Source organism: Polypterus senegalus, chromosome 9 (genome assembly GCF_016835505.1).
Source record: "Polypterus senegalus isolate Bchr_013 chromosome 9, ASM1683550v1, whole genome shotgun sequence".
Classification (NCBI taxonomy): Eukaryota; Metazoa; Chordata; class Cladistia; order Polypteriformes; family Polypteridae; genus Polypterus; species Polypterus senegalus.
Window position 1 is genome coordinate 25,252,123 of NC_053162.1, and position 1,153,433 is coordinate 26,405,555.

General features: G+C 38.8%; 4 protein-coding genes and 1 long non-coding RNA gene across 7 annotated transcripts; 2 read left to right on the forward strand and 3 right to left on the reverse strand.

Moving 5' to 3' along the window:
• Positions 1 to 26,326: 26,326 nt before the first annotated feature.
• Positions 26,327 to 647,410, reverse strand: brinp1 (bone morphogenetic protein/retinoic acid inducible neural-specific 1). Of its 2 annotated transcripts, XM_039762747.1 has the most exons (9): positions 646,982 to 647,410; positions 484,553 to 484,818; positions 324,446 to 324,636; positions 253,419 to 253,588; positions 219,147 to 219,194; positions 197,731 to 197,836; positions 126,391 to 126,627; positions 108,050 to 108,272; positions 26,327 to 28,825 (listed from the first exon to the last, which is right to left on the reverse strand). In XM_039762747.1, exons 2-9 carry the CDS (start codon positions 484,768 to 484,770, stop codon positions 27,685 to 27,687), a joined length of 2,334 nt encoding a protein of 777 aa, XP_039618681.1. In that variant the 5' UTR covers positions 484,771 to 484,818; positions 646,982 to 647,410; the 3' UTR covers positions 26,327 to 27,684. The 2 variants fall into 2 exon arrangements, with proteins under 2 accessions (XP_039618681.1, XP_039618682.1); XM_039762748.1 differs by lacking the exon at positions 219,147 to 219,194 and having other exon boundaries at positions 646,982 to 647,408.
• A 133,024-nt stretch (positions 647,411 to 780,434) lies between these two features.
• On the forward strand, positions 780,435 to 813,747 carry LOC120535139 (cytochrome P450 2B1-like). 2 transcript variants are annotated; one of them, XM_039762750.1, is made up of 9 exons: positions 780,435 to 780,717; positions 794,913 to 795,075; positions 795,315 to 795,464; positions 799,728 to 799,888; positions 801,733 to 801,909; positions 803,349 to 803,490; positions 808,342 to 808,529; positions 808,694 to 808,835; positions 813,556 to 813,747. In XM_039762750.1, the coding sequence occupies exons 1-9, from the start codon at positions 780,538 to 780,540 to the stop codon at positions 813,585 to 813,587; spliced, it is 1,335 nt and encodes a 444-aa protein (XP_039618684.1). In that variant the 5' UTR covers positions 780,435 to 780,537; the 3' UTR covers positions 813,588 to 813,747. The 2 variants fall into 2 exon arrangements, with proteins under 2 accessions (XP_039618684.1, XP_039618683.1); XM_039762749.1 differs by lacking the exon at positions 813,556 to 813,747 and adding an exon at positions 811,179 to 811,991.
• A 7,526-nt stretch (positions 813,748 to 821,273) lies between these two features.
• sardh (sarcosine dehydrogenase) lies at positions 821,274 to 1,070,584 on the forward strand. Its single transcript, XM_039762751.1, has 21 exons — positions 821,274 to 821,385; positions 841,606 to 841,942; positions 843,186 to 843,364; positions 846,382 to 846,561; positions 850,202 to 850,325; positions 868,038 to 868,138; positions 872,522 to 872,626; positions 873,340 to 873,469; positions 889,851 to 889,937; positions 890,939 to 891,029; positions 913,831 to 913,972; positions 955,600 to 955,683; positions 961,161 to 961,274; positions 961,404 to 961,542; positions 963,289 to 963,402; positions 977,041 to 977,188; positions 1,020,798 to 1,020,891; positions 1,041,998 to 1,042,160; positions 1,062,076 to 1,062,244; positions 1,064,083 to 1,064,218; positions 1,069,812 to 1,070,584. Exons 2-21 carry the CDS (start codon positions 841,618 to 841,620, stop codon positions 1,069,935 to 1,069,937), a joined length of 2,751 nt encoding a protein of 916 aa, XP_039618685.1. The 5' UTR covers positions 821,274 to 821,385; positions 841,606 to 841,617; the 3' UTR covers positions 1,069,938 to 1,070,584.
• On the reverse strand, positions 1,005,354 to 1,012,313 carry LOC120535141. Its single transcript, XR_005634859.1, has 4 exons — positions 1,012,276 to 1,012,313; positions 1,006,749 to 1,007,207; positions 1,005,962 to 1,006,045; positions 1,005,354 to 1,005,586 (listed from the first exon to the last, which is right to left on the reverse strand). It is a non-coding gene; the product is annotated as an uncharacterized LOC120535141 (long non-coding RNA).
• Positions 1,070,585 to 1,080,889: 10,305 nt separating the features above from the next.
• Positions 1,080,890 to 1,149,786, reverse strand: dbh (dopamine beta-hydroxylase (dopamine beta-monooxygenase)). Its single transcript, XM_039763290.1, has 12 exons — positions 1,149,448 to 1,149,786; positions 1,143,509 to 1,143,655; positions 1,131,262 to 1,131,519; positions 1,128,604 to 1,128,780; positions 1,124,104 to 1,124,206; positions 1,112,006 to 1,112,172; positions 1,108,587 to 1,108,730; positions 1,102,836 to 1,102,874; positions 1,100,958 to 1,101,017; positions 1,092,283 to 1,092,410; positions 1,090,268 to 1,090,427; positions 1,080,890 to 1,081,045 (listed from the first exon to the last, which is right to left on the reverse strand). Exons 1-12 carry the CDS (start codon positions 1,149,784 to 1,149,786, stop codon positions 1,080,890 to 1,080,892), a joined length of 1,878 nt encoding a protein of 625 aa, XP_039619224.1.
• Positions 1,149,787 to 1,153,433: the final 3,647 nt, after the last annotated feature.

Consider the following 1,153,433-nt stretch of genomic DNA (forward strand, 5'->3'; position numbering starts at 1 on the left):
TACATTAAATTTCATCTGCCACAAATCTTCCCAAAACCTTTATGTTATCCATGATCCTCTGTAACAATTTAGCTGATTCTACACTGTTTGCCCTCCTACCTAGTATCATCTGCTGACTTAACCAGTTTACTGATTATATTCTTGTCCATATCACTAATGTATTTTAAGCTGAGCTTAACTATTTCCTTCATGTGTTTGAGACAATTTTGTACCCACCTACAGATGCTTCCACAATTTGTACATATTTTACTTTGATTATTAACCTTTCATGGTGTACCTTATCAAAAACCTCCTAAAAATCATATTATCATATACACTTCTCTGACTATATTAAAAGGTAGCAGATGGTAAAAGACAGAATTAGGTGTGGAATTCCATTATTTATACACACAAAATAATACACCATCGATCAATTTTCAAATACTTACTGTATATTCCAATAAGCTGCATTATTCTAGATCAGCTTTGTACAGTTTTTTTGAGAACTCTTTTATGAGAAACATTTGTCAAAAATGTCCATTGAGAAAATGTGGTACACAACTACTTTTAGTCTTAACTTCTTAGGTAAAATCTCTTTAATTCACTAAATTATTACTTTATATCTAATGATTTGAGTACAGCTACTTATATCCTATATAAAGATTACCTTTTTATTTTAAATATGATAGCAATTTTTAAATTAAATTCTCATGGTGCAAAAGATAATGGACTTATTAGCAAAGGAAGACAGAAAATTTCGCATTAGAAATATGAACATTAGCCAGCTCATTACTTGCCTAAGTACTTCCTGAGATGAGTGTTCACAGCCATGTTTTTGGGGGTGTGTGGGGGGGGGGATGAATAAATGTTTGATCTTAAAGAAAAGAAGATGGACTTTACAATTACAAAATTGATTCGATATTTCACACACTATAAACTTTCCCTCTCCATTCTTTTTTGCCATCTAATGGCAGCAACAAGAAGGGTTATTTCCTTTAGAATATTATTTTCTGTTCGATATAAACTGAGTGGCCATTTTATTTAGGTGAACCTGACTTCTCCATGTAATTGATTGTTCATTTAGTGACAACATGAGTATTACTTAAAGCAGGAGTGCAAGAAAAAGTGAGCCATGTGCAGTTCCAAGGGGGAATGTGCTAGACTAAAAAGTAGCATTGTAGTAGGCGCCTGAGACACCAATATGTGGGAAACAGATACAGGAAGACTGCTAGGTTTTAATATATGAAGGTTTATTAAGAAAAGGGTCATCCTGTAAAAAAACATTCAACCAATGGCTGTGCTTTAGTTGGAAACAGAAAACTGATGAAAGGGATTGAAGAAGATTTATTCAATTTGTGTACAGTTAAAGACAGCTGTAATAAGTCAACCAAAACCCTATACAACAGTGAGGTCAAAAGAGACTCATCAGAACTTGGTTCACCTTTTCATAGGGTGGGTTAAAGCAGCTAATGATCTCAATATGCTCTGCTCCTATAACAGAAAACAAGAACAAGAAGGTGTGGTTATGTCTGGCCAAGGAAAACAAAAGGCTATCTAGATATGAATGAAGTACCCTGTGGCCTGTGCCAGTACCTGGTTATTTTGTTCCCTAGGCCAAGCTTATTACTGCGCCAACCAACTGTCCGGTAGCTAACCCGTGTGGCTGAGTTTTCCCTCCCTTATGATCTGCATCCTAGGCAAATTCTTAATATGCCTTAATGGTGGCGCCAGCCCTGCCTGTGGCATGTAAGTCATCCTAAACATCTACTCAGTACTAACCTTACACTAAAACCATCTCACAGCACCATTATCTTTAGATTATTATGATTCACTATTTTACCGACACATTAATTTACCATCAGATTGCCACATTCCCCTGATATCCATAATAGTCACTCACTTTAATAACATTTGTCATAACTAAATAGCCAATTTCATGAAAAGTATTATGTCCAGACATTCTACAGCAAAGGAGTAATTGATTACAAAACCTTTTTGCTTCTTATGTCAATTGGTAATTGCAAACGTCCAGTGTGTGTAAATAGCATGTGTGTGTGTGTGTATGTGGGCATATTAGTGTTTGTGTGTGAATGAGAGTGAGCCCTATGGTAGACTAGCCTGTCCAGGCCTGCTTCAGCCCAGTCCCAGTGGGACAGCCTCTGGGCCCGCAACCATGAAATGGATTGATTGAGAAGTTTCTATGACTCATCTACTGTGTTTGGCCCATTGACAGCTACAGTCCCTGCACAACCTTCGAATGCACCTAAATGCTATGCCATGCATACATTTTCTAACTGTTTATCTGATATTTGTTACATTAATTGTATCCTAATATTAAAATTCAGTGATGATTGGAGAAGACACCGGCGGGAAAATTGCATTGAATATCTTTTTTTCTCTTTCTTGAAGTTAATAAAAGAAAGTAACATTCCATACAATTAAGTCAAATTTAGCAAAACTAAATTAAATTCAACCCCCACCCAAGAGAAAGAGAGGAATGCCAACAGCCAGAGAAAATCTTTGAGAGTAGTAAAGAGAGAAAGAAGTCCTTTACTCCAATTTAACACTAGAATTACCAGAGCCTACGAAAAAACTTGTAATTCCGTCCCACCTTAAATTGCTTCTTAAATCCCTTCACACCTCTCCGCCAGCATCCTTTGTCCTCTAAATGTGCTGATAAAGAGAAGCTAGGAGCAGCCGGCTATTCCATCCCCAGTTATAATAAACGGCTGTCAATGTCGCATGTTAAAGCGGCTTTTTGTTTCTGCAGTTATATTTTTGAATAAACGTGCAATTGTGTTATATTTGAAACCTTTTGTGAAAATGTTTCTTTGTTATTTGGACTTCAGGCTTCATACATTGTATAGTTTATGCCTACATTTTGTCATCTACTACTAGAATATAAAAAACGTTTCTGTTTTAACAATGTGTTGACACAGATTACTGTAGAAACGGAACAGACATGAAATGCATGTGTTCCAAATAACGATCTACTATTTCCACTCTAAAACTCCACTTCACTCCCAGATACTCAATCAAGGCATGAGCTGAGAGAAATTCATGCACGTTCTAAATTGGTGGGGGGATGGAATAGCCGGCTGCTCCTAGCTTCTCTTCATCAGCACATTTAGAGGACAAAGGACACTGGCGGAGAGGTGTGAAGGGATTTAAGAAGCAATTTAAGGTGGGACGGAATTACGAGTTTTTTCGTAGGCTCTGGTAATTCTAGTGTTAATTGCTTATTCTAAAATGTTATTGATTAGGTCCTGCCAGGTTTTCCAATTACAAATAGTATATAGCATCAGTTACCCACTGACTTAAAAAAAGATAGTTAGGATTCTTCCAGTTGAGCAAGTCAAGTCTATGTGCTAATAGTGAAGTAAAGGCGATTACAGTTTGTTTGTCCTTCTCTACTTTAAGTCCATCTGGAAGTCCACCAAACAAAGCTGTTAGTGGGTTAGGAGGGATTGTGACACCAAGGCATTTAAAGATTTTGGTCCAAAATGATGTTAATTTGGTGCAGGTCTAAAACATGTGGCCCAGTGGGGCTGGAACTCGATTGCAATGCCTGCAGGTTGGATCTTTCCCTGGAAACATTTTGTACAATTTTAAATGAGACATATGTGCTCGATAAAAGATTTTAAATTAAATAATTGTATATTTTGCACGTATGGGGCTAGAGTGATTTCTATCCATGGCTGCCTTCCACTCTTTTTCTCACTGTACTCTGGGATCTTTGAAAGGAGGGGACTTTAAAATCTTTTGATATATTATGGGAATGTTGTCTTCAAGAATGATCAATATCTCTTCTGGAAGTAGGTGGGAGGTGTAGAAAATTGGGCAGATTTCATTTAGCAAAGTTTCTAATTTGGAAACAGTGCAAAAATTGTGTTGATGGGAAGCTGAATTTGGAGTGTAATTGTTCATAGGATGCAAAGGCATTATCTATATACAAAACTCTAAATGATTTAATCCCGTATGTTTTCTAAGCAGTTTGAGAGGGTGGAAAAAGGTGGTTATCATATAAAAGTGCCACAGATAAAAGCTTCTCTATCTATTATGTGTGAATGAAGAACACTTAGGTTGTTAGTATATTGGTGATAACTTGTATTTATTGGGGTACAATGTAAGGAATATAAAGAAGTGCTGCATGATTTTATTTCTATTGTGAATCAAGCTTGTGTGTGTTCATCTATTTATGTCAATGTCCTGGTTTTCATAACTTATATATTTGCCACCCAGTAATAAAACTGAAAGTTAGGCAGAGCCATGCCACCTTCCGCTTTAGGAATTACTGAGTTCCTAGTCAGAACACCCATGCAAGTCAAATTTCCTACTCAGAAACAGGGACCTGATCTGCCAAGTCCGACTACAGATTATGACATCAATCCAAAAAGGCAACATACAACCAAAACCTTTAGTGAAAGCTGCAGTACTATACTATTTATTAGCACTTCTGCCTGTTTGTGTCTTATTAAATCAGTTGAACACACAGTACTGTCCAACTTCTATCTATGGACATGTTGCTAAAGTGTTTGGATGTGCAATACATCACGTAATGTGTTGTTATTAACTGGTATTTATTCTGAAACAGCAAACACAACAAAGTTGTTCCTGTAGGTATCCATGTGGTATTTTCAGATGTTTTACTGGAACACGGTCAACTCGGGTATGACGTCATTCAAAGCTCCAATATCTGACATCTGAGATAAATTGAACACAGCATTAATAATGAAAAGCAAAAAAAGAGACCACCCTTTCTCCAGCTAACTTGGCTCCATTTACAATAGTGAATCTGCATCGTGACGTATCTGTGTTCATAAAATGTCCAGACGTTAATGAGAGAGAAAAGGAGAGGATTGTGGAGTGCAAATCTGGTCTTGTCTACTAAACATATGGAAGGAACCTCTACAAAGTAATTAAAGTTTATCTTGGATTAGTGAAATCATTAACAAGCCACAATAGTAAATAACCAAGTATTATAATCAGCAAGGACTGTCTTTGAATTAGGAAATTGTTTGGAATCAAAACCAGGAGCTACTGCGGCCCACCAGTACTGTGAGTGACCATCCCTGGCTTAGACACAGAAAAGAGGCAGAGAATGGGAAAAGATTTAGTAACAGCCCGTCAAAGTAACAGATCTGGATTTAAAGAAAGTATGAAAACACTTAGCTACAGCTGTAACAAGTGTGTACTTGGCTAAAATAACAAGTCTTGTGTTGATGGTGTTGATTTTAAGGCTGAGTAGGTAGATCATTAAAGAGTCTGGCTGCTCCTACAGTCAAAGGCTGTTCCTTCTCCAGTACTTGCATTTACTGTATCCTCAGCAACTTAAGTGGTTGGCATTCCACACCTGCAATGAAAACCTTGAAGTATTAATACTACTAAAATCTGTAAAGTGGAGGGACAACATTACATGTCAAAAGAAGATTTTAAAAATGAACTGTAAGTCAGTGTACTGATTTAAGAACTGGAACTATACTCTAGCTATGATCCTTACCGCCTTGTTTTCAGCTGCCTGCAGAGCAGCGAGGACAAAAACGTGAACAGCCTGGCAATAAAGCGTTCTGGATAACAAGAGAATGAATTCCCCTTTCCGGATCCTGCACAGCAATTTATAAGCTGAAATCATATTTCCTTCATTAGAGAGTATGGGTGATTCTTACTATTTGTTCTTCAAGTGTTTTTTTTTTCAAGGATCAGCAAATTCTAGATTTATGCTTTTATTTTTATGAGGACTTATGGATTAATTCCAAGCAGACAAAGTGCCTTACTTTACAGCCACAAAGACAGTGTATTTTTTAGTGCCTAAATTCTCATTAATACTCTGTGTAGTGTCAGCGACAAGTGCACCCTGCATGCATCCTGCCTCGCCATGGAGTATTTATTCATTCAAAAGACCTTTATGATAAAGATTCCATGCATCTGCAATAATACTGTCACCTGATTAATCAGTGATGGTGAATGATAACTCGATCACTCAAGCAGAACTGTAACTTTCTTAGGATGAGCTAAGATTTAAGAGGAGTGTTTAAAATCCTTGAAGAAAATGAACATGGTTTATTGCTGAGGTCTTAATTTGATCCAGATGGGAAATAGAAAATTAGGGTATTATTCATGCTTCACAGCCTCTGATGAAGTTCATTAAGAGGAATAGCCTTTATTATCCTCGTAGAATTCATTCCTGCCAAGTTAGGAATGTCTAACATTTTTTTTTTGTTGTCTGTTTATGGCATGCGTGTAATTACAGCAGGTAAAGTGAAAAAGGCTTACAGGGCCAGTGACATTGTGCTTACAGTAAGACTCACATTCTGTTCTTCACTGAATTGCCCACCATTATGCTTTTTGTTGTGTTTGCACCACATTCACCACAAAAAAAGAAAAAACAATGACCCAAAGTTAGTGGCTCTGGATATCTAAAAAGCTGATTATCCTTTGTAAGAAAGTCAGCATTTAAAAATAATGCTTAAATAATAGCATAATGAATTCTTCTTCTTACGTCTGCTCTCGTTAGGGGTTGCCACAGCGGATCATCTTTTTCCATATCTTCCTGTCCTCTGCATCTTGTTTTGTCACACCCATCACCTGCATGTCTTCTCTTACCACATCCATAAACCTTCTCCTAGGCCTTCCTCTTTTTCTCTTGCCTGGCAGCTCTATCCTTAGCCTCCTTCTCCCAATATACTCAGCATCTCTCCTCTGCACATGTCCAAACCAACGCAATCTCGCCTCTCTGACTTTGTCTCCCAACCGTCCAACTTGAGCTGACCCTCTAATGTACTCATTTCTAATCCTGTCCATCCTCGTCACACCCAATGCAAATCTTAGCATCTTTAACTCTGCCACCTCCATTCATTTTAATCTTGGGCAAAATAACAAACAGTGCATGACATTAATATGTATAATATTAAAAGCCTAAAGTGAGATTGTTCCATTTGGCATTTAAAAAAACATACAGTGGATTCAGACCCCTTAACTTTCTGCACACTTAAATTGTGTACTACATTTACTTTTAAATGGATATATTTCTGTGGCCCGGTGGTACAGAGTGATTGCTGCTGCCTGGCATTAGACAACCCCAAGTTTGTGTCCTGGAGGACCTTGACTTAAAAGGGATGCACGTGGCACAGTGGTAGCGCTGCTGCCTAGCAGTAAGGAGACCAGAATTCATATTCCAGGTCCTCCCTTGCGCGGAATTTGCATGTCTGCGTGGGTTTTCTCCGGATTCTCCGGTTTCCTTCCACAGTCCAAAGACATGCAAGTTGGTGATTGGCCCTAGTATGTACTGTAGTTGGTGTGTGTATGTATGTGTTTATTCTGTGATGGACTGACACCCTGTCCAGGGTTCGTTCCTGCCATGTGTCCTGAACTGGCTAGGATAGGCTTGAGCACCACCCATGACCCTACTCAGGACAAAGCGGGTTAAACAATGACTGAATGAGTGAAGATATTTTCCCTATTTGCTGATCAGTCTACACTCAATAACTCATAAAAGTGAAAACATGTTTGAGAAAGTTTTGCAAATGTACTGAAAATGAAAAACTGAAATCTCTCATTTATAAAAGTACAAGGGGCATTCAAAAAGTTTTCACACTTTTTAAAACTCTATTTATCAAAAACATATTATATCACTTTTCTACATAGTCACCTTCATTTGCGTTGCAATTTTCCTAGCATCGTACCAACCTTTTAATGCCCAATTACTACTCCCACCTTCACCGTTTCCAACAAAAATATAAAAGTGTGGAAACTTCATATTCAGACTCTTAATTCAGCACTTTGAAGAAACTCCTTTGGCAGCAATTACAGCTCTAAGTCTTCTTGGGTAATTCCCTACCAGCTTTGCACACCTGGATTTGGGCAGTTTATCCCTTTCTCTCAAGCTCCATTAGACTGGATGAGAAGTTTCTGTAAATTGCTATTTTCAGGTCTCTCTACAGATGTTCTATGGGGTTTAAGTCTGGCCTTTGACTGAGCCACTCAAAGACACTCAGAGATTTGTCCCAAAGCCATTGAGTCATTGTTGTGCCGAAAGGTGAAACATCACCCCAGTCTGAGGTGGTGTGCACTCTTCTGAATGTTTTATTTACGGGCCTCTGTTTATTTGGCTACATTCACCCTTCCCTCATTTCTGACTAGTCCCTCTGTCCCTGCAGCTGAGAAGCACCCCCAAAGCATGATACTGCCACCACAATGCTTCAACGCAGAGATGGTATTAGGCAGACGTTACACATGCATGTTGGAGGATCTTTTCATGTGGTATCTAATAACTCTCTGGGACAAGAGGAGCTGTCGCTAACATTGTCTTCTCCTTCTCTCCCTGCAGGACTAAGAAACCACCCAGTGAGGGTACTTAGTCCAGCACCTTCCACTTCCCTGACTATAAGAACCTGGAAGGAGGCATCTTTTTGGCAAGAGTGACCTGCCCACCAGGCAGAGCTCATGAGCAAACAGACCCTAAAACCAAGGGCAAGACACTTTGGCAAGATGCCTAAGAGTATGAAGCATTTGTCTTTTGTTGGACTTTTTTGTTGAATTAAATGGGACGACTCGATTTGCATCCATAATTTTACTATGAGACGTGTGCTTCCAGCACCCGGCTACACTGGTTATGAACAGTGCCTGCACTTCGCTAGACATAGTGCTTGGAGTTCTGCCTAAAGAGTTTAAATGTAGTCTTTTCCTCCTCATGCTCTCAGAGTCCTTAAACTATCATAGGACTTTTCCCCAACACTGGCTTCTGTCTAATAATGTAACTATACTGCTGAGATGCTAGTCCTCCCAACAGGTTCTCTCATTCAGCAGAACACTTCTGAAGCTCTTTTAGATAGACCATTCTTCTTGGTCACCTTCCTGACCCATGGCCCTTCTTGCCAGGTTTATTAGTTTTATTTATTATATTATATTATATTTATTTATTGAGGTCGCTGTGCTCCAGGGAACATCTGAAGGTTTAGAAGTGGTTTTATACCCTTGCCCCAATCTATGCCTCACCACAATTTAATTATGGAGGCCCACAGAGAGTTCTTCTTATTTCATGGATGGGTTTTTCTCCTAATGTGCAATGTGAATCGTGGGACATTCTGTACACAGATGGGTGCTTTTCTAAATAATGTCCAATCAATTTAATTTGCCACAGTTGGACTCCAATCAAATTCTAGGCAAGTCTTAAGGAGAAGTACAGCAAACAGGATGCACCTGAACACAATCACAGCATCACAGCAAAGGATCGGTATACTTATATGAATGAGAGATTTCAGTTTTTGACTAAAAAAAATTCATACCTTTCTCAAAACATCTATACACTTTGTCATTATAGATTGATGGGCAAATGTATCCATTTGTGTTTATTGTGTTATGAGAAAATACAGCAGTTTTTTAACAGCTTCTTAAAATACTTTGTTTTAATGGCAAATCACCAAAAAGTTGGTCATTGTTGTAACTCTCTAACTTGCAAGAGTTTAATCAGTGTAGTAGTGAACTCAAAGCTGGAATTTTTAATATAATTCCCATTCCAAGTTGCTGTCTGTGTGTGTGTTCTCCTAGTGTCTTGGTGGATATTCCTGATTCCCCACCCAAATCCTAAAGATTTGTGTGTATAGGTTAGTGGGCGATTTGAAATGGGCCCAGCATCAATATGAGTGAGTTGACCCTGTGATGGACTGATGGCCGGTCTAGAGTTGAATTTGCCATTAAGACCAGATAAACCGGGGTGTGCAATGTCGGTCCTGGAGAGCCGCAGTGGCTGCAGGTTTCTTAATGAGAAGTCAATTATTGCTGATGAAGCATTTATTGTTCAGGTGACATTTTTAAGCTTCATTTCAGTGGTCTCGCGTGTTAGGATTCCCCATCGTTAATTGCTTATTTCAGTCTTAAATAGCAGCATTCAGTTTTTTAATGATATCCTTGGAAAGGAAAAAACCTATAATATAAGAACCTTAAATTGCAGACTAACAAGCCAGAAAATTAAACAAGGTCTACAATTGGCAAGGATTGGTTTCTAATTACTTCTCTAGCTTCTCTAACGCCTTCAACACCATCTAACCTCTGCTCCTTAGGGACAAGCTGACAGAGATGGGAGTAGATTCATACCTGGTAGCATGGATTGTGGACTATCTTACAGACAGACCTCAGTATGTGTGTCTCGGGAAATGCAGGTCTGACATTGTGGTCAGCAACACAGGAGCGCCGCAGGGGACTGTACTTTCTCCGGTCCTGTTCAGCCTATATACATTGGACTTCTAATACAACTCAGAGTCCTGTCATGTGCAAAAGTTCGCTCATGACACTGCTATCGTAGGCTGCATCAGTAGTGGGCAGGAGGAGAAGTATAGGAACCTAATCAAGGACTTTGTTAAATTGGTGCAACTCAAACTATCTACAACTGAACACCAGCAAAACCACTGAGCTGGTGGTGGATTTTAGGAGACCCAGGCCCCTCATGGACCCTGTGATCATCAGAGGTGACTGTGTGCAGAGAGTGCAGACCTATAAATATCTGGGAGTGCAGCTAGATGATAAATGAATTTCCCCTTGGGATTAATAAAGTATCTATCTATCTATCTATCTATCTATCTATCTATCTATCTATCTATCTATCTATCTATCTATCTATCTATCTATCTATCTATCTATCTATCTTTCTATCTATCTATCTATCTAAATTGGACTGGACTGCCAATACTGATGCTCTATGTAAGAAAGGACAGAGACTATACTTCCTTAGAAGACTTCAATAAGATGCTGCAGATGTTCTATCAGACATTTGTGGCGAGTGCCCTCTTCTATGTGGTGGTGTGCTGGGGAGGCAGCGTAAAGAAGAGGGACGCCTCCTGCCTGGACAAACTGGTGAGGAAGGCAGGCTCTATTGTAGGCACGGAGCTGGACAGTTTGACATCTGTGGCAGAACGATGGGCGCTGAGCAGGCTCCTGTCAATCATGGAGAATCCACTGCATCCACTAAACAGTATAATCTCCAGACAGAGGAGCAGCTTCAGCGACAGACTGCTGTCACTGTCCTGGTCCACTGACAGACTGAGGAAATCGTTCCTCCCACACACTATGAGACTCATCAATTCCACCCGGGGAGGTTAAACGTTAACACTATACAAGATTATACACTGTTATACCTTTTTTTAACTTGCACTGCTTTTTTTATTGCTCTTTAATTAATATTGTTTGTATCAGTATGCTGCTGCTGGAGTATGCAAATTTCCCCTTGGGGATTAATAAAGTATCTATCTATCTATCTATCTATCTATCTATCTATCTATCTATCTATCTATCTATCTATCTATCTATCTATCTATCTAATTAAGCAATTGGGTTGGAATGAAAACCTGTAGCCACTGCGGCCCTCTAGGCCTTACATTGCCCACCCCTGAGATAGGTTATGATCCACAATAACCCAGATAAAATAGATATCTGAAAAGATTATAGATAAAAAGATAGATATGAAAGGCAGTTTATGATAGAGATAAGCCAATAAGGATGTGAATAAAAATTAATGTAATTTAAACAAGTATGGGCACACTAAGAAATGAAGTGTCAGATTCATAACATAATATGGTGAGAATAATAGGCAATGTTTATTATCATTTCTAACAGTTGTTGATGTCAGTGAGCACTTACTGCTTTAACCAATGCAAGCATTGATGGTGTTACCTGCAGCCCTGTTGCTTTTTCTGCTTATTAGTACACAGGTACACAGATCATCAAATATTTGGTTTTCATAAAAGAAAATGATGTTAGTTTTTAAAAACCAAAAAATGCCAAACCTGAACAAAGTCTTGTATATTATTTCCTGCAGATATCTGAATCTGAAGCACTTAGTTACATATCACTGCTTTCCAACAAAGTGGTATCATTCTTTTAAAAATGTCAAATGCTTGTTAACTGTCATTTTGGAAGAAAGTTGATGTGATGTTACACTCAGTAACTCATTTGTTACATTCATTGTAATTCACTAATGAACAGAAAGGTAAGGTCAACCTGACCCGCTGTTAAGTTTGGGATCTTTTTAAACTTAAATCCTTGTACCTGATTTATTATTGACATATGTAATGATCATAATGTGTAAGAATATGCGTGTGCCTAGTGGCATAGTGAGTTGAGGACAATCAGAAGACCTTGGGGGTCTTACTCAAACTTTGGTTTTCACTGAAAAATGTCAGTATATTGTTTTTAGTAAGGTTTATTGTCTAACTTTGGATAAGGAAATGAAAGAGAATTTAAAAATCTACAAGTCAAGTCAAGTCAGGGAGCATGCACTGGTACAGTGCATTGCTGCACCCACTACATGACAAAACAACTCGGGATCCCGGTTGGCAACCCCCCAGGCAGACACGTGGTCCAATCCCACCCTCCGGAAATTACCCTCTATCTGCTGCAGCCAGGTGTTATGTGGGTGACAACTTGACCTGGTCCAGCCACTCAGGTCCCCAACAATGAGAATCTTATGAGCTGGTTCACCCTCTGGGAAATGCACCACATGGCCATAGTGCCGTAACTGACGCTCCCTCACAAGGCAGGTAATGTGCCTCATTCGGAACTCCATGAACAACCGCTCCTTTGATACAAAATTAAACCAATGGTACCCAAGGATTTTCCAGAGAGACACAATACCAAAGGAGTCCAGTCTTTGTCTCAGGTTACTGGATAGCGTCCATATAGCAAGACAGGAAGCCCCAGGACTCTAAAGACATGGACCTTCGTCCTTTTGCATAGATAGAACCACACTTCCCTTTCCAGTGACCTCATGACCCCCCCCCCATGCTCTCCCAATTCATCTACTGACTTCATAGGAAGAGTTAACAGAGACATGAATGTCACTGCCAAGGTAAGCAAACCTCTCGACAAGGTTGACACTCTCTCTGCAAACAGACAAACTGCTGATGGCTGTGCCCAAGAGGTCATTAAAGGCCCGGATCTTGGTTTTTATCCAGGACACTCACAGGCCCAGACATTCAGACTCCTTGCTCAGTCTCTTAAGTGCCCTGGTCAGAGCCTCCATTGACTCCGTAAAGATCACAGCATCGTCAGCATAGTCAAGATCCGTGAATCTTTCTTCACCAACAGATGCCCCACATCTGCTGGACCCCGCAACCTTGCCCAACACCCAGTCCATACAAGCATTGAACAGAGAAGGAGCAAGAACACACCCCTGACAAACCCCAGAATCAACTGGGAAAAACACAAAGGACCTGCCTCCACTCTGCACAGCACTCACAGTACCATTGTACAGGCCAGCCATGATATCCAGTAGCCTCAAGGGGATCCCGCGAACCATCAGGATGACCCACAGGGCAGCCCGATCAACTGAGTCAAACGCTTTACAAAAATCAACAAAGGCTGCAAAGAAACTCTGCTGAAAGTAGCGTTTGCGCTCCATGAGAACTTTCAGTGCTAGGATGCGGTCGATGGTAGACTTCTTAGGTGTAAAACCAGACTGTTCTGGTCTCTGGTAGGTGAGCAAGTGATCACAGATCCTATTAAGGATGACCCTAGCAAGGACCTTAACTGGCACTGAAAGCAGTGTTATCCCCATGTAGTTGTTGCAATCCAGGCGATCACCCTTCCTTTTCCAGATAGGGACGACAAGTCCTGTTTTCCAGTCAGTTGGGATGATGCCAGTCTCCCAAATGGAAGTAAAGATTTCTTGCAATGTCAGGAGGACAGCCTTACCACCAGCCAAGAGAAGTTCACCCTGGATACCACAGATCCCTGCAGACTTTCCTCCCCTCAGCTGGTTCACCTCCTGTGCAATCTCAGTGAGATTGGGTGGTTAACAGCTATTTGGAGAATCAGCCTCAATGAACGTGGACCCAGAAATATCCAACGTCCTAGCTAGAGGATCAGCTTTGAACAACTGCTCAAAGTAGCCAGCCCAGCAAGTCTCAACAGCAGTGTCATACGTAAGGACCTGCGACTCTCCGAGGAACAGACTGGATATGTGTAATGCTTCGATTCCTCTGTAAGCAGGATGTGGGTCGCTAGACCACAGATGGTGTGTCACTTGCTCACAGATTCCTCTAACAAACGCCTCTTTATCTGCCCTCAGAGCCTTTGCAGCCTTCCTTCTCAGTTCCTGGTACAGACCAGAGTTGCCATTGAGCTGTGCACTGTGACTCCTCTCGATGATATCCAGGGTGCCCTGCGAGATAAAACATCTCCTTCTGGGAACATCGGTAACACCAACACAACCCTCAGCAAGCTTCAGGGTCTTGTCACGGAAGGTCTCCCACATTACATTAGGATTGGCAGTCGTACCAAATCTGCAAGTTCCTCACACAAACTGCGTGCAGACTCATTAGAAACAGCCTGGTCTTGGAGTCTGGCCAAAGTTATTGCCTAACTTTGGATAAGGAAATGAAAGAGAATTTAGAAATCTACAGCCTTATTAAAATGAAGATTCGCAGGCCTGGCTTCAAATGCTGGCTCAGGTGATCGCTGTTGTAGAGTTTACAAATTTTTGAAAAATGTGTTTTGATTTTCTCACTCAGTAGTCCTTGTTTCCTTTCAGATGTTCAGGTGAGATGGATGTTCAATTCTAAAACAGCCTCATATGAGCGTGTGTGAGTGTGATGGAGTGATTGTAAACGGGCACAGAATGAGTGAGTGTGGTCTTGTGTTGTGACAGATTGCCACATGTGAATACCATATGGGATGGATTGGTGTTCTGACCCAGATGGATGATGGTTTCTTGCCAGGGAGTGATATGGTACTGGAAGTACAGAGATAGACTCCTATCACAACCAGAATGACTGTCGGTTCCTTAACTGGGGTGGGGGCATAATTAACATTTGAGGATGAAACAGTGTATTGGGATAGGTGCTGGTTCCTTACCACGATGGGATGCCTGTACGGAAGAACATAAGGTTCTGCAGACCGGAATTTTGAGTTCCCCCAGTACACATGAAGGCAGCACCCCACTGCAGAAACAACCTTTCGAATACCCACAGAGCAGGTACGAATTGTAGTCCAGGTTTTGTTCCTGCCTAGCACTTGGTGCAGCCAGGTAAGGCTGCAATGACCCTATAATACGTGAGTACTGAAAATGAACAAATAAATAAAATAGTTTTATCAGTTAATCTTTCAGAAAATAATTCCTGAAACATGCAACCCTACTTTGCCATTAACAGTGGTGTCAACACATAATGAAGGATCAAAGCCTATAAATCACAATCCACAAGGAATATTACATCACCTGAAGACTGGCTCTCACAGGACCTAATTGGGCTAAGAGGTTGGTCTTCCTGGGAAGCTTAACTGAGGGATTAATTTGGTTTAAAAATCTGACTTCATGCCTCAAGCCCAGGGGTTGGATAATTCTTGACTAGTATGGAAAATCATGATCAGATTGTTTGCCTTCTCAGGAGTTAAAATATATCTTATTTAAAAAAAGAATGTGTATACAAAAAATATACAACATTTGGGCTGTGTCTCTGATGTGCATGCAAGTGTCATGATTTAGGTAGTTTAAAAATTTTTATGCAGTTGTTTTTTTATCTCCCTTTTTAATTTTGAAGTGACATTATGTTGTTTTGCACAGATTCATATTCTGGCATTTATTGATAATCTGGATTTTGTGTTCAGTTTTCAGCAATTATTTTGTATAATTTTCCTCATCCTATTGCTTCTACCAGAGTGCCGCCATTTTGTGTTTCAGATGCGATGATGGTTGCAACGGATCGCAATCCCGGAGATTGCACAATTAACGTTATCACAGTGCCACTATAAAGATCAGCATATTAGATATGTCAACATCCGAGTTTTGTATGCTAATTGTATGCTTATTGCTATTATTAAATGTGAACAGTTAAAGTAATTATTTGTTTTGCAATAAACAAACTGATCATTTACAAGTGAGATTTATACTAAAAGGAAGATTTTTTTTTACAGGTTGAGTATCCCTAATCTAAAATGCTCCAAAATCTGAGTGCTGACATGACGACACCTATTATGTGTTTAATTTTTTTTTACTGCTGAGCAAATGAGAGCAACATATGTGCAGATGCTGCTACTCCATGAAGCTTCAATCTTCATGAAGCTACAACACAAAATTGATGACTTCGGGGTGCTTGTTCCCCATGAAGCGCCATGGAGCTAGGTCACACATCAAGGACTAGTGTTGAAGACCCCATGAAGCAGCAAGTGCCACAAAGCACCATCACATAATCGATTTGCGGGGAGGAAGGGTCCCCCTTGATGGACCACTGTATGGACAATTTCAATATGCGTGAAATAATATTTCAATATGAGTGAAATAATAATAGGATGTCACATGGGGAAAAGTCCACACCAGGGGTCTCATTTATAAAACTTTGGCTGGTGATAAAATATGGCAAAAAACAATAAAACTCGTACACCAAAAAAAAATCTAAATTATAAAATTTGTGGTACACACATTTCAAGGCAATTTATCTTTATAAATCACAATCATCTTGTAAATGTATATATGTGAACTTGCCTCAAAACTCATACGGACATCCAAGATGATTTTTGCATTAATGGAATGCCTCTGCTTACAGTTAATAAAAGCAGCTTCATTCTTGCTAAGTGCACTTATTGCAATATGAGTGCAGTAAATTCCTCCGATTACGTTAGGAAAACGAGAAGCGGCTACAAATTGCCTTTTTATGTTGGCAAAAATATGTTTTGTTTTAAATATATGCACCCACACAATAAGAAAACTAGATGTGGCGCCTCCCAGTTGGTTAATGGCTTACCGCACAGCAGGCGTAATGGAATGAAAGTTGGCTGAGATATTTATGACCAATTGATGAATAACAAAACAAGTCCTTCAGAACAAATACAGTAATCCCTCGCTATATCGCGCTTCGACTTTCGCGGCTTAACTCTATTGCGGATTTTAAATGTAAGCACATCTAAATATATATCATGGATTTTTCGCTGGTTCGCCGCTTTCTGCGGACAATGGGCCTTTTAATTTAGGTTACATGCTTCCTCAGTTTGATTGCCCAGTTGATTTCATACAAGGGACGCTATTGGCGGATGGCTTAGAAGCTACCCAATCAGAGCATGTATTACGTATTAACTAAAACTCCTCAATGATATAAGATATGCTTCCCACGCGGTGCTTGTTTGCTTCTCTCTATCTTTCTCACTCTCTCTGCCTGATGAGGGGGTGTGAGCAGAGGGGCTGTTTGCACAGAGGACACGGACGCTCCTCTACAAAATGCCGCTTTATCGCGGTGCTTCAGTATACTTAAAAGCACGTATTGATTTTTTGATTGTTTGCTTTTCTTAGCGAGCGCTCTCTCTGACATTCTCTGCTCCTGATGGCTCTTTTGAAGATAAGATATGTTTGCATTCTTTTAATTGTGAGAAAGAACTGTCATCTCTGTCTTGCCATGGAGCACAGTTTAAATGTTTGGCTAAAGGGTGTTATTTCATGTCTAGAGGGCTCTAATAATGTTAACAGGGTGGGAGAGTTTATAAGGGCTTAAAATATATAAAAATAACCATACAAACATATGGTTTCTACTTCACGGATTTTCACCTATCGCGGGGGGGTCTGGAACACAACCCCCGCGATCGAGGAGGGATTACTGTATGCAGCATTGACCTACAATAGAGTCTGTATATCATATTTATCACTTTTGAGGCTTAATATGCTTGTCAATCATAATCACGTGCATCCCCAAGTTATCTCATTATGTATATGCAAACATTCCAAAATCGGAAATACTTCTGGCCCCTGGCATATTGGATTAGGGGTACTCAACCTGCATTCTGAGCCCACTGCGCCCAAGATGGCAACAGTGAAACTATTTATTGATTGCTTTTCTTCTGAGCATTTAAATATTTCAGTGCATATCCTATCCAAGTAAATTAGATCCAATCCATTGAGCAGAAAGTTCCTTGCCAGAACGAAAGGCTCCAATGTGGATTAATGGGCATCACGACCAAGAGAGAGGAAGATTCCTTACCCAGACAGGAAGCTCCAGGTGAATGGATTTTTAACTAGCCACAGTACCTTTTAAAGACAGGTAAAAGAATAATTTAAAAATGTCTGCTATCTCTTGCCTTACATGCCCCTTCACCGCTTTTCCTTCATATTCATGTGTGTCTCAACATCTCTTAATCAGCTTTCCTTCTTTCAAGCAGATTCCTGTAAAGCCTGCTTCTCAGACTCTTTAATTATTTTTGAGGTGCCCTTCTTGTCTAATTTTTCCATATTTGAAGGCAAATCTCTCAACATGCACCTTTAGTCCTTCTTCTGTGTTTCGCACATCCTGGTTCGTTACATCACCAAAACCAAACTGACCAATCACACTAAAGCCAAACTGACCAATCAGATTGCTCATAAGGGCCGGATACCCAAACCTTAGTGTTTAATTATATAGTAGATGACATTCTGATTATACTAATTCACACTAAACATTGCTATCTTATCACAATAGAAAAAATATTTTGAATTAAACACCATAATTAAAGTTAAAGCACTGAAGGGATACATTGTGACCAATTACCTTGTGTTTTTGTATATTTAAATGAATTTCCATTTAGCCATTTGTAGTCAAATGAAATGAGCTCAGCATTCTTCATGCCAAGAAACAGCAACTGGAGGACACACATCTACATTAGATATTTACAGAATATCTGGAGAGAGAGAGATTAGATAACATCTAAACTGGCTACTGCATCTTTGTTATTTAGGTCTATTACTGCCTGGCTTCTTTCTCTTGTTTGTTAAATAATAATATAAGTATATATTTTAATAGTGCTGACAAGTTGCATCAGTCTAGGTATGACATCGCAATGAGTTACCAACAGTATGAGCTGGCATTCCATCATGCAAAGGAGAAGCTTCAGTGCCAGCTGCAGGAGAGCCTACAAAAATGACAAGCCTGCCAAAGTTGCATTAATGCCCACTAGTGTGGCAACTGTGAGCCAAACTTCTAAGTTCAGCAAGCTACCAAAAACAGTGATAAGAAGAGCAAGAACCCACTGGACTGGTGTTTCTGCGACACTAAAATATGTGCTTTGAAAAAGGGATTTCCCTATACATAAACCTCTTTAGAAACATTGATCAGTGGAATTATTTACAGTGTTAGCACAAACACATTAAACTAAATATTGAGGGCCACTCAATGAGTCAGAGGAGGGGATTACATCCTCAGGCTTGTGATTTAAAATTTGATTGTTTACCTACTACACAACATGACAGATTCATCACTTGGAAGTAATTGAATCAACAAAAAAACACCACCAAACTCTGCACCAGATCTCTAGTTTATGAATCAATAGATGATTTAAAGAATTGAATCCATTATCATGGTTCTGCTTTTATTACCCTAATATAAGTGTCTGAGATTTTAATCAAGTTGTCTTTAGAGAAACAGACTGACTACAGGTCCTGTGAAGATATTTCATTGATTCTATACTGTATTTATTTATGGATTAGCTGGTGTGATCAGCAGGGGTCACCACTGAGCCTCGAAACCTTGATACACCACTACACGGCAATGTCCTGGGTTTAAACAGATATTTTTATTGTACAGTACCGTCCACAGACCTCCAAATAATTTTCCACAACAATATAATACCAGATGTTATCTTGTTTCCTTCTACACCTCCCATGTAGTCTCATTCACTCTCCTGACTCTGACCCCTCATGCAGTAAACTCAACTTTTTATTAGGACCCAGTACCCGGTGGTACAACTCTGCACACAGGAAGCACCTCTGGGTCAGTTGGAAGCCCTTCAAAGAGGGTATAACGATCCACTGCAGTTTCCTCTGGTGGCAAAAGAGGTCCCTGACAGGGATGTTCCATGGGACTGCAATTCTTAGCCTGCCCTTGAGGTGTACATATGGAAATACCAGCAGTGGAATACTGCACAGTGTGCATGGGTAAAGACATACAACTTGAGAGCAGCCATCTTATGTCCTTCCAAGCAGACCTCCCATCCTGGCAAGGAACTGTCACCAACCCTGGTAGGGATGCAGGATCATCTTTGTCCTTCCATTACAGCTTCCCACCCTGGCAAAGAGCCTGTCTCCATCCTGTTCGGGGCGCCAGTCCATTCATCATTACACTAACAATAGTTATTCTTCTTAACAGCTTGTTACAATCTTATTTTTTATTTTATACTTTAACTGAAATGCCCAGCTGATATATAGACTAATTATTTATTATACGATATAGTAGCATTGAAAAATAATGAGTAAAACATCTCCTGCTTAATAAAAAGTAATTAAAATTAGAAAACATGAGAGGGAAGTCTGGGCATCTCTGTTCAAGCTGCTACCCTCGTGACCCGATCTCGGATAAGCAGAAGAGGATGGATGGATGGATGGATGGATGGATAGAAAACATATTTACATAGAAGTGTGTCTTTATACATGATCCTATAATATCCTAAAAGCCATGTAACTTTTGTAACTTTACATTAATTCACATTGCATGTCCCATGTAAAACAATATAGTGTAGTAAATATGTAATCAATCTATTACATACAGTGTATATATGGGGACAGGAATACAATGTTACATGATCAGATATAATATAATATAATATTCCAGATAATCTAGAATCTATTGAATCATTACAGAGGGATACATTTGTGGCAGATGCAATTTAATGTCAGTAAATATAAAGTATTACACATAGGAATTAAAAATGTTGTTTGAATACACGATAGAAGGTTTGAAAATGAAAAATACACCTTATGGTGTAGGAGTTATAGTGGACTTTGAACTATCAACTTCAAAACAGTATTCAGAAACCATTAAGAAGGCTAACAGAATGTTTGGTTATATAGTGCCCTGATGTTTAGGGTACAAGTCCAAGGAGGTTCTGCTCAAACTTTATAATGCACTGGTGAGGGCTCATCTGGAGAACTGGGTGCAGTTTTACTCTCCAGGCTACAAAAAAGGACATAGCAGTGCTGGAAAAAGTCCAGAGAAGAGCAACTAGGCTGATTCCAGGGCTACAGGGGATGAATTATGAGGAAAGATTAAAAAAGCAAACCTAGTTCATTTTAAGCAAAAGCAGATTAAGAAGAGACATGGTGGAAGTGTTTAAGACTATGAAGGGAGTACAGTGGATCAAGACCAGTAATTTTTAAATTAGTTCATTAAGAATATGGGGCACTTGTTAATGGTAAGTTTCTCAAAAACATTAGGAAGTTTTTCTTCACACAGAGAACCAGAGACAAATATAATAAGCCAATAAGCTGTGTGGTAGACAGTAGGACTTTATGGACTTTCAAAACTGAACTTGATGTTTTTTTAGATTTAAGTGGAAAAGACTGGCGAGCTTTGTTGGGCTGAATGGCCTGTTCTTGTCTAGATTGTTTAAATATAATATAATATAATATATAAACGTTTACGCGTGTAAGCGTGTGTGTCTGTCTGTCTGGCCCGGAAGTGAGAGGTGGAGTCGGGGTAAGTACTCCACCTCTGAGGAAACAGGAACTCGCATAGCCACACATCAGCAAAACGGTATCCCTTTTACTTTTCCTCCCGCCGCTAATACACAAGCGATGTGAGCACGATGGCAAAATGAAACCTGGGTGAGAGACTCCCAGAGTAATTCCTTTAAATTACCTGACATCTCTACATTTCAATTTTTTTTCTCATGATTTCAATAGTTTTTAGGGCTTTTTACAGCATGGGCTTACACAGTTAATATAATATAATATAATATAATATAATATAATATAATATAATATAATATAATATAATATAATATAATGTGTTAGACTTTATTCTGGAAATAGCAAATGCAAAGCAAATCCAGACGCACATTCACACCTGAGCAATAAGTGCATTTGGATTGTGGGAGCAAATTCATATGAACAAATGGAAGGCCCCTCAGACCACAGAATTGTAACAACCTCCAACAGTGGAAAATGCCAATACTGCAAGCATGCCATTTAATAATTTAACATGTTTATATATTGATTTGTAGGTAACTCTTAACTAGTGTACCTATTTTATATGTTATATTTTATTAGTGGTGCCATAATGATAACTCTGTTAAAAAGTATAACTGATATTTATTATATGACTGGATGACAGCTAAGCTAAGATGGAGTACCAATCTCTCGCAGGGTACTTTTACTCAAACATTTATACTGTATATCCTAATACAGAATCAGAAAAGACCTGACAAAAAGCTTGATGTTTAAATCTGTGGAATATGACCAAAATAGCATTACCTAAATGGACACAGGGAGAATGCCCAAATTCTTAGACCCTGACCAAGAAGGATTTCAAAACCTGTGTTCCCATGGAACTATGAGGGAGCTCCATGCTGCCTTCTTTTTTATCTGTTTTTCCATAATAAACAGTATCCAAAGTAGACCTGTGGTAAAAGTGCTGCCTTTAATTTTCGCAGTTGTAAAGTTAACAGGCATTTCCCATTGTAAAAATATAATAAGCACAGAGAATCTTTGATTGCTAATAACTGTGGCTTGCACAAAAATTCTCTCCTGCAAAAAAATCATTGGACTTTATAGATTTAGCTGTGCTGAACCCATTTCTGAAATTTTTATACCGCAAGACATGTCCGTGAGATATTGGATTCACTGAAAAACGAGACAAAAAAAAAGAATGATTTAAAATAAAATAAATTACTGTGTTTTTGTTTTACGTCATGGGTACTTTTTATGCTGCACAAACTAGTGTGTTTCTTCATGCTGGTCCCAAGCCTGGATAAATGGGGAGGGTTACATCAGGAAGGGCATCCGGTGTAAAATTTAGCCAGATCATAATGCGGACAACAATACAGATTTCCATGGTTGTGTCTCCAGATTGTGTCAAGGCCCAGGACAGAGCCAAGAATCTAATGGTGGAAGTTGAAAAAGGAAGACTGTAAGGTTGAGTTCAGGGAGGGGGTAAGACAGTCATTGAGTGGCATTGAAGAGATACCAGACAGCTGGGCAATTACAGCAAAATTAGTAATGGTAACAGCTAGAAGGGTGCTTTGTGTTATATTTGGATTGAGGAAAGGGGGATAAGGTAACCTGGCGGTGTATAAGGATGTACTGCAGAGTAAGCAGAGGAAAAGTTTTTTGAAGAAGAAGTGGGATAGTCAAAGAGTTGCAGAAAGTAGACTGGAAGACAAGGAGATAAGGCATAAGATGAAGAAAGAGGTGGCAAAGGCTAAAAGGAAGGCGTATGATGAGTTCTATGAGAGGTTGGACACTGAGGAGGGAGAAAAGTACCTGTACCGATTGCCTAGACAGAGGGACCGAGCTGGGAAAGATGATAAAGGATAAAGATGGAAACATACTCACAAGCAAGGAGGGTGTGTTGATCAGATGGAAAGAGTACTTTTAGAGGCTAATGAATGAAGAGAATTAGGGAAAGAGAGGGTTGGATGATGTGGAGATAGTGAATCAGGAAGTGCAACAGATTAGCAAGGAGGAAATAAGGACGGCTATGAAGAAGATGAAGAATGGTGAGGCTGTTGGTCCAGATGACATACCTGTGGGAGCATGGAGGTGTGTAGCAGAGTTGGCAGTAGAGTTTTTAACCAGATTGTTTAATGCAGTTTTGGACAGTGAGAGGAGTGAGGAGTGGAGAAGAAGTGTACTGGTACATTTTTAAGGATAAAGGGGCTGTGCAGAGCTGTAGTAACTAAAGGTGGAAAAAACTGATAAGCCATAGCATGAAGTTCTGGGAAAGAGCAGTGGAAGCTAGGTTAAGATGGGAGGTGATGATTAGTGAGTAGCAGTATGGTTTCATGTCAGGAAAGAGCACCACAGATCCAATGTTTGTTCTGAGGGTGTTGATGGAGAAGTATAGAGAAGGCCAGAAGGAGTTGGATTGTGTCTTTGTGGACCTGGAGAAAGTATATGATAGGGTGTCTAGAGAGGAGTTGGGATATTGTATGAGGAAGTCGGGAGTGGCAGAGAAGTATGTAAGAGTTGTACAGGATATGTGTGAGGGGAGTGTGACTGTGGTGAGGTCTGTGGCAGGAGTGACAGATGCATTCAAATTGGAGGTGGAATTACATCAGGGATCGGCTCTGAGCCCTTTCTTATTTGCAATAGTGATGGACAGGCTGATGAGATTAGTTTGCTCATGACATTGTGATCTGTAGCGATAGTAGGGAGCAGGTCAAGGAGACCCTGGGGAGATGGAAATATGCTCTAGGGAGGAGAGGAATGAAGGTCAATTGAAACAAGACAGAATGCATGTGTGTAAATGAGAGGGAGGTCAGTGGAATGATGAGGATGAAGGGAGTAGAGTTGGCAAAGGTGGATTACTTTTAATACTGTACCTGGGATCAACAGTACAGAATAGCAGTGAGTGTGGAAGAGAGATAAAGAGAGAGAGAGAGAGTGCAGGCAGGGTGGAATGGGTGGAGAAGAATGTCAGGAGTGATAAGTGACAGATGGGTATCAGCAAAAATGAAAGGGAAGGCCTACAAGACGGTAATGAGACCAGCTTTGTTAATTGGGTTGGAGACGGTGGCACTGACTAAAAAATAGGAGGCAGAGCTGGAGGTGGCAGTGTTAAAGATGTTAAGACTTACATTGGGTGTGACGAGGATGGATAGGATTAGAAATGAGTACATTAGAGCGTCAGTTCCGGTTGGATGATTTGGAGACAATGTCAGAGAGGTGAGATTGCATTGGTTTGGACATGTGCAGAGGACAGGTGATGGGTATATTGGGAGAAGGATGTTAAGGATAGAGCAGCCGGGCAAGGGGAAAAGAGGAAGGCCTAAGAGAAGGTTTATGGATGTGGTGAGAAAGGACATGCAGGTTGTGGGTGTAACAGGGCGAGATGTAGAAGGCAGGAAGACATGGAAAAAAATGATCCACTTTGGCGACCCCTAAAGGAGAAACTGAAAGAAGGAGAAGAATATTATTTGACATGATTTGGTATGAAAAACAGCATCTTTCCTCATTCTTAATGTTAGCTGAGGAAGAAACAGCCCATACTCAAGTAATTGATATACTTTTTTTGCTCCGAATCAGTATTTTCTCATTTCAAATTCCATAACTAGGAATTTAAAGATGCCATTTTATTGTCCAGAAGAGAGAAAGTGGTTGTTTAAATGGTATTTACAGGAATATACAAGGTCAGGTTGATCCATCCATTGTCTTGACCATTAACATTTAAGCAAGCGGTAAAAAATTACACAGCCTTCCTTTATTAAAAAGCGTGTGCCACAATTTCCTTGGGAAAGAAAGTTGGAAAGATATGAGGAACTAGTTGAGGAGCTTCTAATTTCCTACCTAGCCCTGGGGTGCAACACGTCTTTTAAAGTCCATTTCCTACACTCTTCTTTATATTTTTTACCAAGAACATGGGAGTAGTCATGGGGCGAGGTCCTACCTGGACATCACTGAAATGGGGTGACGTTATAATGGAAAGTGAAGTAAGCAATGTTAGCAGACCACTGCTGGTCATTCCACTGTGAAATGCTTTTTGAGGATTATAAAAGGAAAAAATTACCAGCTGAGTACTTTTTTTAATAATTAAATATACAAGTTGTTTTTGTAATTTATAATTTTTCAAGTATTAATAATTATTTGTCAAAAATATATTATTTTTCTCTAAAACAGTGTGTTTTTTTATTTTATGTGTTAGAAAAATTCTGTTACAAGATTCACCACCCTCAAATCTATAAAGGACACCTCACATTTTTGATGGTGGCAAAAAAAAAGTTTTTTTTTCCACAGACTTGTGTAACAGTGAGCTGAAATAAAATTAAAAAATAAATATCAGCATGAAAGCTGGAATAATATTAATATAAATAACTGTGAAATTAAACTACTAAATGCAAAACATTATTAAAAGTAAACTATTTATTTATAATCTATATAAATTTAATGAATTTTCAATAATGATAAATAGGGCTACACTTGAGTAAAAGAAAGGTAAGGTAGGATTCAAATAATCTGTAAATACCTCAAGGACTATTTACAAAACTACCTTCACTTTGGAATGCTCAGATGTGGCATCAGAGGGACGTAATACATCTCCTTTATTAATGCTTAGCAAAACCAAATAATCCCTCGTAATTGACTAGTTATTTTATTAGCACATAGTTTTCTGTTAATATAACACTTTGCAGAAAGTGATATGATAAATAACTACATTTATTATCATGGTAAAGAAGAATAAAGCCCTTGACAAGTTCATTTTACATAGCAGTAAGTGACTAACAGATGAGGTGTTCCCTATTCCACTGTTTCCAAGAAAGCACCGTCAGCGCTAGAAATGAAAAATATGAAAGTTATGTTGCAAGAAGTTAACTGATAGCTCATGGGTTTTTTACAAGAGAGTCTGCAAAGTATGAGTTGGACAGCATCAAGGAAGATAAGCAATTTGAGATAAAGAATGAGGCAGCAAATCAGTTAAGGTAGTAATCAATTACAATTTAATGACCTTATATCTCTTTAATAATTAAATTATTTTTTGACTATTAATATTAAGAAAGACAGTTAATGGCGTATGGATACAATCACATTGACTTGAAAACAAGATCGGCACTGTGCAACAGGACAAACTTAGCAAAAAGGCTTTTCTGTTTGCTAACAGTTAAATCAGAGTGCTTAGTTCATCTAAGCCAATTTTAATTACTCTGAACAATTGCATTGGGATAAAATGCAATTTTCACTGCATCAGTCCAAAAAAATCCAAATATGAAAAATTGACTGCAGGCAGTGTTAAGGCTTTCCTATTTTCAACAGGAAAATGCGTGACCACAGAAATAATTTATGCTTTCCTGCTTTAAAATCTGTAATGCTGGGCACATCTGCATGCTAGATGTGCATGCCATTTTACTATACATCTAATTACTACCCTGGCACAGGTAGCAAAACAAATTTGACTGAATTCAGTTAGTCGGTGCCCTACATTTCTGAACATACAGTCTTGCAGTCATATCTACTTTGTGCAGCTGATGTACTGTTCTCAAAATAACAAAGGTAAAGTTCAGGAGTTGGGAGAGATTTTTTTTTCTTTTTGATACCATAAATGTTTAGGTATGCACACAAATACACACACATACACATATTTTGGTGTCCAGGTTACATACAGTGGAAATAAAGCAAAGCAAACCCAAAATTTAGTGAAACGACAAAAATCTCCAAAAAAACATAAAAGAATAAAAATCAATCTCTTGCAGTCATCATGACTGCCTTTATTTAAAAGGCTACACAGAATTATAGTATTAGTGATTCTCCTTACACAGAAAGAGAAAATTGTTGGTTAGTAGAGATCTGTACGCAACAAAGACGCAAAAATTGGTCTCCATTTCTGAGTAATTGTGTGCTATGACATCCCACTAATACTACCAATCTAAATGTAGATAAAATAAGGATAAAATCTGGTCAGCAACATGTCTTAAATATATTTAATTAATCATAAATCTATGCTTCATCATTGTTTTTGCAAAACACATTGCTGAAATAAGTAGAAAAAATATCTTTCACTGCTCTGATCTGGTGCTGATTTTGGTTAGAAGATTTCAAACAGATCGAATGGCAGTAATTGATGAGTTTATTCTTTTTTTTTTCCAGGTAAATTCAAGGCCTCTTAGCAACCAGCTTTTTCATTCTTTTTATCGTTTAGTCTGTTAAAAGAAGTAACAAACATGCTCCGCCAATTATGGTACAGTCTGTTAAGCGTTTCCAACTTAGAGTTGTAAATTGTGTCATATTAATTACATTTACAAATTCAATTTTACATGAAAAAAGTGGAAAAAAAAAGTTCAACAGAGTTTAGTCGTCAGATGGTCAGACTGTTTTAAAATTTCTGTGTTGTACATATCTAAAGCGTGATTGACCCGAATGATTTCACTGTTATTCAGTTTGAGACGATGCTTCAGCATACAAGAAAAGAGGTCAAGCTGGGGCTTTCCAGGGGCCACCGGAGGAGCAAGTCGATTGATTCGGTCCCTTATATCCAACAAAAGGAGCATCACTGAGGAGGAAGAGTAGAACTGCGTCCCCTGAGTGTATGACTGATTGACCTGCTGCACGGCACTGCGTAGCAGGTCGGCATTGAAGCGTAAGCTATATCCATAAACTTGCACATCTGAGATCTTAATATATATTTGACGTTTGGCTGGGTCTGAAAGGTCTACAGGCCCTTGGCCTGTGTCATTGCGTAACATTGAAGGTAACTTGGCTCGGCTCCTTAAATAAATGTGGACAGTCTCGAAAAAGGTCTTCCACCTGTTTCCAAGCAGTAATGTCCAGTTATAACACTGAGTATTCTGTATTCTCTCCTTCTTCCAACGTGGGTAACCATGCTCTCCAAAGGGCATATTCCATCCTTCAGAGTGGCTACCACTAAAAGGATTAATGTAAACAAAAAACATAGGATCAATGCTACTATTCTTCATCTGGCAGATCTTCATGGATAGTCCGATTATCATATGAAGGTAGTCCATCCGGTTCTTGTTGCTTTTGAGAGTAAGTGACATTCTTTTCCTCCACCGTGGGTCAAAGAAAGTATCCAGCCGAATTTCATTACTGATGAAAGTTGTATGAACATAAAGCCGGGAATCCATTTTCTCCAAGAGGTACTTGAGCTCTAGGTCTTGGAAATCCAAGTCTGTCTCAAAGCTGATGAACTGCTCACTGCGCTCAGAGTCAACATTCTGTGGTTCACAGCGCCCCCGATACAACTTGTAGCCCTTGTTGCAAGAACCACAGAGGGAGATGTTAGCCAGGCTGCACATAGCACAACTGTTGTTACCACCAATGTTACAAGGAATGGGTCTTTGGCACAGACTGGCACCAGTGTGGCAGACACAGGTCCTCTGGCTTTCAAGAAAAGTTCCCCAAAACCCATTTTCATTGCAGTATAAAAGAGATTGGACTCGATTAAGCCACTGCAATATGGATCTGAAAAATAAAAGAAAAATTCATATTAATACTCAAATACTGTCAATGAAATATACTATCTATACATCAATCATTTTATCTATCTATCTATCTATTAATAATGGTGACAGGTGTAGTAGCATTGCTAGGTGTTTTGTCATCCAGCTCAGTAATCATAAGCACGATTGAGACCCCAACAGGCTCCTGGATGACTTAATGAATAAAACTCCCTACCAGAAAGTAGTACTTTAAACAATGCAGAATGTGGACATTTGGCCATGCTTGCAGCACAGTATTTCCCACTATTAATGGAGTGCTGGGACTCAGCCTGCAGCTATGCAATCATTTTATTGAGCTTTCCCCCTTAGTGAGTTCCCGAAAATGTATAGACAGTCATTTTGGTGTCACCCAGTGTGGTGCACACCCCCTTTAGGGATGCCGCTAGACTAGAGAGCCCCATCTAGTAAAAGTCTGAGAAGACAAGGGGCCACCGGTGATGCTCTGGAACTGGTTATTCTGAGTATAGCAAGGTAAGAGACAGCTTGTGGAACTAGCAGAATACATGGCAACCAGGAAATGTATGGGGGAGATCATGAATGCTGCTGTATACAATGAGTTGCCAGTTTATTAGGTGCACCTCCCACCTTCACATATATTGTATAGTTCAAAATGTCAAATGTCATATGATAGCTGTAGGTGGTATAAATCAGGCAGACCAGCATTTCCAGCATCAACTAGTGTTCAGCTTTGTGAACCGAATGCAGTGTGGGGTTTTAAAGTGTAGCATTAGTGACATGGCACATCATGCCTTCTGGGAGTAATGATCTAAGAAACAGCGTAGCACAGCTTGACAATGCAGCCATTATTCTATTCAATTTGGATTATTTTTGTATAGCGCTCTTCAGTTAGTGCAGGCACAAAGCACTGTGACAAGTCCACATGTAGATACAAATATTTTACAAATTACTAATTACATAATGAATTTAGATAAAATGGCAAATTTGTTTAAACAGACAGGAAAACAAATCAGTTTGAAACTAATTAAAATAAATGGATCCCATCACTAACTGCCCACTAAAATTGTTGAACTATGGCCAGTGGGCAGAGGATGAGAGGAAAACAAAAACTCCATTAAGATTCATCCCTGGAGAAAATAAATGCCTCGGAGGTGCATGGTCAGTTATAAAAGACAAATTACATTACATGTCAAGGCTTACAAAAGAAAAAAAACAAAAATGGCAAAATAGCTATAACAAAATTCTGTTTACTTGCAGTTAGACAATAAAATCAAAACACCTTTACACCAATACTCTCTGATGTTTAAAGCCTCCAAAAAAACAATTTGGGCAATGGATAAAAATTAGCAAGCTGGTCCAATTCATAAGAAACAGAGAATTATGTTAAGACCTTTGAAGCTCTGACTCAGGAGTTGCAACCACCCAGTTTCATTGCTGAAGTTCCATAAGATTTTATACAGTAAAAAGGTATTAATAAAACATTTATTGATTTGAAAAAAATGTATTTTTCCAATTTAGATCTATGTTAAGGGTGAAACTTATTTTGACAATACTTGGGGCAACACTTGAACTACCGTAAAATAGAGCATCTGTCCACCAGAGGGCATTCATACACACAAATAACCACACTAACTCAAACTGAGAGAGCAGAAAGTCACCAATAATGTTGATCGGCAAAATTTTTCCGGTGACCTTGTTAGCATGCAGGTTTCTTATTTTTTGTTTCCAAGCACCCCATGATGCTTTGCGAGGCCAGCGTAATATCATTGAGCTTTAACAGCCAATGTTGGATCAGATAGCCCCTCCTAAATATGCAACGCTGATCTTAGCAGTGATCTAAACATTAGTGGAAAGCTTGCAAATACATTTAAACACAAAATGCTCACACAGAAGGAAAATGGAAATGTGTCAGTATATTTATGTATTAAAGGTAATGTCTTTTTTACGGACTTGTATGCAACCTTTGGACCCATGGACCTTAAAATGTTTAATAATATTTACAGCTGTTGCCACAGGAATATCAAACTGCTTGGAGTTGGTCTTCTAGCCTTTGCCTTTAACTTGCTTATCTATAATTTTCTTTCGGATCTCCTCAGACAACTGCATTCTCTTGTCCACGTTCCATGTGGGACACATGATGATACCAAACAGCTGAGTGACTACTTTTCTCCATTTAAATAGGCTAAATGACTGATTACACGATTGGAGAATTTTGTGATATGAATTACAGAAAACAACTAGTTTGAAAAAGTCTCTGAAATCCAATTATTTATCTTTTCTACGAGTACCAATAAATGTGCCCATGCCATTTTAGAATATCTTTGTAGAATAAGCAGTACTTTTCACACTTGCTTTGCTTTACTCAATGACATATCAAAGACATGCAGGTACTCATAGGAAAATTGCTTTTCATTTAATCACTTTTCACATATCACACTTTTTCAATGAGCTGTACCAAAAAAATGTGTTCACAGATTGTGATAAGATGAATGCTTTATAAAATCTAAAAATAAAATATATTCTCTACTATACAGAATATTATTGCTGCAATTAAAATAACATAATGAGAATTACCGTTTTCTCTTGTCATATTCAGTTTATATGAGTCTCTTCTGAAACTAACTATGTTCAGTTTGCATACAAGATTTGAAGGCCCGCTGTGTCTCACAACATTTGAATACTGAGTGATTAATTGTAATTTGTTTTGGTGCTTATTACTGCAACTTTGCACTGTGCCAGTCCAAATGTTTAGTTCATTAAGGAGCCAGACAGACCTTTGATATTAAAAAGGGAAATTATTTCAGCAGTATCAAGTGAAAAGAGAAAGGTTATCTAAATGATATTTGCCTGAAACAAAATCTTTTTGAGTCAGAGTTAATCCAGTATCCACATACATTTAAATAATGCTGCTCTTTGCACTAAATATGACATTAAATTAACTTATACAAATCATGGTGTATTAACTGATTTACTTCAGTAATTTACTTTACTATTAACTGATATATATGTGTGTGTGTGTGTGTAGTCGCATACAAGGGCCTGTCTGTATATTTTTATTGTGTTCAAGCCAGGGTTATTTCCCTAGCTTGTGTCTTTATTCCCTTTTGTTGTTTTCATTGTTTTTGAAATATTTTTCATGTTTTTTTTCATATATTTACTGTAAATATTGTGATGCTTACTAATTATTTAATACCAGTAACGGCGCACTGCACAATAACGTGCAGTGAATACACTTGACCTAAGTATTCCTAGTTTCCATCCTCTTTCTCTGTACGTTTAGCATTCGTTTGCTTAGAGGTTGATGCGTTTGCTGTTTCCTAAACAGCTCTTCTTTTCTCTACTCTAGCGGCCTGCTTCTTCTCTTCTTTCTTCAGCATCTTTTTGTGTTAAAACTGATTAAGTCAGTGTTTGTGTTGCAATTACTTAGTACGTTTTCTTTAATTTTTCACTTAAGCTGGAACTTAAGTCTGCCTCAAGAATGATTTAAGATATGAAGAGGGGGTGCCGCATGGCCGACCTGCTGGCTGCTGCCGAGAGTTGATTCTACAATAAAATAAAATATAAATATAAAGGGGAATAACTTTTGAGGTCAATCATCACCTCGAAAGTGGATAGTAGAAGTCTTGCAGTATATGTGTACCAAATTTCCGGTCAATTGGTCAAATTTTTTGTGAGCTACAGGTGATTTAAAATCCTGGACAGACAAATGAACAGCCATGGTAGCCTATTATATATAAAGATCTATGTACTGTGTCAGTCTTCTGTCTTTAATGGTCTTACTTTCTTGTGTTTTGTGGGTGGAACCCCCTAAATGGGAGGGCCGCCATGACATCATTATAGAAGGACCACCCTTAGCCATCCTCAGCCTTGGTATGTAAGGCTGGGCAGTCGGCCTTTCTGTATGTCATTGTCTGTTGTTAGAGTTCTACAGTGGGTATTGTTTTCGTTTGATATTTTGTGAATTTTCAGATTTTGGATTGGAACATAGGATTGCATATTTAGGCCAAAACCATCTTTGTCCTTTTTCCCGTTTTCTGTTTTTGTGCTACTTTGGTAAGTTTTTGTCAATAAACTATCCATTTGCAAAGGTCCTTGTTTGAAAATGTCTTATCAAACCGGAGGTTTCACGGTTCCTCTTCCTGGAAAGGCATTTTAATACAGTATATACTGAAAGACATTTTAATATAGAGCATTTACTCACATATAAGTTGGGTCTTGAAACCCGAAAAATTGATCATAAAATCAGATCTTGACTTATAAACCCGTTCAAAAATACGACACTTACATTTTTTTCTTACATCTTCTTGCTTCCTCCAATCTCGAACCAGTTTTTCAGACACATCAAATTTTATTGCAGCACAACACAGTTACCAATTTCTTTCGCTACTTCAACGACTTTTAATTTTTAAACCAAGTTCATATTTTCTTCTGATTGAATGCTCCATCGTAGATAAGGAATGCCCTTACAATAAAGGTGTATGAGGGTGTGAGATACAAAAAACAAATCAGTGCAAAAGTCGCTTTGAAATAGTTTGGGTATTACTGTACGGTCTCTTAGGCACAATACATACGGAAACATGGCAGTGTGCTCTGTGATTACTCTCTCAGGTGGGCATTAGCATATCATAATCTCTTGGACCAATAGCATGAGTTTTCCGTATTCGACTTATACAACCGACATTATAAAAAACACAAAATTACTATGGTGAAATCAAGCCCCGACTTATATGCGGGAGAACTGAAATATGAGTATATATAGTATGTTTTTCAATTTCGAAAGCCAGTTTCTCCATTTTAGCAAGCTTCACACCCCTTTTGCCATTTAGTACATGGGGTTTGGTGCTGTGAGCTTACACTTGCATACCTGATATTTGGATTATGGGACAAAAATAATTTGAGGTGGTTTTATAGATGATATTTGATATTTTCTGCTGTTGTGGAAGCCAAATTAAAATTCAAGTCTATTTTTGGAAATTTGTTAACTATGTTTACCATAAACACATGCTATTAAATGTTTTCTGTTACAATACAAAACACATGAGGTAAGTAACAGTTCAAAAGTGTATAATTTCTGGGTAATTGATAAATCCAAAATGGCCCTCCGTGGGTGACTGTCAAAGTGGGTCCTGCCATTGACTCCTTGCATTAAGAGCTACTAAGATGTGTTCTAATTTCTTGGACTGAATTGGATTAAGCAGTTTGAGAATGTTATGATAAATTATAGTAATTATACTTGTACACATATAATATTTTTCATTATTTGAATCTACACTACATGGCAAGATAGCTGTACATAAAGTGATAATTAAAATCTTCTTTCATTATACTTTTATCTTTAAAATTAGTTTTGAAGGGTTTAAATACACACCCTCAAGAACTAAATAGTTTTTAAAATTGTTAATTGTTTCTTTTTTAACGTTAACTAATTGCCTATTGCATATTTGCTGAGATTCTTTCTCAGTAGGGTGTTGTCCAGTGCAGACACAGAAAAAGTGGTTATGCAATAATTATACCCCTAAGGTACGTCTGATCGCTGGAAACAGAAGGGGTTGAATTTGACTTCAATGCATTCCCACACAGGAATGATTCATCACTTAAAGAGAATAAGAGCAGGCTTCAAGTCCCACAGTCACCTGCTCCCTGAAATTGTCTCTTATTTAAAACAGCCTTTGTCTTCCTCTCCTTGTTCAGAATGTCTGCCATGTATTGTAAGTTTTTTTTTTAATTATCAGTCATAATACAATAGTTTTTTTAGAATCCAAATTTGAAAATCGTATGGCTGGTGTCTCAGAATAGAAAGGCATAAAGAGTTCCCGCTGTCCAATTATGACTTTTATTTTTATAGGTAATCTTTATGCCATCCTTTAATTTAGTAAATTTAGTAACTGATAATTTTACAAATGTACCTTAGTTTTTCCCCTTTTTCTTTTTACTAACTTTAGATAGATAGATAGATAGATAGATAGATAGATAGATAGATAGATAGATAGATAGATAGATAGATAGATAGATAGATAGATAGATAGATGAGTTTCATGCTCAGATATACCTTCAGTGCTAATTTTGAATTTGCAGCTCATTAAAAGATGGAAAATGCATAGAGAAACACTGTCCATCATAAACATGAAAGAATATACACTGCTAATACCAATCAAAATAACAATACATAGAGCTTTCAGTAAAGACAAGACAGGCTATTGGCTGCTGTCACAGGGAGTTCCAGTAAAGTCTCCAGCTCAAGACCTTAAACTGTATTAAGCAGGTTTGATATGGCTGGAATGATGGATGGCATTCACAGTGTTTTCAGTTAGATTACCATTGGCCTGGGAAGATGAGTGATGTGAATACTGGAAACTCTGGCAGTGTGCTTTGATTTTATTTGTAGAAAAAAGTGTTTTATTTTTCAGTATGGTTTGATCCCCGAAGAATCTTAAAGAATGACAGATAGCTTACCATTTTTTCTCTTACAGTATAACAGAAGAATCACAGAGTGAACCTCAAAATGACTTTAGACCAGGGGTCTAAGTCCGCAGGTTTTCATTCTAACCCTTTTCTTAATTAGTGACCTGTTTTTGCTCCTAATTAAATTCTTTTGAATTAATTTTATTTGACTTGCTCTTGAAGACTCAGCCCCCTTGTTTCTTTATTTCCTTAATTAGCAGCCAAACAACAACGAGATACAAAATGAGTCAAAACATGACCAACATTGTCAATCATACAATACCTGAAAATAAAGAAAGGCGAAGGTCTCAGGAGTTTTGATCTGCTCAGGTCCTCAAAACATTTTATTAGTGCTCTTAGAAAAGAGAAAATCAACAATTTCGGAAATTTGTGCTATTGCACAATGAGACGGGCTTAATTAACAACAAGACATGACACCTAATTAAGCAACCGGTTGGAGTGAAATTAGTTGGAGTTTGAGGCCCTGACTTAATTGGTCTCAATGTTGACACAGTCACTCTACATTTCTTTTCTGTTTGGTGCCATTTAAGAAAAGAAATGAAGCAATACAGAGGAACGATGAAGAAATTCAGGGGAAAAAATCTTAAAAAACAAGTCAAAATAAATTGAAAAGAAGTTAATGAGCAGCAAAAACAGGTCACTAATTAAGAAAACGATTAGAACGAAAACCTGAAGACACTGTGGCCCTCCAGGACTGGTATTAGGGACTCCTGCTTTAGAAGAAAGGAGGAAGTCAGAGATATATCCATACTGGAAGCATGGGGGAGGGAGCATATTCAGAGTATTACCTCCCCCAGAGCGCTGGGTGGCAGCCCCCCCTGGGTTGCAGCAGTGCCTCGGACTCCCGCAGTGTGATAGAGCCCTGTTGGATTCCATGGGCGCTGCCAGGGGGTGCTGCAGCTGCTGCTGAGTCATTACAGGCAGCTGTTCTGCCACACCCAGAAGTGCTGCCAAAAGTACAAGAAACAAGCATCTGGAGAACTTCTAGGTGCCTTATAAAAGGAGCCAGCAGCCACTACCCCGGGAGCCAATGTCGGGTGGGAGTAGACGAAGATTGTCCAGAGGAGTGGAGGAGGAAAAAGTGAAAGAGAAAATGAAAGAAGAAGAGATTGATTTGTGCTGTCATTTCCCACCGGAAAAAGAAAAAAAACAAAAAAGTGTGCCTGGAACTTGTGTCCTACACCTGTCTAGTGTTAGATTTGGGTGGCGGTGCACCCCCTGGTTGTCCACAATATATATAGAAAAGAAATAGCAATGTCACAATAAAAGTGAGAAATGAGGTGCTTGGGGTGTACCTTTTAATTTTGTCATGTGGGGCCATAGAGAGACCCCACTTCACCTATAGTATCTACAATTTAACCTCTACCCATTTATCTATTTGTCAGGCACCAGATTGCAATATCTTTGTCTGACTTCGATCACAGACCGACCAAACTATAATTGTCATTAATCATTAACTTACTCAAAAACACTAAACAGAGTGAACAGCAATAAAGCAGGGGAGTGGATACAGATTTTACTCACTTATTCTAAGTCTTAACCATAAACGTCCTTAAGTCTTAAAATGTACCTAAAGCTGAGGCAAAGCAATAGTGTTGTGGCATTTACCCCAAACACAACCTGGATGGATAGCAATACTTCTCAGCACTCAAATGTGTTTAGTGTTCAGGTAGAAGGTCTTCTTGTGTTACACAGTGAGCTGGTTAGTCTTTCTGGCTATCAGGTCATTAAGTTGTCTTGGTATTCACGTCTTTCATGTTTCCCTGCTTCATTTTTGTGCCAACGGGGCATTGAACAATAGGGGATGACACCCTTCCCATGGTGGCCTCTGACCCCTCAACTAACCCCATCGAGGTCCTACCTTTCTTTCATCAGTTAGTGTTTTACCCATGACAACAGTCTAATCGCACATGCCTAGAGATTTTACACCTTCAGCCCATGCTCAGCTCAGACCCCCTCTTTGCGAGTTCTAGTCAACTGAGCAAATCTTACAATAAAGTAACTGTTCAACAGAGTACAATTAAACCTGAACTTTATGCTTTTCTAGTGCATGCTTTCCTCACAATTGTATCATGTTTCTAATCAATACTAACATATGATTTAGGAAACACGCATCACATAATTATTCATAGTTCATCATAATTCATCCCATATCAATGCTCACCTATTCTTAGCTGATAATCATGTAGGGGGACAGGCCAAGACTGAAGCAACCCTAACTTAAATAACGTCTATAAATCAATGCATACTCAAATGAAAGAAGAAAAAAAAGTGGGAGGTACATGCTGGGATGATCCATAAATTTAAACTATCATTCTGAATATTTTATTCTTGGTGTTGCTCTGTGACAGTGTGTTTTGTCTTTCAGACAGCATCTAAACGAGCAGATCCATCCATCCTTTTATTTTACCAAACCTGCTTATCGTAATTCAGGGAGCCCAAGCCTACACCAGTCATATTATGAACAAGTCATGATCCTGTACTGGATAGTGCAGGGTACACTAACTCACACACACACACCCACACACACACACAAAATGTCTCTGTCTCAATTACACTAGGTTAGTTTAGCTACCCAAAAATCGAAAGCGAACTCCAAGGCTAAATCACAGAGCATATTCCAATTAATTGCCACAGTTGCTAAATCTCGTTGCATTGAGGATGTCAGATCACACGACTTCCTTTGCAACGGATGACGAATTACACGACTCCCTCAATTTCAGATTTCCTTTTGCAGCATGAAAGCACCACAAGGTTGACTGGAACACACTGGAATAATGATGAGACATAAAATGGACATTTGCACCGGCTCCAGAATTTCACAAGCCTTCTTGTAGATTTGATAGGACACTTCCATGTTTTTTGGAAACTGAACATATGGTAATTGAGCTCTCATTGGTTCCCAAATCTTGCACACACAAGAACTTTCCCTACAATTTAAACCTGATTAATTTTGTCATGGCTAATCACACAGCACAATGACTGAGTCACTGGAGATGTCACACTACGTACACTGGTGGTAATGAACGTGTTTGCTATGATGAAGCAACTGAAGTTAATAACTGAAAATCTTTGTCATGTAGTTTGTTGTCAGTTGAAACTCTTGTACAAATATAGCCACAGAGATTGACTAGGCAAGGTTTTGAATGAAAGTCGACTTGTGCTTTGATGTACTTGCCTTAGACAAGCAACTATGGGCTTTATAATTAAAAATCTACGTCTATTTTGGGTATGGCTGCAAAACAAAAATCTATTGTTACAGTCCTTATATTAAAAGGAGAAGACCTGCACATAGAAAATATTATCCAAATCAAGAAATGCACACAGAACATGAAAAAAGGGCAGCTCTGAATATGCCACTTAATGGCATGTGAGCTGTGCCATCTCTACACAATGGGCTTAATTAAAATCCTACTTAGGAAAAAAGCATATTTTTCATTAAGAGTAACCAATACAAGTAAGCATCCATTAGAATTGTCCACAGGGGAAGACCCCACATCATTTTGTTAGAAACAGTGAAAGTATTCAATGACAAGATTTGGAACGAGTTCCATGATGTCTACAGGCAGCAATCATAAATATAAAATCACACTTAAAGAAGAAAACTGGATAATATTTCTTGAATATATTAATGCCACAATGACAAGAGATATATACTGAATAGTAGGAATCTTCTTCGAGTGTCTGTTGGAGGCAGTTCACCACTAATGCTGGTAGCGGTTTTACAATTACTGTAAGTGACTGAAGATTGACATCATGGCTGTTTTTAAACAGCTTTACAGACATGGCACATTCAAGTTAGAGTGAGACACACAAAATTATTAAGGAAAAAAAGATGAAAACTTGTTAGCTGGAAAGAGTGGTGATAGTAGTAGGAGTAGTAGTATTGTCATGTGGGTTTCCATACTTTCCTTTTATAGCCTGCCTGTCTCAAACTGTCTCACAGATTGAGAGGTATAACTTATGAGGATCTTCAGAAGGCCACAGAGTCTACCAACTTCTTTCAAGCCACTGATGTCTTCCCCCTATAATGCCAAATTCACTTTAAATCTCTGCACAGCTTCTTCATTGCTGGGATTCTGAAAGGCCCTTATAGGTCCTCAGGTTTTCTTCAAGGACTTCTCTGTATTTGGCTACATTCATCTTTTCCACAAGTCTGACCAGTCTTCCTGTCCCTGCCTCTAAGGAGCACCCATAGCATGATGCTGCCACCACCATGCTTCACCATAGATAGGGATGGTATTAGGCAAATAATGAGCAGAGCCTGGCATAGTGCTTGGAGTTCTGCACAAAGACTTCAATTTTTGTCTCATCAGACCAGAGAATAATTTTCTTCATGCTTTCGGAGTTCTTTAAACTGTCAAATGCCTTTTATTGAAGAGTGGCTTCACTCTACCATAAATGCCTGACTGATTTAGTGCTGATGAGATGTTCATCGTTTCAACAGTCGTGCCAATCTCAGCAGTGACTTCTAAGGCTCTGTTAGAGAGACCACTGGGTTCTTAGTCAGCTTCCTGACCAGAGCTCTTCTTGCCCTAGCTGGACAGGCAACTCCAGAAATAGTCCCGGTGGATCCAAACTTCTTTCTTTTCACTTCAATTTCAATTATTGAGGCAACCATGCACCTGGAAAAACTCAAACATTTATAAATGGTTTTATATCCTTGGTCTGATCTTCATTTCTCCAGAACTTGATTATGGAAGTCTACAGAGAGTTCCTTGGATTTCATGGCTTGGTTTTTGCCCTGGTATTGTGTGAATTGTGGGACCTTCCATACACAGGTGTGTGCCTTTCTAAACGATGTTGAATCAATTCAGTTTGTGAAAGGTGGACTCCAATCTAGTTCTAGAAACATCTCAGGGGGAGTTAAAGGAAATAGGATGCACCTAACCACAATTTACAGTGCCACAGAAAAGGGTCTGAATACTCTTATGGATGAGCAATTTCAGTTTTTGATTTTATTACAGATTTTGGAGCATTTCTGAAAACATGTTTTCACTTTGTCATTATGGCTTATTGAGTGTAGACTGATGAGCAAAAATGGAAAATGTATCCAGATTTGGATCTACAAAAAATAAAGTGTGTAGGTTCTGAATGCTTTCTGAATTCACTGTATAAACTGTACAAGCTGTTTACACACACACAAACACACACATAGTGAGGTGTCTCGGACTCCCACAGGGCTCCATAGGAGTTTGGCGCTTCCCTGTTGGGTTCTGCAGGTTCTGCCAGTGGGTGCTGGAGGAATTGCTGAGCCCTTTGTTGAAGCACTTCTGCCACACCCAGAAGTGCTGCAGAAAGAAGACCACAAGACACCCGGAGCACTTCTGAGTGCCCTATAAAAGGAGTCAGCTGCCACTACTTCAGGAGCCAGAGTCAGTGGACAAAGTTTGTTGGAGGAGGAGTGGAGGTGAAGAGGAAGAAAGAGAGAGAGAGAGTGAGACAGAGAGAGAAATAGAAGAATGGAGAAGAGAAACAAAGTGCTGTGTGCTGTAGACTATGCTGTATGGGGGTTTTGTAGGGAGTGAGGGAGAAGAGCTTCCCCGCTATAAATAAAAGAGATTGTAGCTCAACTTGGGCTCTTTGTCTGATTTGTGCTTTACGCCCCTTATCTGCCTTAACAAAACTGATAATCTCATTTCTCAATGCCTAGAAGTGCCTGGATTCCAGCAGAATAAAAGTTTTTGTATTGCCCTCGCCAGCACTTGTGTACCACTTTCTTCATGTTGTCATCTGTCTTGAACCAATGACCACCCAGATTTTTTTAGCAGTCCAAAAAGGTGGAAATCACATGGTGCCAAATCTTGTAAATAAGGAGGATGTGGCAATATCTCAAACTTCAGTTTCTCCAGTCAAGCCTAGGTGTTCTTAGCCATTTCATTGTCTTGCAGCAAAAGGACTCCTTGAGACAGCAGTCCCCACCACTTGGATTGAATAGCAGGCTTCACATTGGTCTCCAGCAAGTCACAGTAACTTGCACTAGTGACTGTAGTACCCCTTGGCATGTAGTGTTCAACAATAACTCGGGTGCACGAGTGGTTGTGAGAATAAGATAAAACCTTCTATTCTGCTGGAATCCAGGCACTGCCAGGCAGGTGGTGCAAGTGCATTGAGAAGGGTGAAGACTCCATTGAGAAATGACATGATCATTTTTGTTAAGGTTTGTTCCATTTTCCAATAAATCCCTAAATTTCTAACTTTAGCATAACTCCTCCTCGTGTGTATATATATATTGTCACACACATGTGCATGGGAGGCAGCTGAAGGGCTTATCTGCCCAAGAGCGGGCGGGGTACGCTAAACTCTTTCTGAGTTCTCTAGAGGTCTTTCCCGGGAAATCCCACCAGGAGCCGCCACCTCGAAGCGTGACACATCACTTCCGGTCCCGGCCCCGAGGACGACATCACTTCCGGTTCCGGCACAGAGGATGACATCACTTCCGCCCTCCATCCTATAAAGCCTCCTGCCTTTGCTCTGGGAGGCAGTTCTGTTTTGGACTCTGTTGTGTAAACTTGACTCTGATGAGTCAATTGCTTTTGCAGCCAGGAAACCAGATTAAACGGGTGGCTGCCCCAAACCTTGCCAGGCCTCAAGTCTCTTCTTATTACAATATATATATATATATATATATATATATATATATATATATATACACACATATATATATTTATATACTGTATATACAGTACAGGCCAAAAGTTTGGACACACCTCCTCATTCAATGTGTTTTCTTTATTTTCATGACCATTTACAGCACTCCATCATTCTTCTTCTTAGTCAAATAGCCCTTACACAGCCTGGAGGTGTGTTTGGGGTCATTGTCCTGTTAAAAAATAAATGATCGTCCAACTAACCTGACTTCTGCACAACACAACTGCTGGTCCCAACCCCATTGATAAAGCAAGAAATTCCACTGAATAACCCTGATAAGACACACCTGTGAAGTGAAAACCATTTCAGGTGACTACCTGTTGAAGCTTATCGAAGAATGCCAAGAGTGTGCAAAGCAGTAATCAGAGCAAAGAGAGGCTATTTTGAAGAAACTAGAATATAAAACATGTTTTTAGTTATTTCACCTTTTTTTGTTAAGTACATAACTCCACATGTGTTCATTCAGTTTTGATGCCTTCATTGAGAATCTACCAATGTAAATGGTCATGAAAATAAAGAAAACACATTGAATGAGGAGGTGTGTCCAAACTTTTGGCCTGTACTGTATATATACATATCTACATATATATATATATATATATATACACACACACACACATATATATATATATATATATATATATATATACAGTAATCCCTCGCTATATCGCGCTTTGACTTTCGCGGTTTCACTCTATCTCGGATTTTAAATGTAAGCACATCTAAATATATATCACAGATTTTTCGCTGGTTGCGGATTTCTGCAGACAATGGGTCTTTTAATTTATGCTACACGCTTCCTCAGTTTGTTTGCCCTGTTGATTTCATACAAGGGACGCTATTGGCGGATGGCTTAGAAGCTACCCAATCAGAGCATGTATTACATATTAACTAAAACTCCTCAATGCTATAAGATATGCATCCCGCGCGGAGCTTGATTGTTTGCTTGTCTCTGCCTCTCTCTCACCCTCTCTGACATTCTCTGCGCCTGACGGAGGGGGTGTGAGCAGAGGGGCTGTTTGCTTAAAAGATACTGACGCTCCTCTAAAAAATGCCGCTTTATTGCGGTGCTCAGCATATTTAAAAGCACAAAAGCACACGTATTGATTTTTTGATTGTTGCTTTAATCTCGCTCTCTCTCTCTGACGTTCTCTGCGCCTGACGGAGGAGATGTGAGCAGAGGGGCTGTTTGCTCAGAAGATACTAACGCTCCTCTAAAAAATGCTGCGGCAAACTTAAAACCACAAGTATTGATTTTTTGATTGTTTGCTTTTCTTTGAGAGCGCTCTCTCTCTCTCCCTCTGAAATTCTCTGCTCCTGAAGAGAAGAAGATCTATTTGCATTCTTTTAATTGTGAGAAAGAACTGTCATCTCTGTCTTGTCATGGAGGACAGTTTAAACTTTTGACTAAAGGGTGTTATTTCATGTCTAGAGGGCTCTAATAATGTTAACAGTGTGGGAGAGTTTATAAGGGCTTAAAATATATAAAAATAACTACACAAACATATGGTTTCTACTTCGGATTTTCGTCTATCGCGGGGTTCTGGAACGCAACCCCCGCGATCGAGGAGAGATTACTGTATATATATATATATATATAAATTTATTGTGCCACATGATGCAGGAGTTACTTTTTGAAATTTGGATTTTCATCCCCAATGTACTTTTAAAATTGTTATCTAAACACTGATGCTTGGCATGGAGTTAAAACATTTTACTCCTACTATCTCAAAAAACAAAGTCATGTCTCTGGCACCTTTTTATGCCAGCATGACATCATATTACTTGACGCTTACAACAGTTTTCAGTCATCGCCTTCATTTCCATTATTTTTAGAATATCACAGCTTGTTTTAGACAGTTGCAGCACAAACCCAAAATCATCAATCATAGCATTTGTCTCTTGTGACAAATCCAATCTGTTTGGTTTTCTCATTACGAGTTGCAAATCTTAGGGTGAGGTCTTGTGTCTCTTGGAGTTAATAGCCAATGAGTGCTCAACTGGAAAAACAATGCACATGGTGCCCATACAAAATAAAGGACATTAGTAAATGCAAAGGCAGAAGTGATAGGGAGCATGAAGATTCAAAAATCAGCAATGAGGAGGAAGAGCACAGTCACCTAGAAGATCCATGTTGTGAGATGTCTGGGCTGCAGCAATATAATATAAAGTGACTGAATGCGAGCACACATTGGGCATGATGGCCATTGCCATTGTAAGAGCCATTTGCTAGTTATTTAAGTTATATTAAATGTTTGTCTATATATGAGTACAAAGTCTATAGGAGGTTCTTACAATCCCCACAAGCTGAATTAAATTGGTATTTTCTAACAACTCCTTGCCCCTCTGACTATAGAATAGTCTCACTAAGTGACTTGCCTTGTCATGAGTAAGGCACAGAGGTCATACGGTTTTAAACCATGCCTTGATGTGCCTAATAGTATGAAATGCAACATGCTCTATTGAATGTACGGTGCCGTATATTTAGATCATACTGAAGACAAAGTAAGGTGTCTTTAAGTATAGAAACAACTGAAATTTGAAAAGAAAGACTAAGTTTGGAGAAGAAACATTTTTTTCATTTTTTTGCCTTTTATTCTGTGTGTAACAATCCGTTTTTCTTTATTCTTGTGTGGACTGTTTGCTTTGAGTTTTCACTAAATCTTTTAAAACAGACTTCTGGACTAAGAGATTTCTTTCGGCATGCATTTGACCCGTGCTTAAGCCTACCTTACTTACCAGCACCAACACCCTTCTTTGACACTTGCTAAATCATTCAATTTGTGTGGTGTCATATCCATTTGCTTTGCTTCCACATTAAGAATGTTAAAGACTATAATGACTTAATAAAGTATCTTGTTGCTCTATCCTATCACCTGGGGTCTAGAGAATTGTGAAGAGAGTGTCACAGTACAAGTCAGCTCTGGGTAAAGTCAGACTGAAGTCCCAGGTGTAAGCTGCCTCCTTCCCAGACAGGGAAAAGAGAACAATAGTTGATATGATGGACATATTTCTGGGACTACATAACAAAGTTAAGATAGGGTCACTCTAAAACTCTTCCAAGATAAAACAAAAAGGAAGGTGAGCATTTTGGACTGAGCAAAACTTAGAGCCGAGGAGATCTCTGCTGTACATTTTGTGTTTGTAATACCAGTGAAAAACAAAACAGGATTTATTGCAGCTTATTCTGGATACAGGCTCCACTTTGAGTGACAGAATGAGGTGGCATCATGAGTAGTGTGACACCAGCCTTAAGTGTTCATACAGTATTGGCAGAAGATTTTAAAGTCCACCCATGACTAAAGACCTAGCCAACATATTAAACATGAAATAGGCCAATAACTAAAGTAATGTTCATGGATCTTAAATGCTGCCTGAAAGTATATAACCAATATATTGCTTTATTGTACAAAATATTTTCTATATACTACAGTATTACAATGGAGCACTGAAATTATTAGCTGTGACTGCTTAATTGATGATCTTCACTCATTTTTATTGGATATATTTTACTTGTAGTGAATAAGTGAAAACAGCATGCTGTGCCTGCAGTTCACTTGTGAACGTACAATAGATATGCAGCACTTGGCCACATAGAAAATACAATCTTCCTCAAAAAGCCATTTATTATGAAGGGCACTGATGCATCACCATAGATTATTAATATAGTGGAACAAAAACTAACTAATATTTCATTCAGTGAAGACTTAGTCCTTTCACAGCTGGAGATAGTTTAAACTAATACATCAGTCTGGCCTATTGGGATTTTGTCTAATGTAAATATATGGGGAATCATATGCACACCCCTGAAGTGTGTACATAATATGCCTATGGAGACTTATGTGGGCCCGGTGATCTTACAGAATTGGCGACATACCCCCACTAATCAAGGAGAACAGTCTGGCAATTCTACATTAATCAGCCATATAATGTATGCAATGAACAGCATGTAACAGTTCTACAAAAAAAAAAAACAAAAGGACAGGATCATTGGCGCACAGTGATTCAGCATGGGTGTACTGATTAGTTTCCTTTTTTTAATCTAAAGCATTTCAATGTGAACAATCACTTTGTCTGAAAACAGTTAAATATAGTTTTAGTAAAACTAAAGCTGTGTAATACAGCTATTTCCCCTCGTTAGTTACCTAAAAATCTTGTATTGTCATAATCAGAAGCAAACCTTTATTGATGGATATATATTTTCACTACAAATCTCGCATGAAATTTTCTTTCTATCATGAACTCTTCCAATTGTTCCTTTTGAGCTAATTTTAATGAATTAACACAATTTGTAATGCAATAGTCTGGTGCGCTACCCAGAGTTGGTCCCTGCCATGCAACCAACAATAAGGTGCTGCATGCTGAGATCCTGAGCTTGACTAAGTGGGTATGGCAATAGATTGTTGAAGAAACATACACTTACTGAGCAAATTCTTAGGACCACTATACTTATTCTGGGTAAGACCCACCAATTCTTCAAGGCACGGACTCAACAAGATGTTGGAAAGATGTTCTACAGGATTCAGATCTGATGAATGGGAAGGCCTATAAAGAACACTGATATCATTGTTATGCTCATGAAAACAGATTGAGATGACTTTTGTTGTGTGACAGGGTGCATTATTTTGCTGGGAGTAGCCATTAAAGGATGGATTAATTGTGATCATGATGGGATGCACATGGTAAGCAACAATACACAGGCTGTAGTTTTCAAGTGATGATTGATTAGCATTAGTGGGCTCAAAGTGTGCCAAGGAAACATTTTCCACACCAATAGACCACTACCATCAGACAGGAGTGTTGACACAAGGCAGGTTGGGTGCATGGATTCATGCTGTTGGCACAAAATTCTGACCCTACCATCTGTGTGCCTCAGCAGAAATCAAGATTCATCAGACCAGGTGACATTTTTCCTGTCTTCTACTGTTTACTTGTATTGAGCCTGTATCCATTGCAACCTCATTTTTCCATTCTTGGAAGACAGGAGTGAAACCTGACGTGGTCTTCTTCTGTTGCAGCCCATCCACCTCAAGATTTAATGTTGCAGGATCTAAGATTTTCTGCTCACCATAGTTGTACCAAGTGGTTATTTGAGTTTCTATAGCTTTAGTCATCTCCTCTGACCTCTCTTATCAGAAAGTTGTTTATGCTGATCATTGTATGTTTTTATTTTTGCACAATTCTGAGTAAACTCTAGAGACTGTTGTGTGTGAAAATCTTAACAAACCAACCTGTCTGGCACCAGCAATCATGCCACAGTCAAATGCACTGAGATCACATTTTTCCTCATTCTGGTGTTTGATGTGAACATTAACTCAGCTATATCTGCATGATATTATGCATTGTGCTGCTGCCACGTGACTGGCTGATTAGGTAATTGCAAGGATAAGGAGGTGTACAGGGGTTCCTAATAATTTGTCTAGTGACTGTATTTTACTTTTTGAATCAGCACAGTAGACTTTTAAAGACCTTTAATGGATTTCTAGTCAAACCATTGCCTACAAGGAGTTCACACCTTCTCACCATCTACATGTGAGTTTTCTCTGGGTTCTTGAATTCCTATAACATCCCAAAAACATGCACATTATGTTACTTGGTAGCACGATTTGGGGGTGTTGGCAAGGTGGCTCTACAACACAATGGCATCTTATCAGGGCTGAAAAATGTATAATATTGCTGGGATATCTTTGGCTTGGAAGTAGTGGGTTAGGACATTTTTTTTTCATTACAACAAGAGTTTTTAGGCTGACCTGTATATATTTTGATTTATTGTGTTTTTTATTTTTAATTTATTATTATTACTTTTCATATTTGTATTTCATTTCCTTTTTGTTAGTTTATTATTCAATATTTATGTACTGTGTCTTTAAATGCAACTCCATTCCCTGTGCTTTGTGGGTGGAGCCTTAGGAGAGTGGGCCACCGTGACATCACTGCTGCTGGGCCCTCCCTTTGCCATTATATTTGGTCAGAGTGTGGAAACCAGCGGTACATCATTGAGGAGATGTAGGAGATTCGTGAATAATGCATTACTGGAGGTTTTTGCTCTGTTTATTGGATTACTGCCTTTGGATTGTGTTTTGGGACTTTTCTGCATTGGGCTTTCTTCTTAGGCAAATCCTTTTTGCCCTTTGTCTCTGATTTTCTATTTTTTTTTAATTATTTTGTTTTTTGCAAAATATTTATAAACATATTTTGTTTTGGGTTGTCCCAACAAGCCAGAGTTTTACAAGGCCTTTATGTTTATTTTGTAGATGCCCCAAATTGAATTAAGTGTGTTTGAGAATATTATGTTATATAATAAGACTCTTTAATAAAGCACTCTTTTTCTTAAAAAAAATAGACTTTGTAATTCTGGTGACTTGTCAACAGTAACATTAGAAGTAAAACCTTTGTTATAAGAAACTTGACCAGCTGATTGTTTGTAATGTTTTCATTGTAGCGCTGCCAAGGTCACTAAAACTCTATTAAGGTGCTGCACTGCTTTCCAAAAAAACTTCTGCCAGTTGCCTCCTGTTACCTTCTAGACATAGATTGGCAAGAGGTTGCCTAGCAACAAAATTCCAAATTGAGGAGAAATAAATTATCATCTCTACTTAGAATTCACCATTCATTGTTCTGTTTATTATTTCAAGTTCTGAATTGTTTCAAACTATCTTTTAACAAATTATTTGAGATTGTCTCATCTAGTAATTGTGATCGTAGTCTCTTACTGATGAGTAACATCCTCAGGGAAACAAAGTAGTCATTGGATTTTTTTTCTGGTTATGTTATGCAAATTAAAAATGCAGTCCTTGAAAATGTGTGTTTTTGTAAAACTGCAAAATTCTGGTGTTAGAAGGGGGACATTACTTAATGTGTTCAAAATCTATGTATCACTATGCAGTCTAGAACATTATTTTTTATTTAGGGCTATCTATCTATCTATCTATCTATCTATCTATCTATCTATCTATCTATCTATCTATCTATCTATCTATCTATCATATATTGCCCTATCTATCTATCTATCTATCTATCTATCTATCTATCTATCTATCTATTTATTATATAGTGCCTTTCGTATTATCTATCTATCTATTATATATTGCCTTTTATATTATCTATCTATCTATCTATCTATCTATCTATCTATCTATCTATAGTGCTATCTATCTATCTATCTATCTATCTATCTATCTATCTATCTATCTATCTATCTATCTATCTATCTATCTATCTATCTATCTATCCATCTATCTATCTATTAAATCTAGTAAATAAAACAGCAATTACTTTGCTTAATTTATCTGGTCAGCTCTAACTGCCCCACTAATGCTATTGTAGGTCACAAACCCTCTTGTCACCCACATGCAATACAGGAGCTGTTAGAAACCCCAGAAGCCCCTGAAGAGAAAGCAGACATTTTCAGTACTGGACTTTCCAACTTCATGCAAGAGTTAACCTTTCAAAAGAAAACTCAATCCTTCTTAAATTAGTCCCTTGCTGTAAAGGAAATACTTTAAACTGTTTAGGTAAGAGTCCTTTTGCTTCTACTCTGAAGCCTTGCCAAGATGAATAGAAGTGCTTCAAGCACTTTGACCATTAAAAAAAAAAAAATCAGCTATATAAATGAAATGTATTATTTTAGTAAGTGCAGTGCATGCCGGGGAAGATGGAACATAGGACAGTTTTTTTTTTCATACTTTTTACTTATCTAGCTGTTAATCTAAGAGAATTAATCTTGGGATTTATGATGACAATGTCTGAAGAAATTTCCTGTGCTATTTGAAACTGCAAAAACTGATGTCGACATGCTGTGGTACCAATGTAATTCTTCCCTCATTCAGCCCCCCCATACCCCACCAAAGGCTGCTTTTATTCAGCCGAAGAGTTCTCTGTCTTTCTCTCACTATATCTTTTGTTTTGTCTGAGAACATGTAACCCGTGTGAAAAGAGGCCAAATGGGAGTGGAATAGTCATCCAGATCTTACTGCTACTGCTTGTACTGAATGGAGAGTTAAGACAACCAGGTTGTATGGTTCTTTGTTTTACTATATTTTTACTGTTAATTGTTTTGATTCAAATAAACATAATTTTCAAGTAAAAGCTTATAAGTCTGTTCCTTATCTAGCTGCAGTCCCTTCTAGGCACAAAAGGACGCTCTTGTGTAGCCCTCTATTGGTGGTAAAACTTGGTTGAAGTAAAGATCTGAAGGAAAAGACAGTCCCAGCCTGCCATTAGAGGCCCCTAGGGTTGAATATGTAGCATACGGCACAGGCAGTGAGACAGGTATGAGGCTACAGGTAACAACATTTTATCTGCTTTTAGGTGATATGATAACACGATGAATGACTTGCTATGCACAGCAAAAAGGCTTTTTCTTTAAAGAAGCTCCTGAATCTAGATAGAGGTTCATCATGAGAACAGCAAAAGCAGAACCAGAGGAGAAAACAGGATTTAAGTTTACTGCTTAATCTCCTAACATGATGGAATGTTACTGAAAAAAGTGGCTAGTTTGACATTTGCTCTGTCATTATATTACACTGTATTTGCCAAGCTAACTATTTAAGTTGTGTGGCGTACGGCCGGAGCCTCAACGCCTCCACGCTGGAAGGAACAGGGGAGGGAGCATATCCAGAGCATTACCTCCCCTGGAGCACTAGGTGGCACCCCTCTAGGTTGCAGCGATGCCTAAGATTACCGCAGGGCTCCATGGGATCTGGAGTTTGGTGCAGCCCTGTTGGGATCAATTGGTTCTGCCAGGGGGTGATACAGCTGCTGCTGAACCCCCTTATGGGCAGCTGTTTTGCCACACCCGGAATTGCTGCCTGGATGTAGAATAACGAGCACCTGGAGCACTGCTGGGTGCCTTATAAAAGGAGCCAGCAGCCACTACACCATGAGCCAGAGTCGGGTGGCAGAAGATAAAGCTTGCCAAGAGGAGTGGAAGAGAGAGAAGAGAAGGCAAAGAGAAAAAAGAAGAGTGTTGTGTGCTTTTGTTGTGCTGAACTGTGTTGTACTTGTGGGAAATGGGAATACAGCCTCGGGGCGTATCTTACATCCACTAAGCTAGCGAACAATAGAACCACTTAACGGGTTTACAGTAGATTGTGTTTTTTTCTTGAATTTGCTTGAACATTCCAGTTGATTTTATGACTTCTCTCATTGTGCTAAGAATCATAGTTCACTTGCAGGAGTGATATATTCACACTAATCTGAGATAGAGGCTGTAGGGCGTGACGCCAGGAGTGGCCCTCCTCACTCACGCGCCAGCCTCCGTTCGAATCTCTTGCCACGTTTTGGAGGGTACCTTGCCCCCGCTTAGCTAGTGATACCTGTTTGTTTATTGATTTTTAACATTTGTCCTGTTTCACTACTACGTGGGTGGAGCCGTAGGGGATGGTTAGTTTATCATATATTCAGCAGGTCTTCCAACTTGCAGGGAAAACTTGGGGATTGGTGGCAGGATTGGTACTCCAGCCACTGTAAAAAAAATACTCACACTGTTCAGTGTGGTGCTGAGGTGCCACCCGTTGCACAGCTGCGCTCAGATCTCAATCCGGGTGGTTCGCTGTATACTGGGTGCAGCAGTGTGCTGTAATTAACGCATGCTACCCCATAGACCTAACAGAGCAGTGTTCTGGTAATAAATGGTCCAACAGTCATTATGTTAAGAAGCTTGCATTTTGGTCCTGATGTCTAGATGAGAACGATACATACATTTTTCCTTCCTAGAATGAATTCTTGTCTCCATACCAACATGGCCTGGTGGACTGTGTCAGACAGTGAACATCTCACACATCTGACTGTGCAGTTACTTACCAGTGACTGATGATGCAAAGTTTTGGATTTGTAATCCTTTCAATTATTTCACCAGGGCCAATGCTCCTTATCCCCTACTAAGTCCACAAGAGATTGCCACTAATGGACACTTGAAAAGTAAATATCAACACAAACCACTAGCAGATCTTTCAAACATGGCAGTGAAGTTGCTACTATAATTACCAACCCCATACTTCAGGGAGAGTAGTTGCACTTAATTTGAAGTATAGACATAGACTTTCTAAAAGTAAAATTGTCATACACTTCACTAAACGTGCAGAACCTGTCCTTCAAGATACAAGCCCACCCATCCCATTACTGGTGGGTTGAAAAAATAAAAAATAGTACAGAATAAGTTGAAAAATAAGTCCTTCTTTTTCTTATCAAGTAAAGTCTACATACACCATGCCAGTTATTAGTACTCATATGAACGTGGCATTTTTAAAGCGGCATGCAGGGAATCTGTGGAACTGAAAAGGGGTATGAAGTTCATGAAAGATTTGAGAACCACTGTTATAGGCTGAGGCTCTTTTAAAATCTTGTAGGGGAGCCAGTGGGATCAGAAAACTGACCTATGGATGGGTGATTTATCAAATGAACTTAGAGGAAGGCCGACCTTATAATTACATTCATTTGTTTTAATACATCACTGATTAGCGTTCCTTTTTCTCTGTTATAAACATGATGTTAGAAAGTAACAATGTGAAAAAAGTATGCAAAATGAACGGCTCAATTAATTTTAGTTACTCAAGTGATATTCCAGGAATTAAGTGGGGATTAAGAGGTTAAAAAGACAAATGTATTACTCAGATTGATTTTTTTATCCAGTTAGTGATGCTGTCTCAAGAGACTGCAGTCTTAAAATAGCCATTCATCAAACACCAGCTGCTACAGGAAGCAGTGCAGGGAGCGACTCTATCCAATCATTGTCTGCCAGCATCTGGGGGAGCTACAGCGCTGCCTGCTCTCTCACTTCAAATCAAAGACCCCATTGACACTTGTGAAAGTGTCAGATTCAGGCCTTTAATTTTACATGCAAGTCATGGTGCCACTGGCTAGATTTCATCACAAACAACAAAAAGCAAATCCTAAATGTGTAACATTTAAAGTTCTGCTTCTAAACTGCATCCCTGATAATTAGTTACTCTTTTCAAGAGAGTTCCCATGTACAGTATGCGAGGAATATGCTTCCTATTAACACTAGAGTTGACAAGTACAAAGTGTCAAATATTAATGCTTTATTTATTCTGTTGTTAAATATGTCTTCGAAGTAAGGCTTCATGGTGAGTGTGATTATTTTAAACAAATTAATTGCTGATCTGGCAAATACTACTACTGCACTCACAGTTCTTATGAGAGGCAAATACTAATTAAGGAATCGCTCTTGTCCTGCTGCAAACACAAAGGGTACAATGGAGTACTTGTCGCCTGTGCAGTCCAAAGAAGTTAGAACAAAACTTCTCAAAATAGTAATAAGATCTAATGATATTGAAGAGAATCTTAAAACATTATAGATAAATAGATAAATATTAGATTAATATATGAAACTGTAACATGCCAGGAAGATACTCTGCATCCTAACTAATACCCTGGAAAGGGGCAAGATCTCTAAACATATATATTTGCTGCATGAAAAGACAGGCAATAATTGCACGCCATCTTCACTGTCATAAGGTGTAAAGCAGGGGTGTCAGAATCAGTTCCTGGAGGGCTACAGTGACTGCAGGTTTTTCGCTAAGTCTTGCTGTTAATGAGACATGTGATTTAATTAGATGGCTTGTTAGTAATCTCCATTTCCCATGGCAGACATTTATAATTTTGCAGATTTATTTATTTTTTTCTCATTAAACTATTTGTGGGCTTGAGCAGACCGGTCGTTTTTTTCTCTCTTGTTCTCATTTCTATCCCAATATCTTACAGAAGCAGATACTTTATGACAAGTTAACATGGGGCCTGGTGGCTTTCTTGTCATTCATATGACTTGACAGCTGATCAAGTAAAATATAGAAATTTCAAAACAGGGCTATGTGTATAAATCAAATTGTAATATTGTAGCTCTGTCTTTTGAAATTCTCAGCTTGGTTTGATGTTATTCATGTGTTTTGCAAAGTAGGGACCCTCAGAATGCATTTTCCATTGGTCCAACTTAAAATCCAGGTATTATGCCATTTTTTCCCAGTCTTTAATTCTTTAAGCTTGCCTTTGTGGGTTTTCAATGGCTTAATTGGTTTAATCTTGCTTTATTTTTTTAATACCATTAGGTTTTATTGTGCATGACTGTGCATTTTATTCCTGGTTTCAATTTATTATCTTGCTTTTGTGGGAGTGTCTGTGATCACATTTCGTAAAGTACTTTGCCACATTTGTTCCTAAAGTGCTGATAAATAAAATTTACTTCCTTAATTACATGTTAAAGACGCATAAATATTTACTTTCTTACCTTAACCAATAATAAAAAATAATAGCTGTGCTACTCGTCTAAGTCAGGTTGAAATCTAAATAATTAACATAAACCTCAGCGTTAACATTTGCATTGCGCCATGCAATGCATGTCTCTCTGTTTTATGCCATTTGGTATGGGATTCGTAAAAGCAGTATTAATGTTTATGATGAACCATCTGTTGGAATGAAAGATGGAATGCATTTTATTGCTAAAAATATTGGTGATGTGCCATCTTTAGGAATGACAGAGACATTGCAAACAGATGGACACACAGGCAGACACTCAGGCACTTATTCTTTTACTAACGCCGGGTTCTTCAGCAAGTTTAGGTATAAACAGTTTTGAATCTTAACAAGCATAGAGAATAAAATTAATAAATGTACCATTATTGGTACCGATTAATCGAAATGGTGGTCACTGGTGTCTGAAGCCTACTGAATCTGAAAAAACCTGGATAGGACATCGGCCCAATGCCAGGCCCACCCATTCACGTACACATCCTCACTAATTTATACACTAACTTGAGGCTCACCTTCAGGGAGGAAAAATCATACAGACACAGGGTGCAAGTGCAAACTGTAAAACAGAAAGAATGAAACAATACTTTACTTCACATTAGGAAACTGGCTGTAATGAAACCTTGCAATCACCTTCAGCTGTCCAGGAGGTTCACTAATTTGACAATATTACAAAAAACTGCAATTTGCTTTTCCTTAGGTGTTTTACTTTTAAAAAGTGTATCATTGTTAAACTGATCTGCAATAATTATTTTTTTGCATGAAAAATGTAAGACATTGCTGTGAAATGTGATATTGCTGAACTGGGAACACTTTTGTGTTTAATTTGTGAGCGTACAGTTTGTCTTTGAGACAGAGAATATTTTATCATTATCCTTTCAATGCAATTTTGTTTTCTTTTTTTGTTTTTGGATGGTCACTGCCATGTTGTTTACAGTCACGATGCCCATATTACGTCATCAAGCCCCACCTAGGAAAGATGGCATTGTGCAGCGAGTATCAGATCCTCTTAAACACAATTGTCTTTAATAGGGCTAGTTAAGGGCAATCAGCCATGGTAGTTCCTGGACTTTTAGCTTTCTTCTTTTTTCAATATGACTTTCGGCTAACATCTTTGCATTGGTCTTTTGGTTTATTTCAGCCTTTTCATGTTTTAAATGACACCAGCCTATTCCTCCCTAGACTCTGCCTGCACCCTAATTATTCACATTTCCTGGCTTCATCATTCTTAACCTTTTTTTCTGGCATTCCCTTTGACATTACAACAATAGTAAGTAGAACATTAGAACAGGTTTCATGAGAATAGGCTATTCAGCCCAAAAAAGCCCACCAATCTTATCCACCTAATGCTTCCAAAATGACAGTCGAGTTTTGAAGGTCCCTGAAGTCCTGCCCTTTATCACTCTACTTGCTATTTTATTCAATGTGTGTATAATTCTATGTGTGAAGAACAATTAAATAAAATGTGTGCAATATGTACTCTTAACAAGTTCCCACCTGCGTCCTACTGAACAGCTCATTTTAAACTAAAAACCTGGATCCACCAATCTAATTTGTTTCAGAATTTTTAAAACACCAGTCACTTGTTAAATTCTATTTACTGAAACGGTTCAACTTGATCTAAAAAAAGTTTTATGGAACCAGGCAATTCAGTCTAGCAAAGCTCAGAACTTTCTCTAGCACTGCTATGTCATTTTTCTAGATCAGAGTCAACACGGTACACAGTATTTCAGGTAAAGCCTTACTGAACATAAGAAATTGGACAAGCAAGAGGAGACCATTCATTCCATCAAGCTCATTTGCTTAACTAATAGCTACCATATATAGTTGTGTATAAGTTGGGTCTTGAAACCCGAAAAATCGACCATAAAATCAGACCCGACTTGTACGCCCGTTCAATAATACGACACTTACATTTTTTTTTTACATCTTCTTGCCTCCTCCAATCTCACATCAGTTTCTCAGACATATCGAATTTTGTTGCAGCAGCGCAGCCACAAATTTCTTTCGCCACTTCAACAACTTTTAATTTATAACCAGCTTCATATTTTCTTCTGATTGAATGCTTCATCGTAGATAAGGGATGCTTTTACAATAAAGAAAAAACATATAAAAAAAAGGCAGTGTGTTCTGTGGTTACTCTCTCAGGTGAGCGTTAGCATATCTTAATCTTTTGGACCAATATCGTGAGTTTTCTGCTTTCGACTTATATGACCAACATTATAAAATACCGGGAATTATATACGGTAAAATTAAGTCCCGACTTATCCGTGGTAGAACTTAAACACGAGTATATATAACCTGCCCCAATATCTTATTCAGACGCTTCTTAAAGGTCGTCAAGGTTTCTGCTTCAACTCCATGTCTCAATATATTGTTTCAGAGTCATGTTGTATAATTTAGATATAACCTCCTTTGACTTGTACTCTACAGCCTTGACATGTGCTTTATAACCTAACATCCTGTTAACCTTCTTAAATTACTCCTGTGCAGTCTCTTCATGTAGATGAGTCCACTATAACTTTTAGGTCTCTCTCATAAGGTGCCCTTTCAAGTCTCAGTCTTCCAAATGTGTATCCATTTTTACTTCCAATATGTATTACCCTATATTTAACATAAATTGAACCTAAAATAATAATACATTTGCATCCCATTTAATGGAGAGGATTTTAAATCAAACTCTGTGCTCTCCCCACAATCCTCTGAAAGTATCAAAACAACCCTATCCTTTATTGCTTACTAGTAACTAGAAGTTTGCACCTATTAAGATATTAACCAATTACTAATTATCTGTTATTAATAAACACACGGTTTACAAACATAATTATTTTCAATCAAAAGTTGTCATTTGTTTAAACTTCAATTATTTTCAATTTTAAATGTATGTTGTTTTCTCTAGCTGCATCGGTCAATGCCACTATTGCATTCAACAATGTAATTAAAAAATATATTTAAATTTTATATATGCCAAATGAAACAATTTAGATTTTATCAGATGCTGTTTAAGTAGCGTCCTCGCAATGCACTTTTGTAAGAATCTCATAGTGACAATACAAGTGAAAAGGTTTGTCACTTTTCTTTACTTACATACAAGGTACATCTTCCTTCAGTCCTGAAATAGTAAATACTGGTATTTGAATAAAATAATACTTGGAAAAATGCTACAGACAATAATTATTTTGTGCACAAATGATTAATGAGACAAACTATTTGAAACAGATTTTTCTTTGCTTCAACGTGTCAGTCAGGAAGCTGAGTATTCACAGTATTATCAAGTCAGGTTTTCTTATTTGTCTTTTAAAGTTTGCACGTAGCTTGAATAATTGTACTAGATCTAATAAAAAGCTGTCACACATACTGTAAGGATTGAGTGAAAGGTACCAAATATTACATCCTTCTGAAGATTTTTAAAGACACAATATATTAGTTATTCTTATCATATCTAAACTACTATTTAATAAGTTTTGACACTTTTAGAACCCAAATAACCATATTTAGTAGTTCTTTTATGAGCAGTAGCAAAAAAAAAAAATAGGTAACATGAGAGAGCATTCAAAATTACAATGTAACAGACTTTTCAAGCCCTGTCTAGGCAATAGAATTATACGTCTGATAGCAAAACTTTGAAATACATTAGGCACTTGTTATGTAGACCTTTAAATTGCTGGCTGTAGGCAGAGATTTTAAAAGTCACAGTTTCCCTGGAGAGAGAAATTGCAAGCATCTTTGGAAAGGTAATTTTAAGCAAAGAAGCATAAGTCTTCTGTCTTCTTTCCATTTATTTAATATTATATAACATTTAATGTAAATTGTCACTCTGAGCTGCATAATTATGATCTCAGTTTTACAGATAAATGTACACCTACATTTCTTACAAATGCACTCCTTAGTTCTTCAGCAGCAGCACCAGTTACAAATAATAACAAAACATAGATAGATAGATAGATAGATAGATAGATAGATAGATAGATAGATAGATAGATAGATAGATAGATAGATAGATAGATAGATAGATAGATAGCTGTCTTGACAATTGTGTTTGTTCATTATGGTGTCAGAGAGTGGAGATTTGTTGCATGGTCTGACATGCAAGTAGAAATTTCACTGTACACTGTACCCCATTACAACTAGTACCACCACTACTACTATTCTCTGCCTATTTTCCTTTTTATTCAACTTATGTATGTTGTCACACACATGTGCATGGGAGAAACTTCAAGGCTCATTTAAAGGTAATTGAACTCCGAACCAGGGGTTGACGCAGTCATCTTTTTTTCTTCCTCCCTCTGCAGACGTATAGATTGACAGTTGTACCACCAATGACGTCAGATAGGGATAAGGTTTTGGGTTAAAATCCCACTTCCGACACCATGTACCCATGAGCAGGGCACTTAACCTGGCTATGGTTGAATGAAATTTTGTTCCTTACAGTCCTTGGTGCATAGGCAAAACAACATACATTTAACATCCACGGTAACATTACCAAACGTAGTGCAACAATACACTGTAACAAAACAAAAGATGCAGGACTATGCAGCTCAAACAATGCCCAATATCTATTATAAATTGCAGAGTGTAATATGACAGTACATAACTGGAGAAATGCTATAGGGATAAAGCACTGATAGATAGATAGATAGATAGATAGATAGATAGATAGATAGATAGATAGATATGAAAGGCACTATATGATAGATAGATAGATAGATAGATAGATAGATAGATAGATAGATAGATAGATAGATAGATAGATAGATAGATAGATAGTAACCAAACATCTCAAAGAATCAATCATGCCTTCATCGCTGTCATTGCCCTTTGGAATTCCTCATAAGACAGCTAGAGCTGAAATGTTAATCTTCTAATTAGTAAAGCAGTAATGTCTTTAGATTTATCAAAGGTGTTTTCTTTTTCAGCGCTAAAAACAACAGCTTGCATTTTATTATTCGAAAAGATAAATGACTTTAACTTTTTTTTGGAGATAAAATGATTTAAATATATTATAGAATAAAGACTTTATTTTCATTGGGCATGTTTTCCATTTTTAGAAGCCAGTACTAAAAATATATTTATGTATCCTAAAATGTAGCAATTAAATTTAATGAGAACAATAATGTGAAATGAGTAAATATACAACCCATCTGAAGATGGGAGAATGACCCGTGCATAAAAATGATAACAGACGCTGCCTGAATGCCATTATTAGTGTAGAAAAAAATCTATTAAAAAACAAACATTTTACAGTTTAGTTTTATTGTCAGTATTTTCTAGCATGCCTTGAAATGCTAAACAAAATGATAATTAAGATGGTAAACTACTAATTCATATGTATTAGATATTCAATTTCTGAATATGCAACTCCAATTAGAATTAATATAAATCAAATTTTAACCTTCCAATTATTGAAAAATAAGGTCTTTAAAAAAACAAAAGTAAATGATGACAATGCTTCATCTTTCAAAACAGCTACATGGCTCTGAAGCAATATTATATAATGTTCTATAATGTAATCTGTATTAAACAAAAAAGTTTTGAAAACTGCTTTCGATGACTTCAAAACTTCCAACATTAGTCACTGTTTTACCTGAATATTACGTAAGTCGATAAAACAACAGGACTGGGCGCTTGTAGGATGCTCTCCTGGCAGTTGTTGCAATGTGTGGTACTCTAATGTACATTAATAACCTTTAGACAATGTGCAGAACTGGAGGTTGCTGTTTGGGTACTGAATGTATGCTATATATTTTTGGTGTTTTGGCTGTCAAAATAAATTCCTTTGAGTCTACCTTTAGACTCAGAAGCACTCTGTAGTCTTACATGTTTTATACAAATTTAATGTCTCCATGTCTTTCTGGTGTTCAGCCTAGTGTGAAGTACTGGGCATCAATATACATGATCTGATGCCTGGGGAATAAAACCGAAGCTAGCAATCCCCTTGCATTCTTCAATGCATGCTAATTCAGCAAGAACTGGATGCAGATTAAGTCATACCTGGAAATGCACTTGTTTCTATTTTAATATTAAAAGTTAGACACTTCATACTTGATAAAATGATTATAAGGAAAATGTATATACTGTATACCAACAGTATGTTTATCTGGGTAAATATGTCATACAATATTTTCGTCCTTTATGCTTTCTCCTGGATGCACACGTATTTATTTAATATTGCCATGTTTATTCAGTAAGCCTTCTGATTTTAGTGTTACTCTGCAAAATCAGAATGCTTTAAGTTAATTAGAACTGCTTCATCTCACCTAAAAAGAGAAAATCCTAAAAATGGTAACCGTACAAGAGGATATGAGGCTTTTTAAGGACAGGAGAAATTGGATTTGATATGCTGTGGATCTGAACAATCTATAGCGAAATCAATCCCTAGCAACACTCAGTGAGTGAATGCTAATGATTTTAAAATTTCATTACATGGCAAAACAGATTTGAAATGTGGTTGGTACACCGCCAGTGCCAAAACCTACATGTTAAGCATGAACACATTAGATAAACTATATGTATTCTCTTCATTGGATGGAAATATGCATATTAAAAGTAAATTGTGTGTTTGTGAAGGTGACTTTAATTCAGAACATAATCTCTATAGGTGCTCAAAATATGGCCCATAGGCCAATTGTAGCCCAGTACTGTTAGTGAAATGGCTGACATGTTAATTGAATTTACAGCTGTAATTTACTTTGGCTTGATATTAAGCACAAATGTGGTTCCTATTTTAAACACTAGGTTCTGCCATACATACCATTGCTGTCCAAAACTGATTTGCGAACCCACTTTTACCCCATTTCAAAGCATAAATTGTGTACATTAATGTTAGCAAGCTTATAAAAATGGTGGAACCAAAAAATGAAAAATTATCAGCAAATGCAGGTGATTCCAGCCATGCAGGTGAAATAAATAATTTTTTATTAAGTTCAGAGGTAAAGGTGTTTGTTGAATTTGCCAAGAATCAATTGCTGTCATGAAAAAATATATGAAGTGAGTCTTTCAACAGAAATACATAAAAAAATTATAAATATGAGAAGACCATTCAGTCCAACATGCTTGTTCGTTTAGCTAATAGCTAAACTGTCCCAATATCTTATCCAGATACTTGTTAAAGGTTGTCAAGGTTTCTGCTTTTAGGATTTTAGGTGAAACTATTGACTCTGACCTGAATTTGAAATCACATATTAATCAGATTACTAGGACAGCATCTTTTCATTTAAGAAATATAGCAAAAGTTGGACCAGTTATAACACTGCAAGATGCTGAGAAATTAGTTCACACTTTTGTTTTCAGTCGGCTAGATTACTGTAACACACTCCTCTCAGGACCACCCAAAAAAGAAATCAATAGATTACAACAAATGCAGAATGTAGCTGCTAGAATCTTAACTAGAAAAAGAAAATCCGAGCGCATCTCTCCAGTTTTGATGTCACTACACTGGCTACCCGTGTCATTTAGAATTGACTTTTAAATACTGCTTATAGTTTAGAAAGCCTTAAATAATCTCACTCCATCCTATATTTCAGAATGTCTTTTCACCTCACACTCAAAATTGTAACCTTAGATCTTCAAATGAGTGTCTGCTTAGAATCCCAAGAGCTGAACATAAAAGAAGTGGTGAGGCGGCCTTCTGCTGTTATGCACCTAAAATCTGGAATAGCTTACCAATAGATGTTCACCAGGCTAATACAGTGGAGCACTTTAAAAAAACTGCTAAAAACTCATTATTCTCATAGCTTCATTTTAGTTTAATCCTGATACTCTGTATATGTATTTAATTATCAATATCATTTCTGGTGGCTCCATAATCCGTACTAACCCCTACTTTCTCTGCAGTTCTTTTTCTGGTTTTCTGTGGTGGCGATCTGCGCCACCACCACCTGATCAAAGCACCGTGATGTCCCTACATTGATGGATTAAAGGCCAGAAGTCCACATGACCATCATCATCAAGTTCTTCCATGTGAACCCTGAATACCATGAGGACTGATTGAGGTCATTTATGTTAGGTAGAATGCCTAGAGGGAGCTGGGTGGTCTCATGGCCTAGGAACCCCTGCAGATTTTATTTTTTTCTCCAGCCATCTGGAGTTTTTTTGTTTTTTCTATCCTCCCTGGCCATCAGACCTTACTTTTACTCTGTGTTAATTAATGTTCCCTGATTCAATTTTATTATTTATTTTGTCCTTTTTCTCTTTCTTCATTATGTAAAGCACTTTGAGCTACATCATTTGAAAATGTGCTATATAAATAGATGTTGTTGTTGTTGTTGCTTCACCTACATGTTGCTGTATTTTTTCCCAGAGTCCCACAACTCTTTGCGTAAAGAAGATATTCCTAAGTTTCAGTCCTACATTAACCTCTCCTTAATTTCCACTGATGTCCTCAAGTACACAATTCACTGTTAAATCAATAAGTATTTCATTCTATTTGATCAATTCTCATATTATCTTTGAGAATTGACGAGATTTCGATTAGGTCCCCGTGCAGTTTCCTCGGCTCATGACTGAACAGGTTTATTTTTCTGTTAAAGTTTGTTGAAGTTTGACATGTCCTTAAATCTTTGGATGCACTTAATTGATCTCGTCTGCACAGCATCAAGTGGAGCTCTGTATGTCTTTCTTGTAGTGTGGTGACCAGAACTGCACACGATACTCCAGATGTGGTCTTACTAGTACATTGCAAAGCCTGGGTATAACGTACCCTGATTTACCATATATTGTATACTCACGTACTGTATAAGTCGGTTCTTGAAATCCGAAAAACCAATCATAAAATCAGACCCCAACTTATATTAAAAATGCGACACTTAATTTTATTTTTTTACATCTTCTTGCCTCCTCCAATCTCGCACCAGTTTCTCAGACACATCGGATTTTGTTGCAGCAGCGCAGTTACCAATTTCTTTTGCTACTTCAACATTTCATTTCAAACCAGCTTCAAATTTTCTTCTGATCGAACGCTCCATCATAGATAAGGGATGCTCTTATGATAAAGGTGTATGAGGGAGTGGGATACAAAAAACACAAACCAGTGCAAACGTTGCTTCGGAATAGTTTGGGTATTACCGTGTGGTCACGTAGGCACAATATTTAGAAAGAAAGGCAGGTGTGCTCCATGGTTACTCTCTCAGATGGGTGTTAGCATATCATAATCTCTTGGTCCAATAGCATGAGTTTTCCACATTTGACTTATATGACCGACATTATAAAATGCCAGAAATTATACAGTAAAATCAAGCCCCAAGTTATCCACGGGAGAACTTATCCGCGACTATATACAGTACAGTAAACTTAACAGTTTTTATGATATAACCAAACATTTTGTTTAACTATTTAATAGCTTTTGTGCATTGTTGAGATTATGAAACTGATGTGTCATCACAAATCTTTTTCAGAAGCACTTCCTTTCAGACAGGTCTCTCATGTTGTATTTATATTTGACGTTCCTTTTGCCCACACGTAACATTTTGCATTTTTCAATATTAAATTGCTAATGCTGAGCATGGAAGCTAACTATCTCAGAAGAATTCTATTAGCTGAAATAGCATTATCCTGTTAAGAACTAGCTATAGATAATACACATCCTATTTTGAAATTCTAGATGTGGTGAAGATTACATATTTAGTGTCTAACAGCAGTCTGCACTGTCACCTCCAAGTTTTGCATTATTTAACTCAATTTGGCCCAATACTTCTTCGGTGCTACTGACGGCAATGAGAAGGTTTAGATTGTAAAGCACAGCACTGTGTGGACTGGGGAGAACTGTGCTGTTGGTTTCTCATGACACCAGAAGTAGACAGTTGTGCCTGATAACAGGACACTGAAAGTGACGTGGGTGCAATATAGCACATGGTCTGCAGATTAATGTACTATAGTTGCACTACTCTGTGATTGGAATGCCAGTTGGCGTTCAGCAATGAGGTGGGATGTTAATAGATGAGTGGGAAGCATTGCTGACAGACAGACCAACAGACAGAGCAATTTTGATTTCTTCTGATTAATTCTCTCTGGAATGCTGGTGGTGACAAAAAGCCGAAATATGTTTGTGACTGATTTCTCTGCGTGTTGAAAGTAATAAACTGCATTCTGCATATTTGCTTGCACACAATACATACAAATACAGCAAAAGAATGTTTTTCAGGAGATGAGATGAGATGGGTACGTCCATACCTTCAATTTCCTTGGGTATCAACAATTATATAGTATGTGACTCTACATTTTGTGTGGTGGCAGAGTAGTGGCTCAGTGGCTAAGGATCTGCATTGGTATCTAGAAGGTTGCTGGTTCGAATATTGTTTTTGCCAAAAAGGATCTTGCTCCACTGAGCCGTTGAGCAATGCCCTTAACCTGAAAATTGCTCCAAGTACACCTGTAAATTGGTTGGCCCTGCACTCTGACTCCCAAATGTCACATAAAGAGACAGTTTTCTTTCAGGGGCTAACAAACTATATCCAAAACAAATTAAAAATGTTGACATTACATAAATAGAATAATTAGGATTTCGACTTCCATGTCTTTGTTCATGCAGTAACATACAGCACATAACACTCCCATGCCTTTTTTTATCCAGCTCAGGGTTGAGAGATGTTAGAGAATATCTTGGCAGCATTGGTTGCAAGGATCTCTGAGCCCCTAACCTATACAAAACCACACACAAACACACATCAGGGCTTTCAATACAAAACAAGCTGGTACACATGCAATAAGCAATGTATCCTGCTCATCTGGAAAAGTCCTAACCCACCTACCATAACTCTGGGAAAATTATGTTCTACTTGACTAAAATCAAATTCACTTTTCAAGGAGGTGTTCAAAAGTTCTTTCAAACATGGCAGATGCTTGTAAATTATGCTCTTTAATTAGTTAAGCATGACAAATCTTTGCTAACCAGTGGGCTGACTCTGTAAGTGGTGACTCCATTTCAAATCCTCTCAGATTTTTTTTGCCATCTATATGGTTGAAAGGGTATCAGATACGAGCTTAATACATCATATGTTTGAATATTCTGTAATTCAGTGACCAAAATACAATTTATAAAACCAATAAAAATATATTACATAAATTCATTAATGTACAAAGGCAAAAGGGAGGACATTTTCCAGCTTTCTCCTAGTAGTTTTCTTCAGTGTTTGCACTCTAATAATGAAAGTGACAAACCTTCCGCACAATTTTAAGATACAGAATACAATCTTGTGACCTTTCTAAAATTTGCGATTTATACTTAACTGTTTTGTCTATCGTGCTTTTGTGGAGAATGTGATAAACAGTAGAAATATACAGTAAATGCATGCTGTTATGTTTAAGCATATCAGAAGTCCAATTTTTATATAGAAATACTTTGCCAGATTTATAACATGCTGTTAATTCTGAATTTCTTTAATGCGTATTTTATTGAAGCCACATGTGTACACAGCTACAACCACAGGCTACAAACATCTATAGAAGACATTTGAATGGAGTCTTTCTAATATATGTATTTATGCATCTTCAGCACAAATACTCCTTTACTCCTTTATCTTCATCTTATAAATTACCATTCTGGCTCCTACTATTTAATATACAGTACACCTTACTTTAAAACTTCTTTGTACTTAATAGTTAATTGGTTAATGACAACCCTCGAAGCACTTTAGAAGGTCAAGACAGTGGATCAGGATTCACAAGGACAAGAATGCAATGAGAGAGACACTGCTATCTTTTCATCTCCAGGCTTAATTATAGATAAGTTAAAACCATAAAAAAGCTTTAAAGGGCTCTTAACACTGTTTGTGTTGATGGATTCCAACCCTACCACAATGAAATATGAAGGGATAATACATGAAGGCATGGTAACATTAGAATGTGTGTGCCTATTTCACTGTGTCTGTATCATTTGAGCAAATAATAATTATATACTTAAAATACATCACTTGTTGAGCATGCCAAAAAATAAGATAATTGAAAAAGCCCTCAGGTTTCATATTTCATATATAAAAAGAGAAATTCACTCCATGCCGCAAATTATGAGATCAGGTCATGTCACCAAATGTGAGATGAAATCTTTGCAAATCACACTTTGTTAAATTTTGTTTTCAATCAGAAATTGCAATTTCAATTGTAGTTTTGGTTAGATCATCACACCAGTTCAGACGCGGTTCCAAAAAAGGAAAGAAGAATGAATGTTTCTTTAACGAAGGGGCTTCAGTTGGCTGCTATTCTGACCCTTGTAACATATTTATATCACTTTCTTCTTCTCCCTTGTTACACTCACACTACTCTTCTGAATTGCTTTTACTGTTAGATTCCCTTTCGAATCGACTCCTGACCAATGCAAATCTCTGTTCTTTCTTTCAATACAGTTCTTTCAAGATAAATTACCAAAACGTTTCAATTCTCTTCAAGCTTCTCTGCTAACTGTCTTTCTTGGTGTACTCTGTCTTCATTCGGTGGTCAAGATTCTTCGATTCAAAAAATCAATCCCATGTGACTTGCACTTCCTGTTTATGTTTTGCATTGATGTTTCCAAAAGTATCTATTTAACAATATTTTAGTAACAAATGCATGTGTTTTGCTCATTTTGAACATACAATGGATAACAAACACGTGGATTGTACAATATAAATAGCGTGAAACTTTTATTTTTTATTGAATTTATTAAAATCAAACAACATTCCATACAAGCAAGTCAAATTTTACAAAACTAGGTTTAAATCAAGTCAACCCCACCCATGAGAAAGAAAGCTAGGTCAACGTACTGTAATTTTAATAGTAAATAAATACAATAGAAGGGGGAAGAGAAACTGCTTCATCAATTTAAATGCTTATTCTAAAATATTATTAATTAGATTCATCCTTTTTCCAACCCGCTGAATCCGAACACAGGGTCACGGGGGTCTGCTGGAGCCAATCCCAGCCAGCACAGGGCAGGAACCAATCCTGGGCAGGGTGCCAACCCACCGCAGGACACACAAACACACCCGGGCCAATTTAGAATCGCCAATCCACCTATCCAGCATGTCTTTGGACTGTGGGAGGAAACCCACGCAGACACGGGGAGAACATGCAAACTCCACGCAGGGAGGACCTGGGAATGTACATGTGACTGTAGGAAGTAAGTAAATAAATAAAGGTAATAAAGGTAAATGGGTAAATAACATTCGATCTGGCTTTTATGTAAGTAACATATAAATGTTAATGTTTTGGGCACATGCACCGTCTTTTGTATGTAAGAGCCAGATCGAATTGGACATTCTCTGATCTGGAGGGATAAAAGCTGACACACAAACGCTGGTGAATCTGCCTTCTTTGTATCTCACCGTCACTTTATTTTTTTTTATTCAGTTTTATTGAGTGTTCCTGCTGCACTGAATAAGCTCACGCCTTCTGCTGCACGATGTCGAAACAGCACGGAGAAAAAAAAGAAAGAGACAAATATATGGGACATTGGGTATAAAATTAATCAGAAAACATCATCGCACTAATGCAAAATTAATTGAAAACGAACAGCGTCAGACTGTGTGTGAATTTACGCTGCCGCTGTTAATTACGCCTTCTGATCCATGATGTCAAAGCTGTTCTGACAAAAAAGAGAGACTTAGGTACATATGACGTTTGAGAATTCCCTGCAAAACAGCATCAGATCGGGGGTTGGGGGGGCAGGTAGGTGTTGTAGGAGAGTGAACGTGAGTGAGTTTAAAACTAAAAAAAGATGCTAACTTTGATAAGTACTATACATTTACAGCGGCTGTTACAGATGCAAATCAAATGTATGTTTTTATTGTATATTATTAACAACCAATAAACCCCCATTCTCTAAAGAATCGCAAATCCAACAATGGCAATCAATTTCTGTTCCCTCCGATCTTTGGAGGGATGAAAAATCTACATCTACATATTTGTAGTAAAATTAACCAATATATTAATACTAAAATTGAAATTTAATTGTTATATCATTTAAGTCCAAAATGTCTTTGAGTTGTTGAATTCATAAAATGGTAAATTCAAAATAGTTAATCAAAAATTTCCTTATAAACAACATTTTTGGTAAAGATGATTTCCTGTCGTTGAATCAGTTCTCCCTGGTATGGAGTAGTTGAAACCTTCACTTTAACATCACATGAACGCCAAACTCTTGAAAAGGCAACATAAAGTTGTCCATGTCCAAATACAGGCTCAGATAGGTAAATCCCTACTTTGTCCATGGTTTGTCTTTGGGATTTGTTGATCGTCATGGCAAATGCAGCCTTAATAGGAAATTGCCATCATTTAAGTTTAAAAGGTAATTCCAGGTCAGAACTTGTAAGGTCAATTCTCGGAATCAAAACAGTATTGTCAGTATGGGATCCCGTAAGCACTTGTGCCTCAGTAACATTTTCTCTCATGCTGTTCACGACCAACCGTGTACCGTTGCATAAACCTTGTTTAGTATTAAGGTTTCTTAATAGCATGAATATTGTCCCTACTTTAAGGTTAAGGTTTGTAGAGTTTTATGTCCCCAGAAGGGGACAACGCAAGGTTAAGATTGTTTTGTGGTAATCCGGCCAGGTTAATAGTGTTTAAATATTCTAAATATATGGGAAATTAAGATGCTCAGTTTCGTGTTCAGAATCAACACTGTCAGTACTTAGAAAGACGTGGCTTTCTCCAGGAAGCAATCCAATCACTTGGTTATTTATCTGGTCAATGTCAATAGGTTGTATACTGTATGCGGTGGTATGCGCGTTCACGTTTGGGCTGCGGTTGTATTGTGCACGGCTTGCTTCTGGCCTCTGATCCCGGCTTGGAGATCTACATTACTAAACGAAGGTTGTATATGAGGTGGTGTGCGCGTTCGTGTTCAGGTGCCGGTCGTATTGTGACCGGAAGTTTAGTTTACAGGTTGTGTTGTGTTGTTTGGGCGCCACCTACTGACTCTGGGAAGTCACTGGGTTTGACTCTGGGAAGCTGCTGGGTTTGACTCTTGGGTGCTGAGGCGCTGTGTGCATGTGCTTTCGGTGCGTCTGGCTTCTGGCATCTGTGCATATATACAACCTTCATTTAGTAATATAGATAAGAGCAGCTCTCAACTCAAAACGGTAAACATGAAAAGCTACCAGCATCCATCCCAGAAGCTCTTGATTGGGAATCAGCAGTTCTTAGCATTGCACCATGGATCAGAAGGCGCATACTAATTCAGTATGACCAGGAATACTCAAGAATAAAACTGAATAAAAAAAATTCACATCTACAGTCATTCTCAGTCACGCACACCACTCTCATCTACGTCCACAATTTTCCTAGTCTCGTTCGCACACAAGACCTGACATGGTTTTCAAATAAAGAGAGGGTGTAACAAAACAAGTTTGTACCACGTCTCTATTTGAAAATGGCATTAAATCGGAAGGGGGGGGGTTGTGTGTCTGGAGGCTTGAACATGAATCAGACAATAAAACTGGGAGGCTGCACTGAATAAGGTCCATTTTTATTCTCTCAATGACGATCACGCTCTAAAAAAAAAACAAAGCTAACCTTTACAAGTATCATAAATTACACCGGCTGTTATAGACTGGAATCAAATGTATGATATGCTAAAATTATGCTAAACTGTTATGCTAAAATAGTAAAAATATGAGGAGCTCATTTCTCAAAATGTACTCGTCCAGGATCGAACCCATGAAGCTTTGATTACCAGTCAACAGTTGATACCGTTGTGCCACCGAAGCTGTCATAGCAACTGTGTGTCAATGTCACACCCTAACGCGGGTTGTTTTTCTGCAGTTATATAGTATTTTTGAATGAAAGTGCATTTGTTCTGTTATATTTGTACCTTTCGTGAAACTGTTTCTTTGATATTTGGAATTCAGGCTTCACACATTATACACTTCTTGTCTACATTTTGTCAATTATTAATAAAACATGAAAAACATTTCTGTTTTAACAATGTATTTACATAGATCGTTGTAGACACAGAACACACATAAAATGCAAGTGTTCCAAATAACGATATAGTATTTATAAAAGGTGTAATTTTGCTTGTCTTCTCAATCTATACAACTCTAAGCAAGTGACACGCAGGTAAACAGACTTAAGCTGAGAAAACTGTGTGGGGTGGGATTGTGATAGCAGGCTTCTTTCTGTTTGCTGCTTATCAACACATTTGAAGGACAAAAGACGCTGATGGAGAGGTGCGAAGCGTTTTAAGTTGGGACGGATCTACGAGTTTTTTCGTAGGCTCTGGTAATTCTAGTGTTAACAAAATTTCTAACTTTTTTTTTTAATTTTCCATCGATGTTTTCAGATTATTTGCTGTTGAACAACACTGGCAACCATTGCCTTGTGTTACATCATAAACATTTTTTACCTCCATTCTGCATAAAGACATGAAAAAAGTGTTTTCTTGGCTATCACTAGAAACTACATGGTGTGAATAACATATTAAAAAATATCCTGTTTGGGTGGTGTATTCCTCTACACATCTTGAGCTCCACTTACTCAAATTAAATGATTGCTAAACTACTTTCATAACCTGTAACATGTTGGTTGACTCTAACTATTCTCAAGCTATTTCCCCATAATAGAAAAGGTCGACACTTTATAAAATTGTATCCGTGACAAAAGTAAAGAGATGCAACCTTTAACAGAAGTAAAAATAACACAGAATTTATTTTTGACCAGGCCGTTTCAAGCATGCTGACCCCAACCAATATTAATGAACTGATTACTCTCTATGCCTTTTTCAACTCAGGATATGTTGACCTCAGCCTGCAAGCATTAGTCGATTACTAGCTAATAGCTGCCATCAATGAGTCAATAAAGAAATGTGTTTAATTTATTGTAATCTTGAATGAAGATGTAGCAAATATATACAAGATCGACAAGAATTGGTGCTTGAGCACAAAAATGAAGTCTCATATTATATGAAGACCTCCTTCTCGATTATGCCTACATTGCTGCTGAGAGTGCTGACGCATTGGCCTTCATTCTACACAGGGACACTCAAACACTGTAACTCTGCATTATTTATAACAGTGAAGAAATGACATACATTAGACACAAGTAAGAAGGGAGAAGGTTTTTACATATACTTAAGATATGCACAAATATTTTTTACTTTTTTCTTTTCTTTCTTTTTATGTTCTGGTCAATTCTTATGTGTTGTGTTCATACTGGAATGGAAAAATGCTTGTGTGTGTATAAATGTTACGCAGTGCTCATTTTGCTGGGCATTTCATTATTTTCTTTATTAAAACACGTGATACATATCCCTATGTGTATTCCCTTATATCATTCCAGGTTCCACCCTGCTAGTAAGCTGGAAATGAAATGCGGCAATGTCAGTGTTCAAGGGACTCGACTTGATGTTACTTTGGAGAAATTATGTAAATAGAATGGATGATCTTTGTTCTAAAATTAAAATTTAAATTGTTCTAATGATAAAATGTATTTCCAAAACGCTGAGACTTGCACTAGATTATTTGGTTGGGTTACATCTACAAATAGTAATTATACATGACAATAAGTAAATGAACTGCATCCAGCATTGCCTAGAACCACTCACATGACATAATTACTGATGTGGCTAAAGTGTATTGTCTATTTATGCAGTGTTTTGTTATTATTGCTTAAACCTTTTTATTTAATGGCATGATGGGATGCACAAAAAGGACTGTTGTATTTTTGCCATACAACAAATTAAATGTAATACGAAATCATTGAAAACTAAATAATATTTCAGACAGCCTTTTTCTTCTCTTAACCTTATAAAACCATAAACCTTAGACAGTAGATTTTCCCTCTATATACCTTATGCTTTCCATAAATATTTAAAATTGTACATTTTCCATGTCAAGGAGGAATACAATCTACATGTAATAAAACAGGAATAAGCTCCTCATAAAACAGAACAGTTTATGGAAAGGAAGTGGTGCAAGGGGACATTAATGTCTCCACTAAAAGTAATTTGCGAATCTCATGTTAAGAACCACTGCTCTACTGGCAACTCTGAATGTAATGTTTGGTTTTAGCAGATAATTTTAACATAATATATATTGTAACATACCAATCAAAAATGTGCTTAGTCCAAATTGTGGTTGTGGTGTCCAGAGTCTACCCTGGAAACAAAGGCTGCAAAACAAGAAACAGTCCTTTGATAGTGTGCCAGTCCATGACAAAGCCCACTCATTATATTGAACTAATATTACCTCCCAAAGTCTCAGTCTCTGTCACTTCCCAAACTCCATCTCTGTCACCTCTCAAACTCTCTCCGTCTCTGTCACCTCAAGCTCTACCCACAATATTTTACTATTCCTTTTGCTCAGTTTTAAGCTCTGTGATTAATACAAATTGTCTCTGTCAGGGACTGGCCTTTACAAAAACAACTTTGGAACTGCTTCTAGAATTAGGAACCCTCTCTGAAAGTCCTGAGGCCCACTGTACTCTTTTTGTCCCTGGCCGCAACCATTTCTTGTAACATGGAACAGGACTGCACATCTCCCATCGAATCAACCTGTTGTGCCATGCCTTCTCATTAAACCCTACAGAAATTTTCTCAACAGACAGTTAGGCATCCTTAAAGTTTGCAGAGCTACCTTCTCCTTCGCATCCTGTGGAAACACACTGCACACTTACTTCAGACTGAAAGTCCTGTGTTGTGCCCTTGCCTGATGCCCTTCTGGGATACACAACACAACCACAGGACATAGTGCGTCTGTCACCTTACACATTTACTAAACTTACTGCAGGTCCTTCCATTAGAAGAATAAAAGCCTTGCTTGGTCTGTCTCCTGTTGTCACTGCATTTCTTGTCCTTACTATCCAATGGCACCTTTTTACTAGCCTTGTTATTATGCTTGGGACGTTCAAAAAGTTTCTGCACTTTTTTAAACTTTATTTATTAAGAATTTTAAAAACAAATTACATCTTCCTTTGAGATGTAATTTTCCCAGTGTCAAACCAACTTTTTAATGCCCAATTACTACTCCTCCCGCCACCATCATTTCCAACGAAAATATAAAAGTGCGGAAACTTTTTGAACGTCCCTCATAGGTTCAAGACTGTGGCTAAGTTGTCCAGCCCCCATGGATTGAGTGTCATCATCTTATGTCGACAGGTGAGGTATTTATAGAACGATATCCTGTTAGTGAGTGATGTTGCAAATCACACAGTTCAGCAATTGGTGAAGAAGTGGTGTACTATCCTTTGAGCCGGGTATCAAAACCATTGTCGCCAACATTGTGAATCATGTGGCAAGAAAATCACATATGTGAAGACAGCAATTATCACAACAGATGGGTTTCATGAAGGTCGTGTCAGCATGTATTCCATGATTTGTGGGCTACTTTTTTTGTAAATCACCTGGCATATAGACACTCATATCTATAACCTTTTTTATATGTCTTTTAAATATATAAATACATGAGACTGAATTTTGCAGAAAAACTGAACATTTCTGTTACTTTCTGATATTTTGTACCTCCACTGTCTCGGGTTTGGGTGTGCCTGGTTGTCTGGAGAGGGTGTCTCAGAACCCCAAACCCATACACAACCACATAGACACAAGTCACGGGTTCAAATAAATACTTCTAATTAGGAAAAATACTTTCAGAAAGGTTTCTTTAACAATAAACAATTGTTTTTTTTCTTTTTCCTTCTCCTGTACTCTTCATTGTCCTATCTTCACTGGCTGTCTAAGTGCTATGCTATTGTTAAACTTGACCATACAAATCCCTCCATGTCTGCAGTGTGGGTCTTTATACATTTCTCTTAGCCTCTTCACTCAATACTGAGATCTGGTCGGCCATAAGTTCCTGCTAGTCATCTACTGATATGAACAATGAGCTCCAGGTTAAAGAGCCTTTACTGTGCTCTGGTGCCACAAAAAATTATATACAGTATATACCAGGTATGTACTATATATAAGACAGGTAAAAATTGAACATACTGATTGATACTAATAATGTCCTCTGATTAATAATTTTAAAACCTCTTGATTAAAGAAACAGAATGATTTGCATCATATAGTGTAAGAATAATATTTTCAATCAATCAATCAATCAACATTTATTTATATAGCACATATTCATACAAAAAATGTAGCTCAAAGTGCATTACAAAATGAATAGAAAAATAGAAGACACAATAAAAAATAAACATAGGTCAACATTAATTAACATAGAATAAGTAAGGTCCGATGGCCAGGGTGGACAGAAAAAACAAAAAAAAAAACTCCAAAGGCTGGAGAAAAAAATAAAATCTGTAGGGGTTCCAGACCACGAGACCACCCAGTCCCCTCTGGGCAAAATAATATTTTGAAAGTTTACAAAGCCAGAACTCAGAAACTTAGGCCACTGAAAAGAGGACTACCAAACATAAGAAAGAAAGAAAGAAAGAAAGAAAGAAAGAAAGAAAGAAAGAAAGAAAGAAAGAAAGAAAGGATTGCACACACATGCCACACAGGCAATGACCAGGTTAGGATTCAAAGCAAGTCTCCCTGATGCAGTACTGAGCTAACCATTGTGAAAATTATTATCTAAATAATGAAACATACAGTTGGAATAGAGGGAGACTGAACCAACAACCTGAAAATACCGTATACTTGGAATGTAAGTCCCATGTTGTATTCTGTACTTGTATTAAGAATTATGAATTGTGGTTTGAGAGGGCAATGTGAGTAGAGGTTTATAAAATAATGGAGAAAAGTGGTTTTAAAGATCATTTATACAATTATAGTTCAAAATTGCTCTCTTTTCTGGCGTCAGGTAAGTGAATTGAACATAGCATTAGGCATTCAATACATCCATCCATTAAAAAACCAAGCATAATCCAATTTTTTGTATGCGAGGACTATAACCTACGTTGATGAGACTGGCTTCCTTGGACTAAATGTATATATATATATATATACATACAGTATATATTGAAAGCACTGACACTGTACTGTGTAGTCAAAAGTTTGTGGACACCTGATCATCACACCTATATGATGTTTGAAGCTATAACAGCCTCCAGTCTTCTGGGAAGGCTCTCCACAATATTTTGGAGTGAGTCCAGAGGAATTTGTGCATATAGAGTGAAAAGAACTTTTATGAAGTAGATATTAATGTTGGATAAGAATACAAACCACTCACTATTAGTGTTCAAATAAATTCTAAGGTGTTCGATGAGGTTGATTTCAGGGTTCCATGCAGGCCACTCAAGTTCTTGTATGTCTTTGTGGACCTGGCTTTGTGCACAGGGGCACAGTCAACAGTCTCCAAACTGTTGCCACAAAACTGGAAGCACATAATTGTCTAAAATGTATCCTGCAGCATTAACAGAATTCTTCACTGGAACCAAGGGGCAAAGCCCAAACCCTGAAGAACAGCCCCCTCCTCCAGCACAATTCACCATAGGCACTATGTGGTCTAGAAGGTAGTGTTCTCCTGGCATCTGCCAAATTCACTTTTGTCCATGAGACTGCCGGATAGTGAAGCGTGATTCATTATTCTAGAGAATACTTTTCCATTGCTCTAGAATCCAATGCTTTAATTCACTTCAGTTGATGCTTCCCATTGTGCATAGTGTTATTGTGTGTTGCAGCTTGGTCATGGAAATCTATTTCATGAAGCTCTTGATGTTCAGTTGTTGTTGTGATGCTCTTTCCAGAGACAGTTTGAAATTCGGCTGTGAGTGATGCAACACAGGGTAGGTGATTTGTACATGTAATGCACTTCAGTACTTGCTGGTTGGTGTTTGTGTGGCCTACCACTTCAAGGCTGAGATGTTGCTGATCCTCAATGCATCCCCTTCACAATAATAGCACTTATAGTAGACTGGGGCACACCTAACAAAGTAGAAATTTCAATGGTGTCATCCTATGACAGTGCCACATTTAAAGTCACTGAGCACTTCAGTAAAACCTATTCAGTGTTTGTCAATGGAGGTTACATGGCTATGTGCTTGAGTTAACAAGTAGTGTGGCTCTCTTCAGCCATATTCTATGAGTTTGAGTGGTCTGCCACTTCATGGCTGAGCTGTTGTTGCCCCTCAGCACTTCCATTTCACAACAATAGCACTTTTAGTGTACTGTGCTATATCTAGCAGAGCAGAAATTTCCTGTACTAACTTGTGGCAGAGGTGACATCCTATGATGGTGGCATGTTGCGCTCTTCAATATGACCCATTCTACTGCAAATATTTGACAACGAAAATTGTGTGGCTGTGTGCTTGAGTTTATGCATCAGGTAATAATGAAGTATCTGAACTTGATAATTTGGAGGAGTGTCCACATACTTTTGACCATCTAGTGTAAAGCAATAGTTATATAATAGTTACAGTATATCTGTCATACTTTTCATCCATCTCTCTTCATCCATCCATCCACCCTTCCATCCATCAGAGCCATGTGGTGCCGCTGCCTTGGGCACATGTCAGGAGGCAGTTTATTTATTAATGGTAATAAATTGTAAGGCAGTCACAATATCTGCAGTGTAGTAGTAAAATAAAAATACAGAGCAGAATGCATTTTATAGTGCATATTTGATATTTTACATTGTATTTAAAAAAAACGTTTAGAAAGTCATTATTAATTTTTCATTGTGACTGTTTTCAGCTTTATCTTTAACTTGTCAAATTATCCTTTTCATTTAACAAAACAGAAAAAAAGCAAATACAGCCACCAGTGCTTTGATGACCACCTGCAGAAAAAAAATCTAATCAGTGGCTTCCTTATTGTACAAATTGTCTAGATGGAAAAACAGAACAAACAAATTAGGCACTTCTTTTAATCAGTGGACATTGTTTTTCATTGCTCTTAAAAAGAAGAGCCCTTAAGTTTCGCAGAAGAGGATTAATTATCCTTCCTAAAGGATGGACCTGTTGGCTGAGTGAATGGGAGCACAACTAATGCTGTCTGCAGGGATTAGTGGTTAATTTTCTGTTTCTATTTTAAAGGGGACAACAGCTACAATAAATCTCATTGTATTAACCAGGACAAAGCAAAGGATGGATATTTTAACTTCTAAAGAAGGTTTCTTAAACCATATTCTGACTAAACACTCCAGAATAATGTGGAACCTAAACGTTATGGACATTTGCAAATTTGTACAGTTACGTTACATAATAAAGGCTGCAGGGGATTCTAACACTATAGCTTACTGAGTTACATCCACGTTACTCTTAGCAAAGGAATATCTATTAATATTCTACTAACAGAGAACTAAATATCGGTCTTTTCAGATCATTTTTACCCATTTTAATATATATATATATATATATAAAATATTGGCTAGAAAATAAATAAATGACAGTATAAAATGCCCTCTCACACGCACACCCACAACTGCCCATTACTGCCAAATCTCTGGAGATGCAGTGTTTAGAAGTCAGAAAAAAAAAAAACATAAATTTGGACAGAATTAAAGAAAGAAAACAAATGACATGAAGTTTGATAAGTTTCCCACAAACAAACACCTACCCAAATCACACATCCATCATGGCCTGGTGGGATGAGGGTGCAGAGGAGGAGGGCACTGATGAAACGCAGCCTCTGAGACAGTCAAACACCACAAAGGGTTTATAAAAAATAAGGCTTGAATGAAGAGTGCTGTGCTTATGCAATAAATGAATAAGATGACATTTGAGAAATTGCATTTGCACATGAACAGTAACCGTTCCCACAACATGGCAACACATACCTGCAACGCAAGGTCGCAACATCATCAGTGTGTGACGCCACAAACGGTAGAAAAGAAACAAAACACTGACTAACCAGCAGTGCAAACAAATGAAAAGACTTCAAAATGATGAACATAGCATGGAAATGCACACAAAAGCTCACAAAATCCTAACAACATTGGCATTTACAGGGAACATACTGACATGTAACACTGTTAAGAACGTTTGCAGAATTTAAACAACTAGCTGAAATACCCAGCGTTGCCCGGGAGGAAAATTAAGTGTTTTTTTTTTAATTGCTTGAGAAAAATATATTTAAAAAAAACACAACTTTAAAAATAAAAATAAATTAACAAACAAAGAAGACTCACTAATGTGCTAGTCTTGTGGTCCTATATATATGATATCATCCAGTTGATGCTCAGAACCGGCCAAAGCTATTTAATTTCATAAGCAACAGGGGCGTGCAGTGATGCTCAGATATAAAGAATACTGGCAGTCACCTCCAGTTCGCACTCTGGTGGTCGTTCTGAATGTCAACTGGATAATAACATGCATTCAAGACAAGAACATCGCTGCCCAACCTACCCTGGGCTTGGGGGATTGGAGGGGTGGCTTAGAGGGGTGTGTGTTAGGGTTAATTTCACCCTGTCGACCAATGAGAAATATGTGTAACAAGTTTCATGAAAATCACTCTGGCTGTTCAGAAGTGATGCTGGAAGGCACATACATACACACACACATACATTGACTTTTTATATATATATATATATATATATATATATATATATATATATATATATATATATATATAGATAGATAGATAGATGTGGTTAGGAAAGGAAATTAAGGAAAGATATCTTTCTTTTCCAGGGCACAGATCTTACTGTTTATCCTGGCTAGAATCAGCTTGAAGTCCCTTATCATAAACTGAAGACAGACTGTAATAGAAATTACATCTATTGCTTATTTTTGAGTAATTACAGTGGATTCAGAACATATTCAGACACTTTCACTTTCTGCACACTGTATTGTGGTGTAAATTTAATTTTAAATACATTTGCATTTTTTCTCCGTCAATCTACACTCGATACATAATGACCAAGTAAAAACATATTTTCAGAAAGGTTTGCAATTGTATAAAAGACAAAAACTGAAATCTCTTATTGATATAAGTATTCAGACCCTTTGCTGTGGGACTTCAAATTGTGCCAGCTATTTAATTTCATTCTTTTTGAGATGTCTCTAGAAATTGATTGGAGTCTTCCTGTGGCAAACTGAACATCATTGGACATCATTTAGAAAGGCACAAGTTTACCAGCAGATAGAAGGTCGCCACAATTCATACTACTTGTAAGTCTAAGCATTATCCTCTGAAGAAGACACCTGGTAGGGGTTTAAAGCTCAGGAATAAAAACTACTTCATGATAAGTGATTAATTTTCTCCCTTTGTGGATCTCCAGCTGCATATATATATATATATATAATTTTTAATGTAGGTAAATCATTTCAACCTGGTCATTTTTACTTGCAAGCCGAAAAAGTGCAGGCATCCTTGGTCTAAAGCGTCAAGTTTCATCAAAGTCAATTTTTTTCACAATTCCTATATTTTCTTTATGCATGGTTTTTTTGGATTCATGTAGGCCTAAAATGTCAAGATTCATCAAAATCTTGAGATCGAATTTTTTCATGATTTCTATAGTTTCTCTATACTATGTATAAAAGATAGTTCTGGTGCAGTAGGTGTGGATGGTGCCAAGCGAAAACTCCAATACAATGGCACAACAATGTAAGATTGCAAGATAGCCAAGTGTAATACTAATTTATTAGTGTGAGTTTACATGTAAACAGTGCTGATTTCATGTAATTATTAGGCCGATGACATAACTCAGGCCACTGTCGCTGAACCCTCATTCTGCTCCTAGCACCTCAACATTTACAAATTAAGAACTGGGTGCAAGCATAAGTCTGCCTTATGAAGGACTCTTCCCACATCCAGGGTTGGTTCATGGTTTTCCATCAATGATGTCTATTATTAAGATTCAGCTCCCTCAAGCTAATCATTAATTTGGATTTTAAAAATCTAAGTATAAAGTATTGTGCAGGAAATCTGCATGTGCATATGCAGGAATGAGTGGTGAGAAATATGATAATCACATAATGCAATGTTTTTGTTAGCACAGTGATATTATAAATTAGCCACGTGTTGTAAAGCACTTTGAGCTACATTCTTTGCATGAAAAAGTACAACAGAAATAAATGTTGTTGTTGTAACTAACCATGATATATTACATCTCATATGGCCCAAGGATTTGTCATTGAGTTTCTAGCCCAGAAGAAAGCAGATGACCATGGAACCAGCCTGGTTTTAAACTCCATTACCACTTACAGTATAGTAAGCACCCTCAAATACATGAATTATATCCATTTATTGTTTTTCTATTAATGTATTCATTCAAAAAGAAGAATAAAATATAAGATACATGAAGACAAATAACAAAGCAAGCATGCAAGTACTAGCCAGTCTTTATGGCTAAGACAAAGGACAATATATATATATATATATATATATATATATATATATATATATATATATATATATATATATATATATATATATATATGTGTGAATATATGCCCCTGAGCGACTCCCTTCATCTTACAGCGTGCAAGTTACTGTATATATACAGCATATTAAACAAAAGCAAACCACTGCATGACAACTCAGTGGTGTTAACACACTCATTTGGTGCTCAAAACATAAAAAGTTGTTTGCATGTTATTCACAGTCTATCGCCTCACTAGCTGTCAGACACCTCAATTTGCCTCTGATCCCAAATAGCATCTGTGCTCCATCAACTGTTTCTTAGCCGAAACAATATTCTTTTGCATAGTTTTAGTTTAGTAAATTGGTGACTTTAGAAAAAAAATGCAAATAATGTTTGACCCAGTACTTGTAATCAAGGTACTGCAAGAGAAAAGCAAGACCAAAATTTATAGCAGGATATACATAATTAAAATTAATTTAACTTGAAGAGTGAGAGAGAAAGTAGCTTTGTCAGCCATTATGGGAAAGCCAAAGTAGAAAAGAGATATATAGATACATAGGCTTGAAATGCACTGTATAACAGACAGACAGACAGACAGACAGACAGACAGACAGACAGACAGACAGACAGACAGACAGATAGATAGATAGATAGATAGATATATGTATATAACTCTACATCACATTAGCCTTTTCAATCACTTCTGTTCACTGTCCATCTGGTCTTTCCATTAATCCATCCATTATCTAACCCGTTATACCCTAACTACAGGGTCACGGGGGTCTGCTGGAGCCAATCCTAGCCAACACAGGGCACAAGGCAGGCAACAAACCCCAGGCAGGGCACCAGCCCACCGCAGGGCCTGGTCTTTCCAATAATTCATATTTGTTAAATCCACACACCCCAGAATGTATTATCTATTATATAAAATGCTAAGGGTTGTTTCTCTACCATGCAAAAACTTGTGAAACACTGGGACCTGAACCCTGATCTTGATCTTAATCAAGAGCTTATTTCATAAAACAAATAACATGGTCCATAAATTGGACAAATGGGCTACTTCGGCCAGGAAATTCACTTTGACTGACAGAAATAGAACAGTGATGTGGCCATGCAATATTACCTTCAGGAAAGGAACCGAGACAACGTCTGCTGACAGTGAAGCAACTTGCAGAAGCTGATCACGTGATAAGAAAAAGAAGAATGAGAGCCACACCACGCTGTGCTCAACCTACTGGTACTCGTGAACTCCTAGGGCTGGGTCTGACGAACGTAAGGCAAATATCAGAAGCTGATTACATGTTAGAATGACAGCTCATCCTCCATGAAGTTATCAGGGTTGGTGTCTTTCTTACAGTAAACTGCATCAGCAAAATCCTCTTTATGGTGACATGGCTGCTAAGCACGATGCAGATTGAAGATGTCAATGTTCTAATGTTTTAAGTGTTAGGAAGGAGAAGAGAAGTACATGAGGCGTGGCAACCTGTTGGTATTCATGCACTACTGGGGTTTGAACTTTGAACTTGAAAGGACCAAAGATAAGTGTTTCTAGAATTTAATATTTTACTTACAGTGTGTACTTGCCATGTATGGCTCTCCGGCCACCGTAAAAAAAACTTCACATCGTTCAGTGTGGTGCTGAGGCTTCACTCGTTGCATGGCTGCACTAGGATCTCAATCCAGGTGGTTTGTCGTGTGGTAGGTGCGGCAATGTGCTGTAATCACTGCATGTTCCCAACCTGTCCTTATTTGTAGAACAGCAGCACAAAGGCCAGTGAGGCACATATCTTTGTTTAATTTATTTATGTCAAACTGCAGATATCATCCCAAATCTCCCAATGCCTGCTTGTCATCTCATGATGCATGGACGAACATCATCTTAAACATAACCCATCTAAGTCTGATATTCTGTCCTTGCCATTTGCATCTCCATCCACAGATCTTTACTCAAGCATTATCCTTGAAGATGTTACCCTCTGTGTGTCTCTTTTCTATTGGATATTCTCAAAAATCCTAGTGTAAGTGTGGATGATTCTGAATCAACTCAGTCTTGTCATTTCTTTCTTCATAACATTTACAAGATTTATCCCTTTCTCAATATGTTTGCTGCTCAGCATCTTGGCCTGGCTTTTGTTCTCTCCCAGCTGGACTGCTGCAAGTCCTTCATGGCCGAGCTCCCAGCAAATCCTACCCAGAATCCAGCTGCTAGGCTGGTGTTCTCTCTTTTTCATTTCACCCTCACAACTCTCTTCTTTGATTTTTCCACTTGCTTCCATCTGTTGCAAGGATCTAATTGAAAATATGGTAACACTTTAGATTAGGCAATCTATAATGTGCCTGTTAGTCATATACAGTTATGTAATAAGACCTTAACAAAGGCTTTTGGTGGGTATTTATTTCTGTGCAATGCAGCACACTAAAATAACTTTATGTTGTTGGCTTAAGTAGGTCATAAATGTCTCCAATTATTGTGTAATTCAGCGTAACGCTTGTGAGTCCTTAATTAGTGCTTAATAAGATCAGATGGATCATTCACATTCACAGGTAATATGCCATACTGCACAGAGATGAATAACCACTTTACTGGTGCTTTAAAGTGTTATTAAGACAAAATGAAGTTTGTTAAGGTCTTATTAGCTGACTGTTTGTAACTAATAGTATGTTGTATGTACTACTTAATATAAAGTGTTACAGAAATCATGTGCCTTGGGAAATAAATGAAATGCACACTCTAACCCAACATCCTATTAACCATTTCAGTCACATCTGTTTACTGTCTGGTTGAGGTGAATGAAAGTGCACCTGAGATTATCAGATGCTTCTAATCCGCCTTTTCCTTTAGCTACATACACCCCACAGTGTATTTGTATCTAATATTTGACTTGCTACATATTAAACAGGAGCATAGAGGACCATTCTATTCTATTCTGTTCTGTTGCAATCTTAGTTATCACACCAGATCTCTACAAATTCCCCTTAGTCCTTGTCACACACATGCACATGGGGAGGCAGCTAAAGGGCTTGAATAGTGACAATTCCATGTCTGACCAGGGGGTGGTGAGGTGCACTGACTTTTTCTCTCAATCCTCTGCAGACCATTCACAGGAAATTCCATCCCACCGTCCATGATGACAGCACACTGCCGAGATGACGTCACTTCTGGTTCCAGTGCCCGTGGTGTCATCACTTCCGGTCCCGCCACGCATGATGACGCCACTTCCTGTCCAGACCTTTAAAATCATCATTTTTGCCACATGTCATCAGTTCTGTTTTGGACTTTGAACCAGATACAACTCCACAAAATCCAACCCTTTTGCAGCCAGGGCATAATATAAGGATGGCTGTCCCAAACATTTTTATGTGTCCTGTCCATTCTTGTGACATCTTTCATGGCTCTGGTCTTCAATACCTCAATCTTTGGTTCCCCCACCATATATTTCTATATTCTGCTATGTCATATCTGCTACCTGTCCTTAAAATTGAACAATACTGCCAAGTTGTGGAATGATCTTACCAAAACCCTTTATTATGCTCCAAATCCTCTGGTTTACAGGTAGCTCTTAAAAATGCACCTATTTACAAATTATCTTTTAAGACATTTAAGAATCTCTGGTCTCCACTTGGATATCAACAGCTGTACTGATTAAATCAAACCTCAACATTCTTTAATTTTGCTTTACGTTCTTATTCTTTCTTGGGACCAACTATGCTCTACGTTCAATTTTGCTCTCTTGCTCTTGGTGATATGGTTTGCCTTCCAAATGTTTTTGTATGCATTTCCCTGGATTTTTTGCCTGGATGAATTTGGTTATCTATGACCTTAAGGAAATTGCCCAGCATTATTTGGGAAAGTTCCTGAGTGGTCTGATTGGTGGAAAAACTAATAACAACAAGGAAGTGAACTGTGGAAGAGGAAAAAAAGTCATAAAATAAGCAGGAAGCTGGGTAATATCTGAGAAGAATCAAAGTGGAAGAGCATTAAAAGGTGAGGAAACTAGAAGAAGAAGAAGAAGACTTCTTCTCTTTCCTTTTAAAAGAGGTACTGTACTTTTTTGGACACTTGTACAAAAGCCTACATCAGTTTCTTTGGTAGGCTAACTTTATTCTTTTGCTTGGGGACTTGTTACCGGAATGCTTCATTTAGGAGAAGGACTGAGTTTTTCATTTTCTTGTGATTACTATTAAAGTTTTTCATGTTTTAGTCTATAATGTAACTGCCAAGGGGAGGGTGCATAGTATTTTGTTGTCTTACAAGAATACTGAATTGGTCCTTTAATTCAATATTGTTTTGGTGAATGTATTATCTTAGGGTTTTATATTCGCCTGAGATCCCATATCTTTCAAAGTAAAAAAAAAATATATATCAGCTTTACTAGCCCTTTATGTGGATCAGTGATGCTTTCAATGTTAGCCAAGTGCACAGGGGCATTACAATAGTTTACTTTGTAATTTACCTTAGGGAAAAAGATTGCTAAATAAACAATAATATAGAATAATAATACTAAGAAACATAAGAAGACAATGTACAGTACATCTGAATGGGTATATTTGTATTTGTCCTCACATCATTATTATTAATACTTGGCTTCTGTGTCCATACACTTGGGTTCTCAGGGATGTTCTGAGTCAGAGTCAATACACTGTAACTTATTCCTCATCCGTTTCATAGTCCAAGCACATTTAGACTTCAAAGTTTCAAATCCAAATCAAAACTCTTCTGCTGTTGCTCTACAGCTGTGCTAACTAATCTAACAGTCTGTTTGTTGTATAGCTTTAAAAGAAGGTGAAGTGAAAAGAAACAAATCTAAAGTTACATGATGTAACTTTCCTCATATCAAAATATTTTTTTCTTTCCTTTATCGCAGAACTGCATTTTCTGTTTATAGATTCCAGAAGGAATAATATGGTGTTCAGAAAGTTGTTTCTACCTGTTGGCTTAGCCGGGGGCACTGGATTATTTTTTTCTCTCAAGGACAAACAAGCAAGATATTCAAGTGAAAGAGAGCTTGTTGTGTGTAGCTGTGCATAAGCCAATTTGTCTTACTATTTGCATGTTTTGAAATGAAAAATCTAAAATCTGAGCATCAGAATCTACAATATATGGTCAAAAATATGTAGACATCCCTCCAAATTATTGTTTTCAGGAGTTTTATTGTTAACAGGTCAAACAGATGGCCATACAATCTCCATTGACAAACATTGAATGGGTCGTGCGGAAGATCCCAGTGATTTTAAACGTGGCACTGTGTGAGATAGCGGGCATTCTGGGTGGGGCATAGGTAGCAGGGCAAAGCGGCACCCACATCTATGTGTGCTCATATGAGAATGACCTGTTTCTTCATTAGCACCCCGATGATTTATTGGAGGAGCAGGTACATTGGTGATGGAGTCCTCCTTAGGATGCCAGGACACTGTGAAGGAATACAGGAGGACAGCTAGCTCTGAGCGGTCTGGCTGATGCAGTCAGAGGCAGTCAAGATGGGGCTCAGAAGCGAGGACAGCAGCTGCTGGTGAGCTGAGGAAACAGGAGAATGGAAGCTGCACTGGGCTCTGTTGAAGGGAGAAAGAAGAGGATGGACTCGATGACTGTGTTGTTTTATTCAGGTCTCGGAATAGTTTTTTTTACATTTTAAGTTGTGGACATCACTTGGATTTTACTGAACTATTTATTTATTTATTCAAGACTAGCTGTCCCCCACAGTTTCACCCGCATAGTAGTGAAACAGGACAGTGACGAGGGCCCTGCCCAGCTCCCTACTCTTCATTCACGTTTCCCCCTCCCCTCGACCTTCAGCCTCTGTCTCAGATTAACGCGAATATATCGCTCCTGCAAGTGAACTATGATTCTCAGCATGATGAGAGAGTCTCAAAATGAACCGTAATGTTCAAGCAGATTATAGAAAAAAAGCCCAATCTAAATCCGTTATGTAGTTCTCTCGTTCGCTAGCTAAGTGGAGGTAAGGAATGTCCCGAGGCTGGAGCGAGTGAGGAGGGCCTTGCCCCCTCCCTTCAACCCGCTGCGTGTTTCTCAGAATTGCGCAAATAAATCAGTTCCACAAGTGAACTATGATACATAGCACAATGAGAGAAGTCACAAAATCAACTGGAATGTTCAAACAAATTACAGAAAAAAAAACAATCTGAATCTGTTATGTAGTTATCTCGTGAAAAGAGAACAGACACACAGACAGACAGACAAATGTTGGATTTTATCTATATTTGGACACTTCGGTTTGTTCTTTTAAATAAAAGCACTGAACACTTTGCACCAACCCCTTGTCATTTGCCTGGTACATCCTTGGGTACGTTATTTACGGTTCCAGGTTCAAGAGCCTCCCGGAATTGACCGCAGAGGGTGGAACTGACCAGGACTATCGCACACTGTCGCAGGATACCACCTGTCCTGTACATCAGTATGGGAAATTTTTGCCCTGCTAGATCAGCACAGATCAACTGTGATTGTGAAGTGGAAGTATCACACAAACTTTCAGAATGGGGGGTTGCTGAGTTCTGAAGCTTATAATGCGTTAAAATCAATTATGCTCTTGTTATATCACTCAAAACAACAGAATTCCAAACAGCATCTGGAAGCAACAACAGCATGAGAACTGTGCATCCGGAGCTTCATGACTATGCGATATTTCAGTTTTCTACTTTTAATATGTCAAATCAAGTTGGGGAGCATGCACTGGTACAGTGCGTTACCGTACCCACCACACAACGAAACAGCTCCAGATCCTGGTTGGCTACCCCGCAGGTAGACACGCAGTCCAGTCCCACCCTCTGGAAATGACCATCTATCTGCCGTAGCCAGGTGTTACATGGGCGACCCCTTGGCCTGGTCCAGCCACTCGGGTCCCCAACAATGAGGATCCTACGAGCCGGTTCACCCTCGTCACATACCCGTAGTTCAGTAATTGATACTCCCTCACAATGCAGGTAATGTGTCTCATTCTTGACTCTATGAGCAACTGCTCATTTGACACAAAGTCAAACCAACGTTACCCAAGGATTTTCCGGAGAGACACAGTACCAAAGGAGTCAAGTCTTCATCTCAGGTCACTGGATAGCGTCCATGTCTGGCAACAATATAGCAAGACAGGAAGCACCAGGACTCTAAAGACTTGGACCTTCATCCTTTTGCATTGATATTGGGAGCACCACACACCCTTTTCCAGCAGCCTCATGACCCCTCATGCTCTCCCAATCCATCTACTGACTTCATAGGAAGAGTCACCAGAGACATGAATGTCACTGCCTAGGCAAGTAAACCTCTCGACGAGGTCGACATTCTCTCTGCAGACAGACACACTGCTGATGGCTGTGACTAAGAGGCCATTAAAGGCCCGGATCTTGGTGCTTTTAATAAATTTTCAAAAATTCCTAAAATCTTGTTTTTGCTTTGTCATTCTGGGGTATGGAGTGTTGCTTATTGTGTGGAAAAAATGAATTCAAACATTTTTAGCACAAGGCTGCCTCATAACAAAATGTGTCAAAAGTGAAGGAGTCTGAATACTTTCTAAATCCACTTCTTGAAGAAGAATAGACTAATAGCACTTGGTGTTGGTATTTTACTTTTTTTTTACTACAAAATTAGAAAGTATTGATGGTCTTCTGGTAAGGAGCTTGTATCTCCATGGGACCTGAATTAGATACCCAGCCCATTTACAGCCTGGGGAGACTTTACAAAGCTTTCCTGTGTTTGTGTGGCTTTTCTCTGGACACTCACATTGACTACTGAAAGAAAAAAAAACATGCAGGTGTGGTTTCCTGGTAAACCCATGCAGCAGATTAGGTGAATTGTCCACTGTAAGGTCATGACTTAATGATGTGGACTGTAATAGCAAACATATAATTTATAACTTCTTAACTACCAGGGGAAAACAATGCATGACATAGTATGCATTAGGAAGACATGTACAGCCTGTATTTTCAATCTTAGAGGCAAATTTTCAAGAAAATACCTGAAAAAGCACAGTACAATACTATCATAGTGGTAATTTTCATAATACTAGCAGCCTGAAATAATGACAGTTAGAGTTGTAAAGAGCAAAATGACAAGCATTCTCCATTATCATTTATTTGTCAATGTATTTAATCAACTTTACCATATAACACAAGAGACATTATTACATAATCTGCTATTGTTACCAGGTATATGATTTATGAACAAATTATTAGGTACCCCTGCTTATCCATGCAATTATCTGATCAGCCAATCATGTGGCAGCAGGGCAATGTATAAATTCCTGCAGAAACAGGTTAGGAGCTTCTGTTAATGTTTACATCAAACACTAGAGCAGGAACAAAAATGTGATCTTGGTGATTTTAGTTGTGCCATGATTGATGATTTGAACATTACTGCAACTGATGATCTCCTGGGATTTTCACACACAACAGTCTGTAGAGTTTACTCAGAAAAGTGTGAAAAGCAAGAAACATCCAGTGAGCGGCAATTCTGTGGATGAGAGAAATTGGAGGAGAATGGTGGTTCAGGCTGACTGGAAGGCTACAGTAACTCAAATTACCACTCTGTACATCTGTGGTGAGCACTAAAACAACTCGGAATGGGCATGCTGAACCTTGAAGTAAATGGGCAACAACAGCAGATACCCAGATTTACTTCCACTTGTATCAGTCAAGAACAGAAAGTTAAGGCTGCACAGGCTCACCAATCCTGGACAGCTGAAGAGTTGAATCTCAATATTTGCTGAGACACACAGATAGGGTCAGAATTTGGCACCAAGAGCATGACTCCATGCATCCAACATGCCATGTGTAAACTGTCCACACTGGTAGTGTTAGTGTAATGGTGTGGAAGAATGTTTTCTTGGTACATTTTAATCATTGCTTGAATGTCACAGCCTATTCGAGTATTGTTGCTGACCATGTGCATCCATTCATAGCCACAATTTACCCATCTTCCAACATAATAATGCCCCATGTCACAAAGCAAAAGGCACGTTAAACTGGTTTTATCAGTTTTACAATGACCTCACTGTTTCTCAGTGGCCTTACCACTCACCAGATCTAAATCCAGTAGCCCAACTTTGGTAAAATGAGAAGTTCACAGCACGAATGTCTTCAGAAATTGTGTGATGCAATCATTTTAACATGGACCAGAATCACAATGTTTCCAAGAAATCAATTTCTAGATCAAGAAACGTTTCCAACACTGAGGCTGTTTCGACAGCAAAAGGTGGCCTCATTCAAGTTTTGGCATTTTGGTCCTAAGAACTTTTTTCATGTTTTTTGTTTACATTTTTTATTTCATTTGATATACTTTGTTAATTGCAAAGCATAGTGTCAGCCATTATACAGCACCCCGGATCAATTTTCAGGTTAAGGGCCTTCCTCAAGGACTCAACAGAGTAGAACCCCTACTGTCAGTAACAGGATTAAAACCGGCAACCTTCCAGATACCAGCACTGAGCCTTAGCCACAGAACCACCACTCACTGAACAGTGGGTGTATTTTGGCATTAAATTCTAAGCTTACAAAATTAACTAATTCAGAATGGCAGAGTACCGGTTCATATCCCAGAATTATTAAGAAGCACAAGGTGGAAACCAATACTGAAAATGGTATCCAAGCTCATCAGATGCCATATCCATTGTCACACACATGCACATGAGAGCCAGCCACAGGGACCAAAAGAAGGGAATTCCAAGCCCAGCCCGGGGGTGGCAGGGTGCACTCAACCCTCTTATTTTGTCTCTGCAGACCAGACACAGGAAATTGTGCCTGAGTATGAAGACGTCACTTCCACCCTGGCCCTGAGGATGACATCATTTCCAGCCCCTACCCCGAGGACGGCATCACTTCCTTAAACATCCCTATGACCTCCCTCCACTTCCTTCCTCCGTCGAGTAGTTCTGTTTTGGACTCTCTTCTGTACACTATTGTGCTGAAAAACTTTGCCTTTTTTTCGGCCAAGGCCAAATACACAGGTGCCTGCCCCAAACCTTTGTTTTGTGTCACACACAGTCAGTTCTTATATGGGTTCATACAGAATAACCAGTCAGCCTTACACATTCATACTTTTGTGATGTGGGAGGAAAGCTAAAATACCCAGTGGAAGAAAATGACACAAACATGGAGAGAACATGCAGATTCCACTCAGACAATGCTTAACTGTAGTTGACAAGAGCTCTGAAGCAGCAGAGCTATTCACTAAGTCACCATTCTGCCTGGCACAGAAAGTACCCATTTATCACAAGGCGCTCTATGTAAATTTTATTTTCAAGCAGTTCTTGGATTTGATATTACTGATAGGGTGCAGAAGCCTAAAGCGCTGCAAGCTCATTGTCAGAGTTAGAACTTTTTTACATTACTTCTGCACTTACATCATTTATTTACTTTCACTTGTTAATATTTTATAATCTTTTCAGCTTTTTTTTTTCTTTTTCACAAGTACTGCCTCTCAATTTGCTCATCACAAAACACCAAAAGCAGTAGTATCATAGAATTTACAACTCGAAATACAAAGGGCAATGAAGTGATTCTCATCATCTATTATATAAAATACATGACCCCGGCATTTACATGCTAAAAACATAATTTACTCAAAGTAAATTATGCATAAAGCAGACTCCCTTGCATAATTTGGACTAGAACTAATCCCAGAATGCACTGCTTATTAGTTAATTAATTGAAGTATGATGTATTTTCAAATTTGAGGTCAAATGTTCGTATAATAATACATTTAAAATAAATGCATAAGAACATCAGAAGGTAAACCTTAGCGTTAAGATTTTGAAATGACCCGATGTGACAGCACCCAGAAGTGGCTTATTACAGTAAGTGTTAGACCTGCAACAATATGGATATGGGTGTGAATTATGCAACTGCAAGATAAAAACGCTTTCTGTTAAAGGAATCTTTCATAGGGAATTTTAGGCACAAAATATTCATCCTAGCAATTAAAACTGCATACTGTGAGATAAATGAATGCCTTTAAAACACATTATTAATGATAACCTATTAAAACACTTAAACTGCAGCAAATTTAAGTAAACATAGAGAAAAAAGACATAAATATAATGAATATAGTAAGACTAAAAGTAATTTGTAAACATTATAGATAATAAATTGTCACCAGAGACCTTTGTGAAATACAAGTCTCTGATATTAAGGAAAGACTCTGACAATTTTTATGTGAAGAAAGCATTCCATTATTAGTGGCCATACTCACAGATAGCGATAAATCAACCTTATTTTCAGTGTTTCTCTTCATTTTTCTTAAATCATTCTCCCTCTTTAGAATTTTAGAGTGAAGTTGTTGTAGTCATCCATTTACCAAATCTGCTTAATTCCCTTCAAAGGTCATTAGCAGAGAGTTCATGTATTCGTAACATCAGACACAGGACAAACTTATTCTCATTGAGTCAAAAAGTTAACCAAACATGCAGGTGATTGGAATGTTAAAGGAACAACATCTGGAGAAAAACTCACAATTAAAAACTCACAAGTTAAGTGAATGGGCAGGAATTTGATAAATGAATCTGTGAAATGTTTGTGGGTGAATGCTGGGTGAATTTTTGAGAGACTTCCTTACTCCCATTGGCACGGGCTTCCAGATTCTGCCTTCCTTAATAGAATAAAGTGGATTCATACTTTAAAAATTAAAGGTGCATAAAAAAAGTTTTTATTATTATTTTTAAATTCTGACAAGATATTCTACTGACTGGCGCTCTGCCCGGGTTTGTTTCCTGTCTTCCACCCTGTGTTGGCTGGGATTGACTCCAGCAGACCTCCGTGACCCTGTAGTTAGGATATAGCGGGTTGGATAATGGATGGATGGATATTCTACTGATCTTCGACACTTATGTGAATACAGTGATCCCTCGCTATATTGCGCTTCGACTTTCGCGGCTTTACTCCATCACGGATTTTTTAATTTAAATCTAAATATATGTCACGGATTTTTCGCTGGTTCGTGGATTTCTGCGGACAATGGGTCTTTTAATTTATGCTACACGCTTCCTCAGTTTGTTTGCCCAGTTGATTTCATACAAGGGACGCTATTGGCGGATGGCTTAAAAGCTACCCAATCAGAGCATGTATTACATATTAACTAAAACTCCTCAATGATATACGATGTGCTTCCCACGCGGTACTTGATTGTTTGCATTTTCTCTGTCTTTCTCACTCTCTCTGCCTGAAAGAGGGGGTGTGAGCAGAGGGGCTGTTTGCACAGAGGATACGGACGCTCCTCTACAAAATGCTGCTTTATCGCGGTGCTTTGGCATACTTAAAATCCCAAAAGCACATATTGATTTTTTGATTGTTTGCTTTTCTCTTGCTCTCTCTGACATTCTCTGCTCCTGACACGCATTCTTTGAAGAGAAGATATGTTTGCATTCTTTTAATTGTGAGAAAGAACTGTCATCTCTGTCTTGTCATGGAGCACAGTTTAAACTTTTGACTAAAGGGTGTTATTTCATGCCTAGAGGGCTCTAATAATGTTAACAGTGTGGGAGAGTTTATAAGGGCTTAAAATATAAAAATAACCATACAAACATATGGTTTCTACTTTGCAGATTTTCATCTATCACGGGGGGTTCTGGAACGCAACCCCCGCAATCGAGGAGGGATTACTGTAGCTGGTTTTTAATTCTTTATTAAAATACTCACCATTAAGTCTAACTTTAGATGTCAAACTACAGATCAAAATTTGTTTAATTTGTCATCTTAACATATTTACATATCTTATATGTAAATGTCTACACGTGGAAGTATGTGTGTCTGTCCGGCCCTGGAAATGAGAGGTGAAGTTGGGCTAAGGGCTCCACCTTCGAGGAAACAGAAAACTTGCTTACCCACTAATAACACAAGTGAGAGCAGCACTTCGGCAAAATGAAACCTCAGAAGAAAGACAAAGTCGCTTAGCTGCTAACATCGGCAAAACGGTATCCCTTTTACTCTTCCTCCCGTCGCTAATGCACAAGCAATGCAAGCACATCGGCAAAATGAAACCTCCTAGGAGAGAGATGCCCAGAGTAGTTCCTGTCAATTACCTGACATCTCTACATTTCAATTTTTTTCTGACAATTTCAATAGTTTCTAGGACTAGGCTTTTTACTTCATGGGCTTACACAGTCAGTATTGTATAATTTTTTAAATATGCAAAAATTTTAAAGGCAAATTTTCAAGATATTTCAAGATTTACAAAAGCATAGTGCAATACAAATAATATTGTTTTCATCATATAGGACTTTTTTACAGTACAATAAAAATATTTTGCCTTTCTATTATTAAAAAAGACTTTACTTTTATGTTTTCACAATTTACAAAAAGGCAGCACGGTGATGCAATGGCAGCACTGCTGCCTCGCATTAAGGAGACCTGGGTTTGTTTCCCGGGTCCTCCCTGTGTGGAGTTTGCATGTTGTCCCTGTGTCTGTATGGGTTTCCTCCGGGTGCTCCGGTTTCCACCCACAGTCCAAAGACATATAGGTTAGGTGCATTGGCGATCCTAAATTGTTCCCAGTATGTGGGATGGGGTTGTATAAAATTATTTAAACACTGCTTAATACTAAAATATATAAATACAAAAGCAATTAGATGAAATAAATGAAAATTTTATCTCACTTTACTTTTTAATAATGTCTGTTTTTCACGATCGTAGATACCGTCATTCTCGGCAACGGTATGCAACAGCCATGTCCCGGATACGCATGCCACCTTCATACTTTTCAACAATCAATTCAAATTTACGTGAAAAAAACACAAAATCACGTTGTGACGATGCGGGTTTGCTGTATTCTCCCATCTGCTGGTAGGGAGCCCTTGAACCCTACACCGTCAATAATGTGCCTCACTGCTAAGCTCATCGGTAACACCAAAGCAAGGGGATGGTGAAAAAGTGCAAAGTGCTTTTATTAAAACAATCAACAAAACAAGGTGTTCAAATTAAAGTGCAGTCTCCAAAGTTCTGAAAATCAGAAAAAAAAGTTCATAAAATCAGAAGTGAAATGTGGAGGTTAAAAACAATAGAAAAAAGTCTTCTTAAAAACAATGAGGTTAAAATACAGCAGGAAGCATTATTTTAAAAAAAAAAAAAAAAAAAAAAAACAAGAAGAAGCCCGGTGCCTTTTTACCTGTTGGCCCCCGTGCTCCCCAACAGGGGAGTCGCTCTACTTGCAGCTGACCTTAACTCTGCCTACTACAACTACTTCGCGCGTGCACTCTCGCTCTCTCTCTCTCTCTCATCCTCCCGTCTGTTTTTTCTTTTTCCTCCCCTTCTAGCCGACTTGCGCTTCTATTTATCAAGATAAGCAGCCCTAGGAACAATCACGAATGCGGGTGGTCTCTCACATGTGCACTTTGGTGAGAAATGCCCACATTGTGAATCGCCCTGAGAACCTTCAGCCACACAACCACCACGCCCCCTCACCAAGGTGGTCTTTGACAGGAGCTGTGGACCCGCTATACCACACACGTGAAAATTCACAGAGAGTTATAACGCGGGTTGATCACTGAATGCTAGTAACTGGCGCACTGACGCTCAAGGGCAGTCGTGGCTTTGTCTCGAGACAGGTAAACTAGGATAGCACGCGAGTCATATTTCAAACAAAGATCGTATACCAAGCAAAATTTTTTGTGTCCAAGCAGCATGTGTACCAAGTTAGACTTATTCCAAAGCAGACGTATACCGGGGTATCATGTATTTTAAAAACAATAAATTGTCTTCTAACTTTTTTGGCCCCTAGGATTTTTTGCAACAAGACGAACTGTGACATATGTGTGCAGACAAGTGGGCCCCCTCTAGTCATTGTACTGTGCTATAATTAAAATCAGTACAGGTATACAGAGTACAATAAAAAAGTCAAATGCCATGGCAACCAACAAAATACTTTTAAAGTTTATATTGTGCATCTAAGCTTTGCATTGCCTAAAACACATGCTTCTAGAACATTAATACAATAAAATTATGTAACTTTTTTATTTAACTTATACCAAAATTGTTAGTTTGTAAATAATGTTTTACTTATTCACTATGAAACAAATAAATTATTGAAACAAATTATAAGTAGTCAACATCACTACATAAATTTGGAATGCATAGATACTTACAGGCGGCACAGTGGTGCAGTGGTAGCACTGCTGCCTCGCAGTTAGGAGACCCGGGTTCGTTTCCCGGGTCCTCCCTGCGTGGAGTTTGTATGTTCTCCCGTGTCTGCGTGGGTTTCCTCCGGGCGCTCCGGTTTCCTCCCACAGTCCAAAGACATGCAGGTTAGGTGGATTGGCGGTTCTAAATTGGCCCTAGTGTGTGCTTGGTGTGTTTGTGTGTGTCCTGCGGTGGGTTGGCACCCTGCTCAGGATTGGTTCCTGCCTTGTGCCCTGTGTTGGCTGGGATTGGCTCCAGCAGACCCCCATGACCCTGTATTCGGATTCAGCGGGTGGATAGATACTTACAGTATGTACAAGTAAAAGCCTATGAGGAAAACTATCTATATTAAGTAACCCTACAGACATTAAACTAATAAATAAATAAATGCAATGCCTAAAGCTAATTATGTCAAACAGAATTATTTTTATCTGTCTAAAATATGTATGTCTTAAACTGCTTTATTAGAAAAGTGCAAAGTTTACATGTGGGCAAAAAGAACATCAATTTGTCATAGAGGTGTACCGCTTTTCGAGACCTTTTCCCTACCCCAGGGTGGCACAATTGTAACCTGTGCTACTGATCCCTAGAATGGCAAAAAGAAATGAAAATAAATAAGTGATCCAGAATGCAAGTGACCAACACTACCTCAATACTAGCCACACAACTACAGAAGCAGAATGATCACTGAAATAAAATGATTATTGTGAAGAAATAAATCAGCTGTTTACACAAATACTGCACTGTAGAGTACCACCTACATAGATGGACTACAATACAAAACACTCCAATAATAAACCATGAATATACAAATGACAATTATCAAAAAAAATTAACCAAGAGTTTGGTAGAATTACGTTTTTTTTTTCATTTTTTTAAGTCTGCTATTGTGAGGGTGATGCTGAGCCATACCTTAATACTGTGAAACATTTGTCTCACTCTGCTTCTTCACACAGGCATGTCAGGGCACCCTTCTGTGTTTTCTATAAAAAGGTAAAAGGATCCTCTATGTTGCAAAGTCCTCTTGCCTTCCATGAATGAACCCAGGTTCTCCCAACCCCTCCTGTAGGTAGCGTAATATCAGCAACCTTCTCTCTGCCGCTGTTCCTCGCCTCTCTTTTCCCTTCTTCTTTGCTATTGCACTTTGAACTTTTTAGCTATGTTCAGTCTCTACCCTTTTAGCTTTTATTGGTTCTCCAAGGTCAGGTGCTATTGTCCAAGTAATCTATATGTTTCTAATACCTATTCAGATTCTTTACTACTGTATTTACAGTGTTGATGAAAAGGTACAACTAGACAATGACACACAACAACCCACATGACAACTGTTACAGAGTAAGCAACATCTGAAAGCGATTTGGAGATATGTAGACACAAATCTTTCTTCAACCAAGCAATGTGCAGAAGAAATGTAAAAGCCAAATACAAGGAAAGGTTATATCGTAGTAAGTGTTGAATATAAACTAAGGAATGGTAAGCTCTGACTATATAATGCACTAGTGAGACCAGTTCTACTCACAACACAGCCAGAAAGACATAGCAGCACTTGAAGCTGTGCAGAGGAGAGGAACCAACTGCATCCCAGGACTTAAGAACGTGTCCTACTGTGACAGACTAAGAGAATTAAACCTGTTTAGTCTCGAGTAGAGGAGACTTCATGGGAGCTTAACTCAGGTCTTTTAATTTTGCAGAGGCATTGATAAGAGTAGATCCGCTGAAATCTTTCATTTTAAGGGTTAATCAAATGCAAGCACACTAGTGGAAATCAAGAAGAAAAGCATTTAGGACTGAAGCCACAAAGCAGGAAGAGTTTAGGAAATCTAAAATAAACCCATGAGATATGTAGTGAAAGCAGAAACCTTGATAGCTCAAAAGAGTATCTGGATGAAATACCGGGACAACTGTTTACTAAACAAATGAGTCTGATGGACTGAATTGTCCGCTCAGCTGTCTAATTTATTATAATAATTTCTTAGTTACGTCACTAATGTCAGATTTTCACTCCTAATATTCCAGAATGGGTTGTTGAAAATGGATTCACCTGTGACAGACTCCAACCTCAGAAATGTATTATTATTTGCACATGAATGGACACGACCCGCTATCACAATGCAGTTCAGCAGTTCAGTTAGATGTTGACTTTACTTTTGCCCTGTGACGATCACTCGGATAGGTTTGTATGTTTCAGGATTTTGGGGGCCTTATTTTTTCCGGACTATTTTACTATTGGGATTGGTGAATGACAATAACTTGAAATGTATTAATTAAGTGTTTATAAACCACCATGTTGTAGTGGATTGCAAAGAGGGTAGCAATATGCCATTGCACCAATAATCGCGCTCCATCCCCCCTGTTCTGATGATTGCGCAGATTTCACTATAAGGGACATTCCACATTGGAGGGCTGTGAAGACAAAAATTGGGTCATGACACCGAAATTGTTGAAATAACACTGTATTGATGTATTAGTGCATATTGTATATGTACATATACTTTATATATGCATACAATGATTCTGAAGTGTTTTACTTTTTAGTATTATTGCCTTACATTTATACATTTGAAAGCACCCTCATTTATGCTTCCTAATGGTGTACATAGATGTAGATTCTTCACAAACTTGTCTCACCAAATACTCAGTTTCAACCCACTTTAGGTTGACTGGTCATCTCTTAATTGTCCTGTCCTGTTATGTGCATGTGAAAGACTTTGCAAAGTGCTTGGACTGATGATCAGTCGATTGTTGGTTCCTGTCTTGTGTTGGATTCTGTAATGATGGGCACTGACTGCCTATCACCCTTTAATGCAATACACAGGCCCAGAAAATAACACGTACCATGGGCCATTTTGAAACTGCTAGTCAACCTCAAACAAACATCTTTGGAGAACATTCAAGCTGCATGAAAAAACCAATAAGGAATGGGATTCAAATCCAAGATGCTGATTATGTGAGGTAGCAGCCTTAACGAGTCATCCATCCATTTAATTCATGCAGAGCCTATTCTGGAAAAGCTGAGCGCAAGGCATGGAAATGAGAATAATGGAAACATACCAGAAGCATGTCATGTATTCAATTCATTATCAACTTGAGCTTTTTTAAGAAATCGTGATTGGCTCACATACAGCTTGAAAGCATCTTTGAAGTTGTTAAAATTTCATAAATTTTGCACTACCAAAGAGAACATGGTGTTCTCCGAGCTGGATTAAGGCCAACTGTCCAAGACAGTTAACTGATAAGAAATTAAGACTCAATAATATAAAGACCTTAGTGGTCCGTTACACAAATCAGCAGATGAGTTCAATGCTAGCCAGACCTAGCCAGATGTTTTTATGCTTGGCTGAACTGAAATGTTATGTCATGAGATGACAACAAATGTGATGTCTGATGACACCTTCAAGCCAAACTTTTAAACTTCATTCACTCACCATGCCAAAAAAAACTTTTAATAATGCGGATTAAAGTAAAACATGGCAGATACTGATAAATATACAAAATTCAACTAAAGTTGAGCTTGAGGAAATCACTCTGTGGTGCTTAGTGCCAGTGCTAGGTTATGTTGCTCCCTAGGGCAAGCTTGCCAACCTACTGTTCGGTAGCTAAACCGTGCTGTTGGGTCCCCCCCTTATGATTTCTACTCAAGGCGAATGCCTAATTTGCCTTAATGGTGGCGCTGGCGCTGGCCCTGACCCTGCGCCCTTTCCCTTTGTGCCCTAACCACATGCTCGTTATATTTAATGCTTCATCCAGAGCTGGTTGTTCTTCTTTGGATAGCTTGAATTTCATTTGCTGGTTGTCCGGTGTGCAGGATTTCACAGAAAACCTTACAACTACTCTCACCTGTACCTTGTAGAATTTGTGAGGAAAGTCTATGAATGTGTGATGTATTATTTTTAAAATATAGTTTTATTTTGCACACTTCTTTAATGTCTTCTGCACTTTAAGTGTAGAATGAGAAGGCATCAATATGAACCCACATATCCTTTTTTTCTGAAATGATTTTCAGCACGTTTGTATCTCCTGTCTTGTATTTAAGATGTATGTTCTTATTGCCTGCATGTAGCATTTTGAAGTTATTTACTCTGAATTGCATTTTCCAGGTGTTTCCCCAGCTTTGAAGATTTAATTCAAAAGACAAGATAAAATGGAGCCTAGTAGCTATAGACCCATAAATTGTCCCTTTATCTTTTTGGAAAATCATAGCTACAGTCAATAAAAATTGAAATGGTATTGTAAATGACAGCCAGCATGGGTTCAAAAGGTAGATCTTCTCACATACTCAACCAGATGTTTTCAAAAATACGACAAGGGCTGTCATTAAAAGTATACAATATTATGTTTCCTTTAACATGTATCAGTCATACACAGATATAGCCCATCTGTGTATATCTGCGTCTATCTAAATGTAGTCAAAATGAAAGCAGATAGTATGGGAATAATTGATTTAAAATGGTAAACAGCAATAGTAGGTGTAAAGTGGAATACTCTTCTGGAAATAATTTGAAAACAGATGGCCATTTTGGGTTGGTACAGTACTGGATGATATGCTTTAGGTACATAGCAGTCCAGACAAAGGCAAGTAATTTCCATTTACACATAATGTACAATATATCTTATGCATTAGACTTTTTACTTCTTTTTAGAGTCAAAAATGTAGAGTGGATGAAATCATACAATTTAAAATATGTTAAATAGTAGACAAAATGGTCATATAACTCTGGAAAAATGGGGAAAAAAACTTAATTGTTCACACGTTCTAATACTGTTGAATCTGTTTTTGTTTTTTTGTTCTTGTTCCTTTCTTTTCTGTTTATTCATTTTGAAGTAGATTATTATATACACATGCACACACACACACAAACACACACATATATATATATATATATACTGTGTATATATATATATATATATATATATATATATATATATATATATATATATATATATATATATATATATATATATGTGAAAGCGTACCCCCAGACACAGACAGACCGACACCAGGATGTCCAAAACACACTTCTTTTATTTTAAACCTTTCTGCACCACAATGTCCTCAAGCACCAACTCTCTCCACTGTCGTCTTCTTCTTTCTCTTTTTCTCTCTTTTGACCTCCTCTCTCCTCCTCACAAGCTTTGTCTCCATCCTTACAACTCTGGCTCGTCTACTGGAAGGAGGCGGCCCCTTTTATCATGACCCGGATGAGCCCCAGGTGATCCCCTTGACGTCACTTCCTGGTGTGGCAGAAGTGTCAGGAAAGCACCTGGAAGCCCTCTGGGTGACCTTGGAATTACTTCCGACAGCACTTCCTGGTGTGGCGGAAGTGCTGCCATCCAGGCTTCTCTAATTGTCCGGGCGCCCCCTGGCGGTGGCCACGTCCTCTCATGCAGGGCGTCCCAGCTCCGTCCCTGTGGCCCCCAAATAGTCCTGGGCGGCTGTATTGTCCAACTCGGGGACTATCCAGGCGTCCCGGCTGTGCAGTGTCCCCGCTCATCTGTGACAATATATATATATATATTATATATATATATATATATATTTATATATATATATATATATAGGTTGAAAAAGTAACTGCATGTCACCACTGCAAAATGATGGGGCACCAAGATGGTTGTCCCCATTTAATTCCAACAAAAATATATGAAAGATTCAACGAAAATAAGCACTGCTATGCCCACCAATACAAAGAAACGTTCCAAAAATAAGACTGCTGTCAGGCTACATAAGGGTTGTAACTCCGTCCTGTGGTAATTTTGGTGAAAGGCTGAACACTTCCTTCTGACAGCAGTGGGACTGGAAGGGGCAGAGTCAGTTGCCCCCACTAGGTTTAGCTTTAGTACCCCCTATCGACCTCAGAGGAGCCCAAACAGTGTTTCACAGATGCTAATGTGTGAATATATTATATATACATTTTTTTTTACCAAGCATGTGTCTCTAAGGGATGCCTCAAGGACTCATCCCAGGTAAGTAAAAACCCTCTGGGGCGAGGGGGGGATGCTGCCACTAACATGCCACTAACTAAAAAAGTCTCTTTTTTCTCTTCTTTAGCTCAGAGGAGATGCCCCCTGAGGGTAACTGAGCTCTTCCCTTCCCAATGGGATTGGTATAAAAGGGAGATGCCCCCAAATGTTGGCATCTCATTTGGTCATAACCTTAGACAAGAACAAAACTCCCTCAGTTTTTGATGATGAAGGAAACTTCAGTTAACCTTGCCATAGACGTGATTTACATTTATTTTAGTGCTTTTGAGTGCTTACTGTATATACTTGCATTTAAGTTCTCCCTTGTATAAGTCGAGGCTTAATTTTACCACATAATTTCTGGTATTTTATAATGTCGGTCGTATAAGTCGAATGTATAAAACACACGTTATTGGTCCAAGAGATTATTATATGCTAACGCCCACCTGAGAGAGTAACTGCGGAGCACACTGTCTTTTTTTCTATGTATTGGGCCTATGTGACCATACGATAATACCGTATAATTCCAAAGCGATGTTTGCACTGTTTTGTGTTTTTTGTATCTCACACCCTTATACACCTTTATCGTAAGAGCATCCCTTATCTATGATGGAGCATTCGATCAGAAGGAAATATGAAGCTGGTTTTAAATTAAAAGTCATTGAAGTGGCAAAAGATATTGGTAACTGCACTGCTGCAACAAAATTCAATGTGTCTGAGAAACTGGTGCGAGATTGGAGGAGGCAAGAAGATGTAAAAAAAAAATGTAAGTGTCACATTTTTGAACGGGCGTATAAGTCGGGTCTGATTTTATGATCGATTTTTTGGGTTTCAAGATCCAACTTATAAGCAAGTATATATGGTATTTAATTTGCTCACAAAGAGAATAAAGGGGGCAACCAGTCCACTATTTGTATATCTTTAAAATCCTTGCATGTTTTGAAGAGAACTGAACTCTTGGATCATTGAGTTCTGCTTTTGGTGACCACATATAAAATCTCAATGTAAAAATGAGTGCAATAAAAATTTGGAGAAACAAGAAAACTAAATGAAAACCAACATGACACTGCAAAGAATGAATTACTGTAAAAGCTTTCTTTTTAATTCAATGTAATAATGTCAAGTTGGTATTTTTGAAGCTAAATGTCTCCTTGTCTTAGCTAGTTTTGTCATTTTTAATTATAATTCTTCTCACTGCATTTCTGCCATCTGTGTTTTATGATGAGTCGAAATGAAACACAGAAGGGATTCATCAGAATGATGAACATCAAGGTGCTATGTGTAAGGACAACCATAAAATGACCATATTAAAGATATTGCAAGGCATAAATAATTGATACATGAGCTGGAGGCAGAAAGCCAAACCAATGAAGAAGATATTAGCTTTTATTGAATATATCAAGACAATAAATGGTGAGAGACTTTTTCCACTTTCTTGCAGTCCAATGATAAATTTTATTAGTGCTTTATTAAAGGATCCCAGCGATTACTAATGCAGCTACACATTTTATTCAAGTGCAGTGTTTTATTTGCTTTTGCCCATGGTCCTTCCTCTAGGTGTTAATTAATTATCTTTCCAGCATTTTTTCATATTTTAATTAGCTGTTTATCACTTAAACCAGAAACACACCCAATTAAAAGTAATAGACCCTTATTTAATACTGCAGGACTGTGCTAATTAAACAAGAATGTAATCATATTCTCAAATCCTTTTAATCCAATGAAGGTCACAGTGGACTGGGGCCTGTCCTGGCAGCACTACTTTTAAAGCAATCTATGTATGTCAGGGCTAAACATGAATGAATGTATAAGAAGGAGAGTTGCATCTGGTCATTCTATGTCAAATCAACACTTAAAAAATTCTGGAAAAATTACCAGGTGAACCTTTGTTAGTCAGAAGATACCCTGTAATTTTGTTTTTCATTAAATATCAATATTTTTCAAGATACAGCCAGTTTACCGAGGAGAGGGGGTGTCGATTTTATCCGGCCTCATTCTGTCATCAAATTTCACAAGTCCATAGTTCAAGCACTAAACCACCGAACAGGCTCAGACTTCCACCTGCAGCTGAAGTCACTTCAGTACAAATGTACTGTGCCAGCATGCCCGTGTCGATCAAACAGAGGAATCTCTGCAGTCTACTTGTGACTTTACACTGTAGGAAGATACATAAATAAATCAAGGTAAATAACATTCAATCAGGCTTTTTATAAGTAAAATATAAATGTTTTTTAAATAAAGACCATCACGATATCTGATTGTAATACCTGACCTGCATGATACCTTGGCGAGCTCTGTAAGCTCTGCTTTATCTTTGAAGGACAGGTGTGGAGCAGATTGACTGGCAGAATGATGTCCAACCTGTGGCTGCATCCAAACGTTGTTCTTATATGTGAGTGGACGTTTCTTGCGGGGCGGGTTTCTGTTCTCTTTCTCTGATGTAGAACCCTTGTCCTCATCTGAGTTCACCTCTGCTATAGCATGACTTTATTTGAAAACAGCAGTGTCAGATCGGGGCAAGCGTGAACGCAACTGAGAGAACAAAACAAAATTTTAAAAAAAATGCTAACCTTTACGTGTACCATACATTTACACCGGATGTTACAGAATCAAGTCAAATGTATGTTTTTATTCTATAATAGTAAGAATAAGAGCAGCTCACTACTCAGAACGGAGGCATCCGGGATAGAACCGGGAACGTCTTGATTATGAGTCAGTAGTTCTTACCACTGCACCACCAAAGTGGCCGTATTAAAGGGGTGTTAATGTCGCACCCTAACGTGAGTTCTTTTTCTGCAGTTATTATATTCTTGAATAAAATAGCACTTGTTTTGTTATACTTGTACCTTTTGTGAAAGTGTTTATTTGATATTTGGACTTCAGGCTTCACACATTAAACACTTCATGTCTACATTTTATTACTAAAACATGAAAAACATTTTTGTTTTAACAATGTGTTTACATAGATTATTGTAGACACGGAACACACATTAAATGCATGTATTCCAAATAACGATATATTATTTACCCCATACAACTCCAGGCAACTCACACGCAACTCACACGTAGGTAAACAGACATGAGCTGGGAGAACTTTTTGTGGTGGTGGGAGGATGGGATAGTAGGCTGCTTGCAGCTTTTGCTTATCGACACATTTACAACACAAGAGACACTGACGGAGAGGTGCGAAGAGATTTAAGGTGGGCTGGGAGTACGGGTTTTTTCGTAGGCTTTGGTAATCCTAGTGTTAACTGATATAGTATGTGATAAAATTAAAACATATGGTCCAGATGATCCGGCATGATCAAAGAAGCCACTTGAAATTGACCAAAATTTATTTTGAGTTTTTGGCTTAGCTATGTTTAGGCCTCAGAAACACATATTTGTAGAAAAACACACACATTTTTCTTATTCAGAAGACTATATAGGTTTTCATAATAGCAGTAAACAGAAAAGTAACTGTATCAGGGTTTGAACAGCAGACCACTCAAATCTATAAAATCATTCTGGATTTCATTTTCAGAGCACCCTAACAGCACATAGGAATGTGCAGATAATTTTTAAATTATTTTGCATTTATTTTGCATTGTCCCTTCTTTCTCAAAACACAAGCCTTATGTTTCTAATGCAAATCATTCATGTTTATTTTCTTTCCTAAACATAGGCTGAATGCACTATGTATCAAAAATAGTAATCGAGTTTTCAATCAGTGAGTTATCAAAAATGTCAAACTTTTTTTCATATCAAATGTTGCTGTACTGAGAATATGGTTCTCCATGGCCAAAAGAGCACCTGGTACTCGAGAATACCACTGTTACATCCCTACAGAAGAGGAAAACTCAAAGTCAGCCGGGTGTCTGGTGAAGACAGTGAATTGACTGTCCGAATATTCACCACTGAGGCAGCAGCTGAGATATTGCACTCTCACGATCACACTCCTGATTAATCAGATGTGTCTCGAATTGGAGATTATATTGGGTACATGTATGATGAAAATGTTGGATTGGTGTGATTCGTGACAAAAGTGAAGTGGAATCAGACATCCTGATATGTTTTATGCATCCACACTATCCTGCACTGTCTTTCCATTGGTCACTCAGAGACAATATTTATTGAGTGCCATTACAGTGTGTCATTGCACTGCTTAGTGTACCTACAATGATCAGTGGGAGGCAGTACCATCTTGATCTCAAAGACAAAGATGCCATACAGTCTGCACTTCAATCGAAACAGAAATGAAATGGGTCACATTCCTGCTGCTGCAATGCCAACATGTTAACATTTAATTATAACTAGTGTTGTATTTAATGATAAATCAAGCAGCTGTTGTTCATGTGTTGTGCTTAATGTGCCTTTGGTGATTTATTTTTTTTTCCATTAATCATATACTCAAGTTAGAGATAAAGAACTTGATAATTATTATTACTGACAAATTGTGAATATAACCCATGTTTAGACTGGAAAATAAAAATGAAAGATTCACATAAGAAAAGTAAGACTTATTTTTTGAGAAAGAAGGGACCTTGCAGGATACAGGAAAACTAATTTTAAAAATGTCTGGACATTCCCAGAGTGCATTAAGCTGGTCAGAAAATTAGAACTAAAATGATTTTTTCAAATTTGAGAGATTTGTTGGTCAAAGCTGATGCACTTTCTCATTTGTTTAAAACCTTTTGAAAAGACCTGTGTAGGCATTGAAATATGGAAACATTTTCAGCAGGTTGTATCAGTTAGAAGTATGCTTTTTGAAAGCCTAAACATGGCATAGTATATATATATATATATATATATATATATATATATATATATATATATATATATATATATATATATATATATAATATAAATATTTCTTTTTTCCATTTTTGAAGGTCTGCTCTGACCAGGTGGTGTTATCTGGACCAAATATTTTGATTTTGTACTATGCCTATAAAGGTACCAGTTTGCAAATTTTGAGCCTTCTAGTTGGTTTAGCTCTTGAGCTATGGTCTTGTGGAATTGATGAAAAAATAAAGTTGTGTCAAATTTAACACACCTCTCCCCTCACAAAATTGGCAGCACCTTGGAAAGTATTGATCTTACATCAAAATAATTTACAGTATCTCTCCTGGTATTTCTTTTAGAATTTTTTTGAGACCAAAGTGCATTGGATTTCTGGAAAATCGGTTGATTTGACATGGAATGACCCATCTGTTTAAAAATGCTGGATGATATTTGATGTTCCAGTGTTCAGTGTCTTTGTTTTTAATACATTTTGTTTTACCAATTAGTGACTATTGAGATTTGCTTAATCGTATATTCACACTGCACAAACTGATGATAGGAAAGATTTCAACAAAGCTTGTTTGCCAATACTATGCAGAATGCATATATAAGACTCATTTTAACCTTAACATCAAGAGTATAATTAATTAAATTAAATACTTCTGGTTTCATATAATATTTCGTTATTTATTGAGCTTCTGTTAAAAGCCAACATTCCCTCGTGGCCAAGAAAAGCACTGTCTATATATCTTGGCAGCATGTTTGTCAATCATGGGAGAACAGACGCTGACATCAGAGTCAAGTTTGGAAAGGCAAGAACAGCTTTCTTTCAACTATATAACATTTGGGACACCAGAAACCAGTCTCTCGTAATTAAGATCAGGCTCTGCAATACCAACATGAAGTCAGTTACTCTACAGAAGAGAGACATGAAAAACTACTGTTACCACTACTAACAAAATACAGAGGTTTATTAACACTTGTCTGAGAAGGATTCTCTGGATATGTCGGCCCTTCACCATCAGCAACCAACAAGTGTAGCAGCAAACTGAAAAAGAGTCAGTGAAAGAAGAGATTCTTTGTTGATGATTGAGGTTGGTAGGTCATATACTCCACAAACAAGCTTCTAACATCACTTCACAAGGCATAAGGAACAGCACAGGAAAGAGCAAAAGAGGCCAGTCAAGAAACTCCTGGTGACATGACATAGAGGCAGATTGTATCAGAGTGGGGTACACCTGGCCTCATCCTGTCCAGTTGGGCTTCTTCTTAAAGGGTGCTGCTGCCATTTTGAATCAGCCTATTGTTTGACTCTAGTCTGAACAGACCATTTGTAAGTTTGATATCTTTTTGTGGTTTTATCAATCAGTTATACAGGGCTCACCTTTGAAATGTTCCACTTCATCTTGACTTGTCTTCTATTTTACACTATCTATCTATCTATCTATCTATCTATCTATCTATCTATCTATCTATCTATCTATCTATCTATCTATCTATCTATCTAAATTTAATGGAAACCATCATTGTGCCTATTGAGAAACATTTTGCTGAACTTGCTTTTTATTGAAGGATTGCAGAGAGCACGAGTCAATTCTGACATCATATCACTGAGTTTGACCTGCAGGACAAGACAGAAGGCAATCCTGGATGTAAAGCTACTTGAACAAAGGGTGTGATCAAACAAAACTTCACTCCACTTTACATGTTAAACTAATAGCTTAGGTGGTAACAGTTACCTTTGACTTCAGTATGATCATCATGTGCACACTAATATTAGAATTAATAATGATTCACTAAAAAGAAAAAAAACATGCAAAGTTAATAGTTGAACGAATTAGACTGAAAGTCGACATTACCTCTCTCTAGGCATTTGGTGGTTAGGATTGTGATGACAACGGATACTGAGTCCAAACAGTTTCCGAGCAGTACGGAGCATTTTCATTTTGTGGGTTTCCATTGAGCTTTGCAGAAGCCTATAACGGGCTTGCAAGTCCCAGTCGTTGCCCCAAAGCTGGTGAACGCTGCTTATTGGTAAGAAATGAGTAGAAGGCAGCCTCTTAAGAAATGACTTAAATTCATCTGAAATAAATAAAGAGAAAGGAAAAAAGTAATATATACAGGTTCTTTACATGTATTTCAGAATATAAATGTGCTGGCTCAGCCCTTTTGTCTCACACATTTGCGGGAAAGCGAAGACCACACAAGAAGTGTCTAAAGATGAACTGGAACTGATTTTGCTTTAAAACATAAAATTTGGGATTAGCTTCAGGGTAGCTCAGTACAGTATATGTTATTAACTTTGGACTGTAAACTGTCATCTATTTTTAATGCTTTAAATATAACGTACAAAATCCATATTACTGCTTTAGGCAATTCCTGCATTACTTTACTTTGAGGTGCTTTAAAAAAAAAATCACACCATGACACTCTGTTTATTAAAATACCCATAGCTTCAATTTGCTTTGAACTGGAGAAGAGTAAATTAGAGCTCCTCTCTGTTCACTAATAAAGAGAAGAAAAAAAAAGTATCTGTTAATTTTCAGTGCAATGAAATAACTAAGTAAGGTAATATATAATATATTAAATGAAAACAATTGAACAGGCGATTAGGGTATAGTATGGGGTGGGGGTTGATTTGATCTTAGTTTTGTTAAGCTTGACTTGCTTGTATGGAATGTCACTTGCTTTTAATAAATTCAATAAATGTTTAAGAAAAAAAAGGGACTCACATACTGTGCATGATGATAGCATAACTAAAATCGGCCTGCCTCACCCCATTAGGGATTCATGGTGGTTAACATGACTCTAAAGTGCAACTAAGTATTTAGAAAGTTAAGACCAATCCCTTAGAGTCGGCCTCAACACAAGGCACTGTATACTAGATGGGCAAAGATATTTGGAGACCCCTCCAAATGAAGGAATTCAGCTGTCTGAGCCACACTACTTGTTAACAGGAACAATAATTCAAGCACACAGCCATGCAACCTCCATTGACAAATGCTGAATGAGTTGTGCTGAAAAGCTCAGTGACATTAAACATGGCACTGTCATAGAATGACACTTTTGAAATTTCTGCTCTGTTGTCTGTGCCTCAGTCTCCTGAAAGTGATATCATGTTTAAGGGGACACATCAAGGAGATACATCAGCTCATCCACAAAGTGGTAGACCACAGAAACTCACAGGGCTGGACTGCCAAGTACTAAAGTGTATAGCGTTTAAAAATCAGGTTTCTTCTATTGCTGATGGACCAATTTGTGTTGCCTGCATTGCTACCTTCTGGACTGCTTGCTCTTAAAGTTTAATGGAGAATGGATAAGGGCTGTTTTTCAGGATTTGGGATAGGCCCCTTAATTCCAGTGAAGGACACTGTTAATGCTACAGACTTCAAAGACGCACTTCCAACTTGCTGGCAACAATCTCAGGAAGGCCATCTTCTCTCCCAGTATGGCTGTGCCCCTTTGCACAATGCCAGGTCCATAAATGTGTTTGGTGTGGAGGAATTTGACCTGCCTGCACAGAACTCTCTCAACAACCCCTACTGAACACCTTTGAAATGAATTTAAATGCTGATTGTGAGCCATGTCCTCTTTTCCAACATAAATTTCTTGGAGGAGGGATAGCGGTCTGGGGATGTTTTAGGTTTGGGCTAGATTTTTTTGGTTCCAGTGAATGGTGCTATGAATACTACAGCATACAAAAACATTTCCACCCTAATGAATACTTTTGCATTGATTTGGAATGCTGATTGGGGTGCAGGTTTTCTTGTTGACCTCTCAAATACTCTTTTAGCTGAATGGGCATAAATTCCCCCAACACACACACTAAACTTTTGTGGAAAGCCTTCCCAGATGAGTAGAGACTGTTATCGTTGCATAATGGGGCCCAACTCCATATTAATGTCCAGGGTTTTAGAATAGGATTTCCAACAATCTCATATAGTTGTGATGGTCAGGTATCTATATAATTTTGGCCGTATAGGTTCCATAATAAAGCAAACAACGAGATTACAGTAGGTGCATAAGGATTCCATTTCACATATCAGCTGGGAAACGGCCTTCATGTGGAAAACTGGACTTCACAGAAAATAGTGAGATACTTCATTGGAATCCTAGTGATAATTTAAACTTCTTTTTTACATTCTCTTAACATTTCTTTTACTCTCGCTCATTAAAGCAGGCTTTTTCTATCAATTTTTTCACAATCAGATATGTTCTGGTCATAATGTATTAAATAGGAAGCTAACGACACTGTCAAGGAACGGAGTATTTGTTAATTTTGTTATACTGTACCGTACTAATGTGGTGCTGTCTCAGTTTTTAATGAATTGTTACATCAATTTATTATTAATTATTATATGTACCGTGGTGTATATACATGGCAGCTTGTAAAGGAAGATGCATGATACTGACGGCTGGTTTGAGTATGGTGCGTTTTCTTAATAAATATTTAAAATAAAAACATTTTTTATTAATGGTAAAAAATAAAATAAAAAATAGCCTATTTTCATTTTAGACGTTTTTGGCACAAAAGATGTATTAACATCTGAGGTAAAAATGAACATAGTGATATGCATTATGCATGTAACTTAGGAGAAGTGCTCTATGATTGAAAAAATTATCAGTTCTAATGGAACATTTTGAAACATAATGAAATGTCTCACAAAACAGTCTTTCACGTTTGCAAACAAGCTACTGTATATCTTCCATAACAGCTGCTTTGTGCTTTGCAGAGTGAACATGAGCTTTAAGTCGCACGTGCCAGCTCAACAGACTGTATGATTAGCTTCCAACACATTGCATCCATGTTGGAAACTTTTTTTTTTTTTTGCAGAACTCGTCTGTCAATGTACATTTTCATCTGGGCATCTATTGTACTTATAATTTCATGTTAAACAATAAAGAGCCTTTGTCCACTCAGGGCAAAAATAGAATGTTTGGTCACTCAATCTCTTCCATTCTCTGTCCCTCTTTCTCTATTTTCCATAAACCGATTTTTTCAAAAATATCGTCAAACTCTGATTGTATTGTGAAAAAACATAAAAAGTCATAGACAGATTATCACTCACACCTGTATAATATGTTCAGTGTGGTTGAATCTGCTGGGCTATGTAGAGGTGATTGGGAGAGGGATGGGACTGTGTTTAGCCTTTTTTAGATAATGTAATAAGGGAGGTCACTGGACTGATGTCCTGGCTGGGATTGAGGGTGTGCCTGTTCCCATTCAGAGCTATAAAATGGGTGGATCAGTACTAAATGAAATAGATTAGATAAAGTCCCCTGATTCACTAGGTGGCAGTGGTGCTGTTCTGGTACACCCATGCAGGCATCCAGGAGCTAAGTTGAGAATTGTAGTCATGTTAGGCAACCCAGCTCGGTGTCATTGGTGCTGCCAGGAAGAGCTGTAGGGGAGAACTGTCCCCATTTTCAGGGGCTTCCTTCTGACATGGAAGTACTTCCACAGAGCACTGTTATAGCACTGGAAGTGCTCCCTGGTCTGGCATAAAAAGGAGAACACTTCATCTCCAACAAGAGTTGGAGTCCGGTGGTGGTAGAGAACACTTGCTGGGAGGTGTGGAAGGAGTACATAAAACTGTCAACGTCAGTTCTGTTTCACTTGTGTTGGGAGTATTTGCGGAGAAGCCTGTTAACGGTATCTGTGAACATTAAACAGTTTTATTTGAACCTGTGACTGTTGCTCATGGAGTCCTGAATGAAGCACATTACCTGCATTGTGAGGGAGCATCAGTTATGGCACTACGGCCATGTGGTGCATTTCCCCAAAGGTGATCCGGCTCGTGAGATCCTCATTGTTGGGGACCCGAGTGGCTCGACCAGGCCAAGGGGTCGCCCACGTAACACCTGGCTGCGGCAGATAGAGGGTCATTTCCGAGTGGGGTGTTGCCAACCAGGATCCCAAGTTGTTTTATTGTGTAGTGGGTGTGGCAACACACTGTACCAGTGCATGCTCCCCAACTTGACTTCACTGTGACTGTGTCAGTTAAATTGTGCCTGGAGTTTGGAGTGCTGTTACACCCCCCTAGTGGTCACAGCAGATAGATAGATAGATAGATAGATAGATAGATAGATAGATAGATAGATAGATAGATAGATAGATAGATAGATAGATAGATAGATAGATAGATAGATAGATAGATAGATAGATAGATAGATAGATAGATAGATAGATAGATAGATAGATAGCATTTTTTGTCATTTTAGAGTGAATGCCCACCAGAGCTACAGATACAAAAGCTTGTCTCAAAATGTTTATTTTTTTATTTGGTAGACAAGTTTTACCCTCCCTAAGTGTTTTTCTAAGTGAACAAATGTACTATTATCACTTAAAGGAAACAAGGAAACAGACTTAATGGCTGCCACTAGTTTTAATAAAGTAAATTCAATGTAAAATGAGGACATAGGAAAATAAATGCTTTCTCTGTATAAACATGCACTTTCTAAACTCAGTTTCTGGGTTGTAAAACACTTGATTTTTAAAAGTTAGAAAGGCAGCTACAAAGAATATATGTAATGATTTACTCAACTACTTAAAGTGGATCTCAGATTTTCTCCATAAAATGTTTTGGCACAAGCTCAGTCTTGAAATGGCAAGTATAAAGTGCTATAATCAAAGCTGATTTACAGTGCAGTTAGGATCTCCTCTATATTTATTCTAAAAAGCAACCTCTAAGACAACTGCAGAATGCTTGGTTTTATGATACTGTTAATGGCATGTGCCGGGATTGCCAGATACATGAACATGAACATCAGAATCAAAAATAACAAAGTGTAAATACTTTTTACAGCTTTGCAATATACTTTTCACATAAAAAGGTGGGTAAAAATGCAAAATTATTTTAAAGAATGGTTTCCCACTAAACCTGGAATGACTGTGTAGATTTTCTCTTGCTTTCATTTTACGTTCCAAAGGAAGGTGCCACAATGTCTCAGAACCTACAATAGCTTCTGAATCCAACCAACTACAAGTCATGTATGGCAAAAATGGAGGCTTAAAAGGCTGCAACAGATTTTCCCACTATTTTATTGCAGTTTTCAAACGTTTAAGTAGTGATTTAACAAAGCAAGCTTTCAATAAAGATATAGTCCCTGACAGCAATCACATTGTAAAACTACTTTACTCAGTATTAGGTGTATCGGTGTGCAGAATGTGTCCATTAGACACAGTAAAGATGACTTTTCCTTCTTATGGGCCCCTTTTGCAATCTACACAAAATAGAAACAGCTGATGCACGCAATGTAAGATAAAATGCTTAGATAAACATGATAAAATTAGATAAATAAAATTATGCTTATTGATAAGTAAGGGGCACCTCTGCACGAGAACCACCTTTTTCAACCGTTTTTAATGTCTAGAAAACATTTGGGATTAAATTGCTTAGAGATCTGTACATAGACAATGTCTTTGCATCCTACGAACAATTATATTCCAAATTTAACTTTCCAGCAACACATTTCTTTCACTATTTTCAAATTAGAAACTTTGTTAAACAGATCCTGCCCAATTTTCCTCACCTCCCACCTCTCTCTATGCTGGAAAAATATTGATCAGTTTCGAAGACTTAGACAGCATCTCTGCAATATATAAAACCATTTTACAGTCCCTTCCTTTGAAAAATCCAAGAGGACAAAGGGAAAAGGATCTCTCCCTCAACATATCAGAAAAGGAGTGGAAGGTAGCAATGCAGAGAATTCATTCGAGCTCCATATGCGCAAAGCATATATATATCGCTTAAAGTTGTCCAAAATGTTTCCAGGGCATGATCCAACCTGCGAACGCTGCAATCAAGTTCCAGCTTCACTGGGTCACATGTTTTGGGCCTGCACCAAATGAACATCATTCTGGACCACAATGTTTAAATGCCTTTCAGAAATCCCTTTCTTTTTGCAATTTTCTACAAGTACCCCTTATGATTCTCTTTGCCCTTTAGTACTAATATCCCCCAAAGACTGATGGAAAAATACGATGCCTTCATATTGCCTGACAGCGAAAAACCCCTCTCACGAAAAATTTGTCACATAATTATGAGTCAGTTTTGGTTTATAACGCATTATGTCTTTAGGACAACACATTTAAATGATACTTTATTGTAGAATTCGCACATACAAATGTGTACATTTACTGCAGCATATTAATGACAAAATGATTATTAAAAAATCCAAATGAGTGCACAGAGGATTCTTAGCCTTTTAGTACACCTGTATGCTTAAAACTAGCATAGGTTTGTATGCATGTGTCCACTCCCGGTGGTCTTTGAGCTCATGGCTTCTGTAAATCACACCTATGAAACTTTACACCTTTTTCTGCCAAAGCCAGGAAGAAGCCTAAAATCTTCACAGGGCTTTGTCCACCCACCATTACTGGGGACATTCAAAGCTTTAGGAATGGTTTTAACTCCTCAACCACATCTATGCCACACCACAGTTTGATGCTGGTGGTCTTCAGAGAATTCCTTGTACTTCATATTTTGGCTTTTGTCCTGACATGCAGTGTTAATTGTGGACTTTCTATACACAGCTGTGTCTGCCTTCATAAATTATCAATCCAATCAATCCAGTTTGCCACGGGTGGACTCCAATCAGGTTCTAGAAACATCTCAAGGTGAATTAAAGCACACAGGATGCACCTGACCACAATTTGGAGTGACACAGCAAAGGGTCTCAATACTTACAGAAAGGAGAGATTTCAGTCATTGATATTTGAAATTTGCAAACCTTTCTTAAAACATCTTTCCATTGCCATTATAGGTTCCTGAGTGTAGATTGATGGTTAAAAATGGCAAACTAATCAATTTAAAAAGACCTGAACAACAAAATAAAATGTGAAGAAAGTGAAGGGGTCTGAATACTTTAATGAATCCACTGTATACAGTATGGCGAAGTCACACACAATCCAGTCAAAAGTGCAAAGAAAATTTTAGCAAAGTAAAAGATTAAAACTCTATCACAATGATTCCAGTTTTCCTTCCCCTGTCTTCCAAAGATTGTATTTTATTTAAACATTATTCTTTCACAGCATTTACGGGCCTAAATCTGAAACTGAGCACAGTCAGGAAGTGACAGAAACATAACTCCGTTAATTCAAACTGGAATAGGCTTTTCTCTACGAGAATAAAAACAATCTGAGTAAAAACACATCGGGTTGTTAGTTGCCAGGGGACAATGCACAGTAAATAAATTGTCAGAATTTGACAGGCGGAAGCAGAAGTTTCACATAAACCCCATGAGTATATGGGAAGAGCCTGCAAACTGCAACAAGATCGTGACAATGATATGAAGTCCCTTGGCTGAAGATATGTTCATTACATATATATATTTAGAGAAACGAGTTTTGCACACAACGCCCAGTTTATTAACATAAATCTAGTACAGAGAGTAAGCACAGTCTCTTCTTTGCCACCAGTACTTCCGCCTCCACTCTTCCTCAGGTTTATATATATATATACTCAGCAAAAAAAGAAACGTTCCTTTTTCCAGGACTGTGTATTTCAACAATAATGTTTTAGAAATCCAAATAACTTTACAGATCTTCATTGTAAAGGGTTTAAACATTTTTTTCCATGCATGTTCAATTAACCATAATCAATTAATTAACATGCACCTGTGGAATGGTCGTTAAGACCTTAACAGCTTACAGAAAGTAGGCATTTAAGGTCACAGTTCTAAAAGCGCAGGTCACTAAAGAGACTTGTCTACCGACTGTGAAAAACACCCAAAGAAAGATGCCCAGGGTCCCTGCTCATCTGCGTGAACGTGCATTAGGCATGCTGCAGGGAGGCATGAGGACTGCTGATGTGGTTAGGGCAATAAATTGCCATGTCCGCACTGTGAGATGCCTAAGACAGCGCTACAGGGAGACAGGAAGGACAGCTGATCATCCTTGCAGTGGGAGAGCCCGGATCTCAATCCCATTGAGCACGTTTGGGACCTGTTGGATCGCAGGGTGAGGGCTAGGGCCATTCCCAGAAATGTCCAGGAACTTGCAGGTGCCTTGGTGGAAGAGTGGGGTAACATCTCACAGCAAGAACTGACAAATCTGGTCCAGTCCATGAGGAGGAGATGCACTGCAGTACTTCAAGCAGCTGGTGGCCACACCAGATACTGACTGGTACTTTTGATTTTGAGCCTCCCTTCATTCAGGGACACATTGTGAAACATTTTTAGTTTATGCCTTATGGTGTTGACTCTTTTAGTGTTCATACAAATATTTACACATTAAGTTTACTGAAAGTAAAAACAGTTGAAAGTCAGAGGACGTTTCTTTTTTGCTGAGTATATATATATATATATATATATATATATATATATATATATATATATATATATATATATATATATATATATATATATATACAGGGTGAGTCAAAATGATAACATTTGAATGCCAGAAACAATTTATTCACAAAACATACTTCTTATGTGCAAGATGATTTACAGGTATGTCTCAACCTGTTTGCCATCATGATCAACACATGTACCATATGTGGCACATAAATTGTATATAAGTATATGCATAGCAGTACTATTAGGGGTCGATTTGTTTAAAAATAGTTTTGTTAAACTTGACTTGCATGTATGGAATGTTTTTTGATTTTAATAAAATAAAACATTAATAATGAAGGAAAAAAAAAATTTTAAAATAAGCCCGGTGCATGTTAACATGTATTTGGGCAAATTTACAAAATCATATTTCCCCATTGCGGGGATAGAATTAAGTTTGTGATTGTTGTAAAAGTTAAAGTTGGCACATAGAAAGTACTGCAGTCAGCAAATTCATTTTGTGCAAAAACAATGAGTGTTATTCAAAATTGAAAATTGCAAAGAAACTTGTTAAGCAGAAAACTTTCACAGGTTTTCAAGAAAGCAAGACAGGGAAACAGCCAGTGCCCCACCTTCCCATAACATTATGTTTAATCATTCATTCATTAAACCTTAACATTACTGCATCTCTGCTATGATAACACTTTGAATTTACTCTGGAAATTTGATGGGAGAGGTTCATGGCAATCCGTATTTTACATAAATAATCAAGAGTTCCCGAGCGTGTAGGCGCACATGTGATGGTAGAGGTAAGCGCACAAAAAAACATTTTGAGGTTGATTGGGGTGCATGGCTGATTCCACATTCATGTGCAAATGTGAGCAGGTACTTCATTCACACCTCGGAGCAGGTGGAGACGAGCACCTGCACCCAATTGGGGCTTTAAAGGGGGCCTGCACAGCAAAAAGATTAAAATATTGAGATTGAAAAAAGAAAGATGAAAAGAAGCCAAGAAATAAGAAGAAGGGATGGAAGTAAAGGGTGTGAGAAGAGAGGCAGGATCGAGAGAGCCCATGTGAAGAATGAAGACCGATGGTCAGGAGTATGTCCCAGGGAAGTGAGTGGCAGGCCTGTGCTCGAGTGTGTGGCTGGAGAAGGGGTGCTCCTTAGAGCTATGCAGCAAAGTTTCCTGGGAAGACGACAACGGACTGGCTAAGGAAGATGTAAGTTGGGTTCAGAGGGGGGTCCTATGGATGTCAAGGGACTGGTAGTAGGAATCTGAACCCTGGGATTAATGGGTGACTGCACCTGTCAGCAACCGTCTCCTCATGCTGCAAGGTTCTGATGGGAGTAAGCTCAGGAAAATGCCATATTTTAGGAAGGGGCATTGAGGCTCATGACAATTTTAAAAGAAGAGAATTTGACTATTTGGAATGAACTGCACTGTTTATTTGTTGATTTTAAATTAACCACTTTGCACCAACCCCTTTCTGACTTTGTGTGTCCTCATTTGCCTGGCTCATCCTTGCGTATGTTATTGATGGTTTTGGGTTCAAGAGGCTCCTGGAAGCAATCTGGAAGTGTGGAGCTGACCTGGACCCTCACAGGACAAGGTAACCTATCATGACAACATGACAAGACCTAACCATGAATAATTAGAAAAATAAGCCACAATATTTTAATTTAAGAAAAGGAGGCCTTTTTTGGCCTTAATGCTGATCCAGAACTTTAACATTAAAGTCCTGAATACCCAATTAACCCACTGCACACTCTTTTTTTTTTTTTTACGTATGTCATAAATCAATCGTAAACTACTTAGTTTATACTAAAAAATAGTTAGGTCATGTCTGGTGACTTTCTGATGAGCCATTGTTAGCAAACATATTATCAGCTTTATTGCTTACAAAGATCATTAATTGTCTTATCAGTAACAGTCCATCTTTAAACTTCAAGATACTCCTTTAACAAAAACAGGACATGAGTCTCATTACCTTCACATAACACTAATGACTGCCTGTGGAAATATTTTATGGGTACGACATACTTAATATGGACCTATAAATATACAGATTTGGTTAGAATAAAACTATTTAGAGTACGTGAAACCCAGTTCATTACTAATTGTTAAACAACAAGATATATTTGGTTAGTTATACAATTTAAAATTAACAGAGCAGAATACAAACCCTGAGTAGAGACATATATCCCCATTAATACAATTCAAGTTGAGCATATATTCTTCTACATTAGCAGGACATCAGTGGAAACCGTCCTCCACACATCCATACTTGCTCACTAAAAGGCACCAGCTAGCATAACACATACATGTCATTGGTATTTGGGGTGCAGTTTATAAAATGGAAAACTAAAAATGTGAACAAGAGCACATTGTGTAAACTCACATTAACAGTGACCAGGTTAGAAACTGATCTCAGGTCAATTAATAGACAAGTACTGTTACATTTAAGATGGAGCTGACAGGCAGCAGGGCAGCACCATCGTTCCTTCCCTTATTATTTTACATAACAGTATTTTTTATTTCATATGAAAAAGAACATATTATTATAAATTACAGTATGTTTAATTTCATGTGAAGCAGAGGAAGGGAGACAGGAATGAAGGAAGGAAGGAGGACAGGAAAGAGGAAAGGAAGGAAGTGTAATATCAAACATGGAGAAATCACATTTCTTTCCCTGCAAATGCTGAAGTCTAAAAAAAACTTACACGTATTTGTAAAAACTCATAAACAGGCATATTTTGAGCATTTTTGTGTATTAAACAATGCAATCTCCTGAAAAACAAATGATTAATATGCATATTTATGTAAGTGGGTTTAATATGTTAACTAAAAAAAAACCTTCTATATAATTAAATATACGGTGCTGTAATAGTGATGATAACAGGGAGATAATGAGGTTAATCAAGTTGATTATGATGATGGCAGTAGAAATAGACTGGAGAGAGCAATTCCAAATAAATACGAAGTGTAATTTTATTCCATATCAAATTCTTCTCCTTTCCTTCCTGTTTTTCTAAAGCTGCAAGAGATAGCACACTTCTTGTCTGAGTGTGTTTCATTTGTTTTACAGACGTCTTGCTCATCATACATTGTACTCACACAGTCAGTACTAAAACTACTTAAATGCATATTCAATTGTCTAGCCTTTTATTGATACTCACAAATTACTGTATTACATGTTTAAATATTTTCCCACAGAAATATACTTGGCAAGATAATGAAGGGATTATACAAGTAGCATTACTTGGTAACACTTTAGCTTAGGTACTGCAGGCATGCAACTATTGCTGATTTACTATTATGAAACACGATCACATTTGGGTCTTTATAACACTTACAAGGCATCAGTGATGTGTTCATCATGTGGCATTCCCCCTGGTTTATATCGGGGACGAAGTGACTGGAGCTTAGAAGCTCAACCCTGCTGTGGCCCATTGCCACCACCAGGGGTCACCTGGACCATCCCAGAACCCTGGACTGCAGTACTTCTGCAACACCAGGAAGTGCTGCCGGGAGAGAATTTGAGTGCACCTGGAGTGCTTCCGGGTGCCCATGCAGCACTTCTGCCACACCAGGAAGTGCTGCAGGAAGTTCATCATGTGCTGAACAGAAAAGCATCTCCGAATGCTCATCACATCGAACCTTGAGGTGGATGAGCCACAACAGCAGAAGACCATGTTTGGGTCCACTCCCATCAGCCATGAACAGAAAGCTGAGGCTACAGTGGGCACAGGCTCACCAAAGCTGGACAGATAATGACTGGAAAAATGTACCCTGGTTTGATGAAACTCAATTTCTGCTGATGGTAGGATCAGAATTAATGACAAAAGCATAAATCCATACACCCAACCTGCTTTGTGTTAACAGTCCATGATGATGTGGGTTTGGGGTTAATGGTGTGGAGAATGTTTCCTGCCACATTTTTTGTCTGTTAATACCAATCAATCTTTGCTTGAATGTTTACAGCCTATTTGAGTATAGTTGCTGACCAGCACCATTTACCCATCTTCTACTAGCTCCTTCCAGCTTGATAATGCACCACGTCACAAAACAAAATTTATCTCAAGCTTGTTTCATGAATATGACAATGTTACTGGAACTGGATCCATTAAAATATTATTGGGATGTGGTTGAACAGGAGATTCGCAACATGAATGTGCAGACATTTTATGATATTACAGTGTCAACATGGGTCAGAATCTCAAAGGTATGTTTCCAACATTTTGTTGAGTCAATGCCAGGAAGAATTAAAGCTATTTTGAAAGCAAAAGACGGCCATACCCAGCATTAGTATAGTGTTTCTAATAATTTGTGAGTGTATATATTTTATTATCACAATGTTTGGGAACTTTTTGTGCCACTTTTAATGTTGGCATTTGTGTTATTTTACTTAATATATTTTGGTGATCATGGCTTTGTGCACTCAAAATGTTGCTAGGCATGCAGGAAACAGTGCTTTGCCATGCAGCTTATTGTGATTTTTCTTTATTATTCAATTTTTTGTAGTATTCCTCAACTTTTTACCCTATTGTAGGTTTTTTGGGTTGCAACTTTTTCTGAAAGGTTTAAAAATTTATTGAAAATGTATAACTGAAATCTTCCATTCATAGAAGTATTCAAACCTTTAATTTGTTCGAAGCTTCTTAAAGCTTGGGTTTTTCTTGGGTAAGTGTTGAGGAGCTTTGCACACCTAAATTCTTCCTGACAGATCATCTGAAGTGTCGTTTGATTGGATAGAAACTGCTTGTAAACTGCTATCTTTAAGTCTCTTTGTTCCATGGTCTAGACCAGGGGTCACCAACTCCAGTCCTAGAAGACCAGAGTGGCTGCAGGTTTTCATTCTAACCCGTTTTTAATGAGTGCCCTGTTTGTCTTGCTAATGAACTTCTTGTGAATTCATTTTAATTGACTTCGCTTTTAAGATTTGTTCCCTCTGAATTTCTCCATCATTCTTCTGAATTGCTTAATTTCTTTCCTTAAATGGCACCCAAACAGAAATGAAATGTGAAGTGAGTGAGCCAACAGAAGACCCACTAAGTCAGGGCCTCAGATTTCAACCAATCTCACTCCACCCAGCTGCTTAAAGAGGTGCCGATTCATGTCATTAATTAAATCTGTTCTTTAATTCCATGGCTTGATGCATTAGCAGACATTTCCGAGACTGTTGATTTTCTCTTTTCTAACAGCACTGTTAAAATATTTTGGGGACCTGAGCGGATCAGCATTCCTGAGACCTCCATCTTTCTTTATTTTCAGATACTGTACGATGAATACAGTTTTCTGGTCAGGTTTTGGCTCATTTTGTATCTTATTATTGTTTGGCTGCTAATCAAGGAAAAAGAAACAATTAAGGGGTCTGAGAATTCAAGCGCAAGTCAATTAAAGTGAATTATTAAGAAAAAGAGTTAGAATGAAAACCTGCAGCCAATGGGGCCCTCCAGGACTGGAGTTGGCGACCCCTGGTCTAATTCAGTGGTTCCCAAACTGGATCCTGGGGACCCACTGTGGCTGCATGTTTTTGTTCCAACCAGATTCACAATTGGTGATTAATAGTCGATAACAACTGATTTCATTTAATTACTCTTCTCTTATTCTGCATTCAGAAAAACACAACAGTATGTTTTTACATTTATAAGACATTTAGAAATACTTCTGCTTTTTTTTTCCAAAGCTATAAATGCTTAACTCTCTTTTCTTGTTTTCCTATTATTTTCTCCTTTTCTTGTGTAGTTTGCTCCCTTCTTTTAACCCTAATGGTGACAATTAACAACCAGCATAGCAGACCCCCAGGATGGTGAAAGCAGCAACGACTTCAGTGTCAGACTCGCTAATTAATAAATAATTAATTAAATAACCAGAACACCTGGAAAAGCAGAATGACAATTAGGTTGAAAATACTGTTTTGTTTACGACTTAAACAAAAAATGCATATTCTCCATATAACTGCTTATTACATTTTAATAAAAATCAGCCAAACCTAGTTTGTAATTTCTACATTGACTCCAAAACACAGAAACTGATAAATAATGGCTCACCTAATTAGGCTAAGAGTCCAATGAAAAACGGAAGTTGGCCGGAACAAAAAGCTGCAGCCACCGTGGGTCTCCCAGGATCGAGTTTGGGAAGCACTGATGTAGACCACTCAAGTCACAGAGACTCGTCCCAAAGCCGTTTCAGCATTTCCTATGCTGTGTGCTTTGGATCATTGTCATGCTGAAAGGTAAGCCCCAGCCAGAGGCTGCATGCACTCTGTAGAAGGTTTTCTTAAAGGACCCCTCTATATTTGGCTGCATTTAACTTTCCCTTAATTCTGACTAGCCTCCCTGTCCCTGCTGACAAGTTAACGGCAGGTCAATAAGGTTAACGTGCAACACAGGTACAATGATGGAGGCAATTGTCAAGGAAAAGATTGAGTATCACATGAGAAGAATAAGTGTATTAATAAATAGTAAGCATGATTTCAAATTGGGGAGCCTGTGTTTTCCTAGAATCCACTGTATAATGGGTTAACATTACTCCTCAGTGTGCACTAATATCTGTTTACTCACTAACCTCCTTGAGCCCTCTCTGATAAATGTTATCTAGTTGATGTGATTTGTCTGATGCCTGCCTATTTAATTTCAGCAGCACTTCTCCCTCTAACATTTCTAAGTCACTAAGTATCTCCTTGATAGTCTTTTCTGCTGTTGGGAGGTTATTGACTGTCTCAGTCAAGTAAACTCCTGAAAACTGCAAGTTTAGAATATCTGCTATTTGGCTGTCTGTATAATTTTCTTCTCCCCCTTACTGTTCCTGATGCACTTTACCTCCTCCTTAACTGTTCTTTTACTACTAAAACACAAAAGACTTATGTGTCAAATAAAGCTACGTACAGTTTTTCTTGTTCCAGTTGAATCTTCTGTTCTCAAAAATGCATTGTTCTCTATTTTTAAAATCTACTCCTGTCTGTTATTTTTCAAAACTGCATTCCTGCTCCTGCTTGTTCTTTTATTTTAATTATATTCTAGTTGTGAGGTTTCAGTTTTGATACTGCATTCTAATCTTGTTTGCTCCAAAGCACCTTGTAATAGAGTATGCTGTTAATGATACTGTATAAAATAAGAATTAAATGGTTGATAGACCCTGTATTGGAATACATGGGATTGGAAAATGAATATGTGAATGACTGATACACAGTACATTTAATTTTTAAACAATATCCATACTCAACTTGATAGGATTCCTTGGCAGTTCAATCTAAAGCAGATGGGGGTGAGTGAGCTTTTGTAATAAAATGACCAACCATAAATCCACTAGATTGGAATAATAAAAATACAGCAATTATGATAAAAAAATGTGTTTCATGTCTAGCATATTATTTTCCACACACCTTATGTTAGGGACAGTAGGACCAGAAGCCATCACTGTATACATGACAGGAACCATTCCTGTATAGGATTGGGTCTATCCCAACACAACAGAGTGGGAAAAGTCAGAATTACCAGTTACTTAACCTGTCCAACTATGGAGGAAGCCACAGTAACCTGAGAAGACCATTTGAAACTTTACATGGATTGTTTCTGGAGGGAGACTAGAGCTCATGGTGAGACGCAATTCTTAATTCAAATTTTGAGTATCATTATTTTTCCCCACTATGACAATATATACAGTGCATTCAGAAAGTATTCAGACCCCTTCACATTTTGTTACACTGCAGCCATGTTCTAAAATCACTTAAGTTCATTTTTTTCTCATATCAAGCACCACTAAGTACCCCAGAATGACAAAGCAAAAACAGGACATTAAACATTTTTTGCTTATATGTTAAAAATAACTGAAATATCTTGTTGACACAAAAATTAGACTGTTTGCTATGACACTTGAAATAGGGCTCATTTGAATCCCGTTCTGTTGCTCGTTATTGAGATGTTTATACACCTTGTTTTGAGTCCACCTGATTGCACAAGATTAGGAATGGCACATGCCTATCACACATAAGATATTAGTCTAGAGATACCCAAGCACCTGTGATCACCTGTGCAGTGCCAATCCAACGGTGGAGCATGATGGTGGCAGCATCACGTTGTACCATAGGGACTGGGACACTAGACAGGGTTGAGAGAAAGCTGATCAGAGATATCTTTAATTAAAAAAATTCTCTGAACCTGAGAATGGGCTAAAAGCTCGCATTCCCACAGTTCAATGATCCAAAGCAAAATGCAAAGTCAACACAGGAGTGGCTTGGGGACAACTCTGAAAATATCTTTGAGTTTCCCAGCCAGAGCTGAACAGTTAAACATCACTGAAGAGACTTGAAAATAGCTGTCCACTGACAGTCTCCATCCAAGATGACAGACCTTGAGAGGATCTGCAGAGAAGAATGGCAGAAAAATCCCCAAATCCAGGTGTGCAAAGCTTATCACATCAGACTGTGGTAAAGCGAGATCTGTGGCTGATTGGCGTCTTTGAAATAAATAATCGCAAGACTCGCATTTTCAGGTGAGGGCGTCGTAGCGGAGCAATGCGTGAACGGACATCCCTGCACTAAATGCACAGGGCAGGATCTCCCTTAGCCCTAATTGACTTGAGTGTGGCTGATTGCTACCGCTGTGCCACGTCACCATTTTAAAAGGGAAGTGCAAGTGCGAGGAAAGAATAGAACTGAAGTTAAAGCGAGAAAGAGATAGAAGAAAGCAGAAGAAGAGACAGAAGAAGGCAGGAGGCTGAAGGAGCCAGTGCAAAAGAATGAGTGAGCGACCAGGGACAGGCAGCAGTGTGGAGAGCCCCTGGAGAAGACCAGGTGGGCAAGGCCCAGGGGGGTGCTGTAGTGGGATTGCTCCAGCTGAGCAACTTGGAGGGGCTGGAGTGATCAGGTGACCACAGAAGCCCAGGAAGACAGCAGGAGTCAGAGGCTTGGACTGAGAGTTCCATTGTGAGTGCCATGGCCTTTGGGGACCTGAGCTTAGGTCCGGTGAGGGAGCCTTACTGTGGCCATGGGACGGCAGGGACCTGGACCTGTGGAAGGTCAGCTGTCTCTGTCGGTACGGCGTCTCCTCTGCTGCAAGGCCTGTACGGGATAAGCTGAGGATGCACCAATTAAAAGAACAATGCACTGGGCTTTAAGAAAAGAATAGTTTTCTGCCAGATGGTTTTAACTTTGTTTTAATGGATTTATTCATTCTGGTTTCAACCTCCACCTCATCTTTGTTTTATCAGTTTATTTATTTATCGGACATTTTGCACACTGCACTTTTTGATTCCTTCTTTTTCTTTTCTTGAATTGCTTTAACAAAAGCACTGGGCACTTTGCACCTCCCCCTTGCTTTGTATGGTGTTCTCATTTGCCAAACTCATCCCTCGGAAGTGTTATCGGCAGTGGTGGGCTGAAGAGGCTCCCAGTGGGATCCGTTAGCGTGGAGGCTACCTGCACCATCACACAGACCAAAGAAGACTTCAGACTGTAATCACTGACATAGAGTGCTTCAATGAATTACTGAGTAAGGGGTCTGAATACTTGTGTCAATGGGATATTTCAATTTTTTATTTTTAATAAATTTGCAAAAATTTCTAAAATCTTTTTTTGCTCTGTCATTCTGCGTTAGTGAGTGTTGCTTGATGTGGGGAAAAAAAATAGATTTTAGTGCTTGGCTGCAACATAGCAACATATGGTAAAAGTGAAGATGTCTGAATGCAGTGTATTTTGTGTATTATTGGATTACATATTTCCCCAGGTCATAACTGACCAACTAACTTTTTAATTTCACTAATGGGAGCTTTTCCTGCATACTCTTTTCTTCGAAACATTTATTTTGCTTGCTGGCACACCCTGACGCAGCTCTTTACTAACCCTGCAGCTTGTTATATGCCAGGAACATCATAAAAGCATAAGATCCCAACAGAAACTGCATGGTGTCTTTTACCTACCTGAGTTTTCAAAGTCTTTGTATGCTGAAGCCCATATTTCTGACATTCCTACTAGTGTATTTTCCATTATTTGTATGTCCGTGATCGGGCAGTTACATTGTGGAAACTCTTCAGCACATAGACATATGCATTGGCTGTTACGGCACACATAGTCACCTTCGCCGTTACACATGATGTAACTAAGTGCTGACTGGACAAATTTTTCTTGGAGGTATTCTGGAAAGATGACTTGCAGTCCTGTAAATAGAGAAAAAACAAGATTGCAATGAAAAGTACTGTAAGGCCAATGTCAAGCTATATTGTTTTAAGCTTTCAGATATTTAATGGGAATCAAAACTTAATCTCTACAATGGTAAGTATTTGTTGGGGTTTAAGTTACTGTTAAGACAAATCAAGACCAAGACAAACTCAAATTCAAGACATGACCAGACAAGTGAATATATATCATAGGCCTATACCATAATTTATAGAAATATAATTAACCTTAATTAGAAGATAAGTGTCTGTGTGTCAATCCAATTGCTATGTTTCTGTCATTCCAACAGATGGCACATCACAAACATTAACACTGCTTTTACTAGTCACATTCCAAATGACATATAAGTGAGATATATGCATTGTATTTGTCATTCCAACAGATGGCACATCACAAACATTAACACTGCTTTTATGAATCTTATACCAAAAGGTATATAAAACAGACATATCCATTGCAAGGTGCACTGCAAATGTTAATACTGAGGTGTAAATTGATTACTTAGATTTCAACCCATCTTCGACAGGTGTGTTTCTATTTCTATACAAACAAAATCTAATTTTATGGCATAAATGAAGCCTATGACAATGAGAGAATGTTCAAACTTCATAAGGAAAACGATTGGGTCAGGCTCCAAACTCAGTATTTTGTGGCTATTGTTATGGCTCAGGTGGTATGAATGTTTATTTTCATTGTGTTTTTGTTCTGCCACCACAATATTTTGATTTTTATTGTGAGCATGTTAGGTTTTCGTTGAAATGACGTATTACATGGTTGCCGGGGATAGAGTCCCAAAAGTCACACTGTGTGATGTCACCAACACAACAATGGATAAGTCAGTAACAGGTGTATAACCACATTGGAATTTGTGAATTTGGGTTACGTTCAAGCTTTACAATTAATTGGTTAGATCTCACCAGGACTTCTGTGTGCAGTTTTGGTCTCCAGACTACAAAAAGGACATAAGCAGTGCTGGAAAAAGTACAGAGAAGTGTGAGTAGGCTGATTCCAGGGCTACAGGGGAAGAGTTATGAGGAAAAAAGATGAGCATTTCCAGTTTACACAAAAGGAAATAAAGAGGAGATATGATTGAAGTGTTTAAAATTATGAAGGGAATTAGTCCAGTGCATCGAGACTGTTATTTTAAAATGACTTTATCAAGAACATGGGGAGACATTGGTAAACTTGTTAAGGGTAAATTTTGCATGAACATTAGGTAGTTTTTTTTACACAGAGAACCATAGACAATTAGTTACCAAGTAGTGTGGTAGACAGTAGGAGTTTAGGGACCTTCCAATCTACAGTAGACTTGATGTTATTTTGGAAGATTCAATTGGCTGAGACTGTGCTGTGCTAAATGTCCTGTTCTCCTCCAGATCGTTCTAATGTTCTAAATAAATGCTGCAGGTCTGGCATTCTGTTCTACCCAACTCTGAAGGGTGATAAAATGTACATGACATGTATAAAATAAATAAAATGATGGTCTGATGATACTAATAACCTTCTCATGCATTTTTAAGACATCTTTTTTAGTGTTATTTAGTATCTTATGCTTCAGAGCTTATTAAGCCTTGTGAAATTTTATTGTAAAAATATGTGTAGAGAAATTAAAATAATGGTGTAGCATAGATCAACTTGTAAAACAGTAACAATAGTTATCTTAATAGTACAGTAATAATATTGGAATGTTATACAGTGTGTGGAATTCAACATAGTCATAAATACAATACAACTCGATCGCTGAGAGATAAATGAGGGTCGATTGGTATGCACTCTCTCTTTCTCCCTGAGTAGCACTCCTGGCAGATATTTGCAAAGAAGTTCCTCTCACTCCTACTCTCTGAAATAAGTTTTATTACCCCAACTCAAGTATTGATCTCATCACAAAGGGATCATGTGCTCACTTACTATTTGCCCCCGACTTGGTTTGCCATAAATGAACATTAAGAAAAGAGATTTTTGATACGATCAGCCATGAAAGAGTTATTGAGCAGCAAATGTAAGAAATCGCATTCTTTCTCAACACACTCAAATATTTAAAAATTCTCAATAATTATTCTGCTCAACATAAACTCCTGAAATTGGTGTTGTTTTATTAAAATTGTTTTTTCAGATTCTTCTGAAGTAAAACTTATGTCAATATCATGTTGTGTTCTGGAAATATTGGCACAGAGATCCATCAAAAAAGCCAAATTCTTGCAAGAATGTCTCAGTTTTTATTTTTTCTACATATTTATACATAGAACATCGAACAATTTTTATCCTGTATTTAAACTTAGACTATACTGGAAATAACTGTAAAGTTTTGTAGTAACAGGGGTGGTGGCATTTGTTTGATGCTCAGACAGATAGAAATTCAGTTCTATATACAGTATGTTACAATAACAATAAAAGTAAGATGTAATATCAGATAGATAGATCATAAATAAAGAAACTGTCATTCCTTCTAAGCAAAGTCAGTAAGGCACACAATAACCTGCTGCTGGCACGTAGTGGATATATAGTTCTATTAATTTAGTATTATTACAGCAGATATTATCAACTTTTGTGTTTGGCTCAGCTTTTAGTTTTTTCTATATATTTATATGTAGAAAATCAAAAATTTTATTAGAACAATCTAGACAAGAACAGGCCATTCAGCCCAACAAAGCACGCCAGTCCTACATTAGCCTATATTCTAAGTTACACTATACTAGTGTAAGTTTTATAGAAATAGGTGTGGTGGCTTTTGCGCAGTACAGCAGGGGAAAATAAAGTCTGCCAAATTTTTATTTATGCAAAATTTACATTTACAGTTCTAATTTCTTTTAGCAAAGTTGTAGCAAGTGAATATTTAATAGTCTATTAATCTAATGTTTTACTTGCCTATCCCGTTCACATTCATGGGGCAGCACCCTGTTTTGTTACTATTTGGCACAAGACAGGAACCAGCCTTAGATGGCATACTGGCATCATAAAACTCACCCCCACAATTTAGAATTGCCATTTAACTCTTATACACACCTAGAAAATTGAAATACTCAAAGTCATATTGACACACAAAATATGAAAACTTCATTTTAGTATTGTCTAGGCTGGAATTTTTAACTTGGTATAGAATCATTAACCACAGTGGCCTCCATATCATCAATGACAATGTCTGCGGGCATTGCAGTGATAGTTTGACCTAGAAGAATAGGTATAGATTATCACCTATGGCACAGCATGACTCTTTAGATGGCACTTCATTTTCAGACAGACTGACTGGTTGGTGAGGTAGCCAAAAGTCTGATAACAAAATATGTACAAAACATGTGTCCATAATACATATAGCATAAAAGAAAATCAAATGGTTCTAATTAGCTACAAGGTGTCATATTGTTTAATTCTTTCTGTAATGTACTTATCTAAAGCAAACCTTCATTTAAAAAAGTAGTTTTCACCATTTCTATCTACCTCTCTCCAAATAAATGTTTTTCATAAAATCAATTAATATACGCACTTACAGGTTTTATTCATTTTAACTCATTAACTACACTAGAGATTTTTGGCTGTTAAAATATATATTTTCTAGATTTAAATAGGTGTGTGTTTCTTCAGTGTATCAGCTAGACATTCCTAATTCTTGAGATATTATTATAAATACGGATTACTATGTTTAATTATGTAGTACTTGTTTTTTTCCAAAACGTATGCTGTATGACACACAGCACCAAATAATAAACACAGTATAAATCTTCAGAAAAGCCGTATCAAATTTTCATAAGTCGTTAATCAAGACACAGGACTAACATGCTTAACAGGTTTAGAAATAAAAGATACATTTTGCTATTAAGCTAACAAGTCTATTGTTTATTAAGAACAATTTTTCTTTATCTAAATTGTTTTCCGATTAAACATGTAAACTGATGCACTTTAAACAAGCATGCAGTCCAGACTGAAACTATAAAGGTCTGAACTCATTAAAGTAACTTTTCTTGGCATTTGTCTAACTGCACAGGCAGATGACTCCTCCGATTTGTTTTTCTCAGTTTAGTTTATTACTCCACTTTCTTTAATGTAAAGGCTAATATTCTAATCGCCTCCTACTCTCTGCTCTATGGAAGAGCCCAGACTGGTAAAATAAGCCTTGCTCTTTCTTTATGGCTTAACTTCCGTAACAGCTTGCATAAAGGATCGCTGCAATTAAATTACAATAAAGCTTAGAAAAGCCTGGATCTTGATTTTTTTATCCAGGACACGCGCAAGCCCAGACACTCAGACTCCTCTCTCAGTCTCTCAAGAGCCCTGATCAGAGCCTCCATTGACTCCGTGAAGATCACAGCATCGTCGGCAAAGTCAAGTCAGTAGACGGATTGGGAGAGCCTGAGAGTTCATGAGGTCGCTGGAAAGGGGTGTGTGACTCTCCAGGTATCTTTGCTTCCTGTCTTACAATATGGTTGCAAGACATGGATGCTATCCAGTAACCTGAGACAAATACTGGACTGCTTTGATACTGTGTCTCTTTGGACCGCTGGTTTGACTTTGTTGTCGAATGAGTGGTTGGTCATGGAGTCCCAAATCAGGCACATTACTTGCATTGTGAGGCAGTGTCAGTTACAGTACATTACTATGGTCATATGGCGCAATTCCCCAAGGGTTATGCGGATCATGCAGTCCTCATTGTTCAAGACTGGAGCAGCTGGACCAGACCAAGGGGATGCCGACGTAATACCTGACTGTGGCGTATAGATAGTCATTTCTGAGGAGTGGGACTGGACTGTGTATCTGCCTGAGGGGTTGCCAACTAGGATCCTAAGTTGTACCATTGTATGGTGGGTATGGCAACATGCTGTATCAGTGCATTCTCCCTAACCTGACCTTAGAAAAGCAGGGGCTGAAATGATTGACTTTTGTGATCGGCCAATTTATCGATCACTGATCAAGTCCTTTTTAGTGAAAATCAGGTGATTTATATTGAGGGCCAATCGATCTGAGCATCCCTAGGTTACTATAGAAAAATACAGTAATACAGACTGTGGCATTAATGGCAGGGAGTAATCATACACATGGCAGAAATCTAATACATCAGAACATCAGGTATATTTTTAAGCTACATATGTGTTTCTTGCCAGCAGACACTGATTTAGAAGTAGTTGATATATTTTGTGGAATATTAAAAAAAAAACAAAAAAGGAAATTAAAAAAATAACCTGATGCTATAATGAAGAAGATATTTGCTTCCCCTAGCTGAGTAGACATAATGGAGATCTGAATGTTAGACATTGAGATAGCAAACTTTATGTAATAAATGCGCTTAATAAAGTCATTACTGCAATCTGGAAGCTAAGTAAGCACTCTGTTCCAGTTCTGATACCCTTGGAAGGCCAGTTCTAATGAGATGCATATAAGAGCCCTCATTTTCTTGTACTTGAGTGTAATTTGGAGTCCTAAGTATCTTGGTTTTTAATCAGATGTAGTGAGGCTTAAAATAAAGGTGAGATGTGTTAATATAATCCAACAATCTTTAAAACTAATGAGGAAATGCAATATCTCACCTTACAATATCTGTACTTAGCACCATTACAATACAATAATGGTACCAGTAGTGCTGATGCATTCACATATTATTTAAAAGCAGAGGGATATGGAAGTTTTACAGGTTTTAACTCTTTCTTTCACTGTCCTTTAAGCCGTATGGTACAATTTAGCTGACTGCTGCACATTGAAGAAAGACTCACTTATCAACACTTTTCATGCAATACAGACATTTCTTTACACAGAATGACTAATAATAATACTGAGCATTCATTCTGTATGTATTATTATTTTTATTATAGCTACAAATATTCACCATTACAATGTGAGACATTGGAATGTGTGAGTTAAGGAAATTATATTTGTACAAGCAATAAACTGCTGTTTACTTGTTGAAAGGGGAAACTGCTTTTATCTAAAGCAGTCAAATGTCTGCCATGTGATGGGTCATGTCACAAAAACAGAGGTTGTCAGCAAAGTTTATGGTATTTAACTTCTTATATAAAATGTTAATGGTGTACTTCCCTTAGGTTTACAAACTCATTTATCTTAACACAAAGAAGCATTCTGTTACAGATTAGTTTATATATCTAGAAATTAATGTATAAAGACAGGAATTATGTAAGCTTCAGAGTGTACAACTTCTGTACTCTGTATTTCTGTTACACTAAAAACAAGCTCATGGCTGCATAATCCACACATTATAATGATTCAATATTTCTCTGAATTTATTATATTTATTGGCAGACCTCCAGACCTGCTCTCCATTACGGTCCAAAGCAACCAAAAATCTTTACCTTGAGGTTTCAACAGAGATTTTAACTCTCCATCAGGGACTTCTTCCAATAATACTATGCTTAAGAAATGTAAACTACAATTAACTATAGATTATTCACAATTAACAATGGGACATCACTCAATGCCATTTTTACAACACTTGAATTGGTCTCTGCACTCTGAGGGTGATTGAGCCACCAAAAGCCTATTTGGGCTATTTGTTTAGCTAAATGACATTATAAAGTATTGTTATAAAACATGCATTTAACATGTATTTATTATTGCTTTTCCGTTTTGAATAAGATTCACTTTTATAAAATATTTAATGAACAAAAATGTGTTGGCTCGTACATTGAAGCAACTGGACCCGTTCACATTCTGCACAAATTATTGTAAATTTAATTTTAAATGGATACTTTTGCCATTTTTGCTAATCAATCTATACTCAATAACCTAAAATGACAAACCAGTCCTTTAAACTGTCATATGCCCTTTAGTCAAAAGTGGCTCAGAATGCTACTGAGATGGTTGTACTTTTAATGGGTTCCTCTATTTCAGCAGAGAACTTCTGAGAGAATGTCAGAGTGACCATTGGGTTCTTGGTCACCTCGCTGACTAAGGCCCTTCTTACCTCAATACATAATTTGGCTAAACTGCCAACTCTAGGGAGAGTTCTAGAGGTTCCAGACTTCTTCTGTTTTACAATTAAGGAGACCACTGTACACTTTGTCAGACTCATATCTCTAGAAATGGTTTTATACCCTTGTTCTGATCAATGCATCACCACAATTTGATTATGAAGGTCTACAGAGAGTCCCTTGGACTACACAGCTTGGTTTTTCTCCACACATGCAGTGTAAATTGTGAACCTTCTATACACAGGTGTACGCCTTTCTAAATGATGACCAATCAATTCAGTTTGCCATAGGAGAACTCTAATGAAGTTCTAGGCACATCACAGTGAGAACTGAAGCAAACAGAATGTACCTGAGCACAAATTGGAGAGCCACAACAAAGGGCCTGAATACTTGAATATGAATGAGAGGTTTCAGTTTTTGATTTTTAATAAATTTGCTTCATTTTTTTCATTTCATGGTCACGGGTAGCCAATGTCTGCCCTGGCAACGCATGCGTGACCTGCCATGTACTGGAACATTTATGCAAACATCAACACACACCCACTAATATGGGGACAATTTCACACTGATAATTAACTTTTTTAAGGTATGAGGTAGCCAAACCAAACACTCATATAAACTACTGGATAGCAAGTAAGCAATGCAGAGAATGTAATCAAACTGAGACTTGAGCACAGGTCTGTGGCTCTGTGAAGTGGGAATGCTAGCCTGTAAAAGACAGAGAGGCTAGTTTGACAAATGTTCTAGCCATGTATCCATTTACTGGAAATGTTTATGCAATTCCAGATTAATTTAGTGAAATTAAAAAGAATAAATAGATTATATTACTGTGTGATCCATCAGTTGACAACACTATCTATCTATCTATCTATCTATCTATCTATCTATCTATCTATCTATCTATCTATCTATCTATCTATCTATTTAAACCACCACAAGTTAAATATACTTTTGACAAACAGTTTTTATATATTAACTATATATATAAATATTAAATGAAATTTTGAATGTACAATAAGCAGGCTGTGTTTTTTTACTCCGGACCTTAATAATAATAATATAACACACACACACAACCAGAATGATAACCAGATCCATCAGATGTGAGAAATATAAAAGCTATTAATGTTAAGCTGAGATCATTTATCCTGTTAAAAGTACTTTTACAGGTAGCAGCACATTTGTCACTGATTCAGAACAATAATACTGGTCTAACTGTTTCAGAGCATCTCCGCAGCACATCTTCACAAAACTCATTCCCCCTGAGCAAGATTTACTACTTGAACCGAGAGCCATTAATAAACACTGAAGGCGTATAATAATAAAAATGAATGCTAAGAAAAGAAAATCAGCTATCTATAATTTATTTTACTTACCACCTCAGGTACAAAATGACTTTGTTGTAAGTTATTGTTCACTTTCTTAAATTAGCCCTACCCCCATCTTTAAATCAGGACACTCTTTGAATAAATTGCATGAATTATGCATTGGTAAAATGGAAGAAGAACTTATTAATTTGTACCTGTCATTTTTGTCCCTGCCCTACTTTGCTGTTACGTCTTCATATTTATTTATTAGTTATGAAGACTGGAATAACAATGATGCTAGTTCTGCGAAAATGATCAAAGATTTTCAGAAACTTTTATTTTTTTTTAAACTCTCATTATGTCAATGTACAAAATAAGCTGATGCTAAATTTGTTTAGTAAAGCCCATTAATGTCTTTGACAGCAACCGGAAATAATATAATAAAAAACACACAATAATGTTTCTTATATCTCTGTACTATACAAGGCACTGCAAGCCCAGTGTAGCTGCTTAAGGTACACAGGTTTTTGGATTTTAGGTGCACGTGTACCAGTTTTTTCAAGCATAGAGTAACTAACTACCACATCAGGGGCCGCACCCATGGATGTACATGAATGTTCCTTTCAAAGGAAGAGTCAGATAAGAGTTAATACTGATTTCAGTACATGTGCTGACAGTACTCTGTAATTTTACTCTGAGGTTCAATATGGTGTCCCACAGGACTCATTATTCAGACCTTTACAGATTTTACTTTACATACTCCAATTAGTAAGTATCATTGACGTGTTCGGATATAGCGGGTTGGATAATGGATGGATGGATGGATTAGAAAATATAACATTAATTTTCACTGTTCCTTTCTGCATAGAGCAACTAACTACCACATCAAGGACAGTGCCCACAGATGTACATGAGTGTTCCATTCAGAGGAAGAGTGAAACAAGACTTAAGATCGATTTCAGTACATACAGAAACATGCTGACAATGCTCTGCAATTTTACTCAGAAGGTAAATATGGTGTCCCGCAGGGCTCAGTAGTTAGACCTTTACTGGTTTTACTTTGTCATTTTCATTGGTAAGTATTATTGGAAAATATAACATTAATATCCTCCATTCTTGTATAGAAATGACACCTAGCTATACCTTTCTTTTTAAACAAATGACATTTCTTTGAAAGTGTCCTTAATTAATTCTTTCAGTGAGTTAAAGGAATGGATGGATGGTTGAGCTAAAAGCAACAGTTGAAAGAAGAATCAGGAAATGAAGAGCTGAGGCAAAGAGTATTCGAAAATATGAGCCAATATTGTCAAGAGGTTCAAATAACCAAGCCAAAAATGAGAACCAAAACTCAAAGATTAGAAAAAAATGCAAAAAACCAGGAGAAAAAAGTTTCAGAGTAAATGTGACAGAATTCTTGAACCATGACTGGGGGTGAGAGACATATCTTCAGTTTAAACACACATTTTTATCTGAATGTGCCTTTCCTGTTTATCTTTTAAGATGAGTTTTCTGAAACTAAGAATTAATAGTATTTTAGCAAAAAATGCATATATTTTGCATGTTCTTAGCATATGAATGGATAAGACACATGTGGATTAAGCAACACAAGTTATGTCATTATTTCTTTCATTTTTCACATCTTTTGCTATTTTACAGAGTTGTTCACTACTTGGTCTTGTTCATTTTGAATCTTTGTTATGTCTTTCTCCATGTAAACATGAAATAAAAAAAAATTATTGGCCACCACTACATACTAAATGGAGTAGGTAAAATAAAACACTTAAATCCATTCTCACCTCTCCGTCAACATCTTTTGTCCTGTAAATGTGTTGATAAGCAGCAAGCTGGGAAAACTGTGGATGTGGATGTGAGTGGTGTTAGTGACTGAGAATGACTGTGGATGTCAATTTGTTTTTATTCAGTTTTATTCTTGAGTGCTCCTGCTCACGCTGAATTAGTATGCACCTTCTGATCCATGATGTAAAAGCAGCGCTGCCAAAAAAGAGAGACTTAGGTATATATGACATTTGGAATAATTAATTTTATGACCTGTATTGTACATTTCGGAAAAGGTTGTTGCACTAATGCAACTATATATTCATTTGCATGCCTTCTTGCATTTGTGGTTAGTGACCGCGTTTGTTTTTTTGTTCCGATCTTGACCAGTGTCCACATGTTGCTGCATGTTGGTATTTCTTATGAACTCCAGGAGATGCTGAGAACAGCATAGTATAGAGAGTTCAGTCCTGCGCTATATACAATCATCAGATTCAAATGTTTACAGTTCCCACACACACCCAAGGACCATCTTTACGACATGTGTATAAGGTGTGAAACCTGAAGTCCAAATATCAAATGAACACATTCACAAAAAGTACAAGTATAACAAAACAAGTGTGCTTTTATTCAAGAATATAACCGAAGAAAAAAGAAAGCAGGTTATGGTAGACAGTTGACACGACAGCTTGTGTGGTGCAATGCTAAGAACTGCTGACTCCCAATCAAGAACTTCTGAGTTCGATGCTGGCAGCTTCTCAAGTTCACTGTTTTGAATAGAGAGCTGCTATTATTGTAATGTATGTAGTCATAAAATACATTGCATTTGTCATTTCAACAGATGGTGCATCACACAATTTTGTAGCAATAAAACTCATTGCATTTTTCATTCCCAAAGATGGCAGCTCACAAACATTAGCACTGCTTTTTTTACGAATTCAATACCAAATTGCATATAACAGAGACATAGTACCACATAGCACCTGGACAGACATACGAACACACAGACTTGTCCTTTTATTTAGGTGGATAGTGGCAAGAAGTGGACAAACTGCTGTAAAACATGGGATCCAGGGCAGAAGTGGAAAGTCACAATCGAGACACAATACACAATAAATTTGCCTGAGAAATCTCTGTTAACACTGCTCAGAGAAGTAGGCAGTGGGTCTACTGTATACCAAACATCTACAATTGCAGGCTTTATTTGTGCTCTGATATTCCTAACCTTTGCTTGAAAAAACTAAAGAAACCATTGCCATGTTTCACCAGAAACAACCCACAGGGCTTGTCTGGCTAGGCTTAATCAAGTGGTCAATTACAGAGAATAGATGTTTAGGATTCTCACTGTCATTATTAATACTTATAAGTGTGAAATAATACTTGGGTCTGGCTTGTCGAACTGCAATTAAATATAACTGGTGATTCTTCCTAAAAGTTTATTGATGAGAACTTGAGATACCAGTTATACCAGTGACATACAACAAAGCAAAGATGAATCCAGGATACTGCCTTATGAGGAAGAGTTGCAAAGAAAAAGCCTATTTGAAACTGTCAAATAAAAGTAAAGGTTATAATGAGCAACAGAAACATTGAACGGAAGATGGCTGGAAAAGCATACTAAGGTTGTATGTTCTGAAATGTAAAAAGTTGCTATTGTGTTTTTTATAATTAATACAGCTTGGGGTGTTTTGGACCCAGTTCTCCGTACTCTCAAGGTCTTTCTTTAAAAAGACAAGGTGCTCTTATAAGTCTCTGAGATACTTGTCATCTTGACAGCTCTTGAAATTGGGAATTTTCTGCTGCCACGTGTTGGCTTGGAGGACCACCAGTAGTTTTCTGTCATTATTTGTTGCCCCTTTCTCTGTTGCTAGAGCTTCAGAGACATTTGCTACCAAAGCATCCAAAATACAAACAAGGCTTATAACTGCCTAGCAGCCTCCATGCCTCCATCTGCCGACACTAATCACAATTAATGAAATGTAATTTAAATAACATACTGTTGGTTCTTACTTACATAACCTATAAGGCATTTTAGGAACGAAATGATATTTCAGCTCTGAATTTAAGAACATGATCTAGGCAAATAAAGTGCCACTTATAGTCTTTAAGGTAAAATAGTCTCTTTCCATTAGTAGTATAGTGAACTGCTGTTTGTTTTATGATTAGATGGAATCTCAGTTTTTCTCTGTTTCAGCAAAAGTAAAGCTTGCTTTAGGCTACATTTGCTAGGACATCCCAAGTGACTTTATTCTTCATTTCTTCTGAGATTTTCCCCTATTAGCATAGTATAACAAACTGTGCCAGCAGCAATTGTCTATTATATGCTCCAAAACACCACAGGGGAGACTTACATATCCAGAGTTTAGCTCTTCTAAATTACAGCAAATGCAAACTTCTATGATAGGATATTAAATGTAACCCATCAAGTGTGTTTCAGATTAGTAATTATTAAAAAAATCAGACTAATAAAACAGATCATGCAAAAGGTTTGGGGAAAACCAGTACATGGCATGGACTAAGAACCTCTGTAGTTAAACAGTTATGTTACACTAGAAATAAGTTATCATGTATTGAAATAGACTAAAATCTACAGCATTACATGTTATGAGATGAGATCATCTAGAACCAAAAACAATTTTGGTAAGTATTCTTGCTTTCAAATTTCTTTACTTATTTTCCCTTACAAAACTTATACAAAAAAATATGTGCCCATGCGTCATGGTTTTCATAAGGACAATCAAACTTCAAAAATATATGGTTTCAGTTTTGAAATCCAGGCTGAAGACTCACTATTTTAGTCTAGCATACCGTTATTAGAGGTAGTAATTAATTGTGCATAAAGAGCTATGCATCTTGATGCTCCCAGAAAGTCCCAGATTGCGAATTACCTGATGAACAGAAAAGAGTTTATGAGGCTCGAGGGCTTTGTGACTGAGATGGTGTGTGTCATTCAGGGACACCTCGGGAACTGTCCATTCTTCCTTTTTGTAGACCCTCTACATAGTGACCCAGTATAGTGCAAGCTCTTCCCATCTACAGAAGTTCTCAGATAATTCCTCCAAAAGAGGTTGCACTGATAATGAAGCCGAGTTGGAGGACAGGTGGCTGGTGGGAGATTTTCTCTTGTGGTGCCGCTCAACTCCAACAAGACAAAAGAATTAGTGGTGGACTTCTGGTGTGTTAAGGAGCTCTTGTGAACAATCAACATCTTGGGAAGGAAGTGGAGGCGTTGCGGAGCTATAAATCAATGTGGTCTGAGAACACAATGGCTTGAGACAAGAAGAGTCAGAGCAGACTGTACTTTCTGAGAAGAGTCGGGACATTTGATGTGTGCAGCAAGCAACACGTTTTACCTGATTGTTATAAGCCAGTATTTTGTTCTACTCAGGGTAAGTAATTTGAGTTCAAGTAATACAAAACGCCTGAACAAATTTATGCGAAAAGCCAACTTCGTCACGGCATCAACTTGGGACACTGTGGAGGATGTTGTGAAGAACATGATGGTTGGAAAATCGAATGCCATCATTGATTTATTTGACCATCCCTTCCATGGAGTACTTTTTTGGAGTACTTTTGAGGTTTGCTGTAGAACATAGTAAAAAGGAGTATGAGCGTTTTAAATAAATAATTTCACTAGTTTCATTACAAAGTGCTGTGTGGGTCCCTCTGTCAATTTATATGTCCCAGTGGGGTCTTTTTACAAGCCAAGCTGCTTCTCTGTATTCTTCAAATATTGCACAAGCCTTGCCCAAGTTGTCTCCATCTCAAGGCATGAATGTTTCAAGTCCCATTTAAGGAAACTGTGATATTCTGTTCTAGCTGCTAAGCAGAACATTTACCTTATTATCCACAATTACAGTTAATCAGTTCATCTTTTCACCAGACACCTCACACAGAAGCATGAAAATCCAATTTAAATGGCGGCACTGCCTTGATTCATTTGCCGGCTCCAGTCGCCAGACATCACAAGTGCTTCTACGTTTTTATTCTGTCCTTTTAGTAAGTTGATGAAAATTCAACCCATTTTTATTACACATACAAGTCTCTGAATAAGGCACATCCTTTTGAAATGATCTTGAATAGATATATGCTTATTAAAAATTGGATAAAGCAGTTTTATAATAGTAAAGAGCAATCCTGAATTTATATTGAGAGTTCGTAAACAAATCTGAAACTGGCCAGGAACCAACATTTTTCCTGTAATTTATTACTTATTAGATTATAATACAGATGTCGTCTCAGTTTGGCACTATGCTGTTTATTCATTTTAGATCCATTTCGCTTGCTGACAAACATTTATTAAAAATCAAACATGTATTGAGAGGAAATTTCTGAGGAGCTGAGTGTAATGACATGAGCTGACAAAACCATTCAAAATAAAACAATAAACATTTCATTGTCCTTCAATAATCCGACACCAAGGAGACACACTTTCTCCACAATGCTGTAACCACGTGTTATACAGCAGGGACACCCTCACCTCCTTCAGCTCTTTTAGAGCCTTTCCTCTGCCCTAAACATACAGTAAGACTTCTTGTTATACATTATTAGTCCATTACCTTCTTATTCTAGTAATCTGCCATGGCTTCTGAAATGCCAGCTGCTAACTGCAGTTGAAGTGTTTGATTATCCAGAGAACAAATGTGAATGCACTCTTCCAAATTAAAATTTTAAGTCAAGTATTTTTTTAAATTTTTTTACATTTACATGTCTGTTTATTTGATTAACAGATGCATTTTTGCAAAAAAGGTCAACATAGTTGCATAAACATTAGTCAAGTTTTACACAAAAGATTGCAAAATTGATTATCATAAGTGAAAAGCACACACCAGAAAATAAGCAAATTGCACTTCCTTGGTTTCAAAATGTAACAACTCAGTTAGACAGAAATTCATAGAACAAATGTTTCTTAAAAACATGGAGGGAGTAAGAATTTTAAACAGAGGTGGGCAGCTCATTCCACCAGCTAGGAGCTACACATTATATGTTTAATAATAATAATTATTATTATTATTATTTTATTATTATTATTATTATATGTTTAATGGGAGGTGGATTCTATCCGAGCAACATCAGGCAACAAAAAATTCTAAAGTGGGCAACAGTGCATCAGAGGGCTCTTACCCACACACCCATGCTCACTCACACCAGGCCGATTCAGAGCTTACACATAATCTGACAAGGGCATTTTTGGAATGTGGAAGGAAACTGGAGTACAAGCTCCAGTGCTACAGCAGCGACATGCTGTGCTTGGCACATTTTTCCATTTTCTAAACTCAAAAGGACTCAAAGCATTTTCTATCAGCATCAGGCACAAGACAAAAAAACATTGGTAGTCCACTTCGATCACTTTCATGATCATACTGCTCTTATGGAGAGTATCGATAAGGACGATTCGACAGAATTGAGGAGTCAGGTGGAGAATTTTGTTTCTTGGTGCAGAAAGAATTGTCTATTAGGTAACATCAGCAAAACCAAAGAACTGGTTATTGACTTTCACCTTACCAAACTGATTCAATTCAAGGAGTGGATGTAGAGGTGGGGCACTTCTACAAGTACTAGGGGGTCCACATCAATGAAAGGATGGACTAGTCTGGTAACAGGAACTACACGAGAAAGGACAGCGCAGACTGTTATTTCTTAGGTGACTGAGCTTCTATTAATTTGGTTAGTGACATGACAAGAGAGGCTCACTGAATTAACAAGCTGATTAAGAAGGTAATAACCTGTTCTAAATCCACTGAATATGTTACACCTATTCTCTCTCAACTTTACTGGCTCCCTGTTAACTACCGAAAACAATACAAAATACTGCTCTTAACATTTAAAGCTCTTCAGAATCTTGCTCCTCCCTGCCTATCTGGTCTCCTACAGACTTGTATTCCCTCTCCCTAACTCAGATCCTTATCTGTAGCTTTACTTTCTGTACCACACATCAAACTCTGTTCATTCTCTCATAGTGCTCCTCAACCCTAGAATTCTCTTCCCTCTCATATCCGTTGTCCGTTGTCTAGACTCAATAACACATTTTAAAACTACTCTCAAAGCTTTTCTTTTGAAACTGGCATACCAACTACATGTATGCATGTAACACTGTTACTGCCTGTTATCTTTGTATGTTTGGTGCTACCTCTGTACGTTATTGCTATTTAATTTTATTGTTCTCTTTGTTTTTATTTTATTAATGTTGTTTAATTTCATTGTAAGGTGACCTTGAGTGTTAAGAAAGGTGCCTATTAAATAAAATGTATTATTATTATTATTATTTAGGTAGGTTCACTTATTGGACACATTCTCGACCACCTGGAGGTAGTAACGAAGTAGAGGATGAAGACAAAACTGATGGCCATTTTGAACAATGCTGTATATTCTCTCAGGGACACACTAGCACTGAGGACTTTCAGACAACAAATTGTTCAGCAGAAGTGTGTCAAGAAACAATAAGGGGGCTCCTTTATATCAACAGCGATATGCCTGCATGATGCATAATAATGACTCTAACTGCAACTTTTGTTTTTAGTTGTCTTACTTTTTAGGGAATCTGGTGTGTATTTAATGACAATAATAATGATATTTATTTATTGAGTATCTATCTATCTATCTATCTATCTATCTATCTATCTATCTATCTATCTATCTATTGTCACACATGTGCGATTGGGAAACAGCTGAAGGGCCTAAATGATGGTAATTCTACACCAGACCACGGGGTAGTGGAGTGTGCTGTCTCTCTCAGTCTCTTGTAGACCATCCACGGGAAATCCCACATAGTTCTGGCACCACTGATGACGCCACTTCCGGTCACAATGACATCACTTCCAGCGCCGATGATGTAATTTCCCATTCTGCCCTTTAAAGCTCCCATCTTGCCTCAATACAAACCAGTTCTGTTTTGGACTCTGCTCTATGAACATATCTGTTCAAATTTAAATCAGTTTTGCAGCCAGGAAATAATATATGGGTGTCTGCCCCAAACCTTTATGATGCATGTGACTTGTTATCTGACATTATCTATCTATCTACTTCTTCAGGAAGACAGTCCAGTGCAGAGATCATGCCCACTTTTCTATCCTGCTGTCTGGCACATATACGACAGACAACTCGTATAATCCCAAGGTGTCAAAAATCTTTGTATTTCTTGCTAAAAGAGTTCAATTAAATAGGCGAGAAACGATTGTTGCAGCCAAGCCGTGTATTGACTTCACCACCAAGAAACCAGAGGAAAAAGAACAAGTGCTGCTACCTTGTGGCTTGAAGGGCCTGTAATCAATCCCATTTGTGTGTTCTCCCTCAGTTTTCTTTCCACATCTAAAAGGTGTGCATTAGGCCACACTAGCATCATTAAATCGGCTTGGTGTGCTCAAGAACAAGTGTTCCCTATATTGGAATTATTTCCTAGTTTTGATGGATGCTACAAGAGTGGTGTGGTAATACCCAGATTCTTTATTGCTTTAAGAAGATTAGGAAATTGAAAGGTCAGGTGGAACATGGAGAGACTGTGTAGAGAAACATGCAAAGAACACAAGTAATCAAGAAAATGATTCAAAATCTTCAAAGCAGATTTGGTTGAAAATGACTGGGCTTCAAATTCTTCTTTATTTTCAATACTGCAAAACTGACAAGGAGGATTAACATTACAGTGTTAATCTATAAATCTTTAACATATCATAAATTACTAGTATGGCATTTTCCATTTTTTCTTTTATATTTATTTATTTATTTTGTAGAATGCAATTTGGCTTAGTGTTTCCTTGGCTGAGGCTTCAGGATTGCTCTTTCCAGCCCTTAATCTTATCCCATCTGTCATTGTTTGTTACAGACAAGATATTTCCCATGCTTTTCAGCAATTTCATGCTAAAGTATTCCTTAATATTGAAGAATGTACATTTTGTCAATATATTTTTTAAATCTTACAAAAAGTTGCTTTCGTGGTATACTGTTCAAATTTATTTAAGTGTTTATCCTTCACTGTTTTACCTACCTACTGTACATAACGCTGACTCTCATTACTGACTTGATATCAGATTGCAGTTTACAATACAGAATTGTTAAAGTTTGACCAGAATCCATAGTGCTAAATCAAGTTTAACTTGTCAGTCAACTTAATTGACTGTACCTAGTCAAAACCCCAGCCAGACATAAGAGGAAAGTGCAGTTATATATATTTTATTTTAGGACTGTAAATCCACATGTGTCACTATGCTTTAATAATTTGTTCTTTCACTGTAAACTATCATAATCATACAAAATATTATACAGGAAAATGTATTACAATTTAAGAATTGGCTGAGGTTATTATTCTGGTAGCAACAAAAGCAAAAATCTGAAATAAAATGCTCACTTTGTTTTTTCTTCTGTTGTGCATGCATCTTCCTGGCTCTGTCAATGGTAGCAGTACCATCCCGCAAAGAAGAAGGGGGCACTGTCTTCTTTTCCTTTCACAATTTGACAGACAGCTCAGGATGATGCCATGCACCCGCCTTCAGCCCCAAGATGACCCCTCCCGTTCTTGTCTGGACACAATAAAAACAACCGCCCCCGGAAGATTACAGCTCATTCTGCTCAGTACCCTACCCTCACAACAGAGTAAGTTTTTCCTGCGTCCTCATACCTGAGAAGATAAGAAATTTGACAAATGAGAGGAGACCATTTAGTCCATCAAACTTATTTGTTTAGCTAATAGCTAAGCTTTCACAATATCTCATCCAAATTCTTCTTAAAGGTTGTCAAGGTTTCTGCTTCTACTACATGTCTCAGTAGTTTGCTCCAGATTTCCATAACTCCTTGATTAAAGATCTGCTTCCTGGCCTCAGTATTAAATCACTTCCCAAACATACATCAGGTGCATAGTCATTTGTTTGTTAGCCATTTGTACAGAAATATAAATATCACAACATTTATAAATTGTTACCCTCTTCTGTTCTGTTTCTCTTCTCGGTATCTGGATGTGACACTCGGTGCCACTAATCTATTGCCAGGCTAGACTTTTATGGAAAAGTCATTTCGGATAAAGGAGTGTTGGAATGATCAAATGGAACAATTCTCTCATCAGATTGGATGGCCAGCACAAACTCCAATAACGAAAACCCAGCAGCGGGTAGGCGACCGGTTGAGCGAGGTTTCCCAGAGCTGAGACTTTGTTTTTATCTTTCTCTTTTACAATTTTAATCTCCACCGTTCATCAATTAATCAATTAACTAATGAAATGATATTGTTCTCCATTGTCTATTTATGTTTAAACAGTTTCTACCTTTTCATTGTGTGTTTTAACAAATATGCATTTGTATGTGTACCAGTCCTATATTTAGTAATTAATGTAATCTGTATTTGTATTTTAACTGAGAAATGTTCACAGCACTTTGCGCCTGCACTCAGTGAAGAGTACTATTTAAAAAATAAGCTATATTGTATTGCATGCAAACAGTTTGTATTAATTTATTGTACTAGGAATGCATTTTCTATTTTCACGATGTGTTGTAGACTGGAACAATGGCATATTGATTAACTCTGCTGCCTACTAGATATTGCATTCTGATTTTATTTTTTTTCTCCGACCGTCTGGAGTTTTTTTTTATTCTGTCCCCCCGGCCATTGGACCTTACTCTTATTCTATGTTAATTAATGTTGACTTATTTTATTTTCTTACTGTGTCTCTTATTTTTCTATTCTTCATTATGTAAAGCACTTTGAGCTACATTTTATTTTGTATGAAAATGTGTTATATAACCTCTACGTGTTTGTTTCCTACCTTTTACCCAATGGGCCCCATGTCAACCCTAAATTGGATTAAATGCACACTTTGTAAATGTTATTATGTTTTGATATAACATATCATAATAGCCTATCATGTTCCGGTCACTTTTGGGTGCACCTCCACCAATGACAATTGTTTACATTATTTATATGTCTAGTGTACAGCAGGGCCTGAACATAGGCGACAGAACATCTATGGTGGCCACCATAGAATTCACTTAGTGGTTCACAGGATGTCTTCCAGGGATTCCAATCTCTTTCTAACTGATATAAGTTGAAGGATATTCCTTTACTTGTCCAATGCGAGTCAGTGTTGTTGTTCTACACCTTACGTTGAATTGGCCTCATATTCTGGGCTGGCTCCTGTTTTGTGCCTGTTGTTAGTTCCTGCCATCATGGCACAAAATAAAAGGAAAATACTATTTATGCCCTTATAATTTGTTAGAACATTAGAACAATCTAAACAAGAACAGGCCATTCAGCGCAATAAAGCTCACCAGTCCTATGTACATAATTTTTCCACAATAGCAAAAAAGTTAAGTTTTGAAAGTCTATAAAGTTCTTCTTTCTACCACACTACATCGTAACTTATTTCATGTGTCCGCAGTTGTCTGTGTCAAGAAATCACCCTAATGTTTGTGCGAAACCCTTAACAAAATATCTGACTGTGACCCGTGTTCTTGATGAACTCATTTTAAAGTTACAGTTTCGATCCACTGGACTAATTCCCTTTATAATTTTGAACACTTCAGTCATGTCTCTTCTTAAACTTCTTTTGCTTAAAGTGAAAAGGCTCAGCTGTTTTGATCTTTCCTTATAACTCATCCCCTGCAGACCTGGAATCAGCTTAGTTGCTCTTCTCTGGAATTTTTCTTGCACTGCTATAACCTTTTTAATTATCACTAGCTAAAGCAAAAGGAAAGCTAAAATAAATGAGATAAAGCCTTCCATTTTTATCCATGGATACATGAATGCAGTATTTTTGTCTTGTGCTTGAAGTTAAATGAAAAGTTGGATTACACTTAATGTTGAAATCCATAGTTACTAGTGAAGCCTTTAGACTTTCCAAATCGTTATTTTCATTTTGAAGATTTCTTTAGAAAATTAGCTTGTAAATCAATGGTAACCATTCTTATTTGCCCTATTTACCAAAATATCTACAGTATTGATAACACAGGGTGTTCTTCCATTCAAAACTAACAATAGTTGTTGGAAAGAAGACATTGCACTCACAATCAGACAGTACTTTATTATGCTACAGTAAATGTGATAAATAATTTTATTCCCCAAGTGAAAAAATCAACCTAACAGATTAGTCGATGAAATTCTGCAAATGAAACGTTTAGCTCAGTTAAACAAAAATACATTTAGGATTAGTCAACACTACAATAGGCAATTTTCTATGCCGTATCAGGTGCCGACATTCAAGCTTCAGGATAAATTGAAAAGCACTGAATATTGATGTCTTGATTTGCTTTCTTTTTACTATTGTCATCAGTTATTTTCAAAGTTGAGATCTCAATTTAGCTACACAGACTATAGCAAATACATCACTTCAATCATCCTGGGACGATGTCATTCGGCCACATGGCGACAGTGTCTACTGTATCTAATGAATAGCATTATTCAGCTGACTAGACCTCTTTGATTCTTTAGCAAATTGCTATTTTCCCCACAAGCTAAATAACCACATTGGAAATCTCATCCATTTTTTAACATCTTCTGTTCTGCTCCACCCCATCCCTGTTTTAATCACACAGATTGAATTTTCTGAGTGCAATATTGGTTCCAGGGGTATTGTTTACTGTGAGCAAGATGTTCAGATGAAATAAAACTGGAAAAAGAGGTGGACAATGATTAATTTGTAGTCCACAAGACTATTTCATAGAGAACAATGGCAGATGACTGTACGCCCTTTGTGAATAGGAACACACATTTTATAAACCTGAAAGGATGATTTGATGCTTCAGGTATAATCAGTGAGGTGGGCACCAAAGTATCACTTTATCACATCTACTGTGATGTTCATATTATCAGGATATCAGTTTCAGCCATATGATTTAATCATTTCTTTCACAGTTCCACAGTCCACCTTGAATAAACATCCTTACATTTAGATAACCTCGTATGTAGTAAATATGCCAAACTGCACAGATTGTAGAGTGCAGATTAAAAGTAGTTAATAAAAAAAAAACTTTTCAAGTTTTAATTGTAGTGTGAAAAAAATAACATATTTAGTTGGGATTTTTGCTTAAATAAAATTCACTGATGCTTCTAGATAACTGTAATAATTGTCATTTTTAGAGATCAAAATTCACATCCTTGACTTATGTCTCACTGTGAAATAAAGAATATTGTGCCATAATCCAGAGAGCACAACAAAGTGGAAAGAGAAGCACAGGTAGACACGGGGCCTCACCCAAAACTCTGACAAAAACTACAGATTTGCTAAACTCTGTATTCACTGACATTTTCACAGTTTCACCGTCCTCCTCCATATTTCTTCCTATTTTAATAAAACCAGTATAGTGCCACCAAAAGGTATGATTAGATAAATCTTTATTACCCCCATGGGGAAATTCAAATGCATGCAGCAGCCGAAACATAACAAAACCAGGATATAGACTCACAGGACAGATAATCCAACCAATCAATCAATAATAAAAAATTAAACTTAATGAATACATCGGGTGGAAGGGTTGAATTGCCTGATAGCGGAGGGGAGAAAAGACTCCCAGAGATGCTTCTTAGCACACGGTGCTGGAATGAGCCTGTGGCTAAAAGTGCTCCAAGAAAGCACCTAAAGGAGGAGATGAAGGGCAAAGGCAGTGGCTTATTTAACACTAGGCTATTATCCATACGTAAATCGGGGTTGCTAGGTTACTGAACAATTTGTAGCCCAAGGACATCTTAAAAATAGCAAATTTGTTCAAACATAGCCCAATTCCTGAGAAAGAAAAAATGACATGGCGGAAAGCAGTGCGTGGTGTCAGAGTGAGAGGGTCATGTACATACCATCAAAGCCCGTTGTGGGAGCTTGGGGTGTGATATTCAGAGTGATAGAATGGGTATATACCATCACGCAACTCATCCCCTCAGAGATTTTACAACAGTAAAGCACAAATACAAGTGTGAATAGAAGAGGAAGAGGTGCCAAGATGGATGAAGAACCACGGTAAAAAAATGTCTTGAAATTCAACCCAAAATATAGCATCGTTTCTGAAAAAAGTAGCTCATAAATCACAACCTGTTAAAGCCTAGTTTTTCTTGTGCACAACAATCCAAAATAGTCCAACTCAACAACCGCGGACAAAAATCCTTGCCATCATTAATAAGTGACGAGTTTGCACCAGTAAATAACAAATAACCTGAAAAGCCATCGCAGAGAGAACAGTTCAATTCAATTCAGAGCACTGTGACAAGCTCTCGGGTATGAGGAAAGTATAAATTGTACAAATGACTGAATATAGAGATAGTACACTGAACAGATTTGTTTAAACAGAAAGAAAAACAAAGCAGTTTGAGACTGATTAACATAAATGGAAACCAACAATACGCAAAGCAGACTCCTGTCATGACTTAAACATGAGCTGTCATGCTTTTTTGCAAGAATTTCTGTTAAAAATTAAGGGACCCTCCAAACAACAAGTGTTAGCAAGCAACATTTTTAGAATTCAGAACTAATTGTCTTTATCTTTAGTTCAGAAAATGAAACTCAACGTGAAGTATTGTACTTTCTTGAGTTTTAAATATAGGTCTGCCATAATATTGCCTTATTTAAATAGTTGGGCAGGTCACACTTATTATAGAATTCAGGTTAACCTTTTCCTTCCTTTATTCTAGTTGTTAACTCTTTGAAAAACTTAGGAATCCCCCTTACTCCTTCATTTACTGATATTGTACAGGCAAACGTCTGCACCGTGTTTAAGGAACTACGAGGGGGAGCCAAGCTAAGGTTAGAAAATGGGATTTATTAGAAAATGGAACAAACCTTAACAAAACTGATCATGTCATTTCTCAATGGAGTCTCTACCCTTCTCAATGCACTTGCGCCACCTGCCTGGAAGTGCCAGGACTCCAGCAGAATAAAAGGTTTTGTCTTGTCCTTGCAAAAACATGTTCTTCATTTTCAAGTCACAGTACAAACCTGTCTTCTGCAATTTGGCCTGCCATTTTCCATAACACTTTCAGGGGAAATCTAAATCACATCCCATCCATCTTGTAAAGTATGTGCTTGGAATGGGGTTGGGGTCTCAAGAAAACCACACAGCACTGGAAAGGCTGCATTCAAACTCCAGCTCCGAGTCTACTACATTTTGATACTAATGTTATCTGTATCTTTTGTCCATTTGTTTCTGGCAGCTGTAAGGCCTCTTGTTTTCCCATGCACCTTTATAGTTTCCATACAAGCTGTATCCGTCCTCCTGTACATCTTGTTACTTCACATCTGCTGCTGCCCTTCCTCCAATTTTATAGAATGCCATTCTTCTGAACTCTCTCTCTGCTTCCTATTAGCCCTGACTGCTAACAGTCCATGTCTTCCACCTTTAGAAATTGACATAACTAATTAGGGACTAACATGACTTTATTAAAGTGACAGTCTTTAAATGTGCATCAACAGATGATATGATGGCAAGATACAGAAACGGTCCTCAAACAGAATTTAAACAGTTTAGCTGCAAAGGATCAATATATTTTATTCAGAGATTAGCTCTTTATGGTGCAGATAAATGATCAAAACCTTTAACCATGTTATCAGTCATACTCAGGTGACTATAGATTCATTTAAAAGCAGATTAAAAATAGTTTTAACTATTGCGTCCTAAAATTAAATCCGACTGCCATTACAATAATATAATGTTGTTTTTCAGCTACATAAATGTCACTCTGCTGTTGTATACTTGTATTCTGAAAAAAACTAATACTAAATTACAGATGGCAAGGCTCAGGTGTCAGTGATTCTGCTTGGCTGCCCTGGAGTCCCAGGTTCATTCCTAACATCAGGGTTTTGCCTGGATGAAACAAGTCTATGCTGCACAGTCAGGTTTCCTTAAATATACAAATGCCTCATAGCAGGCTTAATAAGTGATACTAATGCTCTTATAGGTAGCATCTGTGCTGTCATGGAGCAGTGTATTCCAATGTTCAAGCCATTTGCCTTTTAATTGGTACTGACTGGAGGTGAAATGTCTACTGAGGTCACATTCAAATTACAATTTTATATAAAACAAACAAGGGCACCATGGTGGCAGAGTGGCTATATACAGTATATATATCTATATATATATATATCCCTAGATACGTGAACATAACATAATATTTTAATAAAATTTACTGTTGGATTATTCAGTAAGGTGTCCCATTTAAAATATATATTATATCTTTGGGCAGATGATAATACCTAAAAAAAAGAAACAAATACAGTGGAACCTCGGTTCACAACCATAATTCGTTTCAAAACTCTGGTCATAAACTGATTTGGTCGTGAATCGAAGCAATTTCCACCATAGGATTGCATGTAAATACAATTAATCTGTTCCAGATTGTACGAACTGTATGTAAATATATATTTTTTTAGGTTTTAAGCACCAATATAGTTAATTATACCATAGAATGCACAGCGTAATAGTAAACTAAATGTAAAAACATTGCATAACACTGAGAAAACCTTGAACAACAGAGAAAACTAACACTGCAATAGTTTGCGCTATAGTGCTAGGAACCGCTCGCTAAAAGCACTTTTTTTTAAATGAATTTTAAGCACAGGGAAAAAATGAACATTTGAAAAATCCGTAATTTAATAAACCATCAAAAAAAGTAACATTGCCACAATGCATGCTATGAACCGATCGCTGTAAACAGAACTGAAAACAAAAACAAACCGTTTCTACCTTATGCATTCAGCCCTCCCTCTCTCGCTTGCTCGCTCGCTCACTCTCTCTCTCTTTCGTGAGTGTGTGTGTCTCTTTCGCGAGCCTGGAGTGCCTGTGTGTGTGCTTCAGTCTCGTGCGCCTGTGTGTGTGTGTGCCTCTGTCTCGCGCACCTGTGTGGTGTGTGTGTGTGTGTGTATCTCTCGCACACCTGTGTGGTGTGTGTGTGTGTGTCTCTCTCGCACACGCCTGTATGTGTGTGTGTCGCACTTTCTCTCTCTTGCTTGCTGCACAGGAAATGCACAGGGAGAGACTGAACATGTACAAACCTAAAGGGAAACTGGCTTGTTCGTATACCGAGTGTGTGGTCGTGAACCAAGGCAAAAGTTTGGCGAACTTTTTGGTTGTAAACCGAGTTGTACATGTACCGAGATGTTCATGAACCAAGGTTCCACTGTATATATTATGCCCATACCTTCACCTTTAGGATTTTGTTAAAGATACTGTGTCCATGTGTTTAAATCAGTAGTATCTTAGCTAGCAGAGTTGTCCATTCAGATTTCAAAAATGCTTTTGGGTGAACTATTAATTAAAATTGCTTTTGGATCCTTAAGTTATAAATATCATATATATTCATGTATAAGTCGGGTCATGAAACCCGAAAAATTGATCATAAAATCAGACCCTTTTAAAAATGCGACACTTAATTATTTTTTTTTTACATCTTCTTGCCCCCTCCAATCTCACACCATTTTCTCAAACACATCAAATTTTGTTGCAGCAGCGCAGTTACCAATTTCTTTCGCCACTTCAAAGACTTTTAAATTAAAACCAGTTTCATATTATCCTCCTGTCGAACACTCCATTGTAGATAAGGGATGGTCTTAGGGTAAAGGTGTATGAGGGTGTGAGATACAAAAAACACAAAACAGTGCAAACGCCGCTTTGGAATAGTTTGGGTATTACCGTGAGGTCACGTAGCCAAAATACATTGAAAAAAAGGCAGTGTGCTCCTTGGTTACTCTCTCAGGTGGTTGTTAGCATATCATAATCTCTTCGACCAATAGTGTGAGTTTTCTGCATTCAACTTATACGACTGACAATATAAAATATCAGAAATTATGTGGTAAAATCAAGCCCCGACTTATATGTGGGAGAACTTTATATACAGTAGTTACCTAGTCCTAGTTAAGGAAACTACTGGTGTATCAGTATTACATTAGTTTCAGCGAATTTGTAAGAGTGATCAGTGATTTATTCCGTATTATTGTCTGTTTTACTTCTGATGGATCTAAGGTTTGGCATTTGATACAGTTGATCTTTTCATTTTGTATAGATGCCTAAAGTTTATGTCTAGCATCCATTGAATGACTTTGAAGTTTTTTTTACAGTACAGCATATCTAAAATAAAATAACTGCTTTTCCTCTGTTGCTTCATTGGCAGGTAAATTTCCTCAGGGATCTTCTCTGGTCCCATATTGTTATGCTTCCCTTTACTAAACACCTTGAAGAAACATAATATTATGTACCATTGTGATGCAAATTACTTTCAGTTTAACTGAGTTCTGGTTGTACTCCTTGAATTGCATTGACTGTCTTGATGAGATCAAAGCCTGGATAACAGGGAGCTTTCTTCAGCTACACAAAAGCAAAGGTTGGTTCATTGTTTTTGGCAATGCTGATAAAATTAAGACTTTGAGGCTAGGGTGTGAGACTATTACATACAACTTGATTGATAAGAGTCTGTGGATTTTTCTTGATTCTGACAATCAGATTAATTCAATTGTCAAGAGCAGTTTTTATTGTCTCAAGCTAATTTCCCGACTCATGGCTTCTCTCTTTGAAGGACCTAGAAATTCTTTCATTACTTCTTGATTAGATACTTACAGTGCACATAGAGGCCATGTCACATTAGATGACTTTTCCAGCAATTTTCAATAGTGGTCTTCACTTGACATTATATTAGTGAGTCGGAGACAATCGGTGTATGCTCCTGTGAAACCGCTAATGCAGTGTGAAATGTTCAACGACTCAGTCTATGACTTGCTTAGATTTTGTCTTTGCAGCTCTGTGTGCATGAGAGCTGATTACCAAATGAATGCTCATCCAGAAGTACAATACATATAATGCAGGGACAAGTAATGTGGAACACAAGTGTTTTGGAGCTCACAAACAGAAGAGAAGCTCATCTGACTGATGCTTTGTGTTTTACATACCACAACAGATCGTTAGTTGTTTACATGTTCTGCCGCTTGCCCTTCAGGGTCACCATATACATGGGAAAAACTGTGGGTCGCCACACCAGAAAGGTTAAGAATCACCGTTTTATTATACTGGAAAGCAAGAACCACCGCCATATTAATTTTAATCCAGTTAATTCTTGTTATAGAGTGTTTATAGAGGAAACAAAAAGTCTAGTTGTGACAGCATTCCTGGAGAAAAAAAAATCTCAGGGGGTGGGGGGTCTACGGTCGGTTAAAACAAACAAAAAAAAATAATAATTCATTAACACAGTATGCTCTCTAATAGAACTAACTAACTTTATATCTTCTGTTTCTCACTCCACAGAGATTGTAATTTATGCAATTCCCAAAAGAGCCACGATGTCTAATGGTACCAACAATCATATCATCTAAAGGCCCAGTAACATTACACTGCTTCAAGCCTGTCACTTCTTAATCTCCATTTTCTTAAAATTAAACAGTTCTCCTCCTTCAATCTCTCCTCATAACTCATACCTCTCAGTCATGGACACTGCCAAATTGCTCTCCTCTTGACCTTCTCTGATGCTGCTATGTCTTTTTTTTTTTGTAATGTGGAGACTGAACTTTACAATGTACTCCAAGTAAGAGCTGCCAACCAATGAGTGCTCACCCAGACACAAAATGCATATAACGCAGATACAATTGCAATTACAGATTAAAATGATAAGGTGTTTTGAATCTGACAATCAGGAGAGAGATTTGTCTGTCTAATGTCATATGTTTTATGTACTATCACAGAATGCAAGACAGAAACATAAGGACGGACATGGCAGCTGAATTCACTGTACCCAGGATTGCCAGACATCCCAATTTGAGCAGGACTGTCTCTAGGTCAACAGACAAATCCCAAGTCCCAAGTGGCTTTTGAAAATCTCGATTGAACAAAAATTGTTTGTAGAAAAAAAAATCTTAATTCAATTTTTATATTTAATATCTAGTTAAATAGACTTGCTAAATTTTTGTAGACAGCCTGGCATACCACCTTTTATGAATTTGTAACTGTCAGCTGAATCCAAGTATTTGAATCGTGTGTGTCTGTGTACATTGTTTGCTTATGTTGTCGTAAGTTTGCTGCAAATGATTGTTCAAAGTGTACTATTGTGATTATTCTTTGACTATTTTATATATGTTCGCTTCTATATATGTACTTATTTACATATATGTTTAGATTATACATGTTAATATATCTAGAGTTATAATTTAATTAAAATGATCTATTTTTGTTTTTCTTTGTTTATTAACATCTTTTTTCTGGTCGCATGAAATGATGGCTGTCCTGATCTGTGATTTTGGAAATTTGGCAACCCTGCTGTACCCATAAACCATTCTTACAGACACCAGTTCTGTCTGGCAGAACATTATTGGTTGTCAGAAAAAGAGATTAATTTGCAATACTTTGGAAATAGGAAAATCTCAACACAGTCATCCAGTTTGACAAACTGCGATTTCTAGCTATGTGATCTTACATACTCAGGTGATGAGATCTGCAACCTTAGTCGTCAAGTCTGATATCCCCTCTAACTAGAAGTTGTTTAATATGACATTGGCTCGGGTTGCTTGCATTACACCAGTCCATCACAGCACCCATTCATCCACATAGCCACAATGGGTTAAATTAATATTGCCAAATAACTTAACCTGCATATTTTACCTGAACTGCAAATAAACTGTAGGATCCTTTCGAAGCAGTAAACATTTTTAAAAACTCTCACACTCAAGAGATACATAATTTGAAATTCATACATTATATTGAAGATGATTGTTTGAATGTTCTGAAAGTGTTCTTGGTCAACATAATGTATGAATTTCAAATTATGTATCTCTTGAGTGACTGAATGGAATTATAGTGATGAGCCTAGAGTCACATTGTAAGGTAACATCGGCTTTTTTGCCTAGCAGTCATTTTAGTCAGCTAGTTTTATGGCAGAAAGTGGATACTTAAGAGAGTATAAGGTTAAGGAGGGTGACTTGATATTTCAGAGATATACAATTTTACATAAAAATCAAATATTCATAAAAAATCATTAAAATGATACATAGAAGAGAGTGAGTGTGGATATGTTGAAATACAGTTCAGAGTCAAAGGCAGCTGCTCAGACTGCAATTTGCTTTTCAGGAGTGCAACAACACCATGTAATTGTAATCAGTGCTGCATAAGAAACCTTTGACTTTCAAATTAATATTTTCTCATCAGTACCAAAAAGAAAATACAGCATTAGAAAAAGAAAATTGAACAGCACCATAGAATCATTTCATTTCTTTATTTCAGAAAGTCTGTGTTAATTTAAAACACTTCACAGAATCCAAATGACTTTTTTTGCGATTAGTAAGCAAACCGGGAGCAACTCTATTATTAAATAGTGTTTTTTTTTTTTTTTTTATGAACTATCTTTTTTTTACTTTAGCAATAAATAGGCAACCCTAACAAAACATTAAATTGCAGTATTTTAATTATACTCCACAACTCTTCTTTGTTCTTGCAGAGATGCTGGATATGTCACACTAATGGTTACAGAAAAGTAAAAAAATATCACCCTGTCTTCAAGCGAAGCTTACCTTAATGTAATCACGTTAGTACAAACTAGCAGATCACTTGAGTTTTCAGTCATTTTTTAATTGTGTTTAAAATGGACCATTTTATAAGTATTTACACATCTACATTTACATCTACACATGTACATCTACATCTACATTTACATCTACTACATGTACATCTACATTTTCTGAACTCACTTCATCCAACAGTAGAAGTCAGGGTGCTGGAGCCTATGCTGCCAGCCTTAGACACAGACGACAAGGCACAATGCTAGTGCACACGCCCACACTCACTTTTAAAGTGCTAATTTAGTGTCACCAATCAAGCTAACTGGCACATATTTGGCATGATCGAGGAAACTGGAGTATCAAAAGAACACTTACATGGACACAGAAAAAACATGTGAGCTATAGTGTCTGAGATTTATACCCAATGATTTTGAAGCAGGAAAGCACCAATGCTATAGGTATATAAAGTGGGATGCAAAAGTTTGGGCAACCTTGTTAATAGTCATTATTTTCCTGTATAAATCGTTGGTTGTTACGATAAAAAATGTCAGTTAAATATATCATATAGGAGACACACACAGTGATATTTGAGAAGTGAAATGAAGTTTATTGGATTTACAGAAAGTGTGCAATAATTGTTCAAACAAAATCAGGCAGGTGCATAAATTTGGGCACGATTGTCATTTTATTGATTCCAAAACTTTTAGAACTAATTATTGGAACTCAAATTGGCTTGGTAAGCTCAGTGACCCCTAATCTACATACACAGGTGAATCCTATAATGAGAAAGAGTATTTAAAGGGGTCGATTGTAAGTTTCCCTCCTACTTTAATTTTCTCTGAAGAGTAGCAACATGGGGCTCACAAAACAACTCTCAAATGACCTGAAGACAAAGATTATTCACCGTCATGGTTTAGGGGAAGGATACAGAAAGCTGTCCCAGAGATTTAAGCTGTCTGTTTCCACAGTTAGGAACATATTGAGGAAATGGAAGACCACAGGCTCAGTTCAAGTTAAGGCTCGAAGTGGCAGACCAAGAAAGATTTCGGATAGACAGAAGCGACGAATGGTGACAACAGTCAGAGTCAACCCACAGACCAGCACTAAAGACCTACAACATCATCTTGCAGCAGATGGAGTCACTGTGCATCATTCAACCATTGGCGCACTTTACACAAGGAGATGCTGTATGTGAGAGTGATGCAGAGGAAGCACAAACAGAGCCGCTTGAGGTATGCTTAAGCACATTTGGACAAGCCAGCTTCATTTTGGAATAAGGTGCTGTGGACTGATGAAACTAAAATTGAGTTATTTGGGCATAACAAGGGCCGTTATGCATGGAGGAAAAAGAACACAGCATTCCAAGAAAAACACCTGCTACCTACAGTAAAATATGGTGGTGGTTCCATCATGCTGTGGGGCTGTGTGGCCAGTGCAGGGACTGGGAAATCTTGTCAAAGTTGAGGGACGCATGGATTCCACTCAGTATCAGCAGATTCTGGAGATCAATGTCCAGGAATCAGTGACAAAGCTGAAGCTGCGCCGGGGCTGGATCTTTCAACAAGACAACGACCCGAAACACTGCTCAAAATCCACTAAGGCATTCATGCAGAGGAACAAGTACAACGTTCTGGAATGGCCATCTCAGTCCCCAGACCTGAATATAATTGAAAATCTGTGGTGTGAGTTAAAGAGAGCTGTCCATGCTCGGAAGCCATCAAACCTGAATGAACTAGAGATGTTTTGTAAAGAGGAATGGTCCAAAATACCTTCAACCACAATCCAGACTCTCATTGGAACCTACAGGAAGCGTTTAGAGGCTGTAATTTCTGCAAAAGGCAGATCTACTAAATATTGATTTCGTTTCTTTTTTGTGGTGCCCAAATTTATGCACCTGCCTGATTTTGTTTGAACAAATTGTTTGAATTGCACACTTTCTGTAAATCCAATAAACTTCATTTCACTTCTCAGATATCACTGTGTGTGTCTCCTATATGATATATTTAACTGACATTTTTTATCGTAACAACCAACGATTTATACAGGAAAATAATGACTATTAACAAGGTTGCCCGAACTTTTGCATCCCACTGTACAGTATAGTGTAGATACTTCATGCAAAGCCTAAAATGCAATCTAAGCTCCCTGTCAGAAGAAGCAAAGACTTTACCTGATATCATTCCTAAGAACTTTGCTTCATCACAAGTGCCGTGGGTAACCACCTATTTCTAAGGATGTGTTGCCTGGAAACCAACACACTGAGGCTTGTTAAAATAATAGTCAGCAGACTGAAGACCTCAGAGATATAACTTTGCTTAGTTCTTTATTTACAAAACATTAATCCAATTAAAGATGCCCACATTCCCTACTAAATACTCTCCTTTATTACAAACTGATTAATAAAATTTGCCAGCATGCAAATTACACCTCCTTGCTGACCTCATTCTTGCTTGTTGCAACTTTTTTAGAAATTTATACCTGAAGGACAGGTTTATAACTTGTCTTGGCCTTACTTCTTTCTACTTTCCAGCTGCTTCAGATGCAGCTCTTAAAATCAGGGTTCTTGGTCCATACAGGAGCATAAATACTTTTGCAAACAACGATCAGCTGCAACAGTAAAACACCTGCCTAATATCGTGCAGGTTCCTGACACACTACAAAACAGTTCTGACCCATCAAGGCATGGACTCCACAAAACCTCTGAAGGTGTCCTGTGATATCTGACACCAAGACATTAGCAGCAGGTCCTTTACGTCCTGTAAGCTGCAAGGCGGGGCCTCCATGAATCCGAATTGTTTTTCCAGGACATCCCACAGATGCTTGATTGAATTAAGATTAGGGGAATTTGGAGACAAAGTCAACACCTTGAACTCTTAGTCATGTTCCTCAAACAATTCCCAAACAATTTTTACAGTGTGGCAGTGCAGATTATCTGTTGATGGAGGCCATTTTCATCAGGGAAGAAGTGCATGTGGTGTGCAACAATCTTTTTCTAGGTGGTTAAAGTGTTAAAGTAACATGCACATGATTTCCAGGGCCCAAGGTTTCCTAGCATAACATTATCTAGACCAGCATTTCCCAAAGTCGGTCCTTGAACCCCTGAAGTTGCAGGTTTTTGTTCCAACCACATTCCTAATCAGTGACAGCACCTGATAACACTGAGCTCATTTAATTAGCTGGTATTATTTTTTCTTTCATTCGACATTCAGAAAAGCAAAGCAGCATGATTTTTACATTTATAAGACATTTATAAATATTTCTGCTTTTGCTATTGATTTAAATGTTTAACTCTCTTTTGTTAATTTGATTATACTTTGCCCTTTCTCTGTGCAGTTTTTCCCCCTTCGTTGTATCTTATTAATGATAATTTAAAACGAGCAGATCAGACACCCAGGCAAACAACACTGAATAATTAAAGGCTGCAAAAACTTTAGAGTCACACCCACTAATTAGTAAATAATGGATTAATTAAACAATTAGAGCACCTTGAAAATTAGGAAGAAAATCAAGATGAAAATACTGTTAAAAAGAAAAAAATACATTATTCCCATATAACTGCTTGGTACATTTTAATATTTTTTTTTAGCAAACTTAGTTTTCTAATTTCTATATTATTCCCTAAACATAGAACTTGGAAAACACATACGCGACACATACTACCCGGCCAACCACATGAAAAAAAACATGATTTGTCACAACAGATACACTTTCTTTTATTGCTTCTTGGTTCAGTTCTGATGCTTATGTATGCATTTCAGCAGTTGACAGTGGTTAAAGTTACCAGCATTCATTGTCAGCAGAGATAGTAAAATTTCAAAATGATGCATTGCTGAAAGGTGATGGAACCTTTTCAAGAACACTTAAATCCAGTAGCTATGCCCTACTTGAATGAGGCAGCTGCAGAAGTTTGGCGAGAGTTTATTCTGTCTCTGTGGCTGGGGTCACAAGGCCATAGAGGTACATCTGATTTGACAAGAAATGCTGAAAGGATTGCATATTACGTGGAGGTTTAAGTTAACACACCTCTTCAATGTTTTGTAGAAGGTGAGGACAGCACAGCAGTACTGGCAAAATACAATGGTGATCCTCATTTTTAAAAAGGAGAACAAATTAGTGTGTTCTAGTTAAACCTCTCTGGATGCCTGAGAATGGCTACACCCGGAGTAGTGGAACAGAAACGTTGCTTAATAACTGAATATCAGATTCAGAAGAAATGGTGTGGAGTCAGTCCTGGTCATGGATTAATGGATTAACTCTTTGTCCTTTACTTGAGTTGTCATGGGAGTTCATCAATCCACTTTACATGTACTTTGAGGACTTATGAAAAGCTTATGAACGTGTACCCTGTGGACTTGCCACTTTATGACATTTGTTCCTTATATATATCATGCAAGAATTGCTTTTTCATAGTTGGTATGAATTGGAAATTTTCAATATGTGTGTGTATATCTTTGTAGATTTAAAGGTCCCAAAATAGCTTAACAGATTAAAAATCATTGGCACATAGCTATATCTAAAGAGAAACTTCTTACAGATAAACTCTTGTAGAGAATAAAAATAAAACTTAATAATTGTCATCTCGTTATGAGGTTTGGACCCACTACTTTATGCCATTTGTTGTGTGTGTTTGCAGAGCAAGACTTGTGTTCTCATGCTTGGTATGAAATTGGATTTGAAATTTTCAATGTAGGTGTATATCCATGTATATCTATAGGTCTCAAAATAGTGACTCCATGAGTGATGTGTCTTATCTCCAGTACTGTTCATGATTTTATTGGAAAGAATTGTTGAGGTTTAGATGGTATCCAGTTTGTGGACCATGTCATTTGTTTGCAGATGATGCTCTGCTTGTGACATCATAACACTGTAAGCTCTGGTACACACTGGAATGGTTTGCAGCTGAGTGTGATGTGGTTCACAGATGTTTAAGTACTTTAGGATTTTATTCATGAATGAGGGAGGGGTGATCATGAATTTGAACAATGAATTGACATATTGGTAGTAGTTTTACAAACTTTTATACCTGACTATGGGTGTGAAATGGAAGCCAAGTGATGTAGAGTTGCTTTTATGTACTGGTGAGGGTGAGGATTTGGACAAAAGAGGTGAACCACTCATTCTCTGGATCAAGAAGATGTTTGGGCACATAGTTAAGGTCCCTCCTAGTCTGTTCTTTTGCGAGATGTACAAAGCATGGACCAGAGGCCTTAATGTGGTAGAGGGATTAAATCTCTTTACTGTCGTAGGACATTTGAATATTCCCCAAGAAGGGATGGAGTAGGTAGATGGGGATAGGGAGGCCTTGTCAGGCTAATACAGCTTGTATGTATTGTGGCCCTCCTCAGATTAAACAGAATAAAAATGTGTAGCAGAAAAATAAAATGTATACTTTGTCCTGTGCAACTAAGATATTCTCTACCTATTGTTTCACAGTGAATGATGAGATAATGACAGTTAATGTTCTCTACAATAATTTATATGTAAGAAGTTCCTATTTAGATAACGTTATGATTACTTTTAATCTGTTAAACTATTTTGGAAACTTTAGATTTTAGATATACAAGGTCATAGGGGTGCTAAAGATTATACCATTTATCTGTATGCAGATTGGTGCAAGCTGATGTGTTTCTTACTGGTGTGTTGTAAATGACCCTAAATTTCTCCTTGTTTTGCTATATTCTTCAGTCTTGTCACAGTGAACTGACCAGTGCCCACATGGAAGGCTCCCTTAGGCCTGTGATAATAAAGAATATCCATCTTGGAGGCACTGATTATATCGATCTGAACTATTTTTCAAATTGAATATTTCCGTAACAATTTGATGATTTTTTCACCCTTTTATTTCACCAATTTGTGTGACTGCTAATCATTCATCTTTAGTGCAATAGAATATTTTCCTAACCAGATGATGAGGTTTTCAAATTTTGTTTGTTGAAAGACAATGAGTTTATTTCACCCTCTTGTGTGATTGCTGATCATTTGTTTTTTAGTGTCACAATCCCTGCTTTTGGTTTGATCTGTGAAAGTAATCTACCGCAGAAAAAAAAGTGTAGCGTAACCTTTCTCTTTTTAAACTTTTTTAGTATGTATAAATATGTATATATTGTCAAGCATGCATGCTTGAGGATCACCATCCTAGGGGGCACTGCCGCAAACTGTCTTTTTGTTTTCTTCCTCCTCAGTCTCAGTAAGAGCAACTGACTCCAACCCTTCTACTCCCTAAACTTCAAAAGGACGACCACCCAGAAGAATGTGTCACTTTTCAGTGAGACGACTTGCAAATCTAATGACCCAATGATAGAACCAATTTATTAAGAAGCCAACTCTTTTCTGTGGCGATTACTTTTGTTGAGTTGTTTATGTCACACAACTGTCAGACTGTCTTTATTGGCACCCCAGAAATTCTTTAGTTGTTACAAGCGTCTCTCACTCGGATGACCATAATGTATTTTGTATATATTGTACATACAGTACATATACACTCACCTAAAGGATTATTAGGAACACCTGTTCAATTTCTCATTAATGCAATTATCTAATCAACCAATCACATGGCAGTTGCTTCAATGCATTTAGGGGTGTGGTCCTGGTCAAGACAATCTCCTGAACTCCAAACTGAATGTCAGAATGGGAAAGAAAGGTGATTTAAGCAATTTTGAGCGTGGCATGGTTGTTGGTGCCAGACAGGCCGGTCTGAGTATTTCACAATCTGCTCAGTTACTGGGATTTTCACGCACAACCTTTTCTAGGGTTAACAAAGAATAGTGTGAAAAGGGAAAAACATCCAGTATGCGGCAGTCCTGTGGGCGAAAATGCCTTGTTGATGCTAGAGGTCAGAGGAGAATGGGCCGACTGATTCAAACTGATAGAAGAGCAACTTTGACTGAAATAACCACTCGTTACAACCGAGGTATGCAGCAAAGCATTTGTGAAGCCACAACACGCACAACCTTGAGGCGGATGGGCTACAACAGCAGAAGACCCCACCGGGTACCACTCATCTCCACTACAAATAGGAAAAAGAGGCTACAATTTGCACGAGCTCACCAAAATTGGACAGTTGAAGACTGGAAAAATGTTGCCTGGTCTGATGAGTCTTGATTTCTGTTGAGACATTCAAATGGTAGAGTCAGAATTTGGAGTAAACAGAATGAGAACATGGATCCATCATGCCTTGTTACCACTGTGCAGGCTGGTGGTGGTGGTGTAATGGTGTGGGGGATGTGTTCTTGGCACACTTTAGGCCCCTTAGTGCCAATTGGGCATCGTTTAAATGCCACGGGCTACCTGAGCATTGTTTCTGACCATGTCCATCCCTTCATGACCACCATGTACCCATCCTCTGATGGCTACTTCCAGCAGGATAATGCGCCATGTCACAAAGCTCAAATCATTTCAAATTGGTTTCTTGAACATGACAATGAGTTCACTGTACTAAAATGGCCCCCACAGTCACCAGATCTCAACCCAATAGAGCATCTTTGGGATGTGGTGGAATGGGAGCTTGGTGCCCTGGATGTGCATCCCACAAATCTCCATCAACTGCAAGATGCTATCCTATCAATATGGGCCAACATTTCTAAAGAATGCTTTCAGCACCTTGTTGAATCAATGCCACGTAGAATTAAGGCAGTTCTGAAGGCGAAAGGGGGTCAAACACCGTATTAGTATGGTGTTCCTAATAATCCTTTAGGTGAGTGTACATATACTGTATATAAAAAATATGACATAATTGTATGTAAAGCAATTTAAAACACAGATAATGGCAATATATTGGTTATTGATTATTCACTTGCTACATAAATAACTATCATTCTCAATATGTTGTGTAAATTTGTTAATGCTAAGGCTCCATAGAGATTTAATGAAAGCTCCTGCTGCCTCAAAGAAGCCAGACAGAGGAGACTTCCATGCTTGTTTGACAGCTTATGCTTCAAATCTCCATTTGAAGAGCATCAAATTATACTATAAAATATCAATGGCATTAAACATTCATTTTATCCTAAAAACATGTTTAATATTCATCAAGTTTAGTTTGAATTTTTTTTTTTCAAATTCATACTTTTTTATTTATAATAAATGAGAAGAGTTTTGACATGTTACAATCTTTTAAGTATATAAAATAAAGTTGCTATTTTTGTATGCCATATGTACATTTAAATGAACATGAAGATGCCCAAGGCTATCCCATATAGTATTTTTTGAAAGCTTCTTTCTTCTCTGCTTGGGTTGATTGAATTTAGTTGCATCTATTATTGATCTTTGTTAGTTCATCGTGTGTACACAATGAACTTGGAATAAAAGACTGTATTTTCCTCCAAACTGAATACCCCTGCTGCATAACACCTCCAGGGTTTAATTCCTTCCTGGTCAGTGTGTTGCTGGCGCTCTCCCTGTCTTCACAAGGTGGCATTGGGGTCTATTGCATTTTGGCCCCATAAGACATATCTTGAGTTATTCCAGTTAAACTTAGCATAACATAACATTCTCAGATCACGTTAATCTAATTTAGGTCTGCACCATCATGCCAGTTGATGAGCAATGCATACTGACTGTTGTACGTTTACTTTCTCCCATTGCCCAATTACGTGTTTATGGTTAATTGACAGCTCTGAATTAGCTCAGTGTGACTGAGTGAGATCTGTCATGAGCTGATGGCCCATTCAAAGCTTTGTCCTACCACGGGTGCTGGGATAGGTTCCACTGCTCAACAATTCCCAGATTGGATCAAGTGACTTAAGGTAGATCAGTGTGTGTGTCTAGCAAAGATCTGGTGTCCACCATAGGGTTAGTACAGGCTCAAGGTTTCTGCAGCGCAATGTTAGGTTACAAACACATTTATAACATTGATAGTTGTGTGTACCTCTGCCATTGCACTGTGGTCAGAATTTAACCTTTTTACCTACCTATATTGTATATAGATTGTTTCCTTATACATAACTAGGGGGCTTTGCCCCCTGCTCACTTCGCTCACCAACCCCCAGGCCTGCACTACGTGCTAGCCTCTTTGTGGTTCAGCCGCTCACGTATGGGGATGCAGATGTACAATTTAAACATATTTTTATTTTCATGGGAATTGTTACATACTGTATGCATAATAAAACAAAATATTTTACATTACAGCAGGTAATTAACCATATTAAAGTAGTAAAATGTAATAATTTGAAAGTAAATTATGTTTCATGTTGCGTTAGAGTTAATTGTTGAGTAATATGATTTTTTTCTGTTTGGCTTTGAAATTAACACGCAAATACTTTTTAAACTTACACTTTTACTGTAAAACTTCAATGAAGACAGTTTTCGTCATTTGCATTAACTTTTGATTCTGTTTGGACTTTCATCGTGACAATGCAACATACAGTATAACTGCCTGTGATTGAATTTTGTTTCTTTCTCTCTCTCTAATAAATAAAATGACTTTTTCGAATGTTTGTCTGTGAGATTTGTTAATTGTCTTTGCAATAGCTATTCCAATGGGAAAGTGTTAATGTTTAATATGAATGGCATAGCAAAATCTCCTTTGTTGTCTGTTATCCACGGAAGATTTACCACATTTCTTTTCTTGGATACATCCTTTTTTCTAAAGTATTCATTGCAGTGGAAGACCGGATGGTGTTAACAATTGTAGATATTCTTCGGGATATTGTAAGTTGACGTTTTCATCTTCCGCACGATCACCACCAACTGTTTCAGCATAGTCTATTGGTATGCATTTAACCAATTCAGCATGTAACTGATCGCCATTTTGGCATTAATTAATTTGATTTCATTGTTTCTTTGTGCTCATTTTTTTCTGTTGATAACCCTTCATGATGAAATTCTTCAATAAGATTTGAACATAATACACCTTCTTTAATTGGGAACTTAAAGTGAGGAGAACGTTAAAATTTGTCTTGTCGCAGGATTTTTTTAGATAACAGAGAGACATAGCTATAAATAAAGTGTAGGCTTTTGATTATTATTCAGGAGCCACACGTAGATACCCTGGTCGATATAAAAGGATTAGAGAATGGCAAACCATTCTGATGTCTGAACAAAATGTGTGATCACAAAACTAGCAACTGGTGAAGCCTAAATATCTTTCTCTGTTGCTGCTTCTTAGACTGCTCAAGACTACAATTTGTTTGTAAGGTCATTTAAATTACACATTATGGACATTATCATTGTAACGCTGAACAACAGACAGCACCTGCGACAACGTGTCATTCCTGTTTTTCCATCGATGCTGTTGAATGCCAATGTATAATCTGATGCTACAGGAAGATTTTTCCCTTGCAACAGATTGTTTTTTTTTAAAACTTACAATGTGTTATATACACACGCAACACACATTTATATGATTATTACGGTTTTTTAGGAGACTTTTCAACTATAGATGATTCTTTGTAAACTGAAGCTTGCTGTCTGTTGGACCAGGTTAACACTAGAATTATGAGAGCCTACGAAAAATCTCGTAGATCCATCCCACCTTAAATCGCTTCTTAAATCCATTTACACCTCTCAGCCAGCGTCTTTTGTCATCTAAATGTGCTGATAAAGACAAGCTGCATGCAGTCGTTTATTCCATCCCCCCACTGACTTAGAACGTGCATGAACTTCTCCCAGCTCATGCCTTGATTGATTATCTGGGAGTGAAGTGGAGTTTTAGAGTGGAAATAATAGATTGTTATTTGGAACACACACATTTCATGTGTGTTCCCTTTCTACAGTAATCTGTGTAAACACATTCTTAAAACAGAAACCTTTTCATTTTTCAGTAATAAATGTTACAAAATGTAGGCATAAACTATAAAATGTGTGAAGCCTGAAGTCCAAACATCTAATAAACACTTTCACAAAAGGTTCAAGAATGATACAACAGCTTCCATGGCGCACTATTAAGATTTGGAGAGTCAGAGAGCAGCAGCCTTGCCGTGCCTCAGATACCTGACTTCAATTGTTCGATTCAATTGTTTGATTATTATTTTTTTTTTCTTTTTAACCTTCGTCACTCTGCCTGCCTGCTTGAACTCCCTGTCTATCTATATAGTAAGAACAGTAACTGTATTATTATATAACAGCTTCCCTGTCTGCCTATCATATAGTGCCTTTCCTTCCTATCTATCTATATATCGATCCCCTTAGCTGTTTTTAATATATCTACTAGCAGACCTGGTGCGCTTCGCTGCACGTTTAACTGGCTAGTTTCGGCAGCGGATCGTGGTTTTTCCAATCTAGACGTCCTGTCTTTTTCAGATTCTTTTAACCGCCTGGTTTTGGCAGCCAATCGTCCTTTTCCCAATCTAGAAGTCCTTTCCTCTTGAGATTCATTTAACCACCTGGTTTGGGCAGCTGTTTTTGCTTTTACCAATCTAGAAATCCTGACTTCTTTAGATTCGTTTAATCGCCTAATTTTGGCAGCGAATCATTTTTTTTCTAACGTAGAAGTCGTTTCTTGTTGAGATTTGTTTAATTGCCTGGTTTTCTCAGCCAAGCACTTTTTTTCCAACCTAGAAGACCTTTCTTCAGATCCGTTTAATTGCCTCGTTGATTGCATGTCTTCCAAGGTAGTTGCAATACCCATTTCTTGCACTTTTATGAGTGACTGTGTAAATACTGTGTGTACTAAACAGTAAATTAGTAAAGGAGAAAGGACTAAACACTAAGGAAAAAGAACGGCAAGACTGCGTCAGTTAGCTCGGAGCGAATTGAAGTGAATGAAATGAGATGAATGGGAGGGGAGATGATCACGTGACTCCCCCACCTGCCTTAACTCTCAATCCCTCTACAAACACAGTCTTTCAGATACCAACTCTCATTTATATAAATCAGTAAAGGAGAGAGGACTAAACACTAAGGAAAAAGAACGGCAAGACCGCGTCAGCTGCGGAGCTCAGCGGAGGTTAGCTCGGAGCGAAATGAAATGAATGATAATCACGTGACTCCCACACCCGCCTTAACTCTCCATCCCTCCACAAACACACAAACACAGTCTCTCGGATCCCAACTCTCCTTTATATATATAGACTAGCAAAATACCAGCGCTTTGCAGTGGAGAAGTAGTGTGTTAAAGAAGTTATGAAAAAGAAAAAGAAACATTTTAAAAATAACGTAACATGATTGTCAATGTAATTGTTTTGTCACTGTTATGAGTGTTGCTGTCATATATATATATATATATACACACACACACATCATATAAACATATACTGTATACATATACATATATACATATCTACATATAGACATATATACATATACTGTATATACATATACACATACATACAGATAAATATACATATATATATACACACAGACACATATATATACAGATCTACATACATATACATATCTACATATATATATATATATATACACATACAGTACAGGCCAAATGTTTGGACACACCTCCTCATTCAATGTGTTTTCTTTATTTTCATGACCATTTACATTGGTAGATTTTCACTGAAGGCATCAAAACTATGAATGAACACATGTGGAGTTATGTACTTAACAAAAAAATGTGAAATAACTGAAAACATGTTTTATATTCTAGTTTCTTCAAAATAGCCACCCTTTGCTCTGATTACTGCTTTGCACACTCTTGGCATTCTCTCGATGAGCTTCAACAGGTAGTTGCCTGAAATAAAACCATTTCAGGTGACTACCTGTTGAAGCTCATCGTACTGCTTTTTAATTTTTATTAAGAAGAAAAGAAAACCTTTTTAAACTGAGGGAAAATATACCAATAACTATCTGTTAAGGATCTCTTTGTATAGCACGTTGTCAGTTCAGCACTCCGGTTGTAATATGACGAAGCCGCACAAGCTCACTCTTGAGAATGCAACGTATAGTTTTCCTGAAGAAAAGCAATCTTGCCTCAAATCAATGGCAACCTTTTGTAGGGTCTGTCCCTGAGACTTATTAATTGTCATCGCGAAGCAGAGCCTTACGGGAAATTTGAGGCATTTGAATTGAAATGGGAGATCAGAGGGTATAACGGTGATGTGAGGAATACATTCAGAGTGTGCGCTCTGCTGTTTTTTTGTGTAGCTGCCTTCATACAGCTTCTCTGCTGCTTTATAAATGAAGGCCATATAAGGCTCTCATTTCTCCTTGCTTCGCGGTTCTGTACTATTTTATTGTTCGTTTATTACGACTGTTATAGTTATTGTGTAGCTATTTGAGACTTACTTTACTGTTCAGGTACCCATTTCATTTATTTAATCCGCAGCTTGTACACTATTTTTTGTTGGTTTATTACGATTCTAGTTATTTATTGATTTCCTTCTTTAGCTGACTGCCTGCTCATATAAGGCGCTCCGCTAGTTTTTTGTGAAGCAGCCTTTTCACAGCTTCTCCGCTGTTTTATAAACGAATGACATATAAGGCCATCGTTTTTCCTTGTTTCACCAAGGAAGCTGCCTTTTTATTTAATCCACGGGTTCTCCGATGTTTTTTTGTTCGTTTATTATGATTGTTATAGTTCTCTTTATATAGCACGTTGTCAGTTCAGCACTCCGTCGTAATATGACGAAGCTGCGCGAGCTCACTCTTGAGAATGCAACGTATAGTTGTCCAGGAGAAAAGCAATCTTGCCTCAAATCAATGGCAACCTTTTATAGGGTCTGTGCCTGAGACTTATTACTTGTCATCGCAAAGCAAAGACTTACTGGAAATTGGAGGCATTTGAATTGAAATGGGAGATCAGAGGGTATAACGTGGATGTGAGGAATACATTGAGTGTGGAGAAACTCTAGAGACAGCGTGTGTATTAACTTGTGGATTTTTCTGTGAGTATTTGGTGACAGTGTGACGTAGTTGCTTCCGCAAGACCGCGTTAGCTGTGGAGCTCAGCTCGGAGCATATTCTTTTCCTACCTTGTGAATTGTGTAATGCGTTTTTTGAACAGGTTTGATGCATGGAAGTGATCACTCGTACTGCGTTCAGTCAGTTCACGTGAGCTGCTCTCTTGTGTGATGTTGCGATGTCCATGGCTTTATTTAATGTTAGCTAAGACCCGGCAGTTAAAAGTTTCTCGCTACAGCAATTTTAACTCCGTTGCAAAGTGATCCAAAGTCTCGTTTATACCTCGTGTCTTCTCATTAAACTTGTACCTCGCGAATAAAGTATTCGTCGATGGCATGACAAATGTTAGTGTGAGCGTGTCTATAAAATTAATTTAAACTTACGGTTTACACCGTGCTTTGTTTCCGCACTTATGAATAAGCTTGTATGCGGTTTTTCATCAGCGCTCTTTGGAGCGTTTTTCTTCTGCACTCTTTGGAGCTCCTCCTTGTTTTCTACGTACTGCGTTCACAGTCAGTTCACGTGATTACAAGGGAGGCGTGATGGTGTAACACGCAACTCCGACCCCCACGGCCATCAAGCTGAAGTCCATTACAGTATTTGGAGAAAAATGGGTTCCAGTTATGACCATTACGTGTAGAATTTCGAAATGAAACCTGCCCAACTTTTGTAAGTAAGCTGTAAGGAATGAGCCTGCCAAATTTCAGCCTTCTACCTACACGGGAAGTTGGAGAATTAGTGATGAGTAAGTGAGTGAGTGAGTGAGTGAGTGAGTGAGTGAGTGAGTGAGTCAGTGAGGGCTTTGCCTTTTATTAGTATAGATTATACAGTGCCTATGGGGTGCCAAACAGGCAATTACAATGATTTTCTGAATATATAAAGTCATTCCTGAATATATAAAGTCAGCGTCAGAATATATAAAGTCATTACTGAATATATAAAGTCAGTGTTGGAATATATAAAGTCATTACCGAATATATAAAGTCAGTGTTGGAATATATAACCTCATTCCTGAATACAGTGGAACCTCGGTTTACAAGTAACTTGGTTTACGAGTGTTTTGCAAGACAAGCTAAATTTTTTAATAAATTTTGACTTGATAAACGAGTGATGCCTTGCAATATGAGTAGTATGGATACACTTTGTCTGCTGAGCATCATGTTATCACAACTGAGCTGATGGTTCTCGTGCGCGTGTCTTTCTCCCTCTCTCTTCTTATCTCTTTCGCTTGCACGCAGCGCGTCTCTCTCTCTCTCCTTATCTCTCTTGCTTGCGCGTCTCTCTCTCCTTATCTCGCTCGCTCACTAGCGTGCGCGCGTCTCTCTCTCTCTGTCTTCCTCTCTCTCTTCTCTTGAGGGCAATCGTCTCCTATTCTCCGTCTGAGTCTGTGTGCCTCACTCATATAGTCAACATCCGTATATTGTTTACTACAGCATTGTGACTGTGTGTGTGTGTGTGCGCATACGCGCACGTGTGTGCTGTGAAGTGCGAATCCCTGACTTGCTCCCCAAAACATGAAGCTGAGTCTCAGTACTTTAACAACACCAGCTTTATTCAGCTTGAAACAGCAACAGCGCTGGTATTTATTGTAGCGGGATCTTTATAATGTTCCTTGTATCACCCATCGACGGCAGGCACTTATAGCATGTCTGTGATTTTTTTGGATGAACTTATGCTGTGAACTGCTTCAGCGCTGGGAGACTGCGATTGCTTTGGGATGCTCTTCCGCGTGTCGTCCTGTTGGATGGAATCCCACATGAGTTTAGAAACTCACTCAGACCAGCCATGATTCTTTTTAAAGGTAAAGTGCAGGTTAATTTGTTTTATGTATTTTTACTTTATATTTTGTATTAATCATTTTTATATGAATAGTTTTGGGTTGTGGAACGAATCATCTGAGTTTCCATTATTTCTTATGGGGAAATTCACTATGATATACGAGTGCTTTAGACTGCGAGCACGTGTCCGGAACGAATTATGCTCGCAAACCGAGGTTCCACTGTATATAAATTTAAAGTCAGATTATATTGATATTGATTGAAATGACTCAGGCACATTTTTAGTAAACTCAATGAGTTCCTAATACAACGTAATGAACTAAGTTAACAAAAACATCTTCAGAAAAATATTAAAAAAAAAAACACTGTTCAGTTAATTCATTCAAAATGATGTATGTGCCCGGCATTTTGAACACTATATTTATTTATTCTTTTTGTATGGGTTCATTTTTGGACGAACCTCGCAAGCTCGATCAACTCTGAGTGGCTTCTGTCGAAGTTTACCTTTCACTAGTACAAGTAAAATGACAAGCATGGAAATTTTATATTGTGACGGACAGCCGGGTCCCATGCCCGGCCAGGACGCCTCTGCTACATACGTCCCAGGGGAGCCACCATGGACAGTGCAATGCCTCCCCTGGGGCACCTGGGGGCAGCCTCCCTGGCCGTGGGTCCTTCCTCAGTCTCCCCCGTGGCTTCATGGGACATGGAGTCCACTACAGCCCGGTTGGGAGATGGGGTGGCCGCTAGGGGGTGCTGCGGAGAGCCAGCCGCTACAATGGACGACTTACCAGCCTCACCCGGAGGTGCAATTAAGATCAGCTGGTCAGGCACCTGGAGCACTTCCGGGTGGGCTATAAAGCAGTCAACCTCCCTCCATTCTGGGCCAGAATCGGGAGGAAGAGGACGAGGTTGCCTGGGAGGAGCGGTGGTGGCAGAAAGGGTTGGTTGTAGTTTGTTTGGTGCTTTTGGGACTGTGTATTGCCTGTGGGTCACGGGGAAGATGTGCGCCCACAGGTGAAGAAAAAACAATAAAGCCTGTGTTTTGTACACGTGCCTCTGCGTGGTCTGTGCCGGGTCAGGCGCTATATAGCGCCTTTTACAATATATTCGGGAATATTTTTATATATTCCAATGCTGACTTTATATAATCAGGCTTTGACATTATATATAATCGGGAAACACTAGATATATAAATAAACAGGGTGAGGCACAAGAGTCCCTGGTTTGATCCCCACTCACTTCTATATTTGCTGTTTTCAGTAGTAAGCTGCTGTTTTTGTTAATATTATATAGTACACACATACACTTGGTTTGCGTCTGTACTTGCGCTGTTATTTTGAGCCAGATCGGGGGGAGATGGGTACATGTGTGTTGTGCAGCAGGATCAACGCACATGTTGATCTTTTTTTTTGCGCCTTCCCTGTTTATTTATATATCTAGTGACTTCTCTGACTGTCTGTCTCTCTATTACGCAGTGCTCTGTCTGTCTGTGTGTTATGGATCTTAAAAATAACAATTATAAAGACACTTGTTCATGTTAATTGCAGTATCAATTGTTAAAAAATATTTTAAAAGGAGCATCCCAAATGAAAATATAACAATCTCATTAATGAGAGCACATTTGATCTTTGCATTTCAAAATCACCCCCCTCACTTTGAGCACCACCTTCATGAAGCATGGGATTGGTTTAGAAATGTGATTCTCAGTGAGCCTTCTAATTATTCCTACCCCGTTTTAAGCACAATTCATTCATGGTTGTCTATAGGTTTGGCTAAATTGCAACACCATGCCAACAATTTCAAAAGTGTATGGCTTCGTAAGCATTTTGCCAAAGTCTCCATTTCTGGGAGGGTCAAAAACACCAGGGTGGTGTGGACAAATTAATGTCCGAGTTTTTAAACAAAATTGTAGTAGTATGGACTAAGCCTAAATTAGTCCAGTGTGGATGAGTGCGTGATACCCATGTGTGGATCAGATAGGATCCTGCCATCTGCAACTGTGAAAACTGGACTCTGTTTGATAAAAACATGAATAAATGGATTTTTAGTTAACTTCCAGGCCTTTTGAGAAAATCCATAAAACATAATGGTTGTATTATGCTATGTGTTTTACAAAAAAAAAAAGAGAAATGTGTTCATTGATAAGTGCAGTCCACTTTGTTATAACCGCACTGTTTTGTAGCACTCAAATGTCCTCTGAATATCAATCTTGTCCAAAAAAGTAAAACCTGCCAGTAATTCTTTGCGTGTTATGAAATTGTTAAGGAAAGAAAGCTGACTGGTACTGTAATTTGTCAGCTGCAGTTTACAGAGAAGTGTGAATTGCTCCTGTGATATGGAAAGGTTGCACTAACCCACGGAGCAATAGTACTGAATATCAAACCACCTCCATAAACCTGTAAGAAAGGCACATCAGAGTGGCGTTAATGTTCATGCACTGAGCTCACCGGCTGCTGCTTACATTCACAGCTTCAACCATGGCATTCCCACACATGATATGCTATATTTCATACCATACATATATAATTACTAAACATTAGCTTTAAACATTTCTGGACATTCAATGGTATAGGAAGTAATGATTAATTTTTGTGTACACACCACAATAAAATAAGCTGCGCTATGGCTTCTGTGTCTATTTAACAGATTAGAGCTAATAGAACATATTTCTGTATGTACCTGAATGATATAAGAACAAACAGATGGTTGATTGTGGATTTTAATCATTTGTAATAATGATGTTGTAGATTGAAGATCACTAGGAGGACCCACCTGTGGTGGAGCAAGTGCTACAACTAGTCCCAGAAGTGAATACAGCAGGTAAAGAACAGGTAAAGAAGTTAAACAACATAAATTAAAAAGCAATAACGCAAGTAAAGAAACATTTTATGCCATTTTGCACTACTAGTCCACTCCATCCTGAATCTAGTCTACAGCAAATTTGATCTTCGGATCAGGCTTTCAGTTATCTCTTTTCCACACAGAATGGCACACAGCTTATATTTCTATACTCATTTAATAGAGTACTTTCATAAGAACATAACAGTTCAGTCCGTCAGGCTTATTTAGTTAACTGTTACCTGAGGGTTTTCCCGATATCTAAATCAAATACATTTTAAAAGTTTTAAAGGTTTTCAGTTTTGCCTCTTCCTTTACCCAGTTATTAGATGAAGCCTTCTTTTTTATCCATAATAGAGTACTTATATAAATAGACGTGCTGTTAGAAGGTTGTATGTAATGGGAAAAATACTTGCAGTCATTTTTCTTTTGCATTTTATAGCCATATTAGCCAAACTCAAATGACAATATATTATTATTATGATATTATTCCCCGTTCTATAACTATAACACTGGGTTATTCTAGTTAGTCAGTTATTCTGGTGTGTATTCAGTGTGTTTTTGTTTGTTATAATATAATAATATTTATTTATTGAGTTTTTGTAAAAAGCCAAATTTCCCTCTGTGGACAAATAAAGTGCTATCTATCTATTTATTCTTGTTCTGCTAGTCCTCAGTCCTATTTGTTTGCGACTTCATAATTGTATTTTTCTATAGTAATACACCATCACTATGGACCCATGCTGTGTTTTCCATAGCTTTTTGGAACATCATGTTTTAGGTGCCTTCATAAAAAATGCAAAAGCACTTATTCTTGTTTTTATGTCTGTCTGTCTGCATGTAACAAATGGGCTCCCTGTGGACTAATTTGGTTGAGATTTGGTACTCTTATTCTTCAAGAAAGCTTGCCTGGAAAGTTCAGTTTTCATTGTGATATATCACTGTACTAATTTTAGAAATGTCAAAAACTCAAACTGTAAAAACCTAATTCATTTACTCATTCAAGTTTACCTTGAGAGAGGTTGTTGCAATGTGTACATTTTCATTTTTGACATGCCTGTTGTTATGATTGCTGTTAAAAATCCTGTTATTATGTTTTTTGGGTTGCTGAATTAGTTTGCAATACGTAATTTTTCTATTTGGGTTTTTTTTTCTAGTAGTTTATAAATATTGACATTTTTTTTGAAGCCATGTTGGTTTCTACTGGTGCTATCCTTTTGTGGTGTGGTTCCTAACATGCTAGAATTAGTATATTAATATGTGATGTAATTGTCATGAAGGACAAAAGGTGTCCTCTAGATGTTCTCTGTCACCTGAAATTAGACAACAGTACAATTTCTGCGAGGGATTCCAGCTGGGAAAGACCCTGCTCCCTTACTTGGCCAACTAGGCCTTGGTAGAGGAAGGTCAGCGAGGGAGCTGTGATACTCCCCTTCCAAGTCAGGACTGGGTTATGGAAGGACACTGGAACAGCAGCTACACTGGGGCTGGCCTCCCAGCATCCACAGAAGGACACACTGGATGGGCTTGGGAGTATAAACGGACAGGACAGTGGGTGACTGCGTGCTATGGGCAGAACGTCCCCCCATACTCTAGGTGACAGCATTCTGTCTGGTGAGCACCAGTATGGACAGCTGGGTCCTTTGCGGCTGCCCTATCAGGTTCTGTGGGGGCCATCAGGGGGTGCTGTTGGATATTGAAAACACAAGGATCCTTGTGGTCCTGTCTGAGACAGAAGTGCTTCACGGGGGCAATGGATTGAGCACCTGAAGTATTCTCAGGTCGAGCTTTACAAGAGAACCCTCCATTTGATCGGGGGAGTCGGAGTCAGTAGAGGAGCTGGATAAACTGGGAGGTGTGGAGGAGAAAAGCAAAGACTCGGAAATGTTATGACTGTGTTTGGCGATGGGGAAAAAAGTGTGTCAAATAATAATAATAATGCATTTTATTTATATAGCACCTTTCCCAAATGTACACCACTTGTATGGATAAACAACTGGGATACAGAAAGGTTCCTAGAACTCAGAACAATATGCTTATTTTGCCAAATTCTGTAACATTGCTGTGTTGAGAAGACAGTGCTCTTGCCATGTACAGTGGTGTGAAAAACTATTTGCCCCCTTCCTGATTTCTTATTCTTTTGCATGTTTGTCACACAAAATGTTTCTGATCATCAAACACATTTAACCATTAGTCAAATATAACACAAGTAAACACAAAATGCAGTTTTTAAATGATGGTTTTTATTATTTAGGGAGAAAAAATCCAAACCTACATGGCCCTGTGTGAAAAAGTAATTGCCCCCTTGTTAAAAAATAACCTACCTGTGGTGTATCACACCTGAATTCAATTTCCGTAGCCACCCCCAGGCCTGATTACTGCCACACCTGTTTCAATCAAGAAATCACTTAAATAGGAGCTGCCTGACACAGAGAAGTAGACCAAAAGCACCTCAAAAGCTAGACATCATGCCAAGATCCAAAGAAATTCAGAAGCAAATGAGAACAGAAGTAATTGAGATCTATCAGTCTGGTAAAGGTTATAAAGCCATTTCTAAAGCTTTGGGACTCCAGTGAACCACAGTGAGAGCCATTATCCACAAATGACAAAAACATGGAACAGTGGTGAACCTTCCCAGGAGTGGCCGGCCGACCAAAATTACCCCAAGAGCGCAGAGACGACTCATCCGAGAGGTCACGAAAGACCCCAGGACAACGTCTAAAGAACTGCAGGCCTCACTTGCCTCAATTAAGGTCAGTGTTCATGACTCCACCATAAGAAAGAGACTGGGCAAAACGGCCTGCATGGCAGATTTCCAAGACGCAAACCACTGTTAAGCAAAAAGAACATTAGGGCTCGTCTCAGTTTTGCTAAGAAACATCTCAATGATTGCCAAGACATTTGGGAAAATACCTTGTGGACTGATGAGACAAAAGTTGAATTTTTTGGAAGGCAAATGTCCCGTTACATCTGGCGTAAAAGGAACAAAGCATTTCAGAAAAAGAACATCATACCAACAGTAAAATATGGTGGTGGTAGTGTGATGGTCTGGGGTTGTTTTGCTGCTTCAGGACCTGGAAGGCTTGCTGTGATAGATGGAACCATGAATTCTACTGTCTACCAAAAAATCCTGAAGGAGAATGTCCGGCCATCTGTTCGTCAACTCAAGCTGAAGCGATCTTGGGTGCTGCAACAGGACAATGACCCAAAACACACCAGCAAATCCACCTCTGAATGGCTGAAGAAAAACAAAATGAAGACTTTGGAGTGGCCTAGTCAAAGTCCTGACCTGAATCCAATTGAGATGCTATGGCATGACCTTAAAAAGGCAGTTCATGCTAGAAAACCCTCAAATAAAGCTGAATTACAACAATTCTGCAAAGACGAGTGCGCCAAAATTCCTCCAGAGCACTGTAAAAGACTCATTGCAAGTTATTGCAAACGCTTGATTGCAGTTATTGCTGCTAAGGGTGGCCCAACCAGTTATTAGTTTCAGGGGGCAATTACTTTTTCACACAGGGCCATGTAGGTTTGGATTTTTTTTTCTCCCTAAATAATAAAAACCATCATTTAAAAACTGCATTTTGTGTCTACTTGTGTTATATTTGACTAATGGTTAAATGTGTTTGATGATCAGAAACATTTTGTGTGACAAACATGAAAAAGAATAAGATATCAGGAAGGGGGCAAATAGTTATTCACACCACTGTATGTCAAATTTAAGAAGCGGAGTGTAAGATGGAATGAAGCCAGTGGCACTTCACCCCTCACCACTGAGAAAGTGCAACTGAACCTCCCATTTACTCTCACACAAAATGGTATTTTTTATGACAAGTAATAGATATCCATAAATAATGATAAAATAATGGAAAAAGTGGTGACAATTATATTAATAAAATGAAGATGATGTCAAGTGGCAGCAATTCTGATGTTTCAACAGTTGTTCACTTGATCAGCTTGATATTGTAGATTGAAGATCACTAGGACCCACCTGTGATGGGGCCAGTGCTGCAACTATTGCCAGAAGTGAATATTACTTCTCTTTCAGCAGCTTTATATGGTGGATGGGCTAAGGAGTCAACCTCTCGCACTGAATGATTCCTCCGCCCCACATTGTAGTTTCCCAGCCTGCGTGAGCATTGTCTACACCCAAGAGATACAATGTTTTCAGTATTCCTCTCCCTCACAGGGCTGATGGCCAGAAGCATCACTGGAGAGCTAACTGATAATCATTTATTCACACACAATTTTACTTCTTGAACTGATTCAGATAAAAGAATTCTACTTTGTTGAATGATTTCTGCTATTTTTGTTTTTTGTAATGTAAGATTGACAAACAAAGCCAAATCAAACAATCAAATCACACACCTGCATACAACAAAGCAGGCACTACATAGATAGCTTCTGCATAGTGGCTCATATTTGGATTACGGCATGACGTATGTGGAAGGTGGCATGGCTGCCAATTTAAACACTTCAACAACAACAGACAGAAAGATACATGCCTAATAAGACAATGAAGTACACTACTAAAGAAAATGTAAGAAAAATGATTAATTTTGATTGAAACAATAGTGTTAAATGGTAATCGTCTATATCAGGGGTGTTGAAATCCGGTGCTGGAGGGCCGCATTGGCTGCAGGTTTTCATTCTAACCATCTTCTTAATTAGTGACCAGTTTTTGCTGCTAATTAACTTATTTAGCCTTACTTTTAATTAATGTGACTCAGGCCTCTTAGTTATTTCTTTTTCCTTAATTAGCAGCCTAACAATAATGAGACACAAAACAAGCCACAATATGAACAGCTCACCTATCATACAATAACTGAAAATAAAGAAAGGTGAAGGCCTCAGTAGGTTAGCAAAACATGTTGTTGGTAATGTTAGAAAAAACAGAAAATCAACAGTTTTGGAAATTTCGGCAATGGCAGAATGAGAGCAACAACAAGCCATGGAATTAAATAACAAGTTTAAATAACAGCAAGAATCTGCTTCTAATTAAGAAACTGGTTGAAGTGAAATTGGTTGGAGTTTGAAGCCTCAATTTAGCTGGTCATCTTTTGGCTCCTTGCACATCTCTTAATGAAGAAAAGCATCAATTCAGAGATGTGAATCCTTAAAAACAGGGCCATTAAAATGAAGGGAAAAATAATTTAATTAGCAGTGAAAACTGGTTACTGATTAGGAAAAGGGTTAGAATGAAAGCCTGCAGCCACTGTGGTCATAGAGGCTCGGAGTCTGACACCTCTGATCTTTATGGATTGAGACATATGAAAGCATATTAAAAGGCAAGCTGATAAACTAGCTTCGAGTGTGCCCCCTCAGTAGGTGTCTCACAGTTATTAGGATGAGTTTAAGTGGGGTTTGTGGACTGTATTGCATATTCATATTCTACAACAACAACATCCATCCATCCATTTCCTAACCCGCTGAATCCGAATAGGGTCACAGGGGTCTGCTGGAGCCAATCCCAGCCAACACAGGGCACAAGGCAGGAACCAATCCTGGGCAGGGTGCCAACCCACCGCAGGACACACACAAACACACCCACACACCAAGCACACACTAGGGCCAATGTAGAATCGCCAATCCACCTAACCTGCATGTCTTTGGATTGTGGGAGGAAACCGGAGTGCCCGGAGGAAACCCACGAGACACGGGAGAACATGCAAACTCCACGCAGGGAGGACCCGGGAAGTGAACCCGGGTCTCCTAACTGCGAGGCAGCAGCGCTACCACTGCGCCACCGTGCCGCCGCCACAACAACAACAACAACATTTATTTATATAGCACATTTTCATACAAAAAAATGTAGCTTTACAAAATGAAGAATAGAAAAACAGAAGACACAATAAAAAATAAAAATAAGTCAACATTAATTAACATCCAACAGATGGAACATCACAAACATTTTTAGCAACAAAATGCATTGCATAAGTCATTCCAAGAGATGGTGCATCACAAATATTTACACTGCCTTTACAAATTCCAGATCATATGATACATAACAGAGACATATGCATTGCTTGTTGCACTACCAACATTAATGCTGAGGTCTATGTTGATTATTTAGATTTCAAACCATCTTAGATGGTCTTTATAGAAAATATAATTTAAACTTGAAAAGAAGAAATATTTAACCAGTAGTTGCAGTGCTGATGGCAAAAGCATCCAAATAATTTTGTATTCAATGGTCAAAATGGGAAAAAGTATAAGAATTGTTATTTATTGCCTTATAAAATCATTACAGTTTTTGCAAAAGAGTTTAGTGTTTTTTTTCCCAATACTCTACCAGAAACACTTACTGTTTTAATGTGGTTATATTATGGTTAAAATATCTAACCATAACCAGCCCCTCCAGGGATGGTTTCTTCTCTGTGCCCAAGCCTGCTGGGTAGGGTAACCACAACCTGGATATGGATTAATGAGTTTTGTTAATGGATAGATGGATGGATAAGCACTTTATTTATAGAGATCCAATTTCATGTTTACAATATCTTCTGCAAAAACATACCATACATCCCGAGTTTTCTTTAAAATGACTCAATGCAAACATATCGTAGAGCTGTTACTCTGTGTCACATGTGCAGGCACGTATTTGCCTTGCTGTCTTTCAACTATGTTTATAAATGGGTTGTAAGATACAATAACTCTTCAGTGGTAAAGAGAAGAATTCCAGGACCTGGGCCTATTCATGTATACCAATGAGATGCTACCTTTGTTTGGAATAATGAGGGTCACTTCTTATCAAAGTACAGTGCAGGCATCTCTCGCTGATGGGCTCTGTCTGCTGTGTTTGTGACAGACCCAAGATGAAAGACTTCATGGTGAGGGGAGTCAGCTGATGGAAAGAGCATTCAGTATTACAGATCCCTGTGGGTGGGCAGAAAGAGGTCGGTTTTATATTCCCTCGGGTCCTGTTGTACTGACATTGCTCTTTTCATTATTCACACTCTGAATGTATTCCTTTTATCTGACTCAGTCTTGGCTTTCTTTTAGTCCATTAGAATTGTTTCTCTCTCTTGAAAAAAAAAAGTCTAATCTAGACACCCTCTGTGCCATCTAATTCCTATTTTCTTTTATGATGACCTTTTTCTGTATAACATGCTTGAGCACACTGTTTGCTATGTGCCTACCCAACATCTAGCTGGCAGAAATAGGTTTGATTTTTTAGTCCTATTTTATTTCAGTCTTCACTGCACTGTCCTAATATTTTTGTCAAGTTTTATGAAACGTATTAAAATCAATTTTTGTTTGAAATATAAGCTTTCAGAGAAGAATTAGAGGATGTTTTGGCTACACAATTACGCAGATCTGGATCAAAAAAATTTCCAAAAATGTCAGTCCACCACTGGCATTAACAGTTGAAGCTTGATTGAGTTACCGCTAAGGTGTTTATGGGTTATGCTGTAAGTTCTTCTTGTGTGTTAGTTTTATTCCAGTAGTTGAAAGAATGCATAATAATAATACATTTTATTTATAGAAAAGCATCCCTATCCTTAGTGCACTTCACATGTATTCAAAAGGTTCATGAATTAAATACAAAGTGTTTAAAAACAATAAACTAAAAAACATAGATTGTGATACATACTTGCATGAAAAGGAACAAGACGGAAGAGGTAAATTAAGAGGAAGGCTTAAAATGTTGGAGTACGTTGAGTGCCACCCTGAACAGATGGGTCATAAAGGATACATTTGGTATTTTTCAAGTTAAGCTTATTTCTTCACAATCATGGTATATAGAATGTCAAGCATGTGTGGCAGTGGATTGCTCCCCAGACTCATCTGAGGTATGTACTACCAACCTGGGTCAAGAGGGGGCATTGGTGCCGTATATACTCGCGTATAAGTCGGGTCTTGAAACCTGAAAAATCGATCATAAAATCAGACCCCAACTTATACGCCCATTCAAAAATTAGACACTTAATTTTTTTTTTACAACAACAACAACAACATTTATTTATATAGCACATTTTCATACAAAAAATGTAGCTCCAAGTGCTTTACATAATGAAGAATAGAAAAATAAAAGACACAGTCAGAAAATAAAATAAGTCAACATTAATTAATATAGAATAAGAGTAAGGTCTGAAGGCCAGGGAGGACAGAAAAAACAAACAAAAAAAAACTCCAGACAGCTGGAGAAAAAAATAAAATCTGCAGGGATTCCAGACCATGAGACCACCCAGTCTCCTCTGGGCATTCTACCTCACATAAATGAAAACAGTCCTCTTTACATTTTCTTGCATGCTCCAAACTCACACCAGTTTCTCAAACACATCGAATTTTGCTGCAGCAGTGCAGTTTCCAATTTCTTTCGCCACTTCAACGACTTTTAATTTAAAACCAGCTTCATATTTTTTTCTGATTGAACGCTCCATCGTAGAATAAGGATGCTCTTATGATAAAGGTTTATGAAGGTATGAGATACACAAAACACAAAACAGTGCAAACGTCGCTTCGGAATCGTTCTGTGTGCAGTGTGCTCCGTGGTTACTCTCTCAGGTGGGCGTTAGCATATCATAATCTCTTGAACCAATAGCGTGAGTTTTCCACACTCGACTTATAAGAAGTACATTATAAAATACTGGAAATTATACTGTAAAATCAAGCCCTGATTTATCCGCTGGAGAACTTAAACGCGAGTATATATGGTATGTCCTCTTCTGTTCACTCCACAGTACTGAGAAGATGCCCAGGAGAGGGAATTTGACTCCTCCCCTTTCGGTCCACCAGCTATGGCCACCAGAAGGAGGGGGCACTCTGTAAACAGAGCACACTGCAGGACGGAGCTCCTAGCTGATGACTGAAACCGTTTGATTTCTGGAAGTTTTTTGTCCTCTTACACCGCACGGTGCATATTTTGTTCATTGTTTTCCTTCTCCTTGTGGACTTGCAGCACATCATTCAACCACAAGTAATTTTCATGAGATTGTGTTCTAAAATAAAACATTTTTTAAAAATGTAAAAAAATACTAGCCTTTCATAATGGAGGTGAGGGGGGCCGGTGTCCAAATATGAAAACAAAAGAATTAAACTTTTCTGAAAGCATCCAGTTGGAAGTCGCAAAGATCTGATTTACGAAAACGTCCCGTCTCTGTTTTTGAGCCATGCTTGTGACAAGCAAAAGTTAATATTAACAATTACTATATACCACAATTTTGAGAAAAAACTTTGACTCGCAAAATACAGAACTTATCCTTTATGTTGCCTTTTAAAAGAATGAATTGAGCCAGGAGAGCTAATTATTTTAAGGAGGTCATTCTAGTGTGTCAAGTGAAGGTTTATTGACTTCAAATACAAAGGAAGACTAGCTAAATATGATAGCAGTTGTATAGTAATTAGAGCCATACTTTCCAGGAAATTCGGTTAAATTTTTGGCCCAGTCACTATCTGTTAAATTTCTCCAGCATTCCAAAGATAGGTTAACTTGTGCCTCTAAAACAACAGGATAAAAGTTACTGTAGTCGCATAAATGTTTGTGCCCTTCAATGGCCTCTCAGGTAATTCAGGGATGTCCACTGCCTTGCAGGATAGCATCTAGCTCTTGGTAGTACTGTACAACATTATGAGGGAAGTTGGATTTGCCCAAAGATTATTGTGAGCAAGGAGAAACAAGACTAGGAGGTGATAATGAGGCCACAAGTTCGTGCAGAGGCCAAAACCAGAGAATCAAAATGAAACTGATACAACAAATTCAAGGGGCAAAGCAATCATGAAAGTTAAAGTCAAAAGAAGAGTCTAAACCAAAAAAAAACTCTTGACACTAGACCTACATGTTATCAAACAAACTACCGTTAAAGACAGATGTGTAGAATGCATTCTTCTCTGAGAGATACTGACATGCGGATCACTGTCATATTTATACCGAAAGGTATACTGACATCATGATCCCTCATGGCAGTCGCTGTCATGTGGAAACCCAAAACACGTTCCAAACAGTGATACCCAAAATATCAACACAGAAAATTACAAAACAAGACAATAATAATAATTCTACCTATCCAAAATAATTGAAAATGAAAGGAAAGGATGTACAGTAAAACCTCAATTACATATCTGTCAGGGGTCATGGCCATGACGGGTAAGAGAAAAGACAGATAGCAGAACAGCTACTTAAAAAATGATATACATTAGATTTCTTTAGCGAACAGTCGTATTTATTTACAAAACAAAACTATATTAACAATATATAATATAGCATTAACAAAATTAATTAATCCATTGTAACATTGTAACAACTCAGAGGTTCTAGAGTTTTCTATGTTTTACTTGGAGTCTTCATTCCATAACAAATGGTACCCTGTCTTATCTGGGTTACAGAGTGTACCACCAAAACAATAAAATAAAGCTTTCCCTACTAGTTCATTTATCTCCTGTCAGGTAACGTTCTTTTTTTCTGTATAACACAAACACTCCAGCTTATTGTCTCCTGACTCACTACTTAAAACGTCCTTCTACTGCACCTTCCTTCTCCTTCTAACTTCTCCTGTCACTTATCTCCTCCGAGGCGTGTCCTCCCCTTACAGAGCAGAAGCCCTTCTGTCAGCCCCATCACTTACAGCATTCATTCCACTCTTTCTGCTCCCGCACAGCGCAACAAAAAACACAATATAACAAAATTTAAAAAGAAAATTACAATACGGAAAAAAATTAACATTAATCAACACGTTTTTCAATTCTGTTGGTGTCACTGTTGTTCTTCCTACTCTTTAAATTGAAGCAATATTTTAATCACTTTCGCCATTTCGTAATTGTTTAATAATTTCATTTTTTTGTGACAATTCCAACATCACACACATATGTTTATCTGCCATTATAATGTTTAGTAGATTAATTATAACAAAAGTGAAAAGCTACAAAACGCTATTATAACTGAAGGTACATAACTGGAAGTGTGATTTCAAATTGTGGCATGACACGTGGTGCTGGGGAAGAACACTATGGACTAGCACAAGGAAGAATTGATCCGATGGTCATAGCTCGCAGTGTACCACATGGCAGTAGTAGTTCAGTACTAGGTAGGCGCTGGAGTGTGTGATTTTTTTTTTAGGGGGTGGGGCCTGGTGGTTATTGAAGACTGACTGTTACTTAAGTGAAGGATAATCAAGGTTTTACTGTACAGTCAATTCTCCTTATTGACAGCGATTGAAAAAACCTATTAGAAATGGAAACTGAAGACACTGAAATGGGATTAAGTTCTGGCAGAATGCTGACTCGGAGGTAAAGACAGACAGGTGAGAACAGGATCAGGGGGATCTGCCAACCTGCCCCTTGAAGTTCAGTAATGCTCCTTCCACAAGTTCACCTATGGAAACTTTGTTATGTTGTTTACTTTCTCTATAGTTGAGATCAATGATCTTCTAGGTGCCCCACCAGTGGTCGTGAGCAACTGCAGCATGGCAGATCCAATGACCTTACTAAACCATCAAATCGGTAGTAGCAACAGGCAGTGTGAACAAAGTACAGGGACTCAATGAGTACAAGCTTCTGGGAATTCCCCATTAGTGGGGAACAGTTGCAAACCTTAGTCCAAATCATGAATGGGGTTCAATGGCTCAGCCACACCTCTTGACACCAGGTAGACACACATTGATTCATTTAGTGTAGCACGTGAGCAAGCTTAGAAAACTAAGGGGGTCACCGACCCCTTATTACTCAGTCACAGGTTTTGATACAATAGGCCATGTCCGCAAATAGGTGCAATTACACCATGGGTGTCACAAAATGGGTTAAACTTTTCTAACAGCGGGAACTGAATCTACAGATGGTGAGGATTTACTGCCTTTAGAAATTTTATATTACAAAGCCTTCAAAAGGATGGAAACAACTAGTAACAAAAATTTATTACATAAAACAACAAAAGCATGGATGCCAGTTTATAGCATACTGAAAGTCGTAGCTCAAAACAATTCATTGGATTACATTTTTTAGCATTTTTTCTTGATTAATTAGACATTCCTGAATGCCAGTAAGATCTATTCATCAGAAAGCAATTTAATGTCTTTAATTGAACTTGGTCTTGTGGGCGTATTGTGGCGCCCAGTCAATTAACATACAGTTTATGGTTACATTTCACAATAAATTAAGTAAATAGCTCTCATTTTCAACACTATTGCTTCACTGTAAATTGTTTCCCTTCGAAAAAAGAAGTCTCGACAACTGTGCATGTCTTTGCTGAAGGCAATGCTATAATATACATGAATGCACATGATCTGACTGTCAGTATTCCATAAAATAATCAAGTTCAATCTTTAGGTAAGACAGTACAAATGAAACGATAAATAACAGAAAGCCTTCACCTAATAATGACAAAACGTTGGTTAGCTGAACAGAAGGAAGAGACCCTACTATTCTTAACAGTTACCTAGCTGGCATTACAGCAATAAATCTTCAAATTGCTACCACTCAGCACTTATGTCTAACCACACCCGCTTTAAGATGGAGAACTGACTACATTCTGTAATGGCTTGTGCTGATTCTGCCTCAGGCTCACTACGTTCTTATGCTCCAGCTTCTCTTCAAGAAAATTAACTCCGGTTACTTGCAGGCACTGCATTTATTTCTGATTACAAGCTAAGCATGCACCTCTTACCTTACAGCTGGCATGGTCTGCATTTACCTACTTACAATGCACAATTATTAATCATTTATTGCCTGAGAGTGCCTATGACTAACCATGCTAGTGCAGAACAGCATATGTCGAGGAAAAACAAGAAACTTGAAAATGAAGGGCTGTTCATTAAAGGTTACAATGGTAATTCGTGCAAACACACTCAGCAAAAATGACAGCAGTAAAAGTGGTTCTAGAATTAAAACTATAAATAATAGGCAGTCATGGAATGGAATGACATGCACAACAGACCTGACAGAAGTGTTTTGGCTATGTATACTGCAACTTTGCTTGTGATTTTCTTAGGATAAATTAAGTTATTGGTCTTTTCAGTGTCCTGAGCATATTTCAGTGCAAAGCACTGTACATAACATACACAAATGCCACACATTTACAGCAAAGACGGCTACCCTCTGTGCAGTATAATTGTGTTTATAATGTTTCATATAATGTCTGGCACAGACAGACACAGAACACAAGTTCAGCACACAAGTTTTATTTTTTTTCCCCGTGGGAAACGCCTTCCCCTGTTTCCCACCTGTACAGCACAGTTAAAGCACAAGCACAGTACACAAAAGCACAATTCTCTTGTTCCTTTTTCTTTCCAATCTTCTCACTTTGTCTATCTTTGCCTTCACTCCTCTTCCAGCAAGCTTTGTCCATCTCCTCCCAATTCTGGCTCCTGGAGTAGTGGCATCTGGCTACTTCTACACCCGGAATTGCTCAATATCTTTCTTCTGGCAGCACTAATGGGTGTGGTGGAAGTGCTGCCACATAGGGCTCAACAGTACCTGCAACACCCCTTGGTGGCACCCACAGATCCCAAGAGGGCTGCATGAAACTCCAACTCCCATGGAGCCCTGTGAGTGTCTGAGGCACCACTGCAACAAAGGGGGTCTCTCATCTATCATTCCATTATTCCCCAAATATACTCTCTCACCTGGTCTTTCGATTATAGATGTCAGAGCATTATTGGTCTCCCATGAAGTTCCAATTACATTGAAGTGTGTAGCTTTTTGTAAAGAGGAGTATGAAACAGATGTTTTTCTACAACTGCAATAGCGAGTGTCGAGTGTTGGGGGTTTGTGGATTGAGAGGAAAGCTGATGTTTAGTTCAAGTACTGAAAATCCTGAAAAGCTACTACCATACCTTTTTAAAATTTCTTTTTTTTGGTACTTTTCCAGTAACAACCCTATAATGCTGTCAAATAAGTGAGACCAAATTAACTTGTAGACTAAGTCAAGTCAAGTAGAAACCAGTAAGACTTTCATGTGCTGCATTTATGTGCTATAGGGCAGATGGTAATTATGAATTTCTGAGTCGGAAGTTCAACGTGAAGGCCCTACAAACTCAGGTTGGACAATCTGAAGGCAACAAAGCTACTCAGCTTCTCAGAGTTATAAAATAATGTTGACCCTCCTCCTTAGTCAGTTGCATTAAATATAAAATATAGCTGGTTGAGCCAGAAATGCTATTTTTGTGGTTGAATAGCATTTCCTGTGAGGTGATACATATTTAATACATTTAGTTTAGTGTTTATTTCAACTAAAATGGTAAAGTTTATCTTTAATATACCTTTTTGCGAATCAAGCAAAATATCAAGAGCGACCTCATGTTTTTCCAAATAGTCCAATCAGAATCTCATATGAATGTAGTGGGAAGCTGAAACATCACAATTGGACCGATAGCACATGAACACAGAATAAGTACTAAGCAGCATGTGATTGAGGGGTCAAAAGGGTAAAAAATCAAAGAAATTAACAAAGCCACAAAATAGAACAAATTGTAAGATAGAGGGTAAGGATGCCATAATTCAATATAAACTCTAGAACCAAAAACATAACATGAGTAAAGAAGCAAAGTAAACAAAGCAGAAAATATAAAAATCAATAAAATCAAAAAATAAAAGAAAATATCCAAAATCTACAGTGCGTCTTCCTCTCTTCGACCAAATGCTATAGTTTCTGTGGCAAAACTCGATCCTTCTTACTACTTCACTTCAAAATGATGATGTTTACTTCCTTGACATTAAAGAACTGTTCTATTTTCTTTTTCTATTATTTAAAATTGCAGTGATACATTGATCATTTTACGACAGTGATTGTTTTTTTTGTTATTTTAATCCTTTCAAAAAACTGTTCTTATGTTTTGATAAAGTGCATCGCATAATGTTCTTTTACTTTCATTGTAACACTATTTCCTCTGTGAAGCACTACTGAGTCACGTGGAACATTTCTAGGGGTGCCTCCCCCTGACACCTGCTTTCGGTGGTTCCCATGTACCCCAACAGGGTGACTCATATGGACTACAATTCCCACACTGCACTGCGGGTGGCCAAATGGGACCTTGCCAAGAAGAATGCTGCCACCTAGCATACTGGGGAACACTTGGACCCAGGCAATGGATTCCCACTGTTCTTCTCCTTTAACCATCCTGGTTAGGATGCCCATCCAACCATAGTATACTTCCCTGATCAAAAAAGACAACATTAAGTATCTTGGCTGCGATACTCATCCATCCCTCCTGACTGTCCATTGTGATGGCCTCAAGGCTAATAAGGTACATGCCAGTCAGAATGACATTCCATTCATAACAAGACCTTAAAAATTGTCCAAAGAAGTGATCCATCAAAATGGTGCAAGTCATACTTGTGGACAACACCGACAATTAAAAACAACTACATTTAAGAAGAATCTGGAATAAACTATTGAGTATTATAGTTAAGGTGGACATCCTAAAAACTAAACTGAACAGAATACAACTATGGCAGACTGTATGTTACTTTATCATTAGTAATATTTTATGCTATGACCTTTTATAATGCTTATTCAGCATGAAATTGACATTAATTATGAATGGCTCTCTGTGATTTTGATTACACAGTATGTCGTGTAGCATCTGATGGTGACTGATTGCTCTTGGCTTTCACTTGCAGTGTTTCAAGTTTGAAAATTATTTTCTATTGTTATCGGTCCAATATAAATGATGCCCATCCATTCATTTTTCAGTCATTAAAACCCATTCTGGCACCAAGAAGCTCAACATGGACACCAAGTTTGATTGGAATACTAGTCCCTAGCCTGGTGCAGACATCATCTACCCTTTCATAGAATTTACCACTGCAAGCACATGCAGAACATAAAGAAATCAGAGGCAAACACAGGGAAAGTCTACAAAGGATAAAAAATCAAACAATAGTCCTTTGAAATGTGAGGGTCATAGGGGCCTGGGACCTACCCAAAAGGATTGGGTACTGAGCAGAAAGAGTACTGGACAGAGAGCCAGTCCATAACTGATGCACACACCCATGTGAAACGTAAGATGCATTACTCTGGAATCTGGGTGGTAAAACAGTAGTGTCCACAGAATAGACTTGGTGAGACAGTGGGCAGGTGCCACATCTGAAACCTAGGACTTTAAACCCATTAGTCTAACTCCTGTGGCACAATGCCACCCCACCAAACAATTGAACAATTAAACAAAGTCAATCAGAATGAATGGTTTGCCAATTTTTTTTTTCAAGCCTGCATAAAAAGTGATATAAAGGAATGATGAGTTTATATTTTATTACTATGGCAAGCTGATACTAAATCCACTAAAAAACAGCTCAAAAATATACACACAGAGAAATATCTTATGACAAGTGAATCCTGCAGTAAGCATGTTCTTAATACTGTTAACATTTTTGAGCTTCAGCCCACATTGCTGATTCATCATTTTACAGTATGGGAGAAAAAGCTCTTTGCTCTGCTCATTGAACTGTTACAGGAAACGCATTCATTATTCATAACTGAAGGTAAAACTGAAGCATGTTTGCTGCCTCTCTCTGTTTTCTTACATTTAAAGGTAACACACAACTCATCGTCTCTTTGCTGTCTTAATTAAAGCTTTTCCAACAAAATCTAAAATATGTTGCAATAAAAATCCAATGTTGTTTATTATCCCTAGACATACTGTACATTCCACCATCTTATAATAGATGTGTATTTTGTTAACATTAATTACTGGAGGATAAAGAGAAATAATTAAACAGTTATAATTAAAATGCAAATAAGCTCAAAAATTAAATGAAAAAGTATGGAAGAGTTTTGTACAATTTAAAACACATTTTACGTAACAAAGTTCAATATGAGTTTCTGGCACACTCACTGACATTCATTAAGAATTATGATGGTGGCTGGGCGTCAGTTGTCTGCACACAAAAAAAATAAATAAGCATGGAGAAAGCTTGTTTAGCTCAAAAAGATGATGAATATTTTTTTTCTCTACTCCCCATCTATTTTCTGCTAAGAAGAGAATGAATAAGAAATTCAAGTTTAAGCATTTTGTAACTGATTGAGCACGGCTATGTGCCCAGCAATGGACTAGCAATCAGTTGTTGGCCCCAACCATACATTCACTGCTACCGGAAAAGGTTCTGGCCATCCATAAATTAGTATTTGAATTCTTTTAAGAAAATGTATTAAGATTGTGTTGGTTTTGACATGTGCAGAGGATAGATGCTGGGTATATTGGGAAAAGGATGTTAAGGATAGATCTGTCAGACAAGAGGAAAAGAGGAAGGCCTAAGAGAAGGTTTATGGATATGGTGAGGGAGGAGGACATGCAGGTTATGGGTGTAACAGAGCAAGATGCAGAAGACAGCAAGATATGGAAGAAGATGTTCGGCTCTGGTAACCTCTAACAGGAGCAGCTGAAAGAAGAAGAATTTTCTGTTCATAAGAATAACTTATGAATGCTTTGTAATCACTTGTATATTTGATTTTCTTGTAAGTAAAGAAAGAAGAAAGGTGTCATTTTTGTATTTGTTTTGTTTGATTTATTTTTTGTTGCATCACTAAGTCAGCCTCCATTTTGAAGCTGGTCCAAATAAATAGGGAAGGTTGGCATCAGGAAAGGCATCCAACTGTAAAAATCACACCAAAAAAAATAAAACATAGACCCTACATAAAGAAGTAGGAAAAGATGAAGAGGAAGAAAAAGAAGGAGACGACTTTGAGTTGTTTCACTGTAAATAAAGACACACTTTTTTTTTTCACTTTTACTTTTTGTCTGTGTCTCAGTCTCACTAACACTGACTGATCTCTGTCATGACCTATTAGATGCCCAGACTTCAAGGTTGTGCTGGGGTCTTATAGGCATGTGACACCACAATGACATACTTAAACTCATCTGCATATATCAGGTCAATGTAGACTTAGCAATCAAACTAATTTGCACATGTTTGAAATCTGAGGAAACAAAAATGGAGTAGGTGGAAAAATAAGCCCCAGAAACACAGACAGAATATGCAAACGTGCAAATACCAAGACTGTAACTGGGCTGATGTTTGCTGTCACCATTTTCCAAAAGAAAACCATTAAGTCTTCTCTGTAATTACAAACAACTTAAATATTTGAGCTTTCATTTTTATAACTATAGTAAGTACAATCAAGTCAAGTTCATCTCTACTGACAAAAATGAACTCTCAAGTTTAAGAAAAAAAAACTGCTCTCATTTGGCAACAGCCATAAACTTTTTAATGCAACACTAAATGGCTTCTGATGCTTGCATGATGGCTGCTTCAGAATCAGACCATAAACAGAAATATTGGTCCCCTGAAAACTGAAGCATGATAAATGATTTTTTTCACAAACTGTATATAAGATTGAGAAAGATGTAAACCACTCCCGAGAAATAAATGAATAAATAAATTTGCATTAATTATAGACATCTGCCATTCCTGGGTCATGTTTTTGTATTTATTACAAAATATTCTGTTTTACTAGCAAAACAAACAACAGAGGGGGTTCATGTTTCATTTTATTACATTCTATGGTAGAACATTTCAAAGTTTTAAAATTCTCGTTTAGTGGCCACCCTAACAGACATCGATTTATGAGTAAAGGGTTGCAAAAAATGTAAGCAACCTCTGTGCCTCACTGTGCTTTTAAATGTTTAATAAAACACGCAGACTTTGAAATGGAAATTAAAAAACAGCATGGCATTGATGGATGTTCACTAAAAGCTGGTGGATTATGTTAGATTTATTACCCAGCTACAGTACCGAGCATACATGATTTTCATAATATTTATAAGTTTTCATACATTTGTCTTGCAGTTTAGTTTTTATTACTTTATAATTGGTATTCACTTTTTCTGTCTGTCTATTGGCAACATATGAAACCTGAGAATAGGACAGGCAATAGCAACCACATATTTAGGACTGCTACTTTAATATATCAGTAAGAAGCCAGCAAAGGTAGCTTGATCCAAGACCAGCAGCCGTGGATTGTTCAAACTCAAAAAGGGACAGAAAAGATTTTCAATGAAATGGCTCCAGACATGAGATGTAGTCAAGAAACCAAGCTGATGTCACAGTGAACTCCGATCTTGGAGGGCTGCAGTGGCTGCAGGTTTTCATTCTAACCCTTTTCTTAAATAGTGACCTATTTTTACAGGTAAACAGTTCAGATTTGCCAGTTAACCTAATACACAGGTCTTTGACATGGAGGAGAACTGGAAACATGTGAACAAAGAGAACATGCCAATTTTTCACAGGTCGTGACTTTGAACCCAGGATACCAATTCTGTGAGGCAGAAATGTGTGACTGCAGAACTCATACCTGCTTAATCCAATTTACTGTTATGGAAGGCCAAAGCTTTTTACAACGTCAATGGGATCAAGACAGGAGTCACCCTGGATGGGGTGCCAGTCTATCGCAATGCCCACACAATAGATGTCTATCTATCTATCTATCTATCTATCTATCTATCTATCTATCTATCTATCTATCTATCTATCTATCTATCTATCTATCTATTATATAGTGCCTTTCCTATCTATCTATCTATCTATCTATCTATCTATCTATCTATCTATCTATCTATCTATCTATCTATCTATCTATTATATAACACCTTTCCTATCAATCTATGTATCTACAGTTTCTTATCATGTATGTGTGCTTACAGTGAGCTCCCTTAAAAATGAATGGATGAAAAAGATAAATTGGCCACAAAACTCTGTCTTATTATGAGTGAATAAATTAATTTAGAAAATAATATTTAAAAGATTCTGGAAATTCCATTGCTCTATTTTTAAAAGTGGTTACACCTTCTGAAAGATTATTAAAATGGCTCATTATTGCTTAAAACATTTTATATAATACCATTACCTAAATTTAATTCATTGAAAGTAGGCACTTTTTAAATTAAAAATAATATGTGCGTATATATATTTAGCTCTGACTAGAAGAAATCTATTCAGCCGCATAATATTTTGGCATTCACTCATAAAATGGAGCACGACTGTACAAAAGAAAACCTTGGCTCCCATTGTTTTGTACCTCCATTTCTGTTTCCTCCCACACTGTTTCTGTCTGGGCTTTTAGGAAAAATGTGTCTTTTACTTTGTGCTGTTTCACACTAACACCTTTGATTTCAAAGGAGAGGCCATTCAAGCATTGGAAAAGTCTTTAAAAAAATTAGGGTGAGCTGTAGCATTTTTGCTGCCCTAGGTGAAGCTCTAAAAACAGACAGTGGTGATAGCATTTTTCAACATTAACAGGCTTCTTTATGAACAGTTTTTCCCTCATGGACAGAGTGTTGATCAGCAACTGCTGAAGTGTCTAAGTTAAAGTGCTAGGAAAAACATCCTGAGAAGTAGTGCCCCCAAAACTTCATTTTGCACCATCACAACACAACTGCAGACACCACATTGTCTGTGGTTGTTTCCTGCATTTATCAGATGTTGCCCCCTGTGACTTGTTTTTGTTCCTGAAATTAAAATTGAAACTGAATTGAATATTTTGTACTATAAAAACACATAAGATTCTAAAAAAAAATTTAAAAGAGGAGTACAAAAATGTTTCCAGGAATGTGAGAAGCACAGGGACAAGTGTATTGCATCTCAAGGACAGTATTGTGAAGTGACCTAAAAGGGAATCGCTGTATTTTATAATAAAAGATTTTTCTTTTATTATACTTCATACACTAATTTAAAACAAGGATAAAATGCAGTATATTAAATATGCAATTCAACAAATGCTAAGGTTTTAAAGTTCATGTTGGCCAGTTCATTAAAAAGGCAGAGCTCTGAGAGGACTGATAGAAGGCACATCTACAATCGTTCAAAAATTGCTCATAATGGCAATGCACTGTCCTTGCAAAATAAAGGAAGAAACAGAAAGAATAATTTGTGTATGTTTCCAAAAACTGCAGCAACCTAATAAAAAAATTGAAAAAATGAAGAACAAACCTGCAGAAAAGGAAACAGTACTGAAACAAAATTAAACTATGAACCTGCACCTCAAGAAGATAAAGAAATAGGCTGTTTAGTGTAAAGAGAGTTTGTGTGAAGTTGAGTATAGTGCATCTTGGGATTTGGATGACCACCAGAAAAGGGTGTGGTGTACAGCTGGGGCCTTGGCCTGGCCGGGACGCCTCCAAACTGGAATGACTGGGGGAGGGAGCATATCCAGAGCATTACCTCCCCCGGAGAGCTAGGAGGCAGCCCCCCTGGGATGCAAAGGTGCCTCAGACTTCTGCAGGGCTACATGGGAGTTGGAGTTTGATACAGCCCTGTTGGGATCTGTGGGCACTGCCAGGGAGTACTGCAGCTGCTGCTGAGCCCTTTTGGGCAGTTCTTCTGCCACACCCGGAAGGGCTGCAGAAAATGGAAAGACGAGCACCTGGAGCACTTCTAATGCCTTATAATAGGAGCCAGCAGACACTATTCCGGGAACCAGAGTCAGGTGGGTGTAGATGAAGCTTACCAGGAGGACTGGAGGAAAAGAAGAAGAGAAAGAAAGACAGAAGACGAGTTTTGTGCTGTGTTGAACTGTGTTGTGCTTGTGGGAAATGGGGGAAGGTGTTTTCTATGACGGAAACAGAAAAAAATAAAAACACGTGTGCTTGAACTTGTGTTCCACGTCTGTCTGTGTTGGGTTTGGGCGGTGGTGCACCCTCGTGGTCCACACGGGGCTCGTGTAGCTTGTCAGATTTTAAGAACAAACATCACTAGTATGAAAAACTATTTCAAAATAATACAATAGGGTTAATCAGAATTAGGCTGTTGTACTGAATCTGGGTGTTTGCAAATTAGAGTCTTTATTGTTTAGAAAATGACTGTTAACATTTAGTGAAACATGTTAAAATTTCAGATCATGTTTGAAAATTAAAAACTATAATCCATTAGCAGCGAATTGACTTTGTTGAAATCCAAATGTGACTTATGTTGGCTTTGAAAGTACAACCAAAACGACAGAGAATTAGGCAACTGCACTTTTATTAATCAGTTAATGTGATGCTTTATCACTTTTCAAGTAAGCACAAGCACTGCAACGTGAATTATAATTTTAACATAAAAAAAACACCCAATTGTGTTACATTTGCCTCTCTTTCATTTTCCGGCTACTGATATTTGAAAAATGTTTTATCAGCTATCTATAAACTGACTGAGGTTTGCCAAATGAACCAAGAAAAACTCAACTTTTTGTTTTCTACATTTTTGAAAACACCCTTTTTTGGATTACAGTTCTTCACAATGTTGGATGGATGCCATAATATCCAAAACCCAGATCAATGTTTAAAACTTCCACTTTTCCTCATTCAAAACATTTGCCTTTTTGTGTCAGAGTGAAAAATCAATTGCTTACCTTGTAGATGGAGTTTGCTTTCGGGACTCTGCAGAAGTACGGAACTCACTGAGTCAAGATTATCATAACTAGTGCAACCAAGAGGTCCGGTCCGAGTCTCAGTTACCTACAAGAAAGAAACGGGAAGAATTGATGAAACTACTTAAAGTTGTCATTTTTCACATATTAAGTATCTGTTTTATTCAAGCATATAAACCCAGATGACAAGATATACAGCACTGAAAATTATTAAGTAGTAACATATTTGCTGAAATAGGAACTTCATATTACTAAAAATGCTTATGAGTACTGATTAATACTGTATATATATATATATATATATATATATATATATATATATATATATATATATATATATATATATATATACTATACAGAAAATACATATTTATAGTATACACTGGGTGAGCTCTCCTCTCCCTTAGCCAATTGTCACCTGTGGGGGACCCTCAGAGATCTATTCTGGTGACTATTATTTTTTTTTACTGTACATGTTGCCCTTAGGATCCATTTTTAAAAAACAAAATATTTCTTTCCATTGATACGCAGGTGATACACAGATACATTTTCAACTGAAACAGATAAAAAAAAAATCTTTTAAACCTTTATTGGAATATCTGGAAGACATTAAAACATGGATGTCATTAAATTGTCTTAGTCTAAATGACAAAACAACAGAGATTGTATGTTTTGGACCTTCTGATCACACTTGCGCTACAGAAATTAATTTTGGCCCCTTGATAAGCTAGTGTAAACCCTTTGTAAAAATTTTTGATAACGCCATCAAATTTGATAAACAAATTAACTGCATTGTTAAAGCCTGTTTCTAACAGCTCAGGGTATTGGCTAAGGTCAAGTCCTTTCTTTCTATAGATGCTTTTGAAACACTAATTCACGTATTTGTCTTTTCTCAGCTTGACTACTGCAATTCATTAAACTGTAGAATTAATCAGACATCCCTAGCTTATCTTCACCTCATCTGTGCAGCACCTAAAACTACGGATACTGGAAGCCTGTGCTAGCATTTCTCCTGCGGTGTTGCTATCAGTGTGTGAAGAGTGGGAGAAGAGGGTTGCATTGACAATCCAACACAATGGGCAGCACATTGAACACATTTTATAAGTGGTCAGAAACTTGTAAATAACTCATGAAAGAATAAAGTTACGTTAAAACCAAGCACACCATTGTTTTTCTTGTGAAATTCCCAATAAGTTTGATGTGTCAAATGACCCTCTTCCTATTGAAAAAACAAAAGTTGGATCCAAAATGTCCGACTTCAAAATGGCCACCATGGTCACCACCCATCTTGAAAAGTTTCCCCCCTCACATATACTAATGTGCCACAAACAGGAAGTAATATCACCAACCATTCCCATTTTATTAAGGTGTATCCATATAAATGACCCACCCTGTAGAATTAAGCTTAGAGGGGATGATGCCTTTGTAGTAGCTGCCCCTAAGTTTTGGTAATGGTCTACTGCCAAGGACCTTATCCTGGAAGGCATAGCCAGAGGCTACAGAACTCAAAGAGAAGCCTTATACTGAACCAGAGCCAGGGGCCTATGCCCAGTAGGCCGCCAGCAACTTTGGTCACTTTTAAATCCCGCCTTGTATATGAATATTCATTTTTGATATATATTTTTTACTATATATATATATATATATATATATATATATATATATACTGTTTATAATGTATGTATTTGGTGTATTTATGGAAGCTTTACAGCAGTGTGGTTGACATCTGTTGTTTTTAAATGTGCTCAAATTGTCGTGACTTGACCTGAAATCTGTAAAAAATAATCAAAAAAGATGACTAGAGTTTCAGTGCATAATATATAAGTACCTTTGGGGCATATGTGTTGTGAAAAAAATTTAGCCCTTGTTGCTATTTGATCCTAAGGTCGCTATATGACCCATGATGTCATGTTCACATGTGATACAGTGTGGACACAGATCCCCAGGTATGACTGATTCATTTTTTTCTGCCAAACAATTTATTACCAATAATATGCCAAAATAGTTTATTATCAAAATACAAAAAATATTTTAACTTAATCATTTATTCACCTAAAATGTATTGGGACATTAGCAACCCTGAATGTTGTGAAGCATCCGTATTTTTACATGCTCATTTTAAGTGCTGCATTTGTAAACAGTGCTCAAACAAAACATGCATTTTTCAGGGTTTCTTTGTATATACATTCATTATGGATAAGAAAAGAAATGTCTCAGTGCTTATAAGCACAGCAAATCCTTTAAAGAGTCCTGTTGTCGATAGCAGATGACAATTGAGAGAGACACTCAGAGGCATGCAGCAGGGAGACAAATGATGAACAACAGAGTATGACACTGCAGGGTGATACTTATGAAGCTATCTGATCCTGAATGTCATGGGCAGGAAATTTTAGAGGGGCAGAGCTCAAATGAGGAGGGGGAGGCTTATCACTGGACTGCAAAATAGTTGATTGCTGCAGTCTGTGCCATGTTGAAACTATCTGAAAATTATCTGAAATTATCTCAATCATCCCTCAAAAGCTGGTTGTTAAACTGAGCAGGTTAGGCCTGAACACCACCCTCTGCAATTGTATCCTGGACTACTTTACGGAGAGGTCCCAGTCAGTTCGGATGGGCTGCAACACTTCCAGCATCATTACACTGAGCACTGGAGCACCGCAGGGCTGCATGCTTAGTCCACTGCTCTTCACCCTGCTGATTCACGACTGTACAGCCACACACAACACCAACCACATCATCAAGTTTGCGGATGATACGATGATGCTGGGACTGATAAGCAGGGATGATGAAACAGCATACAGAGATGAGGTGGAACGGCTGTCTGCATGGTGTGAAGACAACAATCTATTTCTCAATGTCGACAAGACAAAAGAGATAATCGTGGACTTCAGAAAATCACATCCTACCCACATCCCATTCAGCATCAATGGTTTAGATGTGGAGAGTGTTAGGAGTACCAAGTTCCTCGGTGTGCACATAACTGAGGAACTCACGTGGATGCATAATACCTCATCACTAATCAAGAAAGCCCAGCAGAGACTACATTTCCTGAGGTGGCTGAAGTGAGCAAGTCTTCCCCCTTCCATCCTCACCATGCTCTACGGAGGCATCATGGAGAGTGTCCTGACCAGCTGCATCACTGTCTGGTATGGCAACTGCAACCTATCTGACCGCAAATGCCTGCAAAGGATAGTGAAGATAGCTGAGAACATTATTGGGATGCCTCTCCCTTCACTACAGGACATATGTTACAAACGCAATGTCCGCAAGGCCTGCAGCATTGTGCAGGACCCCTTACACCCCTCACATGGACTTTTCACACTTCTGCCATCCAAGAGAAGCCAGATGTGCCAGGCTGCAAGATAGTTTTTACCCCCAAGCTGTCAAACTCCTTAACACCATGCTGCCCCCTGGGATCTTTCACACTTGCATCAACCACCACTAAAAACACTTTCCTTCAAAGACGAGTGTGCATGTAGAAAAGAACTGAAAATCTCATACTGACCTTTAAGTATTTTGACACTCTTGATATCATTCTGACCTGTCATTGTTTACACAAGTCTTAAACAGCTATTATCATACACTGATAATTTCTGTATTATCTATATCTATCATTTATTTATTATATTACATATCTATTGACTATATTTATGTATCTAGATTGCAAATACCATATATTGCATCAATGTTCATATTGCTTACTACACGTCAATATTGCTGTTACTTCTTTGTCTTGTCTTTACACAATTTCTTGTCTTGTTTGTGCTTTAATTTTAAATTTAAATTTTAATTCTATTTTTAATTTATTATTTGCACATCATGTTGTTACACTGTGGACCCGGAACTTCGCAATTTCGTCTATCTGTATACTCGTATATTGTTGAGATGACAATAAAGTTCACTTTGACTTTGAAAAATGTAACTGCGGTCTGTGATTTTTGTGCCTGTATAACGTGTTATTATTTAGGTATTGCAGGACATTCTGAAATAATAAAAATGAGGTTAAAAAGATGCATAATGTTCAGCGAAGAGGAATGTAATAAAAGTTTGCACAGTTATGGTTATTTGTGGTTTGATTTATATTAGAGGTCACAAGAGTGGAATATGCAGGTTACAATAGAGACAGTGAGTGAAGTGAGAAATTATAGCTTACATCTGTATAGCTCGTTTTGGCATCTCTTCCTGTTTCCTCTTAACAAAAGAACCTAAGGGGTTAGCTGGTGCCTTTCATTATAGGTGATCAGATAGCATGAGAAAGCATTGCCTTATGAATGACTTAATTAACAGTACTACACAGTACAGGGTCACAAACAGGGGGTATGCAGAGTATGCAATGCATAGAAGCCAAGATCCACTATGGGACCTAAAGAATGTGCATACATATAGTTTTTGACCCCTATGAATATTTGGTATTAAGAATGGAGGCTCAAAAATAAACCTTGCAAACTCCCTTAAAACAACTTGTTGCTCCCTTGGTAACAGATAACAGAATATTTTCCAAATCAGTGTAAACAACGCCACATTTACAAAGTATACAACTTTTCACTTTATCATTTATATTCTGTAACTACTACTTTTATCATTACTTTCATCTGTGCCATTGTATACAGTAACAATTTTGTAAAAACGACTTTAGGATTCGAGTTTATCACCATTGTGCCCTGGGGATCCTACAATGGATGCATGAATCCTGGGTATAAAAGAAGACTGGTGCTGTTGATGTCGATCCAGTGAGGTGTGTCTCCATCAATAATAAATCAGATCACAGCAGGGTAGAATACTAACAGGTTGGCAGCCTATAATTTTATATTTCTACTTTAAAGGATATCCCAAAGAATGCCAAGCTATAGCTATATCTGCATTGTTTTCTTTAGCCGTAGGCATGTGTGTTGATTACAAAACAAAGGAAGCCTTTAACATGTTCCATAATCTATTCCCATTAAAATTTATATAAGAATGTCCTTCTAGATAGCATATTTTCCTAGAATTTGTCAATCTAAGACTTAGTTCACAGATTGAAAAACTTTTTAATTTTGAAAATAGTTTTATTCTGACATTCTCCTACTTCAGAGTCTCTCGAAAAGAGAAAAGACTTTGGGAAGCTTCAGTATACTGCAGAAGACCCAGCACAAGTCATAATAATGGGCAATTTCTTTTCATAACTTAATAACAGATAATTGTGTAGAGAATCGGTGATTGCACTTCTTCAATTTGTTGTGCTATGAATAAAGGTACTGATTAGACCATCATTTGTTTGATATGCAGTATAATAGCTTTTTCTGCATGTTATTTTTTTAAAGGCTGGTGTTTACATTTCAGACAAGCTTCTTCTAGCACACAGGTAATGCATTTTACATTACTATGTAATTTAGCAGGCTGCCTGGAATTACTTTATATTCAGTTGTTGTACTATAAGCTCTTATTTTAATGCAAAGCATTTATTTCACTCAAAGTACACTTCACATATCTGCTTACCTTTGCCACCTTTACCAGGCATATGACTCATAAATAAATATGCTGCTACTGAGTGGATAGTACATTAAACAATCCTGTTATCTAATTTTACTGTCAGTCTTATAAAAAGTTACTTATATTATGCATGCTTGAAGATGCTTAAATGTGTCATTCAAAAGTTACAAAGCCACAGGACTGATATTCTTTCAAACGAACATAACTGTCTTTCTTGCCTTACAGATCATAAAGATGACTATGTAACATATGTCACACTTATCTAGAATGACTATATAGTTTGAATTAAATTGTTTAAAAAAGAGCTGAGAAACTGCATATTCATTTTATTAAAAATAAAATAAACATAGAGGGCTCACTGCATACCATGATGCTAACTTGTAGTCCTAATGATACTGTCTCTGTTTTTGCTTTACAGGGTATATGGATTTATCTGTTTTTAACAAAAAGAGAACCCAACAATTTCTTCTGTAACATTCCTTGAAGCTCATACAATATGTCTGAAAAATAATTAGCCACTCAGTATACTTCCACTACTGTAAAACATAAATAATGCTTGGTGCAGATTGCTGATGGCCACTGTAATAGTAGAGCAGGTATTGATCAAGGTTTTGACAACAACAACAACATTTATTTCTATAACACATTTTCATACAAATGATGTAGCTCAAAGTGCTTTACAGGATGAAGAAAGAGAAAAAAGACAAAATATATAAGAAAATAAAATTAGGCAATACTAATTAAAATAGAATAAAAGTAAGGTACAATGGCCAGGGAGAGTGAGCCATTGGAAAAGAAGAAATCAGAGGAGATGATTTGTTCTTTCTATTAAACAACATTATGTAATGTATTTGAATACTTTAGAACGTTAGAAGAAAGTGTTGACGACAACAGGCCATTCAGCACAGCAAAGCCTGCCAATCCTACCCGTCTAAATTCCTCCAAAACAAGACAGGTTTTGAATGTCCCTAGAGTCCTAATGTTCACCTCATTACTTGGTAACTTATTCCATGTGTCGATTGTTCTCTTTGTGAAGAAAAATGTATTAACGTTTCTGCAAACATTTCCCTTAAGTTTCCAACTATACCTCTGTGCTCTCATTGATCTCATTTTAAAGTAAAAGTCTGGAACCACTGTACTAATTCCTTTGATACAATTAAACACTTCAATCATGTTAACTCTTAAAGTTTTGAAAAGGTTCAACTCTCAATCTCTTCTCACAGCTTATCCCTTGTAGCCCTGGTATTAGCCTAGTCTGTCTTCTCTGGACTTTTTCTAGCACTGCTGTGTCTTTTTGGTATCCCAGAGACCAAAACTGCATACAATACTCCAGATGAGGCCTCACCAGTGTGTTATAAAACTTTAGGATAACCTCTACACATTAGGGTGCTATATAACCTAACATGCTGTTAGCCTACCTAATGGCTTCTGAACACTGTCTGGAGATTTAAAGTGACGAGTCCACTGTGACCACTAAGTCCTTCTCATACGGGGTACAATCAATATTCAGATTTCCCATTTTGTATTCATATTTAACATTTTTAATTCCAATGTGCTGCCCAACTCTGTATGCTATCCAAGTTCTTCTCTAATCATTTAACACATTCATGATCATCTCCTATCTCATCCATCTTCGTATCATCTGAAACCTTAACCAGCTTGGTATTTATATTCCTACCCAGATCATTTATGTACACTAAAAATAGCAGTGGCCTCAGGACTGCTACCTGAGGGACACCAGGTTCAATGTCACCCAGTTCTGATAAGGTTCCTCACCCTCTGCTTCCTGTGCTGTACCCAGTTTTGCACCCATCCATACAATATAACCCCAAACTCCCATGAATGCGTATGTCCTCACTCTCTACTGGTGCTAACATTTTTCAGTATCAGTGCTATACAGTGATGTATAAAATTATTCTACATATACTAGAACTTCTTCCTACTAAGGAATTACAGTTACTCTAACTGTTCATTGCTACAACATTATTACTTACTTACTCTGCAACTGATTTCTTAGCTTTCTGCCCCTTGTAGCATCCTGAAAACGCTATAGGTATGAATACAAGTATCTTTCGAAACACTCAGCTACCTCTGTTTCTTTAAAGGCAAAAAAAAAGCTACAGAATTTCCTGCATGTATCCTTCTAGGCAACATTTTTAGGAAGAAAAGTTATATTCTAATTAACTCTTACACAGCAGAAACATCAACAACGTGGGGCATCTGTTGGTGAAGAAAGATTCATGGATCTTGATTTTGCTGATGATGCTGTGATCGCGGAATCAATGGAGGCTCTGATCGGGGCACTCGAGAGACTGAGGGAGGAGTCTGAGTATCTGGGCTTGCGAGTGTCCTGGATAAAAACCAAGATCCAGGCCTTTAATGACCTCTTGGGCACAGCCATCAGCAGTGTGTCTGTTTGTGGAGAGAGCGTCGACCTTGTTGAGAGGTTTACTTACCTTGGCAATGACATTCATGTCTCTGGTGACTCTTCCTATGAAGTCAAAAGACGGATTGGAAGAGCATGGGGGGTCATGAGGTTGTTGGAAAAGGGTGTGTGGCGCTCCCGATATCTATGCAAAAGGACAAAGGTCCAAGTCTTTAGAGTCCTGGTGCTTCCTGCCTTGCTATATGGTTGCGAGACATGGACGCTATCCAGTGACCTGAGACGCAGACTGGACTCCTTTGGTACTGTGTCTCTTCAGAGAATCCTTGGGTACCATTGGTTTGACTTTGTGTCAAATGTGCGGTTCCTCATGGAGTCCCGAATGAGGCACATTTCCTGCATTTTGAGGGAGCGTCAGTTACGGCCATGTGGTGTGTTTCCACCAGGGTTATCCGGCATGTAAGATCCTCATTGTTGAGGACCTGAATGGCTGGAGGGGCCAAGGAGACACCCACATAACGCCTGGCTGCGGCAGATAGAGGGTCATTTCCAGATGGTGGGACTGGACTGCTTGTCTGCCTGGGGTGTTGCAAACCAGGATCCTGAGTTGTTTCGTCATGTAGTGGGTGCGGCAACACACTGTATCACTGCATGCTCCCCAACTTGACTTGACTTGACAGCAGAAACACAAAATACACTTGGTGCTTCTTCAACTTCACCTCACAAGGATCACATTCCTGTGTCAGTCTGTCTCCAGTCAAGAGTCAAACCCATTCTTGTCCATCCTGGCAGAAAAGAGTCATGATATGCTGCATATTGGTCATACATTTAAGTAAGGATTTCATCATACATTGTACATGTCACAATACTACTACTACTGCTACTACCCTAGCAGGCTTAACCACCCTAAACACCTCAAATTGGGTGACTAACAATGAACTACTAAAAGTCCACAGTATAATCACTTGGCTTTGTTATTTGCTTTGAATAAAGAAATATTCTAAACTAAAAAGGATTTACAAGTAAAAACTCTTCTAAACAAAGACGTAATTCTTGCCTTACTAATAGCTGGAGTGGATAGAAATAGTGCATATGACAATATGAGTTGTGTTTTTAATGTTAAGCACTGATCAGTCTGAAAGGTAAATGTTCTTCTCAATCCCAGTATCACCCAACCCAACCAGGATCTAATAAGAGCCCAGTGCAGAAAATGTGATGAATTGAAATTGTGCATTGCTTGAAACAAGAAAATATACAGTATCACATATACTTACAAAGTTACAACTATTTTAGATTGCACATGGACTTTATGGACACCCTATATATTGGGGTGCATCTGCCTCAAAGCTATGAACACAGGCTGTATAAAATTTACATAAATAGTTTTATTGTCTTCAAAACAAAGTCTCAATGTCACTGGTTTGTAAACTGATTTAGGAAATGTTGTCACTATGTGTAGATATATACAGTACATCCACACATTAGAACATTGCGACAGTTCTGATGAGAAGAACCCACACACCCCAACAATATTGCCAGTCCTATTCATCTAATTTCTCTAAGTTAACATTGAATTGAAGGTCCGTAAAGTCCTACTATTTTCCACACTACTTACTACAGTAACTCTATCCATGTGTCCTTAGCTCTTTGGGAGAAGTTAAATGTTGGGATAAAATTTACCCTTAACAACTTTCCATCCATGTCCCTGTGTTCTTGTTGAAGAACTTATTTTAAAATAACACCTTGCACCCACTGGACTACAGTAATTCCCTTTATAACTGTGAACACTTCAGAGATATCACCTCATAATCACTGTTTGCTTAAACAGAAGATTCTGTTTGTAACAAGGACTGGTGTGCCCATATCACTGGTTGTACAGCCACACAGGAAACTAAGACCACCCTGTTGTTTTGAAGAGCTTAGGCAATGTTGCAAGGAGTTGGAAGTTGTCTCGAATTTAGGGCTATGCAATGGCACTGACAAGATTTATCAGATTGGGGATAAGTCACCAACAGAATGAGCTGGCATTCTATTATGTAAATTAACAACTTCAGAGCCAGCTATAGGGGATCCTATAAAAATGGAAAGTCTGCCATAGTTGTACAGATTTCCATTTAGTGTGGCAACAGCAAGCTATTCTAAGCCATCCTTCTAAGAAGAGTGAGTTAAATAAAAGTGCGTTAAATAAAGAGCAAGAATTCATCAGCACTCAGGGCCTCTACGAACCACTGCAATATACTTAAAATCACAGCTTATATGAGCATTTACATGCTGTAAATAGATGATATTTATTAAAATTTATTTTTTCAAGCTTTTATTCATATATGAATGGTCTCTTAATAAATCCATTAATTGTGAACATTGTTTTTGTAAACAATGCTTCTGTACAGTACTGATAAATGAGGATCTGGTTTCTTTGGAAAAGCTTTTGTTAAATGATTTATTACATAATATTTGTACAGTACGTATGCAACATTTTTATTTTTGCATATGCAATACAATTTCTGGATTCATGGGTGGAACTGAGATATTCTCAATGGGATTCATAATATCATTAGCACTGTACTCCAGACCTTTACCATCTGTATTCGACTTGAAAGAGTGTGCCATCTTCACTGTGCAAGATAAAACTTGATAAGAACACGCCATTCTGCCCATATACCTCATTATTTCCAATGCAGATCTTTTTTTTTTGCAAATAATATTGTTCAAAGGGCAGCACGGTGGCACAGTGGGTAGCACTGCTGCCTCGTAGTTAGGAGACCTGGGTTCGCGTCCCGGGTCCTCCCTGCGTGGAGTTTGCATGTTCTCCCTGTGTCTGTGTGGGTTTCCTCCAGGTGCTCTGGTTTCTTCCCACAGTCCAAAGACATGCAGGTTAAGTGCAGTGGCAATTCTAAATTGTCCCTAGTGTGTGCTTGGTGTGTGTTTGTGTGCCCGGGTCTCCTAACTGTGAGGCCGCAGTGCTACCACTGCGCCACCATGCTGCCCATGTAAATTCAGGGTATATAAATGAAATGTATTTAGTTATTGAGCAAAACTCTCAAAAAAAACTCTAAAAAAAAAAAAGTATTTGAGTTACCTCACAGTTGACACATGGAATTGAAAATTCTGTGTCCATGCCTGCTGCACAATAACTTTGTTGGGTCTAACAAGTTAAATCAATTTCTTGCAATTGAATCTCACAGTTTCCATTGAAACTTCATAGTGGCGAGACACTAATTGTTGAGAGAATTTCAGGTGGTTGTGGTTCTACATATCAACATTTTTCTTATGAAAAATAAATGTTATCCAAAATATGGTATATGAGTTCCTCTAAGGTATGTGATACCACCCCAGGTTGAGAGGGGGTGCTGTTGCTAATCATGTCCTCTCCTATTCCCTCTACAGCACTGAGCAGTGAGGGCACCTGACTCCACCCCTTCCAGTCTCTTGCCTATAAGTCAATGGATGGAGACGTCACTCTATAAGCAGAGCATGACCTGGGATGGAGCTCCTGCGCAAATGATCTGAAACCCGCATTTGGTTACTTTTGTTTTCAATTGTTTCATTACCTACATTGCTTGAAGTAAACAGGGACAAACGGGTTCTTGCCCCAACATTCACTGAAAAAGACTTTTCACTCATCACTGATTTTCACTCTTATTTAAGATGCCCACTATCCTCGATATGTGTTACAAACAAATATGCTTGTATTGGTTGCAACCGGCCCAAAGACGGTTTATGAGTTAACTCATAGGTGGCACCTACGATGACTTAACTGTATTTAGTAGTTAAATTAATATATTTTGTTTTATACAGTCATATGAAAAAGTTTGGGAACCCCTCTTAATTCTTTAGATTTTTGTTTATCATTGGCTGAGCTTTCAAAGTAGCAACTTACTTTAAATATACGACATGCCTTATGAACAGTAGTATTTCAGTGGTGACATTAAATTTATTGGATTAACAGAAAATATGCAATATGCATTATAACAAAATTAGACAGGTGCATAAATATGGGCACCCCAACAGAGATATTACATCAATACTTAGTTGAGCCTCCTTTTGCAAATAAAACAGCCTCTAGACGCCTCCTATAGCTTGTGTGAGTGTCTGGATTCTGGATGGAGGTATTTTTGACCACTCTTCCATATACAATCTCTCCAGTTCAGTTAAATTTGATCCAACCCCTGTGTAACTTCAACTTTGTGACTGAAGCTTGAACATTATCCTGAAGAATTTGTTGATATTGGGTTGAATTCATCCAACCCTCAACTTTAACTAGGGCCCCAGTCCCTGAACTAGCCACACAGCCCCACAGCATGATGGAACCTCCACCAAATTTGACAGTAGGTAGCAGGTGTTTTTCTTGGAATGAGGTGTTCTCCTTCCACCATGCAAAGCGTTTTTTTGTTATGACCAAATAAGTCAATTTTTGTCTCATTAGTCCAAAGCACTTTGTTACAAAATGAATCTGGTTGTCTAAATGAGCATTTGCGTACAACAAGCGACTCTGTTTGTGGCGTGATTGCAGAAAGGGCTTCTTTCTCATCACCCTGCCATACAGATGTTCTTTGTGCAAACTGTGCTGAATTGTAGAACAATGTACAGATACACCATCTGCAGCAAGATGTTCTTGCAGGTCTTTGGAGGTGATCTGTGGGTTGTCTGTAACCATTCCCACAATCCTGCGCATATGCCGGTCCTATCTTTTTGTTGGCCTGCCAGACCTGCTGGGTTTAACAGCAACTGTGCCTGTGGCCTCCCATTTCCTAATTCCATTCCTTACATTTGAAACTGACAGTTTAAATCTCTGAGAGAGCTTTTTGTAGCCTTCCCCTAAACCATGAGACTGAACAATCGTTGTTTTCAGATCTGTTGAGAGTTGCTTTGAGGATTCGATGCTGTCACTCTTCAGAGGAGAGTCAAAGGGAAGCACAACTTGCAATTGACCACCTTAAATACCTTTTCTCATGATTGGACACACCTGTCTATGAAGTTCAAGGCTTAACGAGCTAATCCAACCAATTTGGTGTTAGAAGTAATCAGTATTGAACAGTTACAGGCATTCAAATCAGCATAATTACAAGGGTACCCAAATTTTTGCACAGCCAGTTTTTCACATTGATTTAATTTTATAGAACTAAATACTGCTTCAATAAAAATCTTTGTTCGGAAAACACCCCAGTACTCAGATGTTCCTAAGGAATGAAAGACATACCACTGTTATCTTTTCTGTTGAAAGTAAATTATTATGCAGGCTGAGAGGGGTTCCCAAACATTTTCATATGACTGTATATTCCTTTATATGACAGTTTTACAGGGTAGGTAAGTAAGAATGTTGGATACCTCGATAACAGTTGTGGTCTCCAGAGGGTGAGAGCTAGAAGCAAAAACTGGTGGTGAGGCAAAAATATGTAAAAAGAAAACTCTTTTATTCCTTTATCCAAGAGTTTTACTGGGTTCGTAAGTAAGAATGTCCATCAGCAATCAGACGTTTGCATATGTTGTAAATTGTAGCTTGGCATGCATTTTTTACGATGCATCTTGCATCATGCCTCAATGTACTGTACGTGTTCATGTAGAGCAAATGCATTATACATGTGTGGTCTGAAGCTGATCTGACAGAATGAGATCAGTGTAATCCCATGATGAAACAGATAGGATGATGTGATTTATTGAAACAAGCCCCAGAAATCCAGAAAAAAGTGAAAAGATGCAGGCAAACATCTCCAAACAACAGAAGACTAAAGGACACATTTAAATAATGCTAAACAAACCCAAAGGTCAGAAAATACTAAATTCTTATCAAGGAGTTATCTCTAGGAAATGGCTGTCATACTGTCAAAATTCCAATTGCTTGAGCCACACTATTACCCAAAACTCCCTTTTTTATGCCCCAGCCCCTCCATTACATGACTGCTGTGCAGCAACTGCCGCCATCCAACAGACCAAGAATGGTGGAGCCTAAGGCAGATGACAAGTGACAAGAAGTGCTTTGGAGTTGGATAAATGATACACGATAAATGACACAATGATGTAGAGGCACTAAATTCAGCTCATAAATCAATTTAAATGTGATAATTATTCTGCTTTTTTGGAAAGCAGAGGATATTTAATGACAATGACTGGAAGAAAAGATGTGGTCAGAATATAGTACAATTAAAAAAAACAGGGAGATTGCTTATACAGGCAACAAAACCAAAAATCAAAAAAGAGCTCAAAAGTAAAAAAAAAAACAAAAAATTGAAATCAGAAACACAAAAAAGAATACAATATAAAGCACAAATGACTCAATCAGAGAAGTGACAGTGAAGTGGGGTGACCTTTTAACCTGGTATGAATTAGGTCATTACCTCAGTAGGCCTTCCAACGAACTCACGACAGGATACAAAAATGCCAACACCCACAGCACACAAAATGGTGAGGGGTATGGTTCAAAATAAAATTACAAAATTTAAACTAGGCAATATAGTTTAAATCTGATATGAAAAGGTGATTCCTTGACCAAAAAAAGTTTTTTGTGACATATATTTGCCCAATAAAAGAAACAAACAATTATTAAAACAGTATAATTTCCAAACAAGCTAGCAAAAGATTTCTGTGATGGTCAATGTCAGACTGAAGGACAGGATATGTTGAGCATAATAAACAATGAGTATCATCTCATCAGTTCAAGAAAGCAGAGAAAAGCATTTAAAGGTATATACTGTATTTTCCTTTGAGTTTTTAATCATATGGTATAACAGTGGAAAATAGAATAGGGTAAAAACAAAGAATTTTGTTGTAGCTCTTGTGAAAGACGTACAGACGGACCCAGAATATCCACTACACACATGTTTATTATCTTCTGCTCCTTCTTTACAGCACAACACAGCCACAATAAACTCAATGTCCTCTGCCACCTGACTCCGACTCCCTGAATGGAGTGAAGCGTCCCCTTTTTATAATGCACCCAGATGTGCTCCCTGATGACCTTCCTGCAGCATTTCCACCGCACCAGGAAGTGCATGGCTCTGGAACCATCCAGGCGCCCTTTGGCATTGGCCATGGGTCCCCACAGGGTTGAGCTTCCCATCTCTGTGGTTCCTAAACAATCCCAGATGGCTACCATCTTGCGTTCCTGGGTAGGAATTGCCCCACACCAAGCCCCCTGCTTCTCCAGGTCTCCTGGAGGGGCAAGGTTCCCGGCCGTCTATCACACTCTCAATTTTACCACCATCTCCAATGGGTTTGCACTACACAAATTCAATATGAAGTACACCTAAGCTCTACTTGTGGGAAGATAACTAGGTATTAATTTATTACATGGACTATACACTGTTACATCGCAGCGAGGATTCCTCTCCTGGTGGGGTTCAAATTCACGTTTTATGTCGTCTTTGTTCATTTTTGGTTATTTTTATATATTAAGATTATTTGCATTTAGTTGTCATTGCTTGTGTCTAATTTTCAATGCCTTGACTATGTTCCATGTGTTTTGGGGTGGTCCCCCATGGAGCAGGGCCACCTGCCAATCACTGCCTTCTGCCTTATAAATTGGAGAGTCTCCCATAGTTCCTTGTGGAAGCTTTTGGAGAGTTCCTGTGTTTGTGCTTTTTTGAGAATTTCTGGATTTTTGAACTTTGTGTGCTGTTTTTTGACTTCACCTTGGGATTTCTGCATTGGGGCTGTGTTTGCCGTTGTTTTCACCATTGTGCTATAACTGTGTGATAGAGAATTTTTGTGATGGATAAAATCTTTTTATTTTTATGAAATTTATATATTTGCTGCTTAACTATCTGGGGTTTGACGGTATGTTCCCCTGTAATTGCATTATTCTGAAGCTTTTTCAAGTTTTTGGGACTTACGTGAAAGTCCTTGTCATAACATACACTGCTTTAAATTACCACAGTTGTGATACAGTAGGCATGTTATAAAATGAACATTTTAAAATAAGCCTGCAGATGGAGTTTTGGCTTGCAGACACATACCATCTCTTTGAAGTATCTCTGCTTCACCCTTTCTCTTTGGAGAGTTGATATACTGTATCTCGTGTCCTTTTGAGCACTGCGCAATTCAATTTAGATACTGTGGAAACCAGGACCACGGGAAGGCCCCCTACATTTCTTATCTCATTGGCATTTTAAGTTTTTCTTCTGCTGAGTTGAGGATATTAATTAGGTAACATATGCTAAATAAGAGACTCTGTTACCCTTGTAACAGGGGGTTTGAATAAGGCTACCATAACTCTTGGGTATCATTAAGGGTGATAAAAGTAGTTAAGCATCAGGAAAGATGTCAAGTTGTAAAAATGTCTACCCCATACTAAGTAATTCTGTATTAGTTATACCTACCTAATAGTAGCAGTAGCAGTAGTTAGGCATGAGGCAATTTTTCATTTTCTCAAAATTTGTGAGGGAGAATACTGTTAATGTCAAATGTGACTTTATACTGTGTAATGCATGACATTATCACTTAACAGAAATGGAACATAAAGCAGGGGATTTAAAAATATGATTAAAAAATATGCACGTGTACTTTTATAAAACCGATATTCACCATCTGTATAATGATTTGAAGATGAAAGTTATCAGCACACAACACAGAGATTACAATACATGAAATTGAGCTGGGAGTGTAGGTTCTGTGTTTTGTACACACTCTTAATTTAGTTAGTCGATTTGCCTGATGGGTACGGCCAATTGCTATATTGATTCATAGATGCACCATTGCATCCACCGACTCGTTTTCAAATCAATCTGAAGAGTCAAAGCACAAACTTAAGGTGTTGGAAACGCTACAGTTACTGCAGCTCTCATGTGCCACTGCTGTGAGAACAAGTGTTTGAGGCACTGACACACTTTTGACTGATGTTGGTTCAGAAATTGCAGTGGATTTCAGCAAGGAGGTATGATACAGCCACAACAGTCCTGTAGCATGACAGGGAGAGAAAGCAGCCACATTCTCAATGCTTTCTTTTCAGGTCATATGAGACGTCTGGCCTTGCTAATGCGAAACACAGTGAGTGAGTGTGTTCATTTGCAGGGGATATTAAGGAGAAGATGTCACTTCATGTAGAGTTTTGATATTCATATTTTTATAATAAGTTCATAGATCCAGTAAGGAACCACATAATGAGTCAGTAAGGCATTCAAGCAAAAAATAATAAGGGAAGCAATTGTTGGAGCAGTGTATGATGTTAACTCAGAAAACAAAAAGATAAATTTAAATTTTAATGGTTTTGAAATTGAGTAACATTATAATATAGGTCGACATGGTCTTTATTGTCACATGTACAGTTTGCAGTGGAAATCTTACTAACATGTCCTAATCAATATGCAACTATTTGAAAATAATTTATGTTGATATTTAATATTATGTTATTTTAGTAAAAAAGAAAAAGCTTATAAAAACTTATGTTAAAATGTCCACATTTTGATTTTATGGATGTCTTAAGATAAATAGCCTTGTGAAGCCAGACGTAATTCTCAAACGAAAATACTGGTCGGGGGACAACCCATTAAAGTGTGCGTAATGAATGGCGTTGAAATCTTGCGCTAATAAAGGCTCCACCCACAAGGATTCTTCCTAAAACACCAGCCCCCAGTTCCTTCAGTCTGTGCATTTTAAACCACTGCAGGAGTTTCAGGGAGAGAAAAAAACATACTGAACAAACTACTTGACGCTGAGAGAAGATAAAATATTCAACTCGCTGTTAGCTATTCTGCAGCTCAGTAGCACAAGGTAACTGAAGCTTGATAATTAAATTGCACGTTGTAATGAGTGCTGCAATAGAAAAGACAGACAGACATGTAGACCAGCTACTGGGCTCTACACATTTCAGAAGTACCTATGCCTGCCACGATATGTTTCTGTCATTTTAACTATTACATTGCTGTATGACACAACAACAGCAAACAGGGTTTAGATAAGCATTGTGGTCTATGGATATACAACTTGTAAAAATGCTGGGGCTAGTTTGTCATGGAACGTTTGCATGGCCAATTAGACAGAAATGTTTGATTACTTTAGTTATTCATTTAGATGTGCAGTCAGAAGGTGGAAGTTGTCCAGCCTCATCTGTGCATCTATTGGTGTTGTTGGGCAGATTTGTTGATTCAGGTGTTTTGAGCACTGAAATCTGCATCTCCTGTGGCTCTTCGTGATCAGCTCTCTTAGGCCGCAGTCCTTTTGATGGAGTGTAACACACCATTTATTTCAAATGCATATTTTGCTTTTCATATTTTTGTGAGTTGCCAGTTCTTTCAAGCAAAGATCAACACCTACATTATCATCATAATGCTGAACAACAGAGACCTCACCCAGCGACAACATATCATTCACGTTTATGATTTGTCCATTTATGCCATTGAATGCCAATGTATAATCTGATGCTACAGAAGGGATTTTCCCTTGCAACAGGTTATGTTTATTTTTAAAACGTGCAATGTGCTCTCTGCACACAGAACATCTGATAGGGTTTTATAAAAAACTTTTCCTGATTCCATTTGATGGCTCCCTTTTCTCTCTTCACTGCCTTCACTTTATATATACAGTAAGAAAACAAAACAGAGTCTCTCCAAAAATAAGGGTGTTCCTACCATGCAGCATGCAGGGATCTTGTTTTAATCTCTCATCCTAAAATCAAAGTATTTTCAAATGGAAGGTGTCAAAATATTCTGTATTTGTTTGAAGGCAGGGAATTTTTTTATCCATATATAGTTAAGAACATCTGTCTGTATATTTAGACACCACTTGAGAATGGCTCCGCTGATTTACATAAAATTTGTTTTATATATTTGTCCTGGTCCCAAATAGAGTTTCGGCTATTTTTGTTTTGCCCAGAGTCCACTGGGAGAGGTTTGGGGGTCTGCTTCTTTGAGAAGTCTGAGTCCCAAATCAAGGATGGACACAAAGAAATTATCATAAATGTTTGGAGATAAAGTAAAGAAAATAGCAGTGTACACAATACCTTGATACTGCCCCTGGGAGAGAACTTTCATTGAGCATACACCCTATTAGATATTGACATTCATGTTCTGAGTATGGAAGGTTGCCAGTTCAAATTTTTTACTTCCAGAAGGGATTCTTCTCCATTGGGCCCTTAAGCAAGTCCCTTAACCTGAATATTGCTCCAGGGGTGCTGGGCAATGGCTGAACCTGCACTCTGACCCCAAACGTTCATGTGAAAAGACAATTACCCCTTGACGATTAATAAAGTATATCAAGTCAAATATACGAGGGGAAGTCAAAAAGTAAAGGGATTTTTTTAATTTCCTCTTTTCAGAGTTTGGTAACACTGCTCGTATCCAGCGCTGAATGAGTGTAGTCGCCAACACTTCTATACAATGTGTAACTCTTATTCCCGCATTATTCGTTGGAGTGTAGCAGACTGTTAAACATGACAGCTCCATTGTCGATCTGCACCAAGGAGGAAATGAGGGCAGTGATTTGCTTTTTGTTTGCGGAAGGTGTTAAACCTGCGGACATTATTTGTCGAATGCAAGCACAGTATGGTGACAACTGTTTATCGCAAAGCAAGATCTACGAATGGATAGAGAGCTTCAAACAGGGAAGAACTTCTTTTTGTGATGAAGAAAGATCAGGCAGGCCATCAACGTCAACCACTGAGGACAATGTGATAGTCGTTGATTGCAAAATTGGTTGCAGATGCAAGTGAAAAACTTTTTTTCCGACAGAAATCAAAAAACTTGTGAAACGTTGGGAAAAGTGCATTGAAGTCCAGGGAGGTTATGTAGAAAAATAAGGTATGTTTCACATTTCTATCATCAGAATAAATGCCCCTTTTCTCAAATGTCCCTTTACTTTTTGACTTCCCCTCGTATATATATATATATACATAAAATGCACAGTAAAATGCCATCAAGAAAGATAACTGATTTAAGTTTAAGATCTACTGATTGCTACAAGAAAGCATTTGATGTTGAATTCTGAATGTCATGAACAGCAAAATACCCATTTAGTTGCAAACTGGAAGAATAATTCTTTAAAAGGAGAGGTACGATCACAGTGCCGAACAGCAGACAGATAACATCATATACAGAGATGAGGACCAGAAAGCTAAGACGGATGCTCAAAGCTCCTGAAAACTAATTTGGATACACGCACATAGGCAAGAGAGGCAGACAGCCTAGAGGAACACCCCCAGTGAATGGCAGAGACACATCTGAATCAAAGGGGCAAGGAAATGAAGAACAACATTCACAGCTACTGGAGTCCGATTGATGTAGAAATAAAGAGTGAAGACCGTCCCCTCACCAGCATAAAAAGCATTAGAATCTAACCACTTAAGTCATACCCTACATTTAGTTTGTGTTTGAGAAGCAGATGTCAGAAGACTACAGACAGAGTTGGGTGATAAATTCAACAGTGGCTTTAACTAGAACCCTCTACATGATTATGCTTCTGCATCCAACATGGATTCTATGGATCAAATTTGACAGACATTATTTTTCTGAGGTTACTTAACAGTATTTTTTATTATTTTAATCTAATTTCAAATTGCCTATAAATATCAATATGCACTATAAAATGGAATAAATATTCATTTATTCAAAATATAAATCAAATGCTGTTTATTCTTCTATAGTGTTGAAGTTGTAATATACCCATCATAGACAATACTAAAACAAAACCCAATAAAATAAATTCAACCATATATTCTGGACAAGTTACATGCAACTCAGCAGTCATCTGGTACCAGTTGGGAGTCAGATGGGTATACAGTAAGAAAGCCCAATCAAAGTGTTTTTTCCAAATCAAATAAAAAGGTTCAACCCAGACCTGGCAAATTTACTTTGGAATAATTCTTGATGATTTCTTTAAAATAGTCTAGACTAGATTCTAGAAATTTAAAAGAAAATAGAACATTTGTTTCCAACTAAGTTATTGAGGGTAGATTAAGATTCTTCCAGTCAAACAAAATGACTCTTTGTGCAAGCAGCCTGGTGTAGAATATCGCAAAAGATAATTCATATCAGAATATTACATCATTTGGTACTACTTCAGATATTGCTCTTAAAGCATTAAGAGTGATTTGAGATCCAAGACAATTCTAAAGAATAATGTTTGTCTGAATGGGCTTGAATGTAAAGCATTCATAAAACTAGTGATCTAGTGATGTAAGGATATGATGATATTGCTCACAGGTTAAAATCCTGCCCTGTGTATATTTTAGACAATTTAGACGCCATATATGTGAACGATGAACAATCTGTAGTTGAATTACTGCATGTTTGGTACATACTGAAATAAAGAATATTTTACAAAGGCGCCGAATTCTGATAAAAACTCTCTAATTGAAGGCTATCAAAATTGATGCTAGTTACGTCATCTCTATTAATCTACATACAGAGTATATAGTATATCACATTATCATAATACCTGTATATAGAATAAATTAGACTTCATAGACATTATAATGTAAATATAATGGAATACTTTCAAAAAAACAAGCAGATCTTTTTTAACATGAATTCTATTTAAAAAATTGTACAATAACTGCTTTGGTTTGGTTTAGTCCACAAACACACGCAAACTGTAGCTAAATTAAGAGATCACTCACAGCTACTGAAGCCAGGACGAGTAGTAATCTTGGGAGGTTGTGATCATCCTAGCAAAAACAAACAAAAAGATAACTTTCTGTTGAATCGCAATATATTCAATAACCTTACAAATTTTCCATCAACCAACAAGACTGTTTTCCCTTTACACTGCAATAGTAGAAAGGTTTAACTGCTCTAAAAAAAAAAAGTCACAATAACGATTGCCATTGTTGCATAGGTTATATATACTACAGTATCTGTTCGTGCAGATCGTTTTTCACAGCTTTTCAGCATGCGTTGAATAAAATCTCTGCCTAATGGTTAATTAAGTACAGTAGGTGCCTAATAACGATTGCAACTAAGCATATGCCACATGGCCATGAACAAAAGAAATGCAGGCAGAATACAGATAATGATGATGAGGCGACAGCTGCAGTCTGTTCCTGTTATTGTGAGTTTCAATTGATTTTTTTTTTGTATGTTTTCACTTTTTTAGCTATTCAATAGAAAAGTTTAGTAAAGAAAAGTCCTCAGGTCTTTTGAATTTCATGTCTTTCAATCAAGTTAACATTGGATATCACTAAGATCTTCAGCCAATTGCTAGCATTAAAGAAAATAAACATGCACCCATATAACAGAGTCACATTTGTCCACCATCCCTTTTACTAAATGGAATATGTTCAGTACTGGCTCCATTAGAGATTTAATTATAAACAATATACTGTAATGATGGAGAAAAGAAACTCAACACTCGTTGCTAGACTGAAATGTCAAACTTCAATGTGTAAATAAAGAAATTACAATATATAGGAAAGTAGAAATAGGGTGTTGTACCATGTTAGCTATTATGGGTGTAGTGACAAGTCAAGCAGAATGACACCTTTTATTGGTTAACTAAAAAGATTACAATATGCAAGCTTTTGAGGCAACTCAGGCCCCTTCTTCAGGCAACAAAAATTACAAAAGCAAAAATAACATGAAATCAATACCAACTGTGAACAACAGTCACCTTGCAGTCTTTTTGTACCTTGTGTTCGAGTCTCTTGCAGCTAGTACTGGCATCTTACAAAATGCCACCTGAGGCAAGGTGCATTTTTGCTGACCATTCCCATTGCCCCTCACACCATATTCTTAGTACGCATGAGACTTCTTCTTCTTCTTCTTCCTCTTTGTATATTCCCACTACTATGTGGGGTTGATGTACTTGATTAACTTTCTCCAAACAGCTCGGTCCTGACCCTCCTTGCCAGTCAGGCCCCTTTCCTTCAGATCTTCTATTACTTTATCCATCCACCTTCACTTTGTCTTCCTCACTTTCTCTTCAATTGTTCTTCCATTCTCATCACTGGTCTTTCCTCATTGCATATCCATATCATTTCAATCCAGTTTCCTGAACTTTTTTAGATACCTCTCCCACTTTCGTTGTACCTCTGATTGTCTTATTTCTTATTTTGTTCTTTTTGGTATCTCCACAAATCCATCTCAACATTCTCATTTCTGCCACATCTAACTTCTTCTCCTGTGCTACCTTTAACGCCCATGTCTCAGCTCCATACATCATTGCTGATCTTACCACTGTCTTAAAAACCTGACCTTTAACATTCACCTTAATTCATCGATTATACAATACTCCTGATACTTTCTTCCTACCGTTCCGTCCATGCTGAACTTTATGGGTTATCTGTAGGTCTAATTCTTCATCTTGGGCTACCACTGATCCTAGATATTTAAATCTATACACCCTTTTTAGTAGCTCTCTACTTCCTCATTTCTGGTGCTACAAAACACAATGTCATGAGTAAAAACTATGCACAAGGAGGATTGGTCTTCTATCCCATTACTCAATACATCCATAACCAGATCAAAGAGATAAGGAGTTAAAGAAGATCCCTGGTGCAGACCTACTCTAACTGGGATCTTGTCTGTTACCTCAACACTGATTTTAACCCGAATCATCACTCTCTCATACTTATCGTGAACAATCCTCTCATATTTCTCTGATCCTCCTTTCTCTTTCATACAGCTTCAGACCTCTTGATGTAGCACTTTATCAAAAGCCTTCTCCAAATCAATAAACACCATATGCCATCCTTTCTAGTTTGCTTCTTTATGAGCTGTCTCAATGCAAAGACTCCATCAGTTGTTCCTCTCCTTGGCATAAAACCAAACTTCTCTTCCCCCGTAGTGGTCTCTTTACTAACCCTTCTTTCTATAACCTTTTCCTAAATTTTCATTCCGTGTGACATCAGCTTTATCCCTCTATAGTTTCCTGAGTATTGCTCTTCCCCTTATAAATGGGCACAATCACATTGTTTCTTCGCTCCTCTGGTATTCTCCCCTGTTCATAGATCTTCAGCATTAGATCCCACAATACATTTATTCCCTCTTCTCCAAAACCCTCCCACTCTTCTGCTGGTATTTCATCCTTAGTAGACATGGACCAATGTGCTTGGTTCATATATATATTCCTTAAGATTAACTTTAAAACAATAAAACACAAGATAGACATTAAAAACTTTGGAACTGAATGAGAAACGGACATCTTCTTGCACACTTCTCTAAATATTTTGGGTGTTTCAAACTATCCTGCAAGCTAAAACACACCTGCCCTTTTACCTAAACACGCATGGTGTGAACCTATGAAACTTTTAACAGACATTGTGACTGACACCTTAAACAGATACCAGAAATTAATTAAAAATTTACAAAATGGCATAGTCACAATAATGTGCTTACATTTTGTTAAAACTCTACAAATGCAGTGCTTTCAGTTGCTTGATGATTATACTCTTTACATTCACTCCTGCCAAGCATTGATTGAAAGGTAATATTATGTCCTTTGCATACCCTAGGGAAGATACAGAATTGGGAATTATGGGTAAATGTTTAGAGATACTGCGGTGGACTGGCGCCCTGCCCGGGGATTTGCTCCTGCCTTGCGCCCTGTGTTGGCTAGGATTGGCTCCAGCAGACCCCCGTGACCCTGTAGTTAAGATATAGCGGGTTGGGTAATGGGTGGATGGATGTTTAGAGATAATCATTATATTTTGATTCCATTGAATTATGCAATTATATTAGGATATGTAGATTAGTTCAAAGGTATAAATATAGTTTATATTGGTTACAGTTTGTGCTCTCTGCTGAGGCAGACAAGAATAGATTGAAAAGGACAAGGAAACAGAGTGGAATTATGAGATGTGGACTAGCGATTACAGAGGACAGAGCGAGAAGATAAAAATGAGCAAGTACTGATTGTGTTATAGTGGGTCCACGGTTCTGACAGAATGGATGGTTTTTCTTAAATTTATTGGCCGTATCAGTCTCTGTGGGCACACTTGCACACCTGTAGGGAGTTGGTGATGTAATTAGGGTGAGCCACACTTACACGTGAAGGTTTGATCTTTCTCCATTGCTTCATCGGCTTCCTGTGGTGTGTGATTGAGATGCTGTGCCCACAGAGCTGTACAAATACAGACCGGCACAGGAACAGGAGAGAAAAAAAAAACAAAAGAAAGAGAAAGGCATGTAGAGCAAGAGTGTGGCAGTGGGGCAAAGAGAGAGAGAATGAGCCACCCAGTAGAGAGAGAGAGAGAGAGAGAGAGAAGGCAGTGCGGTCAGGGGCCCCGCAATGGACCAAGGGATCAGCACTTTAGGGGCAGATTGTACTCACTGATTGTGCTAAAGAGTGGGTGTGATCAAGGTGGCGTCCTCTCCAGGTATCCAAAGGATGACTACATGAGCGAAAAGGTTGACGAATCTGGCAGATGCTAATGGGGGAAGCTAAGATGGAGGTCGGGAGTGCGAGGACCGCAGCTGCTAAAGTCTCCCTAGCTGAACGAGCAATGGGTGAGCTGGAGAAGACTTGGAAAAAGCTGGGCTCAGCTCGAATGACCCAGTGGCTGGTGGTTTTTATTCTTACCTTTAGCCTTGTTTTATTCACTTGGATTTTTTTTTACTGTATTTATGGATTATTTATGGAACTATGAAGCACTGCACTTTCTTTTTGGACACAAACTGTTTTGATTTTTTTTTGTTGTTTAATAAAAGCACTGCCAGATCATCTGGACTCGCACCATCACACACGCGTACCAATACATTATCATGCACGAATAAAAGTCGGTGGCCCGTTCAAGAGGCTCCCAAAACAAAGATGGCATCATGGCAGAGACCACAGAGTCAAATATAACACAAGTAAACACAAAATGCACTACATGGCCCTGTGTGACCCCTGAACCTCACCACCCTTAGCAACTTGCAATACCTAACCAAAGAGAACTGTGCATGTAAACTCATGCACGACTTTGACTAAAAGTCATTTTGTTTTTCTTCAGCCATTTCATTAAATTGCTGATTGACAACAGATCAGTCTTTTCTTTCCAAAACTGGCATCATATAAATGAGACTTCTTGTCTGCACCCCACGCAATCCTGACACCCAAAACTCAAAATGGCGTGTCTCTTTCTTATGGTGGAGTCGTGAACACTACCTTAATTGAGGCAAGTGAGGCCTGCAGTTCTTTAGGTTGTCCTGGGTCTTTGTGACCTCATGAGTCAATTTTGGTCACTCCTGGGAAGGTACTGTATCATTGATGACAAATTGACAATTAAAAATGTGATGCATACTGTATTACCTCAATGAAGGAAAATAAACAGACAAGGTAACACAAAGTAAACAATTACTGTAAATCAACCATCACAAAAATGTATTGAATGAAAAGTGAATTTAATAAGTGCAGAGTCAACATGAGGAAAAATTCCAAAGGAAGGATGCCAAAGGTCTGACAATGTTTCATGAAATAAAAGGGGGTGGGCATGTTTCTACACTACTCTAGTGAGCTTAATTTAACTGAAAAGTATGTATACACATTTTACCGTGTTATAGATTTCATTTTAAAATAGATAAATTTGCCTTTTCTACACAACAATTTATGTTCAATAACTTACAACTAAAAAGTGAAAATGATTTTGGGAAGGTTTGCAAAATATTTGAAAAATCAAAAACTGAAATATCTTATTTTAGAGGCATAGATAAGAGTAACGGGATAAAACCTCATGTTAAATACCATCGCCATAGTGAACTATGCTATGGGGTGCTTCTCAGTGGCAGTGGTTTGGACAGAGACTTGAGGAAAGGATGAATGCAGTCAAATAGAGAGGGGTCGAACATAAAGAAAACCTACTCCAGAGTGCACACCACCTTAGGTCTGGAACAATGGACCACCTTTCATCATGACAGTGACCAAGGCATACAGCCAAGATAACACTTAAGTGGTTACGAGACAAGTCTGACTGTCCTAAAGTGGCACAGCCAAAGCTCCAACTTAAATCCCATAGACATTTGTCGAGAGTCCTGAAGATGGCAGTTTACAGATGCTTCCCATCCTGTCTAATAGAGCAAGAGAGTATCTGCCAAGAAGAGGGCCCAAATGCAGATGTGCAAAGCTTGTAAAGACTCATCCAAGATGCTTCAATGCTGTAATTATTGCCAAAGGCTTCTACAAAGTATCAAATGAAAGTTCTGAGTACTTAAAAGAATGAGAGATTTTAGTTTTGGATTTATAATTAATTTGCAAACCTTTCTTAAAAAACTTTGTTATTATGTGTTATTGATTGCTGATTGAGGGACAAAAATTTCAAATGTATTCATTTAAAATTAAATCTAGAACACAGTAAAGTGTAGAAAGTGAAGGAATCTGATCATTTTCTGTATGCATTTCAGGTTGGCTATGAAGTACATTAACATTCATAGTATGAAGCATGTTTGATGATGTAGTTTTCTCTTGAAAAACAAAGAAAATTATTTCTGTGGAAAACGTTAAAATTCTTAATGAGGATTCATGATGGCAAAACTTTAATGGAAAAAAGCAAACCATTGGTTTTTCTTGATAAGTAACTTCAAAATTGTCAGATTTATTTAGAAGAATGAGGCATAAATAACAGAGAGAAAAAAGAAAGCATTTCTATTTCGAAGAGAGCTCTTGTGCTTTCTTCTTTTTAAATAAATAAATAAATGCATGTCACATTAAAGTATTGAATTAGGGTGAAGTATGATAAACATAAAATGTATCACTGCTTAGTCAGCAAGCCATAATGGCTAAGATCTGCAAATCTACAAAAACATATCTTTATGTAATAAAGCAACCCTGACAACATTTTCGTTTGGTAGCTTAAATCTTATCACTGAACCTAAAATCTGTAATTTGTACAAGTTTGCTATGATGCCACGAGTCTTGAACCCACATACACTCAAAATAATATTATAGTAATCCCAAAAAATGTTAATATTTTTGGTTAGTAACTCATTAAAGACATTATAAAAATACAATGCAAAAATATAACAGCGAAGTGAAACATCACACTTTAGTATACGAGCCAATGCTTCATGAACGGCCGTATGATGTTGCTTCCTTTGGAGGCATTAGCTCTCCGGAACTGTGTTCTTTTGAAATTGCGGCATATTAAGTAACTAAACAATATAGTAATATGACAGAAAAGGCGATATCCCTCCCTTCGTGATTACGGCGGTATAAGCATCACATGAGAAAAATATACTTTAGTTTAAATTTACTGACGGTTTACGTGGTTACAAACGGGAAGCTGATGACAGACTTATCAAGGTGGGAGTCTTGATCTACGTGGGCTGCCATTTTTTGTTACCACGCTGGGAGGATTTTCAGACGGAGGTCCGAACAGCTTCAAAGTGTATTGGCAGTAGGTCCACCCTTATATACTGGTTGCTCCACGTGCAGGGCCCTCTCTGGTCTCCAAACAAGAGCAGGAAAGGACTGAACTCATCCTCCACAAAATACAGGAATAGCATAATGCCTACATGCCGGTTCTCATTCTCCCAACAAGGAAAGAAGATTTTGTGCTGACAGAAGACAGAAATATACTATTCTGTGTTTAGGCTGACTATACAATCCTCCAGTTGTCTTTGGCTATCTAATCCAATGCTTGGTTGGCATTTTTAAATGCTGAGCCCCTGTGTACCATACTTGGTCTGCCTGTACCGATAAATACATACCAGTGTGCATAGAGACAGTGACATTAAACTTAATCTTATAACAAATGACACAATGACGAGTATACATTTCACAATCTGGGGGTGTCTGAGCACATTTTCATGATCTTTCATGGTTTTATCTTATTTTTCTTTTTTCTATTTCTAATTTTGCTTTTTCTCTAGTTTGTTAAACTTTCCATGTTTTGAGTCGAGAAATAATTACCATGGCTAGGATTTTGTTTCATAATTTTTCCTTGGGTATTAAAAACCATCAGAAACTTGGAGGTCAAGGAAGATGTGTGTAACACATTCTTTTTAACAAAATCTCTTTTCACCTATTAGTCAAAATAGTGAATGTTTAATGTGCTATCAAATATTACAATGGCAAATCAAGTAGATATGCAGTACAATACATACAAGAAAATACAACTAATAATTGTGTCTCTGATGTTTATTATGAAATTATGTTATAAATCAAGGCAGACGCCCTTACCAGGCCAGGATGCCTTGCCTTTTGGAAGGACCGTGAAAGAGAGAGCTTATTCAGGGCATTACGTCCCCCCAGAACAATAGAAGACAGCCCCCCTGGCTTGCAGCAGGGTCACGAACTTGGAGGATGGCTGCCCAAACCTGCCAGGGCTCATGGCCTCTGCCAAAGAGTACCTGGATGTTTGCTGAACCTAGTTTGGCAGCACTTCCACCGCTGCACTACCGAAAGTAGGTCATTGGACACCTGCAAGGCATCCAGGTGTCCTATAAAAGGAGCCAGCTGCCACTACTCAGGGAGCCAGAGTCGGGAGGAGGTGGACGAAGCTTGCAAGGAGGAGTGGAGGAGGAAGTGGCCTGACAGAGAGACAAGAGAAAAGGATTGTGTATTGTGCTTGTACTGTGCTGTAGAAAACAAGACAAAAGCGTCTCCTCACTGAAATAAATGCACTTAGTGCTGGACTTGTGTCTCTGCCTGTGTGCGTCGGGGTTGGGGTGGCTGGAGTGCCCCCAATATTCCACAACATCTACTGCCTGAGATTCAAGGGGACACAATTCTGCTGGTAATATCAGTAGAATTTTGAGTGTTTTCAGAAATCCCCACACTTGTCTGGTTCTGTTGTCATTTTAAGTATTGTCGAGAGAAAAGTGTGCCAGCATCATTTTTATCAAGTGCATGTAATCATTTTTGTGAAGTAAACATGACCTTGCCCCACCGGGATGCTTGAATCAGGGAAGGACCGGGAAAGGGGCAATATCTTCCCTGGATGCAAGAAGGCAGCCCCCCTGATTTCCATCAGGGCCACGGGTATGAAGCTGGGAAGCTCAACCCTGTGGGGGTCCATGGATAGTTCCTGAGCCCTGGAGGACAGCACGTCTGCCATACCAGGAAGTGCTACCGCTCCAGGAACTGTGTACACCCGAAGTGTTTCTGGGTGCAAGGGCAGCACTTCTGCCACACCAGGAAGTGCTGCCGGAAGACCATCACCAAGCACCTGGAGCACACTTGGGGCATGATAAAAGGGGCTGCCTTACTCCCTTCGAGGAGCCGGAGTTGGGAGGAGGAAGATGGAGCTGGCGAGAGAAGAGTGGTGGCAGCCGAAGAGAGAAAAAGACTGAAGAGCAGTGTGTGAGTGGGGGAACCAACTTTCATAGTTCTGTAAATAAACCTGTGTGTTTTGGACATTGGTGTCGTGTCTGTCTGTGGCTGGGCTAGCTTTTACACACTTTATTAAATTTTCTCAAGTTTCTACTGTGACAGATAGGGGGCGCTATCGCTCCCTTGAACCCCTGTCCAAGACTCCAGACACCAGGTAAAAGTCCAAATCTAGACTATATTTATTAACAACAGTGCACAAAGCACCCTCCTCTCCACAATACTCATTGATACACACATAACAATACTCAATAATCAATCCACCACTCCCAGATGCGTTGCCTTACTACCACCCAGCTCAGCTTGCTGTCTGGGAGCTCCCACAGTCCTTTTATATTCCCTGACCTGGAAGTGTTCCCAATACCCAGTCCACGTGATTCTTTATCACTTCCGGGTCAGATACAAAGTCCTTTTCTTCACCCCGGAAGCACGTCATTCCCCTTGTCCATGTGACTCGGACGTACTTCCGGGGCATAAGGCAAATAGTCACTGCTCCTCCCTGCAGCGTCTCCTAGTGGCCCCCATGGTATCCAGACAGGGCTGTGTATAAAAACAGGTTCTGCTCAAGCTTTATAACACACTGCTGAGGCCTCATCTGGAGTACTGTGTGCAGTTTTGGTCTCCAGGCTACAAAAAGGACATAGCAGCACTAGAAACAGTCTACAGAAGAACGACTAAGCAGATTCCAGGGCCACAAGGGATGAGTTTTGAGGAATGATTAAAGCAGTTCAGGCTTTTCAGTTAAAGAATTTAAGAGTTGATTGAAATGTTTAACTTTATGAAAGGAATTAGTCCCGTGGATTCAGGCTTTAATTTTAAAATGAGTTCAATAAGAACACAAGAGTAGAGTTTGAACTTGTTAAGGGAAAATTTTACCCACTGGGCTAGAGAATTTTTCTTCACACATTGACACCTGGAGTAAGTTACCAACTAATATGGCACAGAGTAGGGCTTTAGGGACCTTCAGAAATCGACGTGATGTTATTTAGGAGGAATTTATTGGATAGGACTGGTGAGAGCTTTGCTAGGCCGAATGACACAACTGTCTAAACCTTTCTAATGTTCTAACTGAACAACGGCTTGGTGAAGTGTACTTGTTCCAGAGTTTAGAAGTGTATTTCTTATTCTAGGTGGTGTTCCTCATGGCCACTAATAGCGATCTATTCTACATGTTCTGTAATGTGTAAAAAGCCAAAGAAAGGTCAATATTATCATCACATCCTCAACATTATTTAAATACATCCCATCCTTCACACAAAGAGGTGCCTAAGCTTGTCCCAAACTATCAGTATTACTTTCCAAATAATAATGTGCAAGGTTCCTATCATAGTGTCAGATATCAGGATGAAAGCCGTGCCACTCAACCATTAAGACTGGTAATGAGCCAAAATGAAGGGGAAAGCATTGTCCAGATTTGTCACCATTAATATTGCTGACAGCTGGAAATGAACACATTTAGAAAGACTTGGTTTATCGATTGCATTATTAGAAGCAGTAAGAAAAACTTTAAATATCTTTCCATTTGTTATATAAACCCAAAATGGCATGTTTACAGTATATTGTGAAATTGCCATTGTATCCGTGTAATTTTTGCAAAGCAAAATGAGAAAGACAGAGGAAGCATCCTTTCCTTTAACAAAAGAGTAGCACTAATACCTATTGCTGTCATTTTCCACCATGAAATAAAAACTGATGAATTTTAGGAAAGAAAAATAAGTTTTTTTTCTGGCTTGTAGAGGAGACAGCATTTCTTTCAAGAATGTGTTTAAGAAGTAGATGTAATTGCAAATGCTGCACCCACCTGCTGCTTCATATTTTCGTTCACAGACACCTATTTGACATGGGTGGTACAAAAGACAGCAGTGAATAAGTAATACTGCTGAAGTTAATAGCCGACATGATTGAAAGGCTGGATACATTCTTGCCTCCCAGGAGTAGGTCTTGTAAAAATATAGCCATGCAGGGACATGTTGTTGGAAGTCACTTTGGCAAACCATTCGCTGCAGTAAAAGCCGACTGTGCCTTCATCCACCACCCGCATGCCCTGATGGGGATTTCTTTTTTAAATATAAGTGACTGCAAACTCTAAATCCCTTAAATAATCATTTTTATAATTTTATTTTGAATTGACAGGCCGAATTAGCATTAACTGGAACGTTCACATTTTCAAAATGTTTGCTGTGCTTACTTTTAAAATCTTAAATTTATTTATAATGAATCATCTGTCAGGATTATTAAAGCTTTAAGGGTCTTCATTCTCACTGTTGGGCTGGATTTATACTACAGGATGAAAATGTATTTCTGCTTTTGTCATCTGAGATCCAATCTTTGACTTGACAATAAAGTAACCGGTCTTATCAAATAATCTTACTATCATACACTAAAGAAGTAATTTATATTAATGTTTTATTTTTTTCTGAATATCATTTGCTTTTTTGATAGAAACTGTTGACTGTACAATAAAACAGTACACAAGCAGTATGGTGTGACTATCAATCATTTAAAGACTCATTTTGTACTCTGTCAAAAAAATGATGGCTATTTCTATTTGTGCAAAGGTTCTTTATTTTGGTGAATTCAAATATATCTGGAATTTTTATGTCATTTTGTTTTGCTGCTAACATTCCAATCACATGTCTACTTATCTATAGTGAGCTGAAACGAAAGGCCATCTTGGCAGCATCAGGCTCAAAGAACCTGCAGCTCTGGGCTGCGCCATCCGCTGGTCTACTGCACAGATTACTTTTTCATGAAATTCTTTGGGATATAGGAAGAAATTGCAATACATTAAAACAACAACAAGAACATCTTAAGAAAGTGTACTTGGCCTGGGTGGTGTTCAAACTCTGTTTCCCCTATTAAAGTTGTGAAAATGATCTGTAAATTCTACTCACCCCACATTATTCTGAAAACACTGCATCAACATATTACTTGATGTTTTACCTTTTGAATTTAATTGGGTTTAATTTTAGAAAATATACATTCATGCCAAATCTGATTACTGCAACACGCTCTAAAAAAGTTGCGACATTCAAGTGTTTACCACTGTGTAACATCAGCTTTTCTTTTCAGCAATTGGTTTATGCAAGTTGGCTAAGTTTAGCAAGCAGAATGTTCCCACGTTCATCCATTATACAGGTCTTCACCTGGGCAATTGTACAGGGACCTTCATTGACTTATTTCTCACATCATAATGTGCCACACATTCTTAATCAGACACAGGACAGGACTGTGAGCCTTACACTTGCACTCTCTGCTTTCGTAATTTGGACAGAATATGATTTGGCAATGTACTGTTGGAAAATGCAAGGGCATTCCTGGAAAAGATGGTGCCTAGACAGCAGCATATGTTTCGCCAAAATTTGTACATGTGTTACTGTATTAATGATGCCCTTACAGATGGGCAAGATACCTGTACCATGGGCACTGACACATCCCTTTACCTTGACAGATGCTGGCTATTGGACCTGATATTTATAACAGCTTGGATGATCCTTTTCCTCTTCGACTTGATGGGAACTCAGGCAAAATGACACTTTTAATTGGCTTTACATCTTGCCTGAAGAAGAGGTCTGAGTTGCCTCGAAAGCTTGCATATTGTAATCTTTTCAGTAAGTCAATAAAAGGTGTCATTCTGCTTGACTTCTCATTCCATCCATAATGGCTAACACTGTACAACACCCTGCTCTTTGACTCAGAAAATACAATTGCTGTTTATTCTAAAACTACTTGAAATGTTGACTCGTCAGAACAGAAAACATGGTTTTACTGTGCTACTTTACATTTCAGATGAGACTAAGCCCAGAAATGTTTGTAGCCCCTCTGGACAGTGTCGATGTATGTCATGATATCCATTAAAAATACATTATTCTTAGAATAGTTAAATTACGTATACTGTATTATACAAAATCCTACTCGAGTATGCTTCAGAAATGAGCAAACAATTGCAAAATGCAGTTAGATGAAGAAAAGTGCAAAGTGCTACTTGTTGGAAAAAGTAACAACTCAATATATAAAATCCTACATTTGTCTGTCTGTCTGTCTGTCCACTTTTCACGAGAGAACTGCTTAATGGATTTAGATCAGGCTTTTTTTCTATAATTTGCTTGAACATTCCAGTTGATTTTGCGACTTCTTTCATTGCGGCAAGTATCATAGTTCACTTGCAGGAGCGATATATTCATGCTCATCCAAGACAGAGGCTGCGGGCCGAGAGGAGGGGGAAGCATGACATCAGGAGTGGGGAGCCAGGCAGGGCCCTCCTCACTGTACTGTTTCACTACTACGCAGGTAGAGCCCTGGGGGACAGCCAGTTAGTTATAAATACAAGATGGGAGGCACTGTCCTAAAGGAACTAACCTCTGAAAGGGATTTTTGGGGTTAATTTTAACACAGCATTTTCATCATCTCAACAATGTGCTGAAGTTATTAAAAAGACAAATAAAAAGTGTTAGGTTATATCATAAAAACTATTAAATATAAATCAAGGGATGCTAAACTATACTAGGCTCACCCGCCTTTTAAGGTGACCAACTTTTAAGTTGACCACTTCTTAAGGCAATTCAATATGAGATCAATTTGATATTTTATACAAACTCATTAATTTGGTTATATTGCATTTGAGCGGTATTACTTTAATACTCATAGTTTCTGTTATTTTTGTGATGAAATTTAAACTTTTTTTCTATATTGAGGTCGCCCTTTTGAACCCCCCTGATGTTTACTACGTGGTGAGGCATTTGTACTCCATCAACATTAATTATTTCCAGAGACATCATTTTGTCTATTTTTCCAGCACATCGCATACAAAAGCAAGGGAACGATGGGAGCACCAGAACTCTGCTCAAATCATGTTTCTTCGTACTGCAAGCTGCAAGTAGTAAGTCTGTGATAAGCAGAATACCGCTACGCTTTCCACTCACGGGATGGAAGGACAATCCCGACCTCTTTAATATAGTAAGAAAGAGGAAGAAGATATCGCACAGTCTGGAGTAGAAAATCATCTTTTACCTGGAAAACAAAACTACAAATCCCATCGTGCATTGCAAAATGGACGGGGCGTGTGCTACTCACACAGTCTGGAGTAGAAAATCATCTTTTACCTTTAAAAACGAAACTACAAATCACATCGTGCACTGCAAAATAAACGGGGTGTGTGTGAAACTCCGCACCTGTGTAGCACTCACGGAACGGAAGGACAATCCCGACCGCTTTTATATAGAAGGATAATACACTAATAAGACCACATCTGGAGTATTGTGTACTGTTCTGGTCACCACAGTACACAAAAGACACAGCAGTGCTTGAAGCTGTGCAGAACATCTCAGAACTTAAGGACATGTCCTACTCTGACAAACTCAGAGAATTAAACCAGTTTGTCTTGAGAAGTGAACATTCCTTGGAGAACTAATCCAGGTCTTAAAAATTTTCAAAGGCATTGATAAAGTAGATCCAGCAAAATTCTTTTAACTTAATTTAACTAAACAGGAACTAATGTACACAAGAACACCAGCGATAGTTGAGGGGAAATGGATTTAAGACTAAAGACAGGAAGCACTTCTTCACGCAAAGATTTTGAAATAAACTACCGAGTCATGTAGCTGAAACAGAAACCTTGACAATTTTTAAAAAGGATCTAGATGAGTTATTGGGACAACAAACAAACAAGCTTGATGGACTGAATGGTCTCCTATCAAGTGTCAAATTTCTTATGCTGTTATGCTGGATTATTCATTGGCACATACGTATGTTGGCAGATTGGTAAACCTTGAGCCATTCTTTCTTTTGAAGGACTTGGCCATTTTTGGATATGCTGTGTACTACATAATCACGTTACATGATACAACATAATTGCCTTTGCATGCTTATCATCACCTTTTTATTTTAACACGTCACATTATTGTTAGTCCTAAATTAACCCGTCCCAACATTTTAGACCTCGATTTCAGAATAAATGTTCATCTTTGGAAACAATGCACTTGATTAGGTAAAACATGAAAACCTTGTAACGTGTTGTTTATGTGAATACAAATCAAAGTAAATCTACAAATCATTCCTTTCTGTTTTTATTTGTGTTTGTCACACAGTCCCAAGGTTTGTTGGAATTGGTGTCATATGTCTACATATTTGGAAATCAATGCAGTTAATATCTAAGAGTTTTTGACCACAAGCTGTTTTTTTTTTTATACAGGGTGTCGATAAAGTCCATGTGCAATTTAAAATAGTTGCAACTTTGTAAGTATACGTGATAGAAAGCATTCGTAAAAAGGATTAGAAAGCTTGATGTATCTAGTTTTTTGGTCTTTAGAAGTTTTATTTTTGCCATATTTGGGGAACTGAAAATCCACATGAGTCTGTTGAACATTAAAGAGATTCTCCCAAAGTTAATGTGTGGTGTGCTTTGGGAAAAAATCGAGTCATAGGGCCATTCTTTTTTGAATGGCGTGTTGTTAATGGTGATAGCTATTTAGAAATGCTGCAAAATTAATTTATTCATCAACTTGAACAATTAGGACTGATAGAGAATACAATGTTTCAACAAATGGTGCTCCTTGTCACTTTGGTTTGCATGTTAGACAGTTTCTACATGAGAAATTCCTTAAAAGATGGATAAGAAGAGGTGGACTATTTTCTTGGCCTCCACGTTTGCCAGATTTGACTCCATTGGATTTCTTTTTTTATGGGGACATGTGAAAACTAATGTTTATTCTAACAAACCTCGATCTTTAGAAGACATGCAAGCTAGGATAACTGATGTGATTGTTGGTATTACCAAAAATCATCTTGAAAATGAGAACTACAGAATCGTATTATCCTTTGTATTAGTAATGATGATGGACATGTTGAAAATTAACAAGTACAATAAAAATGTGTTTCTTCTTTCTAATACAGATTCTTTCTATCACATATACTTACAAAGTTACAACTATTTAAAATTGCACACGGACTTTATGGACACCCTGCATACAGCACAAAAGGCAAATGACCTCTAAGCATTCAGATCATCCCGTCCTGAATTAAAACAATGCCCTATTGTGTTTAGATTGCTTGTTTGCAAATTTGCTGACTCTCGGTTAAACTCAGCAGTAATTCCAAGCACATTTCTATTAGCATACCTCTTTGCATTTTGTGCTTTTCCTGGATATTTAGAGTAACAAGTAATTTCTTTCTCAGACAGCTGACTTACAGATCTCTCCTCTGCTGTGTCAGAACTTGTTTTCACTGTGCCACATAAGCACGTTCAACTGATGATATTTGCAGTAATTATGCATTCTGGCAGACTTCATTTAAATTTACCACTGGGGAAGTGGCGTCTGAAGTCATTTTAGTACGGAATAAATGGATAAATTGCCTCTCCTCCTGCAGCATATATTGAAACATTAAAGCGTAAAATTAAAGGCACATTTAGAAACTATTCTTATTTCATTAAATTAGATTTTCGGTAATAGTATGATTGATTCAGATGCGGTTAATGCTTTGTTTAAATCAAAGCGAGCCTGTAAGCATTTGCACACTGCAAACTGCTTGTCCGAGGCCAAGTCTGAAAGCAGGTGTCCTATCTGAGAAGACAGACTATTTCTTAGTTATTATTTTTTCGTCCAAGGAATTCTACTCCATTTCTGCCATGAAAATTAAATTAATATCACCTGCCAAAAACAGAATACATTAACAAATTTCACTGACTGCAAACTAAATATCTTATTTAATTATTACAATGATAGAAAATTCCTACAATATTTATTTTGTTTAGATAAAACATATTAAGGTAAATGCATCATTTCAGAAGTACAGTCACAAATAAATGTTTTCCTTCTATCGTAATGTACATTTGTAGGTTTTTTGCAGACGAGGTAGTCTTTTACTTGTAATTTAGTCATTGCTTTTAGGATAAACTTAGCATTGCATTTATTTTGAGAATATAACAAATCTTGGCATTGAAAGCATCTTTGAAGTTTTACAATACATAAATATAAGGAGTTCTTAACGCTGCGGTGGGAGAGATAAAATGTCAATGATATTCCACTGAGTAGGTTTCTTTGCGGTTTCTTACCCACGTATTAACCCTCACTTTCTGTCCACCCATATCTTCTGCTTCTCTCCTTAACCATTTGCGATGTGGAAAATTGTCATAGAAAAGCTAGCTGCTACCTTTGAACACATATGTTTGAGATATAGAGATACTAGACATACTATCAACTTTTACTACACAATACAATTTACAATACAATTTATTTTTGTATAGCCTAAAATCACACAAGGAGTGCCACAATGGACTTTAACAGGCCATACTTTTTGACAGCCCCCCAAGCTTGACTCTCAGAAAAACATCCAAAAAAAATTTGTAGGGAAAACAAAAATGGAAGAAACCTTGGGAAAGGCAGTTCAAGGAGAGACCCCTTTCCAGGTAAGTTGGGCATGCAGTGGGTGCCAAAAAAAAAATGAGGTAAATACAATACAATACACAGAACAGAACACAAGTGATCCTCAATACAATGCAATAGTACAATAGTAATATTAAAAGCACAGAGAAAATGCAAGAGTAGATGATATCCCATAATATGATTCAGATTTGTTCACAGTCCTCGAGACCTCGGCCGTTAAGCTGCCTTCCCCTTACTGACCATTCCACAGCTGAGCCAGTGGTGGGATGGCCATTATGATGAGAAGATACCAGTGCTACTCCGTCCGAGAGTACTGATACTATACTATAGATGAGGGCAGCACGGTGACACAGTGATAGTGCTGCTCCTTGCAATAAAGAGACCAGGGTTAGCTTCCTGGGTCCTCCCTGCAGAGAGTTCATATGTTCTCTCCTTGTCTACGTGGTTTTCTCCGGGTGCTCCGGTTTCCTCCCACAGTCCAAAGACATGCAGGTTAGGTGCATTGACGATCCTGAATTGGCCCTAGAGTGTGTGTGGGTGTATGTGTGCCCTGTGATGGACTGACACTCTGTCCACGGTTTGTTTGTGCCTTGCGCCCAATGCTAGCTGGAAAAGGCTCCGGCAGACCCCTGTGATCCTGTTCAGGACAAAGCAGGTTAGAAAATGACTGACTGGTAATTATTAATGGTAGAAATTCTTTCAATTCATCTAAATAGAATATTTAATGTTACCTGTTCTTGCTTGGAATATGCCTACTTCAATATTTAAAATATTGTCTATCCAAAATAATCTAGTATCTGAAATAAGTTAACATGTCTTCAGCCATTTAATTGGGCATGCATGAGAAATAATTTATCCACAAACCTCCAGCCTCTGCCAGTCTGTGCTTTATGAATGTTTGCATATTTTTGACTTTGAATGTTATTAGTTTGGGCAGCATTGTGGCACAATGGTTACATCTACAGACTCAATGCTTTGAAAACTTTAGTTTACTTTATTTTTACTCTGAAAATTTTAATTTTAATGCCTAAACCATTGCACACATTTAAACAATATTGTATATGTTGAAATAAAACATTACAGCATATAGCTCCAAACAATGATGCCAACATGAACACAAGAATATCATGTAATGTGCACCTAAAAATTCAGCTGTTGTTGTATTTGTTTTTACATGCCCAGAATACTTTTACAATTACAGCAGACTTACCTATGAAATATACAGTACCAGACAATGCAACATGTATAGAAACATGCAGAACAGAGTCTATAACTGTCACCTGCCTTAAATATCTAATCTAATCTTATATAATATAATATAATATAATATCTACTCTCTCTATATATAATCTTAAGCCTAAAGGTGCAATGGATGTTCAACAATGACATTTTTAATGCCATGTTTTTTGTCATGCTTTAAACCAGGCTTATTTTAAAATCTACATATATATGTTTGGTATCACTCTTCTCAGAAATTATTGAACTTTAATGTGATGTTGTTAGATTTTCAGATTCTTATTCTGTTTTTAAATTATAAACTAAAAAATATCAAGAACTCACATCTTGCGAGATGGGACTTTGTGCCAAAAGATTGAACCACGCCCGGGGCCGGAAATAAAACACAAGCAGTACAACAGCTGCTGTACAGGCTTTTAAATATTTGAAGCGCCATGCGAGATGCAGATCATGCAGCACGGCAGTAGCAGCAGCAAGTCAGCAGGGGCCTCATGTATAACGCCGTGCGTAGAACTCGCACTATAACATGGCGTAAGCACAAAAGCCGAAATGTGCTTACGCACAAAAAAAACAGATGCAGGAATCTGTGCGTACTCCAACTTCCACGTTCTTCTGCTACATAAATCCCGATCAGCGTGAAAAGTAACACTCGTGCACGCGCTTTATGTAACGCCCCAACTCCTCCCAGAATTACGCCTCTTTGAATATGCAAATCAATATAAATCGCCCTTAAGCTCATCCTTCTGTGAAAAGACAATGGGAAAAGCACGGGGGAAAATATAAGAATTTCAGCGAATACCAAGTGGAGGCAAAGGAAAACATAGTATTTGTTCAAATAAACCGTGGTATAATCAACAAAAGGAAGTTGATCGAGTGGCATAGTGTGTTGGAGAAACTTGAAAGCTCACGTTCACAAAATCACACAGTGCCGGAAATAAAAAAGAAGTCACATATCAAAGTCTCCGTGAAAAGGCGAGTTGTAGCCCACTGTCTGAGTGTCATATGAAAGTTTATTAGGGTACAGAGAAAAAAAGGCACACAGTGGGGAAAAAGCACGAAATGTCAACTTCAATCTCGACATAGTTTATTTTGTCATTAAAGTAGAACATTATAAACTTCATCTTAAAATCGTTTAATTAACCAGTTTCTCAAATCACATCATAATTAAAGTATCACGTTAAATGCTTTGTTTTGTATTTGATCTTCTATGTGCTCTATGTGTGTGAATCACTACTTGCTTCTTAAACCGGCTCTCTTCCTCCAAATGGACACAGAGTCCATTACATTCGTGATATTACAGTTCTCTGAATAACTAAAATACTGAGATGTATACATGATATCATTTTCATGATGATAGGAGCTAAAGCACATTATTAAAAATGAGTTTCATGGCGCAGTGATTATGTGCGACCTTCGATGAAATAATTTATTGCAGCAGTACTGAGGGGCGGCTCTAAGCTTGTGGTGGCACTGGGCAGAAGAACAATTGGTGGCTCCTTCGCCCGCAAATGTCAGTAAGGTAGCTTATGCACGGTGGATGGCCACGAAGAAGAAGGTGCATTGAGAGTAACAACGCTAAAGCAGTTATTGTGTTTGGAATACTATGGCTATTCCCTGAACCATTATATTGTTACAAGTTAATTACAATCAGATGTATTACACTAATAAACAATATGCAGTTAGTTTCAGTGTATTTATAAAGCTGCGTCAGGAAAATAAAGTGTAACCACACAGGAACAGTAGCATTGCTTTGACGCTGGGTGCTGCCAGTCTGCAAAATCAAGCGGAGAACTTGCGTACGACAAGGTATGAGGTACCGTGGAAAAGTGCGTGGCTTTACCCCAAGTGTAGGTTTTATACATCGCGATTTGAACGTGGAAAAGTTCTTATGCACCATTTATGTGCGTACGCACCGTTTATACATGAGGCCCCAGGTGATCGAGCAAAGATGAGGTAAAAATAAACTGTATTTTTTTCCCATTGTACCACCGTTTAAGAGGGGGTTTCGGAGGAGCGACCACGTCTCCTTGGGGTGCGTTCAGACCCCCACTTCAGAATGCGAGTGGCAGAGATGCAAAGTGGCTGGTGAGTGAAGTGAGCAGGGGGCAACCCCCTAGTAATATAATATAATATAATATAATATAATATAATATATAATATAATATAATCTTATACATAAACATCTATGCATGGAAGTGTGTGTGTCTTCTGTCTGGCCCAGGCACGTCAGCAAAACGAAACCTCAGAAGAAAGACAAAGTCGCTTAGCCGCTAACATCACAAAACGGTATCCCTTTTACTTTTCCTCCCTCCACTAATGCACAAGAGAGGCGAGTACATCAGCAAAACGAATCCTCCTAGGAGAGAGATGCCCAGAGTAGTTCCTTTCAATTACCTGACATCTCTACATTTCAGTTTTTTTTCTGACAATTTCAATAGTTTTTAGGACCATGGGCTTTTTACACCACGGGCTTACACTGCTAGTATAATATAATATAAAAAGGACTGGATGTAACAAATCATGACCAGTTAGCAATGTAAAAGAGGAAAATGCAATGTTTTCATTTTCCATACCTTTCTGTTCTATTACAGGGTAATGGAGGGCCCATAGTCTGCTTTGGTAGTAGGTATGGAAAAAAACTTCAGAGAAAATTAAATAAATAAATGAATACACAAATAAAGAAATGAATCGTAAAATGTGACAATAAAGAAGCAATATCAAAATGATATGGGAGCATAAATAATTAAATTTGTCATGAAATATGTTCTTTGTTGTATATTTTGTACACTTATTGAATTATTTCTTCTTTGATTTATTTCAATGACACTGCACGCAATTATGGAGTATTTTGGACAAAATGAAATAAATAAATAAGCAAATAAATAAAAGTATTATGAAATGTGAAAATAAATGAAAAATAACAACTTGAAATGTGAGAATAAATAATAAAATTTGTCATGAAATATGCATTTTTCTTACTCATTTCTTTATGTATTTATGGAATTATTTATTTATTTCGGTGACACTATGTGCAACATAAAATAACCGCTGAAATTAAAACTGTCACTTTCACTCGTTATTGCTGACAGGGTGAGCTTTAGGGACAACTGTTTTTTGATTACTGTTTAGGGAGGGGATCAGGATATCAGAATGTAGTTGGGAGTTTGTGTTGGATTCATAACCAAAGAATGCATGCCTTTCAAGTTAAAAACACAAGGCAAAATGGTCTAAAGAAATAACACAATTCAAATACCAGAAAGTCTTTTGACAAGAATGAAGTTTGTACATCAATACTGCGTTTATCCACTGTTCGAATATGAAAAGGTTGTGAGCGTCACTCTTTATACTCTTTATGGTGACGACATGAGCTGCACATTCCTGGGTGCTTCTGGAGTAGATCGCTCAAATGGCAATTTTCCTTTCCTTTTGTATTTCATGTTGCATATAGTGTCACTGTAGCAAAAAAAAATTATGCAAAATTGAATTATTTATGCTTGCATATTATTGTGCTTTCATTAATTTTATTGTCACATTTCACAATAGATTTATTTATTTGCTTATGTATTTTCTTTTGTCCAAAATATTCCTCTAGGCTGCACTGCTGTACTCACTCACACCAGACAAGTTTAGAGATACTGATTAGCTCAGGGGGACAACTTGCAAACTTCATGTGGACATATTGGCCGGTGCCGGATTTGAACCCAGGACTGGGTGACTTTTCCCCTTTAACATTTTTTGTGTTTCCAAACAAGCAAAATCTTAGTTTGAGACATAGGCTGTCATCACTTTTACTGCTGTTGCCTTACAAAATACTGCTGCAAATAAATCACCTGATCAATATACAAATTCAATATTTATTTGCATGCATTAAGAATGCTTATTTTCCATTCTAAATGAAATCTCTAAAAATTGTAATCAACCATCCGTGTAGAAAAAAAGTCATTGGTGTGACAGTCTTAAGGTTATCCTGACTTTCACAAAGCTGAAGCAGCATTACGGCTGATTGGTGGGCAGCTCAAGTAGCTGCACACAAAATAGCTTAAGGCAAGAAAGCCCGTCCTGTCAAATATAAATAATACTTATTCCAATAAATAAGGAAGAAAAAATTACAATTGTTTTTGCCCATTTAATTCAGCAGCACTGATGTAAGAAGGAAAAATTTAGTTCTGACAAGAAATAAAATAAACAGCCATACCATTTCTTTTGTCAAAATACTATTCCTTGTTTAATTTGACATACAGAAGGACATTAAATTTCATGCAGTAAATTTAGTATTTTTCGCAATTATGATTTGATTACAAGTAAAACGTATCTAAGTAAATACAAAAACAAGGAAGCATTGTGTGTTTTGACTTGCCCTGGTTGAGAAGGTGCTCATTTGCGATGAATAAATACATTCACTGTTAACTGCATATAAGATAATAATAATCCTATACACTGTGATAGGAAACTTCCAATTCAACATGTAATGGAATTTGGGGTTTATGGATTATGGTTCTGATTCACTGAATGTATCAATTTTAACCTTATATATATTTTTTTATCATGTTTTATTTATTTTCAATATTATTTTGTTTCCCGCAGTTGCCACCATTTTCTACTTTGGTGGCCTTTCTCTTTTTAGCAACACTTTCCATTGCTACTATGTGATACCTGCAAGGGACACTATAGATTATGTTGTCACCGGGAGAGTATTCAAGATTGTTGTGCATTAACCCCGGCGTCCAATTTTGCATTGTGCTTACAAAATCTCTTTTTTAATTTCTTATACAGTATACGAAGTATAGGGAAAGTATTATAATAGTCCAGAAATTTGAAGCTGAGATTTTGCTGAACCTCGACGTTTTTGACCTCCCTGACTTTCTTGTATACAAAGTATGGGGAAAGTGTTTGAATCCTCCAAAAATCTCATGTTGAGATTTTGATGAATCGTGACATTTTTGACCTCCCTGAGTATGGAAATACCATTTTTAGAATTATGTCTGTGTGTCTGTCTGTGTGTGTGTGTGTATGTAAACACGATAACAAGTACGTTTTCACTTCGGTCAACCAAATTTTGCATACAAGTATTAGGTACAAAACGTAGATTTCTATCAACTTTTGGGCTATTTCTACTACCTCAACACATACTCAATACATAATATTTTTTGTTTATTCATGCAGCTGAAGAGTACAATTTATTCAACTTTACTTTTATAATAATAGTTCAATATATTATTAATTTGATTTGATTTGTTGTTGATGGTTCTTTGATGTACATAATATAAAAAATATAATCATTGTCTTGAGGTTTACTCCTCAAATATCCATCCCCATATCTCAGTATACAAGAAAGTCTAGGGGAGACCACTCCTGATTTTTTTTTTTTAAGATTTAGGCTATTGAAGTTTACGTGAACGTTTCGATTTTGGTGCATCGGTATTATTTGTTGTTTTGTTTGACCACTTCCAATTTTTGAACTTGATTTTTTTGACTGTTTATTTCATGATTATTTTCTCTCCAAATGACCTTTTCTCAAAAGGAGGTATATACATATATGAGGCTGAAACTTATACAGTAAAATTAAATAAGATTTACAGATACAAGGAGCATGAATTATATGAATGTGAGCTACAGTCTAATTAATGACTGACTTAACCTGACAGTTATAATTCCTTAAATATAATCTCTAATAGGGTGCATATCCAGGGACTTAATGCATGCAGAGCCACACATTATTGATTAAAAATAAAAGTGTTTTTCAAAATGAGGCTGCTGGGATTGCTGCTGATCTTGTTTACTGAATTTATTCCCTGATAATTCATCATGCGGCAGGCTTAGACAAACTTTTTCCCAGTGTCTCATGATGATTTGCAAGGCCAGCGTGATATCACAGAACAGCAGCAACCATTTTGGATGTGGATATTTCTGCCTGATTTGTGCCATAGATATAGACACACAGATGCCTCTGCACATATCTATTCCTTGTGCTTGTATGAATAATTTACGGCATATATACGCATGCATGATGTCACTATCCAATCATATTTGTGCCCCGCATGCATTTGAAAAAAAAATAAAATAGTATTTGTATTCAAGGGGTACAATTAGTGGACCATAATTAGAATATTATAAAACTACTTTGTTGTTCTACATAAAATTACATTGTATATTGTGATTGCACCACTGGATTATGAAAGCTATACCCAGATCAATACACCGATCCCTAGGTTTACATGCTCTGTGGGTGTTAGTTAGTCGTAGTGACAGGAGCTTGAGAGATGAACAGAGAGATAAAAGAGTATAATTTTTTCTTAGGGAGGCACGATGGTGCAGTTTATTTCTTAGGTGGCTTTCTTGTGTTTATGTGGTGGGGGGTTATGGCTTTGGCTTTCCTGTTAGGGGTAAAATGCAACATCCTATCAGCCTCTGGACAATATTAAATAAATATCATCATAAGCACATTTCTATTCTAAAAATAAGAAATTGCTGACTGAGCGAAAAAAATATTTAATGTAATGTTAGCACAGTAATACCTCTATCAGTCTGTTATAAAGCAGGCTTCTTGTAAGTATATTTTCCATCAGAATGCAGGTACTTCATTCCTGCAGTACACTGAATTATTATGCATTTCTACAATGCGTAAACGGTATCCTTTGTGTCATTGTGAAGCCCCAGGGCTGTAAACAGCCATACCCAAAGTTTCAAGCTAGTGTTTTCACCATAGTTGGCATTTTAATGAAAAGCAGCAATTAAAATGTTACCGTTAATAAAATGAATAATTAACTAAAGAAAAAACAAAATGGACTCGGAAAAAATACATAATTGCACTGAATGCTAACTGTGACCAGAACCTCAAGATATTTATATAGCCAAGACATTATGTTGTTCAAAGAAGCACAAAGAAAACTACAAGTTGAATGATGAGTTGTCTCAAATATAAACTTAAACCTGAAAAGATAATAATATGTCATCTTCATGGCTACGGAGTAACGCAATACAGCAGTGCATTAAGCAAAAACTTAGTAATAGAACTTAGTAATAAACTTCTCCACAGTGTTACATTTGCTTGACTGTACCTTAATATTTTTAAAAATAAAGCACTTTACTTTTGTCAAAAAAATAAATAAAAATTTATGTATGCATATATTTTAAAGACAAGTGGGACATCTGTTCAGCACTCACATAAAGGCAGCTAGCAGTTTAAGTGCATATTTAATTATGTCTACACTTCATACACAAAGAAAAGATCAATTTATGATACTGAGATCATTTTAAGAGTGAATGCTGCTTTGCCCACGTAATATCTTCATTTTCTAAAAGATGGTTATGAAATGCGTCAATACACATGTCTGTGCTTTTTCTGATTTTACTTTGGGTAAGAATAAATTGCTAACATGTGGTGCTCCAGGTTGTACCACTTTTTCCTAATTTCAGGAAATTTGTCTTAAAATTTTGAAGTGCTTACAGCTATGGGAGTCTAATTGTTTCTTTTTTAAAGAAAGTGGTGTTTACTAAATATTCAATAGTTCATCCAACTGTAGTTATGAAATAGGTAATTAGCCAAATATATGGGTTGTATGTTGGTACTATGGTTAGACTGCCACCTCACTGCTCCAAGGTCCTGCTTTCTACTACTCGACTGGTCAGTGTAGCTTTGGAACATTCTCGGGGCTTTATTTTTATCAAAAATATTAAAAGATAGACAGACAGGAACATGTTGGTGTTTAATTATTGAATAAACAGGATAAAGTATTATATGAACATTTGCTGCAGTCAGTATGTGCTTGCCAGCATATATTATCTAGATTAAGACATAGCAGGTTGGCAACTACACAAGTGCTGGGAAGTCTGCATTAGGCACAGCTGTGAAAATTTTAAACAAACTAGCCAAATAATATGAAGAAATCCTATAGTTAGTGGATTTCTATCTATCTATCTATCTATCTATCTATCTATCTATCTATCTATCTATCTATCTATCTATCTATTATATTCTATCTATCTATCTATCTATCTATCTATCTATCCATTATATAAAAAAATCTTGGGTCGAGACGTGATCTTTTTGACATCACGTGAGACTAGACATTACAACCTTAGGAAGCAAGACCCATAAACAGTGACTTTTGTACATCACGACCTAATTAGAAACAATTTAAAATAAGTTCACAGACATCTAACCTCACAGTTGTTGGAATGCTATTGGCAGACACACTTCATGTTGTCCCAGCTCTAAACAATGTTATACGTTCTAGATGGCACGTGAACAACTACACGAAGAAGAAAGAGCAGAGCGTCGAAAAGTGACACGAAAGCATTAGAGAAAAGAAGGCAAAAAAGGATGCACAAGAGAACAATAATAATCTGTGTGCAAATTCAGAAAATAAAGAAAGTAATAATCAGCCTAGACGTCCCACAAGAGACACTTTGACATCCCGTGAGAGACATTTTGATGTCCTACAAGACAAAGCAGTGAGACCAAAGGACAGCTGCTGTACAGGCTTTTAAATGATCGACATGCAGCGCGAGAAGCAGAACACGCAGCACGGCAGGAGGAGCATTAAGCAAGCAGGTGATCTGTCCATATCTCCAAAGCGTGCGTTCAGCCACCCCACACACAACACGAGCAGCAGAGACGCAAAGTGTCTGGTGCGTGGCATGCCCCAGGGTGGGGGGGATTTTGTGGGCTCACGAAGCGATATATATCTATACATATATATATTGTCATGGATGGCCAGGGTCCTTGCCTTGACCGGGGGAGCAAGCCTGGTCATTACAGTACCTCCCCTAGAATGCAAGATGGCAGCCCCCCTGGGTTGCAGCAGGGCTTCATGGGAGTTGGAGTTTGGTGCTTCCTTGTTGGGATCCATGGGTGCCACCAAGGGGTGCTGCAGTTGCTGCTGAGCCCTGGAAAGCAGCACTCTCGCCACACCTAGAAGAGCTGCCAGAAATAAGTCATCAAACACCTGGAGCCCTTCTGGGTGGGCTATAAAAGGAGCCAGCAGCCACCACTCTGGGAGGAGTGGTGGAGAAAAAGAAGAAGAAAAAGGAAAAGAATTGTGTTTTGTTATTGTGCTTGGAATTGTTTTGCCCAGCTTGTGGGAGACGGGAAAGATGTTTCCCACAAGGGAAAAAAAAAGCCATGTGTGCTTTGAACTTGTGTCCTACACCTGTCTGTGTAAGGACTGGCCTTTGCAATATATACACACACTCACATATATACAGTATATATATATATATATATATATATATATATATATATATATATATATATATATATATATATATATATATATATATAGAGAGAGAGAGAGAGAGAGAAAATGTACTATATAATAGATAGATGGCAGGATGACATTCTGCCTACAGCATGTGGCACCATTTTCCATTTCAGCATATGACTGTAATGCATAATAATAACATAAATTTACAATATATTAAAAAATGAGTATAAACATTTCCTTATAGGACTGAGCCTTTTTGAAGTTATAAATATTTTGCCAAGAAAATTTTGTACTGAGAAAAACCTAATGTAAAGTATTCAAATGCATTTCATAGAAAACTCAATGTAATTGTGAAATATATTTTTGATTTTCTTTGTAAACAAAGTTTGAACATGATAAATTAACTACTAAATTATTTAAAAATGTAACATCCTAGTCTACTAAAAGTATTTTACCTGCTCCGATTTTTATTAACAGTTTCCATCTGTGTGTGAAAACAACACTATGTAAGCTTCTGCGATGGGCTACATTTAGATAATAAAGGTGTGAGATTTTCAATTAACATAATATAAGGGTGTCGTACTGAAATCCTGGAGGGTGCACTGGCTGCAGACTTTAATTCCAGGCACTTTTTAAAATTAGTAACCATATACTGCTACTAATGGACAGCACTAACCTAGTGTTAATTTTACATTTTTTTTTTTTTGATATGATGAACTCTTAATTGTTCCTTTCTGTGTTAACCGGCAATCAAACAATAATGAGATGCAAAATGTATTTTAACACAATGCATTTTTATACACATTAATGATTCATGTTAAATTTCTTCCAGAGTTCCAGTGCTCACTATGTAATACATTCCTGAACAATACGATGTACCACTGTTCTGAGGAAATAAGGAGCCAGAGAATGATTAATTCAACTTCCTTATGAAATCATTTGGTATCTCCCAGGCTTCAAAATGTTAAGGCTTATCCTCTTGTGAAACCCACTGAGTTAGCCTGCCTTTCATTTTTGTGTTCATTTCTGTGTTGGAGCGGAACCTATCCAAACTAATTTAAATGTGATTAATTACCTTTAGAGATTTATTAAACATTAATAAGAAGCACATATTAAAATATTAACATTTTAATCTTTATTCAATAAATATTTTATGATCACACAGAGAAATGATTACTACCAACTTATCTATTTGTGTGACCAGATAAGCTAAAGCTGTACCTTTCAGCTCTTGTGCTATAAAATCGTCTTCCTGTGGCCCTTTGAATATGGTTAGCAAGATCTATCACCTGACTTTAGTCTAAAACTTTATGTTCTTATATGCATAATTAAATTACACAGTACAACATTATATTTTAAATAACGATGGATTATTTAACTTAAAACTACAGATGGCTTGAAGGCTGGTTCTTGATATTTTCAACAAGATAAATCAAAAGAAGAAATATCAGGTATGTTTGGTTTTTCAGAGTGACTTGATGCACTGATAAGTTATGAACAGGAGGACATTAACTGGACATTAACTGCATATTGGAATGAAACCATTCATTAGTGAACAGAAGAATATTCTACAGCAGGGCCAATAAATAAGTTTGGCCCAGATCATGAAAATTAAATTGGCAATCTCACTTTAAATATCATAAATCAACAAAACAAATACACATCATTTTTTTCCACTGTTTTGCTTAGTTGTTTTAATATTGTACATTATAAACATATAATTTTAAAATGCTACAATTCATGTGATAAATACCGAAGTAGTCGTGTAAGTCAATCAAATGCAATATATTCTACCAGTTATTATGTTTGTTATGTCTGAAGTATGAATTCTATACATTTGTAAACAAATAGCCGACTTTAGATGCAATATATTCTAAATCCTTGCTTTCTGTGGATTCCATTATCACAAATTCATGTACCTGTTATTATAAGAGTATAACCCATTTCCAGATACCTGTGGTCTCATCTTGTCTATTCATGATCATGCAAACTCCTGGTCTTGACATTATTCTAAATCCAACCCTACAAGCAGGTCCTCCAACTTACAGGGAAAATTTCAGGGTTGCGAGCAGGATTGTCACGCCAGCCACTGTAAAAAACCTCACACTGTTTCAGTGTGAAGCTGAGGTGTCACCCGCTGCACGTGGGTCCCAATCCAAGTGGTGCATCATGTGGTGGGTGCAGCACCGCGCTATCAGTGCATGTTCCCAATCAGTCCAGTCAGTGATCATGCAGAGTAGAAGAAGAATAACTAGATGGTCCATCGCGCAGCAGACACTCGTGAGATTGAGTAATACAACATTAGTGATGCCCTTAGATGTATGGCGATGCACACGCACTATGTTGAATGGATGGACATGTGCCTGTCCCGCACAGTGAAGTGTGGGTATGGCTGTTCAACCCCTCTCATAGTGGGTTTGCAATTATTCCCTGCTAAAAAGGAATTCCCAATAAGTGCCGGTCATAAGCTTACACTGATTAAGTATATGCTCTTTGTACACATCACCTGTCACTACTACTGCTTGGATGGTTCAATTAGGTCCTCAGATCAGCCCCAGTACGGTCTCTTGTGGCCTCTGGTGAAGTACCAGGAAAATTATAGAATTTGACTATTTAGAGGAAGTAAGAGTTGTAGCAAGGTTTTCATCGGTGAACCTGTGGAAGGATCATTACCAAGCCTCGACAGTGTGAAAGCGGAGTGTTTATGTTCCATCCCATCCACCCTACTTCTGAGCATGAGAGTCCTGCCCACTTGTCTCATACAAGTTGGAATGATCAAGATGCAGTAACTCCCTCCATCCCACAGAGGCCTGGGATCCCACTTGTCTGTTTTGCTTATGTGGTTTAATGACTTCATTCCTGTGGCTTCTGTTGTGTTAACAAGTCTTAGTGTTCTGATAGCATTCCACACGTTCTCTGTGTTTTACACTATTTTTCAAATATTTTTGTTAAATTTCAACAAAGGCAGTGAAGTGTAGTGCTAACTAAAAGTGTTTTGCCAAGTACTCCGAAGTTATGGTAACAAGTAGTAAAAGTGACTTGTGAATAGGGTCCGCATGAACCCAGCCCCAGTTCCCCACGGAACCAATGCTTCAATATTTGCAGTGTTTTTCGGGAACATAGCCCCAGTGGATAACAGGAATTCATATGGCGAAATTATGTGTAAAGGGAATGGCTTGTGGCAAGGCCACCTTCAGCAAGATTTTGTTCATTCTGTTACTCTAAGACTTTTATCTGTAAATGAGTATGCCAGGGAAGCCAAAGAAATTGTGGTATTATTCCAATAATCAGCCACACTTGAACAAAGATATAAATTATCTCTATATATAATCTTCATTTGGATCTTGATCTTTGTTTGATCATTAATGAATTAGAAGAAGATGCACTAGATGGCAGTGAGAGACAGCTAAATCATAGGCATTGCATTAAGAATCTCCTCCAGGCTTATACTACTGAAGACTGTAGTACTCCAGTCACACCTCAAAACACAGACATTGAAACTAAACAAATTGCTGTGCTTTAAATTAACTAAAGAGATCTTCATTTAGATCTTGATCTTTGTTTGTCCGCGAATTCCACGCATCCCACCTTCCAGTTTAGTACGTTGTTGTTACTCACGGATGTCAACAATGTGCCGGAATAACGAAAGGGGTGGTGGACAGTGTTACGCTGGTTAGCTCCTGAGGCCTGGTTAGAGAAAGAGATTGCTGAAGATAAAAGGTATGTGCCTACGTAACATATGAATGAAAGAAAGACAGTGGGTAAAATGAATGACAACGTAACAGCACGTTCCGGAAATTATTATTGTTACGTTAGTAGCGGCGAGTGCTGTGCGTCTCACAGTTGTACCGTGGCTTGCTCACATGTCAGTGAAGTGATCCTTTTTTATGCTTTAAAGAGCCTGGATACCTATGTGCCCCCCTTTTATAACCATTGCTCCGTGTATATTGCCCTACTCTTTGGATTGCCACAAAGCAACCTGCGAGATTGGAGAAAGGTTGAGAAGACATCGTGAGAGGAAATGATAGCGTCGTGAAAACGAGATGGACTGTGAACGGACAGAAGCAGAAATGCTCCTACACCACCACATAATTACTGTTCGGACAGTGATTCCGAGTAGGCTGTTCCTATCGAATCAATGTCGAAGGGTTTTCTTTTGTAATTTTGTTTCCCTTATAAAAAATCATAATGCTGTGCGACGAGTCCAGTTCATGACTGTCAGCCGCGTTTAAACAGGGAGCCCTTCACAGACAACTTTAACATGCGCAATGTAGTTGGGCGCACATGGCTAGTTTTTAATTATGGGAAAAAAATTGCACTTCATGGATTATTGAAAAGGAGCAAAATTAGGCTTGTGTATAGTCATGGTAATGTGAAGACCCTTATGGGCACTAGTGAGGGAAGGACAACTGTATGTTTTTATGGTATTCACATGTATATTCATTATATATAGGAGATTATTATAGCAACAGTTATTATCAGGATAACCATAGTAAGCATTCTTAAGTGTGGAAATTTTTGTTGGTTTATTTCCTCAGTCCAAGTTTATCAAAAATCCACAGACTAGATTGCCACCCTCAGGCCATCTAATGACTGAGTGTCAATGAGTTCTTTTCTGCTGTAATTGGAAGAGGGAAGATTTAATAGAATAGAGTCAAGGACATGTGATGCAGTCAGGATAATCAAGCAAAGTGTGGCACCAGAAGACCAAAAGCCACTGTCATCAAAACAAGAAACAAAAGCCTTAATTAAAGGAAAATATTGTAACTAAAATTCTTTCACAAGGAAACACTAATAAAAGAAATTCTCACACAAAGCATTATGGAAATTATCCACAATCTCGGATACCAGAAAATACACCATACTGACTTTTTTAACCATTTGTTTCCTGAAGAGGCATTAGCTCTCTTGGAAATGTGTTCTTTTGAAATTGTGGCATATTAAGTAACTAAACAATATAGTAATATACCAGAAAAGACGATATCCCTCCCATCGTGATTACGGGGTACAAGAATCACATGAGAAAAAATACACTTTAGCTTACATTTACTGACGGTTAACGCGGTTACAGACGGGAGGCATATGGACAGACTTTATCCAGGTGGGAATCTGTATCAACACAGGCTGCCATTTCTCGTCCCCACACTGGGAGGTTTTTCGGAACATTGCCGACACGTGCCCCAAAGGGTCTGTCTGTTGTCCAAGCCTTTTATACTGTTCTTCTTCAACTTGCTGGTCCTTTCTGTCTCCAAACAAGGGCAGGAAAGGGCTGAACTCATCCTCCACAAAATATAGAAATATCATAGTGCTTACATGCCAGTTCTCATTCTCCCAACAAGGAAATAAGACTTTGTACTGACAGAGGACAGAAATACACTATTCTGTGTTTAAGCTGACTATACAATCCTCCAATTGTCTTTGGCTATCTAATCCAATGCTTGGCTAGCAATTCTAACTGTTGAGCCCCTGTGTGCCAAATTTAACATGCACATGTGAATAAATCCATACCAGTGAGCATAGAGACAGTGACATTAATATTAAAGAAAAATGTAGTATAACACCATTTCACTGATGACATTATGGGTCACAACCCATACTGAATAAAATGGCTTTGGGAAGCGAAACAAAAACAATTTGACTGTTTTGAATACAGTTCAAAACACAAAATATTATCAAAACAGAAATCTAAATGCTTCAAAGGACTAAATAGTATGAAAAAGATCAGAAAAAGATAACAACCGAGAGAAAAAAATAAAATAAAATCTATTGCATAAGAATCTAATATTGATGCATCAATCAGTGATGCTATCACCTACTTTAATTTCATTGCAACTCTCCATTAACATCAATAAAGAAAAGATATTTTGTAATTAACGTCACTTCAATGGGATCGTTATTGTCCTTTTGTCAAAGTTTGCTTTAAGTTCATCTAAAAAGCCTGTCTTCTACTCCAAGTATCTGTGCAGTTCCAGTGTTAATAAAGCTGCAGGAAGTAGTAACTAAATCATTTTGGGCAATTTTAGCAATATGATGTCTTTATGGGTAAGCTAATCTGGTGTGGTTCTTGGCACTTATTCAGAGTTGAAGAGATATCTAAGGTGGATTTCTTGAATCACAACTTCCAGAACATTAATAGTTACGATCAATTTATTTTCTTAACCCAAGTAATCCAACAGAAGGGTTGTAGAGAGCCAGGGCCTGTTACGAGACAACCCCACAAAATACGGGAAGCCAATCTATTGCAGGACCCTGTGATACACAGACAGTCACTTTGAGCTAATTTAGAGTTGCCATTTAACCAGTCATACTTGTCTTTGGCACATGAGAAGAAAGCCAGAGTACCTGGGAAAAAATCCCATTCAGACCATTAGGGCCGAATTTGAACAGTTTTGGTAGTATTATGCAGTGCTAACCACTCCACCAAAGTAGACGCTAATCTTATTTTGAAAAACTTCATCTTTATTATACAGCTTTTTCTACTAGAATATAATAATATCATTTCAATCATAACAATGAGTTTTCTCTTGTATCATTTTCCTTTACTTTCCATCATATTCAATTTATGGAATGAGCACATATTCATTTTGTTCATCACTTTGTATTGAATGTTATTTCTATAAAGAAATACAGCATTGTTGCCTCTAATTATATAATAAATTAGACTCTTACATAGTCAGAAATGTCATGTAAGGTATTCCTAAATGTTGAGCAAATGTATTGCAGAAAGTAAAATGTCTGCTTCCAAGACTCATTGTAAGATAATTATATCTCAGATTTGCATCGTTGCTTCAGCTGCAATACCACTGAAAAGAAGCTGAAAAGTACCTTAATGGCATTGGTGGAAATTTGAATTTCATGAAGTCGTCTCATTGTCCCATCTCTGTCGATGAAATATGAAGATGCCAGCTGATATAGTGCCTCCACACTCTGAGTAGCATTGACTGTTTTTCTGTCCAGTTTACTTTTGTCCATATACATAGTCAGTGCCTCTTCACCTAGACAGAAAATGATAAGTATTTTTCTGTTAAAATCTTATTAACAAAGTATACTGTACATGAAATGTGCCATCAAAAACAAACCTCATTTCAGTGTGTCTTTAATCGTTATGAACTAATAGTAAAATAATTATTTACAATGGATGTAGTTATTACATTGCTTAATTTTTCATGATAGATAGATAGATAGATAGATAGATAGATAGATAGATAGATAGATAGATAGATAGATAGATAGATAGATAGATAGATAGATAGATAGATAGATAGATATGAAAGGCACTATATATCAAATAGATAGATAGATAGATAGATAGATAGATAGATAGATAGATAGATAGATAGATAGATAGACAGAACTGACAACTTTATTTGTCAGCAGTTACGATCATACTGAGGCATTATGCAGTATTGCTGCAGGTAGAAAGGAGGCACTGTAGTTATTCTTTAGCCAATTATTCCTAACCCTAGCTGAAAGTCCTCAGTGTTAGTATGTCAGGAAGAGGATGTGCAGCATTGTTCATAATGGCAATTCTGTTTTAATTCTCTCATTTGCTACAACCTCCTGGGGGTCCTGAGTGCAGCCCATAAACTGTGCTTTTAATTAGCATGTTAATTCATTAGGCCTCTCCTGAAGTGATGTTACCAGCCCAGCACACCACAGTGTTGAATATCACACTGGCCATCATAGAGTTGTGGAAGACATGAGGGATGTCACTTTCCATATTAAAGGAATTCAATCTCCTAAGAAAAATGGTCTACTCTGTCCTTTCTTATATAGTTTCAAAGTGTTGTGAGAACAGTTCAACGTGTCATTGTGGTAGAACGTGTAAGAATGTACCACCTCTACATCCACTGCTCAAATAGTGACCAAACATGGGGCTGTTTGGTGAGGCGAAAGTCGATAACCAGTTCCTTGTTTTTACTGATGTTAAGATGCAGACAGTTCTCTTTGCATCAAGAAACAAAGTTCTTCACTTCACTCCTCTGTCTCATCCCCCTTATCAATATAAAAGTGCAGAATTGTCTGAGAATTTCTGCAAGTGACATGACCTGCTGTTATACTTGTAGTCAGAGGTGTACAGCATGAAGAGAAAAGGAGATAGGCCTGTTCCTTGTGGTGCTCCAGTGTTGCTCACATAGTCCTTAAGTCTCACAAACTGTGGTCTGCCTGAGAGATAGTCCATATTCCAGGACACCACAGGCTCAGCCCATCCACCTGCATATGTTTGAGTTTACCCCTTAACAGAGACAGCTGGATAGTATTGAAGGTATTGGAGAAATCAAAAATCAGAATCGTCACAGTGCTGCCAGCTTTGTTCAGGTGAGAATAAGCCTTGTGGAGCAGAGATAATTGCATCCTCCATTCCAAACTTTGTCCAATAGGCAAACTGCGGTCAGTCCAGGTGCTCTACCATAAGAGAGCTCATATTGTCCAGGACAAGTCTCTCAAAGTTCTTTATGATATGAGACGTAAGTAGCAATATGTTTGTGATTATTGAGAAGACAAACTACTGTATTTTGTCAGAGCAAAAAACAACTAGTACAAAGCAGTTAATTCAGTTTTGTTTGCGTAACTTTTAGTATTATTCTAAATATTCTTTAAGGATATTTTTGTAAACAGCATTTTGACCAGAAATGTTGGTCTCTATTGCTACTGGTACATTCAATCTGCCTTTTTTGCTTTAATATTTTCACTCTAACAAAACAGAGGCAAGTTTTCCTTGTGGTAACATAATAAAGTACATTTCAAGTTATCCATTTTGTGAAAATAAGGCTGTTTACTCTTTCTCTTTATTTTCCACAAGTTTTTCTTATTATTTTTGCCACACTTTCTGTTACAGATCTGAAATATTCCAGTTTTTTCTAAACATAATGATAAAAATACTATATAGAAATATTAAATTCTTCTACAATACATTTGTTAGAACAATAACAAACAAGCAAAGTAGAAAAAAATCATTCACTTGGAAAAAAGATTTCACACTTGGTAAACAAAAGAGGAAAAAAATCAGGGATGCTAAAGATTGTGCATGTTGTCCTCTGCAGTGCTGAAAAATGCTGTTTCAGCAGCCTGAGAAAATAAGTATTAAAGGATAGCCTCAAACATTCTTGCTGTATGCATTTAGACACGTGTTTAGGTGGAGATTGGATTTTTGATTTATGATCAGCCTAGTAAAAGTGAGGTGTTTGCTCTAAATCATTAGACATTCTTCTATATAAAATGTGAAAGGCTTATTTTAACCTCTTGCCCATTTTTGCAGTTTTTGCCTGTGATATAGATAAAAAAACATTAAACACATTTGGATGAGCCTATCCAATTGTAGCCAGATATGTACCTCATTCTTCTCAAAAATGCTGCACATGATGGACATATAATGATGCAGTTGTCAACAAAATGGATTTACAGTAAGCATGGTTAGGGAGCTGGACTCTACTATGAAGTGTCACAAGATCATATTGCAGAATGACAATTAAAACATCATTAATGGCACATAGCCATCTTTTTCTTCTCCATGTATCCTTATTCATATATTAATTCATCTATTTACTCATTTTTACTAGCTTTAAGTGTTATTCTACTTTACATGCTCTTTTTCTCAGGGGGGGGTTGATTTGTTTTCAATCGTATTTTTTGTAAAATGTATCTATTTGTATGGAATGTTGTGTGATTTCAATAAAAGCAATAAAATTATATCTATAAAAAATAAATAAATATAGAAAGAGCAGGGCGGCACGGTGGTGCAGTGGTAGCGCTGCTGCCTCGCAGTTAGGAGACCCGGGTTCGCTTCCTGGGTCCTCCCTGCGTGGAGTTTGCATGTTCTCCCCGTGTCTGCGTGGGTTTCCTCCGGGCGCTCCGGTTTCCTCCCACAGTCCAAAGACATGCTGGTTCTAGATTGTAAATTGGCCCTAGTGTGCGCTTGGTGTTTGTGTGTGTCCTGCGGTGGGTTGGCACCCTGCCCAGGATTGGTTCCTGCCTTGTGCCCTGTGTTGGCTGGGATTGGCTCCAGCAGACCCCCGTGACCCTGTATTTGGATTCAGCGGGTTAGAAAATGGATGGATGGATGGATAGAAAGAGCAAAACAAATGAACTCAATGAATACATTAAAAGTTCAGGCTTAAAAAACTCCAACAAGCCAACAACCCACCTCTTCTATGACACCTGTTTACTCAGAGGTAATATCTAAACCATATTCCTCACAATTATTCGGTTCTTCCACCTCATAGTACCCCAAAAGACAATTTCTTTCACTCTTATTTGTACCCAATGCCAACCATCCACTCTGTTCTGCCACTGGGAAAATTAGCAGACAGAATTAAGGGCAAACTGGGAACAGAAGTAAAAACATAGGCAAAGGATTGAAACCAGGGGCCTTGTTTATAAATCTGTGTGTGAATTCTGGCAGGAAGATATGTGCATAGCAAAAAAATTGGGAAAATGCATACAAAAAAAAATCAGATTTATAAAATCTACCGTATGCAATTTATACGCTGTTCACTATTTATAAATTACTATCACCTTGTAATTTAGCATAAATGAACACGCTTCCAACACCGCCAGGAAACTTCAATAAATGGAGCATGCTAATCAACCTCATACATATGCAATCACGATGCAGAACGTGTTTACCCTAACCCCCCCCAACCACCACCACCACCAATTACTGAGAGCATAAGATCATGTGCGGCATTATGGTGCCTCTCCTCTATGCTCTGGAGGACCGGGAAAGGCGAAAGAAAGGCACCACCGTCTGAGCGGGTAACCACTACCACCAAACACATGTAATGCCGAGATTGCTGTTACAATAAATAGCACAGGATATATGAAACACTAAGGGTTCAGCTAGTTACCTTACCAACCAGCCAGCCACCACGTACTGTGCCATCACATTGTTTTATGTTTTTTATTTTACTTCTATATTTTATTTATTTGTTATATTTATATGTTTAGTTATGCTCTCTTTCCCTTTAAAATTGAATTTCAGGGGGTGGGGCCACCATAACATACAACTGCAGGATCACACAGACAGAAGGTCCTGACCAAGCAACAGAGAGCAAGATAAAAAGAAAATGAGTAATAGGGAGTCATAATACTACCATATAATTATAGCTGTAACTAGACTAAAACGAACATCACCATCCAAAATGCTTTGTCTATACAACAGCAGCTATTCTGTACAGGAGAAGCTGAACAGTCTCAAAATATTTAATGGAAAGGTGTGTCTTCAAAAGATGCTTGAACATGAGTACATTTGGTGCAATTTGAATAGCCAAAGGAAAATCATTCCACAGCTTTCGAGCAAGAACAGAAACGTCTCTGCACATCTGGCAACAGGAGGAATGGCGACAGAAGGGAGACTTTCTGAAGGGATGTATGGAGAGACCAAAGACTGTATGTATAGAGGAGTAGAACCTGTCAGAAGACTATATGTCAAGACAAGAGTTTTGAACTGGTTCCTTGCAGTAATAGGAAACCAGTGAAGAGACCAAAAGCAGAGGAGTGGTAGGAGTGGAGTAAGGAACCAAGAACATCATTCGAGCAGCTAATACTAGACAAGCAGGAGAGGTATGATAGCAGCTAAAGAAGGTTTCCCCCAGCAGGGAGTTGCAATAGGCCAGCCGAGTGGCATCATTTTTAAGGAAGGGTTGAATGTTTTCTAAAAAATTATAAAGAAAGAAATGACATGACAGGATCACTGAAGAAATATATTCTATGAATGAAAATGAGGAGTCCAGTGTCACATAGGGATTCCTGACTGTGCCCAATGCCAATAGGGTAACATCAAGAGCAATGCTAAGAGACGAATCTGAGTGCATAGAATCAGAAGGCAAGTACAGGATATCTTACTTTGAAAGATTAATATTGAGGTGATGACATTTTATCCATAATTATACAAACAGTTGAACATCCATCTATGTATCTGCCTTCTGAACACACATCTTCCAGTATGGGATTCAGAGAAGCACAAGACTGACTCCACAGTCCATTATTGAATTTGATTTATATGTCTTTTGCTACAAACTATTGTGCAGCTAAATTATAGTGTTTCCAAAATGATAAGATAGCTTAGCAAGACTTTTGTGGCAATCACAAAATCTGAAAATCAAGGGTTAAACACTTTTGTGGAAAACCATTTGCCTGCCTGTAGGCCCCTTTCCCAGACTGTAAAAAAGTGTGGGCTTTCACAGTCTGGCTAAAGGCCCAACTCATACACGGAGAAATATGGCTGCCAAGATTGAGGAAAACTCAATAAATCTTGTTGTATACACCTGTGTGATAAATCTCTGACAGCTGCAGCTTTGATTGAGTTGTCTATACAAAATGATATACTCATCTTCTTTGTTAAAATCCCACTTCTATGAGAAGTGATTGTGATAATATGGGATGCTCATCTTGATGATAACTTTTATTCTCAGCGTATCTCTGAAAATTACTTTCATTATGATCTCAGAGTAACTTTAAGTTGTCTAGACCAAATGTTCTGAAACATTAAATTTTTTTCTTGGTAAATTTGTATAAGTAGAACATAATACTTAATGTTAATTAGCTGAACATAATGTTAATTAGTAGAACATAATACTTAATGTTAATTAACTTAATGGTGGAACTTTAGGAGAACTAGTATAATACTGAACTAAACTGAAGCTTTGAGACAAATCCTAAAATAGGCTGCATTGCAGTTGCTTTACATATCACACTATAGGATTCCAAGCAAATTGCTTAACCTTACCATGTTCTTCTTGTAAAAAAATGATATAAAAGCAGTTGTGGTGTATTCTGATCCTGAAAGTTGCCTTAGGTAAAAGCCTCTGCCAATTATAGACTAAAAAAAATAATAATAATATAGCTTTCACAATTGGAGCACTGGCAAATTGAGTGATTTTCTCAGGGGTACGCAGTGAGCTGAACTTGAGAATTGAAGTAGTAGAACACAAGTGACATCATTATGTCATTTAAAGTGCATCTTCTGACATATAAATGTTCTTTTTCAGACTAGAAAAATTGTAAGTCCTCCTCCTCTTTTATAAGAAGGGCTGTATCAATTAAAATATTTGATTTTAATGATAGATAGATAGATAGATAGATAGATAGATAGATAGATAGATAGATAGATAGATAGATAGATAGATAGATGCTGAAAAATACACATATTATAACGAACCACAACCCTCTAAAACATGTACCCAAGAACTTCAGGCTTGGAAAAAAGAGAGCTGCTGCCATCTGATAACAGGCTTGTAAGTGGTAAGAAGATGTGGTTAGACCTACCCAGTTAAATCACAGGTTTACATTAAAAGGCATTTAAGCTAATGCAGGTCCAGCTTGTTGTGTCCACAAGTGGAACATGTTTTGTCCCTTCCAAAATTTCCCTGTAGAAACTCACCAGCATTCTAGGGTCAGAATGAGTCATCAATAGACTATTTTTCTGTTGCTATGCTAATAAACGTTAACTTCCCTCCCTAGGCAGTAAACTGGACGAATTTAATCAGCATTTCGGTGTCTGGACCGTAATGTGGTTGCCTTTTTTATATTATTTTTCACATGGATGTCAAGTACCCTCCCGCTTTTTTTTTCAGATGAAACCTGTCAAGCATTAGAACAGAGTCTAAAATAAAATGTTTAAGCAGGCTCTATGCAGTACCCAAAATGCCACAGTACCTGAACTCACTATGAAATGTGACAGTTCTTCCAACTTACTTAAAAGCAATCATGCACTCCTTATTTTATGGAGGCAGAGAAGATCTGAAACCTCTTCACCTTACTTTGACCTTTGCTCTGAAACTGAGATGTGAAGCCATTTTCTTGGCTAACAACCTTCAAGATAAAGTTTAATGTCAGGCATAGGCAAACAAGTCCTAGACAGACTAGACCCCTGGCAATGGAGACTGGGTTTGGGAACATTTCCAATTGTGCCAACCTTGTGCCCTGGTCTGAACTAGAGTCACGATAATACATCAGTGGATTTCCTTCACTTTGTTCCACAGCTCTCTGTTGCCTCACTTTTTTATCTGCATCTTCCTTTTACTAATTTTTAAAAAAAAAAAACTCTAAACCTTATTATAGACACTTTATTCATAGGTTTCCTTAGACTTTACATTACTATTCTATCATTTTTAAGGCATTAAATATTTAGTTAAAATTTCTCTTCTTTTTGTAATCCGCCACAAAGAAGAGATGATCCTCAAAATTTTTTAATCTAAATTTTCAGTTGTGTTGATCTTGAGCACTGGTCTATACAAGGACCATATTGGATGAAGGACACAAACACTTGGTTGAATTCTCTTCAGTTTGTTCTGCATCTATTGCCTTTGCATATTAGCAATATCACTCTGACATCTCTATCATTCCCTTTAATATACTCGTTTTTCATGCTAATTTATTGATTACAGGTTCACTATTCATAGGTTTACTTGGGCTTTAAATTTGTATAAAGGTTTTTTCATGGAATTTAATAATTAGTTCAAATTTAATTAAAAACAAGTTGACTAGTTTTGAATTTACCATTTCTAAATATGTCAACCTTGTGCCAAGGAGCCCAATTGGACAAATGGCAATAACACTTTTAAAGTTTCGTTAGTTTGTTCTGCAGCTCTCCATTGCCTTTGCCTATTGTTTGTATTACTATGACATCTGCATCTTCTCTAACCAAAATTTCCTTCAATTCATTTGTTCCTGTGACTCCACAATTGATTGTTATTTTTCTCTTTTCGTTTTATTACATGTAATTGTATTCTTTTCATATTTTTTGTTTTCTGGAGAAAACTGTACTATTAGTTTTTTCTGTAACTATTTACCTAAGAGGGAGGACCCAAAATTTTCCTGCATTGTTAAAAAAATTATTATACAACTTACAGCTTTTCCATTTTAGTCACCATCAAAATACTTCCCTTGAGATGCAGTATCCTTGACCCAGCACTTATTTAATTTCTGATAACATTTCCTGTACGCATCTTTTGTATCCGTGTCTACAGCTTCCTGTGTTTATTTTTTTCTGCATTTTTAACAAGGTAGCAAATCGTCTTCCCTTCAGTCTCAATTTTAATTTCTGGAACAAAAAGAAATCACAGGGAGCAAGATCTGGAAGATTTGAGGGTGCAAAGGAACAACAACACTGTTTTTGCTCACAAACACTTTGACTGACAATGCGGTGTGTGCAGGTAAACTTGAACCACTACTCTGGAGAATTTTTTTCCCCATCCTTTGTCGCAGACACCCAGCAGATCAGTGTAATGTTGCTGATTAAAAGTCTTTTCAGAGGGAAACTCTTTATTAACAAGTCCTTAATATGCAAAACTGCAATCATCACTATTTTGATGTTCAATATGACCCGATGTGTTTTTTTGCCTTGGAGAAAAAGAATTGCAGCAGTCACTCACACAATTGTAGAACAAATGACTTGATTAGCACTTGATTAGCTCAGCACAATACCATTTGGCAGACTGATTAACACAACTGTGGGCAAGCAATACCTAGTGGCATATTCGATAAGTATAGCCTACTCCCAAGCTATTGGCCGATTGCGGGAATTATATGTTTTCTATTATACACAGTATTTGTTTTCCCTTTTCTACTTGTAATTGTTTTCTGTTATTTTTTATATTGTATATATATATGCGGCCACATGTCTTGGACACTTGGGTGAAGAGAGGGACGGAGCTGTCAACTGATCACCACCTGGTGGTGAGTTTGCTTCGATGGTAGGGGAGGATGCCGGTCAGGTCTGGTAGGCCCAAACGTATTGTGAAGGTCTGCTGGGAATGTCTGGCAGAGTCCCCTGTCAGAAGTAGCTTCAACTCCCACCTCCGGCAGAACTTCGACCACGTCCCGAGGGAGATGGGGGACATTGAGTCTGAATGGGCCATTTTGTTCGGTCCTTGTACAACCAGTGTCAAAGCTTGGTCCGCATTGCCGGCAGTAAGTCAAACCCATTTCCAGTGAGAGTTGGACTCCACCAGGGCTGCCCTTTGTCACCAATTCTGTTTATAACTTTTATGGATAGAATTTCTAAGCGCAGCCAGGGTGTTGAAGGGGTCCGGTTTGGTGGACTCAGGATTGGGTCACTGCTTTTTGGAGATGATGTTGTCCTGTTTGCTTCATCAGGCCGTGATCTTCAGCTCTCTCTGGATCGGTTCGCAGCTGAGTGTGAAGCGGCTGGAATGAGAATCAGCACCTCCAAATCCGAGACCATGGTCCTCAGCCGGAAAAGGGTGGAGTGCCCTCTCAGGGTTGGGGGAGAGATCCTGCCCCAAGTGGAGGAGTTCAAGTATCTCGGGGTCTTGTTCACAAGTGAGGGAAGAATGGAGCATGAGATCGACAGGTGGATCGGTGCGGCGTCTGCAGTGATGCGAGCTCTGCATCAGTCTGTCGTGGTGAAAAAGGAGTTGAGCCATAAGGCAAATTTACCAGTCGATCTACGTTCCTACCCTCACCTATGGTCATGAGCTATGGGTAGTGACCGAAAGAACAAGATCACAAATACAAGCGGCTGAAATGTGTTTCCTCCGCAGGGTGTCTGGGCTTTCCCTTAAAGATAAGGTGAAAAGCTCAGTCATCTTGGAGGAGCTTAGAGTAGAGCCACTGCTCCTCCGCATCGAGAGGAATCAGATGAGCTGGCTCGGGCATCTGATCAGGATGGCTCCTGGACACCTACTTGGTGAATCGGGAGGAGGCCCCGGGGAAGACCCAGGACACTCTGGAGGGACTATGTCTCCCGGTTGGCCTGGGAATGCCTCGGGATTCCCCCGGAAGAGCTAGAAGAAGTGGCCGATGAGAGGGAAGTCTGGGCATCTCCGTTCAAGCTGCTGCCCCCGCGACCCAATCTTGGATAAGCGGAAGAGGATGGATGGATGATTTTTACTCCGTGAAATAATAATTAATTTTTCTTTTACATATTTATAGAATTTCATGATTTTGGATGCAAGTGGGGCGGCCTACCAGGGGTTGGGTGCCGAAGGCGCTAAGGTTCCTGGCACCCCTAGTATATATATTGTGGCAAGCGGCTGGGGGTGGTACCCAGCCGGGATGCCCAAGTGGACCGGAAGAGGGACTACGCCTCTTCTGGACCATGAGAGGGCAGCCACCTTGGATGGTATGGGGACCAGCTCAACCCTATAGGGGCCTGTGGTCTTGCCAGAGGACGCCCGGATGCCTGAAGAGCCCTGGCCCTCAGCACTTCCACCACACCCAGAAGTGCTGGGGGGAAGAAGACCAGGGACACCCGGAGAGCTTCCGGGTGCACAGCCGACACATCCGCCACACCAGGGAGTGTCGGTAGTTGCTTATTGGGAGGCACCTGGAACACATCCGGGTGGATATTAAAGGGGCCGCCTCCCTCGGGTGGAATAGGTTGGAGCTTGGAGCAGAGGAGAGGAGAGAAGGCAGACCTGTGGAGAAAGAGAGGCATGGACTTTGGGGAGAAAGTGGGTTGTGTGTGCTTCATAATATTGTAAATAAACGTGTGTGGTGCATTACAACAACATCTACCTGTCTGTGTCCACTCAGTGCCCCTTTCACATACCATATGTTATGTGGAGCAAAAATAAAGTTGCTTTTGTGGCACAGCAGAGTTATTGCCATTACCTCCAAACCCACCAAAGGGTAGTTTGTGGCAATGTTGGCTAAGCTGGCTGGGGCCCAACACAATTAGAAAGGCAAGCTGTTCAAAAGCAGGCCAGAGAGATGAATCATTTCATTGAATCAACCATAAATCTTGGATGTAGTACACCTATGAGACTCCAGGAGGTACTATTCACTAAGACGCACTGATACTTTTTGCTGCACCTCTGATCCCAGACGTCACTCTACTTGGATGTTTAGAAAATGTTCCACAGGGCCGTGTCATAAGGTATTCAGCTAGGAAGTAGCAGACTGCAGCTCCAGGCAAGTCAGTAATATGATGAGACATTTAAAGGCATTTTATTGAAGAAAATGAAGCAGAGTAGAATGTGTTTTTCATACATTGCCTTTTAGATTGGCATAGCCAAATTTAGAATTTGTACATTCAGTCCTATATAATGGTAGGTTAATGAAAGTTTAGTTTTTGTGAATGTTGCTGTTTATGCAGTTTCTTTCCATTTTTTTTGTCCCTGGAATTTATATTTCATGATTGTTAAATAAATATATTTAAAATTTAAAGTTCTCTGTGCCTCTATTATTTATTGTGGGGAGTCTTATGGCTTCATGGCTGGAAGTGGTCAGATGTAATGTTTATGCAGCTTGAGAGACTAAAGACTCCATTCAAAGTCCTGAAGGTTTCGTTTACAATCCCCTTCAATGATATTACTGTATATCAGACTTTTAGACAGCATGAAGAAAAGCAAGAAAGTCAATTTGCTGAAGTGCTTTTAATGTTGTGTGGTTCAGTTTATTCCAAGGGGGAAAAAAAGTAAAAAGGTATTTTTTTGTATTAGGTCATTAGATCATTAAATGTTAACAAGTGGGTACAGGTTAGGTAACATTGCAACTCAAAGTCAGTCATGCTAAATCAGCCTAAAGCTGCAAATCCAAAAAACAAACCACAGTGTTAAAACAGGGGAAGAAACCAGGCTCACAATTAGGATATGCCAAGATCAAATGCCAAAGTATTAAGAGTGAGCTGAATTTTATTTTAACGCAGCTGAAATGGATTTTTTTTAATGTGTGATCCAGCTGTTGGAAAAAAATCTTATTGGTAGCTACTTTTCCATCTTTCAGTCCAAACCTTTTTGTTCCTGATCTTTTTGCTCTTCACAATTGTTCTTACATTTTATTTATTTGTTTGTGCTGCCACCACTACCTGATCGAGGCACTGGGCAGTCGGCTAGCCCACAAGTCCCACTGCATTGAACCACTGCACTTTTAGGCTTAGGATTTTATATATACAGTAGAGAATAGATATCAAGTCAAGTTAAACAAACACCTGTTTGGGAAAAATAAAGTGAAATACTGATAACAGACAATCTTAAATGAAAGAGAGAATGTTGAAACATTAGAGACAGCTTAACAAAGCAAAAATCTAATAGTGGCCTTACTCCTGTATTAACCATGTTTCATCAAATTTTCAGACCAGCAGGTAGCTTTGTTTTCCCACAGTAAAATTGAACAAAAGCCAGAGTGAGAAACACCAAATGCCAAATTAAAGTATTTTAATTGATGGTACTTGCAGGCTAAAATGTCTACTAATGGTTGTAAGTCACAGGTTGAAAAACAGAGTGTGCACAGAGTACAAAAAATAAAAAAAACAGGATCTCTAATAATCAGCATAAATATAGCTAATGAAAATCATAAAGGGAAACTCTGTTCAGTTATATTATCTTGCTTAATGCATTACAGGGTTACCCACAGCCAGAACTTTTCAAATGGATAAGATGTTATAATAAGGAAACTGATGAATACAAAAAAAAGGAAAATTTGTAGTTTGTTCAGTTAACCCTACTCACACCATTTCTCATCTCATAAGTACTGCCACGGTGTACTTTATGCATCAGTGTTAAAATGGCTATTTGTATGCATGCTGTGAGGTTGTAAAATATTGCAATAATTTTAAATTGTACATTTTTTTAATGTAATTTAATACCATACTACTGAATAGCATGATACAGTCTAGGACTATCTAGGACTATAAACCTGATCTACTTCTCCAGTGCTCATTCGTCAAACGTCACACTTTGATCCACTGCAGGCAAAAACTTTTGAACAAGAAAAGAACATACAGAAGCATGGTGATAATGTGTAAACTCCACATAGACAGCAGCTGAGATGGTTCATGAAGATGTAAGGAAACATCTCTGCCCACTTTGTCTCTCTTCGGCCTGTAACGTTATAGTCATGTCATTTTCTAATCTGATTAATCCAGAACAGGATCATGGGAGGTGCTGGAGCCTATCTCAGCTAGCAGAGGGTGCAAGGCAGGAAACAAACATTATAGTACAGTACCTATATTAAAATACAATTTTTATCTATCTATTTCATATCCTTATTAGAGCACAGGGTTATTAGAAAACCTTGCTCCTCTACCTCCCAGCTCAGCTCAGTGTCTGGACTGAGGCACCGTACTTTTATAGCCCCTGAGGTGTTCCTGTCCCAGCAGTCCACAGTTCCTTATTCCTTCTGGGTCAGGGCAATCAGTCTTTTACTTCACCCCGGGAACACGCCATTCCTTCCCGTCACGTGACCGTGACGTACTCCTGGGTCATAAGGCACAACAGAGCCCACAAGTCCCCCCACAGCGACTCCTGGTGGTCCCCAAGGTATCCAGCAGGGCTGTGTATAAACACTACAAAGTCCATAAGGTCCTGCTGGACCTCGGGGCACGATCCTGCTGTTGGGAGAGCTCCTCCTGGCGGCCTGGGGGTGAGGACCGGCATGGGAAGCCGGCAGTCCTCCACAACATGTACATAAGTATTCACAGCCTTTGCCATGAAACTCAAAATTCATCTCAGGTGCGTCTTGTTTCCCCTGATTATCCTTGAGATGTTTCTGCAGCTTAATTAGAGTCCACCTGTGGTAAATTCAGTTGACTGGACATGATCTGGGGAAGTTTACAGAAAACATTTCTGCTGCTTTGAAGGTTCCAATGAGCACAGTGGCCTCCATCATCCGTAAATGAAAGAAGTTCGAAACCACCAGGACCCTTCCTAGAGCTGGCTGGCCATCTAAACTGAGCGATCGGGGGAGAAGGGCCTTAGTCAGGGAGGTGACCAAGAACCCAATGGTCTCTCTGTAAGTGCTCCAGAGGTCCTCTGTGGAGAGAGGAGAACCTTCCAGAAGGACAACCATCTCTGTAGCAATCCACCAATAAGGCCTGTATGGTAGAGTGGCCAGACAGAAGCCGCTCCTTAGTAAAAGGCACATGGTAGCCCACCTGGAGTTTGCCAAAAGGCACCTAAAGGACTCTCAGACCATGAGAAACAAAATTCTCTGGTCTGTTGAGATAAAGATTGAACTCTTTGGTGTGAATCCTAGGCGTCACATTTGGAGGAAACCAGGCACCACTCCTCACCTGGCCAATACCATCCCTACAGTGAAGCATGGTGGTGGCAGTATCATGCTGTGGGGATGTTTTTCAGCAGCAGGAACTGGGAGACTAGTCAGGATAAAGGGAAAGATGACTACAGCAATGTACAGAGACATCCTGGATGAAAACCTGCTCCAGAGCGCTCTTGACCTCAGACTGGGGCGACGGTTCATCTTTCAGCAGGACAACAACCCTAAGCACACAGCCAAGATATCAAAGGAGTGGCTTCAGGACAACTCTGTGAATGTCCTTGAGTGGCCCAGCCAAAGCCCAGACTTGAATCAGATTGAACATCTCTGGAGAGATCTTAAAATGGCTGTGCACCGACGCTTCCCATCCAACCAGATAGAGCTTGAGAGGTGCTGCAAAGAGGAATGGGCGAAACTGGCCAAGGGTAGGTGTGCCAAGCTTGTGGTATCATATTCAAAAAGACTTGAGGCTGTAATTGCTGCCAAAGGTGCATCAACAAAGTATTGAGCAAAGGCTGTGAATACTTATGTACATGTGATTTCTCAGTTTTTATTTTTAATAAATTTGCAAAAACCTCAAGTAAACTTTTTTCATGATGTCAATCTTGCGCTTAATCATGAGCTTATTACGTGATATGGGTAACAAAAACTTGTGAATTGGAGGTTGGAATTTTCACAGCCTGTTTGACAGGAAAACCTCAGCAGCACTGGCATGCAGAAACAAAAATGGCAGAAACATCTGCTGACAGTAAATCTCTTTGCACAGGTTCACTGATTGTTTTCCTCCCAAACACAAGTCATGCCTTCTGAGCACTAAAGAAAATCATTCACAACCAAATAATTACAAGGGTGGACTGCCACTTCCATGTAATTAGGCTTCAGGTTCTTCTTTCAACAAGCAGGTGCCATCACACTGCATGACTGACAGAAAAAGAACCACGGCGACATCTTGCAACAGTGAAGCACATTGCAGAGACTGACATCGTTTTCATTGGCAATGCTGGTTATACACTTTGATCGTAGAGAGAGTCATACACATGAAAGAAGTGGTGGCACCCTCATCAGATTGACCTGGGGGGCTGTGTTTCGTAAGAAGCATCTGCACCATCATTCTTCCAGGACCGGATGTCCAAGTGTCTCCTAGTATATACTCTATAATGACCAGTCCAAAAACTGAACCCTGGCCATTGGAACTATGAGGTAGCAGCCACCATAGTTTACACTGCAGTTCTTGAGTATCTATTGCAAATAAAGTTTTTAAAGTATTTTTAATTTTCTGCTAATTTTTTTTAATGAAAACCAGATAATCTGTAAAAAAGGAAACGCAATACAGTTATTAAGTCAAGCTGAAATATGTAAAAACATAGTTCTCAAATAAGGAAATGTGTGAAGTTGCTTATTTATCTGTTCACCTTTTCATCTTATAATCTGCTTTTTCATTCAGAGTTGCAATGGGCTATCTTGCATGATTTTCAAATCTTCTTGTTATTCCCCTGTTATATGGATCTTCTCAAAGAATTAACAACCATGCTCAAATCATCTGAGGGTCCTACTCTTATTGTTTTTATCAATTCCCTAAACACTAAGCAGGGCCACATACTTTAAATTAGCAGTCCCTGAGTGGCCTTCTATTGCTCTAATTGCCTTTGTGCCCAGCTTTAATTTGCAGTGTTGCGTGATGAAAAACCTTACCTTGCTGAAAAGCTTGTAAGATTGATTTGTGCTGAATTGGCTTGTTGCATTGAAAAGCCTATTTTGTAATTAAATGGGGTACTTTGCTGCCATCTTTTAGATCAATGTGCCAAGTCTAAAATGCTACATTTGCCTGAAAGGACACAAGTGAAATATACAAAGAAAAGTAAATAATACTAAAAATTAAGTAGGTTTAAACAGCAAATTATAAACATAAAAACAAGTATAAGTAATATGTTGATCACTCAAATTTTCACCTGATATATTTCATAATAAATAATGCAAGTTTCCAAAATTAACATGCCCAAAACTTAAATATAACTAAATCAGATCATTCAGATAACAGTGGATCAGAATTAACCTGCTTATTTTACTTTCTGCTTTATATAGATTTCAAAGCATATTATTTAACTTGTTACATTATTTTTATTAATTGTGTTCTGTTGCAATGTTTTGATTCCAACTAAAAGAGAAACAAGTAGAATTTATCCCAGACCTGTCCATTTATTTTCAAAGAAAGCCAGGATTGTGTCAATGCAGCACACACCCACACTGACTCATAGTGGGCCAAATTACAATTGCCAATTAACCTAATGTACTGTTTTGTTGTGGAGGGGTGTCTCCTCTCTTTAGGACCCTTTTCTATGCACCTGAATACCCCAAACCATTTGTATATAAACATACCAGCATGTCACAGAGATGCAGATGTAAATTGCAGTTCCAATTGAGTGAATCGGCCTTGACTACACTGATAACTTCACTTTTTCATTTAACCTTCTGATCCCAAGGTAGTACAAATCAAACTGAAGACTGGGTTCAAATTTTTATGTATTCATAGCATTATAAAGGTTTCAATTCTAACCATCCTAGATAAAAAGCAACGTGAGATGGGCATGGCAAACACTGCATACAACTTGGATGGATAGCAGCTCTTTTAATCTCACGTTGACAGGTCTTTGATCTGGCATGGCCTTTGCATGGACTCGATGGAAGGAGAGAGAGAGACCCTGTGATGCTGGTGGACTCTATGTTTATTTTAGTCTTATACTTCCTTACTATAATAAGGCAAAACTCTGGATTTACCAGTCCATCTACATTTCTACCCTCACCTTTGGTCGTGACCTTTGAGTAATGATCAAAAGAATGAGATTGCAAATACAAGTGGCTGAAATGAGCTTTCTCTGCAGAGTGGCTGAGCTCTCCCTTAAAGACCGAGTGGGAAGCACAGCCATCCAGGACAGGCTCAGGGTATAGCGGATGACCCTCTGCATCAAGAGGAACCTATTGAGGTGGATCGGGCATCTGATCCAGATGCCTCCCTGTGGACGTTTTACAGGCACAACCAGCAAAGAGAAGAAACTGGGGAAGACCCAGGGGGATTAAATCATCGCGACGGTCAGGGTACACCTTGGGATCCCACAGTATGAGTTGGCAAGTGTGGCTGGGAAAATGAACGCATGGACCTCACAGCTAAGACTGTTCTTCCTGTGACCCGGATTTGGAGTGGTAAAAAAATGAATGAATAAATGTGTGACTTCCTTACTATATCCCTATGGACCAATGAGGTAACATAGTTTAGAAGCCAGCTCTTTTCCGATGTGCCTGCATTTTGAATTTGGGCCAATCCTAATGAAGTACAACCAACTGAATGTTCTCTAACCTTGTGGCCAAGGGTTTGGGCAACATGTTTCTTTTGGCCTTTGCAAGTTCTAACCTTGGGTAAAGTGTTAAGGTAGATAAGGGATCAGGTTCATCAACCTCATCTTCCTCTTGTGACCTGTCCTGGTCAGTTGTGGGTGACCAAAGCAGGCAATTTTAGATTATCTGTTAACTGAACATTTACAGTGGAAATTTCCTGTAGAATACAAAAAAAAAAATTTGTAATACATGCTTTATCACCGTAATGATATATGAAAATACTAAACTGCACACCAAACACTTGCTTACAGTCTGACAGTCTGTTCCTATATCACGTGTATATTTTATGTGGAAAAAAACTGGAGAGAAAAATACACACAGATGTTAATAGAAGTTCAGACCAGAACCTCCTATAGGAATTCATTTAATTGCACATTTTCCCTATTTGCTTTTGCATTAATGGTTCATGGGTAGCCAGCGCTATCCCAGAATGATCAGGGACAAGGCGGAGCATGACAGTCTTTTTCAGTGACCTAAATGCATACATGCATACACATATTGCCCGAATATAATCCTTAATTAACTTAACATACGTGTCTTTGAAATGCTAAAGAGAACCAGAATGCCAATTGAATAACAGAATGAAAATATTGGAAATGAAACGCTGGAGGTACAGCATATATACAGTAGAAGACAGCGGCACTCACCATTACACCACCATTCTACCTTTCATAAAAGTGCTCATGATGTGGCACACTTATTCTTGAAGATAACTTGTTGGGAAAGTTCAGTTTTCATGATGACATCTCAATACAGCATACTGTACAAGTGTTTGAAATTGAGAACTTCAAGTACGGATTAGTTTACTTTTTCAAATTTACCCTGAGCGTCGTCACTTCAGCTTGTATATTTTGTATTACTTTCCTTTTTCACTTGACCGATGGCTCCTCCTAAGTCCACACATTACAGTAGTTTGTACTTGATGCTCTCCATAGAAGCTGAGGCAGTGAATTCTGCAAACCTCTGTCACACCAACCTGTTTCTCCTTCTGCTTGAAATTTAATGTATAAATTGTATGATCTTCATGACATTTAAAGCAAAAATGCATGCAACATAATTCAGCTAAAATGAATGGAAGAGGAATCAAGCTAACTAAGCATGAATCTATATCTCATTATGCATGTGGTGAATAAAAATGTAGTGAAAACAACCTCATTGCTGCATTATCTGCACATTATAATCATTCAATATTTTTCTAACTCCATAATTTACTAATTTATAATCTACTATCCATCATGGTCAGTGGCTGACCAACATTTTTGGGGCCTTCAACCTTGAACTGTTAAAGAAGCCCCTTCACAACCAGCAACAATCTTTGGGTAACTAGCTAGAGTATCATCTTCATTGTGGTTGTTCTATGACAGATCAACACTTTTCTTTTTTAAATTTAACCACTGCATGTAGAGTTTTTTCCAAAAAAAAATTCTCATACTGTAGACATCCACAGTTTTTAAGGAATATGGACTAAAGTAGCATCTGGAGCCCCTCTAGGATTAGGGGTCCTGAAGCTTAAGTTTCATCAGTTTCATAGTAGATCCACCTCTGATCACGGTCCATGTCAGCCAACGATTTTAGCTTGAGACATCAACATAGATTTTACTTCAATTGGGTAACTCTTTGAAAATTTTTACACTAAAGAAATATAAACTATAATTAGCCATACACCCACCACAACAAAAACTAGCAATAACACAACATTCCGTGTAATTTTTACATCAGTTGAGTTAGAATAAAATACTGTTTATGAAAGCTATTTTAGCTGCTACAAGCCCATTTGGGTTCTGTGTTTAGAAACCCAATATTGTAAAATGCTGTTAAAAAAATATTGCATTAGCCACACTACCTGTTGAAGACAGGTAATAGAAAATATTTTCAAATTATTCTATCTCTCACCCTATGTCCACATTCAGCTACTTTCCTCAGTATTCGCACATGTGTGAACATTTCTTCACCAGCGTTTTTCTCTCTCAAGCCTGTTCCTGTAAAACCTGCTTCACAGACCCTGTCATTATTTTTGAATAATGACCGCCTGTCTGATTTCATACTCGGTAACTCTCTGCATGCCTTCATGCCGTTTCTCCTCTTTGTGTGTATCACACTTACACTTCCTCTTTGGATCACGTCACCAAAGACAAAACTGACCAATCACACCTGTTGTGATGTGCGATTTTGCACATAACTTGATAAATAATGTGTATGTCTTTATTTGTAATATAGGCAAAGCAACATAATATTTGTGTTACATTATTGATAATAACAGCAATGGTTTGATGGTTTAAGAACCCCCCATGATCCCCCACTGCCCCCCCGCCACCAGGACTGAGTCTCTTTGAATTTTACAACAGGATTTGGGGCATGTGCCTTAAACCAGTATGGCAAGTGTCTCTTTGCTAAATTCTCTCCCTTCAACCCCCTAACTGCCAAGCTTTACTGTAACATATGCTTTGGGGGCAGGTGTGAAGATGTTCTATTCCCCCATTGGTCTGAAGTATGGCTTTTTGGAACTGGCTTGTATCAGAAGCCTTTAAATGCCATGACGTCCTTTTGGCTCAAGGGGCTGGACATACCATCTATAAATTTACTTGCTTAACCTCACACTCTCAGTCTTACTAACATCTGATGAAGGAGCATCTCTTCGCTCACCAAACTGATGAACTGAAAGGACAACACAATGGAGAGAACAGCTCGGCAGCCATATTGAAACAGGTATGTTCTGAAGAAAGCTGACCACCAATGATGCCTTAACTAAAAAACATTTTAAATAACTAACAAGTCTGTGTGCCGCCTGAAACTACACATCACCATTAAATCAGGTTGTATGTTTGCCAATATTCAAATGTACTTTGCATATTGTTATTATTTATGAATATTATCAATAATACATTGTTTAAATTGTAACTTAACTCCTGCTTGTCTTTTACTACACCTAATTGCCTGAGGTTATAGATGTAGGAGGGAAGGTGAAGAGAAGTTATATACTACATTATAATACCTTCTAAACAGTGGTAAGTCAGTGAGATTTGAGGTGTTCTGACAGAGGCTACATATTAATAATACAATAGGGGAAAGTAGAGTAATATAATACTCTACCAAGACAAAACAACACCAAAGACAAACTGACCAATCAGATTGCTCAGACGGACTGCAAAAAACAGACTTTAGAGTTTTAATATATAGTAGATGTACCCTACTAACACATGTAATTGCATTCTGTCATCATTGTTATTTTTAATATGACTCAAGTTTACATAAACATTGTGTAAAACAAAGTGTGATAACTGACACTTTGATGAGGGAACTAAACAAAAATTTAAATTGCTCCAGCGTTTTGCTCTGAATACGTATATTTGCTCCTTTAGTGCTTTACTTCCATTCTTTGCCATGATAGTTTTGGAAAATTATTTTATTTTAGCAAAGCTACAGTGTTAAAAAACAACTGCAGGGAGCAAGTGCACCTGTATAGGGGGTAATATACATATGTATATTTACAAAATTTTAATAAAAAATAAGTTTCTTAAAGTTTCAAAAATTCTATTTCTAGATCACCCCACCACTTAGCCCAGCTCTGAGATCTCTGCAGTGTCTCATGACTCAGACAAAACACTGACAGGTCCAGAATAATGCCCACATATGTTACTTATGTACTCCTGAGTGAATATAAGGCTTCTACTGTAAGGTTCAAATACATTTAAATAGAAAACAAACTATACAATATAGTATTACAAATACAACTCTAGAAGATGTATGATGAAATTTCACCAATATTCTACACACAATATGAAGGTAATTGGTTTACCGGTAGGTGACAAAGAGTATAGATTAAAGGAGAATGCTCCATATGGACTGAAGTCCCTCAGGGGTCTGTCCTTGGACCCTTATATTAATGACATTAATTCGGGTAGTTAGTCAACTTGTGAAACTTTCAGATGATACTAAAATCTTAGCAATGGAAGATACTAAGGAGGCAGCAAAAACAACTCAGAAAGACTTGAATAAGCTTCAGAAATGGTAAACACTTGGAAAATGCAATTTAAGTTTGAAAAGTGCAAAGTGCTACATGTGGGCAAAAGGAATTTCAATTATAAATACAAGATGGGAGATGCTGTCCTATAGGAAGTAACCCCTGGGTACGATTTAGGGGTATATGTTGATACATTTTTTATACATTTTCATCATCTAAACAATGTGAAGAAACAGTTAAAAAGGCAACTAAAATGTTAGGTTATATTATAAAAACTGTTGAATATAAATCAAGAGATGTTAAATTTAGACTATATAATACACTAGTAAGAACACATCTGGTGTATTGTGTGCAATTCTGGTTACCATACTACATAGTGGCACTTGAAGCTGTGCAGAGAAGAGCAACCAAGTGCATCATGGGATTTAAGGACATGTTGTTCTCTGACAAACTCAGAGAATCAAACCTTTGTAGTCTCGAGGCAGAGGGGACTGTGTGGGGACCTCATCCAGGTCTTCAAAATCCTCACAGGCATCAATAAATTAGATCCAGAAGAGTTCTTTCAGCTTAAGGATGAATCACTTACTCAAGGACATCAGTGGAAATTAAGGGAAAGTACATTTAAGACTGAAGCCAGGAACCACTTCTTTACGTAAACAGTTGTGAGAATCGGAAACCAAACTACCAAGATATGGAGTGGAAGCAGAAACCTTAACAAAAGGGGATCTGGATAAGATATTGGGAAAGCTTAGCTATTAGCTAAACAAACAGGCTTGATGGACTGAATGATCTCTTCTCGCTTGTCAGATTTCTCTAGTTCTTATGAAATTGCCCTGATCTAATTTTAGATCAAACACAGCTGCATTTCTTTATGACATGATATGTGGGAAACATTGTCTGCGCTGAAAAATATGCCTCTTGAACCAACAGAAGTGATTGGACATAACAGATATGAAAATATGAATGACACTCACATCAGGACTTTTAAGGCATGTAGAACAAGTGTTTTCTGTTCATTTTTATGCAGAAATTGTCTAATATTTATTAAGATATAACTTTTTGAATTGCTTTTACCTCGTGCAGACCTTTTCTCTATTAAAAACCATTCTTCCTTTTGTTGTGAGGTTTATATTTAAAAGGCTACAAGTATCTTAGTGAGTTTTTAATGCTATTGAAATTAGGTGGGGCAATTATAACAGACACAGTGGAGGTCAAAACAATTCTGATAATTGCGTAAATATGTTTTTGCAAGACTGCCAGAATTCATTTCTATTTAATTTATAACATTCCTTAAACACCTGCTGTTTTGACAACTCATCTGTAAATAAAAACATAGAGAAAAATGACTGTAGCAGAGTGAAAGTAGAGTCGGGCAAGACAGATGTACAAGGTTAGTGAAGGACTGTGTCAGCTTGTGCATCTGCAAAAGGAAAATAATTCAATGTCTATAAAAGTTTTTACATTTTATTAATATATAAAATTGAATCGCATTGAAATTAATTTGGCTTTTTTGATGTTGATTAATCTGAAGTCATAGAGCTTTAAGACTAGATTTTTAAGAGCACAACTGCCTTCTTAATTCTTAAATAGAAGATGTTTGGAACAACCACGACTCTTCCTAGAGATGACCACCTGACCAATCACGAAAGAAGGACCATGATAAGATTGGTGTGACCAATGCTCATTCTTGCTGAGCTCCAGAGAACATATGTGAAGATGGGAGAAACTTCCAGAAAGAAAACCATCCCTGCTACACTCTACTGATCTGGACTTCATGACAGAGTGGCCAGAGTGAAGCCTCTCCTCAGTAATAGACACATGGAAACCCACTTGCTTGCAAAAAGGCACCCAAAGGACTCCCAGACTGTGAGAGACAACTCACACATTAATGTCATGAGAGGTTTCAGTGTTTGTGGACGGCTTGCTCTAATCAGATTTACAGCTCTGTCATACTCTTTCCACTACTTAACGATTTATTTAACTGGAGTCCAAGGGGTATTCACTGACTTGGATGTTTTTTTGCCTCCATCCTTGAAACCAGCTTTTCATTCACCTTCTCATGGTGTTGTTTGATGTATTCTTTTGTCTTTATTGCATAGGTTAGGCCACCATAATGACTCACCACAAATTGGGCCTTCCACATACAGGGACATTTATACTACAATCAACTCAAACCCCAGATAGCTGATCTTCATTGAACTAATTCGGTGATATGTTACACTGCAAAAAATGAAATCTAAGCAAGTGAAACATATTTATTTCATAATCTTAAATCTTCTTCTCCTTATTGCAAGAATTATTGACTTACAAAAATGTGCATTTGCAAGTATTTAGCATACTTTAAGAAATCTAGTCAAGTAATTTTTGCTGAACCCATTGACAGTTTTTTTGATGGTAAATGAAAGCAAAACAACTCCCATTTAAAGTTTTTTTTTTGGCTAGTTTTTGCATATGCATTTTGTTTTCGCTTAGACATTAAAGAGTAATTTTTTCTGCTATTCACTATGACAGAAGTCAAATAAATTAATCTGTAATTTAATGTTGTATAACAATAAATTTCATTTTATAGACACTGTAAGTAAATGTTATTTACATGGTGAAAGAAGGTTAGAAACAGAACATTTCAGCTGTACAGCATTTACGTTTTAGCTGTGTGTCACCAGTACACAATCCCCCATCTTTCCAAGACAGCTAAGAATGATGACAAGGGTCGACACAGGGGAGAGGTTCTTTTGACAGGTAATGCACTTAGTTTAAGTGACAGAGAGAGTGAGTTGGGGTTCCTGAGTTTCAGATTATGTCCACCAGCCACCCCACTATGAAGTCAAGGACACCTTATCATGAATTGACTACTCATGGAATTCCTTACTGTTTTGTCCTAAGATGGTTTTATGAGGGATGACCCAAAAATTCCCAGAATCTGTCAATGGTACAGGAGTAGGGTGTAGCCACTTGATATTGTATGCCCAGTATATAGTTATTCTGTCTGCTATGTGGCATTGCAATGAGTTGATTAAAAGACACAAATATGTACTCATTCTACAGTTGTGCATTTAACTTTATTTGATTTTGTCTCTTTAAGCCACCATTGCAGGTTTTCAAGAGACAATGATGATTGTGTTTTTCGCCATTGATGGACTTGTTCATAAGGAGTTTATTCCCTGTGGAAAGTCTATTAATCAGCGACATTACATTGAACTGCTGATGTATCTACAGAAAAGCAACAGAAAAAATTTTTCATCACAGTGGCGCAACTAAAACAGCATTTTGCACCATGATAACACACCAGCACACACTGTGTTGTTTGTCCAAGTGTTTTTCACCAAAACCAATGTGGTAGATGCTCCCTGTTAGTTTAGCTTTGCTTCTGAAGGGGAAGAAGATTTAACATTAAGGAAGAAATCCAGAAAAAGCCTCAGGAGGCTCTAGACATGGTAATAAAAGATGAGTACAGGAAATGTTTTGACGAATGGAAGAAGCGCTATGACACGTGTGTTGTACACTATATGTACAAAAGTATTGGGACGCCTGACCATTACACCAACAGGGATTTTAATGATATTGCATTCAAACACATAGACTTTAATATGGTGTTGATCTCCACTTTGCAGCTGTAACAGCTTTCACTGTTCTTGGAAGGCTTTCCACAAGATTCTGGAGTGTTTCTTTGGGAATTTGTGCCAATTCATTCTGTAGAACATTTATGGGGTCAGGCATTGATGTTGAACAAGAAGACCTGGCTTGCAATCTCGGTTCCAGTTCATCCCAAAGGTGTTCGATGGGGTTGAGGTCAGGGCTCTGTGTGGGCCAGTCAAGTTCTTCCACACCAAACTCATCCAACCATGTCTTTATGAACTATGAACAGTGCTTTGTGCACTGGTGTACAGTCATGCTGAAACAGCAATGGGCCTTTCCCAAACTGTTTCCACAAAGGTGGAAGCATAGCATTGTCCAAAATGTCTTTGTATGCTGAATGCAATGAAGCATTAAGATTGCCCTTCACTAGAGGTAACGGGCCTAGTCCAAACCCTGAAAAACAGCTCCATATTTCTATCCCTCTTCCATCAAACTTCATAGTTGGCACAATGCAGTCAGGCAGGTAACATTCTCCTAGCATCCATCAAACCCAGACTCACCCATCTGACTACCAAACAGAGAAATATGATTTGTCACACCGTAGAACATGTTTCCACTGTTCCACAGTCCAGTGGTGGTGTGCTATACACCACTCCATCTGACACTTGGCATTGGACTTGGTGATGTGAGGCTTGCATGTGACTACTCGACCATGGAAACCAGTTCCATGAAGCTCCTGCCACACAGTTTTTGTGCTTACATTAATGCCAGTGGAAGTTTGAAACTCTTCAGCTAAGGAATCAGCTTAGCAGTTGTTGACCCCACTCTGTGACTTTACGTGGACATCCGGTTCGTGGCTGAGTTGCTGGTGTTACTAAAAGCTTCCACTTTCTACAGTAGTATAACCACTGATAGCTGACCGTGGAATATCCAGCCGGGATCAAATTTCACGATCCATCTTATGGCAAAGGTGGCATCGTATCACAGTACCACTCTTGAAGTCACTGAGCTCTTCAGAATGACCCATTTTGTCTCAAAAATATTTGTAAATGGAGACTACATGGCTAGGTGCTTGATTTTACCTGGGTCCGATTGAAACACCCGAATGTAATAATTAAGGGGGTCCATATAGTGTATCTCAAGAAGAGGGGATTGAAGGTAACTAAAAAAAGAAATGTAAACTAAAAAAGGAATTGCTATAAGGTTTACAATAAACATGTTTGGGAATTCATGGGGAGGTTTTGCAGTGTAAAATTTAGGTTGATTGGTAACAGTAAATTTGCTCAATGAATGTAAGTATATAATACAATACAATACTATTTATTTTTTGTATAGCCCAAAATCACACAAGAAGTGTTGCATTGGGCTTCAACAGGCCCTGCCTTTTGACAGCCCATGGCCTCAACTCTCTAAGAAGACCAAGAAAAGGGTATGTGTCCTGCATGAACTTATCATTTTTTTGTAGAGTTGGTGCTTGCCCTGTGCAAAATAAATTTAAATATCATGGTAGTATGGTTCATTGTTTCTGCTAACTAGTGTTTGTATGTGACTTTGCAGGCTCGCTATCCTTAAAGGCTCCCCTGCAGTTGGTACCAAAGCTGTGTATTAACATGATGAGCTCATAGTGTTGGTGACTTATCTCCCAAGCTGATGCAACCTGTCAGCATCATTACAATATGTCCATTTTTTTTTATTGTTTTTGGATTGATTTCGAGAATTGTGTTTTTAATTTGCCAGTACAGAGTTTGGATGTTCCAATTTTGCACATTATGATTTTACAATGTAACACGATGAATTGGGCGACAAGGCCTGACAAGATTTTGGTTAGATTGGATACTTTAAGTTGACCTGGGGTGGGTGAGTGGGTAAGCTGAGCTATGGGCTGACACCTCTATCCAGGATTGGTCCCTGCCCAAGGACGCTACTGGAATTGTCTCCACCTCCACATTTAGAGAAAAAATTAAATAGGCTAAATGGATGAAATCAAAAATATAACAAAACTCAAGGGAGTTAAATGTTTTATAACCACCACACATGCTAAAATGATACAGACTCCTCTTTAATAACAGTACTAAGATGAAATCAATCCATTCTGTGTAATAAAGCATTTCAGTAAGTTTATGGCATGATTCAGGTATGATGAACTACTCCAGAAGGCCTTAAAGTACTTCACCAGTTTTAATAACTCTTCAAGAAAAGATAACAAGGAAATTAAGCGATCCATTCAAGGTCATACACTGACTCAGTGACTCCACCAAAAATGAAATAAAACTCTGCGTTTCAAGTCCTTATCTTCAACCACCCAGGTTAATTCTCATCGTCTCATTTTTAAATCATTCAGCTTTAGAAGTCACCATTACTGAATAGTTCGAATAAGACCCAAAAGATTTGCCTGAAATTAATTTACCTTTGAGGCACATTACTGGTGTTCCTAGTCTGTCGTTTACATTATAGTAAAAAGCCTCTGCAATAATAAAAAATACTATAGTGCAGCATTGCCAGTCATATGAAGTATAAAAATCCTATAGGCAATAACAATTTTTCATCTTTTCCTTGCCAGAAATTGAGCACATGGTAAAGTGAAAATAGAGATTAAATCTTCTCATTGACAGATACTCAAATTTTCACATTGTCTCATTTTCTTCTCTCACTTCTTTTATCAAGTGAACAGCATGTGATATTCTTGTGAAAAAGCTTATTATTTATTGTCCTACCAGTTTCTCTCAGTACCACATACCATTTCACATTGGAGAAGAAATATGCATGACTAGCATACTTAAATATTATGGAGTTAAGGAAAAAATATGCTCAGCTAATTATTGTAGGATCTATTATTGCTTCAATTACAAATGCCAGGACCCATAGATCACACTGACACAGATACAGCCATCTACACAGGGCATTGGTATTCATATTCAAATTGCATTGCAAATTGTTTTTAATTTGAAATAATTAACAAAGCCAGAAAAAAAAAACAAAAAGCTGCTTTCTTCCAAATGATCAATTTAGTTTATACTGAAGAAAAACTTTCAATGAGTTGCAATTAAAACACTGGTTGTGTAAATAGCCAACACACTCTGTTAGGAAACTTTATTAGCAACTCCCTTGAAATCAGTTAATTCTGAAGGTTGTCATAGCCGGAGGTGAAAGAGGGGATAAACTCCCACTCTGTATTAAGTATATAAGACCCCTAGCAAAGAAATACAATCACGATTCACACACAGCGGTACCTCCAGACCATCATAAGCAACATCTCCAAGGTACACAGAGAGTCTGGGCTGACCATCAGTCAGAAGAAGACCAGCATTATGGGTCAGAATGTCAACATAACACCAGCCATTACCAGTTTATGTATTGCCAACAACCTCTTCCTAGAAGTGGAAATCAGCAAGTGCATCGGGGAGGCTGTCACAATCCTTGCTTGCCTTTCTAGATGCATCCTGGAGATCCCTAAGTTCACAGTGAAGACCAAGAGCTTGTGTCATTAATACACTCGTAAGTATGATTTTTTCATAAACATTTTCATACTGTTTGCTGTTGTCACAATAGACTTACAGTGTATCACATCAGAAACTTTTTTTGTCTCCATTCTGCATGAAAGCACGAGATTACATTTAGGCCATCACTACAAAATATCATTTCTGGGTTGAATGTTCCTTAAGCCAATTTGAAATTGCATTGTTCTAAATGAAGCATACATTGGGTGTCATTTTCTCTATGCAGGTTCATTATTATCAAATGAGGTTCTCATTTAGTTTCTGTGAGTAGCTTCCAACAGATATCCTCATTATACACTGAATGATTCACTCTATTGAATGAATTACAAATAATGCTGATGATTACAAATTTTACTTGAGTTTGCTGTAGTTATTTAACAAACTTTTACTCTATTTCTTGCAAGAAAGACAAAACAATCAGCCCTGCAATGGATTGGTGCCCCATCGACATTTGGTTCTGGCTCCCGCTCATGCTGGTTATGGACTCCTGCCACTTTAACTCTCAACTGGATTAAGTCATTTTGACTGTGGATAGATGGATAGTCAAAATAACCAAATGTGTCATTTTTAAAGGACAATTAATTAGATTCATGCGGTTACATCTTAGCTGCTAATTATGACAAGGCATTTTAGTTGAATGGAATGTGAAGCTATTAAATGATTTGTATCAGGATGAAACTAATTGATTGTAATATTCTCCAGTCACAAACATTTCTTCTTCCATCATCTCCTGCACCCCAGGAATGTGATTGTTTTGCTTGTCATCTTTTTAGACGATAACTAAGCAAAAAAACAGTTCTAATGTGGATGCCTGAAATTAATGGCAAGCTGTGGTTTCTCAATTGAGTGATATTTTTGATCACAGTTATCATCTCCACTTTAAATGTGTAATCATTTTATAATCGTTAGATTAATTGTTTCAACTACTGTAAGTCAGTTATCAGTTTTAGTGAAAAAAACTGTTGAATGTTTAAGAGCTGAATTGTGTGCAGTGTTTCTTGAGGTAAAGAACTTATATGACTCTTAAGAGTTTGACAAGGCTCTACAGAAAATGTGTAATTGTTAATATAATATTTGCCAGGCACTGAGGAGAACTGGCCACTAGCAGACAGGGTATCAGGATGTCCAGTTCCGAACGTTTCTCCTGAACTTCCACATGGGTGGTAGTCTTACAACCTGAGTGGCCTGTACCGGGCGGAGCGATCATTTAAAAATCTTTTGCTATATCACGCATGTGAGCTATGCCACACACCGACACAAACAATACCTCGTTTGCAAGTGATGGGTGTCAACTTCAAGCTCCTAGTAATCAAATTGTTACAATTGTTACAAAAAAAGAAAAATCATATGCATAAATCAAAAGGCCCCAAGCAATAGATTTCAGCCAATGTGATGAACCTCACTGACTGAGCAAACATGAGCTTCAAGATGAAAACTTAAAACAGCATTACACTACTCTTCTGATTTTACATCTGCTCTTGCATATTACTTTGCAAAACAACAGCAAATAGCTACAAGCGGCACATCAGTACTTATAGTTTATCCTTCTGATCAAAACAGTCTGAGCATATTATTCATGAAATCATCAAATATCCTTCAAATAAGAGGAGGCACAACTCCACTTTTGACACATTCCACCTCCCATTTCCAGTTTATTAGCTCGGACTGGATATGTCACACACTCACAAGCCTTATACCATTGGATAGCAGTGACTTTGATGTCTCCAACGATACATAGATGTCCATATATGAACATAATAAGACACACCTGGGGGCATGAAATGAACTATATGAGTCTCTCAAAAACACATGGCTCATCAACACACAGAGTACACTGCAAAAAATCAATTCTAAACCAAATGAAATGTATTTAAATCATAACATTTTTATTGTAAAAATTATTGACTTATCTGAAAATTTGTATTTACGATTATTTAGCTTACTTTAAGAAATCTTGTCAAACTAGAGGACTCTGCCCCCTACTTGCTTTAGGGGTGGGTACCTAGGCACCCGCTATCTTGCAGCTGAGCAGCTTGAAGGGCATCAGGTGCTCCTCCATTAGAAATAGCGATTGTATTTAAATAGGTGGTATGTAGAAGAGTATGCATGGCAGGAGAGGAAGACAGTTTGGTCCTTAGTTATTATAGAGAGAAAACCAGTTACTTGAATATTTCGCTACAACTGTTTATTTCAAATACCAATGAATAATACAACATAGTATAAAGTAAAAGTAGAAGTTAAAAAGTAAAACATAATAAAAAGTAAATAAAAAATTAAATTAAATTAATGCCTCATCAAAATTTCAGGCAGGAGAAATAAGTCCAGAATGAGAGAATGGCAGTCCAAAACAAAGGCTTTATTGCTCCACTGCTTTAAGTGGACAATGCAAACTCAGAAACAAAGAAAAAAAAACAACCATGTGTCAAACACCACTCAAACTCGTTATTTTAAAAAACTAAAGGAACTTCCGCCCCCCAGCATCCCAGTGGCTGCTTTATTTAAGAGTGGCAGATGTGGCTCCTCTGTCCGCCCCTCTCCACAGAACTCTGAGCCACCCCATTTGGCTTTTTAGGACACACTGCCTTCGTAGTAATTTCTTTTCCAGACTGTTACAATGTTATGAATTACTTTATCCTCTAATTTACATTCTATAAACAATGCTTTTTTGCATTTCTGTTTTCATATTGCACAGGATATTTTTCTCATTTTCATTTATTGGATGATCTTCTTTGCTCTCGATTTCTATTATATGCAGGTCTTTTTTGTTCATTTTCTTTGTGTTTTTTTGACGTTCATTATAGGTTCTTGCTACTTTTTTCTATCTCAATCTAAAATTCAACGTTCTTGAACAGATAATTTGCTTTTCTGCCTTGCCATTATAACAGATTGAGTTGAAGGGCAATCGACCAAAACGCGCTTTGAGTGAATTTTTGGAGGCCTATCTCCGAAGACCTGGCTGATTTTGAGTCCAACACAAATAGCGGTTCAGAAGAGTTTCCTGCGTAAATAAACTTGCTAAAAAATGACTCTGTGTAGTTCTATTTTGTTTAATTTTAATCGGTGCATATTGTTATTACTCGAAATTATATATAATATGTATGTACTGTATATTACAATGCATATCTGTTCATCTCCATTTATTAGTGTTGTAAGAAATTGGCTACACAAAGGCGTTTATATTTTTTACATGAAACTGTTTTGTGTGTATATGTTGATTTGTGCAGAACTGTTTTTATATGTGCATATGTATAAGCAAATTGTTTTTTATAAATATATACGTACATATGTCTGTGTGTGTGTGTGTGTGTGTGTGTGTGTGTATAGTTGTTGTAACTGTGCTGTCTTAATGTCATTACTGGTACATGGAAATATACTTTATCACAAAACAAAAATTAAAAAAAATAACTGAGTGCCTAATTTTTTCATAGTTTAGCAGTTTCTAATGAAAAAAAAATGTAGTATTTGTGTTTTGTATCAAATTTAACCACATTAGGAAAACTATGTCACGTTCTAGTGAAAAATTGACTGTCCTTCCTTTACTTTTGGAATAATAAAGCTTTGTTTTGTGCGTTCATTCCTGCTCTAGGGTTACCCATTTGGTAAGGTTTTTGGAGAGGTTTTGGATAGTGGAGTGGGGTCCATGCTGCCCAAATGCTGTAACTGTTTATTTCTTTGTGTTATCAACATACAACTTTAGACAGGTACAGTTGACATGTCTTGGATCACCTCAGACCTGGCTTTACTTGTACATAAGATGGATGGCATCAGAAAACAAATATTTGAAAAAAATTATTGTGAGTGCCTATTTTTTTTTTCTAGTTTAGCAGCAGTTTCTAAGTAAAGGAATGTTTCAATTTGACACAAATTCTATAACATTTGAATTATCTGTCAGGTTTTAGTGAAAAATCAATTATTCTTAATAAATAGGCTTCATTTTGGGGTGCCCCCCGCATCCAGGTGGAGATTGTTGAAAAATGCCCTCAGGGTGTAAAGGAGATGACCACATCTTTGTGGATAGCAAATGCTTTGAAAACATCATGTAGAAAAATACTTGATTTATACAAAAGATGCAGGAAAGGTGCATTTAATATTATTACTAGACTGATGCCTTTATCCATGGCGACTTACAACACTTGACTTGAAGTGACTGCCTCATGGTCACACAGTGTCGCTAGCACAATTTGAACACAGCAGCCATCAGGGTTTAAAGTCTTAGGCCCAAAATAATATTAATATTTTTATGGGGCCAAACCTTAACCACTAAAATGTACAGCCTGACAATAGTATTACATCTGATTTAAAAAAAATACAAATATTGTATACATAAAAACACTTATTTGCACTAGTTACATAGTACTCTTGATCCACCTGATTAACTGACAGCGCTAAAAGTAAGGCCAATTCTTTCTAAATATATGGGATGAAGCTGGGCAACACTGATAGTGTACTGTATATATAAAATGCAAAGCTGACTGACTCACTCAGTCAATCAACAACCAAAACACCATTTTCTGTTTAATTTAAAAGCTGAAATTTGGCAGGATTGTACATCTAGGGCAGTAGGTATCCACTACGGTATCCACTAAGAATGGACATTTCTATATAGATATATACAGTATATTTCTTGGTATAAGCATCCACTACATTTGAAAAACTAAACACCACAAAATCTCAAAAATGCTTTGACTGATGTGATTGAAATTTAGTGAAGTTATAGAAAAAAGAAAATTAGCTGGCCAATGTTTTTGTTTGTCATTAAGTGTGGCAAGTAGGCTATGCTAACACACCACGTACGTAGTCACCAAGGCACTAGACGAAATGCAGACAGAAGCCAACAAATGTCTCATAAAGAAAAGTACTTCATTAGTTACAGAAACTTTTGATGCCCATTGTCTTCAGAAACTTCCCCGAGCAGCACAGCAAGTTTATTATATTTTTTTTTCAGATTTTTCCTGTCATTTAGGGCTGACGGTTTGATATGGATTTCTGTTATCTTGAAATACATCTTGAATTTAACCTTAGATGTCAAAAATGTATTTCACATGTCTCAAATGCAAGTCAGTTCCAAAATATTCCAAATGCATTTTATCCTTGAAGCCATTTCTCTGATCTTGCTTTTTCCATTAAAGTGTCAGTGGGAGACCAAGCAGGCACAAGAAAGTAAATACTAGAAGAGTCATACTCATGCATTTTAAACTGAAAAAGTAACCAAACTTGCAAAAACTACCAAAACGTTGGTAATGAAACTAGGTAATAACTAGCTATACAACTCTGTAAAGTGCTTCAAACTGTGCCTGACTTCTTAACTAAGACATTCTGCAACATTTGTACACAGGCAACAATGTGATAATCAGAATTAAATACAATTTATTTTTCAGAAATTATGCAAAAGAATCTTCTCTTTAGAGATAAAAGTGTGTTCCAAAGATCTCTAGACTTCTAATACATTAACAATTTTGGGATGTTTAGATAGTATTAAAACATAGGTTGTGTTAGAAGAAATGCTTCATGACTGCTTTATATAAATGAATCTAACTTATTTAAGAATACTGCGCTGTTAGATTAGAGGTTTTGTCACTGAGCAGTTGCGCATGGCGCGCTGCATCAGGCTTAATGTAATAAATGACATCCATGATGAATTCATTGTTAATGGTGATTCATGACAACTTTTTATTATTTTCTCTTGCAAAAAAAAGAAAGGTCATACAAACATAAGAAGTATATGCAAATGCCACACAGGAGACATGCTCGTGGTGAATGAGAAGTGCCATATACTGTGTCATTTGACGGACACAAATACATAGAGAGATTTCACAAATAAGAGAAGGCCATTCAGTCCATCAGGCTTATTAGTTTAATTAATGGCTAAGTTGTCTCAGTATCTCTTCCAGATCTTTCGTAACGGTTGTCAGGGTCTCCAGTTCAACTAAATGTATCGGTAGTTTGTTCCAGATTCCCACAGATCTTTGACTGAAGAAGTATTCCCTTGCTTCAGTCCTAAATGCACTTCTCCTTAATTTCCACTGGTGCACTGGAGTATGTGACTGACCCTTGAGGTGAAACAATCAACGTATCAGAATAACATTTTGTCCATTTTATGGTTTCTTAAAGCGAAACATTTTCTTCAGAAGACTGGCAGCACACTGGCAGTAGAGATAAGGCTGCTGCTTTATGAATCCGTCATTCAGGGTTTGAGTGTCTTGACCAGCTGAGTGGGGTTAATGTGTTCTCTCATTTTTCCTCCTATGTATCCAAAGACGAGTGTGTGAATGTAATGTGTATGCATTATGTAAGTAGTAATTTGTAAAGGTTAGGTTTAGGTTTATTTTGTAAAGTTGTTCTTGCATTTTAGCTAAGAACTTATCACAGCACTCTGAGCCTGCACTCAGTGAAGAGCGCTGTACAAAAATAGACTCAGTTGAATTAATTGGTAATTCCAAACTGACCCAGTGCAGGGGCCCATTCACACCTAAGCAATTTTCTAGCATTTTAGCGCTAGACCAGAATGCTCCTAAACCACTTAAAAAGTTACTTGCTGTAATTTCCAATGACACTATTCATACCTAAGCGTTTTAGCAACGAGCAATTAAGAAAACTGCATGCAGCAGTTTTCGAGTGTTTTTGGAGAATGTTTGCTCTGTTGACATCAATGGTTACGCTCATAAAACACTGATAAAAGAAAGCCTGTTTTTACAGGAACTCGCTGCCTCTTCCTGGATGAAGCAGCTCATTGAAACTAGAAAAAATAAAATTCCGGTGTCGTTGTGCATGTGTACTCATCGGTCTTGTAGTTACAGCTATTGAGGGACAGATTAAGTACGTAGCTTGGAGTCAAGTGACAGTAATTCAACAAAAGTTATAGGTTGTTATACATGTGTGTTGGACGACCTCCTCACAGGTTCTGTCGATGTATGGGGTGCTATCTCTGACACTGCCATCTCCTTCTTACCCCACAGTATGGGCAACTTACTCCACATCTTCCGGTTCAGTCTCCATAATAATCCAGGCCTCCCAAAAAGAGGTATCATTACTGGCATTAGCAACCCACTGAAAGGGTATCCGCCACCACAGTGACCATGGACTGATCAGCCCAATAAGCCTTATTTCTTTAAGCTGGTTAACCACATAACAAGAAGAATACATACTAAAGAGTGTTGCCTTTTGGTTTTGCATTTTGTGTCCTTAGACAATAAACAGCATGACCCGGTTGGAGCCCCAGATTTTCTTACTTTGTGGAGCTGGCATTCCTGCTCCCAGTCACAAAGTGGAAATTTAGCTTTAATTAGGTTAAAGTTCAGTATAGATGATTTAAAAATTAGACAGAGTGGTAGTATAGATGTCTTCCTCAAAGAGCTATTTGGAATTTGCAGGTGCCCGTGTATTTCTGGATTGATCGGTGTAACTGAGTGTATTAAACAAGTATTGTTACTTGTTTTAACACTGAAAACTTAAAATGTGTCAGTAATACTTCTCAACTAAGAAAATATGTTTAGTCCTTCGTGAAGTAAATAATATCCATCCCTAATCTGATACCCTATGTGAACATTAGCCACAGCTCAACTGTTACAAAATATCTTTAGCAAATAACTGGATTAAAACTAAACAGATACTTTATTAAATATGTTTCTGTTACAAGAGGACTCAGACAGCACCTCCGTAATATATAAAACTATTTTACGGTCCCTCCTTTTCAAAGATTCAAGAGTACAGTGGGAAAAGAATTTCTCACTCTACATCTCAGAAAAGGAGTGGAAAGTAGCAATGCGCAGAATTCACCTGAGCTCCATATGTGCAAAGCATATAATTATTCAGCTCAAAAATATATGTCAAGTGCATCTCATCTCATTTAACATTGTCCAAAATATTCCAAGGCAGGATCCAACCTGCGAACGCTGCAATCAAGCCCCAGCCTCACTGGGCCACATGTTTTGGGCCTGCACCAAATTAACATCATTCTGGACCAAAATCTTTGTATGCCTTTCAGACAGCCTTAGTGTCACAATCCCTCCTAACCCATTAACAACTGTGTTTGGTGGACTTCCAGATGGGCTTAAAGTGGAGAAGGACAAACAAACTGTGATTGCCTTTACTACACTATTAGCATGTAGACTTTAGATCTTGGTCAACTGTACAAAACTTTTTCAAATCCTGGCAAGATCTAATCAATAACATTTTAGAATAAGCATTTAAATTGAGGAAGCAGGTTCTCTCCCCTCTTTTATTTCATTTATCTTTATTCATTTACTAATTTATCTATTTACTTATTTTTACTAGCTCTAAGTTTACTTTAAAGCAGGGGTTGCCAACTCTGACCCTGGAGGACCACCATGGCTGCAGGTTTTCATTCTAGCCCTTTTCTTAATGAGTGACCTGTTTTTGCTGCTAATTAACTTCTTTTGAAATAATATTGACTTATTCTTGAAGACTCAGACCCCTTAATTGTTTCTTTATTCTTAATTAGCAGTCAAACAATAATGAGATATAAAATGAGCTAAAACAACTGGTGTCCATCATACAATATCTGAAAATAAAGAAAGATGAAAGTCTCAGGAATGTCAATCTGCTCAGGTCCCCAAATCATTTTAATAGTGCTCTTAGAAAAGAGAAAATCAACAATTTCGGAAATATCTGCTATTGCAGAATGACAACAGCAACAAAGCCACGAAATCAAAGAACGGGTTTAATTAACGAAAAGAATCAGCATCTCATCAAGTAGCTGGTTGGAGTGAAATTGGTTGGAGTTAGAGACCCTGATGTAGTTGGTCTTCTGTTGGCTCACATTTCATTGTTGTTTGGGTGCCATTTAAGGAAAGAAATGCAGCAATTCAGAGGAATGATGAAGAAATTCAGGGAGGCAAATTAAAAAAAAAAAAAAAACCAATTAAATTAAAATGAATTCACAAGAAGTTAATTAGCAGCACAAACAGGGCACTAGTTAAAAAAAGGGTTAGAATGAAAACCTGCAGCCATGATGGTCCTCCAGGACTGGACTTGGCGACCCCTGAACTCTGAAACAGAATAAGCATTTCTGAGAATTTTTTGTGATATTAGTTGAAAAACGGAAGCACTAGACATAACTTTGAAATGCATGTTTTGAAATTATTTTGATATTACTTTTACATGGACTTGTTTTCATTTATCTATCGTTCATTTCTGGCCATTTTAAAGGTCAAAATTGTCAGTATAAGTAGCAGGTGAACAGCAGCCGATGTGCCTTTTTGCACTAAATTGCTGTTTCACATCTAAACTTGTTTATTTAGTTACTGTAGTGCTGTGATGTTCAACTATCCATAGTATAAGATTGTTTTCATGTAATTGTTTTCTGGGTCATAAAATATAAGAGTGCTTACTTAGGGGAAAAAGAAACTATTTGCAGTAAATAAGAAATAATATAAATCATGTGAAAAGGCAGTCAATCCATATGCTGATATAGACAAGAGAGGCTATGATCATAAAGTGAAGCCAGAGAAAATGAAGACCCAGCACTAAAGACATTAAATATAACACATTTCTGTTTATAAATGCTACTGAACATTGTTTTAAATTTGGAAAATTCAACATATAGACGTGTTTCATATAAGAAGCTTTAGTAAAGAGATTTCAATAAAAATGATCTGATCTTCAATCCAAAACAAATTTTCTAACTCAGTGCATTAGAGACAATTACTTGCTTGTCAATTTATTTTCTAGGCCACATATGCCAGTTCCTTCTGCTACATGCCAAAGAATTGCAGGTTAGGTTGACTGGTAGCTTTAAATTGTTACTGAAAGCAATGGAAAAGTGATTCATTTAGGGTTGGGTGAAGTCTGGGAACTGATCCTGTCAAATCTTGTTGTGGCACTTGGTGACACTGCTCTAGTGCCAAGGGGTTCTCCTGCCCATGAAAAGTCATTAGATACTGGGAGCATTGGCATCACCACAAGTAAAGATTTTTAGACTCTGCTACAGACTCTACTGTAGAATGTCCAAGAGAAGGTAAGGCTTCTAGATGACCGAGGTCTCGATGACTGTGACAGCGTTTGACTGTGTCTGTGACTCTCCCTGTTATAAATGGCGTGCACCGCCCCCAGTGGTTTATTCTTTCCAGAGATGCTGCTGACTGGAGTTTTCGTTTTCCTCTCCTCCATTGTCAACTGGTCATAGTTCAACAATTAATTAATGGGTAGATATTGATGGTTCAATTCATATAAATTAGTTTCTATTTTGTTTTCCTGTGTGTGTAGCCTTCTTAGTCTTACATTTCTTTCTCAAAAAACATGTAAAAAGTGTTGCATTTTTTGACTTGAAAATGACATTTTATTAAACCTCATCTTTTTACTGTAAAACATGCAAAACACTCAAAGTACAAAGTCAGAAGTGTAGACAGTATAATAATGATACAAATATTAATAATAATATGAACAGCACACTGCACATGTGTGAGTGATGCTAGTATTAATTTTGAATTCCCAGAATCCCTTTCGGTTTCACTGATCATTTCAGTTTCACTGCCTGAAGACAGATTTGCTTCATCATCATTGCTGATGAGAGGTGTTTCTTATGAGATGCCATTTTGAGGCTAGGAGAAGACGCGTCTACACCATTGCCCGGGTAACTCTCAGGCCTCACGCCTACACAAGACATGCCTGTATTGCTGTCTAATGGCACTAATGCTCTTTGCACTTTTACAGCCCCAGTAATCCTTGAGTCTTACACAAGACACATATATATCATTGCCCGAGTGACACTTGGGACTAACGCTTTTAGCACTGTTTTGACAGCCCAAGTGACAATCGGGTCTAATACTAATGAGGTTAAACAAATCTGTGTCTTTATGTGGGCCTATTCTATATTTAAAAATTTGCAAAATTTATACTTTATACTATACCTATCATAGCACTCTGCCCCTGCACTCAGTGGAGAGCGCTGTACAGAAATAAATTGAATTGAATTGCAAAGTACAAAATTAACAAATAGAAAATAAAGCCTTAAAGCCTTTCTGGACCTATGTCATTGCATCTTGAGTAAATGTCCATCTGTCTGTTGGTGTGACCTGGACACTTGCCTACAAATAAGCACCACAAATAAGCACTTTCTCTCTAGTCTCACTGTCTGTGCCAACCCCTTTCCACTCTCTGGATTCACTTTCACCCATAAGTCAAACCTTTGCCTTGGTCACCTTTCAGTGCCAAGTCACTGGAGGTCTCAATGGAATAAGCTTTCAAGGCCCAGCGATTGGACACTTCTTTATGATGTATATAAAACGTGCATTTAACACTGAGGCCATTTTCACAAAAAAAAAAACAAGTTGTGTGAATCTTCTACCCACTGTGCCACCATACCAACCTAAAAACTTTTACTTAATATTAGAGGATTTATTTAGAGGTTTTATTGAATGAGATCTAACAGTTGACTTTCAACATGCCAGTAATTAGGTCAACAAAGTTATTTTTGCCGTGTTTCTCCTTATATAGATAAAATAAAATAAGAGAGAAGATAATGTATTGCATGTGGTGAAATGAAGACAGCATTGATAAAGCTTGACCTCCAAGACATCTGCCATTCACATCAAAGGACTAGGAGCCGAAACATGTCTTGTACAAGAAGAGCTTGATGTTGGAATAGCAACGCTATGAGCATGTAAATGAAGCTGTGCATGAATATAAATATTAAAACCAAAGATTTTAATGAATTTGTTTCGATGAACATAATTGTTTTACTGAAAAACAACCCAAACACCAAACTAACATGAACATTGAATACCATATCTGCAGTGCCTACAAAAAAATTGCATTCACTTTAACAGTATTGGGCTGAAAAATGGCAGAAAGTTCCAATTAAATATATCAAGATTCCACAGTGAAACTCAATGCAATGTGTAAAATTCAAATTCGGTGTAGATTAAAGTAATACAGTAGTTTAGGTTTACCTCTTTATGCCATTTTGAACTAAGGTTCTACACAAAGGACTGCACGTGACTTGAACATCACTATCAGCTTTTCTAATGAGCTGTTGTGGGCCTGATCTCTAACGACAATGAGGAGTGTACAAGCAAATCTTAGAAAGTTAAATTCATATAGTGTTTGCCTGACGACTCCTATAGAAGAATAGCTATTAGAATATGGAATAGTCTTTTACACCCAGTAAGTTAATATGAGATAGAATTTTCCTGCTATAATCGGTTATACAGAGTGTTAATTAAGTCAGTTGTTGTTTAGAATGGGCCCCATTGCTAGCAGGGACTGAAAGACTCATTTACGGCATGAAAATGAGATAAGTATACAGTTTTCTAAACATTTAGAAATGGTTAAACTGCATGAGAGAACTTAAAGAAATAAACACGATTTATCAGAACCTTCCTTAAACAAAAACCTTTCTTTGTAATACCAATTTTCTCTCTATTTTTGTGTGAACTGTTCTACTTTGAATTTTTTTAACTAAAGCTTTTAAAAATGAAGATGTTTTGTCTATGGAATCATTTCAACGTGTCAAGCTATTGCTGAATCCCATGAAGGAAACTAAAGGTGCAGAACTTTGGTAATTTTGGGTAAAACAAAGCTACAATGAGGCTTACTTGGATGAAGAGGGGAATCTGTCACACTGTGACATGGCATTCAAGGACAACAGTCTACTCCTGAATTTCAAAGGAGTTGAATGTGGACTTTGGAGGGAAATCAGTAATGATATTACCACCCACTCAGAATTAAGTGAAGATGGACATTTTCAGATACTTTGGAGTCCACCTCACGGAGGACCTGACCCGGTCCAAACATATTGACAAATCATTGAAGAAGGCATTATAATGTTTTAACCACCTCAAATCCCGCAAGAACTTTAGGCTGCCCTCCCACATATTAAACAATTTGTACATTTCCACCATCGAATGTATCCTGATAGGAAAGTTTACTGCCTCGTTTGGAAACAGCATGCAGCAGGAGTGGTGCGGTGAGCTGAACACATCATTGAGTGTACACACCCTAACTTTGGAGACATCTAAACCAAGTGATACTGGACCAGGGTAGTGATATCAGCAATGCCAACAATGGCCTTTTCTCTGTGCTGAGGTCAGGGAAACACTACCGCTGCCTGAGGACCAGTTCAGAGAGACTGAAGAGGAGCTCCTGGCCACAGTCCATCCATACCCTAAATTAGGACAGTGCCAAAATCTTTAAATGCCTTTCATCAGCCTTGGTATTACAATCCCTCCTAATCCATTAACAGCTGTGTTTGGTGGACTTCCAGATGGGCTTAAAGTGGAGAAGGACAAACAAACTGTAATCGCCCTTACTTCACTATTGGCTCAACTGGAAGAATTCTAACTCTCATATTTTAAGTCAGTAGGTAACCAATGTTATATACTATTTTAAATTGGAAAAAATCTAATTCTCACTTAGAGGATCTGTACAAAACATTTTCAAAACCTGGCAGGATCTAATCAATAACATTTTAGAATAAGCTTTTTTTTACTCTATTTATTTTTATTCATTTATTAATTTACCTATTTACTACATGCCTTGCACTCTCCACCTTGCATTTTTTAACTTGCACTGCTTTTTTATTGCTCTTTAATTAATATTGTTTTTATCAGTATGCTGCTGCTGGAGTATGTGAATTTCCCCTTGGGGATGAATAAAGTATCTATCTATCTATCTATCTATCTATCTATCTATCTATCTATCTATCTATCTATCTATCTATCTACTTATTTTTACTAGCTTAAAGTTTTACTCTGCTGGCCTAGCTCTCTCATGGGATTTGTTTTGAACTAAGTCTTGGAAAACTTGACTTATTTGTGTGGAATGTTATTTGTTATTAAAATCAATAAAATCCCCCCAAAAAAGTTTTTTATTATTTATTTTTAGAAGGCAATCACCTTATATGTTGATATTTATTGAAATTTATAGAGTTTAGTATTTATTCTTTTAATGCAAAGTTCAGCCACTAAGCGATTCACTACATGTTGTACTGTATGTATGATTATATGTGACAAAATTTGATTTGATGTGATGTGATTCCCTGAGAGAACATGTTACTGGCTGTACAAATTTCAGTTTAAAAATCAATCCAAACACTGCAAAACATTTCTGAAAAGAGAGAGGCTCTTAGTCTAGAAGTTCAAGCAAGACAGAAAAGCAGATATCATGGTGGCTCGAGGTACCCTGGCAGCATAGCAAGCAACGGGTTTAGCACTGTGGCAGCAGAAAGCACTCAACCTTTCCTGCCATTTATTTGAGACTGCATTACTTGATTTATTTATTTATTCATTTTTCAATGGCAGCAAAGTCTCGACCTGATATTGTCTTTTTTTATATCTCCAAGATACTTAATCAGCTAATAGGTTTTCTGAAAGATCAACCCATAATAGAGCCATGGACATTTTAGCTAATACATGTGTCTCTCTTTTTATTTTTTCTGTTCCATATTGTAGGCTGTCAGTCATTTTATTGTACTGAGGATCTTTTAGTCTTGGTTTTAAATTAATAAAAAAATTGATTAATTCATCCTATACTAATTAAAAAAAAACATGTTGGCATTAAGTGTCAGCTTTTAAGCCTGCTATATTTACTAGAGGCATATTATTGACTGAATATACAGCTGTGATATTTCTCCCTTTTATTCACTCATATTTGCTATAATAATTCACCTTCTCAGTGGATATCTTGCATTTAACTTTGCCATATTTCAGTCTTTTTTTTTTATCTTAATCAGATTCTGTATCTGTGTTGCTGTACTTCATGTCCTGACACCCACTTTAACTGTGGTGTTCCAGTGCAAGACTTTGTGTCCTGTTTGCATGGCAACAGAAAGTTATGATATTTTATGTAGGAGTGAATGTCAGAACTTTTCTGGCGGACTTGTGTGAAAGGTGTAGGTTACTCAGAAAAGTGGAAAGTTCAGCGCTTTTTGTGTATCCGTAACACTGCCTCTAGTTTGTGTTCATTGTGTGCGTCTTTGCTGTCTTGAATAAAACAGGCTTTTCCTTTGGGTTCTGTGATCTTTCAAGGACTTTAATACTCAAACGAATGCCTGACTTTATGCCCCTGTGCTATTGATTGCACATGTGGCCTTTTATAGTCAATCGCATCCTAAAGAATGACTCAAAATTGTTAAAGGAGCAAGATACACAAATTGAGAATGTAGGAGTGATACGGTAATGCAACAAGTGAGCAATATTTAATTTCTGTAACCTTTGCCACACTGAGTGTTACATTATCATTTTTCGCCATGTTCTCTTCATTTTCTGCTTCTGTTGTATACAGCCTCAGTAAAAAGCATTCATCCACTTGGAAATTTTCACTTTTTCTTGTTATAAAACACTGAATCACAGTAGATATTTAATTAGCTCTTTTGACACTGATAAACAGAAAATACTCTTTATTGTCAAAAAGATATCTGCCAAATGGTTTAAATTAATTACATTTATAAACCACAAAATACTCAGTCTCATCAGTATTCACCCCCCTTTAATGTGACTCACCTAAATCATCACTTGTACAGACAATTGGTTTTAGAAGTCACAAAATTAGTTCAACGGAGGTCACCTCACTGGGATTTCCATTGATTGTAGTCTAAATGCATCTGCAGGTGGAAGTGCCAGCTTGTGGCAAGTTGGTATGGTGGCCTAACTGACACAACAGACACAAAAGAACACTTCTAGCAACTCTGTGAAAAGCACCAGTCTGGGGCTGGAGACAAGAAAATATTCACGTCACTGAATATCTATTGTATCTATCTATCCAGTTCAATCAGTCGTTAAGAATTATAAAGACTGTGGCACAGCTGGAAGTCTGACATCCACAAAAACAGGGTCCTCATGTAGGAAGTGAGGGAGACAATTTAAAAGCCTTATGAGAACTTTGAAGAAGTTGCAAGCTACAGTGACTCAGATTGGAGAGACTGTGCAGATCACAACTGTTGCCCGGATGCTTTACCAGTTGTAGCTTTAGGGGAAAAGTGTCAAAGAGAAAGCAACTGTTTAAAAACAAATACACACTACGTCTCAGCAGAAGACACATGGGAGACTCTGAAGCTAGCTAGAAAAGGTTTCTATGGTCTGACGAGAGGTTTTTGTCCATGCGACCAAATGCCATCTTTAGTGTTAGCCACACTCTGCACATTATCAAGAATACACAATTCCCACTGTGAGGTATGGTGGTGGAAGCATCATGCTGTGGGGATCCTTATCTGTAGCAGGTTCTGAAAGGCTCGTGAGGGTAAAATGAATGCAGCAAAATCCTAGAGGAAGAACTGATACAGTCCGCAAGAAACCTGCACCTTGGGGGAAGATTTGTTTTTCAACAAACAGGAGTCACACAAAACCATTTGCTTCATCCACTTCTCCAATGATGAACTGTGACCCCTGGTTTACTCTCGGTACTACTTCACCCTCTACTGCTCCCTGTTCCAGAACCTTTAAAAGGACACCAACACTAACTCAACAATGTCTCAGGTGACTGGAAGATTGTGCAAGAGATACACTCTGATTTTGACTGACAACTCTACACATCTTCACACTCCAGCATTTTCAATCATATGTACTAAAAATTGTGATTACCCAAATTGGGACCCAACCACTTAGCCAATCTCACCTTGTATATACCGTATATAGTTCAATTAGCAACCATTATTTAGGTTTAATAGGATCCTACTTAAAGGGTGTATGCATTGGGGAAGTTTTTATGGATTTACTGGAGGTCATGTCTCTCTTTCTCTGTTTAATCTCCAGATCAGTGGCCAATCCTAACTGGCCCAAAAACTCTCAAGAATGATGCAAATTTGGTTCTGCTCTTAGGAGGAGGGTTAAAGTCATAGTATCAATATTCCTAATTTAGGAAACTATTCCTAACTTCACCATGGTTTAGGAGAGTTTATGAGCTGTCCTTACTCATTACGAGCTGCCAGAAGATAGCATTCAGGGAGAGATTGGCATATACATTCTAGGAAAGGCGTGATGTTTGTAACACTGGACACGAATGAACTCACAATGAACTCATAAAAATATATGGATTTGACTAAGATGGAATAATATTCTTGGATTTTACATCATTGGTCCATCTACATGGAGAAGCCATGCGATGTCAGCCAAAAGTAAAATGCTGGTAACACTAAGCTATTTGGCCACAGGGAAAAGGCATCATTGCAATAGCAATGATTTGGGTGTGTCACAACCAAGCATTTGTCCAATCTTGCATAAGCTTTGCACCTCCTTACAATACGTGAGGTAATACACAGATTATACATTTGCCCACTACACCATCTGAGGTAATGTTAAAGCAAGTTGCATTCATGCAGATCGTCACCCCGTGTAGACATGTAGCATGCATATATCAACTGCAAGTGATATCACAGAATCAACACACTGGTGCTCATGGATGCAAACTATGTTATGAAGCCAGCATATTAAGATAAGTGGGGTGGCATAACATTTTTTATGCAAGGCAACTTACAACATTTATGATACAACTGGTTAGATTACTTTTGGCTTTCCAATTGGAGCTTAGGCAGGTCACGTGACTTGCTCATAATCACACTGTGTCAGTAGTGGGATTTGAACCCACAACCTCAGGGTGTGAAGTGCAAAGCCTTAACTACTACACCACACTGCTTGCCTTAATAACAGATTATATTTCACAGGTACACTGAGCTCTGCTTTCCACGATCCCCTTCAACATTCACTGTACACCTTACAGGCCAGGATATTTCAAAAAGGCGTGCGGGGACTCCGATGGCACTGGATAAATTCAGATACGAGGGGATCACAGAATAGAGGCACAACCCATTATTAGACTCTGGAAGACAATCTGGACCAGTGCAAGAGTGAATGCAACTTCAGTAACCGCACAAGACCAGCTGTGTCTAGTTTCAGTATGACTGTTATAAGGCATTTCCTGTGGTCATAACAGTGGGAAATTGATTCTTCTGGAAGTACAGTTGGGGGTCATTCATTGTTAAATAAATGTGCCCTTTATTGGGTTTAACTCTCATTCTGTGTTTGTGTTCGTCTCTCGGTCTTTCCATCTTGGTGTCCATTACATTTTTATTCATGATGTTGTGAAGTAGCAACAATTACATACAACTTAGTACAATATCATACCTTATTATGTTTTCCTTCTTCTTTTTCCATTTTGCATATTATTATTATTTTTATCTCTGTGGTGAAGCCTCAGCGTTAGTATCAGAAAACAACTATATGTTATCATGAGTGTTTATTTTCAGCAAGGGGTTCAGTAAAGTTGTGACATCATTCATTTTCAGACTTGGCCTCCCACTCCTCACTGGGACTGAGGATGGGACATTTCATAATGCGTTCACATGTCTCACTGTGAGGTAGGACAAATTCTTATCCTAGCCTAACTTTCAGGGAAATTCCTAGGAGTAATTCTGAGACAATTGATGAATATAGACCAAAAAGTCCAGGAACCAGGAATAAAGAGCTACTGTATCTCTGCCCTTTCTCCATTCTAGCCTCTACTCCTTCCATTTCTGGGAATACTTGAGAGGTCTGATTTGGACTTGTAAGACTGAGTGTGGGTGGGAGTGCATGTGTGTGTGTTCTAGGATATCTGGTTTGGTTCTTGTCTGATACTGCCAGGGTGAGTTGGATTAATTAGTGCTCAAAGATGATGGGTTTGTTTCTTTTTTCCTCACAAAATGCCCTAATGATTTTTTTCCGGTGTATTATTCCTGTATATCCTGCATATCATTAAAAAAGTGAAAACCACAGCTACTGTTGGATTTACATTCAGTACCTTGCAAACATATTCAATGCAGGATTTGTAAAGAGACTTAGTCGCTAATATTTTGCATTATTTTGCATACATTGTCACACTGCAATGAACTGAGGCCATGTCCAGAACTCTGACCCTGAGTGGTTACACCAGTTCTCGCCATTCACTAAAACTTCTTATTGTCAGTCTGCAGTATCTAAGCTTTATTCTGTATCAGCAAATATTTCACTTTCTGGGGAAGTTCTTCATGAGCCTTTTATTTTGATTTCATGGCCTACTGTAGTGGAGAAGATTCAGAGGTAGGCTGGGCCAGGAAGAAAATAGCTGTAGACTATTGATGCCTTCCATTGAGCATTTTTTGAGATGGAAACTTACAAAAAGATAAATACCCCTTGGCTCTATTCATGTGATCCTGGAGTTTCTGTCGTGGAGGGCCTTAAAGAACTTTGACAAGTTCAGAATTTTGAACATGCTGCTCTTGAACTGTGCATGACTGCTCTCAACTTTATTAATGTCTTTGACATTATGAAGTGCCAGCAAGGCTGCTCTTTCCCTTTCTAGTAGAATCGGAAACCTTTTATTTTTCCCCCAATCCAAGTCAATCACATATCTCTCTGAAGAGGGCAGAACCTTCTTGACACCTAGCCTGCCTAGACGAGTCTTAAAGGGGATTTTGTAGCCATGCTTGATTGAATCTAAAACTTGAAAGTCGCATGCAATCAATTCACATTACACAGAGAGCACCATCGGTCTGACTTCACCGATTATAATACTCTGGATTGAAGAGCACTTGTCACATTTGCCTGATAGCTTTTGTCCTATATATGAAGTTTTGCTCTTAGCCTTTAGCAGGGCAACTTCTGGTGCAAAGATTGCCCCGAAACTAGAGACATTCTTAACTTTGTTTTTATCATGTCTTTGGAGAGTCATGCTGAGGTCTTACAGAATTGTGGGGTTATCAAACACACTTCCAGGATGACTTATTAATGAGAATCCAATTGTCATTGTTAACGGAACATGTAATTAAATTAAAATGGCTTGTTCAGGATCACATTCTGCCATCTCAGAAAATCCTTATAATGAATATTGTGTTTTAGGAACTCCCTCTCTTATTTATTTCCAAATATTTCATTCAAAAAGATATTTTATGATCATAAATACATACAAGGGGATTAATTACTGAATAACTGCTGCTTCTTTTTTTGTTCTACCTCAACATGATGGTTAGTTAATAGGAAAAAATAAAAATTTAAGAAGCAAGTGAATAAAACTTTTAAAAAGGCACTTTGACCCACAAAATGGATTCCTCATTGAAAACTAGTTATTTGAAAAGAATCTGACTCCCCTAGATTAAGATTAAGATGGTTCAGTAGGTGCATGGTAGGATGGACAAATATTCTAAGATGGTTAGTTATCTATAAAAGAAACTCAAAAGTTATACCTAACAAATTCTGTGTAAAAAACAATTAAATCATCTAGAACTGATTCCTACCTTAAACACAAGTTTGATGCTACAGACTCCGGCCCCAAGCATCCCTAGAACTGGAGCAAGTGAGTTAAGAAAATTCAATTAAAACTGCTGAAAGACATGGATCTACTGTTCAAAAGGCTAGATATAAACAACAGTTAAATCTCTCTTTATTGTATAATGTAACATACACTTGCTTAGGAATTGTGAACACATATGTACCACATCTTTGAGGATAATCAATTGATGGGCTTACAGGGACTTTATTTTAAACACAATAAACTTTACTGCCCACAAGGTTTCTACTACCTAATTTGTTTTTTTGGTTTCCAGAACATATCAGGTCATAAGCTTTCCATTAAGACCAAGATCAACGCTCTAGCCCCACTAATTCAGAAGTAATCACGTGCCAAATGGATAGATATTAGCATTTATTAAGTATACACATATACTCTTAAACATACTTGTTCTTTAATGGAAATATAAGGTTCTTTACTGGGTTGTGTGGTTCCTCTTAGAACCATTGCTTGAATAAGCACCGTTTAATTCCAGGAAGAGTTATTTGCATATGAAGTTGGTTCTTTGTGCTTTTAAAGACTTCCTTTAACTGAAATCTTTATTGCATGGTAGGCTACATAGCAGGACACTAACAGTTTACAAAAACCTGGACTTAGGCTGTGTTATTGTATGCAACTAGAATCCTTATAAAATCAAGGCCCATTGGCATTTCATAAATTGGTTACCATTTATTCAGGTTAGTTTACAGTATGGGGCCTGTTATTGACCTAACTTAATAAAAGTACTTTCTGAAACCTTCATGTGGATGGGTCTTTTGTACTTATCAATAGCACCTGATGACCCTGACTCTCTCGATTCACTAACACAATGTCTTACTTGTATTTCTGAATGGATGAATAGTAATTTTCTCAAGCTAAATAAAGAGAAAACTGAAATTTTAGTGATTGGCAATAATGGATACAATAAGGTTATCAGAAATAAACTTGATGCATTAGGATTTAAAGTCAAGACAGAAGTTAAAAAGCCTGCGCCACCACCACCTTCTCAAAGCATCATGATGCTCCAACATTGATGGACTAAAAGCCAGAAGCCTGCATGATCATCATCATCAAGTCCTTCCGTGAGAACCCTAAATCCAAAGAGGACTGTTTCATTTATGTTAGGTAGAATGCCCAGAGGGGACTGGGCGGTCTCATGGTCTGGAACCCCTGCAGATTTTATTTTTTTCTCCAGCCGTCTGGAGTTTTTTTTTTGTTTTTTCTGTCCACCCTGGCCATTGGACCTTACTCTTATTCTATGTTAATTAATGTTGACTTATTTTAATTTCTTACTGTGTCTTTTATTTTTCTATTATTCATTATGTAAAACACTTTGAGCTACATTTTTTGTATGAAAATGTGCTATATAAATAAATGTTGTTGTCTTTTGGGAACCAAAACTGATTCCCCTATGGCATCACTCTGCAAAAGCACTCTGGTACCTTTATATTTAAGAGTGTAGATGCTCCAGAAGAGTATCCAGAATTGTGATGGTACGCAGAAGAGCAGGCAGGCTAATCTACATGAGAGGACATAACCCTAATAAGACATTATTATCTGGATGGGATGTCTCATCAGTTTGTTCTCAGCCACAGCTTCATTGTAAAAGAATGGAAAGGGGCAGCAACAATAGCTCACTATGGTGTCTCAACTACAAATAGATACTCTTGGGAAGTGTAATCTTTTGCAAGAGTCTGTGAGAGAAAGGAACTAATTTAGAGATGTTTCCTGCAAACCTTTTGACTCCAAAATCAGGCAAGCTCAGATTCAGAGGAAGAGCAAAGGGAAAAAGAGGAGGAAGATGAAGAAGATGTCACTGTGTTGAAGAAGTACACACTTGGAAGGTAGGAACGCACTAGGTGCTGTAGTTTGCTTGTTAGCTTTGTTTAGCCTGCTCAAAATCTTTGTCATTTTTTCTCCATTACTATTTTGTTGTTCCTTTCATTTTTAATCTCCAGTCTCTAAACTAGACCATAATGATGTTTTTCTGATGTAAGTTCCAGAGAGGATGGCATTCTGACTGGTATTGAGGATGATTTCCTACCCAGCTGGACCACTGTAATGGCATATCACTAAAACAGATGCACAGCCCAGGTGGGATGTTCAAATGTGGAGAATGATTGGAGGTTGTAAACAGTTCATCCCAAGGCATGAACGATAGCAGTACTCCACAGACTGGGTCCCAATTGGACACCCACAGGGCTCTCAGGGACTTGTAGTTCAGAAGGGTGACCCTATTGGGGTTCTTGGGTACCGTTAGTAGACACTATAGGAAAAGAAGCTTCCTACTTCATGCAGCTTCCTTGTGATTTCAGCATACAATACTGTAGCACTGAAAGTACTCCCAGGTCCCACATTAAAAGACGAGTCAGTGTCGGGAGGAGTACAGAAACAGTCGCAAGGGAGGAGTTGAAGCAGATGGAAGGCGAATATCTGTGTGCTTATACTGTGTTGGACTACGTTAAACTTGTAAAGGTATTGTTGTCGAATGAGTATCATTTTATTCTAACCTTGGACTGTGTTCAGTTGAGTTGTTCCAGATGTTCAGGGCTCTGGATTGCCTGATTGTGGTCACACTGTGCATGGAGGCCCATTCCAGTGGGCACTGTTCTGTTACATACTAAAGCTACACTATTCTGCACTTGTAGTACCACAGGCAAGTAGCTAAGGTAAGACAGGTAAAGGACAAGTTCCATTAGAAATAGTGATTTGCTTCTAAGCAAACAATACTGGACAATGAAGATTTTTCTTTCTGAACACTGTTTGGGTTTATCTTGTTGATTTTGGCCTGTTGATCTCAAAAATCTCCTTTACATTTTCCTATAAGGTACCATTTTATTGGAAACATCTTATTGTGATTTCCTCTCATATTATAAATATATACAATACAGATACTGTATATATACAGTACAACAACTACAATTGGATACATGTGGTGATTGGAAAGTAGTAGCACTCCAACCAAGAATGCATCTCGGATACACTAATTGTTGAAAGGATCAGCCATGATAAAGAGTCTCTTTGTGGTAAATAAACCACTCGGCAACTCAACAAAAGATGTTTTTGCCTCCTATTCATTTTGTGAAAGCGATGAACAAGAAAGGGGAAGGATCTCGATATCTGAGACTGAACTTTCCATTAATATTTAATGCCAAGTCTGAGGAAGACATTTTTGGTTCACAAATCAGACATGTAGCTCAAATATCAGCTATTGGGGATGGAGGAAATTGCATGTAAAACAATCATGGATTTTTGAGACTTTTCTTGGCATCTACAGAGCACTAGTCTACAGTATGTCTAACTAGCAGTACGGGTGCTAGGTTATTTTGACCCCTAAGCCAAGCTTATTAGTGCACCAACTGACTGTTCTGTAGATAACCTGCATAGCTAGGCATTCCCCCCTTATGATCTGAGCCCTAGGAGAATGCCTAATTCACCATAATGGTGGAGTTGGCTGTTGTGGCTGGTTACCAATATGATTTAATCATATAAAACCATGAAATGCAACATTTCGCTAAAGATTTATTTTCTTCATTCATCCTTGGAGTCCATCCCTGCTAATACTGGTGCAGTCAGTGACAAACATGGGGAAAGGCTTCACCAGGACATTCTAATGATAGAAATGACATATCAGGACAAGTGGAATCCATCAATGCTGGCTGACTATTATTAGACACTGAAACCATTCATTCTAAATGTGAACAGCAGGGAAAAATGTGTAAACTCCATATTGACACTCCTGTTGACAAAGATAGGTCCATGTAGACAGGGAGATTGTGCAAACTGCCAAAAACGCACATAAACACAGGTAGAATGTGTGAAATCCATATTGACATTCACATGAACTCAAAGAAGATGTGTGCACTCCACACAGGCATTGATATGAATACAAGGAGAACTTTGTAATCTGAAATTTACACCCACATGGACAAAGGTATTATGTGTGGACTCCATATTGAGTGCTGGAAGAATATGTAAACTCCATAAAGTCACCCATACGGACAGAGCGAAATCTTGCAAAATCTATGCAGTCCCTAACTGAGCAAGTAACAGAACTCAGAGGTCTGGAGCAATGAGGCAGCAATGTTAACTCCTGTGCCATCCTGCAACGTTGTTTGATATTTCTGAACAATTTGCTCTTCTTTGAGATGATCAGCCTGCACAGTGTTCAAAATAACAGTCAAAACTACTTGAAGAAAAAGGCACACGTGCGATAAGCGGCAGCTTCCACTGAGGCTGAATAAGATAAGTGGCTATGAAAGCAGATGGCTATGTACACTGCAATATTTGCAGCCTGTGACTTTATGTAATAGTCAAGTATCCTCGCTTGTCATACTTGACAAAGTCACAAGAGCGCCCGCTGACAGCAGTGTCAGAAAATCTTTTCCAGTGGTCCTTAATATCACAGCAGTAATTCATTTTCCAGTCAATTGCCTGGGTAAATATGTGTTGTGCTGATGTAGCTGATGGCAGTAATGTTCATCTTTCATCGCCCTTAGGTATGACATGGTAACAAAGAACTCTCATAACATACAGATTATTTCAAAACCTTCCGCTTTTACTTCTCAAAAATGTGCTTATTTAAAATGGGATTTCTAATATACTTATTTTTGTTAAAAATTCATCAAATGGATTAGTGGATCTGTAGCTAAGGATCAGGGCTGGTATCTGGAAGGTTGCTGGTTTAAATCCCATTACTGCCAGTTGGTACTTTGAGCAAGACCCTTAACCTGGAAATTGTGCAATGCACAATGGGTGACCCTGTGCTCTGACCCCCCAAAGGTCACGTGAAAAGTTACACTCCCATCTGGAATTATTAAAGTATACCAAAATCAAAAACTGAAAAGTTGCTCTGCTACCTTTAGAGGACATGACCGAATTTAGTTGAATGGAAAAAAGGAGCCTGAAATGCCTTACTTTGACTACCACTTATAAAAACAAAACTTTCTTTAAGAAATTTCCATATTTTAATGCAGTGTTAACTGGTTAAAGGATGTGAAGGCAATTTCCTTGGAGGTGTGTATGCAGATTGTCCAGAGCCATCAGTAACCTTGATGATTGGTTGAAGCAAAGAATTCTTCTATTGTATACATGAAGGCACAACTGAAAGTTTGTCAAAGTCCTGGGGGCAACGAATGAACCTTTTGGCAATAATTCAATTACAACCCTCATGTCTTATGTCCAGATTTTTTTGAATCTGTGAACAGATTCGTCCATTGCTTTTTCTGAGTGAGACCAATTCAGTACAGGATTGTGGTAACCCATCCTGAAAACAACATTGATAACAAGGAACCAATCTTGGATTTGATGCCAGTCTATAATAAGACACATTCATGCATATGCCTGCAGTTGTTCACATCAAGCCACTCTTGCCATGCCTTCACCCAGCACACCGACAGCTAAGCAATGGTGAACCCCCAGCCGTTTAATTGGAACAAACAATGCAGCAGTTCGCTGCTTAGTCTTTGAGCCCTAATTTTTAGCTTAAGGTCAAGGACATGGTGAACGTGTATGATTTATTAGTGAATGAGAAATTTTTATTCATGTGTACTAAATAAGAGTTTCTGGAAAACAGGCAACAAAGTAAAGATAAAGTATAAGATGAAATAAGAATCAAATAAGTAAAGCAAGACTTAGCTTACAAAAAATCAAATGCCATTATTGTTGAGACAAGGAGACAAATAAGTATGGTGCAAAAGCCTCACAAGCTCTACCATCAGTCTAAAAGCATAGGCAGCTGCCAGCAGAACTATGCTGACCCCACAAGAGCTTACTTCATTTCCTGACACAGACTCTCGTCTACTTAACAAGACCCTAAAGGAAAATTACAGCACCACAGAACTAAAGAAAATGCAACAGCCCAGAACACAAACTGGAGCACAAAACAACAAAACATGCTCAGAATTGTAAAAGCATAGGTACAGATAGCAAACAAAAGCCAAAAGAGTCAGTTAATTAAAAATATGTATATATAAAACCTGATGGTCTAACCATGTTCCCAGGTGGAAAAATGGCCAAAAATGGCCATCAAGACCACATGACCACACACAGTGACATCACATACTCAACATGCAGCAAGTGGACTACCAGGACCGACGGCACTTTCCTAAGGGTGAGTTTTCACTTAATAGTATCATTTTTAACATTACGAAACAATATGAGGTAATACCAAAAACTAGCCTAAATTATGAACCTTAGGAATTACATATATAGCTGGTTCCTTATATATAAGTTATCTTTAAAAAATGGAGAATTACTTTTCACTTGAAAGTTTCAACTTGCACCTAATAAAGATAGCTTAGCTTCACCACACCGCAAACTTTTGAGATTCAATACAATGAACGTGCACTTGAAAGCTTCAGCCACAGGTCTGTGCTCGATACTGACATTCATTTTCCATATTTTAACAAAATTATTGTTTCAAAGCTAAGCTTCAAAGCTTCATTTTTTACAAAAATAATATATATTATTATTTTTATTATTATTATTAAATTAGTAGGGCGGTGCAGTGGTAGCGCTGCTGCCTTGCAGTTAGGAGACCCGGGTTCACTTCCCAGGTCCTCCCTGCATGGAGCTTGCATGTTCTCCCCGTGTCTGCGTGGGTTTCTTCCGGGTACTACGGTTTCCTCCTACAGTCCAAAGACATGCAGGTTAGGTGGATTGGCGATCCTAAATTGTCCCTAGTCTGTGCTTGGTGTGTGGGTGTGTGTGTTTGCCCTGTAGTGGGCTGGCGCCCTGCCCGGGGTTTGTTTCCTGCCTTGCGCCCTGTGTTGGCTGGGATTGGCTCCAGTAGACCCCCGTGACCCTGTAGTTAGGATATAGCGGGTTGGATAATGGATGGATGGATTAAATTGGTTACTTATTTCTTATTTTGTTTGTTGTAACAAGTATACAGTGTATCATGGGGTTGTTTGTCAATAGAAAACTAGCCTAAATTATGAACCTTAGGAATTACATATATAGCTGGTTCCTTATATATGTTATCTTTAAAAAATTACTTTTCACTTGAAAGTTTCAACTTGCACCTAATAAAGATAGCTTAGCTTCACCACACCGCAAACTTCTGAGATTCGATACGATGAACGTGCACTTGAAAGCTTCAGCCACAGGTCTGCGCTCGATACTGACATTCATTTTCCATATTTTAACAAATCATATTGTGTATATATTTATTATGTCACTTAGTAGAATTTTGTTAGTATCTGGAGTATCATTAAGGTGTCAATCACAATTCCATTTCTCTTAAGTTTGCAACACCTGTGTTTAGTTAAAAAGAACAGACGGCTTTCAGATTCCAGGACAGTTTCACTGTGTTAAAGAGTTTATATAAGTGAGCACGATGAGCAGTTACTTAAGCAATTACAAAATTGAATAAAAATATTTGAGCAGGGGTTAAACAGAAGCGGGGAGGAATGTATACATTTTTATTGATTTGTAATGCATAAAGTAGTGAGCGCAGCAACAGAAAGACAGGCACAGGCACACACACACACATATGACTGCCACAGATGTGAAGGGTTGAGTCCCCAGGCAGTCGGGCATATTTATTGTTTAACATCAATACATGGAGCAGGCAGATCGCTAAGTCCTTGCACAACTATGCACACTTCTACATTGTTGAGGGCTATGGGAGACAGCATGTAAAACAACAAATAAAATTGACATTAAATTGTGAAAAACTGAAACACTCTTGATTGAAAATAAGTCTCCGCAGGCTAAGATGGATCCTTTTAGTTAATGGTATCCCTGTTTAGACTTCAGGTGTAGTTAAAAGTCTGGGTGTTACATTTGCTTCCTCTCTGTCATTTGTTCAACTCATTAATGACTTCCCTTTAATCATTTAAGGAATTTAGCCTGACTTTGACCATCTTTGACCTTAGCAGATGTTGAATGTTTAGCCAATGCTTTGAATACATCTAGGCCAGACTACTGTAATGCCTTACTGCACGGTCTTTCATATTTTGCTCTTAACAAATGTCAGTATGTTCAGAACTCTGCTGTTAGGGTTCTCACTTACCCCAAGCCTTAGGAACATATTAGGTCAACTTCTGTACATTGGCTCCCAACTGAATCTCATGTTTACTTCAAAATAATTTTGTTAACTTACATCTTAAATCACCAGCATCCATCTTATCTCTCTGTATGTTCCTGCCCACTGAACTCTGATCATCTCAAATTGGTCCGCTACTTCCCATTCATAAGACTAGGAAAAGTCTAATGGGTGGCAGAGTCTTCTGTGCTTCAGCTCCAACCTTGTATCCTGCTCTTCCTCAGAATCTCAGTGAAGTTAAGTCAGTTTTTAAAAATAGACTTAAAAGGTATCTGTATCCTGATCTTTGGTATAATCTGTTTTATTACCCTTTTCTGGTATCTTTTAATGTATTTTGAACTATTTTTGACATGCTTTGTACTACATCCTTGGGCTGCGAAAGGTTTGTTAATAAAAGTTATTATTATTGCTAAATATGCTGATAAGGTCGGACTGGTTTTGGGACACAGAAGAACTAAATAAGAAAGGGCAGAACAGGCTCTTCTTCCTTAGGAGACTGAGTTCATTTAGTCTGGGAAGTGACATCTTCCACATCCTCCAGTGATGTGCTGGGCTAGTAATGTCACTTCAAGAGTGGCCCACCGAATAAATAAGGCAATTAAAAGGGCAGACTCAGTTATGGGACGCACTCTGAACTCTCTAGAGGTCAAAACGAAGGAGAGAATTATAACAAAATTGAGGGACATTTTGAACAATGCTGCACAGACACACTAATACTGAGGACAATGAGTCATCCAGCAAAAGTGTGTCAAGAAACTATGGGGGCTCCTTTATACCAACAGCAATACGCCTGCACAACCGTTCACTGGGACTATGAGAGAAGGTTTCTTGCTTTAAAGTAATTCTGGTGTGTGTTCATAAGTAAATGTGTTTGTATATTTATTTGTTTATTTATTTATCTACCTTTTTATTTGTGTATTTATTTAAAGAGATTCTGTAAAAAGCCAAATTTTCTCCTGGGGACAAATCACTCTGCACGCATACACAGCATGAACTCAGGCCATTCTTAAATGTATCCTCCATTAGGGTTTGCCTTTACTCACACATGAATCATCACTACTCTCAACTTCTGCCTCCTTGTCTGTTCCGACACACATAGTAATTTGGCTCCTCCATCCAGCGCCTGTCATGCACCCAAGGTCCTTGACAGAAAGAGGGCACTTCACAATCACAACCTGCGACTGAAAACGCTGAACTTCATGACCCAATGTGATGTCTGCCCAATCTGCAGGTCCTGGACAACACTCCCTAGAAAGCTAGGGAACAGACAAGATGCTTCCAGAGAGTTTGCTGTCAAACTTGGACAAAATATGAACAATAAATGCCTCAGTTTGATATTTTCTCCAATATTATGTATGTTTTATTGTTTCAAAGCTAATTTGTTTTCATTTTTTCCAAAAATAATATATATTATTATTTTTATTATTATTATTAAATTAGTAGGGCGGTGCAGTGGTAGCGCTGCTGCCTTGCAGTTAGGAGACCCGGGTTCACTTCCCAGGCCCTCCCTGTGTGGAGATTGCATATTCTTCCCGTGTCTGCGTGGGTTTCTTCCGGGTACTCCGGTTTCCTCCTACAGTCCAAAGACATGCAGGTTAGGTGGATTGGTGATCCTAAATTGTCCCTAGTCTGTGCTTGGTGTGTGGGTGTGTATGATTGCCCTGTAGTGGGCTGGCGCCCTGCCCGGGGTTTGTTTCCTGCCTTGCGCCCTGTGTTGGCTGGGATTGGCTCCAGTAGACCCCCGTGACCCTGTAGTTAGGATATAGCGGGTTGGATAATGGATGGATAATGGATGGATGGATTAAATTGGTTACTTATTTCTTATTTTGTTTGTTGTAACAAGGATACGGTGTATCATGGGGTTGTTTGTCAATGGAATGGACTGGGAGTCTTGTTAGGGTTGGGAGAAAGCTGAGCAGACCAAAGTACAGAGTTACTCTTGATGAAAACCTGTCCCAGAGCACTCTGGGTCTCAGATCAGGCTGATGGTTCATCTACTAAAATAACAATGACCCAATGTGCAACACAAAGACACACAGCAGTGGCTTAACGACAACTCTTGGAATGTTCTTCGAGTAGCCCATCCAGAATATGACCTTGAACCCAAATGAACATCTCTGGAGAAACCTAAAAATAGCCGTCCACCAATGGTCTCTATCCAGCCTGACAGAGCTTAAGACAATCAGCAGAGAAGAACAGCAGAAAAAAAAACAAATTCAGGTGGGCAACATGTGCTGTGTCATACCCAAGAAGACTCACTGCCAAAGTAATGAGTAAAGAAAGGGTCTCAACACTTCTGTCAACGGAATATTTCAGATTTAATAAATCTGCAAAAATTTTCTAAAATCTTGTTTTTGCTTTATCTTTCTGGGTAATAAGTGTTGCTTGATGATGAACAAAATGCATTTAAATGATTTTAGCATAAGTCTGCAAAATAACAAAATGTGTACAAAGTGGAATGTTCTAAATATTTTCTTGAAGATCTGGGATATAGTAGCTTAGACCTTCTATATTTGGATATCAGGAGGAAGATAAAAACATTTTCTAAACACAAAATTCCCAGAAGACATGCAGGATCCAAGTGCTGTAGATTAAATATTCTGAGGCTGCCATACTTGCTTCCACTCTATCATGCAACCTTTCATCAATCAGTCAATCCGTATTATTAATGGTGACCAGCTTTATATGCAATTTAATGAACTTACAGCAATATGAGGTAGTAAAAATCTTGAGACAATCGTGGGAAGCCTCTAAAGCACACTTAAATGAGTAAATCAAATATAATTAATTCAATGGCTCAGTCAGAAACGAATGCTTTTATTTTTAGAGACAAAGCTATTAGGGGTTGTAATACAAAAGGAAGATCCTTTTGTCAGAAAGACAGCAGGGATCAGCTATTATGAAACATGAGCCTGGAGGAAGCTGGACAAACGTCAACAGGATATTAGATATACAAGCTTAAATTAACAAATATGGGCAGGTTGGATGGAGGGTAAATGCACAAATGCATAGCTGCAGAAGACCACCAGCCTAACAAATGGACTGCTATATGGGCAGACAGAGAATGAGCCAGCCTCATAGCCAATTCCAAGAATTCAGAAAAGAAAAAACAGTCTTGGGTTTAGATGTCTGAAGAAAAAGCTTTAGAGTAAGGAAAGGGCAAGAGACACAACTGAAGTGCCACTGTAGAGCTGACTTTGCTATAATTGAGTCGGAACTGTAAAGATCAGTGACGATGTGTTGGATTAGTTAGCTAACTAGCTGGTTGCTTTATTGGTGTATGTTAAAAAGCAATCTATTTTTTTGAACTTGACAACAGTTTCATATTCAAATAAAAGTGTTTTATTGACACAAATACGTAATGTGTTCCATAGTTCCAGCAATATGACTCTCTCCTTCTCCACTCTACCCAGGTGAGCTTTGTCCGACTACTTTTCTGACTCTGACTCCCCCAGGTGAAGCAGAGCATTTCCGGGTCAGGTGGGACCTTCCATTCATAGAAGAGACTGCCTGCATGACGGCCCAAGAAGTGCTGCCAACTAAACCTACAACTCCCATGCAGCCCAGCAGGTGCCCAAACAGGGCACCTTGTGTACTGGGGAGGCACAGGGCCCTGGGGGGAAGTCTCCCCCATCCATCCATTAAAGTACCACTAACCAACCTAGTCAGGATATCCATCTACCCACATCCTTCCATTAAAGGACCTCACAGCCAGTTAAGGAGCCATCGGTCCTGGCTGAGATGCCAGCCAACTCATGTTGCCTTTTACAGAAGATGCCATAGGAAAAAGTAGGGTGAAATGACACTTTGACCCTACTTTCTCCTGTATCAATCTATGACTAACACGGTACAACACTCTACTGCAGTAGATGCCATAAACAATATGGTGGTACCTGTGAAAAACAACTACAAAAATCGGTGATACCTACAGGAAAAGCAGCAAAGAAAATAGTGATATGACAATGCCAACAAATGAGATTATGAAAATTAATAGCGACATACATAATAATTATATTACAAAGTTAAATAAAATAAAATCAATTGTAGGAGGCTTCTGACACAGGCAAGGTCCAGAAGCGGATGATGCACTCATGTGCCATAAGTCCCTACGGCCAGGCATACACTCTGTGATTTTGTCATGAATTTAAGCCATATTTGCAGTCACCAGCAGAGTTTCTGAGTCGGCCCCAATTTCAATTTCATTCGCTGTCATATTACGCTCAGTATGAGAGGGGTTGTGCTGCCTGATGGCATCTTACAATTGAGGTGTTGTACAATTAGAAGAATTTCTGTCTTGTCAGAAATTTTATTCAAATTTCTTATAGTGTGAGTAGTCTCACAACCTGAATTTTTCGTATTGTTATCCAGTTTTCTGAAATTCATTGTGTTCATTAAACTGCAGTACATTAAACACTGGGTATTACCATTGTCATGCTCATTTTCACCTCTTTGATTTTAAAATGCTGTCGTATAGTAATATACACATACAATGAAAAGGCCAATGACAAAAGCATCTTAGGAAATGTATGCTGGAAGAACCTGAAATAAACACACACAAACTCACCTAATCCAAGTAAGGGTGGTGGTGGGCCTATCTTGTCAGGGTAGGAACAAACTCTATATGGCATGCTAGTATTTCAAATAAGACTTGTGCTCACTAAATTACAGTTAGAAATCAAACTCGATAAACCTCTGTCATTATCAGAATTACTGGATGCTATAAAGTCACTCCAAGGTGGAAAAGCAGCAGGCCCTGATGGCTACCCTGCAGAGTTTTACAAGAAATTCTCCGCTCAGCTAGCTCCCCTCCTATTAGCAACATTTACAGAAGCCAGAGATAACCAATCTCTTCCACAAACCTTTCGCCAAGCACTAATCACTGTCTTTCCAAAACAAAATAAGGACTTATTACAATGTGCATCATACAGACCAATTTCACTTCTGAATAACGACGTTAAAATACTCTCTAAAATCATAGCTAGAAGGATGGAGAAAGTGCTCCCCTCAATAATATCACAAGACCAAACTGGATTTATTAGGGGCCGACACTTATCTTCAAATCTTCGACGCCTGTTTAATGTAATATACTCACCAACTAAATCAAACACCCCAGAAATATTATTATCATTGGATGCAGAAAAAGCATTCGACATGATTGAATGGAAATACCTTTTTACTATTTTGGAGAAGTTTGGGTTTGGCCCGAACATTTGTGCATGGATTAAATTACTGTATACTAACCCAGAAGCTTCAGTTTGCATCAATAACATTTGCTCAGACTACTTTAAACTAGAACGTGGCACAAGACAAGGATGCCCTTTGTCACCACTGCTGTTTGCAATTGCCATTGAACCACTGGCAATACATTGTCGAAATACTGATCAGATAAAGGGGATTAGCAGAGAAGGACTGGAACAGAAAATCTCATTATATGCAGATGACATGGTACTGTATATATCGGACCCAGAAAATTCTGTGCCTGCAGTCTTAGCAGCACTCACAGAATTTCAAAAGCTCTCTGGTCTCAGAATTAATCTGAATAAAAGTGTACTCTTTCCGTGAATTCGCAAGCATATAATATTAGATTAGACACCCTTCCTTTTATCATTGCAGAACAGTTTAAATACCTCGGGTAAACATCACAAGTAAACATAAAGCTCTTTATCAAAAAATTTCGTCGTCTGTATGGAAAAAATTAAACAAGACTTGCATAGATGGTCAACCCTTCATCTCACACTAGCTGGAAGAATTAACACTGTTAAGATGAATATTCTTCCTAAGCTCCTTTTTATTTCAAAACATACCAATATACATTAATAAATCGTTCTTTAAGCAATTAGATTCAACAATAACCTCATTTATTTGGAATTCTAAACATCCACGCATCAAAAGAGCGACCCTACAAAGACAAAAGGCAGAAGGCGGCATGGCTCTACCTAACTTCCAGTTTTATTACTGGGCAAATATACAGTCGATAAGAACCTGGACACAAATAGAAGAACATACACAGGCATGGACCGCAATAGAAGTAAAATCCTGCAGTACTTCTTTGTATTCCTTGCTTTGTGCTCCAATAAACACACGTTATCGGCAATACACTAATAACCCAATTGTGCTCCACTCACTTAGAATCTGGAACCAATGTAGAAAGCATTTTAAGACGGAGAAGCTTCTTTCTGTGGCACCCTGCAAAAGAACCACCTCTTTCAACCCTCACAAACATATGCAGTTTTAATATCTGGAAAAATTTGGAATTAACTTGCTTAGAGACCTTTATATAGACAACGTCTTTGCATCCTATGAACAATTACGTTCCAAATTTAACATTCCAGCTACAAATTTCTTTCACTATCTTCAAATCAGGAACTTTGTTAAACAGAACCTTCCAGATTTTCCTCATCTTGCACCCTCATCCACGCTGGAAAAATTATTGCTCAATTTCAAGGAGTTAGACTCCATCTCTACAATATATAAAATCCTTTTACAATCCCTTCCTTTCAAAGATCCAAGAGGACACTGGGAAAATGACCTCTCAATTAATATATCAGAAAAGGAGTGGAAAGTAGCAATGCAGAGAATTCACTCAAGCTCCATATGCGCAAAGCATACAATTATACAACTCAAAATTATATATCGAGCACATCTGTCTCGACTAAAACTCTCCAAAATGTTTCCAGGGCATGATCCAACCTGCGAACGTTGCAACCAAGTCCCAGCCTCACTGGGTCACATGTTCTGGGCCTGCACCAAATTAACATTATTCTGGACAAAAATTTTTAATTACCTCTCAGACAGCCTTGGACTCACAATCCCTCCTAACCCATTAACAGCTGTGTTTGGGGTTCTTCCAGAGGGTCTTAAAGTGGAGAAAGACAAACAAATTGTGATTGCATTCACTACACTGTTGGCACGCAGACTTATTCTGATAAACTGGAAGAACCCAAACTCTCCTCTTTAAGTCAGTGGGAAACTGATGTGTTATATTATTTAAAATTGGAAAAATCAAATACTCAGTTAGAGGATCTGTGCAGACTTTTTCAAAACATGGCAGGATCTAATCAGTAATATTTTGAAATGATTTTATAAAGCACAGAGAATTTGTTGATTTAGGTATTTTTAAAAGCCTTAAATTTTACACCGTTTGGCTTGCTCTCTCTCTCAAGGGTGGGGATCGATCTGTTCTTAGCATAATTCTTTTTTTTTTGTAAAAACTTGATTGCTATGTATTGATTGTAATAAAATTAATAAATAAATAAATAAAAAAAAAAAAAAGAAATCAAACTTACAATGAAGGACAGGATGTGTTGGAACAAGTGTTCTGGAAACTTAACTAACCAATCTAAATAATATGTGACTATAGTAAAGAGCAAAAGAGAGAAATGGCTATGCATTTTATAAATGTTTCTTAGATTATGCTGGAAAAATGAAAAATTTGCTTCCTGAAAACTGTTGGGTGTATCTTACAGATATAGGCCTACTGATCACGTTGCAGTATCCATACACAGTACAACTACTACAACTGAACATCTGAAGTGATGTAAATGCAGTGGCACTTCTACTAGAAATGAAGTTCATATGTACCAAGCACCAAGTGAGAATTGGCCAGCCATGCTAAAGAGTCTCATTACTTTCAAAAGAACTGGCCGCTCCACAAGATTTTGGTTCCAAGGCATGAAACTGGAGCACATAAACAAATTGTTGAGCCAATAAAGATGTTTTTGCCTCCTCTTCATGTAAAACTTGGACTGATGAAAAAATTCACGAAAACAGTGAAGAAGGATGGTGAAAGATCTTGATATTTAAAACAGACGTTTCCACAAATTACTGGTGCCAACATTAAGGAAGGTGTTTTTGTTGGTCCACACATCAGGCACATCATCAATGACAAGCAGTCTGAATATCTACTAGAGTAGCCAAAGGTAATTACAAGGATTTTGGAAGGATGTTGTTAAAAACTTTCATGGCAACTACACAGCATCAAAAATGTCCAGCAAGCTGACAACATGGTTCAAGCATGCAAAACCATCCATTCACACTGGAACTTCTTGCCTGCTAATCTTGGTGCAGTCAGTGACGAACATGTTGGAAGGGTTTCAGCAGGACATTACAATGATGGAAAAGCAATAGCTGTGTAAGTGGATTCCATCAATGCTGGACGAGTATCATTAGACACTAAAACAAGCATCAGGCTCTCAGTATAAATGAAAATCAGCAGCTAAACATTTTTAGCTCAATTGAACAAATGCAATGTCAGAATCATTAAGAGGTTAAACACACTAAATTCACAGAAAGTTAATTTCATGATTCTTCAAAATCCTCCAATAAGCAGTTCACCTAAAACTACTGTCTTCAACTGCAATCTGTCTATCATGATCACCATTTTGAGTGAGTAAAACTTGAAATAATTTTCTACCCAGTGCTATATATAGTATACTGAAAATTTGAGCAGATGTATTTGACAATTTAGTATTTCTCCTTAATGAATATTGTCAAGGCTCAGGGAGAGATTTGGAATGGAATAATTGTGTCCACTGTATTGACGGGTCTGGCAGTTGTTTATAGCCTGTAGGTCGCTTATCAGTCCTGCCATTGTTTTCAAATTTTTTTGTTATATGCCAATATTCCCAATAACCTTGCCTATTTTATATGATTTGCTAGTACTACAGTACAATAAATGTATGTAGATAAAAGAGTTCCAACTCACCACAATGAACACAGTGTTTGTTCATTTTCCAGCAAATTGAGGTTTAATTAATGTGCCATCTGGCATTGGGAGGTAAGTTTTTTCATCACTTTAACATAAAAATGGAAGCACCTTGGGTGAAGGCTAATATTTAATTTTGTGAAGTTCCCACAGGAAGCCTGTTTACCTTCAAGTTATGGCTGTTAAAGAAAATCATTTCCTTAATTATCTATGTATTAATACTCTATTTCAATAGGTGCATTTTTTATTATTATAGTCTATTATAATTTTTAATGAACTGCTGGCTTGACGTTTAATGATTCAAGTTTTATTATACACACAATCTTTTTATTCTTAAGTAAATCAAAAAGTCCTTAAAGTAATGAAAGTCTTAATCAGTTTAAAGAAACAGTGACTTGATTAATCATATTAACAACAGATGTTACACAGTGGTTAATGCTGCAGGCTCACTGCTCCAGGGGGCCAGGTTTAAAGAAAGCCCCGTCTGGTCACAGCCTTTGTGGAGTTTTAACATGTTAACATCTGAAGGATATCTATCAGTTCATTGTTTTTTAACCGACACAAAGCATCAACTGTGTCAAATGTCAGTCACTTCAAGTTAATTTATAAGCAAGTAAATCTGTTTAGCTGCTAAATAACCTTTGGATGTGGGAGGAAACCAGAGTACCCAGAGAAAAACCCTACAGGGAAATAGAAAGGAACAGTAGAGAGTAAGCAAACAACACATGATAAGTGTTCAGGGCTCAAAACCATATTCTTGGAAATGGAAGACAGCAGTACTAATTTACACTGGGCAAACATTTTTTTTGTTCAAAATTTTGGCTTCCTGAAAGGTTTTTGGTGAATATGATAGACAGTTTCACACTAAACAGAAATATAATTTCAGATGGACTGTATCATGTATGAATTTGTAGAAAAACTAAATTAATTTTATTGAATTTAGCATGTCTAGACACTTAATAAAGCTGAGTGGTGCTCTGGGTGCCAGCAGCCTTGGGTTCTTTCTCTTCCTGGGATATCAATACTTATGTATCAAGATGAACTAGGGCAATGAGGACACAAATAACACATTTCTGGTGTAAAGTGCATTGTGTCCAAAACAAATTGTGGTGCCGTTCAAAGTCTTCAATAAACAATCTGTTAAAACAGTACTTGGTAAGTTAAAATGTAATAAATAATGACAATAAATAATCTGTTAAAACCAAGGAGTCAGAATCGCACTTCGTTTTTTTCCGTAGTGCTACTCTCTTGGGTCACCCTGCTCACCCATCACTTAAGTATACTCAGCAGAGCTCAGACATCAGAAACATGGTTCCCAAATGACTGCCTTCTCAGCCACCTTACAATGGTATCCACCTTGCCTGCAGGATGCCTAAAGAACTCAACTGCACCTACTCTCAGCTGTTCGGTAGGAGCAATCCTATCCACCCGTCGAGCGGAACTCTGTGTGGTTTCCCTGATCAGCTTGCCACTCACAAACTGTTCCCTTTTCAAAGAACTTTCTTCCTTGATTTCTTTGTTTTTTTCTTCTCTTTCTATTCTATTTTTACCCTTATAAGTGTAGGTACTTTCACAAATGACCCACGGAGCATCAGTGGGGACTGAATGTGCTGATTGCAAATTCAAATAGTAATCAGCTAATTTCCACATTAAACATTTAACAGCATCTGAGCCCTTCTCTTGAAAAATGGAGCATCGCCACTGACCCTGGAGACACTTCACCACAAGCTAACGCATTGTATTAGTTCAATTGTGCTGATGCATCATTGCAATGTCCTGGTGAAACCATTCGGCATGTTTGTCACTGATTGCACCAGGATTAGCAGGGAAGTAGTCAAAAGCGTGAATGCAGAAAATGAATCTTTTGCGACATGTTGCACTGTATGGTTTTCTATATTTGAAGCATTTTGTCAACCAGTTGAATGTAGTTTGGTGCATTGTAGTTGCCAAGAAAATTATGAACAAAATTCTTGAATGCCTTTCATGCAGTTATCTCTGGCCCCACTAGCAGATCTTAAAACTGCTTATCATTGATGACGGGTCTAATTTGTGGACCAACAAAAATGCCTTCCTTAATCTTGTCATCAGTTATTTATGGAAACATCTGTCTCAGATACTGAAATCCTTCCCCTTCTTTGCTGATTACTTTCACAAAATTTCAAACAAATTTTTTTATTGTCTAAATTTTACATGAAGATGTTGACAAGTGGATTATGTGACAAACTTTTCTGCCTTGAAACTAACTGTACCTCCTTCCCTTATACAGACTGAGCACCAGCCAGCGGTGGAACTGTGACTCCAGTCACCAAGACACTAAGGCAGGTTTGCTCTGTCCGCTTTTTGCTTATTGCTAGTTTGCGTCCATTTTTTATATTTTGCATGTGATTATCATTCTGTCTGTGTCTTGTTTGAGGCAGGTTGGCACAGTGATTGGCATTGCTGCCTCACAGATCATGTCATATTTTTAGCTGTGATAATCAGGTCAGCATAGTTGGCAGATGCTTCTCTGACCCTCAGGGACACTTAAAACACCATTGCACCACTATAATCTAGTCAAAACTATTTCAGTTCTTCCTTGCCCATTGACTTCAATGCAGTTTGCCAAGTTTGGCAAAGTACCCACACATTTTCGCAATTTTGTCTAACTCACGGCAAAGTGAATTCTGTTCAATTCGCTCATCACTAATGAAAAAACATTCATGACAAAAACAGGATGTATTTATGAAGAAGGTAGCACAGGTTTTGATTTTGAGTGGGTTTTACGGGAAGAATAGCACAGGCTTATTCAAGCATATTTTTATTAAAGTTTTCAAAATAGATTAGGGATTTGAGATAGTCTCTAGTAAGTACAATATTATAAAGAATCATATTCTCTCTTTTAACCAAACATTCAAATCTTTTGGAAATACAGTAGGATGACACCAGAGAACCCACAATAAACTCATTCAGACAGCGGACAGACGTGCAAATGCCACATAGCCAGTGACAGGCTATCAAGGTTTATGGATCAAAAGAGGCCAGGAATAATAAAAAAGGAAATCAAAAATAATGATTTATTTCTTCAGTTACTATCAATCCAAAAATCTGTTTAAAATCTATATTTATTGCATTTTACAGGGCAATGCCATCTCATTTTCATTTTACATTATACTAAAAAGAGATATTGGGCGGCACAGTGTCGCAGTGGTAGCGCTGCTGCCTTGCAGTTAGGCGACCCGGGTTCGCTTCCCGGGTCCTCCCTGTGTGGAGTTTGCATGTTCTCCCTGTGTCTGCGTGGGTTTCCTCCGGGCGAGACTTATGAGTTGTGAATGCCATGGTGGACAGACAGACATCTTGGCATGACCTATTTCCAAGATGGAAGGTGCCAGGGGATAGATTAGTAGAAACCAGAGGCTAGAAGCAGTTTCATCCTCTATTCATTATGTGGCAGTGGTCCACTGGAGGCATCCCAGCTTGGACACCCAAGGGGTTAATGGGAACTGGAGTCTTGAAGTGCAACCCTGTTAGGGTCTCTGGGTGCTGCGAGTGGGCGCCGTTGGGAGAGGACTGCCCTGGTTTTCAAATAACTCAGAAGTGCTCCCCACAAGCCATGCCGGGTCACCAGAAGCCATTCCGCATCCAGTATATAAGGTCGCTCGGCTGGAGGTGGAAGGAGAAGAAAGAGTACCAATTTTCTGTATGATTATTGGCTGTGCTTCATTATATAATGTGCCTGGTTATTATTTGAACCTGTCATTGTGTTGTGTATTATTGTGTATGTGCTTTGAAGCTCGGTGACTCCCCCTACTAGTTACACAGTACAAGTAGAGGATATGTATGAAGGTTTTGGTGAATAAATACAGTGGAAAAGACAACATTGCAGCTGTCTAAAATATTTTTTATTAATCCACTTTAAGCAAGCTTGGAATTACATCATCCTGTCATCCCAATATTATGTCATGAAGTCTATAATTAAAATAGGCTACATTCATGGATCACAGAGAGCATCAACAGTTGGGGGCCTATGGAGGAAGGGTGTAAGTACTATTAGAAAGCAGTGGTATAAAATAATATAAGGATGATTCAATATTAATTTAAAATAGCTACAAATCTGTATATCAAACTGATTACTGCCTCATCATAAAATGGATTTAAATAGATGTCTACAATCAGTAAAAGTTAGTAATGCCATCTTTTGTCCTCTTCTCTTTCTACAAAATTCTGAAAGTGCTGAGTGCAATGAATTTTCTATATGCACTTTTAACCATCATGCACCAGGCTTTTACTGTCTACGTCCGTCGATCCAAATCTCATAATATAGGCTACATAAAATATGACAATGAGAAGTTTAATAGACAGCAATGTGCAATACAGCAGAGTTTTCTTTCACATACAGTTTCATGAAATTTATGCTAAAACTTTTTTCACATGTGATACCACAACTGTGTAACACACTGAGAAGAGTTTGTTGCAATTTTTAAATTTTTTTTTCAGAGGTGGAAAGAAAGGTGCATACTGCTTCTTAAGGATTTGGCAACACCATACACTCAAGTAAGTTTCTCGGAAAAGGTCCAAATGAAAATAAACCTAAGAGAAGTGCCTTTTGCAAACTAACCATGATAAACATAAACTACAATGAGGCAAAAGGGTAATGTAATCCAAATTAAATGAAAAGAAAATGCTGTAGCAATCTTTGATGAGGTCCTACTTTTGCAAGTGTTATTTAAATTTTGTATGTGACCATAAAGCATCCTCCCATCAGCCCCAGGATGTTCCTGTGACTGATGGTAATTGTAGTCCCTGGACTGGCACTACCAGTAACTTGCATATGAGATCTAAATATTGGAGGAAAAGAGTTCTTTATACACCCCATACTCAATACTTTGCTTCATGGGCCAATGGGATGAATTTCATTGGATACAAGATTGCATAGTTTTGCATTTTTTTAAATTTGTAATATGAAACTTGCAGGGTTTGTTCCAAATTCAGTATTGCTCGATCACTGGATGCTTACTAATAAGCTTAAAGTTCTGCAGTCTGTTCCTACAATCATACTTCTTCTAGGTGTAACAATTCTAAAGGAAAATTAAGTTAGCTGTGTGTTTTAAGTTAGAAGGATTTCATCAAAAATCATGTCACATCTTGTTGAGTGCAAAATTGCCTCATATTTCTGATCACAGTGAGGAAGTTAATGCAGGAATGTTTATAAAGTTACATGTTTTCAGCTTTAGTTTTGCACTAGTAAAAAAATTCAATATATATAGTTATTAAAGTTTTGTATTTTAAGACTGATGTACCGCTGCACTACAAAACTTCATTCAATTGAATTTGAATATGTGAAGTAAAATAATACATTAGTAATACTTTTAAATGTACAGATTTAACATGCTGTAATTTGTCAAGGAATAATGGGCTCCCAAGATTCTTTTTTTTATTTCTACAGTAATTGAAATAAATCTCAAGATACAGGTTTATAGTGAATAAGAAGCCACTTTGCTGTACCTCCAAGGGTAGCTGATACCAGTATGTGGGTCCCGTATTTTTTTATGATGGTATCAATGAACTGCTGTGTGGAGGGTCTTCTTCCCAGCATGCGAATACTTTTCTGGAACTCTGGCATTAAAGGGACAGGATTGCGGATTAAATCCCTCCGTTCAATGGCTGTATTCCTCACCTTCCAACGGGCAAACTCTCTAAAAGATAAAATAAAAAAAAGTGGTCAGTAAAATAGGCAATGCATTTTAATTATCTCGACAATTTTGAAGCTGACCTATGAGAAGAAATAAAGTATTTAATCCTGCATGAAAATAATTAATGTGATCAGATAAAAAATAGATGTGTAGGGCACCATAATAGATAGATAGATAGATAGATAGATAGATAGATAGATAGATAGGCTTATAGGTAGAAAAGCACTTAATATTAATAAATTGAACTAAATGGGATATTTATACCATACACTATATGATGTTATAGAGGATGTAGGATTATATAATAGATTCTGAATGCAACTGAACAAATGGGTAACTTTTATTGGTTTCCAAAAGAACTTTCCATGTGATAAATAGATAGATAGATAGACAGACAGGGTTATATGTAGAAAAGCACTTAATGTGAATAAATTGAACTAAACTGCATAGGTAATATATACACTATACGAGGTAACAGATGATGTATGATTATATAATTGATTCTGAATGGAAATGAATAAATGTCCATTTGTGAATAAACATAAAACAGACGTGAAGAATACTGCAGAGATGTTTTCCAAATTTGGGAAAAGGATACAGTCAGAAAATATAACTTGTTTTTTTTTTTCATATACTTTATGGGAAACTGGCTTTTCAAATGACCTTTCAAGGTTGTTTCCATATCTAAATTTCACTGAATAACATTAACTTTAAATATGATACAGTCAGCCTTTTTAGCTAGTATTTTAATCCGACTATATAATCCAAATATTTAATTAAATTTGGCTCAATCAGGGGAGTAAATCTGTGCAGTGGTGACCATTGTTGCCTCCTGGCATATGAGATCGTCAGTCACTGACTATGCGGAGTTTGTTTGTTCCTCCTGTGTCCGTGTGAATTTTTCCATCCATCCATCCATTCTCTTCCGCTTATCCGAGGTCGGGTCGCGGGGGCAGCAGCTTAAGCAGAGAGGCCCAGACTTCCCTCTCCCCGCCACTTCTTCCAGCTCTTCGGGAGAATCCCAAAGGCGTTCCCAGGCCAGCCGGGAGACATAGTCCCTCCAGCGTGTCCTGGGTCTTCCCCGGGGCCTCCTCCCGGTTGGACGTGCCGGAACACCTCACCAGGGAGGCGTCCAGGAGGCATCCTGATCAGATGCCGAGCCACCTCATCTGACTCCTCTCGATGCGGAGGAGCAGCGGCTCTACTCTGAGCCCCTCCCGGATGACTGAGCTTCTCACCCTATCTTTAAGGGAAAGCCCAGACACCCTGCGGAGGAAACTCATTTCAGCCGCTTGTATTCGCGATCTCGTTCTTTCGGTCACTACCCATAGCTCATGACCATAGGTGAGGGTAGGAAGGTAGATCGACTGGTAAATTGAGAGCTTTGCCTTACAGCTCAGCTCCTTTTTCACCACGACAGACCGATGCAGAGCCCGCATCACTGCGGATGCCGCACCGATCCGCCTGTCGATCTCACGCTCCATTCTTCCCTCACTCGTGAACAAGACCCCGAGATACTTGAACTCCTCCACTTGGGGCAGGATCTCTCCCCCAACCCTGAGAGGGCACTCCACCCTTTTCCGGCTGAGGACCATGCTCTCGGATTTGGAGGTGCTGATTCTCATCCCAGCCGCTTCACACTCAGCTGCGAACCGATCCAGAGAGAGCTGAAGATCACGGCCTGATGAAGCAAACAGGACAACATCATCTGCAAAAGCAGTGACCCAATCCTGAGTCCACCAAACCGACCCCTTCACCACCCTGGCTGCGCCTAGAAATTCTGTCCATAAAAGTTATGAACAGAATCGGTGACAAAGGGCAGCCCTGGCGGAGTCCAACTCTCACTGGAAGCGGGCTCGACTTACTGCGGCAATGCGGACCAAGCTCTGACACGGTTGTACAGAGACGAACAGCTCTTATCAGGGGTCCGGTACCCCATACTCCCGAGCACCCCCACAGGATTCCCGAGGGACACGGTCGAATGCCTTTTCCAAGTCCACAAAACACATGTAGACCGGTCGGGCAAACTCCCATGCACCCTCCAGGACTCTGCTAAGGGTGAAGAGCTGGTCCACTGTTCCGACCAGGACTAAAACCACACTGTTCCTCCTGAATCCGAGGTTCACTATCCGACGGACCCTCCTCTCCAGAACCCCGAATAGACTTTTCCAGGGAGGCTGAGGAGTGTGATCCCTCTATAGTTGGAACACACCCTCCGTCCCCTTTTAAAGAGGGGACCACCACCCGGTCTGCCAATCCAGAGGCACTGTCCCGATGTCCATGCGATGTTGCAGAGGCGTGTCAACCAAGACAGTCCTACAACATCCAGAGCCTTAAGGAACTCCGGGCGATCTCATCCACCCCGGGCCCTGCCACCAAGGAGTTTTTGACCACCTCGGTGACTTCAGTCCCAGAGATGGGAGAGCCCACCTCAGAGTCCCCAGGCTCTGCTTCCTCATTGGAAGGCATGTTAGTGGGATTGAGGAGGTCTTGAAGTACTCCTCCCACCACCCACAACGCCCGAAGTCGAGGTCAGCAGCGCACCATCCCCACTATATACGGTGTTGACACTGCACTGCTTCCCTCCTGAGACGCCGGACGGTGGACCAGAATCTCCTCGAAGCCGTCCAAAGTCGCTCTCCATGGCCTCTCCAAACTCCTCCCATGCCCGAAGTTTTGCCTCAGCAACAACCGCCGCGTTCGCTTGGCCTGCGGTACCTATCAGCTGCCTCCAGAGACCCACGGACAAAAAGTCCTATAGGACTCCTTCTTCAGCTTGACGGCATCCCTCACGCCGGTGTCCACCAACGGGTTCGGGATTGCCGCCACACAGGCACCACCACCTTGCGGCCACAGCTCCGTCAGCCGCCTCAACAATAGAGGCACGGAACATGGCCCATTCGACTCAATGTCCCCACCTCCCTCGGGGCGGGTTGAAGTTCTGCCGGAGGTGGGAGTTGAAGCTACTTCTGACAGGGGACTCTGCCAGCCGTTCCCAGCAGACCCTCACAACACGCTTGGGCCTACCAGGTCTGACCGCATCTTCCCCACCATCGAAGCCAACTCACCACCAGGTGGTGATCAGTTGACAGCTCGCCCCTCTCTTCACCCGAGTGTCCAAGACATATGGCGCAAGTCCACGACACGACCACAAAGTCGATCATCGACCTGAGGCCTAGGGTGTCCTGGTGCCAAGTGCACATATGAACACCCTTATGCTTGAACATGGTGTTCGTTATGGACAATCCGTGAGCACAGAAGTCCAATAACAAAACACCGCTCGGGTTCAGATCGGGGCCATTCCTCCCAATCACGCCCTTCCAGGTCTCACTGTCATTGCCCACGTGAGCATTGAAGTCTCCCAGCAAAACGAGGGAATCCCCAGAAGGTATGCCCTCTAGCAACCCTCCAGAGACTCCAAAAGGGTGGATACTCCAAACTGCTGTTCGCGCATACGCACAAACAACAGTCAGGACCCTTCCCCACCCGGCGGAGGGAGGCCACCCTCTCCACGGGTAAACCCCAATGCACAGGCTCCAGTCGGGGCAATAAGTATGCCCACACCTGCTCGGCGCCTCTCACCGGGGCAACTCCAGAGTGGTAGAGAGTCCAGCCCCTCTCAAGGAGATTGGTTCCAGAGTCCAAGCTGTGCGTCGAGGTGAGTCCACTATATCTAGCCGAACCTCTCACCTCGCGCACTAGCTCAGGCTCCTTCCCTTCAGAGAGGTGACATTCCACGTCCCAAGAGCCAGTTTCTGTAGCCGAGGATCAGACCGCCAAGGTCCCGCCTCGCCACCACCCAACTCACATTGCACCCAACCTCCATGGCCCCTCCCATAGGTGGTGAGCCTATGGGGAGGAGGACCCACGTTACCTCTTCGGCTGTGCCCGCCGAGCCCCATGGGTGCAGGCCCGGCCACCAGGCGCCGCCATCGAGCCCCACCTCCAGGCCTGGCTCCAGAGGGGCCCGTGACCAGCGTCCGGCAAGGGAAAACGTTGTCCACAGTTTTTATTTTTCATTGGAGGTTTATTGAACCGCTCTTTGTCTCATCCCTCACCCAGGACCAGTTTGCCTTGGGTGGTTCTACCAGGCATAAAGCCCCGGACAACATAGCTCCTAGGATCATTGGGACACGCAAACCCCTCCACCACGATAAGGTGACGGTTCAAGGAGGAGGTGTGAATTTTTGTCTTTCCCTATTGTCCCGTTATTGATGTGGGTGTTTAAGTGATTAAGTAAGGTGATTCTCATTCGTCCTTACGAATGAAAGTAGTGCCTGTGGTGGACAATCTATTATTGGCTTCTTCCTTACAAAATTGGTTGCTGCTGGGAACGGATTCACAAATTGAGAGGATTTAAGAATAATGTTTTAGGATTAAACAATTATCCAATTTAAGCAGATATAACCCAAAAATCTAACAATATAGGATTAATCCATCCATCTTTCCATCTCTTGAGCTCATGTATTCCTAATTATTAGCTTGCAATTCTGCCTCACACCTCTCAGGGACTGTGTTCAGTTCCCAGCCTGGCATTCTTGGGTGCCTGTGGAGTTATTTCTTGCCACACTGCAAGGGTTCATTGCCAAATCTAAATTTTGCAAGTTTTAGCAAGTGTGCCCTGTTACAGACTGTTGCTTCTTCTGTTGATTCCTGTTTACAACATGATTGGCTCACTGCCTATATATTCCTTAACTGGAATAATCAAAGAGAGGATGGATTGTAATAAATCTACAAAAGTTACAAGGAAAAACTGAGAATATCAGTCAAGATGATATCAGGAAAGTGAGGAGTCAACAACTGTGAAGTGTGTTGGCAGAAAAAAATAATAAAACTATTTTAATTTCTAAAGCTACATTTTCACATATAAATGAGAAATATCTATATACAGTATATAAAGAATATCTATATATATAAAAGTCAATGTACGTGTGTGTTGATGTATGTATATTCCAGCATCACGTCCGAACGGCTGGAGCGATTTTTTTGAAACTTGGTACACGTTTCTCATTGATCGACTAAAAATACTGAAGGTGTGAAATCACCCCCTTCTGGGTATGGTGGGGGTTTGATCTTGTGGTCTTGTATTCATGTTATCATGCAGTTAACCACCAACTGAATGACCACCAGAGGGTGAACTGGAGGTGACTGCCAGCATTCTTTATGTTTGAGGACCACTGCGCCCCTGTTGCTTTTGAAATTAAATAAAGTTGTCTGGTTCCGAGCGTCAACTGGATGATAGCATACACACAAGACCGCAAGACAAGCACATTAGTAAATCTTCATTGTTTGTTAATTTATTTTTAATTTTTTTTTTAATTATATTTTTCTCAAACGATTAAAAAAAAAAACACTTTATTTTCCTGGTATTTCAACTAGTTACATATCAAAATACATTTGAATACCATTGTGGTCCACGATATTTAGTGTTTAGGTTTATCATTTCTACAGTTTATTTTAGCTAGGGCTGCGGTGTACTTAGAGAATAAATGAAGGCAATTGTCCATGGATACTGTGCATCATACAAGATCTTCATTAAAGTGGCTGGTGCTGCTAACAAAATAAAATTTAATATGATGGTTTTTATTTGTTACTAACCACATATATTACACTTTCATAAGCAGGCACTTTAGTTTTAGCACTTGTAACACCCATATAAAGACAACTAAGGCACTCAATGCCACTTTAGATTATTGACTGCATTATTAGGCCCTCATTATATACAACTCTTACTGTATCTGAAATTGCCATTTAAAATATTGTCTATTATTAGTGAAAACTGCTTGATACTATGAAGATTATGCGCCTTCTTAAGCGCACTTCAATAATGTTCGATAAAATATACAGGAAAAGCAATATTTTGTACAAGATGTAATTTATTTACAGAGCAAATTATTAGGAACATCTGTACACCTGCTTATCCATGCAATTATCTAAGAAGCCAATCACGTGACAGCAGCTCAGTGCATAACGTCATGCTGATATAAGTGAGGAGCTTCAATTGATATTCACATCAAACACCAGAATGGGGAAGAAATATGGTTTCAATGATTTTTGCTGTGGCATGATTCTTGGTGCCAGACAGGCATTTATCATGGAAGTCAAATACAAAACAAGGTCTGGGAATAAAAATAAGAAATGTTTATTAACTATCCCGTATAACAGTTACATTGTAAGTATGCACTGATAATGCCTAGATTCTTAAAAGATTAAGAACACTATAATTAGAAAAAGTTAATGTACACGCTCAAACATCCACAGAAGTAATTAACTATGAATAAATTAAAAGTCCTTAATATATATAATTAAATTATTACTTAATTTGGTCTATGAGCATTCCCATGGAGTTACCATTGTAATAATTCTTTATTTTGTGTACATCAAGTGAGATGTATGGCATGTTTTGCTATCTGTTCTGGGAAAATAAAAATGCCATGCAGATAAATACATTTAAATTGATTCCTCTAAGACATACTGAATGGTGCGCAGGCCGAGTGAGATGTCTGTTAGAGGACACTGAAGAACCTTAAGGAACATTCGGAGGATGTGCACCAGAGGGGCGCTGATTTATTGGGGATACGTTTGTTTATGTTAGCTGAGGACTGTAGAGACTCATATACATTTAAAACAGGCCAGGTCTAAAGTGTCATATAAAGATTGAGAAAATAAGATTATGATTTGACTTTTGTTTAAAGAATTAGGTGAATAAATACTGTTATGTTGGGTTGAAGGGTGTGCTCCAGTTGAAACATTTCCTGTGTTATTAAAAACACATCTACTAAGGTGTGTTGGGTGAAGATAAACTGCTTAGATGTACAGGGTTGGGAGGGTATTTGTAAACATGACCTAAAGAATACTGGATTTCAAATGAAGTATTATGTGAAGCGTTTCAATACTTTTCTGGCCAACAGAAATGGAGTCATAAGTGAAAGAGATTAGGGATAGAATTACATATAATAGAAATTAAAATCATGGACGTTTTTATGTGAACCATGTACAGAAAAAGAATAAAAAGACTAACAAATCAGGTACAGGTAGAATTTAAAAAATATCAGCGCCTGACATACTGTTGCCCTTAACAGCTTCAGCAGGGAGATCTGTCGTAGAAGACAGCTGATGGTGCCTGGGGACACAGACCGTGACAGCATAATGTTCTTTGCCAACATCTACCTCAATGACACCCTCATTATACATGGCAGACAAAGTGTCCTTTAAACATTTGACAAGCTGCTCAATCACTTTCAGGAGCACGTGAACGCAAAAACAACAGAATAAAGCTGGACGTGTACCCACTGATGCTAAACCCAAAAAAAGTAAGTCAAGCTGCATTAGGCATCGCTCAGTACGCACAAAGCTAACAAAATTACTGCTGAAAAAAATTAATAAAAGTCAGAAGAGTAGATATATGGCTTGTAAAAATAGGAAAATGTAAAAAGACCAGTGAATTCATTCCAACCAGAACCCTAAATGAAGGAAAACCAGCAGGCATGGATACAACACATGTGATAAGTTCCAGTTAGAAAGCACACTTAGAAAGGGCTACTGGGTTTTAAGTTAAAAACTGATTTTCTGTTTACAGCTGCATGTTTCAAGGAAACTGCTTGAGCAATCAACTATGACAACTTCAACAAATAACATTATCAAACATCTCCAATGTCCTATAATAACTAGAGAGAGAGAGAGAGACATCTACTGGCTATAATAAAGGTTTAGGTCAATATAGCTACACATAGGATACACTTCTAGGAAATATGTATAGTGGAAACTCGCATATAATGAAATATACCTAGATGACCCCTTATATTACTTATGTTAAGAAGTACAGAAGCACAGGGAATCTGGAAATTTTAGAACTAGACGTTGGCAACCCTAGGGCATCAGCAGTTGTTTGGAATGAATGTGAGCTCTTTTAGAACCCCTTGCTATTAGTTATAATGGAGCAATGGAGTGGTGCGCAAGGAGCGTTTGCTGTGAAAGCCTTTTATTAGAATGGTGATAGTGTGAGTGCTGCGCAAAGGAAAATTTGGAGTTATTACCAGTTAGGATATCATGATTGTGTCCTGTCTGCTAATGAGATTAAAACATGGGGGTGTAATTTCGAAGAAAAGGGTTCAGCCTTAAAAAAGAAGTCCCCAGTTGGAGCCACTTCGCATACTGCCCGACAATTGATGGTAGCTATTCGACAATTGTTTGGAAGGGGTGACATTCCATGATCTTCAAAATCCCCAGATCTCGCTGTTTGTGATTTTTTTCAGGTGTGCCGTACACGTCCTGCAACCATTGCTGAACTAAAAAAGGAGGATCAAAAAGGAAAACGGGAGAAGTGAGAAGTGAGGTGCATGCAAGCGCCGAAAAAATGTAAAAGTGCATGCATGCGCCATCTAGTAGCTGTGGTTGAGGATGAGCAGAGCAGACTGCTCCATTCATACACAGGGCTTTCATTTATATATGTCTAATATCTTTAAATGTTCTACAAAGAACTCCAGGAGGTCTGCTTCTACGTCCTCCCTCTTTTTATTGTGGTCAGAGAGGTGGTCTCAGCAGTGGATCATTGAGTTTGTGGAGTATATGGAAAATTTTGCTTTCTTTTGCATTTTCTGGTTTATTTGATTACGGCTTCTCCTCCTGGATTTCAGATCTGACTGTGTACTGTGACTTATTTGGTTTGGATTGCCTTTTTGATCCTTCTGATTTTATTTTTGCTTTTTCCAAATTATTTGCTAATATACTCTTAATTTATAAAGATTCTCAGTGTACAGGCACTGGAAATAAAAACCTGCCATAGAGAGAGACAGGCAATGAGATGAAAAGTACAGATAAAACAAATATATATAGTCATTTTTTTTTGTAAAAGACATAGATATGCTGTTTCACAATATGTGTTCCCATGCATGCACACTTAAGTGCCTTCAATAGCTGAACAGTAGGGGCCACTGCCACTGTATCTCTGGTTTCCTCCACAGTGTAAACCCATCTCCTAGCGCTGCAAGTATTGCTTCTCTTGGGATCAGAAGAATATGCCAAACCAAGTAGGGCATCTCTTGACCCTCTGAATCGGAGTTCTTCAACTCAGTCCCGGGGACCATCTATGGCTGCAGGCTTTTTGTCCAACCATATTCACAATCTGTGACAATAATTGATCTCATTTAATTAGTTGTCTTTTTTCTCTTCTCTTATTCTACATTCAGAAAAGCACAATAGTATGATTTTTACATAAAATATTTAGATTGTCTCCCCCAGGAATGTTGAAAACACCAAGAAAGGCAAGATTGAGTCTCAAGAAAAAGGTTTAAAAAACACTTCTCTAATATCCTAAGACTGAGAGCTCAAAAAATATTTTGTGATCCGAGAACAAACATTTGTTACTCTTTGTTTTTGGATGCCCTATGGGACACTGTTCTTTGGACTGTTTTTTTTTGTTATTAAATGGGTGTGGTTAAGTTAGCACACCAAAGATTCTGAAGAATAGTGATGAGCAAAACAGGTAGTTTCCATTCACATACAGACGTGTGAAACTGACACTAAAATTTCACAACTGCATAATGTAAAACAAACTAAAGAATTTTTTGGGGGTGTGGAACACAAGGAATACTGACCCTTTAAGCCTCGTTCACGCATCTGTGTTTACCTGTGTTCTTTTCTGTGGCTGTGTAAAACATATAATCCATAACTCACTGGCAAAATCAATTCTATTTATGTTTTTGTTCACATCACTGTGAAGTACAGGGTGCACACAAAGTCCATATACCCCTATCTTTAGGAGCATTTACAGGAATAACCATGACAATCTGGTTCCTGTGGACATCAGCCCAAGTCTTCCCGGTATTTCGAGGTGTGTTTCCGACATCCTGTCTGGTGTTGCCACCTGCTGCCGCTCAAGAAATTGCAACAACGTGGCAGTCGTTCCAAGACAAAGCGATGGGTGACACAAGTGTTTTCATGATCGAGGAGCGTTTGGATGCTGACTTGGACAGACGTCAGGAAGCTTGTGATCTGATGCTGCACCAATTGCCAACAAATGCTGAAAAGGAAAAGGTTATGTTCTCTGACAAGTGCGCGATTTATCGCAGCTTCCACAAACGAAACGTATTTTTCTGGGGAAAAGAAAATCCACATTTCTTTGCAGAAATTGAGCATAACTCACGACACGTGATGATCTGGGCCGGAATGACAGCACAGCATTTGTTTGGCCCTTATTTTTTTTGATGGTTCTGTTAACCAAATCAGTTATCTGGAAATACTGAATGGCTGGCTCATCCCGCAACTGAGAAACCAGGGCGTCCTTGACAGTGTTTGGTTTCAACAAGACGGGCCACCTGCCCATTTCGCAATCACCGTGCGTGATCGCCTCAACAAAGTTTTTGGGAATCGTTGAATCGGATGAGGATCAAAAAACAATCCCGCTCCTCTTTCGTGACCTCCGAGAAGCCCCGATCTCACAACTCCAGATAATGCACTGTGGGGATTTATCAAAGAAGACGTGCGGCAGTGCAGTTATTCATCGAACGATGAACTGAAACATGCTGTTCGCGCAGCGTTCCAGAAAGTCGCCCCGCAAATGTTGCAGAACATGACCAGGAGAACCTGGCGGCGCATTCGGCTATGCAGAGATCATGGAAGGACCCATACAGATGTTTTGGATTCCTAAGAGGTAACCCTTAGCTTTCAAAATCCTCCAAAAGATAGGGGTATATGGACTTTGTGCGCACCCTGTAGTCAAGTAGTTCAGCAGAAAAAAAGAACTGATAATATTTAGCATATGTCTTGATATATATTTTGTATATTGTCTTTAGAATTTTAATTAAATTTAAAAATAAGTTTGAAATTCCAAAACGGAACTCACTGAAGAGCTAGCCTGGGGTAATACAGGTAGCCAAGGTGAAAGGAAATAAACAAGCTAACAGCTGGACTGGGGGGACTGAAAAATTTGCATCAATCTAATAGGAACCAGTATAACAGGAGTGGTTTGCTAAAATTGGGTGCGGACATGTCAGAAGCATTGTTTTAGTTTTTTTGAGCCCCAATATCAGGAACACGGACACTTATGAGTCCTTCTTCGAGGAAGAAACCCTTAAGTTTATGAGCCTGTGTAAGGGTTAGGTTTTTAGAAATCTGAGCACGTTTTTCAACATCAGGAAGACAGCATGGAATGGAATGGGGCTGAGTCATGCTGAAGCAGGACTGGAATTAACCCTTCACTTCAATATCCCATTGGTCTAGGAAATACATCAAGAAAGCTGGACTAGCGTACATTTAGGTTAAAAAATCACTCTACTGAATGGACAATTAGTCAGACACCATGCTGTCATCTCATTCAATTCATCCAGAGGTCATGCTGGAGAAGAGATGGCACCGGCCTAAAGTCTAATCAACATACTAGGACAGACACACTGACCGATACACTCATTGTATTCTGTTTTCTTGGGCAATATGAATACATAATACATGAATAAATGTGTAACTTTTTTCTCCTTTCTGTTCTGGTACTCCAACTAATTTCCTCAGGTTACAGACATAAACGAATGGGGGACTCATTGAACTACAGTAGCAGTCAACCCTGACAGTAGCCAGGCTGGTGAGAATAAACATACAAAAGTTATAGGTGGGATTTAGGGCATTCTGTTAAGTTCTACATAGTAAAGAGTTTAAAAGGGAAAATGGAATCATCCCAGGACCCTACCACAACAAAGCAAGTACTCTTTAAAATGGTGGCATGCTGCATATTTTCTGTCCAAAGACACATGAAAACAAAACATTGCACACATTATTAGGTTTTCTCCACAGGAAAAATAACTACACATAAAGTCACCAATACAGAGTGCCGTTACCTAGCAACTGCCTTCTGGTGATTTTGTTCTTTTTCACTAGAGATCTTTATTAAATACTAAATAACAGGCAAAGACTTTTATGTAAGGATAGGTATTTATGTGTATTTTATGTTTTATTTTCACTTTTGAATCATTATTTTCCATATTTTTATGTTTTTTTTGTTTTGTTCATCATAAGATATTGTTCCTATAATTATGCTACCATTACTTGTGTGCTGGAGCCCCAGGAGGCGGGGCCACCCTGACATCACTCCTTTTGAGCCCTCTCTTTGGTTATTTAAACCTTAACTACTCACACCATTTCTCATCTCATAAGTACTCGCCCAGTCTACTATATGCACTAATGTTAAAATGGCTATTTATATGCACACTGTGAGGTTGAAATATATAATATTGCAATAATTTTAAAGTGTACATGTTTTTAATGTCATTTAATGCCATATTACTGAATAGAATGACACAGTCTAGGACTATCTGAAAATAAACCTGATCCACTTCTCCAGTGCTTATTCATCACTTTCATCCTCTGCAGGTTTTGCACATGGATCACATTTCACTTCAGTTGTTGAATGTTCTTTGCAGACAAAGTCATTGCAAGAAGAACATCTCATCATTGTCCTACATACTTCCGCTGTGTACCAAATGCACCATATGGAACTTGCGATTGTGCATACACTCATAAAACCACACACTGGAGGGAAACCATTGTGACACTGTACTTGTAGTGAATTGAGCTGAGGAGAGATGGCAGATGCTGCTGGTAGGTTCAAGTAAAAGGACAAAAATAACTGAGATTGGTGTACAAAATGCACCAGCATGAGTTGTAAAGGGTTAAGGCCAAAGCCGAGTAAGCTAAAATCAGGCGAACATTCTAGTGTGAAGGAGTTTATAGTGAGTATTGTTTGTTGTATGTATTTTCTGTCTTTCCTGATTATTTCCCGATTGTTTTGTTTTTTTACTAATGGTTTATACTGTATACTGGGACCTGTTTGTTTTGAATCGTCTTTTAGGGCACATCCATTTTGCTATTTTAAGCATTTTGCTTGTATTTCTCCATTTTATGAATAAAACCGTAATTTATAAAGATTAAAATTGTATTTTCAAGCTACAGTTTTCATAGTTTCATTTCCCTTGTGAGACATTTTTGTATACCATAGTCTTTTTGAACTTTCAAAGCCAGTTCCTCATTTTAGGGCCTGCTAAGACTATAGCTTGCAGCTAGATTTCTCATTCAAGCTGGTTTGAGGTCTGCCTCTTCTAGGCTGGCCAGTGAATTTTCTGGCCTGCCTTCTGAGGATTTGTTTGGAGGCCTCACCTTATCTGCCCTGTATGGGAATCCAAATCATAATAGATACATCCTGAATTAATGCATGATGGAAACTGGGCACCTTCCTTCTTGTGTCAATGGCACAACAATCACCAAAAGCAAAATGCAGCTTATTTTGCAAATTGGCATCACTACTCAAGACCATTATTGACATGAAGAGACTGAAAACCTCAAGAACAACTGAAAATAAATAAAAAAAATGCTTTGCTCTGGAAAAGTGATGAATACAACAATTGTGAAAAATTTATTTCAACTTGAAAGCTACAGAGCTCAACCTAATAAATTGATTTAGAGATTAGTGAATTAACACATCACTCTTAATTGATTGGCATTACATTAACCTTTTGGGTTTTTAGTATTCCACATTACAAAATTGTCAGGACCTGGACAGTAAGCCACAGAAAGTAAGACCTCCATCAACACAAATAACTTAGAGATGACCAAGAATAAAGTACATTGCAGCAAAAACAGTGAGATATTCAAAAAAGCAGAATCTGCAAAAAACATCTCTTAATCCAATATCATCTGACCCTGCAAATGGAAGAATAAATCAAGAGTCCACTGGCAATTAAAAATCTTATAAACTAATCAGCCGTCTGTAATTAATCATTCACACTGCAAGCACAGAATCCACATGAAAATATTGGAATACACTTTCTCTTAATCTGTGCTGCCCACCATAAAGATATCAAATAGGAGTTTCAGATTTTAGACCAAGACAAGAACAAGAAGACACTTCAAGTAATAAAAAAACAGAAAGAATTATGCAGAAAATGATAGGGACCTCTAGTTTTATTTGACGATGGTCTATGGAATCAAAGATACAGTATACAGGAAAAATCCTTATCCCATTCTCTAAAATTGTACTGCAAAATTGCTGTGATAAAGGTTTCTGTTTTATTAGAGACGCCCATCCCGCATAAGGATGACCTCGAGTCATATTTTTTGTCACACACATGCACCTTGGGGACAGCTTAACGGCTCAGGCGGTGGCAATTCCTCACCAATCCACAGGGATGGGCTGCATTCCAACACCTCTTCTTTTCCTCCCTCTACAAACTGGATGATGTGGTTGTGGTGTGATCTCAAATCGTTATCTTTGTTTTGTCCTCTTTTACACTTTATAATGCATTGCTGACATTCACAATATCCTTGTCTTAAAGACCCCTCAAAGAGCTGCCCCTAAATCTCCACCAGTTTAGCCAAATCAGCAGAACAGAGATCCACTTCTTCTCCAAGAAATAAACCAATAAATAATATTTCAGTGCTTGGTTTCTTTGAATTTATCTTCGTAGTTAAGCAAAATAAATTCAACAGTGGCATAAAAGACAGCAAAGTATGCTATATTACAAGAGAAAACAGCAGATGATTACATAGATTTAGTTATTAATTAATTTACAAAACCAACTAACCATGGTGTCATGTTATTATCTCATCTCATTTGATCTCATGGGTGTGTGGTGGTGCAGTGCTCCCTCGTGCCTACAAAGTCATGGGTTCAAATATCAGTTTAAACACTACCGGTGTGAAGTCTGCCCATTCTCCCATTCGGTATCTGCATGAGGTTTTCTCCAGCTTGTACAACTTTCCCCCCACATTCACTAGATATACATGTTAGTTTATTTGGCTATTTTAAATTAGCTCCAAGTCAATGAGTGTGAGTGTGTCCCAGAGGAAACTTTTACTGCTGGTCTTTGACGGCTCATAAGACTCAAAAGAGATTCTAATTTAAGAATTAACTTTGCCACAGGTGTTTCTCCTAAGATTGCTTAAGAGAAATAGCTTTAGTCAAAAATGAGACATGAGATACAACTGATGTAAAATGAATCCAAATTGAGAATTTGGTTTGAAAAGCATGTTCTATTTTATGAGCGCTCTCTCTAGTCTTGTTTCAATCTCTTTTAAGACTTGATATTTTTTACTTGTTATTGGACTGATGCCTTTATCCTTTATGGTGACTTACAACATCTGAGATGCAATCAGTTACATTTCTTTTGTTTTTACAATTAGAGAACAGACAGATGAAATGATGTGCTTTTGGTAGCACAATATCAGTAGCAGGATTTGAACCCCCAACTTCAGGGTCTGAAATCCAGGGTCTTATTTACTATGGCACATTTTTCATCCAGAATAATTATGATCTAATTGGAGCACATCATCATTGTATTATTCAGAAGCAAGGAGTACAGTTTTGTAATCCTGGTACGTAGCGCTGTATTACAAAACACTCAATGCAAATATTTTTAAATTAAAAACTACTTGGAAAATCTGAGCCCATTGTTTGATTTTGCTCAGATCTTTGCCAAAACTCAAGAGGAGACACAGGTGAGAGACTATCAGGGTATTTTTCAGGGAGAAAAATCTGAGAAGCATTAACAAAAAGAACATGTATCCATTTTATTTCTTTCTGATATCATTGTTACCTAGGGGAAACCAAAAACATATTAAGGAGATGTCCTTTTTAAAATGTTCACTCCACTGGGGTTCCCTATGACAGGATGGTGCCTTGTGTGGTGTTAGTGTTCATCTTGTGCGCCCTACTACTAGGGCTAGCTAGACAGACTCTGGCCCTACAATCCTGATTATTATCAATTGGTAGGGGAATATAAAGATATTACTGTATGTAATACAGTCAGTGGGTCGCTGGTAACAGGGAAGTGGAATCATCCCTATTTTATTTACATGCCCTTGTCAGAGATGTTCCTTTCAGCTTCATTGACATTTTGCAACCTCTTGCATAATTGCTGAAAGCAGGCTTTAAAAGTATTTTAGGAAGATACATGGAGAACCTCTACTTCATCACTGCCACGTACATGTGTGAGGTGAGACAACAAAAAAAGTTGCAAGGAGAAATGGCTTGAGGGTATGCTGGGTAAAGGCAATGCCATTTCTCCAGATTTTGCAAAGGGAGAAACAGTAGGCTTGTTTTGGGCAGTAGGCTGGATTGGAAAATTGAGCTATGGCTAAACAGGATTGGTCACTGAATCAGATGAGTCAACCTGCAACACAACACCCCATTGGTCCATGAGGTGTGACAGGAAATTAATGGACTGGCATCATTTTGGTCTTTCTGTCCATCTCTCACTCTCCATTATCCCATCATCAACAGACCATGCTGAAGATGACTGACTGACTGATTTTTGAACCTGTTTTTTTGTAGTCCTGTGTAACTTACTTGTGGCCTATTTACTGATTATGCATGTTGTCTATGAATAAGTACATTCTTTAACTTTTTTATATATATTTTAACTTTTTATTAATATTTAAATGAGCAATAATACAATTTATAAATTATTATTTTTTTGTCTATTTGAATGATAGCCTTACCCAAGGTGAATCCACAGACAACGCTGAAGATGATTGACTGTTGAATCTATAAGCTGCCCAGGCCAACATCTTCTTTTGACATTGCTGCTAATCTTCAGTAAGCTTTCTAAGACATTTCCAATCAGACTTTGCTACCTGTTTATATTTTCTTTTATGTTTTCTTCTATACTGCTATCACTCTGTTTTAATAAATACCAAGTTTATTTTAAACTTCTTAAACTTCTTTGGGTTTATACTTAGAATGATTGAATAAACTGAATACAGTTCCCCAGGTGTAGGGGAAATTGCACTTTCTTTTTCTACAGGGCCAGCAGGCTAAGAGGGGATGCCCCAGTAGGATAGACATTATAGGGAGAGTAAAGTAGTGTTGGCTGGTAAGTGTTTTTAAACAGGGTATATTAGCTTCCATAGGTTATTTCTGGGAATCAAGGTGTGTCAACCTTTAAATCAAGAATATATCCAGGGAGATTTGTGTGTCTAAGTTGTTCTCGGGGACCACGGTAGCCTCAGGTCCAGGTTATGCCTGGAGACACACATTTGCTGTTCATGCCATAGTTAGTGAGTTCCTATGTGGAATATTGAGGAATGATTGACTCCAAAGATATCACTTATAATCAGGGCTTGTGTAGACAGAATCTGTGTGTGTGAAATTCAGGGTGTGAGAGAAGACCACTCCAATAATGAATTTGTTGAGTTACACTCATCCCACGATTATACAGGGTTCCAGTACTCCTGTTTGACATTCCTGTTGCCTTTTCTTGTGAAACCTTTGTGATTACAGACGTGACTGTCTCATGTCTCTTATGATGTGACCACCGGCCTAAAACATATTCATGTGCCACTGGATAATGGAGGTTGAAAAATTGAAGTTAACAGTGATGGTAGTTCACAAACAAAGATATTTATACTTAATCCTACTCAAGAACATAATGGAAAGTTTGAGGAGGGAATTTGCCAACTTGACGATACCCAGAAAGCGGTCATTAAATTGGTTATTTCTGTCAGCTAAAGTTCTTCACTATCTTGGGGCTTCTTTGTCTTCAATGTATATTTTTGAGCTCATTAGTTCAATTAATGCTAATTAGAAAAATTTATCTTTAACGAGCTTCACCACTATGAAACTCTTTCTACCTTAAATTATTTTTTTTTCTATTACTATTAGGTTTTATCTAAACAGATCTTTGAGTGGATTTCAAAGCTATAAATAAAACAGAATATCAGAAGAATTTGCACAAAAAAGGGAAATAGCAGTGTGTGCGTGTTTTTTAACATCCAAATGAATTGGAAACAGTTAATCCCAAAAGTGTATAATATATTCCATGAGTATCACTGTGTTGCTGTCTTGAATGACAGGCGGATTTGTCAACTAGGGACCTCTAAAAAGGGTTGAGTGGATCTTAATTGCTGTTCTTCAAGAAACAGGAACAAATGTATGCAAATTGCATTTTGTTCTAGTTAGTATCAACAAATCTCAGAGTAAGGCTCGGCATATAATGAGGAATTTTAAGGCTCTATGTGAAATGCATTAACAAAGACACAGTTGTAGGTGAATGATGTTACCATCAAATCATATTAATTTATCACTTTTTGCAACCAATGTTTGGCACCACAATTCCCCCAGTTCATTGTCTACTGATGAGCTTTCTGAATCACATTGGAAGCACTTTGTTCAAGGTCTTATTCAGTTAATTAAAAGCTTCCCCTCTGAATTATTGACTGTCCTACCAGCATACAGGCATTGCTAACCATGAAAGAGACCAAGAGTTCGAGTTCTCAAAGGTCCTTCATGACTAAGGAAGCAGCTATTTTGTTATTTAAGAAAAAGATTAAAAATCATGTCTTGTACAGCTACCTGACCTTACTGTGTAGTTTCATGGCGAACGTAATTATTAACCAGTCCTATGTTGAGAAGGAGTGGGTGTATTTATGAAGAGGAAACACACTGCTAGGTGCTCAGTCATTGACAGATTTTCTGCCTTGGGTGAGACCTTCATGAATTATCTTTAACTTTCTTTGTGTCACACTCCTTTCTGGATTTTTTTGAATCCTTGCTTGTTTTTCATAGTCCTGTGTATCTTACTTGAGGCCAATTTGCAGATTATATATGTGTTTACCTTTATAATATTTTGACTCTTTAATTACTATTTAAATGAGCAATAATTAAATTAATAAATTATTATTTTTATTGCCAATACGGATGACAGCCTTACTCAAGGTGAATTATAAGATTAAGGATGTTTTACAATTGTTTATTTCCATTGATATATATATATATATATATATATATATATATATATATATATATATATATATATATATATATATATATATATATATATATATATATATATATATAATTTATATATATGATTTCATAGTTTGAACATAGTTGGGCTAGGTAGATTACTGAAGGACACACAGTGAGTGAAGGATGGAAATTGAACTGGCATTTAAGGAGGCCTTTAAATCTAAACCTGTGGCACCAATGGGCAGATCTAACCACAATCTGACCAATCTTCCTCCCATCCACCTAGCAGTGTTTTGTTAGATGGCAACCTGTTACCACCAGGATAGTTGGGAAGTGGTGCCTGAGTACCAAAATGACTCTGAATGACTGCTTCCAAATGACAAACTAGGAAATAATGTGTAAGTCACATGGGGACGATATCGAGGGACTTAGCCACAGCATCATAAACAATATTAACATCTGTGTAGAAACTATTGAACTCTAAAGAACAACATGTTCTGGATTACTGAGTAGGTAAAAAGTCTCATGAAAAATAAAAAGAGAGCTTTCAAATCAGGTGACAAAGAGACTCTGAAGGTTACACAGAGAGTGCTGAAGAAAAAGTGAGTGAAGGGAAGGACACTTAACTGAACTACAACAGAAAACAAACTCTGATAGAAAAAAAATATTTGGAATGGACTGGGCATAATCATTGGACTCAAGCAATCCAGAGCTCTGGTACTAGAAGTACCAATTTTTTTTTATAGATTTCCCTTCTTCCACTAACACCTACTTCTAATGACCAATCCCCGACACCATCTCTACTGAATCAACAACTACTACCAATTCAAACTAGTTTGGACAGTGATGAGTTCACCTCTCACCATCAGTATGGCCTGTCCATATCTAATGACCAACTGAGGACATAACTGAGGAGGCTACACACAGGAAATGACATGTGATTGGACAAAGTCAGTTCCCGAGTTCTTAACGTCTGTGCTGGCCAACTTTGTGGTGTCTTCTGCTACCAGTTAAGTCTATCACTATGGCTCTAGAAAGTACCACTGCTGTGGAAAATATTCCAGTTCCAAAGAAAGTAGGCGCCTATTCACCTAATGATTACAGGCCAGTTGACCTTACACCTAATATCATGTAGACCTTCAAGATGTTTGGTCTTGAACTATATGAGTCCACTTGTGAAAGATCACTTGGATCCATTATAGTTTGCCTATCAAACAAATATTCAGTGGGAAATGCAATCATCTATGTGCTCCACAAGGACAAAGCTGGCAGTACAGTGAGGATTATTTTCTTTGATTGCTACAGTACATTTAATACCATTCAGCCGTTCCTGTTAAGCAGATGTATGAGCCTTTGGTGTCTTGGATAATGTACTATTTGTTGGGCAAACCACAGTTTGTGAGGATCAAGGACTGTGTCTCTAATGCAGATAAGAATGTGGGTGGAAGTGATACTGAAGCACCACAAGGAACAGACCTTACTCCTATTCTCTTAACTCTGTACACTTCAGACTTTATGCAGCATGTAACAGCAGGTCGTGTCACTTGTAGAAATTTTACAATGCTTCAAGTATCTAACTTCAGTGCCAATTTATAAAAAAAAAGTATCTAAGGCACTTTGGATAATAATAGCATGTACAATACAAACATATGAAAAAATAACAGTCAAAAAATATTACATAAACCAGAACAAGAAAAAAAGATATAAGATAATAAGATATTAAATCAACATAAAAATACCCAACTAACTTACTGGGAATTAGACGTTTGCTCACATTAACTCATGATTTGAACGTTTCTAACATGCTGATTTCAGAGTTTAGGAGTGTAATGGCTGAAAGCTTGAGCCCCAAAGGTTTTATATCTTTGTTTTGGAACCTCAATAAGATGAGCGTCAGTGGAGCTAAGCGCTTTTTCTGGCAAGTAACAGTTTATCAAAGTAAATAAATACTGTATGAAGGAGATTTATTGTGTAGTGCCTTGAAGGTTAACAGCAAAATTTAAAAATGAATATATTTATTGGAAGTCAATACAAATGGCATAAAACTGGGGTTATGCTGGGACAAACCTTAGTATGCCTCAGAAGACACACAACTGAATTTTGTACCATTTGCAGACTATTTATAGATCATTTTGGCGTAGCCGTAGATGAATGATTCTTAATGGGTGCACCACTCACATTTTGAACATTATAAATGTAAGGGCAGATATACCGATGTCCCCTTCCTGCTCTTAAATACAGAAAAACTGCAAGGGGAAAAAACACACACAAACACACTGAGAGAAACTCCAAGGGGGACATCCCCACAGTCTTCTTTTACTTTTGTCTCTTCTTTATTGATTTGGGAAATATATTAACTGTAGTGCCTCAAAAAGGTTCACATTATAGACATTATGGAAGTAAATACAAATACCATCTCCCAAACATTTTCATGCAGAGAAACTCCGAAGAACCTCTAGTGTTCTGATATAGAGAACAAGTTTCTTTTTTTAATTCTTTGTGTGTTTGAGGGGGTTTATTGTTGTTGTTGTTTCTTGGGTTTCTGCAAAGAGCTATATTTTTACAAATAAAGTGCTATCTATCTATCATACTGCCACAATTCTGGCAAATAACACAAAAGAACATAAGAAATTTGACATCATGAGAAACAGTCCATGTGCAACCATATCACATTCCCATATTTCTTTTGCATTGTAAATGCAGAATTAGGTCACTTGGTTTATCTTGCCATGACCAGTACATTTTCACTTAACTGCCACTGGTGTACTCAAGTATGTTATTTACTATTTACATGAATGAGGTTTGCTTAATTACTTTCTCCAATTTCATTAATAATTTTGAAGGCTTAAATTAGGTTCTCATGCACCTTTCTCTGTTAAAGAATGACATTTCTGTTGGATTAAGGCAGATCCACTAGTCCAGGGAAGCATTTAACTGTAGTTTTGTTTTTTGTTTGCACTCTTAAATGTACAAAGTAAATGAGTTGTGACCTTACTATTGCATTATAGAGTCTGAGCAAGACATCTCTTGATTTATATTTAACAATATTTGCAATACTGTCTAAGCTAAAATATCATAAATCTTTTTTATTGTTTTCTGCACACTGCCTGAATGTGCTTCCAGTGTTTGCTTCTTGTAGGTGGTAGTAAGGTGCCAGGTCAGGCATATAATGGCAGGCATCAGGGAGCTCTACAAAGAAGAGAAAAGACCCTACTAACAATTAAAGTGATCTGACTGGAACGATATATGTCTTTGGTCCAGTAAAATGGAATAGGATGAAAGTCCCATTCTTATAAATAGAGCCTTAGAAGTCATGAATTAAGGAGGACGTAAATGGCAGAATGTAGAAGTAGAAGTGTAGTTTAACTGAAGTCTCCCTTTATGTCAGGGGACAGCAGGTAAAACTGGTATGAAATCTGTGGTTCCATACACTGGCATTATGATGGGCAATCACAACAGCAGTTGGAGAGGGTGTGTCTGACTCAAGAAATGATGGCATGGATATCTCCAGAAGTGGTCCCTGACTGGGGGTTCTGGCTAGACCTTTATAAAACAAAGAGTTTAGCAGTAAATGAAGAAAAGGGTTTGAATGGCATGAGAAAGACAGACCAGGGTGGGGAGATGAAGATGAGGAAGAAGGGAGGAGTACTATTAGTTACACTTTAGGTGGACAAGTACTCGTGACATCCCGCCAGAAAGGCAGGGTACTCTTATGTCAAGGCCAATAGATCATTAACATTAGAATTCCTAAAGCCTACGAAAAAAAACCCGTAATCCTAGCCCACCTTAAATTCCTTTGTACCTCTCCAGTAGCATCTTTTGTTTTGTAAATGTGTCGATTAGCACAAGCAGCAAGCAGCCTGCTATCTCACCGACCCCTCAGCACCGCAGAACGTTCTCCCAGCTCAACTCTTGTTTATCTAGTTGTGAGGTACCTGGACTTGTATAGGGTAAATAATACATTGTAATTTGGAGCAAATCCATTTCATGTGTGTTCTGTGTCTCCAATGAACCATGTTAATGTAGGATGACATGAAATGTGAGAAATATTGAACACATAAAAAAAAGAAACATTTTTCATATTTCAGTAATAATTGACAAAATGTACACATGAAGTGTATAATGTGTGAAGACGGAAGTCCAAATATCAAATAAACACTTTCACAAAAGGTACAAGTGTAACAAAACAAGTGCACCTTTATTCAAGAATATAATTGTAGAAAAAGAACTCGGGTTAAAGCACAGCATTGACACAACCGCTCGGGTGGTAAACTGGCAAGAACTGCTGACTTGTAATCAAGATGTTCCTGGTTTGATCCCAGGCGCCTCCTCTTTGAGTAGTGAGCTGCTCTTATTCAAACTATTATAGAATAAAAATATACATTTGATTTGAGTCTGTAACAGCCAGTGTAAATTTATGGTGCTTGTAAAAGTTAAGTGTTTTCTTTTTATTTTTTATTCAGTTTTATTCTCTCAATCACGTTCATGCTCTCCCCGATATGACACTGCTTGTTTTCAAATAAAAACGTGCTATAGCAGAGGTGAACTCAGATGAGGATGAGGGTTCTACATCTGAGAAAGAGAACAGAAGCCCTCCCTGCAAGAAACGTCCACTTACATATAAGGACAGCTGCACCAGGTGTAAGAATAAGGTGCACCAGAAGTAAAGGCAAAAGATGGCACCGTCTGGATGCAGCAACAGGTTGGGTGTCATCCTGTCACTCAGTCTACCCCACATGTGTCCTTCAAAGAAAAAGCAGGGCTTACAAAGCTCACCAAGGTATCGTTGAAAGTCCTGTTTATGATTATGTTTTGTGATGGTCTTTATATAAAAGACATTTATATATTACTTATAAAAAGAGCCAGATCGAATGTTATTTACCTTGATTTATTTACTTATCTTCCTGCAGCGTAAAGTAACAAGTAGACTGCAGAGCTTCCTGTGTTTGATCAACATGGCCATGCTCACAAAGTACATGTGTGCTGAAGTGACTTCAGCTGTAGGTGGAAGCTCCTGTCACACTTTACACAACTGTGAATAAGTACTATTTTCCTAATAAAGTTCATGTGCAATGCATGTTCCATACAGATGTAATGCTGCTCCTTATTCAGGAAAAGATCCCAGTCATCCCATGGGAGAAAGACTTTCCAATACTAAGTTCATAAAGCTTATGCAACCATTTCTGGACAAAGGCAGAACTGTAACAACAGGAGCTTCCACCATACTTAAAAATTGTATTTATCTGCATAATAACCAATAGCAGCAAATATAAGCAATACAAAGAATTGTACAACCTTGGTAGGTTCATGCAGTCTTCTTTCAGTCCCTGTTCTTTACTTGGAGATTATACTTCCCTCATCAAAAAAGTAAAAAGAAAGACGTCTTGCAGGACACAGAGCTCCTTGGAAAATGTCCAGTAGCTAAGCAATTTAAATGTCTGAGGTTCCTCGCAAAGTGTCAGAAAGGCAACAAAACACCAACTGAACTAAAACTAAACTAAATACTGAACCAAGACTCTTTTTGAAAAAAAAATCTAATAAAAGGCAGACACTCTCTCCCCCTTCTCATCCAAAGTAAGTGCCAAGTCTTCTGCTAGAAGAGCAGGTAGATTCTCAAAACACAGGGATGTGACTAACATATTATCACCGCCAAGGTTACTTTCCCATGGGAATGAAAAACTAAAATTAATGGCAAACAGGCAGGTGACACAAAACATTTTAAGGTCCTGCTTTGCCTTTCAGCTTTCCCAGAATGCACTTCCCTCCTGTGCAGTTTGACAAGTCGTTCCAGCCACAGCCATTTGCCTGAAATCTGTCAGTTGAAAAGTTTAAAGTAGCCCCCATACATGCCCATGAGCTGCAAAGCACCAATGATAAGCAGTGTGCAACTCTGCCACCCACAATAAATCATAACCTACTATAACATTCCTTAATCCCACTTTACTCTAATTCTGGGTCTTGGGGGGATTGACGCTCAATGCAGTTACACTAGGTACAAAGCAAGAACTGAACCAAATGACACATTAGTCCAATGAAGCACATTTACAAATTAAAACTGCCAATCAACTAAACATGCATGTCTTTGGGATGTTGGAGAAAAAACAGAATGCCCAGAGAATAAACCCACACAGAAATGGGAAGAATGTGCAAACTGAAAAAGAAACTGAGCCCAGGATTCAAATCCAGCATCTATCCATGGTGTCGTTCTAGAATCAATAATATTATATTGAAAATTGACATAATTAAAAGTGACTTTTTTTAACCAGAACTGAGTTAGATGGTTATCTCAGACAGTGTTCAGAGGAATACACTAAATACTCTCTTATCTACAGAATACACATGATTGTAATATAAATGTCTTTAATACTATACACATTTATTTCCATGTATTTTATGGTTTTTGAGTCTAGGATTTTGTTTTTAATTTTGATGCATTTAGGTAAAGATTAATTTTGTTATTATCTTTTTTCTTTGGTTCCTGCAATGCTCTGTGAAGTGTCATGTCACGCATCTTTGGCATTACTGACATCACAGAATGAACTGCTATAAGTATGACGACGGTCACAGCACTCGATGTTCCTCAGTGGATGACTTGACGTCTTGATGTGCTAAGTATAGTTAGCTTATTTCCAGAATTGGGCTTTATTTAAGCTGAGTTGTCCTGGCTTATTTGTCTGGTTAATATCTTGTCCCTTGGTTTCAAGTTACCTGGTTTATTTCTTGATTACTCGATTTTGACCCTTAACTTCCCCAAACCATGTCTTTGACCTAAGTATAACATTTTCTGTTCTTCCCTCACAAAAATCGTAAGATGCATTTTGTGTCTTATAACAATAACCCGTGACTTAAGAAGCACATTTGAAGCAATCTTGTTTCTTAAAACTACAAAAATGGCATATCATATAACAACTTTCTCAGGACCACTTAATCCAATTAAGGCTTAAAGTCAAAACAGCAAGCCAAATATAATAATTGTCACAGTCATCCAAAAGTAAACATGATTATGAACACCCAATGATCCTGAATAGTGAGTTCCTGTACATGTAGCATAGCTTTAGCTGTTTGGCAGTTAGGTATTTGGTAGTAGTTTTCTTTGCACTTCATTATTTTGATTCTTGTCTTGCATACTGGCACAAGGTTTTGGGTTTATGCCACCTCTTCCTGATACTGTGTTCCCTGGAGTCCATGTCTAGAACTCATCCTGCTCTCTTGGCTTAAAATCTGCCAGTGTAAAATTCTGTAGGTGTGGAAATTGAATGAATGACTACCCTCCAGTTCTCTCACTCACTTATCAACACTCATACATTCTCACAATGAATGGTAACAACACTTCTTACATATTAATTCAAATACTTCTGTATTCTGCACTATGCTTGTATATCTGCCAAAGCACAGCGAGGTGATTTGGCTTCCAGGATAATTATATTTCAGCTTCATAGAGGTTAAAGATGATTAAAGATGAAGAAGATGATGTATCTGAGACACAACCAGGGATGGTGCATTAAATAATGCAGCCTGAGGCAAGGCACATTTTTGCTGAAACCCAACAGAACAGATGATGGGACTCTTGGGCAATGAATGACAGGAAAAGAGGGGGATCTTCAATTCAGTATAGGACTCTTAACCAATAAATGAAGAGGAGAAGCAGATCTTCAATTCAAAAAGCTCAAAAATCTCATGTGAATTATGTTTCCTGTTTAGTCTCGGTGCTAATTTTTACCAGATGCATGTATTTAACAATATTTTACCCAAAACGTAATGCATTTTGCATGTTCTGCACATACAACTGGATTATGTGTCATGAGTAGCTTGAGGTTTTATTATTTTTTATTCCAATTGCATTTTTGGTATTATTTGCTATGGTCCAACACTGGTCACCATCTATCACAAACTTATTTAGCTTCATTCTCTGTACAAACATGAGATTAAAACTTTTTCTCTGTCATAATTTCTTAACACAGGGGTCAAGTAACATATTAAAAAAATCAACCTTTTTGATTTTATTGGGGTCTTGTTCACGAATGAGGGAAGAATGGAGCGTGAGATTGACAGGCGGATCAGTGCGGCATCTGCAGTGATGCAGGCTCTGCATCGGTCTGTCATGGTGAAAAAGGAGCTGAGCCGTAAGGCAAAGCCCTCAATTTACCAGTCGATCTACGTTACTACCCTCACCTATGGTCATGAGCTATGGGCAGTGACCGAAAGAACGAGATCGCAAATACAAGCGGCTGAAACGAGTTTCCTCCACAGGGTGTCTGGGCTTTCCCTTAAAGATAGGGTGAGAAGCTCAGTCATCCGGGAGGGGCTTAGAGTAGAGCCACTGCTCCTCCGCATCGAGAGGAGTCAGATGAGGTGGCTTGGGCATCTGATCAGGATGCCTCCTGGACGCCTCCCTGGTGAGGTGTTCCGGGCACGTCCAATCGGGAGGAGTCCCCAGGGAAGACCCAGGACACGCTGGAGGGACTATGTCTCCCGGCTGACCTGGGAACGCCTTGGGATTCTCCCGGAAGAGCTGGAAGAAGTGGCCGGGGAGAGGGAAGTCTGGGATTCTCTGCTTAAGCTACTACCCCTGCGACCCGACCCCGGATAAGCGGAAGAGGATGGATGGATGGATGGAAACACAAACTAGTTGGACTGTGTCACTGGGTATGTCAGACTACATGGAAGTCAAGGGTATGTGTCATGACAGCCCCTGACTCAATAGACTCTAGCGCCAGACTGCCAGAGCTTCTCTCCATTGGGTTGTCACTTTATATTATACACCAGGTTACATTATGGTTAAGATTAGGATTGGGGGCAGGGTTATCTGACTCAAGTCAAGTAAACCAAGTGACAAAAGCCTGCAATCCAATTGTCTGTCCAGTGGAGTTACTCAATCATGGAGCTGTTAAGATCTGCAGCTGGACCCATCTTCTCCAACGTGCTAAGGTTATGCAAGAGCAGTCTGCAACTGAACGTTGCTGGGAAAATCGTGACATGTGAAATAGCCTATAGTTGCATGATCTCTAGCCTCTAGTCTTCATATAATCAACAGACAAATATCAATGGCTTTAATATTATGGCTGGTGCCTAAACAAAAGGTGACTTAGAGGATCATGTTACATTACAAAATTCCAACACCTTAGCCAATATGCCACACCACCTATTCTTTTTCACCACTAACACGAAAGGCCATCACTTAAATGTTTTGTAAGTCTACCATTGAAGTCTTTATTAAGTGTAAAATACAAAAACGACACCTTTCTCCTAACTCGTTAATTAAACCACCATATATTGTATAACGTGTAAGCCTCTCACCAATGAGGCCACATTAACTCAGTGTGAGGGCATCTTAGCCAGTCTCATACAATGAAAAATTGATTTATGGAGCAGTGCTCCTCACAGAACATGTAATATGCAAGTGCTGTGTGTTTGATTGTTGTACAGTACAAATAGCTGACTCGCTTGCTGTTTGATATCTATTCATACAGTGTTTAAAAGCAATTAGCAATTGCATGTATAGTTTGAACTTTGTTGTTTTGGACAAAATATAAAGATTTTCTTTCTCAGTATATAGGTGAAAAAATGATTTCACAAACAAGAAAAGCAAATAGAATCTGTGCAATGTCTTTCAATGTAGGCTGTGCTGGTGTTGTGACTCAGCAGGATGCAGTTGAATTGACTGAAGTGAATGAATTAGACAGGTAAAGCGGGAAGAAAAAAATCAACCTTTTGGTGTTTACCCTTTGAGCACCATTTACAAAAAACATCCCGACCTGTAGTTGTCCAGTCCTGCAAATTAAGAGTAGCATTTTTGGAATATTATCTTGTATTCAATCTTACTTATATGGCAGTCCTTTCCCACTGTTTTACTTTCATTTCTGCTAGTTGGGTGTTGAGCTGTGCAGCAATTCCTTGGAGAACATCTAGTTTTGCTTGAGAGTGACATTATTCAGTAGTAAAATTTATCTGAACTTTACAAAAATGGGAAGTCTAAACTTTTATGAGATTTTCAAGTTTATCATTATCAGAAAATGTAATCAATTAATCGACATTAGGACTGTGTAGATAATACATGTTTGTTTTGCTTCATAAAGTAAATTGACAGCTATTACTCAGGCCTTTTACCTTTGAGTGCTTAACCACTTGTCATGAAGACGGTGTAATAAAATAATAAAAAAAATATGTACTTTGAAAAAAATACTTTAGAAACAAATTCCTGTAATTGCTACAGATTAAAACTAGACTGGGCAGCTAGCCTGGGGAAATACAGTTGGGCTGAGATGAAAGGGCAGTCTGGCCAGAGGTGGAATGGGGCTGAGTCACATTGAAACAAGAATGGAGTCGCCCAGCACCATGATATCCCATTGGATTAGGTGGTATATCAAGGAAGCAGGACTAAGGTAAAGACCAGAGTAACAAAGACAATCTCTGTCTCTGCCATTTTCCATCCATGAAGAAGGAGAAGACCACCTCTCTTAGCAGCCATATTTAGACAGGACATGCAAGGCCAGGGTGGACCAATGACAAATCAATAAGATAGTGAGGCACCTGGTAGCCTACTATCAGGCTGTATTATTTCAACCAACATTCAGATAATCTATAATACTTAAAAAATGGGTAACTTTTTTTCCTGTCAATTCTGGTACACTGTTGTTACCTCAGATCATTGATATAAATATAACATATGAGGGCTATAGCAGGGGTATGGGGACATTGTGTTAAGGACTACATATTAAAGAGTATAACAGGGAGAACAGAATAACCTTAGGAAAATACCCTAACAAAACACCCCGGAAATAGTTCATATTGTTCATATTAATAAAAAATAACATCACTTCAGTCTGTATTAGGAGATTAAAATGTTTATAAGAGAAAGGCTGACTTCCCTAAGAATTAATATGTTTAGTAGAATAAGCTGGACGTCTCAGGTGCTGTTTCTAGGAGAAGCTTGACAGCAGACATTGAACTCAAAATACTGTACATGCCAAGAGACAATTTAGCAAAAAAAAAAACAAATAAGGGATAACACACGAACAAAGAAATAATAAACCCAATAGAAGCTACAATATTTCTCTAGAGTATAATAACAAATCACCGCTTTCCACCAAATTGACCTTTCTTTCTAGTCTGCTGAGCTCTTGCCAATTGCTATGTCCCAAGTCCAAGCTCCATGACCAAGGAGAGAGAAGGCCTTTTCAAAAAGACCCACTTCTAAGTAACCCACAACATGATTATCTTATACAATAAAACCTTGGTGCCATATCTGTAAAGATCTACCTAGCAGCACCTGTTCTGTGATGGAGCCTCAATCATGACAACAAGGTGTGAGACCTTCAAAAGAAGCTACTAAAGCAGGCCTGATGATGCTCCCCCAATCCAGCTTACTCCAAGCTACAGTAGTAGGCTTTGGGTCTAGCAGGTTCCAAAATGAAAACACTAGATAGAAGTAAATAAATAAACTTAAATTTTCAAAAAATGCCTCACAAGTAGGGAAATCATTGAAAAACTCTGGCTTGTGAACTAAAGGCAACACAAATTTGATAATGAATAAAGTATTCATTCAAACAAAAAAGAATTAAGGGAAAAGGTGCTCAAAAGAGTGTAAATGAGTTGAAAGAAAGGCAATGTTAAGGTAAACAGTTCTATAAAATGTATTACAAGAACATAGCAGAGGAAATCAAATAATCAGGAAATCCAAATACAATAAAAAACATGCTCACATAAACTTCCTCCAAATTGAAGCTTCATCCACATTATTAAATTGTCATTTAAAAGTGAATAATCGTTTACAACAGTATCTCCATCCACACTAAAACGACCAATGCAGATTAACAACTGTGTACTGGTGCAATGTGAGTTTGGCTACATGCCTTCAAATAATTTGATGTCCCATCCACAGTTTTTTTCTGTTGTTGGGATAGCCCAAAGAATAAGCATTTTAACACTGGAATACCCAAAGCTTGCAAGAATTTTTGTTCTCCCTGACACGCATACTTTCCCCAAGCCCATGCAAGGAATACTGTAAGTCATTATCAGCACAGTAACTACCTACTGATAACCACCTTTGTTTTGCAAATGCATCAATTAAAAGCCATAAACCTGCTCTCACCCATCCTTCTTTCAGCCAGCCATTTGCTCCCCCTGACTCTTAGACTGTCTGTTTAGCACTGCCAGCTCAAATCTTCTGACTTACAGCTCAAATCTGCTTTGAAGATTTTATATGGCAAAGAGTTGTAAGGATTATATAAGTAATGATATATTGTTATTTGAAATAAATACATTTCATGTGTGTCAGTGGCTACAATGATCTGTGTAAATGTACAACAAACCAAGAAGTGTTAGGTCTTCTAGGCACAAAGCCAATGTATGTGTTAATTATATCAAATATAACCGCTTCAATCTGACTTTTTACTTTTTTTGACAGTCGTGCTTCTATGATGTCTACCGGCACATAGACATAAATTGTCATTTAGCAGTTACTTTTGAAACAAACCCACACAGACTGCTACTCAAAAGACATGTATTTATTTTATCCAGTATGACTGCTTGAATGTGAAACGCACAAACACACATATGCATGGAAACGTCTTTATTTGGAAATGCTATTTGGACTTCACACACACGGTAACAAGACAAGTGTGCTTTTATCCAAGAATAAACCAGAATAAAAAGAAACCATTCAAATGACATGTTGCTGCGAGTTAGAGTTAGAACGTGACATAAGCTTGATATATACATTATAACTGTGTCACAAAAGTAAGAACAAAATAATACAAAAAGTGTCAGATCGGGGGGAGTGTGAATGTCTTTTGGGAACTTTGCAGCTGTCTATTAGCCAGCGATGAAGATGTGAAGAAGCTGTCTGTTGTTTTTCCTAAATAAGGAGTTGCATTGAACATGAATGTTTCAAGTGTGTTGGTGTCTTTATATCTGAAAATGGTCTGCATTCTACTGAAATGCCACAGAGCACTTTCATATAAACCCCTCATGTGCTACCAGTTGTCCCACGGGGGAAGGACTTTTCTAGAATGTAGTTATGAGGCTTATGAAGCCATTTCGGGACAAGGGAAGAAGCGTAACAACAGACAATTTCTTTGCATTGCTGTCTCTGGCTAACAGACTGCTGCAATGTTTACGTTACTACTACTACTACTAATAATAATTTAATAATAATAATAATGTAATCGTGGGCTGATTGAGCAAAAAATAAACTGTGACTTAACTTTTTTTCTCGAAGTGCAAATACATGCAGACAGAATGTAGTCAAGTCAGTTCTGGCTTACTGACACCATCTTTTGGCAGATAAATGTCAAGTAATTACAAAACAGTAGCAAGGGCAAGTCTGGTACTACAGATGCTATGGGCCTTTTTTACGGGCATTACTGTAATATTCCACTAATAGTCAAAATAGAAAGTCTTTACATTTAAGTTATTCCTATTTGTTCACTTGTACTGGTTGTAATTGCAAAGGGCTACTATTGGCCAGAATCTTTAGTCTACATCACCTGAGAATACTGACAGACAGCCTACGTGAGGAGTTGTATTACCAAACAGAAGGACACAGTTTGCAAAACTGGACATCACCGTATTTGTGTGTATTTTTATGAACATTTAATTCAAAATGATTTACATCAAATGCCACAGGTGAAGGCTCTGACGAAAGAGGATTAAAATCATAATGTTCTCATCACCATCTAGTGTCAGAGAAGAAATTATAACAAAAGTAACGGTAATGCATTGCTGTTATTCAGAAAGTGAATAACTTGCATATTAGACAGAATTGCCTAGATGGCTTACAGTTGTGTGCTTGCCACATTGTTCAACATTCAACAAAAATCAGACTCATTTAAAAGAAGAAAATCATGAACTATTAGAAAATCCGAGGGAAAATTAATCTTTTCAGACGGTGTGGACAAAGCCATTGGGGGAACCCTGATAGGCACTTTTATAAGGGTAATGGGAATACACAAAATAGACACCAGCTGTTCTTCAAAATAAATCCTTCATGCAGATCATTCATGAGCAGCTGGAACTTTGTGAAAAAAAAGCTTAGAATTTATTCTAGACTAGGTAGAGATATTAAATATGCACCCACTTTCAACCACATCATAAAGGCTACAATTTGTATAATATATTACAAATATTTAAATTTAATTATTTATTTATGTTTTCTGATTGAGAATATTTAATATAGTTTTTGAATGTAGCTATATGTTTTTTATAGTACGAACAAGGTAAGTGTTAAAAAAAATATACTGCTAGTTTGCATATAATTTACATTGTTCTAAGGAGGACATAATATGTCATTGTTATAATAGCTACTTGGGTGTGCTAAGTCATTTTAAACACTTTGGAAAAGCTAAAGATATTGTATGGTAGGCACTAATTCCTTTCTAGAACATCAAATCATCTATTGGTCTATTAAATGGGAAGAAAGAAGTAATATACATGGAAAATGGGTAATTCAGTATTATGGTTCTGAAAAAACATTTGGTCTTTAAATAAAATGTGCAATAATTTAACAGCTTGAAAAAGCACAGATTAAGTCAACCTGAATATATGTGTCTATCTCTGTATGAGGAAGATTTTAGAGAAATCCATTTCTTTAATGTATTTAAACGTAACATAAGCTATGTGGCTATGAATCTTTGTTAGCGTTGGACTTTCGAAAGCAATCTTTCGGGAGTATGATGGGTTCATCACTACCATATTATTAGCAGGGAAATTCCTTGCACCTTACATGAGACAGATGACAAGCAATCACACCTTCACAAATCCATGTCTTGATAGATCTTTGCAGTGTGGGCCCTTGCAACTTTCTTAGGTTTAGTAGGTGGTCCCTGCCTTCTCAGGTGTATCATTGATTTGATGACATCCCAGCATCATGGAGCAGCCATCTCAGCTCCTCTGGCCTCACATCTATTCAGCTCTCCCCTCTGCTGAGTAAGTTGTTCCAGTGTCTGTTGTGCTTCCACCACAGCTACCTCAATGCGATTTAAGCCACAAGCTTCTTTCGGGTTGAACCTCTAATCTCCAGAATGGAAAAGGCTCTTCATAAAGACTGGCCTAGAAATCCTCACCAGCCTTCTTTCACTAGGAGATTCCGTGTCTTCTATCTCCTCTGCTGGCATTGGAAAAAAAACTTACCACATTTTCTTTCCTCCATCCTCTCCTTCCAGAGCATATTTCCTTCCAAGAAGCTCCACTTGTTTTGTCTCACTTGACCACAGAACTATATCTTCCCTGAGCATTCAGCTAGAAATCTTATTGTGAATTTTAGCTGTTTCGTGAGATCCACTCTCATCTACCAGTCAGCATCTGATGCCAGAACTGAACCGAGTGCCGGTTGATGTTCTGCAAGAGCTTTCTTGGAATTTAACAGATCTGATGAAGCAAGGCCCATTGGTTTTAATGCCACTTCTCTTCTATTCCAGGCCTGCAGTAAATTCAAGCAAGATCTGGTCATGCCACCACCTGAAGTTCCCATTAGCAAGGCTCGACTGGCAGGTTGATGGTATCTGTTGAAGGCTTGCTGTTCTGTAAAGGAAACCGCTAGAACTCTCCATCAGCCCCCACCAATGTAGGTTTGTCGGTGTGGGTAGGACATTGCATTTGGAATGAGTTGTTTTTGAAAGTATTTCAATTTAGCTCAGTGTTACAGTTAGAGTATTGTAACTGTAGGTTGATACGAAACATAAATTGCTTAACTAAACTGTTGTTGTAACCTTTCTCTTTCCCTTCTTTTTGTAATGTACCAATGAATATTTTATTTGTGTAGCATTAAACTTCCAACAATAACATTTTCAATGTATTTTTTTACAAATTTGACTCAATAACCTTGATTGAATGCAACTGGGCAGAATTAAATTATTACAGGTCCTACAGGAAATCTAAAAACTATTTGAGTCTGGAAAGAAACCACACCACAGGAATAGGAAATCCATGACAAGGAACTGCAGTCAAAGTTTTAGTAAACGGAAAGAATGTCAAAGGTGTTGCAGTAAAGTATTGGGCTTTGCCATCATGCTTTTGGATGCTTCAATATCTGTTTAGTCTAATTTACTGTTGAGATAGAGTGGATCTCTGGGTGCAGAAGGAGGAACCACGCCTAGAAGAGGAGCCAGTTCATCACAGGACACCCTAACTCACAAACACACAATCAATCTATTTTCATTCCGACATTAAAGGATCTTTTTCTGTTGATCTGTGTCAAAATCCAAATTAAATCTACTGTAATTCAGTATTGTAGCAATCAAAATAGTGCTGCTGCTTTGCAGTAAGGAGACCGTGGAAAATTGCGGGTTCGCTTCCCGGTTCCTCCCTGTGTGGATAGCGCTTTGAGTACTGAGAAAAGCGCTATATAAATGTAATGAATTATTATTATTATTATTAATGGTTATTCAGTGTTCGACTGTCTCCATCACTGTTAAATCAGAACATAGAATGGTTACATGTAAAAGTCGCTAGTATGCACTTTAATACACTATTTTGGGATTTTGCGCTCATCTTTATTTAATACTATTATTTGACAATCCTCAGGCTATGTGGTCTTAAGGAGCTCTTATTAATTTAATTGATACATTGAGGTTATTGGCACACCATAACTTGGTTTTAATTTAGTGTTCTTTAAGTAAAAGTGAAGACTGTTTGCCTTAGGGATGTCAAAGAATCCTCTGCTGTTAGTAAGGCTTTAGGGTGAAGAAACTATGTTACTTGTCGAAGACAGGTAATAGAATAAATTGTAAAGTATTTGATATTTGATATCTCTGGCCTTACGTGTACCCTCAGCATTTGTTGTACGCCTCTCTTCAGTATCACCGTGTGTCTTTACCTGTCTTTGCTGACGCTTCTACTCATGATTGAGTTTTTGTAAAGACTGTTTCTCAGACTCACTTTGAGGCAATTTGCTCACCTCCTATCTGTTTTTTGGCTACCACCAATGGTTGATGGGACCCCATTATACACTGTGAAAATATAATTATTATTTTTGCAAATACTTCCCTTGTTTGAAGGTGATTCTCAGCTTCTTCCTTCCCCTTTCCTCATTATTCTCATGTGTTTCAACCAACCCTTGCCCAGCGCTTCCTGTCAAAATCACGTTTCACTGAACAGCAACAGATGAACTGAGCAATCAGATTACTCTGAGGGACTGGACAAACACCGAAACATTAGCATTTTATTAATTAGATCTCTCTTTCAGAGCATATATTTATAAGCTTTTTTTGAGATGGAAGCAGTCTAATCATATGTTTAGGTCCCAGTTTTTCTGGCCCTGTTGAAGAGGTAAGAGTCTCGAAATGCGTTAGCCTTGATGGAAAATGCGTGAATAGTAATTGATACAAGTTTCAACAACGGATACTATAGCTACGCTGATTTTGAAAATTTTGTTACTTAACACCATAAAGCTAAGGGACCTGATCTGTCTATGTATTGCAATTTCTATTAAAATATTAAAAGTCCTTGTGCTCAAGTAAAAATGTTGGGAGCCATTGTGCTCAAGTAGAGCTTGAGTAATTGTGAACCTGTAATGTTTAATATTGTGTGCTTAATATTGTGTATTTGTGTAAAATGACCTTGCTGTTCTAGGTTTTGATTCAATGTTGTGTAATAATAAAATGTGAAAATATGTGGGGGAAATTATTTTTACAGGCACTATATAATGGTGATAAAGATGATTATTTTACAATAGTAAATATGAATACCATAAATAACTGACTGTTAAAGCTGATGATATGTAATGTCATTATAGTGAATCCAAACAATATTTATTTCACTTACTCACTAATTCTTATAAGGAGCCCTATAGGATGTTTTTTTCTCCAAGATGAAAAACATTTGGTGAAAAAAATATACCACAGTAGACATATGTCACAATCAATTACAAATAGCATAAATGTGTAGAAAGCACCAGGAAGACCCTCCTGGGTATTAACTATATGCCATTCTCTGTTAACTACATTTTTTTTCCAAGACTTACAAAATACTTCATACTGTATACATACATAATGCATTTGAAATAGATATTCTGACAGCCATTCGAAACAGATATGGCAACAGCAGTGCACAGGGAGCATTGCCAATCACATGAGGTCTATGTTTCACCCCAAAGACACAAAAGTATTGTTAAAATGTAGCAAGGCATGTGAAAAAGTGTGGTTTTGTTGGGTGGTATAGTAGTAATATGCCTAAAATACAGGAAAATGTAATATCAGAAAAACAGATACTGCTGAAAACATTTCATGTTATGTAAACTGAGGATTTAAAGAACATTGGGAGCTCTGGGGTTTATAAATAACAGCTTAATAAAGTATGAGTCATCCTCCCTTTGTACACTTAGAGCATGCCCAACGTGTTCTGTTCCCAGAAGGCCAATATTAATACAAGGTGGGCAACACAAAACATATTTTTACAGTTTGAAAAGTGACATTGTGTTGAAGTGGAAGTAAATTGTTTAAATAAGAGATGCACATTTTTTAAAAAAGAAAACTTTGATAAAGCTAGCCCTGATGTATGGTAGATGGCTTTACTGAAATGTCATGTCAGGGACATATTAGAAATTTAAACAATAATTAATACTGATTTAAAAACTAAACTGATGCTTAAAAATACAGCACTCATCCAAGACGTTACATCACTTCAACCGAAAAATGGGAAATTCTCTTGCATGTACAACTTTGTGGGTTTGGATCACATAACAGTTATGTGCTAATCGTTAGACTAACATGACTGGAAGTGTGAACTGGGGTTTAAACTCTGAGGTACAGATGTTATGAAAGCATTGTTAGTACAGTAGCTAGTTGTTTATCTAACATAAGACCATTATAAGGCAATGATTATTGGGGCCTGAGTTGTCTCGAAAGCTTGCATGTTGTAATCTTTCTGGTTAGCCAATAAAAGGTGTCATTTTGCTTAATTAACTTCTTATCACATCCATAATGGCTAACACGGTACAACACCCTAGTACTACTTATATAAGGCAATATATTGGAGTCAAACTACACAATGTAATAAAGGTATTTAAAGTTGCTAATTGATGGAGTCTCAAACACCTCTCCCATCACATTCATACTTAGGCCGGAGTTATACTTCATACGATGCGACGCATGTTGCAACGGACACTCCTGCAACGCAAGCATTGTAGTGTTCATACTTGCACGCATACTTTACGTAAATCTGGAGCAATCCACCAGGTGGCAGTGCGAGATATTATCACGGTTAGAACATGTTCGGCTTCTCTGTGTTGTGAATTGCCTAGAAGACTCATTAAATTCTGATGACACCTTACCGCAATATCTCTGTAGATTATGTTTATTGATTAAATCCATCAATCCAGGGATGTGTCCATTCCAGCAAGCATTGGGCACAAGTGAGAAACAATCCCTGGAAGAGGCCTCAGCTCATTGCAAGGTGAATACAAGCACTCGCATACATTAGCGTCATTTTAACGGCACCAAATCCCCAAATCTGCATATCTTTGGAAGGAAACTAGAGCACAGTGTGGAATACACACTTTAATGCATTCCGTCATGAAAGTGGTATCAAGTACAAATCTAAAGATTCTAAATGTGCAGAGAGTTGGAATATCATACATTTAATTTGTTCTGTGTGGTGATTTATTGCTGCTTGCCGCTGCTGTCAGGTCCAAGAAGCTCATAGCGATTAAAAACTGGGATGATGTTTATGATGGTCTGCATTAATGATAAAGTAAACTACAAGGTTAAAGGGGATTTTTCGAGATTAAAGCCAAAATTTCCACTTTAATCACAAAATACACGTTTTCACCGTGTCCTTTATTTTTTTCTCAGTGGCTCAAATACAGAGATATACATTATGTTGCTGTTGTTAAAAGACGGCACAAAAGATGGTATGTGAGACTTTTAAAATGTATCGTGTCATTAGGATCGGGAATATGCGACGCTTGAATATAAAAGCACCACGAATGCATCTGTATGTCGGCATTTTGCTTCACCACATCGAAGCATTCATCCCGTAGTAGCTGCATAGAGGCTTTCTTTCACATGTAGATAGTAAACAGAGACACTGATGTCACATTCCGACTTTTAACACACTGCGCCCCCCGACTTTTTGCTGGTACTGTAACTTGTGCACGCATCGCGCTAATTTCTGAGGACCTGCTCAGAGGACGCGTGAAAGGAATGCTGGGAAGTGTGGCAGCCATGATGCGTGCGCATACACGTTCTGAGCATGAAGTATAAATCGGCCCTTACATGACCTCATTTCTGCCAATTTTAAACAAATTGTTTTCTCTCTCCATTGAGCCTTGACCTGTGCAATTAGCCCTATTATGTTGAATTATGCATTGATGGAGTGGTATAGAGTCTAATGTTCCAGCTGGACCTGGCTGATGTGTTTGTGAAAGCCTGGTCTGGGTAGCTTTTATAACTTCTCATAAATATTTACAACTCCTTGTTTGTGTGACTCAGTGATGCTTGGTACATTCTGAGCCCGATGGCTCAATATTCTAAAAACCTCCAGCTTGTATTCTGGTGGTTGTTGGGACTCATTGGTAAACATTCTTTTTAATGTATACTGCACAGACCAATTAAGTTTTTTAGTTTCGTTTTTTGTCCTGTCTGTTGTCCTTATATTATGATCTGTGATTTTATTATGCAAATTCTAGTGGAGTTTCTGGTTAATTGAATATCAATTGTAGGGTTTTGACATAAAGAGATTCCAAATCTGAGGTTTGTTTTTGTGTTTCATGCACCTTTATCAAATTTTAAAAATGGGTTATATTTTTCTGTGATGCAATTTTGTCTGTTGCTCTCATGCAACGCCATTTTGTTTGTTGAGGGCATGATCACAGAGGGTGTAACTCTGACCTTGTTAAGTGAAGACTTTAAAGTTCCCCTCAAGTAGATATGTTTGTTTGTGTTTGACAGATAAATCATTGAATTACTGTTCAAAGGATTATCTTTTCCTTATTAACAAACCTTTGCTCTTGTTTTTTGACCATGAGTTCTTGATTGCATTCTGGCTTTGATGAAAGATCTCTTTGATTCCCGGTTTTTGATTTTTGCTGACTTTGATTCCTGGCATTAGTTTTGGTCCTGGCTAAAAAAATTGTTTTGACCATTCAATAACACAATAAGCACAAATCTTGTATCACGTTCAACTCCTAGCCCTATCTCAGACATCAAGATAGTAGATCTGTGTGAACTTAACACTAGAATCCCTGAAGCCTACAAAAAAAGTCCATCAAACACAGGAAGCTCTGCAGTCTACTTGTGACATTATGCTGCAAGAAGATAAGTAAATAAATATAGGTAAACAAAATTTAATGTGACATTTATATAAGTAACATATACAGGTCACTGTCTAGGTGACTTTGATTTATGCGGGGACAATTCCAGTTTCGGCGGGAAGACGATTCTTCATGTCGTCAATTCACACACTTCTCGATGGTCCACGATTTTTGGGTGATTTTCTATGTAATAAACTTAATAAGTTATAGCGTAATGAAAATCGCATAATTAGCTCTGGACCACCCTATACATGTTTTTCATATAAAGACCATTTAAAGACATAATCATAAACAGAACTTTGCACAATACCTTGGCAAGCTCTGTATGCCCTGCTGTTTAATTGAAGGGCATGTGTGTATGTCAGATCCACTGGCAGTGTGATACCGGATTTCTTGCTGCCTCCAAACGGTGCCATCTTTCGCCTTTATGTCTGGTGCAGCTGCGTTGTTTTGATTTGTGAGTGGACATTTCTCAAGGAGAGGGCTTTTGTTCTCTTTCTTTAATGTAGAATCCCCATCCTCTTCTAAGTTCACCTCTATTATAGCATGTCTTTATTTGAAAACGAACAGTGTCAGAATGGGGCGAGCATGAACATGACTGAGAGAATAAAACTGAATAATAAAAAAAAAAATGCTAACCTTTAAAAGTACCATACATTTACACTGGCTGTTACAGACTCAAATCAAATATATGTTTTTATTCTATAATAGTAACAATAAGATCAGCTTACTGCTCAAAACGGTAAATGCAGGAAGGACCCTGAATCGTATTCGCAACCTCTTAATTATGAGACAGCGTTTCTTACCTCTGCACCAGCCAAGCGGACGTTTTAGCATTGTACCTTAACTCAATTTCTTTTTCTTCAGCTATATTCCTGGATAAAAGTGCACTTGTTTTGTTATACCGTTTGTGAAAGTGTTTATTTGATATTTGGACTTCAGTCTTCACACATTATACACTTCATGTTAGCATTTAGTTTTAGTTATGTGTTCATCATTTTTTGCCTCACATTTCCTGTCATCCTACATTTACCCAGATTGTGGTAGACACGGAACACACATGACATGTATGCAATCCAAATAACAATATATTATTTTACCTTGTACAATTCAAGGTACCTCACACCCAGAAAAACAGACTTGAGCTGGGAGAACTTCAGCTGCGTCGGTGGGGCATGGGACAGCATTCTGCTTGCTACTCGTGCTGATCAGCACATTTGCAAAACAAAAGACACTGATGGAGAGGTGTGAAGGAATTTAAGGTGGCCCGGGATTATGACTTTTTTCATAGGCTTCAGGGATTCTAGTGTTAATGTTGCTGTCTACTGAATTGATATTTTTGGAGAAGGCTTGTTCTTCAAAGACTTTGATCATCGAACAGGAAGTGAGTATACAGTATATCTGAGCAAACTGATAGGTGCTATTCCCTGGAAAGTATTATACCCTGCACAAGGAAAGATTGATTGAGCAATGAGGATGTGTGAGAGCAGAAATATTAACCAAAGCCAACACTGAAACCAGAGATCTGTGGTATAGTTTGCCGCTACAAAATCATAGTAAGAAGACAAAAACAAAATCAGGAAACGGAAGTTGAAAAGCACTCCAGCTAAACACACACACACATTGAATATTAACTTTTTAGAGATACCTGCACACTTGAATAATAATTGTGTGTGGTGTGCCACATTTTAAATCCTTGCGGTATTTCTGAAGACACACTCCATAGCAACTAACACTGCATCATAATGATGGCAACTCAACATGGACTCAGTACACAAAAAATAAAATTTTGGCAGAAACAGTGCAATTATTTTATTAATAGCTGAAATAATCTCAAAGGCATCTGGGCTTGGTGTATGAAGTTGGAGAGATTTCGCCACTATGAGAGAAATTCCTAAGCATTTTCAATGAAATCACATAACAGGTGACAGTGTATAATGTCATATTGTTCAATTAATTACATTTATATAGGGCTTTTCTAACCCACTCTTAGCACTTTATATAGATAATAGGGGAGCAACGTCAACCACCACCAATGTGCAGCATTCACTTGGATAATACAATGGCAACCATTCTTGCACTAGTACCCTCATCACACATTGGCTATTAGTTAGTGAAGGGGTGAGAGAGTTATTCATTTAGAAACATGGTACAATTAGATAGGAAAAAATAACCAGGTCATGATTGGCAATTTAGCCAGGACATCATGAAACACCCTACTCTTTTTGAAAGATACTCTAGAATCCTTTATGACCACAGAGAGTTAAGACTTCGAATTTTACATCTCATCCGAATGACGTTACCATTTTTACAGCACAGTATCCCCTTCACTGAAATGGGACATTGGGATCCACATAGACACCACAGGGCAAGCGCCCCCTGCTGGCCTCACCAACACCTCTTCCAGCAGCAACCTAAGCTATTCCTAGATGGTCTCTCATCCAAGTACAGTACTTGCCAGGCCCAAACATACCTACCTTCAGATGGATAACCTGTGCTAAAGTGCAAGTGGTATGGCTGCTGGCTATATAACATAACATAACATAACATAACATAACATAACATAACATAAAACATCTTTACTCCAGCAGTATTACCTTATTTCATCCTGAACAGGTGCCTTTGTTGAGATTGTACAGTGTAGAAGGGTGGCTTTTCTATAGACATTCTGGTTTTCATCTGACTTCTCATAAGTGTTTGAAAAATTTCAATTCTAAATTGGTCTTGTACAAATGAGTGTATGTGTACATAACTACACCTTATGACTTTATGATTGACTGGCTGCTTGGTCTAGGGTTGTTTCCTGCCTTGTGCTTAGTGCTGTTTGGATACACTCTGTACTGTTTATCCCTTAAACTGAAAGCTGCTTCTCTCTAACATAATAAGATGAAGAGGCTTTCATCTTGAGTTCTACCGCCTCATTCCTCTGATATGTTGCTGTAATGGATAGCTGCTGGGATACGCTCTGGACTCTTTGACCCTAAACAGCAGTTAAGAGGCCTGAAGTTTTTAGGGTGTTCTCAAGGGCATCAAATCCAGAAACATACAGGCATGTGGCAAATATACCTTTGTGCTTTCTATTATTATTAACAGCAGTAGGAGTATTTTTACAAACATAAAACTAAAGTGAGCTAAAAACAGTAATTGAAAAGATAGCATTTTCTCATACTGCATTTCGTCTGCTGTTTAACTTAGTGGAAGTGGCAAAGACTGAAAAAATTTAGCTCCAAAAATAAATGTAACATTTTTTAATAGCCACGGGGTAGTGAAACGTCAAGCTAGAAGTAAAGCTTAGCAGCATTATGAAACAAATGAGATGGTAATTTCTGATTTGGCAGGATGTATAGCGAATAAAACCAATGACCGACTTTAATAAGGTTATGATATTTTCGTCTGGTAGCTGATTACTTTGACAACAATAGACACAAACACGAAAGGAAACTGTTTCAGAAAACGGAAAGAGCAATTACACTGTTGTTATCTAATAAAAAAACAAATCATCCAAGCATGACAGTCTCATGATGCTGGAAAAATATATTGTGCCTGAGTAACAACAACAGCAAAAATTGAATCTTGGAGCCTGAACATCTGAAGTTACTAGGCATGTTACTTAATGGGATGCCATGATATAATGGTAATAAACCATGTTTTAAACCTTGTTGCAGAAATAAAGCGGATGTTTTTAAAGATGATAAAGCTTCAAGATTAGGAGATTGGACCCCTCTTCATCTATGTAATTAAGTGCCTCAGATGTGGTCTCTTGTTATTACATAAGCATTCATAAAGAAGATCAGCTAAATCAACTCAAATTGATTCTTGTAGTGGATTGGAGATCATCTACTTCAGTGGTGTTTTTTGGCATGAAAACTCTGGTGATGCCACACAGACCTAGGAAAGAGATGCTGTCAGAAGAATTGGAGCCATCCAGAGAAGATGTGCAGTATGTGTGTGTGTGTGAGAGAGAGTGAGACAGGGATGATCAAACACTAAACAGCGGAACTTACAAGACCTGTTCCTTGGCTTAAATACATTGGCTTGGGTATGTGGGTACCCACAAGTCTTGGGGAGGATCCTGGCTTAAAGTAGCTGATGGAGTTGGGAATGTAAGTGTAGATGGTGTTGCCTCTGACCCCAAGTAAGCTGCTGATTATGCTGCCAAGGGACACAACAGAAAAGGTTTCAAGCTTAACCTTTTAATATTGAGATTTCACTCTGCACTGTGGAGAATATGTTAACTGATGTAGCTGCTGATGTTTTCCATTGAAGTCATAAAAGTTCACAAAATGAAATCATTCTTTAAGTATTTCACATAAATCTATTATTAGCTTGTTGCATGAGAAGAGAAAATTGTAGTACAGGAACGAAAACTGGCTGTGAGAAATATGAAGAACACATACAACTCTGATGACAATGATGACAAAAGCCTTTGTCCAAGTGTATCAGCTTAATTTAAATTCAGGGTCACAGGAAGTTTTTAGCGACTATCCTGAACGTCTGGATGCAGGAATCAAAATCATTAGAGATATTTGATGGTGTCAAAGTTTAATTTATGAACAATAATAGTGGGTTACTAGCGTCACATTCACAGAGTTCAGTGAAATTCTTACTGACATGTGCTAATCAACATTATTCACGCTTTCACTCTTTGGTGCTATGATTACTAAGACAGTGGTAAGAAAAAATAAGTGGACCATTTGGAAATAGCTACATTTATGTATGAATTTGTCTTAAAATATGGTCATCTAAGTTACAGTAATAAGCAAACATAATTTGTTTAAATAATAACTAACAAATTGTTGTATTGTTCTTGTACATATTGAACACATCATTCAAAAATTCACAGTATAGGTAGGAAAAAGTATTTGAACTCCTAGGTTGATGACTTCAGTTTATACTTTTGTTCATGCGATATACTGTAGATTAACGTAAGGTTCTTAATGTGCCTATAATAGAAGCAAAGTAATGAGTGTTACAAATCATACCAAACACAACCTGGATAGATAGCAGCTTTACTGACAAGGAGTCTTGACTGTGCTTAGGTTGCAAGGTGGCTCTTCATAATAAGATGATTAAACCTCTGATCTGGCACAGTCTCCAGATGGAACTGATGGCATAACAGACAGAACGTTTCTCTATAACATTGAATTTCTAAATACTTGTGCTTCCCAACTGAGCCACTTTAAGCAATTGGGCATGATAACATAGAGTCCGACTACCCCTCTTATTCAGGACTTGTGCATTTTGACTGGTCTTGGTGAGGCACAACCTGTCCTTGAACCTTCTACCAACTCAGTGTTTCACTAGTAGCCCTTAGAGTAGCTCAAAGTTGCTTGTTGACCTTGCAGACCTGTGATTGATATACATGTACTGTAGAGGTCCTTAGTTCTTAGTTTGTACTGGTTCTAATTTGAGTAGAACAGGTTACACAAACGTTTTCCTTCTGACATTTTTAAATATATGTTACATAAATGTCTTTATGTAAGACATAAACACAAATCACCCTAAACAGCTGTTTAAAGGCCATCCTCATGTCACTGCCATATAGCAGTAATAAAGTATGCCATCAAGAGCCCACACATCTTCCATTAGTTAAGAAAGTAAACTATGAATCCTCGCAAACCACACTTGACTGGATTTTCAGTGACCTTTTTGTCCTCTACAAAAGCAACATCCAACCAAACTATTAATTCCTGAACCTTTTTATGTTATTTAAGTTCACAGGGGACATCATTATGTTGGAAGGGACAAAAGCAATACAAATATTCAATGCTGTTTCAGTTATGATAAAACAATATAAAATGTGGCAGGTCTATGTGCTGTGTATTTTACTGAATCATCACAGTTTCAGTGTTATCTTTGACACTAGCATATCATATAACACAATTTACAAACCAACCCAAGACATGTTTTTTCATCTTAATAATGTTGGAAGATTAAGACATTTTCTAAATAGGCAGGATTCTGAGAAATTAATTAATGCATTTATTTCTATTAGGATTGTCTACTGCAACCAAATATTCACTGGCTGTTCTGATCATTCTTTATACAACTTTCAAAATGATGCTAAATGAATTGTTACAAGAACTACAAAATACAAACACATAACACTAGTTCTCAAGTTGTTACACTGACTCCCAGTTAAGCTTAGCGCTGATCTCAAAATACTCCTTTTAACATATAAAGCCTTAAATGGCAAAGGCCCTGTTTACTTATTTGAAGTTATTGTTTTGTACATTGAGATCTCACATTGTCAGCCAACTGAAGATTCCAAGGATTAATAAAATTACAGTGGGAGGTCGAGCTTTTAGTTACAGAGCCCTGAATCTGTGGAATGATCTGCTTGCTAATAAAAGAAATGCTCCTTCAGTCTCAGCTTTTAAATTCCAGCTGAAGACTCACAGCTTCAGTTTAGCATACCCTGACTAGAGCTGCTGATTAGCTGTGCGTACCGCATCTGTTTGTTAGTCATGTGTACAGAACTATAAGTAATACTATTTTTTTAAACATTACTAACTCTCCTCTATTCTGTTTCTCTTTTATTTTTATCTGGATGTGGCACTTTGTGCTACTGCTCTCCTGCATTTGGAAAAGTTGCCTCAGATAAAGGAGCCTTGGAATCGTCAGATGGTAAGATTCTCTCATCAGATTGGACAGTCAGCACACACTCCACTATAGGAGCGGGTAGGTGGTCAGTTGGGCGAGGTCTCCTAGACTGTGAATTTATTTTTCACTTTTTCTTTTACAATTTCAGTCTCTACCATTTTCAACTGGGCATACACGTAGTTCATCAATTAATTATGAACAGATACTTCTGATTTCCATTTATGTTTAATCCGTTTCTACCTTGTTCTGTGAGTGTTTTAACAAATCTGTATTTATGTGTGTACCAGTTCTGCATTTAGCAATTAGTATAATCTAAACTTGTAATTAACTGAGAATTGTTCATTCTGCCCTGCTCCTGCACTCAGTGAAAAACACTCTACAAGAAGAAAGTTGTATTGTATTTTAAACACTCATTGAACTTTATGCACACAACTGTTGGAATTCTAACATGAGATACAAAGTGCACTAGTTGATGGGTACAATATACTGTTGATAATATGATTTTAGCAAAATACTAGGGCTGGACAAGTTAACGTGTTATTATCGCGTTAAAGCATTAATTAATTAACGCCAACAATTATTTTATCTCATGTTAACACAGTTTTTGTTATTGTTATTATTATTTTGAAAGCCTCAGTCTCGCTAGCAATCCATAGAGATCAGTGATCTTCTTGTTACAGGAGTTTTCGATACACTTTTGCTAGAAGGAAAGTTAGCATTGTTGATTTCACCTCAATTCCCTGCACGTGCATGAGTAGCAAAGAGCAAACAGCTTCTAAAATGGCATGCGGAGAGATACTAAAGTGAATGCTCAAAGCAAAATAATCCATGGATGACTTTTTTCGTATTATCGCTGAATCAGACTCTGAATCGGTTTCCAGTTGATCATGGTGCTGAACACGTTCATGTAGCTGATGCACCTATAGAAATGTTCGCCTGAGAGGACAGACACTTACGATGGATGACAGGAGGTGTAAACCATATTGCATCTCACTGCAACTGCCACCCCAGCGCACCTGTCTCACATAGTCAGCCAGACAGCCAGCCCACTGTGCAGTCATTTTATGTTGATTTATGTGTGAAACCATTGCATTGTGCGCTTTTCAGAAAACTGAGTTTTTTGGAAAAAATATTAGCCCTCAAAGAGTTGCTACTGAACATAAACTGTTTATGCTGCTCCCTGATAAAAGAAAATGTTTCTCCTGAAACAGATTTAGAAATATTAACTTGCTGTGCTCGAAGGTGCCTGTTATAATGTTGTGATCGTGGCTCTGGACTCTGAGGGTAACTTGTGTTTCTATAACAAACTAGATAAACGTTAATGCCCTGGCAGTGGCAAATAGCTTTGGTTTTATATTTTATTTGATTACATTAATGTTTAAGTTGAGATTTACAAGAAATATTTGAACTGCTACTATGTAAATGGAATATTATTATTTGTTTAAAGTGTTTGCAACCCAAATACACGCAATACACTACTTTTGAGTTATTGAATTTTGCACATAACAATGTGATTGTTCAGATTGTCTGCGATTAATCCCTTTATTTCGAAAGTGTGTTCAGTTAAAAACTATGCAAAGTACATGATGAAATATTGTTTTTTTCATATACTGTACTGTATATGTACTTCTAGAATACAGACATGATAATCTTTTTTTAAGTAATGTCTGTGCTGCATATTTGTACAGTTCTAACGCATTTAATACATTTTTTCAGTGTCTTTTCTAACGACAGCATGCCATAGTACTCTCTTAATGTCTGCTTCCATCTACTGCCATTTTTGGGCGTTACCCATTTGTAGTATTTTGTAGACATTTATTTTTGTGACAGTTATTTCATGTTATTGTAGTTCTTCTGTTTCACAAACCACACACACCTGAACATAAATGAATATTCAGCTTTACAAGGTCATCCTTCTTTGAACACACTTAGCGGTTAATTGTCATTCTACTGAAACTGGTCTGCTTCATCCACCTTACAGGGGATTAGGATTTCATATCACATACACACCGGTTTGACACACGCACCCTTTAACAGTTTGTAAGCACAATTCATATATAATGAATGTCTAAAGCAGGGGTGATCAGTGTCGGTTCTGGGGGGCTGCAGTGGCTGCATGTTTTTGTTCCAACTCAGTTTTTTTAATGAGGAGTAAATTATTGCTGATGAAGCACTTATTAATCAAGCAATATTTTGATACTTCAGTTTAGTTTTCTTGCTTGTTAACGATCCCCACTCTTAACTGATTATTTACTGTAAGTTTTAAATACTTGCATTTTTTGCTTTTAAATGCTCCTTATTAGCAAAAAGATGCAAATGACAAAGAAACCAGCAGTTCTCCATCTAACTTGTTTCCATTTACACCTGTGTGTATTCATCATGAACTGTCATCCATCCATTCATTACCCAACCCGCTATATCCTAACTACAGGGTCACGTGGTCTGCTGGAGCCAATAACAGCCAACACAGGGCGCTAGGCAGGAAACAAACACTGGGCAGGGCGCCAGCCCACGGCAGGCAACATTCACACACACACAGCAAACTCCATGCAAGGAGGACCCGGGAAGCGAACCCAGGTCTCCTAACTGCGAGGTAGTAGTGCTACCCACTGCGCCACCGTGCCGCCCATGAATCAGATTTAATAAAATATTTGAAAGGAAACTGAAGAGAAAAAAATGCAGTCCTGAGAATTACTCATTCGTTTTAGGCTTCAAATCATTTAGATGAAATCTTTGGAAAGGATAAAAAATCTTTGGTGTAAGAATGATCTGGCATTGCAGAATTTAAACACTACCAATCCATTAAATTAAATAAGATCTGTTATCAGCAAGGACTGGTTTCTAATTAAGCAACTGGTTTGAAGAAAAACCTGCAGCCACTACGGCCCTCCAGGACCGACGCTAATCACCCCTGATCTGAAGTGTATTAGGATTAGTTTTGTGATGTATACATTTTTAAAGTAGAAGCCGTGGCAAAAAATGTTTTTACTTATTGAATAATTGTTGTTAAAGGCATATGCTGAAATGCATTTTAAAAATATTTTGTCATGTTTCTGTGATTAAGCAAATTAAAAACTGTTATAAACTGTATATCTGAATTCTTGGCAGATTTGTATGTGTCTTTAGCACAATAAACTGCTGCTGCTCTGTGAGCCTCCCACTGACTGAGTTAATGTATTCTGAAGCTGTTGTAACACATATTTTTAATTTTACCACAGTAAATTTCTATTAAGCATAAATTTCAAGAGAATTAATATTACTTTTTCAAGCACAGCTAAAGTATTATTGAGTCGTAGGGTGCTGAAGCCAACTGCATCATCATCATCAAAGGCAAGAACAATCTCTTGATGAGGTGCCAGTTCATTGTCACCTACACCCACTCATAGAAGGGTTGATTTGAGGGTCCAAATTACCCCACATTCACACCCAAACACACACACACAAATATCTCTGGGGTGAAACCTGTGAAGCTGAAAAAAAAACACACAGCAATGAAGAGGACATGCAAACTTTGCATAGACAGTGACCTTGGAAGGACTGAACAAAGCCTTCTGAAGGTGCAAGGCAGGGGTGTTAACTACTCTGCCACCCAGACAAACTTATTACACTGCCAATGTGGCACCATCAGAACTGTTCATCATTTTCCTATCATAAGGGAAATGGCAGAAAAGTAACAAATACAAAGAGATTTGAAGAAGTCAAAAAGATAGCAGAAGAATGAGGCTCTGACTATATAAGAGGTGTCCGGCATTCTTGCCCAGCCGGGACGCCTCCAGAATGGAAGGACAGGGGAAGGTAGCATTATCAAAAGGCACTGCCTCCCCCAAACTTTTATTTTTTAACCCCCTCTGGGTTGCCACAGCTCCACGGATTCCTGCAGGGAATGCTGGGAGTTGGAGTATGTTATAGCCCTGCAGGGACTGTTGAGCCCTTGTGTATATGACTCCCACCTTACCCGGAAGTATTTATGGGTATGTCCGAGATGCTGAATATAAGGAGCAGCCTCTCCTCATTTGGTAGCCTGACTTGGGCAGAGGTGGATGAAGTTCACCTAAGAGGTGATGGAGAAGGTAGGAGTCTAAAGGAAAGGAAAGGGGCAGTGTTTATTAGAGTGCTTGTGTCTGTGGGTATCAGTCCTTGGAGACTGCTCTGAGTGCCTTTCCCTAAATAAAGGGTCTTTTCTAGGACATAACTGGTGTCTCTGCCTGTTTGGTGTCAGGTTAGGGTGGCAGATGCGCTCTGTTGGTCCACACCTATAAGAAAATGTGGTAGGGGTGCTTTCCGATTGTCAGGTTGTGCCATTTTCTAACCTGCTTAATCCAAATCATATTTGTGGGGGATGCCAGAGCCTATCCCACTTAGCATAGGGAACAGGGCAGGAACATACCCTATACAGGGTGCCAGTTCATTGCAGGGCAAAAACACACACTAGGATCAATTTAGAGTTGCCAATTCACCTAACCTGTATGTTTTTGGACAGTGGGAGGAAACCTGAGCACCTGGAGGAATCCCACGCATACACGGACAGAACATGCAAGCTACACGCAGGTAGGACCCAGGACATGAACCTTGGTCTCCTTACTTTGTGGTAGCAGCATTACCACTGTACCACCCTGCTGCCCATTTTCTCCGATTGTATTGAATATTAATGGATGGACCTTAAATTGCTTCACATTCAATTCGAGTTTATATGCTGTCATAAATATCTTACTCAGTGCTGATTTTGGTCCTATGGTCACTGGATACTTTCTTAACACACTGCAATGCCCAAGAAATTAAAAGTTGACACCAAGGGAGAGCTTGAGGCAGAACATACAACTGTGATGAGTGGAAAGGTACCTGTGTGCTTTAAAAAAGGTGAAGTATATAAAATATATTTGGCTCTCAGTAAAAGTGAGTTTAGCACCCCAGCCATAGACAATCAATTAACATTTTCAATGGGCATCCTGATTATCATTAAAGTTTTTTTTTTAGTATGTATGACAACAGGCAACATTACATGAAGAGCAGATTAGCTATTAACTAAACAAACAGGCTTGTTGGTCTGAATGCTCTCCTGTTGTTTGTCAAATTCCTTATGTTTCTTATGGATTTTGTTAAGAAATTGCTTATTTTAAAAAACACTTACTACAAGGGTTGTGTTACTTAGTGTCACCGGTCAGGCCCGTCGCGACAAGGCAGGCAAACCAAGCAATTGCTTGGGGCCCCGAGCTGGCCTGGGGCCCCAAGACAACGACTGGTTAAGAATAAAATGCAGTGACAAACTGTGTGAGCGCCCCATTGATAGTGAATGCAGTAAAGTGCAATGACACTGTTATCGGGATCCCCCTCAAGGGGACCCCCCTCGCTGACAGCAGCCAGCCAACCACGCGATCTCTGCTGCCGGCAAAATACAAAACTTCCTCGGCAGTCATGAAGCAGAATTATGCTTCAGGAAGCCAAAAAAGAAAGAAGAGAAAGGAAGAGGAGGATAAGAAAAAACAAGACAGTGGTAAGTGATAAATTACACACATAAAATAGCTACTTGTCTTGTACAAATTGTGCAATTTTGCAGCAGGTAGGCTAGCAGAAATATGTTTATGTATCATACATAAATGACATGACATTGCTATAGCTTTGTAATAGGTTTTGATGAAAGTGGCATAGCATGCTATACTAACTATTCCACTGTGATAATCTATTTAGGAAAACCACACAATAAATTCTGTGCATCAAACATTAGCTTGGGATGTTTTTAAGCATTGGTAGTCGACTCACAGCACTACTAATAATTAGTAAACATTTAATTATAATTTCATTGTTTGTTAACAGTAAAAAGTTTATTTATATAGCACATTTCATACACAATGGCAATTCAAAGTGCTTTACAAAGAAGAAATTTAAATAATAAAAAGAAATAAGAATAATTGGCCTCTGGTGAGAGGAACTTTTCAGCTTTGAAACTGATAAAAAATTACATGAGGTCCACGGTGGGCCAAGAAAGGCTCACAGGACTGGCACTTATGTCAATTGAGCGGGATGTTCGCCAGTCTTTGGACATGGAGGACATTGTGATTGCCTTTGCAGAAAACAAGGCTCGCAAAACAGCAGTTTTAGATAATTTGCACATGTTTGAGAAAACTGAAAAATGTTAATGTGAGTATGTATGTGTGTGTGTGTTTTTAAGTATGTTGGATTTAGTTATTGTGCGTTTTTTTAATGTATATTTGATTTTATGGTACAGTGGTGTTTTTTGCAAATGTTCAATTGTTGAAAATGTTCAAATTTTATGCACTTTATATGCAACAGCAGTATTTGCACTCTAAACATTTTTTTATTTATGCACAGTATATGCAACAGCAGTATTTGCACTGTAAACCTTTTTTATTTATATAAAGTGTGAGTGAATTTAAACTGTATGGCTATGCTGTGGTTCCTTTGCGTGCGTGCGTGCGTGCGTGCAGGGGGCCTCCATGTCCATTTTGCTTGGGGCCCCCAAATTCCTTCAAACGGCCCTGTCACCGGTCTGTGTGTTGCTGGACTCATGTGGCAGGTTTGTGTGTGTGCCCTCAATCGCCATCCATATCAGTGGCTTTTGGGATAGGCCTAAATACCCAATGAGCTTGTAATTCATTCTGAGCAGGTGCTCATGAATAGATGGCTTTTATGTACATTATGGCACATTTGCTGCAGCAGTAAGAAGAAGATGTGTTTTCATAATGATGACAAAATGTATTTGGTGTACTGTATGTATGTAATGTATTTTATTAGAAGAGCAGCTCATTTGTTAGTTAGAAAAATAATAGATAAAGAAGAATTTGCCCTCACTACTTAGTAAACAATAGGCTTGTTAGCTTAAAGCCAATTTGTGTGTTTTATGTGTAAACTTGTTAAGCATGTTAGCCTTTAATCATCCTGAGAAACATCTTAGGAGCATTTTATTGGAAATATGGCTTGTAATTATACCAAGCATTTTGTTTTCTTTTCTGCCACATTTACAGATAATATTTTGTGCACATGTTTTATTAGTTTTGATAGTATGTGTTTTAAGGGGATTTTATTAATTTCATTATTTATTATGGTCACTGAAAAATAAGCCTACAGAATTTCATTTTGTTAATACAAAAAAGGTGTAGTCTGCATTTTAATCGTAAAAATCACACCTAAGTCTCCTACATGGCTTGTTATGTAGAAGCGTACTGTAAAAATGTGTAAAAAAAATCAGTATCGGAATTGGTTCATTTTTGTGACGTGAAATCGGGGATCATTATTGGTCCTACAAAATCCTGATTGGAGCATCCCTAGCGGTGGATCTCCTTGTCCAAAAACAGAGGGTTAAATGGTCCAATTCTGCTCTATACATGATATATATTACCAGGGATGTCGTAACAAATCGTTTTCCAATGTGACAGACCGCAACCATCCTGGCAATAAACTCTTTGACCCTGCCATCCAGCCGCCCATATTATAGCCTAACTGTGTCTGACTTTGTTGTGTTACTGTTTTTCTTGTAAAAACATTAAAGTGTTTCTCCAGAACAGTCGTACACCTTCAGACAATCACATTTATAGTTAGTCTCTGACATTACAAAGGAGGAATTGCACAAAAAGTGTAAAAATTCCCTCTACATAAAGAAAAAACAACCCTTCCATTGTCATTCATAAAAAATCATGTAAAATCATCCAGGCATTAAAGAAAGGAAAAAAAAATCTGTCCTTGTGTAAAATGGAGTGCTTGCTTTATGATGTCAGAGGATGGCTTAAAACAGACTGGTTGAATGAAATGGACTGTCCTTGAACAACATAAATGTATGCATTTCTATCTTTATAATGCATGGTGTTTAGCTATTATCATTGTACTTCTGTGTTTTCCTGAATGTTATTTAATGTTTTGTTTTAAGTACAACATATTTGTAAAGGATGTAAATATGGTGTAGTAATTAGTGGCTTTACTTCACATATCTAGTATTCTGGGTTCAAATCTTGGTTCCAGTCATTGCTTGCATGGATTCTATTTGACATCTCTCAAGTGGCAACACGTGACTGTGTGTGTATGGGTAGGCCCTGAAAAGGACGGGCTAGTTGGTGTCTCTAATTCAGTGCTGTTCTGGTTCAAGTCTTCCCTTTATTGTTAGGAATAGTTTGTTTCTACTGGCAACTTCAGGTCTGCGTCATCTCGTTTGTTAGACGGTGTTCCCCAGAGTTCTGTATTGGGTCCACAGTTGCTTATGATTTGCATATTACCTCTTGGACAGATCATTCAGTACCATCTGAAATTTCATTTTTATGCCAATGATATTTAAATACATATGAAATATAAATCTATTTATTTATTTTTTTTTTATCTTTTATTGAATTTATTAAAAGCATATAACATTCCATACAATCAAGTCAAACTTAACAAAACTAAATTCAGTTCAGCCCCCACCCATGAGAAAGACAGGAAGGCCAACAGCCAAAGTGAAACTTCTGAGAGTAGTAAAAAGAGAAAGGACTCTTTCTCCTCAATATAAATTCTTATTCTAAAATATTATTGATTAGGTCCTGCCAGATTTCTAAAAAGTTTTGAACAGATCCTCTAAGTGGGAATTTTATTCTTCCCAATTTCAAATAGTATATAGCATCAGTTACCCACTGACTTAAGAGTGGTGGGATGGGATTCTTCCAGTTGAGCTAGACAAGTCTACGTGCTAATAGTCAAATAAAGGTGATTACAGTTTGTTTATCCTTCTCCACTTTAAGTCCATCGGGGACTCCACCAAACACAGCTGTTAGTGGGTTAAGATGGATTGTGACACCAAGGCTGTCTGATAGGCATTTAAAAAATTTTGTCCTGAATGATATTAATTTGGCGCAGGCCCAAAACATGTGGCCCAGTGAGGCTGGAGCTTGATTGCAACGTTTGCAGGTTGGATTTTGCCCTGAAAACATTTTGGACAATTTTAAACGACGTGGTGTTCCCTGTGTGAGAGCCTTGGTCACAGTGGAATTCCCAAGTCATTGTCAAGGGGGAGCTGACCGGAGCCAAGGATCAGAAAGGCGACTGACAGTAGCAGCAGTAGTAGGCAGAAGGTCAGCTGCATTGAGAGCGTCTCGCCTGTTGCAGGGCCCGTATGGGAGAAGCAGGTGAAATGCTATCGCTAACAGGAAAGAAGCACCGGGTTTGTCATGTTTTTAAAGACTGCTTCCTAAGAAACATTTTAACCTCTAGTTTTAAGGATTGTTTTTTTTCTATTTATTGTTTTTACCTCCACATTCTTTTTATGGATTATTTATTTATTTAATGAAGATTTTGAGAAGCACTGCACTTTACTTGAACACCTGTTTTTGTTTGACTATTTTAATAAAAGCACTATGCACTTTTTACCATCCCCTTGCTCAATTGTTTATTGCCTCCACTGACTAGCTCACTCGGTAACATTATCAACGGTGTTGGGTTCATGTTCTCCCAAACAGAGATGGGAGCATGGAGCTGAACCCGCATCGTCACACAAACAAACTGGCATGTAAATAACTGGGTCATGACACGACAAATATTGGGAAGCACTGTCCCAGACTATGGAGTGCCCTGCCTCAATTCCTTGCACTTTCGTTTCAAATTTTAAGAAATTATTAAAAACTAAAATCTCTTTGGAATTGCATTCTCACAGTTTTACAAGTATGTTGTTATTTAAACTTATATTTTATTAATTTTACTTATCAAAATGTTTTCTTTCATGAAGTTTTGATTGTAGAGTGACCTTGGGTGTATTAAAAGGTGCTTATAAATAAAATATATGCATAGATAAATACAAAAATTAGTCAGGCTGGGCTTGGTTCAGAGGCCTACATACAATACAAACTTACAAAGCCCCACTGTGCTTTATTTATTGGACACAGGATGTGCAGGTATGTAAAACTACTTTCATTTAATGAAATTAAAATATATTCTTTAGAACAATCAATCTATTCAGAGAAATTCTTCAGTGGAAATGCTGTGATGTCTTGTCCTTGACCGCTCTTTCATAATACATGACTGGAAGCAGCCTGCGGAATGATATTACAATGATCCTTAATTACACGCCATGTGAATGAGCTTCGCTTGCCCTAAGCCTTTTTGATGACACAAGGGGAGGGGGTGCTTGTGCTTTTCCAGAAAAAGTAAGGCTTATTTTTATTTTCCGCTATAATCCAGCCACATTACTTGCTTCCGTCTGTTAAAAATACTCAAGGGCATTATGATTGTATATCTGTGACAACAAGCTAATTAAAGAGACATTTGTTACATGTAATAGAGAAGAAGTGCAGAAGGTGTATGTTACTTACAGATTTTTACTGTACATCTGGATTTTTGCTTATAGTGGTTAACAAATAAAAAAAAGTCATCAAATTAGATTTATACAACATAAGAACTATGCTTTTTCTAAAAATGGCTCACCTGATCAGTGTATTAAAAATGTGAGGAAGTTTTGATGAGAATAGCAAATTCAGACCAAAAAATCTTACCAGTCCTATCCAACTAATTTCTCCAAATTAGCATCAAGTTAAGATGTGAAGATCCCCAAAGTCAGACTCTCCATTACACTACTTTGTAATTAAGTTCATGCATCTGTGGTTCTCTGCGTAAAGAAAAACTTTCTGACATTTGTGTAAAATTTATCTTAAACAAGTTTCCAGCTGTGTCTCCATGTTCTTGTTAACCAAATTTCAAGTAAAAACTGGGATCAATTGTACTAATTTCTTTCAGCATTTCAAAAATTTTAATCATGTCATCTCTTAATTTATGTTTGCTTAAACGGGAAATGTTTAACTCCTTTAATCTTTCCTTGTAATTCATCTTCTATAGGACTGCAATCAGCGTATTCACTCTTCTCTGGACTTTTTCCTAGCACCGCTATATCTTTATTTATAGCCCGAAGAACACAGACCTCATGTATAAACTATATGTTTGTTGCATACACCCGTTTCAATGCACACTTTCAGAAGTATAAAAATTAAATTGCTGTAAAGCAACGCAGCCTCCCTTCTTGCGTACACCAGTTTCTGCTTGGTTTTGCTAACTGGTGGCACCCAGTATCAAAGCAGTGCTACTGTTTCTGTGTGGTCTCTCTTTTTTCAGATTCACATCAATGACACAGGATTTATCAAATATATCAAAATTAATTGCATATTGTTTGCAAATTTAAGGTACTTGATTGTAATCATTCTCTAACAATATAATGGTGCATGCAGTGGCCAAACTATTCCAAATAACATAGCTGCTTTAGTTTTGTTACTCTCAGTGCACCACTCAGAGCATTTTAAACCATTGCATCTGTGTGTGGATCACAGCTGTACAGCAGCTAATTGGAAAGCACATGGTGCCTCAGGAAAGCCACCAGCATCCGCATGAATTCCACTAAGCCGTGCGCCCAGTCTATTTGAACTTCCCCCACCAGGCAAACACATCAGAGCTTTTCCTGCACAGATTTTAAGGCACAGAAACAGTTTCATCCCAAGAGCTATAAATTTACTTAATCAGTCCATCAAGCAATCTTGGTAAAACTGTTTGCACTTATCATTACCATTACCTCACTGTAAACTTGCACTACAACTGTAATATTGCACAACCTGAGACACTTCTTGAACCATTTGCACTATGTGCACTATATGTACATGCATACCATACTTATGCTTTCATACTATGTATTTTTCATTTTTTATCATATTATTATTACTTTTATTGCATAATTTTATAGGAAAATAAGTTTATGGAGGATTTGAATTTTATTGTACTATGCAATGAAAATAAAGGAATTTGATTCAATCCAATGGAAGAGAACATGTATTTACAGATGATGATGACTGGCTTCTAAGTTATTTTAGATTTCCAAGAGGAAGAGAACATGTATTTACAGATGATGATGACTGGCTTCTAAGTTATTTTAGATTTCCAAAAGCTATCCTCTTGGTGCTGTGTGCTGTTAGAATACTAGCATATATACTTGATGTCATTCTTATGATTAAATGCATTAAAGTATTTATATTACATTTTACAGATAAATTGTTAACTACACTTAATTAATGTATTCATTTAAATTACTATTACTAATTAAACATGTGGAGGCATGGTGGCGCAGCTCTAGTGATGAGCTGGAGTCCCAGCCAGGGATTGTTCCTGCCTCGTGCTGTATGCTTGCTGGAACTTGTCACAACCCTGAACAGATAGATGGATGGAACAATTAAACTACTATTATGAAGATTTTCCAATCATCCTTAAAAGTTTTGAAGAATTAGCATTCTAAGCTTAAAGCTGGTTTTACATTTGTTACAGAGCTTATATTGTAGCGAATGGTTACATGGAGAAGAAAAATGAAAGGATGGGAATTGGGGGTTGGTACGTTTGATAGATACTACTGCTGTAATAAATTATTTCATTGAGGGGTTCGTGTGGGTCCCACCAAGCATCGTGTGCGAGGCAGGAACAATTCCTGGATGGGACAGGCAAGAACAATCCCTGGATGGGGCATCAGCTCATCGCTTCACTGTGCACCCATGTTTAATATAGGGTGGTCTGGATCTAATTATGCAATTTTCATTATGCTATAACTTATTAAGTTTATTACATAGAAAATCACCGATGATCTGGATCTGGACCACCCTGTACATGTTTTAATGCATTTAACCATGAAAATGATATCAAGTACATCTTAGTATTTTAAAATGTTCAGAGAGATGTAATATTATGAATGTAATGTATTCTGTGTGGCAATCACTGCCTGCACACTTCTGTCTGCGAGAGAGAAAACCCATTTAAGAAGCATGTAGTGATTCACACACATAGAATACAAAGCATTTAACATGCTACTTTAGTTACAATTGGATTAGCGAAACTATAGTAAATTAAACATCAATTTTAAGATGAAGTTTATGATGTTCTACTTTAAAGACAAAATAAATTGCGAGATTAAACTGGAAATTTGCAGATTAAAGTCGACATTTCAACCTGTTTTTTTTTTCTTTTCTCTGTGCCCTAATACGCTTCTATATGACACTCAGACGGTGGGCTGTGACTCGCATTTTCACGTCGACTTTCACATTTTACTACTTCTTTTTTATTTTGGACACTGTTTTCTGAGCTTGAACTTTTGAGTGCCATTCCATTAAGTTCATTTTGTTGCTACCACTGCCTAAGCCACCAAAAGTAAGTTTTTTCTTGCCTCCACTTCACTGAGTAGGGCCGCCACTTCACATTTGGTGAAATTCTTCACTTTCATTGGAAGTTATAAAGGTGAAATGTGTGTAACTTGGCATATGCACAGTTTCATGCATCTGGATTTTTTTGTGCGTACACATATTTCCAGTTTTGTCTGAACACCATGTTTTAGTGTGAATTTTATGCACACCATTATACATGAGGTCCCAGAACTGTGCACAGTACTCCAGGTGAGGTCTAACTAGTGTGTTATAAAACTTGAGCATAACCTCCATTGACTTATACGCTACATGTCATGCTTTGTAACCTAACATTCTGTTAGCCTTCTTAATAGCTTCCCTACACTGTTTGGAGGTCTACTATGACTCTCGGGTTCTTTTCATAAGGTAGACATTCAATTTTCAGACCTCCCATCGTGTATTCAAATCTATCATTTCTACTTTCTATTTGTAATACCTAATATATAATTACATTAAATATATGCTGTTCAAGTCCCTCTGTAATGATTTGACTGCTTCTATATTGGTATTATCTGTATAAAAATAAGAAAACCATTCTTGGCTCTTCTGTACAGTGGTCTCTTACAGTGCACGGGAAGCAAACCTACATCCCGCAACACTTCTGTCTTCCTATTTCTGGCCACACTGCTCAGTAGCTTTTTGTGACATTGGTCATTTAGGGGCCTTGCCCTTGAAACAGTTTTGAGAGTTTTGCTGTCAAACAGCTACAGAGAACCCTGTTCTCCTTATTTTCCAAAATATTCAACGGTGCAGAAAATTGTAGAAAATTTTACCTGTCCATAAAAGACTGCCTCTTAGCTTAAATAATTAGCATTTGATTTCTGAAGATTTCTTCAGGCTTGAACAGGCCCATTTCATTACAGATTGTTTCTCTAATGAGAAAATTTCTGTGCTCAGCTCAGCTCGGTATCCATTCTTATTCCAGTCATAAATGACAAATGGCAGAAGTGGTATCCTTCAAGTACACGCTGCAATTAAGTAGAAGTCCTGTTCACATAAATGTCAGTTGAAATATTCACATAATTAGACCTCTAAGCGGTAAATTAAAATGAAGTGTGAAATAAAAACCTTTAAGTTTCTCATGTTTTGTGTGACTACAGTATATGCCAAGACAAGACAGGTCTTCTTTATACTGTGGAGGTTAGGAAATAATAACTAAGGAGTGTTCTTTGTTTCCCTATTTATTTTCTACAAGGTATGAGTACTACTCAACCTTTTTACAAATTTATCCACTTCAATTTTATGTCAAGGCTTACAGAAAGTTGTTTTACATAGTTACACAACATATATAATATAATAAAACACAGACATCTTTCATATCTTCTACAACTCTGTGATGGCCAGTCCGATTTGCTACACTGTGGTGTGCTGGGCTGGTAACATCACTTCAAGAGAGGCCAACCGAATCAACAAGCTAATTAAAAGCACTGGCTCAGGTATGGGATGCATTGTGGACTCCCTGGAGGGCATAGCAAAGGAGAGAATGAAAATAAAACTGAGTGCCGTTATGGATAATGTGGTCTGTCTCTGACACACTAACACTGAAGACTTTCAGCCAACAACCTATTCAGCAGAAGAATGTCAAGAAACACGACTGTGGGTCCACTGTACCCAAGGCAATACACCTGTATAGTACCTAACTGGGACTGTAACTGCCAAGTCAGAAATTTTCTTTCATTTTAGAAAAAAGCCAAGCAAAATGACACCTTTTATTGGCTAACTAAAAGTATTACAATATGCAAGTTTTTGAGGCAACTCGGGCCCCTTCTTCGGGCAAGATGTAATACAGAAACTGGAGTTCCCTGTGTTTATATAAACTCTAGGTCAAGAAATAACATTGGTAAATCTGTAAATGAGAAATCTTAAATGTAAAAAAATAATAGATTCATTAAGGCTAGGGTTAATTTAACAAGATAGAGAAGAACAATGTATGGTCAAGATCTTTGGATAAGACAACTGTCCAAAAAAGTCTTTTGAAGTTTGTAATGAGTTTTTCAAAACAATATAGGTCTATAGTCAGGTGGTCCGTGTCAGTCAGAGAGATGTAAACAGTCCTCATATCTGGCTATAAAACGCTTGTCTTTATTCAAGCCATGCTGTAATGTATTAAATTTTAACATGAGCTTAACTTCCAATTCTTTTCTCTCTTGCTGTGTTTTGAAGTTGCCCATAAGCACTGTGATTTTAAAGTCCCTCTCACAGTGTCCATGGCTATTGAAGTGGGCCGCTACAGGAACATCTGTGTTGCCATGTTTAATGTGGAACCTGTGGAAATTCATTCTCTGGCGGAGTGTTTGTCCAGTTTCTCCCACATACAGTGCAGTGTCAGGACATTTCATGCAGAGAAATTCATTTCATTTTAAATATTCTTCCATTTTAGTCATTCTGGTGTGTGTTCAGACCATAGTGTGTGTGTATATATTTATTCATCTATCCATATGTTTATGTATTTATCTAAAGAGCTTCTGTAAAAAGCCCAGTTTCACCCATTGGACAAATATTTATCTATCTATCTATCTATCTATCTATCTATCTATCTATCTATCTATCTATCTATCTATCTATTACCATCATCTCTGTGGTAAAGCCTTAGCGTTAAAATCAGAACATTTAAAAACATTGCCATGATTTCCAAGGAAACTAGAAAACACTTTAATGATTGTCATTTTTAAATCCTGATGTTCATTCTCAAATATGAACTCCTTTCTTGTCACTGGGATCTTGTAGGACACTTCATAACTACTTCTTATGCTCTACTCTTGAGTAGGTCAAATTCTTGTCCTTTATCAGACTTTTAGTGCAATTCCTGGAAGTAATTCCGAGATGTTTGATAAATTTGGGCACAAAATGCCACAGAACTTATGTATGATGAATGGAAATAATGTGCCCAAGGAAGCACACAAATCTAACTGATTTACACCATACACCAAATTCGTACCACATACAGTAATTGTGAGAAGCTTTTGAAAGGCTCTGCTAAGCAGTTGATTCCACTTAAGCAATTAAAAGACAATCTCACCAAATGCTAACAAATTGTATGGAAATCTTTAAACCACTGAAAATCTGATATGGTAAATAAAGGCTGAAATAAATTTGTATCTTAGTTATTGTTTTGACATTGCCACTGTTGTAAATAAAACAGAAGCCCTAATTGACTTAACACGGGGAATGCACATAACGTGTGCAGTTGTGAAACATAAAAGTTTGAAAGTCTTTAGCCGAAGTGCGTGGAAAGGAAAGTTTTGACTTTAACTGTGTTTGCAGTGCAATGAAATTGCAACAAATATCGAACACATTGAGACTGACATCAGTGGAGCCCCTGTGCCTCATAATTATTCTGTTTTTGAGTTTAAGCCCTGATGAATTAATTTTAATGCCACATGGGAGAATACTGGACTTGACGTAAATAGGCCTAATAAACTGGTCACTTAGTGTACTAGACTACTGCTTTCTAATTGTTTAAAAATTAAAATGTGCATTTCTCTCTCTTTATTGCCGGAATATTTTACACCTTTTTGTTTGCTTAATTGTATTTAATACGCACAGCAAATAACAAATATACCCAGCGTTAGATCATTATGAGACTTGCATAGGCATTCATTAACATTGCTTCCTGAGGGCATTACAATTTTGCCCTGCAGAGTTTCACAAATGAATGAATTCTACCCTTTAATTGGCTTCACTAATTGATCTGATATTCAAAAAATGCAAAAAATAGTTAATGTTTCCATGTAATTAGATACACATTTACCTTGCAACAGTGAGGATTTTCAAAACTACCGTGTTAGACATTAACAATGTATTTTGCCTTTAATGAAATAATTGACACAATTCTTAACAGCATCCTTTGAAAAATGCACCACCATTTTATGCCCCCAACTGGTTAATTCAATTGCTTAAAATTCAGGAGTTCAGAGATTCTTTTAGAAATCATTTAAAGCCATCACTTCCACCACATATATTAAATATAAAGTGATTAAAAAACTGCACAGCAAGTTATCTGTTTGCTTCAGTGTTACTAGATCATGGGGAGAAAAATCCAAAATTTAATACACATTGAGAGACTATAAAAAGGACCAAATGTAAAAGCTCCATGCGTTAGAGATTTACAGTAAAATATTTAGAAAATTGGTTTTGAACATGAGAAAGGCGCTATATAAATACATTTTTTATTATTAAAATCTCTGTATATATAAAATCCAGTGTCTGCCTGTCTGTTCGCTTTTCACGAGAGAGCTACTTAACGGATTTAGATCAGGTTTTTTTCTATAATTTGCTTGAACATTTCAGTTGATTTTTCGACTTCTCTCATCACACTGAGGATCATAGTTCGCGTGCAGAAGCGATATATTCCCACTAATCCGAGGCAGAGGCAGCGGGCCGAGGAGAGGGGGAAGCGTGACATCAGGAGTGGGGAGCCGGGCAGGGCCCTCCTTAATGTCCTGTTTCACTACTACGTGGGTGGAGCCGCGGAGGATGGCTAGTTATTATTATTAAAACACTTTGTGTTTGCTCATTTGAGAGAGAACTCAAGTACACCAGGGTATCTGAGGAAACATGGATGCAGTTCATCTTCAGACCATCTAGAATGCTAGAAATAACAAGATCCTCCATTATAGCAGGCTACACAAACTGTGTGTCTCTTACGAGATATACTATGGAAACACTGTTGATGTTCCAGTGCGGCCACTGGTCATGTGTCCACTGCTGCACTGTAACAAATCATCTTCCGCTCGGCACGAGCAAGCTCTCTGACAAAACTATATACAGAAACATAACTAATCGTGTTCTTTTCTATCAAACAGTGTCAACAAAGAATACATTTTCCCAGGCTGACTTATCCTCTCAAGAGCTGACCTAATATGTCTCCTGGCATGGGATCAGTCAATACCACTTTCTTGTAATATGTTGTTGACACTTTTTTGCCAGGTCAGCCTCTTTCTGTCCCTAGATCTCCTTTTCTAGACCCAGCCAGGTGAACCCCTCTCAGGAGATTTATATGACACAGCCAAAATACTTAAGCTTGGCTTGCTCCAAAATGTTCCTTTATGTGCTTTGATTGAATGCCACCTCTGACATTTTGGAGCCTCGACTGGTCATTCCTCCTTTTCCCCCTCTACCCATTGGAAATACCACATCTCTATGCCTTGTAGCCTACTGAAGAAATTATCTCTATGGCATGTAGCCTACTAAACAAATTAAATGCTATTGTCCATCAGTCACATTTATAAATAAGCACTGGGATGCAAGTGGAATTAAATATTGCTATCATAGTTTGTTTACTGTCTTCCCAAAATAAATACATTTCAAATTTAATACCAAATGCAACTTCAATGCTGCTCCAATTGCACTCCTAATTTCCATATCAGATTTTCCATCTGTTCGTATTACAGACCCCAAGCATTTAAACTGAGAGAGCTGCTCAGCTACCTCCCCTTCGTTCTGTTTTCATGTTGAGCCATGTAAAGAAAGTTAGTAGGAAATTTACATGGATTAACAAGCTGATGTGGTTGTAGACTATAAACCTGTTCCTGTGTAACTGCCACATTTGTGTGTTACTAATCATTCCCATTTATACTATTTATACTGTGGCTATGGCCACACTTACATAAAACCAAAGAAATGATGCAGTTGCCCTCGCATTCCGGACAACTTATAATAGTAAACCATGGCAAAAGCGTTCATTTAACATAATTTACTGTACTTACATTTCAGTGATGAATGTGGCAGACGTATTCACACTTTAGCCTTAGAATACTTTTCAATTATATTCATTATAATGAGCTGTCAAGCATGAACGATTAGGAGATATCTTCAGGGCTCCATTAAGGTAAACAATACCACCCTGCTGCGGTGGGTTGGCACCCTGCCCAGGATTGGTTCCTGCCTTGTGCCCTGTGTTGGCTGGGATTGGCTCCAGCAGACCCCCGTGACCCTGTTCGGATTCAGCGGGTTAGGAAATGGATGGATGGATGGAATACCACCCTGTGCAGAGAGGAGGTGCTGTGGGTAACATTTTCTTCTTTTTCATCCACAGTTCAGAGGCCTGCGGATCAGATGATGCATGTCCTCATTTCCACTTCCATCAGTGATGGCCTCCCCCTATCAGACTGTTCTATAAAAACCCAGAGACTACCGGATGTTGGCACATCAGGGCATGTGAATGAGGAAGACTGAAACTGCAGCTCAGAAGCAACATTTTCATTTGTTAACATTACATTGCAGTGTGCTTTTTCTTCTTCATTTCCTTTAATTCCACTGACATTAAATGGGTTTACTAACCTGGTATCTCAGCTCTTTGTTTTGACCGTCTCATTTATTTAGAAAAGGAACCTCTTACCCAATCATATAAAAGAGTAAGGGTAAATTGTAATTTCACTTGTTTTTTACGATTCAAGCAGAGGCAGTCTCAGGCAAGAGACTTGCAATTGGTCATGGTCATCAAAAGTTTTGGATTAAACTAGCAGCCTTGTGTATGATTTTTTTTCATTATGTTTAATGTTGTTTTTTGTGAAAAAAGTCATTTTTTATTGCTTAAATTGTGAAAAATGCCCAACATCCAACTAACAAATGTATAACACTGATAATTGTGCAGTGCTTAATACTGTTCAAAGTAGCTAGAAGGCATTATTATATTAAATCACACTGTTTGCAATATGTGTTGCACTGCTGATTCATTGTCACTTTCATTTGATGGTGCAGAATCCGGATCATCAACATCTTGCAGATGATTTTTTTTTCTTTTTATGAGAATGACTGCAAGTGGGCAGCACGGTGGCACAGTGGGTAGCGCTGCTGCCTTGCAGTTAGGAGACCCGGGTTCACTTCCCGGTCCACCCTGCGTGGAGTTTGCATATTCTCCCCGTGTCTGCATGGGTTTCCTCCGGGTATTCCGGTTTCCTTCCACAGTCCAAAAACATGCAGGTTTGGTGCATTGTCAATTCTAAATTGTCACTGTTGTGTGTGTGCGTGTCTGTGCGCCCTGCCCAGGGTTTGTTTCCTGCCTTGCACCCTGTGTTGGCTGGGATTGGCTCCAGCAGACCTCTGTGACCCTGTAGTTAGGTTAAAGCAGGTTGGATAATGGATGGATGGATGACTGCTGGTATTTATTGCCATGCTGTAAGGAAAATGAATGGCTAATGCATGCATGAGTCACTTCATCTCATGATCTTTTCTGCCATCTAGTGTCTAAAAGTTAATAATACATTCTAGATGACTTTTCTTAATGTTCAGCATTCTTTCCCTTGATGTCGACTTTTGTCAGCACCCACCTTGAAAGGGTCAAAGTCTAATGTCATTGTTAACATCTGTCCGTGTTTCAGACTTCCTTGGTCCAAATGACACATATAGGACAATGGAAAATAAAAGTTAGTGGTAACAAAAGTCACTGGTAGTGTGACAGTAGACTATTCACACCCCATACCAGCAAGAGATCTCAAGACATGAATTTTTATAGACTCCAAATATTCTAAACTGTTTGTCTGCACCATGTAATAAAAGTTGACAATTCCTCTTTATAATTAGACAAATGTTTTGCTGCATTTAATATGTGAAAAATTGTCCTTTCAGAAAAACAATTTGCAGTGCAAATTCCAAAATCACACTGACATTGCTTTGCTGCAACAAGTTGCTGCAGTGGCTACTGATATAGGAACAGTTGTGATTAAAACACATGAAATTACCAAAGTGCGGTGAGGCTTCCAACACAGAGCCATAACAAAAAAGATAAGATAAGCTTACACCCAGGCAGCCTGACTGCCTACTTTAATATATTATATAAAAAAATCTTGGGTCGAGACGTGATCATCTCGGAGAGACACTTTGATGTTACACGAGACTAGACTTTATTACAACCATAGGAAACAAGACCCATGAGACGGTGACTTTTCACATCACACCCTACTTATAAACAATTTTAAACAAGTTAACGGACATTTAACCTCTCAGTTGTTGGAATGCTTTTGGCAGACACACTTCCTGTGCTCCCAGCTCTTAAAAGTTTTATACATTCTAGATTACACGTGAATGACTAAGCGATGTAGAAAGAGCAGCATGTCGAAAAGAGACACGAAGCGTTGGAGAGAAAAGAAGGCAAAAATGGATGCACAAAAGAACAATAATAATCTATGTGAAAAATAAGGAAAGCAATAATCATCCCAGACCAAGTAAATTGAAAAGCTTGTAGGTCAAATCCAGGTCAGAAATAAAAGACTTCATAATGACGTTCAAAAACATTGGCACGATACACATGCAGAGCAGAATAAAGAATATGAAAGTAGGAAAATTTGAAAGTACCAAAAAAAATATAATAAAGATCGTATTAGCACAAACAAATGGAAATTATTACTTTGTGAAATAATGGAACAGCAAAAAGAGACTGAATATATGGACATAAGTGATATGTCAGAAGTATGTAGATATTGTAAGGCTTTAAAGTTTAAGTCGGAGACTTGTAGACCGGCTAATTCCTGTTGCCATCAGGGAAAAGAAGCGTTACCTCCCAATGAATAGGCGTATCCGTGAGAATTAAAAGATTTGTGGTTTGGTGAAAGGGAAATCCACAAACACTACAGGCAAAATATCTGAGTCTACAATAATCTTTTCATGTTCGCATCATTCAATGCTCAAAACGTAGTCAATAGAATTAACACGAAAATTGTAGAACGATTACATGGCAAATTGGTTAAATGCTTATCAATAGACTATTTGCAAATCACTCCTAAAAATTTAGGCAACTTTACATCCTTTGAGGCATTCATTTTAAATATTAAAACAGATTCCAACACAATTATAGTGCTAGTCTACAGACCACCAGGGCCATATTCATTGTTCATGACTGAATTTAGCAACCTTCTGTCTGATTTGGCTATAAATTATGATCACGTAGTTCTGATGGGGGATTTTAATGTACACATTGATGTGGAAACTGACACTTTTAGCAAATGTTTTACTTATTTGTTAAATTCAGTAGGATTTTGTCAGATTGTCAAAGGTCCAACTCATAATCATAACCATACATTAGATTTAATTATAACTTACAAAGTTGAAATTCAAAATTTAAATATTACTCCATTAAATGTAGTTATTTCCGATCACTTCTTAATTACATTTGATTTAGTTCTGCCCATGCCAGCACACTCGCAGATTAAAACAAAGACAGTGCGACATCTAGATTGTAATTCTGCTTCAAAATTTATAGATACCTTGAGTAAGTCGAGTGTAATTGTGGAAAACCATTTAGATCAGTTAACATCAAATGTAAACGTGGAAAACAATTTAGATCAGCTAATATCACATTATAATGTGACCTTGAGTGATGCTCTGGACACAGTGGCTCCCCTAAAAACAAAAGTGATCAAAGCACATAGAAACTCTCCCTGGTTTAATGAAAATACTAGAGCTCTTAAATTAGAGTGTCGAAAACTGGAGCACAGATGGAGAACAACAAAGCTACATGTCTTTCAAATTGCATGGACAGAGAGTGTAAATAAATATAAAAAAGCCCTCTTTAAAGCTCGCTCAGAATACTATTCTACATTAATAGATAGCAATAATAAAAATCCTAGGGTACTTTTTAGAGCAGTGGCTAAATTAACAAATGGCAATTCAGATCAACAGTGCAAAATACCAACAGATATTAGCAGTACAGACTTTATGAACTTCTTCAATGAGAAAATTAAAAATATAAGATCCCAGATCTCAGCATCACAGTACAAACCAAATACTAGCTTAGCAGACCCTGTCACATTGCATTCAGCACTTTAGTAATTTTAATCCTGTAACTCACCAGGAAGTCTTAACTTTAATTACTAAAATGAAGCCCACTACTTGTTCCCTAGATCCAGTGCCAACAAAACTAGTAAAAGTGCAATGGATGTTCTTGCAGCCTATTCTAACCGTTATCAATAGTTCATTACTGCATGGCACATACCTGATGCACTAAAAGTGTCAGTCATTAAACCTTTACTTAAAAAGTCAGACCTAGACCCACACATACTAAATAACTATAGGCCTATTTCAAATTTACCATTTCTCTCTAAAATACTAGAGAAAGTAGTCGCCAGTCAGCTTCAGTCACACCTTACGCATTACAATTTATTTGAGAAATTCCAGTCTGGCTTTCGACTGGTCATAGTACAGAAACGCACTAACACGGGTTGTAAATGACATTCTGATATCCTCTGATGAAGGAAATTCCACTGTAATTATGTTGTTGGACTTAAGTGCAGCATTTGACACCATTGACCATTCTATTTTACTGCACAGGCTAGAAAACGATGTTGGGCTTACAGGCCCGTGCTCGCTTGGTTCAGTTCTTATTTATCAAATCGATTCCAGTATGTACAGAAATGTGCAGACAGTACTCCATCATTATACACAGAAGTTCAATATGGTGTCCGCAGGGCTCAGTACTGGGACCTTTACTGTTTTCACTTTACATGCTTCCACTGGGATCTCTCATTAGGAAACATAATGTTAATTTTCACTCATATGCAGATGACACCCAGTTATACCTTTCATTTAAATCAAATGAAGTTTCTCCGATGTTGTCTTTAATTAGTTGTGTTAGTGAATTAAAGGAATGGATGAATGAGAACTACTTGTCTTTAAATACAGATAAAACAGAGATGTTAATTGTTGGAGGGAATGACGCTGATCACAGCAATATTTTGTCGTCATTTAACTCAGTTGGAATCCCAATTAATTTTACTGAATCAGCCCGCAATCTAGGAGTTATCTTTGATTCTAGCATGTCATTTAAAGCATATTACAAAGTCGTCCAAAACATGTTTTTCCATCTTAAAAATGTTAGGAAATTAAGGCGCTTTCTAAATAAACAGGATTGTGAGAAATTAATTCATGCATTTATCTCTAGTAGGATTGACTACTGCAATGCGGTGTTCACTGGCTGTTCAAACTGTTCTCTATACAGCCTCCAGTTAATCCAAAATGCGCTGCAAGAATTATTACAAGAACAAGAAAATATGAACACATAACCCCAGTTCTTAAATCTTTACACTGGCTCCCAGTTAAGTTAGGCAGATTTCAAAATCCTCCTTTTAACATATAAAGCATTAAATGGCCAAGGTCCGCTTACTTGTCTGAACTTATCATGACTTACAAACCTGAGCACATTAAGATCTCAAGATGCCGGTCTGCTTAGGATTCCAAGGATTAATAAAATAACAGTGGGAGGTCGAGCTTTTAGTTACAGGGCCCCTAAACTGTGGAATGGTCTTCCTGCTTCCATAAGAGATGCCCCTTCAGTCTCAGCCTTTAAATCCCGGCTGAAGACTCACTACTTCAGTTTAGCATATCCTGACTAGAGCTGCTGATTAACTGTACATACTGCATCTCTGTTGTTAGTCATTAGCACTATAACATAAGTAACATGATAATTATATTTGAATACTAACCCTCACCTATTCTGTTTCTTTTCTCGGTACCCAAATGTGGCAATTGGTGCCACGGCCCACCTGCCAAGTTGTTTGCCTGCCTATGGTAAAGTCATCCCTGATGGAGGATCACAGGAATCATGGGAAAGAGGGGTCCTTTCATCGGAGCAACGTTTCAGCCGTGGCATGGCCAAATGGGGAGGCAGCTAGATGGATGAGGTCTCCAGGACTCTAAAAATATCCAAACCTAATTATGTCATATCATCTACTGTTAAACCGTACTTCTAAAATTTTTATTATTATGCTGTATTAAGGAATTGTTCTGTTCTGTGTATTGTATTGTATTGACCCCCTACTTTTGACACCCACTGCACGCCCAACCTACCTGGAAAGGGGTCTCTCTTTGAACTGCCTTTCCCGAGGTTTCTTCCATTTTTCCCTGCAAGGTTTTTATTGGGAGTTTTTCCTTGTCTTCTCAGAGAGTCAAGGCTGGGGGGCTGTCAAAAGGCAGGGCCTGTTAAAGCCCATTGCGGCACTTCCTGTGTGATTTTGGGCTATACAAAAATAAACTGTATTGTATTGTATTGTACTATGTTGAAGCAGTTAGTGCTGATAGTGCGGAAGATAAAAACATCAACTTTAAAACATCCCATAGAATATCTACAAGCATTAACACCGTTCAGACTCCTACCGGCTGAATTACTGTTAAAAGAAGAATGGACCATACGCTATGAGAATTTGTGGTTCCACAACAATTAAAGCTATGACAAGTTTAATTTCAAAGAAACCACAAAAAGAACAATGTATATTTATGATCACAGAGAAGCGATGCAACATAGGATTGAAATGGGGTTCGCTCAAATCAGAGCATACATTTACACGATTGAATTTCAAAAACAGGGTTTACCTCACATGCATTTATTGGTTACTTTGCAAAATAAATTATTAACTGCCAATGATGTAGATCGGTTTGTCTATGCTGAAATTCCAAACAGAGAAACCTATCCTGAATTATGGTACAAAGTCATTAAACACATGTCTCATGGACCTCATTTAAAAGATTTAGCATGTTGGGACTCAAAAGAGAAAAAGCGTTTAAAGAAATTTCCAAAAGCGTTCATTCAATCAACAGATATGAGTAAGGCTGATTATTGCCGAAGAAGTAATCGTCACGAATAGCACACTTATCACGGAAAGAAAAATGGTAAAATTGTGATGAGTGATAATTCAATGATTGTACCATAAAACCCGTATTTGCTCAAAGATTTGATTGTCATATTAATGTCGAGTATTGTTCATCAGTTATGAGTATTAAGTACATCTACAAGAGCATTCATAAAGGGCACGATAGAGTACGCGTAGCTTTATCCAAAGAACAGTCTCAGGACGAAGTTCAAGTATATTTAGAGCGGGTGGCATTTAATGGAATTGCCAATGCATAGTTAAAGTCACTCTGTTGAATTATTACCGATTCATTTACCAGGTCAGAATATGATACAATTTAAAGAAGGCAAAGAAGCAGAAGCTTTAAAGGTAGTGAAAAATAGAAAAACAAAATTAATGGCTTATTTTGAACTTAATAAAACAGACATAAATGAAAAAGTAAATATGTAAGCGCAAATCCCTCAACATTACACATGGCAGAAACAAAAAGGAGTGTGTATGTGTATATATGTATGTAGGCATGTATATATGTATGAATATACAGTATATATATATATATATATATGTCTACGTGTATATGTGTGTATTTGTATATGTATATATATCTGTGTATAGGTGTATATATGTGTGTATATGTATATATATGTGTATGTGTGTGTATGCATTTAGCAGTTACTCAGACAATAAAAAGAAAAGCTAATTAATGTTATACAGTATGTGGTATTTTATTAGATATATAAAAAAAACTATACATAGAATTTTAATTATACAGATGGATTGAAATGTAAGGTTTTGCAACTACAGGAATAATAGTTTCAAGTCTCCTTGGGGTGCATTCAGCCCCCTTTTTCACAACGGCGCGTAGCGCTTGGGGTGAATGGGGAAGCGAGCAGGGGGTGAAGCTCACTTTATATATATATATATATATATATATATATATATATATATATATAGCAGGATGTGACCGGGCAAGCAGACAACTCAGAGAATCCAAAAAATATTGGGGTGTCACCCTTGAAGCCCGGTTTAGTAACAAACTGAAAAGACAGCCACAAGTGGCCCAAACAAAAAGGCATAAATGGATTTATCTTTCCGGCAGCGGTTAGCAGTAGAAGCTACTGTCCTCTGGAATAGTCAGTTTCGCATATGATGTCGGCATTGAATGAGCCAGCATTACATTCTGGAGACGGAACGGGTGGAGTTTCTTAGGTGGTTGGCAAGGTCAGTCGTCCCTCTTGGGCCCTTTAACTTGGCTGTGGAGGAGTGAGAAGAAAGGGGGCACTGTCACTAACACTGTCTTCTTTCCCTTCCATAGTTCTGACATGCAGCCCGGCACTAACCCCAAGATGGTGGCGCTACTCCAGTCTGGACACAATAAAAATAAGCAACCCCAAAGGATGGGGACTCATTCTGGAACCAAACAGCAAAATCTACAGAGCTCACTTTAACACATGTTATTTAATTTTTTTAAGTTAGCTGATTTTGGCTGCGATATTGCTAATGCTTCTGAGCTCAAAAGCAGTAAATGTAATTTTTGTTCATGTTTCAAATGCCAATGATTAAAGGCATAGCCAATCTGATGCTCCAACTATTTTTGCTGGCTCTGTTATAATCTGTCCACCAGTCACAAAGTCACAAAATGTAGTCAAAAAGCCCACACAAGCAACAGGATTACTGTAAACTCTTGGCTTGTAGAGAGATGTGCCTCAAAAGAAGCTTTATAAAAGGAGACCATTAAAAAATATATATAAAATATAACAAAATGTTCAAAATAGCAAAAAGAAGAAAAAGCTACTGCCTACAAGGGAAGCCAAAAGTAAACAACTCCAAATACAAAATTCTTAATTGAAATCCTTAAACAGAGGCAAAAAAACAGTAAATTCAAAGAAACAAATCAATATGCAAAGCACATTCAAGGAACCACAACCCACCCTTCCTTTTATGGGGGTGGGGGTGGTCCTGCCTCTTGGGGTTCAACACCCAAAACACCAGGAACATAAAGACATTTAAAGAAACAGCACATAAATATTCTTAAACCTGAAAACAATAATACATTAGACATTTCAATTAAACGAGAAATGAATAGAACAATAATAACAAATAATCAGAATAAATAATCCAAACTGAAAAATGAATGGAAAAGATGAGGAAAAGGAATATAAACATAAAGCAGGGAATGAACCTAGGCTGGCACATGTCAGAAACTCTGTTTAATCAAACAGAAAGATGGAAAAACAGATAAAATTAGATAGATAGATAGATAGATAGATAGATAGATAGATTTATTTTTCCAAAAGGGGAAATGATATATATCAATATATCATCAACCCCTATTTCTTAAGTTGTTTTCTGCCCTAATAGGAGCAGAAACTTTTTTCATTCATAATCTGACAGAGTTAATGTAGCCGCTGTGGTGTTTTGTAGACTGTGGTGGCCTTATGCTTATAACAATAAATATTGCTATAACATCACTCTTTATTATAATTGGTGAAATGAAGACTATCCCGGTCATTTAATAGATGATTTTTGGCATTTCTTCATATTTTACATGATTAGATAAGCACCATCAGTTTCAGCATTTAAATCAAGGCTCAAGATTCATTAAATTAGCATAGTGTACCCTTTTTAGAGCTTCTGCTCTTATTGCTTTTTAATTATTGTGTTAATGTTTGTGACTTGCTGTCACTAAATCTTTGCCATTCTTTTTCTCATTTAGTGCCCTGTGTTGATTTTTCGAGTCACTCCAGTTTTGTTCAGGTTATCCCTCCTGACATTAAAACAAGGCTTAAGGGTTGATTTGACAACCGAACTTTATCACACTTTGTCAGAATCAGCAACATTTGCCTGCATCATTGTGAACTGTTAAGGTGCAAGATGACCAGCTGGCCCAGGGTTGATTGATCCTGCACATTATTGGATGTTGCAAGCTGGCTTTAGTCTAATATGTTTATATTTCTGATTTACTAATTAACATTTAGGTATATTAGGAGCCTAATCTACTTTAAATATATTGCATGGAGGGTTTAAATACTTGTAATGTAATAAAGTGAACTGTATAAAATGATGTGACATTCCTGTTTGTTATTGATTTAGCATATTGCAACCATTTTTTCATGGGATAGTTTGGTGTAAGTTTACAACCAAAAATACCACTGCAATATAAAATATAAAATACTGGTGAAACATACGGGCCTATGGTCTTTAAATAAAGGAGGTACGTACAGGACAAGCTGAAATGTTTCATTTTGGCAGTGCATTCTGTAAATTTCACCATTAAAAATACAACTTGACATTGATCACATCGCTGAAGTAACTTTGCTACGTAGTGCTTTTCGAACAAACGTTTGTTTAAGACTGTAAAATCAACGTCTGCATATGGTTGGAATTTTCAAATATTTAATGATCAAACATTTCTACTTTGGCAACACACTCTTTTGTTTTCTAAATTACAATATACAGTGTGACATTGATCACATTGCTGATGTAACTTTGCTATTTAGTTGTCTTTAAAGAAACACGGAAGTTGAAAGTTTAAATTAACGTATATACTCGCGTTTAAGTTCTCCCGCGAATACGTCAGGGCTTGATTTTATCGTATAATTTCTGGTATTTAATAATCCCAGTCGTATAAGTCGAATGAGGAAAACTCATGGTATTGGTCCAAGAGATTACGATATGCCAAATGTCCACCTAAGAGAGTAACCACAGATAACACTGCCGTTTTTCCTATGTATTGTGCCTAAGTGATCACACGGTGATACCCAAACTATTCCGAAGCAACGTTTGCACTGTTTTGTGTTTTTTGTATTTCATACTCTCATACACCTTTATCGTAAGAGCATCCCTTATCTACGATGGAGTGTTCAATCAGCAGAAAATATGAAACTGGTTTTTTAATTAAAAGCCATTGAACTGGCGAAAGAAATTGGTAACTTTGCAGCTGCAACAAAATTCAATGTGTCTGAGAAACTGGTGCGAGATTGCAGGAAACAGGAAGAGGTAAAAAAAAAAATAAATAAGTGTATTTTTGAACAGGCGTATAAGTCAGGGTCTGATTTTATGATTAAGTTTTTGGGTTTCAAGACCTGACTTTTACACAAATATATACAATATTGATGACACCAATTTTTTCTTTCTCTGCGGAGCTCTTTCATTATGTATCCTGAACTTTGTCTTGTATGGCCTATGAGCCATTTGTATGTATTGCTGCAACCTAATTTTTACTTTTATTTCAAGAACATCAAGAAATTGTTCTTCATCACTTAATTGCCTTCTGTGATGTGATTGATGCACAGCAGATGTCGCCGATATTCTTTTTTTAGCTTCCTATCATGATGTTGTTTGTCACATAATTGACACTGGCAGTTTGCTTGATGTTCAGCGGAAGTCACTTATCTTTTTCTTTTCCACCATTGTCACTTAAGTTTCAGCTGTAAGAAACACAAAACCACAGTTCACTTTGTAGAGGTTGTCACCACCTAAATTTTTTTTTTTTAATTTCCAGAACATATCAGGCCATAAGCTTTCATTTAAAACCAAGATCAGGTTCTAGCCCTAGTAGTAATCATATGACACACAGACAGATAGATTATACCATTTAATTATATTCTTGCCAGGGTAACAGAACAATGTAAAAATATTTCTTATCTTTTGCCCTACATGTACTTTCAGTGCCTTTCCTCTGTATTCACGTATGTTTGAACCCGTCTTCACCGGCACTCCCTTTTCTCAAGTGCATTCCCATAAACCCTGCTTTTCAGACTCTGTCATTATTTTCAAGGCACCCCTCTCACATCCTGGCCAGTTTTATACTTTCCATTTTTGAAGGTTAATCTCTCAGCATATTGTAGAAAAAGCACAAAAGATACAAAAATAGGTTTGGGGTTTCATCCCGTATATTAACAATATGAACTTCCTAATAAGGATCGGGCAAGAGAGTAGTCTACAAAGACTGAGTCCAGATTGAGACTAACTGTGGGAGGCAAGTGGTTGGCTTCATATGCAGGGGCAGGAAGAGGAGGGTCCAACAGAACTATCCGTAAATGAGGTCAGTTGGAGGGTGTGGCCTGGATCGGGAAGTGGAACCCTGTTGGTTTTTAGGCTTTCTTTCCTTTATGTGACAGAAGAGATATTAGTACCCTTTGTCACCCTCTGAGTCAACCCTTATATGCCTTTACTCTTCCTCATGTATCTCACACTCTCACTTCCTCTTTCTTTGTGTCACCAAAGCCAAACTGACCAATCAGATTGCTCTAAGGGACTGAACAGACACACCTTAGTGTTTTCTTCATGAGGGCCCATAAACAGTCTTGCTCATTATTTAGTGACTCATCTATAGAGTGCTCTGTGTTCCAGGGGATAGGCCCCCTGTAATCCCTACTCTGCTGCAATGGACTAAAGTACATCACTCTGTTATCAAGGACTTAGTCATAAATACACTGCTGACTGAGGTACATTGCTTTGGGGCCTAAAAATAACCCCTATGGGTCCCGTTCAAAACAGCTGGTTGCAACCCTGTCTGTGGGAATCTCCACAGCTTTTTCTCTGGATGCCACATTTGGTCCACACACACACATTCACACTTTTTAGATTTTTCAGTTTATTCCTTGGTGCTATAAAAATTAAGAAGGATTTGCTATCCACAGTATAAAAATTTAACATTCTGCATAATTTAGAATCCAAACTTTCCATCTTTCTATTAGTGTATTTTATTACTCTAATTGATTGCTCACCCCAGGCTCATTTTATAACTGTGTAAACTGATTTTTAATAAAATATTGTCTCTTCAGCTTTATTGCAATTTCAAAACAGATAGTGGGAAATTATATTGCTTTGCATTCATATTCAACTCTCACTTAAAGTGAAGCCATAAATAAAGCCTCTGTACATAAAACTGAATTTGAAGAGGATTTCAAATCAATGAACCTTGTAAACAAAGGACAATATAAATCCTAATTTAATATTGTACTGGCATTCTGTCAGGTAATCAATTTACTTGTTTTGTTTATTTTGCGTTCAGCACCTCTGATGTGATGGCCAACCTTCTTTATGGGCAAGCATGAAGGAGTGACCTGTTAGTAAGTTTTAATCTTGGGCTCTGTAAAACAAATCTGCGAATTCATGACGATGATAATATTTACACAGTTAACTGTATTATGATATGTAACTTTAATATGTGCCCTGTTTAGAGATTGCTGCTGCCTTGATCCTATGCATGCTGGGAGTGGCTCCAGTGACCTTTGACCTTACTCAGGATTAAGCAGGTTTAGAATACGGTATGGTATGGTATTGTATGCTTAGGTGAACAAATTTAAAAGAAAAACAATACCAATAAAAAGAAAGGAAAATGATAATGTGTGGGGTAGAGACTATGATGGTAACAAGGCGTACATAAAATAAAAATTCATTGTAACATAAATAATCGAGACGGAAGTTTATCTTACCTATAAATGGAAGACACGACTATGTACAGATTTATTGTCATCTGTTAAGGGACTCTATGTCCCAAATAAAACACATTCATCGCCCCTGACACCGATTATCAACACTGTTTGCAAGTGAAAACAGGAGGCTAAAATGTACTAAAATAGCAAATGGTGCCTGTAACAGAGGCCCTGCTCAGCTTTGTAGGGCTCTAAATTTTATGACTGCTATGTTTATTAGAAGGGAGTGGCACATTACATTAGAACATTAGAAAAGTATGATGAGAGAACAGGCCATTCAGCCCAACATGTGCGTCCATCCTATTCACTTAGATTCACATAGATTGTCCAAAATAACATCAAGTTGAGTTCTGAAGGTCCTTAAAGTCCAACTCTCCACCACACTACTTTGCATGAAGATTTATGTCTCACATCATGAAGACTTTTGACTGGTTCTGGAATATATAAGTCCTCTTGTGGTTAGACCACTGGGACTTATGGCAGTTTCCCAACTAGACTAAGATTGGAGCGGAATTATCTATCTTCCCCACAAGGACAAAGCTGGCAGCACCGTGATAATTCTGTTTTTTGATTTCTCCAGCACCTTCAGTACCATCCAGCCATCCCTGTTAAATGGTAAGCTCAGAGATATGCTGGTGGATGAGTCAGTGATGTCCTGGATGATGGACTATCTGCAGTTTGGGAGACTCAAGGACTCTGTGAGCAACACTGGAGCACCACAAAGAATAGGCTTCTCTCTTATTCTATTCACTCTGTAAACCTCACACTATAAATATAACAGCTGGCAATGTTACTTGCAAAAAGTCTCAGGTTATTCTGCATTTAGGGGATGTATTGATAAGGAGGATGAGACAGAGGAGAGGAGTCAGGTGAAGAACTTTGTTTCTTGATGCCAAGAGAATTGTTTGCATCTTAACATCAGCAAAGCTAAGGAACTGGATGTTGACTTTCACCAAAGACCCTCTATGTCTAGTCACCATTCAAGGAGTAGATGTAGAAGTGGTCCAGTCTGTACAAGTACTTGTACCGCGTTACTGACAGGTTGGACTTGTTTTGGAACACAGAGGAACTATATGAGGAAAGGGCAGAGCAGTCTTTTCTTCCTTAGAAGACTGTGTTTCTTTAATGCAGAAAGTGACATCCTTCACATCTTCTAAAACTACTGATGACCAGTGTGATTTCCTACACTGTGGTGAGCTGGGCTGGTAACATCACTTCAAGAGAGGCCCACCGAATCAACAAGCTATTTACTGTAAAAGGGAGGACTCAGTTATGGGAGGCACTCTGGACCCTATGGAGATCATAACAAGAGAATGAAAAAAACTGAGAGCCATTATGAACAAGCTACACATCCTCTCTGTGACACACTAACACTTAGGACTTTCAGACAACTAATTATTCATCAGAAGTGTGTCAAGAAACATTACGGGGGCTCCTTTATACAAACAGCAATACACCTGCATAATGCCTCACTGAGACTGTGACAGCCAAGTCAGAACTTTTCTTTCATTTAAGTTTTCTTGCTTTATTGTCATTCCATGTTGTGTTCAGTCCAAAGTGTGTGTGTATATTTATTTATTAATGTACTTCCCTTTCTACCTATTTATATATTTATTTTTTACAGAGCTTCTGTAAAAAGCCATATTTCCCCCTGGGGACAAATAAAGTTTTATCTATCTATCTATGGGAAATTTGACAACAGAGACTATTCCATCTATTAAGCTTATTTGTTTAGCTACTAGCTAAGCTCTCCCCTCCCATTAGATCTTCCAGACACTACACAGTTGTCAAGATTTCTGCTTCAACTACATGACTTGGTAGTTTGTTCCAGATTTTCACCACTTGCATACAGCACTGCTTCCAGACTTCAGTCTTAAATGCACTTCCTCTTAATTTCCAACATTTGTATGAAATCTGCCACAAAATCAACCATGTCCCCAAGTTCTTGTTCCATCACATTTTTTAAAGTAACAACTGGGATCCACTGTACTAATTCCTTTCAGAATTTTAAACACTTCAGTTATGTCACCTCTTAACCTCTGTTTGTTTAAACTATAAAGGTTCAGTTCCTTCAATTTCTCCTCATGGTTTATACATCTTTATCTTAAGAGCATCCCTCATCAGCTAATCTTGGCTGATTTCAGGACATAGTCGCTCTTCTCTGGACTTTCTGTAAAGCTGTTATGTCTTTTTTGTAATTTGGAGACCAAATCTTTACACAGCACTCCAGATGAGTCCTCACTAGTACATTATAAAGCCTAAACATAACTTCCTTAGACGCAACACATCGTGAAACATAACCCAACATACTATAACTTTCTTGTTTGCTTAAGTGCACTGTCTGGTTGTAGATAGTGATGAATTCACTATGATTCACCATGATCCTTCTCATAAGTAGTACTTTCAGGTTTCAGACCTCCCATTGTGCATTCAAAACAAATCAAATTCAAAAGTATAGCTGCTTCTTTATGTCTCCAGAGACCTAAGTACAATTCCTGGCCCATTCATTATCTCTTTTCCTTATATTTTGTTTTCATCCTACCCAGTAATGTCTGTATGAGGATACAATACAATACAATTTATTTGTGTATGGCCCAAAATCACACAAGAAGTGCCACAATGAACTTTAACAGGCCCTGCCTCTTGACAGCCCCCGAGCCATGAATCTCTAAGAAGACAAGGAAAAACTCCCAAAAAACCCTTGTAAGGAAAAAATGGAAGAAACTTTGGGAAAGGCAGTTCAAAAAGAGACCCCTTTCCAGGTAGGCTGGATGTGCAGTGGGTGTCAAAAAGAAGGGGGTCAATACAATACAAGGATACAAAGGAAGTCTGGACTGGTGTGTCACAGATGGGTATAGGTATGAATGCGTAGGTAAGTGTGGCCCCCAATGGGCTGGCATCCCACCCAGGAATTGTTCTTGTCTTACTGTCAAGATCGTCTCTGGTTTTCTACTGTGTCAACCCAAACAGAAATAGGTAAATATGGAAACTGAATGAATATACATTTATACATATATATTTACTCGAAAGAGGCCCAGAATATTCTGTAATTACTCTCACTAGGATGAAGCAATCTGAACGAAACAACGTGCTCCTCAGTCTATGGAGCTTCGAACAAGCTGTGATGCCCCTGCTTCGGAGCGATGAGGCAGGCGCCAGAGAGCTGTTGCGATATTTAAACCTCCATTTGCAACTTCTAGGTGCATACCGCCTGTATACCTTCACTCAGACGCTCGACTTCTCATCAGGATTGTGGTGTACACTATTGAGCAGCGTGTCTTTTTGGTGCAAACCTATTGATTCCCAATTCATTTAAGCAATGTCAGAATCAACTGGATGATTGTGAATTAACGGAAGGTTACTTCCAGCAAGATGGAGAAACATGTCACACATCGGCAAGGAGCTTGGCAGAAATTTAGACCTTTTTCGGCAACAGGGTAATTTCAAAGGGGCTTTGGCCTCCACGGTCACCAGGTCTGACACCACCAGACTTCTTCCTTTGGGGTCTGCTCAAAGGAAAAGTTTATCAAAACAAGCCTCGCACTATGGAAGATTTGAAGTAAAACATCCAATGTGAAATTGCTGCTATTGCCCCTGAGTGCTGCATCGAAATGTGTCTGGCAGAAAATGGAAATCATTTCCAGCATTGCATGTAATGCAATGGATTACATATACATCAAGGTATAGAGCGTAATTTTTTGGTTCAGATTGCTTCATCCTAACAGGAGTTACAAGAAAATATTCTGGGCCTCTTTCGAGTGAATCTCCCTGTATAACTGGTTTACTGAATGGGTTTTGGAACCTAAGTAAATAGCTTTCATTTTATTTTTTTACTTCATTTTTTTATTTTTTATGCAAATGGCCTGCTTATACAAATGATATTTCTTTTCAAATGCTTACATAAGAATAAAATGCATCTGATGCTATAAGTACAGAGTCTCATTAATAATACGGCCCAATAAGAACAATATAAATTACTTTTCAAAGAATTAGGTTGCACAGTTGTTGGAATATTAAATGCTGTTTTGAAGTGCTGATTCTTCACAGGCAGTGTCTTGGGGGTTTATCACCAACAGTTTATCATCAGTGACAATTTATCTGTAATAGTTTATTATGAATCTAATCCATCACGGGGCCCACAAAAATTAGAGTCAGACAGAGTGCAGCTTATGCCAGTTTTTCAGATACAGACAATGCAAGAAAATGCATTTCTCAGCTCTTGTTCTTGTTCTGAAATGTTAATCTGTCCACTTGTTTTTTGGAATACACTTAATCCAGTTCAGGGTTATCTGTTTTGAGCAAATGTGCATCATTAGAAAGGGGTATCAGCACAATGCAACACTTTCCAGCACAATTTGAATTTTGAGTTGGCTGTCCAGCTGGAACCATGTTTCTGAACAGTGGGAAGACAATCCACAGCTAGAGGATCCCAGCTGGAAACTGAATTAGGGTCCAGTGCTGAATGTTGGCATTGCTACCTGCTAATTAACTGTAGCTTAATAGAAAAATCATAAAATAGCACTGACATAGAATATTCTTTTAGGAATATTAACTGTTTTTGTTTTTAAATAAGCAGATAATTGTACAACTGTTATGAATAGGTTTTATTTTTGAATTGTTTAGACATTTCCTGTTACTTTGTGCTCTGTGCATAAAGGTCACGTTTTGCACTTCCTCCTTATCCACGTTTTGTGCATATAAACAAAACCTCTTGCTCACTTTTGCCTTAAGGAACCTTTTGCTACAATTTCATAATTACAATTTGGTTACTATAAGAGCTTTGTTAAGATACGAGTGACATTCCAGCCTTGTTGTTCTGATTACATTTAATCTTCAGATCCTTTTATTGAGGCATAATAACAACATCACAATCTTTGCAATTCAGCAAGGGTTAGAGCTGATGACCACGGATCCAGAAGTCAGTTCTCAAATCCATGCCCAGGTACTGCCTGTGTAGAATCTGAACATCATCCCAGTGTCGGTGGGAATTTATTCCAGTTTACTTTAAGGTCACTAAATTGTACAAGTTACAGAACTATAAGAACTATAGACAAATTAAATAAGTTACCATATGTTGAAAGAGAGTTATATTAGTACCTTATAAACCAATATTGAAATCAATGTTATTTTGCTAAAATTAGATGAATAGGAGTGAGGAACTTTGATGGGCCTGTTCTCATCAAAATTGTTCTAAAGATCTAATATATTATTAGTAGCAGTGGTATTAGCATTCGCACATGCATTTAGTGCAATGAAATTTTGTCTTGCACACTCAGACAAACATGCAACACTTCACCACTCTCATGAGTGAGGATGTGTGCATATGGTGTGTCCAGCAAAGAACAGGCATCCGATCCTGTTCAAAGTTCAAATTAGTCTTTAGATTCTTAGCACATTCTACATGGGTACCATCGAGAGCATTCTGACCAGCTGCATTACTGTCTGGTTTGGGATCTGCTGTGTCTCGGACCATAAGGTCCTACAACAGATAGTGCACACAACTGAAGAGATCATTGGGACCTCTCTGCCTCCATTAAAGACATCTTTATAAAGCGTGGCATTTGCAAAGCCTCACATGGTCTCTTTGTCCCACTTTCATCTGGATGAATGTCCTGAATGTTCTGCCATGTTCTGCAACAACTTCTACCCCTTGGTTCTCCGGACTCTAATCTCTTTGTTGCATTTGTTACCACTGTTGTTTTATTGTTGTTGTTATCATTTATTTATTACTATCTGTTTCAAATTAAATGCTAAAAATGTTTGTGATGCTCCATCTTTTGAAATGGGATAGAAATAACAATTGGACAGACACTCAGATGCAAAGAAAAACAGAAACTTGTCATTTTATTAAGGTGGATGAGAAAAGTGGAAAGCAATTTTTTTAAGCAAAAATTATCATTCAAAAATAGGAATACAGTAATCCCTCGCTATATCGCGCTTTGACTTTCGCGGTTTCACTCTATCGCGGATTTTAAATGTAAGCATATCTAAATATATATCACAGATTTTTCACTGGTTCGCCGCTTTCTGCGGACAATGGGTCTTTTAATTTAGGTTACATGCTTCCTCAGTTTGATTGCCCAGTTGATTTCATACAAGGGACGCTATTGGCGGATGGCTTAGAAGCTACCCAATCAGAGCATGTATTGCATATTAACTAAAACTCCTCAATGCTATAAGATATGCTTCCCGCGCTGTGCTTGTTTGCTTCTCTCTGTCTTTCTCGCTCTCTCTGCCTGACGGAGGGGGTGTGAGCAGAGGGGCTGTTTGCACAGAGGACACGGACGCTCCTCTACAAAATGCCGCTTTATCGCGGTGCTTCTGTATACTTAAAAGCACGTATTGATTTTTTGATTGTTTGCTTTTCTTTGCGAGCTCTCTCTGACATTCTCTGCTCCTGACGGCGCTCCTTTATGACGGCGCTCCTTTGAAGATAAGATATGTTTGCTTTCTTTTAATTGTGAGAAAGAACTGTCATCTCTGTCTTGTCATGGAGCACAGTTTAAACGTTTGACTAAAGGGTGTTATTTCATGTCTAGAGGGCTCTAATAATGTTAACAGGGTGGGAGAGTTTATAAAGACTTAAAATATATAAAATTAACCACACAAACATATGTTTTCTACTTCGCGGATTTTCACCTATCGCGGGGGGGTCTGGAACGCAACCCCCGCGATCGAGGAGGGATTACTGTAGATCACTGAGGTATGTCGTTGCCAGTGTAAATGCTTAATGAAAGCTTTAGTAAAAGCAAAGAGAAATCAATTTTTTTTCATAATGGGTGCAGAACGATACACAGTCAGAAAGCCTTAACCTTTAAATTTAGGTGGATAGTATAGTATATAGTTCTTTACATATTTTGCACTTGTCCTGTGTTTAAGAATATGTTGTACCATAGTTATTTCATGCCACTGTATGCTGCAATACAGTGTATCGATAGTAAGGTAATAAAGCCACTTGACTTGACAAAATATTCCAAGAACTAATTTAACAACAGTGGAAGGTCAGTCTTTTAGTTACATGGCCTCTAAGCTTTGGAGTCATCTTTCATCTTATATAAGTGATAACTCTTCAGTCTAAGGCTTTAGTCTAGCATACCCTGACTAGAGCTGTATACTGTAACATTGTTTTTTAGTCATTTGTACAAAAACGTAAGTAATACAATGTAGGCAAGTGTGTCACTGTGATCTGTGCAGGTTATTCATACACATTATTTACAATGAGAACCTAAATGAGAGGGAGACGAGATGAGTCAGATTGTACATAGCGCTAAAGTGCTGCTATGCCCTGGTTGGTCATAATCTGTATTATGGCTAGGGTCACGAAGATCACTGTCAGCTATTTCAGGGCTTCCCAAATTGGTACTGCCATGCAAGGGGAGAGACAGATTGCTTGGTTAGCAATATAACAAGAAAATAAGCAATAGACAACTTTTTGCTGCCAAGGCAGGATATTCAGGGAAAGAAAGAGTATGCAGTGACCAAAAACTTCAGTTTCTGGTTTAAAATGGCTGTTCCATTTTCTGTGAGTGATGAACTAACAAACCAGAATGTAGTCATGTTTGGAGCCTGCATGGTTATGTTTCAGACTCTTGAACTGTAGGAAATGTATACATTCTCAGACATTGCCCAGAACAACAGAGCACAACTATGGACGGATCGAAGAGATCGCTCTTGCCTGTGCCTAGGACAACATGCTTTCCCAGACTCTGTCTTGAAGGAGTACAAGCGCCAATCGCAGGAAACCCCAAATGTATCATGCTTTGGCCAAGTATATCTCTCCTTTGAGTATTATATTCTTGTGAGTGTTAAGCCTACATTAAACAGAAGCTAGTATAATTTTCCTTTAGTGTTGCGGATTCTTTATTCCGTTTAGAATCACCTCTTTACCACTAGCGAAAGATAAGATATATCTTTCTGTATAGATAGATAGATAGATAGATAGATAGATAGATAGATACTTTATTATTCCCAAGGAGAAATTTACAATTTATATTATACATTGCAATCTCCAATGAACCTCTTCTCAGGGTGTATGTGCCCCCTGCTGGATAAATACAATAATTATGAACTGCTACTAACTTCACTTTATTCTGCTGCTCTTCTCTGTATCCTGCTGTTAAACTTAGATCTGCTGTGCTACGGCCAAGCTGTACTCCTACCCACAGAGATCCCGGGTACTCTGAGACGGTAATGTTCTGACAATAGATTAGCATTGATCAGTAGGCCAAGGTCTTCAAAAATTATTCTGTTATAACAGACCGTGGACCTCCCCAGCAGGATGCTGCTGACTGGAGTTTTTGTTTCCCTTTCCTTTGTTGTCAACTAGCCATTAATTAATGGATAGATATCGCTGGATTCCATTTAATAGGTTTCAAACCATGTTGTTTCCTGTCTTCTTAAGAAAATCTGGTTTTAATTAGTAAATTCTACAATTTGTATTTGCATTATACCTTTGATGCTCTTTGCCTACACTCAGTGAAAAGCGCTACACAAAAATAAATTATATTGAATTAATAAGCACCAATTGCACACAGCCCCACAGTGGATAAAAACTTGAGTTGTATAAGAGTTAACCACTGCACTGCTGTGCTGTTCATTGTTAATGGATCTATATAAAATACTGATTAGCTTATAATGTTGATGCTGATAAATTCCAACTTGGTGATCATTTGCATTAAAGTCTGATATTCTGAGATTATGAAGCTGCTGCCACACATGAGCACCTCCAGTTTGTGGCAGTTTACCAGAAGCTGAAGCCCTGAGCTGGTTTTGGAAGCAAGTGTACTGACATTTCAATTAGCAGAAGGCCATACTTTCCAATGGACCTTGGCTATGCCCGATCTCCTAAAGTATGCTGTATTTTACCATTAGTTATAAAAGGAAAGCAGAACAATCAAAATATTTAGGTGATTTAAAATTGGAATTTTTCAGCCCTCTTGTGAACTTTAAAATTGCTAAACATAGTACTAAAAAAATAAATAAAATCTGTTGTTATAAAAATGAAAGTTATTATAAGTAGATACGTATTTACAAGACAATTTAATTCAATGCATTTACATATATTTGTTATTCAGATGCTTTTATCCAAAGCGACAAAAGAAGTCAACATATTCAAGTAAACATCAGTCTGGGGGACTGTTTGGGAACAAGTGTTACTGGGCAAGGTTACAATGCAGATTAATGGGGTTATGGTCCATCCTGCGGTAGGCTGGCACCCTGCCTGGGGTTTGTTTCCTGCCTTGAACCCTGTGTTGGCTGGGATTGGCTCCAGCAGACCCCGTGACCCTGTACTTAGGATATAGCGGGTTGGATGATGGATGGCATGGTCCATCTGGGTGGCGCTGGGCACAAAGCAGTAAACACACAGAGCAGGGCACACACACTCTCATCCCAATTTTAAAGTCACTAATCTATTCTGCAAGATCTTTAAGGATATGGAAAGGTCATTACAGACCAGTCCAGAAAGACACAGAAAGTATTTGCAGCTTCAAACACTGACACAGCACACCGGACCCATGAGGAAGCGGGGCTAACAATTTTTATAAACAGACCTACAGTACTTTAAAATCCTGATGATCTCAAACACAGTTCTGCAAAGCTACATTTTAGAATAAAACACATAAATATTCACAATTCAATTTAAGAAAAAATTACAGTCTTTCTTAAGTGGAGAAATGTTCATGAACAGCATAGTGTACTGCAAAAGAGTTTTCCCTGAACATTTTAGCAGTCATTATAGCAGGTTGGCCATCTCCTGACAAGCTCTATAGAATAGATGTCTACTGTTCCTCTATATTGGGTCAAGGGTCGTGGAGATCCAGTGGGATGATTAACGATTTACAAATGTAAGCAGCAACAGGTTATGTGCTTGGGGAGCAGAGACATTTGAATATTTCCTTTATTCATATGCATACCAGAAACAACAAAGTGAAATGGAAGAAGGATCCAGAAATGACTAAGAAACGGCAGTGCTTAGTATTTAGTCCCTTGTACCAAACTGTTCTTGAAATGCATATTTTTAAAATGTAAAAACTAACCAGTCTGAAGAGCAGAATTAATCTGTTTTATATATACTGTAGCTATTAGAAAGTTTTAGGTATTTGGAGTTGTCTTTTAAGAGATGGGAAATGATACTAAAGTGTACGAATCTACACTTAGTAAAAAAAAATAATGATGCACATATTTTATTACCTATAAAACTCAAAGCATACACATATAGAGAATTATTACACATTATAGAGAAAAAGGGGTTTTAAGATCAGAACTGCAGTGGATCACGTGTACCCCATTTTTCCTGCTTCTGCTCAGCTCCCTCAGAGAGTTTGGTGCTAAAATGGCTTGGGACTGGCAAGCCTTTTCATTTAATCTTATGTCAGCCTTTGAGGATTTGCTGGCTATAGGGCCCTGACTTTATGTTAATCACAAATGAACAGCATTCTGGGAATGTCATTTTCCATTTTTTTTTTAAATACTTCTACTCTGCTGCAAGACTATGTTTATTAGGGTGAGAAATTTATCTAAGGACTTCATTTTGTGGATGAGCAACTCCAGGGAAGTATGAAACAATTAAACTAGATTGCCTTGTAGAAAAATAAAAACATAACTTGCATAAAAAATAATCATATTAATTAAAAATGTATCCAAAATGAAAGCAATTATAATTCTGACGTCAAGAATTTTCAGCTAAAGCTACAAGCAGCAACATTATTTTCAGATTATGACATGTTCACACTTACAGAATCGTTATTTTTTATAATAAAATGCTAATATCTGTGTGTGTTTCTTGTTCCTCTGAGCAACTTGATCGATCAGTTTGGCTTTGGTCTGATTGGTCCATTTTGCTTTGGCTCAGTCAAATGTGGTCAAAACAGGAAACGTCAGGCAAGGGAGGTTACCACACACAAGGCTTCTGGGGAAAGGCATAGGAGGAACACTGAGAGTCACCTTACAACATGGGAAGTATTCATAAGAATACCAATGATGCTTTCATAGTGGGTAATAAGGGTCCGTCTACCATTTGTCATAGTAAAAATACAGAAAAGAGAAGATCAACGCACCTCAAAATTACAGATTCTGAAAAACAGGGTTTACGGGAATGACATCAAGAGAAGAAGTCTTGGGCAAGAGAGGTTGAGACACTCTAGGATACAGAAGAGCACATAGGATGAATGCTGAGAGAACACATAAGGCAAGAGATATCAAATATTTTTAAATGTATTCTATTACCTGTGTTCGACACGTAACATAGCCACTTGTTTATAATTCTGCACATTGTACTCAGATTATCATAAAAATTCTGATGTGAATTGAACCTTCAGTATGCTTTTATTCCTTCAATTAACAACACATTGGCTTAAACAATTTCATTTTGGTATCCAAACGGTTTGAGGAAGGTGATGAATTTGTTCTGTCACGTATCTATTATAGCCCAAACCTGACTGAGAACCACTGAGATAGAATACATGGAGTGAATTAAATAACATTTAGCCACTTGGACCGAATCGAGCATTGTAAAGAGAGAGTGGCAAAAAATGATGCTAATATAATCTGCATTTTTCTTTCATTTTTGTGCCTTTTTTGAAAAAAAGAATGCATAAAGTTAGGATTTCATTACCTACATATTTTGAATTTGACATTATGTTGCATCCACAAATACAGTCAATTCCTGTTAATCGGACCACATTAGGACGCGATCATTTTGGTCCTAATAACCGGCTAGTCCAATTACATGAACATGCCCTATACATGTGCAACCAAGACGGGACATGCTATAAGTGACGTATTAAAATGTCATTATGACTTTTATTGTACTATGTACATGTACATTTATGGTTGCTTACAACTTTGTTTATTGAAAAAGAAATCTACAAATTCTTCAAAACGATCTACGCGACACTCAGCGTGCAAACATAATAAAAAAGGTTACATTACCAAATTCCAGTCAACGTTTGAAGAACTTGTCTAGTGTGATCTGACACATTCTGTTTACGCACTGCACTTGTTTACGCTCGAATTCATGTCGGTGGCTACTGGGTGGTCCGTTTTAGGAAAGAAAAAGCAGGCATGTTCACCCCCACAGGTTTGCACTTGGTACAAATTTTCCGACTTCCTGACCTTTGATAAAAGCATAAATTCTCCTGGGGAGCCCAGGGATCCTCCTGATTTCGCTGACCCGCTTTACATCCGCTTTCCGCGGGCGACTTGTGGCTTCTTTTTCTTATTCTCTGTCACGTTCTTTGGTCCAAATAAACGGAATTTTGGTCCAAATAAGCGAACAATATTAGGCTTATGTAATATGATCTGTTTTGGTTCTTTAGGATTCGGTCTGAATAAGTGGCTGGTCCGATTAACCGGAATCGACTGTATTGTTATTTTCCCAACTTTTCTGTGACATCATTTTGTTTCTCATGGGTGAAGACGTGTTACTAGGTAAACAACCTGCAAGTGAGCAGCTGTGACATTATGGGGTTAAGGTAATAATATCCTTTTCATCCGGTTTTGTAAAGAAAAGCAAACAAATTAGCGAGTATGTATTTTGTGAGTGTTTTCTTAGTTAACGATTCTAGGTGTAACAACTTTTTGCTACAATTATGGGTCCTGTCTTAATATCTGATGATCGTGTTACTGACATTCTGGTTACAAATCTTGTCTGTGCATCATTTTGTGTCAAATCTCTTGGTCCTTTTCTAAAACTATTGCTGCTTTTCTTGTTTAAGATAGTATAGGGTGCCAGGTAGCATTTCTAAAGCCAAAAAGACCTGCAATGAGCTCTAAGTCATTCTCAGCAGCAGAAGCACACTGAGCATTAATTGTAAGATCCTAGTCAATAGGACCACAGTCTGCACCCAGATGACAGACCTTCTGTCTGGGGTCACCAAGCAAAGAGCTACAGTACATTAAAGACCTCCAGCGACCACAGAATGCAGCACTAAGGCTCCCTCCAATTGCCTCCTTGTTTCTAGGTAATGACCAAATACACAAAAGTTTGCCTCACCCATCTTAAAACAACAATAAGTCATCCAAAGAAAAGCAGTCCAAATCTTCTCTCATCTGAGCTATTACCTGCAGAAACATCTAGAAATTATGGTAAACTATAACAGAGTTTACAAAGGGCCTATTAGACATCTGAAAAATGCTGTACTGTTAACCTGAAACACACCAAATTTCGGAGATTCAGCCCTCCATAAAAAGCAGATGATTCGAGCTGGTGAGGAGAATGGACTAGAGAGCAAGAACGGGATGAAAAGTGACATGTCTGAAAAGAGACGCACAAGACTAGGTGCTTTGCAAGTATAGGGAGGGACACAACAGAAAACATGTTCATTTGCGATGGTGTCTGTTGTGAACACAGCAGCAGGAGTGGTACTGAGAGTTGCAATCTCCCATACCATGAACGTTTAGTGAAGGCTTGGGCTGGGCAAGGTCCAAACAAGTGAATCTGTTAAGGAGTCTTTAATCCCTAACAGTCCTTCCTCCACCTAATTGGCCACTACTGTTCTCTTGAAAAACTGGAAAAAATAATATAATATGTAAAGACAACAAAGCAATTTTAATTCTTAAGGCTGTTAATGTTAGAGAAATGAGAAATGTGCTCTGTCACTTTGTCACATTGTCGTTCACACTGTTGATGCAACCAGCCAAAACGGTGTAACCATTTATGGTAGCAGGGAAGAAAAAAAGAAGTCGGTTAAGAATCAGAAAATAAAAATAATGATAAGTAAAAAAATCAATCAAATTAAAGATGAAGTTCAGAAAAGTAATTGTTAGTAAATTTGCTGTGTTTAAATATTAGTCATATGCATTGAATTCTGCTTTTGCTATTTGCCTGTGTTTCAGAGTACGCTTGACCCAGGGCAGTGAAATCTGTGACATTTCAACAGTTTAAGAAACTTTGTATTCATATTTAAATAAAGAAGTAAAAATAACATATGAACAATTTTTCATATATATAGAGGTGTCATTATGGTCATGTGTACAGAGTACAGTGAAATCAACATTCATAGCATCACCACTCTCCGGCACCATGTTTAGTGATAAGAGCTACTTTACCTCAAACCTTCCGTCTTCCTTACATGAAAAATCTCTGAATAAATTTGACATTACCATTGTAGGTTAAACCTAATAAGACATTAAAACTTTTACTGCATATAAAATTGAGTTCGAACAGATACAGTGTATTGAAAAAAGAGGACTTCTATAAGAGCAATTTCACGTCTTAATGGCGATGGATCGAGGCCTTGTATAATAGAAATGAAAGCATGTTGAAGATGTAGGTCAGTGCTTCTTAATCTCTGGTTCACTGACCTGTTTGTAATGGGTCTCCATATGATTATTTTGCAAAATTACTCAAGTTCATCTAGGCATGAATTCTCTGCTCTATTTAGTGTACTGTTTCTTGTGACAGTATGCGAAACAAAGCTGTTGATGCATCACAGAGAGCTTTCACTTCCATATCAATTACATACAAAAATAATCTTCATGACGTCACCTACCCTCTGAAAACCAGTGAAAAAACTATGTAACTGAGATGACAAGCAAGGACTTATGTATGCAAAAATGGCAAGATGAGGGAATGACACAGATGAGGAGACCACTGTGCTAGTTTAAAATGTCGAAATGAAAATGACAGGGGCGAAACGTGATGATTTTCAGGGTGCTGTGGAAGGTGGGCTTGTGGTGTGCATGTTGTGTACTAAGAGCCACTTCAGTGGTCATGGACAACTGCTTGTTGCCTCATCATGTGTTTTCTATCACGAGATATATCAAATCTAATTCAGTAGCAGAGGTACAAATGAAGATTTTGCATTCTCAGCGAGGAAGAATTCAATATTCTAAAACAGGTCAATAAATTTGACACTACTGGTAGTGTGAAGGACATGTTTGTTGGACCACTGAGAACTGTAAGAACACCACAAAATATCAAAATGAGAGAAAAGCTGTAGACATTCAGCGCAAATTGAGATAGTAGTGTAAGAACCAATCTTAGAGAGTTAATGCTTTAAGTTAAACTCTTATAAGTGCTTGTTTGATTTGAACAGAGTGTAATCTTCTTTCATACCTATAGACTATGGTATAGCATTTACCCCATGTGGCTAACATGAGATAGAACTTTCTGGCTATACAGTATCTATAATACAGAGTGTTAATCAAGGCAGTTAGGGAAATAGTCTCACTGCTAGCATGCGCTTTTACATATGTTTGCAAATAACAGCATACAGTTTTCTGACTGTGTCTAACGTGGCTAAAGTACGATGTATGACCAAATCTAGAGAAACAAAACAAGATTTATAAGCCTTAAACAGAACTTTTCTAAAGCAAGAACTTGTCCTTTCTTTTCTTTGCTATATCAATTTTTGCTCTATTTTTTGTGTGAACCATTTTGCTTTGAAACTTTACTAAAACTTTTAAAAGAAAGATACTTTGTCTATGGAATTACTTGGTCACGCGTCACACTGGTGCTTGAATCATGCTATGATGTAAACTGAAAGTTGTAGAACTTTGGTAGTTTTGGAAAAATGCAGCTACAAGTAGTGTATAAACATTTCAGACTTGGACTGTCCAATAAAATATTCTGGATTTCTTATACCACCATTGTCACACACGTGCACTTGGGAGTCAAACAAAGGGACCAGAAAACACTAATCCCATACTAGGCTGAGGGGGTCTCAGCAGACCAAATATGAGAAATCCTACCTGCCCCGGCCCTGAGGACATTACTTCCTGGGAACCGACTATAAAAACCCCTCATCCTTCATATTTAAACAGTTCTGTTTTGGACTCAAACCTGTATACATTATACTCAACTCAAAGCCTTTTGCAGCCAGGGAAACTATACGGGTGGCTGCCCCAAACCTTTGTTGTGTGTCCAGTTGTTTATTTTACACCATGTAAAATACAAGTAATGCATACATGTTTTGGAAATAATAAGCTAGTTCTTAATTTCATTTATTGAATTATTTAAAGAAAGCTGGAATACAATAATTTTCTGATTCATTTAGAAAAAGGTATTGTTAATGGTGGAGCTCATTTGAAACATGGTATTAAAAAAATGTTCTTTAAGACAAGGTAAATAAACTGCTTTGAACTAATTATTTTTTGATTGGTTTATTTCTTATCTGGCAGCATGGGAGTCAAGTGAAAGAGTTAAGTGACCATTCATACTTGTCCTTTCAAAACTGTTGCAACCATTACGAAGAAAAAACTGATTTTCCTTCAGATTTTACTAAAGTGTACATTACGTATTTGCATTGGCAGTGTTATCCCTCAAGAATTTATTCCCTTTTTTGAATGAAAATTGAGCATGGGAAAGGCACTATATAAATAAAATGGATTATTATTATTATTGTGGTTTTGAATAAATCATTTGCTTTCCCCATTTCTCTTCCATCTTAATAAAAGGACAAGTGTTTGTGTGTCAGTTTGTCCATACAGTTGCTAGTTTTCTGCCATTTCAACAGAGGGCACACCACAAACATTTCCAGTAATAAAATGCATTCCATTTGTCATTCCAATAGATGCTACATCAGCAACATTTGTAACATTGTATTTTATTGTCATAAATGTTTGTGACGTGCCATCTGTTGGAATGTAAAATGCAGTTCATTTTATTACTGCATGCATTACAAAAAACATTCCAATAGATGGTGCACTGCAAATGTTAATGCTGAGGTCTATGTTGATTACTTTCATTCTAAACTGTCTTGGACAGGTAGCACAGTTAGCTTAGTAATATTAATGTAAGAAATATGTTTGAATGGAAACAAAAATGTTTAGATTTTATTATGTGGCAATTGTAATTTGCATGTTCATGGCTCTGCAGGTAATCATCTTCTTTGGGTCCCAGTATGGTATGGATTTTCTTATCTGTGTACTCGGATTAAAAAGTTTAGCAAATCACCCTTCCACACAGTTAATTTTAGAACAGAGGGAGTCCATTAGAACAATCTAGATGAAAACAGGCCATTCAGCCCAACAAAGCTCGCCAGTCCTATCCACTTGTTTCCTCCAAGAAAACATCAAGTCGAGTTTTGAAAGTCCCTAACGTCTTACTGTCTACCACACTACTTGGTAGCTTATTCCAAGTGTCTATCGTTCTTTGTGTAAAGAAAAACTTCCAAATGTTTGTGTGAAATTTACCCTTAACAAGTTTCCAACTGTGTCCCTGTGTTCTTGATGAACTCATTTTAAAATAACAGTCTCGATCCACTGTACTAATTCCCTTCATAATTTTAAATACTTCACTCATGTCACCTCTTAATCTTCTTTTGCTTAAACTGTAAAGGCTCAGCTCTTTTAATCTTTCCTCATAATTCAACCCCTGTAGACCTGGAATCAGCCTAGTCGCTCTTCTCTGGACATTTTCTAGTGCTGCTATGTCCTTTTTGTAGCCTGAAGACCAAAACTGCACAAAGTACTCAAGGTGAGGCCTCACCAGTGCATTATAAAGGTTGAGCATAACCTCTTTGGACTTGTACTCCACAGATCGTGCTATATAACCTAACATTCTGTTAGCCTTCTTAATGGCTTCTTATAGTATGAGGTACAACGCATTCCAGGTAAACTCATTTTGGATCAGTCTGAAGTTATCCATTACTTTAAAAATGAAGGTTGGGAAAGCGAGTGGATAAACTACACAGACTCATGGAGAATAGCTGAATGCACTTGGACAGTCACCAGGCCAGGGACTCCCCGTCTCCTAGTAAATTTAAAATTAGATAAGACTGGTACAGATTTAATCCTCCATCCACTACTAGGCCAACTTAATCCATTTGAGGACCGCTGGAGGTCTTGGAAACCCCAGGCACAATTTATTTATTGTCATTTTAATTATCTTCAACTTCACACTTTTAAGTGAATGTTGCTTTGTAAGAATAAATTGAAGTGACTTGAATGAGTAATTTGGCTGTATTTTGATTTCAGGACAAAAGATAAATTTCAAGTGATGCGCAAGGCATGTCAACTCTTCTACCTACAATTCAGGGAAACATGACAAATTTGTGCTGACATGTAAAACAGCACCACTGATTACTACATGATGATGACAACGACATCATCTTAAAAAAATACAGAAAGCACATCCCAGACTCATCCTTTGCAAGCATTAGTATTAGAAGCTTCATAAGTAAAACACTACATAAAAATCGTCCTGTTGACAGAAAATGTAGATTAAATTATAATGATGATCTAGAGTACACTCTGCCAGTTTAAACCATGATTAAGCCTTGTCTGTTTTGCTTGCCTCTAATTCGATACAGTAAAATTAACTGATTTTTATTTTCAAAAATCAAGGCAATTATCTGGAAATTTTCTTTAGAACAAGGGTTTCCAACACATCACTCCCCTTTCCACGTAGCTCGCCAAAGGGTTAATGAATCCTACATAAATTTGAAAACTTAATTAGTCAAATTAGGGGTGGGCGATCTTTCCAAAAAATCATATCACGATCCTTTTAACACAAAATCATGATCCACAATCTGAACTGCAATCTATCTTTTCAATGTGGCATACACTTAAGAGAATATCCGGACTCAAACTCAACAAGACCTAAGTAACTACTTATTTTAAATTGTTCTCTTGTTTGCTAGCTAAGCAGAGTTAAGGAGCATGCCCCGAAGCTGGCAAGTGAGTGAGGAATCCCCCACTGCACCCCCCACCTGCCCTCGGCCCACTGTGTGTTTCTCGATTTCGTGCAAATAAATCAGTACTGCAAGCAAACATAGCAAAATGAGAGAAGTCACAAAATCAACCTGAATGTTCAAAAAACCCAATCTAAATCCGTTAAGTAGTTCTCTTGGGAAAAGCGGACAGACGTACAGACAGAAAGACATTGGATTTTATATTTTATATATTAGCATCCATCTATTATCCAACCCGCTATATCCTAAATACAGGGTCACGGGGGTCTGCTGGAGCCAATCCCAGCCAATACAGGGTGCAAGGCAACGTGGGTCTCCTAACTGCGAGGCAGCAGTGCTACCCACTGCACCACCATGCCGCCCTATATATTAGCAAACCTTCAAAATAATGTGCAGTTAAAGTCTCAACGGCATTCTCAGCATTCCATGAGCTTAGTAGAACCAGAAAACTACAAGAATCTTCACCAAGCAGCTCTGAAAATGTCCACTTTGTTTGGGTTTATGAATGTCATGAAACCAAAGTTCAGAACAAGACTGACAGATGACAATTTAAATGACTTCATAAGAGTGAACCTAAGTGGTTACACCCCACCATACACCTCTCTTGTTGACTCCATGCAGTGCCAGTCATCTGACTAACTAAAAAACACATCACACATGCAAATGGACATGTGAATACTAACTGAAGTGAAACAGTGACATGGAACAAAATGACAAAAGAATAAGTCATATCTGTGTATTTGTAATTGCATTGTTTTGTTTTGACAGCATTCATGTTTTAATTCAATAGTGTGAGATACACTAGAAAATGCACTTGCAGGTGAAATAAATATTTTTTTGTGATATTTCAATGCAAAATGCGAGTTGTGGACACCAACATTTTGTAAATGTTCAGGCAAAAGAAGCTTGTTTGGGTTGAAATAAGCCATGAGAATAAACGTTAGAAAGCATGAGTAGCTCTCGGCCATTTCCATTTTGTAAAAGTAGCTCTCAGGGGAAAAAAGGTTGGAGACCCCTGCTTTAGAATAATGCACTTTTTTATGCCAATTTTGGAGTTCGGCTTCTGTGAAGCTTGTGTAACACTTTTCTAAGTTTTTATTATCTTTATTAGATTAGTTAGTTGGCACCAGCCATCACCATGCACCCGAAGGCCAGCTTATAGCACTTTATGCATACAAGCATATGCAGTTCTTGAAACATATATTATAATAGTCTCTTACCACAATAATTATTTACTCTGTTATATACTACTAGTACTACTGCCACCAATAATAATAACTATTAATATTATTTACTAGGTTGTGTTTGCAAGCTCAGTTAAATGGGTTATATACGCATTTCTTGTCTTCAAAATTTGTCTTGTTCAACAACCAGTGTTGTATATACTGCTTGCTTTGTAAAAATATGAAATGGTGCTTCAGTAATTTCATCTGTTGCTATTGCCATAGTAGTAATGAATTTTCTCTTTTAGTTCTTAAAGCAATCTGCTGTTCAAGTACTAGACAATTTTCCATCTGTTTCTTAAACTCATAAAATAAACCATTTTTGTTATCACAAAGTGCGAACCAGCCTGGGGTGTTTAGCCAATAACAGTTCTCGCTTAAATAGTTAATTCAGAGTCAGCACTTGACTGAACAGTGGCGGATATAGGTGTGGGTGACATGGGCAGTTGCATCAAAAAATTCAGAATAATGATTGTAGCCTAAGCCACTCAATCCTTTAGGTGCGCTGTTCATGAGAGTTGAGGAGTGTGTGCTCCGTAAAGTCCTTCTTATGTACACAGAGGGGAGCCAATTATGTAACTCAAGAGGTGCACACTACAGACTAAGAGGGCGACCACATACAGTCATTGATGTCTAATACTGATTATCTGCTATGGACAAAGAGGGGTGCCGTGCCACACCCTACATGCCTAGGGGCTCCAAAAGGGCCTTGACCGGCGCTTTGACAGAGTGTCACGTTCTCAGGAAAACCAAGAAAGACACAGGGAGACGTTTAGGTCCAGTCCTGTTGTGCTGGCAGATGTCATCAAAAATGCCACAGTGTCACTGCAAATTTGCCTATGATGATTACTGAATGAATGGCTTTAGTAAACAAACAAATGAGTTACAATAAATATATTCTTTTTAAAAAAATCTTATTTTTTACCTGTTTTGTTTTATTATTATAATTTTTCTTTTTATTCATCCATCCATCCATCCTCTTCCACTTATCCGAGATCGGGTTGTGGGGGCAGCAGCTTGAGCAGAGATGCCCAGACTTCCCTCCCCCCGGCTACTTCTTCCAGCTCTTCTGGGGGAATCCCGAGGTGTTCCCAGGCTGGCCGGGAGACATAGTCCCTCCAGTGTGTCCTGGGTCTTCCCCGGGACCTCCTCCCGTTTAGACATGCCCAGAACACCTCACCGGGGAGGCGTCCAGGAGGCATTCTGATCAGATGCCTGAGCCAATAATTTTGGTTTTACTATTTGTAAAGCCCTTTTCTTCTATGTTGCAAGAAGGAAGAATCTACATACAATAAAATTATACATAAATTCATTATTCAATAGATCAAATATTACATTTCAAGGATTATTTGAATTTAAGTTTATGTGTCTTTTTTGTGACTGTGAATAGAGTAAATAATAACAGCAAGGATTCCTTTCACATCAGATGCATTTTGAACAAAGTAAAGGCAGACAGAATTACAGTGACAAGCAATGTGACATATTATCTTTGCATTTATGAATATGAAAACTTTATCTGACACTGACTTTTCTCAATAAATATAAGCTAGACATGCTGATTTCTGCACTTTGAGTTCTGCTGACAAAACAGTAAGATTCAAACTGAGTTGAAGTCTCAGTGCTGCAGCTTACTTATGACATTAATTTATTTTTTGCAGTATCTGCTGCTTATTTGAACTGAATCAGAAGATGCTTGTCAAGGTGACAATAACTTCTGTAGTTCTAGGGATTGTGTGCTGTTCTACTATGCTGCAATCTTAATGTTTCATTAAAGCAAATTTTAAACAGTTTGACAACTGCAGGTAAGCTGGATGTAGTATTTTTTGATGAGAGTTGGTTAATGTAAATGAATGAACAAATTGTACTTACATCTGGCAAACCAAAGTATGTATTGAACTCAGTTGTAAAATGAGTTTACTTTTAAAATTTATTTTGGAAGTATATGTTTAAAAAGTCCTAAAAGTGTAAACATCCAATTGTTTAAAACATTGATGTGTTATAATTGATTTATATTGCAATAAGTGACAACAACAATGGGATATACAAATAAGCTTACTCTTTTGACAGGACTGCTGGGAATTATTACAACAGTAGAACAATTGTGAAGACAACAGGGCAGTCAGCTTAACAAGCACGTCAATCCTATTCACCTTGACTATCCAAATTAACATCAATGGTCTTTGGTATATTTGAGATCTACTAAGAAAGGCATGACTGGAATACTTCCAAGAGCAATTCCAAATTAATCTGGTGTTACAAAGTCTGTATAGATGAATTGTAGTGTACTAGCATGGCATGCCAAGCTGGATTTTCATAGCATGATCTTTATAAAGTAATATTTTTATAGAAAGGAAAGTTTACTGCAAAGTTTCAGAGTTATATGAGGCATTAATATCTACATATATTTCAAGATTTTGTTTGCCTCATGTTTGTAATTAATGCAGTCTTACTGAGGATGGTGCATATACTTACCTTGCTTTTTTCTTTTTTAACAATGTATCCTTATCTCTACACGTGTTAGGGTAGTGCACCATTTTCTGAACCTAAACTAACCAGAAAGGATATGAAAAATCTGGAAGATGAACCCACAGGGGTTTTCTTCCCTTGTCAAACTCTTTGCAGCTTCAGCACAAATACGGAGAAAGGATTATGTTAATTTAGCCCAGTGGGCTTAGATAAAACACAATAACACAAAATCACAGAAATAACAAAAGTAAATGTGAACAAAAAAAAAAATGGAAAAAGAATAAGAATAAAATACAGGCAAAAAACATCTTCACAGCAGTGCCTAACCTTAATGACAAAATCAAAAAGGTTAACATGTCAAGTCACACACTGATTAGTTTTAATGAAGTATCAATGAACACTGCTGGCTGCTTCAGATTTCTTGGCAAACTGCTCTCCAGTGAATTGGCTCGGAGTCACAATATTTACAAGGCACTGAAGGAGACAAGAGTTTTCAGTATCTAGAAGATATAAACATTTTGTAAGGAATTCCATGGATAATTTTATTTTAAGAAAACAACCTTGAGCTTAGTGATAATGATTCTGTAACATTTTCTGTGTTTTGAGACTGTAAACCAGTAAATCATTATGTTTGCTCATTTTGGGCAAAAAGCAAGGGAGACAAGCAGCTGTCTTTTATTAATTATTATTATTATTATTTTAAGTTCAGTTCATTTGCTGCTTTTTAGATAATTTTGCACACAGCTCACCCTGGTAAAAAATAAAACTTTGAATGGAGCCTTTCTTCTCTCTGCTGCAGCTTTAAAAAAAAATGAAAAGGACACTTTCATGGGGCTATCTCTCAGTTTTTATTCCAAAAAACTCTCTCTCTAGAAAGACATTTTTTATTATCTTTTTTTTAGGTATATGTCATTTGTAACTAAGGAACTGAGATACAGTATATGGAAATATTTGTCTTCATTTTGCTGTTGAAAACAGGATAGAATGAAGTTGCATAATTCTTTGTATCGCTTAATATTTGCTGCTATTGGTTTTGATGTAAATAAATATAACATCTGTCTGATAGTTACTAGAGTCAGTAAGAGGTTTGAATTATTTATTCCTTGCCAAACTGGAAGGAAGCAAAAAGTTGCTCTTTAGAAACTCTGTTGATTTTAAATTGGGTGGAAGTACATCTTTGAAACCAAAGACAGTCCCAGTCAGTGAGTAGACTGCCATAGAGGGGTTCCTAGATTTAAATTTATGGGTTAAAATAAGGACAGTGAGACAGCTAAGTGGCTATATATAATAATCGCACATCTGGTTTTGGCATTTCTTCTGATCCTCCATTTAGAAAAGAACTTAAGGTTAAGGTTAGTTGGTACTTTTCATGTTATACGATCACACGCACTCTGTGTGCACCAACATCTTTTAAAGTGGCGGTGTGATGACATCACCAGTTACATTGCCTTTGATGCACTTAGTTAGCAAAAGGCAATATTGCAATCTAAATGTGCCGACGCCAATGAAAAACAATAGAAATCTAATAAAAAAATAGCGCTGTTGCCTCGCAGTAAGGAGACCCGGGTTTGCTTCCCAGGTCCTCCCTGCGTGGAGTTTGCATGTTCTTCCCGTGTCTGCGTGGGTTTCCTCCGGGTACTCCGGTTTCCTCCCACAGTCCAAAGACATGCAGGTTAGGTGCACTGCCGATCGATCCTAAATTGTCCCTAGTGTGTGTGTGTGTGTGTGTGTGTGTGTGTGCCTTGCAGTGGGCTGGCACCCTGCCCGGGGTTTGTTTCCTCCCTTGCGCCCTGTGTTGGCTGGGATTGGGTCCAGCAGACCCCTGTGACCCTGTAGTTAGGATATAGTGGGTTGGATAATGGATGGATGGATCTAATAAAACATGTAAAGCTAAACGGCAATGCTGTGATGTGACAAACAATACAATAAATTACAACATTAATAGCAATAATAAGTCAAAAATTAAACAGAATGGGCATTTCAAGGACAAGAACAATATTTAGCCATACCATGACAATATTTAGCAACCTGAATTTAAAATTCTTGTATTCTCACTATGATTATGCACATTTGTTATAGTTAAAAAAAACATTCTGGTTTGGACTGCAGTCTCCTGTTGCTTTAAGCTAGCAGTGCAAATCTTTGTGCCACCTTGTTCTCAAACAGTTATTCCTATTACTTGTCAGTTAGCAACAAATTCATTCTAAAACGCCCCTTCATTTTATCTCATTTTAATTTCTTTAATTATTCAAATTAAGGGAATATTACACATATAAATTTGCAGTTATTTATAAAGGCTGCTGCTAAAGACTTAAGTGATGAATTTTCCTAAGGCAGTCATTTTATTCAATTATATTGTGGTTTGAAAAAAAAGCTAAGCTGTTGAAACAGTCCTCGCATACTGGGATAAGATTTCTTTGAATGAGCTCTACAATTTACATGTATGTAACTTTTTATTTAAAATAGGATGAAAAAGTGAGAGCCCACTGTTAATTGTTCCCCAAGAGCTGGATGAGTTACACTCTTATGATCCCAGAAATTCAAATTCTTTACTTTAACTAGTGAGGATCTGTATTTAATTAATGTTAATTTTGTTTGTCAGTGTTTGCAATTAGATGATCCAGAGTAAAATTTTGTAAACATTGGAATCATTAGTGTGAGTCACAGTGCACACAAGTGCTTTTCAATCAGATTAAATGTGCTTTTTTAATTTATTTTATTTTGAAGTGGTAGTTTGAATAGACAGCCGGTATTGTAAATGAAAATGAATTGTGGCAAACTTGGTGCTGTTGTACACCATATCACAACCACTGATCTACACCATCACCTTTGCAGGTTCATCTGATGTATGTTAAGAATTTTACACAAGGTAAAACTTAAACAAATTATAGGAATTGGAAAAAACTAAATGAAGTTGTACATGATGGGGCGCAGTGTGAAAAATCTGTTGAACTGACAGTTTTGTTAAAACCACACTGATAGGCGCCTAAAAAAAGGACATTTTCAGGGAAACCAGGTAGTATGGTAACTCTGTGTTGGGTGTTACAAAACAAAACTTGCAACCTTAAGATTTATTCAATTTAAGTTGAAGTTGATCAATATTTGATGTGGTTTTCCTTCTTCAGCTTTACTTGTTTTGTTTCATCCAATGTCTTCTGATTCTTACTTAAAAAATAAAAGTCACATCAAAAATTTTTTTTTTGGACACCTGTGACATCATGTATAAATGGAGCGTGTGCACAAAAATGTTGCGTAATCCTGTTTCCACGCTTACATGGAGATGTATAAAACCTAAACTTGATGTACAGTCACGCACATTTTAATGCCAGCTAAATGCTTGGTGTACTCAAGTTCTCTGCTCGGTTTTGCAAACTGGCAGCGCCCAGCATCAAAGCAGTGCTTTTGTTCCTGTATGGTTTGCCTTTCTTTTTTAAATCCCCATCCCTGGCATGGCTTTATAAATACACTGAAATTAACCGCATATTGCTTATTAGTTTAAGGCATCTGATTGTAATTAACCTGTAACAATATAATGGTTCACGGAATGACCAAACTATTCTAAATACCATAGCTGCTTTAGTGTTGTTACTCTCACTGCACCTTTTACTTCTTATTATTTCAGCTGCTCCCATTAGGGGTTGCCACAGCGGATCATCTTTTTCCACATTACTCTCACTGCACCACTCAGAGTATTTATATCATAGTATCTGAGTGGGAAATCACAGCTCTACAGCAGCTGATGGGAAAGAGAATTATCGGTATAGAGCATCAAGCACATGATGTGTCAGCCATGCTGCCATGACAAACGCTTCAGAGCCTTTCCTGTACTCAGGGCCGTTTGAAGGAATTTGGGGGCCCCAAGCAAAATGGACATGGAGGCCCCCCGCACACATGCACGCACGCACGCAAAGGAACCACAGCATAGCCATACAGTTTAAATTCACTCACACTTTATATAAATAAAAAAGGTTTACAGTGCAAATACTGTTGTTGCATATACTGTGCATAAATAAAAAAATGTTTAGAGTGCAAATACTGCTGTTGCATATAAAGTGCATAAAATTTGAACATTTTCAACAATTGAACATTTGCAAAAAACACCACTGTACAAATAAACAATCATTAATAGAAGGTAAATTGACAGTTAATTAATCTTTAGTCTTTAGCTATGCATTTACTGAATGAGCACTGTGCAGCTGTTCGTCCGACTGTACTGTATTTTATTTTATTTTTCTAAACTGTTTTAATTATTCTTATTTCTTTTTATTATTTTAATTTCTTCTATGTAAAGCACTTTGAATTGCCATTGTGTATGAAATGTGCTATATAAATAAACTTTTTACTGTTAACAAACAATGAAATTATAATTAAATGTTTACTAATTATTAGTAGTGCTGTGAGTCGACTACCAATGCTTAAAAACATCCCAAGCTAATGTTTGATGCACAGAATTTATTGTGTGGTTTTCCTAAATTGATTATCACAGTGGAATAGTTAGTATAGCATGCTATGCCACTTTCATCAAAACCTATTACAAAGCTATAGCAATGTCATGTCATTTATGTATGATACATAAACATATTTCTGCTAGCCTACCTGCTGCAAAATTGCACCATTTGTACAAGACAAGTACCACTGTCTTGTTTTTTCTTATCCTCCTCTTCCTTTCTCTTCTTTCTTTTTTGGCTTCCTGAAGCAAAATTCCGCTTCATGACTGCCGAGGAAGTTTTGTATTTTGCCTGCAGCAGAGATCGCGTGGTTGGCTGGCTGCTGTCAGCGAGGGGGGCCCCCTTGAGGGGGATCCCGATAACAGTGTCATTGCACTTTACTGCATTCACTATCAATGGGGCGCTCACACAGTTTGTCGCTGCATTTTATTCTTAACCAGTCGTTGTCTTGGGGCCCCAGGCCAGCTCGGGGCCCCAAGCAATTGCTTGGTTTGCCTGCCTTGTCGCGACGGGCCTGCCTGTACTGACCTCGCGGTTCAGAAACAGTTTCATCCCAAGAACTATAAACGCAATTACTGCACTGTAAACTTGCGATAGTTATAAAATTGCACAACCTGAGCCACTTTATAAAGCACGTATTTGCATATGATGTATTTTTAATAATTAAGAATGTGAGGACATGGTGTCGCAGTTCTAGCAAGGAGATAGCGTCTCATTTAGGGATTGTTCCTGCCTCACGCTGTATTCTTGCTGGGGCTGGGGCGACAGTGGAAGGATAGATGGATAGAATAATTAAACACATACTACGAAGATATTTCAATGTTTCTTAAAAGTTTTGAAGAATCTGAGTTCTAAGCTTACAGATTGTGTACACTGATTGTGTGGCGATTGGGTATTTGGAGAAAGAAAAGAAAGGACTGGAATTTGGCATTAGTACATTTGAAACAGACAGTACTGCTGCAATAAATTATTTCATCAAAGGTCGTTCAGCAAGCATCTTGCGTGAGGCAGGAACAATCTCTGGACAGGGCGCCAGTTCGTCACTGTACAGTAACTGCGGCACCGTGTTCCCATGTTTAATAACATGCCTTAACTCCTATCACCATGAAAATGATATTAAGTATACATCTCAGTATTTAAATTATTCAGAGAACTGTAATATCATGAATGTAATGGATTCTGTGTCCTGTCGGCGGAAGAGAAAGCCCATTTAAGAAGCACGTAATGATTCACACACATAGAGCACATAGAAGAACACATACAAAACAAAGCATTTAACATGCTACTTTAGTTACGATGGGATTTGAGAAACTAGTAAATTAAACGATTTTAAGATGAACTTTATGATGTTCTACTTTAATGACAAAATAAACTACATGATTAAAGTGGAAATTTCAATATTAAAGTTGACATTTCAAGCTTTTTTCCCCACTGTGTCGCTATTTTTTTTTTTCTTTTCTCTGTACTGTAATAAACTTTTATATGACACTCAGACGGTGGGCTACAACTCGCCTTTTCACGACAACTTTGATATTTGACAACTTCTTTTTTATTTCGGGCACTGTACGACTTTGTGAACTTAAGCTTTCAAGTTTCTCCGACACTCTATGTCACAAAATCAACTTCATTTTGTTGTTTATATCACTGTTTAAACCAACAAATAGTATGTTTATCCTTGCCTCCACTTGGTATTCGCTGAAATCCTTCTATTTTCCCCCATGCTTTTGTTTTGCCATTGCCTTTCACAGAACGCTGAGCTTAAAGGCTATTTATATTGATTTGCATATTCAAAGAGATGTAATTCTAGGAGGAGCTGGAGAGTGGCAGCAGGCGTGTGAACGTGCGTTACTTTAATGCTGACCAGGATTTAGGTAGTGGAGGAACGTGGAAGTTAGCGAACACACAGATTTATGCATCAGGATTTTTTTGTGTGTACGCACATTTCCGCTTTTGTCTGTACACCATGTTATAGTGTGAATTCTATGCATGGCATTATGCATGAGGCCTCTGGTGGCTAAAGTCCTCCGAATGGAACACAATTAAGTAACTTTAATATAAGAAAAAATTCTGCACTGTTACAACAAATGTTTAGGCCCTAATACTATCAGGGTAGAAATGGTGGTAGATCTTAATTGAAAGCCACACGTCAATTGTCAGTCGATGAACATGGTTTATTGCTTTAGACTTCCTGGCCTGCATTTTGATGACACTGACGTAGAAACAAGTTGTGAGAATCTAGCAGGAGTGCACCTCCTGACATGCCCTTCATTTGTATTATTATGTTTGAAATTTTTGTTGTGCCATTTGTTAATTTTTATAGTTCGATGGCATTGTCATGGAAAATAAATACTTTTGGAAGATTAGAGCAGTGTACAAAGATGGAACCCATTCACATAGAACTGAGCTTTTACATTTAAGACCCATCTCTTCCCATCAAAACATATGATTGTTGGGTGGAGAAGAGAAATGAAAACTTAGCTTAGAAAATTATCATGGAATGGACTAAGCCAATAAAATAAACAAACAAGAGACAGGCTCTAATTTGAATAACAGAAAGTTAAAAATAAATAAATAAATAAAAGCACCAGGCAAGTAAACGTAAGCCGAAAATTCTAACACAAACGGGTTTGTTTTCTTCACTCATGCTAATAGAAACATGAAGATTGATTTTACAAAATTAATCCTACAGTGTCCCACTGACCGCTGTGTGCCATAATTTTTTATTAGGTATAATGAGATCTAATTTGTAAGATGACTAGCAGAAATAATAGAAGACATGTCATTTTGAACCGGGTAGCAATAAAATCAGTTAAACATAATATCATACTAACTTTGTGATTGCCCTTTGCATAATAGATACTCCTAAGGCTACATTGACATTACCAGGCTGAAGTGACTCAAATCCGATTTTTTTTTTGTCTTAATGTCACACATATTGGATGTTTTCAGGGCTGTCTGAACATAGAAATTCAAACTTTTCAAATCAGATTTGAGTCACCATCACATTTCATCCTAGACCAGATACGTATCCGAATTGTGGACATGCAACATGACTGAAAATAGCCAGGTCAGAATTCATGTGGTTTATTTGCCTATATGCATGGGCTGAGTGCTGCTGTCATCAGCCAGCACTGGCAGCACAGCACAGCAACAGTGGAGGAGAGCCACAGCTGTGACGACAATAATGGTCCCACCATTGCTGGCTCCTTTCTCGCACCCACACATCTCTTGGTGCAGCAGTGCCAGCAATAGCTAAGAAAATAGCAAAAACTAGCTGTTGCCTGCTCAACCTAATCATATACAGTTATTTTCTGTCCTCCAGAACAAAATGCAGTTTATACTCTAACACGTCCATTTTGTTGGTTTTAATACCACAAGTGGTCTCACAAGTTTGAAGTTTTTTGTTGTTGGTGATTCAGATGATCCATGGACAATGTATCATTGTGAAGATGTGTTCAGAGATAGATGTGTACACATTACAGTTAGATAAAGGTCACTTGTACTTTTGAACCGTCAAGATAGGCAAATCTGATCTGAGCCAAAAATCGGAATTGAGCAATGAGGCTTGTAATGTGGACAAGGACTGTAAAGAAAAGTACAGAAAGTGCCTCATATTTTGTTCTTCCAAGTAGAACCTGTAGCTCTAAGCACCTCTGTGAAGGTATGTGCTATAGTAGAGATGACTTTACCTCAGTCTACTTATGGAAATTATGCTGAGCGAGGCTTGTTATCTTCACGATACATAGAATGAAACTGCAGTGCATTGAATTATCCTGCTCATTGGTTCTTCATTGTAGAGGATCATTAGAGTGGAAAAGTCAGGTAGGGTATCTTCAGCATAATTGACTCAAACAGCTTATAAAGGATAGGTCAAGAAGTTGATTCAGGACATTACAGCTTGCTGTCATCAGAGAGCAGATTCTAGTGTAGAAAATATTCATTCACTTGACTGCTACTCAGAGCATTAAAATGCTAAATATCCAAAAGGCATTTTAATATAGTACCTTCAGATCACTTCTATGAATCATGTTCTGTAAATTACTTTGAGAGTAAAGATACTATCTCTGAAAAGATTAAATCTGGCTTTGTAGATAAGTATGCATTTTATTCAGTTGTTAGAAATATATTAAAAATGTGTGAATAAAGAGAGTGAAAGAACAATGATCATTTAAAAAGAATGCAGTACATGATAAAGGTAAGGTGCAATTGAGATGCTGGAGTCATGTTGTATTTATTAAATTTATTCTTTTAAAGGACTGTATGCTAATTACAATTTTAGTATAATTAAAATACCTACAGCATAACACTAGCAAATGTGCTTAACTCAGTTTAAGGCAAAAATTAAGCACAAATTAGGCATAAGTCAGGAACTAACCCTGGATAAAGCACCAGGGGTCTCATGTATAACGCCTTGCATAGAATTCACACTAAAACATGGCATATGGACAAAACTAGAAACGTGTGTACACACAAAAAACGTCAGATCCATAAAACTGTGTGTAAGCAATGTTCTACACACTTCTCCTTTATAAATCCTAATCAATGTGAATTTTAATGCACATGCAACTGCCTGTAGCCCCACCTCAGTTTCTCCCAGAATTTCACCTATTTGAATATGCAAATCAATATAAATAGCCCCTTCCATTCTGTGTTTTGTTAAAAGACGATTGCAAAAGCATGTGTAAAAAAAAAAGAATTTCAGCAAATGCAAAATGGAGGTCCTGTTCAGTGAAGTGGAGGCAAGAAAATGTGTATTATTTGGTGCCTTAAGCAGTGGTATAAGCAACAAAAGGAAATTGATAAAGTGGCATAGTGTGGTGGAGATACTCAAAAGTTCAAGTTTAGAAAGTCGCACAGTGCTCAAAATAAAAAAGAAGTGGTCAGATGTCAAAGTAGATGTGACAAGATGAGTCACAGCCCACCTTCTGAATGTCAGCACTAATGGAGGAGGTATTCCTGGGCTTTGAGTAGCGAGTTGCTGCAATTATTGGTGGGTGAGGGGGAAACTGACATCACCACAGATGAAGATTTGTTTTTATTTTTTTTTGCTTACCATTATCCATCCATCCATTACCCAACCCGCTATATCCTAACTACAGGGTCACGTGGGTCTGCCGTAGCCAATCCCAGCCAACACAGGGCACATGGCAGGAAACAATCCCCGGGCAGGGTGCCAGCCCACCACAGATTATCCATCCATGGGTGCTAGCTGTGCAAACACCTGTGCCTTGGGAACCTCCATGTAACCATCTGGCCATGTGCTGATGGACGCTGTTCTGGAGTCACAAAATGCAATATTGGATGCTGTAAGAAATGTTGCCAATGAAATAAGGAATATAAATGGTGTGATATGTGACATTGACCACAAATGAAATGAACTGGTTAAAAATAAATGCTGCATCTGATATCACCTGTTTTTACATTCTGTTAATTAAATTCAAATGAAGTTGTAATGCTGTCTGATTTGGCTGATCATTTGTTGGGTCAGGGTCAGGTTCATCATACCTCCTCTCTTCAGGTGAGGGCAAGCCATGACTGTGTGCCACATTATGCAGCATGCTACATGCTTGTATAATGCAACACACTTTCTGTGGACTACAGAGCAGAACATGAATAGAGCAGATATGCTTTTTATTTATATAAGAACAGACGCGTTTATAGTAATTAGAACATTAGAACACTCTAGACAAGAACAGGCCAACAAAGCTCGCCAGTCCTATCCACTTATTTCTTCCAAGAAAACATCAAGTCGAGTAAGAAGTCCCTAACTTCTTACTGTCTACCACACTACTTGGTCACTTATTCCAAGTGTCTATCGATCTTTGTGTAAAGAAAAACTTCCTAATGTTTGTGCGAAATTTACTGTTAACAAGTTTCCAACTGTGTCCCCGTGTTCTTGATGAATTCATTTTAAAATAACAGTCTCGATCCACTGTACTAATTCCCTTCATAATTTTAAACACTTCAATCATGTCACCTCTTAATCTTCTTTTGCTTAAACTGTATAGGCTCAGCTCTTTTAATCTTTCCTCTTAATTAAACCTCTGTAGCCGTGGAATCAGCCTAGTTGCTCTTCTCTGGACCTTTTCTAGTGCTGCTATGTTCTTTTTGTAGCCTGGAGACCAAAACTGCACACAGTACTCAAGGTGAGGCCTCACCAGTGCATTATAAAGGGTAAGCAAAACCTCCTTGGACTTGTACTCCACACATTATGCTATATATCCTAACATTCTGTTAGCCTTCTTAATGGCTTCTGAACAACAGATGACCACACTGCCCATACAGCTGGCATGGCGCGACTTAGTGATGACTGAGAAATACTTGATCAGTCAGCCAGTTGACGTTGAAAATCTATTGTGGCTAAAAACCTGAGAGTGGACAGAAGTTGCAAAGGAACAGGTAAAGCACAATTCCTCAAAGTCTGCCCTGGTAAAGTTGGCCCCAGTTCATCACACAGCGCCAAGAGGATAGCTCTTGGAAATTGAAATCATTTTTGGACAAGAAATCAGCATGATCTCTAAATACATGATCTCTTTTAATTTTTCCATTTGCAATATCTTTTATAATGCAGCCATGGTAGATGGAATATTTAGTCCATTCTGTGCACAATTATACTGTTACAGATTGATTACTATTAAGTGCATTAAGTTTGTAAACAATATGCAATTAATTTTGGTGTATTTGATAAAGACTGTGTCATGGATGCAAATCTAAAAAAGAAAGGAAATTCACAGAGAAACAGTAGCACAGCTTTGATGTTGGGTGCCGCCTGTTTACAAAACCAAGCAGAAATGTGTGTGCACATTCACAGTGAGGCACTATAAAGATTGTGACGTGTGAGTCCCTGTCTTGCACTCCAAAACACGAGGCTGAGTCTCGAGTTATTCAACTTGAAACAGGAATAGCACAGTTATTTATTGTAGTGGGATCTGCCACTCTCCTATACACAGACCCAGCAATCCGGCGGGGTCGTGACCAGGTTAATGGCCAAGTTATACTATTCCGTGCATTTATAATGTTCCTTGCATCAACCATCGACAACAGGCGCTTATAGGTCGACTGCGATCGGCTTGGATTTGCTTCCGCAGCAAGCTGCTGCAACGCTGTGAGCCTGTGGTTGATCTGGCAATGGATAAACCGTCTTCCACAGTACAGCAAGCATGCTTCGGGGTGCTCTTCGGCATGTCACCCTGTTGGGGAGAGCCCCAAAACAGTTTAGAAACCTCACAAGTTATGTTGCTGTTGATATGATAGAGCTCCAGTAGTGTTTCTTAAAAAATAAAGGTGCCAGAGAAGTTCTTCTGGGTGATGCCATAGGGAACCATTTTTTCGTTCCCAAAAGACGAATCCATAGGAACGTTCCTGAAAGGACCTCTATTTATTTAGTTACATAACAGTCTCCATATAGTCAATAACTATGAATAGATGGTAATAGATTTGTGAAACAGCGTACAATAGCACAGACTATAGTAAGTTCAGGTTGTCTTAATCTGTTAGTATCCTGCTAGGTGGCCTGCTAAACATTTTTTTTATCATATCGGGATGCTTTTCAAAGCACAAAGAACCCTTCCCAGAATTAAATAATTCTACAAGAAACAACAAGACCAAGTAAAAACATAAAATACCATTAAATAACTTATTTTTAATAGTGTACTGTAGCTGTCTCACAGATTTTTATTCTACTCCAATGACCGTTCTTGCTGAGTTAATCAGACTTGTTGCCAAAGATGTAGATTAAACAAAAAGAAAGAACACTCTACTGAACAGATAAGTTAAACATACAGGATATGGAATGTGACAGTTCCCACTAAAGTCATTCTATTTATGCAACATAAACAGCCTTTTCTGGAAATTTTTAGTTGTACCCAAAACACTTTCACTGAATTGTGACTGGTCATTAATCTCCACCCCTAAATATTTGTAGTATGTGACATGTTTCTCTAATTTGCCATTAATTTCTGCATGTTTGGCCTGTGTCTTTATTTTTGTAAAAATCAGTGACCATCTCTTCTTAGTTTTATTTGCATTTATTACAAGTGAATTTTTAGAGCACCATTTGGTAAAGTCTTCTACATCTTCTACATCCAGTCAAAATACTGAGTAGACAGAATGTCATCCTTTACGAACCCCACCAGTGCCGTGTTGTCTGCATTTTAAGAAAGGGTACTGGCTGGTGATGAAGCCCTGCACTATTTTGTGTATAAAGTGTCCAGTTCAGGTGGCAGCACGAAGCCCCGGGATATTCTGCTATTAACAGTTTGTATGAAGGACACAGTACTGATAAATCTCACTTGCTGGGTATTAGAAGTACTATTTCAAAGTATGGCTCCCCCATAAACTTAAATAATTAGTATGAGCCATTAATGTATGTTTTCATAAAATTAAGTATAAACAGGGGCAATAAATAATTAAAAAGAAAAATAAAGTAATATACATAGAAAACATATTAAAAAGTACATACAAATAAAAAAAAAACTTTCAAAGAAATATGAAGATATGCTGCTGTCACCATGAGCCTGAGTGTCAGCTTGTCTCAATTTCCATTCGGACAAGCTATGAACTTGAATGATGTCACACGGTGAGTGTAGGGGATCTGAAAGGTACCTTACATCTGGCAGAATTATATAGTTAATGTTTTGAGGTCTGAAATGGGAAAGCAATTCTAAATACTCAATAGTGAAAAAAAACAAGAGGCAATGTAAGCAACACAATAAATAATAAAGTAGAAGGATGCAGACTGAAAGTGATGAGAATGAAATTGTAGGGTTCACCTCAGTTTTTCAGCCTGGGTGTATTTATAGTCATGCAATAATATTGTTTTTTGTTTTGTACATTTAATTTGTTAATACTATACATTTATGCCCCGTGTCTGCGTGGGTTTCCTCTGGGTACTCCGGTTTCCTCCCACAGTCCAAAGACATGCAGGTTAGGTGCATTGGCGATTCTAAATTGTCCCTAGTGTGTGCAAGTGTGTGTGTGCGCCCTGCGGTGGGCTGGCACACTGCCCAGGGTTCGTTTCCTGCCTTGTGCCCTGTATTGGCTGGGATTGGCTCCAGCAGACCCCCATGACCCTGTAGTTATGATACAGCAGATTGGATAATGGATGGATGGAATACATTTATGATTACATTTTCTGTAAAAGACACAAATGTGTGTTTTATAGAAACAAGGCTAACCTTGTTGTTCATATTATGAAGTACACAGATGATGGGTGGTTTACCTTATACTGGGTGGCCCATGATAAAATAGACAACAAATCATGGAGCGCATGCTAACATGAATTTCAGGACACACCAGCCTGTTACGATAATCATTGTCGTCCATTCAATTTACACTGCTGGCGACAACCCTTGGGGTTTCTTGCTCACAGAAACATTAGTAAGGCATGTCTCCATAAACTGATGAACTGTGTGTTTTATAAAATTCCTATTGTTTCCTCACATATCAACTTGAAGGAGTCTGAAACACATACAGTTTCCCAATTAAAATATGCTCTTCTAATACATATGGTATGTCTTAGATAACATGTTGCTGGCTTCAATGCTTGCTGCTGCTGAAATCATTTTTTGGCTCGGCTAGGGATTATGGCTCACCCATAACCCACTGGGCTATATTTTTTTGTGACACCTTGCAGAAACTAAATTTTGAGATTATGGAGATGAACATCATAAACCTTGGGACAGTCATGTTCTACTACTGAAGTCATAAGCAATAGACAGCCAAGTGCAACACAATATATTGCTTTTGGCTGTCATTCTGTATCAGTCCTACTCACAGTTTCAAGCTTGTTTTTCTGTGCACTCTGCATTTGTTCAACACATTAGTGAATAATCAATAATCAAATCAATATCTGTGGCATCCAAAGCAAAACAAGAATAAATTCTATGTGTAATTGAGAAACCTATGAGGGGCAAAAAAATCATGTCATTAAAACAACTGGAAGAAGATAAATGCTGGATTGACAACAAAGCTAGGAGACACAGACTCTTTGCAGTAGGAGGTCAATAATGAGCTTTTGTAGTAATGGTGAAAGACCCTCTGTATGTAAGACCTGTGGTTTGATTCTTTGGATCTACAGTGGATTAAAAATGTATGCAGACCCTTCACTTTTTTCATATTTTGCTATGTTGCAGCCCTGATCTAAAATCATTTAAATAATTTTTTTCCTACATCAAGCAGCATTACATTCTCCAGAATGAATAATAGGAAACAGTATTATGGAATTCGTTTTCAAATTTATTAAAAATGAAATAACTAATTGACACAAGTATTCAGACCCTTTATTCAGTATTTTGTTGAACCCCCTTTGGCAATGCCAACCAGGAGTCTTCTTGGTTATGACACAACAAGCTTTATACATCTGGATTAGCGGATTTTCTGCAGTTCTTTCTGCAGATCCTCTCAAGCTCCGGTAGGATAAATGGAGACTCTCACTGGACTGCTATTTTTTCAGGTCTCTCCAAAGACGTTTGATTGGTTGTAAGTCCTAGCTCTAGTCTGGGCCACTCAAGGACTTTTCTAGATGTGTCCATAAGCTGCTCAAGTGTTGTCTTGGTTTTGTGCTTAGGGTCATTGACCTGTTGGAAGTGAACCTTTGGCCCAGAGCACCCTGGTGCAGGTTTCCATTGTTTAGTTCTCTGTAATTTGCTCCATTCAGCTTTCATTCAACCCTCTCTAGTCTCCCAGTCCTTACCATTGAAAAAACCCTAAAGCATGATACTGCCACCCCATGGTTCATTGTTGGCATGGTATTGCAATTGTGATGAGCGGTGCCTGGTTTCCTTCAGACATGACACCAGTCTTGGTTTCATCAGACCAGAGAATCTTGTTTCTTACAGTCTTACAGTCTTTAGATGCCTTTTTGCAAGCTATAACTTGGAGGAGAGCCTTCTGTCTGGCCACTGTGTCATAATATATCCACCTCTATGGAGTATTACAGTGATGGTTCTCCTTCTGAAGATTCTATAGTATATAACCTTCAATGATGAATTAATTGAGCTGCTAAGGTTACACGAATATGATTGACACAAGTAATCTAATATCAATAAATTATAGTGCACCACTTTATACATAGAAATAACAAAAAATGAGCAAATCTTAACTAATACATTATAAAATATCACAAAACAAATTATAACCATTTAGGCACAATGTAGTAAGAATCAAAGCAATTCCAAAGGAGTAACAGGTCCAATTCTGTACATCCAAAATATGTTACACAGGACACATCCACATGGAAGCCTCACCGACATATTTTGAACAATGTATTTCCTTCTTCAGGGCTGTAAAAAGCTTAATTGGTGGCACTACTGTATGTAATCACTATAAATACAATTAGATGTTTCTCCCATCTCCACACATATTCTCTAGGAGCTCAGCCAGACAGACCACCATTGGGTTCTCACTCAGTTCTCGTTGCATGGCCCTTCTCCTATGATTGCTCAGTTTGACTAAGAGGACTCATGGTTATTCCAAACTTATTCCAGTTAAGAATTATGAAAGTAGTTGAGCTCTTCCAAACTCTCAGTACTGCCGGAATATTTGTAGCCATTTCTCTAGTAGTGTGCTTCAACACAATCCCGTCTCCAAATTCTGCAGGCAATTCTTTTGACCTAATGGCTTGCTTTTTTTTTGCTCTGATACACATTGCTCAAATATTAATTGTTCTACAGACTGGTGTAAGTGCCTTTCCTAAACATGTCCAATCATTTGAATTGACCACAGGTGGACTTCAAACAAGGTGAAGAAACATCTCCATGATCATCAAAAATGCACCTCAGCCAAGAGTAATGGCAAAAAGGGTCTGAATGCTTGTTGTCAATGAGATATTTGATTTATTTTATTTTCCAAATGTCTAAAATCCTGTTTTCACTTTGTCATTTTGGATTATTGAGTGCTGCTTGATACGAGAAAAACATAATTTAAATGATTTTAGCACACAGCTGCAAAATACTAAAATGAAAAAAGTGAAGGGGTCTGAATATTTCTTAAATCCACTCTATGCTATACCTTTTTGTTTAAAGTGAATTAACAGTCAATGAAAACTAAGTCACCGAAAGCATCCTTATCACAATGTCACAGAACTGACATGTCAGCAATGACGATGAGGCAGCCTGACCCCAACTATACACTACCACAAGATTGCAAATATGGACTTGGATCCTGAACAAATGACGACTGGGCAACAAATGTCAGGAAGGGGAAAGTCCTGTGGGTTTAATAGAGGATCGGATTAAAAGAAATGAATTAATCCTATAGGCACACAGGAAGAAGTTTTGCACAGTCACTGTTTAACAATTAAAGCTCAGTGGAGTTATACTCCAAGACAACTAATTAGATAGGGACTAGGGGAATTTTATACCCAACAAGTAAAATATTTAACACATACTGTTCATAAATTCATCTAAAATGTTTTGTAACTTTGTAGCTAATCCATTAAAATAATATGAATAATTGACGGCCTTTCATTTCATTATTAAATTTTATTATTTTTAATTTTATTTTTTTTGCTTATTTTTTATTATTTTATTTATGTTTTTTAAATTATTTAGTTTATTTTTTACTATTTTTTATCATTTCATTTTTATTTTATTATTTTTATTTTTTATTTTATTATTTATTTTCATTATTTTACTTATTTAATTTTATTTGCAAGTTAGTGTGTTATGGTTAAGTCAGATTTTTCTACATTTTCTTTCTTTTTTATTGTATAGTTGCAGTTTGTTAAATATAATTTTTTATATTTTGTTATTGACTTTGTGTTTGGTCCCCTTGTATACTGTGTTCTTCATCCTTTTCCTACTACACATGCACATAGGAGACTGCTTAAGGGCTCTGGTGATGGTAATTACCCGCCGAACCCAGGGTTGGTGATGTGGTCTAATGTCTCTCTTCACCCCTCTGCAGAATGGAAGACTGCCAGCCACTCCACCGCTGAAGTCACTTCCATTGTCTGCTCTTGATGGAGTGCCCCTCTTGCAAATGCAAAAGCTTGAAAAAAGCTTAAATATGGGTTGACAGCGGGGCAAATGTACGCATACCATTAGTGGTGCTGGTACATACTGGTATGCATACAATAACTGCCAGGCCCCGTAAGGGCAGAAGGGGGGTGTAATAGCCCACTTCAAGCACTGATTGTATGTTTAGTTATGAGCTCAGTCATGCTTAAATAGAATTTGCTTTGGGAAGATGGGACCACCATGACGATTAGCCGGAAGACCACTCTTTGCCTATTTCATGTAAAGTGAGACTGATCCTCCAGATTGACATTGCATTGAATTCTTTAAAGTGAGCATTGTTGTTCAAGTTCTTGGGAATATTTGCTCTGTTTTTGACAAAGTTATAGGATTACAGATTGGATTTCTTTGCTAGAGCTGCTACCTCACAGTTAGGAGACCTGGGTTCGCTTCCCGGGTCCTCCCTGCATGGAGTTTGTATGTTCTCCCCGTGTCTGCGTGGGTTTCCTCAAGGTACTCCGGTTTCCTCCCACAGTCCAAAGACATGCAGGTTAGGTGTATTGACAATTCTAAATTGTCCCTAGTGTGTGCTTGGTTTGTGTGTTTGTGTGTGTCCTGCGGTGGGCTGGTGCTCTGCCTGGGGTTTGTTTCCTGCCTTGTGCCCTGTGTTGGCTGGGATTGGCTCCAGCAGACCCCCGTGACCCTGTGTTAGGATATAGCAGGTTGGATAATGGATGGATGGACGGATTTCTTTGCTAATGGCTTTTCTTTATGCAAGTTTAGACAGTTTTCAATGGCCTTGCTCATCCAAGCTAGAAGTTTGACATTTTCCTTTCTCTTATGGAGTAGTTAGTGAATTGTGTAGATTTGGAACACAAAAAATATATTTTTTTTACTTTAAAAATCTGTTTCCCATTTTAGGTCTGTTCAGGCTGAATCCTGTCTGTTAATTTTGGTGTCAGGCTGCCTGGGGTGAAATATTACTGGAAGGAGAGTGCTGATCTGGTTCTGTTTATTTTCATATCACTATTACTCTCAACTTTAGAAGTTTGACGTATCCTGGGGATGTCACATCTTCCCTGGGGGGAAGACTACCATACTCAACCAGGAAGCTTATGTTGTATTGGATCCACTGTTCCTCCTGGCTGGGGTAAAAATGCTGTTTTTATTTTCTATTTTGTCAGTAGTTTTTGTCATCAGTGTTGATGATTTAGTTTCTTTATGTCAATATGTATTGTGTTATGTCCCATTGTGTTTTGTGGTTGGTTCCCCAAGAGGTGGGCCTACCTGCCCATCACTACAAGGTACTGCCCTCAGCCCTATAAAGGTGGAGGGTATCTCATAGCACCTTGCAGTTCATCTGACTGTGTTCATGGTGTGGTGAGTTCTTGGATTTTGTGATGATTTTGTACTTTTTGTGCTTTTGTTATTCTATAGACGTTTGAAGCTATGCTCTGTAATTTGACTTCACCTTGGATTTCTTATTCAGACTTCACTGTTCATTTTAGGTTGCCATTGCCTTTTCAGGTAATTTGTTTTTGCCATTTGTGCTCCAAAGAGCTCCTTGGTATTGCAGAGCATTTTTGTAATAACAAATATTTTATTTATAAAGATTCTACTTGGCCCTCTGTGTTACTAGCTGTGTTTTTTGATGATGTTTCTTCCTCCAGTTGGCATTTTTGGAACTGTTTAGGACGTATGTGCTTTGGGGTCCTCAAGCACATAACAACTTCAGGAGACACTGCTCACTTCAAGGTAAATGTAAGCAAAAACAAGAAAGAGAGGTGAGGAACACACACAACTTCTGCTGCACAACTTCTCCAGGTCAATTGGAGGCACCATGGGATTTAAACCGGATGGTGGGGTTGCCTTTTAAGAGAGCAAGCAGTCCAGAAGACATACTGTATCATACATGTGACTGTTTTAAAACACAGTGGAATAACCACCAGAGGAAGTCTGACTTCATGAGTTTTGTTTTACATTTTGGCTTTTATTGCGGTGCCTATTAGTTGTCCAGGCTCAAACACACGACTTCTTTTATGATCACTCTTACATCTTGTCCTCAGGGTGCTTTCATTTCCCAGTCTTTAAACAACAAAAAAATGTTTGACTTTAGTATTCAAAAGAGAGACCTGCATGTTATGTAACAAGTTGGGAAGTGAGGAGGCTATCCTTAAGCAGGATTTTCTTTCTCTTTACTTTCATTGTTGTCTGAGCATTTCTTTCAAACATCCTATCCCTCTGTGTTTGGAAAATATCTCCATGACATTATTCTAGGTTAAAAATTCCAGAATGATAAATCAACAGATGTAAATACTATGTCAAAACATCAGATGGCCCTGCACAGACTCTGCTGTAAAATGGGCAGTCCTGAGGTCTCTAGGACTATAACTGTGTACAATATGTTGTATTCTGTTCATATCCCCCAGGAGGTACTCCTGTAGCCAACTTTCTTCCATCTTCTATCCAGTATCCAAACCAGGAAATCTGTTTTAGGGTTGAAACAGCCAGGGCATTTTCTAGTAACACTTAGAACCTCAAAAAAAAACAAACCTCTGCATATATGGAGAGAATGTGCCAACATCAAAGATATGATGATGATGATGATGATGCCAGGATTTAAAAACCCAAGATTCTGGAGATATGAAGCAACAAGCACTGCCTCCAATAAACACCTAACCCAAAATAATCACTTCACTAGAAAGACTAAGACTACAGAATGTTTAAATCTTCTGTGTTACAGCTCTCTTTTCCTTTCAGCTTTTACATTTGATTCTTTGGGGTCATCCTTTAGTTAAAGATGTCAATTTCTCTATCATTTTTTAATTTATTTTTGTTTCCTGTTTGCAGCATTTTCATCTTCGTCACAGCAGTTAAGAGTGTAACCTCTCTGATACTTTTGCTGGAAAAGACAGAGACTGTTATTTTCAAACTCCTTTTTGCAATTCATACCTTCTTTACTTTTATGTTTTCTGTTTGTAGTTTGCATTTTTTTATTTATTCTGTTGTTTCTTTTAATTTAGCATGTTGGTGCACATTAGGAGCTAGTTGTCTTCAGCAGATACTCATAATGAACATGAAGCAAAATTTTATAGGCTCAACAATAAGCCCTTCAAAAATTAATTTCTTTTTTATCAGGTTTGATTTAGGGCCCCTGAGGAACTTTTATACATCATGTGCAGTTCTCTTTCTCAATTTTCCCCCATTTTTAGCCTTGAGAAAATTATTTATTTTTTTTATGACCAGCAGTTCTTTAGAATAGTTGTCTGAATTGCATAACAGTTCTTTGAGCAGGGCAAAGAGAAAAAAAACTAGAAGGCAAATTGTTTGGAAGTGATGCTCAAACATAAATCTCATCTAATATGTATTGCCATGTATAATTTAGTAATCTGCATACATTTCTTACTGAATAAGCATACCAGATTAGTTCAAGGACTATTTGGAAAATTCAATGTCCAGTTGTATATCCGTTCATCCATTTTCTTAACCCGCTTATGCGGGGCAGGGTTGCAGGAAAGCTGGAGCCTATCCCAGCAAGTACATTGTAAATAGTGTAATTTTTCATCGCTTTTTGTCAGTGCAATGCAAAATAAGTACAGATGGAATAATGCAACATGGTCACACTGTGCCTGTCCTCCACAGGTCAGTCTACTTCTGGACCTTGAACTTTCCAGTTTTAATAGAAAGAAGGAAAAAATAGCTACCTGCTGAGGTAAAGTGTAATTAAAGTAATTTTGAAGTAAAGCTCTTTGTTTTAGTGCGGGGTAATAATGTAATTTTATCACTCTTAATAATAAGTATACTTCTTAATTCTTCCATAATCATTACTTGAAGTGGACCAGCATTTACTGATACTCTCTACATGCACTTCTACGTTTTGATGTTTAGAGAAGTGACATTTTTCCCTGCATACTGGGAATGTTTGAAGTCAGCCGGCTCTCACTAGATAGATAGATAGATAGATAGATAATATGCAGCACTGGCACTTTTACATTTTACTTTTGGGAATATGTGTAACAAGAATTGAAGAATAACTATTTGATACGGTGATTTGTGAACCTAATCATGTTTAGCATACATATGATTTTTTTAGCTGAAGCTAGGACAATTTCAGGCAGGGACATTAAGTGAATAGAGCAGATGCACAGTTCACAGACAGGGAAAGAATGTACTATATTGGGGTCATAGAGAGCCTAATCCGTACATGACATTGGTCATAAATAGCTCAGTGAAAATGCTAAAAGTGTGGGTATTTAAGGCTTGGCACAATGCCTCAAGCCTGAAGCCTATTGGCTCAGATGTGATATCAACTCTGTGCCAAGAACCAGGCCTTCACGCTCTAGTGAAATGGAACTGCAGTCGTCAATGAAAACCACTGAAGATTGCACTGTTACCCAGTTAGAAGGTATGTGCCCAGTGTGCCTCAGTGTACAGAAGGGACATGCATACTGTACATTCATGCATGTTCTCTAATAGCTCTTCTCTAATAGCTCTTTGAATGTATTAATGATTATACTACAATGCATATTAGGTAGTGACGGGCATTTCAATTCAATTTGCTGAATCGATTCCTTCGAATTACCCATTTAAATGAATTGATTCTTTGGATTCATTTTTAAGAATAGCTTATACCATAGTTCTCTCACTACATCACAAATACCTGTACATCATTTAATTAATGTATTTGTTTAATTAATTCAAATGTTAATTTAATTAATATTATTGCTTATTAATATATATTTAATTAATTGTAACTCTGCCTCCCACGGCCATCGAGCAGACGTCTATTATAGTATATGGATAAAAATAGGTTCCAGTTATGCGTAGAATTTTGAAATGAAACCAGCCCAACTTTTGTAAGTAAGCTGTAAGGAATAAGCCTGCCAAATTTCAGCCTTCTACCTACACGGGAAGTTGGAGAATTAGTGATGAGTCAGTGAGGGCTTTGCCTTTTATTAGTATAAATAAATATATAATTGATTATATATTTAATATATTAACTGATGTGTCATTGCAAGTTTCCATACACAAAACATGATAACACATTTAAGATGCATAATTAAAATAAGACGTTACATTACAGAATCACAAGAGAATGAGAATTGCGCAATTTGTAATTACTCAGTTAGGAATTGAATGAACGAGACTTGTTAGACTGATTCTCGGGTTTTGACTCACAAATCGGGTGAATCGGATAGAGTCTCGTTCATGAATCAAATGAGTTGAGGACTCATGAGTCAGGCCGTTGTTGCACATGTGCCTTAACACATCCACCAGAGGGCAGCGGCAGTGAAATATAAGAAGATGACGACATCATCAGGACAGGCATGTGTTTTAGCACTAGTCCCATTGAGATCCACTGGACTAATTAATTTGTGCTGACAAATCAATTCTAAACCATTCACTGAAAACAGCCATTTCAAAAGAATGAATTGCCCTTCACTTACATTAGGAGCGAAAGCTGAATTTTAAAGCAAGTTAACTATATTCTTTCTTTTGTACCATATTCCTCTTGTCTTAATATTTCATTTCAAGGGAGCATGTGGTCCCTGCTAGACCCATGTATAATAAGCATAAGTTTAATATGTCACTGTACTTTGTGCAAATAAATCTGCCTTTTTCTACTTACATGGAAAATTGACACACAGCCAGATTTAGAACAGGGGTTCACCATATAGAGCTGCTAGGCAAGCATTATAATTTAAGACAGATAGAGACAACTAGAAATGTGCAGTCAGACTGAGGACAATTGCATACTATTTTTGTCTGTCAAAGTCAGCATGAAACTGTATCCTCTTTTTGTCTTGTTTGGAATGGCATGATTCACCTAAGTGGCTGCCTGCATATGAAGAAAGAGTATAAAGCCTTGGAACATTGCCTGGCACACCTTTGAAGCTGATGGACAGATGGGAGATAATGTCATTCGATCCTGAAAATCCTTCCACTGCAACGGCAAAAATGGCAGACTCTACACATCGGCCCCCCACTCCCAAACTGGGTTCTTGCCCTTGGCTTCCTTCGTCTGTTATGCAGCATAAGCTGTCATTAACCAAAGCTAAATTATTTCTCCTACAGCAGTGTTTCTCAACCTTTAAGTATTTGTGACCCGAGTTTTCATAACAGTTTTAATCGTGCCCCCCTAACGGTTTTTTGAAATGTAGATGCATATTTTATTATACCTTTTATAGATATTTATCTAACGCTATATTTATTGTTCTAGTATCAGAATGTAGTTTAAGTTAATTTGTTTTGCTTTCAACAGATGTTTTTTTTTCATATTTTTGATTCTTGTTTTCTTTTTTTCACATCTTCGCACCCCCCTTTTTGTTACATCGTACCCCCCTAGGAGGGCCCGCTCTACAGGTTGAGAACCACTGTCCTACAGTATGTGATTTATTTCCTCCCTATCACTAAGGGAGGAGTATTGCCTTTTTATATTATATCTATGTAGTTTCAGGTTATGTAACACACCGAAATTACAAAAGAACTCATTCCCAGGGAGCTAAAGCCCCCTGCTGGATACACCATGTGGTTACTTCTTCCTTCAGTATGCAATATTGCAAGTTCACTCAACCTGTCAGTAAGATAATGCCACATGTATTAACCGTTAGCTGTCTCCTGGTAACTGTAGCGAGGGGTCTCCTACCTAAATTCTCTCAGTCTCCAAGCTTATATACTTTATGTATGAGAGGTATGTCTCCTATCTAATATTTCACCATCTCCATAGGGTACTGCCTAGCTTATAAACTTATATATGTTCAAGGTCCTACTCCCCATTCTGCCCCTTAGTTAAAGAAGCCAAAACACCGGGGGTATTGCTTCTTCTTTTTTCACTGATACCACAGATAATAATGCACATCTCTGGGTAAAACACATGAAAATGGCACATTGTTTTTATGGTTATATTATAGCAAATGGTAATGGCAAAGCAAACAAATATAAAAAAGCCCAGGCCTCATACTTAACTGTGTCCATCTTAATTTGTTGCCTGGTAACACTAATAGTGCTGGAGTCATGTGATGGGGGCAAACAGAAATTAAAAGGGGGTGGGGGCTCAGTAAAATTTTATTCTATCCTGTGGCTGTGCTCTTTTTTCCCTAAAGTCAATTGGTTTAATGCCTTGCACCTTTTATTTTTATATTGTGCTTGTTGATTGACATTTGTGCCTTCTAGTCCTGTCAATTTCCTGTCAATACATTTTGACAATTATTTAGCATTCATCTCTTATTTGTACAAACATTCTCTTTATATAAAATTCTGTTTTATTTTAAATCATTTTTGCACCCCAAAAAGAAAATATTGGCTGCATATATATCACACTAAATCAATGAAACGGAGCATAATTGCCTTAAATTAATGGCTTACAAAATAATGAGATATCTGCAGAGGCAGATTTTATTTTGTAGTATATGTAAATTAAGTTTTTATAATACCCACTTTTTAGAACTAGGCAAGCCAGAATTTGTAGGCAAAAGCCAAGCCAACAGCTTAGCTTGGCACAAAAAACCATAATACGATCCAGGCCAAAACCACGACTGCTAAAATGCTTAAAAATGAAAAATATTTCAAAAAGACATGCTTAAATTAAGGGGAAATTAATATTTATGATACTAACACATTAATTAAAGGAAAAGGACAGCATATGTGTTTTAATATGTTGTAAGGAAATGACCAGCCAGTAATGAGTTACCTGGGGCAAGGGTACCTCCATGGTGACAGAGACAGGGCCAGCTCCTGTCAAGGTACTGCCTACCCCTGAAAATGAGTGGCTAAAGGACTCAGTAAGTGTGAATGAGGAAAAAAAGCCTTCAAGGGCACAGATTACCCTACAAAACTAGAAGGTTACAAGCCATACCACCTGCACTTCAGGACGTGATCCACCTGAAGATAAAGCATGTCTGGGACCTGTTAATACTTATATAGGAGACCCAGTAGGAAAAGTCTGGACTGCTGTTGGAGGAGGCCATTAGTTGTGCTTACCCTGTGGTCTGTGCGTAGATCAAATGCCCCAGTGCAATGACAGGGACAACATCCTGTGGATGAGACATAAAACCGAGGTCCTGACTCTCTGTGGTCATAGAAGATGCCTGGGCATCTTTTGAAAAGAGTAGGGTGTTTACTGAGGTCCAGGCTAAATTTCCTAGCATGCCATAATCATCCTGATCCCCTATAATCATCCCTTATATCTAACTATCTTTCTCACCCATTTACTACTTAATAGCTAATGTGTGTGGAGCATACTGGTACAAAAATGACTGCCATTGTATCATCCATATGGATGCTACACATTGGTGGTGGTTGAAGTGGTTCCTTTTTTTCTATGTAAGGAATCTTGAGTAGATGACAAAAGCAACTATTTAAATGTAATTAATTAATTTGGGTAACCTTATAACTCAGAGGTAAAATCTTTTAGGAGTGGAAGGAGATCATCATGATTCATTTGGGCCAGTAGGAGGCAGCAGAAATATTGATTGTATGCCAGGTGAGATAATGTTCTCCAGAACAAATATTTCTGCTACCACCTACTGTCCAAAGGGAAACAAGATAGCATTCTTCCCAGTTGAGGAAGATCCACTCTGTAGATCTGACTCTTGAAAGACTACTCATAATCAATGGATGAAGGGAGATGAGCTGTCAATAAAAGGTGTGTAAGTTTAAAGTGGCAGTTGCCATAGAAAGCGACGCCTGACTTTACATTTCATTTATTGGTTTCATCTAATCATGGATGGTGTTTAAATAGTGCATACCAGAAGAACGAAGATTTTGGAATTGAAAAGAAAGGTTTAGCACAGGCTTATTGCACTGAGCAAGAGAAGCTTGGAATAGGAAAAGTAAGAGGGACAAGATGGAGTTGCCTTAGAGTCAGTTTGTACTTCATGCTCAGAACGCGTATGTGCAAGCATAATGGCTGCCTTGTGTTCCCAACGTTCATTTGACGCGTCCTCTGAGCATGTCCACAGAAATGAATGTGACGAATGCACAAGTTGAAATACATGCAAAATGTTGTGGGGTGCAATTTGTTCTAGTTGAAACGTGACGTCAGAGTCTCTGTTTACTAACTACATGTGACAGAAAGCCGCCTTGCGGATCCTACAGGATCTATGTATGTGCTTTGATGTTTGATGAATGGTTCAATGTGGTGAAGCAAAATGTCAATATACAAATGCATTCATAGTGCTTTTATATTCAAGTGTCGCATATTCCCCATCGTAATGACATGATACATTTTAGCAGCCTCACATATCATCTTTTTTTTTTTTTTGCACCGTCACAACAGCATCAGAATGTACAGCAGCGTATTTGAGCCACAGTGAAAAAAATAATGACACACTGAAAAAGGTCTATTTTGTGATTAAAGTGGAAATTTTGGCTTTAATCTTGAAATGTCTACTTTAAAATTGTAGTTTATTTTATCATTAAAGTAGACTGCCATAGACATCATCATAAATCCTACCCAGTTATTAATCGCTACGTGCTTCTGGGGCTTCCTCCTGAACTGATAGCAGCGGCAAGCAGGAATTGCCACAGAGAACACATTAAACTTATGATATTCCAGCTGTCTGCACATTTAGAATCCTTAGATTTTATGATGAAATGCATTAAAGTATGTATGTTATATTTTACATATAAGTCGATAACTTCATTTAAGTAATGAATACTCTTAATAACTACACATGTGGGAGCGGCACAGTGCCAGCGCAGTAGTGCTGCTGTCTCACAGGGAGTCATGTCACGTCACTGGAGTTCCCTGCCTGGAGTTTGCATGTTTTCCTGGTGGGTTTCCACGGTATGCTCTGGTTTCCTTCCAAAGACATGAAGGTGTGGGGAATGGGTGATGCTAAAATGACACAAGTGTATGTGTATGCTTGTTTTCACCTTGTGATGGGCTGGTGCCCAGTCCAGAGATTGTTCCTGTCTTGTGATCGATGCTTGCTGGAATGGGCACGTCCCTGGATAGATGGATATAATCATTGAACATCCTTTTCAGAGACATTGTGTCCTTGGAATTTAATGGATGTTTCAAGCAATCCACAACACAGTGAAGCTTAACGTTTTCTCACCGTGATGGAATCTTCCAGATTTACATAAAGTATGCACACAAGTATAAACAGTTCAATGCTTGTGTAGCAGTAGCATCTGCTGGAGCACACGTTACATCACGTGAAATATAAACCCAGCCTTAGAGTAAGCTATCCGGTTGAAAAATGACTCAAGGACACAAGTGTTGGGAATTAACTTGTATGCTTTTGTTATTTCAAATGTTTATTATTTTAATAGCATGCTGGTGTTACCAGCATCCTGCCATTTTGTGTGGGGTTTGTAGCACACATACTTGTAATCCAAGATCAGAATTTGAAAGCAGAGAAAAAAATAACCACAAGCCAGAAAAATGTAAGATACTTCCAAACATGATCCACACTCCACAACACTCAGTGACTCTCTGAAGTAATTTAGCCCTCATCCAGAATAAATTGGTTGAGGGCGGTCCTTTAGCATTGATGTCATAGTGGCCCCACCCACTTAACATAAAGGATATAGCAATGAAACATATACACAATATAATACAATATTAACAAAAAATCATTAAATTAAACGAATTCAAGAAAAACAAAACAAATTGAATGAATATAAAACAAAAAATAATATTTAAAAAACAGTAAAAACATATTTGAGCCAGAGGTTAGACCCCGGTTGAAATGTAACACAGTAAAGAGATCTATATAAAATTAAACTGAAATGAAATGAGCAGAAGTGAAAGAAGTTTCATGTAAAATGTGTTCTTAACCTTGAGATAATTGGGTCAACCCACTTGCATAAAATATTATATGACACTTTTTATCCCAGTTTAATACCGGGGTTGGCTTTATCAGGTTACTAAGTAGGATACACTGCCCTGAGGTGTACTGTGCAGCATGGTGGACTTCAATCTACAGTTATCATCTCAAAGCCACCCTTGTCTCACAGTATGATGTGCTCCTGAGAAAGTCAATGTATTGAGCTCTATTTTAATAGAATATGCTCCTCTGGAAATTGCATTGTATAATTCACAAATGGCAAAGTACTTAAGCATGTTATTCACAAAAACAGGAATGCGCATCAAAAGAAAATCCTTAAAATGTCTTATCACTCCAGGATGAAATCTTATTTCCATTTCACAGTGTGCATTCATTATATTTTTTCTTTTTTTTTGCCAAGTTTCTATGCCACAACACAGTCATAACACAGCTGCCTTATTTTTGCAGGAATTTTTCTTCACTTTCATAATTGTTACAATACCACAGCAACTAGGATTTTTGATGTTTGTGTTCAATTGGTGAGATAAACAGTGTTGTTTACTGTAACTAGTAGTTCAAAATGGTTTAAATGCAGTTACCAGGAAGGCATTCTGGCAACCTTATGACTCATACAAGTAAAAACTCCTCAGTCCAAGTGTCTTCGTTGGTTACATTTCTTAAGGTTTCTACGCTATCTCATTTAACACACATTCATACATAATGGTCTGAAAACTGTCTGCCCGTAATGCTTTTCTGTCTAACAGTTCATGTTTCTTTCTAGCTGTTGTCACATACATGCATACGGGAGACAGCTAAAGGGCTCGAAGGAATGTAATTCCACTCCAGACCATTGGGTGGTGAGGTGCACTGATACTTTCTCTTTTTCCACTGCAGACCCATTATGGGAAATTCCACTTGGCCTCCATGATGTCGGTTCCAGTCAGGAGCCCTGTGACCTCACTTCCGGTCCAGAAAATGGCCCTTTCGGTCAGAGCCCCATGATGTCACTTCCGATTCAGAGGATGCCCCTTTCGTCACGAGCCTGATGATGTTCCTTCCGGTTCAGAAGATGTCCCAATCACAAACCCAATGATGTCACTTCCGGTCAAGAACATGCCCCTTCCAGTAACGAGCCCAATGATGTCACTTCTGGTCCAGAAGACGCCCTTTCCGATCACAAGCCCGATGATGTAACTTCCAGTTCCGGTCATAACTACCTCACTTCCTTTACTGCACTTTAAAAACCCACCATCTTAACCTCACCAGTTAGTTCTGTTTTGGACTCGAACCTGTACACATCTGTACTAAAAAATTCTTCCATTTGCAGCCGGGAAAAATTATACAGGTGGCTTCCCCAAATCTTTTTGTGGCTCTTGTCTTATCTTTGACACTTCAATCTAAAGGCTATTCTATTGTCTAAAACCATCAATTAGAACATTCCATTATCCATGTTAAAGCTACATTATATTCAAGTTCCAACTAAGCACACATTAAGGTAAATCTACCATTAACATGGATTTGGCTTTTACATTTACTTTATTTAAACTTTGTATTTTGCTTGCTCACTCACTCAGCATTAGTTCCTTTCATGTAATTAACACTGCCAAAATATGATTGATCCCTGTAGCTGTTTACTGGAATAAACAAAATCAATGAACAAATATACTTTGTACATTGAAACATGAACCCTCTTCTTTTGTTGTATTTTTCCTCAGGTTGTTTTCAGTATTGTGAGCCATTGGTTAATTCACAAAAAGTCAGCTAATTGAATCCTAAAATAGGTTTAGTTTCCATATTGCTAAACAAATCTAACTGCAATAGGAAAAGTCCAGAGAGGAGCTACTGGACTTAATGCACAACTAGGAGGTATGAACTATGAAGAACATCAAATTGAGATCATCTGTCTATGTATAAAGGGGAGCCATGATGGAAGGGCTTCAAATTCTGGATGAAATTAATATGGAAGATGCCAACTGTTATTTTAAAACTAGTTCTTCAATAAAAATATCGGGCACAGATAAATGTTAGATGTGGGTAAAATACTATAAAATGTTTCTTTACACAGAGCACCATAGTTACATATGAAATAAGACCATGAAAATATAAGTTACAGAGAATCATAACCTTTTCAATTTACTCAAGCAAAGATCACAAAGTGACTGAAGTATTTTAAATCATGAAAGGAATTAGTACAGTACAGTGGCTCCGTTAGGGAAGTCTTTAGCCCCTGAACTCGGGCATTCAGCCCCTGATCTTCTGAGACTCCCTCACCACCCTGTCATATGATGTCCATAGTCCAACCCTGGATCTTCAATAGCCCAGCAACCCCTACCTGATGTTACACTGCACGATATTTGTGGATGACTCTGAAGGCAAAGTCCGAAAACTCCCCAAAATGGTGAACTCCAAGTCAATTAATAATGTTTTCAACAGAAGAGGGCTAACCCCTAATAATACTAAAGCTAAGCACTCGGGTCCCAATACAGGTGGTTCATCTTGTGGTTGGTGTGGCAACGTCCTCTCCGCGCATACTTCCAACCTAAGTACTTAGCTGAGAACGGTGGATCCCTGCTGTTACTTTAAAATAAATTCATTAACATGAACATGGTGGTACAGTTGGAAACTTTTGCAGATTTTGTACAAAATGTTAAAAGAGTTTTCTTCACGCAAAGAACCATGGACACGTGGAATAAATTACAACGTAGACTGATGGAGAGTAAGTAGAACCTTAAGGACTTTCAATTCTTGACGTGATGTTATTTTGGAAAACATAATAAATTTGACAAACAAGAAAAGACCATTCAGTCCATCAAGGTTGTTTGTGTAGCTAATAGCGAAGATGTCCCAATATCTAATCTAGATACCATAAAATTTGTGAAGGTTTCTGCTTCAACTTCGTGTCTGGGTACAAATTATGTGTATAGGAGTGGCAAGTTTCGCTGAGCCAAATGGTCTGTTCTCCTCAAAATTGTCCTAATGTTTTAATATTCTAATATTCATAAAGAGATAAAAAAAAAAAACTTTATTAATCCAGAACATGCTAGCAAAACAATTCTTAGACAAAGGTCATCCTCCACATCGACAGAAATAAGATAATGGACACAAATACAATACTTACATTGTATACCAAGGATCAGTAAAAATAGATGATCGAGGAGGGTGTCTGTTGTAGAAGTCTACTACATAAGGTCCATAAGACAAATATACATACTCTCCCTCCTTCTATGTTGGGACAGATGTCTCAAAAAATAAGAGAACAACTTAAGGTCCTAAAAATCTGGTTAATTTTAGTTTGCCTTGTAATATGGTATGTATCATATATAAAAATATTTAAGCAACCAACATAAACCATGCAGAATTATACATGAAAACACTATAAACCCCACACAGCCCTTCTAATCTAGAATGTATTCTGATAGGCCACCACTGTAACTGCCTCCAGAAACTGCAGAGATGGTTTGATAGATTTGCTAACTGTATTATTCATTTTGGAATCAAGATGCAAGCAGCACCACATCCTAGTGGCACATGGCCTTGAAATAAACCCTGATGGAGCTGTAAGAATACATCACCCACCAGGAGTGTTCAAGACTTACAGACTGTGGGAGCACAAGAAATGTGAAAGAAAGACAGAGGTGTACAGTTGGACAGATGGGTGTGAGCATCATAAACAGATAAAAAGATCACTGGCTAATGTACAAGTCGGGGGCTTCTTGGTGTTTTACTGTTTAAAGCTGTTCCCACTTGTAGAGGAATGTGATTTTATTATGTTATATTTCATTGTCTTTTAAATTGTCTAGAAGGGCTATAGACATTATTTTATGACTTTTATGACTGTATGCTTTAATTGTTAATGCACTTTTCATCTCAGTAAAATAGTTTCTCTAAATACGTCAGTGGTTCCCAACCCTTCCTATGCCCCGCAACCCTAGAAAATGTGTGATTTATGTTTGCACCCCCTATAAAAGTAAACTTACATTTCAAGGAATTGAACTACAAATTGAACCACATAAAGTACTGTGGGTGAACAAATTGAACTAAAAAAATAAGCCTTTGAGTAAACCTAAATATAAAGTAAGCAATTTAATTTCAATAATCTAGTAAATGTGTCCCCTGTGAAACTTACACTCGATTGATGATCTGAGGTTTGGGTTATCCAATTAATCATCAAGCACCGCAAGGAAATGACACACGATCATTGTGATAAACCAGAGTAGCATACTCTGTTTTAAAATATAACACCTTTTGAGGTTTTTTTTAACATTCGAAATGAAAAGACATTAAGTATGACTGGCATAATAAAGCTTTACTAACCAATGAAAATTGTCCATGCATCAATTTATGATGACACCATTTTTCCATTGTCACACTGGGCACATGAGAAAAATGGGTTTGGAAACATTGTACTCTGAGATCTAAAAATATGGTGTTGTTTTTCCTTTCTTGGAAAGTTCTCTTGTTATTATGCCTAATAGTGCATCTGCCTAGAATGAACAGTCCTTATTTTCATGCTTTGACAGAGCCAGAGTGTGAAAATGCTGTTTTTGAAAATGTGTCAAAATGGACATTTTTTTTACAATATATAATATGTCACTTATACAGTATGGCTGTAACTACTGTAGCAAGAATTATACCAAGGAGATCAAGATATGCAAAAATTGTGTTTTTACTAGATAAAACAAATAGATAGATAGATAGATAGATAGATAGATAGATAGATAGATAGATAGATAGATAGATAGATAGATAGATAGATATGCAAGACACTATATATTAGACAGATAGATGTGAAAGGTACTATGTAACAGAAAGATAGATAGATAGATAAATACATATGTAAGGCCATATATAATAAATAGATAGATTGCTAGACATGTAAGGCACTATATAATAGATAGATAAATAAATGTGAAAGGCACTATATAATAGTTTGAAGTGAAATGCACTATGCAACAGAAAGATAGATAGATAGATAGATAGATAGATAGATAGATAGATAGATAGATAGATAGATAGGACATATCTATCTATCTATCTTTCTGTTACATAGTACCTTTCACATCTATCTATCTAATATATAGTGTCTTACATGTCTATCTATTATATAGTGCTTTTCCTATCTATCTATCTATCTATCTATCTATTTATCTATCTATCTATCTATCTATCTATCTGTGCCAGTGCTTTTTTCCCCAACTCCTTTTAGGACATTGCTCTTGCCCTTCAGTAATCTTTTCTTCCTGCCGTTACCCTGTCGACTGGGTCATTCATCACAGAAATTATTCTTATACATTTTTTATAAATTTTCTTTTTCTTTATTATTAACTACACTTTTGGTCGAGCTGCATTGTAGTCATACTTGACTGGTGAAGTGCTTTGTAATAAAAGCACAAGATATTTCACAAATGGGGAGGAAAGGTCATGCTTGTCTGGATAGATATGAGGTAAGTTGTCTTAGTATAAATTTAGTGACTGCTTATTATGGAAAGAATTGTATTTAATACATGAAATAATTGGCTCATTCATTCCATTGAAAAATATACCTAAAGTCAGCCATTCTTAAAGAAGCTACATTTTTTCATTAGTAAATGACTATAAGAATATTTTGAACATTCAGGAAACTGAGCAAAGTCATCAAAATTCAGGATATGAGGGAAAGAAATTCGCTGTCCTCTCATCTTTGATACCATAAAAGCAAGTGAGCCTTCTCCTGCTTTGTTGTTCCAGCCACTTCACAAATTCTGCATTCAGCGATATTCTGAATGACTTTTTAAAACTGCACTTGTGTGAAAAGTATTCTCACATGTCAGATTTTCCAAATCTTCATCTGCTTTTGACATTTCATTTACTGTGATTTTCACATACAGTAAGTCCTTACCAATAAGTAAATGGGGTGAGAGTGAGCAAAGATATGAAAATTTGATGCCCACTTCATTTGTTGGCAATTTTGGAAAGTGAAGCCACATGCAATTTTTTGAATATAAAAAAGCTAATGTGTTCCTCTATTCACGCATTCCATCCAAAGTAAAGTAATTGAGACTATAGCCACCAGTACACCATAAAGGACAGAAATGTCACAATGTGTCCCTGAATGAAGGGAGGCTCAAAATCAAAAGTACCAGTCAGTATCTGGTGTGGCCACCAGCTGCTTGATGTACTGCAGTGCATCTCCTCCTCATGGACTGGACCAGATTTGTCAGTTCTTGCTGTGAGATGTTACCCCACTCTTCCACCAAGGCACCTGCAAGTTCCTGGACATTTCTGGGGGGAATGGCCCTAGCCCTCACCCTGCGATCCAACAGGTCCCAGACGTGCTCAATGGGATTGAGATCCGGGCTCTTCCACTGCAAGGATGATCAGCTGTCCTTCCTGTCTCCCTGTAGCGCTGTCTTAGGCGTCTCACAGTGCGGACATGGCAATTTATTGCCCTAGCCACATCAGCAGTCCTCATGCCTCCCTGCAGCATGCCTAATGCACGTTCACGCAGATGAGCAGGGACCCTGGGCATCTTTCTTTGGGTGTTTTTCACAGTCGGTAGACAAGTCTCTTTAGTGTCCTGCGTTTTTAGAACTGTGACCTTAAATGCCTACTTTCTGTAAGCTGTTAAGGTCTTAACGACCATTCCACAGGTGCATGTTAATTAATTGATTATGGTTAATTGAACATGCATGGAGAACATTGTTTAAACCCTTTACAATGAAGATCTGTAAAGTAATTTGGATTTTTAAAACATTATTGTTGAAATACACAGTCCTGGAAAAAGGAACATTTCTTTTTTTGCTGAGTATATATATACAGGGTGAGTCAAAATTAATTTAACATTTGAATGGTGGAAACAATTTATCCACAATTGTGGTGGTCCTGCATGCTCTTGACTCAAATCACAATTGCACAAGACCAGGATTTTACAATAACATTAATGGTCTCCTTACTTTTAACCTCCAGTTTTTACATTTTCCTCTTCCTCTCTCCCCATACCGGGTGAGCTTTGGGCAACTTCAATCTGAACTCCCCTGGCCAGGGTGTGTTGTCTTCTTTTAAAGCCCAATTAAGGAGAGCAGATGCATCATTTAATTTTAATTAATTCAACAGAGTTTATCTGCAGTCCACAGTTCGTACAGTGTCACTTGTGACATGCTCACGCAAGGGAGTCATTTTTCAACACACCCATTCCTAGGCGTTTGTCACATGTACTTGTAAAACGTATTGCATTTTTTAGCCCAATAATGGCACCTACAACCAACATTACAAATTAATTAAAAACATTTTAAATAGGAAAAAAAATAAATAAAAAAGACACATAGAGAAAGTACTAATTCAATTAGATCTCACTGACTGTTACAAAGAGGGAAGTAGCTGATGGTAAGACTGTGGGGGTCTTTAAATTGGGTTTCTAGTGTACGAGGTGTGGCAGAAAAGTAATGAGACTGATTTTTTATTTACCAAAGTTTTTATTTTTTTCAAACATCAATGTTATCCCCTTCAAAGTAGTTCCCTTGGGCAGCTACACACCGATGGAGACGTTGTTCCCACTGTTGGTAGCAGCGCTGGAAGTCTTCAACCGGTATGGTCTTGAGCATGTCCGTTACACTCTTTTGGATGTTTTCTAAAGTCCCAAAATGACGTCCTTTGAGGACATTTTTTAGTTTAGGAAAAAGGAAAAAGTCACACAGACTGAGGTCAGGTGAATAAGGGGGCTGGGGAAGCACAGGAATGCGTTTTTTCGATTGTCCTTCTGCTCAATTGTGAGGTTTTTCGGCACCATTTTGGCACAGACCTTTCGCATGTGCAAATGTTCAGTCAAAATTTGATGAACGGTAAATCTGTTCAAATTTAATTGTTCACTCAACATTCTTAATGTTAAACGCTGGTCTGATCTCACAAGAGTGTTCACACGTTCGATGTTTTCATTGGTTTTCGAAGTTGAAGGCCTCCCTGAAAAACTTGAGCTCGAGATAAAGAATGTTCCCCATAGGCCTGTTTTAACTTTTCAAACGTCACACTTGCCGATTCTCCAAGCTTAACACAAAATTTAATGGCACAACGTTAGTCCAAATTCCGCTGTTCCATTTTGAGTGACACACAACCAAAAACACAACTTTGCTAATAGCAGTCACAAAAATCACGTAGTTAACGGAAGGAGTTGAAACTCGCACTGAGCTATGGGAGGGTACTGATACACGTGCTCTATCAAGAACAGCGCAGCATTGCCGGATCGCTTGCAGTGTTGCCAGTCTCATTACTTTTCTGCCACACCTCGTATATATAAAACTCTAGACAGATAGACACTCAAACATAGATAGCAGATAGATGTGAATTTTCTGACAGGGTCAAAATTTCATTGAATTTACATGTTTAGGCGTCCTACAATTTTTCCATTTGATTTCACACAATAACATACCAGCCTGAAACATTTTACTGCTAAAATGTTGTTACATAGGAAACTAATTTTGCTGGCCACATCAGTTTTTGTAACATAAATCAAATTAACTTCTAAAACTGATGAATTAATGGAAGTTGTTTTGGAGTCAGCACAAAAAGTGCAAAAGTATTGTATTGAATGGCATTGTGCAGCTTTTTATAAATGAATTGTTGTGTCTCTATGCAATGGCATCTTAAAGAAGTGAGATATTGTAATCAAAAGATATTGTAAGTATCAAATCTCACAGGAAAGCTTTGCATTAAGGCTAAGGCTCTTTGTTAGATATTCTATGCATTTTTAAAACTATTTCAAAAAAAGAATTCACTAGAGAGTTTGTAAAGGTTTGGAGTCTTACCCTATGGATATCAGTGTCACAAAATTTCACTACTATAGGTTCATTAAAAGTTGATGACTGGGTGTAGCAAAAGGAAAGCAAATCCAAGTAAGTAAGAAGTTAATTTGCAGTGCAAAACATGGATTTTAAATTTAGTACAATGACAATATTGGTGCCACCAATGTCCTGGCTTTGTAATTCTTACACTCGCACACTAGCACTAGGACAGTGTCAGAGGGGCTCTGTCAGGGTAAGGTAGTTGATCATAGACAGTAAAGAAAAGCAATCACTAACGACCTCATCTGTCTTCACGTCAGAATGAAAAACCACAGGCAGACCATAATTTCACTTTCAGTACAATTGTGGAGGCCCCACGCTTCCGCCCAGTGGAGCTTCTTAAACCTTGAAGACACAGAGAGGTGGCCCATTTGGACCGCACTCACTTAACGTCAAGTACTCAGAGAAGCCTTTTGTGACTGTGACTTGCAACGACCGAAGACGTCCTTATTATTTCCTTATTTTTCATTTTGATTTGACGTCATTTACTAAAAGACTTATATTTATTTAATGAACACTTTTATTTAAAGTGACTTACAAAAGACATCTATGTAATCTAGTAAACATCGGTCTGCAGGGCAGTTTGGGAACAAGTGTTGTAAGACAGGGTTACAAACTTGATCATCACAAGCGAAGAGCTCAGAACAAAATACAAGCGAGTTACACCTCCTAGGTTATTAAATCTAACAGCTAATGTCAGTTAAACAGGAATTCACCAAACAAGAGAGTTTTCAGGGGCTTCTTAAACATTTTGAGGGAGTCAGCAGTTCAAATGGAGATGGGCAGCTGTTTCCACCAACAAATGATGAAGAGTCTGGAGTGAGAACTGATACCACGCAGAGGTGGCATCACCAGACACTGTCCATGGTCGTACCTAATGAACTTCATAGATTAATTTCAGGTGGAGGGTGAAACTATAAAACAGTTTCACAAGATCTTCTCTCAATACAGCATCTATTTGAAGAAGAATGAAATACTTTGATGTTTCTTGTCTATTTTTTTTTTTGCAATTGAGTCTCAAAATTTTAAACTTTATTTTTAACCTCATACATAAACACTCATCTTTTATGTCAAGAAAAAAAGTTGCTTATTTGCATAACAGAATAGAACTCTGTTGCTGATCTTGGGAGTAATAAAATTTGCATGACAGTTGTTCATTTCTGTTTTGTTAATTGCAATTACAATTTCAGATGTCACTTTATAGAATAAAAGAAACACCCTTGTCTTTATATATACTGGGGCTGACCTATTGACTACTACTCTGTAACCAAGCATCAAGGATTTGAACTTAACATGAAACCTAAGAACATAACAAACATAAGAAATTTGACAAGAGGAGACCATTCAGACCATCAAGCCTGTTTGTTTAGCTAATAAATAAGCTGTCCTGATATCTCTTCCTGATTCTTCATGATGATTGTCAGGGTTTCTGCTTCAACTCCAAATCTTGGTAGTTTGTTCCAGAGTCCCACAACTTTTTGCATAAACAAGTGCTTCCTGGCTTCAGACTTAATTCCACTTCCCTTCGTGATTCACCCTTAAACCAAAAGAATTCTGCTAGATCCATATTATCAATGTATCTGAAGATATTGAAGACCTGGATTAGGTCCCCATGCAGATTCCTCTGCTCGAAACTAAACAGGTTTAATTCTCTGAGTCTGTCAGACTAGAACTTGTCCTTAAGTTCTGGGATACACCCAGTTGCTCCTCCTCTGCACAGTGCAATAAAAGCGCAATTGTTGTGTTATAGTTGTACCTTTTTCTTTGATATTTGGACTTCAGGCTTCATACATTATATAGTTTATGCCTACATTTTGTCATCTACTACTAGAATATAAAAAACGTTTCTGTTTTAACAATGTGTTTACACAGATTACTGTAGAAACGGAACAGACATGAAATGCATGTGTTCCAAATAACGATCTATTATTTCCACCCTACAACTCCACTTCACTGCCAGATACTCAATCAAGGCATGAGCTGAGAGAAGTTTGTGCACGTTCTAAATTGGTGGGGGGATGGAATAGCCGGCTGCTCCTAGCTTCTCTTTATCAGCACATTTAGAAGAAAAAGGACGCTGGCAGAGAGGTGTGAAGGGATTTAAGAAGCAATTTAAGGTGGGACGGAATTACGAGTTTTTTCGTAGGCTCTGGTAATTCTAGTGTTAAAGTGCTGCAATGTCTTTCTTGTAGCGTGTCGACCAGAACTGTATACAGTACTCCAGATGCCATCTTACTATATAGTTTAAGCATAATGTTCCTTGACTTATACGAGGTGAGACACAAAAATAATCGAATTGGTTAAAAAAAAAAAGTTATTGATGTCTTAGAGCATTCTAAACAATTTCGCCTGTTATATACTCCCCCTCCCGATCTCTACACCACTCCATACATATCTTCCATTGATTGAAACAGTGCTTGAGGCTCTTTAACAGAAAGAAAAATGTGTTCCCTTTAGGACACTTTTGATTTTCAGGAACAAGTAAAAATCACAGGGAGCTAAATTGGTCGAATAGGGAGGATGATCGAGAACAGGAATGTTTTTGTCAGTTAAAAACTGCTTTACAGAAAAAGAATTCTGCGTAGGAGTGTTGTCTTGGTGAAGCACCCTCCCACCTCTCTTCCTGGGTGTTGAACGTCTTCCACATTTTCTTGTCCTTCCTTGAAACGTTTGTGCCACTCAAAACCTTGTGTCCGTGACAAACTGTTAGCACCATACACTGTTTTTAAGTTTCTGTGACTGTTTTGTTACATTTTTGCAAGAAATTTGATGTTGATTCGCTGTCCGATTTTTTCACCCAACATTATCGCAGCAACTTGTGTAGCGATCGTTGTGTAAATACTGGCGGGGCAATTCACAGGATATAACGAGTCGGTCAGCAGTTTGAGAGGGCATGTAGGAGGGGATATAGTTCTATGATTCACATCCGGCCGACCTCCAGACGGGTTACCAGGAAAGCCCCAAGCCCAGTACAGCTATTTTTGTGTCTGACCTCAAATTCAGTAGTTTTTTTGATGTAACGTAACATTTTATCTTCCTTTTTAATTGTTTCTGAACATTGCTATATTGATAAAAATGTTGTTTCAATCCTTTTCAGAGAGTATGACAGTGTCTCCCATCTTTCATTTATAATTGATGTTCCTTTCACCTATGTGTAGCCCTTTGCACTTTTCTACAGGAAGCCAGTGTAGTGATCTGAAGTGAACAGTGATATGTGCCCACCTTGACTGAATGACGCTGCATTTTGAATCAACTGCAGTGGCTTGATGATACATGCCAGTACTCCTGCTGGCAGACAGTTGTAGTAGTCCAGACATGACAGGACCATTGCTTGGACCAGGAGTTGTGCTGTAAAGTCTGGCAGATGTGGCCTGATCTTGTTGATATTGTGTAGAGTGAATTTGCAAGACCAAGAGACCATAGAAACACAGAATGTGAAGAACAGCTTGTCATTGGTCACAGCCTCAAAGTTGGATACCAGCTTGGCAGAAATGGGGTGCTAAATAGACAGTACCCAGTCAGTCCCTCTTTATGATATTCTGTTTGCTTACGTTTGCAGAATTACATTACAGAAGAGTACATGTTTTGTAAAGTAGACTTAAAATGCCATTAAACACCCCGAAGTATGGGCTGCTAGAAAACCTGTATAAAAAGATAAGAGAATTGAAAACAAAGACTGCCTGATAAGGAAAAAACTATGAGAAAGTTTGAAGAAAAACAAAATAAAGCTGCACCTTTCCTCCAAAGATCACATTTTCTAAAGATGACTCATTTTGAATCTGTTTGAACAGATAACACTTTCAATCAGAAGAAGTTCTAGTTTGGAATAGCTTTAAAGATTAGTCAGTGCAACTGGAAGTATGTGGCAGAAACTGTTAGCAGACCTGCTTTGGCTTAAACTACATCTGATTGGTTTGTTTAGTTTCCCTGGATAGATTGTTTGCACATGTACTTGGCCAAAGAGCAAATTAAAGAAGGCAAACAGCAAAAGGAGCTATGACAGCATATCTATAGCATTTTCAAGTAGGTGTGTAAATGAAAATGGGCCTTTGCTGTCCTTTCTATGATGTATTGGAGTTCACCTATACTGACATGGTCTAAGACATCACTTGTTGGCATCTCCAGACTGAGGAATGAAAGGAAAAGTTAATATTTACAGAGCCGCTAATGAAAAATACCAGCAAATGGCATTTAATCTGAACATGTCTTTAGCAAACAAGCACAGGCCAACCAGCCTAGTAACTGTGTCAGTGCCATCGCTATAAGGTAAATCTAAATTAAAAGCCAAACCAACTGTGAGCCAATGCCTGTTATATAATTAGCTTTACATTTCTTCATTTGAATACATTTGTTTGTAAATATGATGCTCTTTCACCTCTTTCCTAATAGATTTTTTTAAATTGGCAAATGAAAACTGAACAGTTTTATATGATAGAGCCTTCATGGAACCCTCTGCACCCAGAAAAATGCTAAGAAGGTAAAGGTGGACAAAATAATTTTCCACTTTATTACACAAAAACACCCACAGGGAGGACAGCCAACACACACTGGAGTCATTAAGTATTCACATCCCTTCACTTTCTGCCCCCTCAATTGTTTTGTAGATTTAATTTCACTGTAAATGACTAAATGCGACTTTTTGCCCCGCAATCAGCAAACAGAAACCTATAAAGACAAATTGAAAACATGTTTTCAGAAAGGTTTGCAAATTTTTCTATGAGGTTTCAGTTAGGGTGTTGGATGGGCGACTCAAGAACACTCAAAGACTTGTCCCAAAGTCACTCCAGTGTTGTCTTGGCTGTATGCTTTGTGTGATGGTGGTGCTAAAAGATAACCTGTTGTTCAGTCTAAAGTGGTGTGTACTCTTCAAGGACCTCTCTATATTTGGCTGCATTGATCCTTCCTTCAAATCTGACCAGTCTCCCTGTCCCTGAAACTGAGAAACACTCCTATTAGCATGATGCTGCCGTCATTATGCTTCATGCTGTAGGGATGGTGTTAGGCAGGTGATGAGCAGTACCTCGTCTTCACCAGACAATGCTTGGAGTTTTGCCCTAAGAGTTCAGTCTCATCAGACCAGAGAATCTCAATCCTCAAGCTCTTTAAATCCTCAAGTGCAGTACAGCTATTTTTGTGTCTGACCTCGTATTCAGCAGTTTTTATGATATTCTTGGTCCATACAACATCCTCCTACTCGCACGTGCGTGACACTCTATAAATGAGAGATTTCAGTTTTTGATTTTTAATTAATTTGCAAATCTTTTTGAAAACATGTATTCAGTTTGTCATTATGGGTTTTAGAGTATAGATTGATGGGCCAAAGTGGCAAACATATACATTTAAAGGTTAATCTACTGTACAAGATGATAAAGGCAGCCGGAAATGATACTGATACTGTATTTATCAATTGCACCTGATGACCCAGACTCTCTTAGTTCACTGACATAATGTTTTACTTGTTTTTTTAAATGGATGAGTAGTAATTTTCTGAAACTAAATAAGGAGAAAACAGAAATATTACTGATTGGCAAAAATTGATATAGTGAGGGTATTAGAAATAAACTTGTTCAATTAGGCTTAAAAATCAAGACAGAGGTAAAGAATTTAGGGGTGATTATTGACTCTGACCTACATTTTAAATCACATATTAATCAGATTACCAGGGGCCTAATGCATAACGCCGTGTGTAGAATTCACAATATAACATGATGTAAGCACAAAAGCCAAAATGTGCTTATGCACAGAAAAATCCAGATGCAGGAATCTGTGCGTTCACCAACTTCGGTGTTCTTCCGCTACATAAATCCCGGTCAGCGTGAAAAGTAATGCTCGTGCACACATCTGCTGTCCCGCCCCAACTCCTCCCAAAATTACGCCTCTTTGAATATGCAAATCAATATAAATAGCCCTTAAGCTCAGCATTCTGTGAAAAGACAATGGGAAAAGCAAGAGGGAAAATGGAATAATTTCAGCGAATATCAAGTGGAGGGAAGGAAAAACATACTATTTGTTGGTTTAAACAGTGGTATAAACAACAAAAAGAAGCTTATCAAGTGACATAGCGTGTCGGAGAAACTTGAAAGCTCAAGCTCACAAAGTCACACAGTGCCGGAAATAAAAAAGAAGTTGTCAGATATCAAAGTCGCCGTGAAAGGGCGAGTCGTAGCCCACCGTCTGAGTTTCATATGAAAGTTTATTAGGGTGCAGAGAACAAAAAAGGCACACAGTGGGGAAAAAGCACAAAATGTCAACTTCAATCTCGAAATTTCCACTTTAATGGACAAAATAAACTACGTGATTAAAGTAGAACATCATAAACTTAATCTTAAAATCGTTTATTAACTAGTTTCTCAAATCACATCGTAAGTAAAGTAGCACGTTAAATGCTTTGTTTTGTATGTGTTCTTCTATGTGCTCTATGTGTGTGAATCACTATGTGCTTCTTAAACAGGCTTTCTCTACCTCTGACAGGACACAGAATCCATTACATTTGTGATATTATAGCTCCTGGAATAACTAAAATACTGAGCTGTATATGTGATATTTTCATGATGATAGAAGTTAAAGCATGTTATTAAACATGGGAACACGGTGGTGTAGTGATTGTTTGCGACCTTCGATGAAATAATTTATTGCAGCAGTACTCAGGGGCGGCTCTAGGCTCATGGCGGCCTTGGGCAGAGAAAGAATCGGTGGCCCCTTCTCCTTATGGTATCTTATGAACAGTGGATGGCCACCTGCACAGGGCCGCCCCTGCAGTACCTTCTCTTTCAAACGTACTAACCTCCAATTCCTGTCCTTCCTTTTCTTTCTCCAAGTAACCGATTGCCACACAATTAGCTCTGTAATGGACGTTAAGCCATCTGTAAGCTTAGAGCTGATGCTTCAAAACTTTTAAGGAACACTGAAATATCTTCATAGTACATGTTTAAGTATTCTGTCCTTCATGCCAGTCCCAGTGAAGCATACAGCGCGAGGCAGGAACAACTTTTAATTATTAACAATATAGATTATTTAAATGAAGTTAAAGTTTTATCTGTATAATATAATAAACATATTTTGCTGCATTTCATCTTAAAAATGATATTTTCATCATATGTAAATACACTTTTTATAAAGTGGCTCAGGTTGTGCAATATTATACGTAACTGTAGTGCAAGTTTACAGTGAGGTAATTCTACTTATAAGTACAGATAGTTTTACAAGGAGCACTTGATTGAGTGCATTTATAGTTCTTGGGATGATAGAAACAGTTCAAATAGGAAGCATGGCTGTGGCAGCGTGTGCTTGATGCTGTATACCAATAATTCTCTTACTGATCAGCTGCTCCGAGTGGTGCAGTGATAGTAATATGGAAAAAGATGATCCGCTGAGGCAACCCCTAACGGGAGCAACTGAAAGAAGTAAAATAAGGTGCAGTGAGAGTAAAAACGCTTAAGCAGCTATGGTATTTGGAATAGTTTGACCATTCAGTGGACCATTATATTGTTACTGGTTAATTACAATAAGATGCATTAAACTAATAAACAATATGCTGTTAATTTCAGTGTATTTATAAAGCCGCGTCAGGAAAAGAAATGATAACCACACAGGAACAGTAGCACTGCTTTGACGCTGGGTGCAGCCAGTCTGCAAAACCGACTGGAGAACTTGCATACAACAGGGTATGAAGTACCATGGAAATGTGTGTGGCTTAACGCCAAGTTTAGGTTTTATACATCGCAATTTTTTTTTTTTTTTTTACTTGTTACTTGTGTCTTTCACCTTACACTCCAAATCATAAACTTAGATCTTCACATGAGTGTCTGCTTATAATAACACATTATTTTAACATGGCTTTCTCATTGCTTCATTTTAGTGTAACCCTGGTATTCTGAGTATGCATTGAATTATCATTTTTATCATGGCTCTGCGGTCCGTACTAAACCCTACTTTCTCTGCTGTTCTTTTTCTGTTTTTCTGTGGTGGCGATCTGTGCCACCACCACCTGATCAAAGTACCATGCTGTCCCTACATTGATGGATTGAAGGCCAGAAGTCCACATGACCAAGTTCTTCCATGTGAAGCCTGAAAAACATAAGGGCTGATTTAGAATGCCCAGTAGGGTCTGGGTGGTCTTGTGGCCTCAGAACCCCTGAAAATTTTTATTTTCTTTTTCTCCAGCCCTCTGAATTTCTTTTTTATTTTTTTCTGTCCTCCTGGCCATCGGTAATTACATTATTCTTGGTTATGTTGTATTTCCTAATCTTATTTTTATATTTTATAAACTTTTCTTTCTTCATCTTGTAAAGCACTTTGAGCTATATCATTTGTATGAAAATGTGCTTTAGAAATAAATGTTGTTGTTATTGTTGTTGAATACTTCATTGAAATAGAGATTCCAGTTATTGATTTTTAATCAATTTGAAAACCTTGCTGAAAAAAATTTTTTTTTACGTTGTCATTATGAGTTGTGATTGATGGGCAAAAATGCTAAATGTATGAATTTAAAATAAAATCTACAGATACAACACAATAAATTGGGCAGAAAGAGCTGGGGTCTGAATGCTTTCTGAATCCACCATGCACAGAAGGAAAATAATAAAGCTTCCGCCCCCCAGACTTTACAGTGTAGGTTTTTTAACACGTAACTATCCAGGGCCACTACCCACTTACCCAAAGCAGTGCCACACCAAAGCATTCTCTTTCTCATCTCCTGTGTCCTCCACCACCACTGCCGGGTGAGTTTTTGCTTCTGTTTGCACCTAATAGCCCTGTGGTTCTGAAGCTTTTTAAAACAATCATCCCAAGGACATTTACAGTCAAGCACACCAAGCACTTCTGGGAGCAGGGGTGACCTAAACTTTGCTTCAGGAACATCAGGCTAGAACTTCTAGCAGAGTCTTCTATTGCACTTAAAGGCAGCTCCCATGCTGTAGGTGAGGACTACCACGGCCCCTTTCATTCCCTTTTGGGTGCATGTTATGCCCTCTAGCAGCCAAGAGGTGTTTTGTCACCAACTTCATTCTCTGTAGAAGAGAGTCAGGCGTCTCTTCCAATAGTTGGTTGTCATGACCCAGAACATTGGGTTGTCAGTTTTTTTGTGTCCTGGGGGAATATGATTTATGATTGTATGACTGTCTTACTCACATGCTGTTGCCCTTCCTAATAATTTTGCACAACATACAGCACACATACAGGCAGGCCCTGTGCTCCTAAACTGATATCTGTAAGACAATTCCTGCCACTGCTGATGGCCCCTCTGTCTTTCTTCACCCTGGAGACTTTTTGTGGATCTTACCCATGCCATGCCCCATTCCATTGTTCCAGCAAAATCTTGCTAACTGGGTACCCTGTTGTGACAGATATAAGTTGTGGACGCCCAGAAGGACCGGAGGAGGGCTTGTGCCTCCTCCAGACCGCGAGGGGGCATCCACCCTGGTTGTGTTGGTTGCCTCGGGTAAAGGGCTTAGAAGCCTAGCCCTGTAGGGACCCGTGGCCACCGGTGCCTGTAGAAGTCTGGAGCCCAGTACTTCTGCCACACCAGGAAGTGCTGGGGAGAAGAAAACAGGGGACACCCGGAGGGCTTCCGAGTGCACAGCCGGCATTTCCGCCACACTGGGGTGTGTCTTCAGAGGAGTGCCGGGAAGCAGCTGGAGCCCATCCGGGTTCCTATTTAAGGGGCCGCCTCCCTCCAGTCATTCGCGGAAGTCGGGTGGAAGAGAGACGGAGCTGGAGAGAGAACTGGAGGCGGCCAGGAGAGAGAAGCATTGAGACTGTGAGGCCTGGACATTGGGGGATCGGTGCTGGAGGCACTGGGGTTTGTGGTGCATGTTATTTGTAAATAATATTTGTAAATAAACAGTGTGTGGTGAACTTAAGATGTCCGTCTGCCTGTGTCCGGGTTCAAGTTCACAAAGTATAAATCAATCCGTTCACTTTCAGAGCCTTTTTTGTTGTTATAATGCCTACTGTGATTATTTATTGCACGACAGGAGTTTTTATCCAAGACAGCTTACAAAATCATTTAACCCTGAGCGGGATTAAATATGTTATAGAGTGTATTGTTTTGTATAAAAGAACACACATAATGGCAGATGCTATGCATAATAAAGGCATGATGAGTTAAACATCAGGAAAAAGTTCTTTTCTAGAAGATTGGGACATAAGTCCAGAAAAATGTCTAATTTTCTTTTCATACCAAATAGCAACAATGCTTTTCACCCATAATGACACGGTCATTGAAGGATATTGCTCCCAAATTCATGTTTTAGTAGAGACAGTGTTGAACATCTCAGCATCTGGCACATGATGCAGCAAATGATTAAGTGAAGCACCAAAAAACACCATTAAATTACGACCTGCTGAAGTTGAAAGTGGAGGACATTTGCTAGGTAATATATACAGTGGTGTGAAAAACTATTTGCCCCCTTCCTGATTTCTTATTCTTTTGCATGTTTGTGACACAAAATGTTTCTGATCATCAAACACATTTAACCATTAGTCAAATATAACACAAGTAAACACAAAATGCAGTTTTTAAATGATAGTTTTTATTATTTAGGGAGAAAAAAAAATCCAAACCTACATGGCCCTGTGTGAAAAAGTAATTGCCCCCAGAACCTAATAACTGGTTGGGCCACCCTTAGCAGCAATAACTGCAATCAAGCGTTTGCGATAACTTGCAATGAGTCTTTTACAGCGCTCTGGAGGAATTTTGGCCCACTCATCTTTGCAGAATTGTTGTAATTCAGCTTTATTTGAGGGTTTTCTAGCATGAACCGCCTTTTTAAGGTCATGCCATGGCATCTCAATTGGATTCAGGTCAGAACTTTGACTAGGCCACTCCAAAGTCTTCATCTTGTTTTTCTTCAGCCATTCAGAGGTGGATTTGCTGGTGTGTTTTGGGTCATTGTCCTGTTGCAGCACCCAAGATCGCTTCAGCTTGAGTTGACGAACAGATGGCCGGACATTCTCCTTCAGGATTTTTGGTAGACAGTAGAATTCATGGTTCCATCTATCACAGCAAGCCTTCCAGGTCCTGAAGCAGCAAAACAACGCCAGACCATCACACTACCACCACCATATTTTACTGTTGGTATGATGTTCTTTTTCTGAAATGCTGTGTTCCTTTTACGCCAGATGTAACGGGACATTTGCCTTCCAAAAGTTCAACTTTTGTCTCATCAGTCCACAAGGTATTTTCCCAAAAGTCTTGGCAATCATTGAGATGTTTCTTAGCAAAATTGAGACGAGCCCTAATGTTCTTTTTGCTTAACAGTGGTTTGCGTCTTGGAAATCTGCCATGCAGGCCGTTTTTGCCCAGTCTCTTTCTTATGGTGGAGTCGCGAACACTGACCTTAATTGAGGCAAGTGAGGCCTGCAGTTCTTTAGACGTTGTCCCTGGGTCTTTTGTGACCTCTCGGATGAGTCGTCTCTGCGCTCTTGGGGTAATTTTGGTCGGCCGGCCACTCCTGGGAAGGTTCACCACTGTTCCATGTTTATGCCATTTGTGGATAATGGCTCTCACTGTGGTTCGCTGGAGTCCTAAAGCTTTAGAAATGGCTTTATAACCTTTACCAGACTGATAGATCTCAATTACTTCTGTTCTCATTTGTTTCTGAATTTCTTTGGATCTTGGCATGATGTCTAGCTTTTGAGGTGCTTTTGGTCTACTTCTCTGTGTCAGGCAGCTCCTATTTAAGTGATTTCTTGATTGGATCAGGTGTGGCAGTAATCAGGCCTGGGGGTGGCTACGGAAATTGAACTCAGGTGTGATACACCACAGTTAGGTTATTTTTAACAAGGGGGCAATTACTTTTTCACACAGGGCCATGTAGGTTTGGATTTTTTTTCTCCCTAAAGAATAAAAACCATCATTTAAAAACTGCATTTTGCGTTTACTTGTGTTATATTTGACTAATAGTTAAATGTGTTTGATGATCAGAAACATTTTGTGTGACAAACATGCAAAAGAATAAGAAATCAGGAAGAGGGCAAATAGTTTTTCACACCACTGTAGCTAGGTATCATTTTGTGTCCTCTAGTGGTTTCTAAAGGATAAGAACATTCAGCTTAGTCTGTTTTTTTTTCTAATTGCCAGCTGTAGTCACATGGTGCAAAATGTATAGTTCAGCAGCCATCTTGTATAGCACAATATTTACTCTTGTAAGCTGTTCAAGTTATCTTATTCTCCACAGATGGGCCATGTTGTGTTTTGGAGAAGCTTTATTTGTACGTTTCTATTAATATTTTAAGTAGATCATAATTTGTGAGTATTTTCTTCTTTAAAATTTTAATAGTGTTTGTTCAATAGTGTTATTAGTAGTGCCGCCTCATCAATCTAGTATGCTGGATTCAAGTCTTCCACCTGGATGTTGACTATGTGGGATTTAGAAACATAGTTAGATAGTTACATTTATATATTGCTTTTCTAGATACTCAAAGTACTTTACATAAAGAGTGGGGAGCCATTTCAACCACCATCAATAGGTAGAATGTTTCCACCAGTATACTCACGACATGCAGCGTATTAGGTGATGAAGGGGTGAGTGTGGTGTGTTGTGCAAGTGTGCAAATGACCATTTGAAGCTTGTCTATCTTACATTAGCATGCTAAAAATTATTTTTTTGTCCTATTGGAGAGTAGCTGTTGGTAGATTCCTTACCAGGACATCTACAGGCGATTTAGATGCTGCCTGTGTTTTCAGATGTAGTATAACACACTATAAAATGACTTACATGAAAGAAGAATATTGACTATTGAAGAGTATAGGATGAGTTCATTTAAATACGCAGTCCCTCTAGGTAGCCCCCTGACCATTGGATGGAGGTATCAGGTACTCTTCATATGTAACCGAATTCAGGATGATCTAACGTCCCATATATGGACCTATTTGTAACAGATTAACATGTTATCAGCTACGCAGTAAAAATTTCCAGCATTTCACAGGAATTAACTGTCATTTTTCACAATAAAATACCATATTGGAAAATATACTATGTAATCACAGTTGGTTTAGGTATGTCACAAGAGAGCAAATTACTGACAAATTGTATTTAGACTTATTGGCATTGCATTGAAAGACACTTTCAGTTCGCACATTTTCATACCATTTCACTTATACAGTATGTGTGGTGAGATGACAGTTTAAAATGAAATCCTGGCTACAGGGGCACTGATGGAAAACTGTTTGATATCGTACGAACTTTAGAAAGTTTTCATTCACACAGAGAACTTTCCCACAGAAGACTTTCAAAGCTCAGCTTGATGTAAATTTCAGGGGAAAATACATTAATGCACTGTAAGAAAAAAAAACTGTAAAAATACATTAACTTAAATCTGTATTTCATACTCAAGGAATATAATACAATACAGTAATCCCTCCTCGATCGCGGGGGTTGCGTTCCAGAACCCCCCGCGATAGACGAAAATCCGCAAAGTAGAAACCATATGTTTGTGTAGTTATTTTTATATATTTTAAGCCCTTATAAACTCTCCCACACTGTTAACATTATTAGAGCCCTCTAGACATGAAATAACACCCTTTAGTCAAAAGTTTAAACTGTCCTTCATGACAAGACAGAGATGACAGTTCTTTCTCACAATTAAAAGAATGCAAATAGATCTTCTTCTCTTCAAGAGCAGAGAATTTCAGAGGGGGAGAGAGAGAGAGCGCTCGCAAAGAAAAGCAAACAATCAAAAAATCAATTTGTGTGCTTTTAAGTTTGCCGGCATTTTTTAGAGGAGCATCAGTATCTTATAAGCAAACAGCCTCTGTGCAAACAGCCCCTCTGCTCACATCTCCTCCGTCAGGCGCAGAGAACGTCAGAGAGAGAGAGAGAGAGCGAGATTAAAGCAACAATCAAAAAATCAATACGTGTGCTTTTGTGCTTTTAAATATGCCGAGCACAGCAATAAAGCGGCATTTTTTTAGAGGAGCGTCAGTATCTTTTAAGCAAACAGCCTCTGTGCAAACAGCCCCTCCGTCAGGCGCAGAGAAGGTCAGAGAGGGTGAGAGAGAGGCAGAGACAAGCAAACAATCAAGCTCCGCGCGGGATGCATATCTTATAGCATTGAGGAGTTTTAGTTAATATGTAATACGTGCTCTGATTGGGTAGCTTCTAAGCCATCCGCCAATAACGTCCCTTGTATGAAATCAACTGGGCAATCAAACTGAGGAAGCGTGTAGCATAAATTAAAAGACCCACTGTCTGCAGAAATTCGCGAACCAGCGAAAAATCTGTGATATATATTTAGATGTGCTTACATTTAAAATCCGCGATAGAGTGAAACCGCAAAAGTCGAAGCGCGATATAGCGAGGGATTACTGTAAATGGTTAAAAATTGATTTTAAATAAATACATGGACAGACATGTACATTTAAACAGTGTTTTAGCTGCCAATATTAATTAATTGTTTCAATGTGCAGAGATGTTTATGAACAGTTATATTGCTGTAAAGTCACAATGGGAAAGAAAACTAAAGTTTCACAATTTGCATAAGGAACACCCCTTTGTACTAACATTGACATCGCACTGGAGGGGTGAGTGGCAAGCTAATTTTTCTCTGTGTACTAAATGTTATTTTGTGTTTATGGAAGCTGATTTATTATGTTTTTTTTCACTAAACTGGTGAAGCAGTAGCACAAACCACATTAAAAAAAATAATCTTTCCTTTTCTACCAGACAACATAAAATAATTCTACATTGCTATATTAATGAGAAAAATGATGGTCTGTTTATCTGATGGCCAAATAACTGTTACAGGTAAGCATTTTTAATAACATCTAAACTATCTTTAACTAAAATTATGTTTGAAAATTTACAGTAAATTACTGGCTATTGAAATGTAGTATTATTACTGTTAACATATGAAACTTCTGGAAGACACTGTAATACAGCAGCAGTATGCTTTATGTTCCTTTCATTTTGTGGCCCAGTCACTGTATTTTTTTTTTGTAATCTATACTAATAAAAGGCAAGGCCCTCACTGACTGACTGACTGACTGACTGACTGACTGACTGACTCATCACTAATTCTCCAACTTCCCATGTAGGTAGAAGGCTGAAATTTGGCAGGCTCATTCCTTACAGCTTACTTACAAAAGTTAGGCAGGTTTCATTTCGAAATTCTACACGTAACATCATAACTGGAACCTACTTTCGTCCATATATACGGCCATAGCCTGCTGCTTGGTCGCCATGTGAGGCGGAGTTGTGCCCTGCATCATCACGCCTCCCACGTAATTGAGTGCCTGCCCATATAAGGTAAATATTCATGGGTGAAGGACTGTGCTTAGCATATTCATAAGTGCAGCTACTGCGGAAACCCTCTGATGCTGAACAAGCCTTTGTACACATATCAATAGGAAAGCAAGGTGTAAAGCTTAAGTTTAAATTACGTTCATAGACACGCTGCCACTAAATATTTACAGGCAAATCCACAACTTAATACCGGGAATGCCCGTTAAACATCTTAGATTCACGAGTACCGATTTGGGTAGTGATCACTTCGATGAATGAAACCTGTTCAAAAAATGCATTACACAATTGAAAAGGCAGCAAAAGAATATGAAGCGAGTGACGCATACAAGCATATTCATAAGTGCAGCTACTGCGGAAACAAAGCACAGTGTAAACCTTAAGTTTAAATTAAGTTCATAGACACGCTGCCGCTGGCATTTGTCATGCCTATGACGAATATGATATTCGTGAGATACAAGTTTAATGACAAGACGCAGGGTATAAACGAGACTTTTGATCACTTTGTAATGGAGTTAAAATTGCTGTAATGGAGTTAAAATTGCTGGTGAAGGACTGTACTTATGCAAATGAATAGGAAAGCAAAGTGTAAAGCTTAACTTTAAATTAAGTTCATAGACACGCAGCCGCTGGCGTTTGTCATGCCTAAGACGAATACGATATTCGCGAGATACAGGTTTACTGACAGGACGCAGACTTTTGATCACTTTCTAATGGAGTTAAAATTGCTGGTGAAGGACTGTGCTTATGCAAAAGAAGATGAGATGGTCAGAGATAGAATAGTGTTTGGCACAAACTCAGCGAAAGTGCGAGAGAAACTTTCAAGTGCCGGGTCTGAGCTTAAGTTAAATAAAGCCGTGGACATTGCAAGATCGCATGAGATATTCGTGAGATACAAGTTTAATGAGAAGATGCAGGGTATAAAGCCTCGATGCTAAAGACCTGGCGAAGTCATGGAGAACATGGAAGGACGAGTTCAGATTATACACAGAACTTGCAATGCCAGAGGCAGAGGAAAACAGTAAGGTCAGTTTATTCCGTTATCTTATTGGAGAGAGCAGCAGAGAATTGTGTCAGGCGCTGACCAGTGATGTAAGACCTGATGAGTTAACCATGAGTTTGATAATACATAAATTTGATGAACATTACAACCCGAAAATAAACGAAACTGTAGAGAGGTTCAGATATTTTTTCAAGAAATCAGGCAAGGGGAGAAAATATAGACAACTACGTCACAGATCTGAGAGTGTTAGCAGGCACATGCAATTTCGGGGAGGTTAAAAGTTCCCTTATACGTGACCGAATTGTGTGCAGAACCGGTGATACATGTTTGCAACAAAGATTACTGAGAGAAGAAAAACTGACTTTAGAGAGGTGCATACAAATATGCAGAGCCACAGAACTGTCGAAGGAGTTCCCTATTCTATACTTCTCCCAGTGTGTCTTTCTAAACCCTCCGTGCGGGAACATTATCATAAGGCTTAACAATCTTATTGTTACACATTCTACGTGCACCCAACCGTCCTTATTACGGAGTCTTCCTTGCTTTACCGCTGGCTGCTTCTTTCCTTTCATCTTCCTAGCTCTTTATTTAAACAGTTTTCCTTCTCACTTTTCCGCTCCTTCGCTGTCTTCTCCCTTTTCGTTCAAAATACGTGCCTCCTTGCCTTTTTACAGTAAGTTCCCCTTACGTCACACCATGGTACGTTTAGCAAGGACCCACAGGCGTAGTTTGCCCCCAATTCTTCTTAAAAGATATCCCACAGACGGTTAATTACTGGGACATAATCTCTAAAAGGAAGCATGCGGGAGAAACAGTTAAAGGCACACAATAAAAAATTTTGTGACAACCGTTACAAGACGCTGTCGCTAAATACTCGCAAGAGATTCCACAAGTTCATAGACACGCTGCCGCTAAATATTCGCAGGAAAATCCACAAGTTAATACCAGGAATGCCTGTTAAATATCTTACTTTCACGAGTAGCGATTTGGGTAGTGAATACTTCGATGAATGAAACCTGTTATCTTTACAATGGTTGACAAACACGGAATGTAACTTCAAAACAACACGTCCTCCAAATATGAACCTGATTGAAAGAAATAATGATAATCAAATCCTTGATGACAGCAACACTTATAACAGTGACAAAACAATTACATTGACAATCAGATTATGTTATTTTTGAAATGCTTCCTTTTCTTTTTCATAACTTCTTTAACACACTACTTCTCCGCTGTGAAGTGCGGGTATTTTGCTAGTATACAGTAAAATACTGTGAACGTAATGTAATCATTAGCCAGTAATTTACTGTAAATTCACTTTCAGATTTTTTACACTGAAATGCTTTTGTATATTCACACACTATAAGGCCTTTGTCTAACAAAAGCCTGGCAGCACTCCTTTGATTACAATGAAGGGAGCATGGGAAGCTCCAAAGATATCTTTGTTAAAAATTCTTATATATTTCTGGAGTTTGAAGAACCTCTTTGTGTAAGTTGAACATGGGTCAGAATTCGATTTTTCCCTGATTATTGTTTCTCTGTTTTAAGATAGAAGATTTTACAAATTCTCTAATGCTTTACAGTGGGAGATTTTCAAAATTTCAAAACCTTGTATAGTACCATCACTTCAAGATATCTCAACAAAACTTGAACTGTCTCATCAAATTTCCTTGAAGAATACAGTAAGTGTGTCACGTTTCAACAAAATTTAGCCAGGTGGGTACTGAGTTGTTTCATACAGAAAGACAGATGGACAGACATGGCTATCACAGTAGGTGTTTCTCAATTCATATGTTGACACACCTGAAAAATGAAAGGACAGATGTAATTTTTGAACAGTCTTTTTTTGTGACCAAACACTTTTATGTTCAAATAAAAACTAGAATCACTGTACAACTTTCAAACTACCTTTTTATTGAGACTATGAAAGTTATAAAATTTTTTTTTTTTTTTTTTAATTGTTGAAATAGACGATTTTCAGCTTTCTCACTTTTCATAACCTCTGTGGGCACCAATGCAATCTGTCCATTTTGGGCTTTGGGATAAAGAGAGTCTAACAGCATTGTAGGCAAGTAAAAGGCAAGGCAGTAAAATCATGGATCCTAAAAGCAGTAGTGACCAGCCCAAATGCAACTGTATTCAAGGTCAAACATAAAATCATACCCCAGAAGAAACAATATGTAATATTATTAATACCATTAGACAAAGACAAACTGAAAAAGTAATAAAATCATGATGGACACTTCACTTAAACAAAAACTGAAAGTCACCGGAGGAGAGAAATGCTTTGTTCAGTGTAGCATTCTGCCTTACTTTTTGATATTCTCTTACAAAATTATTTAGATAATGTTAAAGAACAGTAATTGACCTCTAAACCATTCTTCTTGTGTTTCAGACAGAAGATTCCATTAAAGTTTAATAATCTGATACACACACAAGAGATGTAAGTCCATTCCGTTTCTTTTTTAAACACTTGAATAGAAATCACAGATGCTTACACATCGAAGAAGCGATTGACCAGCAATACAATTATTCTGCCTTCTTTAAATGAGTCTATTAAGAATATAGCAGTGGCAATTCATACAGTGAAATCCCCACTTTCAATGTTAACGATGAGGATAATGATGCTGGATAATCAGAATGCTTGGTCAAATGGGATAATACTTCATGTCGGTATGCATTATCAAGCATCTATAATGTGACAACAAGAAATTCATTTTCCACACGGCTAATGAACTATCAACAAAATAAAATCGTTTGGAGAGATTGAAATGATTGTGTACAACATATAATTTTGCAGGGATATTCACTTCTTATATTGAGCTGCCATAAAGCAATTTCATTTTTTTCACATGTATTCATTTTATTAAGACTAAAAATGCACTGTAAATTTATGACATCATCATGTTTCAAAACACGAGTTGTTCAAAGATGTTCAAAGGTTAGAGTTTCCCAATAAAATCCACTCTCTTTATTAAAATGTTCCCATGTATACTTTTATTATCATCATTTACTTAGATATAAGCAATTGCAGCCTCTTAACTGGAGCTGTCTGTCTAGACCAACAGCATTATCATCATTTTAAATGTCAGTGTTGCAGAGCTTATTATGGACAATTGCACCACTATTAGCATTTCAAAGCTGGGTAAACTTTTCAGGATGAAGTTGGTTTAATGAAGAGGGCATGACCCTTTTTCAAATCCAAGGTGTGGTAATTTCCGTGCCATCAAATGAAAATCATCTCTACTACATTACGTACCATGTGTTGGCACACAGATTTTCACTATTACTCTGTACTTGCAACAGTAATAACCCAACAAACTTATAAACATCCAGTTTAACCTCATGTGAGGGAGCGGGGTGGAGACACTGTGGTTCTACATTACCAACGGATTAGGCCTCCCACATCAACAGTGAATAAAATGTTAGCCAAATAATGCCATCAAAAATCACACTATGACCTAACATCATATTTTGTGATGACAATGATAAGTCACCAAGGCACAGTGTCAACAATATCAAGTTCTCAGTACACTGGTAAAACTGGAAATGCAAATCAATATTTAGTAAACGCTGATATCCTGTCCATGAAACCCATAACCAGGAACGATGACAAGGTACGGCCGTGACAGAGCCCAACACTCGCAGTGAACGGACTTAATCTTAATTTGACTTAATGACAAATATTCCAGCACAACTCTCTGTGCATTTCTATTCCTCGCTACAGACAAGCTGAATACAGACCCACATTGTACTGAAAAACTCATCAGAAACGTCAAAAGACTTTGTTGGACAGTTACCCCATCCAAAGATCTTGCCTATACACTGTTCTCCTCTCTTGCTAAATGATTTTAGCCTGAAGAGGTCTTATTAAGATAGATAGATAGATAGATAGATAGATAGATAGATAGATAGATAGATAGATAGATAGATAGATAGATAGATAGATAGATAGATAGATAGATACTTTATTAATCCCCAAGGGATCACTTAAAGTTTAAAATTTAAAATCACTTAAAGGTTTTCCAATGTTGTTTCTGTCCAGGTGTCTATATAAACACAGGGAACTGCAGTTTCTGTATTATAATTTTGCCTTAAGAAGGGGTCTGAGTTGCCTCAAAAGCTTGCATATTGCAAAATTTATAAATAGCCAATAAAAGGTGTAATTTTGCTTGACTTCCCACCACATTCACAATGGCTAATACGGTACAACACGCTAATACTATTTCTCGCCAAAAACACCATTATGTGCAGGTGATTGTGACCAGCAGATACATTTATCTGCAAGAAGAAAGCGCATCTCCATTAAAGAACTGAGTGGTGTAAGTATAATAAACACAGAATGTAAAAATGTTTAATAGGCATGGTTCAATATGGTCAATGAACTTGCCTTTTTAGGTGCCAACGAAAACTCTTATTCAAAAACAAGTAAAGTTCAAAATTTCTTTCAATTCATTTTCTTATGAGAGTTGTTCCTTTATATTTATTTTACGTTAGATGAGAGACAAAGGCAGTCTCTCAGCCTTAAGAAAGATGGTGTTCATTATGTTACAAGCTGACACATACTGTGATCACCAGGTAATGGCAGAGCTTCTCCAAGTAACCAGAAGTGACAAAAAAGATTGAAATATAAAATGAGATGAACAAAAGATCATCAAAAATAATCTTAAACACCAGCACAAATAAGAAATAGAAATAATAAGGGGAAGTGTAAAAACAGCAGGCAAAGTGGTTGTGTTTCCATCAGATAAAAATTGACTCTTACTTCATTTATCATATTTTCACACTATATGTCCCATAGTCAATATATTTTTTACAGTTTTTCCTTAACATTCCTTTTTTTTGTCCAAATTATCATTTTCTTACCAGTCAGATTTGCATACTTTATATTGCAGTTCAGATTGTATTCAATTTTTAAAAATAGGGTTTTGGATTTTTTAAGCAATTGCTTATTAGAGCACCCTGAAGCTGTAAAAGTATTATAACTGAATTTCATTTTAAATTATTTTGTCCCTTGTTGTAGAATGTTTTGCACAAAGTCGATAAAGTAGATGATCTAGGCCCCAGTGAGTCTGAACAATGACTATGAAGCAGTAAGTAATATATGAAATTACTTCGCTCTTCTGAGAGAAATTTACGTTTTTAGAGATAGCAGTGTACTAATGAAAATGTTTCTTCGGGTAGTTATTAAGTGTACCATAATAAGAAATTTTACATTACATGAGAACATTAGTTAATAGCTAGCACAGAGTAGACTGCAGATGCAGATACTAGATAACAATGGGATAATGTCATCATCATTACCTTATGTGAGAAACTAAATTATCATAGAAGAAGTGTCTAATCTCAGTGGCTGCTTTATAAGATAGATAGCTCCCAGAACATTTTCATAAAATATATATATTTTTTTATTACACTACACATCAGAGAATATCATACACACATCCCTGATACCAGTAAGTTCATTTTCTAATGTCAGTATACTTTAAACAATACATTAATAAAAAACTAAAATTGCAAAATTATAAGATCAACATGTCACATCAACATCTTAGTGTTATTCAAAAAGAAAACCAAATATATATTAGAATGAAATCGTTTACCTATATATTTTATATCTGGTTGTAAATCCTTGACGAAATCTTTCCACAAAGGATAAATAGCCCCGAGAATGGTGGAAGGGCCCCCGGTCTGAGATAAGCCAATCAAATTGTTTGGAGACATGGTGCTCTGCAATAGATGGTTCCTGGTGGGAAGACTCTACTGTTATATGGTCCCATATAAACAGGAAGTAGACGACCTCAATAAACCTCCAGTTCATGCTTTTCTTTCAGCCGCTCTCTGTTCATTCTTGCTCCATTGTGGAGACCTGGAAGAAACAAATCAACAGATGAACAAAGTGTTCCGACGTTGCACCAGAGTTTGCTGGATGTTCAGATTTACTTTTGTGTATTGTTAATACTTCAAAATTACTAAGGTGGAGTAAAAGCCACATTTTTATCAACTATTCCTTTGCTTTATGAGGTTAACACTATGCACTTTAAATACATATCATAAACATTTGTATGTTTAGGGGGGGCTACAAGTTAAACAAAAATGGCACAGAATGGTGTAAGAACCAGTGGGACAAAGCAAGACCTTCACACTAGTAATATTAATAAATCTCCTCAGGCCATTTTGGGAAATGTAACTGTAGTTGTAAAGGGGATCCTTGATGTAATTCAGCCGAAGGGCACCAGAGTCAGAGAGAGAGAGAGAGAGTGGATTTGTAAGCTAGAAACCTTCCCTCAGGATCCTCGAACTCAGACAACCAACGGGATCCCGAGGATAACATAAGTGCAATTTTGACATAAAGAGCTTATTCCATCAAATACAATTGATAAGTCAATCCCTATTCACCTAACTCTTGCCAAATATCTGGCTGAAATCTGGCGGTCCTCACAGTACCGCCACACTACATTGGTCTCAGTGGGGCGTGGCATTCATCGTTGGCTGTACTCGTTGGAAAGAAGGTGATGTGGTGGTCACTGTTTACTGATCCATTGGAGGCTGGAACAACTAAGGGCACCATCATAAATGTGAGGCTGAAGGAGTTTAAGTGGTGTAGTATATTTATGACATTATACCTTTTTATACACTGTTTTCATGAACATATTTTATTTATTTATTTAGATGACCTGTGCTGCATTATTTTGCACTCTGACTATTTTTATTGCTCATTCACACTGTACTCTTGCCTGTTTCTGCTGTTATTGCCCTTGCTCAATCACTATGCGACTATTGACGGTCCCGGGTTCTAGGAGCAAGGCAGCTCGGCTGTCATACTTGTCACCTCTTAATTTCTTTTTGCTTAAACTAGAAATGTTCAAAAAGAAAAGCTCTTTCAGTTTCTCCTCACATTAATACGTGTTAGTCCCATAATTAGTCTAGTCACTCTTCCCTGGACTATTGAGTCCAAGAACTGCACACATAGTCCCAGATGAATGATTACTAGTGTTTTGTATAGTTTTAGTCTATCCTGCTAAGGGTGGAGGTTGGAGGCGCGAAGGGGAGTGCTTGGTAGTTGTTATGTATTAACCTTTGAACCACTAAACCACAGAATTCCGGAATATTCAAATGTGCCTGAAAAATGCTCAAAATTGACTGCACTTTTGCTGAAGTTGTTGTAAGCAATTTGTGAACAACTGTTGGTCGATCCTTTAACAGAACTTTAAGTCATTATTTCTTCTAATTCTTTGAACTAGATACTTCACTTGTAAATTGAAAAATCTTGATTTCTTGTTTTGTAACTTGGCCGCATTCAGCTAACTTCTATTCATGAATAATTTCTAGTATTACCTGTACGGTTGCTCTGGTATTTTTTTTTTCATGCATTTGTGATTTTAATAACACTATATATTAAATAATTAAATGCAAATTTTAACTCTACCAAAATAAATGATTACAGTGCATAACATGATATTCAGTAGATTATTACTTATTCACGTTTCACACTTACATACTTCACTCAAGACCCTTGAAAGCAATTTTTGCAAGTAAAATAAAAACCTTTCAGGTGTAAAATTCTAAAGACCCCTGAGAGTCAATATCAGAATTTCTACATTGCCAGAAGTGCTGATAATCTATGTCTAATAATATATACATCTATTGTTTTTTCCTCTATGCTGTTTGTTATTTTCTATTGACTTTAATAGCACCTGCAAACAAATATGCACAAAAGCAGTCATATAGAAGAGTAGCATAAGACAGATAAATGCTGTAAGTTCAATAAGTAACGTTTTGTTTTTCTGACACCACTCTTCTGTGCTTGAGCATAAAATAAAGATAATGCATCAATGCATAAACTGAGCTCTTTTGTTTCATATTTTTTCATAGAAAAGTGTTTGGCATATATAAGGTAGGTCTTTGTAAGTACAGAAAGTCCAGCAAAGCTTCCCAGTTTTAATCTTTGCAGTTGGTTCAGACAATTTAATTCCTGTTATTGATGATTTTTACTTAATGATATATCATATTAGATTATGTTTGAACAGCTTGAATTAAATATTATTGTGGATGAAAGGATATAGGCTCAGAACGCAGCACATACTGCACAAATTTGAAGGGTAGAGTCACACTGCGTCTAGTGAGAGAGTTGAAATTTTGAGTTTTATCTGAACGTTTTTTTTTTGTTTGACTGTTTAAATTAATTGTACAAGCAGGGTAAATCTGGTAAAAGTATGTACAGATATCTAGGCGGAATATGTCTTACATATGCCAAATTAACGAAAACAAATTGAAAAAATAGGTGTGACCTAATAGACCACCATTTACACCAACAGCATGCTGACCGCCTCACTGTTTCACATTACTTTCATTGCAGGCTGGCTGAGAATTCTTTAAAATTCAAGAATGTCAAGAGTGGTGTGTGATGGCTTATGCTAACGTTTGGACACAAGACTCTTTCTCATTTCCACCATAAAACACAAAGCAATTGGGCTGCATTGTCTGCTAACAGTCACCCTAAATGCTAATTAAAAGATAGGTTTGGTATTTTTCAGGTCAAAGTAATTTCTTCACAAACACTGAAAAAAGGGAGACGGCAGGTTGTTACTTTTACAAAAATCTATTTACCTTATATTACATGTATTGTTTATGTTCCACTTTTGAACATAACTCGATCACGTTTAATTTATTGAATCTTGTGGGATGTACTATAATTTCTTGTTGTCATTTAGGTAGAAGTCAAAATAGTCCTATTTAGTCCTCACTGGAAATTAATACTGTATGCATCAAGCGGATTCATTGTCAGCAGAGTTCCACAGGCGAGAAGCAGCAGCTGCCAAAGCCCTGTCCCTCTTAGTTTTACACTTGGTACGAGGGACAACAAGAGACAACTGACCAGAAGATCTAAGCACTCTGGATGGCTGGTGTAAAACACACAATTCAGATAAAGAGGCAGGAGCAAGCCCATGTAAGCAACAAATTGTGAGTTTGTGTTATTGACGCCGGTTAAGAGCCAAAGGTTAGTGAAATAAAATTCAGAACAAATGAATAAATAGATTAAACACACACACACAAGAAATATTCAGATTTTTATTTAAAACACTTAATCACACAGACTGATGTTACTCCTTTTTGCGTTTTTCTTTTGTATTTTCTGTTAATGTTTTATCAAACTGTCCTCACTAACTACCGTCACATGTCAGTAAAGATACTATTAAGTTGTCTAGATTTACTCGCTTAGTACGGGTACATTTACGTACTTGAGAAAAAAAAAAGTTCTGACTTTCGTCACGGGTCAACTACTTTCAGCATTGCTGTTAATTAGTATTATCATAACCAGATAAATACTATTAATACAGACAAATAAATAATACCCCTGAACACAATACAATGCAGTTGCTGAATTTGCTTGTTTGAAAATAAAAAAACAAAAAATTATTTTGTGAAAGAAGGTGCCAAGCAGCAATTTTTGCCCTTTATATTTTACTAATATTTAACATTTATTCTATAATATATACAGTTGCATAAATATAAAATAAATGTGTTTTATAATATAACAATCTCTCCAAGGTGCAGTTTATGTTCATATTTAGTTATACATTAGTCATGGCATTCAGGCACAGCCAAAGAAGCAGTGTTCTTGTATAACTCTTGTACATTTCACCCTCCAAATCGTAATTTATCAAATGCATCTGATGACCCGACTCTCTTAGTTCATTGACACAATGTCTTACTTGTTTTTCTGAATGGATGAGTAGTAATTGTCTGAAACTAAATAAGGAGACAACAAAAATCTTAGTGATTGGCAAAAATTGATATAGTATTAGAAATAAACTTGATGCATTAGGATTAAAAGTCAAGACAGAGGTAAAGAATTTAGGAGTAACTATTGACTCTGACCTAAATTTAAAATCACATATTAATCAGATTACTAGGATAGCATTTTTTCACCTAATACATATAGCAAATGTTAGGCCTCTTACAACTTTCTAACTGAGAAATTAGTTCACGCTTTTGTTTTTAGTTGACTAGATTACTGTAACGCACTCCTCTCAGGACCACCAAAAAAAGACATCAATCAATCGCAACGAGTGCAGAATGCAGCTGCCAGAATCTTAACTACGAAAAGAAAATCCGAGCACTTCTCTCCAGTTTTGATGTCACTATATTGGTTACCTGTGTCATTTAGAATTAACTTTAAACCACTGCTTATGGTTTACAAAGCCTTAAATAATCTCACTCCATCTTATATTTCAGAATGTCTTACACCTTACACTCTAAATCGTAACCTTAGATCTTCAAATGAGTGTCTGCTAAACTTAAAAGAAGTGGTAAGGTGGCGTTCTGCTGTTATGCACTTAAAATCTGGAATAGCTTACTGACAGAAATTTACCAGGCTAATACAGTGGAGCAGTTTAAAACACTGTTGTAAACACATTATTTTAACATGGCGTTCTCATAGCTACATTTTAGTTTAATCTTGATACTCTGTATATGCATTTAATTATCATTATCATTCATGGTGGATCTGTAATCTTTACTAATCCCTACTTTCTCTGCTGGTCTTTTTCCAGTTTTCTGTGGTGGCGATCTGCACCACCACCACCTGATTAAAGCACCATGATGCCCCTACATTGATGGAATGAAGGCCAGAAGTCCACACGACCGTCATCATTAAGTTCTTCCATGAGAACCCTGAATACAATGAGGACTGATTGAGGTCATTTATGTTACGTAGAAAACCTAGAGAGGGCTGGGTGGTCTTGTGGCTTCGGAACCCCTGCAGATTTTATTTTTTTTGTTTTTTTGACTCCTTTCTGGCCATCGGACCTTACTTTTATTCTACGTTAATTATTATTGCCTAACTTTATTTTTTCTATACAGTATTTTGTCTTTTTTCTTTTTATTCATCCTGTAAAGCACTTGTATGAAAATGTGCTACATAAATAAATATTGTTGTTGTTTTGAATACTAATCTTTTGTATTTTTGTTGGTTTGTATTGTTTTTACCAAAACAACTGGTTTTGGTATAAGCAAACCTGTTTATTTATTATTAATAACTTTGAACATGAACTATAAAATGATACTGGAACAAGTACAATTGACAGCCTAAAAAGGTTATCGCTAAGCAACTTGGTGAGATGCATTTTTTTAAAAGTTTATAAAATAATTGTTATAATATTATCCTTCATTGACATGTTCATTTAACATAATATAATTAATTTAACAGAGAAGGAAAATGTTTCAATCATTTTATATAAAAATATAATGTTGTTTCAGCATATATTAATTTAGTGCATTAAGCATAATTAAATTATTTTTGATAAAAAAAAATATATTATGTGCAACCTATGTACATATTTTTTCATTTTAATGTGACATGCCATCTGCAACTCTGCTATAAATCAACTGCACAACTGTGTTTCGGAACTAAGATCCTGGATGGCTAATAATTTTCTTGATCTGAATCAAAACAAAATGGAGGTGCTTATAGTGGGTCCATCAGCTAAAGCCCAAATTGGTCTTGGACTTCTCGGCTCTTTCTCTGTCTTTTGCAAACCTCAAGTCCGCAATCTTGGTGTTATCTTTGACAGTAACTTCTCTTTTGAGAAACAAGTTAATTCTGTAGTCAAAAGTTGCTTTTTCCAGGTTTGTCTATTAGGTAAGATCAAGCCGTTTTTATCTTCTAGGGATCTTGAGAAAGCTACTCATGCTTTTATCTTTTCTCGCCTTGATTACTGCAACTTGCTGTATTCTGGAATTAGCAAATCCCTGATACACAGGTTACAGTTGGTCCAGAATGCTGCCGCTCGCTTTCTGGTTGGGGAAAGAAAGTCTGATTCTGTTTCTCCAATATTAGCTTCTTTACACTGGCTGCCTGTCAGTTTTTGAATTGATTTTAAAATCTTGTTGCTAGTTTTTAAATCTTTACATGGGCTCGCTCCTGCCTATTTATCTGAATTGTGTGTTTTACACCAGCCATCCAGAGTGCTTAGATCTTCTGGTCAGTTGTCTCTTGTTGTCCCTCGTACCAAGTGTAAAACTAAGGGGGACAGGGCTTTTGCAGCTGCTGCTCCTTGCCTGTGGAACTCTCTACCTCATTACATAAAGGAGTCGTCTACAATTGAACTGTTCAAAATGAGATTAAAGACTCATTTCTATTCACTTTCATTCTGTGACCTTCAGTAATACTGATGGTTTCCTCATTGTGATTAAGTAACATTACTTCTATTTATTATTTATTTTATTTATGTTCATTTATTTTATTTCTATTTATGTTATTCATGTTAATTGTATGTTTTTCTTTAATTCTATTATTGTAAACCACTTTGGCCACAGCATTCCTATGTTGTTGTAAATGTGCTATATAAATAAATTGACATTGACATTTTTTTCAGTGTATATATTAATTTGCTCCATAAAATTTCATTCTAAAGTAAAGCCTTTTTTTTATAAATTTTAAAAATACCTTGGCTATTCTTGCAGTTTACAATGGGGCTGGAGAGAGTACAAAATGGTTTATAGGTAGTAAAAAAACTCTTCCTGAGTAATTAACTAATACAAGTGAACGCACGCATGTGCTCACGCGTGAGCAGCTTATCAGTGACAGTTAAGCCACTGGAGAGTGCAGTAAAACTACTACAGTATAATCAATAAATAGTTTCCACCTATAAAACACAACGTGACATGACCAATCACAGCTTCTCCTTTTCGTTCTAGCGCATACATATGTGTATTGAATATTTGGAATCTTTTTCACTCAGTTCAGTTTCTGCACATATGTTAAAAAAGGAGTTTAAATGAGTTTCATGCTGGTACCAAAAGAGTACAGCTGACAGTTTCATCTAAGCAGGTAGCATCTGCTCTTTTCACAATGTCAACACATTGATTGTGAGATCTTAATTTGTCGCCTTACTGTCTAAAATTGGCATTTTTCTTTTTTTTCAAAACTATTTCTAGCATGTTACGTCTTGAGAGGTTAATTGGCAGGTTTACTGCCAAAGATAAATACATGCTAAATGCAGTAATTAGGTAATATGCAAAACCAGGGGAATATAAAGAACAATATACGGTTTTAGCAAATGATACAGACTTTAATCAAGATTCTGCAGGTCACATTGTGAGTGTTTGGGTTAACAATTCTAAACAGTAATTAACATGTACCGAGAGAAGTTGGCTCTGGCAGCATCCATGATTATGAACTGAGACTAAAAAGGGATTTCAAGAGGATTTCAAGTTTCAGGCAGGCTGCTTTGTTTTGATGCAAATCCTCTTTAAACAAAGGAAACAGATTAGGAGTCATAAAGGACTTTATGATTTGCAAAATGCAAGACTGAGATGCTAAAATGCAGATATTAAACTGTGTTTTAAAAGGTGGAATCTTTTGTACATTTCAGCAATATTAATCATATTTAAGAATGAACATCCTGCATGTAAAGTAAGCCTTTAGGAAACAACAAGCCATTCAAAGTCAGGAACAGATTGCAAGCTCGACCAACAAATGGAATTGAACAAAGCTACAATTTAAAATACATTAATTGTGGGCTAGAGAGTGGTGTAATGGTTAGTGTAGCTGCTTTGCAGTTTTAGCCATTCTTGCCTTAGACATCTCTATTTGTCCGTTAGAATAATCTAAATGAGAACAGGCAAATTTATCCCAATAAAGCTCGCCAGTCCTATCCACTTCATTCTTCCAAAATAACATAAAGTCAAGTTTTGAAAGTCCCTAAAGTCTTACTGTCTACCACACTACTCGGTAGCTTATTCCTAGTGTCTGTCGTTGTCTGTGTAAAGAGAAACTTCCTAACGTTTGTGTGAAATTTACCCTTAACAGATTCTAACTGTGCCCCCGTGTTCTTGATGAACTCATTTTAAAGTAACACTCTCGATCCACTGTACTAATTTCCTTTGAAATCTTAAACACTTCAATCATGTCTCCTCTTAATTTTCTTTTTCTTAAACTGAAAAGTCTCACCTCTTTTAATCTTTCCTCATAACTCATCCCCTGTAGCCCTGGTATCTGCCTAGTCGCTCTTCTCTGGACTTTATGTAATCTGGAGAATGAAACTATACACAGTACTCCAGATGAGTTTCAACATAAACTCCTTTGACTTGTGCATCCTTCATTGTGCTATATAACATAACATTCTGTTAGCCTGCTTAGTGGCTTCTGAATACTGTCTGACAGTTGGTAGTGACGAGTCTCCAGTGTGGAGCTTGAATACTGTCCATGTGGGCCCACAATTTTTCTCCAGCTTTCTCTCACATACATTGTCAAGAATGTTAGTGGTGTTTCTAGGTTGTTCTGCTCTGAGTAAGTAAGTTTTCCATGAGATGGAGTGGCACGGCATACAAATGGGGTAGTCCTTAGTCTCCTGTGATGGTGTAAGTCTTCCTATAATGAAGTAAATAGGAAGGATGGATAGATGTTTGAATTGTCCACATGTTCTATGAAAACAACATCTGTACAGTTTCTCTGCCTTTATTGATATTTAAAGTGTATAGCAGCTTGGATTGTAAGATTAGTTTGGTTAGTTGGCCATTGCTGTTATTCCAGGTACGAGTATCCACAAAGAGGATTTGCTGGACCACAGCATGCACAGAGTCCATTTTCACTTTTAGTTCCAGTCACCCTCGCTGACTTGTCTGCTGAGAAAAGGGTATGTGAGTAACCACAAGAATGGTGTGGACTGGACCAGAAGATGCACATATGCTCACGAAAATAATAACTCAAAGAAACGTCAGTCAAAAACCAAAGAGTGAGATCATAAGCGAAGAAGAAATAAGGCTTGCCAGGAGTCATTAGCCAGAAGACAGATTGTCACCAAATCTGAGACGCTAAAACTGCTTGCAGAGCTGAGAAGTGGAAGACAATGAGTTGTGAACCAGAAGTTATAAAGTACTAAGAGAACAAGAGTGAAGTTTTTGAGGGGATAAATTTGAAAACTTAGATACCGCAAAGGGTTATAAAGCTGAGCATTGGTGACGTGACACATAGTGGCCCCTGGGTGAGTAGTGTATCCTAAGAACACAATGCCAAAATTCAGAGACTACAAAATGACATAGTGATGCACTTAAAATCATATTAACTTGAATTAAAATTGTAAGCAGAAAATGCCCATTTATTAATGTCCCCTAGCATAAGACTCCTTCAAGAACTCAAAGCAAGGTAGCAGGAGAAAAAATATTTCTCTCCCAAGAACATTTTTTATAGGGCAGCACGGTGGCGCAGTGGTAGCACTGCTGCTTCGCAGTAAGGAGACCTGGGTTCACTTCCCAGGTCCTCTCTGCGCAGAGTTTGTATGTTCTCCCCGTGTCTGCTTGGGTTTGCTCTGGGTGCAGGTTAGGTGCATTGATGATCCTTAATTGTCCCTGGTGTGTGTGTGTGTGCCCTGCGGTGGGCTGGCGCCCTGCCCAGGGTTTGTTCCTGCCTTGCGCCCTGTGCTGTCTGGGATTGGCTCCAGCAGACACCCATGACCCTCTGTTAGAATATAGCGGGTTGGACAATGACGGACTGACATTTTTTATAAGGGTGTCCCAGTTTGTAACAACTGCTGTCCAAGCTTATCTGGCACAAGTTCTTCTGTAAGATATATTTGGGGCCACGTAGATAGTCTTTAACTAGATGACCTCAAAGAACTCCTTGCATTTGTAAAGTTACTTGTAGGTGTTGACTAGGCTGATATGTTCTGCAGGGCTTTCTGTGACATTCCTAATGTCTAAAATTTTTAAAGCCTTTTACTGATCAAAGCCTCATGATAAATACATTCCTTTGATCTTCATCTATTTTTTTAACTCCCTGATGAATGATACAAACCAGGCAGGTGATTTCATCCTTTTATTGCACACAGACTGATGTCACTCAATGCAGGGTTCATTAAAGCAACCTGAAATTATCTAGGACTGCCAGAGCACTGGTGTTGAATGCTTATGCAATAAGCAGGTTGCTGTTTTTATTTCATTTTAAGCTTCTCGTAATACTTTTTCACCTTATAAATGTGTGACTAAGAAGGAAAAAATTAATACATGAAGGCCTGAAAGGAATTAAATGCACATATAAATTATACGTACATGGAAATTCCATTTTTGATGTGTTGCATTTAGGCAGTTAGTCAGTCAGTCATCCATCATCCAACTCGCTATATCCTAACAGGATCACGGGGGTCTCCTGGAGCCAATCCCAGCCAACACAGGGTGCAAGGCAGGAACAAACCCTGGACACACACACACCAATTTAGGATCGCCAATGCACCCAGCGAACCCAGGTCTCCTAACTGCGAGGTAGCAGCGCTACCACTGCGCCACCGTGCCACCCTAGGTTTAGGCAGTTAGCATTATCATTATTCCTTGTTCAAATTGTGACTGTTTATATTCCTTTATATATTTTCCACATCCACTTTTCTATTTCAGATTATTTGGAAGAAACATCCCCCATAACCCACTTATAACAGTAGCACCATGCACAATGTACTGCATGGAATAATCGTGCATGACATGGCACCTTCACACCTACTCATACTTTGCCAATTTAGATTTATCATCCTCATCATTTTCTCTCCACTTATCCTTATGGGGGATGTTATGCTCAAACTACTGTCACACATGTGCGAGTAGCAGGCAGCTAAAGGTCCTGAGTAATTGTAATAGCACCACCGACCAGGGGGTGGCAGAGTGTGTGGACTGTCTTTCTCAATTACTTGCAGACTTTTCCAGGGAAATCCCGCCAGGTTCTGACACACTCGATGACATCAATTCCTGGTCCAGCCCCAGAGATGACATCACTTCTGGTCCCAATGACATCACTTCCAGTTCCAGCCCACAGAGATGATATCACTTCCGGTTCTGGCTCCAGAGATGACATCACTTCTGGTCCTGCAGATATCACTTCCGATTCCGGCTCTAAAGATGATGATGTCACTTCCTGAGCTGGCCTTTAAAGCCGCCATCTTTCTTGTCTTAAGTTAGTTCTGTTTTGGAATTAGTTGTGTGAACATCTCTGTTCAACAATTTCAACTTTTGCAGCCCGGATACATTATATGGGTGGCTGCCCCAAACCTTTATGATGTCGCATGGTATTCACTATCACACTACATAATGCATTAGTAAGACCACGTCTGGAGTGCTGTGTGCAGTTCTGGTCATTAAATTACAAGAAAGACAGTAATTATAATACATGCAAAAGATGTGTCACTAGGTCAGTCAGTGACTTGAAACTGACCTTGCGTACGCCACGAGTGAGCCTGGTGATGAATTTTTGTCCTGTCCAGGGTTGTTTCCTATCTTGTCCCTTATGAAACTAGAAAAGCTCAGACCCATTCCAACTCTGAAGCGGACTTAGTCAGGTTTAGGAGTGTTGTCTTACATTGTGTTACGTCGTATTAATGTACCACGATATTCCGCTAACATTAACATCCTGTAAGTTGCTTTGGATGAAAGCATCTGCTAAGTGAATAAATGAAAATGGAAACTTTACATTAACAGCTCACTTTGATTTTTTAATATCTTGTTAAACGTTTCATTTCAATTTTTTTATATAACAAAACTTTATTATAGTAAATGAAACAAGATCCTCTGGAAACGTTATTTGTCTTTTGTTTTTTTTCCTATTGGCATCTGTTGTGATGTGAGATTTTGCATATACCTTGATAAATGTTTTGTATGTTTTTATTTATAATTTAGGCAAACCAATGTAATTTAGTGTTACTTCTTTTTATGACTGTCTCTTTGTAATTTTATGACAGGATTTGGGGGGATGTGTCTTAAACCAGTTTGATGAGTTTTTCATCTGTTTTGCCAGTTTAACATAGAAATATAAACTGATTCCTTGATAAGTTATACGTCTCTTCTGTTGATCGGGAAAAGCATTTCGCCCACAAATACAGTACAAGAAATAATTCTCCATTGTAATCTGCTTCAGGTTGTGTAATCTCCAAATATTCATTTTTACAAGGCTGGGATGATATTTCCATCATATTTTAATGTTACTCTTACAATGTTCTAGCCAGTGTCAACAATAGGAAGGATAAAAGAAAAATGTGTTTTATGATTGCTTTTACTACTCTAAAAGAAAATATTAATAAAAAAAAAGAACAACAACTGGGAAATAAAACTGTGCTCGGAAAAACATGGGCAAGAATTGCCAGTAAATATTTCAAATTTTAACCTTATACTAAAAAGCAATCAGTGTGGTAGTCTCTGGATCATTCTGTGTTTGCCTGTACCCCTCCTACCGTCTTCTGATAGATAATTCATCAAAAGGGCTTTCATTTTTATTCCTCCTCAAAGATCATGCAGTTCTTTAGTCTAATGTTACACATGGGACTGTGGCAGACATGATTAAGAACGCAGTTCACTGCTGGCCTCTCTTTTAGCTCATTCTGGCTAGTTCATTTTACTTCTGCTATTACCCTTAATGTAACAGCTTCAGAAAAAGTCCTCATTCATTCTCTTTTCACATTTAATATGTATATTTGACTTTACGTCAAAGGGGCTTTGACAGAGGGGCTGAGAAAGATGTCCTGCCTTGAGACACCTGTGGGTAGATCATTCATTCAGACAGTGTTCTTGTATCTCCAACAATAGCATGCACTTTCAAAAGGTGCTTTATGGAACCAAGGAGGTTACAATACTCTATTAAAAGTATAAACTCAAAACATCAAATGAAATGAAAAACATAGAACAGTTAGTAGAAAATGACACGAGGAGGAACTTGGACAGGACCATAAGAAAGTGGGTAAAGGGAAATCAATTGGAATATGAGACCTACAAGTCAATAAAAGATGTCAGGGTCAGTCTCAGAAAGTTAATTATTGAAGGACAGTTCTAGAATGAAAAAGTGAAAAAGTGGATTCTTTGACTTCAGTTTACATTTACATTTATTTACTCAGCAGATGCTTTTATCCAAAACAACTTACAAAAGTGGTCAACATACTCAAGTAAACATCAGTCACTGTTTGAGAGAAAACATTACAGGACAAGGTTACAAAACTGATCACCACAACTGATTAGCTCAGTGAAACGCTAGGTTACTCAAGCCCAGAAGCTAACATCAGTTAGACAGAACAAAATCACCAAACGTGTGAAGCAACTCCTGCCAGCAAAGAGTTGCAGTAGTCCAGATGTAACAAGGCCAAAGTGCTGCATAAGGTGAATCTGAGAGGTACAAAGAGACAGTAGCAGCATGGTCCCTGAAGGACAGCTGGCCATCGATCAACACCCCAAGTCCTCATATCGACTTTGTAAGAATGGGTCAATGAGACATTACCCAGTTGGGTCCCAACTCTTTATGATATTCTTTTTAATTATTTTTACAGACTTAGATTACATACACCCTTAGCAGCTGTTAGCGATAGTGAGCCAAGCTGAACGCAGATGGGGTGCTGAATTGACGGATAAGCTTGGATAACAAGAAGATTTGTCTTTGTCAAGTTGAACTATAACAGTTGGTGGACACTCCCAAACAGACCCAGAAGGAGAGAGTTCCATAAAGTGAATACGACAAAGCAAACATAACATTCACCAAGAGATTTGAACTGGGCCTTCAGGACCGTGAGAACTGCAAAATTAGACGACTTAAGATGTTGTTGGCTTTAAACTTGTACTGCTTGTGCAAGGCAATAGTAGTTTTGAGAAAAAATTTGAATCAAAGGATAGCATGGAGATATCAGAAGTAACACACAGCTCTTAATTGGAAAGACAATAACTAAATAATAAAGTTCAAGACTTATAGTAAGAAAACAGAGCAGTATGTCAAAACCAAGAAGGGATGCATGTGACCAGAGGCAAGAAACACAACTTTGTAAACCGTGATCGGAGGGCAGAAAAAATTTTCATTAGTAGTAAATTTAAAGTTTAATAATATGAATTGGTAGAAAGGATTTTGGTTCTTGGATGATTAAGTATGTGTGGTACTGGCTTTTTAAAACTTTGTGTGACATCATTGCCCCCGGGAACTGCTTTCCAGCAATGAGGCTTCACGTCGCAACAATATAACAGTGTCCATAAGGAGAACAAATAGTGCTGCTGGAGAATTAGAATTGTTTTTAACCATATTAAATACAAAACAAAGCAAAAGTTGACTATAACCACAAGATTTCTTGGCCTTGGAAACCCTGAACAGCATACTCAAATAATTTTCAAAAGCCAAGGAACAGTTGAAAGAAATTATGACAGTACATGTATTCTGGCATGTTGATGCTCTTTTAAAATGAACTTTTGAGCTGTGTAGAGGGGTCATGTGATCATAAATTTGGTTCAAGGCAGGCCTGTAGCAGTTGCATTCTTGTGGTCTACTAATCCTTTTGAAGAACCTTAAAGGTAGGTTGGCTTATTTGCTCAACTATTAAGCAATAACTAAATCCACTACAGAAGATGTCTGACTTTCTTGTTTTTGTTAAACAATTTGTACCAATTAGGTTAGGTAGGCTCAATTGAGTAAACAAGGAGATACTTTTAAGGTTAAAATTTGGCAGAGTTAACTAGAATAATGGATGGCTTAGAATTCTGTTTATAATTAATGTATCAAATAATGTTATAACTTCTTATTTTCCAAGTAGCTAGCAAATGATAAATAATAATAAGAGAGCAATGATTCCAACATAGCTCATCAATTTCTGTTTATTTACATTCTGCAAAATATCATATTGAGACTTGAAGGTCTCCACTGTCTAGTAGTCTGCATGGTAACACATGTCTATGATTGTCTGAGCGGCGAAAGGCATTTCAAAGTTTGAGCAAAATGTACACTTAGCCAGTTTCCATCTGTGTGCCTGTGTTATAGTCATTTTAAAGTGGCTCTTGCTGTACTAATTCCCCTTCATAATTCTGAACACTTTTATCATGTGCAGTGGATTCAAAAAGTATTGAGACATCTTAACTTTTTTCCTAATTTGCTATGTTGCAGCAGTGTGCTAAAATCATTTAAATATATTTTTCCCACATCATGAAGCACTCAATACCCCAGAGTGACAAAGTGAAAACAGTTTTGAAAATTTATTAATAATAAAAAAACCCAAAATATCACATTTGCACAAGTATTCAGACCCTTTGCTATGACACTTTAAATTTATCTCTGGCGAATATCATTCCATTGATCACCAGTAAGATATTTCTACATTTTTTTTTTAGGAGTTTACCTGTAACCAATTCATTTAATCATAATTAGGACAGATATGCACCTGTCTATAGAAGGTCCATCCATCCATCCATCCATCCATTTCCTAACCCGCTATATCCTAACCCAGGGTCATGGGGGTCTGCTGGAGCCAATCCCAGCCAACACAGGGCACAAGGCAGGAACAAATCCCTGGGCAGGGCGCCAGCCCACCGCAGTTATAGAACGTCTCACAGTTGAAAATGTGTATCAGAATTAAAACACAGTCATTAGGGTGAAGGAATTGTCTGTAGAGCTTAAAGATGGGAGTGTGTTGTAGCAGTTCTACTGCTGGATTGCTCAATTTCCCAGCAGCCCCAAAGGGGATTACCCTCATTGGATGTCTGAAATGAGCACAAAGGCTGCTGGAGACAAGAAAGGCCAGTGGGAAACTTGAAAAGGTGCAGGCAAAGCAGAGATCTGTGTTTCTGTGTAACCCATGTGTTCTGTCCCACATAACCACTGTAAAGTCATTTGTGCCCTGGGATGGATGGACTGTCTCGTGTCTGCCTTGTGTGTGAATAGTGGTGGATTAGTCATTGTGCGTCTTCAGAGGGAGGACTCTTGCATATCTCACCCCTCACTGCTCAGGACTACTGGTAGGACTGTTTAATTCATTTATTATGGAAGCTGTTCCCAGAATCATTATCGTCATTTTTACACCATACCATTACATCTATTTCTGCCACATTGGAATTGTATAAGGACATTGTCATGAGCGTTTATTGTCGTGGTTGATTGTTGTGTTAAAATTTATTTGCCAAAGGGGAAGGGGAGGGCTGTCTGATTTTTGATGTTTCTATTTGATTTTCCATTTAATATATTATTTATTCATTTGTTTGTTTCGTGTCACTGTCTGTGAGTGTGTGTGGGTCGGGCCAAGATTAGGCACGTTCCTGGAATCCCTGCTGAAAAAATAAATAAACCACCGTCCCATTGATGGTATGAATCTGAGCGGCACCAGATCACTACAGTGTCGAGGCACACATCTGGGTAAGGCTTTAAGAAATCCCTGCAGCATTAAAGGGTACCAAGAGTACAGTTGCTTTCATTAATCTTAAATGGAATAAGTCTGGAACAATCATGAGTCTTCTGAAACTGAACACTCATGGAAAAGGAGCCATGGTAAGAGAGATGACCAAGAACCCGATAGTCACTCTGGCTGAGCCTTAGAGGATCTGAGTCAGGGATGGGAGAAACTTGAAGAAGGATAACCATCACTACAACATTCCCTGACATACGCTTTATGACAAGAGTGGCCAGACAAAAGACTCCACTTAGTAAAAGATACATGGAAGCCGGCTTGAAGTTTGCACCTTAAGGACTCTCGGACTGCGAGAAACAAGATTTTCTGTTCATGGACTGGGACTGGGAGACTAGACAGGGTTGAGGGAAGGCTGAACGGAGCAAAGTACTGAGATATTTGTAACTGAAAAGCTCAGACTGGGCTGACTGTTTAAATTCTAACAAGATGATGGCACTAAGCACAAAGCAAAGACAACACAGGAGTAGCTTAGGGACAACTCTGAGAATGTTCTTGAGTTGCCCAGCCAGAACCTAAATGTGAACCCAATCGTATATTTCTGTGTGTAATCTATTGGTTTACGTGTGAACACTATTGGTTAATGAATATTTACTAACGGTTTGTGTGCATACTTAATTGGTTTGCGTGTGAACAATATTGGTTTCATTTATATGAACTATATTTGTTCGTGTCCGTATATTATCGGTTTGTACGTGAACTATATCCGTATGTATGTGCATACCACTGGTTTGCATATGAACTATATTGATTTGTGTGTGTATATCACTGGTTCCAGTACATTTGTTATTAGTTTGTGAGTGAACTTTATTGGTTTACACTTGCATGTTATCGGCTTGCGTATGAACAATATTGGCTTGCGTTTTGTGTCGGTCTAGCAATGGACTTGCATATGCACTATATGGTTTCATGCACGACTTATAGTGGTTTCATGTGGGTAACCTGTTGATTTTGTGCCTAAACTCTATTGGTTGTATGTGTATACTATGTGTGACCCTGAGCAAGTCACTTCACCTGTCTGTGCAGTGCTGTGCGGGGTCGCTGGGCATATTAAATCTAACTAGTAGTAACTAAATGTAATGTTGCATAAAGACGTCAATCGTAAATGTTGAATATTTTGCCTTTAGAATAAGTAACTGATTTTGCAAATGTTGTGTGAAAAAGTACAGCTGCAGGTTTCAAGCAAGCATGTAGATGTGACCAAACAAGAAGATGGCCAAATACGTACCTAACTTTAGCCTTGTGTTCATTACAGACTCAAGGGTAGATTCTTTTAAATAGTAATAATTACCACCAAGGCCTTTCGCAAATATATATGGTTAACCAATAGTTCTCAACCTGTGGGACGGGCCCCCTAAGGGGGGCGCAAAGTAACAAAAAAGGGGGCATGAAAATGTGTAAAAAAAGAAAACAAGAATCAAAAATATGAAAAAACATCTGTTGAACCCAAAACAAATTAACTTAAACTACATTTTGATACTAGAACAATAAATATAGAGTTAGATAAATGTCTATAAAAGTTAAGTAGGTATAATAAAATACGCATCTACATTTCAAAAAAATGTTAAGGGGGTGCGATTAAAACTGTTATGAAAACTCGGGTTGAGAAACGCTGTGGTAACCGTTTAAACGTAGATGCGTCTCCTAACCACTTCTCTTTACACTCCATGACTCTACCGGCCCTTGAGTTCCTGTTTCTTGCCCCACCCATTTCTGCTGAAGATCACGTGAACAACCAATATAGTTTGCACACAGAACCGATATATATTTCATACACAGAGTTGCAATAGGGCACACACGCAGAACCAATATGTTTCATATGCGAAACCGACATAGTACACACATACAACCAATTGAGTTCAAATACAAAATCGACAGGTTACCCACATAAAATCAGTATAAGGTGTGCAGGAAACCAATACAGTGCATACGGAAATCTGTTGTTAGACCAACACAGAACACAAACCAATATTGTTCATACGCAAACCAATAACATGCAAGCGTAAACCAATGCAGTTCACTCATAAACGAATAATACACATACTGGAACCAGTGATATACATACACAAATCAAAATAGTTCATATGCAAACCAGCAGTATGCACGTACTAATGGATATAGTTCATGCACAAACTGATAATATACGGACACTAACCAATATAGTTCATATGAATGAAACCAGTATTGTACCCACGCAAACCGATAGTAAATATTCACAAATCAATAGTGTTCACACGTAAACCTGTTTGGCCCCTCATAGAAAATAGATGCCACCGACGGTTTCCATCCATCCTGATGGAGCTTGGTAGGATCTGCAGAGAAGAATGACAGAAAATTCCCAGATCCAAGTGTACAAAATTTGTGTCCAACCCATGAAGACACTGTGCTGTAATAGCTGCTAAAGGGGTTTTAACTAAGTACTGAGTAAAGAGTCAGAACACTTATGTCGATGTGATATGTCAGCTTCCATCCATCCATTATCCAACCCGCTATATCCTAACTACAGGGTCACGGGGGTCTGCTGGAGCCAATCCCAGCCAACACAGGCAGGGAACAAATCCTGGCAGGGCGCCAGCCCACCGCAGATATGTCAGCTTTTTACTTTTAATACATTTACAAACATTTCTAAAATCTTGTTCTCTCTTTGTCATTCATTGGTTTTGAGTGTTTTTTTTTGATATGGGGGAAAAAGTTTATTTAAATGATTTTAGCACAAGGCTGCAATATAGCAAAATGTTTAAAAAGTAGAAGGGTATGAATTCTTTCTAAATTCATTGTGTGTTTTGTACCTCTGCATTCTAAAACTAAAAAGATTCCAAGTCTTCTGTCTTTCCTTGTACTTCACATCCTGTAGTTGTGGACTGGTCCAAGTGCTGCTATATCTTACTGAACTGAATCTGCACATAACAGACCAGGGACCTCATGCATAACGCTGTGTGCAGAATTCACACTCTAACATGGCGTAAGCTCAAAAGCGGAAATGTGCTTACGCACAAAAAAATCCAGATGCTTAAATCTGTGCATTTGCCAACTTCCATGTTCTTTCGCTACATAAATCCCGGTCAGCGTGAAAAGTAACGCACGTGCACGCACCTGTTGCCCCATCCCAACTCCTCCCAGAATTACGCCTCTTTGAATATGCATGGCAATATTAATAGCCCTTAAGCTCAGGCTTCTGTGAAATGACAATGGCAAAAGCACATGGGAAAATGGAATAATTTCAGCGAATACCAAGTGGAGGCTATGAAAAACATACTATTTGTTGATTTAAAAAGTGGTATAAACAACAAAAGGAAGTTGATTGAGTGACATAGAGTTCAAGTTCAAGCTCAAGTTCACAAAGTCGTACAGTGCCCGAAATAAAAAAGAAGTTGTCAGATATCAAAGTCGCAGTGAAAAGGCAAGTCGTAGCCGACCATTTGAGTGTCATATGAAAGCTTATTAGGGTACAGAAAAAAAAAATAGGCACACAGTGGGGAGAAAAGCACGAAATGTCATCTTTAATCTCCAAATTTCCTCTTTAATCATGTAGTTTATTTCTTCATTAAGGTAGAACATCATAAACTTCATCTTAAAATCATTTAATTTACTAGTTTCTCAGATCCCATCGTCACTAAAGTAGCACGTTAAATGCTTTGTTTTGTATTTGATCTTCTATGTGCTCTATGTGTGTGAATCACTATGTGCTTCCGAGCTTTCTCTTCCTCCAACAGGACACAGAATCCATTACATTCGTAATATTACTGCTCTCTAAATAATTAAAATACTGAGATGTATATGTGATATCATTTTCATGATGATAGAAGTTAAAGCATGTTATTTAACATGGGAACACGGTGGCACAGTGATTGTTCCTGCCTCACGCAAGATGCTTGCTGCGCCATGAGCGACCTTCGATGAAATGATTTATTGCAGCAGTACTGTCTCTTTCAAATGTACTAACCTCCAATTCCTGTCTTTCCTTTTCTTTCTCCAAATACCCAATCACCACACAATCAGCTCTGTAATAGACGTTAAGCCATCTGTAAGCTTAGAACGCCGATTCTTCAAAACTTTTAAGGAACGTTGAAATATCTTCATAGTAAATGTTTAGAAGAATACAGCACAAGGCAGGAACAATCAGTGAACAGAGCGCCAGCTCCTTGCTAGCACTGCGTAACCGTGTCAGTTTATTTATTAACAATATAGATTATTTAAATTAAGTTAAAGTTTAATCTGTATAATATAATAAACATATTTTTCTGCATTTCATCTTAAAAATGATATCGTCATCTTATGTAAATACGCGCTTTATAAAGTGGCTCAGGTTGTGCAATATTATAACTGTATCACAAGTTTACAGTGAGGTAATTGTACTTATAAGTACAAACAGTTCTACAAGGAGCAATTGATGGACTGATTGATGCGTTTAAAGTTCTTGGGATGAAACTGTTTCTGAACCGTGAGGTCAGTACCTGAAAGCCTCTGAAGCGTTTGCCGATGAGAGCAGTTCAATAGACAGCATGGCTGAGGCAGCGTGTGCTTAATGCTGTATATCGATAATTGTCTTTCCAGTCAGCTGCTGTACAGCTGTGATTATCCACTCAGATACAGTGATATAAATACTCCGAGTGTTGCAGTGAGAGTAATATGGAAAAAGATGATCCGCTCTGGCAACCAGTAACAGGGGAGCAGAAAGAAGAAGAAGAAGGTGCAGTGAGAGTAACAGTGCTAAATCAGTTATTGTATTTAGAATAGTTTGATCACTCTGTGGACCATTCTATTGTTACAGGTTAATCACAATCAGATGCCTTAAACTAATAGACGATATTTAGTTCATTTCAGTGTATTTATAAAGACGCGTCAGGGATGTGGATCTAAAAAAGAAAGGGAAACCACACTGGAACAGTAGCACTGCTTTGATGCTGGATGCCGCCAGTTTGCAAAACCGAGCACAGAACTTGCATACACCAGGTTATGAGTTACCGTGGAAATGTGTGTGGCTTTACACCAAGTTTTGGTTTTACAGTATACATCGCGATTTCAGTGTGGAAATGGGCTTATGAAACATTTTTGTGCATACATACCATTTATATATGAGGCCCCAGATGAGACCTCACTGGTGTGTTGTCTGGCTTGAGAATGCCCTCCTCAGATTTACACATAAAGCGCAGTGTTATGCAACCCAACATTCTATTAGTCTTCTTATGCGCTTCTGCACACTGACAGTGATGAGTCTACTATGATTGCTAAATTCTTCTTATAAAGTGCACTTTCAACTTTTTGACCTCCTGCCTTACTGTCTGCTTATTATATTATATTATATTATATTATATTATATTATATTATATTATATTATATTATATTATATTATTTCATATCCCCACAACTCTCTACTGAAAAAAGTCAGAAAAAGGATGAAAGATTCTACTATAACAGTAATAAAAATAACAACTGAAGTGCTGCAGGCAAGTGTTTACAAGAAGTGGGGCTTGGAGGATGCGCATATCCAGGCGGAATATGTTTAGAAATGCTGTCAGCTTGTTCAGCACCTGGAGATCAAAGTCATTGAACCCTGAAGGAGCTTGATGATCTCCTCTGCAATTGAGAATTGAAGAAAATAGTTGAAATGTCCTTTAGAGAAATAATGAGAAGCCTCAAAGCAGCACATGAGGAAACAGCAAGTCAAAGAGGTACAGACAACTGGGATTTGACAGGGCAAAAACAATTGGAGTGGGGCTGCATGCTGCACAGAAGTGTCACTCTCCCAGACAGAGAGGTGGAATTACAGCCCCTTTAATAGAAGGGCTGAGGCTCTTCTACCTCAGTGGCAGCTGGTAGAGGTGTCTGATATACTACTGCTTACCCAAGAAGATGGAGGAAATACAAGCTGGGAACTTGCATTAATTTTAAATTGGGCAGGCAGTCTAATTTACACGTGAAGTAGGGAGTCTGTCGAGATGGTTATCGTAGTGCGCTTGGTAGAAAAGACCTGAAGAGTTCCTGTAAAACGGCATAGCAGCAAAGAAAGCCATTCACTTTATGTTATTAAGGCACCTTTAAAATGGAATGGGCCTGTAGTAACCAGTTAGAGCATGATCCATTTAAATTTGGGTTCCTTGTAATTTCTAATCTCAGTTGTAATGTATCTTGACGTAGTGCATGATAATGGAACATAGTAGTGGTGAGATTTCCAGAAGTGGAGGCGCTGTGGCCACAGACTTTGATGCGTGTAACCAGTCATTCACTGGAGATGGAATACATCCAGAACAGTTACACTCGAGACAACCAGACTCATGTCTACACAGATGGCTCAGCTGAACAGGCAATGAAATACAGTGCTGGCAGAATCGTCCTCAAATACCCAGGTGTAGAAGAAAACATCTTCAAGGCTGAAGTAGTGGCCAGCCAGACTGGCGCAGCCCATGTGCAGTGAAGAATAACTCTGACACCTGGCATCTTCTTTATAGACACCCTGTTGGTCTTGAAAATCCTGAAAACTAAACACCCAGCCCATCGCTGTCATTTCCCTTAGCAGAGCTCACACAATAGTCCTACAGTGGATTCCTTCCAACTGCAATATACAAGGCAACAGAGCTGCTGACACTCTAGCAAAGGAAGGATCTACTAAAGAGCAGGAAGACTGATCCACTAACTTCAAAGAAGCCAAGGTCATCTTCAAGCGATAGCAGCACGCAAAAAGGGGTTGCACCAGCACCCACATTACATCAGAAATGACCCATACCATCTACTGACAAGGTCAGAGCTTGTAGCCACCTTCACGTGGTAGAAAGGCCACAACTGCATGAATTACCATTTGTACACCAATATTTGGATTGATCAGTCAGATTAGTGCCCCTACCAGAAAACCAGCCAGACAACAATACATCTGCTGCAAGACTGTCCATTATATAATACCCAGAGGCGCCAGATTTGAATGTATGAGACACCAGTGAAGCAGAGGCTGTACAGTAGCCTGGAGGACTTGCAGAGCATGGCAGCATTTGTCAGAGAGGTCAGCATGTCTAATTCAGTGAACAACAACAGATTCTCAGGTGTGTGCTTTAGTGAATTCAACCAATGGTGAATATTGAAGAATGGTTGGGGCTCCAACACCATGGAGTCCGTCACATTCATTTACATTGGTTAGACTGCCTTAGAACAAGAAAACATGAATGCAAAGCGTGACAGTTAAAGGGCCAGAAGTGTGGCACCAGGATTCTGGTCCATGCTGAATGCAAAATGACCCATAGTTAGCTCATAGTGGATCTTTATTGAGAATTGCTCATCCCACAGATGTTCAGTTTGAAGGCCTGGTGACTGGAAGGTTATAGTGTTCCTTTTATCAGTTTAGGATTTTCCTTGCCTTGTAGTATGAAGGATAAAAAAGGTGAAAATGTTCCTTCAGAGTATATTACTGCCAGGAAATTATGTATCTGATTGGTAATAATGTGGCATTTGAATGTTCTTCAGTTTGCATCAGAAGAACCCAACGTGTTCCAAGAAAACACACCTCCTCACCTGCTTGCATTGTTGATACCTGACAAAATGGACTTAAGGTGTTTGCTGTATCCTGGTCTTCCCATCTGTGTGAATCATAAGAGGTTGGGATTAATCAGATTAGATGACTCCTATTCACCAGCAATAGACAGCATTTGTGTGCTTTTACCAACTTCAATCATACTTTCTTGTTTTTTCTAAGAGATAACTGAATTCAGCTGAGTCATTGGCTGCCATATCACATCTGTGATAAGCTGAAATGATTTGTGTGTTCTGATGTGCCTATTTCAGCAGCTTTATTGTACTCTGCTACAATTTGATATCTGTTACAATTCATATACTGTGTCAGCCTCATTTGGCCGACTTCCTCAAAAATATGATTTAAAACAAAGAACCAGCTGGATGGATGTTTTATTTGAATGGCAGCCTGCTCTTGATGAAACCAAGACATTGTTAGGTGTCAAAATCCAGGCAGTGTTTCTCATACAGATGTTTCTGATGCTTACATCTACAATGTGCTCAAAGCTGTCCTAAATGCTTAGACTTCCTCAGAATTACACAAATACACAAGTTTGAACAATTTTTACCTGCCTGTCAATTTCAAACAATATACCGTATGATGCTGGAAAGAGCAGGTGGATCTACATAAAGTGAGCTCTCAATGTATATACTGTACAGTATATGATCTGCCGATGCCACAGCAAATGACAGTGTAAGCCAGAGGCTATGGAGCACTCAAAGCCCCTGGAGAACATGGTGACTAAAGCCCTCCCGGTGCGATTGCTGACCAAAGTAAGAGGAGTGTGAATCCCTTTCAAAGAGGACAGAATATCATGTAAAGCAGGCAGTCTGGTATTTGAAGAAAGGACAGCACATACCAATGGCTCTCAATTTGGAAACAGTGTGCAACAATCAACAGTTTTAGGGAGAGCACAACTGTTATGGTGTATCTGGTTAGCCACCATTACCCAGTATAACACAAAAAAAGTCTTAAATTGTCAAAACTATCATGCTTAGTTAATAAAGAACACAATAATTTGTTAAACAAGGGAGAAAAACAAAGTGCTTAAGGAAACACAAGATAAACCAAACCTTCTCTATGTAGGTACTGTATGGCCATTGAACGTGTGATGTGGTTAGCCCACCACAAAAGTAAACCTAAGCAGTTTTTTTCCTCAACTCATGACTCATTTCATGTTCCCCATTATTCTTCTCCTGCCAGTTGAGCATTTATCCCTAGAGTCCAATCTCTGGATTGTCCCTGGTTTGAGGAGGCTCTACATTTTTAGTCAAAGTCGATTCCAGCCATGTCTCAGAGATACTTCAGGATCAGAGGTAAATACTGGGAATGCAAGTTAGAAACACCTCTAGTGGCTCCTGCTGTTTCTTAATCCCTGAAACTTCAAAAAGGATGAGATCTCTTAAACTGCATCTTATTTATTATCATAAACTTTCACTAGTTCTTCTCTATTCTGTTTTCCTTCTCAGTATCCCCCGGTGTCACAATACTATTCTGCAAAGAGATACTAGGAGCTTTGGGTTTGAGAATAATGATGTCCAGGATGGGGTGATATAGTTAGTCCACATCTTCAGAACTATTGCTGTGTCTTGTTGTACACACAGAACTGGTGACTTTTTTCCCCAGGGTTGTACTAACAGGGTGACAAATACATTCACACAGTTTCTGTTTAACTCTCTAGCATGCAGAAACGCCAGTTAGATCAAGAACGGCATAATTTCTGCTCCACCTCAAGCTCTGTCTCCTTCACCAAGCCAGTATAAAAAAGAATGGGAAAAAAACAACAAGCCATCGTCATTTAACCAGAAGTGCTTGAGATTGAGACAGTCAGGCATCTTCAGCTATTCATTGTTGCACTAAGAGAAGGCATCATTTTTTTTTTTTTAATTACACAATGTTCTTCTATTTGCCACAATTTCATTTTATCTCCTGACTGAAGCCCCAAACATTTCTCTTTGTGATATTCACCTTATTTTACAATCTTATTTTGTCTATGTTTTTCTGTTAAAACCCAACATAAACAAGATTTATTTTCTTAAGGAATGCTGCTAACTAAAGTTTTTGTCTTCCTTTCCCCAACTGTCAACTGACCATATCACAAGTAAAACATAACAGACTTATATTGTCAAGATCTGTTTATCTTAATCAATTTGAAATTACTCTGTTTTAGGGAATGTTTAACAGAATCTGTACTACATGTAGTTTGTGAATATTTGTTATTTGTATATTACCAGTAAACTTGTTACAGCACTCTAAGCCTGTACTCAGTGAAACACCATATGCAGTAAAAAATAAACAGAACTGAATCTGCCCTTTCCCATAAAGGGAAAGGTCTTTGCTAATCCCGACTGGCTGGTTATGAGATTACTGGATATAATTTTCCCAATTAATGTGGACAAAGTAAATAACCTGATTTTTGCCTCCCACTGACATCTTTTTCCAATGGCCAATCTCCTCACACTATCTATACTGCACCAACAATTTTTTGTATGTTTTCTATTCCTCCCACTTTAACTGGTATGGCAAGTGATAATCCTCCTTTGATCATCAGTGTGGACTGTCCATAATTAAGGAGACAACTGAGAAGGCAATCCACAGGAAAAATGGATGGAGTTAGTCCTTGAGTAACTAAGACCTCTGCTGACCAACTTTGTGGTGTCCTCTTCTACCTGTTCGGACTGATACTAGGAACTGCTGCTGCCTGTGGAAAACATCCTTTATCATTCTTGTTCCAAAGAAGGAAGGCACCTCTTCACCCAATGGCTACAAAGCAGTGGCACTTAAACCCCACTTCATGGAGGCCATTGAGAGGCTGGTCTATGACTATATAAATCCTCTTGTGCAAGACCACTTCACTGCACTGCAGTTTTCCTATCAGATAAAGACTGGAGTGGAAAATGCAATTGTCTCTATCTATCTATCTATCTATCTATCTATCTATCTATCTATCTTGCCCTACCTGACATCACTCCATCTTTACATAAGGGATTAAGCATCTCTTTTCTTTGCCAGGTATGGGTGGATAGTGGTTGGGAGAGTTGGTACATTCCACTTTTTTTTGCCAGGTAACATCCTCTCTCTGTTTTTATTATCTCCTTCATCTTTCTGGGGTACCCAACACATTCCACTGGAGACCTCTTGCCCCCTGGCCATCCTATCATATTGGATTTGCTGGTAGAAAAGGGAGAAGGGTCTAAAGTATTAGACTGCTGTCTCTTTCACTTGTGGTCTTTAAATTTAAAATTGTCTAAATTGCCCCGTTCAGCTTTAAGTTGGATTGAATATATTATATTTTAAAATATTATTACAATAGACTGCAAGAAACAGATGTCCTCTAAGGGAATAAATTGCCTGAATTTACTATCTCTATTGAGCTCTGCACCACACCTTTATTTTTTTCATGCACCTGAACTGTCAGACTTCAGCATTTAATTCATTTTTACACTTCAACAGAGAAATTTTGCAGTATATTCTGTTGAGTTTAGTGCCATGCCTGGGAATGTAACCTTTTGGATATATTTAGTTAATTTTTTTTCCCACCTTCATTGGTATTCAGCAGTTAATCATTACGTGTCGCATCACCACACAGTCACATGCCTGCAAGAAAGAGGTTATCATTTATACTGTATGTTCTGATAACAGCACCTGCCATTTTTCTTCTTTCAAATTACAAACCTAAGCAGGAAACTGTCTTAGAAACATGCTGACTACTGAACTACAGCAAGCAGCCTGGTGATGTGTGTCTGCTATGTAAAAGCAGCATATATTTAGCACTTTACCTGCTAACAAAGAAGGTTTGAACTACAGTATCTGATACGGCCCTTGTTGCCTTCTATATGTAGCATCAATTGTGCTGTGATTTATATGATTTTTACACACTAATTAAATACCATATCAAAACCACTTAATCCAATTTATGGTCAGGGATAGCTGGAGTGTAATTAACTGTGCTGTGCACAAAGTGGGAAACAACTCTGGACACGATAGCTGTCCATTACAAGCTCTACATGCACATGAAGACACCACACTAACTCACACATACCAATGTGAAGCTGTCAGTTAACTCGACTAACACGTCTTTAGGGACGTGGGAAAGAAAGCAGAAATACCCAGAGTGAAAACCAAAGCACATATGACAAAAATGTACTAATACCACAGAAATAATGTCAAATCACAGGATTCAACCCCAGAACTCTGAATCTTTGAGCTAGCAGCACTATCCACAATGTCACCCATATATAAATGTAATGAAAGATTCTAAGCTTAACGGAAGATGCCTCATTTCATGCCCTTAAGATTTACTTCAGTTTAAAGATGCAGGCAAAGATTTCATCTTTTTTTTGGAATATAGAAAAGACAGAAATTCATTAAATGGGGGTGTAGGGGGGTGATTCAGACTGTAACAATACTCTATCACTTTTTATCTTTGACACTAGGGTGTTCTTTAAAACACATATTACAGTCTAAAACATATTTTTTTCCCATCATAACATTTTTGGAATAAAAGAAGTTTTCTAAATATCCAAGATACTGAGAAATTAACACATGCATTTGTATTTAGTAGGACTGATGACTGCAATGTGTTATTCACTGGCTGCTCCAATTGTTCTTTATGCAATTTTCAATTCATTCAAAATGCTGCTGCAAGATTCATTAAAAGAACTACAAGGTACTAACACATAATCCTAGTTTTCAAGTCCTTGCACTGCCTTTCATGTAGGTTTAGGACTAATTTCAATATTTCAATATTTAATATATAGCTAAATCCATGGATGAAGACTCACTGCTTTAGTCTAGCATACCCTAACTAGAACTGCTGATTAGCCGTGTATACTGCATCTCTGTTTGTTAGTCATTTGTATAAAAATATAAGTAATTCAATAATTATAAACCATCTGTAACCCTGCTCTATTATGTTATCTTCTCTCTATCTTGACGTGGCACCTAGTGCCATTCCTCTACTTCCAAGCTGTTCTCCTGCCCATGGAAAAGTCATCTAAGATACTGGGAACCTTGGAATCAATGGACAGAAACATTCTGTCATCAGATTGGACAACCCAGCCCAGACTCCACTACAGAATGCCCAGGATGGAGTGGGTGGCCAGTTGGCCAAGGTCACAAGGACTATCACTCTGTGTTTGACATCATCTGTTTGGTCTTTTGGCCACTAAACTGATTCACTACAAGTTGGACTTCCCAGATGAGATACGTTTATATGACAGTCGATTGAAACACCAGACAGGTGATTTCCATTGAAATGATTATGGGACTTCTAAAAATCATTTGCTGTACCAGTTAAGATATATGTGTGTCTTGTGAATACTTATACACTTAATTTTAATTACTTTAGATCAATTTGCAGAGATTTGTATTTACTTTAAAATACAATTAAAAAGACTTTTTCATTTGATCAGTGTCAAAAAAGCCAAATGAAATCCATTGTGACTTATTGTATAACAAGAAAATGTGAAACCTTCAAAGGGGGTGAATATTTCTTATAGGTACTGTAGTCTTAATAATTCCTGCATTTTTTTTATCTCCTACTTGAATATGTAACAACTAGCTCAGCGAAATTTAGTAAGAGCACAATGGTATAATAAGTCTGTCTGTTTTGATCCAATTGTGCATTTAGGATCCTCAGTTCACCGGATATGCTAGCCTTTACATCCCTTTTTCTTTGTACATCTTGTTGCCTTTGTTCATCAGTCATTCTAGCTCTTACATCCATTTGTGTTTTTTATTGCCTTTGTTATTTGGACATTTTAGCCTTAACATCTCTGTTTTTAGTTTTGTTGCCTTTGCTCATAAGACATTATAACCCTTACATCTGTCTTTCTTTGTGTGTCTTGATGCGTCTGGACATTCTAGCCCTTATATCTGATTTTCTTTACTGTTTTTATTGCCTTTGTTCATTGGACATTGTGGACAGCAGACATTTTATTTTATAAATATCTATATCTATAGATCTAATATCTATCTATCTATCTATCTATCTATCTATCTATCTATCTATCTAGATAGATAGATAGATAGATAGATAGATAGATAGATAGATAGATAGATAGATAGATAGATAGATAGATAGATAGATTGTAATAATGTCTGATTAAAGTATATTTACACAACTAGTCACTGGATAATTATAGTCTACAAACAGTATAATAAGGACACTTAATACAAAGTATTTTCAGCATTTCTTCACATTTAAACTCACAGCAACTATAAAGTTATGAACTTTTAAAACTGGGTATGGGCATTTTGGGACAACCAAACAAGCTCCCAGGGGTAAAAATCTCCTCTTGTCTGGATAACTGTTTAAACAAGAGAGCACATTAATTGTTATAAAATTTCCAGATACTCAAAACCTATGACAAACATAAGTAAATAATTCATTAGTTAAACTTAATGGGACTTTAAACTAGTGTAATAATAGGCCAAAAGTTTGCTAATGCTTACATAAGGGGAATATACCCTTATGGAATTTTTGATCAATAAGTTGGAAAAAAAAGTACTAAAAACTATTCAGCAGCCTAATCTTCATACATTTTAAAGTGACATCCTACACTTAAACTGCCAGCAGGACAACCACTTGAAAGCCACGTTTTGTTATGCAATATTCAACAAAAAGAAATCACAGAATTATTCATACAACACAAGAAAATAGGTAAGCTATGTTTATGTAATGAATAATTATGCTGTATTTTATGTAATACAATATGCAGTATATGAAAATGGAAAGAAACAACACATTATAACTAATTTGCTCTGCACAATGTGCTGTTGGTCTGTTATTAGAAAGCCATCACTTTTTTTTATTACTTCCTGATAAATAAAAATATATGTGCAAAAGAAGACATTTTTTCTTGCTGATGCTCATTCATTTCATTTTGCTTTGGATGATCCTTGTCACAGAGGCACTGTAGCACACCAAGTAGCCAGAAACCCAAATAATCTCCCAATGCAGGAGGTTCCTGCTCTACAGAGTTTAAAACTTCCCCTCATGTTCTCGTGGGTTTCACTGTTTGACTCTGGTTTATGCTGTTGACTCATCCAACTGAAGGTTGCAGCCAGATGAGAAAAAGAGGACATCATCTTCATAAAACAATGATACTACCCCTAACCTCCTCAAATTAATACCATCACATCCTTAATTGCACCTTGATATCCTCTCCATGAAAACCACAAATAAGAGTGATGACAAGCCACAGCCTACACAGAGCCTGACACACACCGGTGATGAATTTGACTTATCGCCAAGTATTCGAACGCAGATCACATTGCATTCATATAGGGACCAAACATACACAAGCTCAGACTTGTTAGCCAATATTTCTTTAGCACCTCCCTCAACACCTTCCGAGGAACACAGTTATATGCTTTATTCAAATCTAAAAAATATATGCAAAATGGTTTATCATACTCCCATGCACCCTCCAGCAACTACGCCAGGGAGAAGAGCAGATCTACTGTTCAATTGTCACAAAAGAATCCATATTGTTGCTTCTGTATCTTTAACTCAGCCATCGGATAGTGTCTTCCCGCTAGTGGCCTTGCATATGCCCTACCTGACTATGATGTTCAGCACACACTCAAGTGGCTTGCAGCAGAGTGTGGTGGCTGGAATGAGAATAAGTATGTGCAAGTCTGAGGTCATGGTTCTTCTTGGAAAGGAGTGGATTGCTCTCTCAAGGTGAGGTAAGAACAACTGCCCTTAGTGGAGGAATTTAAAATCTTCTTCATAAGTGATGGAAAAAGAGAATTTGAGATTAGCAAGGAGATAGGGGTGAATGGTTGCTGTTTTGCTGTTGCTTTATCAGTCTGTAGTGGTGAAGCAGGAATCAAGTCTAAAGATAATACTCTTGGTTTACTGCTTGATCTACATTCCTGTCCTCACCTAAAGTTATGAACGGTGGGTAATGACTGAAAGAATGAGGCTAAACAATAACTAATCCTCCTGAACAAACCTACATAGCATATATGTTTTAAGTTTCATCAACATGATTGGCTGTTTGGACGAGCCAGTGATTTCAGTTATGAATAGATGTGTCTAATAAAATGGCCATTGAGTGCATGTGTGAAGTTTGCATGTCTGTGTGGGTTTCTTCAGGTATTCCTTTTTCACCCCATCCCAAAATTAGGCATTGAGAATCAATTAAATCTAAATTGTCCCAAAGCAAGTGAGTGAGAGAGTGTGCCCTGCATCTGCCTGACATTTTATGATGGTCTGGTACCTCCACTGCACATCAATACTGCCAAGATAGGATCTGCAATAGAAATAAGCTGGTTCAGAAAATTAACCAAAGGCTGCAGCATCATGAAACATTTATAAGCTTTTTTTTTTTAATCTTTGAATCAGGATAGCACCTCCTGCTGGCAACTTTGCCTCTGGCATTTGAACTTGTTACCTCATATTGACTGCTCTCTTCTCAAAGCATAACAAGCAAGCAGTCAGCAACTGAACTAAAGTTAAATTCCTTCCGCTCGAGCGCCTCTTTTTCTTTTCTGCGTAGGCGATGACATCACTTTTAATAAGGTCACACTAAGCCCTGTAACAATCTCCCTCATTGATTTTTACTGATCTCGAGAATCTAAGTTACATCAGCAATGAAACAGGATTTGATTGGGACAACCTATTGCTGTGAGATGCCTTCAGCCATATGACCCAAACTCAAGACCACATGCTAGATGTGAGTGTAGAATTCATCTGTTTAAAGTAAAGAAATATTCCTATTTCCAAGTTGTTATGATGGCTTTTGACTGTGGTGTTGTGACATCACACATAACTGTTATGCTGGAGAAGTGCACAAAATACAAAAATGGTATGATGTTTCTAAAAGACCCACAAAACCAGGCCAGTTACTTCCCTAGTCTGCCTGTAACAATTGGTCTTAACATGAAGAAGACAAAGGGGTGATTGCTGACTTCAAACAGACCACGCTGTCCACACCCCACTCATGCGGTCTGTGGTGGAATTGCTCCTTGGTGTGCTCCTGGCAGCTGACCTTACTTGGTCAATTAACACGATCTCCATAGCCAAGAAGGTGCAGCAGCATCTGCACTTCCTTCAATAAATGAGGAAGGCAAGCCTAAGTCCACCCCAATAATCCCCCCCATTCTTGCCACATTCTACAGGGGCATCATCAAGAACGCTCTGACCAACTGCATCATCATCAAGTTAGTGAACAACAATGTCTTTGACCATAAAGCCCTACAGAGGATAGAGCATCTGTGGGCTGACTCTACCCTCCATTAAAGACATCTTTATTAAGGATTATTATCGTGGGGTGAGTAGAACTCGCCAAGTTAGTTGGATTGGCTTACTCCAACATCGTAGGTTTAACACACAAATACATATCCAATTTACTTAGGTCTGATTTTGAGTGTTGCCTGCACATCTTATCACTCCTCAGTACCCCACATAGGGACTCACTAGATTTAGGATTAACAACACATGGCATCTCCCAACAAACACTATGACATTTTGGAGCAGTGCTACATGAAAAGGACTTCAAGTCACAGTATCCTGCACCACTAGGCAGATTTTTTCACTCTGGGATTGCTGAGTGAAAGAAGATAAGGTAATGGATGTTAAAAGGAAGTCTGAAGAATCTGGAAGAAGGATCATCTTTTGTGGTCTCAACCACACAGTTTCTACCATGACTCAAACTTGTTCATTTGGATTAAAATTACCACTGCCCTTAAGGATTAGTGTTTCCTAGATTTTGTTACTGTATGTGTCCTGTGCCTAGGCTTGCTGATGTTGTTTCAGCTGCTTTGGAAGTCATCATCCATAGAGCATTTTCCATCCATTACAAATCATTATTGAATATTTAGTATCATCAGGGCTTAAAGTTAGTTGGAGAATTGTCTCTTCTCCATTTTTGCTGCTTTTTTTGCACACTAGCAGTGTTTCTAACTGCCTGGCACATATCTTGTATATCTACAGTAGGTGTTTCCCACACCACTGCTCTTCTCTTTAATTCATTAAATTAAAATAAATCTCAAAACTTCAAGGGGTCATCCCCTCTACATTCTATTGAAAGATCACACTTAAAGAGAGAGTACCGGCACTTATGTGTCTGAACTTCAAGCTTGGAGTATCACAGTAGGACAAACATTACATCTCTTTTAGTAGAATGTAAACACAGCTACACTTTTGCCATCAAGTTCAATCAGTTTAAATCTGGATTATGGCATTGATATAAATGGAGCCATTTCTTCTTCCCCTTCTTCTTCCTTTTAATCTTTTTCTACTTATATAGGGGTGCTGATATGCTTGATCAACCTTCTCCATACAGCTCAGCCCTGCACCTCTTCGACAGTGAAGCCCTCTTCTTTCAGATCTTTTACTTTATCCATCCACCCCCATTTTGGCCCCCCTCACTTTCTCTTCCCCTGTACTTCCATTCCCATCCATTCCCATCACTCATTTACCCACATATTCACTGTCTCTTTCCTGTTCATTCTTAGGTGTTTCTCCCACTTCTACCGTACCTCTACTTTCTTATTCTGTCCTTTTATGTAACTCCACACAGTCATTATTTCAGCCACATCTTCTCCTGCACTCCCCTTACTGCCCACGTCTCAGCTCCATAAATCATTACCGCTGCCTTAAAAACCTTGGCTTTAACCTTCACCTTAACTCTTAAGTTGCACAATACTCCTGATACCTTCTTCCAGTTGTTTCATCCACACTACACTATCGGTTATCTCTCCATCTAATTTTCTGTCTCGGGGTACCATTGATCATAGATATTTAAATGTATCCACTCTTTTCAGTAGTTCTCCCTTCAGGCTAATATCTGAATCCTGATCATCATTAAACCTCGTCTTCATATTCATCTTCAAACCCCTATCTTCCAAACCCCTTCTCCATTTTCCAGTGTCCTCTCCACTTCCACCTTTCCTCAAATTTAATTGCGTAAAATGTAACCATTTGGGATGAATTAAAATGCAAAATGTCCACTTTTTAATATCTATGCTAACTGTCTTCTCTGTGGGGTATGAACACAGTCACACATTTGCAAGTAGGAGGCAGCTAAAGGGCCTGAATAATTATAATTTCTCAACAGACCAGAGGGCGATGGGGTACGCTGACTGTCTCTCTCAATTCCTTGCAGACCATTCTCGGGAACCCGCCAGGTTCCTGTCCCTCTGATGATCACTTCCGGTCCCAATGACATCATGTCCGGTTCCGGCCCCAATGATAGTGACACTTTCATGCCTAAAGACATCACTTTTGATTTTCCAGCCCCAATGACGATGATATCACTTCCGGTTCCAGACCCAAATGACGACTATATCACCTCCGGTTCCGGCCCCAATGATGACATCACTTCCTGTACTGGACTTTAAAGCAGCCATCTTACCTCCAATCAATCAGTTCTGTCTTAGACTCAGACCAGTGAACATTTCTGTTCAATTTCAAACCTATTTAGCAGCCTCAAACATTTATGATGTCTTTGTCTCATCTTTATCACAACACTTATCTCAGGGAACTAAAGGAACTTTTCTTCAGTCCGGGTAGCTACTAAGTCTCTTTAACTATGGGGTTGTACTTTCACAAAAAAGCCTTGTCTGGTTTAAAGCACAAGTAAATAAGTAAGGGGATTTCTTTTTACAGATGACAATAGTGCAAGATGCCTCTGCTTCAAGATCTGAATTTATCCTCTTAACTATACTTTATACATTTATTATAATGGTTTTAATATGCACAGTTTTACTATCTAATGCAATTAATAAGGAATTGGCCATCTCAGTTAACAACAGACATACAAAAGGCAGCATCTAAAGCACTCAGAATTGACATGTTTGTTAGATGCTGATTAAAACACTTAGCATAACACATATGTCTGTATAAACATTATAAAATGACTGCATTATCATAATAAAGGGATTCCGCTTAGACAAGACATGTTGTCATTTGTCTGTTCCCTAAAGTCACACAACAGCGCCTGACAAGTAGAGTCTCTGGTACTCTTTAAAAAATGCTTACTGTTCTGTCCCTGTTTTATTAATTCTTTTCATTTGCTCTCTTGCTAAATCCTCTTGCATTTCCTCTCCCAAATGCCCAGTTCTGAGCTTTGTGGTCAACTCTGCAGCAGAGCTTGCTGTTGGAATGACTCATCTCAGGTGATGTGCCGTCGGAACAGAATTTTGATTCCTACAGAGGCTACTCTCTAGTCAGAAGCATTTTCGAAATGTATTCTGTTGATTAATTTTTTTCCCTCTAATGTCCATTAAGTGTGTCTGTGTCTGCTGCCTCCATTTTCCAAATTTGCATATTTTTCAATTAATTATTGTAGACGATCATTTTCCATTGTTTTATTTATTTTTAACTGTCCATTAATGTGGTACATAAGGGAGTGGTGAATGAGGAACAGATGGGCTCAGACCAGTAAAGCAAGCCATGAAGGAATGACAGTTCAAGAGGTTTAAGACTTAAAAACCCCTGCAAGTAGCAGCAGCCTTTTTGTAAGAACCGGCATTTTGGCACGCTGCATTTTTTTCTTGCCTTATTTTTGAATGAATTGGTACTTTCTGCATTATTACTTGGGTGTACCTGAGCTGTGGATAACTAACTGTGCTGATGAAAATCTATTTAACTGTACAACAAACATGTCCAAATTTAATTTTTTCTACCCTGCCTGAAATAAACTCTCAATAAGTAATACAACAACAACAACAACAACATTTATTTATATAGCACATTTTCATACAAACAGTAGCTCAAAGTGCTTTACATATTAAAGAATAGAAAATGAAAGACATAATTATAAAAAATAAATCAACATTAACATCGAATAAGAGTAAGGTTCAATGGCCAGGGGACAGAAAAACAAAAACTCCAGACGGCTGGAGAAAAAATAAAATCTGTAGGGATTCCAGACCATGAGACCGCCCAGTCCCCTCTCAATAATAGTGATAGACAATGCACAAACAAATTGTTGTTTTTGAAGGACTCTCTTCAGTAAATCATACAAACTGATTCCCAGGAATGAGCAAATCAAATTGGCAGCACGCTATACGAGTGTTATATGCGTTATGTGCAAAATTGTCAGGGTTTTTCATTCTGCAGATAAATGTTTGAAATGCATGTGCCTGTACCAGCAGTCAGATTCATCGTTTTCATGGCTCTCATTCACTTATAATTCCTTTAAGTTTGAACTGAAACATCACTTTGCTCGCTAACAATTCTCTCCTTCACCATACAAGTACAATATAGTAAAAACACACCAAGACTATATAAGTTTAAGATAAAAAGTATTATTTTTTAAACAGAATATATAAAAATAATATTAAACCAATAAATTAATGTGTGTTGTACATTGAACAACTTAAATTACAGCCAACACAAAATTGAACAAATTAAATTAAAGTCACATAAAACTGAGCCTTATAAAATACTATTCGAATTTCTAACAATTATGTGTTTTTTTCCACTTTACATTGTCTATATGGACCCAAGCACAGACGTTTTAAGGCTCACTGACTGTACCTGAACACATACTGTTCACTGATTCTTCAAAGCTGAAAACAGAATGAAACTGGCAAACAAGTCAGCCGATTCTCATTCACTTCTGATTCTCAAACCCATGATTCTCGGAGAACTTGTAAATCCCAGCACCACAGCATTATCATCAGTCAAGAGATTTCTTCAGCACTGTGAAAATAAATGCATCTAAGTACTGCATTATTTCAGTTGGGCATTTTTTACTATGTTGCTGTGCTTCTGCACCCTCTGTTTGATAAATATCTTAACATTCACCATGGCAAGTATATGAATTATTTCATTAGATATGAGCATCTATTACTGTGGATCGAAAGAATTGAATGATTAACTGAAACAGTAATCAAAATGTCCCTCACTGTTACCTAATAATGCAATGTAACTGTGATTGTGTCACAAAATTCCAACTAAGAGTATAGAAGACCAAAATCAACAAACGGGTTAACAGCATGTGATTCTAGCAGCCAGGTGTCCTCTTTCCCATGGGATAAAGCAACAAAGCATTTCTAAAAGTCAAGTAACAGTAGAACATGCAGAGTCTGTCACAGTAGGACACATCCTTAAGTCCCATGATGCACTTGGTTGCTCTCCTCTGCACAGCTTCAAGTGTTGCTATGTCTTTCATGTTACATGGTGACCAGAATTGCACAAAATATTCAAGACACGGTCTGAGCATAACATCCTTGATAATATTTAACAGTTTGTATGGTATAATATAACCCATTGTTGCCTTATTAATAGCTTCTGTACATTGCGTAGATCAGGGGTCCTCAATCACAGTCCTGGAGGGCAGCAGTGGCTGTAGGTTTTTGTTTTAACCCAGTTTTTTAATTAGAAAGAAATTCTTGCCAATAATGTAATATCATGGCTTGTTATTATTTTAACTCTGCTATGACAGGAAATTTTCATATCCGAGATTTTCTTCCCCTTTCTAAGGATATCATCCAAACAATTTGAAGGCTAAAATGGATGAGTAATTCTCAGTCCTTCGCTTTTTTCTCTTCATTATCCTTCCAAGTATTTAATTAAACCCAACAGTGCATGATAAATACACATAAGTGTAAATGGTAAAGCTAAATGGAGAAATGTTGGTCTCTTGTGTCATTTGTGTGTTATTGCTAATTATGAGCAATTAAAAACCAAGAAAACAGCTGTTTAGGACTAAAATAAGCAATAAGCATTCAAAATCTAAACAAGCAACATAACTAAAGTGAAGCAGAAGTGTTACTTGAGCAATAAGTGCTTCTTATTAAGGAATTGGGTTGGAGCAAAAACCTGCGGCCCTCCAGGACTGTGACTGGGGACCTATGGCTTATTGTGTCAAAGCAATCCTGTAAATTCTTTTCGGAGGGTGCTTCCCTTAGGACAGTGTCTCCCATCTTGTATTTATAATTGACATTCCTTTTGACCATGTGCTGCTCCAGTTATCAACACCTGTCCAAAATTTTGATTTCATGAATCTAATGGAATTGGCCTTGGCACAAGATTATTTTAATTCCTTTATTCTTAAAATGTGCATATCTAACATACTTGCCTTCCTTCCTGGAATTCATTGATCTCAAACACTTCACTGAGTCCTTGTCTTTGGTCCTGGACTACAAGTGTATGTTCTGGTATTGATCTTGACAACTGGTATAAGTATTTGTGTAAGTACTCTGAAGATCTTATGTGTATTACGTTTTGTTCTATTCCTGTTGTCCTCTTTTTGTACTTCAATTGTGCATTCTATCAAATGCTCCATTTGTGAGGAGTCAACTTCAAAAGAAACTTTAGAGCTAGCAGTGAGCAAAAGGAAATTTTTCTGTCAAATATGATCAGCAAAAAATGATATGCTTCCAAATGTACTGTTCACATATCAGCTAGATCATTTAAACATTCATTTTACTCTATTAAAAATGTATGACAGCAGATACAAGAGGCCTGCAGCTGGTCTGTTTAGCCCCTGGAGACTGATGATTATTTTATAAATGATTTACATACTAAAAGCAAATTGAACCAATAGTGTCCTCTAGATTAAAAGGGGACCTGAATTTGTCCTATGGAGATGTGTCTACACTCATGTGGTGTGCCAAGTGATGTTTGCAAGGTCATAGGAATAGAATGCCACCTGAAGGAATGGGATGAAGATTAAAAAAGGGCATATTCACTACTGGATAAAGACGCAACTGCTTCTCTCAGGCAATCGTTCATCCATGGAACTGACTACAGTGATATACCAAGGGATGGGTTTGCTTCCCGTGTCCTCCCTGCGTGGAGTTTGCATGTTCTCCTCTTGTCTACATGGGTTTCCTCTGGGTTCTTTGGTTTCCTCCCACAGTCCAAAGACATGCAGGTTAGGTGCATTGATGATTCTAAATTGTACCTAGTGTGGGTTTGTGTGTGTGTGTGTGTGTATGTCCTGCGGTGGGCTGGCACCCTGCACGGGGTTTGTTTCCTGCCTTGTGCCCTGTGTTGGCTGAGATTGGCTCCCATGACCCTGTAGTTAGGATATAGCGGGTTGGATAATGTACAGATGGATGGCTAACTAACTCTATTACAAAGTTAGAAAAGATACAACATGTGCTGCATGCCACCATCTTAATTTAGGGCAATACAATTACTGTATATCATACCAGTAACAGCACACTGCACAATAACGTGCAGTAAATACGCTTGACTTGAGCATTCATAGTTTTCATCCTCTTTCTCTGTACGTTTAGCATTTGTTTGCTCAGATATTGCTGCGCTTGCTTCTTCCTGAGCAGCTCTTCTTTTCACCACCCTAGCGGCCCGCTTCTTCTCTTCTTTCATCGGCATCTTTTCACATTAAAATTGATTAAGTCAGTGTTTGTATTGTTCTTACTTGCATGTCCCCTCGGAATAGTTGGCAAAAATATAATGCCAAAAATTGGAGATGACAGAAATAATTCACATTAATTACTGAATATGCAGTGAAGCTCAATGCTTCGCTTCACAAAGAAATTTGTGACATTATTTAAGCTTTGCTTTCAGCGAAATGCATGCCAGTTGCACAAAGAGAATGGTATAAGTATTTAAATACATTCATCTAGCATCTGTCTGCATATCTTTCATATATAAAGAAAGATTTCAAGTGTCAAAAAAAAACCCAGAAATGTCAATATTCTCAACTCAGATAAGTTGGTTGCAAGGTAAAGAGGCGATCACACCGATGACTTTCAGTATACTGAGTTTTCCTGTGGAAACAAACAAGTAATGTGCACTATGGTGTGTTTTAGTGTGTCTTTACATGGAAAATATGCAACATGTGACATTTTTAAAAAACATGGCCAACCTCTTTGTGGTTCTTGGCTTTGTTGTTATATGAACAAGAAGTATAAATAGAAAAGATTTGTAGCAATAAGCTTTGTTGTTTCGTCTCTGTGTATACTTTGTCACACATGTGCACTATTGAGACAACTTGAGGGCTTATCTAATGGTAATTCCACCCCGAGCCAAGGGTTGGCGCTGTTGCCTAATTCTTCTCCCCCTCTCTTTGCTTACAGATCAGACAACTGGCAGCAACAGAGACGTCACTTCCCGACCAACAGTTCCTTGGACCTCAGATATTGCTACGCTTGCTTCTTCCTGAGCAGCTCTTCTGGTGTGGCTTCATCTTAAGGGGTTCCACCTTCATCTTGAGTCAATCTAAGTGATGACTCGCATCTGGAATGACGTTGCATTTTTTTCTTGCAGTTTTCTTTTTGTTAAGCCAAAATATGCAGGAATCACCTTCTTGATGTCCCAACTCTTTATCTCTCTCCTGTGTTTTATCTTACAGCTTGTATATGGTTGAGATGACAATCAAATTTAATTTGACTTTGACTTCATATGTAAATTGCATAAGTACAGTGGTGACCTGAAACACACCAATTTTATGCATTAGGATTTAGGTTTTACAATGTAACATTATCACTGGCATTCTTCAATTACTTGAGTGAGCAGCAAGTCATGCTTGACTTCTCCAGCGGCATCTGCGTCTGCCCCTCTGGATCTCCTACTTTATCTCATTTCTAGCTCTAATTGTTATTCACATTGGCTCATAGACCTGCTCGTCTGATTCAGACTTCCTTCTTTCTCTGGCCTCTGCTTCTTACTTTGCCTTTTTGTGAATTATATTCTACCATCTACTATCAAACTGTGGTGAGGCATAGATAATGTCAGGGGTATAAAACCATTTCTAAAACTTTGAGGTTGCCAAGGAGTGGCCTCAATAATGGTAAAATGGAAGAAGTTTGGAATCACCAGGACTCTTCCTAGATTTCCAGAAAACATGGTTTAAAGACAACCATCTCAGCGGCACTCCATAAATCAGGTGTTTATGACAGAGTGGTTAACTCCTGCTTGGAGTTTGCCAAATGGCATTGAAGGGACTCTGAGAGCATGAGGAGAAAAATTTCCTCAGTCTGATGAAAGAAAAATTAAACTTTGTGGGTAGAACTCTAAGCAGTATGTCTGGTGAACACCAGGCACTGCTGATCACCTGCCTAATACCATCGCTACAGTGAAGCATGCTGGTATCAGCATCATGCTATGGGGGTGTTTCTCAGAGTCAGGGACGCAGAGACTCGTCAGAATTCAGGGAAAGGTGAATGCTGCCAAATACGGAGATGTTCTTGAAGAAGACTGGCTCCAGAGCACACACCACATCAGACTGGGCTGATGGTTTAACTATCAGCTTGAGAGTGACCTGAGGCATACAGCCAAGACAACACTGGAGTGGCTTTGGGAAAAGAGTCATCCTGACCATGAGTGGCCCAGCCAAAGCCTACACCTAAATCTCATAGAATATTTGTGGAGAGACGTGAATCTATTAAACCTAACAGAGCTTGAGGGGATCTGCCGTGATGAATCAGGTTAAGTGCCTAATCGCAATTGAGCAAAGATTTACCTAAGAAGCTGCAATTGCTGCCAAAATGTCCTCTATAAAGCATGGAATTAAGGGTCTGAATGGTGAATGAATGAGAAATTTCAATTTTTGGCTTTTAATAAATTTGTAAATCTTTCTAAAACATGTGTTAACTTTGCCATTTTGGGTTACTGAGTATGGAATGATGGGAAAAATGGAAAATGTATCCATTTAAAATTAAATGTAAAACACAATAAAGTGTGTAGTGTACACTGCTTCACTATATTTTTGTGTGTGTATATATATATATATATATATATATATATATATATATATATATATATATATATATATATATATATATATATACATACAGGCAGTCCCCGGGTTACGTATGAGATAGTGACTGTAGGTTTGTTCTTAAGTTGAATTTGTATGTAAGTTGGAACAGGTACATTATTTTAATAAATGCTATTGTTGACCGACTGTAACCAAGTACTCTGCCATTGAATGATAGAGTTTCACCCCTCTCTGACCTTTTTATTATTTCTACTTTATTTTCCATGGTGATGGTTGTTCTCTTCTTTACTGTATCACCAGCACTTGCATCAGATTTGTGTTTCAGAGACATTCTTGAAGGGTGAAGACAAAAGGTTAAGATGAGCTCTTCTGCACAGCACTGTACACGCTATCACAGCAGGAAGGCACCCGTCAACACGTCTGATGTACTGACAAGAGACATCTTCCTGCTATGTGCATAACAGTACAAGCAGGCTTGCTATTGAGAATGACTGGGGGCGGCTCATTCACCACACAGTCACCTCCACTACAGTATGCTGCCTGCAGCGTGCACCCACCAAGAACGAACACGGTGTGGCCAAAGCCGGGTAGTGAATCGCCCAACACCAATTCAACAGGCAGCCATCCGAGGCAAACTACAATGCTACCCCTGCCGCCCCGTTCACCCTCAATGGCCTCCATTCGACCACAGCCGAGTCAGCATTACCAGCTGTGTGTGCTGGGCGGGCAGTGAAACGCCCCCCTCTGCTCCATCCAGTCTGGAGCAGTAGCTGCGGCGGCATAGTGGACGGGCAGCAAACCATCGTCCTGCACACGAGCGATAGCTGTGGCCCCGGTGACTATGGACCACGGGTCACCGCTTGCTGCCGGGTGCCGCCCGAGGAACACTACACTGTGCGAGCAGTGAAATCGCCCCCCTCCAGCCACCGCTGAAGATGACAGAGCGGCAGTTACTGAGGCGCATGCGTCGCAGCTGTGGCCTCGTTCGTAAGTCGTAGGTCAGATGTCTGGGGACTACCTGTATATATAAAATCCTAAGCCTAAAAGTGCAATGATTTTATGTGACCTTTTTATGTCATGTTTTTTGTTACACTTTAAATTGGGCTTATTTTAAAACATACATATATATGTTTGGTATTATTCTTTTCAGAATTTATCAAACTTTAATGTGATGTTGTTAGATTTTCAGATTCTTATTTTGTTTTAAAATTATAAACTAAAAAATATCAAGAACTCATGTCCCACGAGATGACACTTTGTGCCAAGAGATTTAACCACACCTGGGACCAAAAATAAAAGACAAAGAATAGGACAGCTGCTGTATAGGCTTTTAAATGTTCAAAGCACCATGCGAGCTGCAGATCATGTGGCACAGCAGCGGCAGCAAGCCAGCAGATGATCGAGCAAAAAGGAGGTAAAAAAAACTGTATTTGTTTTCCATTGTATCACCGTTTAAGAGGGGGTTTTGGAGGAATGTCTCCTTGGGGTGCTTTCAGCCCCATTCTTCACAAAGCAAGCAGCAGACTGGCCGCAACTGGGGATTGGGTGTCGAAGGTGCAAGGGAGGCTTGCCTCCCTAGCATTTATATATATATATATATATATATATATATACAGTATATATGTACAGTATATATATATATATACAGTATATATATGTACAGTATATATATATCTATATTGTGAAAAGAATAGCCTCGACACACACAAAAAGGTTTGGGGCAGCCGCCCATATATTGTCCCTGGTTGCAATCTGTTTTTTTTAAAGCACTCATGTGCATGGTTTTGAATCCTGAATTAAACTGCTGTATTGCATGAAAGATGGCGTCTTTAAAGTGTCCGGACCGGAGTGATGTCATCTTGGTGCTGGAACTGGAAGTGATGCTGGCAATGTGGAATCAGACCGGATTTCCCATATTTGGTCTGCAGAGATAACAGAATTAGGCTTAGTGTACCCTGCCACCCCCTGGCCTGGCGTAGAATTACCTTCACCTGGTCACTTCAGCTCCCTCCTAGTCGCGTGTGTCTATTTTATATATACTTTTTTGTGTGTGTGTTTTTTGTTGGTCTCATATTACTGTCATTATTCTGTTGAGATATGCAGTCAGATTGTAATCTATATGCCTAACAATAAATTGAACTGAAATTAACCGAGAATGTCATGTTATGTTATATTATGTTATGTCATGTTATGTTATTATTACATTATGTTATATCATTACAATGCCATTGTCTTATCCAGTGCTAACTGCCGTAACTTCTGCTTAGCTAGTAAACAGGTTACATTGTTTCTTAGGAGTGTAAACCATTTTCCTCTGCATTTCTAAATACAGATACAGATTATCAAAAATTAGTACAATAAAGACTACCATTATAATATTAAGAAAATTTGCACAAAAAAGACCCCTTTGGCACTTCATAACATAAAAAAACAAGGCTTAAAGGCCTCCAATGTTGCTTTGATTGATGTATACATTGCTAATATTTAAAATAAGCCTCTCCTGCAATCACAGTGCCATCACTTACATGCATTTCATGGCTCCGCTCAGGCTGCAGACAGTGATGTTTAGCATGTGAATACGGTTCTAGCAATTAATTTTAGCCTGAGCAATTACTGTTGTATAGTACAGAAATGTTCAGGCTTCCTCAGTTTTCACTAAACCAGCCTTGTGATTTTTTTTTGTTATGCGATCTTTATTGATGCATTCTTCCCAGCATTTTAGAAGGATGGCGTATGGCCTCACTGTTACCCTAAATTATTTTAAAGGTGTTCAAGAATGTTCTGTTTATAAAGAAATTCCAGGCTTATAAACAGAAATTCACTTTATAAAATGACATTTTCTTTTACATATTTTTTCCATTTTAACAACTATGTAAGTGCAACCTGACAGCCTCCTCTATGTATGTGGCATTTTATTGTTAGCATTATATATAGTAGAGGTACAGATGGGTTAGTAACAGAAACATGACAACTATTAACATAAAGGTAAGGGTATATAGTGGTTGACCTCACCATATTTGCCTTTGAGCAAAGTGACATAATATTCTCAAAATGTCGCACACTGGGTAGCACTACTGCCTCACAGAAGTAGCTTCCTGAACTCTTCATTACCTGAGTGGAGTCTGCATATTCTCCTCATACATGTATGTGTTTTCTTCAGCAGCAGACAAAAAAGGCACAAATACACCTATAACAAGAATTATCTAGAAGTACATCAGCAAAGTGTAGGTATTTACTAAGTGCAGAAGGAGTAGAACTGCACATACTTGCAAGTTACGATTTCACGGTTCAGGATAACAGTCATTGGCACAGTTTGTTGCCTATTGTGTTATTTCCTGTTACAGCTCAGTACCATTCAGCAGACAGGAAACAAGACCACCTAAGCTGAGGGGTGACAACCTCGCATAAGGATTCTTGGAGCAATGTGGCTCTCTTAGTCTGTTACTGAAGGTGCTCCTCTGTTGAGCCCAATTCTGGGCTAATAAATAGAAATGCACTTGATATAAATATGTGGAATTAAATGTTTGTCCCTCCACTGTTAAAACATTTTAATCCAGTTTGTGGCTGCAGTGGCTGGAGCCTATACACTTATGCATCAGTCTTCAGAGAATACACTCATTGTGCACACCCGCACTCACTCACAGAGGGTAAATACAAGGTGGCTAATTTACTGAAAAGTAAAGAATCCAAAATTACAAAGAGATATTTGCTTACTTTCCCAGATTTATGTCATACAATATTCAATACTGGCCTATGCCAACTTTTCAGCAGAACCCTATATGCAATGTATCATCACCACGTTGTTTGACTTTCGTGGTGCTACCCTCTGTTAAGATTCTGTCTTACCTTTGCCACATTTTTCATTTTTGGTAAATAATTTCCTTGCACTCTTGGTTGTTTTCTGTTTACATTTTTTATAGTATTTGTAATTTTTCCCCAGTCCCTGTTTGCACTAACATTCATTTAGGGCCTTTAGGTGTGACCTGGAAATCCAGAAGATCTCCATATAAACCACCTGCATGCCACACTTGCACATGGTGGTATTTCCTAGCTTAGCTGTGCTCTTCAGATCCCCTTTGTGCTTTCCTCTTAGTCCTCTTTGTAAGTTAGTTGGTTTTTTTTTTAGCCATGTTCATTTGTATCTTTTGTTCTTTAATATGACCTCTGGCTTTAATTTTTGATTAGCAGATTTAATGTTGTTTTAACTTCCCCTTACAATTACTCTTTTGTTCTTTTCCTTTGTATTTGGTTGTCTTTTGAATTATTTTGCTTTGCTGGATTTCTTTTTATTTCATTTACTAAATTTAACAAGATTGTTTGTTTGGACTATGGGTTTTGACTGTTCCCTTTTTCCTTTTCAGACTTTGAGTATTTTGGACTTTTGGAGCATATGTGTCTCTTTTTTGATTCTTTCAGCCTAGTTTGAGCCTTGAGGACTAAATCATTTCTGTTATATTGTTGTTATATTTCAACCAGAGTTCATTCCCTTGCTTCTATTTATTTTCTCCTTTCCTAGTTGTTTTTTGTTAACTTTGAATCATTATTTTTTATGTTTCTGTGTTCATTCTCTTGGTTTTGTTTATTATTCGTTAATTATGTACTGTACCTTTAAACCTATTTGTTATTTAATATCTGTGCATAATGCATTGTTCTATTATGTCTCTTGTACTTTCTGGGTAGAGCCCTATGAGGCGGGGCCACCCTGATATCACTCTGCCTTTATCTGTCAAAGCTGAGGGAACATCCTTCAGTGATGCATTGCAGTTCTCTTGAGTACATTTCCTGCAAGTATTGGATTTTCATCTTTATTGGGATTTTTACCTTTTTTCTCTGTTTTTGCATTATGTATTGGGTCTTGTATGCCTAGGATTGCCTTTTAGGCAATTGTTTTTTCTATTTTTGCTGTTTTTGATATTTTTAAATATAAGATTGTGTTCTGGGACTTGTCGTTTCTATCCAAAGGTTTTACTTCCTTATAAGGACATTTTTGTTTATTTATTTATTTATTTATTTATTTATTTATTTATCTATTCCTCTAGATTTCTGGACAATATAACTAATTTGTTTAGAACTTTGGAAGTCACTACCTTATTTTGGTCCCAGTATTTCAAATCCTCTCTCTGGAGTCAGCATTTCAGACTGCCTGGGGTAAGGCCAGCTCTAAACAGGCTGGGAAGATGTGACCTGGCCTGGCCTGTGGAGCCTTCCTTTAATATCACACCCTCTTCATCAGGGCACTTGAATCATAAGTTGATTTTGTTTTCAATTTTTTATAGAGTACCAGTTATGTTTTACATGGCCATTTTGTATCCATTGCAGGTTTTGAAGCATGGTAAATTCAAAACTGACATTAGTTTTTGGATTTGACAATTATTTATAATAGCTGAAACTAATTTACACCATTTTGCTTTGGTCATGAATGCTGCTATTTCATGACTTTTGTTGTTAGGATGCAGTTACTGGATGCTGGAGGGCATGGTCTTGGAGGTTGCAGCATCTGGAGTCTTCAGCATGACAGGTTAAGAGGTTGCCACTGTTGTCTGTTTCTCTTCTGAGATTGTGGGTATTATTCAGTTTAATGTAGAAAAGTGCAAAGTGCTTTGTTTGGGCAAAAGGAACATCAATTGTAAAGGAGACACTGTTCTAAAGGATGCAACATTTTCATCATATACTGTAAGCAATGAGCAGTTACCACCCTACAAGAAACACAAAGCAGCACTTGAAGCTGTGCAGAGGAGAGCAACCAAGTGGATCATGGGACTTAAATACATGTCATACTCTGACAGAGATAAACCTGTTTAGTTTTGAGCAGAGGAAACTGCATGGTGACTTAATCCAGGTCTTCAAAATTCTCAAAAGCATTAATAATGTAGATCCCCCAAATTCTTTCAACCTGAAGGTGAATCGCGTACTCGAGGACACCAGTGCAAATTTAGGGGAAGTGTATTTAGGACTAAAGCCAGGAGGCACTTTTTACACAAAGTATTATGGGAACCTGGAACAAACTCCCTAAACATGGAGTTGAGGCAGACAACCTTGACAACCTTTAAGTAGGATGTAGAAGGTACAGTGGGACAGCTAGTTGCTAAACAAATGAACTTGATAGACTGAATGGTCTCTTCTTATTTGTCAAATTTCTTATGTTCTTAGGTAAGGGATAAAGATCTGAATTTTTCCTATTGACCATAGATTCTGTTGTTCAGTCAAGCTTGGTCTTTCTCTCTTCCCTTGCCAGATGGTCTTTGCTTAATATATTTATTACCACATCTGTAGAAGTGTAAAGGATGTCATTTAATTTAGCATTAACATTTAGTATTTTATTTTTAAATGTGTATATTACTGTAAACCTGCAGTGGAATTAATTGAGTTAAACTGAACTGAAATGAACAGGGATGGCATTGTGGGACTGTTGTAAGTGCCTCTGTCTCTCAGTCCTGTGACAGATAGAGAGAATGAAAGAGACAATAGATAGATAGAGAGAATGAAAGGCACAATAGATAGATAGAGAGAATGAAAGGCACAATAGATAGGTTTCATATTCCGGCCCTCATCCCCAGGCCGCCAGGAGGAGCTCTCCCGAGAGTATGTACGGGCCCCGAATTCTAGAAGGGCCGGAAAGAATAAGGACTTGTGGACTGTTGGATTGGGAACACTTCCGGGTCGGGGAATATAAAAGGACTAAGGGAGCTCCCAGACGGCGAGCTGAGCTGGGTTGTAGGAGGGCAACGCGTCTGGGAGCTGGAGGATTGGTTTATTGAGTATTTGTGATTGTTTAATGAGTAGTGTGGAGTGGAGGGTGCTTAGTGCACATTATTATAATAAAAAGAGTTATTGTAGCACTTTTACCTGGTGTTTGTCGTGGTACCTGAGGGTTCAAGGGAGTGATAGCGCCCCCTACTGTCACACTGGCGTAGTCGGCAGGATTCTCTGGCCGTCGATTTGGCAGAGGACCTGTTTTGTAAAATTTGTGTGGGCAGAAAACTTTAAGAAGGTCCCGTCCAAGAGCACGGAGGTAGAAACGCCACCCTCTACAGGCGATACTGCATTAGAAAGCCTTGTCATACATCGTTACGTGATGGGGAAGAAGTCAGTAAAAAAGAAGGACAATACCAGCTGGGTACAAGGCCTAACCGAAGCCGTGATGTCCTGGACTTACCTGACAGGGCGCTGATCAGGGCCAAGCAAAACCAAGCAGCACAACGGCAGGAGAATTGTCGGATATCGGACATGCTGGACTCCCTAGATGAACTGGGAGCAAGTCTTCTAACTTTGGAGGTACGTGTCGAAAAAATGCCCGAAGCGTCGGGGACTTTTTTGTCTTATTTTGCAGAGGCCTGGTCGCGGAAAACAAACAACGAGTTGGACGCCTATCTCACACCCAGGCAAGATGGCCGCGATCGTGAGAAGTCGAGCCTATCTAGGAATCCTCATGGGCACAGTCTATTCGGCGACGGCAGTCAAATGGACTATCCTGGAACAGGGCGGGTAAGCCGTAAGCCAAACAAGGCGTCACCTGACCAGGAAAAGACCATCCTATACGCCGGAACGGGACACGTGATCTCGCCCGTAGGATTTTGGGAAGGAGAAGGTCAGCGTCGGTCCCTCCTTGAGGTCATTGCTTCCCCAATGGACTAGAGCTTCCTGAATGGAAAGGGGGAGACAAGCGAAGCAGCGCCGGAATTAAATGAAGATAAAGAGGACCGGGACATGACTAAATGGTCCGCCGACAAATTAAAAAAGGCAGATCGTAGTCAGCCGGTAGCGGCCACCCGATTCTCTATAGACTCCAAGTCCCAGGATCCTTTGCGCAGCCCAGCAGCACACATGCCAGGACTGGACGTTCTTATTGGCTCCGGGCCGGAAGATAAGGCAAGTGATGAAAGTAGCCTACCTCTGGCCGAACTAAATAACAGTTTAGAACTGCGGGATCTCGAGAAACTGCTCGAGCCCGTATATGATTTGTTACACAGATTAAAAGACATTAAGAAACAGATGGAAGAGTTGGGAGCGATGGCTGAAGCACCGCTGGAAGCGATATGGGATTATTTACGGCGTTTTGGTTGGGAGGCTCCTGTCATGCTGGATGGGGCGGTACAGGTGAGTGAGACCGGTACCGTACAGTGTAAAGGGACGCAGTGCAAACTGCGCCTGAGGTTAATAAGTAGCGGGTGCCAATGCACTGCAAACCTGACAAGAGAGTGGGGCATGACGACAGACGGGGCGGGGTAAGCACCGATCGTACTGGTACAGCTGAACAGTGCTGTTACCCGGAGCGATGTGGCGCTGATGACACCGCCTCCTAAAAAACATAAATCAACGGGCGTACAGACAGCAAAGAGGCTCTCTCTTTCTGGTAGAGAGTGCCCAGCTGTGTCCAAGCCCCAGAGTAAACAGGAGATCCCCAAAGTAAAGCGCAGGTCTCCTGACAAGATGGGAAAATGTGTCGAGAGCTGCGAGGCAGCCGTAAAACCTCCCTTGGCGAACGAAAGGGAGGTGTTAACAGAATTCCCGAGATGTTTTCGGTCTCGGGAAGGAAGACAACCGGGAGGTTGACAGCGGTGTTACAACTGTCGTCAGTCGGGACACGTTTGGCGAGCTTGTCCTAGGAGGACAACAAAATGGAGGAACAACTGTTACACCATTCCCCCTAGGTTCTCTGGGGGACCTGGAACACACAGACAAAGCCCGACTTAATGGATGGCCGGTTTCATATTTCGGCCCTCACCCCCAGGCCGCCAGGAGGAGCTCTCCCGAGAGCATGTACGGGCCCCGAATTCCAGCAGGGCCTCATGGACTATGTAGTTTTTATGCACAGCCCTGCTGGCTACCTTGGGGGCCACTGGGAGTCGCTGTCGGGAGGCCAGTGGACTTGCTTGCGCACTATGACCTGGAAGTTCATCACAGGAAGAGCGACGGGCTTCCGGGGTGAGGAAAAGCATTGTTTACCCTGACCCGGAAGGAATAAGGACTTGTGGACTGTTGGATTGGGAACACTTCCGGGTTGGGGAATATAAAAGGACTAAGGGAGCTCCCAGACGGCGAGCTGAGCTGGGTTGTAGGAGGGCAACGTGTCTGGGAGCTGGAGGATTGGTTTATTGAGTATTTGTGATTGTTTAATGAGTAGTGTGGAGTGGAGGGTGCTTAGTGAACATTATTATAATAAAAAGAGTTATTGTAGCACTTTTACCTGGTATTTGGCGTGGTACCTGAGAGTTCAAGGGAGCGATAGCGCCCCCTACTTTCACAATAGAAAGATCGATAGACAGAATGAAAGGCACAATAGATAGATAGATAGATAGATAGATAGATAGATAGATAGATAGATAGATAGATAGATAGATAGATAGATAGATAGATAGATAGATAGATAGATAGATAGATAGACTGGCTTGGCTTGAACCCTGGCCTGGTTGTTGTATTTGTTGAATGTGCATTCTCTCCCATGTCAGCGTGAGTTTTCCTCCCACATCCTAAAGATGTGCAGGTCAATTGCCCCGCTATGAGTGTGATTGTAAGCAGGCTCATTAGTGTTGCCTGCATTAAGCTACATTCTCATAGCTGGAGTCACTGCTGCTGGGATAAACTTCATCTCCTTATGACCCTGAGCAGGATAAGAAAAGGAAAGGATTGATGGATTGAACAGAAAAATATCCTACCTACTGTAAATGCATTTTCTTTGTGGATGTCTTGTTCTGTCTGCAATGCCAAGTAGGTGTTCTATAAATACTAAAAATTTTCTTCGTGGCCTTGAGGGTTGCAGCATGAACCTCACACTCTTTTAATATTGTTGATCAGTAGGGCATCAACTTAAAGCTAACTTGAAACTACTTGCACATCGTTAAAATTCAGCTTATAAACCCATCAGTGAGCCAGCTGTGCTCATTCATGTCTCCCTTGGCTTAGTATTCTGTAAGCAATTGCACAAACACAAAGAGGTGATTAGTTCTCTGTTATAGTAATTGAAATGATTACCTTGTATAGAACTAAACTGTTTCGGTAGATTTTATTTTTCTCTTATACCCTTTGCTTCGAAAATGATAAACAGTATGATTTAAATTCACAAAAACAAGCCAGGTAATATCATAATACCTACATTTTAAGGAAAGGAAAAGGAAGAAAGGCCATACAGTTATTAATGTAACATGTTCTATGGCTGTAGAATTTTGGTGTAACTCAGAGGGAGATAACGTTTCTTTTTCTGAAGATGTTGTGTCTGTTACATGTGCTTCCACGTGTTACAATTTCCCAAAAAGACAGGGCCAAACCAAGTAAACCCTCCACCCCAAAAACTAAAACAAGAATTAAATCTAAAATTTGATTTTTATTTTTCAATTCAGAAGTAGCTCTAAAAAAAGATACACAGTAAGAAGAATCAAAGAACAAGAGTTTGTTTCAGTTTAACAAAAGTGAACTGGAGTCAGCAAATTCAGAGATAGGAGAAAAAAAACAGGAAGCAGCCAAACCAGGAGATCAAGCCAACCATATTGTCAAAATACAGAACATAAAGCAGGAAACAGAAAAAGCAAGAAAGTTAAATAAATAAAATAAATAAAAATGTCAAGCACAAATCACAGAAAGGGTTTTGGAAACCTAAAGTCTGATGCCATGGCATTGGTTTGGATGACCTCCCATGGACAGGGGAGACATGAACAACACAAAACAGCAGTGCCTGTTGGGATCCAAGATGGCATTCTAGTACTGATGAAAGTCCTTGTTCTAGAAAACCATCAAAATCACCTTAATAAATTTGCAAACATAACATAAAACATTTGTTACCTTTGTCATTATGGGATATTAAGTGTAGATTGAAAGATACAATTTACAAATTGATCCTTTTAAAATGAAATATACAACACAATAAACTGCTACGAAAGTAAAGAGGTCGGGATAATTTTATGAATCTTCTTTAAATACTATTAGATTCCTTACCTTATTCTGAATAGAAATGGAAGCACTTCATTATCATTTTGCCTCTTTCTGTACTCACCAAATGAACGATGACTCCCCCTTCACCGTCATTTGTCTCTTAAGTTGAAGTGACAACAGATCTAAATGCTGCCATTGCCCACTCAGATTTGTAACTTGCAGACGCTCTTAGACTCACATGCTATGTGAGCACGTAAGGTCCCTTAATCCAAATTTGAAGTTTACTTTCTATTAGGTTGCCATAGCTGGTTTTTTTTGTCTAGCTGTTTTTTTTTTATTTCTTGATTAAATAAATATAAATATTTAATAACTACTCATAGACTTCTGAAACCTTGCTAATGTTCTTTTGTGACAGACTCATTTTATTATATTGATTTAAGTCCAAAACTGTTAAGTACATTCACACCAAAGAGACAGCCAGCGCAGGCAATGAAATAAAATGATTCAGCACAAATACCAACACTATAATCTATATTTCATTTGCCGCAATAAATTATATTTCAGAACCTAATCTATATTTTATTTATGAAAGTTAAATATTCATGAGCATTCAATTATTAAAAAAACCTCCTCTTGACGTGAATTGCTATAACGCCTTAATTCAAGTAGTAACTGATCCTATGACTGCTATGCTTCGTATGCCAAACATGCGTTTCCAACAAATTAATCCTTTCACCACTGGCCAAGCCAGTTTGTTTGAAACCAAAGGTAGATTAGATATTATATACTGCAACATGATGCAAATTCAGAATCACATATTACTAATAAGTATTGTGGTCATACGTACTTACAAAAACATTTTTCATGAGATCAAATTTGGCACTGAAAAAACGCTGTTGCTTATTTCACAGGTATTAGATTTACTGTGTTCTATCAGTGCTGGCACTTCAGGTAGTACTTTACACGTCAGCTCAATGTCTGCCTAGAGTGCCTTCTCTGTGGGCCCTGTGTGGCCTCCCTATGGCTATGTGGCTTTCTTTTGGGAAGGCCACTTGTTCTCTGTAGTTTAAACACAAGAATTCACACTGATTACCTACTGTTAGCTAGACCAGTGTGTGAGGATTGGTGCACAGTGCAGGGTTGGATCCTGCCTTGTTCCTGATGTTACTGCTGACATAGATTGTATTTCCTCATATTCCTTTGGTAAATACAAGCTCACAAAGTAGACAGCTGAATCATCCATTTACTGAACCCACTTAACCCATTTTTGGGTAGCAATGTGTGTATCATTGTTTGCTCTTACAGGTTAGACACATCTTTGTTTTGCAGTAGCTTTCTGTATTGAATTTTTATGACCTTCCTGTTTTTTTGTTATATTTCAGCCAGGGTTCCTCCTTTGGCTGGGGTCCAAATGTCTACTATATTTACTTTGTTCATTGTTTATATTACCATTGTTAAGTATTTACTTTCTTTATGTCTATGTGCATTATGTTCTGTTCCTTGTGTTTCATGGGTGGTTCCCCAAGAGGTGGGGCCACGTGCCAATCACTGTCATGGGAATGTCTTCAGCCCTATAAAGGCTGAGGAAAAGACACAGACCCTTGTGGTGCATTGTTAATGCACTCATGGCATGCTCTGCTCTGCTATGGTGTGGTGTGGTGTGGTGTGGTGTGGTGTGGTGTAGTGTGGTGTGGTGTGGTGTGGTGTGGTGTGGTGTGGTGTGGTGTGGTGTGGTGAGGTGTGGTGTGGTGTGGTGTGGTGTGGTGAGGTGTGGTCTGGTCTGGTCTGCTCCTGTCTGTTGCTCTTTTCTGATTATTGTGATTTAATGGATTTTGTGACCTTTGACTTTGGCCTTTAAACCATTCTTTCATTTTTTGCATTGGGGCTTTGCCTTCTATGTTTTTTGTGGTCTTTGAAGATTCACTGCCTCAATATTTTGAGTATTTTCAGGACTCTTTGTGCTTAGGAACTCTCTAGTTCAGGGGTACTCAGTTACAATCCTGGAGGTCCGCAGTGGCTTCAGGTTTTCATTCAAACCAGTTTCATAATGAAACTTAATTGGCTTATTAGTTCTTTCACTCTTACAAGAAGCCATTTCTGAGAACTTTATCTATATGTTTTGTGGTCCTTTCCTTCACCTATTTTTAAACATTTTATTAACACTAGAATTACCAGACTGCGGTGGGTTGGCCCCCTGCCCGGGATTGGTTTCTGCCTTGTGCCCTGTGTTGGCTGGGATTGGCTCCAGCAGACCCCCGTGACCCTGTATTCGGATTCAGCGGGTTAGGAAATGGATGGATGGATGGAATTACCAGAGCCTACGAAAAACCTCGTAGATCAGGTCCCACCTTAAATCTCTTCACACTTCTCCATCAGCGTCTTTTGTCCTGTAAATGTGTTGATAAGCAGCCAGCACCCTGCTATCACATCCCCCCACCGCCGCAGTTTTCTCATCTCAAGTCTGTTTACCTGCGTGTCAGTTGCTTAGAGTTGTATAGAGTGACAAGTCAAGCAAAATGATGCCTTTTATAAATACTATATCATTATTTGGAACACATGCTTTTCATGTGTGTTCCGTGTCTACAACAATCTATGTAAACACATCGTTAAAACAGAAATGTTTCACTGGTTTCACTACAGTCACTGCAGACCTCCAGGACCATAACTGAGTACTCCTGCTGTAGTTTATAACATTTTTGTATGAGAACTCCACATCTCATACACCAGATTGATTAGTAGCTCTAAATTGGCCCATTGTATGTGTCTGTGCCCTGTAATACATTGGCGCACTGTCTAAAGTTGCTTCCTATCTGGTGCCTGTTGCCATTAGGACAGACTCCCACTCTTTATGCTTCTGTAATGAAAAAGATGGCTCAGCAAATTACTGAATCAATTAATCAATTGTTGAATTGCTGGGAATCCTTCATAGCAGCAGCAACACTAACATAACATTTTGCTTAAGAATGTCTGCCCTTATTTTACCTCTGTTTTGCTGTTTTTTTCAAATGCTGAATTTAGTTTTTGGATTATTGGAATCATATGTAACTTACAAATTTCAACGATGTGTATTTTAAGAACATATTGTAATATGTGGGTTCTCAAAGGTTTCTCCAGGGGTGGACTGGTAAATAGGCTGCAGAACTGGATGGGGTGGGGGAGACTACCAGTTACTTTTAGTCTATTCTCAGTGACTGTAAGCAAAGGTTTAAAGTGTGCGACTTTGATCAGTGAGTTTTATTCCACTTTACATTATTGGGAGGTTGGAAGAGACAAGTGAAGACTACTCAAGGAGGCTATTAAAAGAGAGCAGGTGCGCTCCGTAGTCTGATGGTCACTTTATAGTCATGTTACAGAATACTATATCCGTTTAACTTATGCCAGAATAAGTGGAATAAGTGAGTACAGAAAATGAAAGAGTACAAAGATGGGTACCACCCCACTGATTACTTGAGAAAGCCAAAACATATGGTGTCAGGCTGTTTGCAGGCTGGAAGCTGGCCCACTGAGTGACTGTGAGTGTGCTCTGCAAATGTCTTTCACCTCATTAACGTTTGGTTCCGTCTTGTGGCCACTGCTGCCCAGATTGCCTGCAGTAGAGAGTCAAGGTTTTTAATGGAATAAGCAGGTTTGGGTGATTGTAAAGTGCCTTTAGATGGTCTTTACATGTAGAACAAAGGCTGTTTGTTAAATGATTTTTTAGCTTTTATATTGAATATTAGTTTATGATACTGAGTTTCACATGCATGCAAAATACTTTAGATTTTTGGTTTTACTAATAGAAAAAATGAATATAACATTGGCTTTAAAAAGTGAATGATTTGAAAAGGCAAAATGTAGAGGTGAAATCAAGAATTACAGTGAGAAATAATAAGACTGGGCAGCAGGCAGTCAGTGACATCTAGGCATTGTGAAAAATGAAAAATGTGAACAGAGAAGACTGGAAAACAAATGATAGCCCTCCGAAACTGTCAAAGAAGAAAGCCGAATATAAGTGATCAAGAAGGACAAGATAAATTATTTAGGGCACGTTAGGAGCACTGCATTGCACGAGGACATGATGAAAGGTTGAATATAAGGGAAATAACTAAGAAGAAGGCCCAGAACTGAAAATGTCTGAAAAGATGAAAGATGGCTCACATATGGCAGTGGAAAGCAGAACTAAGAACAAAGAGTTCTAAAGATAATGGATGCCTAAAATGAATCATTAGCCGCCTTCATACAAGAATGCAAGATGTATAACCTTACTTATTGTGGTTGGCTAAGCAAAAAGCCTGGGATGAATGAGCACAGAACATCTATCAGTTACAAGGATGAAAATTTTGCATTTAATGCATCTGATCCAATAAGTGATACATATAAGTGGAGCCAATGTGTAGTTGCTAGGCTGGTCTTCAAGATGTTAATTCATCTGCTCATATTGTGAGATGATTTCTTCAAGGAGTTTTACAAACAAGTTTAAGGGACAGAACCCTAGTCCATCATTGCTATGTGCATGTGCTCTCTTAGTAAGTAGAAATCTGTGTTATTTTATTCATTCATTTTTTGTACATTTTTCACCAGTTTCATTCATTAAAAACTATTTTTTAATTTGTTTATTTTTTATTTTTTGCAGTCTTTTGAGGCTTTGTTACCAGGTTTGTTACCCATTTTTACCTCCACATTCATTGGTCAAGAGTGTTCAATTCAAAAGCACAATCCCATGGGAATAGACTTCTTGCTTTTCGAATACATTCATTTTCTAGAGGCATTTATTTTAAAATTTTAGCAATAAAAATACGACAATGTGCACTGTTATGTTTTAGCCCAGGGGTTCATTTCATAGCTTATGTTTGTTTTACTTTTCCTTGTCTTTTTCATTCATTTTTCAGTTTATATGATTTATTATTGTTTCTGTTATTATTATTGTTCTTTTCATTTATCATTTAGTCAATATGTTTAATGATCCCACTCTTAACACCATGTTGTGCTGTTGTGCCAAGAGACCAGCATGCACTTGAGCATTATTTATTTATTTATGTAACACTTCTGAAGTATACTTACAAAACTCATGCTTTGTGTTACATTACTTTCTACTTTCTCTTCTGTGATCCATCAACACCAGAACAAATGCTACAGATATTGATACAGCCCAATACATTACCATTCTATGTTACGTTTAAGAATATTTACATGTTGTCTTTATGTTTATTGTATTTTGGGAGTGAAACCCCATGAGATGGGACCACCACTTGCATCACTGTCAGCAACTTTTTTGACTCTTTTGAACAATTTATATTTTCTAATTTATTTCCATTTTAATTTAAATTTAGCTTCCATTTATAAAGATTCCTTTGTGGCCAATCTCTTTACAAGCTAGGGATTTATGGTAATCCTTTTCCATGTGAGGGAATTTTTAATGATATTTTTTACGTTATATACACTATATAATTTTTTTCTTTTTTACTTTTGAAGCCAAAGCCCATTTGGCTGGGTGTAGGCCTAAGCTAAGCCAGGCATCAGAATAGGGGGGCAGTCAATCTGTCTGGGAATGAGCCTTTTCCTGTGCAGGCTGTTAGGAAGTCTGGCCTGTTTTTTGGTTCTGTTTTTGAGGCCTCACATCACTTTGAACATTTTGCATGCTGCAAAAGAAGCCTGAACTTCCACATTGTCAGTATATGGCTCAATGACTTGACATGTCAATTATTCAAAACGAATGACACAAGATTTTTAACACTAGAATTACCAGAGCCTACGAAAAAACTCATAGATCCGTCCCACCTTAAATCACTTCTCACCTCTCCGTCAGCGTCTTTTGTCCTTTAAATGTGTTGATAAACAGTAAGCAGTCTGCTATCACATCCCCCACCGGTGCAGTTTTCTCAACTCATGTCTGTTTACCTGTGTGTCAGTTGCTTGGAGTTGTATAAAATAAGAAGTCAAGTAAAATGACACCTTTTATAAATACTATATCATTATTTGGAACACATGCATTTCATGTGTGTTCCGTGTCTACAGTGATCTATGTAAACACATCTAAAAAAGAAACATTTTTCATGTTTTTGTAATAATGTACACATGAAGTTTATAATGTGTGAAGCCTGAAGTCCAAATATCAAAGAAAGACTTTCACAAAAGGTACAAATACAACAGAACAAGTGCACTTTTATTCAAAAATATAACTGCAGAAAAACAACACGCATTACGGTGTGACATTGACACACATTTACTACGACAGCTTCGGTGGCACAATGGTATCAACAGTTGACTGGTAATCAAATCTTCACGGGTTTGATCCCCGACAAGTCTGTTTTGAGAAATCAGCTGCTTTTATTCTTACTATTTTAGAATAAAAACATACATTTGATTTCAGTCTGTAACAGCTGGTGTAAATGTATGATACTTGTAAAGGTTAGCTTTGTTTTGTTTTTTTTTTATTCAGTTTCTTTCTCTCAGTCGAGTTCACGACCCCCAGCCCCCATCTGATACTGCTGTTTTCACATTAAGACGTGCTATATCTCTGCAAGTCTGGAAGTAACTAAATAACATTCGATCTAGCTTTTATGTAAGTAACATACAAATGTTGATGTACAAGTATAACAAAAAAATGCACTTTTATTCAAGACTATAACTGAGCGACACAGGCATGCTCAAAAAATACACGTGTAATGCCACGAAAAGTGCACACAGACATTTCAGTTTGCAAGCATTGGTATCGAGAATGCAGTCAGACTTTTTTTTAGGGCACATACACTGTCCAGATGTTATTTATTTGGATTTATTTACTTACTTCCTACAGAGTGCAGAGCTATAGCGCATTTTTATGTAAAAACAGAAGTGTCAGATGGGAAGGGATTGGGGGTATCCTGAATGCGACTGAGAGAATGAAACTAAACATGTATCCTGTGTATCTTCCTTCATTTTACTTAGCAGACACTTTAATAAAAACAATTTACAAATGAACTCAACATAATTTATTAAACATCAGTCTGGGGGACTGTTTAAGAATGAGTGTTACGAGGCAGGTCTACAAAATTGATCATCACAAGTGAAGATCTGAGAACTAAATGCAAGCAAGTTACAATTCCTTGGTTATAAGAACTTATCAAAGTCATTATAATTTAGACAGAAATTAAAATTAAAGAGGGCTTGGGCACTAGAAACTAGAAAAGAATATGGATCGAGATTTGATGACATGTAGAGATGGCATCATCAGACGCCATTCATTAGAAGACATGAGTGGGCGAGAAAGGAGCACAGGGCCTCACAAGTGTCTCCATATATATAGGCACTGACCTATTGATTATTCTGTAGGCAAGCATCAATGACCTGAACCTAATATGTTCTACTAAAGAGTGTGCCTTTTTGGGCATTCAGCATACATACAGGTTGTTTCTACCCTGTAATCTCACACTGGCATGTGGAAGGTCTTTGTTACTGCCAGTTTGGCATTCTGTGTCACACTCTCTCTCTGTCTCCATCAGAGGTTTCTAGTGGCACCGAGCCTTGCCCTATGGATTCCTAAAGGTACACTTGCCCATGGCATCCACTTGCCTACCAGGCGCATCTTCACAATGTTTTAAATGGTGGAATTTTTCAGCAATTTAATTAAATTAAACAAATAAATAAATAAAACTGGCGGCCTACAAGTTGCTCCCTTCTATCCTACTTCCCAGGGGCTAAAATTATTATAAAACAAACCTAATTAATTTTGAATGTGCACATACAGTACAAATTAGCAAGTTTTTTGCTCCCAGTAACTCAAAAATGCTGAATATGTTTTCTTTTGCAGCTGAAATCAAACTTTAAGATGACAGGTCTTAAAATTAATTCACTGCAGTAATTCACATTTCTCTTTACTGATCATTGTTTGCATAGCCATAGGTGTATCCTTCCGTGTTATCATAAGAGGGAAAGGGCCTCTGAGAAAGGCCTGGTATCTATTAATAAAATATTGTAAAGGAAAATGAACATTTTGAACTGTTTACTTAATCTACCAACATATATCCAAAAGTCTGTAGACTATGAATCAATCTCATAAAATCAGGTATACAGTTTAATATAATACAAATGTTTTTTATGGATATATTGATGTACTTGTAAATATCAATTTGGCATCGGTGCATAATTATAAAAATCAGAAAATGTACGCAGGGAATAACATTCAGGTGTGTTTGAGGGCTGTGCAGGCACTGTAGTCCATCTGTCAGGACTGGGAAAAATGCTGAATACAGGTCTGGACAGGTCTCTAGTCCACCACAGGGACCGCTTTCACTTACACACACACACTCCCCTTGTTCACACTCATTGATAATTTACAATTGCCAATTAACATAGTTAAAAAAATGAGCTCCTACTTTGCTTGAGCATGTCTGACTGTTGTAATTTTCATGAATGAAATGAGACTTGAAAAGCTATTTGGTTATCGCAAATGTTAAGGAATAACAGAAGTGAATGGCAAACATTCCTTATAGTGACTGAGCATTATGGGTAAAAGCGTGAACATGACACTCTGATGGATTTTCAAAGTCCAGGACACTTGGTATTGATGTTTCTGTCGGCGCAGATTTTGAACTAATGCAGCAGTGGCGTAGCTCGAGTTTGTGCCGCTCGGGGTGGGACGGGGCTTCAATTTGCCGCCCTCCAACATACCTAAATATGTTAAACTATTTAAATAGAAAATTTATATGATGTATAGAGAAAAATTAAGATACATTTTGCATAAGATTTATTCATATATAAAGAAACAGCAATAATTTTTTATATACATTTATAAGCATCAACTAGACAAGAATATAGTATAGACGCACTGATAAGCCATGTTCTAATTATTAGTTTAATATAATTACGCTACGAAAACCACAGCCAAAGTAATAGGTGGGAATGTTTTCTGCGCAGAGCAAGAACGCATTCGGATTAATAACGAAACAAAATTATAAATTGTAAATTAGTTGTTTATCCTCCTAGAAATTATTATCAGTGTAAAATTTATGTTTATTTTTGTCATTGCCTCATACATTTCAACTGCTGTGTCTGATGCAGAAGGACAGTCTGAACATTATTTTTCAAGCATTTGTGGTTAAAAATCAGAGAATTTTACTTTTTTCATACATGAGTGATATTTTTCCGAACCCTGCTGCTTATACACGAATTGTACTGAGCCTTGTGGGCAATAATGCCGCCCCCAAAAATGTGCGCCCGGGGCGGACTGCCCCATTCGCCCCACCCCCCAGCTACTCCACTGTTCTGCAGTTCCTCTTGACCATTTACTTGTCTGCCCCATAAAAAGAGCAGTTATTTTCTTCATTTTCTTTCATTTTCTTAATTTCATCTCTGTGGACATCTCACTTGCAAGGTCATTCACAAGGTCAGTTTTCCACGTTTTACAGTGACGTTATTCTCTGAATTGAATAAGATATGTTATTAGCTTTGCTTAAGTGTATTCATGTGTGTAGACTATGGCAGGTTTTTATCTTACTGCAGAAGTTTTTTGCTTTTTTGTAAGTGTAAATTGAATTCAATGAGATTAGGAAGGCAACAACATTACATATGTAATAAATAAAGTAAATAAGTTTCAAGTGAAAATGGGACAGTTTTTTAAAACACACCATATAAGTTATTTTAAAACTGCACACATTTTTTTATTTTTTTTGTGTCGTACATATTTCAGGTGTGTGGAAGTAACCCCCTAGGAAGACAGGAATAGTTCAATCAATCAGTCTTTATTCAGTCACAGATGAGTACGTGGTTTCCACTTTGCAAGGCAGAAGAGCAAAGTCCTGCTTTTTCAGTCAACTTTTTATATTTTATCCCCCTTCCCCTTACTTACAAAAAAAGCATAATATCGTTTAACTATGCATTTCATTTTATATTGTGCGAAACGGCCAATCATTTCTGTTTTGCGTACGTTGCAGATGGGGCCCTAAAGAAGGAAAAGTAATCTTTCCTTGTCTAACTGACACATTCTAAATAAAGAAGTTGTCCTGGGTCAACTTACTGCAACCTGTCTTATGACCAACGCCTGTATGAATAATCTGCCATTACAACAAAACAGCTTTTAACCCTTAGTAGATTGCAAGCATTTAAATTTTCTTTCACAGGTGCCATAAAGCAGTACCATTTTTAAGTATGAGAATCATGTAGCACCTGTAACATTCTAAAATCGATGAACCTAGTATATTGCACCCAAAAATTGTATTTTCTACTTGTTACTTATAGCATCTAATTCTAAATCTCACTTCTTCATGCAGTAAAATAACAAGGGCTCAGATATAATTGGCATCTATGGTAACCAATGCTGGACAACAGCAAACAATATCAAAATTGTCCATGAAATAATTGTGTAATTGATATGTAAAGTCATCCAGCCATATGCTCACAATGTAGATGTTGTGACGCAGCGGTGCACAAATTGGCCAAAGGGGTGTGAGTCCTCCAAAACAGGACCAAAAAGCACAAAGATCACTCCAAGGTAGTCTGGCTGCCTACTCCGATGGCTGGCTTTACTTCAAAAGTAAAAAAAAAAAAAACACACACACACATATATTATATATATATATATATATGTATATCTATACTAATAAAAGGCAAAGCCCTCACTGACTCACTGACTCACTGACTCACTCACTCACTCACTCACTCACTCATCACTAATTCTCCAACTTCCCATGTAGGTAGAAGGCTGAAATTTGGCAGGCTTATTCCTTACAGCTTACTTACAAAAGTTAAGCAGGTTTCATTACGAAATTCTACACGTAGCGGTCATAACGGTTGATAACGGTCGACAACGTCCGCCATGTTGAACTTTCTTATTTATGGCCCCTTCTTCACGAAATTTGGTAGGCGGCTTCCCTGCGCTAACCGAAACCAATGCACGTACTTATTTTGATGGTATGACACCACTTTCAGCAGCCATATTGAACTTTCCAACGTCACTAATTTTCTAACCACCTGTGTAGTTAGAAGGCTGACCCCATTTTCACGAAATTTGGTAGGTGGCTTCCCTGCGCTAACCAAAACCGATGTACATACTTATTTTGGTGGTATGACGCCACTGTCGGCCACCATATTGAACTTTCCAACGTCACTAATTCTCCAACTTCCCGTGTAGGTAGAAGGATGAAATTTGGCAGGCTCATTCCTTACAGCTTACTTACAAAAGTTAAGCAGGTTTCATTTTGAAATTCTACGCGTAATGGTCATAACGGTCAACAACATCTGCCATGTTGAACTTTCTTATTCATGGCCCCATCTTCACGAAATTTGGTAGGCGGCGACCCTGCGCTAACTGAAACCAATGTACGTACTTATTTGGTGGTATGACGCCACTGTCAGCCGCCATATTGAACTTTCCAACGTCACTAATTCTCCAACTTCCCGTGTAAGTAGAAGGCTGAAATTTGGTACTTATTTCGGTGGTATAATGCCACTGTCGGCCACCATATTGAACTTTTTGTTATTTATGGTCCCATCTTCAAGAAATTTGGTATGCGGGTTCCCAATGCTAACTGAATCCTACTTACGTACATATATACGTCCATAGCCTACAGCTCGGTCACCGCGTGAGGCGGCGCGGTCCCCATCCCAACGCCTCCCACGTTGTTGGCTGCCTGCCTATATAAGGACGTCCGTTGCTCCAGTCTCTACATTCCCTTCCTTGCTTTGCCACGGGATTCACGTCTCCCTGCTGATAACTACAGCCTTTTTATTTAATCCACGGCTTCTCCGCTGTTTTATTGTTCATTTATTACGATTATAGTTATTGTGTAGGTATTTTAGACTTACTTTACATTGTTCAGGTACCCATTTCCTTTATCATTCCAACCGTACCCCCATTAACATGTCTATCGAGGAGATCAACATCGATCAAAGAACTGTCACTTACCGAGTGGTTTCCATGCCCGGAGATGGCATCAACTTTTTCCATTCTCTTTGTTACATATTGCACGGTCATATCAGGCTCACTCTTGATATCCGGAAGAACATTGTGTCTTATGTTTTGAATGACTGGGACAGGTTCAAGGTGTGGACTGATGACGGTACAGGAGATAATTATACAACACAGGAGCACTAGAAGAGTGAAATTCTTAAGCCCTTCACCTATGGTTCTGCATGTGAGTTGATGGCTGCTGGTGAATTGTTCGGTTGTCGCTTTCAAGTATACCAAAATGGCCAAATATTTTACACCTTTCGACAACCGCCAATGCCTCTTAAACATCTTAGATTCACAGGTGATGATTTCAGTAGTGGACACTTTGATGTTTATGAATGTTTAAACTCTCAAAAGCTGGATGTGAAGTTATCGATGAAACCGGTTGTATACTTACAACGCTTGACAGATGCAGTCTCTTCAACACAAGTCCTACAAATACTGTCGTAATTGAAACAAACCATGAAACTCAAACCGACAGCAGCAATATATGTATATATATATACATATACACATGGGGCGGCACGGTGGCGCAGTGGTAGCGCTGCTGCCACGCAGTTAGGAGACCCAGGTTCGCTTCCCGGGTCCTCCCTGCGTGGAGTTTGCATGTTCTCCCCGTGTCTGCGTGAGTTTTCGTCCGGGCGCTCCGGTTTCCTCCCGCAATCCAAAGACATGCAGGTTAGGTGGATTGGCGATTCTAAATTGGCCCTAGTGTGTGCTTGGTGTGTGGGTGTGTTTGTGTGTGTCCTGCGGTTGGTTGGCACCCTGCCCAGGATTGGTTCCTGCCTTGTGCCCTGTGTTGGCTGGGATTGGCTCCAGCAGACCCCCGTGACCCTGTATTCGTATTTAGCGGGTTAGAAAATGGATGGATGGATGGATGGATGGATATATATACATGTATACGTGTGTGTGTATATATATATATATATATGTTTATATGTGTGTGTGTGTATATTGTGGCACCCGGCAAGGCTCGGGACGGTGGAGACAGGAGCGGCGCAAACCAGAGGGGCACATGGGCGCCGGAGGGGGTGCCGAAGACGGATGTCCCAGGGTGCCGTGTTGGACCCTGGGGACAGAGTAGGACCCTCTCTGGGGACGTGTTGCCCTTTTGGGGAGTGTCGCTTGGACCCACGTGTCTTCGCTAGCGGTGGGGCGGCCGGGACACCCAGGAGGACCGGAGGAGGGCCTGTACCTCCACCAGACCACGAGGGGGTGCCCGCCCTGGTTACGTTGGTGGCCTGGAGCTGACGACAGGAGACAACTGGACGGCTTCTGGGTGCGCAGCTGGCACTTCTGCCACACAAGGGCGTGTCTGCGGAGGAGTGCCGGGAAGCAGCTGGAGCCCATCTGGGTTCACATAAAAGGGGCCGCCTCCCTCCAGTCATTGGCGAGAGTCGGGAGGAAGCAAGACGGAGCTGGAGTGAGGACTGGAGGCGGCCAGGAAAGAAAGGCAAAAGGACTGTGTGGCCTGGACTTTGGGGGATCGGTGCTGGAGGCACTGGGGTGTGATTGCACAGTAAACTTGTAAATATTAGTATAAATAAACGGTGTGTGGTGAAATTATGATGTCCGTCTGTCTGTGTCCGGGCCAGTGTTCACAATATATATATATATATATATATATATATATATATATATATATATATATATGACAGCAACACTCATAACAGTGACAAAACAATTACATTGACAATCATGTTATGTTATTTTCAAAATGTTTCCTTTTCTTTTTCATTACTTCTTTAACACACTACTTCTCCGCTGCGAAGCGCAGGTATTTTGCTAGTATATATATATATAATTAAATAATAAAAACACTCACAAGGATTATCATAAACCTCTGGCTTGTAGAGAGATAGGGCCAAAAACAGCCATAAAATGTTCAAAAAAGGCAAAAGGAGTTTCCAACAAGGTCATTCAAAATCAAACAAGTCCCAATACAAAATACTTAAAGAAAAGATTAAAAACAGTTTCAGAAACCAGCATATCCAAAGGAATAAGTCAATACTCACGAATGAAACTATGTAAACAAGTATTTGAATCCAGTGCCTGTTGTTCCATTTACAGGTACACTCATATAAATGGAATACTTTAGAATGACTTAGCAACAGATTGTGAAACTGCCCCTGCAAATCGACAATATGATTGTTGAAGAATCTTGGATATGCACAAGTATGAGGCATAACACAGTGTCAGGGATGCCAGGGGCAACGACCCAGCCGGGACCCCGTGAGGGACCGGAAGAGGGTCAAGGCCCACCCTGGATCACGTGGGGGCCGCCTTCCTGGTTGCTCTGGGGGCCATGGGTTGAGGGCATGGAAGCCCCACCCTGTAGGGGACCGTGGTCACCGCCAGGAGGCGCCCCAATGCCTTGGGGACCTGTTACCTCAGCACTTACGCCACACCAGGAAGTGCTGGGGGGAAGAATAAGGAGGCTACCCGGAGAGCTGCCGAGAGAACAGCCGGCACTTCCACCACGCTGGGGCGTGGCCAACAGGGGAGTGTTGGAAGCACCTGGAGCTCATCCGGGTCATGTATAAAAGGGGCCGTCTCCCTTCTTTCGAAGCTGGAGTTGGGTGGAAGAAGGACAAGGCACGAGAGAGGTGTGGAGGCGGCCCGAGAAGAAGGCATTTGTGGCCAGGACTGTGTGTGTTGGGGTTTATGCACTGTATTCTGGGTCTGAGTGACCATATTATTTATAAATAATTGTAAATAAACACGTGTGGTGGTGAAGAACAACATGTCCGCCTGTCTGTGTCTGGGCTGGCTCCACAACAGAAAGTGTAGTGTTAGCTGTTACTGGACTGGATTCCTGACCATTGAATGAATCGGAGAGGCGTGTGTTATGTTCAAACGTCAAGCAAGTTTCATTTTCATTCATGAGAGCATCTTCTGTAAGTGGTTTACTTAACAATATTTTAGTAAAGAATACTCCTAAAGTGGATCAGTTGTGGATATAAATATAAATGTAATGACAGGAGGCAGGTATACAGATCAAATACTTGTGCGTCTATGCACATTTTATTTACGTTCATGAGACTATTTTCCAAAGGCAGTTTGTTTAACAGTTTTGCGTCGGGGACATTGCAAGCATATGACTAGACGACTTGACATGTGGATCATGAAACACACGATTTATTTTTTAAAAACTTTTTGATACTGTTTGCTGTTGTCCAGTGCTGTTCACCATAGTTGCCACTCAGAAAGTTTGATATCTGACCTACATGAAAAACATGTTAAAATGTTTTCTCGCCCATCATTATGAACTACATGTGGTAAGTAAAATAAAAAATATAACTTTGTGTGGATTATTCCTTTAATTCTTTCAATCAAAATTGATGGGGTAGAGCATTTCCCCTTTACTGATGATGTGATAGTTTAACTCTGCTAATGTGCGAAATGCATTGCTGCTTATTTGAGCTTAGTAATTTAAACACTTTCTTCCAAATAGGATTTTAACAGCATCTTAGAAACTGTTTTAAACTGTTACCCCATGCATGACCACAGCGTGATCACACATCATCCAACTCCCCTGTTTGACTCCCCAACATTCAATGCGTTTTTTTTTCTGTTTTGTACTTACAAATTTTGTTTTGTGTTTTGTGCAGTGCCGCACTTCCTATCTTTGCCTAATTAATGTTTTCACCATATCTTCCAGACCTATATCTAACGATTAAAGTATAAACTTTATGAAACATTTATGCATAGGCATTTTATGTTGAGACATGCAAATCTGAATTACAAAGGAACTGCAATGCCTAAATCTTATGGATTGTAAGTGGTAAATAAGTATTATTACTAATATTAAATGATCAGAGTAAAGTTACCCCATACTTCAAACTGATTATTGTTGTATATGGTAAATCTCCAGTGCCACTTGCTCAATTTATTTTGATTAATATTAAGAAATGAACATATGGTTGGAACCATTTCTAGATAAACATGTAAAGCTTCTGATAGGTTATTGTTCAAAAACACTTCATATTTTTGCTGCTAGATTTCAACCAGGAAACCGACAAACAAAACCCAATTCTCGAAAATGTGAAGATGACGGGGCAGTCATTATCAGATGTCAGTTGAATAATATATTTATGCTCTGTGATGTTTGTTTTTTGTTTTCCTTTGATGTTTCCAGGTTAGGCTCTGGCCAACCAGGACCCAAAATTGGTTTAAATGGTTATGTTATGTCAAGGCATTCATCGACATGCACCCTACTTTTTGATTATCTTATAAGAGTAGTAGTTTCTTTTTTATTTAAACAAAGATGCAAACTCATTAGTTAGCTAAGAGATAAAGCTAAAATAATAAAAGGATACTGTGTTTTTAGGAACATAAAGCTTTGAGGCTGCTGATTAGGACATAATTAGATAATTATTAGTTTGACATGATAGAGACCTGATATATAATTTAAGCAGGACATACATGAATTATGAAATACCCTGTGATTATAAATAGAATGTGACCCTTCACCCTATCACATCATTTGTATTTGAACATCTTTAGTTTGTACCTTCACAATAGTTCATTTTTACAGATTTACAAGTTATAATTGTAACTTCTTTGTTGTACTTGTTTCTTGCAGTATTTAATTACACACATTACAAGCTTCTAAAAAAATCAAGAATGCATATTTAGCAAACAGCACACAGCTAATTACAGGTAGCAGCATTGAACGACAAGGCTGAAGAACATGTGTCTTTCCTGCCTAATACTCTATAAAGTGCAGGTTTACCAAAAACACAAGTATTACACATCCCCAGGAATCCCAGTCCATTTTCTTAAAAAGAAGACTAGAACCAGGGGGGAGCACACCCAGTCCTGGAGACCCAAAGTAACCTCAACTTGTTGCTTCAGAAACACTGATGTTTAAAACAAATTTAAACTTATAAAAGAACATATCTCTCCCTTCTGAAAGATCCTCATTAGGCACCAGCTTTGTGATGAATGGGCAGAATATGTGTGAAAGGTAAAGAATTCTCAATGTTTTGGAATTCTCAATGTTTTTGGAAGAGTGAGGATGCAAAGACCAAAACTGTCAAGTTTAATTTTTATTGGACAGATTTTGAGCAGATATACCAAAGTCTAAGGAGGATGGAGTGGGTTAAGAGTTTAAGTGTGGAGGCAGTCGAGAATCAGTGGAACAGGCTTGAAAAATATTTTATATATAATGTAGGATAGGCAGATCCCATAATTTGGAATTAGTATGAAATTAAATAAAACCTCCACAGTGGATCAATAAGATGCTGTAAAGGAAAAAAAACAGCTGTATATGGAGTATAAGACTAATAACTCCAACGTGAACTACAGGGTAAATGAGAGCATGAGGGCAACCATTAAGAAGGATATTAGGAAAGCTAAAAGTCAGGTAGAGGAGAATATAGCAGACCCAAAGAGATTCTTTTGGTACTTCAGCAATTAAAGAACAGTCAATGAGGAGGTGAAGTGCATCAGGAATAGTAATGGGGAATTAATAATACAGACAGTGAAATAGAAGATGCTTCACATTTGCATTTTTCTGAGGTCTTCACATGTGAGAAAGTGGATAACCTTCCAGGGGTAACAGTGACTATTAAGAAGGTACTGCGCAATTTGGAAATTGTAGAGGGAGAAGTACTGCTTAGACTAAATAGGCTGGACCAAATAAGATTTATCCTTGAGATCTTAAGGAGGTTAGTACTATATATAAACCATTGATGGATATTTTTCGGAAGTCACTGTGCACTGGAAAAAGGACTAGAAAATGGTGTATGCTTTGGGAGTCTGCCCAGTCATACTGCATGTAGTAGCACAAGCCCAGGCTCTGTCCTCGTTAACCCAGGTGGACTTACTATAATTCTATTCAACTGTGCGTTTGTGCACATAAGGGTCTCTAACTCTCTCTCTCTTTCTTTCACACACATGGCAGACCCTTCCGTGCTTGAGTGTGTATGCCACCAACCTACACTCTTAAAAATAATTGTTCTTTAATGGCACTTTATGCTTCTTTCCCGGGTTATGTGTTTCCTCATTGAACTACTGCTTGATAAAGCACCATTTCATTCAGGTAAAGGTTTTTGTATGTGAAGTAGGTTCTTTGTGATTTGAAAAACGCCCTAATATGTAGAAGAAGAAATTAAATTTTGAATATATGGTACCTAGCAAGACACTAACAAATAAAGAAAACCTGAGTTATTGTAGGAAGCAAGAGTCCTTTTCAAATCATGACCCACTGGTATTTCACAAATCTGTTAACACCTATTTATGGCTATTTACTGTATGGGTCTTTATAAAACTTTTATGTGGATGGATCTTTTGGGAGCTCAAATAGTTCCTCTATGGCATCGCTCTGAAGAATCACCCAGGTACCTTTTTATTTTTTTAAGAGTGTAAATGTTGCCCACTCTGTAACAGCAGACTGCCACTGAGCTAATGGTCTCACGCCCGCAGTCACATACATTTCTGTTGGAGTTTGGATCTAATGCCTTATCTAGACCAGACTCTGCCGAGCCTCTACATGCTGTTGAGGATGTTACAGTGCTTGTCTCCCTGCACCAACCTCCTGTTCTGCAAGAAATGGGTAAGTTCACCCCTTTACTATTTATTTAAGTGTACAAGCTATAAACAGTATGTAAAAACGTTATACTGTAATGTGACTCATCACAGATAAATCAATCAGTATAAACCAGTATCCCACCCTTTAAAAATATGCCTATACAAAAATGTCTAACGTTCATAACCTATGAAATGCATCTTATTTTTGGGGTGCACATTGAAGGGTATGACCACCTCTTATGCAAGAAAGAATTTGTTGAAGATGGCAAAGAGTTGTGGGAATCTGGAACAAGCTATTGAGATACATAGTTGAAGCAGAAACCTTGACAACCTTCAAGAAGTATCTGCATGAGACAGTATTGGGACAAATTATCTGCTAGCTAAATAAACAAGCTTTTGCAAGCAAACTTTATTTTTAGACTAAATGAAGTGTTATTTTTGAAGCACCACATACAGAAGACCTAAGACAGTCCTGTCCAGTTTCCTTCCAAACCCTGCAAAATGTAGGAGATTTCTAAAAGTTGACCACTGTGGAAAAACCCTAAGAATAACTGAGCAAGAACTGTAGTTGATTGAGATTACTGAAACTATGTACCAATATTACATTTTATGTCTAAAAGAGGGATATGTTCCAGTTTTATGAAAAAACACTCAGATGTTTTTAAATTTTTGATGAAACGACTAACAAATCTCCTAATGTTTCCATATGTTGTGCTTGGCGTAGATCAAGCCCACTTGTGTTCAGCATTAATAATCTTCATATGTTAAATAACACAACTGAATTCATCCTTTGCACCCATTAGTGTAATTAGTGTATCTTGGGATTTACTGCAGTAATCGTCATTTTCCAATAACAGTTTTTATCACCCTGGTCTGTTCTCACAGTTTCCAGGCAGGCCTTGAGAAATAAAGTGTTAAAGCCAATTATTCCTTTCTTCCTGCCTTACCGTATGTCCAAGTCTATGCAAGCTGAGCACTGGCTGTCACACCATGCTGATGCACAACATTAGGCAGTTTTACCAGTTTCAGTCCATCTGTGATGTGTTAAAATTAAAAAACTGTCAACAGTAAGTCACAGAAGAGTCTTTATTATACTGATATTCAGCAGCGTGATAGGGCTGCTTGAGACGTACACATTGATTTATGTGGTTAATCTCCTCTTGAATGATGTGGTACTTACTTGGCACATGTATAGAACAAGGTAAGCAGATCAAAAACCCTCCTAATGATATTCATCATCATCGCCAACGTACTTATGTGAACAGGCCACGATTTAATGAGTTAACATTTCCTAGTGATCCAGTTCTTTAGTATAAATAATTCAGCCTAATAACTGTTCACAGTTAATTACCCGTCTGATATATGCAGTTGAATTTCCATAGTGCTCCCTATAGGCATTTTCTTTTTTATGGTATCATTGTTTTCCTCATGACTAATTCTAAGCTGTATCTTAAATTAGCTAAACTAAATACTCTGGATACGTCATGTCTTATCTCACCCAAATGTTCGTATGTACACTAAATGAATGTAGCAGGCTTCAGAAAACTGTACAGCAAACCCTGGGACATAATGTAGAATGAATCCACAAAAGTACTGGCATGTCCATTAGAAGTAAGATGTACCTAATCATCAGGACCCGGACAATGCTGTACAGTAACTGCAGAACGTCCAATATGTATATCCTCTAAATGTAAATGACGGGTGTATTTGTGCATAAGCAGCATGCATACAAGCAAAATGAAATATAAAGGAAACTGTAAGAGCCATTTGCCAGTTATTTAGGTCATGTTAAGTTGATAGATGTATTTTCTTAGTTAAATTAAATGTTTGCCTATAAATTAGTGCAAAGCATATGGGAGGTCCCTATAACCCCCACAAGCTGAATTAAATTGGTATATTCTAACTATTTTCTTGTCCCTCTGACCATAGATTAGTCTCAGTTATTGACCTGCCTTGCTGTAGGAAATGCATGGAGGGCACAAACCGTACCTTAACATGCTCAGTTGTATGTACAGAGCAGTACGTTTAGAATGTGAAGTAAAGCATAGAGAAATAACTCATCCTTAAGTATAGAAACAATTGAAGTTTAACAAAAAAAAAAATTTCCTTTTTTTGTCTTTTTTTCTATGCGTGTAACAGCATTTCTCTATTCTTGTGTGGACTGTTTGCTTCGAATTTTCTCTAAACATTTTTAAAAACTAACCTTTTCTGGACTGAGAGATTTCTTTTAGTAGACATTTGACCCATGCTTGATCCTGTCTTACTTACCAGCATGCTACAGAAACACTTCAGTCAGTGTGGGATCTACATTATATTAAAATCAGACATTTTTAAATAGTATGAACACTGAATTTAATTATTAACATTAAGATAGATAGATAGATAGATAGATAGATAGATAGATAGATAGATAGATAGATAGATAGATAGATAGATAGATAGATAGATACTTTATTACAGTTTTTCTCAAATACTAAAACACAAAAGCCAATCCTCTAAAGTTGTCTAAACACATTTACTAAATCTAGCCATCATTTTCCAATATCATAAACACATTTCACATGAAGACACAATTCACAAAATACAATCCTCCGTTCTCATAAATCTAAACACATTTTTCCTTGCTAAAACACAAGTTGCAAAAGAACTCTGCTCATATTCTCAAATGAAAGCTCATGTGATGCAAAATGCTTGCCACAGTCAACAATATTTGAACACAATGAACACACCTGGCGTTATTCATTACACACAACGACTCAAAATTGAAGACACTGGTTGCTAATGCTGTGACCACATGTATAAAAGCAAGTTCAGAGTGCACAGTTTCCTGAAGATTCCAAACAAACACACTGGGTGAAAGCAGAGTCAGGGGAAGAGGAATTCGAGTCAGAGGAGGGAGAAGAGCTGGCCATGGAAGAAGAGGAGCAGGCCAACGAGGAAGAGGAGTTCAAATCAGAGGAGGAAGAGAAGCAGGCCAATGAGGAAGAGGAGGAGGCCAACAAGGGAGAGGAGAAGGTCCAGGAGGGAGAGCAAGACAACCTCGCACCATCATTAAGGACGAGATGCGAGCAACAGTCATTGACCATGTCATTGTCCATGGCATGACAATGACTGAAGCAGGACTAAGAGTCCGTCCAAACCTGAGTAGGTTCACCGTGGCCACCATTATCAGGGCATTCAGACAATACAACAGGTATTGTACTCTATTGCTTTCTTTCTCACAATACAGTTTTACAAGCCTGTGAAAGTAGTCTATTGGTTTCAAATCAGTTGTTATTGTAAAACAAGTCAATTGACAACACATGTTTCTTTCTTTAGAGTTGAAAGAATGCCACATAGAGGTGGGAGGGTTGCCATATTTACAGCGGCACAAGAAACCCTCATTGTGGATATGGTTCGTGAGAACAACCTCATCAGACTCCGGGAGATCAGAGACAAAGTCATTGCCAATAATGTCAACTTTGAGAGCATTGATGATGTCAGCTTGGCCACAATAGACCGAGTTCTCCGGCGCCAAAAGATGCGGATGAGACAGGTCTATAGGGTTCCCTTTGAGCGCAACTCTGCGCGACACAAAGATCTACGTTATGAGTATGTGCAAGTAAGTATACATCCATGTTCACAGTACAGTTAGTGGACATACTGTGTTGCTCAGTGGCCTACATTACTTCTGGACAATACTGTGCTACCTGATTGACTGTTGTTCTGAACACCTGTGCACTTTCACATTTTCACAGAGGATATTACAGTTGGACGTGATGGCCAGACCTCATGAGTACCTCTTCCTGGATGAGGCTGGCTTCAACCTGCAGAAACGAAGGCAAAGAGGCCGTAACATCATTGGCCAAAGAGCCATCACTGAGGTTCCTGGCCAACAGGGGGGGGTAATATTACTCTTTGTGCGGCCATGGGTTCAGAGGGGCTTGTCCACTGGCATGCTGTCCTTGGGTCTTACAACACCCAACGTCTCCTCACCTTCCAAGAGGAGCTAAAAGACATCCTCCTGGACTGCCAACAACACCATCCTGGGCCCGCACATCACATTTATGTGATCATTTGGGACAATGTCCGCTTCCACAGAACAAACCAAATCAGAGAGTGGTTCATCACCAACAGTAACCACTTTTTAAACGTCTGTCTGCCACCCTATTCCCCTTTCTTGAACCCCATAGAGGAGTTTTTATCATCATGGAGATGGAAGGTTTATGACAGACAGCCATACACTAGAGAGAACCTCCTAAGGGCAATGGAGCTGGCTTGTGTTGACATCCCAGTGGAGACCTTCCAAGGATGGATTCGCCATTCCAGGGCGTTTTTCCCGCGGTGCCTGGCAAGAGACAATATAGCCTGCGATGTGGATGAGGTGATGTGGCCCGATGCAGCTCAGCAACATGATGCCGCACAGTGATTGTGGTGTGTGTGTGGTGTGAATAAAGTAAATAAAAAAACTTCACACCCTGATCATGTTTTCAAGAGTACTGTTGTGTGCAATAGATTCTGTTTTTGCATTGAGTTGTGTTACAGTAGTGTACATGCAGAATTTTCTATAGATTTATACTCTTCATATGAAACTCACAAATCTAAATGCCTAATCTTCTGCAGAGATCTAAGAAGATCCTTTACTGTAAAGTTTCTAAAAATATGCATTGGCAGTTATGAAACAAAGAACCTTCTCACAAATTGAGCATTGTGTTTTCAATTGTTTTGCTGTAGTGTGTAATGATGTGTATAGTGTTTACATTTTTGAAAGCTTTGAGCTGCTCTTTTCGTGTAAAAGTTTGAGTTTTGAAGTGAGAAGGTGTGGTTGTGTTTATGTAGCTTTAGAAAATGGTGTTGTGTTTAGACATTGGGGAACATGGAGGAAACGTTTGTGAAATGTGTTTTAGCATTTGAGAAAAACTGTAATCCCAAGGGGAAATTCACATAATCCAGCAGTAGTATACTGATACAAAAAACAATATTAAATTAAATAGTAATAAAAATGCATGTAAAAGCAGACAATAACTTTGAGTAATGTTAGCATTTACTCCCCTGGGTGGAATTGAAGAGTCACATAGTGCGGGGGAGGAACGATCTCCTCAGTCTGTCAGTGGACTGACTGTTCACCAGTTACTGCTTTATCTTGTTATCAGATCACCTAACGTAAAAAAGGTTCTTTTCTTTCCTTTTCTTTTCAAAGCCAGCAACACAATGGTTACTTGTAACCTCTTACCTGTGTCACTGTTTGTATGGTACCTCCCTCTGTAATCAACCCTAAGGGACCTTTAATGGTAGGCTACTCGCTGACTGACACTATCTGGAGTTTCACTACTTTGCCGCAACCCCAGTTAAGCACCAGTGGAGGATTTTACAAGAGCGCCCTCTTGTGCCCTTAAGGGACTGCAGCTAGACAAGGAGTAAACAATCTAAAGTCTTGGTTTGTTAGTAACTGTCAGAGAAACTGACTTTAACATTTGACTTAAAAATGATATTTATTTTCATCAAAACCAATAGCAGCTAACATAAACAGTGCAAAAAATTATACAACCTGGGTGGGATCATGCAGTTTTAATTGAGTCCAGTTTGCAACAACAAAGATGCAGGTGGCACATTCTCAGATTTGATTTTTGATTTGATTTTGATATACTTTGTTAATCCCTGAGGGGAAATTGTCTTTTTGCATGACCCTTTGGAGGTCAAAGCACAGAGTCGGCCATTGCACACTGCCTCGGGAGCAATTTTCAGGTTAAAGGTCTTGCTCAATAGCTCAACGGAGTAGATAGATGGTACACTTACTTAGTTTCACATTTTGTATTGGGCTATTGTGATGGACAGCCGGGAGTCTTATGCGGCCTTGACGCCTTCTTAAGAGAAGGATTGGGGGAAGACGCTTGCACGGGGGGCAATACCTCCCCTGGTACAACAGAGGGCAACCCCCCCGGCTTGCTACAGTGCCACAGGGTTGTGAGCATGGACGTTCAACACTGTCAGGGTCTGTGGTCATCACCAGGGGGCTCAAGGGGAATGACTGGAAGTGCTGCTGGAAGATGATCACTGGATACCTTAAAAAGCACTTCTGGGTGCCCTATAAAAGGAGACTACTCCAAGAGCCAGAGTCGAGAGAAAGCAGATGAAGCTTGAGTCGAGGTGGAAGAAAGAGAGAGAGAAAAGAGAAGAAAGGACAGTGTATCTGGCGCTTGTTATAATATGCTACAGGTGGGAGCCAAAAGAAAAGCATTTCCTACTCTGAATGAAGCCTGTAGATAGATAGATAGATAGATAGATAGATAGATAGATAGATAGATAGATAGATAGATAGATAGATAGATAGATAGATAGATAGATAGATAGATAGTATTAAATTTGACGGGGACTCGTGTCTTTGTCTGTTGTGTCAGGGGAACTGTGCACCCCCTGGTGTCCACAATATACTGTTTATACATTGTCCATCCATGTAAATAAAATCATAATACTTCATCTGTCTTTTGATTTTTTCTTCTTCATCTGATGTTATTGTTGTAGTATAAAGTATCACAATATAAAAACCATATCAGTGTCAACACCACAGTTTAGAAGTTATCAAAGGCCATAATGGATGGAGTGTGTAAAAAAATAGTGTAACCATAATGGTATCCTTTTAAAAATTTGTGTTGATGAAATAATGGCTACAGTAAGAACAGCTGGCACAGCTGTCATGATTAGAAAAGGCTGTTTTGTGCTAAGTAAAATAATATCCAACAAATCACTTAGTAGATGGCAGCTCCAGTGTCTATGTTATTTATAATGATATGGCTATAACCTAAGCATTAGTTGGGACCAGATTAATTTTTGCCTCAAAAGTTCCATTAAAAATTACAATAATATACTTAATTAGGATAATGTGTTAAGAACAGAAAACTTCTTGGTCACTCCAAGTAAATGAATTCCATTCTAACTCGAATGAGTGGTAGAATCAGCAGTTTGATTTGTTAAATAGTGTTAAGCCAACCACATAGTGAGATTCAAACCTCAGTTAGGCTCCGTCTCTTTCCGATTTATGTCTGTGAGGCGTATAAATGCTTGCACGGCCTCAGCAGCAGCACCGTCATTTAATTTGCACTCGTGCAAGAAGCACGGCTTCGGTGTCAAGCAGAATGTAATCGCTTCGTTTTAGACGTGACTTTGATCTTAGAGTCACAAAAAGCTGAGAATATATATTTTAAAGAGAACAGATTTAAAAACATTAAGCTGTAACAAACATCCTCAGGGCTTAGTAAGCAGACATTTTGCTAAAACAAATCAGTGGCAATAAATAACACTGTGAGATAAATCCAAATTTGCTCTAGATTTCATAATGAGACATTTCATTATCTTGTTAGTTTGCATGTAGTATCATTTTTTCTTGTTTTTTTTTTACTGTTTGGAGTGGGTGTTTAACACGTTGTGCCTTCTTTCTTAACATACAGGGCGAGAGCTGATAATCTGTTCACAAGAAAACTGTGGGAAGTGTGATGAAGCCATGGAGAGTTAAAGTAAAGCAGCAAAAGAAGGCAGAAACCGGGGCTGAACTTAACATTTTAAGGACCAGTGGCTGTTTAGGTTTAGTTCCTGTCTTGCAACTGATGCTTTGCCTACAACTTTGGATTGCATCAAATGCTGTTAAAGATAAATTCAATGGTCGTAATAGATTGTTATGAACTAGCAAGTACAAATCTAAGTTTGATGGAGAAAGACAATAAAATTATCCACTTGTTAATTATTTGGTAAAAATTAATAATAAATCAGAATGACTGTTGAGAATGATATGATTTCTAAAAAAATTAAGTCATTTGTCAATATGTAGTGTATTTACAATTTCTAAAAAATGTAATACATTATTTATTAAAAAGACAAATTACACATGCTGTACTTCAATATGGTGCCATGATCACCAACAATTTTTGATTCCTGGCCTAGTCATAGTATGCAATTTACATCATCTACCTCTATATGCTCTTTCTCTAGATGCTCAGTTTCATCTGGCATCTTCAAATCATACATGCTTGATAATTAGTGTCTTTAAATTGGTGTAGTCCTGGAGTGGGTATATGTAAATGCGTGCTGCAAAGGACTGGAACCCATACAAATTTGGGTTTCTTCCTTGATGCCGATGCTGAATGGACTCCAACTCTCCACAAGCCTAAAATTGATAGATAGATAGATAGATAGATAGATAGATAGATAGATAGATAGATAGATAGATAGATAGATAGATAGATAGATAGATAGATAGATACTTTATTAATCCCAAGGGGAAATTCAAATAATCCAGCAGCAGTATACTGATACAAAAAAAAATTAAATTAAAATAGTAATAAAAATGCATGTAAAAGCAGAAAATAACTTTAAATAATGTTAGCATTTACTCCCCCGGATGGAATTGAAGAGTCACATAGTGTGGGAGAGGAACGATCTCCTCAGTCTGTCAGTGGAGCAGGACGGTGACAAAAGTCTGTCACTGAAGCTGCTCCTCTGTCTGGAGATGATCCTGTTCAGTGGATGCAGTGGATTCTTCATGATTGACAGGAGTTTGCTCAATGCCCGTCGCTCTGCCACAGATGTTAAACTGTCCAACTTTACTCCTACAATAGAGCCTGCCTTCTTAACAAGTTTGTCCAGGCGTGGTTTATGTATTTCCACTAATGGATGGATATGTGGATAGAAAACATAGTTCTTTGCTAAATGTGTTAAAAGTGTGCAAAGAACTGGAACCCCATCAAATTTTGGTTCGGATACTGATGATGAATGGACTCCAACTCTCCACAAGCCTAAAATTGGTTTATGTGTTTCCACTAATGGATGGATAGTGTGGCACACAAAATGAGTAGGGTCCAACAAAGCTCCACTGATAGGAGACAGGCAAATAAGTGATCATGGAAAAATTCACAGGAACTCCATACTAATAGTAGGTACAGCCACCTTTTGCTCTCAAAACAACCTCTGTTTTCTGTGACATGGATGCCACAAGATGTTATAACCATACCTTTGATATTCTGGTCCATGCTGACATGATTGCATCACCCAATTTCTGAACATTTGTCAGCTACATATTCCTCCTTTGGATCTCCCATTGTACCATATCCGGTTTACACCTGGTGAGTTGGGAGGCAACTGAAAACTCTGAACTCATTGTCATGTTCATGTAACTAGTTTGAGATGACTGTTGCTTTGTGTCATGGTGCATTATCTTATTGAAAGTAGCCATTAGAAGATGGGTAAATTGTGACCATGAAGGGATGCACATGGTCAACAACAATACTCAAATAGACTGCGTATAGACAAGTTATTATTGATTGGATTTGTGGCTCAAAGTGCGTCAAAAAAAAGTTCCCCATACCATCATACCACCTCCACCAGACTAGACTTTTGACACAATGCAGGTTGCGTGCATGGAAATACGCTGTTGGCACCAAATTCAGACTCTACCATCTGTGTGCCTCAGCAGAAATTGAGACTCGGACCAGATGCCATTTTTCCAGTCTTCAACTATCCAGTTTTAGTGAGCCTATGTTCACTAAAGCCTCAGCTTGCTGTTCTTGGTTGACAGGAGTGGAACCCGAGGTGGTTCTCTGCTGGTATAGTCTGTCCTCCTCAAGGTTCGACGTGTTGTGCATTCTGAGTTGCTTATCTGCTCACCACAGTTCAAAAGAGTGGCCATCTGAGTTACAGTAGCCTTTCTTTCAGCATGAACCAGTCTGGCCATTCTCTTCTGACTTCTCTCATCAACAAAATGTTTCTGTCCACAGAACTGCCACTCACTGAAGGTTTTCGTTTCTTGCACCATTCTGACTAAACTCTACAGACTGTTGTGTCTGAAAATACCAGGAGATCAGCAGTTACAGAAATACTCAGATCAGCCCATCTGGCACCAATAATCAAGTCATGCTCGAAATCACTGACATCACAGGTTTCTCCCATTCTGGTGTTTGATGTAAAAACTAAGCGAAGCTGCTAACGTGTATCTGAAGGATTTTGTGCATTGTGGTGCTGCCATATAATTGGCTGATGAGATGATTGCATTAATAAGCAGGTGTACAGGTGTTTCTAATAATTTGCCAAGGACTGTATGTGTCAGTGCATTAAGGAAGGGTAGTCAAATCTGTTATGCTACCAGGCACAAAATGGCTATTAGAGGGCAGCCTATGTTACCAAGTAAGGAAAATTAGGATCACAACATGAGACTGTCCAGAAGGCCAGTCATTACACTCCAGTTCATTAGATAGCAACACAAAGTCCTTGATACTCCCTACCATTGAACAGCATACACTCCCAGTTGTAATATACTGAACACTGTTGTCCCATTAAAGCAACCAGCAGTCTGATTTGGAGATCTGATCTTTTAAGAACTAAGCAGGACTCTGAGATGTAGGGACATCAGGAAGCACTAGGAGGGAATTCAGATTAGCCTGGATTCCAATAAAATTATAAAGTGTATGACCCTAAACCCAGAATTTGCTTGATGGAGAAATAAATGGAGACAAAAATATGTTATACTGTTTTAAATTAAATGTATGCATTCACATCAATATAACATTAGGGGACAGGAACTCTGTAGACCTGGGAACCAAACCCAGCATGTGATGAACATTATGCAATGATTTTGGCTCCCTCTCTACTGCAGGGTTTTGGGCTATTAGTTGCAGTCAGTGTGGCCTGAAAGGTAAAGCTTTGGACTGTAAAACATGGTTAGGAGTTTAGCTGCCAAGAAGAACAGAACCTCCAGCAATTCACTAGTCAGAAGGGATGTCAAATTTGATGAGTGTCATTGCTGATCTTCTCAACTGATTATATCAGTTTCTATGACTAGAAATCACAGAGAGAGTCAAATTAAATGACAGCCCAACAACTTTGCAGCATAGTTTCAAATTTCCAAATTATCATGAGTTAGCCATTTTTTCTGACAGCCAGTAATGGCTGCCTGATAGACCTGGTACCCGTGCGAGGGCTCTACAGTTATGTAAGCCTGTGGGTGAAATTCACTTAAACTGCCACATAGTTTGTTGTTGTGATTTAATAAAAGCTGGTTTCAGATAAACAGCCATCTAAATGAATGAATGTAATCCACCAATATCGGCTTTAGCCCACCTAAGCATATTAGAAGTGCATGCACACTTACACAGTCACACATATGCTACAGGAATATATTGTCATTTCTTTGCCACCAATCGTCAACCGTACAGCAGCTATGAAAGTTCACAAGTTTAGCACAACTTACACAAAGCCCAAAATTTAATCTAAAACACCAATTAGCCATACAGAAGGGTTTTTTGGGTGAGGGTTAGGGTTAGGGAAGAAGTGATTATCATGTTCTGAGGACACAGCTCTTCTCTTTTCCAAATCTAGCCACACTGTGTTCCTCTGACACAGCTCATGGATGTGATTAGTTCCTCTTCCACATTTAAGATATTCAATATTATTTCATTTCTATCTTCTCTTCTTTTTAACAAAGTGAAGCTGGGACATTTTTTTTGGGATGCCACCCCTGCGCTATGACAGTCTAGTGGTATTTCAATCAATCATTATTGGTCAGGTCAATGATGACATCTTAAACTCAGCACATCCAAATCTGACAGCCCTTTGACTTTAGTGCATGGCAATTATTTTAAATGATTTATCTCCTTCTGACTATGCAGCCATCTTTATTTTCATTTGAAGTTAAATGTCATTAGTTTTGAAAAGGTCAGATTATTTGTTCATAATGTAACATATTTCAGTTTTTCATTAAAGTTTTATTGCATTTATAAATTAGATTATGATGTGTGAGACAGTTCAATCAAGTATTTGATCAATAGAGTACATTTTAAAACATGAAGAGTTTATATTAAATCAGTCTCAACAGCTCTTCTCTACCCAATTTGAAGAGCTCAGATATGAAGCAGTCCCTCATGCACACTGAGACATCAAATAAAGTTGACATAAGGTCCAGCTTATTTATTTTAGTACAGCATTAATGACATCTTGCCAGATTCTGAAAAAATCTTAGGCCAAATCCTCAAAGAGAAATTTAAATTTTTCTTAATATTGGAGGGTTGGTTATGATTCTTTCATTGAAATTAGATAAGATGACAAGCAACCGATGTAATGTAAGATATCGCAATAATCTTTTTGTGGCCTAATGTCATGTGTAAATCCAAAATCACCTCATAAATATGGCAATTTTTTTTTAATTCTTATTTGTCAGATAGCTTTACTATGGGATAAGATTACTGAATGTAAGGTATTTCCACTTACAATACCGAAATGCTACGGTCAGTTGGCTCTGTGTGCAATAATCATATATTCCACCTCTCATTAAAGGGTAAGTTTGGAATTTTTTAAGCTGAAGTTATTACTTCACAAATGCAGTTTATATGCATTTTCCCATGCAAAACTGTGTTCTAAAGTTAAGCGTTTTTTATATATTTTAAAAAATATATAGCATGTCCTGGCATTTTATAATGGAATCTTATGGGGCAGAGGCTGCCTGGAAAACAAAAGCTTAAAGACTTACTGAATACATCAGTTTTTCAAGCCAAAGCAGTTTTCAAGCATTGATCCGCGTCTTGAGATTACACAAACACACACACATTGTAAAATAATTTTCAAAAACCAAAAGAAAACCACCAATATTATGAGAATCAGCCATTTAAAAAAAAGACCAGCTGTACGCACTCCTTTAGCATTTATCGTCTTCCACAACAAACTTTCAGCCTAAGGACGTGGTTTCTTTACAAAAGACCAAATCACAGTAAACTGTTTGAGCCACGCGCTTAATGTTGTGTTGATTAACTTCCATATTAATGTGAGAAATCCTGCAAGGAAGGCCGCTGGTATCACACAAGTGAACAAAAAGAGTTTTGTTTTCTTGACAAAAATAGTTCCTGTAATATGCAAACAAACATGCATCGGAAACACTGAAGGTATGTTTTTCCTTTGCCACTTCAAAGAGGATGTATTCAGTAAGTTTTTAGGCTTTTATTTCCGGTGGTGCCTCATGACCCATAAGGTTCTGTTATAAAATGCTAGGACAGGCTATGTATTTTATAAAAAATTATAAAAAACACTTAACTGTACAACATAATTTTGCGTGATTAATGCATCTACTATACTAAGTTTGCAAAGAGACAAAATCTACTTGTAAAGTACCACACATACTTTAAGCTTTACGGTAGTCACCAGAGCCCTAAATTATAAAGCTTGTGGATACAAAAGAAGAGGACTGAAACGCATTTATGCAGCTTCCCATGCAAACTTCGAGATTTATAAAAGAAAACTTGACAGAGAAAATGCATATTTTTACAGCAACTCTGACCCACATATACGCAACAATTCAGATAAAAACTGGGAAATTATATCACCCTTAATCAAGTAGGAAAATGCAGTAAAACCTGCTAAATGATTTCATGTAATAATTTATGCATTGACGTGACAAACATTAAGCATCAAAAGTTACAAATATGATCTACAGACTATATTTCAGTTGCCGTTCAATAGAGCCAATACTGCACAGTTGCACTGAAGAACTGTTTTGTTTTGTCGTCAGTTTATATCAGCTACCTGTTGTTACTTCCCAGTGAGCTGACCAATAGGTCAGGACTCTCTCAGCCAAGCTTCACCCATCAGGAAGGCGCTGCATCCAGTTTTGTATGGTGTGGGTGCACATACATAAAAAACAACATGTCTTTATTAACATAAAAAGGCAATTTGCAGGAGTGCCTGGTTCTCCTAACCTTAGTCAGAGTACTTTACTGAACTCATTTCGCAATAAGGGAGATGTAGCTGCGTTTTCCTAAAGTTACCAAAGTTCAGCAGCTTCAACTCAAAAAAATGGGATTTAACAAAAGCCTGACGCGCAGAAATGATTCCACAGACAAAATATCTTTGTTTTTAAAAGTTTAGCTAAGTTTCAAAATAAAACATTTCACACAAAAAAGAAAATTAAAATAGTAAAAAAAGGAAAAATGAATGTTAAGAAAAGTTCAGTTCAAAGCTTAAATCTTGTTACATTTCTGAACCATTTATAAAACGTTTCAGAACCATTTCTAAACGGTCAGAAAACTCTATGCTTATCCATTCTCTGAAATGAAAATGAGTCTTTTAAGTCCCTCTTTACTAGGACCTGTTCTTACCACAACTAAGCTTATTATCACACTGTTTCTCAGTTACAGTAAGAAGGGTCTATCTCTTACTAACTTATAGGGGGAAAAGACTATACCATAAGTTATGACTATGAAAGAAATGTATGTTTTATTCAAATTAAGCAAACATTAATATGAGTTTAACTCAAAACTTCAAATTTCTAAGATTGGCTCTTACAGGAGATTGACGCTGCTTTTGTTAACCGTGAGCAGTGACATTCCATTAACATTTAAGTCATATATGATGCCAGATGAGACTGATTAATGTAATCCTGAGGATTTCCCAGACATTCCCAAGCAAGCCAAGAGATTTAACTAATCCAGTGTGTCACGGGTCTGCTACAGTGGGACATGCCCAGAGCAATTGCTTGGGGAAGGTGGGCATGTCGTCTCAACTGGCTCCTATCAATATACTCTGAGGCTCTCCCAAGTCGCTCAGCTTCTCACCCTATCAGCCCAGCCACCCTAAACTAATTTCTGACATTGGATCTCATTTAGTCATTAGACAATAAGTTCTGGGCTGACCTGATGGGCCTGCTGATGCCGCGACCCTCAACAGAAAAAAGCTGTTGAGAAGATGAGCTGAGATGAAACTAATGCTGAAAGTGATTTGTGATTGTGCTCATTGTGAAGTTTGCTATTTGAGTAAAAATGTATTCACCAATTTCATGTACCTTGTTTTTCATTTTTGTCAGTAAACATTATAGTGGATGGCCGGAGTGCTTGCCCGGCTAGGAGGCCTATATAGTGGAAGGACTTGGGGAGAGAGAATATTCAGGGCATTACCTCCCTTGGAATGCTAGATGACAGCACCCCTTGGACTCGCACAGGGCTCCATGGGAGTTGAAGTTTGATGCAGCCCTGTTGGGTTCTGCGTTGAAAGGGGGTGCTGCAGGTACTGCTGAGCCCTTGGTTACAGCACTTCCACCACAACCGAATGCTACCATAAAATGGAACATGGAACACCTGGAGCATTTTCGGGTGCTTTATAAAAAAAGGCCAGCTGCCACTACTCCGAAGTAGGAGGTGGACAAAGCTTGCCAGAGGAGGAGTGGAGGCGAAGAGAGAGAAAAAAGAGAGAAGAGAAAGGAAGAAGAAGACACAAAAGAAAGTACTGTGTTCATTGAGCTTTGGTGCTTGTGAACTGTGCTGTGCAGGAGGGAAATGAAGGAAAGCGTTTCCCATGAGAAAAAAAAAAGTGTGCTCTGCACTTGTGTCCTGCGTCTGTCTCTGTCAGGTTTGGGTGGGTGGAGCGCCCTCTGCAGGCCACAACATTTACAAAAAAAACCCCTAAAAATGTATTAAAATAATGTAGATGAGCTGGTCATTTTAAACACTGGAGTTTTCAATAAAAATCAACACAGATGTTAAATGTTTGTTTGAGGCTTGGCTTGCAGTTTCAATGACAGCATAATCATTCAGTTCCAGCCATTTGGAAAAAAAAATTCATTATGAGAAAAATCATTTGAGAGATTTTTTTTGGCAAAAATATTTTAATGTACCTTTGAAATCAAGTTAATAATTAGTAACAGACATTGTTCAATTTTTAGACTATCCCACATTTACTGTAAAACATAGGAGTGCAGTTATCAGAGATATAATTCAGTCAACAGGGCTGAAATAGTTAAAAACCCTGAGTTAATGAGCCTCTCGTAGCGCCAGCTCAGAGCTAACAGATGATGGAGTGTACACTAAAAGAACTGCCAAAGAATGATCGACACCCATATGGTCAGGAGCAAACAGCTAAACAACTGCCTGAAAATCATTTTACTCCACTCTGTGGTTACAGCCACTTGTGCCTTGACAAGTACAAAAGACAGATTTGTTTCCTGACAAATTGCATTCAACATTGCGATAAGAACACAAGTGGGATCCCTTAAGTCCTGCTTAAATTCTCCTAAGGCTTGTTTAGTCTTGCCTATCCAAATTTCTGCTTTACTTCAGTTAGTCGGGAAACATGCTGAGGTCTCCACCTGATCTGTGGAAAATATGCGTTCTGGCAGAAAAATGATTTACTCAGCATCCAGCAGATAGCTTTAGTGCTATTAATGTTAGTGGCAGGGGTCTGTCACATACACAGGAAGTCACCCACAGCAGCTTTTCAGCCTGAATTGTTCACTCTTTTGTACTTTGTATAGAGGCATAGGATGCATTATGAAAAACATCTGTTAGCTGCAAACCTTAAATCACATGAAGTGGCAACTCCACAAAATTAGCTTTTGCTATTTCAGAATCAAATTCACCTCAACATGTCCACAGTCATTTACAGTTTTAAAAACATGGACCTTTAGTTGTTACAGTATATTGTTAAACTTTCATCTCCTTTAATCTGCTTAAGTTTTCTAATAGCCATCCTTTGGTTCCAATGTCTATCTGGAAAATCCTTCGGTATCGTTGGTTTGACTTTGTGTGGAATGAGGCACATTACCTGCATTGTGAGGGAGCATCAGTTACAGCACTACGGCCATGTGGCGTATTTCCCCGAGGGTGATCCAGCTCATAATATCCTCATTATTGGGAGCCCAAATAACACCTGGCTGCGGCAATTCGAGGGTTATTTCTTGAGGGTGGGACTGGACCACGTGTCTGCCTGGGGGGTTGCATACCGGGATCCCGAGTTGTTTCGTTGTGTAGTGGGTGCGACAACACACTGTACCAGTGCATGCTCCCCAACTTGACTTGACTTGACTTATAATCTATATATATAATTCACTAAGGCAAGACAACACAACCATGGAAAGCATGCCGGTAGGGGCGTGGATTTACTAAGCCGCCAACAAGTAAGACACCTATGGTGCACACAGGAAGGAGCCACGCCGGAGGTGAATCGCCATATGCAGCGTGTAAAACGGTTTGCGAGGAGTATCCCATGGGATCCTTAAAACAGTCCTTTACAACTGAGGTTAAAACACAATGGAATAAGCAGTCTTTAAAAACCGAGTTTTCGGTTACGACGCATGACCGCATGCACCATAGCAAACTGTTTTACACGCTACATACAGCAATTCTGCAGGAACACGGAAAGTCTACGTGAATCACAGGTGCATCTGGACTGTGCAAAGACGACAACGACTCAAGTGACGAGTTGGAGGTGGGCACATGAGTGATGGCGGTCCGCCAGTTTTCAGTCACGGACGATTGTGTGTTGGTTCGTTCCATGCATTGTTACAATGTTGCTTTTCTTGCTGATTTATTACATTACCAATTTTTCAAATGTTAATTTTCTCCCTGTGCTTAAAAATCATTAAAAAAAACGGCCTGATTATGGGCGTATGGTACGCCGCGGGTTGGCTAGTGTTATAATAATACTTAATGTTTGTTGTATTGATTCCTGCCTTTAGCCTTATTCTGCAGGGGTGGACTATGATAATGATAATAATAATAACTTATTGTCAGACAAGTTTGAAAGTTTTCTTGCATCACAGAAGTTCTATCCACGGCATCACCCAAATAACTCAAATTAAAACAAAAATACATACATTTAACATGACACTCACCATCTCAAGACACAGTATTTAATGTACATTTGAACTAAAGTTAAGTTCCATATTTAGTTTAAGGATTGATTTGATGATAACAAGTTAAGTTCAATCTTCTGGACATACAGTAGTTAGGATCAGACACAATGTAGTTTGCCAGCCTTAATGTGTTACTAAGATAGGCTGATCCATAAAGTTAAGCACTTTGAGCATGGGAAAAGCCCAATAAAACAATGTATTATTGTTATTATTGAAGTTCTCTAGGGGTTCGCCAACAATCTTTGAACAGATCTTTATCTGGTTGGACAGTTTTGACTTCAAGTTAATGTACAAACACTTGTACCATATTGTGTTACAATGCTGTAAAACAATTATTATCACAGAAGTCTGCTTGCCACCAAAAGACCTAAGGAGATGGAGAGAATAAAGACTTTTGCAGATGTATTGTAACACCCAAAAATGTATATGACTATACTGGATTAATTTTGTCATTATGGATAATAATGGACACTGCGAGAGTCAGATGTTGAACCAAATCCAATCTCTTCTGTTTTCTTTGGATCAGTCTTAAGAGCATTATTATGTTCACACCATGGTGGAGCAGCCCAGGAATGCTCAAGATACTCAACAAAAGTATTAAAATATCTTCTGAATATGTAATGATGTGCTGATTTTGTGTATCTATACAGCAATGATCAATATAAAAAGTGAAAGCATGGTTGATTTCATGCAGCCCTCAGTGCCACTGATATCCTGAAGCTTATAATGTAGATGAATGGATCATAGTCTGTACATGCATGGATGGTCATAGGTGGGTGAGGTACTCTTGATAAAATGCAAAGTGGAAATTAATCTATTGTTATACAATTAACTATTAAAATGTGCCATTTAACAAGATACACGCAACAGCATGCACTTCACCAAAGGTGCTTCAGCTGCTTGGCCACACATATAGTTTGGGGACGCTGACTACGGAGTGTCATACGGACGGAAACTGCTGCATTGTGTCCAGTGCTGCCAAAATAAGCTCTGGCCTTCTGCAGCCCTAATGAAAACTACACTGCTATGTTTCCAATTATTTCTACGATCATTTAATCATTACAATCAGTTCTACAATCATTTGTCTGTGGGCCATTGAACCATTCTATACAAACAGAAACTATGTGATCATTGGACACTGTAGGTCAAAAGAAATTGAGGGTACTGAAGTTTATTAATTCTGTACAAGCAGTCTGAATCTGCAGTCACCATAAAGATTTCTGCTTGTAACATATGCATACACCCATTATCAAGATGTGGGAGGAAAACTGGAGTTATTAAAAACAAGGCAAACATCAGAGTGATGTACAGTACATACATGCCATGTCCAGATAGTAACAAATGCCGGAGACTCTGGGCATGACATACAGTATATATATATTAAAACTATTGTTCCATTTATTCCATTTATTAAGCAGTAGAATTGGTTGTGAAGGAACAGTGCAGCACTTAACTTTGCCTACACACACCTCATAAGGAATTTCTGCCCAACCACTGAAAGACTAAAACTGCATTCCAAAATGCATTAGAAAAGCATCAAAATGTAAAGTGCAGGCTGCCATCTAAGTGCCAGCATCTTGCAAATGGACTGCAAGCGGAGAAAGGAGTATTCTTACTGAATAAAAAGTAAAAAAAAAAACGCAGTACAAAGAAAACAAAAATGATTAAAAGAGGAATGTTATATTAAATCTGCAAAAACTTAAATCTACTTGGGGAATTTTTCTCTCCTGGAATTATGCCAAATATGGATCAAGGCTCCGGCATGAAAGAGAACCCGTCACTCACTTAGGGCCATCTTGACAAAAGAAAAATTACTTGAGTGTGGTTAGAGGTAATTAGCACATGGAGGATGGGGGGGCATAACTGGACAACCACAAAGCAGAACTACCATCATTGAGATAGAACAGGAGAAGAATAGTTACAGCATGTGTTAAAAATATGTATATTCTCCATTTATCTAAATGTCTTTTCCCCAGCATCTCCAATTTTCCTCCCACGTCCAACAGACATGTATAAGAACAAAAGCAACATTTACAGTATTTCTATAAGCATATTTTCATACAAAGGACAAAGCTCAAAGTGTTTGACAAGATGTCAAAGAAATTGTTGCAAAGAAAAGCAAATTAAAATCGAATAAGAATAATAATGAATATATAGCATGCAAGAAAATAATGTACACTTACATAAGAAAGATACCTGTATATAATTAATAGAAAAGTAGAGTCCTTATATATAGAAGCAGTTCTTAAGTTTCTAAAGATGAATCTGATTTCAAGGTGAGATGGAAGGGAGGAAAACAAAAAAAAAAAAACAACAAAATCTGCAAGAGTTCCAAGGCCAAAAGTCCACCCAGCCTTCACTTCCTTATTGTGTTTGGTTTAGGCTTCGTCTTAGAGAATTCCACACAATGGGTCACATGGATAGTTGGGTTATCTGCTTTCATTCAAACATCACAGGCAGCTGCACAGGACTTTGATCAGGTAGTGGTGTTCTACATTAAATACTTTAATAGCAGATTCTAAATTAGTCCCATGGGTCATTCCACAGGTTGGGCGCTGTTCAGGTCAGGTTTGTAGCTTGTACCTGATGGTGCCAGGAGAAGCTTTGCCACTGACACTGGACTGGCTTAAGTGGGATTAATAATGCTATCAATGCATATTTACTGGATAGTTTTAGATGAAAAACACCTTATTTAATGTAACACTACTATAAGGAATTGACTGTTTATCTATCTACGTATCTAGACATCGAAAAAATGGCTGCCGGAATCAGTCCACATTACAATCCAGAGAGATGATGATAATACTACTAACACAATAATAATAATAATAATAATAATAATAATAATACTATTGTGATTGGCATTGCTCAATTGTACAAGAAAACTGAAATGCCATCCCTGATGATGCTAATAAACCAAATAAATAAAAACAAATGAAGAAAATTAAAGGAAAAAAAATTACAATAATACATCCATCCATCCATTATCCATCCATCCATTTTCCAACCCGCTATATCCTAACTACAGGGTCATGGGGGTCTGCTGGAGCCAATCCCAGCCAACACAGGGTGCAAGGCAGGAAACAAACCCCGGGCAGTGCGCCAGCCCACCGCAGGGTGCACACACACACACACAAATGTATTCTCTATATAACCACTTTGCTATACACATATACAGTAAAATCCTGTATCCTTACAGAGATTCTAGACTGCTTTCTGTTTTTCTTTGGGTGTCAGACGGTGGATGCTAGGTTTTGGGTATGGGGTATATTTATTATATATGCACCATGTTTAACCTGCATCAAACAACGGATTCACTTGTTTTGAAGCATTAATGATTCTTGAAGATCCCCTTATCTTTTTCAAGAAAAAATAAATAAAATAACATCAAAGTCACTACTGCCTTTCATAGGCCTTGCAATCAAAAGGAAGAGACTTGGCTTCAATTTTAAAGGAAGCGCAAAAGATAAAGCAGTGGAAGAGCATTTCAGAAGTTATTCACCTTCTATTGTGCAAATACTGTATATCCTATGTATAAAATAAAGCTAAATATCTTATATGCTAAGTATAAACTAACATTAAATAGAATCCTATAAAGCTATATCATTTTATATATATATATACATACAGTATATATATTGTGGAAGTACAACCCCCTTACACAGACAGACACCGAATGTCCAAAAACACACACGTTTAATTCTTTCCTTCACTATACAACACCTCACAATGCTCGATTCAGACCAATACTCAGACCCTTCTTTCTCTCTTCTTCGACTCTTCTGTCACCCTCACTCCTCCTCTCACAAGCTCTGTCTTCTTCTTCTTCCCGACTCTGGCTCCAGGAATGGAGTGAGGTGGCCTCTTTTATAGTGTCCTGGATGTGTTCCAAGTGCTCCATGATGATCTTCCAGCAGCACTTCTTGGTGTAGCACTCCGGGTGTACTCAGTTCCTATTGTGGCGAAAGTGCTGCAATCCAGGGCTCTGCAGCCATCTTCCGGGCATCCCCTTTTAGAGGCTACAGGCTCCAACAGGGTTGAGTTACCAAGCTGTGCTCCTGTGGCCCCCAGGTAACCCAGGGCGGGTGCCCTCTCATGGCCCAGGGAAGATATGGTCTCTCTCCCGAACCTTCCTGACGTACCGGGTGGGTAGGGCCTCCAGCGATTCGCTACTATATATATATATATATATATATATATATATATATATATATACTTGCCCGGCCAGGACACTCCACACTGGAAGGACAATACTCTGGATGCGCCTTCTCCCCCGGAGCACTAGATGGCAAAACCCCTGGGTTGCAGTGGGGCCTCGGACTCCCACAGGGCTCCATCGGATCTGAAGTTTGGTGCAGCCCTGTTGGGTTCCATGGGCACCGCCAGGGGGTGATGCATCTGCTGCTGAGCCCTTAATTGCAGCACTTCTGTCACATTTGGAAGTGCTGCCAGAATTAGGTCAATGAGCACATGGAGCACTTCTGGTCGCCTTATAAAAGGAGCTAGCAGCCACTACTCTGGGAGCCAGAATCAGGTGGAAGAGGAAGACGCTTGGCAGGAGAAGTGGAGGTGAATGGAGAAAGAAAGAAAAGAAAGTATTTGGTTCTTATGTTGGAAATGTGCTATATATATATATATATATATATATATATATATATATATATATATATATCCTTCTATATAAAAGCGGTCGGTGTCCTTCCGTCCCGTGAGTGCTACGCAGGCACGGAGTTTCACACACGCCCCGTCCATTTTGCAATGCACGATGGGATTCGTAGTTTCATTTTTCCAGGTAAAAGATGATTTTCTACTCCAGACTGTGTGATATCTTCTTCTTCTTTCTTACTATATAAAAGTTGTCGGGATTCTCCTTCCGTCCCGTGAGTGGAAAGCGTAGCGGTATTCCGCTTATGACAGACTTACTACTTGCAGCTTGCAGTACGAAGCAACATGATGTGAGCAGAGTTCTGGTGCTCCCATCGTTCCCTTGCTTTTGTGCGCGATGCGCTGGAAAAATAGACAAAATTATGTCTCTGGAAATAATTAATGTTGATGGAGTATAAATGCCTCACCGTAGTAAATATCAGAGGGGGTTCAAAAGGGCGACCTCAATATAGAAAAAAAGTTTCAATTTCATCACAAAAATAACAGAAACTATGAGTATTAAAGTAAATGCAAATGCAATATAACAAAATTAATGAGTCTGTATAAAATATCAAATTGATCTACATATTGAATTGCCTTAAGAAGTGGTCAACTTAAAAGTCGGTCGCCTTAAAAGGCGGGTCAGCCTAGTATATATATATATATACACACACACAAACACAGATTGATAGATTGATAGATGGATAGATAGTGGACATTAGGGGGCACCAGAGAGCCCCAACAACCACACATAACTGCCACAGATGCAGTTCCAAGGTTAAAATAAAGTTTTATTTTATACCAATACATTAAACAGGTGTTCTTTTCACTCCAGATAATAAATCACAATACCAAGCTCCTTTCTGTCTCTTTCCACACCTCATGCAGCATCATACCCTGCCTCCCAGCTCTGACTCCCAAATGCAGGAGAGACAGCTTCTTTTATGCTGGACCCTGGAACACTTTCAGTGCCACAGCTTTGCACACTGGAAGCCCTCCAAAGAAGGAACCTAAGTACCCCAGCAGGGTTGCCCATCAGGACCACTTATAATTATTTAATATTTTCTATATTCTATAATTCTATATATAATTCCCAATAATGCTCTGTTGGTGTACATATGGGATTGCCATCCACTGGATCCTTTTATACTGTGCTCATGACCCCAAGAAGCAAAAACCTTCTGTCCTTTCAACAAGAGACCTCCTTTCCAAGAAAAGTACTAACAACCAACCTGGACAGGATGCCAGGCCATTTATGTCCCTCCATTAAGTCCTCCCTTCCTGACAAGAAACCCTCGATCCTGGTTGGGATGCCAGTCCATCCATTATGTCACTCGCTATATAAAGTATAAATATATATATATATATATATATATATATATATATATATATATATATATATATATATATATATATTTAAATAAGGGCTACTGAATAATCGCTCTTAACCCATGCTATTATTGAATTTTTTTATGCAATCACTAAATGTGTTAATTTAATCTGGTCAATTTGACCGCTCTTCACACTTAAGGAAGCAGTGCCAAATGAATCTCTGTCTATTAATGGTAGTGGCGGTGAGGCACTGCCACATTAATATATTGTACATGTGTCTGCCTTATGTATGCTGTTTGTCCCTGGCTGAGTTTCCACACATTTACCATGTAGGAGCGGTCTTTATCCCAGGACTGAGAGGGGGAAGGCAGTAATTGATAGCATCACCCTCAGAGCAGGTGGAACTTCCAGGTCGCTATCAGGAACTGTTCAGCTCAATTGCCAATTGGAGGTCAGGCCATAAAGTACAAAAGGGGTCCTGGGTTCAAATCACTGCCCAGTCTCTCTGTAAAGTTTATTTGTTAAAAATTGATTACCATCAGGATGCATCGAGATCTCTAAGATTAGATTGATTGGCGATTTTAAAGTTTACTATATAATTTGTTGATTTATAAGCTTTAATTAGGACTTCAGTGTATTTTACATCTTTTACATTTGCAGAACAGCCGGGTTAAATAAAATGACTGAGATCTTACAGTGAGTGAGTCCATGGCAGGAATCCAAGCAGGTAACTTGTGGGTTAAGATTTGCTGCTTTAACTCCTACACCACACCATCTGCCTAAGCACTTTAGGATGTAAGTGTGTGAGCGTATCTGCTACAGTGGACTGGCATTCTGTCCCGGGTTGGCTGTCACTTTGAACCTGCTGTTCCTGTTAATGCACTGAAAAAAGGAGGATCAGAAAATGAGTAGGGTGAGATCTTCTGGGATCAGGCGACTGATGATTACATGGAGCAATCTGAAAATCTAAACAGTTTTATGAGGAAAAGGTTGGAGGAACAGTTCCATTATTAGAAGAGTGCAACAAGGCTGCCTACTGCTATTCAGGGCTACAGCTCTGTATCGCACAATGTATAATATATCTCCAGTAACGATGTTACAAGAGTGTTAACGGGCAAAAGGCATTGCAGCTGATTTACTACAAAGACATAATAAGTTCAAAGAAGGTGTTGGAAACAGAGCAGCCATGTAACAACAGGATATTAAATACTTAGCTGCTTGGTTAAATGTTTCACATGCATACACCGCAGGAAGCTTCTTAAGACCCTTGAAGTCATGACACTCAATACTGCCACAAGGGCACGGTGATATAATTGCTGTTTTTAAGTTGGACATAAAAAATTCTCATTAATACATTTAAAGGCTCACTCATAAAAGTCATAATCTTGATGAATTGCTTGCAGGTCTCCCAATACACTTTCTTGAACAGTCAGATGACTACAATGACTCAATCCAGCCTACCACCGAGCCTGCAGTGGCTTACTAACTCAATTAGGAAGAATAAAAGTCTTCAAATCAAGACAACTCCATTTTCTGATTTTACTTTATGTTACTTTATTGCCATAACTATATTGTTTGGTAAAGTTTTAGTTCTCTTAAAGGACAAATAAGTAGATTTACAGACTAAAGCAAATACATGACTTCTAGTCAGAGGGTATGTCAAAGTCTGATTACATGACAACAAATTCCAGGGTATGTCAAATTAGATAAATCCATGATGACTTTCCAGCACAATTTCACATTTCCAAATATATCATGGGCTATCCCCTTTTACTGACAGCCAATAGAATTTTATATGATGGACCTGGAAACCATGTAAAGGCATTACAGGTATGTTAAGGTCATTCATTTTTCCATTCTGTCATGGTAGGTAAAACGTGCAACATCATACAGATGAGTCTTTGTGATGTTTGTCAACAGGATAAGTCGCTCCTTTGATCAACCTATAGGAGGGCTGGTGAAGCCCTGAGGTTGCAGATTTGAATCCAGATGAGGGGCTGAAATCGTTAGCAGTTTATACAAATAAATAAAGAAAAGTTCCCATTTAAGGTGGCGCCTGATGTGGGGCTCGATGTGAGCTACATGTGACCTGATATACTTTCAGAGTAAAGGCTCATTCGGCTCAGTGCAGTACATTGTTCTCTGAAGAAAGTCTTGGGTGTGAAATTTTCATTTAATTGGGGGTATGAAATAGGTAGCGACCTGCTAGAATAAATTATAAAATGAACACAGTAAAGTGTAAAACTATTATTATTCAGTTCTATTCAGCTTATTTTTATGGATCCATCTTTAGTATCCACAGGTTCAGTGCCTGCAGTTATAGTACGATATATTTGTTAATGCCAATTAATGATCTATCCAGAGTTGTGAAGTGATTTTAATTATCTGCTACAACTATACAGGTGAGTGTGATGTGTCATGGAACTAGCTGGCTCAGTGTTTTTGGAGATGAAATATATCTGTACACTGTTATATTATTAAATAGATAAGTAAAAAATTTTCCCTCGAGTGTGCTATCAATTATTTCTGCTTCATACAAAACAAATACTTTTGATGTGCCCTGCCAGGTCAGCTTTTTCTTTCAGTTGCAGTAAAAATAATTAAAACTTTTACACTAAATGAAATAAGGCTCATAAACTTAAATTTACAGCAAATAAGTGTAATGCAGTGCAATACTGTTAGAACCAAGATCATGATAGGGCTGTAAACTGTGCTGACAGCATCAGGTGCCAGGCAAGAAACAATACTGGCCAGCATGCCAGCATTTAGTAAGTGTGTGGCAGACGACCAAGGACCTTGCCCAACCGGGATGCCTTGAGAAGGGAAGGACCGGGAGAGGGGCTATATCTTCCCTGGCGCTCAAGAGGGCAGTACCCTGGGCCATGGATACAGAGCTGGGAAGCTCAGCCCTGTGGGGGTCCATGGCCACCGCCAGTGGACGCCTGAAATTTTCCCGAGCCATGGACTGCAGCACTTCCGCCACACCAGGAAGTGCTGCCGGAAGATCATCAGGGAGCACCTGAAGCACATCCAGGTGTGCCATAAAAGGGGCCGCCTCACTCCATTCAGAAAGCTGGAATTGGGTGGCAGTGGACAGAGCTTGCAGGAGAGAAGTGGAGGCGGCAGAAGAAAAGAAGGACTGAGTATTGTGGTGGTTTGTGCACAAAAGAACAATAAAAGCGTGTGTTTTGGACATTGACCATCTCGGTGTCTGTCTGTGTCGAGACTGATTTTCCATAAGTGAAAGAATATAGAACCTATAATGATTGACTCTTAAAGCATTAGCCACTGCCACTCTACAAAGGACAAAATAATGTATATTTATAAAATACACTGCTTTCTTCAAACTTTTGGCGACTATCATAGATAGCTTCAAGCTGAACATAAATTTATTTTCAGATTGACCATATTGTGTATGAATTTGAAGAAAAATGAAATTAACTTTTATTGAATATAGAGTGTTTAATCACTTAATGATGATAATACATTGCAATAGTGATGAAGGAAACAGAAGGATTGCTATGGCAAAAATGGCTTTTATATGGATGAAATGCATACTGTGGCAGATGGCTGGGACCCTTGGGGAACTGGAGAACGGAAGGACTGAGAAAGAGGCAGTATCTACTCTGGGACGCAAGAGAGGTTAGCCCCCCTGGATTACATCGGGGTCATGGGATTGGAGCTTGGAAGCTCAACCCTGTTGGAGCCCGTGGCCACCACCAGGGAGAGCCTGGATAGTTCCGGGGCCCCGGACTGCAGCACTTCCGTCACACTAGGAAGTGCTGCTGGAAGAGAATCCAGGCAGAGCTGGAGTGCTTCCGGGTGCCCATGCAGCACTTCCACCACACCAGGAACTGCTGCAGGAAAATCATCAGAGTGCACCTGGAGCACATCCAGGTGTGACATAAAAGGGACTGCCTCACTCCACTCTGGGAGCCGGTGTCGGGAGGTAGAAGACAGAGCTTGCAGGAGAGGAGTGGAGGCAGCAGAACAGTAAGGAAAGGAGAAGAAAAGTAAGGTAAAAAGGAACCGAGTTATTGGTTTGTTTGTGATTGTGTGCTGTAGAAGGAAGAGGAAAATTAAAGTGTGTGCTTTAAAGACATTGTGAGTCTGCATCTCTGTCTGTGTTATGGGCTGGCATCTTTCCACAATACTAATAAACCAACACGTTAACAATGAAAAGAAATTTAAGCATACCAAGGTGTTATGCTTGGTATAGCATAATTTATACCGTATATACTCACATATAAGTTGGGTCTTCAAACCCCAAAAAATCGATCATAAAATCAGACCTACCTAATAAGAGTGAATTTTACCTCCTTCCCACTGGGTGTAACAGCACATTATTTAGTCTGAAGGCATATTTAGGAGTTCATCTATTCATTAACATAGTTGTGATTCTGACTGTATTGTTTGTAAATGAGGACATTTATACATTTACAACTACCATATATACTCACATATAAGTCAGGTCTTGAAACCCTAAAAATCATAATCTGATCATAAAATCAGACCCCGACTTATATGCCCATTCAAAAATGCGACACTTACATTTTTTTTTTACATCTTCTTGCCTCCTCCAATCTCGCGTCAGTTTCTCAGATGCATCAAATTTTGTTGCAGCAGCGCGGTTATCGATTTCGTTCACTACTTCAACAACATCTCATATAAAACCAGCTTCATATTTTCTTCTGATCGAACGCTCCATTGTAGATAAGGGAGGCTCTTACGATAAAGGTGTATGAGGGTGTGAGATACAAAAAACACAAAACAGTGCAAACATCACTTCAGAATAGTTTGGGTATTACCATGTGGTCACATAGGCCCAATATTTAGAAAAGGCAGTGTGCTCCGTGGTTACTCTCTCCGGTGAGCGTTTGCATATCATAATCTCTTGGACCAATAGTGTCAGTATTCCGCATTCAACTTTTACGACTGACATTATAAAATACCAGAAATTATACAATAAAATCAAGTCCCGACTTATCCGGAAGTGTATATGGTAGTTGTGAAATATGGACTGTAAGCAAAACAATAGAAGATGGACTAAAGCAGGGGTTCTCAAACTCGGTCCTGGGGGACCCCTGTGGCTGCAGGCTAATTCCTGCATCATAGATTCCTAATCAGTGAGAACACCTGATCTCATTTAATTAGCTGGTATTATTTATCTTTTACTCTACATTCAGAAAAGCACAGCAGCATGATTTTTACATTTATAAGAATCTTAAATATGTCTGTTTTTGCTACAGATTTAAATGCTTAACTCTCTTATATTTCACCCATTCTCTGTCCTTTTGCTCCCTTCATTGAATCTTAATAATGACAATTAAAAACTAGCAGAGCAGAAACCCAAGCAAACACTCAATCGTGAAAGGCTGCAACTACTTTAGCATCAGCCCCACAAAGTAGTAAATAACGGATTAATTAAACAATTAGAACACCTAGAAAAGTAGAATGACAATCAAGATGAAAATACTGTTAAAAGAAAAAAATACACAGAACTGCTTAGTACATTTTAATACTTTTTTTTTTTTTACCAAACTTAGTTTTCTAATTTGTATATTGTTCCCAAAACAGGGAATCTGGGAAACAACAGTTCACTTAATTAGTCCAATTAAAAACAGAGGCTGGTTGGAACAAAAACCTGCAGCCACAGGGGTCCCCCAGGACCAAGTTTGAGAACACCTGGATTAGAGAGCTGTGAGATGTGTTTTATTACAAGAATGGCTAGGTAAAGAAACAAATGAATGAGTTTTAAAGAACACAGGTATAAAAAACATTTACTAAGTGAGATAAAGAACAGAAAATTACATTATTTGGGAAACATCATCAGAGATGAAGGCATTGAACGTGTTGCATTGCTCAAGAGAGCAGAAGGAAGCCAGAGAAACACCATCAGTGGAAATGCCATGAGATGGTTCAGGAGCAACCTGAGTGGCCATGAGATTTTTAGTATGGCTAGGGGAAAAGGACAAGATGAAGATCATGATGAGTATTGTCTGCATCAGATATGGCGCTTAGAGAGAGAGAGAGAGAGATGTAGAGTTTTTAATAGCAGTGGTAATCACAAAAAAAGGTAACTACAGATAAAAACGGTACGTGATAGGAACATTTGAAGGTCATTTTTGTGATAAGCAGGATAAAGATACACCCAAAAGTGTTCAGGAAGCAACATTTTCATAGGCAACAATTTTTAATATCCAAGCAATGCAAGATTCATTAGACATTTACTGGGCACTTAGCCAGCAAAATCTATCATCTACAGTGTTCTTAATACAGAGTGAAGACACATTTCTTTTGTAAATGAATGTCCTTACTATGTAAAGCAACTGAAATTCTGTTCATTTCTGGAGAATACTGTACAAGAATAACTTTTGTGTCAAGTGACACATGTGTCATGGCTGTGGTACTGAAGGCACGCTGAGAAGCTTTTATTTCCTTATGTTTATGGCTTTCTCTCTGTAGTTTAATATCCATTCAGCCATTTTTCTCCCAATTACAGGACTCACAGATATTGATTTGTACAGTATACAGTATAAACTGAATTTTAAAAAAATCTGGATGAGACTTCAGGATGGCTTAGCTATTGCTAAACAAAGGGTTTGATGGATGGAACGGTCTCCTCTTGTTTCTCAAATTTCTAACATTTATGTATGACTGGTGGGCTTAATTAGGGTCAGCCTTAAAAGTTATGTGATATGGAATGATTGTCTGTACTTTTTAAATGCAACCAGACCACCTTACTTCAGAACAGGTCATGTTTGGACCCAACTGGCCAGTACTTAGATGGGAGACCAACTTGAAAAAGCTTGGTTTGCAGCCGGATAGTGAAGCCAGCAGTTGGGGGCATAAGGAAGAGGGTGCACTTACCCTGTGGTCTGTAATGCCCCAGTACAGTGACGGGGACACTGTGCTGTAAAAATGCCACCGTCATTCGTATGACACATAAAACTGAGGTCCTGACTATCGGTGTCCATTAAAGATCTCTGGGCATCTTCTGAAAACAGCAGGGTGTATCCTGATGTCCAGGCTAAATTGCCTCATCCACTTCGGCCCCCAAATCATCCCCTGTGTCTTATTGTCTCTCCCTCACACCTCCTCACCACCTAATAACTAATGTGTGGTGAGTGTACTGGTACAATAATTGCTGCCGTCACATCATCCAGGTGGATGCTACACATTAGTGATCGTTGAAATGGTCTTCGTTTGTCTATATAAAGCACTCTGAGTAGCAAGAAGAAAACTATATAAATGTAATGAATGAATGAATTAATTAATATTATTAGATGCTGTGTTACAAATGTGGAAGAGTTCATTGACATTTTTCCTCTAATTTGGGTGGGTTATTTACAATCACTTGTGAAAGATGTCCCTCTCAAGAAAGGAACTAAATTCTAGAGGAAATTTTTACATGCAATTTAGACACATTTTTAAGCTGTAAGCAATTTTCAAAATTTTTTTCATGACCCCCATTCCTTTTGGATAATGGAAAAATGTCTGAATAAAATGTGTTACTGTGTGTTTTACTGATCTATAATATGCACATAAAACACTGTCTTTAGTAAAATAACAAATAATTTAAATAAAGGTTCTGATCTTTACCATACTACCAGGCTGGCTTTGAGGGCTTTTTCTGCTCAGCTGTGTCTGCATGTTTCCCTCTGTTAAATATGACTTCATTTTGTCCCACTCCTTGTATAGTGCTGTCTGCTTGCCCTCGGGCATCTGAACATAATGGACAGACAGCTGAAAGATCCCACAGTCATAAAGGTCATCTCTCTGGATAATGCTGGGAAGATTATATTATGTCAGTACTTCTATCAGTCAACTTTAACAGATTTTCTTTGTGACATTGTATAATACACCATATATATATATATATATATATATATATATATATATATATATATATATATATATATATATATATATGTATAAATCTATACAGTCAGTTCATGCAGACTTCACATTTACTTCAAGATCAGATAGAAAATAGAACTTTTCATTTAAATTGCCCCAGAAGACATGAATCTTTAATGCATTTTTGAGTGCCCTGAAGCCATTGATTGATTGGATTGTTGCTAATAACTGGTGGCCTGAATAAAGAATCATTCATTCAAAAGAATACAGTCAAACAGTGTTTGCATTGAAGGCTGATGATTCAGGAGTACAACACATAGGGATATTCCAAAAACAATTGCAAAATGAAATGTGGCAGAAAACAAACAGGCCGGTTGGTCAGTTTTATACAGGAGAATCAGAGACATTTTATTTATAGGAATTAAAATGGTCAAGAACAATAAATAAAGTCAGAATACTAGCGCACTCCAAAGTATACAATCTGAGCAACCTCTCATAATGTAGCATTGATGTTCTTTACAAATAAATAATTTATAGAGATAAGCAATCTGGAAATAAAATAACCTCTTTAGAGTGTAACACCAGGTAAAATCTTCGTGTTCTTTCAAAGGAGCGCATGTACTTCTATGAATTAGGAAGGAGTTTAAGCAATCAGTGTTATGATTTGACTTGCGCTTGTTTTTCAAAAGGTGTTTGCTGAAACACAAAATTATGTGGTTTTATAAAGCAAAATAAATATGTAATTTTAGGATTATATTATATATTATACTAAACATTACTAACTTCATCAAAAATATGAAGTACACATTGTACTTGGTGTAAGCCATTGGTTCCAAACTCAGTATTGAAAAGTAATAAAGTTCATCTTTTGCCTGCAGTTGAATGGGACTCCGCCCGTAGAACACTCCCCTAAACTGTATCTTGCCCTGGCCCCTCCTATCTATGTGTCTGTTGCTATGCAACGTTACTCATGCTGCATTCAAGGCAGTTGCCAGTCTACCATAAGGTTCACTTACACACAGACAAATAAACTAATGAACACTACAATGATCCCGCGTTATATTGTGGTTCAGCTATAGTGCCCCTGCTATACTGTGGAAAAATTCAATAAGTACATCCTACTTGTAGTGTACTTTGCAGCCAATTCATAACAAAGCATACGGTTTTCCATAGTCACTACGGTAGACAAAGAGTTTCGCATTACAGTACCCAGATGATTTCTTACAAGGCCCGTTATTGGCTGAAAGAGGAGACTCAACCAATAAAAGCAGGATTTTCATTCTCTTGGGCTCTGATTGGCTGCTGCTAATGTGGTGTAATCTCGCAAAAACAGCAAGCATGGGTACCCGATGCAGCTCAGTTCTCTACATATCGCGTACCTTGCTTGTGGTCCAATTGCTGTGAGCAAACTTTTTGTTTTATTTTAAGCCCTATGATGGCTCCCAAGCGTCCTGCATCTTCTAAGCCTTCTGGTAGTAACGAGCCTAAGCGGCAGAGGAAGACCTTGACCATTCAGGAGAAGCTAAAACTCCTGGAAATGCTTCGGGATGGAAGGCGTTACGCAGACATCGCTTACCATTACAAGTTTACATGTGTTTTAAGCGCGTGGGAGGGGTATTTTAAGGCTTAAACTATAAAAAAATGTTTATTTATATGGTCTTTCTATATCGTGGATTTTCACCTATCGCTGATGCGTCTGGAATGTAACTTCCTCGATAGGCAGGGTTCTCTGTATTAGTTAATGAGTAAAAATAAAATAAAAAAAACAAAAACATGCACACACATTTCACCTTAATAATAAAATAATAACACATTTTATTTATATAAGATTTCCAAAACTGTATTGAATAAAAAAAAAAATGCATTAACTTCTTCTAATGTGTCAAATAAAACTATATAACAAACAATTAAAACATGAGAAATGTTAAATTAGCCTAAAATTCATTTTGTCTCTTGCATATTCTAGCCTTAATCACCTACTTTTTACTATTTATGTAGATTTATGTTCAGTGTGGGGCTCAAGGCTGGATCATAAAAAACCTACAATCGACAGAATGATAGAATGAATGATTAACAAGAACATCTGGAACACATAAGGGACACCTCAGTGACACTACATTTATAAATTAGTGGGACCACCGAAAAAACAACTACCTGAAATAATTAATGAACTAGACAGATCATCTTAATAGCTCAGAACAAAAATGAAAGCCAACATCATTGTTAACACAAAAGGCTGCCTGTTGCTCAAAACACACAAACACACACACAGTGAACAGCAGCAAAACACAGCAAAATTCAGTTTTCTCACTCTGTTTTAAATTTTGTATTTTTAAAAAGCCTAGCATTATAGGGGCTACACCCACACTCTTTGAAAAATGTGTGTGTTATTATGAACGTAATTTGGTATTGATTCACACTACTGCTTCATAGCTACAGTGTATTTCAATTCCAGCTTAGTCGATGTCGGCATGGAGTTTGCACATTTTCTCGATGTCTGTAAGAATTTTCTTTTTGCCCACTCCCCAGTCTTACAGCACATCTTTAGGGTGTGAGAAGAAAAATGGAATACACACAGATGCTGAAGAAAGATGCAAACTTTGCACAGGGAGTGCTTGGACCAGGATTTTAATGTAGAGATCTGTGAGACAGTTTTACGAACCTTTGCACAGCAGTAAGCGAATGAAGTTTATAACAGCATAACTTTTTCAACTTGCTTAATCCAGATCAGGCCAGGGCCAAGAGCCTATCCAGGTCGCATTCAGTAAATATTAAAATAATCATCAAAAGAGAGAGCTTTTGGCTATTTGTAGTCTCACAGAGTCAGATGTAAAATACATTTGTCTGGAGACAGCCATGAGTGAATTAAATATGAGTGGAAAAATATGAGATTGTTCACCAAACGTGATATATTTTAACCACTCAAACACCTCTTGAAATCTGAGATCAGAGTAGGAGTGGGGATTTAAATAGCAAAGACCTGTGGTGGTCTTGTTAATATGGTTCCGACCGACAGAAAGACTGCGTTTACAATGAATAAACCTTCTATGACCGAAGTCTCCTAAAAAGACCCCTGTTAACATCAATGTGTGTCCTGTGTGTGTTGATAGCACATTGCATGTGTTAAAATTAACATAATGTGTTAAAAGACAAACCCTTTTCTGTAAAAACAGATTATACTTTGGAATTTGAAGACATCACGGGACTACTATATATACTCAAAGATAAGTTCTCCTGTAGATAAGTCGGGACTTGATTTTATCATAAAGTTTCTGTTATTTTATAATGTCGGTCATATACTGTAAGTCGAATGTGGAAAACTCACGCTATTGGTCCAAGAGATTATGATATGTTAACGCCCACCTGAGAGAGTAACCATGGAGCACACTGCCTTTTTTTTCTCTGTGGGTGTGGCAATGTGCAGTATCAGCGTGTGATCCTAACCTCTCTCTCTCTCTCTCTCTATTGTGCCTACGTGACCACACGGTGATACCGTGCACTGATTTGTGTTTTTGTATCTCACACCCTCATACACCATTATCGTAAGAGCATCCCTTATCTGGAGCATTCGATAAGAAGAAAACATGAAGCTGGTTTTAAATTAAGAAATTGATAACTGTACTGCTGCAACAAAATTCGATGTGTCTGAGAAACTGACTCAAGATTGGAGGAGGCAAGAAGATGTAAAAAAAAAATGAAGCGTTGCCTTTTTGAACGGGTGTATAAGTCGGGGACTGGTTTTAAGATCGATTTTTTGGGTTTCAAGACCCGACATATACGCGAGTATATACGGTCGTTGTAAATGTATAAATGTTCTCATTTACAAACAAAACAGTCAGAATCACAACTATGTCCATGAATAGATGAACACCTAAATATACCTTTAGATTAAATAGTCTGCTGTCACACCCAGTGGGAAGGAGGTGAAATTCACTCCTATTAGGTAAAGGGGCAAATTTCTTTATTCAATACACCCGAAACAGTAAATGCACCTAACGGCACTGGTACTATTCCAGCATCCACCTACTGACTGCAAATCTTACCGAATAACTCAAGTAGGTTCCTCTTCTAATTGGATATTTCAAACAAGCCACATTTGCTATTGTTGTAGTGTACTCATATACAGTATACAGACCACAATGCTACTGTAAACACTATTGCCGCTGTTTTGCCATTTAGTGAAGCAGTAGGTAAAATGATAACAAGATACATAAATGAGTCAGTAAGATTTAGTTTAGTTAGTTACTGAGCTCTTTAACCAATATTAGCAAATTTAGCTTTCTGTTTTCTCTTCGTGTCAAGTCATTTCTTCAGTTTCTTTTTCTCTCTTCCCATCTTTCCATACTTATTGTACGTATTTGTCAAATACAAGCAGACATCAAATGGGACACTCTGACCCCATCCGTTTAAAGTGCACAGACTGTAGGAAATTAGGGGTGCGTTTTTAGGCTGAATCCCTAAGGGGTGGAGCCTTTCAGCAATGGGTTTTGCCGCTATTCACTTCAACATTTTAACAAGTTGGTCCAACACACATATTCTCGCCTCGAGAATCACATGCACTTCAGAACAGGTTATCCACCTGAAACTAAGCATGTTCGAGTCTGGCCAGTACTTGAATGGGAGACCATCTAGGAAAATCCTTGTGGTCTGTATGTGGATCCCAATGAACCCAGTTCAGTAATGGGAACACTGTGCTGTACAAATGCTGCAGTCCTTCAGATGAGATGTAAAACTGAAGTCCTGACTCTCTGTGTTCATTAAAGATCCCTGGGCATCTTTTGAAAAGTGTAGGATTCATCCCAATTTCCTGTCTAAATTTCCCATCATGCCCTGTCCATTATGGCCCCCTAATCATCCACCATCTCCAATTGTCTCTCACACCCCTTCACCACCTAATAGCTAATGTATGGTGAGAGTACTAACTCAATAATGGCTGCTGTCGCATCATCCAGGTGGGCGCTACACATTGGTGGTGGTTAAAATGGTTGTCTAAGCACTTTGAGTAGTGAGAAAAGCTCAATATAAATGTAATTCGTTACTATTATTATTATTATCTGCCCTCCACAGTCTAGGCCAGTCGATATAGGTAAAGCTACCAGACATGCAATATTAGCTCCTGATGTTCTGATATCAACAGTAACCCAGGAAAGAGCAGAAAAGGGAATCAAATGTAAGGAAAGGAAATGATGTGCTGCACCCATCAGGCTCATGGACATCCCTAAGACAGCCCCAGTGTCAGTGTGGGTATGCTATGTGAGTGGGCGCTGTGGACTGGCATCATATCCAAGGTTGTTTCCTGCCTTGCACCTGGTGCTGCTAAGATGGTGACCCTAAATCTGAGAATGTGTGTATCTAGCACACTGCACAGAAAAGAACATTGTTTTTAGAAGAATACATTAAAAAAGAACTTAATACTATGTAATCTTAACAAGTAAGTGCACTTTGTTTTAATCCTTTGTGTCCATGTACTGCCTTTTAATGTTTTATAAAGCACTCAGCAGGAATGGTTTTGATAGCCTACAGTACTGTGTCAGGCACTTTGCCAGGCAGACTTTCTTCACAGAAATGATTACAGAGTTATGCATTCCTCTCAGGCTGCTGCGTCTACTGCTTGTTTTCATCACAGGACTCTTAGTTCACTAAGTAACTTACTAACTGGCACTAATGACATTATTATGTACTCCATTAAGAATACATAGACAAGGAAGAAAACGTCTGCTTTGTCAAACTCCAGAAAATAGCATTAAGTGTCAAAGGAAAACCTCAAGAGCTTGTGGAATTACTTTTCAGCTGCCAGTGGCCATTTCAATAAATTAACTGCTGCCTTATTCCTATGGCAGGGCTGGATTCAGCACTTCTGTCCCATGTTATCCTTACACTTCCTTTCAAGCTCTCATGTGAGGAATTCCCATCTATCCTGGGTAGACCACAGAGGGCCATGTCTGTCCTGTTATACTAATAGGCCCATCCATTAATGATTTTTTATAACCATAACCAAAAAATAATATACAATATATATATTAAAAATGCTGAGGCCTATCAGCCTGTCTGTCACGTAATTACTCACAAACTAACTGGGGCTTGAGTTTATGACCTGAGTCATTCTGGAAATTCAAAAAATTTAACGTAATGGAATCCTTACCAAAATGACCTGTGATCGTGTGTTTATTAGGGTAAAAATGATTGCAAAACCAACTGATGTAGCGGTAAAAAAAAAGAACAGTGTGACATCTGCTGAGCATCAAGCAAATCACAGAGTATGTGAAGAAGAACACTATAATTGGAATAAGACGAAAAAGAAGAACAGCAATGACATCTGCTACTCGCCGAGTGTGGGATACAGAATTCAAGAATGACACAGATGGAGAAATGCATGCTGATATCATCAAGAAGATCATCATCCAACCATCCATTATCCAACCTGCTATATCCTAACTACAGGGTCACAGGGGTCTGCTGGAGCCAATCCCAGCCAACACAGGGCGCAAGGCAGGAAACAAACCTCGGCAGGGCGCCAGCCCACCGCAGGGCACACATACACACACCAACACACCAATGACAATTTAGAATCGCCAATGCACCTAACCTGTAACCAGAGCAACCAGAGGAAACCCATGCAGACACGAGGAGAACATGCAAACTCCACGTAGGGAATGACCCGAGAAGCGAACCTGGGTCTCCTAACTGCGAGGCAGCAGCGCTACCCACTGTGCCACTGTGGAAGATCATCATTAACTTTGAAAAGCAATATCCTTAGGAAAGCAGCGTCATATTATATTTATTGACCCTCAAACAACATTTGCTTCTGTGTTTACGGAAAAATTATCACAAAATAAAATGTCAACTATCATAATGGCGGAAGAAGAAGAAGAGCAGTGACATCTGCTAGGCATCAGGCAAATTGCAGAAGGCACTTATGTCATATAGAATGAGAATACAGTAGAGAAATTGAGCAGCAGGCCAACTTGAGTGCTCATTCTCATGCACGACAAAGTCCAAGAAGAAAATCAAAAGAGAAATGCATACCAAAAAATGGGAAGATCATCAAACACTCAAAACATTTGACCATATGCAAGCATTACCTTTACATTTTTTAATCAATGTTTGTTTGAAGACAAGTGTGATCACTGTGAAGCTGTACATTTTATCAGTGAAAGCAGAAAAATATGTTGCCAGAATGGAAAAGTTCCACTTGCTGTATGTGAAACACCTGTATTTTAGAATTGGAGGTCCATGTGTTTCACTAGTAATTTTACAAATATGTTTTTTATATCATTTTTTTTTTAATAATTGGTGACTATTAATAATATAGCCACTATAATTATGCTGCTTGCCCAGATTAGTTATTCAGTTCTGGCAGTTATTCAGCAATGCATTAGGTGGGAGCTTATGTGTATGCACAAGTTGTTATCGTAGATCATCGGTAATTACAAAGTAGAGACCATTGTTTTCCAAAAAGCACAGTATCAGTATTAGAAAGTGCAAAAAATCACTCCTGCTACTTTAATATCAAACAAAATTGGAAAAGAATCTCCCTCCTAATCTATTACATAGATACCCCAGAGGATAATTGGGTGCCTTGTCCAGGATTGAGGTGGAGTCCTTACTCAGCTGGGATGCCATAATAGAAGGATGGACTAAAAGAGGTATTACCTGGCCTGGACACCTTATGATCCCCATCCAGGGTTGGATGCCCAAAGAGTACAAGAAATGGCAGGAGAGCATGTCAGGGAGCAGTTCATCCCCCACTTTAATAGGTGGCAGTGTTCCTTATATAGAGTTCCAGTTTGGACACCTGCAGGGCTGCATGGGAGATGGAGTCTTAAGGAGTAGCCCTGTAGGGATACCTTGTGGGTGATAGAGGGTGCTACCAGGGGAAGATCACTCATAACCTGGAAGTGCTTCCTACTGGCTACGTCACGTCACAGGGAGTACTCAATAAAAGGCACTACACTGCTTTGTCCAGATGAGTCAGAGCCAGGAGGCAGGTGGGCAACACTCGACTGGAGGAGAGCAGTGCGGTAGAAAGAGGAGAGGAGGAGAAAGAAAGAAGAAACTTGTGTTTGTGCTTGTGGTATTTGTAATCTGATCCTAGGACTGTCTTGTGTGTTTGTGGCTCAGTGGCGACCGCTGGCCTTCACAATTATCATATTGGAGGATGGTAACAGAATGCAGGTAACCAATGGTAGGAGCAGTGCTTAAACTAGTATTAGTTGCAAAGGCGGCACTACGCAAAGCCTGAACAATCACAAGTGCCAGCTTTGTTCACAACTGATGGCATGGGCAAAACAACCCTAAAAAAGTTATACTGAACACATACACAGTACGTTATCAATTCTCTGCTTTGCTCCATGTGTGTGCATTCTGTACCTACAGTGGTGTTTGCATTACTTATACTGTACGTACATGTTTTTCCAATCTCTATTCTGGTGTTATGTGCATAATTTATATAGTTTGTAGTATTTGTTTAATATAATATTTGATATATTTTGTGCAATCAGCAAATATAAGCAATATCAATCAGGTGCGGGGCAGCTACCTGAAAATGCAATGGAGTTAGTCCCCTCTAAATATATCCTGTATCCTCCACAGCATTCTAGGGAGTGTTGATCACCAAGATGGGCATATTAAATATTAGTCACACGATTATCTGGCATTTCTAGTGGCAGGAGGTGAACATGAGGGACAGCCTGAGTCAGAAGGACCACTCGGAAGGTGATAGGAGCTGGATGGATGAGCCAAGCTGTATGACAGCGTGGCCATCTTGTAAACCAAGGCTTAATTAAGAATTCATTTGTTGTTTTAGTGGAAATTCATATGGACAACTGCCTCATCCCCGAAATGCAAATGCTCGTCTTAAGATTTGGTTTGGGCGCCGGGTCTGCTACATAACTTGTAAGCTGAGGCAATATCACTCATAAACCACCCTAATTTGTATACATTTACACCTTCATTTCTGCAGTCTTTGGTGGTTCCTTACCTGTCAGGATAGGCTCAGACCCTCCTGTGACCCTGAATTAGATCGATCAGGTCTGAGAATAATATTGTGCAATTTTTTTTATGGGCAGCATGGTGGCCTCATGGCTTCAGGGGCCTGGTTTCAGATTCTGTCAAGTACATATGTACACTATGTGGAGTTTGTGCGGCCTGTACACTGGTACTGTGAGTGCTCTGCAGAGTGGAAGCGGAACCTCTGCTTTTTTCCCAGTTGATTGTGGGGTTCATCAGGGGTGTGTTTTTGCTCCTACTCTGTTCAATGCTTTCATGGACTGGGTGTTGGGCAAGTTCGTGGGGTCCAGCGGCTGTGGGGCATCTGTCGGTGAAGAAAGATTCACAGATCTTGACTTTGCTGATGATGCTGTGATCTTTGTGGAGTGAATGGAGGCTCTGATCAGGGCTCTCAAGAGGCTGAGCGAGGAGTCTAAGTGCCTGGGCTTGTGAGTGTCCTGGATAAAAACCAAGATCCAGGCTTCAGTGACATCTTGGGCACAGCCATCAGCAGTATGTCTGTCTGCGGAGAGAGTGTCGACCTTGTCGAGAGGTTTACTTACCTTGGCAGTGACATTCATGTCTTTAGTGACTCTTCCTGTGAAGTCAGTAGGTGGATTGGGAGAGAACTGGGGGTCATGAGGTTGCTGAAAAGGGGTGTGTAGCGGTCCCAATATCTATGCAAAAGGACGAAGGTCCAAGTCTTTAGAGTCCTGGTGCTTCCTGTCTTGCTATATGGTTGTGAGACATGGACGCTATCCAGTGACCTGAGACGAAGACTGGACTCCTTTGGCACTGTGTATCTCCGTAAAATAAATGGGTACCACAGGTTTGACTTTGTATCGAATGAGCGGTTGCTCATGGAGTCCTAATTGAGGCACATTACCTGCGTTGTGAGGGAGCGTCAGTTACGGCACTGTGGCCACATGGTGCGATTCCCTGAAGGTGATCCAGCTCACAGGATCCTCAGCGACTGGACCAGGCCAAGGTGATGTCCACATAACAGCTCGTTGCAGCAGATATAGGGTCATTTCCCAAGGCTGGGACTGGACGGTGTGTCTGCCTGGGGGGTTGCCAACCAGGATCCTGAGCTGTTTTGTCATGTGGTGGGTGCAGTAACGCGCTGTACCAGTTTATGCTCCCCAACCTGACCTGACCTGACTCCATGCGTACGGAGTTTCTTCTGGTTTTCTGGTTCCTTTCCCTATCCTAACGATTTCCAGGTATAGCTGATTGGCAGCTCAAAGTAGGCCACTAGAAAGTTAGTGTCGGTGCAGGTGTTCTCAGCTACAAATTCACATCCCATCCACAGTCGGCTTTATGCATTCTTCCATTTGCTGCCAGCTCAGGATCCTTTCACCATGTTTTGGATTAAAGAATTTATTGTTCATTTCCAGTAATAAGTAATCTTTTTCTTCTTAATTGTGGCCTAACTCTTTGTTTCTTTTTTACTGCCAATTATCTAAAGTTAGTGGAATTCATGTGATTTTTTCTTTTATGGCCTTGAGCTTTAATATTTGTAAGAACAAGCTCTCATTCCTCCTGGCTGTCTGTGTCATATGATATCATTTTTACCTTCATTTGCAACTTTTTTTAAAGCTGTTATATTTTTTTCAGAAGGATGAGCTTGCATCCCAAGAAGGTGTAAGATATCATTTGTTGTGTTGTTTGGGCTGGAAAGCTAATAAAAATCACTCTAAAAACAGTGACATCTCATCACCTTTTAGTTTATGTTGCTTCATTCCCCAGTCGCAGGAATGAACTGTGCAAATGATTTGCCTCCAGCTTTGCCACAATTGAATTTGCATTTAAACTCTCAATTTCATTATCTCTCTAAATTCAAGAGTCTTCACTTGTAGGACCACTTATATGCTGTAGGGATCTGAGTGCTTCAAGTCTGAATCAACAAAATCAAGGCCTTCATCTGTTTGGTACGGATATAAGAAAGGCAAAACAATGGTGAGCAAATAGCGAATAAGTTTGAGCACATTAGTTCAAAATTGGTGGCACAGCAGTTAGTCTCAGTTAGACTCCCCTGCCTAGCTGCTATCTATATAGCATTTGCATGTTCTCCCTGTGTGTATATTGCCACGCATGTGCGTCTGAGGGACACCTCAAAGACTCATCCCTGGTATGCAGAACCTCACCGGGGCGAGAGGGGTGCATCCGCTAACAGGCTTGCCTCTTTTATTTTCTTCAACCCTGAGAAGACACTACCTGAGAGTAACTGACCAATGCCCCACCAGGGTGGGATCAGTTTAAAAGGGAGACGCCCGAATACCAGCGTCGCATTTGGACTCAAACCTCTGAGAAAGACAGAGCTCCACAGACCTTTTGAGTGCATTAAATGCTATATAACCATTGAGGAAATTTATATTTATTTCAGCGCCATCGAGCTCCCATTTACTTTGTAAGCTACAGGAATAGAGGGGGCACCCCAACGCTTTGCAAGGGCTAAGAATATTTACTCCATTAGTTCACAATATATAAATCTTTACAGTTACCCCAAAAACCATGGGTTGGTGCCGTCGCTCACATCTTGAGTACTCAGATCTGAAGACCTCAGGATGCAAGACCACTGACGTCATGCCAATTTAATGTGCTGGTATGACTCTTTTGTTTATTTTTTTAATATTATTACTTGGCACACCATCTGCCATTAAATGAGATTAACTTTGTGGTGTCCCCAATTCTTTATGCTTCTCATTGCCTTTTCTTACCAAATAAATTTAAATCAGTATAAATTATATATATGCGTTGATTTCTATATGTCCAGCAGTATACTCTTTTGGGCATATACATTTGAGATGTTCCATCAATTGCAATGTATTTTGTGCTGCATGTAATAATAAAAATGAATTGCATTTGACTTGTGTTTGCAACAGAGGACGCATTGCAAACTGCTGTTTAGAATCCTACAGCAAATGCTATATAACTGATGCAACATACACACAAAGTACATTATAGCTTAAAAAACAGAAAAAGAATAATAGATGGAGTGCTAATCTAATTTGAGTAAATTAAACCCATTTAAGTAGCAAAATAAAAGCAGGATTGAATTGTGCAAATGATTAACAAATTCCGTTAATAGCAATAATAAGGGGATTTTGGCCTCCTATGGGCTGAGATTGAGACCTATGCAGTCATATCATCAGCTACTTTCTTGTGTGTGTGACAGTCAACAAGCTTCAATGGGATTTGTACTTCCTCTATCAGCCTTTGTATTCCTTATCCTTTTTTCAATTTGAAATGTTGTTAATTAGGTTATTGTATATGCCATCGTTTGGAATGAAAAGCAAGGCATTTTATTAGTACACATGATAAATGCCCTGGAATGGGCGTGTTGAGGATGATCCCCCTGAGTGTTTGTGTCAGGAGTGATGTTGTAGGTATGGTGGACTGCTTACGCTCTTTTGAAATTATTTCAGTTAAATTAAAATTGAATGAGATTTAATTGGATTTAAATTTATATGCTAAACCAATAGTCCACAAGCTTTGTGTAAACATGACTAAATAAAGGAACCTTGAACCTTGCTAGTAAACAAACAATATACAGTTAGGTCCATAAATATTTGGACAGAGAGAACTTTTTTCCAATTTTGGTTCTGTACATTACCACTATGAATTTCAAATGAAACAACTCAGATGCAGTTGAAGTGCAGACTTTCAGCTTTAATTCATTGGTTTGAACAAAACGATTGCATAAAAATGTGAGGCAACTAAAGCATTTTTGGAACACAATCCCTTCATTTCAGGGGCTCAGAAGTAATTGGACAATTGACTCAAAGGCTATTTCATGGGCAGGTGTGTTGAAGTCCGTCGTTATGTCTTATCAATTAAGCAGATAAAAGGCCTGGAGTTGATCTGAGGTGTGGTGCTTGAATGTGGAAGATTTTGCTGTGAACAGACAACATGCGGTCAAAGGAGCTCTCCATGCAGGTGAAAGAAGCCATCCTTAAGCTACGAAAACAGAAAAAACCCATCCGAGAAATTGCTACAATATTATGAGTGGCAAAATCTACAGTTTGGTACGTCCTGATAAAGAAAGCAAGCACTGGTGAACTCGGCAACGCAAAAAGACCTGGACGTCCACGGAAGACAACAGTGGTGGATGATCGTAGAATCATTTCCATGGTGAAGAGAAACCCCTTCACAACAGCCAGCCAGAGAAGACTGCATGAAAGTAAATCCAGAGGGTGCACTGCAAGGTACAAGCCACTCATAAGCCTCAAGAATAGAAAAGCTAGATTGGACTGTGCTAAAAACATCTAAAAAAATCCTGCACAGTTCTGGAAAAACATTCTTTGGACAGATGAAACCAAGATCAACTTCTACCAGAATGATGGCAAGAAAAAAGTATGGAGAAGGTGTGGAACAGCTCATTATCCAAAGCATACCACATCATCTGTAAAACACGGCGGAATCAGGCAGTGTGATGGCTTGGGCGTGCATGGCTGCCAGTGGCACTGGGACACTAGTGTTTACTGATGATGTGACACAGGACAGAAGCAGCCGAATGAATTCTGAGGTGTTCAGAGACATACTGTCTGCTCAAATCCAGCTAAATGCAGTCAAACTGATTGGGTGGCGTTTCATGATACAGATGGACAATGACCCAAAACATACAGCCAAAGCAACACAGGAGTTTATTAAAGCAAAGAATTGGAAAATTCTTGAATGCCAAGTCAATCACCTGATCTTAACCCAATTGAGCAGGCATTTCACTTGTTGAAGACTAAACTTCGGACAGAAAGGCCCACAAACAAACAGCAACTGAAAACCACTGCAGTAAAAGCCTGGTAGAGTAAACCCAGCATCTGGTGATGTCCATGAGTTCAAGACTTCAGGCTATTATTGGTTTTCAACCAAGTATTAGAAACGAACATTTTATTTCCAGTTATTTAATTTGTCCAATTGCTTTTGAGCCCCTGAAATAAAGGGATTGTGTTAAAAAATGTTTTAGTTGCCTCACATTTTTATGCAATCGTTTTGTTCAACCCATTGAATTAAAGCTGAAAGACAGCACTTCAACTGCATCTGAGTTGTTTCATTTAAAATTCATTGTGGTAATGTACAGAACCAAAATTAGAAAAAAGTTGTCTCTATCCAAATATTTATGGACCTAACTTTATATACACTCTCTCTCTCTCTATCTATATATATATATATATATATATATATCCAGGAGTTGGCGCTGTGTACTAATGTCGGAAGACTGATGGCTTTACTACCACTGACATCACTTCCAGCATCCATCTGCCTGTCCGAAGTACTCAACGCTGGAAGATCGGCCATCTTAGAGTAATCACAACTGGACACGTGTCTGCAGAGATGTTAACACTTGTTAAATTTGTTTGTTTCTTTTAAAAACAATTATACGGGTTCATCATTTGGTGCCCCAACCCTTTATGCTGACGTGTCTATTCTGTTACACCGGCCATACTAACACATTTTCTATATTGAAGTAAACTAGAATATCCAGAAAAAAATAATGTTGACTGGTGGATAATTTATGTGCTCAACATAGATGTGCTAGAATATGAACCCAAGCCCTGAACCCTGAGCCCCCCATGTTTCCAACCTCAGGAAATCTGTTTTATCAGTTCAACTCCTTCACTCAGAGCAGCACAGAGTTAACATAGAACGCTGAAATCCATTACATGTTGAAGTCATATTGCACAACCTGATTTTCTAGACTGCAAAGGTTTGCATCCTATAGCTATTAATCAAGAAGTCTGTGAAATTGTGACAACTGATGGATTGAATAAATTATTATAAAGTGTCACGCTTTTCCAAGGTCATTTCAGTTTAGCTACAGAAGGAACAGATTAGACACTTAAACTACAAGGCAGCGGTCCCTGAGGAGTTATTCTGAAGCCTATATGGTAATTCCTGTTTGGAAACAGCCTTTATTCAGTAAGTAAGCCACCTTGAAAAGTTTTCTCGTTTAACTTTAGTCACCTATTTACATGCTTTTTAATAACTCCTCATATTTTCTTTTGTCTTATTTACTTTGCCATTCAAAACATTTGTGTTTCATATTATCTGAATGTGACTTACTGTATAATCGGAGACACCGTTAAAGTACATCATGACTGGAAATAAATGATTGACTGGCTAACAGAAAGTTCCCAGTAAAATTGAGACATGACACTGATGTTCATTTTGAACTACACGCTTTAGTGTAGAATTGCAGTTATTTGAAATAATAACCGATAGGTCATAGCATATTAACTTACATGCTGAATTTGTCTTGGTTGTCCCTCATTGTTTGGTATTAAGGGAAATCAGCTGTCAGTGTTTTTAATGTATGTCTCCAGCAATTAATGTACACTTGGCAATGGATCAATGAAAGCTGTTTAAAATAAGACACAAGATTAGGAAGACGACTCTGCCCCTCTCTCTCTCCTATCTAAGGTACTGTATATACAAATAGTAAAATAAATGAGCATACCTACAAATAAACATGACGTGGCCCACTTAATTAATATCAAGTCTAGGAGTGAAGAAATTCTGAAATTTTGTGACAGTGAACACAAATATAGAAATGGATTTATGGGTTGCTGCATAGCAGGAAATATAATTGCAAGGTCACGTCTTGGAGACGTGATGCCACCAGACGAGCAAACAAGGACAGGGTAGACACAGGCACAGACTTCTGTTATTAAAGATGGAGATTTAGGACATTCTGCACCCGCTTTACCTTATTTTTTTAATAATTGCTAGGCTAGTTGCCAGGTAAATTAATGAACCAAAATAAATAGCTTAATGATTTTAGAAGAACTTAGGAAGTTTAGCAAATGAAAGAAGACTGCGCAATCCATTCATTTTGCTTAGCAAGTATTTGATTCATTTATTAATTTTACAAACACATTTTTTTCTGATACAGTGTTATAGTGGCCTGAGATTTTCTTTATTCAGTACTAGCATATGACCGGAATCCACCCTGAATGGATTGTCCATCCATGTTCACTCACACAATTAAACACAAAGATCAAGAACTCCAGAACTGTGAGGCAGAAGTGCTAATCAGTGAGACACCATAACACTTTAAGATGCTCTTTGAAAAGCTTTGAGGGTCTCCATTTCAAGTGCATCAATTGGTGGTCTTTTCCAAAATGCCACTTGTCTTTGTGAGAAGAAGATGAGAAACTTGACAAACATGAAGATACTGTCCGTCAAACTTTTTTTGGATAGTTTTTGGAGGTTAACAAAATTTCTGTTTCAACTACACGACTTGGTAGTTTGTTCCAGATTGTTCCAGGGTACCATAATATTTGGATTGCTAGCTTCAGTCTTACATGCACATTTTTGTAAATTCCTTGTGTATGTGATTTGCATCTCATCAAAATAATTTCTGCTGGATCTCCTTCATTAACCTGCTTTACCCACTTTAGCTCCTCATACAGTCTCTTCTGCTCGAAGTATTTCCAATTCTTAGTAACAATTCTTAGTAACACTTCGCCTTATTTTCCATTCGATGCCCTACGAGATTCAAAATTTACCTGAAAGAATTCTTCTTGATCTACTTCAAGAATTCTTCTTGATTCTACTCTTTAGTTTCCTTCACTCCTTCCCATTATCTAACTTAATTGTCCGTCAGTATCTACAAGAACATATCAATGGTTGGCTAACTTTGCTTCTACTCCACATCTCAACAGCTTTCTTAATCTTCCTATACAGTTTTATGTGAAGAAGCATTTTCCATTCACACAAATTTCCCCTTATTTTGCGCTAATGACTCAGAGTGTGGGATACACAATTTAACAGAAAGAACTCAGCTCAATAAATTTTATGTATTTTAAAGCCTTCAACTGGAAAAACAAGATGCAGTACTCATGATGTTTCTGTATTTTAAGCCAAAAAAGAGGTGCATGGAGGCTTGCAGACCTTGGGGTGGGAGCGGTCGTAGCATTTAAGTAGTGAAATATTGAGAGAAATGGTGGTCTTGTGTATTGCGAGTACACAGCTACAAAAACACAGTATCGCCAAATGCCAAAAATTGAGAAGTTCTTGGCCCAATTCCAACACGGCTTGACTCAGTAGTTTGCTCCAGATTTCCATATCTGTTGGTGTGAATTTACCAGTTTCCATCTTAAATACACTTTACTTAATTTCCACTGGTGTCCTTGCGTAGATGAATCACAATTTAAATTAAATAATTTTACTTGATTGGCTTTTTTAAACAGTTGTTTAAAATGTCTCTGCTTCATGTGAAGAAGTATTTTTTCCGTTTCTGTTTTAGGTACTCTTCTCCAATTTTTTCCACTGATGACCTTGTGGATAGAATTTACAAAAAGAATTCTCCTCAATCAACTTTATGTTGTTTCAAAGCTGTCAGTGGGTTTGCTTCAATTGTTTGACTCCATAGTTCATTTTAGTTTCTAATGCCCTTCTATGGAAATTTCCCATTTCAGATGCCCACAAATGGCTTTGGGTATATGATTCTCAATAAAAATGAAAGAATTTTGATCGATTGACGTCACTCCATGTGCATTATTTGCTCCAGCTACCTCAACTCTACTGTAAGTATGATGACGTGCTACTGCATGTCCACCTTAGGTGCATATCTCTGTTAAGGACAAGTGGTGGCTCTAAGGCTAGGGATCTGCACTGGCAATCGGAAAGTTGCCAGTTCGAATCCCTTAAATGCCAATAGGGACTCTGCTCTGTTGGGCCCTTGAGCAGGACTCTTAACCTGCAATTACTGAGCGCTTTGAGTAGTTAGAAAAGCACTATATTTATTTAACTTCAATCGATTATCCTGCCTAGGATTCTAGGATAGGATAGGTCACTATTTAGCTAAAAGAGGTCTACATTATCAGTGGGTGTATCTGTTACCGTCATTGACATGTGACAAGGCTTAAGCTAAATAAGTCAAAGCTTTGGATCCTGTAGACACTCCAAGTCTCTACTTAATCTCTTCTTAGGTTCGGTCAAGTTAACTTTAATCATAGAATTTTGGCAGCAAAGTTTCTGGCATAATTTTTTGTAATCAAGCTGAAAGTAGTGGCTCATTGGAGATATGAGAATTACGCAACTTCAAAATTCTCTTACCTCCCAATTTCTAACTCTGTGATTCTGCAAGAAAAAACCACTTATAGAAGTACTGAATAATTTAAATGATTTAAATATGTTATTTTTGTACAAAGAAAAAAGAACACAGTTTAGACATTGCAAGCTGTCATTAGCATCTGGTAATAACAAATGAATGCTGATAATCAATCCTAAATTACTTTATGCAGCAACTCACCAGCTCTGACCACTAATAAATCACAATTCTGCCAGAACCCTTGTACTCTTGCTGTAATGTGTGTCATACTTTAATTACCTATCATTAAGAATTCATTGCAATGCCCATTATAAATCATATAATCAACAAACGATCATTTGAAATTGTCACCCCAGGTAATCATTGAGCTACCGTTAACACTCAAACAATCAATTAGATGGAAATTTGAGAAAGGCATACATGTTGACTGACACCACTCAGACTTTTATAACAAGAAGTAGCAACGGAAAGAATGGAGAAACTTCCTGTATGTGAGGTAAAGTTTGCAGTCAATGTTCAAAATATTTCCAAAAGAGCACCAAATCAGTTTATAGAGAGTTTAGGGGAGTGACTTAATTGCCCTGCTGGGTACTGGGCCTGGCTTCACAATATAATGTTATGATCGGTATTACAATGTTTTTAAACATTTTTCAGATTTTTTTTATTTTGTAAAAATGCATATCTTATGTTATGTCTTTTGGGTTACAGAATCCATTTCTGGCATTTCCGTGGGATTCTATTTTTAGATAGTTATAAATACTTCCAATGTCATCTTGTTTTTCTGTGGACACCACCATTGTCAGCAGTAGTTGACACAATGTTACTACACAACGTTACCCAGAGATGTGTGGAGCAAATTCCATTGTCGTGACAGCATCATGCAGTTTCTGGTAAGTCTAGTTTCTTGTGTTAAGTTGTTAGACTTCAAGTTTCTGGCAACAGACCTTGATTTTTAGGAAGAAATTTGGACAGATGAAAGATAGGACTTACCATCTGTTAACAAATATTTTGGCTAGAGCTTTCGATGTTTCTTCTCCTGTTCACCTCCATCCCTTAAATTGCGTCTTTCTTTGTATTTCTCATAACATGCATTATTTCCTGTCTGTTGATTGTGTTGACTTCCCTTTTGCTGGCCCTTATAAGATTATCTACCTACCCACCTACCTTGTGGATAACTCTAAAACTCTGGCATACATTTTTCTTAGCAATATTCCAAATAAAATTCCAACAATTCTTTTTGACTACAATTTCGGGTTTCCATTTTCATTTAGTCATTCTGTTACTTTGTCTTGCCATTTACGGCCCCGTTTCTGATTTTAGATCTTGTTTTCATCTCCCAGTCTGGTAATATTTCTATATTCTGCCAGAGTACACAGAATTATTTGTAATGATCCTGAAAAAAATACTTCTGAGGTACTTACTAAACTTAAATTTTTAGTTAAATTGAACATATATGTTGTATATATGGTTGAATGAGATATCAGATCAGTTGTATTTAATTACTGGTTTAAAACTGTGCATTATTTTGTTTTAAAAAAAGAGATATTCTTTACAATGCAAACAAAATGTAGTAGGATGCTGTGGTCTTCAGGGTCTGCACCATCTCCTCAAACATGACACAAACAGACATTTTTATTTTCGCGTGGGAAACGCTTCCCAAAATGTTTCCCACCTGCAGCGCGCAGTACACAATAAGCACAGTGAAGTACAACAATGTCACTGTCTTTCACTCTCCGCACCTCTCTTTTATCCTTTCACTTCTCCTCCAGCAAGCTTTGTCCTCCATCTCCTGACTCTGGCTCCAGGAGCAGTGGCAGTGGGCTTCTTTTATCCTACACCCAGGAGAACTTCTTTATGAAGGCATCTCGGCCAGTGATCTCAATAATGACCCTATACTGTACAGATTTATCATGGTGTCAAGCAAGCACATTTGCAGAGGGTCTTATGGGCTCAAATCAGATATGAACAATGGGGATTCAGAGTGCTGTTGTCATTATTTGATTCTATTTCAATTTCTTATCCTCTTATCCTGAGGGTTTCTGAGGTCAAGGAATTCAGTCGTTTAATTTTTTTTCTGTTCTGATGGATTTTTCTGCAGGTTTCTTTTTGAATTCTTCCTCTTGTGATGCCATATCGTTTTGGTATGAATGACATCATTGTTGTTGCGCAGTTGGCAGGCTGTGGCTAGTCTTAACACTAGAATTCCCAAAGCCTACGAAAAACTGTTTTTCTCAATGAAAAGCCTACTTTCCACCAAACACTCACACTGTCCTTATCAGCGTAGCAACTGCCCACTGATAGTCGCCTTGGTTTGCCAAATGTGTCAATTAGTGGCACTCACCCATCTCCCATTCAGTCAACCATTTGCCCCTTCTGACACTTGCACTCGCCAACCCGAAAACTCTCCCTTAGAGCTCAAGTCTGTGTTGAATATTTTATACAGCAAAGAATTATATAGGAAACTATATTTTTATTTGAAATACTGTATATTTCATGGCTCTGAGGCTAGGGATCTGCACTGGCAATCGGAAGGTTGCCGGTTCAAAACCTGTCAATACCAAAAGGGACTCTGCTCTGTTGGGCCCATAAGCAAGGCCATTAACCTGCAATTGCTGAGCGCTTTGAGTAGTGAGAAAAGTGCTATATAAATGCAAAGAATTAATTATTATTATGTTTGTTCTGTGTCTACCAGAAATTGATTAAAAATGTACAATGAAACAAGAAATGTCAAGTCTTGTAGTGATCAAGCAAATGTTTGTGTTTATTATATCACGCTCATGTCACATTTGGGCAATTACAACGGCACTGATAAATAATTTGTCTTTTTAGCGCTGACTAATACAAGTATCATAAATCAAAAAGTCACAATCTTCACACATTCACAGCAAGCCAAATTACACTTCGTATGGCATCATTGTTGCAATGAGATCAAGGTCTGCATTGCATATTTCCGAATCATCCGAGTATTCAGGTTACTTCTAAGAACTTGTAGTGCAGCTTATTATATTGATATAATCACTTGGTTTTGACTCATTTTCGTTTCCTGACTTTGATTCTTGACTCTCATACTTGTTAGTAAACAGGCACCTGTACCTCTCGACAAGTCCTTTTTCATCCTGATGTTTGCTGTCACACTTTGGATTCCGTTTCAAAATACTTGTTTCCTTACTCACTGGCATCAACCTTGGCCTGCTCTTCTGACTTCAAGTTTATCTCCTGAACCTTAAACTAAAACCATTTTTGACTGGTTGTCGCTGTCCAGTCATTACAGGTGTGACACTGGAGCCGACACTCGTTCCTCTTTTTTCATTTCGACTGGATGAAGAAAGCCTGGAGGACAAGTGCCATCATTTCCCTTTTCTGTTATGGAAGTCCCACCACTTTTGCTCTGTCCACTATTTAAGAACAGAACAAATCAGAAGTCTGCGTTCATTAAGCAACAATCAACATCTTTGAAAGCAATTACTTTTGACTGAGGAAGCCATAATTTTGACTTTATAGTTCTGTTATTTACTGTAATTCGACACTCAATTAAATCTGGCACTGACTACGGATCTCAACACTTTAACTGTGTTACCCATTTGTTTTACACTATATTATTACATACGAACCAAAATATGCTGTATACAGACCTATTGAAGGGTACCACATTTGGTGAATGTGATTTGGGCACAATAGCTTCCAAATACTGTTTTTACAGATGTGTAGGTTGTTACCGCTATATTAAAGTTTTCTATATAACCGATGGACCAAACAGATGGATGGGTGGATTAGAACTCTCCATCTATACATCAATTTATCTAGCCATTCATTGTCAAACTCTTTCAATCCAACTGGATTATGCGTCATCCCCTGTGGCCCTGAATTGGATTAAGAAATTTCAGAGAGAGAGATAAATGGATGTTTCTGATTTAAGAGGTAAGTGTGCCTAAATTACCAGACTACACACTATACTGTAATTGAAATAATACCTGCCTCACTATCTGATCCTGACTTGCTTAAAGTGTTACAGCTCCAACTGGAAACCGACTAAAACAACTCTACTTCTGAATTACAATCTGTAAGATGTTTTAGACTAAAATTATCCCCTAATAAATGGGTAAGAAAACAGAAATGTCTATTATACCCTTGGCATGTTGTGAATCTGGATCATCTGTGAATCAGCCATGGGCGTGTGCTATTGATTGAGGAAAGTGGCTGTCAGGGATTTTCAATTATTCGCCTTTTCTCCACGTCCCAAAGGGGTTTTCCCTGGATACTTTAGTGTCTTCCAAACTCCAAAACTGCTAAGTTAATTGACTACAGGAATTAGCTCTCAAGGACCAAGTGTGGGTCTTTGTCTTCAGGCTATTGATATAGGTTGGAGTATTTGGAGAAAATCCATATGGGTTTGATAAATACTATAAAAATGTCACATAAAATCAAAACCCCGTTCAGGAAAACAGTGAAGCAGTGAACATGTTGTAAATAAATGAATGCTCCAAATTAGCATTAACGTTAAATGTTAGCATCATAAAGAATAGAAAAACTTTATCACTGTGTGATACGGTGGTGCAGTGGTAGCACTGCTGCCTCACAGTAAGGGGATCAGGACTGGCATCCCGGGTTTTCCCTTTGTGGAGTTTGCATGTTCAACCGGTCTTTGTGTGCGTTTCCTCCCACTGTCCAAAGACATACAGGTTATGTGAATTGGCAGCACTAAAATTGGCCCAGATGTGTGTGCGGTTGCCCTACAATGGAGTGGCACCTTGTCCAAGGTTGGTTCTTGCCTTGCGGCCTATGCTAGCCGGGACGGGCTCCAGCCATCCCCTCGATCCCCCTGGATTAAGCAGGCTAGCAAATGACATGGTATGGCATTTTGTGTATAAAGCACACCTGCCTAATAAATTTCTTTGCAAAGCAAAAAATCCTATTGGGTACAACTAGACTGACACGATTAAACACAAGGTGAGAAAGCGTGTTTAAAACAAGCATCCAGTTTATGGTAATTATAAGGAGAATTTAATTTGTTAAATTATTAGCTTTGTTGAAAATAACAAATACATACTGCCTCATACGTGCGAATGGTAGTCAATTAAAGTGCTTCAATGAAAGTAATTCCATGCCAGACCAGGGGTGGCAGAGTACACTGATGCTTTATCTCAATTCTCTGCAAATCAGTTACAGGAAATTTGCCTGGCCCTAATGATGTCACTTCCTGTTCCGGGACCCATTGATAACATCACTTCCTGTTCAGGGCCCATTGATGACGTCACTTTTGGTTCCGGACCCATTGATGACATTGCTTGCCTTTAAAACCTCCATCTTGACAATCTCAAATCAGTTCTGTGTTGGACTCGAACCTGTACACATCTGTACAACTAATTTATCCATTTGCAGCCAGGAATATTATACGCGGGGCTGAGACTGAGCTTTTTTTTGGCTCCTTTATTTGTCTGTCATCGACAATACATATTTAAACAAAATTCCTTACAACATCATTGCTTTGTTTTCTTGATATTTTCATAATCTTTCTTATTATATACTACACAACAAAATTAAAGGAACACTTTTTAATCAGAGTATAGCATCAAGTCAATGAAAGTTCTGGGATATTCGGGGTGTCTTTGAATCAGCTCTGTGTAGGTTGATCATTTTCATTTCCATCCAATGATGTGGCATCCTTTTATTTTCTAACACATTACCCTGTCCATATCAGCAGAGATATCCAGCAGGATTTTTTCCCCATTGAAATCTGATGTATTTTCAAAGTGTTCCTTTAATTTATTTGAACAGTTTATTATTATCCCCATAATGCTAATAATGTACATTAATTAGTAATAATTTTATATGTATGATTACATTTTCAATTGTTTTCTTGATATTTTCCTAAATGTTTAAGTGATGCACTAAAAATATACAAGTCCACGTTCATTATTTAAGAACTAATGAAGGGGAATGAACAGCATCAACATGCTCAATATCAGACCTGTTTGATCCGGTTTAGGATCACAGTGGCAAGATCCTATCCCTAGTGAATTAATTGGGTTTCATAGTGGATGGTTAGAAAGAGAATTTTAATTCAAAACACAATATTTTCTTGTACATCTAAATTTCAAGCAAGCCTTCAGTCATCAACACTGTGGGCTGAATTAAAGTATACTGTATTAGGAAAGCAAGCTCATCTCTTGAAATGTTCTTAATTCCGATTACAAAAATGCATAATATACAATGAAAAATAGACGCTTGTCGGTCTCTGAAGTTTGAAAGATTTATATATTAATGCAAAAGATCTGAGTTTCTTTCACGCTCCACTGCCCGCCATTTCAGTCTTCTATTTACCTGCAAAGTCAAGCCTATTACTGCTTAAAGAAAAGCTAATGCACATTCTGGGTTTGTAATTCTCATATGAAATAATCCAGCAAGATCAAGTAGAATTATTTAGTGAGAAAATCACTTGAAATGGGTCATATATTCATAACTATTCCAAAGGGAAATACAGTTGCAATACAGTTGAAACCTCAATTTCAGAAAATGGAGTAGGGGTGTCCTGTCTAGGGTTGGCTCCTACTTTGTGCCTGATGCTGCCAGGATACGATTCAGCTCCCTGAGACAGTTTAATGGACTAAGTGAGTCTGGAAAAATGGATGAAATACAGTCCCTATGAGAAAAATATTGACTACATATTTAATTGTTCTACAACATTGAATCACCGTGGATTTAAGGTGTCCTTTTTGACACTAGTCAACAGAAGAAGACTCTTCAGTGTCAAAGTGAAAACAGATCTCTGCCAAAATGGTAAAATATAAAACACAAAAATAAATTGATCACCTATTCACCCCCTTTAATGTGCCACACTTAATTCACCACTGGTGCTGCCAAGTGGTTTCAGAAGTCACAGAATTAGTTCAATGAAGGCTATCTGTTGTGGTCTATCGCCAGCTTGTCATCCCGGCCAATACCCCCAGGCCGCCAGATGGAGCCCTTTCTGCAGCATGGAAGTGTCCAGAAGACCAGAAGGGAATACTGGACAATGGAGTTTTCATCCACAGCCCTGCTGGATACCACAGGTGCCACTAGATGGAGCTGCAGGGAGGAACAAAGAATATTAATTTTCCCTACGCCCTGGAAGTACGTTCGAGTCATATGGACAAGGGGAATGACGTGCTTCCGGGGTGAAGAAAAAGAAGAGTTTTGATCTGACCCAGAAGTGCTAAGAAATCACATGGACTGGGGGTTCAGAAGCACTTCCGGGTCAAGGACTATAAAAGGGTTGTGGGAACTCCCAAACAATGAGCTGAGCTGGGTGGAAGGGTGGCAACGCGTCTGGGAGTGGAGGATTGGTTTATTGTTATTGCGATTGATTTATTAATGAGAATTGTGGAGGTGAGGGTGCTTGTGCACTACTGTATAGTCCGAATAAAGAATTATTGCACTTTTACCTGGTGTCTGGAGTCGAGTGCCAAGGGTTCAAGGGGACGACAGTGCCCCCTATCTGTCACACTGTCTAAATGAACCTGAAAGTGGAAGGGCCAGCTTGTTGTGAGTCAGTATGGTGGCCTGACTGACACAATAAAGACAAAATGAACACTCCAAACAACTCCATGAAAAAGTGATTGAAAGGCTCAAGTCAGGGGAGGGAGACAAAAAAAATACCCAAGTCACTGAATATTCACTTAAAACAATTGGAAGAAGTATGGCACTTCTATAAATCTGCCCAGAGCAGGCCGTCCACAAAAAAGAAGAAAATGAGTGAGGGAGCCAATGAAGAGACCTAAGAGAACTCTGAAGGATACGTGGAAACGAATGTGGAGATTATAAAGACAACAACTGTTGCCCATATGCTTCATGAGTTGCAGCTTTCATAAGGTAGTAAAGAAAAGGGAACTGTTAAAAAAATGCACATGACGTCACAGCAGAAGCCACATGGGAGACTCTGGAGTCAACTGTATAAAAGGTCTACAGTCTGACGAGACCAAAACTGAACTTTTTTGCCATCAGACCAAATACTGCATTTGAACACTGCCTATCCTGCCAAACACACCATGCCAACCATGAACCATAGTAGTGGCAGTATCCGACTGTGGAGATGCTTGTCTGCAGCAGGCACTTGAAGTCTTGTGATGGTAAAAGGAGTGCAGCGAAATACGAAGAGACCCTGGAGGAAACCCTAATAGAGTCTGAAAGAAACCTGGGCCTTGGGAGAAGATTTGTTTTCCAGCAAGACAAAGACCTCAAGCATAATGTCAAAGTTACACAGGAATGGCTTATAAACAACAATGTGAATGTCCTAGAGTGGCGGAGTCCAAATCCCAATTTAACAGACCTTATGGATGGACTTGATAAAGTCTGCTTACTCACAATTGACATGCAACTTGACCGAGCCTGAGCAGTTTTGTAAAGTAGAATGTGGAGGAACAGAAGTGTCCAGATGTGCAAAGCTGACAGAGAGAGAGACCCCTGCACTCAAACTCAAGGCTCTCATGTCATGTCTGCCGCAGGTGTATCTACTAAATACAGACATGAATGGGCCAAATACTTACGTGATCAGTTATTTTGTGTTTTATATTTGGAATGATTTAACACTCATCAACAAAAAGACACTTTAATGTCAAGCTGAAAACTGTTCTCTGCAAAGTGCCCTAAATTTATTACAAATTAAAATCTGCCAAGATTCAAAGTGGAGAAACAAAATGTGAAAGCTTCCACAGGGGTGATTACTTTTTCTAGGCACTGTTTAAGAACATAAGAACTTATGACATTTGACAAATGAAAGGAGACCATTCAATCCATCAGGCCTGTTTGTTTAATCAAGGAAAGAAGTGTAGCTTTTTGCTAAATTACATTTAAAGATTTTAATAACTGAATAATATACTCCAAAGCTAGTTACAAAACTCAAAAAAAAAAGAAGAAATGCTTTTCTTCAGAGTAAAATATTAACATAACAGCAGGATAAGACACAAAAAGAACATATACAGTTAGTTTTACCAAGATTCTTCTCAAATGCTGTAATCTTCAGGCTTTCCTCTTATATCCTGTGTGTGTCAGGTTTTCTGGTGACTCTAAACTAGTAAAGTTGTGTGTGTGTGTTCTGCATCCCATCCAGAGTTGGTTCTTGGGATGAATTAAATGTATTCTGTATTCCAGTAAATAGACACCAAACTAAACTGAGGTTTTCCTCTCATGCCCTAAAGTCACACCCAGCAGGTTATTGGTGGATGTAAATTGGCCCCATCTAAATGAGTTTTGGCATATGGGTGTGGCACAGAGCTGTAAAAAGTATTCAGAAATGATACTTGAGTAATAGTCTAAGTACTTTGTCAAACTTTACTTTTACTGAAATAAGAAGTATTTTCCGTTAAAAAATACTTGAGTAAAGTAATAAAGCATCTGCATTCAAAAGTGCTCAAGTACCAGAAGTAAAAGTACGTTTTATAATTAAGAGAAGCTTTGTCTAGAAAACACAATTATTTTATTTTTATACAATGGTCACACAGTATATTTGCTATATAACTGCACTCCAGAATAATGAATCGCGTGAATACAATCTGGCCTTTGATCAGTACATAACTGCAGTCAGGGTCATGGGGAATACTTGAAGAGTGGTACTGGTGAGTGTGGGTAGGACTTACACTGTGCCTCCCCTACTGGGTTACCCCGGACACAGATGAGGCAGAGAGAAGAATAATAAAACATAATAAAATAAAATACAAAAACACTGTTTGAATAAAAAGTGGACAACTCACAGCTTTATCATTTAAATCAGTGGTTCCCAAACTCGATCCTGGGGACCCACTGTGGCTGCAGGTTTTTCTTCCAACCAGATTCACAATCGGTGATAATTATCGAAAACAACTGATCTTATTTAATTAGCCGGTGTTTTGTACTCTTCTCTTATTCTGCATTCAGAAAAACACAACAGTATGGTTTTTACATTAATAAGACATTTAGAAATATTTTGATTTTTTTTCTAAAGCTTTCTAATCCTTTTCATGTGTAGTTTGCTCCCTTTATTTAACCCTAATAGTGACAATTAACAACCAACACAGCAGACACCCAGGATGATTAAATCAGCAACGACTTCAGTGTCAGACCTGCTAATTAGCAAATAATTAATTAAATAACCAGAACACCTTGAAAAGCAGAATGAAAAGTAGGTTGAAAATACTGTTAACAGCTTAAAAAAGTACATATTCCCCATATAACTGCTTATTACATTTTAATAAAAATCAACCAAACTTTGTTTGTAATTTCTACATTGACTCCAAAACACAGAAACTGGGAAATAATGACTCACTTAATTAGGCTAAGAGTCCAATGAAAAATGGAAGTTGGTTGGAACAAAAACCTGCAGCCAGAGTGGGTCCCCCAGGACTGAGTTTGTGAATCACTTATTTAAATATATCCATCCATCCATCCATCCATCCATCCATTATCCAGCCTGCTATATCCTAACACAGGGTCACAGGGGTCTGCTGGAGCCAATCCCAGCCAACACAGGGAAAAAATCCCAGGCAGGGCCCCAGCCCACCACAGTATTTAAATATATACACTATAAATAAAAAAAAATTTAAAAAAACAGAGCAAATCAACACAGATCAGGATTAATATTATTCATTAAAGTAAATATAGATTTTAGTTCAGCAATTGTTACATTAAATAGCAACACACTAATTTCAGAATTGTTTTTCATCTTTAGCAGGAATTCTCTTAAGAAAGTTGTGGTTTTCTTTGCTGACTTTGAAACCTAATGGCATCTTTAAACTACCCGCTCAAGCACTCATGTAAAGAACAGAATTAACCACAATTAAACTCAAAGCATATTATTCTCCAGCATAACCAGGTGTATACCAGTTTGTTGTCTCATAATATATACTCATATTTTAATGCACTCCTATAGATAATTTAAATTAAACTAACTTGCAGTAATATTACACTGCAATAATTCAGCTTCATTACAACATAATAAAATGGCAATTACACATCTGAGACTCAATGTTCTACTGATAAATGTTCCGGACAAGGGTCAATTCTGTTTAATTTAAATGCTTTCTCCTGAATCGCATAAAGGACTAATAAAAATTACAGCTCAGAGAAAATAAAAGTCACAATGCCGGTTTTCACACATTGCCGGTAACAACTCTACTGAATTGCAAAGTTCAGCCTATCACACAAAGCTAGAATATTCATTTAATAAGCTACCTATCTTTGAATTAGTAATGGTGGTTCTAGTAGACTCGGATTAGCAGGGCAGAGTTCTGTTAGCTTTCCCTGAGCTCAAGTTCCATCAGGTAGAAACACAAATACAGGTGTCTGCTTCCAGGAAAGATGCCACCCCTTTTATTAACTCTCACATAACAAGAGACTGCAAGGACCCGACACAGGCCACAAGCTCTCACTTGAACCCCGAGTTTATCTTCTTCAGTTAACCATCGACTTTTACTACTGGGTTCACGCTAGTGTTTTAGTGAATGGACTTAAAAGAATCTGATGAAATATCTTGTGCGTACAACACACAGATATTATTCGCACACTTTATAACTTTTACTTATCTTGTTTGCACAAAATTAAACACTTTTTTTTTTTAAACTTCAGGGGTTCCATATAAGAAATGGAAAAAATGCTTACTTCTTCTTTTTCATCCTCAGCAGCTAACTTCAATAGCTTTTTTTAACTTGAAAGCAAATTCTTAAAAGCAATGATTTCATTAGGTGCCATTTTCAAATTCAACTGGGGGGAAATTGCACATTCAGTTTCCAAGTCTCAGCAGTGTGTGAGAAGTATGGGAACAACCCAGAAAACGAGCAGCGGAAGGCGTGCAATGGCAATTTAATTTTTGAATGATATACAGCATTCTAATGGCTGTGTCTGAGCATCCCTCAATTATAATCTAAGTTGGGAGCACATCTGATTGGTCTCTTTTATGAAGTAATAATAGTGCGGTCTATATAACAAGTAACAAGGACTTTCTGGAAAATGTAGTAACAAAGTAGAAAGTATGCTAGGTAAAATAAAAGTAGCCCTAAATTAAGTTTTACGCCAGTAAAGTACAAATAGCTGAAAACGTGTAAAAAAATGTATTTAAGTAAAGTAACAAAGCAAGTTAATGAAGTAAAGTAAGTATGCTGTTTTGACATGTTACAGACCCACCTTCCCTACTGAAGGTTGTTTCCAGTCATGGGCCTGCTGCTTCAAAGATAAGCTCCTGTGACCCAGACAGGACCCTTAAGTGAGTGAGCCATTGCGATCCAACAGATTTCACACCGTATAAATAACAGTTCACATTTAGAAAGTTTCAATAAGCAGCTCTGTAAAATCTTTTTTTTTTTTTTAAATTTGATTCACATATTGCAACTCATCTTCTGAGGCACCCACCACTGATGGATACCACTGTGTCACCACTCACACAATGAATTCCTTTAAAAATCATAGCCAGCACAACACAATGTGCAAGCGAGTGCCTGACTATGGATCCAGTTTAAAATGATGATCACTTTGGATTTAAAGAAAAAGAAGCCTTTTTAATGACCCTGATTTGTAACACACTATGACATACTCAGATCTGCTTATTTCAAGACAGAGTCGTCTGTTTCTGAAGGCCATCTTGCTTGCTTCAGGCCCAAAAGCAGGAACAAATTTTGAATGGAGTGCCATATCCTCACATACTCACACAAGACCAATTGTGAATCAATAATCATTTAAAATGCACCTCGTTGGCAGGATTTGGGAAATTAAATTAAGTGCAAACCAAACACAGACTGCAACAAAGCAAAACATTTGAATGTGGCATGCTGGATCTATGAGACAGCAGTGCTAACCATTGTAGTCCCTCTATTAGTAACTTTCATAAATATATACAGTACTTAAATTTAACCACCATTCAGTTTCTAAAGATCAATATATATATATATATATATATATATATATATATATATATATATATACACACACAAACCGGATTCCAAAAAAGTTGGGACACTAAACAAATTGTGAATAAAAACTGAATGCAATGATGTGGAGATGGCAAATGTCAATATTTATTTGTAATAGAACGTAGATGACAGATCAAACGTTTAATCCGAGTAAATGTATCATTTTAAAGGAAAAATATGTTGATTCAAAATTTCACGGTGTCAACAAATCCCAAAAAGTTGGGACAAGTAGCAATAAGAGGCTAAAAAGTAAATTTGAGCATACGAAGAGCTGGAAGACCAATAAACACTAATTAGGTCAATTGGCAACATGATTGGTATAAAAGAGCTTCTCAGAGTGGCAGTGTCTCTCAGAAGCCAAGATGGGTAGAGGATCACCAATTCCCACAATGTTGCACAGAAAGATAGTGGAGCAATATCAGAAAGGTGTTACCCAGCGAAAAATTGCAAAGACTTTGCATCTATCATCATCAACTGTGCATAACATCATCCGAAGATTCAGAGAATCTGGAACAATCTCTGTGCGTAAGGGTCAAGGCCATAAAACCATACTGGATGCCCGTGATCTCCGGGCCCTTAAACGACACTGCACCACAAACAGGAATGCTACTGTAAAGGAAATCACAGAATGGGCTCAGGAATACTTCCAGAAACCATTGTCAGTGAACACAATCCACCGTGCCATCCGCCGTTGCCAGCTGAAACTCTACAGTGCAAAGAAGAAGCCATTTCTAAGCAAGATCCACAAGCTCAGGCGTTGTCACTGGGCCAGGGATCATTTAAAATGGAGTGTGGCAAAATGGAAGACTGTTCTGTGGTCAGACGAGTCACGATTCAAAGTTCTTTTGGAAATCTGGGACGCCATGTCTTTCGGACCAAAGAGGACAAGGACAACCCAAGTTGTTATCAACGCTCAGTTCAGAAGCCTGCATCTCTGATGGTATGGGGTTGCATGAGTGCGTGTGGCATGGGCAGCTTGCATGTCTGGAAAGGCACCATCAATGCAGAAAAATATATTCAGGTTCTAGAACAACATATGCTCCCATCCAGACGTCATCTCTTTCAGGGAAGACCCTGCATTTTTCAACAAGATAATGCCAGACCACATTCTGCATCAATCACAACATCATGGCTGCGTAGGAGAAGGATCCGGGTACTGAAATGGCCAGTCTGCAGTCCAGATCTTTCACCTATAGAGAACATTTGGCGCATCATAAAGAGGAAGGTGTGACAAAGAAGGCCCAAGACGATTGAACAGTTAGAGGCCTGTATTAAACAAGAATGGGAGAGCATTCCTATTTCTAAACTTGAGAAACTGGTCTCCTCGGTCCCCAGACATCTGTTGAGTGTTGTAAGAAGAAGGGGAGATGCCACACAGTGGTGAAAATGGCCTTGTCCCAACTTTTTTGGGATTTGTTGACACCATGAAATTCTGAATCAACATATTTTTCCCTTAAAATGATACATTTTCTCAGTTTAAACTTTTGTTCCGTGATTTATGTTCTATTTTGAATAAAATATTAGAAGTTGGCACCTCCACATCATTGCATTCAGTTTTTATTCACGATTTGTATAGTGTCCCAACTTTTTTGGAATCCGGTTTGTATATATATTTTGTGGCGGAGGTCCCATGCCCGGCAGGGACGCCCCTGCTGCATTTGTTCCGGGGGAGCAACCATGGGGAGCTCAATACTTCCCCCGGGACACTTGGTGGCAGCCTCCCTGGCAGACGGTGATTCCTCAACCTGTCGCATTGAGTCCTCCACAGCCTGGTTGGGGGCTTGGATGGCCGATAGGGGGAGCGGCATGGAGTCAGCAGCACGGCTGGACGAATCTTCAGCCCCACCCGGAAGTGCAATTAGGACCAGGTGGTCAAGCGCCTGGAACGCTTCCAGGTGGGCTATAAAAAGGGCCAGCCACCACCACTCAATGGCCGAAGTCGGGAGGAGGAGGACTACGCTTGAGGAAGAGTGGTGGTAAAAGGGAGAAAACTGTTGGTGTGGTGTGATAGTGCTTTTTGGACTGTGTATTGCCTGTGGGTCACGGGGAAGGAGTGCTTCTGATGTCAAATGACTACAGCTTGGCGGCACTGCTGGGTCAGGTGGAACCTCCTTTGAGATGTGCTCCTCTCTTATAGCTCCCTCTGGCGGCACCCACACAACCCAACAAGGTTGTTCTCCAAGACCACATGTCCCAAGATACCCTGCGGGAGTATGAATGGTAGCTCTACCAGAGGCAAGCTGCCGCCTAGCATATTGGGGGAATAAATATCCCTCATAGACAGTCCTTCCCGATCCTTCTGTTTTATCCTGGTCAGGAAAGGTACTGAAGTCACATCCAGTCGAGATGCCTGTAAATCCACCTGGAGCTCCCCTTCCAGGTAAAGAACCCTTTTGTTTCTTGGTTGGGATGGTTGTCCATTCACCTGGGTCATTCTGTCTAGGTAAGGAACATTCCCTTCTTCTTGTCAGGATGCCTGTCTTTCCTATATGGCACTTACAAAATATACACATACACACACACGCACACACACATACATATGCAAAATGCAACATCTGTTTGTATGTCTGTCCGCATTTCATAAGAGAACTACTTCATGGATTTAGTTTGGGCTTTTTTCTATAATTTGCTTGAACATTCTGGTTGACTTTGCGACTTCTCTAATTGCTCCAAGACTCACAGTTCGCTTCCAGTACCGATAAATTTGCAGTGATCTGAGACAGAGGCTGCGGGCCTGGGGGAGCAGGAAGAGTGACGTCAGGAGTGGGGAGTCAGGCAGGGCCCTCCTCACTGTCCTGTTTCACTACTAAAACAGAGTGGGGGACTGCTACTTATATATATATATATATATATATATACACTGTATATATATATATATTGCCACGTGTGTGCACTAGGACAGCAGCCCGAGGGCTCACTTATGCTGATTTTCACCACCAAACAAGGGCTGGCACTCTTGTCTGATGCCTTCTCTGTTTCTCCCTCTGCAGTACAGATGGTTAATAGCCTCTCTGCTGCTGATGTCACTTCCGCTGTCTACCCTCCTGAACCCCACCTCTTCCCTTCCCTTCCCTTCCTGCCTGGAGCCCATATGACCCCAAACCCTGCCATTGCTGTCAGTTCTTTGTTTGGACTTGCATCTCTAAAGACGTTACTTTGTCTTCGTTAAAAGTCCATTTTAATATGTTTGTTTGCTTTACATTATACAGGGTCACAGACCTGACCCAAACCTTTTTTCAGTGCTCGTTCTCTTCTTTTATAATATATTATTGGCATTTAAAAATAAGGAGAGTAATACCAGAAAAATGGATAAATAGCACATGCATGCTTTGTACCATCTGCTTAAATATTAACAACAATATCTTAGAGAGGGCACGCAGGAATTAGCCACAAATAAAATGAGCCCACTGAAATGGGCAAGACACAGCCATGAAATGTCAGCTGACACAATATCAAGTAGAAAGCCATCTGCAGGAAGAGATATTTGGGTCGGCGCTTTAATTTGTTGTTTATCTCAGCCTTATATCACAAGCCAGGACTGCTAAAAAGGCAATATGCTACATTCTGCTTCAGAAAGATTTCATTTTTAAAGTTTGCCATGGAGTTTTGTTTAATGCTTATGACAAATTGTCAAAATGCACTAAGTCTGCAGTATACACTCTGTATCCTTAAAAGTCATTTTATAGAGGAGTCCATCATCCCTGTAACACTGGGCATTATGATAATATGGATGACAGACTACTCGGTTGGGTCATGTAGTATATCTGCTTAGAAATGGCTGAAGACATTCCTCATATTTACTTCCAAACAGAACAGAATACCTTTTATTTGTAATTGTAAACTGTGTTGCAGACTGTGGGGTAAATCAAGAAATAATGTGCCTTTATTCCAAACATTATGGTGGCACTGGATATTTATGTATCTATCTATTTATTTATTTAAAAAACTTCTGTAAAAAGCCAAATTTCCCCCTGGACACAAAGTTCTATCTATCACTAAGATGCACACCCATTGATAATAGTATTAATTCAGGAAACTTTGATTCAATTAAGTTTATTTTTATTAAGATTTCTTCACTGAGTGTAGGCACAGAGCATCGGGGCAAGTTCATAGTTAGATACAAACTTTACAAATGACTAATTGTACACACAAAGACACAGATTTGTTTAAATGAACTGGAAAACAAAGTACTGTAGTTTGAAATTGATTGATATAAATGGAACCCAACAATATCTGGCCACAAATTAATTCTTAGGCTACAGCCAGTTGACAACGGAGGAGGGAAAACCAAAACCTCAGTCAGCAGCATCCCTGGACATGCAATGACTGGTGACGCATATAATTTCTTAACCCCTTAACAGATCCATTACATCTGTTTCATGGGTTAAAATAAACAGTTAATCAACTATGTAATAAGTACGACAAACTCCATTTATTGCCATGTCAAAAAAGCACAGAAACATCTAAGAGTCTGGCTCACTGTGGTAGATATAGTGCAGGCTGTGTAAAACGGATGGAGAGACGGAGGGATATGGCGTGTTAAATTTGTAGATTGAAAATAGAAAATAAAAGAAAGCCCACAGCTGCAGTACGCCTACAGGAACATTCTGTGACATATGGCACTTAAGGCTGTGATTTTGTCTTTTATTCCGGTTCAGTTTTTCCCCTGCGGCATTCCTGAAAGATGCATGATGGACACTTTTCTTAAGGTAGCTATGGTTTAAGGTAAAGTGCTACACAATTTGTCAGCTTAGGCATCAACAGGATCAGCATTTTGAAGAATTAGGTAAGGTACCTTTTAATTTTTATTTTGAAATTTAAGTAATTGAGTTACATATTTAATTAAAAAAAATAATAATAAGACAATGCTAAGTACAGCCTGTTAATGGCTAGCAGCAGAAATCTGTAGCCATCACGTGGTGATCCTAGGACTTCTGGCGTTCAAAAATATGATAAGATTGTATAGAAAATAAATGAAATGATGGGTAAACGTCTGGGCAACATGTGTTAAGATCATGAAAAATAAGAGTTGAAAAGACGGGTCTAACTCTAAATAAAGAAAAGCCAGTGTGTATGTCCCCCCTGTTTGTGTGTATAGCATTGCATAAACTACAGTATATAACACATCATATACAGCCATCAATTATTTATCATCAACAGGCACTACATTAATTAAACATTATTCTTTTCTAAGCGGCAAAGAATGCTGTCCTTAACAAAATGGGTTAAAAAATGAGTTGGTGTTTATTTAACAGAAAAGAAAATACTTTTATTTTTTAGTCTAAAATTGATTGCTTTCCATCAAGGCAGAGTCATAGACATTAAGTATGATATCAGAAAGTGCATGGCCCGCATATTGTCGAGTCACTTTGCCGATGTTACCGTGACCTCTGCTGCCAAACACATCAATACACATCACGATGAGAGAGCTGATGGAAAAAAGATGTTCTTAAATGTCTAAAAAGATGTCTGCTTTTGAAATGTGCTGTACAATTCTAGGCAATGCAATAGAAAAAGAAGTCAAGGCTATTACTAAATAATAACGACATACTGCTAACAAATCCTTCACATGTGCTTGTTTAAAAGCATGACTCTTCCTTTTTGCATTATACGTCTGCTCTTTACTTCATAAATAATAAGGTGATTTATGTAGTGCCTTTCATTGTTAACATTTTGTAATGAATCTCAGTTCTCCCAAGGTGGTGTTTATCTCTTGGTTGCGAAAGGGTTTTGAAAAGTCGCTTGAACCTTATATTGACATAAAGTGTTACATTGGTTTGTGTTATGTGATTGCTCTGTAACATTTGCAATTTTTCTTTGAAATGTATAAAGTTTTAATCTGTTTCTTAATGATTTAAAAAAAAAAAACTTCATAGTACAGAATCTGCTTCATTGAAGGTGACAAATGATCACTAAAATCTGGAATAGCCTGCCAATGGGAATTCGCCAGGCAAATACAGTAGAGCACTTTAAAAAACTGCTGAAAACACATTACTTTAACATGGCGTTCTCATAACTTCACTTTAACTTAATACTGATACTCTGTATGTTCAGTTCATCATAATAACTATTCATAGTGGCTCCAAAATCCATACTGACCCCAACTCTCTCTTCTGTTTCTTTTTCTGGTTTCTTTGTGGTGGCGGCCTGCGCCACCACCCCTACTCAAAGCATCATGATGCACCAACATTGATGGACTGAAAGCCAGAAGTCTACGTGACCATCATCATCAGGTCCTTCCATGAAAACCCTAAATACAAGGAGGACTGTTTGACTTATGTTAAAGTAGATTGCCCAGAGGGGACTGGGCGGTCTCGTGGTCTGGAACCCCTACAGATTTTATTTTTTTCTCCAGCTTTTGGAGTTTTTTTTGTTTTTCTGTCCACCCTGGCCATCGGACCTTACTTATTCTATGTTAATTAATGTTGACTTATGTTTATTTTTTATTGTGTCTTCTATTTTTCTATTCATTTTGTAAAGCACTTTGAGCTACATTGTTTTGTATGAATATGTGCTATATAAATAAATGTTGATTGATTGATTGATATTCTATTAACCTTGGACGTGGCATCAGAAGTCTCCAATAATGCAGTCAGTCGTTCAGAAAATTTAAATAGAGAAGAGTAGTCACTCAGCTGTTTGGTATCATCGTTTGTCCCATACATTTAACATGGACAAGAGAAAGCAAAGGAAAGAGTTGCACAAGGAGATCAGAAAAAATTTTTTAGACAAGCATGTTAAAGGCAAAGGCTAGGAGATGTTGCTGTGACAGCAGTTGCAAATATTATTAAAATGTTTAAAGTCCATGGGACTGTAGCCATCTTCCCTGGACGTGGCCATAAGAGGAAAAAACGACCCCGGAATGGGCAGAAGGATAATGAGAATGATAGACAGAAAGTCAAGGACAAGTTCCAAAAAGATTCAAGCTGAACTCCAAGGTCAAGGTCCATCCATGTTTGATCACACCATCTGTCACTTTTTTAAGCAACAGTCGACTCAGTGGAGAACCCAAGAGGACTTCACAGAAAAAAGCCAGACTGGAATTTGCTGAAATGCATATTGACAAGCCACAACTCTTCTGGGAGAATGTCCTTTGAACAGAAAAACTGGAGATTTTTGGCAAATCACATCAGCTTTATGTCCACAGGTGAAAAGAGGAAACTTTCAAAGAAAACACCATATCTACTGTGACACATAGAGGAGCCTTGTTTAGAAGACAAATAATGCAAATAAATAATATAATAATTAATAAATAAACAAGAATAAATTGTGTTTTACATACTCACAACTATAAACCTACCTTTGCCCATCCCTGTGTTTGTTTATATATATATATATATATATATATATATATATATATATATAACAGTAAATATCTTATATATAAACGTCTACGCATGGAAGTGTGTGTGTCTGTCTCTCCACCCCAGAGCTGTGAGGCGACCCAGAAGGCTTCAGCATGAAACTCAAATAGCCAGCAAGCTGTCAACAAATTAACGAGTCAGAAGAAGGAAGACATACGAGGCTACAGCATGAAAGACAAATGAGAAAGAAACTCGCTTAGCCGCTGATAGACAAGGGGGGCGAGCATGTCTGCAAAATGAAACCGCCGACTTCAATTTTCTTTCTGACGATTTCAATAGTTTCTAGGAGCCCAGGCTTTTTACAGCACGGGCTTGCACAGCTACTATTATATACGATGTAGTATACTATATATATTATATACACATAATCAGTGTTATATACAGTATATGGGAACACTTTGTATTGATTAGTAATTTACTCCTATGCAATGAGACCTTAACAAAGACTTCTTTAGTTCTTAAAAACACTTATAAAACTTCAGTACATAGGTTATTCATCTCTGTGTACAGTGAGGCATATTGACATGAGGATAAAATGACTTATTAATGTGAAGGATTCATAGGTCTTATATGAAATATATAACTGAGATGCATTTCTCTTGATAAGCCGACTCAGACCATTCCGAAGTGAATTTCTGTTAGGTCAATTTGCAGAGATTAATAAACACTTTATTGATGCTATGTAAGATCGGGTTTATACTTCACACAACGTGATCTGCTTGCCTGTGGACACTACTGCTATGCAAGCATCGTACTGTTTATACTTTATGTAAAACTGGAAGATTCCACCAGGTGGAGAAAACAGTCTTTCGCTGTGTTGTGAATTGCCTGAGACAACCATTAAATTCCCAGGACACCTTGCCACAATATGTGTGAAAAAGATGATGTTTAACAATTACATCCATCAATCCAGGGATACACACATTCCAACCAGCAATTGCAAGCACACACATACACTTGTGTCACTTTAACATTGCAAAATCCCCAAATCTGCACTTCCTTGGAAGGAAACCAGAGCACACTGTGGAAACCCACCAGGAAAAACATGCAAACTCCAGGCAGGGAACACCAGGGACATGACTCCCTACTGCCAGATAGTAACGCTACTGCTCTGCCACTGTGCTGCACCCTCAAGTGGAATTATTAGCAGTATTGATTACTTAAATGAAGTTAACGATTACTATATAAAATGTAATATGCAGTACATGCTTTAACATATTTCATTATGAAAGTGATATCAAGTACAAATCGGGATTCTACATTTGCAGAGAGCTGGAATATCATAACTTTAATGTGTTCTGTTTGGTAATTGCTCCTTGCCGCTGCTGTCAGTGCAGGAGGAAGTCCCAGAAGCACGTAGACATTAACAAGTGGCTCAATTTTAAGATGACGTTTACAATGTTCTACTTTAATGAGAGATATATCTCTCTCTCTCTCTCTCTCTCTCTCTCTCTCTCTCTCTCTCTCTCTCTCTCTCTCTCTCTCTCTCTATATATATATATATATTTTATATATATATAGAGAGAGAGAGAGAGAGAGAGAGAGAGAGAGAGATACATACATACATACACACACAGCCACACACCCACACACCACCACACTTTTTAATAAAAGGATAAGTGTCTATGTGTCTGTCTATGTGTCCATTGCTATGTCTCTATCATTCCAAAAGATGGAGCATCACAAACATTTTTAGTAATAAAATGCATTACATTTGTTATTCTAACAGATGGAGCATCGCAAATATTAACACTGCATTTACGGATCCTATCTGTCCCTACTAGATAGTGCCATAGTGGCCATTGTGTTCATGGTCTCTACATGTGGCAGTACTACTACTATAGGAAGTAGCTTTGCTGCCTTGTATATCCAAAACATCCTATTCTGTTGTTTAAATGCATATATCACAGGTACATATCAGTTCTTCAGTGCCATCCCATTCTAATATTTCTGCACTTATCTAACACCCAGCATGCTTTTAAAAAGCTCTGTGGCACAACAGCACTGAGAAGTATAAACCTCCACTCTGCAGTGAAGAAGGAGGTAAAGGATGCCGCATTAAGCTCTCTGCAGCTCAGCGTCTCTCTCTGAAGTGACGACATGTGTTGTATTGTTGCCTGGTGCACTGCTGTTTGACACCATTAACTCCAAATGGAAGTAAGGAGACTTGCTACGTTAACACTCTTCTAAAGGCTGCAAGTCACGCAGAGCAGAGTCAAGATGGATGAAACACCTGTCCGCACAGGTGCCCACACCCTTGGCATAAAGTGTGATTGAGAAAAATGGATGACTTAGAAAATAAAAGCCATACTTTATTACTGAACTGTGTGTGTGTGAAGAATTAGCTTCGTTTTACTGAATCGTCTTCTTTTTCAATATTGAGCTGAACATTACTTAGCTCTGTTACCTCATGGACCTAGTGGCCTGGTGTTCAGTGCTACCTCTAGCTGTGAAGGGCTTATACGTTTTCCCCACACTTGTGCGGATTTTATTACTCCAGTTTTAATCCGATATTCAAACGTGATACCAAATTTCTGTGTTACTGTGAGTGTCGATGAGTAGGTCTGTGAGAGAGCAGGACCCTGTCTGTGGCATGGCACAAACTGACACCATAAAAAGGAATAAATCTGACGAAATTTACTTTACAAGGCTTCACATTAATTATAAAGCACAAAACCGAGTGCAATAAAAGAACATTAAAAGAATTAAATATACGCTAACTCATTTCCTACCTCACATACTGTATAACCTCTGTAACAACGGTCCTCAAGTTCAGTCATGGGGTCCCAATATGGCTGCAGGTTTTCCTTCAAACCCACTTTCCCAATTTAATTGGGTCGGTCTTACTTTGAATTGACCTAATTGTTTAATTATCTCACCTGTTTTTTCTCTTATTTTGCATTCACAAAATGTGCTTGAATAATATTTACAAGTAAAATAAACTGGGAAGATTGAATTTTCACCATAGCCTTGAATGTTAATTTTCTTTTCCCATACTCTTTTTAATTCACATTTTCTCCTCTTGAATTTGCTACCTTAATTGCATCCAAATACTGAGGATTAATAACAAGCAAGGACAGGGAGAGGTGCAAATAACACTGATAAGGAAGCCGCTACTTACTTGCATGATAATCAGTGAAGAAGAGTTTGAATAACGAGAACATTAAAAAAGAGCAAAAAAAAAATCACCTTAGTGTCGCATAAATGTTATTACTTTGTTATTACTTTGTAATATCTGAAGTGATGAAAAAGGCAGAAACTGGGAAAGAACAGCTTTGGCCTTAACTTACTCACTCTGGTGCATTTGGTGAACCAGTCTCAGTTATTTTTATCCCATGTCCTTTTATTTGAACCTACTGGCAGCATCCGCCATCTCTCCTCAGCTTGATTCACTACAAGTACAGTGTCGCAATGTGTCGCAATTCCTTGGAAGGAAACCAGAGCACACTGTGGAAACCCACCAGGAAAAACATGCAAACTCCAGGCAGGGAACACCAGGGACACCAGGGAACGGGTGTCGAACTCCAGGCCTGGAGTGCCACAGTGGCTACACGTTTTCATTCTACCCCTTTTCCTAATCAGTGACCAGTTTTCACTGCTAATTCACTTTTGTCCCTTCATTTTAATAGCCCTGTTAGAAGGATTCAGTCCTCTGAATTGATTCGTTTCCTCATTAAATGGCAGCCAAACAGAAATAAAGCCTGAAACGAGGCAACAGATGACCAGCTAAACTGGGGCTTCAAACTCCAACCAGTTTCTTAATGTGAAGCCGATGCTTGCTGTTAATCAAACCCGTTATTCAATTCCATGGCTTGCTGCTGCTCTCATTCTGCCACAGCAGACATTTCCAAATCTGTTGATTTTCTGTTTATCATGAAAACATTGTCAAAGTGTTTTGGTGAGTTGAGAGATCAGCCTTACTGAGACCTTCACCTTTCTTTATTTTCAGATACTGTGTGATGGGCACAGGTGTAGCAGCTTGTTATTGTTTGGCTGCTAATTACAGAAAAGAAATAACTAAGAGGCCTGAGTCAAGTTAATTAAAAGATGTAATTAGCAGCAAAACTGGCCAGAAGATGGTTAGAATGAAAACCTGCAGCCACTGCAGCCCTCCAGGACTGGAGTTTGACACCCCTGCTCTAATGCGTGATTTTAGGCATGGATGCACAATCGCAAGTTCAATATGGTGCATTTGGTACACTGCACAGGTGTTTAGGCCAACGATGAGATGTTCTTCTTGCAATTACTTTGTCTACAAAGAACATTCAGCAGCTGAAGTGAAATGTGATCCATGTGCAAATCCTGCAGTGGATGAAAGTGTGACTGGTGACGAATAAGCAATGGAGAAATGGATTTTCTGGTAGTCCTAGACTGTGTCATACTATTCAGTAGTAAGGTATTAAATTACATTAAAAACATGTACAATTTAAAATTATTGTAATATTGTATGTTACAAACTCACAGCATGCATACGAATATCTATTTTAACACCGTTGCATAAAGTACACTGAGTGAGTGCTTAGGGGATGAGAAATGGTGCAAGTAGTTAAGGGCTGATGAAGGCAGAAGTCCAGTTAAAATCAGATGTTGGTGGGATGGACACCTTCCGTTACACCGGCCCTTATTACTGAACTTGAGGACTGCTCATTTCGGCTTTTATAACACACAAGAAAACAGGACACAAAACTAGTCGCTGCATTTTAGCATTCAGTGCCAGTGGTGTTTCTGTCTGCACCGTTTGTCACTAAGGGTCAGTAAGGGGGCAGACTCTGCAGAAGCAAAAAAACAAGTTTGAGGCTATGAAAAAGACACAAACTTATTCATTTCTTCCAAATATAAATATCATGCAATCAAAAAAAAATCTTTGGATTTAATTAATTTCATTATGTTAAGTTTTTCCGTTTAATTAATTAGGTAAATCCTTATTAAGAATAACTTGCAATGTTGAAGGGGGAAAAAATGAAGAGGAAGAAGATGTTTACTCAATATAGGTACTTATTTTAATATAATGAAATTCATTAAATCACTTTGGATTTGTTTAACTTTTTACGTCAAGTTTTTCCACCTAAATAAAATAAGTAAATACAACTGAAAGATAATGTTTACTAAAAATATTTATTTAGTAAACACAATGACATTAATTAATTAGGGAGTAGAGTTGGCGAAGGTGGATGAGTTTAAATACTTGGGATCAACAGTACAGAGTAATGAGGATTGTAAAAGAGAGGTAAAAAAGAGAGTGCAGGAAGGGTGGAATAGGTGGAGAAGAGTGTCAGGAGTGATCTGTGACAGATGGGTATCAGCAAGTGTGAAAGGGAAGGTCTACAAGACGGTAGTGAGACCAGCTATGGTATATGAGCTGGAGACGGTGGCACTGACCAGAAAGCAGGAGACAGAGCTGGAGGTGGCAGATTTAAAGATGCTAAGATTTACATTGGGTGTGACGAGGATGGACAGGATTAGAAATGAGGACATTAAAGGGTCAGCTCAGGTTGGATGGTTGGGAGACAAAGTCAGAGAGGTGAGATAGCTTTGGTTTGGCAGAGGAGAGACACTGAGTATATTGGGAGAAGGATGCTAAGGAGAGAGCTGCCAGGAAAGAGGAAAAGTGGAAGGCCTTAGAGAAGGTTTATGGATGTGGTGATAGAGGACATGCAGGTGGTGGGTGTAACAGAACAAGATGCAGAGGACAGGAAGATATGGAAGAAGATGATCTGCTGTGGCAACCCCTAATGGGATCAGCCAAAAGAAGAAGAAGAAGAATGACATCAATCAAATCATGCAACAATATTAATGCTAAATGCAAGCTATCTACATACATCACATATAATTCATTTTCATATTATATTGTCACTGTTTTATTTATTAAGTGTGTAGCGGTCACACATTACCACGTAAGCTATGTTTTGATTAATTGCATTTTTGCGTAATCTTAATATTAATTACACTGTTGTATTGGAAACAAAGAAAAAGAAGCTTCTCTGATATCGGGAGGGTGATGTGCATTAAAAAAGTATCTTAAATCATCTTCCACATCTCCACAAAATCTACGGCATTTGGAAAAAAAATCAACCTACTCAAAGTCTTTAACATTCTTTCCAAGTATACAAAGATGTGGAGAGCCCTCGGAATGTGATGCCAACAAAAGGGGCAGTTCTTTATGCAAAATAGCATTCTTTATGCAAATGTGGGATCGGTATGTACGTAAACGTTTGTACGTAAAAATTGTTTTAAATTCAGTCTATTTAAATTTTGAATAAGATTAATATAAAGTGAGTAATGACAACAGCCTCTGAGACAGATTAGGCTTCCGTTAAAAGAAAATAATCTGATTGCTTTGTTTCAATACAAATTAATTGGGTTAGTATGTGACATCTAACACATTTAAGTCATTGTAGCTAGAAAAAGTTAAGCAATGCTAGCAAACATAATTATTTTAAGGTAAAGTAACTTAAATTAAATACATAAAGTGAACATCCCCGGTAGTTCAAATTTTTTAGCCCTATTATAGTAGCACCTTTTTTCAAATGCAAAATAAGAAAAGTAATAAGGCCAGCTAATTCAATTTTAGATCAATCAGACGCAAGGCTGACCCATACATTGATTTGTGAAACTATTTTGAACAAACGCCTGCAGCCACAGTGATACCCCATGTCTGAACCTGAGAACCACTATTCTGTAATACAATTATATTATAAATCACAAATAAACAAAAGCTCAGTGCTGCAACTGCAACCCAGCATCAAGGACATTGAAATTTTGCCCTGTCTTCTGTCTTCCAACTTTTATGTAATCAAAATCCAGGACCAATGTGTGAAACATTTTTTAGTTTCTAAGTACCTTTAGTCTTTGAAGGGGATTCTTTTCTGTAGTAATGCTGTAGTCATCTCCAGTATTGCACTTTTCCATTATTTTATCAAATATAACATAAAATACATAAGATGTATATTTCTGTTTATTGTTAACACTTGAATTACATTCTCTTGTTTCATCCTGATTTTATTTACTATCAGAGAAATAGACTGGGTACTAAAAGCTAGCAAAATCGACACTATGAAACACGACCAATGCTACAAAAATTGAAAACAATAACATCATATGTAAAAATATAGTTGAAAAGAAATTTTAAAAATAACAACGGAACCAGTAGTAATGCAATAAATAATATCATTCCATTGGGGAGTAGCTGCATGAGAACAGCAGCAGTATGTATGAGTCTATTTCCCAGCACTGATTTAAAAAATTATTTAAACCACCTTAATTTATTATTATTATTATTATAAATTGCTCAATGTATTTATGGCCATTGGAAATAAACTGTTTCTGAATCTATCAGCCCGTACTTTCAAAGATCTATAATGCTGACCAGGGGGCAATAGTTCAAAGAGGTGGTGACCAGAGTGTGAAGGATCCTGAGCACACATTTCACATCATGTTCTTGCAGAGTGAGTGTGTGGATTCTGGAGGCTGTGTGGGCAGTGTGATCATGTTGGGCCTCCTTACCTCAAACCTAGCAAAGAAATGGTTCATTTCCTCCACCAGCGAGGCATTGGAGCCAACAGACCTGGGGTTGCATGCCCTTGTAGTTTTTTTAATGTGCTGAATTCCTTGCTACACCACCTGAGGGTTATCCTCTGTGAGGTGGTCTTTTATTCTCCTGTTAAAGGCCTCTTTGGCTTCTTTGATATCTCTCCTCAGGTCAGCTCTGGAGGACCCTGTCACATGACCTGAAGGCAGTGTTATGTTTAATGTCTTTTGACATCCAGGGTTTTTGATTTGGAAACTCCTAGATCCACTTTGTGGAAGTGACATTATCAGCACCGTTCTTGATGTAGAATAGAACTGTTTCTGTATATTCTCGATAGATAGATAGATAGATAGATAGATAGATAGATAGATAGATAGATAGATAGATAGATAGATAGATAGATAGATAGATAGATAGATAGATAGATAGACATTATTTGTCCACAGGGGAAATTGGGCTTTGTCCAGAAGCTCATTAAATAAATAAATAAAAATAGTTTATATTTAGTTACAGCAAAGGCATACTTCTGTTGGTAATGGAGCCCCATGGGTATTTCATGACATACTTCTGTTAAATAATTTGTTATCTGAAACTACTCAGAAAGCATGTGCAGCATTGTTCATTATGGTACTCAGTTTTGTTTTCATTCTCTCCACTTAGACAGACAACACTTTACAGTATTTGTCCCAAGGGAGAAATTTAGCTTTTTGCATAAGATCAATAAATAAATATTATAAAAAACAACAACAACCCCCTTAAAATACCCACCAGAATAACTAAAAAGAAACAAGAACTTCTGAGCATGTATTCATAGACGCAGTCACAGTGAGCCATCTATGGTTTACCATTTAATGACTTTGAAAAGCATGTTGATTTATTGTTTAATTAAATATTTCTGGGCAGAGTGTTTCAGTGGTGACACACCTCAGTTTAAAACATCTACAGAAGAACTGGCTCCTAACTACAGGGTCACGGGGGTCTGCTGGAGCCAATCCCAGCCAACACAGGGCACAAGGCAGGAAACAAACCCCGAGCAGGGCGCCAGCCCACCGCAGTATTTGACTATATATTTGTAATTTTTCCATGTTAACATTCACTAAAAGAAAATTAGCATAAGATCCTCTAAATTTCCAGTTGTATTTGTAGTTAAAATTGTTAGCCTGAGAGTTGATTTACTCATCTTCAGAAACTAATATTAAAGAGATGCACATTTAACAAATTGCTAGCACTGTAGACTTTTTTTAACAATTTCTCTTAAAATTTCAAAAAACATAAAGTTTTCTGTTTATGTTTCAGCATGAAATACATCACACTCTACAAGCACCAACACCGATAAGTTGGATTCATTGGGAATCCTGTGCTTAACTTTACTTGCTTAAATTTCAAATATAATCGGAAAATATATGTGTATAAACACACACACACACACATATGAGAGTGAGTCGAAATTATGTTAACATTTGCATGGTGGAAACAATTTATTCACAAAACATACTTCATATGTGCAAGATGATTTACAGGAATGTCTCAACCTGTTTGAGGTATCCAGGGAAAAAAAAACAACATCATGAACATCAAAATAAATCACAATTTAACATGGCCAATGATCATCTGATGATTATTACATCCACACAGTGTACAGAAAAAATCAAGAAGGCTGATAGGATGTCAGGATATACAACATGATGTATAGAGTTGAAGTCAAGGAACGCTCTGCTCAAGTTACATAACATACTAGTGACGCCACCCCTGATTAAAATTATGAATAGAATTAGTAGAGTGGATCTAGGCTGTTACTTTACAATTCTTCAACAAGAACACAAGGACAAAGAAATGTATTAAGGGAAGATTTGCACAAATGTTACAACGTTTTTATTCACCCAAAGAATCCATAGACACAAAGGATAAACTACCAAGAAGTGTGGGGGATTGTAGCACTTTAGGGGCCTTCAAATCTCGACTTGATGTTATTTTAGACAATCTAAGCTAACAGGATGGATGAGCTTGTTGGGCTGGATGGCCTGTCCTCATCACTACTGTTCTGATGTTCTAATATGTCTCACAGTTGGACTCGGTTCTTGAGAGCTTTGAGGCATCAGCGCTTAACCACTCTGCTTCCTTGATCAACTTTTCATTGTATTACACAGCAGTCATAAATGTATTACAGACAACATTTTCAAATGAACATTTAATTAGCAGACACTTTCATTCAAAATGGCTTCCAAATCATGGATGTGTTAAGCCATATGAGCACTAAGTCACTGGCACTGTGGTCAGTCACTCCATAGGTGCTATTGAATTAAAAACTGAGAGTTACACTTGGCACTAAATGTAGAAATGTTATATGTTAAATAAATGAAATAAATGTTTTCATACATACAGATCACACAAGTTATAACTTGTATTTACTCACTGGAGGCTTTTAATATTGTAATATTGAGTTTAGTATTGTATACATTAATTACATAAATGTAAATGTAAAATCTCGATAATTCCACTGCATGCATGGAGAAATTATATATGAAAGGCCAAAAACTGAATTTTTATATTGGGTAAAATTTTGATTTGTGCATAATTAAATTACTTTACAGTAAACATAATATAAAAAAAATTAAAATAATCTTGTGGCAAATATGAAGTTTGCACATTATGAAGGCTTCACTAGTGACACAAACTAAATGAATCTAACCAGATATTTTCTATCAATTTCCATGCAGTCTTCCATTTATCAGACTCTGTTAGACCAGTGGAGGATTGTGGGAGCGAGAGCCCATCTTGGCATTTGGCAGCAGCAAAAAACCAACCCTGGGTGGGGTGACAGTGTATCGGAGGGCACGCTCGTGCACACTCCAATTGGGCATATTTTGAGTTTCTGCTGAACATAACATAAATAAATTTGTGATGTGGGAGGAAAACTGGATTATAGAGGAAACATGAAAAGGAAAAAAAAAACCTCACATATACACAGAGAAAACATGTCAACTCCACACAGACAGTGACCACACTCTTAAAAACAACACTTCGTTAGTGGCACTTGACTGGGTTGTGTGGCTCCTTGTAGAACCCTTACTTGATAAAGAACTGGGATAGGCTCTTTGGTGATGAAATTGGTGCTTTGGCCTTTGAAAAGGCCCCTAATATGTGGACAGAAACAGAAATCTTTAATGTCTAGTAGGCTAAGATGAGAGATTGTAACAGGTCAGGAAAACCTGAATTTAACCTGTGGTACTGCATGTAGCAAGAGCCCTTTTAAAAACCAGAAACCCATTGGGATTTCACAAATTTTATATCAGTGTACCCATTACGGAACTCAATAAAAGATTTATTTCTGGAAAATTCACACGGATAGTCTTGTCAAGATCCAAAAATGGTTCCCGTATAGCAGCACTCAGAAGAACTATTTTGTCACCTTTATTTTTTGAGCAAGTCCGACAACTTGTAATTGCTTTGTCCTGAATATGTATGACGTTAATCTGCATCCAGCACTGCAAGCAGGTCCTCCAATGTACAGGGAAAACTTGAGGGTTGGTGGCAGGATTGGCACTCCAGTCATCGTAAAAAAAAAAAAAAACTCACAGTGCTCCAGTGTGGTGCTGTGGTGTCACCCGCTGCACTCGGGTCCCAATCTACAGTAGGTGGTTCATCATGTGGTGGGCTCAGCAACGCGCTACACAGGCTAAGACCTAAGACTTTGGAGCTTTGAAACAGCAATGTGCCATGATGGTACCCTCTAACTCAATTACCATTGTCACATTTTCATGGTATCTTTTGCAGCAATCAATCCTTACAGTAGTGGCTGCACAATTATGTACCAACTATTTAGAACTTCATCCAAAGCAAATAAACTAACAGTGTGAATTAAAGTTGTTTGCATAGATCAACAACTGGCATTCTGGCTGGTGATGAAATTCAATTCAATTTTATTATCCCGAGGGGGAAATTTGGTGTGTCAGCAGGTTTCACAGAGAGACCATGACGTAACACTAAAAAGCACAGCCATCAAATATAAGCACAGTGCTGATAATTAAAATATAGCTGTGAGCATAATGTTTATGGTGAAAACGTTAGATCAAACAAATTAGGCCTAAAATTAAACCAACGTTTAGACTTCACTGATGGCTGATATGAACAACAACAACAATATTTATTTATATAGCACATTTTCATACAAATAATGTAACGCTAACAGTTAACCCTCTTGACTTAAGCCTGTGGGTGTTTATGAAAGTTGAACTCCTTTAGAAGATTAACAGCAGTTGGAATGAAGGAGTATTTGAATCGGTTGCTTTTTATTCTTGGAACCCTTGAACGTGTGACTTGTCTGATAGAATGCACCCTGCTTGGTTATTAAACAGGTCCATGAGATTGAACTGTTGCAACCCTGTTATTATTTTTTTTTTTTTGCTTCATTTTACAATTTGATCTATTCTGTTTATTGTTGCTGACATTAAGATTTGTAAATTAAGCCAGCAGAACATAAGTAAAGATAGACCAATACAAGATTTTTTGTTTTATAAAAGAGCATAATGGCAGGACTCACACTAATAAGACTTGGCTTCCTTAAACAGTAGAAGCGCTGCTGTCCGTTTCTGCATATGAATTATATATTTTCATTAAGATTCAGTTTGCAGTTTATGATTGTCCCCAGTTACTTATAACGATCAACAATCTCTATTGCCTGGTTTTTGGTGAATGTTTTTTTCAGGGGTGAATGTTGTTTCTCATGAAATCAACTATTAGTTCCTTAGTTATTCTACTGTTTAGGTGTACAAAAGACTCACCACATGATTGAACACAATTGTCTACAACTGGACCAGGACTGGCTTCATTCTCATTCAGTAGGCTTACAAACACTGAATCATCAGCAACTTTTAGGATGAACCTCTTTTCAAATTTACTGTAGCAACCATTAGTGTAGAGGATGTAGAAAAGAGGTGAAAGAATGCAGCCCTGAGGGGACCCTGTAGATGAAGACAGCGTCTCAGAAAGACAACCATTGACTTTCACTCTTTGAGTCCTGTCTGTTAAAAAGTCAATCAGCCTCCCTACACTCTTACAAATGCTGGCTCCTTAATGACACTTCATACTTTTTTACTGGGTTGTGTAGTTCCATGTAGAACTATTGCTTGACAAAGCAGCATTTCATTCTGAGATGGGTTGTTGGCATATGAAGTTGGTTCTTTGTGCTTTGAAAAACTTCCTAATATGTGAAGAAAATGTGTAATGGAGTACTTAGCAGGGCACCAACAGATTAGGAAAACCTTCATTTAGATTGTGTTATTGAATACAGCAAGAGTCTTTTTAAAATCAGAAGCCACTGGTATTACACAAATCTGTTACCATCTATCCATGTTTATGGAGCTTGTTATAGATTTAAAAATATAAAGGTTCTTTATAGGACCTTCATGTGGATGGGTCTTTTTATAATCCTTTATTCGCCATTTACAATTTCTTGTATTAGGCATTTGTCATTTTTTCACTCACCCGACTTACTCTCCAGAGAGATTTTTGGGCTCAGAGCACAGGGTCAGCTATTTGCACATCAGCCCCAGAGTAATTGCAGGTTAAGGGCCCAATGGAGTGGCATTCCTTCTGTCATTGCTGGGAACCTTCGAGTTACCAGCCCAGATTATTTAGACAGAGAGCCACCACTCCACTCCTTTAAAAAGCAAAAGTGGCATCACTCTACAGAACTACACTGGAAACTTTTATTTTAAAGACTGTAGCAAACTGAAGTCCAAATTCAAATCTTTTATACTTCTCTATGCAAAAACCTGAAGAGAAGTCTACAAACTGGAGCCTTGTGTGAAGCGTGATGCCCTCCAAATCATTGTGTAACAGACAATGGCATCCTCTGGACATCCCTTAGACTGGTAGGCAAACTGAAATGGATCTCATAAACCCTGAGTTTTCTCTGTTAGCTTCCTCTGTGTAAGTTTTTCAAATGATTTCATAATCAATAATGTCAGGTCCACTGGTCTGAAGACATTTGAGGTTTAAAGGGTTTTTGGTTTTAGCTACTGGAATTACTGTAACCAAGCCACAGGGGATGCACAATCCAGTGTGTTTCTTCATGCTGGTCCCAATCCCGGATAAATAGGGAGGATTACATCAGGAAGGGCATCTGGTATAAAATTTTGTCAGATCAGCATGCGGACAACGATACAAATTCATGTGTGTGAATGAGAGGGAGGTCAGTGGAATGGTGAGGATGCAAGGAGTAGAGTTGGCAAAGGTGGATGACTTTAAATACTTGGGATCAACAGTACAGAATAATGAAGACTGTGGAAGAGAGGTGATGAAGAGAGTGCAGGCAGGGTGGAATGGCTGAAGAAGAGAGTCAGGAGTGATTTGGATATCAGTAAGACTGAAAGGGAAGGTCTACAGGACCATAGTGAGATCAGCTATGTTATATGGGTTGGAGACTGGCACTGACCAGAAAGCAGGAGACAGAGCTGGAGGTGGCAGAGTTAAAGATGCTAAGATTTGCATTGGGTGTGACGAGGATGGATAGGATTAGAAATGAGTACATTAGAGGGTCAGCTCAGGTTGGACAATTGGGAGACAAAATCAGAGAGGAGAGATTGCGTTGGTTTGGACATGTGCAGAGGAGAGATGCTGAGTATATTCGGAGAAGGATGTTAAAGATAGAGCTGTCAGGCAAGAGAAAAAGAGGAAGGCCTAAGAGAAGGTTTATGGATGTGGTAAGAGAGGACATGCAGGTGGTGGGTGTAAGATACAGAGGACAGGAAGATATGGAAGAAGATGATCCGCTGTGGCGACCCCTAATGGGAGCAGCCAAAAGAAGAAACTACTGGAGTTACTGTAGCCCATTTCCACAGCTTTGTAACTTTATGCTGTTCTAATGACATCCTAAAGAAAGTAAATAATAGAGCTGAGCTGCTCAACACAGGATATTAAAAGCCTTCCAGTAAGATAGTTTGCTCCTAAACATTTGTTTATTTCTAATTTTCTAAAAATGTTCTCTTCTTCCTTTTAACTAAACAAATCTCCCTGTAGCATCATAAGGACTCTTAAATGGATGGCATGGTGGTGCAGAAGTAAACATTTTTGCCTCACAGCTCCCAGCCTGATCATGTTAAATGGTGACTCTGAGTGCGTCATGTGGTCAAATGGGGTTGCTACTTGTCATACATTTAGTGCCACCTTGATGGACCCTGTAGTGCTCTATTACAATGAGCACATTCATGTTATATAAAAGGTCATATAATACAAAAATATAGATTTCTATGTGCATGTTAGATTATGTTTTCTGTTTTCTTTGAATCACTTGATATTTGAAGTACGTTATATGCATGACACCATAAACCTACAAAGGACTGTGCCATTTTCCAAGCCAGCTTATCAAGGGCAGAGTCACAGGATAGCTGCAGCTTAACCTAGCACTCATAGGGTGCAAGGCAGAAACAGCGCCTGGACAGGGCGGACACACACATGCCAACACACACAAACGACAGGGGCAATTCAGCAATGCCCATTCACCTAACCTGTAAGTCTTTGGACTACTTAAAAATAAAATGCAATTACACATTCAGTGACTTATTTATGAGGACCCACCTAGCAAGCTTGTGCTTTAGAGTCTTTACATTTACTTATTTGGCTAACGCCTTTATCCAAGGCGACATGTATGAGACAATTGGCTACATTTCTTTTGGATTTCAGGTCAAGTGACTTGCTTGGGTTTCACACAGTGTCAGTAGTGGGATTTGAACCCACACTCTCAGGGTTTGAAGTCCAAGGTCTTAATCACTACACCACACTGCCTGGTACCTTATAGCCCTTGTCTGACTGGGTGACCACCTTATCACAATGATGTCACAGGCTGCACTTGTCATATACAAGAAGGGACACAAACACAATCACTGATATATGGCACTTTGGCTTGAAAGAATGGTTAAGAGCAACAGATTGCAAAACACCAGTGATTACTGAAAGGAAGAAACCATGTAGGCAGTTTAGAAGCTTATTTATCTTGGATGGCACAATGACACAGTGGTTAGCGTGGCTCTCTAATGGATCCAGTTCCCTGGGTTCAAATCCTGCAACCTGTTCCGGTTTGTGTGTTAAATGGTGATGCTAAACAGGCCGTGCCTTTGTCTTTGGGCCCTGATGAACTGGTCAGCCATCCAGGATTAGTCCCTGCCGTGTGTCTGATATCAACAGCAAAGGCTTTGGGACTTTACATTTGACTAAGACAATGTTTCAATTTCCATGATTCACTTTCCATAAAAACATTTATCATTTTACAGACTGAGGGCCATAAACAATGGCTTCGGAAAGCATTCAGACCCCTTCACTTGTTATTTGCTGTGTTGCATCCTGATGCTAAAATCATTTAATTTCATTGTTTCCCTCATCAAGCAACACTCAATACCCTGGAATGACAAAGTAAAAATGGGATTTTAGAAATTTTGCAAACGTATTAAAAATTAAAAAAACTTGAAATTTCACAATGACTATCTATCCATCTGCCCACTTTGTCAGTCAGTGCAGCATTGAGAGGAGCTGAGGCCTATGCCAGCAGCATGAGGTGCAATGCAGGAACCAAAACTGGATGGGGCTACACACACAAACACACGCAGAGACATACATAACAACAGTGACATACTCAGAGTCAAATAAGACAGGTCAGACAGCCAAGCAAGCACATCTGTGGCAGGAACACTGGAGTACCCAACAGACATGAGGACAACATGCCAACACCACCCAGACAGTGACCCAGCATACTATATACAATTCACATATCATTTTTAATTTTACGGAAACTTTTTGGAATTAGGGAAGACTGAAGACACAAGCACAAAGTGGACACCAGACACACTCTTAAAATACTGGTTCTATAATGGCACTTTATTGGGTTCTGTGGTTTCATCATAGAACCTTTGCTTGACAAAGACCCTTTTCATTCTGAAAAAGGTTATTTAGATATGAAATTGTTTCCTTGGGTTTTGAAAAGGTCCTGACATGCAGACATAACAGAAACATGTAATAAATAGTAGGCTACCTATAGCAGCACACTTACAAATCAAGAAAGTGGGAATCATACTTTTAAAAATATTGGTTCTGTATTGGCACTTTACTGGGTTATGTGGTCCATCAAGGGATCATTGCTTGTCAAAGAACCATTTCATTCTGGGAAAGGTTCTTTAAATATGAGATTGGATCTTTGGGTTTTCAAAAGGTCCTGATATGCAACCATAACAGAAATCTTCAATGAATAGTAGGCTACCTAGAGCAGCACATGGACAAATCAGGAATATCTTAACCTGCCGTTATTGTATGCTGCAAACTCAGAAACCCTGGGCATTCACCGCTTCATGGCTATCTGTGGACCCTGTTACAGACCTAAATAAAGAAGTCTTTCTCTCCCTTATGCCATTGCCCTGAAGAACGACTCAGACACTTTTATTTTTAAGAGTGCAGCTTGCCAGTCCGCCCCTGCACACACTCAGTGTCACGACACACTCGCATCACACAGTGTTATGTTTGACAGCTACCCTCAAGAGGACTTGAAATATAAATTTTACTAATAAATACAAAACCCAATTCTTTGATAAGAATAAAGGGGTGCAGCTGAATGCACCTAAAAACCGTTACGGATAAACGCTTGAAAAAAAATCACTCCAGTTCATACTACTTCCTAGATCGTCCATTATTTGAGCAGAAACCAGAAGCGTCATTCATCTTCCTTCAAGCTGCCGTTGACGTACACCTTTTCAAAGAACTCCCCTCAGATGTCCCCAGAAACTTAATTACAACCTCGCCAATCTGTCAGCGGCTCTAAAGACGCCAAGAGGAGCTGCCGTAGCGAGTTAACCTTGGAACAAGCACAAACGCTTGGAGTTCCGTTCTGCTGTCAATAAACTCATTTGGCTGTTCCCCAATGTGTTTCGATCGCTCTCTCTCTCTCTTTCTCTCTCTCAATCTCCATGTCTCTCTCTCGCGCTAGCTCTGATTGTTTTTAAATGATAACAGAGAAGATGGCATATAAAAAGATGCTATCAAATGGTGCCCAGTGAAGTGAACACGCACCTCTCTGTGTAGCCAGTCTAGCCGCTCGGCCTGTTCCGGGCTCAGCTGACTCAGTACAATCCAGTCAAGAGAAACGGGAGGGCTTTCAGACAGTCAGCTTCTGATACTCGATCTCTGAGTAGCTGTTGTGTTTAGAAAGGGCACGTGTCAAAGCCTCGCATTAATGTCTTTCTATCTTCGCATACCCATTCACATCACTGATATCAAGTGAATACAATAGACATTAGCGTGGGCATATCAGTTTTGCATAAGGTGCGATCAGAGACACTAACAGAGTGTATCGGGGTGGAATAACAACCGTAAGAATTGTGAAAGTGGCGCGGAAGCTGCGCAAAATCACTTACATAACAATACCCACATGATTTCAGGGGATTTTGTGAATTCCGACGAATGTCTGTGCAGCCCGACACTTTCTGATAGACAGACAGACACGCAGGCTCACTTCAGACCTGTGATCGTGAACGCTCGCGTGGATCCCCGATCTTGCAGCCTGGCTAAACCATAACAGTTCTTGCCGACTCTTGGTAAACGTACCATTAAAAGGCAAACTTAAATCCAATGACCGGCGCCGATTATCGTACTAAAGACCAAGAGCTCCCCCTACAGCTATCAGGAGGGAAATCTCTAAGCAAACTTTTAAAAAAAGACAAAGTGTTTCATAAAGGCGGCTGGGGAAATCAACATTGTTGCACCAATCCGAGTAGCTTATACAGTGATTGCGGTGTCAATCATCTTTTTAAAAAAATATCACGAATGTAGTGTCGGGCGATGCGCTTTAGTTGCCCAGTGCAGAATAAAGTCTCCTTTTAAAAGTGGTAGGTGTATTTTGCGAAAAACAAAACTGCTAATGATTGCGTGCTGTTTAGATGCCTTTATTGACTAACTTGTTATTAAGCATATATGTCTATCTCTCTATCTATCTGTCTATTTATCTATATATCATACATACATACATAACTTGCATACGCTCTAATCCAGGTTCACGGCATAAATAATATATATTTACATCCCGCGGGGCATATACAGTATCACAGTATATATCTGTAACGCTAAAAGGAACAGAAATATAGAAAAAAAGGTCAAAGACAGGTTTCGGCTCCATGGTATTCATGCAGCACCCATTACTTAAACACAGCATAACGTTTGCGGGCCGGACGCACACTTTACACTATCGTTTGACATGCGGACATGCTGATCATAAAAATATATTTTAAATTGTACTTTTATGGATCTTTCTGAAAGTGTTATGTATCAGAAAGTCTTGAACTAAACTGGTTTAAAAGATCCCAAGAACATCTATTTGAATTTGTTCTGACTTCAGTGCCAATTCTCATAGATGCCACTTTCTGTGTGAAATTTGCATGTTCTTCTGGTGTTTTGGTGAGTCGCCCCGTCGGAGTCTCTGTGACACGAATATATATTTAGTGTTTGAGTGTGAGGACGGGGGTCTTGCGATTTACTGGCATTCCGTTTAACCTTCGGCCCTTGTCTAAGCACTCAACTGATAATGAGATAAGGCTTCTCAGTGTGCAGTTTACATGTTCTCGTCGTGTTTCAGTGAGTCTCCATGTGGGACGGCCCACGACACACTTATTATTATTATTATTAATTATTATTATTATTATAAGCATATGTGTGAGTACGGGGGTCTGACGGTTTACTGTCATCCCGTTCAGAATTGGTTTCTTACATATGCAAACAAATGATAATGGAATAAGGCTTCTCGGTGTGAGCGTACAGTCAGTCTCCACGTGGGACACTTTCATTATTATTATTATTATTATTATTATTATGAATTGACCCTGTATGTGTATGCGTAACGACGGGGGTCTGGCGGTGGACTGCCATCCCATTTAGGTTTGGTCCTATAGCCTTGCAATTTTTGATAACAGAATAAGGCTCCGGATCATTATGATCCTGTAATGGAAATTTATAAATAAAGGGAAAACATCCATGCAAATAAAATATGACTGACGGCTTGTTAGGATAGAATATTAAAGTTTGCTACGCCGTGCAGCATGTCTAAGGATGCGCATGTGTGTAAGTGGCTGTCTCCCGTTTACACAAAAACAGACCTTCTTCTAGATAAGACCGACTTTTTTTCCCATGTAAACCTATCAGTTACAATTTGCAAGGGAGTGGCATTATTTCTTGAACGAAAGATGAAGAATTAGCCAATTATTCCCAGAGCAGCCTCTCTCCCCCTCCCGGTTTGTGATTTAATACGTGTCTGCAGTTGTTGCCTTACTGTATTCCTATACTGTGCTAAACATCAGAAATAACGTGGACAGTCAGCAGAATCTTTGTAAACCTGTCGTTCTCTTTGCCTTGTGAGCAAAAGAGATTCTGCAGTTTTGAAAGCTGAAGAAGAGTAAAACACAAGAGTAAAACGGAAAAAAGAAACTAGAAGATTTCAAATGATTACACTATCTATCTATCTATCTATCTATCTATCTATCTATCTATCTATCTATCTATCTATCTATCTATCTATGATTGGCCTCAGTAGAAAAAAAAATTAGAGTCATGTAAGTGGAAGAGACGATGTGACCAGTCATTGGTCAATAAACAAGTAGTGCGTGGTCTGAAAACAGATCGAGTCCGGCATCTCTCTCTCTCCCTCTCATCCCCTCTGCCTTCCTCTCTCTATATGCAGTAATCGGAGGTACCAATAAACGCAGGTTATTAGCCTAGAGTTAGCACCGTTTGAATGTTGTGTTTATCAATACAGCACGCATATGCTTCTATTTTTATTTATGAACACGAAAGCTGCCACACAACCCTGAAATCTCACAGCATTAGAGCAAATGCTTCCATTTCGACTTTTCCTCCGGCTTTCTTTTTTCGCTACGGCTACATTATTATTTTGTCTGTATGACATTCTTGAATCTTGCCCGATTACATCAACAACTTCAGAGCTGCCTGCTTTCGTACAATTCATCAGCATTTAGTTACTGAATAACTCCGTCAAAAATAATGAATAGTCACATTCTCGGCACTTTCGAATGGAAATGTACATAAACTGGTGGCTTACCTAAATCTGATTCTCCCCTTCAGCTGGGATCTTAAGTCCCCTGTGTTTTATTTTGTGAGATGAAAACTTCTCTTGCTGAAGCTCTTGTATCCAGTGCTCATTCTGATAACCCGATCGGTGATGCTGAATTGCTGATGTTTCGGCAGTCCTTCTCATGCTCAAGACAGAAAATCCCTTTTTCCCCTTGTCTGATCAGGTTGCATGCACAAAAATACGCGATTAGAGAGAAGGAGACCAAATAAATCCTTTTTTTTTAATTGCAAGCGATCGGCAGATGAGAGGCAGAGAAGAAGAAGGGGCGATGCTAAAGCAGGTGGAGAAGTGAAGGCTGGGTCTGTGGGAAGGTGGAACTGAGTAAGAGTGGATGTCGAGAACGTGAAAAGGGATAGAGATAGGGGGAGGGACTGAGGTTGCAGTTTTGTGTTATTAGATGGTTGTGCAGACACTGAGGGGGTGGGACCGAATCTCAGAACTAAATATAACTGAATGGCACGGGGGTTGTTGGGGGGGAGGTGGAGGCGGGACCTGCCTCGAGGTTTTACGCTGATAAGCAAATAAGCGATTTTATTCAAAGCATAGGAAATATAAAAGAGAGGATCGGATCCATTAGGAACATGCGCAGGGATGTATGGCTGCTCTCCGAGCGTAAAGGTTCAGCAGTGGAGTACACCATTTTTGTACGGCTGGCTGCGAGCTACAATGTGAAATTACCTGGCATATGCTACAGTAATAGAAATTGTATCACATGCCACCCCCCCCACCCCAGTGCGTAAAATTACCAAAGCCTTGTGATCAATAAGGTACATTGACGTATGGTGCAACTTTTTTGCTTACTTGCTGCTGGTCAAGGCTGAGTAGCCTCGGAAACGCTAGAATAGCAAAAAGCGAATGTAGCTTATTTTGTGTGCGTAATCTACCAGATAGAGATCTGGGTTTAAAGCGAAACTATCTATATACATGTATATTGCACAGTGTAAAAGTGAAATCAAGAAGAAGGGAGAAAAGCAATCTGTCAGAAAGAGCTCCCACCGGCCGGTAACTAGATTGATTTAGTAAGCTGCAGCCATTCACAGCACGAAACAAAAAAAAGTCTGCAGGTAGTCAAATTGATTTCAAGTGCGCTTCTACTTGCACAATTGATTAAGCAATGCCTCCAGTGAAGAAATCGATCAGGGGGTTCAAAAATTCATCAGTGTCTCTGAGGTATATATTAAATAGTGCCAAAGCAATGCCGATGATCGATCCCGCTGGATTATCTATATGCTTAGACACATATATATGTGAAATAAAAACAACACTGTAAAGTCGCAAAATGTGAACTGCAAAGAGAATAAAAGCTTAAGCCACTGCAGGTACAAATGATGTGTATAGCCTCCAGAAACTTACTCTTTACGTGTTCGAGGTGTTTTTTTTTTCTCCGTAGTTTGCATTTACATAATTTTAAAATCTCATTATAATATTTCCTTCCTTAGAAATTACTAACGATTCTCTGAAAAGAAATCATCACGCAGCATTCAACTGTGGAGGCGCTATCAATTCCTGGTTTAAATAATGTCGGACAGGATGACGCTTAAAGACGCTGACCTCTTAGGAAAGCGAGGCGAAACGACCTTGATCATACTTTAAAGATTTGCTGATGGCTTTGGTAGGGAGACCTCGTTCTGCTGTCCTTTGCTCGTTCCTGCCGCCTTGGTCTGAATTTAGCAATAGCAAGCTTTTTGCAGCAGAATATCTGGCCCGCGATTTAAAGATGCAATGAACATTTTTACGATTTGCTAACAAATAAAAAATGGCCTGTCTGAACAGTTAATAGAGCACTTCATTAGCAGCGGAAATGCTACACTAAGATAGTGTACTATTAAAAAAAATGATATAGGTAACTACAATTTGAAAAAAAAGAAAAACAAAACGAAACGCGCTGTCCGGAAAAGTTTATTCTTTCCGCTTCTTATAACCGCGGTGTGCTGATCCTACAGTGTCATGTCATTTTGGGGTAGTTATGGGGTGCGACTGCAGCCTGTCCCAGCGGGTATAATGCGTAAGGTAGGGCCAAAGCCTGGACAGAGTGTCAGTCCAACTCAGGGCGAGTGGTTTAAATTGATTAAAAATGTAATACAATAATTCATCTTTTAAGTAGTTTCCCTCACAATATAACACACCTAAATCCTCACTGGTGCAGCCTATTGGTTTTTAGAAGTCACGTGACTAACTTTATGGAGGTCACCTGTCTGGGGTTTCAATTAATTGTCATATAAATGCACCTGTATCAGGTGTACCTGTTGTGGACAATCAGTATGGTGGTCTAACCTGTAAAATGAAGACATAATAATAATAATAATAATAATAATAATAATAATAATAATAATAATAATAATAATAATAATAATACATTTTATTTATATAGCGCCCTCCCCATGCTCATGAAAAAGAATAGTTCAAGAAAGTCCATGGTAAGTACAAGTCAGGGGATGGAGAGGATGAAAAAAAAAAGCAAGTCACTATAGTCAAGGGGTTTCAACTGTTTGCAGTTTAAATGCCACCTGTATCAGGAAGGTCCAACTTGCGGTGAGTCACTCCAAGCATCTCCATGAAAAGGTAATTGAAATGTAAAAATCAGGGGATGGAGAAAAGAAAATATCCAAGTCAATGAATATCCAGTTAAATCAATTATTAAGAATTAGAAAGAGTGTAGCACAGCTGGAAATCTGTCTAGAGCAGAAACTGAATGAATGTGCATGATGAAGACAAGTAAAGGAGGCCACCAAGAGACCTCTACTAATACTGAAGGAGTTCCAGGCTACAGTGGTGTAGACTGGAAAGACTGTGTGTCCAGACAATAACCGCTGCCCAGGTGCTTTGCCAGTCACAGCTTTATGTGAGAGTGGCAAAGAGGTAAAACACACAAGACATCTTGGTTAGAGTTTGCTGGAAAGCTAGAAAGCACATGTGAGAGCGACTGCAGCAGGCCATGGAAGGCTTGTGATGGTGGAGGTTAAAACAAATGAAGAAAACTATGGAGAACACCTGGATGAAAACCTAATGCACCAGTCAATGCTTGATGGCAGAGTGGCAAAGAGCAAGCCACTGTTAAGAAAAAACACACATGCCATCTCATCAGGAGGCACATGGGAGACCCTGAAGTCAGATGGAACAAAGTTATGTGATTGTATAAGACCAAAATTGTGCCTTTACTTTAAATAGTGCATATTCTTTTTCCATTTCCAGCATTTTATTTACATTAAACTTCAGTTACCACATATTCACATATCTGACTTCTTTCTAGGTTCATACATAATGACTGTGCAGGCTGTAAAGAATCTGCTGAGCCATGTAGTTTAGGATAGTTTGCAAAGGCCAGCTTGTGAGTTCCATATCTAATAAAATCATTTAACACTGATTCCTGAAGGATATCATTGTCAACCTCCTTTTGGTTTCTGTGTCTGACCACATTTTGCACCCATCTGCACCGTGAACTTTGAATTTCCACTCCTTTTAGCTTGATCACTAACCTCTGATGAGGTACCACTTTTAAAACATTTTGGAAATCAAGATATCAATAAAATATGAATGTTGGGGTCTAAACCCATGTTGACTGTTCATTGATTCACCCATACTGGATATGTGTTTCTCAAACTTTTCTTTAGTAATTGCTTCCACCAATTTTACTGCAATAAACGTTAAGCTAACTGGCCTGTAGTTTACAGTCAGTCAGTCATTGTTCACTATAATGAACTATAACTACACTGTAAAAAAAAAATGTTAAATTTATGGTAAAATACTGGCAGCTGGGCTGCCAAAATTTAACTGTAATAAATAAGGTGACAATATTTTTTAGGTCTACAATATGATTTTGTAGTAAACAGTATTTGGTATTTGCAACAAATTCCAACAGAAGAGAATGTTTAACCATAACCAGAAATTCATGTTGTATAATAAATATAACAATCAATAAACAATATGTATTGGCAGGGTCAAACCCCAGTACATAGCTTGCATCAGTTAATTAACAACAACCAATAGCAAGCATGTACTATTTAATTATACACATGGAAAACAATTCAATGTTTAAGGAAGTTACGGCACGTTGTCTGGTGGGGAAGTAAAGTTTTCTTTTGTGGTGTATGGTGTCCTACTTATCGAATACAACCCACCATAAATCAGCTTTCATAACCTCAAAAAACCTTCAGCACGTGGGGAAAAATAAGTCTGCTAACTTAGGTTACGTTTTTTTCCCCTACTATTCAAAGGTATGCGGTTCACCAGGAACAATATTGTAAAAAGGGGCGTGTCCTTATGCAAATATCGTAACCGGTTTTACTGAAACAGTGATTTACGTTTTACATTTTACGATTGTTTACCTTTGTTATTTAACAGTTTTACACTGTAAAGTTAACAGATTTTTTTCAGTATGCATCAATAAATGGTATTTATCATATTTTGAAGGTAGAAAAATATTGCTTTTACAGAACTTGGCTGTAAAAAATAATGAAATTTATTGTTTAAGATATACAGGTAATTTTCAGTAGAACATAAGGTAACTTTCCTTTTTTTTAGAAAAGGACTTTTACTTTCACCATTTACAGTATTTGTACCGTTAAATTTACAGACATTTTTTTCAGTGTATTGTTCGCTATATCCTAACACAGGGTCATGGGGGGTCTGCTGGAGCCAATCCCAGCCAGCACAGGGTGCAAGGCAGGAAACAAACCCCGGGCAGGGCACACACACAAAGCACACAGTAGGGACAATTTAGGATCGCTAATGCATCTAACCTGCATGTCTCTGGACTGTGGGAGGAAACCCACGCAGACACGGGGAGAACATGCAAACTCCATGCAGGGAGGACCCAGGAAGCGAATCCAGGTTTCCTTACTGTGAGGCAGCAGCGCTACCACTGTGCCACAGAGTTAGTCTAATAGTCTTTTGTACAATGGGGTGACATTTTGTGTTCCAGTCTTTAGAGATTCCTTTATAATGGACACTAGAAACATTTACAAGGGCACACATTGCAATGGACTCGGGTAGAGGTGGGTGTGAGTTCATCATAGGCCTCAGTAGGAGGTTTTAATTAATCAATCAAACCCCTACAAATTTTATTTAAAAGGCTTAATAAGGTACTTGTGTTTGTGTTATTCTAAAAATCATGTCCTTAGCAGCCTCTTCTTCAATGTCCTGATATGGAGTTATGGAATGCAGCTAAGCATCACCATTATTATCAAATAAAGAACACCACCATCTCCATTTTGCATTAGTATGTACTCATCTTTCGCTGCACCAAAGCACATCGATGTCTGGTCACCATTCATGTAGAGGTGGTCCACTCCTATAAGTACTTGGGGGTCAACATGATCAACAGGTTGAACTGTTCTCATAACACAGAGGAGCTGTATAAGAAAGGGACTGCGTTCCTTTAATGTGGGAAGTGACATCCTTCACATCGTCTATAACTCTGTGATGGCCAGAGTGATTTTCTACACTGTAGTGTGCTGATCTTGTAACATCACTTCAAGAGAGGCCCACTTAATTAATGAGCTAATTAAAAGGGGTGGCTCAGTTATAGGACATATTCTGAACCCTTTGGGGGTCGTAGTGAAGGGGAGAATTGAAACAAAAGCACCATAATGAACAACGTTGCACATCCACTCTCTGACACACTAACACTGAGGACTTTCAACCAACAAATCATTCAGCAGAAGTGTGTCATGAAACACTAGGGGGGGGCTCCATTATACCAACAGCAATATGCCTGCAAAATGCCTCACTGGGACTCAAACCCCAGAGCAGGCTCTTTTTCCCTAGGAGACTGTGTTCCTTTAATGTGAGAAGTAACATCCTTCATATCTTTGATAACTCTGTGATGGTCAGTGAGATTTTCTGTGCTGTGCTGTGGTGTGCTGGTCTGGTAACATCACTTCAGGAGAGGCTCACCAAATTAAAAAGCTAACTAAAAGGGCAGTCTTACTTATGGGACGCACTCTGGACCTCATGGAGGTCGCAGCAAAGAAAGAAAAGAAAACTGCCTTGTCAGTCCCAGTCACAGTGCGGCATTATGAAGATGTATTGCTGTTGGTATAAAGGAGCCCCCACAGTGTTTCTTGACACACTTCTGCTGAATAAAAGTGCTCAGTGTTAGTGTGTCAGAGAGAGAATGTGTAGCATTTCTTATAATGACACTTAATTTTGTTTTCATTCTCATCTTTTTTAAAATACTGATAATATATACTAATAAAAGGTAAAGCCCTCACTGACTGACTGACTGACTGACTGACTGACTGACTGACTGACTGACTCACTCACTCACTCACTCACTGACTCACTCATTACTAATTCTCCAACTTCCCGTGCAGGTAGAAGGCTGAAATTTGGCAGGCTCATTCTTTACAGCTTACTTACAAAAGTTGGGCAGGTTTCATTTCGAAATTCTATGCGTAATGGTCATAATTGGAATCTATTTTTATCCATATACTGTAATGGATGTTAGCCCGATGGCTGTAGGGGGCGGAGCTGCGTGTGACATCATCACGCCTCCCACGTAATCATGTGAACTGACTGTGACCGCAGTATGTAGAAAAGAAGGAAGAGCTCCCAACAATAAAACAGAGGAGAACCCGTGGATTAAATAAAAAGGCTGCTTAAAGGCGAAGCAAGGAAAAACAACGGCCTTATATGTCGTTCGTTTATAAAACAGTGGAGAAGCTGTGTAAAGGCTGCTTCACAAAAAAACAGCGGAGCGCCTTATATGGGCAGGCAGTCAGCCAAAGAAGGGAATCAATAAATAACTATAATCGTAATAAAGGAACAAAAAAATAGTGGAGAACCCGCAAATTAAATAAAGGAAATGGGTACTTGAACAGTAAACTAAGTCTAAAATAGCTACACAATAACTATAACAATCGTAATAAACAAACAATAACAGTACAGAACCGCGAAGCAAGGAGAAAGGACGGACTTCAACCAATCAGATTTTGAGTTGGTGTCAGTAGGGCCCTTTAGCAGGCATACGGCAACGTCACCGTATTCAGACCCATTGATTGGATAGAAGCCAATATGAAGAAGTCTACGACGCCATTGAACACACCATAAACGCTTCGAGCGAAAGATCGTCACGTGCACTACGGACAACTCCATGGCAGGATTCTGGACAATATTATTTGCCAGACACAGACCAGATTTCAAGACCATGAAAAACGGATGTTTGTTATGCTCCTCGAGCCCCAAAACTTTCGGGAATACAAGAAAAATTTCACGCATGCAGCTTTCTACACTTTAACACAACAGCCACGGAGCACTTTTGGATCTGTCTCGGCTAAAAACGGAACTGACTGTAATGTATGCTATGGATGATTTTGCAGGAATATCTCCCACTGATCTCCTTGACTTCCTTCATCAGAAAAATCTGAATGAGAGCATGGGGCTGCTGTTCACATTGGTATATTTGGCAGTGAGCATTCCCGTGTACACTGCTTCTATCGAGCGAACATTTTCAGCCCTAAAGCAAATTCAAACTTATGCCAGGAATACCATAGGGCGGGTTCGCCTTTCACCATTAGCTTCGATGGAGATAGAAAGTGAGGTTTTGATGGAACTGAAGTGCTCCAATAATCCGTATGACAGAGTAATTGAACTGTTTTTGAGGAAAGAGAGGACAATGGATTTTGTTTACAAATAATCCGAATTTTTGGTGAGTAAAATGTTTCGAGTTTCCTAAATGATATTGCACGTTTATGAGTTATTATTGATTTTTTTTATGTGTGTCGCGGCTGTAGCTGCAGTAGAAAGAAAGTTGTTCATCCCTGGTTTGTCTATAAAATAAAGGCATTTATTGTGGCTAAAGGAGTATATATATGAGCCCAGAATTAGGGCGAAACACGTGCCGCGTATTGTTTGCATTATTTGACAGTAAAACTATTTCAGTATATTCAATATATATAAATCAGCGCTTTCCGATTCATTTTACCCTCGCACCCCCTTGGTTTGAGAAGAAGTATGAAAAAATATGAGGTTAACACAGAAAAAAAGATCACCAATTGAAGCTTTGTGAATAATGGATACTTTATTCGCCAACAATAATTATTTTGGTAAAGCCATACTCAGTGTGATCCTCCTTCCATGTTCTAATTTTTTCGCGACTAGCCATGATTACATGAACGGTAAAAAAGTAAGAGCAAGAGGGTGACATATCCAGTCAGGCAGGCGACAGTTCAATAGCTCGAATTTGGATATAAGTAGGTTCTATTTAGTCGACAGAAATATCTTTGGTAGGAATGTAAGTTGAATTTACTCTTTAAATTTCTATGGTGAAGAAAAATTTATGCAATGCTGACTAAATTTACCTTTCATTCCTACCAAACATATTTCTGTTGACTAAATAAAAATTACTTATATTTAAAATTTAAATAGAACTTGAACAGATACGATACTTCATAATACCCATGCAGCACTACAGTAAGTGCTTGTAAGAGCAAGAGTTATCCGTTTTTTTTTTTCATTTTTCTTCCTCGATGGATTCTGGCACCCCCAGCAACAGCAACAGCTGTTCGCACCCCAAAGGAGGTGTGGCAGAAAAGTAATGAGACTGATTTTTTATTTACCAAAGTTTTTATTTTTTTCAAACATCAATGTTATCCCCTTCAAAGTAGTTCCCTTGGGCAGCTACACACCGATGGAGACGTTGTTCCCACTGTTGGTAGCAGCGCTGGAAGCCTTCAACCGGTATGGTCTTCAGCATGTCCGTGACACTCTTTTGGATGTTTTCTAAACTCCCGAAATGACGTCCTTTGAGGACATTTTTCAGTTTAGGAAAAAGGAAAAAGTCACATGGACTGAGGTCAGGTGAATAAGGGGGCTGGGGAACCACAGGAATGCCTTTTGAGGTCAAAAATTCTGTTATGGAGAGGGCAGTTTTTCTGCACCATTTTGGCACAGACCTTTCGCATGTGCAAATGTTCAGTCAAAATTTGATGAACAGTAAATCTGTTCAAATTTAATTGTTCACTCAACATTCTTAATGTTAAACGACAGTCTGATCTCACAATAGTGTTCACACGTTCGATGTTTTCATTGGTTTTCGAAGTTGAAGTCCTCCCTGAACGGTGTTCATCTTCAACGTGTTTTCTGCCTTCTAAAAATGATTTGTGCCAGCGAAAAACTTGAGCTCGGGATAAAGAATGTTCCCCATAGGCCTGTTTTAACTTTTCAAACGTCACACTTGCCGTTTAATGGCACAACGTTGCTCCAAATTCCGCTGTTCCATTTTGCGTGACGCACAACCAAAAACACAACTTCGCTAATAGCAGTCACAAAAATCACGTAGTTAACAGAAGGAGCTGAAACTCGCACTGAGCTATGGGAGGGTACTGATACACGTGCTCTATCAAGGACAACAGCGCAGCATTGCCAGATCGCTTGCAGTGTTGCCAGTCTTACTACTTTTCTGCCACACCTCGTATATATATATATAACCGCCCTGGTTACGTTGGGGGCCACGGGTAAAGGGCTTGGAAGCCCAGCCCTGTAGGGACCCGTGGCCACCGGCAGGCGGCGCCCCGGTGCCTGTAGAAACCTGGAGTCCAGCACTTCCACCACACCAGGAAGTGCTGGGGGGAAGAAGACAGGGGACACCCGGAGGGCTTCCGGGTGTACAGCCGGCACTTCCGCCATACTGGGGCGTGTCTGCGGAGGAATGCCGGAAAGCAGCTGGAGCCCATCCGGGTTCCTATATAAGGGGCCGCCTCCCTTAATTCAGTAGCAGAAGTCGGGTGGAAGAAGGACGGAGCTGGAGAGAGGACTGGAGGCGGCCAGGAGAAAGGCAGTTGGACTGTGTGGCCTGGACATTGGGGGATCAGTGCAAGAGGCACTGGGACGTGCACTAACTTGATTGTAAATATAAGGATTGTAAATTAATGTGTGTTGGGTGCAAAAGCGATGTCCGTCTGTCTGTGTCCGGGCCATCTACCACAATATATAGATATATATAGATAGATATAGATATATATATATATATATAGATTTATATATATAGATATAGATATATATAGATATAGATATATATATATAGATATGACAACAACACTCATATCAATGACAAAACAATTACATTAATGTTACATTACATGTACAATACATGTTACATTTTTCCTTTTCTTTTTCATAACTTCTTTAACACACTACTTCTCCGCTGCAAAGTTGTTTATAAGGCTTTGATGGATGAATGTATGCAGGTCAAAAAATATTGTGATAAAGTTTCTGGAATTGAATGCAACTGTTTGGGTGCCAAGATACTGTAGCTGTTCCTGTTTTAATCAGTAAGTTTGTAACTGAAAAGACCCAAACTAAGTGTTAATGAGAGTGTGCCATCCTGGCAAAAGTGATTCTAACAGCATAACCAGCTGTAAAGGCTGAGATTTTTATTTCTCTCCATCTTGGTTGGATTTTTGAAGGGTCAACCTTCTTGGCCGCACCCTTCCTTATTTATTGGCCCCAGTCGACAGAGGGTATTTGTTCAGAGATGTGAAGAAAGCAGCTGATGCTGTTAGTACTCAGGCCACCTCTCGCCCCGTGGACTTACCAGTGCCCTTCCAGATGATTTCAATGCACATGGGCATGGCAATTTCTGCAATACAATTATATATTTGTAATAGACTGCTATCCCACCCAGACTGATTCAATACCCAGGAATTGTTCTCTGGACAGGCTGCAGCCATATTTTCAGTCCTAAGAAAGATGAAGAAGGCACAGAAAATATATGAATGATAGGTTTTAATGGAGCTCTTAAAAAAGGTTTTGAGTCAAAAAATATTGGTAATTTCAGAAATATAGGGAAATATGTCATGTTTTTGCTGTTGCTCATGCAGGCATAGTTATTACTTTTTACCAGTAACATGAAGTGTACCATTATTGTTTACAGTCATTTATTTTAAACAGTCACATTGAGGTAGTGTTGTATCTTCCTGTGTGAGGTGAAAACAATGCATTTAAAAAAAATCAGGTACTATAGCAGAAGCTGCACAGATTTGATGGCTCAGTATGGTGCAGTGCTTTATTACAGAGGTGTGTGCAGTACTGCCCAGAAAGATCTTAAAATGATCGCAGTAAAGCAAAACTGAGACGGATGGGACTCTTTAATTGTAATTCTAAATTTGAGGTAAGGCAGTTATTTCAGGTAAGTTTTAAGGTAAGAAAGACAAACGTTTCAAGGTAATGTAGCAATACCTAATGATCATGGTCCCAGCGATTAGCAAATGCAAGTGAGAATTCGCAGTACTCTGTGCATGTGACAATATTAACCATGTGAACCTAATATTTGACAAAGCAACCCAAGAAAGAACTGAAGTGTTACTCAGCTACAGATGGAAGAGGCAACAGTTTTGGTGTTCATAAGACCACACCAGAGACCCCAATATGAGCCACTAACACTAGTTAATCCCCGGGGGCAAGAATGGAGTAAAATGAGTACCATTGTGCATAGGTGGCATTTAAAGCTGATGTCCCGTTATGTGAATTCTAGTTATTGGGTATGTCAAACTGCAGTCAGTGACCTTGTTGCCGGATCATTTCAATCTACAGAAGCAAAAATCACTGGCCATGTCAAATTTAAGGACTGCATGCTGACCTTCCAGCATTGTTGTGTTTGCCCCTTTTTATGATGGCCAATGGCGTGCTGTTTGATGGAGTCTGTGCTGTACGATGGGTTAACAAGTATGGTGTGTTCAGATGCAATTGCTACATTTCTTTACTTTTTTTTTTTAATTTTGTCTTGGTATGTGAAACACAAAATTTCAGACAGACAAGCTTTAATTGTTTGTGAAGTCCAAAACATCTGCTTTTTTTTGTCCCTCATAGCTACATTATATATGGTGTACTTCCGGATGACGCACAGACCTCTTTTCACCTCTCCCGCGACTAAAAAAAAAAAATCCTACCTGTTTGAAGGGGCAAGTCACAGACTAGTTTGACTGAGTTGTTCGATATGTCACAGTATATGACTAGCTTCATGGGAATATGCTGACTACATGTCTTCAACTGTCTCTGACTTGCTAAGAATACATAAATGATGGCTATGACTAAAAACCATTGGAAAAGTTATAATTTCTAGGTTCTTAGGTCTTTCCTGGCTGATTACATCATGTTGTGTGATAGTTGAAGGTTTTTGAACATTAGAATATTAGAATGATTTAGGTGAAAACAGGCCATTCAGCCCAACAAAGCTCAAAAGTCCTATGCGCTTAATTCCTCCAAAATAAAATCGAGTTGATTTTTGAAAAGTCCTACTGTCTACCGAATTATTTGGTAGCTTAATCCAAGTGTCTATGGTTCTCTGAGTGAAGTTTAACTTCCTAATATTTGTGTGAAATTTACCCTTAACAAGTTCCCAACTGTGTCCCCATGTACCTGCTGAACTCATTTTAATATCACAGTCTCGATCCACTGGACTAATTCCTTTCATAATTTTAAACAGTTCAATCTTGTCTCCACTTAGTCTCCTTTTGCTTATACTGAAAAGGATCATCTCTTATAAACTTTCCTCATAATTCCTCTCCTTTCACCCTGGAATCAGCCTAGTTGGTCTTTTTTGGTGTAATTTTTGCAACCCCAAGATCAAAACTGCGCACAGTTCTCCAGGTGCAGCCTAACCAATGCATTCTAAAGCTTCAGCATAACCTCCTTGGACTTGTACTGTATAAATTGTGCTAAATAACCTAGCATTTTGTTTGCCTTCTTAATGGCACGAACACTGTTTTTCACTGTATTTCATCCCAACACATGTTGCGTGAACTAGGGTGTTGTCTGTTTGGAGTTTGTATGTTTTTCCCTGTGTCTATAAGGGTTTTTCCTCCCACATCTTCAAATATGAACCCTAGATATGCTCTGATGAGTATATATGGTGTGTGTGTGTGTGTATGTGCGTTTGTGGTTGTGGGTGGGCTCGGTCCCTGTTTTTAATTTTACTATGATAGACTCTGACCCTCCATGACTCTGAACTGGATTAAACTGGTTTATCTATACAAGCCCATGGTATATTTTTTTTGTGACAAAGCACCTAACTTGTTTCATATTTATGTGCTATCCAAAAGTAAACTGTAAGAATTCACAATAACTTCAAATTTTTCATACAATTATCTTATAGAGTTAAGCCACCACCATGTGATCTTTATTTTTTTATGTGCTATGTGTAATAATGCATTTTCCTATGTTTTTTACATTTATTAACAGTTCACGTATGTTGTTCATATCCATTTGACTCTTTTTTCTCCATATCTTTTTTTGTCCATATTAATTTAATTGCATCTGGAATATCTGCCATGTCTGCCGAAGTTGTATCATGAGCCCATGTACCAGTTGGCTGTCATATCTTTATAAAGCATTTCACATGAAATAAGAAGAGTAATGACACGAGAGCTGACCTCTGCAGGACCCCACGTCTGATATCTCTTAAAGCTGATGTGAGTCATCATACTGCAGCTCTTTGCTTTCAACATTTGCTCTATACTTTGAATTATCTACATATACAGCCCAGTGCTCTTAGTTTTAATCCCCTTGTGGTAGCTCATCAGAGAGCTTTTTTATGTTTAAAGCGACAATACTTATAATTAGCAATTGTTATATGTATCTACACAAAATAAAAACCATTAAGGAAAATGTTAACTGTATGAGGAAACTAGTGTAGATACTAAGTGGCTGACAGTTTTATAGAAAAAATATTTCAGAGTAAGACCGTTCAGTTGGTGGTACACGGATTGGCATTGCTGCCTTAACTGCGCTGGAGTCCTACATTTACTGTAAATCCTGACCACAGCAGCAGCAATGTGAAGTTTGTGGTGCTGTCTTCCTTCTACTACATCTTGACATTTTCTTGCAAAATGGTTAATACTGAATTCACTTCAGTTTATTTTTGTATAACAGTGCATGCATGTACAGTGTGTGTGTCAAGTTCTCAGAAGTATAATATGCAAGTATACAGTTTATAAATTGCTAAATACAGAATTAGTACGCATAAAAACGATGATATGTTAAAACACAGTAGAAACTAATATTCCACTCCAGGTATACAAAGAAAACTAGAGGTGTGGGAATCTTAATTCATAGAACAATTTCATTTGCAGTATCAGATGTAGTATCTGATCCTGAAGGATAATATGTGATGGTAATGTGTAATTTATTTAATTGTAAAGTGACTTTGATAAATATCTATGCACCCAATGTGGATGACAGAGACTTTGCATCGATTCCTAACTTAGACACTCACAAAATTATAATGGCCGGAGACTTTGTGTTTTAAATACAGGGGTGACAACATCTAACACTGCAAAATTAATCACAGTTTTTAATTGATTATAACTTATCAGACCCATGGAGATTTTTAAATCCACACTTAAGAGTATATTCCTTCTTCTCACTAGTACATCATTGTTACTCAAGAATTGATTATTTCTTTATAGATACAAATTTCTTGCCCACGATCAAATCTTGCTAATACAATGCTATTGGTATGTTTGACCCTGCCGCTCTGATCATGGAGCTCACATCACTATGCCCCACATACTCATCTCACAGCTGGTGTCTAAGCCCCCTGTTATTAGCTGATGAGAACTGTACAGAATTTATATCCAAGAAAATTCTTTTTTTTTTTTAGAGACAAATGCATCCTCAGAGGTTTCTGCAGGAATATTCTGGGAAACTTTGAAGGCATTTGTAAGAGGACAGATTATCTCATTCCTCTCCCACAAAAATAAATTAGAAACCAAGAAGGCCTCAAAGTTAATCAGCGAAATTTCCAGAATAGATCAAGAACATGCCAGGTCTCCAAATGAGGCATTTTTTAGGAAAATACAGGCTTTGCACTCAGAACACAGAGAGAGACAGAATAATTTGCCATAAAAATATAGTGCGCACATTTAGAGACTACAATAAGTCCTTAAATTCTACTCAGTTTAAAGAATACAAGACACATTTGGCTTCCAATCTTCAACTCTTATTTAATGTAATATATTCACCAATAAAGTCTAACACTCCAGAGATCTTATTATCTTTGGGTGCAGAAAAAGCATTTGATATGGTTGAATGTGATTACCTATTCACCACTTTGCATACATTTGGGCTTGGCCCTAACATATGTGCATGGATCAAACTACTGCCAGTCCAAAATCATCAGTTTGTATTAACAACACTATTTCAGACTACTTCAAACTAGAATGCAGTACTAGATAAGGATGCCCCTTGTTACCACTGCTATTTGCAATCGTCACTGAGCCATTGGTTGTTCACTTTCGAAATGCATCAGAGATATAAGGGATTTTCAGAGAAAGACTAGAACAAAAAATATGATTCTATGCAGATGATATGGTACTGTATATATCAGACCCACAAAATTTAGTGCCTGCAGCCCTAACTGTACTAGCAGAATTAAAAAAAAACATCTGGACTCAAAATTAATTTGAACAAAAGTGTGCTCTTTCCAGTGAATTCACTAACAAACAGCACTAGATTGGACACCTTCCCTTTTATTATTGCAGATCAGTTTAAATATCTAGGGGTAAACTATGCTACTATACTATTCTCAAATGTTTTACTCTGGCTGGTGGTCTTTCTCTCCTTTCTCATGGATGAAGGTTGAATTTCAGTTATAACAGAGAAAGTCAAAGACAGAGTGACAGTCCTGGAGACCTCGGTCAACTGGCACCCATACCTTTCTACAGATTCCATATTAAAGTCTGTACTGGGCCATCTCAAAGATGACAGAATATTTCCCTGTGATGATGTCAATGCTTTTACCATCTCAGATGACTTTTCTATGAACGTAACAACAGGTTGGCTTCAAAGTGCAGCGACAAGGATCTTAACCAGAAAAAGAAAATTTGAGCACATCTCATCAGTTTTAGCATCATTACATTAGTAGCCTATGTCCTTTAGAACTGACTTTAAAATACTATCAATGGTATATAAAGTTCTAAATAATCTTCCTATATTTTTGATCCCCCAACATTCTTTGTCGAAACCTTAGATCTTCTAATATTGGTCTGATTATTCCAAGAGATAAGCATAAAAGAAGCGGTCCTAGCTGCTATGCACAAAAATATCCTCAAAACTTTACCAACAGAGATATACCAGGCTAACACCATGGATCATTTTAAAAACTCCTAATAACCCATTTGGATTTTTCATAGCTACATTTTAGTTCTACTACTAATTGCCTGCACATACATAGCCTTCTTCATGGATGTGCAATCATTATTAATCTCTACATTTCTCTTCTTTGTTTTCCATCTTCTTCTCTGGTGCCATTTTTTTTCCACCACCACCACCTGATCAAGGCAGTGTGCAGCCATCTGGGATATGTAAATTAAAGTGGATACCCCCAGCTTTTCCACAAGACACACTGCATTTAATCCTCTAAACCTATAAAAAAACAAGGAACGACTAAAGTGCATTTATGGTTAAGTAGAATGCCTATAGGGGCTGAATGGTCCTTTGACCTTGGGACCCCTGAAGATTTTGCTTTTTTTCTTCATCTTCTCAGCCCTTATTTTTTATGTTTTTTGTCCTCCACAGCCATCTGACCATTGCATTGAACTCATCTTTAGATAATTAAAAAAATTATACCATATATTAGGACTTTACTTATCTAATAAATGTGTAACTATTTTATTTAAGTGTTTATTGATTTGTTTTTGTATGTTATTTATTCACTATGATTTTTATCAAATTTTATTTGTTTTTTCATTTCTTGTAACCATTTCTTTGATATCTTGCAAAGCACTTTGAGCTACATCTCTGTATGAAAATGATAGAAATAAATGTGGCTGCTATTGATAGTTGCAGTGCACCATGTGGCACATCAGCATGCCATGAAGAGAAACAGAATAAATGGGAATTAGTACTTGTTTATAATTACCGGATTACTCATATCTTTGTACGAATGACTAACAGAGACACATTATACACAGTTAATCAGCAGCTTTAGTCAGGGTATTCTAGACTAAAGTAGGGAGTCTTATGCACCTGAATTTAAATGCTGAGACTGAAGGAGCATCTCTTATATTAGTAGGCACAGGCTGGGGTCCTGTAACTAAAAGCTCATCCTCCCGCTATTATTATTGATTCTGGTAATCGTAAGTAGGCTGGAAATTTGAGATCCTAATGCATGCTCTTACTTGTAAGACATGACAAGTTCAGATAAGCAAGGCCTTGGCCATTTACAGATTAATGTGTTAAAAAGAAGATTTTAAAACCAGCCCTAAGCTTACCTGGGAGCCAGTGTAAGGACAAAAACTGGAGTTATGTGTTCATGCTTTTTGGTTCTTGTAATAAGTCATCATTTTTAATTAAATGAAAACTGCATAAACATCAGCAAGTGAAGAATGTATTGCAGTAAACAGTTCTACTAGACATTAATGCATGAATTAAGTAGATTTTTATGGAGACTTAAAGAAACCTACCTGATTTTTAAATAGTTTATTACAGTACAAAGTCTGTGTGACAAATGATGCTCTTTCAAAATCCATAGGGATATAATCTTATATATAAATGTCTACACGTGGAAGTGTGTGTGTCTGTTTGTCCGGCCTTGTCGACTCTATCGCCAAAGTGAAACCGCCGAGAAAAGAGAAACTCACTTAGCTGCTAACACATAAGCGAGGCAAGCACATCGACAAAACGAAACCACAGAGGAAAGAGAACCTCACTTAGCCACTAATGCACAACCAATGCGATTGATTGATTGAAGTGACAGAATCCATGGTTTCTAGGAGCCCGGGCTTTTAGTTAGTATAATATAAAATTCTCAAACCCAGTTATTCCAGTTTATGGTTATGTGGGACTGGAGTTTGTCCTGGCAGCATTGGGCAGTAGGTATTAAATGGTCCTGGGCAAGGACCCACTCATGCACCTACACTGGGTCAGTTTTGGGACTGCTAATTAACTTAACATGCATGTCTTTGGAGATGTGAAAGGAAAAACTGGAGTATCTGGACTCGAACAACACTGACCTGGGAGAAACATGCAAATGTCACATGGGCAGTATCAAGTGGTGGGATTCACTAGGCACTGCACAAATGTCAACCTCATGTTAAAATTTCCTCTGCATGATTATTTTTTTCTATATTTCTCAATTTCTCCATCTTTTGCATATGCAATGCAGACACTTTGCTGTAAACTATTATACATTAAATTTATTTATGTAAGAATTTGAGAAAATATGTATGCATATGAGTTAGTTTCCTCATTATTGCTCTGAATATCTCCATTACAGCCTACACAGGTAAACTGATTTTAATAGACTTATATTGTGATGTAGAATGTTTATATTTTATGTTTATGTTTCATCAACATTAAGCCTTCAACATTATGCAATGCTTCTTTTCACATCTTTGCCGTCATTTATTTCGATATCCTTTAATTAACCTGTTACAGTCTCCTGTCATATCTGTTGATTACAGAACATCAGTTGATCACTAATATTGAATTAAACTGAACATTACCTTCATGGTTTGACTTGTGATTCCTGACCTATTTGTGGTTTAGGTGACCTGCCTACTTTCGGTGGTGGCATTGGCATTGTCTGTTGGCCATGTAGTTGATGTTCCATGTGAACCCTGAATACAATGAGGACTGATTGAGGTCATTTATGTTAGGTAGAATGCCTAGAGGGGGCTGGGTGGTCTCGTGCCATAGGAACCCCTGCAGATTTTTTTTTCTCCAGCTGTTTGTTTTTTCTGTCCTCCCTGGCCATCGTACCTTACTTTTATTCTATGTTAATTAGTGTTCCCTAATTTTAATTATTTATTTTGTCTTTTTTCTCTTTCTTCATCATGTAAAGCACTTTGAGCTACATTGTTTGTATGAAATGTGCTATAGAAATAAATGTTGTTGTTGTTGTCATAGATGAGGAGCATCTAGACTACAATCAATGGAAACCCAAGACAGGTAACCTCCATTGAACACATTAGGTTGAGTACTCATGCAATCAATTATTTTGTGTTTTACATTTCCAATTAATGTGGACTACTTTGCAGAAATCTGTTTTCACTTTGACATTAAAGAGTTTTATTTTTTCTGTAGACCAATGGTGAACAAGCCAAATGAAATCCCCTGTGATTCAGTATTATACAACAATGTGATGTGAAAACGTCCATGGAGTGAACACTTCTTATAAGGCACTTTAGCTTCATGTTATTTAATAGAAAACACAGATCAGCTTACCTGTTGTACTCTTCATAGCTTCATACTATTAAATAGAAAACACCAATCAGCTTATAATACAATACAATACAATTTATTTTTGTATAGCCCAAAATCACCACAGTGCCACAATGGACTTTAACAGGCCCTGCCTCTTGACAGCCCCCCAGCCTTGACTCTCTAAGAAGACAAGGAAAACCTCCGAAAAAAAAAACCCTTGTAGGGAAAAAAAGTGGAAAAAACCTTGGGAAAGGTAGTTCAAATAGAGACCCCTTTCCAGGTAGGCTGGGTGTGCAATGTGTGTCAAAAAGAAAAATGGGTCAATGCAGTACAATACACAGAACAAAACACAAGTAATCCTCAATACAATATAATAGTAAAATAAAAATATTACAGGTACAGAGCAGAATTTAACAGTAGATGATATCACATAATCCAGTGGTTCTCAACCTGTGGTGCAGGCCCCCCTAGGGGGCCGTTAAGTAACAAAAACGGGGGCACAAAGATGTGAAAAAAAGAAAACAAGAATCAAAAATATGAAAAAAAAAATCTGTTGAAACCAAAACAAAACAAACTAACTTAAACTACATTCTGATACTAGAACAATAAATATAGAGTTAGATAAATGTCGATAAAAGTTAAGTAGGTATAATAAAATATGCATATACATTTCAAAAAAATGTTAGGGGGGTGTGATTAAAACTGTTATGAAAACTCAGGTCGCAAATACTTAATGGTTGAGAAACGCTGACATAATCTGATTTGAATGAGTCCTGCAGACCTTGGCCATCAAGCTGCCTCCCCCTATTGGCCATTCCACAGCTGAGTCTGCACTGGGTCCAGACAATCCAATGATGATTCCTGTGATCCTCCATCAGAGATGACTTCACCTTAGGCAGGCAAAACAACTTGGCAGGAGGGCAGTGGCACCAAGTGCCACATTCAAGTACCAAGAAGAGAAACACAATAGGTGAGGATTAGTAACAAATTATAACTTATTATAATCGTATTACTTATGTTTAAGTGCTAATAACTAACAACAGAGGTGCAGTCTGTACAGTTAATCAGCATCTCTAGTCGCAGTATGCTAAACTGAAGTAATGAGTCTTCAGACGCAATTTGATAGCTGAGACTGAAGGGGCATCTCTTATAGCAGCAGGCAGACCATTCCACAGTTTAGGGGCCCTGTAACTAAAAGCTCAACCTCCCGCTGTTATTTTATTAACCCTTGGAATCATAAGCAGACCGGCATCTTGAGATCTTAATGTGCGTTCTGGTTTGTAAGTCATGATAAATTCAGATAAGTAGGCTGGACCTTGGCCATTTAAGGCTTGATATGTTAAAAGGAGGATTTTGAAATCTGCCCTAAACTTAACCGGCAGCCAGTGTAAGGGTTTAAGAACTGGAGTTATGTGTTCTCTGTTTTCTTGTTCTTATAATAATTCTTGCAGCAGCATTTTGGATTAATTGGAGGCAGTATAAAGAACAATTTGAACACCCAGTGAACACCACATTGCAATAGTCAATCCTACTAGAAATAAAAGAATGAATTAATTTCTCAGAATACTGTTTATTTAGAAAGTGCTTTAATTTCCCAAAATTTTTAAGATGGAAGAAACATGATTTAGACAACTTTGTAATGTGCGCTTTAAATGACATGCTAGAGTCAAAGATAACTCCTCTTGTACTCTTCAGTCTTGTTTCCATATCACGACTTGTTCAGTTTAACTACCAGTCTCTGAAATCTAATGGCAAAAACCCAGAGCAAAACTAAATTTTTTAAAACTTGAAGTATTTTAAATAAAGTATTAAAATATGTGAAGATTTGTAAGAGCAAAGTTTTAATGACATATGGAGACATAATTTCTTACATGTATTATTAAATAAATTGTAGACTGAACGTGTTTTAACAATTGAACAACGCAATACAGTGATCCCTCGCTATATCACGCTTCAGCTTTCGCGTCTTCACTCCATCGCGGATTTTAAATGTAAGCTTATCTAAATATATATCACGGATTTTTTGCTGGTTCGCGGATTTCTGTGGACAATAGGTCTTTTAATTTACAGTACATGCTTCCTCAGTTTGTTTGCCCAGTTGATTTCATATAAGGGACGCTATTGGCGGATGGCTGAGAAGCTACCCAATCAGAGCACGTATTATGTATTAAATAAAACTCCTCAATGATATACGATACGCTTCCCGCGTGGTGCTTCGTACACTTCAAAGCTCTAACAGCCCGTATTGATTTTTTATTGTTTGCTTTTCTCTGTCTCTCTCACTCTCTCTGACATTCTCTGCTCCTGACGGAGGGGATGTGAGCAGAGGGGCTGTTTCCACAGTGGCTGTTTGCTTAGAAGAGACGGACGCTCCTCTAAAAAATGTTGAAAGGCTACCTTCACATTGATCCCTTCATTACGGCCGCTTTATGCTTGCATACTTAAAAGCGCAACAGCCCGTATTGATTTTTGATTGTTTACTTTTCTCTCGCTCTCTCTGACATTTTCAGCTCCTGACTCACACTTTGAAGAGGAAGATATGTTTGCATTCTTTTAATTGTGAGAAAGAACTGCCATCACTGTCTTGTCATGGAGCACAGTTTAAACTTTTGACTAAAGGGTGTTATTTCATGTCTAGAGGGCTCTAATAATGTTAAATATCGTATGTAGAAGTTCGTAAACAGATTTTCAATGCTCTAACTGAAAATATAAAATTTATAAATAAAGAATCCTACTTCGTGGAAATTCATTTATCTGACTGGAGTGGATAAACCGCGATAAATGAGTGTTTACTGTATAACTGTGCAGAGAATATTTATAAACAGTGTGGGAGAGTTTATAAGGGCTTAAAATATATAAAATAACCATACAAAAATATGATTTCTAATTCGCGGATTTTCACCTATCGCGGGGGGTTCTGGAACACAACCCCTGCGATCGAGGAGGGTTTACTGTACTGTAGAGTGCTTTTGTTGCTTCCGTGATGGACTGCTGCAGTGAATTATTATATTTTTTAGCATTTGGTCGTATTAAAGCAGGCAGGCTTAATGTATCACTTTTGAAATAGGTAGGAAGAAACTAGAAAGTCATGATCAATACAAATAATTTCACACTTCACACATTCGGTTGCTAAAGATTCCTCCTCATTGATAATCAAAAAGGTGATAACATTCTCAGACTCACTTAGTGGAATTCAGAGTTGTAGTGGGGCTGCAGTCTATGCTGGCAGCATGGAGCCACTCCTGGGTATGGTGCCAGTCTGTCGTAGGACCCAAATTGGGCACACACACTTACTGAAACTCACCCGGAGTTGGCATTCTCTAATTAATATAAAGAAAAACCCACACAGACATGTTAATAATGTGTAGATTTAACACAGACAACGATCAGTAATGAAATTCAAAGGGAAGGTAATGGGTCCATGAGGCAACACCATTAACTGCAGTGCTTTTGAGACATCCAAAAATACTGTATTTAATATATAAAATGATTAATCTTATCAAATACATGCCACCAAAGCAGCATACTTATACTATAGAATCCAGTCTACCAGTGGGTACAGTTTTTCACATGGACCTTGATGGGCATGGAATTCAAAACCTGGATGCTGGAACTGTGAGGCAGCTTCGCTAAAACACGTCCGTTATAGGGCTTCCCCTGCAAGGAAACATTTCAATATAATTAGATTCGACAGATCAGCAAAATCGTCTTAGTCATGTAGATGAGAATTCTGCGTAGATGCTGTAGATTTGGCTGGCAAAGTGTTATTTTCTTGTCAGATCTGGAGCCGTACGTGAAGTAGCCATACATTGGTACACCAACGCAAAGCACAAGGCCATGCTAGGGGCTACTTTTGTTATTCAGCTGATGATGTTGAGACAATTCAGGCATAACTCATTTTAAAACTTTTTAGATTTCATAATACTGTTTATACCATGCAGTCTAACTGAAATTATCTATCATCTTATGCTCATTTGTTTCACTCAGAGTAACACAGAATTTTTATTTTATTTTATATTTGTCTTATACTACAACTAAATATCCCTTTACATGTTAATACGTTTGTACTTTTTAACTTTACTATAACATAGTTCTGTTTGGTTTTAAACCATTGCATGATAGTAACTGTTGTAGACAGAGCAATTGGAAATAATAATGATGTGTCATTCAATTTTAAAGACTATATGAAGTTACCTCCCTCAACAGATGCCTTTGCATTTGTTATATTCAATGTGTATCAATACATATAAAACTATTATAATTATTATTTATTCAATTAGTTACTATGTCACATTTTTATTGTAATTGTTGATGTGAACATTGCCTTTAAGGTGGTGTCAAATTTAGATAAGATGGATTTTACAAAGCCTATGTCCATTCTTCTGCTGCCTTTCTTATTTTAGTTTAGCTTTTGTGAAGAAGCATTGAAATTATTAAGTGAAATAGAAAATGGATGTGATGGTGTGGGTCCAGCCTCATGCTCCTTCCAGTTTTGGGCATGTCTTGAACCTGACACCATTGATACTCATGATTAGATGTGCTTTTTAATGAGGACACCACATGAAGCAAGGGGAAGGTGCAAAAGTGTACAGTGCCTTTATTAACAAATAAATAGTGCAGTGTTTCACAAAAACATCCATAATCCATAAAAACACGTGAAAAAGTGGAGGTTAAAATAATCCAATAAATCCCATTAAAACGAAGTTAAAATCCACTGGCAGGTAAAAACCCAGTGCCTTCTCCTTTTATCTGGCGGCTCTTATCTTATCCCTTACTTGCCTCGCAGCAGAGCAGTCTCCCTATCAGCAGACGCAGCTGACCTTCATCAGGTCCAGTTGCCTTCTGTCCCCTGGCTATGTACAGGCTCCCAGGGTGCTCGCGCTGGGGCTCCCCCCCAACAAGCCAAACTCCTGGTCACTCCCACTCCTTAAAACAGCTCAACATAAGTGACCCATTCCTACTGCCCCCGAGTGTTGGCCATATACTCCTTGCAGGAGATTTCCTCCCATTTGTCTGCCTTCTCTCCAATAAGCCTGCTACCTTTTGCTCGCTCTCTCCCAGCACTGGCTGTTTCGCCTCCCGCCTTCACTAACCTTCGTTCTGTCTTTTTTCTTCTTCCCCCATGTCGCACTTGTGCTTGACCTTTCAAAATGGGGACATGGCACATGTGTGGTGATTAGCAGCTCCCGGCATCAATTACAGCCACGGACGATTCCGCACTTGTGTACTTAAGTGCGGGACTGCCCGCATCATGCCTAGGAACCACTCCTGCCACGCTACCACGTCCCCTCCTTAAAGCCGCAAGTGTGGCAATTATTTATTTAAAATGGTGCAGATCAGTCACGAACCTCACTTTACCACAATGGATGGATAGATTTCCACTTGCCACCATGTCCATAGGCATGAGCATGTACACACCTAAGTCGTTATACTTTCTCCAAGCAATCTGATTATCAATTTTGTTGTTTGGTCTTGAAACATACATGTTTAATCTAATTCTGGATAATAGTGGGCTGGAATCCGAATAGTACCACAACACAAGAAAACCTGTAAAACTAAAAAAATAAAAAACAGGTTTCTCAAAATGACCAATATTTAAATAAGAAAAATTCAATATATATATATGTGTTCCTATTCAGAAAAAGCTAAATCAGACAGACCATATAATTAGACATATTAAAAAATATTTTTTATGCTACACAATTGAAAACCGAAACAATGTCATAAATCTAAACGTGTATGTTAAAGAAAATTTTATTATAGTAAAATACAAAAATACAAAACAAACATGAAAAACAGATGTATAAACATACAATGTGCAAACTGTGTTTACACCTTTGAAATAATGACATGAAATTATAATACTTATTGCAAATCCATAAGCCTTGTAACAATACATGTTGAAAAGCCAACTTCCCAGTCATCAAGGGGTTCACATTAACCACTTAAGAAGTCCAATTATGTAATCGACCAATTAGCTGACACATTTCAGGAGTCACACCCCCTTTCTTCATGGCTATAGGTTGGCACAGATGAATAACAAATAATTACAAACAAGACAAAAACACAGAAATACAATTGTAAAATATGTCTCTAAGAAAAAATACAAATGTAATGTATATTAATGATAAAATCATTTTTAACATCCATCATAAATTATTACCTGTATAACAGACACCAAAAATCATAAATTTCATGTTTTGTCTATATAAGCCTTCATATTCTTGTTAAACTATCCCTGTTAGCAATAAGAGTAAGTAATATACTATTGAAATTTATTATGGAACTAGAAGAATATGATGTAGCCTGCCATGTGTTCTGTGTCAACATTAACTAAAATGACAAAGTAGCATTTTAAATAAGTTGGGTTCATTTACATATCACAGTCAAGAAGTGTTTCAGTTTCCACCAATCAAAATAGAGATTAACTGAATATGCTTATAATACACACATATCTTAAAATTATCCAAAGGTACAATACTGTAGTTAATCTAAAAACAGTTAGATAGATTAAAATTTACTTCTAAAGTGAAGCTTATTTATTTATAAATTCTTAAAAATGAAATATATATAATTACGATTAACTTATTGTTCTCTTGGTCACCTGTTCAGGACACGGTAGGTACAGAATATCTTAGTTACACAGGAAAGACACACTCAGATCCCTCATAAATTCACACCGTAATTATACAGCACACTAGGATGTACTTTAGGGTTTTTCTCCTGCAGTGTCCTTAAAAACAATAAAAAGATTATGAGTGCTCTAAATCACCCATGCACCAAGCCAGGACCCGCCCAAGCTTACCTACAATAAGTTTAATCCTAAGTATGCTGACGTCATACTCCACAAGCAGACCTTGGCCTACTCAGGCCCAAAAAGACAATCAGGTTTCAAAAGTTCAAAATACTTTCATTGCCCTTTATAACTGATTGGTTGTCCAAGTAAATAAGAGGCTGAAACAACAGCAGAATTTGAGGTTCCAACCTGGCTGTCTCCATTTACTGATAAAGAAAACAAAAACAATATGTGATGATGTTCAAAAAGTAGTAACGAAAAGGCTGCCCGTAACACTTGGACTAGTTCAAATAATATAGCAATAATCATATGAGCAGGATGTGGAACTACTCTCCTTACGTCACTTGAACCAGAAATGTGGCCTCCTTCCAGGCGGTCTTGCTTTTAGGGCCCAGAAACTGGATAGGGCTCTGTCAGTTGCCTCACTCTGTGGTTTGTCTGCTTTGTGTAGGAAAAAGAAGACAAGGTAGTTAGTGGCAGTGCCACCTCTCGGCTTGGAGTAGTAGCACATACCTATGAAGAACACTGATGGTGACCCTCTGATGTGCATTCATGACAACGGACAAATATGTCCTTCAAGGGAGAGGAGCCATCAAACCTCTGGCTTTATTTCTCAAAAAATATTTGAAAAGCTCAAAACGAAGAACAAAAATGCAAAAATAATGCAGAAGGGTTTGGCTAAAAAGTCAACCCTCAGATAACAACTCCAGACCCCAGTTATCGAAAGCCAAAAATAGAAGCAAAATTCAGTAATCAAAAAATATAATACTCACAAAACTGCACTCTTATACAGTATGTGACAATCAAGAAACAACTGCTGGGACCATCTTTTTCACCTCAAAATAAAGATTAAGGGTGGTCCCAAGACAATGATACTAGGGTGGCCCTGCCTCTTGGGGGGTTCAATTCCACAAAACACATGGAGCATAGGAGAACATATTATATCTAGGTAGTAAAGAACACATAAACAAAAATATATAAATACAATAAACACATTGAAAATAAACAAAGAAGACACAGATAAGGACGACAAACACAAACCATTAGATGAGATTACGTTAGTTTAGATTCAGCTTCATTGAACACAGTATATAATAAGATTAATAGACATAGACATAGAATGTATACACTAGTGAGGGATTTGTAAATCAAGAGTGTATACAGAGTGATTTGTGAGAGTTAAACTATGAATATGAATATGCAGAGTCTAAGGGTGTACAGTACATGAGCAGTTTCAAAATGAGTTGGGAAGGGTGGAGGTGGCCCTGCACTTGGATTTTGTGTTCATCAGACTGACAGCTACAGAGCTGAAGCTGTTCCTGAGCCTGTTAGTACTGTATCGTAGGCTCCTGTATCACCTCCCAGAAGGCAAATGTGTAAACAGACCATGGCTGGGGTGAGAGGGATTCTTGATGGTGCTACGTGCTGTCCACAGGCCCTGTTTGTGCTGAAAGTAATGAGCTCCCAATTATACACTGGACAGTTTACACCACCTGCTGCAATGACTTTCAGTCCAAGAGCGTGTAGTTACCATACCACACTGGGATACAGTTCACAGAATTTTCTCGATGGAGCAGTTGTAGAAGTAAACACACTTAAGTGCTTTCTTGACCAATGTGGAGGTGTTGAGGGTCCATGAAAGGTCCTCATAAATGTGAACGTCCATAAACTAAAGACTGGAAACACACTCAAACACAGTGCTGTTGATGAAGATGAGCGTATGCTCACAGCCTTTGGACTTCCTGTAGTCCACAGTGAGCTCATTGGCCTTTATGTTGTTCAAGGCCAGGTAATTGTTGGAACATCATGTTATTAGTAATTGGACTTCTTCTCTGTAGGCTAACTCATCATTATTGCTGATGAGGTCTACTAGTATTTCAGTCATGGAACCCGTCATGGTTGAAACATAACACAGCCCTTTTGGCCAGGGGTTGGAATAAGCTCACCCTCCCTTTTGTGTGAAATGGAGACCCACTGTGAAAATGTGTTCTCTAGTAGGTACATACCATTGGTTTGAAGTAGAGGGGGCAACTGGCCCACATAGAAAACCCAGAAAATGTCCATTAAATCAGAGAGAGAATCAACATAATACTCACATCTTTAGGTACGTGGCTGGAAAACTGAAGCAAAAGGAGAAAAACTAATGGAGATGTATCAACCCTACACAGACAAGGACCAAGCATGGGATTCTAACCCAGGACACGGGCTTCATGAGGCAACTGTGGTAACCACTTTGACAGCAATGATCACACATGACAAGGTGTTTCCTTCCTCTTCTCTTATTACTAAAGATCAACATGCTGTATCTGCGTGCAGTATGGCTTTGCTCTTAAGTAAATGCAAAGGACTAATCAGAAATGTCACTTAAGTCTGAATTCACTTATCTGGATAATTTAAGCCTCAATTTTAGCATTGAAGAAACAGAATAAGACTGAAGTGAATTGTCTGATTTGTTCATGTTGTTCTAATGTCTGTCTTATGTTTTTGGTAGATTGCAATTGTGACAATCATCATGTATGCTTAGTACCATCTTGCTTTGTGTTTTTTATGTTTTGATCATGCAATCAGCTTTTTAGATTTGCCTTTTGTTTTGTGGTTTTATTTTACTTGTGCTTTGCTTTATTATTCCTTTTGTCCACTGCCCGTCTTTTGTTCTTGCCCTTCAGTTTGCAAATAAGATAAAAAAAAATTCCTTGGTTCTTACCCATATTGTGTCATGGCTTTCTCCCAGCATGCTTGTCTGGATGTTCAATCATTTGAAAGCCCATACTCCCAGTCAAACATAACTTTTTACCATAGAAGCCAACCTGGGGGTCCCTGTGTAAAGTAGACAATCACCTGTACAGGGGCAGTCGATTGGCACAATGCTGACTCGTATAGGCATGTGTGTGTCTGGCCCCTCCTCCTGGGTAGTGCCCAATGCTACCAGGATGGGTTATAGACCTGTATGTGCTACAATATTGTAGTAAGATGATTCAGAAATGGAACAAATTATATAACACTCTCACTCACAACAAACCATTTTCTAGTCTCCAAGTAACATGACACCCATTTCTCTGATTTGGAAAAAAAGTATGTAGAGAAAAAATGTTTTTGAATATTAAACCCAAATCATTTTAGAAAAAAAAAATACCTAGATCGAATTTGAGAGTCTTTAAATAATGTTCATGTATAATAAACTTTTAGGGAACCATTAAAAAAACAAAAGGAATCAAGTGTAAGTCCAAGAGAGTAATAAATATTATGCACTTATTGACCTTTTATTCTACAGCAGTTTTTGCTTTCCAATTTCCTGTGGTTTACTGTTATGTATGATGCAAACTTTGAAGATTAATTACTGTATGTTTTTTTGTGTAATTCTCAGTATCCAGTTTTTATCAAAAAACATTCCACTTTTAAACAAACTTTGTGAAATGAATTCAAGCCAAGCTGCCACTGTTGTATACCATATTGTATGAAGCACCAGCTCTGGATTTAATGCCACTTGAATAGTCGAGCACCCACACTCACTCACTCACGCTGGCCACTTAAAAGTCACCCTTCAGCCTAAAAGCATGAGCTGAGTGGAAGCTGGACTGGAGAGGGGAAGCTGGCAAACTCAGAAAAAACAGCCAGACCCCCCTCAGATTGGAATGTGGCACAGTGCTGACCAATATAAACCCCCAAAGGATTCACCCACTGCAAGTTTTATTGCATACAACACTGAAACACAGTGAATTTAATTGGACTTTTTTAACACTGATCAACAAAAAAACTTATATAAAATATCAAAGTGAAACAATATCTCTGAAAAGTGGTCTAATTTAATTACAAATATAAAACACAAAGTAATCGATCACATATGTATTCACCTCCCCCTCAAGTTAGTATTTACTAAACAGCAAATGCAATTCAAGTCTATTAAAAGCAATTCGCCAGTTCTGGCAATAATGGAGGTATCCAGTGCAATAAGAAGGAAAGTAACTCATATTAATTCATTAATACATACATATGTTAATGTCAATTTAGAGCTTTAGAACATTAGAACACTCTAGACGAGAAGAACAAGCCATTCAGCCCAACAAAGCTCGCCAGTCCTATCCACTTAATTCTTCCAAAATAACATCAAGTTGAGTTTTGAAAGTCCCTAAAGTTCTACTGTCAACCACATTACTTGCTAACTTATTCCAAGTGTCTTTGGTTCTCTGTGGAAAGAAAAACTTCCTAATGTTTGTGCAAGATTTACCCTTCACAAGATTCCAACATTTGTTAAACTCATTTTTAAGTAACAGTCTCGATCCACTGTACTAATTCCCTTCATAGTTTTAAAAACTTCAGTCATTGATGAACTGAAGGACAGAGGTCCACATGACCATCATCATCAAGTTCTTCTATGTGAATCATGAAAACCATGAGGACTACTTGAAATCATTTAAGTTAGGTAGACTGCCTAGGGGGGCCTGGGTGGTCTTGTGGCCTTGGAACCCCTGCAGATTTTGTTTTTATCTCCAGTCATCTGGAGTTTTTTTTTTTTGTTTTTTTCTGCCCCCCCTGGCCATTGGACCTTACTTTTATTCTATGTTAATTAGTATTGCCTAATTTGATTATTATATTTTGTCTTTTATCTCTTTCTTCATCTTGTAAAGCACTTTGAGCTACATCACTTGTATGAAAATGTGCTATATAAATAAATATTATTGTTGTTGTTGTTGTTGTCTTCTCTGGACTTTTTCTAGTGCTGCTATGTCCTTTTTGTGGCCTGGAGACCAAAACTGCACACAGTACTCCAGATGAGGCCTCACCAGTGCATTATAAAGCTTGAGGATAACCTCCTTAAACTTGTGCTGTACACATCAAGGTGCTATATAACCTAGCATTCTGTTAGCCTTTTGAACACTGACTGGCAGTTCACAATGACAAGTCCACTACAACTCTTAAATCCATAATGACCTGGGGCCTCATGTATAAACGGTGCGTATGCACAAAAATGTTGCGTAAGCCCGATTCCATGGTCAAATCGTGATGTATAAAACCTAAATTTGCCGTAAGGCCATGCACATTTTCATGGTAGCTAAATGCTTGGCATATGCAAGTTCTCTGCTCGGTTTTGCAAACTGGCGGCACCCAATGTCAAAGCAGTGCTACTGTTCCAGTGTGGTTTCCCTTTCTTTTTTAGATCCACATCCCTGATGCGGCTTTATAAATACACTGAAATTAACCACATACTGTTTAATAGTTTAATACATCTGATTGTAATTAACCATGTTTTTGCCATTGTCTTTTCACAGAAGGCTGAGCTTAAGGGCTATTTATATTGATTTGCATATTCAAAGAGACATAATTCTAGGAGGAGATGGGGCAGGACAGCAGGTGCATGCACGTGTGTTACTTTTCACGCTGACTGGGATTTATGTGGTGGAAGAATGTGGAAGTTGGCGTTCACACAGATTTATGCATCTGGATATTTTTGTGCATAAGCACATTTCCGCTTTTGTGCTTACGCCATGTTAGAGTGTGAATTCTATGCACGACGTTATGCATGAGGCCCCTAGAGTGGCTGAGTCAGAATTCAGATCTCAGTCCAAGTGAATTTCTATGGCTGGAATTAATAAAGGCTGTCCAGTCACCATCAACATGTAACCTGGCCTAAAAACAGGGAAAAATTGCAGTGTGTAGATGTGCAAAGCTGATACAGAAAACGAGATACCTGTCCTCAAAGACTGAAGGCTGTCATTACTGCCAAAGGTGCAGCTATTAAATAATGGCTTGAAGAGGGGGAATAGTCACGTAATTGAAATGTTTGTGGCTTGGATTTGTGATGAATTTAGACCACTTTAAAGAGATCTTTTTTCACTTTGAAATTAAAGAGTCTTTTTCTGTTGATCGGTGACAAAATAACTAAATTAAATCCATTTTGATTCAGTTATGTAACAATAGAATGTGAAAACTTCTAAGGGGTGTGAACACTTTTTATAAACACAGTATTGTATATGAATAAAAAGTATACATTGCCTGCAATATACAGTATATATATATATATATATATATATATATATATATATATATATATATATATATATATATATATTGTATGAACCAGGCAAGATTATCTGTCATCACTTGTGGGATGAGTATGGGACCCTTGAGGAAAGATAAAGGAGCAATGGGGAAAAACACCTAATTTTGTTTATTTTTATCCCCTATCCGCTAGATGGCAGCATCCCAGAACTGCAGTAACCATGTGGAACCCTGCAGGGCATGATGGATGTTGTTTTGCTGAGCCCTGCTGGGTCCCATGGGGTGAGACAAGGATTCATGATCCTTATTTTCCACGATTTCCGCTGACCTGGAAGTACTTCCATCGGGCTATTTCCTGGCACCGGAATTACCCCTGGGTGTGACATAAATGGAATGAAGAAAGGCAACACTTCCTCAAGGGAAGTGGATGGAGAAAAGAAAAGAAAGGAAGAAGCATTTGTGTGGAACTGTGTTTGTGCAATGTGTCAGATAAAGCCCTTTGTTCTGAACCCGTGACTGTCTTTGTGTTGGTTGTATCCAGGATTTGGGGTTCAGTGGTGCCCCCCACCTGTAACTATATATATACAGTGGAACCTCTAGATACAAGTTTAATTGGTTCCAGCACTGAGCTCGTATAGCGAATTTATTGTATCTAGAAAAAACTTCCCCATTGAAAATAATGGAAATACAGTTAATCTGTTCCGCACCCCCAAAAATATCAACATTAAAATCAATTTTCCTAACAAATAACACTGATAAATAATATATACTGTAGTTTACCTTTATGAAGAGTCCTGGCTGGCTTGAGGGAGATGATAGTGAGGTGGGGAGGAGGAAACGGATTACTGTGGGGAAGGAGAGTCCCCCTCTGATTCAGGAAGGCTCTCTCGTGGAATAATTATTTTCACGTTAAATGCAAAAAAAACAATGAAATCACAAGCGCACAAACGCGTAGATCCTCACACTATGGTAGAACAAGGAACACTGAGTGAGCTGACGGGCGGGCAGCGTCAGCTTGGGTGAATCCCCGAGTCGAGGTGGATCGGGAAACATGTCACGCATACCCACAGCCTGGCTCGTGGCTTGTTACGCGAGCCAATGCTTGTATTTAGATCTGAATTTTTCGCTTATACTTTCCTCGTATCTTGAATTTCTTGTATACAAAGCTGTTCGTATCTCGAGCTTCCACTGTATATTTATTTATAGGTCTGATTGCAGTCTCATTATTTCAGTATTTACCTATCAGATAATGCTTGTGATTGGTTAGCAAATTGGCAAACATCTGCCACATCCTCTCAGCTGTGAGAAGCAGATCATGAACATGCCATATAGCACCTGTCAAATAACACAAAGAGAACATGACACATGTTTTGCCCTAATTGTGTTCAGGTGTATGCACTTTTGCTTCCCCTTGCGGGGATTGAACCTCATTACTTGGTAGGTAACCACCCAAATAATCAGATTTCAATCAGACCTATGAATGTAATACTCCAATCTTCACTCTTTTAAATAAGTGAACCAGATGCTGTGGTGCAACGTGAGAGGCTTTGCCTCAGGTGCTGACATCTGAGGTTCAATCCCCATAGGGGGAAGCAAAGGTGCATATACCTGATGAGCCCCAATTAGGGAGAAACATGTGTTGTTTAGTCTTTGTATTATTTGACAGATACTATATGGCATGTCTATGATCTGCTTCTCACAGCTGAGAGGGTGTGGCTGATATATATAGCTATACCAGTAATGGTGCACTGCACGATAACGTGCAGTGAATACACTTGACTTGAGCATTCATAATTTTCATTCTCTTTCTCTGTATGTTTACCATTCATTTGCTCAGAGGTTGATGCGCTTGCTGCTTCCTGAGCAGCTCTTCTTTTCTCCACCCTAGTGGCCAAGTCAATGTTTGTACTGCAATTACTTAGTAAGTGTTCCTTAATTTTTCACTTAAGCTGGCACTTAATTCTTCAATCTGCCTTGAGAATGATTTAAGATATAAAGAGGTAGGGTTAGTGATGGTGATGGTGGTAGGAATGAGAATGCTGCCCATATGCATATGTTGCAAAGCCGCCCTGCTGGCAGCTGTCGAGAGTTGATTCTACAATAAAATAAAATACAAATAAAAAGAAGAATAACCTTGTAGGTCAATCATCACCACGAAAGCGGATAGTAGACATCACGTAGTACATGTGTACCATATCTCAGGTCAATAGGTCAAACGGTTTGCGAGCTTCAGGTGATTTAAAATCCTGGACAGACAAATGGACAGCCACAGTAGTGTATTATATAAGAAGATAGTCACACACGTGCGCTTGGAAGGCAGGCTAAGGGCTTAATCGAGGGCAGAAAACAAGGAAAGGGATTGACGAAGTGCACTAACTGTCTTCTTCTTCTTCTGCAGATCACCCGAACAGAAACCAGCCCAAAATTACTCCAGCATCCTGCACTCCCTCCTAGCCACGCCTCCTATTGACCTCACTTCTGCCTAGAGCACCCACGGACCCACCTCTTCCTCCCCGGTGACTATAAAAGCCTAGCACCCTAACCTAACCTAACCTAACCCTAACCCTAACCCTAACCCTTCTTATTTTGGCCAGACAGTTATCTGGTGCTATTATTTTGTTTGCTTGGCAGTGTGTTTAATACACGGGGTGGATTCTCAAGCTCTTTTTCTGCCTTGTTTTGTCTTTTACACATATATACGGGGTTGGCAAGAGTAGGCTTACAGTTGTGAGTACATGAAGCACAGAGTTTATTATTGTATTATTCATTTGTATTATTTATCTTCTTAATTGTCTTCTTCTTATTATTAAAGTGTGCTTGAGTGTAGTAGGTAGAATGTTTAAATAATGAAGGCTGGAAATTTGAGCACTTACGAGATTGCACCTAAGTGCACTGTGCCATTGTGATGTTCTTTTGAGTTAATAAAGTAAATGAAGCTATTGAGTTAATAAACCTATAGTAATAATCATAACCTGCATGTCTTTTTCCATATGAACAACTGTAAACCTACCATTGCCCACCCCTGTATATGTGCGAGTATGTGTGGGGTGCTGTGCTTTTCTCCTCAAAGGTGTGTGGTATGTTTTTGATTAATTGGTGACACTAAATTGTCTCATTGTAAGTATGCACCCCGTGATGGACTCCTGCCCCTTCACAGTGCTGCTAGGGTGAGGCTTTGGCCCCTTTGACTCTACCAACAACAACAACAACAACAACATTTATTTATATAGCACATTTTCATACAAACAGTAGCTCAAAGTGCTTTACATATTAAAGAATAGAAAAATGAAAGACACAATTATAAAACAAAATAAATCAACATTAACATCGAATAAGAGTAAGGTTCAATGGCCAGGGGACAGAAAAACAAAAACTCCAGACGGCTGGAGAAAAAATAAAATCTGTAGGGATTCCAGACCATGAGACCGCCCAGTCCCCTCTGGGCATTCTACCTAACATAAATGAAACAGTCCTCTTTGGATTTAGGGTTCTCACGGAAGGGCTTGATGATGATGATGGTCACATAGATTTCTTCCTTTTAATCCATCCATCATTGTTGGAGCATCATGAAGCTTTGAGTAGGTGGAGGTGGCGCAGGCCACCACCACAAAGAAACCGGAAAAAGAAACAGAAAAGAGAGTAGGGGTCAGTACCGATTTTAGAGCCACCATGAATAGTTATTATGATGAATTGAACATACAGAGTATCAGGATTAAGTTAAATTAAAATTAAAATGAGGTTATAAAAAGGCCATGTTAAAGTAATGTGTTTTCAGCAGTGTTTTAAAGTGCTCCACTGTATCAGCCTGGCGAATTCCTATTGGCAGGCTATTCCAGATTTTAGGTGCATAGCAGCAGAAGGCCTCACCACTTCTTTTAAGTTTTGTTCTTGGAATTCTAAGGAGACACTCATTTGAGGATCTGAGGTTACGATTTGGAATATAAGGTGTCAGACATTCCGATATATAAGATGGGGCGAGATTATTTAAGGCTTTATAAACCATAAGCAGAATTTTAAAGTCAATTCTGAATGACACAGGTAACCAGTGTAGTGACGCTAAGACTGGTGTGATGTGTTCTGATTTTCTTTTCCTAGTTAGGATTCTAGCAGCTGCATTCTGCACTCGTTGCAAACGATTTATATCTTTTTTGGGTAGTCCAGAGAGGAGTGCATTACAGTAATCTAGTCGACTGAAAACAAACGTGTGAACTAATTTCTCAGCATCTTTCAGTGATATAAGAAGTCTAACTTTACTTATGTTTCTTAAGTGAAAAAATGCTGTCCTAGTGATCTGATTAATATGTGATTTAAAATTCAGATTACAGTCAACAATCACCCCTAAGCTTTTTACCTCCGTCTTGACTTTTAATCCTAATGTATCCAGTTTATTTCTAATAGCCTCATTGTATCCATTATTGCTGATCACTAAAATTTCAGTTTTCTCTTTATTTAACTTGAGAAAATTACTATTCATCCATTCTGAGATACTAGTCAGACATTGTGTTAGTGAATCAATAGAATCGGGTCATCAGGTGCTATTGATAAGTACAGCTGTGTGTCATCAGCATAGCTATGGTAGCTCACGTTGTGCCCTGAGATAATCTGACCTAACGGAAGCATGTAGATTGAGAATAACAGCGGACCCAGGATAGAGCCTTGTGGAACACCATATTGGATATCATGTGTCTTCGAGTTGTAATTCCCACAACTAACAAAATATTTTCTCCCTGTCAGGTAGGATTCAAACCAATTTAAGACTGTGCCAGAGAGGCCCACCCATTGACTAAGGCGATTTCTAAGAATGTTGTGATCAATTGTGTCAAATGCAGCACTCAGATCTAAGAGGATGAGAACAGATAAATGGCCTCTGTCTGCATTTACCCGCAAGTCATTTACTACTTTAACGAGTGCAGTTTCTGTGCTGTGATTTGTTCTGAAACCCGACTAAAATTTATCAAGAAAGTGATTGATTACCAGGATTAAATGGGTTCAGTTATAGATAGATTTATTTATTTAGATCCCATTATCCATGGAAAATGATCTCAAATGATACCACAGGCCTCCTTGGGGGTCACCAGTAAATTTTCAGCATCATCTGCGGAAGGGGTACTCAGACTAATTTTTGTTTTCAATGATTCGATGACTGCAGTGGACTTTGTTCCTGCCTTGCGCCCTGTGCTGGCTGGGATTGGCTCGACCAGACCCCCGTGACCTTGTGTTTGGATATAGTTGGTTGGACAATGACTGACTGACATGCAGCCATAAAACAACTCAAATGACAAAATTGTACTAATAGCCAATTGCTAAATTGACATTCTAAGACAACTCTGACACTAAAGAGCCACTAAAGATGAAAGGCTATGACTCTGTTTTGCAGAAATTAAGATTACAGGCTTTCAGCCGTGAAGAGAAATTGACCAAAAAATAAAGACAAAATTAGCATAGTTACTGTGCATGACAAATTTTCTCCACGTTAGAAACGGCACACTGCAATATAATCATTTGGAGATCACAGGCCAGGCTTCTGTACAGAGAAGATAACAAAGCACACATCTATGAAGAAAAACTCAGGGGGCATCAAATAAAAAAGGGGAAAGCTGACCATTTCCAAAGAGTTCTCACCTCCTCTTTCTGGAGAGATTTTACTCAAGTCTGCTTGGGTTCACTTCTGGAACTTGAAAGTAGGAATAAATCCCATTCATTTGTCATGAATAGGCGAAAGATTGCAATGAAAGGCCCAGCAGTGAAGAGTACTTTCCTGGAGTGGAAACAACACGTTACAGTGGACTCACAATTTAAGATTTTTATTTTTGATTGTTGAGTAGCCAGCCCATGTTGGTCTTTTCTTTTTCTTTTTCTTGAGTGAAACTAAGCTCATTGATTGGAAGTTTGTAAATCTTATTTCTTTAAACTCGGTAGTGAAGAAATGTGACCAAAACACATTTTGCTACACATTTTAACTCAGTATTATAATGATTTCTATAACCCAGTGGCCAAGCTGTGTATGTATCCCAGCAGAAATTGTACACACTTTAAATAATAATAAACCTGCAGGGTTCAAAAGGATCAAAGTGCACTCAAAGCTTCCCTACGCTTGTCCTGGAGGAGCCCTACATTGCTGGCTTTCATATTTTTTTTTATCCAAAGGCCATTCCTCCCTTTAATTGCACAGTTTCAATAACGGGTTTCCTCCTTCTGTGAGGCATCAATGTGAGTCACTCATATTTCTGAGGTATTCCACTAATTGTAATACATGGTGGGTATTGTATGTTGAACCTTCTCCTTATTTAAAGCAAATGTATTGTACTAGTACACGTGTCCTGTTCTCGTCTAGGTTTCATCTTTCTTTTAAATGCTAAAATACTCCCACCATTAACTGTTCTAATTAAAGATAAATAGTTATAGGAACAAATGACACAAGAAAGGATAATCAAATGCAGTGACACTCCCATACTACTGCTATTTATGAGGAAATTAGAGAAATCCTCACATTCACAAAATTCTCAGATTTTTATGATGGCACAGTATTTAGCAGGACTGCCTCATGGCTCCATTAAGCTGTTTTTGTAATCCCATCCCAGTCCTTTGTTCTGCATCTAAATACATTTTCTCCTGCTTCTGAAACATGTGCTGGTGACTCTGAATAGTCTCGGTGAGTGTGAGTGTGTCCTGAGATGTGCTAGCTAACACTCAGAAGGGTGGGTTTCAATTCTTGCTTCCTTTGACCCCATAATAACATAGGCAGACCGAGAAAATAGTGGAGGTTTTTACAGAAACAGTAAAGTACACAAGTTAGTATGCTGGACTTCCCTGACTGCAATCAGTAAATTCCATCCATCCATTTATTCGTTCATTCATTATTTTCTTACTGTGTTTTTTTCCATTTTCAAGTCTCAGAGTTTAATTTAATTTTTATTCAATTCAATTTTCAGTTGCAGTGTGTTTTGATGCAGTCATTGCCTAGTGTGTTTGTTCAGTGAGCAGACTAAGAGTGATGCACAGATTTACAAATATGAAACAGAATCAAAAAAATCTACAATACCACATCACTTTTTTTAGAATAAGCATTTATATTGAGAAGAAGGATTTCTTTCCCTCTTTACTGCTCTCAGTGTTTTACTCGGGCTGTTGTCTTCCTCTCTTTCTCATGGGTTGGGGTTAAATTGAATTGAATTTTGTTAAGTTTGACTTGATTGTATGGAACTTTGCATGCTTTTAATAATTTCAATAAAAGATTAAAAAAAAACTTGCATATATATACGGTATACTTGAGTATAGCATCAAGTCAATGAATCTTCTGGGCTGTTGATCTGGTCAGTTAGGTAGCAGAAGGGGTTGTTAATCAGTTTTGGTGTTAATGAAATTAACAGCAGGTGCACTAGAGGGGCAACAATGAGACGACCCCCAAAACAGGAATGGGTTAACAGGTGGAGGCCACTGACATTTTTCCCTCCTTATCTGATTTTTCACTAGTTTTGCATTTGGCTATGATCAGTGCCACTACTGGCAGATACCTGTATCCTACAGAGGTGGCACAAGTAGTCCAACTTCTCCAGGATGGCACATCAATATGTCCCATTGCCAGAAGGTTTGCTGTGTTTCCCAGCACAGTCTCAAGGGCATGAAGAATATTCCAGGAGACAGGCAGTTACTCTAGAAGAGCTGGACAGGGCCATAGAAGGTCCTTAACCCATTTAACAGGACCGGTATCTGTTCCTTTAGGCAAGGAGGAACAAGAAAAGCACTACTAGAGCACTACAAAATGACCTCCAGCATGCTACTGGTGCGAATGTCTCTGACCAAACATTCAGAAACAGACTTCATGAGGGTGGCTTGAGGACCCATGTCCTCTAGTGGGCCCTGTGCTCACTGCCTGGCACCGTGGAGCTCGATTGGCATTTGCCATAGAATACCAGAATTGGCAGGTCTACCATTGGTGCCCTCTGCTTTTCACAGTTGAGAGCAGGTTCACTCTGAGAACATTTGACAGACATGAAAGGGTCTGGAGAAGTCATGGCGATCGTTATGCTGCCTGTAACATCGTTCAGCATGACCGGTTTGGTGGTGGGTCAGTGATGGTCTGGGGAGGCATAGCCACGGTGGGATGCACAGACCTCTACAGGCTAGACAACGGCACCTTGACTGCTATTAGGTACCAGGATGAAATCATTGGACCCATTGTCAGACCCTATGCTGGTGCAGTAGATCCTGGGTTCCTCCTGGTGCATGACAATGCCCACCCTCATGTGGCGAGAGTATGCAGGCATTTCCTGGAGGATGAAGGAATTGATACCATTGACTGGCCCCCACGCTCACTCACCTGACCTAAATCCAATAGAACACCTCTGGGTGTGACATTATGTTTCAGGCCATCTGATGGTGCCAGGTTGCACCTCAGACTGTCTAGGAGCTTAGTGATGGCCTGGTCCAGATCTGGGAGATCCCCCAGGTCACCATCCGTCATCTCATTAGGAGCATGCCCCTGCAATTAAATTTCGGCAAAATGGACTTGCCTGCCACATCATTTTTTCACTTTGATTTTCAGGGTGTCTTTGAATTCAGCCCTCTGTAGGTTGATAATTTTCATTTCCATCAAGCGATGTGGCATCCTTTCGTTCCTAACACATTGCCCAGTCCATATCAGTATAGATATCCAGCAGGATTTTTTTCCCATTGAGATCTGATGTGTTTTCAAAGTGCTCCTTTAATTTTTTTGAGCAGTTTATATATATTTATATAAATTTATAAAAATAAAAATATATATAAATAATAAAATATATATTTCTCAGAACATTTCCAAAATTTAATCACCCTCAAAATACTCTCCATGAGATGCAATACACTTGTCCCACAGCTTTTTCCATTGTTCAAAACTGTTCTGAAACTCTTGAAAAGTTATAGATTTTAGTGCCTCCGTCGTTTGCTACTTGACCTCCTCAACATCATGGAAACACTTTCCTTTAAGTTCCCTCTTCATTCTTGGAAATAAAAAAAAATTGCAGGGTCCGGGGAGTAGGAGGGTAGAAAATCGTCATCCTGTTTTTTGTGAGAAACTGTTGCTTAATCAATGCTGTGTGGGTGGGAGTGTCGTCGTGATGCAGAAGCCACTCACCTGATCGCCACGATTCAGGTCGTTTTCTACGCACTTGCCAAATGATGCAGAGGGCAGTCTAGTACACGACACCTAGTGGCAAACGTCGGAACTAACAACCCTCTGGCCACCAGAAAAAAACTATCGTTATTTCTGGGTCCCCCCTCATATATATATAGGCCATTAGGCCTGAGGTTCACTGTCCTTAATTATCAAATGTAAGCCCTACCGCTCTGGGGCACAAGGGGGTGCTGTCTCTTCTTTTCTTCTCCCACACCCCTAATGAGGGTAAATAACTCCATCCCTTTTGGTCAGAGTGCTATAAAGCTGAGATTCCTTCAGCATGTGTCGTCTCATTTTGGGGAGAGACGACTGCTGAACAAAGCTTCTGTCCAAATATTTACCACTCAACAGAGCATTGAGCCGCCCTGAGTCTATTTGTTGTACAGGTCTTTAATTTTGCTGCACCTTTATGTGTCATTGAGAACCTGTTTATTGTGTATACTGTATATTAAAAGGGGCAACTCGGTTGGTGCCTCAACATTTTGTTTTGTGGACAGTGTGTTACCTAAATCAAAATATATAATATATAAAAAGTAATCACCTCCATTGAAATTTATTACATTTTATTGGTATACAACATTGTATGGAACAAGATGTTCCATGTGGCAACCCCTAATGGGAGCAGCCAAAAGAAGAAGAAGAAGATTGTTATACAACATTGAATCTCAGTGGATTTAATTTGGCTTTTTTGACATTGATCAACAGAAAATGGCTCTTTAATGTCAAAGTAAAAACAGATCTCTGCAAACTGAATCTAAATTAATTACACAACTACTAATTAGTTAGAAAAAGTGCCCACTGATGGGGTACTTGACAAGACATATTGTGTGATGCTCTCTCAGTCCTGTACAGGAAAAAGTGGGATTGATAAATAAATAGCTGAAAATAACAGTTTTTTTGCTGTAGAGGATTTAATTTTATTTCAGTTTAAGATGTTATTATTATTATTATTAATATTGTTGTTGTTGCTGTTGTTAATAATAATAATAATATAATAATAATAATCAACCTTTATTTACTGTACTATACTAAGTAAGATTACATGAGGGATGTTCAAAAAGTTTCCGCACTTTGTTTTAACTTTATTTATTAAGAATTTCAAAAACAAATTACATCACTTTTCTACATAGTCACCTTCCTTTGTGATGCAACTTTCCCAGTTCCATGACACTCTCAGACTCGACCAATTACTACTCCTCCCGCCTTCACCATTTCCAATAAAAATATAAAAGTGCGGAAACCTTTTGAACATCTCTCATACTGCAATAAAGCGATATCATATACTGGTGTTGGAAAGAGCTGGGGGGTTTTACCTATAAGGCAGGAGCCAACTCCAAGCAGTGTGGCATTACATTAAAGAACCCAACTGTGCAAACACCCACATTTGCTAAATATACACATCTCTGGGATATGGAAGGAAACCAGGAATACCTGAAGAAAAATTAAATAAAGAAATAAATTATGACACATGAAGAATGAGCAAACTCCAGACAAACAGCACGCAAGACCAGACATTCAACACAGGACACTGTATTTGTGAGGCAGCAACAATAACAACTGTGCCACTTTAAAGGCTATCTGAAATTCTACAAAATCCATCCATTTATTTACGTATTGTCTGAGTATATTTATTCCAATTGAGCTTATTATAGCATCATCAGGTGCAAGGCAGAAATGAACCTGAGATTAATTATTATTATTATTGTTCTTGGTATTAGTATTATTATTATTGTTACATGATATTTTTGGTTATGTCTGCATTTTAGTGTTATCTACTAAACGAAATAGCAGATCACAGAATTATCAATCTGTTTTTTTTTAATACAGGATAACTAATGTGTGAAATGGCAGACAGTGTGCCCAAGGTGACAGAGAGAGGAGCTTGAAACCACAGTGTGACACAGCTCAGATGAAACAGTTCATTTGTTGGTGAGCATGTGGAGAGTTCTGCAGTGTGATACCAGATACACCCTGGAGTAGTGGAGTCTATGTGAGGTCAGGTGGGCCTGTTCATTGAGGAGACAGAGCATGGCCGAGCACTTAGATTAGCCTCTACAATGCTGCTGGGATGGGGCCGAGCCAATTGTAAATCCAGCTCTCTGCAATGTGTCAGGGCCACCAGGGACTGAGGAAAGCCACATGCTCATTTAATTTGTGGCTGTCCCACTTTCGAGATAAGGGTATTAGAGGTGACAATTATATTAAAGAGGAAGAACGAAAGTGACACTTTCATTTATTTCCCTTAACTTGTCCTTAACTTGGGTGAGTATTCATAATGGACCTAGACAGATTTCTACTCACATGTCATGTCTTGTTTTCCCAAGTTTTTTTTTTTGTTTTTGGAGGAGGGAAGAAGCTTCTGTGAAAAATAATTGTGAAAGGAAAAACAAAATCCCCTATATAGTATAACTGATAGTCAGATTGGCAAGTTCTGAAATGATCTAAAATTTATTTGTCAAACCTGAAGATTTTTTAGCTCAATCATTTGCAGACAGTACATACACAGAAAGAGATGCATGTTGTCATCTTCCAATACACAGGACCGTCTTAACATATGGACACAATGGGCACTGCCCGGGGGGCCCCAGAAGCTTAGGGGCCCATAATGTTTCTGATGCCTATTTATGTTTCTGTTTTGCTATCAAAACATGGAACCCACCACCTATGATGCTGTTAGAACGGCCCAGTGACCAGTAGTATGATACAGTGTGATGCCCTTGTGGCACTCACCTCCACCTCAATACTCTTATTCTTAGCATAATATAACATGTCAGCACACGCATCAGGTCATACACTTCTCCTTCTGTCACTGGCCAGGTCACTCACTTCTGTTTTCAGTAATAAAATTGGTGTAAATTGGTGCCAAACACAGCTACTCAAAACGCATGACGTTAACAGGGAGTTATCAAATAGTTACTTACTGAAGTTATTTAGCACTCCCATAGAGCACCACTGAATCGATTTGTATGGTTCAATGAAAAGAGTCCCAATGGTGAGTGGAAACCCGGCCGCTAGCTGTTTTCACCTTAGCGATTACCTTATATTGAAAGATGTGATTTGGGTATTTGTGGAATAATCTAACTGAGGTCAGATTCATTTTTGCATTTGGAGACTGGAAATGCACTTACCAGATACAGTATACATATACAAACTACAAGGAATGGAATTGAACTGTTTGCTGTTAAATTATTTATAACGCAAGAGCAGCATTTGGGGGTGGCAAGTGGGGCGACCTCCCCATGACCCACGCCTAATGGGGCCTCACTTTTGAGGTCTGCGTGTCCCATTCGAGCGGATTTGTTAATTTATATTCTCCAGTATATATATATATATATATATATATATATATATTTGAGATGCTTCTAAGAGGAACCCTTTTAAAATCCCTCTTAAAGGTCAAATTCCATACATGAATGTCTTCGAAAACATTCCAAAGTCCACCTTCATCGTCCGTGTAATCCCTTCCTAAAATAGGTATAGCCCTTTAGTCGCTGGGTTGGCTTCTGTTTTGACTTGGGAACAACTGATGGCTTGTCGCTTATGACTCGTTCATGTCTGGAGAGCCTACCATCATTTCTTAGTCGAGTCTATGGTTCAGTTTGCTACAGTAGGCCTAGTTGAAACAGTGTGGGAAATGTTTGGTTACTGGTTACTGGTGAAAGGATCTTTTATAATAGATTATATTGTTATATTTTGATAAAGTGTTATCTTGCAAAAATTTAGTTGAATACTGTAATGAGAAAATCTGGTGTATGTTAACATTATTTTTATTAAAATCGAGTGCAAGTTTATATAGTCTACACATACCGGGAACAGTGGTTGATGTAACTGGCCCTGCGTGGGGTTGGTCAGCCCAAGGCCCCGCACTCCCCTAAGGCTGCCTCTGTTATAATGAATATTATTTGGCTGTTTGTGCCTTACAGTAAGCTTGTCTGTGTTACGTATCAACAAAAGGTAGGTAGTCAGTTTATCTTCATCGTTCGTAAGTTGATATAAAGCAGTCTTAACAAAAACCATTAAAACTAGATGTGCAAAAAAGCCAATGTTGCTATTAGTATGACAGGACTACAGTTTTTTTTTAAATGGATGTATATGTAACAGTACTAAAAATACCACATGAAATCCTGGTGCCGCTACTGGTTACAAGTATAACACCTCACTTATATTGCTTATTCCTTGCAGCATTATCATAAAGAGGCTGAACATGGATGAATTAATACCAAAAGTTTCTGAATTTCACACAGCCAGTCAGTGTTTTGGGAGATGAGCCACATTAATATGGGATAGCCTACTGCAAAGCACAAGTTGTCCACTTCTCCCCGTGCCACTTGATCCATTTGTTGCTGGAGGCAAAGGCTGTTCTGGCCAGAAAGCTCTATCTCTCTGTGATAGCTTAGTTACATGCAGTCTCTCCCTCCTTTTGCTATAAATTGACAAACTCCTCTTCACCAGATGCTAGATGTACAGCTTCCAGCATATTGCATCACTAGTTTAGAGTCTATGGCTTCTGTTCTGCGTCCAATGGCTCCTTGATTGCTTTGAAAAAAGGCTTTGTTCTGAGCAGATCTGCCCAACTTCTCTAATCCAGTGCTGCCAAGATAAGTTCCACTCAATGATAAGGGAAATATCTTGATTTGCAACAAAGTTCCATTTGAAAAGTAACTTGTCATTAGAATGGAGACCCTTGAATATAATTCAAACATATATCGTATAATGGGGCTATCCCCATTATTGTAATCCATTGTACAAGCTGGCAGGAGAAATACTGAGCCACTCAATGCTAATTTGTGTAATATGTTGACCAATTTGCAGATGTCTTGGAGCCTTCATTTTATAAAACTTTGTGTGGATTCGAGAGTGAAAATATGCGCATGGCAAAAAAAAAATCAGATTTGCAAAACCTGGCATATGCTAATTTCTACACAATTTACCATTTATAAATCACAATCACCTTGTAAATATGCTTGCGTGAGTGCGCCTTGTACACCGCCCTGCAAGATCCTTATATGGGGCATGATAATCAGTCTCATAAATTGGTAATCACAGTTCCGCAGAACTTCATTGGCTGGTAGCAGGGCCATCTTAATAGCATCATGGGCCTCCGGGCAAAGTTGTGCACTGGGGCCCCTGTTTTGATAGCAACACAGAAACATACATAGACATTGCGGGCCCCTATGCTTCTGGGGCACCACCGACTAGTGCCAGTTGTGCCCATACATTAAAATGGCACTGGCTGGTAGTAGGGCACCATCATCAGAGCGAGTAGCCACTAGCACATTTAATGATATGATTGCTGTTACAATGAAGAGTATGGCCCATACAAAACTCTGAACAAGACAGCATCCTGTCTGTCAAAGCTACTTTGCCTCAAAAGAAATGAATCAAGGCTACAGAGTTGGAGACGCAATGTTTCCCAGTCACATCATAGATGACTTGTGTGTTAATTGAATGTAACTGCTCATGGTTATCTAAAGCAGCTTGATCCTCGCTAGGTGTCTTTATTGCAATATGAGAGCTGTAAAGTGCTGTGATATGTTAGGGAAACCGGACACTGTTGCAAATTCACTTTTTATGTTGTCAAAAAAATGTTTTTTTAGTGTATATGTACACCCACACCGTAAGAAAAGTGGATGTACTGACTTGCCGGTAAGTTAACAGATTTCAGCACAGCAGGCATGGTGGAGCGATGCTTGACTAAAATACTGTTGACATGTTGCCTGAGAGGGGACAACGGGTAGGCGATATAAACTGACAAAAACCCCAAAAACGTATTCAGTGCAAATACATAGCATTGACTGTTTTAAAAGGGAACTAAGAATCTGTGCATCATATTCATCACTTCAGAGGTGTAATATACTCGTCATGTTATAATAATGGCTCAGTGATATGAATTATTATGCGTGTGAGGAGGCATTTATCAGATTTGCCTGTATTTCTCTATTTTGATTTTGAGGGAATTGTAATTTTTTAGTTACTCTGAAATGCTGCATACACATGGGTCAGTTACTTTAAATATATACACGTTCCACCATCAAGTTTTCTTTTTCAAAATCCCAACATTTGCATAGAAAGTTGCATACGCACATTTTGAAACTCATTTTGCACGTACGCAAGCTTACTAAATGAGGACTCTGGACTTTAAAGTCAGTATGTAACTGCTGTTTATAAGGTTGCATCTTTCTGATAAATTAATGTTTTTTATTAATTTTGCAGATTCAGAATAGATGTCAGGAAAATTAATGCCAATACTACGAACCAGCATGTGGCTTCGAAATGCGCAGACTCTGTTTTGATGCTCAGCCACCTGCAGTGCTCTGAAATGTGGCGAATATCAAATTTGAAACCTTTAGAATGGAAAATGATCAACATTTTTAAAAGAAGTATAAGTAATTCTTAATGTTTGTACCTATCTTTCTTGTATTGTTATTTTGTAATGTTAAAAAAAAAAAAGTTTACATGAAAATGCCACCCTGAGTAAAGTGCAACCTTGGCTGATTGCCTCATTACTTCACCCGACACTCAGGCTGGTTGGCTTGATAAACAGTAGATATTCCATGAAGGATGAGCCAATGTGTCAGCTAAGACTTGTTTAATTTACCGTTGTCTTGCTTGCTTTCTTCTGTGCTTATCTGTGAAGGCAATGCTAAAAACCTAGCAGCCTTTAGATTTTATGCCTTCCCTGTGGTCTGACTTTTTAGGTTTTGGGGTAATCATTTAGCAAAATACTTTACGCAGGGCTGATTAAAAGACTTTTAACATAATATGGAACATAATTTCCAGAAGAGCAAGAACTCCTCACTTCACAAAACATCTTGTCTATCCTCTCCCCGAAGCTAAAATTTAAAAGAAAATGGCACAACAAGCTCGGAGCTCGAGTTCACATCCCTTTACGGTCCTGGTTGACTGCCAACAGTCTTTGCAAAACAACAATCCCAGTCACAAAGCTGTCAGATTAACATATGAATTCAGACATCTGTGAGTAAATAGTTTCACATTAATGTGATATTATTTTGAAGGATGAGGGCAACAAGCATTTTTACCAAAATGTCGTAAAGGACAAGGTGATTGCACACCTTTCTCCATGAAGAGTGACAATGTATTCTCTTTGTGTGTGCAGTAGACAATAACTGGAGGGCTGAGCAGGAGCCATTTACAAGAATATAAGAATCCAGAATATCCAAGTATCTTGTGGGTGGCATATCTGGCTCATTTATAACATCAGAGTTGACTTTCATTAGGGGGTGGAACAGTGGTTAGCCAATACCACCTCATATTTTCAGCATCCTGGGTTCAAATCTGTTCTGGGTGGTGCCTGCATGGGTTATCCAAGTGCCAATATACAAGCATTAGACAAGTGGCCTGCCAGTGGAAAATAGCATATAGTTTATTTCCAGTTTTTGTTGCGTATGCATGTTGGATGATCTCCTTACAGGCTTTGTCAAGGTATGTAATAACCCTCTGGGAAGAGTGGAGGAACTTTTACTATCATTGTCTTCCCCTTCCTTCGACCACAGTGGCAAGAAACTGCCAGGTGAGGGCCCCTTCTGGTTCACCCGCCATAAAAGCCTTGGCTTCCTAGAAAAAGAGGTTTCATTTTGGCAGGAGCAACCTACCAGACAGAGCTTCCAAGCAGACTGACCTTAACTTGCTGTTATAAGCCGAATACATTTTTATTTCATTTGCAGCCTGAAGCCCATAGGGCTAAATATGTTTCCTTTTTGCAGCCAGGCACAGCACTCATATTTGTACTGTTAATGGCAAGGTAAACTTCTCTTAATTATTATTATACTAACTGGTGCACACATAGAACATGTTCATATTTACTGTTAATGTGTACTAAAGAGTAAATTAGACACACATCTTTAGTGTGATCCCTGTTCCTGTCTTTCATGGCTTAGTTGAGCAATGTCTGGCCTGGTTGGAGAGCATGCACAGGTACACGATGTTGCCACACCCACCACACAGTGAAACAAATCGGAATCCTGATTGGCAACCCCCCAGGCAGACACGTGGCCCAGTCCCACCTTCCGGAAATTACCATCTATCTGCCACAGCCAGGTGTGGCGTGGGCGACCCCTTGGCCTGATCCAGCCGCTCAGGTCTTTAACAATGAGGATACTGTGAGCTAGATCACCTTCGGGGAATTGCATCACATGACTGTAGTGCCGTAACTGACACTCCTTCATAATGCAAGTAATTTGCCTCATTTGGGACTCTGTGACTCCAGGACACAAAGTCAAACCAGTGGTACCCAAGTATTCTCCGAAGAGACACAGTACCAAAGGAGTCCAGTCTTTGTCTCAGGTCACTGGATAGCGTCCATGTCTCACAACCATATAGCAAGACCGGAAGCACCAGGACTCTAAAGACTTGGTCTTTCATTCTTATGGCGTGATATCGGGAACGCCACCCCTTTCCAGCAGCCTCATGACCACCCCCATGCTCTCCCAATCTATCTACTGACTTCATAGAAAGAGTCACCAGAGGCATGAATATTATTGCCAAGGTAAGTAAACCTCTCGATGAGGTAGACAGACACACTGCTGATGGCTGTGCCTAAGTGGTCATTGAAGGCCTGGGTCTTGGTTTTTATCAGGACACTCACAAGCCCAGACACTCAGACTCCTCGCTCAGTCTCTCAAGCACCCCAATCAGAGCCTCCATTGACTCCACGAAGATCACATCATCATCAGCAAAGCCGATATCAGTGAATCCCTCTTCACCAAAAAAGGTCCAACAGCTGCTGGACCCCACAATGTTGCCCAACACCCTGTCCATGCAAGCACTGAACAGAATAGGAGCAAGAAAACACCCCTGACGAACCCCAAAATCAACTGGGAAAAACGCAGAGGCTCTGCCTCCACTATGCACAGCACTCACAGTACCAGCGTACAGGTCGGCCATGATATCCAGCAGCCTTGAGGGGATCCAGCAAACCCTCAGGATGTCCCACATTGTGAATTTCCCCTTGGCATTAATAAAGTATCTATCTATCTATCTATCTATTTATCTATCTGTACACATATACTTCTAAATGATCTAAATGATTGTAAATGGGCCTAATGTTATTTTTATTAATTTTAACAATATATTCGTTTAAAAAAAAATAGAAGTCCAGTTTTTTTTTGCACATCTGTTTTTTGTTAATTCTAACTCAATTCAACTTACAAATTGTGAGGATAAATTAACTGCCTACCTTTTGTTCATACGTAAGACATACCAGCCCATCGCAAGGCACAAACAGCCAAATGATATCCATAATAATTTTGAGTTTTATTCCTGACATGGCAAAGTCACAAAATGCACATTTCTCGTTTGAAAATTTTGGCAGTATTTTCATCCATCCATCTATTATCCAACCCGATATATCCTAACTGCAGGGTCACGGGGGGTCTGCTGGAGCCAATCCAAGTATGTTGTTTCACGAAATTTGATACAACAAAATTTTGTCTCATAAACTAAAGCATGAAACAAATTCTCACAGTGTTGCTCTTTATGAAACTCCTGTGAGTAAAGTTCCAGACTTTAATTACACTTCACCATATTTCGTCGAAAAAGTAATGCACTGTGGCCTTCCAAGCAAAATGTCCGCAGTCACAAAATGGTGATCTTGTCATTCAAGAACAGTGTTGAAATACCAGATCTCAAATTAATTATCATTAACTAAAGGTAAATGGTACATAAAGAAAAGTGTTCAAAGAATTAGATCAGGATTTCACCTAAACAAGAATATTTTGGAGCATTTTGTTGAATTTGCTTCATTTGCTGAATCAAAAGAAATAGTTGAGTACATTTTAAAAGCCTCAATTCTTCATGGCATGGATTCCACAAGATGTTGAAAACATAAATTTGAAATTCTGCTCCATGGTGACATGGTTGCATCATGCAGTTTCTGAAGATTTATCAGCTGCACCTGAATTTCCTGTTCTACCACATCCCAAATGTTTTCTACTGGATTCAGATCAAATGACCTGAAAGACCCTTGAAGAATAATTAAGTTCATGAAGCCAGTCTGCCATGACTGTTGTCTTCTGACATGGTGCATTATCATGCTAGAAGTAGCCATCAGAAGATGTGTAAACTATGGCCATGAAAGGACGCAATAATACTCAAGTAGGCCATGGCATTCTAGTGATGATTGTTTGAAATTAACAGGCCCAAAGTTTGTCAAGAAAATATTCCCTACACCAAGTGTCAGTGCTAAGGTATTTTGCACCCTAGGCCAAGCTTACTAGAGTGCCAACCGACTATTTGGAATCTGCACCCTAGGCGAATGCCTAATTTACCTTAAAGGTGACACCAGCTCTGACCACACCATTACACCATCACCACCATCCTGGACAGATTATGTGCATGGATTCAAGCTGTTGGCACCAAATTCTGAGCTTACCATCTGTTGTGCCAACAGTTGAGATTCATCAGACCAGATGACATTTTTCCAGTCTTTAATTGTCCAGTTTTGTTGGGCCTGTGCCCACTGCCACCTCAAATAACTGTGCTTGCCTGACAGGAGCTAAACTCGATGTGGTCTTCTGCTGTTAAAATCCATTTGCCTCAACGTCCAACATGTTGTGTATTCTGAGGTGCTTTTCTGCTCACCACAGTTGTACAGAGTGGTTATCCGTCAGTTTGAGCCAGTCTGGTCATTCTCCTTGGACTTCTGTCATCAGCAGCACATTTTGTTAAGTAGAACTGCTGCTCACTGGATGTTTTTTGTGTTTCCCACTGTTCTGAGTAAACTCTCAGGACTGCTGTGTATGGAAATCCCAGGAGTTCAGCAGCTACAGAAATATCCAAACCATCCCCTCCGGCACCAACAAATCATGCCATGGTTGAAATCACTCACCTTTTTTCCCCCTTTTGCCGTTTGATGTGGACATTAATTGAAGCTTAATGCATTGCACTGCTGCTACATGATTGGTTGCTGATAGATTATATTGAATTGCAGTTAAAAAGATATCAGCATTTTGATAGGACATTCTTTTTAACCACGTTAATTATTCCATTTAGTGTGAGATGAAGGCATGACCAGTTCATTAGGTTTTGTATAACTTGTTCTATCAGGTTGCTAAAATTGTCTGAATACATCTTTATCTTGTTGTGAAATTATAATCTTTAGGAATCTGAAACGGCGCAGAGCACTTAAAATGGATCAAATTTAAGTTGACAGTTTACTGGAAACAATAGGCTCTTATTCAAATTAATCTTGAACCCGACATTTAGTAGAACTGCTTTAATAAACGTCATACATATGGAAGTGAGGAGTATGAATCAGTACCTCAAAACATCATGTCATCTCATAAGGTGATACTTTTGTTCAGGTCCTTCACTTTACAATTCCCTTAATTTTCAATTGTTTATGTGCAACAAGAGAAAGTGTTCAGTGACTGTGACAAATGTTTAATTGCAGGCAGAAGATTTGCCACCACTTATTTTATTAAAAGGGTCGTTTACTTTTTCACACAGGGATCATTGAGTTCTTAGTAACTGCACATTTTTATTTAATGATTTTTAAAGGACTTTTGTTATTTAGCTTTCTTTTACTTCAGTTAAAAGATTTTTTAAGATTATGTCTAATCTATGGAAAGCGTCATGCTAGGGATCAAGTATCATGATTTTCCTTCAATTTGCACCTTCACTATGTAATATAAACTGCTGCGACTATTCATCTGCAATTAGTTATGGCAAAACTAAAATGACAGAATTGCTTCCTCAGTTTCTAACACTCATTTGAACAGCAAATCTGTGTCAGAAGTTGCTTCATTTTTCATATTTTTCTTGTTTGAGGTATTTATAATTGCATGGTTTTTATTATAAGACCATGAAAGGCAGTGTGGATAAGGTATAAACCTTGCTGCATGTATGTTTTGGAAGGGATTAATTAGCAAAAGTAAGTTAAAGGGAGGCAAGGGACCAAGTCAGCCAGCTGCCTTTGAAGAGCCTAAAAGACTTTGTGAGAAGAAAGCGCCTGGTTGAATTAATACATCCTGCTTATCTGAAATTAGAGCAGGTTGTTGATGCTTTTACCGAGAGACAGCCTGCTTTCTAGGGGGTTACCTTTGTTAAAGATACCGAAAGTGAGTGCGGTGAGGCTGGATCTTCACAAGCGTCTGGGTATAATACCTTCAAAATTTTTTAATATCCCACAATGTTTAATTCAGCTTTCACTAACTGAATCAAAGATATAAGAGCATTGTACAAATATGTTTAATTCTAATGGATTTTTATTAAGCTCACTTTCAATTATGAGCCCAGCGCACTATTCATTAATTTTAAGAACTTCATGAAAAATGAAACACAACACAAGCTCCAAAGATGTTAAAGCATAAAGAGATAAACAAATTTAAAAAATCTGTATATATATTGTCACATATGTTTGTCAGAGGATCTTCTTACAGGCTCTGTCGAAGTATGTAATAACCCGCCGGGGTGAAACATTGCTAACATTGCCTTCTCCTTCTCTTCCCACAACACTGAGACTCCGCCCCTTCTAGTCCCCCCAGCCATGAAAGCATTGGATTTACGGAAGGATGGCGTCATTTGCTAGACAGACAGACTGCTTTCCTGCACTTGGCCACTATATAGTATATACATGACTGCTGCTGCAGGGGGACACGGCCGCTCTTCAGAAACTCTCTTAAACAGTATTTCACTCTTACACCTCCACTTTACGGGATCAGCTGTAGGCTTGTATATAGTGTACAGGTATATAGATATATATATACTAGCTGTGTAAGCCCGTGCTGTAAAAAGCTTGGGTCCTTGTGACGATGTGGGTTCTGGCTCCACACTCCCTTTGATGTTTGGAAGCACTTGAACCCAACACCGTCGATAACGTAACCGAGTGAGCTAGTCAGTGAAGGCAAATAAACACTTGAGCAAGGGGTGGTGCAAAAAGTGAATAGTGCTTTTATTTAAAACAGTCAACAAAACAGGTGTTCAAATAAATAGTGCAGTTCTCAAAGTTCTTTAAATAAATAAATAATCCATTAAAAGAACATGGAGGTTAAAATCAATAAATAGAAAAACCAATCCTTTAAAACGAGAGGTAAAATCTTCTCATGGAAGCAGTCTTAAAAACAACAAACAAGCTCGGTGCTTCTTTTCTGTTAGCGTCTCACCTGCTTATCCCGTTTGGGCTTAACAGCAGGCAAGACGCTCTCTGCAGCTGCCCTCCTCTACACACTCGAGACTGGAGACCTCCCGATCCCTGGCTTTGGTTTGGCTCTCATCCCAGTCCCCGAGACTTGATTACCCCAATGGCCGGGACGCACACATTGGGGACTCCACCACCAAGCCTCCCGACTACCGCTGCCTTTCCACGGCCTTCTGCGGCTCGTCGCTTTCTTCTGGGCACTCCCGCTACATGATCGCTCAGCGGGAGCAACATCCACTCAAACACCTGGGTGTCGGCCTAACACCCAGCTTCCTCACAGCTGCCCTCGAGCGCTCGATCGCGCGCTCACCACATGCACGCACCGCCTGCTTCCTCGCTCCCTGTAACCTCCGTCTTCTTTTCTTTATCTCGTTCTTTTTCTCATTCCTCCATTTTTCCCCCAAAACCGACTCGCGCTTCTTTTTAAATGACGAGGGCCACAGCAGCTGCACCATTAGCCACGGGACAATCACGAATGTGGGCAGTTCCTCACCTGAGTACTCAGTGAGAAACGCCCACACCCTACGGATCGCCCCATGGCTCACTATGGCCCAACGTCCCCTCGCTCAGCTGCGAGCGCGGTGATCATTTATTTAAAATGAATGGCCTTTGCTCAACGAGCTGTGGACCCATAACACTACAGTCCTACAAACTATTGAAATTGTCAGAAGAAAAATTTAAATGTAGAGATGTCAGTTAATTGAAAGGAACTACTCTAGGCATCTCTCTCCTAGGAAGATTCGTTTTGCTGATGTGCTCGCATCGCATGTGCATTATCGGCGGGAGGAAAAGTAAAAGGGATACCATTTTGCCGATGTTAGTGGTTAGTGGTTAGTGACTTTGTCTTTCTTCTGAGGTTTTGTTTTGCTGACGTACTGGCCTCGCTTGTGTTCTTAGCGGCCAAGCGAGTTTTCTGTTTCCTCAGAGGCAAAACCCTTACCTCGACTCCACTTCTGGGCAGGGCAGACAGACAGACACACTTCCATGTGTAGACGTTTATATATAAATACAGTGTGTATATATATATATATTTTAGAAGCTGGCCCAGACACAGACAGGCAGACACGTTCATGTCACCCACAAACACGTTTATTTACAATAACAGTCCAGTGCACCACAAAACCCCCAAAGTCCTGGCCTCACAACAATGCCTTCACTTTCCTCTTCAGGCCACCTCCTTGCCTCCTTCAGCTCAGTCCACTCCGCTCCCGACTCTCACCCCGAATGAAGGGAGGTGGCCCCTTTTATTATCACCCGGATGTGCTCCAGGTGGGTTCTGGCAATCACCCGCTGACACGCACCTGTGTGGCGGAAGTGCCGGCTGCATCCCAGGTAGCACTCCGGGTGTCCCTGCTCTTCTTCCTGGTGTGGCGGAAGTGCTGAGGTCCAGGGCTCCAAAGGCATGGGGGCACCCCCTGGCGATGACCACGGGCCCCTACAGGGTGGAGCTTCAAAGCTCTGTACCCGTGGCCCCCAAAGCAACCAGGGTGGCGGCCCCCATGTGATCCAAGGCAGGCTCACGCCCTCTTCCGGTCCTTCATGGCGTCCCAGCTGGGTCGTCGCCCCTGGCACCTCTGACAATATATACATATATACTACTGGTCAAAGTTTCAGAACTCCTCAATTTTTCCAGTTTTTCTTCAAATTTAATTGAAATGCAATAAATGACCTAAAATGGTGAAAAGGTAAGCAGTAAACTACCAGAGGTTTACATGCATAGTTTAGGTTAGTAAAAACTGATAAAAAAGGAAATTTCAAAATATTACAAATGGGCCTTCTTCAGGGAGCAACTAATAGGTTAAAATGTGTAGCAATTAAAGTAACTTCAGCCGTACAAGTTTAAGCAATTTGCACAGGTGTCCCAACCTCTGTTGATTACTTCAAAACCCTCTGTCTGCCTTAAAGCAGAGCTGGAACAAACTGTGCTACTATACCCTCTAAAGTACTACTTGAACAATATTATACTGTAGAACGTTGTAAATCCCAGTAATAATGCCAAGAAAATGGCTATTAACAAATAAAATGAAACTGAGTATTATTACCCTTTGAAGTGCAGGTGCCTTTCATTTAGAGAAATTACTAAAAAAAATCAAAATGTCAGTGTCCAAAGGAAATCCAAAGGAAATTGGAAGAAACTCTGATAGGAAGAGAACTGGCTGAGCCAAAGTCACAAGCCAATCAGAAGAGAAGTTTGTGAGGGTCACCAGCTTGTGTGATCACAGGCCCCTCACAGCACAACAGCTTCAAGCACAGCTAAACAGTGCAGGTCGAATAAAGCAAGTCTGAGTTTCTGTTGTGAAGAGGAGACTTTGTGCTGCAGGTTTGACAGGGAGAGTGGCAGTGAGAAAGCCATTCCTTAAAGAAAAATCTGGTTGTGGACGACTGCAGACTGTAAGAAAGTTTTATGCATTGATGAATCAACATTTGAAATCTTTGGTTTATCACACAGGTTGTTTGTACGTCTTTGCGTTGGTGAAAGGATGATTCCTCATGTGTGGCACTAACTGTCAAACATGGAGGAGGAAGTGTGATGGCCTGGGGTTCTTTTGCTGGTGGCATAATTGGTGACTTGCACAGACTGACTGGCATTCTGAATTAAAAAGGTTACCACAGTCTGGCCATTAGATCAGCAAGAGGTGGCTATTTTGATGAATCAAAAATTTGAATAACATTTTGTACACTTAATGATTCCTTGACTTATTTTTTATTTGTTCTATGCCTTCATTTTATGAAATATTAAGACACTAAACTGTGTGAATTTTATGATAAACTGAAAAAACTGAGGTGTTCTAATACTTTTATATAGTATTCTCCTGATTACAGATCCGGTGACTGAGAAGGCAATAAAACCAGTTTGAAATGACTTGCTTTGTGACATGATTCATTGTCATGCTGGAAGGCTCCATTAGAAGATTGGTAAATCGTGGCCATAAAGGGATGCACGTGGTCAGCAACAATACTCAGATAAGTTGTAGCCTTTAAGCAATGACTGATTGGCATTAACACGCCCAAAGGGTGTCTAGAAAACATTTGAGTACCTTAGTAGAAATCGAGATTCATCCGAGAAATTAATGTTTTCCAATCTTCAGCTGTTCATTTTTGGTGAGCCTGTACCCACTGCAGCCCCAATTTTTTATTCTTGGCTGACAGGAGTGGAACTCGACATGGTCATCTACTGGTGTAGCATATCTGTCTCAAGAATGTTTTATACATTCTGAGATTCTTTTCTGCTCACTACAGTTGTACAGACTGGTATTCTGAGCTACTGTAGCTTTTCTATCAGCACAGATCAGTCTGGCCATTCTCCTCTGATATCTCTCATCCACTCATTAGATTGGATTTTTCTATCTTTTACACCTTTCTGTTGTGCATAAAAATCCCAGGAGATGAGCAATTAGAAAAGTTCTCAAACCAGCCCATCTGGCACCACGGTCAAAACCACTGGGATCACCTTCTTTCCCATTCTGGTGTTTGATGAGAACATTAACTGAAGCTCCTGGTCTGTATCTGCAGCACTTTGTGCATTGTGCTGCTGCCACATGATTGGCTAATTAGATAATTGCATGGTTAAGCAGGTGTACTGGTGTTCCTAATAGTCTGCCCAGTGGGTGTATATAGATTAGCAAATCAGACACAATATTTTACACATCATAACTTCCGTTTTATTTTTTCTCTATTTTTTTTTTTATTATTGAAGCTACTTCTAGTGATGTTTAATTATTTAGTTATGATGTTGCCAGGACAGACCATCAGTTTGACAAGGGATTGCTTCATGGATGATTGATCGATTGATTCTAGAGCTTTTAATCACATACTGTAATCCAAATCAATATTTTAAATATATATGGATTTTATATGCTGACACGTTTTAAAAGTAGGACAGAAGTTTGAAGAATTCAAATTTTTCAAAATAATTTTTCAGTAAAATATAAAAACTTTCATTGGCTTTGACTTTATATGAGTGAATGATTGAAACAGTGCCAAATGTTTGAGTATAGAAAGCAATAACAAGTGGCTTTATAATAAATGAAATGAAAACAAAAATGTAATTTTCCTAGCAGATTGCATGATAGTAATAATAACACATGGTTTCCGTGATTCTACTGTAATTCAACATCAGTCTTTTCATCTAAAAGTAAAGATTTTCACAGAGTTGAGACCTCCGACTGTTCAAGAGGAACTGAGAATAGATAATAAGGAGTAACAGTGAAAAGCTCAGACATGAATCTTAAGGAAAAAGAAATAATTGGTGGCACCAGATATTTTGAGGAACTTTATTTTTAAACTGTTCATTTGCCAAAGTTGTTACAATTTTTACACGTATAAAGAGTGGAACTTAACACTGTAGCAAGCAAAGGCTGGCTATTGTAAGTCTGGAGATGACTCTCATACTTGACTTCTGTGCATAAAGAAGCCTGCCTTGGAATAAAAAAATCTAGTTGAAAACTCCATGTCAAAGGAACGTCAAAAACTGTTAAGAGAAACTTTCAGCTGTCACTTGAAAGCAACATTGTGGTGAGATACTTTAGAATAAGTTCTTCGGCAAGAAGATAGGGCCTAAAATTGAATCGGTTAAGAGCGATCCTTCAAGTGAATGCTAAAAGTTTTTTGTTCACAGATTTTTTGAGCTAAAGATACAAGGAGTAAGCCACCAAGCATTTTAATAGAAAAATCTTTTAGGATCTTTTTAAAAATGTTTTTTCACTGCTAGTTCATTTAGAGTAGTTGTTTTGAACTGTGGAGTGATTTATCCCGTAGTCCAGTTTGTTTATGTACTTTACAGATGAACACACCGGTCACACTCTGGAGTGGACCAAAACAATCAGACTTGGACTCTTTGGAAATGGTGGTGACAGTGGAATACCAGCAAACACGAGTGGTTCTTGTGAGTTATGAACGTGATCTAATCAAGTATTGATATACCTCCAGTATCTATATGAAAAAAAATAGATAATTATCTTTCAAAAATAACAAAATGTAAAAATAAATACACAGCTTGCGCAAGTGTCAGTCAATCAGTCCCAGCCTATCACCTGACTGAGGTTCAGTGCCTCATTATCTCACATTCACCATCAGATAGCAGTTGACCACAATTAAAACAAAACAAAAACCAGAGTGGAAATTCACTTGTGATCATGCTACAAAAAAAAAATAAATTACCAAAAAGACATGAAAAATGCAGCAGTACTTGACGCTTTCCAGATCCACCATGTGCAACCCAGGACTTAAGGACATGTTGGACACTGACAGACTCGGAGAAACAAAACTGTTTAGTCTCGAGCAGAGGAGACAGCGTGGTGACCTAATCCAGGTATTTAACATCCTCAAAGATATTGATAAAGTACATCCAGCAACATTCTTTTAATTAAAGGAGGATTTAAACTTCTGTGTTGAGGGTACGACGCAGCCTGACGCACACGTCCTCCAAAATATGACTGCATGTTGTGTTGATGCAAATCCTACAAAGACCCCTACAACTCTAAATGGCCAGTTTAGTAACTGTGCATTTCCTGAAATGTGTTTTTGTTCGTCTTCTGGTTTGGAAATTGGTGAATGTATGAAAAAGTGGAACAATGTGAGGGACAAACACCTTTGCCTATGGAAGAAAATATGTACCAAGAGGAGTGGAGATCCTAGAGATCAAAATCTAAATCTTTTGGATCATTTGCTTTTCTTGCATGCTACAGATACAGGCAAGTTGTGTTCAGGGATGTGCTGTGCAGCAGAAGTAGAAATGGTGTAAACAAGGCGCTATATAGCGCCCGACCCGGCACAGAATACACAGAGGCACGTGTTCACACTCAAAGGCTCCTTTATTTTCTTCAGCTGTGTGACACGCCTTCCCCGTGCCACACAACCCAAACACAGTCCAAGCACAAAACACACAGTTACCACCAAACCAACACTTTCCTGCTCCACCACTCCTCCCAGGTAACCTCGTCCTCTTCCTCCCGATTCTGGCTCTCTGCAGCACCCCCTAGCGGCCACCCCATCTTCCAACCGGGCTGCTGTGGTGGACTCCATGTCCCATGGAGCCACGGGGGAGATTGAGGAGGAATCCACTGCCAGAGAGACTGCCCCCAAGCGCCCCGGTGGAGGTATTGCAAAGTCCATGATGGCTCCCCCGGGACGTATGCATCAGAGGCATCCCGGCCGGGCATGGGACCCGGCTGTCCGTCACAATAGCTTTCATACAAGTCAACAGTTTAGACTCTGCACATATCTATGACATAGGCTTGAAACATTCTAAGTAGAATTATACTTTAACAGTGAATCGCTTACTCAAGACCACCAGTGGAAATTAGGGATAAGTGCATTTAGAACTGAAGTCTGGAAACACTTCTTTATGCAAAGAATTGTGGGAATCGGGAACAAACTACTGAGACAAGGAGTTGAAGCAGAACCCTTGACATTCTTTAAGAAGAATCTGGAGGAGATACTGGAGCAACTTAGTTATTAGCTAAACAGTTGAGCTAATGGGTGGTCTCCTCTCATTTGTCAAATTTTATATGCACTTATGTTATATCAGGATGGTCAAACCACATCCAGATGTGGTGAGAGATAAGTAGAACTGTCCCCGTGCATCTTCCTGCAATAACCAGTTGACTTAGAAAAAACAGACATATTTGTATGACCATTTTGTCTGATATGAATTGTACTCCGCAGAAGATTTTGCTTGTCTTTACAATACAATTCAATACACAATTCAATTTATTTCTATATAGCGCAAAATCACACAAGAAGGGCTGCAATGGGCTTTAACAGGCCCTGCCTTTTGACAGCCTCCCAGCTTTGACTCTCTAAGAAGACGACAAAGAAAAACTCCCCAAAAAAAATCCTTGCAGGGAAAAAAATGGAAGAAACCTTGAGAAAAGCAATTCAAAGAGAGACCCATTTCCAGGTAGGTTGGACGTGCAGTGGGTGTCAAAAAGAAGGTGGTCAATATAATACAATTTGGACATTGTGAAAACACTATATTACAGTACCTTGAAAAGCTACAAGTATACTGCATTGTAGCTGTTTGATCTAAATACAGAGATAAAAGAAAATATGCAAGAACATAAGAAATTTGACAAACGAGAGGAGACCATTCAGTCCATCAAGCTCGTTTGTTTTGCTAATAGTCAGCTGTCCCAATATCTCATCCAGATTCTTCTTAATGTTTGTGAGAGTTTCTGCTTCAACTCCATGTCTCAGTAGTAGTTTGTTCGAGAGTCCCACAACTCTTTGCATGAAAAAATGCTTCCTGGCTTAAGTCATAAATGCTCTTCCCCTTAATTTCCACTAATGTCCTAGAGTACATGATTCAGACGTAAGCTTATGACGTTACAACACTCCTGATATGCAGGCCATGCTGGGTGCTGTTACCTATGAATTGATGCATGTTATGAGGTAATCTTTTTATTTGTTAGTATGGAAGTAAATAGCAAGATAAAGTACAATACAGTACAGTACTGGCAATGCAATCGCTTTATATATAAGAGACATGAGGTATATGTGTTGTGTGAGGGAAGCTGTTTCGTTCACTACGTCCAATTACTTTCGCTACATCCCGTTCTCCATTTGGGATTTCTGAATTCTATTATAACTTTATGGGATCACGGATAATCACATTTGTAGTTAAGATTTCAGTTTGGTCTGGTCACTGATTATAAGTCCAGAACTTTGAGGCAGCAGTAATAACCAATGTACTACCATGTCTCCTGTTATCAAATTGTTCTGCTTAAATTCTACTTAAATAAAGTGGCTGGCCAATTCAAGCAAAAACGATCAAGAACATCTGTGATGTCAAGGCATGTGTATGAATGAATGAATGTCCAGAACTAATGAAACAATGAAGCCCAGCAATTATTAATTGAAATTGTGAATTTCAATTACCATATTTTGTTCTGATATTTTATTCAAAGTGACTTACAGCAACAGATTAGTTTACAATTATTTACACATGCAGTTATTAGATTTGGAGCACACAATGTTATCTGGCTTTCTTAACAAACACAATGAGTAGAAGGCAAGGAGTGAACTGGCTGCATTATGGTTTAATGTCCAGTTCCTCAGTCATTGCACCACTGGTGACTGTACTTTGTCTAACTATTGCTATAATATGCAAATTATACATATATCATATATGAATTGTATTTCCATTAATTTATGCATGTCTCTGTCTAGGACGTTAGAGATAAAGACTTTCAGCCACATAAGTAAATCTATTAAATGGTAAAATGTAAATGAAAAAAGTTGATCATCAAACTTTAATTTCCAATTGTCATGTATGCACGGTTAAGGACTTTCCAAAGCACTCAGGCAACCTGAACTGCTGAGCAGGAGGGGGTGCTGCCACTAACTGTATCTCTGGTTTCATCCACAGTGTCAGCTCTTCACCTGGAGATGATGCCGAGCCCCGCCCCTGTCATAAGCCCCACCTCTTCCAGCACCAGAAGATATACGAGGTGAGACACAGAAATAACTAGACTGGGCTTGGGTCTTTCCTCGAAAACCGTCTGGAGGTCAGCTGAATGTGAGTCATAGAAATATATCCCCTCCTACACGCCATCTCAAACTGCCGACCAGCTAGGTATAGTCTGTGAATAGCCCAGTCAGTATTTGCACAACAATCGGTACACAAGTTGCCGTGTAATGTTGGGTGAAAAAATCGAACAGCGACTCAACATCAAATTTATTACGAATTTTATCTTTTTCCGTAAAGCAGTTTTTGACTGACAAAAACATTCCTGTCCTCGATTATCCTACCTGTTCGCCCAATTTAGCTCCCTGTGATTTTTACTTTTTCCCGAAAATCAAAAGTGACCTGAAGGGAACAAATTTTTCTTCATTGGATGAAATGAAGACAAAAACAGAAAGCCTGTTGAAGAGTCTCAAGCAAGGAGACTTCCAGCACTGTTCCAAGCAATGGAGGATACGTATAGAGCGGTGTAGAGATCAGGAGGGGGATTATATAGAAGGTGACAATGTTTAAATATTATTTTTTTTTACCAATGTCTCACCTCGTAAGCAGGGCACTGGGCCAAGGAGGTTGTCTTTTGACCCCCTAAGAAGCCAGACATGGAGTGCTCAAGAAGTGTCAGAGAAGCACAACCCTTTTGTTTCTTTACTATGCTGCATGTTTTGTGGGGCACAGTTTTTAAACTTTGCTTTCTGTTGTTAGTATTAAACGTGTGGGGCCAGGTTGACACCCCAAAGATTTCCAAAGCCTCTAGTATTCTTTGCTTCATACTCTTTAAATTTTCATAAGTTTGTCACTTGAGAATTGTAAAAGGAGAGTACAGGGAATACAGAGGAGTTAAACTCACACCTGATTGGAAGAATATCACTGAACAACACAATTTTTCAAAGGTTTTTCTACCTGAAAAATTTGGATGATTACGATAGACAGCTTCAGGATGAACACAAATATATTTTTCAGATAGGCTGTATCATGTGGAATTTTAGAGAAACAGGAAATGATCTTTTCTTGAATTTAATGTGTTTAGTCGCTTAATGATGCTGATACTGCATTATTCCAATTGAACTAAAATATTTTTCTGATGATTTTCATTTGAATGCAGCATCTGAGGCTTCTTGTTTCAGTGTCAATATTTGACCAGAATTGATGGATACCACTTTTGTAATGTCTTGGTGAAACCTTTGCCCATGTTCTTCACTGACTGCACCAAGAGTAGAAGAAAAGTCCAAGTGTAAATGCAGAAAATGAATCTTTAGCAACATGTAGCACTTTATGTTTTTGTAGGGTTGAAGCATGTTGTCAGACTGCTGGATGTAGTTTGGTGCTCTTTATTTGACAAGGAAATTCTCAACAAGATCCATTCCTCAGGGGTTTTGGTCCACATTGACATGACAGTTGGTCCATATTGACATGACAATATCATGCAATTGCTGCAGATTTGTTGGCTGCACATCCATGATGCCAATCTCCCGTTCTACCACATCCAAAAAGTGCTCTGTTGGATTGAGATCTGGTGGCTATGGAAGCCATTGGTGTACAGTGAGCTCTTTGAGCAGTTCACGAAACTGGTTTAAGAAGATCTGAGCTTTGTAACATAGCATGACATTATGCTGAAAGAAGACATCAGAAGATGGGTACACTGCGGTCATAAAGGGATGGAAATGGTCAGCAACAATACTCAGGTAGTCTGTGGCATTTAAATGATGCTGAGTTGGTACTAAGGGGTGTAGAGTGTGCCAAGAAGATAGCCCCCACACCATTATACCATTACCACCAGCTTGTACTGCTGATACTAGGCAGGATGAATCCATGGTTTCATGTTGTGGACTCTGAATTCTGACCCTACCATCACAAAATGTCACAGATGAAATCCAGACTCATCAGACTAGACAACGTTTTTCCAATATCCTATAGTTCAATTTTGTTGAGTCTGTGCGAATTGACGTCTCAGTTGCCTGTTCTTAGCTGACAGGAGTGGCACATGGTGTGATCTCCAAGGTTCAAGGTTCGACATGTTGTGCATTCAGAGATGCTCTTCTGCATACCTCGGTTGTAACGAGTGGTTATTGAGTTACTGTTGCCTTTCTATCAATTAAAACAGTCTGGCCATCTTCCTCTGATCTCTGGCATCAATAAGGCATTTTCACCCTGAGAACTGCTGCTCACTGGATATTTTCCTTTTTTTGAACCATTCTCTGTAAACCCTAGAGATAGTTGTGTGTGGAAATCCAAGTAGATCAGCAGCTTCTGAAATACTCAGAGCAGCCCGTCTGGCACCAACAATCATGTTATGTTCAAAGTCACTTCAATCACCTTTCTTCCCCATTCTGACGCTTGGTTTGAACTTCAGCAGGCCATCTTGACAATGTCCACATATGCAAATGCATTGAGTTGCTGCCATTTGATTGGCTGATTTAGATATTTGCATTGCCAAACAGTTGAACAGGTGTACCTATGGAAGTGGCCAGTGAGTTTATGTACCACACATTTCTGCCCTTGAAACAAATGCTTATGAAGTGGTCTGTTCTTCTTAATATAATAAGACTATTTAGCATGGTTGTCCCACTCCAGTACTCAGTATATCCGAGCTGCATTTCTAGTAGAAGGGCCCCTACTTTAATCAGCACAGATGAACCAGTTGTAGTAGTTGTACTGTATTTGTATATTTAGGAGAAGAAACAATAAAAATAAGCGATTGCAATAAAGCAGTATTTGATGGGAAAACTTACAGGTTATATTTGTGATTAACAGGCCAAAATCCACGAGATACACCCAAAAGTGTGCAGGAAACAAATGATAGTGCAATGAATGTCTTCTGATCCAGCTGCAAGGTCTGGAAGTTGTTAAAGTTATCTAGTGCTCAGATAATAGTGTTACTTTTTACTTAAAATCCCCTTCCATTCCAAATAAAGTTAGAGTAATTTAACTTTATATCTATTACAGAGAGGAGAAAGAATGACTACGATAAAATTAAAATGAGAGGCCATATTCATTCTGTCAATAGCTAAACAAGATTCATAGGATAACTTCAAAAGTGACCAAGAGGTGAGAGATTTATTAACCTCATTAAAAATTCGGCAACAATCTGATTTAGCTTCCATATTTAAAGACAAACAGCTTTCAACTCCAAAGAATTTTGAATCATTTATAAACATGGAATGGCACTTTTTTTTTTATCAATAGCAGATCTTTGAAAATATAAAAGATAGTTTTATGTATCCTCCTATTTCTTCTTTGTTTAGCTGTTGCTCTAAGATTATTATTTTTTTTCCGTTTTCACTTTACTCACCCTTCTGGCTCTTCAAACACGTTTCACACCCTTGCCACTCGATAAAGCACAATTTAGCACTCAGCTGTGACCAAGAAAGTGAGGAAGCCAAGTAGAATCCTGCCTTCTTGAAAGCTTTGTTCTTGTATCCTCACATTATGCCTCTTCATTTTTTCTCCACCATGTCTTTTCTCTAAGCTTTTATTTATTTTTAAATCTTCCTTATTTTTGAAATATCATGAAGTCCATGGTGTAGTCAGTGCCTATAAACAGTATTCACCCCTTTGGAAGTTTTCACATTTTATTGTTATAGAACCTGAATCAGAGTGGATTTGACCTTTTAACTCTGACAAATAGAAAATAACTCTTTCATATCAAAGTGAAAAGCAAGGTGGTCAAAATCAATTGCAAATATATACAACACAAAATAATTGATCATTTAAGCATTTACCTCCTTTAATCTGACACACCAACTGGTTTTAGAATTCACAGAATGAAGTCACTGGAGATAACATAAATCACATAAGCCCCCTCAAGTCAGTATTCAGCAGCTGCACCTTCGGCCACCATGATAGCCTTCAGTCTGAGTGCATGGGTCTCTCTCTCTGTCAGCTTTGCAAATCTCCAGCATTCTTCTTTGCAAAAGTTTTCAAGCTCAGTCATGTTGATCAGGAGTGAACTGCCTTTTTCAAATCCAACCATAAATTCAAAATTGGATAAGATGTGGATTCGTCCACTCCAGGACATTCACAGTGTTGTTTTGAAGCCATTCCCATGTAGCTTTGGCTTTCTGCTTTAGGTTGTTGTCTTGCTGGAAAATAAAGCAGGTTTCATGCAGGCTTTCAGGTTTTCCTCTATAATTCTCTGCATTAATTCTCTCACAAGCTTTTCAGGGCCTGCTGCAGACAAGCATCCCTACACCCTGATGCTTCCACTGTTTTGAATCTTGGTCCTTCTTCTTCCCATCTGTTGAACGATTGGCCTGACTCACTTCTTCAAGTCAAGTCAGCTTTTAAACAAATAATGCATTGCACCAAACAGGTGACTCAGAGGAGATTCTTCCCTCCTTATCTTAACAAAATCGAATTTACAACCAGCTGTAAAAGAAGCCATCATTGCAACTTGTCTGAACGTCAGACACACAAGAGAATCATAGATGTCATTAGGTGGGCCCCCCTCTTTCAAATAGTGTTTAGCTAGATTTAAGGCCCACAGCATCGAGAAGGTTTCAACAGTGGGTGTAACGTCTTACCCTCCTCCTTTCCTGATACCTGATACTTAGCCAATTCTGTTAGTATTACTAAAACCTTTATTATAAAACTCGCTTTTTCCCCATACAAGCCTATTCTGTCAACCTTGGAGGTGAACTCTGATCAGAGTCACACAAAACAGACTCGTACTACAAGCTTTTCCCAGCAACCCGTCAGATAAACTCAGATTGGAGTCGTGCCGGACTTGCTTGTACTTATCTAAAACAATTATCTAAAACCGTTAAAACTTTAAAATGAATAAATAAGCCATTGAATACTAAAATCTAAACACAAATTGCACATTCAAGACATCTCATTCATTAAATAAATAAATAAATAACATTTAACAATATCTTAGAATACCGCTAAAACTAAATTAAAAACCTCATACTTAAATGAAAGATCTAGCCATCTTATCCTCACTCCATATTCTGCCTCCTTAGCCATGTCCAACGGCTTCCTTCCTCTGCCATGCAAATCAGTTATTTTTACCGCTTGCCTTAACTGACTTACAGAGAAGCCAAACTCTCTCAGTTACGATGTTACTGATCTAACTACAAAGCCATGCCAACTTACCTCAATTGCCCACACATGCACAGCACAACCTCTCAGGTTAACGTCACCTGCTAAGCCTGCCAATCTTGCTATGTTCCTTTCTTGTGCTTCCTCAATTAACCCTACCCATGGAACCGTTATTTCGATGAAGTATACTATTAGTCAGGGTGAAATTATAATTTGCATCTTGTGTTTCCTGGGTCTGGTTATGTGTGTCATTTTTGACTTATGGCTTCCCACTCTATTATTTGACCATGAGTCTGGCTACACATAATGAATGGGTTTTGGTATTTAAATGTCTTCCCAGTTACAAATACAAACTTCTCTGTGCCATCTCCTGATTGTATTTTCTTTCAAAACAGTCAATCCACGCCAGGATGCTTCCCGAGACTTACCAGCAACCATGTGGCCAGTCCAATGCTTTTAAGCTGAGCTGCAGATCTAGTAAGAGTCCTAAGTACTCTTGATCATATCTCTCTCTCACATTCTCTCTCAAACACACACACATACATTCACTGCACAGCACCTTTTATGGTTGGCTTATGATACAAAACTCAATGAATGAGAGAAGGTCGTTTAGTCCATCAAGCTCCTCTGTTTAGCTCACTGCTAAGCCTACTTCTTAAAGATAATCAAAGGTTCTGATTAAATTAAATGGCTTGCTAGTCTGTTCCAGAGTCCCACAAGTCTTTGAGTAAAGAAATGCTTCCTGGTTTCAGCATTTCCCCTTAATTTTCAGTGGTGTCCTTGAGGACATGATTCACTAATAAGCTCAAAGAATTCTGCTGGATCTACTTTGTAAATTTCTTTGAGAATTCTGAAGACAAGGATTAGGTCCTCATGCAGTCTCTTTAGCTTGAGACTAAGCAGATTTAATTCTCCGAGTCTGTCAGAGTATGAGAAATCCTCAAGTCCTGGAACTCACTTGGTTGCTCTCCTCTGGACAGCTTCAATTTCTGTTATGTCTTTCTTGTACTGGCTTCAGAATTAATCTTTACTTTATAACTTTATAACCTTACCAAAGCTTTTACAAAATCTAAGTAAACTCTGCCATACACTTTGAATGTGTTTCCTATTTTAGAAAGTCTATTTGACCAAATCTTAACCTCCTATGTTCCTGTTGGAGTAACACTTTAATTAGATATTCTTCTTTGCATTAATAGACACAATTTATGCAATTAGTGGACAGCCAATTACTGACTAGAACTGTACACAGTCCTCCAAATGTGGTCTTACTAGTGCATTATATAATCTGAGTATGACATCTCTTGATGTCTATTTAACAGATTTTATAATATAACCTAACATGACTCTACTCCATCTGACAGACTGCAGACGTTAAGCTCCACCACAATTTTCATGCCAAAAATGCTACTTTTTTATTAGTATGCTTGTGGTTTATTATTGTAAGCACAGGGTACAAATTGTGGCACAGGCAAGACAACTTCATAAAGTCTTAGAATACAAAGGCACCGTATTCTTGTTACCCTGAAACCATAGCACCTCTGATCCTACTGTAGCCCATAAAGGGTCAACTGTCTAAGGCAGCTTTTAGGATTCGTCATTTAAAGATGGATGGTAATGAGTAACCTCATCCTACTCTTAAGTTGGAACCAAATGCTGTCCTCTAATATAGTAATTAATTTGCTCTACTCGATCTGAGAATCAAATGGGGCAGTGGTCCTCAAGTTTACTTGAGTTCTGAAGATTTTCTGCCATTTATTTTAAAGTTTAATTTAACTTTTTTTGCTGTCTACTCAGTGTTTGCTGTTCCTCTGATCTTGATGTCAATGAACCGTATCTGACTATATAACTGCATCTCAATTCAATGAATTTGAACTCGTCGTTGTTTTCCTTTATAAAATTCTCTTTCTTCTAAAGCACATTGAGCTTTGAAATTATAAATTAAGCTTTTATTTTTAAGCATTAATAGAACAGGTAGAACTATAGGTTTCAAAGGCTCTGAGCAAATTCTTTTACTTGAAGACAACAGAAGTGAGATTACAAGAATGCATCAGGAACAGCAACTTGGCAGAGATTTTTATGTATGACAATGTCACAAAATGTATTAAGACCGATCCAGTGTCCAGAAACCATCCGTCCAGTGTTGATGAAAGAAGCAGATGGAGGCTTAAATGACTTGTGCACAAGAAAACATAACTAAGAACAAGAGTTGAGCTGACAGAGGCCAATCAGAAGTCACAACTCATTGTAGTTTCTCAAAGGTCAATTATGACAACCGTCAGTTTTCTGCTGTTGTCAGTGAGCAAAAAGTAGATTTGGTTGTAATGTGTGTAACTGTTTGTCAAGGGTTTACAAATAGTTCCTAATAGTTCAAATACAGCTACCAGAAAGGCATTCCAGCAGTAGTATGACTCATTGTACAAAAAACTCCACAGTCCAAGTATCATTGTTTTAAAAATTTTAGTGAAATTCAAACCTAACAGTTCACGCAAAACATAAGGAAAAGATTGATAATACACACACACAAAGAAAAAAGGGAAACTTCTTGTCTATGGTAAGTATCTCGGTCACATTTCTTAAAGTTTCTACCTGTTATCTCATTCACTATATATGCCCTGAATGTCTATCTGACTAACAGTTGCTGAATCTTTCCAGCTGTCTAACTTCCCTCTAAGGGCTATTCTACTGTAACACAGAGCTAACCTTAACTTTAATATACAATGGCTTAAACTGAATCTTCCATTATCCGTGTTAAGGCTGCATTATATTCAAGTTCAACCTAAGCAAAAACTAAGGTGAGTTTACCTTTAACATTAACTTAAAGGGTTTTTGGCTCTTACCATGAGCTAAAGAACACATGCAGTATACAGTGATCCCTCGCTATATCGCGCTTCGAATTTCGCGGCTTCACTCTATCGCAGATTTTAAATGTAAGCATTTCTAAATATACTGCTCAAAAGAATTAAAGGAACACTTTTTAATCAGAGTATAGCATAAAGTCAATGAAACTTATGGGATATTAATCTGGTCAGTTAAGTAGCAGGGGGTTGTTAATCAGTTTCAGCTGCTGTGGTGTTAATGAAATTAACAACAGATGCACTAGAGGGGCAACAATGAGATGACCCCCAAAACAGGAATGGTTTAACAGGTGGAGGCCACTGACATTTTTCCCTCCTCATCTTTTCTGACTGTTTCTTCACTAGTTTTGCATTTGGCTACAGTCAGTGTCACTACTGGTAGCATGAGGCGATACCTGGACCCTACAGAGGTTGCCCAGGTAGTCCAACTTCTCCAGGATGGCACATCAATACGTGTCATTGCCAGAAGGTTTGCTGTGTCTCCCTGCACAGTCTCAAGGGCATGGAGGAGATTCTAGGAGACAAGCAGTTACTCTAGGAGAGCTGGAGAGGGCCATAGAAGGTCCATAACCCATCAGCAGGACCAGTATCTCCTCCTTTGGGCAAGGAGGAACAGGATGAGCACTGCCAGAGCCCTACAAAATGGCCTCCAGCAGGCCACTGGTGTGAATGTCTCTGACCAAACAACCAGAAAGACTTCATGAGGGTGACCCAACGGCCCCATGTCCTCTAATGGGCCCTGAGCTCACTGCCCAGCAGCATGCAGCTCAATTGGCATTCGCCATAGAATACCAGAATTGGCAGATGCACCACTGGTGCCCTGTGCTTTTTACAGATGAGAGCAGGTTCACCCTGAGCACGTGACAGAAATGAAAGGGTCTGGAGAAGCCATGGAGAACATTATGCTGCCTGTAACATCATTCAGCATGAGCAGTTTGGTGGTGGGTTAATGATTGTCTGGGGAGGCATATCCACGGAGGGTCACACAGACCGCTACAGGCTTGACAAAGGCACCTTGGCTGCCATTAGGTATCAGGATGAAATCCTTGGACCCATTGTCAGACCCTATGCTGGTACAGTGGCTCCTGGTGCACGACAATTCCTGGCCTCATGTGGTGAGAGTATGCAGGCAGTTCCTGGAGGATGAAGGAATTGATACCATTGACTGGCCACCACACTTTCCTGACCTAAATCCAATAGAACACCTCTGGGACATTATGTTTTGGTCCATCCAATGCCACCAGGTTGCACCTCAGACTGTCCAGGAGCTCAGTGATGCCCTGGTCCAGATCTGGGAGGAGATCCCCCACAACACCATCTGTCATCTCATTAGAAGCATGCACCGATGTTGTCAGGCATGTATACAAGAACACAGGGGCCATACAAAGTGCTGCGTACAATTTTGAGTTGCTGCAATTAAATTTTGGCAAAATGGACTAGCCTGCCACATAATTTTTTCACTCTGATTTTTGGGGCGTCTTTGAATTCAGGGCTCTGTAGGTTGATCATTTTCATTTCCATCAAACAATGTGGCATCCTTTCGTTCCTAACACATTACCCAGTCTATATCAGTATAGATATCCAGGAGGATTTTTTTTTCCCATTGAGATCTAATGTGTTTTCAAAGTGTTCCTTTCATTTTTTTGAGCAGTTTATATATCACAGATTTTTCGCTGGTTCGCGGATTAATTTATGGTACATGCTTCCTCAGTTTGTTTGCCCAGTTGATTTCATACAAGGGACACTGTTGGCAGATGGCTGAGAAGCTACCCAACCAGAGCACGTATTATCTATACTAATAAAAGGCAAAGCCCTCACTCACTCACTCACTCACTCACTCACTCACTCACTCACTGACTCATCACTAATTCTCCAACTTCCTGTGTGGGTGGAAGGCTGAAATTTGGCAGGTTCATTCCTTACAGCTTCCTTACAAAAGTTGGGCAGGTTTTATATCGAAATTCTACGCGTAATGGTCATAACTGGAAGCAGTTTTTCTCCATTTACTGTAATGGAGATGAGCTTCAACGCCGTGGGGGCGGAGTTTCGTGTGACATCATCACGCCTCCCACGTAATCACGCAGTACATAGAAAACCAGGAAGACCTCAAAAAAGCGCTCAAGAAAACATGCATTATATAATTGAGAAGGCAGCGAAACAATAAGAAGCGAGCGAGTGACATATACAACCATATTCATGAGTTCTGCTACTTGAAACAAAGCACGATGTAAACCTACACTTTAAATTAAGTTCATAGACAGGCTGCGCTGGCGTTTGTAATTTAGTGCCTGCCCATATAAGGCCGTCCGTCAGCGGCAATCCAATAGCAAACTGCCACGGGTAAATATTCACGGGTGAAGGACTGTGCTTATGGAGAGGAAGATGAGATGGTCAGGGTGGTGTTTGACACAAACTCAGCGAAACTGCGAGAGAAAGTTTTAAGTGCCAGGACTAAGGTAACATTAAATACAGCCATGGACATAGCAGGAGATGGCACCAGCACAGCTGGGAACCTTCGATGCATGTACACCGAGCGGCTCACGTGAACTGACGCAGTGCACAGATAAAAGCAACAGTTCCAAAGAGCTGAACAAAACCGAATTACACAATTGAAAAGGCAGCAAAAATATGAAGCGTCTCATACATACAAGCATATTCATAAATCCAACTACTGCGGAAACAAAGCACACGTTGGAAAAGTCAATGTCCCGCTAAAGGAAGACAGTGTAAAAAAAACCCGTGCATGCAGTGTGTCAGGTCTCAGATAAAGAAGAAGACGAGCTGTTTATTGATGCAGTAAGAAACGAATCGATGAATGAAACCTGTCATCTTTACAACGATTGACAAACACGGAATGTAACTTGAACACAACACATCCTACAAATACGAACCTGATTGAAAGAAATAATGATAATCAAATCCTTGATGACAGCAACACTCAGTAACACTCACAAAACAAATACTGTATATTGACAGTCATGTTACGTTATTTTTAAAATGTTCCCTTTTCTTTTCTAGCTTTTTAACACACTACTTCTCGCTGCGATACGCGGGTATATATATATGTATATATATATAACCCGATCTACATACTCGAATAATGGATACTTTATTCGCCATCAATGATTGTTTTGGTAAAGCCATACTCAGTGTATTCATTAGATGAACGGTAAAAAGTAAGGCGAGGGAGGATGACTTATTGAGGCATGCAGGCTGTAGTCTTGCGTCAACTCTATCTGAATTGCGATCACATTTGAAAAATATATCTTTTCAAGTTCTATTTAGTCCATATGTGTCAAACTCAAGGGTCGGGCCACATCCGCCCGGTGTAATTATATCCGCCCGAGATCATTTTATATACTGTATTATTGTTATTAAAGCCCGGGTATATGAAGCGCTGGTAACACAATAAACTACAGATCCCATAATGCAACGCTAGCTCACACGATGCTGAAGAGAAAAGTTGATTCTGAAAATAGAGCCTTTAAAAACCGATGGGAGGCTGAGTATATGTTTACTGAACCCGTGTGTCTCATTTGTGGAGCTATTGTGGCTGTAATTACAGAATTTAATCTAAGACGGCACTATAAAACAAAACATCAGGGTAACCTGAAAGACCTGAATGCAATGCAGAAGATACAGAAAGCAGAAGAATTAAATAAGAATCTGACACTTCAGCGGACGTTTTACCGTGCACAATCACAAAGTGATTTCAATTGAGGCTGCTTTTATGGAGACACAACCACTTGCCCCACTTTCCCTGTTACCAAGTAATGTTAAACCAAGTCGTCACTACGGTGTTCCCAAATCGCACTTTGCTGATAAACTGAGCACACTGAGTTTGCACGGCGCTTTGGTGACTTTGAAGAACAAAAAAAGTCCGTCTACATGCGGCTCAAACCTTGTGCATGTTTGGTAGCACATATCTGTGTGAGAAGCTCTTCTCAGTGATAAAGACTAACAAAACAGCACACAGGAGTCGCCTCACTGATGAGCACCTGCAATCCATCCTGAGAATCTCCACAACACAGAACCTCACAGCAAACATAAACGAACTTGTGGCCAAAAAAAGATGCCAGGCGTCCAGCTCTAAAATGACATATGAGCAAAGACAACTGAATGATTTGATTTGTTATTGCTGAAAGGAACACATTTTATTTATATTTCCAGGTTTTGTTATGCAGCATGTTCATATTTGAATTTGTATAATTTTGACAGGATATATTTTTATGGAGAGCAAAATCTTTTGGGATATTTAAAATCTAAGTTTATTTTTATAAAATATAAAATTACATAAGAGTAAAGAAATTTGAATGTTTGTTCTTTTAATGTTTACTTTATTTCTAACTTGTATAATTTAGACAGGATATATTTTTATGGAGAGCAAAATATTATAAGTTGTTTAAGGTTTGAGTTGATTTATTCAGGAATAATATTCCTGTCTGTTTTTACCATTCCTACCAAAGATATTTCTGTCGACTAAATAAAAATTCCTTCTATTTAAAATTTAAATCGAACTTGAACAAATACGATAGTTCATAATATCCACGCAGACTTGCACGTAAGAGCAGGAGTTATCCGTTTTAACAAGCAGCGTATTGCACTTATACGAAATAGCTGTGTGTGTATATATGTAGATATGTATGTATATGTATATATATGTTTATATATGTGTGTGTGTATGTATATATATATATATATATGTATTTGTGTGTATATATGTGTGTGTATGTATGTATGTGTGTATGTATATGTATGTATATATATATATGTAGATATATATATGTATGTATATATGTGTGTGTGTATATATATGTGTATATGTATAGATATGTATATATATATGTTTGTGTGTGTGTAAATATTTATATATATATATATATATATATATATATATATCACAGCAACACTCATCACTCACAACAGTGACAAAACAATTACATTGACAATCATGTTACGTTATTTTCAAAATGTTTCCTTTTCTTTTCATTGCTTCTTTAACACACTACTTCTCCGCTGCGAAGCGCGGGTATTTTGCTAGTGTATTAAATAAAACTCCTCAATGATATACGATATGCTTCCCGTGTGGTGCTTCGTACACTTCAAAGCTCTAACAGCCCGTATTGATTTTTGATTGTTTGCTTTTCTCTGTCTCTCTCACTCTCTCTGACATTCTCTGCTCCTGACGGAGGGGATGTGAGCAGAGGGGCTGTTTGCACAGTGGCTGTTTGCTTAGAAGATATGGATACTCCTGAAAAAAATGCTGTAAGACTACCATCACATTGATCCCTTCATTGCGGCCGCTTTACCGCGGGTGCTTCATATACTTAAAAGCCCAACAGCCCTATTGATTTTTGATTGTTTACTTTACTCTCTCTCTGACATTCTCTGCTCCTGACGCGCGTACTCCTTTGAAGAGGAAGATATGTTTGCATTCTTTTAATTGTGAGAAAGAACTGTCATCTCTGTCTTGTCATGGAGCACAGTTTAAACTTTTGACTAAAGGGTGTTATTTCATGTCTAGAGGGCTCTAATAATGTTAAAAAAAGTATTTAGAAGGTTGTAAACAGGTTTTCAATGCTCTAAATATAAAATAAAATGCGAAAATATAAAATTTATAAATAAAGAATACTACTTCGTGGAAATTCATTTATCTGTCTGGAGCAGTTTAACTACTATAAACGAGGGTTTACTGTATAACTGTGCGGAGAATATTTATAAACAGTGTGGGAGAGTTTCTAAGGGCTTAAAATATATAAAAATAACCATACAAACATATGGTTTCTACTTCGCGGATTTTCACCTATCGCGGGGGATTCTGGGACGCAACCCCCGCGATCGAGGAGGGATTACTGTATTAGACACACTGAAAAAAACACTACCTGTTCTGCTGAATCATGGTTTCTGGTCATTCACTTTGATGGGAGGATGGGAATATGCTGAACATCCCATGAGCTCATGGATTAATCTCGTTTAGTATAGGCTGATGGTGGCAATGAAATTATAAAGGGTATTCTTTTATGGCATGTACTATAGGCCTTGAAGAGTAGAGCAGTACTTTTTTTTTTATTTTTTTTTTATTCATTTTATTACAATCCATACAGAGCAATCAAGTTTTTACAAAGAGAAAAATTAAGTTAAAAACAGATCGATCTCCACCCCTGAGAGAGAGAGCAAGCCAAACGGCGTTAAATTTAAGGCTTGTAAACATACCTAAATTAATAAATTCTCTGTGCTTTATGAACTTATTTTAAAATATTACTGATTAGATCCTGCCATGTTTTAAAAAAAATCGGTACGGATCCTCTAACTGAGTATTTGATTTTTTCCAACTTCAAATAATATAACACATCGGTTTCCCTCTGACTTAAAAGAGGAGAGTTTGGGTTCTTCCAGTTTATGAGAATAAGTCTGCGTGCTAAAAGTGTAGTGAATGCAATCACAATTTGCTTGTCTTTCTCCGCTTTAAACCCATCTGGAAGAACCCCAAACACAGCTGTTAATGGGTTAGGAGGGATTGTGAGTCCAAGGCTGTCTGAAAGGTAATTAAAATTGTTTGTCCAGAATAATGTTAATTTGGTGCAGGCCCAGAACATGTGACCTAGTGAGGCTGGGACTTGGTTGCAACGTTCGCAGGTTGGATCATGCCCTGGAAACATTTTGGAGAGTTTTAGTCGAGACAGATGTGCTCAATATATAATTTTGAGTTGTATAATTGTATGCTTTGCGCATATGGAGCTCGAGTGAATTCCCTGCATTGCTATTTTCCACTCCTTTTCTGATATATTAATTGAAAGATCTTTTTCCCAGTGTCCTCTTGGATCTTTGAAAGGGAGGGATTGTAAAATGATTTTATATATTGTAGAGATGGAGTCTAAGTCCTTGAGATTGAGCAATATTTTTTCCAGCATATGTGAGGGTGCAAGATGAGGAAAATCTGGAAGGTTTTGTTTAACAAAGTTTCTGATTTGAAGATAGTGAAAGAAATGTGTAGCTGGAATGTTAAATTTGGAATGTAATTGTTCATAGGATGCAAAGACGTTGTCTATATAAAGATCTCTAAGCAAGTTAATTCCAAATTAGAGCAATCAGAGCAGTACTTAAATTCTACATGGAAACTACATGTTATATTCCTTCATAATATCATTGTACTCATCTTGGAATTAAAGTTTCCAGAAGTGTAATGCTCCATACTACAGGGCTGGAAAAGTTCCAGAATAGTTTCAGAAACACAAAGGTGTGTTTCCCTCAAAGCATGACCTCCTCATTCTGTGGAACTCAACCCTGTAGATCAGTTGTATGACGAAATGGAATGAGCTGTTTGAAGCTGAGAGCCACCACTGATTGACTTGCTGTCTAGCATGGACCTATAGGAATCAATATAAGCCTCCCTTTGTTCCACATTTTTTTTAATACTAGAATCCCTGAAGCCTACGAAAAAAATTGTAATCCAAGCCCACCTTAAATTCCTTTGCACCTCTCCATCAGTGTCTTTTGTTTTGTAAATGTGTTGATCAGCACACGCAGAAAGCAGCCTGCTATCCCTTCCCCCCCACCGACGCAGCACAGAGTCACAGAGAAGATTTTCAGAGCTCAAGTCTTGTTTATCTGGGTGTGAGGTGCCTGGAATTGTAAAAAAGGGTAAGGGTAAATAGTTTATCGTTATTTGGAATACATACATTTCATGTGTTTTCCGTGTCTACAATGATCTGTGCAAATATAGGATGAAATGTGAGGCAGGAATTGTTGAACACATAACTAAAAAAGAAATGTTTTTTATATTTTGGTAGTAACTGACAAAATGTAGACATGAAGTGTATAATGTGTAAATACTGAAGTCCAAATATCAAATAAACACTTTCACAAAAGACACAGATATAAGAAAACAAGTGTGCTTTTATTCAAGAATATAACCATAGAAAAATAAATCTGGTTAAGGTACAACACTGACAAGACCGCTTGGGTGGTGCAACAGTAAGAACTGCTCACTCGTTATCAAAGGTTTTTGGCTCGATTCCGAACATGACCGTTTTGAGTAGTGAGCTGCTCTTATAGTTACTATTAGAGAATAAAAACATACATTTGATTTGAGTCTGTAACAGCCAGTGAAAATTTATGGTACTTGTAAAAGTTAGCATTTTTTTTATTGTTTTTTTTTTATTCAGTTTTATTCTCTCAGTCACATTCACGCCCCCCCCCCCCCATGATCTCATACTGTTAGTTTTCAAATAAAGAGATTTTGTATTTTACTATTTTTTACAGAATTGTATCCATCAATTCAGGTCTTAGTTATTATCCATCCATTATCCAACCCGCTATACTGTATCCAAACTACAAGGTCTGCTGGAGCCAATCCCAGCCAACACAGGGCGCAAGGCAGGGAACAAACCCTGGGCGCCAACCCACCACAGTTAGTTATTATTATTATTATTGTTATTATTATAAAGAAACTTACAATCCAATGAAGCCTTACTGGAGCTTTTTCAAAGTCTAAGTAAACTCTTGGCCATACACTTTGAATGTTTTTCCTATTCTAGAAAGCCTATTTGATCAAATCTCAACGTTCATGTTGAATACTTTAATTAGAAATTCTTCTTTTCATTAATAGACACAATTTATGCAACTAGTGGACAACCAATTAGCTACATCAAGTGGAGTCCTATGGTACAATTACTTCTTCCTCTCCACATAAGAAAACTCACAAACCTAATCTTTAACTAAAAGATACTCAATGCAAACAATACACAATTTCTCTAATAGCACGCAATTTCTTTCAAGAACGTCTTCTCATGGTTTTCTGATCAAAATAAAACTTCAATTCCTGTCTTTCTGTCTAACAAGTTCTTATTTATATTACTTTCATCTTCACCTTTCTGTGCTACTAAACTTTTCACTGAGTTTCAGATACACCCAGTATGAAATACTGGCAGGCATTCTCTATTTGTATTATTTCTGAGTTGTTGCGGTCTCCTATTTAGTTACGTAACAAATTTTATATGCATGTGACCTTGGCTGATCTTTTAAATACTTGTATTGTATGTCTTCTTTGAAGGCTGTGTAGCCATAAATAGAAGAATGCATGTGAGGAAGTAAAATTCTTCCCTTCCCAGCCCTTTTAATGCACTGGTGAGGCCTCACCTGGAGTACTGTGTTCAGTTTTGGCCTCCATATTACAAAAAAAGACAGCAGCGCTAGAGAGAGTCCTGAGAAGAATGACTAGGCTGATTCCGGGACTAAGATAAATAAGCTAAGAGGAGAGACTGAAGTAGCTGAACTTCTTCATTTTACGCAAATTGATTTTAAAAGGGACATGATTGAATTGCCATAAAATGATAAAATGATTTAGTAGAGCAGATCCCAGTTGTTGCTTTAAAATAAATTTCTCAACTACAACACAGGAACATGGTTGCAAACTTATTAAGAGCAGATTTCGCAAAAATGTTAGAAGTTTTTCTTCAGACAAAGAATTAGGGAAACATGGAATAAATGACCAAGTAGAGTAAATATGAATGAGACTTTAGGGACCTTCAAGTGTTCTAATGTTATTTTGGACAATCTGAGTGAATAGGATGAAAGAGCTTTTAGGGCTGAATGGCCAGTTCTTGTCATAATTGTTCTAATTTTCTAAAGAGCAGTGGCTCCTGATATTCCTAGTGGACTATGAGAGTTGTCTGACTGACATAAAGGACATTTTGCCATTGCTTCACATTACAGGGAAGAACTTTGCCATCGAGACATCTCCAGAATACTTGTGAGGAGTTGTTTTATCTAAAAAATAATTATGAAAGATAAAAGCCCCACATTGGGGATGGAAGATAAAATCATCAACATATGTCATCAGTGTTGTGAATATGTATGATATCTGTGTAGTTAATTTTGTAGTCTATTTATGGATGATTTTAATTTTTTTTAATATTTTCAAAATTCTCCATCTCTCAGTGGTTGTTGGTATTGTGGCTGGGCACAAAAACTGCACTCGTTAAAGTAGAAAATGACTTGTGGGTAAATGCAGACAGAGGCTGTTTATCTGTTCTCATCCTCATAGATCTGACTGCCGCTTTTGATACCATTGATCACCATAATCTTAAAAAATCACCTAAGTCAATGGGTGGGCCTCTCTGGCAGTGTCTTAAATTGGTCTGAATCCTGCCTAGCAGGTAGAATATTCTTTGTTAGTTGTGGTAATTATACTTCAATGACACATGATATTCCATATGGTGTCCCACAAGGCTCTATCCTGGGTCCGCTGCTTTTTTCGATTTACATGCTTCCATTATGTCAGATTATCTCAGTGCATAACATGAGCTACCACAGCTATGCTGATGACACGTATTTATCAATAGCACCTGATGACCCCGACTCTGTTGATTCACTGACACATGTCTTATTTGTGTTTCTAAATGGATGAATAGTAATTTTCTCAAACTAAATAAAGAGAAAACTGAAATTAGCAATAATGGATATAATGAGGTTATTAGAAATAAACTTGATGCATTAGGATTAAAAGTCAAGAAGGAGGTAAAGAATTTAGGGATAACTGTTGACTGTGACCTGAATTTTAACTCACATATTAATCAGATTACTAGGACAGCATTTTTTCATTTAAGAAATCTAGCAAAAGTTCGACCTCTTATATAATTGAAAGATGCTGAGAAATTAGTTCACGCTTTTGTTTTCAGTCGAATAGATTATTGTAACGCACTCCTCTCAGGACTACTCAAAAAAGACATAAATCGATTGCAACTAGTGCAGAATGCAGCTGCTAGAATCCTAACTAGGAAAAGTTTTGATGTCACTACATTGGTTGCCTGTGTCATTCAGAATTGATTTTAAAATAGTGCTTATGGTTTACAAAGCCTTAAATAATGTCGCTCCATCTTATATTTCGGAATGTCTGATACCTTACACTCCAAAACGTAACTTTAGATCTTCAAATGAGTGTCTACTTAGAATTCCAAGAGCTAAACTTAACAGCAAAGGCCACTTCTTTTATGCACCTAAAATCTGGAATAGACTGCCAATAGGAATTCGCCAGGCTAATACAGTGGAGCACTTCAAAAAACTGTTAAAAACTCATTACTTTAACATGGCTTTCTCAAAGCTTCATTTTAGTTTAATCCTGATGCTCTGTATATTCAATTAATTATCATCACTATTCATGGTGGCTCCAAAATCCATACTAACCCCTACTCTCTCTTCTGCTCTTTTTTCGGCAATCTGCGTAACCACCACCTAATCAAAGCACCGTGATGTCCCTACATTTATGGATTAAAGGCCAGAAGTCCACATGACTGCCATCATCAAGTTCTTCCATGAGATCCCTGAATACAATAAGGACTGATTGAGGTCATTGATATTCTACCTAGAGGGGGCTGGGCGGTCTCATGGCCTAGAACCCCTGCAGATTTTATTTTTTCTCCAGCTGTCTTTAGTTTTTTCTGTTTTTTCTGTCCTCCCTAGCCAGCGGACCTTACTTTTATTCTATGTTAATTAGTGTTCTCTTATTTTAATTCTTATTTTGTCTTTTTTTCTCTTTCTTCATCATGTAAAGCACTTTGAGCTACATTATTTGTATGAAAATGTGCTATATAAATAAATGTTGTTGTTGTTGTTGGGCAATGCAGCATACTCTTGTACAAAGTGTGACATCAGCACAATTAGAAAGAAGGAGGCCCATACAACAAAGTAATTGAATATTGAATATTTAAATGATTCTTTGTAATGACTTGAATATTTAAACCATTTTTTGTAATGAATTGCAAAAAAATGTAATATTTTTATTGTGATTCTTATTTTGCTTTTTTTCTAGCTATGAATTCTGGTTAATACTTGGTTTTGATGCAGGATTGTTTGAAAACAGATCCCTGCTTTTTTAGCAATTAATCTTCACGCAATATTGAAATTGTGGCAGAATGAAATATTTTCACTTTAGCAAAAGACATGAAACAAATTCTGTTTCATTTTCAGAGACATTTTTGCCATTGATACAAGAAAGTAGTTTAGTTTGATCTGGAAGCATTAACAGTACATGCATCAAATGTGCATGAGTTTGTCATTCATTTTAGTATCTTGATGATTGCAATCCTAAAGATACATCGAAGACAGAAAAAAATTTTGAAGTTCCATGGAACTTTGAGCATGTGTATCTCCAACTTCTTCTGCAGGAATGAAAAAGTAGGAAAGGGCAGTTGCTAAATAATGGAGGAGGTGTGTAGTTAAATCTTCCTAATGAGAAATCAAAGGAATGTGTATGATGATGTGTTTTAGTGTGACTTTGTGTGGGAAATATGCAGCATGTCACATTTTTAAGTAACACACTGCACTCTTCTGTGTTGATATGAACAAAAGGAATAAAAATAATTGATGCCAAACATCACATACATTACGTAGCTATAGAAGAGAACACAAGTAAACATGAAAATATGAATGAGGCTTTAGGAACCAGTTTTCCTGTGCTCCACTCACTTAGAATCTGGAACCAATGTAGAAAGCATTTTAAGACGGAGAAGCTTCTTTCTGTGGCACCCCTGCAAAAGAACCACCTCTTTCAACCCTCACAAACATATGCAGTTTTTAATATCTGGAAAAAATTTGGAATTAACTTGCTTAGAGACCTTTATATAGACAACGTCTTTGCATCCTATGAACAATTACGTTCCAAATTTAACATTCCAGCTACAAATTTCTTTCACTATCTTCAAATCAGGAACTTTGTTAAACAGAACCTTCCAGATTTTCCTCATCTTCCCCCCTCATCCATGCTGGAAAAATTATTGCTCAATTTCAAGGAGTTAGACTCCATCTCTACAATATATAAAATTATTTTACAGTCCCTCCCTTTCAAAGATCCAAGAGGACACTGGGAAAATGACCTCTCAATTAATATATCAGAAAAGGAGTGGAAAGTAGCAATGCAGAGAATTCACTCAAGCTCCATATGCGCAAAGCATACAATTATACAACTCAAAATTATATATCGAGCACATCTGTCTCGACTAAAACTCTCCAAAATGTTTCCAGGGCATGATCCAACCTGCGAACGTTGCAACCAAGCCCCAGCCTCACTAGGTCACATGTTCTGGGCCTGCTCCAAATTAACATTATTCTGGACAAAAATTTTAATTACCTCTCAGACAGTCTTGGACTCACAATCCCTCCTAACCCATTAACAGCTGTGTTTGGGGTTCTTCCAGAGGGTCTTAAGGTGGAGAAAGACAAACAAATTGTGATTGCATTCACTACACTGTTGGCACGCAGACTTATTCTGATAAACTGGAAGAACCCAAACTCTCCTCTTTAAGTCAGTGGGAAACTGATGTGTTATATTATTTGAAATTGGAAAAATCAAATACTCAGTTAGAGGATCTGTGCAGACTTTTTTCAAAACATGGCAGGATCTAATCAGTAATATTTTGAAATGATTTCATAAAGCACATAGAATTTGTTGATTTAGGTATTTTTAAAAGCCTTAAATTTTACACCGTTTGGCTTGCTCTCTCTCTCAAGGGTGGGGATCGATCTGTTCTTAGCATAATTCTTTTTTTTTTTTGTTAAAACTTGATTGCTATGTATTGATTGTAATAAAATTAATAAATAAATAAATAAAAAAAAAAGGAACCAGTTTTCCTTGTTTCTACTCCAGAAAATGTAGTGTAATCTAGTGTCAAAGCTGTATGTGAATTGAAGCTTGCCCGTTTTGCTCATTACTATTCTTTTCAGCAATCTCTGAAAAATGAAACATTTGCTTACGTCTGCTGCATTCTAATCGAGTTCTATCAGATACGATAACTTTCTTTTTTCTTTCCAATCATAATAGTCTGGTCTTCAAACCTCCCCATGCCCTCTGAGATTCTGAATTGAATTAAGCAAGTTTAAGAATGTTATGTCCTATGTGTTCCCTCTCATGAGGCAAACTTTTCAATCATTGAGAAAGAATGTCCTTCAACAAAAATGACCATTTAGGTCATTCTGTTTTTATTTATGTGAGTTACTCTTTACTCTTGTATCTGACTGTGTCATCTTGCAGCCAGGGTTACCAGGTCTTTAAAAATTATAGCCCAATGACAACTTAAAAATAGTGAATTTGCCCAAAAAAGCCCAATACCTGAGGTAGACAAAATGGCACATCAGAAAGTGGGGAGCTGAGTCAGAGCATGAGGGTTAGGTATATACTATCAAAGCCCAAGGGAGGGCCTCTGTAATATTTCAGAGTGATAGAATGGGTATATACCATCACCCTAAACTTGGGAGGGGGGAGTTGGGGGTTGATAGATTTTACATCAGAAAAAAAACATATACAAGTGCAAGGTCAAATGGATGAAAAACATGGTAAAAATACAATAGGGAGGTTGAAAAATAGCCCAAAAAACTGTGCTGTTTTTAAAAAGCAGCCCAAAAAAACACCACCAGTGAAAGCCCATTTTTCTCCTCACAGACAATGATCATAAATAGCCAACTAGATGAGAAATCCAGGGACCTGGCAACACTGCATAAAGTGGCTTTACAGTAAAAAGAATATGAACTCCTGTCTGATCAGATTCTTTTTATCACTCAAAAATCTTTCTTTCATGGTTTAGTATCATCCTGGTTCACAGCACAGTAATGCCGATGTGTTGTCACATCTGACTGAACCTGGCTTTGTACAATGAGCAGACAAAGTTGGGGACAAGTTTGTCAGGAAAAGGGTGATCCTTTTTGCCCAACGTGCCAAGATCCCCCTCATCTCGGAGGATCTGCTAGCACAATTCTTTCTAAACCAGATGAGCTATTGCTACACAGGGGTCACTACAGAACTTAACTCTGCTAAAAATTAAGCTAATCATTGGACATAAAATTACCAAACACTATACAGTTCTGGACTTTCAGACTTTTACTAGAAATAAAACCTTTAAAAAACTCTCCCTCTTGATTAGGTTTGCATCATAGTAGACCTTTCTTTTTCAAGTCTCATGTCTCTGAAATGATCTGACTGAGTCCAAATGAGGAAGTGCTCACATGCCATGATGAGTTCAGTTTCATTGTCTTGCCCAACTTTCTCTTAAGCTTGAAATAGAATGTGAGTGTTCAGAAGGGTCTCATCTGAAGTGACGTTACTACTGGTCTGACAAAGCAATTTCCCACTTTTATATCTGGTCCACTATGTAAATGAGCGCCAAACAGAAAGTCAACATTCACAATAGACTCCGCTTTTGGCTGGGATGGAGCTGCCTCCTCATGAGCCTTTTATACAGTCCATAATCACCAAGTGGAAGTCCTTACAGTCTTTACAGACTTTGCTATTTTTGTCTCTGTTTTCATTACAATAAATATATTGTATGTGTCAAACAGGAATTAACACGTTACAGTTTTTCATTTTATTCTTTTTGACAGCAGTGCAAGATATTAAGTCTGGAAGGTGAAACTCACAGTGAAGACACACAACACAAGTGGCAACCTGCTTCAAATTCCGCCTGCTGACACAGTATGGGTTTCATTTTTACTTGAATTACGTTTTAAACACTTGTGAGTCATGATCAAAATTCTTTGCTCAGCATACCTGTGGTTTAATTATCCTAATTGCTAAAAGGTAAGCAGACAGGTCACAGCACCTGGTAAGAACATGTGCAGAAAATGTCATTTTAACTATTTCAAGTCTATGATGGGGCTTTTATGAATGAATTATTCAAAATATTCTGTACCAGCAACCCTGAACTGAATTAGTGAGCTGGAAAACAAATTAATGAATTCATCTCGAATATATAACCTTGTCTGACAGTGAATGAGCAACAAAGACCCTAAATCCTAAACCTGGTGAAACAGGGAGAAAATGGAACATCAGTAAGTTGATTTGTTTCTTGGTGAAAAATAATTGTCTGCAACTTAAAATCAGCAAAACCAAAGAATTGGTTATTGACTTTCGCTGCAACAATAAACCACTATGTCCGGTCACTATTTAGGGAGTGAGCATGGAGATGGTGCCCTGCATCAAGTCAATGACAGGTTGGACTGGTCTAGTAAAATAGAGGAACTAAATAAGAAAAGGCACAACAGGTTGTGTTCCTTTAATGTGGGTAGTGAGATGGCTCTGTGATGGCCAGGGTGATTTTCTACGCTGTGGTGTGCTGGGCTGGGAACATCACTTCAAGAAAGGCCTACCAAATAAACAAACTAACTAAAAGGGGAGACTCAGTTATGGGACCCACTCTCAGCTGGGTAATTAATAGATAGTTAATTATCTATCTACAGTATTTACAGTATTTAAAGAATTTCTGTAAAAAAACAAATTAAATAAAGTCCTATCTATCTATCTATCTATCTATCTATCTATCTATCTATCTGGGATATGGTAAGAAAACCTGGATACCTAGATATAGTAAAACCTGTGCCATAAATACTAATGTTAATTGCTAATTACAATCCATTCATTTATTAAACCACATTTTCCTCTGTATGGTGGAAAACCAGTATCTCCCAGTAAGATTAACAGAAAGATGGCAGCAAACTCTGGATGAGACAACAGTCCATTGCAGGGCACACTTGTGCACTTCTATTGTATTAACTTTAATCTAACTATTCACCAGATAGATAGATAGATAGATAGATCCATCTCCCTCCAGTGAGTGTTGCCTTCCTTTCTCCCAGCTCTGGCTCAGGAGTCAGATACTGTCCTGAGCGTCATTGGGGTTAACACTGTAAAGTGGATCCTTACACGTCACCTTTAACCGTAACTACATAGAATTCTGTGTCAGAGACACACTTGGGGTTAACACATGAATGAGGTTAATGTTGCAGAACTGCTATTTAAATAAGTTGCTTGACAACGATGAGTAAAAGTTGGGTCTAGGAGGTGTACCTGGGGAAGGGCAAAGACAGAGCCCAGAGAAAAACCAGTAACAATCCAACAAACCTAGTAAGAGATGACAGAAGTGAGGGTCCTTTAAATAACAGTGAGTTTATTTGAAATTAATTCATTAATGAATAGTTTGTACTGTTGTAATTCTGAGGTGTCAGTAGTAGATTGGCCATCTAGCTCTGTGAAGAGGATTGCTTGTATTCTGTTTTGTGTGTATCCCTAATGTTGTCACCCATTACACACCCAATCTACCTGGAAGGGGGTTGCTCTGAATTGCCCTTCCCAAGATTTATTTGATTTGTTTTTACTATAAGGTTTTTATTTTGGGAGTTTTTTCTAGTTTTCTTAGTGACTCAAGGCTGAGGGTTATCAAAAATCAGGGCAAGTTAAAGCCTATTGAGGCATTTCTTTTGTGATTTTGGGCTAAATAAGAACTAAATTGTTATTAAAACATGATATTTGCTTTATTATCAGATAAGAGGTTCCACACTTCTGGATTCCAAATTTATATCAATATGTTCAATATATATAAAAGATATGAGTGTTGGTTTCACACCCCCTTTCATATTATTTGGAGCAATGCAAACTTTTGAAACAGTCAGACTGCTCCCGGTGCTCTTCATCCTAACAAAACTCGCCAGTCCTATCCACTTAATTCCTCCAAAATAACATCAAGTTGAGTTTTGAAAGTCCATAAAGTCTAACTGTCTACACACTAATCATTCCATGTGTCTGTGATTTTCTGTGTGAAGAAAATCTTCCTAACATTTCTATTAAATTTACCCATAACAATTCTCCAACTGTGCCCCCATGTTCTTGATGAACTAATTTTAAAGCCACAGTCTTGATCCACTTGACTAATTTCTTTCATAATTTTAAACACTTCAAACATGCCTCCTCTTAATCATCTTTTTGTTTAAACTAAAAAGGCGCAGCTCTTCTAATCTTTCCTTATATCACCTTACCAGTGAATTATAAAGCATGACCTCCTTTGACTTGTACTTCACACATCACAGCACTATATAACCTGACATCCTGCCAGTCTTCTTAATGGCTTCTGAACACAGTGTCTAGAGTTTGATAGTGTTGAGTCCACTATGACTCCTAAATCCTTCTCATAAGGTGGACATTCGATCTTCAGACCTCCCATTGTACATAAAATCTCACAATTTTACTTTGTGCATGTTAGATGTAACTGATCCCAGTTAGAGATGATGTCTGCAAAAGTGATCTTCTTGAAGTTCTTACCTCGTTGATCTGCTTGTGGGATTAAAGACCAGTCCCCCTGGTGCTACTTTTTCCTGATGACATTGTGTTGTGTAGCACCAGAAAAGTGGAAGGGGAGTGGAAGCTGGAAAAATGGAGAAGAGCTTTGGAAGATAGACAGTTGAAGCTAAATAGAAAGAAAACAGAATATGTGAGGTTTTATGATGAGCAGGATTGAAAAGTTAGCTTGCAGCAAAGCAACTGAAAAAATATCTGGAAGACGGAAGATTAGATACAGAGATAATGAATAGAGTGCAATGTGGATGAAACAATAGGAAGATAGGTATCAGGAGTATTGTGTGATCAAAGAATGAATGCAAAAGTTAAAGGTGAGGTCCTTAAGACACTGATACGAACAGCAATGATGTATGGGGCTGAGACATGAGCAATACAGGGAGAACAGGAGACGTTAGATGGAGTAGAAATGAGAATTCTGAGGTGGATGTGTGTAATTTAAAAAAAAACAGAATAAGAAATGATACAATCAGAGGTACAACAGAAGTATGAGAGATATCTAAGAATGTACAGGAGAAATGAAGATGTGGGCAAAAGAGTAATGGGAACGGAGGTGTAGGGGAAGAGAAAGCAAGGGAGGCCAAAGTAGAAGTGGATGAAAAAAGTAAAAGAAGACCTGAAGGAAAAGAGCTTGACTAGCTGTATGGAAAAGATTGATCAAGCACATTGACCTCACATAGTCTGAAAAGAAGCTGTAATACATTACATTTGCTTACATTAAATAAATAATTACATTCCTCTGCCCAATCCTATATGCTGCCCAAGTCCCAACAGAATGATTAAAATTTTAGATTATCTGCCAATCCCCCTAGCTTGGTATCATCGACAAACTATTTAAGGTTGGTAGGCAGGAAGGTATTAAATCTGCCTGTCTGAGATATCCTAAGGTTTGTCTATAAATTGAAATTGCTCCAATCAAAAGCTATGCAATGAACAGATACATCCCAGTGTTCTTGTTGATCTCATTTTAAAATAACAGTCTTGATCTGCTGTACTAATTCCCCTCATAATTACACTTAATCTCCTTTGGTTTAAACTGAAAAGGCTCAGCTCTTTTAATCTTTCCTCATAACTCATCCCCTTGAGCTCGGGAGTGAGCCTAGTTGTTCTTCTCCAGACTTTTTCCAGTGTTGCTATGTCCTTTTTGTAGCCTGGAGACCAAAACTGCACATAGTACTCCAGATGAGGCCTCACCAGTGTGTTAAAGCTTGAGCATAACCTCCTTAGACTTGTTCTCTACTCATTGTGCCATATAACCTGACATTCTGTTAGCCTTCTTCATGGTTTCTGAACATTTTCTGCAAGTTGATAGTGTCGACTCAACTACAACTACAACTCCTAAGTCCTTCTCATCGGCAGTACGTTTGATTTTCAGACCTCCCATTGGCACAGATTTGACATCAACTCTGTGCCAAGAAGAATGCCTCCACTCTCTGCGAAGAGATGGAAATACATACAATCGTCAAAACACCACTGAAGAGCAATTGTTTAGTTCCAATGGCTTCTCTTTGGCTGTATGTATGTATAAAATTATTATACTGCAATGCATATTAGGAGTGAAAGCTACATTTAAAAGCAAGTTAAACAGATCCTTCTTTTGTACCATATTTCGCTCATCTTAATCTCCTCCATGGTTACTTAAGCGATATATGGAAGAATTCAGAGTACGAGCTGCAATTCTAGAGCACATTCCCAGGGTCCCTGTTGGATACACTATTGATGAACATGCTTAAAGGGTTTTTTAGGTTCTGAATGACCCACACCAATATGATATTGAAAAATGAGTGCTCGCTAGGTCAAATAGGTGAATATTATGTTGTTCCTTGTGGTGTCATTCTACAATTTAAGCAGCAGGGACAACTTCATGCAAAGAATTTATTAAAGATTTAAGCTTCTCCTTGCCACATCACTCAAGTAGTCGGCCCACAAATCACCATCCAGGGCCGTAGAGCATGACTGACATTTATAAATAAGATTGATGTTAATGAGGAAATAAGGAACGCAGCAGCAAGTGATTTATTCTTTGTCATGTTATGAAGAATATATTTCCTGTTTATTCATTTATTTTAGAAGTCATATAAAAATAGAGCCAATATTATACTATGACAAAATAACTTTTATGAATTTGCATTTGATTTTCATATTTTCTCACATATTTTTTTTATTGGAAACTGCTGGTACAAAACATTAAAACTGTTCAGCTATAAACAAAATGAAAACAGTAAACTGCTCATACTGTTTAAATATTATGAAAAATTAATCATGACGAATAATTGTTGATTAAATGTTTGCCTAAGGAAGACAGCAGACTCAAATATTTTATTTTTAGACTGATCTGGTGAGGGTTTATCTCCAAAGGCCAAAATTGTCACAAGTTTTAAAAGTTGAAAAAAAACGCAACACTTGGATAAATTAAAAAAAAAGAACTGAAGGAAATGGCCATCAGATTCACAAAGTAGAACTTTACATTGAGAAATAATGGAAAGACATTCATTTGTTCAGCAGTTCTTAGAATTCAAATAAACATATTCTTGAGCCACCCATTCAGTTTCCTAAAATTGGGTTTAGAAAATTGGGATACGTGATATGAAAATGTAAATCAGCAAGTCAAAATCCCTAAGGTATGCCAAAAAGTTTTCAGAAAGCAAAATTATCATTGTCCAGTGTGATTAATAAACAAAATATTTGTGGTAAATTAAAAAATAAAAAATCAACAATATTTATAGAATAATTTACAGAAAATGTCAAAAAGACAAAACCAAAACAGCAAACACTTAAGTTAGGAGAGACACCCTGGCTGTAACCTGACTAAGTACTGTATGTTCTGTTCATTGGCACCTCTAAGTTGGCCTGGCGTGGGTGATCGTGGCTGTGTGCCTGAGATCTACCCAGTGAGTAACAGTATCACCATCAGGATAACTGACATTGCAAAGCTGTGTGTGTGTGTCATCTATGATCGTTTCTGATCTTTTCACGCAATAGGAAGTTTCACCTCCATGTCACCCTGTAACAAAATGAGATGGCAGAGAAAATGTATGAATGCCGTGACAGGGTTTAAGAGACTAACTGGTCAGTGAGGTTATCATGGCACCATTACGATGGCTATATTCAGAAGCCGCATGCATATGTAAACTGCCAAATTTCTCCCTTGGGACAAATAAATGTATTTCTGACTGCTCTTCATATGAAAACGATGAACAAGGAAGGTGATGGATTTCAGTATATGAAACAGCAGTTTCTACATGTAATTGATACACAGTACAACAACTACAACTGGAACATCTGTGGTCATCTAAAAGAAGTGGCACTGCTACAACAACAACATTTATTTCTATAGCACATTTTCATACAAATGATGTAGCTCAACGTACATTACATGATGAAGAAAGAGCAAAAAGGAAAAAAATAAGAAAATAGAATTAGGGAACACTAATTAACATTAAATAAAAGTAAAGTCCGATGGCCATGGAGGACAGAAAAAAAAAAAATTCCAGACGGCTGGAGAAAAAAAAATTCTACAGGGGTTCCAAGGCCACGAGACCAGCCAGCCCCCTCTAGGCATTCTACCTAACATAAATGATCTCAATCAGTCCTCATTGTATTCGGGGTTCACATGGAAGAACTTGATGATGATGGTCATATGGACTTCTGGCCTTCAATCCATCAATGTAAGGACTACATGGTGCTTTGATCAGGTGATGGTGGTGCAGATCAGCATCACAGAAAAAAACGGAAAAGAGACAGAAGAGAAAGTAGGGGTTAGTACAGATTACAGAGCCACCAGGAATGATATTGATAATTAAATGCATATACAGAGTATCAGGATTAAACTAAAATGAAGCTCTGAGAAAGCCAAGTTAAAACAATGTGTTTTTACCAGTTTTTTAAAGTGCTCCACTGTATTAGCCTGGTGAATTTCCATCGGTAAGCTATGCCAGATTTTAGGTGCATAACAGCAGAAGGCCGCCTCACCATTTCTTTCAAGTTTAGCTCTGGGAATAATAAGCAGACACTCATTTGAAGATCTAAGGTTACGATTCGGAGTGTAAGGTGAAAGACTTTCTGAAATATAAGATGGAGCAGATTATTTAAGACTTTGTAAACCATCAACAGTATTTTAAAGTCAATTCTGAATGACACAGGTAACCAATGTAGTGACATCAAAACTAGAGAAATGTGCTAGGATTTTCTTTTCCTAGTTAGGATTCTAGCAGCTGCATTCTGTACTCATTGCAATCGATTGATGTCTTTTTTGGGTAGTCCTGAGAGGAGTGCGTCACAGTAATCTGGCCGACTAAAAACAAAAGCGTGAACTAGTTTCTCAGCATCTTTCAATGTCCTTGCTGTACAAGGAATGCAACTCGGCCATACCAAGTACTACAAATGGGCCAGCCATTCTAAATAGTCTAATCATATACAGTAAACTCCACAAGCTTTCATTCCAGGACAGAAAAGTGTGGCATAGAAACCACTTGTCAACCCAATAAAGGTAAATTTGACTCCTCTTCATATGAAAACAATGAACAAGGAAGGTGACGGATTTCACTATTGGAGACTGAGGTTGCTACAAATAACTGATGCCAAGATTAAGAAAGGCATTTTGTTTGTCCACATCAATAATAAGGAGTTTGAATATCTGCCAGTTGGGCTGGAGGACATCACATGGAAGGCATTTCATTTTCTTGGCAACTACAGAGCACCAAACTACATCTAACTGGTTGACAACATGCTTCATGTGTACAAAAATCACAAAGTGCAACATTTCACTAAATATTTGTTTTCTGCTTTCACACTTGGAATTCTTCCTTGCTAATCTTGATGCAGTCAGAGACGAATATGAGGAAAAGTTTCGCCAGGACTTTGCGATGGTTGAAAAGTTATATCAGGGCACGTGGAATCCATCCCTGCTGGCTGACTATCATTGGTCAGTGAAACAAGAAGCATTAAATGCTAAATACAAGCAAAAATTAGCAGCAAAAACATTTTTAGGTCAGTTGAACAATTTCAATGTCACTGTTATTAATCGATTAAATACACTAAATTTAAGAAATGTTAATTTCACGTTTTACCAAATTCCTATGAGTCATAGTTAAACCAAAATTATGTTTGTGTTCATCCTGAAGTAGTCTAATATAATCACCAAAAACATTTCAGGTAGCAAAACATTTGAGAGTCGTTGTTGTTGCCTGTTAGAATATTCTTGAGCTTCTGTAAAAGGTAAATTTCCTAATTAGGATAAATAAAGTATCTATCTATCTATCTATCTATCTATCTATCTATCTATCTATCTATCTATCTATCTATCTATTGTCACACATGTGCATCAGAGGGTTGCCTTCCAGGTTCATCAGAGGCAAGAACTACCACTCGGGAACATGAGGATGCGATGACACTGATGGTATTGTCCCTTTTTTCACCCACACCTCGGAGAAACCACCCAATGAGGGCAGCTGAATCCGCCCCTTCTGTAAAAATTTCTTACTTGGGATATCTATTTATCTATTGTGAAAATAACACAATCATCAAAGATAAAGGTTTAGGGAGTCCACCCCATATACTGTGGCATCAAGCAAAATAGTGAGTAATCAGACTGAGTCAAAATAAAGAATAACAGAATGAAAGCTTGGGTTTTTATAGGTGTTGGACAGGAAAGGGAGGGATCTCAGGCAGAAATGAGGTGTGCAGGAGCATAGACGTATATAGATAGATGCCACATTCACTGTGTTGCCCAGTCAACATGCTACATCAGCGCATCCGCCATATTGCGAGTGGCAAAAGTGCCATTTAAACTAATACAGGTAGACGTGGAAACCGGGTTTTCTGATGAAAAACGATAACAGATTTTTACGAATTGTTTAAATGCAATTATTTATATCCATTTATACACTAATAATGGCAATTATTAAGTAACTAGCAAAATACCGGCTTCGCAGCGGCGAAGTACTGCCTTAAAATTTTTATTAAGAAGAAAATTAAACATTTTTAAACTGAGGGAAAATATACCAATCATTATTTGTTAAGTATCTCTTTGTATACCACATTGTGAGTTCGGCCATCTGGTTGTAATATGACCAAGCTGTGTGCTGAGCTTACTCTTGAGCATGCAACGTACAGTTGGCCATGTGAACAGTAATCTTGTTTCAAATCTCACAGCTTGGATTGCTGCTGTCGGTTTGAGTTTCATGGTTTGTTTCAATTATGACCATATTTGTAGGACTTGTGTTGAAGAGACATTCGGCATCTGTCAAGCGTTGTATGTATAAAACCGGTTTCATCGATAACTTCACATCCAGCTTTTAAGAGTTTAAACATTCATAAACATCAAAGTGTCCACTACTGAAATCGTCACCTGTGAATCTAAGATGTTTAAGAGGCATTGGCGGTTGTCCAAAGGTGTAAAATATTTGGCCATTTCGGTACACTTGAAAGCGTCAACCGAACAATTCAGCGGCATCGATCAACTCACATGCAGAACCATAGGTGAAGGGCTTAAGCATTTCACTCTTCTAGTGCTCCTGTGTAGTATAATTATTTCCTGTACCGTCATCAGTCCACACCTTGAACCTGTCCCAGTCATTCAATACATAAGACACAATGTTCCTCCGGATATCAAGAGTGAGCCTGATATGGCCGTGCAATATGTAACAAAGAGAATGGAAAAGGTAGGTGCCATCTCCGGGCATGGAAACCACTCGGTAAGTGACAGTTCTTTGATCAATGGTGACCACCTCGATAGACATGTTAATGGGAGTACGGTTGGAACGATAAAGGAAATGGGTACCTGAACAATGTAAAGTAAGTCTAAAATACCTACACAATAACAATAATCGTAATAAATGAACAATAAAACAGCGGAGAAGCCGTGGATTAAATTAAAAGGCTGTAGTTATCAGCAGGGAGACGTGAATCCCGTGGCGTAGCAAGGAAGGGAATGTAGAGACTGGCGCGATGGACGGCCTTATATAGGCAGGCAGCCAACAACGTGGGAGGTGTTGGGATGGGGGACCCAATGCCGCCTCACACGGTGACCGAGCTGCAGGCTATGAACGTATATATTATGTAAGTAGGATTCAGTTAGCGTTGGGAACCCGCCTACCAAATTTCTTGAAGATGGGACCAAAGACCGTTGAAAAGTTCAATATGGCGGCCGACAGTGGCATCATACCACCGAAATAAGTACCAAATTTTAGCCTTCTACCTACACGGGAAGTTGGAGAATTAGTGACGTTGGAAAGTTCAATATGGCGGCCGACAGTGGCGTCATACCGTCGAAATAAGTACATACATCGGTTTCGGTTAGCGCAGGGAAGCCGCCTACCAAATTTCGTGACGATGGGGCCATAAATAAGAAAGTTCAACATGGCGGACGTTGTCGACCATTATCCACCGTTATGACAGTTACGTGTAGAATTTCAAAATGAAAACTGCTTAACTTTTGTAAGTAAGCTGTAAGGAATAAGCCTGCCAATCAGCCTTCTACCTACACTGGAAGTTGGAGAATTAGTGATGAGTCAGTGAGTCAGTCAGTGAGTGAGTGAGTGAGTCAGTGAGGGCTTTGCCTTTTATTAGTATAGATAATAATAATTATTATTATTAAATAATTCCTCCCATATAAGTAACATTTCTCGGACTGCCTTCTTCTATCTCCGAAACATTTCTAGACTTTGTCTTGTTCTTACACAACACAGTACTGAAGTATCGGTTAATGCCCGAGTCACCTCATGTATAGATTACTGTAATGCTATTTTATCTGGCATCCCACAAAAACGTATTCATCGCTTACAACTTCTTCAAAATTTTGCTGCCATGATAATAACCTGTTCTAAATCCACTGAACAAATTACACCTATTCTCTCTCAACTTCACTGGTTCCCTGTTAACTACTGAATATAATACAAAATACCGCTCTGAACATTTAAAGCCCCCCACCTCACTGATCTCCTCCAGACTTACACTCCCTCTCGCTCACTCAGATCCTGTAATTTGAGAGTATTCAGTCTGGCAATATGGTGCAGCCTTAGTTTTTGGAAGACAGACACAACTAAACACATGAGTATAAAATGATGGTTGTCAATTTTAAACTGTGTTTCCTGAATGTGCCCCTTGAGAAAAAAACACATCATCTGAACCAATCTCAGTCTGAACAAACTGATTGATCAAAGATATACTGATAGCTTGCCCTAATGTCGACTGTCAGATAACACGTTTAGCTACTTTGACCACCTTGACTGTACCCTCAGAATGAATCATCAGACCTCCTTTGTTTTTTAATGTGAGCAAGTGGTAGCTTTGATCATATGATGCCAGTACAGCATCTGTTACCAAACTAGCACGGCACACATTACAGGACAGCTTTCTCAAAATCCCGTCTAAGGGCTACCTCCCACTGCTTCCTGAGATGGATTTCTTTGGGAAACCTTCAAACTTTGAGAAATGTTAACAGCTAACAACAATCTACATAGTTAGCAACTAAATACGTTTAGCCAAAACATTGTTTGGAGGCTCACTTGAGCACATAAATGCATAACTTTGCTAGCTTAGCCTGGCATAGCTAAAGTTAAGATTATAAAATGGGATTTTCTAATGGCCAAATATAACCAAAACAATTGTTCAGCCTTACCTATGAAATGTAATCCCCCGGGATCTGGTTTGGAGCGTACATCGGGGTGCACAATCCCGAGCAGCACATGCATGAGGCATCTTTATCCATTACTTCATTCCACAGCAGTGCCACTAGCAATATGGCTGCAACGTTGACGTACAATGCTGCTGGTCATGCAGCGTCTAGTAATTGTATGTCTATGTGCAGGAAGGCATAATGAAAAAGCAGAAGTGGGAGGTGTCTTTACTGTTTTTTTCCTTCTGGTGGTCTGTGGAAGAGAGAGAAAAGGCATTAGTAACCATTCATCAAAACCTACCTCTGCACTTTACTCCCGGTTAAGCCCTTAGACTGCCTCCCAAGTGCAAGTGTGTGACACTATCTATCTATCTATCTATCTATCTATCTATCTATCTATCTATCTATCTATCTATCTATCTATCTATCTATCTATCTATCTATTGTAATGGAACCTGTGGCATCAGTGAGCCCCAAACCCCCAAATACAATCACATAGAGTCCCGGGTTCAAATGAAGGATGGTTTATTAACCAAATTCTTCCACAAAGTAGCATAAGCACAGGTCTTCTTTCTAAACAAATTTTCTCTCACAATTCCTCTCACTTCTGCACTGTCCTCTGCCACAACCCAATGGAAGTACTTCCGGATCATATGGAAGTCCCATAAATTGGGGAACGCATCTCCCCACAGCACCCCCTTGAGCTACCCATGGTCCCCAGTAGGGCCATGCTGCCAGACTACATCTTCCAGCATTCCCTGCTGGTTCCTAAATGGTTGCTGATATGGAGGGCTGCTGCCATCACATGTTCTGGGGGGAGTAATATACCCCCTGCGATGTCTTTTACAACTGAGGGGCTGTCTGTCCATTTCTTCTGGCCATCTCTTCTAGGTCTGGCTCCTTACTCTCTCCTGGCTGGGATGCCCATCTGCCTGCGCGGAGCCTCCCATCCCCTTTTCAAGTCAGAATGCTGGTTCAACCCCTGTGGCATCTATCTATCTATCTATCTATCTATCTATCTATCTATCTATCTATCTATCTATCTATCTATCTATCTATCTATCTATCTATCCTGCCCAGAAAAGGCATCCCTGGATGGGATGTCCATAAATCTCAGAGAACATTCACATCGATTTGATTAATAGTTGCCAGCTATTCTAATATTTTGGTCACTGAGATGTAGGTAAGCCTCCAGAAAAACTCACATGTACTCAGAGAGAATGCAAATTCAGCACAGACAGTGACCATGCAGAGATTTTAACCTGACTCTCTGGACCGTCACTAACTATTGTGCCTCCTTGAAATAACATTTACATTACATTTTACATTCACTGGCTTAACAGATGCTCTTATCCAAAGTGACTTCTAATCAAAGACAACATAATTGAATAAACATCAGTCTGGGGGACTGTTTTGGAATAGTAAATAAACATTCCTATGAAAAGTAATCATAATATTTATCATTTGGAATAAGCAAGAGTTGACAGTCATGCTGTCGAGCCAGTTGTGTGTCAGTGTGATTTAAGTGTGAGTTACATCCACGATTGACCAGAATCTTTTCTTTGACTTCTTTGCAAAGTGTGCTGCATTAGACATGTGAGGATAGCAAGGGCAGCACTTACGATGTTGATGCTCACTTCATATTTCCCAGACTTGCTCTGAGCTGAGAGGCACCCTTTCAGGCTGAAGCCATTATGTACGCACCTAGGTGTTTATGCCCCACCAAACCTTTCTGAGGTGGAATGGAATTCAATAATTAATGAATCACAGCCTTCCTCTCTAAAACCATTAAAATCCCAGCGGGAATCTTACCATCTTTGATGTGACTCACACACCTAAGAACAAGACTTAGAGGATTACTGCACATATTATCTCTGCCTACAAAATTGCCATATGTCTCATATTTAAATTAGTGTGACATTTAAGAAGAAATACCTCAAGAAAGGTAAAATATCAGAATTATACTTAGATTTAAATCTAAAGGCATTTGCTGGTACTCTCAGTAAGCAAAGTATTGTGATTTGTGTTTTTTATTAGTTTTTCTTTACTCTTTCCCATGACGTTTTTGGGACTTCTCATTGGCTATTCGGGGGTTTCTGAGGTTGAAAATTTTGATTAACAACAACAACATTTATTTCTATAGCACATTTTCATACCAACAATGTAGCTCAAAGTGCCTTACATGATATCAAAGAGAAAGTTACAAGAAAAAGTAACAAATAAGATTATGCAAGAATATTAAGGAATAAGTAACAAAAAAAAAAAACAAATAAATCTATATGATCTTAAAAAACAGATATATAACTAGTAGTGTCCTTATATAGAGTATATATAATGACGTCATTATATAAGTCTGTAAAGATGAGTCCGGTGGTAAGGTCAGGTGGCCAGGAAGACAGAAAAAAAACTCCAGTTAAACTGGAGAATATAAGCAAAATCTAAAGGGCTTCCAAGGCTAAAAGACCACCCAGCCCCCAATGGGCAATGTACTTAACATAAATGTTCATAAGTCAGTCTTTGTTTCCAGGCTTCATATGAGAAGATTCAGTGCAGTCCGTCTCATGGACAGCTGGGGCCACACGGTGCCATCAGGTGGTGGTGGCACAAATCACCACCACAGGAGAACCGGAAAAGACAGCAGAGCTTAGGAAAGATTTTAAATTCCCGAATAATATGATAATTCTATGCCTGTATAATCTACTAGGAGTACAAATAAAATGTAGGGACGAAAAAGCCAAAGTAAATGAACGAGTTTTAAGAGTTTTTTAAAATGTTCCACAGTATTAGCATGGCGTCTCTCGATTGGTAAAGTATTCCAGATTTGAGGTGCATAACAGCAAATGGCCACCTCACCACTTATTTTCCGCTTGAATCTTGGAATTATAAGCAGACCACCTTTAGAAGATCTAAGGTTATGACTTGAAGTGTAGAGAGACAGTCATTCCAAAATGTAGAATGCAGCGAGATTATTTAGTAGTATTTTAAAGTCAATTCTGACTGACACGGGTTACCAATCTAACAACACTAAAAACTGGTGATATGTGCTTAGATGTTCTTGGGAAAGATCTACTATATTATTTCTAATATAATTTATTTAGAGTTTTCAAAAATAAAGCAAAAGCCTTACAAGTTTCACTAGAAGCTTTTAAGAGGCATTACATTGAGTAAGCTGAGTTTAGAATTTGATCAGTAGTTAAGAATATAACTCTTGTGTTACCAGCTTTATCATTTATTATTTTGAAGAAATAGGACTACCTTGCAAGGCAGTCTGTGTTGCTATATTCAATTATTTGTGCTGCCAGGGACGGCGACCCGGCTGGGATGCCATGAAGGACCGGAAGAGGGCGTGCGCCCACCTGGGATCACGTGGGGGCCGCCACCCTGGTTGCTTTGGGGGCCACGGGTAGGGAGCTTTGAAGCTCCACCCTGTAGGGGTCCATGGTCGCCACCAGGGGGCGCCCCCATGCCTTTGGAGCCCTGGACCTCAGCACTTCCGCCATACCAGGAAGTGCTGGGGGGAAGAAGAGCAGGGACACCCGGGGATGCAGCCGGCACTTCTGCCACACAGGGGTGTGTCGGAGGGTGATTGCCAGAACCCACCTGGAGCACATCCGGGTGATAATAAAAGGGGCCGCCTCCCTTCATTCGAGGCTGGAATTGGGTGGAAGTAGGATGAAGCAGAAGAGAGTGTGGAGGCGGCCCGAAGAAGAAGGCATTGTGTGGCCAGGACTTTGTGGGGGTTTGTGTGACACTTAAAAACTGTGTAAATATTGTAAATAAATGTGTGGTGGTGGAAAAACAACATGTCTGCCTGTCTGTGCCCGGGTAACGTTCACAGCGCCTTCAGTTTTTCATAGTGGACTATCAGTTTAGATTTTTTCCATTTACACTCTGCTCTCCTGCATGTTCTTTTTAAATCAGACACTCTTTGGGTCTTTCAAGATATGACAGGGTTGGAGGATTTCTTAACAGTCTTTTCAGTGGCCACTTAGTATTAAACATTTTCCACCTTACTGGTTACACTACTAGCTTTATTAAGGTGCACACTATGCAGAATATTAGCAAACATTGAATCTGAAGATGTATTTACATTGCATCACTTTTTCTACATTTTGTTATGTTACAGCCTTATTCCAAAATGGATGTCGGAGGTCTACAGACAATTCCTTTGACTTCATGCTTGGTTTGTGCTCTGACATGAACTGTCAACTGTGGGACCTTATATAGACAAGTGTGTGCCTTTCCAAATCATGTCCAATCAACTGAATTTACCACAGTTGGACTCCAATGAAGCTGCAGAAACATCTGAAGGATGATCAGGGGAAACAGGATGTAACTGAGCTCAATTTTGAGCTTCATGGCAAAGGCTGTGAATACTTATACACATGTGAATTCTCAGTTTTTTTTATTTTTAATAAATTTGCAAAAGCCTCAAGTAAACTTTTTTCACATTGTCATTATGGGGTGTTGTATGTAGAATTTGGAGGAAAAAAATGAATTTAATCCATTTTGGAATTAGGCTGTAACATAACAAAATGTGGAAAAAGTGATGCACTGTGAATACTTTCCGGATGCACTGTACATAATGTTTTTTAACAATACGCTTCTCATCAATTGTAGTTAACAGTAATGGTGCGATATATTGATATCCATGACCTGTCTCACGTCAACGTATAATCCTTTCGAAATCACTAAATTCAACCTGTGTCCTCCCTTATGTGCAGGCTGACTGACGTATTGACTGAGATCAAAAGAGTGCAGTATGTCCAGGCATTCTCTTGCTTTTAGGTTATACTGGCTATCCACATGAAAACTGAAATCGCCTACAATTAGAAACCTGTTAAGGCATTTAGTTTGTCCTATCTTGGTTTCAGACGTACATGTAATTTTTTTTAGAATCTTATTGCAATTTTGAATATTGATGGGTGGCAACATTTTAAGACTTTTGCAGTGGCAAAGGCATCCTCCCACTATGCTTGCATGACATCATTTAAAAAGGTCACTAATACGCAGTTGTGGTGCCCGTGTTTTGGATAAAACAAAAAATTCTAACATGTACTTCTCTGTGTTTTTGTTCTTGGCTTTTTAACTTACCTTCCAGTTTGCGATTCTGATTCTTATCTCACATTTCTGACTTGGTGAAAGATCTGTTTGTCTGTGTGTTGTTCTCGCTTCATCTTCTGGTCCCAAAAAATCATTCTGGGCAGGATGGGCTGATAGAGCAATGTGTGAAACTAAATTAGGCCCCCTTCCCTTTAGCAATGAATGTTGTTGAATACACTCTGTTTTCAGGGTGACATGCTGGTAATAACTATTTATGCATCCGTTGTCCTGGGTTAAAATCTCAAATCATGTTGCTGTCGGTGTGCAGTTACAGGTTCCTCATTGGTTGGTGTGAGTTTTTGTCAGAGCAATTGAGATTTTTATTTTTTTCATATCCTAATGTCCTGACTGAAAACTGACAGGTAAACCTTTGAGCAGAACCAAGAGATGCACGTAGGAAAACAAAAAAGGGACAAGCTGGAAATGAAAGCCAAGACTTGAAAAAAATCGAGGTCAAAAGAACAAGTAAGATTTCAAAATAGAACAAAATACGCAAAAATATTTAGAGCAAAGGTTTTTCATAGAGTTTTTGGTGTCCACAGATAGGATAAGTAAACAAACCTCTAGCAATTCCCTAATCCCACTGTGTGGATTACGAACAGGTCACAACCTCTGAGGCCACACCCCTAGAAATGTTAGGAAGTGGAATTAACGACGTGAACTCAAAATGGCAGTCATTACGGACCTAAATTGATGTCCAAGACATTGCAAAACCAAAATGCAGTACCTAAACCATTCTGAGCAAAAAAAATGGCAGAAACAGAATCTGTGACTTCAAAAACCCCAAATTCAGGTAAAAGATAATAGTATATAATTAGTAATAAAACCAAATCATGACACCCAGAGACTTGCATGGTAGGTTGTTGAGCCATTCTAAAATCGTCCTTCTCATTTTGGCTGGGTGTTTGCTCTGATTCACATTGTCACCTCTTAGACGTTTCTTAGACAGGAGTGTGTGCCTTTCCTAATCATTTCAAGTGTCATAGCAAATCTTCTGACTCCTTACACTGGCTCCTGGTTAAGTTTAGGGCAGATTTCAAAATCATTCTTTTAATATATAAAGCTTTAAATGGCCAAGGTCCGGCTTACTTATATGACCTTATCATGACTTACAAACCAGAACGTACATTAAGATCACAATGCCAGTCTGCTTATGATTCCAAGGATTAATAATATAACAACGGGAGGTCGAGATTTTAGTTACAGCGTTCCTAAACTGTGGAATGGTCTGCCTGCTACTATAAGAGATGCCCATTTGGTCTCAGCTTTCAAATCCCTGCTGAAAACTCACTACTTCAGTTTAGCATATCCTGACTAGAGCTAAGATAGTTATAATTTGTTACTAACCCTTACCTATTCCGTTTCTGTTCGGCCCACCTGCCAAGTTGTTTTGTCTGCCTACGGTAAAGTCATCCCTGATGGAGGATCACAGGAATCATCAAGTAGAGGGGTCCTTTCATCCGATTGGCTGGCCCAGTGCTGACTCAGCTGTGGAATGGCCAATAGGGGGAGGCAGCTTAATGGCCGAGGTCTCTAGGACTCTAAACAAATCCAAATCATATTATGTGATATCATCTACTGTTGAATTCTGCTCTGTACTTGTAAGATTTCTATTGCACGATTATATTGTATTAAGTATTACTTCTGTTCTGTGTATTGTATTGTATTTACCCCCTTTTTTTGTCACTCACTGCACACCCATCCTACCTGGTCTCCTTGTCTGATTTTTTGGTTTATACACAAATAAATTGTATTGGATTGGATTGTACTAATATCAAATGGATAATTCAGTTTTGTATTTTGTTAAATGGCAAAAATTCCTAAATCCTGATTTTCTTTGTCATTCTGAGATATCAATAGATGTTCGATGATGGAAGAATGCTTTCTGAATCCACTGTATATTACTAGAGTTTGAAATGTATGCTTCCAAATAACAAATAAATTAAAGTTTAGAGTCACTGTGAAAGGCAAATTATTTTACAAGATTTTATATTATAAAAGACTTATTAGGCTCATATGCTTGGCGGAGTAAATAGATGGATGGGTGATTAGAGGAATTTCTACCAGCAGCAGAGGCAGTGCATTTGGATTCATGCACAATGCTGTTTTTCTTAATGTAATTTTTAATGTAATTTTAATTTAATTTAAAATTCAATTACATTTTTAATTAAATGACATTTAATTTTAATTTTATTTTTTCCTGTGTGGGGCATGCAGTGCTGCAATTAGAAAGAAAGCTTAAATATATTGAATCTCATATATTTTGAAAAAAGCATTTCACCAGATATTAGTGTTTTCCTCCCACATCTCAAAAAGAGGTGCGTGTTAAAGAGATGTGTGTCTCTACTCTGGCCCTGTTTGGTATGTGAACAAATGGAACCCTGGATTGACAGGCACCCCATCTATCCAATAATGCCAGAGCAGGCTCTGGTCTCCCACAACTTTGAATTTGAGAATGTTAATATGTACTGATTTCAGCAACAATGGAATTTCCATTAGAAAACAAAAGTTAGAATTACACAAAGTTGTTGTGTTATTGCTATATGTTATTGTTCTTTGCATTCTCAGTTATAAATTAAGGTTTTAAAATTATTTTTACTCTCTCCATTTTGCAGTTTATTACTCTTTAACATAAATGTTGTGCATTTTTGTTTATGTATGAATTATGTTCTTCTGTTCAGTTCATATTTGTTCTCTGACTTTTATTTCTTGTCTTTATATGCTGAGTCTAAATGGGTAGGGCCCCCTGACACCCCCAGGTCTTTATAAGCCTGCATAAATCTCATGACTAATGTCAAGACACTAACTATTGTGAATGTTTAACTTTAATTTTCGATTTGTCCAGGCATTTTTGACTGTGTTGATAATCTTTTCCTGATTCTTTGATTTGTGTACTCTGATCTAATATTTGTAATTTAATTTCTAGATAATGGATTTGGTTTTGTAAACTTTTTTGCCCCTTTTAGGCAAACCTTTTTAATCCTCATTGTTTTTTATTTCTTGCTTTTGAATTCATGATTTTTTTGATATAACGAATCATTGTTTTGTTGCTGGGGTCTGAGATTTTTATGGGCCCATTGCAGGTTTTTTTTTTCCATCAATCCAGAACAATCAGAGAATTGTGATGATTCATAGCACAGGAAGAATGGCAAAAAGAGGCATTAGGCCTTCAAGATGGAGCCAAAAAGCAGGCCAGATTCCCTTCCAGCCTGCCCAGATAAGGTTCACTCCAAGGCAGCCTGATTGCCTGCTTCAATGGCTGGCTTCAGCCTATGCCAGGCCAAAAGGTTTTATTACACTGAATTGTAACTCAATTGTATTTTGTTCTGAGCTCTTTACTTGTGATGATCAATTCTGTAAATTTGTCCTGTAGCACTTCTTCCCAAACAGTCCTACTGTCTGATGTTTACTCAATTATTTGTATTTCTTTTCTAAGTTGCTTTGAATAAAAACATCTGCTAAATTTAAATGGTGCTTTCAAAAGTGCTAAAATAATGGCAGAGTTTCAAAAAGTCTTCAAAATGCTCAATAAGGTAGGAGAACACTTTCAACACCAGGCTTATGTAAAAAGGGCAACAAAAAGAATATTAATAAAAAATAATGTATTGACACTAAAGGAAAAAAATGATCAAAAATATAACAGGGCAAAAAGATTTGTCTTAACTCTTTCGGGGGGGATGTCAACTTTTGTCAAAATTCAGGAAGAGATCTGCAGTAAATGGCGACAAAGTTCACATTTCCATTTTAGTTTGACTCTATTTGCTAGAAGGAAAGTTAGCTTTGCTGATTTGACCTCGATTAACTGTGCGTGCAGGAGTAGCGTAGAGCAAACAACTTCTAAAATGGCATTGACATCCAGCGAGAGATCAAGGCGAATGCACAAAACAAAATATCACGTGGACGACGTTTTGTGTATTATTGCTGAATCGGACTTGTCAGACTTAATGCAAGTGATCTGGAGATGAAGATTGAAAATGAGGGACTGCCATCAGCTGAACGGTCCCCAGCAGATCACGATGCTGAACACGTTTGTGTCGCTAATGCGCTTATGGCAATGCTTGCCGCACGAAGACAGACCGGTAGCCGGCCCGCTGCGCATTCCTACTACTGGCCACTGATCTGCCCCTGCACAACTGCCAGAAACCGCAAATAGGCATCAACAGTAGTCACAGCATGCAGGGACCGACGTTTCATGTTTGTTTATGTGTGAAACCATTGCTTTGTGTGCTTTTCAGAAAACTGTTTTTTGGAAAAGTTATTCAGCCCTCAAAGAGTTAAAGGAATTCCACAGAGAGTCCAACTCCCAATGCAAAAATCTTGTAACTCTCAACATCCAAAAAAGGAGAAAATTTCCAGCAATTCAAGAAAGTCAAAATAAGGGCAATTCATACCATAGAAGTGCTCTCCTCCACCAAAGTCCATTAAAATGAATTGCAAGGTTACTCACTTTCACAGCTGGCCTTATAGGATGGGGTGGCAGTTCCTTAGTGATGACGCCTAGCCAGCAGCCATACCACATGCACTTCAGAAGAGGTAATTCACCTGAAGCTAAACATGCTCAGGCTTGGCCAGTACTTGGATGGGAGACCAATCAGGTAAAATGCTTAGGTTGCTGCTGTGACTAAATATATATATGTATATTGTAAAAGGCGCTATATAGCGCCTGACCCGGCACAGACCACGCAGAGGCACGTGTATAAAACACACAGGCTTTATTCTTTTCTTCCCCCTTGGGCGCACGTCTTCCCCGTGACCCACAGGCAATACACAGTCCCAAAGCACAACATACAAACTATGATCAACCCTTTCTGGCACCACCACTCCTCCCAGGCAACCTCGTCTCTACCTCCCGATTCTGGCCCCAAATGAAGGGAGGTTGGCCTGTTTTATAGCCCACCCGGAAGTGCTCCAGGTGCCTGACCAGCTGGTCTTAATTGCACCTCCCGGTGGGGCTGGTAAGTCGTCCCTTGTGGCGGCTGGCTCTCTGCAGCACCCCCTAGCGGCCACCCCATCTCCCAACCGGGCTGTGGTGGACTCCATGTCCCATGGGGGAGACTGAGGAAGGACCCACGGCCAGGAAGACTGCCCCCAGGTGCCCCAGGGAAGGTATTGCATTGTCCTTGGTGGCTCCCCCGGGACGTATGCAGCAGAGGCGTCCCAGCTGTCCGTCACAATATATACATTATGTATATATACAGTATACTAGCTGTCACCTGCAGCTCCACCCATGTAGTAGTGAAACAGCACAAACTTTAACAATCAATTAACAAACAGGTATCGCTAGCTAAGCAGAGGCAAGGTACGCTCCAAGCCATGGCAAGAGGTAAACCGACTGGAACGGAGGCTGGTGTGTGAGTTAGGATGGCCCTGCCCAGATCCCCACTCCTGACGTCATGCTTCCCCCTGCTCTCGGCCCACAGCCTTTGTCTCAGATTAATGTGAATAAATCGCTGCTGCAAGTGAACCATGATACTTAGCACAATGAGAGTAGTCGCAAAATCAACCAGAATTTTCAGGCAACTTAAGGAAAAAAACGATTTAAATCTGTTAAATAGTTCACTTGCGAAAAGCAGACAGACAGATAGACAGACAGACATTGGATTTTATATATATCTCTGTATTATATAAAATAATCTTGGGATGAGACGAGGCTTTCAGAGAGATGAGACGTGACTTTCTCAGAGAGACACTTTCACGTCCCGTGAGATGAGACTTTGTGCCAAGAGATTTAACCACGCCTGGGGCCGGAAAAAGACAAAGAGTAGATGACAAAGAAGAATGTCATAAAGAATTCAAAAACATTGGTGCGATGCACATGCAGAGCAGGTTAGAGATAACTGAAGTCCGAAAATTCGAAAGTCTCAAAAAAATGATAGTAAAGATTGTATTATGGAAATTATTACTTGGTGAAATAACGGGACAGCGAGAAGAGATTGAATATATTGTTCATATTTAAACTTTAAGTCAGAGACTTGTAGATTGTCTAATTCATGTTGCCATCAGGGAAAAGTAGTGTTTCTTCCCAATGAAGATACGTATCCGCGAGAATTAAAAGATTTGTTGTTTGGTGAAAGTGAAAACCACATATGCTGTCACGTTTGGGTCACAGAGTTGCACAGATACACAGGAGATTTTAGAGACACAAACATTATTCAAACACTTCAAACAAACATAAGTCTCTTTCAGGAGTGAATCAAGCTCTGTCTCTCAATTAAAAGAATACAAAATATTCCTCTTCATAGGGGCACGCTTCAGGAGCGGGACCCCCAACAGGAGCTGAGGATGTCTGGGGGAGAAGTGAGACTAGGCAGTGGGACAAAAGGACAGCTGCTGTACAGGCTTTTAAATGTTCGAAGTGCCACACGAGGTGAAGATCACACGGCATTGCAGCAGCAGCAGCAGCAAGTCAGCAGCTGATCGAGCAAAGAGGAGGTAAAAAACTGTATTTGTTTCCCATTGTATCACCATTTAAGAGGGGGTTTCGGAGGAGCAACCACATCTACTTGGGGTGCATTCAGCCCCCCTCTTCACAATGCCAGCGGCCCCCTAGTGTGTATATATAGTTTTCTTTTTTTTTTAAATGTTGCCAGCTGTGGTCATTTGTTGTATGTTGTTTGTGGTTATCATTTTATCTGCGTCTTTTCTTCTTTGAGGCATGGTATTGTACTGTTTTAGCACTGCTGCCTCACAGATTTGGTCACATTTTTTGCCACAATAATCTATCCAGCATAGTTGGCAGATGCTTTTCAGGCCCTCAAGGACACTTAAACAACCATTGCAGCATTATAATCCACTCAAATCAAGCTGAGTTCCTTTTTTCCACATTGGCGAAGTTCCCAAATATTTCTGCAATTTCGCTGAACTCAGGGTGAAGCAAGTTCCATGGGGTTCACTCATCTCTATTAATGAATTAAAAATTAACAGAAAAGAGAAACAAAAGAAATTTAAACATAAGCCGGGGAGGAACCCTGGCTTAAACATGACATGAGTGTTCCTCTGTGTTCATACTGTGAACAGAAACCTTACCTGAGAGTTGCCACAGAGTTCCCACTGATGAAACACAAAGAATATTTATTGATCCAAGCTATCAAAAAGAGATGAAGGACCACATTTTGTTATATGCTGTGTGTTGGTAGCCGGCAGCTCAGATCTGATGAGTACATAAAGATTAAGTGCTGCCTTAAAATTGATGTGTGCTGAGCCTTCTTAGCTGGAAAAACTTAAATGTTGAATCGGGGGCAAATGCTTATCTTGGAGTGAATGTGTGAGAGTCTGTGCGAATGGAAACAGCACTCTAAGTCCCCCCTCAATGTAGCCCAACTATGAAGCAGCACCTGCTCCTAATCAGTAAACACAACTTAACATAATTGCGATGTGATTCTTTTTTTTCTAATCATGAACCATGAGTTTAAAATCACATCTAGTACTGTATGCTTGAGCAAGAGGTGGAAAAGTGGCAGACCACAAGGGCAGAGAAAAATGGATCAGAAGAAGAAACGTAAGTCAGCAATATGTAAGACATCCATCCATCCATCCTCTTCCGTTTATCCGGGGTCGGGTCTTGGGGGCAGCAGCTTAAGAAGAGAATCCCAGACTTCCCTCTCCCCGGCCACTTCTTCCAGCTCTTCTGGGAGAATTCCAAGGCGTTCCCAGGCCAGCCGGAAGACATAGTCCCTCCAGCGTGTCCTAGGTCTTCCCCGGGGCCTCCTCCCGGTTGGACGTTCCCGGAACACCTCACCAGGGAGGCGTCCAGGAGGCATCCTGATCAGATGCCTGAGCCACCTCACTTGACTCCTCTTGATGCGGAGGAGCAGCGGCTCTTCTCTGAGCCCCTCCCGGATGACTGAGCTTCGCACACTATCTTTAAGTGAAAGCCCAGACACCCTGCGGAGGAAACTCATTTCAGCCGCTTGTATTCGTGATCTCGTTCTTTCGGTCACTACCCATAGCTCATGACCATAGGTGAGGGTAGAAACGTAAAATTGGTAAAAACTGGTAAATTGAGAGCTTTGCCTCTTTTTTCACCACAACAGACCGATGCAGAGCCCGCATCACTGCGGACGCCGCACCGATCCGCCTGTCGATCTCATGCTCCATTCTTCCCTCACTCACGAACAAGACCCCGAGATACTTGAACTCCTCCACTTGGGGCAGGATCTCTCCTCCAACCCTGAGAGGGCACTCCACCCTTTTCCGGCTGAGGACCATGGTCTCGGATTTGGAGGTGCTGATTCTCATCCCAGCCGCTTCACACTCAGCTGCGAACCGCTCCAGGGAGGGCTGAAGATTACGGCCTGATGAAGCAAATAGGACAACATCATCTGCAAAAAGCAGTGACCCAATCCTGAGTCCACCAAACCGGACCCCTTCAACACTCTGGCTTCGCCTAGAAATTCTGTCCATAAAAGTTATGAACAGAATCGGTGACAAAGGGCAACCCTGGCAGAGTCCAACTCTCACTGGAAATGGGCTTGACTTACTGCTGGCAATGCGGACCAAGCTCTGACACTGGTGGTACAGGGACCGAACAGCTCTTATCAGGGGGTCCGGTACCCCATACTCCTGGAGCACCCCCCCACTGAATTCCCCGAGGGACACAATCGAATGCCTTTTCCAAGTCCACAAAACGCATGTAGACTGGTTGGGCAAACTCCCATGCACCCTCCAGGATTCTGCTAAGGGTGTAGAGCTGGTCCACTGTCCACTGGACATGCAAGACAAAAGCAATAAATCAAACCCAGCATGCCTCCATAAAACTAGGACATAAACCAAAGTTGTAGTGAGAAACACCATTGTTAGCTCATGATACTTACTTTGTACAAAACTTCCAGAGAGTATCCACAAGCGTGGACAAGGAGTCACTTAAGCTTTGGGCTTATATATAGTCGCACCAATGACGTCCTGTGACACAACTTCCAGGACACGCCCCCTAGCAATGGGATGCTACATCATGGTAGCAGTTTCCCAAAATGGGGTTGCCTAGAGAAAAACAAAATGATGTTGTGATATAAAGTAGATCATAATGAAAAATTAATTAACTTGAACAGGGCGGCACGGTGGCGCAGTGGGTAACGCTGCTGCCTCGCAGTTAGGAGACCCAGGTTTGCTTCCCAGGTCCTCCCTGTGTGGAGTTTGCATGTTCTCCCCGTGTCTATGTGGGTTTCCTCTGGGTACTCTGGTTTCCTCCCACAGTCCAAAGACATGCAGGTTAGGTGCATTTGCGATTCTAAATTGTCCCTAGTGTGTGCTTGGTGTGTGGGTTTGTGTGCCCTGCGGTGGGCTGGCGCCCTGCCCGGGGTTTGTTTCCTGCCTTGCACCCTGTGTTGGCTGGGATTAGCTCCAGCAGACCCCCGTGACCCTGTAGTTAGGCTATAGCGGGTTGAATAATGGATGGATGGATGGATGGAAGTCTCAAACAATATTACAATAGGAATTATTCTCTGGGATTCTCTTTCATCTCCTCCACTGCCAACTGGCAATAGTTTAGCAAATAATTAATGGACAGATATCAGTTTCTGCTTTGTTTTCTGTATTGGTCATTATGTGTGCTAATTCTGCATAAAATCTGTATTTTTCTTGAGAACTTGTAAGAGCACTCTGCACCCGCACTCAGTGAAGAGCACTATTCCAAAAATACACTGAAAATAAATTGAAACCTAAAAAAACAAAACAAATGTGTGTTTAGAAATCAGTTTATTAAGCTCATCAAATCTATAAAACCCTAGAATTATAACACTTTCATGCTAGGAAGTAAAACATTAATGTACAACAGACATGAAAAGACAATGTGAAAATACAGTCAATGGGTGCTGGGAAAACAGATCAAATACAGTTAATTTACAAAATTAAAGCTAATGTATCTTTTGTAATATATTAACATCTGTTATATAAAAAAACAGGTTAGCTGAAACTGTTCACATAGTGACCTAAGAAAGTTTACAATCCTAAGGAATTAGAAAAGAATTCCTCCATTACAGCTGTTTTTGGTGTTTAGTGTTTTTCTACAATACTTCTTACATCACTAAAATTGATTTTTGGCAGAGAAAGGAGAGAGATGGAGTGCACACGGTCCATTGCTGGCTAACAGGAAGCAGGTTTACCTATTGATGGTCACTCCAGATTTCTGTAAAATGAGCCAACTACAAACTTCCACTGAATTTCAGTTAAAGAGCTTTGGCGCCCTCTACAGTTTCTCTTCATCGCTTTACTAGTGACTAGATGGAGAACAGAACAGTCAGCAGTCACACTACTTCAGGAGTCCAGGATTGAGTCCCCTACACAGTCTGCGCCTGCTTGTTCTTGTCTCTGTCCATTCTCTGCTCCAGTTTATCTTCCACATCACTAAGACATAAGCGTTAGAGTCATTTTGGACACTAAATTAGTCTAGTGTGGGAGAGTGTACCTTGGCATAAAACTGGTGTTGCTTTCATCATTCTTCCTGCTTTGTGCTAAATGGTATCAGGATCAACCCCTCTGCTGGATGGATGTATGGACTTCTATATTTTCTCTTACATGCTCACAGGGAATTGCAGCCTGTTGTAGCCAAAAAGAGTGCAAGACATGAAGTGAACCAACTTCTCCCCTGCAGGGCTCAATAATCCTAACCTTCAAGCCTTCATGAAGGTAGAAACATTTGGAAGAAAGCTGCACAGGCAGGGGGACAGTATGCACACACCAAACAAATAGCACTATGGAGGATGTGAAACTGTGAATTAGCAGATTCATCAAATTTCCAAACAAGGTGGAAGGTCCAAGCACTAAATGAAGCTCAAGTCATCATGACAGTCACATTGGTGAACACTTCTTTGTGTGGATGTTCCCCTTAGTCTAATTTTCCATGGGTAAACATATTAGAAGACTCCCAACAGTAGAGATTTTGAGGCATACAAGTTCCCAAAGCCACTTCAAGGTTACAATTTCACTAAAGAAAATATCAAAAATATTAGAGTTAATGAAAAAAAATGTGTGTGCATGTTGTCTTAGCCTTAAGGAAACAAACTGATGCACTCCTAGTTACAGGAGCATCTGTGATGCCATCAGGCCCGTTTTCTGACATAAGCAAGCTAATCGACTGTTTGAGGCTCTGCAGTCAGTGGGGCACCCTGAGTCCTACAGAGAAATAAATATAAAACCTAGGGACGCAAAAAAAGACTAGAAATGTGGGATTAGGTTAATATTATATAAAATGAGACCTCATTTTGTAATGAAAATTACAACCGGAATATCTAAAAGACATTACAAAATTACCAGAGGGAACTATAGCTGAGATTTGACAGGAAGCATTCATTGCATTAAGAATTTGTTAACCACTTTTCCCTTTGTGACTGTTATTATGAATATTGGGCTGTTTCTTCTGCTTTGAAACATTGTTTTCCCCAAGTCTCCTTCAATCTGTGTCACCAGTGTCATGGAAGCAGAGTCCCTTTATGTCTTACTGAAGTGATTTGGCACCCTCCAGTGTTACTTTTCAGTAATTTCTTTTATACATTGAATGTACAGATTCTACATGCATTAATTCAAATCCTGAAAGAATGATGATGTGTGTATGTGGTAGGAGAAAAAAAAAACACTAATAAGCTTATAGGAGAGCACTTCTGTCCTTCATGTCTTCTGCATTTCCTGAAGCCATGTCGGCCCCTCAGGGTGTTATGTGTGTTTGTGGCTGCAACTGTTCTCTGTTACACTGTGGTATGTATGGTTGCAGCAGCAGTGAGGCTAGTAAGGTGGTGGTCAACTTAAAAGAGTGCAGTGAAATTCTTGCTTGCATGTCCGACCAACCAACCAACTAACCAACCACACTCTAGCACCTTGATAAGTACAGAATGCTCCTTTCAAGCAACAGTTACAGCAAAATCTGCACGCTTCATTGTGTTTTACATTTTAATTTAAGTGGATTTACTTCCCATTTTTGCACATCAGTATACGCTCAGTAACCCATGACGACAAAGTGAAAACTTGTTTTCCTTATGTTGTACAGATTTCTTAAAACTAAAAAACGGAAATTTCTCATTCATAGCAGCATTCAGACCCTTTTCTGTGGTACTCAAAATTGTGGTTAGGTGCCTCCTATTTGCTTTAATTTTCCTTGAGATGTGTCTAGAACTTCATTGGAGTCTACCAGTAGCAATTTAAATCAAATGGACAGGAACACGCCTGTGTAGAGAAGGTTACATAATTCACACTGCATGGCAGAAGAAAAGGCAAGCAATGAAGTCCAAGGAAGTCTTGGTAGACTTGTGTGATCAAATTGTGGTGACACAAAGATCAAGGCAAGGGTTTAAAACCATTAATAAACCTTTTGAGTGTTTCTAGGAGCACAGTGGCCTCAATAATTGTGAAATGGAAGAAGTTTGGAACCTCCAGGACTCTTCTTAGAGTGGGCCATCTAGCCAAACTGAGTTAATGGAAAAGAAAGGCTTTGGTCAGGGAGGTGAGAAAGAACCCAATGGTCACTCTAATAGAGCTTAAGAGGTCATCTGCTGAGATGGGAGAACCTGTTGGAAGGATGACCATCTCAGCAGCACTCCATCAATCACAGGTGTTTATGGTAGACTGACTAGATGGTTTCACAAAATAAAAAGACAGAAACAAGCATAAAGTATTGGGGATTTCCCCATATAATATCCTGAATGAAGAGTAATCAAATGTGACTGGGTTTTTGATCATATGTAAGACATACAGTTGACAATCTTGTACAGTTGGTAGCGTTCTTTTATATCAGGAGTGAGGAAGTTACAAAAAAGTAGAGGAACAGAAATTGACATGAAAAGCGGCACAAGAGACAACCCAGCCCACACTGGGCATTCCACCTAACATAAATTACCTGAATCAGTCCTTATGGCTTTCAGGCTTCACGTCACAGAGAGGATGTGCAGCATTGTTCATAATGCCACTCAGTTTTGTTTTAATTCTCTCCTTTGCTAAAACCTCCAGGGGGTCCAGAGTGAGCTTGCCATTTTAATTAGCTTATCAATTCGGTGGGCCTCTCTTAAAGTGATGTTACCAGCCCAGCACACCACAGAGTAGAAAGCTGCACTGGTCATCAGAGGGTTGTAGGACATGTAAAGGATGTCACTTCCCACAATAAAGGAACACAGTCTCCTAAGGAAAAACAGCCTGCTCTGCCTTTTCTTACATAGTTCCTCTGTGTTCCAAGACCAGGCCAATGTCATTAATGTGGACCCCCAAGTACCTGTAGGAGTGCAACACCTTTTTATCCACTCCTTAAAAAGTGACAGAACATAAAGTCTTCATGTTGTGGACAATTAGTTTTTCTGATGTTAACATGCAGACACTTCTCTTTGCACCAAGAAACAAAGTTCTCCACCTGACTCCCCTCCTCTCTGACTCATCACCTTTATCCGTACTCCACATAAACACAGAAACATGACAGAGGACACCACAAGGTTGGTCAGCAAAGGTCTTAAGAACTCGAGTACTGAGTCTGTCTGGTCCCACAGCTTTTCCTGTATGTAGCTTCCTCAGTTGTCGCCTTACTTGGTCTTCAGTTGTGGACAGTCCTCACTGATGGCTAGAGGTGGACTTGTCACTGGCCTTTCCAATTGATGTGGTGGGAGTTGTTTATGTAGCGGGGATGGTGTGGGGAGACTGGTCATTGGAAGGAGGTGGCAGTGGGAAGGAAAATCTATTAAAAAATTGGTTCATCATGTTATCTTTGTCCACATCCCCTTCTAGCACATGAGCCCCAGATTTCTTGAGTCCAGTAATCATGCACAGTTCATTCCAGAAATTCTTCATGTTATTCTGAGAAAGTTTGTTTTCTAATTTTAGATTTGTAAGCTTCCTTTCCTCAGTTTTTTCTTTACCACATGTTGTACACCCTTCAGAACCCCTTTGTCACCGAATTTTGAATGCTACAATATTATAAAAGAAGAGAAAAGTGAAGGGCTGTATAAGTGTAAATCTGCAAAGTAAGCAGGTGAAAGGTTATTTTCAAATTAAAATAAAGAAGGTAAGAGAACACATTTTATCTGTTTAGTAACACTACAGCCAAAATGTTGCATCTCTCACTTTCTTCTCTGTGTTGAAATAACCTTTACATTTTTTAAGTTTATAAAGCTGGTTCGGTGAATACATCTTTGATCTACAATGAGTACAACAGAGTAAGATATTAACATCTTCGGCTTTAACCCATTAACTCAGGCTCAGAAGTCTATGTAATGATGGTTAACCCGAATGTCTAATATGATCAGTTTAAAGCATTAAGCCTAAATAACTCATGAGACAACAACAACAACATTTATTTCTATAGCACATTTTCATACAATTGATGTAGCTCAAAGTGCTTTACAAGATGAAGAAAGAAAAATGAAAAAACATAAAAATTAGGCAATACTAATTAACAAAGAATAAAGTAAGGTCCGATGGCAAGGGAGGACAGAAAAAATAAAAACAAAAAAAAACTGCAGAGGGCTGAAGAAAAAAACAAAATCTGCAGGGGTTCTGAGGCCACGAGACCACCCAGTCCCCAATAGGCATTCTACCTAACATAAATGATCAGAATCAGTCCTCATGGTTTTCAGGCTTCACGTGAAGGAATTAGACGATGCTGGTCATATGGACATCTGGCCTTCAATCTGCGCCACCACAGAAAAACAGAAAACGAAAAATAGAGAAAGTAGCGGTTAGTGCAGAAGTTGGAGCCATGAAAAAAATGATAATTAAATGCATATACAGAATATCAGGGTTATACTAAAATGAAGCTACGGGAAAGAAATTTTAAAGTAATGGATTTTTAGAGTTTTTTTAAATGCTCCACCATATTAGCCTGGCGAATTTCTTTTGGTATTTCTATCTGCTGTCATCTACTGGATAAAATAACATTATGCTGCAAACAAATCATGAATATTTCTATGCGTTTTGCCACTTTAAGGCAACTCATCAATATTCATAAGTGGGGCGGAGTCTTCAACCAAAACCCAATGTCATGTAAATACGAAGCTGTAAAGCCAGTTTTTGAACAAACTAAAACTGAACCATTGCTCGAATCCAGCAATAGTGATGACAATGTGAATTGGTCATCAGATTTTGACATGGATAGTGAAACTGATGTAGATGGCACATGTAGTACTGCTGTGATATACTGGGTGACTTCTGTCACCTGAAGGTTCACCATGGTGCCAGTAGGAGTTTGGAAATAAAGGCAAAATGATTGCAATCAAGTAGAAAGGCAAGAGAGACGTGATCCCCTTAAGCTCTATTGAATGTTCCTAGAACGTGGAAGTCACTTAGCTTTGTGCTGTGGTAGCCCACAATGACACAATGGGCATGCAGATCAGGCACTGACATTCTACTCACTCATGCGCAAGCAACAGAAAAAATGTAAGAAAAGTGTGCAAAGAAACCCACATCTACTGTCCGGAATGCAGCGTCCGACTGTGCATTTGTGACTGTTTCAAAACATATCACACAAAGGACGTGTATTGCTCCAGCAGAGCATTGGACACTGGTCAGACCTTTTCTACTATACTTAGGGTGACGTTTTGGTATATAAATACTTCTGTTAAATATACTAACATTTTTTCTTGTTTGAAAAGAAAACAATATTTTCAATTTGTTTTACCAGGGGTCAACTACTGAGACTACTGAAAAAAAAACTGTAGTTGAGGCAATTGAAAAAAAAGATATACAGACTAAATAAAATGAATTCTGCATATAACCTATCCCTGTTTTACAATCTTATTTTAACTTATTGTATATAGGATGCTATCTTTATCTGCTGTATGTAATAGCTGAAAAGAGAATGAAGACAATATTGATGGCCATTATGAACAAAGCTGCACAGCCCTTCTTTGAAAACACCATCATAGAGTACTTTTAGTCAACAAAACAGAAGCTCTACCAGGGCTTCTTTATACCTATGGCAGCACACCTTAATAGTGTCTTACTGTTGCTACACTCTTATCACATTGGACAATGAAGATTTTGCTTCCTGAACACTTTGGGTGTATTTTATGGATTTTGGCCTGCAGATAGCAAAAATCACTTTTACATTTTCCTTTTACATACCATTTTATTGCAGTCCCCTATTTTTAATATTTCCTCTCATATTATAAGTGTACATTGTCATGTGCATGTGCATAGGGGATAGCTGAAGGGCTCTAGTGCCTGTACCTCCACACCAGGGGCTGGCGCTCTGTCCTAATGCCTTTTTCTCTTCACCCTCTGCAAACTGTGTGATTGATAACGTTGTAGCAGAAACACACTGCACAAAGAAGGCACTCAGAGACCTCAGGATGTGCAGGCAGAATTAAGCTTTACAGCATGATGTAGACATGGTCTCAGTTCGAACAAACTAAGCAATTAGCAACTCGGCTCCCTTTCATTTACTACAGTCCATACCAAACATTTACCTCACTCACTATCTAACTCCAACTTCCCGTTGTCTTGGTCCTGCCTCTAATTAGTTCCACCAGTATTTCCCAGCCTAAAGGACGTAGCACTCTATTCATCATGGCCACCTGGCAGGCCCTCTCCTCACCTTGAACCCATCCAGTTCCTGCCACCATTATCTCTACTCCTCAGCTCATGTTCACCACCTGGAGAGCAGGAGGGGTTCTGCCTGTCAGCCTCTCTCTACATGCCTGACCTTCACTCATAAAATACTGGTGGTTTCCAGCTTGCTAATAAAAATAAAAATATACAGTCTCAGGCATTTTTGTGATTTTGTGACTTGCTATACTAACATGCCCAATGATGTAATGCTTATTTTTATATATGCTCATGATTCTCTTTGTATATATGAAAACTGTCAACTTTTAGAACATACTTTACTATAACACCTCTGACATAACTTCTGGTGTCTATCCACCTGGACCCACCTCTTCCAGATGGAAAGACCAAAAAATGGAAGCTTTGCGATCTTTGGTAGTTCTGTTGTGAACTCGCATCTGTAAAGACATCTCAGCAATTATTGCTGCCTTTTTCTTTATTTTTTGAAAATCAATTATATGGGGTGACCAGGCTGGAACTCCACCTCTTTATCATTGTCGTCTCCTTCTTCTACAACATATGTAATACAACAACTACAACTGGAACATCTATGGTAATCTTAAAGTTGTGCCACTTGGATATTCCAAGTACTCCAAATGGGCCAGGCTCATGACATTAAAAATAACTTGCTGCTCCATAAGCTTTCATCCCAGGGCAGAAAAGTTTGGTATGTAAACCACTTGTTGACCCAACAAAGACAATTTTGACTCTTCTTCATATGAAAGTGTTGTAAAAGGAAGGTGAGACAGCGGTTTCTACATGTAACTGATGCCAAGATTAAGGAAGACATTTTTGTCGGTCCACAAATCGGACACATCATCAATGACCACTAGTTTGAAGATCTTCCAGTGGGGTTTGGAGGAAATCACAAGGAAGGCATTTAAGGATGTTATTGATAATTATCTTGGCATTTATAAAGCTTCAAACTACATCCAGCTTGACAAAGGTTTCTGAAAAAAATTGTTGTCCAGTATAAATTACTCAAATCAGAAGTTTTCTTCTTTTTTTGTAATTTTTTCTTTGCATTTGTGGCTCGTTGTTGTTGTTGCTTGGTAGAATATTTCTTGAGCTAAATTTCCCACTTGAGCTAAATTTCCCACTTGGGACAAATAAAGAATCCTTGTGGCATCTATCTATCTATCTATCTATCTATCTATCTATCTATCTATCTATCTATCTATCTATCTATCTATCTATCTATCTATCGTAAGACATGTGTCAGAGGTTTACCTTCTGAGCTCATCAGAGTAAAGCATTATCATTCTGTGACACAATGGTGCACTATCACTATTGTCTCTTTTCACCAACTGCTCAGAGTAATCACCCAATGAGGACAGCTGACTCTACCTTTTCTGGTCCAACGCTTAGAAAGCTGTGATGCTCCCGGGGACCGGCAGTGTCATTTTGGGAAGAGTTGACCAATGGACAGAGCTTCAACTTGATCTTGTGACTGCTCTACAGAGCCTTTAGTCCCCTTAACCAGACCAGGAGATACTGCCTTCTTTTGTTTTGTTGTTATTTGTTACTTATTGTTACTATTGGTGGATGTGTATGTTCCTTCATTTGATGACACTATCTATCTATCTATCTATCTATCTATCTATCTATCTATCTATCTATCTATCTATCTATCTATCTATCTATTATATAGTGCCTTTCATATCTATCTATTATATAGTGCCTTTCATATCTATCTATCTATCTATCTATCTATCTATTAGGAAAACCGGATAATCATTATGTCCTGGTTGCTAATGCATGGATTACAAACCAACAAGGCTGACAGTTCAATCCATGGCACTAACTCACATAGTATGCCAAAATATACATAGAAGTAATTGCACTGTGTGTGAAAAGGTTTCTCAGGATAATTTTTAACATTGATACATTAGGTACTATATAAAATACATTTTTGTATAATAATATAATTATGGATAACCCAACTGAGTATGGTCTAGAGCTGAATGTGTTGGACTGTAAATCACAAAGCTGCCAGGTCAGTCCCCACTGCTGTCAGACCATTTGACCCTGAGTGTGTCACTTCTTCTGACTCTACTCCAAGTGTCCCTTGAGTGCCAGAGGAAAAGCAGGTTTTCATTCCAGGCAGTTTCTTAATTAGCGGCGAATTACTGCTGCTAATGAAACATACTTTTTCCCTTCATTTTAATTGACTCGCTTTTTAAGATTCAAAGCTCTTAATTGCTTATTTTTTTCCGTAACCAACAGCCAATTAACGATGAAATTTAAAGGATGCCAACAGCTAACCAGCTGTCCCATTTGCACCTGTGTTTTTATTATATAATATCTTTTGCAGTCAATGTATTGTGTGGCAAATATAATTAATAATCTTTATGATTTATTCTTTAATTGGTAATGCAGACATTTATGATTTTATTTTCTATATTTTCACATAGATTTAGCTTGCTTTTATCTACACATTGGGAAGATGATGGAATACTGCTATTATGTGCAGCATGTTCTACTGTCTCTTTCCAGAGCTGCCATCTATGATAGGAACATTCTTGGGAAAATGACCTGACCACTTCCTGCTGTCTTTGAGCGGATCATCAGACTGACATGTTGAAACCAGAATGATTGGACAGCCATCCTCACTCCTGTGATGAATGGTGAGGTACAATGTGTCCATTGAAACAATCCATCAAGCTGAATTTATGATTATGACATCTTGAAGCACCATACCGCTTTTTACTCTGTAGGTTTTGGATCAACCAATAATGTTTAACATGAGCCCAGCACTTGATTTTATTTGTCACCTATGCTGCTGACAGAGTGACACTGGTGTATAACAGACCCCCTTGCAATAGTGGAGGGTAAGACCCCAGTCTGAAAAAAAAAATTTATTTCAAATCTTCCGACATCTTCTCTGAAGTCAGAAACTGTTCAAATACACCTTAGCCAAGAAACATGGGAAGTACCCTCTGCAGGCTGGGAAGGAGATGATACCTAAAGTGGGGTCTTATTCACAAGTGAGGGAAAAAGGGACTGAGAGATTACCAGGTGTATCAGAACAGCTTAAACAGTTATGTGGACATTGTACTAGTTAGTCTAAGTTCCTACCTTTACCTAAGGCCAGAAGCTTTTGGTAGTGTTTGAATTAACTACAGTAGATTATAACTGCAAGTAACAGAAATGAACTTACTTCACAAGGTGTCTGGGCTCACCCAAACAGATAGGGTTGAGGAGCACAGACATTCAGAAAGAGCTCAAAGTAGAGCTGTTATTCTTCTGAATCGAAAGGAGACAGTTGAGAAAGTCTGGCCACCTGATTAGGCTGCCTCTTTGATGCATTCCTGCGGTGGTGTTTTGGGCATGTCTTATTCAGAGGAGACCTCAGGGGTGGTTATAGGACATGCTGGAGAGATTATATCTCCCAATGAGCTCGGGAATGCCTCTGTACCCCTCCAGAGGAGTTGGAAAAGGTGGCTGGATAAAGGGACATCTCGGCATCTTTGATTAGACTGCTGCCTGCTTCAACCCAGATCTGTATAAACAGAAGAAAATGGTTGGATGAATATTTTTGGAGACCAAATTAAATGAGACCTGTGCTGTCCATGGCCATTTTGAGTAATGGCAATTCAGAGTAGACTGCTGTAATGTTAATACAATGCATCAACGAGAAGATTGCCATGAAGAAGCACAGTGTCACACACGTGTGCATGGGAGCCAGGGACCAAAAGAAGGGAATTCCATGCATGGCCAGGGGTGGCGGGGTGCACTTAACCCTCTTATTTTGTTCCTGCAGACCAGACATGGGACACTCTGCCCGAGTGCGAAGAAGTCACCTGCACTTTGGCTCTGAGGACATTAATTCCTGCCCTGGTCCAGAGCACACTTCCTATAACCTTCCTATAAAACCGAACTTCCTTCCTCCATAGAGGAGTTCTGTTTTGGACTCTGATCTACACACCATTGTATTGAAACTTTGTGTTTTGCAGCCAAGATCAAGTACACGGGTGGCTGCCCCACACCTTCGTCTTGTATTGAGGCTTCTCTTTTCACAACAGGTACATGAAACCCTGCATCTCACAAGTTTCGGAACAGTTCAGGAATAACTTTCAGAGCAGAGAATAAATTGGATGCCATTGCAAAAGACAGTGACTGGTCTTTGGTGCATAGCAGACAGGCAGTGTGACAGTGAAGGATGACCAAACATGCCGGGTGTGCTACGTAATGGGGGACAGCACAATGGTAGCTATGTCCAGTGTATGCTTTATCAGCAGAAAAGTGCAACAAGAAAAATGAAGCTTCATTAAGTATAGAAAAATGGTTTATCAATGTTAAATGAACTCCCCAGTTGATGGATTTAAATGCTGTTTGGCGTGTGCCTCAGTCTTTCCACCTTGGTGTTCATTACAATAATCAATCAATCAATCAATCAACATTTATTTATATAGCACATATTCATACAAAAAAATGTAGCTCAAAGTGCTTTACATGAATAGAAAAATAGAAGACACAATAAAAAATAAACATAAGTCAACATTAATTAACATAGAATAAGTAAGGTCCGATGGCCAGGGTGGGCAGAAAAAACAAAAAAAACTCCAAAGGCTGGAGAAAAAAAATAAAATCTGTAGGATTCCAGACCAAGAGACCGCCCAGTCCCCTCTGGGCAATCTACCTAACATAAGTCAAACAGTCCTCTTTGTATTTAGGGTTTTCATGGATGGACCTGATGTTGATGGTCACGTAGACTTCTGGCTTTCAGTCCATCAATGTTGGTGCATCATGATGCTTTGAGTAGGTGGAGGTGGCGCAGGCCGCCACCACAAAGAAACCAGAAAAAGAAACAGAAGAGAGAGTTGGGGTCAGTATGGATTTTGGAGCCACTTTGAATAGTTATTATGAAGAATTGAACATACAGAGTATCAGTATTAAGTTAAAGTGAAGTTATAAAAAGGCCATGTTAAAGTAATGTGTTTTCAGCAGTTTTTTAAAGTGCTCTACTGTATCAGCCTGGCGATTTTCCTATTGGCAGGCTATTCCAGATTTTAGGTGCATAACAGCAGAAGGCCGCCTCACCACTTCTTTTAAGTTTAGCTTTTGGAATTATAAGGAGACACTCATTTGAAGATCTAAGGTTATGATTTGGAATATAAGGTGTCAGGCATTACGATATATAAGATGGAGTGAGATTATTTAAGGCTTTATAAACCATAAGCAGTATTTTAAAGTCAATCCTGAATGACACAGGCAACCAGTGTAGTGACATGAAAACTGGAGAAATGTGTTCGGATTTTCTTTTCCAAGTTAGGATTCTAGCAGCTGCATTCTGCACTCGTTGCAAGTGATTTATGTCTTTTTTGGGTTGTCCTGAGAGGAGTGCATTACAGTAATCTAGTCTACTGAAAACAAAAGCGTGAATTAATTTCTCAGCATCTTTCAATGATATAAGAGGTCTAACTTTACTTATGTTTCTTAAGTGAAAAAATGCTGTCCTAGTGGTCTGATGAATATGCGATTTAAAATTCAGATTACAGTCAACGGTTACCCCTAAATTTTTTACTTCTGTCTTAACTTTCAATCCTAGTGCATCAAGTTTATTTCTGATAATCTCACTGAATCCATTATTGCCAATTACTAAAATTTCAGTTTTCTCTTTATTTAGTTTGAGAAAATTACTATTCATCCATTCAGAAATACCAGTAAGACATTGTGTTAGTGTATCGAAAGAGTCGGAGTCATCAGGTGCTATAGATAAGTACAGCTGTGTGTCATCAGCATAGCTGTGGTAGCTCACGTTGTAACCTGAGATAATCTGACCTAACGGAAGCATGTAGATTGAGAAAAACAATAATAATAATAATGAGTCATTTTGATAGTCAAGTGTTAATATTTACTTACTTGTTTAAATGATCTAGACTAGCAGGTCATTCGGCATATCCTTGTTGATGATAGGCTGGTGGTCATCTCTAATGGGAAGAGGTGGGCAGGTAGAAGAAGCTCTGTGGATGACACTAGTAGCATTTCGCCAGCTCTCTCTTCCGCTAATAATTTAAACAGATTTGTTATTGTTGGTAGGTTGGCAATACCATGCTGTGCCAATTGATGGCTGGCGCGTTTCTAAGCACCATTTGTATATTTGATGGAATGCTTGTCTGCTAGCTAACTTACGCAGATTTCAAGTTTTATTGAACCCACCCATCAGTTGCTTGAGAAGTCTTACAATACGACATGCCAGTTTCTCACTTGTGTTGCCTAAAAAATCACAAGTATTAATTTTTGTTTTCAAAAATGAAATACATATTTTTTGTAACTGGCTTTGTGGAGTTTTGTTGAAATAACCATTTGTATCTGGAGACTCCTCTGCTTTGCAGGGCTCACCCCTAGCAAGTTTAGAGAGACGGCTCAATGGAGTAAATTCTTGCTAAGCTTTCTATTGATGTAATGCCCAAAAGCATGAAGATATACTCAGAATGCATATCTAAACCTCCACTAAGCTGGTGTGAAAGTTTCATTTTATGAAGATGATGGAGACTCCCAGCCTTTTCTCAGGAATCCACCAGATGCTGTGACCAGTAGGGGGCACTGCAGCACCCCAAACCAAAGGCACAACCATATAGACACAAGGTCTGGTTTTAATTAAAAGGTTTTAGTTAAAAATAATTACCTTTAGAAAGGCTTCTTTATTGTACTGGCACTTCTTCCCTTTTCCTCCACTCCTCCCAAGCAAGCTTTGTCCAGTCGACTCCAACTTGCCTGGATGAGGTCAAGTGACTTTTTTTATCTTAGACATGGGGGCTCTTCCAGTGCTAGGGCAGAGCCCGTTGCAAGCACTTCCAGGTCAAGCAGAAGCCCCACAATGGAGGGATCAAGCCTCGTTACAGACCCTGTGATGGCACCCATGGAACACGATAACCCTGCCCCATTGGGGTACAGTTCCCAGCATACCTTCCAGGTGTTCATACAGGCAGTGTTACCTAGGGAAGCTGCCACTTAGCCTGTCAGGGGAGCATGTAGCCTTGATAGGTTGTCTCCGTATGTCCTTCCATCACACTGGCCTCCTGACTAGTTATTGTTCCTTGGTCCAACCCTGCTGGGATGCCAGCATACCCTATTCTGAACTGGCATCTTCTACCACCCTCCTGGAAAAGGCAGGGAACTTCCTGTCCACTTGCTACCTGGGCGTTCCAGCCTGACATTCCTTCCATTACAATGTCATGCAGGATAAAACAACTCTTCCCATGTGCCCTCCAAGCAATTCAACAGCTTTGCTAGATGCCAATGTCACAGGGACACTATTGACCTGACCGAGCACATCTGCTTCTGTTGTGGACAAGTGTACCATATAAGTCTGTGTCACAGAACTGTTATAAAAGCTAATGTTTGTATAAACTGTCAGGTAATGGGACATTACATCCCTGCCCTTGTGGAATCAGGACATAAACTTTGTGAACCAAAAAGAATTGTTGTGTTGCTGTCCTACTTGAGGAAAGGGTTAGTTCTATAAATTATAAAGTAAAAGTTCTCAGCAAGGGTGAAGACTATACAATTGTAGTTTGTGGTATGACAGGGAGAGCACAGAGGAAAGGCTCTTGACTGAAAATGGAACTGTTGAGGAGCATACTGTTCCCATTGGGGGATGATTTAACTTAAGCACAGAAGGAACAGTTATGGAAATTAATTGAAAGGATTAACAGCATATTTTGCAGTCTTCCTAGGAAGATAATGCTGGCCAAGTATAATTACAGAATCTGGCATGAAATTTCAAAGCCATCCTTATAGTCTCCTGGAGGCTTACAGAACAGTTATTTGTGATTTGTGTTAAACTAAACAAGAAGCTTGAGGTGGTAATAATAAAATAAAGTAGCAGCAAGTGGTGCACCCCTATTGTGATGGTACCAAAACCCAGTAAAATTACTGAACAAACATCAGGTGATTATACAAAGTGCCCGGATTTGAAGCTTATCTCATGCAATGCACTGATATACTTTCAGAAAAACTCGGGCCAAGTAATCTCAACATTTGACATAATAAGAATCTAGCAGTAGGAGAAGTGCTTTTTCAACCCCCAATGGATGCTACAAGTTTGTCAGCCCCCACTAAGATTTGGATCACATTTTAAAACCTAATGTGGAATACTTGGGTTCTGTTTTATCCAGCAAATCCCTTCTCAAAAGGCACTTTAACAGCTAAAGTTAATACTGGAATTTATTTGCCTGATTCATGCATACATCCTGCACTACGTACACCTCAAATACAAAGCAAGAGTACCTTAACAATGGCCAAGACTGGCTAACGCAACTTTGACACCTTACCAGGGCCACTCTGCTCATGAGCCGCACTCCTGCTAGGATTCATAGACGTATCAGTCTGTCTACGGATTTCTTGCCATGAAAGGTCCACACTACAGAATACCTCAACAAAGACGAGAAGACCCCTCAATGGCTTTGCTCCTGTTGTGACTCAGGATCGCCTAAATATTTACCTTTGAAAGGGCTGCACAAATCTAACAGAAGCCAAGGCCTTATTTGGAGAAGCTGCCTGTGCTTAGTTATGGATATAATTTCACACTTGAATTACTATCCCTGAAGAACATACACTACATGAACACAATTTATTATATTAATACTAGCTGTGTAAGCCCGTGCTGTAAAGTCATGGGGTCCTAGAAACTATTGAAATCGTCAGAAAAAAAAATTGAAATGTAGAGATGTCAGGTAATTGAAATGAACTACTCTGGGCATCTCTTTCCAAGGAGGATTCGTTTTGCTGACATGCTCGTCTCACTTGTCACATTAGCAGCAGGAGGAAAAGGAAAAGGGATACAGTTTTGGTAATGGAAGCGAGTGACTCTCTCTTCAGATGTTTCGTTTTGTCAACATGCTGTCCTTGCTTGCGTATCCTTGGAGGTGGAGCCTTTAGCCCAACTCTACCTCTCACTTACGGGCCAGACAGACACACGCACACTTCCACACGTAGATGTTTATATTTAAGATAACACTTGTCTCACACGTACACATGGGAGGCAGGTAAAAGGCTAATCCTTGCTCGCTTTCATTGACAGACTGATCACGGGAAATTTTGCTTGGGTCTGAGAACATCACTTCTGGTTTCGGGCCAAAGGCGTCACTTCCAGTCCTGACCCACGAGGATGTCACTTCCGGTTCCTGTCTGATGACATAATTTCCCGTTTCCCACTATAAAACCACCACATTTGCCTGTTTGCTTTGTTTTTGTTCTGGACTGAAACCCATATCATTGAACCACAACTTTTTGCTTTATTTGGCAGCCAAATTCAAGTATATGGGTAGTTGTCCCCATACCTCTTTCCGTGTTGTGTGGAACTAATTACACACTTATATTATCTCTCTAATATAAAAAAAAATTTTGGGAGTGACACGAGATGTGATCTTCTTGGAAGACACTTTGAGGTCACGTGAGACAAGGCAGTGAGAGAAAAGGACTGCTGCTGTACAGGCTTTTAAATGATTAACACGCAGCAGCAGCAAGAGAGCAGCTGATCTGACTGCATCTCCTTAGTGTGCGTTCAGCCTCCACCCCTTCACAACGCTAGTGGCAGAGACCCGAAGTGGCAAAATGACAGCTGCTGTACAGGCTTTTAAATGATCAAAGTGCAGGGCGACAAGCAGAACATGCAGCTCGCCAGCAGATGATCCGACCTCATCTCCTTAGCGTGCGTTCAGCCTCCCCTCCCCTTCACAATGCGAGCAGTGTTAAACGTCCTGCAAGAAAGAGATTTAACCATGCCCGGGACCGGAAATAAAGGACAAAGAGTAGATGACAAAGTAGAACATCGTAAAGAAATAAAAAATGGTAGCGTGGTATGCATGCACAAACAGGTTAGACATAATGGAAGTATGAAAATTCCAAAGTCTCAAAAAAGGATAGGAAAGATCGCATTAGCACAAACAAACAGAAATTATTACTTGGTGAAATAACAAAACAGCAAAAAGAGATGAAATATATTGTTCGGATTTAAACTTTATGTCGGAGACTTATAGATCATCTAATTCGTGTTGCCAGTGAGAATTAAAAGATTCCAAAAACGTTGGCGTGGTATGAAGTCCCGTGAGACTGAGACTTTTAACATGAGATTCTTTCAAGTTACGCCCTACTTACAACTATTTTCAAAGAAGATGACGGCCATCTAACCTCAGTTGGGTGAATGCTTTTGTCAGACACACTTCCTGCACTCTCAGCTCTTATAAATTTTATCAGGACAATAATTTTATACGTTCTAGATGACTCGTCAATGACAAAGCGAAGAAGAAAGAGCAAGGACAAACATTTGAGAAAGTCATTTTATTTATTAGAGAGAAAGAAATGATGTTCACTCACAGGCAGTTATGATGTAAGTCCAAACACAGAATCAAAATTCAATGTGATCTTGAAGAAAAGTTAATTCCAAATATTGTTTTAACAAAAGTTTTAAAGTAAAAGTGAAAATAATGAATATGTAACAATTCCCATGAAAATAACAATCTCTTTAAATTGTACATTCGGTAAACCAAACCCAGGTGTGGGTGAGCAAAGCGAGCAGGGGGCAGAGCCCCTTAGTTATTGTTATATTATATTAACACTCATCAGCCATTACTAAAGGCAACTTCGACTAAGTAATACTACTTTTTAATACTTCATTTCAATCATTACTTATGTTAATTTACATTTTTGATCCTTTACTAGGGATATAGTATATATCTTGTACTATAAAATAACACATTTCCATTACAGTTGAGGATATTTAGACTTTAAACATTTAAATTCAAAGGTTACTATTTCAAATATCTGATACAAAAATTCTTGTTTATTATGTTCTTCTACCTCATGAAGTAAATCATTACGTTTCTTATGAACACCCTCAATTAAGGTACATTATGCTAATTCAGACATTTTAAATATAGAAAGATTTCTGGCTGTGCCATACTCTTTCCATTTCTGAATGATTGACTTAACTGAACTCAAAAGGATATACAGTGACTTGGATATTTTCTTTTTTTCATCCTCAGGTTAATGCTTTTTAATCAATTTTCCACTGGGGTCTTTTGACTTTATTTTGTAGGTGAGGATATCATACTGACTCACTACAAGCTGAAGCTTCCATATAAAGGAGCATTTATACTAGAATTAACTTATGAGGGCAGTTCGAAATTTTGAATTTACACCCAAAAGTTGATAATATTTGGGAATGTCATGGAATTATTCACAGTAACCTGAAATCTTCAGGTTCATAGGTAAGCATTTTGGTATACCGTATTATTGCTGCATGGAGACTTGAAACGAGGGCAGAAGCGAACATGGTGCATGCCCACGAGTGAAGGTGCTCAGCCGCATTTTCATTGCAGTTTATCAGTGGCCGAAAGCTTCAAGAAACTGGAGCCTTATCTTGGTGACTGTAGCTGCTGTGGCCACCGGAGGGAACTCCACCACCTAGCCTCTACACAGACAGACGAAGACACAAGTCTAGTCACAAAACATGGCTTTATTTCTGTGGGGAAATACTTCTGTCTCGCTCACCACAACACAGCACAGTACAAGCACCACTATCACAATGCAAGAGAGTCCTTCTTCCTTTCTTCTCTCTTTGTTGTTCTGCCTCCACGCCACACTTCTCTTCTCTTCTGGCAACCTTCGTTCTCTTCCGCCCGACTCTGACTCCCTGGGTGAAGCGAGGTGGCTCCTTTTAAGCTGGTCCTTGGGGTATTCCAGGTGGTTCATTCATCAGACCTGGAATCACTCCCAGGTGGGGTGAAAGCCAAATGTAGGGCTCTGTAGGTTCCCCTGGTGGCCCCCATGGAACCCAACAAGGCTGTCCTGAACTCCAGTTCACATGATGCCCTGCAGGAGAGCCACACCAACCCAGGAGGGCTGCCCTCTAGCACTCCGGGGGAGGCAGCGTCCTGTGCGTGTCAGCTCCCCGGATCCTTCCAGTATATCAGCCTCCTGGCCGGGCAAGAGCCAAAGCCATCTGTCATACTGCATTTGTCAAGGACTTACAAATAGTTTAAATTAGTCCAAAATGCAGCTACTAGAAAGGTTTCCCAGTAATTAATATGACTTGTTGTACGAAAAAAAAAAAACTCAACAGTCCAAGTGTCTTCCTTTTACAATGAACAATTCACACAAAATACAGGGAAAAAGTTGATAACACACAAAAAAAGAAATGATCTTCTTGTCTAAGTTGTTTCATAACACTTAAAGTTCTTAAAGTTTCTACATGTTGTCACATACACTAAGATCCATCCAGCCATCCATTATCCAACCTGCTACATCCTAACTGCAGGGTCACGGGGGTCTACTGGAGCCAATCCCAGGGTGCAAGTCAGGAAACAAACCCCGGGCAGGGCATGCGCACACACACACTAGGGACAATTTAGGATCACCAATGCACCTAACCTGCATGTCTTTTGACTGTGGGAGGAAATCCACGCAGACACGGGGAGAACATGCAAACTCCACGCAGGGAGATTCCAGGAATCGAACCCGGGTCTCCTAACTGCGAAGCAGAAGCGCTACCACTGTGCCACCATGCCACCCTACACTAAGATCTATTTTTGACATATGTACATACACTCAGAAAACTATATACCATTAGTGCCATTCTATCTAACAGTTTATGTTTCTTCATGGCTGTGTAATTTCAATCTGAGATGATTCTATTGTTGGACAGGGATATAGCTGAATATTAAGAACATTCCATTGTTAGCTTATGGAGATTAATCTTCCATTATCTGTGTCACAACTTTCTATTCCAATTTAGTGAAAAGTACGGTAAATTTACTATTAAGATTAACTTAAAAGATTTGGACCTTACCACAAATCAGAGAACTATCTAAAAGTGGTTTGCCTGGTTTCAGATGTCCACACAAAGAAATATTTGGCTGAAGATTATTCCAAATCTCAAGAGACGTCACCCCAAGTGCAAGTTGAAGGACTGGTTTCTTCACCAATACAATGCTCCTGTGGATGAAGCCATCAAGACCGTCTTCTTCATTGGTGTCTCTGGCATGCCCTATTCCCTACTTGCCTGATCACGACTTCTAACTTCTGGCCCTTCCTTAAAATCAAATGCAATGAGGATCGAGAACAGCGGATGAAGAGCTGGCAATGCAGAAAAAAAGGTGATTTTTGGGGGTGTTTTGAAAAATGGATGTCCAAATTGCGAAAGTGCATTGAGAATGATGGCAATTACATTATTTGGAGAAGCAAAGAATGAATAATAGTTCTGAGGAAAAAATCTAAAGGCTATTTCTTTTTTTTTTCTATTAAAGGTAATACACTTCTTGAATTTCCCGCATACATTTGCAATTAATTTGGATCACTTTGACATTAAATGCCTATATGAGAGTGCATAGTCAATGGAAGGTTCTTATAACCCCCACAAGCTGAATTGAATTGGTATATTCTAAATATTTCTTGTCTCTCTGATTGTAGAATAGTCTCAGTTAGTGACCTGACTTGCCGTGTGTAAGGCATGAAGGGGAGACGGTTTTAAACGGTGCCTTAATGTGCCCCATAGTATGTAACGCAACGTGCTCTAGAGGCAAAGTAAAGCATCTTTAAACATCTGAAGTTTGACAAGAAAGGCTAAGTTTAGAAAAGCCATTTTTCCCTTTTTTGCCTTTTATTCTACGTGTGTAACAATCCGTTTTTCTTATTCTTGTGTGGACTGTTTGATTTGAATTTTCACTAAATTTTTTGAAACCAACTTTTGGATGGAGAGATTTTTTCAGCTCGCGTTTGCTCTGCCTTACTTACCGGCAGCTACTAAAATCAAACAGGCTAATTTAGCATTGTTTAATACATTTTATTTTTCATATAATATCTAATGTGTAGAAATTTTCAAGTACTTAAGTTATAATAGGCTACTTGTTGAGATCTGGTAGCCCATTCGGTGTTAATTTCTGCCTGCCGTCCAGAGTACCCAGAGAACACTCATACTACTCGTGATGCCGTAATGGAAAGAGAGAGTTCACAAAGTGGATGCCCGAATTTTTGAGGTGGTGTAGGAGGACTGACCTATGTTGGATTCAAAGGTACTTGTGTGTTATAACCTCGCCACTCAACCCAGATAGCGCTTCTGCATTCAGTACATGCGTAGAACCGCCAACGGCGATGACCCTTTTGATGTTATACTTGACGACATCAGAAACCTCGCGACAGAAGTAATGTTTCAAAAGTAATTAAAAATCAAATTTTACGTATTCTTGTTTTTCTTTTGTAAATTAACGAATGTAAAAAAAATGAAGTTTTTCTCTTGCCTGACTGTTATACATATATATACCGATTAAAAAATGTCCTTAAATACGTCTATACCTCCATCTGTTTAATATAGCTGCATTATTCTGTACTTGGTTTCGCGGTTCCTTAACTACAGCATACTGCGATTTCAATAATAAAAATGCCAATCCAGTAGGTGGCACTGCAAGACCGGCGTCTTTGAATTCGGAGCAGGGAGCCGGACCAGCCTCTTTTCTTTCACTCTGAACTTTACGTGCCAACAACGAGCTTCTTCAGATATTGTAAACTTCCTGGCCCTTCCCAGGGTAAACTTTAGAGGAAGTGCTATTAAACCACGTACGTAGAATCATTATGGATTTAGGGTTCTGCATTAGTGTTTCCTTAATATTTTTCAGTACAGTTTTATTTTTAATTGTTCGAAAGAATACATCTGGACCAAAACAATTTCTTCCTCCAGGACCTCGACCTTTGCCACTGCTGGGTAATTTATTGCACTTAAAAGGAGAAATATTGGTGAATGCTTTTCGAAAGGTTAGTGTATAATAAAATGTAACTTGCTAAAATCTGTAATTCAAAGATATGCTAAATTTAACCTACGCGTCAGTTCTTTTGCTAGCACACACTATAGATTTAGCAGTATTTTCCGTTCTTGCTGTTCGGAACCATCATTACATCGACGGGCTCGCAATCCAGCACTTTTGATAGTTTTGAGTCGCCGATCAGGTTATCAGTGTGTTTAAAAAATGTGTGTGACGCAACAGGAAAGCACAGGAACACGGGAAAGGCTTCCAAAAGCCCCAGAGGCAACCGGGAGGTGACAACTTTAACTGGCGTTCCCGTTCCGCAAGTCTTACGCCAGTATTTATTAATTTGTGCCTCGTTTCATTGCAAAGCAGAACCGAAGTGCTTTTCTTGTACAGCGCAATTTACAAAGCTAATCAGTTCACTCATGGATTGCACACGTAAAGAGTCTCTGATTTGCTTCAGTGGCGACATTTGAACCTGCAGTCCAGTGACCTGTCAACTGCCTCAACGGCTACACCGGACAGCCATCTGTTAAAACTGACAAGATGTAATGTGAAAAGAAAGATAAATTAACACATCACACCTTCTTTGAATAAAAACGCATTACAGATAGTTTGAAACTTTGTAACCTTTGTTCCGCGTGAGCTAACGCGGTTAATTATTAACTGTCAAACCTCAAACATGGCCAATGCACACCAGGGTGTTATTCGGCAGCAGCAGTTGCTAAACGTATTCGCTCCAGATCGGATGCCAGGTAAACACTGGGCACACAGTGCCAACGGTCACGCAACGATCGTCTGCTTTAATGGCCCTGTGTATCATTCTGCCTTTACGTGCTCCGCGGCTTTTTTTTTTCTCGCACTTTTCCGCATTCACCGGTCCTCCTGTTTCACGTTGTGCATGTGTCATCGTGAAAATGAGAGGAGGATAAATATTTAAGTACATTTAAAACAACATGTTTGTGAGACGCAAAGCCTTCTGCCATTCATAAGAATTAACTTTGCAGGGTGGGAATATAAACTTGATATACGCAGTGGCAGCGTTTGGCATGTCAGTTTCACAGCTTCAAAGTCCTGTCCAAGCCGAATTGGCATTTCCTTTTTACTCACATTATATTCACAAAGTAAACGCAAAAGAAATGTAATAAATATTGTATACTTAATGTATAAACCTACTAAAAGAGTCAGTTATTTTCTAACCTGCTTAGGCCTGAACAGGGTCATGGGGTCTGGTGGAGCCAATCCTGTCTAGCACATCGTGCAAAGCAGGGACAAACCGTAGACAGAATGCCAGTCCACTGTAGGGTTAACACACTTACACACACACCCACACTAGGGCTAATCTCCCACATGTGTCTGGACTGTGGGGGGAAACCAGAGCACACAGAGGAAGCCCACACAGACATGGGGAGTACATGCAAGGTATGCACAAGGAAGACGCGGGATGTGAACTCTGGTGTACTCCCTGCTAGGCAGCAACCATCCCACTGTGCCTCTCTTCCAGTAAAACAGTTAATATATAAATAGTAATAGAGCATTAAGACCCATAGATAAAAGTTAACCATTGAAAACTACCAAAAGCACACTTAAAGGTTTATTTTGAAAATAGCCAATGATACTGTAGAAAGTTTCTGTAGAGAAGGTGAAGAGTTAGGCCAGGATCTGTCTGAGAGGGGAGACTTGAACCAGTCTAAAGCAAAACTGCTAATTCAAAGTTTCCCAAGGTAAGATATAAGCAGGGAGTGATTAATGGTAAAAATAATAATAATAATAAAGGAAAAAATAAAGCATGCAAAAAGTTCCCTTTTATGTTCTAGCTGCTCCATAAAGGATGCCACACCTTATGTTATATAGATTATTGCTCAGCATTTTACATTGATATACCATCAAATCTGACCACCAAGCTCCTGGGATTTCATTCACCATCTGCAATTGGGTTTTGTGCCTTTTAACTGGTAGACTCCAGGATGTTCTGGTTGGCAGCATCACTTGCTGTGTACTGAGCCTCAACACAGGCAACCCACTGAGTTGTGTGCTAAAACCCCTGTTGTACTCATTTTACTTCACTGACTGTATGGCCAAACACATATCCACCTGGTGCAGAAGAACAACACTGTTGTTGGCCTGATCACCAACAAAGATGATACAGCTTACAGAGATGAGATGAAGTTTGCCTTCTGACTCAGGGGTGCTAGTCTGTGTTGGTCTGCAAAACCAAACAGCAGGTAGATATAGACTACAGAAAGGTGGAGGCAGATCACACTATAATGTACATTGCTGGGGATGCTGTGGCGAACATAAGCAGATTTAAATTTGTGGGAGTCACCATCACTGATAACATCTCCGCTATCTATCATCCAGAAGGCTCATCGTGCCTTTACTTTGTCAGATATCTTAGGAAGGCCCGGATGCCTCCATTTTTTCCTCACCATCATCTGAAGGTGCACAGTGGAGCTCATGCTTACAGGCTGACCAATGTCCTAGTACAGCAACTGTTCAGCTCAAAATCTCAAATTACTATAAAGGGTGGTGATGATGGTTCCAGCTGTCTTTTTTTCAAGATATATACTGTATGTACTATATATATAGTAAAGATAGACAGACACAGCATGAAGGTTTGGGGTTTTTAGACCTGTATACTGTTACGAAAATAGGTCAATTGTTTTTACAAAACTCAAAAGACATAGAAGAATGGGAGGATGGACAATTTATGGGGTCGGACCGGAAATTAAACAGTGGGATGCTGAGAAAATCGTAGTGCTGGATGAGTGGCTGATGTCATCACACGGGAACAGAGTGAAGAAAGGAACCCGGAAGTGTTGTGGCTTTTTGGATCGTCCGGGTGGTATTATGGTGGCAGCTCCACGTTCTTGCTGAGAAAATAAGAAGAGAAAGGTTAGTACGCTGCCTTTGTCGTACGCGCTCGGTGCGTCTCGGGTCCTTAAGCTGGTCCCCATGCGCTCGTGCGTGACAATATATATATATATACTGTACAGGATGGCCCATATTTATGTAAATGATTGAAGAGGTGTTATTGTCAGGAAACTACCAATGTTATTATCAAGTAACATAATGGAACATGAACATTAAGAACTTTAAATGTTTTTTCATCCCCTGTTCTCCATGGTGTGGTCCACCAATGCGTCATACAGTTCGATACCAGCCCGAAGACGAAGAGCAATGTTGGCACAGGTATCTTGGCACATCTGTATTGGTATCCTCTGAAATTCTTCTGTGATAGCTGCACTAGTGACAATTGACTCACTGCCATTCTGTATTCGAACACAGCAGGAGTTTCCCAGTCCAGCATATCGTTACTCCCATTCTCAGACTACACAGTGATGCCATTTTCGATGCTCTTTGCGCAGTAGTTTAAATGCTACAGCCTATGAAACATCACATACATAATATTGGCCACCCTGTATATACATATACAGTCGATTCTTGTTAATCGGACCACCGGTTAATCGGACCAGCCGCTTATTTGGACCGAATCCTAAAGAACCGAAACAGATCATATTACATAAGCCTAATATTGTTTGCTTATTTGGACCAAAATTCCGTTTAATCAGACCAAAGAACGTGACAGAGAATAAGAAAAAGAAGTCACAAGTCGCCCGCAGTCTCCCCAGGAGAATTTATGCTTTTATCAAAGGTCAGGAAGTCGGAAAATTTGTACCATGTGCAAACCAGTGGGGTTGAACACGCTTGCCCTTTCTTTCCTAAAACGGACCACCCAGTAGCCGGCAACATGAAGTCGAGCGTAAACAAGTGCAGTGCGTCAACAGAATGCGTCAGATCACACTAGAAAAGTTCTATGACTGGAATTTGGTAATGTAACCTTTTCTATTGTGCTTCGCATGATGATTGTTGTGTAGATCGTTTCGAAGAATTTGTAGATTTCTTTTTCAATAAACAAAGTTGTAAGCAACCGTACACGTACATGTACATAGTTCTTGTTTGTACGTTTGCCATACGCGTGTGCAGCACAATAAAAGTCATAATGACATTTTAATATGTTACTTATAGCACGTCCCATCTTGGTTGCACATGTATAGGGTATGTTCGTGTAATCGGACCAGCCGGTTTATTAGGACCAAAATGATCGTGTCCCGATGTGGTCCGATTAACAGGAATCGACTATATATATGTTACAGGCCAAGCCCAATTTTAAGAGGAACTAGTTTAGACTACGCCAAATCCGTTTGCCGAAGCAGTTAGGATGAACCTGCTCTGAACAAGATTATCCTGAAATTAATGTAGAGCTTCCAGGACAAACTGATTTGTCCTAGTCTAAACTTGTTTGGCCTGCAATTGCATTTTCCTAAGCCAAACCAATTCATCCTATCACGCTTCAGATAAACTTTTTTTTTTGTTTGTTTTTTTTGTTCTTTATTTCGCCTTATACAATTTCTCATATTAGGAATTTGTTAGTTTTTGCATACCCCTTGGGGTCAGAGCACAGGGTCAGCCATTGTACAGCACTCCTGGAGCAATTGAAGGTTAAGGGCCTTGCTCAAGGGCCCAGCAGATTAGGATCTCTTTTGGCAGTAATGGGGATTCGAACATGCAACCTTTGGGATTTGGACTAGTTTAAGCTAGTTTGTCCTAAAATTGGGTTTGGCCTATAACATAAATACATTTCTGTCTCTGTCTTATATTCTGGCAACATGTACAGGACAAGTAGCACTTGTACTACAAGATTCTACAGTTTGTATCTGTAGGTTACTCAACAGCCACATGAAGTGGCAAGTGTGTGGGTGCTTGTTCTATGCTAGCCGTGTAAGCCTGTGCTGTAAAATGCCCTGGGTTCTAGAAACTATTCACATTGTCAAGAAATAAATTGAAATGTAGAGATGTCAGGTAATTGAAAGGAACTACTCTGGGCATCGCTCTCCTAGGAGGATTTGATTTGCCAATGTGCTCACCTCGCTTGTGCATTAGCGGCAGGAGGAAAAGTTAAAGGGATACCAGTTTGCTGATGTTAGTGACTAAGCAACTTTGTCTTTCTTCTGAGGTTTTGTTTTTACCAACATGCTTACATCACTTGTGCATTAGCGGCAGGAGGAAAAGTAAAAGGGATACTAGTTTGCTGATGTTACCAGCTAAGCAACTTTGTCTTTCTTCTGAGGTTTCGTTTTGCCAACGTGCTAGCCTCACTTATGTATCCTTGGAGGTGGAGCGCTTACCCCGACTCCACCTCTCACTTCCGGGCTGGGCACACACACACACTTCCACACGTAGACGTTTATATATAAGATAGTGTCTGATTTTGATGTATGATGTTATATTCAGTGTCTGTTCTTAGTATTAGGCTACTCTGTCTAGTCTGTGAGGGGAGGGACGGGTGGTCACTTTGAAGATGAACTAGAATTTCTGGTTAATGATTTGCTCATTTCCCACTCCAGGCCTTTCACGTCATCAGCTGCTACAATTTCATTGGTTTGGTTATGCAGGAGAAACTTTTATTCCACCAAATAAATGTAATTGTATAATTTTTTTCATTAATTCAAATGACAAAAATAAAAGTTATGAAGTGTGTGCAGCCTATAGTGGTGTTTTAGGTGGCTACACTGTGCTGAATAGTACACTGAAAGCTTAGCTTAAATGGGGGGATGTTTTTGCCAACCTGTTGTGTTTCCAGCTTTGTGCTTTAATTACTTTTTCAAATGGCAAATATCCACCTGGTGCAGAAGAATTTGGTGATACAGCAAAGCCTCACACCACTTTCTTCTTGGGTGAGGTGTGTCAAGACTAACATATACTCTTAAAAGTAAAGGTGCCAAAGTGGTTCATCAGAACAATGCCATAGGACAGCGGTTCTCAAACTGGGGGGTGCTGAAGCTGTACAAGGGGGGCATTGAATAAATGAACAAGACATCAAATTAATTTTTTACATTTTTATTTCAAATTTAAATTTGCAAGCATATAATCACAATGAATGGATTATAACTAAAATTAAAATAAAACATTTCTAAAGCATAGCTCTAATGACTAATATGTGCCTGCTTTAAAGTACACAGGTCCAGGTTTGGTTTGATATTCAAGATAGATACTCTGAGCTCCTTTTCTATTTGAAGTTTGTTTCTATGACAAGCGGCGCCGCTGCTGCTGCTTTTATAGTCACGTATTTTCAATCCAGAAAGTTCGAGACGTATCGGTATCTGTCGCGAACATTCGGGTAACAGTAGATCAGGTGATAATGCGGCGTGACTGCACCACATTGGCAGCATAGCCAATATTGCCAAATTGAGTTAAATAATTTACTGCATATTGGGTTATTTTCATGATACAACTAACAGCGGTATAATATTTGTCGGACGAAAATACGCTCGTCTCGCGCAGATTGACTTCATCAGTGTCCTCGTTTATGAGATTCTTTAAAATTAAAACATATTCAATCATTTCTTTACATAAAAAAATATTAAATAAGAGTAAATAATGTATTCTTTGTTTTTTGGATTAGAATTACTACCAAAAACCACACAAGGCATTTTAACAGTTATTAAAGCACTTTAAAAAAATAAATTGCAAATATTTCATCGAAGTTAGCCAAACACATGCAAATCTTATCGAAGTAAAAATGATAGGACACCGCATGAGTACCATACCTTTACCAGTTGTATCATGGGTTATTCTCATCTATATTATATTATGCAGGGGGTGCAGAATTATTCCAGGTAGAAAAGGGGGCACGAAATATGAAAGTTTAAGAATCACTGCCATAGGAGAACCTTTTTTTTTTTTTTTTGAAAGAACCATTCGGATGAAGGTTCCAAAAAGACAGTTGATTTATTTGGTTCTAAAACAGGTTCCATAAATAACCATGAACAAATCATAACAGATTTATAAAATACTAATGAGTTCCCGATTTTAAAAGGTCTCTTGCTACATACAATAACATTAAGTTCTGGTTTCCTTGATCTATTAGTATCCTGCTTGGTAGTCTACTATGCATTAAAATATCGGTTTTGTTCACATATTGGGAACCTGTTCAAAGGCCAAAAAATAATTTCATATTCCAATAACCCTTAACAGAATGAAATGGTTCTTTGCCAAGTAATGGCTCTATGAAGAACTGCACATCCTATAAAGAGCCATTTCAGAAAAAATATTTTTAAGAGTGCAGTTATTGTTAATGTGTTGTCAATAATAAATTATACAGTAATGTATTAATAATTTAGGCAACTTTACATTGTGTCTCATCCTTAAGGTGTGCTTGCACAGTAAGTACTATGTAATTACCAGAACAATATCACTTATATCATTTCTATTTACAAATGCCCAATTTTTAATGATATACGGTGCTGTTTGTATACTGCCCTGAGCTTGTTAAGAGATTTAGGAACAGTTATGTGAGCTTGTTGAGTGATTTAGGATGAAGAAACAGATGGATGGAAGTATTCTTTAAAACTCTTAAACCCAGTTAATCCAGTTTACAATGTCAAATGTCAAATATCAAGATGGTATCCCTTGGCAAAAGGCTCGAGTCAACTCTGGATGGTATGGTAGTCTATCACAAGGATCACTTAACCACCCTCACAAAAGTATTAGTAGAATACAACCTTTCTTTTTTCATTTTATTAATTTAGACAAAAAAGTATAGCAAAGGGGCGGCACGGTGGCGCAGTGGTAGTGCTGCTGCCTTGCAGTTAGGAGACCCGGGTTCGCTTCCGGGTCCTCCCTCGTGGAGTTTGCATGTTCTCCCCGTGTCTGCATGGGTTTCCTCTGGGCGCTCCGGTTTCCTCCCACAATCCAAAGACATGCAGGTTAGGTGGATTGGCGATTCTAAATTGGCCCTAGTGTGTGCTTGGTGTGTGGGTGTGTTTGTATGTGTCCTGTGCGGTGGGTTGGCACCCTGCCCTGGATTGGTTCCTGCCTTGTGCCCTGTGTTGGCTGGGATTGGCTCAGCAGACCCCCGTGACCCTGTATTCGGATTCAGCGGGTTAGAATATGGATGGAAGTATAGCAAAAATTCTAACAAAATGCATCTATGTTGGAAAGAGTAAGATTTATTTTGTAAACAACTAGAGTTCTTTGCCCCCCTGCTTGCTTCGCTCGCCAATCCCCCTGGGCCTACACTATGCGCCAGCCACTTCATGTCTCTGCCGCTTGCGTATGTGGATTTCACTTTCACCAAACAACAAATCATTTAATTCTCATTGGGAAGAAACACTACTTTTCCCTGATGGATACCCGAATTAGACGATCTACAAGTCTCCGACTTAAAGTTTAAATCCGAACAATATATTCAATCTCTTCTCACTGTTCCATTATTTCACCAAGTAATAATTTCCATTTGTTTGCGCTAATTCGATCTTTACTATCAATTTTTTGAGACTTTCGAATTTTAGTACTTTCATTATCTCTTACAATCTAAATTAAATGTAATGTCACTTCTCAGACAGAAACAAGAGATTATATTTGAAAATAACCTCATTCATATTTTCCCTGATTTTTCAACCTCAACAGCTGCTAAATGTGCCTCTTTTTATAATATTAAACAGCGCTTACCGAAAGCCAAAATTAGATCAGCCTCTTGTATCCTGCCAAACTGAAAGTGGATACTTTAAGGCAAACATTACATCTTTACCACTATGGATGAAGCAGATAAAGAGTTAAGAAAGCTGATCCTGACACTTTCCTGAAATACAATCATGAGTCGCACCCTGTCATGGCAAAGAAGATATCACTGGCTGTCTGATACAAAAAGACTGGACTGGCCAAATGTTCCATTCCAGTTTTACAAAAAAAAACTAGAGGTTTGTGAATTCTTATCCATAGAACAGTCTCAGATGTTGTATCTGATCCTGATGGGAGATACATGATTGTCATGGGTAATTTATTTAATTGTATAGTGATTTTGATAAATGTTTATGCACCTAATGTGGATGATAGGGACTTAATCTAAAATATATCTGCATCCATTCCCAATGTGAACACTCATAAAATTAGAATGGCTGGGGACATTAATTGTGTTTTAAATCCATACCTGGAAAGATCTCCTGCGACAGGGGTGATGACATCTAACACTGTACAGACAATTACACAGTTTTTAACTGACCACAACTTATCAGACCCCTGGAGATATTCCTCCTACTCACCATTGCATCATTGCTACTCAATAATTGATTATTTCTTTGTAGATAACAATTTCTTGCCTACGATTAAATCCTGCAAGTACGACACTATTTTTATTTCTGTCCAAGCCCCTCTGATCTTGGAGCTAAATTTATTATGCCCCACATACCCATCTCACATATGGCATCTTAATCCACTTTTATTAGCAGAAGAGAACTATATAGAATTTATATCAAAACAAATCAGTTTTTTTTTCTAGAGACAAATACATCCTCAGAGGTCTCTGCAGGAATACTCTGGGAAACCCTGAAGGCATTCTTAAGAGGACAGATTATCTTATATCTTTCCCACAGAAATAAATTGGAAACTAAGAAGGTATCAGAGCTAATTACTAGAATAGATCAAGAAAATGCCAGGTGTCCAAGTGAGGTTCTTCATAGGAAAAGGAAGACTGAATTCAGAACTCAACCTCTTGACAACTAAAGAAACTGAACAACTCATTTTCAAATCAAAACATCATTACTATGAATATGGAGAGAAAGCTAATAAGCACTTAGCTCAACAAATCCACAAGCAAGAAGTTCGCAATGCAATCAATCCCAGCAATCAGCAACACAAACAGAGACAAAATCATTGACCATACTCTTAGTGCAGAGGAATTGGATAAACTGTTGGCACTATCAGAATTACTAGATGCTATAAAGTCACTTCAGAGTGGGAAGCAGCAGGCGCCGATGGCTACCCTGCCGAATTTTATAAGAAGTTCTCCACTCAGCTAGCTCCCTTTTTATTAGCAACATTTACAGCAGCTAGAGACAATAAAATTGTACCTCAAACTTTTCGCCCAGTATTAATCACCGTCTTTTCTAAACAAAATAGGGACGTATTACAATGTGCATGGTCATACAGACCAATTTCACTTCTGAATAATGATGTTAAGATACTTTCCAAAGTCCTAGCTAGAAAGATGGAGAAAGTGCTGCCTTCTGTAATATCACAAAATCAATCTGGATTTATTAAAGGCCGACACTTAGCAGCCAATCTTCGACACCTGTTTAATGTAATATATTCACCAGCAAAGTCAAACATTCCAGAGATATTATTATCGTTGGATGCAGAAAAAGCATTTGATATGATTGAATGGAACTACCTTTTCACTACACTGGAGAAATTTGGGTTTGGCCCGAATATTTGTGCATGGATCAAACTACTGTATACCAATCCAGAAGCTTCAGTTTGTATTAACAACAGACAGACTACTTTAAACTAGAACATGGTACCAGACAAGGATGCCCCTTGTCACCACTACTTTTTGCAGTCGCCATTGAGCCACTAGCAGTTCACTGTCGAAGTGCTTATGAGAGAAAAGGGATTATCAGAGGAGGACTTGAACAGAAAATTTCTCTATATGCAGATGATATGTATATATCAGACCCACAAAATACTGTTCTTGCAGTCTTAACAGCACTAAAAGAATTTCATGTTTTGGGCCTGCACCAAATTAACATTCTGGACCAAAATCTTTAAATGCCTATCAGACAGCCTTGGCAGCTGTGTTTGGTGGACTCCCAGATGGGCTTAAAGTGGAGAAGGACAAACTGTTATTGCCTTTACTACACTTTTGGGACATAGACTTATCTTTTTATACTGCAAAAATTCTAACTCTCCCCTTCAGTGCGTAACTAATGTTTTTTACTATTTGAAATTGGAAAAAATCAAATTCTCACTTAGAGGATCTGTGCAGAACTTTTTTAAAACCTGGCAGGGTCTAATCAATAACATTTTAGAATAAGCTTTTAAAGCACTGAAGAAGCAGATTCTCTCCCCATTTCTTTTTCTTTGCCATTTATCTTTATTCATTTATTAATTCATCTATTTACTTATTTTTACTAGCCTTAACTTTTATTCTGCTGCCCATGATCTCTATCTCAGGGGTGGGGGTTGATTTGTTTTCAATCCTATTTTTGTAAAATTGATATATTTGCATGGAATGTTGTGTGATTTCAATAAAATCAATAAAATTAAAATAAAAAAAAGAAAGTGTCTCTCTGAAAAAGTCACATCTCGTCCCAGGCTAAAAAGTCTTGTCTCATTCCAGGATTTTTTTATTATAATAGAGAGATTAGATCTTTTCCAATTTAAGATAATATACTGTACAACATCATTTTTCCCACTGAGTTATAAAGAGTGGATTAGAATTCTCCAAATTTACTAAAATAAGTCTTTATGCAGATAGTGCATTATACGATACCATGTTCTTAAGAATTACTTATGAACCCTATGAAATCACCTCAGTTGTTTTTGTCCAGCAACTCCTGACTCCAGACCCCTCTAGGTCCCTCTACACCAAAAAGTCCTAATTTTAGGCCATTTTTGGACACTATATTGTGCAGGAAATTACACCCTTATGATAAAAATTAAACCATATTTATTTTCAGCAAAAAACTGAAGTTGTGCATACCACATCAGTCAACCCCAGAGATTCACCCTGTAATGGGACATGAAAAAAGTTATTCCTTTTCACATAATTTGAAAAAATTGGGATTAGCCGTGTTTGGAGGTTGCTGATGTCTACACTGCTGATTTTACAAATGTTTTAATGCATGAAAATGAAAATATTTTTGATGTTTGATTCTTTACTGGTGGACCTAGCACTCTATGAACAACCCCCAGAAGGTTAAAAATGACACATTTCAAACATAAGCAAGTGGGGTATCATTTAAGATTATTTCAATGTCAGTGATTACAAATTTGTTTTTGATTTTTTACTAGGGATCTAGCCCTGTACGGACCTCAATCTGAGGGTGAAAAATGACACATTTCTATTACAATTGAGAATATTTAGACTTATAAATATTTAAATTGAAGCACACATTATAATATTTCAAATATATGATGCTGTAAGAGCCATTTTCCTAGTTCTATAAAATTCATGAATATTTTACTGGATGATAATGCATAAAATATGGGAGGTTCCTATAACCCCTGTGAATAGAATTGAGTTGGTATTTTCCTGTCATTTTCTAACAGTTTTGAGTAAACAATGTTCTCCAGTTTGTGTCTAGCCTTGCCTTGTGTAAGGCACAGAGGCATACGGTTTTTAACCCTGTTCTTGTTTGTGCTCGCGTTTGTGCCTGGGCACATGTCTATGTGCCAACAGCCTACGGGCCTTTTGAGTGTGAAGTAACTCGGAAAATAAAAAATGTAAGTGTTGAACCGTATGTTTAAGGCATACAGAAGAAGAAATTAAGAACCTTTAATTACAGAAATAACCAAAGCTTCTCAAGAAAAGCTAAATTTAAAGAAGATACATTTTTTTCCTTTTTTTTTTTGCCTTTATTCTATGTGTGTAATTATTTTTCTTTTTATTCTTGTGTGGATTATTTGCTTTTAACTTTCACTAAATATTTTAAAACGAACTTTTGGACTGTGAGATTTCTTTGACACGCGTCTTACCCGTGCCTGACTTCGATTTATAAATCGGCGGCTACAGTTGCATTGCTTATAAACTCCCCTAAATTAGGGCAGGTTATGCTAATTCAGATTTTTTACAGCTGATTTTTCATTGCACACTTTTAAGCCATCTGGTGTTGCTCCAAATAGTGCTGCTAGGTTGTCAGAAGTGATTTTAAATCTAAGGCTATCCAATATGCAAACATTTCCTCCCAAACTGGTTTAGGCCAGTACAATAGATCTAACATTCAGTTCAATAAGCTTGTCTATCTAATTCGCCAAGATTGTCCAAAATAACATCAAGTTGAGATCTGAAGGTCCCTAAACACCTTCTCTCCACCACACTACTCATCTACTCTCCACCACACTACTTGGTAATTTATTCCATAGTCTTTGGTTCTTTGCAGGAAGAAAAACTTTCTAACATTTGTGTGAAATCTGCCCTAACAAGATTTCAACCACATGCTGATTTTCTTGTTGCAGAATTTGTTTTCAAATAACAGCTGGGATCCACTGTACTAATTCCCTTCATAATTTTAAATACTTTGCTTATGCAATAAACAAAAATGTATGACATATGGTTCTTGCATTATGACAACTAATACAAATCGTACCTTATGTGTTGCTTAATCTGAGCAAATACTTGCATATTAATACAGTAAGGTCAAAGTTCATCATGTAAATGAAAGGAATAATAATTTTAAGGATTATTATGATGAACAGTAATGACAGCAAAATCTGTAATGGTTAAAGAGTTTCTATTATCAGACATTGTTATCCCCTGGGCAACATCAAGTAGCAATTAAAAAGGTTATTTAATTATTAAATAAGAAAACAATAAAATACAACTGTTCAATATAAATCAGCAGATCACCTACTTAATTTGAAAATAATTATTCATGAGTCCTAATTTGGAATTATGTGGACAGGTCTGGGTGTGACTCCACAAGAAAGACATAAGAGCAGCAAAAGCTATGAAGAGCAACCAAGTGATCATGTCACACTGTGACAGGCACAGAGATCTGGATCTCTTCACTTTACATGGGGACCAAACAGAGGGGGCTTGATAGGCCAAATGTTATTTTCATGCTTGTTGAATTTCATAAGAAATCTAAAATAACAGTGACATGCTTCCCCAGCTTCACTCCATAGGTTACCATGATCTGGGTTTATATATTTTATTTTATTTTGGTTCCTTATGCAATAGTTTTATTGTAATTTTACTTTTAGTAATGTAACCATTTCCTAATGTCGTGGTATATGACTATTTTATAGTTGTGGCAGAATGTAATCAAGAGCAACTGTGTTCTTCAGTGCAGTCACTCACAGTGATCAGTGATTAATTACAAAGATTTTCAAAATTAGTCGTAAAAATGAACTCCATAAAGGTTCAATCAGTCATTGCTTCTGTCTTTTTATTTAGTGAAGGCTGAATTACCTCCAGTGGTGTTTTATTTTGGAGATGAATGTATGAGAGTGTGTGTCAGTATAGCCAGGTGTGCCATTTATGGTTGGTTTCTGCTTTTCACCTTACTCTGTTTGAATAGATACTGGCAGACTGGATACATGGGGCACAAAATGGATGGGAGGATGGATACAAAGCAGAAAAATATAAAGTTTCTGTTTATTTGCATTAGTGTTATTAATTACAATTTATTTCTCTTGTAGCTTGCTGACAAATATGGACAGGTATTCACATTGCATTTAGGACCTAGGCGGGTGGTGGTAATATGTGGATCCAACAATGTGAAGAAAGCCCTTGTGGATCAAGCTGAGGACTTTGCTGCAAGACCTGTCTTTGCAATTACAGATAGGACCAGTAAGGGATATGGTAAGCATGGCTGATCCCAGGCATAAGTAAGCTAGGAAGCTGCTGGGAGTTTTGCAATCAATACAGAAAAAGGGATGAAGGAACCAAAATAGACATCCTTTTAAGGGTACCAAAAAATCTAGACGCAGTCCTAACAATGATTAACATCTTAGTGTCATACTTCCATTTACAGAGGCATATCTTCTGTTTATTGTAAGTTCACCTATTAAAAAGAATTCTGTCATCTTCTGATTGCTCAGGAATTGCTTTCACTAATGGAAAGAGATGGAAGGAGCTTCGACGCTTTTCCCTCATGACGTTGAGGAATTTTGGAATGGGAAAGAGGAGTATTGAAGAGCGCATCCAGGAGGAAATTAGTTTCCTGGTCGAAGAAATTAAGAAAACAAAAGGTTTTTCATGTTCAAAGTTATTAAATTGTGTTATTAGATCACCTTTGAAATGTTCCTAACTTCTAAGGTTGCTTTCTTAAGTCACACAGGAACGTTACTAAATCATTATCACAAGCTCAAGGTTATTTTCCTATGGGAGTCAAAAGCTGCTTAAAGCTGCAAACATATCAGCTATATAAGCTATATTTTAAGGTATTTCTTCACTTTTTAAGTATGTAATATACTCTCAGTCCTGCTTGGCCTTTTAGCTTTCCCAGAGTAAAGTATACTTCTGTTCTTCATGACAAGACTTTCAGGCTTAGGCCTCTTACCTGAAATCTGTCAGCCAAAAATGTTGGTGTATGTCTCATACAAAAGTATACTACAACTGTATCTTGTATTTGTATTATTTAAAAAGATGTCCAATAGTCAATCTATTAAACCTACCATTCTACATTTTTTCTCAGCATTTGCTTGCTATGTCTGCTGTTTTGTATGCCTGCTGTACTACCAACCATTGAATTGCTCTCCGACAAGATCTTGTAGAATTTATCTTTTTCTCTATGCCTTTATCCAGCTCTTAGTCATTGTGCAGCAAGGCTTATTCATATTATATTCTTTTCTCTTCAACTAGACATGAACAGATACACTCTTGAGCAAGCATTTCAGGAGTGATGTTTTTTGTGTGAAGTGGCACAGTAGACTCTTCTCACATCTTGCATGCTTCCATTCCAATGGTTATTTATGGCATAATTTGTAGAAGGAAATGAGCAACAATCTGGTAACTCCTTAATTTGTCAAGAAAGCAGGCAGTCTCCCCTATTGATTGTCAGAAATTTCAATTTGATTTATTCAATATTATTATTTACAAGCCAAGAGCTTGGTTACTCTATACATTTTTGAACCCACTTGACCCAGTTCAGGGTCATGTAGTCAGTAATCATTATCACACTTAATTAATCTTCTTCTTCTTTCGGCTGCTCCTGTTAGGGGTCGCCACAGTGTATCATGGTCGCCACAGTGTATCATCTTTTTCCATATCTTCCTGTCCTCTACATCTTGCTCTGTTACACCCATCACCTGCATGTCTTCTCTCACCACATCCATAAACCTTCTCTTAGGTCTTCCTCTTTTCCTCTTCCCTGGCAGCTCTATCCTTAGCATCCTTCTCCCAATATACCCAGCATCTCTCCTCTGCACATGTCCAAACCAACACAATCTCGCCTCTCTGACTTTGTCTCCCAACCGTCGAACTTGAGCCGAACCTCTAATGTACTCATTTCTAATCCTGACCAAACTTAATCAATCACACTTAATGAATCCTGTTCCTAAAAAGGCACGGGCTGAGCCTGGCCCACTTACTCAGAGCCAATTTTGCGTCACCAGATACCCTACTAAGCTTATCATTGCGAAGTGGCAGGAGAACCTATGCAGAAATGAGGAAAAGGTGCAAACTCCACACCGACTATACCATTTACAGTGTGTTATCAGAAAACATGTAAAATATCATGCAATAAATTGACAAATGCAATGGTGAATAGAAAAACATAATGCAATATATACATAGAAATAAATATTGTTTTATTAATTAGGTTTTTCTTTTTTAATTAGGCTCAATTAAATGTCCATTTTATTTGCACACACTTAATCCATTGAGGGGCTACAGGGAGTCAGATCCTATCCAAAAAGTAATTGGATAAAACAGCAATAATTAGGTATTAACAGCTCGTGTTACTAAGTAAATGGTAAAGTCTGACTAGACAATGTTAAGTTGAAGCCATCTGGCAACATTCATTCATCCATCCATTATCCAACCTGCTATATCCTAACACAGGGTCACGGAGGTCTGCTGGAGCCAATCCCAACCAACACAGGCAGGAACAAACCCCAGAAAGGGTGCCAGCCCACCTCAAGACACACACACACACACACACACTAGGGACAATTTTGGGATCGCCAATGCAACTAACCTGCATGTCTTTGGACTGTGGAAGGAAACCCACGCAGACACAGGGAGAACATGCAAACTCCACACAGGGTGGACCTGGGAAGCGAACCTGGGTCTCCTAACTGTGAGGCAGCAGCGCTACCACTGCGCTACTTGGCAACAGTAAAGAGATAATCAATAATTCAGCCTACAAATATTTCAAAGAAAATAAACCTCTAAGGCTCATGATCCTTAGATTTTGACCTGCTTCATTTCTGTCCTATTTGCTGTTGAACTCCCATGGCACAGAGGTGGAGGCAGGGGGCATCTTTTGCTACAGTGAGTTTGTCCATCCATCCATCTATTCAGCAATCCATTCGTAAAACCAATGAATCATATCAGGGTCACAAGGAGCAGGAACCTGCACTGGCAGCATAAATGCATGAGGAAGTAACAAAGCCTGGATGGATATCAGTTCATTTTAAGGCACACAGCCATATTTTGTCATAGTAGGACAATTTAGAGCCACCAAAAAATTAGCACAAATGTTTTTAGGCTCTTCAGGGAACAGTGGAAGGCCCAAAATAAAGACTCAGATATGTGTGTTTGTAATTTTTACACTGAGCACCCATTTTATCCAGTGTACCATTGAATTCTTTAGGGGCTCCAGATGCTGGTCACCTCCTTAAATGTTAGCATTTAAAGTTGTAACCTATGGTGGATATTCAGCTGAATTGCAGAATGCAGTAAGATTTAATACTTACTGTATGTATCTTTTTTTTTTACCATTGTATGTATTCTAATAATATCCAGTGACATCTGAATGATTGTAACCTGTGACAAAAACACTGCATCCAGAAATGATCTAATTTCAGGAAGTTGAAGGAAAACAGTAACCAGAAAACCAGAAAGAACAAGTTTAATTAAAAAAAAATCAAGAATTTCATAATAAATTAATATTTATTAAGGTCAGTTCATCTTGCAAGTGTAGAACTTGCACTATGAAATGCACACTTTTTCATTAAGTATTAATCTTCATTTAATTCATTATAAAATGCACTATTTTATTTAATTATATATTTTTAATTACCTTTACAATTTGGTTTTCAGCTTATTCTTTATTTTCATATTACTTTAGCTATAAGCAAGCTTTATATACTGTACATTTTTGAGTTCAGTGGGGGTTTAGTATAAGTTAATTTTCATACAAACAAATGCATAGACTGAAAGACAAGAGTGGCTTCTGTTTATTGTAGAAAAAAAACATCATAACTATTAAAGAGCAGATATTTGCCTTCAGTTTTCTTTAAAGTCATCCTCTGACACTATACAGTAGAAACTGAATGAAAGGAACATAAAACCCCATGTTTCAGAATAAGTTAAAAAGCACTCATTACTTCTAAATAAACAACAAAAAAGCAAAAAAAGACGATCATTTAAATTACTAAGAATAGCAGATTTTTATAAACATTTATAAAATTTTATACATTTTTTTATGTATCAGTATACTGCTGTTGGATTATGTGAATTTCCCCTTGGGATTAATAAAGTATCTACAGTATCTATCTATCTATCTATCTATCTATCTATCTATCTATCTATCTATCTATCTATCTATCTATCTATCTAAAGGACATAAAACTACACGTCACTGTGCATGTGCACACCATTTTATGTCTGTGTCCTGTTTTATGATGTTTAAGCTGACTGGTTGTCTGTCCTGGAGCTACAACTTTGATGTTGTTCCAGGAACAACTGAGAACCCAAAGATGTCAGATTCACTAGCATCAGAAACACAGAGAAATATAAATATCTATTTGTCAAGAATTAGGCTACAGGTAGAAATTGTTTTTAAATGGAGGCAGAGACATGTAAGTACACTAAGCAATGTGACATAGAGTCAAAGGTGCTTCCATGTCCTCAAATCACTGATTCTATAAACCTGACGATGTGAATATAGATTTTGATTTTGGTTTGTTCTTAAAAATAATTTAATGTTTTGATACTATTGAATATGTCAGTTTTATAATTAGGCTAAATATATATATAACTATTTTACAAAGTCTATGACTAATTAGAGGAGCTGAGGTGTAAAGTGTTGTTGTAGTAGAACAGGTGATTAGCCTGATGAACTTGATAAACTGGGATCCTAGCAAATCATCATACGATGATACAGACTTTAACTTCCATATACAGTACTATATTTTTTCCATACTTAATTATTTTTGTCAGTATTATAAAACTGATAAACCAAGGTACAGTATTTTGTTGCTCCTTTAAGTACATTCAGGAAAATGATTTATTTTTCATTCAAGTTTTAGCCTGCTAAATGTTTTTTATTACTTTGTTTTCATCAGAGATGCCCTTCAATCCTGGATTTTTCTTAAAGCGGTCTGTGTCAAACATCATTTGCTCAATTATGTTTGGGAAACGCTACGAATACAATGATGAAGATTTTCACAAATTACTTGATCTACTCAATGAAAACCTGCGCCTTGTGGAAAGTTTTTGGGTTCAGGTAGGTCTTTGATTTTTATTCTCACCCAGAATTATGACTCTTCTTAATTCACTTGCTATGGCAAAGACAGTTCTAGTCTATTGAACGGTCATTTGTTTTTTTTGTTAAACTTCTGATTGTTCATAACCACACCTCTTTTCCAGCCAACAGATGTGAAATCCATTACTGAATACAGCCTTGTACGCTCAATCTACTCATAATTGCTTTTTGTCAAAGTTCTCTTTGTGTCTTAGACCCTGCTAGTTCACAGTCATAATCTTTGTATGTTTGTCACTTTGTGAGTTTTGCGATCAGATTGATGGAAAAAAGACAAAGTTACTTATTCACAAGTGCTCAACACTAACAAGATGACAAAACATATGGTAAAGATATAATTCATCTGGCGACTGGAAGCATTTTGTCCAATTTTGACATTAAACAAATGTAAGAGACTAAAATTACGCTGGGTCTTATGTTTTTGCCTGGTATGTTTCTGTCATATATTAAATGAACAGATTCTTCAGCATTGTACCATACTACTTGGCTTAATGTGTTCTTAATTTATTTTGGTGTGTTTAGCATGCAGTGGACATAGATTCTTCAAAACCTAAAACACTCAAATATGATGCAGTGTAAGTCAATGCTGACCAATGTTGGAGAACATCAAATAATATCAAAACATCATGTTACTTATGTTGCACATGTGAAGTTAGCCAATCTTATGCTCACAAGGTCCCAAACACATGTACTTTTACAAATGTTGTTAAGTAAATCATTTACAGAAGACAGTCTTGTGAACTGAGAGTGGATATTCAGATGTAGATGTGCAGTTGAATTGAAGACCTGCCTCCTGCACTCATTTATTGGTCACACGTCCAGCACAGTAACAGCCTAGCTGTTGGTGAAGACTGACTTACATGTGTTAGTGACGATGCAAATCTCAATGAGAGACATGTACACCTAAAGGTTAAAAGTTAATGAAACGTGAGAGAAAATATCAGGAGGAGAATATTCTTCAGGCAGAAGGTCAATTCACCAGTGCAGTTTCAAAGACTGCCGCTAAATAATTCTGAGGTTCTCCATTTGTGGAAAGGAATGTAACTGCAAGAATGGGAGGTGGGACTACAATCAAATGCTCATTCGCGTCTGAGCGAGTTCCATTTTAGGTCATGAAAGCATTTTCCAAAAGTGCAATAGTTAACAATATTTTAGTAAAAATACCTGTTTCTGGGACATAGTAAGTATTTGACTGGATGAATTCACATTGCACAGATTTCAGTTTTTGATTTTTAATAAATTTGCAGACATTTTTGAAAATATATTTTCTCTCTCTCATTATGATTGAGTGTAGATTGTTAGGCAAAAATGGCAAATTTATCCATTCAGACTTAAATCTACATCTCAATCAAGTGTGCAGAAAGTAAAAGGGTCTGAATATTATCTGAATCCACTGACTGTTTTGAGGAGCAAACTACTATAGTGGTCACTGAGTGCACATTTGGCTTTTAACTCTTCTATTCTATGTTTATGGAGGATAATATCTTTGCTGCAGTTCTTATTATAGCAAAGATTTTTATGATCATGGATTTGATGTTCAACTCTACCCTTCTATCTACTGTTGAGCTCACTTCCTCCAAGTAATTGTTTTAATTTGTTATATTTCAAGCAGCATGTGTTCTTACTATTGGTGTAAATTCTAGTTTTTTTTCCAGCAATAGAGATGCATAGAGAATTTAAACTGTAGAACAATGTGAATTATGCTTAAATCTAGTGGACAGTGTGATGTAACATTTACCACAGAGAAATGAAAGAGATACAAAAAAAAATAAATGGAGAAAAATATGCTCAATATTTTTTCTTTGCAGATGTACGGTCTTTTTCCTAGTGTTGTGAAGTACCTCTGGGGATCCCACAATCTACTGTTTGAAAACTATACAAAACAGAAACAGTTTGTGGCAAAAATTGTAGAAGATCACGAAAAGTCATTTGACCCATCATCCCCTAGGGACTACATTGATGCCTTTTTAATCAAAATACTAGAGGTGAGACAAAATGCTTTCTGTTTCCATACTACTGAATTATAGTCTTTGCAGTCTGTTCAGAACCCGCCGTCTCTCTTATTGCTATTTGACCAAATCCTGGAAACACCAGACATACTGAATATACTAAAGGTCATTATAATAGTACTATTATTATTATTATTATTATTATTATTGTTATGGCTGTTTATTTGTCAGACCGTAGGTAATGTATAAAATCAGAGTACATTGTAAGTGTTTAGAAATGTGTTTTTTCAAAAAGTCTACAGGTTAAGTGACTTTTTTTAACATAATCAGGTTCACACAATGAATCTAACGGCATTAGTAGGAAGAAGCCTAGGAATTGCACTACACTGTCTAACATGAATCTGGTGATTCTGTGCACTCTTGCAAAGAATCTAATAGGACATTCAGCTACAAAACATCTTCTTCTTTCGGCTGCTCCCGTTAGGGGTCATCACAGCGGATCATCTTCTTCCATATCTTTCTGTCCTCTGCATCTTGTTCTTTTACACCCATTACCTGCATGTCCTTTCTTACCACATCCATAAACCTTCTCTTAGGCCTTCCTCTTTTTCTCTTGTATGGCAGCTCTATCCTGAGCATCCTTCTCCCAATATACTCAGTATTTCTCCTCTGCACATGTCCAAACCAATGCAATCTCGCCTCTTTGACTTTGTCTCCCAACCATCCAACTTGAGCTGACCCTCTAATGTTCTCATTTCTAATCCTGTCCATCCTCGTCACACCCAATGCAAATCTTAACATCTTTAACTCTGCCACCTCCAGCTCTGTCTCCTGCTTTCTGGTCAGTGCCACCGTCTCCAACCCATATAACATAGCTGGTCTCACTACCATCCTGTAGACCTTCCCTTTCACTCTTGCTCTTACCTGTCTGTCACAAATCACTCCTGACACTCTTCTCCATCCATTCCATTCTGCCTGCACTCTCTTTTTTACTTTTCCACAATCCCCATTACTCTGTACTGTTGATCCCAAGTATTTAAACTCATCCACCTTCGCCAACTCTACTCCCTGCATCCTCATCATTCCACTGACCTCCCTCTCATTTACACAAGTGTATTCTGTCTTGTTCATACTGACCTTCATTCAGCTACAAAACATAACACTGCATACTCAGTGCATCTCAACATCTCAGTTTACCTGAAGCTCACTCATGTTATAGAAGTATTGGAACCAGTCCTACTGTTGTGATTTGAAGTCAACTTGGATATAAATAAATCTCAATAAATGTTTGCAGGTGCTAAGTAGAAATCAACCCTGACAACCCTATTATAAGAACAATTGACTTCCAGTCATAATGGCTAGGAAGTTTGCACAGAAAGGAATGTGATAATTTAGTATTGACATACTCAAAAATCATAGTCTCTTTTATACTTAAGAGTGCTATTTCACAACTTCTCATCTTTATTCAATTTTAGGATAAAGGAAACCTAAATTCAGAATTTCATCATGAAAACCTGGTAGTAACAGCACTTGACATATTTTTTGCTGGAACTGAGACAACAAGTGCGACATTACAATATGGGCTCCTACTTCTCTTAAAATTCCCTCATGTTGAAAGTAAGTTGAATGGATGTAAGATGTTTAGTACTTGCTGGTTTAAATGTTTTTTCCCATTGCTATTATTATTTTAATCATCATAAAAATAAAATGAGTGGCACGGTGGTCCAATGCTAGCATTGCTGCCTTTGCTACAAGTAGGCCAGGGTTCACGTCTGATTTTTCAAAAGTATTAACAATATTTTGGTAAAAAATGCAGGCATTTTGCCCATTGTGAAATATGACTGGGTGATTTGAATCATGGATTATGCAACACAAGTAAAGTTAGATGTTTTTTCCATAGATGTTTTCATACTGTTTGCTGTGGTCAACATACTACCTGCACCTTAGAACATGTCATTCACCTGAAGCTAAGCAAGTTTGGTTTCGGCCAGTACTTGGATGGGAAATCATCTAGGTAAAGCTTGGGTTGCTGCTGAAAGATGTGTTAGTGAGGCCATCAGTGATTGCTTACCCTGTGGTCTGAATGTGAATCCCAATGCCCCATTGCAGTGACAGGGCCATGATGCTGTAAAAATGGTGCAATCCTTAGGATGAGGTCCGACTGTCTGTTGTCATTAAAGATTCTTGCCCATCTTTTGAAAAGAGTAGGGTTTATCGATATCCTGACTGAATTCCTCACCCTGGCCTTGTTCATTCTGGCTCCCTAATCATCTAGTGTTTCTAATTGGCTATCTCTCTCACCCTTTCACCATCTTATAGCTAATGTGTGGTGTGCATATTGGCACAATAATGGCTTCTATCACATCATCCAGGTGGGTGCTACACATTGGTGGTGGTTGAAGTGTTTCCCCTTTCTCTATGTAAAGTGATTTCAGTAGTGTGAAAAGCGCCATATAAATATCTCTCTATTATAAAAAATCCTGGAGAGAAACACTAGGGATACGAGACGTGATCTTCACGTTAAGATCATGGAAGACACGCAAGACGAAAGAGATTGGCCACGGAGTGTCTCACGGGGACCTTAAACATGAGACAATGTGCCAAGAGATTGACCCAGGACTGTCTTGCGATGATGTAGAACATGAGATTCTTGCAAGACACTCCCTACTTACAACCAGTATCAAATAAGACCACGGGCAGCAAAACACTCAAGTCGCGTAAACTAAGGCTTTGTGCACACACAGATCCAAAGTCTGAGCGCATATAAAGCATATAAGGACAATACATTATAAATGAAACGTTGACGACCAAGCGAAGAAGAAAGCAGCGCGGAGAAAACAGACTCAAAAGCGTTGGAGAAAAAAAGAGCAAAAAAGAAAAAGAATAATCTAGGTGCAAAATCAGAAAATAAGGAATATAATTATCCACCCGGAACAAGCTCAGAATACAGAGTAAAAGACAAAGTAGAACTTTATAAAGACGTTCACAAACGTTGGCGCTATACACATGCAGAGCAGGTTAGAGATTATGAAAGCAGTGGAATTCGAAAGGCTAAAAATAAAGAAACGCTGGCGCAATACACATGTGGAGATAGTTAAAGAATATGAAAGCAGGAAAATTAGAAAGTATAAAAGAAAGAAAGTAAAGATCGCAGTAGTGCAAACAAACTGAAATTATTACTCGAAAAAGGGGAAATAATCACCACAGTCAAGGGGCCTCATGTATAAACGGTGCGTACGCACAGAAATGTTGCGTAAGAACTTTTCCACGCGATGTATAAAACCTACACTTGGCGTAAAGCCACGCACTTTTCCACGGTACCTCATGCCTTGTCGTACGCAAGTTCTCCGCTCGGTTTTGCAGACTGGCGGCACCCAGCGTCAAAGCAGTGCTACTGTTCCTGTGTGGTTACACCTTATTTTCCTGACGCGGCTTTATAAATACACTGAAACTAACCGCATATTGTTTATTATTGTAACGCATCTGATTGTAATTAACTTGTAACAATGTAATGGTCCAGGGAACAGCCATAGTATTCCAAATACCATAACTGCTTTAGCGTTGTTACTCTAACTTCTTCTTCTTTCAGCTTCTCCCGTTAGGAATTGCCACAGCGGATCATCTTTTTCCATATTACTCTCACTGCACCACTCGGAGTATTCATATCACTGTATCTGAGTGTGAATCACAGCAGCAGCTGATCGGCAAGAGAATTATCGGTATACAGCTTCAAGGAAACGCTGTCTCAGCCACTGCAAAACGTTTTAAAGCCTTTCCTGTACGAACCTCGCGGTTCAGAAACAGTTTCATCCCAAGAACTTTAAATGCACTCAATCAATTGCAACTTGTAGAACTGTTTGTACTTATAAGTACAATCACCCCACTGTAAACTTGCACTACAGTTATAATATCGCACAACCTGAGCCACTTTATAAAGCGCGTATTTACATATGATGACGATATCATTTTTAAGGTGAAATGCAGCAAAATATGTTTATTAAATTATACAGATAAAACTTTAACTTCATTTAAATAATCTATATTCTTCACTGGGAGTGTCGTGAAAGATAGAATAATTAAACGTACTACGAAGATATTTCAATGTTCCTTAAACGTTTTGAAGAATCGGCGCTAAGCTTACAGATGGCTTAACTTCTATTACAGAGCTGATTGTGTGGCGATCGGTTACTTGGGGAATGAAAAGCAAGGACTGCAGTGGCGGCTACACCAATATATATTGAATATAACACAGAAAGAGAAAATAACAACACAGCTAAAAACGCAGCGACAAATTTCGGCAAAAGTTAAATGCTTGTGTCATGAGCATGAGGCGGCTATGCAGTGTCTTGCAACGGACGAGGCCATCCACCGTGCATAAGATACTTTACTGACATTGGCGGGCGAAGGAGCCACCGATTCTTCCTCTGCTCAGTGCCACCACAAGCCTAGAGCCGCCCCTGAGTACTGCTGCAATAAATTATTTCATCGAAGAGAAACACATGTTTAATAACGTGCTTTAGCTCCTATCATCATAAAAATGACATCACGTATACATCTCAGTATTTTAGTTATTCAGAGAGCTGTAATATCATGAATGTAATGGACTCTGTGTCCAGTTGGAGGAAGAGAGCCAGTTTAAGAAGCAAGTAGTGATTCACACACACAGAGCACATAGAACATCAAATACAAAACAAAGCATTTAACGTGCTACTTTAATTACGATGTGATTTGAGAAACTGGTTAATTAAAGGATTTTAAGATGAAGTTTATGATGTTCTACTTTAATGACAAAATAAAGTACGTGATTAAAGTGGAAATGTCGAGATTGAAGTTGACATTTTGTGCTTTTTCCCCACTGTGTGCCTTTTTTCTCTGTACCCTAATAAGCTTTCATATGACATACGGGCTACAACTCGCCTTTTCACGGCGACTTTGATATGTGACTTCTTTTTTTATTTCCGGCACTGTGCGATTTTGTGAACGTGAGCTTTCAAGTTTCTCCAACATGCTATGTCACTCGATCAACTTCCTTTTGTTGATTATACCACGGTTTATTTGAACAAATAGTATGTTTTTCCTTTGCCTCCACTTAGTATTCACTGAAATTCATATATTTTCCCCCGTGCTTTTTCCATTTTCTTTTCACAGAAGGCTGAGCTTAAGGGCGATTTATATTCATTTGCATATTCAAAGAGGCGTTACATAATGCGCGTGCACGAGCATTACTTTTCACGCTGATCGGGATTTATGTAGCGGAAGAACGTGGAAGTTGGAGTACGCACAGATTCCTGCATCTGGATTTTTCTGTGCATAAGCACATTTCGGCTTTTGTGCTTATGCCATGTTATAAGTGCGAGTTCTACACACGGCGTTATACATGATGCCCCAGGTGTCATTGAAAAAAAAAGCAGGACAAAGCAAGGTCAGAAATAAAACACAGAGTAGAAAACAAAGTAAAACTTCATAAAAAGGTTAAAAAACAAGGGGGCCAAACTCATGCAGATTAGGTTAGAGATAATGAAAACTGGAATTGAAAAGGCTAAAAAAAAACGTAGGTGCGAAACACATGCAGAGTAAGATACAGAATATGAAAGCAGAAAAAAACGACAGTGTCAAAACAAAGAAAGTAAACATCGCATTAGTGCAAAGAAAGAGAAATTATTACTCGGAGAAATAACATAAAGGTGAATAGAGATCGAATATATGGACATAGGTGATATGTCAGAAGTATGTAAATATTGTAAGGCTTTGAATTTTAAGTCAGGAAATTTCAAAAACGTGGTTTACCTCACATGCATTTATTGGTTACTTTGCAAAAAAAAATTATTAACTGCTGATGATGCAGATCATTTTGTCTGTGCTGAAATTACAAACAGAGAAACCTATCCTGAATTATGGTACAAAGTCATTAAACACATGTCTCACTGACCTCATTTAAAAGATTCCAAATATTGTTTTTACAGAAGTTCTGAAATAAAAGTGAAACTAATGAAATGGAAACAATTCAAAAAAAAAAATCTTAAAAGTGTGTATCCGGAATACCAAACATGGGGGTTGGCGAGCGAAGCATGCAGGCCGCGAAGCCCCCTAGTAATTAATTATTATAATTTAACATAGACACCCATTCAATCAGAACATTTGTTATCTCCACTCTGCATGAGAACATGAGATTATTTTTTTTTCTTGCTCATCACTATAAACATGGGGTTTGGGTGGAGTACTCCTTTAATACTCTACTTGCCTATTCTTAGCACTTTGTACTTCAATTCATCATTAACATGATATCTATCTATCTATCTATCTATCTATCTATCTATCTATCTATCTATCTATCTATCTATCTATCTATCTATCTTTAAATAAGCCTATAGAATACTAGTGTCAAATCAACTTTGTTGTTACAATACTCACCTAAGTAAATTAAAATGTAAACATAGAATTTGTTTTATGTTATCCAAAATATTACAGAAAAAATTATTGAAGAGATTCTGCAAGTGATCGGCCCAAATTGCAGCCCTCGTATGGAGCACAGAAGCCAGATGCCCTACACAGAAGCTGTGATACATGAGATTCAGCGATTCATTGATATTTCCCCGATTGGCGTTCCAAGAGCTACAACACGAGACACAAAATTCAATGAATACAATATTCCTAAGGTATAAAACTATTTTAGTAAAATATCCACTACACTAATTGTTTACTAAAATGTTTTGGCAAGAGCCTTGTGGAACAAAGTTTCCATTTGCAACTTAAAGAAAGACAATCTTCACAAAGGTCCATAAGCCTGAGTCAGAAATAACTATCTATATATTACTTTTAGGACACCTTTATTTTTCCTGTCTTGAATTCTGTTCACTTCGATCCAACACAGTATAAGGACCCAGAGAACTTCAATCCCAATCATTTTCTGGATGTAAACGGACATTTTAAAAGGAATGATGCTTTCATGCCATTCTCTGCAGGTTGGTACTTTTGAGTGTTTCTTTAGTAAGAACCGACATATTCTGAAATCTTACAGAGGTGCCTTATATACAGAAACGGCTTAATGTGAATGCATTGTAATTATTACTATTCATTATGGATTTTAAATCAACATCATTATTAATTGGTGTGGTATATTTCATCCAAATGTGCACAGCACAGTTGTTAGTGTAGCTGCTTCATGGATGCTTTTAATCCCATGCCTGGTTGTTGTTTTTGTGGATTTTGTGTGTTCACCCTATGCCTGTAGAGTGTTTTCCCCCAGGTAGGCCAATTTTCCTCCAGTGTCCCCCTGAATAGATTAATTACTGACTCTAAATGGTCTCTTGTGTGTTACGGTGCTCTGCGATAGACTTGTGCCCTGTCCAGGGCTGTTTTCCTGCCAAAATGTCCTGTGAAGGTAGGATAGGCTCTGGCATCCTGGAACACTATGGTGGATTAAGTGATCAGTCTCATAAAAGCTCATTACCTATCAGTAATTACTGTACTGTAAATTTGCCAACAGCTTATTGACAGTGTGTAAAGGCAATTAAACAATACATTATATAGTCAGTTTGGTGAACCCCAGCCAAACAGTATATTAAAAAACATCATGGAAAGATTTGAGTAAGGAAAAAAAAAATCACCAGTGTTCTTCAAAAGGTTTCTGTCCTTTTTCACTTCCAATTCATTTTTGCGGTGTAGCTCATTGAGACTCTCTTAATCTGGTGGTTCAGTGCAAATACGTCATAAACATGGCTTTGCATCAGGTAGATTGCACCAGAAAGAACGTAAAACTATTATACAATTCTTGTGGGCAGAAGATTATAAAGGAGCTGAATTACTCACTGCTATATATGTTGTGGCAATGATTTACAGTTGGTTCAGAAAGTATTCAAGACCCTTTGAGTTTCAGCACACATTATTGTGTAGTAGATTTCATTTTAAATGGATACATTTGTCTGTTTTTGCCCATCAATCTACACTCAATAACTCATAAAGACAAAGACAGCTGTTTTTGAAAGGTTTACAAATGTATTAAAAATCATAAACTGAAATCTTTCATTTGTTCAGACCCTTAGTTGTGGCACTGTGGTCAGGCGCATTCTATTTGCTTTAATTGCCCTTTAGATGTGTCTAGAAGCTGAGTAGGATCCAACTATTGCAAACTGAATTGATTCAACATCATTTTGAAAGGGACACACCTGTGTATAAATAAGGCTCCACAATTCACACTGCATGGCAGAACAAAAACCAAGCCATGAGGTCCAAGGAACGCTCTGCAGACCTCTGGGATGACTCTCTGAGAGTTGGCTGTCTAGTCAAACTGAGTAACCTGGTAAGATGGGCCTTGGTCAGGGAAGTGATAAAGAACATAATGGTCATGCTAGAAGACCCCTGCCGAGATGGGAGAGCCTGTCGCAGGGACGAGCATCTCAGCCGCACTCCATCAGCTGTTTATTGCAGAATGGACACTTTTTGTGTGAAAGGCATTTAAAGAACTCTGGAAGCATGAGAAAAAAGATTCTTTGGTCTGATGAGGCAAAAATTGAACTGTCTGGGCAGAACTCTGGTGAAGACATTGCACTGCTTGTCACCTGTCTAATAACATCCATATGCTTAAGAATGGTGGCCATTAGCATCACGCTATTAGGGTGCTTGGTCCTTTTTAGCATCAGGAACAGGGAGAATGGTCATAACTCAGCTGGGCATCAGGGGGGTGGGATGGAGCAACTTGGCAGGCTGCTTGCTGCTTGTGCTGATCGACACATTTACAAAACAAAAGATGCTAATGGAGAGGTGCGAAGGAATTTAAGGTGGCCTGGGATTATGACTTTTTTCGTAGGATTCAGAAATTATCAGTGTTAATGAGCCTCAAGAGTGGTCAGGTTGTTGCTCTCATCTCCCCAATGGCACAACATTTTAAAGATAGTGCCAACATTCCTGGGACCAATAGCATTATCAACCATGGTGCCTCCTATGTGTGGCAGCAGTTTAGGCCGAGACATTCATAGTCCATGAATCCATGAATTGTTATACAGACTGGTGCCTCGAAAGTGAACAGTGCTGACGGAGTGTGTGTGCATGCAAGCTAGAGCCCTGAAATCTGATCCAAGCCTTCTTTATTCTTTGCGTCCCCTGCTACTTTGTGTCTTCAGTAGCTTGTGACTTTATACTTGAAAAAGTAGGTTCTGAAAAGGAATGATAAATAGAACATTTATTTTCAGATTTCAAACTAAATTGAAATTAATGCTAAAGTGGTGGATTACAAAATATTCTAAAAATCACATTTAATGTCTGCTTGTGTTACAAACCATTAAAACTTCTCTTTCAATATTTTATAGGAAAACGAATCTGCATTGGAGAAGGCCTAGCTCGAATGGAGTTGTTTTTATTCCTTACCACCATTCTACAAAATTTCTCAATTAAAGCTCTCACTGACGTCAAAGAAATTGATATCTCACCGGAGTACAGTGGGTTTGGCAAAATGCCCCCTTATTATGAGCTCTGCCTTCTACCTCGCTCTACCTAAGCATTGAACTGCAGGATTTCTGAGGAACAGTACACCACTATCGTGGATAATTAATTTCATGATGCGTTCAAATTCAAAGTAGTGGACACGACTTATCACCTTACTGTAAAAATAAAAATAATGTTAAAAAAAAGAGGGAGGGGAAATTCAAACTATACATTTTATATCTTATCATTAATATTTACAGCAGTAATTTGTTGCTTCCGTTATTTTTAATTAAGAGAATAAAACTGTGCATCTGCCCAGGCAGACGTTTATGAGGAGAATTCTTGGAGACTAACAAATGGTCAGTAATGTATTTTAGATCACCACTGTACTTTGCAGTTGTGCAGGTTTACTGCTACTTTATTTGTCCTCAGATAATGTGTCATTTAGACTTTAAAATGAAAAAATACAGATCAGTTGTAATATGAATTCATTCTTTACAGTTACATTCTAACTTGCAAAAAGGTTTATGGTTATATCTGTAGTGCTACAAACACAAAACCTTTGAAGGAATCAGCAAAAGTAAGGAGCAAGTATGATATAACTGTTTTCTCCAGTTTCTTTGTAATGATGCTGTATGTCACTTTATTTTTAGCCATGAAAATGAACAGATAAAATCGACTTCTTGTAGCAACAAAAACAACAGTAAATTATTTTTTTGTATAGCTCAAAATCACACAAGGAATGCCTCGATGGTCTTTAACGGGCTCTGCTTTTTCACAGCCCACTCTTCCCACCCCAGTCTTGATTCTCTATGAAGACAAGAAAAAACTCCCAAAATAAACATTGTAAGGAAAAAAAGGGAGAAACCTTGGGAAAAGCAATTCTAAGAGAGATCCCCTTCCCAGGTACGGTAGTTTGGGTAATCAATGAGAACCAAAAAATTGGGTGAGTACAATACACAAAACAGAACAGTGCTTTTTGGACAAATTTTAGTAACAACATTCTCAAAGGGTGGCATGGTGGCGCAATGGTAGTGCTGCTGCCCTGCAGTAAGGAGACCTAGGTTCGCTTCCCGGGTCCGCCCTGTGTGGAGTTTGCATGTTCACTTCCTCTGGGTGCTCCGGTTTCCTCCCACAGTCCAAAGACATGCAGATTAGGTGCATCGGTGATCCTAAAATTGTCCCTAGTGGGTGTTTGTGTGTTGTGTGAAGTTGCAATGAGCTGGCGCCCTGCCCGGTATTTGTTCCTGCCTTATGCCCTGTGTTAGCTGGGACTGGCTCCAGCAGACCCCGTGGCCCTGTTTTAGGATATAGCGGGTTGGGTGATGACGGACTGACTGACATTTTTAAATCTGCTTAACCTGGTTCAGGATTGTGAGGGACAAAGCCTAATCTGTCAGCACTGATCCAAAGGCAGGAAATAACTTTGGACAAAGCACCTGTCCATAACAGGGCCCATTTCCACACACACAAACACACACACACATTTACATGGAGTGAATTTCAAGTGGTCAGTTAAAGCAATGTTCACATCTTTAGTGAAGTGGGAGGAAAACCAGTGTACCCAAATGACATTATGCAAATTTCATACAAGCGACAACCAGGCTCGATATTCAAGACCAGCACACTGAATCCATGAGACAGCAATGCTACCGTGTTGACTGCACATTTTAGTATTTTCAAGAATTCTAACAGTTTGTACCTTTATAACTGGAGCCTGGGTGTTTCATCTAGTTAGCATCCTAGGATGACCCTTTTTTCCTTTTCACACTCTTTACTGCATAGACCTTTGAATGCCATAAATCCCATATAAAGCCCTGGCATGTTTCCTCATACTATCCTGGTTTCTATCAGAATCAACTGGTACTGTAATTCAATACTTCCCTCTTTCTATAACCCTGGGCAATTACATAAAGCATCAGACCAAGCAGAAAAAAAGAGGTTTCCAACTGTGCCCCAAAATGTTAGGACAATAATATAACAAAATCAACATAGAAGTGGTTTGGGTACAACTCTAGGAATGTCCTTGAGTTGCCCAGACTTGAATCCAATTGAATGTCTCTGGAGAGATGTAAAAATAGCTGTCCCACTGGCAATCTCCATCCAGAAAAAAAAAATCCCAGAATCCAAGTGTGCAAAGCTTGTCACGTTATCAAGGTTTTGCACACAGGGGACAGCTTAAGGGCCCTGGTGATTGTAATTCCCCGCTGCTCCAGAGGTTGGCGCTGTATCCTAATGTGTTTTCTCTTCCTCCCTCTGCAGACCAGATGATTGACACCTATAACAGGGATTAAAGAATTACTATCAGAAGATCCGCCATCTTGAAACAGTTCATTTGGGATCTCACATCTGGAAAGATGTTTTTCGCAATTACTGCATGTTTTCTTTTGTATTTGTTGTATTATAGTTACACAGGGTCACCATGTTGGTGCCCCATCTCTTTATCTTTAACTTTATAGGCTGTAGTTGCAGCCAGGGGTTCTTCAATTAAGTACAGAGTAAAGGGTCTGAATACTTGTGTCACATGTGGTATTTCAGCTTGTTATTTCTAACGAATTGGCAGAAATTTAAAAAATTCTATTTTCGCTTTGTCATTCTGGGTTGTTGAATATTGCTTTATTTGAGACAAAATGAATTTAAACAAGGACAAAGCTACAACAGAGCAAAATATGAAATGGTGAAGATGCCTGAATACATTCTTAATGAACTGTAAGACTGACACTGCTTTTAGGTAACAATGTAATTTCCCTTGCCAACCCAAACCAAGTGCATTTCGGCAGTTCTCTTCCTGTTCCTCTTCCAAGAATTTCATTTGGATCCATTGCCACTATTTTCTATTATTGAATGAAGGGTTAGGTATGTGGCCAGTTTCTACTGACCTTTTCATTTAAGATGAAGCAAGAAAGCTGTTCAGATCTTAAAGACTATAAAACATTTGAGTGCCCAAGGCAGCCAGGCTGGGTTAGTCATTGGCACTTTGGCATAGTGTGTCAAACAAAGTCCACTCTGCATTGGATGATGAGGCTGATGGTTTTGGAAGTATTGTACAATTCTGCACTTTCTCTCCCTTCTCAACACACTGCATAAGTGCATGCTCCCAACCTCTGCTATGATTCCACAAGAAAGTGTACAAAAGGGAAGTGAAGACTGAGTGTAAAAAGTCACACCAATAAAAGTGCTTTACTGCCAAGCAAATTACAAATGGCCAAAAGATGCTAACAGAACTGGACTACCCACAAAGATTATTTTTTTGTTTCTCTAACTGAGCCATGTTGATTAAGACCCTTAAACCCAGTTCAACCACAACTTACTACAAATTAGCTGGTTAATTGTGGTTATTGAGGCAAAACCCTGGTTGGCACAGTGCTTAGCACTACTACCTCACAGATCCAACATTTTGGGTTTAAATTGTGCACATCACCAATGTCCCGATGGAGTTTCCATACTCTACTCATGCCAGTGTGAGTTTTACCTTTGGGTACTCTAACTTTCCTCCATACCCCATACATTTGCAGGTTACATTAAACTGATGACTCTAATTTGGCCGCATGTGAGTTTGGGTATATATGTGAATGGGCCGTCTGATAGTTTGGCATCCATTCCAAGGCGGGTGTCCACCTTGAATTAAATTAAGCTATTTGGAGAATAATTTGTTGAATAAACTTGTGCTATTTCCCAAGATGCCATACAAAATCCTCACTACTCACACTTTACGGAGGGCTGGACACTTTACGATATTCAGTACAAAAGAGGTCCTCTTTAATTCACGTTTATAACCTGGATCAAGGTGATGATATGTTCCTCTTCTCTAACACAATATGGATGGTCATTAGGACTCTGCCACAGATATTATGGTTCTGGTTGCAGATAACATATTGTTCTTCCTTTCCTATGGCCAATAATACCCCTTTCGCTCTTTTCAGGGTCTGCATTAGACATGCTTCAGAAAACAATGTTGTCCGATAATCCCAAATGTGTTTTGGTCATTTTTGAGCACACTTGGACTCTTCTACACTTGGATTGATGCAACAGGGCGGGTCACCTGGTAACATTTCTAACTGGGGAGGCTCAACACCTTATATGCAACATTCCAATTGAATATATGAAGGTGTGAAAAATGAAGCACTAACAAATAACATGACAAATTTTAACAATAATCAAAAAAACACAAGTAAAATAATTAAGTGTGTAAAATTGGTACTGTATGTTTTGATTACAGCTTTCAAAGTTAGCAATTTAAGTTAACACTGACACTGTCCTAAGTGAATAGAAGAGACTGTTGAAACTTAAAAACTAAGACACAGCAAACAAACAGACAGATAAAAAGTGGATTTTTCTTCTGAATATGAATGTGAGCATAGATAGAGCTTCCATCCTTTCAACTCTTCAGTTCAGTTCACTTATCCAGTTCAGGGTGGCAGGGAGCTGGCACTTACCCCAGATGTAATGGTCACAAAGGTGACAAAAGCCCTGGGCAGAGTTCTAGTCCATCAAATTGGGTCAATTTAAAGTCACCTGTGCGTTTTTTGGATGTGAATGGAAAACCCACACAAACTACACACAGGCATTGGCAGTGCCACCGCAGGGACTTGAGCCCAGTAGCCTGCTCTAGAGCCATTAGGCATCGACACTGTGCCAGTGCTAGAATAACTATAGCGTCTAGTCCAAGGCTGCATCATGTCTTGCCTCTGATGCTTTCCACAATGTAGCAGATACAGTAATGGAGGTTCTGAAAATGAATGAGTGCAAGTCAGAAAATTTAGAATAAGATCCTAAACGTGTGGTTCAGACAAGTTACAGAAATCATTTTTACTTCAATCAGTTTATGTTGTTATTCTTTGGCACATTTGCCATTTAAAAATATTGATAGAAATCTGTATAATATAACTCTTCAATAAAATTTTGATACAGATTTAATGTATGAACTGATATTTTCATCTAAAATAGTGTTCTGTGGTAAATAAACACAGTGGATTCAAAATGCATTCAGACATCTTCACTTTCTATACAAGTTAGTATGTTGTTAGTTTAACTTTAAAAGGATAAATTAGCCATTTTTTTCCTTCAATCTACACTTAATAACCCATAATGACATAGTAAAAATATGTTTTCAGAAAGGTTTGCAAATTTATTTCAAATCAAAAACTGATTGTGATCAGGTACATCACTTGTCCTTTAATTCTCCTTGAACTTGATTGGAGCCCAACTTTGACAAACTGGAAATAGATAATGGCGCACACCACTGTATTTAAGGCCCACAATTCACACTGCATGTCTGGTCATGATGTAGACCTCTGCCATCAAATTGTAGTGAGGCACAAATCAGGGCATGGGTATCAACCCATTTCTAAAAACGTGTTTTTCGAGGATCACAGTGGCCTAAATAATTATAAAATGGAATTAGCTTGTAATCATTAGCTGGGGCCTCATGCATAATGCCGTGTGTAGAATTCGCACTATAACATGACGTAAGCACAAAAGCCGAAATGTACTTGCGCACAAAAATTTTCAGATGCAGGAATCTGTGCGTTTGCCAACTTCCATGTTCTTCCACTACATAAATCCCAGTCAGCGTGAAAAGTAATGCCCATGCATGCGCCTGCTGTCCCACCCCACTCCTCCCAGAATTATGCCTCTTTGAATATGCAAATCAATATAAATTGTCCTTAAGCTCAGCATTCTGAGAAAAGACAATGGGAAAAGCACGGGCGAAAATATAAGAATTTCAGTGAATACCAAGTGGAGGCAAAGGAAAACGTACTATTTGTAAGTTTAAACAGTGGTATAAACAAGAAAAGGAAGGCGATTGAGTGACATAGCGTGTCGGAGAAACTCGAAAGCTCAAGTTCACAAAGTCGCACAGTGCCCAAAATAAAAAAGTTGTCACATATCAAAGTCGCCGTGAAAAGGCGAGTTGTAGCCCAACGGCTGAGTGTCCTTTGAAAACTTACTAGGGTACAGAGAAAAAAAAAAAAGGCACACAGTGGGGAAAAAAGCACGAAATGTCAACTTTAATATTGAAATTTCCACTTTAATCACATAGTTTATTTTGTCATTAAAGTAGAACATCATAAACTTCATCCTAAAATTGTTTAATTTATTAGTTTCTCTAATCCCATCGTAACTAAAGTAGCAAGTTAAATAATTTGTTTTTTATTTGGTCTTCTATGTGCTCTATGTGTGTGAATCACTACGTGATTCTTAAACCGGCTTTCTCTTCCTCCGACTGGACACAGAATTCATTACATTCGTGATATTACAGCTCTCTGAATAATTAAAATACTGAGATGTATACGTGATATCATTTTCATGATGACAGGAGTTAAATCATGTTATTAAACATGGGAACACGATGGCACAGTGATTGTTCATGTCCCAGATGCTTGCTGCGCCATGCGCGACCTTCGATGAAATACTTACAGAATACTTACAGAAGTTCTGTCTCTTTCAAACGTACTAACCTCGAATTCCTGTCCTTACTTTTCTTTCTCCAAGTAACCAATCGCCACACAATCAACTTTGTAATAGACTTTAAGCCATGTGTAAACTTACAACCCCGATTCTTCAAAACTTTTAAGGAACATTGAAATATCTTCGTAGTACGTGTTTAATTATTCTATCCATCTATCCTTCCAGTGTTACGCGAGTCCCAGTAAGAATACAGTGCGAGGCAGGAACAATCCGTGAACGAAGCACCAGCTAATAGCTAGCGCGGCGACACCATGTCCTGGCATGTTTAATTATTGACAATATAGATTATTTAAATGAAGTTAAAGTTTTATCTGTATAATATAATAAACATATTTTGCTGCATTTCATCTTAAAAATGATATCGTCATCATATGTAAATACGCGATTTATGAAGTGCCTCAGGTTGCACAATATTTTAACTGCAAGTTTACAGTGAGGTAATTCTACTTATAAGTACAGACAGTTCTTCAAGGAGCACTTGATTAAATACGTTTACAGTTCTTGGGATGAAACTCCTTCTTAACCGCAAGGTCCGTACAGGAAAGTCTTTGAAAGGTTTGCCGTGTTAAAGCAGTTCAATAGACAGTATGGCTGAGGCAGCGTGTGCTTGATGCTTTATACCGATAATTCTCTTTCTCAGCTTCTGTAGATCTTTGATTCCTCACTCAGATACAGTGATACACAGTAAATACTCCAAGTGGTGCAGTGAGAGTAATATGGAAAAAGATGATTCGCTGTGGCAACACCTAACGGGAGCAGCTGAAAGAAGAAAAAAAAGGTGCAGTGAGAGTAACAACACTAAAGCAGCTATGGTATTTAGAATAGTTTGACCATTCTGTGGACCATTATATTGCTACTGGTTAATTACAATCAGAAGCATTAAACTAATAAAACAATATGCTGTTAATTTCACTGTATTTATAAAGCCACGTCAGGAAAGGAAAGGATTACCACACAGGAACAGTAGCACTGCTTTGATGCTGGGTGCCGCCAGTCTGCAAAACCGAGCGCAGAACTTGCGTACGACAGGGTATGAGGTACCGTGAAAATGTGTGTGGCTTTACGGTAAGTTTAGGTTTTATACATCGTGATTTGAACGTGGAAATGTTCTTATGCAATATTTATGTGGATACGCACCATTTATACATGAGGCCACAGGACTCTTCCTAAAATTGTCCATTCAGCTAAACTGAGTAACCAGGCGTGTAGGGCCTTCATCAGGATGATGACCAAGACTCCAGTGGCACCTCTAAAAGTCATCTGCTGAAATGGAAACAAATTTTGAAAAGACGACTAACTCAGCAACACTCCATTAATCAGGCATTTATGATGGAGTGTATAGACAGATGCCACTTGAGTAAAAGGCATATGACACCTCACTATGAAATTGACTAATGCCATTTAATGGACTCTGGTCTGATGAGAAAAAATGTAACTGTCTGGCAAGGCCATTTTAACAGCATCATAAGATGTCAGGGCCATCTTAACATCATCATTACCCCAGGGCAAAGTAGTTAGCTGGGGCCCCTGTCTTGATAGCAAAACAGAAACATACATAGGCATCAGAAGCATCTTGGGCTCCTGTGCTCCTTGGGCCCCAGCCACTGCCCATTGTGCCCATATGTTAAGATGGCCCTGCTTTTTGGGCAGAACTCCAAGAACTATGTCTGGCGTAGACAAAGCACTGCTCATCACCTGCCAAATACCACCCCTATGGTGAATGCAGGAAGTGTGGAGTAGTAGTAAAGGCTTTGGACTTCAAGCCCTGACGTTGTGAGTTTTAATCCCACTACTGCCACTGTGTGACCATGAGCAAGTCACTTCATTTGCTTGTGCTCCAACTGGAACAACAAAAGAAAAGTAAAGAAATTGTATTTAAAATGTTGTAAGTCACCTTGGATAAAGGCATCAATCAAATAAGTAAATGTAAACGGCAAATCATGTTATGGGGATGTTTAATAGACCGGTCAGAATTGGGGTAAGGATGAATGCAGCCAAATACAGAAAGGTCCTCCAAGAAAACCTGTATCAGACTGCACCTGACCTCAGGCTGGGGTGGTTCACCTTTCAGCAGGACAATGACCCAAAACACATAGCCAAGACAACACTAGGGTGGCTCTGGGACAAGTCTGACTGTCCTCGAGTTGCCTGGTAAAAAACACATTTATGTCCCATGGAACATCTCAAGAGAGACCAGAAGATGGCAGCTTACAGAGGCGTTTCGTCCATTCTAACGGAGCCTGAGAGGCACTGTCATGAAGAATGGATTAAACTGACCAAATTTAAGCATGCAAAGCTTTAAACACTAAATATAAAGTAGATTTGTTAGTGTAAATCGTTATCTGCCAGATCTGCGTCATCATCGTTCAGTATCATGCTCATACATCGTACACTATAGGCAATATTTTATCGTAGGACGTTTCTCATTTTCGATTCATTTTCTACCTAAGTATGGATGTTCTCCAAACCCAGCACCTATTGCTGCACCTTTTAGAAAAATCCTGGAAAGGTTTGGAATACGGTATTGTCATTGTAACGCAGGTCTCTTTCGACAGTTGTTTGTCGAAACTGGCTCCTTTCGATCCGATGGTGCAGTAACTACACTCCAATATGCTGCAATAGCCCGCATTGTCGCTCTAGAGATGGGCGGGGTCTAGAAATGTGATTGACAGCAGGGTAATCACAGGCGTACTTAGCTCTGCGTTCCAGGATCATCTGGAACTTTCTCGTTATACCTTTCAAGTCCGAGAAAGCTTGAGAAAGCAAGTGGAGAACCCATGGCATTATAAACACAGCCTTGCAGATGATAACTGAGTAACTGTGAAAAGGGACATTGAACAACGATCGGGAACACCGCGAGAGGGGAACAGCCTGCCTAAGAAGTGACTGTTAGTTTTACGGAGCGTTTGCGAGTTTGAGTCTGCTAGAAGACTGCTGTAAATGATTTGTTGAGGAATAAACGCGCCCGTTAATGGGCTTAACTTCCATTCGCTGTGTGTCTTGGTCTTTCCATTTCGGTGTTCATTACAGTACAATGTTAAAAAGTGCAGTATAATCCGTTATATGGTGACGGATAAACAAACTGCTAGCACTGTAACTTGAAATAAACTGTTCCAAGGCTTAAATTGTGTTTATGTATACTGTGGGTTTTAGCATTCTTAATCGAAATTGGAATATATCATATTAATTATTAAAACTATTATGTCATAATACATGTATTATACTGTAATCTTATATTTTTCAGCGCTTAATTACAAGCTGTAGGTAACTGTTATGTTGAGTCCAAATTGCTTGCCAATCAGAAGTGGCCGTCAGCGGAAGCCGATAACTATGTATTTATGTGTGTATGTATGCGAGTCTCTTGGCACTAATTGGGTCTCTAATAAGTGATTGACAGGCATTTCTCGCTTCTGATTGGTTCTCATCCAGCGCCCCTCGCAGCCAACTGGTTCTTTGCGAACACGCCCATTTTGATGCTCCACCCATATCCTTTCCCCCAATCCTCCCACCTGACTAAGTTTCTCACCGTGGCTGACAGACAGTGTGTTTAACGCTCGTGGGTGTTTTGTTCGAAAAAAACATTTGAGGAGAACAAGAGTTAACGCACGCACAAAACAACAGGTAAATTCTAAATCTCCTGTGTCATACACATATTCACATGTTTTGTTATTGCAGTTATTAAAGGTAATTTTTTTTAACTTTGGAATGCATTAAACCTCGCCAACGCAGATTGTATTATTGTGCAAGCTTCAAGTTTTCAGAATATATGTTTGAAGTTACTGCGTGCGTGTGTAGAGTGTCATGTCAAATTTTAAAAGAATAATAAAAACGATCCGTTGTCTGCAGTGGGGTGCATGGTCATTAAAAGTGACAACTTTGCATGTTCAGCGTAAGGTACGTTTCTGTCCAAGATGACATATGCAGGTGTATGTTGAAGCTTTCCCTAAAATCAAGAATCCTGTGCTTTGGTGAACCTTCCAGGCTTAATCTAAGTAGTTGCAGCATTCTGATTAACAATTGTGGAATTTCACAGTAGTTATAAAAACAAGTCACTGTTATAAGAAGCGCCATGTGGTCTTCCACTTCTCGAAGTGTTTGCTGACTATTTTTTAAACTGACTGAACCCTCTGAATTCACCACATGGAAGAATAGGGCCCAAAATAGACCCCTCTCACTTTTTTACGATCCCACGCGTCATCTTGCGTCTAAATATTAACCCTTTGTTGGGAGATCCCCGAAAACGAGTTGGGGAAGCACACGATTAAATCTGTACAAATTATTACAATATAGCACCTTTTACACCAGGTGCGATAAGGGCACTTGCCAGGATCGCAAAACAAATAAGGACCTTATTGCAATGCTTGTGCACACCAACCCAAATCAATTCACAGGGACTATAGTTTGGCGAAGTTGCTTCTGCACAGGTTAAAGTTCCCACTGTGAGTCACAGGTGGGGATTGAAGTGGCAGCCTTGTGGTTTCTGGTCCACAATCATAACTTACTGGGTATTATAAACATTCCCAAATGGGAGTTTAAGATTATGTGACGGTTATAAACCTGGCATATAATAAAACAAGTAACGTGTCTAGTTTGGTTTACTGTTCATGCCTAATCTATAATGGTTGTCATAGTAAAAATTGTAAGAATTATGAGGACCTTGATTATACGGTATAATAGAGACTACGTTGTGTTTTTGAAACTAGAATTGCACTGGTAATAATGAATGCAGTCAGAATCTCCTTTTCCCTTTTGTGCAGAGCTTTACAGCATTCAGAACATTCTGCATTAAGGTAGTTGTTAGATTAGCTTTAGTTAACATTTTATAAATGCACACTGAAAATGAATTTAATTACATGATTTGGTTGTTTTCAGTCGGATCATCATGATAGGGTTTTCTGCAGTTTGGTTCCTTAAGTACTTTGGAGTAACATTTCTGTTTCTTAGTGACAGGATGATAGGGTTAATTTTGTGTACTGCATGTTTTTACACTATATTGACTTGTATAAGTGATGAAGAGTGGATGTGACTGCGAGTATTGCTTGCCACAAATGGCTCCAGCAATTCTGAGCTGGCTTAAAGAAGCTCATTAATGGATAGATCAGAACCATAAACATTTACTGTCATTTTGGCTAAAGCATGTATTCTTTGGTTATAATTTTTACTTAACATTATTATCTCAAAGCTATACTTTGTGCATGTGTTGATGGAATCCTATATGGAATGAGCAAGAAGTCTAAAAGTCATGGAAGAATGATGGAGTTTCCTATATTGCGAAGCTTGCTTTGTACTCTGATGTGGCTAATGTGCTAGAGTAGCTTCATGTTTATCTGAATCTTTTATCCAAGGTGACTTAAAATCTACTGTATATGTGTGTTGTATAGTTGTTTCCATACTTCTTTGTGATATGCTTAGGGTCATGGAGTGTGTAGGTAGAGGAGGCTAGAAAACCAACCTCACGGTTCACAGTTCATTGCCTTCACGTTTGCCACAGACATATACAGTACAAACAAACCACTGTACACTGATCAAACAAATACCAGGTTTGTGTACCAAGCACATCAATTATGTATTGGTGGTCTAGGCAAAGCTTTTCACACAGTGCATTAGAATTCATCATGAAATGAAAGGACAGAAATGAAAAAACTTCAAAATTGTTACTGTTATTTTACAAATGGCTTTTGTTGAACATTTAACTAACACTAAGCAGGTTTACAATGGCTATATTCACCCCTTGGATGTTTTCACATTTTATTGTTACACAACATTGAATCACAGTGGATTTAATTTGACTTTTTTGAAATTGGTTAACAGCAAAAAGTCTCATTAGTGTCAAAGTGATAAAAGGTTTCAACAAAGGGGTCTCATTTAATTAAAGAGATGACATGCATTTCATAAGTATTCACGCTCTTTAAAATCAGTATTTATTGGATGTACTTTTTCAGCCATGACAGACTCGTGTAAGTATTCACTCACATTAACATCCTCTTTAATATGACACACCTAAATCCTCACTAGTGCAGTAGTCCCATAATGAGTTCAATGGAGATCACTTGTCTGGGGTTTCCATCAATTTGAGTATAAATGTGCCAGTATGTGGAAGGTCCAACTTGACGTGATTGAGTATGGTGGCCTAACCAACACAAGGAAGACAAAAAAGGACACTCCGGGCGGCTCTGTGAAAAGGTGATCAATCTTTAAGATATGAAAAGAGTACAGCACAGCTGTAAACCTGCCTGGAGCAGACTGTCCACAAACATTGTGTGATTGTGCAAGAAAAAGACTAGTAAGGGAATACACCAGGATAGCTATGAGAACTCAGAAGGAGTTACAAGCTACAAGTCACGTCAAGTTGGGGAGCATGCACTGGTACAGTGTGTTACCGCACCCACTACACGATGAAACAACTCGGATCCCAGTTTGCAACCCCCTAGGTAGACAAGCGGTTCAGTCACACCCTCCAGAAATGACCCTCTATCTGCCGCAGCCACGTGTTACATGGGCGATCCCTTGGCCTGGTCCAGCCACTTGGATCCCCAACAATGAGGATCTTACAAGCTGGATCACCCTCGGGGGAAACACGTCACATGGCCGTAGTGCCGTAACTACAAGCTACATTAGATAAAATTGGAGTGACTTTGTAGGCATCAACTTCTGCCTGGTTGCTTTACCATTCACAGCTTTATGGCAGACAAAATCACTGCTAAATAAAAATGCATGTGACATCTTGGCTAGAAATTACCAGAAGGCACGTGAGAGCATCCAGAGTCAACTACAAGAAGGTTCCATGGTCTGATGAGTCCAAAATTAACCTTTTTGGCTATCAGACTAAGAACCATGTTTGGAGTTAGCTGGACACTGCATATTATTAAAAGCACACCATCCTCACTGTGAAGCATGGTGGTGGGTATGGGGATGCTTTTCTGTAAGCAGGCCCTGGAAGGCTTGTGATGGTGAAAAGAATAGTGGCAAAAATACAGAGAAATCAAATCCTGAAGGTAAATCAGGAAGCCTTTTTACACAAGTCGCGCTTCTAAACTGAGGACCCACGTTTCCCTTGGTCCATTGGCCAAGAGTCCTTTCTTCATTTCAAAAGCAAGAACCCCTGTGAAAGAGTTCCGGGTTGACTACTTTTATTTTACCAGGTTGATGTAACAATATTTTAGCAAAAAATGAATTCATTTTGCATGTTTTCAGAATATGACTGGAAGTCTTGATATGGATTATGCCAAACAAGTAATACAGGATATTTTTCCACCGATTGCTGTTGTCCAGCATTAGTCATTGCCTGCTTCCAGTAAAGCATTAAATTTATTAGCTATGTTTTGCATGAAAACATCTTTTCTCTGCCATCACTACAAACTACATGGGGTAACAAACATTTTGAAAGATGTCATTTTTGGATGGAATATTCCTTGAAATGTTTTCTTGTTGTTTTCAAATAGGGAAGGTTAATTGACACTCCTCTGGGGATTGCACTGCCAACCTCATACTTTATCCATCCATTATACAACCCGCTATATCCTAACTACAGGGTCACGGGGGTCTGCTGGAGCCAATCCCAGCCAAGACAGGGCGCAAGGCACGAAACAAACCCCGGGCAGGGCGCAAACACACACACACACCCACACACCCACCAAGCACACACTAGGGACAATTTAGGATTGCCAGTGCACCTAACCTCCATGTCTTTGGGCTGTGGGAGGAAACCGGAGTACCCGGAGGAAACCCACACAGACATGGGGAGAACATGCAAACTCCACGCAGGGAGGACCCAGGAAGCAAACCCGGGTCTCCTAACTGTGAGCCACTCATACTTTATATTTTTGTAATATCCAGCCTGGAGACTGGTGGGATTACACGTAAGAAAATGTGTCACACAACAACCAGGTGGCTGAGTCAGTACTGCATTGATAAATGGAGAACCAAATAACCAGTCAGTATAAACAACCATCAAGATGCAGCATGCTCTACAGCCATGGTTCTCAGCCTTTATGGCCGTAGGTCCCGGTTTTTCTTTATGTTTGTTAATTGATAACCCCCTCAGGAAGTCAAAGTGTATGGTTGGGGTGGTGGGGGGAAGGTTTCCACTTGATGAAACAAGCAATTAGAAATGTGTGGTTGAGAAATACCTCCCTACAGGTCTTAATGGGGCCTTAACAGTTATTACGTTGTGGGTATGGCAGTAAGAGAGCAGTCACGAGAGGCCATTGAGAAGTTTGATGAATTCTTCTAAATTGATTCCTACACAGGGTTCCTTGAGTTAATTATCTGCTATATATTATGTAAGGCAGGCAGCCTAGGATTTGCCAAGGGAGCTTAACCCTTTAATTAAAAAGTATGAATCAGTGGTGCAAGAATACCAGGGGCAGCTCTGATGAGGAGGCCCCAAGACCGACAGAGAGCATTCCTGACTCCAGAAACAGTTGCTGGATGAGATTTTAAAGGCCTTACATAGCTAAAAATCCACAGAGTCGATAAAACATGCATACTGAGGTGGTTAAATGAAGAAAAGCTTGGGTCTGAAAGATGGAAGATGAGAAAGCAGAGTGTTTTTAATGTGATACTGTGGTTGGGGTCATAAAGCCACTCTGCCATATAATACCGGATTACAAAGCCTGTATAGAAGGGTTAAGAGAAAGTTCAGGGAAAGTTTATATTTTGCTAATGTTGTGCTTTGTTTTGTCCCCGTGATCTTCCCACCTTTGCCTTATTTTTTTCGACAGAACACTTTTTTTCCCATGTTTTTGGTGTCCTGACATTATCCTTGGTAAATGGGTACCACAAGAGCATGCACTGAAGTTCAAGGGAAACTGCTTAAAGTGCTTTTTTAAAGTGACTTGTTTACACAAGTGCATGGTAAAGTTGTTTACCTGTTTCTTCTCTTAGAGCCCTTGAAATTGGAATGTCTTTCCCAGGTTTTTCAGGTAGCTTTAGCAAGTCAGTTTTAGGGTGTGAACATGTAACACTTTAGCCGTGACATTATTCTCTCTCCATTTAGAGTCCTTAACCTATCGTCAAACATTTTCAGTTACAAAATCAGTGTCAGTGTTCAATAGGTTTAATATAGCGGTGTCTAACTCCGGTCCTGGTGGGCTGCAGCGGCTCCAGGTTTCCATTCTAATAATTTGGGGAGCATGCACTGGTACAGTGTGTTGCCCAACCCACTACACAAATAAACAACTCGGGATCTTGGTTGGCAACCCCCCAGGCAGACACGCGGTCCAGTTCCACCCGCCAGAAATGACCCTCTGTATTCCGCAGCCAGGTGTTAAGTGGGCGACCCCTTGGCCTGGTCTAGCCACTCGGGTCCCCAACAATGAGGATCTTACGAGTTGGATCACCTTAGGGGAAATGCGCCACATGGCCGTAGTGCTATAATTGACGCTCCCTCACAATGCAGGTAATGTGCCTCATTCGGGAGTCCATGAGCATCCGCTCATTCAGCACAAAGTCAAACCAACGGTACCCAAGGATTTTCCGGAGAAACACAGTACCATAGGAGTCCAGGCTTCGTCTCAGGTCACTGGATAGCGTCCATGTTTCGCAACCATATAGCAAGACAGGAAGCACCACGACTCTAAAGACTTGGACCTTCATCCTTTTTTCAGCGACCTCATGGCCCCTCATGCTCTCCCAATCTGTCTACTGACTTCATAGGAAGAGTCATCAGAGACATGAATGTCACTGCCAGGGTAAGTAAACCTCTCGACAAGGTTGACACTCTCTCCGCAAACAGACACACTGCTGATGGCTGTGCCCAAGAGGTCATTAAAGGCCTGGATGTTGGTTTTTATCCAGGACACTCGCAAGCCCAGATACTCAGACTTCTTGCTCAGTCTATCGAGTGCCCTGATCAGAGCCTCCATAGACTCCGCGAAGATCACAGCATCGTTAGAAAAGTCAAGATACGTGAATCTTTCTTCACCAACAGATACCCCACAGACCTTGCTCAACACCCATTCTAACCATCTTCTTATTTATTGAGCTGTTTTTGCTGCTGATTAACTTGTTTTCACTTAGTTTTAATTGATGTGACTCAGACCCCTTAGTTGTGTCTTTTACCTTAATGAGCCAAAAAACAATAATGAGACACAAAACCAGCTGCCACATGACCAGCTAACCTGAAAATAAAGAAAGGTAAAGGTCTTGGTCATGTTGGTCTGCTCAGGTCACCAAAACATCTTGATGATGGTCTTGGAAAAAATGGAAAATCAGCATTCTGCTGTGACAGAATGAGAGCAGCAACAAGTCATGATATTCAATAACGGCTTTAATTAACAGCAAGAATTGGCTTCTCTTTAAGAAACTGATTGGAGTGAAATTGGCTGGAGTTGATGGAGAAGTTTAGAGAAGGCCAGGAGTTGCATTGCGTCTTTGTGGACCTGGAGAAAGCATATAACAGGGTGCCTCGAGAGGAGTTGTGGTATTGTATGAGGAAGTCGGGAGTAGCAGAGAAGTATGTAAGAGTTGTACAGGATATGTACGAGGGAAGTGTGACAGTGGTGAGGTCTGTGTTAAGAGTGACGGATGCATTTAAGTTGGAGGTGGAATTACATCAGGGATCGGCTCTAAGTCCTTTCTTATTTGCAATGGTGACGGACAGGTTGAAAAACGAGATTAGACAGGAGTCCCAGTGGACTATGATGTTTGCTGATGACATTGTGATCTGTAGCGATAGTAGGGAGCAGGTTGAGGAGACCCTGGAGAGGTGGAGATATGTGGTAGAGAGGAGAGGAATGAAGATCAGTAGGAACAACACGACAGGATACATGTGTGTAAATGAGGGGGAGGTCAGTGGAATGGTGAGGATGCAGGGAGTACAGTTACTGAAGTTGGATGAGTTTAAATACTTGGGATCAACAGTACAGAGTAATGGGTATTGTGGAAGAGAGGTGAAAAAGAGAGTGCAGGCAGGGTGGAATGGATGGAGAAGAGTGTCAGGAGTGATTTGTGACAGACGGGTATCAGCTAGAGTAAAAGGGAAAGTCTACAGGACAGTAGTGAGACCAGCTATGTTATATGGGTTGGAAATGATGGCACTGACCACAAAGCAGGAGACGGATCTGGAGGTGGCAGAGTTAAGATTTGCATTGGGTGTGACGAGGATTAGAAATGAGTACATTAGAGGGTCAGCTCAGGTTGGATGGTTGGGAGACAAAGTCAGAGAGGCGAGATTGCGTTGTTTTGGACATGTGCAGAGGAGAAATGCTGAGTATATTCGGAGAAGTATGCTAAGGATAGAGCTGCCAGGGAAGAAAAAAAGAGGAAGGCCTAAGCGAAGGTTTATGGATCTGGTGAAAGAGGACATGCAGGTGATGGGTGTAAAAGAACAAGATGCAGAGGACAGAAAGATATGGAAGAAGATGATCCGCTGTGGAACCCCTAGCTGGAGCAGCCGAAAGAAGATGAAGTCTGTTGGCTCATTTCACATCTTATTACTGTTTGGCAGCCATTTAATGAAGAAACAAATCAATTCAGATGACTGAAAAACAGGGCTCTTAAAATGAAGGGAAAAGGAGTTAATTAGCAGTGAAAACTGCTGGCCGATTAGGATAAGGGTTAGAATGAAAACCTGCAGCCACTGCGGCCCACCAGGACTGGAGCAGGACACCCCTGGTGTAATGCATTTGGGTAATGGAAGAATCCAGAGATTTCAGGGTATACTCCGAGTTTGACTAGAATTATTTGCTAATCGTTGCACCAGGGAGTGGTAGAGCATTGGATGTTGGCAGGCATGCAAATAAGAATTCAATACAAATCATTTTGTACATTAAATATTACTGCGGAGTTTAGCGTTGTAGGGTGTGATGCTGAAATATTGGGAATGCAGTAAACAAGCAAGTTACTAGAATGTGAAATAAAGATGTAGGGGCCATTAAATTAATGAGTATAATTTAGAAAGAGATGCCATTCAAGTTTCAAAGCATAAATTTCACATACACATTTAATACCCATTTTACATTGAATAATACAGAATAGGTGGCTTTTACACAAGTAAATGTTATAATGCCTTGTTAGGTATAAAGTACTTTGCCCAACTGAGAGCTGCAATTTAGGGTTAGGTGGAATTTCACCATTCTTTTACTGTTTAGTTTAATTTGAAGTAAAATAAACATATTCAAAAATAGTAGGAGGAAAGTTTGCTTTTTTACTTTCTCATATACGAAGTATAGGAAAAGTTTTGTAATCTTCCAAAAATTTGATTTTGAGATTTTGATGAATCTCTGAAGTTTTAGACCTCCGAAAATACCATTTTTGGAATTATGCCTCTCTGTGTGTGTATGTAAGAACGATAACTTTAGTATGCTTTCAGTTAGGTCAACTAAATTTTGTATACAACTTTTAGGTACAAATGTAGATTTCTATTAACTTTTGGGTTATTTCCACTAACCAGAAGTTGTACTTTTTTATTCATGCAGCTGCAGAGTCCAATTTATTCAATTTTACTTTTATTTTAATTGTTGATTCTGTCATTGATTTGATTTGTTTTTGATGGTTCTTTAATGTACATAATATAAAAATATAAGCATTGTCTTGTGATTTACTCCTCAAATATCCATCCCCATATCTGAGTATGTGAGAAAGTCTAGGGGAGACCATTCCTGATTTTTTAAGACTGCGTTTATGTGGATTTTTCCTCCCTCATCACAAAGAATAGGCTCTGTGATCAATTGATGCCTCATCCAGATCTGAGTGAGGTTGTGCCCAGTTCTCTGGGCATAATCTCCAGTCCACTGCAACCTTGAATTAAATGAAGTCAGTTTCAGAATGTAGTTAAAAGCAATGGAAAATTAGTAGTGTGTGACATTGGTTGCTAATGTGAGTGAATGTTAGAGGTGTGATGCCAATAAAAATATTTGTAGCGGTTTCAGAAAGCATTTAGGACCCTTTACTTTTATTCACATATTGCAAGTTGCAGCCTTGTGCTAAAATTGTTTAAATTAATTTTTCCAAACATCAAGCAATAATCAGTATTCCTGAATGTTAAACCAAATTCAGTATTTTAGAAACTGTTGCAATTGTATTAAAAATTAAAACTCAAATATCCGATTGCCTTTAGTCAGTACTTCAATGAAGCACCTTTGAAAGTGATTCCATCCTGGAGTTCTCTTAAATTTGTCATGTCAAGCTTCATACACCTGGACTTGGAGATTTTCTGCAGTTGTCCTCTGCAGAGCCTGCCAAGCTCTGTCAGAATGGTGACTGTCAGTGAACAACGTTTTCAAGTCTGTCCAGAGATGTTCAATTGGGTCAAGTCTAGGCTCTGGCTGGGCAACTCAAGGGCATTCACAGAGTTGTGCTTAAACCACTCCAGTGCTGTCTTTGCTTTGTGCTCATTGTCTGGTTGGAAAGTGTACCTTTGGCCCAGTCTGATGTCCAAAGTGATCTGGAACAGGTTTTCATTAAGGATATTTCTGTATTTTGCTCCATTCAGCTTTCTCTCAACTCTGTCCAGTCTCTTAGTTTGTGACACTGGAAAACAACCCACAACATAAAAGTGCCACCACCATGCTTCAGTGTTTTAATGTTATAGCACAGGTGATGTGCAGCAGCTGGTTTCCTCCAGACATGATGCTAATCTTGGTTTTACCAGACTGGAAAATCTTATTTTCCACAGTCTAAGAGTGCTCTCATGTGCCTTTTATTAATTATTATTCTGGACACTGGACAAAACCCAGATTAGTGGAGTCTTGCAGCGATGGTTGCCCTTCCAGAAGTTTCTCACATCTACACACAGGTTCTCTGGAGCTTTGCCAAAGTGACCATTGGTTTCTTGATCACTTGATCTTACCAAAGGTCTTTCCCAGTTGCTTAGTTTGGTCAGACTTCCAGTTCCTGGAAGAGTCATGAATGTTCTAACGTCTTCCATTTAGGAGATATGGAGGCCATTGTGCTCCTGTGGACTTTCAATGTAGCTGGAATATTTTGTACTCTTTCTCTTTACGGTGTCCTTTGTCTTGGCTAGGCTTTACAAGCAATTCCTTTAGCCTTGGCTTTTGTTCTAATATATATTGTTAACTACTCCTATAGACAGCTGTGTGCCTTTCTTAATCATGTGCAACCAATTGAATTGACCATAGTTGGACTCCAAACAAGGTGTAGAAACATCTCAGTGATGATCATTTGAATGGGATGCAGCTGAGCCATATTTCAAGCAAAGAGTCTGAATACTTATGTCAGTGTGATGTTTCAGTTTTTTATTTTTTAATAAAATTAGCAAAAATTTCAAAAATCCTGTAAGTTTTACATGGAAGGCAAATCCAATTTAAGGACTGCAATTGCTAAAATCTCCCAACTCCATAGTCACTGAAGCTGTCGCCTAAAGTGAATCACAGCGCATGACTAAATACAAAATTGTTTATGAGTTTTCATGCTGATTCCAAGATTCACATTCCATCACACGTGTAGTACAAGGTGAGGGAGGTTGTAGCAGCCATTTGACATAAAGATAGCTGGAGTATGTACAATAACACTACGGAAGAGTATGCAAACACTATAGACAGCTTGGGTGCAGTATGCCCCCTTCAAAAATTCAAAGTCATTTGATAAATTAATTCAATTCACTTCAAGATTGGGTGCCACAATGGCCACTAATTTCAATGGTAGAGGAAGCATGTCTATTCACAGTGTTATCATGAATTTCTCTTTGATTATTTCAGACTATAGGGAGGCACAGTGGGTGATGCGGCCATGCCATGGATCTAGTGTCCTAGATTCAAATTCTGTACCTGATCATTGTCCACATGAGTGTGCCTGTTTTCTCTGTGTCTGTATATTTTTTTATCTGGTATTCTTGTTTACTCCCACATGCCTAAAAATATACCTGTTATATTAATTGGTCTTCTGTTAGTATGAGTGAATGGGCTCTGTGATGTACTGGGGCCACGTCCATGGCTATTTTCTAGCTTATGCTCATGGAAGAGCCTTTGACGAGTCTCGATCTGAATTAAGTGGGTGCAAACACAAAATATTGTTATTTCATCATATAGAGATGTATAATGTTACCTATGCAAGCTCAGAGCAGACATTTTTTATCAGGAGACTGCATTCCTTTAATATGGGTAGTGAGATCCTTTATATACTTTACAACTAGTGAGATCCTTTATATACTTTACAACTCCGTGATATCCAGTGTGGCATGTTGTGTCGGTAACTTCACTTCAAGAGAGACCCATTGAATCAACAAGCTAATTAAGAAGGCAGACTCTGTTATGGGACACACTCTCGACCCATTAGAGGTAGTAGTGGAAGAAGGAGAGAATGAAGGCAAAATAAATGGCCAGTATAAACTATGGTGAATATCCTCTCTCTGGCATACTATCTAGCACTTTTAGGCAACATATTTTTCTACAGAAGTGTGTCAAGAAATGATACTGGGGCTCGTTCATACCTACGGCAACACGCCTTCATAGTGCTTTGTTGTGACTGTGATTGCTTTTTTATCTATAACCAAGTCAGAAGTGTTTATTCTTTTTTTCTTCCATAATTCTTGGGCATATTTGAGGATGGTTGTTTTTGTTTTGGGCGGTACGGTTGTGCAGCGGTAGCACTGCTGCCTCACAATTAGAAGATCTGGGTTTGCTTCCCGGGTCCTCCCTGCATGGAGTTTGCATGTTCTCCCCGTGTCTGCTTGGGTTTCCTCCCACAGTCCAAAGACATGCAAGGTTAGATGCACTGGCGATCCTAAATTGTCCCTAGTGTGTGCTTGGTGTGTGTGTGTGCCCTGCGTTGTGCTGGCGCCCTGACCGGGGTTTGTTTCCTGCCTTGCGCACTGTGTTGGCTGGGATTGGCTACAGCAGACCCCCCGTGACCCTGTAGTTAGGATATAGTGGGTTGGATAATGGATGGATGTTTTTGTTGTGTTATATGTTTAAGTTCTCCCGTGGATAAGTTGGGGCTTGATTTTACTGTATAATTTCCAGTATTTTATAATGTCGGTCATATAAGTCGAATGTGGAAAACTCGCACTATTGATCGAAGAGATTATGATATGCTAACACCCACCAGAAAGAGTAACCAAGGAGCACACTGCCTATATTTTCTGTGTATTGTGCCTACGTGATTACACGGTAATACCCGAACTATTCCGAAGCGACATTTGCACTTCTTTGTGTTTTTTGTATCTTGCATCCTTATACACCTTTATCGTAAGCACATCCCTTATCTACGATGGAGCGTTTGATCAAAAGAAAATATGAAGCTGGTTTTAAATTAAAAGTTGTTGAAGTAGCGAAAGAAATTGGTAACTGCGCTGCTGCAACAAAATTCAATGCATCTGAGAAACTGATACGAGATTGGAAGAAGCAAGATGATGTAAAAAAAAAAAAAAATTAAGTGTTGTATTTTTGAACGGGCGTATGATTTTTGGTCTGATTTTATGATTGATTTTTCAGGTTTCAAGATCCGACTTATACGTGTGTATATACAGTATTTCTTTAATGTTTGTAAAACTAAATTCCTCCTTGGAATAAATAAAGATGAATGTATGAATCTGTCTGTCTGTCTGTGAAATGGTTAAAAATCACATCAGTGATAAAATGAGAACAAGGCCACCTATGAATATTATGTAAAAATCAAGGAATGTGTAAGTTCAGTACTAGATACAGTATTATTGTAGACTGGGAACTGTAGTACACCATAACCTGCAATGGTTGAAGATTTGTGTATATTTATTAGTGGAAGTGATTTTATTGTGCTAGTTATGTGATTTGTTGTCTGGTACACTTGGTGGTTCACTGTGAGACTATGATTAATTATCCATACTTGGAACTTCAAACTATAGGGAATTGCTTTGTCCCCAGAGAAATGACTATTTGAACCTCTTTATATAAAAGTGAATGCTAAAATGCTAACATTAAATTTTGCATCTAAAATACCTTTACAGATGAGTTCTTTAAAATAATTCCATTCTTCTGAAATTATGTGTTATGTTTTATATGGAGAAAGGTTTTTATTATACTTTTGATACCTTCTGTACTCTGTTGTTAACCAGCAGTTTATCTTGAAGTTGAAGTCTTGAAGTTAAACTTTAATTTTTGAAAGACCAACAAAGCTGAAAGGTACATAGAGTTGTTCTAATGTAAATAATCGTACTGTCTCAATGTTTCAAAATAATTTTAAAATACTGGCAAATGTAAAGGTTCAATGTTCAGCTGTGTCTGTAGGCACTGACCTCATTTCCCATTAATGTGTAAAACTGTAGAGTATGTACTGTATGTATGTACATAAGGGTGAAAGAACTTGATTTGGTTAGTGGCAACTATAGTAAATGTGGAACTAGTGCCAGAGATATTCTGCCTTTTAAAGGTACAGTTGGATGTATTTATAGCATAACATTCTGAAACCCACTCAGTCTGATTGAGGGCAAAGGGGAATGGAGCCTATCATTGCAGAATTTGGTAAAAAGCAGAAACTAAGCCAGGTCACACTAACAAATTCATTACCATCAGGACAATTTATACTTAGTAATTAGCAAAGGGATGCAGGAGATAACCCAGAATCCTGAGGAACATCACTCATAGTGGGCAGAACATGGACAACAATATGAAAGAGGGCTTTGAATCCAGGATGTTGGATCTGAAAGACCGCACCACTAGGCAGTGTGCCACCTCACTCCTTGGAAATATGGAGAGTTTATATTAGAACAGGTGGAAAAATCAATGCAGAAGAGTATGATGGTATTCTGCACTGCAATATATAATTGATATATTGAGAAGCAATGCAGAATATATTTATTTTCATATTTTGTGGCATGTGTGGGTGTGGAAATCTCTGAAATAGTGCTAACACAGCATTGTAACCTCTGTTTAAAATATAAAAGGCATTTTATTGATACTTAGTGTAGCTGTTGAATTAGTGAAAACATTTAGATGTGAATGTTTAAGTTAAAAATAAGTATTATTTGAAAATAATTGAATGTAGTTTAAATATTCTGGGTACCATGTGAACATTTGTACTGTATGTGCTTTTTTATATTATCAGTATTTTTTCTTTTTTTCTCATACTGCTCCTGTAAAGCATGAAGTCCTTATTTCTTATGCATTATTTCTCTAAAGGCACTGGTGAAATGTGCAGCCATTACGCAGGCAGTGGTCAGATTATTTGGAACACTTGTACTCCTGCTTTACAGTGGTCCGTTTATTTTAATATTTTTCTTCCGACTGATTGCCAAAATGGAAGATTAAGACTTTTAAAACTAAAGGAAAAGAAGGAGGACTTTTACAAGAAAGTGACAAAGATTTTCATAGAGACGGATAGTCGCATAGACTTCATTTACAAATAAAAGTAAGACCATAAATGGTTTCAGTTTCATAAAAAATGGGATCAGACTAGGAAAAAAAACATTGATTACATCATCAGAATTAAAAGCTTTTAAAAACAACTGAATATTTAAATTAAGGTCAAAACTGAAATTTTTGTTTAGACCACTCTATACTTTCAATTGTACTGAATGAGTATGAATTGTGGAATTGCAACGGCAAATGTAGAACACATGGAGGGTGCAGAGTAAATGCGCTCTCTCTCGCCACTATAAATGTAACATTCTTTCTTAGCCAGGTATGTGCCTTACCTATGTGTGTGTGTAAAGAAATGCTGATGAGATATGAAACATAACCAGTAGCCAATGTGCATGCTGCCAATTAAATAGTGAATCAGCTACTTTTTTGGGTTTATATATTTGTAAATCTGACTCTGAAGGAGTCGGTGCCTCACCAGCCATGAACCTCACTACACGTCGCTGGCCCTCACAAAGTGCTTTTCCCCCAAGACTCCCCCAACAGCACATCTAGCGAGACACGATCTCAATATCAACACACATCTGGTGATTTACAACAAACCCATTTTCCCTCAGCGTGCCGTTAACATTGTATTCATGTGTATTAATTGCTATTATCACTTGTTACGAGTCTGTGCACTGATACTGTAACTTTGATACCGCTGTTAAATGCACTTTTTGATGTGTTTGGGTTCGTATGGGTGCAGTGGTGTAACCGTAACATTGCTGCCTCACAATAAAAAGACCATGGGTTTGTGTCCCACATGGGGTGCAAAGCATTTTAATTAGTGTGGAAAAAACTCCATGTAAATATAAAATATTATTATTATAAGCCCAAAATATTTATTTTATTTCAAAAAGGGAAAGAAATGTTATTGCTAATACTGTGTACTTTTTTGATTTTACACACTTTTAGATGTGCCTTAGGTCAGATATGAGAAAAATGTTTATTTTATTTCAAAAGGGAAACCCATTTTTTGCTGTTACTGTGCACTATTTTGTTTTTATGCACTTTGAGATATGCCTAGGTTAGATATGACCAAAATACTTATTTTTTTTATTTCAAAAGTGGTAAATAAGTATTGCTGCTATTTTAAATTCTGCTCAGTTATAGCTTTTTTAATTGTTTTTTTGTGCACTTTTTGATGTGTCTGTGTCAGATGTGACCAAATTTAACACTAGAATTACCAGAGCCTACGAAAAAACTTGTAGATCCGTCCCACCTTAAATCGCTTCTCACCTCTCCGTCAGTGTTGTTTTGTCCTGTAAATGTGTCGATAAGCAGCAAGCAGCCAGCAGCTTGCTATCACATCCCCCCACCCCACACAGTTTTCTCAGCTCAAGTCTGTTTACCTGCGTGTCAGTTGCTTAGAGTTGTATAGAGTGAGAAGTAAAGCAAAATGACACCTTTCATAAATAATTGTGAATTTCCCCTTGGGATTAATAAAGTATCTATCTATCTATCTAATACTATATCGTTATTTGGAACACTTGCATTTCATGTGTATTCTGTGTCTACAACGATCTATGCACAGTAAACACATTGTTAAAACAGAAACGTTTTTCATATTTTAGTAATAATTGACAAAATGTAGACATGAAGTGTATAATGCATGAAGCCTGAAGTCCAAATATCAAAGAAACACTTTCACAAAAGGTACAAATATAACAGAACAAGCGCGATTCTATTCAAGAATATAACTGCAGAAAAAGAACCCACTTTAGGGCGTGACATTGACACGCATTATAACACGAGTTATTTACTTCTACAGCTTAAAGTCACAAGTAGAGTGCAGAGCTTCCCATGTACATATACAAAGTACAGCGATGGCAAAAGTACATTCTTGCTCCGATGTAGAACAGTCGTCATGATCTGAGTTCACCTCTGTTATAGCACATCTTTATGTGAAAACACAACAGTGTGAAATGCGAGGGGGGGTGGGATTGTGAATGCGCCTTAGAGAATAAAACTGAATAAAAAAAACAAAGCTAACCTTTACAAGTATCATAAATTACACCGGCTGTTACAGAATGGAATTAAATGTTTTACTGTGTACTGTATGTTTTTATTCTAAAATAGTAAGAATACATGCAGCTCACTTCTCAAAATGGACTCGTCCGGGATCGAACCCGTGAGGTTTTGATTACTAGTCAACAGTTGATACCATTGTGCCACCGAAGCAGATATGCAGATAAACAGACTTGAGCTGAGAAAACTGTGTGGGGTGGGGGGATGTTCTAGCAGACTGCTGGCTGCTTATCAACACATTTACAGGATAAAAGACACTAACGGAGAGGTGAGAAGCGATTTAAGGTGGGACGGATCTACGAGGTTTTTCGTAGGCTCTAGTAATTCTAGTGTTAAAAGGGAAACAATGAATAAAAATGACTTGTTTTCCAATACATTAATTTGTGTTGGTTTAAAATTTTTCATTACCTGCTGCTTACTTGCCACTGAAGATGTCTGGCCTGGTTGAATTTCTTGGTTTGAAAATCTGGCCCAATTGAATTTGTAATTGAATAGCTCTGGTATACTGTATATGAATTACTATATATACTTTTATTTATACCAATCATTTTTCATACACAGAACGTTTTGTTGAATTGTTCTGTTTTTTTCTGTAAAATGTTTTTCTTTAAAATTACCAGCATCCCTGCTGTTAATCTTTGGCAAATATTCCACTGGAAAGCACATCAGCCTTTCTTCTAAAGTGTGAAAAGATCTAAGCACTCTTTTGGAGGGATCTCAGACCAATGCTCCCTACAGAACATTCCAAGATCCCTTATAAAGGTTTGTGCTTGATGTCTGCAACCAGCTGTTCATTTGATTTTATTTTGAAGCAGACTGTATGAGGCATAGAGTCTTCCAGTTAGATCAAAGTGCATGAAAGTCCAGCTTTTCTATAGTCTTCTGAGCCATTGCCTCATAGACTGCTGAGCAGCACATATATTGTAGTCATTAAAAATGTAATCTAAACAAAACCTAACAACATAGTTGATATGAGACATTACCGTCTTAAACAAGTGTCACATTAAATTATCTTGAATTTTTAATTGATTTGCAATGTTAAATTGACTTGGTGTGGGATTGTGTGTTTAACTGTGTTTTACAAACAGCCAGCATCTTTTATACGATGAGTTGCCGCCTTCAAGCTATTGGTCTTTGGAGAATCATCAGCTTACTCAGATGCTGCTACAGAAAAAAAGGTTTGCAAAATATGCACTGGAGAGGTGGATGGTGAAGTGTTAAATGTCGCATTAGGGAATTTAAGCTTTCATGTCTTTAGATGGAGGATATCATCTAGCAAATATTATGCTGCTGTATGAAGTAACTATAAACCACTAAGTTTAAGCTTAACCTGCATCACAGGTAAATTAGTGGGAGGAATTATTTCAGAAAAGATTGATCATTACTCATCGATAACAGGAGTATTGGCAAACAGCATGGATTCACATGTGTTTTACTGGCATGCAGGAATTCTGTAAAGAAATGACAAAAACATCCAGTAAGAGAGATGTATATGATATTCTTTATTTTGATTTTCAGAAGGCTTTTGATGAGGTACCACATGAACATTTAGTGATGAAACTTAAACAAGTAGGAATTCAAGGTGTGGTGTGTCGGTGGAAGCAAAGGGTTATGGTCAGAGGAACATTTTTAGAATTAGATAAGCAAAAAAACAGCAAGTTAGTTGTGTATGCAGGTGATACCAAACTAGGTGGCTTGAATCAACTGCATTGTTGCAGAGGGATCTGGGCATCATACAGGCTTGGAGAGATTTGTTACAGATGTTCCAGGATTGAGAGGTATGAGTAATAAGAGGTGCTTGCATTGAACCTTTTCAGTTTAAACAGATGGAGTTTAAGAATTGTCACAATTGAAGTGTTAAAAGATATGAAAAAATTATTACAGTATATTACAGTTGTTGTTATATATATATAATATTGTAAGAGACGGCCGGGATGCTCTTGCGTGGGAAGGATGGGGGAAGGCAGATTTTCAAGGACGCTGCCTCCCCCAAAATGCTGGATGGCAGCTCCCCTGGAGTGGAGCTGGGAGGTGTGGAGGAGAGAATTATTGTTATTATTATTATTGAGAATATTGTGTTCATTTAATTCCCTGTTTATTGTGGCTGGGGTGCTATGGAGGCACTGTTTTTTTCAAGAAGAAACATTAAAATACTTAGTGCTTTTACCCTCTGTCCTGTGCATCTGTCTGTTGGGTTTAAGGGGCAACAGTAACCTCTGGCGTTTACAATATGTATTTATGTATGTATGTATTCTTCAACAAGAACGTAGGAACATAGTTGGTAACTAGTTAAAAGTAAATTTTGCACAAAGTGTAAAGTTTTTCTTCACAAAAAAGACAATTGACACATGGAAAGAATTTCCATGCAGTATAGTAAAGAGTGGGAGTTGAGGGACCTTCAAATCTTGACTTGATATTATTTGGAGAATGGGATTATTGGTTGAATGACCTGTTCTGATGCTCTAATAATGATGGGAACTGGAGGATTGACAGAAATATACTGTATTTATGAAAGGAGTAGGAAGATGAGTGGATGCAGTTGAAAGAAACATTTAAATAAAAATTTGAGGGTCTATGTAGTTGTGGAGAGAACATGCAAACTTTACATGGACAGTAGCTGCTAACCACTGCACCATCATTCCATCCCAGTGGTAGCGGCTACACAAAATATACATATTTGAATAGTAAGTAAACATTTGTGCTAATTGTGCTTAATGATCATGTCCCCCCCCCGCACGCCCCCCTCCACCCCCCAAAAGTTATCCCTACTGATGGAGGATCGCGGGAATTGTGGGGTAGAGGCATTCTTTCATAGGATTGGCCGGCTGTTCAGCCATGGAATGGCCAAATGGGGGAGGCAGCTTGACGGCTGAGGTCTTCAGGACAAATCCAAATCATGTTATGTCATCTCCTGTTAAATTCTGCTCCGTACTTGTAATATTTCTATTGCACTGTTATACTGTATTGAGGATTACTTGTGTTCTGTTCTGTGTATTGTATTGTATTGTATTGACCCCCTTCTTTTTGACACCCACGGCACGACCAACCTACCTGCAAAGGGGTCTCTCTTTGAACTGCCTTTCCCAATGTTTCTTCCATTTTTTTTCCCAGCAAGGGTTTTTTTTGGGAGTTTTTCCTTGTTTTCTTAGAGGGTCAAGGCTGGGGGGCTGTCAAGAGGCAGGGCATGTTAATGCCCATTGTGGCACTTCTTGTGTGATTTTTGGGCTATACAAAAATTAAATTGTTTTGTATTGTATTTTCCTGCCACAGGCACTATAGAAATAAGATATTCGTCTTCAGCATAATTGAGCCTGAATCTAATGTTTCAGATTATTGATTACTTTTGATTGGGTGGTCATACCTTCTTTATAAAAGTTCCAAGATGAAAGTAACTATGTTAGTTTGTTTCCTGCCATGGACTACTCTCCATTGCAAATGCTCTGAACCGCCTTGATTAAGATACATGGATAGGAATAAACGATCAATGCTTAAAATCTGGAGTGCTTAAAATGATGTTTGTATTTTTTTTTTTTAGGTGTATGGGATCATGAGTGCTTTAGTCTCTTTTTTGCAAAGACGTCAGTTCTGTAGAATTCTGCAAAGAGCTTTATACTTTTCACCCAGCCGTCTATACAGTGTCACTGGGGAACAGACCAGAGAGAAGAATGTTCCATACACTAAGACTCTTAAAGAAGATGGGTACAAAGAGAGTCGACCTACCAAGCCTCTTCCCAAATCTGCAGATGCTGTCATAATTGGAGGAGGCAGCTTGGGCTGTCAGACTCTTTATCACCTCACTAAGATGGGGATGACAAACGTAGTGCTCTTGGAGAGAGATCGGCTGACGTCTGGAACTACTTGGCATACTGCAGGTTGGATTTAATTGTTAGTGTTCATGTTGGTAATGGTTCAGAAACATTCTCCAAAATTTTGTCAAAAAATCAAAACACTTGTGTAAAGTTTCTAATTGTAATTTAACACCACAAATTAAGGCTATGTCTACAATACTACATTTTCATTGAAAAGAGCAGAAAAATCTTTGAAGGCATGGTAATGCTGATGGCCATGGAATTTATCACAAATCTATAGCTACCAATAAATTATTTGCCCGTTTGTGAGTGTACGCAGCATTCATCTATTCCAAATTTACATTTTAGATGCATACAGATCAGCAACACACTAAGGTCCATGGAAAAGCAACTGCTGTAAGTCGGCCATATTGGAATATAGTTTTCCTCCTTAAAGAGTGACCAATCAGGGGATGTGACATAGTAATGAGCAGAATCCAAACAGGCAAGGGCTGGGTAAAAAGCACAAACAAATCGCAGTGCAATTAGAATGTGTGTTTTCAAAACACATTCACATTGCAACACTGAGCCAGCATTTTCGGAAGTATGTGGCTCTAGAAAGCATTTTCAAAAATATCTGTTTTCAGGGGTTAAAAATGTCAGGGTAGTGTGGACAATAGGTTAAAACGGAAACTAATGCCTGCTTTTTTACGCAAGAATGTAGTGGTATGGACATAACCTAAGGTGAAACTTTAGATGCTGTTTTATGCATCCAGAAGTCATAGGGTTACTGCGTAATGGTCCATCCATCCATCCATCCATTATCCAACCCACTATATCTTAACTACAGGGTCACGGGGGTCTGCTGGAGCCAATCCCAGCCAACACAGGGCGCAAGGCAGGAACAAACCCTGGGAAGGGCGCCAGCTCACCGCAGGGTGCACACACACCAAGCACACACTAGGGACAATTTAGGATCACCAATGCACCTAACCTGCATGTCTTGGACTGTGGGAGCAAACCAGAGCACCCGGAGGAAACCCACGCAGACACGGGGAGAACATGCAAACTCCACGCGGGGAGGACCTGGGAAGCAAACCCGGGTCTCCTAACTGTGAGGCAGCAGCGCTACCTACTGTGCCACTGTGCCGCCCTGCGTAATTGTTTCTTATTTATATAGTGTGTGCTCCATTCAATGGATATTTTTTGTGTTCATTCTGTTTTTTGGTTCTTGACATTGTACTACTGTCACTCGACCCAAATCAAAAAAAAAAATCTGTCATTTTCTTGTATTAATTCTAAAGGGAAAAAAACAATTTTTATGCAGGTCTTTTATGGCAACTTCGTCCAAGTGATGTGGAGGTAGAGCTTCTGGCACACACTCGGCAAGTAGTAAGTACTGATTTGGAGCAAGAAACAGGACTGAGCACCGGCTGGATCCAGAATGGGGGGCTTTTCATTGCTTCAAACAAGCAGCGTCTTGATGAATACAAAAGACTCATGACGGTATGCATCATTCCCTTTTTACTTTTACAAGTACTCTGTTTTCTTTAACCTGGTTTTATTTTAAACAGAAGGTATTCCAATTAATGTCAGTTAAAAATATAATTCTAAAAAATAAGACACAATTAGCTTCTTTGTTAACGTTTGAAAACAACTTTATTAAAGTAATAAGTTGCCTAATAATATTAATGTCACCTGTATGAGAAATATTGAGTTACTAGGGATTGTTATCTTTTTATATTGTACTAAACATTAAGCCCGTTACAATAACGGGTGCTAGAACGCTAGTGCATAAACATTTGTATGAACAGTCTCTATTAAATGGCAAGGGACCTTTAATGTGGCTGTAATATGCATCACTGTTTTGTGTGCCTTTAATTTTCTCTCTCAGTAATACTGGTTTGTATTTCCGTAAAATGCCTGTAATTTTGTTGAACAGTAATACTGTGGAACCTCGATTGGAACCGAAGTAATTTCCCCCATAGGATTGTATGTAAATACAATGAATCTGTTCCAGACCGTATGAACTGTATGTAAATATATATTTTTTAAGATTTTAAGCACAAATATAGTTAATTATACCATTGAATGCACAGCGTAATAGTAAACTAAATGTAAAAACATTGAATAACACTAAGAAAACCTTCAACAACAGAGAAAACTAACACTGCAAGAGTTCACGCTATAGCCTTACGACCCGCTCGCTAAAAACACCTTTTTTTAAATGAGTTTTAAGCACAGAGAAAAAAATGAACATTTGAAAAATCCAAAATCTAATAAACAACCAAGAAAAGTAACATTGCAACAATGCACGCGTGCGCCTGTGTGTGTGTGTGTGTGTGTCTGTCTCTGTCTCTGTCGCGGGCCTGTGTGTGTGTGTGTGTGTGTGTGTGTGTGTGTGTGTGCGCGCGTGTGTGTGTGTCTGTCTCTGTCGTGGGCCTGTGTGTGTGCGTGTCTGTCCCCCATGCGGACCTGCCTGTGTGTGTGCGTGTGTGTGTGTGAATGTGAATGAGTCTCATGTGCGTGTCTGTCTCTCTCTCTCTCGCGCGTGCGTGCGTGCGTGACTGTCTCTCGCGTGGGCCTGCGTGCGTGTGCGCGTGTGTGTGCGTGTCTGTCTCTCGTGCGGGCTTGCCTGCCTGCCTGCGTGCGTGTGTGTCTGTCTCTCGGGTGGGCCTGCGTGTCTGTCTCTTGCGCGCACGCACCTGTGTGTCTCTCTCTCTCTCTCTACACACACAGGGAATGCACAGGAAGAGACTGAACACGTGCCGTGTGGCCCCGCACATGCGCACTTCACCAGAAGACACACACACACACGGACACCTGGACGCACACAGCGGTTTTATTAAAGAGGATTTCTGTGAGGTGTCCATCTTTTTGTTAAATGAGTACACAACTTTTAATTACGCAATATCTTTAATTCCAAGGATTTTGCATTGCTGTGAGAACACAACTGTAAGTCCACCAAGGAATAGGATTTATTCTATTGTATCTTATATGTAATATTTCTGATTTTTATTCAGTGTGACCATTTGCAGTAGTTAGTTTAAATATGGGGTCCCCAACTCCCTTACTGGAGGGCCGCAGTGGCTGCAGGTTTTCATTGTAACCCTTTTCTTAATTAGTGACCTGTTTTTACTGCTAATTAACTTCTTTTGAATTAATTTTAATTGACTTGTTTTTTTGGAGTTGGTCCTCTGAACATTTTCATCGTCCCTCTGAATTGCTTAATTTCTTTTCTTAAATGGCAACCAAACAGAAATGAAATATGAAGTGAGTGAGGGAACAGAAAACCAACTAAGTCAGGGCCTCAAACTCTAATCAATTTCACTCCAACCAGTTGCTTAATTAGGCGCCAAATCTTGTTGTTAATTAAACCCATTTTTTTATTCCATGGCTCGTTGCTGCTCTCATTGTGCAATAGCAGACATTTGTGAAATTGTCAATTTTCTAATAACACTGTTAAAATGTTTTGGGAACTGAGCAGATCAACATTCCTGATACCTTCACCTTTCTTTATTTTCAGATATTGTATGATGGACACAGTTTGCTGCTCATGTTTTTTGGCTCATTTTGTATCTCATTATTGTGTGGCTACTAATTAAGCAAAAAGAAACAATTAAGGGGTCTGAGTCTTCAAGAGCAAGTCAAATAAAATTGATTCAAAAGAAGTTAATTAGGAGCAGAAACAAATCACTAATTAAGAAAGGGGTTAGAATGAAAACTTGCAGCCAGAGCAGCCCTCCAGGAAGGGAGTTGGGGGACCCCTGGCATAGCATTTGAAGCAGCTGGAAATCTCTTTTAGCCATTTCATCTCACTTAATGTGTGTGCCTTTGTGACGAAACCAATGTGTTTTATTGCTTGTAATCAATTATTATTAAATGATTTTAGTAACATTTTGTATTACTTTTAATAGTTACAGACTTGTACTACTTCCTACTTCAAACAATTTGGAGCTTGCATGGCAGATGAGTGGGCTGCGTGATGGCACAGTTATTAGCATTGTTGCTTCACCGCTCCAGAGCCCTGGCTTTGAATTGCAACTTAGGCAGTGCCTGCGTAGATATGTATGCTTGGGGGTTTCTCCTGGTAGTTTGTTTTTCCTTCCTGTAACTTGTTTCTCCTCCTGAAGATGTGTGGGTTAGATTAATAGCTGATTTTAAATTGACTTGGTTTGAATATGTATTACTGTGTCCAGAGGTTGTGTGATGCTCTGGACCTTGTGTTTTTCTTGACATGTTCCAGTTGCTGTGTGGATGGGCCCCAAATCCGTGAACCTAAATCTCAAATGGATTACGTGGATAATGAGTAGATGAGCAGATTACTGGTTCTCCTTGTACTTTGTAGGTTTTTATATATTTGATTACAATTGCTTTATCATCATTTTTTTAATTGAAAGCATCACACAATATGATTGTTTAGTTTTTCCTGTATTAAATTATTCATTCTGATTTCCTTGTACGTAAAATTAATTATAGATTATGTTAACCTACCAAGTTCGGTTGTCATTTTTTTTTTCTAGCTTGGAAAAGTCTATGGGATTGAGTCTTATGTTCTGTCTCCTGCTGAAACAAAGGATTTATATCCTCTGATGAATGTAGATGATCTATATGGTACATTGTACGTTCCAAAAGATGGTACAATGGACCCTGCAGGTACTTGTACAACCTTGACCAGAGCTGCTGCAGCAAAAGGAGCAACGGTAAGTTTTACAGTGCCTGGTTATTTTAACAGTTAGATACAAAAAATAAACTATTAAACTCAAAGAAAACTGCACAAAGTGGAAACAGAAATTATATGATACAGGACATTGTAAGGAATATAGTGCAATCAGCAGCTCGATATCCTTCAGAGAGTTGACATCAGGACAACAGAAGGTAATGGTACTCATACAATGTAATGCACTGGTAATTTAGATCAGTCTGTTGCTGTAAGTTCTCCACTTTTCAGCTAGCATGGCATGCAGAAGAGTAAGTGCATACGTGCCAGTGTTTTCTTAGGTGTCCTTCTCTCAGTCATTATCACCAGAGAGTCCAAACTGACACGTACAACAGGACCACCCTTTCTCCTCAGTTTATTAACTTTTCTACCCTAAAGTGCAGTATTGCTCTTAGCCCAGAAGACTGCTGCATAGAAGACAGCGCCAGCTACAACAGACTGATAAACATCTGTAACAGTGGCCTGTGTTTTCCAAAGGACTTGAGCCTTTCAGAAAACAGAGGTGACTTTGACCCTTTTTGTGCAGAGACTCAGTGTTGGTAGTCCATTTTAGCCTGTTGTCCAGAAGCACCTAAGTAGTACCTGTAGGTTCTCGCCCCTTCAATTATTGCTCCATCAGTAATGAAGATGGGGTGGGATCAGGCCCCCTGTAATCCTGTTCGCTTTGCCTTGGCAGTTTTAAACTGAGTTTTGAGTCAGTCACCAAAGTACCCCTGCTATGTACTGTGTAAGGAATAATATGCTGTATGTCTAAGCAAAATATTTTTATACTGAAATTTGGTGATTAGCTTTGATAGGAATAGCTCCTGAAGAGGTGTGTGGCTTCTGCTAAGGTAAATTATACTAAGGACAATAAGGCTCAACACTTAAATGAAATGTCAGTAAGAAACAAATAATTGTGTGTTTTGCATAGTTTCATCAGTTAGGTATAGGAACGGTTTTGGATATATTTGAATCATTGAATGTAACACTTGTTAACCAATATTTTCCTACTTTTATGTTGTAACCTAATTGTATTTCTAAAAATATATATTTTTATGTTTTCTGTGGTATATTTTGTGACAGTGATTCAATGACTAGCTTCTATAGCCGAGGATCGGACCGGCAAGGTCCCCACCTTCGGCCACCACCCAACTCACACTCCACCCGACCTTCTTGGCCCCTCCTACAGGTGGTGAGCCCATGGGAAGGGGGACCCACGTTGTCTCTTCGGGCTGTGCCCGGCCGAGCCCCATGGGTGCAGGCCCGGCCACCAGGCACTCGCCATCGAGCCCCACCTCCAGGCCTGGCTCCAGAGGGGAGCCCTGGTGACCCGCGTCCGGGCAAGGGAAAACGTTGTCCAAGGTTTTTGTTCTTCATAGGAGGTTTGGTTGAACCGCTGTTTGTCTCATCCCTCACCTAGGACCAGTTTGCCTTGGGTCACCCTACCAGGGGCATAAAGCCCCGGACAACAGAGCTCCTAGGATCATTGGGACATGCAAATCCCTCCACCACGATAAGGTGGCGGTTCGAGGTGGAGGTTGGGATGGGAATCAGCACCTCCAAATCCGAGACCATGGTCCTTAGCCGGAAAAGGGTGGCGTGTCCTCTCAGGGTTGGGAGCGAGATCCTGCTCCAAGTGGAGGAGTTCAAATATCTTGGGGTCTTGTTCACGAGTGAGGGAAAAATGAAGCATGAGATCGACAGGCGGATCGTTGTGGCGTCCGCAGTGATGCGGGCTCTGCATCGGTCTGGCATGGTGAAAAAGGAGCTGAGTCGTAAGGCAAAGCTCTCAATTTACCAGTTGATCTACGTTCCTACCCTCATCTATGGTCATGAGCTATGGGTAGTGACTGAAAGAACGAGATTGCGAATACAAGCGGCTGAAATGAGTTTCCTCCGCATGGTGTCTGGGCTTTCCCTTAAAGAGAAGGTGAGAAGCTCATTCATCTGGGAGAGGTTCAGAGTAGAGCCGCTACTCCTCTGCATCGAGAGGAGTCAGATGAGGTGGCTCGGGCATCTGATCAGGATGCCTCCCTGGCGAGGTGTTCCGGGCACGTCCAACCGGGTGGAGGCCCTGGGGAAGACCCAGGACACGCTGGAGGGACTATGTCTCCCGGCTGGCCTGGGTACGCCTCGGGATTCCCCCGGAAGAGCTGGAAGAAGTGGCCAGGGAGAGGGAAGTCTGGGCATCTCTGTTCAAGCTGTTGCCCCTGCAACCCGACCTTGGATAAGCGGAAGAGGATGGATGGATGGATGATTCAGTGACAGAATTTTGCAAAAATGAGACATACTTCCATCAGCTTGGGTTTGAATCCAGCACCCACTCATTGTCTTTTGTAAAGTTTTCATGAATGCTCTGTGTTGCAGAGTGTTTTCTTTGGGTAACTCTGATTTTTCTTCCATATCCCCAGATATGTGTGAGACGGGTTAACTGGCAATTTCAAATTAGCCCATTGTGTGTGTGAGTGGGCCCTTTGATTTATACCTGATGCTGCCAGGTTAGGCTTAACCTCCTTACCACACATTGCAGACCAAAAATTAATTAAGCAAGATTCAATGTGTTAATTTATACTGCCCATTTGAGATCATTGCATATATGGGTGTATGACCAGCAAACAGTGGATGAACTGAGTAATATTTTTGATTGAATGCTTCAAAGTCTTTTTAAAATAAAAAAAATAACACTGCTATTTGAACCATATTGAATTTATGTCAGAGGCGGAATGATTATTGTTGTTTACTTACAATCTGACGGCATAGAATAAACTGAAATCCAGTGATCATAAAAAGATGCTTGTGTACTGCGTCCAGAAAGCAGTGATAAAAGCAGCTTATCAATTGCACTATGTATTATTAAAAATAGTTGTGTTTTAAAGTTATTGATGTAAATGGTGCCAGTTGAAAGTTTTAGGTATTAACTAATGACAACACCCTAAACTACCTTACTTATCCAACTATGATCTCATCTTTTTTCCAGTGCTGTCCAGAGCGCCAGACACTGTTCCCAAAAGAAATCTATACAGTGTAGGAATCAGCCTTGCGAGGGACACCAAACTCTTAGAACCCTTATGCCCATAGCCACACTCTTTCATAATCAGTTTAAAACTGTTAAGTGAATGTAGCAGCATGTTTCTAGACTATGAGAGGAAGCCCAAATGGATGCAGGGAGCATATGTAGACTTTATAAGGAAGATACAACAGCCAGCGGTCAAACTACAACCCATAAGCTATGAGGTGTGCAGTACTGCACTAGTCTTTAACACTTTAACAAACATCTGTTACATCTCATAGTAATCATCCATTTTATGGAAATATGAGTAGGACACTTTGAATGTTATTCAGTGTGTAGTCCTCTACTTCATTCATGGTTTGTTTCCGCACTAACAATCAATATACTAAAAAGCTTATATGCATTATATTTGGAAAAAACAGTACCACTCATGTAAAAATCAAATACAGCTTTTGCACCAATTTGATAACATTTTTTGGCACATGTTATTTTTGAACGCTATAATCAACTGCATTTTCTGTTTAGGTTTGGGATTTTTTAAATGTATTATTACATGCTAGTGTGCTGTAGGAAATATTGAATTAAAAATGTATTTTCTCCATTTTTACTTTTTTTTTTTTTTCGCTTCTAGGTTATTGAAAATTGCCCTGTAACAGGTATCCAGGTACAGACAAATGATCTTGGTATCAGAAAAGTGGAAGCTGTTGAAACAAAATATGGTTCAATCATGACACCTTGTGTTGTCAACTGTGCAGGTAAAATTTTCCATGTCTGTCTGTAAAAGATGTTTGTTTTTCTTCGGCTAGTCTCCCAGATCCAAAAGATGTGCATGTTATGTTAACTGGAAGTTCTAAATTAGTCCGTTTAGTTTTGCATTTGTATGTGTGTGCATGAATGTACTCTGAGATGGAATGGCAACTTGTTCAGGGCTACCTTACAACCACTGCTGCCCAGACAGGCTCTGGCTCTCTGTAGCTCTAAACTGGATTACATACATCTGTGTTACTTTATCCATTCAACATGGTAGGTTGCATTTTATTCTAGTCTCACCGCCCATGCCAACAAAAGCCTACAGAAGGAGAAAACATACTCTGTGTGTGGTACTTGGCTATTAAGTGTGTACTCTTAGATGACCTCATATGTGATCTGAAGGGCCAATTCAGAGATGTCAGTCAACCTAACTGAATGTCTTTGGACCATGAAAGGAGTTCCACATGACACAGAAAGGAACTGGTAAGCTTCACATGCAGCTGAAGGCCAGGACTTCAGGCTCTCTGGTGCAGTACCATTAGTATATATATATCTATTGATATTATTCATGTATTAATTTATCTTTGTATTGAGAGTGCAGTCAAAACGCAATTTCTTCTTACTAATTTTTATACATTAATGCAATATTTCCACTGTGAATGGAAATTTAACTACTTAAACAACAGCTTGATTTCTTTAAAGAAATTATTTTAGTTAGCCAATAAAAGGTGTCATTTTGCTTGGCTCTTCTCTACATTCATAATGGCTAACACGGTACAACACCCTAGTACTTTAAAGAAATTATGAAGTTTTCAAGAAAAGTAACTGAACTCTTGCTGTCAATAAATGGTTTAGTGGCAAAAACTGCAAGTGGACTTTTCCTGTAGTTCATTTTGACTGGTTTGTTTATAGAACAATTCCAGATAATTGTTGTGTCGCATTTTGAAAAGCAGTGATGTTCTCATTATTAAGTTGCTACTATTATCTGACTCTTTTTTGTAATTCTTTCTATACTAATATACATATTCAATGTTTTTTTTTTTCTGGTGGTTTCAAAAAACTTCTGTTGATCATTATGTGCTTCTAGTATATGTGCACATACAGTAATATAGTCATTCTAGTCTGTCAGATTTAAATTGGACACCTAAATTAGATCTGATTACACAACAAAATATGAACAGCTGGTACTACTTTGAGTTCACTAGTCTGAGGCGATTTTGTCAGTTGATTTCAGTTTCTATTAATTTCCACAAAACACAACTTAATCAATTTCATTTTTGTGTAGTTTAGTTTATTAATCCTATGATATATGAAAGAAGATCTGACTAAATTCATTTTAAAATATTCAGCATTTCAGCTATTCACACAGGAGGCAAGTACTTCCTCATGGTGCTATATTTACCTAATTAAAAGCAATTACTTATAAAACTTCTTGGCTTTTATTGTTTCTTAGTGTGTGTGTGTATGTGTGATAAACATCAATTATGTGGAAAACATCCATTTTTAAAGGTATATTTCATTTCTAAATGTTTGCAAAATTGGTGTATTTCATAACATAACACTTTCAAATATGCTTAACCACATTCAGAGTCATGCAGGCTGGAGCTATTTCCAGCAAAATCAGATGCCATGCAGAAACCAGCCATGGATCAGGTGCCAGTCTTTCACTTGGGCCACTCACACTTACACTAACCCAAAACAGAATAACCAATAATATAGAACAGAATAACCAATAGAAAATAGAATAAATAATAACCAATAATATAGAATTACCAATCATTCTGACACACACTTCTTCATGGATGGGGGGTAAAAGTCACATGAATGCAGGGAAGAAGTGAATTTTTCACAAAAACAATGACTGACGGGGAGCTTGGACTCAGAATGCTAGGTTCACCTGGCAGCAGCACTAACATTGGTTACATTGTGCTCTTTGCGCTATCATTGCTATATTTGAAATGATCCATCACAAACCTACATGAATATTTTCTCACTATCTCGGTGTCCTTTGAGCATGTGCCTGTCTATGTCATGTAACTCTAAGCCATGCAACTAACCTTATTTTATCCACATTTACTGTTGAACTAACATACTGTATAGTGCTGGGAGAGTTTCAAGCAGAACAACTCTCCACACTTGCCCTTTGAGATGTTACATAGCACTCTAAATTTGTCTCACAAAATTGACAGCCTGCCTTTATCTATATCATTTGTTGAGATGTGAAATGTAATGAGTTGAACCACCTATTTGTCATGCTTGGGAACATATCATATGACCAGAGAGGTCTTCTACCCATGCACACTGGGTGAAAAATTCCTCAAGAGACCCACAATTGTTAACACATAAGTGTGTATCATTTCACTGTTAAAGATAGGGGATACTTAAGATCCATCCCCAAATCCAATGTAGTGCCAAACAAGGGTGTCTGTTCTTATATGTAAATGTATATTCGTGGAAGTGTGTGTGTCTGTCTCTCCGGCCCGGAAGTACGAGGCTACAGCATGAATTCAAAGAGCAGGCAAAGTGGCCTGTCGCCAAAGTGAAATTGCCAAGGAAAGACAAATGAGAGAGAAACTCGGTTAGCTGCTGATAGACAAGGGGGGGCAAGAATGTCCGCAAAACAAAACCGCCAACTCTTCATTTCAGTATTTTTTGTGATGATTTCAATAGTTTCTAGGACCCTAGACTTTTTACTTTCCACAGCTAGTTAATAATAATAGTAATATGCTACAAAAAGAGGGGTAACAGAAAGGGTAATAAAGTATCAAATAAATCCAAAAGAAATCAATGGCTGCTTCAGTGGGCCTAAGTGAGCTGACTCTGCCAACCTGTCTATTGAGTAAGGTGTCTAGTGCACTTACCTACCCTTAACCCTTATCATTCGGGGTCATTTTTGCTAAATCGCTTGTAATTCGACCTCTCCAAATTAGAATCATTGCTGTTATTGAACTATCTGGAGTATAAACACATGTTTGGTCTCTTTGTAAAGGTAACACTCTCTAGTTTCACCCTTAGTAGTCAGAATCACTGTAGATGTGACTGATCAAAAGTTATGCACATTAGAACTCACAAAAAAAACGAATTTTTTTGTTCTCGCCTAAGTTTTTTTATGAAAATAAAGGAAAATAAAGCTGCAGTAGGTAGGTGGGGACAGAAACACACTATGTACCAACAGAATAGCTTGTTGACTACTCAAATTTCAAATTTGAAAAGAATACCTGTAAAAATTACATTTTTTACACCAGTTTTTATGTGGGCATGCCCAGGTGCTTTTTAGAAGGACCATTATCCACATTTTGGAACATATGGAAAAAGTGTAATAACTTTTGAATGCTTCAACCCACAGATATCAATGAGGGCTCTACTGAAAGCTTACACCTAAAGGAATCTATATCTACACACAGTGTCACTCTATTAGTTATGGAAATTCATGTTCCATAATAAAAACAATAAAAAATACACATTTCTATGTAAAATAGTCAATACAAGTTATGGGCCAAAATATATTTATATTTTTATTTTTACTTTTTTTTATAAAATGCACACAAACTATATATATTTCTTTTACAAACTGTTACAACACAGCTCAGCGTTTTTCCATGTGCCACTTGATGGCAGCAATCACTAGCAAGCAGAAAGCACAAGGGCGTGGCACGTCGCTCTCTCCCATTACACATCCTGTATGCCGGTTGAATACTTTCGCAACGCGTACATGCATCTATTATTTAATCGAGCGTTTATTTACGTTTAAACTTCTACTTTTATTTATATTTAAACTGCGCAGCTCCGATCGTTTTGTTTACAAGTTAGTATAGCAAGTTACATATCAAAATGCTCGGCTGCTCATTGGCTGTAAGTTTTGAGTGTCAGTCACAATGTCCAATCAAACTGGTAGATTCTACCAGAGTTTGAAGCAGACGTCATCGTCTTAGCTTTCTGTGACACTGGTTGGCTATACGAGGTGCCAGTCAACCCCAGACCCGTCGTAATTGGCCAACTTAGGTGTCTTTCGAAAGCTAACACTTCCATGTTTCATGCGGTAGCATGGTTATCGCCGACAGAAACAAATTACGTCTAATATGAGCAATATAAGTGAAAAAAAAATTACTTAGGTGGTCTCAAGTTATGAAACGTTTTCTGGAGTTTTGTCCCTTTGAGAATATATCGTGTGTTTTGGACCTAAATCGTTTTACTGGATTATATTCGCTGGAGCCTTACGGACACAATGGGATCAATACTGCTCGGAAATATTGATGTTTGACTTGCAGGGGGTCTTCAAAGGTAGGCACAGTCAACTCTTAAAAGTATGTACTTCTCTGTAAAAAAGGCTTTAGTATCAGTGCTGTGGTTGTTGTGTGTCAAAATGGTTTATATCATCGGAAAGACGAGACTTTGAAGTTTCATTTGATGGGTAGGGTGTCGAGATGCATGGCAGATGGGCATGCACACATTACTGTAACGTTTTTGAACCGCTGTTATGTCCCGGGACCGGTATGTGTGCGCGTTAAGAGTACAATAGACCTGCTTCCTTATCTTGTCTTTTGTACTTTTTTACTCTGCCCTTTTTGTTCTTCCACTATTCAGGATTTGACCAACTAACCTCTTGATTTCAATGCTATCCATAGGTTATAGGAAGAACCTTTTAACAAATGGGTCCAGAACCAGAGATAACATCTAGTGTTAGGAATGGCCTTGGGAATGTCCTTCTAGACCCCTAACAGCCCAAGATGTTCCTTCAATTCCGACTTCATCACCCAATTAAAGGATCAGCCAACCCTCAGTAAACCTGCCAAATGCAGTAGTTCGAAGGGAGCTCTGAATAATACATACTACTTTTCCTGCTGCCATCTGTTGGGCTGGGGAAATTCTGACATTAGTCCCTCACTTTAGTTTCATAATTTTAATGCTTCAGGAGTACCAAGCTCTCATGTGTTGCAACCATTTTTAACATACAGTCGAGCAACCTGGTTGAACTCTTAGTCAGCTGCAGTGTGGAGTATTTTGCATAACTATGTGAAATATACTGAAAATGGAGGGGCTATGTATAAAGACGGCTGTCATTCCTAAATGGTTCATACTGTATTTCTGTTAAATCCTGTGAATTAATGCTGAAAGCATTTATTTATTTCTTCATTTCAAATCCGTTGCTGTGGTGTATAGAGCCATAATTATGACAATTGAGTCACCATCCAAATATGTTTGGACCTAACTATAGTGTCCCCTGTTAACAATATCACATGTTTCTCCTTGTAAAACTGGCCCCTACTTGGTCACCCATCACACTCCTTATAGCTGAGTCTTCCGCCATAAAGTCTTCTTCCTATTTTATGGTTGAGTTTAGAGGTTACTTAGTCCAAAATTTCTCCACATTTATTAGAGTTGCTGACTAGATGTGCAAGGGAGAAGGAGAGAATGATTTGAAACATCTATGTTGTTAATTCCTAAACTGTGTGCACTTTATTTTAAGTGCAGATGTCCGCCAGTGACTCACAGGCCTACATTTCAATACTCTCCTTACCTCTTGGTGAGAATCCACATTATTTTTTGATAAGTCATACTAGTTGGTTCTTCCCATTTATTGTTGCAAAGTCCATTAGACTAATAGTCTCCACCTCTGGTTCATTGACTTTGATAACAATGCTGGCATCTCTTACAGATGTAGTCTGCATGCAATGTTTTAAATATCTATTTAAAAATGTAGCTGTTAATTATGAGTTAAACATTTTACATCCCTTTATTTTCCATAACTGAAAGATTTTCATGGCTGCCAGAATGGCATGCTATGTGATTTTAGGTTTATCTCCTAGGCCTTCTCCCATATTTTCCTATTTAATACCTCCCTCACTGCCTTTTTCTAGCAAAAAACACCTGTGGAAACCTCCCCTGGCTTTGCTATACAGAAATTAACATTCCCTCTTTGTGATTTTTTTTTTTTTTTTAACTCCCCTTAAGCTATCACTTTTTTCTTTTAGAGTAGAGTTGCCTTATTGCTGTATCTTGCTTGTTCTTTTAAAAATGAAATTAATTAAGGCAGGTAGTGGTGTAGAGGCCTAGGCTTTGGAACTTAAACCACAAGGCTGCATGTTCAATTCCTATCACTACGTGACCATGAGCAGGTCATTTAAGTAGCCTGTGCTCCATTCATGAAATATATACATTGTGACGTGTGAATCCCTGTGGCAAACCCAGCTTTATTCAGCTTGAAACAGGAACAGCATTGTTATTTATTGTACTGGGATCTATCACTCTCCTATACACAGACACAGCATTCAGGCAGGGTTATGGCCAAGTAATTCTGTTCCCTGCATTTATAATGTTCCTTGCATGACGGCAGACACTTATTTGTGGCAAGCCGCTGCAGCGCTGGGATCTCACGATTGCCCTGCCAACAGATATGCTGTCTTCCACAGACGCAGCGATTGCGCTTCAGGACCCTCTTCTGCGTGTTGTCCCATTGGGGGGGGTCCCAAAAGAGTTTAGAAACCTTACAACATCTAAGCAGATGTATGTTCTTAAACTACAGTATAATGCTGATCTCAGACTTTACCTAGGATAAATATACCAGATCTGTTTACAGTGACTGCGGTGGGCTGGCGCCCTTCCCGGGGTTTCTTCCTGCCTTGTGCTCTTTGTTGGCTGGGATTGGCTCCAGCAGACCCCCGTGACCCTGTGCTAGGATGTAGCGGGTTGGATAATGGATAATTGGATGGATGGATGGATGTTTACATTGATAATAATTAAAGTATCCCACTCATTTAATTCGTAGGCTCAGGAAGTAATAAATCACTTTATGCCAATGCCCTTTTACAATACAAGTTGTTGTATGTGACATGGCACCTGCAATGCCATCAGGCTGTTTAAGGCAAATGCCTTTTAAATGCAACGTTTTGTTATTTCATGGAGTTGATGTGCTAGTATTTGAACCTGCTTTTAAACTCCCCTGTTATTAATATCATTCAGACCATTTTCTGTTTTAAATGTGATGAATTTTGGTATGATTTGATTGTATGGTTGGGTGTCACAGTAATTTCCATGTCTGAATGAAAATATAAAAAAATAAGTAGACTTGTTTAGTTTTTTAGGTTTAGGTTATTTATTTTTAAGTAAGTGTAATATTGATGCATTTATTTTGCAGTATTGTTTTAATGCAGGATTTTTTAATACGTAATAAACATTTTAAAAATATTTCATATTTTAGCTGTACCTTTTATATTGTGGTATGAAAGGAAGGAATAAAATGCATGCAGATTGTCTTATTAGAGTTCCTAGTCAACATTCTCATAATGGTATTTTGTTTTTAAGAACTGGATGATCAATTCTTTAATTTTTCTGTGCCACATAAACCAAACGTGTTAAAATATTTTATGAGCTGGTGAATCTTCCTTTTGTGACTTTCCTTTGTAAGCAAATATTATGTAGTCATGATAAATAGTCAAAGAGACCCCAGTTGGAAACTGAGCAGTTTATTACTAGGGTGGTGCAGTGGGTAGCGCTGCTGCCTCGCAGGTAGGAGACCCGGGTTCGCTTCCCGGGTCCTCCCTTCGTGGAGTTTGCATGGTTTCCGCCGGGTGCTCCAGTTTCCTCCCACAGTCCAAAGACATGCAGGTTAGGTGCAATGGCGATTCTAAATTGTCCCTATTATGTGCTTGGTGTGTGTGTGTCTGTGTGTCCGCGCCCTGCGATGCAAAATTAGAAGTGAGCTTAAAAAAGTATCAGCAGGGTGTGTGTGTCCTGCGGTGGATTGGCGCCCTGCCCAGGATTGGTCCCTGCCTTGCGCCCTGTGTTGGCTGGGATTGGCTCCAGTAGAACCTCGTAACCCTGTACTTAGGATGTAGCGGGTTGGATGATGGATGAATGGATTTTATTACTATATCACTTTTTTAAGATGCTACTTAAGGGCTGCCTTCTAAATTTAGAATTATTTAATTCAGATTGGAACAAAAGTTGTATAATTATAGGTTATTTTCTGATAATTTTTACAATTTACTTCTTTTGAGCTCTATGCTTCTGAAAGTATGGTTTGCTGTTTCTTTGGCACTGTTCATTCAATTTGTTCTAAGTAAATTTTTCTCCACAAGGTGGCACCCTGAACGCTTATTAGACATTAAGAAAGACTTAAATCCTTAACGAAATCATGATATAAATCAAAATATTCTAAGGTGGTAAAATTTTAAATTAAGACTGCAATTTTATATATGGCATTTGGTTTATATAGGCTTTTCTTTCTGTTTTAATTTTTGGATCTGGCTTCAAATATCTTTCTGCAGACTGTAAACATCCCAGAAGTGAGGAAGTAGATCAAACAATTTTAACCTTAGTTATACTTACTTAGATTTTACAGGATAAAAATGATTACAGTGAAAATAAAGTACTGAGTCATGTTAAGTATAGTAGATGCTTTACTGCTAGGTGATCAGTTGCAAAGAATCTAATGATGCTCATACAAATAAAATATCAATATAGAAGGGCAACAGTAATCGGAGGCATATTGTTGATAGTTGGAAGGTTGTGAAAAACTCCATTGGAAGCATTTTTATTAGTAAAAACATTGTATTTTTGTGTAAATGTAGTGTCACGTGACAGGATTTTCATCATGTGCCTCACAATAAAACATACAACCCATCAAAAATCATAATACCTACAGCTTTCCATAATATGCAATGTCACTTTCAAAAAAATGAAATAATCACAATTCTTGTTAGACATAAGAAAGGCACTAGTAATTTCATTACTCTCGTGTGTGCATATTCTACCCGTGTGATCATAATATTGAGGTGTCTTGATGTTTTTTTTCATATTTGTACAGGTCTGAAGCGAGGAATACAAGTGCATCATATGCACTTCCTTCCAAGTGTGGTGACACAGATCTTTTGGATCATCAAGCACCCGAACAATTATAAATGGCCCTCTTTTACAGTTGATGCAATCTTCATTTGGGGGAAGAATAGGTATATGAGTTCTATTGAGTGCACTGGACATCTGTGGCACAAGGTGTACCAAAGATTTATGGAATGCAATCTTATTTGCTTCTGCAGGGTTTGGTAGCATGATGTACTTGCACATCATTCTGTCCTGAATGGCCATACAGACCTCATAAACACAGTGCTGGCCTGTGTGGTAGAAATCAACATATTAATTAAAGAAAGTAACCTATCCTCTACTAGGACAAGTTTGATACAACGTCTTTGAGTCAGAACCCAGGCAGGAGAAAACTTACCCATTGCGTCTTTAATGTACTCCTCAGGAGATACTGAAGAGGGAGCATTCATCACAGTAGAGTGTTACAGAATGATCAGAATGGTCAAAATAATAAGGGGAGAGGTCCATTTTATACACAACTGAATTTACATATTAGTACTGATTTAATGCATATATTTACTCTTCATTGGTCCGTTGGTCTACACCCTATTGACTTATTAAAATAAAAATCTATTTTATCATACTCTTGCTCTTCTTATACCTTTAGGTTTAGCTATCATCCTTGAAATTTCTGTGCATGTGACAACTGTCCAGTCTTCTTGTTTACAGGACATCTGCTGATCTCTTAGTCATCTCTTTGTACATTTGGCATACCCTTCTCCTGTAAAATTCTTGTCTTTGTTGGTCACCTGACCTTATTCTGGTTTCTTGATGTGCATGAACAGGTTTCCGATATTTATTAACCCTTTTATACTTAAAAGATTGCTGCTATATCACAATATGGAAAGCATATGAATATTTGACTATTGCCACCTCCAAATTATTCTCCAAGATCCAGCTGACCACCAAAATTCATCTCTCACAACTCTAGTGTAAGTGGCCTATTTGCACAAAGCTACGGCAAAGCAAAGCTCGAACAACAGCATATTTTTTTCAGGGAATTATGAAATTATGTAAGTCATTTTTGTGGGTAACTTTCAGTCTGATTGAAAAAAGGCAAAATTATTTCTTACATACTCATTTTATTGTTTAGACAGTTCAGAGTCAGTGAAACTGCAAGTAGTAGTTGTCTGTTTTGTCATTTAAATATGCCAGACTATAGCACTTTCAAATGGTGAGAAGAAGTTTTATATAGTGGATTTCAATGGTTTGAATACAAATATATTTAATTTGTGATATATTGTCTGTGGTACAGCAGGTGGGGGTGCTGCTGCCTCACGTGTTCAGGTTTGAATCCCATGCCTAGATATTGTACATTATGGTTTTTCATGTTCCCCCAGTGTTTTTTCTGGGTACTCCAGTTTTCTTCCCTTACACATCCCCAAACACATACAAGTTAAATTAACTGAAGATTTAAGGTTGGTTGGAGTATGAGTGTGGGTGTGTGTGCATGAATGGACCTTATGATTGACCCCTGATTTTATCCAGTGCTGCCAGAATAGGCCCTGGCTCCTCATGATCCTCACTAGGATTTGGCAGGTTTGAGAATGCTAAATGATATTGTCATTTTGTTATATCTGCTGTGTTTATTGGAAAACAACATTACAATAAAACAATGTTCTTAACTTAGAAAAACACTCTGAGGAAGACAATGTGCCTTTGTCCTAGAATGTCATTTGTAGTTTGTAATATTGCCTGTGCTTTCCACACCTTGAGGACTCTAACCCTTTACCTTCTGATCCTGTGTCATTCAAGAAAATCTCTTCTTGGCTATAACGCTCATTTTCCTTCAACTTAACTCGTGATTTTCTGCAGTGTCAGAGGAATGTCCATGCTTGCCTTGGCAACTGTTATTTGCTTTATAAATTGAGATGCACAGTGCAGGACAAGATGATAATCGTGTAACTAAACTATTAAGAGAAATGTTACATCTAGTTAAACTTTGCTTAATATTCTAACACTCATATTTAGAAATTCCACTGGACTTTTTCTGTGAAGGCAAATAACACAACATTGAATCACTAACAATTCAATTAAATGCAAAATTTTTTACAGTGTGCGTTGTGGCAGTAGGGGGCGCTAGTGCTCCCTTGAACCCTCAGGTACCACGCAAGACACTGGATAAAAGCCCAATATTCTTTATTCTTTTTTATCACAGTGCACCAAGCACCTTGCACTCTACTCATAAATTATACAATCACTCAATACACTAACCAATCCTCCAACTCCCAGACACTTAGCCACCCTTCCTCCCAGCTCAGCTCAGCGTCTGGACTGGCTTCTAGTCCATTTATAGCCCCTGACCCGGAGGCGTTCCTGTCCAATCAGACCACAGTTCCTTATTCCTTCCGGGTCTGGGCAAACAGTCCTTTTCTTCACCCCGAGCACGCGTTCCTTCCCGCCACGCGGACCGTGACGTACTCCCGGTTATAGGGCACACAAGAGCCCATGAGCCCCCCTACAGCGACTCCCGGTGGTCCCCAAGGTATCCAGCAGGGCTGTGTAAAAACACTACATAGTCCATGAGGCCCTGCTGGAACTCTGGGCACGATCCTCCTGTTGGGAGAGCTCCTCCTGGCGGCCTGGGGGTGAGGCCGGAGCACGAAGCCGGCAGTCCTCCACAGCGTATAAACATGAATGAAAGTGAGCAGTAGACAGTAAAATGTAACTAAAGAGTAAAACAAGTATTCTTTTATACTTTGTATGTTTTGCTATCTTATTATCGCCATTTTTTTGATGAGTGTAATTGGCAATTTACATGGAAAGCAACTAAATCAAGCTAACAATGTAAACTTTAATGACATCCAGCTTATTATAATTCATTTATTCCATAGTTATCAATAGAGAGGCTTTAACATATTACAAAAGAATTAAAAACCCTGAGTAATGGAAATGTTTAATTTTTTTTTTCTCCATACGTTAGTGTTATTGGAGTAGTATAATAGTTAGCACTACAGCCTCACAGATCCAGTGTCTTAGCTTTGAACACCATGCCTTTTCACAGTCTGAATTTTTTTCTGGGTTCTCCAGCTTTTGTCCTACATCCCAAAAACATTCTGAATTCCATTCTGAACAGGCCAAGTGTGAGTTTGAGTGTGTGCGGGCACCTCATCCATAATTGATTTCTGTCTGACATCCATTGCTGCTGGGAGAAGACTAAGAAGATTTTTAATCCTTTTCTTCACTATAGTGCCTCCAAAGTACCATATCTACCAAACACACAATGAATAAACACAATAATTCTCCTCCTCTCCTCCCAGCAAGCTTTGTCACACTCCCTCCCATGTGTCCCTGCAGTGTCACCTGGCGGCACTCACAGTACCCAGCAGGGCTGTGAAGCCGAACTTCATATCCCATAGTGCCCTGCGGGAATCCGGGGCACCACTATGCTGCAGGGATGTCACCATCTAGCATCCTGGGTGTGTCGGCCATCCATCACATTTCCCCTTCCTCAGCTGAGCACAGTGGGGCAAAGCGTCCAGTCCCGCGAGGGTTGTCCTTCTGCAGGAGGGGCTGTTTGCTGTGGCAGAACCGTGGCTTTGCCCTGTAAAGCAATCACAGGAGAACCGTGGGGAGACACTGCACACATGATGACATTTAACTTCCTCCCGGGTTCTCCGCGGACAATTTCTCCACACATGGCCCAGCCAGCGGCATTCATAGCACAGCCACCTCCCTCCCGATAGTCTCGCCCTGTATGGCTGAAAACAGGCTGGAAACGCTTTCTCCGCACCTCTAACAGCTGAGGGAGGATCATATCCCCGCCCACATGGAGAGCATCCTTCAGCCATAAGTGAGCTCGCAGCTCCATGCTCTAATATGTCAGGAGATCCCTGCATTTCGCCACGGATCACCTTTTTTATCTGGGGTTTCTTGACAGTCTGAGTCTCTCTATGAATAACAGAGAGATTCTTTACTGTCTAGACCCCTTTATCTTTGCATGTGACCGATGCTGATGTCTCTAGGGTGGGGGCAATCCAGAAATCAGCACCGCACCACTGTTCCGACTCCCCGATCCTTCCACTGGGAGATCGGTCATTGTCCCTCTCTCGACTGTAGGGCTCGAGGTTACTTGGCACCCACTACTAAGTAATCGCCGGACCCTTTCACACTGTATCCCCTTTTCCTGTATGACACCTGTACCACCGAATTCATTAATTGATGAAGCTCTCGACCAAATCACCGCAGGTATTCTTCCACCCGTTGTTATGGCTCCTCGGCCATCGCTTGCAATTCCTCTATTAGTTTCTTCATTGAATATAGAATCTGAAAGAAGCTTTATACAGGCTGGATCAGCTTCTACTGCTCCCACACATACATAATATTACATGAATTGGCCTTTGGTGGGCTTGGTGGTGGGCATCATCAGTCCCACTTTCCGGCCATGAGCCAGTGAGCAAGCCCATCTCTAGCGCATGCGCCGTTGGGTCTCACAGTGACAACTGGGAATTGAAGTTCCGGAATGCGGTCAATGACTGACTGCGATCCGCATGATCCATTTTGTTGGTGGACTGTTCAGTCACGTCCCGGACCTCCTTACCTTTATAAATGGTGAGTGATGCTTCACGCGCCTCCCCCTTCCCCTTCGGAAAGTCTGAGTCTGTCGTATGGGCAAAGATGCAGACGGAGTGGCATGGACCTTCTCCTTCCCAGAATCCGTCAGGACAGGTCACATGATCCTCACCAGTCAGCCACCAACTGTAATCTTCTATGCTCGGGCGCTTCTCATTGAGGTCGTTTTCGTCTTTGGGACCCTGCATGGCTCCTCGCCTAATCTCCAGATGGGCTTCATCTATGTGGTACAAGCACGGGACAAAGTTAACGACATCGCTAAACTTTTCAATATTCGCCCCAGCACATACCTCATTCTGGATGCTGCCATCCGGAGCTATTTCCTTCCGTCTCTTTTCTGATGGAGAAAAGTGCGAGTGATGTCGTTTTACTGGTGACCTCCATCTGTTTTTCCTTTTTCTTCCCCATGATGGCTCGATATTAGGGTTGTTTCTTCGTGGGGCTCCCTCGTATCACATCACTGTTTGTCGGGTTTTGTCCCTGTTAATTTTAATGGTCTCTTGACCCAAATGACGGCCAGAATCCTGGCAACTACGCCAGATGTAGACACATGAGGGCGCTGGTGGGTCTCCACCAGTCTTTTATATAGTCCTTGACCCGGAAGTACTTCTGTCCTTCCATCCATGAAACTCGTCAACACTTCCGGGTCAGATGGAGAGTTGTATTTTATTTCAGGCCGGAAGTACTTCTGTCCTTCCGTCCCCATAACTTGGGAGTACTTCTGGGCTATATGGGAAGTAGCAATCCCCATGTCTCGCTGCAGTGTCACCTGGCGGCACCCATGGTACCCAGCACGGCTGTGAAGCTGAACTCCATATCCCATATTGCTTTGCAGGAATCTCTGGCACCGCTATGCTGCAGGGAAGTCACCATCTAGTGTCCTGGGTGTGTCGGCTGGGCCGTCCATCACAGAACAAAACCTTTAAATAAACTTCCAATCAAAACAAAAATAATTACGTAAACACAATAGTGAGCTCAAAATCTGTAATCTACCCTGATCTAACTCAGAGGGCTACAGAACATGACAGCTCCATGTTAAATTGTTCCACATGTACAGTAGCAGATTAAATTAAATGATTCAGCATAGGTCAGTTAACTTACATTCAGTTACATTAATTTTTTCCAAATTATGAAAAAAAATTCTGAACTGATCATTGTAAAGAGAACTTGATTCTTTTTCTATTTGAGATAATATAGAACATAATTGTCCATTGAGTTATGGAAGGTTTTTTAAGATTCTTCCAGCTGAGTAAAATCAGTCTTCATGTAAGTAGTATGACGTAGAAAGTGATGTTAAATTTTTCACAGCACGCTGTAATCCCTTCTGGTATTGCTCCAATTACTGTAGTTAAAATATTAGGACATATTCTAGGTCCAAGGCTATCTGCAAAATGTACAAAAACAGAACATTCCCTAAACAAGTGACCAAGTAATGGTGGAACTTCACCTGAATAAGGGATCTTATCCTGGGCACATTGTAGACATTTAGACCAGGTATTTGTGAACGATGAACAAAATTTAGTTGACATGTGGCGTGCTTGGTGATCTATTGAACTAGATTGTGGTATAGCGGGTCCGGGGCTTAGAAAAAGGTGGCAAATTTTTAAATAAATATTCGTGCCCTGAATATGCAGGTCTCAATTGGGTCTGGGTGTACGTGAGTGCTTTTTGCTCCACAGGTAAGTGGGGAACTGGTGGACCACGCTACATACATGTGCAGAGCCGGGTGGATCAGTCAGGCACTTAGATGAAGTCACAGAGGGCGCATCCGCGCCCAATTTGGCAGCATAGAATAAAGGAGCCTGCACGGGACAGAAGGGAAAGGAGTCAGAAAAAATGAACAAAAAAGAAGAATGAAAGAACAGATAGAAAGCTATGAGGCCAGCATCGGGTGGAGTGGAAGGATGAGCCAGCCAGCTAGTGTGAAAAGGCAGCGCCTGGTCCCATGTAGGAGTGAAGGATCGGCACTGTAGAGGCGGCTCGCCACAATGAATATTTGTAGTGGAGTAGGCGTGAGCATAGTGGAGTCCTCCCCAGGGATCTGAGGCACGCCAGGGAAGCAAGAAGGAAGATGGAAGGTCAACTGAACACAAGCAGTCTGGCTGACGCCACTCAGGGCAGCCAAGGCTGGGGTTGGATTGGAGAGGACCTCGGTTGCTTCTGTCACCGTCGGGCCAAGTGAGTAATGAGTGAGCCTGGGAGATGCAATTGGAAGTCGTGCTGGACTCGTCAGATGGAACAATACCTTAATGACTGTGTGGTTGGTTTTATTCTCACTTTATTCTGGATTTTAACTTCATGGACTTTCACTGTTTTAAGGGATTATTTATTTATTGAACATTGTCAAGCACTGCACTTTGTTTTGAACACTGTTTTGATTTTTGATTGTTTTAAATACAAGCACTGGAGCACTTTTGCACCAACCCCTTGCTATGTTTGTGTTTCGTGTCCTCATCTGCTGGCTTATCCTCGGGTACGTTACTGGCGGTCGTGGGTTTAAGAGGCTCCCAGGAAAGACCCAGTGGTGTGGAGCTGACCTGCTCCGCCACATAGACTCTTTTTTTGTGAAGGGTCAAATTATGTTTTTTTTTTTTTTCTTCAGAAATTTTAATTGGAAGATTCTTTTCCAGTCATTCCTTAAAATCATCAAAGGACGCACATTCATTACATTCTGTTAGCATACTCTGGAGATGCTGTCTACTCTTGCATCCAAATTAAAAGTATTTTTTTTGTAAGTGCAAAAACATTCACAACCACACTCTCATTGTGCTCTTGTGTTCTACACAGTATTCAAAAGATTCATTTAATTATGTTGCTTTTGTTAGTCACTTTGGCTGCTCAGGCCTAGAATACATTGGACTTTCAGTATATGTGTTACAGCATTGACAAAAATAATTGATCAGCAGATTCTTGTAGAAGTCTAACTTGAGCAGTATCAGTAACATCAATACTGCATTACTGGTGAATATTTGTAGCACATTTGTGTTGCAACATAAAAAAAATTAGTAAAAAGAACATTTTTGGATGTAACACTGTTCCTATCATCTAATGATCCCTTGTAAAAGGACAGCATTGTGAAGCATATAAAGGAATAAACCTGATGATATGAGGTTCACATTAAATGCTGAGGATTTTGAAGTCTACAAATGAGGCAGTTTCAGTGTTTTATCAGTTTGGACAGCAACATAAGGCATCAAAACTGAGTGGATTTCTGCAACACCAGAATTGTAATTCTTCTAGAAAACCAATTAACTACTAAACATAAAGATTGTACAGATGTCTAAACATTGAAGGCTGAATATGTTATATTATAATCATGTTTTATGCAAAATTAGAAGTGAGCTTAAAAAAGTATCAGCAGGGTGTGGGTGTGTGTATCCTGTGGTGGATTGGCGCCCTGCCTTGCACACTGTGTTGGCTGGGATTGGCTCCAGCAGACCCCCGTGACCCTGTGTTCGGATTCAACAGGTTGGACAATGGATGGATGGATTTTTCAGCACACTGTTTGTCTTATCTGTGTAAATATGGTTATTGAGTAGAATTTTGGCATGGTGATTTGCTTGGCCACTGTCCTGGAGTTTATACATTTTGTCCATGTTTCTGCTAATTTCTTTCCGAATTTTTCTCATATTTACTGGCGACTAAAATGGACTAGATTTGATTGTGGGAGGTTGCGCAAGTTGGCCCTATAATGGACTAGTGTTTTGTCCTGGTTGGGTTTCTGCATTGTGCCCCCTGTAACCCTGAACTGCATCCAGTGAGTTTGAAACTTTTATACTTTATGACTTGCCATCTGAAGAAATTCACTAAAGTGGAAGGTACTCGACCGGCACGGTGGCGCAGTGGTAGCGCTGCTGCCTCGCAGTTAGGAGACCCGGGTTCGCTTCCCGGGTCCTCCCTGCGTCGATTTTGCATGCTCTCCCCGTGTCTGCGTGGGTTTCCTCCTACAATCCAAAGACATGCAGGTTAGGTGGATTGGCCCTAGTGTGTGCTTGGTTTGTGGGTGTGTTTGTGTGTGTCCTGCGGTGGGTTGGCACCCTGCCCAGGATTGGTTCCTGCCTTGTGCCCTGTGTTGGCTGGGATTGGCTCCAGCAGACCCCCGTGACCCTGTGCTTGGATTCAGCGGGTTGGAAAATGGATGGATGGATGGAAGGTACTCGTCTTTTATGTGTAGTTGTGATAATCTCAAACATCATTTTATAATGACTGTTATATTACTTTGAATTGATGATGTTAATGCATATTGACATGTTATTTATAACTGAAAATTATTAAATATTTTACAGGTGTATGGGCTAATAAGCTTGGTAGAATGGCCAGAGTGAATGTACCACTGATTGCAATGCATCATGCCTATGTGGTCACTGAGAGGATTGAAGGAATACAGGTAGGCATATTTACCATGCTAGATATTCTCTTTGCAGTTGAAGTGCGGTCAGAATTTAAATTATTTGTATTTTCTCTTTACATTATACTTAGTTAGCTTCTTTCTAACAACCTACAACCTACACATCCATAACCTCCTTTGACATGTACTCTAACCTTATTTTATATTGGCTATTTGTGCACATCAGAAACATTCATTTCAATTTATTTTACTCTTATATAGCATATTTCCACTTATGAACCCAACACGCTGTGCAATAATTACAGCTGTAGAATGAAACAATGCATATGTATTGTGATGGACGGCCGGGCATCTGGCCTGGATGGGACGCCCTGTTGGGGAGACCGGAGAAACGGACCTGTCATTAACAGTACCTCCCCGGGACACGAGAAGGCAGCCCCATTGGTTTGTATCACGGCCACAGGTTTGGGGCTTAGAAGCCCAACCCTGCTGGGGGCCATGGCCACCGCCAGGGGGTTCCTGGACAGCTCCGGAGCCTTGGCATACAGCACTTCCGCTACACCCGGAAGTGCTGCCAGAAGAGGAGCTGAACTTGCATGCAGCACTTCTGCCACACCCGGAGCACTTCTGGGTGCAGTATAAAGGAGGCCGCTTCACGCCACTCGGCGAGCCGGAGTTGGCTGGCAGCGGATAGAGCTTACTGGAGAGGAGTGGAGGCGGTAGAAGAAAAGAAGGACTGAGCATTGTGGTGGTTTGTGCACTGTGTTTGTGCTGTGTGCGCCAAACAAAGAATAAAAATTGTGTATTTTGGGACATTTGGAGTCCGTGTCTGTCGGTTTCTACGTGTAAGTGTGTATGTATATGTGTGTGTGTTTGTGTTTACAGGATGAGTCAAAATTCTGTTAACATTTGGATGGCGGAAGCAATTTATTCACAAAGCATACTTCATATGTGCAAGATGATTTATAGGAATTTTTCAACCTGTTCGCCATCATCTTCAACACATGTACCATATGTGGCACATACTGTAAATCGTCATCAAAAATTGTATATAAGTAAATATGCGGCAGTACCATTAGTGTTATTATAATTTGGACTCACCCTGTGTATGTATATATGTATATGTGTGTGTATATATATATATATATATATATACACATACAGTGGTGTGAAAAACTATTTGCCCCCTTCCTGATTTCTTATTATTTTGCATGTTTGTCACACAAAATGTTGTTTCTGATCATCAAACACATTTAACCATTAGTCAAATATAACACAAGTAGACACAAAATGTAGTTTTTAAATGATGGTTTTTATTATTTAGGGAGAAAAAAAAAATCCAAACCTACATGGCCCTGTGTGAAAAAGTAATTGCCCCTGACCTAATAACTGGTTGGGCCACCCTTAGCAGCAATAACTGCAATCAAGCGCTTGCGATAACTTGCAATGAGTCTTTTACAGCTCTGGAGGAATTTTGGCCCACTCATCTTTGCAGAATTGTTGTAATTCAGCTTTATTTGAGGGTTTTCTAGCATGAACCGCCTTTTTAAGGTCATGTCATAGCATCTCAATTGGATTCAGGTCAGGACTTTGACTAGGCTACTCCAAAGTCTTCATTTTGTTTTTCTTCAGCCATTCAGAGGTGGATTTGCTGGTGTGTTTTGGGTCATTGTCCTGTTGCAGCACCCAAGATCGCTTCAGCTTGAGTTGACGAACAGATGGCGGACATTCTCCTTCAGGATTTTTGGTAGACAGTAGAATTCATGGTTCCATCTATCACAGCAAGCCTTCCAGGTCCTGAAGCAGCAAAACAACCCCAGACCATCACACTACCACCACCATATTTTACTGTTGGTATGATGTTCTTTTTCTGAAATGCTGTGTTCCTTTTACACCAGATGTAACGGGACATTTGCCTTCCAAAAAGTTCAACTTTGTCTCATCAGTCCACAAGGTATTTTCTTGGCAATCATTGAGATGTTTCTTAGCAAATTTGAGACGAGCCCTAATGTTCTTTTTGCTTAACAGTGGTTTGCGTCTTGGAAATCTGCCATGCAGGCTGTTTTTGCCCAGTCTCTTTCTTATGGTGGAGCCGTGAACACTGACCTTAATTGAGGCAAGTGAGGCCTGCAGTTCTTTAGACGTTGTCCTGGGGTCTTTTGTGACCTCTCGGATGAGTTGTCTCTGCGCTCTTGGGGTAATTTTGGTCGGCCAGCTGGGAAGGTTCACCACTGTTCCATGTTTTTGCCATTTGTGGATAATGGCTCTCACTGTGGTTCGCTGGAGTCCCAAAGCTTTAGAAATGGCTTTATAACCTTTACCAGACTGATAGATCTCAATTACTTCTGTTCTCATTTGTTCCTGAATTTCTTTGGATCTTGGCATGATGTCTAGCTTTTGAGGTGCTTTTGGTCTACTTCTCTGTGTCAGGCAGCTCCCATTTAAGTGATTTCTTGATTGAAACAGGTGTGGCAGTAATCAGGCCTGGGGTGGCTACGGAAATTGAACTCAGGTGTGATACACCACAGTTAGGTTATTTTTAACAAGGGGTAATTACTTTTTCACACAGGGCCATGTAGGTTTGGATTTTTTCTCCCTAAATAATAAAAACCATCATTTAAAAACTGCATTTTGTGTTTACTTGTGTTATATTTGACTAATGGTTAAATGTGTTTGATGATCAGAAACATTTTGTGTGACAAACATGCAAAATAATAAGAAATCAGGAAGGGGGCAAATAGTTTTTCACACCACTGTGTGTGTGTATATATATATATATATATGTATATATATATATGTATATGTATATATATATGTATATATATATGTATATGTATATATATATGTATATATATATGTATATGTATATATATATATATATGTATATATATATGTATATGTATATATATATGTATATATATATGTATATGTATGTATATATATATATGTATATGTATGTATGTATGTATGTATGTATGTGTATATATATATATATATATATATATATATATATATATGTGTATGTATGTATGTATGTATGTATGTGTATATATATATATATATACACACAGTTCCAACAAGCACCAACAAGCTTTACTTTTTCTCTCTTTCTTTCTCCTCCACTCTCCCTCCGTCAAGCTTCGTCCTCCTCCTCCTGACTCTGGCTCCCAGAGTAGTGTCTGCTGGCCCCTTATATAGGGCACCTGGAAGTGCTCCAGGTGTCTGATGATGTGTTTCTGGCAGCACTTCCGGGTGTGGTGGAAGAGCAGTAATTGTAGCACCCCCTGGTGGCACCCGCATATCCCAACAGGGACCAAACTCCAACTCCCATGAAACCCTGCGGGAATCCGAGGCACCGCTGCAACCCAGGGGGGCTGCCATCTAACGTACACACGCAATATATATGAGCACTAGTGTTATTAATAGAAGTTCTGCCTTGCTACTTTCCCATGCATCCCATGTTTACTCAAATCTTTTTCTTCTCGTGTAGTCATGAGCATGGATATGGCATAGGTAAGGCTAGAGAGACCTGCATTACTTTGGATGTTATTCTGGGATCTTATGTATCTTCTTGAATGAATCAATAGTGTATCTTTGAGGCATTTTTGGTAGGCCAGCCTTTCCTGGGAATATTCAACACTGTTTTTTTATTTGAAAATAATGGAGTCTATAGCCATCGAAATGGCTTTGTATGGTGAATTTCAACAACTTTTTCATCATCTTTTCTGGAATTTCCTTTGATCGAAGTTTGGTGTTCTTCTAGCAGATCATGGTGACTACTTCTCTTTCAGGGTAAGGGTCAAAATATGTTGAGGTTTAGATTTCAGCAGGACTGGCTGCAGACAGGTCTGTCTGTGTTCAGTGAGTCTAATTATCATGAGCATTAACTTTCGTCAGCGTTTTGAGTGAGTAACTTAAGGAGGCAGCTACTTCTTCACATGGGCAGTTGTTGGAAAACTTTATTGCTTAAATATCTTAACACCATTTCTAAATTGTTACTTGTGTTTACTCTGTTTCCCTTTACTCTGTATTACATTTTATCTAAAGATTTGATGCCATTCATTGTGACATATTATTTATAAACCAGAAGACATCAGAAAGTGGGCAAAAACATTATCACAGCAAAACGTCCAGTCATTTGTATTACAGGTCATGATCACCATTTAATATAAAATAGAGTTAGGATTTAAAATCTGATGTCCAGGACACCTAAAACGGGGATGAGGTCAAAAAGGACCTGTAGGGAATAGCATTGAGTTAGCATTTGAAGCCATTATAAGAACTGAATGCAGCTGCTCACAATACAGTAATGAAATTTCTTGAAGGCAAAATAGACAGAATTATTTTTATTGTAGCTTATAATTGCATAAGTCATATTTTAATCACTGTTTCAAAATAAGTTATACTATCTATATTTAACAGAATATGCCTAATGTTCGAGACCATGATGCTTCTGTTTACCTTCGTCTGCAAGGCGATGCACTTTCTGTTGGAGGTTATGAGGCAAACCCCATTTTCTGGGATGAGGTAAAACTGTTATTTATTTTTTAATGCTAAAATGTACTTTCAAGTAAGATTTCATTAATATACATGTGAAGAGAAGTAAGACATTTTATTTCATTTGCTTAATGATTTAGACATGTCATTTCCTAACTAATGTAGCTGCTGTTCTTGTTTGCCTCTTAAATACCATCAAAGATTTTTCACAGAAATCATTAAGCATTCTTTGCCGTCTGGAAAGTTATATATAGATAAAACATTTTCAAATTTCCAGAAATTTTCCCTACACTGATTATAAATTACTAATGAGTTAGTGTTTTGTGCATCAGCATTTGGTGTTAGGTGTTTCACCCTCTAAATACTGTTCTTTTAAATCTGATTAAAAACAACATTTAACATTTTTACACACTTAATATTCAGCCTCTAAAAACTTAATTTTCTGCCTGTGTGCACATAGTAGTATTATGTTTTTACTTCATTGTTTTATTACTTTCATGTATATGCTTTGTCAAATTTTCGTACATGTCTAACTGAAACTGTGCATTGCACAAATATGCTTTTTTAATCCACTTTTTACTTACTTTGAACTCAAGCAAAATTGAAGTGTCGGCATTGACCTGAGTGTCTTATTTTAAGTTACTGATTTTCTTAATAAGAAACTACAGAACAATGACGAACAGTGAGCAGCAGATGATTTTAATGAAGATGAAAGTCAAAATAGTGTTTTGTTCATTTTACAGGTGTCAGACGAGTTTGCATTTGGTTTATTTGACTTGAACTGGGATGTTTTTATTCAGCACATTGAAGGTGCTATAAATCGTGTACCTGTCCTAGAAAAAACAGGAATAAAATCTACAGTCTGTGGTCCAGGTATGTTATTAATAATCAGATTTCATAAAAGGGTACTTTCAAGTTTCATACCTCCCATTTTGTATTTAAATCTATTATTGTTAGATATAACTTGAAATATCTTACATTTACCTACATTAAATTTGATCTGCCACCAACCTGCACAAGTCTGTATTCTTTTCAAGTTCCTCTGTAATGATCCCACTGATTCTAGATTATCTACTAGTCCACCTAACTTGGTATCATCTGTAAATGTAACCAGCTTGTTGCTTATATTCCTATCCATATCATTTATATATATATATATATATATTAAAAATAGCAGCAACCCTAGCACTGACTCTTGACGGACAACTCTCTTAACATCATCCAATTCTGATAAGGTTCCTCTCACCATAACCCTCTGCTTTCTGTGTTTGACTAATTTTGCACCCGCTACACACAGCACCCTGAACCTCCACTTCTTTAAGTTTGATTCCCAACCTTTGACGTGGTGCTTTATGAAATGCTTTCTGAAAATCAAGATAAATAATATCATATGCACACCTCTTATCATGTCCTTTTGTTGCTTCCTCATAGAATTCCAACTTGTTAGTCATACATGACCTCCCGTGTCTGAACCCCTGCTAACTGTTCTTAAAATTCCTACTCTTGCCATGTGTTGCTCAGTCTTCTCCTTAATAATGCCTTTCATTAATTTATCATTGTTTATTGTTTTATTATAAAGTGCTTATTAACTAAGATTGAAAAAGAATTGACCCTAACAGCAAGACCAAAAAGATTCATTGTACTATTACAGTTTTTGAACGTTGACACAAGTTTTTGAACATTGATGCAATTTCATAATTTTGGCTCTGTACACCCGCCACCACAATGTATTTAAAATAATGCCCATCATTATGTGACTGAAGTGTAGACTTTCAGCTTTAATTTAAGGGATTTACAAAAAATATTGCATGAGCCATTTAGCAATGACAGCCAAAAGTATTTGGACATTTCACTGACAAGCTAAGCTGTTCCATAGATGGGTGTGAGCAGTTCCTTCATTATTTAATTTACTTTTTAAGCAGGTAAAAGGTCTTGAATTAAAAAGAGAGCAAAATACAGCACAATAGTGAACCCGCGGCATAACAAACGCTGCATAATTATTTATTAATGGTTGAATACTTCAAAGCTCTGGTGCATCTTGTGTAGCTCCTAAAGTCTCCCCAACAACATTCCTAGCTTGTCACTTGATTTTCAAATTCAAAGAAGGAAATATTTTTCTACAAACAAAAGTTTGAGGCTTGTCAGTGGGGGTTTTAATCCCAGTACATGTGCCATTAATATGACTAATCACACTGTATTTGGAAACACAAAAAATCTGCTTTGACTGTCTGAATTTTGTGTCTTCCAACACAGTGAGAACTTTATAGATTTGACAATTCCAAAATTTCTCTCTCAAAGTAAATTTGAAACAATACATTTATTGGTAATTGAAGTCACACAAGATGTTTCTCTGTCTTAAGATAGGCGATTTCAAACATTTTGGCAATGCTTTTAAAATGGGAGTTTTTCAAATTTTGAAAATTTGTACAGAACTCTATTTGAGATGTCTCAATGAAAATTGAACTTTCCCAGTACATTTCCTTGTTGGATCAGTGTCCACATTTAAAAAAAAAAATCAATCTACTGGAAACCAAGTTGTTTCATGTGAATAGACAAACATGACAATGATGATAGGTGCTTTCACATTTTATGCAAGCATACGTGAAAATGCACTGTTACATTATACATGGCATGCTGGCTAATAAGATGGCACAGCAATCCAGGACAAAAAGGCCATTTCAGAGGACTATGAAATCTGCACAAAAAATTAAGTAAGTTTAGTCATCTGTTGAAGGTAGGTATCCTAAAAGCTGAAGAAATAGTTCTTGTGCTATTATTAATGATTCCAAAACCCCAAGGACACAAACTAATTTCAGTTTTATTGCCTTGGCAGATGGTGCCATAGCTCAAAGCTCAGTGAGTAATGGGAACAATCTGATCGTTTGTGTCAAGTATACTGCATGTTTAATTGTACCTAATTTTTTGTTCTTACACTCTCGCCTTTTTAGTTTATATGTATTTATATACTGTGAGTGTGTGTGTATATATATATATATATATATATATATATATATATATATATATATATATATATATATATATATATATATATATATATATATATATATATATGCTTTTTAGTTTATATATAAATTTACAATATATACAGTGTATAGCAAAATAGTTTAAGGATTTAATACATTCAAGCATTTAGAGCTCTAGCTAGTAGTTGTCTAATATTGGTGAATCAAAATTAAACAGTGCCTTTTGCTGAGGAGTGAAGAAGTTGTTGGCATTGTAAGTCAAGTCAAAAAATCTACAACATTTTATTTCAGGCTACAAGCATATGCTCTTTTAAAAAAATCATCTGCTACATATCGAAAGGTAATAACTATATATCTACTTTGCATGACTTTAACCTTAAACCTTTCTATAATGATGTTCTACTTTTAAAAGATTAAAGGTTAGAGCTGTTCAGGGTTAATTGATAAAGTTATAATATTTCATTACATAGCACTCACATTTGGTTAAGCGAGATATTCATAACTTTCAAACACTGAAATAATGTATTTCTTGATTTCTTCTCCTTTCCTTTACGTGTTGTACATTCTGATTGTGTATCTTCATTTCTGTACCGCTATTCTTTGTCCAATCAGAGCTCTGTTGACTCATCGACACAGTGGGCCCAACCAAATTTGTAACATATGTAAAAGTCCGGTGAGTACAGGTGCCCGCTGAAGACGCATCACTATATTATGCATCTTGGGACAGGTTTGCTCTCTTTCTGTATATCTGCTGTTTTACTGACTTACTGAATTGTCAAGTAACTTTGCCATTGTTTGAGTTTTACTGTTTCGTTTAGCATAGAGACTTCAATTCCACAAAGCAGCGGTACATTTCGGTGTCTTGTATATCTGTAGTACTAGGATGTTGTACCATGTTCGCCATTATGAATGTAGTGAGACGTCAAGCAAAAGTACACCTTTTATTTGCTAACTAAAAAGATTACAATATGCAAGCTTTCGAGGCAACTCGGGCCCCTTCTTCAGGCAAGATGCAATTAGCTTGAGTTGCCTCAAAAGCTAGCAGTATCGTAATCTTTTTGGTTAGCCAATTTATTGTGTAATTTTGCTTAACTGCTCAGTACATTTAGCATAGAGACTAACTATGGCTCTAAGTGACGACTGGCATCAGTATGGTATTCTTGTGCAGGAAATGAATTGAGTCACACAACATTAATAATGAAGGTAGTAGGGGAAAATGTGGAAGTTGTTACACTGCTATACTACTGCAGCTCGCCACTTAGCCAAGCAAAGGACTTTCCGTCAATTTCTTAACTCATAACTTTGACTTTTGTTCTGTAAAGATATGAACATTAGATTAATTGTCAATTGCAAACAGGCTATATGTGACTATGAATGTGGGGGTGTCGTGTGAGTGGACCCTACAATGAATGGGCACCTTTGTCCAGGGCTTTTTCCTGCTTTTCACCCAGTGATGTAGATATATGCTCCAGCCTTACCAGTCATGAGTTACATTTTACATGTATGAGAAGTTACAGTATGTGTTATTGCTTGTTAACTTTGTATATATTATGGTTTGCTGCAGTAAGCAGCCTTGAATAAAGATGCAGGTTGGAAGGTCATACCTTTTAATATTAGCCTGTCAATAAATCCTAAAATGCAGTAAGTGGCAATCACACTTTCTCTTAACTGTAATTCTGAAGGGAGTTTTGTTTCATACATTTCTTGCATAACTAAGTAGTTTGAAAACTACAGTAAATGGTATAATGAGGGAAAAAAGAAAGAAGTCTACTGTATTACAAAGCTGCCTGAACATATGCAGTAGGACTATAAGGAAGTCTTATCGCCATAAAATAATCAGTGCACAACTGTAGTAACCTGTTATATTGCTTGATTCACAGATGTTTGTAGCTAAAGGAGGTTTAGCAGTTCTGCCAGGTGGCGTGTGAATGCAGCTGCAGTACCTGCTTTCCCTAGATTCACTTCATCTCACAGTCACTAACATTAATAATAATGCAATTTATTTATAGAGCACCTTTCCCCTGCTCATAGCCCTTATAAAAGGTGAACAGTTTCAAATGCAAAGCTGGATATTTTCAGAACGTGAACAATAAGGATTTTGAACAATCAACGAAGAGAAACTATAGTGTTAAAGAAACATTAGTGAAGGTTAATTAATGTGTGCATTGTACATCAGTACTAATATTCTTATATTTGCTTCCCATAGAATCTAACCATTGCAGCTTTATTATTACTACTTGCCATGTAAGGCCATGCAATAAAAAGCCCGGGGTCCTAGAAACTAAAAAATAGTCAGAAAATAAACTGAAATGTAGAGATGTCTGGTTATTGAAAGGAACTACTCAGGGCTTCTCTCTCCTAGGAGGTTTTGTTTTGCCAACGTGGTCACCTTGCTTGTGTATTAGCGGTGAGAGGAAAAGTAAAATGGATACCGTTTTGCCGATGTTAACGGTTAAGCAACTTTGTCTTTCTTCTGAGGTTTTGATTTGTTGACGTCCTCACCTCGCTTGTGTATTAGCGGCAATAGGGAACATAAAAGTGATACCGTTTTGCTGTTGTCAGCATGCTGGTCTCGCTTGTGTTATTAGCGGCTAAGCGAGTTTCTGTTTCATTGGAGGCGGAACCCTTACCCTGATTCCACCTTTCACTTCCGGGCCAGACAGACAGACACACACACTTCCACTCGTAGATGTTTACGTATAAGATTATTGTTGTTGTTAGCTTACCAGGGACCTATGTGTGCCCTTATTATTTATTTATCTATTTATTGTTTTCCTTGTGTGTTAAATGTTTTTGACTCTTAAAGGAGCCAACCTTGTAGAAATTGCTCCCATAGAAAGTAGAATAACTCAATTCTATAGAATTATAGTTGTGACATATAATTATTTTCTGAGTAGTTATTTGCAAGGGATGTCTTGTGTTAGCTCTTACATTTTTATGAGAATTAACTGAAAAATAAATCAATATCCTCAGTTTATGTTCTCATGTTCTGTAGCTCTTATGTGTTACTTCAGCATTATGCAAGACATTGTCTGTGCCATACATACATATAAAAAGGCCTAGAGCTCATTATGAGCTTTGTGCTGAGAGCGTAATTTACATGTTGGTGAACCATTACTGTATTTGTGATGTTCTGTTTTCTGGGGTGAGATTGACACATGGCCAATTACTAATACAGCAGTTGTCTGACTGATAAATGTGAAGAAAATCAAAGGAACCTGAGAGGGAAGTCTGCAGGGTGTTGAATATTAGAAACGACAGCTGTTTCTGTTTCCAGAGTTGTGTGCATTTTTAACCTTATGCCTGGTTTTTCAATTCCCACTACATAAAACACATTGAACAATGCTGAAATCATGTGTTTATCACAGAAAAAAAATTGTCGTTTTCTGTTTACTTCTGCTGCAATTTCGTTATAAAATCAAATTCCTTTTACAACATGGAAACCACTTTTTGGCATTTACATAGTTGATCGAGTAATTCTGAATAATTTTATAAAACTGCTTTTTTATTTTGAGATTGACATTGTCTAGTACAGTATGTTACAGTTAATAGATGGATAACAGTGTACAGGGTGCTTTCTGGAAGCCTTGCAGTAAAAATTGAAAATGTATCACAGTTTTTTAAAAACACAGTTATCAATTTCTTGGCACAAAGTACAGGACAATCCTTAGCAATGCACATGTCAAAAATATGGCAGATGAGACCCAATATTGTGGGTCTTTCTCATGGCCACTAGATGGCATATGTGCTCTTAACATTTTTTATTTTTTCTATAACAGAAATGCTATGCATTTTAGCATATACAGTAAATGATTCAAATAAAACAGAAATACTACTTAAATATACTGTAACAATAAAGGTATGAAAGTGTTAAAAGTGATAAATGTTCAAGAAAGCTTTATAAAACCAACAGAATAGTGTGGACCGTGGAAAAATGAAGCAGAATTAATAATAATAAGAAGAAGAAAAATAAATTTTATTTATATTGCAACCTTTTCCATGCTACACTATGACAATGCCTTAACATAATTTTCATTATCACCAACTAAAATAAATAGTTGATCAGATAGCGAAAATCGGCAATGTTCAGGATGCTTTCATGAAACTATTTTTGATCTTTACTATACTTCACCTGTGAAACCATTAGTAGACTTTATATATATATACTTATATGTGACTTCCCTGGCTGACTGTGTTGGAACCAAATATGTTATGCAGGCAGTGTTGTGTAGTGGTTAAGGCTTTGGACTTCAAACTAAGAACCTATGAGTTCAGATCCCACTATTGACACTGTGTGAATTCTTCATCTGCCATTGCTTCATTTGGAAAAACTAAAGAAATGTAACCAATTGTGTCTCGTACGTTGTTAGATACTTTGGGTAAAGGCATCAGTCAAAAAGTAAGTAGTAATAATAGACCAATGATATGTAGGATCACTGCTGTGACGTTTGCAGAGCTTCAGGAACAAATGAGACACTTGAGAAGACTGAGTAATTTTTGTCTTTGTTAAAATGCAGCTTGAATGTAAAAATGTGCAAATAGCAGATTACATGTAACAGCTTCAGAAAGTTTTATTCGTTGCTTCATTACTGTCTGTAGAGTATACAGTATGGGAATTATTTTCTTACAGTTGTGCGTGAAAGTTTGTGAACCCTTTAGAATTTTCTATATATCTGCATAAATATAATCTAAATTATCATCAGATTTTCACTCAAGTCCTAAAAGTAGATAAAGAGAAACCAATTAAACAAATGAGACAAAAATATTATACTTGGTCATTTATTTATTGAGGAAAATGATCGAATATTACATATTTGTGAGTGGCAAAAGTATGTGAACCTCTAGGATTAGCAGTTAGTTTGAAGGTGAAATTCGAGTCGGCGTTTTCAATCAATGGGATTACAATCAGGTGTGAATGGGCACCCTGTGTTATTTAAAGAACAGGAATCTATCAAAGTCTGCTCTTCACAACACATGTTTGTGGAAGTGCATCATGGCACAAACAAAGGAGATTTCTGAGGACCTCAGAAAAAGAGTTGTTGATGCCCATCAGGCTGGAAAACATTACAAAACCATCTCTAAAGAGTTTGGACTCCACCAATCCACAGTCAGACAGATTGTGTACAAATGGAGGAAATTCAAGACCATTGTTACCCTCTCCAGGAGTGGTCGACCAACAAAGATCACTCCAAGAGAAAGACGTATAATAGTTGGCGAGGTCATAAAGAACCCCAGGGTAACTTCTAAGCTAAAGGCCTCTCTCACATTGGCTAATGTTCATGTTCATGAGTCCACCATCAGGAGAACACTGAACAACAATGGTGTGCATGGCAGGGTTGCAAGGAGAAAGCCACTGCTCTCCAAAAGAAAATTGCTGCTCGCCTGCATTTGCTAACGATCATGTGGACAAACCAAAAGGCTATTGGAAGAATGTTTTGTGGACGAATGAGACCAAAATAGAACTTTTTGGTTGAAATGAAAAGCGTTGTGTTTGGAGAAAGGAAAACATTGCATTCCAGCATAAGAGCCTTTTCCCCATCTCTGAAACATGGTGGTGGTAGTATCATGGTTTGGGCCAGGGCAGCTTGCCTTCATTGATGGAACAATGAACTCTAAATTATATCAGAGAATTCTAAAGGAAAATGTCAGGACATCTGTCTATGAACTGAATCTCAAGAGAAGGTGGGTCATGCAGCAAGACAACGACCCTAAGCACACAAGTCATTCTCCCAAAGAATGGTTAAAGAACAATGAAGGTAATGTTTTGGAATGGCCAAGTCAAAGTCCTGACCTTAATCCAATCGAAATGTTGTGGAAGGACATGAAGCAAACAGTTAATGTGAGGAAACCCACCAACATCCCAGAGTTGAAGCTGTTTTGTATGGAGGAATGGGCTAAAATTCCTCCAAGCCGGTGTGCAGGAATGACCAAAAGTTACTGGAAATGTTTAGTTGCAGTTATTGCTGCAAAGGGGGTTCCCACCAGATACTGAAAGCAAAGGTTCACATACTTTTGCCACTCACAAATATGTCATATTCGATCATTTTCCTTAATAAGTAAATGACCAAGTATAATATTTTTGTCTCATTTGTTTAACTGGTTTCTTCTTATCTACTTTTAGGAGATGAGTGAAAATCTCATGATATTTTAGGTCATATTTATGCAGAAATATAGAAAATTCTAAGGGTTCACAAACTTTCAAGCACAACTGTAACAGTTTTGGAGCTGGCAGCACAGTGGTTAACACTTATGCCTTGCAGATCCAGCATCCATTGCTAGAATTCTTATTTATCCCAATGAGTATGTATATGTGTGTCCTATGATGGACTTAACTCCTGTTTAGGACTGGTTCCTCCCTTGTGCCCGGTGCTTACCAGACCCCACAACCAAGTAGATTTGAGAATATTATGCTATAAATACATCCTACTGTACTCTTAAAAGGTAGAAAATCTGTCACACTGGTTCCACGGTTACTATATAGGAATCACTAACAAGTGTGATTCATTCCTGCAAACAAAGCTGAATGTTTACTTTGAGATGTTTATGCTTTGAAGCTATTGATCCAGTAAATTATTGTTGCACTTGTGCTTGCAGCACACATTGTTTTTTGAAGTTTGTACTAGTATATTACTCTTAAGGGGATAATCGGTGATTTAATTGTGAAAGGAACTAACTGGGAAAAATCTTTAAATTTGGTGGCTATGTGAAATGAAATCTTAATGTTAAAGACTGGGTATGCTGAAGTTACTGTCCAGGTAAATTAAATTCTAATATTGATGGGCAGCATGGTGGCACAGCTCATGGAAACTGCCTTGCTGTTTCTTTGTCTGGGGTATGGTATAAATTCTTTTTATGTGTTTTCCCTCAGATCCCAAAGGTGCGTTTAAAGTTGTTTGGTGATTCTAAAGTGACCTAGTCTCAGGGTGTTCTTCATTGGGCATGTCATTTGTGGTTGGTTTTACCTTGCACCCAGGGCTCCTGGGAAGGCCTCCAATCATTTTCATTCTAAAAATACATTAAGTAGGTTCAGAAAATAGACGGATGTATTCTTTGCAAATAACAAAGAAATGATCACAGGCAATACAGCAGATCTAGTCTAAAATGTTTGTTAAGTAACATTTAATATTTATTAAGTGTAGATCCTGCGTCACTATTATATTAGCATTGTATGAGGAAAAAAACATAAATATTTTATTGCAGTTCAACATATGTTGATTTTAATAGGTACCAATTTTTAACCATTTTTAAGCCATATCTTTGTAAGGTTTTATAGATTGAGACTCAGAGACTGTAATGATGAATCTGTGTCTAATAAGTTAATGCACAAAGAACAAATATCAGAATATGTTCTTAAACCACATGGGAGGAATTTTTTCACATTAACTTAAGCCTTAGTTCAAATTTCTTTACATAAAATCTATAAAAATGTACAGAGAAGGCATAGCTTCTTAGTTTATTAAAAATGTGGCCAAAATGTTCTCTTCTTATGTAGTTTCAAGTATTCTGTTTTATGCCTCTTGCTGCTAAAATGAATAGTACTGAAATTCAAAAAAATTTGAGTCTACTATCATGAAGTATATTGAAAGCAAGTATCACATTTTCTGCTGGGGCCTCGACACCGCAAAACCTTATATGTCATCTCATCACATAATATCCATATCATGAAAATAAATCTAAAATACTGTATTTGTCCTGCAAAAGAGGGAGAAATGTAGAGGGCAAGGCATTCAAACTATACGTTTTACAACAACGTAAGAGAGAATATGGCGTCCAGCCTCACGTTTAGTATGGGTGTTGGGTGCAATAAGTGCAGAGTAAACTAATACTTCACATAGTATCAGTAAAAAAATAGTATTTCAGAAGAGGAAACAGAATTGAAGGTATACCAATAGTTTCTCATAGACTAGGAAGAAGATTCAGATTCTTTTGAGTTTTGACAACTAGTGAAACAGTGCAGCAGATCTGCTGGTTCATATTAAGTAATTATGAGAAGACAAAGGTTGCATTGTGTGTGTTTCATTATCATATAATAATACTTATCATTATTATTATTATTAGAAGTAGAATATGTTAGATTTGAATACACTATGGGAGGGTTAAACTAGAAAGTGCACCATAGTTTAAGCACCTAGGGGTCATAGTGGACTAATCACCATTTACATCAAGACAGTATACAGAAGAAATCAAGAAGGCTAATAGGATGTTAGGTTATGTGATTGTAATGTGATTAGTACAAGTCAAGGAAGGTTATGGTTAAATGATGTAATGCACTCTTAACGCCTCATCTGTAGTAATTCCATGAGAACCCTAAATACAAAGAGGACTTTTTCATTTATGTTAGGTAGATTGCCCAGTGGGGACTGGGCGGTCTCTTGGTCTGGAATCCCTGCAGATTTTATTTATTTTTTTTTTCTCCAGCCATCTGGAGTTTTTTTTGTTTTTTCTGTCCACCCTGGCCATCGGACCTTACTTATTCTATGTTAATTAATGTTGACTTATTTTTATTTTTTATTATGTCTTCTATTTTTCTATTCTTCATTTTGTAAAGCACTTTGAGCTACATTTTTTCTTGTATGAAAATGTGCTCTATAAATAAATGTTTTTGTTGTTGCTTTGTATAGCACTGGTCTCCATATTACAAAAAATATGTAGCAGCACTATGGATACTCCAGAGGAGAGCGACTAGGCTGATTTTGGAAGTAAGAGGAATAAGCTATGATGAGAGATTGAATTAGCTGAACCTTTTAGTGTAAGCAAATTGAGATTAAGATGTGATTGAGGGTTTAAGATTATGAAGCAAAGTTATACTTTGGATCTCAGCTGTTACATTAAAATACATTCTTCAACAAGAACATGAGGTCATGGTGGGAAACTTGTTACAATAAAAGTTTTTCTTTACACAAAGGACCATAGACACATTAAATAAATTACCAAGTAGTGTTAAGGGTGATGCAGAACCAATAGAAACACCAAGCCAAGTATAAAACCTGTGGATTCTGACATTCTGAACACCTGATTATGATATCTTCTAATCTGAAAAGTCTTTACCCCAATTTACACAGCAAGGTCAACATTAAAAAACAAAATCAACCAAATATTATGAAGCTATCTGACAGATTGAAAGTCATTTTTCTTGGTTTGTGGAGTGGGATCTTTTTAGATCTTATTACTCACATAGTATCCTATTAAAATATGCCTGGCTATGCTTTTTCCAAAGCTTTATGTTACATTAAAAGGATCCTGACTGAAAAAATTATTATTTTTTTTTCCTTTTATTTATTGTGAAAGTCAATTATCCCCACTGTGCCTCTAGAACCAGCATGCAGGCTTTTGTTGGTATGGGCCAATGTTAGGCAGATTTACATTTAGCAGACCTGATTTAATTGGGTTAGATTCAGTAGGTAGTAATCACTATTTTACATCTACATTACATCTACAAGTACATTTTTCAAGGACAAAAATTAAAAAAGCAAAGAGCTCTGCACCAGACTATTTACTATATAGTATGCTACCATCTCCCATCAAAAATATATCTCACAAAGTACCTTTTGAAAATATGCAAGCAAGTTTAAATAGATGTCCACAGCACTCTGAAAATATTTTAACACCAGATTGATGAAAAATGTTCTTTTATGTAGTAGATATGACAGCTCCTCAACGGCTGCATTTAAGTTTAATTGTTTGAGTGGTTAAAGCAATTTGGATCAACACACTAAAGAAGATGAAAACAGAGTACACCTGAATAAAAGTCGGGGAGTTCAAATTTTAGTCCATTAGTCAACCTGGAAGGATAACTCAGTAATTTAGATAAATTGGTGCACTCTAAAGTTATTAAACCAAAGAACCTTAACAAAGGTTAAATTGTATACATGTTCTGTACACCAGAATGATGAGAGCTGGCTGTGATGCACTGGATCAGTGTGAGTCATCTGCTGTGTTTCATCAAGATCTAAAGGTAGCTTCTGCATTATTGCATTATGCTTTATTAATCCCAAGGGGAAATTCACATACTGCAGCAGCAGCATACTGATAAAAAACAATATTAAATTAAAGAGTGATAAAAATGCAGGTAAAACAGACAATAACTTTGTATAATGTTAATGTTTACCTACCCCCAGGTGGAATTAGAGTCGCATAGTGTGGGGGAGGAACGACCTCCTCAGTCTGTCAGTGGAGCAGGACATTGACAACAGTCTGTCACTGAAGCTGCTCCTCTGTCTGGAGATGATACTGTTCAGTGGATGCAGTGGATTCTACATGATTGACAGGAGCCTGCTCAGCGCCCATCGCTCTGCCACGGATGTCAAACTGACAAGCTGCATGCCTACAATAGAGCCTGCCTTCCTCACCAGTTTGTCCAGGTGTGGGGCGTACCTCTTCTTTATGTTGCCTCCCCAGCACACCACCGCGTAGAAGAGGGTGCTCGCCACAACCGTCTGATAGAACATCTGCAGCATCTTTTTGCAGATGTTGAAGGACGCCAGCCTTCTAAGGAAGTATAGTTGGCTCTGTTCTCTTTTGCACAGAGCATCAGTGTTGGCAGTCCAGTCCAATTTGTCATCCAGCTGCACTCCCAGGTATTTATAGGTCTGCACCCTCTGCACACAGTCACCTCTGATGATCACGGGGTCCATGAGGGGCCTGGGCCTCCTAAAATCCACCACCAGCTCCTTGGTTTTGCTGGTGTTCAGTTGTAGGTGGTTTGAGTCACACCATATAACAAAGTCCTTGATTAGGTTCCTATACTCCTTCTCCTGCCCACTCCTGATGCAGCCCACGATGGCAGTATTGTCAGTGATCTTTTGCACGTGGCAGGACTCCGAGTTGTATTGGAAGTCCGATGTATATAGGCTGAACAGGACCGGAGAAAGTACAGTCTCCTGTGGCGCTCCTGTTAAATGTACTGTATATTATAAAAATATATAAAATATATGAATACAAAACTCATAGTATACCTAGTGAAATAAAATTCTCACTTGCATGTCTTTTCAGCACAGTTGAATATAATACAATATAAGCAAAAACACATAAAGAAAGAAAAAAGTATACCCAGAATGCAACATATTGTATATACTGTATAGTCAAACAGGAAGTAACGTCCATGTCTGTCTTGGGGCTTGTCCTCTGGTCCATGGTTGAAAGAGAATAGGGAAGTGAAATGCACAATCCCTCAGGCATTTGGGGCAACTGTCTTATCCTATTAGAGCAGTACTTCCCAAACTCGGTCCTGGGGACCCACTGTGGCTGCAAGTTTTTGTTCTAGCCAAGTTCTGGTTTTCATTGGACTCTGTCAATGTAGAAATTACAAACAAAGTTTGGTAAATTTTTATTAAAATATAATAGTTATATGGGGAATATGAATTTTTTTTAAGTCGTTAACAGTATTTTCAGCCTTGTTTTCATTCTGCTTTTCCAGGTGTTCTGGTTATTTAATTGATTATTTAGTAATTAGCAGTTCTGACACTGAAGTCATTGCTGCTTTTATCCTCCTGGGTGTCTGCTGTGCTGGTTGTTAATTGTCACTATTAGGGTTAAATGAAGGGAGCAAACTACACGTGAAAAGGAGAAAATAATAGGAAAACAACAAAAGAGATTTAAGCCTTTTATAGCTTTAGAAAAAATAGAAATATTTCTAAATATCTTATAAATGTAAAAACTGTTCTGTTTTTCTGAATGTATGAATGAGTAAAAAAGACCAGCTAATTAAATGAGATCAGTTGTTATCGATTATTATCACCGATTGTGAATCTGGTTGGAACAAAAACCTGCAGCCACAGTGGGTCCCCAGGACCGAGTTTGGGAACCGCTGGATTAGAGCCTTGTTTATGCTTGTTGATGCTCTGTATGTGCACACATGCATCATTATATAGTGTTATGCTACAATACTAGCTGTTATGATTAGCTGTTTAGTAGCCGTATGATCTGTAAAAAGAAACTGTACCTGGTACTAGTGCCATTTTGTTTTGCTAACATTAATTTTATTTTTATTTTTTTCATTTTTATTACTATTTAATTTAATATTAATATAAAATTTAATATCTATCTATCTATCTATCTATCTATCTATCTATCTATCTATCTATCTATCTATCTATCTATCTATCTATCTATCTATCTATCTATCATTATTCCTGTACCATTTGCCAGAAGGAAGAAACGAGAAAGCGACTGTGTATGATGGCTGTTCTTTAATTATCCTTTTTGACTTTCTAAGGCAGATATGTTGTATATATCCTAAAGAGATAATAGCTGGATTCTGGGAATATTCTTTGACGACTTCACCCTCTGCAGGGCTTTTCTATTTTGAGACGAGCAGGTACCATAGCAGAGCGTAGATGTGGACTCTACTGCACACATGTAGAATTGAATTAAAGCAGGTGGAGAAATGCAAGGTTTCCTCAGGCACCTAAGTAAATAGTAGCACTAGTAAACACAAACTGGGTTGTGCTCACTTATGTTCATTGGTGATAATCACTCCAAGAAATTTAAGATGCTCAACTGTATTCCCTCCAGTGCAGATGGCAGTGTGGCCTGTCCTTTGCTACCAGAAGTTTTGCTGGCATTAAGGGTGAGATTGTTTTCTAGGCACTGTTGAGTCAGCAGGTATATGTTTTCTCTGTAAACTGTCTCATGTTTGTTAGTGGTCAGGCCTATGATAGTTGTGCCTACTGCAAATTTAATATTGTAGTTGAACCTTTGCTTGTCCACACAGTGATAGGTGAACATGAAGAACAGAAGGAGACTCAAGACCCCATCCCATGGGGTGCCTATGTTAAGTGTCAGTGTTGAGGATGTGATGATACCAATCTACACAGGTTAAGGTTTGTTGGTTAGGATAGGGCAAATGAAATAGAAGCAGAATGCAGTGAGTACCGTGGCCAGAATTAACAAGTGATTTCAGCTCAGGTATATTCTAAAGCTGTGATAAAATTAACAAGATGTCATCTATAGGGGTAAAATGCTTTTTGTTAGACATTTATGAGGGTGCAGAGACATAAATACTGCATCAGGTCAATTTACGCATTTGGTGCACCATTTTCATTTTTGGGATTTACTCATAATAGAAAGTTGCAAGCAGTGTTGAACCATTTGTTTAGTTAGATTCATTAATGGAATTGGTGCTTTGCCTTTAAGTTATTTCAATAACTGGCTGCTAAATAAATTAAAGTGTGTTTGTATCAGGCACTGCACTACTAAGATGCAATCTTGTTGTTTCAGAGCAGGGTATACAGTAGAGTAGGTGTAAGATTTGTTGGGTCACTAAAATATTTTTGTTGCAATTCATCATTAATAAATTGAAGGTAAATATTAGGTACATGCATGTACCGTCATTCCAGAAATAATATATACATATATGTAAACTGGATATTTAAACAGCATTTTAAATATGAGCCATTCTATTGACAGTTTTTGGTCAACAGCCCTACAAACATAAGAGCTCACTTAGAATAAATGTGAATGATTACTCGACCATGTGTGTATTATAAATGAATGATCTCCAATTTAATTTGGAGATTGCAGAGATATTCAAGTATACATCTCTGCAGTCTGGATCTTCAAGTAGGTGGAACTGACTCCAATGGACACCAATAGAATCTAAATGCAGACCTCCAGAGGTACACCTGGTTACACTATGGTTAAGATTAGTGGTTATGTAGCTCAAATAATGACGATTGTCCATAAAGTCAACTCCAGGGTGCAAACAACAGACTGCGGAGATACCTGATGTGAGAATTTGAAACCTACGTCTACAATTAAAAATAACAAATATAATGGGTGAAATAAAGGTTTTCTCTAAAGGTGTAACAGATGGATTTTTAGCCTATAGGGATATCATTTAAACTTTAATTACAGTCAAATAAAAAATCAAATTAGCTGCAGTATGTCACAGAATCAAATCATAATACTGTACTTAATATATTTTAAAACATAAAATAAATCTTATTTCAAGTATTAGAGTAGCATTGTATTGTGGAGACCCTAGCTGTTCCCACTCGTATTACCCTTAAAATGTAAGGCTTTTCAGTTTAATGTACAAATCCTTTCACTTTCACTTTCATTTTGCTTTTTGGTTTTGTGTTTGATTGAGTTATTATATTATGAACTTTACTTGCAATTTGAGTTTCCTTACATTTTTACAAAAGTACATATGCTCTTTTAAACATAACGGTCAAAATGTCTGCTTATGTAAGTTGTAATTGTGTTAAAATTGCCAGTGATTTTCTTTTCATTTATATTCACATAACAATCTCTGCATTTCATTTCCCCAGAATCCTTCACTGCTGACCATAAACCTTTAATGGGCGAGGCTCCAGAAGTGCGTGGGTTCTTTCTGGGCTGTGGATTCAACAGTGCAGGTACATTTTATCTAAGAAATGATTGGTTGCATCTAAGAATAATTAATTTGTCAGTGTCAACTGTGCTAACAGAGTATTTTTTAAGAAATATGAAAAAGAAAAGTTCCTGTTTGTGTCAGCTGCCATTAGAAATTGGCTTGTGAATTTATAATTTAAATTGTCTCTTTCTTGAAATGTATGTATAGTATGTGTGTTCAGGGGGGTGTGTGTGTGTGTGTGAACACAAAAATGTTTAACAAAGAATTCAGGAACTGGTGCACACCCCATTTAATGTGTGTGTATTGTTTACAATGCTGCATCAAGAGTTCTCTCCTTCGATCGATACTCCTGAGGTGACTTGGAGTTGTTCTAGTTGGTTGAAATCTTCTGGCCTGTGGGAGGAAGTAGGAGACTGTTAAATGACTGTTTAATAATAAAGTTTTAAATCCAATATGTTGGCTTCTGAATTTCCATTCCCACTTCACTCCTTAATTTACACTTCACACAGGGAGGGATTTATCTCTATGAAATAAGTACCAAAAAGCAATTTAATCTCGATGCTGGGTGTCTTTAGCAGTCTCTCTGGCAGGTTTGCCTGCTTGTCGTTCCATCTAAGCACCATCTTCTTACCACTTATCACTGTTCCTTCTGGGTTATTTTAGTTCCATTGTGTTGCCATTCTCTCTTCTGGCCTTGTTTGTGTTGATATAGTTCTGGACTTTCTCTTTGTTAACAGAAAATATGAAAGATTACAAAATACGTCATGTGTTTCAAGGGCAACGTCATTTCAATCTTACTGCAAATTTTATATTGATGTGTAAATGCAAATTTATCAGTTTGGAATAAATGCTATTTTGTCTTGAGTATAGAATGCCGTATTTATATATTGAGAATTTATAATTTGCTGTTGTTGAGCACGAAGTAAAATATCAATGCATTATTTTTTAATATAGATTTTAATATTTTTATTTACATGCAATCTTCCACTTTTCTTTTGTGTCACAATATTTTTTTCCCATAAGGTATGATGCTTGGGGGTGGATGTGGCAAGGAACTTGCCCACTGGATAATCCATGGCCGTCCAGAGAAGGACATGTATGGATATGACATTAGGTAAGGAAATCCTTCACTTTCACTTGGCCTACTGTGGAAGTGATTTGCAATAAATTGTGCTTTTCACCGCCTAAACCTGTGATATTTTGACATTTATGTGTCTCTTTTAATAAAAATAAGTGGTTTTGATATTTAAATGAATGCTAGCATGAAGATTTCATTGGTTGTACCCGTAAAAGGTAAAACATTAATTATCTTTAACGTTTTATCTCATTTTTGTTGAAATGGATATACTGTATACTAAATACCATAATCTTATCTTTGTAATCCTGTGTGTCATTATTACGAAAAGTCATGAATCATTAGTCACATCAGTATTAGATTTCCAATTATCTCCCTCTGACTAGGTAGTTAAATGAAAGGGTGTAAGGGTGGAAATTGGATCTATTTAGCTTTAAGTAACACTTAATAGATTATTATTTTTAGAAGTGGAAGATAAAATGTTACTTATGGTAAAATTTAGATTTTGTCTGTGGAACAAAAAATATTTTAATGCCTTTTATGAAATGTGATCCAATATGACCCAGACCCTGTGTTCAACCACTGATTCAGGAACTGCCTTTATGGTGTTTATATGTCACTCCTGAATTTGTTTAACTTTCCTCTGGGACTGTGGTTTCTCATAAGGGCCGAATACATATTTTCAGACTAAATGACGAAGCTAAATTTCGTCAGGATACAGTTAATTTTATACTGTTCATTGTGGGAATAGGATTATTGAAGTTTACACTACTTCAGATTTGGATTAGCCAAGATAAATGATATGTAGATATTTTAAAAATCTTATTATTATTTTTACCACAGTTCTTTTAACGTCACCTGTTTGTTGTCTGGTACAAATCTATATTTAACCCACTTCCTATTGTTCAAATGACTTGAAATTATGCACACTTACTCACTTCCGATGACAATACATGAATCAATAATCATTTTCACTAATTGAGCAATTAATACATGTTAATTAAGAAATGAAATTTTCATATGAAGAATAGTTAAAGATTTCACCAATAGATGACGCTAGTAATGGACTGAAATATTAAAGGAAGTGTTAAAATATCGATTACAAAATTATACTAAAACAAACCCAAGACAAAAAAGTAAAAAAAAAAATATATAAAAGAATACTTTTTAAAAACCACGCTTATATTAAGTTAAAAAGTATACTAAAAAGTAAAACATAAGTCTATCATACATCACTTGTAAAATAAAAGCTTTTCATCAATCAATACGATCTTAGCAAAGCGCCCACGCTTTTATTTTACGAGTGATGTATGACTTATGTTTTACTTTTTAGTACACTTTTTTACTTAATATAAGCATGGTTTTTAAAAATTAATTATATATAGTGGCATGCGATGGGGGTGGAGCCCAGCCTGGACGCCCAGGAGGACTGGAGGAGGGCTTGTGCCTCCTCCAGACAACGAGGGGGCGACCGACCTCGTTGTGTTGGGGGCCATGGGTAGAGGGCATGGAAGCCCAACCCTGTAGGGGCCTGTGGCCACTGCCAGGTGGTGCCCCGGTGCCTGAAGAACCGTGGACCTCAGCACTTCCGTCACACCTGGAAGTGCTGGGGGGAAGAGGACTGGGAACACTCGGAGGGCTTCCAGATGCGCAGCCGGCACTTCCGCCACACGGGGGCTTGTCTGCGGGGGATTGCCGGGGAAGCAGCTGGAGCCCATCCGGGTTGGTATTTAAGGGGCCACCTCCCTTCCGTCATCAGCAAGAGTTGGGTGGAAGAGGACGGAGCTTGAAGAGAGGAGTGGAGGCGGCCAGAAAGGCAATTTGTGACTGTTAGGCCTGGACTGGGGGATCGTAGCTGGAGGCACTGGGTTCGTGCACTGAACATTTATTGTAAATATAATTGTAAATAAAGGAGTGTGTTGGGTGAAACAATGATGTCCGCCTGTCTGTTTCTGGGGCCAGTTCCACAATATATTATTTACTTCACTGTTATTGTGTAATTTAGTAATGCGTTATATGACTGTATGTGGATATTGGGAATTCTTTTGCACAAAATATCAGTGGGCATTGTGGGCAATGTATTTTATTATTTAAATAAATATACAGATCCTAATTAACAATTTGACAAAATGGCATACTAATATTTTATTATTACATACTATTCACTTGCCCTTGGAGTTTGTATCTTCACTGAGTTTTTGTTTTTAGTGGTGTAAATCTACTGTTTAAATTGCATATATAATTTTTAACCCAAATAAATGCCCTGTTTTGAGAATGTAGAGATAAAAACTGGATTTACTACTAATGTAAGAGAGTAGTAATATGGAACAGTGGCTTTTTACACTCTGTATTTGGAAAAACACCATTTGCCCCCTGAAAAGCTGATTTCTGCTATCTTTAAACTGCTAGAATAGGCTAAGGCTCCATGTGTTGCCTGTAATTTGTTTAAGTGAGTTAAGAACATTATATTATGTTTTCTTAAAAAAGAAACAAAAAATGAAACTGAGGAACGGAGTCACTATTTTTTTACTTTTACTTCTTATTAGGGATAACTGTTACATGCCCATCCTATTTTGAAAGCATTTACTCAACTGTGTTAACCTTTGCTACTGTATATTCTCAATATTTAACTTCCATCCATCCATCCATCCATCCATCCATCCATCCATCCATCCATCTTCTTCCCCTTATCCGGGGTCGTGGTCGTGGGGGCAGCAGCTTAAGCAGAGAGGCCCAGACTTCTCTCTCCCCGGCCACTTCTTCCAGCTCTTCCGGGAGAATCCCAAGGCGTTCCCAGGCCAGCCAGGAGACATAGTCCCTCCAGCGTGTCCTGGGTCTTCCCCGGGGCCTCCTCCCGGGTTGGACATGCCCGGAACACCTTACCAGGGTGGCGTCCAGGATGCATCGTGATCAGATGCCCGAGCCACCTCATCTGACTCTTCTCTGAGCCCCTCCCGGATGACTGAGCTTCTCACCCTATATTTAAGGGAAAGCCCAGACACCCTGCGGAGAAAACTCATTTCAGCCCCTTGTATTCACGATCTCGTTCTTTCGGTCACTACTCATAGCTCATGACCATAGGTGAGGGTAGGAACGTAGATTGACTAGTAAATTGAGAGCTTTGCCTTACGGCTCAGCTCTTTTTTCACCACGACAGACCGATGCCGCACCGATCCGCCTGTCGATCTCATGGTCCATTATTCCCTCACTCATGAACAAGACCCCGAGATACTTGAGGGCACTCCACCCTTTTCTGGCTGAGGACCATGGTCTCGAATTTGGAGGTGCTGATTCTCATCCCAGCCGCTTCACACTCAGCTGCGAACCATTCCAGAGACAGCTGAAGATCACGGCCTGATGAAGCAAACAGGACAACATCATTTGCAAAAAGCAGTGACCCAATCCTAAGTCCACCAAACCGGACCCGTTCAACACCCTGGCTGCGCCTAGAAATTCTGTCCATAAAAGTTATGAACAGAATCGGTGACAAAGGGCAGCCCTGGTGGAGTCCAACTCTCACTGGAAACGTATATTTAACTTCTTGAAAAAAATGAAGGGAACACATAATCATATCATTCTAACACCAAGTCAGTTAAGCTTCAGGGATATCAGTCTGTCCAGTTAGAAAGCATAAGCAATTGGGAATCAACTTCACCTTCTTTGCTGCAAATGAAAGTGACAACAGGTGCACTGGAGAGGCAATAGCAAGACACCCCACAAAAAGGGAATGGTTTTGCAGATGGTGACCACTGACAGTTGCTCTCTCCTTATGCTTTCTGACTGATTCTTCTCTAATTTTGCATTTTGCTAGTGTCCTTGTCACTACTGGTAGCATGCAGCCGATTCTGGTTGCACAGGTAGTCCAACTCCTCCAGGATGGCACATCCACACGTGCTGCCGCAAGATGGTTTGCTACGTTTCCCAGCACAGTCTCAAGAGCATGGAGAAGATACCAGGAGATGACCATTACACAAGGTGAGCTGGTCAAGGCCATGAAAGGGCATCATCCCAGCAGCAGGACTGGTATTTGCTTCTTTGTGCAAGGATGAACAGGAGGAGCACTGCCAGAGCCCTACAATATGACCACTATCTTGCTACTGATATTCATGCTACTGATCAAACTATCAGAAATGGACTCCATGAGGGTCGCATGAAGGCCCAACGTCCTCTATTGGGACCTATGCTCACAGCCCATCACTGTGCAGCTCGATTTGTATTTGCCAGAAAATATACAATTGCCAGCTCTACAAATGGCATCCCGTTCTCTTCACAGATGAGAGAAGGTTCACACTGAGCATATGTAACAGACAAGGAGGAGTCTGGAGATGCCTCGGTGAATGTTTTGCAGCTTGCAACATCATCCAGCATGACCGGTTCATCAGTGGGTCAGTAATAGTCAGGAGTGGCACATCTTGGCAACAATACCCTGACTGCTGTTTGATACCAGGATGAATTACTCATGGCCATTTTCATACCTTAAGCTAGTGCAGTGGGCACTGGGTTCCTCCTAGAGCAGGTCAATTCCTCAGGACAGTGAGGAGCTCATTGATGCCCTGATCCAGACCTAGGAGGATATCCCCCAAGACACCATCAGGTGCTTGCCCAGCCATTGTCAGGAACGCATACAGTGAGGGCCATACGCACTGCTGAGTCACATTATGAGTTGCTGTGCTGAAATTCACGTAAGCTGGATCAGCCTGTGCTTTCAATTTTTGACTTTGATTTTCGGTGTGATGTACATCATCTTGTTCTCAACGAATTACATAGTATTACTCAGTAAAGATTTTCCAGTTGAATATTTCATTCATTGAGATTCATTAAAGTGTGATTTAAGTTTTCCCTTAATTTTTTTGAGCAGTGTACTGTATATTTTCTAGATCTCTGTATTTTACATTCACGTTAAGTCCTTGTTCATAAGGTGCCCTAAACTGACCAAAATAGGCACAAGGAATGGATGAATGGACACTCAAATTTCGTACTTTGTAGATATTAATGCATGCAGCACATAAGTGAAATTTGTATACTATGCACTAGTTTTTATAAAGAACTTTAGTTAAAAATATCTCCAAAATTTCCATGAAAAATGATTATTTTATAGTGTTATAAGAAGTGATGAACGTTAGCATAGGGGCTTATCCACTTAATCAGTATGTTTTCTTGGTTTAAAATAATTGCCAATAGTGATACACTGGCAATTGTCTCAGATAACAGACACAATGACTACATGGGTTTCAAAACACCTTTTAAAGACTGTACTTCAATCATTTAATTGTCTGCTTTGTATCATGGCTAAGCACATGGGCCAGGTGTTCATTTTATTGTATATGATGAATACGAAGGATGCACAGATAAAAGCATAATCAATAAAGAAGTTACCCCAAAAGTATTCTGCATTTACTCCATACTAAACGTCTGTATTTCTGAACTATTAATCTTCAAGTAACACCTCTACCTGCCATTGTAGGCAAAGAAAGTCAAAGATCTGAGGCCCACAAATCAGGCTTATTTGTTCAATAATACTTTTTTTCTAAAATGAGACTACAAATGACGCATTTACTTTGCATAATGATTTAAGAAAATGTAAATATTTCTAACGAGGTATCCATCCCCCAGTAGAGGCATTTAAATATGTTTGAGAAAATTTAAGAATATTATGCAGTTTCTACTTTGTTGTATCTTCAAACAACTACTACATTAAACAGCTCAGCGTTGCCTTGCTAGTCTTAGCATATCAGAGCAGACTACTTTAATTAGTAGCATCATAAAGTAAAAGCAGAAAGCCCAAAATCGTATACCTTATATCTCCTGTATTTTGGAATATTTACTGTATTTAATGCTGCAGGCATAGAGAGTGACATGCAAAATGTTATAATGCTATGAAATGATTGTTTCAGTATCACAATATTCTAAGCCAGGGGTCCTCAATCACGGTCCTGGAGAGCCGCAGTGGCTGCAGGTTTTTGCTCCAACCCAGTTGCTTAATAAAAAGCACTTATTGCTAAAGTAACACTTCTGCTTCACTTTAGTGATTTTGAGCCCTTATTGCTTAATTTTGTCTTAAACAGCTATTTTAATTGCTCCTTATTATCAATAACCTGCAAATGACAAGAGAGAGCAGCATTTCTCCATTTAGCTTATTTACATTTACACCTTTGTGTATTTATCTGCACTATTGGGTTTAATTAAATACTTGGAAGAAAAATGAAGAGAAAAAAGTGAAGGACTGAGAATTACTCGTCCATTTTAGCCTTCAAATCATTTGCATGATAGAAAGGGAAAGAAAATCTAGGATATGAGAATGACCTGACATAGCAGAGTTAATTTAATTTCATAGCTTGTTAGTGCTTTATTGGCAAGAATTGCTTTCTAATTAAGCAACCAGGTCAGAACAAAAACCTGCAGCCACTGCAGCTCTCCAGGACTGGGATTGAGGACCCTTGCTCTAAGCCATATGAACATGGCAGTGTCTTTTCCAATACAGCGATTATAAGTTTTAACTAAACTATATAAACTATATAAAAAAGTTACTAATGGCAAATTAATAATCAGTTTTGCCTCTTTCTTAGAAATATTTTTGACATTCTTAGGAGTTTAAGTTAAATAGCGCAATGTGTATAGTACTTTTCAAGGGTGCTTATAACAAGTACGCTATTATGCTATAATTACACATAATTTATAATATACTGATACAATAATAGCATACTATAAGTATATACTATACTTGTATATAATTTATTCATTATTATGGTTATCTAGATGTAATTAGTTTTTAATTGCATGTATCTATTCCTTTGACAACTTAGATAGATAGATAGATAGATAGATAGATACTTTATTAATCCCAAGGGGAAATTCACATAATCCAGCAGCAGTATACTGATACAAAGAAACAATATTAAATTAAATAGTAATAAAAATGAAAAGAATTAAAATAAAATTAATGTTCGCATTTACTCCCCCGGGTGGAATTGAAGAATCGCATAGTGTGGGGGAGGAACGATCTCCTCAGTCTGTCAGTGGAACAGGACAGTGACAAAAGTCTGTCACTGAAGCTACTCCTCTGCCCGGAGATGATCCTGTTAAGTGGATGCAATGGATTCTTCATGATTGACAGGAGTTTGCTTAGTGCCCGTCGCTCTGCCACAGATGTTAAACTGTCCAACTTTAATCCTACAATGGAGCCTGCCTTCTTAACAAGTTTGTCCAGGCGTGAGGCGTCTTTCATCTTTATGCTGCCACCCCAGCACACCACCGCGTAATAGAGGGCACTCGCCACAACCGTCTGGTAGAACATCTGCAGCATCTTACTGCAGATGTTGAAGGATGCCAACCTTCTCAGAAAGTAAAGTCTGCTCTGAGCTTTCTTACATAGAGCATCAGTATTGGCAGTCCAGTCCAATTTGTCATCCAGCTGCACTTCCAGATATTTAAAGGTCTGTAAACTTGTAAATCACTTTGAGCTACATCCTTTGTATGAATATACAAAATAGAAATAAACATTATCGTTGCTCTCACTGTAATCGTTCTAATGTTTCATGTGTTTAGAATTTATGGTAAATGAAAAATTTGACGTGTATGCTTGGCTTAACCTTAGTGTTTCCGAGTGGGCTTTTGTGTATCCTGTTCAATCCCAAATTAATACAGTAGGAAATGTGTTGTGACCAAAAACTATTAATTTCAAGTTGCCCAGTTCTGTATCATTTTTTAACACTCACACCTTCTATGGGTAAGTCACCACTGAACATAGGATAATAGGCTTAACCCTGCTTTAGTGTCCTGAAAACTTATTATTTCAGGACCTGGCAGTACAGAATCTGGCTGCTGCTATTTTTATGGGGTTTTCTTCTGTGAGGCACATAAGCTTTTTCTTCTTTTTTGCCAAGATGTTCTGTACAGATTATGTAATGCTATTCAGTTTGTGTAACAAGCTCTCATTAAGATGTTGGTTTAAAGGATTTTGGTTCACTTATGCTTCCTTTATATTTCAGCAAGTTTTTCAAACACTTAAAAAAATCTATTTAAATAGTATTTGCATAATGTATTTTTAAAATGTGCTATGTATGTGTATACTAACAATTATCACATCTGGTTTTGTAATTCTTTTGTGTATTTTGTTATAGACTCTGTTAAACTAATCAAACATACTTACATCCATTTCTAACCCCCTTAATCTGTTCTGGGCCATGGGAATCCAGTGTCTATCTCAATAGCATTTATACAAGGTGGGAGTTTAAACATATTTATGGTATACTAACTGCAGTACTAGGCTATTGTACCATGTTAGCCATTATGGATGTAGTGAGAAGTCAAGTAAAATGACATTTTTTATTGGCTAACTAGAAAGATTACAATATGCAAGCTTTCGAGGCAACTTGGGCCCCTTCTTCAGGCAAGATGTAATCAGTTAATTTCTTTACTTGCTTACCTTCTCACTGGTATAACAACTGAAATGGGTAAATGTGTTTATTTCTTTATTTTTTGAAAGAAAAATTTTGAATTGTTCATTTGTATAATTTTTTCTGACTGATCTTTATTTCAATGTTCTTGCAAAGAATAATGGAGAAGTTTGGCCCAGGGATTGTTAAGTTTTGCTACAGTCAGCACATCTATGTTCAATGACAATGTTTCAGCATAGCATTTTAAGATTTGTTAGACACTGAGAATCAGAGTAATATCTACCAGAAGCTGAAGATAATATAGGAGTGAATAACTGATTACTTGTTGAATTTTTGCAGCACTGTTTTAAAATGATTTTGATTAATTTGAAAGTAATGCAATGGATAGCATTGTAGGTTCACAATTTCAGTGTCATGAATTTGAATCCTATTTCTAGCTGATGTTCATGTGGAGTCTGCGAGGTTCTTCTGTGTGTTTGTGAGGTTTACTTCCACATTCCTAAATACATACTTAATTAGGATAATTCTACTCTCTATTTTGGTTATTATCCATCCATCCATTATCCAACCCGCTATATCCTAACTACAGGGTCATAGGGATCTGCTGGAGCCAATCCCAGCCAACATAGGGCACAAGGCAGGAAACAAACCGGGGCAGGACGCCAGCCCACCGCAGGGCACGCACAAACATACACACCCACACACCAAGTACACACTAGGGACAATTTAGAATCGCCAATGTACCTAACCTGCATGTATTTGGACTGTGGGAGGAAACTGGAGTACCCAAAGGAAACACACACAGACACGGGGAGAACATGCAAACTCCATGCAGGATGGGCCCGAGAAGCAAACCCAGGTCTCCTAACTGCAAGGCAGTAGCACTACCCACTGCGCCACCATGCTGCCCGTTTTGGTTATTATGAGTGACCCCATTCTAAATCTGGATCCTGCCTTTCACCTTATGCTGATAGGATAGGCTCTTGTTCCTCATGAAATGGTTTGAGAATCTTCCATATAATAAAACACTAAGGTCATTGTGTCCAGTCCCTCAGAGCAATCTGATTAGTCAGATTGATTTTGAGGTGATTGTTCAGTATAGCTTTGTGAGCTGCCTTCAAAGATGGAAAGTTTAAAACTGGACAGGAGGCTGGAAAATGGCCTCAGAAAATAATGACAGGGTCTGAGAAGTAGGCTTTGCAGGAGTGCGCTTGAAGAGCACTTCACACACGTACATACAGAAGAAAGGCACATGTAGGGAAAGAGATAGCAAACATTTTTTAATAATTCTGCTACCTGTCTTTGACCGATACTGTGGCTAATGTTATATAATGTTGTTAGGAAAGCGTCTGAATACAATTAAGATTATTTGAATAACCTATGAATTATTTTTAATGGAGTGGGACTAAGTTGTTCATTTTAGTTTAGTTTCTAATGTTAGGTAAGTTTTGTTTTATTTTGTTGACCAATTGACCCTATTTCTAGGTTCCCCAGACATTTGGTTACCCAATAATTTATGAGTGGGATCCAGTTTTCAACAGTTTGGCTAAAAACCCCATTAATCTTCTGTTTTGATACTCTCTAAAGAGAGAAAAAGAAGGATTCCCAGGAGCCAAAGAACAAACAGAGTCAGGGACTTTCTAACAAGAGGCCTATACAAGTTTCACAGCAGTGGTGCCAAGGGAGATGAGACTATCTCGTACTGCTAGTATCCCACACTAGGTTAGAAACACCAGTGCCAAGATGTTTATATGTGTTTGTCATTGGGATGGACAAATGTAGATCAGAATGATATTTTAAAGGAAAACAGGCAGATTTGAGCCAATTCATTTTGACCACTTCATAACAACTAAATAAGTTCGGAAGGTTAAGAAGATAAGAGGGTACATTAATAAGAAAGATGAGAATCTCTTAAGCAAACATAGACATTTTATTCTATATACTACAGTATTGAACAGCACAGTTATTTTGTTTATGCTGATGCTTTGGATATTGTCAGTTCAAAAAGAGCTCTGTGTTGTCTGCTAAATTCCAGGATGAGCAAAGAAATCTCTTGAAATCTAGAGTTAAATTCCTAATCTTAGAGAATCTGTCTGTGCGTTGGTGGAAAATGCTCTTGCAGATCTCTAAGGAATAGGTTTGTTGTATTTTTCTCTGAGAAGAGGCGTCTATTGCTTATAAATGTAGGTGTAAAGCTGTATATAGAGAATGAGTCATCCCTTTAGTGTTTATTGTACTGCACAGAACATGAAATTTGCTTTAAGCCTTTAGAATTTGGAAGTGATTTCTTAGAACAGCTTACTGTGCCTTCCTAGCTTTGCCTCATGGTCATATTTTAGTTCTATTCTGTCGGATTGTTTCAGATATTTTCTTTGAGGTTTTTACACCATACTCATTAAGTGACTAATCTGCATTTGGTGTTGGGCACATCACTGTCCAAAATTTTTTCGCTAGTGCTGTGAAATAATATACATACACAATTCCTGTCTATTAAGCAGTGTTTATATCTGTGAAGCTTTTTGTATATGTAACATGCACAATGCTGTGTTAGCTTTCTTGCTGTGTATGAATCTCCATGTTTCCTTGACATAACCAACATTTCTAACTATGCATTTATTTATTTTTGAGGTATGGAGTAATATGTTGATCCAGTAATGAAATGGATCATTTAAACAGGTAAACTGTGACAATGCAGAATTGCCTGCCTCTTAATTAATGGCTTTGTGAAAGGAAAATTAAGTTTATTGCTGTTGGTATGCACTATATTTAGTATTTTTGTCCCTTTTCTAGTATGCAAAAGATTTTGGAGAAATTAGGTGGATAGAATTTGCTACCTATTTTTAGGCAGAATGGCCTGTTCTCTTCCAAAATTTCCTAATGCTCTGATGTGATTTGGAATGGCATTTAATTATCAGTTATTAGTGCACTGATATTTTTCTTTACTTGTAAGTGTGGTGTAGGGATTTGAGCTCAAGAATTGTCCAAGACTGCACTCTGAAAACCTGTCAGCAGCTGCAGTTTTATTAAAAGAAGCATAAAGTCAAATCTGCTTTTTAGAAAAGACGAATGAGGTGCCTGCTTTCCTTTAACACTGTGTGGCATTCTGTGGTATGCCTTCACAACCAGTCCAAACTATTTTGTAAATCACAGACTGTGATTCCTGTAGTTTGGTCATTTTCTCTCTGTTCAAACAAGACTTCTAATCTGTGCTGCCATCTATGGAAGGGGTGGTATAACCTGGAATGCATCAAGTTTTTGATCTGAGCTACAAATATTTAGTAGTATTAATGTCAAAATGCTGCATTAATTACACAGCACTACAAGACATTCTGCTACATCACCAGTATCCTTTTGGTGATATCTTGCAGTATCCTTTTGGTGATATCTTGCAAGCAGTTGACAAGAAAGGATATACTGTACTTTCTTTCAGCCAAGGCTTACTCCTTTTCGTTGTCCTATAAAAGTTCTTATACAATACCTTGAAGGTTGTTGATCCTTTATCATGTTATCACATTACTACCTAAGTAAGTATCATAATTAGTCTTTCAGTAAGTTCCCCAAGAGTTATCCTAGTTGTCCAACATGTTGGCTTAGAGCAGGGGTCTCCAACTCCGGTCAACTGCAGTGGCTGCAGGTTTTCATTCTAACCATCTTCTTATTTAGCTGTTTTTGCTGCTAATTAATTTGTTTTCCTTAGTTTTAATTGACATGACTCAGACCCCATAGGTTTTTCTTTTTCATTAATGAGCAGCCAAACAATAATGAGACAAAAAATATGTAATAAGCTGCCTCATGACCAGCTAACCTGAAAATTAAGAAAGGTGAAGGTCTCAGTTATGTTGGTCTGCTCAGGTCACCAAAATATCTTGACGGTGGTCTTGGGAAAAAAACAGAAAATCAACAGTCTGCTGTGGACGAATGAGAGCAGCAACAAGTCATGATATTCAATAACAGCTTTAATTAACAACAAGAATTGGCTTCTCTTTAAGAAACTGGTTGGAGTGAACTTGACTGTTTCCAATTTAGCTGATCATCTGTTGGCTTGTTTCACATCTCATTTCTGTTTGTCTGTCATTTAATGAAGAAACAAATTAATTCAGAGAACTGAATCCTTGAAAACAGGGCTATTAAAATGAAGGTAAAAGGATTTAATTAGCAGACCAACTGCTCATTGATTAGGAAAGTGGTTAGAATGAAAACCTGCAGCCACTGCAGACCACCAGGATCGGAGCTGGACACCTCTAAGCTTCTCCACAAGCCTGTGATTTTCTATAATGAGGCCTGTGACTTGCTTATAATGCTGTTTTCTCTTCATATTGAAGGTTGTTTCCAAAGAACTCTGACATGATGTTGGGAGGAGATTTATCCTCACAGATTCATCAGCTAATTATGCCCCACAGTTCAGGTCCATCAACAAATAACGTGACTTGTTCACACCATGCAGTTGTGCTCATAAGTTAGGATAATATATATATAAGTTATATGATAATATACGCAGAAGCTGACACACACAGGATCAAATTAAGGGTAATTAAGGGAGAGGGCCCACACCGGTAACTTCTTTGATTGTAATCAGTGTCTGTGTATAAATAGTCAATTTAAATTCATGCAGAACTGTACTCACTTTGCTGGATACCAAGCCATGATGAAATCAAAAGAACTGTCAAATGAACTGTGAGAAAAGGTTGTTGGATTGTATAAATCAGGAAAAGGATATAAAAACATATCCACTGATCTGAAAGTGCCTGTCAGCAGTGTTCAAACTCTGCTAAAAAAAAAGTGGAAAGTTAGGGGTTCTGTTGTTACCAAGCCACATTCAGGTAGACCAACCAAGATTTCAGCCACAACTGCCATTATCATTTCTTGAGATGCCAAGAAAAACCCACAAGCCACTTCAGCTGAAATGCAGGTGAGATCCACCTTCATGTTTCACAGTAGGGATGATGTACTTTTCATCATGGGCCTTGTCAAGTACTGAGAAAAACGCTATGTAAATGTTAAGAATTATTATTATTTTTACCTCCTTATTGTGCATCGTGAAACAGCAACACCAGTTGTTTGCAGGGAAACCTCTACCCCTGCACCAACAGGGCGAATCTGTGAGAGGGGTGTGTTGCTGAATCTTTCCAGCTGTCTAACTTCCCTCTAAGGGCTATTCTACTGTAACACAGAGCTAACCTTAACTTTAATATACAGGGGCTTAAACTGAATCTTCCATTATCCGTGTTAAGGCTGCATTATATTCAAGTTCAACCTAAGCAAAAACTAAGGTGAGTTTACCTTTAACATTAACTTAAAGGGTTTTTGGCTCTTACCATGAGCTAAAGAACACATGCAGTATACAGTGATCCCTCGCTATATCGCGCTTCGACTTTCGCGGCTTCACTTTATCGCAGATTTTAAATGTAAGCATTTCTAAATATACTGCTCAAAAGAATTAAAGGAACACTTTTTAATCAGAGTATAGCATAAAGTCAATGAAACTTATGGGATATTAATCTGGTCAGTTAAGTAGCAGGGGGGGTTGTTAATCAGTTTCAGCTGCTGTGGTGTTAATGAAATTAACAACAGATGCACTAGAGGGGCAACAATGAGATGACCCCCAAAACAGGAATGGTTTAACAGGTGGAGGCCACTGACATTTTTCCCTCCTCATCTTTTCTGACTGTTTCTTCACTAGTTTTGCATTTGGCTACAGTCAGTGTCACTACTGGTAGCACAAGGCGATACCTGGACCCTACAGAGGTTGCCCAGGTAGTCCAACTTCTCCAGGATGGCACATCAATACGTGTCATTGCCAGAAGGTTTGCTGTGTCTCCTGCACAGTCTCAAGGGCATGGAGGAGATTCTAGGAGACAAGCAGTTACTCTAGGAGAGCTGGAGAGGGCCATAGAAGGTCCATAACCCATCAGCAGGACTAGTATCTGCTCCTTTGGGCAAGGAGGAACAGGATGAGCACTGCCAGAGCCCTACAAAATGACTTCCAGCAGGCCACTGGTGTGAATGTCTCTGACCAAACAACCAGAAAGACTTCATGAGGGTGACCCAAGGGTCCCATGTCCTCTAATGGGCCCTGAGCTCACTGCCCAGCAGCATGCAGCTCGATTGGCATTCGCCATAGAATACCAGAATTGGCAGATGCACCACTGGTGCCCTGTGCTTTTTACAGATGAGAGCAGGTTCACCCTGAGCACGTGACAGAAGTGAAAGGGTCTGGAGAAGCCATGAAGAACATTATGGTGCCTGTAACATCATTCAGCATGAGCAGTTTGGTGGTGGGTTAATGATTGTCTGGGGAGGCATATCCATGGAGGGTAACACAGACCGCTACAGGCTTGACAAAGGCACCTTGGCTGCCATTAGGTATCAGGATGAAATCCTTGGACCCATTTTCAGACCCTATGCTGGTACAGTGGCTCCTGGTACACGACAACTCATGGCCTCATGTGGTGAGAGTATGCAGGCAGTTCCTGGAGGATGAAGGAATTGATACCATTGACTGGCCACCACACTTTCCTGACCTAAATCCAATAGAACACCTCTGGGACATTATGTTTTGGTCCATCCAATGCCACCAGGTTGCACCTCAGACTGTCCAGGAGCTCAGTGATGCCCTGGTCCAGATCTGGGAGGAGATCCCCCACAACACCATCTGTCATCTCATTAGAAGCATGCACCGATGTTGTCAGGCATGTATACAAGAACACAGGGGCCATACAAAGTGCTGCGTACAATTTTGAGTTGCTGCAATTAAATTTTGGCAAAATGGACTAGCCTGCCACATAATTTTTTCACTCTGATTTTTGGGGCGTCTTTGAATTCAGGGCTCTGTAGGTTGATCATTTTCATTTCCATCAAACGATGTGGCATCCTTTCGTTCCTAACACATATATATGACAGCAACACTCATAACAGTGAGAAAACAATTACATTGACAATCATGTTACGTTATTTTTAAAATGTTTCCTTTTCTTTTTCATAACTTCTTTAACGCACTACTTCTCCGATGCGAAGCGCGGGTATTTTGCTAGTATGTAATAAATTGTAATACCAATGTTGCTAGGACAGACTCATGCACTCCATGACCCTAAAATGAATTAAGCAGGTGTGTGGGAGAAAAGGACCTGTACCGATTGGCTAGACAGAGGGACCAGATGACATACCTATGGAAGCATGGAGGTGTTTAGGAGAGATGGCAGTGGAGTTTTTAACCAGATTGTTTAATGGAATCTTGAAAAGTGAGAGGATGCCTGAGGAGTGGAGAAGAATTCTATTGGTGCCAATATTTAAGAATAAGGGGGATGTGCAGGACTGTAGTAACTACAGGGGGATGAGCCACAGCATGAAGTTATGGGAAAGAGTAGTGGAAGCTAGGTTAAAAAGTGAGGTGATGATTAGTGAGCAACAGTATGGTTTCATGCCAAGAAAGAGCACCACAGATGCAATGTTTGCTTTGAGGGTGTTCATGGAGAAGTATAGAGAAGGTCAGAAGGAGTTGCATTGTGTCTTTGTGGACCTGGAGAAAGCATATGACAGGGTGCCTCGAGAGGAGCAGTGGGAGTGGCAGAGAAGTATGTAAGAGTTGTACAGGATATGTATGAGGGAAGTGTTACAGTGGTGAGGTCTGCGGTAGGAGTGATGGATGCATTCAAGGTGGAGGTGGGATTACATGAGGGATCGGCTCTGAGCCCTTTCTTATTTGCAGTGGTGATGGACAGGTTGACAGATGAGATTAGACAGGAGTCCCCGTGGATTATGTTTCCTGATGACATTGTGATCTGTAGCGAGTAACGGGTGGAGAAGAGTGTCAGGAGTGATTTGTGACAGACGGATATCAGCAAGAGTGAAAGGGAAGGTCTACAGGACAGTAGTGAGACCAGCTGTGTTATATGGGTTGGAGACGGTGGCACTGACCAGAACGCAGGAGACAGAGCTGGAGGTAGCAGAGTTAAAGATGCTAAGATTTGCACTGGGTGTGATGAGGATGGATAGGATTAGAAATGAGTACATTAGAAGGTGAGCTCAGGTTGGTTGATTTGGAGACAAAGTCAGAGAGGTGAGATTGCATTGGTTTGGACATGTGTAGAGGAGAGTTGCTGGTTGTATTGTGAGAAGGATGCTAAGGATAGAGCTGCCAGGCAAGAGATAAAAGAGGAAGGCCTAAGAGAAGGTTTATGGATGTGGTGAGAGAGGACATGGAGGTGGTGGGTGTTACAGAGCAAGACGCAGAGGACAGGAAGATATGGAAAAAGATGATTCGCTGTGGTGACATCTAACAGGAGCAGCCGAAAGAAGATTAAAATAAATGTACAAATCCACTTTCACACCATATGTGGTGCCTTGCTGTTAAACATTTACTCAGACAGTTTTTTTTTTTTTTGGGGGGTGGGGGTGGAACAATATCCATGAGAAAGGTGTTGTTGTGGAACTCAAATTTAACCTCTGTCATATGAGTGATTAAAACTGTGTGAATGAAACAGTTTAAATTCTATGAAAAAAATATCTTGCCTGTCATGATCACCCTTTTAAATTGAGGGAGGATCTCATATTTCAAAAGGGAAACAAATGTTATTGCTAATACTGTGCACTTTTTTGATTGTATGCATTTTGAGATGTTCCTGAGTCAGATGTGAGCAAAATGTTATTTTTTTATTTCAAAAGTGGAAAAAAATATTCCTCTCTCAGATGCTTTTCAGTTATAGTTTTTTTTTTGATGTACCTGTGTCAGAGAGAGGTTGGGAGCGTGCGATGAATACAACCGGTTACTGCACCCACAACATGATGTACCATTTGGATTAGGACCGATTGTGATGGGTGAAACTTTAGCACCACAGTGGAACAGTGTGAGGTTTTTTTACGGTGGCTAGAGTGCCAGCCCTGCCACCAACCTCCAGGTTTTCCCTGTAAGTTGGAGGACCTGCTTGCAGGGCTGGATGCAGATTAACTTCATGGCCAGGATGAAGAAACTGCAGGTTAAGGGCCTTACTCAAGGGTCCAACAAAGTAGAGTCACTTTGTTGTGACCAAAATTTAAAAGAGAAACACAATTTAAAAGAGAAACAATGAATAAACATTAATTGGTTTTAAATACATTTGTTTGTGTTGATTTTAAATTTGTCATTACCTACTGCTTGTGAGCCACTGAAAATTTTCTGGCGCAGCTAAATTTCTTGATTTGAAAATCTGAGCCAACTGAATTTATAATTGAATAGCCCTGCCTTACACAATCTCATAATATGTGTACCAGCAATCCATTGGTAGAAATGGAAGTCAGATACTGTAGATTGATACTTTCTTTAGTGTTTTTTAATAATATACTGATTACATTGTTATATAGTTGGTGGAAAGGTCTTTCAAGAGTCTATGCCTGACATTTGGAGAAGACCGACATTGTGGATTTAAAAAAATGAGTGTCCTTTGTCATAGAGAAATAGATAGATAGAATGAACATTATTTGCCCCCAAGAGGAAATTAGTTTTTTTATTTTAGGAAGATAAATAAATAAATGCATACATACATACATACATACATACATACAAGGGGGACCCAAAAGAAATGGAATTATCTGCTGGAGGGCAGATCCCATTTATTACATGCTTCCCCCACTTAGTAAATATTGTAGAAACCCTTCTGCATCAGTGTGCCAACTGGCATTGTTGTGAGGTGCTGTGTTTGGCTTTTTTCGAAGACTCTTTCAACGCGTTTGCCTATTTTATGATGGCTGATTTAAACAAACAACGTGCAGCAGTGAAATTTTGTTTCCTGTTAGGGAAAAATGAGGCAGAAATGGTCGCTATGCTACAGACAGTCAAATGGTCAACCAAAGCTTGTATCTAAAAGTTTTGAAAAGGTTGCGTCAGGATTTGTGGAAGAAACATCCCCAGTTGTGGCAAACAGGTGATTGGTTCTTCCTCGCTTCCATCATGACAATGCAGTGGCCCACACTGTGTTGAGTGTTTAGCAGTTTTTGACCAAAAACGACATGACCCCCATTTATTACCTTCTCTATTCACCTGGTTTCGTCACCCGTGTTACTTTTTTTTGTTTTCCCTGGATGAAAAAAGTCATCAAAGTTTGTGGAAGAGGTGAAACAAGAAGCGGCAGAAGCCCTAAAAGGGATTACACTTTAGGAGTTCCAAAACTGTTTTGAGCAGTGGAAAAAATAGTCTCAGTAAGTGTATTACATCAAACGGAGAGCACTTTGAAGGTGACTGAAATGTGAAAGTGTAAAAAAAAAAAGTGTAAAAATAAATACACTATTCTGATTTTTCTTTTGGGTTCCCTCTCTTTTATATACACACACAATGTGGTCCGAAAATTTTGCAGAAAATTTAAAAAGAAAGAAAATTTCTAACTTGGTAGTCCCAGTCCCAGTGAGGTGGTATGTAGGTGTATTGCTGTTGGTATAAAGGAGTTCCTGTAACATTCTTGACACACTTCTGCTGAATAATTCATTGGCTGCAAGTACTCAGTGTTAGTGTGTCAGAGAGAGGATGTGCAGCATTGTTCAGAAATTTAAAGTGCAGAGAAAACAGCAAAGTCTATCCTAAACAGAGCTGCAGAAATTCATTTAATCAGTTATATGCACATTGTGCATATATATAATGTATCTCTATTTATGTAAAATCCAAGGTCTACCTGTCGTATGTCTGTTTGCTTTTCACTAGAGAACTACTTAACGGATTTAGATTGGGCTTTTTTCTAGAATTTGCTTAAACATTCTGGTTGATTTTGAGACATCTCTCATCGCACTAAGTATCATAGTTCGCTTCCGGTGCTGATTTATTTGTGCAAATCTGAGAGAGATCCAGCGGGCTGAGGGGAGGGTGACAGGGCTCTCATCACTCACGTGCCAGCCTCGGGGCGTACCTTATCTCCGCTTAGCTAGTGAATGAGAGAACTACTTAACAGAATTAGATTTTTTTAAATTTTTTTTCTATAATTTGCTTGAACATTCCAGTTGATTTTGCATCTTCTCTCATCGCGCCAAGAATCATAGTTTGGTGGCAGGAGCGATATATTGACACTAATCTGAGACAGATGCAGCGGGGGAAGGGGGAGCGTGACTTCAGGAGTTGGGGGCTGGGCAGGGCCCTCCTCGCTGTCCTGCCAGCTTCTATTCGAGTCTGTCTACCTCTGTGTTTTGTAGTGTACCTTGCCTGTGCTTAGCTAGCAATAACTGTTTGTTTATTGATTTTTAAAGTTTGTGCTGTTTCACTACTATATATATACATTATGAGAACCCGGGTCCAAACACCACCAGACTGAGGCAACATCTTTATCAAAGCACATGTTTATTTTCACCAAACACAGTCCCGCACAGCACACAGTGCTCCCAGCACTAGTCACCCTTAATCCGGGCCTTTCTCTCACTGTCTATGGGACAACTTTCCTCTCTCCATGGGAGCTTCGTCCTGCTCCCACTCCTGACTCTAGCTCTCAGGTTATAGGGAGGCGGCCCCTTTTATTCCCACTCGGATGTGCTCCAGGTGCCTGACAGTGTTCTTCCGGCAGCACTTCCTGGTGTGGCGGAAGCGCTGCCCTTGCATCCGGAAGCACTCCGGGTGTCCCTGGAAGGATCATCCTCCATCTTCCTGGGTGCTGCAGAAGTAAATGTTTCCCAGGCTTTCTGAGGCTCGGGGCGCCCCCTGGTGGTGGCCACGGGCCCCAATGTGCTTGAGCCTCCTTGCTCCTCTCCTATGGTCCTCTCCAGATCCAGGGCGGTTGCCCAGTTGTGGCCCGGAGGACGTATACGCCACCTCCCGGTCCTTCCAGGCGTCCCGGCTGGGTCTGGCCCCCAGCCGCCTTTGACAACATATATACGAACCTAATTTTCTTCCCAATAAAAGACTGCTGAAAAAAATGCACAATATTAGCTTAACAAATGTATGTGTTGGCTAAACCTTTAGCAGCATCACACAGTTGAAACACTGTGCCAGTAAAAAGCAGATGTGGTAGCACTTTGTCCTTTTTTCAGAAACGTGCTGGTACTTACTCTGTCATTAACTTCATTGTGAATACTTAAGATTGATACCGTTGATGTTGCAGTTTTTTGTGTTCTATTTTTCTGTCTTTTGTGACCAGGAAATATTTGTCCCTTGTGCCCAATGCTAACAGGCTAGGCGCAATCCTCTGTAACACTGCAGTGGATTAAGTGGGTTCAGTAATGGATATATGAATAAATAAAATGAATAAATAAAATCATTTGTACAGCAATTTGTAATATGTTCTGACCAGCATATGTCTTTGAAAGTCTAGTGTGTGATGAGGCTACTCTCTGAACTCAGTAGAGGGTCTTGATTCAAGCACATCTCTTTCAGAAAATGATTTCAAAAGTGAACCCTTTGCCCCTCACCAGTAGTTTTATGTCACCTTTTATGTCACATATTCATGTCAAGCAGATTCTAATGACATTGCCGGTTGTTACAGACAGTACATGTTATGAGATCATTGCCAATCCAGATGAAAGATAATTATATTGTTAATTCTTACTTTTCTCTATATCTTGATTTCTGTTATTCCCAGAAGTAATGCATTCTGCTGGTTTACATTATGTGACATTTTGCTTGGCAGGGATGTTGGCCTAATGTATAATTACAAACCCTCTAACTATTTAGAACATTAACATGCCAGTTGTTTTTTTTTTACCTAATAATTAGTAAGGTGACTAGCAACTCTCTTAAAAAACATTTTTATTGAATTCGTGCAACCTTTCCTGAGGGGGAGAAAAGTCTCATTTAGAATATAATAATTGCATTACTAAACCTGGAAAGTTGGGACCTAGATATAATCATATTTAATTATTCACTGGGGATATTTTGTAAAAGGTTTTTTTTTTTTCTTCATTGTAGTAATTTTAGAGCTGCATACACCAGTATCAATTATACTCTATTTTGAACATCACCACATAAGAAATACAAGATTAATTTAATAAAACAATTCATCTGATTCGGAGCTTGACACAAAGTAAAGAAACCAGATTGTTGTATGTGTGACTGTATGATTTCAGTCTTTTTTAAACAATTGATTTTATCTCTGTCTTAAAAAAAAAAAAAAAAGTTATGTTGCAAGCACATGAACACTTGTGAAATATTTAAGGCAGAAGCAAAGCGAGCTCTTCGACTTTGTTTGACTGCTTAATCTGGTACTTTAGAAGGCAACTATAAGACTACAGAAGATGCAACAAAATTCATCTCGAAGGTGAAACAAGTTTGACATGACAATAAGCTTGAACTTCATAGGATAAAGGTATGGACCTAAGATGAACAAATCACCATTTCAGTTCTGACTCCTCACACTTGTGTACATAGTTCTTATCGTCACCAGCATTTTCACACTGAGATGGACTGATCTAGGTCTCCTACCCCCAATAACTCCTTACAGACTTTCTTAGGGAAAACCAAGATGCTTCCTGGACAGTCGAACGGTATCATCTCTTCAGCATGATGTGGTTCTGCCACTTGGTCTTTTCCCATTGCTAGTGGGCCATTCCTTGTATGCCTCCCCAGAGAAGCTTCCAGGGAGTTTATTACAAACCCCAACCACATCATCTTTTGTACAGCACTGTACATGTTATCACAGCAGATTAGGCACCAGTCGTCAACACGTCTGATGTATAGGGTGATCCACATCTAATTATGCAATTTTCATTACGCTATAACTTACTCAGTTTATTACATAGAAAATCACCTGAAAAATCCCGGACCATCGAGAAGTGTGCAAACTAACCACACGAAGAATCGTCTTTGCGCCGAACTGGAATCATCCCCACATAAATCAAAGTCCTCCAGATGATCAGTATCTGCAGAATTAGATCTGGACCACCCTGTACTGACAAGAGACAACTTCCTGCTATGTGCGTAACAGTACAAGCAGGCATGCTATTGAGAATGAATGGGGGCAGCGAGGGGCGGTTCATCACCAGCCCACATCACAGTCACCTCCACTACAGTATGATGCCTGCAGTGTCCCGCCGCACCACCGCCCCCATTCAACACACAGCCATCCGAGGCACACTACAATGCTACCCCCCGCCTCCCCGTTCACCCTCAATGGCCTCCGTTCAGCCACAACAGGGTCGCCACTTGCAGAAGGAGACAAGCAGTGAAACTGCTTGCCGCCAGGAGCTGCCCGACAGACACTACACTGCGTGAGCAGCGAAATCGACCCCCTCCAGCCACCCCTTGCAGTGTCCCTGGGCCGAAGATGACGGAGCGGCAGTTACTGAGGCTCATGCGTCTCAGCTGCATCCCCATTCGTATGTTGAAGGTTGGGTGTCCGTAACCTGGGGACTTCCTGTATAATGTAAACTGAAAATCACTAATGTGTACTGACTGATGAACAAGGTTACTATGATACTTTAATATTAGAGGGGGTTGTGTCATATTCCAGAGTCAGAGTGATGCTCAATTATATTATACATCTTTTGTTCTTGCTGTGTTGCAGGAGGTTTCATCGTTCTCTTACGGATCATAATCGCTGGATTAAAGAACGCAGCCATGAATCATATGCCAAAAACTATTCTGTTGTGTTCCCTTATGATGAGCCCCTTGCAGGTCGAAATATGAGAAAAGACCCCTTGCATCAGGTACAATGTTTAATTCCTAAGTTATAAATACATGTCTGATGGTTTTACATTAGCATATAAAAAATGAACCAGTTTTGCTTTGAAACCTTTGCAGTAAAGAAAAATCAGCTTGTTTTTAAAAAGAATACCACTTCTACTCTTGATAGGGAAGTGAGTTAGACGTGAGTTTGTTAGATTCTTGGAGTCTGAATGGATTATTTGAAAGGTGGATATTCTCACTGTCTCAGTTTTGACCCCTGAGAAACTTTTTTAACTAAACATCTTACCCCATCCCCTGTCAAACCCCAGCCATCCATACTTACTTATGGACATCTGGGGCACAGTGTTTTTTTGTGCCCTGCATCTATGCACATTAATATAATTGAGATGGTGTTAAATCACAAATCATGCGTCATTCATTGAGTTGTACACCCTCAACCTTTTCAGCTGTATGAGAAATGAATCTCACGGAGGCCACAGTCAGTCAACTTTTACTACAATATATGTATTGTGTTTCATCAGCAACAGCAATTTATTTTTATGTAGCCCAAATCACACAAAGAATGACTCAATGGGTGTTTAACAGGCCCAGTTGAATTGATAGCCAACATTGACTCTCTGAGAAGACAAAGAAAAAGCTCTGAAAAATACTTGCAAGAAAAAAGGTAGAAATCTTGGGAAGGGCAATTCAAAGAGAGACCCCCTTCCAGGTAGGCAGTGGCTGTGAAAAATAGGGTTAATAACAGATAGTAAATAGAATACCTGTAGTTCTCTTCTTAGAGCTATATGGCTGTTATAAACTAGTTATTGGTATCATATTTAATTAGTTCATTTAGAAACAGTCTGTCTGTGATGGGATGATCTGGGATGGGTCTACAGATCTTTCAATAGAAAACCTTTTATCTGTTGATTATAGATGTATTTTTACCTTTGTTTTAAAGGGTGCACCAAAGGCAGTGGCCAATGGCGTTTAGCAAGATTTATAAAAACCTGTTGCACTGGACCCACATGACAGGAATAATAAATGCTATGTGTTACAGACACAGTGTATTAGAAAGCCAACCCTCAACCTGCACATTTCCCTTCTTATTGTCCAATTCTGATTAGAACAGCAATGTACTCTGTTTCTTCTGTGATTGTGTATTAAAGACAAATAAAAATAGCATTTAGTTATAATGATGTCGCTTAGTAAAGCATATAAAAATCACATATTCAGTAATTTCCCCTTGGGATTAATAAACTGTCCTATCTATCTATCTATCTATCTAATTTATTCACTTAAGCCAGGTTTGGCCCTGAACTGGATAAACAGGTTTTATATGCATCTAGAAGTAATTATTTGATTTTAAAAGTAAGGCTATGTCCACAATACTATGTTTTCAATTCAAAATGGCAATTTTAAACAAAATAAATCCACACTTGCGTTTTCACATCATTTACCAAAATATGTTCATGCACACTGAAATGACCTAAAGTGCAAATGATGAAGACGCTTGTCTACCTAGGCATGAATCCATTGGCGTAAAAGTCAATGAAGGGCTGGTAACGCTGCTGGGAGGGGTATTTATTTTAATGCTGTAGTGACTGGTATTTGCCTCTCTTGCATGTATACGTAATTCTGTACTAAATGCAATTTAGAAGCATACAGGTAAACAACACAATAAGCATCATGGAAAGCAGCTGTTGTGTCCGCTATGTAGGAATATGATTATCTTCAATAAACGCTGACCTATCAGGGAATGAGATATTGTAGTGAGCACGATCCATTCAGGGAAGGGCTAATAAACTTGAACAAATCAGAAAGTGGTTGTATTTAGAGACTGCATTTTTAAAAGTCTATGATTTCATCCATCCACATTACAGTATATGACTCTGGAGAGTGTTTTCAAAAGTCTTGATTTTCAGGGGTTAAAATACCAAGGTAATGTGGACAAAAGACAAAAATGGACACTAATCTCTGTATTTCCAAATGAAAATATACCAAAGAATAAATCAGAAGTAAATGACTAGTATTTATGATGAGAATAGCAAAGAAGTATGTGCAGATTCCGAACACTAAAAACCAGTAAAGAATAAGAGGAAGCATTAATATAATGCACATTTTTACAAATGTGACGCTTATGTGTCTTAGCCACACCCTCTAATGCTAATTTATAGAACACAATCTTTCACAGTTTTCTCTATTAATTGTCATATTTTTATGGTGAACATTATTGAGGAATTCAAAAAAAGTAAAGAAAGAAAGAACTAACGGTTTGCTATGAGTCTTCAGGCTGTTATGCATTCACCCAGCAGTAAAAAATAAATAAATAATTCTTGACTATGAAAAACTGCCAAGAAACAGTTTTTGTAAGAGAGCTTATTGCATTGCTAGTGAAGAGAGGAAAAAAAACAGATGGTGTCCCACCTCCAGTTAATGTTGAAGTATAGGAAATCGTTTCCTAAACTGAGCGCACATGTCTACATTTTATTTTTGAAAATAAAATGAGTGGGAAAGTGATGCCTTCTGGAGAGGCACAAGATATGGCACATAAAGTAACACAAAATCATACATGGTGAGAAAATATATTATTAATTGTTTCCTGCAGAGGCATTAGCTCTCTTGGAACGGAGAAGACCAGCAGATGAAGCAAGAACCATATAAAAGGTCTGGACAGTGGCCAGACCCTTCGAGGCTGTGTCGACACCAGGTGTGTTGAAAAACCTCCCAGCGTAGGGACGGAGAAAATGGCTGACTGTGTTGATCCAGATTCCCACCTGGATAAAGTCTGTCCATATGCCTCCCCGTCTGGAACTGCGTAAAACGTCAGTAAATGTAAGCTAAAAGATATTTTGTCTCATGTGATTCTTGTACCGCCGTAATCACTATGGGAGGGATATCGCCTTTTCTGGTATATTATGATATTATTTAATTATTTAATAAGCCACAATATTAAAAGAACACATTTCCAAGAGAGCTAATGCCTCTGCAGGAAACATTAATATGTGCTGGCTAATTAATAACCCCGTATTTACAAACCCTGCAAAGAAATAATGATCACACGCCATTTTCTCACACAGCAGCTGATTACTACTTATCAGGTAGATAGTAGAGGTGTTATCTTCTACTACTAATTAACATTCTTAGGTTTCTTTAAAATACTCAAATCAAGCTGACAATTGCCCTGTTTACATGTAGCATAGCATTTGTTTTCCTGAATTCACTTCTTTGATTAAGAAATCATACATGAACAAGACAAGAAACTTCATTCACTGTTAATAATTAAATTCAATTCACTTTTATTCTCCCAAGAGAGAAATTTGGCTTATCAGCAGATTTTACAGATAGACCACAACATAACAATTAAAACCCATTACAAAGAACACAGTCATCATACATAAACTTAGTACAAATAACTATAATATAGCAGTGAGCGTTATACTGATAGTGAAACTTTAGATCAAACCTATTACACTTAAAAAATTAAACCAACATCTAGACTTGACTAATGATTGATGCACATGATATGTATTAATCCTGTTTGATATTCATCAAAGTGGAACTTCTTTAGTTGTTTATTAGTAGTTAGGATGAATGAGTATTTGAACTGGTTCCTTTTTATCCTTGGAACCTTCAACCCTGTGACTTTATGGCAACAACTGACAATGAAAATGTGGTAGGTGACTCCTATCTGAGACAATTGTGCTTTCCATAATATATATTTTTGGTAAAAAAATATTGTAATATTATATTGTACTAGCTGTGTACTCCTAGAAACTATTGAAATAGTCATAAAAAAAAACTAAAATGCAGAGTTGGCGGTTTAGTTTTGCGGACATGCTCGCCCCCCCTTGTCTATCAGCGGCTAAGCAAGTTTCTCTCTCCTCGCAGGTTTAATTTTGCCAATGCTCTCACCTCGCTTGTGCATTAGCTGCTAAGCGAGTTTGTGTTTCGTTGGTGGTTTCACTTTGGTGACAGAGTCGTTTTCGTTCAGTTTCATGCTGTAGGCTCACATTTCCAGGCCACCTCATATTTCTGGGCCGGACAAACAGACACACACACACACACACACACTTTCATGCGTAGACGTTTATATATAAGTTGTCAGCAGCCTCAGCACATGCACTTCAGACCAGGTCATCTACCATTAAGCTAAGCATGCTTTGGCCCGGCCAGTACTTATGTGGGAAACCATCTAGGAATAGCTTGGGTTGCTGCTGAAAGAGGTGTTGGTGGGGCCAGCAGGGGAAGGGGAGGCACTTACCCTGTGGTCTGTGTGTAGATCCCAGTGCCCCAGTGATGGGGACATTGTGCTCTAAAAATGGCACCGTCCTACAGATGAGATGTAAAACCGAGGTCCTGACTCTCTGCGGTTATAAAGGATCTCTAAGCATCCTTTGTAAAGAGTAGGGTGTATCCCAATGTCCAGGCTAAATTGCTCACCACAACCTAGCCAGTCTGGCCCCGTTATCATCCCATCTCTACCTGGCTAACTCTCACCCCTTCACCAACTCATAGCTAATGCGTGTTGAGCATTACTGTTGCAAAAATGGCTGCCATCGCATCATCCAGGTGCTACACATTAGCGGTGGTTGAGGTGGCTCTCCACTGACTGAAGCACTTAGAGGAGTGAGAAAAACACTATATTAATATTATTTTTGTAGTCATTTAAATACTCATTTTTAAAGGACACCATCACACTTGGTATTATATCAGTCAATTTTAGTACAATATTTGTTTTGTTTATAATCATTGTCTCTTGCAGATAGCTCAAGTCATAGAATTTATTTGTGTAAGCAAAGTTTTTCACATTCCCCAAAATGAAGAAATTCTGCTTACTTTGGTATAAACATCTGAATTTTTGCCTCTGTACAGCATACAAATATACCATGCATACATCAAATCATTTCCTAACACATGTACCAAGAATATCTACTGAAGTTTTGCAAAAAACAAACAAAAAAAAAATCACATTTTCATGCAAAAATGACATTCATTCTGAAACTGACATCCTGTATATTTTAGGTGCTTATACTGTAGAATATCTTTCTCCTGAATGAATGTCCAAGAAAGAAATGTTATTCTCTTTGGTTCTGCAAGAAATAGTTTTTATAACATTTTTTTTTTTGTAATGGTTGCCACTCCATATCGTTTCTCACTACCTATGGGATTCATCTTTTTGTTCAGGTTTTTTTTTTCCTCTCATGGCTGACATCTGTAATTCACAGATGGCAGGGCTTCCATGAAAACTATCTGACATTTCCAACTCACTTAGAATGTGGCAGGGCAAGTAGTGCAGTCTGTCCTTTGCTACACCCACACTGTACTTTTTTGTATTTTCTTCCCATTGTTGCTAGGATCCAGATAGATCTTTCTCTCCAAAATATACACAGATTCTCTTGCCTTGCTACTTAACCTTCCTGAGTTTCTACAACCTTCAAAAATGTTTTCATTTCACTTATTGTTAGATGCTTTTTCATGATGCACCTCTTTATCCACTACCCTGAGATGCATTAAGATTTCTTCCATTCAGATGTTCTCTGGATAGGAGACAGCATTTTCTATCCCTATACATGTTGCCAGTGATTGCTATAATGTAATTGTAATGTTGTGGAATATTTTAATATTTAGGAGAATGTCTCACCAGTGTTTTTTGTTTTTGACCCTGTCATTCCAATTTGTGGTTGCAGGTCAGTTTGGCACAAGACAGAAAGCAACCCCTTAAGGGACATATACATATACTGGGACAGCTGTAAATCTTCTAATTAAAGCAATTGCAGCTCTTTGGGGTGCTGAATGAAAGACAATATGAACATGCAGAATCCACATTTAGCGCAGGAGCTGAACATAGACATTAGAATTTTGAGTCACAACCCTAAAAAATGAGATAAAAACATCTATGTGTCCAGTCCCTCAAGGCAGTCTGATTGGTCAGTTTGGCTTTGGTGACGTAACGATAGAGGAAGTGCGAGTGTGAGACACATGAGGAGGAGTAAAGGCACCCACTGAGAGAGCCATCTTCAAATACTGAAAGTATAAAACCAAACAGGAGGTGAGAAAGACTCCTCGAAAATAACGGCAGAGCCTGAGAAGCAGGCGTTATGTGAACACACTTGAGAGAGGGAGTGCTGGTGAAGAGAGGTTCAGAAACACCCAAATAAAAAGAAAAGGCGCTAAAAGTGCACTTAGGGCAATAGTGCTTTTTAATTATTCTATTACCTATCTTTAACAGGTACCATGGTTAGTAAATGATTAAACAGATTTCCCTCAAAACAAAAAGTCAAAAAAGAAAGATGTCAGTAAACTTATGTATGCCTTATAAATATTGTTTGAAAATTACATAACCTCATGGGAATAACTTCAGCATTTTTCTGATTTTATGCCAAATTCAGTCTGTGACTATCACAAACATTCATTTGCTCAAACCTATGCATTCACTAAACTACCCTGCCAAGACAGATATCAAAGACATATGCAACTGATAACTTCTGTAATTTGCATGTTTTAATGTTTATATATTGCAATTTAAAAAAAAACTATTGGAATTTCAAAATTAGTGCTTTAGTGTGTACAACATCTTTTATTTAAGTCAAAGTGTAAAAATGTTGCTATGTCAAATAAAATTAATTAATTGAAAGGTTGTTAATGTTTATCCTCCCTAACATTCCACTTATCCCAGAAGAAGCAAGCATCTGACGGTAGACCTTGCCTCTCTGGAATGTTCTTACAGTCAACCAATACCTTTCTCAGCTTTAGGATATGTGCGGTTAGTTTGTCATCTAGTCCTAACATTAACTAAGAACTTGGCCTGTCATTTTTAGTTCACTTTTAAGATGTATTTATTTTTACTTTTAAGTCTTCATTGGTAAAGATGTTGTGATGGAACCAGGGTTATCAGTGAGCCCAAACACCTGAACACGATTACACAGAGTCCTGGGTTCAAATAAAGGATGTTTTATTTAACCAATTTCTTCCACAAAGTGGCATAAGCACAAGTCATTTCTTTACACAAACCACAATTCTCTCACCACTGCACTGCCCTCCTCCAGTCGATTGTTACTCCACATCCCCCCAGCTCCGACTCGCCTGGACAAAGGAGTGCAGTCCCTTTTATTGAGGACCCTGGAGTACTTCCGGTGCCAGGGCCTTTGCCCTATGGAAGTACTTCCGGGTCATGCGGAAGTCCCATAAATTGGGGAACACATCTCCTGACAGCACCCCCTGGTGGCACCCATGGCACCCTGCTAGTTCTGAAATGGGTGCCAACACGAAGGTCTACTGCTCTCACATGTCCTGGGGGAATAACACATTCCCTGCAGCGTCTTTCACAACTGATGGGATGTCCGTCCATCCCTTCTGACCATCTCTCCTGGGTCTGGTTACTTCCTCTTCCCTGGCCAGGATGCCCGTCCAACCCATGTGGCACTGACAATGTCTTCTAAATAAATAATAATGTATCCCTTCGTATAACAGTTTCTGAACTAGACCAATCCAAGTCAGGGTCATAAAGGAGATAAAGGGTTGATATCAATAATAACAACAACAATACAGTCATATGAAACAGTTTGGGAACCCCTCTTAATTCTTTGGATTTTTGTTTCTCATTGGCTGAGCTTTCAAAGTAGTAACTTCCTTTTAATATCTGACATTCCTAATGGAAACAGTAGTATTTCAGCAATGACATTAAGTTTATTGGATTAACAGAAAATATGCAATATGCATCATAACAAAATTAGACAGGTACATACATTTTTCCTGGATGGAGGTATTTTTGACCATTCTTCCATACAAAATCTCTTCAGTTCAGTTAAATTTGATGGCTGCCAAGCATGGACAGCCTGCCTCAAATCATCCCATAGACTTTCGATGATATTCAAGTCAGGGGACTGTGACAGGCATTCCAGAACATTGTACTTCTCCCTCTGCATGAATTCCTTTGTAGATTTCGAACTGTGTTTTGGGTCATTGTCTTGTTGGAATAGCCAACCCCTGCATAACTTCAACTTTGTGACTGATGCTTGAACATTATCCTAAAGAATTTGTTGATATTGGGTTGAATTCATCTGACCCTTGACTTTAACAAGGGCCCCAGTCCCTGAGCTAGCTACACAGCCCCACAGCATGATGGAACCCTTGTTGGAATGCGGTGTTCTTCTTCCGCCATGCAAAGCACTTTTTGTTATGACCAAATAAGTCAATTTTTGTCTCATCAGTCCAAAGCACTTTGTTCCAAAATGAATCTGGCTTGTCTAAATGAGCATTTGCATACAACAAGCAGCTCTGTTTATGGCGTGAGTGCAGAAAGAGCTTCTTTCTCATCACCCTGCCATACAGATGTTCTTTGTGAAAATTGCACTGAATTGCTGAATGATGTACAGACACACCATCTGAAGCAAGATGTTCTTGCAGGTCTTTGGAGGTGATCTGTGGATTGTCTGTAACTATTCTCATAATTCTGCGCGTATGCGGCTCCTGTATTTTTGTTGGCCTGCCAGACCGGCTGGGTTTAACAGCAACTGTGCCTGTGGCCTTCCATTTCCTGATTCCATTCCTTACAGTTGAAATTGACAATTTAAACCTCTGAGATAACTTTTTGTATCCTTCCCCTAAACCATGATACTGAACAATCGTTGTTTTCAGATCTTTTGAGAGTTGCTTTGAGGATCCCATGCTGTCACTCGTCAGAGGAGAGTCAAAAGGAAGCACAACTTGCAATTGACCACCTTAAATACCTTTTCTCATGATTGGACACACCTGTCTATGAAAGGTTCAAGGCTTAATGAGCTAATCCATCTAATTTGGAGTTGCAAGTAATCAGTATTGAGCAGTTACATGCATTCAAATCAGCAAAATGATAATGGGACCCAAATTTGTGCCCAGCCAGTTTTTCACATTTGATTTAATCTCATGCTAATAAATACTGCTTCACTAAAAATCTTTGTTCGGAAAACACCCAGTACTCAGATGTTCCTAGGAAATGAAAGACAAAGTAGAGTAAATTATTATGCAGGTTGAGAGGGGTTCCCAAACCTTTTCATATGACTGTACCATATTAAAAATATGTACATGGTCAATCAATAATGACAAAATAATACTATATTAAAAATATGTACATGGTCTGCATCATAAGCTTTTCATTTAAAACGGTGCCATTCACTTTATAAAATGGTAATATTGGAAGAAAAAAAAATATTAAACCAAAAACAAAGTCAAATTATATCTGTAGTTGGTGTGTGTAACTGATTTGAGAGTGACCATATTTGTGGTCACCTCACAATTAAGATTCTGCTTAATACTATAGTGATTGAATCCAGCTTCTGGTGTTTCCTCCTACTCAATTTTCTTTTTGTGTGCCAATTGTAGCTTTAGTAACTACAGAAGTAACTTTCCCCAACACTGCATAGGCAAAGCCAGCCAGTAAGATTCAGACATTTGGGCCCTGTTTTAGATTCAGAAGGAAACAAACTGACCTGTCTGAGCTGGGACAAAGGTGGCAAATTTTCAAGTACAGTGGACAACAGTAGGCAGAAGCAGCTAACTGAAAATTTTGCCACATTTGTCACAGCTCAAACAGGTGAGTTCTTTTCTTTTCATTCTGAATCCAAAACATGTCAAAACATAGTCCAAATATCTGAATCTCTTGTCTGACAATATCTGTGGTAACAAGAAAATGTTGGGTTATAAAGCACCGAGCCATGCTCAACTCTACTTAACACACTGTCTTTCAGCTTTGTAAATTTGTATATCAGCAAACTACATTCACGTGTTATATCCAAATCAAAGTGTTCAAATGCATTTTTGGGCAAGAAGAGACATTTGTTATTCCATAATATGAATTATTTCTTTTGAAAAAACCTCTGTACATAAGTAGTCGAATAACTGATATACAATACTTAGGACTGAAACACACACAATATTAGCAAATTTAATTGAGCTCCTTAATATAAAATTAGGCGGTAAATTTCATGGTTACTTTTTATGACGGACTAAATGGTTAAACTAGCTTCCCACGTCTGCACATCTCTGTTTCGAAGTTTTACAAGAGAAAAAAAAAAAAAAATGTCCTTAAAAAAGCAACATTGCTATAAGCTTGTTTTTAATGATGAGCTCTGTTCTGTGATGTTTCATTCTTAACATGAAAGCAGTATTTGAATCTGAGAGCACAATTTCAATAATAAATATCAAAGCAATCAAGGGATAAATTTAACTGAGGCATTTTGCCATGAGAGTGGGCCTAGGTGTGTGAATCTTGATTAGCTGTTGCTAAGATACCGCTGAAAACAGGCATTTCAGCTGATAAAAAAACTGCTCTGCATGTCATCTGCTTTCAGATTCTTTTTTTTATATTAATATTGTTTTCGACAAATGATGGTGAATGACCCAAAAGGCAGCATGCTTTGTTTTATTAAAGAAGTAGGCATTGCTGATTCCCATCAGAAGTCCCTTATTTTGGAGTTTACATTGCATAATAATGTAGTGAGACGTGAATAAAGATTTACATAATAACTGCATAAAATCATGCAATGTAAGTTGGAAGAGGGCACGTTTAAGTCTTTTTGAGAAGTCATTCATCATATTGAAAGATTTTTTTTTCAATTTTTAAATAAATAGATTTTTTCTCATTATGTTGCAGAGGTTGAGATAAAGCCAAAAACAAGTCTTTGATAAATGCTAGCAAGTAACAAATTAGCAAAAGAATTTTATTACATTGTATTAATGTACATATTTTTTTTATATCTGGTTATTTAAAAGGTGCCTCAGGGGTATTATTGTTAAATGGCTACAGATTTATTAATGTCACAGTTGCTGTAAATTATGGAAAATACTAAACAATTCCAACAGTCCTTCCGTTTTTGTTAGTGCCTACTCTGACAGCTTCCTTTGAAAGTTGGGTCTCAACCCTAAAAGGACTTGGCAATGACAGTGAGGAGGATTTAATGAGGTTCTGTCTAAAAAAGAACTGAAACCACAAAGTTCAAATTTCTTGTCAGGAATGAAATTCTTTCTTACATTTTTCCCACAGACCAGTGAAAGTACTGCAATACAAACAATAGAAACTGAATACAAAATTAAATATTAAATATTAGATCTAATGATATTTTCATGAGATCCTCACACAGTTGTCAGTTTAAATGGTGAATATAAGTTATCTTATATATACTGTATATATCTCCCAGGGTCTATAGTAGTTACATAAGACGTGGTATAAAGCGAAACCAGCGACTTCGCAGGATGGCACGTAACCCAAGCTTGTTTTATTAAAAGAGAACTCCAAGAATAGCATAGCACAGTACAGTATGAAATCTGAAGCTGTTAAAAAAAAGAAAATCTCAGATGTTGATCTTACATAAGAAAGAACAAGAAGCTTACAGTACCTATAAAAACATTTTTACCCCTTTGAGAGTTTTATATTTTATTATTATACATTTAATCAAAGTGGATTTAATTTGTGTTTTTGGCACTGATCAACAGAAAAAGATTCTTCACTGTCAAAGTGAAAACAAATTTGTGCAAAGTGGTCTAAATAAATTACAAATGCAAAACACAAAATATTTAATTGCGTAAGTAAGGGGTCACCAGTGGTGGGCTGCAGTGCCTGCAGGTTTTCATTCTAACCCCTTTTCTTAATTAGTGACCTGTTCTTGCTGCTAATTATCTTCTTTTGAATTCATTTTATTTGACTTGCTGTTGAAATCTTAGACCCCTTATTTTTTTCTTTGACCTTAATTAGCAGCCAAACAAAAATATGAAATGAGCCAAAACATGAGCAGCAAACTGTGCCAATCATTCAATGTCTGAAAATAAAAATAGGTGAATGTCTGCTCAGGTCTCCAAAATAATTTAACAGTACTCTTTGAAAACAGAAAATCAACAATTTCAGAAATGTATGCTATTGCACAATGAAAGCAGCAACGAGCCATGGAATTAAAGAACCGGTTTAATTAACAACAAGAATCGGTGCCTAATTAAGCAACTAGTGGAGTGCAATTGGTTGGAGTTTGAGGACCTGACTTAGTTGGTCTTCTGTTGGCTCACTCACTTCACATTTTACTTCTGTAAGGAAACAAATGAAGCAATTCAGAGGAACGATGAAGAAATTCAGGGGAAGAAATCTTTAAAAAACAAGTCAAATAAAATGAAATGAGAAGGAGTTAATTAGCAGCAAAAACATGTCACCAATTAAGAAAAAGGTTAGAATGAAAACCTGCAGTCACTGTGGCCCTGGCTAATAGCTGGCTTTTTCCATTGCGTTGCTGTGGAGAAGTATTCACACCATTGAATATAAGCTACTGTGGCGGACGGACGGGTCCCATACCCGGCTAGGACGCTCCTTTGACACTGGAACCGGGGGAACACCCATGGGCTTCACCCTATGTTCCCCGGAACACTTGGTGGCAGTCCCCTTAGTTTACATCGGGGCCACAATGGTGGTATACCAGAGATCATACCTTTTGGACTCCATGGCCACCGCCCGGGGAAGCTGCATGGCTTAACGAGCCCATGTGGGCTGAACTGAAGCCACACCCAGAAGTGCAGCTTGAAGTAGGTCAATGAGCACCTGGAGCATTTTCAGGGCTGCTGTAAAAGGAACCTACAGCCACTACTCAAGGAGCCAGAGTTGGGAGGAGGGAGACAAAGCTTGATGAAGGGGAGTGGGAATGGTGGTGGTGGTGGAGGAAGAAGAAGAAGAAGAGAAGGAAGAGTGCTGTGTTGTGTTTTGTTTGTGGGACTGTGTTGTGCCTGTGGGGACGGGGAAGGCATTGCCCACAGGCAAAGAAATTGAAATGAAACATTTATTTGTTTTTTTTTTTTTTTACCGTGTCCTGTTCGGCTGTGAAGCAATCAGAATTGATGTCTGAATGCTGGCGACTAGCCTTACAGTTTTTCTCTCAGGTGGAGCGTTATAGCTTCTGCTCACGTCACGCCTGATACCAAAACTTTATTAAAAATATTTTCATATGTTATTAAGATTCGAACCGGACACGGAGACAAAAGTGAAAGAAAAAGAAGAGAGAAAAGGAAGAGATGTAGGTAATGGGGGAAGGGGGGGTTTTCGTATAGAATGGTCATGTGCTGAAGATGTCCAAGTCATACTTATGAAATCACCATGTGAGCACCTGTGTGCGTATGCACGCTTGTATGTGTAAGGTTTCTCTATAGGAGCATCCAATAGTGAGTGTGAAGGGCCACAGACCTGCCCCCAAAAACGTGCGGAAGATGGAGGGAGTTCCAAGCCCAGAGATCCAGAGGTCACCCCAGAGCGCGGAGACCCCAGGGAGGCCGTCACCAGAGAAGCCCCAACCCCCACTCGAGAGGCGCAGAGGATCACCCCGGGGGGCCACAACCAGCAGCCGGCAGAGTCCCGGGAGATATCAACGGCAAACCCTCAGGCACCCCCGAGTCGGCCGGGCCCGGGACCCAAGGGCGACCCACCCCGCCGAGGACCCAACAGAGCCCAGGGAACCAGATTTCACCAGGCAGCCACGGGAGCGACCAGACAGATGCTTAAGGCAGGGGGAGGGTAGGCAAAGATGTTGTAGCATTGCAAGATGTCCCAGGAGAGGGGAGGAGTCCAAAACCCCACCTGACATATACAGTCACACACAAACACAGTCATACACTCCCTCCCTCCCTCATGCTCTCACATACACATACAACCCAAGACTTACAAGGATGTACGCCAGACACCCATTCACACTCCCCATACACACCCTACTAACTCTGGTCCCGGTGCTGCCGTACCTGAGGTACAACCATTCCTGGACGCCAGAGTTAGCCCGTTCCGCAGGGGTAATAGTGAGCAGGCACCCCATCCAACGAGAGCAAAGCAACCCACCACTCCAGACCACAGGCAGACGGCCAGCTCCCACTCCTAGCCTCCAGCCCCGGCAGCTAACTGAGAACAGAGGTGTAATAAGACCTCTAGTCTCCCTCCGCCTGCTCTAATGTAGTGTTGGTGTGTGTTGATAAGGTGCATTTTGTGGTTGGGGGGGGCGGGCAGTGCCGGCACCATGTGGCCTACACCAGCTGATGCCAACACACAGCCCCACCTCCCCCCCAAAACTCTCCGTGACTAGGTGCAGTTTAAAATTGGAAGTGGACACCGGCACTCGGAGTGAGGCTGAAATTTCCCCCCACCGGATGCCGTTGAGTGTGCCCACTCCCAAGGCCCTAAGTGTGCATTTGTGTGGAATGTTTTTTGTGGAAGTGTTTAATGTGCAAATAAAATTGGGGTGTAGGCTGCCACAGGACTGCGGAAATGATCCATACCCGCACCCCCTGACTTACCCACACCCCAAGGCCCTATGTGCATGTTTGTGTGATGATGTGAAGGAGCAGGAGGAGGGAAATGTCTGAGGATGGGGAGGAACGGCTGAGGGGCCTGAGCCTCCAGGGAGCCAGCTCCCCTACTGGCCCCAATAGGCACCTCCGTTCCCAAACTCCACTCGGGCACGGAGGCCCCAGCCTATCTAGCCATGGCCCGAAGCAGCAGCATCACAGAGCCCCACGGAGTCTGAGGCCACCAACCCACACCACCCCAGCAGAATATTTACTCCCATCCCCACATTTACTCAACATTCAGATTAAGTAAGACATAAGACACCCAGGTAAAGCTGGATCCTCCCTCCCGGACATCCCTCCCCATGGTGGAACTGCCACGTTCCGCCCTCTTCCCGCAGCGACATGCCAGGACCCAATCCCCAAGGCCCCACCCATATCCCCATCCGGGGACGGCCGCCCCCATACCCTAAGCCACCAGGCCCACACCCAGACCAACCCAGGGGCATTGCAGCCACTAGGCAGCGACCCGCAGCCACCGTCAAGACCCCCCTAAGGCCCCACACACACCACCAGAAGCCCACCCCGAGGTAACCCAAGCACCACCAGAGTCGGGCAGCAGCCCCCAGCCCAAGACCCCCCTAGTGAACCCACCCCAGGGATCCTCCAGATACTCCAAGCTCAGACTCTCCACCACATCAACCACAGCATCCCGCAGGACCATATCAATGACCCTCCATCATCGCTATGTGATGGAACCGATCAAAGGAGCCCAGAGAGATTGATTTGAAGTGGAGGCAGAGGCTGTCTCAAGTGTAATATGATCCAATAAAAGATTTCTATACTGGTTAATGCAAAGATTATCTTTGTTTTTCCAGTTTATGAGGATAGTTTTCTTAGCGATGCATATGGCAGTGAGAACCACGTGAACCAAATTTGTTTCAATCGGGACATCCTCTAGGTTCCCCAGCAAGCAAAATGAGGGGGAAGTTGGGATATCACATTTCAGACACTTTGACAGGTCTTCACATACTCTATACCAGAATCCTGAACAGGTGGACATGACCACAGTGCGTGGATATAACTGTCAGGAATGTTGTCTGTGCAGTGTGTGCAGGTGTCAGATGGCACAAATCCCATCCTGAACATCCGATGACCTGTATAGTGTACTCTGTGTAGAATTTTGTATTGAATTAGTTGTAAATTGGGGTTTCTGATCGTTTTAAAAGTTTTTAAACAGGTTTGGGACCAGAAAGTCTGATCAAAGCTAACTAATAGATCCTCCTCCCATTTGCCTATAGGAATTGCTATTGTATCATCTATTTTGGTCAATGTTTTATATACTTTAGACAGTAATTTGGGGTGTTTGAGATTACAGAAGTCTAATACCCTTGATGGTGTTTGTAATTCTACTTTAAAGCTTAAATTTTTCTTTAACTACTGATTTAATTTGGAGATATTCTAAAATCTATTCTTGTCTATCCCAAATTGGGAGACTATTCTGTTAAATGGAATGAAATCCAATCCTTCAACTATGTGTTCCATGTATAGAATTCCTTTACTTTTCCAGTATGGGAGGTTCATCATTTTATTGTTTTGCAATATGTCAGGATTATTCCAGATGGGTGTGCGTCTGCATGGAATTAGTGAAGACTCTGTCATTTTTAGATATTCCCACCATGCTGTCAGTGAGGTACTGATATTAATACTTTTAAAGCTTTCATGCTTTCTTATTTTTGAGCTAATAAACGGTAGGTCCAAAAGCTCTATAGTATTGCAAAGTGTCTGTTCTACATCTAACCAGGACTCATCCAGCGGGTTATGTTGTAACCATCTTGGTATATATTGGAGCCTGTTGGTTAAGAAATAATGATAGAAGTTGGGTAGATCCAGCCCTCCTCTATCTTTGGTCTTCTGTAGTGTTTTTAAGCTAATTCGTGGAGGTTTATCCTTCCAAAGGAATTTAGTGATGGAGGAGTCCAGGGATCTAAACCAATCAGATGATGGCTTGTTTGGGATCATAGAAAATAAGTAATTGATTCTTGGTAAAACCATCATTTTAATTGTGGCAACCCTCCCCATAAGTGATATCGGTAAGGATTTCCATCTAGCAAGATCATCTTCCACTTTCTTTAATAGTGGGATGTAGTTTAGTTTAGTTAGATCTGCCAGCCTGGGAGACATGAATGCCCAGGTATGTAATATTCCCTGATTCCAATTGTGTATTAAGGGAATTGACAAAAGAGAAATTAATTGGAAGAACTGTGGATTTTAACCAGTTTATTGAATAATCTGAAACTCTTGAAAAGGAGTTTATTAGTTCAATTGCCTGGGAGAGAGAGGATTGAGAATTCTGAAGATAAAGTAACACGTCATCTGCATAAAGACTGATTTTATGTTCTATGTTCTTACACTTTATGCCTTTAATAACTGTAGTTTGCCTGATTGCTGCTGCTAGTGGTTCAATAAAGATAGCAAATAGCGAGGGGGAGAGAGGGCATCCCTGCCTGGTCCCCCTCTGAAGACAGAAGCTATCTGATGTTTGGTCATTTGTCCTGACGCATGCTGTTGGTGAACTGTATAATATTTTAACCAGTTTATGAAGAAGTTTCCAAAACCAAATTTATGTAAAGTTGCAAATAAGAACTTCCAGTTAACTCTATCAAAAGCCTTTTCTGCATCGAGAGATAATATACTGGTTTCCATGTTTCTGCTATAAGAAAAGTCTATTAAGTTGAGTAATCTACGTGAATTTGTGGATGAATGTCTCCCCTTAATGAAACCAGTTTGGTCTGGATGTATTATGAAAGGGGTTACCTTCTCTAATCTTTTTGCAAGGGCTTTACAAATTATTTTCAGGTCAACATTAATAAGAGAAATTGGGCGATAGCTAGTAGGAAATATAGGATCTTTGCCTGGTTTTAACAGGAGAATAATGTTGGCTGAATTCATGTTTGGCTGTAGTCTACCATTTTCTTCTATTTATTTGTTTTATCAGCGTGCCTCCTGCGTCTGTCTGTGTCAGGTCAGGCGCCAATATAGTGCCTTTCCGTTGCAGCCACCTAAATGCAGAATGTCTTTGCACCTCTGTTACAGGTTTATGCTATAATGGTAATGACATGTTGGCCATAGCTAGTGAAAGTTCATTTAGTGTACAACCAAAACTCAACTACTGCATGACCTAACCTGGGCTGAAGGGCCTGCAAAATGAATTAAGATGTATAAAAATATTTGTTTGATTTAAAAAAAAAAAATAAAATTTTTTATATATATATATATATATATATATATATATATATATATATATATATATATATATATATATATACACACAGTATACACTGTATATATATATTCCTGCCTGTAGACTGTTAGATCCAGTACTCATTAACTTCTTTACCGTTATCCAAGAGATAACTAATACACCTCTAGTTCCCTTCTACCCAATCATCCTTGAGATTACATGGCCGTAGTCAACTGCAGGTATTGATGGATACTGGCCTTTGAAGAGCATTTGCGGTAGCAGACAAGCAGATTATTATCAGTCGGAATAGAAAGAATTAGTACACAGTCATGTGATGACCCATCACCAGTATACTTTAGGGAACGCTGCTATATGCAGTTTGGTCCTTTATAGCATATAATACATGATGACTGAAAAAATAAGTAGGATCAGAGCAAAATCAAAGCACTTCCTTACAAATCAATAATGCAGCCATGGAACTCCTGATAATGGGCTGTGGACCACAAGTGGTCCATAGACCACATATTGGGAATCCCTAAATTAAGTAAGTAAACCATCATTATGGGCACATTTATTATACAGATTCTAGTGAACCTGTCATAAGAAATGTGAGTGATGACATCTGAATGTGTTCAAGTAGCTCAGTTATTTTATATCCTGTATTTTTTTTGAAGGTTGATTTTTAGAAGGTTCTGAAAAATGGGTTCTGAAATACAGGAGATACGCTCCAGCCATGTCAGTAAAGGTTATTGCCATATATAACCATTCTCAGGGTGTTACACAGATGTTGCTTTCCACCAATGAGGGTAGTAGTGTATTCAGGGAGCAAGAAGGCTTTGGTGGAAAATGCTGTAGTATATACCTTAATGCTTGGGACTTGGCCATCCATACCATTATTATTTATGACTTGAGTACATTATGCAATAAATACATAGGTAATCAGGTGATTTTTTTGTCAAAAAAAAAAAAATATCCTTGTTCATGACAGACTTTTTATGTAACTTTTAGGATTCTTGCACCCTGACATTATATGGGAATCCAAAATTTTGGATTATTCTGTTATGTGTATATATGAGCAAATTCCAGTGAGTTCCTAAGATTGTTTTTCTGGAGGTTTCTTGATACCATTTACTTCTTAACCAGGCAGTGCAGTCTTATGACTATGACATTGGGCTTTACCACAAGGCTTCTGGTTCAATTTGCGCTACTGCTTGAACTCTGTCCATTAGCCTGTCTATTCTCCAGCTGTAAAAAAAGTTATCTAAAAATATTTACTGTGTTCTGAACTTGTAAGCCAACTGAAGTAAGTAAGTAAGTAAGTGTTAAATGTATATTAATAATAATAATAGCTGGCTTTTTCCATTGAGTTGCTGTGGAGAAGTAACGCTATACCCAGTAAAACAGGGCACAAAGTAGGCACCACCTATCCACTTGCCATTATATCCCCAGTTAAAATGAAGTAACGTTGCAGATATTTTTAGAAATAAACACTAAATGCAGAATTTTCAGAAACTGAACCAAGATTATTGTACGTTTGGAAAGCAGGGAGCACGTTTCATCATGCTGTCCTATTTTCCATTCAAATAAATGTAATAATTTTAAAAGCAACAAAGGGTTCAAAAACATAAGAACATTTTTGTTGAAAAATTTTCTGCTGTTACTATGACAATGTTTCATTTCTAGGCAACGTACTGCACTTGATAAGAGGATTAAAGCACTAATATATATATATATATATATATATATAATTATACTAACATGTTTTAAGACATACACTTAACACATACTCATTTTGTGCCTTCTGTTTTTTCATATTAAGTAAATAATTTTTAAATTTACATGCAAAACAATCATGAATAATTTTAAAGTAACAACTTTTTTTACTGTAAGACACTATAAGATATTTCACTTATTTGAAAATTGATTGAAATTATATGGTAGAAATCCCCCAGAGCTATCCCATAAATACTAGCACTAGTGGGGTAACTGCAGGCAGTGAGGGTGGGGCAGTTGCGTCAAGGCCCATCCACTGTGAATGCATGGTTGTTGTTTCACAAGGCTTTATTATTAAAATGCTTACCTATTTGGTATCAAAATGAAATTTAACAGTGTTATTATTCTCACAACTCCATAAAGCTTAATAATGACTACTGACCTTTAGTGTTTAGCTAACATATGTTGTTTTGAGGATGGCCATTTTTATTGGATTTCTTTTAATTTCACATGAGGAGTGTCTATTTCTGCACTAGGCCCACTCAAATTTTACTTATACCACTGAAGAGCCTTTCACTTTTCCATGCACTTGTTTGTCTACTGAGTCCACTGTATTCTCACATATTGTCTGATTTAGTGGTATCCCTCAAATATTCCATTATTTTTCAGTGTCAGCCAGTGTATGTGGCAACTGATAGTTATATATTAGGCCTGGGAAAGTATACATGCTTTTAACTTTTGCAATTAATGTGGCCTGTTTAACATGTTAAAAAATATTGCCGCATCTAGGGCCGGCAATGAGGCGATCGTGTCAGGCACTGCTTTGGTCAGGGTGGCAATTTCATGTAATATATATATTAGGGTGCCAGTGAAAATCAAAGTTTTTATTTTCTCACGTCTTAGCCCCCAGTTTTGTTCCTCTAGTTACCATGATAAATTGCACAAAGTTTTATGACAAGCAAACAATATTTACTGGTGGCACAAGAAATCTGAATTTTTCTATATTCACTATACAGAAACGTGCGTGCTGATATGACTGGTCTGTCCAGCTCTTCAGAGCTTTTCAATTAACAGAGTTTTTGTTGGTGCTGGAAACTGTTTGCGATGGTCTTCTACAACTTATAGGAGGTACTGTTTCTGTTCTTCTTGGTTTGTGATGGCCGAATTGAATGACTGAATCAGTGCCACCCCTCTCTCCACTACATCATTGACCACTTTTCAGGTATTTGACATTGCACTGAGCTGAAATATATGCTTCATTACTGTCCTGTGAATCAGGATTGTCCACGAGGAAGTCCTGTGAAATCTCCATACAAGTGAAAAACTTCCTTGTGTTATGTGATATAAAGTGTGCCAACCGGGTTTCAGCGATGCAGCTTTCCTCAACTGTTGCTCGTACAGATGGATCTTCATCACCGTTCCTGTTTAGTGTAGCAATCAGTTCTCTTTTTTCTGTCAACAGACAGTTGAGTATCAAAAAATACAAGCCCAACAAGAGTGTCACTCAGGTACCAAAGATGGCATTTAAAAGTCTGTATTGCTGCATTTGCAACTGTTCTGTTTACATCGCGGTACATCAGCAGCTGGAGGTCATTTCGTGGAGCTGACGCTGGGGAGGTACAGGTGTACCACGCTTTGATATACACCTTCACCACAAACATGTTGTGCTTCTGATCTTCTGGGTTTCGCTTTCTGCAGACCTTTCCATTTCATGTGCTGCTGTTTGATTTTATCTATTATATTGTACTCTTTTCTCGTAGGGATTCGTGCCTTCTGCCGAACTGGATGACCTCTTTTGTTGTTGCAGCAGTACTATCCTGGACTGTTTTCTTATGAACAGTATGCAAATGAAAAAATCGACTTAGCACTTGTCTGTTATAAGGTAGCTTACAGCCAGTAATAGTCTCAGAGAGTCCTCCTGTAAGCCATACACCGTGTCGTGATTGCCTTGACTTTTTATCTACAACTGATGTCATCTTGCTTAAATCCTTCACCTATACCTATAATGCAAATATAACAGTGTTGAGTAATTAGGACCCAGTAAGTTTATAATTTTGGTACAGCTTTGTAGCAATCTAAAGATGCAAATGGAAATAAGAAATAATGCCATCTGGCTTATAGGACTACGCTATATTAACAGCACTGTAGCATTTTCTTCTTGTTGTCTCACAGTTCCTCAATTATCACTCGCAAGGAGTATGTATTCCTGTTACTGATAAAATACTGGAATCACACAAGTTATTAACCTTTAACTTCGGGAACTGTGAGTGAAAAAAAAATACAATATTTTTCATTTTTTGCATTATTTTATGTTTCTTACACAAGTGTCACAGCAACAAAAGTAAACACTAGGCATAGAAAAACAAGCTAGGCATAAAAAAAATCAATACAATTTATTTTAAAAGCTCAGTTATCTCTTATATATATTTCTCTTCTGGTTCGTCCTGCTTCCCCTCAAAACTGGTCCCGCCCACATGCAGCCGACACGGCATTTCTCGACTCCTATTTGTCCTCTTCCAAACCCTTCCCCATGCTGCCGGCGGCTCCTCTTCAAAACCGGTCCCACCCACACACAGCCAACATGGCATTTCTCGATTAGCGTTTACTTCCATTGGTGCACAGATAACTCAACCTCCTGGCCACGGACCATACTGTTTTAAAATACACGGGCAAATTTATCCCCAAATCTCTCCACTATATGCTAACACATCTACCTCTCCAGGATATGGACAGTTGTATGTTTTTGACACAGCGCAAGCTACTGAAGTACGCTTACAAGATGAAGCAAACTCTACATGCAGCGAAAATTTACTTCTCCAGCTAGATTCCATTCTTAGAACCATCAACCCTCATGTTAAATCATACAAACACATGCATAAAATTGCTCAGTCCAATCCAACAGCTTCTGTACGAATGGTTTTCAAGGAAAACCCTGGGCAGGATTTATGACGATACAATGCCCCGACATGTCACACCGATGATGCAGCGATTTTCGTTGGAGAAGAAAGGGACATTTGCATCTATCCCAGAGGCAACTCCTGTAAATAGATTTCAACGCTCAATATGAATTGCAATCCTATGGTTTACCCACTTTTATTCCCTTATGGAGACATTGGCTGGCACAAACATTTAGAACATGTTCCCGATAAAAGAACCACCAACCGAATCAGGCTTACTCAATGGCAATTTTATGCATACAGATTAACAATGAGGAATACATTTATTATTTTGCACTCCAGCAGCAAACTATTCCAACAGTGCGTCGTAGACGTGTATGTTAAAACAGAGGGTGCGCGTCTCAACTATCTCAGATTACATCCACAAGATCTGCGCGTGGAACAATACAAATCAGACACACTGCAAGCAAAGGCTGAAAATAACAACGTATGTGTAGGCAAAATGATCATATTACCATCCACATTTCCAGGAAGTCCAAGATGTGCCATGGCCATAGTACATAAATTTGGAAAGCCTGATTTATTTATCACTTTCACATGTAATCCTGCTTGGCTGGAAATTCTACATGCACTGTTGGATACCCAAAGACTGGAGCACAGACCTGATATTGTAGTACGAGTCTTTTGGATTAAGCTGCAGGAATTACTTAGAGACATTCTACAACAACATCTTTTTGGGGTTGTTATCTCTTATATTTACGTAATCGAATTTCAGAAGCACTGCCTTCCTCATGCCCACATGCTGTTTACTCTTCACAATAATTGTGAAATAAGAAGAATAATTCCTGAATTCAAATTTCTGAATTCCTTTCTCACCGTTTTCCATTCCTATTCTTACACCGCCATATGCTACGGCGGGTGTCGGCTAGTGCTAAATATTCCAAGTACAACACCTGTCAATAACAAGCATAATAGTTACATGAAAAGGGGATTTTACAATAAATACTGATGACTTCAGAAGCATTGTGCCACCAATAAATGTTGATATATTTATCTCAATTTTTTTCATGTATCATTTTTATGAAAATAAACATTTTTACAGGGTATGACTTCACAAAATAGATATGTCACTTTTTCACATATTGTTCGTTGGCACCATAATATATATTTTAATGTATATGTCTTTTTTTTGTTTTACATTATGAACCAATAATACAAAAAGTTTAGTGTGAACTTAAAGAATTAGATACACATCCAGTACCATATTATTATACTACCTTTTAAAATTTTGAGAAATAAAATTTTAATTACAAATTTCAAATTACATGCTTCACAACACCTTGACACATGTCAATATGTGGTACTGGTATTTGTTTCCTTCATTTATACATACCAACATAGGTGCAGGGGATTTATTTGTATATTTATTTTAAGGGGGTTTATGGTAGTCCTGGAGCAATACTTAAAAAGTAATGATGGTAAAATTATACTCTTTTTTTTTTTTCTCATGTCATGTTTCTGTAAAAGGATCGAATCAATATCATATCACATACATGCAAATATGTTTTCTTTGAGTGGCACCCAAAGCAAAATAAGTCTCTAGTATCCCTGTATTTAACTTGTCCTTTCTGTCAGGTAGTACTGTGCTTATTGCCCAAATATAATGACAAAATCTGATGAAACAGAAGTGTAATGATTATGCCTACCCATTATTCCAGTTTGCCGTATCTTTGCTAATTTATGCAGAGAAGGGCTAGATACCCACCAAAGTAATGCAACATGTCAGTTTTCAAGCAAAGCAGCAGCTACAGAGAACTTTCTTAGCATGTCAGGAGCAAAGGTTTGAGTAGAGCAGTATTTTCCAACCGTTGTTCTGTGGTGGCGCACTTTTTGTAACCCAAAAAATCCCAAGGCACACCACAAGTTCACCAACACAAAAGCACTGAATCTTTAAACTTGCTAAAGTGTCCAAAGGGGCAGGACTATCATCAGAGACACCAAGAGAAAAAAAAAAGCAGCTTGGAGATTGGCGTTTACAGACACAGCACTTAGCGAGCAATTTGGACACATTTTCAAAACTGCTTCGTCCCTTTCCCCACTCATACAGATGGCCCTATACGGCATACCTGGGTAGCTGTCATTGTGCTTGAGTTAAAAACACTTGTTCAGAGTATAATTATAAAGTCATTGATGGTGATGAACAATTGAGGATGGCATTTGCAGAGTTTTAACACAAGTTTTAATGTATGCCCATTTAAGAGATGCTTACTTCTATTAAATCAGTCCTTAGCAGTGTATTCAAAGTCTACAATCGTTTAATTTTACTTTGACACATCTGTCTATCTGCGTCTCATATGCCATACCAATTTGAGAATTAATACATTGGCTGCATTTTCTTACTGCCTTCTTTTAACATCACGTTGTACTTGCTCAAGTAGTATTTTGTTTAAAGGTCAGGTTTCAGGTCATCATTTAAGTTTGAACTATGCCATTAAATTTTTTAAAATTCCTTTTTATTAATTCTACATTCATTTAGTGATTCTGTTTATATTTATCTCAAGATTTATGCATCTCGGACCAGGAAGCCATAACAGAAGGACAACATGTAGACAGTACAGTAGATAGCAGTGCTCTATTGGTGTGGACGCAGTAAGGATCCATGGGATTCGTAGTCCTGAGGGATGTCTTAATTTAGAGAGAAGCCATTTGTATACTGTTGTCAGGGTTACATCCCACGTCTTTAGAGGTGTTGTTTTCCAGGGTCATGACCTTGACTTGATCAACAACTGTCATAAAAGGCCAGCCTTTCACTAGGCACCTTATCCGATCTGCAGATAAAATTTCATTACATTCATTTAGATATTCTGTGGTTTCTTTTCTTATGTTATCTGGTTATGACTTATTGCCTTTTTTATTTTACTTTGATTTTGCCTCTCGTCTGGGTAACAGTCGCTGAAATGTATTTTTATTTTCTTTTGTTTTGGCTTTTTGCTGCTTCTCCTGGTTTACTCTCAAATTTAGCTCTCTTGTTTTCCTGCTAAATCAGGACAAGGGATAATCCTGTCGGGGTCTTTGGGTGCCATCAGAGGGCGCTGCAGGAAGGACTCCCTGCTTCTGCTTGAGCTGGAAATGCATCCATCAGGCTATGCCCTGGCTGTGGAAATACTCCTGCATCCTACATAAAAAGAAGCTGTCCAGCCTCCTCCACTTGAGTCAGAGCCAAGAGGCAGAAGGCGAAGCTCACCTGGAGGAGGAGTATCGTGAAAGAGGTATTTTGTGAATAAAATAACATTAATTTGTACCCAGAATTGTCTTGGTGTGGTTGTGTCTGGGGTTTGGGGGCTCAGTGGCGCACCCAGGAGGTCACTATATATATATATATACTAGCAAAATACCAAGCTTCAAGAAGAGAAGTAGTGTGTTAAAGAAGCAATGAAAAGAAAAGGAAACATTTTGAAAATAACGTAACCTGATTGTCAATGTAATTGTTTTGTCACTGTTGTGAGTGATGAGTGTTGTTGTGATATATATTTACACACACACACATAAACATATATATATATATACATATCTATACATATACACATATATACATACATATATATCTACATATATACACACACATATATACACACATATACATACATACACACACATATATACACACAAATACATATATATATATATATATATATATATATACATACACACACACATATATAAACATATATATATATATACATATACATACATATCTACATATATATACACACACAGCTATTTCGTATCTGTGCAATACGCTGTTTGTTAAAACGGTTGACTCCGCTCTTACGCAATAACAAATCAAATCATTCAGTTGTCTTTGCTCATATGTCATTTTAGAGCTGGACGCCTGGCATCTTTTTTTGGCCACAAGTTCGTTTCTGTTTGGTGTGAGGTTCTGTGTTGTGGAGATTCTCAGGATGGATTGCAGGTGCTCATCAGTGAGGCGACTCCTGTGTGCTGTTTTGTTAGTCTTTATCACTGAGAAGAGCTTCTCACACAGATATGTGCTACCAAACATGCACAAGGTTCGAGCCGCATGTAGACGGACTTTTTGTTCTTCAAAGTCACCAAAGCGCTGTGCAAACTCAGTGCGCAATAACTCTAGCTTCGCAATAACTTGCAGCATCATAAGGTAGACTTGATTAACGCGGTTAGTGTTCGGCAAGGCAGCTGAAGCGCTGCATTATGGGATCTGTAGTTTATTGTGTTACCAGCGCTTCATATACCCGGGCTTTAATAACAATAATACAGTATATAAAATGATCTCGCAGGCCTGATATAATTACACGCCGGGCCGGATGTGGCCCGCCGGCCCTTGAGTTTGACACATATGGACTAAATAGAACTTGAAAAGATATATTTTTCAAATGTGATCGCAAATTCAGATAGAGTTGACGCACTACAGCCTGCATGCCTCAATAAGTCATCCTCCCTCGCCTTACTTTTTACCGCTCATCTAATGAATACACTGAGTATGGCTTTACCAAAACAATCATTGATGGCTAATAAAGTATCCATTATTCGAGTATGTAGATCGGGTTATATATATATATACATATATATATACCCGCGATCGAGCGAGAAGTAGTGTGTTAAAAAAGCTAGAAAAAGAAAACGGAATATTTTAAAAATAACGTAACATGACTGTCAATATACAGTATTTGTTTTGTGAGTGTTACTGAGTGTTGCGGTCATCAAGGATTTGATTATCATTATTTCTTTCAATCAGGTTCGTGTTTGTAGGATGTGTTGTGTTCAAGTTACATTCCGTGTTTGTCAATCGCTGTAAAGATGACAGGTTTCATTCATCGATTCGCTTCTTACTGCATCAATAAACAGCTCGCCTTCTTCTTTATCTGAGACCTGACACACTGCATGCACGGGTTTTTTACACTGTCTTCCTTTAGCGGGACATTGACTTTTTCCAACGTGTGTTTTGTTTCCGCAGTAGTTGGATTTATGAATATGCTTGTATGTATGAGACGCTTCATATTTTTTGCTGCCTTTTCAATTGTGTAATTCGGTTTTGTTCAGCTGTTTGGAACTGTTGCCTTTATCTGTGCACTGCGTCAGTTCACGTGAGCCACTCGGTGTACATGCATCGAAGGTTCCCAGCTGTGCTGGTGCCATCTCCTGCTATGTCCATGGCTGTATTTAATGTTACCTTAGTCCTGGCACTTAAAACTTTCTCTCGCAGTTTCGCTGAGTTTGTGTCAAACACTACCCTGACCATCTCATCTTCCTCTCCATAAGCACAGTCCTTCACCCGTGAATATTTACCCGTGGCAGTTTGCTATTGGATTGCCGCTGACGGACGGCCTTATATGGGCAGGCACTAAATTACAAACGCCAGCGCAGCCTGTCTATGAACTTAATTTAAAGTGTAGGTTTACATCGTGCTTTGTTTCCGAAGTAGCAGAACTCATGAATATGGTAGTATATGCCACTCGCTCGCTTCTTATTGTTTCGCTGCCTTCTCAATTATATAATGCATGTTTTGTTCAGCGCTTTTTTGAGGTCTTCCTGGTTTTCTATGTACTGCGTGATTACGTGGGAGGCGTGATGATGTCACACGAAACCCCTACCCCACGGCGTTGAAGCTCATCTCCATTACAGTAAATGGAGAAAAACTGCTTCCAGTTATGACCATTACGCGTAGAATTTCGATATAAAACCTGCCCAACTTTTGTAAGGAAGCTGTAAGGAATGAACCTGCCAAATTTCGGCCTTCCACCCACACGGGAAGTTGGAGAATTAGTGATGAGTCAGTGAGTGAGTCAGTGAGTGAGTGAGGGCTTTGCCTTTTATTAGTATAGATATACACATACATACAGTGCATCTGGAAAGTATTCACAGCGCATCACTTTTTCCACATTTTGTTATGTTACAGCCTTATTCCAAAATGGATTAAATTATTTTTTTTCCTCAGAATTCTACACACAACACCCCATAATGACAACGTGAAAAATGTTTACTTGAGATTTTTGCAAATTAATTAAAAATAAAAAAATTGAAAAATCACATACATAAGTATTCACAGCCCTTGCCATGAAGCTCCAAATTGAGCTTAGGTGCATCCTGTTTCCCCTGATCTTCCTTGAGATGTTTCTGCAGCTTAATTGGAGTCCACCTGTGGTAAATTCAGTTGATTGGACATGATTTGGAAAGGCACACACCTGTCTATATAAGGTCCCACAGTTGACAGTTCATGTCAGAATGCAAACCAAACATGAAGTCAAATGAATTGTCTGTAGACCTCTGAGACAGGATTGTCTGAGGCACAAATCTGGGGAGGTTACAGAAACAGTTCTGTTGCTTTGAAGGTCCCAATGAGCACAGTGGCCTCCATCATCTGTAAGTGGAAGTAGTTCAAAACCACCAGGACTCTTCCTAAAGCTGGCCGTCCATCTAAACTGAGCGATCGGGGGAGAAGGGCCTTAGTCAGGGAGGTGACCAGAAACCCGATGGTCACTCTTTCAGAGCTCCAGAGGTCCTCTGTGGAGAGAGGAGAACCTTCTAGAAGGACAACTATCTCTGCAGCAATCCACCAATCAGGCCTGTATGGTAGAGTGGCCAGACGGAAGCCACTCCTTAGTAAAAGGCACATGGCAGCCTTGTGTGATGCGGGAGGAGGGTTAGAGTTTGTTGGCGGGGCTCTGTCTAGCATACCCCATGGTCGGGTGACTTGGTCGACCCCAAACATTACCCTGCTTACATCTAAGCTAAGGTTACTGGGTCATTGTTGAATACAACTTCTGGTTTATTGTGAATAAACTTCTAATGTCCATGTGCCTGTACCAAAAAGACTGATTTCACCATCCAGTGCTGCACTTTTTTGTTATTTTACTATAGTCAGAACTGCAATATCAGTCATCTATTATCTCTCAAACCTGCCTATTCCAACTCGGGTTAGCAGGAGGTGGAGTATTTTACCATCATCACTAATGAGAGGCAAGAACCACCACACAGTACTGTCACTGTCACTCAGCCAGTTTTGAGGACCCAGTACATCTACTGCCTTTGGTAACATCACTGGAATAATGTGGAGTGTCCATCCAGATTTTTTCCTTGGTTGGAATTCAAATTTATTCTTCTTCTGCAACTTTAAACACTGTTGCAGCAATCTAGGAAACAGACCTGGTGCCAGGAAGTTATCATTGCCCTAAACACAAGGCAAAACTGCAATGGCATTGTCTCCATATCCCAGGCAATAAAAATATTTTCAGTTTCTGCATGGTCAGATTGTTTAGGCTCTGTCTTCCTGTAATCGTTACATGAATTTTTCTTTTCAATCTTTTTTTCCATTATGCACATACATCATAGTGTCCACACAGAGGGCAACTAAGCACAGATTCTTATCCTGGTACATTGAACATCTGAGGCATCAGTGCTACCAAGTGATCCTTTTGCAGTATCATTTTTTATTTTCTTAATGTAAATAGTTGGTATTTCTTTTGATGAATGTGACTTGTAGTTTGTTCAGAGTGTCCTGTATGTTTTTTTTTCATTGTAGTCGGCTTATAATAACAATGACTTTTTCCTTGTAGTGGTTTCTGTGCTTAAATTTTGGATTTTTGGAGTGTGGCGAGTGGCTGGGGGTGGTACCCAGCCAGGACGCCCGGAAGGACCAAAGGAGAGATTATGCCTCCTCCGGACCATGAGCCACCCTGATGGCTATGGGGATCACGGGAAAGGAACACGGAAGCTGAACCCTATAGGGGCCCGTGGTCACCACCACAGGCCACCCAGACGCCTGAGAAGCCCTGGTCGTCAGCACTTCTACCACACCCAGAAGTGCTGGGGGGACAAAAACCAGGGACACCCGGAGTGCTTCAGAGTGCACAGCCGGCACTTCAGCCACACCAGGGAGTGCCGGCAGGAGCTCATTGGGAGGCACCTGTAGCACGCCTGGGTGACTATAAAAGGGGCCGCCTACCTCCATTTGATAGTTGGAGTCGGGTGGAAGAGGACAGAGCTCGGAGGAAAGGAGTGGAGGCGGTCGGAGAGAGAGGCATTGGAGAAAGAGGCGTGGACTTAAGAGTGTTTGGTGCATGGTACTGGGTTGTGTGGTACACTGTAAATAGTATGTATAATAAATGTTTCTGTGGTTTGAAACCATCAGTGTCTGCCTGTCTGTGTCTGGGCTGCGCTCCATAGTAGGTATTTCGATTTGATGACATGTTTGTGTTGCCCATTTTGGAGTTCTTTTGCACTGAACAGTGATTGTCATAACACATCAGATGCCCTCATTTTTAGGGTAATGTAGGAACACACAGCAGTGCAGTGTCAGGATTGGATATATTTATTGGAAGACCATTCTGAGCTTTAGTGTGATACATAATCAAACATTTTTAAAGATACAGTGGATCCAGTAAGTGGCAGTAACATATAAGGTAGTTGACTAATCAGGCTACCTTTTAAATGGTATGCATCTTAGGACGAAGTCCACTTTATAAACTGTCGAGGGGGATATTGGGTATAAAAATGGAATTTAATCTAGGTCTTCATAGTTACGAAAAGGTACCATTCAAGAATTCTGTTGGATATAATGTAAAATGAAATATTTTTGTCTCGTACTATTCATATTTCAAATGGAGACCACAGAAAGGGAAAACATGAACAAACTATTAAAATATGTAAATATGTAGTAGGAACCGAATCCTTAGCATGATGGCTCCTGTCTTATCTGCATAGCATTAGGCTACATTATAAGCCTCAGAAATGACCACTAGATGGTGCACCTGTTTTGTTTGTGGAAGTTTACCAAGTGGCTCAAAAATCTGATTTTAACCAGGGTTATTGTGGGTTTCATAAAGTTTATCCCTCACTTTTTAAAATCAATCTAACAATGATCATATTTTTCAGTGAAACAGAAGTTTCTTCTATTCACTTATTGCTCACATGCATGTAAGAAAATAAGGTTTCTTGCAAAAATGGTGAAGCTAAGCATACCACAGCAGGCATAATCAGTCATGTAAGAAAACACTTGTTTAGTAATGCTTCTGTTTTGTTAGATTTGAATAAAACTCTTTAAGATCTCTAAAATAAGTTGTCAAATTCTATAAAAAAGTTATCCTACCTTATTTTTTTATATACAGACTCAACAACAATGTGAGTGCCTGAAATTATGTGTGTGTAACCAGGCGCTGGCCATTGCATGTGTTGCCAAGACTGTGGACAGCAGGAAACTGTGTGTGACATTTGCTTAGACTAACCATCTGTGAACACTGGAGTAGACGGTTGTCTGGCTAAAGTCTGAATTCAGCTGCTTCTTGCCAGGGTTTTTCTTGGCTCTTTTCTAAACAAGAACATCAGTATCATCATCCATCAGCTCAAACCAGGAATAGGATGGAGAAGGAGTTTGGTTGATTCTAACTTTCAAATGCGTAGACAGAGATTTTTTGTCCTGCAGAGCAAAGCTTTTATTCTGATACTCCTTTTAATCTGAAACACAAAAAAAAAGTTATTGACTCAATGTACATTCCTGCTATCTGTTTGACTACTGCTGTGCTGTCTGTCTGCAAATTTTTCAGGACACGGTTATTATGCAACTCTTTCCTATGAACAGAAATTGCAAAAAATCATTAACTGGCTTGCAGAAATTTCCTACACAATGAATATAACATGCAGTTCAGCATCAGCCCATCACAGTACCCACTCACACTCATGTAGGGACCATTTAGAAATAACCCATTATCCTAATTTGGACATCTTTGGTGAATTGGGAAGAAACCCCAGAGAGACATGGAGAGACACTGTACCATCCAATGTGATGACTACACATACATTTTAAGGTTTAGCTGTTAAGCCAAATCTCAGCTGTACTTGATCTTCCCTGTCAAGGTCATTAAAAGCTCAAAGTTGTTAAAGTTGTGTCAATATTGTTAAAGAAAAAGTGAAAGACACTTCTTTATCTTAGGTGTTCATTGTCACCTTTCATTTACTGTATACACTCGTGGATAAGTTCTCCCGTGGATAAGTCGAGACTTGATTTTACCATATAATTTCTGGTATTTTATCATGTCGGTCGTATAAGTCGAATGCAGAAAAACTTATGCTATTGATTCAAGAGATTATGACATGCTAACACCCACCTGAGAGCGTAACCACGGAGCTCACTGCCTTTTTTTCTATGTGGGTGTGGTAATGCACTGTATGAGTGTGTGCTCCTAACCTCTCTCTCTGTCTCCCTATTGTGCCTACGTGACCACACGGTAAAAGCTGAACTATTCTGAAGCAACATTTACACTGATTTGTGTTTTTTGTATCTCACCTCCTCATACATCTTTATCGTAAGAGCATCCCTTATCTACGATGGAGAGTTCGATTAGAAGAAAATATGAGGCTCGTTTTAAATTAAACGCCGTTGAAGCAGTGAAAGAAATTGGTAACTGCGCTGCTGCAACAAAATTCGATATGTCTGAGAAACTGATGTGAGATCGGAGGAGGCAACAAGATGTAAAAAAAAAAAAAATTAAGTGTCGCATTTTTGAAAGGGCGTATAAGTTAGGGTCTTGTTTTAAGATCAATTTTTCGAGGGGTTTTTGGGTTTCAAGACCTGAGTTGTAAGTGAGTATATGCGGTAGATGTCATTCTTAACTTTGTAGCCCTCTTAAAACTTGCAATACAGCCAGGAAAACAGGGACACAATTTCAGGTAAAACAGTTATCTTCTGCAGGTGTCACAGTCACAGTGAGGCAGTGGTTTAGTGCTGCTTCCTCATTGCTTCAAGCAATTATTAGCTATGTGGAGTTTGCACATTTTCTCTCTCTCTGTATATTATATATATATATATATATATATATATATATATATATATATATATATATAAATATGAACACACAAACACATATATGAATATGAACACACAAACACATATATGAATATACAGAAAATTATGTTAACATTTGAATTGTGGAAACAATTTATTCACAAAACATACTTCATATGTGCAAGATGATTTACAGGAATGTCTCAACCTGTTCACCATCATGTTCAACACACAAAAACCAACGAGTAATAGTACCAATTAAAACCCGGACACACATTTCATGGGGATTAGATGAGACCACATTCCGTATTCTGTCCTTCAGGTCATTGATATCATGAACTTTCCTGCTATACTAACGTTCCTTCACCATACCCCTTTCCAGAAATCACATGGTGTCAAATCAGGGGAAAGATGTGGTTGAGATAAAAATAATCCAATGATGTTAACATCATTTTGACTGACCCTGTATATATGTATATATATATATATATATATATATATATATATATACACACACACATATATATTATGGACCACCAGGGTGCGTACAGCCACCCTAACCCGATACAGACAGGCAAAGACACAAGTGTTGCACAGCACACGTTTTTATTTCTGTGGGGAAGCGCTTTTCTCTCGTTCCCCACAGCAACACAGTCCAAAGCACCAAGCACAAAACACACTCTTTTCTCTTTCTCTTCTTTTCTCTCGCCTCCACTCCTCCTCCAGCAAGCTTCATCCTTTTCCATCCGACTCTGGCTCACTGCCCTTCTGCGTCCACTCTTCTTCCGGCAAGCTTCATCCTTCTTCCTCCCGACTCTGGCTATCCAAATGGAGTGCGGCTCCTTTTTTTCAGCTACTGGGAGTGCTCCAGGTGGCTAATCAGCGTTACCTGGAATCACTCCCAGGTGTCCCCCACAGAACCCAATAGGGTGGTACCAAACTCCAACTCCCAGTGTGCCCTGCAAGAATCCGTTGGGCCACAGTCATAGACACTCTTTCTTGTCCCTTGAATCAGGTAGTTTACTCCACTGATTGGTAAGGAGCAAGAATGGTGGAAGACAATGAAATTGAGGAGAAAAGGCATCATATGCTATATTAGGATTGTGAATGGTGACAGAGAAGGCATAGCCACACCCTGAAAATATGTCAAAAAATTCAATTCAGTTTACTTTAGAACGTTCAGAGGGCTAAGTCTAAAATTACATATTGTACAAATTCCGTAGCGTATACGCGTAACACTCCAGATTAAGTTAAACAGTCCATATACTGTAAGTATATTAGATGTGATATTTTATTAAATGTTTTGTACTGAATATTCATGCCTACTGATTTCTTTCATGAATGTTTTCTGCTGGGACAGACACCTACTCACTAAAGACAGATTTACAAATAAATGCCTTGACAGTACTTGAAAATTGCTGTTCTTGACCATATAGTTGTCTCACTGTGAGTGCAAATAAATGGAGACAACCAGGTTACTGGTTATATTCCCAGTATTCTCACTTTGAGTCACTCTGCTGAAGTTAATTACATACCATAGTTCCAAGAATGGAAATCTGTAAGCATGTATGCTTTGCACTTTTAATTTGTCTGCCGTGTTGGATTAGTGTCTAGTAAATGGTAGGGTAATGACTGCTGTGTGTTTTAGGTCACAGCCCTGCATAATAACAGATGTACCGTATGCTTCATAAATTGTATAACATAACATTCTCTTTAATCCAATTCAGAGCTGCATGTGTTACAATGTATTAAACAACAGTGGATGTGGTGCCAATATATCGCAGAGCCCACTCACTCTAACTTACACCCCCATGTTCACACTGTGCCCAATTAAAATAGCCTATCAATCTAATATTCAGGGAATACCTGAAGGAACACTCCACGCAGACAAAGACCAAGAACAGGTTTTAAACCTAAGGTGCTGGATCCTCCTAATTGAACAGGCTAAAATTTGTCAATATAGTAAAATGCGGAAATCTGCCAGAAAGTTCAATATCCTGTTTTTTTTTTATACACAGCAGACTTATTTCTGAAATCTTTATTGATCAGCAACAAAGCTAGTTTAATTATTAATGTTACAAACTTGCTGCCTTCTGCTTAAATGCACCAAGACTGAGAGGTAATGTCACAGGGGAATAACTTTAGTGATCTGAATAACTGAACACCATGTTTGTTTTCAGCAGACAAGCCATCAAGAACACATGACTGATGTCATAAATGGTTTGCTACATGCAAGTAAGGTTTTTCATCCTTACCATGAACTTCCCCCATTCATGAGACGGTAGTTGTGTTTCTTCTGGCTCATGACAAATCAGTGTTAAAGGTTCTCTATAAAGTAAGGTTTATATCTTTTCTTCACTGAAATATACATTGAAGTAATCAAAAGAGTGATATGGATTAACATCCCACATTATTTTTATAATGAAAATATTTTTTGGTCTACTGGAACATTTCAGAGGTGAGGGCGTTTAAAGAAAAGAAAAAATAAAGGATTTTGAATCAGAGCTGTGCCTAATTGCTGATGGCATGCAATAGTTTTAGTATGATGTTTACCAAGCATCAGGATTAAAAGCTTTCCAGGCAGGAGACTAAATAAAAAGTGAAATGAATGACAGTGTTTAAGCTTACTGGAGGGAAGGTGAATACAATCCTTCAAATCACTACTATTCAGTCCTCAGCCCACCTCATGAAGCAGTGATTAGTCACATTTCAGTGTTGTGTATATTAATAAAGAGAGCAGGGACTAAAATATTAAACACATCTAAAAGGTTCTAATGGCTGTTTATCCGTGCATACATAAATGAAGTTACACACTCTTAAGAGTTTTATATTCTGCTAGAACTCAAGAGGGGCCCCACTAAATTTCCTGAGACAGAACTGGGCCAGACTGAAGAAAGAAAATATCACCGGCACTTTTCCTAAATCATAAAAATGATAAAGTGCAGATGATGCTTAAGTGCAGAAATGGGAAGTGTAAGAAAGAGCGCTGCTGCATTTTTTATGATTCAGCTCATAAATCTGTCCATGAGAGTAGGATACCATCAGGCCAGCAGAACAGTGCGGCTGTTTTTCACTTTTATGTTTCAAGGGTGATATGGTAGTTTAATATTGAATGTTAGGCTACATTTTCGAGTTTTCTTGAAACTAGAAAAGGGAATTAAACACATTGTGGCAACCCTCCCTCAGGGCACTACCTAGATGCAGGTTAACCCAAAGAGCTCAGGAGTTTGTCATCTCAACACTTGGCTGCCTAGTCAGTATTTTTATGTGGGACTTGCACCGTAAACATCACTTGTCAGATTTCATACCTGATAAAAAAAAAACCATTTTGGCTTCAGTTTCCTTACTTTTCTTTTTCGGCAGGATAATCTATTAAGTGAGATGTTAGCATTGATAGATAGAAAAGGCAAATGTTACTAGACAAATTTAGCTATTCAGTTTCTTCTTGTCTTGGCTACTTGGTTAATCTTCTCATTCCCCATACCGAGGACACAATGTGATCTCTGTCAGTTATCAACCAAGAGTTCACGTGTCATATTTGTCAGATTGATTTCTAGTCCACCACTTAAAGCTCCTTGCTGTGGAGTGTCCACAGCATTTTCTTAGTGCAGCCTTTCCTAATGTTAGTGTATGAAAGTCAAATGTCACAATTCATACTCCCAAGTTAAAATACATTCTGTTGTGAGTTAAAAGTCACTGGCTTAGAGTTATTCTTTAGCTGACATTTGTGGCAACCCCAGCAGGGCACAGTAAATTCGGAAAGTGTTCAGATCCCTTCAAATTCTTCGCACTTTATTATGATTTAATTTTAAATGGAGACATTTGCTGTTTTTTGCCATCAGTTGACCCTTAATAACTCATAATGACAAAGTAGAAACATGTATTCAGAAAGGTTTGCAAATGTATTCAAATTCAAAAGCTCAAATCTGTCATTCATATATTCAGACCCTAATTCAGTACTTTGTAGAAGCCCCTTTGGCAGCAGTTACAGCTTTGAGTCTTCTTCAGTAACTCAAAGTACATACTTTGCAGACCCAGATTTGGGCAGCTTCTCTCATTCTTCCTGGCAGATCCTCTGAAGCTACATTCAATTAGATGGGAAGTATCTGTAAACTGCCATCTTTATGTCTCTCAACAGATGTTCTGTGCTATGGATGGGCCAGTCAAGGACACTTTGAAACTTGTCCTACAGCCACTCCAGCATTGTCTTGGCTGTATGCTTCAAGTCATTGTGATGCTAAAAAAAAGTGAACCTTCACCCCAGTCTGTTGTTTTGTGCACTCTGGAAAAGGACTGGCTCAGAAAGATGGAAAGACCATCCCTTATGAAATCATTAACCAGTACTGAAATTTAATCTAAACATCCCATGTCGAGCCTGATTAGTCCAGGGACTAACCTGACATCTTTTACAAAAAGGATGGGGCCATGAGGAAAACCATTAAGAAGGATATCAGGGAGGCTAAAAGAAAGTTGGAGAGGAATATAGCAGGTAAGGCGAAAGAAGACCCTAAGAGATTCTTTCAGTATTTTAGTAGTAAAAGAACAGTCAAGGAGGATCAAGTACATCAGAAATAGTAAAGGGGAATTAATATATACAGACAGGTCTTTACAAGTGAGGAAGTGGATAACCTCCAAGTGGTAAATGAGACTACTAAGCTGGTTCTGAGTGATTTAGATATTGTAGAGGGAGAAGTGCTGCTCAGATTAAATAGGCTGAAATCAAACAAATCACCAGGACCAGATAATATTTACCCTTGAGTTATTGAGGAGGCTAGTGAGTGCATATTTAAACCCTTGACACATAATTTTAGGAAGTCGCTGTGCACTGGAGAGATTCCGAAGGACTGGAAAATGGCTAATATCATCCCATTATATACAAAGGGTGACAGGGCAGATCCAAGCAACTATAGGCCAGTAAGCTTAACATGAATCACAGGAAAATTAATGGAAGGAAATACTAAGGATAAGATTGAGCAACACCTGGCAAGGACAGGAGTTATTCTGAACAGTCAGCATGGGTTCAGAAGAGGGAGGTCAGTTTTACTAACATGCTGGAATTCTATGAGGAGGCAACAAAAGGATATGATCAAAGTGAAGCAGATGATATTATTTATCTGGACTTTCAGAAAGGATTTGATAAGGTGCCACATGAGAGGTTGGGCATCAACCTAAAAGAAGTGGGAGTTCAGGGTATAGTACATAGATGGGTGCAGAATTTGCTCAGACAAAGGAAGCAGAGGGTGAAGGTGCGAGGAACCTCATCAGAATTGGCTGATGTTAAGAGTGGTGTTCCACAGGGGTCAGTGCTAGGGCTGCTGCTATTTATAATATATATATATATATATATATATATATACAGTGGAACCTCGGTTTACGAGTAACTTTGTTTACGAGTGTTTTGCAAGACAGGCAAAAATTTTTAATAAATTTTGACTTGATAAAAGAGCGATGTCTTGCAATATGAGCAGTATGGATACACTTTGTCTGCTGAGCGTCATGTGATCACAACTGAGCTGATGGTTCTTCTCTCTCTCTCCTTATCTCGCTTGCTCGCCCAGCTCGTCTCTCTCTCTCTCTCCTTATCTCGCTCGCCCAGCGCGTCTCTGTTTACAGCGCGTCTCTCTCTCTCCTTATCTCACTCGCCCATGCGTCTCTCTGTTTACTACAGCATTGTGACTGTGTGTGTGTGCGCTGTGAAGTGCGAGTCCCCATCTTGCTCCCCAAAACACGAAGCTGAGTCTCAGTACTTTAACACTAGTTTTATTCAGCTTGAAACAGCAACAGCGCTGTTATTTATTGCAGCGGGATCTTTATAATATTCCTTGTATGACCCATTGACGACAGGCGCTTATAGCATGTCTGCGATCTTTTTGGATGCGCTTATACGGCGAACTGCTACAGTGCTGGGAGACTGCGATTGCTTTGGGACAGTCTTCCGCGTGTCTTCCTGTTGGGTGGAATCCCACATGAGTTTAGAAACTCACACCAGCCATGATTCTTTTTAAAGGTAAAGTGCAGGTTAATTTGTATTATGTATTTTACTTTATATTTTGTCTTAATCATTTTTATATGAATAGTTTTGGGTTGTGGAACGAATCATCTGAGTTTCCATTATTTCTTATGAGGAAATTTGCTTTGATATACAAGTGTTTTGGATTGCGAGCATGTTTCCGGAACGAATTATGCTCGCAAACCGAGGTTCCACTGTGTATATATATATATATATATATATATATATATATATATATATATATATATATATATATATATATATATATATATCATTTAGATAGGAATATAAGTAACAAGCTGGTTAAGTTTGCAGATGAGTCCAAGATAGGTGGATTAGCAAATAATCTGGAATCTGTTATATCATTACAGAATGACTTGGGCAGATTTGGGGCAGATGAAATTTAATGCCAGTAAATGTAAAGTATTGCACATAGGAAGTAAAAAATGTTAGGTTTGAATACACAATGGGAGGTCGGAAAATCAAGAGTACACCTTATGAGAGGGATTTAGTAGTTAACTCTACGCTGTCAACATCACGACAGTGTTCAGAAGCCATTAAGAAGGCTAACAGAATGTCAGGCTATTTAGCACCCTGATGTGTGGAGTACAAGTCCAAGGAGGTTCTGCTCAAGCTTTAAAATGCACTGGTGAGGCCTCATCTGGAGTACTGTGTGCAGTTTAGGTCTCCAGGCTACAAAAAGCACATATCAGCACTAGAAAATGTCCAGAGAAGAGCGTCTAGGCTGATTCCAGGGCTACAGGGGATGAATTATGAGGAAAGATTAAAAGAGCTGAGCCTTTTTTTAGTTTAAGCAAAAGAAGATTAAGAGGTGACATGAGTGAAGTATTTAAAATTATGAAGGGAATTAGTGCAGTGCAAAACTAGACTTGATGTTTTTTTGGAAGAAATAAGTGGATAAGACTGGCAAGCTTTGTTGGACTGAATGGCCTGTTCTCGTCTAGATTGTTCTAATGTTCTAAAAAAAAAAAAAAACCTGGATTAGGTGCCCGTTCATCACAGGACATCTCATATTGGGCCAATTGTGTGCATGAATGTGCATTTGAATGCTTGTTTTCCCATCCTGAAATGCAGTATTTTTCAATTGGCAAAATGTCCCTCACAAATAAGATAATTTATTCACCCAATGCTGCCAAAAACTCACCTCAGAGTAGACAGGGAAAGATCAAACTTTCGATCATTAGGGAAAAACAAGGGGAAGGAAATGATGGTTTTGCTTTGCACTATCAATCAATCAATCAACATTTATTTATATAGCACATATTCATACAAAAAAATGTAGCTCAAAGTGCTTTACAAAATGAATAGAGAAATAGAAGACACAATAAAAAATAAACATAAGTCAACATTAATTAACATAGAATAAGAGTAAGGTCCGATGGCCAGGGTGGACAGAAAAAACAAAAAAACTCCAAAGGCTGGAGAAAAAAATAAAATCTGTAGGGGTTCCAGACCAAGAGACCTCCCAGTCCCCTCTATACTATCATCTGTACAAGCAATGAACGTATCATTTTCATCATTCACATGATTCAACACTTGGGGAATTTGTTGTATATTACTGAGTCTTTGACAATTCAGCCATTTTTGGGTTGTATGTTTCAGAGAAAAGAGGGTGAAAAGCAAGGTGGAACTTCTAAATGACAGTTTGGTGTTAAATACGAAAACAGATAGCTAAAAGATCTTTTTGATTAGCTTATTTAAATAGTATTTACAAACAGTTCTCAAACAGTACTGTAGTCCTGGACCCCTCTTATTGTTCCTGCCTCCCTCTGAAGCCAGAAGAAGAATATAGTTTGGTGATGTAGAGAAAAAAGACTTTGTACTTGACCCTTAGGCCTGTCTATAGTTCCTAGATAATTACACTTGAAAAGAACATTGACTTGCATGTTATTCTCAAAGTGTACAAGCCAAAGTATTATTTATGTATTGTAAAATATTGAAAAATAAAAAGATAAAGATTCGGGGTACCAGTGGGTAACCACGTTTAATGTCCAAAATGCATTGTGTTTTTAGAGAGAACAAAAACGCACATCGGTATCAACGTCAAGCCGAAAAAAAAAAGCTCTTCATGAAGGCTGGGTCCAACGTGGTGAGGACTTTGTGTAGTCAATGCACTTATGTTGTAGAGTGGAAGTGGAAGGGCTGGATGATCAATGTTTCTGGTGGAAGTGACGTCATTGATCCTTGGATTGTCTTCCTCCATTCCAGGGCAACCAAAAATCGGGCTAGTGGCAGTTTCACACTCCGGTCTTTCCTCATAATATTTAATAATCCCTTCCCTGTTAGATATGTCCTAATCTCGTGTGTTTGACAAGTCTGTAGAAGTGCAGATTAATTCTACTGTATGTGTAAGTATAGTGTACATGTGCTAACTTAGATAATGATTTTTAGTTTAATTATTTCCTTATAGTAATAAGGTGTTTGTCCCTAATTTCACTGCTGCAGGGACATGCAGTTGATAACACAGTGCCTAGTATAACAGAGCAGTTACCCAAAACTAAAGAGAGTAATGATAATTGTATAATGAAGTCTTTGTCACTGACCAAAGAAAAATGCAGTGGAAGTGTACATTTTTGTCTGTATTTTGGCAAGAGGTGCTTGATAGTTTGAAAAAATGAGACCTTTAATCAATAGACATTAAATTGATGATGAAAATAAATGTTTTATTTTTATTTTTCCCCCTTTAGGAACTACTATCCCAAGGCTGTGTATTTCAAGAGCGCCATGGATGGGAGAGGCCAGGCTGGTTCAGCCAGAAGGGATCAGCTACGGTAGACATTTTTATTATGTATTACCACATAATCACAGGTGTCGCAAACAGCAGTAACCTGTAATACAGTTCCTCAAAAGGCTAATGTGAATGTAATCTTAAGGATCTTTCAAGTCATTATGAAGATGGCTTCATTAAAGCTATGGTTTAATACAGAATGTGATAACTTTTTGGGGTACAAAAAACTGTTATTGAGCTCCCCTCACTTTCAGGTTAATATTACTGAGCCTTGTCCCACTGTCTAAAGGGCATCACATTATGACTTTAAAGCAGGTTTTTATTGTTTTATTAATTTTTTTTTTCTTGTCACAACCCAGTCTTGTTCTTTTGGTGTCTTTGAATGTTCAATGTCCAAGCGATCGTCTGTTTAGGGAGCTCCCATTTGGTGAATTATGTAGATCAAATTTCCCATTGCAGAATTGCAGACAGTTGTCAGAGCTTAATCAATTACTTAATCAATCTGAAGCGACCCACTTTCACAAACCGTTTGCAGCCAGTTATTATTATATACAACAGTAACTCTCAACCCAACTGTTGCTTTAAAGCATTTGCACTTAATAAGAATATACTGAGCTGTTACTTTTTGACATAAAATCCTCCTCTCCTCTTTGAGTTAACTAAGCTCTTCAGGGATGCTTTTCATACTTATTGATTTATTGTCATGTGTGTCAAAGAATGAAATTTTCAAAGATTTGTTTTCACTTTGCCCTTAGTTAAGTAAGTAAACGTAAAATTCCTATGTATATGTAGAAGTCGTATACTACTTATAAAATTATAATACCAATTAATATCTCTGAAATGTCACACTTTAGTTTAGGCATACAATATAAACAATCTCTTAATAGTCTATACAAATTTTCTTAACTATACTGTTAACAATAATAAATTATTCTCAGCAACTTGACGTGTTAGTTACTGTGATTTTTAAGTTGTTTTCTGTCATGTTTTCTAACATATGGGCTGTTATAAAATTTATCACTACCAATCATACATATTGTTTAGTCTACAATATAATATAAACAAGACTGTAATAAATATAATACTTAGGAAATGTAATACATATAATATCAGCCTCTTACAGTGTGTATGTATGTGTGTGTGTGTGTGTATATATAGTATACATACAGTGGTGTGAAAAACTATTTGCCCCCTTCCTGATTTCTTATTCTTTTGCATGTTTGTCACACAAAATGTTTCTGATCATCAAACACATTTAACCATTAGTCAAATATAACACAAGTAAACACAAAATGCAGTTTTTAAATGATGGTTTTTATTATTTAGGGAGAAAACAAATCCAAACCTACATGGCCCTGTGTGAAAAAGTAATTGCCCCCTGAACCTAATAACTGGTTGGGCCACCCTTAGCAGCAATAACTGCAATCAAGCGTATGTGATAACTTGCAATGAGTCTTTTACAGCGCTCTGGAGGAATTTTGGCCCACTCATCTTTGCAGAATTGTTGTAATTCAGCTTTATTTGAGGGTTTTCTAGCATGAACTACCTTTTTAAGGTCATGCCATAGCATCTCAATTGGATTCAGGTCAGGACTTTGACTAGGCCACTCCAAAGTCTTCATTTTGTTTTTCTTCAGCCATTCAGAGGTGGATTTGCTGGTGTGTTTTGGGTCATTGTCCTGTTACAGCACGCAAGATCGCTTCAGCTTGAGTTGACGAACAGATGGCCAGACATTCTCCTTCAGGATTTTTTGGTAGACAGTAGAATTCATGGTTCCATCTATCACAGCAAGCCTTCCAGGTCCTGAAGCAGCAAAACAACCCCAGACCATCACACTACCACCACCATATTTTACTGTTGGTATGATGTTCTTTTTCTGAAATGCTGTGTTCCTTTTACGCCAGATGTAACGGGACATTTGCCTTCCAAAAGTTCAACTTTTGTCTCATCGGTCCACAAGGTATTTTCCCAAAAGTCTTGGCAATCATTGAGATGTTTCTTAGCAAAATTGAGACGAGGCCTAATGTTCTTTTTGCTTAACAGTGGTTTGCGTCTTGGAAATCTGCCATGCAGGCCGTTTTTGCCCAGTCTCTTTCTTATGGTGGAGTCGTGAACACTGACCTTAATTGAAGCAAGTGAGACCTGCAGTTCTTTAGACGTTGTCCTGGGGTCTTTGTGACCTCTCGGATGAGTCGCCTCTGCGCTCTTGGGGTAATTTTGGTCGGCCGGCCACTCCTGGGAAGGTTCACCACTGTTCCATGTTTTTGCCATTTGTGGATAATGGCTCTCACTGTGGTTCGCTGGAGTCCCAAAGCTTTAGAAATGGCTTTATAACCTTTACCAGACTGATAGATCTCAATTACTTCTGTTGTCATTTGTTCCTGAATTTCTTTGGATCTTGGCATGATGTCTAGCTTTTGAGGTGCTTTTGGTCTACTTCATTGTGTCAGGCAGCTCCTATTTAAGGGATTTCTTGATTGAAACAGGTGTGGCAGTAATCAGGCCTGGGGGTGGCTACGGAAATTGAACTCAGGTGTGATACACCACAGTTAGGTTATTTTTGAACAAGGGGGCAATTACTTTTTCACACAAGGCCATGTAGGTTTGGATTTTTTTTTTCTCCCTAAATAATAAAAACCATCATTTAATAACTGCATTTTGTGTTTACTTGTGTTATATTTGACTAATGGTTAAATGTGCTTGATGATCAGAAACATTTTGTGTGAAAAACATACAAAAGAATAAGAAATCAGGAAGGGGGCAAATAGTTTTTCACACCACTGTATATATGTATGTATGCACAGTATATAAACAACTTCCACAACATAAATTGGTTAGAATTGTAAGTATGCAACGCTAACATTCAGGTATGCGCAGAGGCCTGGTTTTCTGGTTTGAAAGATGGGGTATTTTGATGTTTACTAGCCATGTCATCAAAGAACTTTTATCACAATTTTGGAATTTTCATTGTAATAAAGGAGGATATTTGGCTATGCAAAAAAAAGAAAAAATATAAGAAAGGGTATTATTACTTGCCAAACTTGATTATGACCCATTACTTTCATTAATGCAGTGTATGCTATTCTCAAAATAAAGCTTTGATCTGTAATGTGTAAGCCTGAATTTGACATGACTCTGCTATTCAGAAAATATTTAAAAAATTAAGAATCAGTTATGTTTTCATACTGTTTTCTGCAGAGTGTATACTGTACGTGAAAAGACAAAGCCTTTAATTCTAAAGAGGGAGGTACTGAATCGATGCACCTAGGCTTTAAAGAATTATACTGAAAGCTTAAATGTACAAGTGATTCTGGAACAATTAACTACTCTTAAAAGATCACTTCATCCATTGTGGAAGAAGTTAACACCAAAAATATGAAGTGGATATGTCATGTATGTTCACAGTGAATTAGTAAATAAATAAAAGAATAGAGAAATATCAACTGTGTAATGCATATAAGAATAAGAACAAGATCATTAACCAAAAGTCCTATGAACATATGAGACCAGCAGTTAAGTAGTAAATTAAGAATGACAGATTTGAAAGGGAAGCTAGAAAACAATATTCATAATAATGCAAAATACATCCATTTTTACACCCATATTCTCTTTCTTGAAGCTTTGTTTTTTTATGACGCACAAGAGGATGTTCACGTTAGTCTAGTTAAGTATATTCAGAAAATAAAAAAAAAGTAAAGTATACAGATAGGAAAATAGCAATTATATTTAATAAATATTTTTCTGATGTTTTCACCCAAGAATGGTATTGTATTTACAATCTCTTAACTTGAGATTTTCAAAAATCACTGCATGTGATAGGAGTTTATAATGATTGGATACTGGCAAACATACTACAATGTTTATACGGTTAGGCTAATTGATGTTTCAAGAAATTAAATGGAAGCACCAGATACTATTTAATTGGCTTACATGCATTCATATGTTTTCTAACCTGCTTATCTGGAGTTTTAGGCAGAAGCAACACAAGCATATGTTAAAAGTATCACAAGTAATTATCTACCTTGAATCTCAGGAAGCTTTTGGTACATAAACCCCTTTTACCAGTCTGTCGGTACAGGGATTCAGAGCACAGAAAAAAAAAGCAGTGACATCAAAAGTGTAGTCATTCATAGCCACTGCTTCTTTTATCATAACAGGCTGAATTTAGATTGAAATAAATTGCTTAAATTTGGTCATTACTGTAAATTAGGTAGGTTAGCTGATATAGTAAAGTCAGGAAAATCAATTTAAAGTGGACCTAGAAAGATTTCATATATGGGTATATACAGTATGTGGCTAATAACATTTAAATGGTAAATGTAGATTTGCATCCCATGCTGCTGAAATGCTTTGAGAGAGAGCACGTAATGGTAATCTCTGATGAGATAACTGCCTATAGCTCAAATATGGATGCCTGCCCTCTGCTCTCACCCAGGCTGCACTTCACTTACACTTTACTGATGTTTCTGCCTCTTGTCCTTCCTGTGGCACACATCACACATTCAGGATGTACCCTTACCCCCTCATCAGTGATCTTTTTACTGCTCAAGTATAGTGATGTACTAAAAGTCTAAACGCACATTGGAGGTCTGAATTTTAAAAAGTATACTTTTTGAAGAACACCTGGTAGTCCTTTGGCCTCTTCTTTTTTTCCCACCATACAGCATACAGAAGTCAGTAAAATACTAACAGCTTTCTGAATTGTAGACTATGGTGTTTGGAGTACAAATCATGATAGGATATACTTATAATGCAATTTTGAACACATACCTGAAATACAGTGAGTGGTTTTGGTTTCTTTGCTGACCTTTAATTCATTGCATGGAACTGTCAAGGAAAAGCTATGCTGGGCAAAAAAAACAAATCTTATGTTCCCATGAGGATGAATATATTTTTTGCAATAGATACTAAGTGATGTGTCAGATTAAGCACTGATATAGTCTGGTGTTTCTGAAATAATGCAATAATTCCTTGAAGATGATTTGGCTTCTAAATAAGGACCTCTTGATTTTCATGGAAAAGTACCAGTGCCATTATAGAAACCAAGGACACGTCCTTTTGAAATGATTGATAATTTGTAGAGCCTCTGAGCTTAGTCACTGTTTCTATTTTAAGAATGCTTAAATTGTATGTAAAGCTGTTTCAACTTTATAGATTCTTTGCATATTTAAAAATATTCATGTTAACTTTCCTTCACTGCTCTGTTTAAATTTATAAAGTTTGCCATTGGAAAATTATTGATTGGTTAAAACTGGAGCTGTACAATTATGCAGGGGTTAACACTGCCGCCTCATAGACTTAGCATCTTGGATTTGAATCCTGCATCTGGTTGCTATCTTTGTAGAGTTTGCACTTTCTGCTCAGTTCTAGATTGTGTGTAGCGATTGTGCCCAGGGATGAGCTGGTACCCAGTTATGGGCTGGCCAAGTCCTGCTGAGATAGAATCAAGAAATGGATTAAGTAGGTTATACTATGTTATGTTTAATTAGAATTTTTGTTTGATATGTTTTGTTCTAACAGGTTTTAGACTATGATTACTATGGGGCATATGGTTCACAAAAGCATACAAATTATAAATACAACAAACTCCTAGGTGCAGAGTATACCTTTGATTTCCCACCACATCATGATGTTGTAAGTACCTATTTTTTTACTTCACTGAGTAAGTTTAGCAGTGTGGAAATTATACTTTTGCTATGTTAATTGAACATTTTTGATTATTTTTAGATTATGAATAAATGAAAACTTTTTTCTTTTTTTTAGATAAGGAATGAGTGTCTGACCTGCAGAAATGCTGTGGCTGTGTTTAACATGTCTTACTTTGGCAAGTTCTACCTGGTAGGACCTGACGCTAAAAGGGCTGCAGACTGGCTGTTTACTGCTGATATCAATAAGCCTCCAGGTAAGGAAAAATAAAATGTTTTATCCAAAACTGAAGGGAAGGTTTAGGGAGAAAGCACTTTCTTCTCAATGAACACTGAGCTAACTAATTAACTAACTTTTTCCATTCAAACACACAAAACTTATTCAAAAAAGCAAGCTAGACAGAGATATATTTAGCACAGGTGATTAATATTTACTTCTTAAAAGACAATTGTAAGCAATGATAGCTGAGGGTCTGCTGTGGTCCTGCAGATGTAATACATTTCAATAAACATTATTTTTTTTTCTCTCAGTGCTTTGAAAATAGTCATGATCAATGTTTCTAACACAGCAGTTAGCATTCATCTATACATCCATTTTAAAGCTCATCTATTTGTTTCCTTTAAGACCCTTTTAATCCAGTTCAAAATTGTGGGAGGCTGGGATGAGTTGGTTCAAGGCAAGAACTAACCACCCAACCACAATTACTCATTCATCCATGCTTTTCCTGGCTGGCCTTTCCAGTTCAGGATTGTAGGGAGGCCATGTCTATGCCAGCACCAGTAGGCTAAAATGGAAATCAGACCTGAAGGAGGCACCAGTGTATTGTAAGGATGTAGTGGTATGTTGGCAAAAAATGTGGTGGCTGAGTGAAAGAGAGCTCAGCTGACTTCACCAGGAAATGCTTCACTTGCACTGTGAATTTACCCTTGGGATTAATAAAGGTATCTATCTATCTATCTATCTATCTATCTATCTATCTATCTATCTATCTATCTATCTATCTATCTATCTATCTATCTATCTATCTATCTATCTATCTATCTATCTATCTATCTATCTATCTATCTATCTATCTATCTATCTATCTATCTATCTATCTATCTATCTATCTATCTATCTATCTATCTATCTATCTATCTATAAGCTGTCCGCACTGTTTAAAAGCTGTCCCTGTATATCCTGTTGCTCGTGCTGTAAAGGAGCTGCTTCTAAGAAGTTTGTGAGACAACTTTCTGTGTATGCTGAGGCTGAGTGTATATCTCTAATATTAGCATTTGCAAACCAGGTCCTGGAAAAGTTAAGAATAGGTTAAGGTTAGGAACACTATCAAGTAGTCAAGTAACAGGAGAAATTAGGGAAATAATAAGAGCCGAAGTTGTAGACCTCACTTTTAAAATCTTTACAAATTAAACCTCCTGCTTGAAATAATATAATACCTCCCAGTATAAAAGTGTTAGATGGCAGTACCTCACTTGTAAAGCAATAATTATTGTTAGCAAATAAAATGTATTTCACTGAAGGATCAATGTCTTTAATTGTTAGCCTATTCAAGGTGACAAAAGCTATTTTGAAATAGTCTTACAAGCGATAATAAAGAGTTGAGGTTCCACAACGGTAATTTGATTCCTTCAAGAAAGCAGGGAAAGAACAAAAGCACAATGCCAGGAATTCATTCTACTGCCCAAATCATCACACTGGGTTCTCATAACACAGGTTAAAGTTTTACTCAGGGATGGTGAAGCAGGTCTTTGGTTGTCTTTACTTTTCTGGGTGGGTGACATCAGAGCTGTGTAGAAAGAAAACACAAAATGTTATTCTTTCTGTTTCAGACACCATCTTACTAGTGTTCCTTTTATGTTATTCCCAGAAAAGACACCAGTTTAGTTAATTCACAACATTCAGACAAAGTCTTAAAAGTGAAAAGATAATTAACTGGTTATTTGAAAGAGGTGACAGAGGTAAAGACCTTATTATGGAACCTCCTTATGTTTTCACCCTTTAGGCTCCACAGTTTACACATGTATGCTGAACAAGAGAGGTGGCACTGAGAGCGACCTCACAGTGAGTCGGATTGAGCCAAGACCACAAAGCTCTGTTTTGGCCCCAGCATTTGAAGGTTAGTGGCTGTTAAACTTTTATATTGAGTAAAATAACTAACAGATAGTACATGATATGATAGTATTTTAACACATGTAAAATGTGAATTTGCATAGCTGTTTGAGACAATGTCTGCCCAGCATAGCAGATTATTTTTATGACGTCTTAGAGCACAATTAAATTCACTACCTAATTTTAAGTTGTTATGTTGTTAGGTTTTTGTTCCAGTATGATGAATACATTTACATATGTGATCTAATCAGTCCTTTTTTTACCATAATTAGCAGTTAATGACATGAAGAGGCTTATTAGATAGTTAAATATTATGAAATGATGTCTTCATTAATTTTGTTAACAACAGGAATGTAGTAAAAACACAGGTGTCAACCTAAAACTTAAAATGTGCTGAAGTCAAGTTAATGATATCCATTTGTGGAAATTAAAAAATCCTTATGGTATTGCAATTCCTTCTGTACTTTGTATTGATTGTGGTCATTTATTCAACTCTGTATTATGCCTTATAGGTAAAAAGTTCTTTCTGTGATAAATATGGAAAATGTGCTTCTTGAAAAGTGGTGATGCTATTAAAGAAAGGAGGTGTCAGTTGGTAAAGGGCTGGTTAACAAGCAATAAATTTTATATGGTGACCCGTTCTGTTGTTTTGTACTCCTCAGAAAGGCTGGAGTGTGTCGCTGTAAAATCTGGGTAAAAAAAAGAAAAGGAGTTGTGTTCCAAATTGTGTTGGAAGTGGCAAAAACTGCCCCTAGTTGTATGTGTTAATAAATGTCTTCCATTTACATTTTAAATATTGAGTCTAGTCTGGGTAGTTCAATTATGCCTTTTGCATCCTGATGCTGAAAAGCACATGTACTGTAATAACATAAGGACATTTTGATGAGAACACTCCATGTAGCTCAGGCTATCCTGACAATGTCTGTTCCCCTCTTTCAGAAAAGTTCTGAAAGTCAAGACTTCAAGGTCCCCAAAGTACTACTATTGACTACACATCTTGGTAATTTATTTAATGTACATATTCTTCTTTGTGAAGAAATAACTTGCTAGCAATATTTTTCCTCAACTAATGTCTGATCATTCTACACCTCTCCTTACTGCTGAAGAGCTGATTTTTAAAAGCAACATTTGGGATCCTCCCTACTAATTCCCTTCATCATCTTAAACACTCTTGTTATGTCTGCTTTTAATATTCAATTGCTTATAGGTAACCAGTTGTTTTAAACCACTGCAGGAATCAGACTCACACCGCCATGCACACTGCTTCCACCATGAAAAGAGAATGCTCACCCAGCGTAATCTTCCGTTTTGTTTATTGTGAGGACTCTTTTTCTGGAAGAATGTGTTATTTTCCAAAATTGGCACCTGTTGCTTATGTCTTTCTGCATGTTAACTATTTTTATCGTTATGATAGTAATGTCATGTTGTCATAAGTTTAGTTGTTTGTTTTTATCACGGGTGCAGCCATCTTTGCATTAGAAATGGTGTTCATTGCTGATAACGTGGTCCAGATGGCAGAATGGTAGTTTAAACACTCTACTTTTGGGGTATAAATTAAGAAAAAAAATATTTGTGTATAATAAATTAGTTAGCCAAAGCCTGTCAGGTAGCTTTAAGACATCCTGCAGTGAATTTGACTTTGATTTTTTTGTACTATTTTTTCTGGCTTTGATGATCTATCTATATTTCTAATATTCCCCTATTATTTTTACTTTTTGTCAGTTCCTAAATTATATCTTTGCCTGCTCCATTATAATATCTCCTAATCAATTTTTTTTCTTTTGGTATTACATTATCATCCTGCAAGATTCTTATAATCTACGCCCTCCACCAAGCGACAAAAATAGAAGAACTTACGTTATGCAGTGCTGTAATGCTATTGTGCTTCATTAATTCCAGATAGAACCATGATTTTCCTATATCTTGAAGCATTTTTTGTACAGCTCACTCTGTTTTAAAAACATTATCACCAACATCTTCATTCTAAAGAATTAAATTCATTCTAAATTTGTACTTAATCTGTATCCTAGTTTATAATGGCGCTTTTCCACTGCATAGTACGGCACAGCACGGTTCAGTACAGCTCACCTTGGTTCGGCTCAGTTCGGCTCGGTTTGCGTTTCGACTGCAGTTTAGTACCGCTTTAGAGTGGGCGGGATTATTCACGTGTCGTTATAGTTGCGCCGCCTTTACTGCCGTGACATCATCGTAAACGCGCCACAAGCGACCTCCTGAAAAACTTTTTCATTCCGTGTCGCCCCATCCAGCTCTCGCTGGATCCGCTCCTCGGCTACCAACGAGAGGAACGCCTGTACTTCCTCAATAGACCACGAAACAGCCATTTTTGGTTAAAACAAAATGGTGCGTCCGAACCTTCGCTGGCTGTGCTAAAAATCTAGCGGGTCTGTTGTATCTCGTGTCGCAAGTTCAGTGACGCAGTAATGACGATTTTCTCCGGCCAATCAGTGACCAGCAGAGTTTACACGTCACGTTTTGGTAACGGTTCGGCACGCTTGGAACCTCGGCTGAGGTGGTACTAAAAAAAGGACCAGGTACTGTTTCCAGTGGAAAACCCCCCAAAAGTGAGCTGAACTGAACCGTGTCGTGCCGTACTATGCAGTGGAAAAGCGCCAGAAGTGTTACACTTTGAGACTAGCTACTAACTTTTATGCCCATTTCTGTTCTCTAAATGCCCCCACACCCCCTAGTTTTATTCTCATTTCTGATCTATCTCCCTCTCTGTTTTCCTTCTGGTCCTTCAGAGAGTTCTCACTATTAATAGCCCTTTCTCATTTTTCTTATGTTACACATCTACTCTTCCTTTTATTTAATAACAGCAGAGACATTTTTCCTTGGGTAACATCTCTGCCAGTTTGACACTGACTTCTCACTGGAATTCCCTGACTGTCTTTATTATAATGTTTGGAATTTAGAAAGTCCTCAAATCAATAGCTTAGTTCTTCTTGACCTGTTTGCATCGCAGATAAATGGGTCATCCAGTTCGACTATCTGGAACTCACTGGCTGCATAGCTTGGTTGTGTGTAGGGTCAGTGAAGTAGGAGGCCTCTAAATAATGTTTGCTCTCACAGGGTTGGGTAAGGATTTGGGGGTTTGGGTTGGTGGATGTGTCAGTAAAGGTGTTTCTTTTTTATGTTTCCCTTTTAAAATAAGTTGTAATCTTTCCCTTCTTGTATTTGTCTGTTTTAATAAATGTTTGAGCACAACATGACACTTTTAAATTAAATCTGCTTTACAATATCTGTAGTAAGCTTCAATACCGCTGAGATGCTGCTTTAAAGGAGAGATGTGAAATATTTACTAAGTTGTTATGGTAACTGACTTTTATTCAGAGTGCTGATGGAGCAAAATTGTGCCGTTAAACATAGCTAGTGAAGCACTGTGATTTTTTTAAATAGCAAGACTAGAGTGCAAGATAAGGAGCACAGAATGTCTATTTTGGACTTTCTGCAAAGTCCTCATTTAACGTTTGTGGCAGGAAGAGTGCAGCTCCATATAAAGACATTTCAACTTTTCATTTATTTAAGCTAACCATTTGATTTAATAGGTATTGTGAAAGGCGCAATATAGGCGCCTGACCCAACACAGATAGACACGGAGGCACGTATAAAAAGTACAAAGACTTTTATTGTTTCTTCAGCTGTGGGACACGTCTTCCCCGTGCCACACAGCCCAAACACAGTCCCAAAGCGCAATAACACAACCAACAATCCTTCTCTTCCACCACTCCTCCTCAAGCTTAGTCCTCCTCCTCCCGACCCTGGCTCCTCGAGTGGTGGTGGCTGACCCTTTTTATAACCCACCCAGAAGTGTTCCAGGTGCTTGACCACCTGGTCCTAATTGCACCTCCAGGTGGGGCTGAAGATTTGTCCAGCCAGGCTGCTGAGTCCATGCAGCTCCCCCTAGCGGCCATCCGAGCCCCCAACCAGGCTGTGGAGGACTCCATCTCCCATGGAGCCCTGCGGGTGGTTGGGGAATCACCGTCAGCCATGGAGGCTGCCACCAAGCGTCCCGGGGGAGGTACTGGAGTGCCCATGGTGGCTCCCCCGGAACATAAGCAGCAGGGGCGTCCCTGCCGGGCATAGGACCCGGCTGTCCTTCACAGTTCCCCTCCCTCAGATGAGGCTTGTGGGGCTCATCGGCCTGCCCTGCGAGTGCCGGTCCTCTCCAGGACAGGGAGTCGGCATCCTTGGCTCCGCGGCTGTGCCCTGTAAAAACATAATGAACAGGTCTGGGGTGTTGCCCGACGTCCCTGCCACTTGGACGTCCTCTCTGGACAACACCTCCAGAGGTGGCCACCGTGGCCACAGTTAAAGCACAACCAACACCCTCCAGCTCGACCCTTGCGGAAGCAAGCAGGAAACTCCTGCCCTTTCGCCCGCTCCGAGGAGGGCTCGTGACATGCCTATAATACTAAATTAACATTTGTCTCTCTTAGTATTGTAACCATTTGCCATACAGTAACGACTTGGTGTAGCCTTCATATTCTTAATGAGCTATTTATTTATTTTTATAACAAAACATTATGAGGCATGTTTAATACAACAGGAGCCACAAACTTGTCCCTGCAGTTTCAGGAACAAGACCCAAATCAATTCTAAATGGGACACCTGCTCATTCCTGGGCCTGCTTTCATAGACAAATTTATTTAAAATTTTTGTCTAAAATGTGGAGGAAAATGGGAGTACTTTGACAAAAACCAGCGTGTTGAGAAGGTAGATACTCCAAACAAAGACATCGACTGGTGCATATGATTTAAATTCAAGAAAACTGACCCGTGAAGCAGCTGAACTGACCAGGAAGAAACCATGGTACCCTTATTTGCTTTTCTGTTACTATAGACAGCCATATGTGCTAGATCATACCTTTGTTTCATTAAGCCTGGTAGAATTTAGATCTTGACTGCAACTGTTTGGTCTCTGTATAATGCCTGGATCTTTCTGACTAAATGTTTGTTTTCTTTTTCAGTACTAATATATTTAATTCAAAATTTGCTATATTCATCCAAGTAGTAGCTGGGGTTGCTATGTGCTGTCTATTTGGACGTTATACGAGGGGTATTCTGACAGTAGTACCATTCGGTTTGTAGTGTTCAACAATAACTCGAGTGGACGAGTGGTTGTGAGGACAAAACAAAACCTTCTATTCTGCTGGAATCCAAGCACTTCTAGGCAGGTGGCACAAGTGTATTGAGAAGGGTAGAGACTCCATTGAGAAATGACATTATCAGTTTTATTAAGGTTCGGTCCATTTTCTATTAAATCCCGATTTTCTAACTTTAGCTTGACACCCCCTTGTAAAACAACTACTTACAATTGTAGTATATTTTATGTAGTAATTACCATTTCTAATTATAGATGAGATAGAATGGCAAGCCATTGGGTAAACCTGTCAAGATTTTGTATTCTGTAATAATTAGGAAAAAATTTAGGGGATAGGTGTTAACAAACCATTACGGTCTAGTAACTATAATATAATACATTTTGCAATGTTTTGGCATCATACATATTCATAAACTAAAGCAGTTCAGTTTAATTTCAGTGGGGCAAATTTTGAGAAGATGTGGCGATGCCTCAGTAAGATAAATTGGGGTAAGCTTTCAAGTATGAAGAGACTTGTGGAGATGTGGGGCTGGTTTAAAATTGTTTTACATATAATGTTGAGCAAGTTTATACCAAATTTTATATGCTGTCAAAAATGAAAGAAATCTCTGTTGTGGATAAATCAGGAGCTAAAATAGAAGTCACAAAAGAAAAAAGTAGCTGTATAATGTGATGAAGACGAATAATTCCAGTGCTAACTGTAGAGAGCAAAGGTTAAAAAGGATATTAGGAAAGCTAAAAGGCAGTTGGAGAGAAACATTGTAGAAAAGGTGAGAGATGACTAAAAGAAATATCTTTAATATTCTAGTAGTAAAAGAATGGTGAATTAGGAAAGGTAATGGCAAGGTAGAATATACAGACAGGGCACAAAAACAGATGCATTTGTTCAGTTAGTGAGGAGTGAAGGATTAGTGTCATGGGTTGAGTTTTTCAGGCCTTTACAAATACTTCAGTAATGTACAAGGGGCATTCAAATATAAGCAGGAATTTATGAGCTATGCTTTATTTATTGAATATAATGAAACTACTTATACACTATTTTTTCTGTATAGTCTCCTGCCACTGCAATACACTTGTTCCACTGCTCAGGAAGCTCCTAAATCCCAGAAGAGTAGAAGTCTCTTGACTGCATGTTGACCCATTCTTGCACAGCGTCAATAACCTCCTCATTCGACTTGAATTTCTTCCCTCCTAAAAATTCCTTAAGTGGACCAAAGAGATGATAGTCCCTCTCTGAGTGACTTGCTCCAATCATACACTCTAGACTGAGAGAGAGAGAGAAACACTCATCCCCAAACTGTTTTTTAAGTCTCGAATAAATCTGAGATGGAATGACTCCATTTGTCAAAAATTGAATAATAATGCACTGTGCAACGCTAGTGTGTACCTCCTGCTCCGACATGTTGATTACAACTGACAGGAAGGGGGTAAAGAGCAGCTAGCACTACTAACGACAAGTTCATATATGTGTGTATTTGTTCAATGAGCCAGGTCTACCTTGCACTGTTTATAAGAACAAAGCATGAAAATTCCTCTATATAACTGAACACCCCTCATTTTAATCCTATTTACAATATTAAAACTTTTGTGTCAGAAATAAAGCTATATACAACTGTTAATTTGTGAATCACAGGGAAATTTCAATCCATCCTCTTCCGCTTATCCGAGGTCGGGTCGCGGGGGCAGCAGCTTTATCAGAGAAGCCCAGACTTCCCTCTCCCCGGCCACTTCTTCCAGCTCTTCCGGAGAATCCCAAAGCTTCCCAGGCCAGCCGGAGACATGGTCCCTCCAGCGTGTCCTGGGTCTTCCCCGGGGCCTCCTCCAGGTTGGACGTGCCCGGAACACCTCACCAGGGAGGCGTCCAGGAGGCATCCTGATCAGATGCCCGAGCCACCTCATCTGACTCCTCTCGATGTGGAGGAGCAGCGGCTCTACTCTGAGCCCCTCCCGGATGACTGAGCTCCTCACCCTATCTTTAAGGGAAAGCCCAGACACCCTGGAGGAAACTCATTTCGGCCACTTGTATTCACGATCTCGTTCTTTCGGTCACTACCCATAGCTCATGACCATAGGTGAGGTTAGGAACGTAGATCGACTGGTAAATTGAGAGCTTTGCCTTACGGCTCAGCTCTTTTTTCACCACGACAGACCGATGCAGAGCCCGCATCACTGCGGATGCCGCACCGATCCGCCTGTCAATCTCACGATCCATTCTTCCCTCACTCGTGAACAAGACCCCGAGATACTTGAACTCCTCCACTTGGGGCAGGATCTCTCCCCCAACCCTGAGAGGGCACTCCACCCTTTTCGGCTGAGGACCATGCTCTTGGATTTGGAGGTGCTGATTCTCATCCCAGCCGCTTCACACTCAGCTGCGAACCGATCCAGAGAGCTGAAGATCACGGCCTGATGAAGCAAACAGGACAACATCATCTGCAAAAGCAGTGACCCAATCCTGAGTCCACCAAACCGACCCCTTCAACACCCTGGCTGTGCCTAGAAATTCTGTCCATAAAAGTTATGAACAGAATCGGTGACAAAGGGCAGCCCTGGCGGAGTCCAACTCTCACTGGAAACGGGCTCGACTTACTGCCGGCAATGCGGACCAAGCTCTGACACCGGTTGTACAGGGACCTAACAGCTCTTATCAGGGGTCCGGTACCCCATACTCCCGAGCACCCCACAGGATTCTCAGAGGGACACGGTCGAATGCCTTTTCCAAGTCCACAAAACACATGTAGACTGGTTGGGCAAACTCCCATGCACCCTCCAGGATCCTGCTAAGGGTGTAGAGCTGGTCCACTGTTCCGACCAGGACGAAAACCACACTGTTCCTCCTGAATCCGAGGTTCGACTATCCCGACGGACCCTCCTCTCCAGAACCCCGAATAGACTTTTCCAGGGAGGCTGAGGAGTGTGATCCCTCTATAGTTGGAACACACCCTCCGTCCCCCTTTTAAAGAGGGGGACCACCACCCCGTCTGCCAATCCAGAGGCACTGTCCCGATGTCCATGCGATGTTGCAGAGGCGTGTCAACCAAGACAGTCCTACAACATCCAGAGCCTTAAGGAACTCGGCGATCTCATCCACCCCGGGGCCCTGCCACCAAGGAGTTTTTTGACCACCTCGGTGACTTCAGTCCCAGAGATGGGAGAGCCCACCTCAGAGTCCCCAGGCTCTGCTTCCTCATTGGAAGGCATGTTAGTGGGATTGAGGAGGTCTTCGAAGTACTCCTCCACCGACCCACAACGTCCCGAGTTGATGTCAGCAGCACACCATCCCCACCATATACGGTGTTGACACTGCACTGCTTCCCTTCCTGAGACGCCGGACGGTGGACCAGAATCTCCTCAAAGCCGTCCGAAAGTCGTTCTCCATGGCCTCTCCAAACTCCTCCCATGCCCGAGTTTTTGCCTCAGCAACAACCGAAGCCGCATTCCGCTTGGCCTGCCGGTACCTATCAGCTGCCTCCAGAGACCCACAGGACAAAAAGTCCTATAGGACTCCTTCTTCAGCTTGACGGCATCCCTCACGCGGTGTCCACCAACGGGTTGGGGATTGCCGCCACGACAGGCACCGACCACCTTGCGGCCACAGCTCCGGTCAGCCGCCTCAACAATAGAGGCACGGAACATGGCCCATTGGACTCAATGTCCCCACCTCCCTCGGGGCGTGGTTGAAGTTCTGCCGAGGTGGGAGTTGAAGCTACTTCTGACAGGGGACTCTGCCAGCCGTTCCCAGCAGACCCTCACAACACGTTTGGGCCTACCAGGTCTGACCGCATCTTCCCCACCATGAAGCCAACTCACCACCAGGTGGTGATCAGTTGACAGCTCCGCCCCTCTCTTCACCCGAGTGTCCAAGACATATGGGCGCAAGTCCGGCGACACGACCACAAAGTCGATCATCGACCTCAGGCCTAGGGTGTCCTGGTGCCAAGTGCACATATGAACACCCTTATGCTTGAACATGGTGTTCGTTATGGACAATCCATGGTGAGCACAGAAGTCCAATAACAAAACACTGCTTGGGTTCAGATCGGGGGGGCCATTCCTCCCAATCACGCCCTTCCAGGTCTCACTGTCATTGCCCATGTGAGCATTGAAGTCTCCCAGCAAAACGAGGGAATCCCAGAAGGTATGCCCTCTAGCACCCCTCCAGAGACTCCAAAAAGGGTGGATACTCCAAACTGCTGTTCGGCGCATACGCACAAACAACAGTCAGGACCCTTCCCCCCACCCGAAGGCAGAGGGAGGCCACCCTCTCGTCCACCGGGGTAAACCCCAATGCACAGGCTCCAAGTCGGGGGGCAATAAGTATGCCCACACCTGCTTGGGACCTCTCACCGGGGGCAACTCCAGAGTGGTAGAGAGTCCAGCCCCTCTCAAGGAGATTGGTTCCAGAGTCCAAGCTGTGCGTCGAGGTGAGTCCGACTATATCTAGCGGAACCTCTCACCTCGCGCACTAGCTCAGGCTCCTTCCCTTCAGAGAGGTGACATTCCACGTCCCAAGAGCCAGTTTCTGTAGCCAGGATCAGACCGCCAAGGTCCCGCTTCGGCCACCACCCAACTCACACTGCACCCAACCTCCTTGGCCCCTCCCATAGGTGGTGAGCCCATGGGAAGGAGGACCCACGTTACCTCTTCAGGCTGTGCCCGGCAGAGCCCCATGGGTGTAGGCCCGGCCACCAGGCGCTCGCCATCGAGCCCCACCCCTAGGCCTGGCTCCAGAGGGGGGCCCCGGTGACCCGCGTCCAGGTAAGGGAAAACGTCGTCCACAGTTTTTATTCTTCATTGGAGGTGTTGAACCGTTCTTTGTCTCATCCCTCACCTAGGACCAGTTTGCCTTGGGTGGCCCTACCAGGGGCATAAAGCCCCGGACATCATAGCTCCTAGGATCATTGGGACACGCAAACCCCTCCACCACGATAAGGTGACTGCTCAAGGAGGGGTTTAGAAATAAAGCTATATACAACTGTTAATTTGTGAATCACAGGGAAATTTACTCATGGCAAACTACACTGAATGGCAACAAATTCTAAAGATAGAGCTAGGTGATAAAATGATAAAGATATATCGTGAAATAACTTTTCCTCAGTAGAAACGTAAGACATGGTCGATAGAAAGTCGATGTAACTCGTGCTATCCATGTTTTGACAGACAGCACAAAAAGCAGATGATAAGGAAAATAGCACCGCGCCATGCCAGTCATGTGGCTCAAATAGAGTTACACTTCAGCCACATCAGGTTAGGTTGATTCACACAACACAGAACTGGCAGCAGCACACATGTTAATGTTTGAGTTGCTGCAGCCACGCAAGTCAGGACATCATGAGAGGGAGTGAAATAAAAGAGAAAATGACGATAGAAAATGTTAATGAAAACAAAAAAAAAAAACATTACCAAAGAAGACAACCTAGCAGACACAGCCCAAGGCTTAAAAGATGAGGACACTGTTGAAACGAAGGGTAAGAGGAATTCTGTAGTGTGGAGATATTTTGGCTATTTAAAGTCCAACAAGAGTAGCATGCACTGCAAGTTGTGTTGAAAGCATGTTCCCACAAAGACATGTAATTCCACTAATCTTTTGTACCATCTGAAGCAGTGCCATCCTTTAAAGCACGTACTATGTAAGAATTTACAGTCCCAGACCAAGGCAAGTGCTGCCCTGATGGGGATTTCTTGTGCCTTTCTCTTCTTTTTCTTTTTTTTATTTTTGCCTTGGTGAATAGGCCGACCACAATTAAGTGAATATGTTGATTTTGTTTGTTTTCCTTCATTTACATTTGAAAGGTGCTTGAATTTGTACTGAGGATATATACAGAGGGCGGCACGGTGGCGGAATGGTAGCGCTGCTGACTCGCAGTTAGGAGACCTGGGTTCGCTTCCTGGGTCCTCCCTGTGTGGAGTTTGCATATTCTTCCCATGTCTGCGTGGGTTTCCTCTGGGTACTCTGGTTTCCTCCCACATTCCAAAGACATGCAGGTTAGGTGTGTGCTTGCTGTGTGTGTCCTGCAATGGGTTGCCGCCCTGCCCAGGATTGGTTCCCTGCCTTGCACCCTGTGTTGGCTGGGATTGGCTCCAGTAGACTTCCATGACCCTGTGTTCAGATTCAGCGGGTTGGAAAATGGATGGATATATACAGAGTGCTTTTTGTCTATTTATTTGTGGGTTTGTGTTCCAACCATTTTGAAGCACTTTGAGTCTATATAAAGGATAGGATACAGTTTAGAAGTAGTTTTTTGAGATTTTATTTTGTAATGATGCCTACTTTATTTATTTGGAAGTAATCAAAAGAATTTACATTGTTTTCTTTTATATTTGAATTTGTGTTAAATATTAAACAGTTCATGGAAGTCTGAAATCTTACTGAGTTACATTCAAAAATGCCAAAGATACATACAGACAGCCTTCTAATCTGGAACCATTCCTACTTATTTTTAGTGTATAAAATGGGACATTTTATGTTTTAATTATAATCCATTTCAACTCATGTGGTGTTTATCAATGCATTTAGCATGATGGATCATACGTAATCATTTAATAGAAACTTGTTGCAAAGTATAGCTCTGCATATTTCCTGAATCCTCAAACTGTTAGTAAAAAAGCCTCCGGCTACTTGTTATGCTATACCTAACTATATATTTCACAACATTTATTGCACGTCTAACCTTCTACTGCAAAGATAATCATTCTTTATTTATAACTGTGACAGTTTAAACTATTTCACATTTTTGCACTTTATTATGCAGAATTATTTCTTATACAGTACTTCGATTGTTTGAATTTCTGCAGTTGCTGCATATCTACAGTGGTGTGAAAAACTATTTGACCCCTTCCTGATTTCTTATTCTTTTGCATGTTTGTCACACAAAATGTTTCTGATCATCAAACACATTTAACCATTAGTCAAATATAACACAAGTAAACACAAAATGCAGTTTTTAAATGATGGTTTTTATTATATAGGGAGAAAAGAAATACAAACCTACATGGCCCTGTGTGAAAAAGTAATTGCCCCCTGAACCTAATAACTGGTTGGGCCACCCTTCGCAGCAATAACTGCAATCAAGCGTTTGCAATAACTTGCAATGAGTCTTTACAGCGCTCTGGAGGAATTTTGGCCCACTCATCATTGCAGAATTGTTGTAATTCAGCTTTATTTGAGGGTTTTCTAGCATGAACCGCCTTTTTAAGGTCATGCCATAGCATCTCAATTGATTCAGGTCAGGACTTTGACTAGGTCACCCAAAGTCTTCATTTTGTTTTTCTTCAGCCATTCAGAGGTGGATTTGCTGGTGTGTTTTGGGTCATTGTCCTGTTGCAGCACCCAAGATCGCTTCAGCTTGAGTTGACGAACAGATGGCCGGACATTCTCCTTCAGGATTTTTGGTAGACAGTAGAATTCATGGTTCCATCTATCACAGCAAGCCTTCCAGGTCCTGAAGCAGCAAAACAACCCCAGACCATCACACTACCACCACCATATTTTATTGTTGGTATGATGTTCTTTTCTGAAATGCTGTGTTCCTTTTACGCCAGATGTAACGGGACATTTGCCTTCCAAAAAGTTCAACTTTTGTCTCATCAGCCCACAAGGTATTTTCCCCAAAAGTCTTGGCAATCATTGAGATGTTTCTTAGCAAAACTGAGACGAGCCCTAATGTTCTTTTTGCTTAACAGTGGTTTGCATCTTGGAAATCTGCCATGCAGGCCGTTTTTGCCCAGTCTCTTTCTTATGGTGGAGTCGTGAACACTGACCTTAATTGAGGCAAGTGAGGCCTGCAGTTCTTTAGACGTTGTCCTGGGGTCTTTGTGACCTCTCGGATGAGTCGCCTCTGCGCCTTGGGGTAATTTTGGTCGGCCGGCCACTCCTGGGAAGGTTCACCACTGTTACATGTTTTTGCCATTTGTGGATAATGGCTCTCACTGTGGTTCACTGGAGTCCCAAAGCTTTAGAAATGGCTTTATAACCTTTACCAAACTGATAGATCTCAATTACTTCTGTTCTCATTTGTTCCTGAATTTCTTTGGATCTTGGCATGATGTCTAGCTTTTGAGGTGCTTTTGGTCTACTTCTCTGTGTCAGGCAGCTCCTATTTAAGTGATTTCTTGATTGAAACAGGTGTGGCAATAATCAGGCCTGGGGGTGACTACGGAAATTGAACTCAGGTGTGATACACCACAGTTAGGTTATTTTTTAACAAGGGGGCAATTACTTTTTCACACAGGGCCATGTAGGTTTGGATTTTTTCTCCTAAATAATAAAACCATCATTTAAAACTGCATTTTGTGTTTACTTGTGTTATATTTGACTAATGGTTAAATGTGTTTGATGATCAGAAACATTTTGTGTGACAAACATACAAAAGAATAAGAAATCAGGAAGGGGGCAAATAGTTTTTCACACCACGGTAAATTGAATTAGAAAGTAATAGGTATCTGAATGGAGCATATTACCTTTTTCACATTGAAGAGTTTTTGTAAATCCTGCCTTCTCTATATTTTCTAATCTCTTTGTTAGGCTATGGTTACTACCTCGCTATAGGTGGTGCAGTGGCACAGCATAACTGGTCACACATTAAGACTGTGCTTCAAGACCAGAAGTTTCAGTGTGAATTGTTGGATTGTTCAGAAGATTTGGGGATGATCAGCATTCAAGGACCACAGAGGTAAGATTTACTAATAATAGAATGAAATGTACAGTATATTATGGTGAATGCTCAATTCGGGCCTGGAGAATATGAAAAATATGCAAACTTCTCTTACTGTAGATTTTTATATTTAATAGAATTAGACTAAAGCAAGTGACTACAAATGAATAAAATTAGAAACATGTTTTCAATGGTTTGTTGTCAATAGCGAGGTAACTAATAAAATAATTAAGTACTTTTTTTAAAATAGTATTTTATTGTTCTGTTAGGTGTTCTTCCTGGCTTTGCCCGAAAGAGTGGTATATTGTGCATTACATGCATAAAATAAATAAAAAGCATATCTGGAACTTATGCCCTTCTCATTGTGACTGAAGGGCACACTTTTGAAGTATTATTTAGCTTTTAGTATTTCTGAGCTTATTAAGCCCTTGCAATCTTTTTTAAATTACGTGTAAAATAATTTTACAGCAAAGAACAGTTTGTAGATTAGTAATACTAATTATCTTAATAGTTCAGTGATACTGTTGAAATGATAGGGTGTGTAGAATACACCACAATCATATTGTACATCTTGACCACTGGGAGACAAATGGGGGTCTAGCAGCACACGCACTCTTCTTCACTGTGGGCAGCATTTAGATCCCTGGAAACTTTGCACCACTCCTAACTCCTGCTGGCTCAAAGGGATTTTGTTACTCCTGGTCAAGCACAAATCTTTTCACAAATTGGTTATTTGTCTGCTTATTATTTTCCCAAGACAAACATTAAATATGATTTTATTTCTCAATATGAGCATTCAGAAAAAAATTGAACGCATTTTTGATACAGTCAACTGTAAAAGAGTTATTGAGTGGCAAATGAAAACCTTAAATTGTATTAACTTAATATTCAGATTCAGACTATACTGCAATGTTTTGTAGAAATTGGTGTAATGGGTTTCCCCTGATGTTTGAACAGACACACATATATCCTTAATAGAAGGATGCATGTCTGTGTACCTGTCATGTTGTTAGGTCTCTGTCATTCCAAAAGACAGCGCGTCACAAACATTTGTAGTAATAAAATGCATTGTATTTGTCAGTCCAACAGATGACACATCACAAGCATTAACACAGCTTTTGGCATGTAATAGCTATGTATACTTTGCTTTTGTCATTCCAACATATGGCATATAACAAACATTTGTAGTGATTCATTTCATTAGTGCCTGGAATGATGAATTAAATGCATTTTTTTACTACATGCATTACAAAGTACACTCCAATAGTGGATTCACTGCAAACATTACCACTAAGGACTACATTGATTACAACAGAATAAGATTATAAAATAAGATAGATTCTAACTAAACTAAGTACCATTCCTTCTGAATGGACAGCACGGTGGCGCAGTTGTAGCACTGCTGCCTCACAATTAGGAAACCCGGGTTTGCTTCCCAGGTCCTCCCTGTGTGGAGTTTGCATGTTCTCCCCGTGTCTGCATGGGTTTCCTCCGGGTGCTCCAGTTTCCTCCCACAGTCTAAAGACATGCAGGTTAGGTGCATTGGCGGTCATAAATTGTTCCTAGTGTGTGCTTGGTTTGTGTGTGTGTGTGTCCTGTAGTGGGTTGGCGCCCTGCCCGGAATTTGTTCCTGCCTTGTGCCCAGTGCTGTCTGGGATTGGCTCCAGCAGACCCCCGTGACCCTGTGTTAGGATATAGCGGGTTGGACAATGACTGACACTATTGGCTTGTTGCTGCCATCCAGCGGATATGTAGTGCTATTAATTTAATATTATTTCAGCTGATAATTTTTTTTCCTAGATATTTATATATAGAAAATCTAGAATTTTGATAGCCTGTCTAATTAGTTATGCTAGAAGTTAGTTAGAAATAACTGCATTTTTGTAAAAATTGGTGCAGTGGTTTTTATATGACGCTTCAACAGACAGACAGAAATTAAATTTTATATTTATATATATATATATATATATATATAGATTCCATAAAATTACATTTATGAAATGTCCTGTGTATATTTGGTCTAAGTATCTTTCTAAATCTACAGTGAATTGGTGTGTATCTATTTCCATAATAAAAAGATGAGATCATTTTGTGTTTTTTTTCCTTAGTTATTAGGATGTGTAGACAAGCATTTTAATTGCTTGGCCACTAGCCACTCTGTTTGCTATATCCTAACTATTGCATATTTACCATAAATAATAAACATTTATGTCAATACTCCCCAAAGTTGTGAACTGGCTACATGATAAAGTATGAAATATTAATTCTAATAGAAAGTTCTTCATTTTATTTTTAATGTTATTTTAAATGTATTTTTTCATATCCAACAGCCATTTTTTGTATTGCTCTTTAATACAGATTGCAAGCAACATCAGCAACTAAATGATTTGATATTTGCAGATCTGACTAACTTATAATGAATATCGATCCATTCTTAATGACCAAAGAGAAGCCACACTTTGTCCCATCTGCAATGGAGGTTGGGAAGAAATCAGCCATGGATGGGGCACCAGCCGCTCCACCGTACAGCACACTCACTTACCTAAATGAGCCGTTAATTAGAGTGGCCAATTAACATATCACACGTTTCAGTGCTATGGGAGTAAATCATGCTATACGGAGAAAAACCAAAGCAAAACAGTAGAATGTGCAATTATACAATGTACATTCCCCTTCAATTTACAATATATAAACTTATCTATAACAAAAAATGATACTTAATTCCATATTGCACTAAAATTTGAAATTCATTTAATTTTTTTATTTGCGGGTTTCATATTTATGTTCAACATGTGACACCACCACAGGGTGGCACTCACTTAGCACTTTTTGGGCACTTTTTTATTTTACTAGACATGCAGTTTTCCGTAGGTATGAAGAGATCTCATTCTGTTATTTCTTACCATTAGGTGTTTGGAAATCTACACTATATAGTTTTGTGATTTAATTATCTTTCCTTTTGGTAAAAGTGTGCTTGCATCATACTGTAGGGTTGCTTGAATTTGGTTATAATGCATGTCCTTTTTTTTTTTATTATTAATTTATTAATTAATTAATTTATTTTTTTACCAAGCTAACTTTGAGACAATGAAGTGGAAACAACATATGCAGTTTACTAAACCATTCTGTGTATTAAGTTGATTCAGCATTCACATTGCAATTTTATTTTTGTAAAGAGCAGGGCTTTGGGGAATATCAAATATGTTTGTAATTCCTCTTATAGTTATATTAAAGTACAGTTTTAACACTTAATTGCTACATTTCCATTCTGGATGTTCCAAATTTGACATTTATCATTGACCTTTATTTATTTTAAATATATTCATTTTCACCTAAGGCATACAGATTTGGACGCTTGCTGTAACTATTTTATCACAGTTTTATTAATTTTTTTATTAGAATTAGACACACTCTGGATAGTACTTGGTTCAAGGTCAGTCTGATTCCTAAATAAACAGCCTGCATGATTTACTATCATGTTGCTTACTACAGTAAAAAGGATAGTTGATATTAGGCAGTGTTTATTCGGTGTAAAACTACTTTTTTTTCTTAGTAACAGCAAAACATTATATTCCAAGAATATATTAAACTAGTGAAGTAGTTGAGAATTTTTTCTTGCTTATTTCAGAAATAACTGAAAGTGAAAATACAACTGTATCGTGTAAACTGAACATTGTTAATTATGCAAACATAAATTTTGTCATTTGTTTAAGTAGCCAGTAGTCATTTATCATTGGCCTATTTTATCCAAGAGCCTTCTTTTTGCAGTTATAAAGGTTAAACAGCTGCCTCTTGGGGAAAAGTTCAGGTACCTCAGTCTAGCTCAAAAATGATGGTTGAGGTGATTTTAAAATTGACCAAATTAATTTGTGCAATGACGGTAGGTTTATAAATAATGGACCAGCTAAGCCCTTTGACAAAGCTTTTAAATTGCTGGTCAGCCTTCCTTCCCATCCACATTTGGATAGTAATCGAAATCACGAGATTGTGAGAATAAGCAGTGAAAGTGAGGTACCTGCACAGGATTGCTGTGCTCACGCTGTATGACAGGGTGAGGAGCTGATCAGCCTGGGAGTAGAGCCTCTGCTTCTCTGGATTGAGAGGATCCAGTGGAGGTGGCTTGGCCATGAAATTATAACCCTTCCTAGGCATGTCAAACATGCTAAGCATAGCCCATTAGGAGATGTACCAGGACATGCTAGAGTGGTTATATCTCTTGACTGCCCTGTGAGGATCTGGGAATTCATCAGGACAAATTGGAAGATTTTAATTAGTAAAGTTTGGCCTAGTCTGTCCTGCTTGGCCTGACTAGACTTGGCCTCAGGCATCCCCAGGAAAAGCAGGTAGAAAGTGTAGTTTTAATCTGATTATTACTTTACAAATGGTTGGGGCTGTAGTTTAAGATTTATGAATTGTTAATTATGTAAAAGTATTTTGTAGTTCTTTAAATTGTTAATTTCATTTATATGATGCCATAACTGGGATGGATTATTTTTGCATTGGAATCTTGGCATTAATAGATTGATGACTAACAAAAAGGCATGAATGTAATGTTGCTAGTTTGCTATCTACAGTAGTTTATGCAGATTTTTTCAGAATTTTCTCTTATCAAGCTTTCGTCATATCCAAGTACCATATTCTCTTTAACTGTCTAAATAATTATATTAATTATAATGTTGAATCCTGTCCATTTTGCTTTGCTTGTTGCTGTAGTTGAAATAATGAAATCAGAGCACTGAGAACATCTTTCTTTTCCCATATTTTTAGTAACATCAAAACCTGTTGAAAACGTTCTGCAATTGCAAAATCATGTATATGACCGTACATTTAATGTGTATTGTGTTGCATTACTAAATACTAATTTAAGAGCCCTTTGAGTATCTTATTTTAGTTAAATAATTATTCACTCTGTTTTTTTCAACCCACTTATCCCAATCTATATATATAATTCAGTAAGGGCAAGCAAGACAGAGAGCGCACGCAAGACAGAGAGCCATGCCCACCAACTCACAGAGCCCTGCCCACCAACTCTAAGACCATGGGATATGCACAACAGAGCCCCGCCCGCCAACTCTAACCCTCCTTCTGCATCATGGGGAACGCACGACAGAGCTCCGCCCATTATCTCTAATCCTACTTCCACGTCCACCGTTGCTCTGTATAAATGGATATAAATAATTGCATGTAAACAATTCGCCAAAATCTGTTGTATGTAAACGATACTGTTTAAAACATTATTGTTTTTTCATCGTCTACCTGTATTAGTTTAAATGGTACTTTTTCCACTCGCAATAGGGCAGACGTGCTGACTTATCGTGTTGACTGGGCAACACAGTGAATGCGGCGTCTATCTATATATGTCTATGTTTTCCGTAGCCTGCTACAGGAAGGTACTCTCTCGACCATTGGCATTGGTTTCGCTCCTTGCTATTTTCTTTATACTGTGACGGTGGTTTCCAAAGCCTTTGTTATACTGAATTCCTTTCTCACCGTTTTCCGTTCCTATTCTTACACCGCCGTATGCTACTCCGGGCTTCGACTAGTTCATTATAATGACACATAGATCAAGATTTACGCGTTTATATGGCATCATCAGACCCAAAACAGGAAGCAGCCCTGGTGAGTCTCCACTTCATTTCAGTTTATTGCACAGTTACGCACACATCTAACACTTGGCGTCACCAATTAACCTAAAAGACCTCATAAAAGTGGGAAAAAAGCATACAAACTTCACACCTGTATACATATTTTATTATAATTCTTCTCATTTCTTCAGTATCAAGACAAATGTTTAAAATTTGAAACAAAATTAAGTGTGCTTTAGTATATAATATCTATCAGTTCAGTATAAGAGTATTTTATTTAATTTATCATAAGTAGTGATCAGCATGCAGATGAATTCATAGTCTCAAGTTAATTTCATACTCTATACAACAAAAAACAAAACTGAATAGCAGGCAAAATTGACGGTTTCATAACAGCAATATTAATTCATTCATTCATTCGTTAAGACATACAAAGAAGAAACTTTCTGCTGCATATTCTATTCCCAGCCACACTTTTAATTAACTAAATGAGTAACCAAAATTGAAATCAAAATAAGACCTTTTAGGCGGTTATCTAGAAAGCCCCAAATGCAGTTACTAACATTTTCTTTGTCCAGCATGATGTCAATTTGTTATTCCAGTTGTGAATACACTGAAGCAGCTCGGATGGACTTCAACACAGGTTTCTTTCACTTGCTTTTTCAGTTCTATCCATCTTTCTTCTTTCTATTGTCTGCGGCTTCAGTGGATTGTGCACAAGCACAAAGACATTGTTAAAAATCAACCAGGAAATGTTTACATTTATTGAAAATTGAAAGAAAAATTGTTCTCTAGAATACAAAAATATTATTATAAAAATGAAAATCCCAAGGGCTAAGCCAAAAATGTGTTATGCTTTGCATCATCATTTAATTTGTATTTAATTTGCTGTGGCCTTATGTGCCCATATTTGTGTCACCTCAGATTGTTTATTATTGTTTTGGTTATTCTTCCAAGTGAAGCCTGAAAACCATGAGGACTGATTGAGATAATTTACATTAGATAGAATGCCCGGTGGGGTCAAGGTGGTCTTGTGGCCTTGGAACCCCTGCAGATTTGGTTTTTTTCAGCCCTCTGGAGTTTTTGGTTTTTTGTTTTTTCTGTCCTCCTGGCCATTGGACCTTACTTTATTCTTTGTTACTTAGTATTGCCTAATCTTATTTTTAGGTTTTTATTTTTTATAAACTTTTCTCTCTTCATCTTGTAGTGAGAAGTCAAGCAAAATGACACCCTTTATTGGCTAACTAAAAACATTACAATATGTAAACTTTCAAGGCAACTCAGGCCCTTTTTCTGGCAAGATTTTAGTTAGTTAGTTTGTTAGCCAATAAACTGTCATTTTGCTTGACTTCCCACTACATTCATAATGGCTAACAGGTACAACTTCCTAGTACTACTCTCTTCATCTTGTAAAGCACTTTGAGCTGCTACATCATTTGTATGAAAATGTGCTATAGAAATAAATGTTGTTGTTGTTGTACTGCCATTTAGTATTATAGCATGACTGTGACCATTCCAATCCATCACATAATACTCCAATTAATTAACCAATTTTCTAATAACTGGTTCATAAGATAATTAAAAACAGTATGTTCTAGATAATAATTCTTTCCAATACTTTAAGACTTGACTATAATTTAGACACCTTTTTCATTATAGTTATCATAATTTTGCAATTGCATTACATGATATACTGTATCATGTTAAGGTATTGTATATGCCTAAGGAAAATTCTTACATCTGTTCCTTCAGCAGTTAACCCTATATCAGAATCTGAGGCAATCTTTTTGCTACTGACACTAGACCTTGAATTCCTATTGCTTTGGAAAGACAAGTATGGAAGATCTTTTTAATGCACAATTCACTGTGACATGGTTTGAAATCACAGTAAGAAGATCAGGGTCCACATCCCAGGTCATATTTTCCCTGTGTCTACGTGAGCTTCCTCTGGGTTTTCCAGTTTCTTCCTACAGACCAGCATGCAGGTTAGGTGGATTGGCTTCACTAAACTGTCCCTAGAGTGGTTGCGGTAGTAGTGGTGTGTGTGTGTGTGTGTGTGTGTAGGGTAGTGGTGTGTGTGTGTAGATGAACTCACCCTGCGATGGACTGGCGCCGTGTGTAGGGGTTATTCCTGCCTTTCGCCCAATGCTTGCCGGGTTAGGCTCCAGCCTTGCCCCATGCGACCCTGCTCAGGATTAAACAGGTTAGACAAAGACACAGCACGCTTTGAATTCCTTGATGTATTAATTTTGAAACCATGATGTGACAGAGAGTATATAAAAAGTTTAGAACCAGCATATCTTTGTATTAGTTGTGCCAGACTATTGTAATACTTTGGATAATTATTTACTGCACTGTTTTACATCTTGAAAGAGTGAGTGTGGAAATTCCGGGATCATTAAAATTTCAGGCTGTAATGCTTTAAAAGCAATGCCTACTTTCACTACCATGGAAGACCGAGCAGACATTTTGGAAAAAAGTTTTTTGTTTAACAGGAAATTTCTACCACTGCATATCAAGACTGGAACAGGAAACTAAAGGAAAAGGATGAGTATAATGAAAAAGTCAATTAGAAAGAATAATGAAAACAGTATTAATCAAAAACTGATTGCTAGAGATGAAAAAAAATACTGAAGAGAAGGTAAGGGTATGGAAAAGCATGTTAAGACCAGGGAGACTTTCTGCAGAGTTTTGTATAAATGCCAATGTAATATTTTTAAAGATATGTTGTGCTAATTTGAAAAAAAGGCAGTCAAGGATTTTATGGATGGATGTATTTGTGTTATACAATAATCTAATATTGTAATGTGCTTGTTCTGGCATCCTCATGCCTGATTGTGGTTGTGTTTCGTCTTTGTTATTTTTGATTGTGTATTTTTATTGATGATTACAACCCTTTTTATAGTTTCTCTTGAGATTGGTCAGAAAGCTTTCTGCATTTAGCTGCTTGGAAGTGTACTCTTCTTTGCATGTTTATGCTCAGATATCTGTGCGTATTTCCAAACTCAGCATGCCAGGTGCACTGTAATCATACTCACATCCTTTTATATTCATCTTAAAAATGAATTGCCTAATTCAAGCGAAAACATCTGCATTGCTGTCATTCCACTTCAAGCTGTCATCATTGAACACTCATTGCACTTTGCACTTTAGGTATCTAGTTTAATTCAGTGGATTGTTTAATTATTGAATACAAACTTGAGGACATTTAAAATTAATGGCTTTCTATCTGTAATCTCTTAAAGTTGCAATGACTTGGGAAAGATTAAATTGCCTGTTTACTTATTTACCACTTTTTCTTTTATGGATGTACATTATTTCTGCTTTTCTTTTAGATTTGAGTGAAAAATCCTTACACAGTTGTGTTAAGCTATTCTCTTGGTGCTTTATGGTAATGTTATTCAATGAAGATTACTTGTGCATATATACAAGACATAACATTCTGAAACCATCCTCATTCAATTCAGGGTTACAAGAAACCAATTCCAATCTAGACCATAATGGGCACAAGGCAGGAACCAATGGTGAACAATGTCATTCATAGCGATTTGAGAGGAAAGTCAATGTAAGCAAAGAATAAATAAGCACAAGACACATAAATGATTTGTGAAGTCTACAGACGCCAGTCATGTCAGGAATTTAACCCAGGAAACTTCATTAGTGAGGTAACATTACTTACCATTGAGGGATTGTGGTAAAGGCTTTGGTTTTTAATGTGTAATTTGCAAGTTCAAATCCCACAACCTGCTCAATATGTGTCACTAATCCAATTTAAATATTAAAATCCAGCAGTATGTTGTTGCAAGTTTTAAGGCATTCAAAAATTTTAAAATGCAGTTTTCGTGAAACTCTGTTAGTCTGGAGCCTCGTCTTCTAGTCACTTGTTTTGTCAACCAACAGATTGGCAGAGAAAATCTAATATTTCATATAAAAAAATGTTGTCAATTCAGAAAATGTCTAAATAACATCACAGTGAAGTTCAGTTGATCTAAAACTTTGATACCATATAGAACGTCCTGTACTTTGCACATTTAATTCTGGAAGCATAGCATACTGTTATACATCATGCCTTATATTAAAATATGAAAAATTCATGAAAGAAATACTGTACATTAGTATTACAATTGTTTAGGCCACAAATTGCTATTTGTGCCCAATGAAACTATAAGTACTGTAAAAGAGAAATCCTTTGTGAATGACACAGAGAATTATTCTGGGTATGAGGCTGTGGCCAACTAACACCTGGTTTCTGTTTTGTTTCTGTATATAATATTTATGAATATGATGTATTCAGTTTTGACAGTAGATGACTCAAAAACTCTTTCACTTAAAATCTGAATTGTTATAAGGTCAATTAAACACTATGCCACGGTAAAAATCTATACACCAGCATGACACTTACTGTGTTACATGATGCAAGGGCAAAGTTAAATTAGTTAAATACGGTAAGTGTAATAAGTGATTCCTATAGCCACTACCTGCAATTGATGATCCTGGCTTTTGGGAGCCCACATCCTTGGCATAGCCTGTTTACCGGGACAGTAATAGTCATGTGCAGAGAGGACAGAAACAAGACTGGTGCAAAGTGCTTACTGCAGTTTATTCCACAGCAATCAAAAATGTTTCAGCATGTTCAAAAGTACAGTGCAGTCTTCGATAAATACATTCATGAATAAATAATCCATAAAAATAAGTAGAAGATAAAATGAATAAATAAATAGAATGAAAAAATATGTTCAAATCAAGGTTAGAAAACACATTTAAAATCAGGTTGTCTCTCTGTCTTTCTGAACCCCAGTGCGTCCCACTCTCCTGTCTCCTCTGTTCACCCCTTTGGTCTGCTCAGCAGCTGAGATACCAGCAAGCACAGTCCTCCTTTAACAGCTTTCATCCCCGCCGTCTCAGCCAGTAACCCACTGGGACGCCCAAAGCTCGGCTCCGTCACCCCACCACCATCCCTCAGCACCTGTGAGATTAACGTTGAAGCCTTTATCCACTCCTGCTCCTTCCAGTGCTCTGTAGCATTGAGCCATCCCTAGACCACTGTTCCTCTCACACTCTGTGAGGTCACGTGACTGCCTTGCCTACAGTCCACTGCACTGTATCAATCTCTTGATTTTTCTCTGCTTTCAATCCAAACTTTCACCCTTGATTATCTACCATTTTATTGTATGATGAGAGGTCCGTGGCACAGAGCAGTTTTTAAATACATAATCGTGTCCCAGGAAGTGCAGGCTCTGATCGGGTGTGTGAGTGCACTTCACTCCTGGGTTGATTGGCAGACCAGTCAGGGGCCTCATTCACACCTCGGAGTAGGCAAAGCACCATACCTGCTCCCAGTCAGGCCAGATAAAAAGCAACTGGCACAGCAGAGGGGGGAAGGAACAAAATAATAACAGAACCCAAAGACACAGAAGTTAAAGGGAGGGAAAGAAGGGTAGGAATGGGATGGAGCCGGTGCTGCACAGAGGAGAAGATGGAAAAAGTAGACATGTCAGAATCACTGTGAGTTAAGGTAGTAAGGATATAATCCAGAGATGTTGTGATTGGAGTTGGCTAAAGGCCACCAAATTTTGATATTCCAAACAATAGGATATTATTTGATCACACATAGCTAATTTAAATCTTTTTAAAAATGCACAAATGTACACCAAAATAGATTTGTTCTTTCTGTAAATTATTTGGAGTCGAGGAAATATGTAGGAAAGATGGAATTGGAAGTAAAAACACTGCAGCTCTAAATTATACTTTGTATAAATTCTCAGACGTCACAATCCAGGCACATGATAATTCATTCTAATGATCAGTCAATCTAAAAAAACTAAAGAACTGGCCAGAATAAATAAATAAGGACATAATTAAAAAAGGTTTCTGTAAAAATATTCCTTCTGAGGGTCCTCATAATCTAGACATCGAAAGTTTGTCGCTGACCACTGGCAGTTAACATACTGCAAATTGTGCAACCTGGATAGACCATGGTGTGATTCCATGACAAAATACTTGCCTCAATTGACAGCATTTGAACTGTGGATGGGTAGCCTATTAGCAGTGTCGTGCGGGACGTTAGAAGGCTCAGTGAGGGAGAGAGCTCAGTTAATGTCACCAGGATGTACCTTTCTTCTAATGCTTACAAGCATTGCGTGGCTGAGAATGGAAGTTCTTTCATTGCTTTCGCTGTAAAGAAACTGCTTCTTGGGGCCTCCATTGTGCATTTGCGAGTCACCACTGACAGTTGCCACAGTCCAAAATGTGCAACCTGTAATGGATTAATGATGTGATTCCATGAAAAAACAAGGGAGACTACTTCTACAGCACTGTATATAGCAGATGAGTGGCAACCAGCCAAGTGCGTCCCTATGCTAAAGGGCATGTCCTATATCTAAGAGGCTTTTGAAATTAAAAATCTTTAGTCTTGAGTAATGAAGGCTGCTGGGGGACCTAATCCACGTCTTCAGAATTGTCAGTGGCATCAACAAAGTTGATTTTGCAAAATTCCTTAAATGAAGTAGGCCATCGTGTACTTGAGGATACCATTGGTTAATGGGAATTGTATTTAAGACCAAAGCTTGGAAGCACTTTTTCATGTAGAGCTTGTCACAAGAACGAGACATGGACAGATAAAGAGTTGGGGCAGCCACCCGTATATTGTGGTATCCTGGCTGCAAAGTCGTTTTTCTTGTAGAAATACAGAGCACTGAAGTGCATACAACCGAGTCCAAAACAAGACTGAGGAAACAAAGGAAAAGGGGCAGGTTTTAAAGGGGGAGACAGGAAGTTAGGTCGTATGGATCTGGCACGTGGTCTTCCACCATTGGCTCGTAGCCGGAGGTGACATCAGAGGGACTGGAGCTGGTGTGGCCGACTTCCATTGGCTCAGTCCCAGAAGTGATGTCAGGAGATCCAGGTGAAATCCCCCGGGGATGGTCTACAGGCGAAGGAGAAAAAGAGTCAGTGCACTCTGCCACACCCCGCATGCCTCCAACTGCCTTCACTCAAGCCCTTTAGCTGCCTCCCATGCGCGCGTGTGACAAGGCCCCCTTAGCCCAGACCCGACGGGTCGGGCGACCCTAACCGAGAATTCGTGAACCCGAGAAAGAGCATCAGCGTTGGCGTGGAGAGCTCCCCGACGATGAACGAGCGAAAACTTGTACGGCTGTAGGTCAAGAAACCACCGGGTGACCCGCGGATTCGACTCCTTGTGGAGGGCCATCCACTGTAGGGGTGCATGGTCCGTGACAAGGGTGAATTCCCGGCCCAACAGGTAGTACCTCAGCTGAGTAATCGCCCATTTAATCGCCAGAGCCTCCCTCTCCACTGCAGCATACCTGGTCTCCGGTCCAACAGTTTCCGCTCAGGAACATGATGGGGTGCTCCACACCATCGACGCTTTGGCTCAGCACGGCCCAGGCCTGTGTCCGGCGTCCGCCTGGAGGATGAAAGGCAAAGAAAAGTTAGGTGCCATCAAAACAGGTGTGGACGTAAGGGCCTGCTTTAAGTCACCAAATGCAGCGCCTGTTTTTTCAGTCCATGCCACAATGTTCGGGGCCCTCTTCTTTGTTAAATCAGTCAAGGGCGCCGCTCTCTCCGAAAACCGAGGTACAAACCGGCGGTAGTACCCGAAGAAAGGCTTGGACCTGCCGCTTGGTTCATGGACGGGCCATTTCAGAATGGCATCAATTTTGGAGCACTGTGGCCTTACGGTACCCGACCCACCAGGTAGCCTAAATATTTGGCCTCGCTTAATCCAAGAAGCATTTCTGGGATTAATCCGAGCCCGCCTCACCAAGTGTCCGTAATACCGCTTGGACATGCTGTAGGTGTTCCTTCCATGTGCTGGAATAGATGACCACGCCATCCAGGTAGGCAGCACTGTATGAGTTATGAGGCGAAGCACTTTGTCCACCAGACGCTGAAAGGTTGCTGGAGCCCGTGTAACCCAAATGGAAGGACACGATACTGCCAGTGTCCGCTAGGGGTACTAAACGGTTTTACCTTGCGAGTCCGTTAAAGGAACCTGCCAGTACCCTTTCGTCATGTCAAGTGTGGTCAGGTATTGAGCCTGTCCAAGCCTCTCGAGGAGGTCGCCCACGCGTGGCATTGGATAAGCATCAAATTGGGAGACTTGATTAAGCCGACGGAAGTCATTGCAGAACCTCCAACTTCCGCCAGGCTTACCGACGAGCACAATGGGGCTGGACCAGGGACTATAACTTTCCTCAATCACACCTAGCTCCAGCATGCGCTTGATCTCAAGCTCCACTTCAGCCTTTTTTGCCTCGGGAAGACGATACGGGCGTTCTCGGACAACAACCCCGGGCTCTGTCACGCATGTTGTGCTCAATCAGAGAGGTCCTTCCGGGTTCTCACTGACTACCTCCCGAACGGTCCGGATAACTGTTTCCAGCTCCTGCCGCTGTCTGGGACTTAAGTCCGTGCCGAAGTTAAGGTCGTGTGTGTGAGCGAAGAGTGAGCGGGCTGGCGGAGGAGGGATCGGGGTCCCTGTCCTTCCACGGTTTCAGCAGGTTCACATGATAAACCGCTCCTTTGGCCGACGATTGGGTTGACTCACCAAATAGTCGACCAGTCCCTTCCTCTCCTTAACTTCGTAGGGGCCCTGCCAGTGGGCAAGCAATTTAGAGTGGGAGGTAGGCACTAGGACCATGACCCGATCTCCCGGGCGGAACTCCCGAAGAGACGTGCGCGGTTGTAGTACCGGCCTGTGCTGCTTGAGCCTCCTCCATGTGACTTTTAAGGACAGGCGAATCTTTCCAAATCTATCAGTAACTGCGCGATATACTCCAGTATGTTTGTGGAGGGAAGAGCCTCTTCTTCCCAGCCTTCTTTCAAAATATCTAATATGCCCGAGGTTGTCGCCCATACAGTAGTTCAAAGGGGAGAACCCCGTGGAGGCTTGTGGGACTTCCGATAGGCAAAAGGACGAGGGGGAGGAGCTGATCCCAGTTCCTTCCATCCTCGCTGACCACCTTACGCAGCATTTGCTTGAGAGTTTGATTAAACCTCTCTACTAATCCGTCGGTTTGAGGATGATACACGAGGTCTTTAAATGCTTTATTTTCAGTAATCTGGCAGTCTCCTTGAACGTTTCCGAGGTGAAGGGGGTCCCCTGGTCTGTCAAGACTTCTTTGGGGATCCCCACGCGCGAATACCCTAGTAATTCCCGTGCGATGGCTTTAGAGGTAGCTGAGCGCAACGGAACAGCTTCGGGGTATCGTGTAGCGTAATCCACGAGGACTAAAATGTACTTGTGTCCTCGGGCTGAGGGCTCCAGGGTCCCACCAGGTCGACCCGATTCTGTGGAAGGGAACGCCAATCAGTGGAATAGGAACGAGAGGAGCACGGTCCCTCCTAGGAATTTGTCGCAGTTGACACTCCGGGCAGGAAGGCAAAAGCGACGAACCTCCTCATTAATTCCTGGCCAGTAGAAACGGAGCTTGATCCGCTCCAGAGTTTTTTCGGTGCCCAGGTGGCCACCTAGGAGGTGGGCGTGTGCTAGCTCGCAGACCTGCCGCCGGAAGGTACGCGGCACCAGCAGCAGCCTCGTCTCCTGCCCGTCATGCATTGCTACACGGTAAAGGAGGTCATTATCTAGCACAAAGTAGGGGCCCTGTGGCATCGACTGATTAGTGCGCTGGCCATTGACAAGGACCACTGCATTTTTTACAAACTTCAGGGAGTCATCATTCCATTGCTCCCTTCTAAAAGAAGCCGGCGCTTTTTAAATTGGAACCGCAACACGGAGAGAGGGTCAGCGTCGACCTCAATGGGCGTGGTTTCCTCCCGCTCCGCCGCGCGTTGGTGGATGACGTGTTAGCCAGCGACGGCCCGGAGTTGCCACGCCAGTCAGGGCGACGTCGTCTCTCTCTGCCGGCTGATTACACGGCGTGGAGGCAGCTTGAGACGGGTTATCTCCGTCCATAACGAGGCCCAAATTAACCCCGGAGTGGTATGTGTCTCACCGCTTTTGATTTTAGACCAGTCCCCCTAGTATCACCGGGTGTGGAGGATCAGGTAGGACGCTACGGTGAGTTTACTGAACTGACCCTCCGTAACTGATGACACAGCGGCGGACCTGTACCAGCGGATGTCTCCGTGGACACAGGTTATACCGGTCTTAAATTTTAGCCACTGTTGCGGTTGCACAAAGCGGCGGGCAACAATGGAAATGTTGCTGCGGAGTCGAACAAACCTGTGGTCTTGTGTCCGTTGACGATCACCACGCCAGTATGTGGGACCGCCAACGGATTAGCCAGAGCACACCAACCCCTCCTCGCCCTCCACCTGCATTCCTCCTTGCCCCCAAGCGGTTTGCGCGCCCGCGGACGCCTGCGCCTCTGAGCTCCGGATTGTACAGGGAGGGGCTAGGTCTTGGAACGCACCGTTGGGTTTGACATGAGGACGGTTCTGCTCCCCCAGAGTGTGAGGCCGCCCTCTGCGTCTCCATAAGCTCTATGAGCTCAGACATGTTCTTAAACCGCCGCCCCAAACCGCTGGGTGAAGCCACGGGAAGCGCTTCCAGGAGCAGATAGCAAGCTACCTGCTCTATTATTTGGTAGGGCGTGTTTTCAAATGGCCGTAGCCAATGCCCTACCATTGCCCATAAGGACCAGGCTTGTTTGTTGGTCGGCCGCTCAGGGTCCAACCTCCATTTTTATTTTATTCCCCTGCCAGTCTGGGGCACCCCTAGGTGGTAAATGGGGCTTTGGTTTCGCAGGGAGGCAGGCACTCTCCCCCAAGAGAGCATACTGAGTCCCTTTTGCCTCCCCCCTCCAGGGCAGCCCAATTCTGTGAGCCCCACCCGCACACTCCCTGGCCTCTCCAGATGGCCTAGTTATGAGTGCGGGCGGAGCCCGCCGGTCACGCCGACCACGGGCACCCTCCCGCCTGAAGACTCGGCCCCGGTACGCTCCCACCTGGGTATATTGCAGGTCCTGTCCCCTTCTCTTCTGGGACTTCTCCATCCTGCCGACTACGCCACTGTCACAAGAACGAGACATGGACAGATAAAGAGTTGGGGCAGCCACCCGTATATTGTGGTATCCTGGCTGCAAAGTCGTTTTTCTTGTAGAAATACAGAGCACTGAAGTGCATACAACCGAGTCCAAAACAAGACTGAGGAAACAAAGGAAAAGGGGCAGGTTTTAAAGGGGGAGACAGGAAGTGAGGTCGTATGGATCTGGCACGTGGTCTTCCACCATTGGCTCGTAGCCGGAGGTGACATCAGAGGGACTGGAGCTGGTGTGGCCGACTTCCACTGGCTCATTCCCAGAAGTGATGTCAGGAGATCCAGGTGAAATCCCCGGGATGGTCTACAGGCAAGGAGAAAAGAGTCAGTGCACTCTGCCACACCCCGGCATGCCTCCGAACTGCCTTCACTCAAGCCCTTTAGCTGCCTCCCATGCGCACGTGTGTGACAAGCTATAGATGAAGCCGAAACCTTGACAACATTGACAAAGTATCAGGATTAGATTTTGAGACAATTTACCTAACCAAACTACTTGATGGAGTGAATGGTCTCCTCTTATTTAACATGCTTATTTTGCTCATACTATTAGCTGGCTTGTGGTGAATGAGATACCAGGAAAATGTATTTAGTCTATTAACAAACAAAAAGGGCTTTCTTCATTAAATGGTCACCCCTATTTGAAAACTCTTTTATGTTCATATCTGTAGTACTAGGGTGTTGTACAGTGTTAGCCATTATGAATGTAGTGAGAAGTCAAGCAAAACAACACCTTTTATTGGCTAACTACAAACATTACAATATGCAAGCTGGGGGCCTGAGTTGCCTCGAAAGCTTGCATATTGTAATCTTTTTAGTTAGCCAATAAAAGATGTCATTTTGCTTGACTAATTACTATGTTCATATCTTCAAACAGAAGAAAAGCTGAAAAGTTAATTTACTTTTTATTTTCATAATGTTTTGTTAAAGCTACACTTGGATCTGTTGTGTAAAGCACAAAGCCAGGTTTAATATACTGACACTAATTTCTATCAGCTTGTCATTGTTTTATAGTATTTGCATTTGCAGAGTATGTCAATTTCCATTTGGTATTGAAATACTGTACATCTTATTTCATGGAGTAAGATTTTACACAGTAAAAATGCAACTTACGAAAAGAAGATAAGCAAAATGCTACTATTAGCTTTATTTTCACCATATTTGAGATGGGGTCACAATAAAAGTGAGTTTTGTTTTTTAAATGAATTAATGATAAGCTTGGACTCAGGGTTCTATTTGCCTTTGACTTGTGAGTGAATAAATATGGTTACTTTTATTTTAGTTCCTTTTATTTTGTAGCAAATGTTTCATAAAACTATAGCATAACTGAATCATTACCTCCAGAGCAATTTGATCCCCACACAATTATATAAGAGAAGGTAGCATCAAGTGCTTCTAGTGTTACTACACTGCACAAAATGCATATACAAACAAAAAAAAAAAAATTTAAATGGGAGTTGTTTTGCTTTCAATTATTGGGTGAGCAAAGTTTACTTGACAGACATCTTAAAGCTAAAAAGTCATAAATGCACATTTTTTGAAAAGTTGTTAAACCCCTTAACATGCACACGTACCGGTCCCGGTACATAACGACGATTGGACGACGTCACAGCCATGTGTGCATGCCCCTCTGTCATGCACCTCGACACACTACACATCAAATGAAAATTCAGAGTCTCGTCTTTCCGATGATATAAACCATTTTGACACACAACAACCACAGCACTGACACTAAATCCTTTTTTACAGAGAAGTAAATACTTTTTAAGAGCTGACTTTTCCTACCTTTGACTACCTTTGAAGGCTCTCTGCAAGTCAAACATCAATATTTCCGAGCAATATTGATCTCATTCTGGCTCCAGGGAATATAATCCAGTAAAACGATTAGGTCCAAAACACACGATAGATCCTCAAAGGGACAAAAACTCCAGAAAACGTTTTTTAACTCGAGACTAGCTCCGACATTTTTTTTCATTTCTATTGATCATATCAGACGTAATTTGATTCTGTCGGCAATAACCATGCTAAAGCATGTTACACAGAAGTGTTAGCTTCTGATTGACACCTAAGTTGGCCAATTACGATGGTTCTGGGGGGTGACTGGCACCTCGTATAGCCAACGAGTGTCACAGACAGCTGAACGATGACCCACAACTCCAAACCCTGGTAGAATCTACCAGTTTGATTGGGCGCTGTGATTGTCACTCCAAACTTACAGCCAATGAGCAGCTGAGCATTTCGATATGTAACTTGCCATACCAACTTGTAAACAAAACCGATCGAGCTGCCAAGCTGGCATTTGTGCCAGTCTGCAGACTTGGTGCGTGGTTGTTTATTGTGATTTCACCTAGTTTTTTCGCATTTTAAATATGGAAATAGTACAGATAAACGTAAATACACTCTCGATTAAATAATAGATGCATGTACGCGGCGTGACAGTGATCTATCGTACCAGGAGACGTCTAATGGCAGAGAGCGACATGTGACACGCCCTTGTGCTTTCTGCCTGCTAATGATTGCTACAATCAGTGGCACGTGGAAAAACGCTGAGCTGTATTGTAACAGTTTGTAACAAAATGTATATAGTTTGTGTGCATTTTATTAAAAAGTAAAAAATAATATATATATATATATTTTTATATTGAAATGTGTATTTTTTATTGTTTTTATTATGGAATATGAATTTCCATAACTAATAGAGTGACACTGTATGTAGATATAGATTCCTTTAGGTGTAAGCTTTCAGTAGAGCCCTCATTGATATCTGTGGGTTGAAGCATTCAAAAGTTATTACACTTTTTCCATACGTTCCAAAATGTGGATAATGGTCCCTCTAAAAAGCACCTGGACATGCCCACATAAAAACTGGTGTAAAAATGTAATTTTTACAGGTATTCTTTTCAAATTTGAAATGTGAGTAGTTAACAAGTTATTCTGTTGGTACATAGTGTGTTTCTGTCCCCACCTACCTACTGCAGCTTTATTTTCCTTTATTTTCCCAAAACAACTTAGGCGAGAACAAAAAAAATTCATTTTTTCTGTGAGTTCTAATGTGCAAAACTTTTGATCAGTCACGCCTACAGTGATTCTGACTACTAAGGGTGAAACTAGAGAATGTTACCTTTACAAAGAGACCAAACATGTGTTTATACTCCAGATAGTTCAATAACAGCAATGATTCTAATTGGGAGAGGTCAAATTACAGGCGATTTAGCAAAAATGACCCCGCTTGATAAGGGTTCTTACAATAAGGAAAACGAGATTTAATGTTATGATATACAGTAAATACTTTTCACTTGCTTACATTTAAGTTTTTGTGGTATGCTTGCAAAATTGTTAATTGGAGATTACAGTTATGCTGTGTTCACGTGCTGTTGGACTATTTGGAGCTCAAACCTGTGACATTTTACCTTCCCGCTGCAGTGTATTCACGTGAATTTCCCATTGCACTACTTGGAGAAACACAAGGGTTCTGTTGATTTGTTACTTGGTCTGCAAAAAAAGAAATATCAACTCTTATTTTTTTTGTAAAAAGAAAAGAAATGCTAAACACATTAAAAGTGTATCTCCAATCCAAGTAGAGTACTATCACATCCATTTTCAGCACATGATATCACTACTCTTTTAGGGCTGATGTTGACTTTTGTCGAAATTTAGGGGTAGAGATTGGTAATCAGCTGTAAATTGCGACAAAACTCGTCTTTACTTTTTAATTCAACTCTCTTTGCTTGAAGGAAAGTTATGTAGCTTTGTTGATTTGACCTTGATTCCCTGCGCGTGCTTGAGAAGTGAAGAGCAAACATCTGGAGATACTAAAGCATATGTGCAAAGCAAAATACTCCATGGACGTTTTATGTATTATCGCTGAATCGCACTCTGACTTTTCGGGGTCTGAGTTTAAAGCAAGTGATCTGGAGATACTGTATATATCTAAAATGAAAGTGAGGTACCAGCATCAGCCTATTGGTCCCCAGCAGCGTTCGCCTAGGAGGACCACCACTTGTGATGACGAGAGGTACAAACCAGATTGCATCACACTGAGACTGCCACCGTTGCCCACCTGTTGTGTGAAGACAGAGAGGTAGCCGGCACGCCATGCTTTCCTGCTGGCCATTAAGCCGCCCCTGTGCAGCCACTGCACGTAGCAATAGACGTTTTATGTTGATTTATGTGTGAAAGTAGTGCATTGTGTGCTTTTTAAAAAACCTAGTTTTATGGAAAAAATATTCAGCCCTCAAAGAGTTAAGGTGCAGGTGGTCACTAGACTGCTGTTTGCACTACAACTGGTTAATAACGTTCTGTTCACCAACAAATGCGACCACACAGGGTAGAAAACAGATAACTATTTGTGCCTTCCATTCAAGCATAGGAGGCTCATATCCACACATCTTCGTGTTTAGTGGCACACTTTAGGCACAGTGGTGCTGGCTAAAGAGAAACAAGAAGGTTGTTTAATAGTGCATCTTGTAAACAGAAATTTGACATAAAATGAGATTTTACACCTGGCAAGGTTTAAATGCAAATCCAAAGCATTTGTGTTTTCTCTTAATTGGCTTGAAGATGCAATCAGCTTTGCAAAAAATATGTAAACTACAGCATTTTGGCTCATTAATATTAAGAGCCACTTTAAACCAACATACCTCTACATCAGATGTGGGTTGCACTGACTGTAGTGTTTTCTTTTCAAAGCACAAGTTTAAACTTCCTTTGTCTTTTTGAAGTTTAACTACTTGTTGCTTTGTCAGCCAATTGTTTAAAGATGAAATCAGCCAACCTAAAAATCAAATTACACTATAGAGTGTACCTGCACTGTATACTAAACCAAGCTTAATTTAGCTACCAAGGGACTATAGTCCCACATGTGTGAGCTTACTATGTTCAAAAAGAAGGCACTGCATGAACTTACAGCTCCTGTTAAAGCAGCGATCAACACTGTGTTCATAGAAAAGTACAAATAAAAACGTAAATGTAAAGTTAGGCTAAGTTACAGTGCAATCCTCTGTTCTGTATTTTATGGTACCAAATTAGTTTTGTCAGTCTATTGGCACTAACTATCGACTAATCAACATGCCTGGTACATACACTAAACAGGGAATAGCTGCTGCTATTTATTAATCGCTGCGTCTTTGTTTTCCTACTAAATTTCATATAAAGGATGTTTGCAGCATTTTCTGCCAAGCTGCATTTTTTTATCCCATATTTATGGATTATTTACAGTACTAGGACTGTATTAAAGAATTTTAACTTAAGCACTGTGTAAAGCAGTTGTACTGTATCCTAAATTTGTATGTTACTTGTGTCACAAACTTGATCACGAGCCATAGCAAGGTTTGGGGCAGCCACCTGTATATTGTTTTCCTGGCTTCTAAATTGCAAACAAAAAGATAGCACTGGTGTGCACAAATCAGAGTCCAAAACAGAACTGAGGGAGTAGGGATAAGGTGGGGGCTTTTAAAGTTCAGGATAGGAAGTGACGGCCAGGACCGAAAGGTGTGTTGTGTGTAGAATTCTGTGGAAAAAAATAAATTTCATCCATTTTGGAATAAGGCTGTAACATAACAAAATGTGGATAAAGTGATGCGCTGTGAATACTTTCTGGATTCACGGTATGTGAGGGTCAAATTTGTGAAATCTGACACGTCATCCGTGAGCCAAACATATATGCGAGGATAATAATCCTGTTAAACTTAAGAGCGGCGTCTGCAAACAGCACTGCTTGCTTGACTAGAATCAACAATCATATTTTCTATTGAATTGGTTGGGGGCAAATGTGTACTCTGCTCAAAATTTAAGAGAATTCAGAAAATGTAATTTAAGTGCTTTAGGGAGTATTTATTTCAGAATATGGATTGACGTCATGCCTAATCAGTGCATAAAATCAAATTTAATATATCTACAGAAATTGATAATTAAATATACTGTATGCAGTTTAAATGATGTGTATGAAAACTATGAGTCATATAATGTGAAGAATTTAAAAAGAGGTTTAAAGATATATTCAGATACATTCTGAAACTTATTATTGTGGGATTATCTGCATTGTGCTTTAATGTTCTTTCACAGACACGTAGGAAGCATTGTGAGTATTTTTAGCTCTTTTTACTTTAGATAAACAAGTGCTAATGAAGTAAACGTAGCAGCAGGAACTTTGAAACTCATTTCGGTGTTCAGCTTTGCTTTGACACATATAATGAAGGCTGATCTGTTTATTTTTCCCTTCTTAACTTTTTATTTTAATGAAGGGAAATATGAGACCTTCATCTGTTCATCCTTTTTTGGATCCAGTAGACCCTGTTCTGGTAGAAACACATGGAAGGCAAGAACCAAACACAGGCTAGACACTAATTCATCACAAAGTAAAATCATGTGCAAGCACACCGTCATAGCAGACCAATTTTTAGTAACCAGCACATATTGTCAAGCTTGGGTCACAAAGTTGCACAGGAGAGTTCAGCAGATTTTTCAAAGAGTAAAAACTTTATTGCTGTTCTGCCAGTTACAAACACAAGTCTCTTACAGAGGCGATCCGGCCTCACAAGGAACAGCTGTCAAATGTGATGCACTGGCCCTGACTCCTGCTCAAAAGAACACAAAGTCTTCATCATCAAGGATTTCCAGCAGACCGGTAGAAGCAGCCGGAGCGTCGGTAGTCTGGGGGAAGCGAGACAGGAGAGAGGGAGACCTCAGGATGGCAGTGGCTCAATCTTTTAATTGTTAGTAGCCCCACGTGTGGAACACATCGTGCAGCAAGCCGGCTGCTACTCTCACAACGAGGTACTGAAAGAGTGTGTTTCTTTTTTCAATTAAAAACTGCTTAAGATGGGATTTCTGAAGGGCCACCGCGTCCCTCTGCGGCAGAGGTCACAATATCTTTGGATTTTGAATGCCGTACAGAGTAGCCAAAGGAAGTTATAAAACTATGCAAACTCCACACAGAAATGGAGTACTGTCGCTGCCAACATGAAATAAAATTACAACTATGAAATAAATAATGAAATGAAAAATCTCAAAAGAACTTCATGTTACATTATCTCTTGTGGTTGACAGAGGAATGATGAAAGTAGGGACGCCAACTTGGTCATTCCCATTTACTTCAAACAAAAAGAAACGCAAAGGTATAAGCACGCAATGTTGCAGAGGTAGTAAAAATAAATGCAAGCAAAAGTAACTAAACTCAGGCTCAGCTTTCTTATACTTTCTAGTCAGTCAATCAGTCATGCAGGAGCTTTGTCCTGGACCATGCTGTGTTCACAGTGTGACCCCGTGACTTATAGGCAGAAGACCAGAAGGGACGGAGTCAGGCGTCCTCACTGGGCATCTTCTTGGTGCTGTGGAAGGAATAGGAGAGAACATGATTAGCAACTGCTGGTAACACATACCTTTGAGGAGCCCTGAGGGTGATCCATAGACACACATGCGTGACTCTCTGTATATTTAGTCTGCAAAAAACTAACTATTTTAACTCTTTCTGCCTTGATGTTTTTTGTCAGTTTGAATATAACTCTACACGATCTTTGGTAGTCTACTACCTGCATTCAGACAAACATAATATAAAGAAATAATTATCCATTGGCATGTACACTTATCTTGCTCAACTGGAAGAATCCAAACTCTCCTATTCTAAGTCAGTGGGTAACTATTTATATACTATTTGAAACTCGAAAAAAATCTAATTCTCACTTAGAGGATCTGTACAAAACATTTTCAGAACCTGGCGGGATCTAATCAATAACATTTTAGAATAAGCATTTAAATTGAGGAAGCAGGTTTTCTCCCCTCTTTTACTCCATGTATCTTTATTCATTTATTAATTTATCTATTTACTTATTTTTATTGTGCCGGCCTAGCTCTCTTTCTCAGGGGTGGGGTTTGATTTGTTTTGAAGATATTTTGTAAAACTTGAATTATTTGTGTGGAATGTTATTTGATTTTAATAAAATTAAAAAAAAAGGAAAAGATTATCCAACAGGGATACCTTCAGCCTGTTGGTCTTTGTCTTGATTAACAAGTTTATCATGAAAAAATGCATTTTGAAATAAATAGTACTCATGTTAAAATGACCATTCAGAAATATACCATTAGGAAAAGTTTGCAAAATAAAGTACTCTATAAAAAAAAAAGCCATTTTGAAATAAAACATGCAATAATTAAATGTAAAATAAAACAATAACATTGTATTTCATAATAATTAAGTGACTTTTATTTATGCATTTTCTTCCCAATTTATTGACTCACTTATGTATCACTGTACATTTTCACATGATTATTTCATAATTACCATTTTAATTCCTTCATTTTGGTCACGAATGTCATTCCATACACAGAAGGCACACTAGCCTGTAATCAAAATGAGGTCCAAGCTCTGCAGTGTAGTTAAGATTCTTTCTCAGCAGTCCTAATATTTTCCATGCAGATTAAAAACTGGCAGCACACAAATTTAGATACTTGTATCTAAATCCGCAGACGATTTTGTGGGAAAACAAAAGTCAGCTGTTCAAGAAAAATGTACATTAATATACTATACAGTTAGTAACTGAGCAACATTTGGAAATCCCACATTTTACTTTAATGTCTTGCTAAAGTATATCATATGTATTTTTATTTCAGCTTAATTCATAACCAACATTATAATGTGTTTTCTTGTATTGATGCATTTGCATTTGTGTTAATTGCATTTATTATTTCTAATGCAAAGTGTTGCTGAAGATAAAAAAGGGAATATTTTTATAAAGATTATTATAAGAAAGGATCAAAGTTCTAATACTGATGTTAAAACAATACCTTATTGTGCCTGATAATTAGTATAAATCAAAATGAGTGGAGATGGGGGTCCATAATTCAGATTATGAATGCATGAGTCAAACACCAAACAAATTTGTTCTACCAGAGGTAAAAGAAAATGGTCACCAAAAGTGGCCCCTTACAAAAAACAGAAGTCGTTAAACCATCCACATTTACTGTATGTGACCAAAGTTATTCAAATTAAAAAAAACAACAGATTTACCTTTTATGATATTTGGTTTTTGCACATCACTTCTTGATGAGTATTTTACTTGCATTCTGTAGCAATTTGTCATTGTATATAATTTAAGAATGACAAATGTATTGCATTAAACTGAAATCCTTAATCTGGCCACTTTGTTACAAATACAGTATACTATACATTTAGTTCTACAGCCACCTTCTGCATCACACATGCGGTTTGTGATTTGATTAGTTAGTTGGCCGATGACACTGTGATTTGCACCAGTGATCTGTTTAATACACTCCTGTGCAGTTATGCCTTATGTCCACAACCCTCTGTATGAGAAACACAGAGACGAACATTATGTGTTTCCCAATGTCTGGGAGGGGCAGTGCAAGATTATGGAGTATTTACACACTCCATACATGTATTTTGTATGTGGTATTGACCTGCATGCATGTATGTGTGCTTTTGAATCAAGGCAAATATAAGTCACCCCAGCCTGGAACAGCTGCTTATCACACTGCCAAATATACAATATTCATGTATTGTCCCCTGTGCTCAGCACTAAATAAATACTTTATGCCTGAGTAGAGATTGCAGTTTGCATATGTATCTCCCTTTTGGAGTAAATCAGGCAAGTAATTTCAATTGTTTTCTCTTTAAATAATGTCTTATTTTTACCTTCTATTAAAAAGAAAAGAGTAAGCACAAGTAATTATGTTAGATATTTACTACAGTCTTTATTCTGTTCAGTATTAAATAAAATCTTGAGACAGCAAGATCTGCAACATTCATTTTTTCAATATAGAGTCCTCAATACCAATTAATAAAGAAAGTGCTTGTTTCTTGACTTGGATGGGTCCACTTCAAGATTTATTCCAGTGTGCATTGATACGTCTTGTGTTACATTAAACACTGCATATTTTAAAATTAACTGTTTAAATCAGTTTTGGCACATCATCAAGATTTGTTATTTCTCCATGCAGTCATTTTTATTTTTAAATTCAATCAGCATGCCTGTAGACACATGTTTAAATAAATACATTTACTTGTTAAGTGCAGTTGAGAAGCATCCAGATTGGAAGTTATGTTCTTGATGTTTGTGTTCATTAAATCAAATTTTCATAACTCTCCAGAGTTTAATCTTTACATTTATACTTTTACTTAACCTCATTATTTTATTTTGGATACCTGAAACTCTAATACATGATAAAACGGGGTAAATACAGATCTCTTAATAATGAAAGTGACCTGTCAAAAGTATAGATAATATAATATAATATCAGTCAGTCATTTTCTAACCCGCTATATCCTAACACAGGGTCATGGGAGTCTGCTGGAACCAATCCCAGCCAACACAGGGTGCAAAGCAGAAACAAATTCCTGGGCTGGGCAGCAGCCCACCACACTGCACACACACACACACACACACACCCATACACCAAGCACACACTAGGGACAATTTAGGATCGCCAATGCACCTAACCTGCATGTCTTTGGACTGTGGGAGGAAACCCACATAGACACGGGGAGAACATGCAAACTCCACACAGCGTGGACCAGGGAAGTGAACCCCAGTCTCTTTACTGCGAGGCACCAGCGCTACCACTGCGCCACCGTGCCTCCTATAATATAATATATTATATAATATAAAGACCTGCGTGTGTGTGTGAATATGGAGCAAACTGCTCTTCTTACGCTCAACCACAGCCACTGGATGGTGCATGCATTCACTTTTCAATTTTTTCGCTGCTTGCATGCACCTCAGTTCTCAGTACAAAACGTGTGTGTGTTTATGTGTGTGTGTGTGTATGGAGCAGTCCGCTCTGCTCACGCTCAACCACAGCTTATACAAGTGTGACATGCACTTGGTGAGATGGTGCATGCATGCACCTCACGTCTCATTCGGTCCAAGCAGGCAAACTCAGCTTTGAGGTCCGTGCACGATGTACATTCACACAATGAGCTACCATACGTTTGCCTGAGACAGCCTGACCCACTCAATTTGTGCCACAGCAGCACTCGACTACACGTCCGTCTTGGACAAGATATGACCTGTCCTGGCCCACTTAGCTGACGCCTCTGCATTTTACCAATATAATAAAACTGCTAGAGAGTCTTCGGGTTGTTTTTTTTCCCGAAGACCACATGCAGCTAATATAATGTAATATATAATATAATAATTCTCCTAATCTTTTTTTACTGTGAATGAACCAATCAGTAACTCACTTGTAATCCTTTATCAAAATGTAGTTACAGTAATCCCCCGCCTATCGTGGAAGTTATGTTCCAGACCCACCGGTGAAAATCCGCAATATAGAAAGACCACATTTTTTTTATAGTTTAAGCCTTAAAATACCCATCCCACAAGCTTTAAACACACGTAAACTTATTAAAACACACTTTGTAAACACATATAATATGTGGATGTCAGGCTAAGGATATGAGTAACATCTCTCTATTATAAAACATTTTAACTTCATGCAAGACAAGGCAGTGAGACAGGATAAGAGCTGCTGTACAGGCTTTTAAATGGTTGACACGCAGAGCGACAAGCTGAAAAACAAGCAGCACAGAGCCAGCACAAAGTCCACTTCTCCTTAGCGTGCATTCAGCTCCCCCCTTCCCAACACGAAGTGGCAGGAGCGTAGCGTGCCTCGGGGGACGAGGGGGGTTTGAGCGAAGTGATCATGACCAGATCCCAGCACTTCTCCTTAGGTGCGTTCAGCCATCACAAAAACCTGCTGCTCCACCTCCTCCTGCCCCTTTGTTGCCAATATTTGTGATATGCTGGCATCCTTATTCAGAGATGATGGCGCAGTAAGGGGGCCTTGGTTTTCTTCCTGTTGGTGTGACATAAGACTTGAGTAACAAGTACCCTCTAAAGTAAACATAAAACATCTTTGATTGCTTCATGCCTTCTAGCCATTGTGTTTCAGGCTTATTAATTTTTACTGTGAGAGTGATAGACGTTGGCCTTTTATTATACCGTTATAGATAATTTTTGTTATATGTTATTTCCACTTTAAAGTCATTATACATTAATTTATCAATTTGTACGTGTATTTTTGTTGCTTAAACATTAAATTTTAAGTCATTTTGTAAAGAACAAGGGTCTCTCTAATTCATTTACATTGTCCCATACAGACATTGGCAAAGAAATGCATTTAATTTACTTTTAAATTTTATTTTCTCTTTATTCTTTTTTAATTTAATACCTTATTAAGTCTGGGCGAAACCTCCATTGCCAAAGCAGCCAGAGTTGTTGTCTTGATGTATTTCTGAGTTTCATCATCAGTAGTCTAATAATGAATAGACAGAATTTTTATTTTTCTCTTTACATACCTGTACTGCATAATAATTACCCTTAAAATTAAAAACAACAAGAGCAATGGATTCTGATATATAGTCACATACTACATTCTGCACATATTCTTAAGTGTGCATTTACACAAAGTAGGCTAAAAAGTTGTGACTCTTAAGAAAGCATGGCATAGTGGACAGAAGAGTATTGAGAACAGAAGAGAACTCCACTGTTTTCTGCCGTTAGTAACTAATTATGCCAGGTACTGTATATGTTTGTTTTGGACAGCGGACGACTTTGTTTCATTAGTGATCGCTAAGGTAAACGCATAATAAAAATCAGTGTACCCTTTCTGTCCAGAGAACTTACAATAATGGCACCAAAGTACCTTGCCATCAATACTGTATGTACAACACTAGATGACTTACAATATGCAAAACGGATTAAGGAGTATGTTACTGTTCCACACAAATAATCTATTTCAAATAAATTCTAAGAAATGAATATGTTTACTATTTAACAAAAAATATGACAAAACATGATTTGAATATATAATGTATAAGAATATACAAATATGGTAAATTAATGTAATGAATACAGTAGTTAGTCTCTCTGAGCTCAAAAAGACACAAAATACAAAGTCCATTTGTATAAAGTCCACAAAGAGTAACTTACAGTATTTCTCAGTGGAGCTGACTCACCTGATTGAGACAAGACATCATATTTCATTACCAGTACACTGCATTTTTTCTTCCTGGAAGATTTTTGTGACATGCTTAGTACAGAGTATATAACAGGTGCTTCAAAAAAGAATTATTTATATCCCACAAAAATCTTAAGACTTCATTTTTGCAATCACCAACTAGTACTCTTCAGAGTAAACATTGAACATTCTAAAACACCATGATAGTCCTCCCCGGGGAGCTCCCACTTGTGGCACTCAAACACCCCAACAGGGCTGCTTTTCCGGACTTCAGTTCCAATGCCATCCTGCTGGTGTAATCATTGGGTTTATCCTGGATGAACATTGCTACCTGTTGTGTGGTGGAATGAACTGCTCCCAGCATGCCCATTTGCACAGTCCATCTATTAGGGCCTCCTGGCCGGGCAAGAAACCATCCTCCATCCCAGCCAGGATGCCTGTCCATCTTCTATGGCACCTACAATATGTAAGAAGAATTTTAGTAATTTCAGATTAATATCATCATAGTAGTATATTTATTATAGTACATTATTTGGGAACGACACCGTGGATCAGTAGTTAGCTTTGATGTCTCACAAAGCCAAGTGAGGTCTTTGTGGCATTTGCATGGTCTCCTTGTGTCTTTGCAGATTTTTCTTATGGGTATTCCAGTTGTCCTGTCACATTCCAAAGACATGCATCTTAGGTTAATTAGCCACTCTAAAATGGCCCAATGTGAGTGAATTTTTCTCTGTGATAGGCTGAAATCCATTTAAGGTTGGTCCGTGCCTTGTGCTCAGTCCTTCTAAATAGGATATCGGCTCACCGAGACTCTGAATTGGTTAAACAGGTGAGATAATGAATTAAAATAAATGGTGTTTGGCATCTCATTAAATATGTGCTGTAACTGCAGTATAAAGCACATCCTGTAATGGAGATTGGCCATGACATGACATTGTTCTTTATTACTTGGCTTTCTCAGCTCATTGTTCAATGTTCAATATTGTCTTAAATTATATTGCACTAATATCTCCTAAAAACTACAGTGAAACCTTTCATTAATTCACATTTTTCTGAGTTTTTGTTGTTATGACCCACCTAAGTCTATACTTTGCTTCTTTTTTGGACCACTGCCTAGTTTCAAACACTTTGAAGTTCTGCCTTTCAGCTCAAAATATCCAGACCTGTTTTTTTAAAAATAGATTTTACTCTTGCCTTAATGAGAATCTCGGCTTGTGCTTTTCAATCACCCTTGTCTGCAGAGTTCCTTGGAGTGTTCTTTTGTCTTCATTGTGTAGTTTATGCAACCAGACTGACTCACCACATGTTACACCTTCCAGATAAATTGTATTTAAACTACAATTAACGGAAACCCCAGCCAGGTAAACTCCAATGAACTAATTATTCTAAAACCAATTAACTGCTCCAGTGAGCATTTAAGATTGTCATATTCTTCTTCTTCTTTCGGCTGCTCCCGTTAGGGGTTGCCACGGCGGATCATCTTCTTCCATATCTTTCTGTCCTCTGCATCTTGTTCTGTTACACCCATAACCTGCATGTCTTCTCTCACCACGTCCATAAACCTTCTCTTAGGCCTTCCTCTTTTTCTCTTGCCTGGCAGCTCTATCATTAGCATCCTTCTCCCAATATACTCAGCATCTTTCCTCTGCACATGTCCAAACCAACGCAATCTCGCCTCTCTGACTTTGTCTCCAAATCGTCCAACTTGAGCCGACCCTCTAATGTACTCATTTCTAATCCTGTCCATCCTTGCCACACCCAATGCAAATCTTAGCATCTTTAACTCTGCCACCTCCAGCTCTGTCTCCTGCTTTCTGGTCAGTGCCACCATTTCCAACCCATATATCATAGCTGGTCTCACTACCGTCCTGTAGACCTTCCCTTTCACTCTTGCTAATATCTGCCTGTCACAAATCACTCCTGACACTCTTTTCCATTCATTCCACCCTGCCTGCACTCTCTTTTTCACCTCTCTTCCACAATCCCCATTACTCTGTACTGTTGATCCCAAGTATTTAAACTCATCCACCTTCGCCAACTCTACTCATTACACCATTCCACTGACCTCCCTCTCATTTACACACATGTATTCTGTCTTGTTCCTACTGACCTTCATTCCTCTCCTCTCTGGAACATATCTCCACCTCTCCAGGGTCTCCTCAGCCTGCTCCCTACTATCGCTACAGATCACAAAGTCATCAGCAAACATCATAGTCTACGGGGACTCCTGTCTAATCTCACCTTTCAACCTGTCCATCACCATTGCAAATAAAAAAGGGCTAACAGCCGATCCCTGATGGAAATTCCACCTCCACCTTGAATGCATCCGTCACTCCTACCACATACCTCACCACGGTCACACTTCCCTCGTACATATCCTGTACAACTCTTACATACTTCTCTGCCACTCCCAATTTCCTCATACAATACCACAACTCCTCTCAAGGAACCCTGTCATATGCCTTCTCCAGGTCCACAAAGACACAATGCAACTCCTTCTGGCCTTCTTTATACTTCTCCATCAACACACTCAGAGCAAACATCGCATCTGTGGTGCTCTTTCTTGGCATGAAACCATACTGCTGCTCACTAATCATCATCTCCCCTCTTAACTGAGCTTCCACTACTCTTTCCCATAACTTCATGCTGTGGCTCATCAGTTTTATCACCCTGTAGTTACTACAGTCCTGCACATCCTTCTTATTCTTAAATATTATGAATACTTAAAGCAGTAAATTATTTTGTGCTTTACATTTTTAATCAATTTATTTCACTTTGCACAGATCTGTTTATACTTTGACATCAATGAGAAGTCTAGCAAAATCACAACTTTTATTTGCTAACTAAAAGATTACAATATTCAAGCTTTTGAGGTAACTCAGGCCCTTGCCTGAAGAAGGGGCCTGAGTTGCCTCAAAAGCTTGCATATTGTAATCTTGTTAGTTAGCCAATTAAAGGTGTCATTTTGCTCGACTTCGCATTCCATCCATAATGGCTAACATGGTACAGCACCCTAGTACCACAGACACACAATACACATTGACATTGAAGTGTCTTTTTTAATTTTACAATGTCAAAGAAGCCACAATAATAATAATAATAATTCATTTTATGTAAAGGTGCCTTTCAAGGCACTCAAGGACACCTTACAAAAAGGTCAAAAGAAACATACCAAAACAAGGAATTAATAAATTAATAAATACTGAAAGAAATAAACAATGAATAAAAAGAAAACATTGCAATGAAAAATAACATTGTACAATTAAAATAACATTATGTATTTATGATCATAAAAGCACTAAACTGTACAATTAAGGGACAAAAATCAAGTGGAGTAGGCAAGTTTAAAAAGATCTGTTTTAAGTCGGGATTTGAAAATGGGAAAGGAATCAATGCTGCAGATATCTTAAGGAAGGGAGTACCGAAGACGAGGAGCAAAGCTAAGAGTACGAGCAGGGGTATGAATATGTAGCAGATCTGAAAGATATGAAGGTGCCAGGCTATGAAGAACTTTGAATGCTAATAGCAGAATCTTGAAATGAATACAGTATTTAACAGGGAGCCAGTGAAGTTCTCTAAGAACTGGGGTAATGTGTTCTATGGAATTGGTCCCAGTAATAACTCGAGCACCTGAAGTCTATACAGAAGCTTGTGAGGGCGGCCAGCCAATATAGAATTACAGTAATCAATGTGTGATGTTACCGGAGCAATAGGAAGTACTATTAGGTGTGAGAAGAGGACGGAAGGTGAAAATATGTGGACCAGGTCATATTGTTAACATGAGATTTGAAAGATAGAGTGCTGTTGAGGAGGACACCCAAGCTCTTAACCTGGGGAGGGGGAAGGAAAAACTATAAAACCAAAATCCACTGCAATTGAATGTTGTGTAATAATAAAATGTGAAAACATCCAAGGAAGTTAATACTTTTCATAGGCAATACAATTCAGAATAAACCTAATCAAACTCACTCCTGGAGACAATGTCCAAGGTGAGGAATTTAGTAACTCGATGGCCCATGTGGGGAAAATCCAGATGTGCAATACTAGACTTTCTTGGTGGAAACTGGTTTTTGGAACATGGAACATGTTTTGAACAATGAATGGAAACTGACTATTGCAAGGTTCACAAATGGCAACCCAAAGTAGAATTCCCATGAAGGTTGTCAATAAATCCAATCAAACCCATTAAAAATACATTTTGCAGAAGGTTAAAAATAATGGGTGAACCACTCGTACCAGGTGTTGGCTATTGAAAATGCCTTTATGAAAATTGAAACATAAAATGTAGAAAGATAAAAAATCCTGGCTAGATACAGTTGGAATTGTCAGTACACATCGCCTTTGCACCCAGAATACCTGGCTGAGAGTGATCCCTCTCTGTTTCCTCTTCTAGCGCTTCCCAGGCCGAAGAGTTCTGCCAAGGTGGTCATTAGGACAGCAGTATCCTCCCGGGTATGGGCTGCACACTTAGAACTTGTGCAGTTAGATGACTGGCAGAGAGGAAAATCTTTAACTGCACTTTTCAGACTATTTTATCTTTACTGATATATTAGAGTCAGTGTTTGAAAAAGTGTTACTCACTAATTCAGTGCCAGTACTGAGACTTCAGCAATGATGGTGATACTAGAAAAAAGCTGAAATCAATCCTAGTGTGATTTTTTTTTTAATGATATTTATGTGCTGGAAATTTATTTTCTATAGCCAATACTGTACTTGACCATCTCTCATTCATTTACAGTATGTTTGACAGCACTGCTTGCAGCCACAGTGTGTCACTCAGGAATCAATAGAGATTTCCAGTTCATTGCAAGTTTCATGTTGATTTTGCAAAGCCTTTTATTTCAGATGTTAGCCAGTTTTGGAAAGGACAAGGGCCCCTTTAACCAACAGATCTGTGGGCAAGCCATGTCATGGTGATTCATTTGGCATTTCTGGGTTACCACAACTGAGATAAGAGCTTTTCCAGGAGCTGTGACTTTCTTCAGTTACAGTTACTCCTAACATTTTTGGACGTCAAACTGCACTTCCACTCATTTCACCTTGAGGATTCCATATTGTCTTTTCTTAATCACTCCTCAGGGTCATTCTGAATATCATGCCAAATATGTTTTTTTTTTTAAACCTGGCTTAGTATCCAGTGACACCACATGCAGTTTCTTGTACCTTATGTTGTTGGCATGGATTCCAGCCCACTGTGACCTTGAATTAGATTAATTGGGTTGGAGCCTGTTATATTGTGTTAGGCTCCAGCATCAAATAGATTTATATACTGAACTGGGGTCCATGTTTTTACATGGTGTTAAATTATTTTATTTTATATGCCCATCCCATTAAACAGAATCTGGCCTGCCTTCAAATCCCAAATGCTATTTCTGTGCCTACATAATCAAAAGAATAAACAAGATTCATTATGCATAATTAAAATAAACTTACAAGCATTATTTAATAGATTTGCATTTCATTTAGAATATTTTTTAACATAAAAATCACATTTTCTAAAAGCCACAAATCTGAAAGCCACTTACACAAGCACATTCTTCTCCTGTCTCCCTCTCTGGGATTTACAACATAAAGAAGAAATCTGAAAGGACATGTGGGTAGGCATGCTTGACAGAAACCAAAATTATTTTCAAGTTTTTCCGGCCCTGTTGCTAGGCAATTATACAGAACATGTCTTATTTTGCAGCTGATTTATTGTACAACCTGATCCATTACAGCAAAATCATTTTTGTGCAAAAGAAGAAACATGGTTTTCAAAATGTGTGGAGCAAAACTGTCACTTTTTATTTTTCTCTTTACTGTATTATCTCTGTAATTTTTCATTTAGAGTGTTTTTCCCTTTGCTGCGAATAAATAAAAAAAAAAAATCTGACCTATAAGGGGAGGTTTCACTTGTCACACGGTTGTGTTATATTGAAACATTATTATTGTTTTCTTTTGACAAGTTTTAGTCTCCGGTGGTGTGGAGGCCTAGTGTTTAGCATTGCTGCCTCACACCTCCAAGACACTGGACTCCAATCTTAGGGCTTTTGTGGATTTTCCAAGGATACTCTGGTTTTCCTCTCACATCCCCAACACTCACATCAGGCTAAGGCATAATTATAAATTTGTGTAATGTGGGTGAGTTCATTTAAGTGTCGCTGATAGAATGAGTGTTAGAATATAGAATGTATATATATATATATATATATATATATATATATATATATATATATATATATATACTGTATATATATATATATATATGTACAGTATATATATGTGTGTGTGTGTGTGTGTGTGTGTGTGTATGTATGTATGTGTGTATGTATATATATATATACAGTATATATATATATATATATATATATATATATATATATATATATATATATATATATATATATATATATATATATATATATATATATATATACACAGAAAGACACTGAGGCCCAATGATGTCCAATATCACACACTTTTTATTGTCACTTTCTTCTTTGTACAACACACAGTGCAGAAACCACCACTATAAACTCAGCTCAGTCTTTTCTTTGCCTTTCCCTTCTTCTCTGTCACCCTCACTCCTCCTCTCACAAGCTCTGTCCTCTGCCTCCCGACTCCGGCTCACTGAGTGGAGTGAGGTGGCCTCTTTCATACTGCTCCTGGAAGTGCTCCAGATGCTCCTTGATCAAGTTCTGGCAGCACTTCTGGGTGTGGCAGAAGTGCAGCATGGGAATCTTGCTCCTCTTCTAGCAGCACTTCCGGGTGTGGCGGAAGTGCTACAGGCCACGGCTCCGGATCAGTCAACGGGCCCCCGCAGGGTTGAGCTTCTAAGCTCCAGTCTCGTGTCCCCGATGTAAACCAGGGGGTCTGCCCTCTCATGCCCCAGGGGAGGTACTGCTGGTGATACAGTATGTCCACTCCCCCGGTCCTTTCCTCAAAAGGGCGCCCTGACCAGGCAAGGTCCGTGGCCGTCTATCACATTATATAATGAATATATTATACTTACTAAAGTAAAATCTATAAAATATAAGAGTCAGCTTATGCAGATATTGAGCAAATTCTTCGGAACACCTGTACACTTGGTTATTCATGCGGTGATCTAATTAGCCAAATATGTGCCAGCTTCCCTGTGCATTAAAAGGAGCTTCAGTTAATGTTCATATCAAACACCCAATATGTGATCTCAATGACTTCATCTAGTGGTGTGGTTGTTGGTGCCTGATGGGCTGGTCTGAGTATTTCTCTAATTGCTGTTCTCTTGGGAATTCCACACAAAACAGCATCTACAGAACTGTGCAAAAACAAAAGACATCCAGTTAGTGGCAGTTCTGCAGGCAGAAACACCTTGTTGATGAGAAAGGGGAGAATGGCCACACTGGTTCAGGCTGACAGAAAGGCTACAGTAACTTAGGTAAACACTCTGTACAACTGGGGTGAGGAGAAAAAAAACTCAGAATGCACAACACGTCAAACCCTAAGGCAGATGAGCTACAATAGCAGAAGGCCACTTCAGGTTACACTCCTATTCACCAGAACAGCAAGCTGAGGCTGCAGTGGGCACAGGCTTACCAAAACTGGACAGCTGAAGACTGCAAAAGCATAGCTTGGTCTGATGAACCTCAAGTTCTCTTGAAGCACACAGATGGTAGGGACAGAATTTGGCACCAACAGCATGAATCCAGGCATCCAACCTGCCTTGTGTCGACAGGCAGGTTGTAAGGGTGTGGAGAATGTTTGAGTATTTTTTGTGACCATGTGCATCCCTTCATGGTCACAAATGGCCACAATTTAGCTATCTTCTAATAGTGCCTTCCAGCATGATTATGCACCATGTCACAAGGTAATAGTAATCTCGAATTGCTTTCTTAAACGTAACTAGGAGTTCAGTCTTCCTCCCAGTCACTGGATCTGAATCCATTAGAACACCTTTAGAATGTTGTTGAGTGTGAGATTCGCAACATGAATGTGCAAATGACCAATGTGCAGAAATTACTTGATGCAAATCATGTGAACATGAAGCAGAATCTCAAAGGAATCTGGTGGAATCCATGACATGAACAATCGAGGCTGTTTTGAGAGTAAAAGGAGACTTTACCCAGTATAGGTATGAGGGTCCTAAGGAATTGGTCAGAGAGTGTGTAATGCATTATGTTAATAATATAACTTTATCCTGTTAAGCTAGTAGTTTACTGTTTATGGTTTAAAAAGGTAGAATGGGAGTGGATAGAAAAAAGGATTTGTTGTGTGGAGCCCTTTTATGTTGATTTGATTTAAAACAAATTTCTAAAAAAATATAGAAATTCATTATTTGTTTGTTTGTGTTGAGATTATTTAGCAGAGGAGAGTTTAAATTGCAGTGGCCAAGCCGGGGGATAGTGTGTGTCAAGGCATTAAAGGCTGTGATTGCATCGGCGTTACATTAAGAGGTGTAACAGTAGTAAAAATTGGCCACTAAACATTTGTATCTTGGCTGATTAAGACTAATAAAGGTTCTTGAATGTGATTTTAAATTTTTTAAGTCTGTAAAAAAGGTTTATGTTTTAATATTAGATTTTTTGTTTATGTTCTTTTAACCCTTTGAAGTCCCTACAGTTAAAATTGTATCTTTCAGCTAGAAGAGCTGGGTACATTATGAAGTTAAGGGTTGTTCAGAGAAGGGGACCTAGGTGAAAGTGTGCAGTTATGAATGTGTTAAGTGTTAACTAGTAACCAGCTTTTTTTCTGTATTTGTAAATGATAATAAGGCAGGCTTTGTTTTATACATTTACAGTTGATTATAATAGGAATAAAGTATGACTACGTTTATATAAAGATCTCAGTTGGAGCTTTCTGTTTCTGATTAACAAGTAATCAAGTCGCAGAAAACAAAAGCTAATGAGACAGCCAGAATAAAATATTTATTTGTAGTGAAAACCAGCATGAGCACTTTTCGATGGCACACCTTCCAGTGCTAGTTCCTGCCTTGCCATTTGTTCCCTCTGTGCTGTAGCAGGAAACAATGCAAATGCTAACAAAAAGTTATGCTGTTGCTAAGAGTACCAGGACATTGCAGATAACTGAAAATGCAGCTGCACATTTTGTGTTCAACCAGACGGGCATATGTCACCCCTATTGGTCACTACAGTGACTTTCTGTAGCTGCATGTAATACTTTGAAATCCTTGATTGTTGCCTACACAGAGGTCAATGGGTCAGCACACACACACACACACACACACATACATAGAGATATTGTGGCGGATGGCTGGGACCCTTGCTCAGCCGGCATGCTTCTGTGATGGAAAGACCTGGGGAGAGGGCAGGTTCATGGCAATACCTGCCCCAGAACACAAGAGGGCAACCCCCCTGGATTGCATCGGGGCCACAGACTTGGAGCTTGGAAGCTCAACCCTGCTGGGGCCTGTGGCTACTGGCAGTGCCTGGACAGTCCTGGAGCCCTGGACTGCAGCACTTCCGCTACACTTGGGAATGCTGCCGGAAGAGGATCAGAGAGCACCTGGAGCACTCCCGGGTGCATTATATAGGAGGCCGCCTCACTCTGTTTGAGGAGCCAGAGTCAGGAGGCAGCAGAGAATAAATGATTCCCTCCCTTTATATGTAGCTCCTAGCTGGCTGAATAAGCTGCCCAGCTCTGTCTGAACCATTGACTTCCTCACTGTGTTTAAGAAGTGCTTGAAGACTGTCTTGATAATGGCTTTGATAGGTTCTTATAGTTAAGGAAAGATCAGCCAGTTTTGTGTTTATTCTATTTGGTTTAAACTCTTTGTAACCTTGTTCTGTAACACTTGTTTCCTCAGACTGATATTTACTCTCTTACATTGACATCTTTTGTATGTCACGTTGGATAAAAATGACTGCCAAGTAAATAAAGTGTACCTGTAAATGCTGAGAGATGGAAGCCCTGGAAGACTGTTTGACCAGCAGGTGGCAGCAGAGATATTCTACCTGGTATTGTTCAAGTACCTTTGCCTTTGAAGCCTGATCCTTCAAACCCAGTGTGGGGTTCAAGGAGTGCAGTAGTCTCAAGTTGCTAGCAGTGCAAAGCTTCTGCAGGTGTTCCTGAGAATTTTTTTTTTTTGTATAAATAACATTATTTTCAGCACCCTCACCTTTCTAATTTAGGGAGTTATGTGGGCAAAATGCAGGTATTCATTAGCCTCTCCTCTTTGCTGACACATCAAGAAAGATTAACAGAGGTTAATGTGTTTACCTTAATACAGCATTGTCAATCCTTGCCAAGTTGTAAGAAAAGCTTTGGGATCATTCAGCACAGAGAACATTTGACCTTTTCTGTATTTTTTAATTAAAATAAATTTCCTAATGATTTGTTGAGGGTAGAGTAGGACTCTTAGAGTTCAATAAGATAAGACAATGTATACAGTATAATGGAAGATATCACAACATATTTTTCTTGACTGACTGTTGTCATGTCTGCTTTTACTGAAAAATATACTATCAAAAAGATTTGGAATAACTGTAAATCCAGACCTGTCTTAACAAATAAGCAATTTTCCCAACATTCCCAAAACCTATTACCTAAAATAACATTGTTCACAATTGCTATTTTATCCTAGATTTATTTTGGATAATCTTGGTCAAGATACATTAATGCAATGTTTGATTTTTTAGTGAATTACACAGTGCTTTGCACAAATTGACAAGGTGTCTATATTTTCAAAGGCTAATTTCCATTCTTTAACGGTTATTCTAACTGAAAGGTCATATTTCCCATGCTGTCTTATATCGTATCGAGGTGCACTCCTTAACATAAGTTGGTAAAGTCTGCCTGTGTTTTCCTCAGCATTAGACAGTATTGTTCCAGCCATGGACATTGATGAAAAGATATGACAGTTAGGCAAGTTTCTTTATTTAAAAATTTTTTACTGACGTTTCTAACTTGCAAATAGTAAATGTACTGTTCTACCAGAAGATTGCATTTGCATTGTAATTGTTTATGAAATCGAGAAATCACGTGTCAAAATATGTCATGAATTCCCATTTTGCTTCATCCTACCTTCTGGCTCACCCTCTTGTTTCTCTTAGTGAATTAAAAATGTGCAGTTTTTCTTAGTTCTTCATCCCAAGCTGTCCATCAAAACTGGTGTCAGAATGGAGGGAATCCAGGAACCACCTGATAAGGAAGGCAGCAGTAAATGCTGGCACAGGATGTAAATGGAGGGCACAGACTGAGGTTTACCTTGCCATCAGCAGGGTGCAACACAAAGAAATCATGGAGAAAGTGCAAGATAGCCAAGTAGAGCTGGGTGGAGGAGAACCGACACAGATATGGAGTAAGGCCACAAAGCAGCAGAGGAAGACCATGGATGTGGAGGAAGTTACACGGGCGGAGCACAAACGCTACCTCATTAAGGCAGTATCCCAGGGCGATCAGGGAGCACGGACATGATGGGAGGCCTACACAACTAGAATCGTCATCTGGGCAGACATCTGGAGGATGCCACAGGCACGACTGAGCCTCCTGATAAGGGCGATGTATGAAACTCTCTGATGTCCGTGGAACCTCGCTCTATGGTTTGGGATGGAGGAGAAGTGCCCACTCTGTAACCACAGCAACACAGCCCTCCAGCATACCTTGTCAGGATGCTAGATGCATTGACACAGGGCAGCTGTAGTTGGCAGCATAATTTGGCTTTGAGGAAGTTGGCTGAATAATTAGAAAGGTGCAGGATGGTGGCACATAACACTTCAAAACTCTGTTGCCTCATCATTGCATTTGTTAAACAAGGTGAGACTCAAGCATAAACAGCTGCAGGAAAGTCACAGTCAGTGCCAACCCTCGGGACAACATGGAAGTTGTGGGTGGACTTGGATAAGCAGCTGGTTTTTCCATCAGAAATTACTCAAACATCATTCAGACCAGATGTTGTAATGTGGACTACAGCTGCCATCTAACATGCCATCCCCTGGGAGAAGGGAATACCAGCAGCACATTACTAGTGCCTCAAGTACTCTAAGGTGGCAGTGGAGTAGGCAAGCTGGGTGACTTCCATCCACCCAGTAGAGCTCAGATGCAGTAATCTGGCTTCTGCAGGCTATGGGTATCACAGGTAGCAACTTACAGAAAGCCATTACATAGCTGGCTGAGGAGGCAGAGAAGGCTAGCTACTGGGTGTGGCTATGGAGGAGAGAGAGTTTTTGCGGCTTAACCCCACAGTAAGGTCAGCTGTAGGGAGTGGCGGGGAGAGGACCCCATTTGGCCATTGCCTCTCCACCAGCAGATGTACTGAGTAGGAGGCTTAACATCAGTGAATGTTGGCACCAGCTGACGACCCTGCAGCTTACCTAATGGGCACAGGTGGAGGTGCATTAGGCAAATGCTGAGTAGGAATAACAGCACCTGTGCAACAAATTGAATTCAGGTTCCTCTTGAAGTCAATCCTTTTCAGTTACATCTGTTTGTTGTTACTGAGGGTCATTTAAAATGGCATGGTAATTGAAGATGAGCATACTGTATTTTAATGTTGCCATCAGTAAGTAGTGTTTTTATGTACTTCAGAATTTTTTGCCTATTTTATTAAAAATAGAATAACCAGCCTCCTAATTACATTCAGTTTAATAATTACATTTGTTTTTGCATAGCAGTCTTTACTGAGTGCAGACTCGGATCACTTGCATGTATTTACCAAGCATACAACATTAATATCCATAAACGCACTTGGTAAAAGAAAGTAATTTCAGCAATTTATACTGTATAAACAAATCAAAACAATACAATATATTTATACTGTATAAACAAATTAAAACAATACATTATATTTAAAATATGACCAGTTGACAATGCTGAGTGGAAAATGAAAGCTCCTGTCACCAACATTCCTGAAGAAAACAAACCTCAGGGGTCCAGGAGCAATTGTATAGAGAGTGTAACAGTCAGCTGGGACCCTTGCCTTGCCAACATGCCCGGAGTATGGAAGGACCAGGTGAGGAGTAGTATCTCCCCTGGGACATGAGAGGGCAGCTGCTCTGGTTGGTGTCGGGGCCATTGGATTAGAGCTTGGAAGCTCTATCCTGTGGGGGCCCGTGGCCACCGCCAGGGGGCGCCTGGACAGTATCAACAACAACAATTTATTTATATAGCACATTTTTATACAAAAAAAATGTAGCTCAAAGTGCTTTACAAAATGAAGAATAGAAAAATAGAAGACACAATAAAAAATAAACATCAGTCAACATTAATTAACATAGAATAAGTAAGGTCTGATGGCCAGGGTGGACAGAAAAAAACAAAAAAAAAAAAACTCCAGAGGCTGGAGAAAAAAATAAATAAAATCTGTAGGGATTCCAGACCAAGAGACCGCCCAGTCCCCTCTGGGCGGAGCCCTGGAATGCAGCACTTCCGCCACACTCGGAATTGCTGCCAGAAGAGGATCTGGGTGCCCATGCAGCACTTGGGAGTGCTACCGGACGTTAATGGAAGAGCATCTGAAGTACTTCCAGGTGCAGTATAAAAGAGGTCGCCTAACTTCATTTGAGGAGCCGAAGTTGGGAGGCAGAGGACAGAGCTTGCAGAAGAGGAGTAGAATGGCAGGAGAAAAAAAATAGAAAAAGAGAAGAGAAAAGGAAAGGACTGAGCTGTAGTTGATTGGTGGCCAGGCTGATCTTCACAAGAGTAATACTAGTGCAGAGACTTCTCTTAAGAAGGACTGTATTTGAAAAATATGAGCACATAAACGTGAATTAGCAAACTGAAGGATACTATTTTGCACTTTTTGTTCTGCAGTATGCTTTTGAGTAGGATAAAGTTTTAAATTCCTCTTTGTCACAGTATGATTAAGTTCAGACTAGAAGGCCCGCAAGAGCTCAATTGCTATGGATAAAATTTATGTGCATTTGAACAGCCTCTGTGACCTTGAATTGGACGATGAGATTGCAGAAAATAAACTGCTCTAACTGTTCCTCTCAGCACCAAATGAGAAATGCAGGACTAGTAGAAGATAATGATACTCTTTTTTAATTGTGTTAGGTGTTAGCCTTTCATTTATGTTAAAGGATTACATCTGTTTCTAATTTCATCCTGCTTATTCCTTTTTCTATCTTTCCAGTCGCTCAGTGTTACAAGAGGTCATTGATACTGACTTAAGCAATGAAGCCTTTCCATTCTCTACGCACAAAATAGTGAAGGCATGTGGCCATGAGGTGAGTTCATTATGCCTCTTTAAGTGGTGATTCATGAAAAGAAATTATTTCAAAAGATTTAAAGGCACAGTATATCTTTGATGTAAGCTGCTTTGATGGTATATTCTAGTGTTACAAAATTGGTGTAAGTATAGAAACCATTGGGTCCTAGTATTATTGTAACATATGTTGAATTTATAGATAATATCAACTTGCAAAAATAAGGTGATAATTTGAAGGCTAAATCTCTAGAGATTAGCCAGAATAGATACAGTACAGGGGGATCTTAGTGTATGAATGAGTTCCATTCATGCAATATCTGTAACCCAGTTTTTTTTTACTGTATGTAAGTAAGAACATGCACTGAAAAATCTTCATTAAATGAAAATCGGCAAAAGATTAACAATTTTTTATTGCTTATTTTATTGAAAAAGTGTTTAATTAAAATTATGGTACTTTAAATCATAAAACACAAATAATTTGAAATATAGTGGTGCCTCGACCTTTGAACTTAATTCGTTTCGGGAAACCATTTGAATTCTGAATTGTTCAATGTCTGAATCAATTTTCCTCATTACAAACAATGGAAAGTGAATTAATCCATTCCCAGACCCTAAACAGTACCCATTTCGATAAAATTAAACAGCAAATACTGTACACATAATGTAAAGTAAAAAAACACAATGAAATGCCTCTAAATAATAAATTAAAATATGAAAACAATAATAAAATACATAAATACTGTATAATGAAATGAAAGTTGCATTTACCGTACCTTAATGAGGAGTGCTGATGTCCCGTGTGGCTGGTGGAGAGGAAGGGAAAGGTTACTATTTGGAAGTGGGGTCACCTCCCATAAGCGTACTTCATGATGAGTTCCTTTTTCACCTCAATCATCGATATTACAACCTTCCTCTTAGGCTTCGTTGCTTCCACACTCTTCTTGAATGCCATAGTTAATACAGGTAGTATGTATAACCAAAAAAAGCGTTGAAAACACATGAATGTAATGCAACAGATGTGTTTACAGCGAGAGAGATGACTTGAGCGCACAATGGATGACATTTATGATCGCTGCATAAGCGCCATTTGTTGCTGCATTTTTTCACTGTGCTCATACTGTAGTTTGACCATAGAAGCATTATTCGAACTCTGGATCAAATTTTTCTCAGATTTAGAGTTTGAACTCTAGAACATTTGAAATTAGAATCGTTCCAAGTACGAGGTACCACTGTATTTTAAATTTTCAATAAGTTAAACTGAACTTAACCACAGGTATTTTATAGTATGTCGACTTTACTCTTAAACATCCTACAGTATATTGTGATGTTTGATTATTGATATTGTCATAATGATGGCATGAAGATCCTTCACTAAGTAGTGTACGTGAGGCACATGCTGCCTCTAATGAAGACTAATTGAGAGTGTTGCTGCCTCCTCCCCACAACTGTTATACTGTCCCAGACTACAGGGCTGCGATGTGTATTTGAAGCAATTTGGGAATTGCAGTCTGTGGGTTCTACTGTTCAGCTGGTCTTTGTGCTAACTTGTGAATGAGCTTATTCTGCACTGCCAGCTACATTCAATGACATGTGGAAGTGTAAGCACAAAATATGATAGAAAATTGCGACAAAGTAAATATTACACTGCATTATGCCTCCGCCCTTTTGTATATAATAGGGAAATAACAGTTGATACTAAATTCACTCTATGATAGATTGATTGGCACAGTATGTACATTGATAATATAAGTAGCAATTTTAAGATGGGCAAAATTTCTGTAATAAAGTTTGATAACAGTAGGCAAAAAATGCCACACCATGGTGGGATAATGAGTCAGTGGCATTCCAGAATTATTTTTTCATAGAGAGGATGCTCAGATTACAGCGCATTGGTGCACCCACCACACAGCAATCTACCCGGATTGAGATCCAAGTGCAGCCGTGCAATGGATGACATCTCAGCACCACACTGAACAGTGCGAGGTTTTTTTTTACAGTGACTGGTAGTGATGGCCTTTAATTTTGCCAAACATATTATTTTCTGCTAAGTACAAGTTCAGTCCTGTAATAAAGGTGGCCTTTCTGAACAGCGCATTCAATTGTCTGGTATCCCTTCAGCTGCTGTTACACTTACAGTAGGTTGCACACTGGGGCAGTATATTGGCCACAATGGATTGGTCAAACATTTTCAGTAGCTTGCTGTGCAAATGAAAAGACTTGAGCCTCCTCAACAGTAACAATCAGTTATCATCATTGATAGTACTTTATCCTTTCAGTCCCACATCAATAACATCTCCCGGACTACCTATTTGCACCTTCGTAACATTAATTGTATTGCATTTTGTTGCTCTGCTCCCCAGCTCTGGAACTCACTACTATCTGAGCTTAGAAATATTGAATCATGTTTGCTTTTCAAATATACACTTAAAACTCATTTGTTTAAGACTGCTTTTTCTCTTTGATTACAATTGCTCTGTCTGATTTTAATTTTTGTATTTTAGTTTTGTTTATAATGTGCGTTTTATCTATTGTTCGGTGTCCTTCATTATTATTATCAGAACCCTTTCAATCTAGATTAGAGTTGGGGGAGCCAGCACACACTTCCTTGAAAAAGGTAAAGTAAAAGACACAAGATAAATATGAACAATCAAGTTTCACTGGGAACGGGCTCAATTTCAGACCAGGAACTGTGTGACAGCAACAATAAACAATTTGCTGTCTTCAGCTGGGTTCACCAAATGCAGTTGGGAATAATAATGTAATATAAATAGACCAGTAACGGCACACTGCACAATAACGTGCAGTGAATACACTTGACTTATAGTTTTCATCCTCTTTCTCTGTATGTTTAGCATTCATTTGGTCAGAAGTTGATGTGTTTGCTGCTTCCTGAGCAGCTCTTCTTTACTCCACCCTAGCAGCCTACTTCTTCTCTTCTTTTGTCGGCATCTTTTCTCGTTAAAAATGATTAAGTCAGTGTTTTTGTTGCAATTACTTAGTATGTTTTCTTTATTTCTTCACTTAAGCTGGCACTTAAGTCTTCAATCTGCCTCAAGAATGATTTAAGATATGAAGAGGTAGGGGAAGTGACAGCGAAGATGGTAGGAATGAGAACGACACCCGTACGCATGCGCCTCATGGCCACCCTGCTGGCCACTGCCAAGAGTTGATTCTACAATAAAATAAAATAAAAAGAGGAATAACTTTGGAGGTAAATCATCACCCAGATAGCAGATGTCACTTAGTATATGTGTACCAAATTTCAGGTCAATAGGTCAAACAGTTTGCGAGCTACAGGTGATTTAAAATCTTGGACAGACAAACAGACAGCCATGGTAGCATATTATATAGTCAGCAAAAAAAGAAACGTCCTCTGACTTTCAACTGTTTTTACTTTCAGTAAACTTAATGTGTAAATATTTGTATGAACACTAAAAGAGTCAACACCATAAGACATAAACTAAAAATGTTTCATAATGTGTCCCTGAATGAAGGGAGGCTCAAAATCAAAAGTACCAGTCAGTATCTGGTGTGGCCACCAGCTGCTTGAAGTACTGCAGTGCATCTCCTCCTCATGGACTGGACCAGATTTGTCAGTTCTTGCTGTGAGATGTTACCCCACTCTTCCACCAAGGCACCTGCAAGTTCCTGGACATTTCTGGGGGGAATGGCCCTAGCCCTCACCATGCGATTCAACAGGTCCCAGACATGCCCAATGGGATTGAGATCCGGGCTCTTCCACTGCGAGGATGATCAGCTGTCCTTCCTGTCTCCCTGTAGCGCTGTCTTAGGCATCTCACAGTGCGGACATGGCAATTTATTGCCCTAGCCACATCAGCAGTCCTCATGCCTCCCTGCAGCATGCCTAATGCACGTTCACGCAGATGAGCAGGGACCCTGGGCATCTTTCTTTGGGTGTTTTTCACAGTCGGTAGACAAGTCTCTTTAGTGTCCTGCGTTTTTAGAACTGTGACCTTAAATGCCTACTTTCTATAAGCTGTTAAGGTCTTAACGACCATTCCACAGGTGCATGTTAATTAATTGATTATGGGTAATTGAACATGCATGGAAAACATTGTTTAAACCCTTTACAATGAAGATCCGTAAAGTTATTTGGATTTTTAAAACATTATTGTTGAAATACACAGTCCTGAAAAAAGGACGTTTCTTTTTTTGCTGAGTATATATAAAGATTTAGAGGTTTACATAGAAAGTAGAAACGGAAATTGGGCATTGCTGAAGAATGGAGATTAGGGTATACAGATTATACAACATATGACAATTTGTGAGAGTTCTGACTTTGGAAGTAGTTAAGATGGCTAATGGAATACCAAGTTATATTGTTCAGTTAACGTAGTACAGGTCATGAAAGCTTATCGTTAAGCTATTTACACTAAAGACCGTGTCTGTAGCTTTGGGATGTGAGTAAAGATTGAAGACACTGATCCTTTACATCCACAACAAATTGAGACAGAGAGGAGAAATGACAGAAATGCTCTATTTAAAAAAAAATAATGGGAGTAAATAGTGTGGATGCCAGCTGTTATTTGAAAATAAGTTGTTCAACGAAGACACAGATGGATATTTTTTTAAAAGTAAGTTTCCTGCAAATGATATAAAATATGGGTTCTGTGCCATTGAAAGTAACACCTTAGGGAAATTCTGATCCTGACATTAATTTGGACACATCTAGGAGGAAGAATTAATGAGCTACGGTAGGTTGGGCTCACCAGCCTCATTTATCAAAGTATTTTTATTTATATTATTTATTTTCTGGTAGAAACTCAGTAAATGAGTATTGCCTTTTTACTTTTAATTTTTAAACTTTGCACTTTAGTCTCATTATTTCATAAGAGAACTGACATGCAATAAGTGCAATTAAATTAAAAATAGCTGGAGGGCATTCTAAATGTGCAGCAGTACATGTTTTACATAGTTGACTTCCTTGCTGGTTGATTAAGTCATTAGTAAACAAATGTCATTTTTCTTTAGACTTTTAGAATTATGACATTCTCAATATTTAGGTTTGTGTCTTTTACAGAAATAAATATCAACACATTAAATACTAGCATTTCAACAAAATATTCTCAGATAGGTTTATGGCCTCCTGGTTTCTTTGCAATGCTGCCATATGGCTCCAGGTTTTAATTTCCCTCATGGGTGCTTACATTTAATCTCACCAAAAGGAACAGAGCTGCCTTTGGCCAGGATTGCACATTTAAATGTCTGAGATTACTAAATCTATAAACACAATGTGTCATTATCACTGCTGCCTTCATATGACCAGGTAGCTGTTAAATGAAATAGCATTAATGGGCAGACACAATGACAGCTGGGCAGTGATACACATAAACTTTCATCATATGAAGAATACAGGAGCCACGTTGTCATTTGACTAACCTCTTTTCATGCTGTTTCTTAAGAAGAACTGGTTACCCCTGGCATTAAAGATCACTTTGCTCCTCTTAAGTATTCCATCTATTTTTTGAATTCACTTTCTTCAATGCAGGGTCATGGGAGTCAGAGCTGTTCCCAGCAGCACTGGGTATATATCGACAAGTATGAAATCCCAGACAAGATGCCTACTGTTCATCAAGCACAATCATGTATACTCTGTATTTTAACCATTGCATTTTTGTTTTTATTACAGCCCAGTTTTGCTTTCCATGGATCGTTTGTTCACCAACTTCCATTTTGTGTCTTTATACATTCAGTATTTATTTCATTTCAAAATAGGGGCAGTCTAGTCACAGCTCTTTCTTCCAGAAGACTTCTAGTGTAATCAACAACACACAATAATACTGTTTCCTCCCAATGGCATCTCCTCATACAGTCATGACCAAAGAAGTCCTCAGTCATTAATACAGTATAAAATGCCACCAGAAAGCATGAATATCGATGAAAGGATGATGGCTCTTTTACATATTTGAAGTGCAAATCCAGAAAAAGACAGAAATTAAAAAAAAAAAAAAAAAACAGAAAATAAAACTAACCATAACTTGAATCAATAATGCAGGCCTTCATAGACTTAGAAATCTCAGGGAGTATTTCAAATGATCAGCTTCAAAGACCAAAGTCATCTTAATAGTGGGGTAGGCACTAATTGTCATACTGTAGATATGTTGCATCTTGTAAAATTAATGAATCATTAGCAAACATGAGCATTTTATTCTATGATATAACCATGTGCGTCAGTGTTTAGCAAAATATAAAAAGTAAGGACCACAATAAATACTATAGTAAATGTGGGAACCAAGTCCTGAGGACAGTCCTACAGATGCTGATTAACTTCATTTATTTTCTCATCGTCATCAATAACTTTTCGCAAGTACTGAATATATTTTCAGAATTTGATACTGTTATATTTGTGTTGACCTTCTGTTGTGATTAATAGATATGCATTGCAAAAAGCAATGTATAAAATATAGTTTTCTTTTGTTAATAGATTCCTGTCTGGTTGCTCTTAATTTATGTTTGCAATGTGCTTGGGATTGTTATCATTTGTTTTCTCAAACGTACAGCATGATGAATCAAAATCTGCTTATATTTCTCATCAGTAATGATTCCATTGATTTTTGAGCAGATTCGTTACACCATTGGCAAAAATATACTCAGAGATGACGACAGAACCTTCAGCATGCCTCCCAATAGGCTGTAGACAAGCATTAATGTAGTTCTCACCAAGTCTTCTATAAGTGAACTTCTCTCCAAGTCTGACATGTCTTTGCAAACCAAATATTTTAAATTTGGATTCATTGCTCCTTAAGACTTTGTGCCACTGGTTGTAGCTCCATACTCTGTGATCTTTCACATACTGCAATCTCATCTGCTTGTTGCCTTTATTCAAGAATGGATTCTTAACTGCACCTCTAGTCCATTTATTTTACTCTGCACAGTTAAAGTGTGTGCTTTACTGCCAGAGGGCCCTGCCATATTCTGATTAGCACTTTGTATTTTCTTCTGCCTCTTAGAGAAGTGACCTTTAAGTGCAGACCATCAGATACAGACTGGTTCTAGGGTCCTCCTCTGTGTTTTTTAACAACTTGAAGATCTGGAGTGGTGTGGTTGGGCTGTTGCCTTTAAGATTTAATTGTATTGCTGTCAAAGTGTGTCAGCTTAGCCATTTTCTCAATGCACTCATCCATCCATGCATTATCCAACCCGCTATATCCTAACTACAGGGTCACGGAGGTCTGCTGGAGCCAATCCCAGCCAACACAGGGCGCAAGGCAGGAAACAAACCCCGGGCAAGGCGCATGCACACACACACACACCAAGCACACACTAGGGACCATTTAGGATCGCCAATGCACCTAACCTATATGTCTTTGGACCCATGCAGACATGGGGAGAGCATGCAAACTCCACACAGGGAGGACCCGGGAAGCAAACCCGGGTCACCTAACTGCGAGGCAGCAGCACTACCCACTGCACCACCGTGCCACCCCTCAATGCACCCTTTTTTGTCAAATTGCAGGAATAACTCATTTGATTAAGGTATTCACTACCTCATCAATTTGAATCTGGGTGCGCTGTTGGTGGAATTTAACAATTTTGTTGAATGGCTTGGGTGCCTCTGTTACCTGGGTCTGATTTCTGAGGTAAAGTAAACTGTAAGAAAGTAAACAATTTATAGTGTTACTGATGGACGGACAAACAGAGATACCTACTGTAATATCGTAGAAAAAGCTTTGCTTTTCACACTGACCTTACACTAAGGTTCTGTGCTATGTGGGAGTGTGTCAGTTTGTCAGCTGTAGTGTACCACTAGGCAGTTGGGGCTTCAGCCACTAAGGTACCCCCTTTGCTCATATAGTGCTGTTTCACCCAAGACTACATTATGCACAAACTGTACTGTTCATCCACTTATCACCTAGGAATTTATACATGCAGTGGATGTCAAAAGTCTATGCATCATTACTTCAATTTCAATTTTTCATTTTGCAGAAACTGTAATTAAAGCCAATTATGGCAGACTTTTTCCACATTTAATAAGATCTTATAACCAGCAGTATTTCGAGTGAAAAAAATAGGTATTTTCTATGAAAAATAATTAAAAATAGTCAAATCTTTAAAAGATTTTAGTTTATTTGTATGCTTCCTTTAAGCATTAGTTCATCCCACTCTTATGTCATTTTATCCCACTATTTTTCAAATTGTAAGAGGATCTCCTGTACATAATGTCGTGTCTATGTGAGTTCTGTAGTATTGCTGTCTAGATTGCGACTGGGCCAGGCCAGATTGGTGGTCAGCTTTCTAACAGAGAACAGCAGGTTTTACAACACAATTTCTTAATATTTGTAGCAAATAATTTTTCCCTTTACACTATTTTGACCTTACATCTTAGTTCCGTTGATGAAAAGCAGCACCATAGCAAGACGCCATCACCACCAGTAGGTACTTTCTTTGTGGGATAAGCTGTGTGCTGAACTCGCTCCCCTTTAGTCCCATTAGATTATAAGACATTTTCCAAAAAATTGTGAGAAGATAGGATGTGACATCTTCAGACATTTATTTGGGTTTCCATGTAGTGGTTTTAAAAGGAATTGATTCTATCTTGCCTAACAACCTCCCAACACACACACATCTTCCTTTTGTTTGTTCAAAATGAAAGGAGTGGACACTTACTACTGTACACTGCCTGTTAATGTTGCAATTTGCCTTTGGGTTGCCTCTCTGATGAACTTTCTCTTTGCCAAGTCGCCAGTTCTGTAGAGATGTCCTGATCTATGCCGCATCTTGGTGGTATCATATTCCCTGTGCTTTGTTTGTCATGGTCTTCACGGTGTTCTATGATATAACGTATGCAGTGACTTTAAAATTCTTTATTATTCTTCTCCTAATCCTAAATGTAGGCGAAGTGGTGGCTCTGAGGCTAGGGATTTGCACCAGCAATTGGAAGTGACTCTACTCCATTGGGCCCTTGAGCAAGGCCCTTAACCTGCAATTGCTCTGTCCTGAGTATCACGTAAATCTGCATCCGGCCCTTGCAGGGAAAACATGGCGGTTGGTGGCAGGATTGGCACTCCAGCCACTGCTGAAAGCCTCACAATCTTCTGTGCTGTGCTGAGGTGTCACTCGTTGCACGTCTGCACTCAGATCTCAATCCGGGTGGTTCGTCATGCGGTGGGTGCAGCAACACGTCGTAATCGGTGCCTGCTCCCAACCTCTCTCTCTCTCTCTCCTAATCTGCACCTTTGTTCATTATGCAGCCAACAGATCATATAAGAGCGTATAATTTTATTTATTGTTAATCAGTATCACTTCAGATGTTGTCAGAGGAAGCCATCTTATCTTTGGATATAATCTGAAATGTAATTTTTAAAATCTAAACACAGATCCCACATTTTAATGGGTGTGTACACTTATTAGACTAGATTAGATAAACTTTATTAATCCCATGGGTACTAGGGTGTTGTACCGTGTTAGCCATTATGAATGTAGAGAAAAGCAAAGCAATATACCTTTTTTTTTTTTTTTTTTTTTTTTTATTAATTTTATTACAATCAATACATAGCAATCAAGTTTTTACAAAAAAAAAAGAATTATGCTAAGAACAGATCGATCCCCACCCTTGAGAGAGAGAGCAAGCCAAATGGTGTAAAATTTAAGGCTTGTAAAAATACCTAAATCAACAAATTCTCTGTGCTTTATAAAATCATTTCAAAATATTACTGATTAGATCCTGCCATGTTTTGAAAAAAGTCTGCACAGATCCTCTAACTGAGTATTTGATTTTTTCCAATTTTAAATAATATAACACATCAGTTTCCCACTGACTTAAAAGAGGAGAGTTTGGGTTCTTCCAGTTTATCAGAATAAGTCTGCGTGCCAACAGTGTAGTGAATGCAATCACAATTTGTTTGTCCTTCTCCACTTTAAGACCCTCTGGAAGAACCCCAAACACAGCTGTTAATGGGTTAGGAGGGATTGTGAGTCCAAGGCTGTCTGAGAGGTAATTAAAATTTTTGTCCAGAATAATGTTAATTTGGTGCAGGCCCAGAACATGTGACCCAGTGAGGCTGGGACTTGGTTGCAACGTTCGCAGGTTGGATCATGCCCTGGAAACATTTTGAGAGTTTTAGTCGAGACAGATGTGCTCGATATATAATTTTGAGTTGTATAATTGTATGCTTTGCGCATATGGAGCTTGAGTGAATTCTCTGCATTGCTACTTTCCACTCCTTTTCTGATATATTAATTGAGAGGTCATTTTCCCAGTGTCCTCTTGGATCTTTGAAAGGAAGGGATTGTAAAAGGATTTTATATATTGTAGAGATGGAGTCTAATTCCTCAAAATTGAGCAATATTTTTTCCAGCGTGGATGAGGGTGCAAGATGAGGAAAATCTGGAAGGTTCTGTTTAACAAAGTTCCTGATTTGAAGATAGTGAAAGAAATGTGTAGCTGGAATGTTAAATTTGGAATGTAATTGTTCATAGGATGCAAAGACGTTGTCTATATAAAGATCTCTAAGCAAGTTAATTCCAAATTTTTCCAGATATTAAAACTGCATATGTTTGTGAAGGTTGAAAGAGGTGGTTCTTTTGCAGGGTGCCACAGAAAGAAGCTTCTCCGTCTTAAAATGCTTTCTACATTGGTTCCAGATTCTAAGTGAGTGGAGCACAATTGGGTTATTAGTGTATTGCCGATAATGTGTGTTTATTGGAGCACAGAGCAGGAATACAAAGAAGTACTGCAGGATTTTACTTCTATTGCGGTCCATGCCTGTATATGTTCTTCTATTTGTGTCCAGGTTCTTATCGACTGTATATTTGCCCCAGTAATAAAACTGGAAGTTAGGTAGAGCCATGCCGCCTTCTGCCTTTTGTCTTTGTAGGGTCGCTCTTTGATGCGTGGATGTTTAGAATTCCAAATAAATGAGGTTATTGTTGAATCTAATTGCTTAAAGAACGATTTATTAATGTATATTGGTATGTTTTGAAATAAAAAAAGGAGCTTAGGAAGAATATTCATCTTAACAGTGTTAATTCTTCCAGCTAGTGTGAGATGAAGGGTTGACCATCTATGCAAGTCTTGTTTAATTTTTTCCATGCAGACGACGAAATTTTGTTGATATAGAGCTTTATGTTTACTTGTGATGTTTACCCGAGGTATTTAAACTGTTCTGCAATGATAAAAGGAAGGGTGTCTAATCTAATATTATATGCTTGCGAATTCACCGGAAAGAGTACACTTTTATTCAGATTAATTCTGAGACCAGAGAGCTTTTGAAATTCTGTGAGTGCTGCTAAGACTGCAGGCACAGAATTTTCTGGGTCCGATATATACAGTACCATGTCATCTGCATATAATGAGATTTTCTGTTCCAGTCCTTCTCTGCTAATCCCCTTTATCTGATCAGTATTTCGACAATGTATTGCCAGTGGTTCAATGGCAATTGCAAACAGCAGTGGTGACAAAGGGCATCCTTGTCTTGTGCCACGTTCTAGTTTAAAGTAGTCTGAGCAAATGTTATTGATGCAAACTGAAGCTTCTGGGTTAGTATACAGTAATTTAATCCATGCACAAATGTTCGGGCCAAACCCAAACTTTTCCAAAATAGTAAAAAGGTATTTCCATTCAATCATGTCGAATGCTTTTTCTGCATCCAATGATAATAATATTTCTGGGGTGTTTGATTTAGTTGGTGAGTATATTACATTAAACAGGCCTTAAAATGATACCTTTTATTGACTAACTAAAAAGATTACAATATGCAAGCTTTCAAGGCAACTCAGGCCCCTTCTTCAGGCAATGATCCCATGGGGAAATTCAGTTGCATGCAGTAGCAGAAACATAAAGAAGAAACAAGCATACAGACTCACAGGACAAATAATACATTCAATCAATCGATAAGTAAATAAATAATAAATATAACATTAATGAGTACATCGGGTGGAAGTATTGAATTTCCTCATAGCAGTGGGCAGAAAAGGCCCCCAGAGGCCCTTCTTAGCACACCATGGTAGAATGAGCCTGTGGCTATTCCTAAGGGAGCTCCTCATGGAGGGGATTTTCCATGATGGCATTCAGTTTTGCCACCATCCTCTTTTCCACAACAGCCTCCAGTGTGTCCACTATGCTGGAGCCAGCTTTCGTAATAAGTGTGTTCAGGCATCATGTTTCTATTGTGCTCAGGTTGCTTCCCCAGCAGACTGTAGTGTAGAACATTAAACTGGCTACTATAGACTTGTAGACCATTTTTAGCAAACCTGAGTCTCCTTAGCCAGAATAGTCTGCTCTGCCCCTCCTTGTCCAGTGCCACTGCGTTGTTGTTTCTGTGTACCCCCATTTACTTGTAGCTCTGCATCACTTCTATGTCTTCTCCCTGAATGGTGACTGGTCTAAGAAGTCGTTCATCTATTTATTTTGTCTTGCTGATGTTGAGTTGCAGGTTGTTGTCCCTGCAGCACAAGACACATTCCTCAACAACTTGTCTCCATTATTATTGCAGCTTATAGTGCACAAGTTATCTAAAATTTTTTGTCTGTTGTGATAAGAAACTAAAGAATTGAACACCTTCCCTGTAAAATATTACTCTGTTTTCCTATAAGATCTTATTAAAATCGAAAAAATGATTGACATTTGTCTTGAAGGTAGCCTCTACATCAGCAACAGCTGAAACTTTAATAAAGGCATGTAGAATTTTAAAATCCATATAAAATGCCCGGTGTTGAATCTTTTCTTTTTCTGTGAAAACAACATGGATTTTTAATGAAGAGTTTCACTAATGATTCGATCTTTCAGTACTTTTTGTCATTAGTGCAGATATTTTGCAGGGTATCTTGTTTGTCAGTTTGAGGCCAAAGACTGTCAAGAGATCAGCAAAAAAAAAAAAAAAAAACGGTTTCAATTGGGAAAGTCTGCCTTATCTGCTGCTAGCCAGCTCTGTTTAAAAACAAGGCATAAAATCAATACCAGGTAGATTTACAGTATATGGAATTTCTTCCCACTCCAAGCCATAAAAACTAACATTTCCCCAGTTTCGCTGCATGTCATAGAGGTAGCTGTGTGAGATGGCATTCAACAGAAAGAGACAGTAGAAATAAAATAAGCCCTAAATGTCACCTTAGAGGTTATGGTCAAGTTTTCAGATTTTTTTTCATATGAGGTATGCAATATTTCCTTTTTATTTCACTGTAACATTTTTATTTTGATCACATTACACCACATCCAGTTGTTCAGTCCTGCCTTACACCGCTTGTAATTAGTATGGGTTGTGAGACTTGGTCGGAGACCACATCTTTATAAAGTTCACACGTTTATTTAACATTAAATAAACACAGTCCCAACACAACACACAATGTTCACAGCAATAATCACCACAATCCCTTCTTTCTCTCAGTCCTTGGCCGCCTGTCTCCTCCAGGGGAGCTTCGTCCTGCTCCCACTCCCGACTTTAGCTCCCCGACTGTTAGGAGGCAGGCCCTTTTATTCCCGCCTGGATGCATTCCAGGTGGCTGGAAACGAACTTCCAGCAGCACTTCTGGTGTGGCAGAAGTGCTGCCCTTTGCCCCGGAAGCACTCCGGGTGTCCCTGGCAGGTTCCTCCGCCATCTTGTTAAGTGTGGCGGAAGTAAAGTTCTCCCGGGATCTAGGAGGCTTAAAGTGCCCCCTGGCGGTGGCCACGGGTCCCAATGGTTTGGAATGTCTCTCCTCCTCTCCCGTGGTCCTCTCCTGCTCCAGGGCGGTTGTGTCCTCCTGACCCGGAAGCTTTTTATGACTCTATCTGGTCTCTCCAGGCATCCCGGCCAGGTAAGGACCCCAGACATCTGTGACACTGCCCTTCCACCAGCGAAGACTTGTTTGTCGAAGTGGCTTGCTCCACGAGGGCATATTTTGCCCGAAACGGGCGTAACTTCTCATCTTCCAGGGTCTGTTTCTATAAAAAAGAAAAGAGACACAGGGGCAGAGACGTTGCCCTGACTCCACTGTTTGGCTTTGTTATTAGAGTAGGGCCAACGCTTCCCCCTTTGATCAGCACCCTGGTCGCCGAAACCTCGGCACCCGCTCCGTTCCTTTCGTGCTCCCGCCTTTAGGTTAACTACAGGAACCGCCCTTTTAAACATCTCCGCTGACTTCGGGGCTTCCCTCTGCACTCGCAGCGGGTGTCTCATTTCTTTATGTGAGTTCAAGGGCTCACCTCTCCCTTTGTAGGAAGAACCAGCTTTCCCCCTTCGATTCTTCCTATTACTTTGGGGCCTTCTGACAGCTTGGGTCTTCCTATGAGAAAGGAAAAGACCCTTTGCCGTCTGCGCCTTTGCAGAAAGACGCAAGACTGATGCTGGCTTCGGCGGTAGGGCACTAGGACCCACGGCACTTGTCAGCCGGCGTCTTGGCTCCACCCCTTCCCAGCGATCAGCACCTTGCTCCGTTTCTGCTGTCAGAGATACAGCTACTAAGTCCCTGGGACGGGTTCGCTCGCGCCTCCCTTTTCCTTTACGGTAGCGCTTTTACTCACCTCTACCGCCACAATCCTCCGGCCAAAGATTCCAGTGTTGCGCCTCTCTTCCTCTTGACATAAGGTCTGACGTGGTGCGACCACCTTCCCCTCCAGCTTGTTTATACAGACACAGAGGTCGGGTTCCACCTGCTGCACCATCTGCCTTAACCGAAGCATACTCTCCGATTCCTTTGGAGCTGCAGGTAAAAATACAGTATCAGCCAGTGGAGGACTTACCTTTAAATCGGTCCTACTCACCGGCTGTACACACTGGAGCTTTCTTCCGGGTTTCACCGGACTCACCCCTTGCTCAGGATGGACGTTTGCCAGTCCCGTCTTTAACCAATCACTGACGGGAACACGGCACACACCGTCCAATCCCTCACCTGTCACGGGGCGGAACTTCCGGTCTTCGGCCATCTTGCCTCTCCCGAGGGAACTGCAACTCTCACTGCCGTCCCTCTGCCTCGGCTGCTGGAGACGTGGCGAATCCTCCCCTTCCTCTAGCGATGCTGTCCCGGCTTCGTGGACCAGATATGCACACCCCAACCAGTGACGCGATTCCAGGCAATCTCCTCCAGACCCGTCAGTGGGTGTTGCTACTGCAGTCCCTCCAGTGACGACAAACGCTGGGGAATCCCCTTCTTCTTTGCCTTGGCTAGTATTCCTCAGTCCCCTCGGTTGGAAGACAGCCCTCTGGAGAATCTCCGACGACCACTGGGCGATTCGCGGGAGATCCGTGGTGCGTGTGTGGACCGTCTCCCTGCAGGACGTGTGTGTGGCTGACTGGGGTACCGGGCAGCTCACAAAAAATTTATTTTTGGGGTCCCCTGCCTTGGAACAGGCAGATGTTCCCTGTTTGGGCGCCATTGTGAGACTTGCCCGGACACCACCAGTCGGAGACCACATCTTTATAAAGTTCACACGTTTATTTAACATTAAATAAACACAGTCCCAACACGACACACAATGCTCACAGCAATAATCACCATAATTCCTTCTTTCTCTTAGTCCTGGGCCGTCTGTCTCCTCCTGAGGAGCTTCGGCCCACTCCCGACTCTAGCTCCCTGACTGTTAGGAGGCAGGCCCTTTTATTCCCGCCCGGATGCATTCCAGGTGGCTGGAAACGAACTTCCAGCAGCACTTCCTGGTGTGGCAGAATTGCTGCCCTTTGACCCGGAAGCACTCCGGGTGTCCCTGGCAGGTTCCTCCGCCATCTTGTTAAGTGTGGCGGAAGTAAAGTTCTCCCGGGATCTAGGAGGCTTAAAGCGCCCCCTGGTGGTGGCCACGGGTCCCAATGGGTTGGAATGTCTCTCCTCCTCTCCCGTGGTCCTCTCCTGCTCCAGGGCGGTTGTGTCCTCCTGACCCGGAAGCTTTTTTATGACTCTCTCTGGTCCCTCCAGGCATCCCGGCCAGGTAAGACATCTGTGACAGGGTATAGACTGCCTGTGACTCTGCCTAACACAGGTTGTGTCTTGAATAGTTAGAATATAAAATTGCAAGTGGGTGATTAATTTCTTTCATTAAATTTACCAGCCATTCATTTCTTTTTCTTTTTTTTTTTTGTCAAGTAAGGAATCTAAAAAGTACAAGAACTAAATTCCATATTCCACATTCAGTGTACTTCATTCTCTTTTCGTTTCATTTTTTTTATATAATTTCACATTTTAGAGCATATCTCTATAACTTGTAATTACTAGGCAGTGTAGTCTATTGCTTAATGTACTGTAAACTACAAGGTTGCCACCATTGGATCACTCAGTGGGCCGCAGCAATTAACTATGCATCAAATTATATTATGCATCTGTGATGTGTAAGTAACTTGAGTTAAAAATTTCAGTAAATCAAAAAATAATCCCGTTTTCGTCAAGACTTATTTGGAGTTGTATTTGGTGTGCAAGTTACTCAGTGAAGCAGGCCATCCAACCTAACAGAGCTCTCCAAATCTATCCAACGCTTTCCTCTATTAGAACATTGGTAATAATGAAATAAATTACAGTCACATTGTGCTTGGCCCTTTAATTATTAATCTTTTCAACTAAAGAATCCCATTATGGAGCCCTACCTCCCCACCCCCTTAATTACCCACAGCTTTCTGGTGTGGCACTGAAAGTTCCAAACATGTTGATTAATCAAAGATGCTGAGGTAGCCTCTCACCAAGAATCAGAAATTTCTTTTTATTTTCCAGAGACCCTGACAGAAACAAATGTGTGTTAAAGTACTGTGCTTAATGCACATGATCACTGTTCCTATCATTAATTATCCACATGTCATCTCATTTTTCTATACCGTTTTTCTTTTTGAGTTTGCACAAGAGTAACTTACTAAGCAGGGCAGATGATCTTTTGGAAACTTCTAAAGCCATTTGAGTTTATATTCCTGTATATTCTGCATCTTTACCCTTCTCCATCCATTTGGTCTCTGACCAGTTCACTACCAGTAAGGGAAATCAGCTAAATACTCACAAAATCTCAGGTAGCCTCTTGTGTAAGGAGCAAAAAATGGCTCTAATATAAAGTGTTAATTGTTGTGCTGCTCAGTTTTTCATAGAGAGTGACCCCAAAACTTAGTACAGAAAGCTGATATTGGCCGCTTATACCTACTATCATAGAGTCACTACTAAAGGTTCATACACTACTAAACTACTAAAGGGAAGTACACTCGATTCATGGGGAAATGAAGAGTTTGGTCAATAGATTTAGACTCTTCTTCATGACCACCTTCCATTGCATCATCCATGTTACAGCCTTATCATAATTTGTAGCTGCTGTAGTGTGTGATCTTTGACTTTTCAGGTAATTAAGACAGAAGTTTTGAGGAAGGAAAGCAAAGGTTCTGAGGTATGGTAGTTATTGAAGGTAAGGTAGTCATACTCATTAATCACGGAGCCAGAGAGTGGTGACATGATGTATACGAATGATTATCACTTGCAAGTAAGAATTTCACTGTACTCTGTGTACATGACAATAATGGCCCTATAAACCAGTAAACCTCTTCCCCCAATTCCCTTGTCAATCACAACATTGTCTCTGCTCTCACAAGTGATAATAAACCCCAATATACATAAATATCGAGATAAGCTTAACCTTCATTATCCCAGAATTAGTTGGGCAGCACAAATCTTATATACAGAAGAGTTGTTAGCATATTTATCTACACAGTGCTCTACTTAGGGAGTAACATCAGCTCAGGAAATGACAGACTTCTGCAGTTCACTGGTTTAAAGGGATAGATTCATTATGAGATTGACCCTAGACTCCCTACAGATGGTGCCAAAACATGAATAAAAAATAGATGCAATCATGACAAATGTTGCCCTTCCTCTCTATAATATGGCATCCTTGAGCATCTTTAGTCAGTGGCTCACTCCAAAACAGTGTACTGAGAGGCACGGCTGGAGCCCATAACCACCACATTGTATAATTCCTCCTTCCATCGTGATCATCTTCACTGTTGCCAGTTGTGACATAGTGGCATAAGGACAATATTTAGAGGCCAGACCCTGACTGACTCTGGAATCTGTAGACAAACATGTACTGTACATACAGTATATAATTCATTTTTTGTTTCTTTAGGATATTTTTCTCTAATTAATTCTTTCTTTGTCTAGTATGTAATTTTGTGATACACTGTTCTTCACTTTACTCACAGCCATAAGAGTATAAAATGGTTATTGAGGAACTCCCAAGCCCTGTCCCCATCTTCATAACAACCAATTGTAATAGACACATTATTATGGAGACAATATTCCTAGGGACACTGCAAATTATATGTACACTAGGTAGATTGTATGTATAATTCAGTGTCTTGCCCTTATAGTATATTACCCAACAAAGCTCACCAGTCCCATCCACCTTCTTCTTTTTCTTTTTTCGGCTGCTCCCGTTAGGGGTTGCCACAGCGGATCATCTTATTTGCATTGTTGTCCGCATATTGATTTGGCAAAATTTTACACCTGATGCCCTTCCTAACGTAACCCTCCCCATTTATCCAGGCTTGGGACCAGCACAAAGAAACACACTGGTTTGTGCATCCCCTGTGGCTGGGTTACCAGTCCTATCCACCTAATTATTGTAAAATAACAAGTAGACTTTTGAAAGTCCTACTGTCCACCACACTGCTTGGTAACTTATTCCATGTGTCGGTGGTTCTCTGTGTAAAGAAAAATTTCCTAATGTTTGTGACAACTGTGTCCCTGTGTTCTTGGTAAGCTCTCATTTTAAAATAACAGTCTCGATCCACTGTACTAATTCCCTTCATAATTTTAAACACTTCAGTCATGTCACCTCTAAATCTGCTTTTGCTTAAACTGTAAAGACTCAGCTCTTTTAATCTTTTCTCCTGATTCATCCCCAGTAGTCCTGGAATCAGCCTAATTGCTGTTCTCTGGACCTTTTCTAGTGCTGCTATGTCGTTTTTTGTACCCTGGAGACCAAAAGTGTACACAGTACTCCAGATGAAGGTTCACCAGTCCTTTTATTACTGCTATACTGCTTTACCTCGGGGATAAATAAATTATGAACAAACTAGATATATCAGTTTATATGTCTATGTACTGCAAAATAAGTAATAGAAAGAATAAATAGGACTATCAGGAATTTGGAAGTGCTTTTTTTAAATCAAGTTCTGCATATAACTGTTATATACAGTATTATGCACTGTGCTGGCTGATTCAATCATAAACTAAATTTTAATTTTGTTTGCAAAAAGCATAGTTCAAGCTATAGAAAACTTTGTAAAACATGCAGAACAGTTCTAAAACACAACAGTTAGCATTAAAATCATTATGTTGATGTGAGAAACAGGATTAATCATAGCAAAGGCACAATCAGAGCATTTCAATTGATTATCCACCTGAATTCATACACATTAATAGAATGTGACGAACTAAAATGATTCTCACTTCTTTGAATAGGTCACACTGTCTATCTTTTTCCTTCTAAAATAAAAAGCCACCTTATTATTTTACATTTGGTTTATGAATAAAAATTTGATGCCCCCATTAAAACATTCCTTAGATGAACTGCAAGATTTTAAAAGCCCCACAGTGCAGAATAAGCGTGTTTTAAAAAATTAGATCAGAGATGAAGTGCAGCACTCTGTAAAGTGTACATCATGGTGGAGAGACAAAACCTTGCAAGATTATTGCCTTAATTGATTTTTGGATGAAAGAATGTACTAAAATCTCAATAGGCCCACTCTGGTGAAATCAGTCCCTATTAGTACCAGAAATGTTTTCTGTCCCTTCTCCTGTCCAAGTGCTTTCAGTGTTAATGAAAACCTTTGTGTGAACGTTTTAGTTTTGCCTTTCATTTTTCACTCCTCTTATTCCTGTTGTCCAAGGCATACTGTTATTTTTGTAAAAACGGCTAACAACAGAGATGCAGCAATCAGTAATTCAAATCAGAATAGGCTACACTAAAGTAACAAGTCTTCAGCCTCATTTTAAAACCTCAAACACAGATACAGGTTACTAGAGAGATGGAATGATAATGTATCAGATTTCAAATGCTTTTTACTGCAAGTACAGCAAAACTTGTAAATGAAAGTTAAAAGTTTACCCATCCTACAAGTTAACAGATCAGAAAACCTGTAAAAGGATTTAAGAGCCATATGATGAACAAGATTTCTAAAGAGTTCAAGTAAATTAGCTTTGTTGGAAACTAGAATACATAACACATATGGGAAGTTGTCAACACTGAGACAGAGATCTAGTCATTCCAAATGGTTTAATTGTCGTTTGTTTTAATATATAGAGGCATACTTCCTCCTTCTGTGATTGGTGAGTTACAGTATTATGGTATTGTGTAATAAATTGTATTACCTTGTTTCCTAAAACAAATATCTTTGATTTGCTTTCTGATGTTCCAAGTGCCAGATGCTCTTCATGACAGTAAAGAAATGGATCAGGGTAACTCATGGAGGGCCTTGACAAGAGCAAAATCACAATCACTCCTAAAAATATTAATACCACAAAAATACAGTAAAAGAAATATTTCTAAAGGTTTCACTTCTCTAAGGATTGATAGAGCTGTATTAAAAAATAGTCCACGATTTTTAATATCTTTTTTTTTTAACCTCTCTGCTGCAGTTCATGTATGGAGAATCCTTTCTTTATTACACAATTACACAAAAAGCTGCTGCAAAAATAACGATATATGAAACCTTGTAGCTAGGAATCTCTCAAAATTAAATTATATATTTACTATTACTGTAAATTCTCTACACATTATTTATTAATGATTGTTTTATAAGAAATATTTTATTTATTATTTTTAGTTAACCGTATGTGTAAAAATGACAGAAACAATGTCACGAAGGTGTCATTGTACCCAAACTGTACACGGGCTGGAGATTGCAGTATAGGAAGCTTCAGTACAAGAAATTCTGTTTCTTATGTAGTAGTAAAGTCAGGCCAGTGAACTGCTTGTGTTTGTTATACTTTTTTATTGGGAATATAAAATACGTAACTCATATCAAGCTGGAATTGTATAAATAGCAGCAGTGGGACACAACTGTTTATTGCAGCTTTTTCTAGATATCATCTATCATCTGTGTAATCGGCTTCTTAAACTTTCAGCTCATAGCATATATTAAGGCTGTCTGACAATTTACTGTTTTCATTCATTTTTAAGTATTTTGATGCAGTCTAACCATTTCATTATTACTGTATGCTTGCAGGTTCGTGCAATGCGTTTGTCCTTTGTGGGTGAGATGGGCTGGGAGCTGCACATGCCTAGAGCTGCTTGTGTTCCTGTTTACCAGGCAGTAATGGCAGCTGGAGCAAAATATGGAATCAGCAATGCTGGTTATAGAGCTATTGATTCACTCAGCATTGAAAAAGGTTAGTAAAGGAGTTATGTACAGCAAAAGACTTTTATTGTATGTTCAGACGAGCTTCAGGGTCTGTTTTCATTCAGAAATGTTTTAATTCAAGATTATTTTGACAAGTAAACATGTCTTATTAGTCTGTTAATAATTGAGATGAACTATAATAAAGTGGAAATAACAATTAGTTCAGTTGATTGTTATTGTCATTACAATTGATATATCATTTCAATTCAGAGATGGATTGATTTGACTGAGGAAAATACGGTTGGCTCTTTAAATGTTGTACAATTATTTAAAAAAATACCTTTGTGGAAAGACGCCCGGAACACAGACAGAAAGACTCAGAATGTCCGCAACACACGCGTTTATTATGTTCTGCTCCTTCTTTTCAACACAACATGGCCACAATACATTCACAAGGCTCAGTCCTTCTCAGCTTCTCTTTTACTTCATTGCCACCTCCACTCCTGTCTCACAAGCTCCGTCCTCTTCCACCTGACTCTGGCTCCTTGAATGGAGTAAGGTGGTCCCTTTTGTAGTGCACCCGGAAGTGCTGCAGGTGCTTCCCAATTAACCTCCAGCAACACTTCCGGGTGTGGCAGAAGTGCTGCAGATCTTGTTTCCAGAGCTGTCCAGGCACTCACTGGTGGTGGCCACGAACCTCAACAGGTTTGAACTTCTAAGCCCCAAGCCCGTGGCCCCGATATAACCCAGGGGGGCTGCACTCTCATATCCTGGGGTATCAATTGCCCTTCTCCTGGTTTTCTGCTCCTCCAGATCTCCCGGTAGGGCATGATTTCCGGCCATCCATCACACCTTATCCTCCATTTTTATGGTCCTATGTATTCTGGCCATCCATCACACCTTATCCTCCATTTTTATGGTCCTATGTATTCTGGTTACAATCATAAAGTGTGTCAGGAATTGTGCCATAAATACCTGAGATGAATTACTGTTGTTGGCCACTGTATAAGGTCCAAACAAAACATGTGGCTACAGCTCATTGTGTGTATAGGTTTAGTTGCTGATTGCCCAAACATAACAAAACCTGTTATCTAAGCAACTTTGACCATCATATGATTGTTGGTGCCATTGTGGTTCTACTATTTTGGAATCAGCTCTTTTCCTGATCTTTTCATATGTTACTGACTCAAGGTGTCATAAACAAAACATCCAGCAAACTCAAAAGAGAATGACCAGACTTACCATGCTAATAGAAATACCACACATTTTCTTATTACATCTCTTCAAAACATTGGAGTTCAGAATGGGTATCTCTGTGTTTGTTATCAGGAAGAACAGAAAGATGAGGCAACAGTGAGCACATGTTCAATCTCAATTTCTGCTGTAAGATAGTAAGATCAAAATTTAGCATGAACATTTCGATTCTATGGACTACACATTAGGTCTCTTAATACCACTTAACAGTCACTTAAATGCCACAAAGTAACTAAGTCATATTGTGAACATCTGAATCCCTTCATGGCACCCTCCAATTGCATGATTCCAGTAGGACAAGGGTGTCCGAGTCCGGTCCTGGTGTGCTGCAGTGGCTGCAGGTTTTCATTCTAACCATCTTTTTAATTAGTGAACCGTTTTTGCAGCTGATTAACTTGTTTAACCTCAGTTTAAAATGTCATGACTCAGACCCCTTAGTTGTTTCTTTTTCTTTAACACTAGAATTACCAGAGCCTACGAAAAAACTCGTAGATCCAGCCCACCATAAATCCCATCGCACCTCTCCGTCAGCGTCTTTTGTCCTGTAAATGTGCCGATAAAAACAAGCAGCAAGCAGCCTGCTATTCCATCCCCCCACCGTCGCAGAACATGCACAAACTTCTCCCAGCTCATGCCTTGATTATCTGGGAGTGAAGTGCTGGAGTTTTAGAGTGGAAGTAATAGATCGTTATTTGGAACACATGCATTTCATGTGTGTTCCATTTCTACAGTAATCTGTGTAAACACATTGTTAAAACAGAAACGTTTTTCATATTTTAGTTGTAAATGTCAAAATGTTGGCATAAACTATATAATGTGTGAAGCCTGAAGTCCAAAGATCAAATAAACACTTTCACAAAAGGTTCAAGGACAAGGCGTAGCGGTAAGATTTGCTGACTTGTAATCAAGAGTCCCTGGTTCGAACCCGACTGCCTCCTAAATTTGCCATTTTCAGTAGTGAACTGCTCTTATTATTAATATTATACAGTATACACATACATTTGGTTTGCGTCTGTAACAGACAATGTACTTTTATAGGACTTGTAAAAGTTACTGGTTTTCTTTTTTTCTTGTTTTTATTCTCTCAGTCACGATCAAAATATTTACTACCGCCCTAGGGATCTGACGCTGTTAGTTTTTATTTAAAACTTATGGTCTTTGATGTCAAAAAAAACAAAAACAAAACCAGAGACATAGGTATATATGATATTTGGAATAACTCATTTTACAACAACATTTCTTGCACATATCTTTAAGATTTGTATAATTCCATCCATTTTCAAACCTGCTTAATATTATTCAAGGGAGTTTTGTAGTTGTGATAAATTTATGTGACACTGTGAAATTTAATGGACAATCACTTACATTTGTAGAAAACCTCATCCTTTTACCTTGAGCACTGAAAGCTGACAATATGCATCTGTTATGTTTAGCACATGTTGAAGTGAGAACTCTGGATCACAGGTCCAGATTAACATGTCACCTTTTCTTTAAAGCTCCTCCTTTTAATTCCTGAGTGGCAGCACTGTTACACCAACAAATGTGTTTCAATAGACGTGGCAAAACAGAAACACCATTTTTTTTATGATCCACTGGTTAGAGACAAAAAAAAAAAATTATTATAATATGTATTTGAACTCAGATTTCAGGATTTTCATTCATCATGATTTCAGGACCAAATGTGAAAGAATACAAATTTTCGAAAATATGTATCATTCAGCTTTGTCAAAAGTATAAAAAATGTAAAATTTAGAATATATTCTTGGACAATTTGCCAATTATATGTAGGATCTGTGGAATTGTAAAGCAACATACTCCCAACAGATTGGTACAGAAAGATGTTTTTATATTATTTTATCCATATTTCTACAAATTTTATAAAAATAATGTAGTTATATTTTCTCTTATCATATTGAATATATGATTGTTTTAATATGAAATAGAGGGTACTTTTAGTTTAATAAAAAGCAGTTATGTTAACATTAAGCTCTTAAGCTCTGCTACCAAATAAATAAAAGCAAGAAAACCCCACTGCACCTATAAATGTTGTATTTAGGCAGAGCACTCTTGTAATTGAAACATTCTTTTTTGAATTGTAAAACACACAATTCTCATACATTATTTATGTTTTCTTTCCTGTTAATCACTGTACCTCATAACTGAAGCTTAATCAGCCTTGAATATGGATGATATTGTCATCATTCAATATTTTCAGCTGGATGCCAACCAAGAGTTTAAGTTGCTACACTTCCATAAAAAAGCAGTGGTTAATCAAAAATCACATAATTAAACCCTTATAATTTACAGTAGTTCAAGATTTACAGGGGGTTACAGACTGTCCTAGTAACAAAAGGCAGAAACCCTGGACAGGATGTGCATGTATTGCATAGTCTATTCACAAACACACTCCCACAAGGCCAGTTTAGAACCTCCAGTGAATCTAACACACATATCTATGAAGACGTGGGCAGAAAATCAGGGCACTGGAGAAAGACCCACACAGACCAAATGAAAATGTGCAAACTACACATACAGTAGAAAGTGTGCAGGCTCAGGATTCAAACTCAGGATGCAGAAACAGCATTAACTACAATACCACTGAAACAAAAAATGACTGTCAACCATAAATTGAATATTAAGGTATAACAGTGAAACTGATTAAAAGCTCAAACAACTTTGAGTTATAATCATTAGCCCTGTCTGTCAAAATGTACCAAAACAGGACACTTCATCTATGAGATACAAATTCACCATATAAATGAGGTTTGCAAAGTTTTCTGTGCATCAGCTCATTTTTTAAATCTGATTAATTTATTACAGTGTCTCAGTGAACCAGAGCTCTCCTCAGCAGTCCATTCAAATCCACCTTGATGTTTGCATCCATATTCATTTATACTGAGATAGGCTAGCATGCAAGTCTTTGTGATATGTGTGGTAATTGGTTTCCCTGAAAAAAATCCACACCAATACAGTGAAAACTTTCAACAATACAAATCGGGTCCTTGGAGCTGTGAGGCAACAGCACTAACCGCTCTGTCGTACATATTTAATACTAGCCGTTCCCTGCGGTTCTGCCCACGTAGTAGTGAAACTGGACAAACTTTTAAAATTGATAAACAAAAAGGTATCGCTAGCTAAGCAGAGGCAAGGTACACTCCAAAATGCAGGGGTAGACCAACTCCCCACTCCTGATGTCACGCTTCCCCCTCCCCTCGGCCCGTAGCCTCTGTCTCGGGTTAGCATGACTATATGGCTCCTGCAAGCGAACTATGATACTTGGTGTGATGAGAGAAGTCGCAAAATCAAATGGAATGTTTAAGCAAATTCTACAAAAATATTTGCAGATTTAAATCTGTTTAGTAGTTTTCTCGTTCGCCAGCTAAGCGGATGTAAGATACACCCCGAAGCTAGCACGTGAGTGAGGAGGGCCCTGCCCCCCTCCCCTCTGTCCACTGCGTCTCTCTCAGATTCGTGCAAATAAATAGGTACCGCAGGTGAACTTTGATACTTAGCGCGATGAGACAGGTCGCAAAATCAACCTGAATGTTCAAGCAAATTATGGCAAAAAAATGCAACTTATTACGCGACTAGGGCAATACATGCTAATATTGCGAATGATTATCCTTCAGGAAGTGCTGATAGGGAATGTCCTGTTACGGTTTTTAAATTTCATTTGTGTAGACTATGCTATGCTTATTCTTATGTCAAACTCTTTATTCTTTATTCATGTGTTTTTCCATAAAACAATATTTTAATATGCAGAAAACTCAATTATGGGTATAAAATAGGCAATTGGCTCATCTCGATGCAGAGGGTCTGCTGTGAGCCTCTCCTGGATGTCTGCACTTCTCACCCTGTCTCTAAGGAAGGAAGCTCATTACAGCTACTTGTACCCAAAATCTCATTCTTTCAGTCATTACTCAAAGCTCATGACATAGATTGACTGGTAAATCGAGAGCTTTGCCTTCTGACTCAGTTTCTTCTTCACCATTATGGATCGGTATAGTGACCATATAACTGTACTCACCATACCTATCCATCTCTCCATCTCAGTATCCCTTTTCCCCCCATTCATGAACAAGACTTAAACTACTCCAATTGAGGTAGTAACTTAGCTCCCACTCACAGAGGACAGCCCCCCTTTTTCCTACTGAGAACCATGGCCTCAGATTTGGAGGTGCTGATCTTCATCCGTGCCATTTCACACTCATTTGCAAACTGTCCCAATGAAGCCAACAGGACCACGTCATCTGCAAAAAGAAATGATGCAATTCTATTCCTCCAAACTGGACCCCCTACCCCTCAGCTGATGCGCCTTGATAATTGAAAACCACAAACAGGATTGGAGACAAAGCACTGTCCTGGTGGAGTCCTACACCCACTGGGAACGCTGCTGATGCCTTTCCGTGTACGCGGACATAGTTCTCACTGTGATTATACAGACACCAAATAGCCCTTATTGGGGCCTCGGAATCCCCATACTCTCCCAATACCCCTCACAGAATCCCTCGAGGAACATGGTCATACTGTATGCTTTCTCGAAGTCCAAGAAACACATGTAGAGCGACTGGACATACACCCATGCCCCATACATAATCCACATGGGGGTAAAGAGCTGGGTGTGCTATTTGTTTAATAAAACACTTCTTAGATGTTGTATAGCGATTTATGGTCAGTAGCTTGTATTACTTACAAAATCTTTAAATGTATCTGGTATCCATCTTTTAATTAACTAGGCAATTGAAATTAACTGAATTTCCATCGAACTGAGTTGATTAAATTTGATACTGTTAGGCACTTAAGCTGAAGTTTCAAGTGTGCGGTTTCAAGTTATACTAAGAAGTTAAAAGCCGCATCTTGTGTTGACTCCAATGATTGCTGTAATTGGATTACAGCTGGCAGGTATCTTTGTGGAGCACACCGGCTAAATATCTGGATGGAAAATGAAAAGGCCGTCATCTCAGTTCCTGCCACTGACCCACTAAGTGACTTTGCACATGTTGCTTAACCCATCTATGCTCCATCTGCAAAAATACATGAAAGCAGTTATATAGTCTGCCTGTGCAATACTTGTATAGTGAGTTAGGATGGGGTTTACAATTTAAACATTTGCTTAGCAGTAAGGACATTTAGAGTCTCACTGCCATTTGTCCCAGCCTCAAACCAGCAAAATATTTTGCTTTACTTTGAAGTGTATGTTGTTTTTAATACTCTGTAGCAAACAGATGTAGTTGTATCACTTTACAGACATGTATATGTTAGGTTTTTCTAAAATGAGTGTGGTTGTGCGTCTGTGTGGGCCCTGTAATTGACTGGCACCTTATCCAAAACAGGTACCTTGTGCCCAGTGCTTCCAGAATAAGACTCTGCCCCAACATGATCCTGATTTGGATTAAACGGCACTGAAAATGTTGTGTTGTGTAATGTTATGCATTTCGATAAGACCTCCTATTGTTCCCCACTTTTCTTCATCTTTTTTTGTGATCTCCAGGGAGCAAAACCATCTCATTAATTATCATGAGAAAAGGCGTTCAGAGTTGTGTGGGCGGACTATTACTTGTCTTCACAACCTCTGCGAACATCATTGTGTTTTAGGATAATCTGTCTTATTCTTATTGAGATTATATGGAGGAATTCAGTCTTTGTCACATGTGCAGCGAGTATTTCAAACTTTTGATTCAGGTAATTTTGCTTGTCATCATTTGTCACTTTTTTCAGAGTAGGCTGCCAGAAAACTATTTTATATAGTTTGTGTATTTAGTAGTCATTGAAAAATTATATTTTCCAGAAAGTACAAGTTTTATTTTGCTAATACTAATTTATATATTTCAGTTGTAAGAAATGACAAAACAATCATAAAGATTTTGGGTTTTTGGCCCCGCAAACTGTAAAGCAAAAAGAAATTCAAGGTCAGTGTTCCTTCAAATACAACAGACAAATGAAGGTGGGTAGACGGACAATTTATAAGGGGGTACCAGAAGTGAAGTAATGTGATGTCGGGAAAATCGTGGTGATGAATGGGAAGGTGACGTCATCGTGAAGGGACCCGGAAATGTCTGGTTTCACTAGGCGTCTGGGTGAAGTTACGGCGGCGGTGCTTTGCTCTTTCTAAGGAAATAAAGAAAAAGAGGTTAGTACCCTGCCGTTGTCCCCTGGCATGACTTGTCACAGTGCGTGTCGGGTCCTTAAGCTGCTCCCTGTGTGCTCGTGCGTGACATGATCCCCCAGCCCAAACTCCCCGAACCGAGATGTTGTGAACCTGTGAGAGCGTGTCAGCATTGACTTGGAGGTTACCTTGGCGATAAGTGATGGTGATTTTGTATGGCTGCAAGTTCAAAAACCACCTGGTGACCCGAGGATTCAAGTCCCTGTAGAGGGCCTTCCACTGGAGGGCGGCATGGTCCGTCACTAGGGTGAACTCCCGGCCCAACAGGTTGTACCGCAGGTGAGTTACTGCCCACTTGATGACCAAGGCTTCCCATTCCACTGCTGCATACCTTGTCTCCCGGTCCAACAGTTTCATCATGGTAAATCATGGGGTGCTCAACACCTTCGATGCTTTGGCTCAGCACGGCACCTAGACCTGTGTCCGAAGCATTGGTCTGGAGGAGGTGATGCTAAATGCCGTTTTTTCTCTTGCGGATGCCGTTAAGGGAATTTGCCAGTATCCCTTTGTCATGTCAAGGGTAGTCAAGTAACGGGCAGTCCCCAGCTGCTCGAGGAGTTCGTCCATGCGGGGCATGGGGTAGGCATCGAACTTGGAGACTTGATTAAGACGTCGAAAATCATTACAAAGTCTCCACAACCCGTCTGGTTCAGAAACGAGCATGATGGGACTGGACCACAGACTGTGACTATCTTCGATAATGTCTATGTCCAACATGCGTTGAATTTCTAGTTTCATCTCTGCATGTTTCGCCTCTGGGAGGCGATAGGGTCGTTCCCTGACTACCACCACTGGGTACGTCACTATGTCATGCTGAATCAGCAAGGTGCCGCCTGGTGCTTCACTGACCACTTCCAAGACAGACAGGATCACACTTTCAAGCTCCTGTCGTTGGTGGGGAGTCAAATAGTTGCCGTGGTTAAGTTTGGTTTTCTTCAAGAAAAGGGAGAGAGTAGGGCCGGCAAGAGGGCGGTCTTCCCTGTCCTTCCACGGCTTCAGCAAATTGACATGATATACCCGCTCGCTCAGCCGATGATTTGGTTAACTCACCAAATAGTCAACAAGCCCTAGGTAGGTTCAGGAGTGGCCCCTGCTCTACCGCATTTACTTTCTGACCAGTCTTGTCCCAGTATAACCTGAAAGGGGGGCTCAGGCAACACAGCGACGAGCAGTTGTTTCGGATTCCCCTTCCAGGTGATGTAGCAGTTTGTGGACCTCTTTGACCTGGTCTGTTCGTGTACACAAGTCACGCTTATTCTTTGAGTCACCCACTGTCGCGGTAGAACATAACGGTGAGCAACAATGGTAATGTTACTCCCAGAGTCTAACAACACCACCACTGAGTGCCCATTTACCAACACCATTCCTGTATTAGAAACCACCAGGGGATTCGACAGTGCACAGTACCTCTCTCCCTTGGCACAGGTGCAGTCCATTGTTTCACTGTTGTTGAGGGGACAGGTGGCGAGGATGTGCCCCACCTTGAAACAGAGCGGCAGGGCAGGCACCCTCTCTTTTCGGTTTCTCCAGAGCTTCCGCAGCACGACGGGTGGGCTCACAGGTGGCGATGCATCCCTTTCGGGCCCCGTGAGCTGACCTCTCCGACCCCCCCAGTTGGGACACTGCCAGCTGGCGCTCTAAGACCTCCAGAAGACCATTCATGTCTTTGTAAGGGTGTCTACGGACCTGCTGGGCGAGATAGTCCAGCATGGCGTTGATTAACCCATCACAGGCTACCAGCTCGACCACCTGGCGGGCCTGGTTGACATCTGGCCTTAGCCAGTGCCCATGCTTGCCCCAGAACTCGAACGCCTGGGCTCTAGCTGGGCGGTCGGGTCAAGTTTCCAATGCCGCCATTCCCTCGCCTGCTGGCCCGAGGTTACGCCATAGCGTTTAAAGATCTCGGCCTTCAGGACATCATAATTGGCGGCTTCCTCCTCCGGCAGATCATGATAGGCCTGCTGCGCAGCGCCCTTCAAGTCCATTCCGCCCTCAGCCACTGGTTTCGAGAGATAGTCCTCTCGAAAACTGACATAAATGATTCGATGTCATCTGACTCGGAGAGCGGGACGACAGGAGTTGGTGGAGGGCGTGTGGGTTCCAGCTTTACCACTTACGCCGCTGCCAGCCGTCTTTTGGTCTCCGCCAACTCCACCTTCGTGGCTGCCTGATCCACCTTGAGAGCCTGGAGCTCGTTTGCCATGGTGGTCAGGACCGTGCTTAGGTCTCGCCCATCTGTCATCCTTCGGGCTTCAATCCTGCCGACTGCACCACTGTTATAAACAACAAAACAATCATAAAGATTTGGGGTTTGTGGCCCCGTATACTGTAAAGCAAAAAGAAATTTAAGGCCAGTGTTTCTTCAGATACAACAGACAAATGATGGTGGGTAGACGGACAATTTATAAGGGGGGAATGGAAGTGAAGTAATGCAATGTTGGGAAAATTGTGGTGATGGATGGTGGTGACATCATCATGAAGGGACCAGAGTCTAGAAAGGGACCCAGAAATGGCTGGTTTCCCTAGGCGTCCAGGTGAATTTACAGCGGCGGTGCTTCATTCTTTCTGAGGAAATAAAGAGAGGTTAGTACCCCACCGTTGTCCAATGGCATGTCGTGGTATGCATCGGGTCCTTAAGCTGCTCCCTATGCGCTCGTGCGTGACAAAATATATGGAATAAATACATTTTGTTATGTTATTATCCCTAAAAGTCAGCTGAAAATAATTAAATGCTTCCAAAGCAAGATTACTTTAAATACATGTTTTCATGTTATTTTTGAACTGTGGTGAATAGACTTGTTTAGAATGGCCATTTAATTCAATGCATTCTTACAAAGTGTACTTCTACCTATGTTACGAGCCCTATACACTTCTCAGTTTAGTAATTTCAGATACAGCACAAAACTTTGTACAACAAAGCAAAAGACAAGGTATTAACAATATAAACACTTTTACATGTTAGCCCAATTTGGGGCCATGACGCATGGGGCCTAAAGTATCATACCTGGACTGGACACCCATCCAATACAGATCATTTTATATATTATGATTGACGGCTACGGCCATTACTCAGCCGGGATGCCATCCAGATGGAAGGATCAGGGGAGAGAGCATGTACATGGCACTGCCTTGCCCGGGATGCTAGAGGGCAGCCCTTCTGGGCAGCTGTGGCACCATGGATTCCCGCAGGGCATGCTGGGAGTTGGAATTCAGCATAGCCCTGTTGGGTTCCGTGGGGGCCGCCAAGGGGAGCTGTAGAACCCTACTGTGGGTTTCCATCACACCTGGGAGGAGTTCCAATTAATCCTGATGAGCCACCTAGTGCACTCCCATGTGTAACATAAAAGGAGCCTCCTGACTCCATTCAAGGAGCCAGAGTCGGGAGGAAGAGGGACAAAGCTTGCCAGTGAAAGCGGAATGGAGAGAAAGAGAAGGAATTGTGTTGCTTCATTGTACTGTGCTGCTGTGGGGAGGTAGGCAAAGTGCTTCTCCACTTGTAAATAAACGTGTGCTATGCTGGAACTCGTGTCTCTGCCTGTCTGTGTCGGGGTTGGGGTGGCTGGAGCACCCCTGGTTTCCAAAAAATATATTGACTTTGTGTGTGTTTTTTATTTAATGCCCATCCCTTCTGTATGTACTAAATAAACTGAAGGATTTCCACAACATTACAAAGTTCAGGACTTATTTCAGTAAGAGGCAATTCTTTTCTGTGGGTAGCCTTGCACATTAGCTTAAATCTGACCCGATGTTTATTACTTGTCTCACACCAATTCACCTACACTAGCTTTCAAAAGTTTGGAATCACCCAGAAACTTTCAAGTTTTTGATAGAATTGTTTATCAGGATGCCATTAAATTATTTTAAAAATATAGTAAAGACATTACTAGTGTTACAAATGGCTATTACTGCTTCAAATGACTCATTTATAATTATTAATCACATATGACTGCAAACCCCAAAATTCAGCAGCCATTATTTTCCAAAGTCCTAATGGAAACCTCTCTTAATTTATCATGTTTAAATTCTAACTGGTTATTAAAGAAACCTTAGTAATTGTGTTAGTTCAACTGGAGCCAGTTATTCAGTTCAATAAAGCAAGAAATTGTTTCCTCACGTTGCAAGGTATTGGCATTTCTGTGGTTCAATACTAGGTTAAAAAATGGTCAGAATGAAACAGCTTTCTCAGGGAACACGCAAGTCTGTCATTTTTTGCCTAACAGAGGTTATTCCATGTGATGAACTGACAATAAAGTTCTTGAGATTTTATAGAAAGTTGTCCACTATTGTCTTGAAATTGAAACCTAGCATTCTGGAGCTGTGAGTCAGAAGCATTGACCACCTAGTCACTAGGCTCGGCCTGAATCGAATATCGTTTATGCTATATGATTTTCATATATGTTAATTGCACTATTTTTTCATTGTTTTACAGAAAATTTGTGAGAGGTATGGATGAGGTTGTAATCTTTGACTGAAGCTTTTAATTAATGTGAGACAGGCCCTCACTCTAACACAGCGTTCCAGCCATTTTCCTTACAACTGCTAAGGAATGTAAATCTTTTCTTCTCTTCTTTAACAATTAATGTGCCCATCCAACAAAATTGAAAACCTGCTCCTTCAGCACAACAGCTGCCAAGTAACTGTGAATCACTACAGGAACTTGCTTACATGTTCACAATGCAGTAACAGCTTTGTGGATCCTATCAGCCCCGGAGGACTTTGGATCATAGTAAATAACGCACTCCAGGGACAAATAGTTGTGCAGAATCATGCAGTGTGTGCCCTCGCTGCACTTTAAAAGTTAATGGTCCTTACCCACTGGAAGATGACCCAGGACACACTTGAGAGATGTACCTCCATGTGTAAAATGCCCAGGATGAGCTGGAGTCTGTTCCAGGGAATAAGGGGGCCTAAACTCCCCACCTCACCAGGCTGCCATGTTAACCCTTTCCAAGACAAGTAGATGAGAAAGTGACGTATTGTGCCAGATCTTGATCGGTCGATCATTTGTTGCTTAGTGCCACTCATAGAGTACACCATTATAAGTATATAAGAGATGTTGCTCTGTGGGCAGCCTTCACAGTTATGTATTGCTGAGTTAGAAACGTTGAACCCACTGCAGGCACCGAGTCAGAGACAAGGAGACCTGAGAAATCTTTCAGGTTAACCAGTTTATTTTGTTTACCAACCTTTAACACTCAGTTGGAAGTGGCAATAAACAATAATAATTTACTTCTTTATATGCACAGAAATAAATAATAAGTGTATGGTTTTCTAAAAAAAAATTGTCATAAATCGTCACACAATCGTCGTATGTAGACACCCCTCTAAGTTGCTGAGTTGAGTTGTTTTAGCCGCACCCTCTGTTTAAAAGTGCAGAAAATTAAGAACATTATTGAGAAACATTTGCATTAGAATGAGTCATCCTGAAGAGCTCAGTGGCTTTAAATATGAGACTTTTCAGTATGTGAAACTTCTACTCTGCTAGATCTTAGCTGCTCAAATGTAAGCGTAAGTGTGAAGTGGAAGTACCTAAGACAAACAACAGCTCGGGCACAAACTGGTAGACCACTCAGACTCACAGATCAAGGCCGACGAGTGCTGAAGCAGATAGTACACACAAGCTGTACATCCTCTGTTGTTTCACTTACCACAGAGTTTCAAATGCCTATGGAATAATACTAATATGAATAAGAAGCAATATCAGCACAAGAACTGTGCAATGTCAGGCGACAGCTGGAATGGTGTAAAGCACACAGCCAGTGGACTTAGGAGCAGTGGAAATGTGTTCTCTGGAGTGATGAATCAAACTTCACCATCTGGCAGTCTAATGGATGATTCACAGTTTGGCAGATGCCAGGACAATGCTACTTTCCAGACTGCATAGTGCCAACTGTAAAGTTTTGTGGAGGAGAGATAATGGTGTGGAGTTGTTTTTTCTGGATGTGTGCTAAACCACATGGTTCCAGTGAAGAGTACTGTTAGTGCTACAGCATGCAAAGACATTTTAGGCAGTTGTGCACTTCCAGCTTTGTGACAGCAGTTTGAGGAAGACTGTGCTTTGTTTCAGTATGACTGCGCCCCTGTGCACAAAGCCAAGTCATTAAAGGAATGGAAGAGATCAAGTGACCTGCATAGAGCCTTGACCTCAACCCTACTGAACATCTTTGGGACAAATTGGAATACCAAATGTGAGTCAGGTCTTCTCGTCCAACATCTGCACCTAACCTCACAAATATTCTTTTGTCTGAATGGGCACAAATTCCCACAGACATGCCTCAAAATCTTGTGAAAAGATTTCCCATCAGAGAGAAGGCTGTTAAAGCTGCAAAGTGGCAGCCAACTCCATATTAATGCCCATTGTTTTAAAATGGGATATCCATCAAAAATATATAGTTGTAATGAGCAGTTGTCCACAGACATTTGGCCATATAATGTATCACATGAAATAATACAAAATTAGTGGCACTACATATTCACTAGATGGTAGCAATAGGTCAATAGTGTGCCCATATTTAAGTTGCTCGGAAGGAATAGCAGTTTGTAAATTTAAAATATTAATGCATGGATCTGAAACTTAACAACTGGCGCACCACATTAACTTGGCTAAATATAACAAAAATATTGAACTAAAATGAAGTATTAACATTAACAAAAGTCATGTGCTGCTGTTCTGTTGTGGTACAATCCTAGAGTGACCCTGTTCTCCCTTTTATACTCTGTACTACGTAGACCAGAACAGAATGCCCCAAACCCCATTCTTTTACCACATTGTCAGGGTTGACTGCTAAAGTAGTTCAATACTTTTCTCTTTTTTTACAGTAGAGAAGGACTTTTATTCATGTATAAATTAAGGTTATGCCCAAAATTAAAATAGGGAGAGAAAAATCATTATTAATAAAATAATAATGGCATGATAATAAGGAGTTCAACTTGTGTCCAATATGCTTACTACCAGGTGGCTCTCTGCCTTAGTAAGTTGAAATAGTTTGTTGTCCAGCATGACCCTTAATGTCCCTTTTTCAGGATTGACAATGACAGAAACAGGCAGTATGGCCTGTCTGCACAGGGCAGACGAGAGAGAATTTCTTTGTTACCCTGACATTATGTTAGTCTGGCTTCCTAGGTGTACCGTTCAGACCAATGGGATATCACAGTGCAGGCTAACTCTCCTGATTCAGTGACTAATCCTATTTCACCAAAACTTGGTCCTCCAGTCCAGTCCCCCTCCCCTCCCCTCCAATGCTAGACTGCTTTTGTTCCTGTCAGGATTTTCTACAGATTCAAAGGATTCATAAATGTTGATTTAGTCAACACAAGAAAGAAATGATATACAGTGCAGGGGATTAAGTCGTGAATCACTAGCCCACTCAGATACCCCTCCCCAACTCAGATTGCTTAAAAGCACTTAATAGAGCAGTCAGAAATGTGCTACAGCAAAAACTGGTTATACAGCTTTCTTCCCTTTAATATTAGATGTTGTCAGACATGTAATGAATTATTATTAATATTATTATTAACTGCCCACACCTGTTTTAACATATTAACATTAAAATATGACATTCTAAGACAATAATAAATATACGTATTAGCCTATGTGCTAGATATTATTCTGCATTACAACTGCATACATTGAAAGGACATTTACTCGCTACTGATAAACATAAACAGTATCAAGTGTGCCCCATCTCGGCATCAACACTCAAACAGCCACTAAAATGTAATGGGTCTTCACTGCACCATACAGATGTGGGGTCAAAAAGCAGACTTCACGCACTTTAAGACAAAGCCATTGTTAAGGGAAAGACAGGCCTGGTATGTACTGTGCTGAAGTACCTGGCTGACATTTTAGTTTAGGCACTGCAAAAATGCATTTATTACTCATTAGAACATTAGAACACTCTCGACGAGAACAGGCCATTCAGCCCAACAAAGCTCACCAGTCCTATCCACTTATTTCCTCCGAGAAAACATGAAGTCCCTAACGTCTTACTGTCAACCACACTACTTGGTAGCTTATTCCAAGTGTCTATCGTTCCTTGTATAAAGAAAAACTTCCTAATGTTTGTTGTGAAATTTACCCTTAACTAGTTTCCAACTGTGTCCCCGTGTTCTTGATGAACTCATTTTAAAATAACAGGCTTGATCCACTGTACTGATTCCCTTCTTAATTTTAAACCCTTCAATCATGTCACCTGTTAATCTTCTTTTGCTTAAACTGTATAGGCTCGGCTCTTTTAACACTAGAATTACCAGAGCCTACGAAAAAACTCGTAATTCCGTCCCACCTTAAACTGCTTCTTAAATCCCTTCACACCTCTCCGCCAGCGCCCTTTGTTTTCTAAATGTGCTGATAAAGAGATGCTCGGAGCAGCCGGCTATTCCATCCCCCCACCAATTTAGAACGTGCACGAACTTCTCTCAGCTCATGCCTTGATTGAGTATCTGGGAGTGAAGTGGAGTTTTAGAGTGGAAATAATAGATCGTTGTTTGGAACACACGCATTTCATGTCTGTTCCGTTTCTACAGTAATCTGTGTCAACACATTGTTAAAACAGAAACGTTTTTTTATATTCTAGTAGTAGATGACAAAATGTAGGCATAAACTATATAAAGTCCAAATAGCAAAGAAACATTTTCACAAGAATAACACAATTGCGCTTTTATTCAAAAATATAATTGCAGAAACAAAAAGCCGCCTAAACATGTGACATTGACACCACTTTATTATAACTGCCTTCGTGGCTCAATAGACTCAGCCCCTGCTTGGGAATCAAAAGGTCACGAGTTCGATCCTGCGCCCTTCCGTTTTGAGAAGTAAACTGCTCTTAGTCTTACTGTTTTAAAATAAAAGCATACATTTGATTTCAGTATGTAACAGCCGGTGCAATTTATGATCCTTGTAAAGGCTAGCTTTTTTTTTTTAATTCACTTTTCATTCTCTCAGTCGCGTTCAGAATCAATCCATACAACCCCATCTGACACAGCTGTTTTCACTAAAGACGCGCTATAGCTCTGCAGTGTACCACGATGCATACTAACGCCAAACACCCTCAACCTAAAGTCTCCGGTTCTGACACACAACGCTGGCGAAGCTGCTTCTTCAGTATCTCACCGTCACTTGCTTTTCTTTTTATTCAGTTTTATTGAGTGTTCCTGCCAGTCCCGCATGTTGCTGTATGCTGTTTCTTTTGTACTCCAGGACATGCAGAGGAAAGAATGGTAAAGACCAGTAACTTCGGCGCTATATGCAATCATCAGACACTCCCCATCTGCCCGTGTCGTTCAAACACAGGAACATATATTGGTGTAAAAGTATGACAAAAGTGCACTTTTTCCATCGCCTTTTCCTGTAAGAAGCAATGTACACACTTCTCTCTATGCTGTGGTTTCTATTACACACCTGAAAGAAAGAGACAATACATGTGAAAATATCCAGCATACAGCAACATGCGGGGACTAGCAGGAACACTCAATAAAACTGAATAAAAAGAAAATCAAGTGACGGTGAGATAAGAAGAAGAAGGCAGCTTCGCCAGCGTCTGTGTGTCAGAACCGGTGGGGGCGTTAGTATGCATCGTGGTACAACGCAGAGCTATAGCGCGTCTGTATTCTGTTTCTTTTGTACTCCAGGGCACGAGAGGAGATAATAGTAAAGAGCAGTAAGTTCGGCGCTATATGCAATCATCAGACACTCCCCATCTGCCCGTTGTTTTGTTATACTTTTCAATACTTTTATACTGCTCAAGCGGGCATGCTCAAAAATACACGTAATGCCACGAAAAGTGCACGCAGACACTTCATTTCGCAAACAAAACAAGTGCACTTTTATTCAAAACTACCTGTATAACCGAAGAAAAAAGAAAGCAAGTTACAGTAGGCGATTGATACGACAGCTTGCATGGTGCAATGCTAAGAAGTGCAGATTTTCATTCCGTGCTATATAAAATCATCACATTCAAATATTAACAGTTCCCACACACCCAAGGACCGTCCTTCCTACATTTACGACCGTGTACTTGTTGCCGTGTACACACCTCTCTGTGCTATGGTTTCTATTACACTGAATGAGCACCTGACACTGTACTTTCTTCCCTGGGGAAGGTCCGCATCAGAGAATTTCCAGTTCCTGCATAAATTCACACCCGATCTGACGCTGTTCGTTTTCAAATAATATTGCATTAGTGCGATTATATTTTCACATATATTGTCTCTTTCTTTCAGGTGTGTAATAGAAACCACAGCATAGAGAGAAGTGTGTGCTTCTTACAGGAAAAGGCGATGGAAAAAGTGCACTTGAATAAAAGTGCACTTTTGTTATACTTTTACACCAATATATGTTCCTGTGTTTGAGCGACACGGGCAGATGGGGAGTGTCTGATGATTGCATATAGCGCCGAAGTTACTGGTCTTTACCATTCTTTCCTCTGCATGTCCTGGAGTACAAAAGAAACAGCATACAGCAACATGCGGGGACTGGCAGGAACACTCAATAAAACTGAATAAAAAGAAAAGCAAGTGACGGTGAGATACGAAGAAGCAGCCGCCAGCGTTTGTGTGTCAGAACCCGGGGACTTTAGGTTGAGGGTGTTTGGCGTTAGTATGCATCGTGGTACACTGCAGAGCTATAGCGCGTCTTTAGTGAAAACAGCCGTGTCAGATGGGGTTGTATGGATTGATTCTGAACGCGACTGAGAGAATGAAAAGTGAATTAAAAAAAAAAGCTAGCCTTTACAAGGATCATAAATTGCACCGGCTGTTACAGACTGAAATGAAATGTATGCTTTTATTTTAAAACAGTAAGACTAAGAGCAGTTTACTTCTCAAAACGGAGGGGCGCAGGATCGAACTCATGACCTTTTGATTCCCAAGCGGGGGCTGAGTCTATTGAGCCACGGAGGCAGTTATAATAAAGTGGTGTCAATGTCACATGTTTAGGCGGCTTTTGTTTCTGCAGTTATATTTTGAATAAAAGCGCAATTGTGTTATTCTTGTGAAAATGTTTCTTTGCTATTTGGACTTCAGGCTTCATACATTATATAGTTTATGCCTACATTTTGTCATCTACTACTAGAATATAAAAAAACGTTTCTGTTTTAACAATGTGTTGACACAGATTACTGTAGAAACGGAACAGACATGAAATGCGTGTGTTCCAAACAACGATCTATTATTTCCACTCTAAAACTCCACTTCACTCCCAGATACTCAATCAAGGCATGAGCTGAGAGAAGTTCGTGCACGTTCTAAATTGGTGGGGGGATGGAATAGCCGGCTGCTCCGAGCTTCTCTTTATCAGCACATTTAGAAGACAAAGGCGCTGGAGAGGTGTGAAGGGATTTAAGAAGCAGTTTAAGGTGGGACGGAATTACGAGTTTTTTCGTAGGCTCTGGTAATTCTAGTGTTAATCTATCCTCATAGATAGAGATACCGATATTTGATGTTGCCCTGTGTCATCCACACCTGAAGTCAGCAACTGACTTTATCTCAGAACTTCAAATGAAGGCTTCTACAGTATTATATACTGCTTTATACTGTAACAAGAGAATAACAAGTGCCTTGTTGGGAATTAATAACACTTAACATCTGTGGCAGAGCGACGGGCACTAAGCAAACTTCTGTCAATCATGAAGAATCCACTGCATCCACTTAACAGGATCATCTCCAGGCAGAGGAGTAGCTTCAGTGACAGACTTTTGTCACTGTCCTGTTCCACTGACAGACTAAAGAGATCGTTCCTCCCCCACACTATGCGACTCTTCAATTCCACCCGGGGGAGTAAATGCGAACATTAACTTTATTTTAATTTTTTTCATTTTTATTACTATTTAATTTAATATTGTTTCTTTGTATCAGTATACTGCTGCTGGATTATGTGAATTTCCCCTTGGGATTAATAAAGTATCTATCTATCTATCTATCTACAAAGCACCAGGAGAGTGTCTCTTCACCTCTGCTCACTATGGCATATTGAGGCCCTTTGATATGCTGGAAATATTACTTGTAAATTTAAAAGCTTTGCAGGCCTTATACTGACGTATACAATATCAAGACAAATAAAGTATGTCTTACCTTAGCCACCTCTGACCATTCCAGCTGAAGTTATTTTAGTAGACCACATTGCAGAGATGAACAACTAGGTAAAGACTTGACCTTCAGCTTTTTCTTTATTTAACTTCAAAAATTTAGAACACCATCTTCTTGGTTTTTTTTGTATTTATCAGTGTGACTAAAACAAGTCATATGCTTGCCATGTCAAGCTAAACGTTTGTGTTTAAATAATTTTATGGATAATGCCAACTCAGACCTCACTGTTGTACACTTTGTTGTTGTGCTAAGTGTATTGAAATGTCATTTTTATTATTTAGAGTGTGGATATAATATTTTCAAGTTAAATTGAAAGCATCATGCATGTGTTTTCTAAATATAGCATTTTTATTTTAAATAAAAATTATGAATCGTCATTCTCCCTAAAACATGCAGTAAACTTTTTGATCCAAAGTTCTGATATTTAATTTAACTCTTTAAACATTTTCTTGTCAATCAGGCTACAGGCACTGGCATGCTGACCTCCGTCCAGATGACACTCCTTTGGAAGCAAGTCTGGCATTTACCTGTAAACTGAAAGGGACAACTCCATTTCTTGGCCGAGAAGCTTTAGAAGCTCAGAAAGCTCGTGGTTTGCATCGACGACTCTTGTGTTTCACCATTGAGGAGTTGAGTTTTGTCATTTTATGGTAATCTGTATAAAACTAATAGCAGGTCTTATCCATCCATCCATTATCCAACCTGTTATATCCTAACTACAGGGTCATGGGGGTCTTCTAGAGCCAATCCCAGCCAACACAGGGCGCAAGGCAGGAAACCAACCCTGGGCAGGCACTAGCCCACCACAGGGCACACACACACACCAAGCACACACTAGGGACAATTTAAAATCGCCAATGCACCTAACCTGCATGTCTTTGGACTGTGGGAGGAAACCGGAGTACCCGGAAGAAACCCACGCAGACACAGGGAGAACATGCGAACTCCACACAGGGAGGACCCGGTAAGCGAACCTGGGTCTCCTAACTGCGAGGCAGCAGCGCTACCCACTGCGCCGCTCTGCCGCCCTAGCAGGTCTAATTGTGAGCTAATACAGTTAACCTACCTGCACATCATTTTATGTTGGAAGGAAAACCACAGCATTGGGTAAAATCTGTTTAGGTTGATACATGTCTCATATAACTGGAAGGGAGAAGTGCTAACCCTTGGGCCACCATGCTGGGAAGTAGACACATAGTAGACCCCAATTTCTTCTTTAACTGGGTTGGCTTCAGTGAGAAATACATTGAATTTCATGTTTGTTTACCTTGCACACACTCATCCATATACTTAGAGTATCTTCAAAGCTCGACTTGATTTTATTTTTAGGTGAATAGGCTTTTTTTGGGCTGAATGGCCTATACCCTTCCAACTTGTTCTTAATTTCTAATTCACAAAAATATCTGGCAAATGCTATTTTCAAAAAGATGCACTACTGCAGAGAATGACATAGAGCAAATGCTTTTTCACAACATTGTACGAGGTGTGATCAAAAAGTACAGTGAATGTTGATGCAGAGCACCATCCAAGAGCAATGCAAAACAATTCAATGTCGGTTCTGACGTGTCCATCCTAGAGCTGAGTTTGTGACAAATTTCAACTTGTTTGATATTGTCAGTCGTTTGTGAGCCACTGTTGAGTTCCAGTGTGTTTTTCAAGTTTGTCATTAATAATGGATATCGAGCAACGCATTAACATGAAATTTTGTTTCAAATTGTAAAAAGCTCAGGAAACCCATCAGATGTTAAAATCGGTTTATGGTGACACTACACTGACAATTATAACCGTTTACAAGTGGTTTGATCGATTTCAGAATGGATCTGAATTGGTTGAAGACAAGAAAAGATCAGGATGTCCTTCAACATCAATAACCGAGGAAAATGTTGAAACGGTTTCATTCTTCATCATGACAATGCTCCTTGTCACACATCCCTTCTAGTACGACAATTTCTGTCGAATAAAAACATTACGCTGTGTCCACATCCACCTTATTCGCCGGATCTGGCACCGTGTGACTTCTGGTTGTTCCCTAAATTGAAAATGAATAAAGGCAAATGATTTCAATCCATTGAGGACATCCAGGCAGCCACAACAGCCCAACTAAAGACTCTCTCAAAAGAAAACTTCCAGAACTGCTTAGCAAAGTGGCAGGAGGGTTAGGATAAGTGCCTTCAAAGTGGAGGAGAGGATTTTGAGGGGGACTAGTAGTTGTAAATCTTTTACTGCAATAAACGTTTCTTTTTTAAAACATTCATTGTATTTTTGACCACACCTTTTATACAAATACATGGAAATATCAGTGTTTCAGTATAAACTGAGCTGTTTAAATTCTTGAATTTTGTAAGGTTTTGTAAATGATAAATTCTGAATATTTTGAGCTAAGGATTTTGGAATTTTTTTTTGCCACAGATTTAAGCAAAATCATTGCCTGTTTATTTCAGTGAGGTGTATTTATTCTTTCTTTTAGAAAAATTCCGATGTTTGGACTAGAGGCTGTCTTTAGAAATGGAAAGCCAGTGGGTCATCTACGCAGGGCAGACTTTGGGTTTGCCATCAATAAGACCATTGGCTATGGCTACATCAGAGATCCAGAAGGAGGAATTGTAAGTAACAGAAGTTTAGGCATTGTATTATTGTGAAAATTTGCTTATACTTTAATATCGTTGCTTTGTACTTCCCATTGTATACAGTTTTACCTACACATGGACAGCTTCTTGAAACAAATGATCTACTAGCAATTGTCTTTAGGCCTGAGCTACACCTGTACCAATATTCAAAGCCCACTCACCGTTCGGCTTCCTATTGAAGGTGTCCCTCCTCCCCTAACTCCTGTAGGATTATGGCAATGACCTACACTTGATGCTGTTTAACAATATGACTCGACCCAATCAAACATCTTTTCCCACTTCTATTTGGGGTTGAAGTTTTATAGGTTTATTATAAAATGAAAGCATACAAGAAAGGGACCAATGCAGTGTGAACATATAGTACCCAAAAAAAAGAAATCTTTGTGCATGTGTTTGATATAAGGTACTGTGACTTACCCACATATCTACTTCTCAAGTACCATACCAAAGCCTTTTTCCCATCTTCTTGTTCTACTGAGATAGGGTTCATCCTATTCCTCCTTTCAACTTCAAGCTACCTTGGCTCTGATTTGAAGGGGCTTTAAATGCTTTCCTGATTGAGATGCATCAAAACAAGCCAAGGAATAACTTATGGTTTCTGGTAGTGGCTCCTCTTCAATAAGGATGACTAGCAGACTCCTGAGTACTTGCCCCGTGTCATCTATTGCACTTGAAGGGCTAGATCCCCATAGCAGTTTATGAGTTATCCATTTTTCCTAGTGGATAGGAGAAGTGTCTTAACTCTTCTTGGCAAGGTTAGTGGGTGAGGGGATGCCCTCCTGCTAGTTCTTCACCATCTTTCCCTTTTCTCTCTTAGTGATATCTGTTGGGTGGTCTTCCTCCTTGTAACATCCTGGTGGAAGACTGATGTTTCCACCCACACCTCGTAAAAAAACAAAAATACAAAGTGACTGTGTTCTCCTGCTGGCCCCTTTTCCTTCATTAGCTTGCAGGAGTGTTTTCTTACAGATTGAGGTTTCCGTGTCCCTGTCCTTTGTGAACCTGGAGTTATTTCTATATCAACAGTGTCTTGGCAGCCTGGCATCTTTTCACAATGGTTTTGTAACCTGTTCCTATAAGGTAGGGGTCCCCATCTCTGGTCCTGGAGTGCCACAGTGGCTTCAGGCTTTCATTCTAACCCTTTACTTAATTGGTGACCGTTTTTTGCTGCTAATTAACTTCTTTTGAATTAATTTTGATTGACTAGTTTTTTAAGATGTGTTTCCCCTGAATTTCTTAATCGTTCTTCGGAATTGCTTCATTTCTTTCCGTAAATGGCACCCAAACAGAAATGAAATGTGAAGTGAGGGAGCCAAGAGAAGACCAACTAAGTCAGGGCCTCAAACTCCAACCAATTTCACTCCAACCATTTGCTTAATTAGTCACTGATTCTTGTTGTTAATTAAACCCGTTCTTTAATTCTATGGCTTGTTGCTGTTCTCGTTGTGCAATAGCATACAATTCCAAAATTGTTGATTTCCTCTTTTCTAAGAACACTGGTAAAATGTTTTGTGGACCTGAGCACATCAACCTTCCAGAGAGCTTCATCTTTCTTTATTTTCAGATATTGTATGATGAACACCAGTTGTTTTGGCTCATGTTGTATCTCATTATTGTTTAGCTGCTAATTAAGGGAAGGGTCAGAGTCTTCAAGAGCAGGAGTTAATTAGCAGCAAAAACAGGTCACTATTTAAGAAAAGGTTTAGAATGAAAACCTGCAGCCTCTGCGGCCCTCCAGGACCAGAGTTGGGGACCCCTGCTAAAAGGTGTATACCCAAAACTCATTATAAACTGGACAATAACAGTTTTGTTTGTTGGACACTTTTCGGTATACCTTATGGATTCTGGTCTGCTGTTCATAAAAATCACCTTTATATTTTCTCTTTTATTGTAATAACCTATTTTATGCATACTTATAGTACAGTAAAACAACTACAACTGGAGCATCTGTGCTCATTTATGAGTAGTGGCACCTTTACTAGGAATGCAGCTCCAATATGCCAAGTCCTGTTGTTTCATTTGCGAATGTGACATCTATGGTAAATACTCTCATTGAAATCAAAAAACGGACCACTCCATAGGCATATAAACCACTTGTTGACATAACGTACAGTATAAAACATGGATTGAAGAAAAAGGAAGATGAATGAAGATGAGACGCTTCCACGAATAATTGGTGCCAAGATTAAGAAAAGGCATTTTTGTTGGTACACCAATCAGACATGTCATTAATGATAAGCGGTTTGAAGATCTGTTAGTGGGAGTGGAAGAAATTACATGGAAGAAGTTGTTGAGAATTTTCTTGGCAAATGCAGAGCACCATATTAGCTGCTTCAAGCATAGAACGCAATGAAGTGCAACATGTCGCTAAAGATTCATTTTTTGTATTCACACTTGATCATGAGGAAAGGTTTCTCCAGGACATTTCAGCAATGAAAAAATATTATTAGGGCAAGTAGAACCCATTAGCAGAAAAAACATTTGTAGCTCAAATGAACGAAAACATGGTTTTTCAACCAGTGTGCCATGGCACAGTGGTGCACCGTCAAAGCTACCCAGGTGTTCCATGCCATGGAAATAATAGGGTGGCTCACTTGGGTCTGAATGTGAGAAGAACAAGCACCACAGGCGGTCAAGACCTTTCTGAAGAAGATAGGATGACCTGGAGAAGCTGGCATAAAAGCAGCTCCACGATCGCCATGAAAGGGCACCTCAGATGTGTCACCTGGCTGCTAGAGTCCATCTGCCCTCACTGTGTGGTCGCCTACACGCCTCACAGGGCTGGTGGATAGTGGGCATATTAGTTGCCTCGGAGGCAGAGAGGGACAGGCAAAGTGGTGAAATAGCTTGAAGATGCCATCAAAGTGCACATTAAGTGTCGTGTCTGCAAACACTGATCTTGGAGCTCCTTTTTTTTACCGGCTTCTCCAGTAGTCTGGCCCCTTCAGACATTTGAGCAAACATGAAATATTCTGTATACAGTATGTGTTTGTGGTTAGTAACAAAGTGGTGTGCCTTGGGATGGTTTTCATTACAAAAAGTTCACCGCTACAGGAAATAAAGTTTGAAAACGCTGGACTAAGCCAATGTGTCAGCATCATTAAGTGATTAAACACACCAAGTTAATTAAATGTTCATTTAATTTTTTTCCATATTTTCACATTACACTCAATCTGAAATTATATTTATGTTTAGCTTGAAACTATGTAATATAATCATAAGCAAAATTTTGAAAGAAAAGTTGTTTAGTGATTAGATCATTAGAATAATCTAAGCAAGAATAGGCCATTCAGCCCAGCAAAGCTCACCAGTCTGTCCACTTAGTTCTTCTTAAATAACATCAAGTCAAGTGTTACGAGTCCCTAAAGTCCTACCTGCTTATTCCATGTGTCTGTGGTTCTCTGTGTGAAGAGAAACTTCCTAATGTTTGTGCGAAATTTACCTTTAACAAGTTTCCAGCGGTGTCTTCTTGTTCTTGATGAACTGTACTAATTCCCTTCATAATTTTAAACACTTCAGTCATGTCTCCTCCTAACTAATCATGTGTAGCCTGGGAATCAAACTGGCCACTCTTCTCTGGAATTTTTTTTATAAGGGCTGCTATGTCCTTTTTGTAACCTGGAGACCCAAACTGTACACAGTACTCCAGGTGAGGTCTGACTAGTGTGTTATGAAGCTTTTAGCATCACATTCACATCTACACCCTGCTAGTCACCAGCCTCACACAGCCGATGTAAACTATTGTAGTGTATAACTTATGTACCAGTTAGTGATCTGGTTAGTGATCTGTTCCAGTCTGCAATAGTAATAAAGACAGCAAATTTCAGTGAGGGTGTCGAAGAGTGTAAAAATACTGGACGCTTAGGGGTCGGCCCAAACAGGAAGGATGTGGTGTCTGTTTTCTAGTGTAAGGAGGTTTGGCATTTAGAATTCCTGTTCGAAAAATATGTCGGGGTTGTATTTTTGTTTGTTGCATAAAGTGTAAATACTGGCATAAATGCACAAACAGCAACAGATTTGCTTAGTTTAAGTTGCAGTGTGTTTAAATTCTAGCAGTGCAACAGATTCACAAAAGCATTTTCTATTCTTGCTCATACCGTGGAGACATGACATTTGGACACCTCATGTCAAAACAATGCAGTGAAATTAGATGTGTCAAGATTGGAATGACTAGGGAAAGCTTCAGCAGAATGTAGTGTTATTTTAATAACAGGCTTGTGTAGGCAGAGCAGTGTGAAAGGATCACTTATTAAATGATTGTACGTCATGGTGTTGCTGCTTCCCAATCCACTAGTTGGGATTTTAAATTCACTCTGATAAACCTCATGGCTGCCTACTCCTCCATGCCTGTTAAAGGGCCAGGTATTACAGGGTTTGCTGTTTGCCCCTAAGAAAGGCGTAGTTACTCTACAATACACAAATGTATTTATAAAATACGTATAATGTACCAATAAAGGTTTTATAGAAAGTAAATTGCTGACTGCTTGATTTTATCTACACACTCCCTGTACACCAGGCTGGAACGAAACATGGCAAAGTGAAAGTCCATTGCAGGGCACACTCACTCACTCTCAGCAGTCCAGAACTGGGTTAGCTGGGTTAGATAATTGATGATTAAATGGATGTTTGATTTTATTTCATGCCCCTGAAATTTTCCAGATTTAAAAATAACCATTTTGAGGCACACTGACACAGGTATAAAAAGACCAAATCATGAATACAGTGTCCTGGGTTTTGAGTCCCATTCCCAGACATTGTCCATGTGGATAATGTACATTCTGCCTGTGCCTAGATGTGTTTTTCTCCAGGAATTTAGATTCTTGAAGACATGCAGGATAGGTTAACTGGTTCCAAATTGGCCCATTATGAGTCTCAGTGACGATATGTGCATGAGTGGGCATTGTGATGAACTGGTCCCCTATCGAGAGGTGGACCCTGCTTTTTGCCTAGACATCTAAGATAGGCTTTAGTCCCCCAGAACCCTGAGTTGGAATAGGCAAGTTTATATTTACTTATTTTACTTACAAAATGTATGATACAATTGGTTATCTTTTTTTTTTTGGTTTTCCAATTGAAGCACAAGCAGGTGAAGTGACTTGTTCAGGGTCACACGGCGTTACTAGCAGGATTTGAACCCACAACCTCAGGGTTTGAAGTCCAGAGCCTTAAGCACTACACCACACTGCCTGTCTAAGTTTGTGAGTGAGGTGAAGTGCTGATTAGAAATATAATGGTAACATCCATCCATTATTAATCATTTTATCCAGATTAGGGTCACAGAGCCTATTCTGGCAGTGCTGGGAGGTACAGAAGACAGAAACTGAACTTCACTCACACATGCTGATTTAGAGTTACCAGTTAATCTGAAACATACATCTTTGGGATGTGGTGGGAAAGTCCTTGCAAACACAACACCGACATTCAAACCTTCACACAGGGGCTGTAAGGCAGCAGTACTAATCGCTGCACCATTGTGATGGATGCTCATTATGGTCAGGTGTTAAATGTGGCGTATTTTAACATTTTATTGCATTCTTTCTCCATTTTTTTTTTTTTTTTTTGTCCCTAGGTCAGCCCTGATTTTGTGAAATCTGGAGAGTACACTTTAGAGCGCATGGGTGTGGTTTACCCTGCAACCGCCTATCTGAAGTCTCCTTTCGACCCTGAAAACAAGCGAGTGAGAGGGATCTACTAAACAGCAGTTGATGTGTCATTTGTCTTTTTATAATTTGCACCATTGGGCAAATCTGTCCGGTGAATTCTGCAGCACAGCGATGTCATATTTTCTTCCCCTCTCAATTAAGCGATTTCTTTGATTCTGACGTTATTCCTTTCATTCTCTTATCTTGTTTTTTTTCAGTCACATTAAAAGAAACATCAGCATGTAAGTAATGGATCATAGGACGTTTATGTAATGGTGCAGTCACTGGTTTACCGTATGTGTGTTCCCATATAGTCAGATGGTGCTAACAAAATGGGAGTAATCTCTTCACTTGACAGCAGACTGGCAAACTTTATGATGAAATATATGACCAAAAACACTTCTAACAATGTGAAGTTAATGCACCAAAAGGATCCAGAGCTTTTGTGTATACTTTTCTCAAAAGTAGTTAAAAGGGACAGCGTGAAGGTGACATTTTATTTGTGGTTACTAATGCAGACTCCTGTCTTTTTTCAGAATTACAAATTCAGGTTTGCAAATACGGTATTCACATTTTTCTTTGAAAGAAGTCTTATAATTCCAATTATTCAATTTTCAAATACAGTTTTTGTACCAAAACAAGTGTTACTATTACTAAAATAAAATTCTCCACTGATCCAGTTTGGAGAAAATTATTGGCATTTTATGGGTTAAAAACTAATTTATGATGACGCTCCATTCTTTCCTTTCTCCTTTCCTTATTATTCTTAACTTTGGCCCCAGTAAGGTAACTTGGGTTCTGTTTATTTTATTTTATTTTTTTGAGACTAAAATGTGTTTCTGTCTTCTGCAGTCAAGATTCTGTTTAAAGAGCTAGGAAAGGTGGACAGTAAATGTTAACTTCTTAGATATAAACATGACGGCACGTGTTAAAGCTGGATAAATGCGCTAGCATTGTAAGCTATGTTTTCTAGGGAGATATCATTCAGTTCTGTTTAATATATTGTTATTAACAACACCTCTTCTTATGAGCTCTGTGCACTGTACAATAATTAGAGATTTATAGGATCATTATTGTCAAGTGTACAGAGTACAGTCAAATTCGTACTTGCATGTGTTTAATCAACGCATCACAACTCTCCAGGCCATTGTTGGTGAGTATCACTACCTTACCTCAAAACTTCTGTCTTCACAACTACTCAGAAGACAGTCCAGAATTCAAACAAGCGTTTTTTTTTTTAAATATATGTACTTTTTAATAGGCTTTTTCTTGAAACATGGATATTTCTTTTCTTCCTTCTCCTCTCTGTGTGAATGCTGGAAGGTGCTGCCACTGTAGACCCTTCAATGTTCTCGTGGGTAACAACAATGAAACCTGGAAAGGTGTGATTGGGTGGAACAGCCTACCCAATCTGCACCAGAGGTGTATTTTGTTATGGAACTTCTGTGCTAGTCACAGTCTGTCCATAACGAACAGGGTGTTCGGTTGATGATCTGTTTTGTAGTCATGTCATCAGATCAGCAACAGTATGTCTTGGACACTAGGTTGAATAGAGGAGCTAAACTATCCACTGACCACGACCTGGTTGTGAGTTTGATCAGATGGCGGTAGAAGGTTGCCAGATAGCCCAAGCAGACCTAAATGTATAGTGTGTGCTGGGAATGTTTGGCTCTGTCCAGGAGATCTCTGAAAAGCACCTCTGGATGAATTGAACCCAAATGGGCCATCTTCCATGACTACATTGCTGAGGCAGTTGCACAGAGCTGCTGATGTAAAGTCATTCCTGTTGAGGCAGTAATCCCCATCAGCAGTAAAAGGAGCCATCAGACTGAAGGAGGAGTCCCATAAAGATTTTTTAGCTTGTGGGACTCCAGAGGCAGATGGCAGATACCGACGGGCCAAGCAGAGTGTTGCAATGGAAGGAGCTTGAAGAGGCCATGGAAAATAATCAAGGTCATCCTTGAAGCGATTCTGTCAAATTGTCAGGTAACTCAGGAGGGAGAAGTATTGCTTCGTCCTTGCAGTTTATAGTTGGGATTTAGTCAGATGATGGAAAGAGCAGTTTAAGGACCTCCTAAATCCTATCGACATGCCTCCTGTTCAGGAAACAGGGTCAGGGAACTTTGAGGAGGATTTCTCTGTGGCAGAGCTTTAGATGGGGATGATATTTGCCCTGAGTTTTTAAAGGTTGTGGATGTTGTTAGGCTGTCTTGGCCTACATGCCTCTTCAATAATGCATGGGGGTCAGGGAAACTGGAGTGGTGGTCCTCATCTGTAAGTAAGTTGACTTCCATCTTTAGTGGCATCACACTCCTCAGCCTCCCAGAGAAGGCCTATGCCAGGGTTCTGGTAAAGAGCATCCGGCTGTTGGTCAAGCCTCAGTTACAGGAGGAACAGTGTCAATTTCTTTCCAAGCATTGAACACTGGATCAGCTTTTTACTTTTAACACGTATTCTGTGGTTTATGGGAGTGTGGCCAGCCAGTCTACATGTGTTTTTTTGGACTTGGAAAAAACATACAACCACATTCCACGGGATGTCCTGTTGAGCACACTTCAGGGTTATTTGAGTAAGGCCAGCTATTGCAGGCTATTCTGTCGCTGTGCAACTGGAGCAAAAGCTGGTTGATATTGCTGGCATTAAGTCAGACTCGTTCCTGGTTGGTGTGGGACTCTGCCAGGACTGTGTTTTGTCACTTGTTCGTACTTTTTATGGACAGAATGTCTAGGTACAGTGAAGGAGTGAAGGATGTCTAGTTCGGTTTCCTCAGGATGGCATCACTGCTTTTTAAGGATGGTGTGATCCTGCTGGGCTGGGACCTTAGTCAAGCACGGGGGGCAGTTTTTCTGATTGTAAAGTGGCCAGGATGAGGACCAGCACCTCCTGGATCAAATATCCCCGCGGAGGAGTTGGAGGAAGTGGTAAGGAAAATAGATGTCTGGGTGTCTTTGCTTAAACTGCTGCCCCCATGACCTGGACCCAGATAAGCAACAGAAAATGAATGGATGGATACAATAGATAAATTGGGATTAATAAGGTATTTCGGGCTTAATGTACCCCTTTTTTTGCCCAGATTTTATGTGTATACAATAGGTAGTTCAATTGTATTATTACTATACTGGTGTTATTTTGTTATATTATAAACATAATATTTAATTTGTTTTTGTCACGTTCAGCAAATTGTCTGCATATTTTCTATTATTTGTTTTTTTTACATATATTCTTCTTTTAAAATTCCTATACCTTATGTAAATGAGTCTCTTGTGCAGCTATTCTGATGTTCTGCTGTTTGTAGGATCTCAGTTGGTGGCCATTTCCATCTGTCTTGCCATCTGTAAATCTGCAGTTAATTAAACTGAAATGATTCAATTCTTTCAATTTTTCTGCAAAGCTTATACCCTGTAGTCCTTAAATCAGACTAGTAGCATATTCTAGCACCATTATCACTTTCTTGAAATATGGACTGCACTTCCGAATGTGCAATAAATTGAAAAAAGAAAAATGTGTTTGTGCTAATGTTCTAATGATATTCTAAGATAGATAAAATGGATATTATATAATAGATAAATTGATGTAAATATATGTAAAGGGCACTACATAATAGATAGACATGAAAAGGCACTAAATGATAGATAGATAAAAATAAATAAATATGTCACATACAGTTATCGATCCTGCTTATTCCAATTTTGGTTTGCTGGGGGTCACAGCTTATTCAGTCAAGGTTGGGTGCAAGGCAGGACTGAATCTCTTACAGGGCACTAGTTCTTCACAGGACCCACTCATGTAGACTCCCTCCCTTGCTCACATTGGGTCCAAATCAGAGTTATTAGTTAAGGTAACGTTCACGTCTTTAGGGATGCAGGAGAAACGCTCGCCCAGGCTTAAGGAGAATGTGCAAACTCTGTGCAGAATCCTCTGCAAATTGAGTGTAACATTCAAGGTCAGAATGCTGGAAATGTGACTCAGTAGTGCTGACCACTGCACCACAAAGAGTTTTATCTCAACCGGTACACATTTTACTGGCTAATTTATTTTAGGTGCAGGTTGGGAGTAGTGGCATTAATTATCATGGATAATCTAATGAAAATTAACATAGTCTTGGCTGAGGATGTGTTGTAACAAATAATGTCAGACCTCTGAAAGTACACACTAAAATCAGCAGGTTGCCTAGGATGTCATTCAGAGAGTGAGAGGCATTGTTCATGGTACCTAGTGTCATGAGATGGAGTCTTCACAAACGTAGAAAGGGTGTAAGACCTCCAAAAATAAGCTGAGAAGCAGGTCAGGATCAGCCGGGCTGCAAACACTACCTGTTGGCTTCAACCAGAGAAGTCCCTAAATATGGGCAGCTGGCAAAACAACACAGAATATTCACAAATATATATAAATATATAAAAACTACCAATCTCCAGCTTGCAAGCAAAAAGGGCAACAAGGCTTCTTCTTATATTTAAGATTTATTTATCAAAAAAAGAAAATTAGGCAAAAATGGTCAACAGAGAAGAAAAAGGCCAAGGACTTACCTAAAAGACCATCCTTCAGCAAATAAGTCCCAATACACAATCCTTAGGTAGAATCCAAGAAAAACGGGCTGTTATGAATTGTGCACTTGAGTGAATTTTTTTTCTCTCTTAAAATTTTTTTTAGAACAATATAATATGTGGGATTTTGAAGTGATTTATCTGTAGCACCTTCTGGGTAGGTTCTTTGAAGTTACGTATGCTTCCTAAATGTAATGATTAATTATTCACGGTGCCGCAACATTGTTTTACAAGTCAGGTAGCCCCAGGTTATTACTTCTGTTACTGGCATGTGGCTCCCAGTTGTCATGAACACCCCTTTAATTCTAACAGAAAGCTTCATTCAGTGTCTGTGACAGAGATAACTGCTCTTTCAAATGAAACGTGTATTCCTTCTCAGCCTTCTGGTTTCTGATCCTCCTGTTTCTCTCTCTGACTTTGATTTCTGCTTTACAATTAAGCACTGATGTTTAGGATTTTGGTCTTTATGGTTTCCACTTGTTTTTTGTTTGACAAATGCTTCATCTCCTGGTCCTTTTCTTACCTTCAGGCAGAATACAGGCAAGAATTTCACAAAAACCTGTAGTACCCTAGTACTATGTTGTACCATGTTAACCATTATGAATGTAGTGAGAAGTCAAGCAAATTAATTAATTAGCCAATAAAACGTGTCTTTTTGCTTGACTTCTGACTACAAAAACCTGTAAATCCAAACTGATCCTGTGCTCTGACTTCCAAAGGTCATGCAAAAAGACAATTTCCTCTCAGGGATTAATCAAGTATATCAGATTCTAATCTAGCAATACTCCAGAACTTCACAATGAACAAATGATCTTCAACTCCTGAGCCTTCTCAACTGACTTTAGTAGGGAGCGGGAGGGCCAAGGAGTGGTGATGTCTGGTCGGCCCCACCTTCTTGGGCTCCACCCACAAGGAACAGAAAATTAACCAATAATAAGTAAAATTAAAATAAATAATTAAAACACAAAAAACTATAATACAAATATAACAAGAACAGCATGTTAATAAAAACTGCACACGTTAACACATAACAGCCAGCAGCTTAGCCAAAGTCTGCCCGACTGTCACTGCCTCCAAAGAGTTGAGGCAAAAGCAGACCCCCATTGTGTAATCAAATTTAATGTTTTTCTTGTTTGTCTGTGTGACGGTGTGGGTCGGCCCCACGCTCCCACTTCCATTTTGGGAGCCTCTTGAACCCGACACCATCAATAATGTAACCGAATGGGCATTGCATATGAGGACAACACACACACAAAGCAAAATGAATGGTGAAAAAGTGAACATTGCTTTTATTAAAAGACAATTCAAAAAGTGTCCAAAAGTGCATTGCTTTAGAATGTTCCATAAATAAATATCCATAAAAAGTAAAAGGCGCCGATACAGTTTAAAAACATCCATCCAACCATCCATTATCCAACCCGCTATATCCTAAGTACAGGGTCACGGGATCTGCTGGAGCCAATCCCAGCCAACCCGGGCAGGGCACACACCAAGCACACACTAGGGACAATTTAGAATCGCCAATGCACCTAACCTGCATGTCTTTGGACTGTGGGAGGAAACCCACACAGACACGGGGAGAACCCGGGAAGCGAACCTGGGTCTCCTAACTGCGAGGCAGCAGCGCTACCCACTGCACCACCATGCTGCCAAGTTAAAAACAGTTCAATAAATATTTTTTTTAAAAATGAAGAGGGTAGAAACCAGAGACAGTCCATAAAAGCAGTGAGCCCCAAAGCTTCCCTTTAAATCTGGCATCTTCTCACCTTATCCTGTCTGGACCTTGGACAAGGAGGAGACGCACGCCAACAGGTGCAGTCAACCTTCTTATCGGGGCTTTGTTCCCTGCTGCCCTTCCTTTGGCGTCTGCAAGGCAACCCAATGAGCCCCACACATCTCTCCAGCTGCTCACCTTGGACCCTTGCGAGGAGACACCATCACTCGGGCCACTCCTACCCCAAGAAAGCTCTCCTTCCACATGCTCATTCCTGACCACCTGCCTCACTCCAATCAGCTTGGCCACTCTCGCTCTACGTCTCCTGCCCTCACACTTGCACCACACTGCCACGGACCCCACTTTACCACAGTCTGGTGGCCTTTGTTTTACTTTCTTTGAGCAAATCTTTTTATTTGCTTTTTAATTGACTGGAAGGTTTCATTACATTAAATACTACAAATTCTATATCTCATTCGAATTACATGTCCTTTCTTTTATCCTCCTACATTAAAAAAACAAGGGTTTAAAAAGAAGTAATCAAAAATTCTAAAACTTTCAGATTATTGCCATAGTCCCGCTTGTTTATGTAAATGAAAACAACATCCACTGCCTGGTGTGGACAGTGACAAGTCTGCTATGACTCTTCAGCCATTTCCTTAAGCTCTTCTTTTGAGTTTTAGACCACCCATGTGTTCAATGTGAAATTCTGAGGTGTGACAGTTTAATTCCCGGAATGGCCCGGTATCAAAATGACATGAGTATTTGTGTTTGAACATGTTTGAATTATTATGTGCATAAATTGCAAGCTGATACAGCCAATAGTTATTGGGAAAGTAATAGATATCTGCGTGTACGCTTTGGCGTAAAAATGGGGGATTGAAATTCAGAGTAACGTACGAGTATTAATATTAAATTTTGTGTGAAAATCAGCAAATGCACTACTAAAACATTACAGCTGTTGCAAGTGGCATATGGTGAATATACTTTGAAAAGTCGAGTGTTTTTGAGTGGCATAAGAGGTTCAAAGATGGGCAAGAAGATGTGACGGATGACCCCAGAAGCGGAAAGCCAAAAACAACGATGGACATTAACATTGAAAATGAGTTCCAGGCCTGCTTACATAAATGGGAACGCCGTTCAAGTTAGTGTATAGAAGCACAAGGGGAGTATTTTAAAGGCGACAGTAACCACTAGTGTACAGTTCCACATGTATATTTTTTAAAGGTGCATTCCAGGAATTAAATTGTCACACGTGGTATATCTAATATTTGTGCATCTTATATGTGAGACTTCATATGTATTTAAATTAAACTTTTGTCTAGCCTGAATTCTATCTATCTCCACTTATATGGAAGTTGTAACAGAAGGCAATGCATGGATATCGAGTCAGTTGACTTCTCTCTTATTAAGATTTTATGTTTCCAAACAGAGAGGTCAAAGCAGTCAAAAACCCTGCCAAAGACGATACATACAGTTAGGTCCATAAATATTTGGACAGAGACAACTTTTTTCTAATTTTGGTTCTGTACGTTACCACAATGAATTTTAAATGAAACAACTCAGATGCAGTTGAAGTGCAGACTTTCAGCTTTAATTCAGTGGGGTGAACAAAACGATTGCATAAAAATGTGAGGCAACTAAAGCATTTTTTGAACACAATCCCTTCATTTCAGGGGCTCAAAAGTAATTGGACAATTGACTCAAAGGCTATTTCATGGGCAGGTGTGTTCAAGTCCGTCGTTATGTCTTATCAATTAAGCAGATAAAAGGCCTGGAGTTGATTTGAGGTGTGGTGCTTACTTGTGGAAGATTTTGCTGTGAACAGACAACATGCGGTCAACGGAGCTCTCCATGCAGGTGAAAGAAGCCATCCTTTCCGAAAACAGAAAAAACCCATCTGAGAAATTGCTACAATATTACGAGTGGCTAAATCTACAGTTTGGTACGTCCTGAGAAAGAAAGCAAGCACTGGTGAACTCGGCGACGCAAAAAGACCTGGACATCCACGGAAGACAACAGTGGTGGATGATCGTAGAATCATTTCCATGGTGAAGAGAAACCCCTTCACAACAGCCAACCAAGTGAACAACACTCTCCAGGGCTTGGTAGGCAAATCGATATCCAAGTCTACCATAAAGAGAAGATTGCATGAAAGTAAATCCAGAGGGTGCACTGCAAGGTGCCAGCCACTCATAAGCCTCAAGAATAGAAAGGCTACATTGGACTTTGCTAAAGAACATCTATAAAAGCCAGCACAGTTCTGGAAAAACATCCTTTGGACAGATGAAACCAAGATCAACTTCTACCAGAATGATGGCAGGAAAAAAGTATGGAGAAGGCATGGAACAGCTCATTATCCAAAGCATACCACATCATCTGTAAAACACAGTGGAGTCAGGCAGTGTGATGGCTTGGGCGTGCATGGCTGCCAGTGGCACTGGGACACTAGTGTTTACTGATGATGTGACACAGGACAGAAGCAGCCAAATGAATTCTGAGGTGTTCAGAGACATACTGTCTGCTCAAATCCAGCTAAATGCAGTCAAACTGATTGGGCGGCGTTTCATGATACAGATGGACAATGACCCAAAACATACAGCCAAAGCAACCCAGGAGTTTATTAAAGCAAAGAATTGGAAAATTCTTGAATGGCCAAGTCAGTCACCTGATCTTAACCCAACTGAGCAGGCATTTCACTTGTTGAAGACTAAACTTCGGACAGAAAGGCCCACAAACAAACAGCAACTGAAAGCCGCTGCAGTAAAGGCCTGGCAGAGCATTAAAAAGGAGGAAACCCAGCATCTGGTGATGTCCACGAGTTCAAGACTTCAGGCTGTCATTGTCAGCAAAGGGTTTTCAACAAAGTATTAGAAATGAACATTTTATTTCCAGTTATTTAATTTGTCCAATTACTTTTGAGCCTCTGAAATAAAGGGATTGTGTTAAAAAAATTCTTTATAGTTGCCTCACATTTTTATGCAATCTTTTTGTTCAACCCATTGAATTAAACCTGAAAGACGGCACTTCAACTGCATCTGAGTTGTTTCATTTAAAATTCATTGTGGTAATGAACAGAACCAAAATTAGAAAAAAGTTGTCTCTGTCTAAATATTTAAGTACCTAACTGTATGTTTTGTTAATTAAACAAACAAATGTTTAAAAACCTCAAAATACAAAAATTCTTATAATATCAATAAATGGAAGAAGCTACAAACAGAAAATACACTTTTAGAAATGACCAAAACTAGGGCTGTGAAAAATAAAGTGATTAACAAAAAAGTGGGCTGATAAAATGGAAAAAAGCAGCAATAAATGACCGAATCGTAATTAGAATCCAAACCTCAAGGTCTCAAAAGACAAAACTATTATTCTTAAACCAGGATGCCGTACAAAAAGATATCTAAACATGAAAGAAGGAGCATTAAAGGGAACCCGAGAAGGCAGCTGCACAGCAGTTAATGCCACAGCAAGGTGTCAGTAGCAGCGGGTGGTCTGAACAAGCGTCGGGTGTCTGCGTCCCTGTCACCTGGGGGCTGTAGATTAATTTGAGGTCCTGCCCCAGTAAACCAAAGAACACAACAAAGTGAACCAAAAGGAAAGAAAACAAGCTAAATGAAGCATAAAGTGCTGTTTACTACGCTAATTCCCAAACCGTTACAAAAAGTATTTTTAAAAATCGCCACTAGAGGGGGATATGCCGCCAAATCCCAGCTAGATAAGAGGGCAGACGCAGGATCTTTATAAACATAAAAGATTTATTTATAATTAAATTACTCTGTGAAGCAAGACTTCCGTAGAACACAAAAAGGAATTGCCTGAGTCCCAATCCAAATGGTCAAAAACAGAGCACAGGTTCAAAAATCCAGAAATTCACACAAAATGGCACAAGGCACAGCAAAACACAATAACTCTCCCAATGCAGAGTGCAAACTGTCAAGAACTATGAGAGACCCTCCATATTTATAGGGTGGAGGGCAGTTCATGGCAGGTGGTCCCACCTCTTGGGGAACCAGCCACAAAACACAGGCATTGGCAACAAAACACAAGTACAGTACCATTACATAGATGCAACGGCACAAAAAAAGACAAGAAACATGACATTGAACCGCTGCCATTGTGGCTGACACATGACATAAAGGGAGCAATGCAAGGGAACAGGAGAAGATGACAAACACATATGGGTGAGGAAGCACAAAAGTCCTGGGTGTTGTTGTGCCATCATTCTAGATGTTCCTGCACACATTTTGTGGCATTAACTAGAAGTTGAACTTTGAACCTCATATTTAAGAAAAGGTATTGCCTGCTTTCTTTACTCTGTGTGTGTGTGTGTACGGCCATGTCTAGTCTGAAACGATCTAACAGCTGTTACCGTGTAGCATTCTGGATCCTTTACTGCAGTCCACATAGGCTGATTTTGCCCGTTTAATGCTGTGCCCCGAATTTCCATTTTCTTCAAGTTTTACAAATAACAACAGAATTAAACATTTCACAAGTTTAAAGGAGTTTTATTTAATTGGTTAGTGAAGAAAATGGGAATGAATTTCTGTTTAATTTTTTAACATAAAAATCAAACATGCTGAGGTTTTTGAAAAAAGAAAAACTACATACATTAAAAAAGAAAAGAATTCACAATAATCCAAAAAGAACATCAGACGCGTAATGATAGTGTTCGTTTTCTTTTTCATGAAACTGCCTGACGCTCAATTCCTGTTTTCCGACAGCAGTGAGGGGGGCTCGCTTCATTTCACGTGTCCTTCTCAGTGAATCGGGGCACAAAATGCGTCTGCAGTTCCAACGCGGAGGCTGATTGGTTTTCAGGCTCCATAATCGTCTTACATTTCTTTTGATCCTTGAGTAGGGCGGAGGTGACTTGAGGTAAGTGTTGCCGTTCCCAGTCTCCCTGAAAAACAATAGGCAGTTGCTTTCATTAGTGGTCTTTCATGTATTGTGCCGTGTTACCATTCAAGTTCCTTCAGACATCAAAGACTCGTTATGTCCGTGTAATCAGCCCTTTTTTGTTTCAATTGCACCTTTATATTGTGCACCTTATCTCTGTTAAGAATGCATTAGACATCTGTGTGTTTTTCTTTTAGTCTTGTTTACAAGTTTTATTCATTTTTATTTTCTTTTTGAAACACTTCCCTCATTCTCCATGTTATGAATTAAAGAGTAGGTCTCCTTCATTTTTTCATTTTCTAACCCACTTAATCCAGACCAGTTAGCACTGGGCAAACCCACACCAACCACACACTAAGGCCAACTAAGGCGTCGCCGGTTCACCCAAACTCCATGTCAGACACGAGAAGAACGTGCAGACTGCACACAGGGAGGACCCGTGGCGCGTACCCTGGTCTCTTTACTGCATGGCAGCATCGCTGCCACTGCGCCACTGAGTAGGTGTTCTGACAACTGTAAATCAAATGAAAAAGCAATGATAAAGAGAGAAAGAACAGGGGCTAACAAGAAACATAGTTAAAACCTGGGCAGGACTCAGAAATCCAAAAGAAGCCTTCAAAAAAAACTCATTGGAGTGTAGTGGGAGCAAAAATTGGTACGATCTAGCATATGTTGTGATAAATATTTTGTGGATTGTCTATCGCTGTAAAATTGTCTTGATGCTTTTGTTTTAATTTGAATAATGTGTAAGCCAGTCCTTACTCAGGCGCATTTATCAGATAAGATTTCTGCATGTAGTTGGCACCTAGCTGAAATTCCTGTTAGCCCCAAGAATATATTGGTGGCAAAGATGAAGGTACATGGCACTGACCGACAGCTGGATTTTCTTTTGGGTTGGGTTAGATTAAGTTGAGTTTGCCTGAGAGAGAGTTGATGGAGTATACCCCACTGGTTCAAAAGGTGTGTCAAGATGTAAGAGGAATCCTAGAGGGCTGATACAGAGCTTTAGTCTCTCTCTCTGTCTCCTACTCCATGCAGTCCCCTTGCTGCTGTCTCTGCCAGAGGCCATGCTAGAGGAGTTTGGGAGCACACATTGATAAAGCCCACTACCACACGCTGAACCACCTCAGGATCCCAATTAGGACCAGAGTGCAGCTGTGCAACGGGTGACACCTCAGCACCAGACTGGTTCAAATGGAGTGGTGGTTATTTACAGCGGCTGGAGTGCCAATCCTGCCACCAACCCCTGAATTTCCAACTTCCAGGGCTGGATGCAGATTAACGTCATACCTAGGATGCAATTGCAGGTTAAGAGAAGAGACCAAAATCAACTTACTAAGACAGAAAGCCACCTGGTAGTTAGCATGATGGACACATTTACTTATTTGGCTGACACGTTTATCCAACATTTATGATACAATTGGTCACATTTCTTTTGGTTTTCCAATTGGAGCCCAGGCAGGTCAAGTGACTTGCTTAGGGTCACACAGTGTCAGTAGTGAGATTTGAACCCACAACCTCATGGTTTGAAGTGCAAAGCCTTAATCACCACACCACTCTGTGAACTTCCAGACACAAGGTGAACTGCTTATTATCAAGATTCCCAACAGTTATACTCTACTTACTGTATATTTTGGATGCAATCAGAAATTTTAAGTTGCCCTTTGTATTCATGAATTAACTTTATTTTCTATGTGTACTCAATCTAATTGCATTTGGGTTACAGATGTTAAAGAAGTTTGGGGTGGGGGGGTATGTAAGGACAATAGCAGTCAACCCTGTCAGTGTGGTCAAAATAAACATACAAGAGATGTAAAAGGGATTTGGGGCATTCTGCTAAAGTCTACGTAGTACATGGGAGAATAGGGTCACCTTAGAGTCACCCTGACAAAACACTCTGGAAAAAAACAAAAATCCTAACACCAGATATCTTTATGGTAGCACCTTTTAGCTTCCACTACATAAAAGAAAGGTTAAGTAAGAAGAGGTGGAAGGCCTGGATGCTCGGAATTGCATATTGTCATCTTATGTAGGCAGAATGTGATGACTCAGTGTGTCACATGAACAGCAACAGGCATAGTGACCCAAAATATTATGATAGCAATGAAGCAAACATTGTGACAAAATGCTGGTGACCATAATAATAATAATGATACTTTATATTTAAATAGCTTTTTTCTCACTATTCAAAGTGCTTCAGTGAGTGGGGTGCCACTTCAGCCACTGCTAATGTGTAGCATCCACATGGATGATGAGACGGCAGCCATTTTTGTGCCATTAAACTCACTACACATTAGCTGTTTTTTGGTGAAGTGGTGAGAGGCAGTTAGCTAACTAGAGACAGATGATGATGAGGGGGCCAGAATGAGTAGGCCGTAGTGGGCAATTCACCCTGGACATCAGTATGCACCATCCTCTTTACAATTTTTTTATGACTACAGATAGTCAGGACCTCAGTGTTACGTCTCGTCCTAGGGACCGTACAATAAATGGAACACAAAATGGTGTGAACAGAATAACTATACAAGAAAAGCACAAAAGAAATGTACACAGTCCAGAAACGAAGGTAGTAAAGGACTGCGTCAGCATGCATGCAGTGTTTATATAAAATATTCACACCTTGGAAGTTTTCACATTTTATTGCTATACATCATTGAATTACAGTGGGTTTCTTCCACTGACCAACAGATAAAGACTCTTTAATGTCAAAGTGGTCTAAATTAATTACAAACCTAAGAAACAAAGAAATTTATCACATGCATTCTCTGCCCCAGGGTTGTGGTCCCCCGGGGGCTCTGCAGCTCCCCAAACTCCCGACACAAAGGCTTGGACACAAGTTTGCTGTGTCTAAAGGCTTTATTGGTGTGAAGCACTTTCCAAAGTAAGCGTTTGTCACAGCACAACCTCACACTGCTTCTCTCACTACCAGCAGCACTGTCATCTCTTTTTCTTCTTCTCCGCTTCTCCCAGCAACCTTCGTCTTCCTTCTCCCAACTCTGGCTCCCAGAATGAAGTGGAGCTGCTCCTTCTATCCCACACCCTGGAATACTTCCAGGGATTTGAAACTGCAACTCGGAAGCACTTCAGGGAAAGGCTGAAGCCCCACAGAGTAAGGATTCCCAATCCCCACAACTCCCCCAGCGGACCCTACGGAACCCAGTAGCACTGCTCCCTGGGACTACAACATCCAGCATGCCCTGCAGGTATCCGTTTGGGAATCCTAGCCTGGGCAGGCTGTCATCCCGTGCCTTGGGGGAGGAAACTGTCCTCCCCTGTCTTTTCATTACAATGACCTCCGGGGCGGGTAAGGATCCATGTTTGGTCCCACTCATGTTTACTATTTAGTAATTGCACCTTTGGCAGCCATGAGAGCCTTGAGTCTGTGTCCACAGGTCTCCCTCTCTCTATCAGCTCCGCTCATCTCCACATGTCTTAATTTTTCCTCATTCTTCTTTGCATAACTGCTCAGCCCTGTCAAGTTACATGTTGCTTGTGAGTGATCAGCCTTTTTCAAGTCCAGCCACAAATTCTCAGTTGAATTGAAATCTGGACTTTAACTTTGCCACTTCAGGACTTTAATGTTGTTTTTAAGCCATTCTTGCATAGCTTTGGCTCTGTTTGGGATTGTTGTCATGCTGGAAAACAAATCTGATCTCAAGGCACAGGTTTCTTGCAGACTGCATTAGGTTTTCTTGCAGAATTTCTCTGTGTTTTGCTGCATTCATTTTACCCTCACAAGCCTTCTAGGGCCTGCTGCAGAGAAGCATCCCTACAGTGTGTCATAGGTGGCCTGAAGCATTGGGCAAATTTTCAATAAATAATTGGGCCCTCAGAAGTGCAGGTTTCAATCAGATGCAGGTGTGCGTGAGAGCATTTCAATCGCTGTTAATTGAGGTGCTGGCTGATCGTGCCGCATACACGTATAGAGCTGGGCAGATCAGTCAGACACTTCAATGGTGCCACAGAGGAAGTAGCTGTTTGTACCTGCACCCAGCTGAGTATATGAAGAATCTGCATAGGATAAATGGGGGAACAGATAAAAGGACAGAGAAGAGAAAGAAAGAATGGAGACAGAGGTTAATGAAAGGAGAGACGGGGGCAGGAGAGCTGGTGCGAGCGAGAGAGAAGGCAGACAACATTGAGGAGAGTCCCTTGGGGAGCGTGAGGCCAACGCTCAGGGCTGCTGAGGGTCACCCCAGCTGAGCAGCTCAAAGAGCTGGAGTGACACGGTGCTTGATGTAGCGGCTCCCTGTGCAAGTCCAAAGAGAGGTAGTGTGTGCTGCAGGGGTAAGGGAAAGCTCGGGGTGGTGTCCTGTGGGGGAGCCATGGTCTGCTGGGACGCAAGCCTGGCAGCGGGTGTCGGGGGCTCGGCATGGTGCCCTGCCAGGGCCACAGATGGCTGCAGGGACCCAAGCCTAGGAGCAGTGTGGGTCAGAATGGAGCCCTGGGAGAAACAGAGTAGCGTGGAGCCAACCAGGACCATCACAGCCTGATGCTGCCTCTACTGTGCTTTGTGGTGTGGATGGTGAGCTCATATAACCTTTTTCCAGCTTACTTAGAGTCTGCCATTAGCTGAGATGGCACTGTCCTATAAAGCCAACTGGTGAAGCACTTAGGTAGCAGTTGTCGTCTGCATCAATCTTAGTCATTGCAGATTGTAATCCCTTCAGTGGTCTTTTGGTGGACTCCCTCACTGGTCATCTCACTGACCAAGGCTCTTCTTGCCTGGTTACTCAATTTAACCGAATGTCCGACTCTCTGGACCTCTTCCATTTCATAATTTTTGAGTCCAGTGTGCTCTTGGGAACACTCAAAGCTTTAGAAATGTTTGTTTTTGTCCCCCTTGCCCTTATCTATGCATCACCACAATTTGATCACAGAGGTCTACAGAGAGTTCCCTGGTTCTCGTGGCTTTGGTTTTTCTCCTGACATGCAAGGTGAATTGTGGGATCTCCTATACACAGTGTGTGCCTTTCTAAATGATGTCCAGTGGGCCACAGGTGGGCTCCAATCAGGTTCTAGACACATCTCAAGGAGAATAAAAGCAAACAGGAGGCACAATTTGACCACAATATGGAGTAATACCGCAAAGGGGGTCTGAATACTTATATGAAGGAGATATTCCAGTTTATGATTTCTGATAAATTTGCAAACCTTTCTGAAAGCATTTTCACTTTGTACACTCAATGATCACATGATGACATCGATGGGCAGTGGCAAATTTATCCTTTTCAGATTAAATCCACAGCACAATAAAGTGTGCAGGTAGTGAAGGGGTCTGAATGTTTTCTGAATCCACTGTAGGTCAGAATTGGAGTTTTACACTGCAGAGCTGTGAGACAGCACTTTGTATTTATAATTTAGTATGTCATGTTTTAGTTGAGGCCTCAACTGGAACAAAAACTCTTAAGAGAATTTAGCACCCGTAGGACTGAAATTGGCAGCCATAATTCGAACTTTGTCTCTGTGACGTTCAGTCTTCTTTCACCCTGGCAAAGTCTTAATATAATCACAAAGGTTTAATGTATAAATTAGCACACCTATAGAGGAGCGCTAGGAAAGTTGTATTAAAATTAATCAGTCTGATGTCAACTTCTCGAAGGTCCTGAACCATCTTAAAAGTGTTCATTCTATTTTAGGCTTTACCCCCAAGGCGTCTCCAGTGATTAGACACAACGCCAGCAAAGAGCAGATAATCTGTTCTGCCAGCAACAGCTGATGTGTACTGGAGATGAGACGTGTGCTGTCTTGGAGTCTCCTTGAACACTGAGATACAAGGGCAGGTGGTCGTTTCCACAAAAAGTCCCATCCATCTCTATCCAATGTTACAAATCTGATCAGAAAGGAGACGGTTACTGGCGTAGACGGTAGCCTCTGAGTGTATGTATGTCGAGTTCAAATTAGCTCATCACATCACAGCTGGGAAAAGGGATGATCAATGAGCACCAGTGAACGGGTTATTAGAGAATTGATAAATGTTTAAGAAAAAAAGGATTCCAAGAGTAAACCGCAATAAAGGTCCAAGAGAATTGAAGGGACGAATCAATATAATGGTTCAAATCAATGGCAAATTTAGCAAAATCAATCGCAGCAATGGAGAAATAATTACAGGTACCTTACAGCAAGCAACTGGCCAAAATGGAGCAACAAATGACTGTCGCAACCCCCTTGTGCACAGCAGGTTAAGTGTGTTTCTGTTAAACATTCGAACTCTGGAAAATTACACATGGATTATTTGCCATTCCTCAAGTGCAGTTTTAATAAGATTTAAGTGTGTGTGTGTGTTTTTGTTGATTCGGCTCTGGTGATGGGGTTTAGAGATTATCTCAACAGGAATGAACTTAGAGACGGCACGCCATTTCATCACAAGACACACCAACAAACAGCAGGACAGTTTAGAACGAAATGTGAATTTTTTTATGGTCATCTCTTGCCATCATGAAACTATCGTTTTGTTTTGGGTTTTTTTTTTGACATTAACAGTATCAGTGCTTCCATTAATTTTTGCTTTGCGCCCTCCACCACCATAACCTATCATCTATGGGGAAAGAGCGAAAGCTTTAGATTTGTTAAAAAGTTTGATTGTTTTTCTACGGATCTTGACATCTTAGGGTCCCCTGATATTGAAAACATCGATATCTCAATGATGGGTGTGTGACTATCTCTATGTGTGTGTCCGTGTATCACAACTTCTTGAGGACAGCTTAGAGCTAAAATGGTTGGCCGGAAAAATCCCAAACTCGAAACTTATGCTTGTTATGAGATAACGATGTGCTGTTTAGTTTTTGAGAGAAAAAGACACTCAAAAGGAGCCCTCAAATACCGTAATTCTGCAATTAATCATAATTCTCTCATCAGTTTCTACCATAATGACCTATTTTATGATCAGAAAGATCAGCATCAGAGTAGTAAATAATTACTGAAATGTTATAGAATAATTTGGGTAACTTGGTTCCTAGGGTGCAAAGCCTACTGACGCTCACGTCCGAAATTTTGTTCCAATGTGTTCCTGAATACATTTCGTTTGTGACCACTTATTGCTGTGGCATGGATCTGTTTATGCAGTTGATAGGTTAATGACGAGAGGTGAAAATCGTGTGAAGTCTTAACCATAGCCGAGGTTAAAATAAGTCTTTTCGATTTGACTGTGTTTGTAGATACTTACAAACAACTTTTTTTACAACTTGTTATATTCTTTGGATCCCCTAGCTTTGACTTTGATTCTCGTCTCTGCTTTTGGTCTAATGAGTGAATCTCCTTTCTGGCTCTCAATCCCCTTGTCTCATCTTTTCTTCTCATGTTTTTGGACTTTTCTGATGGTTTTTCTTAGTCCCCATCTCCTGATTCCTTAAATAAAGCTCATTTATGACCGACTGCTCCTGGTAACAGAAGTCTTTTAAGAATAAGAGTATTTTAGCAAGACTTGGTATATATACAACCAGTCAAAAGTCTGATTACACTTAAAATCTTTCATATTTTTCATAGAAATTGATAGCTTTCCTTATCAAGATACCATTAAATGGATTTTAAGATAAAGCCAAGATATTACCAGTGGTGCTAATGGCAAATATTGCTTGAAATGTGTGATTTTTAATGTACTGCATACATGCGACTGCCAGAGCCGCCACCAGGGGGAGGCAACCATGACACCTGTCAGGGGTCCTGAGATTACTGGGAATCATCATCTGATGGCGCCAACGGGACGTCCGAGGTCGAAAAACGATTGTTTCATTCTTGTAAGCACAGCTATGGCTATGATATGCCATATGAGTTTAAACTCATTAACCCGTGTCCACTGACCCGGCGATGTTGTATTGTGTATTAATATGAGTGCCACTGCCAGATATAACCCTACTAAGAATTGCACTTGTTGTCATACCCACCGTCGAAGAGGTCCCTGCAGCGGAACATCTCCAGGACACAAGGGGGGCCAGCTAGTTCAAACATCAAAGCTTTAAACTTGCAACAACATCTTTTGGGAATTACGAGAGAAGAAGAAATTGCAGAAATTGGTGGAACACATACATACTAGATACAATATTATATAAATTTAATTATGGTTTCCCAAAATTTCAATGTGATTGACGTTAAGCATGAGGCACGTCACTCGATCAGCTTGGGGAAGTAAAATTATCACATTACGGATCCAGGGGGCCGAGGTGCTCAGTCGTAATTGTCAGGGGCCGAAGATTTTCTGATGGTAGGGCTGCGACTGCAAAGCCCCATTTTCAGCAGCAATTCCTTCACTGTTCTAATGATAAACTCCCTTAGCTTATCCACTGTTTTAATGCTAATTGGCTATTAGACAAAACTTTGTAATTGCATTTGCACCTCTAAAAACGGCTACTCTGTTCCCGTAGCCTCCTTAGAGTTCTATTTTTTCCTCAAAAACACTCATAAAAACCAATACATTTTTCTGGCTTGAAAAATGACACGAATAATAAAAATAATAATATGAACAGCACAGTGCACATGTGCGAGTGAGGCGAGCGTTACTTTTGGATTTCCAGAATCACTTCCGCTTTCACTGTTTGTTTCATTGTCACTTCTCGGAGACTACAGTTGAGAGGCATTTGTTACGAGACACCATTATGAGGCTACGAGAAGATGTGTCTATACTGTTGCCTGGGTAAGGCTCAGGCCTGACGCTTATGTAAGGCATGCCTGTAATGTTGCCCAAGTAACACTTGGTACTTAATGTTGTTGGCACTTTTATAGCCCGAGAAAACCTGGGGTCTACGCGGGACATGTCTATGCTGTTGCCCGAGTGCTTTTAGCACTCTTTTTACAGCCCGACTGACACAAGGGTTAAGTTGCAAGGTAATAAATCTGTAACTGTATAAAGTGTGCAGGAAGTGAGGGGCTCTGAATATTTCCTGAACCCACCATACACCATGGATTGGCAGCTAATGCCTCAAGGACGATTATGCCCTAACTGGATTAAATACTAATATAGATAGAGGTAATGGATGAAATGGTAGACATGGTTGTCTAAATCAAACAGACATCTCCCGATATTAAAGCACTCACCAGCCCTAAGGCATGTGAATTTTAACTCATTGTTCTGCATTTCCTTCCAGTCCCCATGTTTACTGTCCCCCTACAGCTCCCCGAATGTTCTCTTCTACATTTACAAGCTACCATTGCAACCCTCAAGCTCAACCTGGCGATCACTTTCAAAGCTTTGGACCCACCAACTCCTGGCACACGTTTTGTCTCTACTTACCGGGAACCTGATGGCAGAAGACTGATTGCAGTGCATGGAGATGGGAGCCGTGTCATATAGCGCCCGCAGCACCTGTTTGCTGAAGGAGTCCCAAGATACGGCCGCAAACTGCTCAGTGACTGAAGCCCGAGGACAGTGACACATCTCATCATCATGGAGCCTGAAGAAAAAAAAAAGCAGTCTAGTTACTTTAGATCAGAGGTGGGTAGAGTAGCCAAAAATTGTACTCAAGTAAGAGTAGCGTTATTTCAAAATAATATTACTCAAGTAGAAGTAAAAAGTAGTCATCCAGAAAACTACTCAAGTAAGAATAAAAAAGTATTTGGTGAAAAGACTACTCAAGTACTGAGTAACTGTTTGAATATAATAAATGATTTATTTTTTAGAAATGTTGTAATAAGACACAAAAATATCAAATGATGTGCAAATTCTGCTATTTCCAAATAATAAAATAAAAAAATGAGTAAAAATAAATCACATCTTTACAAAATAAAGATGCACAAATAACACAAAGTTCCAAATCTCGGTTTTTCACAACAAAGCTTTTGAACCCGATACCTACAGTAGGTAACACGTATGTCTGAACAGTGCAAACTACTTAGAATTAGAATTAGAATTAGAACAATCTAGACGAGAACAGGCCATTCAGCCCAACAAAGCTCGCCAGTCCTATCCACTTGCTTCCTCCAAGAAAACATCAAGTCGAGTTTTGAAAGTCCCTAACGTCTTACTGTCTACCACACTACTTGGTAGCTTATTCCAAGTGTCTATCGTTCTTTGTGTAAAGAAAAACTTCCTAATGTTTGTGCGAAATTTACCCTTAACAAGTTTCCAACTGTGTCCCCGTGTTCTTGATGAACTCATTTTAAAATACAAGTCTCGATCCACTGTACTAATTCCCTTCATCATTTTAAACTCTTCTATCATGTCACCTCTTAATCTTCTTTTGCTTAAACTGTAAAGGCTCAGCTCTTTTAATCTTTCTTCATAATTCAACCCCTGTAGTCCTGGAATCAGCCTAGTCGCTCTTCTCTGGACCTTCTCTAGTGCTGCTATGTCCTTTTTGTAGCCTGGAGACCAAAACTGCACACAGTACTCAAGATGAGGCCTCACCAGTGCATTATAAAGGTTGAGCATAACTTCCTTGGACTTGTACTCCACAAGTACTCACTTGTACTTACAGTGACAAGATATCCTGTACACTGACAGTATAATACTGCATATGCACTTTGTGGTGTAGCGGGTCCGCGGACGCAATTGCACGACCGTGGGGAGTTAATGAGGTAGTTGGAGCGAGTCGCACCTGCACGTGTAGGTCCGATCGTTCTCCATTGCTTTATTAGCTTCCCGTGGCGTGTGTTTAAGGCTCATGGAGACTGGAGTGTATATATACGGGTCAGCACAAAAACAAAGGGGGAATCAAAGAAAAGACATGAGGTTAAAAGACATGAAAGGCAGGCTTGGGAACGACGATCTTGTTCTTGTAGTGAAGCAGTGACCGTTTAGCAGTGAACAGGAGCCCCGCATGACTAAAAAGTCTCTCACATGTTGCAAGACGCAGGAAGTTTGTGTGTGGTCATGTGACTGCATGGCTACGTCTGATTGGTGAAACAGTCATGCAGTAGATCCACTGGCAACTTCTCTCTTGCAAAAATATAGTTTAATATATAAATGGAAAAAAGTAACGAGTCGAGTGTTACCCAGTGTAGCGGAGTAAGAGAAGTAGAGTTTGTTCTTCATAAATGTATTCAAATAAAAAGTATGGTGCAGTAAAACTACTCTTAGAAGTGCAATTTTTTAAAAAGTTACTCAAGTAAATGTAACTCGTTACTACCCACCTCTGCTTTAGATGCATAAAAGGCTGCCCCGAAAATAATGGATGTTATTTTGGTGTTTCACCACGAGAAGTCACTGGCGTAGATGACGCAAACGACTCGAAGATCTGAAAGTGGAAGCTGATTACAAAGAATGACCCGTCAAGATTCAATTTGAATTGGAATCTTTTAAACACAAACCTGTTGATGAAGGCAAAATACTTCTGCAGGTAGCCATTGTCCACAGCACTCTTGCACAGCTCTAACTCGGTGTGAGGGTAGTAATGGACATAGTTTACGCACATCTCCTCCATGATGCCAAACCCTCCCTGTCAAAAGCAAAAAGACGTACAACACGATGAGTGGGAATTGGATTATAAACTATTGGAAAGAGCGGAACAAGAGAAACCTGACAATATCAGATACCCCAAGCGCCAGCATGAGAGATCAGTGTGGTCCGGTACACGAACATTTAAGGTTTTTATGAAATCCCCTAGGGGTCTGACTCCTATTTATTTATTTATTTATTTATAAAGCACTATACAATAAAACCCAACATATAAGACACACAATAACCAAAGGGTAAAAGAAACAGAAACACATAAAAGCTGAACAAATTCATAATAAAAAAGTACACAGTCAACATATCACACTGGGTTAAAGGCCAGGGAGTAAAAGTGTTGTTTTTAAATAGAATTTAAAGACAGCGAGCGAAGGAGTCTGCCTAAGGCGCAACAGCAAATTGTTCCAGAGTTTTGGAGCTGCAACTGAAAAAGCCCGATCACCTCGGAGTTTGCATCGTGTCTTAGGAACACGTAAGAGCATCTGGTCTGCTGACCGACCTGAGAGAGCGAGACGGTACATAAGGGTGCAGCAGTTCCAACAGATAAAATGGGACACAACCATTAAATGATTTAAAAACAAATACAAGGAACTTAAAATGAATTCGAAAATGAACCGGAAGCCAGTGAAGGGAAGCCAAAATTGGGGTAACGTGCTCATGCTTTCTTGTAAAAATCGAGCAGCAGCATTTTGCACCAGCTGTAGGCAAGCAATGGAGGCCTGGCTAATTCCAAAAAGAAGCACATTGCAGTAGTCTAGACGGGAGGTTATAAAAACACGTATCACTGTTTCAAGAATGTGTTTAGTACAAAACAGGCTTAGTTTTTGACAACTGGAAAAAGCAAGATCTTACCACTGCGTTCACATGGCTATCAAGTGTTAAAGTAGAATCCATTTTCACACCTAAATTTGTGATCATGGATTTCTCATATTGAGCCGCAGTGGAAAGGTCGATGCAGGGGGTCCCACTGGTGTCATTGGCTCTAAACAGCATGACTTCTGTCTTTTTCTCATTAAAATTTAGAAAATTTAATGCCATCCAACTTAATGTCATTTGAACCCTCTGAAAACCTGAAAATCAAATATGTGAGGGTTCCCAGAAAATCATATGTTGAAGACATATCTATTGGTATAAATCACTAGGTTTGTAAAGATATGTGCCTAAATACAAATTCAGGAGAAGGCCATTGTCAATGATTGAAGTACATTTATGTGATAAAGTAAGTGCACCCCATGAAATGTCTTTTTCTTTTTTCACAAATGTGGACATATCAAGATTGGATCTTCATTTAAGCAGTCTATATAAAGGTGATATAATATAACAAACACCATGCCAAATTTACATTTCGTAGTCGATTGTATAAGTTAAATAATCACACAGTAAACGTTAAAATCACACATGGAAAACATCAGCGTATGCCCATATTATTGACTACCTGAAATTCCTAAAATTATAACTGGGTGCACCAGATCAGGTGCAAACATCATTAGAGAGATTTTTAGAGATAATCCTCAGAAATGTACTTTGATTCACTCTTTGTGGCTGAAGTGTGTATTATCACCATGCCAAGATCAAAGGAGCTTGGTGAAGCCTTCAGGAGAAGGTCATAAATGCTTATGAGTCTGGGAAGAGGTTTAAAAAAATATCAAAACATCTGGAAGTCAACCATTCCACTTTCTGTGGTGGTGAGTGAGTGAGTGGTGAGGCGGCCTTCTGCTGTTATGCACCTAAAATCTGGAATAGCCTGCCAATAGGAATTCGCCAGGCTGATACAGTAGAGCACTTTAAAACACTGCTGAAAACACATTACTTTAACATGGCCTTTTTATAACTTCATTTTAATCATAATTTAACTTAATCCTGATACTCTGTATGTTCAATTCATCATAACAACTATTCATGGTGGCTCTAAAATCGGTACTGACCCCTACTCTCTTTTCTGTTTCTTTTTCCGGTTTCTTTGTGGTGGTGGCCTGCGCCACCTCCACCTACTCAAAGCTTCATGATGCTCCAACAATGATGGACGGATTAAAAGGAAGAAGTCTACGTGACCATCATCATCATCAAGCCCTTCCGTGAGAACCCTAAATCCAAAGAGGACTGTTTCATTTATGTTAGGTAGAATGCCCAGAGGGGACTGGGCGGTCTCATGGTCTGGAATCCCTACAGATTTTATTTTTCTCCAGCCGTCTGGAGTTTTTGTTTTTCTGTCCCCTGGCCATTGAACCTTACTCTTATTCGATGTTAATGTTGATTTATTTTTTATAATTATGTCTTTCATTTTTCTATTCTTTAATATGTAAAGCACTTTGAGCTACTGTTTGTATGAAAATGTGCTATATAAATAAATGTTGTTGTTGTTGTTCTGGAACATCACCTATAACCAGAGAAGATTTCAGAAACTGCAAACCTATCCAGGCAAGGCCGCCCCAGCAAGTTCAGTCTGAAAGCAGAACGCACAATGCTTAAGAAAGTCTTTGAGAACCCCAGAATTTCATCCCTGGACCTACAGGTAGCTGTTGCCAATGTTGATGTCAACATCCAGGAGTCTACCATTAGGAAATGGTCACATAAATTAGACCTACGTGGGAGGTGTGCCAGGAGGAAATCTTTGTTGTCCAGAAACAACCTCGGGGGGGTGTCACCCCTCAAACATCACACAGCTGTTAAGAATTCTGCATAGAGGGCTGGGAAAAGGCAGTCGATGTCTGCTATTGTTAGACAGTGTCACAACCGGATGGAGGGGGTACCCAGCTGGGACGCCTGAGAAGACAGGAGGAGGGCTGGTGCCTCCTCCAGACCTCGAGGGGGCGACCGCCCTGGAGGCCTCGGGTAAAGAGCTGGGAAGCTCAACCCTGTAGGGACCCGGGGTTACCGCCAGGGGGACCCCAATACCAGGAAGACCCTAGACCTCAGCACTTCCACCACTGCTGGGGGGAAGAGAAAACGGGGACACCCGGAGTGCTTTGAAGGAGACAGCCGGCACTTCCGCCACACTGGGGCGTGTCAGTGGGATATTGCCGGGAACACACCTGGAGCACATCCGGGTGCTTATTTAAAGGGGCCGCCTCCCTGCAGAAGAGACAAGAGTCGGGTGGAAGAGTGACAAGGTCTGGAGAAGGCAGGAGGCGGTCTGAAGAAAAGAGAGAGAGAGAGAAGAGAAGAAGAAAGAGAAGGCATAGGATTGGCCTGGACTGAAGTGTATTTCGGCTGGTGAGCATGGACTTTTGTAAAGGAATGAAAAATAAATGTATCTTGGGTGATCTGAGCGTGTCTGCCTGTCTGTGTCCGGAGCAATGTTCACAATGGCGCCCAACGTGGGGCCCTCTGTCTGTTCCAAGACGGGGACCCCAAAATAAATATTTTGTGAACGGCCCGGAGCAGCAGGCATCCCCGCACAGGTTTCGAGGATGCAAAGTGTTCACGGCCCCAAGAAGACGAGAAATTCCCCAGATCGCCACCAGAATGCGGTCGGATTCCTACCTGGTACGGCAATACATCAACGGGCGTTGCAGGGGTGCAGCGGGCTCCTGTGTGGGTGCTGCCAATGAAGACTTCCGGGATGGCGTGGTGTATATGAAGACCATGCCGGGGCGGGCGCCTCGGTCAGAAGGGATCCGGGACGTAAGGTTCCTGCTTGCCAACAGTGAACCCGGGAGGGCAGATCGGATTTGGAATTTAGCAGGCAGGGGCTGCCCGGGTTCATACGGATGGCAGACACACGCCGATCCGCGGCGCTTTGTGGACGCAACAGCGGCGAAAGGAGCCACCATGGAGGAGACGCTGCAACACGAAGAGTCGGAATGGCCTCGCACCAGGAGGAGAGGAGCCAAGATGTCCGCGGACCGGAAGTTCCTCCCTGAGACAGGCACAGGATTGTACGGTGTGTCTTGTGTGCCCGCTAATGACTGTATAGAGGCGGGACCAAGGAATGTCCATCTCGTGCCAAGGAGAGACCCGATTGGGCTGGAGAAGCCTAACAGAAAGCAATTGGCGAAGATTGACAACCAGGTAAGTCAATCGTCGACTGACTTTCTGTGCTTGTCGATGATGCAGGTACTAGGTGCCTTCCGTGCTGAACTGCAGAATCTGAAGGAGACGGCGGGCGCGTCAGTGACGTCAGAATGGCACGACGCTGGAATCTTTAGACAGACTGGTACCGTGGAGACGGTGAGTAGAATCGACTCCGTACAGCATAAAGGAGAACACCACCGAACTCGGCCGTGATCCGAATGAACGGTATCAAGTATGGGGTTATCCGACACTGCATGCAACGGTGAGTTCTGTATGCGAGAGGAGGGGAGAGACAGCGAGAGGGCTGGCAGGATGCGGGCTGATGAGTGCCCTGGGTCCTAGCGCCCTACGCCCCAAGCCTGCAACAGTCTTCCGGCACTCTATAGGGACGCAAACCGGACAGGGTCTGTACCTTTCCCATAGGCAGACTCAAGCCGTTATAGCGTCCCAAAATAAAAGGGGTAATTGAGGGGAGAATGCCGATTCCCCCAATAAGAAAGGTTGTCCTCTGCGGTGGCAAGAAAAAGTCCCGGAGTCGGTGGGGGAGACGACAGTGAGAGCGAACTCATCGGAGCCAATCAGATGGGCACGGAACCCACGGAGGGGGTGCCAAACAGGCAGGTGCCAGGGTGCCGGTCAGAGGGGGGAGTGCTGCCAGTGCGTGGCACAGAGGGATGCCAGGGAAGGGTGTCCAGGCAGTGGCTTTGCCCCCTTGTTTCTGTTTGTTACAGGACCAGACCCTGGACGAGCAGAAGGGCCCACTTAGTTGGGAACCTGCCCTCACAGGACAGGACGCTTCACTAAAGAATTCTTCGCTGGCGATGGGGCGGCCTCACTACTGGCGGGGGCTACGGAGGCGCTCCAAAAGGGCAAGAAAACCTCGGAGGCCGTGCCGAAGTGGTATGTTCCAGGGTGCCGGCTTGGACCCTGGATATGTAGTGGGACCCACTTTGGGGAAGAATTGCCCTCGCGAGATGTGTCGCTCCGACCGACGTGTCTTCGCTGGTGGTGGGGCAGTGTCACAACCGGATGGAGGTGGTACCCAGCCGGGACGCCTGAGAAGACAGGAGGAGGGCTGGTGCCTCCTCCAGACCTCGAGGGGGCGACCGCCCTGGAGGCCTTGGGTAAAGAGCTGGGACGCTTGACCCTGTAGGGACCCGGGGTTATCGCCAGGGGGACCCCAATACCAGGAAGACCCTAGACCTCAGCACTTCTGCCACACCCGGAAGTGATGGGGGGAAGAGAAAACGGGGACACCCGGAGTGCTTTGAAGGAGACAGCCGGCACTTCCGCCACACTGGGGCGTGTCGGTGGGAGATTGCCGGGAACACACCTGGAGCACATCCGGTGCTTATTTAAAGGGCCGCCTCCCTGCAGAAGAGACAAGAGTCGGGTGGAAGAGTGACAAGGTCTGGAGAAGGCAGGAGGCGGTCTGAAGAAAAGAGAGAGAGAGAGAAGAGAAGAAGAAAGAGAAGGCATAGGATTGGCCTGGACTGAAGGGTATTGGGGCTGGTGAGCATGGACTTTTGTAAAGGAATGAAAAATAAACGTATTTTGGGTGACCTGGGCGTGTCTGCCTGTCTGTGTCCGGGGCAATGTTCACAACAGTTAGAAGAAATGCCACCTTGAGGGGGCAATACCAGCTATTAGATCCAAGGTGGGGAGGGGTTGCGCTTAGTTTTTCTACAGATTTAAATTGTAACTCTGTTCACTTTTACTGAATAAATTATTGCAAAGTCACACTTTCCTTGTTGCTTTTCAATTACATTACCTTTATCTATACATAGTATTTAAATGAAAATCTAATCTTGATATGTCCACATTTCATGGGGTGTATTTACTTTTTCACATGACTATGATTAGATAGAGACATGTTGCCACATCACATCTGTCCATCCAGAGTCTCCTGTATTTTGTGCTAAGGTGGTCTCTTTAATACAAGTAGACCACAGAAGATGCTCTGGCTAAACATTGGACACTGATAAGCGACCAGCGTTGTCTATCGGGAGCATCATCTCTGAACAGGCCCTCATTGCAATGCTGATGTGGATGTGTATAAATAAAAGAAGCCTTCCTTCCCTGAGGGCAGATCCTGTTTTGAAAGTCTTCTGCATTGTGCTTAGTCACATGTGTCTGCATAATATGACATGTTAGTTACTCTTGAATTGTAAATGTAATGCCTTGTGGCACTTCTTAGCTGTACATGGCGTTGGAGGCTAACAGTTCACTACTCTGGTTAATCAAGTAAAACCTAAAGGCGGCGCATCATTGTCGGATTGAATTCAAGCCTGAGCTTTTTAACATTTTCTGTTTAAACAATCTGTTCTTTTTCTAATTTGCTAAAGTCGTCATTCTAATGTATGCTCTTTTTGCACAGTGAAAACAATGGAGAATTATGAATTACATACCGGACAGTATAGATTTATTCATATTAATACTCAGTCAGCTGGGTATGAGCAGCAAAAAGACACCTTAACAATTTCCTTACCGAGCTGCACTTTTTTACATTTATAATGCCCAAAATGTTCAGGAAAAAAAAAAGGTTAAGGTTTGGTGCCAAACCCGGATGCAGAATTAGCCAAATTGTTACATTAGGATTTGGACAGCATATACAGGCTCTGGAAGATGAGATTTAATATAAATAAACGTAAAGGGTTACGTGTGGGAAGTAGGGCTGCTGTTCAATTAAAAGCTGAATTGCAAATTTAACTTCTTATTCATCACAATTGATTTCCTTGAAGCCTCTGTAAAAACCTCACACTGTTCCAGTGTGGCGCCGAGGTGTCACCCATTGCACGGATACACTCAGGTCCCAATCCGGGTGGTTTGTCATGTGGCGGGTGTGACAATGTGCTGTAATCAGCACCTGCTCCCAATCTTTAAGCACATTAATATTTTTCAATAAAGCAGAAATAGCGCAGGGAATAATTTCTAATAAAAAAACAGTTTGCCTGTTAGTGCTAATGTTTATGATCCATCGTATATTAGAATGACAAATGCAATGCATATGTCTCTGTTATATTCCATTTGGTATGGTATTTGTAAAAGCAGTGTTAATTTTGTGATGTACCGTGTGTTGGAATGACAAATGCAATGCCTGTGTCTCTGTTATATGCAATTTGGTATGGTATTCATAGAAACAGTGTTAATGTTTGTGATGCACCATCTGTTGGAATGACAAAAAATGCATTTTTTGCTGCAATTGTTTATAATGTACCATCTGCTGGAAGGATAGCGACATAGCAAATGTATGGCTGTGCAGATACTTATCCTTTTAAAAAGGTGAGTAAATAAAATCATAAGCTGATTACTTTTGGATTTTGCTTGTTTGCCGAATGAATTTTCACGAAGTTCTGTGTGTGCCTTGCCATTGGTCTAACTTAAAACATAGGCTATATGGCGTAATGGGAAAAGGGGTTATGGGGGGCGGGGTACAACTCAGAAAAGCAGCCCCAATGCCAGGACTGCAATTCCCATCAGGCAGCATGTGTGTGCTGAAAAGATATGATATCGTGATCAGCCTGCACAAAGTGTTGTAGTGGCTAAAGCAGAAGGGAGGTACAGCATTTTCTTCTCAGTTTGCCTTTGCCTTGCAGCTTTTGTCTAAGAGTACATCTTTTTATCTTATTGTTGCATGTCTTTAGCTATGTGGAATTTCCAAAAGAGAGGTTTTGCTTCATTTATTTAAACCCAGGCAACACTCGGTGTGGTACCAGTATGGTCCCAGTTTTCTTATTTAGGTCCTCAGAATGAAAACTTTAAAGACCGCCTGTTCCAAACCCATCTGGCTAACTAAGCCAAACATGGATTGTTACACATGATGTCGCAAGTGCCCAAGAAGAACAACAGGCATCCCGGCCGGGATGGGGTATAGTTTCCTACCTGGACAGGAGGTCAAAATGGAATAACAGATGAATATGTTGGCTAGAAGAGGAAATGACTTCTTGCCTGGCCAGACTCATATAAATGATGGACCAGCGGAAATCAGGAGCAGTTACCGCCCCCATACAACAGGTGGCAGTGGTCCCTCCATGGCATCCCAGTTTGGACACCCACCACAATACATGGCAAACAGAGTCCAGATGTGCAGTTTAGTACTGTTAGAGGTTACTCCCTGGACCTCCCTGGTTTTCATACGACCCGGAAGTGCTTCCAAGAGGGCACGCTGTGGCATCGGTAGCATTCCTGGGTCCCACTTTAAAGGAGCCCACCGCCTTACGTCAGGGAGTCAAAGTCGTGAGATGGCGGGTGACACACTTGAAGGAAGGAAAGAGGAACAAGTTGATTGTATTGTGACTGATCTTGGCTCGGGTGATTATTATAAAGGTGCATTGGTTAAATAAATATCATCCATTTAAACCCAGAATTGTTTTAGACATTACTGGGTCTGTGGTTTGTGGCTCAGTCACGGCCCATGGCGGTTACAGCGTATACAGTTGGGTTCAACCCCAGCACTCATCACTCATTTTAGTTCTTCTAGCCTCATGCGTCAGACCAACACGAGTTTTGCACAGCTTACCACAGTAGCTTTTTCTCTGTCCATTGTGTTGTATTTACAAGTTGTTAAGATAGTATCTCCCTGGAAAAACATAAAAAATATATTTTAATTAAATGAAGTGAACATTTATTTCACAGGTCAATATACAGAGGTTGTACCAAAACTACGGTGTTTATTGATTTTACAGTTTCATTAAGATACGGCTAGGGAATTGTTTACTTCACTGCAATATCCCCATCATGGTCGACTGTTTTCTGTTTTTTTTGCCACTGCTTTAGTAGTTTGAAGACCCCCAGCAATGTGTAAACAGCTACGTTACCTCCTGGCATTTCCACACATAGCTTGTCTCCAATAAACTCCTAAATTTCCTTGCTGTTTGCTTTTGGAAGGGGCATTGACCACGGACTGATTGGTGGGATTTGTGTCCCATCTTTGTCAGCCCACACAAAGTCATGGCCAGAGCAGAAGGGAGGTGCAGCATTTCTACTTAATTTGCCATTGCCCTGCAGCTTTTGTCTTTTGGTTTTATTTTGGATACGTCCTTAGCCATGTGGAATTTCCAAAATTCAGTTAAAACTCCATTTATTTAAACCCAGGCAACACTACGTATGGCAGCAGTATGGTCCCAGCATTCTTATTTGGGTCCTCAGATTGAAACGTTTAAGGACCCCTGTTCCAGACCCTTCTGGCTAACTAAGCTGAACACAGATGGTTACACATTGTGTTGTAAGTGCCCGAGAAGAAAGAACAGGCATCCCAGCCGGGGTGGAGGATAATATCTTACCCAGAAGGAAGGCAAGAATGGAAGAACAGAGGAGTATGGCGGCTAGAAGAGGAAATGACTTCTTGCCCGACTGGATTAATATAAATGATGGACCAGTGAAAGTTGAAACCCAGGAGCAGTTTGTGCATCCCCCCTACAACAGGTGGCAGTGGTCCTCCCATGGCATCCCAGTTTGGGCACCCGCAGGGATACATAGAAATTGGAGTCTGCAAGTGCAACCCTGTTGGGGTCCCTAGCTACCATTACAGGGGGCTGTCTGGGGAGGACCTTCCTGGTTTCCATACGACTTGAAAGTGCTTCCAAGAGGGCACACTGTGGCACCAGAGGCATTCCTGGATCCGGCTTTAACTGTACCCGTTACTACACCATAGCGCCTGGTACTGTGGGTTCATAGATGTCACATTTACAGAGGACAGTGAAACTGTTACTCGCAAGTGCTAATCAACATACAACATAGTGAGTGGGACAACCTTACCTGAATCCTTCTCTCGTTATTTCTGTAATAGTTACCTATGAGGGTTAATACAGCCTTCTGCCATTATGCGCCTAAAATCTGGAATTGCTTCCCGATAGAAATTCGCCAGGCTAATACAGTTGAGCACTTTAAAAAACTGCTAATAACCCATTTCTTTAACATGGCTTTCTCAAAGCTTCATTTTAGTATTAATTTTAGTGAATATGCATTGAATTATCATTTCTTTTCGTGGATCCGAAATTAGCACTAACCCCGATTGTCTCTGCTTTTCTGGTTTCTGTGGTGCCGATCTGCGCCACTACCACCTGGTCAAAGCACCGTGCAGTCCCTACATTGATGGATTGAAGGCCAGATGTCCACATGACCATGTGGAGCCTGAAAACCAGGAGGACTGATTGAGATCATTTATGTTAGGTTGAATGCCTAGAAGGAGCTGGGTGGTCTCGTAGCCCCAGAACCCCTGCAGAGTTTTTTTTTCTCCTGCCCTCTAGAATTTTTTACTTTATTCTTTGTTAATTTGTATTGCCTAATTTTTATATTTTTTATATTTGTTTCTTCATCATATAAAGCACTTATACATCATTTGTATGAAAACGTGCTACTGTTTATAAATAAATGTCGTCGTTGTTGTAATACTTACTGGTAACACGGTGACCACTTTGTTCAACATTCGAATTTCCTAAAAGAAAAAAAAATTACAAAACAGTTGTGTTAATAGTTTCATGGCACATGCTATTTTCAGTTCATTGTCTATCAGGAAGATGGTGTTTATGGTGACAGAAGCTTCATTCTGAACCAAACTAATAGAAACCTCAGTGGTCTGGTACACCTGAGTGTATCCCAACATAGTTTCTCACATCAGTGCTATGCCAATAATTTGCAGCCATACCCGTCGTTTCCTTCAGATGACCCCAACTTCTGCATGTCTCACTAATATTGCAACCTGGACGAAGGAGCACCATCTCCAGCTCAACATGACCACCTGAAGGTCCTGAAGATTGACTTTCTTACTGTCTTAACTTGTCTGTCTATTCCACTCCCCACCTCTGCTCAGCCTGGCTCATTATCGCTAACACCCATAAAGTCACTACACAGCCTTGGAGTGGTGACCGGTGACCAGCTGACCTTCACTGACCACACTTCAACAGTTTTGCAGTCTTGCAGATTCACTCTATACAATGTCTGCAAGATATTTGGACAGAGTATGCAGCACAACTCCTGGGCCTGGTTTTAGTCTTGTCACTCTCCGCTGGCAGGAGTACTGGCATGTGTCACCAAACCACTACAAATGACTCAAAATGGGGCAGCAGCAGCACTCCTAATCCATTAACAGCAGATGGGCTTAAAGTGGAGAAGGACAACAACAATATACTATTAGCATGTATAGTTGTGCTTGAAAGTTTGTGAATCCTTTAGAATTTTTTATATTTCTGCATAAATATGACCTAAAACAACATCAGATTTTCACTCAAGTCCTAAAAGTAGATAAAGAGAAACCAGTTAAACAAATGAGACAAAAATATTATACTTGGTCATTTATTTATTGAGGAAAATGATTGAATATTACATATTTGTGAGTGGCAAAAGTATGTGAACCTCTAGGATGATCAGTTAGTTTGAAGGTGAAATTCGAGTCAGGTGTTTTCAATCAATGGGATGACAATCAGGTGTGAGTGGGCACCCTGTGTTGTTTAAAGAACAGGATCTATCAAAGTCTGCTCTTCACAACACGTTTGTGGAAGTGTATCATGGCATGAACAAAGGAGATTTCTGAGGACCTCACAAAAAGAGTTGGTGATGCTCATCAGGCTGGAAAACATTACAAAACCATCTCTAAAGAGTTTGCACTCCACCAATCCACAGTCAGACAGATTGTGTACAAATGGAGGAAATTCAAGACCATTGTTACCCTCCCAGGAGTGGTTGACCAACAAAGATCACTCCAAGAGCAAGGCGTGTAATAGTCGGCGAGGTCACAAAGGACCCCAGGGTAACTTCTAAGCAACTGAAGGCCTCTCTCACATTGGCTAATGTTCATGTTCATGAGTCCACCATCAGGAGAACACTGAACAACAATGGTGTGCATGGCAGGATTGCAAGGAGAAAGCCACTGCTCTCCAAAAAAAAACATTGCTGCTCGCCTGCAGTTTGCTAAAGATCACGTGGACAAAACAGAAGGCTATTGGAAGAATGTTTTGTGGACGGATGAGACCAAAATAGAACTTTTTGGTTTAAATGAAAAGCGTTATGTTTGGAAAACAATGCATTCCAGCATAAGAACCTTATCCCATCTGTGAAACATGGTGGTGGTAGTATCATGATTTGGGCCTGTTTTGCTGCATCTGGGCCAGGATGGCTTGCCTTCATTGATGGAACAGTGAATTCTGAATTATATCAGAGAATTCTAAAGGAAAATGTCAGGACATCTGTCCATGAACTGAATCTCAAGAGAAGGTGGGTCATGCAGCAAGACAACGACCCTAAGCACACAAGTCGTTCTACCAAAGAATGGTTAAAGAAGAATAAAGTTAATGTTTTGGAATGGCCAAGTCAAAGTCCTGACCTTAATCCAATCGAAATGTTGTGGAAGGACCTGAAGAGAGCAGTTAATGTGAGGAAACCCACCAACATCCCAGAGTTGATGCTGTTCTGTACGGAGGAATGGGCTAAAATTCCTCCAAGCCAGTGTGCAGGAATGATCAAAAGTTACTGGAAACGTTTAGTTGCAGTTATTGATACAAAGGCGGGTCACACCAGATACTGAAAGCAAAGGTTCACATACTTTTTCCACTCACAAATATCTCATATTCGATCATTTTCCTCAATAAATAAATGACCAAGTATAATATTTTTGTCTCATTTGTTCAACTGGTTTCTCTTTATCTACTTTTAGGACTTGAATGAAAATCTGATGATGTCTTAGGTCATATTTATGCAGAAATATAAAAAATTCTAAAGTGTTCACAAACTTTCAAGCACAACTATAGACTTGTTTTGCTTACTGGATGAATCCTAATCCACGTCTGTTCAGTCACTGGGTAACTGATGTTATATACTATTTGAAATTTAAAAAAAATAGAGGGTCTGTACAAACATTTTTTTTTAAACCTGGCAGCATTTTCTTATTCTTTTTCTTCTTTCAGCTGCTCCTATTATGGGCTGCCGCAGTGCAGCATCTAATCAATAATATTTTAGAGTAAACATTTATATTGGGGTGAAAGACTCCTTTCCCTCTGTACTGCTCTCAGAGTTTTACTCTGGCTGTTGGCCTTCCTCTCTTTCTCATGAGGGGGTTGAATTGAATTTAGTTTTGTTAAGTTTGACTTGATTGCATGGAATGTTACTTGCTTTTAATAAATTAAATTGGGCAATGCCTTGTACATTACGGGAGATGGACATCTGAAGCAGAACTCTGTTAGCAGCAGTGTTATTTTTTCAACATCCCAAGTATCTGGTATTTTCTCAACCCAACAGTCCTCAATTATAGTATAAGCAAGCATATATAAGCATGAGTGGCAGAAAAAGGACTCAGAAAGAAGAGCTAAGGTTTTACCCATGCCTAAACAGGCATTAAGTTCAAGTTCAAGTTCAAGCCCAAGGTATGGCCTTTCAGAGACTGACCTGGAACAGACAGGCAAGAGTAATGATTTTCCCGGGCCATGATGCTGCATCATCTCCAGCCGAGAGCGAAAGTGGAAGCAAATGTTCAAGTGAATTGGGCCAGGAGTACTTGCCGATTTCAGAAAGTTCAGTGAAACTGAAAATGGCCATACCTCCCACACTGTCAGCTACCCCTCGCGAGCCAGCAGCACCGACTCTAACTGGGCTTGCTACTTCACCCACAGAGCATGGAGAGGACTGAAACAAGATGTCCGAGCTGAAGGTAATGATCGCCACAATGGCCACTGCTTCAGATACAGTGGAACCTCGGGTCACGAACATCTCGGACCACATACAAATCGGGTTACGACCAAAAAGTTTGCCAAACTTTTGCATCTGTTCACGACCACACACTCGGATGACGAACAAGCCAGTTTCCCTTCCAGTACGGAAATCATCGGCACATACGAACGTGTTCAGTCTTTCCCTGTGCATTCCCTGTGCAGCGAGTGAGCCAGCAAGACAGAGAGAGCGTGAGAAGGCAGTCAAAGAATGCACCGGGCTTGTTTTTAAAGAGACTGCTTCGAGCATTGTTTTAATCTCTTTGTATTTAATGAAGACTTTTTTCTATTGGATTTTAACCTCCACTTCACTTATGTTTTTATGGGATCTTTTATTTATTGAAGGATTCTGAAAGCACTGCACTTTAATTTGGACATTGTTTTTGATTGTTGTTTTGTTGATTTTAATAAAAGCACTTGGCACTTTTTGCACCATCCGATTGCTCCATTGTAGTGCCTCACTGTCGTGCTCATCGGTAACATTACTGACGGTGACGGGTTTAAGTGCTCCCGGAAGCATCTCCTCTCCACCCAGTTCCTCCTCCTCACTTCCTTCATGCCAGAACTCGACTCATGCTAGGTTAGCTTTCTTGGTTGTTTAAGGTTAGTTTTTGTATAAATTATGAATTTTTCAAATGTTCATTTTTTTCCCTGTGCTTAAAACTCATTAAAAAAAGTGTTTACAGCAAGCGATTCGTAAGGCTGTAGCGTGAACTCTTGCAATGTTAGTTTTCTCTGTTCAAGGTTTTCTCAGTGTTATTCAATGTTTTTACATTTAGTTTACTATTACACTGTGCATTCTATGGTATAATTAACTATTGTTGTGGTTAAAAATCTTTAAAAAAATACATACAGTTCGTACGGCCCGGAACAGGTTAATTGTATTTACATACAATCCTATAGGGGAAATGACTTTGGGTCACGACCAAATCGGGTTACTACCAGAGTTTTGGAACGAATTACGGTCGTGACCCGAGGTTCCACTGTACAGTAGTAATGAACTCAAGAATAATATAAAGAAAGAAATAAAGGGCATAGACAAGACAAACGCAAAGCTGCTTCAAGATAGTGAAGACCAAGAAAAATGTTTAAGTAAGGTGGAGAAGGAGAAACAAACTATAATCGGCTTTACTTCACTATTGGCACGTAGACTTATCTTGCTCAACTGGAAGAATCCTAACTTTCCTCTTTTAAGTCGGTAGGTAACTGATCTTATATACTATATGAAATTGGAAAAATTCAGATAACATTTTAGAATAAGCATTTAAATCGAGGAAGTGGATTCTCTTCCTTTATTTATTTTAATCATTTGTATTTACTCATTTATTTATTTTTTCGACTATTAAAGTTTCACTCTGTTGGCCTAGTTCTCTTTCTCATGGGTGGGGGGTTGATCTGACGTGGACTTAGTTTTGAGAAATTTGACTTGCTTGTATGGAATGTTATTGGCTTTTAATAAATTCAATAAAATGCTTTAAAAAAAATAAAGATAAAAAAAAAATGCAGTTTCATGACTGGTCATCCAGCCGAGTTGGGTAAGTACAACTCATCTCTTCAGACCACTACATTGACACCCTTTAGTGACACAGAGGAAGTTCAAATCCTTGATGGTTGCCTACAGTGTAGTCAGTGGGTCAGCACCTAGAGATATGGAGACACCTGTGAGGTCCTATGCTGCTTCTCGCCCACTCAGGTTTGCTGATGAATGGCGCCTGGTGATAGGACCTCTGTGTGGCATCTAATCTCAATTCAGACTGTTTTTATGTGTAGCTCCTAGCTGATGAAAGAAGATGCCCACCTCCACTCAAAATTCTGACTCCCTTAAAGTTTTTTAAGAAGCACCTTTTGTGTGATTTTCTGTCTAACTGATATTAGCTTTTAGGTTTCATTATCTAGGAATTCAGCACTCTTCACTCGTAATGATCAATGTTGGACCCCTCGTCTGTAACATTGTAGCCAAACTGTCCCTCAGACTTTAATAGATAGATAATATGAAAGGCACTATATAACAGATAGATAGATAGATAGATAGATAGATAGATAGATAGATAGATACTTTATTAATCCCAACAGGAAATTCACATACTCCAGCAGCAGCATACTGATAAAAACACAATATTAAATTAAAGAGTGATACAAATGCAGGTATACTTTACTAGGTCATGTGAATCTCTTTTGTTGACCTCATTTGATTGCCTTTGCATTACACCAACTTTATTTTTATCTTCTCACTGATGTTCCTCTGTTCACACATCCAGTGCAGACATTAAAGAGGAGTAAATTCAACCCAAGCTCAGTTTCAGTCCGAAATCTGAATTAGACCAGCCACATATTAATCAATGGAGTGTAAAGTCAATTCAGAATAATCCACAGAGATTAAACGTAACATGGTCCGTTTTTGGGAAGACACTCAAGGACCCAATGGTGGAGCAGATCAGCGTGCAGCCTACCTGGAAGTGAGCGCTGAAGTGATTGTCAACATTGATAATCTCCACTTCTTGATTTTCTCGAACAATCACCGTTCTGACAGCGATGCCAGTAAGATGTGTGTGCAACTGGGATGCAAAAATATGCATTCCTCCTTGAGGTAGAGCCTACATAGAGAAAAATAATGCTTATCAAAATTTTACATAACAACAACTGTAGGGGGTTTATTTAAAAAGATTTGAAAGATCCTTTCATTGGATTGTATGGCCAGCACAGATTCAAGTTTGGGGGTAGGCGGCCAGTTAGCCCAGGTCTCGAGTACTGTGACCAAGTTTTTTTTTTTATTTTCTCCTTTACAATTTTAATCTTCTCTGTCGTCACCTCTGTCAGTAAATTAATGAACGGTGTAAGTGTCAGGCAGGATTACCTCTCAGGGATGAGTATGAGACTTTTACCCAGACAGGAGGGAAAGCTCAGAGTTTTTATCCCTAATCCACTAGATGGCAGCATCCCAGGGCTGCGGTAACCATGTGGAGCCCTGCAGGGCATGATGGGTGTTGTAGTGCAGAGTGTCAGCCCTGCTGGATTCCATGGGTGCTGCAGGGATTCATGATCCCTATTCTTTGGGACGTTTGCCTGACCTGGAAGTAATCCCAGGTCTGACATAAAAGAAAGCCGTCCAGCCTCCTCGAGTGAGTCAGAGTCAGGAGGAAGGAAGGCAACACTCACTGGAAGGAGGCTGGACGAGAAGGAAGGAAGGAAGGAAGACAGAAGAATGTTGTTTGTATTCATACTGGTACAACCGTTGAGAAGTTTTATAAAAATTAACACCTCTGCTTTGAACCCGTGACTGTACTGGTGTCAGTTGTGTCCAGGGTTTGGAGCTCGGTGGTGCCCCCTATCTGTCACAAAATATATTGTTGGTTCCCATTTATGATTAATGAATTTCTGCCTTTTTCTTGGTGTGATTTAACAAGTTTACATGAAGAGGTTTTTGGTGTCTGTTCATATTTTTCTGATATATAAATATGTCACATCCATGCTGTATTCTTTCTTTTGACTCTTTACCTTTTGCTAGTTTTGCATGTTTTGCCACTTTCTGCCTTGTATTTTTATATGTATGTTTATTTTGATGATTTTTTTTTTTTGTATTATTTTGACATCATTTCATTTTGTCATGGATTCTATTTGTATATCTTGAGCTATTTTTGTTTATTTAATTGATTTACACTTTTTAATCTAATATGTGGTAATAGTAATATCATCCATCCATCCATTATCCAACCCGCTATATCCTAACTACAGGGTCACGGGGGTCTGCTGGAGCCAATCCCAGCCAACACAGGGCGCAAGGCAGGAAACAAACCCCGGGCATGGTGCCAGCCCACTGCAGGGCGCAAACACACACACACACCCACCAAGCACACACTAGGGACAATTTAGGATCGCCAGTGCACCTAACCTCCATGTCTTTGGGCTGTGGGAGGAAACCCACGCAGACACGGGGAGAACATGCAAACTCCACACAAGGAGGACCCGGGAAACAAACCCAGGTCTCCTAACTGCGAGGCAGCAGCGCTACCACTGCGCCACCGTGCCGCCCTTGTAATATCTTATGTTTTCTATTTCATTTGTGATGTGTTCTTTGAATATATATAAATTTAATTTATTTACCCTGTGACCCTAGTCTGCGGGTGTTGTGATGTGGGATTTTGCATATAACTTGATAAATGTTTTGTATGTCTTTATTTATAATTTAGGCAAACCAAGTGGTGAGAGGTATTCGTGTTTGCACCCCAAACCCCCTTTTTACGACTGTCTCTTTGTAATTTTATGACAGGATTTGGGGGATGTGTCTTAAACCCGTTTGATGCGTATTTCTTTGCTAAAGTCTTTGTCTCATCCCCCACACAAAGCCAGGTTAGCGTAACATATGGTTTTGGGGGGTTGCAGGTGTTAAAATGTACTATTGCTCCCATTGGTCTGAGATATGGCTGTTTGGAATTGGTTTGTCTCAGAGGCCTTTAAGTACCATGATGTCCTATTGGTTCTAGGAATTGGAGAGAACATCTATAAATGTACTTGTTCAACCACATTCTCTCTCTCTAACCCACATATGATGAAGACGCATCTCTCTTGCTAACCTGTGATGATGAAGACAACACAATGAAGAGCACAGCTCAGCAGCCATATTGAACAGACATGCGGCTGAAAGCTGAGCACCAATGATGCCTTAACTAAGTCTGTGTGCCACCTGAGCTACACATCACCATTTAATCAGGTTGTATGGTTGCCAATATTCAAATGTACTTTGCATTTTGTTATTATTTATGAATATTATCAGTAATACATTATTTTATGTGTAACTTAACTCCTGCTTGTCTTTTAACTACATCTAATTGCCTGCGGTTATAGATATCGAAGGGAAGGTGGGGAGACTTTATATACAGTGGTAAGTTAATGACTTGTCACGATTTATTTATTATCCTCCTAAAAATCTCGTTATGGTGTGCTAATGTACCCCTCAAAGGAGTTTTTGTGTTTCATTCCTTTTTTAAACACATGATGGGTGGAATGCTGGAGTTCGGTTCGGGTCCTGACCTCACGCTAATGTGAAGCACATCAGTAACGATCTAAGCAGTACACCAGCGTTAATGTTCTGCACCTGGCTGCTAGAGCTCTGTGATGTGCTGCTGACCTCACAATGCATCATGGGGAGCTGGGAAAATATTGTTGATCTAAGCTGGCCACACAGTGAATTTCCAGGAGAATATTCAGCAAACAAGGTCATCAGCAAAACAGCTGTGAAAAATGATTTAGTGAATTTTGTCGATCGATACAAGAAGTAACTTCATGAACTACTTTGTCATTGTTTTCTATAATTCTTCAAATCTTGAAGACTCCTTTTACTGGTCCATTCAGGCAGAATTTGGTGCTTGGTGATGGGTGTTAGTGTTGAGATTTTTCATCTTGTCCCAGACAAACTGAGGACTGTGGCGTAGTCAGAACTGTTGGGTATTCTACTTGCCCTCCTTAATACGACGCTTATGTTATAATTGTTTTGTTCATGGCAGTTTCAGAGTCAAATCCTGTATCATTTTGCTTTTGAATTTCAATACTGCTGTACTATTGTGTTAATAATGTCATCTACAATTAATGTACAAGAAGCAAGATTATTGTCAAATTTGCTTCAGTTCCTATGGAATTTATCACTTGAGCAGAAGGATGAGGGACTTTGAGTTTCACTTTTTCAAAATGGCCCCTCAGTGTGGTTCTGTAAGGTTCAATTTCAAACCAGAGACTGAAATGCTATTCAAAATGGTGTCTACAGTTCTTCTCTATGAAATACTGGACACAATATGCAATCAAAGAAAAAGTGGCCTTTTCTTACACAACATTTGAAAGTAAAAAGGATAAAGTTAAGGGGCGATGAGATGGTTACCGTTTCTGTGCATTTGGCTGTGCAGTATCCGGTCAGCTCGAAGTTCTCCTCTTGAGGTGGGATGGCCATTACAGGTGTATACACTAAACCAAGCTCCATTATTCCTCCATCGTACTTTCGAAGGTGTGAAGTGTAATACAGGCGAATTCCTGAGGAGTCCACACGGTCTTAATCAAAGACATAAAAATCACAGCATTATTTTTAAATGTTTAATAATGTCCTTATTATAAATAATTTTGTATAATTATACAAAAGAGGCTACTTTCCCAATTGCGACACATCCATTTTTTGAGAAAAAATTCCTTAAGATATCTGTATTGTTTTGTGGGATAAATTCTAAATGTTTAATACCATCCAAGCTGTGAGATTTTTAGAAGCCGACCACAATACTAAAGCAGTTTGTTTTAGAAATTCTTTGTGAGTAAAGCAACTGTCAACATCCTCGTGTTTGGGAGAGTTTACACAGGATGCTGTAATACGACCTTATAAAAGTCAAATTATTATCACTTATGGTGGATTCAAGAGTATTCAGACCCCTTCTCTTTCTGCACGCTTTATTGTAAACTTAATTTTAAATGGATACATTTGCCATTTCTGCTCATCCAGCTACACTCAATAACCCATAATGACAAAGTGAAAGGGCATTTTAAGAAATGATTTAGTGCTGGGGTCTGAATACTTTCTGTGGCCACTGTACAGTTGTGCTTGAAAGTTTGTGAACCCTTTAGAATTTTCTATATTTCTGCATAAATATGACCTAAAACATCATCAGATTTTCACTCAAGTCCTAAACGTAGATAAAGAGAAACCATTTAAACAAATGAGAAAAAATATTATACTTGGTCATTTATATATTAAGGAAAATAATCGAATATTACATATTTGTGAGTGGCAAAAGTATGTGAACCTTTGCTTCCAGTATCTGGTGTGACCCCCCCTTTGCAGCAATAACTGCAACTAAACGTTTCCGGTAACTTCTGATCATTCCTGCACACCGGCTTGGAGGAATTTTAGCCCATTCCTTCATACAGAACAACTTCAACTCTGGGATGTTGGTGGGTTTTCTCACATTAACTGCTCACTTCAGGTCCATCCACAACATTTCGATTGGATTACGGTCAGGACTTTGACTTGGCCATTCCAAAACATGAACTTTATTCTTCTGTAACCATTCTTTGGTAGAACGACTTGTGTGCTTAGGGTCATTGTCTTGCTGCATGACCCACCTTCTCTCGAGATTCAGTTCATGGACAGATGTCCTGACATTTTCCTTTAGAATTCTCTGATATAATTCAGAATTCACTGTTCCATCAATGAAGGCAAGCCGTCCTGGCCCAGATGCAGCAAAACAGGCCCAAACCATGATACTACCACCACCATGTTTCAGAGATGGGATAAGGTTCTTATGCTGGAATGCAGTGTTTTCCTTTCTCCAAACATAACGCTTTTCATTTAAACTAAAAAGTTCTATTTTGGTCTCATCCGTCCACAAAACATTCTTCCAATAGCCTTCTGGTTTGTCCACATGATCTTTAGCAAACTGCAGACGAGCAGCAATGTTTTTTTTTGGAGAGCAGTGGCTTTCTCCTTGCAACCCTGCCATGCACACCATTGTTGTTCAGTGTTCTCCTGATAGTGGACTCATGAACATGAACATTAGCCAATGTGAGAGAGGCTTTCAGTTGCTTAGAAGTTACCCTGGGGTCCTTTATGACTTCGCTGACTATTACACGTCTTGCTCTTGGAGTGATCTTTGTTGGTCCACCACTCCTGGGCAGGGTAACAATGGTCTTAAATTTCCTCCATTAGTACACAAGAACAGATTCCTGTTCTTTAAATAACGCAGGGTGCCCATTCACACCTGATTGTAATCCCATTGATTGAAACACCTGACTCTAATTTCACCTTCAAACTAACTGATCATCCTAGAGGTTCGCATACTTTTGCCATTCACAAATATTCAACATTCGATCATTTTCCTCAATAAATAAATGACCAAGTATAATATTTTTGTCTCATTTGTTTAACTGGTTTCTCTTTATCTACTTTTAGGACTTGAGTGAAAATCTGATGATGTTTTAGGTCGTATTTATGCAGAAATATAGAAAATTCTAAAAAACTTCACAAACTTTCAAGCACAACTGTATATGGTAGGTGATGCCCAAGATCTGGACTAATTACAGCTGTTTTCTTATCTTTCCACACTTGTGACACACGTAAATTCAAACAGTTTGCGTCACTTAGTAATTTGCTGGTAGTGATTTCCGTCATAGCATATCTTTGTTAAAAGATAAACTTTGTCACCTTTCGACCACATTTTCTGCAAAATGGACATTCATAAAAACAAAGTGATTCAACACATCTCAGATGGCTTATAATAAAACACTCAAACAGGAACCAGAGCTGTCAGAAAAATATAACCTCTGACAAATTGTATTAAAGAATTTGATGATATTAGAATGGATCAACAAAATGTGAAGATGAGAGAACTTACTGGAGTTTCAGAAGTACAAAGGTCATTCCCAAAAGTAATTAGCACATTCATTTTATGATATTATAAAAAGATATGAATAGGAAATTACTAAATATCAATCATCTCTACATACCTTTGATAACTTCCCTCAGAATCCTCATTCTGATGAATATGCTTTTGCCCCCAGCCAAGAATGCTTGCTTACTTGTCGTGGACTATAAACTGTGGTGTACTGCCCACGTTGGTAACCCCACCTCTCTGATTGTCTCATATTGATTATCTCTGACGGGCATATCAGTTTTTTTTTTTCAGTTTTGACTTTAGTAATGTTGCGGACTAGGAGTTCCAAAGCAGACAAGTCCCAATCTCTTCCTATAGCACTTCCAAAAATGTGCACAAGAGGGGGATAACACGGTCAAACCCTGGAACCTTGGCTAGTAATAAGAGTAATCATCGATTCTTTATAAAATAAAAGATTTATTCTTCATAAAAATCATTCTCATCATGATTAAGCTCCATGGGGCATAAAGGAAAAAAATAGCTGCCTGTAACAGAGGCAATTCCAGTCAAACAAAGTTCTAACACAGAATCCAATTATAGTATTGTCAAAAACACAGGAAGAGGATCAAAACTCCAAAACATGCAAAAGTTCAAGCATAGCAAAACACAAATAACTCACTGACCCCAGCGTGAATTCACAATAAACTGCCAGGAACTGTGGAAGACCCTCCAGATTTATAGGGCGGAGGGCAGGTCCTCGCAGCAACTGACAGGTTATACATAAAGAATAAGCATAAATTAAAGAGTCAAAAATGAACAAAAGAGACATAAAATGTGAATGTTAAATGATAGCCAGAGACATGAGAATACAAGCAGGTTGTCGAGGAACACTACGGGAGTGTGTGGCAGTGCCTGCGTTCCTTTCTTTAAAATGCTTTACTCATCATCTGAAACTGCTACCACTTAGCAGGTGTCTCCATATGCACATTTAATTTATGCATGAACATCTGCTGTAGGATTTTCCTTCCTTATGAGAAATTTAATCACATCATATTGTCCAACTCACAATTCCTTGTCAACTCGAACTGATATAAGAACATGTGAGGATGGGTGTACACTATTTGATTTTCTGACGCGTTACGACATTGGGGATATGAGTTCTCGCTTGCACTTAATTACTCGTGCATACTAATAGCTGATCATAGGCAGATGTTGTGGCATGCGGCTGAGGGTAGAGCCCAGCCGGGACACCCAAGAAGACTGGAGGAGGGCTGGTGCCTCCTCCCGACCACGAGGGGGCGACCACCCTGGTTTTGTTGGTGGCCTCGGATAGGGGGCTTGGAATCCCAACCCTGTAGGGACCCGTGGCCATCGCCAGGCGGCGCCCCAGTGCCTGAAGAACCCTGGAGCCCAGCACTTCCGCCACACCCGGAAGTGCTTGGGGGAAGAAGACTGGAGACACCCAGAGGGCTTCCGGGTGCGCAGCCGGCACTTCCGCCACATGGGGTGCGGAGGAAGGAGAACGGGCATTGCCAGAGTGCAGCGGGCTCCGAGAGACGCACTGTCGGAAAGGACGGCCAGGCCGTCGTTGCAACGCAGAAGGCCACACCGAGGCAGGTGCCTCGGAGTGACGGGATCCGGGAGGTAAGTGCCCTGCCCCGCGGTAGTCGGCCCTTGTTTTCTTCAGGCAGGGACGATCCAGATCCGCGTCCGTGGCGGGAGCACTCCGGTCTACAGGCTGTCGGCAGTGCGAGGGCGGCAGCAGAGGAAGCTGCAAGATCGGAGCCGCTGCAGCTCAAGAAATCGCAGCAGCTGCGAGGCTGCCAGGAGGTACGCCACCGCACCTGGAGAAGGGGAGACAAGATGGCCGTGGACCGGAAGTCCCTCCTTGCGTCAGGCACGAGATTGGGCGGTGTGTCTTGTGAACCCGCCGATGATTGGTTGGAGGCGGGACCAAGGAATGTCCGTCCCGGGCCAGAGAGAGACCTGATTGGGCCAGAGGGAGTGGCCCACAGGAGGCAGACGACGTGTGCGGCTGACGGACAGGTAAGCCCACCGACGCCTGTCTCCCTGTTCTTGCTGGTGGCTCTGCCCGAGCCAGAGGAGTCCCTTCAGCCCGTAGAGTTGCCTTTATTACAGGTGCTACGTGCTCTCTCCATGGAGTTGGGGAAGCTGAGGGGGACGGCGATCGCGTCATCCGAGACGCCGCAGGCTGTGGAGGAACGGTGCGACGCTGGAGCCTTTGGCTGGAAGAGTACGGCGGGGAAGGTGAGTGTTGCCCTCCCCGTACAGCATAAGGGAGAAGTCGTCGAAATCGGCTGTGATAGTAATGACCGGCAGCAAGTATGCATTTCTCCAACAGCAGACGCGGTGGTGCAGGCTGCGTGCAGAGCAAGGAGAGCGAGATCGCAGGGGCTGGCAGGACAAGGGTTGATGAGTGCCCTGGGTCCTAGCACCCTGCGCTCCAAGCCTGCGGCTGTCTCCTGTCACTCTGCATGGACGCAGATGGGGCTGGATTTGAGCTTTCGCCGTGCTCAGACCCAGACCGTCAGAGTGTCCATGAGAGGAAGGGGGAACCGAGGGGTGTATGCCGGTTCCTCCGACAGGAAGGGACATGTCGCTGGGCATGCACGTCCGGCAATGGGTCGTCCTCTGCGGAGGCAGAGGGAAAATCCTGGTCGGGTGGAGGAGCCGCCTGCGAGAGCGGTCCCGGCAATGAAGAATGGACGGGCATGGAACCCGCGGCGGAGGCGCCGAACAGGCAAGTCGGAGGCTGTCGGTATGGGGGGAGAGCGCCAGCCCCCTGGCCCTCCCTTTTGTTTTTTCACAGGACCAAAGCCCCGACGAGCAGTTGGATCTGCCCCATTGGGAACCTGCCCTTCTGAAATGGGCTGCTCTGCGGGAAGACACTCCACTGGCGACCGGATGGTGCCCCGGCTGGTGGGGGCTATGGAGGCGAGAGCGGTACAGACCAGAGGGTCGTGAAGGCCACGGAAGGCGTGCCGAAGTGGTGCATCCCAGGGTGCCGTGGTGGGCCCTGGGTACATAGTAGGACCCACCACGGGGACGTGCTGCCCTCTCCGGATGTATCACTCAGACCGACGGGTCTTCGCTGGCAGTGGGGCACTGTGGCATGCGGCTGCGGCTGAGGGTGGAGCCCAGCCGGGACGCCCGGGAGGACTGGAGGAGGGCTGGTGCCTCCTCCCGACCACGAGGGGGCAACCTGCCCTGGTTTTGTTGGTGGACTCGGGTAGGGGGCTTGGAAGCCCAACCCTGTAGAGGCCCGTGGCACTGGGAGGCACTGGGTTTGTGCACTGGACTTTGTAAATATTGTATATAGTTGTGGTGAATAAACGTGTGTTGGGTGGAACAAATGATGTCCGTCTGTCTGTGTCCGGGGCTAGTTCCACAATGTACATTATTTGATTTTATGAGCTCACAAAAGCCTGAAGACTTGGAAAACTCAGACACTGAAGTTGTTCAGGTTAGAATCCTTAATCTTGGGCACTGATTTAATGTGGAGTGGAGTCATAAAGTGACCTCCTGCATTGTGGTCTTCTGGGATTCAAGTCCCTACCTACTAATAGTGCACTACGTCCTGACAGCACAGCCACAAAAATGTCTAAGTTTACAAAATGGCAAGCTCAAAAAACAGCGACAGTGAAATTCTGTTAGCTTGAAGTTACATTATTGATTCAAAACATGCATGTATTTATATTCAATGAGGATTAATCATCTTCAAAAAATGACAAAAAAGCAACAGGAAAAAAATATTTAGAGTAAAGAAAAACGCGAGTGATTTCCCCTGGACTTTCTCGTATATTCAGATATGGGGATGGATATTTGAGGAGTAAACCAGACAACACTTATATTTTTGTATTTTGTACATTAAAGAACCATCAACAACATATCAAATCAAATGAATAATATATTGAACAATTATTCTAAAAGTAAAGTTGAATAAATCGGATTTTGTAGCTGCATGAATAAAAGGTAAAGTACCACTTCTGGATAGCGGAAATAGTCAAAAAGTTGATAGAAATCTACGTTTTGTACCAAATACTTGTATGCAAAATTTGGTTGACTGAAGTGAAAGTGTACTCAAGTTATCATGTTTACACACACACACACATAATTTAAAAAATTAAATTTTCGGATTCAGGGAGTTCTAAAATGTTGAGATCCGTCAAAAATTTCAAAATCTAATTTTTGGATGATTACAATACTTTCCCCACGAGAAATTAAATCGGACTCAGGGAGATCTAAAATGTTGAGATTCATCAAAATCTCGAAAATGGAATTTTTGGAGAATTCCAATACTTTCTCTATATTTTGTATACGGGAAAGTAAAAATATAACACGATATCTCAAATTGTAATCTCAGTTTTTACAGTAGGCTTAATGTAGCTAAGCTCAGTATTATAAAGATATGTTTACATTACTTATTTTAATAAGAATTCATTTTTCTAAGAAAAAGAACATGTGGAAATATGGGCTTCTATATCTCTGAAACACTTCTGTGTCATTTCATTTGCACTATACTTTGTCTTGGATCATAGTGATTATTTATTTCACGGTGCCACAATATAGTTTTGCTTGGCATACGGGCGTGTTATTATTCCCGTTACTGGCACGCTGCTCCTTGTTGCCACGGAATGTTGTTTCGGATATTGCTGTGTCTTATGTCATCAGCACGACCACTTAAGTGCAGATGTGACAATTCATTCATAACCTTGATTTGAATAAAACACAATAATAATAATAATACATTTTATTTATATATGTATATATATGCTTTATGAACTTACTGTTTTCTTTCTGACTTTGGTTCCTAATTAGTATTTACGCTTTGGTGTAAAGGTTTTGAATTGTTTCTGGATTTAACTATGTTCCATCTTCTGGTTCTCTTCCAGCCTTCAGGCAGAATAAGAAGTGGACTACATTATGATAATCTGTTAAAAGTACAAACATTTGATGCTACCAGGAATTTGTAACTGCTGAACAATGCTTCCCGGTATTACATTTCTTGGAAGTAACGTCATACAGTGGGTGGTTCTGTTGCCACAGCTCGGCTCTTCTTCTTATGTGTTCACAACCATTTTGCAGACATTTTAACTAAATCAAAAACACAATTGTGTCCTGAATGGTTAGTGGGAATTGAAACACAGAATCAGCTTGCACAACTTCTCACATGTCACACACTTAAGCTGACAGTACCCACATGTTCTTGACATGTCTAAACACCATCACAATCCCATAAACCAACCAAACGTGATAAATTTATTCTGGTTGTTGTGAAGTCCAGGTCTGTGAAACTCAAAAAGATGCCTGATAAGTCTAGACAGACCTGAAAACTCAAAAATAGTCCTCAAAGCACAAAGCAGCCCTGGCCTTGTAAAGTGCCCATCCAAAAAAGGCTAAACTCCATAAACCCCAAAGATAGGAGATGAAAACTGAAAAGCCCAAGACAATATATTTAGTATAAAATTCTTTATGTGATCATTCAGAAATAAATCCAAACATAACAAAGAAAGAATTGAAAAACAGGTTTTAATAGGCCCTGCCTCTTGACAGACCCCCGCGGCCTTGACTCTTTAAGAAGACAAGGAAAACTCTCAAAAAAACCCTTGTAGGGAAAAAATGGAAGAAACCTTGGGAAAGGCAGTTCAAAGAGAGACCCCTTTGCAGGTAGGTAGTGGGTGTGAAAAAGAAGGGGGTCAATACAATACAATACAAAACAAATCCTCAATACAGTATAAAAATAAACATTTTAGAAGTACGGAGCAGAATTTAACAGTAGATGATATCCCATAATATGATTTGGATTTGTTTAGAGTCATGAAGACCTCAGCCATCAAGCTGCCTCCCCCATTTGGCCATTCCACAGTTGTCAGCGCTGGGCCAGCCAATCCGATGAAAGGACCCATCTACCCCACGATTCCCTAATCATTCCCTGTCTCTAATTGGCTAACTATCTCTCATCCCTTCACCTTCTAGCAGCTAATGTGTGGTGAACTTACTGGTGCAAAAAATGGGCTGCCGTGTCATCATCCAAGTGGATGCCACACATTGATGCTGGTTAAAGTGGCTCACCACACGCTACCTCACTTTGTGTTGTGAGAAAAGCACTATATAAATATAAAGAATCTATATATATAATTCACTAAGGCAAGACAACCATGGAAAGCACGCCGGAAGGGGAGTGGCTTCACTAAGCCGCTGACAAGTGAGATACCTATGGCGCACGCAGGAAGGAGCCACGGCCACCAACTCCAAGACCATTGGATACGACGACAACTCACAGAGCCACGCCCACCAACTCGGACGCGACGACACAGAAAAACCAGCGTCATTTATATTCGTCTGTCGTAGAGGTCACATGTAGCTCCGACCCATGTTGACTGTTAATAGAGACATGTTTCTCGCGAAGGTGAATCGCCATATGCGGCGTGTAAAGCTGTTTACGAGGGGTATCCCATGGGATCCTTAAAACGTTCCTTTACAACTGAGGTTAAAACACAATGAAGTGAGCAGTCTTTAAAAAATGACTTTTCGTTACGACCTTACGACGCGTGCACTATAGCAAACTGTTTTACACGCTACATACAGCAATTCGCATCCGTGACAAACATGCGTCCCACCATGGTCGGGTGTCTTGGTGGATTATATATAAAAAAGCAGCCAAAACCGCACAGAGCAATGAAAAGTGTACGTGAGTCACAGGTGCATCTGGACTGTACAAAGACGACTCGAGTGACGAGTTGGAGGTGGGCACATGAGCAGGCAGTGTATACTGAAGGAGGAATCAGCAGACTAGCATGACGGAGGGAGCGGAGTGGATGTCCTTCTCCTCTCCTCCCGTTCCACCCTGAGCGCCGCACTGACGATTGTGTGTTGGTTTGTTCCGTACATTGGTTAAAACCCAATGAAGGAAGCAGTCTTTAAAAACCAATAAGCCCTGTGCCTCTGTTTCATTACCGTCTCACCTGCTTCACAAATGCAGGCCCCGCAACAGGCGATCCGGCGGCGTCATTCCCATGACTCGCCTGGCAGCCAACTGGGTAACCAAAGTCTTTGGGTTCAGGGGGGAGTATGGTTACAAAGCTGAAACTTAAAGGAATTGACGGAAGGGCACCACCAGGTGTGGAGCCTTTCGCTTCATTTGACTCAACACAGGAAACCTCACCCGGCCCGGACACGCACAGGATTGACAGATTGATAGCTCTTTATCGATTCTGTGGGTGGTGGTGCATGGCAGTTGGTGGAGCGATTTGGCTGGTTATTTCCGAAAACGAACGAGACTCCCACCTGCTAAATAGTTACACGACCCAACAGCGGTCAGCGTCCAAATTCTTAAGAGGGACAAGTGGCTTTCAGCCACGTGAGATTGAGCGTTACCAGGTCTGTGATGCACTTGTATCTCCGGTACTGCACGTGCGCTACATTGAATGGATCAACGTGTGTCTACCCGGCGCGGGGAGGTGTGGGTAAGCCGTTGAACCCCATTCGTGATGGAGACCGTGGCTTCCAATTGTTCCCCACGAACGAGAAATTCCCAGTACGTGCGGGTCATACGCTCGCACTGATTATGTCCCTGCCCTTTGTAAAGCCCCCCATGGTCGGGTGACTTGGTGGATTATATATAAAAAAAAAGCAGCCGGAACCGCAAAGAACAATGAAAAATCAAAGTGGAAACCGACTGAGGCGGTGTTTGGAAAATTAACATTCAACGTGACTCACAGGTGCTTGTGGACTTTACACAGACGAAAGTGACTCTGGTAGGGAGTTGGGGGCGGGCACATAAGCGGGCAGTGCGTACTGAACGAGCCCCGTTAAACACTATCCTTCGCTTTGGAAGGAGAAAGCGCTCCTCCGGTTTTCAGTCACGGACAATTGTATGTTGGTTAGTAGCGTGCATTGTTGCAATGTTACTTTTCTTGGTGGTTTATTAAATTACGGATTTTTCAAACGTGTATTTTTTCCTCTGTGCTTAAAAATCATTTAAAAAGCGGCCTGATTATGCGGCGTATGCTATGCCGCGGGCTGGCTAGTTATTATTATTACTATGAGTTAATATATCACAGCAGTCAATGTGTTAAATAAACGATAAAAGCAGATAACAGAGCTGCACCTTCTTCTGCTTTTAATTGATTTTGAGGATCAGGAATACGTGTGTACATGTTAACTTGTGATCCGGCAGTGCATTCAAGATGACAGTGATGTTGTCTAAACAGTTTCTAACAGGCAAAGAGGATGGTGGAAATGCCGTTGATACGGGGAAACACAAGGACGTTTGTGAGAGTGAAATTCACCGGAAGGTGCCATGCTAGGGTTATGGTTAGGAGAAAGAGACTGAAATGACTTCAATTTAAAGGATGACCCAAAAAGTGCAGTCGAAAACAAAGCAGGGCTGGGGAACACAAAACGCCACCTCAACCACTTTTTGAATATTGCTAAGCTAATAAAGTGTTTGTTTTTTTGACAAGAGTTTTATCCAGTGAGGGACACCAAACTGTGCAATCACCACCATATCTGTACTGAAAGGGTAGTCAGGTCATCGAATAAAGAAAGCAAAATAGTACAAGAAACCAAAAAGATAATAGAAAATGAAATACTACATATTAAAAAAACAACCTAGAAGGTGCAAAACCTTCTCAATACAACACCATTCGGACAATTAAAAACCCAAACTAACTAGAATCACATGAATAGCATGCAGAGAAGCATGCTGGGAAACATGACACCAGCCAGTGGACCACTGAAGGTTTCAGAAAATCTGCTGCCTCTTTCGTTCTTATTTGTAGATAACCCAATATTTACAAGGATGGTTACAAGACACCCCGTAGGTGGCGTCACTCCAGCAGCCATACCACATGCACTTCAGAGCAGGTCATACACCTGAAGCGAAGTATGTGCACATAAAGAAAATGACATTATGAAAATAAAGAAAGCAAAATAGCACAATAAACCAAAAAGATAATAGAAAATGAAACTGAAGTCTAATGGTAGAATTTAATTCTACATAATAAAAACAACCTAGAAGGTACAAAACCTTCTCAATACGACACCATTAGGACTATAAAAAACCCAAACTAACCAGAATCATATGAACAGCGTGCAGAGCAGCATGCTGGGAAACCTGTCACCTGCCAGTGGACCACTGAAGGTTTTGGAAAATCTGCTGCTCTGGACTGAGTATAATCGGCCTTTCCACGCCTGACCCAGCACCCCAAGACCCCTTGCCTATTATGTCCAGCTCACTAAGCCCGGGTGTTGGGCTCTCACACATCAGGCTGCTCTCATGCCCTCCACACGTTCAGAATTACTCTGTACTTTTGAACTGCTGTCATGCCAGTGTGGGGTTGGCAGTGATCGGGGAGTGTCTCCTAGCTTTGCAAGACCCTCCATTGCACATTGTGTTAAATGGCATGGCTAAAGATTAAAGTCTGGGGGCTGTCTCTTTCACAATAGCCATCATTTAAAAAGTTTTCAAACATCGAGCCAGCAAAAATATCCAGAGTAACTGAGAGAAGAAACTTGATGAGGAATTTGGACGTCTCCTGCAGGGAACACCATAGATAAATACTGAGTATTACTGAAAACTTTACTGATTTATTGTAGTTACCTTTTATCAGAAGAGGGTTGTGGTAGTGGACTTCCAGACGCAAAAACCTGGAAGAAGAAGGTCCTCCAAATGCTAAGCCGGCCTCCTCTGGATAGTAAAAGGCCTGAAAATCACACACATTAAACCATCATTGTTCACTTTGTAACAGAGCCACTTTCGTTTCCAAGTGTTGCCATTCTGTCAGTTGTCCACCATAGTTAGGTTAAACAGGAGCAATTCCATACCTGGAGGGTCATTTTGTCTGGTTAATGTTATCCCACCATTTATCCATACAGTAACTTACTGAACCCACTTACTGAATGTTAGGGTTCTGGAAAGCTCTGACCCTTCCCCGCAAGCATTGATGCAAGGCTGGAAAACTGAAAACAGTCCTGGGCATGGCACGGGTCTCAAGTCGGGCACACTTTGCTAAGTCACTTAATTATTCTTCTTGTTTTATTGTCATGTGTGTTGTTCTGAGTTAACAATGAATTATTACTGTTATTGCTTTGTGTAATTATTATTTAGAAACTATGCATTATGTATACGTGCCGCCTGACTATATTCCTTGTATTTTGTAGGTAGCACCCCAAGAGACAGGACCACCAGGACACCACTTTTGAGGAGCTGCTCTCAGCCTTTACCTTCAGAGAAGATGCCTCCACGGAGCGTTATTGAAAGCTATGGAGTTAAACAATAAGTTCAGTATTTTTCCAATCAAAGTTACTTCTCCACAAACTCGGCATATCTGCAGTTGCCATGCAAAAGTGTGTTCCCAAGTCCAGGATCTTCTAAAAAATTAAAAAACAAATATAACCCACAAATGCGCTTTATATTCGAATTAAAGGGGTATAAAGCACCACCTGAATATAAAAGCATGAAACGTACCCGATATGTCCTCTTTCAGTTTCAATAAAAGAAAACACGTCCTCTGTGCTTCTGACACGTTTGTTACAACAAGAGGGGTCTGCAGATAGGCATTTTAACATTTATTCGGGTACTGTTTTTCTTCAGGTAAGTATACATTTTCTGTTCCCTTGTGTGAGTTCTCACATAAAATACGGAGGTAAATCAAAGCAATCCCAACCCAGTGGCACAAACAGTTTATTGTGATTTTATTATCTGAGAGCAAACCACACCACCAGGGGAGTGAAAGGTTATTGCGGGAGACTACAACTGCCAATGCACAGCTAGATTTCATTTAAAATGGCTCAGTCTCATAGTATTGCCGTTTATTGAGCTATGTTACAATGTGTGTGCAATCAGGTTGATATGCAACAACTAACTGTCTTGGTTTGAAAAATGGACGTATTTAGTAGGTTTTAAGGCTTTCATTTTCCAGTGGTGCTTCATGCCTTCCTAATTCCAATGTAAAGTGCTAGTGCGAGCAAGATATGTTTTAAATTTGATAGAAAATGCTTCATTTTAGAACACAAGTTCTTGTGGCAAATGTATATATACCATGTTTGTGCAGAAATTATTTCAACTTATAAATATCAACCTTAAACTTTAAGAGCAGTTTTTGTAAGAGTTATTCAGATTTTTCTGGCTTTGTGGGTTTTGCTTCTGTTTTTTTCTGAGTTTTGTCTCTGGACTTGTTATTTTTTGGTTGACCTTTTAAGCAAATCCCTTTTTCCTGCAAGCAGATCCCCTAACTTGAAGGGAATACTGGGGAGTTGGTGGCAGGACTGGCACTGTGAAAAGCCTCACACTGTTCCATTCTATTCAAACTAGTGTGGTGCTGAGGTGTCACCCACTGCATGGCTGCGCTGGGGTCCTAATTTGGGATCCTGAGGTGGTTTGTTGTGTTGTGGGTGCAGCAACGTTCTGTATTAGTGCATAAACACACACACACTTTTTCTTATTTTTCCTAGCTTTGCCATTTTTGTTGCTTTTTTGTATATTAACTAATGAATTATTTGAATTTTAAGAACATTGCTTTTTCCTTTAAGCCAGAAGATTTTTGGTTATCCTCCCCCTTGAAAAGCATGTCTGTGTTTGAAAAGTAATTTTTTGACCTGAGCAGACCTTGAAGCTGGCCTTTTTAGTTTGAAAACCAAGTTGCCTGTGGTGAGGCCTGTTACTAGTCTGGTCAGTACAGTAGAGTCCAGCTGCAGAAGAGACAGCCTGAAGCCTCGGACAGATTCAGACACCTGAGACATTCTGAGGCCCATAAGCTGATGCCTCTGTCAGCAGCATCTCTTTTGACTCCACCCACTTTCCAGGAGTCTCACCCCTGTTTCACTGGGGCACTGATACGTAGATTACACACACCTCTGAGCTGCCGCTCTCAAACCAGTGGACTTGGTACTTTTGAGGCCTGTTTATCTCTGCATTTATTAAATTTCTAAACTATTGAGGTTTCTCAGTTCTGCATCCAAAGCAAACCACAGAATGTATGTGTCTTTTGTTATTGGTTTCACATATATTTGTGTTTTCAGAAATCAGCTTTTTTGTTTGAAAAAATAAAATGAATCCATTTTCTAGATAAAGTGACACATGGCATTAGAAGTGTCTACCGAATCCAATTAATACATTATTTAATTGCACAGTTACACAAGAGGTAAAAATAAACATTGTCATGTTTGTCGCATGAATACAGAATGGTCCCGGGCCTCATAGTGTCTGTAGTTCTCGAATCAGTCTGAGGCCTAAAACTGTCCTGACTGCAGCAGTCAGTGAAGTCCCAGCCTGCAGTTTTGTCATACTGAGGCCTTTTCACCCCTGTTTTGTGTCACAATATTACAACATACATATTACAACATATCCACTTAACAGGATCATCTCCAGGCAGAGGAGTAGCTTCAGTGACAGACTTTTGTCACTGTCCTGCTCCACTGACAGACTGAGGAGATCGTTCCTCCCCTACACTATGCGACTCTTCAATTCCACCCGGGGGAGTAAATGCTAACATTAATTTTATTTTAATTCTTTTCATTTTTATTACTATTTAATTTAATATTGTTTCTTTGTATCAGTATACTGCTGCTGGATTATGTGAATTTCCCCTTGGGATTAATATAGTATTTATCTATCTATCTATCTATCATACTAACACACACCCTCACTTTGTCGTGATCTGGCTGGCAGCTTTTTATTTTTTTATTTTTTAACTGTCCCATGGTCTTCTAATTTTATTTTGACATTATTTCTAGAGTATTGCATCTTATCATGTTTGTATTATTTTTTTTACCAGTTTTGAAAATGATCAGTGTTCTCCCACAAAGCCATGTTTTTTTCTTATGGGTGCCATCATTTTGAGTTATTTGTTGAAGGATCTTATATTGTTGCTGGGTGGGTGCAACAACTAAGAGTGTGTGTGACACATGACATCATTACTGCGGTGGTATAAAAATCAGTATCATGCAAAAATGGGGATAGAAAACAAAACAAAGACTTTAGGGAGGTTAGGAGAGATCTGAAATATTTTCAGGATAAAGACTTTCATTTGTGGTTTGGTTTAGTTATTTCTGAATTTCCTGTCCTGTCTGTTTTGACCTTAATGCTTCTTATAGACTTTGATTTCACCCTGCCTTCTCCTAATCCGTTTACCTTTACTTTGATCTGCCAAATTCCATCCCTGTGCAGTCAGCACACAAACGTACATGAGGTAGCAACACAACGTCACCTGCTTGTCTTTGTGAGATGGAGTAGCTGCAGTTTCCAGTCAGACATGGAGAGAATGTGCAAATTACATTCAGGTAGTGACCAGATTTAAATCAAGTCTGATATGATGAAAATGATGCAAAAATATTCTGATTTTGTTATGTTTTAAAATATGAGGTATAACAATACTGTTCTGTGATATATTGTGATGTATTCTGCACCATTTTATTAAAATTAAAGTGGAAATAGTGCCTTTATAGACACTAAAATCCATAAAAAATCCTATCCCTAATAAGAAAAATCCTTGACTCAATTCATCCCACGTAAATCTGTTTTTAATTGCGGAAGTGGATTTCAGATGTCTCAGCAGTTTCCACATGAAGCCTGAGAACACTCTGTGATGGTACATAACATTCACACACCATCGGTACATCATCCACATTTAGCTGAGTCTTGGGGTTATCCCTAATACTGTTTGAATATATTTAAATATGCATTTAAAATGTGTGTGGGTTTTTTAAAATTGTTTGTTACTTCTATCCACATCCATGCTTTTGCTTGGTTTATGTTTTGTGTTCCTTGATCCTGTGATCCTTTATCCTAATTTATTTGTTCTTTTTTAATATCAGGGTCTATTGTTGTAAATGACTCTTAGGTGCTGCAGTAATTGGAACTGCAGTCACTTGGCTGAACTACAGTATATAAGAGACCTGTTGGTGTCCACTGGGTGTGTTAATGCTGGCTATCTTTTAGCTTGTATTGCTGCCCCTAGTATTTACTGTTTTTGAAAATGGGACCTCACAATGATTGTAACATTTGTTAGTCTTTCTAAGCAATTTTCTTCTACTATTACTGGTAGTATATATTTTTTAAAATCTTCATTTGAATAGTAACAGAATGTTGTCACTACGTTACCTTGGCACCCATTGCCCATGCAGCGAGCACATGCCGGCAGTAATTGAGACGCTGGGGTTTCATCTTGGAGTCACAGGGCCCGTTGTAGTGGGGCATCGAATCAAATTGTGGAGCACACTGAAACACCTCCATGTGGTGAACAAGGGCCTCATTTCCAGGAGTGATTACTGCTTCATACTAAAGAAAGAACACAAAATTCTAGATATTAGAACAGCAAGTTGTCATATTTGGGAGTTTTGTTGAAAGTACCGTGAATAAAATATAAATATATTGGGCAAAGGCTGAATAACAGACAGCAAGCGTCTACCAGAAATAAATATCATGTTAATGAGTTTCTAAGTCATATCTGCAGCCCCCTAGTTAGTACATCCCCCAGGAGACTAGCTGGAGCTCCTCAATCATGCCTTGATCCTCAGAGGTGTTAGAGTCACCCCTCAGCTCCACAACATGCTCAATATGGTTGGTCCACTCCATCTTTGAGGTTGATGCCACTGGATAGTAAGTACCTTTTACCTTACATTTATATTCCACAGGGACCCATCTGAAGAGTAATAAGACCCCTGAACTTGATGGTATTTTACCAACTGTGAAAATGAAAGATGTAATTTATAAACCCTTATTGGGCATATTTGAGAAAGGAGAAATACCTGAGGACTGGGAAGATGCAAACGTGACTCCAGTCTTCAAGAAGGATGAAAAACTGGAGCCTGGTAATTACAGGTCAATAAGTCTTACTTCTGTACCATGCAAAATTATGGAAACAACTGTATAATAAGAAATAAATGGAAAAGTTCCTGTTTGAAAATAACATTGATAGTGTTTTGTTTTTTTTTTGGTTTTTTTTGTAAAGGCAACTGCACTCCAGAGAAGAGCGACTAGGCTGATTCCAAGATTACAGGAGGTGAGTCTAAGATAGTTTAAGCAAAAGAAGATTGACATGAAACATGACTCAAGTGTTTAAAATTATGAAAGGAACTAGGCCAGTGGATCAAGACTGTTATTTTAAAATGAGTTCATCAAGAACATGGGGACACAGTTGGAATTTTGTTAAGGGTAAATGGCTCACAAACATTAGGAGTTTTTTCTTCACACAGAGAGCCACAGACACTTGGAATAAGCTACCAAGTAGTGTGGTAGACAGTAGAACTTTAGTTACCTTCAAAACTTGACATGATGTTATTTTGGATTAGTTAAGTGGATAGGACTGGAAAGCTTTGTTGGGCTGAATGGCCTGTTCTCATCCAGATTGTTCTAATGTTCTAATAATCTAATGTGACATAATTTACTTTGACTTCACAAATTCCTTTGATACAGTCCTACGCCAAAGATAAATTCTGAAAGAAGTGACAGCAGGCATCAAAAGTAACCAACAAGACAGGATGTTAAGTTGGTTAACTGACAGGAGACAGAGTACAGATAAGAGGAGAATGCTCCACGTGGAGTGTGGTCCCTCAGGAACCTGTCCTCAAACCATTACTTTTTCTGAATTATATTCATCATATAGATTCTAGTAATAGTTAGTAAACTTGTGAAATTTGCAGATGTCATTAAATTTGGACGAACCACAGATGCTGAGGAGGCAGCAAAAACAATTCAAAAAGATATGGACGAGCTACAGAACTGGGTGAACGCCCGGGAAATGCAGTTTAATTTGCAAAAGTGCAAAGTGCTACATTTGGTTAACAGGAATGTCAATTATAAACATAAGAATCGGAGACACTGGGCTTCAGGATGCAACCTCTGACAAGGATTTAGGGGTTTATGTTGACACAACATTTTTATCATCTAAATAATATGCAAAAGCTATTAAAAAGACTGTGTTGTTTCTCTTTCCATTTCATTTTTACAAAATTTACTATGAAGAAAATGGTGTGGCCCAGTAGTTTTGGGGACACCTCGCAGCTCCAGAGTCCTGGGTTTGAATCTTAGCTTAGGCACTGCTGGCGTGGACATTCTTCCCATCTGTGTGAATTTCACTCTATTTCCCAAAGATGCATGTATTAAATGGTAATTCTATATTGACTGTGTTTATGGTGTGTGTATGTGCTTTGTGATGGGTTTGTTTCCACCTTGAGCTCAACACACGGCCATGAATGAAATAAGCAGGTTCAAAAATACATGAATAGACTTAATTCAAAATTCATCCAGTTGACCATCAGACATTCCTTAAATTCATAACTTAGAAAATTAAGAATATAAAACCACCTCTCAATGAATAGACTTAGGACAGTTTGCGGAGGGAGCATGTCATGGGTTTTGGAAAAAAGAAACATGCGGGGAAGACTAAAAGTGTGACACCATTGCCAGCACATGCTCCATTTCCATCATTAGGGTGGAAGATAAATCCTCGGATGAACTGTGAAGTCGCTTCTACTACAACAACTCAAGCCGCAATTCTTTCTGGTCCCATCAGTACTTAAGTTCTCAACTGACCAGAATTCAGCATTTGTTATTGAACGAACATCTGTGTAATGTGGAGCTCCACCACCAAGAAGCCTTTCCTTCCATGTGGCCACAACTGCCATTGCACATTTGTGCTTTTCCTTTTGTTCTTTGAACTCCTGTATTAAATAGGGCATCCTCTGGGACTCCAAACTCCTTTCTGACCCCATCTTGTCATTTTACAGTAGTAAACAATACAATGGATAACTGGCTTACCATGACGATATGGTGCTTGGGCATGTTCTTTGGAAGTTCTGTAATGTAGCACCAATAGGTGGTTTCCTGGCCAGGAATAGTGACACTTGGAGAACGCACTTCCATGGTCATCACATTATAAGGCAACTTGGGGACGGAGATGTTGGGTTTCAGCAGTTGTACCCTTTGGATCCCAGTGCCGCTCAAGGAGAGGTTCAGCATCATCAGAGATTTAACTGGCTTGGCTAGGATACCATAAATAAGATGAACTGTTCCATCCTGTATCAAAAAAGAAGACATTAAGCAAAACAATGGTAACATGTACATGAAATATAAGAATGAGCTGACAGTAAATTGAGCGAGTTATATTCTAAGTAATCTAGAAGTAAAGCTCTCACACAATACAAACATTTTCATAGTGTGCAGAGCTTTCATTGTGAAGCTTTTTGTACACTCCACATTGTAAACGTCTATGAAAATCTGAAAGGAATGAAAATTGAATTGTATGTCTGCATTGTAAAATATAACAATTCGATACGATACATTGTTGTGGTGTAAAATGTTGCATATTGTTGCAAGTTGATAAAAAACTTTATGTCTTTATTTGTAACTTAGACAAAGCAATGTAATATTAGTGTTACATTATTGGTAATAACAGCAATGGTTTGATGGTTAAGAACCCCTTCCCCCCTTTTAGGAACAAGTCTTTGTAATTTTACGATAGGGTTGGGGAAAGTGTCGAAAACAAGTCTGCAGGACTCTCTCAAACAAGCCCCACAGGAAAGCCAGACTGCCTAGCTGGCAAGCTTTACCTTAACAAATGGTTTTAGGGGCAGGGGTGAAGGTATTCTGTGCCCCATTGGTCTGAAATATGGCTATTTGGAATTGGCTTGTATCAGAAGCCTTTAAGTACCATGATGCCCTATTGGCTGTAGGGTGTGGACTGAAAATCTATAAATTTGCTTGCTTTACCCCCCTCTCTCTCTCACAAACATCTGATGAAATAGCATTTCACACACCATGAACTGAAAAGGGCAACACAATGAAGAGCACAGCTCGGCAGACATATTGAGACAGGCATGCAGCCTGCTCTGAAGAAAGCTGACCAAAAATGAGGACTTAACTAGAGACATTTAAAGTAACTAACAAGGGTCTGTGCTGCCTGAAACTACACATCACCATTTATCAGGTTATATGGTTGCTAATATTCAAATGTACTTTGCATATTGTTATCATTTATTAATATTATGAATAATACATTATTTAAAGTGTAACTTATCTCCTGCTTGTCTTTTACTACACCTAATTGCCTGAGGTTATAAATGTAGAAGGGAAGGTCGGGAGATGTTATATGGTACAATACCTTATAAACAGTGGTAAGTCTATGAGATTAGAGGCATTCTGACCAAGGCTATATATTAATAATACAAAAGGGGACAAAAGACAAAACATACATATTTCTAGCATATATAATATGTGACAATAGAAATTTAAATTCAACAGTGTAATAGCTTTTATTAGGAAGTAATGATGAGCAAAATTGCCATGTTTCAATTTATGTGCAGTTTCATGAAACTAACTAGCATCTGTTGTACAGAATTTAATTGTGGAATGTGAAACATAAAATTGTTTTTATTTGCCAGTTTACAAGGTTTTTGGGATAGAAAACAAGGAGCACTATGAGACACAAAATTTACTGAAGAGTGTTTAGGGGATTTAAAGTTTTTTGGGGCATAATCAAGGACTACTGCCCCCTAAAACCCTCCTTTACACATTTGCCTGTGTTCTTTTCTGCAGCTGCGTAACACATGCAACCTGTCACACACCTTCTCAGAATACTTCTATTCATGCCTCTTATTGACATTGCCACTGAGCAGTGAAGTGCATTGATTAAAAGACACACTAAAATGATCCATTGTGCACTTTGTTGGGTTTTCTCCACAGGAAATTCTCGATGCACACAAAGGCGCCACTGTATAAATGCCCTCGCCACCCTGCTGTTGCCTAGCAATCGACTTCTTCCAGTTGAGGATATGCACACTTCAAATGAATTTTGTTTCACTGGAGATCAATATTTACATACTAAATGCCATGTATGTGGAATTAATACATGAAAACACTTCTAGACAAGAACCAAACACCACTCTTCTTTTGTGAACGGCATGAATTTCACTGAACACTTAACGAGTTTTATTCTGCAAATTTTACTGTGAAGTGAAACACTGAGGTTTGCTGTTAATTGTTTCTCTCATCACTATTATTATCACTATTCCCACCTTTAATATGTGAAGTGACATCCTTCACATCTTCTACATCATAACTGTGATGGCCAGTGAAATTTTATTCTCTGTGAAGTGCTGTGCTGGTAACATCACTTCAGGAGAGGCCCACCAAATCAACAAGTGGATTAAAAGGGCGGGTCCAGTTATGGGACACAGTCTGGACCTCCTGGAGGTCTTAGCAAAGGAGAGAATTAAAAACAAACTGAATGCCATTTTGAAGAATCCTGCATAGACAAAGTTAGTCAAGAAATGCAATGGGAGCTTGTTTATACCAACAGCAATACGTCTCCATAATGGCTCACTGTGGCTGGATCTGCCAAGTCAGAACTTTTGTTTCTTTTAAATTTTCTTACTTTATAGTCATTCCAGTGTGTGTTTAGACCAAAGTGTATATATATACATATATATATATATATATATATATATATATATATATATATATATATATATATATATATATATATATATATACAGTATACATATTATGGGGTGCCAAACTGGCAAATACATTGATTTTCTGAATATATAAAGTCATTCCCGAATATATAAAGTCAAACCCTGAGTATATAAAGTCAGCGTTGGAATATTTAAAGTCAAAACTTGAATATATAAAGACAGCATCGGAATATCCATCCATTTCCCAACCCATTGAATCCGACCACAGGGTCACAGGGGGTCTGCTGGAGCCAATCTCAGCCAACACTGGGCGCAAGACAGGAACCAATCCTGGACAGGGCACATGCATCATTTTCAAAACATTAACCGAACAGTGTTTTTTTAATTTATTTTTCTGAATACATTTTTGTTAACTTATTTCAGTTTTTTTAGTTTACTAAAAATGTGCCTGAGTCGTTTCAATCAATATATTTTGACTTTGACTTTATATATTCAGGAATGAGTTTATATATTCAAGTTTTGACTTTATATATTCTGACGCTGACTTTATATATTCAAGTTTTGACTTTATATATTCGGGAATGACTTTATATATTCAAGTTTTGACTTTATATATTCAGACGCTGACTTTATATATTCAGAAAATCAATGTATTTGTCTGTTTGGCACCCCATAATGTATATATATATATATATATATATATATATATATATATATATATATATATATATAGTGACGTGTGAGTTCCTGTCTTGTGCCCCAAAACACAAGGCTGAGTCTCAGTACTTCAGGAAAATCAACTTTATTCCGCTTGAAACAGGAACAATACAGTTATTTATTGTAGTAGGATCTACCACTCTCCTATACTCAGACACAGCAACCAGGTAGGGCCGTGGCCAGGCTTGTGTTAGTGTAATCCTGTTCCCTGCATCACCCATCAATGACAGGCACTTATAGTGTGACCACAGTTGGCTCGATTTGCTGCTGGGAGCATGCAGTTGCCCCGACATAGAATAAGCTGTCTTCCACAAACACGGTGATCATGCTTCGGGCTGTTCTTTGGTGTGTTGTCCTGTTGGGGGGAGTCCCAAAAGAGAAGACCCTTTTGGTCCCGGCCCCTTGAACGTCACTTCCTGTACTGGCCTTTAAAAGCCTCCACCGTTCCCCTATCCCCTCAGTTCTGGTTTGGACTCCAATTTGTGTAAACCTGTGCTATCACTTGTTTTTCAATTTTGCAGCCAGTAAATAATATATGGGTGGCTGCCCCAAACCTCGCTATGTCTCTTGTTCGAGTTTGTGACAATATATATTGTGGAGGACTGCCGGCTTCGTGCTCCGGCCCTCACCCCCAGGCCGCCAGGAGGAGCTCTCCCGACAGCAGGATCGTGCCCCGAGTTCCAGCAGGGCCTTATGGACTATGTAGTGTTTTTACACAGCCCTGCTGGATACCTTGGGGGCCACCAGGAGTCGCTGTGGGGGGGCTTATGGGCTCTTTTGTGCCATATGACCCGGGAGTACGCCACGGTTATGTGACGGGAAGGAACGACGTGCTCCCGGGTTGAAGTAAAGGACTGATTGCCCTGACCCGGAAGGAATAAGGAACTGTGGACTGTTGGGACAGGAACACCTCCGGGTCAGGGGCTATAAAAGGGCGGTGCCTCAGTCCAGACAACAAGCTGAGCTGGGATGTAGAGGAGCAAGTGTCTGGGCGAGGAGGAGAGTTTATTGTGTGAGTTAGTTATTGGTGGATTTATGAGTAGTGTGGAAGGTGCTTGGTGCACTGTGAAAAATAATAAAAAGTCTTGGACTTTTACCTGGTGTCTGGAGTCATCCCTGAGGGTTCAAGGGAGCACTAGCGCCCCCTACTTTTACAATATATATATATATATATATAATATAGTACATACATATACACTCACCTAAAGGATTATTAGGAACACCTGTTCAATTTCTCATTAATGCAATTATCTAATCAACCAATCACATGGCAGTTGCTTCAATGCATTTAGGGGTGTGGTCCTGGTCAAGACAATCTCCTGAACTCCAAACGGAATGTCAGAATGGGAAAGAAAGGTGATTTAAGCAATTTTGAGCGTGGCATGGTTGTTGGTGCCAGACGTGCCGGTCTGAGTATTTCACAATCTGCTCAGTTACTGGGATTTTCACGCACAACCATTTCTAGGGTTTACAAAGAATGGTGTGAAAAGGGAAAAACATCCAGTATGCGGCAGTCCTGTGGGCGAAAATGCCTTGTTGATGCTAGAGGTCAGAGAAGAATGGGTCGACTGATTCAAGCTGATAGAAGAGCAACTTTGACTGAAATAACCACTCATTACAACTGAGGTATGCAGCAAAGCATTTGTGAAGCCACAACACACACAACCTTGAGGCGGATGGGCTACAACAGTAGAAGAACCCACCGGGTACCACTCATCTCCACTACAAATAGGAAAAAGACGCTACAATTTGCACAAGCTCACCAAAATTGGACAGTTGAAGACTGGAAAAATGTTGCCTCGTCTGATGAGTCTCGATTTCTGTTGAGACATTCAAATGGTAGTCAGAATTTGGCGTAAACAGAATGAAAACATGGATCCATCATGCCTTGTTACCACTGTGCAGGCTGATGGTGGTGGTGTAATGGTGTGGGGGATGTTTTCTTGGCACACTTTAGGCCCCTTAGTGCCAATTGGGCATCATTTAAATGCCACGGGCCTGAGCATTGTTTCTGACCATGTCCATCCCTTCATGACCACCATGTACCCATCCTCTGATGGCTACTTCCAGCAGGATAATGCACCATGTCACAAAGCTCGAATCATTTCAAATTGGTTTCTTGAACATGACAATGAGTTCACTGTACTAAAATGGCCCCCACAGTCACCAGATCTCAACCCAATAGAGCATCTTTGGGATGTGGTGGAACAGGAGCTTCGTGCCCTGGAGTTGCATCCCACAAATCTCCATCAACTGCAAGATGCTATCCTATCAATATGGGCCAACATTTCTAAAGAATGCTTTCAGCACCTTGTTGAATCAATGCCACGTAGAATTAATGCAGTTCTGAAGGCGAAAGGGGGTCAAACACCGTATTAGTATGGTGGTCCTAATAATCCTTTAGGTGAGTGTATATATACTTACTTACCGTTCTCCGTTACTCCGCCAGGGCTGCCCTTTGTCACCAATTCTGTTTATAACTTTTATGGATAGAATTTCTAGGCGCAGCCAGGGTGTTGAAGGGGTCCGGTTTGGTGGACTCAGGATTGGGTCACTGCTTTTTGGAGATGATGTTGTCCTGTTTGCTTCATCAGGCTGTGATCTTCAGCTCTCTCTGGATCGGTTCGCAGCTGAGTGTGAAGCGGCTGGGATGAGAATCAGCACCTCCAAATCCGAGAGCATGGTCCTCAGCCGGAAAAGGGTGGAGTGCCCTCTCAGGGTTGGGGGAGAGATCCTGCCCCAAGTGGAGGAGTTCAAGTATCTTGGGGTCTTGTTCACGAGTGAGGGAAGAATGGAGCGTGAGATCGACAGGCGGATCGGTGCGGCATCCGCAATGATGCGGGCTCTGCATCGGTCTGTCGTTGTGAAAAAGGAGCTGAGCCGTAAGGCAAAGCTCTCAATTTACCAGTCGATCTACGCTCCTACCCTCACCTATGGTCATGAGCTATGGGTAGTGACCGAAAGAACGAGATCGCGAATACAAGCGGCTGAAATGAGTTTCCTCCGCAGGGTGTCTGGGCTTTCACTTAAAGATAGGGTGAGAAACTCAGTCATCCAGGAGGGGCTCAGAGTAGAGCCGCTGCTCCCCCGCATCGAGAGGAGTCAGATGAGGTGGCTCGGGCATCTTATCAGGATGCCTCCTGGACACCTCCCTGGTGAGGTGTTCCGGGCATGTCCAACCGGGAGGAGGCCCCGGGGAAGACCCAGGACACGCTGGAGGGACTATGTCTCCCGGCTGGCCTGGGAACGCCTTGGGATTCTCCCGGAAGAGCTGGAAGAAGTGGCCCGGGAGAGGGAAGTCTGGGCCTCTCTGCTTAAGCTGCTGCCCCCGCGACCCGACCTCGGATAAGCGGAAGAGGATGGATGGATGGATGGATTATCGTTCTACCTATTTATGTATTTATTTATTTAAAGAGCTTCTGTTAAAAGTCAAATTTCACCCATGGGACAAATGAAGTTCTATCTATCTATCAAGATGATATCATTTAATCTAAACAAACATTAATTATGTTAGTTTGAAAAACTGCAAAGAAGACAATGTTATAATGCAAGGGCTCATAATTTTAGACTGTTCCCAACCTGAGAAACAATTCCAAAAATATTGTGTTGAAATTTAGGGCCATACTGTAACACATTGTGTTGTGAGGTTGTCTACATCTGAGTGGAGAAGGTGGAAAGGAGGTTCATCATTTTTTGTGGTAGAAGAACTTCTGGGTTTCAGGCATCTGTATTGAGAATGGTAAGTGCTTTATTCATTTTGATTGTTAAAAGTGCATTTTGTGGACTTAATCACGAAAAAACAAAAACAGTAAGAAAAATTAAGGAGTGAATAGTAATACTTTGTGCAGGCTGAGTGATGTAGCAAGCACTTATGTGTAAATAAGCTGCTAACTTACCTCATCTGAAAGTTTTATGCCTTGTGGATTTATTGTATAACAGGACAAGTCACATATCATTAATGTTTCTTGCAAATCCACTGACAATATATAATAAATACAGTTTAAGTAATATTCTTTGAAAATAACTGTAGCTCCTGGATTTTCCCATTTCAACAAGTTCAACACATTAATAACAGTTTATTGACCCTAAAATTGATGACCCAGACAGTAAGTAGATAACGCTCACTTTGAGGGGAAAATTGATACGTCTCAATTGAAGGTATCAAATTAATAGCAATGAATAAATTAAGACCTGGGCAGCTGTGATTAATTAGATTGAATGAATAAATCTGTAATGTGGTTTAACTGGCAAACACCTCAGTGGCATTTATTCATTTCAATATAATTTCATTCATTTTGTTGCTGTATTTGCTATTTTATATTATCATGTTATTAACTGTTAATGGTTTTTATTGAATTATATTTGCTTTACAGAGCAATTTAAGAGTAAATAATAACCGCAAGGCATTGAGGGGGCTCTTTTATCATGAAATGTAAAATGTTAAGGAAGTATTGTGACTAACATGTTCTTCACATAAAATTGTTATTTATTTGTAAAAAGCCTTACAGCAAACTAAAGTGAATACATAAATTGTTAAATAATGGAGGCAAATCATTATGCCACCTTGTCCTTGCACTCATTCAGAAGACAAACTCTGCTTTATATACAGCCAATAGTGCAGAACCACATCATGAAATGATTTAAGTTGTAGCAGATCTAAACTCAGACCCCTGGGCCACCTGGACTACTTGCAGAGTGTGGCAGCCGTTTTGAGAGAGACAATAGAATTAGGAGACAACATAAAGAGATCAGCATTCAAGCAGGAGTCATAAACAGGAGAGCTAAGTTAAAAGAAACACAGTTCAGGACATGTAGCCACAATCATGGTCAAAGAACAGAGCGGTAAGTCGTAGGCCAAACAAGGAATTTGTAACTAGAGCCAAAAAATACTTAGAGTTCATAGTCAGAGGACAGAAAAAGTATTTGTAAGCACTAACTCAGACACTAACAATAAGAAAGGCGCTGAAGGTTTTTCATTCATGAATCACAATCTTGGTCAACCAGCAATATATGATGCTGACATTTATGCAGTTGCCGTAATGATGTTACGCATCGGACACTTCCTGTCATCAAGTCTTGCAACAGCATAACAACTGTCAACAAAACCATGACAGAATGGTGGCGCCCATAAGAAAAACTAAATAGCACCATAAGGGAACATGAAACATATTTAAAATGAGGGAAAACACATGGAAATAAAAAATAAATTATTTCCAATAGATTACTTAATCTTCAAAATGCCAGGAACAATATGTAAATCATTTAAACAATTAGGCTAAGGAACATTTGACAAAAAATCATAAGCCTAATCATGTCAAGTATGCGTGGTAGCAGTGTTCTAGCTCAAAGAGGGGCAGGAAGAATTTTAAATGAGGAAGGATCAGGAGATAGAAGAGGCAAATACACGTGATGAGTTTGTACCAGGAAATCAAACAATTCATCATCAAAGTGCTAGTCAAAAATCAAAGTTCTGAAACAAACATTGAGATCAAAGCTGTTGACTCAAACATTATATTGAATGAAACTCTTGAAAGGATCACTGTCGCGTTGGAAGTCAATTACAGTGATAATGTGATTTATGTTAGCATCGTGGTTTCCCTTTCAACAGCTCCCCTTTTCTGTTATGACACATCATCTGTGTTTACAGCTAGCCTAGCCTACTAGATATTTTAATAGCCTTTTAACTTTATTTTAAGTAAAAATATTTTGAATTTTTTTCAGAGTTTGCTCACAATAATGTCCCAGAATCGTAAACTTGGATGACATGTAAGCAGACTGGTTGACCTCTTTTGTTTGCAGAGAAGAAAATCCCTTTAGTCTCCGCTCTGGATGTTAAATTTAGGAATCAGCTGACTTAATAAGATGGTCTTACTAAAATGGTTATATTCTGGTAACTATGAACATAGAATATTTGTATACTAATATTCCATAGCTAGCTGCAGAACAGGTTGTGATTCTTTATTGTGTTTGTCGACTTATCAATTGAATTACCCTATTTATTTATTGTTTTTATTATTTGCATTACAAATATAGCTCTAAAGTGGAATTTTTTTGTTCTTTAATAATCAGATTTTCTGGCAACATAAAGGAGTGGCAATCGGTGCAAATCTACTGTGCAACTAATAAACCTTAAGTTTCATGGCTCCTAATTCATGTGGAGCCCCAGAAGCGACTTTTGTCCACATTGCTTGAAAATAAAATATTTCTTATGCAAAATAAAAGTTAAAAGATTATTTAAGTATTCAGTAGGCTAGGCTAGCTGCAAAAATAGATAATGTGTCATAACAGAAAACTGCAGTTGACTTCCAATGTGATAGCGATGTAGACAAGAATTTTATTCAACAACAACAACAAAATTTATTTTTATAGCACATTTTCATACAAATGATGTAGCTGAAAGTGCAGGATGAAGAAAGAGAAAAAGGATAATATATATAAATAAAATTAGGTAATACTAATTAACATAGAATAAAAGTAATGTCCGATAGCCAGGGAGGACAAAAAAAAAAAACTCCAGACGGCTGGAGAATAAAAAATCTGCAGGGGTTCCAAGGCCACGAGACCACCCAGTCCCCTCTAGGCATTCTACCTAACAAATTCAATAAAGTGTTTGTAATGATACAATATTTTACTTAACCCTGCTCAAAATTAAATGCTATATCTAGAAAAGCACATACTGTACACATGCAACACCCTGCTGCCCTCTGCCAAGAGTTGATTCTATACCTCGGAGGTCAATCATCACCCCGAAAGAGGATAGCAGACATCATGTAGTATATGTGTACAGTGATCCCTCGCTATATCACGCTTCGACTTTCGCGGCTTCACTCTATCGCGATTTTTTCTCATACACACTTACGTCACTACGCATGCGCTTTCTGAGAACTTTTATCTAAGCCCTACGATGGCTCCTAAAAAGCAAAGAATAAAGGTGGATTGGATTGTGTGTGGATTGGAGTGTTGGATTACCCTAAGCCTAGTCTTTATGAACTATGGTTACCCAGACCTCATTGGTGGTTGTGAAGGTGTCCCCATAACAGTTTAAGCTTCAGGACCCCAAAACTGTAGGTTCTGGCACTGGCTGCAATGGGGGTGTCTTTCAGTTCTAGTGTAGCTAACTTGAATGCTGCATATTTTGAAAAGTAATCTGTATACCCTTCTAAAAACACGTTTTTTTGACCAGGTTGTTGTGAGGTTATGATTTCTCAATGATGTTTATTGGATCTTCAGTAGTGAGATTATCTTGTTACTTTCCTTTCATAAGTATATTAATAGCTGTGAGCTTATCACACTGAATTATGATTTCAAGTCAATTCATTTTCTGGACACTACAGTGTATACTGATGACTCCTTCCAATTTACATTGCCGCTGAGAGCACGCTGCCACACCCACCACACCAGGATTGGGACCCAAGTGCAGCAGGTGTCACCTCAGCACCACGCCACACTGGAACAGTAGAAATCCTAGTCTGTCACTATTTTGATGGCACCATAATTGTTTGGACTTCCAAGATTTTATAAGTTCAGTTTTTAGTAAAAGGCTGCAACATGACAGAATGTAAAAAAGTGAAGGAGTCTGAAAACTTTCTGAAGACAATGTAGAAACAGCATTGTCTGACATTTTAAACAATTTCAGATAGGCGGAATTGATGAACAATATTTAGTCCTTATTCCTTTTCTGAACTTTTAGTTGAGTGGTCCCTTTCCCAGTGTTCCTATTGATCATGAAGGGGGACACTCCTTCAAATGTTCTCATCTAATGCTGTCTGCCTGGTCTGCCTGCTACTGTAAGAGGAGCCCCTTCAGTCTTAGCTATTAAATCTCAGCTGACCACTCACTACTTCAGTTTTGTATACCCAGACTAGAGCTACTGATTAACTTTATATACTGTATCTCTGCTGTAAAATATAAGTAATACGATATTTGTAAACGTTACTACAACTCACCTACTCTGTTTCTGTTGTCAGTACTCAAATGTGACACTTGATGCCACTACTCTGCTGCCACGTTGTTTGCCTGCCTATAGAAAAGTAATTTCTGATAGAGGAGCCCTGGAATCATCAGGTAGAAGGGGTCCTTTTATCAGATTGTCCGGCCTAGCAGTGGAATGGCTGGGGGGTTTGGGGCGTGGCTTGTTGGCCAAGGTCTCCAGGATTCTGAACAAATCGATTTCTCCATATTGTGATATAATCAAGTCTTGCATTTTGCATTGTAGCTTGCAGTATTACTATTGTACTATTACATTGTATTTCCGAGGTGACCAAGATAGATTGGCCATCTAGATTTATGAAGTGGATTACTTGTTATCTGTTCTGTTTTGTGTATTCTATTGAAGTCATTTTTTGACAACCACTCGTTGCACATCCAAGCTACCTGGACACTCTGAACTGCCTTTCCAAAGATTTCTTCCATTTTTTTCCCTTCAAGGGTTGTTTTTTGGGAGAGTTTTTTGATGACTGTCATAAAACAGGGCCTGTTGCGGCACTGTGATTATGGACTATACAAAAAATAAATTGTTGCTGTTGTCACTGAATCTTCATCCACTTCAGCCATACTGTTACTGAGAATGTGGGTGTGTATGTGTGTGTGTACCCTGTGATGGACTTGTTTTCTCTCCCTCTTTGTGCTCAGTGTTCTCAGCCGAGCAATGGCTCTCAGTAAGATGAACTGTGTAAGCCGGTTTGTTAGTCGATGAATGAGTAATATTTTGCTTGTTAGCACGGAGATTATATTCATATTTTTTGTTGCTAAGGGATGTCCCGTTGTTCTCCATTTTCTGTGTGTTATTGCCGATGTGTCGATTAACAGAGTAGACAGTGGTGCCAGCAGCACAGGTTGACTGTTACTGGTAAAGGAGAAGCAGCAGATCTTACCTCAATCTGATAGTCATGGACATCACAAGTGTTAAATGGCCTTTTGAATGTTAAATAGAAGCCCTCAGAAGACTTATGAGCCTCTAGTAATTGATAGTCCTGTTGACGGTCAGGTTGAACATGTCCATAGCCATCACTCCAGGCATCCTGAGGAAATAAAACAATAGGGATTTGAAATTATAGGTCCTGCTAATTGTATTATGCACATCCATACGCTTTTGTGAATTAGTGAAATCATTCTTGTTACACGTGACATAGTAACACCACAGTTAATGCTGCAGCCTCAAAATTCCTGATTTCAAGTCTGGATGTGGTCACTTGCTGTGTAGAATTTCATGCTCTCCTCATGATTTCAGCAGGTCATCCTTTGTTCCAAAGACATGTTGTTTAGGTTCACCTGCAACATTGGCATAAGAGATGCATTCTGTGATGGACTGTTTGCCCATCCAGGGGAGTTTCCTGCCTTGCATTCACCGACGTCAGAATGGGCTCTGGCCCACAACTGGAATCAGCAGAGTCAGAAAAGCATGAATGTTTAATTTTAAATGAACAGGTTGGTAACTTAGTAACAAAAAATATTTTGGTCAAAATTATATACCAATATGTCAATGAAAAACTGGTTTTGGGAAGTGTTTTACTGTATAAAAGGGTTGACGAAGTCACTTTGATCTCTAAGGTTCTTTTTATGTGGTTGAACATTTTAATACTGGAAATACTTAAATTATTAGCCTCATTTTATGTGTACTCCCTGCAACACTTTACCTATGTGACATTCACTCATCCATCACATCTCAGACACAACAGCAGCCAAGGGCCTGTCGCTGCTCCTGCTGGCTTACAGATCAAATACAAAGTAAGAATACCTCAACAGAAGCCACGGGCCTGACGCTGCTCCTGGGTCACTTTCACTGAAAGGACTACACTTCAGAATACCTTAGCAAGGACCAAGAGCCTATTCAAGGAGGCATCATGGAGGTGGCACTCCCTCTCCAGATCACTTCCTTTGAAAGCGCTACACAAATAATCAAACAGAAGCCAAGGGCTGGCATGAAAGCTTTCCCTTGCTGAGTCATGGCCTGTCTGTACACAGACAAGGCCCGTAATATTAGCACTCATCAAATATTGTTGAATGTCAGTAAACAACAAGGAAATTGGCTCCCAAGTTTTATCTCAATCGTTACTAATGTTTAATTGTAGAAACAACAAGTACAATTGTTAGCTATAAAAAATCATACAGTCTTAAAGTTTCAAATTAAGGTCACACGTCGAGCTTCATATCAGGTGGCCATAGCTTTAGTAGTTGCACTCCTTATCTTCTTAAGCCAGGTGTAATGCGTGATGAAAATCTGACAGGGTTGTCTTTTAGAAACGTCACCTTCTCTGCCACTTATGGTGTCTCGGAAAATGCTTTTAAAATTTTTTGTTTTATGTTCAGTCGAAACTGGAATACAGTAATCCCTCCTTGATCAGCAGGGGTTGCGTTCCAGAACCCCCAGCGATAGGTGAAAATCCGCGAAGTAGAAACCATATGTTGGTGTGGTTATTTTTATATATTTTAAGCTCTTATAAACTCTCCCACACTGTTAACATTATTAGAGCCCTGTAGACATGAAATAACACCCTTTAGTCAAAAGTTTAAACTGTGCTCCATGACAAGACAGAGATGACAGTTCTTTCTCACAATTAAAAGAATGCAAACATATCTTCTCTTCAAAGGAGCGCCGTCAGGAGCAGAGAATGTCAGAGAGAGAGAGAAAGAGAGAAAAGCAAACAATCAAAAAATCAATACGTGCTTTTAAGTATGCTGAAGCAACGCGATAAAGCGGCATTTTGTAGAGGAGCGTCCGTATCCCCTAGGCAAACAGCCTCTGTGCAAAAAGCCCCTCTGCTCACACCCCTCCATCAGGCACTGAGAATATCAGAGAGGGTAAGCACCGCGCGGGAAGCATATCTTATATCATTGAGGAGTTTTAGTTAATATGTAATACATGCTCTGATTGGGTAGCTTCTAAGCCATCCGCCAATAGCGTCCCTTGTATGAAATCAACTGGGCAAACAAACAGGATGCCTGTACCATAAATTAAAAGACCTATTGTCCGCAGAAATCCGCGAACCAGCGAAAAATCTGTGATATATATTTAGATATGCTTACAGTTAAAATCCGCGATAAAGTGAAGCCGCGAAAGTCGAAGTGCGATATAGCGAGGGATCACTGTACATTAAGTTCCCATAGTCTGGTTGTTTTTTATTGAGGTTACTTTAAACTATTTATAAGAAACGTGTGAACTTGCAAGGTTCCAAGGCTCTGTTTCAGCATATACACACTGGTTAGTTTACCTGAGCTCAATCGTATACATTCCAATAGATAATAATACTACTTTTTAATCTTGGACTTTACATCCCAGAATTCCTTAATCAATTTGCATACTCTTACCCAATCATCTGAAAACATCCTGTGAGTGAGTCATCATCATGTGCCTGCTAGCTTTAGTCTCACTTAAAAGTTACATCTAAATGTTCCTAAAATAAAACACTAACAACTTAAATATTACCTAAGTTGGCATTGTACTCCTGGAGTTTGGATGTTGTATAAAAAGGATTCTGAAGTGCCAGCTTTCCTTAAAAACTTTACAAAGTTAAACTTTGCATGTATTTGTCAACTTTGATTTTTGTTTACCGTTTTAGGCTTTGGTGCTTCAATCATTGTGTGGCTGTGCAATGTGCACAGACAGAAAAAAAATAACCCAAAAAAAGATTAGGGAGTAGTAAGAAAATAATTTAAAACAAAGTGATAAAGGCAAAAGTCATAAAATCATGAGATGGGACTGCTTCTGGGGTTTTGAGTGTCGAGAAACAAAAATGGAGACATGAAGATTTTTTGCCACCTATCGTAAAGAGCTCAGCCTCTTTCTGTCATTCTTAAGTGGATCACAGCCAATTCTAGCAGAAGAAAGTGCTCAGCCACAGGCCATCAGATGTATGAAGCAAACATCCTGACCTGAAGGGTCTTCTGCATTAATCCAATTAATTGGTATAAGTGTGTTTTTATTAAATTGGTTGCAACAGCGCTCTTATTAAGATTTACAAAGAACTTTATGTGTCCCCGAGGGGAAATTTGGCTTTTTACAGGCGCTCTTTCAATAAATAAATAAATGTATATTGTACGGTTTCTAAACTATTTTGGGGCTCCTCCCAATGGGACAACATACCAAAGAGCGTCCCAGAGTGCAATCACTGTGGCTATGGAAGACGGCCGGGGCAACCGCGGGCTCCCAGCGCTGAGGCAGCTCGCCATGAAAACAAACCTGAAAAGATTGCGGTCACGCTATGAGCACCTGCCTTCAAAGGGTGATGCAAGGAACATTGTAAATGCAGGGAACAGGATTGCGTGGCCCCTAGCCTGGCCACGGCCCTGCCTGACTGCTGTGCCTGTGTATAGGGGAGCCGCAGATCCAACTACAATAAATAACCGTGTTGTTCCTGTTTCAAGCTGAATAAAGTTGGTTTTCTTAAAGTACTGACACTCAGCCTCGTGTTGACTCATGCATCACTGTATATATACAAAAAATATATATATGCATATATATATATATATATATATATATATATACACACACACACTACGGTCTGAATACACACTAGATTTAAAAGAAAGACAACTTCAGACTTGGCAGTCCCAGTGAGACATTATGCAGACCTATTGCTGTTGGTATAAAGGAGCCTCTGTAACACTTCCTGACACACTCCTGCTGAATGACTCACTGGCTGAAAGTCCTCAGTTTTTTTACTGTAGTGTGTCAGAGAGAGGATGTGCAGCATTGTTCACAATGGCACTCAGGTTTGTTTTAATTCTCTCCTTTACATCCTCCAGGGGGTCCAAAGTGTGTTTTACAACTGAGTTTGCCCTTTTTATTAGCTTGCTGATTCGGTGGGTTGCTCTTGGAGTGATGTTATAAAACAATTAAAACTTTAATGCAGCTGTTTAAAACTAAAATAGACATAGAAGGGTTCTGTATTGTAACATTCAAGTGATCTAAAACCGAGCCCACAAAAATTTTTCTTCATTAGTAAATTAATGGGTCCTAAATTAAAAACTGGTTAAAGCAAAAGCCTTCAGCCAATGAAGACCTCGTAGACGTAATTGAGTACCTCTGCTGTACGGCATGTGTAGGCATAAAACAGAAAAGTGACATAAGTAGTTATACATGGAAAATGTGTGTGTCTGCATATGTATAGATACAGAGCAATACAAATGTAACATGCAATTCAGTTTTAATAGTTTATTGTTGTTAAGCACAGTAATATTTAAAAGAATGTTCTACAATAATTACCAATAAAGTGTAGCTAAGAAAAATCTATCTACAGTATCTATCTATCTATCTATCTATCTATCTATCTATCTATCTATCTATCATATAGTGTTTTTTATATCTATCTGTCTGTCTTTGTTTGTTTAAAACATTTTCAGTAAGTATATGGCAATAAAAAATGTTGGGCTTGCTAATAATTTAATCAGAGTATCATATGTATCATATCATATGTATTATGGTAACTGAAATGTGGAATTGATCGCTTTCTAGGAGTCATTCATGCACTGTTCTAGAAAATTTCCAAATTCCAAGTATATCCACACATACTGAGGTATAAATGTAGTAATATTTATTATTAATTATTATTATTATTTATGTACATGTAATAACATTTGATGTTAGGCAAGTTTTCTTATTAATGGTTAATAATTAGCATACTAAGCACTATTCAGTTTTTGCATTTGTTTCATTTTGAACCTGAATTTCTCTCCATTTTATCTCTGAGTTTTGACAGAATGTGGCACTCTGCTCTTTACAGAACTCTCATCTTAAAGGTGTCCTTTCCCAGTCCCAAGCGCCTGTTTTTGACTGTTAACTTTTTATTTTGTTCACTGAATGCATATTTCCAGTGTTTTTAATCTGTCACACCAGCACACCTACTTCATGTCACCTTGTGCCCCATTAAAGCCGTGTTAATGTTTGTGTCTGTATGTCAGGTTGCTTTAAATTCTGATGAATCTGTTTACAATAAAAACTTGAAAGCAAAGCTGCGTGACTCATATTTAAGATATCAATGTCAGTGTCAATTTATTTATATACTGTAGCACATTTAAAACAACAGAAGAAAAAAAACATACAATTAACATAAATAACATTAATAAAAATAAAATAAATGAACATAAATAAAATTAATAGAAGTAATGTCTGCGGTGGGCTTCCGCCCTGCCTGGGGTTTGTTTCCTGCCTTATGCCCTGTGTTGGCTGGGATTGGCTCCAGCAGACCTCCGAGACCCTGTAGTTAGGATAATGTAGGTTGGATAATGGATGGATGGATGGAAGTAATACTACATAATGACAGTATTACTGAAGGTCACGGAATGCAAGTGAATAGAAATGAGACTTTAATCTTGTTTTGAACAATATCAGCTACTTATATTAATACGGTAACACTTTAGTTTAAGTACTGCAAAGAAGCATCTACAGTACTACCCATTTACTATAATGAAACAAGACCTTAACAAAGGTTTCTTTGGGTCTTCATAACACTTAAAAAGCATCAGTGATGTGTTTCTTCATCTCTGCAGTGTGACCTACTAACCAAATGTCACTTTGGAGTGGTCTGAGGTGGCTTAACTGAAGCACATTTCTCTTGATATTACATATTTAGGATAAGACCTGTGAGTCCTTTATAGTAACAAATCATTTCAGCATCACGTCAGTAAACCACACTGCACACAGATGAATAATCCATTTACTGATGTCTTACAAGCCTCTGCTAAAGTCCTGTTAAGAGTAAATAAGTAATTGATACATTTTTGCAGTACCTAAACTAAAGAGTTACCATTAATGAAACTGCAAAGCTTTCCATGTTAACTATAAGGCATGCAAATTATCTTTATAAGAATTTACCCCGAAATAGGACTTGTATCCATCGCTCCACAAGACGACAAGGTCGGCATTCTCAAAGTCACCCCGGTCTGACATTCCAAACACCAACCCAAAGTGCATCTCCTTGACCAGAAGCTGGAAGCAGACTTCTTGTTTGGGGTAGCTGACATTCCAGGACAGTTCCAGTTTGCCCTCGGGATCAAGAAGAATGTGGTATGGGAAGTCCTCCTCACGAGGGCTCGCTCCATGAAAGGAGACCACCAGAATCACGACGATCAGAGCCAGCATGGTAAAGTAGACAGAAAGAACCTCTCGTAGCCGGTAATTGGGGGAGCAGGATCTCTTAGCTGCTCCGTGCATTTTTTGCCAGTGTGGGGACGGACTAACACTCTTGTCACTTTTTTTTTCCCCTTTATGGCCTCTGTGCAAAGCAGCTGCTTTCCTGACTTGACCTAATCGGATTTGTTTTGTTGAGTGAATTGTTTGTTGAGCCCTCAGGTCAAACACATATAGCAGTCTGCCTCTCTTTAATTGGACTCTAATTGATCATGGCCATTATCAATAGCAGTTGTATTTAACTAAGTTAACTTGCTAACTCGATTCGTTTGGGGTGGTGGGGTGTAAAGCAACTGCTGGTGAATGACACAGTGGGATTCTGCGGATTCTGCATGTTTTGCAATCAGAAAACTGTATTAGACTAAAGCGGGTTTCCATTACTTGTGCCTGCGTATCACTGAGTCCCATATATCCATTTAATAACCCACTTCTTCTGTTCAGGGCCTTGGGAGGCTGGACAATCCCAAAGAAAAGGGTCCAAAGCAGGAGAACATAAAATGCACACATTTGCACAATGTGAGAAAAAGTGAAGACCGTTCCTAAAATCTGGAATAGCCTGCCAATAGGAATTCGCCAGGCTGATACAGTGGAGCAGTTTAAAACACTGCTGAAAACGTATTACTTTAACATGGCCTTTCTATAACTTCAATCTAACTTAATTTAACTTAATCCTGATACTCTGTATGTTCAATTTCCTTATAATAACTACTCATGGTGGCTCTAAATTCCGTACTGACCCCTACTCTCTTTTCTGTTTCTTTTTCCGGTTTCTTTGTGGTGGTGGCCTGCGCCACCTCCACCTACTCAAAGCTTCATGATGCTCCAACAATGATGGATGGATTAAAAGGCAGAAGTCTACGTGACCATCATCATCAAGTCCTTCCGTGAGAACCCTAAATCCAAACTGTTTCATTTATGTTAGTTAGAATTACCAGAGGGGACTGGGTGGTCTAATGGTCTGGAATCCCTACAGATTTTATTTTTTTCTCCAGCCGTCTGGAGTTTTTTTGTTTTTCTGTCCCCTGGCCATTGGACCTTACTCTTATTCGATGTTAATTAATGTTGATTTATTTTGTTTTCTTATTGTGTCTTTTATTTTTCTATTCTTTATTATGTAAAGCACTTTGAGCTACTGTTTGTATGAAAATGTGCTATAGAAATAAATGTTGTTGTTGTTGTTGTTCCATACCGGATAAAGTACAAACTTCTCACAGAAAGTGGCAAGGGTCATGGCTCTGAGGAAGTGAAACGGCAGGGCTAACCACTGCACCACCATGCTCCCCATCACTGACTTGTAGCAGCCAAAATGACTGCCATCATTGACAGTCAATATCTGTTATATATGGCTCCTTCAATAATGAGCATTTACTACATAAAAAGAATACTTGAAAGGACAAACTGCTTCCAAGCCACTGATCATGCTGAGGTGAACTGAAAGAGCTCCCCACCCCTTATATGGATCTCTATAGAGGAGGGTTGGGTTGTTGGACTCCAGGAAGCAAAGGGTATGGTGGGCCAAATTATCAATTAGAGAAGCGGGCAGACAGTGGTGGGCGATCAGGACTGCAGGAACACCTGGGGCCACTAGGTGGAGATGTACTTGGATGGACCCAGGGATTCCAGATGGCAATCTACCCCAGGTGATGTTTGTGCTTGGAATTTAAAAGCTCTTTCCAGACAGACCTCCATGAGTGCAGAGTCCAATCGAGAGGAATGAAAAGCTCCAGAAGAATAGAAAGACCAGGTGCAAGAAAGCACAATGAGAATTCACCGCAAGTGTGGGACTTATGTTAGACGCTGTAGTATTAGACAAACTTTTATTTGTAATTTTCTGCACAGTTTCCATCATTATTGTCACGTTTTGCTGTGAATTTTAAAGGTTGGTTTTGGTTTTCTTTAATTACCTGGTGCCATTTTGAATATCACAGGTGGTATAATGGATGATATCCTGTGCTCTATTTACCTCAGATGTTAGAGCTGGGAATGACGTCACACCTGAGTTGAGCATTGTCACACACGCGCGCATGGGAGGCAGGGGTTGATGAATGGTACTAATGCCTTTTCTCCCTCTTTGACAGACCACCAGAAGGAAAGCCCTAATAGAACTTCCACTTTTAAACCACTCCCACCTGCAGACCTCACTTCTGGTTAAGAACCCTCCTCTTCCTGTCCTGCACCTATAACTTCCAAGCAGTCCAATCTCCTCCTCAGTCACAGCTTTGACTCAATCGTTTATGATAGCTCTCTTGGTTGCTTTTCAGACAATATACGGGGTTGATCCCCCAAACCATTTTCTTTGTTCTTGTGTCTCATTACAGTGTAGTGCCCTGTGAGGAAAGGAAACACACCAGACAACATTTTATTAGTGCGACTATTTATTGAACGTGCTTTAACTGTATATAACTGTTGCCTATCCCCTCATCACCGCACCTGCTCCCGCACTGCACTGCGTGTGAATTGTGTCTTTAGAGGCGCAGCACTTCCAGCCACTACAACAGCATGTTCCAGTTAAATATTTAGAAAAACAAGCCAAAGCGGGGCAGCATAATGGCGCAGTGGTAGCGCTGCTGCCTCGCAGTAAAGAGACCTGGGTTCACTTCCCGAGTCCTTCCTGCATGGAGTTTGCATGTTCTCCCCGTGTCTGTGTGCGTTTCCTCCGGCTCCTCCGATTTCCTCGGTTAGGTTAGGTAAATTGTCCCTAGTGTGTGCATGGTGTGTGTGTGTGCACTGCGGTGGGCTGGCGCCCTGCCCGGGATTTGTTCTTGCCTTGCACCCTGTGCTGGCTGGGATTGGCTCCAGCAGACCCCCGTGACCCTGTGTTAGGATATAGCAGGTTGGAAAATGACTGACTGATTGACGGACAATACAACACTTCCAGAAAACCTTTGTTGTTCTTGCTCTTTCAGAATGCAGACGACTAGTGATCAACACATTATATGGTATTTAGGACATCCAAACAGCGTAGCAACATTTCCAAGAGATAAAAGTCGGACAGTGCTGTACTTAATAAGACACAGGAGTGCTAATAAACAGCATAATACTACCGCGTTCACTTAAGTTTGAGGTGTATATCGACATTTTTGATTGACAATCTGAAGTCGGACAAACTCGGACTTGAGAGACCAGCCCTGAGTTTCTGAGTAGGAAATCTGTCTTGTGGGGGGGCACTCCAGTTGAAATAACATCTCGGAAATTCCAACTTCCACTTCAAATGCAATACATCAATTCGCTTTAAATAAGATGCCATTTTACCCCATGTTGGTAACACAACTTCAAGAGAATATTTGGCATCAGTCATCTTATGCTAGGATTTTATTTTGGATTTTGACTTTCTCTTTATATTTGACTCTCAGCAATCGTCTTGGTGACCCTGGTTTAATTTTGATTCCATGGTTCTGACCCTTGTTTTACCTCATTTTTCTTTTCTTGTTATCATCGCTCAGTGTTTTTCGGTGCTCACAATGACCACCAGGATCTTCAACATGTCCTTCAACAAGCTCAAGGCAAGAATCCCACGTATCTGTATGCTGCTCCTTTCCACAGCTCAATGGCACAGCCAAGCAGACAAGAGTGTGCTGGATGCAATCTAGTAAGAGAAACCTATGATAAAAGCTTTAATCGCAGTGGCCATACCGACAGTCATCAGTGGCTCAGGATGATGATGTAGAAAG

What these genes read in the sequence shown, in the direction of transcription:
- sardh (XM_039762751.1), top strand. Translation starts at nt 841,618, where the DNA reads ATGAGTGCTTTAGTCTCTTTTTTGCAAAGACGTCAGTTCTGTAGAATT. An exon ending in GAAAAGACCCCTTGCATCAG is followed by an intron (nt 913,973 to 955,599) that starts GTACAATGTTTA and finishes TTCCCCCTTTAG; the next exon opens with GAACTACTATCCCAAGGCTG. An exon ending in GAGATCCAGAAGGAGGAATT is followed by an intron (nt 1,064,219 to 1,069,811) that starts GTAAGTAACAGA and finishes TTTTGTCCCTAG; the next exon opens with GTCAGCCCTGATTTTGTGAA.
- LOC120535139 (XM_039762749.1), top strand. Translation starts at nt 780,538, where the DNA reads ATGGATTTAGGGTTCTGCATTAGTGTTTCCTTAATATTTTTCAGTACA. An exon ending in TTTTAATCAAAATACTAGAG is followed by an intron (nt 801,910 to 803,348) that starts GTGAGACAAAAT and finishes ATTCAATTTTAG; the next exon opens with GATAAAGGAAACCTAAATTC. An exon ending in TTTCATGCCATTCTCTGCAG is followed by an intron (nt 808,836 to 811,178) that starts GTTGGTACTTTT and finishes AATATTTTATAG; the next exon opens with GAAAACGAATCTGCATTGGA.
- dbh (XM_039763290.1), bottom strand. Translation starts at nt 1,149,786, where the DNA reads ATGCACGGAGCAGCTAAGAGATCCTGCTCCCCCAATTACCGGCTACGA. An exon ending in ACAGAGAAAAAGCTACTGTG is followed by an intron (nt 1,092,411 to 1,100,957) that starts GTAAGCTGTGCA and finishes TGCTTTTGACAG; the next exon opens with GGAGGGTTTGGCATCATGGA. An exon ending in CTTCTGCCATCAGGTTCCCG is followed by an intron (nt 1,081,046 to 1,090,267) that starts GTAAGTAGAGAC and finishes ATTGTTTTTCAG; the next exon opens with GGAGACTGGGAACGGCAACA.
- brinp1 (XM_039762747.1), bottom strand. Translation starts at nt 484,770, where the DNA reads ATGAACTGGAGGTTTATTGAGGTCGTCTACTTCCTGTTTATATGGGAC. An exon ending in TTTCCACCAATGCCATTAAG is followed by an intron (nt 219,195 to 253,418) that starts GTACTTTTCAGC and finishes TGTTTTTGCTAG; the next exon opens with GATGATCACAACCTCCCAAG. An exon ending in CACCAAATGCCTAGAGAGAG is followed by an intron (nt 28,826 to 108,049) that starts GTAATGTCGACT and finishes TTTATTTTTCAG; the next exon opens with ATCCATATTGCAGTGGCTTA.